The following is a 962,161-nucleotide window of genomic DNA, read 5'->3' as shown; positions in this document are numbered from 1 at the left end:
GGAACTTAACTTCGCCGTTTCTTTGTGTGCGGGCGCCTTTCAAATGCAGGACCTTGGAGGCTGAGTCCGCAGTTCCCGCATCTCTTCCACCGCGCCCCGGAGCTGAGATGCTTACATTCCTTCATGCTGCCGTGGCGCTGCCTGTGGATTATCTGCAGAGTGCCTTAGCTTGCTTCTCCTCCAGTTCCTGTCCAGCACTACATCTAAGCCCCCTCCCCTCCCTCAACCTCTCAGTTACCGAGCTCAAAAAGAATGATTGCCTTTCTCACTTGAATCCACTCCTATTCTCTGCTTCAAACCTCCAGAGCAGAGCTAAATACAGTGGGTATTTTAAAGGATCTACTGTGCAGACCGCTCCCCTCTTCCTGCAGGAGGATGGACAAAAAGAATCTGGGAATTGGAATCTGTGAGGCTTGTGCGTCAGGCATGTGCCTGATAAAACTGCAAGCATTCATTCGAGGCAGGAACTGACGGTGGGAATCTGGAGGGTAAGATTTGGATTTTGTCTTGGCTCAGCTGCTTAACAGCACATAGGCTTTCTGCACCTCAGTTTTCTCATCTGTAGAATGGGTATAAAACAGGTGTTTCATAGGATGGTAGGAAAATTAAGTGAGATACTGAATGTGAACCTATTTTGAAATCCTTAAGGCAATGTAGCAATGTTAGTGTTGATGGTTACCTTCTTCAGCCCTCCGTAGGCTCTCATTTTAATGGATAACAAATAGAGGAGACATTCTGTTATACCCAACCTGTCATTTATTGTCTTAGACTATTATTTAATTGTTTCAAGGATGTATTGTTAAGGCCTCTTTCAGCAGCTAGGGGCAGAGACCCAGCCAGTGAAGGGGATTTAATGACTCCGGTAAATCACAAGGGCAAGTGAATAGCCAAGGAGGTCTGGGACCGAAAGCTCTGTCCACTAGGAGTGTCTCTGCCTCTCATCTCTTTTATCTTCTAATTTCTAATATGTCAAATATGAACAAAAGCTCTTTAGAGGCTTCAGTAATTTTTAAGAGGATAAAAGGATCCTGAGGCCAAAATATTTGAGAACCACTGTCTGTGGTTCTTCGCTCCAAAGAAACACCTTTCTGGGAGGTTAAAGGTTATTAAGAGAACCAGTGCACTCAGCCTTTAGTAAACTAAGGAGAAAACTTGGACAGTTGGTTGAAGAAGACAGCAGGTTTTTCTAAAACACATGTTGAGTGCCCTGTGACTTCATATTCAATGCCAACGATATTACATTCTTAATCTTGTGAGTTAAGAAAGAGGAGCAAATTCAATTGGCCCTAGTAACTACTTTTACCTTCTATGTGGAAAAAACAAATACAATGAAATGTGTCATTGACACACTTATTGATCATACAATAGCCAGAGGGTTGTTGCTAATCTACTGTCTAATTTCTAGAGTCCGCTTGATGGGAGCAGATCTAAGAAGGTCAAAGTCACAGTTTATATCCCCTAATGAGGACCGATTCTGCCCTCTGGCACAGGCTGAGCCTCCTTGCTCCAGTCGGAGTGCTTGGGCAAGTCCTGTGAACTGGGCCTCAGCCGGGGCTGAACAGGACTTCCCAGGCGGCACTAGTAGTAAAGAACCCACCTGCTAATGCCGGAGACATAAGAGACACAGGGCATGGCAACCCACTCCAGTATTCTTGCCTGGAGAATCCCATGGACAGAGGAGCCTGGCAAGCTACAGTCCAGGGGGTCACAAAGAGCCAGACAGCACAGCATAGCACAGCACAGTGCTGAACAAATATGGACAGTTTAGTTCTATACCTTCCTCTTCATTCTGGAAAAGAACGGGGAAATCTTTAAGACCACTGGAATCCTCTTTTATAAAATATGTAGATTAAAGTAACTTAGTTCCACTACCTGCATGCAACTGTTGGCATTCTCTCTGTGTATGAATAAGAGCACACTGATGTGGCAAAGAACTTAAATTCATAAGAGAAGCTAGGGTTAAGAATTTTAAAGTCCCTAAGTTTCCTTAGGGGAATTTTGTTAATTCTTTTGTCTTGTTTTCACTTCCTCGGTTTTTCTCTATCAGCAAGTGTGTATAACATTGGGACTTTCTAGTTGGTAAGTCTATGCACCACTGTTGAACCATGCAAGCATTCTGATATATGACACTACTTCAACAAGTATCCAATTTTTTTTCCTTTTGTGAATTATGAATTTTCATATTTTGTATAAGTAACATGTTACTTAGAGATCAGATTTGGATGGTAGCAACTACTGTTGAATCAAGGCACTTTGCTCAAAAGCCTGGACAAGAAGTATATTTATAGAGCTGAAGGTTCCACAGGTGACAGGTTGCTGGCTGCCACTTTCTTTTCTTTCTCCAAGTGGCACGTTGCTATGTTCTAAGAAAACCACATCAATACATTTTTTTGCCAGTTGCCCAGTAATGTAAAATGCTATGTCACTGCAGAACACTAGGCAGACCAGCACTTTCAAATTGATTCTGTAAATGTTTATTGAAGCTTTTGATAAGGTTGATATTACACAGCAGCTTGACTTACAGAAATCTGGCTGTCCAAGGAGTTTACCCTCTGTGGTTTTTGTCAGGCCAGCACTCTTTTCCTTCTTGCTTTTGGGAAGCTGCTCCTCCCCCACTGGTGGCTGTGAATCATGGTACTCTACTCCTTCAGCCACAGAGATGGGCATATGGCCAGGCTGGGTCAAACTGAGTTCTTCCTCGTGGATTTTCTAATGAGGTGGGGTGATGATGCTGAAAGGAGCTCTCTCCAATAGGAGGTCTGTGTGAGCTTCAGGCTAGTTGACCAGAGCTATATCCATCTTCCTCTGTTCTCTTGTTGCTGCTCTCCTCTGTTTCCTTTGTCCTCGGTCTGGCTTTCCTGGCTTTCCTGGCAAGCAGGACTGTCACGTTGCACAATTCCAAGAGCCATTCTTCACTTCTTACGCTAGTTTATTCATCTTGGGGGTCTTTAACCCTCAAGAATCCATGAACAGGGGCTTCCCTGATGTCCAGTGGTTAGGAATATGCCTGCCAATGCAGGGGACATGGGTTCAGTCCCTGGTCAGGAACATTCCACATGCCACAGGGCAACTAAGCCCGGTGCCACAACTATGAAGCCCAAGTGTAGCGACTACTGAAGCCCATCCTCCACAAGAGAAGCCACCACAGTCAGAAGCCCCCACACGGCAACTAGAGAGTGGCCCCTGCTCTCTGCAACTAGAGAAAGCCCACATAGCAACGAAGACCCAGTATAGCCAATAATAATAATTAATAAATATTTTTTAAAAGAATCTACAAACACATTCTTGAGGATCTGTGTGTTCTCTAGGGAAATTTTCAAATTAATCCAAGCATCCTTTAACTAATTTAAAATTGTTCCATGACACCTAAATGCAAGAAATGTCACCTTTCTTAACTGCTTAAGTGAAATTAAACCTGGCTGAGATCCCTACTTCTCAAGGACTGGCAAAACTGGTACCTAATATTACTGGGACTCTTCCTCCTCTTAATTGTATCCTACAAGAATCCAAGTGCTTATATGGTCCTGAAAAATTCAGGACAAAGAAACCTCTGGTTCTCTGCCTGCACTTAGGCTGCTGATGCTTCTGTCCAGCCCCCCATGGATTCTGGTCCTCTGCCAGTTGAGCACAGCTGTCCCGGTGGGCTACAAAGATGTCCTTCATGGTGATTATTTTCACTGACTGATGACTCAGCCATTGAATAAGTTCTCTCTCTGTTATCTAACAGTTTGTGAACTTCTTTGTCTTCTCCCTTAAAGTTGAGCCTTTTGAGGAAAGGGACATTGCTTATTTTTCACTGGTCCCCAGCATGCCTAGAATGATGCCTTACACATAGTAGGTACTCAGTTAAGTTGTTGAATGAATGAATGAACATCTGACTATCATGCCAGCCGTCTAGGTTTTTGTTGGCGGGGGCCATGCTATGTGGCATATGGGATCTTAGTTCCCTGACCAGAGATAGAAATTGCACCCCCTGAAGCAGAAGCGTGGAGTCTTAATTACTGGACCACTGGGAAAGAAAGTCCCCAGTCTAGGTATTTTTTAAAAACATCTGGGACACCTTCAGTTTATACTAAGCCCTAGGTGTTTTTAGCTTCACCAATACCTTTCTGATTGTCCTCTACCTTGTATTTGTGTGTTGTTCATTCTGTAAGAATAATATTTATTGTTGTATTTAAAAATAGGTGTGATTATATATTATTTCTCTAGGTTGTCAAGATCACATTGAATGATAACTCCTCAAAAATATCAATTTCTCTTATCCACTGTGTGTCATCTCAGAACATTCTGTTTGTTTAGTGATAATCCAGTGGGATAATTCTATAATTATCTTCATCAGAGAGGGACACACTGTACTCTTTCCACCCACTGATGTTTCCTGAGCAATCACTGGTTGAATAATGTCTACTTAAAGAAATAGTCATTAAGCTCACACTATGAAACCAGCTCAGCGAGGCCTACCTGGAGGATTCAAAGGTATCTCTCATGTGGTCCCTGCCCTTAGTTTGCTTCCCAGGTAATTGAAGGGAGATCCCACAAGTTAAAAGTTCAGTGATGAATGGGAGGCAGATATCTGGTTGACACACACTTCATTTATTCTGATGGATCAGGTGTCCATTCTGATTGGTTGGCTTTAATTCTGATTGTTTAGACATTCAATCTGATTGGTCAAGTGCTCATGCCAAACATTGTTAAATATTTTACATATCACCACTGAATGTAAAAGTTAAATAAAAATGACATGATAATACTGAAAAATGACTACATGAAATTTACTCCGCTGTAAGGTGGATTGCGGAGAAGGCAATGGCACCCCACTCCAGTACTCTTGCCTGGAAAATCCCATGGACGGTGGAGCCTGGTGGGCTGCCGTCTATGGGGTCGCACAGAGTCGGACACGACTGAAGCGACTTAGCAGCAGCAGCAGCAAGGTGGATTGGAAGAAATCTATTCTAATACAGCTTATATTGTTTCTTTTCTAATAGTAAAGTTTTGGGGGAGCCTGGTGGGCTGCCGTCTATGGGGTCGCACAGAGTCAGACACGACTGAAGCAACTTAGCAGCAGCAGCAGCAGGCATTCCTATGTAGTATTTTGTATCAAGTAAGGTACATACACAGTAAGTACTCTGTGTTTTGGGTAGAGTTTCTTGTTCAAATGAATGATTCAATAATGCCTTTTGGAACCAACTCTAAACTGGACTTTGATCTAATGGTGAGGTCAAGATGTGCTGAAACTCATAATCAGCATCATAACAGATATTGAGATACACATGGCAGTAAATAATAGAATACTGAATGACTTAAATAATAAAAATATTTACTTGGACTTCCCCCAGAAGTCCAGTGGTTAAGACGCCACCCTTCCACTGTTGGAGGCCCAGGTTTAATCCCTGGTAGGGGAAGTTCGGTGTGCTGCATGATGCAGCCAAAAACAACCCCTAAAAAGCAAAACAAAACTGAAAAATTTACTTAATCACGTACTAAAATAATCAGACTTACAATGAGTGACAGGTGAGTAATCCAGTAGATCAGATGACATGTCTGGTACCTGGTTTCTCTCTCTTGGTTTCTTAGCAATGCTTCCTCAAAGTAACACTTTTTTCAACAGGCCAACCCCATGTTGTTGCAAAATGTTTTCCTGAAACTCCTGGGACTCCTTGATTCAAAGAGAGCAGAAGGTAAAGAATCTTCTTTCTCAGGAGTTCAAATAACCTGGAATTCAGTTCCATGGGCACTGACTACTCTTTTGTGAACTGATCCTAGGGTCCAAGAGAATAGCGTATGCCAACTGGCTTAAGTGATTCAAGCTAAGTATGGGGTCAAACTTACCCTAGATCACAAGGTTCTGTTAGAGAAGACAGGAGGCAACAAGGCTGTAGAAGCAACCAATGAAAACTAATACTTGTTTCAGTGTCCAATGCATATAGGTATTTATATCATGTTTGGTTATATGGGAATTTCTGGAGAGGTCAGGGGGCTGCATCTAAGAAAATTCTGACTTGTCATTCTCTTAAACAGATGGATTGATGTTGAACTGGGAAAAAGAGGCAAGAAAGAACCAGTGTTTCTGTGAGGAGGGGATGGGTGTCTAAAGTCAGAATTAATAAGCATTTAGACACCTGCTACCCTTTCTATCCCACTTCAGCAACCAGCTAAGGCTGAGCACTTTGGGAGCCTTGAACTATCTAAATTCTCTGTCAGACCCTGACAAGCCTGTCCTGAGTTTGTAATGGAGGGAGAATTGGACAAAGCATCAGGTGACCGGGGTTCTTTTCCTAGTTCTGCCACTAACAAGTTCTATGACCTTAAACAAGGACAACGACCCTTCTGTGCCTCAATTTACTCTTTGTAAAATGAAAAAGGCTGGAGTAGAGAATCCCTTTCTGTCCATAAAATCCTTTGACTCGTGAACCCAAGCTCCTAACAGATGTCCTAAGATCTGCCCTAGGGGTTCTGGTTTACAGACTTTGGTCTCCAAGGCCAACCAAACACTGTAGTGAATTTGAGATTTATCGACAGGCCTAGCAGGTCCCTTGAAGGCCAGGCAGGGTGTGGTGTTGGGAAAGGAGCCCAAGACACCTAGTTCCTTATTCTAAAGAGCACTCAGTCCACCCTATGACTCAGTTATTAGTACTTCTCTCTTTCCAAGGAGCACAGAGTCTCAGTCCTTTCTGTGATGGCAACAAGTTACTGGGTTGCCAACAATTTATTGGGTTGTCAACCTGCAGGATGAAGAGAATGAAGTTCTGTTTTGTATTTTGAGCCATATTCAATAAGATTCTTGCCTCAAATTCCTACTTAATATTGATAATCATTTCCTGAATTACCTTACACAGACTTTTCCCTGCCACCCTAATTTAACAGCAGCAAGGGCTTATAAGTGGAATTAGTTAGGGAGCTATGAATACTCCCAAACCTATGATAAAAACACCCTGTCTCTCTTGAAATTCATTGCTCTTTGTGTTCAGGAAGAACTGAAGAATTAATATGGAATCAAGCAGATCTCTTTGATGGCTCATTTTTAAGATTTACAATTATAAATTATGGTGACAATCTAATAGAATGCTGAGAAATAAGGCTAGGTAGGTGATTCTTTCGGGCCAGGATGAATATTCAGATTAAGAAGAACTGCTAATGAAATCCCAATTACATAGTAATTTCCCCCCTATTACTTTCTGGAACTCAAGTAGCTATATGGCCTAATTAGGCCTGTTTGGGGGATTATCACAACATTTTATTTCTGCAATGAATGGCATCACTCGGCGTTTAATATTCATTGAGGGTTTTACAGAACAGAGAGGTTTCCATATGTCTCTAGAGCAAAACATTTGTGTTTGCCATCTGCTACTCAAGAGTAGTTCTGTAGAAAAAAGAATGCAAATCACTTGGTTCTTTAATTACTTTGGAGTTAGGCTATACTATAGCTGGGACTGTGGGACAGCCAAGTCATTGCTTCAAGAATACTGTTGTTTACTTAGCCACCAACTCAAAGGACTCTTTTTCAAGCAAATGGCATGAAAAGAAATTGAAGCCTAAAATTATCTTTGTCCTTTTAAGTAGAGTCAAAGACCATTGTGAAGTGATGTGTGAAGCTTTTTAAAGTCGGCATTAAGGAGACGCTATCCAGAGCACTGGACGCTGAGGTCAGTATAGCAGACATCAGTTCTCTTTTCTTAGTCCTGACACCAAAGGAATATATGACTCAATACTTGAAAAAAAAAAAATTCAAGGATCTTGAACTCAATATCAAAAAAAGGTAATTTACTCTTGGTCACTCAGGAGCTAATTACCTTGACTTTGGACTCAGTGCCACTTGCTTCTCCCTCTCCCGTTCTCATTAGCTTCTTGAGTTGTGACAATTGTCTGCTCAGTAGTATCTCCACTGGCCTATGGATGTACACCACTGGTTTTGCTTAATCAAGAGTAACTTCAAACAACAGAGTTTAACCAAACTGCAAACCCTGGAGCTTCCAGGTTACTTGTCGATTTCAATGACTGATCCTTTTTCTGATCCTTCTCACAGTAAAATTTCATTCACCGCGGTTTTTAGCATATAGAATGTGAAAAACTGGCAAATGAAAGGGACCTCGTTTGGCCACTGACTTGCTATGAGATCCTAAATTCATAGGACCTCTGATTTCTAAGGCTATTTTCTGCTTTAAATTGCTATAAAATCAGTGTGTTTAAGAGACCGTTTAATGTTTCCAAAGTTTGTACCTCAGAATACTAAGTGAATCAACAGATGTTAGTAGGTGAAACTAGAAGAGAGCGTTTCATGGTCAAACTTGTTTGAGAAATGCTATCAGCTGTCTGGAAGGTACAGCTTGTCGGAACCCTTCCCTAGGCCGATGCGCCCTGTGACTGGGTGCGGTGGGCAGCTTGCCCTGTTGTGCTGCTCCAGGCCACTTTTTGAAGAAGTGTCTTATGGGACCCATGGGCTTCCCTGGTGGCTCAGCAGTAAAGAATCTGCCTGCAATGCAGGAGATATGGGTTTGATTACTGTGTCAGAAAGATCCCCTGGAGAAGGAAATGGCTACCCTTTCCAGTATTCTTGCCTGGGAAATCCCACAGACAGAGGAGCCTGGCAGGCTGCAGTCCATAGGGTTGCAAAGAGTTGGACACAACTGAGCAACTAAACAACAACTTATGAGACCTGTATGTTTTGCAGAATATAATTGGAAACTCCGATATAATCAAAACCCTTAGTTTTAGTGATGAAAATCAGCATGTTTACAGGAAGCTGTAGAGAAAGGGAGCAGTGTCCATTACCAGACTGCCCGACACACTGGACTGAGAATACTGCCCTGCCTCCTGGGTTTCTCCTGACTCAAGGGCAGGGCTCTCTCATGCCTCCTCTGTCACCATCACACCCACAGAAAGGTCAGCCAAGGGCGGGGGTACTGCAATGGCTGTTCCCTCCCTGCTTTGGGCTGTTGCTTTACCCTCAAGTCCTGGGGGGGACTGGCAGATACTGTAGGAACTGAAATAAAAATCATCTTAGGTACAGGAGCAAATTCACCCAGGATTCTGAAAGTGCAAAAAGCTAGATCCTTAAAGGAACATTCTGGATGCTCTTTTGTAAGGGGCGGGTGGGGGAAGGCAAATATCAAGTAATTAAGCTAACATTCTCACATTCTTTCTTTTCTGTTATTGTATATTTTGAGTGAGTTATAGGATGTGTTAGCCTGTCACATCACTCCCAGGCTAATTTATTACAGTGACATCTAAAGTTCTGTAAAATGATCTGTACAATAAAATGGTTTTAAAGATGAATTATTTACACTTCTCTAGGGCATTAATTATATTCGCATTGTGTCCCTAATAACTAACACAGGGCTTGGCATATACTAGGCACATAATGATAAATATGTGTTAATTAGTAAATTATAATCTGATGATTAGGCTTTAATAAAATAATGGTAATAATATATTAATGGTACTAATGATGTCCTACTTTTTAAACATTTCCTTGTCCTGTTTAAGGTTGATGAACAGAAGCTAGTTAACACTCCTTATTTGTAACCTTCTGTTTTCATAAACAGTTGCATTGTGATGTGATGCTTCTTTTAGGCAGTAACAAATGTGATCTCCTCTGTATTTGACTTTGAGACACATACACACAGACTTAGAACTGGAATGAGTCAGTAGATATCAAGTTCTGTCTTCCAGTCATTACTGAACTGCTTTCGGTTACTTGGCCCATATTAAACATCTCCAGAGGAAATACACATAATAACAAGCCTGAAGAAATGTGTGATCCCAGAGGGTCTTCTGAGTCATCAAAGCAGGGTTAAGTCATGTTGGTAAATTATAGTCTGTGTTCTATACAGTTGACCCTTGAACAACATGGGCTTGAACTGCATGGGTCCACTTACATGTGGATTTTTTTTCAATAAGTATCCAAAAATATATATGTAGAACATCCTGTGCAAGACTGGAAGAGAACAGCCTATCCTTACATAAACATGAGGTGAATGATATTTAACTGAGGCGTGCGGGATCTTTAGTAGCGGCAGGTGGGATCTAGCTCCCTGACCAGGGGTCAAACCCAGATTCCCTACATTGGTAGCATGGAGTCCTAGCCATTGGACCACCAGGGAAGTCCCTTCTTACTATTTGATAATTTTGCTTCCAAAGAATTACAGGACTGGATAGTATGCCTCTCTTTCCCTTCCTCTTTCTCTGTCTCTCTCTTGTTACTAGAAAAATTGCACATCAGCCTATCACCACAGGTAAATGTTGTTTTGTTTTAATATTGGGACTTCCCTGGTAGGTGGCTGAGACTACACATTCCCAATGCAGGGGGCCTGGGTTTGATCCCTGGTCACAAAATTAGATCCCACTTGCTGCAGTTAAGAGTCTGCATGCCGCAACTGAAAAAGATCCCACGCGCAAAGGGGAAGGACATCAGAAGAAGGAATGCCCCATCTCAGGAGAAGGAAGCCCCAAGCTTAACCCTCTTCATTTCAGCTCCTGGTAACCAAAAAAGAAATGGGGCCTGAGGACTCCTCACCTGGTTCCACAAAACACCATCCTGATCTCCCCTGAGAAGTCCAGGGTTACTTTAGAAGTAGCAGGAGAGCAAATTGAACTTTTGTTAGATACTGGAGCCAGATTTTCAAAGTTGACAACCTCAATAGGGAATGCAACATCAAAGAGGAAAGATACCAGGAAATATTGTCCTAAAAATGTCCAACGTAGGGCTCTTTTGACATCCTAAAACTGGGCTATACATATGCAGTTAGTAAAAAACCAACTTTTTATAAGGAACTTGTTTCTTTGAGATGTAAATATTTTACCCAGGCTCTGAGGAACTTTTATCTAGAGCATTTTTAATTCCTGGGACTGAAAGAAAAAAAGGAAGCTTTTTCAATGTAAGAAGAAAACTATGACATCTTTGTGTCTACATGAATGTATATATATGTTCATTATAGATATGATATGTCTACCTCTAGACAGTATTATCAAAAGTAATTTGTGGATGAGCTCTGTGTGATTGGCTTAAACGAAATTAAGCACTTAGAAAAACTCTCACAGATGTGAAGGAAACTGGCCAGAATGAATTTCAGGTTCACATGATCTAGGAAATAGTTTCTATAATATCAATATCGGGTATTGAAGCCAATTTAAGTTTGGCTTAACTTTAAAACTAAATTAAGTTAAATGAACCTTAGTTTCATTTGAAACTAAAATAAGTTAAATGATGAGAATTCATTGACTACCTAGGTCATTTCAAATAGGATAAATACTGGAACAGTAATTGCTGGCAGGTCTAAGTTTACCTACTTCTGCCTTTTTATCAAAGAGAAACTGAAAGTACTTGCTTGGGTTTATTAAACACCTACTCTGTACCACATTGGTGAAAGAAATTTTCTTATGAGAAAATGTGTTTCTAGAGATTATGGATTGTGTTTAGAAGTTTCCAAGTGGGAAATACTAGTATGATAATTTATAATTGCTTGCTTCTTGGTTTTCACTGGAGATTAAGGTTTTTAAGGGTTAATATTATAATATATGTAATTAAAGCTACTAAGATAATAAGACAGTTCAGTATGCCAGGACAGTAGGATGTGTGTTTTCAGTCAAAGAAGTGTGAGGAATGGAAATGCATTTTGTTAAAAGAAAAAAAAAGGGAGGGATTTCCCTGGTGGTTCAGGGGCTAAGATTCTGTGGCCCCAGTGCAGAGGCTCAGGTCTGGTTCCTGGTGAGGGAACTAGATCCTGCATGACACAACTGAGAGCCCAAATGCCACAACTAAAAAGAAACCAGACGCAGCAACAGAGATCCTGTGTGCTGCAGCTCAGACATGGTGCAGCTAAATAAATAAGTAAATATGTTTTGTAAAAAGGTGGTTTTGCCCTAAAGCTTTTTCTTTTTTAATGGAAAACAAAATAAGGGACAAAATATGAATACAGAAAATTGTAGATTTATGGAAAAGGAACACTGAGAAAAGAACTTTGTACATGGTCAGGACTGGGTTCGACTGGTTTAAATTTAATTAGGTAAACAGATTCTATAGGCTGGTATAGGACTGGAGTATAGTGCCCTCTATTAAAAGAACAAAGTTTTCCTGAAATTCTGCTTTTGATAACAGATTATGTGAGGTTCTTTGCCTTTCAGTTCAGTTGCTCAGTCATGTCTGACTCTTTGTGACCCCATGGACTGCAGCACGCCAGGCCTCCCTGTCCATCACCAACTCCCAGAGTTTACTCAAACTCATGTCCATTGAGTTAGTGATGCCATCCAACCATCTCATCCTCTGTCATCCCCTTCTCCTCCTACCTTCAATCCTTCCCAGCATCAGGGTCTTTTCCAATGAGTCAGCTCTTCGCATCAGGTGGCCAAAGTATTGGAGTTTCAGCTTCAGCATCAGTCCTTCCAATTAACACCCAGCACTGATCTCCTTTAGGATGGACTGGTTGGATCTCCTTGCAGTCCAAAGGACTCTCAGTCTTCTCCAACACCACAGTTCAAAAGCATCAATTCTTTGGCATTCAGCTATCTTTACAGTCCAACTTTCACATAACCATACACGACCACTGGAAAAACCATAGCCTTGACTAGATGGACCTTTGTTGGCAAAGTAATGTCTCTGTTTTTTAATATGCTATCTAGGTTGGTCATAACTTTCCTTCCAAGGAGTAAGCATCTTTTAATTTCATGGCTGCAGTCACCATCTGCAGTGATTTTGGAGCCCCCCAAAATAAAGTCTGACACTGTTTCCACTGTTTCCCCATCTATTTCCCATGAAGTGATAGGACCAGATGCCATGATCTTCGTTTTCTGAATGTTGAGCTTTAAGCCAACTTTTTCACTCTCCTCTTTCACTTTCATCAAGAGGCTCTTTAGTTCTTCACTTTCTGCCATAAGGGTGGTGTCATCTGCATATCTGAGGTTATTGATATTTCCCCCAGCAATCTTGATTCTAGCTTGTGCTTCTTCCAGCCCAGCGTTTCTCATGATGTACTCTGCATAGAAGTTAAATAAGCAGGGTGACAATATACAGCCTTGACGTACTCCTTTTCCTATTTGGAACCAGCCCATTGTTCCATGTCCAGTTCTAACTGTTGCTTCCTGACCTGCATACAGATTTCTCAAGAGGCAGGTCAGGTGGTCTGGTAGTCCCATCTCTTTCAGAATTTTCCACAGTGGATTGTGATCCACACAGTCAGAGGCTTTGGCATAGTCAATAAAGCAGAAATAGATGTTTTTCTGGAACTCTCTTGCTTTTTCCGTGATTCAGCGGATGTTGGCAATTTGATATCTGGTTCCTCTGCCTTTTCTAAATCCAGCTTGAACATCTGGAAGTTCATGGTTCATGTATTGCTGAAGCCTGGCTTGGAGAATTTTGAGCATTACTTTACTAGTGTGTGAGATGAGTGCAATTGTGCGGTAGTTTGAGCATTCTTTGGCATTGCCTTTCTTTGGGATTGGAATGAAAACTGACTTTTTCCAGTCTGGTGGCCACTGCTGAGTTTTCCAAGTTTGCTGGCATATTGAATGCAGCACTTTCACAGCATCATCTTTCAGGATTTGAAATAGCTCAACTGGAATTCCATCACTTCCACTAGCTTTGTTTTTAGTGATGCTTCCTATGGCCTTTAAGTGGTCTGTATTTGCTTTTGAAGCCTTTTGTCATTTTAGTTAAGTGAATAAGTACTCCTTCACAGTGACCTGTGATCCTATTTGACCAAGTGTCTTGAAACCTTTTTGATATTTTTATAAAATCACCAAATATCATATTCCTTTTGTCCATGCTGCAGGGCTTTCAGCATCTTGGTTCCCCAACCAGGGATCAAACCTGTGTCCCCTGAGGTGGAAATGCAGAGCCTTAACCACTGGACTTCCAGGGAAAGTCCTCCGAATATTCAATTCTAACTGAAGGTCTTTTGACCTCCTGCTAACTGTGATGTTTCAGAGGAATCCTGAAGCATCTTAGAGAGAGATATTAAGTTAAACAGGATAATCTGATATGTTAAATTACATGGGAGGCACTGTCAAATAAGTGAGAAGCCATCTGAGGTTATACTATAGGAATGTGCTTAGTTGCTCAGTCATTTCTGACTCTTTGTGATCCTATGGACTGTAGCCCACTAGGCTTCTCTGTCCGTGGGATTCTCCAGGGAAGAATACTGGAGAGGATTGCCATATCCTCCTCCAGGGGATCTTTTCAACCCAGGGATCGAGCTTGAGTCTCCCGTGTCTCCTGCATTGGCAGGTGGATTCTTTACCATATCATAGGAATAAATATTATCAATATATTATTAACACAGACATTCTAGAAATTATACATTTCTGAACTATGGATATGTCCTGGTATGATTATGTTATAATTTTAGTTGCTATCTTAAAATGTTGTATGTCAAAACAGTAACCAAGATTCTTTGTCAGTTACAATCAGGTGTGAATCATGTCTTTTTAAGTCCTTTGCCATTTATAGACAGTTATTGTTATACTTTGATATTTTGCAAAAGTGCTTCATCTTCAAGAAAATTCTTAGGAAGAAATTTTTTAAAAGTATAGGTCTCTGATAAATTTCAGATCATACCATTGAACTAGGTAAGAAATTAAAGAATCCTAATGAAAACCTGTCTAGGTTTGGGTTGACAGGTTTTCATTAGGATTCTTTAATTTTTTACCTAGTTTTAGACAGCATATTAAAAAGCAGAGACATTACTTTGCCAACAAAGGTCCCTCTAGTCAAGGCTATGTTGTGGTCATGTATGGATGTGAGAATTGGACTGTAAAGAAAGCTGAGCGCTGAAGAATTGATGGTTTTGAACTGTGGTGTTGGAGAAGACTCTTGAGAGTCCCTTGGACTGCAAGGAGATCCAACCAGTCCATCCTAAAGGAGATCAGTGCTGGGTGTTCATTGGAAGGACTGATGCTGAAGCTGAAACTCTAATACTTTGGCCACCTGATGGGAAGAACTGACTCATTTGAAAAGACCCTGATGCTGAAAAAGATTGTAGGTGGGAGGAGAAGGGGACAACAGACGACAAAATGGTTGGATGGCATCACCGATTCAACGGACATGAATTTGAGTAAACTCCAGGAGTTAGCGATGGACATGGAGGCCTGGCATTCTGCAGTCCATGGGATCGCAGAGAGTCGGACACGACTGAGTGACTGAACTAAACTAAACTGAATGAAAACATGATGGCTTCATAAAACTATTAACAAAAAGGATCAGTTACTGAGTGAACTGATGAATATGGTTATAATTTTTAGGGTTTTTGTCTAAAATATTACTGGCTTTAATCTGTGTTTTCCAGACGTAATGATACACTCCCTCTCAAGCTAATTGTGACTAACAGCAATTTGGTAAATTACACCTTTGGAAGTAAAACGGAAATGTTTATCTTTTCTCTCCACCTGATTCCTCCAAAAATTAGAAATCTTTAAGGTTTCAACAGCTTTATCAGGTAAATAAGGAAGGCCACCTCCTAACAGATATAGGAAACTCAGGGTATTCTGGAGACCTTGAAAATGGTGGAATTCACTCAAATCTGTAGATGTTGCAGGTGAAATCTGTGACAGGCCCACAGAATGGCTTTTCTGGTTTTGAGAAATCTTTCAACATTTCAATCTGAGATCCCTTATGAAAAGCTCCAAACCAACCAATTTAAAAGAGGCTAAGTAATTAATCAATCAGACTTATTCTGCAAACAAATTGGTCTTAATTTGGCTACATTTGGTAAAAGTGAGGTTAACTTTAGAGGAAAAAAATGTTTCAGTGGATATTAAAATCTAGTTTTGTTAATTGAAGTCTGTAGTTACTGTCTGAGACTCAACTGCCAGATAGCTACTTATTGTTAAGTTACATAATTATAAAGTTTAAATGAATTGTTAAAGGGACACTCTTAAGTTTGTTTCTAAAGCTTACCATGACAATCTGTTTTTAGATGAAGATCCAACACCCCATGTTAAGGCCCTATCAAAATCGAAACTTACTGTGTTAGCCATACATTTGCCCTGATGTTCAGGAGGAAAAGAAAATTATCTAGTGAAGTTGTCACAGAGTATAACTACTCATGACAGGTCTCTCTGCTTGCTTTAAGTCTAGGGCTAAAAGCACATATACAATATCTGTGTTATAATTTGATACAACTGATAAATGTGTAATCTACAAAATGCTTCCCAAGTAACATACCTCTGAGCCTCTTCACAGATACTTGATAAATTCTCCCCCAGTGTGGATACCTAGGCAAATATTTCTATATTAACAAAAAGGAGGCCTAGCACCAAGGGACATGATGGACCCAGGACAGGCTGCAACCACCCTGGCATCAAGGGACAAGTATATTTGTGCATTAGAAGACTTGAGATCAAGAGGGGAAATGACAAAAATCTTCTCACTGAGGTATGGGGGTAAGTCATGCTGGCTTATACATGATTTAACTTAAACTTTACTGACCAGAGTGGCCTGTTTTGTGGCCTATAGAACATGCATTGTACATCTGCTTTGGCCATTAAGAAGAGGACTACTTTTAGAAAATCAAACATTAAAGGAAACTCCCTGGTGGTCCAGTGTTTAGGACTCGGCACTTTCAACTTTCACTGCACTGGATCTGGGGTTCAATCTCTGGAACTAAGATCTCACAAAATGCATGGCATAGCCAAAAGAAAGAAAGAAAGAAATCAAACATAGAAGACATCACTCTCACAGAGGCTTTAGCAAAATTTACCCAGCAAGCCTTAACAACAGTAATCAGGCTGTCAGTCTAATCAACTCAGAAGTTTCTGTGATGAAAAAATGGCCCTTGATATTTTAAAAGCCTCCCAAGGAGGAACTTATGCTATAATATATACCAAACACTGTTTTTAATTCCTGATGAATTTTCTAATGTGACTCACCTTATGATCTACATGAAAAAGTCAAACTTCCTCTCTGAAGCTTCCCTTCCCAGTTTAGTGAAAACATGAGAAAAATGGTTTGGTTTGGGGGCTCCTGGCTCAAGTCTCTGCTAATGATGTTGGGTGTTGCTGTTAATTGTCTCTCCCACTGTGCGTCTTCTACACCTGCTAGAATAATGCTACTGAAGCAAGGTTCAGACACTACTTTGGTGGACCCCAAAACTGACCTAGCTCCAGCAACAAGAGAATTTCACTCCTCTAATTCAGGAAACTGAAACATCCATTCTCAGCAGGAAGCAATTACAGAAGTCTTACCTTCAGTCCCATACCCCTCAAGACTGAAGACTGAAATTTCTTAAAGGGGGATTTTGTAAGCAGATTGGGTAGAAGGTCCCCAGAGAAAGAAAACTAGGCATGACTTTCTTGACAAAGAGAAGCCACTTTTGGCCTAAGTCATTTTGTAATCTAAGCCTGGCCACAGTGATTGTCCTTGGACAGATCTAATTAATAATCTTAAGGGAACAAAAGAATGCAGGAATAAATGACTGTCATCAGGCAAGAGAAATAACAATAGCAAAGATAAAAAATCAGCTGTAAAGACTCCCAGTTGTATTTCAATGGTAAAGAAGAGCCTGAAGCACTTAAATTACCAGATCAACCTGAATCTAAGGAATGATGTTGACCTTTTCTGACCCATGTGACTTCAATCAACTAAAGTTTGGACTCTCTTGACATCTGCCTCAATTCTGCACTGAATTCTTCTCTGCTCAAGCTCCTGCATACACATGCATGTACCTTTGGCTTAAAACACCTCTAGTTTTGCTGTTTGGGGAGACACTTCTTTGGGAAAGATGTCCAGCGTTGTCCTTACTTGCTGCAAGTAATAAATACTTCTTTCCGATCTTTGGCTTGGTTGTGTCTTTTGGCTCAACACCCACCATGTGGTAAACCAAAGTTTTGGGTAAAAGTGTGACATCCACAGTGTTTTGTATCATGTGAGACAACATGGATGCAGGTACTGACAGAAGATTCATCTTGTAAACAAATAACTTAAACAGTATCAATAAATACAGTATAGTACTGTAAAAGTTTTTTCTTCCTTATGATTTTCCTAATAAAATTTTCTGTAGCTTATTTCATTATAAGAATATACTATATACACTACATATAACATACAAAATATATGTTAATGGACTGTTATGTCATTGGTAATGATTCCATTCAATAGTAGGCTATTAGCAGTTAAGTTTTGAGAAATGAAAAGTTATATGCAGATTTTTGACTGTGTGGGGTAGGCACCCTTTCCCCACATTGTTCAAGGATCAACTGTATTTTCATTCATTTAATAAAAACATTTTTTAGCGTCTATAATATATAAAGCAACTCTCTAAGTACAATAAGGGGAATAAAGATGAAACCGATACAAATCATCCTTTAAGAACTCAATAGCCTTGCAGGGGAGGTGGAGCGCACACATAAATAATTACAAGGCCAGGTAAAATTATGATCTGCCAATTATAGTTCCTTCCAAATTAGTTTATTTTTCTTTCAAAACTGGTAGTCTATAGTTAAGCAGATTGCAGTTTATTAGAACTACCTGTTCCCTAACTATTCTGGATAAATGAGAAGTTACATTCCTTGTATCAGTGACATCAGATATTATCAGCAGCTATCAACATCATCTGAGATTCATACTTGTCATCCGATGACAGAACTATAGCATTCCAGCAAAGTCTTATTGACAGCACCAAGTCCCCTTCTTTGGACCTATAATTCACCTGAACTGGAAGGGCAAGGAAGATGAATCAGATAGCATGGAAATTTAAACTATGGTGGGGAGGCAGAGGGCATGCTTTCAGGAAGTAGGCCAGTTTTGTGGGTGGCAACACCAAAGTAGCTGGGTCATGTTATCAAGTGACAACCAGAAATGGGGTCAGTATAGGCACACAGACTGTCCCTGGCTCTACAGAAAGAGGCTCTGTGAACAGATAGAGGATCTTTGGTGGAGAAGTCTATGGGGGCAGGAAGAGAACCTATCTGTCCACACTGCAGATGTGACCACTGTCTGATGGTGTGAATTGACTGTTTTATTCTGATTTGGACTGTATTTTTATCTCCATTTTAAAAGCAAAATAATAATAATAATGAATGAATTTATATAAATATGATCTAAAGATCATTAAGGAAATATATCCTTCATAGATTAGGAAAAAAACTGTAGAAGGTTGGAATAAAGCCTTTGAATCAAGACTTTAGAATTCAGGGGCTTCCCTGGTGGTCCAGTGGCTAACACTCCATGCTCCCAATTTAGGGAGCCCGGGTTCGATCCCTGGTCAGGGAACCAGACCCCACATGCCACAACTAAGATTTCAAATATCAGATTAAAGATCCCACATGCTGCAACTAAGACCTAATGCAACCAAATAAATATATATATATATATATATATATTTTACATCTCATTCTTTAAAAAACAAAAGAATCCAGAATTCAATGCTGTTGGCACTGACATAAACAGCAGCCACAAATTAGCATCAAAATATACATCTTATACATTTCCTTATTTATATCTTTTGCCTTAAGAATTTTTTAATAATTTTATTTAATCATTTATTTTTGGCTGACCGGGTCTTTATTGCTTTGCACAGGTTTTCTCTAGTTGCCGTGAGCAGGGGCTCTTCACTGTGGTGCTGCACAATGCTTCTCAGTGCGGTGGCTTCTCTTGTTGTAGAGCATGGGCTCTAGGCACGTGAGCCTCAGTAGCTGCAGCACACAGGCTCAGCAGTTGCAGCCAGCAGGCCCGAGAGTGCACAGGCTTCAGTAGGTGCAGCATGTGAGCTCAGTAGTTGCGACTCACAGGCTCAGTACTGTGGTGCACGGGCTTAGTTGTGGAATCTTCCTGGACCAGGGATCAAACCTGTGTCCCCTGCACTGGCAGGTGGATTCTTATCCACTGTGCCACCAGGGAAGTCTTGCCTTCAGAATTTGGTGATAAAAATACTTTTTATATGTGGATATAGTTTCCTTAAAATTAAATGTTGTGAATCATTAATTGAAACAAAATAGAGATGAGTTAATAAGAAAGCTTGTGATGTAAACCTCTTTTCATCTCAAGCCCCAGGACTGGGATTATGCCTCTGATGCTATGGAAAATGATGTGGACAGAGGGATCTGTTTTGTCCCAGGGTCCTAGCAACCTTGACTGACCTAAGGACCCCTCCACAAAGAGCATGGCAGCACATTTCCAGGGCACCAGGGAGTCATGCTTCTCTTTTTCTTCCTAATTCGTCCATTTTGGGGTGGCAATAGCAGGGGTACCTTACTTAGTGTCACCACCTAGAGTTCAGACATCTGGTTATTTTTATGGGAGCTCACCCTCTCTAGTAAAATATTTAATTACAGAGCTGATTCATTTGGTTTCTGGCCCTTATATCTACTGAAGACCATGCCTATTGCCCCGAGTAAGTAAGTTATTTGTGGAAGGTGGCACACATAACATTTGAAACAGCTCATGCCTCTGGGTCTTATAGCTGAAATGAAATTATTTATGGTAACCAGATTTGTATAGACTCCAATATTAACTCATACTTCTGGATGACTTATTCTTTGGCCAGATATCATTTGCTCTTAGATCATGGCAAGAGGCCTCTCCCTGGGCCTACTCCTTAGAGAGCCCCCTCCCTGGGCCCACCCTGGGCCCACTCTTTAGAGAGCCCCCTCCCTGGGCCCACCCTGAGCCCACTCTTTAGAGAGCCCCCTCCCTGGGCCCACTCTTTAGAGAGTCCCCTCCCTGGGGCCACTCTTTAGAGAGCCCCCTCTTGTTCTCTTCTGGCCCCTCCTCTTCACTAGGCAAGGAATCCATAGGCCAAGTGATTTATTCACTCAGAGCCCTGCCCTGCTTTTAGGCCCAGAATTCCCTACCCAAGTCCCTGCTTCTTCAACTAGTATGAACTTCTTTTCCTGATCTATCCTTTCAAGGGTAGATTGTGCCATTGATTGTGGTACCATAGGCCCAAGGTGGTTGTCATGAGGGGGTGCTGATGTGGCAGGAACTTGCACAGATGTGGGCTGGGATCATCACTGAATGTATATGAGGCCCTTTCTGATATGGGCCAGGCCTGTGGGTGGGGAAGGACATTAAGTTAGAACTGTTCTCCTGGAACCAGACCATTCTGATGTGGAGCTCTGAGAAGTTCTGCATCAGTCAAACTAATATTACAGGTCATTATAAAGACAAGTCTGTCAAGATAGGGAAAGTTAACTGGCCTATCAAGGCTAACTAGCTTGTTAGCTTCAGCTACAATTTTTACACGGACATATGGTATGTGGGCCTCCGGTTTTCCTCTTCCCCACATCCCACCAATATGGGACTAGGCCTGCTCTTGGAATAGGTTCGCTTCTGAATTCATTTGAAATTTTAATGTAAAGAATCTGGTAAGAGTGGGTAGCGAGCAGGCTGCTTTCCACCAGGTCAAATGTCAAACGCAGCATTGCTACAACTGCCCACATGTTGTGGCCTGCTCTCTGGCCTGACGGGAGAAACTTTATGTGCATATGTGTTTAACATCCACTGAGAGCCAGAAAAATAAGAGTTGGCTGTTTTCAAATAATTCAAGCTGCACGCTGTGCTCCAATCATAATGGCTATCATTCTGCTGCCAAGCAGCTCTTGCCAGCTGATGATGTCCTTAGGTGCTTGGAGTTAAGAACTGGGTACTCTGAAGGCCTCTTCCAGGCCAAAAAAAAAAAAAAAAGAATGAACTAGAAAGGGAACCGGGGCAAGGTTCCTTGGGTGAGCACCACTTCACCTCAGCAAATCCCTAAGCCTTACTATCTGTTTTGTCAGCTGTAAAATAAGCAGACTATGGCTCAGAGGGAGCTGAGTGGTAGGTTTAATTAATGGTGATTGTGATGGCTTTTGTCATGTAAAGTTGTATACAAATGAAAAGGCGCATTAGAACTATTTTAACCAGAGTCTGGAGTTCATCTTGCTTTCTACTGCCACAGTCAAGCCTCTAAGTGCTGTTCACAGACCACTGCTGACTTCAGGGGTGAAGAAAAGCACAGCTGGGCTCGCCTTACCTGAGCAAAAAGCGGGTTTGGTCTTGGCAGTGGAGCACAGAGCAAGCGATCAGTGCACAGTTCAGATTTCTGATGGCAGGCGGCACCAAGACCCACTGGATCCAGCTGGCTGCAGATGGTGGACTGGTTTTTGCAATCAAAGGACAAAGAACAGTTGTACTCATTTATTCCTGGGGCTGTTTTGGAAAGATCTTGAGACTGAAAGTTTCGTGTTGAGGGGAGAGCTTTTTTTTTTTTTTTTGCACTTCTCCCTGTTGTCCCAGATTTTGCTGGCTGGCAGCTCATGGTAGAGGTGCTTTCTTTAGGGACAGTGTTTGTTTACTGAGAACAGGCAACAAGGTTCAAACCTAAGATCCATTCCTTCTTTTAGTCTTATATCTTATTACAAAGGGTCACAACTCACAGTTCACTTAAAGACACAGGTACATGATTAACCAGAAATCATAGTGGTCCTGCTGAGAATCACACCTGAGAATAGTTGATTACTTTGGCTAACAAGGGATTTCTATCCCTCACATGATTCAGCTAACAACATTCATATGCAGCAAATCATAACTTTTATATACTTAGTAGAGATGGTTGTTCCTTTCCTTCATTTCCTGGAGCAAAGATGTTACTGGGATAGCACCTCATATTCAGTGTTCTATTATAACTATTTGTATATCCTCTTGCTCAATATTAGATGACCTTGAGCTCCTTAAAAACCCTAAGGCATTTTTAACATTTTTACCCTTAAACATTTTTACATTCCCCTTGACATCAGTGCCTTTCTTCAGTTCAGTTCAGTCGCTCAGTCGTGTCCGACTCTTTGGGACCCCATGGACTGCAGCACACCAGGCCTCCCTTCCATCACCAACTCCCAGAGTTTACTCAGACTCATGTCCATTGAGTCGGTGATGCCATCCAACCATCTCATCCTATCATCCCCTTCTCCTCCCACCTACACTCTTTTCCAGCATCAGGGTCTTTTCAAATTAGTCAGTTCTTCCCATCAAGTGGCCTAAGTATTGGAGTTTCAGCTCCAACATCAGTCCTTCCAATGAATAGTCAGGACTGATTTCCTTTAGGATGGACTTGTTGGATATCCTTACAGTCCAAGGGACTCTCAAGAGTCTTCTCCAACACCACAGTTCAAAAGCATCAATTCTTCAGCGCTCAGCTTTCTTTATAGTCCAACTCTCACATCCATACATGACTACTGAAAAAACCATAGCTTTGACTAGACAGAACTTTGTTGGCAAAGTAATGTCTCTGCTTTTTAATATGCTGTCTGCTGCTGCTAAGTCACTTTAGTCGTGTCTGACTCTGTGCGACCCCATCGACAGCAGCCCACCAGAATCCCTCGTCCCTGGGATTCTCCAGGCAAGAACACTGGAGTGGGTTGCCATTTCCTTCTCCAATGCATGAAAGTGAAAAGTGAATGAAGTCGCTCAGTCGTATCTGACTCTTAGCAACCCCATGGACTGCAGCCTTCCAGGCTCCTCCATCCATAGGATTTTCCAGCAAGAGTACTGGAGTGGGGTGCCATTGCCTTCTCCGAATATGCTGTCTAGGTTGGTCATAACTTTTCTTCCAAGGAGTAAGCATCTTTTAATTTCATGGCTGCAGTCACCATCTGGAGTGATTTTGGAGCCCCCCAAAATAAAGTCTCTCACTGTTTCCATTGTTTCCCCATCTATTTGCCATGACGTGATGGGACCAGATGCCATGATCTTAGTTTTCTGAATGTTGAGTTTTAAGCCAGCTTTTTCACTCTCCTCTTTCACTTTCATCAAGAGGCTCTTTAGTTCTTCTTTGCTTTCTGCCATAAGCATATCTGAGGTTGTTGATATTTCTCCCAGCAATCTTGATTCCAGCTTGTGCTTCATCCAACCCAGCATTTCTCATGATATACTCTGATCAAAAGCAAAAGAAACAAACTTGCTTAGATGCATTGAAAATGAAAACTCCTCCTGAAATAAAAAATGATAGGAATTCCTTCTGTCCATTAGGGAACTTCATTTTCAATTAAAAAAAAATTTTCTTGCTTGAAGATCTAAACATTTTATATTGGTTAAGTTCTTCAGCTTCAGCCAGACTTGGGCTTCTATCGGTTCTGCAAATTACCATTCGTGGGAACTTGACTAGCATGGTGTCTTAGTTTCTTCATCTGTAAAATGTGGAAAATAATACTATCCATCTCATAAAGATGTTATAAACATTAAATGAGATAATCTATGTAAAATGCTTAGCACAGTGCCAGGCACAAAATCAGTGCTCGGATAATACCATCATCATCATCATTGGAGACTGTAAGGAAGGAGTCTTGGTTGCTTTTTGAGACTAAAAGTATTGCCTTCAGGGACCTCCCTGGATGTTCAATGGCTAAGACTCCATGCTCCCAAGACTCCATGTTAAATTCCTGGTTGGGAAACTATATCCCACATGCCACAACTAAGAGTTGACATGCCTCCACAAAAAATACCAAAGATTCTGTGTGCTGCAACTAAGATCTTCCCTATACAGACAAATAAAGTTTCTTTTAAATCCTTCAGATTTAAAAACCTGCTCCAGTTCCCTTCATGCTACCTTATCAATCTGAGGCACAAATTCATTTATGTTAGAACCTGCAGGTTTTCTGCTTCTAATCTCTGATTTCAGGTTTTATTCTTTGGATACCTAAAGAAGTATAAATATGGTACTTTTCATTCAGATATAATATGAGGGCTGTTTTAAAAGGCACTTTGCAAATGAATTGCTTGTACATATACCTAAGTGATTCTGTTGCCTGTAAAAAATATACTGTTAGGCAATGTAGATCCTTGTAAAACAGGCTCAGTTCCACTGTACTTGGTAGGTCTTTAGTTTAAATTGGTTTTGCCCCTTAATGTATAGTTCCTAGATTATTCTACATGAAAAACAATGTTTTACTTGCAAACCTTCATCATCAGTTTGGTGAAGTTCGTGATGAAGGTCTTTTCAGTTAACAAACTATGTTTAGGTATCGTTCAGCGTTTCAGGGAGAAGGCAGAGTTACAGCGAGGCAGCTGGAATGGGTGGAGGCGGTCTTAGAGCCACTGGCTGTCTTAACAGTTTGGAGGGAGTAGGCACCTTAGGGGGTCTTCGTTCAGTCTGGGTCTCCTGTTTTAAGAGCTTCTGTGCCATCTGCTCCCTCAGGGGTGGGCCCCAGGAGTCACTACCACCCCAAGGGCTCACAGCTGATTGGAGGAGACACTCCCGACCCAAACTGAGACAGCCAGACTCTCTCCGCAGGACATCTGGAATGGGGACACAGGCCTTCTGGTCAGTCACCACTGGCCCCAGATCTAGGACAGCATACAATTAGGGGCTGGCATGGTCATTTTCACTGTGTGCTCTGGGAGGCAGGAAAAACTGGACTGTAGAGAAAGATGACTAAAACAGCGTCAGGGAGAAAAAAGTAGAGATGAGAAACCAGGTTGCCACTGGAAGAAAAGGGGAGTGGGTGAGAGAATAGCTGTGTACATTCCCAGGGGCCTCTCAGGGCTTTGTTCTGACCCCCATGAGGCCCAGCTGCCCTTCTGGCCCTGGCCCATGTCCAGCCCACTCTCCATTTTAGCTCAGGCAAGCTTGAGCTGTATCTGTTACGTGAAACCCAAGGAGCCTTGGCTAAGCAAGTGAGCTGGCACAGAAAGAGAGGCCAAGCCAGGCATTCTGGTTGCACAGGCAGGGTCCACACGGAGATGCCCCTGTGGGGGGTGGGGTGGTCCCATCACACTGGTCTGCCACAATCAGACATGCATACAAGTGATTTTTCCTGATGATAAAACTGAATAGAACAGATTCATAGTTATTCCAAAACAATGTTCTCTCTTAGTCACTTCCTTAAATGCTTTCTTGTGTAGTAGGAAGCAGCTGGCATCGTAGATGGCACGCCCAGAATTGTGTCTAACCCTGAATATTTTTAAAGGGGTACATGTACCTACAGCTGTCATTGGTCATACATGTTGCAGGAGACGAAACAAGGCGCAGCTGGATAGGCACTGGCCTCTTCTAAGGAGCTCTAAGTCCCCGTCACTGGGCCACTGGACATTCATCTGTAGCTTTGGCCCTTCCCCAGATTCAGCGTCAAATCCTGTCTCCAGCTGAAGGCCTTAAGCAGCCCTGTTTCGGTAGTTCAGGATATAATTAGGATATCCTGTAACTTGTCCTGATCAGATGCCCTGGTTCTGGCCTCTCGGCTTTTGCCTTCAATCTGGTATTGAGTCCTTGTTCTAATTCCCTGTTGTAGAGTCTGAGTCCTTGGCTCCCCAGGTTTTAGCCCCTCTTCCATAATCTGACCAGGACCCTGGCCTTTTCAAAATCAGGACTCTTAACTTGTTTACGTCTATTTTCTCCAGGTGTCACACCTGAAATGCGGACCAAGCTGGGAACTCACTAAACTGCCACTTGTCCTGTCTGACTGACACTGCCAGTCTGGGTCACTCACACTATTCCTCCCCCATGCCTACTTTCACCACTGCCCATAATCACATTTGTTCCGTGTATAGGACACCTACATTTTGCTACCTTCTAGATCTTTCTAATTTCAATTGATTCTAATTAATCTCTCTCAATTATGATGTCACCTGTTACTACTCTCAGGAACCATGTGGTCCTGCACATCTGCCTGCCTGGCACACTCCTCCACTGATTTCAACTGGGCACCAGTCACAAAGCCTCACACATAGCAGGGGATAGGGAGATGGTGTGGCATGCGGAGACTGCAACATGAACATGGGCATCCTGGGCAGACCTGAGTTTATATCCTAGCTCCTCCACTTGCCCCAGTTCTCTAATGCCTGTAGGACTCAAAGGTGTTGAAAGTATTATATGAGGTAATATATCTGTTAAAATTTAGTACTTATTTAATAAAATACCAATTTTTTTTCTTTTCAGATGCACAGCACAACATGTGGGATCTTAGTTCCCCGAGCAGGGGTCGAACCCATTTCCCCTGCAGTGGAAGCATGGAGTTTTAACCACTGTACCACCAGGGAAGTCCCCATCAATTTCAATACTTACTAAAACACATGTCTTTCTTTCTCGAACTTGTATTTCTAACAGGTTTATTGAGATAAAATCTACAAATCACTCAACCTAGTGATTTAAAGGGTACAATTCAATGGTTTTTAGTATATTCACTGAACTTATATTTCTTAAAATGGAATTATATCATAAAGGCTATGAGAACTATTAACAGCTAAAAAGGCTTAGATTTTAATCAGCTATGATTTTTTGTAAATCAAGAGTGTGATGGCATTGTGTTGCCAAAAAATCTTACGTGACATTGGGCTAAGCTGATACACATGTCCATTCTTCCTCCCACTTCTCATTCCGACTCTGTTTTTTAATTAGAGGAAAAGAGAAAAGGAAGCCCCAAATCTTCAATATGGATTTTTTTAAAAGCACTTCCAATGATGATGGAAATATTTATAAAATAAGACTTTGGCATTACCTAATTAGGATATTGTGCTCATCTCTTCCCCACTCTGTGTTAAGGGACTTCGTCTTAGTACTTGAAACTGGCCATGGTGGAAACAGCTACAGAAATTAGCAAACAGAGCAAATCATCTTCCCCTACTCCTCCACTCATCAACCAGTGCCCACTGCTTTAGCATCCATGCTACACCATGATGACAGAGCTGGCACTGTTAATAATGACAATAGACCCTCTACTAGATTTCTTGACCATGTGTCTCTATAAGAAATATATTTACAGATAATGGTAGTTAACTTCCATATAAGGGCAATCTGGAATTTAAGTAATTTATTGTAGTTTCAGATGAGTAGAATATTTAGGGGGAAATATCTGAGGGAGACTGGGCTCATTCTTAATGGCCTTCTAGGCCACATCTCTTTTTCTTTAAGGAAAACCCATAATCACCATGGTCTGTATATGGTGTACGTGGTCAGCTACTTATGGAGTGGCCATGTAACAGACTAGGAAGACATGTGCAAATGAAGGCCCCCTGAACGTGGAACGATAAAGCACTCTGTTGGCCAGTGCTTGTCCTGCACAAGTGGCTCCTTGTGCCCCCTATTGGATTTTGAAAGAACAATCTCTCAGCATCGATTCAAAGGTGAGACTCCAGCAAGTGTTTTCTGCACGTGGAACATATTCGTAATCTCCTTTAAAGCGGAACTATTGTAAAAACTTTGCCCTGTACACATTGTCATGAGGAAAACCACCATCAGTTGAAGATTCCTATAGTCAACTGATTTTTTTTTTTTTTTGGCCATGCCATGAGGGTTGTGGAATCTTAGCTCCCTGACCAGGGATCAAACCTGTTCCCCTTCAGTGGAAGCAAAGTCTTAACCACTAGACTACTGATTTCTTTATCACCAACAAGCTCTAGGAATTACAGCTGGCATTTATTGAGCATGTGTAGTAAACTATGTACTTCATAAGCACTGTCTCATTTTATCTTCAATTAAGCTTATCTAATATGTATACATCATCAGGCACTCTATCTATCAGATCTAGGCCCTTAAATCTATTTCTCACTTCCACTGTATAATCATGAGGGATTTGATTTAGGTCATACCTGAATGGTCTAGTGGATTTCCCTACTTTCTTCAATTTAAGTCTGAATTTGGCAATAAGGAGTTCATGATCTGAGCCACAGTCAGCTCCTAGTCTTGGTTTTGCTGACTGTATAGAGCTTCTCCATCTTTGGCTGCAAAGAATATAATCAATCTGATTTTGGTGTTGACTATCTGGTGATGTCCATGTGTAGAGTCTTCTCTTGTGTTGTTGGAAGAGGTTGTTTGCTATGACCAGTGTGTTCTCTTGGCAAAACTCTATTAGCTTTTGTCCTGCTTCATTCCGTATTCCAAGGCCAAATTTGCCTGTTACTCCAGGTGTTTCTTGACTTCCTACTTTTGCATTCCAGTCCCCTGTAATGAAAAGGACATCGTTTTTGGGTGTTAGTTCTAAAAGGTCTTGTAGGTCTTCGTAGAATCATTCAGCTTCAGTTTCAGCGTTACTGGTTGGGGCATAGACTTGGATTACTGTGATATTGAATGGTTTGCCTTGAAAACGAACAGAGATCATTCTGTCGTTTTTGAGATTGCATCCAAGTACTGCATTTTGGACTCTTTTGTTGACCATGATGGCTACTTCATTTCTTCTAAGGGATTCCTGCCCACAGTAGTAGATATAATGGTCATCTGAGTTAAATTCACCCATTCCAGTCCATTTTAGTTCGCTGGTTCCTAGAATGTCGATGTTCACTCTTGCCGTCTCCTGTTTGACCGCTTCCAATTTGCCTTCATTCATGGACCTAACATTCCAGGTTCCTATGCAATATTGCTCTTTACAGCATTGGACCTTGCTTCTATCACCAGTCACATCCACAGCTGGGTATTGTTTTTGCTTTGGCTCCATCCCTTCATTCTTTCTGGAGTTATTTCTCCAGTGATCTCCACTAGCATATTGGGCACCTACCGACCTGGGGAGTTCCTCTTTCAGTATCCTATCATTTTGCCTTTTCATACTGTTCATGGAGTTCTCAAGGCAAGAATACTGAAGAGGTTTGCCATTCCCTTCTCCAGTGGACCACATTCTGTCTGATGAACTATGGACAGAAGTTCATGACATTGTACAAGAGACAGGGATCAACACCATCCCCATGGAAAAGAAATGCCAAAAAGCAAAATGGCTGTCTGGGGAGGCCTTACAAATAGCTGTGAAAAAAAGAGAAGCAAAAAGCAAAGGAGAAAAGGAAAGCTATAAGCATCTGAATGCAGAGTTCCAAAGAATAGCAAGAAGAGATAAAGCCTTCCTCAGTGATCAATGCAAAGAAATAGAGGAAAACAACAGAATGGGAAAGACTAGAGATCTCTTCAAGAAAATTAGAGATACCAAGGGAACATTTCATGCAAAGATGGGCGCGATAAAGGACAGAAATGGTACGGACCTAACAGAAGCAGACGATATTAAGAAGAGGTGGCAAGAATACACAGAAGAACTGTACAAAAAAGATCTTCACGACCAAGATAATCATGATGGTGAGATCACTCACCTAGAGCCAGACATCCTGGAATGTGAAGTCAAGTGGGCCTTAGAAAGCATCGCTATGAACAAAGCTTGTGGAGGTGATGGAATTCCAGTTGAGCTATTTCGAATCCTGAAAGATGATGCTGTGGAAGTGCTGCACTCAATATGCCAGCAAATTTGGAAAACTCAGCAGTGGCCACAGGACTGGAAAAGGTCAGTTTTCATTCCAATTCCAAAGAAAGGCAATGCCAAAGAATGCCCAAACTACCACATAATTGCACTCATCTCACACACTTGCAAAGTAATGCTCAAAATTCTCCAAGCCAGGCTTCAGCAATACGTGAACCATGAACTTCCAGATGTTCAAGCTGGTTTTAGAAAAGGCAGAGGAACCAGAGATCAAATTGCCAACATCTGCTGGATTATCGAAAAAGCAAGAGAGTTCCAGAATAACATCTATTTCTGCTTTATTGACTATGCCAAAGCCTTTGACTGTGTGGATCACAATACACTGTGGAAAATTCTGAAAGAGATGGGAATACCAGACCACCTGACCTGCCTCTTGAGAAACCTGTATGCAGGTCAGGAAGCAACCGTTAGAACTGGACATGGAACAACAGACTGGTTCCAAATAGGAAAAGGAGTACGTCAAGGCTGTATATTGTTACCCTGCTTATTTAACTTATATGCAGAGTACATCATGAGAAACGCTGGACTGGAAGAAGCACAAGCTGGAATCAAGATTTCTGGGAGAAATATCAATAACCTCAGATATGCAGATGACACCACCCTTGTGGCAGAAAGTGAAGAGGAACTAAAAAGCCTCTTGATGAAAGTGAAAGAGGAGAGTAAAAACGTTGGCTTAAAGCTCAGCATTCAGAAAACGAAGATCATGGCATTTGGTCCTATCACTTCATGGGAAATAGATGGGGAAACAGTGGAAACAGTGTCAGACTATTTTGGGGGGCTCCAAAATCACTGCAGATGGTGATTGCAGCCATGAAATTAAAAGACGCTTACTCCTTGGAAGGAAAGTTATGACCAACCTAGATAGCATATTAAAGAGCAGAGATATTACTTTGCCAACAAAGGTCTGTCTAGTCAAGGCTATGGTTTTTCCAGCGGTCACGTATGGATGTGAGAGTTGAACTGTGAAGAAAGCTGAGTGCTGAAGAATTGGGGCTTTTGAAATGTGGTGTTGGAGAAGGCTCTTGAGAGTCCCTTGGACTGCAAGGAGATCCAACCAGTCCATCCTAAAGGAGATCAGTGCTGGGTGTTCATTGGAAGGACTGATGCTAAAGCTTAAACTCCAATACTTTGGCGACCTCATCCGAAGAGTTGACTCATTGGAAAAGACCCTGATGCTGGGAGGGATTGGGGGCAGGAGGAGAAGGGGACAACAGAGGATGAGATGGCTGGATGGCATCACTGACTCGATGGACGTGAGTATGAGTGAACTCCGAGAGTTGGTGATGGACAGGGAGGCCTGGCATGCTGCGATTCATGGGGTTGCAAAGAGTCGGACACAACTGAGCAACTGAATTGAATAGGTATAAATATTTTCATTTTACAGATGGGGAAACAACTTTGAGTGTTTAAGCAGCTATTAGAGTTAAAAAGTTTCTGTGCTCCTAGGAAACACTGCTTTGTGTATAGCAGACATTCCATAAATAGTTCAATCAGTTTTTTAATGTGAATAAATAGAGCACCATTCTTCCTAATACTTTGAGCCCTTTGACATATTAGTATTTTAAGCAGCTTTTATCTCATGGAAAATCAGAATGATTTCCATTTATTTTGCTTCTACACACATTCCAGGGGCAGATCTCACTCTAATATCTCATTAGCCCTACAATGACACAATTATTTTCCCAATTTTAGAAACAAGTTAATGAAGGCTTAGCTGGAATTCATATTTGATGCTTTTATCACACAAAGTCAAGGCAGAGGAAAGACCAAAGGCATGCTTTAAGAAGAACCTACTCCAGTGTTCTGGCCTGGAGAATCCCAGGGACCCGGGAGCCTGGTGGGCTGCTGTCTCTGGGGTCGCACAGAGTTGGACACGACTGAAGTGACTTAGCAGCAGCAGCAGTTCTGGGATTTCCCTGGTGGTCCAGTGGCTAGGACTCTGAGCTCCCAAAGCAGGGGGCATGGGTTCAATCCCTGGTCAGGGAACTAGATCCTACATGTAGCAACTAAGAGTTCACATGCTGCAACTAAAGATTCTGCATGTTGCAACCAAGACCAGGTGCAGCCAAATAAATACTTTTTCAAAAAAGAAGAAGAATCTAGCTCCTACACTATAGCCACAGGGAGCTATATTTAATATTCTGTGATAAACCATAATATAAAAAATATAAAAAATAATGGATATATATGTATAATTGAATCACTATGCCATAGAGTAAAAATTAACAGCATAAATCAAGTGTACTTCAATAAAATAAACTTTTTTAAGATGAGCTTGAACTTAAAATAAATTTTAAAAAGAAGAACCTAGTAAAGTTATGAGAACCTAGAGAACCTAGAGAAAAAGGGCTCAAGATAAACTGGGAGGGAAACTGTCCTCAAAGAATGGCCACAGGTCAGTTCTGTTGAGTATGTCACTCAATGGATACAGTTCTGTGCTTAATAAGCACTATACTAGGCGTCGGGGAGATGACACCAAATACTTTTGAGACACCTATGAGCTTTTAGGGAAGAGAAGACAAAGACATATAGACATAAGGAAAATGAATTCACAGTATGAGAATGCAAAAAGAAAAAGCACGCAGGATGGCAGTGGTTATTGAGAAATGGCTAATGTAGGCAATGAGTTCAGAAAAGGGAATGATTATATTTGCATAAATTTATGCTGACCTCAGAACCTTCACAAAACCTCTTTACTATGAGTTGTAGGAAGACAATGAAGTTTGAGAGAGCACCTGGTTTCCAAGGAGCTCCCTTTCTTCCCTGAGTAGACCAGAGACCTGATCATTAAGACCCATAAAACAGTGCTGAGACAACTCCCCTTGCTACTGAGCCTGGGTATTATGAATTATTAGCTAATGATGTTTCTCTCTCTGTATTTTTCCCTCTTTCTACCTTTAAGCAAGAGTAGCCTGGAGTCCTTTTGGGGCTTTGCTTTCAACATTTTGAAGCCCTTTAGAGAACTTAAAGCAGTGGTTCTCAAACCCAGCTCCTCTTGGAATCACCTGGGGAATTTTTAAGACTGCCACCTGGGTCCCACACCCAATACTGTAATTGAATTGACCTAGGATGCTCCTTGGAGAAGGCAATGGCACCCCACTCCAGTACGCTTGCCTGGAAAATCCCATGGGCAGAGGAGCCTGGTAGGCTGCCATCTACCAGGGCAGTCCATGGGGTCGCAGAGTCGGACACGACTGAGTGACTTCACGTTCACTTTTCACTTTCATGCTTTGGAGAAGGAAATGGCAACCCACTCCAGTGTTCTTGCCTGGAGAATCCCAGGGACCGGGGAGCCTGGTAGGCTGCCGTCTATGGGATCGCACAGACTCAGACACGACTGAGGTGACTTAGGAGCAGCAGCAGCAGCAGCAGGAGGATGCTCCTTTGGTGATTCTAATGTGCAATCAAGTTTGAGTATTTAAAGGGTTCCTAGACATGATAAGAGAGAGTGAGACTTGCTAGAATGAACAAAAGTATCTTGGAGAAACAGAGTAGGTGGGGAGCTTCCCTGCTCCAATCTAGAGAAATAAGCTTGATTCACTATCCTGGAGTAGTAGGAATCTGGCTTCCCCTCAGCCCCACAGGGAAGGTAGAAAGACTCCTCTCACCCTGCGATACACACACAAATCACCAGGGGATCTTGTTAAAAGGTAGATTCTGACTCAGTAGGTCTGAATGGGACCTGAGAGTCTGCATTTTCAAAAGTTCCTAGGTGACCCCAGTGCTGCTGGTCCACAAAGTGGCAGAGGTCTGCGTGGCCATGACTCCAGGCCATCTCCCTTAAGATTCCCACATCCATCTCAAACATGAAACAGGAGGAGGCACAATCTGTCGGACCTGAAGGGTTCCTCAGACAGGGACAGTGGACAGCTGTGCAGTGACCTGTTTAGACTTACGACTGAGAACCAGATGGTCCCCATCTGCAAAGCTTTCTACACTAAAAGGGGAGCATATCCCGGCAGGGGATCCTGGCAGATCACAGATGACTCACTCAAAAGGGGTCTAGAAATCAGAGGGCAAGAGAAGTCAGCTGATACAGCCCAAAGTCAGCCTCCTGGGCACAGAGCAGGGTGAGGGATGGAGAGCAGACCCAGATAACAACATATCTATGTTACAGATAACCTGGCACAATCCCCAAGAGTGTGGTGAAATGTTCTGCCAGGCCAGCTATCTCAGTCTGTGTGACTGCTGTTAACAAAATACTGGGACTTCCCTGGTGGTGCAGTGGTTAAGACTCCATGCTTTCACTCCAGGGGGCACAGGTTTGATCCCTAGTCAGGAAACTACGATACTACTACATGCCACTGGGTGCCAAAAAAGAGAAAGAAACAAATAAAAGAATGAGGTGAAATGTTCTGCTAGGCCTGCTATCTTAGTCTGTTTCGGTGGCTATAACAAAATATGAATACTCTAGACTGGCTAGCTTAAACACATTTATTTCTTCTAGTTTTGGAGGCTGGAAAGTCCAAGATCAAGGCATCAACAGATTTAGTGTCTAGCGAGAGCCTGCTTCCCAGTTTACAGATGGCATTCTTCTCACTGCGTCCTTGCACGGTAGAAGCGGTAAGGGAGCTCTCTGGGGCGTCTTTCTTAGTGGTACTAATTCTGTAATGGACCAGGGCGCTATGGGGCCTTCCTGGAACATCCCCCATATCCTCTTCCCCCATATCCTCGGCCTGCCTGCCTCTTGTTTGTAGAAAAGCTGTAGTCTCCAGGCCTCCCCTGAGTCACAAAAGCCTGGCTCGAGAATTAACTATTGAAAGGATGTGAATATGTAGTGACAAAAATAGCAGTTGGGCCAGGAGAATTGCTAAAAATTTAAATAGTAAATCAGCCATACAGCAGTCACAGACTTTTTAGTTCCCTGCTGAAGTACCTGGATAACAGTGTCTGATGCACATTTCCTGCACTGTTTTAGATACTAAAACCCCCCACAAAATGGAAGAAGTTAACTACCTGATGACCATGAGGACTTAGCCCCCAAGCCTGAGGACTGATAATGTTGACCTCTGTTGACAACACCCTGTTACCTCACCAGCAACTACAATCCTTTGATTCACATACCCTGTCACTCCCCGCTCTCACCTTTAAAAATACTTCCCTGAAACCCATTGGGGAGTTCAGGTCTTTTGAGCAGGAGCCGCCTGTTCTCCTTCCTAGGCTGCGCATTATACCTTTCTCTGTTCCCAACTCCAGCGTTTCAGTTTGTTTGGCCTCGCTGTGTTGGGCACATGATCTTAGGTTTGACAACAATTCCAACATGAGGGGTCCATCCTAATGACTTAATCACTTCCCAAAGGCCCCACCCTCCAATACCATCACATTAGGGATTAGGATTCAACATATGAATTTTATGGGGGACATAAACCTGATGGCTCCGATGATAAAGAATCTGCCTGCAATGCAGGAGAGCTAGGTTTGATCCCTGGGTTGGGAGGATCCATTGGAGAGGGAAATGGCACCCTACTTCAGTATTCTTGCCTGGAGAATTCCATGGACAGAGGAACCTGGCAGACTATTTATTGTCCCTGGGGTAGCAGAGTCAGACACGACTGAGCAACTAATACTCACTTTCACACTATAGTACTAGCCCTATGGGGGCGCTGCCTCAGTCAGAAATTAAATCGGTATGAAAAATAAAGAAAATGATGTCAGAGCTTTCATCTGAGACTCTTACCCCTTAGAGCTGGGAGCTTACATGAAGTGTCAAACATCCCCAACAGCAGAGCTTTGGGGACAGTGTTTATGTCCCTGTTGGAGAACTGATGTGCAGAAAAGAGGTGGGTTTCAGAAGTCGCTGCTGCGTTCAAGAATGTGTTGAGAATGAGCCACATGTGCTTTGCAACCTGCCCACAGGTGGACAAAAGAAGGAAGAGAAAATAACGCTGTCTTACTTAAAGTTTGATGACAATATGGATTTCCCTGAGCTTCTCAGAAAAATACTTAGGCAGTAACAAAAGTTAACATTAGGGCCCCACCTCACACACTGAATTTCTTAAAGCTGAGACTAAACTAAACCTCTTATCGTCTTTTTGGGAAAAGAAGAGTATAAGCCTGAGGAACTCCAGCCCAGGTGAAAGTGGGGAACCGATCTGTCTAGAACCGATTTTGCCCAGCTTGAAATTTAGCATCAGTGGGTTCTGATTTGGTTTAAGGTGAACGCCTGTGGGTTCTCCCAGCCTTTGAAGTTTGGAAAGGAGGAAGGGGCTAGAAATGGCCTCACACTTCTAAGGTGAAGGGGGCTGGATGCTGAATGGAGGGTTCAGCAGCACCTGCTCAGACCTTGCTAGAGAGAACAGCTGGAAAGTTCTCAAGCAGCATACAGAATTTCAGCTGGTACTTCAGAGTCCTTCGGGAAGCCAGGCAGGAATTCCTTGTGCAGGATCCCTGAGTAGGCTGCCAAGGCCAAGGGATCCTGCACCCTTGCACCTGCCTACGTGTCTCTTTATCTGTCATCAGTGCAAAGGCCTGGAGACATGTTAGGAAAAACTGAGCTTTGGACAAGCAGGCAGAGTCATACATAGAGTCTAGATCTTCTTGACCTTGAGTTTTATTTCTCACACTGTTACAGTGTCTCAGAAGTGAAAGGGTTTTGACACTGTACTGGGCATTGCTTAAGAAGCTGAAACAATAACTAGGCCTGCTTGTTAGACATTGTTCTGAGACTCACTACACACCAAGTGCCAAAAGAAATTCCAGGTTAGGGAGTGCCCCGGTGGTCTAGCGGTTAGGATTCCAGGCTTTCACTGCTGGGCTCCATGTTCAATTCCTGACCAGGGGTTAACTGCGATTCTGCAAGCTGCGTGATGCAGCCACCTACCCCACCCCCCATACAAATTCCTAGGTTAATTAAAAACTTACAGATAAATGCTACAACAAAAGAATTAAAACAAAACTTAGGCAAATATTTAGCTGATTCTAGGGAAGGCTTAGGGGAGAGTCCTTTTCCAGCTCCTAGAGGTACCTACAATCCTCCACTCACCACCCTCTTACTCCATCTTCAAAGCCAACAACTTGGCATCTCTCAGACTCTTCTTTCATCACCACACCTCTCTCTCTTTCTCTTCCATGTTTAGGGCCCTTGTTATGACACTAGGTCTACCCAGACAATCCAGGATAATTTTCCTATCTTAAAGCCAGATAATTAGCAAACTTAATTCCATCTGCCATATAAGCACAGGTCCTGGGGATTAAGAAATCTTTGGGGCCGTGATTCTGCATACACAACTGTATTATTCCATATACGAATCTGTCTGAAACTATTTAACATTAATATTTTAAATATTAAGCATTTAAAAACCAACCCTAATGTCTATCTTAGTGTATGGATGACATAGGCTATATATTCACAGGGTGTATGCTATGTGCCCATTGAAAGTCATAATGTAGAATATATAGTAACATGGAATGACGTTCACTATACAGTAAGTTGTGTGTATGGGGATTCGTGTTATCATAAAAGAACATGCACAAGATGATACCAATTATGTAAAACCAAATCCCAAAATAAACCTACATGCAAGTGAAAAATAAATGGGAGGATGTAGGTCAAAGTATCAACAATATTTATCTCTGGATGGTGATTTTAAATTTCTTTTGCTTTTCTCCATTTTCCAAAATAGACATTACACGTGCATCATGTTTTCAAAGAGAAATAAGAGCTGATCGAGAACGTCTACCTAGGACAATTTTCTGATCAAGTATTTTTTAGCTTTTGACAACACTCGCTCAATCTCCAGGATGGTGGTCTTCATGAAAAATATTTCAAGTCTGGCCATCGGTGACACTCGCTGTTTTTTCAAGTCCGAGCTGTCCACTCTGGAAAGTGCGACCCACGGAGGACAGGAAGGAGCCACACAGTGAACTAAGCAGCAAATAGGTGCTTCTTAAGAACTTTTTCAAGGCCAAGCAAACCCAAAGCACAGCCACACCCCACAAAGAACTTAATAAACAGTAATTTGGAGCCGGATGCACAAGTAAAGGAGCCTCTTTCACCTGGCACGTGTTAATGGTTTTAATTAATAATACTGTTTTTAATATATAAAAGAACATAGGCATCGCCCATGTGCCTGCCAGCTGAGTGGCGGAGAGCGGAGTGTGTCTTGCCGGCGGGACCGCTGACAGGACCCAGCATGCCCACCCTGGTCCGCTCCCGAAGCCCGAGGCGGCTTCCCAGACGAGAGTGAGCAGCCTGAGCTCGACCCTAAGCACTCCTGGGCCCAGAGCAGAGACCTGCGGCAGGGGGCCCTAGCCCTGGAGCGCGTTAGAATCCTGGGCTTTGCGGTGTCGGCTGGGCGCTCGCCTCAGCACCTCCCCTCTCCCAGCACTCGCGGATCCGGGCCTGAGCCAGCCCCCTACCACCGAGAGGTGCGCCTAGAGTGGACGAGCCCGCCGCTTCGCTCCTCCTAGCTTCCTCTATCCCGGAAGTTGACGCCGCGCGCTTCGTCGCGTGCTGCTCGCTGGGGTTGTCGCCTTAGAGATCTGCACGGGCTGGGCTTGCGAAAGGATCAACATGCCTGTGAGTTGTTTACTTTCGAGCTTCGCGTTTGTGTCGGCCTTCTCTGTCGCCCGAGGGGCCCCGAGGACAGGCTTGATCCATGGCTCCGCTGGGCCCCGGGACTCCCCTGAACGCCGTTCGGCGCCTCGGATGGCAAGGCTCTTTCGCGCGTGGCGGACTTGTTGGGACTTGCCCGGGCGGCGCGGCGAGCCGGGCCCTGCCAGGGCGTGGAACTGGAAGCCCGGCGCCGCCCTGGGCTGCAGTCGGGAGTTGCTGGTTGGCAGGGGACTGCTCCCTGCGTACCTTACTCAGCCCTCCTTAGTTTCAGTGGGCACCCGCGAGGCTATGATCGTTTATGTCTTCTTGCTTTCCTTTATTTTTGTGGCTCTTGCCCCCCTCTGTCTCCTCTCGGAAGCGATGTTTATGCTTGTTTCCTTTTTAAAAACTGTCTTCGAAGTTGCCATACAAATTAACTCTATCAGGGACAGTCAAGCGTCAGCCACTTAAGAGTTCTTGTCAGATCAGACGTTGAACCCAGGGGGCAGAAATCACCTCGCTGTTGACATTCTCCGGGTCTACCTCAGCAGTTTCTTTTCTCAGCGGGTCCACCAGGGTCAGGATCATTATTAGCACCACAGTTTTATTTTCTCTGGCGACTGTTATTAGTTACGAAGAACGGAGTTAACCTTACCATCTGTTTCCGGATCTTTGTAAAGCCCCTTAACTGGGACTTAAGAGAACGCAAGCATTATAAAAAGTGTTGATGAAAGTTAACAGGCTTAAAAAACAAAAACTAAAGTGTTGTCTGTGCTGAGTATGACTGTTATTCCTGTTTTTGCATGTATATTTTACATATGGTTAAATCTGCCGGAGTTGTGGTGTCATTCTAGTACTCATACTGTTTTTTTTTTTCTTATTCAGTTAGCTAGAGATTTACTGCATCCTTCCTTGGACGAGGAAAAGAAGAAACATAAAAAGAAACGGCTGGTTCAAAGTCCAAATTCTTACTTCATGGATGTAAAATGTCCAGGTGAAATTTCAAACTTTAATTCCTTTCCTAAGGAAAATTTCTCTAAAGGACTACTTATAGAATTTCTATAAGGACTGCTCATAGTCTGTTGTGTACATTTAGATATTAGGACCCTCTGTTGGAGTAGAAGTGGGATTACAGAATTGGAATGTCATAGGGTTATTTTCATAATAAACCACTTCAGAAACATTTGGGTAGGGGTTTGTGAAGATGGGATTTCCACAAGGGACATGGCATAGAACTTATTAAGTCTTTAAGCTTGCTCAGATGGTAAGTTTTCTTTTTCATGGTTCAATGAAAAGTATATTGGTTCTTCATTGTAAAGCTGTGGGATCCAGTATGGTGGCCATTAGGCATATGTAGCTAGTGAGCACTTGACATGTGGCTAGTCAGAATGGAAAAATTCTTTTTCATTCTTTTTTTTCTTGAGGTATAACTGACATAAAACATAGTTTCAAGTGTATGATGTCATGATTCCATATTTGTATATACTGGGAAATGATCACAATAAGTCTAATTAATACCCATCACCATACATAGTTATAGTATTTTTTCTTGTGATAACTTTTCAGATATACTGTTTTAGTAGTAACTTTCAAATATTCAGTATGGTATTATTAACTGTAGTCACTATGCTGAATCTTTTCTTCTTGTTTCATGCTGTATCATTAAAGTGTGAAATACACACCAGATTTTGAAGATATAGTATAGGGAAAAAAAAGGCTTTGAGTACACGTTGCAGTGATATTATTTTGGAAATACAGACTTCCATAGATTATATTATTAATTTCATCACTTGTTTTTAACGTGGCTACTAGAAAAGTTTGTTACCGATGTGGTTTGCACAGCACTGAAGTTCCTAATCTTTTACAAGGTCTCTACTAGAAATACATTCAACAGGTGCTGTGTTTTCTTCTGCTTTTCACTTCTAACATTGCCCTTTTTTAGGTTGCTACAAGATTACCACGGTTTTCAGCCATGCTCAGACAGTAGTGCTTTGTGTAGGCTGTTCAACAGTGCTGTGCCAGCCAACAGGAGGAAAGGCCAGACTCACAGAAGGTAAATCATTTGGCATTTTCTAACCCAGTGATGAGATTTTATGATTTTAGAGTCTTTTTACAAAAATCAGCTTAAAAGAAATCATAGATGCATAATTACCAAAATAATTTTTATCTTTCATTGTGTGCTCTTTTTAGTAAAGAGTGCCCTTTTAAATTAGATAAGTTTGTACTCTTGACCTTGCAAAGAATTCCATAATCTGTTATTTGTCTTAGTTTAGAACATCTAATTTTGTTGTATTATATTTAGTCAATTTGCTTAACTTGGAATATTAGACATAAATCAGAATAGAGTAAAAGAATAAATACATGTAAATATTTTGTCTCCTATGTATTTGGTACATATGATTTAAGATAGCTTTTATCATTGCTAGCTAAGCAACAGATAACTATATTTAATATGTTAGAGGTTTGATTTCTATGAGCAACTCATGATTAAGACAGTCGCATTTTTAATTCTTTCACTTTTCTGCAGTGAGAAGAAATAATACATACGTATATAATTTTCCATAGTAGTACTTAGAGATTTACAATTCAATAATGATATTTAAAATTAGCCTGTGATATTTTTGGTAACATGGTAAATTCCATGTTATTCTCACTGGAAGAGTTATAAGTGAATTGGTAACAAATCCAAGATCTAGTTAGTATGACCTGGTGAGATCTAACTTTGAAGTCAGCACAATATTTAAGTGCAGTATTCTGCTTAAAAATGTACTTGCAAGATTGCCAAAACCTGCATACCGTGCCATGATCTTAGAATTTGTGCCCACGTGCTGACAGATGATTAAAAGGGTACATATGTACCAGAGTTTTCCTAAAAGATCTGAGATGATTTTTAACAAAAATTATTTTATGGAGAAAAGAATTCAGAATAGTTCTTAAAAATTAAGTTTGCATCTTCTGACAGCTTGCATTAAAGTTTTAACTCATGGAGAGGACTTAATGAGTATTTAATCTAAAATTTCTAAAAGCTAAGTTTTTATGTAAAAAGTACTTTTTATCCTTAAAACTCTATACCAGAGATAGAACAGACTTGTGTTTAATATGCTCTTGTGATTCTTTTGCAGGCTGTTCATTTAGAAGGAAGCAACACTAATGATCCACACAACTTCTTAAATTTGTGTTCTATCGCAGAAAGCCTTATCAGTTCAGTAATTCCAGTTAATCTACCAAGATAATGTAATTACATTTAATTTTGTAAGGTATACAGCAGCACTCTCCTATTTTGGTGTCAGTTTTTCAATAAAGTTTTGATTATGGGTAAATTACTTCTTTGCTTTTTTTAAAGTATGTGTTAATATGCTATACATTTATATACACTGTGTATGTGAGTTTGGTTTAAACATTTTTAAAAGCATATTCTGATTAGTTTGTGTCTCACGTCAGGAATAGAAACTCAATATTTATTTTATGTCATTTTTCAAATTACTCTGAAGGGGTTGTGCTGTGCTGTGCTTAGTTGCTCAGTCTTGTCCAACTCTTTTTGACTGCATGGACTGTAGCCCACCAGGCTTCTCTGTCCATGGCAATTCTCCAGGCAGGAATACTAGAATGGTTTGCCATGCCCTCCTCCAGGGGATTTTCCCAATCTAGGGATGAAACCCAGGTCTCTGGCATTGCAGGCAGATTGTTTACCATCTGAGCCACCAGGGAAGCTTACAAATGGAAAGCTCATTATTTATTAATTCTAAATGTAGTTTGGTTTTGTAACTATGGAAACATGTATAGAAGTACATATTTAATGCAGTAACAATCACAATGTAATGCCTTGGATTTATGTGCCCATAACATACTGCATAATTTAGTATAGTAACTGTACCTGGCATCTGAGTTACTTAATAGAAAGCTCTTCAGGGTAGAAAATTTGAGAGGAGGAATCAAGAGTATTGTGATTTTTCCAGGATGTCCTGCCAGGGGGCAGTAGATGGTACTACGTTCTCTGGTCCAGACAGGTGAGTACTGGTGACTGCAAAATATGTTAAGTGGCTCTGTAGTTTCATTGTCATTCTTATGTATAAAGTGACCCTTGGGACTTAGGAAGTAGAGTATATCTCTCCCTTTCTAGCCCTTATATGACTGCCCGTTAGCCTGGGAAGATAACTGCTTCTGTTTACCTTTTATCTTTAAGCCAGGCACTTTCTACCACGAGGTGTTCCTATACATACACCCCTAATCCGAGAGACTGATCCATTAACAATACTGATTGTTATATCAGAGGAATGTTGCGTGAGAACTGAAGAACTGTGGAAAGTTTGGGGTGTATTGTATGAGAAGCAGATAACTCAGGGCTTCCCAAACTTTCTTGGTATATAGCCTCTTTTTAGTTGCAGTAATTTTTTTCATGGAGTCCCCTGGCCAAAAGAAATAGCTAATAGTTAAATTTATTAAGTAGTTAAATTATAGCAGTTTGTACTAAAGTAAAAAAACTACATGTAAATTAGAACCAAAGTGATAATTTTTGCTTCGTTCTTAAATGACCTGCTAATAAAATGAGTGTGCCTTCTGGGTACTGAATATTTTTCAAAATTTGGATCACATTGGACACTGCCATCTTCATTTTTTCCACATTGATTTTTGCATAGTATTAGATTTTTATTACAGCAATGACCCAAAACCCAGCTTCACAAAGATGTATCACCAAAGGAAATGTGCTATCTAAATGTATCATAATTACCTGGAACTCGAAGTTTGTGTGGTCTCCAAATGAGGTCAGGTGTCAATGTTTGCTCCAAGGCACCTCAGCTTGCACAGTTCAGGAATTTTGGCAAAACCTGTGATAAACAGGGAGCTGCTGCTGCTAAGTCACTTCAGTTGTATCCAACTCTGTGCGACCCCATAGACGGCAGCCTGCCAGGCTCACCCATCCCTGGGATTCTCCAGGCAAGAACACTGGAGTGGGTTGCCATTTCCTTCTCCAATGCATGAAAGTGAAAAGTGAAAGTGAAGTTGCTCAGTGTCCAACTCTTAGCGACCCCATGGACTGCAGCCCACCAGGCTCCTCTGTCCATGGGATTTTCCAGGCAAGAGTACTGGAGTGGGGTGCCATTGCCTTCTCCGAAAAGCAAATTCTTGCAAATTTTCTTGGAAATAGCATCAAAAGAAAGTATGGTACTTTAAAGAACCTATCTAAGAGTTAATTTAAAGAGATATTTGGCACTGGGAGTGAATGGTATATTAAGTTTTATTTCATTATTAAACAGAAGAATGCTCAGAGGAGAACATTCAGACTTTTCCAAACTTAAATAATATGTTTTCCAAACATTATTATTTACTGAGTGTTTTTCTTTAATATTATCATTTATACTGTCCTCATTTTTTTTTGGCCTTGCCACAGGGCATGTGGAACCTTGGTTTCCCTGACCAGGGATGGAATGCCATGCGACCTGCAATGGAAGTGCAGAGTCTTAACCATCATCTTTGTTTTTTAATGTAAGGAAAGGTTAACCTATCCCATAAATTAGAAAAAAAAAATTACGTAAAAATAACTAAAAATTAAATTCTTGGCTTCTGATCTGATCAGATAACAAATGGTTTCTTATCTGGTTGCCTCTGTAAGTCATCTGATAAAGTTTAGTTTTTGTTTTGTTTCAGATATAATGTATACCATAAAACTCAACACTTTACAATATAAATTTCAGTGGTTTTTATTCACAATGTTGTTCAACCACTGCTAATATCTAATAATTTCAGGCAGTTTTCATTATGAGAAAAAGAAACTCCATACTCATTAGCATTCACTCCTCATTGCTTCCTCCTCCCAGATCCTGGCAACCACTAATATATTTTCTGTCTCCTTGGATTTGCTGTCTGGACATTTTATATAAATGGAATTATAGAATACATGGCCTTTTGTGTTAGGCTTTCATTAATATAAATATATATCATGGCCATCCATGTATCAGTACTTCATTCCCTTTTTGACTGAATAATATGTTGTAAGAATATACATTTTGTTTACCCATTAATCAGTCAATGGACATTTATGTTTTTTTCACTTTTTGGCTATGAATAATGCTGCTATGAATTTATGTATACAAGTTTTTGTGTAGACATATTTTAAATTCTTTCAGATATATATACCTAGAAGTAGAATTGCTAAATCAGATGGTAATTGTTTAGCTTTTTGAGGAATTGCCTGTTTTCCAAAGTGCCTGCACCCTTTTATTCCTACTAGCAACAAAGCACAAAGGTTCCAATTTCTCTACATCCTTGTCTGTTTTTGTTTGTTTTTTAATTATAGCCATCTCAGTGTTTGTGAAGAGTTACCTCATTAGGGTTTTAATGTGCATTTCCTTGATGACTAGAAGCTTCCCTGGTGGTGCAGAGGTTAAAGCGTCTGCCTGCAATGTGGGAGACCTGGTTTGGATCCCTGGGTCGGGAAGATCTCCTGGAGAAGGAAATAGCAACCCACTCCAGTATTCTTGCCTGGAGAATCCCGTGGACGGAGGAGCTTGGTGGGCTACAGTCCACGGGTCGCAAAGAGTCGGAAACGGCTGAGCGACATCACTTTCACTTTCACTTTCCTTGATGACTAATGATGTTGACTATATTTAAATGTCCTTATTGGCTATTTGTATATTTCTTTGGAGAAATGTCTATTCAGATCCTTCGTCCATTGTTAACTGGGTTGCCTTTTTATTTTTGAGTTGTAAGAGTTCTTACATATTTTAGATACAAATCCCTTATATATATGGTTTGCAGATATTTTCTCCCATTCTGTAGCTTGTCTCTTCATCTTTTGTCCTTAGAAACACAGACATTTTTAATTTATATGAAGTCTAATTAATCTAATTTTTGTTTGTTTCTTGTGCTTTTGGTGCCATATCTAAGAAATTATTCCCTATTCCTAGGTCACAGAGATTCATGCCTGTTTTCTTTTAAGAGATTTATAGTCTTCATTCTTACATTTAGGTTTGATCTGCTTTGAATGAATTCTGCATATGGGAAAGGGAAGCAGGGATCCAACTTCATTCTCTAATTCTTTTTAATGACTGCACAGCAGTCCATGGTGTGGAAGTACCATAATTTATTCAGTATTATCCTATTGGTGGGCAATTTGTTTCCGTTTTTTTCCCACTATAATCAATGCCATAAATATATTTAAGTATTCCTTAATAATAGCACTTATTTCTGTGGGTTAGATTTATAGGAGTAAGACTGCTGGTTAGAAAGATAAATATATTTTTAATCAAGTGATGTCAGACTGCTTTTTATCAGCAATATATGAGAGTATTTTCCCCCTTCCCCATCTTCCATAAATAAATGGAACCCTCCTTTTTTTTTTGTTTTTTTGCCACTTTGGTGATTGTAAGGTTATTTATCATTGCTACTCTAATTTGTGGGCTTCCCTGGTAGCTCAGAGATGGTAGAGAATATGTTTGCAGTGCCGGAGACCTGGGTTCAGTCTCTGGGTTGAGAAGATTCCCTGGAGAAGGGAATGGCAACCCACTCCAGTATTCTTGCTTGGAGAATTCCATGGACAAAGGAGCCTGGAAGGCTACAGTCTATGGGTTGCAAAAAGTCAGACACAACTTGAGTGACTAACACACTCTAATTTGTATATCTAGATTACTGATGAGTTTAGAAGTGGAAAGAAGCCAGAATAAGCTACTATCTTCCTAGGGTTCATTCTCTCTCTTTTTTTAAAAACAACAATAACAAATTTTTCATATTAGAACTTTGGTTAAAAATAGTAGGAATATAGTTTCCTACTGATGCTGTAACAAACTACAACAAACTTAGTGGCTTAAAAAAAAACAAACACATGAATTTATTATCCTACAGTTTTGGAGATCAGAAGTCCAAAATGGATCCCTTGAACCTAAGATCAAGGTATATGTTTCTTCTGGAGGCTCTAGAGGGAGGATCTGTTTCCTGGTCTTTTCTAGTTTCTAGAGGCTACCTGTATTTGTTGGTTACCGGCCCCAGGTTACTCCATCCTTTACTTCTGTCATCACATCTCTGACTCTAACCTCCCACCTTCCTCTTATAAAGACCTTTGTGATTACATTGCATTCACCTGGATAATCCAGGATAATCTACCTATTTCAGGATCCTTGATTTAATTACACCTGCAAAATTTCTTTTGCTATGTAAGGTAACATTCACATATTCTGGAGATAAGGATGTGGACATTTTAGGGGCCATTATTCTACCTGTCATAGAATACAAAGTTGAAAAATTCTATCCAGATTTGAAAATTGAGATTCTGTCTATAGTAATAATAATAAAAATTCCCTGCAAAAAGCAGTCCAGGACCAGATGGCTTCACTGAGGAATTCTACCAAACATAAAAAGAACTTAAACCAATCCTTCTCAAACTCTTCCAAAGGATTTAAGAGGAGGGAACATTCCTAAAATCATTCTGTGAAGCCACTACTGCGCTGATACCAAAATCAGAACAAAGACAGTACAAAAAAAGATCATAGGTCAATACTGTTGATTAATATAGATGCAAAAATTCTCAACAAAATATTAGTAAATCGAATCCAACAACACATAAAAATGATCATGTACCATGATCAAGTTGGATTCATCCTAGGGTCACAAAGATGGTTCAACATACACAACCAATGTGATAAACCACATCAACAAAAGAAAAGACAAAAACTACATCATCTCAATAGATGCAGAAAAAGCATCTGATAAGATTCAAAATCTACTTATGATTAAAAACTTACTAAAGTGGGTATAGAGGGAACATATCTCAACATAATAAAAGCTATTTATGATGAACCCACAGCCAACATAATACTCAATGGTGAAACGCTGAAAGTCCTCCCACTAAAGTCTGGAATAAGATAAGGACGCCCACTCTTACCACTTCTATTCAACATAATATTGGAAGTCCCAGCCATAGCAATCAGACAAAAAAATAAAATGTATCAAGTTGGAAGAGATAAAATATGCAGATGACATAATGCTATATATAGAAAACCCTAGAGACGCCACACAGAAACCATTAGAACTGATAAATGAGGCCATCAAGGTATACCAAGATACAAGATTAATATACAGAAATCTATTGCATTTCTTTACATGAACAGTGAAATATTAGGGAAAGTTTTAAAAAATCACTTTTAAAAATGTAGGAATAATTGTGACCAAGCAGGTGAAAGACTTATATGCTGAGAGCTATATAACAAATTGATAAAACTGAAAATGATTTAAAGAAATGGAAAGAAACCCCATACTTTTGAATTGGAAGAACTAATATTGTTAAAATGGCTATACTACCCAAAGCAATCTACAGATTTAATGCAAGCCCTATAAAATAACTGATGACATTTTCCACAGAATTAGAAAAAATAATCCTAAAATTTATATGGAACCATAAAAGACAGAATTGCCAAAGCAATCCCTGAGGGAAAAGAACAAAGTTGAAGGTATACTGCTCCCATCCTTTAGATAATACTACAAAACTACAATAATCAAAGCAGCATGGTATTGGGACAAAAACAGACATAGATCGATGAAACAGAATAGGGCACTCAGAAATAAACCCACACCAATGGCCAATTAATCTTTGATAAAAGAGGCAAAAATATATAATGGAGAAATGACAGTCTCTTCAGCAAGTGGTGGTGTGAAAGCTGGACAACTGTGTGTGAATCAATGAAGCTGGAACACACAAAAATAAACTCAAAATGGCTTGAAGACTAGGAATTCCCCTGTGCCCCAGTGGTTAAGACTCTTTAGAGTCTCTCTCTTGATAAGAGAACAACATAGGAAAAATTCTCAATTTGAATTTCTCTTAGGGAAGCAGGTTAGTTTTGATTATTCTACAGGAACATATTGGAGCTGCCACTGCCATCTGCACCCAGAGCTCAGGAGACACCAGTTTCAGCCCTGCTCACTGTTCTGTGATTGTATTCTTAAGTCCATGAGTATCGTTTTCATTTTCTCATTTCACATTTTATATAGAGGTGGTATTTAAAAGTATGACTCTACTGTGCCATTTTTATCTTTAAGTTGCATAATAATAAGTTGTGTATGTTCTTTATTTGAAGCCAGATTTACTATTTAAAATCCCAATATATTTTTATTCAATTTATATGACAATTTTTTAAAACTAAATATTTCACCTATAAAGTTGCATGCTACCGAATGTCCTTTTATTGGGCCTGTAAATTTTAGAGTTTTTTTTTAATGGGAAGACAAGATAATTTTAGAACAGCCTTTTGAGTCAGACAAGCCTGGATTTGATATGAGTTCTAATGGTTAATTGTTATGTGACTTTGGGCAAAATATCTATAATACTTTCTACTTCATGGGGTTGTTTGAAGATAAAATGAGTTAACATATATAAAGTTCTTAGCACAATGCCTGACACATAATGAGCACTCTGCTAATAGTATTCTCTTAAAGAAAAAAGGATCCTGTCTATTCAAAATCAAGAACTTTCAAGTTCTATTTTTTCTTTCAAATTATTTACCCACCTCATTACCACACTTGAGCATAGCTGTGTTAACTACTGCTGTAAACCAAGCCACCCCAAAATTTAGTGGCTTAAAATAATGATGACATTCTTTTTCATGATTCTGTGGGTTGATCTTACCTTGGCTCATCATGTGGCTGTCTTCATCTGGAGGCTCAACTGGACTGGAAGGTCCAAGATGACTTCAGTCACATGTCTGGTGCTGGCTGTCAGCTGAGGTATGTGGTAAGCTAGTCTGGTTTTCTTACATGGCAGTCTTGGAGGCAGAGTTCTCAGAGGGTAAAGATGGAAGGTTTGAAGACCTCTTGAAGCCTAAGCTCTGGAACTTATGCAATATTCCACAGGTCAAAGCGAGTCACAAGGCCAGCCCAGGTTCAAGGAAGTGGAGAAACAGACACCACCTTTGGCTGAGAAGAGAGGCAAAATCACATTGCAAAGGAGCATGCAAAAATGGAATGGGAGGAATTTGTGGCTATTAAAAATTTTACTACATTTTGGGAGAACTCCAGTACTTATCAAGGCTATTCATTCTCCAACCCCATGAACATGTCCACAATCACTTTTTAAAGAAATGCTTTATTCATTTCCCCTATTCTGGATGGGCACAAACATAGGTAGGAAATTTAGAGGAAATCCAGGTGGCCAATGAATGCGTGAAAATAGGTTTAACTTCACTAACAGTAGGTAAATGCAAGTAAAAATAATCAGGTATCATTTCCTATCCATTGCTCAGTCAAAAATTAAAGTCAGTGTTGGCATACATACAACAGAATTAGGTTCAGCTACATTAAATTGTCTACATTCAAGCATCTTCTGATCTGGAAAAATAACAATTTCATATGGTTCAACTCGAAGAAAGGGATGTTCCTTACAGCTCTGTATATAATAGTAAAAGAAAAAAATCTGTTAAAAAATGGAGAGTATAATGTGATTATGTTGTTGTTGTTACTTAGTCACTAAGTTGTGTCCAACTCTGCGACCCTAATGGATTATAGCCCACCAGGCTCCTCTGTCCATGGGATTTCCCAAGCAAAAATACTAGAGTGGGTTGCCATTTCTTTCTCCAAGGGATATTCCTGAACCATGGGTTAAACCTGTGTCTCTTACATCTCCTGCATTAGCAGGCAGATTCTTTACTGCTGAGCCACCAGGGAAGCCCATATAATGTGATATAGTCATACAATATCATACTTTATAGCAGTTAAACTGGATTTATATTTATCAACTTGAGCAGATCACAAAAAAATGTTAAATTTAAAAAGGGAATGTAGAAAATGTTTTAGTTACATTTATACAAATAGCACAATAGTATATACATGCTGGATCATGGAAAAAGCAAGAGAGTTCCAGAAAAACATCTATTTCTGCCTTATTGACTATGCCAAAGCCTTTGACTGTGTGGATCACAACAAACTGTGGAAAATTCTGAAAGAGATGGGAATACCAGACCACCTGACCTGCCTCTTGAGAAACCTATATGCAGGTCAGAAAGCAACAGTTCGAACTGGACATGGAACAACAGACTGGTTTCAAATAGGAAAAGGAGTACGTCAAGGTTGTATACTGTCACCCTGCTTATTTAACTTCTATGCAGAGTACATCATGAGAAACGCTGGACTGGAAGAAACACAAGCTGGAATCAAGATTTCTGGGAGAAATATCAATAACCTCAGATATGCAGATGACACCACCTTTATGGCAGAAAGTGAAGAGGAACTAAAAAGCCTCTTGATGAAAGTGAAAGTGGAGAGTGAAAAAGTTGGCTTAAAGCTCAACAATCAGAAAACTAAGATCATGGCATCTGGTCCCATCACTTCATGGGAAATAGATGGGGAAACGGGAAACAGTGTCAGACTTTATTTTTGGGGGCTTCAAAATCACTGCAGATGGTGACTGCAGCTATGAAATTAAAAGACGCTTACTCCTTGGAAGAAAAGTTATGACCAACCTAGATAGCATATTCAAAAGCAGAGACATCACTTTGCCAACTAAGGTCCGTCTAGTCAAGGCCAAGGTTTTTCCTGTGGTCATGTATGGATGTGAGAGTTGGACTGTGAAGAAGGCTGAGTGCCGAAGAATTGATGCTTTTGAACTGTGGTGTTGGAGAAGACTCTTGAGAGTCCCTTGGACTGCAAGGAGATCCAACCAGTCCATTCTGAAGGAGATTAGCCCTGGGATTTCTTTGGAAGGAATGATGCTAAAGCTGAAACTCCAGTACTTTGGCCACCTCATGCAAAGAGTTGACTCACTGGAAAAGACTCTGATGCTGGGAGGGATTGGGGGCAGGAGGAGAAGGGGACAACAGAGGATGAGATGGCTGGATGGCATCACCAACTTGATGGATGTGAGTTTGAGTGAACTCTGAGAGTTGGTGATGCATACGGAGGCCCTGCATGCTGCGAACTGAACTGAACTGATACATAGTATACACATAGTATATATGTATATACTTGGCTGTGAAAGTATTAAACAAGGGAGTGGATGAATATATATCAACTGACAGCAGGTCCCTGCAGGGCAAAAGTAGTGGGGCTTTGGGTGATGGTTCTAGGGGTCTTCAGTTTTATCTATTAAGTTCTACTCATTATTATTTTTAAATGAAGAAAAGTTGACTAAATGATAGCATTTTAAATTCTGGTTTGGGATTACATGGGTATTTGCAATGTGAAACTTTTATGCTTTCTAGTATTTTCTTTCCCCACAAAAATGAAAGATCAGGGGAACTCCCTGGTGGTCCAGTGGTTAGGACTCTGTGCTCTCACTGCCAAGGGCCCAGGTTCAATCCCTGGTTGGGGAACTGAGATCCAAAAGCCTCATGGCACAGCCAAAGCAAAACAAAGTATCAAGTAGCGATTCATGGGGTTGCAAAGAGTCAGACACGCAACTGAACTGAACTGAAGAATAGAACTCAAGACTATTTGAACCTGAATCAATAGCAAATAACAATATAATTCTTTATGCCTATAGTTGTGAAAATGTATCTGTAAAATCCTAAAGGTTACAAGGAGAGGTTATTATTCTATAAAAGTAACTTCTTTCTTAATAAAATACAATAATAAACTCTAACCCATCTAAATGAAGATTTACATTTTTTCTCTAAAAACTACAAAGACATATTTCCAGGACCTCAACTATCAAATCTGGAGCAGGATGTTGAAATTTTTTATTCTACCACAGGAAGGTAAAGCAAATCATTTGTAGCCAATAACCACCTTGACAAGTTGTAAATTTCAGGAAAAAAAAAAAAAAAGGCAAGCAACTTGTGTCAAATTCTCCTGAGTTCTTTTCCCTAAAGGATAAGCCACACCACAATTATCACTTTGGGAGATGCGGAAATTTATCAAAGCATTTCTAACATTTCTATCTAGCATTTATCAAAGCATTAAGTAAGAAAATAAGTTATTATGGTCAATAGGAATTCTTAATGTGGGGTCAGTGAACCCCTGACGTTTGTACATTGATTCACTTTGAGAAAATCCCCAGCTCTTTCTCATAGCTTCAACAAGAATCCTAAAAAGTGAAAAACTAGTCTAAAGCCAAGTACCCTGTTCATAGTACACATTAACCAACTTCACAGATATCTTCACACTTTGTGGCTGTGCTCCCTTGGACAGTCAGTCACATCGCACTTCTCCCCAACACTCAGACAATGCGCTTTCCTCCTCTCCCCCATGTAAATGTCACCTCCTTGGCAGGTCCAAGCATTTCGCTCTGTGGTCTGTGTTAAGGTTCAAAGCTCACATTGGTATCACATGATCAAACTGAAAACATGATTATTAAAAAATAATTTGTTTTTGTCTGTAGTGCGCAGCATATGTGATCTTAGTTCCCAGACAAGGGATTGAAACCACACCCCCTGCACTGAAAAGTGGATTCTTAACTACTGGACCACCAAGGAAGTCCCAAAACATGATATTTTTATCAGAAATATTTTTTTAAATTGCTGTTAATTTGATTTCCCTTTTGTCACAATAATTAATGTTTAAAATTTAAAGAATAACATTAAAGGAAGGCATTTTCTATTTATCAAAGAAGTATGGGTTGAAAAATTTGACAAATATGAATAGAAGACCTAGAAGTCAGAAGCCAGAAAGAAATAAGGAGATGAAATGGATCTGTTGTAGGGAGTTGCTGTCTGTATTTTGACCTCTCAGAAATATCCATCTACTTACCTCTATGGATCAAAGTAGAGTGAAGAAACGGCTGAGAGTTCAGAACTATAGAACAGGCCTCTTTTATTTGAGAATAAAAAAACTTCCATTGCTTTTTGAATTTCCCCAAATTCAGTGTAGTCTCCAATACTGATCATCTATGCCTGTTACAACAAAATTTCCCAGTATGTCAACACTATAATAAGCCATCCATGCAGCCAGTCTCCCAAGATGGCTACCAATGAGCCTCACCTTCTGGTATTTATTCAGCCTTTGTGTAGCTCTCTCCCACACTGAATCAGGGTTGGTCTGTGTGATCAGGAGAAACTGGCATAGGTAGTACTGTTACTGTATGGCCTTCAAGGCTAGATTATAGAAGACACTGTGGCTTTTACCTTCTCTCTTCAATCACCCAATCTGAGGGAAGCCATAGGACAGTCAAGCAGACCTATGGAGAAGTCCACGTAGTGAGCCGCTGAGACCTCTTCCCAAAAGCTAGCAAGTGACAGAAGCTTCTTGCCGATAGCCACATGGCTGAACTACCTTGGAATTAGATCCTCTAGCCTCACTCTAGCCTTCAGGTGACTGAAAGTCCTGCTGACATCTTGTCTGAAGCCACAGGAGAGACCCTGAGCTAGAACTGCTCAGCTAAAATGCTCCCAAACTTACAAAACAGAGAATTTTTGAGATATAGTAGTTTGTTATGCAGCAATAGATAATTAATGAACGTTACAATTAAAGAAGCCAGACGCAGAAGACCACATATTATAATTCCACTTATACGAAATACCCATAATAGGCAAATCCAAAGAGACAGAGACTGGATCGGTGGTTGTCAGGGCCTGGGAGTAGAGAGGAATGCACAGCAAATGTTAATGGGTTTAAGATTCCTTTTTTGGGTGAAGACATTCTGGAATTGAATGGGCACACAATCTTGTGAATATACTAAAAACACTAAATTGTACATTTTAAAGGTTGACTTTTAAGGTATATGAATTGTGAATTATATCTGAAATACTTATTTTTTACACTGTAGATTTTGATACCTGGAAGCAGAGTGCAGCTATAACAAAAGCCCAAAATGGGGGAGTAAATTTAGAACAGTGAATAGAAGTTGGAAGGATTTTGAAAAGAGTGTCAGTGAATGCCTGAGGAGCCTTGAAGAAACTGTTTAGAAGTATGATGGCCTTTGAGGAGGCTGCAGGTGTGGACTTAGAGGAGAGTAAGAAGATGTTACTGGAAATTGGAAGAAAGAGGATTACTGTTGTGAAGTAGCAGGAAGTTTAGCAACATTATTGCCTGCAAGACCACAGAAAGTAGAAAATGTGCCTAATGAACTAGGTAATCTAGCTGAGATTTCCAGACCCAGTACTGACTCTTGGCTGCTTCTTGTTGCTCATACTACAAAGCTGGAGAGAGACAAGCTAAAGGAAGGGCTACTAAACAAAAAAATGCATCAATAACTGATGGTTTAGAAATTTCCCAGACTCTCTAAATGACAAAAGATGCTAAAATTAAGAAATAGCTTCAAGGCAAAGATAAAATTTAGGGGACTTCCAGAAAACAAAATAAAAAAGTCTAAAGATGAAATTGAGGGTATGATATATAAAATCCTTTATGACTGTGGAAAGAAGCAAGATGGTATCTTGAGAGCTATTTTAACAATAGGTCTTAATAGAAGCTTAACAGTGTTTTCTCCAATTGTCTTAGCAGAATCCCAAATTAGAGAGGGGTCTAGTTTGAAGAGATTTGGCATATATTTATCAGCATGAACCCCAGTGAGATTTGTAAGGGACTCACAGTTTTAAAAAATTACATTAGCAGGAAAACTGTTAAGTTAGACTGAAAGGAGAATATAAAAGAGGCCTTTGGACCCTCAAACTTGTACAAGTAGGAAAGCAGGTTGTAGGACTTCCCTGGTGGTCCAGTAGTTAAGAATCTCTGCTTCCTCTGCAGGGGGGATGGGTTGGATCCCTGGTCAGGAGCTAAGATTCCACATGTGACTTGGTGTGGCCAAAAATGAAAGCAGGCTGAGAAAGCCACTTGGATGCAAACACATGTTGCCTTTCATGAAAAAAGTAATTCAGAGGGCAGAGCCAAGAGTTTAGAGAACACAGCCAAGAGCCAAGAACTATTCTTAGGCCCTGAACACTAATCAAGCAGCTACCAACCTGTGTCTGGCTGGGGAGCAAATAACATCTTTAGTTCACAAATCTTAAAAACTGTGAGTGAATGAGCATTTGGGAAACATTTCCTCTGGGACCAGAAAAGCCTTTAGATAACTACAACATATTGTCTGCACCCTCATTAGAGACTCTGGTGCCAGATCCATCCAGTCAAGCTACTCCTGAATTCTTGAGCTTCAGAAACCATGGGATAATAAATGTGTGTTCTTTTAAGCTGCAATAGAGAACTAATATACCATTTCTCACAATCTTGTTTCTGCTGTCATTTTTTTCTTTTTAAAACATATTTATTTATTTGGTTGTGGCAGGTCTTGGTTGCGGCATGCAGGATCTTTAGTTGCAGCATGTGGGATCTATTTCCCTGACCAGGGATTGAACCTGGATCTCCTGCATTGGGAGCATGGAATCTTAGCCACTGGACCACAAGGGAAGTACCATCTGCTGTCATATTAAAAGAACAATATTTTGAGTCTGCTGTTGAATGAAATTTCTTCTGTATTACACATTCAGAAAGTACATTTTTATCAGAATATTTTATTTCAAGAGTTAACACTTTTTTCAAAAAGTAAAAATATAGTTACTTCCCTGAGTATAAAGAACTCATCCTCCAATAAAAGACAATTACAAAAGTAAGCAATTAGAGGTACATAATTCTCTGCATTCAATTATACTCTATTACAAATTTATTCTTTAAAATTGCATGTATTTTGGGACTTCAATGTTTCAAAACAAAACAAAACCCAACAAACAAAAACAAAACCATAACAGCTTGTTTTGCACCTGTGATGTTAAGGTACGTCTGATCTGTCTTTATCAAATTCCAGAGCAATCTTTAAAGCAGTGCTGTTGAGGCCAACAGACTGCATATTACAAATGATAGAAACAACTATTCCTCTTGGGGGGACCTTGTTATTTAGAGCTTCTGCATCCAGTTCTTCAGGAAGGACCAGCAGGACACTACTGGCACCCACTGCACCTCCAGTGTGTGAGGCATAATGCCGCTGCTTCCTGCAAGAACCGTATGTTTGCTTCTTTTCCACCACGCCCCATGCCATTGCATATTTACCCTCTTTATCCCAAGACATCTCTGTGTTAGGGACTGGTGTCCAAATCATAAGCATTGTTTCCGGTTTAAGATATCCAGGTAAAAGATTTTCATTTGAGTTCTTAAACAGCCCGACTTGGTAACCATACAGCATCGCATTCCCAAATTTCAGAAGGTCACCCACTGTAGACAGAAATCCACCACCAGCCCATTTATAGGAGTTATCCACATAAGGTGTGTTGACAAGGCGTTTCTTTTTATTGTAAACATAAAATCTAAAATGAAATAAGAATAGTCATTAAAAATGTGATAGTCTAGTATTGACTTCATACATGAAGATAAATAGAAAAATGCATACATGAGACGGATTGTATTTCATTGTAGTGAATATATTTTCTCAGAAAGTAACCACTAGTTTTCAGTATGATTCAAATAAAATGAAACACAAGTTACTGAGTACAGTATAGAAAGCAGATTGTTTTTTCTATTGCAAGGCTTGCCCATGCTGAGTGTATGAAATTTTTAATACTGTTAAAAGATACACTGATTAGTACACATGATATATATTTGCCCTGTGCATATGCAGAAACACCTAATGTTTGGTAGATATTTTCAGTTCCTGGGTTCAGTGAACCATGTGCTACATGTAAATTTTATAACTAAAAACATACCATTGGGATGTTCAGGAATAAGGTTAATATTTATAAGAAGACTACATCTCCTGGTTAAAAATAACATAGAAATACTATGTATAATGATGGGATGGGGTACATTCTTGGTGTAGTGGAAGCAGCAGGAGTTAGCAAATCTCAGCCTGAATCCCAACTCTCACCCTTAATAGCTATGTTTATTTTATTTGGTTAATAAACATGTATAAACTTCTTACTATGTTCCAGGTATTGTTCTAAGAACTATATACATATGAACTAATTTATTCCTGTAACAATGTTAGGAGATAGGTACTATTAAAATTCCTAAGGCACAGAGAATATACATAACTTGTCCAAAGTCACATAGTTTATAAGTGGCAGAATGGGATTAAAATCTAGGCAATCTGTTGCCTCTCTGCTTCCGTCCTAATTTGTAATTAGGTTATTGATGGATCACGTACTACGTGTCAGGCACTGTTTGGATGCTGGGATAAAGTGTTAAAAAAAAAAAAAAGAGACTAACCTGATGAGGTTTCCATTCTAATATGAGGAAACTGTACCATAAACATTAGGTACATAAAATGAAATCACAAAATAAATAAATAAAGGACATAACTCTTGAGGCTCCTGCCTTTCAAGATTCATAATAAAATGGGTTTTCAGTTTGCTGACAGTCTCATCCGTAATGACTCTCATCTTCATCTATCCTTGGCTATTCATAAGCACAGTTAGACGTGAATCTTACCATCATTTTTTTATGTTTTATCACTAGGGTCTCAAACTCAGAAATTTCTTCCTATGACTATAACTTCCAATCCTTCTAGCTCTCCAAATGAACCTGCTCTCTGTCCTCAATGGAACCTTCATCCATGCTCATTGAGTCTTCTCAATTTTCCCAGGTCTTTTAGTTTCTAGTGGTTTCCTCTGATTTTCTCTTCTGGGCTGAACTATATCATCAGTCGTTTGAACCATTTTGGTTGTGGTCTTTAGTGAGACCACATTTTTCGGTTCCACTGTTCTGAACTTACACTATACCAATCCATCAATCCTGAATAAACCTAAGTATCCCATATCTACCAAGAAAGGCTGCAGGAATTCATATAACAAAGCTGACTGCTATAAATTCATACTCTTGCTAAGGGTCTTTGCTGTTGTTCTCAAATCCTTTCTTCTTTTCCTGGGTATTCCCTGATATGTTGTTGTTGTAGTCACTAAGTTGTGTCCAACTTTTTGCAACTCCATGGGCTACAGCCTACCAGGCACCTCTGTCCATGAAATTTCCCAGGCAAGAATACTGGAGTGGGTTGCCATTTCCTTCTCCAGGGTATCTTCCCAACCCAGGGATCGATCCCATGTCTCTTGCATTGGCAGGCAGATTCTTTATCACTGAGTCAACAGGGAAGCCCCACTCCCTCGTGTACTCTTCATAGTTGGGATTCCCAATCTCACCCTCAGTCCCCTATCCTACTTCAGGCTTAGTCAGCAGATGACTATATTCTTTGTTTACTGAGAAGATTGAGACCATCCAAAGTGAGCTAGAAACTCCCATCTTCATCTTAAAACGCATTTACATCATCATGCAATCTATTACAAAATTTTCCTATTGTTTTCAAGAGTGATTCTACTACCTGCATCTTTGACCGCCTCCTATCACCTCTACAACCTTGTTTCAGCAGTTATACTTCCTAGACTATAGTACCTCCTGCAGTTTGCCCGCAGGCAGAAGCCAGAGATTGTGCCTCCTCCTTTTCCCAGCCATAAAAAGCCCTCCAATGGTTATGAATGTAATGAGAATAAAACTCAAATTTCTCACAACCGTCTATGACACAGTCAATGGCCTTCAGTACAGGCAGGACTAACTCCCCAAGGGAAATTGTGAGAGGCATTTTTTTTAGCTGTCACAATTATTGGAGGGCTATGACTGAGACTTAGGGGGTAGGGGCCTAAGGGTCCTAAATGTCCTGTGGTATATGGGAAAGTCCCACACCATGGTGCATTCTCCTATACCTACATCCTGTGAGATCAACCATTCTACCAGATGTTCATGTAAGCAAAAATAAAATCTGTTTATAACCAGTTGAGCCTAGAACCTCCTCCATTTTATATGTAAATACAAACTACTTTTGGCACATTTTTACTCTAAGATGAATTCTTGAATGCAGCCTTTGTGAAAATTGAAGACCATTCTGTATTTTGCTTACAACTTTAGCCAGAGTTAGCCACTAAGGACATGGGTTGAGGCACCAAATGCAATAAACCTCTACTGGCCTGCATTTACTTGTCACATTTAAAATAATTTTACATATTAAGTTGCAGTTGACTTTGTTACATCTTTGCATGTTGTGGTAAGTAAATGTTATCATATTGAGACATCTACTATATACCATATTTATCTATTATATAATATTCCTTTTATTTCTTTTTTTTCATTTTAGTTAAGAGTATTGGATATAGGTTATATGATTTTCCTATTTTCATTTCAGATGATAAGGGAAGTGTTAAAACATATTGTTAACGTAAGGAGCAGTGGGTCTAATGGCACTGATACTCATTGTCCAATATAATTTAGCCCTTGCTTACCTCTGGGACCTCATCACTTATGACATCTTGTCTTCCTTCATAGCTTTCCTTATTATTCATGTTTCAATTCAACTGACATGGCCTAAAACCAATATATTTTAAATAGAGCTCCCCTTAACAGCCTCTTAGTGTATATCCCACTGCTCTGTTCTATTTTCTTCATGTCTATATAGGAGATTCTCAGTTTACATTTCCACAGAATGTAAGTCTCATAAGGGCAGGAATCTTATCTACCTAGTCCACTGATATTTCCCCCATCTAGAACAGTACTGGACATCCACTGAGTACTGGGAAATATGTTGAATACACGAAAGCATCACTTGTTGGCCAAGTATGTAACGGAGACTCCTTGCAAGGCATTGGAGAGAAAAGAAAAACCATACACCGTGGCTGCTCTCAAGGGCAAACAGTCTTGTTGGATAGTTCTTAAATTTTAGAGCATCATATGAATCGCCTGGAGATTTTGTTAAAATGCAGATTCCACTTCAGTAGGTCTGGAGAGGGCCCCAAATCCTACAGTTCTAACAAGCTCCCAAGTGATGCCAATATTGCTTTGAGTAACAGGTTATGGGATAACTAGAAAAATGGATGTGAGGAATCCTGAGCACTAGTGAGAGCAAGACTTGTTGAAATGGCTCCTCACTCCGCTGGGGAGCAAAGAGTTCAGTTTGACTGAAGCAGAGAGTGCTTCAAAAGGTGATGCCAGAGGAGTAGACATGGGACAGAGTACACGTCATAAAGGCTTTCCTTGCCATGATAGGAATTTTGACGCCTTCACCTTAGTTCACAAAGTACTCTAGTTTTTTATATGCTAAGGGAAAACACACACACACACACACTCACATTTTTTTTTTCTTATCCTCATTACAGCTTCCAGTTTCCAGTCTTTTCACTCTCAGTTCAGTTCAGTCACTCAGTCGTGCTGGACTCTTTGCGACCCCATGAATTGCAGCACGCCAGGCCTCCCCGTCCATCACCAACTCTTGGAGCCTACCCAAATTCATGTCCATCGAGTCAGTGATGCCATCCAGCCATCTCATCCTCTGTCGTCTCCTTCTCCTCCTGCCCCCAATCCCTCCCAGCATCAGGGTCTTTTCCAATGAGTCAATCTTCACATAAGGTGGCCAAAGTACTGTAGTTTCAGCTTCAACATCAGTCTTTCCAATGAACACCCAGGACTGATCTCCTTTAGAATGGACTGGTTGGATCTCCTTACAGTCCAAGGGACTCTCAAGAGTCTTCTCCAACGCCACATTTCAAAAGCATCAATTCTTCAGTGCTCAGCTTTCTTCACAGTCCAACTCTCACATCCATTCATGACCACTGGAAAAACCATAGCCTTGACTAGATGGACCTTTGTTGGCAAAGTAATGTCTCTGCTTTTGAATATGCTATCTAGGTTGGTCATAACTTTCCTTCCAAGGAGTAAGCATCTTTTAATTTCATGGCTGCAATCACCATCTGCAGTGATTTTAGAGCCCCCAAAAATGAAGTCTGAGACTGTTTCCACTGTTTCCCCATCTATTTCCCATGAAGTGATGGGACCAGATGCCATAGTTTTCTGAATGCTGAGCTTTAAGCCAACTTTTTCACTCTCCTCCTTCACTTTCATCAAGAGGCTTTTTAGTTCTCCTTCACTTTCTGCCATAAGGGTGGTGTCATCTGCATATCTGAGGTTATTGATATTTCTCCCGGAAATCTTGATTCCAGCTTGTGCTTCCTCCAGCCCAGCGTTTCTCATGATGTACTCTGAATGTAAGTTAAATAAGCAGGGCCTTGAAGTACTCCTTTTCCTGTTTGGGACCAGTCCATTGTTCCATGTCCAGTTCTAACTGTTGCTTCCTGACCTGCATACAGATTTCTCAAGAGGCAGGTGAGGTGGTCTGGTAGTCCCATCTCTTTCAGAATTTTCCAGTTTATTGTGATCCACACAGTTAGAGGCTTTGGCATAGTCAATAAAGCAGAAATTGATGTTTTTCTGGAACTCTCTTGCTTTTTCAATGATCCAACAGATGTTGGCAATTTGATCTCTGGTTCCTCTGCTTTTTCTAAAACCAGATTGAACATCTGGAAGTTCATGGTTCACGTATTGCTGAAGCCTGGCTTGGAGAATTTTGAGCATTACTTTGCAAGTGTGTGACATGAGTGCAATTGTGTGGTAGTTTGAGCATTCTTTGGCATTGCCTATCTTTGGGATTGGAATGAAAACTGACCTTTTCCAGTCCTGAGGCCATTGCTGAGTTTTCCAAATTTGCTGGCATATTGAGTGCAGCACCTTCACAGCATCATCTTTCAGGATTTGAAATAGCTCAACTGGAATTCCATCACCTCCACTAATTTTGTTGGTAGTGATGCTTTCTAAGGCCCACTTGACTTCACATTCCAGGATGTCTGGCACTCTCATATTTTGCCCAACTACATGAAACAGTCCACACCTGCTGTTTTCATGCACTCACCCTCTCCATTCATTTAGTTCCTTAGAATATAGCTTCTGTTCCCTCATCTCTACTAAACAGCTCTCTTGCGTGTCATCAAGGATCTTCTAATTCCCCTCATTCTAGCTTCCCCTGTAGCTCTGTGACCCACCACATCACTGATACTCCCCACAGGCCACTTTGCTCTGCGCTCTCTCTTCTAGCTCTCAGTCCCATGACTCCCCAGATCCCTCCCATCACCAGGGGTTTCAGGGTCCCAGGTCTTCTTTTCTATAGGAATTAACTACAAAACTACAGCTGTACCACAATCCCTGTTCCAAATTTATCACTGGTTTTTCTATTAGCATTAATGAGTCTCAAACTTGTTTCTCAATGCTGTTTATCAGAATGAGTAGTGGGCCTCATCCCTCCCTTTAAAATTCATAACTCGGAAGGATAGTGGGCACATAATTTGAAAAATGACTCCTCTATCTTCTGTCATGATTCTTATATGTCTCCCAAAAGTCCAAGTCATAATATTGGGTGAAGCAGGAGTGACCACAGGTATATACTCTGAAGATGAAAAAAGTCTACAGAGGATCTAAATATGCTCCCCCATGAGCCAATGATTTGATACATTGTCTTCTCACTTGCAAGATGGACGTGTCCAGAAGTGATCTCTTCTGAACCTTCTCATATTTCTCCTCTCCATTAAGACGTGTCCAGAAGTGATCTCTTCTGAACCTTCTCATATTTCTCCTCTCCATTAAGACCTTTCTTGCCTCTCTTGCCCTCAACTCTCTCACATTCAGTAATGACAAATCTCATCATTCAACCTTAGCTTTCTGTCTAATCTTTCTCCCTTCCTTTCATTCCTATAGCCACTCTTGTATTTAAGGTCCTCGTTACTTTTTGCCTGAACACTGATTACACTTGTATTTCCAGTCAATCAAATTTCAAAAAAATCTCACATGATAGAATAATAAAAATAGGTTTCTCAATGAAAAATATTTGTTAGAGTGATCTTGAAGTTTGTAAACTGGGAGAGACCTACAAACCTATTTTGGTTAATAATCAGCTTTGCATTATACAACTTTTAATGAAGTGTTTCAAAGCACTTACATCAAGGCTGGAAATTAGGATGACTCCTCTTTCAAAATAAATTCTAAGATTTATTCTTTTGATTCCTTTTTACAGAGGACAAATTAATGACTTCTCATGAAAATAATCTTGATCAACTGAATAACTTTACTATTTCAAATTCTTAAGGGATTTCTGCACTAAAAGAATGGAATTATGGACACAAGTTCTTAAATTACTGGAATATCTTTTTAACTGAATAATTGATGGAATGATGCCAGATGACAAACAGTCATCCTGAAGAATCTCTACAGTTTCTGCACAACATTATAGTACTACAGAAATCTACATCTAGAAGCTTATAAATGCAAAATAATTTAAATCCCTTTTTAAATGCCTTTACAAATAATTATGTATCACTTTGTATTTTATTGCTTTAAGAAGTTAAAAAACCTATAGAATTTAACATGCATATTATACAAACCAATCTCACTCTAACATTTAGCATTCCTATTACCAGATAGGCTAAAGGCATAAAAGAAAGCTTCACAAGGAACAATGCTTAATTTTAGAAGATACTTGAAAAAAAATAATTAATAATAAAGACAATAAGAGAAGGAAAAGACCATACTTATACTGTAAAAATACAGCAAACACTTCAGAAAACATTTTATTTGATTTTGGTCTTATCCAATTAGGAAAGAGATCTTTGTTGCAAGTATTATGCCAAACAGAGAGAAAATAAGAATGGTGTCTAATAATAAGCTAATGCATTGACTAAGGATTCCCCTATCAACAGTGTCCTTCAGTGGCAAGAACATTCACTCCATTCCCCTGTGGGTTTTTGCTTAAAGGGTTATTTAGTTTACTTGCTTATACAGAGTATACCTGAAATACAGAATAAATATATCTATTTGCATATACAGAATCAATGTTCCTATTCTTCAAGAAACCCCAGTTTTATTCAGGACAACAATGCACCCAGCTAAAAACCGATTTCTCTGCATTCCTTACAGCTGAATGTGGCCTGACACTAAAATTCTGGCCAAAGAAATGTAGGTAGTATTGCGGAGTGGAATTCTGGGAAAATACCTCAAACAGGTGACTCTGAGACACTAGCTTAAAGACACACACACATTCACACAGAGAAGTGATAAAGATGAAAAATATTTACTTCTGGGGCACAGTAACTCTAAAAAGCCTAGGTCAAGATAATATAAACATATTTATGATTATACCAAGGGGTCAGTAGACTAGATAACAAAGCTGCAACCTTTTGCTCAAAATTTTATTTCTTGTAAAACTGTACCATAAAACAAACAGAAACATAAACAATTACTAAGTTTTACTTTAAGGGTTTTTTTTTTTAAACATACGTCTTTGAGAAGATTTCTTTTATTTCATGCACTTCTACTCGAAGCTGGTGCCTCTAAGCCCTTTTGAAATAACTATTACAAAAATAAAAAAGAATCAGAGTTGAGCTTTTAGAGGCCCAAATAAAAATTCTATCAAGTAAACTAAAAACAAAGAAAATGGACAAACATTTTCCTCTATAACAACATTTCCTTCTTCTTTTAGTGTCCTACTTTATTTCTGCAGCCCATTTAATCTACCTAAAAAGAATCACTCACTACTTCAGCACCACTGGGCACAAGCAAAATCTAAAGAAAAACCCAGAGCTGATGGAAACCTTTAACGGTAGAAACAGAAACCCACTGCCTTTTCTCAAAGAATGGGCGATAAGATGAAATTAACTCACTGTCACACGCCATGTTTTGGTATTTGTGCATTATTTACTAAGAAAACAACAAACAACAGCTGACTTGCAGTCTGCACATTCGTGAGACTTAATTTTCAGTTGAGAAAAGAGGCTCAGTGATTCTTCCTTATATAAAAGAGTAGGTATTTGTTATCAAATGCCTAGATTTAACTCAAAATAAGGTTACGCATCTATGCCAACACTACTAGGGAATCTTTTCTAGATTCAACTGACAACTTCAGGTGTTATTTTTTATGTTTCCAGTAGAATATAATGTGGACCTAGACATAATAAGCATTGTCTGAAAACTAAGGTCATTTCCATCATTAAAGTGTCTACAAACAACAAATGCTGGAGAGGGTATGGAGAAAGGGAACCCTCCTACACTGTTGGTGGGAATGTAAGTTAGTGTAGCCGCTATGTAAGGAGGTTCCTCAAAAAATTAAAAATAGAATTGCCATATGATCCAGTAATCCCACTCTTTGGCATATACTCGGACAAAACCGTAATTCAAGAAGATACATGCACCCCTATGTTCACAGAAGCACTATTTGTAATAGCCAAGACATGGAAACAATCTAAATGTCCATCGATGAATAAATAAGATGTGGTGTGTATACACACACACACACGATGTATACTCAGCCATAAAAAAAGAAATAAATGTCATTTGTAGCAACATGAATGTAACTAGAGATTATCATACTAAGTAAGTCAGGAAGAGAAAGACGAATACCACATGATATCACTTATATATGGAATCTAAAATACTGCATACATGAACCTATCTACAAATCAGAAACAGACTCACAGACATAGAGAACAGGCTGTGGTTGCCAAAGGGGAGGTGAGGAGGCAGAGGGATGAACTGGGAGCCTGGGGTTAGTTGATGCAAACTGTTACATTTAGAACGGATAAACAACAAGGTCCTACTAATACAGCACAGAGAAATATATCCAGTTTCCTGGGATACAACATAATATAAAAGAATATTAAATAAAGAACGTGTATATGTGTATAACTGAGCCTCTTTGCTATACAGCAGAAATTAGCACAACATTGTAAATCAACTTCAATTAAAAAAAAAAAAACAGAACAAAACAACCAAAAAAACCTACAGGTCATTTAAAAATTATAATTCATTGCTTGCTGCTAACCTAATTTCTTTTAGGTTCAAAAAATCTCTTTCACGCTGATTTGCAATGCATATTTGATCCTTTTAAATAAGCTGATAATTTTAAAATGGTAATTTAACTAAATACAACAGTAAACTGAGCAAAGCTAGTATGGGGAGATAAACCTAAAAACATCTACCATTTCATCTAGTCAAGTATCATTAAGTCATTTGTAAAGTGCGTTCTTTAATGGAAACTTAAAAGGTAAAAGTAACGGTTGATAGTTAAATGCGTTGTTACCTTTCTAACCAACTAAATAATAAGAGTAAAATGAAAAACACCAAAACTGTAAAACTCGAATTAGTCTTTAGTCACAAGATTTTCTTTCACTGCCTTTTTTATACATTACTAGTAAAAATTATGACAAAATTTTAGCTTATTTCAATAAAATGATTTTCAAAAGTTTTACAGGGGAGAAAACTGGTATATACCACTTCAAATTATTATCACCACTAAAGGAATACAATGACTCATGTGACTTCTGAGAGACCTGACGACTAAATGTAACGTGCGATCCTAGATTAGATCCTGCACCAGAAAGAAAAATGTTTTTCCTTGTGTTATAAAGGACATTATTGGGGCAACTAATAAAATCTGAATAATGTCTGTAGATTTGATATAAGTATTATGTTGATGTTAATTTCCTGAATGCCCTTAGTTTTAGAAAATACATATTTAAGTATTTATGGGTACCACTTAAGTATAAGGGGTAGCATATTGCCAACTGATTTCCAAATGGCTGAGAAAAAATAACAGAGACAGATAAAGCAAATGTTAAAATAAGTAATGTGGGAAATCTGGTTGAAGAGTATATGAAAATTCTTTGTACCAGTTTGTGTAACTTTTCTATACGTGTAGGATAATTTTAAAATTTTAAAAATAATTAAAAATAATAAAAGGTAAACAAAACATTAACTAAAATATAAGAGATGATGGAAGATCAAATTATAGATACCCATGATGGGTACAATTTTAGTTTAATTATTCATGTGCTTAAATTATTATTGCTAACTTTTATCTAAGGACCTTGGACTACTTCATATATATATAAATATATATATGAAAAATAAAATACATTTTATTTTACTTACATTATAGGTGGAAAAAGAGACATGAAGAAAAGCTCCCAAAATGTGGCAAGTTGATTATGGAATGGAGACAAGCAAAGCGTGACTTTAAATTGATAACATAGTGTGAAGATGCAATATAGCTAGACATACCAGAAGGTAATCATTTACCTTGCTCTATTGTAAATCACTGGCTCATTTTCCTCCTGCACAGTTGTCAGCATATCCAAGTCATGGAATATTTTCTGCATATAGTCCAAATATTTATATCCTGAAGCTCTTTCTACTATGGCTGCCAGTAGGGTATAGCCAAAAGTTGAATACAAAAACTGACTACCTTGAGACATCATTGCAAAGGGGGGAAAAAAAAGAATGCTTCATTATTATTCAAAAACATGCAAAATATTTTTCTACTGAAAACTGGCATATTTTAAAAACTAGAATATTTTACTTAACCATTTAGGTGAAGATCATGGATGATATATTAACGAACTTAGTCAACTTTGCAACGGCCCTGCTTATTTCATGTCTCAAACACAAGAATGTTAATAAAATGATCGATATATTTATTAGTTTTTTTGTTTGTTTTTTGTTTTCTTCGCCATGCCCTGACCAGGGATTGAACCCCTTGCCCCTTGCAATGGAAGGGTAGAGTCCTAACCACTGGACCTCTAGGGAATTTCCACAAACCACTTTTAAAATGAAAATGGAATACAAGGACATAAACCTGCAATAAATTTAAAGTGGTTTTGGCAGGCATCATACCAAAAAATACACAAAAAAATTATTTTTATAGAGCAGCTTTTTGGAAAATAAAATTAAGCTGGTGTATGCTAATTTCTTTAAGAAATGAACACATACAACAAATTGAACAATTTAATTAAATACTAACAAAATACAAAAAATCAGCAGTGCTTCATCATGCAAACTTTGGCCCAAATTTTATTTGGAGGGCTATTCCAACCCCTTATTTTTTCCATGAATATCCTGATACTGAGAACTCATTAAATGTCTAGGTAGCCTCCAGTGAAGTTGAAGCAAACAACTAACTTCCTGAATACTAGGCTTTGTTAAGAACTATAGACAACAAAGGCAAGCATCTAACAAAACCATACCATCATCAACCACATTGAATGCACTCAGGATGGTATCATTTTGGAGTTTCTGAAAATTAATCATTCAATAATGATGATTTTGTAAAAAGAAGAAATTAACACTCACCAGGTTTGAAGAACAAAGGGTCATTTTTAAATAATCTTAGAGATTCAATTGAATTTTCAAATTTTTCTTTCAAATATAATTCACCTTGTTCAAAATCATTCTTTTTCTTGCAAGGCTTTGAATTTCGGCCTTTGGTTTCATTATCTTGCTCTATCTTAGCTTTAGCAAAGTCATTCTTTTCATTACTTTTGCCTCCTTTTTCTTTTAACTCTTTTTCTTGGTCAGATTCCATCATCCCTTTCATCATCTTTAAGGCTTTATAAGCTTTCTCTTCTTTCACCTTTTTCATGTCCTTTTCATAATGACGAATTCCACTTAAATGGGAAATCAATAATCTTGTTGTGACAGACACCTAAAAGTAAAAATAAAAATTCAACTATGGTATTAAACTGCATAATAAAAAGTCAGTAGCCTTGGAATAATGTTTCAGCAATATTTTCCATTTTAAGCTGCTGCTATCATGTACACATCTTTAGCCTCAAATTTTAGAAAAATATCCACTCAGTTATTATCAGGATAAAATAAAACTTTAATCCATTAATAAAATTTAAAAACAAATCAAATAATCTTATGAAACCTTTTAAAAACCACTTAGACATCATTAGAAAAACTAATTATGAACTTCATTACCTTTTCACCTTCATATTCTTTTTCTGGGAATTCAGGAACATAATGTTGTACTGGAATATCAAGATCCAGTTTACCTGCTTCCCACAGTTTGGCAATAGCAACCATGGTGAGGCTTTTGCTGATACTGGCAATTCTCATAACTGTCTCTGGCTTGCATGGTACACGGTTCTCAACATCAGCATAACCTAAACCTTTGGGAGAAAAAAGCAAAAAGTCATAATAGGTCTCATGGTCAAAGGAGTCTTCAAAAACTGAAATAATACTATCTTAAAACAATCTATGTGCTTATCAAAAGAAAAAGCTATTCTACTTGCATAATTAATCAAAACAACATATAAGGGATGAGTCTTAGCAATACTGACAACAGTAGGCCTAACAATTTAACCTTATAACAAGACTGAAACTGTACCCTGTGCAAAACAGTAATGTTATGATTCAGTTACTGATGCTTAGCTTATCTAAAAAATTTGGTTATTCCATATTTTAAATAAATTACATTCTTTAAGGAAAACATCATTGTTCTTCAGATTATATTTATTCTTGATTTTTTAGGGAGTTTATACAAAATCCCTTAAAATGACTAATAAAACAAATGTAAAAAGATGCCCCAGAAAACCAATCAAGCTAATCATCAATTAAATTCAGCTGCAGGTCAGAAGACTAATGTACTCATGGGGTCGCAAAGAGTCAGACACGACTGACAAAAACAACGAGTTTAAATAAAGCTCCTTCTAACCTCTGAGCCACCAGGGAAGCCCAGAAAATATTTTAAGTTTGGTTTCATCTTCTGTAGGATAAAAGTGTGGCAATCTAAGATATATAAAGAACTTAGATCTGAAAAGAATGAAAAGGTATAATTATTTTCACCTGTAAATGTAGATTATGCAGAAAAATACTTGCATAAAAACAGAGCCCTCACCTACAGAGCTGACATTTATATAATTTTTATTATAATATCTTTCATAAATGTTGATTGGGCTATGCTTAAACTTGGGTAAAGAATCATTTTTTCTTTAAATTCAAAACCTTACTGCTCCTATCAACTTCTAAAAGTACTCCTTCCTTTAAATGATGTCTGAGACATTTCCTAAAAGCTGGGTTTCTAAAAACCTGTGATGAGTTGGACCAGTTTGTGCACAATGGAAAAGTAAACCAAATTACAAAATTCTTTGATAAAAGTATCACAGAATGACTAGAAATCTATCTTCCCAAGTTGCTAGCTTTTTCTGAAAATATAGCTGACATCCCCGTATAGTCAAAAACAAAAACAAATAAAGTAGATTGTAAACTCGGTGACAAAAAGGAATCATGTATATCCCCAGTTCTTAGTACTGTGCATTCTACACAACAGAGGACTCATAAATCGACTGAATTAAAAAGGAAAACCACTACATTCTGATGTTTTATTTAATCATAAGGGTTATCTACAAACGTGCAGTTAACAGACTGTTTTATACACAACTTTGAAAGCAATAAATTGTCTTTTAAGAAAGTGGGGGTAGAAACAACCCATCTTTAAGACTCCATTTTATTCATCAGTCTTATTTTAAGCCTTGCTATTCTATTCCAACACAGAATAAAGTCCAATTCTTTCTTCTGTTAGACACTTTTCTCTAAAGTATGTATTCCACTTCATGGAAGATTTTATTCACCGACTGGCAGAAAATAAGCCAATAAATAAAGCTATTCTGAGCCTACCTTCTGACCAGACTTCTTTTCCATCTACAGAGACTCCAACTACGATGCCAGGTGCGCCCACCTCATCCTAAGAGCCAAGGGGAAAGCAAAGTTCAAGAGCACAGCTCAAAGACAGTCCGAAATCCGCCTGCGCCTTCCTCGAGGGCTTCCCTCGGCCCCGCCCCACCACGCCCCCTCGGCCCGGGCCCCGCCCACCTCGGCTCCGGCCGGCCGGGCGCTAACGGTGAGGGGTGTGCCTGCTGGGCACCCTGAGGGGGAAGGGGCGGTCCCCGAGGCGGACCTTGACCTCCGCCCCGACTGGGGCAACCTCCCAACAGCTTCTGCCATGGCCGGGAGAACGGGAAACGGGAAGTCTTTCTCGCCACCAGCCGGCATCCCGCCGCCCGGGATGGGGTCCTCTCGCCCCGAAGGATAACCACCAAGGGGCCTCATTATTCCGGGGTGACGCCGGGGGTGGGGCGCCGGGTTCCCGGCTGCCTACACCCCCGGTCGCTCCACCTTGATCCTGTGCAGGAGGTCGCGGCTGCTGTCGATGGCTCTGGCGAAGTGCCTGGCGTGCGGCGGCGCCAGGGTCTGCGGAGACCACGGGGCGAGGGGCTGTTCCTGCGCCTGCAGCAGCTCGGCCTGAGGCGGGGCCTCGGGGTCGGGGGCCGCGGCAGGTGGCGCGGGGGATGCGCCCCTCAGCCCGCCGGCCAGCTTAACCCCAAGTGCCAGCCCCAGCCCCAGCCCGAGGCCCCCGACCCACCCGGGGCCGAGTGGCGGCAGCCCGGCGCGCTGATGAACCGCACGCCTCCCACAGCCCCAGGCGCAGCCCCCGGTGGTCGCGGCCCTGGCCGTCACGGCTGACAGGAGCCGGTACATGGTGTCTCTGGCGAGCCGGCAGCTTCAGAGCTCCCACAGGCCGGGCCGGCGGCTGAGGCTCTAGGAAGGGATGGGAGGGCGGGGAAGGGAGGGGGGCGGTGACTGCGCTCTGGCCCTAGCAGTCAAGGCACGATGGGCGGAGCGCCGATAGCATCGAGTCCTTCCTCTTTTCCTTTTTTAACTTTGCCCTCTCTTTCTTGATATTTCTTCATCTTTCTCCCTCCCCTCGTTTACCCCCCTTCTGCCTCCTCTTAGATCCGGTGTCGCCTCCTCAGAGAAGCGTTCGTAGGCCCCGTCCCTAGGAGCTCTCCACACCTGGAGCCCCAATGCGCACATCTTCAGTTCAGTTCAGTTCAGTCGCTCAGTAGTGTCCCACTCTTTGCGACCCCATGAATTGCAGCACACCAGGCCTCCCTGTCCATCACCAACTCCCGGAGTTCACCCAAACTCATGTCCGTCGAGTCAGTGATGCCATCCAGCCATCTCATCCTCTGTCGTCCCCTTCTCCTCCTGTCCCCAATCCCTCCCAGCATCAGAGTCTTTTCCAATGAGTCAGCTCTTCGCATGAGGTGGCCAAAGTATTGGAGTTTCAGCTTCAGCATCAGTTCTTCCAAAGAACACCCAGGACTGATCTCCTTCAGAATGGACTGGTTGGATCTCCTTGCAGTCCAAGGGACTCTCAAGAGTCTTCTCTAACACCACAGTTCAAAAGTATCAATTCTTCAGCGCTGAGCCTTCTTCACAGTCCAACTCTCACATCCATACATGACCACTGGAAAAACCATAGCCTTGACTAGATGGACCTTTGTTGGCAAAGTAATGTCTCTGCTTTTGAATATGCTATCTAGGTTGGTCATAACTTTCAGTAACACTTAACGCTTTGTTTCACTCAACTAATCTGATTTCTTACCAGGCCGACTTACTTTAGATCTTCAGCTCCTGCAACAGTGCTTGGCACACAGCAGCAGCTCAGTAGGCAGCTCCTTTCCCCAGGACCCTTTTCCTTCTCTTGTCATGTCTATTCTTTATGTCTCATTTCAGCTTCTTCCATTTCTCTGAGGCTCTTTAAAATCTCTTACTTCTGAAAGTCTAGCTTCACACCACATCAAACATATAACAATATTGTTGTATCTAGGCCTCATATTAAAAAAAAATGCTGTTAAAAATTCTGTGAATAAAATTTGCACTTAAAACTTCTAATCCAAAAGTATCATGTAATTTGTAGTTAGGTATGATCTCTGACAGCTGTAGATGATCAGAGGTTCTTGTGAAATAAGAAACCTAACCTCAGGTTACCATAAAATGTAAAAGGAGTATAATCCTAACTGAACAGTTAATGAGATGTTAATTTTGAAGATAAGCATTCATTACTTTGGGATATATAATTATCTTTTATATATTACATATGGTATATTTAAAATATAGTATTTTTAAAAATAAAAATATTTAATATGTATTAAATCAAATTTTTAAAATAATAAATATATTTATATATTTCCCAAGGATTTCTGAAAGCTTGTAAACCTTAGCACTGGGGCAGCATACACAATGTATAAAATGAGCCTGTCTTTCTTTATACGTGGAATTTGTAGAGAGAATTCAGAATTGACAAGCTATTGTCGAGAGAAAAAGTTGCGAACATCTTGAAAAAATGAAAGTGTTAGTTGCTCAGTCATGTCCGACTCTGCGACCCCATGAACTGCAGCCCTCTAGGCTCCTCTGTCCATGGAATTCTCCGGGTAAGAATACTGGAGTGGGTTGCCATTTTCTTCTCCATGGAGCTTCCTGACCCAGGGATCAAACCTGGGTCTCCTGCATTGCAGGGAGATTCTTCACCATTTGAGCCACCAGGGAACCCCAAACATCTAGAGCTATTATTTAACTTTAAGGAAAAGGCAATAATGGTAACCATATCTAGTCAGAAGATCCTTGAGCTAAATAATTATACAGTGATGGGCTGTTTATAAAGCCTACAACCCTGAAGAGACCAGGTTATCCTAGGACCCAAAAGTTTTTGCAGTGAAACTCACTGAGGACCCTGGAGTACCACCTGCTGTTAGAGTGGACAGGGTGTACTCTGGCACCATGGTATTGGAGGTTCCTGCTAGAGGGGACCCCACTACTCCAAGCACATCTCAGTGAGAGAAAAGCATAAAGAATGCAAAAGACAGCCAATAGTGGTTACAATAAATTCTCATCTTATCATTCTTTTAAAAACTATACTATATATTTTATGCACTCTTCACCTCTCCTTGAATCAGAAGCAGAGAGCCATATAGAGAGCAAAAGCCAAGATTCTCACGGACTTCTACCGTTTTAGAAGTAGGGAGAGGACACTCAAAGTATGGCTTCTGTGAATGTAATGAAGAATAGATGTTCTCCATGAAAATCAAGGGCATGGGGTCGCTAAGAGTTGGACACGACTGAGCGACTTCACTTTCACTTTTCACTTTCATGCATTGGAGAAGGAAATGGCAACCCACTCCAGTATTCTTGCCTGGAGAATCCCAGGGACAGGGGAGCCTGTTGGGCTGCCGTCTACGGGGTCGCACAGAGTCGGACATGACTATCTTAGCAGCAGCAGCAGCAGCAGGAGGCAACTTAATCAAGCAGCTGGCAGACATGGTGGCAGGATTTTTACTATCACTGTGAGGCCGGAGCCTAGAGCTGCAATATTTCAGCTGTCTCTGGACTGGGAGCCCCAGAAACCAAATAGAAGAAAAGTAAACCAAGAGATGGAAAAGGAGTGGGGTGACAGGAAAAGGAGAGAATGGCAAAAGAAGAAGGAAATTTTTCCACTAAAAGTAAACCTGCAGTAAAATTTCTGAAACACATAAGGAAAATATTTTTAAGAAAGACTGGCACCAAAATCAGTGATCAAGGAGTGAAATCAGCTCAGGCAAATGAAAGCATTAAAATAATCTACAGGAAAAGAGAAAAAAGGGGAGACCTCTCTGGTGGCCCAGTGGATAAGAATCTGCCTTCCAATGCAGGAGACACAGGTTTGATCCCTAGTCAGGGAACTAAGGAGAAGGCAATGGCACCCCACTCCAGTACTCTTGCCTGGAAAATCCCATGGACGGAGGAGCCTGGTGGGCTGCAGTCCATGGGGTTGTGAAGAGTCAGACACGACTGAACGACTTCACTTTCCCTTTTCACCTTCATGCACTGGAGAAGGAAATGGCAACCCACTCAAGTGTTCTTGCCTGGAGAATCCCAGGGACAGGAGCCTGCTGGGCTGCCGTCTATGGGGCTGCACAGAGTCGGACACGACTGACATGACTTAGCAGCAGCAGCAGGGAACTAAGATCCCACATGCTGTGGGGCAACTAAACCCACTGACTGCAACTACTGAGCCCACATGCCACAACTAGAGAGAAGCCCGAGTGCTACAAGGAAAGATCCTGCATCCTGCAATGAGACCTGACACAGCCAAGTAAAAATACTTAAAAGAAAAGAAGCCATTCACTGGTTAAACATGGATTAATAGAAAACAAAGTTTTTTTCAAAGAATTCTCAGAGAAATGAATTATAATATTCACAAACAAACAAGGAATTATGAAATAAGAAGTGAAACAAGAACATAAGATGAAAAAGAACTTATCAGAAATCATAAAAAATAAAAAATCATGAGAGCTTTAGAAAGAGTATCTCTTCCTGAGCTGGAGGTACACATTTGGTGAGCTATCTCTATCCAAGGTCAGTTTTTGTTTTTCCTCTAGTGTTTATTTTTGCAGGCTAATTGTCTCCAGATGCTATTCTTCCTATCTCAAGGTTTCCAGGCCTCAAACTGGCTCTAAGAACTGGATATAGTACTCAAAAATCTACCAGTAAAGTGAGACCATCAGTTCCCATTCTCTGGAGTTACCATTCTTACCAGTTGTCTCATAGCACTTGTTCATTATGAATTTGTTGTCAGCAATCAAGTCTTTATATAAACCAGGTAGTCAAACCCAGCTTCTCTTCCATAATCAGGTACTTGCAAGATTGATTTAATATGTATCTTTATTGACCTTTACTTTATTGGTTTTGACTTTGTAGTTCTAGGTATTATTTTTCACCTAAATTATGGCAAAATAAACCTTTTGGCTCTCATGTTATCTGCAAAGATGGTATAGGCAAACTTTCTAATTCAAAAATACTGAAAAAGGCTCGACCTTAGAATCCACTAGTACACCAATGGAAACTTCTCTCCAGGGGATCAGAGGTCCACTAGCCAGTACTCTTTTGATATGGTTGTTCAAATAAACGGGAGCTCGTCATTGCTATTCTGTGACCCACTACTGTGTGGTATCCTGAAGATAATACTTCTGTTTCCTCCTCTTTTTTCCCTCTTCTGAATGTTTCTCATTGTACTCTTGACCTCAGGTTCACTAAAAGCTTTTTGTAAGCCCAATTTTACTCATGCAACACATATTTATGGATATCTGCTCTTTGCCAAAGTTGATATTGAGATTACAATGGTGATGAGAAGAGACACAGTTTCAGCCCTCCTGAAACTCACAGGCTGGAGGGTAAGGCAGTTATCAGTCATATAAACACAAAAATAAAGGTAAAAGCCCAACTATGTTAAGTGCTGTGTAGGAGAAATGCAGTGTGTTGAGAGTTTATAATGGTGAAATTTCATCTAGTCTGGGAGATTAGGCTTTCCCGATTAAGTGACGTTAGATCTAAAACGTTAAAGTTAAATAGAAATTAACTTGGTTGAATATGGGCAGAAAGAAAGAGGAAGTGTTCCATGCACAGGAATCAGTAAGTGCAAAGGCCCTGTGGTGGGAGAGAGGAGGTTTCATGAAAGGAAGTGAAAGATAACCATGGAAACTGGCATGAAGAACTAAGGAAAGTGAGGTGAGGGATGAGGCTGCAGAATGACCACTCAGGATCTTATCTTTCTCCCCCCGTCACTTCCTTCGAAAAAGGAATACTGTTCTAGAGCAGCTTCTAGTCCTGTTCTAGCATTTACTCTAATAAGTAGTATTATGAAATAGTATTTATTTTCTTGGCTTAACATTTCAGGTTTGCCTCATCATTCATAGTCTGTGCTTTGGTCATAAGAATTAGTTAATCAGCTTCCTGTTTCACCATCCAACCCCAAGAACTACTGACTGACTTCCTCCTTCACACTGATACTTTATTTTTCACATTTGTTCCTAATACTATCTGGTTTAAAAGTTTTGTTTCAGTGGCTTTTTCTTTTACCCCTTAAATTTTCTATAAGGATACACTTTGGGTTTTTTTAAGTGTTTTTAAAAAATTATTTACCTGTGGCTGTGCTGGGTCTTCGCTGCTGTACGTGGGCCCTCTTCAGGTGCAGCGAGCGGGGCTACTCTCCAGTCGCAGTGTGCAGGCTTCTCCTGGCAGTGGCTTTTCTTGTTGCGAAGCGTGGGCTCTAAGTGTGTGGGCTTCAGTAGTTGAGTCACATGGGCTCAGTAGCTGTGGCGCACAGACTTAGTTGTCCCTCAGTATGTGGGAATCTTCCCGGACCACGGAATGAACCTGAGTCCCCTGCAATGGCAGGCAGCTTCTTGACCACTAAGCCACCAGGGACGCCCTGAGCATATATCCACTTTGGATGGTAGCTTGGGAGTATCTATTAGCTATTAATCATGCTTATAATTCATGACCCAGCAACACCATTTTTAGGTTATATATTCTAGAGCAGTGACTTCCCAAGTATGGCCCTAGCATTATTAGCATTGCCTGAGAACTTGTTAGAAATGCAAATGCTCAAGTCCCACTCAGATCTACTAAATCAGAGTGGTGAGTGGTACCCAGCAAATCAGTGAGTTTAAAATCCCACCAGCTGATACTGATACAAGCTAAAGTTTGAAAAAAAATCTACTCTAAAGAAATATCTGCACACATTGTATGAGATAACTTTCACTGTTAGGGCAAGTATTTACTTAGCTCACAGGTCTCCAGGTTGGCAACGTGGGCTGGACTCAGCTAGGCAGGTTCTGATTTCCTCTGGCTCAGTCTGGTGCTGAGATAGCTGGGGGCTGGCTAGTGTAGGATGCTCTAGGCTGACACAGCTCAACTCTGTTCCGTGTGGTCTCTTTTTCACCAACAGGCTGGCCTGGGTTTGTGCATTCACCTGGTGCTTGGACAAAGCTCCAAGAGATAGAAATTAGAAGCATTCAAGACCTCTCGAGGTCTAGGCTTCCAATTGGCACACTGACATGCCTTCCACTGGCTGATTTAAGTCCAAGGTCATCCTAGATTCAAGTTGGGGAGAAAAGGACTTTTATCTGTTGGGAAGAGCTGCAAAACCACATTGCGAAGTGTGTGGATACAAGGAGAGTGGAGATTGTGACTTTTTCTTTTGCCTTCTACGTGTGTGCATATAGAAACAACAAAAGGCTGTTTATTGCAGCATTTTTGATGATAACAAAACAATGAAGACAACTTAGGTATCCTTCAGTAAGGAGGTGGGCAAATTGTGGCACATACATACCAAAGTGCTGGGAGCCAGCGTGGAGAATCCCACCCATGGCAAAGGTCATGAGGAAGAGGCCTGACGGGCAAAGGCGAGATCAGGACTCAAGGGACCCCCTGAACTTGCTCGAGCATCTACCCCCGAACCAGAATCTGTCTGTCTTATTATTTTATGTCTTTCACCAGCTCTTCTGACATTAGCAGGGGTCTGTCCCTGACCAAAAGAGTTAACTTAGGGCTCTAGTTGATAAATCTCCTGGGCATGAAAGGAGTGTTTCAAACCCTCTGTTAGCATTCTAGCTTACTTGGCAGGTTTATCCAGACTCTTGCAACATTGTTGAGCCTATGCTTACTGCCAAGTTCTCACATCCCTTATCCATTGTGTTCCTGGGAGTGCATATAGTCAGGATGTAGAAGAAACAAGTAATAGCCTTAGCATTAGCAACATTAGACTTTGAGTTAATAAGTTCTTTCTTTGCTGTAACCTGCTGAATCTTTGCTCCATAAAAATGTAACTCTGTACTTTAAGGGTGACACAGGCTAAGAATTTAAGAAGAAACACTTTAAGGAAAAATCATTGTTCTGGTGTTCTGGCTGACCAACTTTTATCAAAAGGAGGTCATGGAATATCAACAGGCCTCCAGAATAGAAGATGATGTACAGAAAATAAGACTTTTGCAGGAAGGAACCTGATATCGATAAAAGTTATTACTGATGGAATGTTGAGTTGACTGCATTTTTCACTTTGCTGTATGTATAACTCAGGGTATAAAAGCCCCAAGAAGAATAAAGTAAAGGGGCCTCACTCACTGAAGAAGCTTGGTCACCCCGTGTCTCTTTCTTTATCTCTTTATCTATCTTTCTTCAGTCGCCGACGTCTTCCATCCTGAGGATATCCCTGGACTCTGCTGAGGCTGGACCTTGGCACCGAAGTATCCTATGTATTCACTGAAAGGAATGAGCTAGGTCTCTTTCGAGGTCAACAAGAAAAAATAAAAAAAATTTTTTTGAATGAAAAAAGGAAACTGAAGAGCAATTTGTAAGACTAATACCATTCATATATTTTTTAAACCTATACAATATTACATATTTCTGGTGGGTACATATGTTTGTGGAAATATTAGCAAGGTATATACATCTAACTTATACCAGTGACTATTCTTGGAGAGTGGAAAAGGAGGCAGTAATTCAAAGTGGTAGTCAGAGAGGATATTAGTTTTATCTGTTAGGTTCTCATGTTAAAAAATACATTTATATGTATTCTGTGAAATTAAAAAACTTAAATTTCACTAGAAGCTCATTTCTGAATGAGTCTCTTCTTGACAATGTTCTTTCAGGTTGTTATGAAGAGTCTGTCATTCACTCAATCACATTTAGTGAAGACTGCTCTGGAAGATCCCATGGACGGAGGAGCCTGGTGGGCTGCAGTCCATGGGGTCGTGAAGAGTCAGACACGACTAAGCAACTTCACTTTCACTTTTCACTTTCATGTATTGGAGAAGGCAACCCACTCCAGTGTTCTTGCCTGGAGAATCCCAGGGACAGGGGAGCCTGGTAGGCTGCCGTCTATGGGGTCGCACAGAGTAGGACACAACTGAAGCGACTTAGCAGCAGCAGCAGCAGCAGCAGCTGTGTTCTATGCACTGTCCTGGTTGCTAAGAGTGCTCAACCCTTTACCAAGTTCCCACCATTTTAGTCTTTAAGTCCTACAGTTTCTGACCCATATCTTCAAAGTCTCTAGCAAGAAATTCCAGGCTGTTTTTCCTTACTGCATCATGGAGTTCCTTGTTTATCAGAGAAAAGGGCAGTGGTTGGCGGGACTTAACCAATTTGGATCTGGGAATATGCACACCTCCCAGTGGACCTCCTCATGATCCAACCGGTGGATGCAGGGCCCACATACTGTGTCAGCATTGTCATTCATGTTCATCCCATCCCTATACTCTCCCACAAAACCTGTTCTCAGAGAGCTTGCTTCAGAAACTTTTACTGAGCAGAAGGCAGAAGTCCATGTGCCTGTGTATTTGTTACAAATGATGGGAAGACAGGCAAATCCTTACAAGGTAGGCCAGATCAGATTTTTTGTGCCAGAACTGTGTAACTGTGGTACAGAAATTCTGGTCAGTCTTTCTTGAATAGTTGGGCTGGCAGATTCAGGAGGACCAGACAGCTACCTTTCCCCTCATGTACTGAGAAATAGAGAAAACTTGTCTGCAAAGAGGAGTTTCTTTGTTAGTTAGACAATTGAGAATAGGAGCTGCTTCAGTTTTGATGGTTCAGCTTCCAGCTTACCATGACTCTCAATGTTTGAGGGGATGTCTACAGGAATTCCTTTAAAATTTCCAATAATCTCTCCAATTCTTTCTTTCATTTTCCTTTTTTCCCAAAATTAGTCTGATGGGTTTCTGTTAACTTTTAATCAAAGAATCCTTTACTACAGCACCAACCATCACAAAGCATGTCTCCTACATGAGGTGGCAACCTATTCCTTCATGCCAGGAGCTGCAAATCTATCTTTGGAATCAAGATACACACCATTCTTCTGAAGGTCTGGAACAACACCCTGTATGGAGAAAGTCTTATACAAGGGAATTGCTTTGACAGTTCAGAATTTCATATTAACTTCCTCTGTTTTGACATTTTTCTACTTCTAATAATATATAGGCCAAAGACGCACCTCAAGAAAAATTTAAAAAATACATTCAAGTGAATGAAGGTGAAATACAATATATCAAAATTTTTGGAATAGAGATAAAGTTGTGCTGACAAGGAAATTTATAGAACCACTCCCTAAAAATCACTGCAGATGGTGACTGCAGCCATGAAATTAAAAGACGCTTACTCCTTGGAAGAAAAGTTATGACCAACCTAGATAGCATATTCAAAAGCAGAGACATTACTTTGCCAACAAAGGTCCGTCTAGTCAAGGCTATGGTTTTTCCTGTGGTCATGTATGGATGTGAGAGTTGGACTGTGAAGAAGGCTGAGTGCTGAAGAATTGATGCTTTTGAACTGTGGTGTTGGAGAAGACTCTTGAGAGTCCCTTGGACTGCAAGGAGATCCAACCAGTCCATTCTGAAGGAGATCAGCCCTGGGATTTCTTTGGAGGGAATGATGCTGAAGCTGAAACTCCAGTACTTTGGCCACCTGATGCAAAGAGTTGACTCATTGGAAAAGACTCTGATGCTGGGAGGGATTGGGGGCAAGAGGAGAAGGGGACAACAGAGGATGAGATGGCTGGATGGCATCACTGACTCGATGGACGTGAGTCTGAGTGAACTCCAGGAGTTGGTGATGGACAGTGAGGCCTGGTGTGCTGCGATTCATGGGGTCGCAAAGAGTCAGACACAACTGAGTGACTGAACTGAACAACCTTGATAGCAAAACTAGACAAAAGTACTACAAAAATTATAGCACAATATCCCTTAGGAAAATGGATACAAAAACTTCTATTAAAACATATCAAATAAAATTCAGCAATATGTAAAAGGAAATAGACTCGATGACCAAATGAGATTTATTCCAAGGATTCAAGGTTATTTTAAAAAACTAAACATGCAACTATCATATGACCTAGTAGTTGTAATTTTGAGCATTTAGCTCAGAGAAATATGACTTATATTCAGACAAAAGCCTGTACATGAATATTTATACCACCTGTATTCATAATAGTCCAAATGTCCTTCAAACGGGTGAATAGTTAAATATATATATATATATATACAAACAAAAAAACCTTGGGTACATCCATACCATGGATTACTACTCAGCCAAAAAAGAAACAAACTATTGATACACACAACAATCTGGATGGATCTCCAGAGAATTTTGCAGAGTGATAACAGCAATTTCCCAAGGCATAGGTCTGTATGATTCCATTTATATAACATCCTTGAAATGACAAAAGTAAAGAAATGGAGAACGGATTAGAGTTTGCCAAGGGTTAAGGCGGGGGTAGAAGTGAGACGGAAGTAGATATTGCTTTAAAAGGGCAACATGAGAGATCCTTGCAGTGAAGGAGCTTTTCTATTTTTTCACTGCATTGTCAGTATCCTGGTTGTGATTAATGTAGTACAGTTTTGCAAGACTGTTACCAAGAGGAAATTGAGAAAGAAGTACATAGGACCTTTCTGTCTTATTTTTTAGAATTGCATGTGAATCTACAGTTATCTCAAAATAAAAAAGCTTATTTAAAAGTAAAAGAAAAAAATATAAACATTTTTATAAAACAGTAAAAGGTGTGTTAGGAGCCAGGATGAATATTTTGAAACTCAATCATATCTATCCCCCATGTGAAATGCTTTAAACCTCCCTTTACCAACAGGAGAAAGTCCAGACTCCTGTGGTTAGGCATGTGGATAACTATTGAGAAAAACTATTTTTTTCTTGAGGGGAAAAATTCCACAAGAGTGAACCACATTTTCTCCCCAGCCAAGATGGTAGCCAGACCTCTGGGTCCTGAAGGTATGGGCTTTCCTTACACCACCAGGAGGTAGTTAACAACTATAACTGGTCCTTTGAGAGGTCTCAAACCAACGAAGTATAAACAGAGAAGGATTTGTCTTTCCTAGCTATCTAATTTGCTCAGCCAAATCCCTTTCCTACTGGGTATAAGGGAACTTTAATGACATCTTTTCTTGGTCCAAAACCTTCTAAACCTTACCTAGCTATAAAAGTAGTGTGTTTCCTAGGGAATATTCAGTTGCATTAGGTACTTTTTCCTCTGCCAAGTCCATTTTAATGCCCTCTCTCCTGGAGTTGAACAGGGTGCCTCTTGCACGGAGGCTCTGGCAGGGCTTGAATAGCAGTTGTGCAGTTTGTTGTTTTCTAACCAAGTTGTCTGCTTGCTTTCTTTCATCTCCTGGTTCCTTTCCTTCTAGTCCTTCAGGACCACACCCACTGTCAGGAGCAGGCGTGGGGAAAGGGAACAGACTGGAGAATGATGGTTGGCACAGGTTCCCAGTTGCTGGGCCAGGCAGCTGGTAGAGCCTTGGCAAACTGGCTCTAGAGGGTATGGCTGCTTGTATACCTTGAGCAGGAACCACCGAAGACTGGCTTTGCAAAGCTCACCAAGGCCAGGAGAAGCTTAGTGGCTCATGGAAATAAAGTTAAATGGCACAATCAAAATTTTAATTAGGGTTAACTCCACAGTCTGCCCACTTCCTTGCCTGGTCTTCCTGGGAACCTGTGCAAAGTAATTCAGGCAAGGGAGTGTGCATTCTTATGAAAATTTGCAGAGGAAGGTCATAACCTCCTACAGCTTCCAACCCTCTGTCCAGCACTCTGTGTACTGTCTTTTCAGCCTGTTTCTTTATCTCTATCTTCAAATGGAGACAAAATAGCCAGTGACATTACTGTAGGATTTCAAAGCTGGTAGGCATATTAGATGTTACCTAGTGTGCATTGGTCGGGAAGATCCCCTGGAGAAGGAAATGGCAACCCACTCCAGCACTCTTGCCTGGAAAACCCCACGGACGGAGGAGCCTGATAGGCTACAGTCCATGGGGTCGCAAAGAGTCGGACACGACTGAGTGACTTCACTTCACTCTGTGCATTGGAGAAGGAAATGGCAACCCACTCCAGTGTTCTTGCCTGGACAATCCCAGGGACAGGGAAGCCTGGTGGGCTGCTGTCTATGGGGTTGCACAGAATCGGACACGACTGAAGCGACTTAACAGCAGCTGTGTGGTTTTTGTGGGATAGGGCATTTGGAAATGCACCTAATTACTTTGCATAATGTGATGGTGGGGATGATTTTTAAAGTCCTCAATCTGTGGGACAGTTGTACTGACGAAGATTCTCTCTTTGACCAAACTCTAGCCAGCCTCCTCTGAGCCCTCTTCTTTATTTATTTACTCTTTTTAAAAGCAGCTCTGTGCCTTCTTTTTTATTTATTTGGCTACCCTGGGTCTCAGTTGCAACACGTGGGATCTTTGAATTTTGTTTTGGCATATGGTATCTTTAGTTTATCTTTAGCTGGCTTAAAACTCAACATTCAAAAAATGAAGATCATGGCATCTGGTCTCATTGCTTCACGGCAAATAGATGGGGAAATAATGGAAATAGTGACAGACTTTATTTTGGGGGGCTCCAAAATCACTGCAGATGGTGACTGCAGTCAAGAAATTAAAAGACACTTGCTCCTTGAAAGAAAAGCTATGACAAACCTAGACTGCCTATTACAAAGCAGAGACATTACTTTGCAGACAAAAGTCCATCTAGCCAAAGCTATAGTTTTTCCAGTAGTTATGTATGGATGTGAGAGTTGGACCATAAAGAAAGCTGAGTGGTGAAGAACTGATGCTTTTGAACTGCAGTGTTGGAGAAGACTCTTGAGAGTCCCCTGAACTGCAAGGAGATCCAACCAGTCCATCTTAAAGGAAATCAGTCCTGAATATTCACTGGAAGGACTGATACTGAAGCTGAAGCTCCTTTGGCCACCTGATGTGAACTGACTCATTAGAAAAGACCCTGATGCTGGGAAAGATTGAAGGCAGAAGGAGAAAGGGATGACAGAGGATGAGACGGTTGAATGGTATCACTGATTCGATGGACATTAGTTTGAGTAAGCTCCAGGAGTTGGTGATGGACAGGGAAGCCTGGAGTGCTGCAGTTCATGGGGGTTCAAAGTCAGATACGACTGAGCGACTGAACTAACTATCTTTAGTTGTGGCACATGAACTCTTTCTTAGCTGCAGTATGTGGGATCTGGTTCCAACACCAGGGATCGAACCCAGCCTCCTGCATAGGGAATGTGGAGTCTTAGCTACTGGACCACCAGAGAAATCCTTGAGTCCTTTTCTTGATGCAAGGCCTCAACTTTGACTATAAAGTCTTGAACTAATACTAACAGTTTCTAACAGTTCAAGGCAACTTAAAGTGTCTGCCTGATAAAAACCCAAGGCTGCCAGAATCATTTACTGTTTGCTTCAGCAACACCCGATGATAGGGCCCCTGTCTCTCAGTCTCTGTGGGAAGGTAGAGGCCTAACTTTCAATTAATAATTAATAAGCTTCAGTCAATAAGCCAGTTAGCAAACCTAGATGGCTTTCATGTGGACTGACGCCTTTGTCCAGTTTTTTGTAGTTTTTCCTTGCTCGCTGCTCACTGCCTCCTTCCTTCTCCTCCATTCCCTCTGCACAAACAGAACTGGTGCTCAGCTTTCCCTCTACTGTCAGTTTCTGAATAAATCTGTTTTCACAAATTTAACTAACATCCAGCTGTGTTTATCTATGACAGTTCACAAAAAAATTGTTCTGCCCAAAATACCACCCTCGAGAAACAGGAATCGTTTTTCCAAAACAAGGTCTCATAAGTGTTTTCTCACTTTGTGAAAGTTTGCACACTTATTAACTGTGCACTTTTTTGTCTATATCTTATACTTCTTATATTATAGATCAGTGGAACAGAATTGAAAGCTCAGAAATAAACCCATGTGCCTATGGTCAATTAATCTATGATGAAGGAGGCAAGAATACACAACAGAAAAATAGTGCTGGGTAAACTCGACAGCTAATGTAAAAGAATGAAACTAGAACATTCTCTAACATCATATAGAAAAATAAACTTAAAATGGATTAAAGACCTAAATGTATAACTGGACACTATAAAATTCTTAGAGGAGGGAAGAAGACTTCCCTGGTGGCTAAGATTCTGTGCTCCCAATGAAAGGGACCCAGGTCTGATCCTGGTCAGGGAACTAGATTCCACGTCCTGCAACTGAGTCTGCATGCTGGAGTGAAGACTGAAGATTCCACGTGCACCTGGCACAGAGCTATGGCATGTATATATAATGGAATATTACTCAGCCATAAAGAGGAATGCATTTGACTCAGTTCTAATGAGGTAGATGAACTTAGAGCCTATCATACAGAGTTAGGTGAGTCAGAAAGAGAAAAACAAATATCATATATTAATGTATACATGCGGAATCTAGAAAGATGGTACTGATGAACCTATCTGCAGGGCAGCAATGGAGATGCAGACATACAGAACAGACTTGTGAACATGGGTCAGCGGGAGGAAGGAGACGGTGGGACGAATGGAGAGAGCAGCATAGAAACATACACACTGCCATATGTGAAACAGATAGCCAAGGGGAAGTTGCTGTGTGACTCAGGGAACTCAAACCGGGGCTCTGTGGCAACCTAGAGGGGTGGGATGGCATGGGAGGCGAGAGGGAGGTTCAAGAGGGAGGGGACATATGTATACTTATGGCTGATTCATGTTGCTGTATGTCAGAAACCAACACAATATTGTAAAGCAATTATCCTTCAATTAAAAATAAATAAATAAAAACACCTGGCATAGCCAAATAAATAAATATTAGGAAAAAAAAAAACCACAGAGAAAGAACATGGATGCAAGATATGAATTGCAGCAATATCTTTTTGGATCCATTTCCTATAATAATGAAAATAAAAACAAAAATAAGCAAATGGAACCTAGTTAAACTTAACAACTTTTGCACAGCAAAGGAAATCATACACAAAACAAAAAACACAACCCACAGAATGGGAGAAAATATTTACAAGTGATGTGACCAACAAGGAATGAATCTCCAAAATATACAAATGGCTCATGAAGTTCAATATCAAAAACAAAACAAAAAGACATACAGATGGCCAAAAAGCACACGCAAAGATGCTCAATATCTCTAATTATTAGAGAAATATAAATCAAAACTATAACGATGTATTACCTCACACCAGTCAGAATGATCATCAAAAGGTCTACAGGCAATAAATGCTAGGGAGGGTTGTGGGGAAAAAGGAACCCTCCTACACTATTGGTGGGAATATAAACTGGTACAGCCACTATGAAGAACAGGATGGAGGTCCTTTAAAAAACGAAAAATAGAGCTGTCATATGATCCAACAATGCCACTCCACTCCTGGGAATGTATCTGGAGAAAACCATAATTTGAAAAGATACCTGCACCTCAGTGTTCACTGTAGCCATATTCACAATAGCCAAGACATGGAAAGCAACCTAAATATCCATCAACAGATGAATGAATAAAGAAAATGTATATGTGTACAATATTGTACTCAGACATGACAAAGGATGAAAAAATGCCGTTTTCAATGACAGGGATGGACCTAGAAATTATACTAAGTAAAGTACAATAAGTCAGAAACAGAAAGTGCCATATCATATCACTTATATGTAGAATTTAAAAAAGTGATTGAAATTAACTTCAATTAACTTTTTTAAAAAATGGACTTACTTACAAAACAGAAACAGACTCACAGACTTAAAAATAAACTTATGATTACCAAAGAGGAAAGGTGGGGAAAGGAGAAATAAATTAGGAGATTGGGATTAACATATACACACTATTATATAAAAATGGATAACCAATAAGGACCTAGTGTATAGCACAGAGAACTCTATACTCTGTAATAACCTATATGGGAAAAGGATTTGAAAAAGGATACTGAGTATATGTATATGTCTAACTGAATCACTTTTCTGTACACCTGAAACTAACACAACATTGTAAATCAATTATATTCCAATATAAAATAAAAATGTTTAAATGAATAAAGACTGCAGAAATAGACCCACATAATTATAGTCAACTGCACTTTGACAAAGAAAAGGCAGTACAATGGAGTAAAGATAGTCTTTTCAATAAACAGTGCTGCAACAACTGAACATTCACGTACATATGTACATACTTAGGCCTTATACTCTTTACAAATATTAACTCAAAATTATCTAAATGCAAAACTATAAACCTATAGAAGAAAACACAGGAGAAAACCTAGATGACCTTGGGTATGGCAATGCCTTTTTAGGAACAACACCAATGATATGATTAAATATGAAAGAGTTTATTGATATGCTGGACTTCCTAAAAATTAAAAGCTGTTTGGTGAAAGACAGTATCAAGAGAACGAGGAGACCAACCACAGACTGGGAGAAAATACTTGTATAAGACATATCTGATAAAGGACTACTATTCAAAATATAATAGAATCGAATCTGCCTGCAATGTGGGAGACCTGGGTTCAATCCCTAGGTTGGGAAGATTTCCTGGAGAAGGGAACAGCTACCTACCCCAGTATTCTGACCTGGAGAATTCCATGGACTGTATAGTCCATGGGATCGCAAAGAGTCAGACACAAATAAGCAACTTTCACTTCCACTTTTCATTCAAAATATATATGGCTTTTTTTTTTTTCAGGGCCACAAAATAAAGAATGAGCTAACAGACTGCTTTAGGCATCTGTTTTAGTCTCACAGCTCTAAACAATTTCTAGTTGCAGATGTTAAAATACCCAGAATCCATGGAGAACAGAACAGAGACATAGCTCATCCAGCCTCTGCTGCTCCGAGGGCCTTCTGCAATTCACAGCATTTGATGACATGTGGGCAATCAGCTTGCCTGTGCTCACAGGCTGCATTCAGTTCACTGCAGCTTATAAAACCTTTCACAGAGAGTCATTACAGGGCCAGACATCTACGCTGGGGATGTACAAGCATGAACAAGTGCCAGGGCCTTCGGGAGTTCTTCGTTAGCAGAGAGGACAGGTGGAGAGTCTCTGCACACAGTTGACAGGCTCTGTCCTGCACAAGAGAGTCTGTGGAGGGGTGAGGGAGTGGAGATGCAGCCTGTGTTCCTGTGTCTGGCTCTGAAAGAAGGGGTGACTCTTTCTAATATGCACAAATGAGCAAGGTGTGCTCCCTGCAGCTCTGGACTGAGGTACAGCCTTAGAGCTCATTAATAAAAGAAGAAAAGTGGGATTTCCCTGGTGGTCCACTGCTTAGGAATCTGCCTTGCAGTGTAGGGGATGCGGGTCTGATCCCTGGTCGAGGAACTAAGATTCCACATGCTGAGAAGCAGCTAAGCCTGCACACAGCAACTACTAAGCCCCTGTGCTCCGGGGCTCAGGTGCTACAACTAGATAATCCATGTACCACAACAAAAGGTACCCAACTAAGACCCGACACAGCCAGATAAATACATAAATATTAAAAATATGTGTAAAATAAGAAAAGTGCTGTCCTAGAGGCAGATATCAATAGCTGTGAGGCGGGAGGAGGGAGCAGGAGAGTCTTCTGGGGGAAGGAGTTAAATGGAGTGACAGAGATTGAGGGACATTTCAAGAGCGCTTTGGAAGAGGAACAGGAATTTGCTCGTTCAGTGAAAGAAAAGCAAACAAGGCAGGGGAAATAGAGTGAGCAAAGATTCAGAGGTTTGATATGACAAGATCTGTTTCTAGAACAGGGAGCAGTTGAACCTGGCTGATGGAGGTAAGGTCAGAGGGTAGCCACAGCCAGATGGTGCTGGCCTTCTAAGCCACACTGAGTGCACTGGGCTGCTGCCCCCAGGCGAGTGGTTCTCAGATTCTGGTGTGGTCTGAAACACATGGAAAGCCTGTTTACAAGTGTGGTTTCTTTGGCTGGAGCCCCAAGGATGAGTTTTGACTCAGGAGGTTTGGGGAAGGGCTCAAGAATGAACATTTAAAATGATTTTCCTATAGGATCTGGGTATAGCGGTCAGCTGGTAAAGAATCCGCCTGCAATGTGGGAGACCTGGGTTCAATCCCTGGGTTAGGAAGATTCCCTGGAGAAGAAAAAGGCTACCCACTCCAGTATTCTGGCCTAGAGAATTCCATGGACTATATAGTCCATGGGGTGGCAAACAGTCAGACAGGACTCAGCGTCTTTCACTTTCACATAGTGGTCAGAGAAGAAACAGTACTGAGACAGAAGGGTGTTCAGAGGAGGTTATGCAGCAGAGGGTCTGCTGGGCTCACTGGAGCAGGGCTTGCCAGCTACCAAGTGGAAAGAGTACAGCTGGGGGAATCCACTTTGCCTGTATGTGCTTTTAGAAAGCCATCTCAGAGGCCAACCCTTAATTAATTCCCCCTACCCCCAAGTACAAAGGTCTGGCAACAGCTTAAAATGTGAAGAAAGCAGACACTGGGGAGAAAGATTTCAGGATTAGTTGTACCCCCTGTGGGTTGGGTCACTCCCAGCTAATAATTACTTCCCCTCTGAGTCTCTCTCTGAACACCAGCAGGACCTCAGGGCCCCTCTCAGCCACACGATATATGAGGTTTCAGTCCCTCCTAGTGAGAGGTTCATTGTATAAGGGGATGCTGAATAAGGCCAGGAAAAAAAAAGACTCTAACAGTGGAAGCTGGAACAGACTCAGAATTGTTTTAGGGAAGGAAAGTTCTTCTTTTTTGCTCCAAACCTTCTCAAGACTCTCTGAGTGCCTCCCAGCACCCAGCGCAGTGCCTTACATCTTGCAGGCATTTGATACATATCACTTAATGATGAACAGCATCAGGGTGTCAGTGTTGGCTTTTCAGGGCTGAGCACATCTGAAATGCCTCCTCTGTACTTTACTCAGGCAATGATCAGCCTGCATTTCATATGGTGACCCTCCTATTATCCAGACTTATTAAATTAGGGTTCTCAATTATCTGGATATTTGTAAATATTCTCAGGTAACAATAACAGTAACCCTGGGAGGCTGTAACCTTTAGGTGATGGAATGGGGGGAAGAAGTAAAGGTTTTAGAGGTGATGAAAAGTTTTTCTTGGGCTTAAGAAACCTTTAATATATGCAGATTTTGGCTTTGAAACTTGCCAAAAGGAGGCGTTTTGTAGGATATCTGAAAGGATAATAGAAAGCCTATGCCAGACAAAGCAGCCTTGGGTTTGCTGGGGAAATGGTGTTTCTTCCCAGCATAAATCAAAAGACAAGTATACATTTCCTCCACTGGTATTTTCTGGGACCATCTCCCAGACAAACCACCACCGCTGGAATCCTTGTCTCAGGTAACAGTTCTGGAGAAACTCCAACTAGACACCAAGTCACTGGGAGGGCGGCACTGAGGGCATTGATCTGTAGCTGGAGTGCTAGCAATAGACAGGGTTCTCACTGGGTTTGCAAAGCTGCAGAGAAGGTAGCTGGAGAGACCTACATTACAAAAGCTGAGGACAGCAAAGACTCATGGTAGAGCTGGCACATGTGGGAAGAGAAGGGTAACCTTGAATGGATGCCTACTCTGGCACTGACCCTGTGTTTGGTGTTGGACATACATCACCTCTCTCAATCCATACAACCACAGTATAAATCAGGAAGATGTCATCTCAGGCCTGGAAGAGGGATTTGAACTCGGGCCTTTCTGATGCCATAGGCTGTGCTTTGTTCCCAGAGCTCACCTAACAGCCCCCACAAATGAGTAACTATCAGTGGCAGCATGGTCTTTACAAAGAAGAGCCAGAGGTGCCTCAGGCCAGGTGAGGCAAGGCATCCCAGGGTGGAAGGAAGGACCTTTAGGGAAGTTGAGGTCAGCCATACTGGTTCTCAGCAGATTCAGAAACTGGGTCTATGCCTCTAGCAGGGGCATAGACCCAGGAGAACTTAAGGAAAACAGTTAAACTCGCCAGAGACTTATGCATGATTGAGGAACTAATCTGTTGGCCAGATACTCATATTATCATGTATTACTTTCCTACTCCTGCTGTAATAAATTGCCACAAGCTTAGTGGCTTCAAGCAACATACACTGGGACCTAGAGATTATCAGACTAAGTGAAGTAAGCCAGAAAAAGAAAGAAGACTATAATATGACATAGCTTATATGTGGAATCTAAAAAAGAATAAGATAAAAATGAACTTACATTCAAAACAGAAATAGAGCCACAGACACAGAAAACAAACTTATGGTAACCAAAGGAGAAAAGAGACTGGGAGGAGGGATAAATTAGAAGGTTGAGATTAACAAATACACACCACACTATTACATATCAAATAGATAACCAAGGGGACTTCCCTGTGGTTCAGTGGTTAAGAAACCGCCATGTAATGCTGGGGACGTGAGTTCGATCCCCTGTTTGGGGAACTAAGATCCCACATGCCTCAGAGCAACTAAGCTCACATCCATAACTAGAGAGTCCGTGTGTCACAACAAAAGAACCCACAACTTAATGATGCAACGAAGACCCCAGTGCCACAATTAAGACCCAATACAGACAAATAAATACATTAAAAAATTTTAAAAATAGGTAACCAACAAGGACCTACTATATAGCATAAGGAACTATAATCAATATTTTGTAATAACCTATGAGGAAAGAATATGAAAAAAAGATGTATAGAGCTAACTCACTTTGTTGTATACCTGAAACTAACAACATTGTAAATCAACTATGTTTCAATAAAATAATAACAACAACAAAACCCCCTACAGATGTATTATCTTGCAGTTCTGGAATTAAAAATCTGAAATTTGTTTCACTGGTCTAAAATCAAGGTGTGGGCATGCCTGCGTTTCTTCTGGAAGCTCTGCTGCTGCTGCTGCTGCTAAGTCACTTCAGTCATGTCCGACTCTGTGCGACCCCATAGACGGCAGCCCACCAGGCTCCCCTGTCCCTGGGATTCTCCAGGCAAGAACACTGGAGTGAGTTGCCATTTCCTTCTCCAATGCATGAAAGTGAAAAGTGAAAGTGAAGTCACTCAGTCGTGTCCGACTCTTTTCGACCCCATGGACTGCGGCCTACCAGGCTCCTCCGTCCATGGAATTTTCCAGGCAAGAGTACTGGAGTTGGGTGCCATTGCCTTCTCCATCTGGAAGCTCTGGAAGAGAATACTTCTTTGAGTTCTCCAGCTTCTAGAGACACCCTTCCTTCATCCTTTGGCCCTTTCATCTATCTTCAAAGCCATCAGCACTGCCATCTCCCCATCTCTCTCTGACCCTGTGCTCCTGCCTCCCCCTTGGGATTATGTCTGGTTTATCTAGATAATGAAGCACAATGTCCCCACCTCAAAATCCTTACTAATCACATCTGCAAAATTCCTTTTACCACATAAGGTAACCCAGAGACAGGTTCCAGGGGTTAAGATGTGAATATCTTTGGGGGTCAACCAGTGATATTCCACCAATCCACCAGTCTTTTGGCCATTACTCAACTAACCACAGTAGGTCTGTTTTTCTCTCCACTGTGGCAGGAAGGCTCCATATAGGTCTAGTCTATGATCAGGGACTGCTTGGGGAAGCTGAGACTAGAGCCTTGTGGTGTGGATGATCTCCATGGTCAGAGTTATCAGTCAAACATGAGCCAGCTGAGCAACAGTCCTGTACCCAACAAACAGGGAGTGGGAACCTCTGGTACTCAGGCCTTTCTCCTTGTTGATGCCGTGCACTTTCATCACGCAGACCACATGCCTTTGGTCAGTTACTACTCTCTGCTTATAGATCTGGGTGGATCCCAACTCCCCAAGATGGTGTGTTAACAAATCATCTCTTCTGGTTGTTTGATGGGACCTGACCTGTCTCACCCTTGGTCCCCATTAATTGTGCCTGTTAACGTGGTCTGACAGACCATGTTACAAACCTGTCTCCAGAGACTGTGTTTAACCCGGGTCAGCCCAGGACCTCAGTGCTCCCTGCTCTCCCTCTCCCTCTTTCTGTATGCATGCGTGCTAAGTTGCTTCATTTGTGTCCTACTCTTTCTGACCCCATGGACTGTAGCTCATCAGGTTCCTCTGTCCACGGGATTCTCCAGGCAAGACTGCTGGAGTAGGTTGCCATGCCCTCCTCCAGGGGATCTTACCAACCCAGAGTCTGAAGCCACGTCTCTTACGTCTCCTGCACTGGCAGGTGGGTTCTTTACCACTAGCACCGCCTGACTTTTGATCATATACTCCAGGCAGTCCTCTGTGGTTTTGACAAGCTATGAGGACTTTTCTCTCTCCTGGATTCTGTGCACAGATAATCTCATCTATTATGTGTTTCAGGTTTTTTTTAAAAAATTATTTATTTATTTATTTGGCTATGCCAGGTCTTAGTTGCTGCAACACAGGATCTTTGAACTTCACTGTAGCATATGAACACTTAGTTGTGGCATCTGGGATCTAGGTCCTTGACCAGGGATTGAACCTGGGCCCCCTGCATTGGCAGTGTGGAGTCTTAGCCATTGGAAGTCCCTCATTCATTACGTGTCTATTTTTGTGAGTAACCTTGTCTTGAAGTTTTGAGAATAATTTACCTTACCGTCAAAAGTACTGACCTTTTAAAATAACAACTCTGACTCATAGTTGTCTGTTTTCCACTCAGTGTCTACCTCTGAAATTCACCCAAAGAACATCCCATGGGGATCTGTTTATTTGCCAGGCACTGGGGTAAGGGCCCAGGAATATGATAGTGAGCAGTTGTGCTCCTGGTCTCACAAAGCCTAGAGACCAGTAGGGAGATGAATCTTTATTAAATAATCACACTCATGAATGTGTAATTAAAAATGGAGGTAATTACTCCTTTAAAAAATGGAGGTAATTACTCTTAAGAAAAGAAACATGGTTTGTGAAAACTTAAAGAGACCGGTCCTAAATAGGGGGTCTCATGGGAAACTCCCGAAGAAGTGCCATTTGAACTGTGATCAGTGGGTGAGTGGAGGAGAAAGGTGGGGGAAGCCGTGAGGTTAATGTGGCTGCAGGCAGAGAGGGACGGATGGAAAAAGGGTCAAGATGAGGTGGCAGAGGCAGGTAGAGACCAGGGAAGAGTTCTGGGTCTTAGCCTAAGAGCAAAAGGTTTTTAGCAAGGGGAGGGTGTTAACACACTCAGATTTGGGTTAGAGCATGGCCAACAGATTTTGTTGGGGAGGGGAGTGCAGAACTGGAGCAGAGAGGGTGGTAAGGAGGCTCTCACAGTAACAGGAGACATGAAGGGGACTGGTCAGCGTGATGGCAATGGAGAACAGAAGTGGCTGGTCCATGGGGTTCTCCTGGTGGTCCAGTGGCTAAGACTCTGCGCTCCCAATGCAGGGGGTCTGGGTTCAATCCCTGGTCAGGGAACTAGGTTCCACAGACTGCAGCTAAAAGTTCACATGCCAAAACTAGAGAGAAAAGATCCCACATGCCATAACTGAGATCTCATGCAGTCAAATAAATAATAAAATAAAAAAAAAAGAAATGGCTAGTGTCTTGTGGTAATTTGGAGGTAAAACCCATTAGGGCATGTTTAACATGCAGGGCAAAAGAACGAAAGCCTTCAAAGACAAAACAAGTTTAATGGCTAACATAAATTCCTATTAACTGAATGTGTGTTTACATTCAAATTGCAATCAAACACTTCAATGAAATGCTCGCTCTTGTGTATATTCTGACAGGCCTAATGAGAACAGACACATTCAGTGTAAGAGAGCTGCCCATCCTTATGAACCTGAGACATGACCACGGTGGTGGCTTCTGGAAGAAAATGACATACCCAAGATCAGGTCCTTGCGTGGACAACATGGTTGCTGATTTTACCATCAGAATCTCTCTCACAGTCTTCATAGTAGAGGGAGGGGCTGTCTCCAAAACCAAACCACTAGCAGAGCGGGCTGACCTTAGAAGGAGAGGCTTACAATTAATGGGAGAATTCTGGGAATCCAACCCCAAGAATGCTGGCCTCTTTCCCCACTTGTGACTGCCTTTTGAACTTGAGGATTTGGCAGTCATTCAAACCAAATAACTCTGGGGTGCAAAAGCAGCAGAGTCCAGAGCAATCTCTGGCTCATTGTTTCAGATTAGATGTCTTTATTGGGCAGGTCTCTGAATCCTTGCCCTTTTCACTTAGAACAGATTCTCTGGTCTAATGAGAATCTTCACGGATGTATTTTTCTTTATGCGCTTTTCTATAACATGGAATTTGGTTGCTTCACTGGGAGAGAAATGCTAAGACTTTAAACTTGAGTCTCTGGTCCTAAGTATCTTGCTGGCATCACCTGGATGTTTCTCATTAAAATCACTTGTTAAAGTGAGTGGGCCCTTATGGAACATCCTGGCAGATTCTGTTCACCCAAGGGTCACAGATCTGAGACCTCTGAGCTCAGCAGAGGGGCAGTGGGGAGAGAAGTTGGTATCCTGGGATGAACACTGAAGGCTCCCAAACGGGAAGTAGGGTCAGTGAGCTCCAAACTTCGCCATTACATTCAATTATACATTATGAAAGGGGAAGGGATAATGAAAACAAATTTGCACTTAATAATTATTGCATCCAGGACTTCCCTGGTGGTCCAGTGGTTAAGAATCTGCCTGCCAATACAGGGGACGTGGGTTCAATTTCTGGTCCAGGATGATTCCATATGCCTTAGGCAACTAAACCCTTGTACCACTACTGAGCCCACACTCTGGAGCCTACAATCCACAACAAGAGAAGCCCTGCGATAAGCCCACGCATCACAACTAGATAAAGTCCACACAGAGGAAGAAAAACCCAGCACTGCCAAAAATAAATTTTAAAAACCCAACCAAAACAAACAAAAACTATCACATCCAATCCAAAGCACATCTAAGGCTCTGAAGTCTCACAGTTGAGATCTATGCACATCTGAGCCCTGACCTTCATCAAACCGCTACTTCATTATTAATATCTGTGATTCTCAACCTGTACTCCGAATCATGGGGGTGGATGTGTGGGAGTTGGGGATTTTAGTAAACAAACACATGCCTTTGGTAATGCTCTCAGTCATTTCCACATGATAGGTGAGTCACCCAACTCACTCCATTTGTACCTTACCTGATCCTATAAGGCAAGCTATGGCCACTGCAGTTCTGTTATCTGTCTACCTGTCCAGCACATTTGCCCCTGAAACAAGGCATTCACCTGTGTTTCCTGTTTGAGTCCAGCTCCTATTCCCTGTCTTAGCATTGGAACCTTGTGTGGTTTAAGAACATGGATACTCACCTCTCTGACACTCTCCTTTCTGGTCTCTGCTAATTCCTGCTTCTAGGAAAATGACTTGGCTCTGACCTGCTTAGTCAATGCCTACACCCCTCATTAGGGACTGTGGGCAGCTGCTAAGATCTTCGTAAACAATCTGTGAAGTAGGAGAAATTGGAGAAATTAATGCCCAGATATGGTAAGTGCTCCATATAAGACCACCCAGCTGTGGACTTTACTGCTTTTTGATTCTATAATACAAAGAATTCATTGTTCTAATTTCAGTTGTTAAAACATAAAAAATTATTACCCACTTACTTGGAGAGTGAGGATTAAATTGATACAGATACAAATTTAGTGAGACTAACATAAACAAGGCTTGGGTCACTGGGAGATACTGACTAAATGGTGGGCATATTACTCCCAAGTGTTGTTTTGTATCTAGTCAACTCTGGTTGTCATGACAAAATATTGTAGATTGAGTGACTTAAACAATAGATATTTATCTACTCACAGTTTTGGAGGTTGCAAGTCTGAGATCATGGTGCCAGCAAGGTCGGTTTCAGGTGAGACTTTCTTTTTGGTTAGAGCACACAGTGGACCTCACGTGTCTCTTAAAAGGATACTAATCTTATGGTATCAGGGCCCTGGACCCTTATGATCTGCTGCTGCTGCTGCTGCTAAGTCGCTTCAGTTGTTCCAACTCTGTGCAACCCCACAGACGGCACCCCACCAGGCTCCCCCGTCCCTGAGATTCTCCAGGCAAGAACACTGGAGTGGGTTGCCATTTCCTTCTCCAATGCATGAAAGTGAAAAGTGAAAGTGAAGTCACTCAGTCGTGTCTGACTCTTTGCGACTCCATGGACTGCAGCCTACCAGGCTCCTCCGTCCATGGGATTTTATGATCTGCTGCTGCTGCTGCTGCTGCTGCTGCTGCTAAGTCGCTTTAGTCGTGTCCGACTCTGTGCGACCCCATAGACGGCAGCCTACCAGGCTCCGCCGTCCCTGGGATTCTCTAGGCAAGAACACTGGAGTGGGTTGCCATTTCCTTCTCCAATGCATGAAAGTGAAAAGTGAAAGTGAAGTCACTCAGTCGTGTCCAACTCTTAGCGACCCCATGGTCTGCAGCCTACCAGGCTCCTCCGTCCATGGGATATTCCAGGCAAGAGTACTGGAGTGGGGTGCCATTGCCTTCTCCATTTATGATCTGAGATAACCTTAATTATCTCCTAATGGGTTCTACCTCCAAGTATTAGCAATTAGAGCTTCACTTTAGGAATTTGGGACTTCCCTGGAGGCTCAGAAGGTAAAGAATCTGCCTGCAATGCAGGGTTTGATTCCTGGGTTGGGAAGATCCTTTGTAGAAGGGAATGGCAACCCACTTCTGTATTCTTGCCCGGGAAATCCCATGGACAGAGGAGCCTGGCTGGCTACAGTCATGAGGTTGCAAAGAGTCAGACATGACTGAGCAACTAACACACTTTTAGGAATTTGGGGGGACACAAATTAGTCTTAAAAGTCCCTTGGACAGCAAGGAGACCAAACCAGTCAATCCTAAAGGAAATCAGTCCTGAATATTCATTGGAAGGACTGATGCTGAAACTCCAATACTTTGGCCACCTGATGCGAAGAGCCAGCTCATCCTGATGCTGGGAAAGATTGAAGGCAGGAGGAAACGGGGATGACAGAGGATGAGATGGTTGGATGGCGTCACTGACTCGATGGACATGAGTTTGAGCAAGCTCCAGGAGTTGATGATGGACAGGGAAACCTGGCATGCTACAGTCTATGGGGTCGCAAAGAGTCGGACACAGCTGAGCGACTGAAGTAAGTGTATATAACATGTGTCTAGAGAAATCACTAAATCTTGAACCAAAGATTTGTATGTGCATTCCTTCCCAACTGCTCCTTTCTCTGCAGTCTCCTTTCCTGAGGAACAGAGGAGGGAGGCGCACCTCGCTCCCCTCAGGCTCCAGGGAACTTGATCCAAACAGACTTTAATTGTTCCAGAGTTTCTCCTGCCCTTGGGTTGGTTATCCACACAAATGCCTCAAGGATTCCCAGAGACAGTGCTTCAAATTCCGAGACTTAGGCTGTGTTCACTGGGCCAATCTTCCCATCTTAAGGGAAACACTAAAGTACAGGGCTGCTTTTCATTCCCTGGGGAAGGAAATGACAACCCACTCCAGTATTCTTGCCTGGAACTCCCATGGACAGATTGGGCTAAAGTACACGGAGTCTCAAAGTCAGACATGACTTCAGACTAGACCAGAGAGCCATTTTACACAGGAAGTAAAGAGGACGTTGCAAAACAACCCCAAGTGTAGGCCTGAAGAACTCTTCTCAGCGGCAGCCATGGGCTCCAGCAGCATCCTCCACGGTGAGAGGTCAGAGGGTTAGCTTCCCTCAGGAGAGATCAGAACTTCTAGTTTTGTCCTAAGAGGCTTTTCTTATTAAGTTGTTAGAAGTTGCTAGAAGCTGGGTTCACTGAGAAAATCTTAAGAGGCCCTTACTAAAATACTTTCACGAAGCTTGAAGTGTAGCCACGTCAGCAGGGCTCTCCTGTGAAAGGAAAGTTAGGACATTTTAGATGGTCAGGGACCCGAGTCACTTTCTACAATGAGCTGGGCAGTTTTTCAGAGCTCTGTACCATCAGAACGGGGTGAAGGGGTGAGAACTCATAAGGAAGCCCTGTAGTTTGTCCTCTTCAAGGTGTCCACTTTGGCTTCAGCCAGCAGTGTGTGCTAACTCACTTCAGTCGTGTCTGACCCTTTGCAACCATATGGACTGTAGCCCGTTAGGCTCCTCTGTCCATGGGATGCCACGCCCTCCTCCAGGGGATCTTCTCAGCACAGGGATCGAACCCTAGTCTCTGAAGTCTCCTGCATTGGCGGGCGGATTCTTTACCACTAGTGCCACCTGGTCAGCCGGCAGATCAGAGGTTAATTCCCACCTCTGTTGCTTATCTCTCTGTTACCAAGCTATCCCATTTGAGCTCATTTTCCTCAGCACAATCCTGAGAGGGAGTGTAGCTGAAAGTGCAGTCCAGCTGCTGACCCCTCAAAAGCCAATTAAATGGCAAGGTTGGTGGAATGGAAAATTTGCTTTATTTTGGAAAAGTGAGAGATTAAATAATATAAGATCTGTCGCTAGTGAAGGGTAGAACTTTGGCCCCAGAGTCAGGCCCAAGAACAAACTTAAAAAGATAGTTCTTGAAAGCGGAGAGAGAATGAAAGAGCAAAATATTCTTAACCTCATTTGGCAGAAACAGTTGCATACTTTTACCTCCCAAGTGAATCTCTGTATTATCCTGTGGAATTGGCGAACACACTCTTTTATTTATTATTTTATCCACACAGCTTGAGAGTTCCCTGAACAGGGATTGAACCCAGGCCCTCGGCAGTGAAACTGTGGAGTTCTAACCACTAGACTGCCAGGGAATTCCCAATTTCTTTTGTTTTTAATAATTAATTAATTAATTAGGCTGGGCTTCCCTAGTAGCTCACATGGTACAGAATCTGCCTACAATGCAGAAGACCTGGGTTCAATTCCTGCGTGGGGAAGATTCCCTGGAGAAGGCAATGGCAACCTACTTCAGTATTCTTGTCTGGAAAATCCCATAGACTCCTCCCATAGAGGAGTCTGGCTGGCTGCAGTCTGTGGGGTCTCAAAGAGTTGGACACGACTGTGTGACTAACACATTCAGGTTTTAGCTGTGGCGTGATAGATCTTTAGTTGCAGCGTGCGAACTCTTAGTGGTGGCATGTGGGGATCTAGTTCCCTGACCGAGGATTGAACCCGGGCCCCCGGTGTGGAAATGTGGAGTCCTAAGTGCTGGGAGGTGGCTGCGCAGCGCTAGAGTGGCAGGCGGCTGAGAGAAGATACCCCATATCCAAGGTCAGGAGCAGTGGCGGAGAGGAGATACCCCACGTCCAAGGTCAGGAGCAGTGGCTAGAGGAGATACACCACGTCCAAGGTCAGGAGCAAAGGCCGTGAGAAGATATCCCACATCCAAGGTAAGGAGCAGCTGTGAAGAGACACCTCATGTCCAAGGTAAGAGAAACTCCAGAAAGACAGCAGGTGCTGAGAGAGGGCATCAGAGGGCTGACAGACTGAAACCACCATCACAGAAAACTAGCCAATCTGATCACATGGACCACAGCCTTGTGTAACTCAGTGAAACTAAGCCATGCTGTGTAGGGCCACCCAAGACAGACGGGTCATAGTGGAGAGTTCTGACAAAATGTGATCCACTGGAGAAGAGAATGGCAAACCACTTCAGTATTCTTGCCTTGAGAACCCCATGAACAGTATGAAAAGGCAAAATGATAGGATACTGAAAGATGAACTCCTCAAGTCGGTAGGTGCCCAATATGCTACAGGAGATCAGTGGAGAAATAACTCCAGAAAGAATGAAGGGATGGAGCCAAAGCAAAAGCAACACCCAGTTGCTGAAGTGACTGATAATAGAAGCAAGGTCCGATGCTGTAAAGAGCAATATTGCATAGGAACCTGGAATGTTAGGTCCATGAATCAAGGCAAATTAGAAGTGGTCCAACAGGAGATGACAAGAGTAAACATCAACATTCTAGGAATCAGTGAGCTAAGATGGATTGGATTGGGTGAATTTAACTCAGATGACCATTATATCTACTACTGTGGGCAGGAATCCCTTAGAAGAAATGGAGTTGGCTACTACATCACAGTCAACAAAAGAGTCCAAAGTGCAGTACTTGGATGCAATCTCAGAAATGAGGGAATGATCTCTGTTTCCAAGGCAAATCATTCAATACCACAGTAATCAAAGTCTATGCCCCAACCAGTAACGCTGAAGAAGCTGAAGTTGAACGGTTCTATGAAGACCTACAAGACCTTTTGGAACTAACACCCAAAATGATGTCCTTTTCATTATAGGGGACTGGAATGCAAAAGTAGGAAGTCAAGAAACACCTGGAGTAACAGACAAACTTGGCCTTGGAATACGGAATGAAGCAGGGCAAAGGCTAATAGAGTTCTGACAAGAGAAGGCACTGGTTATAGCAACAACCTCTTCCAACAACACAAGATAAGACTCTACACGTGGACATCACCAGATGGCTGACATTGAAATCAGATTGATTATATTCTTTGCAGCCAAAGATGGAGAAGCTCTATGCAGTCAGCAAAAACAAGACTAGGAGCTGACTGTGGCTCAGATCATGAACTCCTTATTGCCAAATTTAGATTTAAATTGAAGAAAGTAGGGAAAACCACTAGACCATTCAGGTATGACCTAAATAAAATCCCTTATGACTACACAGTGGATGTGAGAAATGGATTTAAGGGACTAGATCTGATAGACAGAGTACCTGATGAACTACGGATGGAGGTTCGTAACACTGTACAGGAGACAGGGATCAAGACCATCCTCAAGAAAAAGAAATGCAAAAAGGCAAAATGGTTGTCTGAGGAGGCCTTACAAATAGCTTAGAGAAGAAGAGAAGTGAAAGGCAAAGGAGAAAGGGAAAGATATGCCCATTTGAATGCAGAGTTCCAAAGAATAGCAAGGAGAGATAAGAAAGCCTTCCTCAGTGATCAGTGCAAAGAAATAGAGGAAAACAATAGAATGGAAAAGACTAGAGATCTCTTCAAGAAAGTAGAGATACCAAGGGAACATTTCATGCAAAGATGGGCTCAATAAAGGACAGAAATGGTATGGACCTAGCAGAAGCAGAAGATGTTAAGAAGAGGTAGCAAGAATACACAGAAGAACTGTAAAAAAAGAACTTCACAACTCAGATAATCACGATGGTGTGATCACTCACCTAGAGCCAGACATCCTGGAATGCAAAGTCAAGTGGGCCTTAGGAAGCGTCACTATGAACAAAGTTAGTGGAGGTGATGGAATTCCAGGTGAGCTATTTCAAATCCTGAAAGATGATGCTGTGAAAGTGCTGCACTCAAAATGCCAGCAAATTTGGAAAACTCATCAGTGGGCACAGGACTGGAAAAGGTCAGTTTTCATTCCAATCCCAAAGAAATGCAATGCCAAAGAATGGTCAAGTTCAGTTCAGTTCAGTTCAGTTGCTCAGTCATGTCCAACTCTTTGTGACCCCATGAATCGCAGCACCCAGGCCTCTCTGTCCATCACCAACCCCCGGAGTTCACCCAGACTCTTGTCCATCGAGTCAGTGATGCCACCCAGCCATCTCATTCTCTGTCATCCCCTTTTCCTCCTGCCCCCAATCCCTCCCAGCATCAGGGTCTTTTCCAATGAGTCAACTCTTCACATGAGGTGGCCAAAGTACTAGAGTTTCAGCTTCAGCATCAGTCCTTCCAATGAATATCCAGGACTGATATTCTTTGACTGGACTGGTTGGATCTCCTTGCAGTCCAAGTGACTCTCAAGAGTCTTCTCCAACATCACAGTTCAAAAGCATCAATTCTTTGGCACTCAGCTTTCTTCACAGTCCAACTTTCACATCCATACATGACCACTGGAAAAACCATAGCCTTGATTAGATGGAACTTTGTTGGCAAAGTAATGTCTCTGCTTTTCAGTATGCTATCTAGGTTGGTCATAACTTTCCTTCCAAGGAGTAAGCGTCTTTTAATTTCATGGCTGCAATCACAATCTGCAGTGATTTTGGAGCCCCCCCAAAATAAAGTCAGCCACTGTTTCCACTGTTTCCCCATCTATTTGCCATGAAGTGATGGGACTAGATGCCATGATCTTAGTTTTCTGAATGTTGAGCTTTAAGCCAAATTTTTCACTCTCCTCTCTCACTTTCATCAAGAGGCTTTTTAGTTCCTCCTCACTTTCTGCCATAAAGGTGGTGTCATCTGCATATCTGAGGTTATTGATATTTCTCCCGGCAATCTTGATTCCAGCTTGTGCTTCTTCCAGCCCAGCGTTTCTCATGATGTACTCTGCATAAAAGTTAAATAAGCAGGGTGACAATATACAGCCTTGATGTACTCCTTTTCCTATTTGGAACCAGTCTGTTGTTCAAACTACTGCATAATTGCACTCATCTCACACACTAGTAAAGTAATGCTCAAAATTTTCCAAGCCAGGCTTTAGCAATACATGAACCGTGAACTTCCAGATGTTCAAGCTGGATTTAGAAAAGGCAGAGTAACCAGAGATCAAATTGCCAACATTCGCTGGATCATCAAAAAAGCAAGAGAGTTCCAGAAAAACATCTATTTCTGTCTTATTGAATATGCCAAAGCCTTTGACTGTGTGGATCACAACAAACTGTGGAAAATTTTGAAAGAGATGGGAATACCAGACCACCTGACTTGCCTCTTGAGAAATCTGTATGCAGGTCAGAAAGCAACAGTTAGAACTGGACATGGAACAGACTGGTTCCAAATTGGGAAAGGACTATGCCAAGGCTGTATATTGTCACCCTGCTTATTTAACTTATATGCAGAGTACATCATGGGAAACGCTGGGCTGGAGGAAGCACAAGCTGGAATCAAGTTTGCTGGGAGAAATATCAATAACCTCAGATATGCAGACAATACCACCCTTATGGCAGAAAGTGAAGAACTAAACAGCCTCGATGAAAGTAAAAGAAGAGAGTGAAAAATTTGGCTTAAAGCTCAACATTCAGAAAACTAGGATCATGGCATCTGGTCCCAACACTTCATTGCAAATAGATGGGGAAACAGTGGAAACAGTGGCTGACTTTATTTTGGGGGGTTCCAAAATCGCTGCAGATGGTGATTGCAGCCATGAAATTAAAAGACGCTTACTCCTTGGAAGGAAAGTTATGACCAACCTAGAAAGCATATTAAAAAGCAGAGACATTACTTTGCCTGCAACGGTCCGTCTAGTCAAGGCTATAGTTTTTCCAGTAGTCATGTATGGGTGTGAGAGTTGGACTGTGAAGAAAGCTGAGTGCTGAATAATTGATGCTTTTGAACTGTGGTGTTGGAGAAGACTCTTGAGAGTCCCTTGGATTGCAAGGAGATCCAACCAGTCCATCCTAAAGGAGATCAGTCCTGGGTATTCACTGGAAGGACTGATGTTGAAGTTGAAACTCCAATACTTTGGCCACCTGATGTGAAGAGCTGACTCATTTGAAAAGGCCCTGATGCTGGGAAAGATTGAGGGCAGGAGGAGAAGGGGACAACAGAGGATGAGATAGTTGGATGGCATCACCGACTCAGTGTACATGAATTTGGGTAAACTCTGTGAGTTGGTGATGGACAGGGAGGCCTGGCGTGCTGCAGTCCAGGTGGTCGCAAAGTTGGACACGACTGAGCGACTGAAATGAACTGAACCACTGGATTGCTAGGGAATTCCCTATCTCTATTCTTTGTTCCTCTAGTCCTGAAAATTCAAATAGGATTACTTGGCCCCAATCCTGTTTAAACACAGTACCCACAGAGACACTGAAAATGTGTTAGGGTATTTAGAGGCTGGACATACGACCCAGAATCTGCAACCATTAATCTTATCTCACACAGGCATCAAGTGAAAAGACAGAAGGTGGAAGTCCTTACAAAGCACTCAGGGACCAGAGGGTGGGTCAGCAGGGCCCAGAGCTCCATGGGAATGAACCACAGAGCCACTGGGAATCCTGCTGTTTTTACCACCTATTGTATGGGTTACTGAGCAGCTTCTTAAGAGTTGCACCTAAATACCATCTTAAGGGTTATTCTTATTTCTGTTGCGAGTCTCAGTTGGAAGTGTTCTCTTCTCAGTCTCCTTCATCACTGAGGGTCAAAGATCAAAGTCCAGGTCCACCTTTGTTCTTCCTCCCAGAGTCTCCACCAGGCTGCATCTTCATAAACTTCATCTCCCTCCCAAAGATGCCTCCTTGCTCTGGGTGCACAGGTTCTAGGTCATCTCCCTTCTGCTTGTCTTAACCACCTTGCCATCAGGCTCTCCAACAGGGCATTACATGCTTCTCCCAGGTACTCAAAACACTTGGGTCTCACAGGAGCAATCCAGGCAGCAGACAGTATTAATATCTTCACCTAGTATTCTGCCCACACCAAGAAGGTGAGAGAGATAACTGGTACCCAAACTTCCTTTCAGAAGATGAGAGTAGCCAGCCCTGCCCCTGGAATCCACATCACAGCCAGGCCTGTAGTGTGTAGTGGAGTGGACAGACCTGAAATCATTGACAGATATTTGCTGGAAATCACCCATCAAGAATTTCAGTTTTGCTGAACTATTAAACCAGCAATACAAATTCCAGATAGTCTGAGAAAAAATATTAGATTGGCAACATGAAAATTAATTGGTATCCAACTGCTAGCATCTAGACACAGTTGGAAGAAATGTTCAGGCAAATAGAATCTGGTGTGATGTTTTTAGCTGCTGAGAAGGAGCCAGGCCTCTTAGCTTTGCTGTTTGTGTCGGTTCCCAAGGGAACTTGAGTGGAAAAAGCCCCCTCCAGTTTTCTCAGTTTTTCGCTGCCCATTTGCTAGATGCCTTGCCTGAAAGAAGTGATGTGAATCTTGTGAACCAGAATCTTGGAAATGACTCTGACAGTCTCAGATGGAAAAGACAGTTTCAACAATGAAAACTTTTTCTCTTAAAAAATAAAAAATCACATACCCTTTTCAGTATTTTGTATTTTGGTGCATATAATAAAATGCACGGGAAATGACTTGAAGCATAATTTCAATAAATTCAAAATCAGTAGTAAAATATAAAGGGAAGTACTTTATTAAGTAAAAGAAATAATTGATTTTTAAAAATATTAACATGGGCAGAGGTTGATTTTAGGCATCCCAGGATGTTTAATTGTTCCCCACCCTGGCTTGTCCTTTACATATCTAACTTTTTTTTCTGGTAAGAAGGTAGATTTTAGAGGGCAAAAACTTACTTCATTTTAAAAGCCGTCACATGAAGCAGATATTATACTCATCTTTGTTTTGCAGGTGAAGACATAGACTCAAAGAAGCAAGGTCTTGTCCCCAGGTTGCACGCCTCAAAAAAATCTCTGCATCCTCTTATTGGAGCCCTTCTACTTCTGCTAAGGGCATACACTTCCTGCATTTGAAACTGAGCAAAGGTGGAAATTCTCTTACCCAGGCTGTAGAAGGGGTCTGGAGAAGACAGGGGTGAAGATCTTGAGACACTGGTGCAGGAAGGTAGAGGACAAGCCCCTGGATGAAGAATGTGTGAACAGCAGGTGGCAGCAGTGTCCTTGGAGTCTGGGTTTGTCGCCTGCAGTTCTTAGAAAGCAAGGTCAATAAGCAACACTGAAGGTGCAGATCCTAATACCTGCCCTGCGATATCTGACCTGCCTTCCACCCCTCATCTGCCTCCAGCTGAGCCACGGGGACTGTCTTGATGTCTAGTAGAGAAAGGGTGCTGCCCTTTCTCTGCAGTGTCTCCCTGAGGAACTCATAGGGGAGACTGGGAAAGATGACCTGCAAGTCATTTACAGAGGAAAGGCTCTCACTGAGATCATTAATGTCATGTACAATGCTGTGAGCTTCATTACCCTCTCTGTTCCTTGATCTGCTTTTCTGTACAATGGGCTAACAATGGCCACCTGCCTTGCAGTCACTGAGATGACTGAACGAACTGAGATGATACATACGTAGTCTTAGAACAGCATTGGAGAAGGCGATGGCACCTCACTCCAGTGCTCTTGCCTGGAAAATCCCATGGATGGAGGAGCCTGGTGGGCTGCAGTCCATGGGGTCGCAAAGAGTCAGACGTGACTGAGCGACTTCCCTTTCACTTTTCACTTTCATGCACTGGAGAAGGAAATGGCAACCCACTCCACCGTTCTTGCCTGGAGAATCCCAGGGACGGCGGAGCCCAGTGGGCTGCCGCCTATGGGGTCACACAGAGTCGGACATGACTGAAGTGACTTAGCAGCAGCAGCAGAACAGCACAGTGGATGCAACACATGCTCCTCATTAGTGCTGTTCTTTGTAGAGAGCTGTATCACTGCAGGGGGCTCTTTCATACATCAGCATCTCACTCCATCCTCCCTCCGTATTTTGAGATGTAGATACTACAGACTGAACAGAGAAGGACTCTGAGATTAAGCCAGAGGAAGTAACACAAGCATGAACTTTGAAGTCAGATGAGGAAGTCAGATTCCTCTGGGGTGTGAGACCATATGCAAGTTACTTAATAATGCTTTGGAGGCTCCATTTCTTTGTCTGTAGAATGGTGACAATATTGCCTATCTTGTGTGTTTGTTGTGAGCACAAAATAAAACAACACATATGAAGCCCTCTAGTATAGTTCCTCTTATGTAAGAACACTTAAAATCATTAACAAGGTATCTTAAAACATACAGAAAAGTGCTGAAATAAAATTCACATTTTAAGACAAGAGAAATTTAAACATAAAGCTTTTTCTCTGCTCTTTGGCCTCTTCCCTCCCCTCTAGGGTACATTGTGCCTCTGCTTATGTGTTAACCAGATCTTCCCAAGGGCAGAAATACCTGCTCAGCCATGAAAGTCAATTTTTCTCCTGGTGCCCTGTAACTCCTTAGAAGATAACATTCCTTTCTCAATCATGTAAGGGGTCACAATAACTCACCACTCACCTTGTACGTGCAGGCGTCTTTGGTGAATTTAATGTACAATGTCAATACATCATCCCTTAAAGCAGAACAGACTGGTCAGACAACCTGGGGGGATACTGGGCCCCAGCGAATGGAATTTCTCAGTTTAAATATGTACCTATGATCTTATCAATGCTACTTGTATTTTGCCTATTTTACAAGATTATTATTCCTTGTATTATCAAATATGTGATTGAGCCTCAGGTAAAATTAATGATTAGGTGACCTGACATGATTGGCCAAATATATAGTTCAATAAGATCAAGGACTGGGCTTCCCTGGGGGTTCAGTGGCAAAGAATCTGCATACCAATGCAGGAGACACAGATTTGATCCCTGATCTGTCAAGATCCCACATGCCATAGAGCAACTACGCCCGTGGGCCACAACTGCTGAGCCTGTGCTAGAGCCCAGAATCCACCACCAGAGTCCAAGCGGTGCGGCTGCTAAAGCCTGCACTCCCTGAAGCCTGTCTACAGCAAGAGAAGCCACCTCAGTGAGAAGCTCATGCACCGCAACTGGAGTAGCCGCTGCTCACCACGGCTGGAGAAGAGCCCCACACAGCAACAAAACCCCAGCACAGCCATAAATAAAGTTTCCTCTATCTATATATAGAGAGATATGTGTGTGTATGTATATGTATACACACATATATATATAGATCAAAGACTGTGATAGTGCAACTCTAGGTATTGGAAGAAGCAACAAGAGGGAACCATTTACTGAACAATAACAGACAGATGGTCTAGAGGCTTTGGGCTGCTGTTCACAGGGCCTGGTCCAGTAATAGCACACTGAGTGGTCTTTTAATGAAATACTCGCCTGACCTGGGATGTCTAGCACCGTGAGACAAATTGGTCACTATACGCCTCCCAAACTTCCGTTGAAATTAAGACCGAAAGGGAAGGGATTATAAGATAAAGAACGCTGCCCACCATCCGGTTCTACAAGAATCAAATCATCAGGTGCTGCAGTTTGGTATATCTGAGAAGGGAATTCCGGGTGAAGATCTGGAATGAGGCACTCTGTGCTCTGGGAAACCTGGCAGAAGGCCTTCAGATAGTTAGATATTTTAAGGAAAATTTTCTTATAGCCTGGATTCTTACACCTTCCCATACTTAGGAAAGCACTGCGAACATCATCTAAGACATCTGTTCCTCGTGACTAGCAACAATCTCCTCCTGAGATGTGTGCTTGGTCGCGTGTACCTCTTTGTCAAAAGCACGTTACTGACCTTTCCCCTTACCTCTTCAGAGCAGTTCCCCAGAGTATCCACTGTCTTTCCTGGGCTATGGTTCTCAGGTCGGCTCAAATAAAACTTTCCGTTTCTTTCTTTGACGATTGATTAATTTTTTTCCTTGACAAATTTGTAAGGGAAACAAGTAAAGTTACTCATGATCCTACCACCCAGAAATAACCCTGTTATCATCATGATGTGTTTTTTTCCTCATAGTGTTTGTACATAACATGGCTGAGGTCATATCACATATGTACGAGTGAGATGACCCTAAGAAAGTGGCAGGGCTGGGCTGACATCCCGGGGTGGCTGGCTCTGGGTCCAGGCCTTCCTGTGTAGCCATTTCCCTGTACTGCCTCTAAAAAGTTAAGGCTTATATCCATTCTGAGAAGTTGATGAAAAAATATTTAAATGTTTTACGTTTCGAAATATACACACTTACATTCAAAAGCACATAAAGAAACCAGAAGTAGCCAAAATAATTCTATCATATAGTTAAAAGTTGGAATTTTGCCTGGAAAAGTATTAGTGTTTCATGTGGAAAAAATGTTAATTTCTACTATTTCTGCATAGCCAATATTTTAATTATTAAAACATTACTGTTCAAGCTCTTAAAATGAGTAAATTTGGTAAAATGAGTAAATGAGTCAGTTGACAAAGTGATTAAATTGACAGATCAAGTGAACTGATTATGTCATAGATCGGGTTTTGGGTGGCACTGATTTTTGGCAAATTGTCCTGCTTTTATTGGAGATGGAGTGTTGCTTTATTGGAACTGGAGATACACACACACACACACTGAGTGAATAAATAACATGGATGAATGAATAAACTGAATTTTGCTATAATAGAAACGATCTTTCTAAAATCCTTTACATGGTGTAATGGCTTTATTTTGCAGTCAGCATTTTAAGAAACTTGAGAGCTGCCTGAGACAGAAAGTCTGGTTCTGGATCACAAGTATTCACTGTGTGCATATCCCTATTTCAAATACATACTCACGGCTGATTGGCTGCTTAGTGAGAGACAGTACTTCCTGTGGGTTCTTGGTCCAGGCCCCACACACGGTGAGTGAGCTTGGAGCCAGAAGAACGAGGTTCCAACCTTGACAGGCTTATGCATTACTAGTCCCAGAGCACTGGGTAGTCAGCGCACCCCTGAAATGTTTCCTCACCTGTAAAATGGGCATTGTTCTGACACCTGCCCCACCTTGTTCCTAGCATCACAAGGTGCAGGGAAGTACTAGAGCATACCAGTTCGTTATTGTGAAAATGGTTAGACCTCAGGGTCTGAAGTGACCCTGGTGTGGTGGAGGGAGCTCTGGGAAGGGGGCCACTGCTCCGCTTTGCTCTGGTTGCTGCTTTTCTGGTCACTGGTGCCCATGATAGAGAGACACACAGACTGATTAAGTTGCCTTCCTCAGGTCACCTGCCACGAAGAGCAAACAGCAGTGGCTTTACAGCCAGTGTTTCCTCACAGCTACTTCTGGCCCGACTCTCTGCGCAGAGCCCCTGGTGCTGGGGTGACAGGGAGGGCCTGGGTTCTCCCATAGTTACCCCTGGGGCCCCTCAAACTGGCCTCTCCCCTGTCTACCACTCACAGCTCTGCACCCAGCCTGCAAGGCTTCTGAGGGGGTATCTAACGACCACTTTTGTGACCTCAGTGAAGGAAATTTGCAGGCAAAGACACCTGGCTGGAGAAGGTGGGGACAGGGAGAGAACACAGCTGGTGACGAGAAAAGGGCCTGGCACAACATGAGCCCAGAGGAGGATCAAAAACAAAAAATGAGGGGGGAGAAAGAAGTCCGGGGAGCACTGTTTTTTTCCCTCCTCCCTTTCCTCAAGTGTCACAGTGAAATCATTAAGGGGAAAAAACGGGGGAAATGGCATGGAGTGCTGTATTAGAGTGCTGGGGAGGGTGACAGTCGATTCCAGCTACCGTCAGGATACCTACCACTGCTAAGTCCAGCCAGTCCAGGCCACAGGCCCCCAGCAACTCCTCGCAACACACCGGACCTCCTGACCTGGGCAGGATCCCTGCCGCCAACCAAGTAGTAACTTATCACCCGCTCATTCTGGCTCACTTTCTCCTTCATGAGTTACATTAGCCCTAGTGGAGACTCAGGGACAGTGGAGCCTGATGCGCTGCCGTCTACGGGTCGCACTCAGTTGGACCCGACTGAAGCGACTTAGCAGCAGCAGCAGCAGCAGGAATAATTTAGGAGAAGGCAGTGGCACCCCATTCCAGTACTCTTGCCTGGAAAATCCCATGGATGGAGGACCCTGGTGGGTGGCAGTCCATGGGATCGCTAAGAGTCTGACATGACTGAGAGACTTCACTTTCACTTTTCACTTTCATGCACTGGAGAAGGAAATGGCAACCCATTCAGTGTTTTTGCCTGGAGAATCCCAGGGACGGGGGAGTCTGGTGGCTATTGTCTATGGGGTCGCACAGAGTCGGACACGACTGAAGTGACTTAGCAGCAGCAGCAGCAGCAGCAGTGGAGACTTAACATAACAGTTCAGTTCACTTGTAAGGTGCTTATTCCTTCCAGAGAGCTTTATATATGCAATCTAAAAGTTTATACATCTGCATAAAGAAGCGGTGGTATATACACACACACAATCACACTCATACACACAGGTAGAAAAGAATGACATGTTGCCATTTGCAGCATGATTCGGAGGGCATTATGCTAAGGGTGAGACAGTGAAAGACAAATATTGTGTGCTATCACCTATATGTGGAATCTAAAAACTGTAACAAACTAATGAATAGGACAGAAAAGCAGCACACTCACAGATACAAAGAAGCCAGTGATTACCAGTGTGGCAGGAGGGGCATTATAGGGATTGGCGAGTGAGAGGTACAAACTATAGGGTGTAAGGCTACAAGGATACATGTTTTGTACAACATGGTGAATATAGCCAATATTCTGTAAATGGAGAGGAACCTTTCACAATTGTATACAATATAAAAAATTTTTAAATGATTAAAAATGTATAACATATTGTATATAAAAGATAAAAATAGAAGCTTACACATCTGACTAGCTCTTCAGGGTTGAAAGCACTTGTGTGCAGATGGACTCTGAATGTGAAGGTTCTAGTTCACCCAATGTAATTATTATCTGACATCAGCTAAGGCCCCCATTTCACTCCTCAGAGATCTGGTTCAACCTGGCCTATACCCCAGTTCCAGGGCCTGTGAACAGGGCTGGTTTCAGACGATAACAGGCCCTGAGCCTTTTAATTATGGAGTCTACATTCCACATCAGACCAAACACATCAGTATATACCCACATTTCACATTAAATATAACATTTTTGCTGTGAAAAAAAAAATAAAAGGGTTTTCTTAATTTTGCTTTTGAAATTATTTAGGTACCAGTCATTCACTGACTATATGATTGGCTATGACTTTTGAGCTATTATCATACATACACAGGAAATTCTATAGAGTGAGAAAATCAAACAGTAGGTTTCTTTTCAAACGTAAAGAACTTACAAATACTAAACTGAAAAGTGAATGAAGTCAACATAATTACATCTTATAGATGTTTCATTAAAATGTATTACTTTCAATTTTATACTTTTATTCCTGTGTTTTAGGTCCATTAACTTATTTCTCATCTCACATGTTTTCATAAGCTTTTGAAAAAGCTGGTCTGTCAGGGGCCCTGTTTCCCCAAGGCCTGCTGGCCAGATGGTCCTGTTGCTAAAAGACCTTCTCAAGATGGCCTGTCCCTCAGTTCACTTCTGGCATCTTCTGATTCCTTGCTCCTGCATATCTGCTCATGTTTCCACATCAGCTGGTATTGAAACTGGTCACAAACAGCTCCTTCGTTGTCTCCTACAAAATATCCAACCACACTGAATCTTCCACAAAGGGGGAGATGTGATAAGTTCTGAGGGCCGTGGACAGAGGTCACTCACGTACCTCGCAGCTTTCTGCCCTCTGGTCAGCACTACCCTTTCACCCCCTGTCCACCATCCCTCACCCCACATCCTCCAATCTGCCTGTGGCCACCCTGCCCAGGGAGGCTCTCCAGGGTCACACCCTCCCCCTCCCTTGTCTGGCTGCTTCTCTCTGAAAGAGAAGACCTGCCAGGAAGGCCTGCACTCTCCAGGCTCACTGAATTTCCTGTCTCCTTTCATTATGAATGCATTTATCTGGTGCATTCATTTCTGGAGAGCACCTGGGCAGGAGCCCCTGCTGGCCACTTTCTGGATGAAGACTTCTCATCTCTCAGGTCAGAGCTTCTGTTTGCCTTTTCCACCATTAGAAACTAACAAGATCATGGGACTTCCCTGGTGGTCCAGTGGCTTAGACTCCATGCTCCCAGCACAGGGAACCCCAGTTCTACCCTTGCTCAGGGAACTAGACCTCACATGGTGCAACTAAAGAGTTAGCATGCTGCAACTAAAAAGATTCCATGTGCAGCAATGAAGATCAAAAATCCTGCATGTTGCAACTAAGACCTAGTGCAGCCAAATAAATTAATTAATTAAAAAAAAAAGAAACTAATTAGATCAGTCCAAGTTCTGGTTTCAATGAAACTTCGTTTCCCCTTCATGGTCTCCTCTGACCTTTAACGTTACCCTGAAACAACATACTCCTGTCTTCACAGGATAATGAAGGAGGAATCAAGTGACAAGTCCCAGCTGAGACCCTGTCTTCTCCACTCCTAGTCCTGGGCTTTTTCAGGGTTTCTTTCCTTTTGACTGTCGTTTATTACTTGGCTTTCTTCATGAAAGAAATGCACTGCACTGTGAATCTCCTTCAGTAAACACAGACGCTTGGCTTGTTTGAGCAAACAGGGCCATGGAAATGGGATGGAGCAGGGGGGCAGGGTGGGCAACAGGTCCATCTTCTCTATTAACCACAGGAGGTGCAGTGTCCGGGGCCCACAAGACTTAGGAGACCCATGAAAACGTTTAATTTCTTTAAAAAAAAAAAAGTTATTTATTTGGCTGTGCTGAGTCTCAGTTGTTGAGATCTTTAGTTTAGTAGCATGTAGGATCTAGTTTCCTGACCAGGAACAGAACCTGAACCTGAATTGGGAGTGCAGAGTTTTAGCCACTGGATCACCAGGGAAGTCCTTTAATCTCTTTTAAAATCAGAAGAAAAACAAACAAACAATTTTTAGGTTGAAGGAAATGTTTCAATATATAATAATATTTGTCTTCATACCAATACAGACATAAAATTTAATCATTTTTTAAAGAAGGAAGGAGCCCATAAAAGCAAGAGTATCCAGGGTCCATGGCAATTATAATGTGGCCCTGGTGGGCAGGTGTCTTCTCACTGAACTTTACATGTGAAAGTCCATTTAAAGTTGTGCTGCTGGTTGGGGAATGGAAAGTTGGCACCTCCTGAACTATGAGTAACCATCACTTATGTCAGGTAAACCAGAGGAACTGATTACAAGGCTGGTTCTGTTTTCTGGGTCAGCATGGACTGGAGCCAGCAGCCCAATCCTCATGTAAGGCCATGGACCATGCTCTGGGGGCAGGGGCTCAGCTTTCTTCATCTGGGGGGAAGTTCATCTCCTCTCTTGGACTGTCATTCCAGTTACAGCTCAACCCAGGGTTCCCTGAAGGTCAGGTAGGCCATCCATTAGAAGGCCTTGGAGCCTTGCCTGGCCCATCCTCAAACCAGCCACTCCCACTGGGCCTCTCCTCTCCTCCCTGAAGCTTATTAGCATTCTTGCAGAGAAGTGGCAGAAAAGGGTAAAAAACAACTTGAACTTTGCTCCATATACAGTCATATATTTGACTCCAATACAGTCAGCCCCATATTCCAACCCCAGCTCTAGGACTTGCCAACTTTGTGTGCTTTCTGAGCCTCAATTTTGTTTTCAATTAAAATGGGGATAACATTACCTGTTTATACAGTTATTGCAAGTATTGAATAAGAGAACCTGTGCAAAGTCCAAGGACCCGGTGGGAGCCTAGGGTTGGCAGCATGATAATAGAGTAAAGCTGTGTTTTCGCACTTTCTGCAGTATAAATAAATATTGATAGCTGCAGCAAAGATGGTTCCTCCTTCGGCATAGGGTAGTTCCTCTCACTCTTTTTTAATGACCTAATCCTATCCATTAATAATCTGTCTTCATGGTTCTGTCTGCCACCCACCTCTACTAGCCAAGGGAAGATAGTGTGGTGTGCTGGGAAGTCATCTGGGTAAGAGCTCAGGGGCCCGCAATTATAATGTGACCCCTGCTGCCCCTGAGCCGCAGAATCTCGGGCAACTTGCTCCAACAATTTGGTCTTCAGTTCCATATCTGTAATATTAGGTATCCCTTTGTGAAATAATAAATACATATATATGTCTATACCTGATTCCTGACAAAGAATTCCTAAAACTCTTGAGCAATAGAGGTCCTAGGGGAATCTGTTCTAATACTTAATTAAGTCTTTGACTCTAGTTCCTAACATAGAGCTTCCAAGACCTTTTAATTTCCTAAGTGATAGGAGTGTCATTTGTTCTAATGAGGTGACCTGTGGTCAAATTCCCGATGAGGTTCATCACCAGAAAGACCAAGCCATGATCAGAAGCTTGGAACTTTCAGCCCCAACCCCTCATTCTCTGGGGCTGAAAATGGAGTTAATAATCAACCTGGCTTCCCAGGTAGCCCAGTGGTAAAGAATCTGCCTGCCAATGCAGGAGACACAAGAGATGCAGGTTTGATCCCTGGGTCGAGCAGATCGCTTGGAGGAGGAAATGACAATCCACTCCAGTATTCTTGCCTGGAAAATCCCATGGACAGAGGGGCCTGGCAGGCTACAGTCCATGAGATGGCAAAGAGCAGGCACAACCAAGCACACACATACCTATATGGTGAAGCCTCCATAAAAATCCCAGTAGGACCAGCTTCGGGGAGCTCTGGGGTGAGCATTGACATGCTGGGATAGTGGCATGTTGCCACTCCATGGGCACAGAACTCTGTACTCAGGACTCTTCTGGACCTCACTCTCTGTATCTCTTCATCTGGCTTTAATCATTTAATTAATCATTTAAATCATTTAATCTTTATTGCGTCCAATAAACCTGTAAACAAAAGAAAGTATTTTCCTGAGCTCTGTGAGCCATCCTAGCAAATATTTTAACCCAAGGAGGGGTCAAAGGAAATCTGATGTATAGCCAGTGGGGAATCAGAAGTACAGGTGACAGCCTGGGACTTGGGACTACCACCTGAAGTGGGAGCAGTCTTGTGGAGCTGAGTCTTTAAAAAAATTATTTTTGCATTTTAATTTTTTTACTAATTAATTTTTATTGCAGAAGAGTTGCTTTACAATGTTGCATTAGCATCTACTGCATAACATAATGAATCTGCTGTATGTATACATAAACCCTCTCCCTTTGGGGACACTGAGCGCTTAACCTTCGAGATCTGATGCTAACTCCAAGTGGACTGTGTCAGAACTGAACTGAATTGTAGGCCACTTGGCTGGTGCCAAACAGCTTGTTGTAGTGAAGAATCCACACATGTGGTGTCAGAAGTGTTGTGAGTGTGGTAACTGCTTGGGTTTTATGATTCTAATGAGGTGACCTAATGAAGGCATTGGCAAAATTTCTTTACACAAAGAAAAGATGGGGGATTCTTTGTTTAAAGGTGTGTGCATGCTCAGTCACTCAGTTGTGTCCAACCCTTTGTGACCCCATGGACTGTAGCCTGCCAGGCTCCTCCGTCCATGGGATTTCCCAGGCAAGAATACTGCAGTGAGTTGCCATTTCTTTCTCCAGGGGATCTTCCTGACCCAAAGATTGAACCTGTGTCTCCTGCATGTCCAGCACTGGAGGCAGATTCTTCACCCTCTGAGCCATCAGGGAAGCATGACACTACAAAAATGGGAGCTGGAAAAATTCACCGGAAAAGGCAGAGTGAAAGCCTGGAGCCTTCTATTAACTTCCCTCAGTTCAAACCCTGAAAGTGGAGCTGGGTTTCAAGTTGCTCACCAACAATCCAGAGCCTGGCTAGAAGTCTCCTGTGCTGCTAGTGGCCTGCAAATTCTCATAGGACACTGAGATGAGAAGGGAAAACGGAGCTTTAAGACTCAACACTCAACAAAACCCCCGAGGCAAATCCAGGAACACATAGGATTCCCGAGAGCCTGGGGGAATCACAGGTTTCAGGCTGGGATCAGGCTTCACTAACTTTCCCGACTGGGAGGTGATGTCACACTTGAAAATCCCATTGCTACCAACTCAGCCCAAGTTCACATTCCTTCAGGCAACCAGCTGCAAAACCGTAAGTTTGTGGAGAGTCCGTGTGAGGATGTGGGACCAGTATGACAACCTCATACTGACTGCTAACCTGGAGGGTGGGGTGGGGGGTAGGGGACAAGGGACACCAATTCTGGAATTCCTATCCTTGCCTGTTTCTGCCCACCCTGCCCTTTGCAGTTACGGAAACCATTTCATTGCAGACAGGTGATTACTCAGGCATGTTGTTGGCAGTACATGGAATAAATCACTTTCTCCTCCACTCCGAGAAAAATTGTCCCTCTCCTGTAGGAGCATAATTCAAGCAGTCTGTCTCTAGGGAGCTGAGAGGAGTACAACCAGTGCTGATGGCCTGAGCTCCAAGAATTATGAGCAGCGAAAAGACACGATGAAGAAAGAGGTGCCTCAGCGGTAAGGCAGTGCCTGCATCAGATCAACCCGACACAGAAACTCGGACACAGGACATTTTCTTCTCTCTACACCTAAATAACCATTTAAAGTAGAAGTATAAAACCCACTTAAACCAGGCTTCCTTGGTGGTTCAGTGGTAAAGAATCTGCCTGCCAATGCAGGAGATAAGGGTTCCATCCCCAACCCCGCAAGATCGCACATGTGGTGGAGCAACCAAGCCCGTGCACCACAACTACTGAGCCTGTGCTCTAGAGCTCACGAGCTGCAAGTACGGAGCCCATGTGCCGCAGCTGCTGAAGCCTGCGCTCCCCGGAGCCCGTGCTCTGCAACAAGAGAAGCCACAACAATGAGAAGCCACAATTATAGAGTAGCCCTTGCTCACCGCAACTGCAGAAAAGTCACGCAGCCAAAAGGACCCAGCACAGCCAAAAACAAACAAATAAAAATTATTATTATTATTTAAAATTTTTAAATTAAAAAAAAAGTTTAAACCATTAGTCTATTTATAAGATTTCTACTTACACATAACTTTCTGGTAATCTATGTAGCTTCTAAAATGAGTGTTGGTTCTTCACTAAAATTACATTATATCTAGTGATATAGATATATTTGTACATTTATATATTTTGTAAAAAAAAATACTGGAACAAGCTGATAGGATTAAGTGTAGGAGTAGAAACAGCCTCCTTTGAGAGTACGGAGTCAACAAACTTCTAAATAGTAAATAGTTTAGACTTTGTGGACCTGTAAGTCTCTGTCACAGCCACTCAGCTCCATCATTGTAGCACAAAACAGTCACAGACATCACAGAACTTAATGAACGTGGTTGTGTCCCAGTAAACCTTTACTTAAAACTGCTGACATTTGAATTTTACATAATTTTCATATGTCATGAACTTTTATTCTTCTTTCAAGCTTTTTTCAATCCTTTAAAAATTTAAAAGCCATTCTTAGCTCTCAGGCTGTATAAAAACAGGCTGTGATTTGAAGAGTGTCCACAGGAGATTGTTTGCCCGATTTATCAAAATTCCCGAGGCAAAAATGTAATGAAGGCAAAGTTTTGGTTTTGGTTGATTTAATCCTTTCCCTTCCCTATGGCCCTACTATTTCAAAGTAAGATGGGAAAAAAAAAAAAAAAAAAAAACCTAAGACAATGGCGGGGGTGGGGGTGGGGTGGAGTTTAGGAGTTTGGGATTAGCATATACAAACTACCATATATAAAATAAGCTAAACAACAAGGCCCTACTGTATAGCACAAGGAACTACATTCAATAGCCTATAATAAACCACAATGGAAAATAATATGAAAAAATATATATGTATGTATCATGAATCACTTTGCTGTACAGCAGAATCAAATACAACACTGTAAATAACTATACCTCAATTTTAAAAAATTCCATTCAGGGAAAACAGAACCACTCAGGGCTGCCTGTGCTGGTAAAGGTACCCCTGTAACCCCACCCTTCATGCGTGCAATGCACGCTCAGTTGTGTCCTACTCTTTGCAGCCCCCTGGACTACATAGCTCACCAGGCTTTTCTGTCCATGGAATGTTCCAGGCAAGAATACTGTAGTGGGTTGCCATTTCCTACTCCAGGGGATCTTCCTGACCCAGGGATCAAAACTATGTCTCTTTTGTCTCTTGCATTGGCAGGTGGATTCTTTACCACTGTGCCACCTGGAAAGCCCATCCCCACCCTAAACAAAACCAGACCTTCCTGAGACTTCCTTGATGGCTCAATGGCTAAGACTCTGTGCTCCCAGTGCATGGGGCTTGGGTTCAGTTCCTGGTGGGGGAACTAAAGACACTGCAACTAAGACCTGGCACAGCCAAATAAATAAAAATAAATAAATGTTAAAACAAAGCAAAAAACCCTCACACCTTCCTGCCTCCTCGATAGCTGAAATGCCTTTAACAGAAGATAAGTTCTGGAATTTGACATATTAAATTAATAGCCACAATAAGAACAAAAATAAAGTAAGATAGGTGCGTAGGGAAAAGGTAAGTCAAAGGAACACATTATCAACACAGGAAATTCAGAAAGAGCAAGGGAAATATTTTGAAGAAGGTCCCTCTTTTGTCACCTTGTAAACAACTACCGACTTTACCTACAAGGGGAATTTCGCTTCTGGCAAAATCAACAGCCTTCTGTTGACCCCCATTATACTCCAGGAACACACAGAGTGCAAAGATGAGGCAAAGCAGCCCCTGCTCTCTGGTAGAAGAGAACTGCAATTAGATAATAAAAGGTCCTTTCCACTGAGTGACAAGAGTCAATGATTCATTGCAAAACATTTACTGAGCACAAAAAGGTAAAATGGTTGTCTGAGGAGGCCTTACAAATAGCTGAGAAAAGAAGAGAAGCTAAAGGCAGAGGAGAAAAGGAAAGATATATCCATCTGAATGCAGAGTTTCAAAGAAAAGCAAGGAGAATAAAAAAAAGTCTTCCTAAGTAATCAATGGGCTTCCCTGGTGGCTCAGAGGTTAAAGTGTCTGCCTGGAATGCAGGAGACCCAGGTTCAATCCCTGGGTCGGGAAGATCCCCTGGAGAAGGAAATGGCAACCCACTCCAGTACTCTTGCCTGGAGAATCCCATGGACAGAGGAGCCTGGTAGGCTACAGTCCACGGGGTTGCAAAGAGTCGGACACGACTGAGCAACTTCACAAGTAATCAATGCAAAGAAATAGAGGAAAACAACAGAAGGGAAAGACTAGAGATCTCTTCAAGAAAATTAGAGATACTAAGGGAACATTTCATGCAAAGATGAGCATAGTATAGGACAGAAACCATATGGACCTAACAGAAGCAGAAGATATTAAGAGGTGGCAAGAATACACAGAAGAACTGTACAAAAAAGATATTAATGACCCAGATAACCACGAGGGTGTGATCACTCACCTAGAGCCAGACATCCTGGCCCCGAAGTCAAGTGGGCCTTAGGAAGCATCACTATGAACAAAGCTAGTGGAGGTGGAATTCCAGCTAAGCTATTTCAAACCTTAAAATATGATGCTGTGAAAGTGCTTCACTCTATATGCCAGCAAATTTGGAAAACTCAGCAGTGGCCACAGGACTGGAAAAGGTTAGTTCCAATCCCAAAGAAAGGCAATGCCAAAAATGTTCAAACTGCTGCACAATTACACTCAATTCACATGCTAGCAAAGTAATGCTCAAAATTCTCCAAGCTAGGCTTCAACAGTACATGAACTGAAAAATTCCATATGTTCAAGCTGGATTTAGTAAAGGCAGAAGAACCAGAGATCAAATTGCCAACATCCATCAGATCATAGGAAAAGCAAGAGAATTTCAGAAAAACACCTATTTCTCCTTCATTGACTACGCTAAAGCCCTTGACTGTGTGGATCACAACAAACTGTGGAAAATCCTTAAATAGATGGGAATACCAGACAACCTTACCTGCCTCCTGAGAAATCTGTATGCAGGTCAAGAAGCAACAGTTAGAACCAGACATGGAACAACAGACTGGTTCCAAATTGGGAAAGGAGTACATCAAGGCTGTATATTGTCACCCCGCTTATTTAACTTATATGCATAGTACATCATGAGAAACACTGGGCTACATGAAGCACAAACTGGAACCAAGATTGCTGGGAGAAATATCAATAATCTCAGATATGCAGATGACACCACCCTTATGGCAGAAAGTGAAGGGGAACTAAAGAGCCTCTTGATGGAGGTGAAAGAACAGAGCAAAAAGTTGGCTTAAAACTCAATATTAAAAAAACGAAGATCATGGCATCTGGTCCCATCACTTCATGGGAAACAGATGGGAAAACAATGGAAACAGTGACAGACTTTATTTTTTTGGACTCCAAAATCACTGCAGATGTTGACTTAGGCCAAAAATTAAAAGATGCTTGCTCCTTGAAGAAAAGCTATGACAAACCTAGACAGAGTATTAAAAAGCAGAGACATTATGTTGCCATCTAGTCAAAGCTATGGCTTTTCCAGTAGTCATGTATGGATGTGAGAATTGGACCATAAAGAAAGTTGAGCACCAAAGAATTGATGCTTTTGAACTGTGGTGTTGAAGAAGACTCTTGAGAGTCCCTTGGACAGCAAGAAGGTCCAACCCATAAATCCTAAAGGAAATCAGTCGTGAATATTCATTGGAAAGACTGATGCTGAAGCGGAAGCTCCAATACTTTGGCTACCTGATGCGAAGAACTGACTCAAAGAAGAGACCCTGATGCTGGGAAAGATTGAAGGCAGGAGAAGGGGATGACAGAGGATGAGATGGATGAATGGCATCACTGACTTCATGAGTTTGAGCAAGTTCCAGGAATTGGTGATGGACAGGGAAGCCTGCAGTGCTGCAGTCCATGGGGTCACAGAGTCAGACACTCTCTTTCAGCGAGTGAACTGAAGAAGAATTACTACATTCCAGGTCCTAGGTTGAGTCTTCCTCGTTTTCATTTGGTTATCTGCTTTTCTTAATGCACAAAAGTGTCAAGCTGGCAGTCCCATATGAAACACCAAAGAGGGAAACCAGAGTGACTGGTCTCTGCCTTAGCAGGGCTGGACTAGGGCGAGGTAAGCGAGAGCTCCAGGATGCAAAAGCCAAGGAAGTCTTCATGTGTGTGTGTTTGCATGACCTGGAGAGTGGGCACCTGCTTGAATTTTGCACCCTAGCGCTCCACCTGGCTGTACTGGCAGAGCCTGCTGTGAGCCTGCGAGGGCTGGAGTTGGCATTTTTGGGTTTGGGTTACCTAAGACACCCCAACTCCCTGGTGAGGAATTACATCTTTCTCACTGTATCCAGTCCTGCGGAACTCTCCCATGGCCTTAATTCCCCAGAGACTAGGCTGGTGTGGGCATCACATACTCCCTTCTGGGCTGTGACTCCTGGGCTGAATGAGTTCGTTTCTGTTTCTTTCCACCGTCTACAGTCTCCCTGAGTAATGCTGACATTCCAGTCCAAGTCACACCTCACAGCCTGCTACTCCAAGTGTGGTCCGTGGACCAGCATCGCCTGGTGCTGGTGAGAAATGCAGACCCTCAGGCCTGTCCCAGACCACAGTCAGAATCCGCATTTTGACAAGGTCCCCCACTCCTCCCACCATGGCATGGCCCCTGCTGCAGCCCTTGAGGTTCACAACAGAGGGCCTTGCAAAGCAGCTTTGCTGAAAATGCACCACTTGTTCCACTGCAGGGGGCATGGGTTTGATCCCTGGTCAGGGAACTAAGGTCCCACATGCTGTAGGGTCAAAAAAAGAAAAAAAGAAGTGGGGGCCAGGGGGCCAAGGGGCTCTCAATGTTGTTCAGGGATACTTGCCTCTTACAGATCCAGCCTCACTGTTTTCGGACATCCTAGTGATAGCGGACCCTGATACCAGAGTTAATACTGTGAGGAGACAAAATAATGAGAATAGTTTTACCAAAGACAATGAAACATTGTATAATGTCTGCATTTCACCATTGACTTGAGTGCACCCTTAGAAAACTAAATGTAACAAAAGCCCGGGACATTTTTGGTAACTGTATGCTCTAGCAACTCTTTGTGGAGTTTTATACAAGCACTCTTTTATGAGTTATATAAAATGTTATAAATATAGAAAAAAAATGTACCACTTGCTGAAACTCAAGGAGGCTCAGGGCTGGCCCTGCCCTTCCCATTTGGGCCTCCCTCCCTGAGGAGTCCTCAGACATACTCACCTGGTGCTTTGTTAATGGTTGATTCTAAAATAAAATTTTTTAAAAAGGTATTAATTTCATAAAATGATGCCAGCATCACCCTTTGAACAAGCCTCTTTCCAGAGGTGCACCTTTTTAAAGTGGAGGTGGGCAAATCAAGAGGCTACTTCAAAGTGTAAAGGTACCCCTCTCAGTTCACTTCAGTTCAGTTGAGTCGCTCAGTTGTGTCTGACTCTTTGTGACCCCATGAATCGCAGCACTCCAGGCCTCCCTGTCCATCACCAACTCACGGAGTTCACCCAGACTCACGTCCATCGAGTCCGTGATGCCATCCAGCCATCTCATCCTCTGTCGTCCCCTTCTCCTCCTGCCCCCAATCCCTCCCAGCATCAGAGTCTTTTCCAATGAGTCAACTCTTTGCATGAGGTGGCCAAAGTACTGGAGTTTCAGCTTCAGCATCATTCCCTCCAAAGAAATCCCAGGGCTGATCTCCTTCAGAATGGACTGATTGGATCTCCTTGCGGTCCAAAGGAATCTCAAGAGTCTTCTCCAACACCACAGTTCAAAAGCATCAATTCTTTGGCGCTCAGCCTTCTTCACAGTTCAACTCTCACATCCATACATGACCACTGGAAAAACCATAGCCTTGACTAGACGGACCTTAGTTGGCCAAGTAATGTCTCTGCTTTTCAATATGCTATCTAGGTTGGTCATAACTTTTCTTCCAAGGAGTAAGCGTCTTTTAATTTCATGGCTGCAGTCGCCATCTGCAGTGGTTTTGGAGCCCAAAAAAATAAAGTCTGACACTGTTTCCACCATTTCCCCATCTATTTGCCATGAAGTGATGGGACCAGATGCCATGATCTTCGTTTTCTGAATGTTAAGCTTTAAACCAGCTTTTTCACTCTCCACTTTCACTTTCATCAAGAGGCTTTTAAGTTCCTCCTCACTTTCTGCCATAAGGGTGGTATTGTCTGCATATCTGAGGTTATTGATATTTCTCCCAGCAATCTTGATTCCAGCTTGTGCTTCTTCCAGCCCAGCGTATTCTTAAGCTAATACAAGACAGTGGTGGTTCTTTTTTAGAGACAGACCTCTGGTCTTTCTTCCTTTTAGAATGGGCCAGGAGAGTAGAGAAGAGGTGTCAACAACTCTAATACTTACTGATAGCCTACTACACACCAGACTCTGGACATGTATTTTTTATTCTTTAATGCTATCATAAAGGACAGGTTTAGACAGAGGATGAAACAAAATCAGAGAGGCCAAAAGAACTTGCCTCAAATCACCCAGTGTCTACCTGGGAAGAACCAGACAGTGAACCCAGGTTCTATGTGTTGCTGATTCACAAGAACACATGAAACCTAACACATTACTGTGGCCAGCCTTTGCCCCATGTGAGAGTAGCGGTGGGGGTGATGACGGCTCTGGGTGTGCGTGTATGCGAACATGTGTTTGGGGGTGGTGGGTTGGGGTGCTCAGAAGAGTCAAAGGCAAGTGTACAGTGAGAAGCTTGCAGACAGGCCCAACTCTTCGTGGCGGCGGGCCATGGCATCCATGAGATATGCAGTCAGCTTAAGATTCCACACGTTTGTAAATTAAAATGAGAGGACTAACAAGGACCTACTGTATACCACAGGGAACTATATTCAATATTTTTTAAAATTAAACATTTTGGGGGGGGCACGTGGCATGTAGGATCTTAGTTCCCCAATCAGGTATTGAACCGAGGCCCCCTGTATTGGATGTGCAAAGTCTTAACCACTAGACTGCCAGGAAAGTCCTATACTCAGTATAATAACCTATAAAGGAAAAGAATCTCGAAAAAAAAATGCATGTACAACTGAATCACTTTGCTGTACACCTGAAACTATCACAACATTGTAAATCAACTATACTTCAAGTGAAAATAAAAAATATAAGTGGAAATAAGGATATTTAGATTTTTTTCAATGGTGATTTAATCAATGCTTTTTTGGAGAACTATGACAACCTAAATTCTATCATGTTTTCTAATTCTTTTAGATCCCCTGCTTTTGCTGATACACTCAGTACACACCCCTGTAAGACCCACCTTAATACCAGTTCTGAGGTCGAGGGGACCTGGCCCAGCTATGTGGAAGTGGTGGTGACAGCTTCTACCTGGAGACCAGCAGTGCAAGGTGTGGTTAGGGAGGCGGGAGGCTGTGAACTTTAGAATGAGTTACTGCTCTAAGAATTTCTGGAGTGCCTGTTTTCCCCATTCCTGGGCTCTGAGTCAAGAATGTAATTGAAGCCAGGGGACAATAGAGTGTGAAAGGAAAGATGTCCCCTGGTGTCAGATACCCTGGCCAACCAGACCCAAACACACAGAGCAGGTGCTTGGCTTTTGCTCCTGGTGCTGGCTGGGTCCCTGCACTCTGCCCCACACTCCGTGATAAAAGCCACAGCTCCTGCCTCTGTACCTCCAGGACGAGCTCTGACTGAGAAGAGCCTGCTTCCTCCTCCCGACCCCTTGTTTCCAGGCTAGAGATACAGAGGCAGGAGCCGTATCTCAACAGAGGAAACCATGAAGCAGGACCTCAGATGCCAAGGACTCCACCAGGAGGGAGAGGACTTTGTTACTGTCTGAATAAACAGTTACCCTAGGTAACCTTCTGGTGTGTGGGAAGAGGATCAATAGCCGGGTGAGCTGGGTTTGCACAGTGTCACTGAGAAGCCCCCATCGTGCCCTGGTGGAGACACAGGACCTGCATGCTGTCTTCTGGATGGCAAGGGGGAGGTGGCTCCCAGAGGGCTGGTGATGGTTGGCCTTTCTGTCTTGCAGGGTCTACTTAAGCCCTGCCTCCCCCACTGGAGAGGGGCTGTCCTTATTGTTCATCAGTTTTGGATTTTAGGGGCTTTTTGGCCACAATGTGCAACTTGCAGGATCTTAGTTCCCCAACCAGGGATTGAACTGCCATCATTAGTAGTGAAAGCGCAGTGTTAACCACTGGACCACTGGGAAATTCCCTGGATTTTAGTTCTGCAGGGCAATGAAACCTTATCTCCTCGTGATTTCAGGGGGAAAATCCAAGTGGGCTATCTGGCTCTGAACCATCCTGATGAACACCAGTCTTGAACAAGGGCGGCACCATACAGTAGCCTCCTAGGTGAGTATGGATGAGACAAGAGGCAGCCTTTTCCTTGAAGCCAGGGAGGGTGGCTGTAATGGCTGATGGCAGACACAAGACTCAGGTGTGTTTAAATAGCAACACAAAAAAATGAAGCTCTCCCTCTCTGAGAGCTTGCTGTGTCAGACACTGTACTGAAACTTTACATGTAGCATCTCCATCATGCCCTGGATGCAGGTACTATTACTATCGCCCTCATCGTGCCAACAGAGACATTAAATAGCTTTCTCAAAGTCACACAACCAGTAAGTGGCAGAGTGACTTCAAAAATCTGGTCTTACTTCAAAGTCTGGCTTTTTTTGTTTCTGTAGTTGTTATGTTTTTATTTTTGTCACACAAAGAGGGAGAGAGGAGGCGAAGGGGTGGAGCCCAGCAACATCCCTGGAACAGACTCCGAGGCATACGTTCTGAGGCATACATTCATTCGGGTTTGTTCTGAAATGGCAATTTCAGCCCATGTTTCAGGAAACTCTGCAGGCTGTTAATCTCAGGGCAAAAAACTTACAATAAACACCTCTCATCTGTTCACCACACGGGGACACAACACAGAATGTAAAACAAACCTGTTTGGAAAATGTCCTTAAACAAGAACGGGCAAAGCCTGGGATTTTGTCCTTCATCCTAGACCGCGTCCGTCATAGTGCAGTTTGAGTTTCTTCTATTGCTGCTTCATCCCTCTATCACCATTCACTACCAATAGTTAAGGATCTTACCAAAAACGGAGGCAAGAGTGACCCTGAGCAGTGCCTCGGAGACTACACAACAGTTCAGTTCAGTCGCTCAGTTGCGTCTCTTTGCGACCCCATGGACTGCAGCACGCCAGGCTTCCCTGTCCATCACCAACTCCTAGAGCTTACTCAAACTCATGTCCATTGAGTCGGTGATGCCATCCAACCATCTCATCCTCTGTCGGCCCCTTCCCCTCCCGGCCTTCAATCTGTCCCAGCTTCAAGGTCTTTTCCGATGAGTCAGTTCTTCACATCACGTGGCCGAAGTATTGGAGTTTCAGCTTCAGCATCAGTCCTTCCAATGTATACTCAGGACTGATTTCCTTTAGGATGGACTGGCTGGATCTCCTTGCAGTCCAAGGGACTCTCTCGAGTCTTCTCCAACATCACAGTTCAAAAGCATCAATTCCTCGGCGCTCAGCTTTCTTTATGGTCCAACTCTCACATCCATGCATGACCACTGGAAAACCCATAACTTTGACTAGATGGACATCTTTGTTGGCAAACACCCATTATTCACTTTTATCAACTTTGGGTCTAAACGTGGGTTACAGGAAAGAGTGGCTGCCATGAAAGCACCTGTTAAAGTTCAAGTTTGTGTGTTTATATTGGTGGGAGGAGGTGGGGCAGAAACAGAGATAACATGGAACTGGATTTCTTAAAGCCCTCTATTTCAACCAGCTTGGAGAAACTGTCTTGTTTTAAGAACCCAAAGGCTGGAAATCAAATGGATTGTTCAGTCCAGGCTGGAGCAGGAATCACTTTATACTGATAGTTAAACAGTTTAACACTATATTTAGGGAATGCCTGCACTTAAATAGTTTTTTTCCCCCAAAGTGTATGTTTTCATTTCCTATGAGTCAGAAAATATACAAATTACAAAGAATTTCATATCAGTTCTAAGAACAAAAAAATCAGAAAGAATCCAAATGTTCAAAAATAGGAGAATAACAAACTGTGGCATATTGACCATTTCATATAATGATACCCTGAAGACTAGGTTAGCAAAATAGGAAGGTGCCTATGCATAAATAGGAAGGTGCCTATGCATAAATAGGAAGGTGCCTATGCATAAATAGGAAGGTGCCTATGCATAGACAGGAAGGTGCCTATGCATAGACAGGAAGGTGCCTATGCATAGACAGGAAGGTGCCTATGCATAGACAGGAAGGTGCCTATGCATAGACAGGAAGGTGCCTATGCATAGACAGGAAGGTGCCTATGCATAGACAGGAAGGTGCCTATGCATAGACAGGAAGGTGCCTATGCATAGACAGGAAGGTGCCTATGCATAGACAGGAAGGTGCCTATGCATAGACAGGAAGGTGCCTATGCATAGACAGGAAGGTACCTATGCATAGATAGGAAGGTGCCTATTTATGTTTTAAATAGAAAACATACACACAGGCAAAACACATGGAAAATAATTTTTTAAAGTGATGGTGAGACTTCTAGTGACCCTTTTTCTAGATTTTCTATTTTTATAATCTTTTGTGACAAATAAACTGAGAAATGTTTGCAATTATATGGTGCCTTGCACTTTAGATGTACATTTGGCTTATTTACCTTGCAGTCCTATATCCAAATATGGCAAATAGGTTTTCATTTGAATTTCTAAATCGCTACATGAAATTTACATATTCCTTTAAATATGTAACACCTACTTACTGCTGTTATACAAGCTGGAGTTAATTCTCCTGGTTAGTCTTTTTCATCCAAACTTCATTATTCCATGTTAATCAGTAATACTTTATCTTTCTTGGGTCAGAATCCAAACTAGTAAAGTGAAAGGGAGCTGCCACTACCAAGCAATTCCTATGGATACAGCAGTACAGGGACTTCCCTGGTGGCCTAGGGGTTAAGACTCTGTGCTTCTAATGAATGGGATGAGGATGTGACCCCTGGTCAGGAAATAAGATCCAAAAATTAAAAAAAAAAACAACAACATAGTAGTGAAAGCCCATGTACATTACTGTCTGTCTTTCATGGAAGGCTGGAAGAAAGATTACCTAGAGATCCCCAGGGCTCTTATCCCATTAAGAAAGCTGAAGTCTGGCAACCCCAGCAGGTCAGGTGACTCTTCACTAAGGGCCTCGGGAAAAGCATGGGGGAAGTCTTCCCACGGACTAAATGAGTTCGTGGTGATGCTCATCCATCTGCTTTCCTGGGAAGCAAAGGCTGGCTCCCTGCAGACCTCCCTCGTGGAGTAGAAAGCTGATTTTGTAATCTCGAAGAGCCTATGTTTATTTAGGTATATGCTTCTCTTTGCTCTGAAGATTGGGAGATGCTCTAAGAGAAAAGCAAAAGTATAGTAAGATCCCAATTTTTTTGGTTTTTGGAAAGTCAATGACATAAAACAAGAAATGAGGGGAGGGTAAGAGGGGAAAAGTTGTAAATTAAGTTCGATGAAAGAAACCTACAATAATGAGCAAAAAACTTGGTGGTGAGAGTGAACAGTAAGATCAAAGCAGACCTAAAGTAACAGAGCTCTTGTTTCAAGGTTTGAGAGGTAAGGGTGAGTCGCGCATGACTGTGGCTGAAATACTCGAGAAAATTATACAGCAAGCCCAGAAAAGCCTTTCCCATTGGTTTTAGGTGCTTAAAAATCTTCCAGGAAGGGGGAGCACTGCCTGTTTTCCATGCACTTCTGTGTAATTTACTCTCATTTTGCCAATCATATCCTATTATTATTATTTCTTAACATGTCTGCATTGCCTCCCGTAGATTATAGACTTGGCGGCCAAAAATTCTATACTTTTTCCTCCAACCTACAGTCCCTAAAATAACAGGAGTGCTTTTTAAGTGGAAATGGAAATTCTTAGTCCTGTAAGCCAAATTACTGATGTATTTTTGGATATGTTTCTTTTTGATTTGGACCATTAAAAAAAAGTTTCTAATGAATTTGTTACAACATTGCTTCTGTTTAATGTTTTGGTTTTTTGGCCACGAGGCATGTGGGATCTTGGCTCCCTGACTAGGGATCCAACCCACGCACCCTGCACTGGTAGGCAAGTCTTAACCACTGGACTACCCGGAAAATCCCTACTTACAATTTTAATCTCGACATACTCTCTAGTCACTAGAAGACGATACAGAAACCCTTTCTATGTTTGAGAGTGAGCAGAATGAGATTATAATGAAAAACTACAGCTGGAGGGGAAAAGAACACAAGCCAGAAACAGGAGAAGGTCCAGATAGGAGTTTTCAAGCAGAGGATCAGGGATGGAAGAGATGTGAACAGTTCTGCCAGGATTTGAGACCAGAGACACTTCACTGAGTCACATTTTCTTTACATTGATTACATCTCTATTTTTAGGCAAATTACCCGCCACATTCCTTTTTAATTTCTTGGGAAGGTGCTAAGGCAGACAGACCTGGAGTATCCTGGAAAAAGAGAGTACTTTGTGAGAACAGAGCAGGAAATCACATGATGGAAATGGTGGTCATTAAGCTCAAGTAAGCCACTGATGAATCACTTTCCAGCTGGGTCCTAAGATACAGATAAGCAGCCATCTCCACGAAGCTAGCACTTACCTTAAAAATGAAAATGAAAAACTCTATTGCCTGGGTGCTGGGTCACACTTCTAATATGCTGATTGCTGGACTTTCAGCAATAATGCCAAACCCTTTTGGGATGGCAATGGTGCTCACTTTGGATAATGTTGTCTGTGACCACAGCATGACTCAAAGACTTAACTGGCAAACTGTTTTACTGTGAAACGTGCTTTTCAGAGGAAGTGGGCTTGGGACAGGGTTGGTGGGTGGAAGTCCTAAAGCAGGATGTGGCCAGCCCATCAAAACCTGGTTCATCAGAAGGCCACAGAGAGGGCTATCGGATCCCACTGCATCTACTGGGGAATTTAATTTTCCATTTATGAGTCCAAGCAATGAGTTCCACTGGAAAGGCAGCATTTCAAACCCTGAGTTGATAGCAGGTCAGGACTCACTATCATCAACTGTACTCCCCTCTTACCTCCATCCCTATGCAGCATCCATCCAGGGGAGCCCACTCCTTTGTGCTTCTGGCCCAGCATGTCCAGTTGGCCCCTTGGGAGATAGAACAGTGTTCTGTGTGTTCCTGGGCCACATACAGAAAGGCTTTTCACCTTTCTCATCACTAGCTTTCCTCTGGAGAAGGGGATCTACTGCAGTCCCTTAAGAATGAACGAGGGCTGATCTGTCTTCACTTACATTTGCTGCAAGGCCAACCATCAAGATCTGACCTTCTGTTCCCTTTCACTCAGCAACACATCCAAATGCAGTTCAAGAAATGGAGTAACATAAATTTTCAAGAGCCAGTATTTTGCTTAAAAATGATATGACTCTTGCTACTCTGAAACATTCTTCACCTTCTATGCACAGGTGATTATGCTGAAATTGTTACCTGAGCATTTGTGTCTGGGTCAATCAACAACCATATTGTGAATGCCTTTTATGTGGAAGCACCACTGCAAACCATGCACAGTCTACTGGAGATTGGTGCTCCGGATTTTCATTTCAAAAGGAAAAAGTTATTTCAGTTTCCCCAAAGACCCAATGCAAGGGGAAGAAAAGGCTTAGGTCAAGGACCAGAAGAACTGGAGGCAGAGGCAGGGCAGGGGTGGGGAGTCCACACACATCACCTCGTTTAGTTCTTGGTCTTGTGAGGAAGTGCATAGGCAAACCATCTTTAAGGTTGGGGAAACTGCTGCACAAATGCTTAAGATTAACCAGGGGGCGCTCAGTAAGTGGTGGACCTGAAGCAGGTCTCTCTGGTTTCCAAGCCCCACCCTGTGCTGCCTAGCCTGGAGGGGAACTGGGGCTGAACTCAAGCAGATGGTGACCTTGAGCAAGCCACCGAGCTCTCTAGCCTTGAGGATGATAAGCCTCCTTCCGGCTCCGCATCAGCATTTCAGTTATGGCATTAGCCTTGGCAGGCCCTGATAAGGCCTTGACTCCCCTCTTTGTTCTCCATGGCCTTGGTAACAGACAGAAGGCAAGCTCAAAGGCAGCAGGAACCAGTCTTATCTTTTAGGTCGATGCCTATTCGTCAAGAATTTGGCAAAAGTTGCAATCACATTAGTGAGCCCTCAACGTATCTTCATTCATCCTTCGACACAAAATTTATGACATCTGTCAGAGGAATGTAGCCCTGAAAACCCTCAATGTCAAAACATGTATAAAATGGAAGGAACACTTCTTGCATCGCCTGCCATTCCTAGCAATTTCTTTTCCAAACCCATCTCCAATTTTTGAAATGAAGGCTTGCTGAACACCTCAGCATTTTGTTTTGATTGGAGAATTCAGAGGATTCTTTTTGGTATGTACATCTGAGGGCATTTTCTTTTTTAATCACATTTACAAATAGTGTTGAAAAGGTTAAAAAAAAATGGTTAAGATAAATTCAAGAAGTTTTTTGAAGTGAAAAAGAATTTTTCTTGGAGAAAAAAAAAAAATCAGGCCCAAGGTTTTACACTCTGGAGGATACATAACATACACAAAAGTTAGATTTTGTTTCTGCTAATGATCTCTCTAAGAGCAGTAAATACTGTTTTCTTCAATGCCAGCCTCAAAAGTTTCCGAATATACCCACAAAGTGCTTTTCTTTTTTCCTTAATAAGACATCATAGAATTCCCATCACAATTTTTGGAAGATGCTTATATGCTTACCTTGTAACCTTTCTCTGAAGTTCCACATTGTTTTACACTGAAAAAGGAAACATGTCTGGCTGTGCATTCTGAAATCTGGGCCTGCTAAGTCTTGACAATGGAATTCAGAGTACGGACCTTGAATTCTTTGTCTGCACTACATGGTTTTCTAAATGGTGACTGTATCAGCGTCCAGCCTTGGTGTTGGCACTCGGAAGACCTGTCACTGCTCTCCCCTGACCTCACAGAGCAGCACGTTCAGAGAAGTTCACGCTGGGTCTGACCTAAGATGTGTGCCCCATGGGGACAGGGCGTTCTTCCTTTTCTACGTATCAGAATCATCAGTTAATAACAATTCTATGAACTGGCATGAGGCCACAGTAATCCACTGATTTCATCTGGTCCCTGGAACCCGGGAGGAAGTTGGGCCCTAAACCACCCACAGGGGTCAGGGCAGCTGCAGGCTGACTCAGCCTCTGGCCTCATCCCCCCACAACTGTACCTGCCTCCTTATCTGGTTCTATCCATGTCCGGGAGCTGCTTTTCTTCTGCTGCAAAACGTCTGAAACAAGTGGAAGAAGAGCCCAAACAGGGCTTTGGAGTTGCACAGGCCTGAATTTGACTTCTGACCACACTACTCGTGAGCTCTGGACCCGAGAGCAGGTTCGCTCAGCCCCCCTGAGCCTGTTGTGTAAGTGAAATGAATGGGGCTGAGGTGAAGCTGAAAGAACAGCTGTAAGGCGCTCACGACAGGTTGTGGCCCAGGGTATCTAAGAGTCCTCATAGCTACCATCGCCATGTTGGGCAGTCAGTGTTGTATCAGCACCCGCCAGTCCTCTGTGGTGGTCTCTGGGCACAAGGGGCAGCAGCAGGAGTGGTCATTGAGTCCACCTGAGGTACTGTGATGCATACTCATCACCTGGCTCACACATTCCAGTCCCACGATAGTAACCCGTGTGCTAGGTACCCATTACATAGATGAAGAATCCAATTTAGGGACCTGACAGGCTAGGCAGCTAGGAAACGTGAAGTCAGATCTGGCTCCCCAGGTGAAAAGATGCTGGCATAGGAAAGCTTTTGAGTGGAGGCAGGGGTATCTCTGTCTAGCTGGGGGTGGGCAGGGGAGTGTCCATGGCTGGTAAAGATGCGAGAAGGCTGAGACGCAGAGAGTTCATATTTGCTTTGAGCAAAAGGACAGCTTTTTATTTAAATATCAAAAACATTTTGTACTGAGTTATAGAGCTGATTAACAATGTGACAGTTTCAGGTGAACAGTGAATGGACTCAGCCATACATATACATGTATCCATTCTCCCCAAACCCCCTCCCATCCAGGCTGGCATATAATGTTTGAGCAAAGTTCCATGTGCTATACAATAGGTTTTTGTTGGTTATTATTTTAAATATAACAGTGTGTACATGACCTTCTCAAAGTCCTATCTATCCCTTTCCCTGGCAATCACGAGTTCAGTTTTCTAAGTCTGAGAGTCTCTGTTTTATAAGCAAGTTCATTTGCATCATTCCTTTTTAGATTCCACATATAAGGATGTCATGATATTTCTCCTTCTCTGACTGACTTCACTCAGTATGACACTCTCTGGGTCTGTCCATGTTGCTGCAAATGGCCTTATTTCGTTCTTTTTAATGGCTGAGTAAATTTCCATTGTATATATACACCACATCTTTTTTATCCACTAAAAGGACAACTTTTTAGAGGTGGAACTGTAACTCAGATGCCAGGCTTCTCTTTGGGTCTCTGCAGAGAATATCCGAGAAGAGTGTGGAAGAACAGCGAGAGATACTGGATCCTTTTCAGTGAAAACATCTGTGCATCCAAATGAATGTTTTCATTTTACTGTGTTTGCTTTATATGAGAATGTCCTCTTTTTTCTCCTGTAGTACAAGTTTAGCCAATTAACAGTGTAATCTGTTTTTCTTTGCTTAACATCTTCAAGACTGGCCAGTGATGTTTTCAATTTCCAAGTCCAATAAAAAGATGTACTGGAATTCAGAACTCAAACATGAGTTAGAAAGCAGAAAATCACCAAGATCCTTTACTTCTACTTAAAAAAAAAAGTTATATTCACTTTTTTGGCTGTGCCAAGTCTTAGTTATGGCATGTGAGATCTTAGTTCTCCAACCAGAGATCAAACCCAGGGCCCCTGCATTGGAAGCGCAGAGTCTTAGCCATTGAACCACCAGGGGAGTTTTTAAAAATAGAATCACTTCTACTTTTAAATAGAACCACACTGCTGGGGGACAACACATTTGGTGCATTAACTTGCAATTTTTTGATGTGTATGATTGCCACTGCTAAAGACTTAGGTAAGAGTTGAGGAAAACTCTCCAAACTGGTAGAACCACAGCAAAAGGCCTACATGTATGTATGTGCAGATATAACCCATAATCTGGAGAAAGGCTGGGACTTGGGAAGGGTCCTCTGCTACTTGTTTTAGCTTAGTCGTTCAGTTGCGTCTGACTCTTCGTGAGCCTATGGACTGTAGCCTGCCAGGCTCCTCTGTCAGTGGAATTTTCCAGGCTGCCATTTCCTCCTCCAGGGAATCTTTCTGACCCAAGGATCAAAACCATGTCTCCTGAATTGGCAGGTAGATTCTTTACTACTGAGCTACTGGGGAAGCCCCTTTGCTGCTTGCTGTAACTTTAACAGACTAAAGGGATCCTGTTTTGAGTGCTTCTGGGAGGATGACACAAGAAACCCATTCCCTCCCAGACACTGAGATATTACTAAGCTTTAAGAAACATGTGTGAGGGAAGGTAGCTCAATCACGCGATCTGAAGTTAACAAAGTAAAAACAAACGACAGGACCACCCTGTTTAGAAAATGTCCTACAATGTGCATTTATTCCATATCATTGTACAAGGTTTCATACAGTTATAACTCTTAAGACAATGTGTTTTCTTCACAATTGTATGTGGTGCCCACATCTTTCACTTGAACATGCTGGAAATCCACATTGCATGCTATCCCACAAGTTGTAACAAGCTGCAAATGTGCCAATTAGAAGAGCACGGTGGCTTACAAAGCTTCGGCTTTAGTGAATTCTGGCAGACAGGATCCACAGTCTCACCTCATTGTAAAACTCATGACAAAATAAATTAGTGTTGGACAGACTTGTAAATCATACAATATTTAAGGAGAGACCACAGTGGGACCTTTTGTTTAAAGTAGCACCAATCCACACCTGATTGTGTTTCCAACGTTACCCTTCCTGGTCATTGGCAGTTTGAGTGGAAATCTTTCTGCTTCCTCAAGGATTCCTGGACTGACTAAGCATACAGTGTTGCTAAACTCTCTACGGTGTGGCAATGTCAACTCGGGAAATGGCACATTTAAATCATTGTCACCTTGAACACGGGCTTGCCTGTGTGTGTGTGTGTGTGTGTGTCTTCCCCACCCCCAATCTAGCTGGTAATCTTGTGGATGTTTCTGTGACAGTGGTAAAAGTAAATAAAAAATGCATTAAGGGGTTTCATGGTAAGCATGGTGTTTGAAAACAAAACGAAACGAAAAAATAAAAACAACATGAAAGAATGTGGTCGCAGCTAAGGAGGTTTTCACATGTTGTTTAACTCCAGTAAAGTCTGATCCAGCATCTGGTGCATACTAAGGTTTTCTTCTTTGGCATGAGCCACTTTCTCTGTGGTGGGATTAGAAAATTAAGTCATGAATAGCTGAGCTTTGGACACAGCGGTGGTTTGTACACTTAGGCAGGCAAACATCAATCACAAACACAGAATGAGATGATTAGGACCAGGCATGCTCATAAGACATGACTCATTTCCAGACAGGGACCTACGAAGGGGAAGCTGTCTTGGACCTGAAGAAACTGCAGGCACAGCAGGCTCTCACAGAGCGGCCAGGTGAATCTCCACCAGCAATCCACGGGGAGCAAAATGCAGGTGGGGCTGGTGGATGTTCACTGCTCATGCGCTGTGGGAACTGGGAGAGGTGCTTGCAGCACTCAAGTTATAACAGCAGCAGACATTTCTGAGTTACAGGCAGCTAAGGCCTGAGAGCTGTGTTGTAACACAATCTCAGAGAAAACAAAGATGACATAACTAGGCCTTCTGACAACGTTTCAAGGATTTATTTCTGTTGCTCGTTAAAAAAAAAGATAACCAACATGTTTCATGCACACTCCAGTAGGACATTCTCTTATTATTCTCACAGTGTTCTATTTATTATTAGCATGACATTCTCACCAGATTCCAACAACACTGTTAAGACTAAATAAAAGCATACCTTTCAGACAATCGGGGACTTCTGACATGAACTCCTGTTTTCAAAAGCTATTTTGCCCAAGCATAGGTACATTTAATCATACTTCAAACACTATTCCAGATACTTAGAAGTTAGAAATATGAATATGTAATAGGAATATATATTATATATATATCACATCCTATATATAATATATATATATGCTGATACACACCCCTCTGCTTTGACTTTCTAATTTTAAGCAAGACTCAGTTCTCTGTAGGAAATAGAAAACATTTTTTTGGTTCTCATTATGCATCAGTCCAAACAAGAGGACCTGCTATTGCAAAGACGAGTGCAGAACTGATTATAAACACTGATCCATAGACACAGATGTAATTTTACCATAAAAGCGGTTTGGGGATTAAAGAGAACTTAATTATTCCAGATATAAGAGGAAAATGCAGGCAAGGCCAACCTTTCAACTGATTCATGTTCAATTCTGCAGAATTCTGCAGAAAGCAATCATTTTCAACCCTACTATCTGAAGGTATGACAGTCTTATACTTCCTGACATGGGCTGCATTCCTAGAATTCAGCCCAGGTTCTTCCCCACTTAAGTTCAATCCTCATTCAGGGCCAGCTTTAGTTGGTTAGTTAGGCGGCGGTTTTGCTCAAGTTGCTGGTAGAGTTGATCTGTACAGGTCAGCAAGCAGGTTAGCAGAAGAGAAGAGGCAGAAGGAAGAGAGGTTAGCTGGAGTTGGTGAGAAGGAGTGAACAGAACACAGAGATACCTCAGGTGCTGGTCACTTGCTGAGCAGGTTCCCCTCACCCCATGAGAAGCTGTCCTGTGCCCAGGGAAGGCCTGGCTGACCAAGGAAGAGCCAGGACTCCTTTCTTGGCAGGAGGAAAGGGAAACAAGATGGGGAAAAGGATCCTCTTCCTCAGCGGGATCCGAGGAGGAGAGAGGGGGCATGTTCCTTATGCATCTCACTAAAACCACCATGTGAACTGGGCCCAGTGAAGCTTCTGGCAACAGCCTCAGGAACTGGGGTAGGGCTGGAGGTGAGCCTAGTACACCATCCACTCCTTGTAGGGCTCAGTGACTGAGAGAGCTTCCTGCAAAACCTTGACCTACCGTTTCTGCTCATCCCTCCCTGGAACCCTTTCATCTCCACTCCTAGGCCTGGCTTTCCTTTCAGGTGGCCCTGCCACTGCATTAACAGTTTCGGAAATGCAGAACTAATAAGCTCCATGTCTCTACCCCAGTCACTGTGTTACACAGTATAAACTCTCATCCAGCTTAGATATAAGGTGTGTTACTCTACACAAACAGCAAAAGAATAAGCACTTACTCCACTCAAAACTGATTTAACTGCTGACTTCCTAGAAAGGATGGCATTCTCTGGTGCTAAATGGACATGCATAAAATCCCAAACGTCCACATGGAGACTGGTGTGAAGTGCATCTTGCACAAGGGCATGCAATCTTCTCACTTGGCAAGGAAGGCAGCTGCTAGTCAGCCTTTTATCTGATGGGGATACCAGGGGATGCCCAAACAAGGACAAGAACCTGGCCCTTATCACGGAAAGCTGGAGGTTACAGAACTGTCTTGCATGCCAGTGACAACTTAAACCCACAAACTCTAACTCAGTGATCCTGAAGAGCTGACAATCCTACACCTGGGGAGAATAAAAACGTTCAGTTTCTAGTTCCCAGGTTTGCTGGGAAATCAATTAGTCCTCATTTTAATGTTCTCTCATGTATGAAGAATCTGCCTGCAGTGCAAAACAGGGTTTGATCCCTGGGTAAGGAAGATCCCCTGGAGTAGGAAATAGCAACCCACTGCAGTGTTCTTGCCTGGAGAATTCCATGGACAGAGGAGCCAGGAAGGCTAGAATCCATGGTCACAAAGAGTCGGACACAACTAGCCAGCGAACACTTTCACTTTCACATATGGTAGGAGATGAGGAATACCTTATATTCATTGTGTTTTTTAGCTTGGAATATCTCCGCCTTGTCTTCTTTGCTGATCCAAATGTTCTAAATATGCAAAACTCCAGTCAAATGTCATCTTCTCCAGGCAGCTCCCAATCAGAATTACTGTCCCTATTCCTCATGGACTCTAAATGTACACCATCTGTTAGGTCAGACCTGCTTCACTCATCTATCTTCCCACAAGACGTCCATTTCACTGAAAACATTTCCAGTTCATCTCCTGACCACATCCTCCCTACCTTTCATGATGTCCTGCATGTTTGGGGGCTGCAAAATTTTAACCCCATTAGCAGCAGCACACTCACACTCTCACGTGGGAGACATCACCATGGGCATGTAGATGTCTTAGCTTCCTGAACCAACGTACAGTCAAGCTGGGATGAAAGAACTCTGCAGAAACCCCAGAGAACCCAGAGGGTCGATGTGAATGCAGTTTAAATGACGGTATCCTTACGGCCTCATTTGGACCTGCTCTACTCTGGCTACCATAGAACTGGTATGCTTGCGGGGCCTGGGAGGATTATATGTTTGAAAATATTTTTCCCTCCTGTTCTGCTTCCCCAATATCTGGGACGTCAACTGCCAAGCAACACTTTTGGGGTTTGGTCCAACCAAGCCTATTGCACCAGCTGCCTCTATGATGGCATGATCCTCTGAGCTAGAAGCCTGGGCCCCAACAATTTCCTGATAAAATCAACTAGCTAGTCATCCTCTTGTGTGCCCATACCTTCTTGGGCTGTTTCAGATTGTTTTTTTTTTAATTTGGCTAAACCCTGTGGCATGTGTGATATTAGTTTCCCGACCAAGGACTGAACCTGGACGCCCTGCACTGCCTGCCAGGGAAGTCCTTGGGCTATTCCAGATCTGCCTTTGCAGTCCATCGGTTTCCCATTTTCCCCTGTAGAATATACCTAGAGAAAGTGTAAGAGTCTCTGGAATGGTTCCCAAAAAACTGATGTGCCTCCAGAATTAACTAAACATCTGCTCAGCACAACTTTCAGACTTGTCATTTCTTTCTATGGCAGGAAGCAGGGTTACTCAGAGAAGGGCCCACTTTTATTACTCTGAATTTTAAAAGAACAAAGCAGAAATCAGTCAAAAGCAGGCCTAAGCAGCCTTAGGAAAAGAAAAGAAATTACAGAAGTCCTGACACTCTCAAGGGAGAGAGACCATTTAGATTATAAGTTTTTAGAAGTCTATTATACCACTACTAAATTCACACCCCTCTTAAAAGGAGTACTTTTACTCTATTCTGAAGTATAGGGATATATAAGTACTTAGGCTCAGAAAAACTATACATAGATAACAATCACCCACATTTAAAACACAGGAGAAATATAGCCAGATTGTTGAGGATGAGAAGTGTTGGGCATTAAGAGAGAAAACTCCACATCATTTTAAAGTTCTAATTTTGTGATGTGTTTAAAAAAAAAATCACTTAAATGCTATTCTTTAATTTATAAATATAACTGATAAAATAGACCATAACTGAATAATTTCTACTATTTTTAGGGGGTAAAAAAACCCCAACTTTAATAGCTATGCTTTAAAAATATTCACAAATTAAAAAAAGTTATCACAAAGATTATATAAGTATAACCCCTCCTAAGAATACATGATGTGCTTAAGAGCAAAAAAATAAATCTTGACTTGAACATACTCATATGTTCCTAAAATCTAAGAATGTCATTTCATGATCAAAATGAAGGTGGCTGAGGAATGAATATACTTTTCTTTGTACTGTGAAAGGATGATCAATAATGATCTCAACTTACATTGTTTTTGTATCCACATCCTTTTCATCTTTTCAGATATTCTAGCAGTGTGGGTTGGCAGCCTTTCCTTAGTTAGCTACCCACTCTCAAGCAGGACCATCTAAATACCAACACAGCAGGCTCACCACATACCAAACTCAACATCTGCACACGAAGGGCCCGCTCAAGGCAGACCTTCTGGCTTAAACAAGCAACATCTCCTGTGTGGAGGTTCTCAACCAATTTCATACACCAGTACAATCCCAATCCCTAAAAAACACTGCTGCCTGGACCTAACCCTAACCTTTGCAAACCAAAACCCCAGAGAAGGACGCAGGCATGTGTGTTTTGAAAAAGTTCCACAAGGAACTACCGCTTTAGAGACTGTTGATATTAATGAATGATGTTCAGAATAGGGGAAAAAAGCAAAGCAGCAGCCAAAAATTAACCCTCCTGTGTGTGAAGCAGATTTGTGGTTTTATTCAGCGTTTAAACTAAAATATCAATAAATAAGAAGTAAAAAGAATAGCAAACAGAAACAGCTTACATAGTGTTTATTTTACACTGAAATGAGGAGCTTCTGTACAACAGGAAGCACAGTGTGTACCTGGCCCTAAGGCAGGATGTGAAAAGAAAGAATCAGGGTCAGCTGGAGAACAGACAGACTGCAGAGCTCAGAGAGGTGGGACATCCAGCTCGATGAAGGGGTCTTGGGAGAAGTGAAGCAAAGAAACTTATCTGCATGAAAAGAAAAGGTGGGAGAAACAGAAAAAAAAAAAAGTGGCACAACAGAAAACAGGGAAGCTAAACGAACAGATGAGAGCAGCGCTTGAATCACAGGTGAGGAGCAGACATGCAAATCCTGCTGCCAGGCACACCTGCGGCAGGATGTGAACCCTTGCCCACCAGGGCCTGGGCCCGCGGCCAGCCCCAGCCTCTTCTGCGGGAGGGGCCACTGCAAGACCAGTGAATGGAACTCAGAAACAGATTTTAAGCTTAGCCCACCTTTCAGAGTACATAACCAACCGTGATGCTGCAAGCTTTCCTCATAGAATCACCACATTTTAGCAATCAGAGACAGATGATCTGATTGACCCCCTCATTTATAAATGAGCGGAGAGAGGATGCAATTTTCTCCAGTCTCCATGATAACAGTCACATCTCCGGGGGTAGCATGATGATTCTATAATGTCTAAGGCAGCAGGCACATGCCAACACTCTTCAGGCTACCATTTTTCTGCATGGGTAAAGGAATGACAGGTGGGCCTGGGAAGCGAAATTTCCAGCTTATGTGGAATTCAGTGCCATCTTGTGAAATTAAAAGGAAGCCTCTGTGAAACACTCCAAGTTAGAATTTAGTGGGGGCAGAACCGGTTCAACGTTCAGGCTTGGTTAGCAATATGAAAGTTAGTTGTGTATGCTCCAGGTTCTCGTGAGATTAAGACTATTTACTCCACCCTTACTGCCCAGCAGTAGTAAAAGCTGGGCCATTAACCCTCAAACTCATATCACACAATCTGTGCTTTCTGCCCCATTTCTTTCACACAGGTTGTGGTATTTGTATATTACTTTTTATATAAACAGAAACTTAAACCCCTCCTAAAGAATACATGATGTGCTTAAGAGCACACAATCTATGCTTTCTGTCCCATTTCTTTGACACAGGTTGTAGTGTTTGCATGTTAATTCTTTTTACGTAAACAGAAAATTAAAGGGCTTGGCTACTCAGCAGAAGGTTCATTTTTGTCTAAAATTCTTAAAAGAAAGATGTAATGTTTTACAGCAACATCCTTTATGCTGTTCTGGATCAATTTCCCTCCTCTCAGAGCCTCAGTCATCTGAGGTTGTAGGGTTCCTTAAATTTGTATTTTTTTAGAAAAAATGTTCACATTATATTTAATTGAATCACAGGAAACTGACTTTTGCTATTTCTTGGGCAATTCTTGCACACTGCATGGCCTATTGATTTTACTTAAGCTTAGTTTACGTTCCTACAAGTATAGTGCCCAAGTCACCTATACGCCAGTTCACTGCATAGTGGGAACGATCTAGCTGAGACAACGTGAAATGAATGGATTCTGAAAGGAGGACGGTTTGCATAGACAATCTACTTGGGCTGTATACTAGTAGAATGTGAAAAAAACCCAAACAAACAATGACTATCCTAGATTGTGCAAAGAGAGTGAGCAGAAAGGTGTAAAGGTGGAGATTCTGGAGATACAAGAGGGAGTAGTGGCGAACTGATCATATTAGCATGAGGGCACGGATGTGAGCAGGCAGGGTGGCTGAACATTTACATGGAAGTCATGTCGTTGAGAGCGTGGTCCAGCTCCTCGCTGATGGCTTTGTACTTCAGTTTCTGAGCGTACAGCTCGTCTATGACCAGGAAGTGGAAGGCAGAGGTGCAAGGACATGGAGAGTGATCAAGAGATGGAAGGTGAATGAGGGTGGCAGGGACACCATCCCGACACAGCAGCAAGAAAAGGGCAATGCATGAAGGAAGTGATGCCGCAGCAGGTGGCCAATGCAGGAGACGTGCGTTTTGTTTTGTTTTGTTTTTTAATAAAATTGAAACAAAAACAGAAAGAACAAAACCCATTAGAAAATAAAACAAGGAACTCAATATGAAAATCGTAACAAATATGGTAGGTATACCAGTAAACCATGTTAAAACCCTAAACAAAACCACGGAAGGCTATCTCCTGGTTGGGGGAGGAGCAATAGGACAGCTTTTCTTTTATAGAGCTATAATTTAACTACACTGGAGTAGTCAGCCACCTGCAACTATAAACAGTGGAAAAAATAGCCACGGGCATTGTTTTGGAGGAACAATTTGTGACTGCAGTCTGTAATCCTTATCTGGCTCCACCTTCAAACCACTGACTTCCTGACCAGTGGGAAATGGATTTCTTGGTGCTATCCATAATATTCCTTGTGGCCTTCCCACTCAAGCTTCCTTCACTGGTCCAGGAGGCTTGGAGAATGAGGAGAGCCACGCTTCTTACAGTGTCACTGTGCCAAGTCTATACTGCAATTTTCCTGTGATGAGGGTGTCACACCTTGCTGCACTTTGCAGGCTGTTTTGCCACCACGTGTCATTTTCTTTTTTCCACCAGCTTGGTTATCATCTGAACCAACCCCCAATTCCTCCTCTAGCCCCCTCCACCTTTGATGTATATATTTTACATATTTTTTCTTTCTTTTTTCACAGCCTCGGAGCTCAACATTTGGAATTTCTGAGAGACAGACAGGGTGTTACCAAAATAAAACCTAAATATCTTAGTGAAGAAATGCTTAAGTATAATGTCCAAGTGCAATAATGCCCTGTTACCCTCCAAGCCCCCTTTCAGGGCACAGAGCATATGCCAAGATGATTAGTAACTTAGAAAAATAAACTCAAGCCCTTACATTGAATTCACACTTGGGGAAAGATTAAGTTGTGCCTAAAAACCAAATCCTTACCATTCTGACAATAAGAAGGTATCACTGAAGACAGAAAACACACCAGTCATTCTCACCTACAACCGCCTCACTCACAGTAAAAAATAAACCAGCCACGCTTCTAAGAGTGTGCAGTAGAGCCACTTGGCATCTGCTGTTACAAAAAGAAGACGGGCCCCGTCCGGTGGCTAGCGGTCATCTGGCGAGCAGAGAGCTTAAGAGCCACAGAACTCTGAAGGGCAGACCAGAAAAATGTGCAAGAGCAAAGGAGTGTGTCAAGGAGGATGCCATGACTGGAAAGTCACTTTGCCACGTCAGTATTCAGCCATAAGGACTAAGTTAGAAACAAGACTTAAGATCTTACCTTCCAAGTCATCAATGCTTTTCTCCAATTTAGTTACTGACCTCTCTGCAAACTCAGCCCGAGTCTCAGCCTGCAATAATTCAATTTATTTCAATCAAAATTGGGAAGTTTTAGGTGGCCAATAGCTACAAAGATAGGGAAACCAGAAAATGAAAGTCAAGCCTGGCACCCACAAAGTGGTATGAAACCACACACCAGTGAATCACCACAGTGAGAGGTGGCTGGCTACCACTGCTGGCTCTCCAAGCCCACCCTGGAATATTTCTGGATCATTGTAACATTAAAATGAAAAATCACTCAGCTCCACAGAGACAAACTCAATCCAGTTGGCTTTGTTCAAATCACCCCTAATATTACCTCCTTCAGCTTGTCAGAAAGGACCTTGATCTCTTCCTCATATTTGTCTTCCTTCTGCGAGTACTGTAATCAGAAAGAACGTTCCAGATGTCAGGCCACAGCTCACCCTATACTCGTGTCTTCTAATACAAAGAAAGTGCCAGCCCAGCCAACAGATGTTGAGCATCTCTCAGGAGGTAATGGAGCCTCTGGGATCAAATGGCACGCCACAATGCGGTCTCCGTTTTCCTGCCTATTGTTTTACATGGGATAAGAACAAGATCACTTATCCATTTGGCACTTCGTTTAAATTAAATTGTTATGGATGACTCACATACTCAACACAAAATGGATTTTCCATTGAAAAAAAAAAAAAAAAAGAATCTGGTATCAATAACCAACAGGAAATTGCCTCAAAATAAGGCCTCTGGCTAAAGTGTCCAATGGACTATTCCTCTGCCTGGCAGGGCCTCAGAAGGGAAAAGGGGGTGTCTCTTGAGTAGCTCTTAAACGATGCCTCTCCCCCACACGGTGCTCCTGGCCTACCTTCTCAGCCTGAGCCTCCAGTGATTTCAAGTTGTTCGTCACAGTTTTCAACTCTTCTTCAAGCTCGGCACATTTGCTAATGTTTTCGATCAGAGGTAGAAAGTGTGGGAGACAGGCCAGAGGAAGGAGGAAGAGAAAAAGGAGAGGGACGGGAAAAAAATGAAAACCGAGTCCTAGAGAACAAAGGGCTGCCTTAAAGAAGCCAAACCATCAGGGGCTGAGATGTCCAATTTCACCACGGACACTGCGCCAGACGCTCCTTCCAGCGCAGAGAGGTGGGGAGACAAAATTCGACAACTTCAGAGTGTGATGATTTGGCTTCTTTTTTGGCTGCACCAAAGAGCATTTATGAAGGAAAAACAAAAGAGTATAAAGGACCCAAAGAAAGCACTTAAAGCAAGATATAAAGTAGCAGAGGGTGTAGTGAAGGTGCAGTCGTTATAAAAACAGACCAGTAGGCATTGGAAGCTGAAAGACGCCTGGGTTGCAGTTAAACCTAAAACCCATACATGAGCCATCAGTACCTTATCCTCTGCAGCCATTAATGCTTTCAAGGTCTGATCCATTATTCTTAATTGTTCTTCCAGCTGTCGAACTTGGCTGTTAGTGGACACAGGAAATGCACAAGGCCATTCTCAAAATCAGTGTGCAGGTAAGGCATGCAGTGATACCGCATTCATACACAGACACCCCACACAAGTCCTCCACGTTCCAAACTTGCGGCTCATCCATGTTGAATGAGCACAGGAGGAGCCCGGAGCTGAAACGGGTAAATGTGCAGCTGCCAGAAGGCCATGCTGTTTAGTCACTGCTCCGCAGCACCCCACACAGGGCCTCCTGGCGCCAGGCCTGCTTACCCTTCTGAAAGCTCAGCCCGCTCCTCTGCACGCTCCAGGTCACTCTCAATGATGACCAGCTTACGGGCCACCTGCAGCAGGACAAACACAGAACACACACACCATGGGGCTTCCAAGCTCTGAGTATGGTGTGTGTGTGTCAGGGGCTAGACTTAGCCCCTGGGAGTTCGTGCCTACAAACAAGATGATCCTCTCTCTTGTGGACTGGAGGGGAAGCAACTCTCCACCAGGAATGCCCATGGAGAGGAGGCCATCTGCTCACAAAGACCCAGAATGGTCAGTTATGAGTAGGCAGGCACATTTGAAGTCTGACCCAAGTGAAGCCTGTATAATTACACAGCAGCCAGACCAACTGTGGAAGGAGGGGGAGAGATGAAATTCACCGTCTCTGAAATAGCAGGATGATGAGACACGATGCCTTTTATGCTGAAAAGGTGGGAGCTGCAAGGCAAGACTGAAAATAACCCTAAAAGAACTTCATCAATTTAGAGCTCTGTACCTCCACTTCCTTTTGGTGGAGGAGGTTAAAAATGCAAACAGAAATAGCAAGAAAAGCTAACATGAGAAGTTGGTAAGATGATTAATGGGGTCAAAGGAAGAAAGGACCAGAAAGAAGGGATCCTATGAAGCATTTCAAAATTAGTGAGCATAGCGTAACCTGGAGAGGATGATGATGATGAAGAGTCAGTGGTGTTTCAGGAGAGCTAAAGGGAAAACTAAAACCTTAAAGAGTCATGTGGGCTCTTAACACAGAAGGGTGCTTTCATGGGGACACGACCAGGAGGTGATTCACCTATGAATCGTGAGGAGAGAGGACAGACTGAGAGGTGCCCCCATGAATCCAGGGAGCAAATGTGTGGTCTGCGTCTCTGCCCTGCCTAAACTGGGTTGCACCAGGTGGATCTCACTAGGGATAACTGCTTGCATGGTGACAGAATGAGAGGCTCCTTTCACAAAACATAAGAGACCCAACCTTCCCTGCTGTCTGGCCAAAGATCTTTTGTTCTAGCCTTTGAGGGCGGGGGACAACAGAAGCCCTGGTCTTTCCCAGTGCGAATGACTGCCTAGCAGGATCAAAATTAAGAACCATCTTCTGGGGACAAAGGAAATCTCCTTCTCAAAAACACCCATTTCTGCTAAGGAAGCGGATGGTTTCATTGCTCCCCCAGTCCCTGCTTCTGGGCCATGGCTGGAGACCCATGAGGCCTTGAGCTCCAGGATCTGACCTCTTCATACTTGCGGTCGGCATCCTCAGCAATGTGCTTGGCCTCTTTCAGCTGGATCTCCTGAATCTCCATTTTCTCCTCATCCTTTTGGGCTCGGCTCTCAATGACTTTCATGCCTCTGAAAAGGAAGATTGGCAGGAAAAGCCAAGATTTAGAGGTGCCTTCCATGAACTCCCATTGCACAGCCATGGTTTGTGAGGTTCAGCGTGACTGACAGACTGAAACATAGCTACTTTCACCTTCCAAGCCACGAAGTGAGACTTTCCAGAGCCGAAAGCAGGAAAAGACATCCACTTCCCTCTCTCTGTTTATTGTGAAGGAAAGCTTACACTTTTGGTGCTGCTGACACTGTCCAGGCAGCTCATGTTAAAGGAAAGGCACCATGGCATGGTCCTTTTTTTTTTTTTGAATCTGGAAGGGGTGGAATCAGAAAAACCAACATGCTTTACTTGCTGTATAAATAATGGGACTTCTTCCCTTTTCCAGTGGGAAGCCTCAGCCTGGAAATGGACCAAGGTTAGAACAAAAGCAAATTTACCTTTGTGTACTTTTTCCCACAAAGAAAGTAGCTGTTCTTACCCCTTTAGCCACAAATGTAACTATTAGATTGAACCAAATGAAACTGCTGGTTATCTGACCATGCTGCTGCTGCTGCTGCTGAGTCGCTTCAGTTGTGTCTGACTCTGTGTGACCCCATAGACGGCAGCCCACCAGGCTCCTCCGTCCCTGGGATACTCCAGGCAAGAACACTGGAGTGGGTTGCCATTTCCTTCTCCAGTGCATGAAACTGAAAAGTGAAAGTGAAGACTCTTTGCGACCCCATGGACTGCAGCCCACCAGGCTCATGAGATTTTCCAGGCAAGAATACTGGAGTAGGGTACCATTGCCTTCTCCGATAGGACCCATAAAAATGGCAGTTTCATGTGGGACGACTTTGGAGAAGAAACTGAGTTTTGCCTATAATGATGCTTTTACAGTGGAGGGGTTGAGAGCCAAGACCAACACCATCTTCTGTGTTGATGTGGATGTGTGGATTCTTCAGCCTGGCGTAAGTTATGGAAACTGTTAACTGATGTATGATATGCTGCATTTATATAAAGTTATGTTAAAATGGGATTCATTTATCAAAATCTAAGTAAGATAATCAATTAAAAAATAAAGACTACATTGCCATTGCAAGATGGAATGCTCAGAGAACCTGCATTTTTCAACTCTGAAGGTCTGAACTTTACTGCTGGCCACTGTTGGGTTGGTCTGGTATTTCAAAGAATATTGGGTGCTGCAAATAGGAACTGAAGGGGCAAACTTATTAAATCCATTAAATCTATTTTTAAAAAGTAAAGACTACAATATATCTCAGGAGACTGGAATCCTGGCTCGGCCATATATTCTTTTTAAGAGTTCAGGCAGGCCACACCTGTCTCTGAACCCTAGTTTTCTCATTTGTAAAATCAGGGGACTGGAGTAGTGATTTCTAAAATATTTTTTTACTATAAAGTTTAACGTTGCCAAATTGCCTTTCAGGTTCACTAACAAGTGTATTTAAGGAAGAAGCCAGCCACAAAACCACTGGTTATGTGTATACCGTAAGAGATGGTGAGTCGTCTTCAAAAACTCCAAAACTCTTAGTGAGAAAAGAGACAACACACAACGGTGAATAATGAACTGAAAAACTTCAGCTAACGAGCTTTTTTAATCCTAAAGTCTGAAATCACCCTTTTCCCATGGTGGCAGGGAGCAGAAATATACCTCAAAAATGGAGAAAGGGACAAAATGATCAACTGCATGTACCTGCCAGGTCATAGCACAGATACACACTGCCAGTGTCTGAGACTACCCTGCTTCCTCATCTCTCTAAGGACAGAACTCTCTCCAGTCTTATGGAGTCTTTCTTGGAGTGCTTCCAAGCAACAGGAGTACATTAACTTGAGCAGCTGAGCATGAGAGAAATGCCTGCTGGAATAACATGATGGCTGATATGGCCCTGGTCTTCCTTTAGCACCGCACGGCTGGATCTTGGGGTCATAAGTCAGGGAGAGCCAGGTTACAGGGTGAGTGGGCTCAGAGGACATGAAGATCTGACTGTATTTACTTGTGCACACATGTCTTACCAGCTTTACTAAGTCCAACACAACTTACTTCTGTGGATTATATTTCTGTTTTATCTGTGCTTTCTCTTTCACTCATTTGTTGGGCTATTTGACAACTGACAGCCCATAATTTATTTACCTCAGCCTAAGCCTTCTTGGTGTATTTTAACATAAAGTTATCTTTTAAACAAAATGCGGAATTGCTCCATGGTCAGCAGGAATGAAAGAACCAAATCACATCCCTAGAACCTCCCGTTTATACATCCATCTCCCTCGCTGGGTCGTGGGCTCTAGGAGGGCAGGAACAGAGTCTTTTTCTTCTTTGCAACCTTGAGATTTAAAACAAAAGTGTTCCACTAGTGTTAACAAATAAAACCAGTAGTTACACCTGGATCAAGTGAGGAAATGGCACCAAGGTACTGTGAAATCCTCAGACACCCAAGATCAGAGAACCCTCTGGTTCCATCAGGAGGAAAGGTTGTGCTAACAGGTGGGCTGGACAAAGAGGCCTTACCTCTCACTCTCATCTGCTGCCTTCTCGGCCTCCTCCAGCTTCTGCAGAGCTGTTGCCAGACGCTCCTGGGCACGATCCAACTCTTCCTCAACCAGCTGGATGCGTCTGTTTAGAGAAGCTACGTCGGCTTCAGCCTGGGCAGAGAGAATGAGAGGTGTTTTAGCGTTGGAGAGGGTGTGAAGGTAGTGCCTTCAAGAGGGGCTGGACTGAAACACTGGTTCAACAAGGAAGCCTGGCTTTGTGGTGAGCTACCCTAAAGTCTGCTACAAGCCGCGGTCAACTCTGGAGTTGTTGGATATGTTCACCCATTGATTTATCCAGTGGGTGTCCACCTTGGGGTATATGCAAATCCACATACATCATCCTCGTGGGACAGAGGGACCGTCAGCAACACTTTCTCATTTGGTTCCTTTCTACCACAGATTTCAACATGCTGGCTTACCTGACTGTCAGAGGGGAGCTTCATCCCAGCCACCTCACACAGTGGGGGCTGAGGTGTGGATAGAGGCGATAGGACTGACCCAGGCTCCGTCACACAAGATGAGAGGAGCTCAGCGAGAACTCTGACTCAGGAGTCTCAATTCTCCTTTCTTCTGATCACATTCTCAAAGGGGCTTTATTAAATATTTTAGGAACTAAAAGATTTTTAAGTTCAGTGGTTCTAAAATATAAAACCATACAGAGACACAACAAAACCCAGTAAGCCCCTGCGCCCTTCAGCAACTCTTGAGGATAACAGGTCACACTGGAATAGCGCCAAGACAAATTTCCCAAGCGTCTGTGACCTAAGCCTACAGGCATTTCTCACAAGTCAGGGTTGCTACAAGAAGAGTTTCAAGCTCCTTAGAAGAAAAGCAGTACAGATACTGTTTTTACTTGGTATCTATCTCTGAAATATGCTCCTTTTTTGGGGATGTGATGTTTACCTACAGTTATAAGCATTTGTTACTATGAGCCTCAGGACACTTGCAAGACTGGCTGGGTCCATTACATACACTTGTATTGGTGGCTGTTTAAATATTACGCATGAAAGTGAAAGATGGAATTTGCTAATCTGGTAGCATTTCCTCATCTACTTTGAATGTGTGCTTATCCTGGAATGACAGGGTTTTCAGGACACTTGGGAGTTTTCTAAAAATTACGACCTGCACTTAGGGACGATGCTAGCTCTCTACCTACAGTGCTGTCTTCCTTACTCACATTCCCTCTTATGTGCAAGGAATCATGATTCTCTATATGGAGTATGGGCTAGTAAATGGCTACTGAATAAAATAAGCAAAAACAACTTTAACAAAAGCAGCTTTCTGAGTTCTGGACCCATGGTACGTGGGCTTGAAATGCACAAGTAGCGAGAGTCTTCGATCACAGCCTTGAACTAACGGAACATGAGAACACTCTGCTCTCTGCTCATCTAGATTTGCAAAATTTTAAAAGCCAAGTTCTCTCTGGGAAAGAGAGGTGATTAGGGCATCTCCAACCACGGTGAAAGACTCTATAAAAACATTCAAATACACTTTTATTTTGTCAAAAATTAACTACGTAGTAACAACTGGCTGATGGAGGCAGGGAGTAGGGGGAAATGTGAAATGAATCCAAGGTCATTTTACAACTGTATCCACCCACAAAGTCAATCATTATAGATGCACAGAGAGTAATGGGCCCCACCAGGTCTCAATGGCCAGTGAACGTTGGTGTTTTTGGGGGGGCTGGGGCGGGGGAGGGATGAGGGTAATATGGATAACACATTTCTTAAGTACAGGAACTTTTAAAAGTTTTTAGCCCTGTATTTTTAAAAAAAAAAACCACAAAAACTGGAAGAAGGTATACATTAAGGGTGTATCTTTGGGTCAGGTCAGATTTCTGTATTTTCCAGTTCCAGGAAAATTCTATTCCTCCCCCCCCCAACAATAATTATAATATTTATTTAAAGCAATACATTTACAGCCCAAATAGTTCTACATTGTACATTTCAGGTTTAACCAACTTCATAAAAATGCTTGAGAAAAGCTGTACCCACAGACTTAGACTACTAAATTATTTCTTTGCCCATTTTACTCTCTCTTTTCTTTCCTGAATAACCTCTTTTAGATATGGTTCAAGGTAGAATTTATCTGCCTCATATTTTGTCCACTGCTCTTCAGGCAGGATCTGCTGCCTCATGCTCAGGTCCAGCGCTCTCTTAATGCAAAACCCTCTGTCATTATAAAGGTTCTCAGGAAGCCTTCTTATGGCTTCTTTTACATCGTCATTCTCATATATTGTATCATCTGGCATTAAGCCCAGTTTATTGAACCCAGTAGCCTTGCATACCATTTTCGAATACCCTCCAGCTCCACCTGCTTGATGCTGAAATGGCTGGCCTGCTTGCCATGTTGACCTGAGATAGAAGGAAAATTCTATTCCTTTTATGAACTGGGGTGGGAGGACAAGCAAGCAACTCTGAAAGCTGAAAACTAAAATGAAGAGTAAAACAAACCCTCCCCCTAAAATACCACCAAGAAAAAAAATCAGTAGAGTGTCTAGGTCATGTATGTACTCAAAAGTATTTTTTCCCTCTTTATTAAATATGCTTGTTATAGGTGCTGTGGCCAGAGAAACGTCAACAAGATTTTCAAAACAATTTCTGTAGCCACCACACTAGAAGTTTCCAGCTCTGTTTTCAATCTGGGCCCTGACCTCAAGGACTTTGTACTCACAAAAAGGAGACTGTTTATGCTCCGGGGAAAGGACCTTTCAGGTGACAGGCCACTCTGGGTCCCCAGGCTCCCATGTACCTGGGGCGTCGAAGACAGCACCCCATGTTCATTCCTGCCTCTGTGCAAAAGATCTCCCTCCCTGAGAGGAACCCCCATTGATCCAAGTCTTTGCCTTTCTGGCCTCCACTCTGCTCTTTCTTTAGCTCTGGATGCGGTTTTATAAATGGAACTTCTTTTCCCCTGGAGCATTTTGTAGAATCTACATTAGGGATTGTGTCCTATAGGAAAACCAGTCAACATGCCCCATAGAGGGTACCCAAACAACGGCCAGGAATGGAGACCAGTTCCAGGAGCCAGGACTGGGTCAACGCAGAGAGCAGACCTGTGAGTGGTCCACAAAAACGGGGTCTCTGATGTTTAGCTAGAAGGGTCCCTAACTACCACAACTGGCTGGCTGAGTTCACCTGAAGACATACATTTAAAGTACACATTTCCAGGCCCCATCCCTAGAGATTCTGATCCAAGAGGCCAAGAGAGGAGTGGGAATCTGCACTATAAAAAAGCAACCACCCACCACCCCACCCAAAGACGCCGGCAAAGTCTACAGGAACCACTCATGGAGCTCTTTGTCGAGAAAATAGGAAGGCAGGACCTCTGACTCTGAGGATTGAAGCATGCTTGGGTTACACAGCCATCAGTGGGAGACAGGACAAGTATCCCAGTTCCCTGCTCCTCCTGTACAGGCTCGCCTGCCTCACTTTTCAAGGCCTCCTGGAGCCTCAGGGAAGCCCTAGAATTGTTGGTTCTCACCTATGGGGTCTTTCCACCTTCTGACATCAGCACAGCAGGTTCTCTACAGTCACCCCCAATTCAAGCCCCTGACTTAAAGAAAGGCCTTCAGGGCAAAACCTAACCAGGACTAGGAGAACTGTACTCATTATCATCTGCTGAGCAAGTCCTCTCAATGCTTTTTGAAAAAAGGCGTGGTATAAAATCAAAAACATCATCAAGTAATACCAGAGGGGAACAGCTCACACAAGGACACAGAGCATTCGCTCTGAACTCCAGAAGCCAACGGCTGCTGCCCTGGAAGGTTTCACAGCAAGATGTGCTTGTAGGTTACAGCCTGGATTTGAAAGCAGTATCTGGGAAGTATGTATCCCCACAAAAGCTTCCCCAGGGAAAAACCTGGACTCTTAGAGGCTTCTCAGGCCTTACAATACTGGTCTGATCACAATTAAGTTTGGCTCCCTAGAACTGAAGATACATTCAATTTCATCAATTAAGGGCACTCTTTTTTATTTTTTTGGATTATGCTGTGTTCAAAAGGCTCACATCTCTCACCTTCACTAGCTTTTATTTCTGGTATGTATTCTCTGAGTTCTGAGGCTTCTTCAGGTATTTTCTAAGGTTGTTTTCATCACAATACCTGGGAAGTCTACTTAAGACTTCATTAGCTGTTGCCTCAGTACAAACATCACAGCCACTGGACCATCTGTTATTTAAAAAGCAGATATAAACAACAAGGCGTTTGGGAAGGGTTACAACCCCAGACGCAAATTATTTCCAGGCATGAAAATCACCCTCAGTGTCCTAGGTTACTTTCTAGCAACAGCCCATGTGTTGACACTGCTGGCAAAGTCTTTGTTTAGGATGTTAGTTTCTTTTATTTCAAAAATGCTATGGTGTCTCAACATGCTATGAGCTACTCAGAAAAGAGACTGCTATATTAGTAAAGGCTACCAACTGTCTTCCTGGAGAATTGTTAAGCAACCACCAGGTGCCCTGCACTTGTGAGGTGCCTTAGAGCTGTATGTGCCTTGCCCCATCCCCTTCCACAAGGTGTGTGCTCAGCTGCTCAGTCATGTCTGATTCTTTGCGACCCCATGGGTTATAGCATGCCAGGCTCCTCCGTCCATGGGATTCTCCAAGAAAGAATACTGGAGTGGGTTGCCATTTCCTGCTCCGGGGGATCTTCTTGATCCAGAGATCAAACCCAAGCCTCTTCTGTCTCCTGTGTTGGCAGGTGCGGTCTTCACCACTGAGCTACCTGGCAAGCCCTCTTCCACAAGGTACCAGCTAACTATACCGAAAATAAGGGCAGGTGTGCACCATTCCTATGCACCTCTACAAGATGCTACAAAGCCATCAAAGGCATGCCCACACAATACAGCAACAATATTTCTCCGAGTCAGATCTGAAAGAAAACTTTTACAGGGCCTAGATTTTCACAAAATCCAGATGTTACAGTCAATATACCTAGAGACAATTTAAAAATAGCAATAGTTTTTACTTTAAAAACAAATAGTCTCATTAACACTGTTAAGAAGAAATAATGGTAGGAGAATAATAGTATATTTTAAGAACAAATCCTCTGGCATATATTTTCCAAGTCCTCCTGAACTGGAGTGCAGTATGGGATGATCACAGGTCAGGTCTTTTTATTTCATGCAAACTGTAGTTTTCCAGAGAAGGTTTCACCCTTTACTGTGTAAGACCAAGCCACTACAGCCAAGCTAAACTTCTGCCCTTATATGGTAAGGAAAGGGGAAAAAAAAAAACACGGATGACATTAAGGGGCACTCCCATGGATAAGAGATAAAAACAACCTCTCTATCCGCACCAAAGCCTATAATTCATGAGGCATATTTGTACAATGAGCGAGAAGAGATGTGAACAGGGCACTGTAGTGCCATAGCCTCATCTATATATGAAAGCAGAAAGCCAGAGAGTACACTCCTGTTATTGCCACCCTGGGGGTGCCAATGTGAACACAAAATACACTTTTAGAATCCTGGTCTCAGAAATATTTACCAATTCTAAAGTGGGAAAGGGCTGGGATTTTTGTAAGTTGGTTTTTTCTATGATTTAATAAAGTTACCAATTAAGAACCTACAGGTTGCAACTGTAAGTCCCTTTGTTTGCTGGGTACCATCCAGAAAGGAGAAAGGAGGACTGGCTTCTTCTTGCTCCCTCTTTTCCTTTGATAAGGACAAAAGACAAATAAAACCCCAGTGGGTCACAAGACCTAGAGTCAACCATTACATCAAGCAAAGTAGTTGCATTCCAACATTTTGAAGGGCCCACACACCTTGGGAAAAACAAACTAGTAGAAAAAGAGAGATGACTGCTTTTTCCAAGGTAAGTGCTGGGCCAATTAACTAACTACAGGCTGTCTGAACCTTTGAGAATGCAGAGCTAACTCTCCAAATATTTTTTTGCAGTGGCTCATGACTTTGTCACTAAACTTTTATCTCTGCTGCCAAGAAAAACTGTGACTGCTAGCTTAACTCACAGCTATGTCTGACAACTACCAAGAAACCACCTTAAATTAGCTATCTTCAAGTTTCAGTTTTGTAAGTTAGGAACACCTCTCAATCTGAAATTCTCTCTTCTGTGGTCTGACCCAGTCCTTAAGCTGTTGTCATAAAAAGCTCTGTGTCCATCTGTCCCATCTTCTGGACAGACTATTTTCAAAAATCACTTAAAAAACTGAAGTTATTTAAACTACTTTTTAACATAAAGCTTTGAAAAGAATGAAAGCACTACCTTTAGCCAACTGGTCCAGGAAGAGTACTGTTATAAAAACTAAGCCCAAAAGAGAAGGTGAGTGTAACAGTCACAAGGTGCCCTTCATAAAATTTATCTTCTGTGTTTAACATCAATCACCAGGACAGGAGTCCGTAAGAGGCTCTCCTGTACAAGACCACATATACCCTTTCTTAGCAGGGGGAGGGGAGCTGTACCAACTTCCACCACTAACACTGCTTTGACCCATCAAACATTCCTTCCAGCCTGCCTATGTCCTCTCTCTGTTCAAGTTGAAATAAGAATGATTGATTAGAAGCATTGAAATGGGGTGTTTTAAGATGTAGTGAAATGAGCATCCCATTTTTAAAGCCCTTTGATAGCTGGAGAACTGAAAGCAAAGGAATAATGAGCGGTGCAGAGTGCAAAGCCATTCTAATACTAACTGACACAAGGCACTAGTGTGCTAAGCACCATGGCAACTTCTTTACACATACTCTTTTCATCCTCACAACAGGCAGGTACTACCATTATAAACATTGTACAGTCCGGGAACTGAGGGGCTGAGAAGTTCGACGATTCGCAGCCAGGGTCAGAAGTTCTTATCCATCATCCTGTTCTATTGGTTTTAATGGTTCAAGGACAACAGCGAGTCAGAGAAGAAGCTGGAATTCATTCATTGCCTGGCCAAATGCAGAAACAGCCATGGGACCTTTGCTGTCTTGTCCTCTACAGAAAATGATTTCTTGCCTATTGATTTCCTGGTTCCTCCCCATTTTATCTGAAACTGCATCTAGTTAGGCTTTCCTCTTAAGAGGATCCATTTGCTTCTAGGTATTTTATGCAACACAGGTCCCATAGCTTCTACAGCCAACCTTAACACCATTACATACACTTCTCATCTCATTACATACACTTCTCTAAAGGCCTCTATTAAGTACTGCAGGCTACAGTCCATGGGGTCGCAAAGAGTTGGACACGACTGAGCGCGCACGCGCGTGCCCACGTCCGCCCGCCCACCGACCCAGACAATCACAAGCACAACAGTGTATGAGCGCTTGTCCTAAAATTCTCAAGGTGTTTGAGTATCCTGATATAAAACACACACACTCAAAGACCAAACAGCAAACGCCTAAACTACCTCTGAAATCCTGTTCCTGTTTGCTGGATACGTTTGCCTTAGGAAAAAGGAAGGAAGCCAGGTATTACACTCAAAGTAGGGGAGGGGGAAGCCGACGGGAGAAAACACCCAATAATCGTAGCCATTTAGCCAACTTTTTCAAGACTCGGTAACAAAGGAACATCTATCTGTACAGGAGAACTTGGGAGGAGGGCTGGTTAAGAAAGGGAAGGGCAAAGGGCCGCATACTAAGTCAAAACACGCGCTGTCAGTGTCTCACCCACCCCAGAGAAATAGGCTTTCAAGAAACCAAGGCTAGACAGAGATGGGCGAGTTGAGCATCCCCGGGCCTCAAAACCTGGCAATGCCTCAGACGTGATCTGTTAGCGTCCTTCCCAAAAGGACAGATTTCCAAAAGGAGGGACCTCTTTTGTCCCCACCTTCTGGGTAAATAATGCCAGGAGGGCAAAGGGCACATCCCTTTGCCTCGGGGGACCCGAGACGCCGGGTCGAACGCAAACACCCCACACAGAGCCCCTTCTGGGAAAGTGCTGCTTCCAGAACCTTCTCAACACCACTCCTGCTTTCCCCTCGGTTCTTTTGACTGTAGACCAGCGAGATAAAAAGGGCCGAGGTGAAGGGGGCAAGACCCCTCCCCAGACGACACCTGCGGGCCCAGGTGCGCCAGGTGCCTCCCGAGGCGGGGGGAGGGGTAGAGAAGGTGGGCTCCGGGAGGCCCTGCGGGGCGCCGGGGGGCCGATCGGGGAGAAGGCGCCTCTGGTGGTGGGTGATGGGTGGGTCCCTTACGGTTTCCCTCAGCTTCCTCTCGTAGTCCAGTTCGCGCTGCAGGCTGCCCGCGCGCTCCTCCGCGGCGTCCGCCTGCTCCTGCAGGCTCCGAATCTTCCTCCGCACCGCCTCCAGCGAGCTGCTCCCCGCCATCGCGCCGGGCGGCGGCGGGCCGGCAAGCGGGCGGGCTGCGGTGGGAGAGGCGGGCTGCTGCGCTCCTGCTGCCGCTGCCGCTGCCGCACTCCGGCCGACCGCCCGCCCCGCCCAGGCCGCAGCGCGCGACGGCGGCGCCCTCTGCGGCCCGGGCTCAGCCCGGAAGTCTCGGCCTCCCGGGAAGCTCAGGCGAACCGCAAGCGGGTGCGCGAGCGCCGGGGGCGGACCCAGCGGGCGGGGCGGGTCGCGCGCCGCGGACCCCGGGAATTCGCCAACCGCGGGAGGCACCGCGCATGCTCGCGGCTGCCTGGCTGAAGGGCGCGGCGCGCGTTGCGGGGGCACCAGGTGGGCAGGAGAGGGGGGCCCCACGGCGCCTAGGATGTTACTTCGACTCCCAGCGCCCCGCCCTGGCGCCGCGGAGAACCCGGAGTAACGGATTTGGCTGCAAGGGGCGACGGTGCCGCCTTCTGGCGGCGGTAGCGCTCCGCTCCGGACTGCCAGATTTCCCCTGCCCAAGAGGGAGCGAAGCCGAGCGAGGGGTTTGGGGCTTGAATGTGTCCCCAAAGGGACTGTAAATCCAGATCCTAACCCAACAACTCTCCTCCCCTCCAAACTCATGACGTGAAAACCACTAACATAAGGAGGTTTGCAGAGGTTAAACCTCCTAAATGCTGTCTTGCTAGGTTACAATCTGGCTTTTGGTTCTCTCCTGGCTGTGTGACTTGGAAAACAACGTGACTTCATCTGTAAAAGCGCGATTAATAGTAGTACGTGCTGCTGCTGCTAAGTCGCTTCAGTCGTGTCCAACTCTGTGCGACCCCATAGACGGCAGCCCACCAGGCTCCTCCGTCCCTGGGATTCTCCAGGCAAGAACACTGGAGTGGGTTGCCATTTCCTTCTCCAGTGTATGAAAGTGAAAAGTGAAAGTGGAGTCGCTCAGTTGTGTCCGACTCTTCGCGACCCCATGGACTGCAGCCCACCAGGGTCCTCCGCCCATGGGCTTCTCCAGGCAATAGTACTGGAGTGGGTTGCCATTGCCGTCTCCAAGTAGTACATGAGGATTATGAAATAATACAAAGCGATTTTACAATACAAGGTAAGTAGGTAACTCAATGATAGCTTTAGTTAACAACAGGCATTGTCTTAGAGGAGAAATACGGTGTGAAACTCTTTAAATGAGCTTACAAAACAGAAAGACTCACAGACTTAGAGAATCAACTTATGGTTGAGGGGAAGGGGTGGTTATGGAGATTGGGATGGACATTGCTCTATTGAAAATGGATAACCAACAAGGAGAGGATAACCAGACAGCACAGGAAGCTCCACTCAGTCTTATATGGCAGCCTGGAGGGGAGGGGAGTTTGGGGGAGAATGGATACATATATATTTGGCTGAGTCCCTCCCCTGTTCATCCGAAACTATCACACAATATTGTCAATCAGCTATATTCCAATATAAAAAAGTTTTGTTTTTAAAAAAAAAAAACAAACCACAAGCACTTTCTTAAGGGTCAGGCTATGGCCCATAACCATCTGTGGGACCTCAGACCTGTCAGCCTCTCTGGAACTTACTTTCTTTTCCATAAAAACAATTGTCTCAAGGGTCCCCTCTAGTTACAACCTTCTCTGATTGTAGGAAGGTTGTAATCTGGAATCTGAACAATTCTGGGCTGGACTGAGAAGCCTTTTAAAAGCACACCAAGGTAAAGAATGTGACTGCCAACGCAGGTGGGTTCGACCCCTGGATCAGGAAGATCCTCTGGAGAAGGAAATGGCACCGTCTTCCAGTATTTTTTGCCTGAGAAATCCCATGGACGGAGGAGCCTGGCAGGCTACAGTCCATGAGGCTGCCAAGAGTCAGACACTAACCTAGTGACTACACAACAACAATAAATACAGACAAGATACTGAACATTTTCTTTACCCCAAGGATCCCTCAAATTGCCTTTTTGAAGTCATGTTCACTTATCCCCTGCCTCATCCCTTATATAAGCCCTGGTGTCTCCTATTTTTCTTCTCTATACTTTTATAATTGGTAGAATGTTATATAAATGCAACAATACAGTATGTAGCCTTCGAGAAGTAAAAAAAAAAGCACACCAAGGAAGCCAACAGAACCCTAGGAGAGCGTCCGGCTGCAGCTGGATGAAAACCAAAGTGGACACAATCTCTGGGAAAGAGTCTCGGTCCATACTCCCCTTGGGCTATGCTTTTAAATGTCTTCTAAGTCTCACGGCTTTCTTTCCTCACCTTTCTCACAGAAGGCCCTTCAAATCAGTTCCAATGTGTTTAAGTGTGGGAACAATGAAGAGAAAGAAAACACAGTTGACAGTCCCCTTCTCCTCGAAAGCCCTAACAACTGAACTTGCTTTCTTGATTCATTTGCTAAGGACATTATCACAGTCGCTGTTGAGACTCACAAGTCCCAGCATGGGCCCTCGCATCCTGTAGGTGGAGCCTCTTGCTTTGTTTCCAGTTTGTCTAGTCAGGAGGGTGGTCACAACTGCTTCCCTAAGGGTACAGACGGTAGGTCTCCAACTTTGAGGGTGGGAGAGGGGGCATCTGGGAACCTTCAGGAGCCCTGGAAAATGCTGGACACGTGCACATGCTCCAAGCAGCCAACTAGTGACTTAATGTCTTGCTTTTCAAACACCTGGGAAAGTCAGTTTCAGGTGAGTTCACTTTCATGCTGATGTCATTATACAAAAGAGTTTAGGACAGTTGTTCTCAGCCTTGGCTGCACATTGGAATCACCTCTATCCCAGCGATTCTAATTGGCCTAGGGTGCAGCCTGGATTTTAAGTTTTTAAACCATCCATGTTTAGTTAAGGTTGAGAATCACTGATTTAGGAAGAAAAGACCTACAGGGAATAAAGACTCACATATTGCAGATGTCATAGACATCACAGTTACTGGGGGATGGGTTTGAGGCCAAAGAAAATGGAGCCCTTGATCCCCTCCAGCCTCACTTAGGTGGAGAGACCACAAGAAAGTCGAAACAAAGCCATCAGAGGTTTGACGGTGCGAACTACAACCTTTCAAGCTGGGAAGAGCCCATTTCTGGAATAGGATTGGTAAATTGCTTGGTAAAAAATCAGTGGAAAATTTGGTAGAAAAGTGTTTTTAGCAGTAGAAAAATGTAAAAATCTTTTACACTGGTGAGTAATGACAATCCAATGCCCTAGTCCCAAATGTAATATGATTCAACCTCAGGAAGTTGACCTCTCTCCTACCTCCTCCTTCCCTTTGTGACATCTGTCTTCCTCCTCAGGTCTTGACTATTTTTACTAGTTAGGAATCACTCTAAATAAAGCATTTCTTCACGAATGTCTTCTACATCCCTACAGGTTGCAAACAACCCTAAAAGGGGAAGATAATCAATATGCTACCCCCACCCCCAAAAAGTGTACCATATTAGAGACAGTTTTCCAGTGGGAGGGGGAAAACAGTTTCAGAAACCTCCCCCTCCTCCTGGCTCCACCCACTCCCCCCTCCAACTAGCTTTAAATATCCTCTTTGCTACTTCAGCCTCATCTCATTCCAAAGCTCCCTTAAACAAGATTTTTCAATAAAGACATGATAGCACCACATAGTTACACAATAATCATGATTTTTTCCCCCTTAAGAATTGTAGTAGCTTTTTTCTCCTCTTGCTTTCAGTCTTACTGGGCTATTTTCAAATTCTCTGCATTCTTTTCCTTATAAGGAATATCTCTCCTTGATCTATCAGCGGCTCTTTTGAAAAAGCTAAATAAACGTCCTGCTGGAGAATCTGGGGGAGACAGGCATCCTCCATTTAACCATATACGGAGCAGACATCTGATCTACATTATACAAAACTGGTGCAGAGTTATATGTGTTTTTTGGCTCTTTTTCTAAAGCCAGGTAGTTTGTGACTTAAATATTTTAGCTAAATCAGTGCTTCCTTGAACCTCCTCTCCAGGGACCTTCCTCTTCACTGAAACTTTTTCTTTTTGTCAGATTCTAAATGTCCTGTGTCTGGATCTCTCATTTACAAAGCACCCTTGGAGATTACATTTCACACCTTTCACATCACAGAAAGCCTTTACTGATTTCAAAACCCAGACCCTCCATCAATGTACACTTTACTCCCATACAAAAAAATTCTGCCGTTGCACTTCGTCGTTCAACTTTCTGGGCATAGCTTTCCCTGGTGCTCATACATTCTTGAAATTGTTGCTCGCTTCCCTAGGAATTTTTGCCTAATTGGGCCTCTAGGCTTAATTAGCTTCCAGAATGGTGTGAAAAAGAAGTCATTCCTTTGGAAATCTAATGCCTGTCTTGACTTATGCAGCAGAAGAGGCAAGCTCTTCAGCTAGAAGAGATTTCAGAGGGCAGTGGACAAAATACTGGCAGAGCTTTTGTGGTGTATGCATCACCCTCGAGACTATGTGGTGGCTGTCGGAGGCTGGCAGGTCTGGGCGGGGTGAGCAGGGGAACCAGGGGCAGCTAGCACACTATACCATATAAAGCACTGAGCTATATATAACTCCCAGCTTACTTTTTGGATCTAGTGCCCTCAGAGTGCAGACTCAAGCAAGTATCATCTTCCCAGGCAGATCTGAAGGGCTGGATTAAGACTTCCCTGGTAAGGAGGCCTCAAGGGTTTCTGAGGCCCACCATCAAGCTTAACCTTCTCAGAATAAGTAGCACGCGCTATGTCATTCTTTCAATACAGAGGCCAGGTCCTCTGAATCCTGACTAGATTGGTCACTGAAAACCAGGCCTTCCCACCCACCAGAGATGGCAAAAAGAAAACGGAGAAAACTAGGCATTCTGTTTGCACAAACCTTGGTGATGACACCTCAGAGGTTTTCTGCCACCACGGGGAAGGGTTCACCTCCAGAGTCCAATTTCAGTTGCTGTGTTCTCCCAGATTCTCACCACCCCCACCCCCTCCAACCCCAGGGGTGAGGAAAGAAGGAGAAAAAAGAGAGAGGAATGGATGAAATAAAAATGAACTGTGCAGTAGCAGTTGAGGGCAGCATCCAGTGCTCTGGGCCATGGCAGGCTGTGCGCACGTGTCCAGCTGAGAGGAGGTGACCCTCCTCCATGGTTTTCCGGCCCCTGTGATGACCCCCAGAGCAGGCCCCAAGGGCAGGAGGTGAGGGGGGCAGTGCGTGCGTGCACTTACGTCGGTGGCCTTTTTCTCCGCCAGCTCCAGCTTCTCCTGGGCGTCTTTGAGAGCCTCGGAGTATTTGTCCAGTTCATCTTCGGTGGCCTTGAGTTTCTTTTGCAGCGACACCAGCTCATCTTCCAGCTGGGAGTTGGCCGTGGGGGACGGGGACGGGACGGGGTGGGGGGTGCGGCAGGCAGCGTGATCCCGCAAGGGAGGGTTGTGGGTGCACAGAGCCAGAAGGACAGGGACAGCGGGAGAGAGAAAGGGAAAGACAGGGAGGGAGAGAGAGAGAGAGACAGAGTTAGCCATTCGTGCGCCGCGCCGCGCGCGCCCGGGGTACCTTGGCGGCGGTTTCGTCGGCGGCCAGGAGGCTGTCCTCTGCCTTGTGCAACTCCTCCAGCACCCGGTCCCGCTCGTCCTCCGACACCCGCAGCAGCTTCTCCTTGGCCGCTATGTCCTCCTCGAGCTAGGGGGCGGCGGCGGGCGGGCGCGGGCGGCCGGCACGGACCGGGTGTTAGACACACACACACAACACGGGCACCGGGTTGGCTGGGGCCCTTCAGCTTTGGGGCGCCACCGAGTTGGGGTTCAAGGGTCCCTAGGTAACCTCCTCTTGTCCCGAGGCTACTTCATACCCCCCACCGCTCCCGGGGACGACACTCCTACCGAGGTCTCAGCGGGCTCAAGGCCACAACTTGGCGTTGCAGAATAAATGGATGGCCCCCGATTCCGCGCCCGCCATACACTCTCTTCTGTCCCATCTTTGTTTTAACCAAAAAAACTCCGTGACTGTCGTTCCCCCCTCCCTGACTTCCTCCCTCCCCCAGTTGAAGGTTTTATATTCCCCGGTCAAAAGTCCAGAAGAACTTCGAACACTTTCTGGACTTGATTCCCTTCAACCCTCCTCCTCTCCCCCACCCCCAGATCCAAAATTGTTTTCTGATCCTCAGAACCAAGTGCCTCTAGCACTTGATGGGACTTGACGGGCTCCGGCAACCGGAGAAGGGAAATAAGCGTCCCCAGGTAAGAGAAAAAGTTAGAATAAGCCAGTCCTGCTCTTCCCCTCCCGCTTCTCAGGCGCCCTGGAGTGGGGGTGGCTCCCGGAGTCCTCGGGGTGAGGGGCCAGGAAGGGGTGCTAGGCCGGGTCCCGGGGCTCCCGGCCCCAGGGCGGGCGGAGCGCGGGCGACCCCCGGGCGCACGGTTGGGAGGCGCAGACCTGCTTGCTCCTGTCCTCCGCTGCCTTCTTATCGGCCTCCGCCTGCTCCGCTCGATCCAAGGCGTTCTCCTTGTCGAGCTTGAGCATCTGCATCTTCTTCTTGATGGCGTCCATGGTGGCGGCGGCGAGGGGCCCTGGGGCTGCGGCGGGAGCAGGGAGGCGAGCGCGCGGTGAAGCGGCGGAGCCGGAGTGCGAGCGCCGAGCCGCCTGCTGCTCCCAGATATGTACTTTCCCAAGGGGGCGACCGCATTCCTCAAGACAGCCAATACTTTTTTGGAAGAGCTTTTTTCTCCGGCCCCCTTTCCCCCTTCTCCCTCCGCCCCCCGCGCCCTCCCCGCTGCTCCCGCGGGGGCTGCTCGCCCATTCGCTGCCGCCTGCCGGCCTCCCAATTGACGGTGGATATGACTATATATGGGGACCCGAGCAGCCAGCCGAGGCAGCCGCCGGGCGAGGCCTCCCGTTTTCCAAACGGGTACGCCAGGGAGAGGGCACTGGGGCCTCTCCCGGACCGGGGGCCCGGGTACTACCCTCCGCCCTCTGCGCCCCCTCCTCCCGGGGTTCACGCTCCGGCCCTAGGGTCCCCAGCCGAGCCGTCCTAAGTCACAGGAGGCCTGAGGAGCGAGCCGGGCAGGTAGAGGATGCGCGTCGCTTTCTGGGCCGCCAGACCCAGCGGCTCGCTAAGCATCAGGACCTGGGGTCCCCGCAGCCACCGCGATGGCGTCCAGGCCCATGCGCTCCCGGCGCCCGCCCAGCCTACAGGGTGTCAGCCCGGGCTGGCTCTCATGTTCTGGAAACTCAACTGGAGCAGAAAAAGGACAAGTTGGAGGGAGACCTGGGGATGTCTGCTGGTGCGGGCCAGAACGTCTGCAAATCTGTCTTACGCGGTTCTCTGTCCCCCAGGGGAAAGACAGTTGTATACCTTAGGAGGGACATAGGACTCGGTTCTGTGTGTGCCTGTGTGTGGTACTTCCCCAAAGGGTGGGGTGTGTTTGTTGGTGTGTGGGTGGGAGCTTGCGAGTTTAACGGGAAAGGCTATTGAGTTTAGAGTCAGGCAACTTAGTTTTTTGGTCTCTCTCACCAGCAGCTCTGACAAGCGAGTTGACAAGCTCTAACAACTTGACAAGCCAGTTGGCCTCTGTGCTACATCTCTAAACCTGAGGATGAGGGGTAGATGATCCCTATGCTGCCACCAGATCTAACTTTTAATCATTTTCCTTGCACTGAGTTTAGCGAGTTGGCCTCTTTCCATGTTAGGCACTCAGGTACTAGGTTACCAAAACACAGGGATAAATGCTATCCCAGCCAAGTCATTGTATCCACAGCTATAACTCTGAGGAGGGAACAGGCCCTGCTCTGTACAGCAAGCTCTGCTCAGAGGCAGGAGGGTTTCCTCCTATAACTCTTACTCCTCCCAGTCCCCATGGGGAAAAGCCTGCTCTTTTCAGACTTTCGATGGGAAGGGAAGAAAGGGCTGTTCCCAAACCCTGCTTGATACTGGCTGAGGCAGAGCTGGTGAGGGTCTTGTTGGGTCTTGTTAACAGTCCCCACAGAATAATTCACAACCTGTCCTACATGGATACTGAATATTCCCTGGACGGTATCTGAGCAGATCAGGCAGGTCAAACATCTTGTAAGTCCTTCAGAGAATGATCAAGTTCCTCCCAGGATTTTATCAGGTTTCTTCCACTGACCCAACTGCCCAGAAGGGGGAAAAAAAATACCCTGACCTAATGGTGAGAACACTAGATTTGTGTGCACAGGCACTGCATGGTATAGAAATTCACCAGGACCCTTTAATCGCCACATGTGAACCCAGCCACTGGAACACTGACAGAGTTCAAGGCCTCTGGGTTATATACAGATGTGTGGACCCCAGGGAGCTGACTTCCCAACTTGGAGCTCAGCATAAGGTTTATGCGTAGGGACCCCAGAGTTAGACCCTAGAATCCAAACTTGGCCTGGCTACCTCCTTGCAAGATGGCCTTAAACACGTTATAATCTCTTTAAGCTTCAGTTTTCTGTTCTGTAAGGTAGGTATACAAATTCTTCCCTCTTAGGGTTGTTACAAGAATGAAAATGAGATAAAGAATGAAAAGCGTTTTGTCTAGCACATAGCAAAGTACTCAGTAAATTGTGGCTGCTCAGGTGGCAGAGGGCAAGTCATCTCTTGTCTCTCGGCCTCAGTTTTCTCATTTATAAAATGAGGCAACTGAACTAGAGAAACTCCTGGAGGGACCATGTATTGTGAATTTTCTCTACTGTGCCAAACATAGAGAAACATGCTAAAGTTTCCTTAAATGAACTAGTGTTATAGACCATCTATTCAAACACACCACTGGTGAGCACCTGTTGTATACAAGGCAGGCACTAGGCTCCAGGATCCCCAATTGAGTAAGATACATCCATGTCTTCCAGGTGTTCAGCATGAACAGTGGAGAAAGAAGTAGAAACGACCAGGTCAGAGACAGACAGATAAAACTATTCTGACAGACAGATAAAAACTATTCTGAAAAGTGGTGGTTTTTAAACTGATTTTAGAGGAAGGATAGCAATTAGATAGAGAGGAGGGTATTGTATGAGCCAAGGGTAGAAAAGAGAATATTTGATGGTGGTTGGACAGTAGGTTCACTTGGGGATGAACTGGGAGGTGAGACTGGAAAGGTAGATAGGAGGGGTGTATGGCGAAGGGGCTTGAATTTAGGGATTCAGATATTCAGGCCTTATTGTTTAAGTTTAAACCATTCATTTTTTCTTCCCCTCCCTGCCTCTAGAAGTCAAAGACTATGGTGTCCAGTATGCGAGCTGCACAAAGCCAATTTAAAAAATTCCTTGGTACCATATCACTAATCCCTAGACTGATGGGTTAACATAACAGGTCCCTGGCCTCAGTCATTTCCATTTCACCACTGGTGAGATTCTGCCCCATGAATAGCCTGACAATCAACTAGGTTCAACCCAACTTCAGGGACTGCACCATCCACTACCCTTCAAGGGTTAGGGCCAGGCAAAATATTTTCACTTAAACAAGACTTTCTTCTATATTGGTCAGATCTCCTGGTCTTTGGATAGCATCAAGGTGTGGGCTGGGGACTTCCCTGGTGGTCCAGTGGTTAAGACTCCATACTCTCATTGTAGGTGGGATGGGTTCGATCCCCAGCCAAAAAAAGAAAAAGAGGGGCAAGCTAGACAGCCATGGGATATACAGTATATTTCTATTCCCCACCTGCGTGGCTGTGACTTAAGGACAGATCCGTAGACTAGCCAGGGACCTAGTGTTGTGGCCTGTCAGGCAGAGATGGACTGTGCCTCTGGGCTTCTCTTTGACTATAGTTTGAACTAAGGAGCATGGAAAATATGAATCCATAGCTGAAGCAGCTGAAACAAAAAGGGGTTATGATCTTGGGCTGGAGATCCCTTGTAAGAGGGTGATTAATGCTGTTTACAGATATTTGGGCTTTCTTCCCAATCAGGTCTTGGTAGGATTGCACATCCTCACCCAATTAAGTGTGGTCATTTGACTTGCCTTGGCCAAGGAAATGTGAACAGAACTAGCTTATGGTAGATACTATGAGTTAGTATGACTCACTGTGTTCTTTCTCAAAGTTGCTGCTGTTTTGTAGTCTGGATTTGCAAGTGGCTGTGGTAAGCAGAGTTCCCCTCTCTCCAGAACCAACCCTTGGTGGACATGTAGCATAAGCAAGATGTAAACCTCTGCTGTTTTAGGCCATTGAGAACTGGGGGCTGTTTGTTACTGAAGCATTACTAGCTTCTGGCTAACATATCATGACAGGCCATGTATCATTTAAGGTATGAAGAAGCAGCGAAGTTGGTTGTAGAGAAGGAGAATGAGGTAGACACATCATGGTAAACAGAAACACCATTAGGAACAAAAGATGGGGAAACAATGATCAAATCTCCGTTCCGGGGGTCCTTATAATTATACCCTTTCCTTCCTGAGGTTACATGAGAGAGTCAATGTTCCTTGAAAGTTAAAAAACTGACCAGATCATGGTGGTGTGGAACCCCACACAGGATCCTTGGTCCAGAGGTTCTGTGTGAACACCAAGAACATCCTTGGAATTTCCAGAAGATTTCTCTAGTGCTTGGTATTCAGTCATCTCTCCATAAATGTTTGTTGAATGACTGTTTTCTTGGCTATTAACCATACAAATAGGAGAAACAGTTTCTGGGAAGGAACCACAAGAAAACTAGGCTCAAAAGACTTAATTCCATTCAAAATAGAGATTCTATGTTATATTGCCTGAAGAATGGATATGAGTGTTTTGATAGGATAGGACAAATGTGCCACAGATATTTACTGAGCCCCTTTTGTGTGCATGGCACTTAACTAGAGTTTACAGGATCAAGGGAGGTGGGTAAGAGATGGATCTTTTCCTCCGGGAAAAGCATCTATGTATGTTACAGGGTAAAACCCGTTTTTGGTGGGGGGATGGGATGAGGTGCGGGGGAGGTCACTTGATATGTTTTTCAACTATATTGCTATTGTCCCAAAAGCTGTCTGGCCCCTGCCACCGATAGCTGTGAGGAACATATTGCAGATTTTTAAAATACCTTTTTTACGGGGGAGGCACTCCCCCAAGGCGGCATGTGGAATCTTAGTTTCCTGACCAGGGATTGAACACATGCCCCCTCCAGTGGATGTGTGACTTCCAATGCACCACTGGGAAAGTCACCATATCACAGGTTTTCTAGGAGATCTTTCATTTTAAGTACACTGTCCCTTCCCTCCATAAGAGCCCTCATACCTACCAGACTATGTTTCCCAATATTTGATTAGAAAAGTGAGTCAACATTAGCGTAGCTTACTAATGTGACACCTTTAAAAGGAACACTCACTTGAATATGTACATCAAGGTCTGTTTGTTTACAAAAACAAAACAAAAACCTTATTACCTAATAGTCCCACACTATTTAACAGCAATGCCTCTCTACCTGTGTTGCTGTGACTCCCCCAGAGTCCACAGTGCTGACTCACGCAATTAAGGGAAAGTGAAGAATCTGTAATTAAGCTGATAGACAATGGCTTCTTGCACTGGGTTTTGGAATGCCAGCATGTCATGTCCCACGGAACAAGATACAGCGTGTTCTTCTCATACACAAGAACATTTTCTTTCTTGCAGGTTTGTGATAGTACCCTCAAGAACCCAAGGAAAATATGCCCTATTTCTAGGGAGGAGGGTTTGGAGCTCTGAGAAAGGTCTTTAGGACATCGCGGACATCTTCCTTCATTGTTTAGTGACACACTGCTGGTCCTGATTCTGTGGCGAGCTCCCTGAATACTCTTGCTATCTGGAGGGTTTGTATGGGCAAAATGGTTCTCCCAGTACAAAAAAAAAAAAAAGACCATGAGTTTGCCTGTCTTATATCTTAATTCTCTTTGAATAGCAGCAACTATGTATAGATTTATGCTGACTCGTGAAATTGAGCTGTCTCAAGAATGTCAATATTGGAACATCCCTGGTGGTCCAGTGGTTAAGAATTTGCTTTCCAATGAAGGGATGCAGGTTCGATCCCTGGATGGGGAACTGAGATCCCACGTGCCTTGGGGAAACTGAGCCCAACTAGAGAAGCTCATGTGCTGCTACTGCTGAGCCTATGCTGAGCAACAAGAGAAGCCGGGGCATGAAAGCCTTTGTGCTGCAACTTAGAGAGGCCCCTGCACACTGCAGTAAAGACCCAGTCAAAAGAGAAAAGAAAGAAAAAGCAGCAAGATTCTCTATGGATGTGAGATTTAGAGGGCACCTAAAAAGCTTGTTGTCTCTTCCTCACAACTTCTTATGTCAGCATCAGGATGAGTGCTATTCTCCTCTCTATAGATTAGAAAACCAAAGGCAGTGATGACTCAACATCACCCACCTGGGAGGTAGTTGTGCAGGAATAAGAATGTGAATGCCCCAGTTCCCAGAAATGGCACTTTTTTCATTAACCATTCCCAACTGTTTTTATATTAACACTTGATTTTATATTTAAAAGCAACACATTATAAGGTGAAGAGGAGAGGAGAAGGGGCCACCAGAGGTCTTGTCTACATATCATGGTGGTGCTCAGACAGTCATGACCAACTCTCTCGTGACCCCATGGACTATAGCCGGCCAGGCTCCTCTGTCCATGGGATTTTCCAGGCAAGAATACTGGAGTAGGTTGCCATTTTCTCCTCCAGGGGATCTTCCTGACCCAGGGATCCAACCCGTATCTCTTATATCTCCTGTATTGGTAGGCAGATTCTTTACAACTAGTGCCACCATATGAACATGGTTAAAAGGTAATAGTAACAAGGCTGGGACTGAAGACTCACCCTGCATGGCCCAGTTCAGGACTGCAGCCTAGGCTTCTAAAGGCACCCTCATTTCCCAGTGATAGGAGAACTTGGTGAGAAAGTATGGTTGGGCCAAGGCAACCAACCTTCTTGCCTACTCTTGTGTTTACGGCCCAAGATGGGACAAGAAGAACATCTTTATGAAGACAGAAGGACAAGTACAATCATTTTGTTCCCAGTAGCTTTAAAGGAGAGTTTGAGGTAACTGTTAGAAACCTATACCTACTTCTTTTAAACCTTTGGGTCAGCAAAAGAATGAGCTACCAGTCCATCCAGGCAGTGTGTTTGAGGAAAAATGAAGACAAAATATGTGGTCAGGACAGCACTGAGTGCTTCCCCAAGCCAGAGCCCGGGCAGAAATGAAAGCATCTACAGGCTTCACCATCTAGAGACCTGAGCCAGCTTCAGGGGCCACATCGAGGCTTTGGCATGGTTTTAATCATTGCTTCCCAGCAATTCCTACATCCTTCATATTGGATGCCACCTATGCATTTTTATATTTTTATACTTGGTTCTCAAGTTTCTACTGATGTCCTTAACAGGAACATATGTGAAAGTGACCTTTGCAGCCTCCCAAGTGGTGAGCAGAGCTCCACGCTTACTCTGCAGACTGTGAAACCTGATGCAAAAATGCCATGGATGTGGACAACCCTGGTGCCTCCTGCTCGAGCTGAGGTCTGGCTCCCAACCATCCGGGTTCTAGGAGAGCCGCTGCATTAGGTTAGTTTGAAATTGGGGTTTCTAAAATTTTATCTGTGGGCCTATGCCCACTACTGCCAACAGCTTCATCTTCAGCTGAGATGATTTAGTTTGATGGCCTAGGGTTCTGAAAATAGGCAATAGACTTCCTTGTTTTTGTAAATACCCTTTCTTGCCTGACTAACAAAATCCTTCTCTCCAAGTGCTTTCTACCGGGACACTGGCTTCTGCTTAAGAGAGACTGTTGTCATGATTTAGTAGAAATTGCTCTTTCTCAGTAGAAGTGCTTCTTTCAGTATGTTTTCTCCAGAGGACCATTTCCATCTCAGTAACTTCAGCAGAGGAAGGAGCCAGACCTTTCTTACTGCATGAGGCGAAGGAAACTCTCTGTTCTTTTTCTGAAGTCCTGGCACTGGAGGACGGAGCTCCGGCTGCCGGCTGAGTTCCAGAAGAAGCTGGGTATTTTTAGCATGGCCTTCTTTACTTCCCAGCACCTGCCATGATCTGTAACCCAAGGGGCTGCTTAAATGCCAGTGAGATGACTGAGGACAAGGCAGCCTGAGCTAATGTCCTAAAATACCACCCAAGGGAGGCCTTTCTTGTGGGAGACATTGCATTACCCGCTCTCTTCCTCTTCTTGTTCCTCCCCAAACTGTGGGGCTTCTACAGATTCTGGTTGGTATGTGTGACATCTGCCTTGGGAGAAGGTTGGAGAAAACCACTAGATCCTTCTACCTCGATGCCAGCTGATGTCGTTTTGATGAGTTTATTCTTGGCTCCCAACTTCAGTCTTTCTCTCTACTGCTCATGCCAGATGGAAGCAACAGGAGAATGTCTGCACACATTTCCCTGAAGCAAAATCCTCTTTTGATATCTATGAAAATATGTGGAGATGAGAGACAAACCCTAGCTAATGTTCTAGATCAGCCTGACAGGGTTGATAACAGGGGTATCATTTTTTTCTCATAGCAGATATAACTCACTGGATTCATTATCTCCTAAAGATGAGGCAAACTGGAAATAGAATTAGGTTCTTAAGATGCCTGGTTCATATATGGAGGATAGTGCAGCATGGATCATAAAAGACAATGGGAATGGTTTGGATGTCTCTAATCATGGAGTTTGATCTCTGCCCGTGCTATGCACCGCATGCCTTTGTGCCACTGTCAGACATACAGTAATGAGTTGGTCAATTCTAGGGCAGCAAGGAAATTGAAACAGCCAATCCTAAAGGAAATGAACCCCGAATATTCATTGGAAGGACTGATGCTGAAGCTCCAATACTTTGGTCACCAGATGCGAAGCGCCGGCTCATTGGAAAAGACCCTGGTGGTGGGAAAGATTGAGGGTAGGAGGAGAAGGGGATGGCAGAGGATGAACTGGTTGGATGGCATCACTGACTCAATGGACATGGATCTGCGCAACCTCAGGGAGATAGTGAAGGACAGGGAGGCCTAGAGTGCTGCAGTCCTTGGGGTCTCAAGGAGTCAGACATGACTGAGCGACCGAATAACAATTCTAGGGCTAGTCCAGAGTGGAAGTTCTGTGTCTCTGCTGATTTCTCTGGCTATTCTTAATTCTCCCAAATGCCTGGTCATAAAGTTAAGAACTTATTTCAAAAAGAAGTGAACCGGAACTTAAATATTTAAATGAGTTTGCCTCTTTAAAGTGATCATTTTTCATTTAGTTGAGTGAAAAATGCAAGCAGTGAATCACACATTTCATGTACAATTTAGTAAAAAATATGTTTGATATATACAGTATATATGTATGATACAAATGTATACACACAAACATAAGCAGTTTGGAAATTTGCACATCTATCTGATAATTGAATTCACTTCCTCTGGGGAGGGAGTCTAGGATTGGATATGGTGATCAAAAAGGAGTGCAGCCATATCTTTAAGATTTATTTTGCATAAATGAATATTTTAATGAATTATACAATTAAAGTATTAACAATTTCTCATTTTTCTTACTGTTGCTTTAAAATATATTCCTGAATGTATCACAAAAAATTCTCGAAGTCTTATCATAGCCCAAGTCTCTTAGAGGACGGAAAATCCACTTTGGCATGTATACAGGCTAACGCCACACAGCAATGAGAAACCAGTTAAGGGGCTTCTCTGGTGGCTCAATGGTAACGACTCTACTGGCCAATGCAGTAGACACAGGTTTGATCCCTGGTCTGGGAGGAACTTACATGCTGCAGAACAACTAAGCCTGTGTACCGCAGCTACTGAGTCCTCCTCTAGGGCTGGGAAACTGCAACTGCGGAAGCCTGCTGCACCCTAGTGCCCATGCTCCACAACAGGAGAGGCCACTGCGATGAGGAGCCAGAGCAGTGCAACTGGAGAGCATCCCCACACGCTGCAATTCCAGAGAAAAGCCCACGCAGCAACGAAGACCAAGAGCAGCCAAAAACCAGACGCAAATTTAAAAATCAATTAAAAGATGGAGAATTGCCTGGAGGTCCAGTGGATAGGACTCTGAGCTTCCGCTGCTGGGAACATGGTTTTGATCCCTGGTCAGGGAACTAAGATCCTGCAGGCTGTACAGCATGGCCAAAAAATAAAAATAAAAAATAAAAAATAAAGTGGTCCAGCCCAGCATTCTGGCCTTCCATGAGATCTTTTATTGCTAAGCCACTATTGTGGCAAACTCAAATTTCAAGCTACTGACTGGAACAATCGTTAGTGCTATTTTACAAGCCACTTCATAAAATTAGTTTCATAACTTTACCATCTGTGTTTGGACCGAAAGCAGCATGGCTTCAGTTCAATCACTAACCAAATTTCTGGTTCCTGGCAACTTAAGGCTGTTCCAGAATGCCAACCTACCTTCAAAGGATAAAGATTTGCCTCATGAGGTAAATTCTGAAGAATGTGCTACCAAGTCTAAGGGAATAGAAGCTCCTGGTGTGGAGCTCAAAAATATTTCTGGAAGAATTACAAATGAAAGGGTATATGGCAAGATATGTTTGCTGTATATTTCTTAGATGATGGAATTATGAGACATTTCTGAAACACTTTCTGTACTTTCCAAAGTTTCAAAAATGAACATGTTTTAACTTTATAATAATAATTAAAAATCAATAAATGTTCAGAGACTCCTTTAACCACCAGCAACAATGCTTTATATGTAAATATGAGACCTCCCAAATGAACAATTTTAAAAGGGACAGGGCTTATAACTCTGAATAATCTGTTAGGTTCCTTGCCATATTCTGCATGTTTCTTATTTCACAATCACAGGCTATTTGTGTACTTGACTTAATGCCTCTCCCAGCAGGAACACTCCTTGAGTACTACTCTCCTTCTTCCCCAGGACCCAGCTTAGGACTTGCACTGAGTCCTAGGTAATAATAGCAGCAGACTCTCACTAGACTAGGTTGAACAAGGCTAGGACTTGAACCCAAATCTGACAGACACCAGAGTTCACCTTCTTAACCGCTAGGCTGTATCACCTCTCCCAATACTTAAGGATAGTAGACCCGCAACATACATTTATTGAGTGAACAAATGTTACACGGATATATTAAAAAAAAGTACAGTTGCTGGGCTTCCCTGGTGGTCCATGCTGGGAATCCGCCTGCTAATGCAGGGGACATGGGTTCACTCTCTGGTGTGGGAAAAGTCCATATGCCATGGGGTAGCTAAGCCCATGTGCCACAACTACTGAGCCCACGTGCCCTAGAGCCCATGCTTCACAACAAGAGAGGGCGCTGCAATGAGAAGGCCTTGAACTGCAACTAGAGAGTGGCCCCTGCTCACCACAACCAGAGAAAACTCACATGCAGCAGTGGGACTAAAGACCCAATGAACCAAAATAAATGCTAAAAAATAGATGAAATGAAAGAAAAAGTACAGTTACAATAACTTGTATGTATAGGTTACTAACAGCAACAGGAAAGTCAGCTAGTATCGTCCCAGCTAAGAGAAAACAGCTAGCTTGTTTTTATCTCTGCTCACTCTCCATCCACTTCACTGTCTAAGCAGCCATCTGGCTGCAAAGGATGTGTTTCTCCCAGGTGTATATTCAGTGGGGGAGCCATAACTCACTTCCTTCTGTCCTCTGGGGAGGCCAACTTCCCAGACATCTGTCGTTTCGTCCAGGGCACAAATGCTGGTGCTTGCTCTCCGGGCTCCTCCATTACAGGGAACCCATTGTGGGTTCAACGTGACTCTTTTTTGGTACTTGCTGAGTTGGTGGGCCTGGGAACCCTGGAATTGTCGGAGATAAACAGAAGCCCCAAGTGTCACAACCCACTCCCTGAGCACACCTGATCCAGGGCAAAGCCAGGCCACATATGAGCCTTCTTGTTCAACCCAATAGCTGAATGGGTCCCATCTTAGAAGTCAATGCCAGGAGACAGACTGCCTTTTTTGGGGATAAAAATGCCTTTCTGGTGTTTGGCATCAACCAGGGTAACAATCTGAGTAGGGATGATGGCCCTTTAATTTCTCTTAGCCTCAGTTTCTCCTTCTGCAAACTGTAGAATATCCACCTCATAAAATTTTTAGGAGGATTAAGTGTCATTACAGAACCATCATGTCTGTTGCTCCCCCTACAACAGTTACACATGGGAAAATGATCAGGGAATCCTATTTATTCCTCAAAACAAACAAGCGTACTTGTCTTGCTACCAGCTATGTCATTAGTATAAACCATTGATGAATGAAGGAGGACATGTCTTGTCTTATATTTCACACATCAGAATCGAGGGTACACACTTCTACTTGCATATTTTTTAGGGAGTTGGAAAGTACTATTTGAAAAACATAGACTTTGGAATTAACCCAACCTGATTTTGCCATTTATTAGCTGTGTGACATTAGGCAAGTCACTGAACCTCTCTGCCTCAGTTTCTTCACCTGAAAAATGAGAGTAAATAATAGCACCCGTTTCATCAGGTTGTTGTGACAATTGAGTTAATTGATAAATGTAAACCAGTGCTCCCCAAACTGCCATTTGAGGGGCATTTCTGACTCTGGCACAGCATCCAGCTACAGTCCTTTCATCTGGCTCTGAGAATCAACTCTGGTTTTATAGACACGTGCTCTGTAGTCTCTCCCACAGCATCCAGCTACAGTCCTTTCATCTGGCTCTGAGAATCAACTCTGGTTTTATAGACACGTGCTCTGCAGTCTCTCCCCCTGAGGAGGGTGTCCCATCACAGCACAGACCTGGCCCCCAAAACTAATTTCCTGGAGGCAGGGACCACCAACTGTTTATGATGATAATTGTTATTGCAGATCATTGGAATTCCTGCCCAGATTTCAGAAGTCACCCACGTGCAGGAGGGTTCACAGCAGCACCCTGAGTCCTGCCTAATTCATGGTCAGAGTAAAGAGCATAAAGCTGGACGTATGGTCCCAACTCTGCTCATATCACGTGTGTGGGGCAGAGCCAGAGGCAGGGATCTGTGCTAAGTGTCCTTTACATACATGAATTCATTTAATCCTTGCTGCAAATCCAAGAGGGAGGCGCCATTACTCCTCATTTTTTTTCGATGTGCAAACTGAGGCAGACAGTGTAACACAACTAAAGACCATTATCATTTGTAAATGCTTTCCTCCTTATTATCTCACTTCATCCTCAAGAAACCTCATTTTGTAGATGAGCTGCTTATGGCTCAGTTTCCCAATTTTGCACAAGTCATAAGTGGTGGAGGCTGGACACAGACTCAGAGCACTCCTATCCCCCAGGGCAAATTCTCAAACAACAGTAATAAGAGGCATATGGAGAAGAATGCCTTTCGATGATTCAGGTGAAATTCTGTGGCATTACAGAGACTGGTGAGCTCATATACAGATGGAAGAAATTGAGGAAGGATTGAAAGAGAAGGCGATTTTTAGGCCTAGTGCTTAAGAGTAGGCGGGCAGTGCTGGACAGGCATAACTGGAGGAAGAACACTCCAGGAGGCCTCTACATGAGCCAAAGCCTGGAGAAGAGGAGTATCCAGGAAACAGTGGGAAGTCTCTTGATGGCATCACTGACTCAATGGCTACGAGTCTGAGTAAACTCAGGGAGATGGTGAAGGACAGGGAAGCCTGGAGTGCTGCAGTTCACGGGGTTGCCAAGAGCTGGATTGGACAGTAGCGACTGGACAAGGAACAACTTTTGATGTACTGGGGAGACTGGTGGGCAGAGTGTGGAATGAGATCGGAAAGCCAGGATGCCTCTCACCTGGGCCACGGTACCTGTCACCTTGGCAAGCTGGGACAGACGGGGTGGTGGGTCGAGAACCCGTAGGTAGAGCCTGTGTCCTCAGAATCCCCTGACTGAGCTTCTTTGGCTTCCCTGGGGGCCTATGGTTAGGGACAGGGTCGGGGCGCCATGTTATTTACAAAGTGCTGGGGAGATTCAGCGACTTTCTAAAAGCAGAAACAATAAAACTTTTATAGACTGTTACAGAGTCAGTTGCCCTTTAAGACATGGAAAGATTGTGGGTGTAGGTTGGGAAATTTGCAGATCAGGGAGGGTAGGGACCAAGCTAGGGAGGGGTTACAGCTGAGCATGGTCTCCTCTGGTTCTGTGTACGTTTCCACTTTCAGACGCATAGCTTATGGGGGGACACCAGCTGTTCTCTGAGCCTCAGTTTCCTCATCTACAAAATGGGAGCTCAGAATACCTATCCCTCAGGATTGCTGCAGGAATCCAGTGAGATGTACCGATGTGTCTTGGGATATTACTTTCACTGTTATTGTATACTATTACTGGCCTTTTCTCCTGGGTGAATACCTTTTCACCTAGAGAATAAAAGTCTTCAGGAGTCAGGGCCACATCATCTATTTCTTTTTATCAATTTAAATTTATTTTAATTGGAGAATAATTGCTTTACAATATTGTGTTGGTTTCTACCTTATATCAACATGAATCAGCCAGAGGTATATGTATGTCCCCTCCCCCATGAACCTCCCTCCCACCTCCCACCCCTCTAGGTTGTCACAGAGGACTGAGTTTGAGCTCCCTGCATCACACAGCAAATATCCAATGGCTATCTAATTTTACATATGGTAATGTATATATTTCAATACTATATGTTTTGATGCTTTCAAACTGTGGTGCTGGAGAAGACTTTTGAGAGTCCTTTGGACAGCAAGGAGATCGAACCAGTCAATCCTAAAGAAAATTAACCCTGAATATTCATTGGAAGGACTGATGCTGAAGCTGAAGCTCCAATACTTTGGCCATTGGATGTGAAGACCCAACTCATTGGAAAAGACCCTGATGCTGGAAAAGACTGAGGGCAGGAGGAAAAGAGGATGACAGAGGATGAGATGGTTGGATGGCATCACCGACTCAGTGGACATGAGTTTGCACAAACTCCGGGAGATGGTGAAGGACGGGGAAGCCTGGCGTGCTACAGTCCATGGGGTTACAAAGAGTCAGACTCAACTGAACAACAATAACAATGTTTCAGTGCTACTCTCTCAATTCTTCACACCCTCTCCTTCCCCCAGCCCATGTCCATCTTTGACGGTGCCAAACAAACATGCAACAAATCGTTTCAACAAACCAAACAGACAAATGTTTAGTATAGTTTTGGAAGTCTTAGCTTATTCCCTTAAACTGTACTGTGCCCAAGCTGCAAGAAGCAAGGCAAGTTTCACATCATTCTTCAATACTCGCCAACCAAGCTTCACTGAGCCCTTGACCTGTGAGTTCTATTCCGTGGACCTTCTGCTCTAAAGGTGTAGATTATTTTAGAATCAAGGACATGGAAAGGTGATTGCAAATGAATGATCAAGTTATGACAAATGAGAGGCGTCTTTGTGATGCTGTGGGCTCCTCAGCAGAAGAGAGAGTTACTTCTCTCTTGAGCCTCACTGGATAGGGCAGCCAGTGAGCTGCCTTTTGTTGAGCCCTGCACATCTTCCCCTGGAGGATGAGAATGGGGTGGAGGGTCGATAACAAACTGCTTCATTGTGTGTGTGTGTGTGTGATTCCAGGAGCCAGAATCTGGGATGTTTTACAAGATCTGGTTAAGAGGAAGTCTTGGTTGTCCTAGAGGAGAAGGGGTCAGGGGCTTAGGGTTTGGATTGGAGAGATGATGGGAGACCTTCATTCCTGAGGGTGGCAGGACCCAGGGTGGGATGGCTGCTTGGACACTTAAGGACCTAGGTGCAAACACCATACGTACACAACTTTGGTTTCTGTCTCACGCCTGAGTGTGGCATGGAGGTCATGGATATGTTTGCGGAGCAGCTCACCTTTAAAGGGACTCCACAAGCTTGGACAAGGAACCTCAACAGCGACCGTGAGGGACCACAACTAAAGGATTTGCTTATGGGTCATGAAAGCCCCAAGGAGAAAGCAGAGGAACTACCAAAAAATGACCAAAATTGGATTTTACACTGAATTTGGATTGTGAGGAACCAGAGCTCAATTTGATTTAGTTCAGAAACACTTCCAGTAATAACAATTCTTACAGCTCAAGAAGGCACAATGACTTGTGCTGGTTCAGTTCACACTGGTGAATGTCGTTAGAGAAACTGCTGTAGAAAAACTCCCAGGAAGAGTAGAAAGGGCAGAGGTTTACATGAAGAACTCAGCACAAATCTACATAGCATCTGGGTGATTTGGGTGGGGGGAGGAATTTAGTTTTGGAAAGAATACCCGGAAAATTTTATAAATTTGAAAAAGTAAGAGATGTTACAAAACTGCAAGCAGTCTCTAGAGTGGGGAAAAAGGAATTTGGATGGGAGTGTGTCATTTCACATTGTATTATCCTTTTTGTGGTTAGACGATCAAGCTATAGAAGGCAAAGATATTTTGGGAAATGAGGACTTTATTTTGGTTACTCTGTATTTTGTTCCCATTTGATTATCCCCAGAGCTGTTGGGCTAAGTCCTCTTGCCAGTGAAGTTTCTTGACTCCTCATTGGAGACTCACAATATGGTGTGATGTTCCACTGTTATCTGTTTGGGAGACATTATCCATTGTCGACAGGCCACAAGAGGGGGAAAAAAAAAACTGTGATGGTATGGTTAAGCAGAGACAGCTTCCCTTGAGATTTTGGCATGGAAGGATGTATAAAAGGCCCCCCTCATGGCAAATCTAGGTAAGGACTTAGGAACTAGAAAACGTTGAGGTTAGAATAGTGAACACTCTAACTGTGGGATGGGTGCCCGGCTAAGAAGGTCCAACTGCTGGGTGAGCAGGGAAGGGCATTACTTATGGCAGCAGCTCAAGGATGCTTTGCTAGGTTGAGGATGAAGAATCATAGTTGGCGGGAAGATAAAAAAAAAAAACAAACAACAAGAGGCAGTGGGATGAATTGGGAGAATTGGGATTAATGTACGTGCACTGCCAAATGTAAAATAGATAGTGGGAACCTACAGCATAGCATGGGGGGCTTAGCTCAGTGCTCTGTGAGGACCTAGATGGATGGGATGCGGGGAGGGGGGTCCAAGAGGGAGGGAATATATGTATACACATAGCTGATTTACCTCACTGTACAGCAGAAACTAACACAACATTGTAAAGCAACTATACCCCAATTAAAACAAACAAACAAATCAAGGGGGCCGTTCAGTTCAGTTCAGTTCAGCTCCTCAGTCACATCACCAACTCCCAGAGTTCACTCAGACTCATGTCCATCAAGTTGGTGATGCCATCCAGCCATCTCATCCTCTGTTGTCCTCTTCTCCTGCCCCCAATCCCTCCCAGAATCAGGGTCTTTTCCAGTGGGTCAACTCTTCGCATGAGGTGGCCAAAGTACTGGAGTTTCAGCTTTAGCATCAGTCCTTCCAATGAACACACAGGACTGATCTCCTTTAGGATGGACTGGTTGGACCTCCTTGCAGTCCAAGGGACTCTCAAGAGTCTTCTCCAACACCACAGTTCAAAAGCATCAATTCTTCGGTGCTCAGCTTTCTTCACAATCCAACTCTCATATCCATACATGACCACTGGAAAAACCATAGCCTTGACTAGACGGACCTTTGTTGGAAAAGCAATATCTCTGCTTTTTAATATGCTGTCTAGGTTAGTCATAACTTTCCTTCCAAGGAGTAAGCGTCTTTTAATTTCATGGCTGCAATCACCATCTGTAGTGATTTTGGAGCCCAAAAAAACAAAGTCTGTCACTGTTTCCACTGTTTCCCCATCTATTTCCCATGAAGTGATGGGACCAGTTGCCATGATCTTCGTTTTCTGAATGTTGAGCTTTAAGCCAACTTTTTCACTCTCCTCTTTCACTTTCATCAAGAGGCTTTTAAGTTGCTCTTCGCTTTCTGCCATAGGGTGCTGTCATCTGCATATCTGAGGTTATTGATATTTCTCCTGGCAATCTTGATTCCAGCTTGTGATTCTTCCAGTCTAGCGTTTCTCATGATGTACTCTGCATAAAAGTTAAAGAAGCAGGGTGACAATATACAGCCTTTATGTACTCCTTTTCCTATTTGGAACCAGTCTGTTGTTACATGTCCAGTTCTAACTGTTGCTTCCTGAAGGGGGCTGTAATGGGTGCCAAATCCAAAAGGTAGCTGAGGTGGCAGAGGATAGAGAGCAGAGAGGTGAGGGTGCAATTAGGAGGAGAGATTGGGCTGAAGAGTTAGGACATTCTGTGAAGGTAGTCATGTGGTAGAGTGCCCTTGACACCTGGTGGCTGGTTCACTCTCCAGAGGAGAGTGTTGATCTTAAACACTCACCCCTGAGTCCCTTGAGAATCTGTGGAAGTCATCTGCATGCTTGTCTGCTTTTCTTAACCATCCTGCTGCCTAGACTATATTCTCTAGACTGCTTGAATCCATCTATCTAGTTGACCCTCAATCCCCAAGTGGCCAGGGAGAAGGAAGCACAAAGAAACCACGAGTCTACTTGGCCACCGACCAGCAACAATAATGAAAAACTAGTTCCAATGGAGGCTCAAAATTTGAAATCAGCAAACATTTCAGCTCATGGTTTGGTTTATGTCTATCTACTTTGAGGGAAGAGATTTAACACTTTATACCAGCTGGATCCCTCTCCCAACTCACAGATGGATCTGATTTCTGCCCATTCCTCTTTCTACTTCACCAGACAGGGAGCCTCTTTAACTGTCTCTGCTGCACGCTGTACTCTGTTTTGGGCTCCTGGGTCAAGCAAGACCTGATGGGGGAATGGCAGGACCTAGAGCTGCAGACCTATAGACATGTGCTGAATCAGTCTGGCAGCTGGTTTATAGCTTTGCTCAAGCTGGCTTGAGCTCGATGTCTGGGCTTCTGACTCATTCACCACTGATTCCCTAAGCTTCTGAGATTGAGTTTCTTTATCTTGCCCCTCATGCTTCACATTACAGCCTTCTCTTAGTCTGAAGTCTTGCCTTTGAGACCCAGTACCTACCTTCTCTCCAAATTATACCTAATACTTCCCTCCCTCCCATACAGACCTAGCCTGGATCTGCCTGGCTAGCCAGGAGAATGTTCACTGGTTATCTCCAAACCTCCTGTAGGCCAGCCCATCCCTCTGGACTTCTAGATCACCTGTTGCTGAGACCATTCTCCACCACCTGACTTGCTTTGGTGGGTCTCTCGTGTCTTGGCCAACCTTGTGTGACCTGTTTCCTGCCCTCTAAGTCACTGTAGTGCTCAGTGATTTTTAAAATCATTAACCCAATAGCCAGCAAGCACTTATTTATGAAGCACCATCTACATGGTAAAACCCTGATGTTGGGAAAGATTTGAAGGCAGGAGGAGAAGGGGACGACAGAGGGTGAGATGGAAGGATGGCATCACCAGTTCAATGGACATGAGTTTGAGTCAACTCCAAGAGCTGGTGATGGACAGGGAGGCCTGGCGTGCTGCAGTCCATGGGGTCGCAAAGAGTCGGACACGACTGAGCAACTGAACTGACTGAACTGTTTTACATGGTTGGTGCTATGGGAGCAATGTCGCCCAGCAAAATGACAAATGAGAGGCAATAAACATCAGCTTGTAGTGATATGAAGCCAAATGGGCCTTGTTCATTTACCCTTATGGGAGAATTATTTGACCAAGACTGTTGGTTATCTGTTGCTATATAACAAATTACTTCAACATCTAGTGGCTTAAAATAAGAGAAAAATAATGTCTCTCATTATTAGCATAAATGGTACATTAGTATAAAAATGTACCAAGGGAACATTTCATGCAAAGATGGGCTCAATAAAGGACAGAAATAGTATGGACCTAACAGAAGCAGAAGATATTAAGAAGAGGCGGCAAGAATACACAGAAGAACTATACGAAAAGGATCTTCACGACCCAGATAATCACGATGGTGTGATCACTCATCTAGAGCCAGACATCCTGGAATGTGAAGTCAAGTGGGCCTTACCAAGCATCACTACGAACAAAGCTAGTGGAGGTGATGGAATTCTAGTTGAGCTATTTCAAGTCATAAAAGATGATGCTGTGAAAGTGCTGCACTCAATATGTCAGCAAATTTGGAAAACTCATCAGTGGGCACAGGACTGGAAAAGGTCAGTTTTCATTCCAATCCTAAAGAAAGGTAATGCCAAAGAATGCTCAGTCTACCACACAATTGCACTCATCTCACATGCTAGTAAAGTAATGCTCAAAATTCTCTAAGCCAGGCTTCAGCAATACGTGAACCGTGAACTTCCAGATGTTCAAGCTGGTTTTAGAAAAGGCAGAGGAACCAGAGATCAAATTGCCAACATCTGCTGGATCATTGAAAAAGCAAGAGAGTTCCAGAAAAAACATCTATTTCTGCTTTATTGACTATGCCAAAGCCTTAGACTTTGTGGATCACAATAAACTGTGGAAAATTCTGAAAGAGATGAGAATACCAGACTGGTTTCAAATAGGAAAAGGAGTACGTCAAGGCTGTTTCACCTATTTTCACCCTGCTTATTTAACTTATATGCAGAGTACATCATGAGAAACACTGGGTTGGAGGAAGCACAAGCTGGAATCAAGATTGCCGGAAAAAATAGCAATAACCTCAGATATGCAGATGACACCACCCTTATGGCAGAAAGTGAAGAAGAGCCTCTTGATGAAAGTGAAAGAGGAGAGTGAAAAAGTTGGCTTAAAGCTCAACATTCAGAAAACTAAGACCATGGCATGTGGTCCCGTTGCTTCATGGCAAATAGATGGGGAAACAGTGCCTGACTTCATTTTGGGGGCTCCAAAATCACTGCAGATGGTGATTGCAGCCAGGAAATTAAAAGACGCTTACTCATTGGAAGGAAAGTTATGACTAACCTAGACAGCATATTAAAAAGCAGAGACATTACTTTGTCCACAAAGCTCTGTCTAGTCAAGGCTATGGTTTTTCTAGTAGTCCTGTATGGATGAGAGAGTTGGACTATAAAGAAAGCTGAGTGCAGAAGAATTGATGCTTTTGGAGTGTGGTGTTGGAGAAGACTCTTGAGAGTCCCTTGGACTGCAAGGAGATCCAACCAGTCCATCCTAAAGGAGATGGGTCCTGGGTGTTCATTGGAAGGACTGATGTTGAAGCTGAAACTCCAATACTTTGGCCACCTGATGCGAAGAGCTGACTCATTTGAAAAGACCCTGATGCTGGGAAAGATTGAGGGCAGGAGGAGAAGGGGACAACAGAGGATGAGATGGTTAGATGGCATCACGACTCAATGAACATGAGTTTGGGTAAACTCTGGGAGTTGGTGATGGACAGGGAGGCCTAGTGTGCTGCAATTCATGGGGTCACAAAGAGTCGGACACAACTGAGCGACTGAACTGAACTGAATGTCTCTCACAGGTTCTGTGGGTCAAGTATTAAGAAGTGGTTTAGTTGGCAACTATGACTCAGGACTTCTCATGAGGTTGTAGTTAAGATGTCGGACGGATTGCAATTATCTAAAGTTTCATCTGGTGCTGAAGGGTTTATTTCCAATATAATGCATACAATTTGGTGCTGAGTGCTGAGAACACCATATTTCTCCCCATAGACCTCTATGTAGCTTCATAAGTGTTCCCATGACATGGTGGCTGGCTTTCTCCAGAGCAAGTAATCCAAGAGACCAAGGATGGAGCAGCAATGTCTTTTATGACTTAACCTTGGGAGCTGCAGATGTCACTTCTACCATATTCAATTGGTCACATAGGTCAGATTCAATGTGGTGGGGGCAACATAAGGCCACAGATAATAGAGTTGAGGGTCAATGGGGACCACCTTGGAGACTGACCACCACGCCAAAGAACACTTCAGCTTAGAGGTCAGGAAGAAAATCAGTTTTATCTATTATGAAGATAATATTTGTTTAATGTTTTATCTCTAATATTGGAACAGTGCCTAGCGCATAGTAAGTACTCAATAAACATTGAAGGAATGCATGATTGAGTGAAGTATTTATATATATATGTATATATTACTTTCACAAAGTACTTTGTGGTTTATAGAGTACTTTTCTAGATCTTTTACAATCTGATTATCACCTCTGTGCAGTGAATCAGACTAGCATTATTAACCATGTTTATAGAAGTATCGATATTAATATGCAGTGTTACTAATACCATTTTATTTCTGGTATGTAAGACATCACCCAAAGTCACACAGTTTGAATCTGATGCTCTTTCTCCTCTGGTCTAGTCATACCCCAGGATCATGCTGTAACCCCAGTTCACCAGGCTATTTCCATCTCATTGCCTCTAAGGTTGGTTTTTTGAAGTATAGGTGAAATGACCCTTGGGAATCTGAGCCAACTGCCTTTTATGGTTTACAGGGCAGAATCATTGTGAAGCTAGTGACACTTATGGCTCGTTACTTGTACTGGCCTTTCCAGGGCAATTCCAAACACTTTGGCAAGTAAGAACCATTTATCTGTGACTTCATGTAACAAACTCTAACCATTCCAGAAGATGGTAACCTGCTGTTAGGCAATATTTACAGTCACTCATGACAGTGCAGCTGTAAGCATTTGTGAAAACATCAGTGGGTTCTCAGAATAGATGTTATAGCCAGCTGATTTCTTTAATCTCACAGGAGAAATCTCTCTTCCGTGACACCTGAAGTTGCTGACAGTTTCAGTGTTTCCAACGGTTACATTTTTTTTTTTCAGGTTTGTCTCCTGGGTGGAATATTTTAAACACACATACTAACTTAGGATTTTTCCTTAAAGAAACTCATTTTTCTTTAGCTAAATAATTGAGAATATTCAGATAAAAATGAATCGACTATGGACTCCCCTGATGGTACAGTGGATACGAATCTGCCTGCCAATGCAGGAGTCACATGTTCAGTCCCTGGTCTGGGAAGATTCCACGTGCCATGGGACAACAAAGCTCACGTGCTACAGCTGGTACGGACACCTGCTGCTGCTGCGGCTGCTGTCGCTTTAGTCGTGTCCAACTCTGTGCGACCCCAGGGATGGGTGCGGTACTTCACAGCTACTGAAGTCTGTGTGCCTAAAGCCCGTGCTCTGCAACAAGACAAGCCCCTACTGGCCATAACTAGGAAAAGCCTACATGTAGTAACAAAGACCCAGTGCAACCAAAAAAAAAAAGAATCCACTCTGAAATCAATGAAATGCACATAAATTAGCCTGATATCAAGAAATGAATTGTAACAAGAGAAATTTCAGTGCCCAAAGTGTTAATTCATTAGGAAGAAATACATTTTTGAAGATAAGTCATAAAAATAGGGCCTCAGAGTTTCGATAATTCTGTCTCTAGGGAGGGGCTCATCTGGGTGGGTGGATGTTCCCCCACGAAGAAATATTCCATTCTCCATCCAGGGTCTGTGGGCTGTGTTCCTAAAAACCATAGCCAGACAGGGGACCCCAGTGACCTTGTCCTTCTTCTGCAGGCTCATGACTGTCCAGCTCCTCCTATGACCCATGCGACCCAGCATCTCTCTAATTAGCCAGTTAGGAGTTCTTAGACATCACCAGATAAAAAGAAACCCAGAAGAAACATTCAGTATTTGTATAAAGTAAATATTTGCATCCCCTGGCTACTCTATCTTCCTTCAGTTTCAGAAGAACCTTTGTCTCTGGACTAGTCCAGCTGAAGTTATTTTTCTCACCATCTGTAAGGAGGATTTTCCAATTTTTTCCAACAAGAAAATAACCCTTGGGCCAAAGGAACTGTGAAAATGTTTAGTCTCCAGAAAGGCATGCAGACTCTCAGGGCAGCAGAAGCCCTGCAACTCAATTTTGAAGAGTGCCATTTTGTCGTTGATGAAATAGCCTCTCTTGCTTTGCCTTGGCACACTCAGTGTCAAATTTCTGGCCCACAGTTCACAGTAACTGTTCTTTAGGATGTCATGGAGAGATGACAGGGTGGGGTGCTGCAGGAATGCACCATTACTTAACTAGGTGGTGTGGAGCAAGGGAAGGGATGCTGGGCTGGGAGTCTGGAGAGCTGGCTCTCGTTCCAGTGTTCTTGTTGTGTGATCACAAGCAAGTCATTTCCTCCCCATGTGCCTTAGTTTCCCCAGTTGTCAAAAGTGTGATGAACTGCTCAATCTCCTTTCTAGTCTTAATGATCCATGAGTTACTTGAGAGGGGGCCTAGTGAGGCCAGGGTCAGGGTGGTCTGTCCAAATGGTTTATATATGAAATGAGTGATGAAGGAGACCATTCTCTATGCATTCTTGAGGGGACAAGAGCAGTTTTACTGCATATACTGAGTTGGCCAAAAAGTTCATTTAGCTTTTTGCATAACATCTTACTTTTTGGCCAACCCAATATTTGTACTAGTGAACTGTATCACACTAGGCCAATGGATGTGAGGGATACTTGCTGGGAAGGAGGGGGCGATGATGATGATCAAAAAGTTGACAAAGACTTGGTTCAGGAGGACAGTGCTCACACTGACGATCAAGGCAATCTGCAAGCTGGGTGAATAGTTAGGTACCAAGGGACAGTCAGAAGGCCAAGGTTAAAGCAAGACAAACTGAGGAAGTGAACAGCATACATAGTGGCAGCTGAAACAGTTTGTAAGAGAGGCCCCTCCTGCCCCATTCAGAGAGCCTTTTACATGCTTCCTGCTGAATCAGGTGCTGATGGTAAGGGCTCCACGTTTGGACAACCCACTGTTTTCCAGCTCAAGTCGTGGGGAGGAAAGTGACTGTGACTGGAGTGGGATGTGAACCCATCCAATGTTTTATATGACTGAATATTTATGCAAATAAATGGGCAAAATAATCTGTTGAAATGAAATATAAAATATAAATGATAATCAATTCATATCAACTTTGAAAATCAACATTAAGGTAAAATTTTACCTTAAAACTAAGGTGGAGTTGCTACTTAATCTCTTGAAAATGCAATTGAATGTTTAAAAATTTTTTATGAATATAAAAATAAAACTATGATGCCTGAAATAAGATGTGCAGGTGGAAACATAAGTAGGTAACATGATTCTAGCTTTCAATGTCTGTCTTTGGTCAATATAAAGAATTAGTCTGATCCCTCTGGTATGGTATGGCTGGGCCTGCCAATAAACAAAAGTATTATCATAATTTATTTGTTTATTATCACAAAATAGCCCCTGTGTAACTGTTGTGGATACAGCATTGATTTTTAAAACTGAGGTACAACTGACATATTATGTTATAATAGTTTCAAGTGTATAACATAGTGATTCAAAATTTGTGTATGTGTTAATTCTTGAGTGCCTCTGGGACCACCCACTGGAACATGGAGAGAAAGAAGAAACAGACGATCAGCGAGACAAGGAGAGGCAACTTCACTCTGTATGAATCTGTTACATTCACATCTAAGAGCAAGAATATAATGTCTTAGCCTTGACTCTAGGAGAAGGCAATGGCACCCCACTCCAGTACTCTTGCCTGGAAAATCCCATGGATGGAGGAGCCTGGTGGGCTGCCATCTATGGGGTTGCACGGAGTCGGACACAACTGAGTGACTTCACTTTCACTTTTCACTTTCATGCATTGGAGAAGGAAATGGCAACCCACTCTAGTGTTCTTGCCTGGAGAATCCCAGGGATGGGGGAGCCTGGTGGGCTGCCATCTATGGGGTCACACAGAGTTGGAGACGACTGGAGTGACTTAGCAGCAGCAGCAGCCTTGACTCTTACCTAAGTGTATCCGCTGCTCACATCCCGCCTATGCTCCGAAGGGAGTTTATCTCCAAGATTTGTGGCCGCACAGCCACAAAGCTTCCTGACTTGTGGACACAGTTTCTTTTTGATTGACAAACACAGGACAAGAGGTGTGAAGTGTTTTCCTGGGCCTGAGTGGTGTTACTCATGAGAATGTACGTTTAGGATTAATGGCTGTGTGGTGCCAATGCTGAACTCTGGATCCCTAGTGACAGAAGCACATTCGTGTTCTTAAATACACCCACTTACTTTGCAAATGAGACCTGGTAAAGCAAGGACTCAGAGAGGGAGCCCCTTTTGCCTGGGTCTTGCCAAGCTGATGGATGTCTTAGCCAAGAGATGCCAATGGGAATGGATGATGGCTAAAGATTACACGTTCAAGACAGAAAAGAAACTGAACCATAGGGAAAGAAGGTTCTATTTTTTCAGGTTCCTTTGTGCAGTTTTTCCTGAAACTCTCTTTCTCCTTTAAATACAGAATGAATCACCATTGTTTGACGACTCTATATATATTTATAATTATTACAAAGAACATCTTATATAATTTTATTGAAATATTTTAAAAGATTCTTTTTTGATATGAACCATTTAAAAGTATTTATTGAATTTGCTACAGTATTTGCTTCCATTTTATGTTTTGGTGTTTTGACTGCAAGGCATGTGGGATCTGAGCTCCCCAACCAGTGATCGAACCTGTACCCTCTGCATTGGAAGGTGAAGTCTTAACCACTGGATCACCAGGGAACTCCCTATAATTTTAAAAATATGTTAATCCTGGCTGGGTTGAAAACTTGGGAGTCAAGTAGGTGTCTTAAGTGTCCCTGCCTGTAGCAGAGTGATAGCTGGAGCACAGGCAGGCAGGAGAGGCCCGTGAGTAGTAAGAGCTTGTGCTTTGGAGCCAGATGCTCCTGAATTTGAATCCTGGTGGCACCACTTCCCAGCTGGGTGACTCTGGAAGTGTCTCAACACCCCTAAGCCTCCATTTATGCATCTGAAAATGGGGATAGTGACATTCCCACCTTCCCTGGTTGTCCTGAGGCTTACTTATGGTGGTATGTATGAAATATTTAGCACAGTGTCTGGCAACCCACTCCAGTATTCTTGCCTGGAGAATCCCATGGACAGAGGAGCTTGGTAGGCTACAGTCTACGGGGTCACAAACAGTCGGACACGACTGAGTGACTTCACTTTCACTTTCGCTTTCAGTGTTGCGGTTATTCTATTATTTACCTATACGGAACCGTCTCCTTGTCTTGCCTCAGCGTTGCCATGTAGACACACCAGGCTGTGTACACCAGGGGACTTGCAAGGCTATTGCCAGGAGGTATAATTATTAGGTCACTTTCTAAACTTAAACAGGATGCAGTGTGTGGAAGGCCCGCAGGTGTCTGAGCTGACTGGGAGAGAGGAAGGATTAAGGAACCCATCAAAGCTAAAAGAGTCCTGGGACACATGAAGCGTAGATCTTCAGTTGTCATTCTCCTCCTGGAGGGTGACGCTCTCTGGCAAATATTTCCTGCACTAATGGGGTGGTGGTGACGGCCCTGTCCTGAAGCAGCTCCCGTCAAAGGCTGGGGAGTTGGGGAGGGAGGTGTAACTTGAAACCTCGCTCCAGAAGGCCTGGAATCTCAGGGGAAGCAGCCCCAGCCTGCAGACCAACAGATTGCCAGGCTTGCCTCCGTCTCTGGGGTGGCCTCCAGGACAGGTCCTGCTTACAGCCTGGAGAAACACACGGGGCTGTAGTGGGCTGGGGTGTTCCTACCTGTCAGCTGACTCTCAATTACTGGCATGGGCCCTGAGAGGCACCCTGCTTTCCACTGCCCTATTGACCACAATATCTGCTATTTTAGGCCTTGGGAGGCAGGGTCTGCAGCCCGTGTGTTATGCCGTCAGTGGAGCAGTCACTTGACACACATTTGTAACCTCTGATTCATCTCCGGGCGCGGAGCCGGGTGTGCAGAGGACAGGAAGAGGGTCAGAAGGCTCTTCATTCCACAGCTTACACTCTGGTTGGGAAAAGATATGGCTGTTCTCCAGCTGTTAGTGTAATAAATATTGTCACATTACTGTTTTGGAGGGCAAGGGAGAGGCCCGGACAGTTGACTGGGGTGATCAAGGAGGGAGTCTCAGAGTAAGGGGGCTTGCTTTCCATGTAGGATGACTCCCTGGACTTGCAGTTGCCCATCTCTCTGCAGGCCTTGCACAGCCAGCTTAGGTGCCACCCTCGCCCAGCTGCCAGGATTTGGGGAAGGAGGTGGAGGAAGGGCTGCCTTTTGCCCAGACTGGTATGAGAGTGTAATTCTTCCAGCAACCTGAGATGAGGTTTGCAGATCACTTCTCATGAATACCCCAGGCTCTGGGGCAGCTTTTAGAAAAGGCAAAAACACCATGGAACAACTTGCTCGGCTTAAAGAAGAGAGGGGACGAAAGAGAATTCCTACTGGGGTGGGAGAGAAGCCACCTGTCAACTCCCAACAAAGACTTGGCATCCAGGTGATAGAACCACCTTGGTATCAGATCTTCAGCCTCCGTCAAGGCTTTAGGTGACCGCAGCCCCAGCCAACATATTTTTTTTTTCCATTTCTCATTTAAAAATTTATCATTGAATGAAGAATACAAAGAGATAAGGTAAAATACATTTTGACATGAGAAAATGTCCGTGATCCATTACTAAGTGTGACTACAAAACTGAATATAAAGTGTGATCATAGAGATCAGGGGTTCCCAACCTCAGCCATGTTAACATTTTGGGCCAGGTAATTCTCTGTTGTAGGGGGCTGTCCTGTGCATTGTCGGATGTTTAACACATCTCTGGCCCCAGTACATCAAAGGTCATTAGTATTCCCAATGGTACTTCTCTCCCGACCCAGCAGTGACAACCAACAAGTCTGCAGACAATACCAGATGTCCCCTGGAGGTCACAGTGACCCTGGATTGAGAACCACTAATATAGGTGTGGGGCTTCCCAGGTGGCACAGTGGTAAAGAATTCACTTGCCCAGCCAACATCTTGACGTCATCAAAGACCCAAACCTGAACCACCAACCTAAGCAACTCCTCAGATTCCCAACCCACAGAAACCGTGAGAGATAAGAACTATTCATTGTTTTAAGGCACCGAGTTTTGGGGTAGTCTGCTACACAGGAAGAGATAATGAATGCAGGAGGGTAGATATCTCTTGGGCTCATGTGTCAGGATTGGTGGGATTCCACTTGACATTTCTATTGTCCATCCTATTGGAAAGTCCTTCATCATGAGAGAGAGAGAGAAGAGAGAGAGAGAGAGAGGAGAGCCATGGTGCCCCTTTGTCCTCTGCAGAGCTGGGAACAGGGAACAGACAACTCAGGCTGCCTCTTTGGCTCTCAGCTATGCTAGCCAGCAATGCTTTGACCATTTTACCAGGAGTCAGCAAACTCTCCCTTAGAAGGCCTGATGGTATTTTAGGCCTTGCAGGGCATACACAATATCTCTTGTTTAGTTGCTCAGTAGAGTCTGACTCTTTGTGACCCCATGGACTATATCCCACCAGACTCCTTTGTCCATAAGATTTCCCAGGCAAGAATACTGGAGTGAATTGCCATTTCCTTTTCCAGGGGATCTTCCCAACCCAGGAAACAAAACCTGCGTCTCCCACGTCTCCTGCATTGGTGGGCAGATTCTTAATCACTGAGGCACCATGCAAGCCCTGATATCTCTGTAGTTCTGCTCTTGCAGCACATAAACAGCATTAGACAATACACAAATGAACGAGCACGGCTGAGTTCTCATACAGCTTTACTTACAAAAACAGGGGAGCTATTCACGGGCTGCAGTGTTCTAATCCTAGGTTTTTATAAAGGAAAAACACCTTACGGGAAGGTCTGTGGCCAGACAGGCTCAGAGGGCCAGAAGGACACATCCCATAAAGGGGAGGCTGTTCACAAACTGCCTTACACGGGGCTCCACCATCGTCTTACCCTTCCTTCAGGAGGCCAAGATGTTTATTGGCAAGATATTTAGCCTCTCTTGCAAACAAAACTACATGTGAAGATTACGTAAGGGACCTCCAGGTGTCCTGACAGTCTGAGCATCTGTTGGGTATGTTACTGAGGAAATGGCCACACTTGCTGGAAAGTCCCTTTCAGCCCCAGGAAGAACTGTGTGCCAGACACTGCTCCAGTGGTTAGCTTTCACACATATTACCTCCCCTTATCTCCTTATCTCCAGTTATTGTTGTACAGCAAATTAACCCCAGACTCAGTGGCTCACTCACATGGGTGGAAAGTTGGTTCCCCTCCACATCATTGTCTCCAAGAGGCTGCTTGAGCGTCCTCACAATATGGCGACTGGCTTTCTCCACAGCTACATCCTACAAGAAGAAGACTACATATCAAGAAGACTAAGGAAGGAGTGGTAATGCTTCTATGACCCGGCTCTGGAAGTCACGTATCGGCATATCCATTGCATTCTATTGTTAACCTAGGCCAGCCCTGACTCAATGTGAAAGGGACCATACAAAGAGCAAGAATACCAGGAGATAAGGATCACTGGGGCAATCTTGAAGGCTAGGTGGAATGAATGAGTCCTGAGATTAGTGTCACACTAACAGCGTGTTGGGTGTGTGCATGCTCAGTTGCGTCCCACTCTTTGTGACCGTTTTGGACTGTAGCTCACCAGGCTCCTCTGTCCGTGGGATTTTTCAGGTAAGACTACTGGATGGGTTGTCATTTCCTCCTCCAGGGGATCTTTGCCTCCAATGGGTCTCCTGCATTGCAGGCAAATTCTTTACTGAGCCCTCATAAAACTACAAAATCTTGCCCACTTAAGTTTGGTGGTTGTGAGGAGGAGGAGTAAATGGAACAGACTCTTATCACCTCAAGTCTGTATGGGTGACTTGTTTTTCCAGGCCCTCAATATTGAGGGCAATAAGGCTAGGTGTTCCAAATAGGAAAAGGAGTACGTCAGGGCTGTATATTGTCACCCTGCTTCTTTAACTTATATGCAGAGTACATCATGAGAAACGCTGGGCTGGAAGAAGCACAAGCTGGAATCAAGATTCCCAGGAGAAATATCAATAACCTCAGATATACAGATGACACCACCCTATGGCAGAAAATGAACAGGAACTCAAAAGCTTCTTGATGGAAGTGAAAGAGGAGAGTGAAAACATTGGCTTAAAGCTCAACATTCAGAAAACGAAGATCATGGCATCTTGTCCCATCACTTCATGGGACATAGATTGGGAAACAGTGGAAACAGTCTCAGACTTTATTTTCTGGGCTCCAAAATCACTACAGATGGTGATTGCAGCCATGAAATTAAAAGACGCTTACTCCTTGGAAGGAGTTATGTCCAACCTAGATAGCATATTCAAAAGCAGAGACATTACTTTGCCAACAAAGGTCCGTCTAGTCAAGGCTATGGTTTTTCCAGTGGTCATGTATGGATGTGAGAGTTGGACTGTGAAGAAGGCTGAGCACCGAAGAATTGATGCTTTTGAACCATGTTGGAGAAGACTCTTGAGAGTCCCTTGGACTGCAAGGAGAGCCAACCAATCCATTCTGAAGGAGATCAGCCCTGGGATTTCTTTGGAAGGAATGATGCTAAAGCTGAAGCTCCAGTACTTTGGCCACCTCATGCGAAGAGTTGACTCATTGGAAAATACTCTGATGCTGGGAGGGACTGGGGGCAAGAGGAGAAGGGGACAACAGAGGATGAGATGGCTGGATGGCATCACCGACTTGATGGACATGAGGTTGAGTGAACTCCGGGAGTTGGTGATGGACAGGGAGGCCTGGTGTGCTGGGATTCATGGGGTCGCAAAGAGTTGGACATGACTGAGTGACTGAACTGAACTGAACCAATGGCTATGGTTTTTAGGTATATTTGACCAAAAGTTTTTATTATTGGGATTCTATCCTTGAGGCTCTGCCATTCCTGAGAGGCTGCAGTAAATGTTTCTCATTCTGTTTTGGCTTCCCAGCATCTGAATACCTTCCCAGGTGAATTTCCCATCGTGAGTCTTGGTAGGGGGGATTCTTGCCTGCTTCTTCAGTTTGTCAGTCTTTGATTTGCCCGATGTCTCTCCCAAAACCCTTTGATATTTAAGTTAGCTCCTCAGTTTCTGGTTTACAACCAGGAATCCTGGCTGGCCCTACAACTCCAGGAGCTGCACTCAGAGGAAGCTCATTTGGTGTCAAAGCCACTGCATCTCTAATGTTATTATAGTAACAGTTGACAGAGTAGAACATAGGCCCCAGAGTCAGACAAATCTAGATCTGAATCCCAACTGTGCCATTTTAATGCAAGAAGTTAACTTTCAACAAGTTATTTAACTTCTCTGAACGTGCATTCCTTCACCCATAAAATTAAGAAAGCAACATTTAGCTTGCAAGATTGATCTGAGGGTTAGCATATAGTATTGTACCTGACACTTAGTAGATGCTTAATAACTGCCCTTATATAGTAAATGATAATGGTTCCCAGGTGGTGCAATGGTAAAGAATCCACCTGCTAATGCAAGAGATGTGGGTCCGATACCTGGGTTGGGAAGATTCCCTGGAGTAGGAAATGGCAATCCACTCCAGTATTCTTGCCTGGAAAATCCAATGGACAGAGGAGTCTGGTGGACTACAGTTCACGGGGTCACGAATAGTCGGACACGTCTGACTCACACACTACGACCGCCACCGTGCAGACGTGACAGTTGTTACACAGCAGGCAGCGAGGAAAGCATCTCTCTCACTCTGGCCTCCGGGCACTTCCCAGCCCCCTCCCTGTGTGGACACATCTGGAACACACCACAGGCCATCAAGACTCATCTCTGGCTTTTGTGCTCTATATGGACTCTGCTGGAACAACTGAAGCTGCTCTTATATGATGATGGTGGCAACGATGGACACATGCTGTGCTTCCTCCTTAAGTAAATCCCTTTCAGGGAATATGCAAATTTCCTCCTATCTGACGAGAGGTCTTTGGAACTTGAACTTCCCAGTCTCTCAATAATAACTGCTCTTTAGATTTCTCAAAGCTGATCCTACCTGTGGAATTGAATAGACTCTTCCAATAAAGACTTGTTATAAGTCCTCTAGGAACTAGTCCACAGCGTGACTGAAAGGTGCCCCCAGTTTCATCAGCAGTACTTTGCAAATGGAACTCTTTGTGGGCTGCCCTGAGAGCCTAGAGCACCCAAGGTGGGCCTGTTACTTCAGGCCTTGTTGTGGTCCTTGCACTGTGGTCTCAGGTCATTCAGGACTTTGGCCTGGGTCCCCAGCCTGATGTAGCCTCGAGACTACTAGAGACTCACTTGATGGAAAGGCACATTCTGAGATGCTCAGCTCCAGTAGGAACCCTGATTTCTCCAGTCCCTTCTTTGAGTGGGAAAGCTGGTCTGTGGTGTTTCCCCTTGTCGATCCTGGCTGCTGAGCCAGCGCTGGTTGTTCACAGGTGGTTTCAGTCCCACCCCATGTGGGTCTCTCCGAAGTTTGCTTGAGTTGCTACATCGTGGCACTGCCTTTCCCAAGAGAAAGCACACCATCATTTCTGTAACGTCCTCTTAGCTACCTATCCTAACCTCTCGTGTAGGCAAGGAGGGACCACACACTGGGTGAATACCTAGAGGCAAGAGTCATGTGGGCCCTTTTGGAGGCTGGATACCACACATCTCACTTCAAATAAGAGTGCTCACGGGTGGTAGAAAGTGTCCTGTATATAAAGAAAGAGATGGAGGCTTTTACCAGTCTCCGTATGGTGGGCTGGAGAGGACTGGGGGTTGGCAGTTAGGACCTGGGAATCAGTGTTGGCTCTGCCCTGGCCTCCTGTGTGTCCTTGAACAAGTCATATCCCCTGGTGGATCTCTAGTTTTCTTAACTACAGATAGGAAAGGGTTTTGAGCTTGGGTCAGTGTGGCATAGGGGCCCAATCCCTGCCACTTGGCCAGTTCCTTCATTTCTGTGGACTTCCATTTCCTCATCTGTAAATGTGAGGATAAGAACTATCTCCCTCCTAAGATTGATGTGGGGAATAAAAGCTGCGCCATGTACTAACCCCACCACATAGAAGGTGCTCAGTAAATGTCTGCTTACATAATTGGCAGCAGAGGTAGCCACATCACCTCTGGCTTTAAGATCTTTGATTCTACAATCTGCTCTGAGCCCTGAGAAGAAGGGGCTTCTGTACCCTCCTCCTCCCCCATTGGTTCAGACTCTTGATTCCCTCTGGGACTGGCTTTGGGCAGTTGCACTCAGGTCTCTGGGGTAGACTGGGGATGTGTGTCTGTTTCCTTTCTCAGCATCTGGTTCCAGGCACTTGCAAACCTGTGACAGCTGAAACCAGGAACTAAGCACCCAGAACAGTCTCACGCTGAGAGCTGGGGTCAGTCCTTGGGACAACGGTGAAATATATGATCACAGGGTGCAGAGATGGAATGGGCCTCAGACATCATCTGGTCCCTGATCTGACCACCCCTCCCACCTGTGGGGCCACCCTTCCTCCTCACCAGCTCTGTGGGAACAGCTGTCTGAAGACCCACCATCTACAGCTTGAGGTCCATGGAAGCAGCCCTCAGATGACTGCCGGCTTGAGCCCTGCCTGCCCAGACCCAATCTGTGGCCAAGCCATTGTACAAAGGCTTCAGCTGCAAGCCTCACCCCTCTACTAGAGACCACGGGGAAGACATCCATCCTAGCAAACCCATTCTCCTCATGCTTAGCCAGGAACCACAGTCTCTTCAGGTATCCTTGGGCTCCCAGACTCCATCCCCACACTGCTCCGTTCATTTGCTTAGTTGGCTTGCCCTGCTTCCCTATCCCTTTATCTCCACCTCTCCCTGACAGTAAGCTCCTCTGTAACTTTGGCCTTTTCTTTGGACACTCCTTACTTCCTGCCTTCTTCTTGGGTGGGTGTTGCTCTTCTCACATACCATTCTCAGGGTCAGAGGATTAGTCTGCAGTCCTCCTGGCTCCCTTAAGCCACACTTGCCCTCCCTTTCATCTGATAAAAACCTCGGCTCCTTCACACTCACACTATTCACTCCACTTCCCATCCCTGATGCTTCCCTGGGCTTCTGGTCAACCATTTGCTCACTGACCATCTTGGCTCCTGTAGTTCTTTCCACCTCAGCTTCTTCCTGATTCCTAGGCCCTTCATCCTCCATGAGGGTAACTTTTCCAAGATTCCAATCTCAACCTTATTGCCATGAACACTTTCTTACCTCAGCTACCCATTCCTTTCCCATAACCAAAAGGGCTGCTGCTGCTAAGTCACTTCAGTCGTGTCCAACTCTGTGTGACCCCATAGAAGGCAGCCCACCAGGCTCCCCCATCCCTGGGATTCTCCAGGCAAGAACACTAGAGTGGGTTGCCATTTCCTTCTCTAATGCATGAAAGTGAAAAGTGAAAGGGAAGTTGCTCAGTCATGTCCAACTCTTTGCAACCCCATGGACTGCAGCCCACCAGGCTCCTCCATCCATGGGATTTTCCAGGCAAGAGTACTGGAGTGGGGTGCCATTGTCTTCTCTGAACCAAAAGGACTTAACTCCCCAAATTCCAAATTCTAGTATCTCACTCTCTAGTTGACATTGTTTGTTCTTCCAGCTTACTTCCTTAAGGTCCCCTGCAACAATTCTTTGACCTCATCATGCACCCAGGCCTACAGGGACCAGTTCTTCCCCACTACCCATCAGTGGCTTCACTTCCCTTTCTGCCTCAGGTTCCATGTTCCCTCACTGGACTCACTCCCTTGAACACACCTCCAGCTCCCTTGCTCCTGTTGGCCTCCTTCGCCCTACACCTTTCTTGCAATAACATTTGGCCTCAGTGCAGGGCTCTTGTGTTTGTAGAGCTTCTGAAAACATATAATTTCCTTTGGACATCTGGGTGGTCACTACTCGTAGGGCAGGTAGGAGGGCAGGAATTTCTATTCTGTCTTATGTATGAGGTACTAAGGCTGAAAGAGGTGAAGTGCCTCTTCCAGATTTGTCTAAAGCTGAGCCTCAAACCCAAGTTTCCTGGCCCCAATGCCACCTCACCTCTCAAAGCCAGCTCTTCTAGAATAGGTTGGGATTTGGACACTTGGTGACAAGTGTGTGAGCGGAGGAAGAGCACCCCAAAAGAAGGGAGAATGTTCCTTAGTGATGGTGGGGGCAGGAAAGGTGGAGGTCTAGAGAGAGTGGGCCCCTGTGTTCCTTACAGGCCCCATAGTGGCTGAGAAATTCTCTCAGAGGCTGTCTTGCAGAGGGGCACCGGCCATGGAATGCGAAACCCGATGCCATTGGTAAGGCATACTGTCTGAAACAGAATTCCTCCAGCTTCCTGGCCTTCTGCAAACCCCATTTCTTTCCTTGTCAGGGTTCCGGGGCCAAGGGCCCTGCCCGTCTCTGCACATCAAAGACACCACCCATTTTCCCCACACATCTCTCAGAGGCTTTTAACCAGCCTCTGACAATAAAATCGCTTTTAAATAAAAACCAAGACTCAATATTCAGCAGGAAAGGGATTAACAGGATCAGTCAGGGGATGACATCATGCTATTTTTGTTGGCACTTACCCAGCTCAACTGTGAGGAGTCTGGGTGTGGAGGGAGGAGATACATATATACATACATATATATATTTTCTTTCTTTTTCTTTTCAACTGACTGGGCTGCTCTGAGTCTAGGTCTGGAAAATCTGGGGAGCTAGAGGGAGCTGGCAGGGCTTGGGATGATCCTCTGTTCGGTCAGGGCATCTGCCAGCTGGAGGGAGGTGAGCACACCAGGCCTGTGGGGACAGAGCGGAGACTGGGGTGGGCTTTCTGATGTGTCATTTTCCTGGGGCCTCAGGCAATGGGCAAGGAAAGGCCCCATTTCGTGATCAGGCCCTCAACTTAGAGAAAGGTGCCCTCCAAAGTGGGCAAGCATACAACCAGTGGTGGAGACAGATTGATCTAGAGAACTAGGGCCTGGCCCATCACCCACAGCCCCCTGGGTGATACCATGAGGCTGTGCCAGAATGACAGAGCCCTGAGGGCCTTGGAGGACACCTGCTCCACTGGTTCCCAAACTTAATTTTTGTTGTTGTTAGGGAACTGCAGCTTTAGGTGGCCCACTGCATGCTGAAGACTGAAAGAAGACGAGCTACAAGGCTTGGAGCCTCCTGGATGTATCCCCCTGCTTCCTGGGAATCTCTTGGAATCTAACACCAACTATACAAACCCAACATTTCTGATCATTCATTTGTGAACACTTGCTTAGTGCTTGCTCCATGCCTGACATTTCTCCAGGTAGAAGGGGCACTCTGGTGAGCAAAACCAGGCACAGTCCTCCCAAACCCACCCCATGAGGCTTACATTTTGGTTTTGATTCATATACATTAAATAAATAATGACAGAAATAAATGTTAACTATCTCCACCCCAACATGCATGAAGAAATTCACTTGTTTCTTTTGTGCCAGATTCTTAGTACTCCAGGCTCTGGACCACCTAGCCTTTTCAACTTGGTCCCACACTCCCCTCCCACCTAACCCCCCTGCACCATCCAGTCCTTGATGCATTTTTCCAGGCTTAACTTGTGTTTCCTACCTTCAGGGCTGCCCCCTCTCCTCTCTTCTCCTTTCTCTCCCACCAGACATCTCCAGTGTGCCTGGAAAACCCTGGACAGCCCCGCATGTCTGAAGTCTCCTTCACTGGAAGTGACCTTCCAGCCCTCCCCATCACCGCTGCCTGGCCGAGAGAAGAGGTGCTGCCAGCATTGGCTGAGGAGCAAGAAACCTGGACGGGATCCCCATCCTGCTGCCAAGATCTCAGATGAGTCACCCAGGCTCACAGCGGAACTCACCCGTGAACTCACCTCAGGTCCAGACTTGTCTGATCATCTCAGGTGTGCCTAGCTCTTCACCTGGGGAAACTTCTTGAAGGCCAGGGTCCATTCTCTCTTTCATCTTCTCCCAGTGCTTTGAGCTCATCTGAAGCCAAACATAACACTTGTCTATTGGCTATGCCTCTTATTGGGTGCTCCTGGGCCAGCGTCTCTCACTTGCTCATTTGCTGCTCAGAGCTTTCTTCTCCTGGGAAGACTGAAGAAGCTCCTGCTGGGGTCTCATTCAGACCCCCAAACATCTATTGATCACCTTTTGCTCTCCAGATCCTGTGCTCGGACGGCATCTTCTCTTCCCTTCAAAGAGCACAGGATCTAGGCAAGGAAGCACGCAAGTGAAATCACCATGCTGTTGTTGTGGACTAGGTGGAGTCAGGGATTCCAGCCAGCTGTGGCCCCCCACCTTCCTTTCAGAAGGTGGCATCGTTGAAACTACAGGGGTGATCAGAAGTTTGGGTTATCCCCCTGTCCTCTCAGGGCCTCCGCTAGTATTGGCATGTCTACCTCCTGGAACCCTGAGTTACTGGGTATTTGAGAGACTATGGGTCCCTCTCCTCTGAGGCTAGCAAGTAGATGAGCACTCTTTTGCCACCCCATTATATTGGGCTTCCTAAAATAGCCATGTCAGACTGAACAAGGCATAAGTTGAGTTCTCTACTGAAGAAAAGACCCTGATGCTGGGAAAGATTGAAGGCAGGAAGAGAAGGGGATTGCAGAGGATGAGATGGTTGGATGGCATCACCGACTCAATGAACATGAGTTTGAGTTGGCTCCTGTAGTTGGTGAGGGACAGGGAAGTAGTTGGTGATGGACAGGGAAGTCTGACGTGCTGCAGTCCATGGGGCCACAAAGAGTCAGACACAACCGAGTGACTGAACTGAACTATTGAAGAAGTTGTGGCCACTTTGGAGTTATAAAGTAGGAGAAGAAGAGTCCTATTTCCTATTTGTAAATTTATTTTACAATGTTGTACAGTACATTACAGATCCATCCATACGTAACTGAAACAAAAGTTTCATAAAATCACACTTGTCTCTTTCCCCTGGCTATTCTTGTACATGCAATGGACTCTGTACTTTCTTTCTTTATTTAAATTTACTGAAGTGTAGGTGATTTACCATGTGTGTTAATTTCTTCTGTGCAGCAAGGTGACTCAATTATACATTGTTGTTGTTCAGTCACCAAGTCGTGTCTGGCTCCTTGCAACCCCTGGACTGCAGCACACCAGGCTTCCCTATCCTTCACTATCTCCCTGAGTTGGCTCAGATTCATGTCCACTGAGTCGGTGATGCCATACAACCATTTTATCCACTGTTGCTCCCTTCTACTCCTGCCCTTAATCTTTTTTTTTTTTACAATAACATAATTTTTATTCTGTTCAAGTCCCTCCAATTTTTAAACGTTTCATTATTTAGCATGTATTACTTGTTCAGTTCAGTTCAGTTCAGTTGCTCAGTCGTGTCCAACTCTTTGCGACCCCATGAATCGCAGCACACCAGGCCTCCCTGTTCATCACCATCTCCTGGAGTTCACTCAGACTCACGTCCATTGAGTCCGTGATGCCATCCAGCCATCTCATCCTCTGTCGTCCCCTTCTCCTCCTGCCCCCAATCCCTCCCAGCATCAGGGTCTTTTCCAATGAGTCAACTCTTCGCATGAGGTGGCCAAAGTACTGGAGTTTCAGCTTTAGCATCATTCCTTCCAAAGAAATCCCAGGGCTGATTTCCTTCAGAATGGACTGGTTGGATCTCCTTGCAGTCCAAGGGACTCTCAAGAGTCTTCTCCAACTCCACAGTTCAAAAGCATCAATTCTTCGGCTCTCAGCCTTCTTCACAGTCCAACTCTCACATCCATACATGACCACAGAAAAAACCATAGCCTTCACTAGATGGACCTTAGTTGGCAAAGTAATGTCTCTGCTTTTGAATATGCTATCTAGGTTGGTCATAACTTTTCTTCCAAGGAGTAAGCGTCTTTTAATTTCATGGCTGCAATCACCATCTGTAGTGATTTTGGAGCCCAAAAAATAAAGTCTGAGACTGTTTCCACTGTTTCCCCATCTATTTCCCATGAAGTGATGGGACCGGATGCCATGATCTTCATTTTCTAAATGTTGAGCTTTAAGCCAACTTTTTCACTCTCCTCTTTCACTTTCATCAAGAGGCTTTTGAGTTCTGTTCATTTTCTGCCATAAGGGTGGTATCTTCTGCATATTTGAGGTTATTGATATTTCTCCCAGCAATCTTGATTCCAGCTGATGCTTCTTCCAGTCCAGCGTTTCTCATGATGTACTCTGCATATAAGTTAAAGAAGCAGGGTGACAATACACAGCCCTGACATACTCCTTTTCCTATTTGGAAACCAGTCTGTTGTTCCATGTCCAGTTCTAACTGTTGCTCACTGACCTGCATACAGATTTCTCAAGAGGCAGGTTAGGTGGTCTGGTATTCCCATCTCTTTCAGACTTTTCCACAGTTTATTGTGATCCACACTGTCAAAGGCTTTGGCATAGTCAATAAAGCAGAAAGATTTTAAGGATAAAGAAAAAGAGTGCTTATTTGATTTGGACATTTTATGTTTAATGGATATGTTACCATTAACAGGCAGATGAGAGTGAGTGAGCCTCAGGAGAGGTGAAATGACTTCAGGGCCCTTGCTATAAATGAAGATATTTGACAATGGAATTCTGAGAAGGTGGAGGGAAATATATGTGTGTGTGTGTGTTTTAGAATCCATTGCTAAAGGACTTGTCCAAAAGTGTGACAATGGCAACAGAACTGGCTTGATCTTTCTCAATTCAAAGTCTCAAATAAACATAATGGGAAAGAAAATAAAGAAGAATGCATGCGTATGCCTAGTGGAGTCCCTTTGCTGTCCAGCTGGAATTAACATTGTAAATCAACTAGGCATCAATAAAAGTAAATGCTGAAGTCACCATGGTGCGTGTGGGCAGTGTCCTGAAGGACTTCAAGGTCATGATTTGGAATATCCTGTTGGGAGGATGTTTAAATTACACTCACCTGGAGAAGCGTCTGCCTCGTTGAAGACTGTAGTGCCATACTGTACACAATGATGAAGGCTCATCAGTTTTGAAAATGAGTTCGGTGACCTTCATCTGCTTGACCAGTCAGGTTCTGAGGATTTAGGTCTATTTCTTATTCATTTGGATTTGCTCCTGAGTTTTAAAGGAAAGGCACTTAAAGTCCAAAGCAGAGGTCCCAATGACCTTCTCTTACACTCACCCTGGTTCACTGAACCCTGAGCTTCTCCCACACTTCAGCAAGGGTCCAGGTCATTCCATCTCCACCCAGCTCCTTTGGAAACCTCTTCTCCTTGCCACTAGAAGTTTCTAACTCTCTGGCTCATCCTTTCCAGGCCCTCCTGACACTCTGGCCTTGGGACATTCATTCTAAAGGATTACCCATTCAGCTGTTTGCTCAGCTTTCTCTATCCTTTCCTCTCTGGGCTCTCCCTCAAATCCTGGGGCCCAGCAGGGACTAAGGAGGGAAAAGTTCCACATACTGTCGTCCATGGTCACCAGAGGACATGGAGTCTTCCTTTTGGATTTCTTAACATTTCCAACAGTGTGAGCTGCATGCATGTGGGTACTATGATCTAATAGCACCATGAAATCCTGAATATACTCTTCTCCCCTAAACAGTAATTAATTTTGGAGAGATAGTACTGTTTAAGCCACAGAAGAGAAATTTAGCTGTACAGCGGGTGCTGGAGACAGCCCATACCAGCTTGTGAAAGGTGACTGATAAGTTTTCTGGAATTTGCAAGTCAGTAGTTAAATATTGCCATGAGTAAAGAGGAAATTATATAAACTTATAATGAACACATTTTATTGAAAACAAAATGTAATAAATACTAAAATTTTGCTACTTCCTTATTGTTTTATGGCACTTTATCATCTGTGTTCTTGCAGTTACTCACATGTACTGCATTTATCTGGTGTTAACTTCATGGCAAATTATGTCCTAATGCATGAGAACAGAAGAACTCTTGTAGTCTGTGGAATCAGAGAGATTTGGGCTCAAATCCTGGCCCATTAATGACCAGAAATGGTTTCTTTTTTTCCACTTTATTTTCCAGTCTCTGAAACAGGCTAGTGAGCAATAGCACCTCCGTCACAGGGTTATTGTGAAAATTAACTGATATAATTACAAGCCAGCTGACCCCGAGAGGACAGGTGTGCTTCCCTTTACCCACCTCCACTCCCCCCCACCACCGGGATTCTGTACAGGACAAGGAGGCTGCGCCATCCGCAGGCAGGGCCCCTCAACCCTATGTCACAGCTCCTGTCCTCACAGCTCCTGGCTCCCACCTCTTAGCCCTTCAGTCTCCAGTAGCAACACTCCACATCACCCCTCCTTGGGTGCTGCATTTGCCGCCATATTCTGCCCACACTTCAGAAAAATATTTTTTTGGTTATACGCCATGGCAGGCATGGTTATACACCACGGCATACACCAGGACCTTAGTTCCCCTACCAGGGATTGAACCTGTGCCCCCCTGCATTGGAAGGCAAAGTTTTAACCACCAGACCACCAGGGAAGTCCTTCTGTCCACAAACAGTCCTGCTTTGTAAACAGCCCCGTTCTTCAACTCTCCTCAAATTAACCTGACGTGAGTGTCCAACCTACTTCCTGCAGGGCCTGAGGGAGAAACTGAGCACAGCACCTGGCACCTAGTAGGTGCCTCATGAATGGAGCAGAAAACTCTGTTCCTTGTTAAAGGGAGACCTGGGCATATTAATCCAACACTCCCTGATGCCACATTGTACTTATCTGCACTGACAGAGGAGTCACTGGACCTCCAGGGAAGTTCTGGTACTTATCACATGCTATTTGACTTTTTTTTTTTTTTTTTATGAAGCACCTGTTGTGTGGCAGTCACTGAGGTCTCTGGGGATTAACCTCTTGCCTGTTGGTTTCAGCAGGGAAGGGGCTTGCTGGTATTTCCTCTCTCATGACACCTACAGGCAAATTCACTAGTCAGAGCTCTCACCCAGGACCAAGCAGTAAGTCATTATTGGGAAAAGTGGGTTCCACTCACTGTGTGTTCTCTGGGGAGGACACACACACAGGGGTAGGTGGCCCTGTCAAAATGGGCCTTTTTCTGGCCCAAACCTAGGTGTGAAGCTGTATGCCAAAGACTTAGGGAATTCCCTAAGGGAGAGCCCTGGATGGGGGTGGAGGCTGGGTTCTAGTGCTGTTTACCTGCTGCCTTTCTGCGGGGGGACAGTGATGGTCTTGGGTTCTTCCTCTGTAAACAGATGCTTGGTGGATTAGTTTTCTGAGGCTGCGGCAACAAAGGACCACAAACGGAGTGGCTTATCAACAGGAATTTATTCTCTCACAGTTTGAGAGGCCAGAAGTCCCAAGTCAAGTTGTCAGCAGAACATCTGAGCTGGTTCCTTATCAGTCAGATTTGCCATGCATAGTATGTTGTTAAAACTAGACTCTTACCCATCAATTTTGGATTGTTACTCAGTTATACTTCTGAATTCCTGCTGACGCAGCTAAAGTCAATTGTGAAATACTTAAAGATCTAAATAAAACAAGATAGACTTTCAGTTAATCAGCATGCTGATTAAAAAGAAAAAAGCTGTCAGTAGGGTCATGCTCCCTCTTAAGTTTCTCTGGAGGATCCTTCCTTGTTCTTCTGACTCCTGGTGACCCCTGGTGTTTCTTGGCTCATGGGAGCATCACTCCAATCACTGCATCTGTCTGCACTTAGCCTTCTTGCCTCTCTGTGTCCTCTCTCCTTCTTTTAAGGACACCAGCCATTGGATTCGGGGTCCATCCAAATCCATTACGATCTCATCTTGAGTTTTAATCACTTACATTCCGAAGACCTCATTTCCAAATAAGGTGACATTCTGAGGTTCATCGTGGGCATGAGTTTTGGGGGGTACTATTGAACCTGCTAGAGTTGTATTATAGGGTTTCAGTAGTTCTTACCAGTTTCAGCTCTTTGGAAGTTGTTGGGTATGTGGGATTCCCTAGTCGGGTACCTCTCCTTGGCTGGGACTCCTCTGCAAAAGACTGGGCGAGGCAGGATGCCCTCTGAGCTCTGTGGAGAAGAACCAAGAATTATTGGTGGGACGAATTACCAACAAGCAGCATGACTACCACTCCACACCAGATCACATTCCCCTCTTCTTTTCTCTACTGTCACAACTTGGCCCTTCTACCCCCCTCTCCCTCCCCATTCCCTTCCCCATTCTTCCTACTGGCCCTTATTGGAGTCTGTCTTTGTGCAAGGCACCGAGCTAGGCACATCCATCATTTCTCTTCCTCCCAGTGGTGCAATGAAACTTGGAGCACTACCATCCCCACATAAGTTATAAACCTGGGCACGTGGACAGCTATGACGTGGCAGACCCAGAATCTGCCCACAGGTCTGACTGATCCGAATATCGTGCTCTTTAGCAGCAGGGAAACAGGACTCAGCTCTGGCTTTACTTGGATGACACTTGTGTTCAAGGTGACATTATGAAACTGGCAAATTAATTTATGGAACTTCCCTCTGAGTTGCTGTTCTCATCTTTTCTTTTCTCCCTGTGCTCCCAAGCCCCATGGTGGTGTCTAGGACCCCAGGGTCTGCTCTGGCCCCTTCACTTACTTAGGTCCCTCCCTCCTACCCAGGTAGCAATGTCTGATGGACCTCACCCCCAACCCTCCAAGGGTCTCTACATTTTCATTAGCATGTGGGCCTCTGTGTGTGGAAAGCCATTTTCTTTGCTCACTTTTCCTACCTTGTCCCTAATTCCTTCTAAAGGCATAGCGGGCCCTGCCTATTTGACCAGGATAGACATTCCTGCTACACTTTTATAGCTTTTATCATAATAGTATGTGGTCTAAACGTTTATTACACAGTAGTTCTTTTTGGGGGTTTCCCTGGTGGCTCAGTGGTAAAGAATCCACCTGCCAGTGCAGAAGACATGGGTCCCATCCCTGGGTTGGGAAGATCCCCTGGAGAAGGAAATGGCAACCCACGTTCTGGAGAATCCTATGGGCAGAGGGGGAGGAAAGGCAGGCTATGGTCCATGGGGTTGCAAAGAGTTGGACACATCTGAGCACAGCACAGCTCTTCTTTGAGCCAACACCTTTTTATAAAACTTAAATACATACTATAGCCAACTCCTAAACAATAATACTTATGGAAACAGGGATTTTGTGTGCCTCATAGTTTTTCTAATACTTTAAACAGTTTGCTTTTTTTCCACCCTAATGCCTTCTCCTGTATTCAGTGGTGTGGGAGTCACCGTTTGGTGAGTGATGATGAACTTAGTGGTGGTACCATGTCCTGCTGCCCAACTGATGCGCCCTCCAAGGATGCCAGGTTTTTTCCTGGAGGGTCATATCAGTAAAGATCAAGAGCAAAAGTTTGGGGGTTCATACACTGATGTTACTCTTTTGGAAATCAGTCTGGAGATATATATTATGAGCCTTATAACATTGAACTTTATATTTCTAAAAAATAATTCCTGAGATATAACAATTCCCAAAGAAGTAAAAATTTGATTTCATAACTCCATTTATAATAGCAACCATTTAGACATTGATCTAAGGTTCCAATGATTGGGACAAATAATTTGTGGTGTATCCTTTATGGAACACTATGCAACTATTAAAATGATGCTTACTCTATAAATTAAGTGAAAGAACGAAGACATACACAATTAGATATTAAATGCATAGGATAATCATTACTATGTAAAATAAAATATGCATAAAAGACTTACAAGAGATGTTGCTGAATGTTAGCAAAGGTGTTTAGAGAGCGGGACTATAGATATTTTCCCCTTGATTTTCTACTTAAAAAAAAATAATTTCCAAGTTTTAAAAAGTAAGCTTAAGAAGGGGGGATTAAACCACTGATAAAATATTTTTGTATCTTCTATTTCCACTCTGTGAACAGAGATATTGCCATTTAGTCCAAACTGAAGTCTCCAAAGAGAAAATGAGGCATAACATGGTATGTAAGTGTGTGAATGTGAATGTGTGTGTGTGAGTGTGGATGTGTGTGAATGTATGTGTGAGTGTGTGTGTGTGAGGGTGCAGGGGTAAGTTGTGTGAATGCCTCCCACTACAGATCAACAGGGAGTCCCCAGGGAAGGGAGACCCCGAACCCAATCCCCAAATGTCCCGTCGCAACCTGCACACCATGGCCCTGGCAGTACTTGTAAACACATTGTCCTCTAAGAGCAATGCCCAGCTGACATCTCAAGTTACTTCCCAGGGCCAGGGGAGAGAGTGGAGAGATTCCCCAGGGGTGGGGTGCCTCCTCCTGGATGTCTTCAGACAGTCTCTTTGGCCGTCAAGTTTCTGAAAGGCCAACAAGTACCAGGAGGGCCCCGAGGCAGGCACTGAGTTAGGCAAGTGGGAGCAGAAAACAGGTGTTGAGATGAGAACAGGTGTGAACTAATGAGAACAGAACGACCATAACAACCGAGGAGCTCCTCTTTACTGAGTGCCTATGATGCATACAGTAAATGTGATACCAATTTTATCTCTTTTAACCTTCATAACCACCCTAAGGGAGAGGATTATAGCCCCTACTTTGTGATGAGAAGACAGATTCAGAGAGGTTAAGTAACCTGCGCAAGGTCACACAGTTTGAACTCATATGCAGGTCTGACTCACTCCAACTTTTTCAAAGCTGCTGCCCTGACTCCATGGAAGGGATCTAAAGCTGTTCACCCTCTCCCCTGCTTTACAGGTCTGTTGAAGTGTTGGGTAACTGGGGGTGGTAATGAGTCAAGCAGTGGCTTTTGGGGGATATAAACCGCAAGTGCTGCTTTCACTTGCTTAATTAAGTCAAGTTCATCTTAGCCTTCTACAGGCTGCCAAAACGCTCAGCCTGGAGAGAGCCAGCATCCATGGGAGGTGCTGAGATGCTGACGTGTATGTACGTGATCTCTTATGGCCTCAAAGACCAGCTTACATGTAGTTTATTAAGAAGGCAGTCATGTTGATTACCTTAATATTAATAAGAACTATGGTTAGGATCCCCTCTTTCTCCCTGGCTCCCTCTCATGCATCAGGTTTCAGCCTGCAGCACATAGTTGTGGTTAAATATTTAACCCCTAAAACAGAATAGAAATGATCATGACAGCTACAACCACCACCCTCCCCCACCCCCCCACACACTTTCTGTCTCTCCTTCATGCCATAACAATTTGCTGAAAATGCTGACCTAATCATATCAACCTAATTGCTAGGTTGAAATAATGATCATGATGATGATGATAATAATAATAACAGAATTGCTTTCAAATTGTTTTGAGCAATGTTGCAACATCAAGCTGCCATCCTCATGCCCCAGGAAAGAATTTGCATTTTAGGATTCAGTTCATATCAGGCAAATGACTCCAGGAAGGTAAATGCAGTCTGTAATGAGGTTTTTCTTGCCTAGAGTGAAATCTTACTTTTTTCTGTAAAAGCAGGTAAATGCCAATTTTCTAGGCAGGATTTGGGCCCAAAGTCCAAATTTGCAATTACCAGAGGGTAGATTGTGCAATGAAATCCTGGGCTCTGATTTAAAGTGGCCTCCTTGCATCATAGCTGTGGTTTCAGTGGGGGCCATGACCTGGTGGGTATGTGGCTCCCTGGCTCTCTCTGGCATGGAAATGGTTTGAGTTTCCGTGGCACACCTGTGGAAACCAGAGTTGGGGGGCTTCCTTCCAGCCATGATAGGTAGGCCATAGTCTGAATGTTCCAGGTAATTAAAGACATTAAGGGTGGAGATGAAAACCCCAGTGGTACTTCAACAAAAACTTTCTGAGTGCTGACTGTGTGTGGCTCTAGGTAGTGAAGAAGACTAGGATGTAGCCTCTACTCTGTAGAGTTTATAGCTGTCGTAAAGGAGAAACATGTACACAAATAATTACCTGTGATCCAAAAGTGCTCTAGAAAAGAGATGCTGAAGGAGCCAAGGGTAAGCTGAATCAGTGACAATTGAACTGGTTCTTAAAATATGAAAAGAAGTTAACCAGATGAAGGTCAGGGTGGGGAGGCAGATGTAGGGTATGTAGGGGAAGAAGGCATTTCAGACAGAGGCAACAGAGTTAAATAAAAGTAGGAAGAAATCAAAGGTACGTGAGATTAACATGTGTACACAGCTGTATATAAAACAGATAATCAGGAGAGGGTGGGAGGTATGGAGAGAGTGACATGGAAATATACATTCAGTTCCGTTCAGTCGCTCAGTCGTGTCCGACTCTTTGTGACCCCATGAACCGCAGCACGCCAGGCCTCCCTGTCCATCACCAACTTCCTGGGTCCACCCAAACCCATGTCCACTAAGTCAGTAATGCCATCCAACCATCTCATCCTCTGTTGTCCCCTTCTCCTCCTGCCCTCAATCTTTCCCAGCATCAGGGTCTTTTCAAATGAGTCAGCTCTTCGCATCAGGTGGCCAAAGTATTGGAGTTTCAGCTTCAACATCAGTCCTTCCAATGAACACCCAGGACCCATCTCCTTTAGGATGGACTGGTTGGATCTCCTTGCAGTCCAAGGGACTCTCAAGAGTCTTCTCCAACACCACACTCCAAAAGCATCAATTCTTCTGCGCTCAGCTTTCTTTATAGTCCAACTCTCACATCCATACAGGACTACTGGAAAAACCATAGCCTTGACTAGACAGACCTTTGTTGACAAAGTAGTGTCTCTGCTTTTTAATATGCCGTCTAGGTTGGTCATAACTTTCCTTCCAAGGAGTAAGGGTCTTTTAATTTCCTGGCTGCAATCACCATCTGCAGTGATTTTGGAGCCCAAAAATATCAAGTCAGCCACTGTTTCCACTGTTTCCCCATCTATTTGCCATAAAGTGTTGGGACCAGATGCCATGATCTTAGTTTTCTGAATGTTGAGCTTTAAGCCAACTTTTTCACTCTCCTCTTTCACTTTCATCAGACGCTCTTTAGTTCTTCACTTTCTGCCGTAAGGGTGGTGACATCTGCATCTCTGAGGTTATTGATATTTCTCCCAGCAATCGTGATCCCAGCTTGTGCTTCCTCCAGCCCAGTGTTTCCCATGATGTGCTCTGCATATAAGTTAAATAAGCAGGGTGACAATATACAGCCTTGATGTACTCCTTTTCCTGTTTGAACCAGTCTGTTGTTCCATGTCCAGTTCTAACTGTTGCTTCCTGACCTGCATACAGATTTCTCAAGAGGCAGGTCAGATGGTCTGGTATTCACATCTCTTTCAGAATTTTCCACAGTTTATTGTGATCCACACAGTCAAAGGCTTTGGCATAGTCAATAAAGCAGAAATAGATGTTTTTCTGAAACTCTCTTGCTTTTTTTATGACCCAGCAGATGTTGGCAATTTGCTTTCTGGTTCCTCTGCCTTTTCTAAAACCGGCTTGAACATCTGGAAGTTCACAGTTCACGTATTGCTGAAGCCTGGCTTGGAGAGTTTTGAGTATTACTTTCCTAGTGTGTGAGATGAGTGCAATTGTGTGGTAGTTTGAGTATTCTTTGGCATTGCCTTTCTTTGGGATTGGAATGAAAACTGACCTTTTCCAATACATTACCGTTTGTAAAATAGGTAGCCAATGAGAATTTGCTGTATGACTCAGGGAACTCAACCTGGGGCCTGGAAACAACCTAGAGGGGTTGGATGGGGAGAAAGATGGGAAGGATATTCAAATGAGAGGGGACATGGATAAACCTATGGCTGATTCAGGTTAATGTTTGGTAGAAAACTACACAATACTGTAAAGCAATTATTGTTCAATCAAAAAGAAAAAAAAAAAAAGAAAAAATAGATAACCAACAGGTACCTACTGTATAGCACAGGGAACTATACTCAGTATTTTGTAATAACCTACAAGGGAAAAGAATCTGAAAAAGAAGGGAGATACATATGTATGTATAACTGAATCCCTGTCCTGTACACTTGAAACTAACATGATATTGTAAATCAATTGTAGTTCAATTTTTTTAAAAAAAGGTATTTGAGGAATAATCTCATCCAGCACTTCTGTAACTCTATCTGCTCTAGCTTTCAAGGCTTCCAACTGCATCAGAGCCCCATTCTCTTGGTATATCCCTGTGCTACAGAGATGTTCATGGGGTAGTAATTGTATTTATGTGGCTCTTTGCTATATAATACCTTTTTGTCATTCAGTTACAAAATATTTAAAAATTTCCATGATTATTCTTTATTTGACTCATTAATTATTTAGAAATCTGTTTAGAAATTTTCTTAACACCTGGGTTTTGTGTAGAAATGTTTTGGTTTCTGACATAACTTTATTGCACTGCACAGAGTATGTGGCGCATATATTATCAGTTCTTCAGTGCCGTTTGATATTTCTTTTATGGCCTAGGGTACGTGATTAATTTCCTTAAGTTTTATTCCTTACTTATGAGATGCAAGGGTCATAAATTTGACCCACAGTTCAAATCTTCTACAGCCTTTCTAATATTTTTGTCTGGACCCTTTCTGAGCTAGGCGATTAACATCCATCACTATGATGTGGATTGTCAATATTTCCTTATAATGTCAGTTTTTGCTTTATGTATTTTGAGTCTATGTTACAAGATGAGTATAGGTTCAGGATAGTTATATTTTTGGGGTGAACTGTTCCTTTTATCAGAGAAGGCAATTGCCCCCCACTCCAGTACTCTTGCCTGGAAAATCCCATGGATGGAGGAGCTTGGTGGGCTGCAGTCCATGGGGTCGCTAAGAGTCAGACATGTCTGAGCAACTTCACTTTCACCTTTCACTTTCATGCATTGGAGAAGGAAATGGCAACCCACTCCAGTGTTCTTGCCTGGAGAATCCCAGGGACAGGGGAGCCTGGTGGGCTGCCGTCTATGGGGTCACACAGAGTCAGACACGACTGAAGTGACTCAGCAGCAGTTCCCTTTATCAAGACCTTCTTTATTGCCAAGTTTCTGTCTTCAGGTCTATTTTGTTTCAAATTAATACTGCTAAATCAACTTTCTTTTAGTTAATATTTACTTGGTATATTTTTCCTAATCTTTTGCTTTCAACTTTCTTCATATGTATATTTTGTGAATAGCTTTAGCTAGATTCCAGTGCCTAAAACATGGTAATTATTTCTCGAATGAGTGAATGAAAAAAAAAGTAAATCCAAACTGAAAATGTGTCCTTTAGCAGATAAGTTTAATCTGTTTGTATTTGTTGTTATTACTGATACATTTAACTAACCTCTATCACTTTTTGTTTTCTAGTTACTTGTGTCTTTTTCCTTTTTTGCTGTCTACTGGATAGATTAAATATCTTTTCCTTTTTTTTCTAGCTTCAAAGTGATTCTTTCACTCCTTAACTGAACAATGGCACAATCACTTTTCATCTTTGTGTTACCAAGAAGAAAACAGAGTACAACTATATATCAACTGTCTTCTGATGGGCACCGTGTTAGACATTTTCTATGTACTTTGATCAGCACAGAACTCCTCTAAGCTCAATATGAGTATCCCCATTTTGCACACAGGAAAATGGAGACTCAGAGAATTAAGTCACTCGTCCAAGGCCCCACAGCCAGAGACCAGCAGATCTGGGACTGGAACCCATTCTGGGTGACCCTGAAGGCTATGCACATCCCCCTGCAGGCAACACTGCTGGCAAAGGCTAACCTCTTGCTGAAGGGCGATTATCATGGTCTTTCTCAGTCCTCACAGTTGTATTCTGATCAGCAGACCTCGTTATCGGTGTCCCAGTGATAATTCAGAAATGGAAATAAATAAACACAGGCCTGGGTACAAGTTCTAAGCAAGAGAAAGTCAAAAGCTGAGATGTGAGCAGAGCTCTTAAAACCCTCCAAAATGAAATCTTCCAAAAGCTGAATTACTCCTGTCAATATTTTTTTTTAAACAATATCTCAGAGTTGACAACTTCCTCTGTTTGGGAAAGTTCTCTCTTTTCCAGGGCTTCCCTGGTGGCTCAGATGGTAAAGAATCTGCAATGTGGGAGGCCTGGGTTGGGAAGATCCCCTGGAGAAGGGAATGGCAACTCACTTCAGTATTCTTGCCTGGCGAATCCTAAGGACAGAGGAGCCCAGCAGGGTATAGTCCATAAGGTTGCAAAGAGTCAGACATGACTGGGTGTCTAACACTTTCTCTTTTCCTAGTGGATAGCTGTCCACAGCCAGAGCCCCTTAATAATAAACAGACACAAAGAACTGTCCTTCTTCCCACTATCTGTAAACACTGGTCTTTGAGTATTTGTTCTTTCTTCAAATACTTATTTCCTCCCTCTAGGAAGAAGGGCCACGAAGTCAGTGTTGTAGGAACGTTGGGACAGAAGCTTCTGAGGCAGTACTGCATGCAGTAAGCTTTCGATGAGGTCACCCATGGAGGAGGTAGGAGCCATGAATCAGATTACCCACAATCCCCCCGGCTCCCAGCCTTCCCATTGCAGTATACAATGCCCAGTGGAATGATAATCTTGGTGTTGAATGTCCCACTGATTTTGCAGGGGTACAGGTGCATCTTTGTCTGAAGGACTGGCAGTGCCTTTTCAAGATGAGAGTGTGAAAGAATGTGACCAAATTCCTGTAATACCACTGAGGGACAACAGGCATGTCCAGCAACAGCACTGGAGCGGGTGGTTCCCGAGAGGGCAGCCCAGGGCTGGCCATGGGGCCTTACTGGGCTCTGCCTGGGATTTCATCTCCAGTGGAGGCACATGACGAAGATTGGCTTTTGAGAGGCATTTTTCAAAGTGCAAACCACCTGAATCAGTATTGCCGAGGTGGGGGAAGGAGAGCAAGTGTGCTTTTTAAAATGCTAATATGGGGCCCCAGCCAAGACTTACTGGGTCAGAATCCTATTAGATTCTGCATCGGGGGACCCCAGGAATCTGCATTTTCAATAAATGGTCCAGGTGATTTTGGTACTGAGTCTAGATTGTTCTTCAAGGGCTCTCTGTAGGTGTCCAAAGCTTCTGGTGGGGTTGCCAAACTGGTGGGAGCAGGCTCGTGGGAAGTGGGCAAGAGTCCTGAGCCCCACTTTGCTTTTGGTTTGCTGTGTGTCCTTGACCAACTCACTTCATCGCCCTGGGCTTCAATTCCTTGCCTGTTAAATAAGAGCCTACAGAGCTTTTAAATTGGGGGACCAGGTGGGAACTAAGAACTCGGGTCTCCATTTTGACATAGGAATTTGAAGCGAGGGCAGGACTTCTGTCATTTACTTGCGGAGTTGTGTGCAACTCTTTCTGAACCCATGGACTGTAGCCCGCCAGGCTCCTCTGTCCATAGCATTCTCCAGGGGATCTTCCTGACCCAGGGACCAAACGCAAGTCTTCTGCACGGGCAGGCAGATTCCTTACCACTGAGCCCCCTGGGAAGAACGGAGAGCAGGACTTCTGAAAGGGGACCATACTTATGGCTAACTTTTATTGTGGGCTTACTGTGTTCCAGGCACTGTTGGAGAGACTGATGTATATGAGCTCATTTTCTTTTCCCCACAGCCCAAAGAGGTAGGTATGTTCCTATTCCCATTTTACAGATAAAAGAATTGAGGCAAAGAAACATTAAAGACATGGAGGAGGCAGAACTGAGTTCCAAACTCGGTCAGACTCCAGAACCCTTGTCCTTAACAACAGAGTTATACCATTCTCAGCCACGAGTGTCCTGCTGGCAATCAGAAATACCGGACACAGTTAAGAGGCCTGATCATCGGGCAAACGTGGCAGTTGTCTAAACAGAGGCGACAGGTGCAAAGCCAGAGAAGCATGGAAAGAGCATCAATAAACATCTGTGACTAATCAACCAAAGGGGACACAGCCTTACCACTTCTACAGGATTGTAAATGTGACTCAGATGGTGGGAATTTATAGCATCATGACAGGTGAGAGGGGGATCTGAAGGGGGAATCAAGGCCCATTCTAGAGACCCTCTCCCCACCACCATCTGCCCAGAACACTGTGGGGTAACAGCTTCAACTACACCCTTTTCTTCACAGAGGTCCGAGGGCACAGATTGGTCCCAGCTTGTTCCAAAGACACATCAGGAAGTTATAAAATGACCATGAAGCCCCGCCTCCTTCACCAGAAGGGACTTGGCTAGCGGGTAACACCAGTGCCTGATGTAGCAGCAGGCAGAGACTAAGCCAGAATTTGATCGTGGGTAAAGCAAGTCCCTGAGGAAGCTTGGCTACAGGGAGCACCGTTTCCTGCTGCTGGATGAGTGAGGGGCTGCATTCTCCATGGGAGTGAAGGACCTCACCAGGGACAGATGCCATCCCGGGACTTTCTCATCCTTGCAGCTCTCCCTGGGGAGGGAGGGATGCCTTGCATGGAACCCAGGGATCTTTGGGAGTCAGACCAACCTACTTTCCCAACCCCACGCTCAGCCTCTGCATTCCAGCCACATCTATGCCCTTTTACACCTTGGTATCTTTCCTCTGACTAATTAAAAAAAAATTAGCATACTTTTTCTTACTCCAGCAGTCTGAATGCGCTTTATCCTTCAAGACCTGTCTCAACTCCTGAGAAGCCTTCCAAGACTGCAACACTCCCCCTCAGATTTCCTCTCTCCTCAGAGCTCTCATCATAGCGGTGGCAGACCACTAGCACACACTTGTCCTTTGGCATTGCTAAGAGTTTTTCATGTGTCCTATCCATGAACACCAAGCTTCTCCAAAGAGAAAGGTCTGTATCACACTCAGAGAGAAGCGCTTGGTCAGAGACAAAATTTTGTCATCCCAATGCCTGGTGAATGCTCAGGAGACGTGGTTCAATCAGTGAACAGCTGATTCAAGAAGGGGGTCCAAATTTCTGTAAAAATGGGGCTGTATTTTATGGGGACCTTTGGACTTTATTCTGGGAATAGGGAAGGACAGACACCGGAAGAGACTGGCCAGATGCCACGTGTGCAGTTCTCAGAGAAGTACCAGATGTGGGTGCCTCTAGGCTGCCCATGGCCACTTGCTCTCTTGGGTCCCCAGTCCTCAACTCACCATCTTCCTGTCTGTCTGTGAGCCCCGGTCTCTCCCTTTGTTCCAGTTCTGGAAACTGCTCCATCTCTTCTAGGAAGGCTGTCTTGCTGAAATGGGATGGGGAAGACAATGTGAGCTTTCCCAAAGTCAAACAGCCTTCCCCTCCCTGGCATTTCAGATTAACTGGCAGAGTGAATTTGGGAAAGCCCAGAAAGGGCCAAGTTTTGCCTCTTAGCCCCATTAGAGCAGCTGACACCCTAAACCCTTCATTAGAATCTCCTGGGCCATTCTGGACGTACTGAATTGGAATCCTCAGGGCAGTGGCCAGGAACCTCTGTTTTTCTATTTTTCACAAGTACTTTGAGCATTTTTTTTTCTTTAAATAACTGTCAGACAAGTTAGAAAAACCGCTGTTAGAGTTTAGCTGCCAAACAGGTAAATAAACTTCTGTGAGCTCATTATGTGAAAGTGCTATGTATTAATCATCTACATAGTGAACACTTATTGAGCACTTAGGGCCTTGGCACACTTTTAAGCCATTTACATGTATTAATTCATTTGTTCTCTTTAACAACCCTGTGAGGCAGGCACTGTTATTACCTTCACTTAACAGATGAGGAAATTGAGGCACAGAGAAGTGAAGTAAGTTACCCAGGGTCACTCAGCTGGAAAGCAGAGAGCCAGGATTAAAATCTAAGCAGTCTGTGCCCGGAGTTTATACTCTTAACCTATGACACACAGAAGATTAGCATTATTAGAGCAGAGGCATGCTACTACATGCTGCAGACAGTGAGTAAACATTCATGGAAAAGAGAAATTGGAAGCAGACCTAATGGAATGTTTGATTTATTAGCCTTCTCACTCAGAGACTGCCAGGTCCCAACATCAATAACTTGTTCACTTTTACAGCATCCGCAGGGAGAAGCTCTGGAGCCAGCAGCGCTCTTTCGGTTCTGCATTTGAGGAAACCAAGCCAAGGAGGTTCAATAGGCAGACTTCAGCATGGAGACCGACCTCCATCCAACTGATGAATGGGAGTCTACCATCTAACTCTCTGCAGCCACAGACCCAGCTATGGGTCCCTTTCCTATTACACCATTGATTTAAGGCCACAGGGAACTAGTGCAATAAATCATTTATGAAAATATGTAAATCAGATAACCAATAGGATGTCAGGCTAAAGCTGGCTTCTGTTGCCATGACACCTCACTCTCACAGGCTTGGTCGGTGGCATCAGGTTAACTGGACTTCACTGCTCTGGACCTTAGGACAGTATTCCTGCCCACCTCCTCTCATGTTCCCTGGTGAATCCAGATGAATTCTAGAATGTGTTCCAGCTGCTGCTAGCTGGAGGGAATCACATCCGACTTAGGAAAATATTGAGATTGGGACAGGACAATCTCAGCTCCACGAAAGCCCACAACTCCATTGTCTGGGCAGAGACTGTGGGCCCTCTGCTCCTTCTCTGGGTTGTTGAGAGAATGCCTGAGTGGAAGTGAGAGATGGAGAGGATGTGGAGGAGGAATGAGCTCCCAGCAGGGTTGGCTCCTCTGTTGGGCCATGTACCTGGGGCTACTCTGGTCACGGGCAAGAAGCAGGATATAAGTCTCTCCTAACTCCCCTGAGATCTCTGGGGCAGGGGTGGGGGAGAGGGAAGATGGTCTCACCAGTGAGACCTGGCCTACCGTTGTATACCAGGCCCCATCCTATAATTCAGTGCAGCAGACAGCTGCCTCTGGGATGTGACTGAACAGAATAAATTGAATAGACTCCTCATGGCACCTCGGCTGTCTCTGTGCCTTATCAGTCACCACTATGACCATTCAGCCCTCCCTGAGGAGGCCCCTTCAAAATGTATCTTTAGATCTGAGAGGGAAGCCCTTGGTGGTGGTAAAGCCAGGAGTACACCTCAGCCCCTGTGTTAGGCATCTGGGATGGAGCAGATGTGGGCGCTCCGAAGGGGACCTGGAGAAGAGAGCTGCAGGGATATAGGAAGGAAGCGGGGGAAGAAGAAGTGAAGAAGCAGAGTGAGAACTTCACAGCTGTGTCCCTATACTGCCCCGATCTTTCCAGCAGAACACTGGTTTACAACTCTGGCTGCACATCAGAATGAAGTGGGACATGTACCCTAGACAGCCTCTTCCCACCAAAGCCCTGGGAAGATTCTGACTTCAGTGGTCTGGGACAGACCTAGCATCAGTATTCTTTATGGTTCCCCAGGGGGTTCAGATGTAAGCCAGGGCTGGCCCTGCCCCACCACCCTGAGGGTGTTTGTAGGCCTCACATGCAGGCTGCTGGATCATTTACTCCTAGGCTAAATGTGGGCCCAGCTTCAGTCTGTGGGAAAAAGCAGTTTGTTTTTAAAAAATCCCTCCACATGGGAGAATTTGCATCCCTAAAGTTCTGTGAATCTAGCCTATGAGCTCTGTGAGGTAGGGACCACACCTGCCTTGTTTTCTTGGGACCTCAGCATCTCTTTAGGAACAGCTTTTTAGGGGGTTTTCCTGGTGGTCCAGTCGTTAAGAATCTGACCTCCAATGCAGGGGATTCAGGTTTGATCCCTGGTTGGGGAACTAAGATCCTCCATACTGTGAGGCAACTAAGCCCAAGTGCCACAACTGCTGAGCCCTCATGCTCCAGAGCCCTCATGCCACAACTAGAAAAGCCCGGGCAATGCAAGGAAAGATTCCACACGTCACAACAAAGATCATGCACGCTGTATCAATATCTGACAAAGCCAAATAAATGTTGGGAAAAAAAAAAAGAATGGCTGTTTGGTATCAGAGTTTTCCTCAAACTCTGTTTTCCTGAAATCTTTTGAGTTGGGGAAGCTCATTGCTGCAAATGATCCTTAACTTCCTCAATAGAAAAATGGGTTTAGCAACAGTGAAGTTAACCTCACTGTGTTGTGAATATTGAGTGGGGTTGGTATAGGAAAGAGCTTGGGAAAGCCTGATTCAAATGCAAATTCTTTTACTGCCCCCTTGCTCTGACAAATGAGCTATTCATCCTTTACAAACCTTTTCAAATATCACTGTTCTGTGAATTCTTCAGAATATTAACCACACACTGTACACAGAATATATGTGCCTATATAAGGCACATATCACTCTGTATTCAGCATTGATGTTAGTTAGTGCCTCTTGAGCTCTTCCTCTGCCAGGCTCTGGGCAAAAGATTCACTGCAATGATGTATTTTTCATTTCCGGCAAGAAAATTGGAGCTCCTGAAGGGCAGAGGCCATACGGTGAATTAATCAATCTTGCACAATTCCTAGAAGGGTTTTGCTTCTGGGAAATTTTTAGCAACTAAGATTATGTGTTTCTCAGGCTTGAGTAACTGTTGGGATTTATAGAAAAAGTGGGATTTTGGAGTTGGGAGAAGAGAGAGCAAAGGGGATGGTGAGTGGGGGCAGATGGCTTTAGGATGCAGGCAAGGGATGGAGGAGAAGGTGACTTCTCCACATAAGGTCTCCTGAACAGTCTGGCTGCTTTGGAAGGAAGACATCATTGGTGGAGGGCCAAGGCTATGAATCTCCAAGAACTTATGAGAAGATTGAAGAAGAGCCAGTTAAGCATGGTGGAAAAGTTAACAAAAGACAACCCTGAACTGGATCCATCTGAAGGGTCACAGTTTTCTGCATCCTTGAGATCCCAAAGGGATGCAGTGAAATCAGTATCTCAGAATCATGAAACTGGAAGGCATCGGCTTTAACTGGAAGAAACAATAAGTATCTTATTGTGTAGGGTAGCAGCAACAGAGTTTAATTGATTATAAGCCTTTGATGAGAACTTTTGATGCAATAGGCTTTCCAGCAAAACCAGTGTCAACACTGACAAAGACAGTTCCAAAGTGCATTCCTCAGACATGAGCTCTGTAAGATGTTAATAGGAATTATGGGGACTTCCCTGGTGGTCCAGTGTCTAAGACTCTGTGCTCCCAATGCAGAGGACCCAGGTTCAATTCCTGGTCAGGGAACTAGATCCCATAGGCTGCAACTAAGACTTTGCAGGCCACAACTAAAGATACTGCAAGCCACAACTAAGACCCAGCACAGCCAAATAAACGAATAAAAATAAATAAATAAGGAAGTATTTTTTTAAAAATAGGAATTATGTCAAATAGGGACTCTTATGGTCAGTCAGTTTGGGAAATACTGGGTTATACATGTTTAAACCCAAGTTTCCCTCTTTTTTCTTTTTTAAATTCCAGCTTGTCTCAGAATCTCTAAACTGGGACTCTACCTTGTGAATCTCCAAGAGGCATATGTAATATTTTCCCAATTAGTTCTAGCACAGAACTTCTTGTCTCTTCCCTTTCCTGTAGCACAATTCATAGCAATAGTGTTCCACAGAACAGATTTTGGGACATGCTGTTATAAGCTAAGCTCACTTGTACAAAAGGCAGCTATAAAAAATTCTAGACAGAACATCAATGAATCAAATTCAATTCAAAAATTTCTCCAGGAAAAAGTAGTGCTATGATTCTAGATATATAAAGATATTTAATATTAGAAATTAAAGGTAATTCCTAATATTAAGAGGTAAATTTTTAAAATATGATAATCTCAATAGGTAATGAACATATATCTGAGAAATTTCTATATCCCATCTTTATTTAAAAGACTAAAGACGCATGTAAGAATTAAAGGTTTTAAAATTTAAAAAATAAAAATCTAAAAAAAAAAAAAAGAAAGAAAAATAGTGCCTTAATGGGATAGAAATAATCCATAGTAAATTAAGAAAGATTATTGATTTTCCTGATATTATTTAACATGGCTCTTTAAGCTATACAATGATTCACAAAACAAAATTATACATATGAAGGAGAAGATAAAATTATCATTATTTGCAGATGGTATAGTTGTCTTCCTAGGAAAAAGAGGGAATCAACTGATAACGCATTAGAATCATTCAGAGAGTAAGAGATGTAGGATAAATTTTCCAAATCAATTCAAATTAGGAGCATGTAGAGAAAAAAGATGCCAATTTCCAATAAAAAATTTAAAATGTTAAAAAAATAAACCTCAAAAAGAATATGTAGGACCCATCTGAAGAAAACCTTTTCACTTTATTGAAAGATATTAAAAAAGATCTGACTAAATACAATATTTATGGATAGAAAATCTGAATATTGTAAAAATGCCGATTTTACCCAATCAATTTATAAGTGCAATAAACTTGCAATACAAGAAATTATGGCTTATTTGTTTATCACAATGAATCTAAAACTTATCAAGAAAAAGGGTTGAGAATAATTTTTAAAATCTATTTTTAAAAAACATCTTTTGGCTACACTGCGTGGCATGTGGATTAGTTTCCTGTCCAAGGACTGAACTGGTACCCTTTGCATTGGAAGCAGAGTCTTAATCACTGGACTGCCAGGGAAGTCCTGAGAATAATTTTTTAAAGGTTGAAATAAAAGTGATGATGGAGAATTCAAGCCATCAAGGATTAAAGTCTCTTACAGAATAACAATAATTTAGTGAGTGTAATTTGCTCAGTCGTGTCCGACTCTTTGTGACCCCATGGAATATTCCATGGAATTCTCCAGGCCAGAATTTGGAGTGGGTAGCCTTTCTCTTCTCCAGGAGATCTTCCCAATCCAGGGATTGGACCCAGGTCTCTGGTGGATTCTTTACCAGCTGAGCTACCAGAGAAGTCCAAGAATAGTGGCTGCTGCTGCTGCTGCTAAGTTGCTTCAGTCGTGTCCGACTCTGTGCAGCCCCATAGACGGCATCCCACCAGGCTCCCCCATCCCTGGGATTCTCCAGGCAAGAACACTGGAGTGGGTTGCCATTTCCTCCTCCAATGCATGAAAGTGAAAAGTGAAAGTGAAGTCGCTCAGTCGTGTCCGACTCTTAGCGACACCATGGACTGTAGCCTATCAGGCTCCTCCATCCATGGGATTTTCCAGGCAAGAGTACTGGAGTGGGGTGCCATTGCCTTCTTCAAAAGAATACTGGAGTGGGTAGCCTATCCCTTCTCCAGTGGATCTTCCTGATCCAGAAATTGAACTGGGGTCTCCTGCATTGCAGGTGGATTCTTTACCAACTGAGCTATCAGGGAAGAACCTTATAATAATGTAAGCACTGTGGTATTAGGGAAGAATTGGCAGGCACAGCAATGAAACAAGATAACCTTGAACCAGACCCTAGAATGTATGTGTATCATACACATGTATGATACATCCATGCATGCATATACACATATATATTAAGACAAAGAACTGGAAGGAAATATATCAAAGAGTTAATGGAGGTTTGACTGGGTGGTTGGATTATGGGTTTTGACTTTCTTCTTCATATATTTTTTAACCTTTCAAATTTTCTGTGATGGACATGTGTTCATGATCTAATCATAAAACAACAAACCTGTGTGTGTGTGTGCACACGTGTGAACATAGGTGTATGCTTAAAGACTGCACACTCCTCAGTATGGAAATCCCCTGGGGAAAAGGTCCTTTTTGCTGCCATTCCAGTCTCTGCCCCTCCGGTGTGAGCTGCTTTGAGTGAGGAGGGAGTGGGAAGGAGGGCTGGGGTGAGGGTGACCAGGGCCTCTGGAGAGAGGGAAGGGTGCAGAGCAGAGCAGGGGTGGTTGGGATGAAATCTGCCAGCTTCACAGTTTTGCCCTAAAGTAGGAATTACAAAGTCAAGAAAACAACAGAAAGATGTTTTTCTTGGCAGAGGTGCTTTGCTTTGAGGTTATAACACTGCCTTGAGAGTTGTAATAAGTGATGGTGAGTGGAGAAAGAGATCCCGACTTGATCTGCAAAAATTGCACCTTGGGATTTCAATAAGGTTCCAACTGGCAAGATTTAGTGGGATGTTTGTGGAAAAGTTGTCCTTAAACCTGGGGTGGGTGCTCTGGAGTTGCTGTAAGTACCCATGGGCATCTGGGCTCTCTGACTGAAGAATTGCTCCAAAAAGCCATGCATAGGGATGGAGAGAGATTATAGAGACCTTTGTTACTATGGCAACTGCTCAGAGGACCACCCTCCATCTGCCTAGGGAGTGGTATGTGGTGCTGAAGTAGGGCTGTGGAAGCAGATGGGTCTGCATTCAAGTCCTGCCTTGGATAAGGCAGGGTGGGCGATCACGTTCCTTATCCTCTGCTGGCTGTGATGTCTCCCTTATTTCTGTCTAGTCACCCTTATTTCTTCTTACCCCCGCCCCCTAGCCCCAACTGGAGCTTTCTGAAACGCTAGTTAGGAGTTCAGATTTGGCTGAGAGGGAAAGGAAGGAGGAAAATGAAAAGCATGGGTAGTATTTGAGCAATAATTCCCTCTGTGACCCCAAACAAACTTTGTTAAAGGCTGTAATTTCTGAAACAGCAGCCCTGGAGGTGGTGGCCGGGCAGTCACTTGGTGGCTGGGCAGTCATTTGAGGTGGGGGTAGGTAAGAAGGGAACACTCAGGACAGCTTCAGGGCCATGGAACGCTGGTCATGGGACTGTCCTTGGGTTAGAGAATCACAATTTTTACAACTGGAGGAGGGGGCACTCAGTCTAACAGGGAGAGATGAGGAACTCAATAATTAGCACTGAGTTAACATAGATTCTAAAATGAGGTCCCAGCACAGGGTTCTTTGCAGTGTGACTTTGGTCTGGGAAAAGTCAGATAAAGGCTCTATCATTGGTATGAGGCTTCCCCTTTCTTTCTCACAGTTGCTCTGGGCTAGAAAACGCTGGAGGAAACATGATTTGTATCTTCCTTGGTTTTAATTTTCTTTTGAAATACAATTTCAGGAAAATGTCTAAGTCAAAATGGCTTTGTAGGACAACCCTTTCAGAATTCTGTTTTCAAATGCTGAGGAAAGAAAGCCTAGATATAAGTTCAGTTCAGTTCAGTCGCTCAGTCGTGTCTGACTCTTTGCAACCCCATGAATCACAGCACGCCAGGCCTCCCTGTCCATCACCAACTTCCTGGGTCCACCTAAACCCATGCCCATCGAGTCAGTGATGCCATCCAACCATCTCATCCTCTGTTGTCCCCTTCTCCCCCTGCCCTCAATCTTTCCCAGCATCAGGGTTTTTTCAAACGAGTCAGCTCTTCACATCAGGTGGCCAAAGTATTGGAGTTTCAGCTTCAATATCAGTCCTTCCAATGAATACCCAGGACTGATCTCCTTTAGGATGGACTGGTTGGATCTCCTTGCAGTCCAAGGGACTCTAGATATAAGGGAAAACCCCACAATTCACAGGAACATTTAACATCCCATTATTCAGTGAACAGCACAGGACACATATATATGTACTACTATGTATAAAATAGGTAAACAACAAGGGCCTACTGTATAGCCACAGGGAACTACATTCCATATTCTTGCGATAACCTTTAAGAATCTGGAAAAGAATATATGTGGCTTCCCTGGTGGCTCAGATGGTAAAGAATCTTCCTACAATGCAGGAGTCCAGGGTTGCATTTCTGGGTCGGGAAGATCCCCTGGAGAAGGGAATGGCAACCCACTCCAGTATTCTTGCCTGGAAAATTCCATGTACAGAGGAGCCTGGTGGGCTACAGTCCATGGGGTTACAAAGAGTCAGACATGACTGAGTGACTAACACTTTATATATAACTGAATCACTTTGCTGTACACTTAAAACCAGCACAACATTGTAAATCAACTATGTTTCAATAAGAGGGGAAAAAAAAGCACAGGACAGAAACCTGCAAGTTGGGATAAATGAGCTGGGGCACGGAACTCTGGGGCTGGGAGCGGGAGGGGGAAAGAGGCCGTTCCCGCTCCTTGTGACAAATAGGGAGTGAAAGTACCCTGCGTCAGGTAGGGACAAAGCCAGGCCCCCTGTGTGTGACCAGGGAGGGCCCCCATACCTGCGAAAGGAGGCTGAAGGGAAGTAGCGTCACTGTGCGGGTACTGCCTCCCCGAAGCTGCAGGCCAAGGGAGGAAGAGGAAGCAGGCCTGACCAGGTAACCAGGACCTGGGCAATGCCAGCACCCCCAGAGAAAACCCAGAAACACCAATATTAGACTCGGCTGTGAACTGGGAGCCCTGGGTCAGGGCGGAGGCAACATGACAGCGAGAGGGAGAGGGGATGACCAGAGATGGAGGAAAAATGCACAGTGAAACACAGCTCACTCCAGCTCAGAGCCATTTGCAAACCTCAATTCCAAACTAGGAGGCAAAGGGATGTTAGAAAAGAGGGTCACCAAGCAGGAGAAGTGTTTCAAAAGGGACACAAAGGGAAAGAAACTTGAAAACCCAAGACATTTGTAAAACAAAAAGCAGGCAGATAGGAGGCAAGAGAAAGATGGGTATAAAGAAAAAACACTACAAATTCTATTGTTGAAAATATAGTTACGGATAAACTCAATAATCAATGTCAAGTTTAGTTGGACATAGATTCACTTTGCTGTACAGCAGAAAATAACACAACACTGTAAGCTATACATCAAAAAAATGTTTTTTAAAGAAATTAAATGAAAAAAAAAGAGAGCACTGAGGAACTCCTCCAGAGGGAAAGAGAATGTTTGAGACATCAGGCTTAACTAAGAGACGCTAATATATATCCAATAGGATAGGAATTCCAGAAGATGAGAAGAGAGGGAATGGAGAAGAATTATTTGAGGAGATGATGCAGGGAACCCAAAGTCGGTGCTCTCTGACGAGCTAGAGGGATGGGTAGGGGAGGGAAGGAGCAGGAGGGTACAAGAGGGAGGAGACATGTGTATATCTACGACCAATTCATGTTGCTGTATGGCAAAAACAATCACAATACTGTAAAGTAATTAAAGGCAGAGGAACCAGAGATCAAATTGCCAACATCTGCTGGATCATCGAAAAAGCAAGAGAGTTCCAGAAAAACATCTACTTCAGCTTTATTGACTAGGCCAAAGCCTTTGACTGTGTGGTTCACAACAAACTGTGGAAAATTCTGAAAGTGATAGGAATACCAGACCACCTTACTTGCCTCCTGAGAAATCTGTATGCAGGTCAAGAAATAGCAGTTAGAACTAGACATGGAACAACAGACTGGTTTCAAATTGAGAAAGGACTATGTCAATACTGTATATTGTCACTCTGCTTATTTAACTTATATGCAGAGTATATCATGTGAAATGCCAGGCTGGATGAAGCACAAGCTGGAATCAAGATTGCTGGGAGAAATATCAATAACTTCAGATATGCAGATGACACCACCCTTATGGCAGAAAGCAAAGAAGAACTAAAGAGCCTCTTGATGAAAGTGAAAGAGGATAGTGAAAAAGCTGGCTTAAGACTCAACATTCAAAAAACTAAGATCACAGCATCTGGTCCCATCACTTCATGGCAAACAGATGGGGAAACAATGGAAACAGTGACAGACTTTATTTTCTTGGGCTCCAAAATCACTGCAGATGGTGACTGCAGACATGAAATTAAAAGATGCTTGCTTCTTGGAAGAAAAGCTATGACCAACCTAGACAACATATTAAGAAACAGAGACATTACTTTGCCAACAAAGGTCCACCTAGTCAAAGCTATGGTTTTTCCAGTAGTCAGGTATGTATGTGAGAGTTGGACTATAAAGAAAGGTGAGCTCTGAAGAATTGATGCTTTTGAACTGTGGTGTTGGAGAAGACTCTTGAGAGTCCCTTGGATTGCAAGAAGATTCAACCAGTCAATCCTAAAGGAAATCAGTCCTGAATATTCATTGGAAGGACTGATGCTAAAGCTGAAACTCTAGTACTTTGGCCACGTGATGTGAAGAACCGACTCATTAGAAAAGACCTTGATGCTGGGAAAAGATTGAAGGCGGGAGGAGAAGGGGACAATAGAGGATGAAATGGTTGGATGGCATCACCGACTTGTTGGACATGAGTTTGAGCAAGCTCCGGGAGTTGGTGATGGACAGGGAGGCCTGGCGTGCTGCAGCCCAGAGTGTTGCAGAGTCGGACACGACTGAGTGACTGAACTGAACTGAAAATAAGATATATTTTTAAAAAAGGAAAAGAAAACAAACACAAAGCAGGACTCCACCAGGTAGGCCTGTGGGGAAGCTCACCTTTTCCTTCAGCGGATGTTGTTACAGGCACTGTCTCATAGTGCTCACAGCCACCTTCTGGGACAGATGTGAGATTTCCTGTTTTCAGATGAGGAAACTGGGAGACTGGCAGGTGGGCAGGCTTCCTTAATATTGTACAGTCACAAGTGGTGGAACTGAACTTCAATCTCAGGCAGAAATCTCCAAGTGGAGACAGGGTGACCAACTTGTCTCAACATGCCCAGGATCATCCTGGTTTTAGCACAGAACTTGCATTATGTTCTAGATGTTATGGAGACTTTCAGTCTCGGGCAAACAAACTGGGATCGTTGGTCACCCAAGGTCAAATGCATGGACTTTAGAATTTGACAGACCTCGTTTTGAATTCTACTTCTACACTGCCTGACTGTATGTTCCTGGGCAAATTACTTAACCCTTCTAAATCTCAATTTATTATCTGTAAAACAGTAAGAACACAGCCAATGTGCAATTAAATGGTGATTCATTTAAACCTCTTAGTCTGATACCTGGCACCTGGCAAGCAACCAATAAAGCTGCTGTTAGACAAAAATGTTGCTTGCCATTCCAGTAAGCAAGGAAGGCTGTCCACCATCAACCACTGCAACCATCCCCAGTGGTGCACCCTGAGGGGAATTCAGGACAAAGAAATCAAGATCTTGGTCCAAGATTGTTAAGATGTGTATCAAAGGAATAATTTCAGGGAGTCCAGACTCTTGTATCTTCCCATACATAGAAAAGTACTAAAATCATTAACCTGAGATATCTGTTTTTGTCATAAGCAATCTTTTGATGCTTGACTTTTTTTTTTTTTTTTCAGCAAAAACTCCTGTACATCTTGACTCCTCCTTTATCTCTTTGGAACAGTTCTTCAGTGCTATTCAAGAAGCTGATTCCCAGGCTATGGTCCCCTGAATAAAATAAAACTCTCAACTTTTAGGTTGTGTGTTTTTTTAATTGACAATTACTATACAATGTGTGTGTTTCTAATTACGATGCTTCACCTGTATAGAGTCGAGCCAGCTCCAAGAGGCCTTGGATGCCAGGATTAAGGGTATAGATGGCATCCCTTAGGCCAGCAGTCCTAAAACCTAGTGGTACATTGAAATCAGCTGGGAGCTTTCTTTAAAACCTAGCTACCCAGGACACAGCCTCAAAAATTCCGAATCAGATTAAAAAAAAAAAAGTTCTGATTCAGCATGTCTTGAGGGAGGGCCTACTGGTTCACAGTAAGAAATCTCTGAAAACTGTTTATATACCCCTGAAACTTTAGAAGACACTGTAGTCAGTGTCTTGGCCAGTTTTGCTGTCTATGAATGTTTTGAATTGTGGCAGGCCTTAGCTGTGGTCAGATTGGCAAAGTTAACTCAAGGTTAAGTCCTCTCTTAGCCAGGACAGGAGAAAAGGCCATTGTTTTTTGTTTGTTTGGTTGGTTTTCTTATTTCTTCCTGAGGCTTGAGCTTGCAGGAGGTGAAATTGAGAAGCATCTTTTTGACACCCCCCAAGGTCTCTGATGTGTGTGATTCCTGCTTCTGTGTCCTCGGGCTATGCTTCCCAGACCACACTCCTGGCTGATCCAGGATCCCACCTCTGCTTTGGAAGGCATTCCCTCCTCAAGACCTCATCAGAGTCCATTCCTCCTTAGGTCAGGACTTTCTGCCACCCATTCTTCATCAACACAGGCCCCTCTGGCAAACAGAGTGGGCACCAAACAGTCAGTGTTCTTCAACTCTGAATGAAGATGGGGACCTGCTCTGGGACATGAATCACCTTCAGAAATGGTCTGGTTTAGAGCAGGTTTCTGAACTGTTTGGAGATTGCAAAACAGCAGACAATTTCCTTTTATCGAGAATATCTGTGAACCTTTTCTCAAAGCAAGTCAGCAGACTGAAAAACCAAATAATTCCTATTGCCACCTCTTGCCCTTCGAACTGACATAAATAAAAATGAAACCATTATATCAGACTTCATTGCAACGAAGAGGTAGTGCCTCACCTGGTTTTACTAAGAAGATTCATATAACTTTCAATAATTTCTTCTCTCATGGCACACCTGGGTGTTGTTAAGGGAACAAGCGTTCTGTTAAATGACAGTTTAGAAATGCTGCTTGTGAGAAAACTCCAAACTGAGAGGTAGAGAGATCTCTGGGTTTGTCACCAATGGATCCAATGACCTTTGGCAAAGAAATCACTTTCCGGGCCCAGGTCCTCCTCCATGAGAGGGGGCAGGGCATGGTGGGAGGTGGCAGTGGGATTAGTTCAGAGCTCTGCTGTCCAGTGCACTAGCCACTTTAAATGTAAGTTAATTTAAAATTAAATAGAATTAAAAATTCACAATTTCAGTTATACTAGCCACATTTCACGTGTTCAAAAGCCATGAGAGGCCAGTGGCCACCATATTGGACAGTGCAGATAGAACATTTCCATCGTTGTAGAAAGTCGTATTCACATCACTGGTCTAGATTAGAAAGTATACAATTCCATTCTACCACTTTTTTCATAGGTGCCCCTGACAGACATTCCTAATCAATCACAGTAGTCTTTCCCCCGAAACTTGATATGTCTTCACTATCTTTCTCAGAGATCCCTGAATATGGTGTGAGATAGATTCTGTGTTTCCAGGGATTAGATCTGAGTTCTTAACCTCTTCCGTGCTGTAGCCCCTTTGGCAGTCTAATGAAACCTATGGATTCCCCTCTCAGAAGAATGTTTTTAAATGCACGAGACAAAATACCAAGAATTACAAAAGAAAGAAGTTATGTTGATATAGCTTTCAATATAATTGAAAAAAGAATAAATACTTGATATAATAATAGATATGGTTCTTTACTAATGTAACAAATAAGATCTGGTGGCAGGTAAGTTTTACTTATAATGTTATCATTGTACTGTAATTTTGAAGCAATTAAAAGAAAGAAAGAAAGAAAATGATTGAAAGAAATGATTATTGTGAGATTTTTACAATATTTATATTGAGATATGAAAAAATGAGTACAATTTCTTTGGTGAAAAATTAACAGATGGCAGCACTATTGTGGGGTGTTATCTTTATTCATAATCTAAGAAAATGCTGAATTTCAGTGAGTAATGAAAATAAAGATTGAAACTTTCCATCCAAATGCCTGGACTCATTGAATTCTATCCACAAATCCCTTAGAATTTCCAATGGACCCTGGTGAGAAGTCTCTGAAGGAGAGGATCTGTGATGTCTCTCAGATTTGCCACATAAAATGCCTTTCTCCAATTTGTTCATGCATTTATGGAAGGTCAGTGTTCCAAGGCTACAGTCCCTAATGGTGATCTCCCTTCTTCGAGAACATTTCGTATAGTCAGGATGACATGGAGTAGGATGATGGTGAGTCTGTTAGAAATGGAAAGGAGAGGTGAATGGGGAAAGAAAAGGGGGATCAGGGGAAACCTGGAGAGATCCTTTTCACCTCTGTCAGTCCCTGGGTGAAGATAGGAAGACAGGGATTAATTGCCACTGATGACTGCAGCTGACCACATTCCCTCCGCAAAGAACACAAAATGAGTACCATGCACTCAAAGCATGAAGCTAAAAACCAAATGGTTGGCATCTGGAGATGACACCCCATCCTCTTAGTGTCTCCCTCCCCAAAGGCCTCTAACATCTTGACCTTCAGTACTTTTTGGACAGTTTTATGTCTTTCTCAAAACAAATGGAATGACCATTAGTGAAAAAGGAGTTTCTACAAACACCAGTGACAGTGAGGGGATAAATATTTATAGCCTGGGCTCCGAAACCAACATATTCTCATTTCTTTCAGTGCCTGGAGCCAGATCTATGCCAGTGAAAATTAATTTACACAAGAATTTTTCAGCTTATAAGAAACATGTGCCTACTACTTTCTTCTGGGAATTCTGACAGATCACAAATTCAGTCAAACTTGCAAGAATTAGCTGGCTGCAGCAAAAATCAAACTTGATTTCCCATTAATCAACATTTCATGATCTTGGAGCCAAGCAGGAAATCTATCTACAGTTTCCCCTCTGGCAGAACGAGTTCCCACGGCAGCCAAGAAAAGTCCCTCTCGTTCTCTAACCGGCCACTCTGGTGTGTTCAGAATGCACTGTTTCATTCCTTCAGCCTTTTGCCATTCATTTCCTCATTCATTAATTTGGTTTAAAAATAAGTACTTTGAGTTACTGTGTTTTCAGCCCAGGATTAGGCATTAGAGGGATGAGAACTACCATTTATTGGGCACTTTCTATGTACCAGGTACAATATGATACCCCTTTCCATCTGTTATCACATTTAATTCTCACAACTGCCCTATAATGTTGGAATTATTATCTAGTCCTAGATATGAGGACCTCGAGGACCAGAGCAGTAAAATCATGAACTAGTTAATTAACCAGCTATTAATAAGTAATTCCCTAGAATGGAAAAACAAAAATGTATATGATCCTGAATCTCCAGGGGTTTAAGTCCAGATGGGGAGACAGTATTGATAGAGCTACAGTTAGAACTACAGGCATGAGAAATAAGAAAATAGAATATAAGATAGGCTGATTGCATTTTGAAATAGAAGAGATAAGAAAGACACAGCAGACTTCCTTGGTAGTCCAGTGGTTAAGAATCTGCTCGCCAATGTGGGGGACAAGGGTTTGATCCCTGGTCCAGGAAGATTCCACAGGCCATGGAGCAACTAAGCCCTGAAATGCAACTACTGCACCTCCTTGCTGCAACTACTGAAGCTCACGAACCTAGAGCCCATGCTCTGCCACTAGAGAAGCCCAGGCACCACAACCAGAGAGCAGTCCCCCCTCCCCACGATCAGAGAAAGGCTGTACAGCAACGAAGACCCAGCACAGCCAGGTAAGTAAATACTTCACGATGTTTTAAAATGGAAAGATACAGGGATCATTGCGGACTAGGATGGTCAGTAAATGTAGGCTTACATCAAAGGATGGAAAGACTTGGCAATTGGGAAAGGGATGAAGGATGACATTTCAGGCAGTAGGGTGGTGGTAAGCAAAGGTCCAGAATCAAGAGATCAGATGCAGTTTGGAGATGGAGTAGAGCATGCCTTGAGGGTATAGACCAATGGCTGAGCGACTTCACTTTCACTTTCTTTCACAGTGAAGATATTAATTAGCATAGTGCCTTATGTGTGTGTCCTGCCTGCTAAGTCATTTCAGTTGTGTCCGACTCTTTGCGACCCTATGGACTGTAGCCCGCCAGGTTCCTCGTCCATGGGATTCTCCAAGCAAGAATACTGCAGTGGGTTTCCATGCCCTTCTCCAGGGGATCTTCCTGACCCAAGGGTTGAACTTGAGTCTTCTGCGGCTCCTGCTCTGCAAGAAGATTCTTTACCACAGAGCCACTGGGGAAGCCCAAATACTTGATGGAGGAATAATCAGAAGCATAAGAGAATGAAAGAAAGTGTGACTGGGAACATGGCTGGCTGGATGCAGTCAGCCTGAGTTACAGAGGGCTTTGTCAGGAGGAATGGCGTGTCCACTCATGGGAACACACTGAAATCCATTCCCCTGGAATCTAGACCACACAGGACTTTGGAGATAGATTTTGGTCTGGATAGAAGGGGATCAGATGCTTATTCCTGATTCTTTATTTGTAAAGCATACACTAAAGTCAAATAGGTTAACATCATGAAATCAAAACCCAATCTATAATAAAGAGCTCTGCTGCTAAGTCGCTTCAGTCATGTCCAACTCTGTGAGACCCCATAGATGGCAGCCCACCAGGCTCCCCCGTCCCTGGGATTCTCCAGTCAAGAACACTGGAGTGGGTTGCCATTTCCTTCTCCAATGCATGAAAGTGAAAAGTGAAAGGGAAGTCACTTAGTTGTGTCCGACTCTTAGCGACCCCATGGACTGCAGCCTACCAGGCTTCTTTGTCCATGAGATTTTCTAGGCAAGAGTACTGGAGTGGGGTGCCATCGCCTTCTCCGAATAAAGAGCTCTGGTAACCCCAAAATAATTTTTTTAAGTATAATCATGTACAAGAAACCTAAACATTCCATGATAGAAGAGTGGTAAAGTCAATGATGGGGCAAGATTGGAGACAGGGAGACTAGTTAAGAGTTGCTGAGAGCTTGACAGTAGGGGCTGGAGAAAATAGAATGGATTTCAGAGATATATTGGAGGTAGAATCCCCAGGACATGGTGACTGATGAATTTGAGAGATAGAGAGGGTGGTGTCAGGGATAAGTAAAGACTGCATTTTTGACTTGGGTAACTGAGTGGATAAAGGTACTATTTACTGATGGGAGGACACTGGAGGAGCTGGTGGAAATGATAAATCCGGTTTCTTCCAGGTGAGCTTGAGACCTCACCAAAGATATTCATCACACAGTTGGATATATGGGTCTGAAGCTGAGGAGAGACATCTGAGCTAGAAACATAGATTTAAAAAGCACTGGCTATACCTGGTAAATGAAGGTGTGGAAATGGATGGGGTTGCCTTGGCAATATGTGTAGAGTGAGGAGTAGTCTAAGAGGCTTGAGGAACCCCAACATTTAATAGATGGATAGAAGAATAGGAGCCCAGAATGGGGACTGATAGGCAGCTGCCAGAGAAGTAAATGTAAAACCCAGGAAGGGAGATTTTTGGTTAACAGCATCACATGGTGCTAAGAGGCCAGAAAAGAAAGGGGCTTACCAGGGTCCACTGGATTTAGCAAAAAGATGGCCATGGGTAACTGTGGAAGGGACAATTCCCACGGAATAGTGGGGACTGATCAAGTACTGTGAAGAGCAATCAGGAGGTGAGAAGTTTAGCCAAGCTGTTTAAGAAGCTGGGCTGTGAAGGTGATAAAAGAGATAAGGTTAACAGCTGAAGGGGCAGCTTCAGAGGATAAGAAAAGGTTTTGTTAAGATGAGACAGACATAAGCAACTTTTAATACTCCAGTGGAGTTAGTAGTAAAGAACCCACTTGCCAGTGCAGGAGCTACAGGAGATCTGGGTTTGACCCCTGGGTTGGGAAGATCCTCTGGAGGAGGACATGGCAACCCACTCCACTGTTCTTGCCTGGAGAATCCCGTGGACTGAGGAGCCTGGTGGGTACAGTCCATAGGGTCGCAAAGAGTTGGGCATGACTGAAGCGACTTAGCACGCATGTACACAGGAGAAGCAGCAGTGGAAAGGACATGGAAAAGAGTTGGAAGGACAAATGCTGAAATGGTAACAGTGATTATCTGTAGACAGTGGCATCAAGAGACTCTGAATGTCCAAAAACAGATGGAGTTTTGGTAGTGTCTATCTTCTTCATACAGAATTCTCTAAAACATGTCAGTTTATACATAGCTTCACTCAAATATGCAGATATTTGATGGGAATATCCTGGCCCTGACTGTGTGAGAGAGCAGAGGAAGCATTTGCAATGATGAGCACAGGTGGTAGCCAGCTTCCATCACGGCCCCCAATGATCTACACCTCCTGATATTCAAGCCTTTGTGTGAGTCCTCCCCGCACTGAGTCAGGGATGCCTGTGTGGCTAATACATATTGTAAAATGGCAATTAGGGCCAAGAACAGGCCCTAAAAAGCACTGGCACTTCAGCCCTGCTCTCTTCTCCTGCCTGCTCTGGATGAAGTCAGGTGCTGTATCTCAAGGACACTCAGGATATCCCACAGAAAGGCCCACATGGAGGGAAAAAGGCTGCAGGGCCAGCATCAACTCACCAGTCACAGGAATGAGCCACTTTGGATGAGGGTTCTCTGGCCCCAGTTAACCTTTGGGTGCAGCCCCGAAGTCCAGCTGACACTGGGCTGCAACTTCAGGAAAGACTCTGAACTCGAGCTTCCAGCTGAGCCGTTCCAAAATTCCTGACCCACAGAAACTGCGAGAAATGTGGAATGATTATTGCTGTTTTAAGCTGCTGCCTTTTGCGGGTGATTTGTCTTGCAACAATAAATGACTAAAGCAGGCACCTTGCACATTTTATGGGGCTCATGGGAGGTTTCATCTGCCAGACAGTGTGGAGGCAACAGCATTTCACAACGGATGTACTGATTGTGTTAGATTTGAATAATGGGCCAGATGCTCAAACATTCTTGTGTGTGTGGAGCATCACCTCTCCTATGCCGCTGTACCACAAAAGTGGGCAACATGGACTGTTTTGCAGATAATATTTAATGCCTAAGTGTTGTACATGACTCAGATATGACTCAAAGGTGTGTGGAGGCTTTCTGATGCCATAGTTTCAGGATGTAATTTTGGTGGAAGTGGACTTGAACAGTTTCAAATTGTATAATTAATGGCATTCCATTTCCATGACAACTACTAATTAATCCTGTCTGTTAGTGTGAACTTTTGGCCTGTGGGAGTTTAGGTCCTCCTAACTGACATGGGGGAGCAAATTACATTAGGCTTTCATTTTTTAATAAAATGACTGGTGGTGGAAGGAAGGAAGGGGTGGGGTGGGGGTGGGAGTGCTGCTCCTGGGAGCCAGCAGACCACGAATTCTGCACCTGAGCTTATCAAATCTCCTGAAGTCAGAGGACAGCTCTCTCCCACCTGTTTCCCCATTGCCAACACACTACCTGGCACACAATACTGGCTCGTGAAATATTTGTTAGCAACTAGCAGCTGAATAAATCATAGTTCCATTCCTCCTCCCCACCCCTCACTGTACCCTTAGAATTTATAGACACTCTTTAGGAGGTTTCAACCTGTCCTGCTTCTGCAAAGGGTCACTGAGGGAAAGCATTTCACATGGGAGTTGAAGCATTCTTCTGGGGCCACTATGACCGTAGGCCATCTCCCTTTCCCCCCGCCCCACCTCCTCATGACCCAGGAAGTGAGATTGGAGGGTTTGAGAGTGGGTTCCCCTCATAGAGTCCTCTCCTCTCTGGGAGCACAGCACCTGGCACACTGCGGCTCAGATGGACATCACCGCCTGGTTGAGTAAATGGAACACGGGCTGGAAAGTCAGTCACCAGCAGTCATGGTGGCAGTGTAACCAAGCAGGACCCTATGTAGCCTTCCCAGAACAGCCTCCCCACCCAAGTCCTCTACCTGCCTCTTATCTGTAGAAAAACCGCAGCCTCCTAGGCTTCCCTAGGTTCCTAAGAGTGCATTTAATTGGAGAAGTTGAAAAATGCAGAAAGAAAGGAAAACAGTCAAGCAAGACAGAAATAAAAATAGTTTAGCCATTAAACAAAGTCAAGGACCTTTAGTTCTTCTTCAAAGACTAGAGATAATATTCTGAGCTGTGTCCTTTGAGCTGTTTTGTAGAGGCTGAAACCCCCTATCCAGTAGAAGAAATTAATTAGACTCTGACCACAAGCACGTAGACTCCAGACGGGTTGGAACCAGAAGATTGATGATGCTGATTCCTGATTACCTCACCACCAACCAATCAGAAGAATGTCCATGAGCTGATCGCACACTCCGCAACCCCTCTCTCTCCCCCTGTCTTTATAAAGCTTTCCCTGAAAGCCTTCAGGGAGCTCCAGCCCTTTAAGCACTAGCCATTCTGGACTCCCTGCTTGGTGCCTACAATAAACACTGTACTTTCCTTCAACACAAACTGCTCAGTAGGCAAGTGAACTCAAGTTTGGTCTGGTAACAGTAGAAGCTGGAAGATGTCTGAAAACCTAGTGAAGAAACTCAAGCGAGATGCGCTCTTATCCAATAGACCGTCCTGGTTTCAGTCTGTGGCCCAGGGGTAGAATGTGGCAGCTGGGAGACACTTTGGTTTTCCAAATTAGCTTGACCAAATCTGCTACTGTCCTTTGAAGGGAGGCAAATATCCCTCGGGGCAGTTAAAGGATTTGTGCCTGGCCCTTGTCACTGTGGTCATTTCCAGAAGGAAACAAAAATAATTTTCTACCCCCACGTCCTGGCCAGTGTAGGGCGGGGAAACCACTTGCCAAGCCAGACAAAGAGATTCCTGGCTTGCTCTGGGGCATTCTTTGAGCTCATCACCTGGGTCTGATGACAAGAGGAAGAGTTGCTGCTGTGGGATGCGGGGAGCCACGGAGCTTTCACGGGCGACAGTGAGGATCTAGTTCATACCACTGAGGCCACCAGCAGCTCTTTAACTGCCGTGGTGATTTGTGGGTCTGCTGGAGAGATGGATGGCTGGAGATTGGCAGGAACACTTGTCCTGGCTTTGGGTAGGCTGGGGACACTAGGCAGCCTGTTGCTGCCGTATCTGTACAAGAACACTTGTTTCCGAAACGAGATACTTTATTATAACCAGCTCTTCTTGCCTCTCCATTTAGAAATGACGGAGGCAGCTGGTCCTGAGAGAGGACAACATAACGCAAGAATTAGAACAACTGTGTGTCCAGACCAGCCTAAAGGCTGCAGATGAGTCTGGCAAAGTGTGTTTGCAGTGGTCTCAGGTACCCCTCTGTGGAGCATATTTCGACCCCACAGAGGCTCCTGTGTTCACTCCTTCCTTCTGCTCTATCAAAATCTTCTCTCCATAAAGGCTCTGACATCAGTCATGGACACTGTAGTGAGAATTAAAGCCGCACAAGGCTTTTCTCTGAATGTGCCTCTGATAAGTTAGTCTCATCTGTGAGAGGTGATCTACTTTGGTTTCCGAAAGGCCACAGTGCAAATCAGGCTTAATTCAAATAAATTCTGGTCTTGATGCTTTATCTATTTTATTTTGGCTGCGTTGGGTTGTCGTTGTGGTGTGTAGACTTTCTCTAGTTCCGGCTCGAGGGCTCTAGAGTACACAGACTCAGTAGTTACAACACCTGAGCTTAGTTACTTCTCTGCATGTGGGAATCTGAGTTTCCCGACCAGGGATCAAACCCATGTCCCCTGCATTCAAAGGCAGGTTCTCAACCACTGGACCACCATGGAGGTCCCTGGTTGTGATACTTCAGAAAAAAGAAGCTAAATAGTTTTCACGTTTTTGGAGAACTTTCAGAGTGCGTAAGCTTTATTTTTTACCTTCTTGTAAATTTGGGAAGTAAGCTGGAAAATTATTTTTTCTTCATGCTAGCAAAGAAGAAACTGAGGCAGAGAACTTGAATGATGTGCACAAACTCCAGGATGCATTCATGGGCTGGGATCAGCATGAAAGGACTCCTAACTGAGGATAAGGGTCTTTCCAGGGACCATATATGCCTGTGTAGCCAAAGACAGCTCCACATACTGGTTCTCTCTTCCATGTGCTAAACGCTTTACGACCAACTACCACTTAATCCACACAACAGTCCTAGGAAGCGGCAAGAAGGCGAGAAGAGCTGATTCCCCCTTTCACAGATGTAGGCATGAGTGCTCAGAGAATTTAAGCAATTTCTTTCTTTTTAAATATAAATTTATGTATTTTAATCAGAGGCTAATTACTTTACAATGTTGTATTGGTTTTGCCATACATCAACATGAATCCGCCATGGGTGTACACGTGTTCCCCATCCTGAACCCCCCTCCCACCTCCCTCCTCGTACCATCCCTCTGGGTCATCCCAGTGCACCAGCCCCAAGCATCCTATATCCTGCACAGAACCTGGACTGGCAATTCGTTTCATATATGATATTATAAGTAATTTCTTACTGCCAGAATTTTCTCACTCTAAATCTCTAACTCCTAACTGTTTCTTACACTCTTAGAAGGCCATTTAGAGCCTCCCCCAGCCCCTTTTAAGTGAAGTTGCTCAGTCGTGTCCGACTCTTTGCAACCTACCAGGCTTCTCCATCCATGGGATTCTCCAGGCAAGAATACTGGAGTGGGTTACCATTTCCTTCTCCAGGGGATCTTCCTGACCCAGGGATCGAACACGGGTCTCCCGCATTGGAGGCAGATGCTTTAACCTCTGAGCCACCAGGGAAGATGTGCCTAAGTAGAGGGGGATGGGAATTACATAGGGGGCTGGAGCTCTGAGGCCTCCAGCTTTGATGGGGGGAGGATTCCTAGGGACCTTTCCAAGTCTCCGGGGAGCGGCAAGTTCCTATGGATGTGAGGATCTGCTGCATGAGCGCTCAGTTGCTCAGCCATGTCCAACTCTTTGCGACCCCATGGACTATAACCCACCAGGCTCCTCTGCCCATGGGAATCTCCAGGCAAGAATAGCAAAGTGGGTTGCCATGTCCTCCTTCAGGAGATCTTCTCGACCCAGGTATGGAAACTGTGTCTCATGTCTCCTGCATTAGCAGGCAGGTTCTTAACCATCTGAGCCACCAGGGAAGCCCGAAGATCTGAGCTGAATGGGGAAAAAAATGCAACTTTAGCTTTTTGAAGTCATGTACCATTTTAGTGATTTATTATCCTATAAAGGCTCAAGAGGGCAAAAACAAAATAGAGGAACAAGTGGCTTCCTATAGAGAAAAGGGACTAGTCCCTGCCACGTTGCTTGTTTACACAGGATAGGACAGCAGATGGAATTCCTCTCCTAAATGCCTCAGGCGAGGGTCTCAGAGCCTCTGAATTCCAATCCTGTGCTGTCACAAGACAGGGAGTCTCGTAAAATCAAGAAAGGACTTCAGTGTCTTCTGCTTCACAACCCTCTCCCCACCTCCAAAAGCCTATTGACTAGGAAAGAAAGGTCACAGACCTTCTAGCAAAACTGCCCAGCAATTCACTGAAATAGAGCTTCTCCCAGCCCATCTACTTTCAACCGTGTAACACCCAGTATCCATTGTACGAGGTGCTGTTTATTTATTTCACAGATTCAAATATATACATATTGTATACAAATCATAACTGCTAATATTTGGTGACACTTACTCTGTCCCCAAGCACTGTTCCAAGAAACTTACATGTAAGAACTCATCTCATCCTTACACTACCTCTATGAGGTAGGTAATTTACAATGCTCTATAGATTTCCCAGGTGGAGCTAGTGATAAGGAATCCACCTGTCAATTCAGAAGACACAAGAGACGTGGGTTCACTCCCTGGGTTGGGAAGAGCCCCTGGCGAAGGGAATGGCAACCCACTCTAGTATTCTTGCCTGGAAAATCCCATGGACAGAGGAGCCTGGTGGGCTACAATCCATGGAGTTGTAAAGAGTCGGACAACACTTAGTGTGCACATGTGTGTGCGCACGCACACACACACATATTTACAGATTTGGAAAATGAGGCATAGAGAAGTAAATGGCAACCCACTCCAATGTTATTGCCTGGAGAATCCCAGGGACGGGGGAGCCTGGTGGGCTGCCATCTATTGGGTCACACAGAGTCGGACATGACTAAAGCGACGCAGCAGCAGTGGCAGCAGCAGAGAAGTAAAACATCTTGGCCAAAGATACACAGAGGTTTGAACTCAGGCAACCCAAATGCAATTGATTGCTCTTACCTATTATTAGAAACCATATCCAAGAAGATAGGAAAGCCTGCCTAATAGACATATGAATAGTGCCTGGGGAGCACAGAGCAGGGTGGGTCTATCTGCTTGAGAGAGGCCAGTGGTGAGAAAGCGGTCTTTCATTGAGGAAGTGGTCTGTGAACTGAGGGCTCATTTCAGCCTTGAAGATAAATGCTTTTCTGCCCATATGATCGATCAGTTCAGTTCAGTTGCTCAGTTGTGTCTGACTCTTTGTGACCCCATGAGCTGTAGCACGCCAGGCCTCCCTGTCCATCACCAACTCCCAGAGCCTACCCAAACTCATGTCCATCAAGTCGATGATGCCAACCAGCCGTCTCATCCTCTGTTGTCCCCATCCCCTCCTGCCCCCAATCCCTCCCAGCATCAGGGACTTTTCCAATGAGTCAACTCTTCGCATCAGGTGGCCAAAGTATTGGAGTTTCAGCTTCAACATCAGCCCTTCCAATGAACACCCAGGACTGATCTCCTTTAGGATGGACTGGATGGATCTCCTTGCAGTCCAAGGGACTCTCAAGAGCCTTCTCCAACACCACACTTCAAAAGCATCAATTCTTTGGCACTCAGCTTTCTTTATAGTCCAACTCTCACATCCATACATGACTACTGGAAAAACCATAGCCTTGAGTAGATGGATCTTTGTTGGCAAAGTAATATCTCTGCTTTTCAATATGCTATATAGGTTGGTCATAACTTTTCTTCCAAGGAGTAAACGTCTTTTAATTTCCTGGCTGCAATCACTATCTGCAGTGATTTTGGAGCCCCTAGAAATAAAGTCTGACACTGTTTCCACTGTCTCCCCATCTATTTCCCATGAAGTGATGGGGCTGGATGCCATGATCTTCGTTTTCCGAATGTTGAGCTTTAAGCCAATTTTTTCACTCTCCCCTTTCACTTTCATCAAGAGGATCTTTAGTTCCTCTTCACTTTCTACCATAAGGGTGGTGTCTTCTGCATATCTGAGGTTATTGATATTTCTCCCGGCAATCTTGATTCCAGCTTGTGCTTCCTCCAGTCCAGCGTTTCTCATGATATACTCTGCATATAAGTTAAATAAGCAGGGTGACGATATACAGCCTTGACATACTCCTTTTCCTATTTGGAACCAGTCTGTTGTTCCATGTCCAGTTCTAACTGTTGCTTCCTGACCTGCATTAGGTTTCTCAAGAGGCAGGTCAGATGGTCTACTATTCCCATCTCTTTAAGAATTTTCCACAGTTTATTGTGATCCACACAGTCAAAGGCTTTGGCATAGTCAATACAGCAGAAATCTATGTTTTTCTGGAACTCTCTTGCTTTTTCAATGATCCAGCGGATGTCACATGATCGATAGCAGCTCCTTAGTCTCTTCATGGGCATGGAGTAACAATGAGCTTAGTACTAGCAGTAGGAGGAGCAGGAGCAGCAATGCTACTGACAATAACGATGCAATGCGTAATTTACGCAGTCTTTTGGCAGGGGTCCAAGCTTCGGATCCATAAGTCTCCTTGATCACTGAAACCTACCCTTTTAAGGGTAACTTGTATGCTGGCTGCAGTTTGTTATGTCATTTAAGGCCCTCAACAATTCTGTGAGAAGGCTCTTAGTATTCCCATTGTGCCTATAATCAAACTGAGGCTCAGAGGTGTTACTTGTACACATTGGTCGCCTGGTTAGGACGGACCTGGGGATTTTGTTGCTCTTTATATAGTTACATTAAAAAGTTATTATTTATTCATTTATTTTATGGCCACACTGGGTCTTTGCTGCTGTGCATGGGCTTTCTCTAGTTGTGGCAAGTTGAGGGCTCAGACTTCTCATTGTGGTGGCTTTTCTTACTGCAGAGCATGGGCTCCAGGATGTATGGGTTTCAGTAATTGCAGCAAATGGGCTCAGTAATGGTGGTACATGGGCTTAGTTGCCCTATGGCATGTGGAATCTTCCTGTACCAGGGATCGAACCCGTGTCCTCTGCATTGGCAAGAGGATTCTTAACCACAGGGAAGTTCTGGAGCTCAGTTTGAATCCATGTCTACACGACTTTCCCACTCCCCCTTGGTCCCACTTTAATGAACCTCTTTCTAAAGTACACTTCAATGGCACCTTCCTTAGTAAACATGGAGCAACACAGTCCAGCCTATTTTTCTTGCTGTGAGGCCAGCCCTCTGAACACAGGCCATTGTCTGGTGTGTGCTTGAGCACCAAGGAGGGGCCTAGTCATTGACTTGAGCCATCACTACTTGGCCAGAATTACTCTGTTGTTTTCCACCTCCCCATAGATACTTTGAGGGGATTATTCAGTTTTATGAGGTGACGAAGCTTTATAGCCCTATAAATAGCTCAGTGTGTTCTGTTCTCAGAGTTGTTGTTTTTTCAGATTTCCACCTTGTGATCTTCTTTGTTCTCTGTCATCACTTCTAGAAGCCAGTTGCCTGGATATCCATTTCTACGACCTCCACACATTTCCCTACTCTGTCTGGAACTGAGGGTAGAACTAAATCAAGACTGCCCAAGGAAACTAAAGGACTATGTTTAACATGAAGTAAAATATGATTTGTGCCCATAGCAGAAACAGCCCTTTGGGCTTCCCAGAGATCTTCCTAGTTTATACCTCAACAACACTGTGTTTTTGGCAGAGACAGTGACATTTCCACTGTTTGACAGGTCTGAAAACAGAAACTCAAAGATATTAAGTGGTTTGCTTGGATTCACATGAACTCATGAATTGGAATTTGAAACAAGGTCATTTGAATGCTAGTGGAGGTGATAGAATTTCAGCTGAGCTATTTCAAATCCTAAAAGATGATGCTGTTAAAGTGCTGCACTCAATATTCCAGCAAATTTGGAAAACTCAGCAGTGGCCACAGGACTGGAAAATGTCAGTTTTCATTCCAATCCCAAAGAAGGGCAATGTCAAAGAATGTTCAAACTACTGGATAATTGCACTCGTTTGGCACACTAGTAAGAGGTTATACTCAAAATCCTTCAAGCCAGGCTTCAACAGTATGTGAACCAAGGATTTCCAGATGTACAAATTGGATTTAGAAAAGGCAGAGGAACCAGAGATCAAACTGGCAATATCCGTTGGGTCATGGAAAAAGAGAGAATTTCAGAAAAACATCTACTGTCTCATTAACTACACTAAAATATTTGACTGCGGATCACAATGAACTGTGGAAAATTCTTAAAGAGATGGGAATACCAGACCACCTTACCTGCCTCTGGTGAAACCTGTATGTAGGTCAAGGAGCAACAATTAGAACCAGACATGGAACAACAGACTAGTTCCAAACTGGGAAAGGAGTACATCAAGGCTGTATATTGTCACCCTGCTATTTAACTTATATGCAGAGTACATCATGCAAAATGCCAGGCTGGATGAAGCACAAGCTAGAATCAAGATGGTCAGGAGAAATGTCAGTAACCTCAGATATGCAGATAACACCACTCTAATGGCAGAAAGTGGAGAAGAACTAAAGAGCCTCTTAATGGAGGTAAAAGAGGAGAGTGAAAAAGCTGGCTTAAAACTCAACATTCAAAAAAATGAATATCATGACATCTGGTCCCATCACTTCAAGGCAAATAGATGGGGAAACAATGGAAACAGTAACAGACTGTATTTTCTTGGGCTCCAAAATCACTGCAGATGGTGACTGCAGCCATGAAATTAAAAGACACTTGTTCCTTGGAAGAAAAGCAATGACAAACATAGACAACATATTAAGAAACAGAGACATTACTTTGCCAACAAAGGTCTGTAGAGTCAAAGCTATGATTTTTCTTGAAGTCATGTACAGATGTGAAAGCTGGACAATAAAAAAGGCTGAGCGCTGAAGAATTGATGCTTTTGAACTGTGGTGTTGGAGAAGACTCTTGAGAGTCTCTTGGACTGTAAGGAGATCCAACCAGTCAATCCTAAAGGAAATCAACCTTGAATATTCATTAGAAGGACTGATGCTGAAGCTACAATATTTTGGCCATCTGTTGCAAAGAGCCAACTTATTGGAAAAGACCCTGATGCTGGGAAAGATTGAAGGCAGGAGGAGAAGGGAACAACAGAGGATTAGATAGATGGATGGCATCACTGACTCAGTGGACATGAGTCTGAGCAAACTCTGGGAGTTGGTGAAGGATAGGGAAGCCTGGTGTGCTGCAGTCCATGGGATGGCAAGGAGTTGGACACAACTGAGTGACTGAACAACAACATTTTAATGCCTAGCTTCCTTCTGTGCCTACCAGGTCAGCTGGCAGCATATAACAATGGTCAGATACTTCTAGCCACTCACCTTTGATTTCACTGGGACAGCGACTTATCTGGCAAGATAGAGTTAAAAGGGTCCTTGGAATCAGTGTTCATAAACTTAGAGAACTCCCAAATAATTGTCTCAGCTCAAAAGCATCTCTCACATAGACCCTGAAAGCCACTCCACAAGACAATGGTGGCCATTGGAAATGATTTTTTTGGGGGGGGGCTGTTGGGAGGAAAGGAACATGCACTAAGCCTCTATATATAGCCCATTAACATTTTAGCCATAATTAATTTTTCATTCATTCATTCATATGCCAGGTATCAAGTATCCTGGCCTTTTAAGATTCAAATGAAATAACCTCAACCTCAATCCATGTGTGATGGGACCCTCCCTCTCCCTTCTAAATTTTCTGTGGACTCTGGTGGGGAAGGGGGCTTGGGCTTTTCACCATTACCTTGGGCTCTGAGTGTCAGCTTCTACTGAATTAGTTCTGTGGATTTCTCACATCTATCCTCTCTGCCTTCTCAGGTCACACTAGTGGTAAAGAACTTGCCTGCCAATGCAGGAGACACAAGAGACGCGGGTTCGATCCCTGGGTCAGGAAGATCCTCTGGAGAAGTTAATGGCAACCCACTCCAGTATTCTTGCCTGGAGAATCCCATGAACAGAGGAGCCTGGCAGGCTACAGTCCATGGAGTCGCAAAGAGTCAGACACGACTGAAGCAACTTATCACACACACACACACACACACACACACACACACACACATACACACACCCTCTGCCTTCATTCCAGATGTGCAACACTGCTCCACTTCTTTGATTTCCCATAGACTCATTCAAGGTTTCTATCAGTGCAGCACATGCCACTGAAGATTGAGGATATGGTGAGAGATGGCTCCATCATATCCTATAAACCCCAGATTCAAATATCAAGTTCTGCTCTTAAAAAGTCCTGTGGCCATTTCTATTTACTTGGGTTCCTGCCATGTACATAGACTTTCCTCCCTTCCTCTTTTCTCTCCTCTGTCCCCCCAAATTCTAGTTCATTACTTACACTAAGCAAGTAATCCTGTTTTCTCTAACCTCTCTCTCATCATATGACATTTTCTCCTTCCATTACACATTCATCCACTTATTTATTCAACAAAGCAATATTCACCATAAGGCATCATGCCAGGTACAGCTGAAGATGCGAAGATAAATTTGACATGGATCCTGAGCCCAAGGAACTGATAATCTAGTAGCGGAGAGAAGATGCACACTGAATAATTCAGAACATGAGGTAGAAAGTGTAAAAAGCTGAAGCATGTGAGGAGAGAGGCCTCACATGCCGTGGGTGACCAGTGACCAATGACCAGGGTGCAGGTGGACTTAGATCCTTCCTGAAAGGGGGAAGAAGAGGTCTACAGCCTGAGGCATGGCATCGTGGGTGAAGTGCAATAGCTGGGACCAGGGGGAGCTGAGTGTGGCTGGAAGGACTTGGGAACCTGAGATGCTGCACCCAAAGAAGGGATCAGGGCACCCTTGGAACAATATTTCTCCCTGCTATTCCCACCTCCCAATCCTGACTCTCCTTCAGGCTGGGCTAGAGCAGGGTGTAAAGGGGACTAGGTCCTCCTCTGGATAGCATGGGTCGGACCACTTAGACTCTTCAATAACAGCAATGGCCAAGGTCATCACTCATACTTCCGTGTGTGTAATTATTAGAAGAAGAACCTGGCACACAGCAGGTGCCCAGTGACTATTTGCTAAATGAATGAATGGACGATGAATAGGACTGAAAATGGCTGTTTGGGTTTGATGTAAGATATAAATTACCCTGATGAAAAGATAGAAAGGTATAAGATTTGGGGTCAGAGGTCGTGAGATCTGGATTTTAGTTCTGGATTTAGTTCTCTTTTATTTCCCAGCTTGGGCAGGAGTTCACTTAACCCATTCATTCATTCATTCAATGAGCACTGAAAGTATCCACTCCATGTCTAACTCTGGGTAACGAAAACTGGGTGCAGAGCTGAAGTGTTATTGTACACACAGAAACATACCAAATGTTGAAATAACTGTATACATTTAGAAAAGAGAATTTTATAAATATTAGGTTAGAGAGGCACTCTGAAATCCTTCCCAGATTGTTGCAGGATTAAATAGAACGAGATGACTTGCTCAACCTCCCTTTGTCCAGCCTGTCTGGGCAGCCTAGTTTAAAACAATATCTTTGGAGTGCATTTAAATTATTTATATCCTGTGATTTGCAAATAGTGAATGCTGCTTCATTCTGACAAGTATCACTGCTCTAGAGTAAGATGTAGAACACATGGGGCACATTGAATGAAAAAACATAGACTGGGTTTCCTTTGATCCTGTCCACTAATAGACCCCAGGTGAGTTTAGGAGGAGCTCACACCTTGAAGTGGGAGGCAGGCTCCAGTCTGACTGCCAAGGAGAAGCATGTGTGCTGTGCATGGAGTGGGGGGGCAGAAAAGAGAGCCAACTCTGCATCCATGTGCTGGGGAGAAATAAGAGCATTCACTGCTTATTCTAGAAACATCCTGGGGCCCAGCTTCCATTTTTACTACATATGTGTATGTGTCTATATAATGTCATAGATTTGCATAGAGGAAAAGACTGAATGGACATATAAAGAATGTTATAAATAATATCTGTCCCTTGAAATCTTACTATGTGTCAAGTGCTTTATAAATATTATTTCAGTTGATCCTATAACAAACCTATATGGTGAAGTGTTCTCTCTGTTTTAGATGAGGAAAGTGAGGATCAAGAGGTGGACTTGCTTGCCTGAGATCCCACCAGAATGGATAATGGAGCTTCTCTTCTGATGCTGAGCCTGTGCTGCCATGAGCCCCCTCTCAGTAGGAGTATTAGTAACATTTAATCTCTGAGTCAGGGGATATTGGGTGGTTTTTTGGTTTGTTTTTAATTTTTTTTTTTTTGGTGATGCCATGAGGCACGTGGGATCTTAATTCCCCGACCAGGGATCAAACCCACACCCCCTGCGTTGGAAGTGTGGAGTCTTAACTACTGGACTGCCAGGGAAGTCCCTGTTGGGTGAGTTAAATGTTCCTTTTGATTTCCATATTTTTAATTCTTTTCAGTGAGTATATATTGCCTTTGTCATAAGGAAAAAGCAAAAGTGTGATTGAGACATCTCTTTTCCCATTCTTTAGAACCACTCTAGGGACTCATTCAACTTTCCCTGCACCCTTCTTCTCAGCATTCCTGAAGAGCCAGCAGTGCCCAGGCCTCTGCCAGGAGTCGGGAGCCAGAGTTCTCATCTCGAAAGGGCTCACAGTTTCATAAGCCCTCTTCTGTCACAGTGTGGGTGTCACCTCTTCAGGTGAAAGAGTCAGGACCCCCAAGGAATTGTGTCAATCAAGGTGGGTCAAGATGGGACAGCGGCCACATTGCTTCAGTTAGTAAAAACACATGTGCAAGATTTTAAATGGCCAGATTCTAGTGGTAAACATTACTTCTATTTTCAAAAAGCCCAATGAAAACAGAAGAAAAAAAAATATGACGAAGGGGTAAAGAAAATGAAAGCAGAATTACAGAAGACCAGCCCAGAGGAAGGGAAGTGTGAGCATGCCTGTAGAAGGAATCAGAACAATTATAGGCAAACGCAGGTGTGACTACAGCAACAGACTTGAAAAACCCGAAGAAATGGTAGCGTATAAATAGATGCAATGAGATGAAAAACTTGCATAGGTCGACACTGTCAACTTCTATGTGAAACCTGAAAAAGTACAAAACCAAAATCTAAGTAATCTAATTTGTGAAAAGAGATGCCAATATACCCTTACATACTGGGGATTAATCCTTGGGTCAAAATGTATTATTCTTTTGATTTAATGCTAATGTTTTATTTAGACTTCTATATTCATCAACAAATTAAAGGAAGAAAATGTGATCAGATCAATGGAGGTTGACAAGGCATTCAGTAAAATTCAGCAGCCTTTCCCAATAGAAATCCTAAGAAAAATAGAAGGAACTACTAATACATTAACTATAGTTAATATAATTAAATATCAAAAGACAACAAATGCTACAAATAGTGATTTGTTAAGACATTTCCATTTAAATCAGAAACACTGTCCCCATTACTGTTAAATATTGTTCTGGAAGTTTTAATGTGTACAGAAAGACAGGAAAGTGAAATAATTTGTAGAAAATTTTTGGGGAAAAAAAGAGATAAAATTGCCCATTTTGTTGATGGTATAGTTACATCTAGAAAACCTCAGTATTTTACAGTCAGTAAAAACAAACAAACAAACAAACAACAAACCCCAAACTAACTCCTCCCCTACTCAGAACTAATCAGGAAATTTGGCACTTGGTACTGGGATAAATATGTTAAAGCGTAGGGTTTTTATTTCTAAACAAATAGTAGACTAGCCATAGGAAGAAATGGAAAATAACTCAATCAGAACAGCATCACGGTTATAATAAACTTAGGAATCAATTTGAGAAAACAGGTACAGGAATTATAGGGAGAAAATTTAAAGTCTTAAAGAGCTGAACAGATGGAAGCACATCCACATTCTTGGATAGAAAATATAATTAGAAGGTAGTACAGTTTTAATTGGCATCTCAATGGCTTGCATGTCTTCTGGAAAATAAGGCTAGAGGGCTTTACAAGATATTAAAACATACCACAAAGCCTCTGCAATCAGAGTCAGAATAGTCCTGGCACAAAAACAGAGGGATAGAACACTGAAACAGAAGAGAAAGCACCAGAATGGTCGCAATGCATGTGACTGCAATATTGGGTTGGCCAAAAAGTTTGTTCGGATTTTCTGCAGGATGTTATGAGCAAACCCAAATGAACTTTTGGCCAACCCAATATGTGACAAGGGTGAGATTTTATTTCAGTTGCAAGTGAATATTTCTTTTCTGTTTTTTGAGAAAATTATTTATTTATTTATTATAAATTATATAAATTTATAGAAATTATATAATTATAATCTATATTTATAAATTATCAACCATAATTTTTATAAACTTATAAATAAATTTACTATAATAAAATTTAATTATTAATAAAATTATAATAAATTATTTAAAATTATAATAATGAACATAAATTTATAATAAAATTATCAGAATAAATTATAATAAAAATTTTTATAAATTTTACAAATTATTATTTATTATACAAATCATATAATTTATATACTTTATATAAAATTATTTATTATTATTATTTTTTTATGGCTGCACTGGGTTTTCATTGCTGCCTCAGCTTTCTCTAGTTGACTGCAGCCAGCGGGGGCTATTCTTTGTTGTGGTGCGTGGATTTCTCCTTGTGGTGACTTCTGTTTTCACAGAGCACGGGTGCTAGGCACGTGGGCTTCAGCAGTTGTGATGCAGGCGCTAGAGCACAGGCTCAGTAGTTGTGGTGCATGGGCTTAGTTGCTCCATGGCTTGTGGCATCTTCCTGGACCAGGGATTGAACCTGTGTCCCCTATATTGGCAGGAGGATTCTTAACCACTGGACCACCAAGGAAGTCCCTGAATATTTCTTTAATAAATGATGATAGCATCATTGGCCATCCATATGAAAGAAAATAAAGTTGGATTCTAGTCTTCTCTTACACTGTATTTACAAATAAATTCTAGATCAATTAAAAGCTTAAATGTAAAAAATAAAACAAAAATATTGAAATCTAGGAAAATATATGTATAGTCTAGGGAATAGCAATACCTTGTAATCTAAGGCAATAAACCTGAAAGCTATAAATGAAAAAATAGATGAATTACTACATGAAATTACAGTATTAAATTTGAAATAAATGTATGATACCATAAACAAGATGGAAAAGAAAACATTAAAGTTGGGGTGAGGGAACAGATGCACAGCTTATATGACAGATAAAGGATGAAAATTTATAACAGAAAATTCTTATTAAACAAAAAGGATGAGTAGCTCAATAGAAAAATTACAGGGCAAATCCAAATTGATTGATAAACAAATGAAAAGATGCTCAGCCTCACTGACTCATTACCAATGTAGAAAATGCAAAATAGAGTAACTACCCTGCAAAATAAATGGACTACCCTGGTGGTCCAGTGGTTAAGAATCCCCATTCCAATGCAGGGGACATGGGTTTGATCCCTAGTTGGGGAACTAAGATCCCACATACCATGGGACTCCTGAGCTCATGCTCTCTAGAGTCTGTGCACCACAGTGAAGACCCCACACAGCAATCCCCCCCACCAGAAAAAAGTAACAATCAGATATTGCTGATGACTGGAATTGGGAGATAGTGGGAATTTCTGCTCATATACTGCCAATGTCAATGGAAATGTAAGTTATCAACATTTTTTTGGAGGAGAGAGAAGCAATATGTCAGGATGTCAAGGATGTATATTGTCACCCTGCTTATTTAACTTCTATGCAGAGTACATCATGAGAAATGCTGGACTGGAAGAAACACAAGCTGGAATCAAGATTGCTGGGAGAAATATCAATAACCTCAGATATGCAGATGACACCACCCTTATGGCAGAAAGTGAAGAGGAACTAAAAAGCCTCTTGATGAAAGTGAAAGAGGAGAGTGAAAAAGTTGGCTTAAAGCTCAACATTCAGAAAACTAAGATCATGGCATCTGGTCCCATCACTTCATGGGAAAGAGATGGGGAAACAGTGGCAACAGTGTCAGACTTAATTTTTTGGGGCTCCAAAATCACTGCAGATGGTGACTGCAGCCATGAAATAAAAAGACGCTTGCTCCTTGGAAGAAAAGTTATGAGCAACCTAGATAGTATATTTAAAAACAGAGACGTTACTTTGCTGACTAAGGTCCGTCTAGTCAAGGCTATGTTTTTTCCTGTGGTCACGTATGGATGTGAGAGTTGGACTGTGAAGAAGGCTGAGCACCAAAGAATTGATGCTTGTGAACTGTGGTATTGGAGAAGACTCTTGAGAGTCCCTTGGACTGCAAGGAGATCCAACCAGTCCATTCTGAAGGAGATCAGCCCTGGGATTTCTTTGGAAGGAATGATGTTAAAGCTGAAGCTCCAGTACTTTGGCCACCTCATGTGAAGAGTTGACTCATTGGAAAAGACTCTGATGCTGGGAGGGATTGGGGGCAGGAGGAGAAGGGGACGACAGAGGATGAGATGGCTGGACGGCAACACTGACTCGATGGACATGAGTCTGAGTGAACTCCGGGAGTTGGTGATAGACAGGGAGGCCTGGTGTGCTGCGATTCATGGGGTTGTAAAGAGTTGGACACGACTGAGCAACTGAACTGAACTGATTACAAGTAAAAATACACAGATCTTCTTACCCAGCAATCTCACTGCTGGGTGTGCTTTCCACAGGAACAAAGTATCAGAATGGAAGACTAGTCACAGGATAATAATAATGGCAGCCTGCATTGCAGGGTAGCACAGTTACGTGAATAGTCCTTGGAGGTGGGTGTAGCACGATGGCATCGAGAGAAACACATGTGTAGCGGCCAAACACGGGAGATCGGGCTACAGTCTCTTGGTGGACAAAACCTGAGTGCCCAGGGTCCACACATACCATGGAATACTGGGCAGTCATTAAAGGGAATACGCTGGATCGATACTTACTGACTCAGAGGGATTTCCAGGATACATCAGGGAAAAGAGAGGCAAGGTGTGGAGACATGTATACAGCAAAGTCTCAGTTTCTGTGAAATAAACTATGCTTCCAACCCCCTCACGTTTGAATGAACATGAAGAAAGATACTTGAGGATACATGTCAAGGAGGGACACTGGGGAGGTAAGCTCAACCAGAACAAACCAAATCGAACCAGATGAGACCAGATCAGATGTGATCAGAAGAGAGTAGACCAAACCAGGCCAAATCAAGACAGACCAGATCAGACCAAATCAAATTAAATCCAACTAAAATCGATCAAACAGAACACACCAAACCAGACCAAACAAAATCCAACTAAACCAAATCAAACCAGTGAAACCAAAGCAAGCCACACCATACCAAACTACACAGACTGGACTAAACTCAACTAAACCCAACCAAGTCAGTCAAGTCCAGAACAGACCAAACTAAACTAAACCTAAGCAAAAACACATCGTCAAAATGTCTGTGATTAAGCATCATGTGTGACATCCCTTTCATGTTAAGGTATGTGTGTGTCTGTACATGACGATGAATGAAATGATGGCTACTAAATTGTCAGTGGTGACAACTCAGTGTGGCGAGAACTCAGGTGGTTTTTATTTTCTTTGTACTTTTTTGTGGTATTCAATTAAAAAATTATAATATAGAATATATGTTATTTACCTAATTAGGAAAAAATTAGAAATCTTTTCCACTGTGGTTAAGGTTTCCTTTGAAAAAAGGAAGAGTTGCAGGGAGAAAAGAAACCTCTTGATTCTGCAAGTTAGCAGAAAGCTTGCCTCAGGGCCCTTCTGGCTTATGTCAGGAGGGGACTCCATCCCAGAGCTTCTGGAACACAAGCAGGAGTGCTGACTGCTAAGCCCCCGAGGAGCCTTGTGCCCACAACAGTGAGTTTCTGGGCTCCAACCACATTGCGGTGCCTCTTCTGCATCAATTTCACTTCTGCTCTGGGCCTGTTTCCAGGAATTTCGAAGGAGAGAAAGCAGAGGGAGCAGAGCAAGCTGGTGGATGGTCCCTCTCCAGAACAGGAAACCCAGCCCTGCTACAGAGTTCATGGAAACAAAAAGGGAAGTTCACCATGGCACAGGGCTAAGTCACACTGGTGGATAAGAAGGATCTCTCACTACACTGGCATGATTACTCAGACTTCTCTCTCTCCAGACCCCAGACTGCTCTGAAACATGTGGCCTTCCAGGGAGACCCATGGGATTGAGAAGAAAGTGGGCTCATGACCCTACTTTCAGTTGTCTATTATCTAAAGCACAGTTCAGACTCTCATCTGGATCCCTGTTGGCTGGGCCTCTGGTGGAGCTTTCTATAATCCCCAGCAGCTCTAGCTTTGGTGGGGGACATCCTTTACCCTCCTCCTCCACACTGTGACTGCTGTTGGAAGGGAGAGTCCCAAGGCCACAGCTCAGCAATGCCTGTCTTGTTTCACACACAGCTTGGGCTTCTGTGGGCTCTCTGTCCTTGCCTTTGCCATCCTTTTTTTTGCATGCTCCTGACTCTGTCCCTGATGAGGGGAAAGAGTTCTGTCTCAGGGTTAAAATGTGAAAACATGAACAAATTGCAAGGACAGACAGACAGAAAGACATGAGAACTAAGTTCAGGAAATGCCGTTTCCAGTACTTTCTGAAATAACCCTCTTGGCTTTGGGAGATATTGACAAAGTTCACCATGGTGCCTTGCACTAAATAGTTGCTCAATAAACACGGATTGGAGTAAGGGCTGTGTCTTCCTATATTGTGTGTGAGAGGCCATGCGTGGAACCACCCACCTCACTCACATGTCAGCATGGGCTCATTTAGTGGATTAACACACACGCCAAGACCAACCACCTGTTAGAGAAGATCCCTTTTGACTCCCAGGGATTTCCCAGGCACTGGTGGAATGAGACAAGGGAAGGTATATTTTAAAAGTCCGGGACAGTGGGGAAGCCAGGAGGGAGAGATAGATGCTACAGAGAAATATGGACAGGAATGGAGTCAAGGAAAGGGGAAGAAGGCCATTCAAGAAAGGTTGGAAGACTGTAAAGACAGACAACAGTAATGACAATAATAATAATGGGATGATGGCCACTAGTGAGGCGCTTCCCAAGGACTTGGGAGATAAAACACTTCCGACTTGTCCTGCAGGGGATGTTGGTGGAGTTCCTTTTTACTTTACTTCTCAGTCCCCAGGCTCGGGAAGGGATCACAGGGCCAGGGCCACATGTCCTCAACCCAGGTTCTCAGCAGCCATGCTGGAAGGGTGCGTTCTTCAGCAGGAGATTAGGGTGATGGGAGAGCTGGAGGAAGCCTCTGGGGAGGGCTGGAGAAGCAGGTGAATTAATCAGCTATTGCAAAACCAGACGAGGGAGCTGAGCCTAAATCCCAAGCCCTGGCCATGTCCTCTCCCCACAGCTCCGAGTTGACCTGGGGAAATGAGCTCACTACTGGCTCCCGTCCAGTTCTGGCCAGCCTAAAATCAGCGTGGGTTCAGGATGCTGCGTGGTTTCCTGCTCTGGGCATTCCTGCCAGCCTCCAATCCACAGACTGACCCCAGCAGGGCCCACTGGCCTGCAGAGGGTCAAGTTTATCTCCTCCAAGAAACCTGCCAGGCTCCCTAGAGACAAGGCTTCTCCAAACTCTGGGTTTCTGTATATCTTGTTTTCTGACCCTGGAGATGGTTGGATGGCATCATCAACACAATGGACATGAGTCTGAGCCAACTCCAGGAAACAGTGACGGACAAGGAAGCCTGGCATGCTGCGGTCCACAGGGTTGCAAGGAGTCAGAGATGACTTAGCAACTAAACAACAGCAAGCTGTTTCTGGTCAGGGCCTGACACCAGTCCCTTTCCTGGTCTCCGCAGCACTTGACAAGTTGTCTTGTACACAGTGGGGTTCTTAGGGAACATCTGAGAACCAGCTTTGAAGTCAGAGAGATTTGGGTGCAAATCTTGCCTCTGCCTCTACTAAGCTGTATGACATGGACCAGAGGCATTATCTGAGCCTTAGTTTCCTCATCTGTAAACTGTTGACAAATATTTTTTAGGACAGTGTGAATATTAAACAATTTGGCAATTAAGGTAGGGAAAACCACTAGACCATTCAGGTATGACCTAAATCAAATTCCTTACGATTATACAGCGGAAGTGACAAATCAATTCAAGGGATTAGATCTGATAGACAGAGTGCCTGAAGAACTATGGATGGAGGTATGTAACATTGTACAGGAGGCAGTGATCAAGACTATCCCCAAGAAAAAGAAATGCAAAAAGGCAAAATGGTTATTTGAAGAGGGCTTACAAACAACTATGAAAAAAAGAGAAGCAAAAGGTAAATGAGAAAAGGAAAGTTATAAGCATCTGAATGCAGAGTACTAAAGAATAGCAAGGAGAGATAAGAAAGCCTTCCTCAGTGATCAATGCAAAGAAATAGAGGAAAACAATAGAATGGGAAAGACTAGAGATCTCTTCAAGAAAATTAGAGATACCAAGGGAACATTTCATGCAAAGATGGGCTCAATAAAGGACAGAAATGGTATGGACCTGACAGAAGCAGAAGATATTAAGAAGAGGTGGCAAGAATACACAGAAGGACTGTACAAAAAAGATGCCAGATAATCACGATGGTGTGATCACTTACTTAGAGCCAGACATCCTGGAATGTGAAGTCAAGTGGGCCTTAGGAAGCATCACTACAAACAAAGCTAATGGAGATGACAGAATTCCAGTTGAGCTATTTCAAATCCTAAAAGATGATGCTGTGAAAGTGCTGTACTCAATATGGCAGCAAATTTGGAAAACTCAGCAGTGGCCACAGGACTGGAAAAGGTCAGTTTTCATTCCAATCCCAAAGAAAGGCAATGCCAAAGAATGCTCAAACTACTGCACAACTGTATTCATCTCACACGCTAGCAAGTAATGCTCAAAATTCTCCAAGCCAGGCTTCAGCAATATGTGAACCGTGAACTTCCAGATGTTCAAGCTGGATTTAGAAAAGGCAGAGGAACCAGAGATCAAATTGCCAACATCTGCTGGATCATTGAAAAAGCAAGAGAGTTCCAGAAAAACATCTACTTCTGCTTTATTGACTATGACAAAATCTTTGACTGTGTGGATCACAACAAACTGGAAAATTCTGAAAGAGATGGGAATACCAGATCACCTGACCTGCCTCCTGAGAAACCTCTATGTAGGTCAAGAAGCAACAGTTAGAACTGGACATGGAACAGACTGGTTCCAAACAAAGGAGTATGTTTGGGAAAGGAGTATGTCAAGGCTGTATATTGTCACCCTGCTTATTTAACTTATATTCAGAGTACATCATGAGAAATGCTCGACTGGATGAAGCCCAAGCTGGAATCAAGATTGCCGGGAGAAATATCAATAACCTCAGATATGCAGGTAACACCACCCTTTTGGTAGAAAGTGAAAAAGAACTAAAGAGCCTCTGTATGAAAGTGAAAGAGGAAAGTGAAAAAGTTGGCTTAAAACTCAACATTCAGAAAATTAAGATCATGGCGTCTGGTCCCATCACTTCATGGCAAATAGATGGGGAAACAGTAGAAACAGTGACAGACTTTATTTTTTTGGGCTCCAAAATCACTGCAGATGGTGGCTGCAGCCATGAAATTAAAAGACACTTACTCCTTGGAGAAAAGTTATGAACAACCTAGACAGCTTATTAAAAAGCAGAGACATTACTTTGCCAACAAAGGTCCATCTAGTCAAGGGTATGGTTTTTCCAGTAGTCATGTATGGATGTGAAAGTTGGACTATAAAGAAAGCTGAGCACTGCAGAATTGATGCTTTTGAACTGTGGTGGTAGAGATGACTCTTGAGAGTCCCTTCGACTGTAAGGAGATCCAACCAGTCCATTCTAAAGGAAATCCGTCCTAAATATTCATTGGAAGTACTGATGCTGAAGCTGAAACTCCAATACTTTGGCCACCTGATGTGAAGAACTGACCCACTGAAAAAGACCCTGATCCTGGGAAAGACTGAAGGCAGGAGGAGAAGGTGACAACAGAGCATGAGATGTTGGATGGCATCACTGACTCAATGGACATGAGTTTATGTAAGCTCCAGGAGTTGGTGATGGACAGGGAGGCCTGGCGTGCTGCATTTCACGGGGTCACAAAGAGTTGGACATGACTGAGCAACTGAATTGAACGGAACCGATATACATGGGTCCATTCCAACAAAGGTCTGATTCATGTAAAAGGTAGCATATGATTATTGTTTCCTCAAGAAGAGTGGGGCATACAGTTACGAGCTCTGAGAACACACTTAACAAATTTTTATTTTATTATTTTCCTTGCTATCAAACAAATTCAGAGAGGAAATTAAAATGCAGAGAAGAAAATAAATGCATTTGCTACTTTCTAGAATGAATTAATTTGTAATTTAAAAAATACAAAAAAAAAAAAAAACAAACCCACTCTATCACATCTGTCAAGCACAGCACAAAAGAAAGGGGTGATTTCTGGGTTGTTTTCCCAGGAATGGAACCAGCCTCAGTAGAGAGTGATGGGCTCAGCCTGCAACTAGTCAAGAAAACTCCAGAGTGTGTGAAGTAATGTTTGCAATTTCTTAGCACAGAATAAGGAATCAAGAAGGGTTGATAGGGATCTCCCTGGTGGCTCAGTGGTAAAGGATCCGCCTGCCAATTCAGGTGACACTGGTTCTGTCCCTGGCCCAGGAAGATCCCACATGCTTTGGAGCAACTACAGTCATGTGTCACAACTACTGAGCCCATGAGCCCAACTACTGAAGCCTGCGTGTCCTCCAGGCTGTGCTCTGCAATAAGAGAGCCACCGCCATGAGAAGCACAAGCACCGCAGCAGAGTAGCCCCCACTCTCCGCAACTGGAGAAAGCCCATGCGCAGCAATGAACACCACCACAGTCAAAAATAAAGCATATAAACAAACAAATCTTAGGGAAAAGAAGAAGTGTCAGTGACATCAATATCCTAAAAACCTACTCAGCTCGAATGAGCTGAGATCGTGAACAGTTGCTGGGGTCTTTCTGCTCTGGGGTGGTGACAACTGACTTGGGGCCCCGAATCCTGGCTCCAGAGGCAGAAAAGAGAGCAGGAAAGACAGAAATGCCCCCAAGCTCACCCTGGGGGGAAGCTCATTTTTGAAAATGAGAAAGAGATTAGGAAAGCTGTAACGCATCCATAGCAAGGTGGCGTCTCCAGGGAGTCCCAGGCCCACGAGCGCACACTCTGGAGCGGTGCTTGGGAGACTCCTCCACAGGGTTTGAGAGGCCCAGGCGATTCTCATGGCCATCGCATGGCTGCATGACCCTTGCACTGCTGGTGCAAAGGCAGAGGTGGGGGTGAAGGTGGGCCCTGGGCGTGAACCAGCCGTCATCTTCACCAGAAAGAAAAGGAAAAGCAGAAAGAAAACGCCATACAGACGTAGGAATCAGCCTTACTGATTACCAAAGGGAAAGGAGCGGCGATAAATGGGGAGTTTGGGATTAACGAGAAAGGAACGAAGGGAGAAAATGCCAGTTACAGTTAGAAACATCTTTGATGAAGCAGTAAAACTATTAATTACATCTCAGCTCTTGAGCAGTTTTTTAAAATTTTTAATATCCCAAGTGATGAAATCGGATGTATGCTGCTGTGTACCCAAGTCCACTGGTCATTGTCTCCAGGACAAACAGCTGTGCCACTATTTGAGTTGCAAGATGAACTAGTCACTTTTTTTGTGGAACATTGTTTTGACGGCCCAGAATGACTGACATATAAACTCCAGTTCTTTACGCTTGTATTTGGCACACAGATTCCTGAAGCTGGATGAAGCGGAGTTTCATCACTGGCCAAAAGAGCAATAGGAACTAAATTTATTCTCTCACTCTAAACAAACAAATGAAAACAGCCAGATGAAACTATAGAAAACAGTGGTCTTCAGATCCTAGACAACAGACAGTGTAAGTGAGCAGGACCCTATAATAATGCCTTCCCAGAATAGACCCCCAGCCATGTCCTCCACTTGCCTTGTGTCTGTAGGAAAACTTTAGTCAAAGGATAAATTTAATCAGAGAAGCGAGAAAATGAGGAAAACAAGGAAAACAGTCAAGCAAGACAAAATAATGATACTTTAGCCATTAAACAAAGTCAAGGATCTTTAGTTCTTCCTCAAGGACTATAGATAATATCCTGAGCTATTTTGCAGAGTGAAACCCTCACCAGATGGAAGAAGTTAACTAGAGGCTGACCACAAGCATGGAAACCCCAGACTAGCTGGAATCAGAAGGTTGATGATGTTGACCCTTGATTACCTCAACACCAACCAATTGGAAGAATGTCCACTAGCTGATCACATACCCCACAACCTCCCTCCCCGGCCCCCGTCTCTATAAACCTTTCTCTGAAAGCCTTCAGGGAGTCTGGGTCTTTTAAGACTAGCTGCCCTGGACTCCTTGCTTGGGGCCTGCAATAAACTCTGCACTCTACTTCACCACAACAGGTTGACTTTACCAAGTCTGGTTAGGTAACATCAGCTTGGGACAGCGATTCCCAGAGAAGTGAGTCCCAGCTCACTGTCAGAAGAGCTTCCAGGCCACATTGTGGGGAGGACATGCACAGAGAAGCCATCTCCCCAGATTGAGAAAACAGAGCTGCAGGTTCAGAGGGGCCCAGGTGGCTAGGATGCGGAGTGCAAAGCACAGGAGAGGAGAGAGTGCTCTACAGGGTTGTTATCCAGTCTTGGATTAACACTGAGATACCCACAAGGGCCTGGGCAGAAGATCACTGCTCCTATTAAAAGGATTCAAGACAGCAGCGACTTCATGTAGATGAGGTTGTGAGGAGCATGGAGGGCCCCCTAAAATGACCCTCTTGGTGTCTTTGTCCTTCACCCCAGCATCTCTAACCTTTCAGGACCCAAATTAACCAACAGGGCTGAGGCTCAGGAGAGAAAGAGGCAAGGGGAGGGGAGAGGGTTCACTGAGGAGGGAGGCCTGCGTTTTGCACCCCAAAGTGTTCTGGAACTCACTTTGGCCATTCCCACTTGCGGGGTGTTGGGGGGGGGGGTCAGGAGTAGGGGTGGATTTACGAGGAAGTTAGTGAGACTGAAGCTGTAGGGTTCCTAACGGACAAGTCCTGGGCATGGCCTCTGTACATGTTTTCGTGAGCCTGCCCATGTTATGTTTTTGTCAACTTTATTTTTCTTCAAAGGGGCTCTCAAATTATATAAGCTTTGGGGTTCCCCTGTCTGTGGACTGTGTGGCACACCCTTTATGTAACACAAAACGTCCCACTGACAAAGCAGCTCATTTTTATTCATCTGTTTAACAAAGGTGCCCAGGACAATCTCTCAAACACAAGGCTGAACACAGCTGTGGTCTCTGTCTTTATGGAACATTCAGTCTAACAGGGGAGAAGGGGGTTAGTAATCAACCATAGCGATGTCACCAGACAGGTGCCGAGTGTAATGAAGGGGTGGAAGGCTGTGAGCAAGGACAGTGGGGCCTGCAGACTCTTCTGGAGGGTGGAGGTCAGGGGGTCTTCCCTGGAGAAGTACGAGGCCAGGTAAATGGTGACTGATGGGAGGAGTGATTGCAGGCAGAACAGGCATCCTGTGACAAAGCTAGGAGGGGAGGAGCCTAGCCAGGGGGAGGAGCCTAGCCAGGGGGAGGAGCCTAGCCAGGGGGAGGAGCTGAGGATGGCTAATATGGGTGCTAGGGCTTGGGTGGGGTGGGGGTGAAGGATGGGGCTGGGGAGCTCAGTGGGGTCAGTCCCACCGGCTGCTGCCGGTTGGTATTAAGGATTTTGACTTCTCAAGTATTTCTTTTCAGAAAGACTCAAAGCCAGGACCAGACTGTGTTGGCAGGGTTTCAGCCCAAATCATGGGCTCTCTTTATGATTCCTTGTAATTCTGCTCACTTCAAAGTCAAAATTGCCTGCATCTGGACGGCCACTCTCTCCAGGCCAAATTACAGACCCTGATCGTGGAGTGTCCAATGGCAACTCACCACTTCCTCCCACAGCCCCAACCCTGCAGGCCTAGCCAGAGCCCAGCCTGAAAGAAGAGCCAGAGTGAACTGGGGCCAGGCCAGGGTGTGGACTGACGGATAGCTGCTACAGAGGTCACCTGGGTGACCACACCTCAGAAGAAGCCATTCCAGGACTGACCTTGCCAGGGAGTATTGGTGCCCAGAGTAAACTGCTTGTAAGCCTCACCCTGCAATTTGCCCCCGCCCCCACCCTCCCCAACACACAGACACAACCAGGTCACAATCGTCCTTAAGCCGTTTCCTGGGAGCCCACAAAACCTCCAGTCACCCCTTAAAGAGACAGCCTCTGTCATGCAGTTAGGCTAACACATGGTTCTTGGAGATCAGCTTAGGGAAGGACTGAGGTGGGAGGACGTAGTGGGATCCAGCATTTAGCGAGGACGGGCCTGTTTTCTGCCAGACATTGTGCTACTGGGAACTGGCTGCATTGTGAATTCAATCCTCACCTGCACCTGGTAGACACCGGTGTCCCACAATAAACTCAGGACTCTTGATTTAAGCTTTGGCTTTCATTCATGAGGTGTTGTGCTCAGAAGTAACCCTGGTCCTACATCCAAATATAAAGGAAAAGCAATTTAAATTGTTTCCGTTTTCTTTTGAAAAACATCTAAGTGAAAGTGTTAGTTGCTCAGTAGTGTCCAACTCTTTGTAACCCCCACAGACAGTAGCCCACCAGGCTCCTCTGTCCATAGAATTCTCTAGGCAAGAATACTGGAGGGGGTAGCCATTTCCTTCTCCAGGGGACCTTCCTGACGCAGGGATCAAACTCCAGTCTCCTGCAGGGCAGGCAGGTTCTTTACCATCTGAGCCACCAGGGAAGCTCTGAAAAGCATCTAAAGGGACCGTATATCCAAAAAGCATAACCAACTGTTTAGAAAGGTGGGCACACACATCTCACACCCCTCATGAGAATAGAGTGGACGCTCCAAGACCTCTCATCATCCCATCTCAAAACACCCCCAACCTCTCAGGGAACATGCCTCTCTTTCCTCTCTTTTCACTCCTCACTTCCCCTCAGGATGGATGGTTCTTGGCGCCGCCCACCAACAATCAATCTAGCTTTCTCGGTCCACTCAATGCCCGCTCAACCGGACAGGCACAGCCTCCCACCTCTTTCCAAAGGTCTCTGTCTCAGAGCCACACAATAAATTCTCGTGAAGCCTTTGATGTTTGGAAGGAGGGAGGGGAGTGGCTAGTCTTGTAACACTAGATTTATCAGCTGGCCAGCAGGCCCAGGTACCCCCTGGAGTCTGGCTCCTGTGTTCTGGTCAGACCTGCAGGCTGAGTGACAGTGGGAAGGGAGGGGACAGAGCTGGTCCATCTCGGGAGGGGAGGCAGGTGGCAGCTGGAGCAGGCTTCCCTTCATCAAAGCATGCAGGCTAGCTGCAGTTTACAGGAGACAAGGGCCCCACCTCTGTGAGGCCTCTGCTGAGTGAGCCAAGGGGATCAGTCCAGACAGTAACAGACAGAAACATCCATGTCATTGATTCTTTTTCTGCTGAAGATGAGAAGAAACAACCAGAGTCCTTCCACAGCTGCCAAAAGCGGGGAGGGGCAGCTCCCTCTGGTGTGCCTCCTGTCCTGCTCTGATTACCCTGTTTCTCCTCAGTCTGATAAACCCCTCGGTGTCACTGGTTTATCAGCGGCTGTGGTTCAGTTTGTTTCTTTCATGCCACTCTGCTTACAAATACTCCTTGATCTCCCTGGCAGACTCACTTGGGGAATTTTTACCAAAATGGTCCCCCAGTTGCCAGACCAATTAAATCCAAACCCCTGGGGTATGACTGGGGCATCAGCATTTTGAAAAAACTCTCCCCCAAAGCTGGTCTGATGCATGTAAATCAGTGAAGTTAGAACATTCCCTCACACCATCCACAAAAATAAACTCGAAGTGGCTTACAGACTTAAATATACAACACGGCGCCTTAAAACTTCTAGATGAAAACATAGGTAAAATATTCTCTGACATAATCCATAGCAATGTTTTCTTGGGTTATCACCCAAGGCAAAAGAAATAAAAGCAAAAATAAACAAATGGGAGCAAATTAAACTTACAAGGTTTTTCACAGCAAATGAAACCATAAATAAAACAAAAAGACTAACTGCGGAAAGGGAGAAAATTTTTGTAAATGATGTGACTGATGAAGGATTGATTTCCAAAATCTACAAACAGCTCATACAGCTCAATATCAAATAAACAAACAACCCAATCAAAAAGATGGGCAGAAGACCTAAACAGACATTCCTCCAAAGAAGACATACAGATGGCCCAGTAGGCACGTGAAAAGATATTCAACATTGCTAATTATTAGAGAAATGCAATCAAAACTATTGGTTGACCAAAAAGTGCCTGCAATTTTTTCCATAACATCTTACAGAAAAACCCAAATGAACTTTTTGGCCAACCCAACGCAATGAGATATCACCTCACGTCAGTCAGAATGACCATCTCAAGTCTATAAATAACAAATGCTGGAGAGGGTGTGAAGAAAAGAGAACCTAGTTACGCTGTTGGTGAGAATGTAAACTGGTGTAGCCACTATGAAGAACAGTATGGGGGTTTCTCAAAAAACAAAATAGAGTTGCCATATGAACTAGCAATCCCACTAATGAGCATATATCTGGAGAAAACTATAATTTGAAAAGACACATGCACCTCAGTGTTCATAGCAGCAGTATTTACAATAGCCAAGACATGGAAGCACTTAAGTGTTTAGCAACAGATGAATGTATAAAGACTATGTGGTATATATATATTTATACAAACACACACACACACACAGAATATTCAGTTCAGTTCAGTCTCTCAGTCGTGTTCAACTCTTTGCAACCCCATGAGCTGCAGCACGCCAGCCTCCCTGTACAACACCAACTCCTGGAGCCCACACAAACTTATGTCCATTGAGTTGCTGATGCTGTCCAACCATCTGATTCTCTGTCGTCCCCTTCTCCTCCTGCCCTCAATCTTTCCCAGCATCAGGGTCTTTTCAAATGAGTCAGCTCTTTGCATCAGGTGGTCAAAGTATTGGAGTTTCAGCTTCAACATCAGCCCTCCCAATGAACACCCAGGACTGATCTCCTTTAGGGATGGACTGGTTGGATCTCCTTGTAGTCCAAGAGACTCTCAAGAGTCTTCTCCAACACCACAGTTCAAAAGCATCAATTCTTTGACACTCAGCTTTCTTTATAGTCCAACACTCACATCCATACATGACTACTAGAAAAACCCTAGCCTTGACTAGATGGAAATTTGTTGGCAAAGTATGCTTTTGAATATGCTATCTAGGTTGGTCATAACTTTCCTTCCAAGGAGGAAGCATCTTTGAGTTTCATGGCTGCAATCACCATCTGTAGTGATTTTGGAGCCCCTCAAAATAAAGTCAGCCACTGTTTCCACTGTTTCCCCATCTATTTCCCATGAAGTGATGGGACCAGATGCCATGATCTTAATTTTCTGAATGTGGAGTTTTAAGCCAATTTTTCACTCTCCTCTTTCACTTTCATCAAGAGGCTTTTTAGTTCCTCTTCACTTTCTGCCATAAGGGTGGTGTCATCTGCATCTCTGAGGTTATTGATATTTCTCCCGGCAATCTTGATTCCAGCTTGTGCTTCCTCCAACCCAGCGTTTCCCATGATGTACTCTGCATATAAGTTAAATAAGCAGGGTGACAATATACAACCTTGATGTACTCCTTTTCCTATTTGGAACCAGTCTGTTGTTCCATGTCCAGTTCTAACTGTTGCTTCCTGACCTGCATACAGGTTTCTCAAGAGGCACATCAGGTGGTCTGGTATTCCCATCTCTTTCAAAAATTTCTACAGTTTATTGTGATCCACATAGTCAAAGGCTTTGGCATAGTCAATAAAGCAGAAATAGATGTTTTTCTGGAACTCTCTTGCTTTTCTGGTGATCCAGTGGATGTCGGCAGTTTGATCTCTGGTTCCTCTGCCTTTTCTAAAACCAGTTTGAACATCTGGAAGTTCGTGGTTCATGTATTGCTGAAGCCTGGCTTGGAGAATTTTGAGCATTACTTTACTAGCGTGTGAGATGAGTGCAATTGTGTGGTAGTTTGAGCATTCTTTGGCATTGCCTTTCTTTGGGATGGGAATGAAAACTGAGCTTTTCCAGTCCTGTGGCCACTGCTGAGTTTTCCAAATTTGCTGGCATATTGAGTGCAGCACTTTCACAGCATCATCTTTCAGGATTTGAAATAGCTCAATGGGAATTCCATCACCTCCACTAGCTTTGTTTGTAGTGATGCTTTCTAAGGCCCACTTGACTTCACATTCCAGGATGTCTGGCTCTAGGTGAGTGAACACACCATCGTGATTAACTGGCTCATGAAGATCTTTTTTGTACAGTTCTTCTGTGTATTTTTGCCACCTCTTCTTAATATCTTCCGCTTCTGTTAGGTCCATACCATTTCTGTCCTTTATTGAGTCCATCTTTGCATGAAATGTTCCCTTGGTATCTCTGATTTTCTTGAAGAGATCTCTAGTCTTTCCTATTCTATTGTTTTCCTCTATTTCTTTGCACTGTTCACTGAGAAAGGCTTTCTTATCTCCCCTTGCTATTCTTTGGAACTCTGCATTCAGATGGGTATATCTTTCCTTTTCTCCTTTGCTATTACCTTCTCTTTTCACAGCTATTTGTAAGGCCTCCTCAGACGGCCATTTTGCTTTGTTGCATTTCTTTTTCCTGGGGGATGGTCTTGATCCCTGTCTCCTGTACAATATCAAGAACCTCTGCCCATAGTTCATCAGCACTCTGTCTATCAGATCTAGTCCCTTAAATCTATTTGTCACTTCCACTGTATAATCATAAGGGATTTGTTTTAGGTCATACCTGAATGGTTTAGTGGTTTTCCCCACTTTCTTCAATTTAAGTCTGAATTTGGCAATAAGGAGTTCATGATCTGAGCCACAGTCAGCTCCTGGTCTTGTTTTTGCTGACTGTATAAAGCATCTCTATCTTTGGTTTCAAGGAATATAATCAATCTGATTTTGGTGTTGGCCATCTGGGGATGTCCATGAACAGTATGAAAAGGCAAAAAGATAGGACAGTGAAAGATGAACTCCCCAGGTCAGTAGGTGCCCAATATGCTACTGGAGATCAGTGGAGAAATAAGAAAGAATGAAGGGATGGGACCAAAGCAAAAACAACACCCGGGTGTGGATGTGACAGGTGATAGAAGCAAGGTCCAATGCCGTAAAGAGCAATATTGCATAGGAACCTGGAATGTTAGGTCCATGAATCAAGGCAAATTGGAAGTGGTCAAACAGGAGATGGCAAGAGTGAATGTCGACATTCTAGGAATCAGCGAACTAAAATAAACTGGAATCGGTGACTTTAACTCAGATGACCCTTTTATCCACTACTGTGGGCAGGAATCCCTTAGAAGAAATGGAGTAGCCGTCATGGTCAACGAGAGTCTGAAATGCAGTACTTGGATGCAATCTCAAAAGCCACAGAATGATCTCTGTTCATTTCCAAGGCAAACCATTCAATATCACGGTAATCCAAGTCTATGCCCTGACCAGTAACGCTGAAGAAGCTGAAGTTGAACGGTTCTACGAAGACCTACAAGACCTTTTAGAATTAATACCCCCAAAAGATGTTCTTTTCATTATAGGGGACTGGAATGCAAAAGCAGGAAGTCAGGAAACACCTGGAGTAACAGGGAAATTTGGCCTTGGAGTACAGAATGAAGCAGGGCAAAAGCTAATAGAGTTTTGCCAATAGAATGCACTGATCATAGCAAACACCCTCTTCCAATACTTAGTCATAAAAAAGGATAAAATAATGCCATTTGCAGCAACATGGATGGACCTAGAGATTAACATGCTAAGTGAAGTAACAAAGACAGATGTTGTGATATCACTTATCTGTGGTCTAAAAAATGATACTGATGAACTTATTTACAAAACAGAAACAAACTCACAGACACGGAAAACAAAACTGCCAAAGGGGAAAGGGACAGTGGAGAGATAAATTAGGAGTTTGGGATTAGCAGATATATGCTACCATATATAAAACAGATAAACAGCAAGGTCCTATTTATGCACAGGGAACTATAGTCAATATCCCGTAATAAACTATAATGGGAAAAAGTCTGGAAAAGAATGCATATATAGATACCTCTGTCTATCCATCTATGGCTTCCCAGGTGGTGCAGTGGTAAAGAATCTGCCTGCCCATGTAGGAGACACAAGAGATATGGGTTCGATCCCTGGGTTGGATTGATCCCCTGGAGGAAGGCATGGCAACTCACTTCAATATTCTTGCCTGGAAAATTTCATTGACAGAGGAATATGGCAGGCGATAGTCCAAGGTGTCTAACAAAGAGTTGGACATGGCTGAGCAGACAGGTATATATGTGTATATTATATATAGACCTGAATCACTTTGTTCTACACCAGAAACTAACACAACACTGTAAATCAACTATAAATAAAATAAAAACAAACAATAAAACAAACAAACAAAATTCCCCCTGGGGTTTCTAAGAGAGAGCCAGGATTGAGATCATGAGACCCAGAAGCAGTCAGAACTGGGAGGCTCCTTAGTGTTCATTAGGAGCCCAGGCCCCTGGGGCACACTCCTGAGCTGGGGACGGAGCTGCTGGATCTGGGGCAGGGTTGCATCTTGCTCAGCAGAAGGTGCTGGCAGGAGCTGGTGTGGGCAGGAGCTGTAGGGCTTCGGCGCTCAGAGAGCAGCACTGAAGCTCAGGATAATCCGGCAGCTTTTCCTTCCCCACCTACCCCTCAGCATCCTACTGCCTCCAGAGGCCTGAGCAGGGAGGAGGGAGAAGGGAAGCCCGAGAGCTGAGACCGGCTTGGCTACCACGTCTCCAGATTGCCTGAGGGCCGCTTCTGCTTCTCTGAGTCAGTCAGTTCAGTCACTCGGTCCTGTCCATCTCTTTGCGACCCCATGGACTGCAGCATGCCAGGTTTCCCTGTCCGTCACCAACGCCCGGAGCTTGCTCAAACTCGTGTCCACAGAGTTGGTGATGCCATCCAACCATCTCTGCTGCTCTGAGCTGGGTTCCAAACCCAAGGGGGTTTTGGCAAGTTATTAATCCTTATTAAATAGCCAGCCATGAATCTCAATTAACTTGACTGTTAATTGAGGGGAAAAAAGCAGCAAAAACAGCACAAAAAACAGTGCAAAAAAGTGCAAAAAACAGTGCAAAAAAAGGGAGGAAGACTGTCGAAATAAAAATCACTCATGGCAGGCAGACAGGCTGCGGTCTTTGAGAGCCGTGGGAGTCAGGAGGTCCTAGCTCTGTCCACCCTTTTGCCAAGACCTGAGGGGAGCAGGAGTTTGCAATGCTAAACCAGGAGCTGATGGACAGTTATAGGGTATCTGTTATGTAGATGAGCAATTTTCAGAGAATTGGAAAAATTAATAAATTCAAACTTAAAACCGTACAGAATAGTCTATAATTTCTCTTTGCTACAGACTACATTTCAGACTTGTGCCTTGTCATTATATCATATAAACATTGATCAGAATCACACAGCAGTGTAAGTAGGAATAACAGGCGCTCAATAAATAGTTATTGAGTAAAAATGCTTTCTAAGATCCTGAGATGGGGTATCAGCGATTTACTTTGATTGTTGCTTTATGTTAGTGTGTGTTTATTGTGGCAAGCTTGAGAGATGGAGAAAAACATAAGAAAGTTGACTTGAGATCACTGTAGCGAACAGTTTTGTGTATGTATTTCTAGTTCTTTTTTTCTATGTACATATACACAGCTTTCAAAGATAAAATCTTTGATGCGAAAGTAAGTGAGGGAGGGGAGGATATATTAGAAGTCTGGGATTGACCTTTACATACTGCTATTCTTGGCTGAAAAGTCCCATGGACAGAAGAGCCTGGAGGGCTACCGTCCATCGGGTTGCAGAGAGTCGGACGAGACTGAGTGACTGAACAACAAATCCTAGGCAGGAAGGATGAGCGGTCCCTAGTTAGGGAGGCCCTGGGTATGTTATGTACAGTTTCTAATCCCCCCTCTTCCACCAAATCATGGGAAGGACTGGAATGAATCTCTCCACTCTCTGAGCATCTGTCCTTTCATATACAACAAGAGATCTGGACACACTGATTTCTAAGATGCTCTGCAGATAACACCCTGTATGGGGCTAAGAAGAAAACAGAAAGTGACCTCTAGAATTGCAATTGTAAGCCTCAAGCAAAGGTGACAGATACATTAATTGAGAGAGGTAGTTGCTAGGATAAGAGAACCCACAGGGCAAAACTTAGGGCCTGTGAATAAATTCCATTTTGTGACCTCAAAGCTTTTTTACAGAAGGAAGGGAAAGGAAAAGTGAAGTCGCTCTGTCATGTCTGACTCTTTTCAACCCCATGGACTGTAGCCGAACCAGGCTCCCCCGTCCATGGGATTTTCCAGGCAAGAGTACTGGAGTGGGTTGCGGTTTCCTTCTCCAGGGGATCTTCCTGACCCAGGGATCAAACCTAGGTCTCCCGCATTGCAGGCAGACACTTTACCCTCTAAGCCACCAGGGAAGCCAGGAAAAAAAGAAACAAGGTTGAGATCACAGAGTGGGTACCCTCCAGGAAGTACATACAGGGGTCAAGGGGAATAATGGCTAGAGCAGCAACTCTCCTGGCTTATGGTATCCACAGCCTGGACAGAATGGGCCTAATATCAAACAAGAGTCAGTGTGAAGTCACATAGCCTCCTGCACAGCACTGTGCCTCCCAGAGCTTATGTAAAGCTTGGAGGTCAGTCGCACACCCTAGAGCCGCATCCACCTGGTCACAATCCAGATGCTGAATGAACAGGGCTGTTTCTGGACAAATTTGAACTGATGAGTCTACCTTCATACCCTCCTCAGCCATCCTCCTTCCTTTAGAATTTTCCTTTGGTGCCTCAGATGCTCAGAGTTTCTTAGCAACCTCCGAAAATGGTGCCTAATCAAGGTTGATGCCCTGTAGACAATTTTCCAAACTTCTAGGTTTCCTCTCTTGTACCATTCAGTTTGGGAGCCACTAGTCACATGTAGCTCTTTGCATTTCAAATTTCTTCTCTTTTTTCTTTTTTTTGGCTGTGCTGGGTCTTCATTGTGGCACACAGTTTCTTTGCTGTGATGTGTGGGTTTCTTTAGTTGTGGCACTTAGGTTCTTTAGTTGTGGGCAGGCTCAGTTGCCCTGCGGCATGTGGGATCTTAGTTCCCTCACCAGAGATCAAACTCTCGTCTTCTGCATTGCAAAGCAGGTTCTCAACCACTGGATCACCAGGAAATTCCTTTCAAAATTCAATTCATTAAAATTAAATAAAAATATGGTTCCTCAGTCACACTAGCGACAATTTTCAATGCTCAGTAGCTACGTGTGGCTAGTGGCCATCATGCTGGAGAGTGCAGATAAAGGACCTTTTCAGTGTCACAGCACGTCCTAGCTGCCAATGTTGCTGACCCCTCATGGCCTGAGAATTCAACTCCAAGGCTCCCAGGCCTCCTTACAAAAATTTGGATGTAGGAAGGGCAAGCAGAAAATGGTTTGGGGGACCTTGTGCCCAGAGTGTTTTAAACCCTTACTTTCAATTCCACTGGTTTGAGAAATTACAAATATGGTTACTACCAGCAATGAACTGAATGTTTGCATCCCTCCAAAATTCCTCTTTTGAAGTTCTGTTCTCTCTCTCTCTCTCATTTTTGCTCAGTTGTGTCTGACTCTTTATAACTCAATGGACTATGCCCACTGGGCTTCTCTGTCCATGAAATTCTCCAGGCAAGAATACTGGAACAGGTTGCCATTTCCTTCTCCAGGAGATCTTTCCAAGCCAGGGATTGAACCCAAGGATCAAACCCAGGTCTCCTGCATTGCAGGCAGATGTTTTACTGTCTGAGCCACCAGGGACGCCCCTTTGAAATCCTAACCCTCAGTATAAGTAGGAAGTGAGGCCTCTGGGAAGTGATTAGGTGATGAGGGAGCCCTTATGAATAGGATTAGTGCCCGTATACAAGACCCACAGGACTTCCCTGGTGGTGCAGTGGATGAGAATCTACCTGCCAAGGCAGGGGATAGGGGTTTAATCCATGCATGGTCTGGGAAGGTTTCTCATGCTGTGGACCAAGGAAGCCCCTGGGCCACAACTACTAAGCCTGCATTCTACAGCCTGTGAGCTGCAGCTACTGAGCCTGGGTGCTGCAACCACTGAGGCCCACATGCCCAGAACCTGTGCTGCGCAGCCGGAGACGCCACTGCAGCGAGAAGCCCGTGCACCACAAGCAGGGAGCAGGCCCTGTGCACCAGAACTAGGGGAAGCCCACGAAAAAGCACCGAGACCCAGCGCAGCCAAGAGCAAATAAATAAGGAGACCGAGAGAACTCTCTTGCCCTCTTTCTGCCCTGTGAGGATACTATGAAAAGAGGGTCCTCACCAGAATCCAACCATGCCTGTACTCTGATCTTATGCTTCAGCCTCCAGAACTGGGAGAAATAAACTTCCATTGTTCCTAAACTACCCAATCTGTGATGCTTTGTTATAGCAGCCCAAGCCGACTATCAGACATACAGCTGCTCTGAAAGCAATTCTGAAGCCACACTGGGCATTTTATGCAACACAGTGGTGGGAGGCAGGCAACTCAGTTGGTGAGGGGCCAGGAGGGGAGGGGTACAGGGATTCCCAGAGCCAACACATTCAGAGAACAGCAGATGGTACCTGAAGGCTAAGAGTGATACTGGACTTGCCAAAGGAGGAGACACGTGGATGAACAAGGAAGGCGTTCTGAATACTCCTGGGTACTTCATGTACTGCCCAGACCTGTCACCAAGGGAATAAAGCTCAGGAGTGTCTTCAGGCGTCATCGTGGCATGTCTCTTAGAGCCTGCCCATTTCCCCTCAGGAACAAAGGCTGTTGTAGGATTGTGTGTGTGAGTTAGTTGCTCAGTTGTGTTGGACTGTTTGTGACCCAATGGACTGTAGCACACCAGGCTTCTCTGTCCATGGGATTCTCCAGGCAAGAATACTGGAGTGGGTTTCCATTTCCTTCTCCAGGGGATCTTCCTGACCTGGGGATCAAATCCTTGTCTCCTGCATTGCAGGAAGATTTTTACTGCTGAGCCACTAGGGAAGCCCACTGTAGGAGTGTTCAATAACAGTAACTGTTGTATTTGAGGGAAATGTGTTTATTCAACACAATGTGTATTTAGGCACAGTTACTGTTCTTGGAAGGAAAGTTATGACCAACCTAGGTAGCATATTGAAAAGCAGAGATATTACCTTGCCAACAAAGGTCCGTCTAGTCAAGGCTATGGTTTTTCCAGTGGTCATGTATGGATGTGAGAGTTGGACTGTGAAGAAAGCTGAGCGCCGAAGAATTGATGCTTTTGAACTGTGGTGTTGGAGAAGACTCTTGAGAGTCCCTTGGACTGCAAGGAGATCCAACCAGTCCATTCTAAAGGAGATCAGTCCTGGGTGTTCTTTGGAAGGACTGATGCTAAAGCTGAAACTCCAATACTTTGGCCACCTGATATGAACAGCCACCTCACTGGAAGAGACCCTGATGTTGGGGAAGATAGAAGGCAGCAGGAGAAGGGGACAACAGAGGATGAGATGGTTGGATGGCATCTCTGACTCAATGGACTTAAGTTTAAGCAAGCTCCGGGAGATGGTGAAGGACAGGGAAGCTTGGTGTGTTGCAGTTCAAAGGGCTGAAAAGAGTTGGACATGACTGATCAACTGAACAACAACTGTTCCCTCTGGGTGGGTGCCTCATGGGACCCTTAATTAAGTGTAGATTATTCAAACTAATTTTATTCGGTGACACTTGCTCTCAAGTTTCTTATTTTGATCTTGCTTTACTATGAGTTAAGGCTGTTTTGGTTTCCCACTTTCCTGGAACATGCTGGGGAGAACACATGGTCCATCAGAGAGAGGGTGAACTTCAGCACCAGGCAGCTTGGCTTGAATCACCGCCTTGCCCTGTGAGCTGTGAGACGGTAGGCACGCTATGTCACCTCTCTGCCTCAGAGCGCTGTGGCAGAGACACAGTGAGGTAAGTCCACGAAATCACCCACACAACATCTGACCCAGAGGTGCCAGGAATCAACAAATAGTTGCCTCCCTCTTCTCCCACTTCCTGCAGAACTTAACGGCTACAGCGCTCTGCACTGCAATCTCAAATCAAACTCTTGTTTTATTTTTTTTCTTCCTCTAAAGGCTTTGAATGTAGTGGCTGGCCACTTCTTTACCCACCAGTATTTGGAAAGAGGAGGCATTCATCATTGGCAGCTCTCTTCTCTCTCCTGGTTGTGCAAATTTCTCTGCAAACTACCAACCCTTTATTTTGTGGCTGGGTTCTATAATTCACAAGTTGGTGTGGGTACTTCTTGGAAATGGCACAGGGATGATCTTCTCTGGGGTTTATCGAAACTGCTGAATTTGGACTCTTTTTGCCAAAGCCCCTTCTGTAGGATGTGAAGCAGATGGTGGGTTGGCAGATGCTGTCCTAGCAGGAGAGAGGCGCCTGCAAAACAAGAGCTCTGATGAAAATGTCAGTGAGAGGTGCCCAGGTCTGCAGGAGGGGGTACTCAGCACAGACAGATGGCCTGGCTACAACACTGCCCTCCGCCTCCCACCAGGTAAGGTTGTGGCTGCTCCATCCAGGATGGAACCCTCATAATCAATCAAGGTGTCAGTCCAGATGGCCTGTGATGAAGGCGTGGGGGCTGCAGGTGGGCAGGCAGGTAACAGAGCTCTGGCAGCCCCCTCCCGTGCATGGTTAATGCACGAGGCGATATTCAATCACCTCCCCGCGGAGCAGTTGGGAGCAAGAGAGCAGCAAATGCCCAGCCTAGACACCACTGGAGTCAGGCTGTAGCTCAACAATCAGGTTCCGCACCGGTTCCCAGTACATTGTTTCCAAAGCTGGCCAGGGAGGATTTCCTACAGCCTGGATTAAATAAGCTTACTTCTTTCCCTCAAGCTGAAAGAGAGGGCCTGGGGGCTTCTGTCCTGTGACCTGAGTGATGGCATGGTGGTGGGGGTTTAGGGGATCATTTTCAATCCTGGACAACTTTGGAAAAGACTGACATGTGGGAGGGAAGTCAGCAAGCACAAGGCACTGGGCCAAGCCCAAAACACGACTGACAGGGGAACTGTGGCCAAGACTGGGGATCAGAGCCCAGGGAGTGGGGAGAGGCTGCTGCCATGGCACAGCATGTCACCAGGAAGTCACCATGCGAACGAGAGCTGGCGGCCCTGCCCGCCTTTAACTAAATGGCGGCCCCACCTGGAGGCTGTCGACCCACCCATCCTGACCCACTAGGCGCCAGCTGATAGCTCCCCTCTGCCCCGAGACCTTGACACCCAACTGGGGGCACGGGAGCGGGCCTGTGTCCTCAGGGCAGGAGTGAGCTCTCAGCCAGATGCGAGAAGAAGGGCCCATATTCTCAGGTTCTCCTTCTGATTTCTTCTGTGAGGTCAGAGCTAGGAGTGGTTGACAGAGAGTGAGGGGACATTCTCTCTCTCTGTCAACCACAGAAAACTGTGGACAAAATTTCAGTGGTGAGGAAATATATCCTCTAAGTGTTGAGTTGCCTGTCATTAACAAGGCCCAGGTGTGTGGACTGGGTCAAAGTTCTCAAGCAAATTCCTTGTTACCACCTCCCCCCAGGTCTGTTCCACCCCTCAATCCTCCTGGGTAAGCATGACAAAGGGACTCTACTTCTGGTAACTCCAGCCAAACCCTTTAAAGCCATCCTCTCCCCTCTCAAACCCCACATGCTTTCCCTCATCAAGCCTTGTTTCTCCTCCTTCAGGAAGCCCACTGTCTAAACCACCACCCGTTGTCTCCCAGCTGGTCTCCTTGCCTCCTATGTGACCCCATCCCAAGCCATCCTCCAACCTGCGTCCACAGTGATCTTCCAGAACATCCCTCCCCTTGTAAGACCCCTGCCCGGGGTTCTCTACACTCCATGGGATAAAGCAAAAGCTCCTTTGCCTGTCTTATAATGCCTTTTGTGGTATTACCACTTCTTACTTTTCACAGGCCTCTCACACCACTCCCCTCCCCCACTGCCGGCCCTTCCGCCACCATCCAGGCCTTCATTTATTCATTTTTATTAGTGACTCATTCATCAAGTATGTATCAAGTTCTTACTGCCTGCCAGCCTCTGGTCTAGGTACAGTGAATACGGCAATGAACAATACAGCAAGGGCAGCAAATGGTCTGCCACCAGAGAGCTCACACTCTTCAGCGGCAGGGGTGGGGGCGGGGGAGCAGGACAAAAATATGTCGGTGAGCAAACACACAGTATGTCAGACGATGATAAGGGCTAAGGGGCAGACGGAGCAGAGCGAGAAATGGCTGGTAGAGATTTCTAGCGCTCACCTATGCCCAATTGCTCTCTCCTTCTAGCCCATGGCCCAGCAGGGTCACCCTCCACTGCTGTCCTCTGAAGTTAGATGGGGCTAACAGACACGTGGTTGCCAAGGGGGAGGGAGTTAGGGGAGAGAGAGAGTGGAAGGTTGGAATAGCAGATGTAGGCTATTACATATGGAATGAACAACCAAGAAGGTCCTACCGTGTAGCACAGAGAACTAGTCACTACCCTGTGATAAACCATAATGGAAAAGAAAATTAAAAAAGAATGTATGCATATAGATAACTGATCATTTTGCTATATATCAGAAATTAACACAACATTAACTATAAATTAACTATACTTCAATTTTTTAAAAAGGGAAAAAAAGTTAGATGAAGCTATTTGACTAGTTCTTACCAATGGGATGTGAGCCTTAGCGATGTGAGTGTCAGTTTGGGGCTAAAGCATTTGTTGGGGCGGGGTCTTCCAGTGCTCACTTCCCCAGCCTTCTCGGGCTCTCTCCAAGCGCACATTCCTCAGTAAGTCCCTCAGTGCTCTCCACAATTTTGACCTTCATTCTTAGCTCCTACAATATCTTCCCCAGTGTCTCCTTCCATCCCCCGGCTCCCCTTTCCTCCAGCCATAACAATCTACTCCTCCCAAGAAGACACCTCGACATCTTATGCCTCCTTTCTCCACTCCCCTATCTGCCAACATTTCAAAGTTTGCCTCAAATTCTATCTTCTCAGGAAGTCTTCCTGGATTTCCCCATCAGGGTGAACTTTTCCTGTCTGTAGGACCCCACCACCATTAGCATTTCTGTTTTACCGTTTCTCAGAGGCTGCTTTTGTTAGTTGCCTGGTTATATGTACATGCTTGCCAACCAGTTTTGGGGCTTCTGGGGGCTGAAGACTCTGCCATATTCATCTCTGTCTCCAGGGCTGCTGTATACATTTGCGCAGGTGGGACTCTGCACAAGAACATCCAGCTTGGAAGTGAGGGGACGGGTGAAGGGAGAGAGTTGTGGGAGAGGATGTGGGCTGAGCATTGCTCACCAAGCTGTGCTGCCTGGCAACAGCCTGTGTCAGCCCAGAGGAGAAGATGACTCTTTTATTTCACACACAGATTCTGTACAGGTGAGAAGGGGCCTAGCCTGTGCCCCTCTCGGCACCTGAGCATTTTGCTTCACAGGTGATAAGGGTTTCAAGAACATTTGCAGGCGAAGCAGCCCAGTTCTTAACATAAATGCTAAATAGTGATTGAAGGCCATTGATGAACAGAAGAGATCATGCCCTCATGCTCTCTTTTCCATCTCTGCCTTTGTGGGCCGCTTGAGTGGTTCACTTTGTTATGAAGACCCTGCTTATGCCTCTGAAAGGATTTAAGAAATCTGTCCCGTGTGCCTCAACTAAGACTTGGTACAGCCAAATAAATAAGTGAATATTAAGAAAAATAAATAAAAAGGCCATCTATTGGATTAGTTTGAGGTTCACGGTCCTTTATGTTTTGGTCCTGATTACAGATCTGGACTCACTTCTGGCCACTTCTATCAGCAACGCCAAAACGCTCTCATTTCCCTCTAGGTACTGTGATGTTTCCCACCCTGGGGCTTTGCTATTCCTTTGCTCAGAAGACCCCTCCCCTTTGGCTGGGCTCAGTCCTCATCCGCTCTCTGCTCAGCTGCTCCCTCCTGTCTCAATCCCTCCCTTGGACTGGTTGATGTGCTCCGCTATGCAGCCCCCAGCCTTCCCTGACTGTCTACTGTCTAGCAGCTTCCTCGATTGTACTGTGACTTGTGTTACAGTGGTCAGCTTGCTTTCACGTCTCTGATTCCTGGGAGGCACAGGACCTTGCCTCTTGCATCTTCTCATCCCATTACCTACAGCAGTGGTGCCCGTAGATCAAGGAAGTAGTACAGGGATGGGTGTTGAATCAGCTGTTGCTGCTGAGAACTCAGCGAGGCCTAAAGCAATTGCCCACGTCACGCAGCTTAGCGCTCCCTGCCCCTTGCTGGAGTCCTTCCCCTAGGGTTCCTTGAGGTTCCTTTCCTGGGGTTCTCTGAGGCTTTCCTGGGGGAGGAGTTGCAGTTCTGCAATGTCCCTGGAGGAATTTAACGGATGGGATGGGACAAGCTGAGCGGTGGGAGGGGTGGGGTAGGGAAGAGACTTAGAGGTGGCAGCTTGCCTAAGGTTACGCCATGCTCACTGGATTTGGGGGTCCCCTTGCAGCGTCTGGCTCTGCACCGTGATCAGCCTACATGATACGCCCCAGGCCCAGCTGTATCTCTTCTCAGCAGCAGATCTTCTTACACCTAAAGTGCTATATCACGTTAGAACCAGAGCAGAGGGGACAGGCCGGTGTCCCTGTGGCCCCTGGCATAGACAGGGCTTTGGCGTAATTTGGGAGCAAACTCAGGGACTCCCCTGAGACACCGAAGTATTCTGCCCTGGGCTGCCCGGCCAGTGCTCAGAGTTTAGGAAAGAAGGGGTGCAGACTCCCCCTGTGAGCTCCCCTCTCCTGTGGTGAGAAAGACACACACGGAGGGAAGGGATAAATAGGAGCTTGGGATTAACAGATACACACTACTATATCTAAAATAGATGAGCAACAAGCGCCTCCTGTACAGCACAGGCAACTCAGTATTCCGTAATAACCTGTAATAGAAAATAATCTGAAAATAATATATATTTTTATTATATATAATTATCATTATATTTATATGTTATTATGTATTATATATATTTTTTATATAGTGCTCAGCCTCTTGGAGGTGTCCAACTCTGTGTAACCCCCTGGACTGTAACCCGCCAGGCTCCTCTGTCCATAGGGTTTTTCAGGCAAGAATACTGGAACTGGCTGCCGTTTCCTTCTCCAGGCGATCTTCCCGACCCAGGGATTAGACCCGTATGCCTTGCATCTCCTGCATTAGCAGGTGGACTTGACCCTGTGCCACCTGGGAAGCCCCATATATTTTACATACAAATATATATACTCATTTCAGGTTATTTCTTGTATATATAATTATATATAATGTATATAACTGAATCACTTTGCTATATACCTGATGTCTAACACAGCATTGTAAATCAACTATATACTCCCATTTTTAAAAAAGACAGACACACGAGAACAGGGCACAGTTGAAACTGAAATAAAAGGTCACACATTGTTCCCTTCCCACATGTTTTCCTTCTTTCCCCTGTCTCCCCATAGGCAACCAAGAATCACGCTTTCTGGACACACTATAAACTCCCTCTTCCAAGCATCTTTGCAGCCTAGACTTACAGCTTTTCCTTCCCAGGTCTATTTCCTTATAAATATTCCAAGGTGAGGCTGCCAGCCGGTGATTTATTTACAAACGGGTATCATTTCAAGCAGCTGTGGCTACTACACCTCTCACCAAACTTAGCCTTGTTATCTATTTTAGATGAGACCAGGATGGTTCACTCTATCTTGAGTTTCCATTCCAGCCAAGCTAAAATGATTTCTGCTTTAAAAGATTTAGAATGTAAAAAAATTGACAAGTCGAACAAGTGGCTGGTCTGATGGCGGCCACTACTCCTGGTGCTCGAACCTTCTCACAGGGAAGGTACCCACTTGTGCACACACTGGTGTGCCATCACCCTCTGTGTGGTCCCCCGCCCACTCACCCTGGTGCCCCTGGCCTCTGTCGTGGTTCCCCACCTCTAAAGGGAACCTTACAAAAGAGACAGAGGAGAGCACACAGCCAGGCCAGCCTTGCTAAACGGCTGCTTATCCCAAATCCTTCTAAGCCTCCTTATTCCATCCCCATAACTTCTGGGGGGACTGAAGACTCTTTTGGGATTTCCCAGAAGATGATGCCTGTGCCCACGTGCAGACCACTTCTGCCTGTGATTCCAGGAGTTGCAGGAGAGTGAAGGGAGGCAGATATAAGGCAGCAGGTGCTGGAGGAGGCTCGAGGGAGCAGCAATCCAAGGGGTTCAGGCCGAACGGGTAGGGACGGGGAGGGGCAGCTGCAGTCTGGACCCTGGTTTAGACTTGGCAACAGAGAGGAAATGAGAAGTCCTTCAAAGAAGAGATGACTCAAGGTAGAGGAGCAGACACTCAGATGTCGTGCTGTGGAGGAACAGGAAAGAGAAGGTAGTGAACGCTTACTGAACACTGCTATGTCCCAGTCACTGGGGTATGTCCCAGAGGCTGTAAACAGGTGCGGTCCCTCACCTGAGGGAGCACAGGGTCAAGTGGGTGGACAGGCAAGTCCCAGGCACCATTAACCATAATACAAGTCAGGGGGCATCAGGGAGCAGTAGGGCCATTGTTAAGTCCAGAGGCTGCAGAGGGGCTGCGATGGATGGGCACCCCTGGTGCCGGGGTCCTCATCCCCAGGGCAGAGGGATAGTTCCCCATTAGACGCTGGGCCCTAGGGCCAAATGCATGATGTCTCAGTTAAGGCTTTCAGTTCTCTGGAGGTCCTTGCCAGCTCCAGCTTCTCACATTGGACACAGGCAGGGTCATATCTTGTTTTCTGGTGTGGTGACTCAGCTGACCAAAATAACTCATGCTAGCAGCAGCTCTTTCTGCATCTTGCGGGCTGGGGACAGGCAAACTGGGAAGGCCCAAACTGCCAACCATTGAGATGGGAGGACTGTTCCATCTGACGCAGCCACAGATATGGAAGGGGAGAAGAGAAGCAGAGACTCAGAGAGAGACAGAGAGATGCAGGGTGGAGCTTCTTCCAGCAGTAAGGTCGGGTGCTCCTCAGCTCTTGGTTCGGCAGCTGGGGAAGTCACAGGGCGGTGACTACCAGGGAAAACAGCTTATGAGTCTCAGAACTCAGGATGTTCCCCCCCACCCCGAGACACTGCCGGCCACACCTGCAAGGTGGTGTGACCCCCACCCCACCCCAAAATGGACTCCTCCCAGTCAGTCAGTCTGTCTGCTCCCAACTTGCCCAGGCTCTCACACTCCCCTTGCTCTTGGCTCCAGGATGGTCCCGCACATTCTGTTCCCAGGATCCCCTTGTCTTGGCCCTGGGGTGCAGGGTATGAATCTGTGCACCTCACAGAATCACTTCACTGGTGCCCTTCTCCTAAGGCCATCTCATTCTGTAAGTTGGGATTTGCCAGTGAAGAGGGGTGCCAATCCATCTTTCTGCTCATCCACATCCAGTTCACACACCAAGGCTCATTCATCCCCACTTCTTCCATTTAGAGTCAGCACAAGAAGCTCACATTTAAAAGTGGGTCCGGCACCTTGCTGGGGCTTCTCTGATGGTTCAGCAGGTACAGAATCCACCTGCGAATGCAGGAGACTCAGGGGACATGGGCTCAATCCCATGGAAACACAGGCTGGGAAGATCCCCTGGAGAAGGGAAATGGCAACCCACTCCAGTATTCTTGCCTGAAAAATCCCATGGACAGAGGAGCCTGGTGGGCTACAATCCAAAGGGTTGCAAAGAGTTGGACACAACTGATCAACTAGGCATGCAACGCCACAGCACCAGGCTGGGTGCTGCCAACATCCTTTCATCTAGATAATAATCCCAAGACACAGATACTGTTAAGTAGGTGAGAAGACTGAGTCCAAAGACCATCAGTGATTTGCCCAAGGACTGATCCTGAGGCTGAAGCGCCAATAGTTTGGCCACCCGATGTGAAGAACCAACTCATTGGGAAAGACCCTGTTGTTGGGAGAGACTGAAGGCAGAAGGAGAAAGGGGCAGCAGAGGATGAGATGGTTAGATAGCATCACCAATTCAATGGATATGACTTGAGAAACTCTGGGAAATGGTGAAAGACAGGGAAGCCTGGCATGCTGCAGTCCGTGGGGTGGCAAAGAGTCAGACGTAACTGAATGACTGAGCACCAGCAAGCACCAGTGGTTAGGGTGTAGCTGGAATCTGGACCCAGTGCCTTCTGAGGATTGCACCCAGGGTCACATCTACATGCCTCTTTCTCGGAATCTGACTGTGGTGCTCAGAACCCAGACAACTCAGAAATACAGATGATTTTATATTAATAATAGCAAATGGAAGTCCTCTTTTCCTTGTGATTAGGACTTGTAGTTGGTTGCTTAATCAAGCTGTAAAATAGGACATGTATAATCTTATTTTGATGTGAATCCAGGGTCTTTTCTTTAAAAAAAAATAAAAGCCCCCTAATGATAATCTTCTTTGTCTTGTACAAGCCACACCATAATTTCTGTTTTTATAGAGAGAAATTAAGTCACAAAACAATTTAAATGCAGAATCCTAGATTTAACAAGTAGCAGTAGTGTTAGCTGCTCAGTCATTTATGACTCTCTGTGACTCCATGGACTGTAGCCAACCAGGCTCCCCTGTCTGTGGGATTCTCCAGGCAAGAATACTGGAGTGGGTGCCATTCCCTTCTTCAGAGGACCTTCCTGACCCAGGGATTGAACTCAGGTCTCCTGCATTGCAGGTGGATTCTTTACTGTCTGAGCTACAGGGAAAGCTCCCTCTGTGTTTTAGTTATCTCATCCATACTTTGTTTGAAAGATTTTTTAGTGGTTCACCTTTGTCAAGTTTTTCTAAAGTAATGTGTTTGTCATAAAATAGCAATAGTTATCTTTTGTTCCACTCCTCTCTTTTGGTTTATATTCCTTTTGATTAAATCAAATAATTACAGTGGTAAGTATAAGTGTCATAAATAGATTGGGGAACAAAAATAATTGATTCTTGGTAAACATTCGGTGGGAGCAGAAGTAAGGAGATGTGTAAGAGAGGAACTCCTAGTTGGGAGCATCGGTTGGCATATTCAAGACAGAGGGTGGGGGCTGGATGACCTGGCCAGTCAGTTGAGGAGAGCTTGACTAAGAGACTTTCCTTAGGGCTAGCTGGAAGTGGCTGAGGTGAGGACAGCTGCAGGGAGCAGGAGTGACAGGATTTAGTGACGTGGCACTCATATATAAGCCGTCGCCATGATTACTGAGTCTTCCCTGGTGCTGTAGCCCACAAGGTACCTCTGCCCCTTGTGACTTTTCTTTCCTGGGGAACATTCAAGAGCCCCAGATCAACCGGAAGCGGCCTAGGTCTAGTACCAGCTCTGCTGCCGACTGCCATTGTAGATTTGGGCAACAGACATTGTATGTCTTCACCTGTTTTCTTCTCTGTAAACCGAAAGGATTGTGTGAAATTGTCTGGGGAGGCTCTCCTGGCCCTGGTAGTTTTGAGCATCTCAGGATCAGGTTTCCTGTTCACCCTCATCCTTGGGATCTCAGTCACCCCAAAGGGGACAGCAGGCTTCCCTAAGCCTGTAGCAACCGTTTTGCTCCCACATGCTCTGCATTGAGCAGACCCATGTTTCCTGCTGTTTATCCAGCTGCCCTGCAAGTGGGATGACCTGACCTCACTTGGATGAACAGGTGAGACATTTCAGATGAACTAAATGCAAAAGCATATTGTCAACCGACAATTACTAAGATGGTACATCTCTGGGGCACAAAGGACTCTCTTATAAGAACATAATATATGATAAAGGAACTAATGTTTGGCATTAGAAAAGCTAAGTAATGGTTTGGGCAAAAATATTTAGGCTCACATCTCAAACTATACTCAAAAATAAACAGAGTTTTTCTTAAATATAAAACAATTTTTTTTTCTACAGAAAAATCAGGAGAAAATGTAACAGAATGTTATCAAAGCCCTGGAGAGAAATGTCTCTGAAAGTCTAAAAGCCATGGATAAACTCACAAAGGGAAAGAATAATTGGTTTCACTGGTGGCTCAGAAGGTAAAGAACCTACCTTCAATGCAAGAGACCTGGGTTCAATCCCTGGGTCAGGAAGATCCCATGGAGAAGGGAATGGCTACCCACTCCAGAATTCTTGCCTGGAGAATCCCATTGGCTATGGTCCATAGGGTGGTAAAGAGTCGGACAGGACTGAGGGACTAAGCACATGTAAAAATAGGTAAAAGCAGTTTGTGAAATAAAGAAAGAGGTGACGGGAAACATTTCCAGCTAAGATAAAACATGAAGGGTTAACAGATAAGAAAACCAGCAAGACACCTATATCAACAAATGTCTTCTTGTAAAAAAAGACATTCAACTGGTATGGTAAAAATTCCAACTTTCCAGTAGTTACATGCATGCATGAAAATTAAAATAAGAACAAATAAACCATTAAATTAAGCAGAACATAAAAAACCTTAGACTATTAGTGCTGGTAAGGCTAGGACAAAGTTGCCAGGTAGGACTGTTAACTCCAACCATTTGGAAATTGATTTCACTTCAAGACATTTAAAGATGGCCTTGTTCCCTTTGATCCCGCTTCTAGAAAACATCCTAAGAAGATGATGTTAAATATAGATAAGGCTATTTCTAATGAAGCTGTTTATCAGAACATTTTTAAAGGAAACACTATATATGTTACAGAAGAGGGATGAGTTAAACATTATGCATTAATACCAACCCAATGAATGATTTTGCAGACATTGAAAGAATCAACACTATGGCAAGGTGGAAAATGACATTTACGTTACAACTCAGTGACCCTCTCTGCGCTTCAGTTTTCTTATTAACAAAATGTGGGTAGTAATAGTAATTTCCCTGAGAAACTATAATTTGAAAAGATATGTTCAATAGCAGCACTGTTTATCATTACAAGAGCCAAGACTGAAATCAATGTAATTGACAGATGAATGGACAAAGATGTGGTGCATATATACAATGGAATATTACCCAGCCATTAAAAGAATGAAATAATGCCATATGCAAAAACATGGATGAACCGAGAGATTATCACACTAGAGAAGTAAGCCAGACAGAAAAAGACAGACATATGATATCACTTACAAGTAGAATATAAACAAATGATATGAATGAACTTACTTACAAAACAGAAGTAAATCCACAGACATAGAAAACAAACCTATGGTGACAAAGGGGAAAGTAGGGGGAGGGATAAATTAGGAGTTTGAGATTAACATATACTGCTACTATATATAAAATAGACAACCAACAATGACCTATTGTTCATTATTTTGTAATAACTTGTAGGAGAAAATAATCTGAAACAGATGCATATACACATACATACAAATATATACACACACATATATATGGATCACTTTGCTATACATTTGAAACTAACACAACATTGAAAATCAACTATTCTGAAAAAAATAGTAACTTCCTTATAATGTGTTATAAGAATTGAATGAAATAATGTATGCTATGTGCTTAACCTAGAACCCAGGCTATGGTAAGCATGCAATAAATGCCAGTTAATGCCATTATTTCCATAATTGTCAAATACAGATAATATAGAACTGAAATGGAATATAAAAAATACAATAGTTATGTTAGGGTGGTGGGCTTATTGGTGATTTTTTTCTTCTATTTTCCAAACTTCACATACTATTGATATATTTGGATTATAATCATAACAGCTTTATTGAGGATCAATTTATATAGCATAAAATCTATCTGTTTTATGTATACAGTTCAGTGCTTTTTAATACAGTACAGAATTGCACGACATCACTAAAACCTATCACCCTGAAAAGACTGCTTGCGCAAGTTTGTAGTCCCTTCTTGTTTACACCTCAGCCCCAGGCGACAGCTAATCTGTTTTTTTGCCTCTACAAAGTCACCTCTTTTGGACATTTCGTAGAGGTGGAATTAAGCAAATATGGTCTTTGGTGGGCTTCCCCAGTGGCTCAGCAGTAAAAAATCTTCCTGCAATGCAGGAGACACAGGAGACCCACATTCAGTCCCTAGGTGGGGAAGGTCCCCTGGAGGAGCATATGGCAACCCATTCTAGTATTCTTGCCTGGGAAATCGCATGAACAGAAGGCCACGGTCCATGGGGTCGCAGAGTCTGAAGCGACTGAGCACAGCATAGCACAAGCACATGATCTTTTGTGTCTGGTTTATTTCAGTATATAATTCATGGGAGTTCAAAAGAATAGTATGCCACTGTCATACTAAACAAAAAACAAAACAAAAAGCAGTGGTTGTTCCTTGGCATGGCTGTCCTTTACATTTTCATCCAAACTTCCAATAACAGCCAGGGTCCTGGCAGAAACAGATGCCCACTTGGAGAGGTCAGCTCAAGAGGGTTTAATGGAAGCACTGTTTAGAGAGGGGCTGGTTAAGTGAAGGGACCCGATGGTGCATCATCCCAGGCCTCCCATCAGACAGAATCTGGTCCCACCTTGAAGCCTAAAGGACAGAGGGGAAGAGCAGTGGTGCTGGAACCGGCAGTGAAGGGCCAGATGAGCTGGCACAGAGGGAGTTGGTGGACGGAGGGTACTAACATCCCGACCTTGCTCCCTGTCCTCCATCTTCATCTGCTGCCTCCTATTGGCTAAACCCAGCAGGCAGGCAGCAGATTGGGAGCTCCTAGAGGTCAGCCTTCAGGGCAAGAGGAGAGCAGAGAAAGGCCATGTAGGGGTGTAGAGGGGCCACAGAGACCCCAGAGCACAGTTTTCCATTCGTGTCTCTCTGTCTCCACATCCTCCAGCACTGTGCACTTAATCCCACTACAGCACTTGGAAGCCTTCCCCATGCTGTGAACTGTAACATCCTCTTGCCTTTTACAAACTGGTGCCTGATTCTGGGATGCTCTGTCTTCTTGCCTTCAACCCTTGTTCAGACACCTCCAATGGGAGGGGTCTGTTCTGACCTCTGCTCCACTGTGTGTGTGTGTGTGTGTGTGTGTGGTGTGTGTGTGTGTGTGTACTCAGTTATGTCCAGCTCTTTGCGACCCCATGGACTCTAGCCCACCAGGCTCCTCTGCCCATGGGACTTCCCAGGCAGCAATACTGGAGTGGGTTGCCATTTCCCTCTCCAGGGGATCTTCCCGACCCAGGGATCTCACCTGAGTCTCCTGCATCTCTTGCACTGGCAGGTGGACTCTTTACCAGTGGGCCACCTGGGAAGCCACCATAGGAGGTTTGGTCTTTTAGAAGAGCGTTAGCACATTTTGCTGTAATTCTGTGTTGGCATGACTCTCTCTGTCCCTGGAGGGAAGTAGCTGTTTTAGTCATGATGCCTGGACTAGCGCCTGTCACATGGTAGGTGCCCAAATAATATTTGTCCAAAGGAACAGTGCCCTCTAACTTTTCTGTGTTCCTGCCACTCCATCACATTAGCATCATCCCCAGTGCTGTCTTCTGGCTCAGAGGATGGATTTTAGTGTGCTGGTAAATGATGAATAATCTTACATTTTAGAGATGCTCTAAGATAAGGCAACTTCATCATGACCTCTGACTTTAGGAATAAGCACACAACCTAATGAAGGTGGGAAGTAAGAGTGTGAATGCTCCTTTTGTACAGATGCAGAGTGACTTCCTCACCATTTTATTTATTGAAAAAATATTTTATTTATTTAGCTGTGCCAGGTCTTAGTCACAGCACATGGTATCCTTGATCTTCACTGTGGCATGTGAACTCTTGGTTGCAACCAGGGATTGAATCTGGGCCCTCTGCATTGGGAGGTTGGAGTCCTAGCCACTGGACCACCAACTCCCTGGGAAGGTTTTTAAATTTAATTAATTAATTTATTTTTGGCTGTACTGCACAGCATGTGGGATCTTAGCTCTTAAACCAGGGATTGGATCTGTGTCCCCTGCATTCACAGGCACAGTCTTTATCACTGTACTGCCGGCAAAGTCCCTTCCTCATCATTTTAAGCAGCTCCAAGCATTTCATTTTCTCCAGGGCCTCTATCCCAAAGGAAGGGAACCTCTCTAACTTTTTGCTCAGCACTCAGTTTGCCCTCTCTGATTAGGGAGACAGTAATCATCCCTCAGACTGCAAGGAGATCAAACCAGTCAATCCTAAAGGAAATCAGTCCTGAATATTCATTGGAAGGATTGATACTGAAGCTGAAACTTCAATATTTTGGCCATCTGATTTGAAGAACTGACTCACTGGAAAAGACCCTGATGCTGGGAAAGTTTGAAGGCAGGAGGAGAAGGGGATGACAGAGGATGAAATGGTTGGATGGCATCACCGACTCAATGGATATGAGTTTGAACAAGCTCTAGGAAGGAGTTGGTGATGGACAGGGAAGCCTGGCATGCTGCAATCCACAGGGTGGCAAAGAGTCGGACACGACTGAGCGACTGGACTAAACTGAATTGAACCATCCCTAAAGCAGAGCCAACAGAGTGAAGCCAAGACAGTGAGTGAAGTGGCATGACCAAGACATTCACAGATGCCCAATAAGAGCCAGACCATTGGAGAAATCTGCCTTTCAGACTATCACCCATTCCTCTCACTTTGTTGGTTCTCAAGCTCCTATAAAAGTCCTCAAAGGAAAGAAAAACAACAATTTTCACATTCAGGTGCCCTCCCAGCTGAAATAGATGCCTCTGTGTGCGGCCTTGAGTCCAGTGGCATTTCCTGACTGGCCACTGCAGTGGGCATTCCATCAGGAGCTTTGTCCTCCAAGTATTGTCCCTGGCAGGGAGACTCCAGGCCACAGAACAGATTTAAAAAACTCTGAATCCTGGGCCACAGAGCAAAGTTAGTTCTCTGGCAAGAGAAGGAGGAACGGCATTTGGGAGGGTAGCTACTGGATCCCAAGAAAAACACAGAATGAGGACAAGGCCATCCAGACGACCATGAAAATGCCCCTGTCAGGAAGGGTCCAGAGGGTAGAGTGGCGGAGCAAGAAGCGGATCCTTCGAGTAGGTCCTTGTCCAAACCCTGCCTCTGACACTCATTGGCTGGGGTAGGGGGCGAGGGGCAGCATGAGGCTTCTCAGGACACTATTCAAGCAAGATTTCCTGTTGGCCTCTTCCCAGGAAGGCAGCATAGCATAAGTGCAAGGGCATGGCTTTGGAATGACACAGACCTGAGTTTGAATGTGAGTTCTGTTATTTACTAGAGCGTGCATTGCCATTTTGCATAGGATTTTTAGCTGGGTACCTTAGCCACCGAGCTAAAAGCTGCATTTCCCAGCCTACCTCATGGCTGGATATGATTGTATGACTAAGTTCTGGGATCCCAAGTGGGAGTGAATACGCAACTTACTCACCTGCCCTGAAAGTGAAGAAGCATGTACCACCCTTCCCCCTCCTGACTTTCCTATTTTCTGGAAAGTAAACAGGGGGTAGAGGGAGTCTGCTTGGATCATGCAAATCCCCCAGGTGACTGGCAGAAGCAAACCCAATTCATCTCTCTGTGTGTTAGTTGCTCAGTCATGTCTGACTTTTTGTAACCCATGGACTGTAGCCCACCAGGCTCCTCTGTCCATGGAATTTTCCAGGCAAGAATACTGGAGTGGGTTGCCATGCCCTTCTCCAGGAAATCTTTCCAACCCAGGGGTCAAACCCAGGTCTCCTGCATTGCAGGCAGATTCGTTACTGTTTGAGCTACCTGGGAAGCCCAATTCATCTCTGGAGCAATGCAACTTCTATTTAGGCCACAAAGAATTCCATAGATAAAGAACCGAGCCATAAATATTCACAAGACAGAGACTGAGAAAAAAAATATATGCAAATAACATATCTGAGAAAAGACTTTGTCTTAGTTCATTCAAGCTGCTATAACAAAGTACCACAGACTGGGTGACTGATAAACAAGTGAGAGGTATTTCTTGCAGTTCTGGAGACTGAAGTCCAAGCTTTGGATGACAGCGTGGTTAGGTGCTAGTGACAGCTACTTTCTTGTATCCTCACAAGGCAGAGGGAGAGTTAAGGAGCTCTCTGGGGTCTCTCTGTTGTTGTTTAGCCACTTAGTTGTGTCTGATTCTTTGCAACCCCTTGGACTGTAGCCTACCTTGCTCCTCTGTCCATGGGATTTCCCAGGCAGGAATACTGGAGTGGGTTACCATTTCCTTCTCCAGGGGATCTTCCCGACCCAGGGATCAAACCTGTGTCCCCTGCTTGGAAGGTGGATTCTTTACCACTGAGCCACCTGGGAAGCACCTGGGGTCTCCTTACAAGGCCACTGATCCCATACACGAGGACCCCACCCTCATGACTTCCCAAAGGCCCACCTTCTAATACTATCACACTGGGGGTTAAGATTTCAATATATGAATTCTGGGGGGACAGAAACACTCATTTTATAACAGGCTTGTGTGCAGAATAAAGAAAGAACTCTTAACAACTCAATAATAAGAAGATAAACACTCAATTAAAATGGGCAAAATATTTGATTGGACAGTTCACTGAAGAAGATAAGCAAGTGGTTAATATGTGATGAGAAGATGTTTAGTATTAATGTCATTAGGGAAATGCAAGTTAAAACTACAATGAAGTAGTCTGACACCCATTACAATGGCTACAATCAGAAACAGACAGCAACAAATATTGACAAGAATGTGGAGAAATCAAAATCCTCAAGTATTACTATTGGTAGGAAGCTGCTTTGGAAAAATGTGTCACAGTTTCTTAAAACTTAAACATAAATTTGCCATATGACCCAACAATTCCACTCTTAGATATAATACCCAAGAGGAATGAAAACATATGTCCACAGAAAGACTTGCATAATGTTCATAGCATCATTAATCACAAAATGGAAACAAGCAATTAGTGAATGGATAAACCAAATGAGCTATGTTCATACAGTGAAAGACGAAGTGGAATGCTGAGTGAAAGAAGCCAGACACAAAAGGCTCATGTTGCATAATTCCATGGATACGGAAAGCCCAGAAAGGGTAAATTTTTAGAGACAGAAAGTAGACTAATGGTTGCCTGGGAGCAAGAGAAGAAATTAACTATGAGTGAGTATAAGAGATCTTACTGGGATGATATGAAAGTTCTAAAGCTGTATTATGATAGTGGTTATATTACATTATACAACTCAATAAAGTCACAAAACTATTGAATTTCACACTTAGAATGGATAAATTTTATGAGATATAAATTATACTTCAATAAAGTGGAGATATAGAATTTTATACCATTAAATTTTTCTTTGAAGAACAAGAGCAAAAAAATTTTCAGATAAGCATAAATCAAGAGAGATTTTAAAAAGACAGTTTGAAAAAACAGACATTTTAAAAAGGAATCTTTAAAGGAGGTAATTTAAGAAAAAATAATATGGGAAGGAAGATTGAGGAAGGAGAAATGATGAGCAAATAAACTAGGAAGGGGAGAAAATGAATTAACCTGATCCAAGGCCACTATAGAAGATTGCATAATTACCTTCTTGAAAAAAGAATTTATAAATAAATTATTAGAATTAATGAGATTTTATAGCAAAGCTGATGTATTGAAGGTCAATATGCAAAATTCTGTTATACTTCAACACATCACCAACAATGTTTGAAAATATAATTGAAATAGATTTATAATATAAACAAAATATGCAAAGTATGAAATTAACCAGACATACGCAAGCTCTTTATGGAGAAAATTGCAACACTTTCCTGAAAGATGTTAAAAAAATTAAGCTGAATTAAGAACTAAATCATGTTCTTGGATAAGAAGATTCATCATTGTAAAGATATTGATTATTCACAACATAGTTTAGTGTAGTTCCAAGAAAAGCCCTAACAAGATCATTTGTGAAACTTGAAAGGACTTCTAAAATTCATATTGAAAAGAAAAAAACCAAGATTAGCTAAGACACTCTTGAAGAACAAAGTCTTGGGGATTAATTAGCTTAATATAAAATAATTAAGATTGTGTGGTGCTAGAGCAGGAATGGATAAGTAGATCACTGGAGTAGAACAGAGAGATCAGAAACAGACATAAACATATACAGAAACCCGAATTATTACAAAACAGTATTGCATATAAGTGGGGAAAGGATGGACTATTCAATAAGTGATGCTAGAACATTCTTGATAAATGATCCCTGGGGACTGGAGGGACATTGAATACCTACATCACACCACACATAAAAGCAATTCCAAGTGGGTTAAACACTAAACAATGAAATGCAAATCTATACATGGGACCAGATTATATAAAAACCACACACACACACACACACACACACACACACACACACACACAGAGTATATGTGAAAACTGGTGAAGACGGAATAAGGTCTGTCATCTAGCCAAAGTTTCTGGGTTTTTACATTGTACTACAGGTATACAAGATGTCACATCTATTCGTTATTTTTGCAACTCCCTGTGAGTTTATAATTATTTCAAAATTAAAAGTTATAAAAGGAAAAGCTATTAAATGTTTAGAAGACAATATAGAATGTGTTAATGACCTCAAGGTGGAAAAGACTTTCTTAGCCAAGAAAGAAGATGTAGAAGCCATAAAGGAAAAGATGAATAAATATGATTAGACTAAAGTTAGAAACTTCTTCATAAAATGACACCTTTTATAAAGAAGATAAGAATACAAGAAAATACGTGCAACATATATAGTCACCAAAGAATTAGCCTCTAGAATATAAAAATAACTATGCATCATCAAGCAACAGAAAAACAAGACTTCCCTGGTGGTCCAGTGGTTAAGATTCCACCTGCCAGTGTGGGGGATGTGGGTTCAATCCCTGGCCTGAGAAGATTCCACATGCTGCCAGGCAACTAAGCCCACGCACTGCAAATATTGAGATCTGAGCAGCAACTACTGAGCCCATGTGTCTTGGAACCATGTTCTGCAGTAAGAAAAGCCTCTGCGATGAGAAGCCCTTGCACTGCAAGTATAGAAAGCCTGCACACAGCAACAAAGACCCAGTGCAGCCAAAATAAAAAACAGATAAATAAATAAAAATAAAGCCAAAAACAACCCAATAGAAAGATGGGCAAAATGTACCATAGACATGTTCAGAGAAAAATAAAAGTAGCCTAGATATATGTGGAAAAAAATTCCCCAATCTACTTAGTAGTCAGGGATGTGTGAAATGAAATCTCAGTGAAATACCATTTTATACCCAACAGATGAGCAAAAACTCAGACACTTTTAAGTGTAGAAGGGGATGCAGAGAAATAGGAACTCACAAATACTGAGGATGGAATTACTCACTGTGCACATCTGGCAATAGCTACTAAAACTGAACATATACATATCACATGACCCAGGAGTGTTGGTGATAGGCAAAAACTGGAAGTAACACAAATGTCCATCAATAGTTGAACAGATACATTGTAGTCTATTTACATGATGGAATACTATACAGCAATTAAAATGAACAGAACATAACTCTACAAAACAAAATGAATGAATCTCACAAGCACAAGTTTGAATGAAAGAAGCCAGACACTAAGGAATATGTAGAGGATGATTCCATTCCCAAAGCAGGCCAAATTAAACTATATTCCTTAATGAGGCACTCATAGAGGGTAAAACAAAATGAAAGGCAAAAAAAAGACAAAAAAAAAAGATTACTTCAAAAGTCAGGAAAGTGGTTATTCAGGGGGATTAGGGGAGTGGGATTTGCTTTTGATCAGCGAGGAGCAGACAGATAGTCTCAATCTAGACCTGAGTCATGGTCTCTTTATTTTTTGGACTTCCCTGGTGGCTCAGACGGTAAAGCATCTACCTTCGATGCGGGAGACCTGGGTTCGATCCCTGGGTCTGGAAGATACCCTGGAGAAGGAAATGGCAACCCACTCCAGTACTCTTGCTTGGAAAATCCCATGGACGGAGGATTCTGGTAGGCTGTAATTATTTCTTAGTTTGTATATATGGTATAGATGGCTCTAGTGGTAAAAAAGGAACCCATTTGCCAGTGCAGGAGATGTAAGAGATGCAGGTTCGATCCCTGGGCCTGGAAGATCCCCTGGAGGAGGGCATGGCAACCCACTCCAGTATTCTTGTCTGGAGAACCCCATGGACAGAGGCGCCTGGGGGGCGGGGCTTATGGTCCACGGGGTCTCAAAGAGTCGGACACAACTGAAGCACTTAGTCAGACACAACTTAGCACACACACACACACACACACACAGACTTTTCTATATGTGCGTCTCCCAATGAAAGAGGAGGGAAAAGTAGAGCGTATTCTACTCTACATTTCTTCTATTACAGCCTTTATCACCAGATTACAATTGCTCATTGCACAGTTGACCCATTACCATATAAGACACAGGAGAGCAGGAATCATGTCCAGTTGTCCATTTAGCCTTGCTGAGCACTGAGGAAGCGCTCAATGATTGTTCAGGGAGTGAACAGTAACCTGCCACTCTTTGAAGCAAAGCCTGAGCTTGTGAAATGGCATCTGATTTTACAGCCTAGCTTACCCTTCTGCCCAGGAATGACAGAAAAAGACTCAAGCAGCAACCCTCCCCTCCACATGGGCACTGTGACCACAGTGAACCAGAGAGAGTGGACACAGCCAGTTGGCTGCCAGCTCTCAACACATCACAGAATGTGAGACAACTTGTGGAGAGAAATTACAGCTCAGCTGGATGGCTCGTGATTTAAGGCCTTCAACATCCTCAGTGGATGGTCTGTGGTGAGGACTGTCAGGGAAATGTGCCTGCCTGGAGCCAGCCCCTGTTTAGTGAGGTCCCTGGAGAAACTTAAAACAATGCCAACAGCCCCGGGTTTCTTTACAATGTATGGTTCTCTGCTTATGACCTGACATCAAGCCGCTGAACCCAGCTGCCTGGTAGATGATATAGTTTGCCTCCCCGGCATGGGTCCCAGCAGATGGAGGAATAAGGAGGAAAGAGGTCAGGGAATCGACAGTCTTCTGTTTCACAGGAAAACTGTGGTCTAGTGATTCAAGCAGAAAACCTGCATTTCTGCCTTCCTGCTGCCATAGGCTTGGAATGTGATTGCTAGCAAAGCCTGAGTCAAGTTAACCCACAGTGGTTGAGTCACAAAGGTCAGGGACGCTGGGGCTTACGTATGGAATGGTCTAGGGGTACACAGTTGGTGCTCACACATTCACTCAATAAGCATGCCTTGAGTGCCCACCATGGGCAGGTGTTGTGGGGGCCCCAGGGGTAGTGTCCAGAGAAGAAAGTCAGATCATCCTTCCAGATTAGACTGGTGCAGGTTGTTCAGGAAGGCACAGATATGGTGGAATTGACTAGCAGTCTCAAGATACTGGTCCTAAAGGAGTTTCCTTGAGGATGGAACTCAGGAGTTTTGGGGCTTCCCTAGTGGCTCAGAGGTTAAAGCGTCTGCCTGCAATGCGGGAGACCTGGGTTCGATCCCTGGGTCGGGAAGATCCCCTGGAGAAGGAAATGGCAACCCATTCCAGTATTCTTGCCTGGAGAATCCCATAGACGGCAGGAGTTTTAGGACCAAGGAAAGGAGGCATCACATTGCCAGATTTCTCATGGGAAGCCCTGGAACAGGCTGGGGAATGTCAATGCTTACAATACAAATTCTGGGTTGACTGAACTATAAAGGGAGACACAGATCTTTTGGGAAAGACTCCCAACTTTTGAAGTTATATCAAGAAGAGTAACTGTCCTTTTTAAAGACACGTGCCTTGCTAGCATGTTAGAGACAGCATGCTAGGCTGACAAAAGCATGAGCACCGAACCTCTCCATAGCCCCAGTAGCATTTATGGCGCCCAGGCTAATGCCCAAGCAGTCCTTGAGTGGTGGGATACATGCTGAGCCCTTCACCACTATAACACAATGGGCGTATGCTGTAATGGGGCTACATGAAACACTTTGTCCTTTTTCTTGAGCACATCTCAGCACATTCTTTTTTAATTGAGCACTCTTGCCAAAATATGGAAAATATTCAGTGATCTTGTAAGAAGCAGGTTTGTTAGCTTATATAAATATTGATATTGAGAGGTGACAGGCAAGTATGCAGCTGTATGAGAATCATATACATTTCTGATCATTTATGTCATTAACCTTCTCAAATCTAAACTTAGAATTCCCACTCCATGTAATGTTTTTTTGAACAGTACATAAAAGTGTGTGAAATTTGGGTAGTCTCAACTCTATATTTAGTTAATCAAAGAATTTTATGCATTCTGAACTCTTATGTGTTTAATTATGGATTTGAAAATTTAAAGAAGCATAAAATAAACTATGGTAGAAACTTTGAGAAACCATGGAAGAAAAATTAATTAAACATCAAAGGCGAGAGCAGATAGATTGCAAGACTGATTTGAAAGTCTACCGGTGTCTCAGTCAGTAAAGAATCTGCCTGCAATATAGGAGACCATGGTTCAATCCCCAGGTTGGGAAGATCCTATAGAGAAAGAACTAGCATTCTCAGTCATATCCAGCTCTTTGCGATGCTATGGACTGGGGCTTGCCAGGCTCTTCTGTCCATGGAATTCTCCAGGCAAGAATACTGCAGTGGGTTGCCATTCCGTTCTCCAGGGAATCTTCCCAACCCAGGGATCGAACCTGGGTCTCCTGCATTGCAGGCAGATTCTGCACCATCTGACCTAACAGGGAAGCCCAACTGTGGTCTAACTTATAATTAATGCCCTGTGTACTTTTTTCTTTTTAAGTGAAAATTTAATAAAAGATATCCTGTCCTGTAAACTCTAATATATACATATATATATATCATACACACACACACACACACATATATATATATCCAAAATCACTGTAGATGGTGACTGCAGCCATGAAATTAAAAGATGCTTACTCCTTGGAAGAAAAGTTATGACCAACCTAGATAGCATATTGAAAAGCAGAGATATTACTTAGCCAACAAAGGTCCGTCTAGTCAAGGCTATGGTTTTTCCAGTGGTCATGTATGGATGTGAGAGTTGGACTGTGAAGAAAGCTGAGCACCGAAGAATTGATGCTTTTGAAGTGTGTGTTGGAGAAGACTCTTGAGAGTCCCTTGGACTGCAAGGAGATCCAACCAGGCCATTCTAAAGGAGATCAACCCTGGGTGTTCTTTGGAAGGAATGATGCTGAAGCTGAAACTCCAGTACTTTGGCCACCTCATGTGAAGAGTTGACTCATTGGAAAAGACTCTGATGCTGGGAGGGATTGGGGGCAGGAGGAGAAGGGGACAACAGAGGATGAGATGGCTGGATGGCATCACGGACTCGATGGACGTGAGTTTGAGTGAACTCCAGGAGTTGATGATAGACAGGGAGACCTGGCGTGCTGCGAGTCATGGGGTTGCAAAGAGTCGGACACGACTGAGCAACTGAACTGAGCTGAACTGATATATATATTTACACAAACAGCTCATACAACTCAATATAAAAAAAAATCAAAAAATGGGCAGAAGACCTAAATAAACATTTCTCTAAAGAAGATATACAGATGGCCCAACAGGCACATGAAAAGATGCTCAACATTGCAATTATTAGAGAAATGCAAATCAAAACTACAATGAGGTATCACCTCACATCAGTCAGAATGGCCATCATCAAAAAAAACCTATAAATAATAAATGCTAGAGACGATAGAGAAAAGAGAACTTTCCTACACTGTTGGTGGGAATATAAATTGGTGCAGCCACTATAGAGTACAGTATGGAGGTTCCTTAAAAAACTAAGTTACCGTAAGATCCAGCGATCTGGTTCCTGGTCAATATATATATAAGAAAAGGTGAAAACTTGAATTCAAAAAGATACATATAACCCAGTGTTCACAGTAGCGCTATTTACAATAGCCCAGACAATCAACAAACTAAACGTTTGTTGATGGATGGATAGATGAGGAAGATGTGATATATAAGAATATTATTCAGTCATAAAAATTAATGACATTTGCAGTAACATGGATGAACCTAGAAATTACCATAATAAGTAATTCAGACAGAGAAGGATAAATATCATATGAATCATTCATAGCAGAATCTTAAAAAATGATATAAATAAACTTATTTACAAAACATAAATAGACTTACTGATAATAGAAAACAAACTTATGGTTAGCAAAGCGGAAAGGGGTGGGGGAGGGATAAATTAGAAGTTGGGATTAAAAGATACATACTACTATATATAAAACAGATAACCTACAAGCATCTGCTGTATAGCACAGAGAATTATATTCAGTACATTGTAATAACATATAATAGAAAAGAATCTAAAAAAATCTTTATATGTGAATATATAAAGATTTGGGCTTTACCCACAGCAGATTTGGAAGCCATGCAGGGTATTGTCAGACCTGGGATTTTATGAGTAGTCATGACGACACTGTGATGTCCAGTTCAGTGAAGAACGAGACTAAATTCAGGTCAGGCTGGAGGAGACCTCAACAGCCTAGGGAGGCAGGAGGAGGCTGCAACAAGGGAAGGAGGGACAATGGGGTGAGGAGAGGAGCTGGTCTGAGAAGCATGTTGGTGATAGACAGAAAGATCTTGGAGTCATTTGGCTTATGGAGGAGAGCTGGACCAAACCATGACTCTGGTGAGGATAAGTCCAGGGCATAGAGGTTACAGGCTGATGGACAGACCTGAGGCGGATTCAAGATGGGGGATGTTGAGGTCTTTGCAGAAATGTCAAAGGGATCACCCAGGGAAGAAACTTAGAGACAGAAAGAACACTTAAGGGAGGGCAAAGGAGGTGGAGAGAGGTTAGTTGGCTCTGAAAGGTTGTTCTTTCCTATCATCTTACAAAGAAAACAGCTCCTTTTCTTGAGTGCCCCCAGGATCCTAGGCCCTTAGCCTCTAGGACCTCTTTATCTTGTCTCTGCATTACTGACCTTTCTGTGTCCTTTCCTAGGTCACCGTAGTGGGATTGTGGACTTCTGGCCTTTGTGGCGAGGTTAGCTCTATGGCTACTTCGTTGCACAGGCCAGACCAGCAGCGACCCTTGGCTCAGGCATGGACAGAATGGAAGGACCCCCGGAATGACCTTTTGGACCCTACCCGATTTCTTTAAACAATTCAGCTCTAAAGAAATAGCCCCTGTCATGGGAATCTATAGTTTCAGTTACCTCAAAATGGGCTTCCCTGGTGGCTCAGATGGTAAAGAATCCTGCAATGCAGGAGACCTGGGTTCAATCCCTGGGTCAGAAATATCTCCTGGAGGAGGACATAGCAACCCACTCCAGTATTCTTGCCTGGAGAATCCCATAGAGAGAGGAGCCTGGTGGACTATAGTCCATGGGTCTCAAAGAATCAGACACAACTGAGCGACTAATCACACACTGCCTCAAAATAGTCAACTTGGGAGTTTGTTTTCCATAACAGCCCTCCCCTGAAATAGTGCCTTGAGGCTGTCTCTTAGTCAAACAAAAATGACACTGTGCTCACACTGTGCCTGTAGAGTGGCCTTTGAACTCAAGCCCATGCTTTTCATGGAAACAAAGCCAGATGATGCTCAGGATCTAGTTAATGGAGTACAGTCTTTGCTGGGAGAGCACAGTCTCCAGGTGTTAGCCCACGGCTGGGAGCAGTGTTCACCGTAAGAGCCTGGATAATCATTTTCAAGAGCCTGCCCGGTGTCAGGTTCAGTGCCAGGCCGGGGGAGGGGCAGGGGCGGGGGGATGGGACATGGCCTCACTATTGACTGCTTCAAGGAGAGGAAAGACAGAGGCCTGGAGTCTGTAAAGATAAGTATAGACCATCTTAGACAAGTCCTAGGGAGACAGATACAGAGGCAAAGCCATTGCAGAGAAATGAAATAGGCTGGCAACCTTCCCTAACATCCTCAATTTTCACACATTAAAAATAAGATTATCTTGGGGACTTCCCTGATGGTCCAGTTGTTAAGACTCTGCTTCCAGCAGACGAATGGGTAAGAAAGTTGTGGTACATATACACAATGGAATATTACTCAGCTATTAAAAAGAACACATTTGAATCAGTTCTAATGAGGTGGATGAAACTGGAGCCTGTTATACAGAGTGAAGTAAGTCAGAAAGAAAAACACTTATACGGTGTACTAACTCATATATATGGAATTTAGAATGATGGTAATGATGACCCTATATAGGAGACAGCAAAAGAGACACAGGTATAAGTAAAAGACTTTTGGACTCTGTGGGAGAAGGCAAGGGTGGGATGATTTGAGAAAACAGCATTGAAATATGTATATTCAGTTCAGTCACTCAGTCGTGTCCGACTCTGCGACCCCATCAATCGCAGCACGCCAGGCCTCCCTGTCCAACACCAACTCCTGGAGTTCACCCAAACTCATGTCCATCGAGTCAGTGATGCCATCCAGCCATCTCATCCTCTGTTGTCCCCTTCTCCTCCTGCCCCCAATCCCTCCCAGCATCAAAGTCTTTTCCAAGGAGTCAACTCTTCGCATGAGGTGGCCAAAGTACTGGAGTTTCAGCTTTAGCATCAGTCCTTTCAAAGAACACCCAGGGCATAATACCATATGTGAAATACAGCAGCAGCCCAAGTTCGATATATGAAACAGGGCGCTCACAGCCAGTGCACTGGGACAACCCAGAGTGCGGGGGAGGTGGGAGGGGGGTTTGGGATGGGGGACACATGTATACCCATGGCTGATTCATGTCAATGTATAGCAAAAAACACAATAAAGTAATTAGCCTCCAATTAAAATAAACAAATTAATTAATTAAAAAAAAAAAAAGAATTTGCCTGCCAAGCAGGAAATGTGGGTTTGATCCCTGGGTTGGGAAGATCCCCTGGAGAAGGTAAGAGCAACCCACTCCAGTATTCTTGCCTGGGAGATCCCATGACAGAGGAGCCTGGTGGGCTACTGTCTATGGGGTTGCAAAATGCCAGACACTACTTAGTGACAAATAACAACACCAACAATATATATAATCTATGAATTTGTTTTCAGGATAGTGAAGTGAAGCTACAAAATATATTAAAAAGGAGTTACTGGTTTTAAACTGGCTTAAATGTTCTAAACTTTTAAGATGAACTAAGTTCTAATGAGAAAACTTAAGATATGGTGTTTATTACACAAATCAGCAACAGAAGCCTGAAAACTGCTCTAGTTCTGTAGTTCAGGGTGGCTAGAAGCTGCCAGGTATTTTTATACACATCTAGAACACGGGCATGGTAGGAATAATTCAGATTTATTCCCTTAGTAAATTTGATGGTTGTATTTATTTTTTACTTTATTTTAGAGTACAGCAATGTACTCTAAACAATGTTTTGATACTTTGAGATGCATAGTCAAGTGACTCAGCCATACATATACATGTATCCATTATTGTTGTCTATAATCATTACACTGTGCATTAGACCTCTAGGACTTTTTTATCTATTGGTTGTAATACTCTTAAAAAAATCTGTTCCTGCACCCTTTAGGCCCTGGTAACCACCATGTTATTTTCTGTTTTCATGCATTTGGCAATAGGGGTAGGCCAACCAATGATATAGTAGCAATCATATTGCAATATGTGAATATATTAAATCATTGGGTTGTACACTTTAAACTTACACAATGTTATATGTCAAATATATTTCAATAAAAAATAATAAAATTTTACAGCACTATTTACAATAGCTAGAACATGAAGCAACCTAGATGTCCATCGACAAATGAATGGATAAAGAAGTTGTGGTACATATACACAATGGAATTACTCAGCCATTAAAAGGAATGCATTTGAGTCAGTTCTAATGAGATGGATGAACCTAGAACCTATTATACAGAGTGAAGTGAGTCAGAAAGAAAGATAAATACTGTATTCTAACGCATACATATGGAATCTAGAAAAATGGTACTGAAGAATTTATTTACAGGGCAACAATGGAGAAACAGACATAGAGAACAGACTTATGGACACGGGGGGAGGAGAGGGTGAGATGTACGGAAAGAGTAACATGGAAACTTACATTACCATACGTAAAACAGATAGCCAATGGGAATTTGCTGTATAGCTCAGGAAATGTAAATGGGGCAGGGGAGTGGAGGAGTGGTTTCTGTATCAACCTAGAGGGATGGGATGGGAAGAGAGATGGAAGGGAGTTTCAAAAGGGAGGGGATATATGTATACTTGTGCTGATTCATGCTGAGGTTTCACAGAAAACAGCAAAATTCTGTAAAGCAATTATCCTTCAATAAAAAATAAATTAATAAAAAGAAAAGAAAAAAATAAAAATTTTAAAATGGGGCATGTGTAAGCCTACATCAAGTTAAAGAAAAAAAAAAAAAGACTCCGTGCTTCTTTTGAAGAGGGCATGGGCTTGATACCTGGTCAGGGAGCTAAGATCCCACGTGTCAGTGCAGCAAAGGAAAAATTAGAATGTCTTGAGAAAAGGTTTTTTATACTAATAAAAGGTAAATTAGAAGCTTCATCTCTGCTTAGACTTGAGGGAAAACTTATATTAAATATTGTGGTAAAGGAGAAGAATCGACAGTTATCATAGAACATCACACTGAGCTAAAGAGTTTGTATTTCTTTCTGCTGTTGTTGTTTAGTCTCTAAGTCATGTCCGACCCTTTGCAACCCCAAAGACTATAGCCCGTCAGGCTCCTCTGTCCATTGGATTTCCCAGGCAAGAATACTAGAGTGTGTTGCCATTTCCTTTTCCAGGGGATCTTCCCCATCCAGGGATCAAACTTGAGTCTCCTACTTGGCAGGCAGATTCGTTACCACTGAGCCACCTGGGATACCTGTATTTCTTTTTATTTGCCATCAATTCTATATGTTTAAATCTTATTTAAAATGGTATATTTTTATATAGAGTAAAAATCAATTTATTGCTTATTCTCTGCTCTTTTGACATCTAAAATGATCTTTCTACAAAAACATAATTTAGCAGACTCTTTGGATTATTTATCCAGGACTAAGGAGAATCTATCTGTGAGATTTCAAGATTAGATGTAGGCACTATTATTCAGCTGGCAGAAGCTTATCTACATGAAAAGAATAAGTTAAAAAAATAGATGCCTATGAAAACATCAGTATATAAGATTATTATAATCACAACATTGTTTATAATGGTGAGAAATAAAAAACAAGCAAAATGCACAACAGTAGGGAACTGAAGGAATTCATTGTGGATGTAACTACGAAGTAGTTGTACATTATTGCTGTTAAAAATGATGCTGTAAATTTCTGGGGTTTGGGGTGTGAGGTTGGGTATACAGATTTTACCATGTCCCCCTCTTTCTTTAAGATTCTGGCCAAAAGGAAACCATTGGACAAAATGGTATCAAAATAATAGCGTTATTACTAACAAGGGAACCACCAATAACCAATACCAGCCTACAGGAGAACAGGACTTGGAGTTGATGCCAAAGTAGAGCCTCCTTCTTTCCCTGGATACAGACTTAAGGACTTGTCTGTAGGAATGAGTAGGCCCACCCAATGATCTGAGTTCAGTTCCCCTACTGGCATCATGGACTACTGGCTTGTCTCACTTGCATGGTTACTGCAGGAAAAAAAAAGAGAGAGAATAAAAGAGGGAGGCACTGGGCCTCGCCCTGGATGAGTTTACCACAGGGAGAAAGGAAGCTAAGGAGAGGTCAAGCGAGCCCACACTCAGGAGTTGGCCTTTAGCGTTTTAACTCTGCCCACCAGCCAAACAGAGCCTGATGCTGGGCCTCACTAGAAGAGCTACTTCTGCCCACTTGAGAAGAGTGACTGAATGTAGAGAGAGAAAAGAGAAGAATGAGTTCCTTCCAACCCTCTCCAAGGAAAGGGAGATATGGGTTCCCTCCTCTATTTGTTGTGGTAGAAATATAAAAAGAACAGTGTTCTCCTCCCCCAATACATAGAAACATGAAAAGAATACTCTGATATACGGTTATTGTGTTATTTATATTCTCATATATAAAATATAACATGTTTTAAATATTTTTTCTTTACAGACAGATTTTTTTTTTCCATTAGCATTCATTACTTTTAAAAAGTAATTCATTACAAAAATACCAATAAAAATAGTAACATTAGGGTAAGCTGGGTAAAGTATGTATCAAAACTCTATATATGCAACATTTTCATAACCCACTCCAGTGTTCTTGCCTGGAGAATCCCAGGGACAGGGGAGCCTGGTGGGCTGCCATCTATAGGGTCGCACAGAATCAGACGTGACTGAAGCGACTTAGCAGCAGCAGCATAATTTTTAAATTATTTCAAAAAAAAAAATCTTAGGAGATACTAGCCTTGTAAATACTATAACATGATAGAAGAGTGTTTGATGTCATAAACATCATCCAGTAAACTGGGTGTACCTATGCTTTCTGTCCTAGCTGATATAAAGTAGTAGGAACTGAATATACCTACCTACTTGAAATAGCTAAAAACTGGATAAAATGGTTTCTAAGACATTGGACAACAAGCAATGAAGGTCAGGGATCTTGGAGAGCTGGGAAACAACTAAGGGAAGCCTACAATTACCCCCAGTAGAATTTACAGGTTGTAGCATGGAGAGAGGGGACCCAGGTGGATCCTTGGTGCTCTCCCTGAATTGAGGAGATGGAACTGGGAGTTTGGTGAAGCCAAAGTGAGTAGGTTTCACAGGGCCAAGTACCAGAGAGGTGAAAGCTACAGAGAAAATTCCAGAGAGCCTCAGAACAGCCAACTGAGTACTGAAGAGTACATTCACATGAAGAAATTGCCCAAAGCCGGAAAAAGAACCACCCTAAAGGATTAAAAGGAACAATCCTCAGAGGTCACACAGAACTGAAAATAGTGCTTGTTCCCACAAGCCAGATGGAAAAACTCATAATTCCAGAGGGCAATGGTAGAATACACAGGAAGCTTTTGCCTCCGCAGTGGGGAATAATTAACCTCAGGTGGAGTCCTCTAGATCCACCTAACAAGTCATAAAAGCAAAACCCAAAAGCATCAAGATGTTTCCAACTAACTGAACCATGTCTCAGAACAAAGCTCAAGATTATTTATAAGAATTCAAAAATATCCAGTGCCCCAAAATGTCTGGCATTAAATGAAAAATTGTCAGGCATGCAAAGAAGTGGGAAAATAAGATCCACACTGAGGCAATAAATCAATCAACCCAAACTGACCCATCCTTTAAAAATTGTGAGTCACTGTATTGTATACTTGTAACTTAAATAATACCATCCAGCAACTATACTTCAATAGAAAAATAAAGGGAAGACAAAAACACTTAAAAAAAATGACCCAGAACTGATACAGATGATAAAGTTAGTTTAAAAGGATATTAAAACAGTTATTATAATTCTATTCTATATATATTCAAGAAGCAAATGAAAAGACTGAACATGTTCGAAGGTAACATGGAAGATATAAAAAATATTCAAATCAAACTTCTAGAGATGAAAATCATGTCTGAGATTAGATTAACGGGAGATTATGCAGAATAGTGAGCCTGAAGACTAGTGAATGATTCAGCGCAATAAAAATGATCCCAAACTATCCAATAGAAAGAAAAAAGAGTGGGAAATGAACAGAGCACCACTGAACCATGAGAGAACTTCAAATATACATGTAAAAGAAGTCTCCTAGGGAGAATGGGAGAAAGTTGGGAAACAAAAAGTTACTTGAAGAAATAATGACCAAAAATGTTCTAAATTTGATGAAAACTATAAACTCACATGTCCAAGAAGTGTGACAAACTCCAAGCACAAGAAACATGAATAAAGCTACTTCAAGGCATTGCACAGTTAAACTGCTCAAAACCAACAATAAAGAGAAACTCTAAAAAGCAACCAGAAAAATAAGATGGATTATGTACAAAAGAGCAAAGATAAGAAGGTCAGCAGTTATTTTTCTTTGGAAATAATGTGAGAAAATGAATCTTTTAAGGAATGAAGTTTTTAAAAATACAACTTGTCAATCTATAATTCTATATCTAGCAAAAATATTTTCCAAGACCGAATGTGAAATAAAAACCTTTTAAGACATACGAAGCTGAAAGAATCCATCAACAGCAGAACTGCAATATAAGCAATGTTAAAGGAACTTCTCTGGTCTGAAGGAAAATGACACAAGATGGAAACAGGGATCTCAGTAAAGGAATGAACAGCACCAGAGATGTTAACTTCATGGCTAAATAGTAAGATTTTAAAAATTATTAGGTGTGTTAGTCACTCAGTCATGTCCAACTCTTCGCAATCCCATGGACTGTAGCCTGCCGGGCTCCTCCAATCCACCATGGGACTTTCCAGGCAAGAATACTGGAGTGGGTTGTCATTTCCTTCTCTAGGACCTCTTGCAGACCCAGGGGCTGAACCCCAGTCTCCTGCATTGCAGGCAGATTCTTTACAATCTGAGACAACTTAAATGACTTTTGACTGTTTAGGGCAAAAACAGTAACAATATATGATTACATTCATTTGTGGAATCTAAAAAAAATACAGTACAGACAAAACAAAAACTAACTCATAGATACAGAGAATAGACTGGTGGTCACCAGAGGAGAAGGGGATTGAGGTGGGTGAAGTGGGTGAAGAGGGTCAGTTGCATGGTGATGGATGAGAACTAGACCTTTAGTGGTGATCACCTAATAGAATATACAGACATCAAAGTACAACGTTGCACACCTGAGGCTTATATAATGCCGTGTACTAATTGTACCTCAATAAGAAGTAAAACAAGGTGGTGCGGAGTTTGTAAAGCATGTGACACTGGCAGAAAGGCCAAGAATGAAGAAATGGAGCCACTCTGTTATAAAGTTCTCATACACCTAAGAAGCCCCCTTGAAAGTGGACATGGTAGGTTAAGGAGGTTACCATGTGCTTTCTGTTGGTCCTGTTGGGGAAGAACAGATAGACATGGAAAGGTACTGGTCAGGAACATCGGGATCAGGGCTGCTGACGCTGGGGATGGACTTGGGACAGGAGCTGGACACCCCCTCCCTGGTCAGGCAATGCTGCGAGACCAGGGCAAGTGGGAGGAGGCCAGAGCCAGCCTCTAATAAGCCATAATTTCTTAGACTCAGAACTGGAGTGGCAAGAGGGGTGTTTTCAGTATTTCCTCCCACTGGCTCTACATTTAGCAGTCATGTGGATTGTTCCAGACCATAACAAATAAGATTCCATATTCTCAGCCGGGTGCTATAGTTCATTTCACATTTTTTTGAGGCCAAATACAATAGCGTCACAGATTAAGACGTTCAGATTAAGGAACTGGTCTGTGAGACTGAGGAGCTGAAAAGAATAAACACAGTGAAAAGAAGGCATGATTCAAAGACAACTCAGGGTCTACAATGAAAAAGCCAGATTTCATGAAATGAATTTTAACCAAGAGCAGGCTCCTAAACATACAGTGAAGTAACACACAGAAGTCAGGTTTCTCTACATGGAATAAAACATTCAGGGACTGCCCTGGTGGTCCAGTGGTTAAGAATCTGCCTTGCAATGCAGGAGATGCAGGTTTGAAACCTGGCTGGGGAACTAAGATCCCATATACCATGGAGCAACTAAGCCCACATGTTGTAACTATTGAGCCTGCCACCAGAGGTAGAGAACCTGTGTGCAGCAACTACTGAACCTGGGTGCTTCAAGCAGAGAGTCCATGTGCCTCAACAAAAGGTCCCATAAGATGCCATGAAGATCCCATGTGCCAGAATTAAGACTCAATGCAGCCAAATAAATTAACATTTTTTAAAAATAAAAAGAGAACAAATCATTTTAAGAAAAAGCAAGAATAAAACATCCAGGTGGGGGAGCATATGAAGAAAGCCTTACCTCCGTTTCACTGATGAAGAGTGCAAAGCTCGCATGGAAAGATTTGCCCAAGGATATGCTCAAATATCAGAATCATGTCTTAAGACTCAGGCTTCTTGCCTTGTGATTTAGACTTCTAACTAATTTTAAATTGGTGCATCTTTGAAACATTTTAATGAAGTATAATATGTAGGCAGAGAAGTGAACAAATAAAGGATCAGAAACCGAACACGCCAGCATAACTAGCACGCAGACCAAGAAAGAGAGCACTCAGCCCCAGAAGTCACTGCCCCGCCCCTTCCCGCTCACTTTCCCTATTATTATTCTGATATTTAAGCACATGGAATACTTTTGTCTGTTTTTTTATTTTCTAGAAATGGAAAGATAAATATTTTTTTGCTTCTGTTTGCTTTAGCTAACCATTTTTTAGCCAACCATTTCATCCATATTTTTGCATATTCATATAAGAATTGATGCTTTTGAACTGTGGAGTTGGAGAAGACTCTTGAGAATCCCTTGGACTGCAAGGAGATCCAACCAGTCCATTCTGAAGGAGATCAGCCCTGGGATTTCTTTGGAAGGAATGATGCTAAAGCTGAAACTCCAGTACTTTGGCCACCTCACGCGAAGACTTGACTCATTGGAAAAGACTCTGATGCTGGGAGGGATTGAGGCAGGAGGAGAAGGGGATGACAGAGGATGAGATGGCTAGATAGCATCACCGACTCGATGGACGTGAATCTGAGTGAACTCTGGGAGTTGGTGATGGACAGAGAGGCCTGGTGTGCTGCAATTCATGGGGTCGCAAAGAGTCGGACATGACTGAGCGACTGAGCTGAACTGACTGATAAGACTGTTCAGTCTCATTGCTGTACAGTATCCCATTAAGGTCTTCCTGGTGGCTCAGGTGGTAAGAAATCTGCTTGCAATGTGGGAGATCCAGTTTATATCCCTGGGTTGAAAAGGAAATGGCAACCCACTCCAGTATTCTTGCCTGGAGAATTTCATGGACAGAGATGCCTGGCTGACTACATAGTCCATGGGATCACAAAGAGTTGGACAGGACTGAGCAACTAACACACACACCCCATTATTTGATTATACCACAATTTATTCTTTTTATCAAATACCAAAAGCACTTAAGTAGTTCTCAGTACACACCTATTACAAAGAATGCTGAAATTCAAGTCCTTTTAGGTGGCTTTGATGACTATATGTACACATTGCTGGTGGATACATATTTAAGACTGGAATTGCTGAGTCTTCAGGTATGTATTTAGTAAACACTATAATTGTCAAATTTAAATTTTGACATGAACTCATGTAAAATTAAAATAAAAAAATTTTTTAATAAATAAATAAATAAATTTTGGTTATCATAGTTTGAAAATCACCTAACTATAAAATTCGGAATTTGTTTAGATCTGGGCATCAGTCTCATATTACTGAATAACTGTCTTCTCTGCTTATTTGGATCATTGGGGAGCAGCTCATGACTTGAACTTTTCTTTTTCTCCTTGGTGCTGGATACTTGGGGCAGGTGTACAGTATCTGTTATATAAATACTTTCTTATCCAAATATACAAAGAACTGCATAGGCATGATTCTGCTCCCAGAGTCACTGACTCAGACATATATGCAAAAAAACGCAAAACACCTCAATAGAAAGAATAACCAAACCAAAACTGGTTTAAAAACTTGAGAGCAGAACTCATGGTTCATAAATCTTTGCCTCCCTCGCAGTATCTAATACTGTCTCAAACAGAATAGGTACTCAATGTCTATTTGCCAAATGAATGAAATCAAGATAGGGATGACTGTGAATTGCATTTATCACCTACAGCTCAAAGGCAAGTGCCTTTCCAGATGGGAAAACAAGATGAAGGATAGAATTGGGTAAAAGTTGGAGGAAAACATGCTTTAATCCAACTCACAGAAAACATTTCATATAGGAAAGAAACCTAAGTGTTTTATTAATGTTCTGGCCCCTCCCTCCAGAGTCAGAGAAACCCTGGATCTCTTGCCCTGATCCTAAACAATGTAAAACTGAAGAACAGACAAGTCTGAGGGGCTGGACGTTAAGGTTTATTCCTCAGGACCTGGAGGCAGTGCAGTGGGAGAAACAGCATTTGAAAAGTTCCAGTAACACCAAAGACAACTGTATCTCTCTGAGACACCCTCACCTTGAAGACTCAAGGGGAGCCCTGGGGTGGTGGCTGACACAGGGTCTGACCACTGGCACAGACTCTGGTTACTAGGAATTAAGGTTCAGCTTCCCCGTTTATGCAGCAGCAACATTCGTAAAGACAGGCTTAAGCCCTAAGAAACTAAGATGAGACGGTAAGCTGTTTCTTGAAAGGGTTTTTTAGAGGAAAGAAGAGCTATAAAAAGAGATCTGAACTTGACAGTGTCTTGAATCCCTCGACAGACCGTAGGCCCCGGCAAACATTGAGCATGTTACCCAGATGAGCGTTTCTGCTGAGGCAACACAAAGGAGGTGTCTTTTGTGCAGTTCAAAACCAGGGAGAATGACAAAGAGACCTCTGTGAGTTATGCTCATGACCTGTTTTGACATCTCATAGGAAATCACAGTTCTGCCAAGGAAAAGCCAAGGGCTTTTGGTCAGGACCCAAAGGAGTCTTTCAAACTTCTCATTAGCAAGCCAGAGGATAGTGTGAGCGTTCTCACCCACCCTGTAAACCGCGGTGAGTCCCCTTCATTCCAATCAGAAAAACCCAAGAATATTTTTCTAAATGGGGAAAGAACTCGAAAAGGGGAATCACAGCTGTCCTACAGCCAGGATGGGAGGAGTGACCCCTTCTCAGGCCACTGTCGGCAGGTGAGCCCAGCCCCGTCCCACCTGGGCTTGAGAGAGACAGGAAAGGGGATGTGGGATGGGGAGTGCAGAGAAAGGAAGAGGAGACGAGGGGAAAACTAGGAACATTAGAGGTAGAGAAGAAAATGAAAGCTTATTGAGCACCTATTTATAAACTAGAAAGTCTATTTTTTATTTTTTTAATTTAAATTTATTTGTTTTAATTGGGGGCTAATTACTTTACAATATTGTATCGGTTTTGCCATACATTGACATGAATCCACCACGGGTGTACACGTGTTCCCCATCCTGAACCCTCCTCCCTCCCCGTACCATCTCTCTGGGTCATCCCAGTGCACCAGCCCCAAGCATCCTGTATCCTGCATCGAACCCAGACTGGCGATTCGTTTCTTATATGATATACATGTTTCAATGCCATTCTCCCAAATCATCCCACCCTTCCCTCTCCCAAAGAGTCCAAAAGACTGTTCTATACATCTGTGTCTCTTTTGCTGTCTCACATACAGGGTTATCGTTACCATCTTTCTAAATTCCATATATATGTGTTAGTATACACAATGGAGTATTACTCAGCCATTAAAAAGAATAGATTTGAATCAGTTCTAATGAGGTAGATGAAACTGAAGCCTATTATACAGAGTGAAGTAAGCCAGAAAGAAAAACACCAATACTGTATACTAACACATATGAATAGTTTATTTTTATGTAAACTATTTCATTTGATCCCCAAAGCACCTCTGACAATGAAGGTATATTATTCCTACTTTTGCAGTCAAGGAAATTAATGCTTGTCTAAAATCACACAGCCAGTCCCCTTCCCCTGAGCAAGTGGGCTGTAGAGGTCTTTGGCCAAATTGCTCTCCATGAGGTCAAGAGACCCAGGGGCAGGGGATTTCCCAGAGCCTGTGCACCCGTCGTCTAGATGCTGCTCCAAGTACCTGCAACCCAGGAATCCTCTGTCAGAGGACCCCCAAGCCTTCTTTCAAGGCCCACAGAGATTTCTTCCCTGAGCCCACAACCCTGAAGGGGTGCTGAGATATTAATGTGTATTCCCAGGCCTCAGCGGGGACCAAGGGGGTACCGTTGGCAGGGGTGAGCTGGTGTCTGCACCCGTCCATGTGAGATTTCTTGTGATGTAGGACAGTCAGGGTTGGGGACAAAGTGGGGAGAGAAGGATGGGACAGACACTGATAGGGGAGGAGGCTGGAGCCTGGGTATTCTCACAGTATCAGAGTTGAAGTTCAAGGAGGCTGGGAATTCTGAATCAAAGCTGGCCTTCCAGATTCTTACAAAGGTATGTTTATCAAGGTATAGAACTCACATTTAACCATGTGTTATATATATATGTATATATACACACACACACATGTAAAACATACATTTATTATACATGTTTATGTTTTATATATAAACATAAATATATATATCACACACACACATATATATAACTCTCTAATATTAAGCCATACAGCATGGCAGCCTTCATTTCTGCTCTTGCACGGCTCCTGCAAGTGTTAGTGGTGGGGCTGCCTACAGCCTATAAGAGATACAGCTGGTGGGAGCTGAATCCAGCTCTGTCTAACGTCAAGGGTGAATGCTTTCAACCAACTGCCCCATGACTCCTGACCCCATAGAGAAGTTGGACACAGGAACAGAGCTGCTATGTAATTTATGGACATGTTCTCATTTTACAGAAATTATCCCTGACGATTTCCCATGGCAGGTCCTGAACTGTTATGAACATGCTGCCCTTGGAAAGCCACCCACTCCTCTGGGCTCAGTTTCCCCTGCTGAGAATGAAGGGCCTGATGACCTCTAAGGAGTCATGCAACTTGAAGACACTGGGCATCTGAAGAGAAATAAAACCTGTTTTCTGACTGTACTGGGTCTTAGCGATAACAGTAAATAACACTATAAAGACCATGATGGTAAAGATAACAAAAGGAACAAATCACCTCAGACAATGAAGGGCAGGCTTTGGCCATCAATGTCTGGAAAGGGCAGGGGCCAGGGGTAGTAGTAGGGAAAGAGGGTGGGATGCTGAACATCTCTTGAGTGATGGGAAACCAAAGGCTCTAGGGAGCTTCTGGGGGTAGGGGCAGTGGGGTCTGGCCCTGGAATCCTGGGATCCCATCATGGCCCCTCCTGTTCCATGTCTCTTGGAGGACAGGGGGCAGGAGACTGGGGATAGACCCTGGAGAGTGAAAGAGTGCATTTGAGCCCCTGGGCAGCCAGAGCCAGGCTGAGGGAAAGGAGGGGCCGGGTTCCAGGTAAGGTGGGACCTTGACAAACTCCCAGGTATGGGTCTTCTCACCTTGGGTCCAGGAGATGTGTTTCTGCCTCTCAACCTCCATCATCCTGTTCTCTCTCTTTGTGAAGAATCCTGCCTCCCTCTCCCTTCAGTTCAATCAGCTGTTTCCTATCCATTAGCCTAAAGAGCCAGTGAGTGCTTACAGCCACTATGGAGAACAGTGTGGAGATTCCTTAAAAAATTGCAAATAGAACTACCTTATGACCCAGCAATCCCACTGCTGGGCATACACACTGAGGAAACCAGAATTGAAAGAGACACATGTACCCCAATGTTCATCGCAGCACTGTTTATAATAGCCAGGACATGGAAACAACCTAGATGTCCATCAGCAGATGAATGGATAAGAAAGCTGTGGTACATATACACAATGGAGTATTACTCAGCCATTAAAAAGAATTCATTTGAATCAGTTCTGATGAGATGGATGAAACTGGAGCCGATTATACAGAGTGAAGTAAGTCAGAAAGAAAAACACCAATACAGTATACTAACACATATATATGGAATTTAGAAAGATGGCAATGACAACCCTGTACGCAAGACAGGAAAAAAGACACAGCTGTGTATAATGGACTTTTGGACTCAGAGGGAGAGGGAGAGGGTGGGATGATTTGGGAGAATGGCATTCTAACATGTATACTATCATGTAAGAATTGAATCGCCAGTCTATGTCTGACGCAGGATACAGCATGCTTGGGGCTGGTGCATGGGGATGACCCAGAGAGATGTTATGGGGAGGGAGGTGGGAGGGGGGTTCATGTTTGGGAACGCATGTAAGAATTAAAGATTTTAAAATTAAAAAAATAAAAAACTGAAAAAAAAAAAAAAGAGTCAGTGAGTGCTGAGATTCTCTGCAAGAGGGGTGGGGCAGGGGGTGGGTGCTATCTCTTTAGAAAGATGCATTGGTCTCTTGCCCCCTACTCTGAGCCCCTGATCATCAACCCTGCTCCCCCCAGACCCAACGCTGAGGCAGCTGGCAGTCCTCCATGGGCCCTGGTCCTCCTCAGGTGTGCTGAGGGAGGGCACAGGTGGGGAACTACAGGATGGGAGGAGCTTTGGACTCTTGAGTAAGCAGATCTGGGGTTAATCTCTTGCTTCCTTACCTAGTGGCTCTGTGCTCTTGGGCAAGACTCTGCATTGTTCTGAGCCTCAGTTCTTCTCATTTGTAAACTGGGGATGATAGTTTCCTATCTTTGAACCATGCAATTTAACACCAAATTATACATGCATGTATTTCAGTACTTAATATTAAGGTCGATGTTGCCTTTAAAAAACAAGCAACATCATGTGTGTGGATTTCCTCTTTCCGTGCTGTCTCAACCCTCTTCACTTATTCTGTGGGTCTTCCCCAGGGAAATCAGCACGTGCACTGGAATCTGGAATAAGACCTGGCAGCCTCTCGATTATGCTCGTGGTCTCCCAGAGGGTTCTTACATCTCCCCAGCCATTTCCCTCCACTGGACTTCAGCATCTAAGCATTATTTACGGAGAAGGCCAGACAAATAGACAATGGAGGAGACAGGAAATCAGGATTTGTGTGTTGAGGAGAAACACGTCTGGTCTCAAATTCTGGCTCAAAAGAAGGACTCAGCTTCTTTCAAGCAGCAGACAGCCTTCTGTTGCAAAGTCTGCCAGGTCAGTCCCTGGATTATCAGAGTAAAACCCAGAGGACATGCAGGCAAAAGCCTTGGTTGTAGAAGATAGAGAGGCAGATGTGAGGAGCACCTACTGCGTAGAAGTGCTGCGTGACACACTGTGGACCTCCAAAATGTAAGACATACTGTACAGCTTATGTGCTCAGTGGCCCAGGCCTGGGCAAGGTAGGGGTCTGAGGGGCTGGGTCAGAACGGAATAACAGGTGACAGGACAAAGAAGGTGAGCCAGGCTGTAGTTACAGCTGTGTAGGTTGTTGACTGCACAATCCCATTTCCAGTTCCTAGAGTGCCAGACCTGGGGATGGTGTGTGCCGAGGCTGGACCATGCAGTAGCCCTTGGATAAGTGCTGTGACTGAAATACGCACAAAGGGATCTAGAAACATAAGTGAGAGGGCCATGGTTTCTGGCTCCGTGTGCATGTGTGTGCGCGTGTGCGTGCGTGTGCATGTGTGTGCCTGTGCGTGCGTGCATGTACAGCATGGGGAGATAAATGTCAATACTGATTCCACCAATACCTCCTCTAGACCTTCTTTCTGCACCCTCCTCCTCTTTTCCTTTGGCAAAAATCCCTACTTTTTGACAGTGTATCATAATGACTGGAATGATTCTTGGCTCCATAATTCTTTGACATGCACAAGACTTGGCAGACTCACAGGAAAATGAGGTCATTTAATAGAAGCCTTATAATGATTGGAACCTGTGCTTTCTATGGTAGGCAGTGAGGCAAAGGACGAGGGGGAGGGAGGAGTAACCTGGGACAAAACCTTGTCAGTCGGAAATGTTCAAGCTGGGAATTTCTCCTCTTCAGGGAGGTGTGATGGATGGGGGGCTTTTATGTCTGGGAATGGGTTTCATACCACTGAGCAGAAGCCTTTGTGCTGAGAACATGGCTGGGCTGGCCTGCCCATCCCAGCTGCTTTGCACATAAAATCTGAGCAAGCTTATTTTAGAAAGATATTTAACACCAAATGCCGAGTGCATGGCTCACACATACCTGAAAGTGGTGGGGGCCAGTCCATCACAGGACGGAGAGCAAATCGAAGTTGCCCTGTAACATTAGCCGCCGGGGGCAGGGGGTAAACTGATAGCTGACTGTGCTTACCCCATCCTCTAGAGTCACCAGTTCACATTCTCACAGGACAACGGATTAACAGCTGCAGGTCTTCCTACCTTGCCACATGCCCCCTGAAGTCTATGAGCCACTTTCTGCCAGAAACACCTTTGAGAAGAAGCGGGGGTTCTCAGCACCGCAGAACAGCCTGTGCACATGCGACAAACTGCTCTTTTAAAAAAAAAAAAAAGATTTTTTTTGTATGGACCATTTTAAAAGTCTTTATTGAATTTGTTGCCATATTGCTTCTGTTTCTAATGTTTTGGTTTTTCGGCAGGGAGGCATGTGGGATCCTAACTTTCTGACCAGGGATTGAACCTGCATCCCCTGCAACGAAAGATGAAGTGTCAACCACTGGATCACCAGGGAAGTTCCCAATCTACTTCTTGATTAAAGAAAGAAAGAAAGAAATGTCCCTAGGGTCTAACGCTTCTCTATGTGAAGTCTGTCTTTCTGGGAGGCTGTGGCAGGGTTGGGGGGCTAGTGCTGAAAGGAGTGATGAGGCCAGGGTCTAGTTTTGGATCCTTTTCCTACTACTAAAAGCTCTGAGTTTCTTGGCCAGATCATCTGTCTGCTTTAGCTTTATTATATATATATATATATATATATATATATATATATATATATATATTTGTCTATTAACACACATTTGATATCTGCCTATCCCTTGAGGTCAAAATAAATCATATACAACACCCCAAGGTACTGTGAAAGCTAAAAGTGCAATAGGATTATTGTTATTTTGCTGTAAGTCAATGTTGGACTACTCTTTCTTATGAGCCCTAATTCTAATCAACATGAGACATGTGAAAAGCCTAATCAATTCATCCAATTCATGTATATTAAGAAACTACCATGTGCTAGGAATTCTGAGATTCATGTGTCAGCCACTGAGAATATAAAGATGAATATTATGTGATTTCTATTTTCAAAATGATTGAATTTTAAGTCCTCTGTATGCACTTGTAGGCTGTATATTTATGAGTTAATGAACTAACAGACATTTCACTTCCATCTGCCTTGGGAATCCAGGTGATATATAAACACACACACACTATCCTCACTTCTTTCCAAAGCTGCGAACCTCTGGTTTCTGTTCCTCTGCTTGTAGCTGGGGTGTGGCACTGGGGCCACTTCAGGTGGCACAGTTAGCACCACGTGCAACCTTGCAGTAAAAGAGGGCCTAGTGCTCTCAACACATGAAGCTTTCAGGGCCTCTCAGAGTCAGTCATGGGTGTTTCCGTGGGAGAAAGAGAACTCAACTGAGTTCACTGAGACCTGGGTTTGAGTTCCAGCTTTGTTCATTAGTAGCTCTGTTACTTGTGCTCCCTTTAGCAAGGCTGAGCCTAGCTTCTCTGCCTGTAAGGCACCCCAGCTCAGCGTGCTCTCCCAGAAGGACCAGAGGAGCCCCCAGTTCAGATCCCTTCTCTACCACTTGGACAGCTTCTTAACCATGCTGAGAACTAGTGGAGGTCAATCACTCACCCTGTAAACACTCTCTGGGCACCTCCTACGTGCCAGGCACTGCTCTCACTATGGAAGAAAGCGACAGCCAGGGGCCTGCTCTCCTGGAGCCCATCCTCCAGCTTCTTTATCACAGGGCTCTTCCCAAGGACACCAGGGCCTTGAAATCCCAAACGAGCATCTGGACTCACCCCTGTATTCTGATCTGGAATAATTGGTTGGGCTTTTTTTTTTTAACAAATGCTGCATTATTTCCACGCACCCCCACCCCCAAGCCCTTTTTTCTTTTTGGCCACACCATGTGGCATGGGGGATCTTAGTTCCCTGACCAGGGATTGAACCTGCTCCCTCTTCATTGGAAGCATGGAATCTTAACCACTGGAGCACTAGAGAAGTCTCAATTGTTGTTGTTGATTAGTTGTTAAGTTGTGTCTGACTCTTATGTGACCCCACAGACTATCGCCCACCAGGCTCCTCTATCCATGGGATTTCCCAGCCAAGAACACTGGAGTGGGTTGCCATTTCCTTCTCCAGGGGCTCGTCCCAGATTAGGGATCGAACCCATGTCTTCTGCTTGGCCAGCAGATTCTTTACCAGGCACCTGGGAAGCCCGTAGGAAGTCTCAATACAGCCTTATTTTAGTTGTGGTCTGATAACTGGGAAAACCAAGATCTAAACAATGATTTAGATCTTCATTTGTTCCCAAGGTTTGCTTTGCAAGTGCTGTGGCTGCTTTCAAGTTGGCCCAAAAGAGTGCCTGGGAGGGGCCTATAGACAGAAGGGTCTCATTCACAGCCGTCAGCACATGCAAATTATGGGAGTGTGTGGCCCACGGGTTCTTTCTGAGCCACGTGGGAGGAGCCTGGTGCCAAGCTGCAGACCCTGAGGCAGGGCCCAGGAGGTGCAGCAAAAAGCTGGGGTTTCCTTAGATCTTGCTGGGTTCCAAATTCCCCTGTCTCTGCATCTCAGTGGCCTCATCTCCCACTGAGACTATCACTGGCTCCCTTGGCCATGGGATCTGTATTAGGACCAAATAAAGCAATAGAAGGCTTCCTTGAATAAGCACACACATGACATTTAACAATAAGAAAAATTATATCATTTCAGGACGATCTCACTGTCTATATGTTGATATCACATGGCCCTTCTTAGGTTCACTTTTCCCAAGCCATTAGTTTTCCTTGGTAGAGAAAATGGAACCCCCAAAGCTGTGTCTCTGGAAAGAATGTAGCCCTGCACTTGCAGAGTGGAGGCAGTCAAAAAAAACGTGCGGGCCAGCGGAGAGGGCAGATGCGCCGGTTTTCTCCAAGTTATAGACAAACCATCAGGCTTCCTCTGCAGGAATAAGGCGAGGCCAGTCAGCCCAGAAGTCAGTCTAGTCTGGCTGGGATGGAAAGGGATATTTGCATTCAGCCAGGCAAGCCTGGAGAACAGGTGACAGGATCTACCATCCAAGGTAGGCACAGGACTGACTCTCCTGAGACACACAGGGTCTGACTGCCTGTTGGAGGCCTAAGAGCCAGAGGATCAGCCTGGGGTGGGTGAGGGTAGGGGCCTCTGCCTCCTTCCAGGGTGCCTGGTGTCCTACAGAAAGGCCTGAGCCTCCAACATTTAACTTAGAAACGGTTCAGCCAAGGCCTTCTGGGCTGTAGGCTGGGTAAGCTTCCCATGCTGAGTGCAGGCCTGGAGTCTCCTGGCTCACTCACTTTCTGCCTCTTCTGTGACACAGGGTGAGGCTCTGTGATATGAGGGTGCCAGAGGTGGAGCCTGCTGAGCACAGCCAGCCCCGAACAGCAGTGAGGATGCTGTGGGCGGGCAGAAATCCAAAAGAAGGGGGCTGACATATATTGAGTTGTACTGTACCAGATGGCTTTGGCTTCCTAGGTAGCTCAGTGATAAAGAATTCGCCTGCCAATGCTGGAGATGTGGGTTCGATCCCTGGGTTAAGAAGATCCCCTGGAGGAAGGTATGGGAACCCACTCCAGTATTCTTGCCTGGAGAATCCCATGGACAGAGGAGCCTGGCAGGCTACAGTCCATAGGGTCTCAAAGAGTTGCACGTGATTGAGCGTCTGAGCACACATACGCTATACCAGGTAACTTACACTAGGGGCAAAAGAGGGTAAGGGTCATGCCTCCTGAGATTACCTGGGTTCAAATGCTGGCTCTGCTACTCACTTGCTGTGGGGCATTGAGCAAACTACTTTACCTCTCTGGGCCTGGTTTCCTCACCTGAAAACAGGAGGGGTAGTGGGCACTTCTGTCATGGGCATCAGAAACAGATTCTGGTTCACTTAAACAAAGGGGGACTGAACGTGTAGGTAACTCACAGAGGAGAGGGACAGCTGCAGATAGGGGGGCTTGGACACATCCAGCCCCAGAGTTACTCCGGGGATCCTGGAAGCCAGACACCAGCCCAGGTTGTGTTCCCCGCTGGGGATGAATCAAGCCCTCTCAAGCATCCCAATCCTGAGGGAGACTTCCCTCGTGGTCCAGTGGTTAGGAATTCGCCTTGCAATGCAGGGGACATGGATTTGATCCCTGGTCAGGAAACTAGGATACCGTGGGACATGGGACAGCTAAGACCGGACACAGCCAAATAAATATTTTTTAAAAAGGAAAAGGAGCAATCCTGGGGGACAGAACCCGAATGATCTTTCAGGATCACCTGGCCAACCTATGGCTAAGAAAGGAGGTGAGGCAACCTGGCCAAACTGCCTCGTGCATGTGAAATAGCTCCAAGTGGCTGATATATATCGCTGGGGTCTCCTGTGCCCCCATATCTCTGTCTACGTACATTTTCCGCTGCCCTTCAGACTTCATTTGCAAAACATGAAAGATAAAATTACTAAGGATTTTAGGACAGTGATGGCAAAGCGTTAAAACCAAAGGACAGAGAGGGACAGAAACTGTTCTCAGGTCAGAGCTGGTTGCAGGACCAGGAGATGGCATGAATGGCTGCTGGAGCCAAAATATCAGAGGAATCCAAAGTATGGGCAGTATCACCCACTGATGGCATTGTTGTGAGGAACAAAGGAGATCAAACAGTAAGGTGCTTAGCACAGTAACTCCTAAGCAGTCCCCAAGGCTTGGCTGCCCTATGACGTATCTTAATCCTCAACAACTGTGAAATATTGCCCCCATTTTCCAGATGGGAAACTGTGACTCCCAACTGGTAAAGAGAATTACCCAAGGCTGCCTGAATGCCAAGCAGGATCCTGACCCCAACACTGGCTGCAGAGGCAGCTACACAAACTGCAAAGCCTTGTGCAAGGCAAAAAACGAGCAACTCTTTATTCAAAATGCAGGGGGGGAAAAGATACCATTCAAGGAACTTAAAACTTTTTCCTTCCTTCCGGTGTCACTCTCTAGAGTATTGGTGTTTTTTATTTTTACTTAATGTCATTAAATTAAAATTTTTTATTACTATTAATTTTGCTGGCCATTAAATTGTGCAATGCCAGTTTTAAATATACATAAGAGCATTTAACTTGTATGTGGAGTCATCAAGTCATCTGCACGAGTGGTTGGCGAATCCAGAGAAGTAACATGAGTAAGAAAGGATACAGTTGACTTCCTTAGATGTTCCTGCTTCTTGCAATAGCAATGCCTTCTTTTTGCCTTGAAAGCAAGTTTTGATTTGATTGGAAAGTGTAGCCTCTTGCAGTTTTCAGTGTCATAGGCCTAACCCTTAACCTTGTGCTGATATTGGGTCTCACTGGATTCCCACGCATCATGGGTCCCCTGGAATTCTGCATTCACAGAGCACCTTGAGAGCCTTGTGCATGGGAAACAGCTCCAAGTGGCTGATACATATTGCTGGGGTCTCCTGTGCTCACACATCTCAGTTTACATGCATTTCCTGCTATCCTTCAGACTTCATTTGCAAAACATAAATTGAAAGATAAAATTGCTAAGGATTTCAGGACAGTGATGACAAAGCATTAAACCTAAGGTGAGGCCCTTCTGAACTGGTCCTGCTTGCCTCTGACCTCAGAGCCTTGGCTTGCGGAACATACGTGCCCCTGGCCCCAGGAGTCCACAGCCTCTTCCTCCTCTGGGTTTGCTTTTTGTTCTATGACAGAAACTGAGTTCTGCCACTAGGGCTCCAAGAGCTGAGGGAACCCTGGAGCCAAGGGGGAACCGAGGAGGAGGAGGAATGTGTGCCCAGGAACCTCTTTGCACAGAGTATGGGGCCACAGGGACTGTGAGCTCCAGCATGGACTGTATTGTTCATACCCAGCAGACTGTGGTGAGGGAGAGACACAGGTCTGCAACCGGAACCCTGATTCCCTGAGGGTAAGACTCTGATGGATCTGCCCAGCTTCACTCAGCATGAAGCTGAGCGGTTGGAAATCACAGTACCCCACAGGCAGCTGTGTCCTGGGCCTCTTGGTTGCAGGTAGTTCCCAGGGTGAGCTCCCCAGGTATCATGAAGCATCCACAAGACTTGTTCTCGTGTCCAGAGCAGAGCTGGGTGCCCTGCCTGCTGACTTCTCCTCCTCAGGATTACCCCTCCAGCTCTGAGGGCTGACCTGCCACTTCTCTTAAGCATCGGGCCCATGCTGGCTCTGTCAGCTCCAAGGGGCTCAGCCAGGATCCCTCCCAGGGTCTTGGAGGCCAGTTCTGGAAACTTCTCCCTCCCCTGCCCCCCACCTCTTTGGGATTTCCAGTGGTTAGAGGAGAATCACCCCACACCCACAAAGCTCAGCCACGCACAGGTGCTTCCTGGGGATTTTATTGGCAATCCAGCCACTGGAGTGACCAGCAGGCCCCTTGGTGGGGGTGGGAGGCTGGGGCAGGCAGAGCAAAGAGCCATTTCTCCTTTGTTCTTAAAGAAAAGAGAACAAAAAAGACTTAGATTTGTCTTCTGTTCCCAAGAAGCCAACAGGGGCTTCCCAGATGGCGTTAATGGTAAAACAACAGCAACAACAAAGAACCCCTCCTGCCAAGACAGGAGACGTAAGAGATGCAGGCTCGATCCTCGGGTCCTGAAAATCCCCTGGAGGAGAGCATGGCAACCCTCTCCAGTATTCTTGCCTGGAGAGTCCCATGGACAGAGGAGCCTGACAGTCTACGGTCCATGGGGTCGCAAAGAGTCAGACATGAGCAACTAATACACACACAAGAAGCCAATAAGAATATTGACACTGTGACTCAGTTTCTTACCTGCTAAACTGAGGAAATTTTTCAGAGGAGGGAAAGCGAGAAATAAAATGTGGAGACTGAGCTGTAATGGTTGTAAATCCTCTCGACATCCCAGGCTCGGCCACCCACCACCTCCTCCACAACCTGTGCTAGCCTGCACCAGCCCCTGTGCCTGCATCTGTAAGGGAGACGGGTGTGCCCCCAGCCTCTGTGAGGATTACGGCCGTACAGGCTGGGACACGCCCAGGCAGTGCCGAGTGGAGGTGCTGTCTTGTTGCTATTGTCCGATTTTCAGAAGCTCTCCCAAAGCAGATTTGCTTCCTTTTAAGCAGACAGTAACTTTTGTCTCCGCCAGTTTCAGCATTTATATTTGAAAGAAAGAGCCACTGTGTCAGAGAACAGGAAATAAGATTTGACCCACAAATGTTTCATTTTACCAACTGCCTTGGGGAAACTTTGTGGTCAACACCCTCCCTTAAAAGCTTGCTGCGGGAGCTCTGAAATCCTCTTCCTCCATCCCTGGAGAAGCTTTGTCTGCTTGGCAGGAGGACGCCTTTCTAGACCCACAGTAAATCATTGTGAGTCAAGGGACCCAGGGAGGGACGGGTTGCAGCCCTCCAGGTAGGGCAGGCTGTGGAGGAACCCCGTACACCTTAGGACTGGAGCCGCTTCAGAAAGCCCTCCCTCTGCCCACACAGAAACACCATCTACCTTGCGAGGAAGGCCATCCTCCCACGCTCCTCTCCTTTGTTCTAAAATGTGTGCCCAGGGCCCAGAGTTTCTCCGTGGGCTGGGCCTGTCTGACCAAAGCTCCCCGGCATCTGTGCCGTCCAGCTGCTGCAGGAGCAGAGTACAATGCTGAGCACTCCAATGTGGAGCCATCTGCTGTGAAATCGCCCCTCTGTCTTGGGTCAGAAAGGAGAAGAAAAATCCACGCTCAGGGGCTCAGGTCGGTGTTTCTCGCTCAGGCCCTTGAAGCGTTAAATGGCGCTCCTGGGCTGGACAGGTGCGGGGCACTGTCTGCTAATGAAGTCTTTAAGCCCTGCCCCTGAAGCCTGCCCACAGGGGCCCAGCAGCCTACGGGGCACTCTCATTAAAGGGCTATGGAGGAGTTGGAAGTGATGGCTACATTTTAGGCACAGGAGCAGCCACCAAAATTCTCTTTCCTTATAGACGCTGGCCATTCCAGATCAGTGAGGTTGGCTCGTTATCCCAAAAACAGAGGCCAAGGGGGGGAGCAGCAGGCTATGCCTGCATCCTGGCCCCTGCTGACCCCACCCTCCCCCAACTCTCGCTCCACTCCCTCCTCCCCATCCCCACTCCAACAGCACACACATTTCTTTTGCTAGGCTCAAAAATGGGCGGTGGGCATCAGTGAGTTGGCGTCCGAAGTGAGTCAAGTACAGAAACCACACCAGAGGGACTGGGTGTCTATTTAGCATTCCAACTCTTCCAGGAAGCCTTCCTTGACTTCTCCAGAGCAGGTAGATTATTCCTTCTTGGAAACTCACACAATATGGACAACCTGTACCATAAATGCACCCCTAGATAGGAATACAGTCTGCCTGGCCCCAAATCTCAGCTCTGTCATCGACTAGATAGATGTGTGACTCTGGGTGAGTTACTTTCTCTCTACTTCATTCCTTTAGTTTTAATCTGAGAACATTGAAAATGCCCACTGCATAAAGTCATGGCAAGTACACTACTTAAGATATACAAAGTGCTTAGAACAAGCCTTAGACAAGAGGCTGCTATTGTAATCATATCATTTTTTTTGTGGTAAAGTATGCGTAACGCACAGAGAAAGCAATGGCAGCCCACTCCAGCACTCTTGCCTGGAAAATCCCACGGACAGAGGAGCCTGGGAGGCTGTAGTCCATGGGGTCACGAAGAGTCGGACACTTACTTCCCTTTCACTTTTCACTTTCATGCATTGGAGAAGGAAATGGCAACCCACTCCAGTGTTCTTGCCTGGAGAATCCCAGGGACGGGGGAGCCTGGTGGGCTGCCTCTATGGGGTTGCACAGAGTCGGACACGACTGAAGCGACTTAGCAGCAGCAGCATGCATAACACAGGGCTTCCCTGGTGGTTCAGCAGTAAAGAATCTGCCCACAATGCACGAGACCAGGGTTCAGTCTCTGGGTCAGGAAGATCCCCTGGAGGAGGGCAAGGCAGCCCACTCTGTTACCCCTGCCTAGAGAATCCCATGGACAGGGGAGCCTGGCAGGCTGAGGTTCGTAGGATCACACAGAGTCGGACATGGCTGAAGCAACTAAGCAGCAACAGCAGCAGCATGCATAACATAAAATTTACGATTTTAACCATTTTTAAGTGTTTCGTTCAGTGCATTCACATTGTTGTGCAACCACTGCCACTATCCATCTCTAGAACATTTTCATCATCTCAGATTGAAACTGTTTCATTAAAGAATAACCCAGCACTTCCCCTTCTCCCCAGCCCCTCATAACCTCTTCTACTTTGTCTGCAATCATAACTTTTTATATAAATGTCTTATTTTCTTTATTTGACAAATAGTTATTAAATACCTACTTGGCACCTGGAACTGAAACAGAATTTGGGGACACAGTGGTCAAAAAGATTTATAAGAGTCTGTGCCTACATGGAGCTTTTACTCTAGCAGGTTGAGGCTAAATTCAGTTCAGTCACTCAATTGTGTCTGACTCTTTGCGACCCCATGGACTACAGCATACCAGGCTTCCCTGTCCATCACCAACTCCCGGAGCTCCAAACTCATGTCCACTGAGTTGGTGATGCCAACCAACCATTTCACCCTCTGTCGCCCCCTTCTCATCCTTCCTTCAATCTTTTCCAGCATTAGAGTCTTTTCAAATGAGTCAGTTATTCACATCAGGTGGCCAAAGTATTGGAGTTTCAGCTTCAGCATCAGTCCTTCCAATGAATATTCAGGACTGATTTCCTTTGGGATGGACTGATTGGATCTCCTTGCAGTCCAAGGGACTCTCAAGAGTCTTCTCCAACACCACAGTTCAAAAGCATCAATTCTTCGGCGCTCAGCTTTCTTCACAGTCCAACTCTCACATCCATACATGACCACTGGAAAAACCATAGCCTTGACTAGATGGACCTTTGTTGGCAAAGTAATGTCTCTACTTTTTAATATGCTGTCTAGGTTGGTCATAGCTTTTCTTCAAAGGAGCAAGCATCTTTTAATTTCAAGGCTGCCATCACTATCTTCATTCTTGAAGAACTATACAAAAGGTTGAGGCTGGAAATGAGCAAATAAATACAAAAGACAGTCTCAGATAGAGATGCATGCTACTGTTGAAAAAATAATTTGAACTTGGAAATAGGCAAATGAGAGTACAGTACATCCTTTCAAAGCCACACATGGGTTTTCTTTAACAGTACTGCCCAAAGATCATTCAGTGCTCCAGAGGACACACCTGTGTTTGATTTAACTATTTACCATTTGATCAGATTACAGACGCTGGGAATTGCATGTTAACTTGTAGATTTCTTGCCAGTGGAATAGATTATCCCAAAGATTATGGGTTTATTATCCTGTAGGACAATAAAGAGGATGAAATGTCCGCCTGAATGTGGGAGACCTGGGTTCAATCTCTGAGTCGGGAAGATCCACTGGAGAAGGAAATGGCAACCCACTCCAGTACTCTTGCCTGGAAAATCCCATGGACAGAGGAGCCTGGGAGGCTGCAGTCCATGGGGTTGCAAAGAGTCGGACACGACTGATCGACTTCACCTTGACTTTGACTAGAAACCTAGTAGGATAAGAGAGCTCAGAAATGAAGCCATGTTTATATGTGCAATTAATCTATGACAAAGGAGGCAAGAATATACAATGGGGGAAAGACAGTCTCTTCAATAAGTGGTGGCTTCCTTATGACTCAGATGGTAAAAAGTCTGCCTGAAATGCAGGAGATCTGGGTCTGATCCCTGGGTCGGGAAGATCCCCTGGAGACAGGAATGGCAATCCACTCCAGTATTCTTGCCTGGAGAATTTAATGAACAGAGGAGCTTGGTGAGCTACAGTCCATGGAATCACAAAGAGTCGGACACAACTTAGTGACTAACACATCCTCAATAAGTGGTGCTGGGAAAACTGGACAGTTACATGTAAAAGAATCAAACTGGACTTTCTCACTCCATATACAAAATTAAATTTTAAATGGATTAAAGACTTAAAACGTAAGACCTGAAACCACAAAACTTCTAGAAGAAAACATAGGCAGTACATTCTTTGACCTTGGTCTCAGCAATATATGTATATACATATATATATAATACTTGGCTCTGTATCCCTAGGCAAGGGAAACAAAAGCAAAAATAAATGAGACTACATCAAGCTAAATAGCTTTTGCACAGCAAAGGAAACTATCAACAAAATGAAGAGGCTGCCTATTGAATGAGAGAGAAATTTGCAAACAATATGTAGGATAAGAGGCTAATATATAAAATATACCAAGAACTCCCACAATTCAATATTAACTCCCCCCCCCAAAAAAAAAACAATTAAAAATTGTACAGAAGATCTGAAAGGAGATATTTTCAAAGGAGACAGAATGGCCAACAGGCACATGAAAAGATAGATACTCAACAACATCTCAAACCTCTCCAAGCCTGAAGCCTGCTGTTTCTTCCACCAGACATTGTCTCATCCCTGGCTGTGAGAGTTTGGGTTCGGGAAGTGGATGCCCTGCAGAAAGGCATGGAGAGAGAGGGGCCAGCCCTGGGCTGGCTGGTAGGAACCCAAAAGGGGGACGTCCAGTGAATCCCAAGAAGTTGCCCTAGGGCTCAGCAGTTGCCTGGGGTCACCAGTGTACTGGATTCAGGGGACTTGGTCGTAGTCCTGCTGTAGGACCTGTCCAGTAAAATATGAGTGATACTTTCACCTCTAAAACCCTCCAGAATTCCCTGAACACCACCCCCCAAAACTACTTTTCAAATCCCCTTTCTTGCATAAAAGAGTCCTCATGGTAGCGCTACTGAGCAGTGCCCTCTCAGGAACCCTGTGTTCTGGCTGCAACCCCTCTGGGGGAAGGGATGACAGGCTTTTCCACAGAGACCCGGCCCACTCCAGTCCTCGGAGCGCCTACTGTGTACCAGGTGCAATCAGCTGTTGTTAGGTCTGGGAGCAACATAAGAGCTCAGGCCATGCCTGTCTTGCTCACCGTTGGGCCTCAGCACATCATATTGCCAGCACATACTGAATATTCCCTAAGTGCTTTTTAAATGAGAAAACAAGATGCAGTGTTTGGACCTTAATGAAATCAATATGGGGACTGTCTTGTGTTATTTCAGAGCTCTAGCATGAGCAGTTGTGTCTTAAATTAAGCTCAACCTAACAGGCAGCTGTGTATACTGTTAAGCAGAGTTCTGGAGTCAGACAGCCTGGGTTCAATTCCTGGCTGTGCCACTTACCAACCCTGGGATCTCCGATAAATTACTTAATCCCTCCAGATCTAAATTTCTCTTCTGTTAAAACTACAGTAAGGGCTATCTCATTGTATTGCCATGAGGGTTAAAATAATAAAAAATTGTAAAGTATTTAAGAGAGTACCTTTGCACTGTGTTAGTATATGTTTTAAAAAAAGGGGGAAACTTACTAAAAAATGGAGTACACAATAAACAGTCTAAGTAATACGGTACTGAATTGTCCATAACAGAGGATGTGTTAGCTCTTTAAGGTAATCAATCATAACTATTATCTGTTAGGCACTTAATGTCCTCCAGCACTAATGCTAAGTACTGTGCACTTTTTATCCTATTTGTTTCTATGATAACACCATGAGGCAGGTATTACTGTCATTGTCTGATGCAGGAAACAGGCTTTGTGACAAGTTGAGATCCCTTAGCAGGGAGCTGTTGTTTCTGAGGTGAGTCATGTTCAGAATTCAGGGAACACCTGGGTGCCCGAGGTCAAGTGGGGCATGGGAAACACAAGGAAAAGGCAGGTGAGTGATCTGTGGGCTGGAGGGAACACTCCAGGATTGGCCAAAGCCCAGGGCTCGGTGATAAGAAACCCTTTGTGTTGGGGCCCAAAGGCAGAGGAAGGGCAGTTGGGGGCAGGGAGGCGGAGGCAGCTTTGGTAGAAATCAATCAGTTAGTCAACCAACCCACCAAGCCAGAGACATGCTGTATTTGGCAATGGAGGGAAGGGAGGGACTGACAGGTGGTTCCAAACACCCCAGGTGCAAGGCAGTGTCTCAGCCGGTCCATGAAGCTCTTCAAAGCAGGTGTCCCTGCAGAGAAAGAGCTGGAAAATACTGGAGGAGGGAACAGCAGGTAGATGGGATGAAAGATGGTGGGGGGGACTTCCTTGGCAAAGTGGGGACAAGCCTTTCAGAGTAGGAACAGGATGGAGGACAGGAAGGGAGAGATATACCTAGAGGTGAAGAGGAAGGCTTTGCCTTTACAAAAAAAAAAAGTGGAGATTCAGTTTTGTCTTTATAATAAAAAAGGAGCTGAGATCCTTAAGTTAAGGGAATGAAGTCCTGAGTTTGGAGGCTTGAGAAAGGCAAGTTTGTAATAAGCCTGAGTGAGTATCCTAGCAGAGCAAGAGAAGCAAAGAAATCTTGAAACCCAGCAGGCGGAGCTGGGGAAGGAGGGCGGGAAATCAGGGGTGCTCAGCAAGACGGATATTTATACGTAGGGGAGACGACTGCTAGCTCAGTCTCTCTGCTACTCAGCCCCCTGGTTCTTGGAGAACCCCAAGTTCTGGGCACTCTGGGAGCTGTCCTATTCACCTATAAGTTATTCTTTCTCCTTGTCCAGCCACGAAAGCCACCACTCAAGAGCACATAGAGCCCTTTCAGTGGCCCCACAGGACTCCTTGGGCTTACACATCTGGCATACTCTCTACCCACTTCCTTTACCCTGTGGCTTCTCCACACTGACTCTCAGGAAGACATCAGTGACCAAAGAGGGGCGTGGCTGCAGCCTCCAGACTGTATTCTTGGATAAAGCCTTCCCCAGTTATCTCACCGGCTGCTAAGTGGGCATCTGATGAACACCGTGACTTCGTTTTCCAGGTTGGGAGAGTTGACTGTATCAGGTTCTCCATCATTAGAAGCTGCATCTGGCTGCCAGCAGTTGTCTTGATATTAAGGCAAGAAGTGTCTGATGCTGTGGTCTGTACCTCTCTCCATCCTTTCCATGCAGGACCACTCCCATCATTGTCCTAACTGTGGGGTTCCAGGGGGCGTTGGGGCAGGGATGGCAAACACTTGAAACACACATCTCACCGTGCTTTAATCTGGCGTCTGTGGCAGACACCCATAATCTGTCGTACAGTGTTTCTCAACACGGTACTCCAGGCAGCAGCACAAAACAAGTGTGGTGGGATTTTATTCCGTTTGTCGGGTGGGTAGCTCCAACACCCTCCTCTTGTGAAGCGGGATGGTTGAAGGTCAAGTTGTGAAGGCATGAGGTGTGGCTTTGCCTCTCAGTCCCCCTTCCCCTTTACTTCCAGAGCTGGGTTCTCTCCTGAAGGCCAATCTCCTCATGGTGTTGAGGAGCTAAACAGATTATCGGGGTCATTGATTGGCCATGATGGGAGGAACAATAGGTTCCCATCACAGCCACGCCCCCTTCACTGCCTTCCTCTTGCTAAGGCTCTTCTCTTCTGTAAAGGAGACAAATGGCACCCACTTGTGAATCCTTGGCCCCGGGACTGAGGCTCAGAATAGAAATGAGCCCCTGTATGTATAAGATTCTAAATTGAAATGATCTTCATCAACCTAAGAAAATCTTACATTTAATCCCCAGCAACAACACTTTGCATATTTTAACAGATGCTTTGAGGGCTCAGGGCTTCCCTGGTGGCTCAGACAGTAAAGAATCTGCTTGCAATGCAGGAGACGCATGTTTGATCCCTGGGTCAGGAAGTCCCCTGGAGAAGGAAATGGCAACCCACTCCGTTATTCTTGCCTGGAGAATCCCATGGATGGAGGAGCCTGGTGGGTTACAGACCATGGGGTCACAAACAGATACAACTGAGCGACTTCACTTGGGAGCACAGCTTTTTAGTTTGAAAGGAACGATTCTGATAGTGGAATTTTAAAAAATGTGCTTATTTATTTATTGGGTCTTTGTTGTGGAATGCACGGTCTTTGGTTTCAGTTGCAGCATGAGGGATCTAGTTCCCTAACCAGGGATTGAACCCAGGCCTCTTGCATTGGAAGCTCAGCGTCTTAGCCACTGGCCCATCAGAGAAGTCCTATATGGTAGAATCTTTAACTGGCATAGATATTTGGAGGCAAGCTATGCCTTGTGGCACCCTCAAACCTACCGCATGCTGCCACAGAACTCACATGTACATGGTGCCTAACAGGTGATAAATAAACAGCTGATAAAGGGTTTGGCACTTTCTCTTACAAGCACTCTGTTGCTATTTTAGTGGCATCAGCATGGCTATACCAGTGAGGCTTTGTAAATTTCCTATCTGGTAGATGCTGCAAATTCCTTCCCCGCCCTCCCCCTGTTTTTAATCAAGGGCTCATGATGGAAGGTAACTTGCTGGGCAGGGACCACGGTGGGTAGAAGTTCTGTCTAGGCTGAAAACGCCCAATCTGGGATTATTCACCCATCTCTGCCCCCAAGGGCAGGGAGAGCACAGCCAGGCCAAGCCAAGGGGAGGGTTATTTTTAATCCCAAAGATGCAGCGTTTGAGAACAAACAGCCTTGGCCCTGGAGTTCCTGCCAAATGAGTGTGGCCCTGGAGGGGTCAGCACATGGCCACTTCCCAGCGCTCCAGGCCCCTCCAGAAACTAGAGCTGCTCAGCCAGGCATATTTTTACACACACTGACTTGCTGTGGCCTCTGAGGGCCAGCAGGTCCTGTGAGGACGGGGTGGGAGCCCCATGAGCCATGACCTTTAAATCCAGTCGGGCCCTAACCCGAGACGGCGCCTGGCATCCCCACCCCTCCCCCAATCTCTCATTGCCCGATGCGCCCAACCCCTCCACCAGCTGCCCTGCCCTATCCCAGCCTCAACAGAGCAGAAGTCCTCTGGTGAGTATCCTATTTCCTTCCTTTATATTTTCCTCTTCTCTTCCTTTATTCTCTGTAACACAAATAATTCATATTCATTTAGAAAAAATAGAATATTGAGATGAACAAAAAGAAAAGAAGGGATTTCCCTGGCAGTCCAGTGGTTAAGACTCCAACTTTCCAATGCAGAGGGCATAGGTTCAATTCCTGGTCAGGGAACTAAGTCACAGGTTGTTAAGTGTAGCCAAAAAAAAAAAATTTTTTTTTTTAATTTAAAAAAGAAAAGAAAAATCCCTATTAACCCCTGATCCTATCCCACTGTGGTGAGGACCAGCGCTTGGTAATACTTGGTGGATATTTTCCCTGACTTTTTGCTATGAATATTTTTTACACACATTTATTTTTGCAAAACAGGAACTCCACCCAAGGCCTGGTACTGAGGAAACCATGACGGCTCCTCATTTAGGAGGAATGCTGACCTTCTTTCCCACTGAGGGCCACAGGCTTTGCGGCCAGGGCTTTGAGAATGTCACAGGAAAATGCCCAGTGCCTGTTTCACACAAGCGATTCTCCTCTCCATCCTCATCTTTCCCAGCAGAATCATTTTCCCAGTGTCAGGTTTTGTCTGTCTAGTTGAGAAGGCAGGCTCTGGGGACTGCCCTAGTGGTCCAGCGGCAAAGACTCCAAGCTCCCAAAGCAGGGGAGTCTGAGCTCAAACCCTGGTCAAGGAACTAGACGCTGCATGCCACAACTAAAAGTTCAAGTGTACGCTCAGTCCTACTCTTTGCAACCCCATGGGCTGTAGCCCGCAAGGCTCCTCTGTCCATGGAATTTTGCAGGCAAGAATACTGGAGTGGGTTGCCATTTCCTACTCCAGGGGATCTTCCTGACTCACGAATAGAACCCACATCTCTTGTGTCTCCTGCATTGGCAGGTACTTCGCTAACTGGGAAGCCCAAGAGTTTGAGAGCTGTAACTAAAGATCCTATGTGAGTAATGAAGACCCAGCCAAATAAATAAATAAACATTTGAAAAGCAGAAGAAAGCAGGCGCTGGAGTCAGGAAGCTTCAGTCTAAACCCTTGCTCTGCTTCTAAATAACTGTGTACATTTGGGCAAGTGGCTTAGATCCTTCGTGTTGAATTTCCTCATTTGTAAAACAGGGATGAAGATAAGATTCCTGTTACAGGCCTGGCATGAGAATTCAGTGAACTGATACAGGTAGAGCAGCCGGGAGAGAGGCTGGCACATAGTAAGTGCTCAATAAACATTAGCTTTTGTTCTGCTATGATGATTATCTTCTTCGCTTGGATGGAGCACCTTCTGTTTCTGGCACTAGTCCAGCTTCCTGTATGACTTGGGGCAAATTAATTATCTGATCTCTTTCTTACTTCATTCGATAGGTGTTCAAGGCAGTTGTGGAATGGGGAGTAATTCTGGGTACATGGATATCAGGAGATTTAACACATTTGCACCATGGGGTCACTTTTAAGTGTTAAAAGCCACGTGGCTTTCATTGAAATTCCCACTCACATACTACTCCAGTTGTTAAAGGCTGCTCATGAGTAGCTAGGGGTTCACCACTAGGTATTGTGTACTACTTTTGTGTCTGTTTGAAAACTTTCATAATTAAAATTGTATACATATATATGTATATAATACATCCAGGGCTTCCCTGGTGACTCAGATGGTAAAGAATCTGCCTGCAATGTGGGAGACCCAGGTTCAATCCCTGGGTCAGGAGGATCCTCTGGGGAAGGGAATGGCAACCCATTCCAGTATTTCAGTATTCTTGCCTGGAGAATTCCATGGACAGGGAAGACTGATGGGTTACAGTCCATGGGGTCGCAAAGAATTGGACATGACTGAGCCACTAACACACTCACACACACACACACACACACACACACACACATACACGTATATAATATATATATCCTAAAAAATCCACATCACTCTACTTTCACACTTTTTCTTCATTGTTTTAACATACTTCTTTACAATGTTAAAGAATCTTTTTTTTTTCATTAATCAAGACAATGCAACCATTAGAAAGGGCTTCCTCTGGGACACACTGGTGTTGGCAGAAGCCATGGCTGGTCTGTAACAGGTTCTGACTCTGGGCTGGTCATACTCAGCTGTACTGATGACGTGCAGAGTTCCCAGCTGACAGGTGATGGGGACACAGAGCACACACGCTCTGCACCTGGTGCCAGGCTGCCCGACTTCCTTTTTTTGCTTCCCAGTACTGGCCTCCAGCCCTTAGTTTGGGTCACACTCATCTAATCTTTGTCAATGTCCAGCACTTAGTGTACACCACTAAAACTCTGAGAACAGAAGAGGCGGAGGTTAGAGACACCCATCAGGATCAATCAGAACTTTCCACCTCGAGGTTAAGCGGCCCTGATGTCTGTCCCCTCCCTCTTCCGGGTAGCAGAACATTCAGCAGATTGCTCACCTCTTTCTCCCTGGTTTTGGCACTCCTCCAGACTCTTGACAACACAGTGTCATGTCCTCTGTTGAGAGGACCAAGCTCACCTTGCTTTTTGTGATCATCCAGATGTGTTGGCTGTTTTCGTTGCTACCAACATGATTATTGAGAATAATTACAGCTTCCAATTACTGATTGATTACTGGGCATCAAATGGTGTTCCTCCATGGGTATGGTCTGATTTAACCCACACAACAGCCAATAAGGTAAATACTGTCTTCCCATTTTTCAGAGGAAGATATTGATGCTTACAGAGGCTGAGTGACTCATCCAGGGTCACAGAGCTAATAAATGGAAACTGAAATCACAGGCTGATTCCAAAGCTCATTTAGTCACTCAGTTGTGTTGGACTCTTTGCAACCCCATGGACTGTAGCTGCCAGGCTCCTCTGTCCACAGGATTCTCTAGGCAAGAATACTGGAGTTGGTTCCTTCCTTCTCCAGGGGATGTTCTGACCTAGGGATCCGACCTGTGTCTCTGCGTTGGCAGGCGGAATCTTTACCACTGAGCGACCTGGGAAGACTTCCAAAACTCATGCTCTTGACGCTATGCTAATTAAGACTCTTTTTCATCCTCAGAAATAGGAGAGGGATGTAGAAGAATGGCTAGCTTTCACTAGGCCTACAGTTTTGTTGCTGCTTTGTCTGTATCATAGAGATTACCATGAAGTGGAATCCCTTGTTTCCTGGGCTATGGGCTTTCATAAAGGGACCCTAGGCAGTGGGTGTGTTCATGTGTGTGTACCTCTAAATGTTTGAGGGCCATCCACAGGTAGAGGACTGTCAGATAAGACTGCTTTCAGCACACACGGCTCCTGCCTCAGCTCTGACACTCACCAGCCTGTTCTCTTGACCCAACCCATTCCCCTTCTCTGGGAATCAGTTTCTTCATCTGTAAAACAGGGATAACAAAACATAGGTTATGGTCAGCAAGCACATTCAAGGAGATCCCAAGCGGGATGTGCCCAGCTGAGTGTCTAACTAAAGTAGAGCTTGAAAACAAAGGTATGCCTGAGACAGTGGTTCCACAGCAGGATCTGGAATAGGAGAGAAAGGGGCAGTGGGTGTGTGTGTGTGTGTGGAACAGAAGGGGGTGGACACTATCCTGTTCTGAGTGCTTTTTCCCTCTCTGCCTCAGTTTCCCTATCCTCTTGCCCAGGGTGCTGGCCGGCTCTCCACACACCCTCCACCCTACTCCCAGCCAAAAAGAAGATTCTGTTCCTTGTCCACAACACAGGTCACAGCCATGTGTGCTGGGCAGCAGGTGGTTGGCGAGACCCCAGTGGGCTTCTGGTCCAAGAAGTTTGGCCACCTGTGCTATGAGCCACCTTCTCTTAGGAAACCTAGAATCAAGTGCATTCCTGACCACCGCTCTCTGCCAAGGCTGGAGTTGGTTCCTTCCTTCTCCAGGGGATATTCTGGAGCCTGGCAGCTACATGCACACACACACACACACACACACACACGCGCGCGCGCGCGCGGGCAGACACAAAGACATACAGACACACTGGCTCTCTCCCAACCCCCAGGCCCAGCGGTCCCCCCTCTCCAGCTCTGACTCTGTGGTCTAATAAGGGTGGGTGAGAAAGGGTCATGCGATTCCAGAGAGATTCCCAGTGCTCTCCTCCAAAAGCCTTTCAGTTGAATGTTCAGCTCTGGGCTAGTGTCCAGAGCCCAGGGCCCCAAGGCTGAGTCATGGGTTCCTCAAGCCCCAAGTCTCAGTTTTAGCCCAGTCCAGACCTTGAGCCTTTTAAAAAAAAACTCACAGGTCATCCCTCTGAGTCAGCAAAGGTTCCCACAGAAACTCCATTTGGTGTGCATTTAATCACAGGGTATTTTTAAAGCCTCATCTGGAGGTAATTTGGAATTTAAATTACAAGGAGAGAGGATATTTTTACCAGAAGAAAGGCTTGGAATAGTTATATCCTGTCAGTTATTGATCAACCATTTCCAAAGGATTAAAAAAAAAATAGACCTGTTTTTACCAAATATGTTATAAAAATTCCCTTTAGGATTTGGTCATTATTAGCGTAACTGGTATAAATTGTTCCACGACACTTAGGAATGTGTTCCATGACACATTTCACGAATTTTCTAAATCAAATTGAATCATACTTAGACCTCCATCTACTGGGACAGCAGAAAACTCCCAGCCACTTGCCAGGGCCCCTCACTCTCCCTCCACATAGAACTCTGAGGCCTTCAGGACTCCAGAAACATGGAGAAGGGCACTGGTCTGTGGTGGTCACTACTGAGTGGCCTCTTGTCCAAGCTCCAGCAGACCACTTGGAGGCTGCTGCTGCTGCTGCCCACAGCATCCTCTCCAAATCCAAGGCCATAGCGCAAGTGTTAGGTCCTGGGCATCCCTTCCCCTCTTGGTTACTCCCTCCAAGGCCCTGCCAACTCCAGAGTGCCTGGTGGAGGCCCAGCACTGAAGGGTCCTGCCAGCCCTTAAAGAATTCTGGGCCCTAGGCCCCCTCCCAACCCTCTCCATCTCTAACAAGTAGTGTTAAGACTCCAAACCCTTAGAAAATCTAAGAAAGGCCTCTAACTTTTCCCTGGGGCAAGAGAAACCTAGCCCTCCAAAACGCAGAGGCCTCTGGAGAGGAAAAGGGGAAAATAGCTCACATTCTTTTCCAGTGAGTCTGTAGAAGAAAAACAGACATGGTTAATTTCTCAATCACAGTAGTCCCTGACTCAGACAGTAATTACTCGATTTACTTAGTATTGCACACTCTTTGGGGAGTAGGTAGAGAAACTGTTGGGACCAAAACAAAAAACAAAAACAAAACTCCTTCCTTAACAAAGGTTATGAAATCTTTTGGCTTCTGTGATTTTCAGGGTCTCTCTAGGATACTCCTGTTTGGACATGACATCAAGCCACACAGATGCCATCTAGTAGCTTGGTGTCCAGTAGCTTGGTCTCATGGTTGTCTTTCTTTGTGGAAGAACTACACTCCATTTGAGGATAAATGAGGTTGAGATGCTTCCTAGGTGGTACTAGTGGTAAAGAATCTACCTGCCAAAGCAGGAGACACAAGAGACATGGGTTCGATCCCCAGGTCGGGAAGATTTCCTGGAGGAGGACATGGCAAAACACTCAAGTATTCTTGCCTGGAGGATCCCTGGACAGAGAAGCCTGATAGGCTGCAGTCCATAGGGCTTCACAGAGTTAGACACAACTGAAATGACTTAGTGTGTATGCATGAGGTTGAGATAAGGGATGACACTGAAATTCAGCTAAACACGGGTTAGCGTCAACTCACACCCAATACCACAGAAGGCAGGGGAGTGTATGGTTGAGGAGAAATGGCTGTGGAATCAAATCAATCAGAGTTTGAGTTCTGGCTCCATAACTTTTTGGCTGTGTGAATTTAGACAAGTTACTTCACTTCTCTGAGCCTCAATTTTTCCATTTCTAGTCTATCAATGACCTTGCAATTAAAAGATCTTTTCTTTAAAGGATTAAGTAAAAATTTCATAAGCAACCTATGATTTATAGTAAGTATTCAGTTCAGTTCAGTCACTCAGTCGTGTCTGACTCTTTGCAACCCTATGGACTGCAGCCCACCAGGCTTCCCTGTCCATCACCAATACCAACTCAAACTCATGTCCATTGAGTCAGTGATGGCATCCAACCATCGCATCCTCTGTCATCCCCTTCTCTTGCCTTCAAACTTTCCCAGCATCAGGGTCTTTTCAAGTGAGTCAGTTCTTCATTGCATCAGGTGACCAAAGTATTGGAGTTTCAGCTTCAGCATCAGTCCTTCCAATGAATACTCAGGACTGATTTCCTTTAGGATGGATGGGTTGGATCTCCTTGCAGTCTAAGGGTCTCTCAAGAGTCTTCTCCAACACCACAGTTCAAAAGCATCAGTTCTTCGGTGCTCAGCTTTCTTTACAGCCCAACTCTCACATCCATACATGACCACTGGAAAAACCATAGCCTTTACTAGATGGACCTTTGTTGGCAAAGTAATGTCTCTGCTTTTTAATATGCTGTCTAAGTTGTTCATAACTTTTCTTCCAAGGAGCAAGTGTCTTTTAATTTCATGGCTGCAATAACCATCTGCAGTGATTTTGGAGCCCAAGAAAATAAAGTGTCACTATTTCCATTGTCTCCCCATCTATTTGCCATGAAGTGATGGGACCAGATGCCATGATCTTAGTTTTTTGAATGTTGAGTCTTAAGCCAGCTTTTTTACTCACCTCTTTCACTTTCATCAAGAGGCTCTTTAATTCATCTTTAATAAGTATGTATTTGATCAACATCCCTCTTCCTGGCATGGAGCTCCTAGGACCCTTGGCATTTCCTGTAATGAAAGCAATACAAGTGTCTTTTGTTGTATGAATGAGGTGACTTTGTGGAAGCACATAGGTCACCCCAGGATGGGGACTGGTCACCAGAGGAATCAACGGGTGATTAGAGACAACTTTCAGCCCTCTTTGGGGAGGGGAGAGCAGCCGAAGACTGAGTTCAGTCACTAAGGGCCAGTAATTCAATCTATTGTGTCCATGTAAAGAAGCGTCTATAAAAATCCAAAAGTGGAAGAGTGGCAAGCTTGGGGAGGGCATGGACACTCTGAGCCCCTTCCCATATACCCTAGCCTATGCTCCTCTTTCACCTGGTTGATCCTGAAGTATATCCTCTTATAATAAACTGGTAACCTGTTCTCAGGTGGCTCAGTGGTAAAGATTCTGCCTGCCAATGCAGGAGATGCGGGTTCAGTCCTTGGGTCAGGAAGATCTCTTGGAGGAGGAAATGGCAACCCACTGCGGCATTCTTGCCTGGGTAATCCCATGGACAGAGGAGCCTGGTGGGCTACAGTCCATAGGGTTCAAAGAGTTGACGAGGTGTTAGAGAAGACTCTTGAGAGTCCCTTGGACTGCAAGGAGATCCAACCAGGCAATCCTAAAGGAAATTAGTTCTGAATATTCATTGGAAGGACTGATGTTGAAACTGAAACTCCAATACTTTGGCCATCTGATGTGAACTGACTCATTTGAAGAGACCCTGATTCTTGCAAAGATTGAAGGTAGAAGGAGAAGGGGACAACACATGATGAGATGGTTGGATGGCATCACCAATTCAGTGGATATGAGTTTGAGTAAACTCAAGGAGTTGGTGATGAATAGGGAGACCTGGTGTGCTGCAGTCCATGGGGTCGCAGAGTTGGACATGAGTGAGCAACTGAACTGAACTGAGTGACTAAGCACACAGACATGATCTAGAAAGCTAAATGTTTCTCTTGAGTTCTTGAGTTCTGCGAGCTGCTCTAGCAAATTAATTGGACCAAGGATAGGGTCACTGGAATTCATAGTGTTTAATATGTTGGTTAGAAGCACAGAAGAGAACCTAGGCTTGCAACTGTCACATGAAGTGATGGTGGGGGGTGGGAATAGTCTTGTAGGACTAAGACCTTAACAAGGGGAATCTGATGTTATCTCCAGGCAGACACTATGAGATTTGAGTTGCAGGACACCCAGCTGGTGTTGGAGCACAGCTTGGTGTGGGGGGAAAAACCACATTGGAATTGGTGACAGAATCTTACAACTATGGCACACCAAGACAGAGATATCTGTGTGCCCAGAGCTTTAGAAATTAAATTTTGTACAGTTCTACATAGTCCATAATATTGCAGAAAGGGAAATTCTCTGGCCTCGGTTGGCCTTCTCTGCCTTTTAAAAATATAAACACGTTCTTCAGCCATCAAGTGGACCACAGCCTGAATCCAACCGTGAGAGGATGTGTGTCACTCAAGAAGCCAGACTGCCTGATGGAGCTGCCCTCTGAAGGAGCTTAACAGCACCCAGGGAGCTCCAGCATCAGTCCTCCTCTCAGAAAGAAACAAGGACTTAAATAATTAGAGAGTACCGTGTTTCCAAAAAGTCTTGTTGATGTATCTCCTCCCTAAAATTATCCTTCAGAAAAGAGGGAGTGGTCTTAGACAAGCTCTTAATTACAGGGTGTTCTCATAATAACTGGATTTTTGAATAAGAACACTATTTGGAGAATGTGCAAAATCCTCAAAGAAACTCAATCGATGTTATTTTTAGGTTGGTAAGGAGACCACTTGACAGATTTTGGAGGAAGCAAAGAAATGAATATAAATGTACTCATTATTGCTGGGGCAAGACGTTCACAAATGTGAGCACTGGTGGTGATGGTTTGGTCGCTAGGTCGTGTTCGACTCTTGCAATCCCCTGGACTGTGCCCCGCCAGGCTCCTCTGTCCATAGGATTCTCTAGGCAAGAATACTGGAGTGGGTTGCCCTTTCCTTCTCCAGAGGATCTTCCCAACCCAGGGATCGAATCCATGTCTCCTGTGTCCCCTGCACTGCAGGCAGATTCTTTTACCGCTGAGCCACCAGGGAAGCACTGGATATCACTGCAAACAACCTTTTAAAGATCACTGATCAAAACGATACTAAAACTAGTTATGTTACAGAAATCATACATATACTCACAAAAGAAACTTAGATAATTTGTCTTACAAATATGCCAGTGGGTACTTGTGGCTTGGTATAAATTTCCGATAACAACAAGAAACACAGATTCACAAAGTGCTGGATTTCAAAGCTTTAGGAATTAAAGAAGACTGTGGGAGAGGACTCAAGAAGCAGCTCCAGTGAGAGAGACAGAGATAGTAAAGAGAAGTTAGAACAAATCCATTCCATGAAATGCAAAAGAGGAGGAAAAAAGGTAATCTTTCTCTGTGATTTAATATCATGTGATTTGTAAGTTTGTTGTAAATAATAAATTAAATATCATTAGCTGTATTTGACTTTTCTGCCGACATTCCTAAAACTTAATACATTCAAGTTGTGTCCCCTTCCCAAAGTTTTTTGTTGTTGTTTGTTTAATCTCTCATTTTGAAAAAAACAAAAGATGGTCATTATTCAGGGTTGACTTTTGCTTGGGTATATAATTTAAGCTGTAACAGGAAAGAAGGTGATGAAGGTCCCTGACCTTCCTTGCCAAGCAAGCCCAGCTATACGGAAGGTAACAGACTCCACTTAGACTTGGTTTTATTTGTGCCTCTTTGGCAGGACCAGGTTTGAATCCCTGGGAACCTGAGCACACTGAGGACACGTTGCTGTTCAGCTGCTAGCTGTGTCCTACTCTTTGGGACCCCATGGACTGCGGCACGCCAGGCATCCCTGTCCTTCACTATCTCCCAGAGTTTGCTCACATTCATGTCCATCAAGTCGGTGATACCATCTAACCACCTCATCCTCTGTTGTCCCCTTCTCCTCCTGCTTTCAGTCTTTTCCAGCACCAGGGCCTTTTGCAATGAGTCAGCTCTTGGCATCAGGTGGTCAAAGTATCGGAGCTTCAGCTTCAGTATCAGTCCTTCCAATGAATATTCAGGGTTGATTTCCTTTAGGGAACTTAGAACTACTGCCTTCACTTACCCAAGAGCAGATAATTGCCTGGTTCTTCCCAAGAAGAACTCCTAAATGCTCTGGACTGAAGGTGTCCCCCACTCCCCAAATTCACATATTGAAGTCCTAACCCCCAGTGAGATGTTGTTTGGAGATGGGACTTTGGGAAGGTAATTAGTTCTTGATGAGAAGATGAGGGTGGGGTCCCCGTGGTGAGATTAGTGCCCTTATAAGAAGAGGAAGGGACCAGAGCTTCCTCTCTCGGCTGCATGAGGATCCAGGGAGAAGGCAGCCATCTGCAGGCCAGAAATGGGCAGCAAAGAGGTAACGGACTTCTGTCTGGCTTCCCTGTGGAACAGCAGAAGAACTGACTTCTCCTATCCATGGCTTCCAAAGTCCAAGCCCAGCACAGCAGAGAACCATCACTAAAGCCACTGATTGGAAAGGCTCATGATGCCACAGGGAGCGTATGTTTTCTCTCTCCCTACTGGGGGTCCCTCAGGCATCAAAGAAGGCAGGGAGGGAGGGTTCCCAAATTCCACCCTCCTTTGCAGCCCAGGAGATAAACTCGGGGGATGATCGTCTGAAAAGGACTCTGTCAGGGCCTCCAGGAGCTGACTTCCCACTCCCTCATCCCCCTCCCAGCTGCCAACTCTGTCTGAGCCATAGACAAAGCAGCCAGTTGTAACCGAAATGACAGAGTATAAAATATCTGAGGTTGTTTCCAATTAGTTTTTCAAGCAGTCCTACAGAGGGGGTCAGGTTTTTTTAAGTGCTACTTTGCACATTGGGTAATCATCACTTTCAGCCTCTCTGAGCAGAGTGTCCAGAGTACCTTCTCTTGGGTCTCCTGGGCAGGAATCCAGAAGTTTCCATTTCATGGAAATCCAGAGCTTTTATCCTTCCTGTCAACGTTGCTGATAAAAGTTGTAGATCATTAGATCCTGGGTGACTCAATGTGGCAGCAGCCTTTCACGATGTTTACTTTTTTTAAAAGTTATAAAGTCGAGAAGGTAAGAGCAAACTGTTCCTGGTGAGATGCCTTCCCTGTATCAGCTCTGTCTCCAGTAACGCTGCCCCATGTGGAGGTTTGTGCAGAAGCTTGACAAGGCGCTAAATGACCTCAGTTTATTTCAATGGGAGGAAGGTCGTTTTAGTTGAATTCATAAGCAGATCATAAGAAAATCAGTGAGGCCCTTTGGAAAACGGCCATGATGAGCAGGATTGAACCATCATGATTTAAACCCATTGATATTAATGCAGAAAATGTATCACAAATTCCCCTTCCCTCAGTAGTTCATGAAACTTGGATACACATAAATGGAAGACCCTAGAGTTATGGCAAACCTTAGGCACACCTTGGAAAACTTAGATAAAGAAGCCCTCCACCAGAAGCCCACAAAATTCCAGTGGGATGGAGTTTTGGGGTCAGAACAGAGCCTTCAGCTCTGGAACATCTTGGAGCTTCACCTCATGCTGTTCCCTTCTTTGTGGAGGCCATCCTTCCCCTCTTCCCACTTTGGCAACACCTAGCCATTCTCAAGGACCATCTCAGAGACTTTCCTGTGGTCCAGTGGTTAACACTCCACACTGTTAATGCAGGGGGCCCTGGTTTGATCCCTGGTCAGGGAACTAGACCCCACATGCTACAACTAAGACTCAGTGCAGCCAGATAAAGAAATAAATTTTTTTTAAAGGACCAGTTCAAGTCTTGAAAATTAATTTGGCATCAGTCTTAGAAAGTCCAAAATTGTCACCTAGTTCTATAATCTACCCCCTTTTATACTTTTGAGCAAGTGTTTGAACACCATTGCTGACTGGAGACTCACTACCCCCAGAGATAATTCCTTCTAGCTCCAAATAGCTTCACTTTTATTAATAATAATATATACTATTTGGGCTTCCCTTGTCGCTTAGCTGGTAAAGATTCTGCTTGCAATGCAGGAGACCTGGGTTCGATCCCTGGGTTGGGAATATCCCTTGGAGAAGGGATCAGCCACCCACTCCAGTATTCCTTCCTGGAGAATTCCATGGACTGTATAGTCCATGGGTTTCCAAAGAGTGAGACGCAATTGAGTGACTTTCACTTTCATATACTATTTACTGTGTATTAACTTATGCCTGACAACTGTCACGTGATGTAATTCTCACAAGAACCTTAAGAGGGAAGGTTTTGTTTCTCTTTGGGAATCCGCTATGGACTGCACAGTGCTGAGCACACCTCTGATGGACTGAGTGCCAGTGGAGAGAGCAGACCAAGAGTCTGGCGTCCTGGATTCTGTTTCCAGCTCTGCCACCTCCAGACCAGTCCTCCCCATTCTCTAGCCTCTGTTTCCCCACATGAAGCAGATGATGTGTTGATGTGTGCCCCCACCTCTGTTTGATGCTGGCCAGCTAAGCGCTGGAGCTCTCTCAGGCCGCAGGACTTGAAGTTAAGGCCAGGGAGATGGAATCCATTACTTAGACTGAATCACGTTCTCAGGCACCCACCTGGGGAAGTGCGAACGGTCCCCTAGAGCACGCAGCTGGCACAGGGAGCCAGGTAGAACCCATGGGCAAGTGCTAACTTCTGCAGGCACCTTGATCTATTTGTCCTCTACACTCTCCAGGCTGATAACAAACAGAACTAACCCTTGCATTATTCAGAGTCTTTCAGCCTCTAACCTTTTCAGAATTTTCTCAGTATTTAGCAAAATCTAATTGCAAAAGATAATAAAGATACTCCACTCATAAGGTTACTATGAGAATAATATCATGTGACAACTGTCAGGCAAAAGTCAATAAACAGTAAATAGTATATATTATATTATCAATTAATATTATATCATAGTATATTATAGTATTATATTATTAATAAAAATGAAGCTATTTGGAGCTAGAAGGGGTTATCTCCCTCCTTTTCTAAATCTCAATATTTCACACAGTGTCACTGAAAATCTCCAGAAATTTCTTTGGAAAATTCCTTACTGGCTGATTCACCAAGGAAGTTAGAAGGGTGGACTGAGTTCAGCCTTCTTCATTGTGTGGGGAGTTTTTCATTCATTTGTTCATGTATTTCACAAGCTGTGTGTGGCAGGTGGTGGGGGTGGCTATTATATCCTAGGCACTGCGCTGAGTGGTGTCTTGGTCATCTACAATGATGAATAAGACTGGACACAGTTCCTGTCCACAAGGGGTTTATAGTCTCACTGGTGCTAAAAATATTAAGCAAATAATCACACATTATGATTAAAATTTGTAGTGTCATAAAGAAAAAAATACACAGGGTGCTAACAGGGAGACCTATCTTAACCTGAGGGTGAGGTGGGATCAGAGAGGGCTTCCTGGAGGAAGTGGCATTTAAGCTTAGACCTGAAACATTTAGGAAAGAAGCATGGTGAGGGTTTGGAAGAGGTGGCTCCAAGGAGGGATAATGTGTGATCTGACCCACAACACACTGTGGTGGGTTGGCATGGGATTCATAATCCCACCTCTGGCTTTCACTGACTGAAACTTTGTGTGAATCACCTAACCTTTCTGGGCCTCAGGGGCTTTTCATTTTGTTTGGGTTTTGTTGGTTTGTTTTTTATCCCTTCTGTAAAATGAAGATCTGCTACCTCAAGCAAATGTTGTGATGCTCAGATGAAAGCATTGGCTAAGATACCACCCAGAAAAAGAATTCTACGTGAATAAATATAAGAGATTCTTATTATTGACAATTGCCCTTGAAATTCACTGCATCTGTGAAAGTGAGGTTGTCTGTGGGAGAACTTCAACTGACATTTAGAAAAAATATGAGTGGAATGGGTTTTCCTTATTTGGATCCTCCACTTTAAATGCAATATTCCTAGATAATGTACAGACACATGAGGGGGATGCAGAGGGATTGGGAAACCTGGTCCCAGATGACCTTGAGAGGGAAAAGCCAGCAGACGAGTGATGGGAGAAAGGGGCTCATTAAACAAACCTCACCGACAGTCCCTCACCCTTCTTTTCCAGATGCGCCTCAAAACGTTTGCCAAGAACTCTAATGAGAAACAGACCCTCTCTCCATCCTTCACCTGCAGGTTTCTAAGCAGAGATATTGCTGCCACTTCTGCTCAGAGTCCAAGAGTGGTTTGTTTTCAATTCTCCCTTGTAGTAATCGGGGCTTTGCGAGCTGGAGAAAACAGTTCAGATTTCTCCTTCTTGTATACTCCAGCCAAAATGCACAGGGTCAAAAAATGAAAGGGAGAAAACCCAGGACATTTGGTGGAGGCCTGGGGCTGATCACCCACCGGAAGCCCTGGTAGTTAATTACCCAAACCCGTATGTTGAAAGGAAGCAGAGGAATCCTAGTCTGCGCACAGAAATGTTTACTCAGTCGTGGGAATGTCCATGTTTATGGTCCACACCCACCCACCCACCGGCTTCAGTGTGGGTCAATGAATCCATTGTGGAAAAAAGAAAGCCAAGGCAAGACCTTAGCCAGCAAAATGTAGAAGTAGGATTTGTCTCCTTAACCTGAAACAGAGGTTATAAACAGAGATTTGCCAACTTCTACCATCTTGGACTGGGGGTTTTCCTTCCTAACTGCATAGCATTCTAAGACAAATGTGTTCTCCTCTTTCATCTTTTGGGCCAGAAATCCAGGCCTCTCTTCTCCACCACCTGCCTTTGTTTCTCTGAGGCCTGTTACAATCTGTCTTGCTGGTTTCCTCTGATTTCCACAGTCTTTGCTAGCCTGCTCGACCTGCAGAGCCAGGATGGAGATTCTGCAAGGCACTCTCTCCAAGAAGCCAGCACAGACCCTCGCTCCCTCTTTCTGTGTTTACATACAACTGTGGGAAGACCATACTTTTCTATTTCTCATGTCATGCTGTCTCTTAAAAAAAATCCTTATTTCTAAAAACTTTTCCTTCTTGGGACTCCCCTGGTGGTCTTCACTCCTTAGTCCTGGTGGCTAAGTCTCCTTACTCCTAATGCAGAGTGCCTTCAATCCCTGGTCAGGGAACTAGATCCCACATGCTTCAACGAAGACCCAGAGCAGCCAAATACATAAATATTAAAGTCGCGGGAGGGGGGGGGAGGGGAACTTTCCCTTCTTACAGGCAATCAGGATAATGGTTTGCTAAAAAAGAGTTGAGCTATAATTGGCCTAAGTGGTGGGAAAAACCAATTCTTGACGTCCTTTGGATCGTTCACCCCCACAGCACCCAATTCCTCTCCATGAGAGCGCCATGCTCTTTAAACCAAGCTTCACCCACATGAAGGTTTGCCAAGACAAACCCGCTATGCGGGAAGAGCTCCCCTCAAAGCCTCTGATTGGAATTCATGTGCCAAATGAATGCACAGAGGCTAAAAAACAAGCTGAGAAACCATTTTTATGATAAAGTTATGTGAAAAAGAAAAGCTGGAAGCAAAACTGGAATTTCATGTGTTCAAAAGTGTGGAACCCAAACATTAGATTAAAAATAAAAATGCTTGCTTAAAAATAAGAGAGTTTGAAAGAGAAGATTCCAAGATGCACTATAGCTGTGAGGATAGTTGAGTGGGATGAGAATGCGCTATGGGGCCAGGCTACTTGCCTCCAGGTGACAGCTCTGAGTGAATTCTAGGAGCCTCAGTATTCTCATCTGAAAATGCTCCTACTCTCTGAGGGTTCTGGTGAGGATTAAATAAAGTGATGTATGTGAGAGCTCTGGGGGCTTCCCAGGTGGTACAGTGATAAAGAAAGACCCCATGGACTGTAACCCACCAGGCTCCTCTGTTCATGGGATTCTCCAGGCAAGAATGCTGTAGTAGGTTGCCATTCCTTTCTCTAGGAGATCTTCCTGACCCAGCAATCAAACCTGGGTCTCCTGTATTTCAGGCAGATCTTTTACCGTCTGAGCCACTAGGGAAGGCCCCGTGGTAAAGAATCCCCCTGCCACTGCAGGAGTGGCAGGGAACATGGATTCGACTGGGGCAGGAAGGTGCCCTGGAGTAGGAAACGGCAATCCACTCCAGCATTCTCGCCCAAGAGAGTCAGACACGACTGAGCAACTGAGCATACAGCCCACGTAGGAGAGTTCTAGCAACACCTCTTCAGCCTTAAGTTGTCTACTATTCTGCACTTTCTAAACTTTCCATGATGTTTGTATCCTCATTGCAGGGAAAAGTAACCTTATAATAACAACAATCTGGTCCAGGTCATTTCAAACAAGGTAAGGTTACCCAGACTGGATATCATATCTAGTGTGGCAAAACTTCCAAAGTGTTTCCTAAAGCTTTAGTAATAATTGGTCTAAAAGTGCAATTATTTTATCTTGCCAATAATGCAACCATAGACTCAATCTGCCATGGTAGAGAGAAGGATTCATTTCTTTGTAATGACGGCTACTCCAGGGAGCACATTTCAGGAATACTGGTGCCTCCCACAGAGATGCAAGGAACTTGGCTTTCTGCTTTGAAAGATACCCAGCAGGCTGAATGTCTCTGAGGAATGAGAGTTTCCCTCCCCCAACCCCTTATTTCCTCTGAAATGGCAACATTCTTCTCATCAAACATTCTCATTAGCATCCTTTTGTAACCCATTAAGTCCTTAACAGCAGCTTTGAGGAGTCCCACCTGTTTTCCATCAAGGTTTCATGTTTCGCCAGCACAAACATGTGTGATAAGTTGATGCTAGAATACCATGACACACTCGTTGGATTTACTAGCATTTAATAAATGAAGGAGAAAGCTTTGCCTTTTATAGCTCTGAGCCTCCCAGGCCCAAAGCAGACAGGGCAGTTGCTTCCTGCTAAGCATTCATCACCCACTGCTCCCAGATCCGAGGGCCAGTCACCTCCGGTCCCTATAAGGGCAGGAGGACCCCTCCCATTAGGAGTAGCCGGCCCAGTGTTTTCAGTCCTGACTGTAGCTCAGTGTCAACCGAGTCGTTTTTTAAGAAGCACCCAGGCCCAGGCCCCAGGCCCAGAGATTCTGATTTAATTGGTCTTTGGTGTGCGTGTGGTGGAGGTGAGGGGTGCGGGGAATGGGAGCGGGGGACTCATGGAGTCATAGTTTTTAACAACTCTGCAAAGGCCTCTTGTGCGTAGACAGGACTGGGATCTGCTGAAAGTGATTTAGATCATAAGCAGTATGAAGTGAAGTGAAGTGAAGTGAAAGTTGCTCAGTCGTGTCTGACTCTTTGCGACCCCATGGACTATACAGTCCATGGAATTCTCCAGGCCACAATACTGGTTCCTTAGGAGAATATAGTAATTCTACCATCATCTTGTGGGGATGACAAAACCTCTCTCCAAAGCAAAGTGCCTATCATATAAAGGTCAATACAATACTGTATTAGAGATTCTAGTCAACATTATAGAGCAAGAAGAAGAAATAAGACACATAGACTGCAAAAGGAAATATCAGTTTAGTTCAGTTGTTCAGTTGTGTCTGACTCCTTGCGACCCCATGGACCACAGCACGCCAGGCCTCCCTTTCCATCATCAACTCCTGGAGTTTACCCAAACTCATGTCCATTGAGTTGGTGATGCCATCCAGCCATCTCATCCTCTGTTGTCCCCTTCTCCTCCTGCCCTCAATTTTTCCCAGCATCAGGGTCTTTCAAATGGATCAGCTCTTCGCATCAGGTGGCCAAAGTACTGGAGTTTCAGCTCCAACATCAGTCCTTCCAATGCACCCCCAGGACTGATCTCCTTTAGGATGGACTGGTTGGATCTCCTTGCAGTCCAAGGGACTCTCAAGAGTCTTGTCTAATACCACAGTTCAAAAGCATCAATTCTTTGGTGCTCAGCTTTTAGTCCATCTCTCACATCCATACATGACCACTGGAAAAACCATAGCCTTGACCAGATGGACCTTTGTTGGCAAAGTAATAATGTCTCTGCTTTTTAATATGCTGTCTAGGCTGGTCATAACTTTCCTTCCAAGGAGTAAGCATCTTATAATTTTATGGCTGCAATCACCATCTGCAGTGATTTTGGAGCCCCCAAAAATAAAGTCTGACACTGTTTTCATTGTTTCCCCATCTATTTGCCATGAAGTGATGGGACCAGATGCCATGATCTTAGTTTTCTGAATGTTGAGCTTTAAGCCAACTTTTTCACTCTCCTCTTTCACTTTCAAAAAGAGGCTTTTTAGTTCCTCTTCACTTTCTGCCAAAAGGGTGGTGTCATCTGCATATCAGATTTTTGGTATTTCTCCTGGCAATCTTGATCCAGTTTGTGCTTCCTCCAGCCCAGTGTTTCTCATGATGTACTCTGCATATAAGTTAAATATAAAATTGTCTTGATGGGCAGATGGTGTGTCTACATAGAAAATCCAAGGACTCTTAACAAATGCTATTTAAACCAATAAATTTAGCAAGATTGGAGAACCCAAGGTCAATGACAAGAACCAATTATATCTCTAAATCCTAGCAATGAGCAACTGAAAATTTCGGTTTAAAAAGCAATACCAGGGCTTGCCTCGTGGCTCAGTGGTAAAGAATCACCTGTCAGTGCAGGAGAAATGGGTTCATTCCCTGGTCCAGGAGAATTCCACATGCCGTGGAGCAATTAAGCCTGTGCACCACAATTACTAAGCCTGTGCTCTAGAGTCCAGGAACCACAACTACTGAGCCCATGCACGGCTTCTACTGAAGCCTGCACCCCTTAGAGCCCATGCTCTGCAACAAAGAGAAGCCACCACCATGAGAAACCCGAGCTCCGCAACTAGAGAGCAGGCCCTGCTCGCCACAACTGCGGAGAAGTCTGTGCAGCAAAGAAGACCCAGCACAGCCAAGAATGAATGAATAAATTAAAAAAAAATTTTTTTTAAGCAATACTATTTACAGCATAAAAAAGCCATGAAATACTTGGGTTTAAATTTTACAAAATATGTGTAGGACCTTATGTTGAAATCTAAAAGTCATCATTAAAGAAATCAAAGGAATCTAAACAAGTTAAGTAGATTAGAGGGCTATGTATTAAGATATCAATTTCCCCCAGAATGATTGAGTATAATCCAAATCAAAATCTCAGCAGACTTTCTGTAGAAATCAACAAATTGATGCTAAGATTTATATGGAAAAACAAGGGACTTAGAACAGTCAAAACAACTCTGAAAAAAAAAAAAAGGAGCTGGAAGGTTTATATTATCTTATTTCAATACATACCATGGAACTAGAGTAATCAAGACCTAGGGTATTGGTGAATGAAGAAAGGGGCCCAGAGATAGATCCACATATTTACATGGTCATCTGATATTTTACAAAAGTACAAAAACAATTCAATGGAAAAAGAACGTTTTTTTTCCCCAACAAATTGTATTGGAACAGCTGGATTTCATAGTAAAAAAAAAAAAAAAAAGTACCTTGACCCTTGATCCACATTCCATAACCTATTCAAAAACTAACTCAAAATGCACCATAGACATAAATGCAAAACCTAAAACTACAAAACTCCTAGAAGAAAACATAGGAGAAAAATCTTTCTGACACTGGGTTAGACAAAAATTTCTTAGATATGACACTCAAAGAACAATGTATAAAAGAAATGAATAAATCAGACTTTGTCACAATAAAAAAAATCTGCTCTGCAAAAACCACTAAGAAAATGAAAAAAACAAGCCACAGACTAGGAAAATATTATTGCAAAATGCATCTGACAAAGAGCTTATTATGTTCATAGTGCCTAATGAACTCTCAAAATTGAACAAGAAAACAAACAACCCAACTTAAAAAAATGGGCAAAATATTTAAATAGGCAACTTACCAAAGAACGTATAGATGGCAAATGAGCATATGTAAATATAACCAGCATTATTACTGCTGCTGCTGCTAAGTGGCTTCAGTCGTGTCTGACTCTATGTAACCCCATAGACAGCAGCCCACCAGGCTCCGCTGTCCTTGGGATTCTCCAGGCAAGAATACTGGAGTGGGTTGCCATTTCCTTCTCCAATGCATGAAAGTGAAAGGGAAGTCGCTCAGTCATGTCCGATTCCTAGTGACCCCATAGACTGCAGCCTACCAGGCTCCTCCGTCCATGGGATTCTCCAGGCAAGAGCAGTGGAGTGGGGTGGCCATTGCCTTCTCCCAGCATTATTACTGCTGCTGCTGCTGCTAAGTCGCTTCAGTCTTGTCTGACTCTGTGCGACCCCATAGATGGCAGCCCACCAGGCTCCCCCATCCCTGGGATTCTCCAAGCAAGAACACTGGAGTGGGTTGCCATTTCCTTCTCCAGTGCATGAAAGTGAAAAGTGAAAGTGAAGTCGCTTAGTCATGTCTGCCTCTTAGCAACCCCATGGACTGCAGCCTGCAAGGCTCCTCTGTCCATGGGATTTTCCAGGCAAGAGTACTGGAGTGTGGCGCCATTGCCTTCTCCGAGCATTATTACTAGAGAACTTCAAATAAAAACCACCTATACCTATTAGACCAGCTAAAGTAAAAAAAAAAAAAATTGATAATATCATGTCCTGTTGAGGTGGAGAGCAACTACAATTCTCATATATTGTAATGGTGGAAATGCAAAATGGTATAGCCACTTTGAAAAGCAATCTGTTAGCTTATAAAGTTAATAAGCACTTATCAAATGACCTAGCAACTCTATGTCTAGGTATGTATCCAAGAGAAATAGAAACATTTTCACATGACAGTCTGTACACAAATATTTACAGTGAATTTATTCAAAATCACCAAATGTGGAACTCAAATGTCCATCAACGGGTAAATGAATAAGCAAACTGCAGTATATCCATGCAATGAAATACTATTCAGCAATAAAAAAGGAAAACCAAGCACAGATATATACAATAACACAGATAAATCTCAGATACATTTTACTAAGTGAAAGAAAAGTGAAAGTGTTAGACACTAAGTTGGATCGGAGTCTTTGCAACCCCATGGACTGTAGCACACCTGGCTCCTCTGTCCATGGTATTCTCCAGGTAAGAATACTGGAGTGGCTTGCCATTCTCTTCTCCAGGGGATCTTCCTGACCCAGGGATCAAACCCAGGTCTCCCGCATCACAGGTATATTGTTTACCATCTGAGCCACCAGGGAAGCTAGACACAAAAGTCAGCAATTTATGTGATTCTATTTATATGACATTCAGCGAAAGGGAGACATTTAGGGACAAAGAATAGATTAGTGATTGCCAGAGGCTAGAAGCAGGAAGAAAGGGTGACTACAAATAGTGATATGAGGAAGTTTGGGGGTAATGTAATTGTTCTGTCTTGATTGTGATGGTGGTTATATCAATATATGCATTTGTCAAAACTCACAGAACTGTATAATAAAAAGTGCAAATTTCCTTGTATGTAAATTATACCTCAATTTTTAAAATGTTGGGGCATCTCTGAAATAAAGAAATACAGAATCTCATTGATATGTGGATTGGTTTGACTCAAAGGTCAAGCAATGGGTGAAAGCGATTCTTCTGCAAAGTCAATCACAAAATTAAAAGAACTGTATCAAGTAAACTAGACCAGTGATCTTAAATCTGAGTCGTTAGAGCCCTGGGGATTTATCTAAAAAAGGTAGTGATTAGGACTATGGAGTTATTTCCATATTTCAAAAAAAAGTCCTAAGAAAAATTATGTTTTATATGAGTAAAAACTCACATTCTTTTGCTTTTGGCTGGAATTTTCTTTTTCTGCTGGTCATATGTAATTCATAGAGAGTTAAAAATCCCAACCTGTAGCTTGTGGATAAAAGTCCTTCTGAAGATGAGGCTCATGGGGAGAAAATTGTAAAAGGGGTTTTTGGCAGTGAAAAGGTTGTGAATGGCCAGATAGAACCAGACATATGAGGGAGGTGAAGGCATACACTCCTCTGGGAAGGTCTGAAAAAATCCACACAAGGTTTTACTTGCCCAAGTTAAATTAGGCTCATCCTGAGAAATGGTAGGGAATAGCCCCCCTCCCACCCCCCACCTCAGATCTCTTCAGACCTGTAGGAGCTCCAAACCAGCCTGTGTGTAAATCAGAGACCGAACAAATCCTCGAGATCCGATACCACGTGTCAACCCCCATCTAGAGCTCCTCGCTCAGTACTAGGACATCCCAAATGAAAAGAAGTGCGTTTCTAGGGACTTCCCCGGTGGCCCAAGGGCTAAGACTCCCACTCCCAACGTAGATGGCCTGGGTTCAATCCCTGATCAGGGAACTGGATCCCACATGCTGCAACTAAGTGTTCACACGCCACAGCTAAAAAGATCCCGCATGTTGTAACTAAGACCTGGCTCAGTCAAATAAGTAGATACCTTAAAAAAAAAAAGTGCATTTCTAGGGCCCAGCCTGAGCCTCTTTGTTGACAACCAGTTCATTGGCTTCATGATTGTCCATCATAGCAAGAAAAGCTGGGGTTTGGCATCAAGCAGCACTAGAACAGGTGACACCGAGCCCAGGCTGAGGTGGGAAAATGCAAGAGATTATGACAGCAACCTTAGACCCACCTGTACAGCGGCCAGTTAGCATGCCCTCCTCTGGTCAGCTTGCACACAGCTCAAGGGAGCTCAACGGGATTAGGAATAAAGATTATGACAGCACCTAACCACCTGTACAGCGCCATACATCCCCTCTGGTCAGCTTGCACACAGCTCAAGGGAGCTCAACGGGATTAGGAATAAATACCTTGTTGTTATTTTTAACGTAGCTCAACTCTCTAGTAAATCTCTCATTGTCCCTGCCAGTAACCTGTTGGTAAGCAGAGGCATTCACCCTTAGAAACACAGCAGGCAAGACTAGACAATGATTTGTCTGAGACCTTACCCAGCACTACCTAAAAAAGAGACTCATCATCTTTGACATCTGTGCCCTTAACGGCATGATAGGAAGTTTAAGGGCTTTGAAGCCAGGTAGAGCCAGACTTGAAGACCGATTCTGCCACTTATGAGTCATAGTCAAGTTATCTTGCCTCTTTGAAGCTCAGTTTTCTTTAGAACAAGGAAAATATTACCTACCTCATAAAATTATTTACTTCACATAATGAATGGAGAGTCCCTGAAATGGAATTTATTGCCTAGGAGATGCTCAGTAAAGGTTGGCTACACACACACACACACACACACACACACACACACACACACACACATACACATATGTACTAAAACCTATATTCACATATAGCGTGCATGTGTGCTAAGTCTCTTCAGTCGTGTCTGACTCTTTGCGACCCCATGGACTGCAGCCCTCCAGGCTCCTCTGTCCATGGGATTCTCCAGGCAAGAATACTGGAGTGGGTTGCCATGCCCTCCTCCAGGGCATCTTCCCAACCCAGGAATCGAACCTGCATCTCTTACGTCTCCTGCATTGGCAGGTGGGTTCTTTACCACTAGCGCCACCTGGGACGCCCATACACATGTAAGTGTATATTTAAATTTTAATTAATAAATAGAAGAAATATAAGATGCACACTTTCCCACTTTTGAACATTTCTGAGAGTGGCTTGAGTCTTTTAATTGATGTCAACCAAAATTTGCTCGCAGCAAATAGAGGAGTGGCTTATGACATGGTTGTCATCACAGAGCTGTGCAAACTCAGCCAGTCTCTCCAAGTAGATCATGGAAGTGAGAGCTGTGAGAAGCTGCTGGGGCTAATCCGTGCCTTGTGGAAGATTATCACTAGACACGACACATCCATTTGTCAAAAGTACCTGGCTGACTTTCAGATTTCCAGTGATAGGCAATTCAGTTATGGAGAAAATGAAACCATGAGTTTAACCAAACAGGAAATATGTGGAAAACCTGACATATTAGCTGTCTTTACTAAGTACACTCAGGAGGTCAAGTCCACGGGTGCAGGCTCTGTAACTCTACATATCTTTGGCAGTATTTGCCTCAAATGGGAAGTGTCCTCAGACTTTAAATGCAGAGAAAATTTAGAGTAGATTGTTAATGGTTACATTAAAGTAGAAAATGGCATGTAATTGTATAGATAAATAAACGTATACCATTATTCATTACAAATTGTAGATGAATTTTAAATTATAATATGATGTGACATTTCTTTTTTTTAATCTACATCACACTGATGATGCATTTTATAATTGAAGGCATCTTATAATACACTGAACATGCTAATAACTAAGTCTGATAACCACACATGGTCATGTTTTTTGTGACATTGGCTGACTGGGCTGATTCAAAGGGAGCAGTGGCAGGCAAAATATATTGCCAACTAACACATCCAATCTCATTAATAATTAGGAAAACACAAATAGAGATTACAATGAGATGCCATTTTATAATCATTTTTTGGGGTAAAATGTGTAAAAGTCTGAAAATATTCAAGTGCTGGAGAGAAAGTGAATTCACAAGATCTTCTATGCAGTCTTGTAATTTAGTATAACTACTTTGAAAGACAGTTTGGTCTTCTCAATACTTTGGCCATCTGATGTGAAGAGCCAACTCATTGGAAATGACCTTGATGCTGGGAAGGATTGAAAGCAGGTGGAGAAGAGGACAACCGAGGATGAGATCGTTGGATGGCACAGCCGACTCAGTGAACATGAGTGAAAGTTGCTTTGTCATTTCTGACTCTTTGCAACTCCATGGATGGCGGCCTGCAAGGCTCCTTTGTCCATGGAGTTCTCCATGCAAGAATACTGGAGTGGATTGCTGTGCCCTTTCCAGAGGATCCTCTCTACCCAGGGATTGAACCTGGGTCACCTGCATTGCAGGCAGGTTCTTTACCATCTGAGCCACCAGGGAATGGACATGAGTTTGAGGAAATTCGGGGAGATGGTAAGGACAGGGAAGCCTGGGGAGCTGCGGTCCATGGGGTCACGAAGAGTCCAACGTGACTTAGTGAGACTGAGCAACAACAACATGAAGTTGAACATACGTATCCTCTACGGTCCAGCAATGCCATGCCTGGTCCAAGAGCCTTTTGTTCATGTGGACCAAGAATCAATATGAGGAAGTGGCTAGTTCAGCCCAGGACTCAATCACACAAACGCTGGTGTCACGGCGTCCACTGTGCCTCCCTAGGTGTGCTTCCTGTTTTATCACACAAGATATTATAGACATGCCCAAGAACTGAGGTTTAAGAAAATTAATAAGTTTTACTGTTTTATTAAGACATCATCTTAATGAAACTGCCAATTCTTTTTTTGTGGTATGACAATGAAGAATAAAAGGTGGTACAGTGGTTAAGACTCCATGCTTCTGATGAAGGGAGCCTGGGTTCAATCCTTGGTCAGGGAACTAGAACCTACATGCTACAGTGAAGCTAGAAGATCCCACGTGCTGCAACTAAGACCCAGCACAGGCAAATAAAATTTTTTTTTAATGAAGAATACAAAGAGCAACAAGTACAGTGAAATGTTACTGCCTCAATTTATGTTCAGTCACTCAAACTTTAATCAGCCATTGCTTGTGCACCATCAATACAAATGTTAATAGAGAGGAGAAGGCAAATAATGTCTTAGAATTATTGTGAAAATAATCTGACCTTGTAGATTTCCTGAAAGGACATCAGGGACTCACAGGGGCAGGCCACACCATGAGACGCTGCTGCGTGGCATTCCAGTATATGAAGAGCCTCCAAATTAATTCATGTATTCTAACGCTGGGCTTTCCAGGTGGCACAGAATCCGCCTGTCAATGCAAGAGACACAAGAGACATGGGTTCAATCTCTGGGTTGGGAAGAGCCCCTGAAGTAAGAAATGGCAACCGGCTCCAGTATTCTTGCCTGGAAAATTGCACGGACAGAGGAGCCTGCTGGGTTACAGTCCACAGGGTTACAAAGAGTTGGACACGACTGAGCACACACGCAATATTGGTGGCCGTTTGGGTAGTTTCCAGTTTGAGGCTATTGCAAATAGTTTATAGCAAGCTTTTTAAATAAAGTTTTCTCCCTGCTACATAAAATATGTACTTAATTCAATGTCTAAAATACAGTACATTTAATACATTATGATTAGTAAAATTCCCTTACAGAGATGTCCTCATTCTGCTCTGTTTGATTCCCCTATCCCATCCCACACAGGACGTAGTGGAATCTCCACGCCTACAGATAATAAAAGATACTTTCTCAAAAAGCCATAAAGATAAATGAATTAGTCACACTGGAAAAGGCAGAAACGGAAATTCACCTCTTCCCTCCCATCACCCTGGTCCCCAAGGGTATTCCTAAACTTTTCCATAGCATGGGGGCAGGGATAAAAGACTTCATGAACGGGCTGCCCATCCCCAACAGGAAGTACCTCTCCAGCCAAGAAAAGGACACCCAAAGAATGTCTGATGCCTGTCCCTTGGGGCCTCTAGGCCTCCTTCCCCTGATACCAGGAACCAGAGGGTCCTGCTCTCAGCCTGCTGGCAGTAAGAAGGTGGAAATGGGATCCAAGTCTGTACAATTTGGGACTCAGACCACTGGAGGAAAGATGCAGAGATGGTGAGAAATTACTCTTGGAAACGGTAGCTGTTTGCTGGACATGCGCTTGCCCTGCTGGCTGCCACCCTGCCTCACTTGGTTCCCATCTACTGAAGCCTGGATTCTCTGGATTTCCTGCTGATGTAGGCTCCTTACAGACTTCTGTGCTTTGAGTCAGCTCATGAATCTCTGTTACCTGCCCTCAGTGACCGTGGGCCACTCCACCCCTTCATCAGAAGCCAGTTCTAAGGATCCTCTCTCAGAAGGAGGTCAAGGCCAGGCTGCCACCCAGGGAGCCTTCGTAGGGGTCACCACATGGTGGAGTCTGTTGGCTCCAGGTGAACAGTGAATTCACTGTTCACATTCAGCCCTCCCTCCAGGCCTCACCTGGACGCGCAGTCAGCTTCCTGATCGGGCAGCAGACCAAGGTGACGGCCCTCAGAGCCTCTTTGCTCCCACGGGCATTAGTCATGACCGCCTCCACTCTCCCAGCACCTGGTCTTCACCTCCCATGAGGGACAAATCACATTCTTTTGCAGCTGTTTGTTTACCCACCTGCCTATGTGTCCCTCAGGGCTGTGGGCCATCAGGGTGATGATGACGATCCAGGAAGCAGTTTACACTATAGCTGATGACCCAGCACCAAAATGACCCAGACTGAAGGGCCAAATCTGCTCTTCTTCTCATCTTCCCATGAGCAAGCCAGGGCTGAGGACCTCAGTTCTACAAAGAGGCCACAATTTAGGAGAAGGTTAGTTTTCAGAGAACACAGTTGTGTGCTTTCCTTGGGAGAGAGCTTTGCTTAGATTCTCAGAGACATTTCCTAGCAGGGGAGCTGCAAGGCGTGGCCTGCACCTGGAAGGTTGGAACCCTCACCAGCTCTACCTCCAGCTGGAGAGTCACCACAGGAGCTCTGGAGCCTCTGGACCCAAGAAGCAGCTGCCTGGAGTGAAACAGTATACTAGAGGTGAAAAGCCTTGAGTGGCCAGGTGAGCACACTTCCATACCACCATTAGCCTCAGAACCCCACACCTGCTGGGGAAAGCCCTCTGGGAGTGATGGTGTTATTGGTTCAAGGGTCCTCTGAGCCGTTCCATAACACTCACGTATCAGGTCTTTTCTGACAACTCAAACTTAACACTGAGACCAATGTCCGGAGCCAGGCCTCAGGCAAACCTCCTTTACCTGCATGCGGATCCCTCTGAATGAAAGGTCAGAGGTGGCAGTAGCTGTATCACCCCTGGGGCCCTACTCCTGAGGCTCTCTGACCACAGATGACTGCCTGGCCTGTTGCTGCAGCCTGCTCTGGGCCTTGTTTGCCCAGCAACAGCTGAAGGGACGTTCAGTGCAAAGTTCAGGATGGTCCTGGGCTGTCCCCCATGGCTGTAGAATTGAAGGGGACCCCAAAGGTCATTGGTTGCCTGCACCTGGCAAGGCCACCCCAAAGTTCTCCCATCTCTGGTCCGGGCAAAAAGCTGTTTTCCAGAAGTGGCTTTACCTGGGACAGCATTCACTGTGGGTGCCCTGAGTTAGCTGTCTTTCTCATTGTGACCAGACCTCAGGGAAGGTAGACAGGGGCTATCATGTCATGGCTGCAAGATAAGACGGGGTCCCTTCTCAAAGGGCATATTACTAACTAGCCATGATCACAACACAAGGGGTTTTCAAAGGCTAGACTTGTCCCCTGACACTTCAGAGATTCCAGGGAAGGCGCCTCATGCTCAGAAATCAGGAGGCAGAAGGTGATGGGTGGGGGGAGGAGCGGCGTTCTTTGGAGAGAGAATTAAGGTCTAACAAGTTCCTTGGCTGATAACTTGTATGTTTCTTTTTTAAAGAAGACTTTTACTGTGGATCATTTCTAAAGTCTACTAAATTTGCTACAACATTGCTTCTGTTTTTTCATGTTTTGGGCTTTTGGACTGGAGGCATGAGGGATCTTAGCTCCCCAACGAGTGATGGAACCCACGACCCCTGCTTTGGAAGGCAAAGTCTTAACTACTGGCTCACGAGGGAAGGAAGTCCTGAAGCTTGTATGCTTCTATCATCAAAGAATGATTCTATGAGGACTCATGGCTGATGGGCTATCAGAGATCAGCTACCCCCACCCTCACCCATGGGCTCCGCTGCCCTGAGCCTCTCCTGCACCCCACTTTGCTCCAACCTCTACGCAGCAGTCAGAACCCACAGCTGAGAGAGAGAGAGAGAGAGACCTAGGACTGAGGGCCACTCTCCCTGGACTCCTCAGACTCTCCCATTTACCCCACCAACCCTCAGCTTCCTCACCTCTCAGAGAGGGAAATCTGAAACCTCCTAAGGGTTTTGTGAGGCTCCCGAGAGACGGGGCAGGTGCACTGAAGTGTGAGGTGCACAGAGCTGCACAATGTGAGATATTTTTAGTGTTACTGCTGACTGCTGAGTGTGGCCATGCCTGACAGGGAGGTGGCATGCAGAGAATGCCCAGCTGGAAGGGACGTGGGCCACAGGGGACTTGCTGGGGCCTGTGATTCGGGACAGTGTGCCTGGAAGCCAGGTGTGTGAATAGGGACTGTGCCTGAGGCTGTGGACACACACCCCACACACTCAAAAGTGTAGGTAGTATGGGCGACCCCACTTTCAGGACCAGCTCTTCCTCTAGCTCAGCTTGGAGCTGGGAAGCAGAAGCAGAAGCAGGAGCAGGCGGCGGATCAGAGCTTGGGGTGGGAGATGGTGAGGGGCTGAGGTGGACTTGCCTTGAGCGCCTGATGTGGGAATGCCATGGAGCACATGCCCTCCACTGTTGCTGCCCGGCTGGGCAGAACCGAGCCCCTGTGCCTTTAAAATTGTTTGACATCTCTGAGATTGGAACCAGAGCTCCCCAGCGGAAGGCCAGCGGTAGCTCTGGAATGCTGTTCTAATAGAAAACTCACTCTGGGTGGATTTCAACCAATACTCCCACTGTCAGGCTTCAGAGCGAAATCACCTATTATGGTCCTGGAAAAAGCCCCAGATTTCCTGGGCTGATCTTGCACCCATGTAGGTTGTGAGAATCAAGCTGTTTTCCTCTCAGGCTGTGCAGACTTTTCTTCCACCCCAGCTCACCGAGCCACCCTGAGGTTCCCATTTGGATGCAGGGCTAAGAGCTCAGGGCTGGGGAGTGAGTGCCAGGGTGGGCTGCCTAAGCCTCCTCTAGCCTGGCCCCTCTGGGAGAGCCTCGCCCAAGCACTCACTGTAGGCGAATGGCAGAGCCTGGACCGGCAGCCAAGTCTCCCCTCCGCTGCTTCCCCCACTCCACGGCCTCCTCTCCCAGACCGTACGTGGGTGCACATTTTGTGTGTTCATGGAATCCAGTTGAACTTGGACACTCTGGCCCCTCTTCATGGCCAGTCAGCTTCCTGATGGGAAGGCCTCTTTGTCCCACTGTGGGGGTTCCTCATTACAGCCTGAAGCCTCTCCAGCCATGTCCCTCCTGGGCTGGGGCTTGCCAGCGGTCTTCTCTTCAGATGCAGGCCCTGGAGGCAGAGAGAGCCGGGTAGAAACCTGGCTGCTATTCAGTAGCTGTGTTACCCAGGGCAAGATATTAGACCTTCCTCATCCTCACTTTTCTTATCTGTAAAATGGGAATAGGGAATACAGCCCTTTCAAGGTGTCAGGAGAATTAAATGAGCTAGGCTAAAAATAACAACCTAGCTCAGAAGTTCTCAAAATGTAGGTGGGGGCCTCAGAAAGTTCCCAAGATCCTCTCAGGGATGTGGGGTCAAAACTATTTTTCTGAAAATATTAAGATGTTTTTTGCCCTTTTCACTCTCATTTCCTTGAGGGTACAGTGGGGTTTTCCAAAGAGTACTGACTCTGTCAGGTAATGGAATGTGTGCTGGGTATTCTCTTTTTTTGTTGTTGTTTTTGGTCTCTACATGTGGCATGTGGGATCTTAGTTCCTCCACCAGGGATCAAACCCGTGCACCCTGCATTAGAAGTACAGACTTAACCACTGGGTCTCCAGGGAAGTCCCTGTGCTGGGTATTCTTGCTTTTAATTGTTCTCAGTTTTAATTTATTGAATAGTACATGTCAATAGATATAATACACATCAACAGAAACTCTCTGAGGTCACTGATAATTTTTAAAAGTGTAAAGGGGTCCAGAGGCCAAACACCTTGAGAACTGCAGACCTGGTACAACAATGGGTGCAGAGATTTTCTTGTCTCTGGGCTGTCCTCCTCACCCATGTCTCCACTCTTTTGTTCATTTGGTTCCATCGTTTGCACCATCAAGGATGCATTTTATTGTTACTGTTCCAGTCCCAACTTGTACCTTCACATGTAGGAAGATTCTAAGTATTCAGCCTGATGTGTTGGTCATTGCTTCTTTCCTCCTGTTGCTTAAAGCGGTTTATGTAAATGCCCGTCTGGCTTGCAGCATGACCTCACTGTTGATTTCATCCTGGTAAAAACAGTTTGGACAGTTTAAGAAGACTAAGCGGTGTCACTGAAGGTGAAAGTCAGGCTAAGATCTGTGGGTTTCCTATGGCTGGACAGTAACAGGGACTCCTGGAGATGTGGACATGGCCTTGATATTCAGCCAAAATCTGCTTTGCTTGGTCTTCAGACTTTGGAAGTTCAAATAGTCCAAAGTCTTCTTCAAGATTCTTTTTTTTTTTAATTAATTAATTATTTATTTATTTGGCTGCTCTGGGTCTTAGTTGTAGCATGTGGGATCTAGCTCCCTGACCAGGGATCGAACCCGGGCCCCCCGCACTGGGAGCTCAGAGTCTTAGCCACTGGACCACCAGGGAATTCCCTTCTTCAAGATCCTTCATCATCGCTGAACTTGAGTGTGTCAGTGATTTTGTGACTGTGTATGTGATGGTATCAGTTGGGGTTTTAGTCAAAATAACATAAGCCGTTCTAGGTATTTTCAATAGGAGGTTAATGCAGGAAATTAGAGGCATTCACAACCTTGGGACAGCAGTGAGAGGAGAAGTCAGAAAGGCCGCATTCAAATCTGGAAGTTCAAAGACCATAAGGAAGTGGTCAGACCATTCTGAGGTTTCAGAATCCTGGAGCACCTAAGTGGGTGATTCTCAAGGAGCTGCCCCCAACCACATGTAAAACCCCACAGATGGAGCTGCTTATGTGCCTGTCTGCACTGCCTCTGAGACATCGGCCTCCCCTTATTTTCTGTATCCCCTCCAAATGCCAGTCTCTGACAGAGCTAGCCAAGGAGTCTGGGAAGTCTTGTTTCCAGGCTTCGTGTCCCTGTGATTTGGGTGACTGCTTAGAAGGTCAGGGAATCAGCAAACAATATCCCTCATGATGGCTTGTGTTCAGTTACTGAGTTGTGTCTGAATCTTTGTGACCCCATGAATTGCAGCCAGTCAGGCTCCTCTGTTCATGGAATTCTCCAGGCAAGAATACTGGAGTGGGTTGCCATTTCCTTCTCTCCAGGTGATCTTCTCTACCCAGGAATCGAACCCAAGTCTCCTGCCCTGGCAAGCAGATTCTTTACCACGGAGCTATCAGGGAAGCCCCTCCTGACTGTCAAATGGCTGTCAATTGGCAGTCAATTGGCAAAACAATGTTGGTAGTATGAACAATTCAGAAAGATGTGCATGTGAGTATTTCCTCTCAAACTCAGATACGTATTCTAGATGTATACTTGATTTTTTTTCTTCCAAAAAATATTCTGTTTAGAAATTCTTCATGCCTTCTGAGATTAATTAGAAGCAGAGTGTCAGCTTTGCCACCCACCTTAAAATTTCAGGAGGTGCAAATGAAATGTGAAATCATCTAAGCATGCATGATGAATCATTCTTAATCCAGAAATTAAATAAAGTATATAAAGAGTGTTTGCTATGACCAGTGTGTTCACTTGGCAAAATTCTGTTAGCCTTTGACCTGCTTCATTTTGTACTCCAAGGCCAAATTTCCCTGTTACTCCAGGTGTCTCTTGACTTCCTACTTTTGCATTCCAGTCCCCTATAAAGAAAAGGACATCTTCTTTGGGTGTTAGCTCTAGAAGGTCTTGTAGGTCTTCACAGAACCGTTCATCTTCAGCTTCTTCAGCATTACTGGTCAGGGCATAGACTTGGATTATTGTGATATTGAATGGTTTGTCTTGGAAATGAACAGAGATCATTCTGTCGCTTTTGAGATTGCATCCAAGTATTGCATTTTGGACTCTTTTTTTGACTATGATGGCTACTCCATTTCCTCTAAGGGATTCTTGCCCACAGTAGGAGATATAATGGTCATCTGAGTTAAATTCATCCATTCCAGTCCATTTTAGTTCACTGATTCCTGAACTGTTGATGTTCACTCTTGCCATCTCCTGGTTGATCACTTCCAATTTGCCTTGATTTATGGACCTAACAATCCAGGTTCTATGCAATATTGCTCTTTACAGTATCGGACTTTACTTCTAACACCAGTCACATCCACAGTTGGGTGTTGTTTTTGCTTTGGCTCTGTCTCTTCATTCTTTCTGGGGTTATTTCTCCACTGATCTCCAGTAGCATATTGGGCACCTAACAACCTGGGACGTTCATCTTTCAGTGTCGTATCTTCTTGCCTTTTCATACTGTTCATGGGGCTCTCAAGGCAAGAATACTGAAGTGGTTTGCCATTCCCTTCTCCAGTGGGCCACATTTTGTCAGAACTCTCCACCATGACCAGTTCATCTTGGGTGGCCCTACATGGCATGGCTCATAGTTTCATTGAGTTAGACAAGGCTGTGGTCCATGTAATCAGTTTTGTTAGTTTTCTGTGATTGTGGTTTTCATTCTGTCTGCCCTCTGATGGATAAGGATGAGAGGCTTATGGAAGCTTCCTGATGGGCGAGACTGATTGAGGGGGAAACTAGGTCTTGTTCTGATGGGCGGGGCTATGTTCAGGAAATCTTTAATCCAATTTTTGTTGATGGATGGGGCTGGGTTTCCTCCCTGTTGTTTGACCTGAGGCCAAACTATGGTGGAGGTAATGAAGATAATGGTGACCTCCTTCAAAAGGTCCCATGCAGGCACTGCTACACTCAGTACTCTTGACCCTGCAGCAGGCCACCACCAATCCACGCCTCTGCCAGAGACTCCTGGGCACTCATGGGCAAGTCTGGGTCAGTCTTGTGTGGGGTCACTGCTCCTTTCTCCTGGGTCTTGGTGTGCACAGTTTTGTTCCTGCCCTCCAAGAGTCTGTCTCCCCAGTCCTGTGTAAGTTCTGGTGGCTCTATGGTGGGGTTAATGGTGACCTCCTCCAAGAGGGCTCATGCCATACCCAGGTCTGCTGCGCCCAGAGCCCCTGCCCCTGCAGCAGGCCACTGCTGACCTGTACCTCCACAGGAGACACTCAGACACAGTTCGGGCTCAGTCTCTGTGGGGTCTCTGGCTCCTGGTGTGCACAAGGTATGTTTGAGCCCTCCAAGCATCTCTGGAGGGTATTGGGTTTGATTCCAAATGCTATTTTGCCCTCCTACCATCTTTCTGGGGCTTCTCCTTTGTCCTTGGACATGGGGCATCTTTTTGGTGGGATCCAACATTCTTCTGTTGATGGCCGTTCAGCAGCAAGTTGTAATTTCGGAGTTCTCACAGGAGGACATGAGCACACGTCCTTCTGCTCTGCCAAACTCAGGTCTCCTTGCTTCCATATCTTCCTTTCATAGCACAAAACGAAGCAGATCAAAGGCTAACAGAGTTTTGCCAAGAGAATGCACTGGTCATAGCAAACACATAGAGAAGATTCTATACATGGACATCATCAGATGGTCAACACTGAAATCAGATTTTTTTTTTTTCAGCCAAAGATGGAGAAGCTCTATACAGTCAGCAAAAACAAGACCAGGAGCTGACTGTGGCTCAGATCATGAACTCCTTATTGCAAAATTCAGACTTAAATTGAAGAAAGTAGGGAAAACCACTAGACCATTCAGGAATGACCTAAATCAAATCCCTTATAATTATACAGTGGAAGTGACAAATAGATTCAAGGGATTAGATCTGATAGACAGAGGGCCTGAAGAACTATGGACAGAGGTTTGTGACATTGTAGAGGAGGCAGTGATCAAGACCATCCCCAAGAAAAAGAAATGCAAAAAGGCAAAATGGTTGTGTGAGGAGGCCTTACAAATATCTGAGAAAAGAAGAGAAGCTAAAGGCAAAGGAGAAAAGGAAAAATATACCCATTTGAATGCAGAGTTCCAAAGAATAGAAAGGAGAGATAAGAAAGACTTCCTCAGTGATCAGTGAAAAGAAATGGAAGAAAACAACAGAATGGTAAAGACTAAAGACCTCTTCAAGAAAATTAGAGATACCAAGGGAACATTTCATGCAAAGATGGGCTCAATAAAGGACAGAAATGGTGTGGACCTAACAGAAGCAGAAGATATTAAGAAGAGGTGGCAAGAATACACAAAAGAACTATACAAAAAGATCTTTATGATCCAGATAATCACGATGGTATGATCACTTATTTAGAGCCAGACATCCTGGAATGTGAAGTCAACTGGGCCTTAGGAAGCATCATTACAAACAAAGGCAGTGGAGGTGATGAAATTCCAGTTGACCTATTTCAAATCCCAAAAGATGATGCTGTGAGAGTGCTGCACTCAATATGCCAGCTAATTTGGAAAACTCAGCAGTGGCCACAGGACTGGAAAAGGTCAGTTTTCATTCCAATCCCAAAGAAAGGAAATGCCAAGAATGCTCAAATTACTGCATAATTGCACTCATCTCTCACTCTAACAAAATAATGCTAGAAACTCTCCAAGCCAGGCTTCAACGTACATGAACCATGAACTTCCAGATGTTCAAGCTGGATTTAGAATAGGCAGAGGAACTAGAGATCAAATTGCCAACATACTCTGGATCATCAAGAACAGCAAGAAAGGTCCAGAAAAACATCTACTTCTGCTTTATTGACTATGCCAAAGCCTTTGACTATGTGGATCACAATAAACTGTGGAAAATTCTGAAAGAGATGGGAATACCAGACCACCTGACTTGCCTTCTGAGAAATCTGTATGGAGGTCAAGAAGCAACAGTTGGAACTGTGCAAGGAACAACAGACTGGTTCCAAATAGGGAAAGGAGTATGTAAAGGCTGTATACTGTCACCCTGTTTATTTAACATCTATGCAGAGTACATCATGCGAAATGCCAGGCTGGATGAAGCCCAAGCTGGAATCAAGATTGCTGGGAGAAATATCAATAAACTCAGATATGCAGATGACACCACCCTTCTGGCAGAAAGCAAAGAACTAAAGAGCCTCTTGATAAAAGTGAAAGAGGATAGTCAAAAAGTTGGCTTAAAACTCAACATTCAGAAAACTAAGATTGTGGCATCTGGTCCCATCACTTCATGGGAAATAGATGCAGAAACAATGGAAACAGCGACAGACTATTTTTTTGCGCTCCAAAATCACTATAGATGGTGACCTTAGCCATGAAATTAAAAGACACTTGCTCCTTGGAAGAAAAGCTATGAATAACCTAGACAGCATATTAAAAGCAGGGACATTATTTTGCTGACAAAGGTCCATCTAGGCAAAGCTATGGTTTTTCCAGGAATCATGTGTGGATGTGAGAGTTGGACTATAAAGAAAGCTGAGCTCTGAAGAACTGATGCTTTTGGAGTGTGGTGTTGGAGAAGATTCTTGAGAGTCCCTTGGATGGCAAGGAGATCCAACCAGTCAATCCTAAAGGAAATCAGTCCTGAACAATCATTGGAGGGACTGATGCTGAAGCTGAAGCTCCAATACTTTGGCCACCTGATGCGAAGAACTGACCCATTTGAAAAGACCCTGATGCTGGGAAAGATTGAAGTTGGGAGGAGAAGGAGACGACAAAGGATGAGATGGTTGGATGGCATCACCGACTCAATGGACATGAGTTTGAGTAAGCTCTGGGAGTTGGTGATGGACAGGGAAGCCTGGCGTGCTGGAGTCCATGGGGTTGCAAAGAGTTGGACATGACTGAGTGACTGAACTGAACTGATATAAAGAATATGAAACAATGAAGTGTTAGAGAAAAATGAGGTTTTCAAAAATACATTTTTATCTCACTCATCACACTTTAAAACAGATTTCCAAAAAAAGCTTGAAAAGGTCATTTTTTATAGTTTTGAATTATAAATGCTAAATTTTTTAATTGTCAAAGCAGTTGCTATAGACTGCTAACCATTTTTCACAAATGGAAGCACAAGGAATTAAAAAAAAAAAAAGGATTTCCCAAAGTTTCCTATTGCTGCTGTAAAAAATCAACCACAAATTCAGTTGCCTAAAATGACATAAATCTATAATCATACCATTCTGGAGGTCAGACTGAAAAGTAGGTTTTACTGAGCTAACTTCAAGGTGTTGGCAGGGCTATATTCTTACAGAGGCTTTGGGGAGAATCTGATCTTTGCCTTGTCCATCTTCCAGAGGCAGCCCACATTCCTTGGCTCAAGGCCCCTTCCCCATCATTAAACTCAGTCATCGCATCACTTCAACTTCTGCTTTTGTCTTCCCATCTCCTTCTCTAACTCTGACTCCTGTGCTTCCCTCTAATGGGGTCTTCGTGATTATACTGGTCTCACCCAGATAATCCAGGATAATCACCCCATCTCAAGATTTTAACCTAATCACACATTAAAAGTGTCTTTTGCCATGTAATGTGATATATTGACAGGTTTTGAGTCTTAGAATATAAGCATCTTTGGGGGTCAGTGGCTGAGATGGTTTGGATGGCATCACCAGCTCAAGTGATGAGGAGGTGGGGAGGTACAGGGAGGGTCCGCATGCTACAGTCCCTGGGGTTGCGGAGTCAGACACAATTTAGTGACCAAAGAACAACAAATCTTTGAGGGGTCATTTTTCTGCCCACAACAGTTAAGAAAAATCATAAAATCAGAAGCACCAAAACTTGTGGGGGATTGAGCCCTAACTGGTGTTAAAAACAAGTTATGTAAAGTTTTAGAAAGCATGTAACATTGATTAATTCAAGGTCCAGTGTAAGTGAATTCTCTAGAAAGCCTTTCTAACATTTTTACATTAATCAAGTTTTTAACAAAATAATTGATTAAAAAACTCTCCTTTGGCTGAGTTCTCATCACTCTTAATGATTCTGTTATAAAATAAATAATCAAAAGCCAAAAAAACAAAAATAGCTTATTGAAAAATGTTTTCCTACATTATATTGTCTTGTGTCAAAAGAGATATTATGTGTACCAGCTAGAGATACTAGCTGAGAGGTACACATAGAGATATTATATGTACCAGCTAAGTGTGACACCTACTTAGCAATAGAAATGTGTAGCACAGTAACCATGGGAGCAATCTGAAAACTGATATTGCTGTGTTTTTTTCTTTTTTCCCTTGTAGCATCAGATCAAATTTTAAGGGTTTGAAATTTTAATAACTAAAATAACATTTCCCTTAATAAAATTATAAAATAATTAAAATCTAAAAGTAAATTTTCAGGTTTATTCTTGTATTTTCAAAGTTATTCTATAATCGTGATATTCAACTGATGTTGAATGTTTAACACTTGGCCTTTCAGTAGCAACTAAAATGTAGATTTGGTGTACTCTTGCTCATGTGCTCAGTCATGTCCAATCATTGCAGCCCCCATGGACTGTAGCCTGTCAGACTCCTCTGCCCATAGAATTTTCCAGGCAAGAATACTGGAGTGGGGCACCATTTCCTTCTCCAGGGGATCTTCCCTGACCCAGGGATTGAACCGAGTTTCTTGTGTCTCCTGCATTGGCAGGTGGGTTCTTTACCACTAGCGACATCTGGTAAGCCCTCTTGCTAACCCTTCCCCAAAACAATATCGAGTATGAATAGAGAGATACGATGTTTTTTAATAAAACATTATACCTCTCTCTTATGTCTATTTGCTCTAGATATAATACACTTTAACTTATTAGAAAACGTCTTTCCTTACCCAGTTTTTGGTCATTTGTGACTGGGTATCTTGACTCTCTCACGCTCAGCCAGGACAGAGGTATTAACATAGTACAACAAATGTTGTCACAACATCTATTTGTGGGGTTTAAAAAGTTTTCTTTCGTTTTTCACTCAATTGAATTTCATCATTTTCTTTTTTTGTCTTTGTGATGTTCCAGGCTAATAACCCCCTGGGAGGCATCTAAAAGGATTTCAAACTTGGATAGCAACTTTCCAGTGATCAGCACAGAGCAAGCATCACTAGTTTTCATGCATCCAGCTGCTTGACCCTGGCCCTGCAGGGCCCTGTTACTGTTCAGACTTAGGGTTGCTGGTCCCATCCCCCGCCTCCCAAGAGTGCTCGGTGAAGGTCTCTTGTGGAGGCAGCCTAGAGGCTCCACAGAGGGACTTTTCACCCTCATTTCCTCTAGAAAATGCTGTCACTCCCACTTGTCTTCCTCCCCCCCCCCCCAAGGTATTTCTTTATTTGACTGCCCAGGTCTTAGTTGGGGATTGTGGGATCTTCGTTGCAACATGTGGGATCTAGTTCCCTGACCAGGGATCGAACCTAGGTTCCCTGCACTGGAAGCATGGAGACCCAGCCGCTGAACAGTCAAGGAAGTCCCATCCTTCACTTACCTTTAACCAGCTAAATAGGGTGCTATACTTGGAGACAGGCATTAAGTGGCACCATCTTTCTGAGTTGGTTGGCTGGTGTTCTGGTACCTTCACAGACTGGTGACCTGGACAGCTGGCCTGGTACTCCATCCAGCTCTGTTAAGAATAAAAACTTTGGTGTCTGATAGGCTTTTTTTTTTTTTTTAAACACTGACAATAGCTTGTGGACAGCCCTTCTTCCTCATGATACCCAGCTGGGGACAACTTCCCCATCTGCTTCTTCACAATCTTGACCTTTTCTCAGGAAAGTTGAGGCCTTAGTGGGGACCAAACAGTCCACAGTGAGATACTCCCTTAGGGTTTCAAAAGGCTTTCTGGTCCCATCACCCAGAGCAGAACATGGCACTAATTAAAGATGATTTGGATCCATTTAAAAGATAAAAGGGACCCTGCACTGATTTGCACCCAGTAGGAAAGACTGTGCAATAGGAGTGGCTCTGGCTGTTCATCCGTGAGCTGGGCCAGAGTGAGGACTCCATCAGGGAAGGGGGGAAAGACACTGTTGACCTGTGGATGGGATCGGAGGTGAGGGGGAAGGAACTGGGGTTGGAGATAAGTCGCAAGAGGTAAGCCGACTCACTTCACTTTGTGTGGCAGAATCTAGGTGTATCCACGTCACTACAGATGACTCTGTTTCGTTCCTTTTATGGCTGAGTAGTATTCCATGTATACATGTATCGCATCCTCTTTATTCATTCATCCGTCACTGGTGTTCTAGGTTGCTTCCATGTCCTGGCTATTGTAAACAGCGTTGCAGTGAACGTTGGGGTATATGTATCTTTTCTGCATGACAGTGTTCCCAGGGCATATGCTCAGAGGCAGGGCAGGTTGCAAATGTAGAGAATGGACATGTAGACACAGCAGGGGAAGAGGAGGGTGAGACAGACCGGGAGAGCAGGACTGACATACACACACTGCTGCTGCTGCTGCCGCCAAGTCGCTTCAGTCGTGTCTGACTCTGTGTGATTCCACAGACAGCAGCCCACCAGGCTCTGTTGTCCCTGGGATTCTCCAGGCAAGAACACTGGAGTGGGTTGCCATTTCCTTCTCCACATATACACGCTACCACGTGTAAAATGGTTAACTAGCGGGAAGCAGCTTCACAGCACATGGAGCTCAGCTCTGCACTCCGTGATGACCTAGAGGGGACTGATGCAGGGGTGGGGGGAGGCTCAAGTGGGAGGGGATGTATGTATCCATACAACTGATTCACTTTGTTGTGCAGCAGAAATTACCACATTGTAAAGCAATTATACTCCAATAAAAAACAGGGCTGAGCAGAGATCACAAGACTGCTGCTGTAGGCTGCTTGGGCTGCTGAACAAAGCAGCGCAGACTAAGGGGCTTCGAGCAGAAGTATACTGTCTCACAGTTCTGGAGGCCAGAATTTCAAGACCAAGGTTCAGTAGAGTTGGTCTCTACTGAGGGCGGGGAGGGAAGCATCTGTTCCGGGTCTCCTTCCTTGGCTTGTAGGTGGCTGTCTTCCCTCTATGTGTCCCTGTGGCCACATTCCCTCTTTTTACAGTAGCACCAGTCATGTTGGATTAGGGACCCTCATGACCTCACTGTAACTTGACTCTTTCTATAAAGACTCCATTTCCAAATAAGGTCATATTCTGAAGTACCGGGGGTGGGTGTTGAGACTTCGACATGTGAATTTGGGGGAACATAATTCCACTCATAACAGGCTCATGATAAAGTGTGATGGTGTCATGATCTCAATATGAAAGTACTCTGCACAGACAAACTCAGACACAGCACATGAAGTCAACCAGGTGTTCATTTCTGGGTGATCACACTTAAGTTGATTTTTGATGATCATGCCCCTTCATAGTTCCACATTTTTTAACTTGAAAGTATATTCATGTATAACTGGGTGAATACTCTGACAAATAAACATTAGTGGGGGAGGAGAGAAGAGTAAAAACTGCCAAGTTACGACTGCCTGCGCTCAGATACTGGCTCTGTCACTTTGCTGCTGTTGTACCCTTGGGTCAGATAACTAAGTTCTATGTGCCTTTGTGTCCTCATCCAGAAAATGGGAACAGTAAGTAATACATAATAGAGCTATATGAAGATTCCATAAGTTAATATGCGTAAGGTTCTTTCAACAGAAATGACAAAAACATAAGCTGTTATTCATTGCACTATTTTTGAGCTCTTGCTTGTACTACACTAGGTGCCAAAGACAGGCAAGTATACAGATAGTATCATGATGGTTAATACAAACTAAACCCTTTCTAGGCCTTTATGTCGTAGAGCATTTAATTCTCACCATAATTCTCTGATGCAGTTCCCATTTCTAGTTCTCTCTTCTAAGTGGGGAAATCAAAGCACAAGGAATATTAAGCCGCAGAGCAGGACCTGAACAGACAGCCTGGTTTTTAAGCACTTTGTTGCCACTCCCCAAATGCATGCTATAATGGGCTACAGGAGGCCTAAGGTGACGGAAGTCTGTCCCAGGCATTACAATTCATGGCAAGTAAGCTATTTAGGAGGAAGGGACACTTAACACTTAAAAGACAGTACTTCAATACCAGGATCAGGGCACGCCTGCCAGCGTGGCTCTACCAAATGCACAGATGCTTCACCCACGGATGCACAGCTGGAGCTTGGGGTCTGCTGGCTTCACGTGGACCCTCCTGCCTTGATTTTCCTTTCATTAATACAATGATACTAACATCGTTTGTGTCAAGATCCATGTCCACCCTCTTATTTTACTCTCCAAAGAAGGCTGTGACTCGAGAGAACGAAAGCTCAGAGGGGTTTTCACAACCTGCCCAAAATGACACAGAGGAGGGCATAGAGCTGTCACGAGTCAGGTCTCCTGACTCCTGGCCCACAGCAGCTCTTTCACTGGGCCCCGCAGCCTCCGCAGGAGAGTGTGGGCACAGAGGGCTTCTCCCCTGGACAGAGGAGTGCTCACGTGGCCAGGGAGCCTCTCCCCTGCCCCGCCTGCTCTCAAAGGGCAGGGTCCTCTGCTCCCCAGCAGAGGACACAGTGCCTGGTGTTAATATTCACACATTAATGGGGGGATGGGGCTAGAAGGGACCTGGAGATAGCCTTCGTGTGTGAGTTCTTAAAGCACCAGACCCCTTTTCCAAGTGGAAATACACATGGAAACCCAACACGAAAGCAGATAAAAGCAGCTCCATCGAAGCAGGTACAGGGTCCTGACTTTCAGTGTCCCCTTCCCACATTCCTGCAGGAGAGGCTCCTGGGAACCTTCCGAAAACCCTGGACTCCAAGAAAATTTAGTGTGAAAACCACCAATCTAGGGATTTCCCTGGTGGTTCAGTGGCTAAAACTCTGTGTTCCAACGGAGGGGGCCTGGGTTCGATCCCTGGTCAGGGAATCAGATCCCACATGCCAGTTAAAGATCCCACGTGCCCACAAAGAAGAATGAAGATCTACAACTAAGACCTGGCACAGCCAAATTAAAAAAAATTTTTTTAAAGAAAACTGCCAATCTAGCCCAACTGCACCCTCTTTCCCACCTCTGATTACTTGGAAGGCTGAGATTTACCGAGAGGAGGTGAGTTACACACAGACCCAAGAGCCAGGATACGAAGACAGGTCCCCTGACCCCATTCCACTTCCCAGCACTCCAGTTTCCTAGCTACTCAGCCAGAGTTCAGTGTGTTCACACAGAGGGGATGCAGGCGCGGAGGACGGAGTTTCTTTGTTTCGGTTTTTCAATGATGAGAAAAACTGTGGGCTTCTTGATTTGAAAAGGCCACTTGCCCTGGAATCAGACGGAACTGGGTCGGAATGCCATTTCTACCCTTTAGCAGATAAAGATATTGTACCTCAGCATCTTTATCTATCAAACGGAGCCAATACAACTCATGCTGCAGAATTATTGAGTGGTAATGAGGCAGTGGACGTGATCTGGCCCAGCAACGGCTGGCACAAGGGTTCTGAAGAAACATTTACTGCTTCTATTTAGGAACTAAAGAGTTGGTATTCAAAAAGCACAGACTCCATCTGTGAGAACTGAAGAACTGTCAGTAAAGAAACAGTCAAAATTACAGAAATAATGAACAAAACCCAATATGCTAAAATCCAGATTTGCAAACCAAATAAAGGTAAATGATTCTCCTTGCAGAAGGATTCTCCTATTTCTAAAACAAAACGAACAAAACTCCAAAACACGCACAGGAATTCCCTTTAAATTATGAAGTAGTAATTTTACTTATCCAGTCTTCAGGAATGTATTTATCACATAAAAGCAAATTCATGACAACTTGGACAGCGGCTCCCGCTCAGAACTGCCCAGGGTCTGAATTCCCATAAAGGGAGGAGGAATTTGCTTCTTAAATAGAGTTAACCATAAGCCTTTGAGATTAAAAAAAAAAAAAAATGCCCCTTGGATATTCTCAGCATAAATGTTTTGATCTCACGGTCACAAAGAAAATGCCATAAAGGGAAGTGTTTCAATAAGACCACAGGAGTGTAATTCATAGGAGGAATCTTCTTATTGGAGGTTCATTGCACGTTTCTCTTTATCAAAACTGTTGCTTAGCTCAGTGGCCTTGAGCCAGCTAGGTGACCTCTCTGAGCCTCAATCTCTGAGTCTGTGATCAGGGCTTGGAGAGGGGGGCTAGTCTACATGTCAGACAACAGGCCTGCATTAGGCTTTGCCCTGAAAGGCCAGCTTTCTTCCCTGAGGCGGTCACAGCAGGCGATCTGGCCACCACTACTGTTGCCATTTCTGTGCTCTCAGTAAAACACTTGTTATCGATTTTGACGTGAAACAGTCTTCCGAGCTGATACCCGGAACTGGAGTTTGGCCCACAGTGGGCTGGGGCAAGGCTTTGCTTTGAAGGACACCAGGCTTAGCTGGATGCGGATGGGAATGAGGCCAGCAGAGGCACCATGCTGTTTGCGTGGACAACAGCTTTCAGCCCACCTGGAGCAGACGTCTGTGTACCGGTGAGTGGGTGACTCCTGCAGGGCAGAGTTCTCATCCTTGGCTGCAGGTCAGACTCAACAAGGAAGCCTTTAAAAAAATACTGATGCTCAGAACCCACCTCGGACAAACTGAATCTGAGTCCTCGGGGTGTTGTCACATAGCCCTGCTGATTCCAGGCCATCATCATGGAACCAAACTCCCCTTTTGTGACCCTCCTTGGCTCAGGGGAGTCCAAACCACTGCCAGGTTTAGGCAGTAGCAGAAGCCCCCTGCCACATTCCTTGGACATGCTGGGACTTTTTCATTGTATTTCAGCCTCATAAACACTTGTGCCTGGCAAGATAGTAGATGAGCAGCCAGTATTTTGCAAAAAAATTTTAACAACGACATTCAGGCTCAGGGAGATAGGGAAGCTCGCCTAAACTCACATGGTTGCAAAATGAAGAAAACAGGATTCGGGGGCAGTTTGCTTGCCTCTGAAGCTAGTCACACCTGGGTTGGCAAATTGTAGACTGTGGGCCAGATTCAGCTTGCTGTTTACTTTTATGCAGTCGGGGAGCCCAAAAATGGCCTTTATGTTTTGAAAAGACAAAAATAAAAACAAAGGCGATGCAACAACAGAGACTATGTGCGGCCTGCCAAGCCTAAATATCCACCATCTGGCCCCCTGGTAGAAGCTTGCCAGCCCCTGGTTAAGACAGTGACAGACGCCTGCTTCTGAGCTCACGCTGGGATGGCTGAGGAGATGACCCTCGATGAGGTGTCCCTCCAAAGCTTCACTGTCACAAACAGCCTTCACAGCGGTTCTGACCCTTATATGACTAAGGTCTTCAAAGGCTCTTGCAATCCTTGTTCTCTAGCTCAGCATGAAGGTGATGTCCGCTAGTTTGGATGCACCAGAGTTTGCCAGAGCATCCCAGAGAGTTAAGGGCTTTGCAGCGTAGCCTGCTTTTTATCAAAGGCTTCACGTGCTGGGGCTGAGCCCAGTGGCTGGTCCACCATAAATCAAAAGCCAGAGCAATTTATTCACTCATTTGATCCTCGCAAAAATTCTGTGAGATGGAAGAGAGGGTACTGTTACCCTAACTTGAAAAAGATGATGGAATATAGAGAGTATAGAGGTGAATATGTACACAAAGTGGTGGGCCACAGTTTGAACCTGGTGGTCTTCTAATGTGAATTATCATGCTCTTCTAGGTTACAACAGCCTTGGGGGTGTGGGGCGGTGGTCATCAGCTCAAGTATCCAAAACTTGGGAGTTAGGAAAAACAAAAACTGCATGGAGACACACTAGAGGCTTATTGAGTTTTCTAGGGATATATTCCTTTGTTTTGACCTTCTATTTACCAGTTGACTGAAGCACTGGATTACTTCAAACGGATGTGAAATCGTAGGAGACTGACAGCATTGATGGCTAATTCTTGTCTTACAGAGGCGCCATGATTTTGTCCAGAAGAATAGATTACAAACCAATGGTTATAGTTTCACTGCCTTATAAAATAATTAATTTAACAATAATAGCCCACATACTTTGTTCCAGCAATGATTAATAATTTTCTTTTTGAATGAAACTTGCCATTCTGCTGGTTTCTTCATGAATGAGTTCAATAAATCCTTGATGTATGTTGACTCTATATTTATATAAGATTCATGCTTTTTAGCTTTTATTTTAAAATTGTATTTTGACACCCTCATCCATGGATACAAATAGAGACCTCCAGTATCAGATCTACCAAGATGCAGTGGTCATGCCGGGTGTTGGAAGAGTCTTCTCTCTGGGTGTATTCACCTACCGAGAAGGCAGAAAACCTTGGGAAAGGTTTGTTTTGAAAACAAAGCTGTTCCAAGAAGTCAATGTTCCCAGGATCATTCAGCTAGAGCCAGAACCCAAATCCCATGACTCCCAGGCCACATTCTGTCCCCTACACAAAGCCCAGGAGCCAGACACTGAATCTGTGTTATAAACGGCTCAGCCTCCTGCCTGTCTTATTCTCCCTATAACTTTCCTTTCCAAGGAAGCTTCTTCCTCCTGCTGCTACTCCTGCTTCTGTATTTCAACTTGACTTCCACTGGGGGACCAGAGGAAAAAGCCAGAGCCTGAGCAAACACCACCAGGTAGACGATGGCACCATGCAGTCCCAGGTGCAGGAATAGAGGCCGAACTGTCTCGCTCCCTCCCTCTAATTTCCACTCCCCTGGGGTCCTCAGCTCTATGCTTGTGCCTCCAGACAAAATAGTTCAGGATTCCCTTGCCAAATGATGAACAGAAAAAACAAACCCACGCCATACCACATAACCCTGCATACCAGACATTCCTCGGATGGTTTGCTTTGTAGGTGATTGGCCACAGACGGCACCACCTTACCAGTGGCAGATGTCTGAGAGCAGGCATGGAGACTGGGGGTGGAGGAAGTGGAGGACCTGTGCTCCTGGTGCTCGTCCCAGAGTCGAGAAATGGGACTGAGACCTCTGCTCTTCACATGCACATCCATTATTACTTCCCATTCCCACTGAGCCAGCCATAAGCTGGAGTCCAGGCATGGCCAACATCACCGTTTAGAGGTGAGTCCCAGGTTAAGAGTCATTCAAATATTTACTGAAGACCTGCCATGAGTCTAGCGCCATATTAGGCTCACAGGAGAGTACCTGATTTAATGCTTGAAAGTGGCAGAGATGGGATTTTCTTGGGACACATTCTCAAGATTGCATTTATGTAGGCATGAGGCAAAAAGAAAACTTATTGAATGCCTGCTCTGTGACCAGATGCTTGCTGGCCTTTCCCCACGTGACTGCTGCCTGGGATCAATTACACTGTGTTGAACTCAGGCTGGCTTAAACATGGCAGGAATGTATGTGGTTAGGGACTGGGATGTATGAAAGAATTAGTTAGACATGTTGATCAACAATGTCACCAAATACTCAGATTCTTTGATTATCTTTGCCATCCTTGGTGAAGGCTCCATCCCGAGGCTGGTTTTACTAGTGGTCAGAAGAGGCTTCTTGATCCAACACTGATGCAGGGTGGGGAGGCTGATGCCCCAGCAGACACTTCTTCCCAGTTCCTTGGCCAAATCAGGTTTTAGCTCATCAGAGAACCAATCACCATTGGGAGGAATGGTGCTGTCGTTGTGTTGTAAGAAGGGAGAGCCCTTCCGGGGTCTGAGAGTGGGCTCTTATCTAACACTCAAAAATGAACTGTCCAAAGAGACACATGTGCTGACAAAGTAAGAGGCTTTACTGGGAAGGGGTGCCTGGGTGGAGAGCAGCAGGGTAAGGGAATCCAGGAGAACGTCCCTGCCACATGGCCCTTGAGTTTTATGGTAATGGGGTTAATTTCCGGCTTGTCTCTGGCCAGTTACTATGACTCAGGGTTCTTCCTAGCGGCTGGCGCATCGCTCAGCCAAGATGGATTCCAATAAGAAGGTTTCTGGGAGGTTGGCAGGACAAATAGACTGGAGTCTTCTTTCTCCTTTTGACCTTTCCTGTATTCTTCCCGTTGGTGGTAGCTTGGTAGTTATGCATTCCTCACCAGGACTTCCTGATGGAGATAACTCATGCATATGAGATAATTCATTGCGCCTGGCCAGGGTGGGCAGTTTCAGCCAGTGTTTTCTCCAACACTTGGACTAATCAGGCCAGCTGTAGACTTGCCGGTCAACTCTCCCAAATTACTGCTGCGGCTCCGCAGGATAAGCAGATGTTGGGAGGTGAAGTGCAGTGTTCAGTCCATATCCCCATAGGCTTGGAAGGAAGTGACTTGCTGAAAGTCACGTCTCTCTTAAGTCCAAAGCACCCCCATGTGTGTTCTTTTCACCTCACCGCGCTGCCTTATGAGGCGAGAGAAAGGAAGGAAGAGGGGTTGGAGAGTCAAATTTCAGGTGCCCATCAGCTGCAAGGGGGAAACTCTGGGTTTATTAAAGAAACCTCCAGCTCAGCCTTTCCCTTTTTTCCAGATGGCCTCCACATTCCACTGGGATTTGGGCCATGAGCACCATTTTACAGCCATCAGCTCACAGCGTCTGAGGTGTTTTCAATATTTTATTAACAACCCCCTACTGGCTAGAACCCATCTTCTGGATTTTTCTGAACAATAGTGTTACCAGGAGGTTTCAGGATATATAGGATCAAGTTGTGCTTCCTTGCAGCTGTCTTAGGAAGGGAATCCCAGGAAAGCAATTTTCTGAGGAATTATTTCAGCAAAAGTGTTGCCCTGTGGCATGGTAGGGCCCCATGAGGGTGTGGGAAGAGAAGGAACAGCTGTGGTGTATGGTGACTGGATTTTTTGTTTTTTTTTTTTCCCTATTCAAGTTCAAATCCAAGCTGGAGTCCAAGACAGCTGATCCCCAGGTCATAAACACTGGTTGCAAACTGCGGTCTAATGATCACCTGGGCAATCAATCTTCATTGAATTTCTCATGTATCCACAGCTCAGTTTTAGGTGCTGGAAAAGCTACATGTGACAAGATATGATCCCTGCCTGTGACCTAGATGAGGCTGCTGCACAGACGAAATATTACCTAGTAACACTAGACAGAGCACCAGCCACGTGTGCTAAGGGGACGGGGGCACAAAACAGTAATTCCACTGGGATTTTAGGACAGGGTTTCCCAAGGCATGATCCTTAGAGCATCTGTCTCTCAAAATATACTAGAATAAAAAGTGCTTCAAGGCCAAAAAAAAAAAAAAAAAAAAAAAAACCAACCTGGGGCAAAATCATGTGTCAAATGCTCCTTTTGGAGGTAGCCTATGTATTGGTTGGTCAAAAAGTCTTTGAGGGTTCCTGAATTAACTTTCTGGCCAGCCCAATATATGCATTTCTTACTGGCCCCAAGAGAGAATGTCTTATAGAGGATTAAGACATTCGTCTGTCTAAATTTAATACAATGATTCTTACATTTATTTGCCCACAAAATGTCCTCTTGTTTTCCTTAAGGAAAACAGGAATGCTCTATTAGTGTCCCATGGAACCACACTGCCCCCAGTGGTCACAACCTGCCATGACACCTAACGAAGAAGACACAATCTTGGGTGCTGAGGGCTTTCCTCCCCGGAAGCCAGAACAGCCCCAGTGGCAGGAGGGCTTTGGGAGGAGCCATCTAATCTGCAGACAGGGGGCCCTCTAGGATGCAAACCGAGAATGGGCTCCATGGTGCCCAAACATCCCACGCATCAGGTGAGCTCACGGTGAGCTGGCAGACAAAGGGTGAGCATGAAGATTGTGGCCCTGAGGCAGAGTGCAGCCAGCCGAAGGCTTTGCTGCGTCTCTCCTCTGCTTCTCTGTCTTCTCCTTCCTTTTGGATGAAGCTCTGATTCCACAGAGCACACCTCTGCCCCGACTCATCTCCCCAGCCCCCGGCCTCTCTGTGGTACACTCTCTCCACCTGCTCCTTCCTGCCTGCAGGCCTAGGCCCCCAATGTCCTCCCTGCTCCTGGCAGCTAGCCCCAGCCCACCTGTTTTCCATCAACTGTGGGCCTCCTCTGCTGGCCTCCTCCCTAGCCCACGTTGCTGCTCGTGCCCTGATGCCCCGCACCCTCCCAGCCCTCAGCCCTACAGAAGGCAACTTGCACTATTCTCACTTCCCTTGCAGGAGACTGCATTCTTCAGGAAGGTTTAAGATCTTTGAAGGGTACCACTGCGCCTTTTAGTCTCTTTCCATTTTCATCTTCCCTCATGCCCACGGAGTCCGGTCTGCCTCTTCCTTCCTGCTTCTCCCTGAATGCCCCGACAGTATCGGGGTGCTAGGACCACAGGACTAGGGGCCCGGCTCAGGTGCCTTCTCACCCTGGGCTGCCACAATTACAACATGGCCCGCCTCTCAGAGAACCCAGAAAGAACTTCAACATTCAGTTCTGGCCTTTACTGACCAGGATTCTCTTTCTAAAAAGTAAGTTCTAGAGTCTCGGGAGAGAGAGGCCCAAGCGGACAGGAAGCTCCTAATGATGGCCTATACCCAGGCCTGTGGTTGAGGCCTGTACCCATCCTCTACCCCATACGCCTCCCCGCCCCCCACAACACACACAAGTTGTCAGACCCACTGGGCACTTCTGCCTCCAGGCACTGATGGCTTCTTGCTTTGGGATATTCAAGGAGCAAACTTGCTGGAATCCTGCCCTGCTCAGGGTGGAGAGTGCTTAAACAAAAACATGGTTGAATTGCTCTGAACCACAGGGTTACTCTTGAGCACTGGTGGTTTAGACTCAGGAGAGAATTGTGATCTGAGAGAACAAGACCCCCAAACAGGATTTTTGAGACACAAGGTCAGAGTAGAGCCAAGCCAGGCTTGTGGTGACCTGTACATTAAAAAAGAAAAGCTCCTTAAGCCGGATGCCCATTCAGTTACCCTCATACAGACGCAGACTCACCACAGACTCCTGTGGTCCCTACTGTCCCTGAGAGCCCCACCCTACCTGCCCAGCAGCCCCTCTTGGATGTCCTAGGCTCTACACATGACATGTGGCTCCCTCTGCTCCAAGGTCTTTCTCTTTCTTGCTGCCTAGTTTCCATCCAATCTGCCAGGCTCAGATAGCTTCTCCAACAACTCTTAGCTAAAAATGAGCTTTGGAAACAAACTGGAGTTTCAGCTTCTGCTTGGCCACTGACTAGCTGTGTGATCTTAACACCGTGGTTGGGAGATCCCAGTTCTGTTGGCTGTGTGGCCTTAGGCAAGTTACCTAACCTCTCTGGGCCTCAGTCTTATCTATGTCTGTGTGTGTGCTCAGTTGCGTCTGACTCTTTGTGACCCCATGGACTGTAGCCTGCCAGGCTTCTCTGTCCAAGGGATTTTTCAGGCAAGAACACCCTTATCTATACAATAAGGATGAAACAGTGCCTATGCTTTGGGCTCCCCAGGTGCCCCAGTGCTACAGAACCCATCTGGCAATGTAGGAGACAGGTTCGATCCCTGCGTTGGGATCCCCGGGAAAGGAAATGGCAACCCACTCCAGTATTCCTGCCTGGGAAGTAAACAACAACATGGGTCACGCTTTACATGTTGTGGTGGGAACTCAAGGGGTAATAAAGGCCCATGCCTGGGCACAAGTACCTCCTGGTATAGTAGTTCAGTGCCAGCCATCTAGAGACAAAACTCCCTCTCGCCTCTAAGCAAAGCCTGTCCCGACTCCTGGCATTGGTCCTTCCTGCTATGGGAGCTCCCTGAGAGGCTTGGTGGCTCGGCTCCCATCCTCTTTCCTTGCTCTGAACATCTCTGGCCCAGCAGCTTGGGACCCACTTACTCCCGACTTGCTGACCACGGTCAGGTCATCCCACACTTGGATTGTGAAGACAATCTCTCTTCTGATGCGCCTGCAGAGCGATTCATCAGCTAACCATCCCAAGTGCTCTGGCCTGAGCAAGGCCCTCCTTGGGCTCCTGGCTGCCTCTCTCCGTGCCGCTCGCCCCTAGCCCTGACCACACAGAACCCTTACTTGCCCCCTAAGCAACCAACTCCTCATGAATCCAGGTCTTTGCATGTGCCCTTCCCATTGCCTGGAATGCTGCCTTCACCTTCTCCCCCAGCTTCTCTGTCCGAGGAACTCCGATTCATCAGAAGTCAGACCAAATGCCCTCTGCGCAAAGGCTGTTCCTATTCAAGGTTTTGCCCTCTTTGTCCCCTGGCCTGGCCTCAGGTTTGTCCTCCCTGGACTGTGACCTTCTCCAGGAATAAGACAGGGGCCCCAGTGTGCTGCACATAGTAGGTGATGGGGCAGTGAGTAATTTTCGATAATCTTCGATTGTAATCAGCCTGATTTAGCTGCAGAGCGTCTGAATTCCCACAGACAGCTTCCAGTCTCATGCCTGCCACTGCCCAGCTTTGCTGAGTTGTCTGTCCCTCTGAAAAATGGCCACAGCACCTTCCCCATTGTTGGTCAGGGCTGAGGGGGCTGCATGTCCAGTGCGGTCCATCCAGGACACCCCACAAACTTCAGCCCTCCCCCCGCCCCCACTCTTGGACCACACATCTCAGACTTCCCACCTTCCTGTCTCTGGTAGTCAGTCCCACCCCCATTTTTAAGTCAAAGATAGAAAAACATGACTAATGGGCTTAGTGAGTCTAAATCACCATTTTAAGAGGAAAAAGCCTCCTAGTTGTCAGACATAGTGGTGACACTCTCTCTGTCACTATGGTGATTCTTTGACATCGCCCTCTCAGAGACTAGAAATGCCGCATGGTTTCGCCAAGCCTGGCTCCCCCAAACAAGGACTCTGGCCAAACAACCTGCGTGCCCACTCTCTACAGGAAGGAGGGGTCACAGTCTCTGGAGGCTGCCTTTCTGCCTCGGCTGCTGAAGGTAAAATGATCCTTCCGGGGTCAGGCTCCGAGTCAGGTTCACAGAACATCTGCACAGTACATCTAGCTGTGCAACCTTCGCATCAGGGGATGTGTGTGGTCCCGTGGCCTGAACGCCTTGTCTGGGACCCTGCTTCTTTAAGAGGAAGATAATAGCATCTTCTACTTAGGGTCTATTTCTTGTTTGAATTTCCTCCAGAGTCAACAATGCTGTGTGGGATTCAGTGGTTCCCTGTGGCTTTGCCTTGGTCTCTCTCTCTCTCTCACACACACACACTCAGTCTCTCTCTCCCCTCCTCTAACACAGGTTGGTGATTACAGAGCTAGTGCTCAAAGGGGAGTCTCTCTCACACGATAAAGACACAGTCTCCTCTTCCTCTCTTCCATGTTCCTCCCATTCCCATGAGACTTTCACACGCGTTCAGTCCTTTACAAGTTTATTTCTGGTGAATTAAAAAAAAAAATTTTGCGACCAGATCAATAAAGACATTACGACCCGGGGCAGGACCCAGGGCAGAACTCGGCTATCCCACTTCCTTGCAGATTTTTCAGCTTGGAAAGAAGTTAGCCAAGGGAGACCCAGCTGCATGCTTTGTGGAATCAGGAGCTGCTCACACGACTCAGGGATGCCTATGGGGGTGGGAGCGGGGGCTCTAAGGAAGGCAAAGCCAAACCTCTTTATAGAGAACTCTCTCTGTCTGTAGTGTTTGTTTCTTCAGTGCACAGACGTTCTGTCACATGCCCGTCCCTAATGCCCATGAACGTAACACTCTGAGCAGGCGCTCAGAAGGATGGAGCAGTCATCTCAGGGACATTTAAACATGGCGCCTGGGGACTCTGTGGGGGAAGATGCCTTCTCCGCCAGAGGCCATCCTGAGGCCAGCACTTGGAGGAGGCTGTGCTGAGGTGGGACTCGAGTTGCTGACAAGCTCTCAGGACCTCTGGGTTTCTGAATTCTACTGCCTCTGAGCCTGAAGTGAATATCCCCCAGTTCCTTGGGCTCCCCTCAAGGCTCTGAGAGATGGCCATCACCTTGGTCAGCAGAGGGCTGCTTCCTCCAGGGGTCTGAGTGCTGAAACATATGGATAGCCTGTGTTGGGAGCAGAGAGCCATGTCCCTGGGGGCCCAGCCAGTGTCCAGAACCTCAGCGCTGGGGGAGATATGGGGGTTCACACCCATGGAGGAAGAAGGCTCGCTCACCACATCACCCTGCTGCCTGGCTCCCGCGTGAGGTTGTGGCTTTGGGAACACATGTGTGGTAGGGTTCACTCTCCTGGCTGAATTTTGGTTGTAACATTTTGAGAAATATGAAATACACTTTGGTTGTCTGTAAACTCACTAACACCACACCTAGAACACAAGCAGGAAGAACCGATGAGAAGCCCTAAGGGGCTTTCTGGGATAAAGCGCACAGGGCTCATCACTGAACCATATAAGTGCTCTGCTGGCGGCCTGGGGGGCTCACAACACCTGACTGAAAGGTGCCTACAACCCAAGGTTCCTGCTGGCACTGATCACCTGGCCTGCACCTGGCCTGATGCCAGCAACTTAAACAAGAGCTGTTTGTTCAGCTGAATTGGCTTGAGCGTTCTTACTCAAAGACTTTTTCTGAAAGGCAGAACCAAGCAAAGCCCAAACTCCCCAATCACCTGGCAGTTCTGAACTCCAGTTCAGGCTCCTTTTTGTGACCTTCAGATCAGTTCAAGGTTTCTGTCAGTTCCTCTCATGGGGCACACACCTATACACCTACTCCCTCTTCATACAGAAAGGCATCTTTTTGCTCCAGGCTTGGAACCATTTTTCATCTGAAAACACTCTCGTTAGATGCTCTGAAATGAAAATTCACACCCGCTCCCCCCAAATTCATATTTCCCTTTGAAGGAAAACCAGAACCCTCCCTCCCTTGCTGCCATCCAGGCACACCTACAGGAGCACCTATTACATCACGCCCGAAGCACAGCCTTTCCCCATTTCATGAAATGAGGAGAGACCAAGCCAGTCACGAGGTGACTCACGTATGTGGTGCAGGGTGGATGGGGGAGGGACAGATGAAAAACCAGCAACACACCAGGTGGGGAACCAGCTTCCCCAATGCTCACAGCTGCAGAACATGCCGGATGGAGGATATGCACCCAGGTCCTACAAAATCAACTTTGTTCTGTACCTGTTTTTTGGAGTTGTAAAAAGGGTAGGCCTTCCACCTGGCTTTCTGATATCAAAGGGTTTTCTGATATCAAACTCAGGACGGGTTTTAAACGACTCTGAGGCAGGGACACAGAACTCACTGGCTGGCTCCTGGGATGCCAGGCTGTGACCCAGAACAGCTGGAAGGGAAGGAGCAATCACATAGCCTGGAAGACAAGGGGGTGATGGTGGGGCGTGGTGGGGCTCCCCAGAGGCCTGCTATGTGAGGCCATTAGTACATCTAGATCCTGAGCCTCTGGATCTGATTCCTAAGAGTCTCAGAAAGCATGCTACGCCCACCCGCAAAGGGATTCTTGGAGACAGCCCCTAGTCCACAGGCTAAGAAATGACAGGGTGCAGCCCAGAACAGCAGTGAAGACTTGTGCTGGGCCACACTTGAGTAGGGTGAGCCACGAGTTTGTTAGCTTCTCCCATTAGATGGCAGGGCCCGGCCAGCTCCCTCTTCTTTAGGGTTAATTCCTTCATCCCTACCTCTCTACAGACTCTCTCCACTTGCTTCTCATTTATACTGTATTTCTTGTAGCTTCCTACTTGCCTGGGAAAAAATTCTACGTGGAGCACTTTCAAGTCTCTTATAAACAGGAGGAGCCATCCAAAGTTTAATTGCATTTTACAACCATGGCATGGGCCAGGGTCTGTTAAAGCAGGACCACTGGGCAAGGTCTGCAGGTGATACTTTTTGAGAACCAAAGCATCAGCTTTCCCCCGGGTGGAATAGTCAAACTATCCTGCGAATGAAATATGAGATGTGAGACCACATGACTGGAGAAATGGAGGATGACTGCTGTCAACAGTTACCAGCTTTTAAAAAACCACGTACCTCCATCACCACTGTCTTCCCCCAGTGAAATTTTTTTCAAAGACACCTGCTACCTGGCATTAGTATCCATCCCACAAGCCATTCATCCTTCACATACTGTCTTGGGACGAGGCTCAAAAAAAGTCTTAAAATGCCCTTCCAAGGAGAGGGCTCTGAAAAGAGAAAGGAGGTGGGGGTGGGAAATATAAGATTCTTGAACTGTGGCCTCCAGAAGACAAACTCTGAAAATATCGTATGTCATCACTTTTAAGATGGGCTAATTAGCAAAACTGTGTTGTTAAAAATTCGTAATGGTGTTAGAATGCATATAGGTTTTAGGACTATTACGACATAGAGAAAACATCCATCTTGGGTTAGAGAGTGGGTAGCAGAGTTTTAAACAGGATTCTGAATGCCGACCATTTTGAGAGCAGAAAATCTGATACGGGGCCTAGAAGACAGGGTCCCCAAGGAATGGCTTTACTGGAGCTGAACCCTCAGTTTGAATGCCTAAGGTGGGGCTGTTGTATTGACTGCCACTTGGAGGACCTGGGTTTATGTGGATGAATTTGTATGAACTCAAACAGCCTCTGCAGAGTAAGGAGCCCACACATTTTATTACAGCCCCTGCTCACCGAGCCCTGACAGTCCCCCATGCCTCTGCCCTTTGGATTATGGAGGAAAAAAAAACCATTCAATTTTCTGGGCCACAGGATACAAGTTGGATCTAGATTGTGCAAGGAGCTTACACACTGAGGCAAAAAAGCGTGCAAACGGGAGCAGGTAATGTTCACCCTCTGGTGAACCAGTGCTAGAGACAGGAAGGAAGGCCTGAGCTGCCCTCCTGGAGTCCGCACTGGTTTATGTTTCTGGCTTTTATGAACTGTGTCCAACTCCAGTGTCCACCTTCGCCTGAGAGGGAGAAGAAGATCTTTGAGTATCTATGGCATTAGTGATTTCCCCCGAGCTGTTTTCGTTTTTTTCTATTAAGATTTCACAGCAGGCCCAGCAGCAGGCCTAGAGAAGGACCGACAGAAGCACGAGTGTCCGAGGGCGACGTAATACTGCCTTCGTTTTGGTAACAGTCCGTGAGCCCGCGCCCCTCTCTCCTGAGATGCGTGAGGTTGGGGGAGGCGGCGGAGGAGCTGTGGGTGGGACTCACTGTACCGTGAGACATCACGATCATGCAGCCGGTGCCCGACGGCACAGCGGAGGGAGCCGGAGCGCCCAGGGCCCGGGCTCGCCCCAGGGGGAGGCGAGCAGTCCCCGGCCTCCCAGGACCACTGTCCGTCCAGTTCGCGCGCGGCCGTCCCCTGGGGCGCGCATCCCTGGCTCTGGCCTTATCCTTCGTCCTCCCTCAGCTCGGTGGGTAGGAATTTATACTGTTGTTGGCGGATCTGGGCCAGTTTTTTCCTTGCTTCTTCCAGTTCTCGTTCCTTCTTCAGCATTTCCTCCTGGGCGGCGATGATCTGGAGGGAGAGCGACAAGCTGGAGGGGTGTCAAAGATTCTAGCAAACTGCCCTCCCCTCTATGCTAGCCTCAAGAGCTCCCACAGCCTCTGCTACCACGGCACACAGCTCTGCCCCAAGAGTGTGTATTTTTAGCTCTGGAGACCCACCTCTGGGCCACGGTTCAGGTTTTAAGACTAGTGATCCAAGACAATAAGCTGATTTCTGGCCACGGATTTAATAACCGACATGGCCTGCATCCCTACGATGCACCCGGCTCTGGTGTAAGCACTTTACATGGAGTGTTCCATCACCTCCGTGGTGACATTGTAAAGTGTGGCCTATTGAATGTCTCATTGTTCCAAAGAGAAATGTGAGGCTCAAGAGATGTGGGTCCACTTTCCCAAAGGGCCTCAGCTAGTGGAGTAGGGCCCATCTCAGGTATTCTTGAAGCTAAAGCTGGAGCCCTTAACTACTAGATGGCTTTCATATATTTATTTCAAGCCTCTAAGGTGTGATCTGAAGAATATTAGTTCATAGATTTCAAGGGGAAAGGGTAAGCCTGTGCTCTAGAAAGCCACATAGATTTCTGAAAAGCAAAGGTCTTTTCAGAGCCTTGCTAGACTAACGAGCATTGTGGTATCTAAGGAAGGAGAACAGAGTTCAGCCATTCCCAGAACTGCTGGATCACAGAACCTTCTTCATGGAATTTCTCATGGAACTACTGTATCGAGAAAAAGACTCCAGTAAAAATGTATCCCGCTGCTGCTGCTGCTGCTAAGTCACTTCAGTCATGTCCAACTCTGTGCGACCCCATAGATGGCAGCTCACCAGGCTCCTCTGTCCCTGGGATTCTCTAGGCAAGAATACTGGAGTGGGTTGCCATTTCCTTCTCCAAAAAATGTATCCTGCTGCTGCTACTGCTAAGTCATGTCAGTTGTGTCCGACTCTGTGTGACCCCATAGACGGCAGCCCACCAGGCTCCTCCGTCCCTGGGATTCTCCAGGCAAGAACACTGGAGTGGGTTGCCATTTCCTTCTCCAATACATGAAAGTGAAAGGGAAGTTGCTCAGTCATGTCCGACTCCTAGTGACCCCATGGACTGCAGCCTACCAGGCTCCTCTGTCCATGGGATTTTCCAGGCAAGAGTACTGGAGTGGGGTGCCATTGCCTTCTCTGAAAAACGTATCCTATATATTTCCAAATACAGGAAATCGTTCAGGAAGAGTTAAGAAAGGTGTGGGAATGAGTAAGTTCAGCCATGGAGCCTCAGTGCTCTGGGTGGAAAACCCATCTTGCATGAAGGATTTATATGAAGACACCCAAACTGCAAGCCCAGTTTCCTGACCTTTCCTCCTCACTCCCATGCACAAGAATGCAGGCCTGCGTAAGTCAGATTCCCATCCACTCTTGTAAAACTTCTGGGAGAGGATCATGGTTCATTCTTTCTCTACGGCCAAAGATCTGGAGTAGCAGCTCCAAATCCAACATTTGAAGATAATATTGCTGTCCTTAAATTCTCTTCTTTCCCTTTTCTTTAAGAGAATCCCTGATTTTTAGGTAGACACACTACTACTCAGAGAAGAATACTGCGTTTCCTTGCATCCTTTGCAGCTAGGTTGGCCATGCGACCGAGTGCTGGCCAATGGCATGTGAATTAACTGATGCAGACAACTTCAGAGTCATGCCTGCCCTAACTTTTCATCTTCCTGCTGGCTGGAAACCTGAAGCAGTTATCAAGCCATCTCAGACCAAGTGGCCAAGGGAACATCTCAGGGATGGTGGAGTGATAAGGCAGATGGAACCTGCATCTCAGACACAAAGAAGCTGCCATACCATCCCTAGACTGCTTACACCCAAGACTGTCTTACCAGGGAGAAATAAACTCCCGTCTTGTTTAAGCCACTGTTATTTTGTGTCTCCGTTATAACTCAGTGCTCATCTTGGGAGTAAACACTGTCTGGGTTTAATCACAAACCTGAGCAATGCCCCCTACAAACTTTGTTTTCACTACAACATCGTCATCATCAGCTTTGCCAAATGCTGCCTTCTGGGCTGCACGAACAAGGTTGTCTGAGGCTCTTTTCACAGCATTTCCTGCTGCCTGGAGAGGGGACAAGACACACATGATATCATTAAAAACAGTCATTTGGATTCAGCAAGAACAGACATGGAGGCACAGTTCATGAGACTAGGAATCTGTTTATCATCCAATTATATATAACACAGTTTCTCTCTAGGTAGTATTCATTTGTCTGTCTGTCCACTCATCCGCCCATCCATCCAACTATTTATCCATGTATCCATTGATTGCATTGGATACCATTGCATTGGATATGCATTGCATACCAGCATTGGCACCTACCTAACCTTAGCTCATTCATCAGATTGAGACACACTTCCTGGCTCCCATGGAACATGCAATTCTAATGGGAATTACAGTTACGTGAACACATGATTATAGCACTATGATACGTAGGTTAACAGGAGCTTGCTCAGGAGCTGTCTCCTGGGTGAGAAATTCACCTCCTCCTGCCCCATCCAGCTGAGGCATACTTGAGGAACTGGCTCAGAGATCACTTTTTCTGTCTGCCTTGGCCTTACCCACACCCTCCCAAGCACCCCTGGAATGCTCTGTGCTGGCTTATCTGCAGCCCTTACCACACTTGTGGTTGCCTCTCTCCCTCATGGACAGTAAGTAACTTGAAGGCAGGAGCTGTGACTTGAATCTTTGCATCCCCAGCACTGGGAGCAGTGGATACCGGGGCTTGTGCTCACCTAAGGCTTTCTGAGGGAATGAAGGGAGAACAACCTACCCCCCAACCCCCAAGGGAGGAATGGAGCCCTGCAGTAACTAGGGCCTTTATAGAAGTGGTTTTAGAGTCACAGCTGGCCTTGGGTTGCAGGCTCAAGGAAGGGGCAGGTGGTAGAGACAGTTACAGAAGGGATGGTCCTCATGCAGCCTAGATCTGTAGCAAGGGTGGACCAGGGGACTTGACCTCTGCCACCTGAGGTCTGGAATTTCCTTTTCATTGTGGTTAAGGTTTTGTTAAATCTCCCATAGTCCTTGCCCAGCCCTCTTAGAGTCAAGAACTTGCACTTGAGGGTAAGCCGTCAGAGTGTTGAAATTTTCTCAAAGTTAACTGGGGACTTCCCTGGTGGTCCAATGGTTAAGACTCCACACTCCCAAAACATGGGGCCCAGGTTTGATCTCTGGTCAGGCAACTAGATTCCCACATGCTGCAACTAAGACCCAGTATGACCAAATAAATAAATAAATATGAAAATAAAAAGTTAACTGGCTCATCTGGTTGGTGGTCTGAAGTGGCCAAGGGGTTTAAAAAAAGAAAAGTGGCCAAAGGGGACCACGAGGGCTTGCACAAGAAGGGGAGTGTAGTGCAGTCCATTAGCACTAGACAAGCAGTCACCTATGCCTATTCTCAGAATAGCTTTGTGAGGTCAGAAATTATTGGTGCACTTTTCCATGTAGAAAGTGAAGTTGAGTAATCTAAGATTCTGCAGCTGATAAACTATAGACCTGGGATTTGAACAGAGGTCTGTGTAGCCCCAGAGAACCACTGGGACATGGTAAGGGACATTGCAGCATACAGTTAAGTCAGAAATAAGGACATAAGAGTGATGCTCGGCTGCACCTCTGTACATCCTTAGGACTTACAAAATCACTTTCACATTTCTTGATTCTTGTAAGAGCCAGTGCCAGCATCTCTATTCTCATTTTACAAAAGAGGCAACTGAGGCCTGAAACGTTTGAAATGATTTGTATAAGATCATGCACTTAATGCACTGTAGAGGCATTAAGGTCTTGAACCTAGGTATCTGTAGAGGTCTTGAACACAAGTATCTCTTAACTCAGGACATTTTCCAAAAAAGTGTCCCCCAAATCCATAAGTCACACATTCACAAACATGCAGCTCCCGACTTCCCCCCTGGGTTTATGCCAAGAGAAAAATGAAGGAAGGTGAAGGAGAGAGATGGACACAGGAGAACCAAACGACTGCAACACACTTTACAACTTAGAAAATAACAACAAAAGTCTGGAGTTTCACTGGAATTATTCAAATATTTAGCCAGTTATGATTTTACATAAACATCTTTAGCAACATAAACCATGTGCATTACAACATTTATAATAGTGAACATCTAGAAAACTGGACACAAATATGTCTAATTTTGTAAAAAGAAATTCTGAGATAACTAGTTGATAGAATGTCATGCAATCATTAAAAATGAGACTCATGAAGAATGAACCAGTTAGCATTGCACAGGGCCATTACGAAGACTTTTCTTCAAGGAAAAAAAAAGTGTAATAAAATGTGAAGTAAAAAATGCAGACTGTCTCTGCTTAGGATGACGACTAGACAAAAGCATTTTGTATAAGATAAAAATAGGACAAGAAAAAACGTAACATTGGACACATGAAGATGCTGAGGCTATCTTTTTCATTCCCACATTTCCTTTACTGTGTTTAAAATACTTTTATAATGAAAACAATCAGGAAAACTTAGATCCACTGGGCAGGATTCATGCGTCACCCTCATAAGTGTGTTCTTTGAGCTCTGGGAAACCTTAGCAGCATCTCATATAAATTCTTCAGTCCTTTGGCTCTTTTCTTTAGCAAACACTAAATGAGAGCCTCCACTGAAACAGGTACCATCTTAGGGGTGAGAGATGCAAAGATAAAGATCTGGGACCTGCACCCAAGAAGCTCAGTCTCATCAAAGGCAGACATACAGATAAATCTGGTGGTACAGGGTGACAGGAACCATAAGGTTGGTCTGATCAGAGGCTCTGGCAGGGCAGAAAAAGGACTGACTCCCCAAGGCCTAGGAGTCAAGGAGGGCTTCCTAGACGAGGTGGCTTTGGAGATGAGTCATGAAGGATGAGCAGGAGTTCACCAAGATTGGTCTGGTGGGAGGAGGGCCCCAAGACATGAGACCAGAAGGTACACGTGGAGAACGTCAGTTTGGCGGGGCGGCAGGTATAGGATGCATGCCTCGCGTGGCAGGAAATGAGAAACGTGGGACGGAGCTGGCTGATGGAAGGTCCAGTAGGTCATGCCAAGAAAGTTAGACTGCTTACCCTCTGGTGACACTTACCCGCTCCAACAGGAGTATTTTCCCACCAGCATCAGTGACCATTACCTGTAGCCGCCTCATGGCCTCCGAATCCTGATCAGCCTTCACCTTGCAGGCCACAAGCAGCTGAGCCGTGGACGCAGCTACCTGCTTGGCAGATGAGATGAGCTTCTCCTCGCTGGCGTGTCCCTGCACTGAGGCATTGGCTGCCTCGCAGAGACTGCTGGTCGCGGCTGCCACCATCCGGGCCTGGCAACAGTCAACAGAGAAGTGACCCCCAGCCCAAACCTCCCTCAGGGGATCCAAAAAGCCAGTGGGGAAGAAGGAGAGAGTGACTCACGGCAGAAATCAGGCCCTGCGACCACTGTCCATCGTCCGCAGCATTGGCAGGAATGGAACCCACCTAGAGAGGAGCATAGAAGGGGTAAGGAGAGTGGGACGGTGCAGGGTGACTGCACCCCTCACGCCCTACTCATGACCTGGAACTGGACAGAAAAGCGGCTCATCAGACACTCAGCATCTCCCGGGGACCCCTGCCAATGGCACCTTTTCCTATGTGGGACCCTAGCAGCTCCAAGACTGCAGGTCCCGGCCAGTTTCCACCTGGGCCACAAGAAGGTGACTGGAAACGCCCTCAACAACCTCCATTTAGCCATCAGGTACCACATTTCTGGGAAAATGGCTTAGGAACGATGGATGGGGCTATCTTGACATGTCTGTTTCCTCTGCTGACCCTTCTCCATTTCTAACACGGGAGCCATGGAGGCCTCTTCATTCAAGAGGTGAGGGAAGCTGAAATCTCTCCTGATTCCTGACTCTGGAAGTCACACTATGACTTTCTAGCAGTACATCTCTGTACAACTGAGCACAGATCCTTGTCTTAAGGAAATACAGACCATTTTGTCAGGGGTGGGGAGAGAAGTAAGAAGCTGGAAGTAGGATGATCTCTGTTTCTATTTAGAAATTATGGCAACAAATAAAATGTTTTCTGACCAGATGTAGAAGGAGCTATGGGAGCAAATACCTTTACTGGTGGGAGGTGTGTGGAGAGGTAACAGATGAGTAGCTAAATTTGAATATGAAACTTGGGCTGTCTTAGCAATTACAGGCATCACATCAGGGCTTGCTGAAGGTCAGATGAGGCCCCAGAGCTCTGCATATAGTTCCCCCAATCCAGCTGAACCACTGTTGTTGTTGTTCAGTTGCCAAGTCATGTCCAACTCTGAGAACCTCTGTTACCAACTTCTTAAATGCTTGAACATATAAGTTCCTTGGAGGACAAAGCCTTGGCCATACTCGAGTACAGTTCTCTAGAGTCTAGCCCTCTGTCCAGCATGCAGATGAGACTTCATCAAGATGCAGATGAACTGAGCTTCCTAGGTAGGATGTTCTTCTCAATGATCCATACTTGGTCTTTACGTATCAACCAGTTAACAAGTCCTAGGTGAGTAAGGATGGCACTCTGCTCCCTCAATAGGGGATAAGTGAGAAGGGTAAAGGGACAGATTTATGCTGGCTGGGGAGATGTACATACATCAAATTGGAACACAATGGTTTGGAAAGAGGAGCCAATGTACGTAGGTTGGATTAAGACATGGCTAAGCTTCCCTGGTGGCTCAGTGGTAAAGAATATGTCTGCCAATGCAGGAGAAACAGTTCAGTCCCTGGGTCAGGAAGATCTCCTGGAGGAGGAAATGGCAACCCACTCCAGTATTCTTGCTGAAATAGTTCCATAGACAGAGGAGCCTGGTGGGCTACAGTCCAAGGGGTTGTGAAAGAGTAGTACACGATTTAGCGACTAAACAAGAACAAACAAGCTTATGAGAGACTTCATGGAGGAAAATGGAAGGCCACTAGCTGAGCCTAGCTATCTCTATTGCAAGATTTTAGGTCAAGACACAGTCACATCTGTCATCTGTACACTAACAGTAAAGGCCTTTTAATATCAAACAGAAGTGATTGACAGGTATGGTGACCAAATTTCCCCAACCTGTCAGGATTTCTGTGGCGCCTCTATGATTGAAAGTCTTTTCTGCAAGATGTAATCTGGATGGAGTGGTTCCATGCCGTATGGGCATAACAGGACACATGGAATATTTTCAACTGAAAGGCCTTCCCACACGCAGGATTAGTCTAATGTACTATTAATCCTCTGGATCACTGAAAAAGAACTAGGCTTTCACGCTAATGCAGATGGAATGGGTGACTGGAGATAAAGCAGGTCGAAGAAATCTCAGCTTTAAAAACAGACCAGTTTTTGACCAAAGGACTCAGGAAAATGCTAACTGCAGAGCTGGATGGCATTCAGCTCAACAGTCCTAAGAAAATGAATGGAGTCACTGGAACTGAACAAGGTATCACAAAGCCCCTGACTACGGTGCTTATATAGCCATCCACTGGGAACATGTGACAGTTTACATCTTTAAATAGACTAATGGACAGCAAGGAAACAGATGAATGTTCAGGCCCTGGTGGCTGCCTGGAGTGGGAGCTCTCCTTAACAAGAAACAGGTGAGAGCCCTAGAAGCCAAGTCCTCCATTCTGTCTGTCAAGCTGAAGCAGAGTGTGCAGTGCAATGGGCAGAGTGGGGTGGCTCGGGGAGGCACGGGGCGACAGGGCTTCCTTGCTCAGGACACACGCGGCACTGCCTTTCCCTCGGTCCGCAGAGGCTCCAGCAGCCCGACTTTCCTCACATGGCCAGCGAGGTTTACAAACCTTTCCTTGGGCCACCAGCTCCCTCTGGGCTGCCGAGGCCGATTTGACCAGGGCACTCGTGGCAGCAGCAATGGACTTAGCAGCTTCCAAGATCTGTTCTTCAAAATCCAGGGTCTCGTCCGCTTGCTATAACCAAAAGAAAACAGCATCATACACAATTCATATGCCAAAGGACACTTTCTGCCAAATGACTTACTTCTCGGTCACCTGGCTCTTCAACTGTTCATGGCTTCTTATGGACAAACCATACCCAGGGTAGAAAGGCTTAAGTTGGCTGGAGGCCTCTCCATCTGCTGCCTCCCCCCACCCCTTCTCTAAAAGATAAAAATTACCAGCGTTGAGATTCTGTACACATTTAAAATCAGGCCATTTTAAGACAGATGATTTTTCCAGACCAGAGTCTTTAAAAAGACATAAATTCACTGGGAAATAAAATATATACAAATATATGAAAATATATACAAATGGTTTCATCAACATCAACAACTCAAATCAAAATAATCAATAATCAAAATTCAAAGACCAAGTGGTAGCACACTCTCGCCGTGTAAGGCTTGAAAAACGGGTTGAAAAAAGGAAGATGGCTGTTAGCTGTCAAAAAACCTTATTTCTCTTGGGTGAAAACAAAGGTAAAATAGTATTTGCATTTCTGTGGTTGAACAGAGAGTCACATGCCAACCAGAGATCACACGTGGTAGAAAAGAAACCAGGCAATGTGCCATCAAGGTAGGGCTGGCCCCTTGGAAGCCTGAGCATGGCTCCACCTGGGGAAGAACACAGGCTCCACTGCACTGGGGCGCTCAGGTCATCAGGGCTCTGCTTGAAATGCCATCACCAGGTCTCCTGCTGCCAAAACGCCTGGGTTGTTGAAGAGAAGCTTTTGGGAAGGTGGGCAAGTGTAAAGACCCTAGTCCCAGGCTCAGTGGGACAGAGCATCACCATAAAGGGTGGCCAGACTAGATAACCTGCAAGGTCCCCTCCAGCAGTGTTGCTCTGTGGCCATGAGCCAGTGTGGATATGGATAAGTGCCTCTTTGGTCACAGTACCTTAAAGACGTGGCTGGTACCTTTCAGGCATTAAGAGATGATGGTCAAGTATAGCAATAGTTTTCTTTGTGTGTGTTGGTAAAATAAACGTAACACAAAATTTACTCTTCAAATCAACTTTAAGTATACCATTCAGTGGCACTAAGTACATTACCAATGTACAACAGCAATACGTTTTTAAGAATGCCTACTATGCGCAGGTATTTTGTAAGGCACTTCCGTGCACATTGACTTAATTCACACCAAAAAAGCAAAAAGTCTTACACTGAAGTTATCTTTATCCTTATGTTTACATTGGAACGCTCAGGCTGAGGGAGGTGGAGTACTGGCCCAAAGGAGGCCAGTGGAGGCGTAAAGAATCTAAATCTACGCTTCTCTGCCTTCATCATGATAGGTTTTTCCCAGACAAGGCCACCTCTTAGGGCACTAGTGCAGGGGAGACTTCAGGTCAGAGACTCCAAGTTGGCTCACCGATGGTCCCATGTGAACCACCAAACAGGATGGATAAACAGACAGAATGCTTTTCCAGTTCCCTATTCTTTATGGTATCTCTCATGATTCAAGATGTGGCCATTCTCATTTCTGTTTTAATAACTCATTATCAGAAAAATATTTCCATGCAAGTCCTGTGGATCTGAAGATGGACAGTAGCACTTGAGAAGTTCTGAGACAGAAGCAGTATTATTCTCTATTTCTGACAAAGTCTTGCTCCAGGAGCATTCAGGATAGAAATGGGTTCAGTTCCAAAAGATCAAGTTTGGATTCCTGGGGTGGGGAAGCCTGTGGTAATCGTGGAATATAAAATTTGTTTATTGAAACATAAAACAACCCATCGTAACACACTCTCGCATAAAAGGTACTGTTATATTGAGTTGGCCAACAAGTTCATTTGGGTTTTCTGTAACATCTTTATGGAAAAACTCAACTGAACTTTTTGGCCAACTCAATACACAAGCCACGAAGAAATGGTACTGGGCTCTAATCGGTATATTCAGTGACCTTGAATTAAGAACTTTTCTGGAAATTCGTTCTGCAAAAGTTAAGAAAAGTTAAGCTTATAAAAGATATAAGCACTGGGGAAACTACGGAGTTTCTGAGTCCGAATGGAGCTCCTACTCATTTTGCAGATGAGGAGATGGAGGCTCGTTGGTGGCTCCTAATATCTCCCAGGCCCTTTTCACAGGTGGCCTCAGCTATGCTATAGTTTCTAAGATCGAGTCCACTTCACAGGAGGTTTCTGATTTCCCAAATTTTAACATGCACAAAAATGGAATTTCCTTAAAACTAAGTGCCAACTCTAAGCATGGATAGATCTAAAAGAATATCTCATTAGAATCAATGTAAAAGACCTTTTCCATATCTTCTGCTACCCTTGAAGTATTCTGTTTTGTTTTCATAAGACACATGGATTAACATATGCCATATGCACTACTATATACAAGACAGATAACCATCAAGGACCTCCTACTGAATAGCACAAGGAACTCTACTCAATATTCTATGATAACCTATATGAGAAAAGAACCTGAAAAAGAATGAACATATGTGTGTGTGTGTATAAAACCAAGTCACTTTGCTATATACCAAAACCAATGTAACATTGTAAATCAACTACACTCCAAAAAAATGTAAAAAAACCCCACATACTTGAAATATATACTCAACTTGGAAATATTTCTTACACCACATATTTTTCTTGCCATGGCAAGTGTTGTAACGCCCTTTGATGAATATCTTTTCTTTTCTATAAGATCTCTAGATTTTAAAATAGACATGGCAGGAAGCCTTATCTCTGGGAGACATTTGCTCTGATTTAAAAGTATGAGAGTTTCCAAACAAAAGGCTTAATAAAGCTGACTGTGATGGAGAGTAAACATTTAAATGCTACAGTTGGGCACAGTTCCATGATATCTGCTTTCTATCTGCTGGATCAGTATCTTTCTGTGGGCCAGATTTACCATCAAGACTAAATGCCCACTGTATCTCTCCTGCTGAAATTATGGATTGACACTTGATGTTTCCTCACACCATACAACTTCTAGCCTAAGAGAAAATGGGATTTCTCCAAGTCAAAGAGAATTCATGAAAAGCCATGATACTGCAGTCTGAGTTCCTGTTGGCTTTAGCTCCTCCCACCAACATACAGGATGGACTCTGGGAGAGGCGTGTGAGGGCAGCAAGAAAAAGAAGGACGTATGCTTAACCATGTTGCAAAAAAGGAGACAAGCGGAACGGGCATAGTCTTTGAAGGCCTTCCCCAAATAAAAGAATCACAATTCAAATGCTGGGCTGTTAATGGAATAAACCCCACTGTAGCTGGGAGATCGAGAACAGTAACTTAGAGATGCTGCTAGGGAGCCCTGGGAAATAATTTGCAGACCAGGACACCTGGCTATGAGGAAATGCTTTCACTCAGTGGGCTGGTAAATGGACAGCCCTTCCTTGCTCAGATCACTGAGGGTCTGGTGCAAGATGCAGGTGGCATAGGCTACCCTAGGGTGAATGCAGGCCTGGGCTCAAGACACCAGTGAGCTGAATCCTACTAGCCTGTGATCTCCTCCAGGGCATGGACTGATGTTTCATCCAACTTATGTCTCTGGAGCATAGCATGAGGCAGAGATACCCATGCAGAAAAGGTTTGTTGAGAGAATGTATCCATTTAATATGAGTTTCTGAGTACTAGAGTTCAGCCAGGGGACAATTTACATGGTAAGCAAAGGGGAGAGGCATGGAGTAAGTGCCTGCATCAGTAACTTTCCATTCCTGATCTCTGGGGAAAACTGGACATACATATCAAAGCACGGGCTTCTGCCCTGTGGAACACTGTGGGTTGTTAATTGTATGCCCTGCCTGTATCCCTCAACTGGCACTCACAGTCTGACACTGATTCACGCATATACAGATGCAAAACACAGCAGCATGTTACTAAGAGGCCCCCTTAACAAAATAGTATAAAAGATGCTAAGCTAACAATATGCCCTTAAGGAAGGTGTCAGCTGCAGCCTCTCAGATCTGAATCCACCTTCTCATCCTCTGTACAATACTCTTTCCCTGGTCTCTACTCCAAAAGACTATTGGCCAGGTCATCTGTAGTACTCAGCCCTTGGTCTTTTCTGGACTGTTGAGTAGACTCTAGCTTTGAGAAAAGTCTAAGTACCCTTTTGCTGACATTTTTCCTGTGAGGTGATCTTCTCCAGAACTCCTTTTTTAAAAAGGTAGAGGTCTGGTGAGATCCTTCTGGGGAAAGGCCACACTTTGGGCTGACTCCCTCACTACCTGCTTCCCACGCACGAGGGAGCATTTGAGACTCTCGTACTGATGGAGAAGAGGAAGGAGGGGGAAAAAGAGGGCAGAAAAGGGAGGCCTTTACTCATTTCTGTCTTTCGACCTTTCAGGAATTCTTGTTCTAGGGACAAATCTGACTCTATATTGGATCTGTTTTTGTTTTTAAACTTTAATGTCTGTATTCTATTGTGTTTGCTATGAGTTAAGAATGTTGCCTAGAACCTGAAATATATTAAGGAGCTCACTGGCAAGGCTCTGGCCTCTAAAGGTATAACACTTTTCTATTCATTTAGAGACAAAAAATTGCAGAACAGACAATAACATGTGTCACGTTTGAGTTTATTAGGAGTGTTGTGACCAAACCTACATGGACAGCTGCAAGAACAAAGGATCCCAGAACCAAGAAGTCTGTACCAACCAAGCACACCCTTTCTCCTTTTAGTATTAAGGAAGCCTAAATCCTAACTCGGGGAAGATGGTTCTTTGGGACAGTAGTCCACCACCTTCTTTGTCAGCTGGCTTTCTGAATAAAGTTGCTGTTCGTTGCCCCAGTGCCTCATCTCTTAATTTCCTGTCATGTTGTGTGGCAAGCAGTATAAGCCTGGTCACAGTGACATTCTGAGAACATAATCTTTGTGGAAGTTCACTCACTTTCCTAACCTACCTTCCAGCCTACCTATCCAATAAGGCTGTTATATATAAATTATTAATATACACAGAGCATATAGTAAAATGCTCAATAACTCACAATTAACTTCATTTTTCTATCAATACACATACTTCTTGTGTTTTTTTAACAATAGTTTTTGAGACTGTGACTTAAACTAGTTTGTTTCTCTGCCTGAACCCTATTCTTCACCCATAATTCTAGTAAAGGTTCTAGCTGCTATCTCTGAATACAACCTGCAATACAAACAAAAAAGAGAAATCAAAGATAAATGAAGTGTCAAATGTTGGCACTGCTTCTAGCTCCTCCTTTGACACCCAACTAGGAATTAGACAACTGGGCTTCAGGCCCTGCTCTGCCCTGTCTGGCCATGTGGCTGGGGAATTTGATGCCCTTCTCCAGACAGCAAACAAACATTTCATTTTCTGTTTGTGAAATCTTTTTAAAAGAATGCATGAACTAAAATTAGCACAGACTCCATTTTTTCTTCCTTCCTCTCTTTTGGCCTCCTTCCTAAAGGATCTTTACTAACCTCCACCCACCCCACCCTCCTAGACAGGTCCCTGGGCATGCACCTGGCAGAGGAAGAATGTGTCCATCTGTGGTCCTCTTTTCCCCCCTTTTCTTTGTGAATTACATCCCTGCAACATCACGCCCCTTCCCCTGATGGCCTTGATAGTGAAGGAGCTGAAGACAGCCATAGGAGATGGCCTAAGGGTCACTAGCCTCATTTCTGCCTCCCTCCCTGAAAACCTTCTCCAAGGGATCACCTTGCTGAGTGCGGATAAGCATCATAGTCATCTCTCTCACAGTTGGCCACTAAAACCAGACTGCAACTCACTGCCCTATCTTTCCAGTTAGGAATCATGCTGTGTTACTGAAGGCCTTGTAGACACTTACAATTAAAAACAAGGTCGTAAATCACATCAGAAATTAAAAAAATATATTTGGGTATAATTTTTTAAAGTGTGAACATCTGCCTATAGTTTAAATGTCCTCCAGGAAAAAAACCAGAAGGCAAACAACAAGAACTTCCATAACATGAGTGAAGCATTTTCCTGCCAGGTGGAAACCTGAGTGGAACAGGCAGTCTCAGGTTCTTCCCTTTTGGTAGTGAGTCTGGCCACTAGCAGTTTGCTTCTGATTTTGAGTTGAGAGGTGCTGGAGGGGAGACCTTACCTGTACCCAAAGACCTGAACAGTATGTGAGCCAGGTCAGCTTTTCTTCTGGAGGACCCCAGGTCGGTTGTCTTTAGGACTACCACACTTACTAGTCTTAATGAAAGGGAAACTTCTCAGAACCATGGGAACTGCCAAGAGACCAGAGCTGGTCAGCTGGCCTGGTCTCCCCAGGTTGATCTGGTCCTAGGGGAAACTCCAGGGAAACAGTCAACAGACAAAGCAGGTGCCAGAGAGAAAGTGCTGCCAAATGGTTATGCCAGCCCCCTGGGAAGGGACCGGGCTCTGCATCCAGGTGTGGAATAATTGCATGTGTCTGCAACATCTGATGGACAAAGTCCAAGCTTGTCCCGTTAGTATTTTGGGAGCAGTTTTCCCACAGTAGCCACCACTCTTTCTTTAAATACCACTGGAATAATCTTTTAAATGCTATTTCTGTTCTTTTTTTCCTGTATGTCATTCCAGATTTATGCTACAGATATCTATCCATCCATCTATCCTTTATCAGTGGAGAAGGCAATGGAAACCCACTCCAGTACTCTTGCCTGGAAAATCCCATGGACGGAGGAGCCTGGTGGGCTGCAGTCCATGGGGTCGCTAAGAGTTGGACATGACTGAGTGACTTCACTTTCACTTTTCACTTTCATGCACTGGAGAAGGAAATGGCAACCCACTCCAGTGTTCTTGCCTGGAGAATCCCAGGGATGGGGGAACCTGGTGGGCTGCCATCTATGGGGTCACACAGAGTCGGACATGACTGAAGCGACTTAGCAGCAGCAGCAGCAGCAGCAGCAGCATCCTTTATCAGAATCTACTAATTGCTATTTCTATTTGATAGAAAAATTCTTAAAGATGTGTCAAACTCTTAAAAACATATATAGGCACTCGAGTGTCTATCTAGGAAGCATGGATGAAGAACAGATGACAGAATTTTTCCAAAGATTTAATTAGGTAGAATTGTTACACTGTAAAGTCATGTGACATGAATCCTGTGTGTGTCTGAGGAGGGTCTGAGAGACCCACTGCTCTATTTGGTGGGGAGTCATGTGGGAATACATGCTGACTAGGGGCCCCACTCACCTTTATTCTTCCGCCAAACTCATGTGTGCTGGCCTGGAAGCAGCTAGTGGTACATGAGCTCAATGCCCACTGCTTGGTCATAGAGAAAATGCTGTATCCTTCTCCTCCCTGAACATCTGGCTGCTTTTCCCCATTTGCTCAACTAATCAGTAGAGCCTGCTGGTCAACAGCAAAATGTACCCTAAAAAGATACATCAATTCTAATGTAGGGCTTCAAACTTCAAGTCCTTTTAAACAGAGCTTTTCATTGTTCAGAACAGCTTGCTGTTGCTTTTCCAAGACTATCTGTCATTTTGGCCAAACAACTTTAACTGGGCTTAAAACTCAAAACAGCGCCATCTAGCTGCGTGAAGGTAGCATTAACTATGGCAGCATATTGGAAACTGGCTGAAGGAGCTCCTGCTGGTACATGGCCACTGCTCTCTTCTCAAGGAGGAGGATCCCAGGGACAGGCTCCACTTCCTAACTCTGGAAGCTGGGGCCCCAACACTGTATTGACCTTCCCTGCGTCACCACTTCTCTGCTGCTGTGACCTGTCACTAGGCAGTCCCTGCCAGCAGCATTGGGCTGGCTCTTAGACACACCAGAAGAGGCTTTCCTAACCCACCTGTACACACCTCTGGCTCACTATCTTCATAGAGCAGTGTCTGCATATTCAGGAGTGACCTTTGTAAGAGCATATCCTCTTTGCTCCAAAAATCAGAGGCATTAGCACAATACTTCCCCTTTCAGAAAGCAGAGGTTTAAGTCTTTTGTTGAAAGAGATCAGAATGAACTCGCATATCCTTCACAGGCTCTCCTAGGGGGAGGAGGTCAGAGCCAACCAAGTTAGGCTGTTACGTGCCAGGAAAAAATGTTTCACGATCCCGAACTTCCTGTTGCACCCAATTAGGCTATGGAATCACTTTCTGATTGTCAGCATATTCTAAATATTATCAACCTCTACTGACAAGTTAACCTACAACAGGAAACTCAACAGACAGAGTATATTCCACACTGCATTATCTTTATTAGATATATTTCATCCCCAAAGTTTATATAAAGCCCAGTGACTCACCATCCATACATTTGGTTTGGCTGATTTGGTTTATACATTTTGTTACTATGGGTGAAAGCAACGTTACAGAGAGTTGATTTGTGTTTGAATTTTTTGCTGAAAGCTTGATTGTGAAAATTACTAATATCTAAATTGAAGATCAGGATAAAACTGAACTAAAATGAAATGTAAATCTAGATGTGTCCGGAGGTTATAATCCTGACCCTGTATCACAAACATGGGTTTTATTCCCCCACAATGAGCACAGCCTTTAAGGATTCATCACTGCACAAAACTAAGCTATACATAATATCTAAGCTCTTATGAAACATCACTAATTATGATTTGTTTCTATAATAAACAAAATAATCTAGCAGTACAAATACAGGTTTTAAATGCTACAAGAAGAAATGGAATATAACAAAGAGATGTAATGAGTAATCTACCTCTGATTCTAACATATTCTTTCCTGTTGCCTTATGAGCTATATTAGGAACCCCCGGAGACAGGGCAAGACACTGTAGGAATATGTTTGATATATAGTTGGATTAAATAACAACCTAATATATCAAACATATCACACAGAGGCCTGCAGAAAGGCATCCAGGTCTGACTGAGCTGAGAATGGGGCACAGCACTGCAAGCTGCAGCCACGGGAGGGGGGAGGGGGAGGGAGCCACTGTGGCACCTCCATTACCTGTCTGTGGAGCACAGGTGTGTCTGTAGGCATGGAAACGGCGCCACCAGCGGTATCCTAGGCACATGCACCTGGGCTCACTGACATTCTCATTTTGCCTTTATACCACCTTCCCAAGCAAACGGTGGATCCAAAGATGCCAATTTGTTACTTGTGTCTGGGCGATTCCCGGTAAAAAGAGATGCTTACATTTTTAAGGGCCCAAGCTGGCAACATACCAGGAATCATCTTTACAAACCCTGGACAATTTCTATTTTTAAAACAGGCAACCTGGGAATGTGGTGGGCAAAACACAGAGATGAAGACATTGCCCATCCCCCAGACTCCCTCAAAGCAGTGGAGCTGCTTCCCAGGTACAGAAGCAAAGCACATTCACCCAATCTTGGGTGCCTGGGGTTTTATGTAGCGTTATCAGGGACACAGGTATAGAAGCAGTGGCCTACTTACAGAACCCTGAGGATTTGTGATTGATTAATTGATTGACTTCCATTTCGGAAGGGGATGGGAAGAATTGGTTGGTCTCAAAAGACTGATTGATTATGATGTCAGATTGCGATTTTTTTTTTAACTGGGGAGAAATTCCTTCTTGAATTCAAGAAAGATACTTTATTGCATGCAGGCATTAACCACAGAGCTGATGGCATTCCCAGACAGGCACAGAATCTGGCTTAGGGTGATGGGTTCTTCAGAATGGTTTTATAGATAACACAATCCATGTGGTGGGAGCCTTTGTCCCTGGCTGGAGTGAGATTTTTAATCATTTTAAATACTCAGGAAGGGCCAAATACTCCCTCATATGAAGATGGGAGTGACACAGAGTAGGTACCCCCAAGGAAGGGACTCAAATCAACACTTATGTCAACTGTGACCCTGGCTTTCCTTATAAACCCACACTGTAAGCAGAAAGGCTGGGTGATCCCAGGGCACTGGGGGAACGCACACCGGCCCAGTTCAGCAGTCATCACTAACTTTTAAAGTGCTATTATTTTTAAAACATTGTCTTACGAAATTTTAAGACATAGACCCTCCCACCACCCCAGTCCCACCATCATCCTTGCACATTCCCCACCTGTCTCCTTCATTCACAAGTGTTTCTTTTAACAGTTGTGATCATACTGAGTACAGGACTCCACATCCTGTTTTCTGGCATAACTTAATGTTATGCCAGGAGTATCTTCTTCATGCTACACAGACTGATCATCCATTATTCCGAACAGCTACATACTTGTCCTTCGAGGAGACACTCAGGGGCACCTCCAAATTCTTGCTGCTTTGAATTGGAGGAAAGGAGCAACTCTCTCATGCACACAAGACTTTTATCCTCTCTGGATTTCCTCCTCAGGACAGATTCCCAGAGGTGGGATTAATGGCTCAAAGATGATGGGTAAATCAAAAAACATCCCCGATGCGACTGCACCAGAGTTCCTGATACTAGGTAGGCCAAGAGGACTGGAATGGGCTAAACTGCCACCTGGAGCCCATGCAATGCTGCTTCTAGCTCAGTCGAGGTCACCTGACTCTGGCAAGTAATTTGCCTCTGATTCCGCATCCCTAGAGCAGGGATGCTAATGCTGCTGCCTTGTGGACTTGTAAGGACCAGATGAGTTAATCTATGTAAAATGCTATGTACCTAGCATGTGCTTGGTACTCAATCAGCGTGAGGTGTTTTTTTTTTTTTTTTTTAGCTAAGGCCATAAGTTCATGGATCCATGGAATAACTTTTGTTACAGACATTTCCTAGGAGGTAGCAGATAAAAGTTCCAGAAGTGTATTTTTGGTGATAGTGATATTACTAAGTCTTACGACATGTCAGGCACTATTTCTAAATTATCTAATGTTATGTCAATAATGCTATGGGGCAGGAACTCTAATGACCTGGTTTTTCAGATCAAGAATCATGAGATAAATCAAGAGCTGGACAGAGGGGAAGCAGAACTGAGAGCAGACAGAGCTTGGGAAGATCCTGACAAAGGACAACAGGACTGGGATTGAGACAGGAGCTCTTAGAGCTTGGGAAGTGGTGGTGTAAATTAACGCCATGCTAATTCTCCAGCAGAAAGAGCAACTGACGCGGCTGCAGCACTAGCAGACAGAAGCTTTCCCCAGAGGATGGGAAAGTACGTGGCAAATCAGAGAAGGAAAAGGACAATGAATTAAGTTTAAGCCTCAAAATCACAGTTAATGGCTGCCTGCTTCTTAGCTGAAAGAAGTTTTCCACTCACGCTGAACTTATTTTATAAAGCAGAAATAAAGTCAAGTCCAGAAGATGGAGTTGCCCTTACCCCTACACTTAGCTCTGAAGTTTGCAGAGAAAAACTTGGTTAAAATCTCGTATCACCTAAGACCCTCAGGTTAAGGCCAGTAAAGAGGACCTTGACAAACTTAAAAACTAGAAGCCAAAACCCTGAACTTTTGAGTTCAGATGAGAAATTCTAAAAAAGGCCTTTACCAAATTTAGAGTGACAATTAGGAGACTGGCTCTAAGAATTCCAAGGTTTTAAGAATGTTTGCAAACTTAATAGAGTGCCTATATGCCCATGTGTATTTTACACACATCATGAGCCCAAGAACTGCTTTTGAGCACTTTGGTGTATTTTAGTACTCAAACTCCACCTTTTTTTTTTTTAAATTTAAAGGTACACTTTTAGGCATATCTAAACTGGAGATCCAACTTTTTTTTTTGAGAAGAGCCAGATTTTACTTCCTAATTGTATGTGGGTCCTTGGAAGGGAGGTGAGGTTATCAGCAGGGACTTGCTTGACTAGAAAGATGGCTCCCTTTGGTTCCACCATCTTCCTGGTGAAGACAGACATGGGGGAGACGGGATTATGATTTCTTTACAAGGTTGGGCTTTGTCCCCCAGAGAGCACCAGCGCACCATCTTTTTACATATTAACTGTCCTCTCTACTGCACTACCTTAAAGTATCTCTTTCTTTTAAAAGCCTTTCTCTTAACACACATTTATGATCTTAAGTTCTCAACATTTATCTAGATGACAACCATAGATGGAGAGAACATGCCAGTTAACCACAGTCTCCAGCATGTACTGAAAAGAGTCTGTTACTGGGTCCACTTTTGAGGTTCACATTACTCTCTGCTGATTTTTAAGGAAAGGAGAGGCCCAGCACTGCTACTTTTGGTAAAAAGCATTATGGAAACCAGAAAATTACAGGGAGACAGCCTCACATTCAATTACTGGGGCTTTCTATAGAAAACATCCAATACCTGCTTCATATAATAGTGAAACAAAAATCACGATTTTGTTTCAAGAAACACCTGGATTCTTCCTCTGGCTACCCAAAGGCATCTCTTGGGGTGATTAACTGGAAAGACCTACCCTTGGGTTTTTTTCCATACCAAGTAAAAAGGTGCTAGGCAGGCAGAACAGGTTTGCAGGTTACTAGTTCCCGCACAGGTAGGGACATGAGCTTGCTGAAGCCCACCTGGCTCCACTCACAGCCATCCACTGGAAGACCTACTGGAAGACATCAGACAAGCAGCCACACGTGGACACTCACTTTCGGTTTTGCTCTTGGCTTCAGTTGCTCTAACTTCTTAGCAGCAGCCTCAATGGATGCTGCAGCCCCCAGTAATTCTGTTTCTGCAATGACGGTTGGGTCTTCGGGATCCACCCACTCTGTTCCTAAAATCAGTCCAAAAAGGGTCATTCTTGGTAGCAGCGGACCTCAGGGCAGTGACTTAATTGCAAACAATATCGGGATTTGCATGCAGGCATGCTCCATAAGCCGACCAGCTGCATTCTCCTAAGGGATGTTCTCCCCAAGCTCTCGTAGAGGTCAACTGCGTGCAGTGGCCTCCTGTCTGATCCTCGTTTTCCAAACCAGTTGTACAGACAGCCCTACCACAGAAGCAACCATCAATGAGAGCTGCAAAAATCAAGGTCTTACAGACCGAGGCTAGCTTGAGTTTTACTCTGATTTGTAACTTAAAGCTCATGAATGCAAGTCAGCATCCACAGGAGAAATGAGATCATGCTGAGCACAGAGATTTGTTTTTCTCTTCTGGGAACTCATCCTCATGAGTTCCCAGAAGAGAACAACCACTCCCCTCAAATGCAAACAAAGGGAGATTGGTTAGAAAACCCTTCCCGGGTGAGCTGATTGCTTCCACGTACAATGTATCCAGATAGCACCATTTCTAAACATGAAGTGTATTATTTAAATAAAAATAAATATTCAAAGAAAAATACAGAAGAAAATGGATGGCAAGACCCTTAAAAGAGAAGTGAACAGTTCTAGATGGATTACACCATTTATGTTGAAGCACTTAATGCATAACTGGAGAAAAGGCTTGTTTCAGGAGGATATTACTTTTTAAGTCTAACTCTACTCCTATTAGCCTTTAAAAAGTTCCTCACTCTACTCCTCTGGCTGTCAAGAAAAGGCCTGTGTTGGCTGCACATTCTCTCTGCTCAGCTGGCTGTCCAGGCTGCCCCACAGGATGACATGTGAGAATCCAGCCTACCTTTCATGGCCTCTGCTGCCTGGATGAGCTCGGTCACGGCGCCTGCCACGCGCTTGGAGAAAGCAGCCAGCTGGTGCTTGAGTTCTGGTGTTGGTTTCTGAAGAATCTATGTGTGAACAACACGTCAGACATGAAGGAAGATGGCAGCCACTGTGACAGGAAGCCCACTCTTGCGGGTGGATGCAGAGCTGGACCCCCTGGTTTGAAGTTGCAACTCTGTCCCTGAGCGACTTCAGAAACTTCGGGGAAGCACCTAAGACTCACTGGCCTCCAGTTTCCTCACGTGAGAAATGAGTTGGGGAGCAGGGGTTCTCCTAAGGTCTTTCTGACATACTTCCCTGAGATCATAAGGGAGATCAAGTTCTTAGTTGTTCTTCTGTTTGTGCCTAAGACAAATCTACACACACGAAAACTACCCAAGGTGAAAGAATGCTCTGAGTGAACACAAAAGCCCAGGGCCACAGGTCATCTGGTGCTTGTGACAAAGCAAATATGGGGCCAAAAGACACGTGTGGGACTTAGGTGGGATCTTGGAGGGAAAAATCCTCAAGAGGAGGGCTGCTCCTAAAAGGACAAGTCATTTCCAGGGTTCTGACTGCAACCTCTCCTGGGAGAAGTCCTATGGACTTTCCTTCTTTTAAACCTGGCTTCAAGGGGCTTTAAACTTGCCTTTTTTTTTATGGTGTTAAAAAAGATCCTAAAAAATATAACCCTAATCCAATTTAAAGGACATCCTCCAGCTGATTTCTTCCCAAATTAATTCAAGAACAGAACTATGAAATAGATGAGCATTCCCTACCATCCTCCCCCATGGATTTACATCTGACTTACACCTCCCTAATCTTGAAATTTCCTTCTTTCAATACTCTTTTCTGCATCTCTTACCCATGCTTTACAGGGGTCCTGCTGAGATTTAGAAATGCTCAGATATTCAGGAAGAAAGCACCACTGCTGATGACTATGGACAGTTTCGGAACCTCTGAGCAGTAGACAAAGCATGGGCGTTGGCTTTGTCAAACCTGTGGTTCAAACTTGGCTCCACCTGCTCCTGGTTTGTGACAATGGGCATATTACTAACCCCCCTCAGAACCTGTTTTCTTATTTGTAAAACTGTAGTGATGTTTACTCCTTAGGAGCGGCATAAACATCAAACGGAATCACACACAAGAAGTATCTTGCACAATGCCTGGAGCACAGCAGGCATTCATGAAATGTTAAATTCCCTGTTTGGTGTCCTATACCCTTTTCACATGGCCAGGAATTGTACTCTTTCACATGAGTTTGCAAAAGATGTCTTTTGAATCCAAAAATTATAAGAGAATTTTAAGAGAAGCTTGGTGAAAAGTCTGGGGTTGGGAGAGTTAACAGGGTTACACATTGACCAGTCCCAGACATACCAGTGCATAGAAGACGTTATGTTATACCCTTGAACTGATCAAAGGTTCTTGAACATCACTTCCCAGGCACCTATCCCTACCCTCCTTCCTCTGGCACTCTTCTAGATTTCATACTTGTTACTGTTCTGAGCTCAGTTCTGTTTTTCTCCTTCCCTCACCCTAGGACCTACCTACACATGTCACCACGCAGATATTAACTCAGCACAAACCTGTGAATGAGTGAACAAATGAATCAAGTACAACTGTCTTTGTTTACAAATAACATGAATGTCTACGAAGAAATTTCTGAGGCATTTGTTAAAAAATCAAGGAAAAAAAGGTAGAATAAATGTGTTTATTAGCAAGGTCACACGGTAAAAGGTCAATCTACAAACACCAATTATATTTCTACATATTACCAGTGAGTAAAACAGATTTTCACTGCCAATATGCTATTACATATTAGCAGGGGGAATTAAAGTTTTAAAAAAGCAATACCACTTACAGTAGCATAAAGATCATGACAGACCTGTTAAATTCGATAACAAATGTGCAAGATGTGGATGCTAAAAACTATATTATTGAAAATATTAAAGAAGACCCACAAAAATGGATAGACATAGTATATTCATTGATTAGAAGATTATTCAGACATCAATTGTTCTCAGATATCTCCATGATCCTAGCCAAAATCCCAACAGGATTTTTTTTTTTAAGATACTGACAAGATGATTCTAAGTGGTATATAAAATGCAAAGGACCTAGGACAGCTAAACCATTTTGAAAAAGAACAAAGTTACAAGTCTTACAATATCTGATTTCGAGACTCGTGATAAAGTTGTAACAGTGATCAAGACAACATGATATTGTACACAGACACAGATCAACGGACCAGGAGAGAGTCCAGAACTAGATTCAGTCAGCCATACTGGTTGACTGATTGAGAACAGGATAATTTTGTCAACAAACGATGCTGGAACAATTGGATAGCCATAGGTAAGAAAATGAACCTGACCCTTTCCTCACACTATATGCATACATGAACTAGAAATGGAGTAGAAATCTGACTGTAAGAACGAAAACTGTAGAATACAGGAAAATAACCTTAGTGATCTTAGCTTCTTAAATAGGGGACAAAACACATAAATTATGCTTTAAAACTTTAAAAAGCAGGAACCTGCAAGTTTGTCTTAGAACCTTAAAAACATTATGCTACATGAAAGAAGCCAGTTACAAAAGACTCCATGCTGTATGATTGTGTTTATACGCAATGACAAGAACAGGCAATCCATAGGGGCAGAAACAAGATCAGTGTTGGCCTTGGGCTAGGAGTGGGGCTGAAGGGAATGAGGAGAGCTAAAGAGCATGAGGTTTCTTTTTGGGGAGAAGAAAATGTTCTAAAATTATTATTATGGCCATAGTTGTATATAGTGAAGATCAAGGAATTGTATGACTTAACTGGAAAAGTTTGTCATGTGCCAATTATATCTCCATAAGGTTGTTAACAAGAAGAGAATTAACTAGGCAGGCAAATGAAAGAAGAAAGCAAGGAAGCTGGTAGTAAAGTATGTCACTCCAAAATATGCCTCTTTGGCATACAGATTGCTTTCAGTTGGTTATTTTGAGAAAAATCAGACACAGGAGATGCTCTGAAAACAGGGAAATTACCCTTTGAAAGGGAAATATACATTTATAAAAGAAACCTCCTTCTCTGTACCAGTAAGAGAAAGCTGACTCAAAATCACAAGAGAATGCTATCAATGAAGAAGGCTCTGACTTGGACTTCCCCAGTGGTGTAATGGAAAAGAATCTGCCTGCTAATGCAGGGGACACGGATTCGATCCCTCTTCTGGGAAGATCCCAAATGCCCAGAGCAACTAAAACTATGGGCCACAACTACTGAGCCTGTGCTCTAGAGCTCACCAGCCACAACTACTGAGCCTGCATTCCCTAGAGAAGCCACCGAAATGAGAAACCCATGCACCACAATAAAGAGTAGCCCCCATTTGCAGCAACTAGACAAAGACCATGCACAGCAACAAAGACCCAGTGCAGACAAAAAAGAAAAAATGCTCTGACTTAAATCTGCTAACAATCTTAACCCTCATTAACCCTGCTTTTCCTGACCACCTGCTCCAACCAGCCTCCTCCCACCATATACACCTTTCTTTTTTTTTGCCTAAAGGCAGTATATAATCGGGTGGCTTAGACCAGTTTGTGAATTACTCGTTTTTTCCCTGGGTAGCTTCCATTTATCCATGGGGTACACATGTGAATAAAATTTTGTTTCTTGTTCTCTGGTTAATCTGTCTTACAACATGCAATCTCAGGCAAGAACTCAGAGCAGAGGGAAAATTATTTTTCTTCCCCCACACTGGGGTATAATCCTAAAAATAACTTGATAACCTTGGTGAACAATCTGCCTGCAATGCAGGAGACCTAGGTTTGATCCCTGGGTCAGGAAGATCTCCTGGAGAAGGAAATGGCAACCCACTCCCATATTCTTGCCTGGAGAATTCCCATGGACAGAGGAGCCTAGCAGACTATAGTCCATGGGGTCGCAGAGTCAGAGCCTGGCAGGCTACAGTCCATGGGGTCGCAAAGTTGGACATGACTGAGTGACTAACACACACTTGCAAGTAAACATTCAGTTCTTCCTAATGTTTAATATTTTAGATATAAGACATATATTAGTTGCACTTTCATTTTTACTCAAGTTCTATCTGCACTTTTTTGTTTTTGGTCTGCATTGCTGTCATTTTTTTCTCTTTAAATATATATTTGTCTTCTGCTGCCAGACACTGTTGGACTTCCTTGGTGGCTCAGATGATCAAGAATCTGCCTGCAATGCAGGAGACCTGAGTTCAATCCCTCGGTTGGGAAGATCCCCTGGGAAGATCCCCTTTGGCCTCCTCGCTCCCCTCTAGTGTGCATTGTGAGTTTGCATTATACGTTAACTGATCTGCCCAAGAGCAGAAATAGCTGCTCAACCATAAAGATCAATTTTTCTCCTTCTGATGCCGCCATGTAACTCCTTAGAAGATAAAATCCCTTTCTCAGTCCTGTAACGGGTCACAATGACCCACTACTCACACTGTGTACATGCAGACTTCTTTGGTGAACTTTACGTACAGTGTCAGTATACCATTTCCCTTAAAGACAGAGATGGATGCAGAGTAGACTGAAGAGATACTGGGCCACACCTAATGAAAGTTCTCAGCTTAAACACTTACAACCTTATTAATGCCACCAGCATTAATAATTACTTGTACTCTGCCTATTTTACAAGATTATTGTTTCTTGCATTACCAAATGTGTGACTGAGCTTCAGATAAAACTAATAATGACTAGGTGAGTTGAAATGATTGACCAAATATATAGTGCCAGGACATCAATGACTGTAACAGTGTAACTCATGATATGGGAAGAAGAAACAAGAGGGAACTGCATCCTGGAGCATAACAGACTAGTAAATCAGGCGGTCCAGAGGCCTCTGGTTACTGTTAACAGCACCTGGTCCTATAATAGCACACTGAGTGGCCTATCAACAAAATCCTGGCCTGACCTGCAAATGAGCATTTCTAGCGCAGTGGAACAAGTTGGTCACAAACTGCCTTCCAACCTCTGGTTGCAATTAAAACTGGAAGGGAAGGGAGCGTAAAATAAAGAATGTTGCCCACCATCCAGGCCTGTAAGGATTAAGTCATTCTCCACTAAGTTACTGACCTACAATACATCCTGAAAGAAATTCAGGGCAAGGGTGAGGCCCTTTGCGTTCCAGGAAAACCGACTGAACTGATCCTCAGAGAATTAGATATTTTCAGGAGATTTTGAAAATGAACCTGAATTCTTACATCTTATACTGTGAAAGCACTAAAACCTTTAACGAAGATGTCTGTTCCTAGTCACTAGCAGCAAGCTTCTCCCGAGATGAGTGCATAATTGTATGTACTCTCTTCGCTAAAACCACATATATTCTGATGCCCGCCTTCTCACTTACCTCTTCAAAACAGTTCTCAGAGCTCTCTGAGAGACTGTCTCCCAGGATATAATCCTCAGGTTCACTCAAATAAAATTTTTCATTTCTTTGATTGACTATTAATGTTTTTCACCGACATGACAAATAACTCGTGCCTATAAAATATAGAGAACTCTAAAAGTTCAAGAAGACAAAAACCCAATTAAAAAGGGCAAAAGATCTGAACAGAGATCTTCTGAGAAGATATACAGAAGGCAAACAGGTACATAAAAGATACTCCATGTTGTAAATTAAAACCACAGTAGACTTCCCTGGTGGTTAGTACAGGGGGCCAGGGTTCAATCCCTGGTCAGGGAACTAGATCTCACATGCCGAAACTAAGACCTGGTGCAGCCAAAATATATACATATTAAAAAGGAAACCACAATAAGATACCACCTCATACACACTAGAATGGATAAAACTGAAAAGACTGACCATTCTAAGGGCTCACAAAGACATGGAGAAATGGGAACTCTCATATACTGCTGCTGGAAATAACCACTTTACAAAAGAATTTAGAAAAGAATTTAACTTTACAAAAGAATTTAACTTTCCTAAGAAGTTAAAAATGTACCCATCCTATGATATAAATATTCCACTTTAATATATTTATCCAAGAGAATGAAAACATATAGGCAGAAAGACATATATAGGATGCTCTTAGCAGCTTTATTTTTAACAATCAAACCTGGAAACAACCCAAGTATCCATCAACAGGGAAACAGATTAGAGAACACCATGTAACAATAAAAGGGGTCAAATTACTGCTACACATAAGAATGTGGATGGAATTAAAAATACTGGTGCTGAGTGAAAGAAGCTAGACAAAGAAGAGTACGCACTAGGTGATTACTTTCATATAAAAGTCTGGAAAGGGTAAGCAAATCTAGAATAACAAAATGCAGATCAGTGGCTGCCTGGAAGTTTTGAAGAGTAATGGATATACTCTTTGTTTTGATTGTGGTGATGTTTTCACAGATGTATTCAAATATGAGCACTCAAACGGTAAACTTCAAATAAGTGTTTATTGTATGCTAGCTATGCCTCAATAAAGCTGAAACAAAAGTGAAGGGTGTGGTAGGGAGATTCACTTAAATCACCCAAGTGGAGTGGTGAAAGCCTTCCGTCTTTTAAAGAACCTTGATGGAATGAGAAAACCACTTCTGTATACACTCTGGCTCTAAGAAAGTCAACGGCCCTGGCAACAAAGCACCCTATTTAGACAAGGCAGAGCAAAGGAGTTCTATTTTTATGCTGCAATTAAGTCAACATGATTTCTAATAGCAGGAAACAGAACAAAATTAAAGTGCAGCTAGTGAAAGTGAGGGTAATTTTAACCCTGCTGAAGAGCTCATATTGTGGGTTAGCAGCAATATTGAACTGTGGTCGCTGCAGAAGCCAACTGGCTGCCTCTCATCCTGCAGTAGAAATCCTCCACAACAAACCAGCTAACAGCAAATGCAGAAGGCCAAGACTGCTCAAACAGGCACAGCTAAAGCTGCATAAAGTAGCTCCCAGGGCAGCAAGGACAGGGTTCTGCCTAAATTAGATCCCTCTGTTTATAGAATGATAACTGGATTCTCAACCAAACAAACAAAACATTCCCCAAGGAGGGGTTCTCGATTTGGAGTTTCTAAATTCCCAAAGGATTGAGGGGAGTGTCTGGGAATCCTCCTAACAGTTTAAGGACATTTATGTTTATGTGCTGATGTTTTTCTGATGAGGGTAGGGAGATGGCAGGAAATGGGCTTTTAGCTAATTCAGGGAGGCCCAAATCTATCAAAGGTTAAGAAAGCTGAAATCATGATAGTTATTTGTGCCTCAATAGAGAAAAATAGGAGAATGGTATCGGTAAAGGGTATAAAATTATTATTGAGAGTTTTTTTTTAAACAAATAAGAATCTGAACCAAATAAGACAAAATATTAATTAACAAAGTTAGTTAATTATAGATGGTAGACACACAAATGTTGACATGGTTTTCTGTGTTTTAAGATTTTTTTTTCCTAAAGTAAAACTAAAATATACAAACCAGCCAAAACAGGTGAGGAATCCTTGACTCTAAGATATTTGAACTGAACAAGCCAGAGCAGGATACCTTCTCCCACATTTTCATGTGTCTAAATTTAAGAAAAACAGCCCCTGAAGAGGATGGCTGAACTCCTTTGGACCACTTAAAAGTGATCTCAGTTTATTCCTCTAAATTGCCAGACACTTTCTTCAAGTGAGGAGGAAGGCAGAATGGGGAGTATGGTGTACGTGTGTATGTGGGTGTAAATCTCTAGTTTTAACTGCTTTTTAATTCACCACCCTCAAATAGCTTATCTTAGTATTCTTTCCCTCTTACCCTAAAGGTAATTTCCAAATAAATCTAATGTCTTCTCTAAATTTGCAATTTGGCTTTCTTTATCTGACTCTGAGTTCCCTCAGAAGTGGACACTAGTGTCTATGTCTGTGCATTTCCAATTTCTTCATTTCTTCTTGGGTCGGGGCTCCACCAGCTCTGTCCTAAGCGGTCTTACGGCTCATGGTCCTCTCATGTGGAGAGCTTCCCTGGTGGCTCAAGCAGGAAAGAGCCTGCCTGCAGTGCAGATGTCGGTTCTATGCCTGGGTTAGGAAGATCCCCTGGAGAAGGAAATTGCAACCCACTCCAGTATTCTTGCCTGGGAAATGGACAGAGGGGCCTAGCAGGCTGTGGTTCATGGGGTCACAGAGAGTCGGACATGACTAAGCAACTAAGCAGGCATGCCTCTCATGTGGAACAATCTTCCTCATACTTAGCATTGTATTAGCCCAGATTTCTTCCAAATCTGTTTGGAGAAGGAGTGAGGGCACATGAGGTGAAATGTGAGCTTATTTTCAGCTGTAGGACCAAGGAAACTACCACTGTCTGCAGCTTAGAGGATGGAACGCTGTCACAGAGGTTCCACCGTTTTCAGTTAGGAACTGGTATTTTTCATGTTTATGATAATGAACATTGTCTGGATGTTTCCTTTCTGTATTTTTATTGGAAAATATCCTTTATGGAATATGTGCAAGTCTCTAAAGAGACAAAAATATATGAGCTAATGTTTTAAAACAAATATTTGATGTGATTTCATTCTTATCTCCTTGGACATTAGAACCATCAGCACTTGTCACCATAAAAAGGCAATAACATCCTTCTTGCAAAGCATGAGACCATTTCTGTACACAGTATAAAAGTTTTCATGTCATCTAGCTTTTCTTCCTATTAGTGATTTTAACTTAGCACCAGCGTTTTTCATACTGTAAATCTCAAAACAACTATGGGGAAACAGGACATTTATACTTCTACTTTACTTATGGGTTACAATGATAATAATTGTATAGAAAAATAAAAAGAAATTCGGGTGGCAGGCTTCTAACAGACACATCGACTACCACACAATCAACTAAATTAGGTCTGAAAACATCAGGTTTCAGAGTCCTGTCTCTTTAGTAAACTCAGAAAACACCAGGGAAGTGGGGTCCATGGAAAGAGGCGAATGGTCGCTCCCCTATCGCTAACCTCTGGCCTCAACACGAAACCTCCTAAATCACAGGTGATGTGGAGTTTCCCTGTGGAATGTGTCCTTCCTGTTCCAGAAGAACCTGCTGATTATCACTAGGGCTGATGCCTGACAGTCACTGTGTCTGTGCTAAGTCGCTTTAGTAGTGTCTGACTCTTTGTGACTCCATGGACTGTAGCCTTCCAGGCTCCCCTGTCCATGGGATTCTCCAGGCAGGAATATCGGCATGGGTTGCCATGCCCTCCTCCAGGGGATCTTCCCAACCCAGGGACTGAACATGTGTCTCTTATGTTTCCTGCACTGGCAGGTGGGTTCTTTACCACTAGCGCCACCTGGGAAGTCCAACACAGTCATTAAGTGGCCATAAAGCTGGGGTCCCTGAGTGTGTGGCCTGGAAACGGCTTCTAGGTCTTCCCTCATGTTCACTGAGACCCGGAATCCTGGGCTTCTTCTTGAGCAAAGAGGCCGACCATTCTCCCTGGCCCCCACCCCCAGGAGGCCTTGTCTGCTGCCATGCAGGGAGAAGAGCTGTGGAGACAGGAAGCGCCTTGGTGGATGCCGCACCTGGTTCCCAGATACTGGGAGAGGGGCTACAAGTGGCTTGAGGTCAAGGAGGGGCCCCTATGAGGGCTCCCTTTTCCTTCTCCCTTGGGAGAAACCTCTTAAAACAAGTGCGGGCACCTGTCCTTCCTCATGCAGACAGAACTCACCCTGGACTAGCGGAGAAGGAAATGCAACATCTTCACTGTTTGCCTTGAAGTCCGCTGCAGCTGTTCCAAGCGGCTTCATGGATTTGGCAGAGATGCCACTGCTGGTGGGCCCCAATGCAGTAACATTCTCGTTAAATGGTTCACCAAGAGCAAAGGTGTGCAGGGGCCTGGACCTACTAACCCTGAGTCAGTTGTCAGTGCAACACAGATACGGACATAGGAGTGGGAAAAAATATGGATTAACCAAGAAACGGACCTGGAGGAAACAGGTGAAGTAAGGATCCCTCCTGTGAGTAAGAGGAAGATACCAGAATTGTGGTGCTGGAGAAGACTCTTGAGAATCTCTTAGATTGCAAGGAGATCAAATCAGTCAATCCTAAAGGAAATCAATTCTGAATATTCATCAGAAGGACTGATAATGAAGCTGAAGCTCCAATAATATGGCCACTTGATGCAAGGAGCTGACTCATTGGAAAAGACCCTGATACTGGGAAAGATTGAGGGCAGAAGTAGAAGGGGCAGTGGAGGATGAGATGGTTGGATGGCATCACCGACTCAATGGACATGAATTTGAGCAAACTCCAGAAGACAGTAGAGGACAGAGGAGCCTGGCGTGCTGCAATCCATGGGGTCACGAAGAGTAGGACCCAGCAACTGAACAACAAAGAAGTATTAAATGACTGAGACAGAAATCAAACCATAGCAGAGACAAGGAGAAACAGGGGGTCAGGGGAGAGCCCCCACTTAGGAAGCAAGGTGGGCACTGTTGCTGCAGCCCCGCACCTCTGCACCTCCGCTCAGCCAGGACGGGCACCTTACAGAAGTATTTCAGCAAAGCGTGTAGCAGACGTGAGCTCAGCCAGTGCCCTGGCCTCCCCACAGTCTCACTTAATCCTGAATAAGCTGCCTGTCTAACATCTGAGCAAACTCAAGTCCAGAGATGGTGGTTGTGCAGCTAGTTTCTTGGCAGAGCCTGAATTTGAATTCGACGGTTCTAAACCTTAGCCTGTTTCCACTATGCTTTCTAATGTTTAGACATAACAAGATTCCATGTGTCCAGAACAGATCGTCTCATCAAGAAAAAGATACCTTTTGGAAGCCTTACTGGCTTCATTCTCTTTCTCATCAAGAAAAAGATACCTTTTGGAAGCCTTACTGGCTTCATTCTCTTTACACTGAATTTCCTGCTAAGTGTACTCATGGGCTGAAAACTTCAGTTTCAACACAGAGAGCTCGTTTGGCTAAGGGAGGCTCATGCCTGCAAACGCTGACTGACCAAGATGTTCTCACCTGGCTCACAAGCAATATACTGGCTTCTACTCACAAGTATTCAGGCTTTGGGAGCCCAGTGTGAGGAACCCCAGACTGGTCACTCTAACAAAAGATGCACTTTTGTACTGACCACAGTTACTGGTGGCTCAGCGGTGAAGAATCTGCCTGCCCATGCAGGAGACGTGGATTCAATCTCTGGGTCAGGAAGATCTCCTGGAGAAGGAAATGGCAACCCACTCCAGTATTCTTGCCTGGAAAATCCTATGGACAGAGGAGCCTGGTAGGCTACAGTCCATGGAGTTCCAAAGAGTTGGACACAACTTAACAACATGACTAAACAACAACAGTTACCTGGGTGAAGAATGAAAGTGATGCTCCCTTAGGAAACCAAAAGTGCTTAACATCAGAGGGAAATTTAAGTTAAAGAGAAGGCACTGAAATGCTAGGATGGGGACAGCTGAGAATAATAACTAGGGCATGGTCCCAGGTCTGTCATTAGTAGCTGGTAACCTCAACCAGGAGGCCAAACATCTTTGAGTCTTGGATCCTTCCTTTGCCCTGTGAGCCTCATGTGGTTGCATGAAAGGAGAAAAATTTCAATGCCCAGAGAATCAAAAGGCTTGACAGTCTTTGATGGATTTTTTTTTTTTTTTTAAGATTTGGGAAGAAGCAAAAGTAACGAAGGGAGGGGAGCTACCGTCAAGTCTCTCCTGGGGTGTTGTTTATGACTCCTGAACAAGCTCTCTTCCAGACCTCCCCCAGTTCTTTTGGATTTGAATGGCACCTCTCTCCAGGCTATACCTGTATCTTGTGAGTCGGAGCAGTGAATTGTGAGACGCTTTTTGGCTCAATCTAGTCCAAGCCTTGCAAGTGGAGCTTTGCATGAAGCTCTAAGTGGGATTTTCCCAAGGAAAGGATGCTTAGCTCCTCCCCAGCCCCAGCCCTGCCCACGCCCCTCCTCACCACCAAAACGTGCTCCAGGAGGTCCAGGTAGCCGAGGGTGCACTCCGTCCCATACCGCAAGGCTCTGGTGCGCACCTCCTCACTGACGTCAGGGTGGAAGGAAGCTTGCTGGAGAAACAAAGGAATGTCACCTTAAGACAGGCAGAACCAGGAGGCAAGTGGACCAGGCGGCCACGTGGTCCTGTACGTCCTACCCGTTTCCACTTTAGGTTCTCTGACAAGTTCGTGTCTTGCTTTTTCCAGTGCCGAGGTGCCAGACAAAAGCAAGTGAATCTGGCCCCTTTTTCCTTCCTTTCTCATCACGCCGACCCTCACATCTTTTATTGAAAGGAAGAAATTCCTCACTCTGTGACCAGACCACACTGCGGTCATAGCCAGTCTCCTGACCGGGCCCACTGGCTCCTGGGAACCTTCAGAGAGTGAGCTCCCCAGCACCCTCAAGGTGCCATAAATAACTCACATTATACATGTCGAGATAAGCAAACCAGGACATATGGTTAACACAGCATCTGGCCCCCCTTCTTTTTGTACTTGTGACCTGCTGACTTGAGTTACTCAAGAGATAGCATTTCACATGGCCACCAGATGAACTACATAACATCCAATGATGTTTGAATTAACAATGACAACTTTTAGCCTAAGGATGGGGCACCCTGGTGTGTGTGTGTTTTTTTTTTTTTGCTCAGTCTGGCAATCCTACCCATTTAGCCTTTCCTGCTATAACTTCACTCTGGAAAGAACTTGAAGGGGCTTACAATACAAAAAACTGCAAAAAAAAAAAAAAAACCCACAAGTCAGGACAAACACAAATCACACATTAGGATAAAAGGTCAAGGCAGAAGGGGAAGAGTGACCTGTCTTCGTGCTTCCTCCAGTCAAATCCTTCTTCCCAGGGAGTGGGGGCTATTTGGAGAATACCTGGAACTTATCCTTACCTGCCCCCCAATTTGAGTGGCCAGCATCTATCATTTATGAGCCTGGTTTTATTCATCTGAGAACTAACAGGCCAGGCCTTTAACTCCTTCCACACTTTCATCAGCCTTGCTCCCCCGTGTCTCCAAGTGTGAAGACAGAGCCCAGGTCTGGTTCAAGGGGGAAGACGAGGGCTATGATGCTCCTCTAGTAGGTAATGCGCAAGGCCCTCATTGAGAGCTGTGTGGGTGCTGGTCATCACTGCTGGTGACTCTAACTTGACAGAACCCTCGGGGAAAGCAACCTAGCAATAACTAGAAAGTCACACCATTTGACCCACTAATTCTACTTCTGGGAGTTTTGCCTAAGGATATTATCCAAAGCATAGAAAAAACCCAGAGATGCCCAAAGATGTTCACTGAAGTTGATGATTAAGGAAAGTGCAGATAATCTAAATAGCTAATAGTAGGGGAAAGAGTATATTCATTAACAATATATTTCATGCTCATTAAAGAATCAGTTATAATGACTTATAGTGACAAAGAAACAGTCATGTAACATTAATCGTAATTGGAGATATGAAGTTGTGTCTGATAAGGACATATGAACATGAAAGCACGCTCAGAAAGAAATACACACTGGAATTAGCTGGGGGTGTAGGGAAGTCTGTGTCCCCATTGGAGCAATTAATGTAATCCTCCACGTCTGGGAAGATGAGTCAGTGTGGGTCCTACTACACTTCTGTTTCTGCCCTGGCTGCCCTGTTCAGCCCAAAGGTGATGTTCATATATGGCCATGTAGCCCTCTGCTTGGCACACAACTGTTCGTCCTTGGCCCACCAACTGGCATGCCTAGTTTTCTATATATTTACTGTACACCGTTTCTGGAAAGCTGCCTCATTTCCTTTCTGCAAGGGATGGGAAATACCAGAGACCACAGGAAACGTAAGCATCAGTAAGTCCTATCCTGAGAGGAGTCTCTGGGCTCAGCAGTGACCTTGTCAACAAGTCTCGTATTAGCATGTGAAGCTCTGGCTGGATGGCTTGATCCAGGGCGAGATCACAAAGAAGAGTCAGGGCTAGTACTTTAATCCTTAACCTCTTCCCTTGAAGATGGGAACCCAGAGGAGGAAAATCGGAGCTGTCTTCCATTTCACATCTGTAACATGGAGACAGAGGTTCCCGTTGTTCATCAACCATGGTGACCTTGATCTCTGTGACTGGGAGGCCACAAGGAGCAGAAACAGACTGGCCCGGAGCTCAGAAGTTACGATCTCAGTTCTGGTTCTGATTGTGTGACCTTGGTCATGCCACATAATCTCTCCAGTCAAATTAGGAGAATTCCTAATTAGAAGAATTCCCTTACCCTTTCCATCTAGGATCGAATGACAGGACATACACACCTGCCCTTCCAAAACTATGAGGTGCTCTGCACGTGAACCGTGGTGGGGCTCACTAGCCATATCTGGCTGGCAACTACTGCAGTGATGGAGGTTATAATCCAAGCAGAATGATCACTTCTACCAGGATAGATCCCATTGAGTGCATCAAAACTGTACTTGGGAGACTTCCCAGGTGGTCCAGGGGTTAAGAACCTGCCTTGCAATGTAGGGGACGTGGGTTTGATCCTGGGTCAGGAAACTAAGATCCCATATGCCAAGATGTCAAGGGGCAATTACGCCCTGATGCCACAGCTGTTGAGCCCACGCTATCTGGAGCCTACGTGCTACAACTAGAGTCTGCGTGTCGCGAGGAAAGATCCCTCGTGACGCGACTAAGATCCAACACGAACAAATAAATAAATAAAAAGAAATAAAGTAACAAAACTATACTTGGGGTCTGAGGAGAGAAACTCCCTGGCCCAGCACATGTGGAACTCGTGACAGTGGCCCCACCCTCTTGTCACCCTCTCCTCCTCCCACCTGCCCTCCCCCACACCCTGGGGACCAGGAAATGCAGTGTTGTTTCCCACACCCAGCCCTTCAGCCTGACTGCCTCGCCCTGCCTCTGCCCAGGGACACCAGCCCATCCTATCCCTGCCGAAGAACAGGAGAAGCCATTGTCCGACCCTGCACCAGCTCTCCCCACAACTCACTTCACCACAGAGAAGGGCCTGTTCCCAAGGACCCCAAGGTGCAACAGCTGCTTTTCCCCTTCTGTGGTTCATCTCCATCTGCTGACCAGGGTGGTGGGGGTGGGGGGATGAGGGGGTGGGGTAGGGGTGAGGTGTCACTGATCCATCATGGGGAGAAGTCAGGGTCCCAGGGACATGGCTCTCCCCAGAAGGGTGCAGGACTTGGGTGGGGCTGCTCAGTGGGAGCTGGGGGGCCTCTTATGGCTCCTTGGCTTAACAGATGTAAAGTGAAGGTTATAAAGCTCAGGTCTCCCCAGCTCTCTCCAGCAGCACCAGCTCAGGGCAGCCGCCCCTACTGTCTTCCTAAGGGTTGGAAGGGCTTCCCCAAGATGCCTGGTGCTGTTTGGTTCCTCTAACTCACTCCCTCACCCAATCATGGCAATACCCTTCCTGGTGCAAAATGGCCGATCGAGGAAGCAGGTAAGGGCACAGGCTGATGAGGGGTGCAGTTTTCCTTTGGAGGGCCTGGGACAAAACCTCACAGTCCTGCTCCCCTACTGCAAGAGCAGCCTCTACTACAGCCCCTATAATAAGGTGTCCCCCACCTATTTAGGAAGAACTGAGAGATGAAGTGGGAGGGTAAGTCAGCAGACCAAGTCCACACCCTCTTAAATACAAAACTACCTCCAGAGTGTCACCTCCCATGGCTGACGGGCACACCTGCCATCAATGTGCACTCATCACACAGGCTAGGGTACTAAGCTGCTCACTCCTACACATGGCCAGCCCCTCTCCTTCTCCAGACTGACTGCAACAGCTCAGCCATGACAGAGCACCACCCTACCCACCCCAATCAACGCCAAGGCCTTTACCTTGCAGGCCATCAACATGTCCGACAGAGCACCACCCTACCCGCCCCAATCAACGCCAAGGCCTTTACCTTGCAGGCCATCAACATGTCTGACAGAGCACCACCCTACCCACCCCAATCAACGCCAAGGCCTTTACCTTGCAGGCCATCAACATGTCTGACAGAGCACCACCCTACCCACCCCAATCAACGCCAAGGCCTTTACCTTGCAGCCATCAACATGTCTGACAGAGCACCACCCTACCCACCCCAATCAACGCCAAGGCCTTTACCTTGCAGGCCGTCAACATGTCCGACACGGCCTTCCGGCTCAGATTGGCAGTGGCTATCACATCCTCCTGTCGACAAGAGTTCCCAGCGGCCACAGCTTTGGCCGTTGCCATGGTGATGCCTTTGGTCATCCTGATGGATTCTTCAGGTGATGATGTCTTTTCAGGTACCTCTTTTGACTGGAATACCTGGAAGTTAGAAGTGGAAGAGCTGAAAAAAGTCAAAAAGGGAAAGACGGAAATAACATATGCTTCCCCTACTGGCTGCAGTGCAGTGTCTGAAACTGAGCCAGCTATGGGAGGAAACTGGTCAAATGGCAGGAAATGAAAAATGTAACTGGAGCACAGTAATATCAGTCTTGCTTTCAAAATTCCAGTGTGGATAAGCCCCACACACCTGTCTGCAGCATTCCTGGGGGAAGAACGTGGGGCGGAGAATGATCTACACCATTAACACGCTTGCCTTCGAAAACTGACACTCCATGTGCATTAACTCCGCCCCTGGGGTGGTGGGTGGGGTGGACTGTGCAGCTTCCCAGATCTTCTGGCCCATTCCTGCTGATACCTCAGGGGTTCCCAGAAGCTCCGCAGCCCTGATGCTGGTTCCAGAGCAAGACTGACCTGGATGAATCACTCTGGACTCAGCTCTCTCTCTTAAAGACAGTGTGCGGCTGGGGGAAAAATGAAGCATTACATTTCTTCTATTCTCAGCCTGTCTTACAAATAGAACTGCCTAATTGTGTGGAGGTGTTCATGTCGAGCCTGCCACCGTGACATTGGGAATTATTTAACAACACTCATACACCTTTAGAGAAGCTGAAATACATTAGCCATGGTAGGTTGAGTATCTCACTTTAAAATTCCACCTGCCAGTCAAGCCAACCATTTCTGCTTCCAGCCCATCTGCCGTGGTTCTACCGTGAGAGATGGGTCCCTGCATACAAGGACTCCTGAACCAGGTGGGGCCGCCCTGTCTTCAGTCCTTGTTCGGTTGCTAAGTTGTGTCTCTGCAGCCCCATGGGCTGTAGCACACCAGCCTTCCCTGTCCTTTTCTATCACCCAGAGTCTTCTGCCCTAGGCAGCCATGTTTGAGCCACGATTCAGAAGGGAGGACCCAGCTGACATCCCTGTCATGCGCCAATCAGGGTCGAACATCACTAACCCCCTAAAAATGAATAGCAGCAATCTGACTGCCCGGGACCAGCCCTTAATGCTTTCAGTGTGATGAGCATGGACAGAGCCCTCCATGCTAACACGGGCCTTGGGGCCTCAGGCTCCTTTGGGAACCTCCTGTGTTCATGGACATGCATCATCTGGGTCAATTCTTTTCTTTTTTTTTTGGATCTAGGTCAGTTCTAGTCTGACATGTGTAATATCCCAGGAATTACAAATCTCTTCCATTGCTACTGTTTGGCCCACCCACACCTGTCAGAATGTGTCTCGATACTTTTGACAAGAAACCCCAGCCCAGGGACTTCCCTGGTGATCCAGTGGTTAACAAACTGAGCTTCCAATGCAGGGGGTGAGGGTTCCATGCCTAGTCAGGGAACTAAGATTCCACATGCCATGTGGTATGGTATGGCCAAAAATAAAATTAAAAAAAAGAAAAGAAAAGAAACTCCCAGCCCATGTAGGCAGGCAAGAGCCAGGCAGCGGTCTTAAGGTTACTGCCTGTAGTTTTTCATTTCTTCTTTGTGTGAGAACTAAGCACAATGGCAACCAAGGTTGGAATCATTAAAAACAGGACACAAGAACCCAAGTCTTCGCCACTAAAACCCAACAGAATTGCTCATTTCTACTGCTTCCCAGATGGCACTAGTGTTAAAGAACTCGCCTGCCAATGCAGGAGACATAAGAGATATGGGTTCGATCCCAGGGTCATGAAGATCCCCTGGAGAAGGAAATGGCAACCCACTTCAGTATTCTTGCCTGAAGAATCCCATGGACAGAGGAGCCTTGAGGGCTATAGTCTGTAGGGTTGCAAGAGTTGACATGACTGAAGCAACTTAGCACGCACACACTGCTGACCCTCAGGAGCTTGTGGCCTTTGCAGGTGACTCTCTGAAGACTCCTCCTTCCAAAAGAGAAGCTGAATCTGTGAGCAGATCTGCTATTAAAAAGGAACCTCACATGATGGCCCATGTTGCCTCTACATTTAAATTTTATTTATCTGTAATTCTTTGAAAAATGTCCTAAAGCTGTCTGTGTACAGTCATTTGGCCTACTAAGAATAAAGGTACATATAAAATAATGAAAATAAATAGCATTTGTAATAATAAATTAAAAAAAAGAAGAATCTCAGGTTGAAGCTACTCATTTTCAGCATATTTGTTTCGAGGGATTAGGATGAGGCAATCCACAACACCATGGAGTCAAAAGAACAGGAGACAATCACAGTAACCCCAGGATACCCCCGTTCTAAGACAATGGAACCGGGCAAGAGTGAACACAGGGTCGAGTCTCTGAGATCAGACACCTCACGTGGAAGGCAGCCTGAAGTTAAAGGGAAGTGTCCCTGGTAAAAGCGTCTGGGTTTTCCTAACAGTGATCTCAGACTCCCACATCTATCTGTGTGCAGCAGGATGAGCTGTTGTTGATGGCCATGGGAATCAGGAGGGGCCATGTGTGGCCCCTCAAGGCGAGGACTTCCCTAGTGTCTCAGTGAATAAGAATCTGCCTGCCAATGGAAGGGACACAGGTTTGATCCCTGGTCCAGGAAGATTCCAGATGCCGCGGAGCAAGTAAGCCCATGTGCCACAACTACTGCAGCCTGTGTGCTCTAGGGCCTGTGAGCTGCAGCTGCTGAATTCTGTGCACCCTAGAGCCCACGCCTTACAACAAGAGAAACCACCTCAGTGAGAAGCCTGTGCACCGCAACAAAGAAACAGCCTGTTTCCCGCAACTAGAGAGAGCCTGAATGCATCCATGAAGACCTAGTGCAACCAAAAATGAATAATAAAATAAGTAAAATTTAAAAAAGCATAAACTCGAGGCAAGTGCAAAGGGCCACGGTGAGTTTTCCCTTTGCCAAGGCTCTTCTGCAGTGCTTTCATTTTATGCTGCAATTTTAGTGGAATTAAACCTGAATGGTCCCAAGTCATACATTAATTCATTTAATTACAAATGCAAACTGATCCTCAGCAAATTCTGAGGTCAGTATCACATAGGTTCTCCATGGCACAAGGCTACCAGCAGGCAGGTGAGTGGGCCTCTTTAGCTCAGGACTCCAAGCAAAATCTCAGAGAAGTTGCACTGGGGTCAGCTGTTGGACACAGGGCCCTAGGGAGGTGACTGGTGGCTTCTTACCGTGAGCTCCTGCTTCATGTACTCGATGGTGGCCTCTAGCGCCCGTGTGCCCCGAGTGGCCTCGTCCTCCACTGCCTTCACGGTCTTGAGGAGGGAGGTGACATTGGTCACCATCACCTGCATGGGAAGACAGGCCAAGAGAAAACAAAGTGTGCTGAGGTCCCATCCCTCTTAGTGCAGGTCTGGTGGCATGAGTGCCCACATCTCTACGTGAGGAAGGAACTCAGATGCACACTGCCCCCTCCAAAACCCTGCAGTGTCACCTCAGTCTCTCACTGGGGCACCCCTGGCACACATGCCCCTGGCTGGGGCTCCACTCTACCTTGGCAGCCCCCTTGAGCTGGTACATGGAGGGGTCGTCAGCAGGCTTGCTGGCAGCTCCCTTGGTAGCACCAATGAGATCTGAGAGGGCCTTGGCCACGTCTTTGATGGCATTGATTAATACTACCTGAAAGAGAGCATGCACCCTGGGTGAGCAGCCATGCCAAGATCACACAGCACAAGAGCAAGGCAGGGGGGCACCTGGGAGGCAGGGCTCAGCATCCACAGCTCCCCCGCCCGCAGCACAGGAGGGTCCCCAGGGCCTGCCCTTGGAGACTCCGGTGTAGGAGTCTGGGTGGAGATCCAGAATCCACGCTTGAAGAGGCCCCCTGAGGGAGGCAGATGCTGAGCCAGCATGCAGAACCCAGGTACAGTCTATTTGGCAAGTTCAGAAACACGTCCTGGCCGACAGCTCTGCTGAAAAGCTGCCTGTGAAAGGATGAAGGCAGCTCGGCAGACACCCCATGAGACAACACCACTCATCTGTACCCAGAACTGGTCACCAAAACCACTGAGAACAAAATGCATGCCCCCCTGGCCTGGCCTGCAGCTCCTATAGCAGCCCACCTGCATCCCTAGGTAGGATCCTGACCCACTCGCCATGCTACAGGCATGCAGGTCTCTCTCTTTCCCCATTGCAAATCCTCCCCCACTGACCTCAGGGCCTCTGCTCCGTCCCCTTCTCTGCCTGGACCCCAGCTTTTTTCATCCTTCAGGTCTCAAAGCAAATGTCATGTCCTCAGAAACCCTACCTGACCACTTGCGCCACAAGCCCATCTCCACCGGTATGCCCTCAGCTTGCCCTGCTTTATTTAATGCACTTAGCTGTAGTATAATAATGATACAGTAATGTGGAATTACTTCATTATATACCATCTGCCTTCGTCGACTGGAATGGAAGCTCCAGGAGGGCCGGCCTGGACTTCTGTTGTGCTTTGCACTCAGAACAAGGCCTGGCGTGTGGTGGGCACTCAGCAAATCCTCAGGGAATGAGTGGATATAATATACAAGTGTGAACCCACGTAACACTAGATGGAACTCAGCGCCTTAACTCTTCTAACTGAATAGACAACAGATCACTTCTGGGTGTTAGACTTGGAATCTCAAGTACCAGGCGTCCTTAGGAATTCCATGATGCTGGGTATTACATTTAAGTCTTCTGGGTCCAATAGCTACAATAAAAACTCCTAATTCTTACAACAATAGCTTCCCTGCACAGAGGGCAGTGTTCCAGGTGCCAAGTACAAGGCACACGATCTTATTTAACCCTCATCACTACCTTTTCGAGTGGGAACTACAATAATTGTGTCCATACTTGAAGAGCCTGGGATCAGCTGGGTTGGGATTCAGACTCTGATCAGCGTGATGCCAAGGACACAGTCTTCACTTCCACACTGTACTGGGCTCCTGTGGCCCTGACTCCTTTATCTGCAAATGGGGTGAGTAGTGCTAGCCAGCCCTCCACCCCCTACCACACTTCCAGCAGGATGAACCAAATAACAAATGTGAAAACATCTTAGAAACACTAGCGTCCCAGACACTGCAAGCACAGCCATGCTGTGACTCCCAGCCTCCCACCCTCTTTAGCTCGTGGCTTCTCACCCACAAAGTGCATGGACCTCTGCCAGCCTCGAAAACCACAGGGCAGGCTGGGTTGTGACAGGGCTCCTGAGGAGGGGCTGCAGTGGGGACCACAGGGAAAGGTGGAGCAGGCAGGCGTGCTGCTGACACCTGGCACAGGCTGTCCCCTCCCAGTCACCGGACAGTGACCAGGAAGAAGTGGGTGTACCTTTCAGACGGGGCATTTTGTACTGGTGGTCTCAAAAGAAGATGGGTTCTGGGACATCTGGATCATTTGGGAGTTAAAGACTAAGCAATTCGATACATTTTGGATTTAAATCCGAAGATCTAAATCCTCCCAGCTGATTCATTCCAGGTCGAGCCAGGCTCGGGTTCCAACTGTACTGATGCATTTTCTAGCTTTTCTTTCCTCCATGTGGGTAAGAACAATGCCCAGGCAGAGACTTCTGTGAATGCTTTGAATTCCACAGGGCAGTCAATCTGGGCCCTGATATTATCAAAGAGAAAGCCAGCACAAGGAGTAAAAAGCCAACACACGGAATGTTTCCTTCAAGGGGCTCCGCTCCACTGGAAGATGTCGGGAAGGGAGGGCTCACAGCCGTGGGGGAACAGAGCTGGTGGTCTTGTATTCATCAGCACAGTAGCTGTCATCAACCCTGGCACAGGACGGAGGGACGCTTTGTCTCCAGTGATGTCCAAATGGGCCTAACAGGCTTGTTAACTGAGTTTAAGCAGTGGAAACTGAAGTGTTTACCATTTGATGGTGCTGGGGGGTGAAACAGCAGAGAGATGTTTAAATCTGGCACTCAGGAATGGGAAGAATCCATCAACGATGGCCATAGTTGGCTGTTAGTTCAGCAAGAGCTCAGCTACTCTGTTGGGCATCCACGATGTGTGGAAGCCGTGTGTTTGTTTCAAAGATCAATAAACCATGGTTCCTGTCCTTGAGGAGTTGATGGTCTTGGCTGGGGGCTGGGGACCCAGCAGGTAACATCAGTGAAGGGGCTGAATCCAAAGCAGAGAATCACAGAGCCTGGAGACCATTTCTGCCCCTCAGTTCCTCTCTCTCTTCCCCTTCAGAGTCAGACTTCTCAAACGGGGCATCTATACATCCTGCCTCCTACCTTCACCCTCATCTGGCCACTCCTCACTAACAGCCCTGATGGGGTGAGCACTGCCATCCATGGCCCTGGAGCTGGCTCTCACGTTGTCTCCTTTCTTGCCTCCTTGGCAGTGTCTCTGGAGGGCTGAAGCACTGCTTGCTCTTAACATCAGGCCCCCGGCTTTCTTCCCACCCGCTGCTGCCACTTCTCAGTCTCCTTGCGCATGTTGTTTTTCCTGAAGATGGTCCAGATGATGGATTCCTCAGCTTTGCCCTGACCCCGTCTCCTCATTCTCCTCTGTGGCTGTGGTCACTGTTTATTGGCGAACAATCCCTGTATCCACACCGGAGCCAGCTCAAGCCTACTCACTTGTTCCACCTGAGTGTCTCTCTGGAACTTCTAATTCAACACACTGCAATCTGAATTCATCTGCATCTCCACCCAGGCCAGTCCTCCCTTCAGGGAGCCTCGGTTGGGTGCCGGGAGCCACTGTCCATTCACTGTTGTAGCCTGAAACACACGGTTGTCCTGGCCAGCTCCCTTGCTGTTATCTCCAAACACTTAGTGTGACCAATCATTTACCAAGCCTGGCAGAGACTGCCTCTCAAATCTGTGCGCTTGTATCTATCGCCACGGCTGTGCTACAGTCCATACCACTCTCCTGCCTGGATAACTGCTTCCTACCAGTCCCTGAACTACAGACACACCCACACACACACTGTCTATTCCCCAAGTTCCTATTTTACCTTCAGTTTCTTCTAAGACCTGTGCATCGAGTCTGTGGGAACATGAGGCCTGATGACATGCGTACCTGGGTCTCAGGGTCATCAGAGCCCAGGCTGGCGGCCCCCAGCTTGACCACCTCAGCGAGCTGGGTGATGGTGGCTGCAGAGGACTGAGCTGCCTGGGCCAGCTTGTCTGGAGTGGACGCAGCCCCCGACACCAGCAACTTTGTGTCTTCCACCAAGGCCTTGGCTGTCTTCAGAATGTTCTCCCTGAGAAGGGTTGGGGGAGGGTAGGGGAAGGGGGCAGACAAAGGGTAGACCTTGGTCACTGGTAGTCAGGAAGAAAAGAAACCCTGTGTGTGTGCTCAGTCATGTCTGACTCTTTGCAACCCCATGGACTGTAGCCCTCCAGGTACGTCTGTCCATGGGATTTTTCAGGCAAGAATACTGGAGTGGGTTGTCATTTCCTACTCCAGGGGATCTTCCCGATCCAGGGATTGAACCCACATCTCTTATGTCTCCTGCATTGGCAGGTGGATTCTTTACAACTAGCACCACCCAGGAAGCCCAGTTAGGAAGAAAAGAAATCCTGCTAAGGGCTTTTATTAAAGAAGAGAGGTGATCCAGTTCTCCTCTTGTAATAGGAGGCTCTCATCTCCCATGTAAGAGAATTAGGATAGAGGAGAGGAAAGTCAACTCAGAATTCCCAGTCAATTAATCATAAAACTTCAATTACAGATTCAGGGCTATCAGTTTGGTCCCCTTTCCCAGCCCTGTAGCTTCCTCCCTGTGGTTCCCAGTATCCCTGAAAATACTTCATAGCGACAAGGAGCTGTGAGGACACATGGGCAAGGGGACCTGGACGTCAGAGCCCAGGGGGCTGAGTTTTGGAAGGGGTGACAAGGCACTGGAAATCACCTCCCCTGCCCAGTCTTGGGGCTACAGAGAGAGGAAGAAAGGTGCTGGACGTGTGGCAAGGACATGGGGGGATATATCCAGCAGCAAATGGAGACCCTAGCACCAGCCTCTGAAGCAGAGTCTGAAAGAGCCAGCTTGGGAGAGACAGCAGGCTTGGAGCTTCACTCTCCATTTAGGTAGGAGCTAAACACCTGGCTGGGCCACTCCCAGTCCCACTAGGGTTAGTGAAAAAATCAAGGGCATAGCTTTTTAGCTTAGAAATAAAAAAAAAAAAGATGAAAAAGTTGGAACAGACTGGATGTAGCCTGTGAAAGGCAAAACTGGAACACAATTCTGTTTGTAGTTGAGAAAAGGCACTTATTTGGATTACGTGGTCCATTTCCCCCATGTCCATTTTGAATACCCTTCCAAAATAAAAATGCATAACCGTATTTCTGGATGTTGGGCAGCATCTCCAAAGTCCATCAGGCCACACTGAACTTCTCCCTGTCCAGGAGCCCCCAGGATGGCTGTCACTCCCATACCTGTGGTCTGCGAATGTCTCGTTGTTCTCTGCATTCAGAGTCCCTGCAGTCGCAAACATGATGGTGGTGTCCAGGTCGGCGATGATCCCGGATACGGCAGTGGCAGCTGTGATACATGCCTGGGTTCCCTTGTTCCCAGCCTGGAGAGCTGACAGCACCAAGGATACCTGAGGGCAGAGAGGGCACGTCAGCGGGCGTGGAAGATGGAGAAAATATAACCCCAAAGTTTTCAAACTAAAAAACAAAAAAGAACACAAAGAACACAAAAAATAGAACAGGAGGAAACTCTTCCAAACTCACTTTACGAGGCCAGCATCACTCTGACACCAAAACCAGGCAAAGATGCCACAAAAACAGACAATTACAGGCCAACATCCTTGATGAACACAGAGCAAAAATCCTCCACAAACTATCAAGAAACCAAATTCAACAAAACAATAAAAGTATCACACACCATGATCAAGTGGGAATTATTCCAGGGTTGCAAGATTGGTTCAACATCCAGATATCAATGTGATATACCACATTTACAAAACAAAGGGTAAAAAATTAAATAAGTCACCTCAATAAATGCAGATAAAGCATCTGACAAAATTCAACAGCCATGTATGATAAAAACTCTCAACAAAGTGCATATAGAGAGAACACATCTCAATGTAATAAAGACCTCATACAACAAGCTGATAGTTAACATTCTATTCAAAGGTGAAAAGCTAAATGCTTTTCTTCTAAGATCAGGAACAAGACAAGGATGGCCACCACCAGGTTAATTCAATACAATAGTAGAAGTCCTAGCCAGAGCAGTAAGACAAGAAAAAAAATAAAAGGCATTCAAATTGGAAAGCAAGAGTAAAACTGTCCCTATTTGCAGATGACATGATATTCTATATAAAAAACCCTGATGATTCCATAAAAAAACACCAAACTTTTAGAACTAATAAATTAATTCAGCAAACTTGCAGGATACAAAATCAATAAACAAAAACCTCTTGTGTGTCTATATACTAATAATGAACTATCAGAAAGAGAAATTAGGAAATCAATCCCATTTATAACTGCATCAAAAAGAATAGAATACTTAGGAATAAATTTAACCAAGGAGGAGAAAGACTTGTATACTGAAAACTATAAGAAGTCAAAGAAATTGAAAAAGTGCAAATAAATGAAAAGACATTTTGTGCTCATGGATTAGAAGAATATTATTAAAATATGCATACTATCAAAACCAATATACAATTCAACACAATTCTTGCCAAAATTAAAATGGCATTTTTCAGAGAAAATGAACAGTCCTAAAATTTGTATGGAACCATGAAAGATCCAAATAGCTAAAGCAATCTTGAGAAAGAACAACACTGGGAGCATTGTGCTTTTTGATTTCAAACTAAATCACAAAGCAACAGTAATCAAAACAGTATGGTAAAGGCATAAAAACAGATGTGTAGATGGAATTAAGAGAGCTCAGAAATGAACCCATTCATATTAGATCAATTAATTTATGACAAAGGAGCCAAGAATATACAATGAGGGAAGAACAGTGTATTCGTTAAATGGTGTTGAAAAAACTGAACAGCCAAATGCAAAAAAATTAAACTGGATCGCTATGATTCACCATACACAAAAATTGACTCAAACTGGGTTAAATGCAAGACTTGAATGTAAGACCTGAACCCATAAAACTCCTAATGAAAATATAGCTGGTCACTTCCTTGACAGAGGTCTTGGCAATGGATCTGACACCAAAAGCACAAGCAACATAGTAAAAATAAACAAGCGGAACTCGTTTACATACTGATATACATATATATGTACGTATATATGAATATATATGTATATATAAAACCGAAAAGCTTCTGCACAGTAAAGGAAAACACCAACAAAAGGAAAAGGCAGTCTACTGAAATGGAGAAAATATTTGCAATTCATATATTTGATAAACATAAATAGAACTCAAACTTATACAACTCAATAGCCACCCCCCCCCAAAAAACCATCATTTTTAAAATGGGCAGACTATGTAAATGGACATTTTTTCTGAAAAAGATATACAGATGGCCAACAGGCACATGCAAAGACGCTCCACATAATTATCAGGGAAATGCAAATCCAAACCACAGTGAACTATCACCTCACCTCTGTCAGGAAGTTTATTATCAAAATGAAGTAACAAGTGTAGGCGAAGATGTAGAAGAAAGGGAATCCTTATACAACTTTTGCTGGAAATAAAAATTGGTGCAGCCCTATATGAAAAATTTTACGGAGATTCCTCAAAATATAAACATAGAACTATCATATGACTGAGCAATTTCACTTCTGGCTATGTATTTGAAGAAAATGAAAACACTAACTCAAAAAGACATATGCACCTTCATGTTCATTGGAAAACTATTTGTCATAGTCAAGACATAGAAAAAAATCTAAGCATCCATCAAAGGAAATTAGATAAAGGAAACGTGGTACATACATGCAATGGAAAATTATTCAGCCATAAGAATGAAATCTTGCCATTTTCAACAACATGAATGGACATCAAAGACATTATACTAAGAGAAATAAATCAAAGAAGGACAAATGCCACATATCCTCCCTTTTATGTGGACTCTGAAAACAAAGACAAAGACAAACACCGAGCCCAAAGGTACAGATCGGTGATTGCCAGTGGCGGGGGGTGAGGAGGAGGAGAAATGGGAAACAGAGAAGAAACTTTTCGTTTTCAGTTTAAATACACTGAATAAAAATGAAAACAAAACAAAAAAATTCAATCAAATGTACAGAAAGAGAGATCGGATTTGTAGTTATGGTAAGGGGGTGGGGTAGAGTTTGGTGATGGTGAGACTGAAGGAAATTGGTCAAAGGCACAAACTTCCAGTTCTAAGGTAAATCCTAGGGCTGCAATGCACTAATGATGGCTATAGCTGACACTGCTCTGCGATCTTTATAAAAGATGCTGAAGTCCCAAGAGTTCTCATCACAAGGAAAAAATACACAGGCAAAGGCACTTTTTGCATTTATAATGAACTATGAGTAACATACAGTGTTATTTGTCAACTATATAAATCTCAATAAATCTAGGGGGAAAGTAAAAAACAAAACCAAACAGAACAGTGAATTTTCTCTCTGGGAGTCAGTATGGCTTGGGGTTGCCAGCAGTTTGGATCCAGCAGCCTGCCTGACTTAGCGCTGCCATTGCTGGTGGCACCACCTTGGGCAGGGTTTCACCTCTCTAAGTCTCAGTTTCCTCATCTGGAAAAGGGGGCTATTACTTCTTACCAGTCAAGGCCAATGGGAGGAATAAGTGGGGGAAGATGCATATAAAGTACTTGGCATGTAATAAGGGTTTACTAGATGGTGCTGGAGAAGACTCCTGCCAGTCCACTGGACTGTAAGGAGATCAAACCAGTCAATCTTAAGGGAAATCAACCCTGAATACTTGTTGGAGGGACTGATGCTGAAGCTCCAGTATTTTGGTCATTTGATGAGAACAGCCGACTCATTGGAATGGGAAAGATTGAGGGCAGAAGGAGAAGGGGGCATCAGAGGATAAGATGGCTGGATGGCATCACTGATGCAAAGGACATGAACTTGGGCAAACTTCGGGAGATGGTGAGGGACAGAGAGGCCTGGTGTGCTGTAGTCCATGGGGTCACAAAGGGTCGGACACAACTGGGCAACTGAACAACAACAACAAGCTCTCGGCTGACACTTGTCACTCCTTCCCTTGGCTGCCTCTTGACTAGAAATTCTCCAGAGTGGACCCCAGAGGGGCTGGAGCCCAAAGAGGATGCCTTCCTTTAACCTCTCCACTCCACCACCCCCCTGCGCCACCACCTGCCACCAGCACACCCTTATGCTTCTAGAGACATCTCCCCCACAAGGCAAGCTGGGTCTGCCCCAGCCCTGGGGATGGCTCCTCTGCCACGGTAGAGGAGCTGAGCTCCCTTCACAACCACCTCCTATCTCCCAGGCCTCCCCCCATGTTCCTGCCACACCAGCCCCCTCCTTCCTTCTCTACCCACCTGCTGTCTTCCTCTTATGGGTCTGTCCTCCTGGCTGGGGATGATCACAGACATACCTAGGCAGGTAAGGATGATGCTGGGTGGAGATGGGAGGGCAGGGAGATGCAGCAGGAATCTACCCGTAAGGCTAGATACTCTGAACAAGCCAACTCCCTGCCTCTCATCCCTCTCCTGGCATCCTGAGTCAGGGGTACTCTGCTTGGAGAAGCAGGAAGATGGAGGGAGGCCAGCTCAGGAAGATCAGGCTGCATGGCCATGCTCACTGGCACCTCGCAACTTGGACCCCCTCCTCCCCTCCTTCATGCTCCTATTCCAAAGTCTCCTACAGGGGAACTTGGCAGGAGTAACTTCAACAACAGGAAGGGCTTTCAAAGGAGGGAGAATGCCTTCCTCGAGCTGAGAGATTTATTTCCTTGTCCTGGGGAAGCCTGGATAGTCCTGTGGGCTGCGGGAGACCGATGCCTGACCACGGTGAGAGACCACGGACAGAGGAGCCTCTGTCCCGGCAGCTTCCAGGGGAGGGTCCCCTGTGCACCCCTCAAGTCCTGCTGCCAAGCTTCTCAACAACGCGGAGCTCTCTGTCCTGCAACCCAAGCGAAGGAGAGGGCAACACCCGCTAAGCACGGGTGATGCTGCCGGCACCCCACGCGGCCTGTACAGCAGCGGCCCTGAAAAATAACTCCAAGGAACCAGCCAAGCAAAACCATCAGCAAACTGCAGGAGGGTCTAGGAGGGAGGGACATTCAGAACGGGGTGCTGTGAACCAGGGAAAACCTCCTAGAAGAAGGGGTGTTGGAGAACAGAGTTAAGGAACAGTGGCTGAAATCAATCAAACTTTGAACGGTGTGCCTGGCATGGTGCCAAGCTCTTTGACACTAATCTCTGTATATAACCTGCACAAGCCCTGGGCCAGATAGTCTACTTCTTCATCCTCCCTTGACTGACAAGGAAATCGAGGTGTGGCAGGGGGAAGGAGCTTAGCTGAGCCCTATGCTCTCTGCTATGAGAGTCTGTCTCTACAAACAGCTGCCCAGAGTCAGGAAATGTCCTGTGGCTCCTGTCCCCCTTCCCCACCATGTGACCTTGGGGGGCTTAACCCTACTCATTGCACTGTCTCCTCTGGAAATAAACAGGTTACACAAGAGGAGATGTGGATCCTTCTTACCTAGTCTCAGCACTTGGGAGCCTCCCTGAAAAGGGAGGGTGGGGGCAACAATGTCCCCAGGGGCTTCAGGAGAGGTCCTGGTGCTGACTGTGACTTGGACGTGGTCTGACCAGTCTGTCCATAGGAGAGCCCTTCAAGGTGACCATCAGGGCCCTGACCTCGGTGGGACAGTCCCTCAGCTTCTCAGGATGACGGATCACCCCCAGCTGCCCTGGGAAGACCCTGGGTGGGAGGGAAGACATCTGGACCTGACTGGGCCGGCTGGTTTTGGGCTTGGTTGCCTGGTCTGTGCCTGGGCACAGCTGGGTGTCATCATGCCTGCCTGGCCTGAGGGCTGCTCCTTACCTTCTCTGTGACAGCGCGGGCACACTCGATCAGCTCCCTCTTGGTGTAGCTGTCCGTGGGGCACACCTGGAGGGCCCCTGCCTTCTGCACCAGGAAGATGCAGCCGTGACCCAGATCCTGTACCCGAGTGCGAATCTGGAAGCCGATCTGTGGAGGCAAGTCCGGGGTGGGGAGGCAAAGTATGATGGCCCTGCCGTCGAGGTCTTCCCTCCGTGGAAAATTTCTCCTATGTCCTAGGGGAGCCTGGCTAGGAAAATTCCACTGCTATTAGGAGCCTGTGTTTGGTGAACTATGGAATTTGGTTGGGTTTGCTTCCCTTTTTAGAGACTGTAAAATGCCCACAGTCCCCAGTAAGCAAGCTTGGTAATATTTGTTACCTTTTCTGCTGCATTGCTTATCTGTATCCTGAGCCACTAGGTAAGAATGTTAATTAGATGAACTCTGTGGGATTATTCATTCAACCCATGTTTATTGAGCCCTTCCTGTGTGTCAGGGCCTCTTTGAAGTAGGCAAGGCATTTAATTTCATTGATTCCTCACAAAAGCCTAGAGAGGGTAATTAGAAGTTCAGAATATACAGCTTTAGTATAAAGCATATTTTAAAGGGTTCAGATTCTTACAAAATTACTGTGTTTACCAACCAGAACGCCTTTTTTCCTCAGCTGTACCACGGAGCGAGAGCAGCCATGCTGGGCCCAGGCTTCCTTTCCAGCAAGCCAGGTTGAGGTTTCCGTAAAAAGTCACACTTTTAGAGCTGCTGGCCCAGCAGGCATGCATGCTTTTTATGACTCCTACGTTGTGTGATCAGAAATGGGAATTTGCTTAAAAAAAGCCAAATAAGCTCCACTATGGACAAGGTGCCAGCTGTCTCTTTGTGGTGTTAATAAATTCCACCTCCATTTCCCAACTATGGTTTTTCTAGTAGTCATGTATGGATGGGAGAGCTGGGCCCTAAAGAAGGCTGAGTGCCAAAGCATTGATACTTTTGAAATGCAGGGCTGGAGAAGACTCTTGAGAGTCCCTTGGACAGCAGGGAGATCAAACCAGTCAATCTTAAAAATCAACCCTGAATATTCACTGGAAGGACTGATGCTGCAGCTGAACCTCCAATACTCTGGCCACCTGATGCAAAGAGCAAACTCACTGGACAAGGCCCTGATACTGGGAAAGACTGAAGGCAAAGGAGAAGGGAGTGACAGAGGATGAGATGGTTAGATAGCATCACTGACTCAGTGGACATGAATCTGAACAAACTTTGGGAGAGAGAGGAGGACAGAGGAGCCTGGTGTGCTACAGTCCATGGGATCCAAGAGTTGCACAAAACTTAGCAACTGAACAACAGCAAACAATCTCCCAAAGCTCGCATTCTTCTGGCTTCGTTTCACAATTCCCTTTTCTGTCTGATCAATACAGCCCAGGTAAGCAAAGGAACACAGAACAAAATACCCCTAAGCTAAGAGTTATTTTTAAAAAATCCACAATAATTAGAAGCTGGGTGCTTATCCTTCCAGCATCTCTCAAGAAGAGTTACTCAGAGAGTCCAGGTTTTATGAGTAAAACCTGGGAACTCACACACCTGGGAATTTGAGCTACCTGGATGCAGTCTTCCAACATCATCCCATGTGTCAGAGTTTAAGAAAGGGCGATTCTGGGCAGTGAGGAGGCTGCAACTGCTCACTCTGTTATGGACAGACATAATGCTTTCAGGGGAAAATGTTATTCCCTTAACCCTCTGAGGCCCAAAGGATGTTTAAATCCATTTGTAATGCATTCTCCTGCCTAGGAAATGAGCTTCTGCTCTTTGGGGTGTCTTCTATTCACACATGAGCAGATGCTACAAAAGCTCTGTAATTAGGCAGGGCTTCTTGCTGACCGTCTCCACATGGAATGAGACATGAGCATCAGGCCAGGATCGTGCAATCAGACAGTTCTGAAAACACATCTGGACTAGTGCAGCATCAGGGTCACCACTGAGAACGAGAGAGGCTTGAATTCAGCCCACACAGTGGCAATGCCATTGAAGTGCATCTGTTTGCTGGGCATGTCTGCTGGTTTAAACATAAGGTCAAGTTGAAGCAGGGGGATGCCCCAGTAAAGACTATTCTCAGGCTGGCTCTAGAGGCTTTTCAGACCCATATGGTGTAACCCTAAGTTCCCAACAGTCAGAGCAAGGGACTTCCCTGGTGGCCCAGTGGTTAAAAATCTGCCTGCCAATGCAGGAGACACAGGTTCAATCCTTGGTCCAGGAAGATGCCACACGCCAAGGAGCAACTAAGCCTGTGCGCCACAACTGAGCCCTAGAGCCCATGCTCTGCAACAAGAGAAGCCAGTGCGCCACCACAAGAGAAAGCCTCTGTGTAGCAAAGAAGACCCAGCACAGCCAAAAATAAATGAATAAATACAGTTTACAATTAAAAAGAAAAGAGAGCGAACCCAAAGGTAAGAGCTCTGCTGTCAAGGATGAGCACAGGTCTTCAAGGGCAAGATACTAACAGGGAAGTCAAGTAGGGGGATGGAGAAAGAAACAATCACAGACTTTCACAATAAAAAAAGACCTTATGAGTTCAATCTTCCCATTTTACAGATGAGGAGACTGAGGCCCAGAGAAGTGCTGTGATTAGCCCAAGATCACATAGCCAATCCCTCACAAAGCCAAATGACAATCTAAGTCTTTCATCCCAAGCACGGTGCACTGTTCATTAGATCACTGTTTTTCTAATTTGATTTTTTTTTTTCCACTTAGCAGAACTCTTTCCCACTCCCCAACAAAATCTTTCATGGAAACTCAACATCTAAAACTTAAGGAACTTGTTATTACTCTACTCTTTCTTTAGAGTTAAAATTTATATTCTTGGCTCAAATAGTCAACAGTTGAGGCTAAGTGATCCAAAGGTGGGATTATAAAGGCCAGTTACAGCCTTGGCCACCGACTTGTTTCTACATTTTGCCCTGGTTGCATGGTGTGGAGGATACTGGCCTGTGCATAAAGCAAAAGGGGAGCATTTTCTTACAGATCCCTGACCACCCCAGACAGAGCAGACGCCATGCCAGCTAGAAGCCAGCACAAAACCACCCATGCCCCAGGGCAAGGCCCGGGGTGGCAGGGGGCGGGGGGGGCGGGCAGTGTATGTTTAAAAAGGGAAACTCGAGTCAAACATGTGCAGAATTCCAGAGCACCAGCTGCATGGGGTTTCTAGAGAATGTGGTATGAGGCTACCGTGCCAGAAAAGACCTGGTTTCCAGAAGAGCCTTCTCCAGGCACCCCTCCTGCTCCCTGCATAGAGCCGAGCCTGGGCTTTCTGTTTGCAGAATGACAGGGCCCTGGGACAACCACAGGCCACCGAAATCACTCCTCAGTCACGTGGGGGTGGGAAGGAGGCGGCACCCACTCCTGAGCCATTCCAAACCTGAAATCTACTGGCTGACATGATAAATGGTGGGAAGACACCCCCTCAACCTCCACCACCACGACCCACTCATGTTCTCTTAGCCCCCTCAGAAGGCTGTGCTATAGAAACACTCCCAGCGTCCTGGCGTTCAGCCTCCTTCCTGGAGATGACTTCATGTTTGTAGCAAGCAATCCTCTAAATACAGCTATGGAGCTGGCAGTGGTCACCAGTGGGAAATTTCAGTTAGGAAGCCCAAGGAAGTCCAGCACCAGAAAGCAAAGGGATGAGACCAAATGAATTCAACAACAGAAAAGCTTTGGAGTCCTTAGTCAACCCTGGGCTTGGTCCTGGAGTCTGGGTCTGTGCTAGATCACATGACTATCTTCTATAGCTTGGTGCAGGGCAAAGAGCACAAACTGTGATTCCCAATAAACCTGGGTTCGAATCCTGACTTTTCTATCTACACAGTAACTTGTTACCTTCTTATTATACTTGAAACATTCACTTAGTCCAAAAAGTTATTTAAAAACGGGGCTTCGGACTTCCCTGGTGGTTCAGTGGTTAAGAATCTCCCTGCCAATGTCAAGGACACAGGTTCAATCCCTGCTCCAGGAAGATTCCACATGTTGCCGGGCAACTAAGCCCGTGCACCTGGAGCCCTTATTTTCAACAAGAGAAGGCAGAGAAATGAGAAGGCTTCTCATTGCACCTACAGAGTGGCCCCTCACTGCAATTAGAGAAAGCCTGTGTGCAGCAATGAAGACCCAGTGCAGTCATAAGTAAGTCAGATTTTAAAAGGAGGGTGGGTTTAACACGAACTGTTGCAGCTGTGTGGTCCTGGGCATTTCTCAGTGTTCCCTGAGTCTCCTTGGTTTGCTTATCTATGAAATGGGAAGGGCAAATGATTCTCGCCTTACACACTGCAGTTCAGGGAAGATGGGCCAGAGCCCATCACAGGATCTGTGCCGTATGGATTGGATAAATGGTTTGCATATTCCTATCTGTCTCCATGATCACATGGGTTAGTGAAGGACACCAGAATCAACACACTCAATGGTACTGCAATTTCACGGGATGTTTTATACTGCTGGAGGAACATCCTAGAAGGGAACACATTTTGAAAGGCTGTTGCAGATAAGGGCTTTACAAATGCTAAGCTTCTCAAAGCAACACTAAACTTCTCAGCAAACAGCACTAACCCCTTCCACCTTCCACCCCCACAGTGATCCAACTCACCGCCAGTGTTTATTATAAAGGAATGTTGCTCTAAGACATAAAACTTGGAGTTTGAAATTGGCAACTTGAGTCAAGCAATACTTAAACCTCAAGAAAAACCCTCAATTCCCCCATCCTGCCCAAATAAAAGTAAAATGGAGAAGATTGTCTCCTGGTTTTGTGCCTTGCGGGAAATTAGAAGCCTGGCTTTCATGAAGTTCTGGCTCTCATTTCAATTGGAGGGAGCCTAAGAAACACTGATCCATCATCTTTTACTGCCTCAAACTAAACAAAACGTACAGATTTTTCTCAGGCTTCAAGATCAATTACATCGGAAACCAGGTCAAGTATAATTTGCCTGGGAGAGCTTGTGGAAGTTGGAAAGGCAGTAATGGATGTTATCTGACAAACTACAGTTTCTCCTGAGACAGAAAACATGGCAGGGAAAACCAGCGTGTGCAGGGCACTGCTTTCCCACCTACAGAAAGTGTGCCTTGGAGTGGAAAGTTTTAGGGACGTCTAGAGTGGACGCCCATCCCATCTCGGGGAGAGGGCTGTGGTTCTCACCACGGGCTCTTGACAAATGTTCCTGCCAGCTTTTAAGACACCCAGTGTTATGAGTGGTTACAGCGACGTGCTCTCAGACACGGCACCATCATCACTAAACCTTTCCCCAGTATCTACATTTAGAAGCCAGTGGCTCACGGGATATATCTTTTTCCTTCTTTTTTTAAAACGAGGAAGTGTAGTAGCAGTGTAGTGTTAGTTGCTCAGTTGTGCCTCTTTGCAACCTCATGGACTGCAGCCCGCCAGGCTCCTCTGTCCGTGGGATTCTCCAGGCAAGAATACTGGATTGCCATTCCCTTCTCCAGAGAATCTTCCCCTGGGTCTCCTGCATTGCAGGCAGATTCTTTAACATCTGAGCTCTTTAAAGGGAAGTCCCTTTAAAAAGAGGAAGTATATCATAAAATGCCAAGCTGCCAGAGGGTTTTAACTTTTCTGGAGAAGTTATTGCAGTGATGTTAGCAAAAGTTTTGAATTTTCCATGGAAAAACTAGCAGATACAAAGCTCCAGCTTGATGTTCAGAGGGCAGAGCCAGGACTTTTCCTGTCATTGTCACATTCTGGAAAAGCCCGAAATGCTGACTCGGCAGAGCAGACTGCAGGCCCGCAGTGAAGGGGCCGGCTTCTTACTTGCCCTGGATATAAATATTTTCACATGCTGTGATGTGGGGCTCTCTTGGGTATACACATAATTCCACAGTCTTGGGGAAAAAAACTACATTGCTTCAGGGATCTCCTAGCCTTCTCAGTTTCCCCCCAAATATCTGTCTGGCAAATGCACACAAAGAATTTTCCTTTAGCAAGCCACCAGTAATTTTATATTCTCTCTGCCCCTCTGCGCTCCAGGTCACACTGCTCGTGTGTCTGGAATGTAGAACACATCTCAAGATGTAACGGTGAACAGGGGAAACCTTAATGGAACGTCAGCTGCCGCAAAGGCAGGGCCAGGATGTACAGGAGCTTGCTGCTTTGCTTTTAGCAATGCAATTTTCTTCCTGGCCTATTTTGTTTCAGTGGTCTGGGCTGCAATTAGAAAACTGTTTGCTTCATACACAGGGTGGGATTGCTAGCTCATAAGAACTCAGATGTGAATGCGTTCTATAGATCACGAGGTCTTCACTCAGCAATGCTGTTTAGGCTAGCACTGAAACTCCGGGAGTTGGTGATGGACAGGGAGGCCTGGAGTGCTGCAAGTCATGGGGTCGCAAAGAGTCGGACACGACTGAGCGATTGAACTGAACGGAACCGAAACTAACCAAAGAAAAATCATGGAAATTCCATCTTTAAAGATTCCTAGAGACAAGAGATCCAAACCAAACCCCCCCCCACAATCATAGTCTCTTTTAGTTTTCAATCCTCTCGAAAAGCCAAACACTTCTTCCTTTTGTCCAACCAAGCTTTCCCTACTGTAACAGAAGTTCCCTTATGCTTGTTTATGAAATTCAAAATTGCATGTTCATGAAATGAATTATGAGTCCACTTGCTCTTACTAAAGCGGGGGGGGGGGGTTCTGTTTTTTGTTTTTTAAATGATGGGCCTGTATAAAGAAATCAACGGAATCTTATGTGGGTCTCTGACCATTTTTCTTTCCTGATAGTGACTTGACAGACTCATGGCAAATAGAATTATTCATGCTGCAGTCTAAAAACTCAATCAATCATCCTAAAATCTCAAAACGCAGGCACTGTTAGACACTAAAGTCATCCCATGCTGGATATATATGTATGCAAGTACATATATATGTGATACTTCCATTTACATGCATTGTTACAACACACGTTAGAAAGTGATTGGGTTCTGGGTCTTCACTTCGGTAGTGTCACTGGGAGTCTTGGTGAAGACATGCTTAGACCTGACTCCCAGAAGAAACAGTAACTTGGGGACACTGTCTGTCATCGAAAGGAGAAGGGAAGACCAGCCACAACCTTCTGCCTTGACAGCCTGGTACATCTCAGAATCCCATGGATATCGTTACCTTGTTGTCCCTGGTCCCTGAAATTCACTCCACTATTCTTTACTGCAAGCTGGTCTGTCTTTCTCTAGGGGGCCGTGCACTGGGTCAGGCCCCTTCCATGTGTTTAACACTGATTCGCGGGTAATCAGGGGCCCCAGAGTTCCACCCACCCTGTGTGCTGGTCAATGGACCACTTGATTTCTCAGAGGTATGAGATATGGGACCTCTCAGAGAGTGGCCTCTGGAGTCAATCTTTTGCCTCTTTAAGCCTCCTACAGATGTACGTGTTCCAAGGTGAGTCTGTGTTGGCCATTAAGGAAAGTGGCTTGGGGAAGACAGGGAGGGAAGGACAAGAAGTCCACAGGGATCCAAGGACAGGGATCTGGACCAATTCTTCAAAAGTTACCAACATTTGGGCAAGACTTTGTTTCACAAAAGCAGGCTGGCTACACAGGTTTTTCTCAAGGGAGGGGCAGGTAGATCCCATACTTGGCTTGTCTAATACTTCTGTGAGCCTTTGGAAAATACACAAATAATCAAGTGGGTTGCTAAGCAAGCACAGGAAGTACGAGGAGAATGGCCATGTGCTCCTTGCTCTTGGGATGGGCTGGGGGACAGGAGACGTGGCAGAAAACTGTCAACAGAGTCCTTCTGTCTGCAAGACCCCCTCCCCAGGTGGCTCCAGCTCTATGCCCAGCAGCCTGAGGAAGCGCAGTGAGCCTGGAACACAGGCGGGGCTACTGGGTGTGAACCTGTGGGGTTGGCAGCAGAGGAGAGGGAACTATTGGGGTGGGGTGTTCTGGAGTGGAGCTGAGCTATGGAGACCGCCCGCCCCTCCCACCCCCACCATTGCCCGGCCGGGGGAGCCCTAGTGTGGGTTTGCGTCTAAACACAGGGACTTAAGGTGGCAGACCTCCTCTGGTTCCGCCGTGGCTGCTGCCAGCTGGCCCTGGAGAGCCAGTTGCCCATAGTCACTGGTCATTTGTGAAGCCAGTCCTCCCAGCTCCTCCGGGTTAGTAACCGACTTAGTCATCTGGAAAAAGAAAACAAGCAAGACACAAACACACACAGACACACAGAGAGAAGCATGAGAACCACGTGTTAATACCACTGGGAGCCAAAGGGTCTCATTCACTTTTAAGCTTGTGGCTCGCGTGTGGGGGCTGGACGCTGGAGAGCCCAGTTCAAGCAAAGCCCATGCTGCAGCCCACACGACAGGCCAGCGGGTCCTGGCTGGGTCAAGGCGACATGCTCGGGTGCAGGCTGTGCAGTGTGGAGGCCGGGCCAAGGGGTCCACTCTCTGGGAGGTGAGAGCGGTAGCCTCCACCAGCCCTGCCCTGTGGGGTCACCAGGGGAGCTCCCCCGAGAAACCACAAGGGAGCCCAGCCCTGGGCAGGGCGCACCCCCGGTCGTATGCTCTCCCAGGCTGGTCTGGTCTCTGTGGACCCAGGAGCAGGTGCCATGCCACCGAGCGAGGGCATGAGGACAGGATCATCAGGAAATCGTGCCTGCGGTGATGGGTAAGTCTAACGTTTTGGTGGAAGGAACTCACAGAATACAGCTTTGTAATAACACTGCTCTGAAGAATAATGATGTTTCAGTCATAAATTCAATGAGGAGAATACTGTAGCCTAAATGGTCAAGGTCTGCCTTTTTTTACTCTGAAGATATTCTATAGTTTTCTTCCGCTTCACAGAAAAACTCACCTCAGTGTACTCTACCGAGCTAACGTGCTTGCTTCTAGTTTTTTTTTCGCCTCTGACAAAAATGCCTCTTAGGTCTCGCAAGGGCAGTTGTAAAGTGCCACCGACACAGGTGTCCATGTCCCTATGGGATCCAAGGCCTCCTCCCTCCGTCCCTCCTGTTCTCTCACTCTGGGTGACAATACTCCCTCACTCTTTGTGGCATTTGAAGTCCTTGATTTTAAAGGACTTGAAAAAAAGCTGTTAAATGACTACACAACCACTCAAGCTGGACAGGAACGTGGGCCCATCTAAGGCATGTTTACCAGGAAATGTCATAGGCTTTCGGGTGGAGGTGTGGGGTTGCAGGAAATACACACTGCATGCTGAGAGAACAAGGCTGTGCCCAGAGCTGCTCCACGTGACCCTGCCATGAGGAGCACAATGACCCTGGGGACTGTCAGTGTTGGGGGGCTCTCACCCCCCAGGGCTCTTCACCCCTCAAGGCTCCAGCCAGCCCACCCAGGAGCAGCAATACTGGGCTCCTTAGGTGTGTGGACACTGAAGGTCAAGACGGGTGGGCTGAGAAACTTTCTTCCAGAAACTCCTGAGGCCACTGAAGATATTTTCACTGCTTCTGCGCTGCGCTCCCTGCTCAGAGGAGTCAGCGCTGCTGGGCTGCCGGATTTGAGCCATGGTGCCCCTAAGCACTCCTGAGCAGGGCCAGCTCAGGGCCGACTCCAGCCTTCTCCCCGTCGCCGAGATGGGCACTGTTCCTTCCTCTGCAGTCCAAGTCCTTTTCAACAACATCGAGCCTGGCACAACCGCAGAGTTTCTAAGAATGAACAGCTGCCGCCAGGGGAGCCTCTGTGGTCCAAGCTCAACCTCTAGTGGACACTTGACTACATGACAAAACCATCCAGAGAGGCGCCTGGCTTGGTGGGGCAGGGACCATGCGGTGGCCCAGTCTGGTCCCTGCAACTCAGGCTTAGGTGGCAGCATCTAAGAGGCCATCTCTTAATTTTATCCTGTGACATCTGAGCCTTCAGAAGTTAAGAACTTTCTTACTAGGTCCTCATATTAATGCTTTGAGGACAATACTTTTCTTTCCTTGTACAACTTTTTAACCTATCAAGATAGTATTCACTGGATCTCAATGCCATTTTCAGCTAAATATCCATGTAATACAATTCTGAATACATTACATTTCAGAAAAAAAAAACAAAACAAAAAAGCCACCTCCAAAAGTTACATGCCTTTCTGTTGCCAGGAGAAAAAATTTTTCATATAACCACAGTGTTTCATTTTGCCTGAAAAAGACTGTCAATATTGTGCTATTCATTATAAGCACTGTCCAAACATTTAAATTTGATTCCACCAGACAATCTCAGTTTTGTCTCCAAGTGCCTTCTCTTGCACTGTAACTTTAATTGTTAAAAACATCTCAAGTTTCCTGTGAGATAAACAGGATTTTGTTCTTTCTCTGTAACTCGCAACTTCCATCTCATTTCCTCATTTTCTCCCTTTTCTTTGCTCCCCTGTCCTCATGCCCAACTCTCAGTCATTTTAATCTGGAGCTTTTCCATGAGAAGAGTGTCCACTGTGGCCTGTGTCCAGTGGCCTGGGGCTTCTAGACCACAGGCAGCCAGAAAGACCACAGACTGGGACAAAGCTGTGGCCTGGGAGGAACTAGAAATACAGAGAACTGATCTCTCCCCACCACAGACCCCAGATCCGAAGATCCAGTGGTGCAGCGGGTAAGAGGGCAACCAGCAGTGGCGGAGCAGCCCGTTTTCCTCTTACCATTTCCTGAGCTGTTACCGCGATAGCTTTGGAGTATTTAACCACCGTCGTCTGATAGTCGACAAACGTCCCCTTCGGTTCTGGAGGAGTACCTTCATCCAGCTACAGGGGAGAGGAAAAGAGCCCATGGGTCATCAGAGGCTTGTTCAATGTGAGCTTCATTTTTCAGAATCAGTAACTTGGAAAAAATGGAGAGGCCTGCAGAGTTTTTTGGTCCAGAGTCAGCAGAATCCCCCAGGTCCTGTGATAGGGACTTCTGTGATAGAGGTGCACACAAGTCACTCAGGGCACACAGACAAGGAGAGGCTCCCCATTTGTTGGAGGAGAGTGGCAGGGCTGTCTGGAGCAATGGTCCTCCAATCAAGTCTTACCAGGTCAGGAGTTTGCCATACACAAAAGGTGGGGAAGGAGTCTCAAGGAGCGGGATCAGCACTCAAGCACACGGGGAGGTGGGTGTGAGTCGGACACATGCAGGAAAGTCAGAATGGAGAACAAAGAGCTGGGGGAGGACACAGACCCTCCATCACAAAGGGCTTTCCTAGAACAGTGTAGCCCAAAGATGTCTATACCCTAGAACCCTCGCTTCTGATCTACCTTGGGGAAGAGAAGGAGGTGAAAACATAGGAAGAACTTGTTTATCTGACTCTAGCGCCACAAGAATTGAGAGATCAGTGTGGAGGGGAAGCGGTAGAGAAGTGGGTCGGGGGTCTGCCCCTTGAAGGGCTGGAGATTTTACTGGCTCAGAAGACTTGATTTGAAATCTGGTTCCAAGACTTGTGAATGGGCCTCAAGCTGGGTATTTAAACTGGTCCTCTGATCTTTCACTGGAAATTTCAAAGCTCATCATAAGGCTATAATAAAGATCAACTGAGATGACACCCCATCTACATGAATGGAGTGGAAAGGATAAGCGTGATAATGAAGATGATGATGGTGATCAAGTCCATGGTGGTTATGAGGAAGGCAACCCATCCTCACCACCACCACCACCACCACGACTGTCACCACTGGCTGCCAAACAATATTCTAGGTGAGGAGACAAGGTGAACAGAAATGGATACAGGAAGAGTGAGAGCAGTGAACGGGAGAGGGCTGTGGAGGGGGTGGGAATCAGGCTGGACCTATTTAACGAAGAACTTTGCAATCATGAAGAAAATGGTGGGATCTGCAGTAGGCGATGATCTATCTGAGAAGATCTCCCTGGCAGCTCTCTGCTAGACAGTCTGGGAACACACTAGGGATCACAGAGCAATTAGGAAAAGGTTAGATGGAGTCTTCAGTGGGAGCTGCATATCGTGAGCAGATCCCTGCTACAATGTGAGTTGAATGAATGTGTCACTGTAGCCTAGTATAAAGTGCTTGCATAAACTGGATGTAATCTCTACTAAACCAACAACACAGACTCCAAAATAGATTTTTTTAAAAATGTTTCTTTATCAGGAGATAGGGTGCCTCACTGGTCAAATGAGGATTGAGGTGTGGACTCACATACTCAGTATAAATTAACTGGGCATCTCGTAAGGGTCAGGCCATGTGCTGGGAACCTCCATATGAGATGTGATATAACTTCAAACATGCCAGGGTGTTAGAGCTAGACAGAAGCTTAGAACACAGTGTCCATGGGCTGCCACGATGAACCTTTTCCCAGTGTGAAGACAATGAGAGCAGTAAGAACAAAGAAGTGACTATTTTAAAAAGTAGGATTTAAAATTCGTTTAGTTGAAAGAACTTTCCATCATTCTAAAATTATAGCCTTTCTTTTTTTTTTTTTTTTTGGTATTAACATGTCCTTTATTTTATGGAATATTACTGATGTAGATACCAAGGGTTTTGTTTGTTTTGTTTTTTTAAATTACCTTCCTTGACCAAAAGGAAAAAAAAATATCCCCCAAACACCAAAGCAAACAAGGAAAAGTGACTTGACCATAAAATCCCAAAGATTGAGACTAAGCTCACTGAATGGAGGAAAACAAGGTTTAGAAAGCTTGAGTAATTTGCCCAAGGTTACCCAGAAAGCTTATTACTTCATGGTAACCTATTCATTCCCAAACCTTCTGGTGCTTATATACAGAGAGAAAAGTCTCAAAGAGATCCTCCAGAGCAGAGGCTCTAAAAGTGTCAAGAATTGTACCCAAGTTAGAATTAACTTTGTGTACACTTGGATTTTTTCGGTCACTCACTGCCTTTTGGAACTTCAGACAATGATTCTAATGGTATGTCAGTGTTTTAACCAAATAACCCAAGCTCAGAAAATGACATATTTATATAATATATATTTATATAATGTGTTGCTGCTTAGGTGATCAAAAGACCTGAGATATCACTTAATACAGAGTTCTCAGTGATGAGCAGGCCCGGGCAGGCTTAGCAAAGGAAAGAGACACTATATGGTACCTGGGATGTAAGGTCAGGGTAGATAGGAGTTCAGGAGCATCAGTGAAATCCCAATCATAGTAAGTCCCCTACATATGAAGGAAATCTATTCCAAAAGCGTGTTTGTAAGTCCAGTTTGTTTTAACTCCAACAAAGTTAGCCTTGGTAACCAACTAACACAATCAACTATATAGCACTGTGCACTGTACTAGGTTTATAATACTTTTTACACAAATAATACATACAAACAAAAAATAAACATTTAAAATCTTACAGTACAGCACCTAGAAAAATACAGTAGCACTTTACAACAGCTGGCATACCAGGGTGGGCATTGAGTGAACAGGCAAGAAGAGTTACTACTGGAGGAGAGAGAGGAGGTAGGAGATGGTAGAGCTGAAGGATCGTCAGCAGTAAGAGATGGAGGGCAAGCTGCAGTTTCACTCGTGCCTGACGTTGATGGTACAGGTTCTGGTTCCTTGCTGGAACCAGATGCATGTTTGCAACTTGAAGTTTCATTCATATATAGGGGACTTACTGTATATACTTTGCAGAACTGAGGGGGGAAAAAACCCTCTGTTCATAGCCTCGGGCGCTCATGTTATTAGCAGTTCCTAATTATCACCCTCAGGTAACACCAGGCCTATTCCCCAGTACTTCCAAAAGAATCCCGTGTGTCTTGGGCTGAGAGCAGAGCTGTAACACCCCTGAAATCAGACAGTGCAAAAGCCACTTTCCTTCTTGAAGAGCTGTCCCAATATGCAAGGCTCAAAGGCTATCAAAAAAGACTTCCCTCTTCCAGGAATTTATGCAAATCTTCCCTATAATAAGAGTGACGGAGAAAAGCACCTCCTATGAAGGAAAAGATTATCATTTGACTTTCTAATTTGTACCTTGAGTTGCATTATTTAATATCTTTGGTAGATACAGGGCTTAATTTCAAAGTTTTGTTGTTCCGATTTTCTAAAAATCAAACAAGCCCACTAAGACTTAACTAAGGGCCTTGAGGAATAGGAGAATTCCCTTCATTTTCTGCCAAACTATCCAAAGCTGAAGCATGAGAAGCCCGTAGCAGAAACTACTGGAGTGCTTTGACAAGGCAAGCTTGGGGTCTCTGAGGGATCCCAGCATCCCAGCCCAGCTTGGGATGTTATTAGTTTGATAATGTCTGCATAATGTTTAATGGGAATTATCCTAATGACAGTTTCAGGCTATCATCTCTTTACAGAGATACACACCAACCAATCTTCTCTAAATTAGCAATTAAAGACCACTTATTATCCTGAAAAACCACATTAATGTATTCACCATTGACAATGGACATTCCAAAACACAGATGAAGTCTACAGTTCTTGGCTATGCTATCAGAAAATGGCAATTAGATGCTGATGAAGAGTTGTTCATTCTAATGAGTTACTGGCATGACTAAGGAAGGATTCCTTGGGGAAAGAGCATGAGGTACTGTCCAGTCATCCTTTCCTACTGACCCAACTCAATTGAAGGGTCACTGGAGAAGAAAGGATACCTCTGACATCTCTGCTGTTCTCTGAGGGTTTTACACTTACCATTTCCATGGTCTCTGCAACGGGTTAGATGCCAGAACCATGGGGAGATTTTTTAAAATACTAGGATCCATGTTAAAAATAAATAAAGTAACAGAGATTAAATTAAATTAAAAAAATACTAGGATCCACCACCGCACAGAGATTCCAAGGGTTTAGGGCTGGGATAGAGTCGAGGGATGTACACTCTAAAATGCTTCCAGGGATTCCAAAGGAACCAATTTGAAGACCAGCACTTGGGAATCGCGTCATTACTTCGTGTCAGCCTGGACTGCCAGCTCCTTAGAGAAAAACCTCTGGGACCAAGTTCTAGGGACATCTTGGAGGAAATGGAGTTAAGGAGTGCAGGAGGGCGTCGGGGAGCCCAGACCCACCTTGCTCATGGCTTCTGCGATGGCGTCAACCATACCTCCCACCAGCCCCACTTCACTGGCAGCTTCATTCAGCGTCACCATGATGTCGTCCACAGCCTCTTTCATGAGCTGGGCGGCCTCCGTGATGGCATCGTGGGTGTGCTGTGCCTGAGAAGGAGGGGTTGGAAGAAGATAATTGTAAGCTGTTTCCATAAGCAGAACACAATGGTGCTCAATCTCTTATCGCTTCACTTTTTAAAAAAGATAACCTTAAAAAGCAGAATATAAAACTATACTCTCACTATGTAACACAAAAATGTATTCTCTACTTTTTCCTCTCCTTTTCTTATATTTGTATACATTTCTTTGCCAGATAAATAAAAACCAGAAGGACAAATAGAAAAAAAATCTCTTTTTGGAATCAAAATGGAAAAAACCCCTGCAATTTCAACCAGCGTCTTATGACTAATTTTATGTTACTATGTTTAAAGTGAAAGTGAAGTTGCTCAGTCGTGTCCGACTCTTTGTGACCCCGTGGACTATAGCCCGCCAGGCTCCTCTGTCCATGGGATTCTCCGGGCAAGAATACTGGAGCGGGTTGCCATTTCCTTCTCCAGGGGATCTTCCCGACCCAGGGATCGAACCTGGGTCTCCTGCATTGCAGGCAGACGCTTTATCCTCTGAGCCACCAGGGAAGCCCAAGAGTTTGCTAAAAGAGATATTGTATACTTTGGTAAGTGAAGTCGCTCAGTCGTGTCCGACTCTTTGTGACCCCATGGACTGTAGCCTACCAGGCTTCTCTGTCCATGGGATTCTCTAGGCAAGAATACTGGAGTGGGTTACCATTTCCTTCTCCAGGGGATCTTCCCAACCCAGGGATCGAACCCGGGTCTCCCGCATCGGAGGCAGATGCTTTAACCTCTGAGCTATCACTATGTTTAGGGTGGTAGAAAAAGAATGCCACAGAGTCCCTAAAAAACAAATTGACAGATTTAATAGGAAAAGAAAGATGATATAAATAAAAAATGTGCTTACAACCAACACACTTCTATTCAAAGTTACCCGACACACTAGAATTCCATTTCTATAAACACGACTGGATTATGGAAATATAAGTACAGACAGGAGAGAGAAACCTGCAGAAAGCTACATGGGGTTTGAAACTGTGTCACACATTATATTTACATGAGGTTGGAGGATGAATGGTGAAAGTTCTCCAGGGACAGACACTCTGCAGGCAAAGATGGAGTGCTCATGAGTTCCCCTAGACAGTCCTCAGAGAAGCTTTAACAACACGTATGCAGTCCAGAGCAGGCGCTGGCGAGTGAGTGAATGAAAGGCGGAAAGAATGGTGGTGCCAGCCTCCTTAAAGAACTCCTCAAGTGATGGCAAGATGAAGGGGGAAAGAGCTAAGGTCCTGAGGTCAGAGAAAGTACTGGGGCTGAATTTTGTCTCCACTGTTAACTAGCTAAGTGGTCTGGGGTGAGGCTTCCTAAGCAAAATGGTAATGATTATAACCATGCTATGCAGTGAAGGTCTAATGAGGTGATATGGTTGCAGGCATCTTATCATTTATAATAATGGGCAACTGGTGTCAGAATTCTATTGCACCAGGTACTGGATGCCTCCACACAGTGGTCACAGCTGCCCTGATGCTCCTCGGAGGAAGATGAACCCTTGAAAAGGACCAAGAAACTGCATCTTTACTTTGGTAGATGAGAAAGTAAGGAAGCCAATAAGAGATAACTCCTTTGCATGATTAAATAAAAGAGAAGAGGCTACATGAGCCACATGAACTGGCTCAGCCTGTGGCATTGAAAAGTCATGGGAACCAAGAAGAGTCCTTTCAAATCAACATCTGATGAGATGTGAAATGTATTAATTATGGATGGTTATTCTCAAGGTGGGGCTTCCCAGGTGGCTCAGTGGTAAAGAATCCACCTGCCAATACAGGTTCAAGATGTAGGTTCGATCCCTGGGTCAGGAAGATCCTCTGGAGAAGGAAATGGCAACCCACTCTAGTACTCTTGCCTGGAGAATCCCATGGACAGAGCAGCCTGGGGTCACAAAGTTGAACACGACTTAGCGACTGAACAATAACAACATTTTCAAGGCAATGGTGCTAGGACATAAACGTGAACTATTGACATTACTGCTGAAATTACTTTAGAAGGTAATCATGACAAATAACCTTGAGGAACAAAGATTACTTTGTTCCTTTGACTCTTTCCCAGACCAGTGTCCACCTTCTCTATTTCTCAGGCCCTCCATGGGGTTGGGAGGCAACTCCCTTGCAGACAAATTCCATCTCCCTGGCATAGAGTTCTGGCTGCCACCTGGCTGGTTTCCTCACAGCTCCACCCTCTCATGCTCTGCCTGCAGGAACTGGCTCTGTTTGCCTCCTCCCTCCTCCCCTCCATCTAAACCCTAGCCCTTTTTTCAAGGGCCAACCTCAATACCACCTCCTCCCAGAAGCCCTCCAGTTATGGTTGTATGCTCATCAACCTTCCTCTACATTCCTACAGCCCTGAGATGAAACTCAGGAGCCAAAGAGTCATCAGAAGGCAATGGCCTCAAAGTAAAGAACTGGGTGACAAGTGATGCTGCCTGATTTCTGGTAATGGAAAATGATACAGCTTCTGCCTGGCTCTCTCTGAGGATGTATGCCTTTGAAGTCTTCAGCCTCTATGTGAGAAGGCTGGCTATCTTGAGGCTGTATGCCTGGCAGACTGCATGGCGAGACCACATAGAAGTAGCAAGGGGTGTTCCAGACCCCCAAAGTCTGGGTGATTTCCGCTCGGGAGCCAGACCTGGGAGTGACTGAGCCTTAGGTCCTTCCAGCCCCAGCGGCCATATGGCTACAGCCGCAGGAGGGACTGGGTGAAGACTGCCTCATGGGGCCCAGTGCACATCTGCCGGAGATAATACAAAAATAGCAGTCTTTTAAGTCACTTCATTTCAGGGTGGCTTGTTTATAGCAATAGCTGAGTGGGACAGCACCTAAGAAGGGCTCCTAACCCAGCCTTGGCATCAGAGAAGACTTCTCAGACGTGTCTAGGCCCTGGAGGAAGAATTCAGTCTCTCACCAGGTGAGGAGAAGGGGGGAAGGGAGGAGGCTTCCAGGCAGAGGGCACAGCCTGTACAAAGGTTGAAGGGTGAGAAGGCATATGCGCCGAGAAGAGGAGTGGAGCGCTGTATGGGAAGAGTCTGGTACAGTGCCTGGCACACAACCCCTGCCCCCTTCTGCTGTCTCTCCGCCAACTAACCTCAGCCCCATCTCTCCAGCCAGGCTCTGTGCTCCTTGCAAGCCATTTGCTCTGCTTTCCTCTAGAAGGTGGGTTTAAGGTACTGAAAGAGACTCATTTTTATTTTTGGAGGTATTTTTATAAGTATAAACTTCATAGGCCATTGGTGCAAGTTTCTCCTCTGGAGACTCATTTAGAAATAAATGGAGCCATCTTGGGACTTCCCTGATGGTCCAGGGGCTAAGATTTTGCACTCCTCATGCAGGGGGCCTGTGTTTGATCCCTGGTCAGGGACTAGATCCCACATGCAGCACTAAAGATTCTGTATACAGCAACTAAAAGACCCTGCATGCAGCAATAAGACCCAGCACAGCCAAACAGGTAAACAGAAAAAAGAAAGAAATGGAATCATTTGTTTTTAGGCTTCAAAAGAGCATGGGTGGCACACTTGGGGGCAGAGATGTGGTGTGTGTGTGTGTAGCGGGGGTGGTCAAAACAGGACCTGGCCCTCCCCTGCCCCCAAGCCACAGACTGGGCTCACTGGGGCTATGATGACATGCCCCAGCTCCTCTAACTGGACCAAGAAAACCCAACAACATTCCTAAGGATGCTGGCAAGATGCCAAGGGCTAGCATGTACTTGTATACGCGAAAGCCAACCTGTGGACCCAATGTGACTTTTGTTCAGTTTTAAAGTCTTGGTTCTTGTATCCTTGGCTGGGTATTTGAGCATTTTATAGACAATGCTTCATCTTAGGTGACAGACAGGGGACCAGGAATAACAATAAACATCAAACCACAGAAGAGCGGCAATGCAAGGACAGCCGCTAATTTGCAAGGGACATTTCCAGGGGACCCTTCTGTGTTAAGCATTACGCTGAGCGTCATACACCTTCTGAAATCCCGACAGCACTCTGGAAGGTGGGGACTGGATGAGAGCCCTCTGACAGCTGCAATCTGGAACGGGAGCTTAAGCACTTAGAGCTTACAGGCCTGGTAGAGGACAATCGCCACTGACCAGCTGGCCATTTGCTGAGCCTAGGCCACCAGTCAAAAGGGAAATGAACCTATGGCTAGATCAGGTCAGGCTTAACGGCACTCCTGAAAAAATAAACCTTAATGGAGGGAATGTACCATCTACAAGGGGGAGGTTTCAGCCTGTCCCTCTAAAAAGGGTGCTTTTAAACAAAGTGAAACAACCAGGTACCATGTGGCAAAAGCAAGAGACCTCAGGATCAGGAGCTATCCATAAAGTTGGCTGGGGGCCCCCTCGCCTAACATCCTGGCATCAGCCTGGCCCCAGCTCTCTCAGTCACTGCGGCCTCCACGCCTGACCATGAACTTGTTACCAGTTCCCCAGTTTTTTCCCTAGAGCCTCACTCCTCGCCTCCCAGGGCCTAGACTGCATGTGTCTTTCAACTCCAGGTAGCTGGCCACTGGATGAAACCCAGTCCTGGAACCTCACCCATTGCTGAAAACTAAGACATTTGGTTGATCTTTGTCCTCAGTTCCTAGGAACTTTTAACCCCTTAGTATTTCCCAAGTGATCACACGAGTGTCTGTTATTTATGGTGGCCACATAGTAGCTTATGCCAACAAGGTCTCATGGGGCCATTAGGTAGATTCAGAATGGGGCTGGCTGGGACTTTAAGCAACACAATATCACTCTGACCACCACCTCTGGAGAAATGAGGGGGAATGATGGAATCGTTGGTCATATGACTAAACTCAGTCCATCAAGGCTACATCATGAAATCCCAATAAAAGCTCTGGACAGGAAGCTGGTGGGTGACGCACAGCAGTAAGCCAGGAGGGTGATACATCCTGAGGATATGGGAGTTGCAAATCTGAGAGCCTCTCAGATCTCACCCTCTGGGTTTCTTCTTTTGGCTGGTTATCCTTTATCATGGGCTTCTCAGGTGGTGCTTGTGGTAAAAGAACCCGCCTGCCAATGCAGGAGACTTAAGAGATGTGGGCTCAATTCCCAGGTAGAGAAGCTCCTCCAGAGGAGGCATAGCAACTCACTCCAGTACTCTTGCCTGGTGAATCCCATGGAGAGAGGAGCCTGGAGGGCTATATAATCCATGGGGTCATGAAGAGTCAGACAAGACTGGAGTGATTTAGCATGCGCACACATGCATCCTTTATAATAAAAGTGTGACTGTAAGCAGAGCAATTTCCTGAGTTGAGTTGTTTCAGCAAATTAACCAACCTAAGGAGTGGTGAGAACCCCTGAATATAGCCAGCTGGTTGGAGTAAGAGAGGTCTAGGGAGCCTGGAGCTTAGGGCCAGTGTCTGAATCGAGGACAGTCTAGCAGGGGCCTGTGGTCTTACCCGGGGAATCTGACCTAATGCCAGGTAGTGAGAGAACCACACTGCCCAGGTGCCATGCAGTGGCTGTGGCTGCCTTGATCCACCTTAGGGAGAAAGGAGCCTTCCAAAAGACCCAAGAAACTGCTTTGGTAGATGAGAAGGTAGTGAGAGACGGGAAATGATAACTCTCTTGAATGATTAAATGAAATAGAAGAACTCCAAGAAGAGGCTATGTGAGCCATAGGAACGTGAAAATTGAAAAGCCACGGGAATCAAGAAGAGTCCTTCAAATGCAACGTCTGATGAAGTATGACGTATGTGATCACGGATGGCGATCCTGCAGGAACTGTGCCAGAATGCAGAGCTCTCTCCCGGAGGGATGTGATGGAGGGGAACTGGTCATTTAGGCCAATGGCGGATTTCACAGCACCGAGAAGGTAAAACATAAAATGTGCAGACTGCTTCATTTTGATGGAAGCCTGAAAAATGACATCTATACGTAACTCTTCAGAGAGAGAATCTCACATAAATATGATCTCATTGATTAAAAAGGTAAAATGTAAGGTGCAGTTCAGTTCAGTCGCTCCGTCGTGTCTGACTCTTTGCAACCCCATGAATTGCAGCACGCCAGGCTTCCCTGTCCTTCACCAACTCCTGGAGTTCACTCAGACTCACGTCCATCGAGTTGGTGATGCCATCCAGCCATCTCATCCTCTGTTGTCCCCTTCTCCTCCTGCCCCTAATCCCTCCCAGCATCAGAGTCTTTTCGCACTTTTCTGTAAATCTCACTCAGACTGAAGTGACTATGGGTGGCAAAAACTCTGTGCCTTTATATTAAAGCAAGTACACATTTTGAGGGAGAAGAGAGCAGCTGGCCAAGTTATCTGGTTTCCCATAAAGGTATCGTAAGGGATCAGAAGCTAATTTGGGGAGTGGCAGAAGTAAATCACAAAACAGTTCTCTGAAACTCCCTAGAAAACATAAAGGACACTTTTTCCACACCAAGCATCAAAACCTACAAAAATGCATCCTTGCTCTTGGCTGTCCCAGAAATGAACCACCCAGAATTCTCCAGAAGGTCTATTCTCCTTCACCCCACATATTAAAGTTTTACAGATACTTAAAGGGCCAGCTCAGAGTCTTTGAAGCCTGCTCCAATTACTCTATGCCTCACCCAGGACCGCTTTGTCTAACTCCAATGGCAACCTCATCTTGATCACACTGCGGAGGCCAAACCCCACATGCAGGCTGCCTTCAGACAGGGAAAGACACAGCAGGCTCTCAATTAAGGCAGGCTTAGCCGGCCAAGGACATCTGGAAAGGGGGGCCCGCAGGCTCAACAATGAGGTCGTTACCTTAGAATCTGGAGGGGCTCCTTGTTATTGTTCCTCACAGAACAACACAGGAGAAAAATCAGACTTCACTCCTCTTTGGAACCAAGTCTGAAGTCCAATTCCAAGGGAGCCTTACTTCCTTATTACAATGTTTCAACTACAAAGCCCAGGAAAGCAGGCGTGGACATCACAGGAGTTTGGAAAATGGAAGAAAAGGCTATGGGGGCAGACCTCAATTTCAGTAGAAAAAAACAACTGATAATGAGAACTGCCCAATGATGGACAGCGGGGGATATTTGTTGGAATGTTACAGGCAGAAGCTGGAAGGTCCCTTCAAGGAGGATAGGGGGCGGGGGACTGAGGGCCAGAGCCCTGGCGGTAGAGGAGTATAGAAGGGGCTCAATGGGATGAGGGTGAGGTCATACACCAAATGCCTTGTACTCATGTGATTCATTAACACCAGGCTCTGGGCCTGCCTCTTTTTAATTTTTTTTCTTGCTAGATCAAAACCACTGAAAACCATTCAACCACATTTTAACCACATTTCCTCTGCAAACAAAGACTATGACACATAACACGTACATACATACATCACCTAACACACAGCAAGTAACACCTAGTGAATATTTGCCCAAAGAATAGCAATCCCCTTAATCCAAGGGGATTAAGTCTGCATGTGGCCTCTTAGGAAAGGGGCTGCAAGCCAAGGTGCAGTGTCCCAGGCTCCCTGTGACAGGCTGGTGGAGTCAGCAGATAGCACGGGTGATTGCCGTTGGTGGGAGGATCCACATCGAGTCCTGAGTTGCTGTCACTCATCACACATTCATCACCTGGTGCTTTAGGCCTTTCACTGAAAGCTACCCCACGCTGGTCTCCAGCCACCACCTCTGATCAAAAGATGTCATTATCAAGCTTACAGTGCTGCCTGCAAATGCTCAACCATGAGTTTCCTTGGCAAAAAAAACAGACTTCCATGCGGACCTCAGAACCCGCAGTCCCAGCAGATGTGCTAATATCATAAACATGCAGAAGCATCGTAATTTGAGTTATCTCTGAGAACGAAACTCCCTCAGGTTAGGAGTAGAGATGCGGCATTTAAACAGCCCTGGAGAAAAGACAACCCAGAACTGAGTCTTGAAGGTGAGTCCTGGCTCCTCCAGTTCAGGGAGAGAGGAAAGTGGGTGGGCCTGACTCTGGGACACCTATCACTAACCCATCACAGCCAAGAGGGCATTCTTGTTCTTGCTCTGCCCAGTACTTCAGTAACTAGACTTATTTTGCCAGAAGACTCAAAACAACTTGAGGGCTGAGGCTGGCTCGCAATATTTTTAGCATCCACAGAATTAGCCTCTTAAGAGTTGTCAGATGCATGAGTGAAAAACTGAACATAGAGGCTGCAAGTCAAAACATTATCCATGCTGTTTCCAGAATGGAGTTTCTAGACTATTGATGGGTTGTTATCCCTCGCGGCTCACAATAAAGCCCCAGCTGCTCCGTGTGGGGAGGAAGCCGGTCACAATACAACCCAGACTCCCCTCCCATCGTCCCTGCCCTCCATGTCCTATACACACCAGCGTGCACGTGCGTGCTCAGTTAGGTCTGACTTGGTGCCGCATGAACTGCAGCCCGCCAGGCTCCTCTTGTCCATGGGATTCTCCAGGCAAGAATACTGGAATGGGTTGCCATTTCCTTCTCCTTTGATCCTTGACCCAGGGATCAAACCCGAGTCTCTTTGTGTCCCCTGCACTGGCAGGTGAATTCTTTGCCACTGGGGAAGCCCAGGCCAAGTGCTAAGATCACAATCCTTCTAAATCTCTGTCTCTACCTATGCAGATGCTGTTTCCTCTTCCTTCTATGGCTCTAGCTACCCTTATATACCAGGTAATTTCCTTTCGTTGAGACTCATCAGCCCTCCTCCTCATCTCTCTGCTTGACCCTCCTGGCCCTGCTCCACGCTGAGCCCACCTCTGTTTCCATAGGGTGCAGGCTCAGCCCTGTCCCCACAAGCGCCTCATCTGGCAACTCAGCAGAGAGGTCAGCTTCCACATGTGTACAATGGGAACCACCTATGTCACAGAGTTTTTATGAAGATTAAATAGGATGAGGGCATAAGATGTCGTTTAAACGACATAGAGTCAGCACTCAATAACTATTAGCTTTGAGAACACTATTTGCAATTCTGACTCAGTCTAGAGTTTTCCCTGCTATACCACTTGACTCATTTGAAGATCTTAGAGATACAACAAAACACACTAAGAAATACATATGGATCCCTGAAGCTTGTAGGTCAGTACCCTACAGAAATCTTCCCAGTAGTGTTCCCTCAAGTCAGTCTGCTTAGAAGAAGACATTCAGATCAGATGACTTAACAGAGGAACCTGTTAGAACAAAATCCGAGTGTCGTGGCAAGCCTCCACACCCTCTCCAGGTTCCAGAAACCTAAGGAAACTCAAGGTTCATGCTGGATTTATAAGTCAAACAATCACTCGGACAAAATCATTCCCAAGAGAAAAGAACATGCTGCCACCATCTCTGGCCACTTACAGTACCCGAGCGACACATCAGGCTGAAGAAACGTTCCACTTGCAAACTGGTGAGGGAGATTTTCATATTAGACTGCTGTCCCCAAGGCAACAGCAGTGTATGCCACAGGTGACCGGGCACCATGTTACTCTTTGAACTTAACTACCAGGAATGGAAATGGCACTTACTGGGAAACAACAGAAGTTTGCTTTGTGTAAGCTGTGTGTCAACACCAAGTAGGTGCCCGGCTGGTATGGTTTTTATTCCTGTAATAACCACACAGTATATTTTTCTTTCCCAAGGACTCTTTCCGACACATGCCTGAGCTCTAGAGCCTGTGAGCCTCAACTACTGACCCACACACTGCAGTTACTGAAGCCCATGAGCCTAGAGTCTGTGCTCTGCAACAAGAGAGGCCATTGCAATGAAAAGCCCACACAAGACAACAAAGAGTAGCCCTCGCTCCCCGAAAGTAGAGAAAGCCCATGCGCAGCAAGATCCAACAGTCAAAAAATAATAACAAAATAATGATAATAAAATGGTTAACAACAACAACAAAAAATATGCCACCATCCAAAATGTGGAGGTGCCTTCCCCCTGGAGGGACATGATACAGAGGAACTTCTGATGGCTTCTCAGTGTCCTCAGTGAGTTCCCAGCATCCTGAGTTGTACCTTGGGGTTTCCTCCGCCTTCCTTGGCCGCATATAGCATCTGCAGGGCAGACTCTGCGAGCGTCTTGGTCTGGTCCAGCACCGTCATCTGCTGCTGATGGTCCAGAATCTTGGAGGCGACACCCACTGCAGCTAAGATTAAGGGCTCAAAGTAGCTCGCCAGCTGTGTCACCTTTCAAGACAAAAAAAACACCACATACATCTCCTTTAGGAGTCCCACTGGTGAAGAAGGAGCTTCCTGGGTGGCTCAGCGATAAAGAACCCGTCTGCCAAATCAGGAGATGCAGGGGCTGAGGGTTTGATCCCTGGGTTGGGAAGATCTCCTGGAGAAGGAAATGGCAATCCATTTCAGTATACTTGCTTGGAAAATCCCTTGAACAAGAGAGCCCAGTGGGCTGCAGTCCATGGGGTTGCAAAGTCAGCCACGACTGAGCATAGCACCACCACTGGTGGGGAGAGGACTAGGGCAGAGATGGAAGGAGTCACAGGGAGAGGCAGATCGGCTGGACTCCACTTTATTTTTCTCTGCTGTACGTCCAGTGTTATGAACTACAGTTACCATGTGACATTTATTAGATCCTCAGACCTTATTCCTTGTTCAGCTTCAATTTTGAGAGTACTTGTAATGAATGAACTCTTGCTTGGATTTTTATTCCTCTGGGAAGTTCTTTGTCTATCTCTGATCATAGCAGAAGTGCTAAGAAATCTGTCCTGAGATCCACAGTTAGGTGTGAGAATTTTACAAATCTTACAAAATTTTACAAATTTTACAAAGATTTAACTTCACGAATAGAAGAGCCTTTGAAAAAACCAAAGGTGAACAAGTTACAGACTCAAAAGGAAGGGGGCTAGGAGAGGGGCAGGGGAGCAGGGGGATGAGAAAAGCAGCTTTGGAGTAAAGGCACACTCAAAAGGGTTTTAGAAAGTCAACCCGCTGCCCTCCACCCCCAAGTATTTTGACCAAACCATGGATTTGGGAAAAAAATGATTTCCCATCAGTCAAAATGTTCTGTTTATGATGAACCCAACCTGGGACAGATCATGGCACCTGGTCCCATCATTTCATGGCAAATAAAAGGGGAAAAAGTGGAAGCAGTGACACATTTTATTTTCTTGGGCTCCAAAAATCACTGCAGATGGTGACTGCAGCCATGAAATTAAAAAGACACTTGCTCCTTGGAAGGAAAGCTATGACAAACCTAGACAGTGTATCAAAAAGCAGAGACATCACTTTGCTGACAAAGGTCCATAGAGTCAAAGCTATAGGTTTTCCAGTAGTCATGTATAGATGTGAGAGCTGGACCATAAAGAAAGCTGAATACCAAAGAATTGATGCTTTTGAACTGTGGTGTTGGAGAGTCCTTTGCAAGGAAATCAAACCAGTCAATCCTAAAGGAAATCAACCCTGCATATTCACTGGAAGGACTGTTGCTGAGGCTGAAGCTCCCATACTTTGGTCACCTGATGTGAACAGCTGACTTACTGGAAAAGACCCTGATGCTGGGAAAGATTGAGGGCAGGAGGAGAAGGGGGCAGCAGAGGATGATACGGCTAGATAGCATCACCAACTCAATGGATATGAATTTGAGCAAACTTCAGGAGATAGTGGAGGAGAGAGGAGCCTGGAGTGCTGCAATCCAGGGGGTTACAGAGTACGACATGACTTACTGGTTGAACAACTACGTGGGAGAACAAAAAAAAAGTCCATCAATACAGTTAGGCAATGCTACAGCAGAGCTCTGTCTCCAGTTGGTAACACTGTAGATGGCGCACACAGTCGTCCCTTGGTATCTGCAGGGGGTTCCAAGATCCCCACGAATACCAAAAATCCGAGGATGCTCACATCTCATATGAAATGCTGTAGTATAGTCGGCCCTCTGCATCTGTGGTTTCTGCATCTGTGGTTTCCGCATCTGTGGATACACGGGGCTGACTGGACATGCTCACCAAAGCTCACCATCTACCTAGCATCTGTAGTATCAGATGTTAACATTTTGCTGTACTTGCTTCAAATGCCATCATCTATTCCCACTCAGATAAAATACACGAGGGGGGTGGTGGTAGTGGGGGCTGTGGCAAGGTGGGGGTCCAAAATATGAATGTTCATTACACTAATACTGTGAGACTTCCTTGGTGGTCTAGTGGTTAAGACTCTGTCTTCCTAATGCAGGGGGCCTGGGTTCAGTCCCTGAGTGGAGAACTAAGATCCCACGTGCTACAACTAAACCTATGTGCTGCAACTAGAGAAGCCTGCACATCGCCAAGAAGAGCCTGTGAGCCACAGTGAAGACCCAGAACAGCCAAAATAAATAAGCAAATAAAGTAAAATTATATATATAAAGCTAATAGTGAGATAAGACTATCAGCAAAAAACAAACACTTTTACTTTTCTATCCCTAATTACAGTTATCTTACACATAGGTTTCAAAGCACTTGAGCAGGGCTGCTGCTGGCCCTTACGGTGCTTTGTATGAATTTTAATTAAAGGAGCTCCCCATCCTCTGGGCAGACTGATTGATGCCAAGGCACGTGACTTGGCTGGATTTTGGCCCCCAGGCTCCCTGCTTCTGGCAAAGACCTCTGTGTCAGGCCCAGTCTGCATGATCCAGGGCACATTCCTGCATGCTTGTATTGGATTTCATCTCCACTTCCCCAGGAAGGGCGCTGGTCTCACCACCAAGAGCAGTGATGGGTCATCAGGAGTCAGGGCTCAGGATGGGTCCTGTCAGTACTAAAGGAGTCAAAATATTTAACGCGCTAGAATCCAACATGTTTTCTAGATTAGTTTTACTCAGATAGGAAAGAATCTGCCTGCAGTGTAGGAGACCCAATTTCTATCCCTGGGTTGGGAAGATCCCCTGGAAAAGGGATAGGCTACCCACTCCAGAATTCTTGCCTGGAGAATTTCATGGGCAGAGAAGCCTGGCAGGTTACAGTCCATGAGGTTGCAAAGAGTTGGACATGACTGAGTGACTAACACTTTATTATTTTGAAAGTGCATTTTAGGGATTTCCCTGGTCCAGTGGCTAAGACTCAATGCAGGGCACCTGGGTTCAATCCCTGGTCAGGGAAGCAGATCCCACATGCTGCAACTAAAGATTCTGCATGCTGCAACTAAGACCTGGCACAGCCAAGTAAATATATATATATATATTTTAAAGTACATTTTTTAAATGCAACTATAAAATGCTATGCGCTGAGCATAAGTGAACACAGCTAACCACGTGCCTGACTGCCTCAGGGAGGGAAGGTGGTGGGGTGATGGGGAGTAAGCTGTAGCTGCAAAGCCTCTAGATTCGAATCCTCCCTACTGATTCCGTTTTAAGACATCTTAGGCTGGTTCCATCCTATTATTAATACTAAATTTTAGATTTCTCCTTGGTAAAATGTAAGTAAGTTTCTTCAGATTTCTCAAGGATTAAGTCAGCATATGTAAAGGCCTTAGCACCAGCCTCCATATAGTATAGCAAGCACTAGGGGTCCTTATTCCTCACATATTGTGGGGCAAAGGTTTGAAAGGGATGGGATTTTTTTTCTGTATTTAAGAAGTCTGGCAAGGACTTCAACACCTTCTGTTCTTAGAGACATGATAGAACAGGAAACCTCCTTATGTGAGTTAGCACAGAAGTTAAAATAAAACAGAATTTTGAGTATTTGCTACATGTTGTGAGTCCCTAGGCCTAGGGAAGGTGAGTGGGTTGAATGGTGACCCCTCCCAAAGGTATGTCCATGTCCAAACCCTGGAGCCTGTAAAGGTGATCTTACAAAAGGGTCCTTGCATGAATATTTAAGGATCTTAAGATGAGATCACTTTGCCGACAAAGATCCGTATAGTCAAAGCTATGGTTTTTCCAATAGTCATGTATGAATGTAGAGTTGGACCACAAAGAAGACTGAGCGCCAAAGAATTGATGTTTTCAAATTATGGTGCTGGAGAAGACCCTTGAGAGTCCATGGACTGCAAGGATATCAAACCAGTCAATCCTAAAGGAAATCAACCCTTCACTGGAAGGACTGCTGCTGAAGCTCCAATACTTAGGCCACCTGATGCAAAGATCTGACTCACTGAAAAAGATCCCGAGGCTGGGAAAGACTGAGGGCAAAAGGAGAAGGAAGTGGCAGAGGATGAGATGGTTGGATGGTATCACTGACTCAATGGATATGAGTTTGAGCAAACTTTGGGAGACAGCGAAGGACAGGGAAGCCTGGTGTGCTGCAGTTCATGGAGTTGCAAAGAGTCGGATATGACTTAGTGACTGAACAACACAGCAACAAAGATGAGATCATCCTGGATTTCTTGGGTGGGCCCAAAACCTGATGACAAGTGTCCTTAGAAGAGACAGGAAAAGGGAAGGCAGAAAAGTGGGCAAAAAAGTGGCCAGGGAGCGAGACTGGCCAAGATTTAGTCAAGGAAGGCCAAGAACCACCACCAGCAGGAAGCTGCAAAGAACAGATTCTCCCCAGAGCCTGCAGAAAACTTGTGGCCCTGCCAACACCTTGATTTTGGGCTTCTGGAGTCCAGAGCTGTGAGAGATTAAATTTCTGTTGTTTTAAGCCCCCCAGTTTGTGGTACTTTGTCACAGCAGCCGTGGGAAACCAATCCAGGTGGGGTCTGAGAATCTGCCTTTATCACTCCAACTGGTACCGAAGCTGCTAAATTGGGGCCCCACATGAGCACCTCCACAAAACACTGGAACCAGGTGGGTATTAACCATCAGCCCACAATCTCTGTGGACCAAGGGCCCCTAGGCTACCTTTGTCTAGAACTCCCTTTCAGAAGATGAGCCTTGTTTAGCCAAGGGGCCAAGAATCAATTGATAACTCAAGTGACACAAGTAAGTTTTCTTCTCAGGCCACCCACTGACAGAGGAATTACCTTCCACACAAACAACATACAGGCAGAGATAAAGATGTTACCCTGGAAGTTTAGAAAGATTTTCTTATGAAATTCCTACTGGCATCAAAAGCAGCTGTCGAGGACTTTCCTGGTGACCCAGTGGTTACCCCACCTACCAAGGCAGGGGACACAGGTTCGATTTCTGGTCCTGGAAGATTCCATGTGCCACTGGGGCAGCTAAGCCCACAACTACTGAGCCTGCAAGCTCTAGAGCCCATGCTCTGCAACAAGAGAAGATACTGCAATGCAAAGCCTGTGCACCTAGAATTCCTCTGCAATGAAGACACAGCACAGCCAGAAAATAAAATTAATATGTTAAATAAAAGTAACTGCTGAAACAAAGTTCAACTCCTCTGCCAAACTTATTCTGCCCACAGCAGTCACATACACTGTACGCCAGCCTCCAGGCCTGTCCTTCCACCCTCGCAAACCATTTCACACTGGTGGACAAGCCCTTTCTTATCATAAAGGGGCTCAGTTGAGAAATGAAATTGGCCACACTTGAAATGGCAGAGAAACACTGGCCATTTTAAATCTCAAACACCTCTCCTTACAACCGGCAGGAAGCTTAGTAGGCCCTTAGGTAATGTGAAAAAGCAGGAATATTGATTTTTTAAAATCAATACCTGCAGAGACGATTTTGGCTACTGGATTTCTTGATCTGCACATTGATGCTGATGGTGGCACTGATAAATGATAGGAAGCCCTGCATGTTGTTAAAAATCCAATGTCTGTCCTCTCTCTGCTGAGGCACAGGCTGCTTGCTTGACAAGCCAATGCTCCCTGAAGGATCTGCAAAATGACCCCAAACAGGCAAAGCGTTATGCGGTGCCTAAAACCACGTGGGTCTGAGTGCTCAGTTGAAGGGCTGACAGAGTGGCCACACGGAAGTTTTAGCCATCGAGGGGGAAGTCTGAAAGTCTGCTTTGCTTCCTCATGTCTGAAAACGGACACAATACCAGAAACCGTGGAGGCACACTGTGTCCTACACACACTGGGAGGAGGCCGGCCAGCCAGGGCAGAAAAACGGCAGACACCAGGCCAGGAAAGCCAAGTTCAGTCTCTGGCTTGTTCCAGGGAAGATCAAGAGCAAGAAGTAACTGTAAGTGCCTTGTAACCTCAAAGTCTGACCATGGCTAAGTGCTCAGACGCTTCAGTCGTGTCTGACTCTCTGGGACCGTATGGATGGTAGTCTGTAAGGCTCCCCTGTCCATGCGATTTCCCAAGCAAGAGCACTGGAGTGGGCGTCATTTCCTACTCCAGGGGATCTTCCCGACCCAGGGACTGAACGTGAGGCTCCTGTGTCTCCTGCATTGGCAGGCGGGTTCTTTACCACTAGTGCCACCTGGGAAGCCGCAGAAAAAGGTCTCTGCAGTTTTTGTCTCAATGCCAAGTGAAAAGAGATCCTTGAGGGGGTCATTTTTGGAGAAGCTGTTAAGGGAGGCTGAGTGGTCTTTTCGCTAATGTAGGCCAGCACTGACCTGGCTCTAACACCGGCCAAGAACCTTTGAGGAACAAGAGCAACAGAATCAATATCCTCTCTCCCCGCCACCCCCGCCTCCTTCTTGCACACTCTTGGCAGGGTCCCCGCACCCAGCGTCTGTTACCTTATGTCCCAGCTGAGCTGCTTCTCCCCGAGCCGCTGTGGCAATGGGATCGATAAGGTGCCCGATTTCCTGGACCACTGAAGTCAGCTGCTCTTGCAAAGCCTGATAAGGAGACAGATCTGTCAAGTTCACCCCACAATGGCTCCCCACGTAGCTGTACTGATTTAAAAAGGCCCACTTGAAAGATAAGGGAGGTCACAAAAAACTGGATGTCAAAATGCCTGGGCGTACCCTCCAGCCACTGTTCCACTCTAGCCCTCCCAGGCACCCTTGGTTCCCCTGGGATAGACCCCCTAGTTCTACCCATAAGGGGCATGAGGTGGGCCCTAGGAACACTTTTGCTACTGGCTTCTCACTCAACTGGTGCTAGTGGTATCTTTATTTTGGGTTATTCAGCATCATTACTGGAAAAGTGGAACTGTGGTGGCTTTCCAATAAGGGAAAACAACCATGTCCAAATGGAAGGAACTGCCTTGGGGTCTGAGGGAATATTCAGGTTGCTGCGTCCTCAGAACTAAGAACCCCTAAAGCAGGGAATGGGGAGGAGGGTAACCTAAAAATGATATTGGCTCTTAAAGAAGGACTATTTCCCAGACACCACACAATGAAAATGCCAGATGAGGTGCCCACTAGGCTTTGGTCAGGCGCTCTATGCACTGTACTTGGTGACGTGGATACCACTGTTGAAAATGGCACCCTCAAGGCATTTCTTCTCAGGTTTGAGAGACAGTTTAACTTCTCCATCCCAAAGAATTGAACTTGCGCTCTCAAGAGATGGGGAAAGGTGCCTAGATGATTCTGAAGTGTGAAGGGGGTGAGGAATTCAAAGAGGGAGAGTGCTAACTGGTGGTGGGAAAGATCAGATCCTTCAATGGGAATCTTCCATGGAGCTTTCCGAGACAGACAGGATTTCTAGGTCAGAATGCTGGGTGTTTTAGGTCTGCACATGCCAGCACGGAATGGGGTGATTCCTAAAAAAGTGACAATGTCCTGCCTGTTAAATAGGACATCTGGGCTACTCTCCCACCCAGCAGTGCTCACATGGGCTGGTGAGCTTTGAGCAGAGTTCACTCAATGAGAGGAGCAACCTAACCCACAAGCTTGGAAACAAAATCCTGGATAAAAAATAAAAAAAGGAAAAAGAGTGATAGAGGTGGGTGGAGAGAAACCTCCACACTTTCAAGGGTCTTATTTAGCAAATTACTTCTGGTCTTCCCACTCATAATGTAACTGCAGTTAAGAATGTAAGAATATCCAGGCAAGGTTGTCTTGTTAAATTAAATATGGTATAAATAGGAAGCACATGCATATAAAAGGAAGGGATTTTCTTCCCAAGGAGGAAGTCAAGACAGAGGATATACTTTGGAAGGGTGGTGAAAGAATGGGAGAGCAAGAAGTGGGAGGGGTGCTCATCATCTCAGCTGCTTGCTCAGGGTGCTCGTTACAGAGTGTGCTTAGTTGGTGGTGGTCTATGAAGCTGCACACATATGACTAGCAACTGTTTTTATGTATATTCTACTTTAATAATAAGTTAACAATAATTCTAACATTCCACATGGAATGACAATGGATATTATTTCTTTCTTTCCTTGGAAATGGGGAAGATGGGTAAAGTTGGAGTGAAATAGTTCTATTAATAAAAATAACTAATTATAACTAAAGACCCTGCTTAGAGACAGGCCAAAGTTCATTTTTTCCCCCTATTCTTTGGCCATCCCACACGACATGTGGGATCTTAATTCCCCAACCAGAGACTGAGCCTGTGCCCCCTGCAGTAGAAGGCAGTGTCTTAACCACTGGACCACCAGGGAGGACCCCAAAGTTTATTGCTGATGAGCTCTGGGTCAGGAAGGAAACATCAGTCAATAGACCATCCATATTTATTAAGCACCTTGAGTTTCAGGCACTTTCACACAGGAAAAAAGGAAGTATGAATCAGGGGACTTTGCAATAAGTAATAGAAAAAACTCAAGGGAGCAAAGTAGGAAAGTCTATTCTCAACTTCAAAATAATGGGCAAGAGAGGGCAAAGTGACTCTGAATATTGAGTAATAAGGGCAGAATCTTTGATCTCTTCATGGACAAAACACAGAGCATTGAGTACTGAATTTGCCCATTAGTCCAAAAAGCATACTGCTGAAATATGACACGGAAGCACTCAAAATCTACATGCTTAGGTCTGCTCTACTGAGGCATTCAACTGAATATGGTAACTCCACTTACTGATATACTTTTCTTTGATAATAATCATTTCCTCCCAAATTTTAGCCGCAGTACTCATGTTCTTTCACCAAAGCATTGTTCTCTGCTCCACATGTGCCCTACCCCCTGCCAACAACTTCCCAGGCTGGTTCCAGGGGAAGATGGTCCAATGATGAAACTCTTGCATCAACAATGTGTTGGTGCTATTCCCCCATTCCCAAAGCCTGGTGCTGGGATTCTTCAGTCCTTCCACAGGCTTTCAGGCTGACCAAACAGCCCCACATACCTCCACGGAGATGTCGTCCCTCGTGGCCAAGCTCTGGCTGACGGCTGCCAGCGAGGCCTGCTCGATGTCCCGGATGCACCGGTTGATGCTGTCGATGGAGAAGTCACACTCTCTCTGTCCCGGGGCCTTGTCCCTAGAAGGGACAGGGCAAGCTGAACAAAGGCTCCATGAAGGGCAAGCCCCACAGCCTGCTCTAGCACTAGCGGGCCCGGAGCCCCTGTCTACTTTCTACCCCACCAGACTTCCCTGGTGGCTCAGATGGTAAAGCGTCTGTCTACAATGTGAGAGACCTGGGTTCGATCCCTGGGTTGGGAAGATTCCTTGGAGAAGGAAATGGCAACCCACTCCAGGACTCTGGCCTTGGAAATCCCATGGATGGAGGAATTTGGTGCAGGCTACTACCCATGGGGCTGCAAAGAGTCGGGCACGACTGAGCGACTTCACTTTCCCTTTCCATTGCTTTAGCAAGTGCATCCCTGGCCTTTGCTTGGCAATGCTTGTCTGCAGAACCCAGGCATTTCTTCATTTAACACCTGTGCTCAGTCTGCTTATTCATGGTGGAAGGTAGGGTGCTGCCCTGCATCTCAGGCAGGTTGCCAGGCAAATGGAACAGTCTGGTATTGGATTCTCCATTCAGTGGCTTAAACATAGAAACATCATTTAAACAAAACAAAACAAAAATCAGTGCATTTCCAGTGTAAATATACTATGCTCTCTACACTGCATACTACTCACAAAGTCCTGGGCTATGGCAGGAGTTAAAATGTTTAGTGTATCTTTCTTCGCAAGGTATTAGAAAGTTGATGTAATCCTAAGTTTTAAAAGCAATTAAAAGACAAAATATAACTGAGGAAAGGGACGCAATTCCATACTGTGGGCGATTAACTTCGGTCAACTTCAAAAATGTTTTATCTACGCAGGGAATAACTTTTCAGGCTCCTGCTATCACCAAGGAGGGTAGGGATGCCAAGAGTTACTGTAGGAACTAGAATATTCTTTTTGTCTTATCAGCAAGGTAAGTTAACCATGAAGTGAAAGTGAAAGTTGCTCAGTCATGTCCAACTCTTTGCCACCCCATGGACTATACAGTCCATGGAATTCTCCAGGCCAAAATACTGGAGTGGGTAGCCTTCTCCAGGGGATCTTCCCAACCCAGGGTCGAACCCAGGTCTCCCGCATTGTAGGTGGATTCTTTATCAGCTGAGCCACAAGGGACAAAAGTGCAAAGTACAAAGTGAAGTCGCTCAGTCATGTCCGAGACTCCTTGCGATCCCATGGACTGTGGCCTATCAGGCTCCTCCGTCCATGGAATTTTCCAGGCAAGAGTACTGGAGTGGGTTGCCATTGCCACAAGGGAATCCCAAAGTTAACCATGAATCCTGCTCAATATACAGTGGTGCTCTCTGCCTAAGCTCCTAGGTATAGACAATATGGTACAACGGTTAGAAGGACCTAGGCTAAAGCAATCAGACCTGGGGATGACCTGGGGAATGTTATCTAAATTTCTTTCTGAATTCTCTCATCAGGAAAAGGGAGATAATAGCAGCATCTACTTTACAAGGTTGTTATGATAAACATAAATTTAATACAGGTGAAATGCCTTGAATAGTATCTACCATATAACAAATACTTAAGCTAATATTTGTATTGTTGTGATAAGTGCTACCATTGGTCCCAAAGAGGTAAAGAAGAAAAAAATGATGACAATAATCAATAAAATTACTATTAAATAAAAGTCCTGATGGGCTTATCCCCCTCCCGCCCTGTCAGATGCAGGCTGCAAGCAGTTTCTGAAGGAGACACTAACCTGATGGACGTGATGAGACTCTTGATAGAGTCAGACACAGTGTGGGAATGTCCGGCTAGCACAGACCAGGTGGGCGGGTCTTTGGGGTTGATGGCCAGTGAGCGGGCAGTGCGGATGAGGTACGATGAGCTTTCCAGCATAGTCTTGGCTGAGACCAGGATTGGTTCCTGTGCCTGGGAGCCCTGGAACCAGACGGTGGAAGTCAAGCACAGGGCACACAGATTAAGTGAATGAGTTTGACCCAGGAAGGTCATGTTCTTTCTCAAGACAGAGGGAAGGGAACCATGGAAGCTGGCTCACATGGAGCCTGGATGGGGAGAACTTGGGGAGAATACGTCCAATCTTTAAGTATCATTTTTGAGTTTGACATATACCAAGAATCAGCCCCAAACTGCCCAGAGATTGTTCTCAACATATAAAACCAAGACATCACCTTTTGAGAGATACCAACATAGTTTCATTAACTGCACGTGTCATCACTGACAAAATAACAGTGCCCTATGTGTTGACAGAGAGGGGTTTGGAATTCTTAACTGTTCGTTCTATTCAGGGACACACAAAACTAGCCACAGGCCTCAGTGTCGCTGTTGCTGTGAAGACTCCCTACCTCGGAGCTGATCTGGGCAGGGACGCTGACAAACTCAGGGTTGGAGGCGAATGCCGTCAAGTTCTCCACAGCTGCGATCAGGGGGGCGGTGGCGACGCGACACTTGTTGCGGTTGTCCTCGGAGAAGTCCCCATCCAGGGCCTGACGCGGGCAGACACAGAGATCACTCCTGGGCCACAGCAATCACCGCCCAGTGAAAAGGTTCAATGGGAATACTCAAAAGGTCTGGTGAATTCATAAACAAGGAATAAGAACTGACGAGCAGGATCTCCGCCAGCAAGCGGAGTGGCTAATTGAGCAATGATAAGGAATGAAGCTGAACGTATATGGCTCACAGGCCAGCCAACCTCACAGTCCGTCAACTCCCTGCTCACATGATTCAAAGGGTGCCCTGTTCTCCACTCCCCAGTCATGCTACCAAACCTTGTGGCTGAGTCACTTTCTTCCCTACTTTTGAAACTATGTTTTGGCCCCTCCATTTCCACTCCAGTTAATTCTATTCCCTCCAAAACTATAAAAATACAGATTTTCACACTGCGTAGCACTTTGAACTTCTAAGTTTACCCAGTCGTCCCTGAATAACTGACAGAGGGAGGACTTTTGTATCTGCTATTCTGAAATGAGCAAAATGGAATGCAATGGAGAAAAAACAGAACTATTTTAAACTAGAGTTAGAACTAGTTTAAACTATTTTAAACTAGCGTTAGAACTAGTTTAAACTATTTTAAACTATTTAAAAAACTAGAACTATTTCCTAAAATATGGACAAATCTCACAGTTGTAATGTTTAGGTAAGGACGTCAGATACAATATGATATCCATGATATGATTCCATTTGTGCAAAGTACAAAGGCAGGTGAGACTACTTCTGAGTGTTGGCTGTCAGATCACCGTTTTGAGCCAGCGAGACTAACGGAGCACAAAGTAGGCTTCTGGGGGCTGGCCATATTCTGTCTCTTCATGTGGCTGCAGTTACTTAGGCTTCTTCAGCCTAGGAAAATTCACTGAACTCTACACATATGATTTTTTGGTCTATGTATCTTATGCTTTCAAAGCTTATTTCTTTTTAAAATTAGCAGGATTAACACCATATCCCTCTTCTCCTTTTGCCTTGGGTGTAAGATGAGATGGTTAGATAGTATCACCAACTCAATGGATATGATTTTGAGCAAACTCTGGGAGATGGTGAAGGACAGAGAAGCCTGGTGTACTGCAGTTCATGGGGTTGCAAAGAGCTGGACACGATTTAGTGACTGAACAATAACAACGTGACCAGAGCACTGAATGAGTCATCACATCACCGATTAACAGCCTGCCTGGAAACCAATCCAGGAAAGCAGCCTGTGACGCATGCCAGGCCAGCCCACAAAGGGTTAACACCTGGATTCAAAGTTCCCCAACCCTGGACACCACATTCTCAAGTCCAAGACTGTTAGAACCAACAGTCTGTGATCCAGTGACAGCACTCCTGCCTCACAGCAAAGGGCTACATTTGAGAAGGCAGTTACGCTTGTAGAATAACATACACTTTCTTGTTAAATGACCAACCAAACTTTTAATGTAACCATTATGAGCAGTATATAAAAGTCAGTTTAGACAATTAGTGAGCAAAAAGCCAGAGGCACCAGCATTAGGAAGTAAACTGGATTTGAGATGGGAATGTTTCTATTTTTCAACACGGCAAGAGGAGGCAGGCATGATTAGATTTAAAGGCTATTTGAATAACAACAATATTCCAATCAAGCCTTGGCAACTTGGGACAGTAATTATACATCCACCATGCTACTGCTTTCAGAGGAATTCCCATAAGCCTGGTTAATTTAGTATCTTTGCTAATAACTGTGCAGAGCTCACCTCTGCTCATGCCCTTCTCCCCCAGACAGGCACTGACCTTGACCCAACCTTGCCCATTTTGCGGTTCTTCCAGGCCCAGTGGAAACCCAACGTGCCCGCTACTCACTCACACTGATGGCTTCGATCTGACTGCCGCATGTGCTCACTAAGTGTTAAGTCAGCACCACCCGTTACCTGCCCTGCAGCACCGCCCTGGTGATGTGGCAGTGAGCAATCCCGCTGCTCTCATGATCTTACACTATTACCATCACTGACTGCTTGAGGTCAGGCCCTTCCAGCTCAGTGGAAGATGCCCAGCTTCTGGGCGGTGCCACTTATTCCTCCTACTCTTGCCCTCTCTGCTCTCCTCCCATCCTCTTCTTTACTTTCGACAATGCCCTCAGTCTATTAGGAAGGCAGATTTCTGATCATGTCACCAAACTTTAGGTGAACTTATGAAAAATGTCAAGATGATTACCCCAGGTAAATTCCAACGAATGGTTTTTCTAATTGTGCAGTTTCATCAACTGCATCAACAGGATGATGAAAAGATTTCTTTTTTTTGAGCATGGGCCCTAAAATCATAAATCATGTGGCCCATTGCAGGTCAAGGGCAGGACCCTGAATAGTATGGACTGTGGACTAGAATGCCAAGCTCCAATCCAGCACTGTTGTTCATTTTTAAGAGGAAAAAGCACCAAGTGTCAGAAAGTATGGTTTGTTTACATGGAGAGTAATTTCAGTTTTCATGGAGAGTTATTTCAGTTATTTTCAGTTCAGTTATTTCAGTTATTTCTGGGGATGGCTGAGACTCCCCAGTAAACTGAATACTTAGATCTGGCTACAGGTAAATTTTAGGCAGGCATGACAGTTTTCATAGAGACATTCCACGTCACGTAATGACTAGCACCCCAGCCATAACAACAGCTCCACTGAACCAAATGCGCAGGCCCCACCAGGAGAAGGGCACTCTCCACCCTGGGCCAGCAACTCTGAATTTTCTTATTTAGCAAAACCTCACAGAGATGGGGGAGAAATCATTTCTGCATGTGCAACAGAATCAAGGCTTCATGGATTTCAAGGATTAGAAGGGATCTTGCTGCTGCTGCTGCTTAGTCACTTCAGTTGTGCCCGACTCTGTGCGACCCCATGGACTGTAGCCCACCAGGATCCTCTGTCCATGGAATTCTGCAGGCAAGAGTGCTGGAGTGGGGTGCCATGCCCTCCTCCAGGGGATCTTCCCAACCCAGGGATTAAACTCGGGTCTCCTGCATTGCAGGCAGATTCTTCATTGCTCAGCCACCAGGGAAGCTCCAGAAGGGATCTTAAAGATCACTTAATCCCAAAGCTCCAATGTTCCAGGTGACAAAACTAACACCTAGAAAGTGACATGTGAGGCTAAGCTCATGCCTCAAACCAGAATCCAAGACCCCTGGCTCCCTTCCCTCCTACTGACCTTAGAAAAGGCAACAAGAAAAGGCATAAGAAGCCCAAGAGGTTTTTTTCTCCCTCCTTTTTATCTCAAGAAACCCACTTTACCAATTCAAACAAAAGGATGATCAACAAAGCATACTTACAGCCGAGTTTAAACTGGTTAGTGAGAGCTGTACCTGGTATCTTTTGGACGCCCAGGAAGTACTTCATGGCAAAACCCTGAGCTTCAACTCTGCTGTGAAATGCAAGGCTGGGCTCCGGCTTCTCAGAGCAACAGAAGCCGTTGTTGCACAACTTCTACTTGGCACCCAAACCTGAGTGACTGCACATTTAAAATAACATTCCATTCCCCACATCTGATTTGAGGCTAGGTAAGAAGCTGACGGAAGGGAGAAGCCGGCACAGGTGCATGTGGGGACAAGCAGGTAGATGGCACCCACGGTTAGGGGTCCGAGTGCTTCCAACTTGGCCGGCATCGAGAGCAGGGCCTGGTCAGAAGGAGGGTGCGCACATTTATTCTTTCCTAGCCATGCTTTGGGATCACAAAGAATGCCATCAGTAGAGATTTATGATTCCTGGAGGCAGACGTTCTAATGGGTGCTGATAACCCACTGTGATGTAATCTGCTCCCTGCTCTCCAATGCCCCTCCGGGAAGGGGGAGGTTCCCCCCTTTCTTCAGGACTAGAAAGGTGCGGTGCTTAGGCGTACCCTTGTGATTTAAAGGGAAAAATAAGGTTGATTAAGAAGTACAGAACCTAGAGCAAAATGCAGCCTTGATGGCAGCCATTTCAAGCATTTAGAGAATTAAATATTTATTTGTTCTGCTATTTGGCAGAATTCTTAACCGCTCCTTAACTCAGGAAATCTATTCGATATGTAGTATGGTATGCTCCACCGAAAGGACCTTCACCATTTTCCTATTAGTAAATTAAAAACAAAGTTTATTCAGCAAAGCCTGCCTCCTGATGGGAATTGAAAAGCCAAGCTCACTGCAGCAAGCTGAGGGGCGAGTGGGTCATTTCTATGCCTCCTGCGCTGCTACTGATCCCTGGGGTACTGGTGGGGGGAGGAGGCCTCAATCTCCCCCACGTTACAGCAGCCTGCATGCACAGGCCTAGCTTTCAGGCCATCCCAAGAGCTCACTGGCTATAGGGAGCTATAAAGAGGGTTTGCCACTGTGAGCAGAATCTGAAGAGGAGACGAGATCTTAAAGGAGACAGGTCAGGACTGAAAACCGAGGAACGGGGCAGCAAAGAAAGGTGACTGAGCGACTTCACTTTCACTTTTCACTTTCATGGACTGGAGAAGGAAATGGCAAGCCACTCCAGTGTTCTTGCCTGGAGAATCCCAGGGACGGGGGAGCCTGGTGGGCTGCCGTCTATGGGGTTGCACAGAGTTGGACACGACTGAAGTGACTTAGCAGCAGCAGCAGAATTTGTAAAGAAGAGTTTCTTACCTTTTCCCTTCCTTGGCCCATCTAAATACAGCCTGTTTTTTGACAATCGAAATGATCAGAAAATGGTCAAGTTTAACTGAAGTAAGTAAATTACATGGCAATGAACTATGATGTCACTACTTTTCAATTCTACAGCTGTCTTCCACCCCTGCATCTCCCCAAACTTGCACACAAGCACTCTGAACACACCCAGGGATTTCTTCCCAGGCTGGTGAGAGGGGTTAGTCTCTCCATGGTATGTACTCTGCAGGCCAAGAGCGAGAGCGGGTTTGGAAAGAGCAGGGGATCTGGGTTTGAATTCCAATCCACTCCTTACTAGCTGAGTCACCCCAGGAAAGTTACTTAACTTCCTGTAAAGATGGGGATGATAAGCACAGGGTGGTTGGTTGTGTGGCCTGAATGAGAGATCTATACAAAATATGGAACAGGCCTTGCTCAAATTAAATATTAAAAAATGTAAGCTTTCTTCATTTCTAATACTATGGATCATGATGCTCATTAAAGTGAGCTGCCACCAGGATCCTGGGGGCACCTGGGCATGAACTTTAATTTTTTTATTCATCTTCAATCGATCTTATTATATCTTCAAATAGGTGCCTTTTACTTTTTAAAAAGGCTGTTTAAACAGCTGCACAGTCTCTCCTTGGCTTCTGCTTGGCCCAGCCTGTTGACTAATTTCTCCACAAGATTAAATTGGCTTTGTGGACAGAGGGGTCTGGTGGGCTAGAGTCCATAGGGTCGCAGAGTCGGACACAACTGAAGCGACTTGGCATGCAGGCACAGTGCAGGAACAAGGAGGGTGGTATCATATCCTCAGGAGGGAATAGGTGGTAGGGGAGCCCCGCTCCTCCAGGACTTGCCCAGCAACAAAGCAGCTCACCTCACCTCCACGACTGTGAAAACCCTTCAGTAAAGTCAAGCCCTCTGACACCCCTTCCTCCGGCAGGTCTGGTTTGCACAGAACTGGCAGCTTGCCTCTATGACAGTCTCCTTTGGAGGCTCTTTGCCTGGGGTCAACTGTCTAGACGGTGGCTGTCTCCCCACCTGGTCAGCTGCTTGCTCTCTGCTTGGTGTCCCACATAGGGCAGGCCAGGTTTACAGTCTGACTGCCCAGATACAAACACTACAGCCCAGTTACGGCAAGTGCCTCCTCACAGGGCACCCTGACCTGCTACTCCCACCCCCGCACCTGTTTATGACCTCGATCACAAAGATGAACTTGTTATTGACACGGGACATTCTATTTTAAGAAGTTGATGCTCCACTGAAAACATTTAAACAACTATAAACGGAAGAGATATCATAGGCTAGAATAGATTTTTTTTTTTTAAAAGATGAAAGAGATTTTCCCAGCAATTTCCCATTCCCTTCTTCTTCCACCTTATCTCTTAGTCCAGAGATATGTAACAACCATGGTAAGGCCCCTCAAAACTGTCCCCCTCCACAAACACATAGCTTACCCCTCCCTACACACTATGCAGAAGGTTCGTAGAGACCAAGGCTGTTGGTTTTTCCTAAAAACTATGTCCATCACCAGTGAACTCCTCCTCAGTGACTGAAATCACGAGAACAAATGAGAAGTTGCCTCTCACTAGAAGCAAGTCTAGGAGCCGAGCTTCACTACCATACCTCTTTCTCACCTGCAGCAGGTGTTACAAAGATTCCTGAGGTCTTAGCTCAGTGACCTACCTTTATGGTCTTCACCAGGTTGGCGGTGCTGTTGGCGACCTCCTTGGCGGACTGGACAAAGTGCCTCTTGGCCACGGGGTTGCCTGTCTTGGATGAGGCGATGCGGCAGGCGTTGCACAGGGCTGAGGTGTGCTTGGCGACAATCGTGGCAGCGGACAAAACCTACAACGCAGGGACTAGGTTGGGGGCCCCCCACGCTTCAGTGCAGAGGGGATCAGTTCAAAAGAAGTCCACCCAGGTCCCCAGCCCTGGATTCCCCCAACTCACACGTCTAGGGCTGCTGTAACTAAAACCCATGTCTCTAGCTCTGCTACCCCCAGAGTCTCAGCAAGAAAGGGGAGGGCAAGAATTATTAAGGTAGAAAGAAGAAACAAAGAAAAAGAAAGCTGGAGCTGCTGTGGTGATGGGAGTGGGCTGGGCTCCAGGTGGTCTTAGAGGAGAGGCTGTCAGTATGCTTTGCAACCTCTAGCCAGGAGGGATATAGCCCAGGGCCTAGGCTGGGGTTACCCAGCAGAAATACAGTGCAAACCACATACCTAATTTTAAAATTTCTAGTAGCCACATTAAAATAAGTACAGAAACAAGGGAGGTTACTTTAAATGGCATATTTAATTAAACCTCAGATATCCAAAATATTTCATTTCACCATGTAATCAATTTAAGAAGATTAAGCTTTTATAACCCTTTATCATACGAAGTCTTTGAAATCAGTCTGTATTTTATACTTACAGCCCATCATGGTTTGGACCAGTTACATTTCAAGTGCTTAACAGTTATGTGCAGCTGTGTGTCACCCCCACCCCCAGGCAGGCTGTAGGCACCTTATGAAGGGGTCTGGCTCAAGAATTTTGCAGGCTCCACCTCAACTGCTTTTCTGAATCTGCCTGATCCACTTTGCTGAGGCTGGTAACACTCTTTGGCCTTAACTGGACAGGTGAGGCATCTCAGGTACACTGATGGTAGTTGGGGTCCAGGTGGTCCCTGTATTATCTCCTTTACTGGGGTCCTTCTCTTGCCTCAAGGATACTGGTCCCAGGGTCAAGCATGGACGAGCCCCTCATGAGCTGCCTCTGCTGGCCCATATAGGCCACTCTTGTTCCTTATAGTACATACTGCTGGAATTACTGGGCTTACCAGGTGGCGCTAGTGGTAAAGAACCTGCCTGCCAATGCAGGAGACATAAGAGATGCAGGTTTGATCCCTGGGTCAGGAAGATCCCCTGGAGGAGGGCACAGGTCGCACAGAGTTGAATAAGACTGAAGCGACTTAGCACACTGGAATTACTGAATCTGATCCATGTCACTTGGGTATCAGAAATATCACAGAAAGTCGCAAATTCTACCTAGTTCTCAAATGTCTCTATGGCTCTTTTTGCACTGCAGTTCTGACCCAGCTTTGGGGCTTGGCTCAGCACCACTATTTCTAGGAAGTGACCCCTGACAGCCCCTCAGAGAAACCACTGACAATCCTGGCATGGTCATCATACCCCAATCACTCCAGCTTATTGGGTCTTACTCATGGTGACCCTCAGTGCTGAGCACAGAACAAGCGCTCCATGTATCTCCCCTGAACTGATGAATGGAACTGTGAGCCTCCTGATGAATCGCGCTGTGATTACACCACTGTGACTGCCTTCCAGCACTCCATTCCAAAGCACCTACCTGTATTCACCTTCAACATATTTTGCCATAATCCTCTAAGTCATTATCTGGCTGGCCTTGCAAGCTCTGAAAAAGCAGTAATCTTCATCCTCCCAGTCTCCTACCACCCACCTCCAAGAGCTCAAGGATGCATAGACCTCACATTCCTCACCCCCTTCCCCTGCCCAAGGTTACCTGTGATGGGCTGCTGCCGGGATCCACCAGGTTCTGGCAAGCCATCTGGATAGCCTGGTTGGCCCTGGCAAACTGGATGGGATCCACAAGGCCCTGGTGGCCTGCCTGGCTGTTTGGATCAGAGATGCCGACCAGGTAAGCAGCCTGGGAGGGAGGAAGAAGGCCACAGCTCAGGCTCTGTGTGCACCTAGATAAGCCTGCGGGGGACCCTGGGCCCACAGTGTGCCTGCAGCAGTCATTCTCAGGCACTCCCAGTGCCAGGCGGTCAGAGTCATCTCATCAGTAAGAGTTTAGTGGCAGACAAGCTGATGCTCGCTTGGGCCAGGGAAGTGCCAGCAGGAGTCTGCTATGGGCTTTGGGGAACAAAGTCTCCTTGTTCTTCGAGAAGCTCTTCCAGGGGAACATGACAAAGGATGCATGTAGCCCTGGGTGCTCTGGCAGCCACCTTATGACTGAGGAGGCCCAGGCTCAGCATGAAGCTTTCTCTTTAGCTGGCAGACGTGAGAGGGGAAAAAAACAAGTGGGTGTAGACTGATGGCGTGGAATTGCTGGGTAAGCCAACCCTGGAACCTGCCCTACACGAGGGCTTCTCATCTCATAGTCTAATGTATCTTAGTGTTTTGGCCAATTTTTTCGAACAGTAAGTAAGAATGAGTAAGACGGTTCAGGGAAACAAAATAAAGGTAATATTTAGTCTCCAACAGGACAAGAGGCTAGAAGAGAAGGTCTTTTCTTCAAATGCTTTGAGTGTATTAGCCAAATAACAGGGAAGAGATGAATCTGTGAGGGGGCATTTTAACCTCAGCTCATTTCTCCTGAGATGCGAGGGGCAGAATAAGAGGGAGGCAATTTCACTCCCCAAACTAGGGATGTTTTCCTTCAGTTCAACACCAACTTCCTGGCTTGAGGTAACTGTCAGATGATAAATCCTTCAAGGTGAATGCTGACATTTTTGAAAGTTCAGTGACATGAGCCCAGTAATTATTGGAAATGCACAGGACCTTCAAAGACGAGCCAGGAACATGCCTGATCACGTCTCTGAGCGATGGCATCTAATTTTTTTTCCCGCTGATTCTAAAAAAGAGCATGACTAAGATTTTTGCAACTCTAAAGCCTCAGAGGGAATTTGAATTATGTAGTACCCATCTCCCCCGACCCTAAACAACTTATCTGCAACTATGACCTTAAAAAAATTTCTTTTAAAAAGCTGGCCTCTGAACCCTTATGTTGGCTTTATAGTATTCAGGGTTCTCTCCAGTCTGGTCTCTTCCTGGGGGTAACTGGCTGATATTTTGCCTAAATGCTCAGGAAGCAAAAGAGCCACCACAGTTTCCATGGTTTAAGTGGTGGTGGTTGGAGTTGGGGCTGAAGGCCCCCGCGCCTCCCTCGTGGACCAGGCACAGGATGGGCTGGAAGGCCTACATCATGGGGCATGGGGACCAGTCCCTTACCTGGGCTGCAGCCTCTGTCAGCCCACAGAGAGCCTTGGACGCAATCCCCACACACTCCCCAAAGGCAGGGAGGTCCCCGGTTTTGGCATTCTGCGAAATCCCTGCCATCGACTCTCCCAGAACCTGCAAAACACATCACCAGTGATAATGTGACCAGCATTCCTTCAGACCATGAGATAAAGGGGCTACCCTTCCAACTTGCATACTCAAGGACATTTTATTTATAATATTTGCATTATTTTCCTTTATTTGGAGTAAGAAGAGATTCAAGATAATTATATCGCTTCTATCTCATTAAAGAGAAGTACATAATGAAAGTATGAAGCTTTCTAAAAGTTATCTATATCTCAAGGAGGTACAGTTAATATACACCAATCACTAAAGTAAAATCTATACAGGGCATCCTATGGGCAAATGGTCTAAACTGACCATCACACAAAATCACATATATCTGCCGAGCTATAGATGAAGACACACCCAGAAAGTAAAAAACACACCCGTCCCTTCATTTATTTATTGACAGTAAAATCTAAATATGTCTTTAAGGAGTATACATGTAAAGAGGAAGATAGTCTGAAACTAAGGCTAAAAAAAATTTTTAAGGCTAAATTCTTAAAGTATTTCCCTCTACTTTGAAAATCACTGGTATATTCTCTTTTCAGAGGTCTTGAAAATAATAGCCAAAAGGGATTTTAGTATTCAGAATCCAACCCAAGGAGGTCAAGCACCCTGCACAAGGGGAGACAGAAGGTCACAGGGGCAGAGGCAGGGTGTCTGCCCCATATCTGGGGCTGTGTCTTCTACAGTCTCCTCACGTCCCAGGAAGGCAGGTGTTACTTTCCAGGGTCACGGATGGTAGAACTGAAGGATGTGCAAGGGACGCTTTAGGGAGACTATCAAATTCACGTCTAGAGCACAACACAGAGCTCTTTGTTTGTCAGGATGCCATCTTGGATGGGGAAAGAAAGAAATTCCCTGAAGTTGCCTAGATATACAAAATAATCCAGTTTACATAAGGACTTGCAAAGCAGTTGGTGGGTATTTTTATATACGGTATTTTCCTTTCCTTCTCCCTGCACCCCTCTTTAAGAAGAACAGTTTCTTTGGATCTAAGTGTGGGAAACACGTGCAGCCTCCGTTTAGACAATCCATAGTACCATAAAGGATGCTGGACAAAGCACACTCTAGTCTTAGCCCAGCTTGAAGTAAGCCCTCCTGACACCACCAGTACAGCTGTCTCTCCAAGCAGAAGAGCCCGAGCCATTCTCATTGCAGGCTTGCTGTTGTTCCGTCGCTATGATAGGTTGGGCTCTTTTGCGACCGCATGGACTGTAGCCCACCAGGCTCCTCTGTCCAGGGGATTTCCGAGGCAAGAACACTGGAGTGGGTTACCATTTCCTTCTCCAGGGGATCTTCCCGACCCAGGGGTTGAACGTGTATCTTCTGCATTGGCAGGCAAGTTCTTACCACTGAGCCACCAGGGGAGCTCTGCTGTCTCCCCAGAGCTAACGTAAACGTGACATAAACCAACGCGCAGGAACACTCCACGTACAAAGCCAAATGGCAACTGCTCAATATCCATTCAGCTGACTTGCATTTCATTTCACTTGGTCCTGAGACATTCTCAAAAACACTGGTGTTACTACCAAAGGTCAGTGTTCCTCAACCTTTTTTTTTTTTTCAACCTTTTAAAATATTATTATTACTGCTCTGCTAAGAAGACTTTTTAGACTACCTTCCCTCCAATTGCCACGCATATCAAATTAAACACTAAGAAATCAGAATCTGTTGAGCAAGGTTAAGATTTGGAGAAGGGAGGATACAAACCGTTGTATTATCTTAGATATTTTCACTGCTTGCACCCCCAAAACCCCCACAAATTCTCATGTCCCTTGAGAACACATGCCATAAACGGATGGTAACAGAAACACACAGGACAGTCTCGTATACGGTCATTAATAGGCTTTCGCCAGCATGCAGTCCCAGTTGATGGACATACATGCTTAGATTCACAGTAAAACTCATCCCTGAGAGGGTATAAGCAGTGGTTCTCAGAGTGTGGCTCCTGGACCACATGGCCAGACCTGGGAACTGGTCAGAAATGCACAATCTCGCCCATTTTGGGAGGTACTGAATCAGAAACTTAGGGATGTGGGTGTGGCCTAGCAATCTGTGTTCAACAAGACCCCCAGGTGATTGCGATGCATGTCTAGGTTTGAGAAACACCCGGGCAAAGGCACCACGAGCCTTTTAAGACAAGGGCATCCCCAGGCCTGTGCACACAAAGCACGATTCTTTCCCATAGTGTGGAGGGATGCTAACAGCAAAGCCAGGCTCACCTTGGAATTTTCCATCACACTCTCGATGCAGTCAAAGTAAGAGAGGTCACTGACGGGTTCATTGGGATTGTCCAACATCCCCTTAACAGTCTACAAAGGAGAACATGACTTAAAAAGCAACCCAGCCTTAGAACAAGGGAAACAACAAAAAATACCAATTATCAATCTCCCTGGCACACACAGAATGCTGATCACAATCGCTCATTACACACATTCCTGGGAGGAATTTCAGCTGTATCAGTGGCCTGATCAACGACCTGGGTCTCAGTCAGGCCCTTCAGAAGGTGCAATTAACTCTCCTCTCCACCCCTAGCCCACCCTCTCTCACATGGTAAGTATTCCTATTTCAGAAAACTAAAGGTACATAGGGTATGACCAAGCCACATCTACTGAGATAAGCAATACAACCTGAATTGGTTAAGACTGCTTTATGGACAAGTGGACACATTGATTTTATTTTTACCCACATATACTCTACAGGCATAAATAAATTTTCCATGAAAATAAACCCTAAGTATGAATATAAATTGATTAGCACTCCCCCCCCTCCCCCCGCTCCCGCCGTGTTCTGGGCCACCAGGGGCCTCATGGCCACCTTCATAGTAGTAAGTGTTATTCTTGGGTTTTCTCTAATGTATCCTTTACATGCTACAAAATCAAATGTACAAGAAGACCATTTTTACTCAAAAAGTACTCTATCCTAGCTTCTCCCAAAAGCCCTAGAAAAATTACTCTCAAACTTTTTAGGTAGAAATTACTCACTCTCAGCCTCCATTCAATACCAGAGGCCTCTTCCTGTTTGAAGTAAAGACTCTCTTAAAAAAACAACTCTTAGAGGAAATACAGAAGCAGGGGTGATAACCTCACCAAATCTAATTTTTCTTGAATTCCATCCCACTAGATGGATGGAATTCAAGATTAGAACTTTGGCCCCAAAAGTTTCCTAGGAAAGATAAAAGGCAATCAAGGAGAATCTGACCCTGGAGGGAAAGGACAGACAGACACATGCTCTTAAATCCTCAGCAGCCTTTCCAGGGACCCACCTCGAGTTCCCGCAGGGCGTTATCACATTCCTTCTGGCCAGGAGCTTGCTGCGTGCACAGTGTGATGAGCTGGTTGATGCTCTCAGTCACAGCTCTGAGACAGAAACAGGAAGAGCGTTTTGGGTTGCGTTTTGTAAAGATCAACAGAAATTTACCCAATGATGTTTTGTGGGTTCGACAGGACTACAATTAATTCACTATAAAGGCTGCGGTCCCCGTGAGAGCTCTTTCACAAGGCTCTAAACCAAAAATAAATCACAGAGAAGAGAGAATGAGAATCCACACCTTGCTTCTCATTATTTATTCACTGATTTAACCTTAAAAGTACTAATAGCTCTCTTAAGAAAAGCATCGGAGAAGGCGATGGCACCCCACTCCAGTACTCTTGCTGGAAAATCCCATGGACAGAGGAGCCTGGTAGGCTGTGGTCCATGGGGTCATGAGGAGTCAGACATGACTGAGCGACTTCCCTTTCACTTTTCACTTTCATGCATTGGAGAAGGAAATGGCAACCCACTCCAGTGTTTTTGCCTGGAGAATCCCAGGGACGGGGGAGCCTGGTGGGCTGCCATCTATGGGGTCACACAGAGTCGGACACGACTGAAGTGACTTAGCAGCAGCAGCAAGAAAAGTGTGGCCATATACTCACAAGAAAGAAGTCACAACGAAGTTGCAAATAGCAAAGAGCTCCTGTTAACATTGAAGTCAATATCCTTCACTAGCAGCCCATCAGGAATAGGATGATCTCAGCCAGGCTATTTTGGACAGCCTTTTTGTAGTTTGGACTATTCTGTATATTTTAAAATAGCCACACTGTAAACTGTGCCTTATGATTTTAAAACCTCTTCTTTCCTTTCATTTTTACCTGATTGACCAGTCCCTAGAAGCTATAACAAAATCACTCTTTAAAAGAGCTATTTTCTTTGTTAACATTAATAGGAACCAGAGATTCTTAGATGTTTTTATATGTGTTTCTATTCTTCCAAGAACTTCAGACACAGCCCAGACTTTTTTCTTCATTGGCAAGGGTTCTCCCTGGGCAGTTCTTCTTGGGCAGTCACTGTTTAGGTCAAGCCATGGATATATTTTAGAAAGGTATGGTCCATTCTGAGTTAATTCCTTTAATAAGGTGAGAAATATGGATCCAGATTTTAATGGGGGGGGATATATGGAGGTCTAATTATTCCATTACCTTTTTGATCCAGATTTTAATGGCGGGGGGAATATCAGTTCAGTTCAGTTGCTCAGTCACGTGACTCTTTGCGACACCATGAATTGTAGCATCACCAACTCCCGGAGTTCACCCAAACTCATGTCCATTGAGTCGGTGATGCCATCCAGCTATCTCATCCTCTGTCATCCCCTTCTCCTCCTGCCCCCAATCCCTCCCAGCATCAGGGTCTTTTCCAATGAGTCAACTCTTCACATGAGGTGGCCAAAGTTTTGGAGTTTCAGCTTTAGCATCAGTCCTTCCAAAGAACATCCAGGACTGATCTCCTTTAGAATGGACTGGTTTGGGGGGGGGGGATATATGGAGGTCTAATTATTCCATTACCTTTTAAAATGCCATCCTTCTGGCTAACAAACACATGAAAAGATGCTCAACATCACTCATTATCAGAGAAACGCAAATCAAGACCACAATGAGGTACCATTTCACACCAGTCAGAATGGCTGCGATCCAAAAGTCTACAAGCAATAAATGCTGGAGGGGGTGTGGAGAAAAGGGAACCCTCTTACACTGTTGGTGGGAATGCAAACTAGTACAGCCACTATGGAGAACAGTGTGGAGATTCCTTAAAAAAACTGGAAATAGAACTGCCTTATGACCCAGCAATCCCACTGCTGGGCATACACACTGAGGAAACCAGAATTGAAAGAGACATGTGCACCCCAATGTTCATCACAGCACTGTTTATAATAGCCAGGACATGGAAACAACCTAGATGTCCATCAGCAGATGAATGGATAAGAAAGCTGTGGTACATATACACAATGGAGTATTACTCAGTCATTAAAAGGAATACATTTGAATCAGTTCTAATGAGGTAGATGAAACTGGAGCTGATTATACAGAGTGAAGTAAGCCAGAAAGAAAAACACCAATACAGTATACTAATGCATATATATGGAATTTAGAAAGATGATAATGATAACCCTGAATGCGAGACAGCAAAAGAGACAGATGTATAGAACAGACTTTTGGACTCTGTGGGAGAGGGAGAGGGTGGGATGATTTGGGAGAATGGCATTGAAACACGTATAATATCATGTAAGAAACGAATCACTACTCTAGGTTCAATGCAGGATACAGGATGCTTGGGGCTGGTGCACTGGGATGACCCAGAGAGATAGTATGGGGAGGGAGGAGGGAGGAGGGTTCAGGATTGGGAACTCATGTACACCCGTGGCGGATTAAAACCAATACAGTATTGTAAAGTAAAATAAAGTAAAATTAAAAAAAAAAGAAAGTTAAAAAAATATAATAAAAAAATAAAATGCCATCCTTCCTGATCTGAATTGCTTTTGTAATTTTGTTGACAATCAGTTGACCATATTTGTGTGGGTCTACTTATGGATTCTGTTCTATTGCATTGAACTGTGTGTCTAACTCACCAATATCACACTGTTTGGATTACTACACCTTTATACTAGGTCTTAAAATTGAATATAGTACCCTTGTTTTTATAAATGGAAAAAAGAGAGAGAGAAAGAGAGAGACACGAGATAATTCCATAAGGAGATGTTACAATAAGGTGCAAAAACAAGACTTAAACCCATGCTTATCTGACTCCAGTGCCAGATCCAAAACCATTTTTCTGCCGGGTGATTACTGGTCTGTACCTTTGGCAGGACCCTGAATGCTATTCAGTCGGTAACCACTGCAGCTAATGGGCAACTTAAACTAACAAAATAAAAATAGGATGCACATTGCTGCTAATCATTAACACTGTCTAATATAAAAATGCCTCATTTTATTAGTTAAATTGGCTTTGCAGCGTCCCACAGAATATCAAATTAGATGGAAAGTGATGTTGCCAATGTACCAAGGCAATCAGCTTAATTATTTGATGAGGAGCTACTGCTTTGAATTTTAAATTTAGCAAGAATGATGGGAAGAAGAAAAACATTCCTCAACTCAAGAAAGAATCCTCAAATAGTTTCTGTAAGATTGATTCATTTTAAAAAACAAAACGATTGATTCATTTATTTGGGGAAAAGTGCTTAACTATGGTGTCATGGGGGAAGCACTGTGTCTTCTAGGTGCAAAGCGAAACAAAGACAAGTGAGACAGCAGGACAGTCTCTAGTCGGGACCGCCTTTGGAGGGTGCAGTTCATGACGTATTCATTGGCAGGGGCCCCCAAAGAGTCCAGCACCGTGTTCTGTGTGGCAGCCTTCAAGACACATTTTAGAGTGGGCAGGCTACATGTGTCAACACGGCAAAGGGTGCAAAAAGGCCCCAACTAGGATGACAATCATTTGGGGAATATTTCCACATATCACACAAGCTTTCCATTTAGCTTCTTTCAATGCTCCCCATTCATCTACGTTAAAAAAGCGTGGTCTTTATATAAAGATCTTTCCATTAGAAACTAGGTATTCATGGGAATTCCCTGGTGGTTAAGCAGTTAAGATTCAGTGCTTTCACTGCTGTGGGCCCAGGTTCGACAGCTGGTCAGGGAACTAAGATCCCATAAGCCTCGTGGTGCAGCCGAAAAAGGAAAACCCCAAAACAAAAACACACTATTATGTATAAAATAGAAAACTAATGAGAACCTACTGTACAGCACAGGGAACCCTGCTCAGTGCTCTGTGGTGACCTAAATGGGAAGGAAGTCCAAAAAGAGGGGTCTATGTATACACATGGCTGATTAATGTTATTGTGCAGCAGAAACTGACACAGCACTGGAAAGCAATTATACTCCAATAATAATAATAATGAAAACCCAAGTGCTTACAGTTGGTGAATTCAGAGACTATGTAGCTATTCACTGGCCTATGTCAAATATTTTTTAGAAGTAAAAAATTTCAAATAAAAACTTGGGGTTAAAAATAAAACAACAACAGACTAAGGGTTTGTGGTTGGATAATCCATAACAGTGCCAGCATGGCACTGCTTGTCTGAATGAGTCACCTCGTAATACTGATCCATGACTGAAAAGCATTATTTAGGTATCATTTATCCTCATAAATCATTTTAGAGTGTGAATTGCATAGCTAAATAAAAAACCTACAGAGGCAATTAGTTATGTAGATCTGACAATTGGAAATAGTATTTTTATGGTTCAAACTATAAAACATATTCATAGGAGCATAGGATTAGAGAAAACCCAAACACGCAACAATAAAGGATGACTAACAGACAGTCTACAACATAATTCTGAAGATCTGTTAAGTGATGATATCATATTCCTTATATCATAGAATATTCATGATATATAATAAGTTAATGTTAGAAAAGAATATATAAATATATATAAAGAATATATAAATGTGTAAACCATATGCACCGATACCAAAATGGTAAGTGATTTTACAATATTATTTTTAAAATTTATTATTACTATTTCTTGCCACTGATCGGCTTGCAGATCTAGTTCCCTGACCAGGGATTGAACCTGGGCCACAGGTGCCCAGGTTGAGAGTGCCAAGTCCTCAGCATTAGACCACCAGGGAATCCCCAAACAATATTATTTTAAAGCAAAGATTTTAGTAAATTGACTAAAACAATACGAACCAACCAACTCACATCATCATAAAAATATGGCCAAAATTAGTTGCATGCTCCCTGTGTTACATGTAAATCCCATTTGGCTTGAATTATAGTTATTTTTATGTTCCCCATAGTTTTTTTTGGTAAAGATCAAAGCTATACAAATTCATTTTAAAAATACAAAAAATTAAATAACCATAATTTCATCATCTAGAGACAGTGTTTTCTTATAATTCATTCTTTATCTAAGCATATGTAGCTACTCTCTGTCTTTAAATAACTGGAATCTACAACCTTAGATGTTAAAGGCTTTCTAACCTACAGCCAGTTAGTGTTCAGAGATACTAAATCGATTCAGGCAGGAGTTTGTGAGCTCTGGAAGGAGACTGTATGTAGACAGGCAATTGGGGCAGAGGTGAGAGAAGAAAATCAATCAATTTGTGCTCATGATGATCTATTAAGCATCCAATAGCGAGCGAGCTTGGAGGGAATAAAGCAACTTCAGACAATTCCCATCCTTAAAGGAGGATGTGCTTAGGAAGGCAGCAAAGAGCAAACCAAAATTTAACCTTTGGTATTCCCCGGGTCCTACCATCACAGGCATGGGGAGTAAAAAAATAATCCAGTTTAAAGCTCTCCAGGAAAGCAAGATGCTAGCAATCCAGTTGGAGAGGCAAGATAATGCACAGACAAGACATGAAGGTGCACCAAAGGAAGCAGTCATGGGGGTATGACATCAGACAGGACTGGCGGGACACAGGCAGGACTCACTGGGAGTGAAAGAAAAGTAAAGCCTTGACCACAGGTGTGGGCTCTGCCTATTAGGGAGCACCAGACAGGGACCAGAGCAATTGTTAAGTCAGGGCTCAGCAAGATCCCAATTTTGATAATGGGAAGAGAACACTGTAGAGGAGACTGAGAGACAGAAGGCCCAGTGTACATTTTTCTCCTTTATAGCACAGAATTGCTGTTTGCTGGGTCATCCTTTTTCACCATCTCTGGAGCCAGAAAGATGCCTGCCTGGCAGGAACCTCAAGGCAAAGGGCAGCGTGGGAACAGGCACCTCCTGCAAGGTCCTAGGGAGCCCTGGGGAAACCGGAAAGCCGCTGAACTCCTGGCTGAGGATGGTCCTGCTGCGGGCGGCAGTGGGCGTCAAGTCTTCAGCTCCCAGGAGGCCTTTTGAGCAGGGTGACTGTAGTCTGAGAAGCAGCTTGGGGGTGCTTGGAGGTGGAACACTCCTTTTTTTCTTTTTCGCCACTGCAGATTGGCTTTTCACTTCCTTGGCTAAGTTCAGGGAGCATCAAACCAGCCCCAAGTCACAGAAAAAGCGATAAACAATTTACAGAGAGTCTCCAGCCCACCCAACTGGCCAGAAAAGAGCTGGAGCCAAGCATTTACATGGGAAGAACAACAAACCAGACACTCCACAGAAGATGAATTCCTCCCCATGAGGCATCAGAAACCAAGGGACCAGTTTGTACCAGGGCTCAAATGCAGAATGATAAGCAGAGCAAAAAACCCACATACTCTACTGCTCTCCCAGAAGTAAATCATTTTTTTTTTTTTCCCCAAAAGCAGGAAGAATCATGGTGACTAGAAAGAACAAAGAAAGGGTTCCAGTCTGCTGACACAGGAGCAGGGTGGAGCTGAGTCGGTCCAGGTGTGGGTCCCTACAGTGGCATGTCTGGGGTCTTTGGACATCCACACGGACAGGGAGGGCATGACTGTCTCGAAAATAGGGAGGCCAGTGGGACTGTAGATGAGGACAATAACCATCAGATTCCTGCTACCCAGCTCCAAAGGTGCTTATGCACAGGACTTTTGTGAGGCCCAGACAGAACGGCGGTGGTATGCCCTGGGTGGGCCTGTCCTGACTGGACCGGGGCTGTCCTTTCTTACTCACAGTGTGTGCCCACCACTGGGCCCATATCAGGCATGCAACCAAAAGTTAGATTAACGTACAAATGAAGTAACAAGAGAATGAATGATTGCACCCCAGTGGGCAGAGCTTTACCCCAAAGAGGAGCTGGCCTGACTCATGCAGGCAAGCTCCCACTGGGAAAATACCCCAGGGAGCCAAGCTTGCCAAGAAGCCAAGGAGAAACGGCCAGCAACTTCCTGCAGCAGTTCTAACCTAAGACTATCAATTCACGTGATGATTTTTGAGTGCTGACTTGGCTGTGGAACCAGCAGGCTGGGAATTCTCCCTATCAACTGCTGAAAGCCAGGACAGACAGGGCAACGGAAGCTTTCTCACCTCACCTCCAGGGCCCTTCCTCAATGTAACCACCAGGGGGCGTGCAGACACTCACGGAGGAAGGACACCAGCAAAAAGCTTTCAGGTTCCTGAGTCCCTTTTTTAAGGGGCTTTCAAAATGTCCATTTATACTCTCCTCTCCTTCCCACAATTTATGAGAGATGACAACATGCCTCTCAGTTGGAAACTGTAATTTTGAAAAGGGGCAAAAAATTGAAGATAACGAAAAACAACTGAGTTCAGGTACCTGGAAACATTAGCTGCCTTATCCAAAGGCTGTTCTTGGAAAAAAAGTAATTAAGAGGGTTTTATATCAGAAATGGAGAAGGCAATGGCACCCCACTCCAGTACTCTTGCCTGGCAAATCGCATGGACGGAGGAGCATGGTAGGCTGCAGTCCATGGGGTCACTAGGAGTCGGACATGACTGAGCGACTTCACTTTCACTTTTCACTTTCATGCATTGGAGAAGGACATGGCAACCCACTCCAGTGTTCTTGCCTGGAGAATCCCAGGGACGGGGGAGCCTGGGTTGCCGTCTCTGGGGTCGCACAGAGTTGGACACGACTGAAGCGACTTAGCAGCAGCAGCATATCAGAAATAGCTGCTCAACAGAGAGGATATCACTGCTCCTCCTCATCCCCACCCTGAGCTCAGGAGGGCATGCACCTGCTGGAACAATCACAAGCAAAGCACAAGATGGAGGTGGGGAGATGTGAGTATGTATCCCATCACCTAGTGGCTCTCACTGTTGTTTGAAGGTAAAATATGTTTGGGCCTCCCAGGGGGCACTAGTGGTAAAGAACCCACCTGCAGATCCCCTGAAGGAGGGCATGGCAAACCACTCCCGTATTCTTGCCTGGAGAATGCCACAGATGGAGGAGCCTGGAGGGCTACAGTCCACAGGGTTGCAAAGTGTCGGACATGACTGAAGCAAAGCACTCAAAGTATGCTGATGAGAATGAATAAAGAAACTCAAAAGTTTTCAAGGGAGTTGCTCTGAAATTATCTAAATCCCCCCATAAAAAATTATACTGCAAACAAAGAGGAGACCAGAGACGGGTATTAACCAGTGGTACCAAGATACCTTGTCTATTAGGAATGGAACAGAGCTCAAGGGTGATGTGGGCTATACACATTCCTATTTTGTGAATGGGAAAGTTAAGATGGGTTGAGTGGTCTGACCAAAGTAACCTACTTAGTCAAGCATTGAAGTTTGTACTAGGATTTGGGACTCCTGATTGTGACAACTTAAAAAAAAGCCAGGAGAGATAAAGACACTGAAAACAAATAAGCAAACAAAACCAAATTTTAAAAATTTTAAGTAGAATTCAAGCCATGCTTTTTAACAATCACTCATCTGCACACTTTGAAAATGTTTCCCATTAGGCTACAGACCCTAACTGTCCTGCATTTAATCCTTCACTGCTGTTAGGCTTCCGATAAAGTGATACTAAGTAAGGCTAAGAAAACAGGCCTATACCACCACAGAATTACAGGACACCCTACCCCCTTGGTTCAGGAATACGAATGTGGGATTACCAACGTAAAATCTTCCTTAGCTATCATTGCAGTTTCTCCAGATACCAGCATTTAATCACTAATCACTGAACTAAATTGCCAGAGTGGACCTGGGGCAGAAATTATATCGTATTACCTACTTCCTTGGGTGAAGACAACAGCAAAGAAGGACATTCACATCATCCCAAGGTCAGATTCATGTTTAAATATATTCCCCCAATTTACTCTCATCACCACCCCATCCATCCTGACTTTGAGCCCTTCTGCACGTGACGAAGTGACCATGTTTAAATCCAGCTAATTAACATGGGTGCCAGGCTCATAGTAGCAAACACTCAAGAAATGTTGAATGGCTAGTTGAGTATTTTTTTTTTTAACTTTTCAGCATCTTCTGATTTCTTGTTAAAGAACATATGGTACTTTCATAATCTGAATGATATTAGCACTACTTAAAAAAAAATCTGTTTAAGCCACCATATTTATAAATCAATGGAGGCCTTCAGTCTAAACAAGTCCTCCTGAAAAGGCTTTAAGAGGAGACAGAAGGCATCTTTAGTGGAGAATGCGCATGCAAATGAGCCCATTTAATAAGACACCAGCATTTATGTCACTGTCGCTTCTAACTCAGAACAGAAGGTTAGCACCACTTCTGCGCTCAGCAAAAGCAGCAGGATGTTAGGCGGACCTCGCAAACACTGATGCTATTTAACCACACATGAAAGCCCATTTTGTTCCACACTTACCTTGCAGCTGCAGCCAGGAGATTTTTCGCGTTGGGGGCTCCTGGGTCTACAGAGAGAGATTTGGCAGCTAACAGTAGCTTGCTGGAGGCCATGGAGATATTCTTGAGGTTCCCTATGACCTGGATCTGGTCTTCTTTCGTCTGGAAGGTGAAAAGGAGCCAAAGTAATTAGGGGCTGTCCATTTCTCCTAAGCAGCATTCAGAGCTAGGAGGTCATCTGTACAGATGGCATGAAGCCCAATTAGTCTGCAGACGCCTAGTGTGTCGAGACTCTGCCTGGTGTCTACTGTTCCCCAAACAGAGCCCAGACCAAGATGCACACAGAGGCACAGAAATCCATTCCCAAGTGGGTTTCCCAAGTGGGTCAGCCAAGAACTATGCTGTATCACAAGTGTGGGTGTTAATGGGGGGTGTGGGGTGGGGAGTGACCAGGCCACAATTCCAGCATCTTGTTCAACAGTGCTGGAGTTGTCCAGGGGCTGGTGCATCCCAGCCTGGCACATACAAGAACCATCACTGTCTGGACATTGAGAGCTCACTGCATCCCAAAGGCTTCTGACTCTGGAAATAATACATTGCTCACCTGGCTTCCCATCCGAGAAACAGCCCCTTTGTATGTAACAGAGTAAGCAGCATGCTGGGTACCACTTTGAGGGAGTTCAAAGCAAATAAATAGCTGGCAAATAAGTAGCTCAGTGAGCTCACCCCAGACCAGTCATGCTCCCTTGTTCTAAAGTAGGGGTTTATCTATTCATCTGAAGGAGGTAATTTTGAATACTTGATACTCAGGGTTAGACACAACCTTTTCAAATGGACTCACCGAACCTCAAATAACATGAGTTTTTAATAGTACCATACTACATTTGAAGTATAGGATGCAGGGCTCTCCTCCTTCTCTCCTCTGCCCTCCTTTCAAACAGTATAAGATGATGAATTCTATTGGAGGATCATGGGAGAAGTTATCGGTCATCTTTATCTCACACACAAGCTAATAGCATCTTTGGGAATGCCATTCCTGTAAGCTCATTAAGCTCTCTGAGCAGCAAAGATGATGTAAAGCCGTGGGCTGTTCACAGCTTCCCAGCTCCTATGTGCCGCTTAGCCTCAGGGGCTGACAGTCCACCAGAGGCAAGAGGCAAGGGTCAGCTTCACTCAGCAACAGCCCTCCCTCTCACCTGCGCCTGGCCTGCCATCTCAATGCCAGCATCGAGGAACTCGTCGAAGTCATCACTGAACTTCCCGGAGGCTGCGGCCAGCTCTCCACTCTGGCCCCGGGTGGCATGGACCACTTCCCCCGCAGACTGGTTCAGATCGGCGGCTGCTTGGTTCAGTTCACTCTGGGCTTCCTGGAAGGGCTTTGTGCTTGGAGGTAACTGTGGGAACGGAGGGCACATTGCGGAAAGAGTTTTTCTGAGTGTAGGAGGAATGGTGGATGCTGCAGAGGGGAGACAGGCTCTCCAGGATGCATTTCTGAATCGTTTAGGTGAAAAGGCTCTGTGTGGCCTGAGCCCACGTTAAGTGTGACTTTCAAAAAAATACACCCATTCACTCATTCACTTAAATTTGTTGAACACTTATTCAGTGCTAGACAGAGTGGATCTAAAAATAGTTAAGGACGGCTTTCCACAGGGCTTCTGTGCTCCTAAGCTGCACAGTCAAGATTCGTACCTGGACAACCTGACTCTGGGATCTGCTCTCTGAACCCACGCTCTAGCTTGGCATTCTCAGATGGAAACTTGCAAATTTTTAGCTTTCTGGAACTAAAAGGCAGACAGATGCTATTAACCTTTAAATCCTATTTTTCCAAACTAATAGCCACCAATTTTATTCATCAGTTGGTCTCTGCTAACAATATAGCTTTCCCTCAGAAGTGCCACTGGCAGAACTGTAACTGTTGGTAGAAAGTTCTAGAGAGTTAAGCTAGATTATATGAGTCACGCCACACCCACTGTCTGCGTACCTGGTTATGTGCCAAGCACGCAGCAGAGAAGAAACAGAGATGAAGAAGACCAAGTCCCCCCAAAGCGGGCTTACAAAAAAGAGAAGGGAACAAGCTCCAAAATGAAATCCCACAGACCACTCACTCTTGCAGTGAGTTCCGGACACTTGCGTCCCTTTATCACTGATTGTCATGGCCTGAAATGTCCTGAGGAGAGGTCAGATGATCCAAACCCTCCCCCTCAACAGCCTGCCCCATTCTTGGCTCACAGGGATAACCCGAGATCGAACGGCAATGTGGGCTCAAGGAAAAAGTAAATTTTAGAAGCTCTACCTGGGAATTCGGCTGATCAGAAAGCAAAATAAGGAAAAGGCAAATAGGCAGGAAAACCAGGACCCCCTAAGAGAAGGCTAGCTACTCAAAGGGTCCCTGGAGGGGAGAAGACCCCACCTGCACCTGAGGTGAGCCCAGGCCCAAAGGTACCCCTTCCCGAGCCAAAACCTCTCACCGAGTCCACCAGCAGCTTCTTGCTTGACTCCCCAATGCTCTTCAAGGCCACATCCACATCCTTCTGCCCAGGGAGACAGTTCACACAGTTATTCAAGGAGTGAGAAACGGCTTTGGCCACCTGAATACACAGAGGGAGAAAAGCCCCGTCAGAAAGCAGCTTCCAGGGCAGACAGACTTGCACATGTGCTGGGAGTGAGCAGAGCTAAAAGAGACAGGGAAAGGACCCGCCAGCGCCCACCTGACACTGTCTACCACTGCCTAGGTATTTAGCGGAGAAGGCAATGGCACCCCACTCCAGTACTCTTGCCTGGAAAATCCCATGGATGGAGGAACCTGGTGGGCTGCAGTCCATGGGGTCGCTAAGAGTCAGACATGACTGAGCGACTTCACTTTCACTTTTCACTTTGATGCATTGGAGAAGGAAATGGCAAGCCACTCCAGTGTTCTTGCCTGGAAAATCCCGGGGACGGGGGAGCCTGGTGGGCTGCTGTCTATAGGGTCACACAGAGTCGGACACGACTGAAGCGACTCAGCAGCAGCAGCAGCAGCAGGGTATTTAGGCCTCTCACTCGGGGGAACATCCTGTGTCTTGGCACCAGGTGTGACTACAGCACTGGAGGCCAGGCCAAGTCCTGACTCTGACTCAAACACAAGCCTCCAATATTCTGTCAGGTTCTAAGACAAAGACAGCCAATACCAAGAGGAAGAGAAAGAGTTCCCCGCTAGGGAGGCCTGCAGAGGGCCCGAGGTGGAAGGAGGCCCCGAGCTCTTTGGATCACCGTTAGGCAGGCCTGTGATGAATTTCTGCCCAGTGCCCCTCTGGTGCCATCACCTCCACACCTCTCCCAGCTCAAGGGCTGCAGGGGCGCTCTGAGCTCTTCCAGAGCAGCTTGGAGTTTGCCCACACGCTGCCTTGAAAGGAGGTTGCGAGGCTCTACGTCTGCACTCTCTGGGAAGACTCATCTGAAGAAGCACTAGAGAGAGTTTAAAGTGTTGAGTTTCTAAACCAAGTGTATCTACCTCACCTCCCAGGCCAGGAAGAGGGATACGTGTAAGCGCACTTGGGCCAAGACCAGCTTGCTGTGACCAGGCCCTTCAAGCTCCGAGCACAGGCCTCGACAAAACCCCTGTACTTTCTGTTGACTGAATTAAGAAGATCTCACGTTATGGGGGCTACCAGGCAAAGCTTTTGAAGGTGCTCATTACTGGGTGACAGCCTGTCAACATGTCACCACGATGGTGACCTTAGCTGCCAGTTCTGGGCCTCACCTGTGCTAGTCTCTGCTGACTCTCGGCGTCTCCAGGTGCAATCAGGGCCTGCTTGGCCTCTTGGATGAGCATGGCCGAGCCCTCCATCACGTCCCGGGCGGAATCCAACATGGCGTGGGCAGCCGCCGGGTCACTTGTGGATGCAGCCACGCCCCGGGCAGCCTGGGCCAGTGTTTTCAGAGCTTGGGCTGTCTCTCGAGCAGCCACCCCTGGGGATTGGAAAAAAAAAAAAAAGAAGCCCACCAGACTTTCTATTAGGTTTCATCCAAAAGCCATACTTCTACTTGGGAGTAAATCTCTAGATCCTTCTAAAGGGAAGAGAATCCTCAGACAGTGCCTGGCACAGGTAAGCTCCAAATTGCTTTTTATAAAATTTGAATTGATGTGCTTCTCAAAGAAGTAGCCCATGCCACTGGTTCTGGGCTGCTCCAAGAGGGATGTCACAGCAAATGCCACACTAAAATCTATTTCCTTCCGCTTCTGTCCCCTACACTGTCCCATCTGTCCTCAGACCTCAAATGCCAAGGGCACAGGATCCAACTCACAGATAAATCATTCTAATTCACTTTTCTTTCCAGTCATTTCTATCAGGGCATAACTTACATACAACAAAGTGAACAAGTCTCCCAGGAAGACTCACTGAGTCTACAGATGTGTACACGCACGTACCTGGCATCCAGATGCAGACAGAACATTTCCATCACCTGTACTCCTTCCCAGTTAATAGACTCTCACACCAGAAGTAATCCCTATTCTAGTTTTTATCACCTTAGCCTAGTGTTACCTGCTCTTAAACTCTGTGTTTTCTGAACCACACAGCAGGTGTTCTTCTTTTGTTTAGTTTCTTTCTCTGACCATAATGCTGTGAGATTCGCCCATGCTGTCACACACAGCAGTCCATTTTTTCCTTGCTGCATAATATTCCATTATGGGAACACAGCAACATCTGCTTATCCACTCTTGCTGGACATTTGGGGACTGTTTCCTGTGTGGATTATTATGAATGAAACTACCAGAAAAATTCTCATAGCAGCATTTAGGTAGACAAGTGGAATTGATTCTAGCAGATTTAAACCTAGAAGTTGAATTCCTGGGCCACAGAGGAAGTGTATATTTAGCTTTGGCAGACACTACAAAACTTCTTCAGAATGTTTTTGCCATTTTACACTCCACCAGCACCATATGAGAGTTCAGATACTCTACATCCTGACCCAAACTTGCTATTGCTAGATTTTTTCCTTTTTAGCCAACTCTGAGGAGTGTTCAGCTGCATCTCACTGAGACTCTTCTTTTTTGGGGGGTGGGGGGTGGCAATGATTGACATGTGGGATCTTAGTTCCCTAACAACAGACTGAATTCATATTACCTGCAGTACACAGTCTTAATGTCTTAACTACTGAACCACCAGGCAAGTTCCTTACTGAGGTTTAATTCTTCTGCCCCTAGTGAGCAGTGATGTTGAACAGTTTTCTCAGTGGCTGGACATCCTCTTTTGTGAAGGGCCTGCTCATCTTTAAATTTACTTCTAAAGATGATGGGCGGAGAAGGCAATGGCACCCCACTCCAGTACTCCTGCCTGGAAAATCCCATGGATGGAGAAGCCTGGAAGGCTGCAGTCCATGGGGTGGCTGAGGGTCGGACACGACTGAGCGACTTCACTTTCACTTTTCACTTTCACGCATTGGAGAAGGAAATGGCAACCCACTCCAGTGTTCTTGCTTGGAGAATCCCAGGGACAGGGGAGCCTGGTTGGCTGCCGTCTATGGGGTCACACAGAGTCGGACACAACTGAAGTGACTTAGCAGCAGCAAGATGATGGGATTTGGTGATAAACTGTAAATATAAACCAATTCTTAAAAAAATGATAGGACTTCCCTGGTGGCACAGTGGATTAAGAATCCACCTGTCAATGCAGGGGACATAGGTTTGATCCCTGGTCTGGGAAGATTCCACATGCCTCGGAGAACCAGTCCAGAGCCACAACTACTGAAGCCCACACACCTCAGAGTCTGTGCTCTGCAACAAGAGAAGCCACCACAATGAGAAGTATGCACACTGCAACGAAGAGTAGCCTCCGCTCACTGCAACTAGCAAAAGCCCGCACATAGCAACAAAGACTCGGCACAACCAAAAATAAATAAATTTTAAAAACTTTAAAAACTACAGCACCTCCTCTCATAGAAAGGAGAGGTGCCACCCTACATGACACCTAGAACTTGGCACACTGAAGAAAAGGATGAAGACTGGAAATGCCGAAGCGTGTAACAAAAGGCTCCCAGAACCCGGGGGACTGCAGAATATCCAGCCTTAAAGCTTGTCTCATGAAACCATTTCAGATGAGGACCAGCGCTGCAAAGCTTCTTGTCTATGGACACACTTGAGATCTGAGGTTTCTTACATCTCAGATGTGTAAGAAAGGGGTCAGACCCTACACAGTGCTCTCTGGGACACAGGACCATGAGGGATTCTTGTCAGAACCCACAACATCCGCATGAAGAATTCGGATCATCTTCTCTTTCACCACAGGCTTCAGCTATAGGCCGAAGGCTTCATCTACAGGCTTCAGCTGGATGGTCTCCGGGCACCACTGAGCATGGCCTTTACTGCCGCTGATTCAGCTGAGTGGACACAGATGCAGCAGGTGGTCCTTGCCTTACTGGGGACGAGGTGACCTAATACAATAAAGAATGTGAAAGGCTCCAGACCCGTAAAACAAGCTCATAGTGTTGCAGACTGGCTCATCTGTAAATATTTAGGAAGCCACACAGCTGGGACATAACTTTATAATCTAATCAAGAAAAATTACAAAGCTGCCAATCTACCCTTTATCACCTGGCACTTCTGAGCATAGCATGTGGAATGAGTGCATGTTTTTTAAAAAGTGTTTTTTATGGAAGAGGAGAAAACATAAAGATAAATAAAGCCAAGGTGAAGCAGACAGACACGCTGAGCAGAAGTCTGCATTTTATGCTGAAGTTGCCGGCACACAGTGGAAGAACATCCTTGCTCAGAAGGGCCCCAGAGTGGTTAAGACCTTGTACAGCTCGGGGCTGGTGAGCTGTGTGGGCTAAACTCCTGTGACTTTTTCCCTCTGGGCATTGGTTTCCCACAGGTTGTAGGAGAGGATGAGACCACATCTCTGACCAGAGAAAATTCGACACTGTGATTCCTTAGACCTCGCCTCTTGACTTCCTACAGGGACTCTTCAATTTATCTGAGTTGTATGATTTTGGAAGAATAAAACATTTATCACATCCAATTAGAAAAGTCATGATCATGCAAAATTCATTCACGAAAACCTTTTATAGACTCAGACAGTTTTTCTAAAAGGCAGAAACCAGGAGAGTGGAATTCCAAAAGCTAAGGCATATCCACCCTATGTGTTTTCTGCTGAGGACTCACTATGAAATCTCTAGGCACATCGGGAATCCTCTCTGGAAGGATTAGGTTTTGGAGAAAGCAGAAGCCACACCAACAAATGGATGAAGGAGGACCACCAGATGGCAGGGAGCCCAATAAACATCCAAGTCTGTATGGGGCTGAATTTATGGCAGTGTTCTCAATAGTGATGTTGGTTATCATCAAGGTCATGTGTCCAAGCAATCAGCACTCCCACCCACCCCAAATTATTCCTGTAGTCAAGCATGCAACATACCCCAAACTGCCAGTGGGAAACACTGAAGCAGGCAACTATTTCAATAACCACAATCCTTGGAAGACACAGATTACGTTCACAGTATTCCTGTCAGCTACTTCTCAAAATATTGGGTTGGCCAAAAAGTTCGTTTGGCTTTTTCCATAAGCGGGAAGTGAAAAACCCGTATGAACTTTTTGACGAACCCAACATATTCAGCAACAGAGCTTGCTGCTGCTAAGTCGCTTCAGTTGTGTCCGACTCTGTGCGGCCCCAGAGACAGCAGCCCACCAGGCACCCCCGTCCCTGGGACTCTCCAGGCAAGAACACTGGAGTGTGTTGCCATTTCCTTCTCCAATGCATGAAAGGGAAAAGTGAAAGAGAAGTCGCTTAGTCCTGTCCGACTCCTACTGACCCCATGGAGTGCAGCCTACCAGGCTCCTCCGCCCATGGGATTTTCCAGGCAAACGTACTGGAGTGGGTTGCCATTGCCTTCTCCAACAGAGCTTAAGGAGGCACATTAATAATATGAAATACAGGGGAATTCTTTATCAAATTATCATTCCTGATCAGAATTCATGTAGATTGTGTAAAGACAGCATTAGATCACATATCAAACTCACAAGGTAAAAACCATGTATGCATACTCGTAGCTGATTCATGCTACTGTAAGCAGAACCTAAGACAACATTAGAAAGCAAATGGCAACCCCCTCCAGTACTCTTGCCTGGAGAATCCCATGGAGGGAGGAGCCTGGTAGGCTACAGTCCATGGGGTCGCAAAGAGTCGGACACGACTGAGCGACTTGACTTCACTTCATACTCCAACTAAAATATAAATTTAAAAATTCATGTATGAAAGATTTAAAAAATCTGCCCCAAAGGATCTGGAAAGGGTTCTGTGCAACTGTAATCAGACGAGACTAAATGCATTTTGAACACCATGCTGGCCAAACCCCGCCTCCCCCGCCCCCCGCCCCCCCCCGCCCCCCCCGCCCCCGCCCCCCCCGCCCCCCCGCCCCCCCCCCCCCCGCCCCGCCCCCCCCCCCCCCGCCCGCCTCCCCCGCCCCACCCCGCCCCGCCTCCCCCGCCCCCCCCCCCCCCCCCCCCCCCCCCCCCCCCCCCCCCCCCCCCCCCCCCCCCCCCCCCCCGCCCCGCCTCCCCCGCCCCGCCCACAGACACATACATCTGTATTAGAATACAGTCCAGGGGTAGCTTGTGTATAACTTCTGCATACCCCACACATCGCAGATGTGGAGAGGGAACTAACACCCAGAGAGAAGTCATCCACACTCATGTCCTCTCCCTGCTTCCCATCAACACTTCAACTTAACTGAAACGGCCTTCAACAGGGAGAGTCAGTGACTTAGTTTTTCCTTAAGCCAAGCAGATGCTTCAGTCCCTCTCTTCAGTGTCTTTCTAGGCAGACCCTGTGAGCTGAGAGACATCCCTCTCTCCTGGTTTCCTTGCTATAAGGATGCACATTTTCGTGTTTTTCAAAGATTTCTATTGCTCAGCCTTCTCCTTAAAGGGTTCTGCAGGGTTATATCTGATAAAATTTTTCTTATTGTACCACTACCCCCACCCCAGGGCAAACTTATCTACCTCCCTACCATGGTATGAACCAACACCATTTTATTCAAATTTTAAAAATATTTATCTCCAGCTCAGACTTCTCTACCGAGTTCCGGAAGCAAATATCTAGTTGCCTAATGAGTGCCTCTCTGTGGATATCCTGCAGAAACTTCAAATTGAATCCATTTGAAGCTGAACCTGGAATCCTGAAATTCCAGCTCTCAACATGGCTGCCCATGATCCAGTGTTTCTACCACAGTGAGTTCAGCTATCAGGCTAAACTTAGAGCTGTCTATGTTACTTTTCTTAAACTTAGGAAACAATTGCCAACAATTGTCAAGTCTCTTTGTCTTTAATCCATCCCTCATCTCCAAGGCCATTTCTAAATACAGTTTTACATTTGGAAGTTCTCAGATCACGTACTGCTGAAGCCTGGTGTGAAGGATTTTGAAAACAATCTTGTCAGTGTGCGAAGAGAGTGTAATTGAATGGTAGTCTGAAAATTCTCTGCATTGCTTTTTTTGGGATTGGCATGAAAACTGACCTTTCCCAGTCTTGTGGCCATGGCTGGGTTTTCCAAATTTGCTGACATATTGAGTGAACTGGTTCCAAATAGGAAAAGGAGTACGTCAAGGCTGTATATTGTCACCCTGCTTATTTAACTTATATGCAGAGTACACCATGAGAAATGCTGGACTGGAAGAAACACAAGCTGCAATCAAGATTGCTGGGAGAAATATCAATAACCTCAGATATGCAGATGACACCACCCTTATGGCAGAAAGTTAAGAGGAACTAAAAAGCCTCTTGATGAAAGTGAAAGAGGACAGCGAAAAAGTTGGCCTAAAGCTCAACATCCAGAAAATGAAGATCACGGCATCTGGCCCCATCACTTCATGGGAAAGAGATGGGGAAACAGTGGAAACAGTGTCAGACTTTTTTTGGGGGGGGGGGCTCTAGAATCACTGTAGATGGTGACTGCAGCCATGAAATTAAAAGACACTCCTTGGAAGAAAAGTTATGACCAACCTAGATAGCATATTGAAAAGCAGAGACATTACTTTGCCGACTAAGGTCCGTCTAGTCAAGGCTACGGTTTTTCCTGTGGTCATGTATGGATGTGAGAGTTGGACTGTGAAGAAGGCTGAGCGCCAAAGAATTGATGCTTTTGAACTGTGGTATTGGAGAAGACTCTTGAGACTCCCTTGGACTGCAAGGAGATCCAACCAGTCCATTCTGAAGGAGATCAGCCCTGGGATTTCTTTGGAAGGAATGATGCTAACGCTGAAACTCCAATACTTTGGCCACCTCATGAGAAGAGTTGACTCACTGGAAAAGACTCTGACGCTGGGAGGGATTGGGGGCAGGAGGAGAAGGGGACGACCGAGGATGAGATGGCTGGATGGCATCACGGACTCGATGGACATGAGTCTGAGTGAACTCCGGGAGATGGTGATGAACAGGGAGGCCTGGTGTGCTGCGATTCATGGGGTCGCAGAGTCGGACACGACTGAGCGACTGAACTGAACTGAGTGCAGCACTTTAACAACATCACCTTTTAGTATGTTAAATGGCTCAGATGGAATTCCATCACCTCCACTAGCTTTGTTCATAGTAATACTTCCTACAGCCCACTTGATTCCAGGATGTCTGGCTCTAGGTGAGTAACCACACCATAATAATTATCGAGTCATTAAGACTTTTTTTTGTATAGTCTTCTGTGTATTCTTGCCACCTCTTCTTAATCTCTTCTGCTTCTGTTAGGTCCTTACTGTTTTCGGTCCTGTATCATGCCCATTTTTGCATGAAATGTTCCCTAGATATCTCCAGTTTTCCGGAAGGGATCTCTAGTCTTCCCTAATCTATTGCTTTCCTCTATTCCTTGGCATTGCTCGTATCTCTCCTTGCTATTCTCTGAAACTCTACATTCTGTTGGGTATACCTTTCCTTTTCTCCTTTGTCTTTCACCTTTCACTTCTCTTCTTTCCTCAGCTATTTGCAAAACTTCCTCAGACAACCACTTTGCCTCCATGCATTTCTTTTTCTTTGGAATTATTTTGCTCACTGCCTCCTGTACAATGTTACGAACCTCCGTCCATAGTTCTTCAGGCACTCTGTCAGATCTAATCCCTTGAAGCGATGTATCACTTCTTTATAATCATAAGAGATTTGATTTAGGTCGTATCTGAATGGACTAGTGGTTTTCCCTACCTTCTTGAGAGATTAAAATGCCAGTATTCTTTGGATCATGGAGAAAGCAAGGGGGTTCCAGAAAAACATCCACTTCTGCTTCATTGATTACACTAAAGCCTTTGAGTGTGTGGATCACAACAAACTGTAGAAAATTCTTAGAGAGATAGGAATACTAAACCACCTTACCTGCCTCCTGAGAAATCTGTATGCAGGTTAAGAAGCAACAGTTAGAACCAGACATGGAACAACAGACTGGTTCCAAACTGGGAAAGGAGTATGTCAAAACTGTATACTGTCACCCTGCTTATTTAACTTCTATGCAGAGTACATCACGTGAAATGCCTGGCTGGATGAAGCACAAGCTGGATTCAAGACGGCTGGAAGAAACACCAAAAACCTCCAATAGGCAGATACCACTCTAATGGCAGAAAGTGAAGAGGAACTAAAGAGCCTCTTGATGAAGGTGAAAGAGGAGAGTGAAGAAACTGGCTTGAAACTCAACATTCAAAAAACTAAGACCACGGCATCTGGTCTCATCACTTCATGGCCAATAGAAGGGAAAAAGTGGAAGCAGTGACAGATTTTATTTTCTAAGTGATTTTAAAAATCACTGCAGATGGTGACTGCAGCCATGAAATTGAAAGGCACTTGCTTCTTGGAAGGAAAGCTATGACAAACCTAGACAGTGTATTAAAAAGCAGAGACATCATCTTGCCAACAAAAGTCCATATAGGCAAAGCTATGGTTTTTCCATTAGTCACATATGGATGTGAGAGTTGGACCACAAAGAAGGCTGAGCACCAAAGAATTAACGCTTTCAAACAGTGGTGCTGGAGAGGACTCTTCTGAGTCCGTCAGACTGCAAGGAGATCAAACCAGTCTATCTTAAAGGAAATCAGCCCTGAATATCCAATGGAAAGACTGTTGCTGAAGCTAAAGTCCAATACTTTGGCCGCCTGATGAGAAGAGCTGGACTTACTGGAAAAGACCCTGATGCTGGGAAAGATTGAGGGCAAGAGGAGAAGGGGGTGACAGAGGATGAAATGGTTGGATGGCATTGTCGACTCAATGGATATGAGTTTGAGCAAACTCCAGGACATAGTGAATGCCAGGGAAGCCTGGAGTGCTGCAGTCTATGAGGCCACAAAATGTTGGACACGACCTAGCAACTGAACAACAACAAAATCTCCACAACAAACCACTAACATTTTTATGTGGATAATTGCAACAGCCTTCTCACTGGTCTCAGTGCCCCCAACTTTGTTTCTCTCTCATTTATCTGCACATGAAAGAAGGGTAATCTGTATTGAAGGGCAATCTAGACTGTGTCCATGGATGCAAACTTTTCGGTACGTTCACATGCTCGGAGATTAAATTTTAATTTATTGTTTTTAAAAATATGTATTTATTTGGCTGTATCGGGTCTTTGTTGCGGCTCATGGGCTCTCCAGTTGTGGGGTTTCAGCTCCAGAGTTGGCGGGTTCAGTAGTTGCGGGGCACAGGTTTAGTTGCCCTACCACATGTGGGATCTTAGTTCCCTGATCAGGGATTGGACCTGTGTCTCCTGCATTGCAAGACGGATTCTTTTTTTTAGTAAGTACTTTATTTCTGGCTGCATTGGGTCCTCATTGCTATGCACAGGCTTCCTCTAGTTGCACCAGCCGGGGTGTCTCTTCCCAGGTGCACAGGCTGCAGTCATTTCAGCACGCTGGTTCCGTAGTTGTGGTACATGGGTTTAGCTGTTCCACAGCACATGGGATCTTCCCAGAGCAGCTGCCAAACCCGTGTCTCCTGCGCTGGCAGGCAGATTCTTCTCTACAGGACAACCAGGGAAGTCCGAAAGGCAGATTCTTAACCACTTGACCACCAGGAAAGTCCCTCAATTTATTTAAATTGGCTTATGAGGCCTTTTGGGGCTTCCCAGGAGGCTCAGTGGTAAAGAAACTGCTCGTCAATCCAGGAGCCGCAGGAGAGGCGGGTTCGACCCCTGGGTTGAGAAGATCCCCTGGAGGAGGAAATGGCCACCCACTTGAGTATTCTTGCTGGGAAATCCCATGAACAGAGAAGCCTGGTGGGCTACAGTCCACAGTGTCGCAAAGAGTCTGATACTACTGATCGACTGAGGATGCATGCATGACGCCTTTCAGGATCTGACCCCAGCCGACCTTCACAGCCTTATCTTCTCACTCCCTACCTCCCTGCCTTTTACTTGGATCCTTCTCAGTTCCTTTGATTAGCCTTCTTCTCCTGCTCTTGGGACTTCACATATGCTGTTTCCAAGTCCACATAGTTGGTACCTGCCAAAACGAAATGGGGCTGTTCCTGGTCTGTTCTTCAGACACCAGCTAGACAGTCTGTCATTCTGGATGTTAATCAGTATCAGATGATACAATTTGTAAAGCAGTCCTTCCTTCAGTAAAAATCCATTTCATCATCTACATAAAATTTGGCAAGATTTCAGGAACGTGCAGAAATTCTTGAAACTACATCTCTATTATGCCTTACACTTTTAAAAATGTACATACACGTCTCCTTCTCCTTAGATAGTATGTGAGTTGTAATAATCCTTAAGACCCCTATCAAGTGTCAATTCTGCTTTAGTACCTTCCTTTAGCCTCTCATGAAGATAGAATTGCTCATTTTTACTGTTGTAGGTACTATATCACACTCTGCTATAATTCTTTCTGTGCTCTTGTTATGCTTTTATTTTCAAAGTGATAAATATACACAGTTTTTTAAAAAACCAAAGAGGCAGAATAACTTATTGCAGATGAATCCTCCCCTCCTGAGAGACAACTAGAGACACTGGGAAAAATATATGGAACATCTGTTTGAAGACAATGGAGAGATACCAAGGAGCCGAGGTAAAGAAAGCCAAGATCCTGAAGAGAAAGCAAGCACATAGAAGTGAGTACAATGTTGCTTTTCCCTCAAAGCATTTTCTAATTTGTAAACTGCTGCCCAGAAGCTGAGAGGCTGAGCAAAACCTTCTGCAATTACGTGGGGTTGGGATGTTAAAAACATAGCTCTGAGTTCAACTGTCAGAATTGTGCTCATAAACACCACAGGTGTTTGGACAGGTGGCACAAAGGGCTACATCATGGAAAGTAAATTGGAAATAGACTTTACAATATCCAGTCAGTTTAGATCCACTCATACTATGGTGATCTGCTCATTTCTAAACCACCTGCTAAAATAAAAGAATAATCCTCTGTATCAAAGGAAGCACAATCTAGAACCTCAAATTATCTCTACAATGAAAATACCAATGATTAGCATTAAGTTTTTAAAATATCAGAAACATCAGGAGATAAGATCAGTAATTGAAAACAGAGGAAAAAAACCCCAAAACAGACAACAAGATGCCCATAGTTGATCTTGACATTGGATCCTCACAGCTGGGACTTTGGAACTTCCCTGATGGTCCATCCAGTGGTTAAGACTGTGCTTTCAATGCAGGGAGCATGGGTTTCATCCCTGGTCAAGGAACTAAAACCTTACATGCTGCATGACAAAGCAGAAAAAAAATTTTTTTTTTAAAATTTTTACCTGGGTTTTAGGTAAATGTGAAAGTATGTTGAAGAAGTTAGATGACAAGATAGAGAATTTCTGCAGAAAAGGGGGAAGTATAAGAAAGCTATCAAAAGACTAATATAAAATGTGACATTAAAAAGTATAAAATATGACATTAAAAATTAAAAACTCAACAGAAGGTTTAAAGATAGAATAGACACAAATAAACAGAGGAGTAGTGAGCTGCAGATTAAAAAAAGCCCACAGAATAAAGCAGGAAGAAAAATTATGCCCAACATAGAAAAAAAGCATAGAAGACACATATAGTGAAAATGTCCAATAAAGGGGGTAACTGGAATCTCCAAAGAGGAGAGAAAAAATGGGATGGAAGCAATATTAGAAGGTACAGTGGTCGAGCTTTTTAAAACTGACCTAAGAAAATGAATCTCATCCTCAAGGAGTACTAAAACCCAAGGCAGGATAAGTAGGCAAAACAGCACACAACAAAACTCTTCTGGGCACAGTGGTTGAAAATCAGACTGAGAAAATTCAAAAATTCAAAAAAAATTTGAGAAAATTCAAGTAGCAGAGGGAAAACTAAACCCATATTACCTGTAGAAGAGTAAAGTGACAGCTAACTTCACAGCAGAAATAAAGGAAGCCAGAAACCAAAGGAATAACATCTTCAAAAGCTAGAAGAAAACAACTGCCAACCTAAAATTTTATAATACATAAAATTATCCACTGAAAATAAAGGTTACACAAAGGCATTTTTAGGCAAACAACAACTGAAAGAATTGGTCACAGCAGACTCGCACTAAAGGAAATAATGCAGGGAGTTCTTTGGGCAGAAAGGAAATAATCCCAGGTGGAGGCACACTGTGATCCGGGAGGAATGAACAACAATGGAAAGGTCAATATGGAGGAGCACTTAATTATTCAGTTCAGTTCAGCTCAGTCGCTCAGTCGTGTCCGACTCTTTGCGACCCCATGAATCGCAGCACACCAGGCCTCCCTGTCCATCACCAACTCCCGGAGTTCACTTAAACTCACGTCCATCGAGTCAGTGATGCCATCCAGCCATCTCATCCTCTGTCGTCCCCTTCTCCTCCTGCCTCCAATCCCTCCCAGCATCAGTCTTTTCCAATGAGTCAACCCTTCGCATGAGGTGGCCAAAGTATTGGAGTTTCAGCTTCAACATCAGTCCTTCCAATGATCACCCAGGACTGATCTCCTTTAGGATTGACTGGTTTGATCTCCTTGCAGTCCAAGGGACTCGCAAGAGTCTTCTCCAACACCACAGTTCAAAAGCATCAATTTTTTGATGCTCAGCTGTCTTCACAGTCCAACTCTTACATCCATACATGACCACTGGAAAAACCATAGCCTTGACTAGACGGACCTTTGTTGGCAAAGTAATGGCTCTGCTTTTGAATATGCTATCTAGGTTGGTCATAACTTTTCTTCCAAGGAGTAAGCATCTTTTAATTTCATGGCTGCAGTCACCATCTGCAGTGATTTTGGAGCCCGAAAAAATAAAGTCTGACACTTTTTCCACTCTTTCCCCATCTATTTCCCATGAACTTAATTATTACTATGATGCAACTTTGAGTCTGTATTGAGGAGGTTAAATATATATAGAATTAAAACACTCAACAACAAGGAACGAGTTGGAAGAAAGATAAAGTGTAAGTGTCCCAAGATTCTTGCACTGTCCAGGAAGAGGTAGACATACTAACCTATATTATACTTTTAAAAAATTGTTAGAGAATAGGCAATGAGGACTTTCCTGGTGGGCCAAGTGGTTAAGAATCTACCTGCCAATACAGGGGACATGGGTTTGATCCCTGGTCCAGGAAGATCCCACAAGTCAGGGAGCAACTAAGCCTGTGGGCCACAACCTTGCTCTGCAACCAGAGAAGCCACCACTATGAGAAGTCTGCAAGAGTAGTGCCTGCTCACTGCAATTAGAGAAAGCCCACGTGCAGCAACAAAGACCCAGCACAGCCGCAAAAGAAACAAAATAGGGAGTGAAAGAACAAAAAACAAATCAAGGGTAACCGATTTTAAAAAGCACTTATAAATCTGAAAGGAGGCAAGAAAGGAGAGAAGAAAGGGTAGGTAGGACATATAGAAAAGAACTAGTAAGATGACAAATTCAAACCTCGATATATCAGTAATTACATAGTATGTAAGGAGACCGAATACTCCAACTGAAACGAAAATGCTGTCACAGCAACAAACAACTTCTCCCCCCATAAAAGGACACCTGCATGATATACACGGGACTCACATTAAATACGAACATAGAGAAAAACTGAAAGTAAAAAGGGAGAAGATTGATGATGCATACTATAACGAAAACCAAAATATCTATGCAAATAACTATAAAACAATACTGAGAGAAAGGAAGCCTAAATAAATGTAGAGACACGCTGTATTTGTAGATTGGAAGTTCGGTGATATAAAAATGCCAATTATCTCCAGATTCAGGAAACCAAAATCAAAATCAAACCAAGGGAAAAAAAAAAAACTAAAAATGTTTTTATCGGTGGGAAGGCACAAATTGATAGGCTGCATCTAAAACAGACTGGATATAAAGATTCAAGGAAGTCAGGACTAACTTGAGGAACAACAGTAAGGTCAGGGCACTCATGTTATTGGATATGCTTAGTATAAAACTGCAGTGATTAGGAAAGTGTGGTACTAAGGTAGGAACAGACAGTTCAAGCAATGAAAAAGAAGCAAAGTTTAGCAATTGATTCACACACATTGATTTGCTTCATTTATAATGAAGTGGCCTTCAAGACCATTGGGGAAAGGAAGTGCATGGATGCCCTAGGGCAAAAACAACTCCACTAGGACCCCGTTTGCCACATATAAAACTCAGTCCAGATGGATCACAGTTCTAAATATCGCAAGTCCATCACAAACGAACAGGTTCCATTCTAAGAGCACATTCATTAAGCCCAAATTGTAAGTCCAACAAAAATAGCCTACTTACCCAGCTGACACAATCAGCTATTCAGTACTGTAATCGGTTTAGAATACTTTACACACAAAGAATGCGTAAAAACACACACACACAAATATTTTAAGTCTTACAGTACAGTACCTAGAAAAGCACAGTAGTGCAGTAAAACAGCTGGCATACAGGGCCTGGCATCAAGTGAACAGGCAAGAAGAGTTACTGACTGGACGAGGGGGAAGAGGTGGGAGAGGGGAGAGCTGAAGGACTGTCAGCAACAGGGGATGGAGGGCAAGCTGCAATCTCACTCATGCCTGATGCGGATGGAATGCATACGTGCATCTTTCAAAGTCCACAGCCTGAAGGTCATATACAGGGGACTTAATACATGGAAACAAAGCTTCTAGACTATAACAGCGAAGAATCTCTTCATGACTTGGAAAAGCAACATTCTTAAATGGGACACAAAAAGCACCAACCATAAAGGAGAAGTACAAATTGGACTATATTAAAGTTTAAGTTTTGTTTATCAGGAAATACCTTTAAGACAGAGAAAATGCAAGCCACAGTATACATGACAACTAATTCCTGCAAATATATAAGGAAAAGACAGAAAACCAATAGTTTTAAAAAAGCACAAAAGACATGAAGAGATGCTTCACAAAGGTATCCAAATGGTTGATAAACTGAAAATATACTCAACCACACTGCTTCTCAGGGACACACAAACTAAAAACCGCAATGTGATTCCACTACACACTGAATAGAAAAGCTAAAATTGACTGAACAGAGTGGGGATGAGGATGTAGAACAATTAGAACTTTCAGGCACTGCAGGAAGGAGTGTAGCTGAGTAGCTGAACAGCTTTGTTTTTTCTTAAAGTTGCTAAGCTGTGTCCAACTCTTCTGTGACTCCATGGACTGCAGGCCACTAGGTTCCTCTGTCCATGGGATTTTCCAGGCAAGAACACAGCCTCAGTTCAGTTCAGTTGCTCAGTTTTGTCCGACTCTTTGCAACCCCATGAACTGCAGCATGCCAGGCCTCCCTGACCAACACCAATTCCCGGAGTCTACCCAAACCCATGTCCACTGAGTCAGTGATGTCATCCAACCATCTCATCCTCTGTCATCCCCTTCTCCTTCTGCCCCCAATCCTTCCTAGCATCAGGGTCTTTTCAAATGAGTCCACTCTTTGCATCAGGTGGCCAAAACATTGGAGTTTCAGCTTCAACATCAGTCCTTCCAATGAATACCCAGGACTGATCTCCTTTAGGATGGACTGGTTGGATCTCCTTGCAGTCCAAGGGACTCTCAAGAGTCTTCTCCAACAATACAGTTCAAAAGCATCAATTCTTCAGTGCTCAGCTTTCTTCACAGTTCAACTCTCACATCCGTACACAACCAAAGGAAAAACCATAGCCTTGACTAGACGGACCTTTGTTGGCAAAGGAATGTCTCTGCCTTTCAATATGCTATCTAGGTTGGTCATAACTTTTCTTCCAAGGAGTAAGTGTCTTTTAATTTCATGGCTGCAATCACCATCTGAAGCAATCTTGGAGCCCCTCAAAATAAAGTCAGCCACTGTTTCCCCATCAATTTGCCATGAAGTGATGGGACCAGATGCCATGATCTTAGTTTTCTGAATGTTGAGTTTTAAGCCAACTTTTTCACTCTCCTCTTTCACTTTCATCAAGAGGCTCTTTAGTTTTTCTTCACTTTCTGCCAAAAGGGTGGTGTCATCTGCATATCTGAGGTTATTGATATTTCTCCCAGCAATCTTGATTCCAGCTTGTGCTTCTTCCAGCCCAGCACTTCTCATGATGTACTCTGCATGTAAGTTAAATAAGCAGGGTGACAATATACAGCCTTGACGTACTCCTTTTCCTGTTTGGAACCAGTCTGTTGTTCCACGTCCAGTTCTAACTGTTGCTTCCTGACCTGCATACAGGTTTTTCAAGAGGCAGGTCAGGGGGTCTGGTATTCTCATCTCTTTCAGAATTTTCCACAGTTCATTGTGATCCACACAGTCAAAGGCTTTGGCATAGTCAATAAAGCAGAAATAGATGTTTTTCTGGAACTCTCTTGCTTTTTCCATGATCCAGCAGATGTTGGCAATTTGATCTCTGGTTCCTCTGCCTTTTCTAAAACCAGCTTGGATATCTGGAAGTTCACGGTTCACGTATTGCTGAAGCCTGGCTTGGAGAATTTTGAGCATTACTTTACTAGCATGTGAGATGAGTGCAGTTGTGTGGTAGTTTGAGCATTCTTTGGCATTGCCTTTCTTTGGGATTGGAATGAAAACTGACCTTTTCCAGTCCTGTGGCCACTGCTGAGTTTTCCAAATTTGCTGGCATATTGAGTGCAGCACTTTCACAGAATCATCTTTCAGGATTTGAAATAGCTCAACTGGAATTCCATCATCTCCACTAGCTTTGTTTGTAGTGATGCTTCCTAAGGCCCACTTGACTTCACATTCCAGGATGTCTGGCTCTAGGTGAGTGATCACACCTTCGTGATTATCTGGGTCGTGAAGATCTTTTTTGTACAGTTCTTCTGTGTATTCTTGCCACCTCTTCTTAATATCTTCTGCTTCTGTTAGTTCCATACCATTTCTGTCCTTTATTGAGCCCATCTTTGCATGAAATGTTCCCTTGGTATCTCTAAGTTTCTTGAAGAGATCTCTAGTCTTTCCCATTCTATTGTTTTCCACTATTTCTCCCAGCAATTACCCTGGGATGCCAAAAATCACAAATATTGATAGTTTTGGGGATCATATTTGATTAGTTTTTGTATGCTTAGCATCAAGCCCAGTAACAAGCATGCGGAATGTGCTTGAGAAATGTATGTTGAACTGCTGAAATAAAAACATCAGGTTCATTGTCAAATCAATGAACTCCTCCCACCAGCCCATGGTCTGTACCTGGCCTCAGGGCATCATGAAGGCGAGTCTCACCTGTGTAGTGCTCATTGCCTTGAGCAGCACAGGTCAGCAGCTGCGCCATGGAGGAGCCTACTGCTTTAGATGTACTTCCCAGGTCCTGAGCACATTTTTCCAGCTGTAAGAATATGCAATGGGGAGAAGAACTTAGAAGAACTGAATCATCCACAAATGTCTTAGTCCCCAAATAACGCAAATCAAACTGGGCTTCAACTCTTTCCCATCTAATATATCAATGGGCCTATGAAGAAGTAGGTGATAGAGGAGAAAGAACCCAGGCTTCAGGGTAAACAAATCTGAGTTCACACCCTGCCCTCTGCTTCCCTCCTCTACTTGCTACCTGTGATAGGTTTGGGTAATTCATTGAACCTCTCCAGGTCTCTGTGTCCTGAGATTATAGTATCTAGCTCAAAGGTTTTCAGAGAATTAATGTAGGTACTCAACAAATGGTAGCTATTAGTATTATGCCTTTAGAAGCTAATTCAGAAAGTCTGCAACAAATCCTTAGTGAGAATTAATTATGCCTTGGCAGGAAGTGGGCAGACAGCCAGCTGTTCCACCTTCCTGGCACGTGGGACCATTATCATTGTTCAATTTGATCATAATACTTTTATGGAATTCTAACCCGAAGGAAATGCAATAGAAATAGAGGCTTGGAGTGGTAAATGAGATTATGAAAACGGGCAAAGTGCTTGCTTCCCATGACGAGCACGTCATCTTGCTTTGTCAACAGAATAAATAATTCAGAGAATAAAGTCAATAGAGACCTAGGATATGAGTAATTGTTTGATTACTAGATGAGGACAACATTTTGGAAGAGAACTTTTGGGTGATCAGGAAGTGCATGCTATTTTAACTACAAAACATGTTTTCTAAGAGGCATTTTCTTCAAGTGAAAAACAGAGCCTGGTCCATTACAGGCAACCATATAATACAGTACACACAACAATTTCTTAAAAAATTACATGATGTTTCTTGCATTCTAACTAACCAGTTGTTTTATGTAAAGGCAGAATGGGCTTCTTGGAGCACAGAACTTTGCAAAGGGTCACCTGGACCACAGTGCAAAGCCGCTGGCCCAGGAGCCAATCCTGACCTCATCATTAGCTGGGGCACTTTAGGTAAGTGACTTAACCTCTCTGAGCCCGAGTTGCCTAGTTTTTACAATGAAGGGTAGCTTGCCTTGATTATTTTCTGTGTGCTTCCTATGTACCAGGTTGCTCAATGATAAATTAGTCTCTTTATATTCTGAATGGTTTTAAAAAGTTCATCCAAAGAATGGCACTAGTTAAAAGTTCTCAGTGTAAAATATCAAGGACATTGTTAGGGAGTCCTGTAGATCTGGGTTCAAACCATGATTGTGATGCTAATGCCAGGTAGCATGAAGAAGAACAGTGACCAACATACACCTCTGTTTTCTCAGCTGTAAAATGGGATGAACAACACTTGTTAATTAAGTTACTGTCAGGATAAACTAGATGGATTGTGTGTGTTTACACTGCTTAACAGGTGCTTAATAAATGAAGGTATCTTATCAGCAATGTTCAAGAGTAAGGGAAAGGAGGTATCTATATACAAACGAGGACAATTGGTAAAACTGTAGCCAAGAGAACCCCGGCACAGGCATTAGGAGATAGAACGTGATTAAGCTAGATTTCTGGTGCCATCATTCCATTTGCTGTTGTGGGTTTACTACAGCAAAGTGCTTTGTCACTGCCCATTATATTATGGAAAAAAAATTTTTTTAATATGACTGTTGAAAATAATTTGCATTTATCTTTATAATTTAACTGCCACCCATTTCACAGATAAAATACTTTGAAGATCAGGACTTGCCCACAACTGGTGGATGATACATCCTGAACCAAGAAAGCCAGAACTTCAATGTGTAAACATAGTTCATTCAGCTGCACTGGGCATTCTTTTCAGAAAAAGGCACAGGATTAGAACCCTGGCCTCAACCACCAGCAGGTATTGTTTATGGAAAAGAGGGGTGAATATTAACAGATGCCTGGCCATCCCAGTCACACCCTAGGGGAGCACACACAGACCCATCACCAGAGACCCCTTGGAGCCATCTCTACCCTAACACAGTTCTAGAGACACGGGGCCATCTTGGGCTTTGCACTAACAAAACTTGAAATTTAGGCGCACTGACCTGCAACTTCTAAAAATGCCGTGACGTATCCTAATAGAAGGTGAAGCCCCACCCCTGGCAGCCACCGACATCTCCTACCGTCTCCCCGGGCAGTGGCTTCAGCTGACTCTCCACAGCCGCCATCTTGGCGTCCTGCAGTTCACTCTTCAGGGTCTGCACAGTGCTCAGTGCTGAATCGATTTCCATGGGACCACAGGCTTCATGGGCCTGTCAACAGAGATGGAAATATGTACACGAAGGTCTGCTTGGAAAAGCAACCCCAGTACCTTGCAACACATGAATGCTTTTCTGGATATAACCAATGACTCTCCTAATTTAGCAAGAGCAAGCAAAGGTAACTAGCATTTCCTAAGAGAACAAAATTATGCTCAGTTAAGACTTCAGTCCTAAGTTTCCTAAATAATCAGTTGTGTGTGCTTCATAACAGGATATACTTAAAGTCTCCTTGAAGCTGTTTATATCTGCAATACACTGCCTCTCAGACTAAGAGCATCCTTACTCACTGTGTCTGGGTTCTAGACATGGGGCAGCCAGCACAGTATGAGTGCACACGAAACTTGGGAAGCATGTGGGAGCTGAATGAACAAACCAACAAATGAACCCAGGACTCTAGGGACAAGTCTATACCAAAATTCAGTTCAGTTCAGTCACTCAGTTATGTCCGACTCTGCAACATGGACTGCAGCATGCTAGGCTTCCCTATCTATCATCAGTTCTCCGAGTTTGCTCAAACCATGTCCACTGAGTCAGTGACGTCATCCAACCATCTCATCTTCTGTCATCCCCTTCTCCTCCTGCCCTCAATCTTTCCCAGCATCAGGGTCTTTTCCCATGAGTCAGTTCTTCGCATCAGGTGGCCAAAGTATTGGAGTTTCAGCTTCAGCGTCAGTCCTTCCAAGGAATATTCAGGACTGACTTCCTTTAGGATTGACTGGTTTGATCTCCTAGCAGTCCAAGGGACTCTCAAGAGTCGATTCTTTTTCAAATCTCTAGATTGTAAACCATTACCTTTTCATACTGAAGGTTATGAAAGATGCTTTTCCTTAGTAAAAACTTTAAAGAAAACTACTTCATTCTGTGATCTTTTAGAAACACTAGTCTCCAAATGCTTTAATCACATCCCCCCCAACATGCTTATTAATAAATTATACACATACAAATATATTAAAAACAGGTAAATCTTAGCATCTTTCATTTTTAGATAATAGTAACAGCAGCAGCAGGACACACTATTTGATTGATTTCTATGGTGAGTATTACTAGGTGAGGACGCTGAGACATCGAGAGGTTAATTAACTTGCCAGGTTACAAAATTAGTCGATAAAAAAAAAAAAAATTAGTCGATAGCAAAGCCAGAATTTGAATATTTAGATTCAAATTCTTTTTTTTTTTTTAAATTATTTATTTGGCTGAGCTGGGTCTTAGAACTTTGCTGTGGCCTATGGGATCTTTAGTTGCCACATATGAGACCAGTTCCCTGACCAGGGATCGAACCCAGGCCCCCTGTGTTGGGAGCACAGTCTTAACCACTGGACCATCAGGGAAGTCCCAGAGCCTATACACTTAACCCTCACACTATATATAAAATAATTAGAAGCTCTCACAAAATCTTCATGAACCCAGTGCACAATCTTGCTTGAGTCCCACTTTGGGGCTCACAGCTCCAAAGCAGTTGTTGGAGGGGGGTGTGTCACGGTCACTGAGGAAATTTGTTAAAATGCAGATGTTTGGGCTCTATAACCTGAGATTCTGACTTGGGTACTCAAGGGCAAGGGCCAGGAACCTGTATTTTAAGTGCTTCCATGTGATTCCAGTGCAGATGGCTTCGGGACCTCTATTTGAGAAACAGGGTTCAAAATAACTTTTTTATTAGATATAATCTAAATCTCTAGATTATATCTTTCCTTAGGTGATATAGTACACTGTTTATATTATAAATTCAAATCAGCTTCAAATCTTCTTCCCTTAGTCATGTATGAGGCTGCTTGCTTCTACAAAGGGATTGTTACAGTAAGGAACAATGAATTCATGCCAGAACTTCATGCTAATACCATATCAAACAGAATGGTAAGGAGGGTCTTTGGTAATGAATAAGTTCCAGAGACAGAAACTCCTCAATCCCTGCTGCTGCAGCTAAGTCGCTTCAGTCGTGTCCGACTCTGTGCAGCCCCATAGACGGCAGCCTGCCAGGCTTCCCCGTCCCTGGGATTCTCTAGGCAAGAACACTGGAGTGGGTTACCATTTCCTTCTCCAATGCATGAAAGTGAAAGTGAAGTCGCTCAGTCGTGTCCGACTCTTTGCGACCCCGTGGACTGCAGCCTACCAGGCTCCTCTGTCCATGGGATTTTCCAGGCAAGAGTGCTGGAGTGGGGTGCCATTGCCTCAATCCCTAATTCTGTTCTATTAAGAATCCCGGTAAGGTGAATGTTCCCATTTAAGACATGGAAACCTTTCAGGACAAAGGGAATGAAAATGATCCTCCAGATTAGACCCACCACCTACATAATTTGTTACTAAATTCACAAGATAGTATCTGAATGATGTGATCACTTACTTTGCCCACAGTCTACCTGCATCAAGAAACAGATGACCAGTCTCCTCTAAGATTGTGAGAAATAGGTCATTGCTAGTCCCAGCGTAAGGGAGGAGGGGGGAGTATGTAAACTAGCATAGTTTAACCAAAGTCATCTGTAACCAGAAGGTGATAACTAAATCGAGGAGACAGTTAAGAGTGGTAGAAGCCAGTCCACACGAGCATATTTAATGGTCAAGCAAATGAAACAATTTCACCAAGAAACATGCCCAGCAATGTTCTGGCCCCAAGGAACACCCAGGTCACAACAGGTAGTAAGGAATTAAAAGCTTCACTTCTGGCAAGCTAACTGCATGACAAGGGTGCACTTGCCTTCTGTGAGGCGGTACGCAGCTCTGCCAAGCTGGTGGCGAGGTTCTTGGCACACTGGCTCAGTTGCATGGCCGCAGCCTGGTCGCTGACGGTGGGCACTGCAGCTTTGGCAGAGGATACCATCTTGCTTCCAGGCTGTAGAGAGAAAAACAGAAAGTCAGACAGCTCCTGGGCAGCAAGAGTCAGAGAAGAGAGACCCGGAGAGCAAGGCCCCCGTATCAGTCACAACTCACTTTGGCCTAAAACAATGAATATTAAAACTATCTAGTTTCTCCCCAAATTTGCCACCCCAAATCAGATATTCTAGGGCAGGACATTCTAGGAATGTCTGAAACAAAAAGTATGTGTCTTTGTGGGTAGAGTGGGGAGTAAAATTAAAATTGGGATGGTGGCTTGAAATTCTTATTTAAAAAAGATTTGAAAGAGAGTTCTTTTTTTTTGAAAGAGATTTCTTGTTAAAGATATTGTGTTTCTTGGAATAGCTCTTGAATCTGTGTCTCAACTATATCTAATAGACTATTCAGAAAAATATAGGGATGTAATATGAAACAAATGACCTCTCACATCTCAGAATCCAGGAAAATTTCACCATGTGTGGGTGCTGTGTGCATGCACATATATTTTCCAAAATAAGATCATACTACTTATTCTGTTTTTCAATCTTCTTGTTCCGCATATTCTATTTTTTGATAGCTGTTATAACACTCCAGTGTATGTCTGTTATGACTTTTCAATCCTGTATTGAGTATGTTTTCATATTTTCAAATATAATAAACAATAATGTGATAAACACTTCTGTAGCTAAAATTTTGTACACATTCATTTTTTAAAAAAATAAATTCTATGGAATAAAGTTTTCAGAGCAAAGAGTATACATAATTTTAAGGGTTTTGATATGTATGCTACACAACTGCTCTTAGCACAGCTATAACAATTTAAATGCCAGGTCATAAATATCAACAACATAGGAATATTATTAATATTTAAAGAATTCAAGAGGATTATATGAAAAATTAGCATGAATATACAAAAAGCATAAAGAGACAAGTTTACATAATAAAAACAAATAACTGAAACAAAACCAGTGTTAAACACTGTGAAAACCACAGAAAGGCAAAATCAAACAAGAAAGCTTGACCAAGCAAATTGGTAAAGACTTTTTAATGACTGCTTTCCCAACTTGCAAGAGATGTATTAAAACGTGTGCTCCATACACTGCTAGCTGTACATTTAGATTCATTCATCCTTCTGGAAAGGCTCTTTCATCACACATAGGAAGAAAGTTTAAAATGCAAACTTGAAAAAAAGTTTGAAACTTGTGGTCTGTTGATTCCATTTCTATTTATTTCTGACTCTGAACTTATTCTTGTAAAAGTCTGATGCACAGCAAGATTAGAAGAACAAAAGAAACAGGAAAACAAGTGTAGGGGCTGGCAGAGTAAGCCTGGAACACATCCACACTGTACTATTCTAAGACCCCACAATCCTGCTGACCGTGGGGCAAACACGACTGACTCCAGGCCCGCTAACCACCTACAGCAGAAGACAAACAGCTTGTCTAAGCCATAATTCTCGATGTCCCAAGATAAAAACAAGCTGCTTGCAATCTGAGTTCTAGTAACTTACTCTGAGGAGACAATTTAGGAGAGGCACAAAGATTTGAGCACACATTAAGTCTTTTTTATCATATCACAGGTTGTTTATGATGGCAACTAATTGTAAACAACCTGTATGCCCAATGACAGGAGAACAGATAACCACTGAGTATAGGAGATGAGAGACTATGAATCAAAATCACCAAGGTTCTTAATATAAATGTTAACATGAAAAGCACAGTTAATACACAGTGAATCCTAAGAGAATGCATACATACATAAATATGTTTATGTATGAAGTTAAAATGTGAGGAAGCACAAGCTTTTCATGTTCTATGCCTGCATGTCAGAGCTAAGGCACTTTAACCAAACAGATGTATCAGTGGGTCCTGTAAGCAGAGATCTGAATAGACAGGGATGAGGAAGAAACATATCAAACCAAATGGACTGTTTACGGGGTCCAAGTTGGCAAAGTGCTGAGAGATGTGAAAACGAGAAGTACAAAGGGAGTGCTCCCACAACTTAATAGTCATATTTTTTTGAATTAAAAAAAAAGTGAACCTAGCCTCATGTAACAAAGCCCAACAATACTTACTAATTCTACAACTGTCACAGAAAGCATGACACCTTTGGAGAGGGTATACTCACTGATTCTTGTTTGCCTGGCTATGAATAGTGGCAGGAGATATTCTGGAAACTTGTTATAGTGTTAGTCATACAGTCGTGTCCGACTCTGTGACTCCATGGACTGTAGCCCACCAGACTCCTCTGTCCATGGAATTCTCCAGGCAATAATACTAGAGCAGGTAGTCATTCCCTTCTCCAGGGGACCTTTCTGACCCAGAGATCGAACCGATTGAACTGGGGTCTCCTGCATTGCAGGCAGATTCTTTACCATCTGAGCCACCAGGAAAACTCAATGAATAATGGCATGACATATTCCAGAAACTAGCGAACCTAAAGCAATACCGAGTACTAGGCTGTTCTCAAAAAGTGGAACTGGTTACATGTGTTCCCTCAGAGAAGAGCAATATAGATAGAAAAATGGAAATTTCCCTATACGTCGGCATCTTGCTTTGCCAAGCTCCATCTCCCTCTCCAGGTCTGCATACTATGAACACTTTGCTCTTGCTCTAGAATCTGTGAAGTCCTCTCCTAAAGGATAAAGGGAACCCCCTGCCCAGTGTGGGGTGGGGTGGGTTGTGGTCCTGGGGAAGAGCAGGCCGAACGCTGCTGCAGTACCTGGAGGAAGTTCTGGCTGGAGATGATGAGAGCCAGCTGGGCGCTCAGGTCTTCTGCTTGAGCTTGGCTCCCTCTGACCCCCTGGACCAGCTGAGGAATGTGATCGGCCACCGCCTGCAGGAAGCAAGGAAGATGAAAACTGAGCACATCCGGGATGGTGAATTACCAAAACAGCGTGTGGGGGCAAATGCCCCAAGTGATAATGCTCTGTAGGTGTGCCTTCACTCCTGGGGGCATGCCTGGTCCAGACCCTGCATTCACGCAGCAGCTGTAGCCAGCAGGGTCCCTGCCAACACTGAGTCCCAACACAGTACCTGTGGGTAGGTTCCTCCTGCACACGCCCTACCCTGTGGTCCTCCAGGTCCCAACACACCCAGCACAGGCGATCCTTTGTAACTTGGCCTGAAAACAATTTCCCCAGTAGCACCTCACACCATCCTGACTCCTGAGGATTGAAAACCCTAGAATTAAAGAATCTCTCCAATTTATAGGTAAATTAGAGATTTATTCAGTCCCATGATCAGAAGAAAGTGAGAGAAATACTCAGCTAACAGTATACTTGAGCATGTCAATTTCTGACTATGTGGTTATACTTTCTGCCCATCAGCTTTCATGTCACCATGGTTCCTCTTCCTCTGCTCTCATTTCTCAAATGGGGAAACCCACTGCCCAGGGCAGGGAAGGGAGTACAGCATCCTGTGGTGAGAGCACTTGAGAGAGACCACGTCCACCGTGCAGAGGAGGTGACGGCCTTTCACTCCGAGTTCTCCCACATGCCCCTCTGTGCCCACGCCCCATCTGCCTAACCAGGCCCTCAGAGCTCATGGCACAGAGGCCAGCACCCTCAGGAAGGGCCCAAGAGCAGCCCACCCTGGTGACATGCTCTTTTCAGGAGTCCATTCAGGCAAGAATCTAAAAACAAAAAAAAACTTCGAGGAGACTTTCCATGGATCCTCTCCAGGAATCTGGTCCACTTTCCTTTCTGCACGGCATCCTGATAGACAGCAATGCTCTCATCCCCTGACAGGGATACCCACAGGCTGAGTATGTTCAGTTTCCTCATAAAATGTATAGGTGAGGGGTTTCATACTATTTACCTGGACACAAGTGGCATGTGCTCTCTGAGAAGGGAAATGCCATTTTGCTCTCCCTACTGGCGGCTGATGCCAGGCCCTGATAGGGAACCATCTCCCTCCACAGCAGGCGCCTGACTCTCAGAAAAAGCCCTCCTTGACATGCACAGCCCCAAGGTCAGGGTCCTCCTGTATTGCTGAGGCTTTTCTACCAGAGAAAACTTGCTCCCTAATGAGGGGCTGGGCTCAGAGACCCGGGATTCGGGACTTAAAGGGTCCTGGGTGGTCTCCCTGCAGAAGTAAAGCCATTTCTAAAGCAGAGGCAACAACACCCCTCATGCATGCAGCATTTCAGAGGGGAGTTGAGCAAGGAGAGAGAGGGCTCCTAAATCTAACATGTCCCTACACCCAGGTCCCACGGAGAACTGCAAACACTTGCGGGAGGCTTCAGTGAGAAACGGTGCCAAGATGTGGGCAACAGCTATGCAACGACAGCGTGCATCTGGCACTGCTCAGGGCTCTCCCGGGAGTCAACTGTGGGCCCTCAGGGAAGGCGGCAGCGGCGTGCTGCACCCTCGGCCACACTGCGGCTTCAGCATGGAATCAGGGCCTGGTCTCAGAAGATCGATCAGGTAACCAGAGTAAGCCCCAGAGCACAGCAGCACTGAGACCAGGTAGGATCAATAAATCCAAGACTGAAGGTACATGCCACTGTTCAAAGGGAGGGAGGCACTTGGGAAATTGATGCTTCATTACTGCTTCAGAGCCCAAAAATGGCCTCATAATCGACTGTCCTTGATTTGTGCTCACAAAAAGGAGGCAACAATGCTGGTAAAAACATTGTGCTTTCCTTCCAAGTACAGGCCATCCACTTAATAGACAAAAGCCAGATGTGTGTATGTGCGGGTACACCTGAAACATGGGAGCCAGAACAAACTGGATTAGGGGCCTGGATGATCGGTCTTAACTGAATTAGCCGGGCACCACGTGCTCTAATGCTATCAGGGTATCCTTCAGCAGACCTGGCTCTCCGGTGGCCAGAGCCTCACCTTGCAGCTCTGCACCAGCTGCTGCTGGGCCGCAGGGTTCTTGTTGGACACGGCTGCGTTCTGGGAGGCAGCGATGGTCTGTGTGGCTGCAGCAGCAGCCTGCTTGGCTGCAACCTGGGCGGGGGAGGGGAGCGGGATAGAGAGAGGAGGTGAGCCAGGGTTCTTGTGTGCAAACACATATATACACTGACATACATTCTCTCCACTAAAGGGGGGCAACGGACAGCTATAAGAAAGGGAGCGCCAGGCACAGACTCCACCCTTTCAGCACCACTGACATCCTAACCTAGCTGAGTCCTGATGTCTTCCTTTGGTTTATGTTGCCTGGGACAAATGAAAAAGAGAGGCTGGCTTGAGTGTCCAAGTTCTGGTGTTCATTTGTCTTTCTACAAAAGACAAGGGACAAGTCCTAAGACCATATGGAACTGATAAGCAGCACCAAGCCTAAATGTTTTAGGAAAAAGGCCTCTCTCTCACATGAGGCATGGGCTGCTTTCTGGGTCAAGCGCCAGGCACACACACTGGTGCTCCTGACTTGCCTGGGTTCAGAAGGGCCCAGGCCTTTCTGGGCCTGGCATACTTAATCATGTCGACTCTCCAGTCTCCTTCTGCGGACATGGAGGCCAGTTGTTTTCTGGAACCCAGAAAACTACACATGTTGGGATTCCTCACCAGACAGGCAAGTTCTGGCCTCAAATCCCCCCAGATTGTATTCTAAGAGTCTCCTGTGTACATTTGTGAGATTCATTTTCTAAAGAATTTGTACCTATTACTTTTTTCCCAATAAATGAGCATTCTGAAAAATGACAAAAGTATTTATTAGTCCCTTTCATACCTCTTTATTCCCATCTCCAGTCTTCAAAAGTGATTACTTTCTATTGGAAGTCCTCAAAGAACATTACCTCCAACAAAATATTTACATTTTAGCTACATTTTTACACTTTTTTTCTGAACATGTACATCCCTTAATGCTAGGGGAAAACATAAAAACCCCAAAATCATGGTTCCTCCTGAAAGAAAATTTGAATTTTATTCAAGACTGTTAAACTTTGAAAAGATCTTGGCTTTGCGCAAACATGACCTGAAGCAGTTTTTCAAACTGTGTCAATGGATCTAAACCACTGGACCTAAACGTATGGTGGCCCTAAACCAGCTGTTCAAGCTGCTCATGGCATCTAATACCTTAAACTGTGTCATCCGTATTGATCTAGCTTCCTTTGGATGGGCATTGCCTTATGAATTCGATTGTTCTTTCAACAGACTCTCTGCAAATCTAAAGTCTAGCAAACCAGGCTCTTTACTCCTTACTGACCTCCAGTCGGTTGACGATTTTTTTCTTAATAGCATTCTGGGCCGCAGCATTGGTTGCCACCCGGAGACCTTCGGCAGCTTCTCTCAGCCTTTGCTGCTGGTCCTCGTTCTCAGGGTTGGCTGCAGCCCCCTGCCAAGGTGAAAGCAAAGATTCCAGGAGGTCCAGGGGGCAATGTGCCAAAGACACTGAATTTATGCCTTCAATTTTACTTTTTCCTAGGAGTACAAGATATCTCGGAATGCTCCGAGCAGTATCTTTATGACAAAGATGTTTCCTCTCAATAAAAAAATATCTACCAGGGGACGGGATGTTTCAACAATGCATAGCTAAATAGGAGAAATCCAATGGTAATGCTTAAGATCATAGTCTTCGTCATCCATATCAATTACCCTGTGGTCAGAAACCCACGGTTTAAAACATGTTAAGTCCCTCCTGCTCACATCTCTCGGGAAGAACTATATTTTAATTAGAGTGACAGACACATATCCTTGCTGAAAGATTGTCCTGTCCTGCTGCACTGGCGAATGAGAATGGGCTAAGATTACAGTATAACACAGGGGCCCAGGTTGGGGGGGAGGAGGGAGAGGAATGCCATTCAAAGTTCTATGAGGCAATGTTGTTCAAGAAAGACCGTATCTAAAAATTACATTTCTAGACAGCCTGAGTTGGCAAATGTGTTCAAGTAGAATTGGTACCCAATTGTACTAAAGTAACAAGAGAAATTAAATGCTACTATCCAGGCATGGAAAGGGGAGGGTTCCATGCACTGCTGATGGCCCTGCTTCCCTTGTGTAAGCCCATGGCTCTTTTATCATGTTGCTGTAGAAGTCCAAGTGGATTTTACTTAGATAAGTAGGTAGAAGAGAAAGGCTAAAGATAATGTAGGGAGAAGATAATTTTACTGCATGATGAGTGAGTGTGTAAGTCTTAGTCACTCAGTCATGTCCGACTCTTTGTGACCCCATAGACTATATAGCCTGCTAGGCTTCTCTGTCAATGCAATTCTCCAAGCAAGAATACTGGAGTGGGTAGCCATTCTTTTCTCCAAGGGATCTTCCTGGCCCAGGGACTGAACCCTGGTCTCCCGCATTGCCGGCAGATTCTTTACCATCTGAGCCACCAGAGAAGCCCCAAATCAACAAAAACGTAAAGCTTATCCAGTCTTCTACCTCCACCGGCAATAAAAGCATCAATCAAGATTCTTTGCACAGGGCCTGCATGTTTTGTGACCAGCACTGGATGTATATAGATGAACGAGTTTCTTTCCATGAACATTTTCAGGCTATAATAATTGCTTGCAAGGCAGAAAGAAACACACCAATTACTGAAAATCAATTTTTTGAATGTCTCCATTTCCCATATGGCCACCTAGCCAAGTTTACCAATTTGCAAAAATTGACTTCTCTGAGCTATGGTATTTATAAGAAGCCATAGGAATTCACACTGAGTGGAACAGATCTAACACCTATGGCAGAGTTGTATTGGCAATCTTCTTGGATGGAATCTCTCATTCTTTCAAACTTAAAACCACTTTTACTAGTCTTGATTTTGTGTTTCTAGCAACTAAAAAATTGAATCTTTGCACTTCACATGTGAAAGGATTGTTAGGGCTCCTTTTGCATTCTTCTGCTTTTATGAGAGTCATTTTTTCTGGTCACTGGGTATTTTTTTATCAATGCCTCCAGTGTTAACTTTGTGTTCCAGCAGCAGGAAAGCACCATTTCTGTACTTTATACTGACGTGCATGCCTCGATCCTTCCTTAGCAATGTCTTTTATGATGAACATATATTAGATATGGGGTACTAATTTTGGCCTGTAATCTTAGTTACTGATTGTTTGTATTTTTTTCTTCACATTAAATATATTCTTTGTAAGTCTAACTACCATATATTCTTTATTTTTCAACAAAATTCAGCAATTAAAATATTGCCATGACGACTTTTAACTAGAAGATTAAAATAACTTAGAAAAACACTTAATTTGTCCCATTTAATATAAATAATCCAAAATAACAAATACATTGGTAAGCTGGTATATGCAGTGAATGGGTCTGGGGACCACTACAAATCTAGGAACAAATGTGCACGTTGGTCAGCTCAGTCCTGGTTATGCGATAATAAGCTTAACTTTGCTCTTAGCTCTAATTTTCTTATCTGTAAAATAAAGGACGGACTAGACTTTTCACTCTGGAGGAGAGCATGGCAACCCACTCCAATATTCTAGTCTGGAGAATTCCATGGACAGAGGAGCCTGGCGGGCTACAATCCCTAGGGATGCAAAGAGTTGAACATGACTGAAGCAACTCAGCATGCAGACTTATCATTAAAGTTCTTTCCAGCCTAGCAAGTAATTTTTGTGAACATGAGGGTTTGCTTGAAATGGCTTTGTTTAAACTTAGAAAGAAGAGGGGGAAAAAAGGAAACAAAACTAGTAACAACCTTAAAAAAAAAAAAAAAAACTTACTATAATCCAAAGGTCTAATGTGTATTTTTGCTAAAAGCCATGGTTAGAAGCAGAGCTTCTTGGCAGAAAGAGGGATCAGAGCAGAGGAAGGAAGTTCAGACTCTGCCCCTCCCTGGGATTCTCTTCAGTCCTACCCAGGATATATCTCCAAGGACTCTCAGCCCCTCAGGCAATATAATAATGAGTTAGACAAGGAGGAAGGTCTATTGGATATCACTGCATGTCACAGACATTGGAAGTGAATGAAATTCACATACTTGGTTGAGATACCCTACTGTTCTGTTAGAAGCCAAGGAGACAGGCTAAGCTGTGGGGGATGGATAACGAACCTGAAAATACATAGAAATACATTCATCATGTTACCTTGGGGATATGAAGTTGAAGGTGGTTTCTATTTTCTTATTCATATATATACATGAATTTTATAAGGTATAAAATTATATAAGGTAATTACATATAAAATTATATATAAGGTAATTTGCTGAATTTTGCCTTTATATATATATATACTCTTTTTCAGATTCTTTCCCCATAGAGGTTATTATAAAATATTGAGTACAGAGTTTCCTCTGTACTATATGTGCTATACAGTTAGTTCTTGTCGTATAGAACTTGTAGTTCTATCTCATGTATAATAGCATGTATATATGAATCCCAAATTCCTAATTTATCTCTCCCCCACATCCCCTTTGGTAACCACAAGTTGGTCACTTATGCAAAATCTTGGAAGAAGTTTAGCTGAGAAGTCAAATGGAGGGTAAAGTGACATTAAGGCTACAGGAAGAAAACAGGTCAAAATGAATTTACTGTTGAAAATCTCAAATTTAAATTAGTCATCATTTTCAATAAAGTCAATGGCAGTGACTCAATGGAAAGAACACATGCTAAGCAGGGATTCTGCTATCTATGGCTGAGTCAGCACCGTCGCCCTAAAGAGTTTCATTCATGTGTTCCATGACTTCCCTGTTTCCCACTTGAAGAAGGTTAAACATTACAAAGCCACATAGACTTTAAACAAATAAAAACACGCATTCTGCTACCCACTCTCTATCCTGAAGGTAACTTTCAGATTCTTACTTTCAATAACGTTCACTTTTCAAGTGAATAAATCCAATGTACTACCTTTGCAGCCTCCACCATGCGAGCTGTGGAGTCAGCCAAGAGTTTAGCTGCTGCCAGGAGCTTCTTGGAATTCTCCATGTCAATTTCAGCTTCCGCGTCTGACCTCATGGCGTTGACGAGGTCTGAGGTGGCCTGGGCCAGGACCCGGGCCTGGCGTACCATTTCACCTAGAGGGTGGGACAGAGGATGCAGTCTGTGTGTCTGCCTCTTAAAGCTCAGGGGAAACCTCAGGGGCCAGTACATTCTCGTCTCTGCTTCTCTGGCAAAAAGGACAGAGAAATGAGCCTCCATGCTCCATTCGAAGCAATGAAGCCAAGTCAGACCCAGAACCAAAAACATTCCCTGTGGCTGCCAGGCCTGTCTACCCCAAAGGCATCCAAGTTCAGTCTCTAACTGTGCGGGATAAAGATGACATAAGTAACCTAAGAGGAACTTTTTATAAAGAGAAGGCAGGGAACAAGATTATGTGGATTTATTATGTGCATTTATGCTTAATAAATACTTATATAAAAAATACTATTTTCCTCATATCAAGAGTCTCTTACACCAAAGCCCCTGTGATAAGCTCTTTGAGTAATGTGCATAGAAAAAAATTATCTTTTAATTTTGAGCCTGCCTAACATCAGATGAGTGGTATCACATAACCCACTCTATTTGTGTCTCTTGGCTCTAACTCACAGAAAGCTCAGACCCCAGTTTCATGCTCAGATGCCGAGATCTGCTTTGGCCCAGTCTCCCTCTCAGTTATTTCTTTTTTTTTTTTCCAGTTATTTCTTTGCTCACTCTTTCCTTCCCAGCATTGGTTTTGATCTTGTTCTTAGGAACTGTGATTTTATTGAAATCTGTTTCAACTTCCTTTTGGAAGTGGGAGGGCTACCATCATATACATTAAAAAATAAAACGATTCAAATATGAGCAATATCCTCCTTTGGGTCATATGTGGAGAATCTTGAAGCACTATCAGCATGAAGTGGGAATGGGAAACTTCATGAAAATCTAAATGTGCTTGATTCAAGGCATCCTGGATTAGCTCCTGGGACAATGAAAGGACATTAGTGAAAAACTGGTGAAATCTGAATAATGTCTGTAGTTTAAAGAACTATAATGTACCAGTGCTCATCTCCCAGTCCTGACCAATGTCCTGTAGGCTGAGGGAGATGTTAAAGGAAACAGGGAATAGTAAAGGAAAAGTCTATTACTCCAGCAACTTTTCTATAGATATAAAAAATATTCCACAATATGAAGTTTATTTAAATAAAAGAACCACAAGAATCCACTTCTTAAATCACTCAAGAAAGATGGAGAAAAGCACTAGGTAGTTTTCTTAAAAAAAAAAAACAAAACAAAACTCAACTGCTCTGTGCTGATGAATAAGTACAAAAGTAGATATCTTTCAAACTACTGGTGGGGTTGCAAACTGTGGAACCTTTCTGGAGAGAAATTTCAGACATGTTTAAAATTAAAAATGTACATACTTATTGACCCAGAAATTCAAATGATGGGAACCTGTCCTATATATACTCCCCAAAGTAAACAGAGGCATTTTTGCAAGAATCATTACTATATTAATTTTGTAAAACAAACAAAAATTTGGAAATTACCATTAGAAAACAACTGGTTAAGTAAATTATGATGTATTCTTGAACTGAATACTATGCTCCCATTAGAAAGAATAGTGTATAGGTCAACAGGCAGAAACATTCTAATATATTCAGGGAAAAATGTTGCAAAAGAGTATATGTAATAGAACTCCATTAATATGGAAAGAAAGAGGATGTTATATACACATACACCTATATCTAGGAAGGAAGACTTAACATTTCTGAACAGGTAAAACAGAAATTGGTAAGTGGTCATTTCCAGAGATTTAGATGGGATAGTAATGGGCTGGGTCTGCTGCTGCTGCCGCTGCTAAGCTGCTTCAGTCGTGTCTGACTCTGTGCAACCCCATAGATGGCAGCCCACCAGGCTCCCCCGTCCCTGGGATTTTCCAGGCAAGAACACTGGAGTGGGTTGCCATTTCCTTCTCCAATGCATGAAAGTAAAAAGTGAAAGTGAAGTTGCTCAGTCATGTCTGACTCTTTGCCACCCCATGGAATGCAGCCTACCAGGCTCCTCCGTCCATGGGATGGATTTTCCAGGCAAGAGTACTGGAGTGGGGTGCCATCGCCTTCTCCGGGGCTGGGTCTGGGGAGACTTAATTTTTAACTAATAGGCTGAAAAGGTTATATATACATATTTGTGTGTGTGTGTATGTATGTATGTATAGTGATGTTTGACATCTTAGGAAAACTTTTCTGGTTGGAAAGAAACTGCCCCTCACAAAGCTAGCAAATAGAGATAGGAAAAGGTCCAGCCAAGAGTATGGTGGCAAACTAACCAATCCAGAGCTATCCTCTATCTGGCCCCTACAGCCAGGAGGCAATATTTCTCTGCCTTCATCACCCCAGAGCCATGGATCAGGCAACTTGGGATCACACCTATAAGCAAGAGCCAGATGAAACTATTTAGACTAGTCAAACCTAAGTTGTTCATCTTGCTCCATCTTGCTTTTTCTACAGAAATCCCAATAAAGGCAGTGTCCTGAGCTCTCTCCTTAATCCTATCTCTTGCCATCTGGTCAGAACCTGATGCTTCCCTTGTGACCCTGTGTGACAGTCAGAGACACCCTGACTGGGACCTCTGAGTATAATAAACTTCCAAGCCTCATTCTTGCGTCTTCCTGTGGCAACACCAACTTTACCATAGCCAACATGGACATTCTGGGAACAAAAGGGATATACTGTGCACCTAAATTTTATATATATATATATAAAACTCTAGATGACGTTAAGTCTCTTGGTGTTGCTTGGATGGACAGATTAGGAGCCGATCTTTCCCAGCTTCAGAAGAAGGCTCTGACTGAGAGTGATTAGCATTTGCCCTTTTACCAGGCGTCCAGGAAACCATCATCTGACTTGCTCACAGTCAATGACATCAGGGAACCCCAAACCGCCTGGCCCACCCACAGCCCACAGCCCAACTCCTCACCAGCATCGCCCATGGAGCTGAAGATGCTCTCGGTGACGCACATGATGGTGTCGGTGGCCTGGTCGTAGCGACCGATGGGCTCGCCTCGGCTGGCAAACTGTCGTACGTGCTGCAGGAGATCGTGGAGGGCCTGGCTGACCACACTGGCAGCCGCACTGACCTGCTTCAGCAGCTCAGTGTCGTCGGTGGCCGCCTGGCAGGCGCGGACGCAGTTTTCTACAGAGCGATCCACAAGCTTCCCTGCTTCAATCAGCTGCTCCTGGCACACAGGGGAGCTGATGGTGGGGCTCACGACCTGAAGCGAGACGGGAGTGGGTCTTGGGCACCGTATCACAACTCTAGGTTCTCCAGTGCCCACTAGCATTTCTGCCATGTCCTTCCCTGCCCTGGGCCTCAGTTCCTTACTTACAGGACCAGCGATTAAACTGAACCATCACGGGAGGTTTCTCATACTCGACCATTTCACTTTGTGATTTTTAGATGCCCACTAACTTTCACCTCCATTAGTGCTCTATAACCACTGATACTACTGACTACTTCTATAGAGAGAAATTTCTGATATTTACCATTCACACCTCCTCCTCTTGGGAACCTCTGAACTGAGTCTTCCAAGCTGAGATAAAGACTATGTCAAAGAATTATGATTTTTTTCCAGATATATTTCCTGGAAGTCTGCTTCATGGTTTAGAGAGTAGAGTGGGTTGCATCAGCATCTGTGAAACTAGGCTGGTGAACAAGGAAAGCAGGAGGGAGACCATCAATGATGCCTCCGACTGATGCTGCAAACCCTCTCCTAGGACTGGAAATGCCAGGGGGAACCAGATTACAGAGCCATGCGTGTATGCTCGGTTGCTCAGTTGTGTCCGACTCTGTGATTCTATGGCCTGGAATCCACCAGGCTCCTCTGTCCATCCATGGCAGGAAAACTGGAGTGGGTTGCCCTTCCCTTCTCCAGGGGATCTTCCCGACCCAGGGACTGAATCCATGTCTTCTGCACGGGCAGGAGGATTCTTTACTGCTGAGCCCTGAGGGAAGCTCTTACAGATCTGTACAGTATGTTATATCGTCAGGTGGAGAAACTAACACCTACCATCCTGTGATGCATTATCTCAGCGAAGATACACGTGGTTGAGTGCAAAGGGTATCTGAAGTTAGACCAGCCTGATTTGTAAGCCTAGTCCAGGCACTTATGATTTCTGTGGCTGTAATCACTCAGTAACATCTAAGGGCCTCAGTTTCCTCTTCAGTAAACCAGGGGTGATGGTGCTACATGAGGTACTGTGTTATACAGAGTGTGTACATCCTAATGACAACCATGAACAACATCATTATCCCTCATTCTGATACTGTGCAGTGCAGAAAGGGCTCCCACTAACTCTGCAGATAATGCTGTAACGGCATAATCCAAGAGCTCTTTGTGCACAGGGGTAAATAAGACATGCTGTCAAGTCTGAAGGGGAGATACAGCAATTTACATGTAGAAATGGCAATTAGACACAGAAAAGTACCATTGCTTCAGGGCTTGAGCAAGGAAAAAATTATTAGAGTGGAACTGGACAGCTTATGCTAAAATACTACCATTTCACCTGAAAGGCACCTGAAGCAAGCTCTGAATCTTAGGCAATTTTAACAAGTTCTGCCCCTGTTTCCTCTCACAAACACTCTGAAGAAAGGGCTGGGGTGCCCGCCAGCTTACCTTGGCGCACGCCACTAGCTGGGAGGTAGAGAGGGCGCACTGGGTGGCCGCAGCGATCACCCTGTTCTGCAGGACCGTGTCCTCAGCCACTTGGGCAACATTCTTTGCCTTTAGTACCAACATGGCAGCAGCATTGGCAACAGCTTTAGCCAAACTCATTAAAACGTCCTAAGAAAATGAAAACAAAAAATAGTTATTTATATTTTCCCAGTCATCCATCAGAGCCGGAAAACAAAGCACTTAAATATTTTATGAAAATTCCATTCGGCCTTTTTCCTTCAGTACTTTAGAATAAAACTTTTTCCACTTATTTTACTGAAATGTCAAGTTAGTTTGAGAGCTAATTAAGGAAGGAGACTTAATCCTAATACTACAGTCTCCTATACTGTAAGTAGCATAGGTTTCAATCTAAAATAGGTTAATTTGAAGGAAGGGCTTTTGTTTTAACCATTAATTCACATTTGTGCATTTAAACAACACTTAGAATCTTGACAACGCCTCCTGAGTATGTGGTAGATCCAGCTGAAAATATACACTATGAGTGGTAGGAAGGATGAAATTCATGGCCCATGTCATCATGTCCCACTGTGACTTGAAAATTTATCTTTTGGATCTCTACTTTGCACAAGGATCCAAGCTGTCATCAGAAATTCAGCCACATCTTGGCCTCCAGAGGGCAACATTGAACATGCATGGATAGGACCTCCAGCCCAATAGCTCATGAATTCTCTGAACATAAGTTATTCTCAATGTTCTGTAGCCTTCTAGATGGAGATAAATTATTACGAAAAGTGGAAAGGGAGCCTATGTAAATAAACCAGCCTCAAGAAGCCCTCACCAATGATGCAAAGCACTCTGAGCCTTTAAAGATCAGTTTTTGTTGCAGGTCAACATCAAGGCTTTCTGCCTGCAGGCTGCAGAATCCCTCGACTCACCCCATCAGGTTTGTCATCATTCTGTGACCTAAAGAATCACCACTGCTACATTTAATGCACTTCTTGGCTTTTAATATTGAAGGTCATTTATTTGGTTTGGAAATGCCTTCCCAAACATAGAGGCCAATTTTATTTTGAACTAACATGTCAAAACTTTCCCCCAGAGGAAATGTGGTCAGAAGTCTTTACTAATTCATCAGATAATGAAAAGCACTTTTGATTCTCAATGCAAAGGGCACCCACAGAGTCTTTACAACAAGATAGTTTATGAGAAGATATACTGGAAAGAGTGTTCTGCTTGTACAATTTTATACAGAGCAAAGACTATGTTTGTTGTTCCTGCCACTCTTTTGTGACCCTATGAACTGTAGCTCGCCAGGCTCCTCTGTCCATGGGATTTCCCAGGCAAGAATACTGGAGTGCGTTGCCATTTCCTTCTCCAAGGGATCTTCCTGACCCAGGGATTGAACCCATGTCTCCCACATGGTAGGACGGTTCTTTACCACCGAGCCACTTGGAAAGCCCAAGACCATATATCTTACCCAGGCAAATCAGAAACCCATGAATCCACCAAGTAAGGAGATTTTAAAATGGACAATAACAAAGCCGTCAGGAAAGGGCAGTTTGATCCAGTCTTTCTTAGGTTGCTGGTGTTTACTCGATGTCCAGGGAGAGGCCACAGCCTGTGGTGCCAAGAGGTGAAGAGACCTTTGGGATCTGACCGGCACTCATCTGCCACATAACTTCTAGAAATTGATCCCAACAGAGCCTGCAAAGTTATGGTTCCTGGCCCATGCTTAGTGAAAGCAAAATTTGAAAGTCACAAATCATTATCAAGATTTTAAAAAGCAGTCTTTCAAAATGCATCAAAGTATTCCTTCCCTTGAAAGGAATCCATCTTCTCACCCAGACACCAAGATTTGGTCACGGCTTTGTTAGACTGATTTAAAGAAATCCTGATTCTCCTACTAATTTTGTCCACCTCCCGCACACAAAAAATACAGTTAGAAAAAGAACATGATCCTATGGCTATAGTTGCTGACAAGGCCCTTGTCAAACTTTTCAACAAGACCACTATTATGCAGCTCATGTAGAATAAACCTTTGTTAACTCTGGGAACATGCAGTACACTGAAAACTCAAGAAAAAGCTCCAAGATAGGATCTCAAGAACTGGAAAACCAAGAGAGTAAGAAATCCAATGTCACTAAGCCAGGGGTTACCCACACCTGGAGGAGACTGTAGATCACCTTACTGCACTGGTGTTTACCGAGAGACCTTAGAGAACAGGAAACATTCAAGCCAGGGCTTTCCTGTTAAGAAAGCCACCATGAGACACTATCCTGAACTTGAACCTGCTTCTCTAGCCCATCTGAATGGAAGCAGACATTGGAGGCGGAGTTTATATTCACATGTGATGGAAGCAGTTTGTCAAAGAATAAAAGGGGAGAAATCTACTTTTTTAAAAAAAACCACAAAGCCACAAGGATATGGGAGATGCTTTAAAGAAGAGCTGTGACTTCCCTCTCAACTCTTCCCAGACATTAGAAAATAAGTTGACTGCTTCAGGATAATTAAGCCTAGTAAACCAACGGACGAATCTCGTATTTAACCAATTTCTAAGTAGGTACCTACCTCCAAAGAACTACTTGCTCTAATACAAAATCCACAGGACAACACATGTGTTTGGGGATCTAATCAAGGGGAAGGAAGGACGAGGACATAATTAGCTTGGCTTTAGCAGGTTGTATTTATGTGGTCTACAGTTAGTTCCGTTTACAGTTATTACTGGCCACGCTAGGACAGAAATGGCTTCCAGGAATACCCCTACCACCCGTTCTGTGTCTCAGCCTCCCTGATCACATGAACGTTCATGCACTGAACGCTCAAGCCTTAATGCAGGATCTGAATGAGTCTTATGTCCCCAGCACTCCAGGAATGTGGAGAGTAGAGGAGAAGGGGCATGTTTAATGTATCCACAACATACATGATCATATCTTAGATTAACTAACACATCTCGAGGTGATGAAATCCAGTAGTGCTAGATGAAATAGCAAGCAAAATTGCCCTCCTCGAGGCAACTGGAATGCTGATAGAAAGCTGGGTGATTTTATTCTAAATTCTATAGAAATTCCAAACACTGAACCTGACATAGGATTTAGAAAAGGGTACCTTCCTGAAAACCTGAGCTTGACCTGCAGCAGTTTAATGAGAATGTATCTGTATGTTCCTTGTAAAATTAAGAGTGAGGAGGAAGAGGAATGAAAGGCATCTGCCCATAAGTATGTGAGAAGAGGAGTTCATCTGGCCTGAAGATCCCTAGCAGGAGGCCTCCCCACCCTATTTGCGGGGGCTGGGAATGGAGGCAGACAAGCTGCGATCTTGTCTGAGCTGGCAGTGCAGCCAGCCAGCTGCAGACAGTGGCTACAGCTGGTCCCCAGAGGATATGTCTCTGGTATTGAAAAAAAAAGTGGGGGGTGACAAAAAGGACTTCTCTGCCACACTTGTGGTTTTGAATATGACACAGACATATTCAAAGCTCTCAACACAAAGGAATGCTTGTGCTATGTGGGAGCAGAGTGTATGGGAGTGCATGTGTTTCCACTCTTACATGCAGACTCAAGAATGATGCAATTCAAAGCTGCCCCAAATAGATAAAACAAGACTGGCCGTGAGTGGATAACTGTAGACTTGGGTGGCTGATATAAGGATGGTTGTGACATTATTCCCTCCATGTTTGTGTTTAAAGAAAGTGCAGCATGCTGACTAGTGAGAACAGCTAAGCAGATGTTTCAGTGTGGTGATGTATGGTGTAAGTGAATTGAGTTTTTCAATTAAAATTTTTTTTTTTTGTTAACACATAAAAAGATCACAGTCTAAGATAATCCACCTTCACCTTTCTCTTGTCAGTTCAAGGAAGACTCCATTTTTCATTACCTTCTCCCTGCTTGGGTCTAAGACCATCACTTAGGTTCCAAGATTATGGACTGCAAATATCTCACCTGGAATCGCTCGTCAGTCTCATTCTCTCCAATCTGCCGCAGAAGATCCCCGCTGGCTTGTCCTATGCTTCCAGCGGCGGTCAAAACTGTCTGTCGAGGCTACAAACACAGAGCACATCTTAGTGGGAAAGAGAGCGCACTGCCTCCCCAGGGCCATCAGACAGGGCAGCGCAGGAAGAGGAGTCCTACAGGAGGGCTTCCTCCTGCAGCCCAATAAACTCTGGAACTGTCTGCCAGACAGGAGACATACACGTCCTTGTGGAATCCGTGCAAGAAACTGGTTGATGGCTCAAAACCAGCAATGTCGGAATAGATTTGAAATGATCAATTGACAAGCCTCATTCAATTGGTAGGAAATTGGAGTACAGACTTGTATTCCCTTTACACGTGTATTGGTAATGTGTGTGCTAGTTTCTCAGGTTGCATCTAATCAAGAAGCCTTGGGTGGGGGAAGGGAGGCTTCATTCCAAGAGCTTGTTGGTTGTTCAGTCGCTCAGTCACGTCCAACTCTTTGCGACCCCATGTACTGCGGCATGCCAAGCTTCCCTGTCCCTCATCATCTTCCAGAGTTTGCTCAAGTTCACATCCATTGCATTGGTGATACCATCCAGCCATCTCATCCTTTGACACCCTCTTCTCCTTCTGCCCTCAATCTTTGCCAGCATCAGGGACTTTCCACTGAGTTGGCTGTTCACATCAGATGACCAAAATACTGGAGCTTTTGCTTCAGCATCAGTCCTTCCAACCAGTATTCAGGGTTGATCTCCCTTAAGATTGACTGGTTTGATCTCCCTGCTGTCCAGGAGACCTTCAGGAGTCTTCCCCAGCACCACAGTTGGAAAGCATCGATTCTTTGGTGCTCTGCCTTCTTTACAGTCCAGCTCTCACTGCATGTGACTATCAGGAAGACCATAGTCTTAACTATATGGACCTTTGTCAGCAGATTAATGCTTCAGTTCGGGTCGTGTCCGGCTCTTTGCGACTCCATGAATCTCCGCACGCCAGGCCTCCCTGTCCATCACCAACTCCTGGAATTCACCCAAACTCATGGTGAAGAGTCGGACACGACTGAGCGACTTCACTTTCACTTTTCACTTTCATGCACTGGAGAAGGAAATGGCAACTCACTCCAGTGTTCTTGCCTGGAGAATCCCAGGGATGAGGGAGCCTGGTGGGCTGCTGTCTACGGGGTCACACAGAGTCGGACACGACTGAAGCGACTTAGCAGCAGTAGCATGTGCATCGAGTCCGTGATGCCAGCCAGCCATCTCATCCTCGGTCGTCCCCTTCTCCTCCTGCCCCCAATCCCTCCCAGCATCAGGGTCTTTTTTAATGAGTCATTTCTTTGCATGAGGTGGCCAAAGTATTGGAGTTTCAGCCTCAGCATCAGTCCTTCCAGTGAACACCCAGGAGTGGTCTCCTTTAGGATGGATGGGTTGGACCTCCTTGCAGTCCAAGGGACTCTCAAGAGTCTTCTCCAACACCACAGTTCACAAGCATCAGTTTGGTGCTCAGCTTTCTTCACAGTCCAACTCTCACATTCATACATGACCACAGGAAAAACCATAGCCTTGACTAGACGGAACATTGTTGGCAAAGTAATGTCTCTGCTTTTTAATATGCTATCTAGGTTGGTCATAACTTTTCCTTCCAAGGATTAAGTGTCTTTTAATTTCATGGCTGCAATCACCATCTGCAGTGATTTTGGAGCTCCCCAAAAATAAAGTCTGACACTGTTTCCACTGTTTCCCCATCTATCTGCCATGAAGTGATGGGACCAGATGCCATGATCTTAGTTTTCTGAATGTTGAGCTTTAAGCCAACTTTTTCACTCTCCTCTTTCACTTTCATCAAGAGGGTCTTTAGTTCCTCTTCACTTTCTGCCATAACGATGGTGTCATCTGCATCTCTGAGCTTATTGATATTTCTCCTGGCAATCTTGATTCCAGCTTGTGCTGCTTCCAGCCCAGCGTTTTCATGATGTACTCTGCATATAAGTTAAATAAGCAGGGTGGCAATATACAGCCTTGACGTACTCCGAGTAATGCTTAGCCAGTATCAAAGGTTGCACCATAGCTTCTGCACACAGTTCAGCAACCCCAAACCTTGCAGTGTGGTAACGTGAGCCACTGGGATGGAAGGAGCACCTAGGGCAGCAAGAGTCCCGTGGGTCCCAAAGGCTGCATCTACCTCATCAGAGCTTGAGTGACTTTAGGGGAGAATGGGTCCATGTATATACATGGCTGAGTGCCCTCACTGTCCACTGGAAACTACCACAACATTGTTAATTGTCTATGCCCCAACACAAAATAAAAAGTTAAACAAAAGAACCTTGAGTGACTGCTCACCCCAAAGCTCACCTCTCCAGAAGTCGGCTGCACAGCTTTCAGCAGATCTGACACAGCCCCGGCGAGGGTCCTCGCGGCTCTGAGCAAGTCCTCCCCGCTGCCCACCTCGTCATCCATGAGGGCAGCCAGCAGCTTCACGCCCTTGGACATCTCCGTCAGGTTGGAAGAAATGGTGGTGATGGCGCATCCCACGGCAGTGTAGTCGGTGTCCGCAGGATCACCTGGGACAGAGAAGGACTGACACCATCAGAGCAGGGCAGTGAAGGCTGCGGGGAGCCCAGGGTAACACACGACAGGTGGTGACACTGGCAGCAGACCCCGCCCCCTTGCGACATCCTGCAAGAGTCAGACGTCTCGTCTCCCCATCTCCAAGGCTGCTCCTCACGGGGTCCTTTCACCCCGAGGTCTCACACTTTGAGATTCTGAGCATGAACACCTTTAAAGCTAGCATCTCATGGTCCTTTGCAGAAGGCCTCTCCAAGGTCAGCAGCTTGGAGAGGTCAGCTCTGTCCCTGAAACACTGCAAGCCTGCTTGGTGATGCCAAGATCGTCCCTGGCTCTCACTTGACAATGCAAGGCTGAGGGCCATGCAATCCAGAGAAGACCACAGCTAGACAAGACAGAGGAAGGCACCCATGACGGCCAGCCATACAAAACCACTTTGAGACTGTAAGCTCCCAGAAGGCAGAAACTGGCCTCAGTAAACTTAGAAGTATGTCCAGCAGCTTGATGGACAATGAGCTGAGTAACTGCTTTTCACTGAGGGTGCATGATAAAGTCACAAAGGCAAGAGAGGCTCCCCACATTTCTCCCGGGTCAGGGGGAGAAAATGCTTGAAGCATTGTGAGGGCCTAAAAATAGACTCTTCTCTCCGAATAGGAAAAATCTGTTGCTTCAATCAAAGAATAAGAACTTCTCTCTTGTTTTTTTTTTTGAACAAAACCACAATACACCACAGATCCCTCAGGGACTCACCGGCTGTGAGGTTAACAACGGACGCGGTTCCAGCTGTGATGGCATCGACTTGAGAGTGGATTTCGTGTTTGGACTCGTCCACTTTATTCTGAACCCACACCCTAGACGCCTGCAAAACCAGATAACCGCATGACACAGTCGCTGAGCAGGGTTACCCAGGAAACCAGAGAAGCCGTGCCATGAAACGAGACCAGCATTCTGACCACACTCCTCTCACTGGGCCGGCACCCATGAGACCCTTACATCATCTTCAACAATGTCCTTAACAGGCCTCTTGCTCATTCATTCATGCCACATGGAAAGAAAATTCTCAATGCTTCTTACTCGGGTTACCTTTTCTTTAAGATTTTGGAGACAAAATCTCTCTGTGGTTTTACGTAGGTAAATTCAGTTTAAAAAAATGGAGATAAGTAGTATCTTATAATAATACTGCACAGTGGCACCAACGTGCATGCTCAGTCATGTCTGACTCCTTCGGACCCTACAGGCTATAGCCCTCCAGGCTCCACTATCCGTGGGATTTCCCAGGCAAGAAGACCGGAGTGGGTTGCCACTTCCTACTCAATGGGATCCTTCCAACTCAGGGATTGAACTGCATCTCCTGTGTCTCCTGCAGTAGCAGGCAGATTTATTACCACCGAGTCACCTGGGAAACCCTCTGGCACCAACAACTGTTGCTAATTTTCATCTTCATTGTTTTAGAGAATGGAGTGAGAATCAGGGTATTTTAGCTGAGTCTTCTCTCAGCATAGCAACTGTCTTTTATGACATGAATATCATGCTGATGTGCACCTTTCCCAGCAGGATTTTGAGGGGTGGTCTTCAAGACCCCTGCTCTGGATCCATAATATGTGATATGACGTTGAGCAAACTTCACCCAGTTCCTGTGCCTAAATTTCTTCTACTGTAGAAACTCAGTGGTCTTTTGAAACCTTTCTAGTTCTTATACTTTATGCTCATGTGACTCTTAGCAAATTCTGCTTTTGGCCATTTCTGGTCTTAGCCAATGAGTGCTTACACTGGCAATGGTGATCCCATGGTAATAGATGGTTCTGGTCTCCTTCCCCAGATAGTCCCCAAATATTAATCTTGGTTCAGAGTATGTCTAGCATTAAAATATTTTATATATTAATTCTTTGAAAATTGGTGAAGCAAGAATATCAAGTCCAGATACTTAAAAACTCCTTCTCCCAGCTGTGCTGGATATGGGAGGCTGCCATATGCATTTTTAGTTTCAAGTTCCTGAAAGCAAAATACTTAATAACTTCAGAGACTTGAGAGAAACAGCTTTGAGGATGCTACACCCTTCAGGTTTACAGGTACACAAGTGAAAAACACACTGAGCAGAGAGAACTTGGAGGCAGCTGTCCTGGCTGGATGAGATGAGGCTACAAACTGTGTCTTGGTTCTGCCCCTATGATGTCCAGGCAGTACTATAGCCATGGTTTCCAACCCTGGCTGCATATTAGAATCACAAAGAGAGATGAAATGCTATGGAAACCCAGGCCCCACCTCCAGCAACACTGATCTGCTTGGTCTAACCTGGGCCCTAGGCTTTGTCCTTTAAGCCTTTCAGGTGATTCTAATGTGCAAAGCAGGACAGAGAATGACAAAGGTAGCCGGTGCTTGGCAAACTTCCCTGTGGACACAAAACAGCTGGGAACTAAAATGTAGATTCTGATTCAGAAGGGTGGAGTAAGGCTTAAGATTCTGTACCTCTCACACGATCCTAAGTGCTGCCAATGCTGCTGGCCTGGGGATCACAATTTAAACAGCAAGGGACTAGATGATTTCATGCAATGGCAGCTATGGGAAGGCAGTTAATCGCCCTGCCTCATTGAAAAGTTCAGTAGTAGGAACCCAGCAGTTCACAAAGCATGGTTCCCAGAAAAGCAGTAGCACCTGCGAACCTGCTGGAAATGCAAATTCTCCGGCCCCACCCCAGACCAACTGAGTCAGAAAAAATGGAGGAGGGGCCCATTTTTAACCTCTGGATGACTCTGAGGTTTGCAACAAATCCAGCTAATACTCACTGGGCTTGCACTGTGTTAGGTGCGGGGCTAAGAACTTTGTGAAGTGAAAGTGAAAGGTGCTCAGTCTGACTCTTTGTGACCCCATGCACTATACAGTAAGAATAGTACAGAGACTACAGAGTCCATGGAATTCTCCAGGCCAGAAAACTGGAGTGAGTAGCTGCTCCCTTCTCCAGGGGATCTTTCCAACCCAGGGATCAAATCCAGGTCTCCCACATTGCAGGCAGATTCTTTACCAGCTGAGCCACAAGGGAAGCCCGCACACAAGGGAAGAACTTTTTTCGTGATTGTATTGTCAACCCTCACAACAGCCTTTCTCAGGGATAACAAAGTGGACCTTAGAGAGAGTAAGTTGCCCAGAATGACACAGCCACTGAGCCGTGGGGCTGGAATTTGGGCCCCACTTGAGTTTAAGTTCTTAGCCTAAAGGGGTACTGCCAATAGCCTGTGGCATTTTATGATTCTTTCTTCCTGTGCTAAGTGCTAAATTGCTTCAGTCATGTCCAACTCTTTGTGACCCTATGGACTATAGCCCTCCAGGCTCCTCCGTCCATGGGATTCTCTAGGCAAGAATACTGGAGTGGAGATCTTCCCAACACAGGGATCAAATCAGTATCTTTTATGTCTCCTGCATTGCAGGTGGGTTCTTTACCACTAGTACCCTCTTCCTTGGGTGCAGCTTAAAGACAGGGACTCCATCTCTTAAAAAATAAATGGATTGGGACCTCACCCAGCTGGAGACAGAGATTCACCTCACTGAATCCAGCCGGAGTGCAGAATCCCATTTTCTGTGAGGGCAGAGACATCAAATAAAAATGCTCAACTTCCCTGGTGGTCTAGTGGCTAAGACTCCATCCTCCCAAGGCTGGGGGCCTCGGTCCAATCCCTGGTCAGGAAGCAGATCCCACAAGCCACAACTAAAGATCCCATGTGCTGCAATTAAGACTGGCACAGCCAAATAAATAAATATTTTTAAAAAGTAAATCAAGTGCTAAACGACTCTCACCATATCCTGGCCAAGAGGTGGCAGGGAGTCGAGCTCGCTGAGGTCGTCCTGGGCCTGCTGGACAGCGTGCATGCTCGTGTTGATGGTCCCCATGAGGGCCTGCTGGGCTGAGGTCTGCAAAGGTAGGTAATACAGGGGTCACATCATGCTCCTGGCCTGGCAACAGAGCCTCTATGTAAGCAAGGGAATTGGATCTGGGATCAAGACACAATGGTCCAGAGTATCTCTCAACAAATTGCCTGAACCACCTTCTATTTCAACTGGGGCTGGAAATAGGTATTGTAATACATGAATAGAATACTAAATAGGGGTGTTTGCAATAGAGTGATTATAATCAGCAGAGTGTAGAGTGTGTAATTAGCTGACAAGAAGGCTCAGAAAGAGTCCCCTGCTGGGAGCTCAGGGGATCCAACCCTTGAGTATTCAGAACAGAAGTTCCCCTGCACAGGAATCATGTGGGTGTTACATCTGAATTCTTGGTAAGTAAATAAAGATTTTACCCAAACCTACAATACAGTCAACATGCTTCTTTAGTCAAATCACTTCTGGGCTTTCAGGCTCTTCTGCTTTCAAAAAGTTCTTGTCCCAAAGCATGAGATTCCACAGAGACCCAGTCAGACGAGCACAGTGCAAGAAACCAATGCTGTGCTCGGGGGATGTATGGAGTGGAACAGACTTGGACTGCTTCTGAGCCTCTCTGAGGGGTACTGGGCTGATGAACAAGTGGGCAAGCAGGGTCCTAGCCCTCACTCACACACCACGTGGAGAGGCCACTGGCTCTTGTCCAGCCCTTGAGGAAACCTGTAGTCCTAGACAGAGCACTGCCAGAGCCACCCATTTAAAAGAAAACACACTGGGAATTGGGCATTTGGGACCTCACAGCTGAAGAGCCAGGATGCAGACAGGAAGTAGCAAGAGTGGGGATAATACACACAACCCATCAGCAGGCTGGTATTGCTCCCTGGACACCAGGGGCAGGCTCGTGATGGGCAGGGCAAGGCCCCCGGGAGCCTCACCAGTGGGGGCATGTGGCCGCGGTGCATCTGCCCAACCATGACCTGCTGCTGTGGTGAGGGCATGCTGCCAACATTGAAGGTCTCAGGCCCGCTGGAGCCAGAGCGCATTACAGCTGGCAGCGCCACCGAACCGTGCTCCACCTTCCCGGTGCGATTGAACTGCTGCTGCAGGATGGTGGACCTGTGGGGAACAGACGCTTTGGTCACTGCGAGGTGGCCGCTCACGTGGAGTGTCATGTCACCTGATACCACAGGTGTCAGCAATGTTCGTGCTTCATGTTACGACAACCAGTTTAAAAGAGGCAAATAGAGACAGAATCATGAATGAGGTTAACAGCACTAAAATGCTCAGCAAAACCCTGAGATGAATGAATCTTTTTATATAATCAGTACTGTAATTAATTACTGGCATGCTATTAGCTGTTCAGAAAGACACAGAAAACAATGATGTTCTAGGCCTAAGTGAATGATCTGGATACAGTGATGTAGTATTTGGTAAATTCTACCTGAAATAGCATTCATTCAACACAAACCTACTGCATGCCAGGTTCTATTCTAAGCCCTGGGGACAGAGATCAGTAATCCATAGTCTGAAGGAAGAAATGTGGAAATGAACTTCACATCTCCCTCAGCTTAGCTCTCTTTCCCCAGGTGGAAAGCCACTGACCACAGAGGATGTTTCAACACGTGTGGAGCCTTGATGACTGGCTGACCTTGGTACCTCGTCCAGATGATTTCAACTTAAGTCTGGGAAGACTCCCAGGGCATCTAGTAAAAAAAATTTTCAAGTTTTTACCTCTTGATATTTTCCTGGAATGAGAGGTGAGCGCAAAGGACTTTGAGCACATGAGCGTAAGAATCTGATAATCCAGAGGACAAACCCACATTGAATGTGGGAGAGTCTGTGTTGGGGGGTGGGGAGGGAGTAGGGCAGTGTTGGTGAGTAGCTGTATTAAGGCACAGGAGCCTCTGTCCCAGGATTCTGGAACCATCACAGTTCACTTCCTGTTGCCCAGGGCAAAGGTTGTGAGTTAAGTTAGGGTACCAATCGACAGGTATCCATGGAGTGACATTAACATCTGCAGAGGAACTGGCACTAGAGAGGGTACATCTAAGGCTTCTCTCAGAGCTCAGCTGCATTCCAAGATCTCAGCCAATGTCTCATACAGGGAGAAGTCAAAGATCTTGTGATGAGGATCTCCCTGGACTGTGATGCCCTTTGCAGTGGGGAGGGGATGCAGCGGCGCCAGGCAGGGGAGGGTCCCAGCACTCAGGGCACAGACACTTACTGAGCTTCTCCTAGGAGAAGTTCAAGTGCAATGGAATTCTGTGAAGTGCACAGCTGACCCTATTAGGAAGCACTAGCTTAGTAACATTCATCTGATGGTCATTAATAACTCCAAGAAATTCAAGTCTTTTGCCAGAGGGTACCAAACGGTACTTGAAATGCTGCTGCTGCTGCTAAATTGCTTCGGTCGTGTCCGACTCTGTGAGACCCCACAGACGGCAGCCCACCAGGCTCCCCCATCCCTGGGATTCTCCAGGCAAGAATACTGGAGTGGGTTGCCATTTCCTTCTCCAATGCATGGAAGTGAAAAGTGAAAGTGAAGTCGCTCAGTCGTATCCAACTCCTAGTGACCCCATGGACTGCAGCCCACCAGGCTCCTCCATCCATGGGATTTGCCAGGCAAGAGTCCTGGAGTGGGCTGCCACTGCAGTACATCAAATTTGGCTCCAAGTTGTATACTAATAGGGGACAAATAGAGAACCACTTCCTAGGGGATTATGACGCAAACTATGGGAAACTGGTACACAGCAGCCCAGGTAGGGAAATAGTGACTACGCCTGGCCAAGTTCAAGATGCTGCCCCAGGACAGCGCCCTAGAGGAGATGTCACAGACCTGAATCGAGTCCTGGCTCGGCCCAGGTGTGCATCTCAGCTAAACTCCAGGAGCTTCAGATTCCTCATCCATGGTCTGAGGATGACCAGATCTAGCCTACCTCTTCCACGGGGGATGTTGCTGGGATCAAGCAAGACAGCAAGATGGAGACACTCAGTATAGACAAGAAAAATTGTCACTACAGTGTTCTATGAACATGAAGGGAGTGGGTGAACAGGCTTCTCAACAAGTCTTGCCTATTCCTAAATTTTAATAAATCTCAGTTTCCTCATTCACAAAATAGGGCTAAATTGAAACTGCTCTAAATTTAAAATAATGATAAAAATAGCAAATATGTATTATGTCCTAGAGATGGCTTAATGTGCTTTATTTGTTTTATAAGCATTATTAAGAACTCAAGCATCAAAATCAACTTATGAGGTAGTACTATCAATCATTATTCTCATTTTATAGATGAGATGAAGGCGACAGAGAAAACTCATAATGCCCTCAAGGCCACACATTGGAAAACAGACTCCAGACTGAAACCCACTAACTCTGGCTCCAGAGTCCATGTTTTTACCACTTCCCTTTGCTACCTCATGACATGTGTATCAAGCATGGCAGTAACAAGCGTCTCATAAACAAAAATTCCCCTACTGGCTAGGTCCCTAGCCCAAAAGATACAGAACTGAACTCACTCTCCAGGCTTTGATAATAATGATGTAGCTTATGAGAAATCAATCAGAAATTCAAAACAGGACATGAAGGCTTACCATGTCTAAAGGTGGAATTAAGCCCCACATGGTCTTCCGTGTCTCCCTGAAACCCCCAGCCGCCCTCACCCCAACAGGACACCCTCAACAGTGACGACAATGGTCTGGGGAACCACACTTTGAGAAGCAAGACTCATCTGTCTCATCCATTATCACCTCCTCCACGTGAAGGACTTCAGGGCAACCGGCCCAGAGTTAGCCTAGGAAACCTGCCCATGCTGGGAGAAGGCAGTTATCCCTGATCTTAAATACACTTACTTTTTAGGGGAAACGGACTCTTCTAACATAGTCGACTCCTCATCGCCCTCCAGTCCAAATCTATCTTTACTTTGTTTCTGAGGTAAAACAAGACAAACATGAAAGTTAGCAGGTCTTGACACAAGCTCCTTTTAAAGAGGCCTTTTAAAATGAGCCACATAAGCAGATACATTAAGGTTTACCCCAAATTTCTTGTATGGGATATTTAATAAGTGATAGGTGAATAAAATCAATAGTTACAATGAAAAAGAATGTGATATTTAATATATATATTAAATGCCTTTTGTATATATTATTGCACAGACAGTTTCATACAGTTAAAATTAAGATACTAATACTCTACTAGAACTTGGCTATTTCAGTGGGTGGTACCTTGAAACCTTAGGAAAGGTTATTTTGTGTACCACTATGGTATATAACACCCTCCCCCTTGTTAAAACTGGATGAGAGAGAAAGAAAAAAAAAGAAAGAAAATCTTTAGGCCCTCAACCCAGTTTCTAGAGAGGAAAATGTAACAACTACCTAGAGAGGAAGACGCTCACAGGTGAGCTAGGCTCATTCATTAGCTGAATGATACACTAGTGCTCACTACCTGGCAGTCAATGACACAAATGTGAGCTGCAGCAAAATTAGAAATGGATATGTGGTCAAAGACTGCACACTCAAGAAATCTTAATGTCAAAGATTCCATTAGTGCATCAAGTACTTTACATGAGTGTTTTTATTTTCCAGGTAGCTACATCATCTAAACTGAGACTTTTTAATAAAGAAGTGCTGTCTAATCTGCACAGTATGAAATACCTTTTTGAGGATGATGTCAATGTAGCCTGCAATCAGCTGGGATATTTGCTCTCCTTCAGTGGTCTGTACGGAGTAGTAGCTTTCCTGATACTCCCCAAAATCCTAGGCGGGGGGGAAACCCACGTTAGAAAAAATACAGTCACATCACCAGTTTCAAAGGTGAGGGGGTCCAATCTTGGAACAAGTTCTGGTATAGATTCACTTGTTCTTGCTCATCTCCCCTAAATACAACACCCTAAAATGTATTCAATCAACAATGGAAGGGCTCTGAAAGCTGGAAAGTTGTATTGACTGGTGACCTCAGTACTCGAGCGACCACAATCTGATGAGTTCTCGAGTTTTATTTTATATCCCACATTTCCAAGGCTGGGTGCTGGAGAGGCCTGAAACTTGGAACCTCCAACAGGAAGTTTATGAAAGTCTGTTCTCTCTGGACAAGGGACCAGGAGATGGGAAGCCCAACAAAGACCTAATTGGGAGCCTCAAGTAGCTTCAAACTGAGTTGCTCATGGGCAGCTGCAAAGCAGTGAAAGCCTGGCCATCCCAGGCCCTTCTCCACAACCCAGGCAGGCAGGTGGTCTGATCGCTCTGCAGCAGTGGCCACAGCGAAGCCCTGTGTCTCCCTCCCTCCACTCACCTTCTGTGTTCCTAAGAAAGGTCACCTGTTAATAGTAGGTGGCCACAGGAAGTACTTTCTTCCCTCATAGACAGCACTAGCAGGCTTTGAGCAGGAACCCCAGCAATGTCAGAAGAACAAGGCAGCCCAGAACATTGCCAGGGCTCAGAAAATAAATTTCCATTGCAACTCAATTCCACAGAAGTATGCCAGAACACTGGACTATACACTAAACCTAAACAAGGTGACTGTCTACGAAAACAGAGGTTTAAAGAAGATCGGGAGTTTCCTAATACAAAATCCAAAGCATCTAGGATATAACTAAAAATCACTACTCATGTCAAGAACCAGGATGAATACCATGTAAGAAGGAAAAAAAAAACGATAATCAACTGATGCCAATACTAAAATGAATCAGATGTTAGAATTATCTGGTAAGAATTTTTAAATTTTGAATCATAAAAAATGTTTCAACAATTACAAAATCTCCTGAAAGAAATGAAAACAAGGGGATTAACAAAGAAATTTAAGTCATAAAAAAGAACCAGACTGAAATTTGCGAATAAAAAAATGCTATAATCTAAGTAAAAAACTCATGGGATAGATAAAATAGTACTGTGGAAATGACAAAGAAAAGAACCAGTCAGCTTGAAAATAGATTGATAAAATTTAGTCAATTGAACCAACAGAAAACAGGCAAAACAAAACACAGCTTTAGGGATCTGTAGGACAATTTAAAAAAGACCTAATATCCATACCATTAGAAACACAGAAGGAGAGTAGAGCCTCCTACTGTTGGACCAAAATATATACATATATATATCAAGAAACAATGATTGAAAACTTATAAAAATCAGTGAATGACATAAGCCTGCAAATTCAAGAAGCTAAGCAAACCCTACAACAGAATAAGCCTAAGTAATCCACACCAAGAACTTATGAAAACTAGAGAAAGACAATCTTCAAAACATTCATAGAAAAGCAGCATGTTACCTATAAAGGAACACCAACACGATGACAGAAAGTTTCTATGCTGAAACGGCAGAGGCCAGAGAGAAGCGGAATGACATTTTTCAGGCACTAAAAGAACTGAGAATCTCAAATTCTGTATCTGGCAAAATTAATCTTCATGAATGAAGGGAAAATAAGAAGAGTCTCAGTCAGCTAAAGGAAAACTAAAGAATTTGTTGCTAGCAGATTTACCTTTAAAGAATGGCTTAAGAAAAACTCTCTGAACACAAAGAAAATGAAAACAAAAGAAAACTGGGAACTTTAGCATGAGAAAGAGCAATGAGATGGATAAAAACAGAAGTAAATTATATCCTTCACCTCATGCATTTTCTTCAATCTTACTATATGGTTGAAGCAGAAGTAATACCATCTCATGTAGTGGTCAATGTACAATATACAGAAGAAATACTTGAACAATTACACTCAAAAAGCATGGCAGGTAAGTAGACCTAAGTGGAAGGAAGGTATGTTTTCTGAAGATTCCTCCCAACTGGCAAGAGTATATCAATCAATGCTCAAATTAGATAACTAATATTCCCTCCAAGGCCCCTTCTTGATACCTTTTTTTTTCTGATGCCCTGATGTAAGATTTTGCCTAGATACAGATATTTCAAGTGTTCATGAGAGCTGGAGAATAGTACAGTTTAGGAGTTCTGAAGAAACTGATAAATTTCAACACTTTCTGATTCTCTTATGGCTCAATACACACTACAAAATAATTGCACTACTGATTTTTGTATATCAGTGTGGCTGGCTATAGTGAGGGCCACACGGGATACTCTGCTGAAAGCAGATACTGAGGTTGGGAGGAAGAATTCAGAAGTTTAAAGGTCTGGAACAAACACACATCCTCCCTACATTCAGTGTATTTTCACATTGAGCATTTTGTTCTCATCGTTTCATTTGACTCTGGTAACTCTGAGAAACAGGTATTACTACTCCCATTTCACAACCAAGGACATTAAAGCTCAGAGAGGAGAAGTAACTTGAGCAAAGCATAGAACTGGGAAGGAAAGCTGATTTCGAACACTACCCCACAGTCTGTGCTATTTCCACTGGATAGCACGTTCTCTTCATAGGCAGGCTGGGAAAACACAGCTTGGCAAGATGTCACAATTCTTAAGAGCTCATTTAGAAACTTCTAAAACTAGAGATGAGAAGCATCCGTACGGCCTCACAGCATCATCAAATTGCTTTTTAGGGTATACTGGGGATGGCATCAGAACCACAGAAGAGAGAGAATCATCCTTGACTGGCTCTTTCTAATTAAGGAACTCAGACAGCCTTAGAGGACCAGAGAGAAAGAGGTGGCTAAGGAGACCCAGCTCTCAGACATCTCCCTCACTTATAGACCAGTGACTACCCCCATTCCCTGCCCTAGGGACCCCCACCATCTGTCCCTCTCCAAGGCCAGGGAAGCCCAATGGGCTTGTATTGTTTCCCCTACCCCATGGTATCACCCAGAATATGCTAGCCCACTCACTGCCCTCAGCCAGTCCCTACCAGTGTGAAGCTCTTGGGTGAGGCTGCCCAGCGCTTGACCGTGGTCAGTGGCCACTCCTGCAACACTTCCTTGGTCTTTTCATCCACACGCATCACTGAGTCTTTGGTGATCCCCAGCAGGCGAGGCACCAGCTTGTTCTTCCCTTTCATCTTTTCCTGAAACAGGAGGTACAAAGAATCAGTCCTCTTCCTCTGAATACATCTGATTTTTCCAAGTCATCAGTGATTTTGTGATATTTTACCTGCGGTCAACCTACATCACTGTTTCAAAATAGGCAGGGCTATTGGAAAATCAGAGTTTTTTAAAAGACTAGATAAATCACTCGTAAACTAAAGAGATGGAAGCTAAAACAGAGCTATCAGAAGACTGGAAGGATCCACAGAAATTGGAAAGATCCACAAGTTTTCTCTGCAGAGAGATACCATCCAGAAGGTCAGGCTGCTCCAAAAACAGAGATTGTGACAGAAAAAACATATCCAGAGAAAAAGAAGTTAAAGTGAACTCCTAGTAGCCACCTCAGTGAGTAACACAAAAAGGTTAATATAGAATTTAAATATGGCACTTCAGCTATTTAGAATTAACTAAAATTGCCAGAGTAGTATCTTCTCATTACTAAGCACCATTTTTTTTTTTAATATTCCCTGAAATATATTTCCGTCTGGAGGCTTGGGTTTTGCTATTTTTAATGTGTATCTATGCATTCAAAATATTTTGATTGGTTTTAATAAGTTTTTATGTTTTTTTAAGTTTTTAAAGAAATAGTTATCATGCCTATTAAAATAATAATTCCTACCTCATTTCATGCAAAGATGAGCACAATAAAGGACAGAAATGATATGGACCTAACAGAAGCAGAAGATATTAAGAAGAGGTGGCAAGAATACACAGAAGAACTATACAAAAAAGATCATCATGACCTAGATAACCATGATGGTGTGATCACTCACCTAAAGGCAGATATCCTGGTATGCAAAGTCAAGCGGGCTTTAGGAAGCATTACTATGAACAAAGCCAGTGGAGGTGATGGAATTCCAGTTGAGCTATTTCAAATCCTAAAAGATGATGCTGTGAAAGTGCTACAGTCAATATGCCAGCTAACCTGGAAAACTCAGCAGTGATCACAGGACTGGAAAAGGTCAGGTTTCATTCCAAACCCAAAGAAAGGCAACGCCAAAGAATGCTCAAACTACTGCACAATTGCATTCATCTCACACACTAGCAAAGTAATGCTCAAAATTCTCCAAGCCAGGCTTCAACAGTACCATGAATTTCCAGATGTTCAAGCTGGATTTAGAAAAGGCAGAGGAACCAAGAGATCAAATTGCCAACATCTGCTGGATCATCGAAAAAGAGAGTTCCAGAAAAACATCTATTTCTGTTTTATTGACCATGCCAAAGCCTTTGACTGTGTGGATCACAATAAACTGTGGAAAATTCTGAAAGAGATGGGAATACCAAACTACCTGATCTGTCTTCTGAGAAATCACTGAGCAGGTCAAGAAGCAACAGTTAGAACTGGACGTGGAACAACAGACTGGTTCCAAATAGGAAAAGGAGTACGTCAAGCCTGTATATTGTCACCCTGCTTATTTAACATATATCAAGTACATCGTGTGAAATGCTGGGCTGGATGAAGCACAAGCTGGAATCAAGACTGCCAGGAGAAGTATCAATAGCCTCAGATACGCAGATGACACCATTATGGCAGAAAGTTAAGAAGAACTGAAGAGCCTCTTGATGAAAGTGAAAGAGAAGAGTGAAATAGTTGGCTTAAAACTCAACATTCAGAAAACTAAAATCATGGCATCTGGTCCCATCACTTCATGGCAAATACATGGGGAAACAATGGAAACAGTGACAGACTTTATTTTGGGGGGCTCCAAAATCACTCCAGATGGTGACTACGCCATGAAATTAAAAGACGCTTGCTCCTTGGAAGAAAAGCTATGACCAACCTGGACAGCATATTAAAAAGCAGAGATATTTTCCTTTGTTGTACAGAAGCTTTTAATTTAATTAGATCCCATTTGTTTATTTTTGATTTTATTTCCAGAATTCTGGGGGGTGGATCATAGAGGATCCTGCTGTGATTTATGTCAGAGAGTGTTTTGCCTATGTTCTCCTCTAGGAGTTTTATAGTTTCTGGTCTTACATTTAGATCTTTAATCCATTTTGAGTTTATTTTTGTGTGTGCTGTTAGAAAGTGATCTAGTTTCACTCTTTTACAAGTGGTTGACCAGTTTTCCCAGCACCACTTGTTAAAGAGATTGTCTTTACTCCATTGTAAATTCTTGCCTCCTTTGTCAAAGATAAGGTGTCCATATGTGTGTGGATTTATCTCTGGGCTTTCTATTTTGTTCCACTGATCTAAAAAAAAAAAAAAGTAGAGATATTACTTTGTCAACAAAGGTTCGTCTACTCAAAGCTATGGTTTTTTTAGTAGTCATGTGTGGATGTGAGAGCTGGACTATAAAGCTGAGCACCGAAGAACTGATGCTTTTGAACTGTGGTGTTGGAGGAGACTCGAGAGTCCCTTGAACAGCAAGGGGATCCAAGCAGTCCATCCTAAAGGAAATCAGTCCTGAATATTCATTGGAAGGACTGATGCTGAAGCTGAAACGCCAGTACTTTGGCCACCTGATGCGAAGAACCGACTCAGTGGAAAGGACCCTGCTACTGGGAAAGATTGAAGGTGGGAGGAGAAGGGGATGACAGAGGATGAGATGGTTGGATGGCATCACTAATGTGATGGACATGAGTTTGAGTAGGCTCTGGGAGTTGATGAAGGGCAGGGAAGCCTGGCATGCTATAGTCCATGGGGTCTCAAAGAGTCAGACATGACTGAGCGACTGAACTGAACTGACCTCATACTCATGATATAGCACATTCAAGATAGGTTAATAATTTAGAAAGAATATACAGTTGGATATTTTTGTGATTCCAGCGAGGGATGGGGTGGGATGTGGAAATGTCTAGCACAAATGCTAAAATAAAGGAAAAGATTAAAAGCTTTAACTATAAAATATATGGACTTTGCTATGTTTTTTTGAAAAGAGAAAGAAATGAAAGAAAGAGACCTCACCATAAAAAATTAAAAGACAAATGACTGGTGAATAAATATTTACAACTAATAGGATGATAAAAAATTCCATATGCTTTATATGTCACAGGTTATCATAAATCAAACATAAGTGGCAAAGAACATGATCAGAAAATGTTTAAAATTATAAAATAACTAGTCAATAAGCCATAAGAAGAAATTAGATAAATTTTCATGTATATATAATAGTTTATCTTTTACAAAATTAATGCTCAATTAAATAAGGTATGAAAGAGGACCACTATTGATGGTCATTTAAAACAGCAAAACCTTTATGGAAGAAAATTTGTTAATAACGATTCAAAGCTTTAAAAATGTTCCTACTTTTAGTCCTACTTGCTGTTAGAAACTTATTAAAAAAGAAGTTACAAATGTGTATAAAAATAACAAAGCAAGAAGGCTCAACTAGAGTTTTTCAGAGCAAAAAAATACAAACAACCCAAAATGTCAACTATAAGAGATTTGATAATTATGATATCCCGAACAGAAGACTACTCTACAATGGTGCACAATCATGCTCAGTCGTGTTCAACTCTTTGTAATCCCATGGACAGTAGCCCTCCAGGATCTTCCCTCCATGCAATTGTCCTGACAAAAAATACTGGAATAGGTTGCCATTTCCTCCGCCAGGGGATCTTCCTGACCTAGGCATTGAACCTGTGTCTCCTGCCTTGGCAGGTGTATTCTTTAGCACTGAGCCACCTGGGAATTCCTACTCTACAGAAAAACAGCTGGATCCATGATAATAAATTATTCACATTAAAAGAGTTTGTACAGCATGATCCTATGAAATAAAATTTTAAACATTTTTTTTTTTTTTTTAGAAAATTCACTACATGAGGAAATGGTAGCAATGATCATCTCACATGATTTGTATTACTGTCCTGTGCTTTTCCTTACTCCAAAAATTTAACTTAAAACACATTTCTAGTGGTCAGGAAAAAACAAACTTTTCAAAAATATTTGCAAAAATCTAGTTAATTCCCACACCACCACTACAAAGGCAATATGCATACAAATTAGCACAAAGTGTGCAAGTATACATGGGTGTGTATGCAAGAGGACAGGTACTTAAACCAGTAGTACGACCGATGCTTAATAAATATTATCATTAATTTTCAGAGCCTCCCTCAAATGTTACCATCATATCAGCACCATCAACTTCCCCGCCTTGAAATGAAGGGGCCAGCGATGATAATAAGTGATAAAGCCAGGATTAGAACACAGGTCTGAACAAAAACATCTCTGACTTTAAAAGAGACTGTCTACGAGTTTACTACTTCTAAGGGAAACAATTAGAGAAATTGCAAAAATACCCCTCCCAGTCTCCGTGGGCGGTTCACAAACCATCTGACAGTGAAGGTCATGGCACACCTCCAGCTTCCTCCCAAGAGGAGGAGATAAAGGCAGTAGGAATCTGAGTGGGTGTCTGAGAAGGGGAATATAGCCCTGTAAGAACCTCTGAGTCCTTAGGGAAAACTCAGGGAAGAGTCAGATCCTTTGTAGAGAGGCTAGTTCCACCAGGGGTGAAATCAGTGCAGGGTGGACCATGCCAGTCAGCATCACTTGGCTTCGGGAGCCACTGGTTTAGTCATACAGGGTTGGCACTAGCCCAGCTGCAGGGCCTAGGAAGAGGATCAGAAATAAAATATGGTTTGCAGCTGTTGCCTTCCTGCTCTCAAATCTGCACCTCCCCAGTGAGGGGCTTTGGGGTGAGGCAACACAGGATCCTGATGGATTGCCCCAACTCCCGAGATCATTCTGGTCTGGTCAGTGAACAAGCAAACAACTTACAGTGGGTATTCCAATACAAGTTCATAACTGGGGGTGGGGGAAGAGGGTATAAAAGAAACTCAGAAAATACTGTCACTCAGCAACAGGGACCACCATCAAGGGACACAATTATTTTTGAGTCTACCCACAAAATGCAGAGCAGCTGGGGAAAGTTAAAACAGCAAGGGGCTTGGCTCTGTGCTAGTGATATAAGGGCTCTCCCAAGAGAGGATCTGCCTTAGAACCTTAGTGGCAGACCTACATAATAGGAGAAGGTCCAGAGGCAATAAGGTTCCCCCTTCCTCCCTAAACCTAGAATCTGAGTCCACCCGACACGTCTCCTCTCCAGTCTTCCAACTATAGACACCAGTATCCTTTTATCTCTGGGAGAAGACAGCAGCCTAGGCAGGATCCAGTGAAGACCCAATTCTTTTGTGCACAGACACATGTAGACTCTGCTTGCGATTCTGTGAGCTACCTAGCAACTTCTATCTTGAGGCAATCTTCATCAGGTTGGTTTTGTTCTGAGGGGTCGAGCTTGCATAACTTAAAGGCAGGAGAAGGTATGTATTCTACCAAGGAGAAGTAGGATCCACTAATAACCCCAGCCTTTCCTCATTCAGGGGCTTTCCAAGTGGTGCGGAGGGAAAGAAGTGGCTTGCAATGCAGAAGCCGTAGGTTTGATCCTTGGGTCAGGAAGATTCCCTGGAGAAGGAAATGGTAACCCACTCCAGTATTCTTGCCTGGAGAATCCCATGGACAGAGGAGCCTGGCGGGCTACAGTCCAGAGGTTCGCAAAGAGTCAGACGGGACTGAGAATGTACATGATCCTCTGCCAAGCACCTCTTAGCCGTTACTGTGGATTCAGTCCTGGCAGCTGGCTGTGATTAAGTCTGCTTAGCCTTGGGCTCTTCTTGCAGGTGTGTGTACTGGCTGATTCCTACATCACCTGTGCCTTACATCAGGTTCAGACTGGGGTGGAGGGATGCCAGTGGGCTAAACTGTGGGCATGCTTTGGCTCTAAGCCCAACTTCAACGTGGCCTAAGTCCGTGAGCCTGCTGTGCTCACCAGAGTTCTAAAGTGGCTTCCTGCCAAACTGCTGCCTTGGTGCTTCGCTGTGTCATCAGCATGCTTTCTTTTTTTTTTTTTTAATCTTTTAGGCACATGGCAGAGAGGGATGGCTGCTCAAAAGCAAAATGGTGTTAAAGACTCTGCTCATTAGCGGTTTCTCTCCCTAAAAACAACTGGCAATTCATTTTGATTTAATTCATGATTCTGAGATGCTTTGAATGCCTTCTGTGATGCTTTTACAGTTCAGAGAGAAGAGGGCCAGTTCCCCAGGTTTCTCACCTCAAGTCTCTGGTTGTGGTTGCAAGGAAAGTTAAAGGCAAATTTATAAATCGGAAGGTTTACACAAAGATTTCTTGCAAAGAAACAAGATCTTTGGCAAGTCATGGGAAATGCCTTACTGTTCCTTATGGGGTTTTGAAAAACTTATCAACATAAACTGCAAAAGATTTCAATGAAAAAGGAACACTGTAGATGCTTACAGCTCCCATCTATTGAAATCATTTGTACAAGCGTCTCCGTTTCTGTATTATTTCCTTTAAACCTCATAAAAAGTCAGCGTCCTAGGTTAGCAAACTGAAGTTTAGAAATGAAAGTAAAGTAACTTATGGAAGGTCAAACTAGGTGGCAAAGCCAGAATATGACACCGAGGTCTTTTCTTTCAGAGTGTATGTTCTTAGCCACTGAGAACACTGTCATGTAACAGGCTCATGAGAGTCATCCTCCCTATTGGGGCCAGCAAACTATGACAGGTACTAAAGCCAGTTTTCTGCCCCATCACCCCCTGATTTTTTGGCCTGAGAGCTAATAGTAAATTTTCTATTTCTACAGAGTTGAAAGAAAATCAAAAGAGGAATAATACTTCATGAAAAGTGAAAACATTATATTTCATAGTCCATAAATAAAACTTTATAGGAACATAACCAAGCTCATTTATTTACATACTGCTTACTGTTTCTGGGCTATAAGCACAGAGAGGAGAGGCACAGCCAGCAAGGTCTCAGACATTGACTCTCTGGCCCTTTATTAAAAAGGTTTTCCAACCCCTGCTCTGTATCATGATTCTAAAAACCAGTTAAAAGTTGGAGGACTCAGGGGCCAGGAATTAGGAAGTTGTAAGGAGGGGTAAGGAGTTAGCTAACCTAAAATGTACTATATATTCAGCTACTACATTTATTTACATACATTATCTCACTTAATCTTCATTAGAGCTCTGTGATAACCTAGAGGGGTGGGATGGAGGGGATACTCATAAAGCTGATTCATGTTAATATTCAGTAAAAAGTAACACAACATTGTAAAGCAATTATTCTCCAATGGAAACAACAACAATAAATGGGAAAAAAAGACCTGTCAGATTCTTCATCTGAACCTGTCAATGCACTACTTGGAGTGGGTTGCCATTGCCTTCTCCACTTAAAATGAAAAAGAATTATAATTCCCATTTTTCACATGAAGAAACTGAGGTTGAAGAAAGTTAAAGATGTCTCTCCAAGTCATGAGTTTCTGCTATTTCTCACAGAGACAATATTATATCAAGAATTCTAGGCCAATCTTCCCAGCTCCAACACCCAAGCACTTTCCATAATAACAATAGAAAATACAGCATGAAGTACAGCTGACCCCTGAACCACATGGGTCTGAACTAGGTTAGCCTACTTTTTTCAAAAGTTAATTCTAACTTTTGAATTAGTGATCCATGTTTGTTGAATCTACAAATGGGGACAAAGTGTTCACCAATATAGAAGGAAATATGACAGAAGGATCTATAAACACATCAAACTTGTTCTCTCACAATATATATGATTGATCTGAAGGCTGTGTGGTATAATTGTGTTCAATATCAATATATACATTTTGTAAATTATAATTTCATTGAGTTTTTAAATTTAGGATTCTGAATAGCCTATTCAAGTAATGAATGAATCACTCACTTTTAATTTACTTCTTAAATTATGCCAATAAACTTCCTTCAAGATTTAATGGTATGTTCAAATTGAGGACCTAGAGAAATCTGTTATTTATGCCATTAAAACACATTCTACCCCTTACCCAAACAATTTTGTGTGTATGTCTGCCATTCTGTGTGTGATCTCTTTTTTACCACATATTCTAAATGGTTGCACATAGTTATTCACACACACACGGGTTATTTCATGTTTTTGACATATGTCATGTAAATTTACTTGATCTATTCACTGAATTTAAAATAAACCTAAAAATTTAAAATGACTCTGTATATTGTTATAACATGTACAAGTATCTGCACACTGAAAATTACAAAATGTTGAAAGAAATCAAAGAGGATCTAATGCCGTGTTCATAGACAGAAAAACTCAGCATAGTAAAGTTATCAATTCTCCCCTAATTGATCTATAATTTCAATGCGATGCCCATCAAAATCCCAGCTTAGTTTTTTTTGTGTGTGAATACAGACAAGGTTTTTCTAACGTGTTCATGGAAAGGAAAAGGATCTAAAGTAGCTAAAAGAATTCTGAAAAAGAAGAAAAAAGTGAAAGGAATCATTCAGGTTGATGTTAAGGCATACTATACAGTTAAAGTGATCAGGACAGTGTGATATCAGCAGAAGGACAGATATGCAAATCAGCAAAACAGATTAGGGCACCCAGAAATAGATCCACAGCAATATATTCAAATTAATTTGACAAGGATACAGACTCAATACGATGCGGAAAACACCTTTCAACAAACAGTACTGGGGCAACTGGACATCCACAGGTCAAAAATGAACCTTGATCGAAAACCTTCACACTTTATACAAAAACTCAAAATGGACCAAGGACATAAATGCAAAACCATAAAGTATCCAAAATCTTCGGAGCCTAGAGTTAGAGCTCTTTTTAAAATTTTTTAATGTATTATTTGTTTTTGAGTTTTTCTGCTTTTAAAGTTCATTTATTTCCTTAGTTTGGCTGCACTGGGTCTCTGTAGCTTTGTGTGGTCTTTCTCTAGTTGCAGCCAGTGGGGGCTGCTCGCTGGTTGAAGTGTGTGGGCTTCTCACTGCAGTGCCTCCTGTTTTTGTTCAGCACAAGCTCTAGGGCATGTGCACCTCAGTAGGTGCAGCTTGTGGCTCTAGAGTGTGGGCTCAGTAGATGTGGACATGGGCTTAGCTGCCCCACGGCATGTTGGATCTTAGTTCCTGGACCAGGGATCGAATCTGTGTCCCCTGCATTGGGAGGCAAATTCTTCACCACTGGATCACCAAGGGAAGTACCAGACAGAAAGAAACTCTTGGATGTAACACTTAAAACAAGATTCATAAAAAGGAAAACAATGATAAAACACTTGTCACCTAAATTAAGAATGTGTATTCAAGCCTGGCATGCTGCAGTCCAGGCAGTTGCAGAGTAGGACATGACTTAGTGACTGACTAAACAACAAGATTCTGTGAGAGACCTTGTCAAGGAGATAAAAACACAGCTACAGACCATGAAAAAATATTTGCAAATCACATTCAATGAAGGACTTGGATCCAGAATATATAAAGAACCCTTAAAATTCAACAGTAAGAAAAAAAAAATCTAACTAGAAAACTGGCCAAAAAAACTGTGAACAGATATTTCACTGAAGGGGATACACAGATGACAAATACGCACAGGAAAAGATGTTCAAAATCATTAGCCATTAGGGAAATGCAAAATATAACTAATAAGATTTCATAAAACATATCAGAAAGGCTAAAATTAAAAAAAAATGATAACGCCACATGCTGGAGAGGATGATAAGAAACTGGAGCACTCATATTTTGCTGGTAAGAATGTAAAATGGTATAGTCACTCTAGAAAATAGCCTAGCTGTTTGTTATAATGCTTAATGTGTTCTTACCATATGGCTCAGCAATTGTTCTCTTGGGCATTTATCCCAATGAAATGAACACTTCATTCACACAAAAATCTATACACAAATATTTATAGCAGCTTAGTTCATAATAGCCACAAACTAGGAACAACCCAAATGTCCTTCAGAGATGAATGACTAAACAAACTGCTACTTCCATACTATGGGATACTATTCAGCAATAAAAAGCGATGGGACTATTGATACACATTATGACTTGGATAGATCTTAAGGGATTTCTGCTAAATGCAAAAAAGAAGTCAAAAATTTATGTATTGTATGATTTCACTTATGTGGGACTCTTGAAATAACAAAATTATTGAGACAGAAAAGAAATTAGAGGTTGCTACTGGGTAAAGAGACCAAGGGAAGGGAGCAGGAAGGGGTGGGAGGTGTCTATGGCCATAAAAGGGTAGCACAAGGTATTCTCGATGGATTACAGTTCAATATCTTGACTACAGTGGTGGTAACACAAGTCTACACTTGTGAGAAAACTGCATAGAACTAAACACACACACATAAACGAGTACATATAGAACACAAAATCTGATTGAGGTCTATGAACTGTACGTACCAAGGCGACTGTCTAGTTGTGACATTACACTATTGACATGTTACCATTGAGGGAAAATTGATGAAAAGAGAACTCTCAGCATCTTTATAATTTTTAAAATGCTATTGAGATATAATTCACATAGCATACAATTCACCCATTTAAGGTATCTGATTCAGTGGATTCTGGTATCTTTACAGATATGTGTGACTATCACCATGGTCAATTTTAAAACATGTTCATCATCTAAAAAAAGAATTCCTGTACCATTAGTTAATACTCACCTATGTCCCATGATCCCACCCCACTCTTAAGCAATCATTAATCTACTTTCTGTTTCTATGGATTTCCTTTTTCTGGACATTCTATACCAAAGAAATCTTGTGATAGGATTGTTTTGTTTTTCTTGTAAAGAAATCTTCCTTCACTTCATATAACAGTTCCAAAATTCATCCATGCTGTAGTATGAAGCAGTACACTTCATTACATTTTATGACCAATTAATATTTCACCTCATGGATATATGACTTTTTGTTCATCCCTTCATCAGATGATGAATATGGTATTTCCATCTTTTGGCTAAATGCAGCTATATATTTTCATGTACAAATTTTTCTGTGAATACATGCTTTGAATTCTCTTAGGCATGTATACCTCCTGGGTCATACGGCATCTCTATGTTTAACATCTGAGGAACTGCCAGACTGTTTTCTAAGGTGACTGCACTGTTTTACTTTCCTACCAGCAGTATATGAGGACTCCAGTTTCCCTACATCTTTACCCATACTTGTTACTCTGACTTTTTGATTCTCTGCATTATTTTTCCAAGTTCCTGTGAATCTATGGTTATATCAAATAGTTAAAAATATGATTCTGTATATCTTTGCTAAAAGATAAACAAACATAGCAAATATTAATAATAATTTTTCTTCATTTCCTAAAGATATATGTTTAAAAATTTTTTTTTACATATTACCACACTTCCTAGAATGTACAAAACAATGTTAAAGGGTAACTTGTTCTGATCTCAATTTCTGTAAGTTTCTCTCTAGCACTTCTCTGTTGAGTAGAAAACTGTGATAGGTTTAAAACATTCTATCCTATTGAGGAAGTATATTTGTATTCTAGAATTTTACAGAAATTTTTATAATGAATAGTTGAATTTTATCAAACACCTTAGGAGTTTTATTTAAAATGATCACATGATGCCATCTTCTCTAATTTTATTTAGATAAAGCTGATTCAGAACATTATATAAGTTTAAGGTGCATAGTATAATGATTTGATATATGTAAATATTGAGAAAAGATTACCACAGAATGTTAAGACATTCATTACTTCACATAATTACCTCTTTTTAGCTGTTATGAGAGCATTTTAAGTGAGAATATTGAAAGCAACAAAGGAAAAGCAACAGATAACACACAAGGAATTCCCATAAGACTATCTACTGATTTCTCAGGCAAAACTCTGCAGACCAAAAGACAGTGGCACAATATACTTAAAGTAATAAAAGAGAAAAACCTACAACCAAGAATACTCTACCCAGCAAGGTTCTCACTAACATCTGATGAATAAATCAAAAGCTTTGCAGACAAGAAAAAGCTAAATGAATTCAGCTTTACAACAAATGCTAAAGGATCTTCTCCAGGTGGAAAAGAAAAGTCTACAACTAAAAAGGAGGTTACAACGAAAAAGCTCACTGGTAAAGGCAAATATAAAATAAAAGTAGGAAGTCATCTACATACAACTAGTAAGGAGGTTAAAAGACAAAAGTAGTAAAACCATCTGTATCCACAATAAGCAGTTAAGGGATACACAAAACAATTAAATGTAAAATACAGTATCAAAAACAGTAATCACGAGGACAGAAGAGTACAAATGCAGAGGATCTAAAATGTATTTGTAATTAAGAGATTAGTAACTTAAAACAAGTAGGTATACACATACACTGCTATACAAAAACTTCATGGTAACTATTATAGATATACACCGACAAAAGAAGAAAAAGGAATCCAAACCCAACACAAAAGATAGTCATCAAATCAGAAGAGAACAAAATAAGAAAGGGGAAAAAAAAATCCAAAACAACTACTGAAATGGCAATAGAAATATGAAAAGTGAAAGTCGCTTAGTCATGTCCAAATCTTTGCAACCCTGTGGACTATACAGTCCATGGAATTCTCCAGGCCAGAATACTGGAGTGGTTAGCCTTTTCCTTCTCCAGGGGATCTTCCCAACCCAGGGATCAAACCCAGGTCTCCCACATTGCAAGCGGATTCTTTACCAGCTGAGCCACAAGGGAAGCCCAACAGAAATATACATATTGATAATTAGCTTAAATGCAAACAGACTAAATGCTCTAACCAAAAGACACCAAACAAACAGCTGAATGGATACAAAAATAGCACCTGTATATACGCCACCTACAAGAGACTCATTTCAGATCCAGAGATACATTCAAATTGAAAGTGAGGAAATGGTAAAAGGTATTCCATGCAAATGGAAATCAAAAGAAAGCCAGAGTAGCAACACTTAGACAAAAAAGACTTTAAAGTCAAGAATCTTACAAGAAGCAAAGGACACTACATAATGATCAAAGGATCAATCCAAGAAAAAAAAATAACAATTGTAAATATATATGCATCCCAATATAGGAGCTGCTGCTGCTGCTAAGTTGCTTCAGTCGTGTCCGACTCTGTGCGACCCCAGAGACAGCAGCCTACCAGGCTCCCCAGTCCCTGGGATTCTCCAGGCAAGAACACTGGAGTGGGTTGCCATTTCCTTCTCCAGCGCATGAAAGTAAAAAGTAAAAGTAAAGTCGTTCAGTCACGTCCGACTCTTAGCGACCCCATGGACTGCAACCCACTAGGCTCCTCCGCCCATGGGATTTTCCAGGCAAGAGTCCTGGAGTGGGTTGCCATTTCCTTCTCCGAATATAGGAGCACCTCAGCATAAAACACAAATGTTAACAGGCATGAAAAAAGGAGAAATTAACAATGACACAATAACACAGGGGGAGTTTAACATCACACTTATATCAATGGACAGTTCATTCAGACAGAGAAATCAATAAGAAAACACAGCCCTTAAATGAAACATTAGACCACATGGACTTAACTTGATATTTACAGAGCATTCCATCCAAAAGCAGCAGATTACACATTCTTTTCAAGTACACATGGAACCTTCTCCAGGATAAATCATATGCTGGGCAAGATGTAAAAATGAGGAAGTTACTGGAAGAGTTTCCTCATCAACTCAATAACACACTCTCTGCTTGTTCATAAACTGAATTTCAGACCCACCTCTGTCCTTCTAGGTTGGAAGGCCAGCAATTTGCAAAAAAAAAACAGATCTGAAGGCCACATAAAATCTGCAAACGCATCTGCTGCTGTTAAGTCATGTCCGACTCTGTGTGACGGCAGCCCACCAGGTTCCCCCAGCTCTGGGATTCTCCAGGCAAGAACACTGGAGTGGGTTGCCATTTCCTTCTCCAACGCATGAAAGTGAAATCCTCAGTTGTGTCCAACTCTTAGCAACCCCATGGACTGCAACCTACCAGGCTCCTCTGTCCATGGGATTTTCCAGGCAAGAGTACTGGAGTAGGGTGCCATTGCCTTTTCCGAGCAAACCCATCTAACAGGATACAAATTAAGTACCATTAAGTTTGTGGTCAACAAACTTCCTAGTCCAGTGCACTCCTGATAACATAAGTGAAACATTCTTAGGAGAAAGCACTAGCAAGTAAAAGTAAAGGCACTCCTCTGGGGACTTTACAGTAGTGACAAAGAGCAGGGCCAAGACACAGCTGTTCTGAGACCTGAGGGCAGCCAGGCTCACTCACCAGCCTCATAGCTGACTTCACGTCTGTCCCACTGCTCAACTCAGGTCACAACTGCCAAGATGCTGCACGTGCAAATGCTAGGGGGCTGGGGACTACCCCTAGACTTTTGAGAGTCTCTTGGACTGCAAGGAGATCAAACCAGTCAATCTTAAAGGAAATAAACACTGAATATTCATTGGAAGGACTGATGCTGAAGCTGAAGCTCTAATACTTTGGCTACTTCATGGGAAGAGCCAACTCATTGGAAAAGACCACGTTATCCTGGGAAAGTAGAAAGCAGGATAAAGGGACTACAGAGGATGAGATGGTTGGAGGGCATTACTGACTCAATGGACATGACTTTGAGCACACTCTGGGAAATGCTGAAGGATAGGGAAGCCTGGCATGCTGCAGTCTATGGGGTCGCAAAGGGACAAGACTGAGCAACTAAACAACAACAAAAAAGGGACTACCACCAAGCTTATCTGTGAACACTTTTAACAAAAGAAGTGGTAAAGATAAATGCTCCCTCCACCACACCCAACTCACCTTCACCAGGAAGAAGGACACACCATATGTCCGAAGGGACCGGGCCAATTTGACGTACTTGACTTTGGCTTCTATTTCGCTCATCTCTCCACAGTTCTTGTGCTCCTACAAAAGCGACGGAGGCAGGGACCAGTTACTGCAGCTCTGACCACAGGTGGACTTGGTGAGAGGTACTACTTCACATGGCATCTATTTATTTGTAGATGCACGTCCCTGCTGACCAAGGGTCAGAGCACACAGAAAGCACTAATGCAAGGCTTCTTAACTAGAATGTGAGCCCAAATTCCCTGTAGATTTTGCATTATAGGGAACAATTCATGCATGCGCAGTGTGACAAGAACAGGGGCTGTAACTGTAACCTAATTTTCAAAGCACTCTATGTTTCAAAAGGTTCAGGACCAATACTTCAAACGAGGACTAGAAAAATATTATTGTCCTGAGAGAGCTATCATTCTAATATACAGGCAAAAGATAAAATTTTCCAAACAGCATGACATATAAAAGCCTGGACATCTCAATGTGTGGAAACAATAATGGATTAAAAACTATGTTTTATACACATGAAATTTATCTCTTTCAATTTATATTTACATTTCAATGCCAAAGAAGACTTTGATATTTTGGATTCACTAGAGTGAGTGTTTCTTGGCAAAGTTGACGACAAAGCTTTTCTCACTGATTGCCTAGAATAGATACCTCTCTGAATTTTAGAATAAATCTGGATTTTAAAAAGACACCAGTTCCCAGATTCTAAGGCGCAAAAACAAATCTCAGGATTAAAAAAAAGCTTGTCTTCCTTGGTACATTTAAATGGAAAATCACCTTGTTTCAATGCTTGAAAGATAATGTCTTTAAAATTAAATGTATGCACATTTTTCTCAGAAGGGCTAAGTAACCTTTAGCAAGAAGGTATGGATTAAGATAATAAATCTGCCCAAAGTAGAACTGTCAGACCCTTTCCTCCTGAGTCACTAATCATTTATTATATAAGTGGAGTACATGCATGGGGTCTGAAGCTTTTATGTACAGAGGCCCCTCTCAGACTAATGAATGAGAACAGGAAGTGAGGAGAATAACAAAGCTCTGACCATTCCCAATACCTGAAATATTCTCTTTTCAGCTCCTCTCTGCTTGATGTATTCTTTGGGCAGGAATTCTTTTAGACTGAGGAGAGAGAGAGAGAGAGAGAGTAAAAAAGGTAAGGCATTTAATCGTACTCTATGATGAGAAGGAAAGAAAAAGAGACTTTTCATAAAACTCACAGTTAAGTCCCTAACTCTCAGTATTTTATGGTATAATTAATAACAGACGGCCATATCCCACAATGCACTTAAGTAGAACACAAATATAAAACTAGTCTGATAAAAAGGTCAGACTATTATAACATAGTTCAAGAAGAAAGAATGTCCTGAAATATTGTAAAGTAACAAAGCAAAGCACCCTAGAGTGTACAGTATGCTAGCTTTTGGGGAAAAAGGAGGAGAATATCCATTTTATACTTTTAATATGTATTTTTTAAACATTAGAAGGGTAATTCTAGTACAAATAAAAATGATTCTTCATGGAAAGAAAGAAAAAACAAGGAGAAGGGAACATGGATGGAAATTAAACCTTTGAATTTTCCTTATACGGTAGTCTTCATTTTAGAACCAAAATAAATCACAAAGAGGATAAAATGCAACACCTAAAACTCTAAAGCAAACTGAAACAAATGAACCGAACAGTGTTTGATAGAGCCTAACTATGAAAAAGTCTTTGACTATATCCACCCCAATGAGAAATATCTTAAATATAAAATGAGCCATAATAGACTTGTTAAATCATTATTTTTAAACTAATATCTACTCTCACAAATAAATATATACACAAATATATAAATATATACACAAATACACATACTGTAAAATTAGTATATTACATTATATAAGTAGATGTTAAAAATAACTAGAATAAATGAGTAATTATGGTAGTTGTCAGAAATCAAGATTTTTAGCATAAAATAGAGCAAAAGAAGTTAGATGAAATCTTGCACTCTTTCATTTGAATGCAAATACTGACCTGAATTTTGATTCACTTTTCTTTTCCTAAAAACCTTTTCTAGTTCTGTCCACTGCAGAGGCTAAGGGCAAGGACAACTGGGTTGAGACGAGCACCCTAGTGGATCAGCCAGACGGCCTTCAATGTCAGTTCCACTAAAAAGAATCCTTGGAGAAATGACTGATTCTAGCTTTGGGACAGGAGATGTATAAAATGTTCCTGGGGCTTCCTGCGCCTGAGGATCAAGTGAGTGACGTGAAAGTCACTCAGTTGTGTCTGACTCTTTGCAACCCCGTGGACTGTGCAGTCCACGGGATTCTCCAGGCCAGACTCCTGGAGTGGGTAGCCATTCCCTTCTCCAAGGGATCTTCCCAACCCCGGGGTCTCCTGCACTGCAATCAAGGGAGTTATCAGAATGACAATGGACTGACATCAAGGGATAACCGATCAGACAGGAATGAGCACGCACCCCACACACACACTAACATGATTTTTAAAACCTCATACAAAAGAAGAGAAAATAGAACAGTGAACCTACTGCCCAGACTCAACAATTACAACTCATGACTCATCTACTTCCTTATCCACATTACCTCTAATGGATGATTTTGAGGCAAAGCCCAGACGTCATATAATTATTTTTATGTGAGGGGCAATTTGAGTGTCAGAAAGAATGAAGACCTCAATGGGTCAAAACACAGGTGTGTAAAATTCAGTAACGATTCTGAGAAATAATCACTGATCACCTTAAGAGGTTACTAGGGCACAAATTCATACTGACAATTGACAAAGGAAAAGAAACAAAGCTAATAAATGCGGAAGGAATAACAGAAGTCCAAAATGATCATTTTACAACTCTACATGGGATAGTCAATAGCTCTAAGCAAGCATGAGTGGCTGCTAAAACCAGAAAGTGGCAAGTCAATGGGGGACTTTATAATAGATGGATGTCTGATCCAAATCAAATGGTCAATTTTAGCATTAATGAAAGTGGGATAACCACCCAACACATGCCTTCTGACTGATAAACCAGTAAGTATACAGTTTCACTTAGAAGTATTCTTGGCAATAGAGAAAAACAACAAGTAAATATATAACTGAATATAAATTTCTTTAAGAATCCAGATATAAATATAAGCTTACCAAAAAACCTCATAATAGTTTAAAAAAAGAGAGAGAGAGAAACATGGTAAGTGATACCACCAGGATACTATGAGCCAAATCCCATCATGGTAAATATTATAAAAATAACCCAGGCTTTTCACAAATAAATGGCTTGCGGGTAGAGGTAAAAAATTTGACACACAGACAGATTAAGAGAGTTTTAAGAAATGTATTTATGGGGTGTCACTGGTGGCTCAGTGGTGAAGAATCTGCCTGCCAATGCAGGAGACACAAGTTCAATCCTTGATCTAGGAAGATCCCACACGCTAAGGAGCAACTAGGCTTGTACACCGCAACTATTGAGCCTGTGCTCTAGAACCTGGGAGCCACAACTACTGAGCCCACGTGTCACGACTACTGAAGCCTGCACACCCCAGAGCCCCAGCTCCGCAGCAAGAGAATCCCAGGCACAGCAACTAGAGAGTAGGCCCTCTCACAGCAACTAGAGCAAGCCTGTGCAGCAATGAAGACCCAGCACAACCAAAACTAAATAATTATTTAAAAGAAGAGCTGAAATCTGTTAGCACAGAAAGAAAGAAGAAATGTATTGTAAAACCACAGTTACAAAGATAGTGTAGTACTGACATTAGAATAGAATTGAGAAGCCGGAAATTAACCCTTGCCTTTACAGACAACGGATTTTCAACAAGAGTGCTAAGATGTTTCGATGGGAAAATAACAGTGTTTTTAACAAACGGTGCTGTGACAGCTAGATGTCCACATGCGAAACAATGAAGTTGGACCTCTTATCTCACATGACACATAAAACGTTAGCTCCAGAACTTCCCTGGTGGTCCAGTGGTAAAAATCCACCTGCCAGTGCAGGGGATAGGGGTTCAATCCCCGGTCTGGGAAGATTCCACATGCAGTGTGGCAGCTAAGCCCGTGAGCGCCAGGCCTGTGCTCCACAACAAGAGAAGCCACTGCAATAAGAAGTCAGCACACTGCAGCTAGAGAGTAGCCCCTGCTGGCTGTAACTACAGAAACCCCGTGCGCAGCAATGAAGACCCAGGGCAGCCAAAAACACATAAATAAATAAATAATAACTTAAAAAAAGATTGCTATAAAAAATGAACTCCAAATGGATCACTGACCTAAATGTAAGGGTTAAAAGTTTAACTCTTAGAAGAAAATAGAGTAAATTTTTATGACCCCGGGTTAGGCAAAGGCTTTTAAGATATAATACTAAAAGTACACGCAGCAAATGAAAAAAAGTAAACTGGACTAAATAAAAATCTGAAAAACTGAACTGCAAGAGAAATCACTGAAAAAGGTGAAAGGCAACCCACATACTGGGAGAAAATAAGTGCAAATTATGTAGCTGATAACAACTTGTATGAAATCTCTTGCAACTAATGATTTTGTCCACCTCATGCAAAGAGTTGACTCACTGGAAAAGACTCTGATGCTGGGAGGGATTGGGGGAGAGAGGAGAAGGGGACGACAGAGGATGAGATGGCTGGATGGCATCACTGACTCGATGGACATGAGTCTGAGTGAAGTCAGGGAGTTGGTGATGGACAGGGAGGCCTGGCGTGCTGCGATTCATGGGGTCACAAAGAGTCGGACATGACTGAGCGACTGAACTGTACTGAATGATTTTTTAAAAAACAATTAAAATGGTCATAGGGTCTGAACAGTCACTTCTCCAAAGAAGATATAAAAATAGCCAAAAAGTGTGTGAAAATATTCTCGACACCAGCAGCCATCAGGGAAACACAAAGAAAAACCACACTATCACACCAGTGCATACCCAGTAGGACACTACAATAAAAAAGACAGGTCATAAGAAGTGTTGGCGGGGGTATGGAGGAATGGGAACCTTCACACATTGCTGGCGGGGATGTAAAACGGCACAGCTGTTGTGGAAAATGATTTGGTAGTTTCTCAAAACGTTAAACAACAATTCCACTCCTAGGCATATATCAAGGAAAAGTAAAAACATATGTCCACATAAACATCTGTACATGAACGTTCATCGGAGTATCATTTGTAATAGCCAAAAGATGGAAACAACTCAAATTTCCATCAACTGATGAATGGATGAAAAAAATGTAGTTGAGCCATACAGTGTAACTTTATTTGGCAATAAAAAATGTATGAAGTATGATATATGCCACAATATGGAAGCACTATGCTAAGTGAAAGAAGTTCATGGCAAAAGACTGCAAATTGTTATGTTTCTGTTTATACGGAATGTCTAGAATAGGCAAATCTATAGAGGCAAATAGGATTAGAGGCTGCAGAGGTTGGGGAATGGAGAGGGAGATCAGGGAAGTGACTGCTAAAGGACACAGGGCTTATTTTAGGAGGGATACAAACATTCCAAAATCAGGTTGTGGTGATTAGGTTGCACAATCTTGTGAATACACTAAAAAGTGCTGAAATGTAAATTGTAAATGGGTCAGTTGTATGGTATGTAAGCTCCATCTCAATAAAGCTGTTCTTCAAAAAGGAAAAACATCAACCACTTTAGGCCTTATTTGGCTCTTCATACAAACCAAGTATAAAATGACATTTTACATACTATGTGGGGGAGAATTTAACACAAACCGGGTATTAAATGTCATTAAAGAATTGCTGCTAATTTTGTTTGGCATCAGGATGCATTTGCAGTTAGGCGGGATTTTAATTATTTAAAAATTCTGTAAATGTCAGCAAAACATACTTAAGTATTAACATGTGAAATGGTATGCAGTCTTGGATTTGCTTTCAATCACACTAGCCAGAAAAAGGGGCAAGGGACTTCGTTGGTGGTCCAGTGGTTAGGAATCCACTTTGCAATGCAGGGGACATGGGTTCCAACCCAAGTCAAGGAGCCAGGATCCCACATGCCAAGAAGCGACTAAGCCCCAGCACCACAACTTCTGAACCCGCACACCATAACTAGAGAGTGTGTGCACCTGAAAGAAGGATCTGAATGACTCAACAAAGGTCTTGCATGCTGCAGCTAAGACCCGGTACAGCCAAATAAACAAATAAACAAAAAAATATTTTAAGAAGGGGTCAAGTTAAAGTTCTGGCTACATTAAGACTTGAATCATGATGCCTCTTCAACCTGTAAACTGCATTGGTACAAAAAAAATTCTGAATACATTTTCTGGAAGGTTGGGGAACTAGGTTTGAGCATCAGCAGAATACTCAAGCCTAATCAAGAGACCCCCATGTCAGTCCAGAGGAAGTAACCTAGGGAACAACTAGGCGGCAGCACCTTAGATGCTGTGACTATTGTTAAGCAGCTTTGGGGACAAAAAGGTCTGATTGAGAGGACTGGAAGACATCAATGTCACAGAAGAGGAAGCTGAGTCACAGAGAGGTCAGAAGACTTGGCTGAGGTCACAGCAGCACAGAGCCTCTGACCTCCAGTTCAAGAGCAGATGCATGTGAACCCAGGGCTGTTCCAGGTTCCCCTGGAGCACACGAACAATGATAACCGGGAAGCATCAGGGTGGGCCACTGCTGTGAGCCTCTGGACGGCAGCCCCACAGTATCAACAAAGGAGACCTGGCAAAGGGGCCCATGCCAACCCCCTCACAAGAATGACTGTTACTAGAACACCAGATGGTGGCATCTTGGTCATTTATGGTGAGAAAGTTCTGTGTGGCAACAAGCTGCCCTGGACTCAGACTCTGCAAACTAACACTCCCGTTCTGTGGTAGGAAGAGAAAACAACTTCTAGAAGCTTGCACTGGAGGTGTGACCCCTGATGTTGCAAGAGTCAATTTCAGGGTAGTGTACTCTAAAGTGCAGGCTTCCTTGGTGGTTCACATAGTAAAGAATCTGCCTGCAATGCAGGAGACCCGGGTTCAATTCCTGGGCTGGGACAATCCCCTAGAGAAGGGATAGGCTACCCACTCTAGTATTCTTGCCTGGAGAATTCCATGGACAGACGAGCCTGGTGGGTTACAGTCCATGGGATCACAAAAAGAGTCGGACATGACTGAGAGACCAACACTTCACTTACTGTGTTTTCAAATATGAATTGAGGGAGTGTGCGTGTATGCGTGCACGTGTGGGGGATGTATTCTTCCCCAGTAAATCAACAGCATGCACAGTGTCAGCAGGAAGCCAGAAAGAGCAGGCAGCCTGCCATCATTGCTGCCTGCCAGCCCACGGGGGAGCAGTTCCAGCTCGGTTGTTTTTTTTTTGATTACCAGACCCAAGTATGGAAGGTTCCTAAGCGTACATGTGAAATCTGTTGGCCTTCTCTGAGAAAATGGGTCAGATGGTCAAATCTGATTGGAAAATTTTCTCCTAATTAAGCAAGCACTGGCCAAGCCAAGTCCTACCCACTGCCTTCTGAAATATTCCCACCTTAAAAGGGCAGCCTGCAAACCCTCTGCCAGCCTCGTATGTATCATCTTTTCTGAGTGCGAGAGTAACACTGATTACTAATACAGCAGACTAGTCAGAGTTCCTCTCATGCTCTCAGATCCACGGCAGGCTGAAATCTGCAGCCAACAGACTCTTCTCTCATGAACTCTACTTTTGCTCTGCCTGAGTCAGTTGTCTTTCTTCTCCCGTTTGTATTGATCTGCATTTATTCTTCAATCTCACTGCTGGCTGTGTATCACATAATTATGCAATAAACCAAAGTAGCCCCTAACCTGGGGCTAAAATAGTCCCTAAAACAGTACAAAAGAGAGCATACTGAATGCTTCCTAACAGTAAATATTTACAAAAAGTTATTAGATATAAACAAGACATGTGAACTACTAAACAGAAAAAAAAAAAAAAAAAACATTGAAATTTAAAAATAGTCTGTCCTCAGATTGCTTCATGATTGTCTTTATATTCCCTTATAGATGACGTGGCATATCCAATAAAGATAATGGAGAGCCCTAACCAGGTGACCCACACCAGGAAAAAGTTGGTCCTGCATCAAAAGACTGGGAAATAAATGCCTAAGTTGAAAGTTAAAATACAGGGTTTCAGAGAGGTAGAAGCATAGATTCTGTCCTTTAAATGATTTTGGGGGATGATCCAAGAAACAGTAAACCATGTCCATAGGGGGTTTTCCACTACCAACAGCTGCCATTTATTGAAAGGCAAATACTGTTTCCGGGGTTTTACATGCATAAATAGATTAAACTCTAACAACATTCTTGGAAGAAAATATTTCAATATTCCAGTTTTTTTTATACATGGAACAGGAGGCTCAGTGATTCTAAGGAAGTTGCCCACAATCATAGCCAACAACTTAAGCCTCATCTGTGGGCTCCAGAGACCACGCTCTTAGCCACTTAGCACTCTGGTCTCCCCACGTTACCCTTCAGTCAAAAGACATACCATATGATAGGTATTTGAGAACCTTGGGACAAAGAAACAGAAACACCCAATCAGATAATGGCAACAATGACCGCAGTGGTGGCAGTCAATGTTTTAGAAATGCCAAGAAGCAATGAATAAGGGAAGGGGAATTTAATAAACACATCTCGGGGAGAGGGGTCTGGATTCAAATCCAGACACCCACTTAAAACTTCACTTTCATATAGCAAGTGTAAGCTGCTTCTATAAGTAATTCCAAAAGAGGCATTCTAAAGATGTTCTCTGGTCTCAAAAGAAGTGCACAAGTACATGGGAGGCAGCCATGGTTTGGGAAATGTTAACCGCTTCTCACCTGTCCCAGAACTCTCATCTAGAAATTGCACTACCACAGGCAACTCCCCTCTCTCTTAGCTGGTCTTATCACCTGGGAAGCATTTAAGATTCCCACCTAGGAATGGTGCTGCTCATACGAAAACAATGGCCGCCCTCTCATTCCTGGGGAAGGAGGGCAACAATATTAACATAAAGCAGTGAAGAGGGCTTCCCTGGTGGCTCAGTGGATAAGAATCCACCTGCCAATGCAGGGGACACAGGTTCAGTCCCTAGTCTGGGAAGATCCCATGTGCCTCAGAGCAAACTAAGCCCACAGCCAAAACTACCCATGAGCCCTATAGCCCGGGCTCTGCAACGAGAAGCTACTGCAACGAGAAGACGGCACCCTGCAACAAAGAGTAGCCCCTGCTCTCTACAACTAGAGAAAGCGCACGTGCAGCAATGAAGACAGAGTGCAGCCAGAGTTAAAACAAAACAAAACAAAACGGGCAGCGACAAGTCTACCAGCACACAGCGGAGCTCTAAAGAGGACAGGAGGCATGGCACAGAGGTGCAGCAGAGACAGTGTCACTCAGGGACGCTAGAACACCCAGGTTTCCTGAACCCAACCTTTATGCTGAATCACCAAATGACTAATAACATTTCAATTTGGTATCACACAAAGTTTCAAAGTGTGGTCTGAGGACCAGCAGCATCGGTACCACGTGAAATCACGTAACACTCGCCAAGTTTTTAGGCTTTGCGCCAAACCCACTGAATAAGAGGCTTTGAGGTAAGACCCAACAGTGTGTTTTAACAAGCCCTCTGGATGGGCCTGCCACACGCTCAAGGTGGAGGACCCACTGGTCTAGCGGACTGAAAGCTTAAATGATGGAGTTGGATACACTGGATTTAAATCTTGGGTTTAAATCCAGACTTAAAGATGAAAATGTGACTTAAGAATATTGGTCAAGTCCTGGTTAATTTGAACTGATGAAGTAGGTGGAAGAAAACACTGGTCGAGTTGGAAAATAGTTACAGTGGCAAAAAAGCAGAGAGTGAAGATCACACGGGGAAGGCACAGGCAAGGCGCTGAGGACCTGTCTCAGTCTCATGGCAGTTGTGTGCTCCTGAACCAAACCCAGTGCCCTTCAGCGTAAAGATGGGAAACCCCACAGAGGTTCAAAAATAGCCTAGGGTTAGATACATGCAGAGGTTCCTGGTTTGAAAGTTATGCAGTCTGAAAGTCGTTAGGGAGGGAGACAGCAACCTTAGGAGGCTGAAGCTAAGAGGAAACAGTGAAGGCAACGTTGAGTGCTCATCACCACCCCAGACTGATGGGAGCACTCCCGGCTGTGAGGAGCATGGGACAAAAAACCCTCTTCCACTGCTGGTGGGAATGGAAACTGATTACAGCCACTATGTAAGATAGTATGGAGATTCCTATAACAAACTAGAAATAAAACGACCATATAACTGAACAATAGCACTCCTGGGCATATACCCTGAGAAAACCATAAATGAAAAAGACTCATGTATCTCAGTGTTCACTGCAGCACTATCTACAATAGCTAGGACATGGAAGCAACCTAAATGTCCATCAACAGATGAATGGATAAAGAAGCTGTGCATTTTTACAATGGAATATTACTCAGCTACAAAAAGGACCACATTTGAGTCAGAGCTAATGAGGTGGATGGACCTAGAACCTGTTAAACAGAGTGAAGCAAGTCAGAAAGAGAAAAACAAATACTGTATACTAATGCATATATATGGAATCTAGAAAGATGTTATTGATGAACCTATCTGCAGGGCACCAGGGGAGATGCAGACACAGAGAACAGGCTTAAGCACATGGGGTGGGGAAGGAGAGGGAGGGGCAAACGGATATAGTGTGGAAACATATACACTACCATAGGTAAAATAGACAGCCAGTGGGAATTTACTGTGTGACTCAGGGAGCTCAAACTGGGCTCTGTGACTACCTAGAGGGATGGGATGGGAGGCAGGTTCAAGAGGGAGGGGCATATCTATATCTATGGTTGGTTTATGCTGGTGAATGGCAGGGACCAACCTAATATTGGAAAGCACTTATCCTTCAGTTAAAAATAAAAATAATAAATAAATAAATAAAATGGCATTATCTCTGAAAAAATTTTAAAAAGCCAACTAGAGAAACCAGTGCATGGGCAGTGGAGAGGAAGAGGAGGGAAGATGGAGCTGGGAAGAAACAAAGCTGAAACTCTTGCTTTACTGTGGGTTTGAAAACAGAATCCACAGCCAAATTATTCTGACAAAGCACACACAGAAGACCAACTACAAAGGAGGACTATGTGTTTGAACAGATGCCAAGAGAAAAACTGACTTAAGACTTCGTACTGTGTCAAAAGCTTTGTTTGTTGACAGTAGAATTATCTTGAGTTTGTGGGGGAAAATTTCGAGGTCCGCTCTAAAGCCTTCCTCAGAGACTCATACCCTGGTTGCAGTGTTTTCTCAGTGAAACACTCCTAAGGAACACGGTAACAGGATGAGGGTGAAACCAAGAATGAGGGAGGTTCCCCCTGCCTGCCTGCACCCAACCACTGGACCATTCCTCCCCGAGGCATCCAGGGTCACGGAACCTTTGTGCCTGACCTCCAAGGTCTCTTAATTTTTTCCTTATTACATGGTATGTATCCAGCCTCAGTGATTACAAGCTTTTATCACCTCACACACAGACTACAGCAACTATCCTTTTTAAAGACATTAACTGTGGGAACATGAAATACAAAGTATACACCTCAACTTATATACCAATCACCAAGGATAAACACACGTTACCATATTGTCATATTCGCTTTATGATTGCGACTTCTCTGTTTTTAAAGAACAAATTACAGATTTAGCTGAAGTCCCACACCATCCTTCTTTTTCACCCTATAGGTAGTCATTTTCCTGAAGGTAATTTCCATGCATGGTTTATTACATTCCTCCCTCTACTTGCGTCTATAAATAATACATTTCTGTTTCTCTTTGTATTTTTAAATTCAACAGATTCATCTTCTAAACTATCATTTCCTCTGTGCTCTGGTGTCTTCATACATTAAAATGTGTGCCCATCTGAGAGGCATGAAAAAGCTATATCCTTATTGATTTTGCATTCTAGATTGCTTACGAGGCTGAGTATCTTTCCCTGTCTTTACAAGTAAGTAAGTTGAATTTCCTCTCCTCTCAAGTGCCTGGGCACTATCTTGATCTTTTTCCCTAGTGAGCGTGCTCAGTCACCGTCATATTTGACTCCTCTGACTCCCTGGACTGTAGCCAATCAGGTTCCTCCGTCCATAGGGTTTCCCGGGCCAGAGTGTGCCATTTCCTTCTCTAAGGGATTTTCCTGACCCGGAGATTGAACGCACGTCTCCAGCCCTGGCAGGATTCTTCACCACTGAATCATCTGGAAAGCCCCATTTGGAAAACGTCTTTTGCCTATTTTAACTTTCATTAAGGCAAGTTCGTTAACCTTCAGAACTGTTATATCACCCTATGTTAATAATAGAGTGTTTAAATTATTATAGCTTTCTAAGAAATTGGGATTAGTTGTGAGTCTTCCATATATTTTCACACATACAAACATATCTATATATTTACTTTTCAGCCCTGCAGATGAATACCATGGTTGTCTGGATCTAGGTGATGATAAGCTGCTTTAATATACTGATCTTTCTTCCAGAGACTGCTTTCTCTTAACAGTTCTGATAAATTTCTTCATAGATTGAGTGAATTATCTCTGTAGATAAGCCCATCACTCGCAACTGACAGTTTCATTTTTCTAATCCTGAAGTTGTTTCTTTTTCCTTCCTTATTTCATAACTTCTTTGTTACTTATTATCTCCCTCTACACTAGAACAAAAGTTCCATCAGGGAAGGAATGTTTGACTGTTTTACACTGCTGTCCTCAATGTCTAGAGCTTACCAGGTAGAAGACATGAAAAAATTATTTACTCAACAATGAATTTTGCGTTCCTAGAGAAACCAGTTCTAACTTGCAGTTACAGATAAACAGAAGTAATGCTGGACTTTACTGATTTTTTTATGAATTCTAGGTAGGACCCATATTGAGTTTAAAATTTTATTGGTCTATATTCAATTCAGTTTTGCTATCTTGATCTGCTAGCTTCAAGGTAAGGTGAGGAATTTTTTTTTTTTCCTTTCTGTTCTCTGAAACAAACTGAGCCTACTTTCTTTTTGATTCATTTATTTCATATTATGAAGACTATTTCTTTCAAGATCATAGATCCATCCAGATTTTCTTATTGTCCATTTTTGTCTATATCTTCAATTTTTGGCTTCAAATTTCCATTTTATTTTCTTATGATTTTTAAAATCCTTATCTGAAGTTCTGCCCCTATAATTCATTATTGATTATTTTTTCCTCTTTCTTCTTTTGTTTCACTTGACCAAATCTACCAGAGATTTATACATTTTATTAATTTTTTCAGAAAGGCAGCTTCAGGTTCTGTTGATTCTCTCTGAAATTTCTATTTCATTCTCTTGACTAAAACATTTTCTTTATATTATTTTGATCTTGTTCTACTTATCACTTCCTGAGGAAGGTACGTTAAATTATTCCACTAAATTTGTGTCTCTGAAATTACCTGTTTCTCTTGCACCCATTTTCCCAACAATAAAGCAGCTGGGGGGGACACTAAATAATTTTTAAATCCCTGAAAACTCTGAGAATCGTTTAGTCTCTGATTTTCATTTTTCTCAATAAGCACCTTTAGTAAGGTGCTACTGAGTACAGAAATCATCAAGGGGTCTTAAGAAAGGTAGAAAAAAAACACACCCAATACTCATAAAAAGGTCCATAGTAACTACCGTATGATCCAGCAATCTCACTCATTGGTGTATATCCAAATAAATTGAAATCAGGGTCTGCAACCCATGTTCATTGCAGTATTATTTGGAATAGCCAAGATAGGGAGATAACTTAATGTCCCCTGATTGATGAATGGGTAAAGAACATGTGTGGTAGATATATACACTGAAATATTTTCCACCGTAAGAGAAAAGGAAACCCTGCCACTTGTGGCAACACAGGTGAACTCAGAGGGCAACATGCTGAGTGACACAAGCCAGACAGAGAGTGGCCAAAACGGTACGGTGTCGCTTACACAGAGCTCTTTCTTAAGCCGTTCTCACAGAAACAGAGAACAGAAATGGTGGACACAAAGGTTGGGGGAGAGGGATAAACGGGGTAACACAGGCCAAAGTGTATGAAGTTTACAGTAAGAATCTAGCACACAGCATTACAACTATAGTTAATAACATGGTACAGTGCACTTGAAAGCTGCTGAGTCAATAAGCATTCTCAACACACACACACATAGAGACACACACACAATGTGAGGTAATGGATACGTTGGTTATTTTGATCTTGGTAATCATTCCATATGTATATGGACATCATATCATCAAGTCGCATACTTTAAAATATACATAGTTGTCAATTATTCCCAATTATTCCTCAATAAAGCTTTTTGTTTTTTAAAAAAAAGGTCCATAGTATGCTGACATTGAGCACAAGCGCTACACAAATTTTCAAAAAATTAAAAGAAAATTAATTTTATAATTAAAAGTAAAAAAAAAAAAAAAGGAATTAAAGTCATTAAACATACCTCCATGTACCTTACCCAAAAGCTGTGTGACTAAAACCTCTGCCTGGCTTTAGCTTCAACCAGGCTGTGTGACAAGGCCAATCTTCTTCTTTTTTTTTTTTCAACTGTGAATTGTTCAAAGCAAACAGTATATATGACAGCAAGATGGTGAAAAACAAAGACTAGTAGACATGGTTTGTCATCAGGGACAGCACAGGGACCCTAACCCTGAAAGGTCTCAGACTATCCAACATGCAGTCAGGGAACTGTGACCTCGCTGTTTTGTTTAAAAGGAGATGAATATTCTCAGGCAAGTTTTTACCTGTAATGTGTGTGCAATAATATACACAATTAAACATCTACATTAAATAAAAATGCCTCATTACCTAGACTAAACTTGGCCTAATTAAAGAGTAAATCAAATTCATGAGAAAAATAATTTCTATGAGGCACAATAAGCTTGTTTTAATCTGGAACCTGAGTCAGGATACATATACCACTAGAGTCCTGAGCTTTATACCATAATCTCAGAAACAGGAAAGCTGAACACAGTTGCTTAACCTTGGTGACCTCACATTACTAAGAGAAGGTACATCTTTAATAGAGTGTAGGTGTGCCACATTCGATGGCCCATAAGTCCCAGGAGACAGTGTATGAGCAATACCAGTGCTCTGATACTGCCTGCAATCCACACACAAGCAGTTGGTGGTGTGATGACACTCACTGGGATGTAATAGGCACAACTTGTAACAGCAAAGAGACCAAAGAATCCTGTGATCACATTTTAAAGTACTTTCCTAACCTTGCTGCACACTGGGAGACCAGTGAAGGGGGCAACTTTGCCCTCCAAGTAGACATCTGTTTGTAAAAAATGTAAATCCCAATGTGAGGAGTCAGAAGCTACCTGCAGAAAAAGTCTATGTAACCATGGACAAGCCACTTCCCCTCTCTGCTGCTGCTTCTGCATCCATAGCATAAAATATACTGCTTGTTCAATTCACAAGTAGGCCCTGAGGATAATCTGTCCAAAAGCTCCAGAGAAAAGGCATAAATAAAATGACCAGGGTAGCATCATTTGAGGTACCCAATAAAAGGCTGAATTGGGATCACCTTCTGATCAGGGCCACACAGGCTCACAGGTATGAAAGCTTAAAAACTAAACATGTAAAACTTTTTGGTTCATAAATCTCTTCACTTTCTCCCATGCTTCATCAGTCACTCAAAGAAACAAAACACATTTCCTCCCTCCGGGGCTTAATTCTTTGTGTAGTCAGTTTCCGTGGCCATAATCCATAGGTTTATGATACCAAATGTATCTGAGGGACCAACTGTGAGGGCAGAATATGGGAGGGCGAGAGTAACTAAAAGCTCATGTGCATGTGGTTTTCTGGAAGGCATCTGAGCTATAAGCACAGGGAAAGGCAAATTTCCAAGGCTCCTGCAGGAAGGAAGTCAGACCAACTGGATACAAGTGGCCCTGAGGACCTTGGCCAAATGACTCATTTGGAGGATGCGGAACAAAGTCAATGACAGGACCTGCTTAGAGCGTCTCAGACTCAAGGTCGCTATGCGGAATACTGTAGGACAAAGCATCACTTTGGAAGGGCTCCCTGGGATTCATCAACCCAAGAGGAGAGTTTTTCTTTTTTTAATAACAACTCAGTTTAGACCCAACAGCACATGGCCGAGGCATTCTCTGCCACCCGGAGAGAAGGGCATGTGCTGGTCCCAGTTACTTTCCACCAAAGCAAAAGTGAGGTTAGGGGCCAAATAAGCAGTGTTATTGTCTCCTTTCAATACACTCAGATACAATATGATGAATGACCTACTTAATGCACCTCACATTCATGTATCCTGTAGAAAAGATGATGCCTACCCACCCCAGTCGGCATTCCTGTCAGGTCCCCACTTGCAAAGCCTCTACAAAAGCTCACTCTAGGTGAGAGCATGATTTTGACCAGGTTAAGACGTCCTGTTGTGATATTTTTGGCTCAGCCAAACATTTCATCAGATCTAAGAGGAAGTGGAAGAGAGAAAGAAAAAGTGGGGGAAACCAGATAAAGGAAAGAAATATTATCAGAGAAAGAAAGAGACAAAATCCTTGGAGAAGCCCAGGCCAAACCAGAGGGGAAGATGAGCTCTGACAAACAGCTGCCTACACATGGTGAGGCTTGTCTGCTAGACATCTCTAGGAAACCCAGTCCTAAGGCCCATGTTCAGTGGGGCCGTGATGAATCTGGAGGGTTAGCTTTCTCTTGAACCCATAAGTGTTGGGCCAGAAAAATCACCCTCATCATTTCATAAAAGCAAACCAAAGACCAGATGTGTGGGAAGTGTAGAGCCAGTATTTAAAAATATATACATCACACCTTTTCAGAGCAGTGACAATTTCACTAAATTATACTAAATGATGTGAAACTCTCTCTTTTATACTCTGTTGTTCTAATACTGGAGTCTTTAAAAGAAATGCAACATGACAAAATGCTGCCCCATATGAAGAAGTAATATTGTAAAGAGCAGAGATTTCAGAAGATGGGAAAAGTGAGTATCTCAATTCTAGAGATAACCTGGATCAGGGGTCCCCAACCTCTGGTACTGGGTCCATGGCCTGTTAGGAACTGGGCTACATAGCAAGAAGTGAGCACTGATAGCTGCTCCCTATGGCTGCCATTACCGTCTGAGCTCCGTCTCCTGTCAGATCAGCAGTGGCTGATTCTCATACATCACAATGTAATATAATAGATATAAAGTACACAATAAATGTAAAGTGTTTGAATCATCCTGAAGACATCCCCCACTACTCTGTTCCTGGGAAAATTATCTTCCATGAAATTGGCCCCAGGTGCCAAAAGGTTGGGGACCACTGCCTTAGACAACAGCTTGGAGGGATACTGCAGACCCTGCGGTCCAGAGGAAAACACACCCTGCCCAAAAGTGGAACAAGCCATCTTCATAGTCATCCCAACACTGAATTTCTAGGCCCCTTGCTTTCTCCAAGGCCCACAAATGTCATCATATATTGAATCAAGTAAAAGCTAACAGTCTCACAATTGACCAAAACTACAGTGTGTATGTTGCATAACAAGCTCAAAGATAAATAGTGAAAACAAGAGAAAAAAGAAAACCAAACGGTCATTTACTCTAAGAATCCAGGCTTGTGTTTATGCTCCACATGAGGTCCGAATTGAATCTGGGCTTGAAATCCACCAAACTCACATGCTTTCTCGAAGGAGACAGGGTGGGAGCCATTCAGGATATCATCCCGAGCCTGCAACACAAGAGGAAGCAAAAAGCATCAGGAGCTTGGGGGGACCAACACAATTTCTCCAGTGCCATGTTCCTGGCTCCCAAGCCTACCCTCTCTGGGGAAATGAGGGGAAGTGTGCCAGCCAACCCAGAGTGAGGCATTCATTCAGGACGCTGTGAGCGACTGCAGCGCCGCAGAATTAATGAAAAGGGAAAACGAGTCCATGCTCAAATTGCCTATGGATGGAGGGAATCAGCAATGCCCAGTATATTAAAACTAAAGCTTGAGTGCAATCTAGGGAGGTAGACGTGATTGCGAAAAATAAAGGGGAAATCCTTGTATAATGACCAGATTCATAGGGGACAGAAATGCAATAGATTTTTATGACCCTAAGTGATAAAGTTAATAGAAGAATTACCTAGAAGTAAAATCAACCCAACCCTCACCCCAAGATAAACAGAACAGACAAGCACTCAGTACTGCAGACATCTGGGTGAAATGATAAACAAATACACAGCCCAGGAATCAGGGAGGCACTGCACTTGAAATCTTTCTCCTGTTTCCTGACCCCTCACTTGTGTTGCTATTTATTGTCTTTCCTTTCTCTAGTTAAATGACCCCCAGAACACTTTCAGATGTACACTCTGACCTATGGCCCTGAGCCTTAAACCAACAAGCATTTTCTTATTGTCTGGATCTCTCTCTCTCCCTTCTGGCCTACCAGCCTCATTTCTCCAAGCCCTTCCTCCATCCACTAACTTGGGGGCCAGCAAAGTTTTCCAGTAAAATGCCGGAGAGTCAACAAATTACATCTTCTGGGCCATGGGTCTCTGTCTCTACTGAACTCTGCTGTCAGAATAAGAGTGCTGCCACTGACAATACGTAGACAGTTATGTGATAAAGAAGAGTATTTACCAATGTGCAATATGAGATGTGGTTCCAATGAAACTTTAACATTTATAAATACAGGCGACACCATGGCTGCATTTTGCTGACCCTCCCCCTCCCACGTTATTTCTATGAGCCAACAGGTTGATAAGCAAAAGGAGAGGAAAGGGAAGGAACACAGGGAAGAAGAAGAAGTAAGAGAGGAAGGAAGATTTTTCCTTGAGCCAACAGAAGTCTTCAGGACTGTCTACTCAAAGCCCACATCTTACGTACTGGGTAACTGCAACTCAGATGAATCAAATGATTCATCTGAGTTTAAACAGTTGGTTAGTGGTAAAAATTTAAAATGTTATTGAGAGAATATCTTTCAGTTAATGAGAAATACTGATTTTCTGACCAATATCCACCCTTGTTTTCTAGATGTGAGGTAAGAAAGCAGTAGTACATGTGAATGGTGAGCCAGCAATTTCCTGCAAAGCCAAAAGACAGAGAGAGACGGCAGTGGCTACCAGGACCCCCGCTGGGAAGCCAACCAAAGTCCCTCTCAGGGTGGCTGGCAGCTCACAGTGGACATCAACCTGCACCATAACTCAACATGATTGAAAAGAGAACGTCACAGACAGGGCAAGAACCAGAGCCCAGTTGCTGCCCTCCACCAGCCACAGCCGGAGTTCTGGAAAGCTCACCAACCTCAGGGTCTGAGCATTCGATACTGTACCTGAACATAGAGCAGGTTCAGCTGCACGGGGTCTCTTGAGTCCACATTCTGATCAGAGTAAAAGAACTTCCGTCTAAGCAGCAGTGTTTCGTTTTCATCTACTCCTTGTTCTCTGAATGTTCGGCTGTGATCCAGCCAATTTACTGCAACGCAAGATGACATATGAAAGAACTGTGTCTACTTTTCCTCTTAGTTCAAGGGGATTAACCAAAACAGCAGCATGATGCAGATGTGGATTTTTAATATGCTCATATCCAGTTACAGTTGCTTCTTAGATTAAATCTGAGCTCTTTAACTTGGCAAAGTAATTGGATGCATACTACATGACATATGAAAAAGCAAATGACAGAGAAGTTCATGGCTATTCCTAAGTTAGTAAAACCCTACAATGAATTTATAATATGCCGATTCCTTGAGTGGAGGACGAAACAAGGAAAACAGTGCTTTAAGCCAAGACAATCAAGTCTGCATTTTCTTTTAAGTCAAGACTGGTCTTTACTCTGATCAGGTGAAATAATTTATAAACTCTGAGCATAGTGAGTTACTATCCTTGACCTTAGGCAGAAAAGAGGAGGTAACTGGAAGTAATGGGACCAGGAGAGGACAGGACACTGAGGGGTAGGGGAGGGCAGAACCCTGCACATGGCCCACCAGTAACCTCACCCATTTAGAAAATACTGGCCTGATACCTAGATGCATGGGGATGGATCGTTCCTCTACGCTTCCCACAGCTCTCATTCCTACACTCCTCCCCAGGCTTAACACACACACACATACTGAGAGCAAGTGTTTATTAACAAACTTTGACTTTAGCACCTGGAATGTATCGAATGGACCTCCTCTCCCACACTAGCCCAGAGAGCAACATGCACAGTATAATCCTCAGGATTTGTCTACCAAGGTCTCACCTGGAAAGAAGCATGCAACTGGAAATTGAATGAGGCAAAAGAAAAAAAAAAAAAGAGAGAGAGAGAGACTGGAGAAAGGGTCAGAGGAAATGAAAGCCCCACTGAAGTCCAACGAACATAAGGACAAGGATGACATCTTCCCAATGCAACAGCAAGAGAAAGAACAATGAAAGAAAGTAAGAAGTTGGGAAGGTCTGAGTGAAAAGTGCATAAAGTATGATCCTTCTGGGAAGGTATGTTGGGGAGATGTCAGCCAGTGCACAAAATACAGGCTCTGGGGACACATGGTATACACATACTTGTTTTTCTGTATATTAACTCTGTAGCCATAGAAAAGGATTTTCCTGTGGTGGAATTATATTACTATTTTGTAACCCCTAAGGAAATAATGGATCGAGGCAATAGTCATCCAAGGCTGTTAACGTCACAAAAAGGAAACAATCAAATTCAGCTTCCCAATGGACGTACCACATAGGAGTCGCTATTCTTAAACATGGATACACATATCTGATCAAGCCTCCAGAACTCAGGAATTAAAAGGGACCTATGAACATGTTAGATGACACTGCAGGCATCTAACAATATGCAGAATGTAGAAAATTTTATACAAGTAACAATCCAGGTTTTTCCCCTCAATAATTACAAGGCAAAAAAAAAGAGAGAGAGAGAGAGGGATGGAAAGAAAGCCTTGGGACTAAAAGAGTTAAGCAGCCTTTCATCCAAGCTTATTTGGACCCTAGTTCAAACTGCTAACAAAAAAGCTTTTTTCAGAAGGCAATAGAGAAACTGTAAACATGAATATATTTGACATTAAAAGATTACCTTTTAGGTGTGAAATGCTATTATCACTTTTTTCCCCCTTAAGGGTCTTTTTCTTTTAGTGACATAGACCCAAATATTCATAGATGAAATAAAACAAAGGAATAAAGACCCCTGTTCTGGACCATACAAATTATGGGAGAGGAGAGAGGCCGGGCAGCCCATGTGCCCACATCACACTTCCTCCCTGGACACTCACAGTCGTCATCCGTGTGAAGCTTGGCCTTCAGCTTCTCCATCTTCCTCTCATCTCTTAACAGTGTCCTGTCTTTTTTTAGCGTACCCGTCCCTTCTTCTTTCTTTTCTTCAATTGTTTCTTGGATTAAAGAGTATTCTTCATAGTTTGTAATTCCTAAAATTATCAAAGAGTTTATCAGTTAGATTAGTGACTACCTCGCCATCAGTCCCTTTCGTCCTGGGGCCTGTAATACTCCAAGGAGTCCCTGGGAATGAAGGACAGAAAGAAGCCTTGCCGAGGTGGAAGGTCAGGGTCACTCCAGGGAACATGCATCAAGTACCTGGCCACAAAGGAGGGTCCTCCACTAGTTAAGTCACATTCCAATGTCATGCTAAAGTCTCCTGAGTAATTTTCGAGTAATAAGAACAAAGTAGAAATAGAACAGAGGAAGGTAAGACAATGTCAAACAAGCAGTGTCTGAAGGACCTGGGCTTCATTTTCATGATGAGAAAAATAAGACAGGAAAGGCCACTTTCTTCAAATATTCAAGCCGGTTCATACAGTGCAACATCTGTAAGACGTTACCAAAAGCCAAACGAACATTTTGGCCAACCCAGTAGAAAGGAGACAGACTTGTTCTTTGAGGAGATGAATAGAAGCAATGTCTAATATGATTGTATAGGCTGTCCCCATGAGTCTTTAGGAGGTAATGGGAGTCAGTGATGCTTAGACAGAATCTCCCAGTCATGGGTGGGAGCCTGAACCATATGATTTCAGAAACATTATTTTCAACTGGAGAATTCATTTTATTTTGAAAGGGAAATAAAAGCTCTCACTTGTGACTCAGAGAGACGCTTAAGTGTTTACGATATCAGTTAGCCGGTTTGCAAATCAGGAAAATGAACACACTCTCTTGGGATTGCACCAAAGTCAATGTGTTATGTTTAAAATTGCCTAGACACCCGAAGTGGGTGAAAAAAGGAGAGGCATGTTATTAAAAACAAAGCAAAATCCAGAAGCTTGGCATGTGAACGCTCACCTATCCTGCTGCAGATAGTAACCAGGAGTTCCCCAACCGTCTTGGAGTCGTCCACCATCACCGTTTTCACGGATCCATCGAGCATTCGAATTTTCTGAGGTCTCTGTTTCTTTTTATATTCCAAAATATCCTAGAGCAAAATCATGCAAATATTTCATGTTGCCTGGGAAATTAGTTAATAAACTTGGGCACTTCTCTTTAATAAAAGAATTTTCCCTAGCTCCCTCTGATTCCCTCCTTCTAATTTTTCACAAGATTTTTGCCACTAATACAGAATCTCCAGTGCTAAACTGCTTACATAAAGATTTCTTTAAAATCTGATAGTCAAATTGCACCCCAGAAGTACTACTTATAGCTCACAGTTACTGAAAACTAACCTCTATAAAGTCAAAGTAGCCTATGTCCTTCTGAAAGGCTGAGAATGATCTGCTGTAATGAGAATTAGCAAAGGAAAATGCCTACTTGTTTTTTGAAAAGATTGTGCTTCTCCAATGGTCTCTTACACAGTAATAAGCGATTTGTATACATATGTCATAAAAGACATAAATAACGCCCCCATAATTCTTCATGTAATGGTATATCACTGTAAAAGTGGTTTTCACTATAATGACAAAACCAAAAAGGTAATAAGTTTGAGAGTTATATCTAAATAAGAGATTTCTCTTTACTACACTTCTTAAAAATAGAACTAGGGAAGGAAAATTAACTGGCACCTCATACTTCACTCTCATTTATGGAATATTGACTAATCTGATACTTCTATTCTGTCCATCAAAATCCAGTATATCTCAGAAGTTTGACTAATCTGATATGTCTATTCTGTACATCAAAACCCAGCATATCTCAGAAGTTAAGTTGAACAGAATATAACACGTTAAAATAAACTGAAGTATAGTTGATTTACACTTTGTATTTGTTTCGGGTATACAGCAAAGTGATTCAGTTACAAACGTACATTTTTTCAGGGCATCTTCCATTATATGTTATTATATGATAATGAATATGGTTTCCTGTTACTCATTACTTTTTACTCATTATTTCTTCCTACTTCCACAACACAACCATTTTTGTTGTTAATATTACTGATAGTGATTAAACACAGCTAATATGAACTTTTTATAAAAGCAAAAACACTGGTTATGATTTAACCTCTGACAATCTTTAGGATTGATAGATAGCTTGATAGCTTGATAGACAGAACGAACAACTTTTTTGTTCCCTCTGGATCCTTACTTTCTATCACCAGTCACCAGGGAACTTCCTACATACTTAGAGGAAAATGCTCTAATTCATAATTACCAAAGTCCAACAACAGCATGTCGAAATAGCTTAAAATCATAGCCTCATGCTGTTTTAATTACTCTGTGAAGTTTCAAGAATTTGGACTGTTGATATTTCCTATCACTAACCTGGACAGACTTTACAAAATACATTACATCAAAACTATTAAACAATGCTCTGAAATCAAAATAGATTTTCCAATCTCTCCTTTTCTTTGAAGCATAATCATGTTGCCTTCTATGGAAGGCCTAGGAAGAAAGTGATGAAAAATCAAAGAAAGATCAACAGCATACCCCATTTCTCAACATGTAGTAATCCAGTGTTCTGCCTGCTTCCAGCCAAATTCCTTTCCTGGGGTCTTCATCCGAGAGAAATAGCCCATAGTCAGAAGCTGGAGGAAAAACAGAAGGAAAAATAAAAGGGAAAGTGATGATGAACCCATCACTGACTTCCAGGCCCTTAAATCTGCTGACTTGGCAGGATGGGAGGTGGGGCTGGGGGAGGTGGTCTCCTTCATCAGAGAAATACTTCATTCTCCAAACATGAGCAGCCACTGGACTAAAACAGATTGAGAAGAATAAGAGCTGAGCTGCAAAACCAGCACCCACATATGAGGTTCAGATTTCTAAAACCAGTTGGTAGTAGGTATGTCTAAAATTTAGGGAAATGCCAGAAAAAAAGCAGTCTAAATTTCTTGTTACTGAACTGGTCTTTTGTTTCCTACCATGTGCTTTAAAAGTCAGGCCAAGAACTTACGAGAGACTATGGAAATAATCACTCAAGTCCAAGGCCACTCAGGTAAAGAGGGGCTGATGGAGACTTTATACTTGGCATAATTCTTCCATCACCCCCACATGGCATTACAAAATAAAAGATAGAGTTCCCATGAGGTGAAGTCTCTGCTCCCCATACCATCAAATTATGAGTAAAGTTGGAGAGTTAAACCTTCTGTGTTTTCACAGAAATCCCTTAATTTAACCCAGGAAGTACAAGATGGTGGAGGCAGGAGGAAAGCGGTATCATTTCCTGTCTCAAAAGTAGAGACATTACTTTGCCGACTAAGGTCCGTCTAGTCAAGGCTATGATTTTTCCTGCGGTCATGTATGGATGTGAGAGTTGGACTGTGAAGAAGGCTGAGCGCCAAAGAATTGATGCTTTTGAACTGTGGTGTTGGAGAAGACTCTTGAGAGACCCTTGGACTGCAAGGAGATCCAACCAGTCCATTCTGAAGGAGATCAGCCCTGGGATTTCTTTGGAAGGAATGATGCTAAAGCTGAAGCTCCAGTACTTTGGCCACCTCATGCAAAGAGTTGATTCATTGGAAAAGACTGTGATGCTGGGAGGGATTGAGGGCAGGAGGAGAAGGGGACGACAGAGGATGAGATGGCTGGACGGCAACACTGACTCGACGGATGTGCGTCTGAGTGAACTCTGGGAGTTGGTGATGGACAGGGAGGCCTGGCGTGCTGCGATTCATGGGGTTGCAAAGAGTCGGACACGACTGAGCGACTGAACTGAACTGAACTGAACCGAACCCAGGAAGTACAAGATGGTGGAGGCAGGAGGAAAGCAGTATCATTTCTTGTCTCAAGATTTGTCTCTTCCTAAATGTGATTCAAGGAAACCTCAGAGACCCAGATGAGGGCCAGAGCTCCTGTTGTTTCTTAGAAAAACAACTTCAAGATCTATAAAGGTTTGTATCTTCACCAGAGCTTTATAGCAATCCAACTCAAACAAAGTTTAAAAAAGTCTGAGAATAAACAGTAACAGAAAAGTAAAAACATCAGATATGATTGGATAACCAGAACTTGGGAACCTGGGCAAACTTTCTTTTTTTTTTTTGGGGGGGGGGTAGGTGGATTAATCTAGAAATAACAGTGTTTTGAATAATATAGACATTGCTTTTGGACCAAAAGATTTGTGGTTTTGTGAGTAACAGAACTTTTCAAGAAGACCCATGCCTAACAATAACTGTCTTTGTTTGATTTTTATGATTCCAATTTTTAAGGAAAGTTTTACTCCATTTTCACACTAAAGGCTTATGAATTCGGGAGTAACCTCAATTTCTTATGCATCAGTCAAACGCTAAATAAAGGAAGGAAACGTAGACAGAAGACAAAGGGAAATGGAAAATAAACTTGTATGACTGACTTGTTTAAACTCAGATTAACTGTGGTCAGTGGTTTAACCAAACATTAAACAAAACATGTATCACGATTTTTTTTTTTAAGGTTTGAGATAAAGATTAGAAGCCCCTGCAAAGTACTTGAAATATGATGCTTGCCCTGGGTCCTGATGGGAGTTCCAGTCTTCTTCAGGCTGCTGGCAGTAGAAACAGTGAAACAGGGCTCAGGATACACAAAAGCAATAACTGTTAGAGCAACTTCATCTGTACTCTACAGGCCTTTATACCAAAAAGTGATTTGTAAACTGCGGAACACGTTGCTGAAGTATGAAAGGGACATCATGATGATGCTGGTTCACTGGCAGAACCACAATGATGTCATGTCATTACAAGTTTTACATACGAGGCGAGTAAGGTCCAGGATAAGAATTACATTTGAAACGTATACGCTAGCTGACCTGTGCACATATGCAGAGCCTCTGTTTCCTTAGCTACCAAGGGCAAAACATACAAACACACTTCAAGCAGCCAGCAAATAACCAGTGACCTACCTTGGCCAGTTTGCGCCTCGGGCACCCTTTCTCGAATGACTCGACATGCATCGTACACAGCCGTGGATGGCTCAAACTGCATGGTCTTCACCACATTGCAGTGGCGGACACAAATCTTTAAGGACAGAGCCACCATTTTCCCAGGAGATTTGAGGACTCTCACTTAGAGTGTCTGGAAAACACAAAGGGACAAACTGTGACATTCATGACAACTGGCCAAAAAAAAGTTAGACCCTGAATCAGCTTCAGCTTTAAAAATCTAAAAAGAATAAAATGGCAATTAAAGAGAAGGCTTTGGACAGAACTACGAATTTAAAAAAATTAGAATAAGACAGCAGCACACAGTCTTGGAGTTACCACAGTGTGGCAAGGAGAGCCTCCCAGAAGGAGGAAACTACAGGCGTTCACCAAGGCTCCTTCCTCAGGCTGCTCCCTACTTGGGGTTTATCCAAGTTTTAGTCAGTCATGTCCAGCTCTTTGCAACCCCATGGAGTATATAGACCACTAGGCTCCTCTGTTCATGGGATTCTCCAGGCAAGAAAACTGGAGTGCGTAGCCATGTTCTCCTCCAGAGGATCTTCCCGACCCAGGGATCGAACCTGCGTCTCCTGTATTACAGGCAGATTCTCTACCGTCTGAGGGACTGGGGAAGCCATTGGGTTTTCCCAAGGGAGAGAGGAGTTTCCCAGGTGAATGTCCTTCAGCTGAGAGGCAGACCACCCACTGCTGTCTCCTGTAGACACCTGTCAGTACCCTCAACCACAGGGCTCCCTCCCCAGCAGCTCCTGGGCACAGAGAAGGAGCACCTCTGCCCTCTGGGGGTGCTTCTCACAGCCAAACTGCACCAGGTCTGTACCAGAAGACTTGGCTTGTAGACCCAGACCCATCCCCAGGAGACAGCAACTGGCCACTCTGCTTCCATTTCCCCACAACAAGAGAGCTATGCTGCCTGTCCTGCATAATTCATAGAAGAACTATAATCCTGAGTGGACATCAATGCCAGGCCAATGCACAGCCATCACTAATGAGGCCAGAGTGAGATATTTTAAACACTCAGTCTGCCAGGCAGCTTCACACTCTTCAGGGGTCTCAATGTAGAGAAAAAGATGATTTAGTTGTTCTTTCATTCAGACAAAAGCCTGGGATATTTTACTTCTTACCCAGTTCAATGGCTTTAAAAATAGATAGGTGCTTAGGCTAGGTTTGAATTATTTCACAAAAGCCTTCTTTTGCCATTTTAAATCCAACCACTAAATGCACTTTCCAAGTTGATGGCTTCTAGGTTATTTCAATTACCTATTCTATTCCTTGGCCAAACTTACCCCTGACACCCAGCCCAGTCCAGTCTCTATCAATGCAGGCCTTGGGTGCAAAAGGGAGGCACTTCTCTGCACCTGAGGAGCCAACACAGACTTACCCAGCTCACTGTCATTTTGGCACTCACAATAAGGCACTTCACAGCGAGTAGCCATTAGAATCCTAGAAAGGCATGGATAACAAACCTTCAGGAGTGGCAAGCTCACACTCCTTTCTTATCTTTCATTAGATAAGATCTACAGGAAGTAAGCACCACAGCTCCCTCTGAGAATGGAAGCCCTGAACTGAACTGAAGATGCAACAAGGTGGCCACAGGACAACAGGTTGACCAGGCCCAGGCCTGGGGTGGGAGCCTCGATCTGCTTCTCAGCAAGCCTCAGTGACCACTAGCTTCCTAATATCAAGCAACTCTGGTCACTTGGCTATGGAGAACACTTTTAAACAGAAGCTCTGGTATCCAGGGGCAGGGTGTACACACACTCTCATGCAGCAGCCATTTGGTCTGTTCCAACTGTACAGTCATTCTGACCTCTGCTTACCTTCTGCATGAATTCTGTCCATGAAAACATGAAAATATTTCTTACTTGAGAAATATCAAGATATACTTCTTAACTCAACAGTATTCACTGACAATCTGCTCTAAACGAAATTAATTGACTCTAGTCTGGTCACTGGCTAGACTGACTTATTCAGAATATCTGATGGCTTTCCATCTACAATACTGCGGTCTTACAAAGCCATATATGCAGGCATCCTTTGGAGATGTTGCAGATATGGTTTCAGACCACCACAGTAAAGTGAGATACTGAAATGGAGTGAATGACATGGATTTTTCTGGTTTCCTCGTGCATATAAAAGTCATGTTTACACAATAATGTGGTCTATTAAGTGTACAATACCATTATGTCTGGAAAGAAAATACATATACTCTATCAGAAAATATTTTATTGCTAAAAAATGCTAACCATTCTCTGAGCTGTTAGCAAGTTGTGATTGTTTTGCTGGTGGAAGGTCATTTTGTTGATGAATGCTGACTGATGAGGGTAGTAGAGTTGAAGATTAGTTTGGCTGTGGCCACTGCTTAAAACGACAGTGAATTTTGCTGTATTGACTGACCTTTCCTTTCACAAAGGATTTCTCTACAGTACTTCTAATTTCCTTCGAGAACTTTTCCTCTGCATTTACAACTTGACTGTTTGGCACAAAAGGCCTAGCTTTTGGTCTGTTTTGGCCTTTATCACTAACGAAATAAATCATTCCTAGCTTTGGACTTAAAGTGAGAGTCGTGAGACTCTTCCATTTATCTGACCACTTGGAGGCCACTGTAGGGTTATTTACTGGCCTAATTTCAATACTGCTGTGTTTCGGGGAATAGAAGAGGTCAGAGGAGAGGGAGAGAGATGGCTGGTCAGTAGAGTAGTCAGAACACACATATCAATTAAGTTCCCTGTCTCCTGTATGGGTGCAGTTCAAAGTTCCCCCAAACAATTATAATAGTCACATCACAAATATAATAATGACAAAGCCTGAAATACTGTTAGGATTACCAACGTGGAAAACAGAGATATGAAGCGAGCAAACACTGTTGGAAAAACAGTGACAGAGATAGACTTGTTTGACTCAGTGTTGCCACAAACTTTTGATTTATAAAAAAAAAGAAAAACGTGGTATCTGTAAAGCACAGTAAAACAAGGTGCTATGAAATGCAGTATGCCTGTAAAGTTCGACTCAACTCTTTTTATAGGCATATTTAATGAATATGAAACTCTCCAATTTGAGGAAATCAAAATGTATGATATCATTTATACATGGAATTTAAAAAAGAATACAAATGAATGTATATGCAAAACAGAATCAGACTCATGGATAAAGAAAACATGTGATTACCAAAGGGGAAAAGAAAAGGAGAGGGACAAATTAAGGGTGTGAGACTAACAAAAACAAACTACTATGTATAAAATAGATAAGCAAGAAAGATGTACTGTATAGCACAGGGAATTCTGGCCATTATCCCAGAACCTGTAACGGAGTAGCATCCACAAAAATACTGAATCACTATGCTGTACAGCTGAAACGAACATCATACTGTACTTCAACTATACTTCAATAAAAACAACTCTAGAAATAAACTGACAGATCCGCTGTGATGCAGACCACTCCATGGGTCAGTTTCTCCCCTGTGGCTGGTGACAGCTATGGGGATTCCTGAACCTGAGATCCATGAGCATGAAAATGAAAGTGGCTCAGCTGTGTCTGACTCTATGGGAACCCATGGACTGTAGCCTGCTAGGCTCCTCTGTCCATGAAATTCCCCAGGTAAGAACACCGGAGTAGGTAGCCACTCCCTTCTCCAGGGGATCTTCCCAACCCAGGGATTGAAACTGGGTCTCCCACACTGCAGGCACATTCTTCACTGTCTGAGCCACCAGGAAAGCCCCATGAGCATGGCTGGTGGTAACAGTCGGTGGGAAAGACTGTGGAACTCAATGATATCATGGATGCTGTTTATACAATACACCAGAGAGAGTGGGATGGTTAATACTTTTCATTCCCTGAGAACAGGAAGCAGTACAATATAAGTGTCCCTGCCTGAATCATCTCTTCCCCGTCTAATCATTGGATTTTCTGAAGAGTAAATGAATGGTCTCTGCAGCCAAGCAGAGAAAGACTCAATCACAGAAAGACAGAGCCATGACATGGGGTGAGAGCAGAATTGAGCAGCAGGACAGACCACACGGGAGCTCAGCAGGAAGAAGACACTAGGGCAGCAGGGAGAAAGGGGCAAACGGAGGTCTGGGAGTTCTAGGGCAGATGGTGCAGAACCAACGAGCAACGTGGGAGAGAAGCCCAGAATACTGGGAAGAAGAAGACAAGAAGAGAAGAAGAAAAAATTGACGGTGAAGGAACATCTCTATCCAAAACAACTGGGAAAATGAAAAAGCCATTGACTGAGGAGGAGAGAGGTGCTGGAAGGCACAGGCTGGGGTGAAAAGCCACCAATGAGTCTCTTTGGGATGTATTCAGTGAGACATAGAGCGGAGTCCAATACAAAACTGGAGGTATGGGACCTCTCTGGTGGTCCAGTGGCTAAAACTCCACACTCTGCATGGAGGGTGCCCAGGTTCCATCCCAGGTCAGGGAACTAGATCCCCCAGCCACAGCCAAGAGTTCAAATGCCACAACTAAAGATCCCACATGCGGCAACAAAGATGGAAGATCCCGCGCGCTGCAACAAAGATCAAAGGTCCTGCGTGCTGCAACTAAGCGCTGGCACAGGCAGGGAGCTAGACAGAGAGATAGATACATACACACACACACACACACACACACACACACACACACTAAAAAAAAAACAAAACTGGAGGTATAAGTCATCATAGTCAAATTATTGGGGTTAGAAAGATCATCTAGGCAGTGAGCAAGAGAGGAAACAGACCTGAGGTCTGGACCACAAGAAGGCCTAGTGGCAGGGGAGGGACGAGTATGGCGAGGGAGCGCAGGCAGAGAAAGGTGTGTCACACAGGAGGGAGCGATCACCCGGGTTAAATGCTAGTCACAGTCCAGGAAGCGGGGCACTGAGCTAGGACAGCTGAACTGGACAGCTAGGACGTCTCTAGCAGCGGAGGTAAGAGGAGATAAGAGGAGCGGGAAAGGCCAGAGCAGCAGCTTTACGAGACAGATGAGGAGAAGGGCTGGCACACAGAGTATAGATGCCTGCTGGAAGGCGTGGAGGGACAGGCGGTAGCTCTCATTTATGCTTTGAAGGCTTTTTATCCAGAAGCAATTCATCACACGCTTGCTGCAAACTTTACAGAGTATCTATATAGCTCTGGCTGCCCCCTTATTACAGCCCAAGGGGCAGTCCCGGGATAGCTAAGTGCCCTTCCTGGAGACAGGTGCCTGACCACACACACTGCAGCGTGCATGTGTGTGAGAGGAGAGAGTAGGATTAGGTAAGCCTTGGTTCAAGCAAAGGGTGCTGGATGGGAACATGTGGTCCAGGGTCAATTCCAGCCCGTCGATACCTTGGACCTTCTCTCTCGCCTTTCCAGAGAGCAGGAAGTGACCAACTCCCATGAAAGGAACCAGCAGACATGTGATGCTCAGCTAACTCCTCCCCATCTCCTTATCCTGATATCTCATGATGGAGGCCACCGTCCTTAGTTCAGGACAGATGTTCAACAGAATAAGGGACACCAGATTCATTACTTGATCCATGTTCAACTTTTTTACCCTCTCAAAACAATCACTGCAAAAACCATCAGTTTCACTACATGGGGACACATTACACAAAAATACAAAAAAATCCAATTAGTCACCCTGAAAGAGCTGTGCACAGTGGTTGAAAACTAAAGGGCTCCAATTTCTTCTACTAGTCTTGGCTCTCCCTTTTATTATGACTCAGTGTTCCCAACCATGAAAGCATGAAACAAGACAGACAATTTCCTACATGGGAATATTTTTTTTAATGTAAATTATGTATATAAAATGCTTTACAAATGACGAAATTCTGTATAAAGACATACTTACTACTAACACGCAAGAGGATCCCACACACAGAAAACCCTCAGTGAAGTTTTGAAGCCAAAGTGCCTAGAGATTTAATCACCATTCCACCAGGAGCACAGCAGTGAGATGTTCCTAGCCCTACTCTCAACATGACAGATGTGCAGAATGGACAGCTGTTGGAATAAAGTGTCCTGACTTACAACAAAAAGAAAGTAGGCTTAAAGTATAAAGCAGCCTAGAGATGCGAGCAAAAGATGGGTATGTATTCAACACCCCTGAGAAGACTCTCTAGATCCACTCAAGCCCAAAGAAAATTAGGCAGCTCTGATCACACGTGGTAAAACGTGACTTTCCCTCTCCACTGTGATGTTTTCAGGTCAGTGCAGCACTGACTCTGACGTCTGACCCTCCTGTCCACTTCTCTGTATTCTTAGCCCTCCTGCTAATTCCTGGCCCTCCAGGATGGGAGTCTAGGAGACACGACCAGGCTGCTGCTTCTCATTTGGCTTCACGAAGACAGAGAACTGAACATGTGCGCTATTTCTTTCAGTCCTGCTAGCGTCTGAGTCACCTCTATTTTATGTTCCTATCTGTGTCCTTCTTCTGCCCGAGGTGGAATGTCTGCTATAAAATTGGACCTTGAGTTCATTTATTTTTTGCTAAAACACAGGTATAGGAATTCCTGGCAGTCCAGTGGTTAGGAGGACTTGGTGCTTTCAATGCCGTGGGCCCTGGTAGAACTAAGATCCTGCAAGCTTCATGGTGAAGCCAAAAAAAAAAAAAAAAAGACAGGGTATAAAGGCATAAAACAGTCATTTCTCTCCTTTGCATAATCTCTTCTCATTCTGACCATTCTGGCCCTGACTGTGTGTGTGAAGGTTGCCTGGACCAAGACAGAAACCCTTCTGTGCCATCCATTGTGGAAGATGAGCCAATGGAACCAGTGGGGAAGCGCAGACGTTCTCTCCTTTTAAAGTAAACACTTTTCAGTCCCAGAGAGCTGTAAACAGCCCAGCGTGATGGCAGCAGTGCTGGCTTGAGGCTAGCTCCAGTACACCCTGGGACAAACAAGCCTGACTCAGCCAGACCTCCTCCTCTCTGAAAGCACACCCACTATTGGTCAAGACGAGCAATCACCCGGGTCTTGGATCTCTGCCCTGGTAAGTGAAGGCCACGAAGTGCTCCCACTGCCCCCTACCCCTGCCTTACCAGCTGCCACCCTGAGCTGGTCATTTAAGCGCCACCTGCCTCAGTCTTCTCTCTGAACTAGGAGACAATAATAAAGTTACCTCTAAGATGGCTAGAGAACTAAAGAAGCTCATACATGTCCAAGGCACACAGAAAGTACTGGGTCAAGGTTTGTTGTTATTATTTATTAGTCATGGTAGTTGGGAAAACACTGGAAGCAGCACACTATGTTCAGCCATGGCCTAAGCTGCAAACGTCACTTAATTGTTTAGTTTGCATCTATCATACACTAGATATTATGACGTTGGTGCAAAAGTAATCACGGTTTTACATTGGTGACCTTTGCTGTTTGATACTGAAATACACTCATAAATAAATGTGGTTATGTTATACATCATTTTAATGTGTATTTCTCACTTTATGCTTTTTTGCTAATGACTTATTAGCTGCTGTGTATATTATATTTATCTTAGACTAGGAAAAAGATGTTAGGCAGAAAGTAAATTCAAGCAATTCTCTTATTTGAGTTCAAAATAGGATTTAGAGCAGTGGAGACAACTTACAACAACCCAATTGGCCCAGGAACTGCTAATGAACACACAGGGCAGTGGTGGTGGTTCAAGAAGTTTTGCAAAGGAGAGGAGAGTGCTGGAGGTGAAGAGTGCAGTGGCAGCCATTGGAAGTTGATAATGACCAACTGAGAGCCATCATCGAAGATGATCCTCTCACTACTACATGGGAAGCTGTTGAAGAACTCAACGTCAACCATTCTACAGGTCATTCGGCATTTGAAGCAAATGAGAGAGATGAAGAAGCTTGATAAGTGGGTGCCTCACGAGCCGACTGCAAATCAAAAAAATCGCCCTTTTGAAGTGTCATCCTCTCTTATTCTACACAATAACAATGTGCCATTTCTCTACTGGATTGCGATGTGCAAAGAAAAGTGGATTTTACGCAACAAGCAGTGATGACGCGCTCAGTGGCTGGACCAAGAAGAAACACCAAAGCACTTGCCAAACTTGCACCAAAAAAAAAAAAAAAAAAAAGGTCACGGTCACTGTTTGGTTATCTGCTGCCAATCGGATCCATTACAGCTTTCTGAATCCCGGTGAAACTCTCACATCTGAGAAGCACGCTCAGCAAATCGATGAGATGTACCAGAAGCTGCAACACCTGCAGCAAGCACTGGTCAAAAGAAAGGGCCCAATGCTTCTCCAGGACAATGCCCAACTGCACACCACACAACCAACGCTTCAAAGGCTGAAAGAACTGGGCTACAAAGTTTTGCCTCATTTGCCATATTCACCTGACTTCTTGCCCACTTCTGCAAGCATCTTGACAACTTTTTGTAGGGAAAATGCTTTCACCACCAGCAGGAGGCAGAAAATGCTTTCCAAGAGTTCAATGAATCCTGAAAAATGAATTTTTATGCTATAGGAATAAACAAACTTATTTCTCATTGGCAAAAATTTGTTGACTGTAATGGTTCGAGCAATTCTCTTATTTGAGTTCAAAACAGGATTTAGGGCAGCAGAGACAACTTACTATTTTGATTAATAAAGATGTATCTGAGCCTAGTTATGATGATTTAAAAGTCACGATCCGAAACCACAACTACATTTGCACCAACCGTCTAGTCAAGGCTATGGTTTTTCCTGTGGTCATGTATGGATGTGAGGGTTGGACTGTGAAGAAGTCTGAGCGCCGAAGAATTGATGCTTTTGAACTGCGGTGTTGGAGAAGACTCTTGAGAGTCCCTTGGACTGCAAGGAGATCCAACCAGTCCATTCTGAAGGAGATCAGCTCTGGGATTTCTTTGGAAGGAATGATGCTAAAGCTGAAACTCCAGTACTTTGGCCACCTCATGTGAAGAGCTGACTCACTGGAAAAGACTTTGATGCTGGGAGGGATTGGGGGCAGGAGGAGAAGGGAACGACCGAGGATGAGATGGCTGGATGGCATCACTGACTCAATGGACATGGGTCTGAGTGAACTCCAGGAGTTAGTGATGGACAGGGAGGCCTGCATGCTCCGATTCATGGGGTGGCAAAGAGTCGGACACGACTGAGCGACTGAACTGAACTGAACTAATAATACTTTTACAGGCGTTAGGGAAGCAAAGACAGATATGATTCCTGCCTAGTTAGAACTTACTGTCTAGTAAACTTGTTCATCTTTATTCAAATCATACAACATGATTTTTTGAAATGCAGAACTATCCTGGGATGAGCTGTGATGCTGAACATTTTTGTGCATCAGATAACTGCTAGTACCTGGACTGTTGCTCTTGGGTGTTGGTTGAATTCCCTCATATCAAGAGCCCAAAGGGAAAAGAATCTCACCCTCTGGAGCAGGGTTGGCATCACAGTAGGCCCATGTCCTAGGGCTCGTCAATGTCGTCTGCCCAGAGTGACCTATATGAGGTGCCATTGGCTCTGCACCCTGCTAGACAGTAGAGGGGTGGCAGTCAGCTGGCAGGACCACAAGGCCAGGCCACCACGCCTCAATGGAGTCCTGGATATGAAAAAGAGTATGAGCTAACCACCAATCCCAGCCTCTTCCTCCAGCCACTGACTCCATTTTGACCCACTGGAGGACTGCTGTACCCAATTATGATTGCTGCACCTTACTCACTCTGTGGGTCTGCTCCTCTCTCAGCAGGCAAAATACAATTCTGTTTAGTAACAGCATGCATCACATAACCGAGAATGTCAGCATAAAATGTGGGTCTATACAAAAGCTATCACTCATCTGTGTTTATATCTCCTGTGAACAATTCTGCTCTCAAAGAAATGCCCTGGAAACAGCTTCCCCTTCTCTCCATCCCTTACCTCCTCCTCCTCCTCCTGCAAAGGAGGAAGGAGGAAAGCTCATCTGACAAGTAAGAACCCAGCTGGGTAGTCGCAGCTACCCAGAGGTGCCTCCAAAGCAAAAGCCAGGGTCTTGTATTTCACCTGTTCTCCTGGGCTGTTAGGTACCTTAGGGCTTGCCTTGAACATTCAGACCCCATATAGTGAGCCTGCCAGGCATACACAAGTGTCTATATCATTATGGCCACCTATGACTCTTAAGGTCATAGCACAGTACCCACAAGTATGTTTGATAAATGTTTGTGGAATTAATAGGTACACCATGGAAAGACAGATGTTTTTTTTCTAAATTAGTCATTAGGAATTATTCACACTGACAGCATGACTCAAGGATGAACAGAGGGCAAACATCCAGCAGACCCAAATATTCCTACTCATCCACAAATGTTTACACTGACCACAGAAACTCAACCTCCATGGCTCACAAGATGAAGTTCTCCGTTCTAGAAAATGAGAAACAAAGAAAGAACAAAATCCACATCAGTTGGGAACAACTGGAAGATCCCTGGGGATCCCTTCTCAGGTACTTGCCAGAAAGGAAGGCTCAATACCTGTTTATTTAATGCACTGTTGGAGATACAAGTCAGCATTTTTAATTTCACCAAGAGAACCAAAGAATGCCTACAATGGAAAATTCAGAAGGATGAGAAAAAATCTTTGAGATTATTTTCCATGTTTAGATGAAGAAACTATAATCTTGAGACCAACAGATTTTCTCAAGGTCACATTGGTAGCAAAGCACAAAGCAGAGCTCCCCTTTACCACAATGAACAGAGCTGGTTATGTACGTGGTATGGTCAGAATCCTCCGAGGATCCCTCCAACTTACCCTCCAATTCCCAGATGGCTCCTGGCACTGGCACCTGAAACTCCATCATTAAGTACATAGTTGGTCATAATTGTGTCCAGCTAAAGTTTGCTGTAAAAGCAGACACCTACATTTATCACTGTATTAAAAAGCTACATTTCAGAACCTCTCAAGTAAATGAGATGAGAGCTGCTCATTATTAAAGATGATGCCTAATTACCAGGAAATTCTGAGGAGGGAGGGATAGGTTGGTGCAAATCAATCCAGAACCCGACACTGTTGAAAAAGGTCAACGAGCAGAGAAGCACAGGAAGAGCTGCTAAAAGGAAGGAAAACAGACACCTACATGTTCACAGAGTTGTAATTTGCTTAGAGGCCATTTTTAATACATACAACATTTTGAACTATATGAGTAATCAGGCTCAACCTGCTTAGCTCAAAGGTCTGGGCCCCTCATTCACCCATCTGCACCCCCTACTCACATTGTAAGAACCCTTCATTTTAACGGAACAAATGTATTTTCAATCCCTGCATAACTCGATTCTTTTCGCCTTGCGGCACACATCTGTCTAAACATGCACCACCACGCTTCTCCATTCTTCCTGGTTATTCACCAGCATCAAGCTTGGCTTTGAGGGGACTTCCTTGGTGGTCCAGTGCTTAAGAATTCGTCTTGCAATTCAGGGGACATGGGTTCGATCCCTGGCTGGGGAACTAAGATGCCACATGCAGAGGGGCAACTAAGCCCGTACAAGGCACTATGCGCCACAACTACTACTGAAGCCTGCACACCACTACTAGAGAATCCGTGCACTGCAGTGAAAGATCTCGCGTGATACAACTAAGACCGGACACAGCCAAAGAAATAAATCTTTTTTAAAAAATAAAAAGCTTTGTTTTTAGAAACTAGTCTTTCCAGAAACTAGAAACTATAGTCTTTCCAGTTGGCAGAAACCCTCTCCTCTCCTAGGCTCTCAGAATTCTCATCTGTAGCCCTCTTGGGGGGGAGTCTGCACTGGATCAACCGTGAGATGCTACGCCTTGTGTCCATTTGGCATGGAGAAGTCAATGGCACTTTCGCAGGTGTCTTTTCACTTGATGTGCTCAACAGGTTACAAAGGAAAACAAGTTTGGTGTTGCTTTGCCTTTCACAGATGGAGACAGAGGATCTGGGAGGGTAGTGAATTCCTGGCCTGTGTGTGGCATATACTGCTGTCTCCCATCAGATTGCTAAGAAGGCAGTGCTGGTTCTCCAGGAATTCCAATAGTCCACCTATGCTCACCGAGACAAGTAAGGAAGAAAGCTCGACATTTAAACAAAACACTTCTCTGTATTTATCTGGCTGCACAGGGTCTCAGTCGCAGCACACAGGAGCTTTAGTTGCAGCACGAGAACTTGTTAGTTGTGGCATGTGGAATCTAGCTCCCCGACCAGGGATCAAACCCAGGCCCCCTGCACTGAGAGCTCAGAGTCTTAGCCACCAGACCACCAGGGAAGTCCCTATAAGGCTCCACATTTAACTCTGATTTTGAATTCTTTTATATCCTAACTCATACAAATGATCTGAAGCTGTTTACAGAAATAGGACAGAGAAATGAAAGGTCAGGTCTAAGAAAAAAAAAAATAGAAGAAAAACAAAAGTGAAGGTCAAGATCAGGAGAACTATGAATTATTTACTATTTATTTGGCTAACTGGGAATAAACACATCCTATTCTTTCTTCTGACCCTAGTGATAAGCCTGTAAAATCCTGAGAAAGGGATTCTTGAGGCTACTGCTGATGTTGATAAACACAAGCTTTGTCACTAAAGGGACACACCACTGGCATGGGTACAGATAGACTAGCTTTCACTTGGGAGGAAAAAAGGAGAGGGGTTTGTTCTACAATGATATGGAAAAAATATATATTCAGTGTGTTTCTGACTGAACCTGGAACAATGTATGAAGGGAACTGCACACAAGTTCCCCCTCAGGTCATCTTTCTCCAGCTTGTGCGGAATTTAACGCTAAAATAGCATACACCTGACTGACGGTAGCTGCCAAGTGTGCCCTTCAGGTGTGAAGTGACAACACAGACCATCATGCTTGGTTCACTTAAGAAACGGAGGAAAATCTCCCACTTCCTGCTCCAGTTTCTTTCACTGACAGGGTTTTCACCGATGACCTCAGACCAGCGAATTCCTGGCCACAAACCCCCAGCATCATCCATCATTCAAAAAGGTAATAGTGCATGGTTTTGGCAAGGATGGATTCTGAAGAAAAAGGAGTATTAAAAACATATTATTTCTATTTCTTTATGTTAATCCATTAACCATAAATCAGCAGTGCACTTGTGTTAGAGCCCAGACTTTAAAATCTGGCACGTATGTGGAGAATGGAAACAAACCAAGGGATGTGACTAAAATGTACATTTCTGGAGAGTCAAAGTCCATCAGCATATTATCAGAGTGCCAATCTCAGCATTTACTCATGAGACTAGATTTTCCAAAGGATCTCCATTTTCTATGGTTATTCATTCCAAGATCACCCTTGTTTTATAACTAAAAATTGCAATGTTTCAGTTACACTTAATATAGTCTGTGGTATCCCAAATCTCAGCCTTAGACGTCATTCAGCTCAGCTCTCTACAAAATACATAAATCTGTGCTCTAACTTTCCCATTCTTCTGAATCCCTTGCCTTCATTTATTTTTTAAATTTCTTAAATCAAAGAGAATAGCAAGGAACATAGAAGCAATTATGTGTCTGGCACTGGTTCCAAGCCCTTTTCATAGTCATTGAATCTTTGCTGTGACCCCAAGCTAAGGAATTTAGGCTTCACCCAGGGAAGACAACCAGGACACAGTGGTTACGTGGCTTGACAGAGGCCACTGCTGAGGGCTCTGCCTCCAACTGTGTGCTTTTAAAACAGAAAGAAACAGGGAAAAATAAATGCAGTGCGTGTGTTAGAAGAGTGGTGCAATGCATGAGCTGTGTATTTTGTTTTTTCCTAACAACTGGATTTTTACTGGTTGTAGTATTACATGTCATACACTGAACTAAGCACTTGACTTAGTCAATGAGAGAGTCCTTATTTACCCTGGAAAATCAGGCTTAAGAGGCTATGTCTCCTAAGCAACAGGCTCACAGAGGTGCAAGGGGAGGTTGAATCTAGACTTTCTGTCGGCCCTGCCTTACCCAAAGATGAGCACTGCTAACATTTTGACACACCTCCTTTCTTTGTTTATGCATAATTTTATGTAGGTTGGAATTCTGCATTCCAACGCTCCCCCCATTTCAATTACACAATCATCATTTTCCGCAGTATTGCCAAGTTTTTAGGAACACTGTTTAAATAGATGTGTAACACTGCAATGCAAGGCATCCTGATTTACTTTGCTCTATCTTCATTTTTGTGTACCTGTTTTTGCTATTACGAATCAGGCTGTGAAAAGATTTTTCTATTTAAAAACTCTTGTTTTTTATTTCAGATTTTCTTAGGCTAGGTTTTTCTTTAAAGGAATCATCAATGTTTTTAAAAAGCAACCCAGAAGATATTAAGGTAAGAAGGAAAAATGAAATCTGAATGTACAGATATTGGTGATTTGATTTATGGATTAGCTAAGTGAATATGCATTAACAACAGGAAAAGCCAGAAATCAATTTAGATTTTTATGGTGCAGTCCATCGCACAGAATGATTCTGCTAGCAAGGGCTCAGTGTGCAAAGGACTCTATCAAAGGACAAAGTAGACAAGAGGCATGAATGGGGGAAAAACAGCTGGCATGGGCAATAAACTAGTTTTACAGAAAAGAGGTGGAGGAAAGATGGATGCTTAACATACATTTAAAAATATATTGTGAACAGTGGAAATAACAGACAAAAGAAATAGTTAAGACTTTACTAAAGAAAACAGCATGGATATGCATGGTCAATATCAATGTTCTGCTTTCTGTAAGCCCAAATTTCTAAAACCATCCAGTAGACAGAATCAGAATTACAAGAAAGATATTAACAAAACTGAAGCACTATGATGGAGCACCATTTTCCTATACTTAATAAAATAAGGCCAAATCAAAAGTCTTGCCAATTACATCAGTGAGTGATGGATAAGATTTACATTTACATTATATTTCCAAATGACAAAACTAAATCTAATTTTAAGTCTGTGTACATAAATATGACTTCATTAAGAGCATGAGAAAGAAAGGAACATGTCCCCGGGGTTATGACATGAAATGATGAACTCTTGACAGCATGGGTAAGCATAGCATAGTATTTTAAATTATGATTTTAAGATAGTGTTATAGTTCTCCATAACCTAGACTATTTGGAAAACAATTCTAAGAACATATACAAAACTTAAGCTAAAGGAGGATAAACAACAGAAGAAAATAGAGAAACCAGTCAAGAGAGAGGGAAACCAAGGCTAAGGTTCTCTAAAGAAATGGCAGGACTGAAGTGTTTTCTGGCTTTGAAAGTGAGAGTGCCTCATCAACAGGAATTATGATACAAATTCTGTCATCTATCAGTATTGGCTTATAAAACGGATACTCATCCTGTCCTCCAACACAATAATACCTAACATATATTTATGGGTTGAATTGTGTGCCCACCTCTCTCCGTTCCTAAAACTCATATGTTAAAGCTCTGATCCTAAGAATCTCAGAATATGCCTTTATTTGGAGATGGGGTATTTATAGATATAATTCAGGTTAAAATGAGGTTGTTAGAGCAGGCCCTAATCCAAAATAACAGATATGCTTATAAAGAGGGAAAATCTGAACACAGAGACATGGACAGAGGGAAGCTAATGTGAATAGACGCAGGGAGACGGGCATCTACAAGCCGTGGAGAGAGGCCTGGACAAGACCCTTCCTCTCTAGCCCTCACAAGGACATCTTGATCTCGCACTTCCAGTTTCCGGAATAGTGAAGCGTCAATTTCTGCTGCTTAAGCCACCGAGTTGCGGCTTCTTTGTTACAGCAGATTCAGCAAACTTACACACTCAGACAGAATTATGGTTCAATTCAGATTTCAACTAGTACCATTTTCCTAAATAAAGGAAATTAGTACAATTTTGACACAAACTGACTAACATGTAGTAAGTGATGTTTTCTTTATGAACATGTACAGGTAGGCAGAGGCTTTCCTGGTGTCTCAGTGGTAAAGAACTCGCCTGCCAGTGCAGGAGATGCAGGTTTGATCCCTGGGTCGGGAAGATTCTCTAGAGAAGGAGATGGAAACCCATTCCAGTATTCTTGTTTAGAAAATCCCATGGACAGAGGAGGCTGGCTGGCTACAGTCCATGGGGCTGCAAAAGAGTCGGACACAACTTAGTAACTAAACAAGATCAACAAAGGAAGGCATGGATGCAGCTCCTGCCGTCTGCAGAGGCACATGGATATGCATATATTCTGTGTAAAGTCACAAGAGTAGCAAGTGATGGCAGGGGATGGGGTGACAGGAGGGGTAGGGGATCTAACCTGCATACCCCTACCTCCAAGGCCTTGCTATAATACCACCCAACACATCTAGGCTGTAATGTGGAAAGGACAGTATGATTGAAGACAAGTAGAACTTGGAATTCTTAGAAGAAAATATGGGAGAAACTATGCGTTTTATTGGAATGATAAAATTGTATTTTCTGAGTGTGACATTTTTTTCTCCTTTAGTTATACACTTTTTCATAAATTTAAATAAATTCAACTACAACAAAACAACACTTTCAATTACTCTAATCTTGATGAAAGGGAATGGCTCTCTTCCTTCTAAGATCATCTCATCCATTGTACAAAGAGACAGAAAGCTCCCCAGTCCTTTTTATGTCAGGCAATTACATTAAATAGTCCATCCCTCAATTGAGTTATTTTCATAAAATTCTGCCGGAATCTCTCTGCCATGTTCAACACAACTACCTTAAATTGTAGAACTAACTGTCAAAGGCACAAGTAACTCATAGACACAGTAAAAGTCAGATGCCAAGGCTAGGGTGAAAGCATCATAGGAGGCTGATTAACTGGTCAATCAGTAACTAGTTACCAATCACTTATAATGTATAAGACACTGTGCTGAGTGCTTCAGGGAAAAATGAGATGAAACACAGCTGGACCTGTATTTAGTGGGCTTAAATGCTCAGGGGGCACATATGACCCACAACCAGAGAGAGGACTCCTCTGTGAGGTAACCAGGGAATTCTAGAAAAAGGGAGACGAATGACAAGTGGACCAGAAGTGTCCACAGGATGAAGACGGGACTCTGGGAAGAGCCAGCTGAGAATCCTGTTAGGCTGAGGGTGAGATGTGAACTTAGCCTTGAGCAAAGGATGGAATCTGAGTAGATGAGGGAGAGGATTTGAGTAGATGAGAAAGAAAAATAGCCCTCCAGATGGTGTTAGGAGAAGCTACCCTTTAACCCCAGAGGAAATTCGACTCTTCATTCAAGAGTCAGCTTGTCACCCCCTCCTACTCTTCTCTCAGACTGTACTCACCTCCCAGGACTTAGTGACCACCATGCCTCCAGGCCCCAGCACAGACCCTGGGAGATAAGTAGATATTTCATAAAGACTGAACACTGAATCACTGTTTCTGAGCCTACTCTGCACACACAATGATGAGCTCCTGGAGGGCCCATAATTACTTGTTATCCACAGCACTGGGCAGACTTTCAGAACTATTTGATAAACAGTCGGATGCAATTCCTCCATATGATTTCCTTTTTATCACAAAGGAACAAGCATCAGAAAGAATTTATAGTTCTGTTAAAAAATTAGGCCAGTTCCTTCAGATTTAAAATAACCATCTTTCAGCCAAATTCAAGCATATCCCCTCCACTGTCTTGACTAATATTGAGAGAAACCATGTTATGGAGAAAACAAATTTGGTCTTGGAGTTAGAACAGATGGGTTTTGATGGCAGTACCACCATTTCGGGCCTGTGTGAACTTGTGATTCCAGAGTTAAAACGCACACTGAGTCTCAGTTCACACAAAACTCACTTAAAATAATAAAGATCTTGTTGTTGGAAAAGTCTAACCACAGTATTAGCTGCTACCATTATTATTAATACCTAATATGCTGTCTCGATAAAAACAAAAAATGTGGAATTCTAAGTTATTCCACCTCCTAAAAGAGACACAGAGACAAATAATTGATAGTTATTTGGCTGGTGGACAGGGTAGGAAGGGTAATGGCTCCTCAATAAGAATTAACTTACTACACCTTGTTTGAATGATTCTTTCTCCCCCTTATCTAAAAGGTAGTCAGTGGGATAATTTTATGACTCAGATAGGTTTCAGATGTAGAAAATTTTTTGACAAGGCAGGGTGGCATCATGGGTACTCTAGTCCTTAAATCTTACATAGAACTAATTTCAAAAGAGAGACAACCAAGTTTCAGCCCTGGATCTGCTTCTCACTATGGCAGGAAGCCAACTACTGCAACTGAATGGTGTACAAAATGCTCGATCCTTAAAGAAGCATTCATCCACTTATTCACCCACATAGACTCATTGAGTGCCATTTACTAGTCCAGACGCTTCTCCATGGACAAAGAGAGTCCCAACAAGCAATGCAGGGTGATGAGTCTCGATTAAGAACTGCTGTCACTCTGATCAGGAAAGTCCTCTCAGTGTTTAAGTGATTGTAGGATGAAGTGAGGGCTCTCAGTGGTTGGGAGTCCCTGAGGCTCCTGAAGAGCTCTAAGATTAGTCTGGGTCCTTGGCAGGCGAAATTTAACTGGGGGTGGTTCAGTTAGAATGGGAATGGCCTATAGCATAGGCAGGCAAGAACTGACCACCCACACAGCACTGCCCCACAGTGGCACAAGTCCTCAGCAGGACACTGTGTCCTCTTTGAATGATCTGGGCTTCCCTGGTAGCTCAGAGATAAAGAATCCACCTGTTAATGCAGGAGGCCTGAGTTGGGTCTCTGGGTTGGGAAGATCCCCTGAAGAAGGAAATGGCAACCCACTCCAGTCTTCTTGCCTAGAGAATCCCCATGGACAGAGGAGCTGGGTGGACTACACTCCATGGGGTTGCAAAGAGGTGGATACAACTGAGCAACTAACACACACATAATGATTAAAGGCCTAAAAATAGCTGCTGGGGTTGTCTCAAAAGCTGTGAGGAGGGGAGAAAACAACTTCTCATCAGTACTTATGTGACTACTGTGCGTTACTGGTGGCCCAATGGCGCATCCATTGTTATCCTCATGGGCTTACATCACCATGGCTCCCAATGCAGCTGCAACTGACAGGTTGTATCATTACCAACATTTCATATATAAAAATATGACTATTAAAATACTACTGTCAAACTCTCACACTTAAAAAGAATGATAGATGGTTATTTGTGTTACAGAAGGTATCCTGACACACAGTGAATTCACTGAACAAGGCTTCTTGAAAATTCACATCGAGTCTCATTGCTTATCATCAAGTCCTCAAGGGACTGCAGCCTTTAACTCTGGGCCCTTCATCAAAGACAGTCTTAAGGGGCCCAGACATAAGAGTCCTGCTCCAGTCTGCTCTATTATGTCAGTGGATCTCAACTTTCTCCGGATTGTTTCTGATTTTATTTTTTTTTAATTTAAATTTATTTATTTTAATTGGAGGCTAATTACTTTACAATATTGTATTGGTTTTGCCACACATCAACATGAATCTGCCACGGGTGTACACGTGTTCCCCATCCTGAACTCCCATCCCAACTCCCTCCCCGTACCATCCCTCTGGGTCATCCCAGTGCACCAGCCCCAAGCATCCTGTATCCTGCTTCAAACCTGGACTGGTGATTTGATTCATTTCCTATATGATATTATACATGTGTCAATGCCATTCTCCCAAATCATCCCTCTCCCTCTCCCGCAGAGTCCAAAACACTGTTCTATACATCTGTCTCTCTTGCTGACTCACATACAGGGTTATCATTACCGTCTTTTTAAATTCCATATATATGCATTACTATACTGTATTGGTGTTTTTCTTTCTGGCTTACTTCACTCTGTATAATAGGCTCCAGTTTCATCCACCTCATTAGAACTGATTCAAATGTATTCTTTTCAATGGCTGAGTAATACTCCATTGTGTATATGTACCACAGCTTTCTTATCCATTCATCTGCTGATGGACATCTAGGTTGCTTCCATGTCCTGGCTATTATAAACAGTGCTGCGATGAACACTGGGGTACACGTGTCTCTTTCAACTCTGGTTTCCTTGGTGTGTATGCCCAGCAGTGGGATTGCTGGGTCATAAGGCAGTTCTATTTCCAGTTTTTTAAGGAATCTCCACACTGTTCTCCATAGTGGCTGTACTAGTTTGCATTCCCACCAACAGTGTAAGAGGGTTCCCTTTTCTCCACACCCTCTCCAGCATTTATTGCTTGTAGACTTTGGTTCTGATTTTAAAACTCCATGGCTCCATGTTTCAAAAAGATTTTATGTACTCTCTAAACTACATACATTTGTAATAATCAACCTCCCACTTTCTGGTCACGAAAGACTTAGCTCTGATCAAAAAGCATAACTACCTTCTCCACACTGAGCTGCAGGAACTCAAACCAAGTAAAAGAGCTAGGCTTTCCCTGTGCTCACCTGCCTGCTTTCAAGATTTTCAAAATGCAGAAAGCATGCTCAAGGGCCTTCCAAGCAAAGAAGCATGACTTTGCTTCAAGCTCCTTCTCAGGCTTCTACCTTCCTCATGAAAGGCAGGTAATCACCTACTGGGGTTGGGCTCGGGGCTGCTCTGAGGATCTCTACCGTTTATGGTGGCTGCTGGACCAGGCACAACAGAATGACAATCCAGGAAGGACTGAAGCAAGGGCTGGGAGAAAGGACACATTAGGGAAGCCAGAGGGACCAGAACCAGAAAGGGATGGGAAGCTGATGGGAAGAAAGCTGGGGGACACATGGGAAATTGTTAGTCAAACTTATCTATGTATTTTGTTTTGGGGGAGCATAATTATAATCCAAGCTTCCCCTGATTGTTACTATCTTGAGTGAGAAGGGGTTGGCTAAATATTTCAATGCCTCAGAAAAAAAAATTATAATGAAAAATCCTTTTGAGTTTTCCCATGTACACCCTTGAAAGGCATGTATAAAGTTGACTGTGAAAAACTCTCTTCATTCTCTGCCCCCTGCCCTAGTGGTGGCTATCTCTGTGAACCAGCCTAAATGTCAAAAGAAAAAGGCATCTTCTCAGGAAAATATAAATATTTATAGATAACATTACTCCATCAGTCCTGAAATGTTAAACAGAGCAATTTCTTCATTCTTCTCTTTATTGATTTAGGTATGCAGTACATAATAATCAGAAAGCAAAAAAAAAAACCAACCAGAATGCAAGTCACTAGGTCATGCATCAAATAAATGGAGACCAAAAATAATATTCATTAAATCTCTCTATGATATATCCCCAGAGAGGTACCAGAAACAAGAAATCAATGTCAAAAAAAAAAAAACAAAAAAAACAGCCTCGGGCCATTGGAGATTGGCTGCTCAAGTACCACCTCCTGTGATGAGAGTGTCCAAGTCTGTGGAATTCCTGCCCCAATATATATGCTCTCAAGGGCTAATTTTTACCAGCTGACTGAAGGACCAGTGGGTAAGAGTGGAAATGCAGGGGGGATATCAAGTCTTCATTCAGCTCTAAAAATAATTTGGGAAAGTGAAGAGAAACTAAAAAGCCTGTTGGTGAATGAAAGTGAAAGAAGAGAGTGAAGAGGCTGGCTTAAATCTCAACATTCAAAAAATGAAGATCATGACATCTGGTCATATCACTTCACGGCAAATAGATGGGGAAACAATGGAAACAGTGAGAGACTTTATTTTCTTAGACTCCCAAATCACTGCAGATGGTGACTGCAGCCATGATATTAAAAGACACTTGCTCCTTGGAAGAAAAGCTATGACAAACCTAGACAGTATATTTTAAAGAGCAGAGACATTATTTTGCTGACAAAGGTCCATATAGTCAAAGCTATGGTTTTTCCAGCAGTCCTGTATGGATGTGAGAGTTGGACCATAAAGAAAGCTGAATGTTGAAGAATTGATGCTTTTGAGGTGTGGTGTTGGAGAAGACTCTTGAGAATCCCTTGAACTGCAAGGAGATCAAACGAGTCCATCCTAAAGGAAATCAGTCCTGAATATTCATTGGAAGGACTGATGCTGAAGCTGAAGCTCCAATACTTTGGCCACCTGATGCGAAGAACTGACTCACTGAAAAAGACCCTGAGGCTGGGAAAGATTGAAAGCAAGAGGAGAAGGGGATGACAGAGGATAAGATGGTTGGATGGCATCACTGACTCAATGGACATGAGTTTGAGCAAGCTCCAGGAAATGGTGAGGAGAAGGCAGTGGCAACCCACTCCAGTACTCTTGCCCAGCAAATCCCATGGATGGAGGAGCCTGGTAGGCTGCAGTCCATGGGGTCACTAGGAGTCGGACACGACTAAGTGACTTCACTTTCACTTTTCACTTTCATGCATTGGGGATGGAAATGGCAATCCACTCCAGTATTCTTGCCTGGAGGATCCCAGGGATGGGGGAGCCTGGTGGCCTGCCATCTATGGGGTCACACAGAGTCAGACACAACTGAAGTGACTCAGCAGCAGGAGATGGTGAAGGACAGGGAAGCCTGGCGTGCTGCAGTCCATGGGGCTGCAAAGAGTCGGACACGACTGAGCAAACTGACCTGGACTGAACCTCAGTTTTCTTGACCTCTATTAGACCTCACATCTTCTAAAGTCTCAGGTCTGTTTTCTGGATCCCTCTTATGCAACCCCAAATTGGGTTCTACCGGCACGACAGTCATCTTCACAAGTGATAGCCAACTTGGAATAAGCAAGGATTATGACTTATCAGTGTGATATCTGCACAGCTTTTCCAGCTCAAGAAAGATGCCCCATTGTATTGTCAATTAACTCTATCAACTAGCTCTATCAGCTTGACTGAAAATTTTTTCTTCAAAAATCAATTACTGTAATCTATCACATCAACAGGTTTTTAAAAAAATATCATACAATCGTTAATAGATGCAGAGACAGAATTTGACAAAATCCAACACTCATTAATGATAGAAACTCTCACTAAACAAGAAATAGAAAAGAGTTTTCTCAACTTCACAAAGATTATCTATGAAAAATGTAAAGCTAACATTATACTTTAAAAAGTGAGAAACTTAAAGCTTTTTCACTAAGATCAGGTAAGAAGCAGGATATTCCCTCTAACCACTTCTTTTCAACATCACTCAGGGAGTCCTAGCTAATACAATAAGCAAGAGAAAAAAATAAAAGGTATCCAGACTGGGAGAAAAGAAATTAAAGAGGATGACATGATTATGTAGAAAATCTAAAAAAGTTGACAAAAAAATTAAAACCCTTGAAGTAATAATTGATTATAATGCACATTTGGAACATTCAAGTTAATATGCAAAACTGAATTTCTTTCCTATACACAAACAATGATCAAAAGGAATTTAAAATAAAAAATTCCATTTACATCAGTTCGTCCCAAAATATAATATTTAGGTATTAATATAAATCTAAAAAAACACGTATAAGATCTCTATGTGGAAAACTACAAAATTTAGATAAAGAAAATTAAAGAAGTAAATAAATGAAGGGATAACCCATGTTCACAGAGAGGAACACACGATACTGTCAAGATGCTGGTTCTTCCCAACTTGATCCATATATTCAATCAACCCATGTCAATATCCCAGCAAGATATTTTATGGGTATCAATGAAGTGATTTTAAAATTAAAAAAAATAAAATAAAATTTATATGGACTTTCATGGTAGTCCCATGGCTAAGACTCTGCACTCTCAATGCAGTGGGCCTGGGTCCCACTCCTGGTCAAGGAACAAGATCCCACGTGCTGCAAATAAGTTCATATGCTATGACTAAAAGATCCTCATGCTACAACTAAGACCCAGTTCAGCCAAATAAATAAATATTTTTTTAAAAAAGCAAATGATTTGAATAATTTTTTTTAGTTTATATGGAGTGATAAAACTCCTCGAATAACCAACATGACGTAGAAGGAAATAACCGTTGGACGGCTGAGGATACTCATTTTAAGACTTATTTACTATTGTACTCCCATTCCACAGTAGCCAAGGTAAGGAAATAACCTAAGCACCTGTTGACAGATAGGCAGATAAAGACAGTATGATATATATATAGATACATGCTTGTAGCATATACTACTGTGGAATACTTCAGCCTTAAAAAAGGAAGGAAATCTTGTCATCTGTGACAATATGAATGAAACTGGCAGACATTATGCTAATAAGCTGGACAGAGAAAGATGAATACTACATGGTCTCACGTATACATGGAATCCTAAAAAAAAAAAAAAAAAAAGAAGTCAAACTTGTAAAAACAGAAAGATGCTCAACACTGCTCATTACTAGAGAAGTGCAAATCAAATTACAATGAATGTAAACTGACCCAGCCATGATGGAGAACAATATGGAGGTTCCTTTAAAAACTAGGCATAAATCTACCATATCACCCAGCAATTCCACCACTGGGAATATTCCCCAAGAAAACTACAATTCTAAAAGACACATGCACCCCAAAGCTCACTGCAGCAATATTTACAATAGCCAGGACATGGAAACAACCTAGATGTCCAGTGACAGATGAATGGATAAAGAAGTTGTGGTACATTTATGATGGAATATTACTCGGCCATGAAAAGGAATGGGTTTGAGTCAGTTCTAGTGAGGTGGATAAACCTAGAGCCTGTTTTATATAGAGTCAGAAAGAGAAAAACAAATATTGTATAGTAATGCCAATACATAGAATCTACGGTACTGATGAACCTATCTGTAGGGCAGGAATGGGGACACAGATGTAGAGAAAAGACTTGTGAACACAGTGAGGGAAGGAGAGAGTGGGAGGAACTGAGAAAGTAGCATTGACATATGAACACTATCACGTGTGAAACAGACGGCCACAGGGAAGTTGCTGCACAACACAGGGAGCCCAGTCTGGCGCTCTGGCAGCCTAGAGGGGTGGGATGAGGGAGGGGAGGGAGGCTCAAGAGGGAAGGCATATATATACATAAAATTATGACTGACATGTTACGGCACAGCAGAAACCAACACAACACTGTTAAAGCAATTTTTCTCCAATTAAAAAAAAAAGCTTGTAGAAACAGTAAACAAGTAGTTTCTAGGGAACTGAGGGGTAGGGAAAATAAGGACAGGTTGGTAAGATGGTACAAACTTTTAGACAGAAGATGAATAAGGTCTGAGAATGTAATGTAAAACATTGTGACTATAGTTGATACTGCATTGTAAAACTAAAGATTGCTGAGAGAGTAGAACTTAGATGTTCTAAGCCCCTGCCCCCCCCCAAAAAGGGTAAATATGTGAGATAATGGATATCTTCATAACTCAATGATGAGATCCTTTCACAGTGTATATAGAGTAGCAAATCATCACGTTGGCAGTTTTATTTGTCAATTATACCTCAATAAAGCTGGGGAGAAACAGACTTACTATAAAGCTATAGCAATCAAGAGTGGTACTGGCAAAAGAATAAACCAATGGACCAACGGAACAGAAGAGAAACTTCAGAAATAGATCCCCACAGATACAATCAGTTGATCTTTGACAAAGAAACAAAGACAATATTGTGGAACAAATAAAGTCTCTTAATGAATGGTCCTGGAACAACTAGACAACCACACACAAAAAACAAACCTAGACACAAAGCTTACATCCTATACAGAAATTAACTCAAAATAGATCAGGAATATAAATTAAAAATAAAAGTATAAAATTCCTAAGAAAATAACACAGGAGAAAACTTGGAATACCTGGGATACGACAATGCTTTTTAAAATATAACACCAAGTACATCATGTATGAAAAGAATCTATTGATAAGCTGCAACTGATAAAAATTTAAAACTTCTGCCCTGTGAAAAATAGTATCAAGAGAAAATATTTGCAGAAGGCATATCTGATAAAGGACTATTATCCAAAACATAAAAACAACTTTTAAAGTCAACAATAAGTATGGCAAAACCAGTACAGTATTGTCAAGTAAAATAGAGTAAAATTTAAAAAGAAAAGTCAACAATAAGAAAACAAACCACTTGGTTAAAAGTGGGCCAAAGACCTTTAGAGACATCTTGCCAAAGATATGCAGGTGGCAAGTAAGCATATGAAAAGGTGGTGCACACGATGTATCATCAGGGGAGATGTAAATCAAAACGAGATACCTACCTATATGCCTATTAGGGTAGCCAAAATCTGGAACACTGACAATACCAAACGCTGTTGGTGAGCATATGGGGCAACAATAACTCTCATCCATTGCTAGTGGGAATGCAAAATGAAATAGCCACTTTGGGAGAGAATGTGATGATCTCTTGCCATACAATCCAGTATCTGTATTTCTCAGTATTTATCCAAAGGAGCTGAAAATTTATGTCCATATAAAAACCTGCACATGGATGTTTACAGAAGCTTTATTCATAACTGTCAAAGCTTGGAAGCAATCAAGCTATTTTTCAATGTGGTTTAGTTGCTAAGTTGTGTCCAGTTCTTGCGACCCCATGCACTGTAGTCTGCCAGGCTCCTCTGTCCATGGGATTCTTCAGACAAGAAGAATGGTTGCCATTTCCTGCTCCAGGGGACCTTCTCAACTGAGGAATCAAACACAGGTTGCCTGCATTGCACACAGATTCTTTACCAACTGAGCTATGAGGGAAGCCCATCCTTCAATAGGTGAATGAATTAATAAACTGTGGTATCTCTAGACAAAGGAGCACTGTGTGTGCATGCTCAGCTGTGTCCAATTCTTTGTGATGCTATGGACTAAAGCACACTAGGCTCCTCTGTCCATGGGATTCTCCAGTCAAGAATACCAGAGGGGGTATTACTCAGTGGTAAAAAAAATATGAGCTATCAAGCCATGAAAAGACAGAGAGAAACCTTAAATGTATATTACAGAATGAAAGAAACCAATCTGAACAGGCTATGTACTGTGTAATTCCAACTATGTGACATTCTGAAAAATGCAGAACTATGGAAACAATAAAAAAGATCAGTTATTTGGGGGTTAGGGGTGGAGTTAAGTAAAGCACAGAGGATTTTTAGGGCAGTGAAAGCAACTGTGTATCATATTATAAGGATGGATAGGTGTCCCTATATGCATTTGTCAAAACCCATTGAATGTTCCACATCAAGAGTGAATCTTTAGGTGAACTATGAACTTTGATAATAGATTTGGAATCAATATAGATTCATCCTTGGTTTAAAATAACTTTTTTCTTTTTTTACTCTGTTGAGTGATGTTGATAATTGGGGAGGTTTTGCATATGTGGAAGCAGGGGATATGTGGGGACATTCTATACTTTTCTCTCAATTTTATATTGTAAATCTAAAAATTCTCTTAAAATAATGAAATCTTATAAAAAAATTTTTCCTGATAGATAAAATTCTCAAAATTCTCTTTTCTTGGGTCTATACCTAGAACTGTATATACCTAGGTATACATCTAAACATAATTCTATGTTTAATTTTTTGAGAAACTGCCTGCTGTTCCAAATCAGCTGTACCATTTACATTCCTCACCAGACATGAATGAGGATTCTACACGTTCTTCCCAACACTTACTGTCTTTTCGATCATAGCCATTCTAATAGGTAAAGTGCTATCTTACTGTAGTTTTGATTTGCATCTCCCTGACGACCAATTATGCTGAGCACATTTTCATGTGATTATCGACCATCTGTTTATCTTCTTTGGAGAAACAGTTATTCTAAACCTTTTGCTGTTGTTCAGTTGCTCAGTCATGTCTGACTCTTTGCGATCCCATGGACTGCAGCACCCCAGGCTTTCCTGTCCTTCACCATCTCCCGGAGCTTGCTCAAACTCATGTCCATTGAGTCAGTGATGCCATCCAACCATCTCATCCTCTGTCGTCCCCTTCTCCTCCTGTCTTCAGTCGTTCCCAGCATCAGTCTTTTCTAATGAGTCAGCTCTTGCATTAGGTGGCCAAAGTACTGGAGCTTCAGCTTCAGCATCAGTCCTTCCAATGAATATTTAGGACTGATTTCCTTTAGGATTGACTGGTTTGTCCTTGCGGTCTAAAGGACTCTCAAGAGTCTTCTCCAACACCACAGCTCAAAAGCATCAATCCTTTGGGGCTCAGCCTTCCTTATGGTAAACCTTTATTCCATTTAAAAAACTGGATGATTTGCCTTTTTATTCTTGGATTATCTGACTTCTTTCTACACATGAAAGTGAAAGTCGCTCAGTCATGTCCGACTCTTTGTGACCCGATGGACTGTATAGTCCATGGAATTCTCTAGACCAAAATACTACAGTGGGTAGCCTTTCCCTTCTCCAGGGGATCTTCCCAACCCAGGCATCGAACCTAGGTCTTCTGCACTGCAGGCAGATTCTTTACCAGCTGAGCCACAAGGGAAGCCCCTTTATATATATATATAACATTTTGAAATATATATATATATATTATTATTGAAGTTATAGTTGATTTACAATGTTGTGCCAATCTCTGCTGTAGAAGTGACTCAGTTACACATATATAGATAGTCCTTTTTACATTTTTTCCATTTTGATTTATAACATATTGAATATCCCTGTGCTATACAGCAGAACCTTACTGTTTAACCATCCTATATATAATAGTTTACATCTGCTAACCCCAAACCCCCAGTCCTTCCCTCCTGTTCCCGCCCCCTGTTTTAGCCACCACAAATCTGTTTTCCATGCCTGAGAATTGTTTCTGTTTTGCAGACAGGCTCATTTGTGCCATCTTTTAGGTTCCACATGTGAGTGGTACCATATGGTGTTTGCATTCTCTTTCTAACTTACCTTCACTTGGTATGATCATCTCTGGTTGCCTGCTTGTGCTGCACATGGCATCCTTTCACTCCTTCTGATGGCTGAGTAGTATTCCACTGTATATACGCACCATATCGTCTTTGTTCATTCACATGTTGATGAACATTTAGGTTGTTTCTGTATCTTGACTATTGTGAACAGTGCTGCTATGAACACAAGGATGCATGTATCTTTTTGAATTCTAGTTTTACCTGGGTATATGCCCAGGAGTGTGATTGCTGGATCATATGGTAAATTTATTTTTAGTTTTCTGAAGAACTTCCACACTGTCTTCCACAGCTGATGCACCAACTTACATTCCCAACAGTATAGGAGGGTCCCTTTTGCTCCACATCCTCTCCTTATAGACTTTTTAATGATGGCCATTCTGACCAGTGTGAGGTAGTACCTTCTAGGTTTTATTTATATTTCTCTAATAATTAGTGATGCTGAGTATCTTTTCATGTGCCTACTGGCCATATGTAGTTCAGTTTATTACTTGTTTTTCTTTTTCTGCTTGTGCTAATGGTATAATAGTTAAGAAACTGTTTCCTGATTTAAGGTCATAAAGCATCACACCAATGCTTTCTTCTAGAGTTTTATAGTTTTAGCTCTTACATTTGGACCTTTGATCTACTTTGAGCTAATTTTTTATATATGGTATGAGGTAGGAGTCCAACTTTACTTTTTCTTTATCAGCTTTTAAAACTAAGAGATAGCTTTCTTCTAACTTTCACTGAATAGTGGACGTAGGGAGAAAGACTAGCTATTTCCAAGTCCAAAATTAACTTATGAATAAGAAGAGAAGACAGCAACTGAATTTTTCTTAAAGAGTCTGAAATCACCTTCAGTAATTGTAGAAATCCAGTATTTCAAGCATTGAGGTGAAGCTCAGTGCTCTGTGATTCTCCAATGACCAGCCAAGTAAAAAGAAGACATCACATGTTAAGGGATACCACGTGAAACCAACAAAATAAATAAAATTAATGGATACCAGTAATATACCCTGCACACTGCTAGCCCCTAAGGTATAGTATACATATAAATAAATGTAAAACACAATCACTTACCCTAATGGCTAAGCTCGTGAAATAATGTTGGTTTTCCAGGAAGTAGTTCAATTTCAATGAGTGAAGTAGTTCAATTATGTAAGCCTTTGGAGGGAAAAAAGGGGTCAAATTCCTTTTAGGAAATATATCCTATTTGCTCACATCAACAGGGCTGGTGAAATATTCAAACAGGGGCAGAAGGTTTTTATAAAAACAAGATATTACAATCTTGTTAATAACCATTCCAACAACTCTTTTATTGAGTATTAGACAGTGGACAACCATTTCATCAAAAAAAAAAAAAAAAAAAAAAAAAGAAAGAAAGAAAATTTCCTGATTTTGAAGACACAGATAGAAGAGATTCTCTAAATAGAGAATGATGGGAAGAAGGTAGTACAATGGTCTCTGCATCCTCAATTACCTTTAGAATGGATGTTCATGTAGTCATAAGAGATTTTTTTCGAGGCTTAAATGGATTAGAGCTTGGTTTAACTGAGTCTTTAAATTTTTTAAACAGCTTAATATTTGCCTTTTATTGGGTCTCACAAACACAAAGAAAGTGGAAAAAAAGGAAAATGTATTCAAAACCATGTTTAAAAGTATGTAGGAAGATAGAAAATACAGAAGATCAATATACCCACCATTCTCAAGGGAATGAGCCAGGCACCTGCAATCAAAAGAAAACTGTCTCCCTCTGACAGCTCATGGCTTAGCCTCACAGGGACCTACCTGAGAATGTCAAGAAAACTTTAGGAAGTGCCTCATTAGAGAGAAAGCCATCCATAAAACTAACAGATACCCAGGCCAAAAATAAGAAGTTTTAAGAACAAAAATAACAGCTAGTAGCACTCAGATACCTTCTGATGCTCAGCTCAGAGTTCCTCTCTGAATCACCATAGAAAAGGAGAATCACTTTAGAAGCTGTACAGTCTTGGAAAGTGTCATGTAAGAGTGACGTGGAAGTTACATCTCACCATTTATGATCAACCATTATGCAGCAGACATATAATGATTATCTGACCTACGCCATCTAGGGACCACATAAAGTTGGTGACACCAAGGAAGTGATGGAGCCTAGATGATACCTACCTAAGTTTTGGTCTAATAAGGACTGATACGAAAAGTGGAAAATTGACAGTTTCACCACCAAATAGGTAAGTCACCAGGATTGTCTGGGGTTAGCAGGTTAGCAGGATAGGAAATTATTGGAGTAGAGCAAAATGTAGCAGAATATGATCATCATATGACTGACTGCTGCAAGGCCACCCAGAACTCCCTGCTCTGATCCTATAAGCTACAGGGAACTTTTTGCTTTAGTGAGTAGATGGGTTCTCCTAGGGGCTTCCAAATTATAAGTCCTCTCAAGATGTCTCCTTGAAATAGGAGACCTCCTCTATCACTTAACATCTACTTAGCTCCGATGAATAAGGCTTTATGAAAAGGCTCAATTTTCCATTTACTGTCAGACTGTCTTTCCCCATACTTGGTATACAGAAACATCCAAACTTTCTTCTAATCCTAGATCTTAATTATGAGGATTAATAATCAAGACTTCATATCCAGACCTTCCTTTGAAAAATGTCTCTCTTTTAAGACAGGGTTAGAGAAAGCATATGGTCTCTACTATAACTCAGACATACTTAACAATAAATCCATTTAATTCAACAAATGTTTCTTAAAGATTCTACTGTATACAACGTTCTAAGTGATATTATTTCAACTTTTGCTCCTGTTGCGATGGCACTGTCTAATTGGGATTTTGCCTGTACAAGGCCCTCCGGGAAAACCATGAAGTAGAACCTGAAGTGGTTCCTTTAAAATGCCAAGGAATCCTAGGCGGGTGTAAGAATAGTTTCAAAACTACAATCATTTAATCTTATGCCAGAATTATACAGTGAGTTATTAGTAAAGAAGAATGAAAATTATAGCCCTCAGCTTCTTACCAAGACTAAATAACTGCAGCATGAGGTTTAAATAGAGCAACGACTAACAATTAACCTCACTGTTAATCTTCAGTTTCTCAATGCAAAGAATCTTAGGTTGCCAGTACAATTATGAAGTTCAGATTCTGCATCGGAACTATAGAAAAGGAAAACATCCACTTTCCACATTGACAATCCGTGTGTGATTGCATCCTGTTTGTAATTTTCCCTATTGGAAACTAAAGTCATAGCTCAACCAGAATCTTAATGAATGAAGAAATTCCAGTGCCAAACACTTCAAAACTCCACATGACAAGGCAGAGCAAACAACATGACCCCTACCTGGAAAGAACTGAGAGAACAAAACCAGCAAGCTGAAAATAAAAATCATTCATTCTGGAAGTTTTTACAAGATGCTTTCTTAAAGAATCCAATGCTGGAGAAATTAGAAAAGGCAGAGAAAATTCATGTACTGCACAATGATACCGTAATGATGTTATAACCAATTTTTTAAACGCAAATAAGTAGAGGTAATTCTGGTACAGCTAAGAGACAAAACGCTTAGCATAGATTCAGTATGGCTCTATTTTTAAAATAATGCCTCTGACACACAGCAGTTCAATTTCTGTGTTAGCCTCTAAGAAGCACAAATCAATGTTTCACAATATGATTCTGTGTATGACGAACCTCTTCACTTATCTCAAGGATAATTGCAGCTATTAAATATTATTCTATGAATACAAGTTAATAGCAGAAATGGAGACTTAGCTTACCTAATTCCCTCTTTGGCTGGTTCCCAAAATTCACCAACTCCCTCCATCAGGAGGGACAAAGAGACAGCAAGATAGAATGGGAAATACCTATTAAGGCTCCTCATGATGAAAGCGACTAAGCTATCTGGGATATGATTCTATATCATTCTGCCTTTGGCAGGGTAGAGAATTTAATATCAAATCTTTCTGCACATCCAAGAGGATGGATGAGCCCCTTAAGAATTCTCTTTTGCCAAGAAACAAAATGGTCTACCTACTAGCACTGCATTAGCCTTTGGTGATGATGAAATTTTAAAAGGCATGTGTAATAAAGGTGTGGCTGGAATAAGCAAGCATAAAGCAAGTTGTTCCTTGCTTCTTTAACCACCAGCACTTACCTTAGTCCTTCCTTTCAACCCTCAAAATAATAAGCACACAGTCTTATTTTAGTAGGGAAGGGTTTAAAATACTTACATTAATATAACTGAACGTCTACCAAGAGGAAAAACACTAATATCTGTCCCTGTGCTAAAACTCATCCCACACTCGAGCTTTTTCCCCCTCTATGTCCACCATTCAGTACCACACATGACTTGTGACACCTTTAGTTTCATCTATATGTCAACTTCACACTAGTAACCACAGACTCCTGGTCTAACTAAAAGCTCTCCTTTGTAACTTCTCATATAGCATAGCAATATACAGGCCTCAAAGAGCTGAGTGTCCTTGGACAAGGCATTTATCAATTTGATTCCCACTTTCCTCCTATGTAATAAGTGGTGATCTCAAGAGTGGCCTGCCAGCATCCAGTGCCATACGTCTGGGTGCACATCTTTCCTGTTGGCTCATCCCTATCAGGAGAAAGCTAATGTCAGTCTTGGATCCTTGAGTTCATTTATCTCAAAAGACTCATGATTTGAAATTAGGAAAGAAAAATTTAAAAGGCAGTAGTGAGCACATTCAGAGAAGGCAATGGCACCCCACTCCAGTACTCTTGCCTGGAAAATCCCATGGACGGAGGAGCCTGGTAGGCTGCAGTCCATGGGGTCACTAAGAGTCAGGCACGACTGAGTGACTTCACTTTCGCTTTCCACTTTCATGCATTGGAGAAGGAAATGGCAACCCACTCCAGTGTTCTTGCCTGGAGAATCCCAGAGACAGTGGGCCCCTGTCTATGGGGTCGCACAGAGTCAGACACGACAAAAGCGACTTAGCAGCAGCAGCAGCAGTGAGCACATTTGTTTTCTCCCTACACCTCAGTCAACAGTGCTTTGGCCTGGGCTTTTGACTGCAGATTTCTTGGGGCAAGAGACCTATTTAGGATGATGTCAGTAAGCTAGTAATGTTATTACTCCAGCAAAGTGGAACAATAAACCCCTATTTCGGAGAAGGAAATGGCAACCCACTCCAGTGTTCTTGTCTGGAGAATCCCACAGACGGGGGAACCTGGTGGGCTGCCATCTATGGGGTCACACAGAGTCGGGCACGACTGAAGTGACTTAGCAACAGCAGCAGCAGCAAACCCCTATTTTTGAAATTTTTGCTTGTTCAAATAGATGAAAATCAAGAAAATAATTGTTCATATTTTCATAAGCCACAAAACACAATTCTAGCAGATACAAGATAGAACTATCACTCTGAAAATCTGAATGTCAGTAATTTTGAAAGCTTCAAATGCATGATCAGCTCCTGTTAAAATGTCTTATGTGTATTTACATGTGCTAATGTCTCACACGTACTCTTCTGTGCTATCACCCAAATGCTCAAAAATCATTAGGATGAATGGTTTGGAAGGCTGTAGGAAGCCACATGCTGTCCAACTCGCCTTGTGGCACGTGGGAGAATGTGGACTCTGCTCACCTTTCAGAACAGAATGAGAATGGATTTTGTGGGGAATGCAGACCTATCCTCCCTATAGCCTCCACGTCCCCTTACTCCCCACGCTGCATAATCACATGGGAGCAGCCCATAATCGTCCAGCATCCATTCCCATCTGCTCATTCAGATCTCTGCTTTCTCCAGCAAAATAACATCACCAGAGTACAATCCACAAGCCAGGCTGGTGACATGGAAGCCCAGATTGCCTGGATCTGAAAGAAGAATCTTATTGTCTAAAAAGACAACTGGCTCCATTTAAGATTCCTCCTTGCCCATCAGCTTCAGCCCATGCTCCCCCTTAATCCCCTGAACATATGCTGTGGCAGTTCCTGTCCTCTCCCTGCCCTTGCCAGGGCACAGGAGCCTAGCTGTTCCCAGCAGTTGGTGGCTTCCTCTTGGCTCACCAGCACGTACTAACAGAACGGATGCTTAAGACCAGCTCATGGCAAAAGGCATTTTCTCAGATTCTTAGACTTAACCACTGCCTACGTCCACTTACCTTTCACCCAATTATGATCTCTGACAGTGAAATATCCCCAACTCACACTGCAGCCACCAAAGCCCAACCATACGCAATGTAGGAGGTTCCACTACAACCCTACGTTTTGAAAGCTTCTAGTTGTGATCAGCACAGTTCCAACTAGGAAGAGTTCTCTTAAAGGGTTCGCTTAGGTAGGCGTAACCAGAAAAGTAGGTCAGAGGACTGAGTTACGGTCTGGAGGCTTATATGCATGTTGGCTAGCAAAGCCAAGCCCCAGAGTTCTGGATGGTTTGCAGGATGCAAGCAATGCTATCTGCAGTTGGATCCTCCTGCTACTGCCCCCAATACTCCCACATCAGCCTTGATGACCAGCACATGACAAGACACACTCCTGCATCTTCCAGTTATCCCCAAAGCCCAACAACACTTCCCTTAGGTGGCAGGAAAAACAAGTCACCTAGATGTTATTGGTACAAACAATTTTCCAGTCACCACGCTCCAGCTGTCCAAGGCAACAACTTCTGATTAAGACAGGCCTGATCTTGCTTAGTTGCAATGCTTTTTTCCTATTTGGTCAACAGATGTCACATTAACGTGGTATTTTTAGCTTTCATACTTACCTAGCTGTCTTCTTGCCTTTACTCCATCATGTACTTATGCTTACGTATGTAACTGTACACACACAGACATGCACACACACAACCACACACTTTTGACATAACACACATGATTGTTAAGGGATTAAGTCAGCACTCTAAGCTCTTGAAGACAATCTGACAAAGCAGCAGAAGAAAACTGTCAGAGCTTACCCATTTCTTTGGTTTTTCCCTCATTACTACGATAGTTGTTGTTGTTTTCTTCCTCTCTCTGCCCTCCAAAGAGAAAATCTTACACCTTTCGACAGACCAATTTCTGAGCCTAAGCTACAAAACAGCACTGTCCCATGTCCTATGTCATTTGAGACCTTCCCACTTCTAGGTCCTCCAGGATCAAAATACTCCACACCCTTTCTTGGGGCTCACAGACAGGAAGATTTGCTCAGAAGGGCAGAGGTGGCTCATTCTATCTGGTGAGAAGCAAAGAATTTCCTGAGTGTCACAGTAACTTTTAAATCCATCAGAAACTAACACTAAGTTTTTCAAACTTGGGAACAAATATGGAGACATGACCACTTACAAAGAGCAAGCACTGGAGGTTCAACACTGTAAATCTTCCAGGATCTAAGGAACGTTAAACCAGCCATTGAAAACCAGCAGCAACGTATTACTTCTGAGTAGAAAACAAAATTCCCTCATAACTTTACTGTGAAACCATTTGGAGTAGGACCCTTAAAGTATATTCTTGGGCCCCTGCAGATATATCAAATCCCTCACTATCCTCTATATTTAGGGGAACAGTGGAAATCCTGGACCTCAGCCATCATACAGTTGACAGCAAAGGAAAAATAATAATGTCGCAAGCCAAAAAACCAACTAAGGGTCAATCTAACAAGAGTAGTGAACTTGATGGGTCCCTGTTCAATGAAATGGCCAATCAACAGTTCTTATGAATGCAAACACCTCCCCACATACTTTACTCTTTTCAGCCTTATCTCCAGCCCCAAATGAAATACATGAACTTACCAAAAAACCCAAAAAAACCCAAAGGTCTTATATCAAATGAAAAACTGCCTAATGATAAGTCAACTTACTAAGAAGCAAAGTGTTAGAAGACAACTTATACTTTGAATTCTTGTCCACATTTGTATCAGCAGTAACCATAGAGCTGACTGTCTATACTGCACCGTGACCTCAGTTGGTACTGGCATGGATTAGCTATGATTTAAATTTAAGGTAAGATACATTTACATTCCATAAATGTATTTCATGCATGAACTACAGAATGAGCTTATGGCTGCTATCTTATCAACACAGTCAGCAAAAACTCATTCACAAATTCACACTTGGTTTTGGTAAACAGAACCATCACTAGATCCCTGGATGAACTATACAAAAGATGCTCACTTTTCCTTTGACTTAAAGCTCTGAGATTTTCGAGGAAAATAGAACAAATGATTTTCCACATAGGTTCAAACCATTAGCCCTTTTCATGTTTAGTTGTGGAAAAACACACAGAAAGTAATTCTAAAATGCTAGACTATTTACCTAAACTCACCTGGTTTGGGACCCCCTTTCCCAAACAGCTCTGCTCCCACTGGTATGATCATGTTTAATTCCTTTCTACTGTAGCACAGGTTTATTAGCAGAGGGCTTGCTAAAGTCTCCATTGTCCATTCAAACAGTCACTCCATATGGATATTAAGTAAAGAAAATCCACTTAGTGATGTGCCATGAGGAGGGGAGGTCATATTGATCATCCTGATTAGCACTGTCAGCTAGGGTAAGGAAGACTGGCTGGCGCTAAGGGCCAGCTGCACAGGGTACACACACCAAGACAATGAGCAACATCGATGGCCTCTGAACCATCAGTCTAGGCAGTGATGGATGTCATGTGAACAGCTTATGGGGTTATTAAGGGTAGAGAACTGGCCCGAGAGAAACCCAAAGTCCATCTCCTTTCATTAAGATAAAGTTGGATTTTCCATGACACAGTGCAGGGCTAAGGTTTTGTCCCTTTTATCACTGACACACACACAAAATCAATTCATATATTAAATAAGTAAAAACTCATGAGCATGTGCGTAAAACAAATTATAAAACGCAGCTTGTTTTATTTTAAATGAAGAACAAAATAAATAAAATTCCTTAGTAGACACAATTATATTTTATTCAATTCTATATTATTTAATCTGCATTAATGCAGATTAATTGCATTTAATTGCATGGTCCAAGGGAAGAACAAGAAGCCGGAGCTTTCTCTGCATCCTTTTGTGCATGGAAGGGATACACGCTTAATAAGTACAGGTACAATATATCACACTGCAGTCTTCACCTTACACCTTAGACTGAATGGAGCCTGTTCCATCCTTCTAGACCAGAAAGAGTCCTTCCTAAGTTGCAATTAAATAGTTGAAATCAGAAATCATCAGCAAAAAAATGTCCCTGTATTTACACATACATGTACATACTCACTTATACCCTTTCCCATTTCTTTCCTTCTGTGCTCCCAAAAGAAGTCTCGACTATTAATAATTACTTAATTGTATAACCTGGAGTGAATCATTTTAACTTTGTGGTCCTCAATTTCCAAATTAAGACTAAAAATCATTTTCACATTAAGAAATGTCTACAAACCACAGGAACACCCTAAAGACTAAATTGAGTAAGTAATGCCCAGTAGAGTTCATATTAGAAAGACATCATTATCCTTCCCTTTGCTCTCCACCCCTTCCAGCACTTAGCCCTGTCAGTCCCAGAAAAGCTTGGCTCACGTGGAGCACCTCCCGGGAAGGATGACAGCAAATGCTTTCTTCTGGAAAGCAGCCAGATTTTCGTGAATGTGCACACATGACATCTAAAGCTAGCAGAGTGATCTTCCAGTCCAAGTTGGCTTCGTGTCCTGAGCTTGTCTGAGTCAGGAGGCTCTATTAGTAGGATCACTAGAAATTCTGTGTGGGGAAATCTCTGGATTTTGCCCCTCCTTTTGAGCATTCGATAATGAAAATAAGAGGGACTTTTTCATTGGGCCAATTCTTAATGGTCAGGGAGCCCTTCAGAGCAAATGAGAAGCCTCCTGTTGCAAGAAATCAAGCCAAAGAACATCACGTGGAAGTGTAAGACTGCAGGCCCTTGGGGATGTTTCTCAGCCACTTTGCCACTTCCATCACCGCTCCAGGTGAACATATTACTGCTGCACAATCGAGTTCCACAGCCTGAGGACTTGACTCACCTTGATTTATGCTTCTAGAACACACTTGGGAATATGGGCCTAGGGGTACCACACACAGGGAGGCTGAATCAGTGTCCTCAAGATAGTGCATTTTTATCTCTATTGATCAAGAGTCACAACTCCCTTCAAAGACACTGTTTTCAGTAACTGCATATCGACTTCCCTTTCTCCTGATGATAACAATGTGGGGCAGCAGATTGTGCTCCCAATGCTGTGCTTCCCAGTGGACCTTCAAGAGGACCCCGTCATAGAGTGTAATCTTGCATCCTTCGTGTTTTCATCTTGTTTGTTGACACTCCAACCCGAGTCCTTGAGCACTGAAGGTGTGAACAAATACATCCTTGAGAGACACAATCGATTTCTATTCCTTTGCTACACAAGCAGGTTTAAGGAATCTGAAAAATCACCTTGGTGATGTAACAAAGGCAACAGGCATCTAGCTCCACAGACCACTTCCTACAGGTTAAGATTTAAAAAGTTCATGGAAGCTCCTTCAAGTGGCACAGGATTCCAGTAAGTTGCCTTTTACAATATATTGACCAAATTAAAATGGAAGGCTTACCAGACACAGCAGCTTCCTGCATATGGAAAATTTCACTGCACTGAGTATAAACACTGAGTGTAATTGCAATTCAAAACCCTGCTCACCTCACAGCACCTCAAGCTGGAGGTCAGTAAGAGGATGGCCTTCAGACTATGGCATTCTGTAGTGGCTGTTACATTAATTCCCTAGAGCTGCCATGTGCATGCATGGTGGGCTGTCACTTCAGTGTCTGACTCTTCACAATTACCATATGATGGGTGTCTTCAAACCACTGGACTTTATTTTCTTATAGCTACAGAAGCCGGAGGTCTGGAATCAAGAGTCTCTGGTGGGTCACCCTCTTCATGATGACTCTAGGGAGTGTTAGTTGCACAGTGGTGTCCCACTCTTTGCAATCCCATGGACTATACAGCCTGCCAAGCTCCTCTTTCCATGGATTTTTCCAGGGAAGAATACTGGAGTGGGTAGCCATTCCCTTCTCCAGGGGATATTTCCAACCCAGGAATCAAGCCTGGATCTCCTGCACTGCAGGCAGATTCTTTACCATCTGAGTCACCAGGAAAGCCCAAGCTGACTCTAGGGAGAATCACTCCTTATTTCTTGGAGCTTTCCGAAGGTTCCATCTCCACATAAGTCACCCTTCTCTGTGTATCTCTCTGTGTCCTCTCCTCTTTATATAAGGATGCCAGTCAACAGATTAACCCAGTACAATCACACCTCTATCTTTAAGCAATTGTATCCACACTGAATATTTCCAAATTGGGTCCCATACTGGGGTTTCAGGTAGGCATGAATTTGGAGGGGACATTATTCAACCCACTGCAGTTATTAATGAAAACATCAAGTTGGACTCTTATGGGAAGGATTAGCTTGATATAAAAATAATACTTTCTGGGACTTCCCTGGTGGTCCAATGGTTAAGAATCTGGCTTGCAATGATGGGGACAAGGGTTTGATCCCTGGTCAATGGACTGAGATCCCACATGCTGTGGAGCAACCAAGCTCACACCACAACTAGAGAGCCTGAGCACCACAGCAGAAGACCCTGCATGGCACAACTAAGGCCCAATGCAGCGAAATAAATAAACATATTAATAAAGACACTTTCTGCAGAAATAGGAAAACAAAGACTATATTTAAAGCCACTAGAGCTGGATAATAGGGTATGTGAGCGACTCATCAAAGGAGATAAACTGAAGTTAAGCTAAGACAAGCCACAACTGTGAGTAAGCCCACACCAAGAGCTTCCATACTTCTCTCTCACCCTTCTTTAAGGGGGTAGAGAGCTGTGTTGTCAGAGTCAAATGTGGAAATTATGTGACATTTTTCAGGGGACAAAAAAACACTGCAGTTCTGCTTCCTTCCCCGCCTCCAACCCAAGAAAGATTGTAGACAATACACGCCACGCTTTCACCTAGACTCACTGCTACCCTCATCTAAGAATCAAACACCTCAGCATCCAAGCGACATAACTTAATCCAAACTTGGAAAAAGAAAGCAGAGCACAGTATAGGCCAGTTAGAAATGCTTCCTTTGCTTCTCCAAGTTGCTCTGCAAAAATTAAAAAGCACAATTGTTCAATGCTAGTTCAAAACTAGCTTCGATGCTATGAGCCTAACTTGTAGGATTAACAGAAACTTCAGAAGAAAAGTCATTTTAACAATGCATATTTTCTAACTGAACCTTTATTCTCTACATATAAAGCTGGGAAAGGTTTTTAACATCTTCAGCATTACATTTCACTCTGAAAACTAACACATCAGGAGAAACGATCTAGAAAGCTTCAGGAAACTCCTACACCGCTGCAAGCTCTCCAGGTTTCAGGAACAACCACCTTCGTTGTGCCATAAAAGTGTTTCCAAGAGGAAGAGTGTTGAATGACTAATTCTCCAAGCTTGCTGCTCTGCTTTGTTCCTCCTGTGGGTGGTCAAAGCCTTGGGCTGCCTTCAACATGCAGTCCTGGTGAGCGGTACCCTGTCCTGGCGAGTCCATGCCTCTGAGCCCCTCTTTAGAGCACACAGGAGTATTTTAATACACAACCAGTTCAGAGCAGTCACTCCCAGTCCCCCAGCTGGAAGTTCCTGCAGGGTCTTCCGTCAACACTAGGGTCCATGGTCTCAGTAATCACCTCACAGTAACAGGCTCCAATGTCTGAGAGCCTTCCTTTGTGCCCTGGGAGTAGCAGGGAAGACTGGAAAGAGGAATGAGAAGAATGGAATAAAAACTTGCCCGGGACTTCCCTGGTGGTCCAGTGATTAAGACTTCATGCTTACACTGCAGAGGATAGGGGTTCGACCCCTGGCTGGGGAACTAAGATCCCACATGCTATGTGGCAAAAACAAAAAAATAGTATGCAGGAATGTCATGATCAATGTACATGTCTGAATATATCTGGGAAAAAAAGTAAGCAGGAAATTTAAAAAAAAAAAAGAAAACTTTTCAAATCTTGTATCAGGAAATCGTTGATGAAGAGGGACATAGACCTATCAGAGTATCTAAATATCAGAGTATCTAAACAAAAGGTGGAATAAAGGAATAGGAGGAAACGTTCAAATCCCAGTTCAAATTCAGTGAAACTCTGTAGAACTGTTTCCCCAGGTCTTGGGTGACTATGGCCCTCTCTGCTGTTACTGAAGGAGGAAATGCATATCTTAAACAGCAACGGAGAGATGAACCAGCATGGATCATTCGACCTCCTTTACGATTCTCCTTTCATTTAGGAAAGGACTTTTCATCCGGCTGATGAAAAACCCTGCTTCCTAGTCCATACTTTAAATGCGACAGCATATGTTTTCACTCAATAGTAAAAGGTATACATTTCTTCCTTTACATCTTCAGCACTAAAATCTTTCTCCCTCCTCTATGCCTCTGATTTAGATGTTCCTAAAGCCGAAATGAACAGAAACCTCAAAGGAGCACCACTCAGAGTGACAGGCACTTCAAACAGTTCAGCAGTCAGAGGTGTGAAGAGGCATCGAGGGCCATGGCCGTGCCAGGCGGCCTCCGGGACTCAGGTGTGACAGCCCACGCCAGGCTGCTCACAGAGGCCTGACACAGGCAGAGCAGCGAGTGTGTCTCCTGCTGCTGCTCCAGTTGTGTTTCTTCTCTCTGCAGCTCTGCTAATAGCGCTTTATAAATGTGCAATCGATGGTAAGTGGGTACCTCAGCATATTAGATCAGGGAGGTGAAACGTTGGCGTCACTTAGCTCGGGGAGAGAGAGCAGACTGTGAAGCCAACACCAGGAAGCGATCACCAAGAGGCCTTCAGAGGATGGCTCTCGAGAGAGAGAGCATGTCAAGGATGGCCACTGCATCACTCCCAGCAGCGGCGGAGCCCCTGCACTCAGCCTAGCTCAGACGCAGCAAGTGGACTTGGCCAGGCCAACTTCTGCCTTCTGCCCAACACATTGCAGCCGCTGCGCTGTTTTCTTCAAATTCATAAAGCTGACAGGATGGACGCAAAGCGGCTGACCTCACTCCAGAGAATGCCTATGCACTGTGATGTATAAACTCACAGTCCAAACAGTCTGAGCCCGTGAAGCCTTACATTTAAATACAAACTCCAGTCAGGACATTTTATGGGCATGTGGCATACCACAGCCTTGTCCCCTTAGGTTAAAAAACCTTCCTGAGGGGATGTTTCTGTGGCTAAGACTTTGCCTTCCAATGCAGGAGAGTGTGGGTTTGATCCCTGGTTGGGTAGCTAAGATCGCATATGTCCCATGGCTAAAAAAAAACAATACATAAAACAGAAGAAACCTTTTAACAAATTCAATAAAGACTTGAAAAATGGTCTACATAAAAGAAAACAAAACAAAAAAAACTTTAAAACCTTCCTGAAGGTGCACACTGGGGTGACACCTTCTCACCTGCCAGAGCCAGTCCAGATGGCACAGGACACACAGGCCACAGAGAGGAACACATCATTTCTGCACTGTTCTTCTGAAAAAGTCATTATTTGTTAAGTGCTTTCTAAGAAAATGAGATTAATGAGACAGCCCAGAAACTAGATGAAAAGGCAATAGCAAAAGCACCTTAATTACTGAAGTGTACTGGTGGCTACCCCCTCCAGGATTCTTGCCTGGGGAATTCCATGGACAGAGGAGCCTGGCAGGCTACAGGCCATGGGGTTGCAAAGAGTTGGACACGACTAGAGTATAATGATGTTAAGAATTCAAGAAACAAATGTTCTAGGGAGAGAGCAAAAGCCTCAGACTCACACAAGATTCCCTGTGAAATTCCCAGGTGGCACTAGCGGTTAAGAACCCACCCGCCAATGCAGGAGATAATAATAATAAGATGCGAGTTTGATTCCTGGGTCAGGAAGATCCCCTGGAGGAGGAAATGCAACCCACTCCAGTATTCTTGCCTGGAGAATCCCACAGATGGAGGAGCCTGGTGGGCTACGGTCTATAGGGTCACAGAGTCAGACATGACTGAAGCGACTTAGTAGTAGCAGCACACAAGATTCCCTATGAAATTCCGTATATAAGATGAAGACTCGGGAGAAACTTACAACATCCGTTAAGAGCTTTGACTGCATCTATCTAGAAACAGTTATTTTGAGAAAAAGCATAATGAAAGCAGAAAAAATGTTGCAAAAAAATGAAAACTTACTCACCAGATTCTAAAACGACAATAAAGTTGAAATAACTATATCCTCACAGTGGTAGAAGACTCGCAGATAAATTAGACATGATATAATGTTCATATGCAATAAAAGTGTCACCAAAATTTCAGGAGGAAACAGTACTTAAAAAGCGGGGCTATGAAAATTTGAATAAAAAGATCACACTTCATACTGTAGGCCATAAAATTTACATCAATTAAAAGTTAGATTTTTTTATAAAGAAAACATAAAACAGAAAGATCTATGCAATTTATCTCAGTCAGAATGGCAAGGTCTTTCTAAGTAAAAACAACACAAGAGAAGAAATCACAAAGAGATTTCACAATATAAATAGTAAAAACATTATAAAATAAACCCAGAAGATAAGTAAGTAATCAACTTTGAAAATATGCTTGCTGAATATTTGAGAGATATACATATCTGAGAGATACTAGCTAGGGCTGGCAAAAAAATAATTAAGAAAATAAAATGAATACCCTGATGCAAAATGGTTAAAGAACAGTAACAAATTTTTAAAAAATGGGAAAGAAATAAAATGGGGGGGAAGTTCATTCTCAATAATATGTTTAAAGTACAAATCCAAATAAGACAGTCTCTAATTATCATGTTAGGAGGTATCTGAACACTCATCAAGTTGGCAGGAAATACACTGAAATACACACTTCTCTCTACAGGAGGTACAATTAAGGGGGACAGCCAGTATGGCCATATTATTTAAAGATTATAAATATGGTGGTCACATTCTTTAGACTGCTAACTTCCTTTGTAGATATTTAAAGGAAATAAATAAAGATAAGCAGTTTTTAGGTTTGAGAACATTTTTCTCTCCTTTCATAAGCATGATAAAAAATGTTACAAATTACACATTCATACTACACAAAGGCTAAAAGAAAATCTTCCTAAATTACTTAATAATAAATTTTATTATCTTCAAATTCTGGTTTGTTAATGATTTATAGTTTGCCATGTTTTGATTTCCTACAATGTGCATATACAGTAGACATTCTCACAATCAACTTAACTCTTGACTCAAAGCTACTCTTTGGTGGGTATGCTATACCCACTATGGATTAGTATGCCAACAAGAGTCTCTCTGTTCTGAAACCTATTCAAGTCAGTTGTATTTATTATGTATTTGTATATTTAAATATCTGGGCTTTCCTGCTGGCTCAGTTGTAAAGAATCCATCTGCCAATGCAGGAGAGGCAGGTTCGATCTCTGGGTCCGGAAGATCCCCTGGAGAAGGAAAGGGCAACCCACTCCAGTAACCTTGCCTGGGAAATCCATGGAGCCTAACAGGCTACAGTCTCAGGAGTCACAAAATAGTTGCATACAACTTAGTGACTAAACACCACCACCTGATCTCTTCACACATGGATGGACATTTGGTTCATTTCCAATTTGGGAGTTGACAGTACTGGGCGCCTGTGTCTACTGCCCAGCCTGTGACATCTGTGTACAAGTCTTTGTAAGAACATAGCTTATGTATTTCTCTTGGGTGAACCCCAAGGAGTAGAATGTCTAGGACATATGAAAGGTGCTATGTTTGTTCAGAAAGTGATGCTGGGCAAATTGTTTATTTGATTTAAAAAAGCTAGATCATAATTGATACTATACATGACAATAACATTTATAGGAATTGATAAGGATTTTAAAAAACTAGAGCATAAGACATGAGAAGCCGAAGAAACTGCCAAATGTTTTCCAAAGAGTTGTACCATTTCACATTCCTACCCTTAAGGTGTATGAGTCCCACCTGCTCCATGTCAACTGTATGTATGTTTTGTAGGACACGGGATCCCTTGTTTATGAAATACACACTATACACAGCTGAGTCTACTTTTAAGGCATTAGAGTATAAGGTGACCAATCCTAATTAATTATGAGTAGGAATTTTTAATTTATACCCTCTCCCTATAACACAGATGATAATGAAAAAAAAAGCACACTGATAACAATATACATCTATGGAGTGTTTACCATATGCTTGATTCTATGCATTCCATCTTGTAAATACTCTACGACCCGACAAAGCTAAGTGTGTGTGCGTGCTAAGTCACTGCAGTTGTGTTCGAATTTTGAGACCCTATGGACTATAGCCCACCAGGCTCCTCTGTCCATGGGATTCTCCAGGCAAGAATACTAACATGGGTTGCCATGCCCTCCTCTATCTTCCTGACCCAGTGACCGAACCTGTGTCTCTTGTATCTCTTGCACTGGCAAGCAGGTTCTTTACTACTAGTGCCACCTAGAAAGCCCTAATAAGCCAAGGGCTAAAGTTAAACCATTAAACCCATCTTATAAGTGATTTAAGTATGGGGGAAAGACAACAAATAAATTATACATGATCACAGAGCTAATGAATGGCAGAGTCAAAATCTGAACTCAGAAATCTGAGCACTGAGCTTTAGCTCTTAACTACTATCTGTATCCTGGAATCCCTAGCTATCATCTACACATTCCTGAATGTTGGCTATTCATCTTTTTTAGTATTTATTTAGCCGTGCTGGATCTTAGTTGTGGCATGCGAGACCTTTAGTTGTTGCATGTGCGATCTAGCTCCCTGACTAGGGATCGAACCCAGGCCCCCTACATTGGAAGTATGGTGTCTTAGCCACTGGACCACCAGGAAAGCCCCTCAGTTATTTATTTTACAAAGCTATGAATGATTCCTAATATTTATTTTCAGTTCTACCTCAGAAACAACTGATTTCAAGTCTTTAAGAAACAGATTAAGAAAGAAGCCCCGGAATATTATTTTGAGCTAAAGAGTCAGGACAAATGTTCAATTCTTACAATACCAACATTTCTACATAATATAAAATCAGCACAGCAATGACAGAGTGGATATTGATTAATTCAGTCCAGCACCTCACTAAGTAAATGCAAAAGTTGGTCCTAAGCAGTGAGAAAGTATTATTTCGAGGAACATGGCTTACTTTTAACAGTGCTTTTCTGGTGCAAAGAAGAAAAAAAGGAATAAAAATAAAACCTCCTGAGTAGACAGACTCATTAGCCACTGTGTGCCAGACTGCTGTCCTGTTACTGAAAAGCCTGACCATAAAGACCCAGAGCTGGAAGATAACCAGGTCAGCAATGTGTTGTATTTTAAGAACTTCCTGGCATTTGTAGCCATTATTCTAATGGGTGAAAACAGAGGGTAATTGTACAGCCACTTCTTTGTCTAAGGAGAGCCTAGGAGTCCAACAGGGATTGAGGACAGTAGCTGCATTAAAGAGAAAGCGAGGAAAACGGCCCTTTCTAGCAGCGGCAGACTGTGATATTGACCATGAGATAGAGAATTTTGATTCATCATCAAAAGGAAAAGAAAGGTAAGAAAAAATAATCAGCATCTCCCCAGTACTGACACAACAAAAGGAAACAGTTCTACTAGAGAGATTAACTCCGGGTAAAAGGGTCTTCAAGAGAAGGAGGACTGTTCAATGACAAATTAGATTTTTAATACCTACTGAGTGCACAGCATGCTGCTGGGGTTGGGGGACAGGAAGTTAGACGGTAGTTAGACACAAACAAGAAGTAGGAAACAGAGAATTTCCTGGTGGTACAGTGGATAAGAATCTGCCTGCCAATGTAAGGGACACAGGTTTGATCCCTGGTCCGGGAAGATTCCACATGTCACGGAGTAACTGGTCCCTGAACCATGATTACTGAGCCCATCGGCTGCAACTGCTGAAGCCTGTGGGCCTAGAGCTCATGCTCTGCAACAAGAGAAGTCACGAAATGAGACGCCAATTCACCACAACGAAGAGTAGCCCCTCGCTCACCCGAACTAGAGAAAGCGTGTGCACAGCAACAAAGACCCAGCACAACTGAAAATAAATAACTAAATTTTTTTTAAAAAAAGATGGCAGAAACAGAAGAGGGGTCTCGATGCCAGATTGTAGTTTATCATGCACTTGGGGAAAATGCCTATGCTCCAGAAGGAACCACGACACACTCAGGGCCAGTCACTAGCTATTCACCACCATGACCTTTGCTAACACCAAGTGCAGCCACACTGTCCAGTCCTCCCAAAATGCTGCCTCATTTAATTCTACGCAGAATCACATGAGGCAGGCAGTGCTCATCTCCATTCTACAGATTATTAAACAGATTGGGGAAAGTTTCGCTACTTGCATCCACCCATGTAGCTGTTAAGTGGTAGAGTCAGGAGTCCAGTGCAGTTCTGTTTGACTCCAAAGCTGATGCTTAGTTACTAGGTTATAAAAACTCTCCAGAGCCTTCAGAAACTCTTTCAAGAATGATCCCTCTGGTTAGTGAGGGCCTGGAAGGCTTCCTGTAGGAAGGAAAGCCATATGGCAGAGAGACTGAAGAAAAGGGGGCAAGAATATCACAGTGGGCAGCCACTTGGTAGCATGTGGTCAAACACAAACATTCACCACTCACTCCATGTATGCCAAGCTCTGGTGACAGTGATGAGAAATTCAGACCTGATCCATGCTCTCCAGGGACTCACTGTTTATCAAGAGAGGCACACACCTCCACGAGGGTGAGTCTACCAGGCAGGGACATACTCCTGAGGGTCTGCAACACTTGGCAAGCCCCACCATGTACACCTGATCTAAAAAACAACAGTGAGCGCTCTGTTTACCAAATAGCATGGCACTGCCATAAATCAATAGTATAAAGTCAGTTTTCATGTCCTGGGACTCAACAACTTTGAAACTTTAATCTGTTCTTAAATTGGATGATACTTGCATTATTTCAAATTATGAGAAAACAAGGAGGCTTTTAAATATTTTAATATCAGCCTATCTGTTTTTGGAGTATAGTTGATTTAGGATGTTGTATCAGTTTCACTGGTACAGCAAAGTGATTCGCCTATAGATATACATATATTCATTCTTTTTCAGATTCTTTTCTCATATAGGTTATTCCAGAATACTGAGTAGAGTTCCATGTGGTATACAGTAGGTCCTTGTTGGCTATGTATCTTATATAGAATAGTGTATATGTGTGTTTATCCCAAGGTTCTGATTTATTCTTCCCCCAGCCCCACCACATTTCCCCTTGGTAACCATAAGTTTTTTCGATATCTCTAAGTCTGTTTCTGCTTTGTAAATAAGTGCATTTGTTTCTCCTATTTTTTTAAAAAAAAATTAGATTCCACACATGAATGAAATATGATATTTATCTTTCTCTGTCTGACTTATTTCACTTAGTATGATAATCTCCAGAATCCATCCATGTTTTTGCAAATGACATTATTTCATTCAATATCAGCCTATCCTAAAGTGACATAATAGATTATACAGTGATCATAAGATGCAGTCATACAACTCACCCTTTCCTTCCTGAAAAATTCGGCCTTAAACTCATTAGGTGCAAAAGAACAAGACGGGTGCCAGTAATGGGTATGGGAGGGGGCACCATGGTGCTCAGAATAAAGGAAAACTAGAAGGAACCCCACGGTGTTAAATTGGAATTTAAAGCACAAGCGTCAGTTTTCAAGATAGATAGGCAGGTTTTCAAGACAGACAGGCAGACCGAGACACTTTTCTGTATGTCTGTAATACACAGACACACAAAGATGTAGTACTGGCAAAGCAAATATACGTATGTACACACACACACACACACACACACACACACACACAGTCAATCTTCACCATTTACTGATTCCATATTTCTGAATCCATTTACTCGGCAAAGTTTACTTGTAACCCTAAACTTGATACCTGCAGCAGTTTCCTGGTTATTCTTGGACACGTGCAGAGTAGGAAAAACTCTGAATGACCTGATATACATTTTCCCAGCTGAGATTCAAGAAGGCAATGTTCTGTCATCTTGTTTCAGCTCTCACACTGTAAACATGTCCTTATTGTGGTCTATTTAGTGCCATGTTTTTTGCATTTTCTGTGGTTTGCTTAGTAATTACATTGCTTAAAATGGCCCCAAGCGTAGTGATGACCTGTCTTGTGTTCCTAAGTACATGGATGCTGCAATGTGCCTTGTGGGGAAAACTGCTGTTGGCCAAGAGTTCAATGTGAATGAATCAACAATATATATTAAATACATTGTCTTTAAACAGAAACAGACATAATACATGGCTACATACTGATTACTTAACAAAGATGTTGTGACCTGAGGCTGGCAAGAACCCAACCTTGTATTTCTCCAAGGAGCAATGGTTCAGTATTTGTTAATTCTATGTTTACTCTGGCTTTATAAATCACTGTACTGTAAATATCAAGAACTACTGAGGAAGCCTGGGACGGATGATACCCCATTAGCAAAGAGCACACTCAGTGCCCAGATATTGGCTTCAAATCACCTTTTTTCTAATAAAAGCTACCAAAGCTCCTTGGAGAAATGGCTGATTCCAGGACTGGAGAAAGGGCAATAGAAGATGAACCCGGCATATCTTCTTCTGTCAGAAAGTAAAGAATTGCTCAAAGTACGATGATGCATCAAAAGACCACAGGAACAAATTTGAGTGGGCTCCCACTGGCCACATCAAGAACAATGTGAACATAAAAATAATAGTTACAGATTATGTCTTGCTGAATAAAATATGAAAACATTAGTCCATACCAAAATAAATGAATAAACAAAATGAAAATTCGATAAGAAGTGGAATAGTTATACAGTTTCCAAGTATCTCCCAACAAAGTCGTTATTCATCAGAACAGAGAAAAACAAAACAACAGTCAAAACCTTTACAGAAGTAAAATCTAGCCAATACAACCTCAATCATGTGATGCCATGAACATCATCAGCAATGGGGCAAAACTAGATTGTGCACCACGTGTGTGTGTGCTCAGCTGTGTCCAAACTTTTGTGACCCCATGAACTGTAGCCCACCAGGCTCCTCTGTCCATAGGATTTCCTAGGCAAGAATATTGGAGTGGGTTGCCATTCCATTCTCCAGGATCTTCCCAACCCAGGAATCGAACTCAAGTCTCCTACATCCTCTGCACTGGCAGGTAGGTTCTTTACCACTGAGCCACCTGGGAAGTCCAGTGACAGGACACAAAATGAACAGCATCATTCTTGTGATATTCTTGACCAAAGATGCAAAACTTCAATTTGTTCATGAGGTAAGACCATAACATTGAAAGATAAGCTACAAACTAATAGCGTTTTCATCTGCAATAGTGTCACAGTCATGAAAGTCCAGAAGAGACTCACGGACCATTGAAACTAAGGAAGACAAAAGACACATAAAAGACACATGACAAGTAATCACAATGAACGATTCTGCATTTGGTCCTCTTGCTATAAAGAACGTGAATGGGACATTTGTGGTGCAACTTGAAAGGCATCTGAGGATTAGATGGCAGTAATTGTGATGACTGCGCTGTGGTTAGTTCAAGGATGGCTTTTTCTAGGAAACACGTGCTCAAGTAAAAGTAACTGAGGATGCCTCTGCATTAGGTCAGCAACTTAAAATCAGAAGGTTCAGGGAATCATTCTTTGTGTTGTACTTTCAAGTATTTCTTTAAGTTTATGATTGTTTCTAAAAAATTAGAAAGTTGTGGGTTTTTTTTTTTTTTTAAACGGAGGCATACCAGAGCAGTAAGCTCGGAAAGGAAGCTAGTCCAGAGGAGCATTCCTTTCTACTAACTTTTCCTCTGCCTCTAAAGCAAGGAAAAACCCGCCCCCACGGCCCTGCTACTGCACGCTCACAAACCCTCAGGGCTCCCACACTGCCTTTGTCCTCCCCCGACAGGGACAGTCCCTGCAAGGGTTCTCAGGGTACACTAAAAGACCTCTAATTGGTCATCTTCTGGTTTCTGCCCAGTACTCCACTGGAACTCATTCTGACCACTTTTCACATCTCTTCCCTGCTGATAACATAGGCCTTCCCTTTCCAGTCTGCCCCCCTTCACAGCACTGGACACCAGTGGGTACTCTAGTGGACCTCCCCATGTCTGATCTCCTCCCTCTCTGTCTCCTCTGGAGGCTCTCTACCTTGTCTAAATCTTATGATCCTTGAGTCCCCTCCTCCTCCTCCTCCTCTTCCACAGCTTTGCCTGGTGGATCTTATCTGCTCTTAGGATGTGAAATCACCAGGTCTGTAGAGAGAGGCCAGGCCTCCCTGTGTTCTCCTGATCCATGATGTCATCACATTTCCCCACGATCTTTCACCATATCAAATTGATGCTACCAACAAAAAATCACCAAAATGTACGTTACCCCCCGCCCCTGGGTTTCTGATCTCACTGGCAGCAATTCAGTTCAGTCGCTCAGTCATGTCTGATTCTGTGGCCCTATGGATGGCAACATGCCAGGCCTCCCTGTCCATCACCAACTCCCAGAGCTTGCTCAAACTCACACCCATCGAGTCGGTGATGCCATCCAACCATCTCATCCTCTGTCACCCTCTTCTCCTCCTGCTTTCAATCTTTCCCAGCATCAGGGTCTTTTCCAATGAGTCAGTTCTTTACCTCAGATTGCCAAAGTGTTGGAGATTCAGCTTCAGCATCAGTCTTTCCAATGAATATTCAGGGCTGATTTCCTTTAGGATTAACTGGTTTGATCTCCTTGCAGTGCAAGGGACTTTCAACAGTCTGCTCCAACACCAAAGTTCAAAAGTATTAATTCTCCGGCACTCAGCTTTATCATCCATCTCTCACATCCATACCCAACTACTGGAAAAACCATAGCTTTGACTATACAAACCTTTGTTGGCAAAGTAATGTCTCTGTTTTTTAAATGCTGTCTAGGTTGGTCATAGCTTTTCTTCCAAGGAACAAGCGTCTTTTAATTTCATGGCTGTATACACCACCTTCAGTGATTTTGGAGCCCAAAAATATAAGTCTGTCACTGTTTCCACTGTTCCCCCCATCTATTTGCCATGAAGTGATGGGGCTGGATGCCATGATTTTAGTTTTCTGAATGTTGAGTATTAAGCCAACTTTTTCACTCTCTTCTTTCACTTTCATCAAGAAGCTCTTCGGTTCCTCTAAGCTTTCTGCCTTAAGGGTGGTGTCATCTGCATATCTGAGGTTATTGATATTTCTCCTGGCAATCTTGATTCCAGCTTGTGCTTCATCCAGCCTGGCATTCTGCATGATGTGCTCTGCATATACATTAAATACAGGGTGACATATACAGCCTTGACACACTCTTTCCCCAATTTGGAAACAGTCTGTTGTTCCATGTCCAGTTCTGACTGCTGCTTCTTGACCTGCATACAGATTTCTCAAGAGGCAGGTCAGGTGGTCTGGTATTCTCATCTCCTTAAGAATTTTCCACAGTTTGTTGTGATCCCCATAGTCAAAGGGTTTGGCATAGTCAATAAAGCAGAAGTAGATGTTTTTCTGGAACTCTCTTGTTTTTCCATGATCCAACGGATTTGGCAATTTGATCTCTGGTTCCTCTGCCTTTTCTAAATCCAGCTTGAACATCTGGAAGTTCTTGGTTCACATACTCTTGAAGCCTGGCTTGGAGAATATTGAGCATTACTTTGCTAGCATGTGACATGAGTGCAATTGTGCAGTAGTTTGAGCATTCTTTGGCATTGCCTTTCTTTGGGATTGGAATGAAAACTGACCTTTTTCAGTCCTGTGGCCACAGCTGAGTTTTCCAAATTTGCTGGCATATTGAGTGCAGCACTTTCACAGCATCATCTTTTACAACTTGAAATAGTTCAGCTGGAATGTTAGCTCTATGAGTCAAGGTAAATTGAAAGTGGTCAAACAGGAGACGGCCAGAGTGAACATTGACATTTTAGGAATCAGTGAACTAAAATGGACTGGAATGGGCGAATTTAATTCAGATGACCATAATATCTACTCTTGTGGGCAAGAATCCCTCAGAAAAAATGGAGTAGCCCTCATAGTCAACAAAAGAGTCTGAAATGCAGTACTTGGGTGCAATCTCAAAAATGACAGAATGATCTCTGTTCATTTCCAAGGCAAACCATTCAATATCACTTCACAGTCATCCAAGTCTATGCCCCAACCAGTAATGCTGAAGAAGCTGAAGTTGAACAGTTTTGTGATGACCTACAAGACCTTCTAGAACTAATACCAAGAAAAGATGTCCTTTTCATCAGAGGGGACTGGAATGCAAAAGTAGGAAGTCAAGAGATACCTGGAGTTAACAAGTAAGTTAGGCCTTGGAGCACAAAATGTAGCAGGGCAAAGGCTAACAGAGTTTAGCCAAGAGAACACACTGGTCATAGCAAACACCCTCTTCCAACAACACATGAGACGACTCTGCATGGACATCACCAGATGGTCAAAACCTAAATCAGGCTGATTATATTCTTTGCAGCTAAAGATGGAGAAGCTCTATACAGTCAGCAAAAACAAGACCAGGAGCTGACTATGGCTCTGATCATGAACTCCTTATTGCAAAATTCAGACTTAAATTGAAGAAAGTAGAGAAAACCACTAGACCATTCAGGTATGACCTAAATCAAATTATTTACAATTACACAGTGGAAGTGACAAACAGACTCAAGGGATTAGATCTGATAGACAGAGTACCTGAAGAACAATGGACGGAGGTTCATGACATTGTACAGGAGACAGGGATCAAGACCATCTCTAAGAAAATGAATGCAAAAAGGAAAAATGGTTGTCTGAGGAGGCCTTACAAATAGCTGAGAAACGAAGAGAAGTGAAAGGCAAAGGAGAAAAGGAAAAATATACTCATCTGAATGTGGCGTTCCAAAGGATAATAAAGAGAGAGAAGAAAGCCTTCCTCAGTGACCAATGCAAAGAACAGAGGAAAACAACAGAATGGAAAGGACTAGAGATCTCTTCAAGAAAATCAGAGATACCAAGGGAACATTTCATGCAAAGATGGGCAAAATAAAGGACAGAAATGATATGGACCTAACAGAAGCAGACGATATTAAGAAGAGGTGGCAAGAACACAGAAGAACAATACAAAAAAGATCTTCATGACCCAGATCACCATGGTGGTATGATCACTCACCTAGAGCCAGAAATCCTAGAGTGCAAAGTCAAGTGGGCCTTAGGAAGCATCACTCTGAACAAAGCTAGTGGAGGTGATGGAATTCCAGCTGAGCTTTTTCAAGTTCTAAACGAGGATGCTGTGAAAATGCTGCACTCAATATGCCAGTGGCACCAGCAACCACCCAGCTGTCAAAGCTGGAAGTGAAAGAGTCATCCTTGACAGGCACCTGTCCTCTGCTCTCACATCCAATCACCTGACGACTGAAAACTCCAGTTCCTAAGTGTCTCTCAATTCTGTCCTCTTCTCCAGCTCTAGAATACAATCATCTTCTGCCCAAATTCGTGCAAAATCATCCCAACCGGGCTCCTCACTTCTGTTCTTACTGCCCCTGAACACATACTCCACATCCTAAAGATCCCACTCACCCTAAAGCCTTTAGCGGATTTCCCGTTTTTAAGAAACATCTAAACCCCTTACTAGACATTAAAGATATCTTTGTCATCTCTATCTTAAATCCTCTGCACCAATTATATTACATTTTCCATCTTCAGCCCGCCAATAGTCCTGCTGCCAGCATCCAACAGAATGCCGAGTACTCTGCAGACAGTCAATGAGTGCTTACTGAATGAACGAATGTATCACTTAGATGAGGGGACAACAGACTGACCTATTATCTAACACAGACTCAAATCTTCAGATATACAGAAGTATTAAGCATGTGACTAAAACCTCTGGCAAACGCTTCAAAATGTCAGAGAGGGTCTGCACAAAGTAATTAGCAGTTCAAGGTCAAGGTCTTTGAGGTTAGATATTAAAGTGGAAGAAGGGAAACACAGTTGCTCACAATCAAGTACAAAGTGGTTCCCTCTATCACATGCCACACTAGGACTTGATGCCACTTTATTTAAGGTGTGGGGCACACTGCCCATGGTGTACTGATAGTAAACTCAAATATAGTGGGGCAGTGGGCTTGCCCAGGAACAGACAGACAGACCCAGATACACACAGACACACACAGACAGACAGACAGACAGACAGACACACACACACACACACACACACACACACACACACACACACACACACACACACACACACACACACACACCCCAAGGGCTGGGGAAAGTCAGATTAAACTCTAAGAAAGAAAGAACAAGTGAAAACCAAAAACCAAACGAGGAACATTTATAGAAACTCACATGACACACAATGGTATGGAATGATCTTTCATTTATTATTTCTTATATTTACCCTAAAACTCTACTAAAACCTGGCCATTCTGGAGGCTTCACTAAAAATAGAGGCTATTAATAATATGGTCCCAGCTAGGGTCACCCACTTTCATTTAGGTCCTGCTGGGAGTCAAAGGAAACACGGAGTCAAGTAAAAGAAAACAAATGCAATGGAATTAAGGCAAGTTTAGCTAAAAACCATAATTGAAATGGAATCAGTAATCTAATTAAGGGGTGGGGAGTGCCACCAACCTTTCCAGGCTCAGAAAGAGCACTTGATGTCTAGATGACAAATGAAAAGCTATCATGACTTCTAGTGACCCCAGGATGGCTCTGATGCCTACTAACCATTCACAGAGATCTTTCCCTGAGACGAACGACAGTCTAAGAACACTTGAAGGGCAGGAGAAGGCCCACAAGCACAAAAAGGAAGCAACATTCATGGGACCCAGGGCCACAGGTGAGAACATCAGGAGATGAGAAGATCGAGGACCCTTCAGGCCGGGCTGGTACTGGTGATGCCACCACACCAATAGCTGCAGCCCACCACGGAGTGCTGGCTGCGGGCCAGGCCTGTGCTGAACAGTGTCTTACAACAAATGTTGTGGGGAGGATGCTATTATTTCCATTCTTCATAGCAGCAGAAAGGTCAATTACACCCAATTTGTAAATCAGGCAAATGGTGAAATAAAGACTTGAACCAAAATCTGCCCAACTTCCAAATAATGACCTTCTTTCTGAAGTAACAAGTCTAGTTACTCCCTTATAAATGACTATTCTTATTCAGAAGGAGAAAGGGAGTGTCAGCTTAAAACATTCACAGAAGAATCTGGTAGTGAGGAAGCTAGCCGACCAAACCATGGTATAAAATCATCCTGCTTCACTGATCTTATGTTCAGGTTAGAACAACCAATGCTAAAGTAACGGATGACCAAGACAATACTTTAATTTACCATCCTTCACGGGGAAAATGAAATACTGTCCTCCAGGCCTGGATTCCACCATCACTGAACTTCTCCCTGTTGAATGATAGGTGTTCCTTTCCTAATATTACTCAAAATATTAATGAAGTAAAGTGAAGCCCCTCAGTCATGTCCAACTCTTTGGGACCCCCTGGACTGTAGTCTACAAACCTCCTCTGTCCATGGAATTTTCCAGGCAAGGGTACTGGAGTGGGTTGCCATTTCCTTCTCCAGGGGATCTTCCCGACCCAGAGATCAAACCCAGGTCTCCTGCACTGCAGGCAGATACTTTACCGTCTGGGCCACCAGCGATAATATCAAGCTGAAGAAAATCTTTATGACATGGCAGATGTTGCCTAAGTTTTATCAGTCACCAGCAATATTACTTATACTACTACTAATACTAACAACCAGGAACCCTGTGCAACACTAGTAAGACTAGTTACTATGATCACTATGCAAGTCTATCCAAACAGACCACACGTAGCCAAGGAAGGAAAAATCAGATATTCTGTCCTTTTACACCTAGCGGTGGTGGCCTATGTATCTGAAGAGGCATTTCCTGCAGTTTGGAACTGTGGCAAATACAGCAATTGGCTCACTTGTATAGGGAGGCTACAAAGCTAACATGATGCTCAGGCTCTTTTGCCACTGTGGCGCCCAAAGGCCCATAGACTCTGCCAATGAGACAGCTTCACAGGTGACTCAGCCTTTTTTATGGTCCAATTCTCACATAAAGTACTGGGGTATAACCAATGAACAATGTTATGATAGTTTCAGGTGGACAGCCAAGGGACTCAGCCATCCATACGGATTCATTCTCCCCCAAACGCCCCTTCCATTCACGCTGCCACCTAACACTGAGCAGAATTCCCTGTGCTATCCTGTAGGTCCTTGCTGGTTATCCATTTTAAATACAGCAGTGTGTTCAGGTCTATCCCAAACTCCCTAACTATTCCTTCTCCCGCACCTTCCCCGGCAATCACAAGTTCGTTCTCAAGTCCACGAATCTCTTTAGAAGCCATTTCTTTTCACAGGAGGCACAGAGCAGGAGCCAGCCATTCACTTGAGTATCTACCGCTCACCCAGTACTTACTGGGTTCCTCATTAAAGACCTTCCCACAGCAGTAGCCAGGGCAGCTTTCCAGATTCTGGCAGGAGATGAGGATTCTTAAGGTGGGGTGGGGTGGGGTGGGGTGTATGCTGGGGCCTTAGCCTAGAACTTTCTCCTCCAAACCTTCCAAGGATCCTAGAAGCACTTGCCTCCAGACTTAAACCTACTTCAGCTCTAACTCCCTGGAGGAGATCCTGTGTCTAATACAGGAAATGTGAGCAATAAGAAGCAGCTCATCACTTCTACTACTTTATTAAATTTGCAAAATATTAGGTATAAAATACTTAACCACAAAGGATAAAGAAACAAACTCAATCTATTTTCATTATATTTTGGTACAATATCATTTGGGCCAGGGTAATGCTTATACACCATTGTTTCACACCATTTTATAAACCTGAACCTACATTGTAATTCACCTCATTCATAAACATGAGATAACTTGACCTACTTTCTAATATATTCAGCTCCTTCTTGTCTGCATTAATCTGCAGTGACATTTTAAAAGTTGCTCTAATAATTTCCATTATATGAAAATGCATTTTTCATTTACATCCTCTTTGATTTTCCTCCTACAAACAAAATACTGTGTTTTCAATGGTTAGCCTACAAATGTCATAGGAAACAAGATATACAGGACAGCTGATATAAAAGGTTCAACAATGAACTGGGCTCAGTTTTTTGGTGGGGGATGAGGGTGGCTGGAGGAGGAAGAGGCAAAGAATGAGGCAATTTTGCCCAAGTCCACATAATATGGGATGGTGGGTTTGGCTCTCTTGTTGTATAACCTGTGGCAAATTAAAGAGCACAGCTTTAAAAAGTAAATATGATTTCATATCAAATAATGTAATGCTTTCCAAATAACATAATGCATCCACTCATCCCAGTAATTCTCCAATCTCAGGTTATAAAGAAGAAATCCACTTCTACTCTTGTAGCCACTTACCAACTACATCCACACTTGACCATCAATAGCCTCTCAGACTTGGGTTTCTTCCATCTGACGAAGCCCTCTTTAAGTCCATTATCAACAATCCTTTCCAATAGGTCCTGATGTGTTGGAGAACTTCCTCTGGCTCCCCAACACCGAGAGTAAAGGTTTGCAAACTACAGCCCACAAAGAATGGTTTTTACATTTTTGAATGGTTGAAAAAAATTAAAAGAAGAATTACACTTCATGACATGTGAAAACTGTGAAACAAATTTCAGTGTCCATAAATCTAGTTTTATTAAACACTCATTTATTTATGAATTGTCTATGGCTGATTTTGCATTCTAGCAGCAGAGTTGAATAGTTACAAGAGAGATGGTAACTTAAATATTTACAGCCTAGTCCTTTACGGTAAATGACTGCCAACTCCTAGCTTGGGGTGTAGCATCCATAGCTCTTGGCCTGGCAGTGCAGGTCATGGAAACTTGGATCTAACCAACCTTCCTAAGCCTTATTTTCTTTTATTTGAAGCCATAACATCTACTTCACTGAAATGCTCTTCTCCATTTGTCCCCAACTTAACTCCTTTTCCTTCCTTGCCTTCTCCAAAGCGCCACTTAATTCCAACAGCTTTTAAGTTTTTTTTTCTAAAATTTATTATTGCTCTTATTTTATTTATTTATTTAGTCACTTGGCTACAGGATCTTATTAACAGTTCCTCGACCAGGGACTAAACCTGGGACAGGGCAGAGAAAGCACCAAGTCCTGTTAGGATTTCCCTGTACCACTAGGGAATTCCCCCCACACGCCAGTAGCTTTTAGATATCCTTCTCTTTCTCCATAAAAAGTGAGATCATGCAGATTTATATTCCATGAGGTTAAAAGAGAAAAGTCATTTTTAAAGTGCCCAAAGGTATTCTCCATAGCACTATTTACAGTAGTAAAAGATGAAAAATATCCTAATGTACACCAACTGGGCAGCGCGAACAAGGTCAAGGCAGTTCACACAATGGAGGATGGAACAGCTGTGCCAAGGGGTGAACTCCATCACTATGACCACTACATTACACCACCATGACCACAACAGAACAGGAGCCAGGAGAGAGTAAATGAAAAAAAGAAAGGTGGAGGGGAGTGTGCACAGCATACTGCTATTTGCCTAAGAAATGGGTGAGACTTAAATATTAGTATGAAAACATACAACCATTTGCTGAGATATTTTTTTCAAAGGTGCAAGAAGTCCTATCTTTTTCAATTGCTACATAAGGGGAGGGAGGGAAACAGGATGGAAATGCACCTGTGCTCAGTTCCTCAGTCGTGTACAACTCTGTGCAACCCTACGGACTGTAGTCCGCCAGACTTCTCTGCCCAACGATTCTCCAGGCAAGAATACAGAAGTGGGTTGCCATGCCCTTCTCCAGGGGATCTTCCCAGCCCAGGACTGAACCCTTGTCTCTTATGTCTCCTGCATTGGCTGAAGGGTTCTTTATCACTATCACGTCTGGGAAACCCAGGATGGAAAAGGGTGTTTGCATAAGCAAACACCTCTGAACATATACACCTTATGTTATCGATGAGACATGGAAACCTCGACCATGTTGTGCAAAATTATTTAAACTGAAACTGAAAAAAAGAATTTCCTAAAAGCAAAAAAAAAAAAAGAAAGGAAGAAAGCAACGAACCTAACTATATATCCAGTTGGTGGTATAATGACAGAGAAGAATTATTCCAAATGTCTTTAAAATACTCTATGGTGCACATAGCATGATATAAAGCAGATGAAAAAATATAACAACATTATTGAAACAGAAATCTGGGTGAATGAAAAAATACAAAGTTGATAAAGCTAGGTAAAAAGCCTGTATATCTGAATTGCACTCAGAAGTATTAATATTAATTAATAATGAGTTTATCTCTGTGTATGTACACATACACACACACACACACATTCATCAGTACCTACTCCCTAGTTCAGTTCACTGAGAGGATCCAGGAATAACAGTAAATCCAGTAGTAATAAATATTCCTAGTTTCTACATTGAACCTTCTTAATACTCAAAAGAACTAGGGTTTTTTAGAGAAGCAGTGGATCCAAGTTTGGGGTGTAAAATGGATAAGAAAAACTAATCACATTTTGTCATACAAGAAAGGACAAAAACACAAATTATGCCAAAATGACTTGGTCATTAGTTTCCACTGGTCAAATATGGGACAATTTGAGTATCAATAAGAATATTAAATTGAAAGACATCAGTAACATTTACACTGAAAAAAAGAAAAAAAAAAAAGCCAAAAAAAAAAAAAAAACAAAACAAAACAACCTCACTGTTAACTTGTAGATAACCCTACAAAAGAGAACTCATTGCTTTTTCAACAAAGTATCAAGGATTTATCCTGACATTTCTAGGTGAATCTCAGGGTAAACAGACAGTTGTGATTAAATGTCTTTCTTCCTTCCTTTCTATTTTTTTTGGCCACACCACACTGCTTGCAGGATCTTAGTTCCCTGATTAGGAATTGAACCTGGGGCCCCAGCAGTGAAAGCACTGAGTTCCAACCAGTGGACCACCAGGAAACTCCCTAAATTTCTTCTTATGTAAGTATTCTCATTTATAAATAAGGAAGGAATGACAGAATTGGCATATCACTATTTTGTAATCACTAATGAATCGGGACATAGGTAATAGTCATCAATGATCAACAGTATCACAAAATAAGACCACTGTTTACTGTCTTTCTTAATGAAAATATACAGCCTGCCTATGATATAGTCTTGCCAAATAAAACAAAAGTCTATATATGAAGCTGACCAAAACTCGAGATTCAGTGAATAAATTACAGCAAACACAAGGAACAGAGGAACATGATAAATGGCACTATGGGGAATCAATGATGAAAATCCAGACTGTGAAAATTTCTACAGCACAGTTTCTCAACCTCAGCACTACTGACATTTTGGGCCACATAATCCTTTGTTGTGAGGGGCTGTCTGTGTACTGTGGGTTATTTAGCGGGACCCTTGGCCTCTACCCACTAGATGTCAGTAGCACCTCTGAGCAGTGACAATAAGAATTGTCTCTAGGCCAAATGAAGAGAGAGATCATCCCAGGTGGAGAATCTCTGCTGTCAAGGATAAACAGCCACTTTCTCCAATAAATCACAAGGGTGGGAAAAGATAGAAGGGTAACCTGTAGATCAAAAGGGGATTAGAAAGATGTCAATCAACTATAATGTATTTTCAAAAAAATACTTATTTATTTACTTATTTGGCTGCACTGGGTCTTAGTTGTGGCATGTGGGGTCTAGTTCCTTGACCAAGGGATCGAACCTGGACCCCTTGCATTGGTAGTGAGGAGTTTTAGCTACTGGACCATTAGGGAAGCCCCCGATTGCCATGAATAAACCTTATTTGGATCCTGATTCAAAGAAATTAAAAAAAAAACAAACAGGCAGTAGAAGAAATTTGAACACTAATTTGATATTTAATGATATTAAGGAAGCATTGGTAATTTCTATGTTCTTGGTGTGATAAGGTTTCATAGATATGTTTTTAAGTCTTATCGATTAGGGACATATAATGAAACCTACTGACAGAGGAAAAAATTAAATAGCATAGCAGTGCCTCCAAGTAACTGGTGGGAGACAGGAAGGTATACGTGATGTAAGACCAGCTAAGAATTAATCATCATTGAACCTGAGTGATGGGCATGTAGCTCACATACAATTCTCTTAACTTTTGGGTATGTCTGAAAGTCTCCATAATATAGAGGTATGAATAAATCAGTCTGGCAGGCAATTTCATTCCCAGTCCTCACAGAGCACATAAGCCCCAGAATGACCAGCAGAGGGACGTAAGAACTTATAGCTCCCCAGGTTTGCCCAGTTTCTAAATGCCTCTTGGGGTCCTATTGGGATGCTGAAAGTAATCATATTGTTTATGACACAGCCCTTATACACAGGAGCCAACAGCTTAGCTGCACGTTCTTTCAGTGCTGGGAGACTTGTGTTGGACTGAGTGGGCGCTAGAATTCTGGCATCTAAGGTGGCATCTGCCTAAGGGATATTCTGGGGCAAATTTGTCTAGAAAGGATTTTTGCCTAAGTCCTGGATACAGACGTTCACCTTCAAGTAATCCTGGAAGGAACCCAAGCTCTGTGAGCTGCCCGGCCCACCTCAAATCATCATCCTGGGTAAGAGAAAATAAACTTCTATCTTGTTTAACCTATCAGGATTTATAGTCTTTTCCACTATGCACAGCAAAACTTACACCAGTTAAGGCAGAAATAAATTCTCCTTTCTCTTGGAAGGCTGTTCTAGCCTATAAGAAATAGCCACATCTTTCTCTGAACTGACTCTCTTCCCGAACATTTGTCACTGATGCCCCTGCACTCTTCCTGGAACTTCTTTCTTCCTGGAAATTTGCAGACCAAACACAACGATGTCATTGCGTGCTCCAGGGCCAATTCTTATTTCTGTCTTTCCTAGCTCAGAGCATTGACTGTGCCTCCTCTGAATTCGAGTTTCTTGAACAGTGGCCACCAGAGAGGACAAGGGCCTTGCTCCTCACAGCTTATCCCCCAGGCCTGTGTTAAACTCTCCAGTGGGACAGAAAAAGGAACCAAGAATCCTGTGTGACCCAGATGCCTAAGCCAAATGCTCTCCTGTAGCGGAAATCAAGTCATTCTTCACTCCTTAGAGGTAAATAAATGGACAACTATAAAACGTACTTGGGGAATGTTTAGAATCAGGTCATAAAAGACTAATAAAAGAGACTTCTTAAATGTCACTTATTTCCCTCTCTTGCTCAAGGGTTGGGTTCTATCCCAGTCTTCTAGAAGCTATGTTTCTAGGCATGCGATAAAACATTAACCAAGATTTAAATTATCCTGAGACTTTTCCCCCAAATCACTTTTGCTCAAGTATCACTTGAATGTAAAACTGAAGATCAATGATTTTTGTAAAATGGAACCAAAATTATCTCCTGTGTATTACAGCTCTGTTCATTTAGCACACTTTCCTACCCTGACAACCCATCAATTGATAGATGAATAACAAATTGCCAAGTCAGAATTTATCTTTGCAAGATGATGGTAAGGTCATCTTGGACTCAGTTCAGTTAAGTCGCTCAGTCGTATCTGACTCTTTGCGACCCCATGAATCGCAGCCCATCAGGCCTCCCTGTCCATCACCATCTCCCGGAGTTCACTCAAACTCACGTCCATCAGGTCAGTGATGCCATCTTGGAATAATCATTATCTAACTGAAATGTGAGAATTCACCTCTGATCACCACTTCAACAAGGGAAATATTGACCCCTCTCTATTCATTCAGTCTCAATGTCACTAAACTCAGTTCCTCTATAAACAAACAAGCATGCATGCATGCTAAGTCATTCAGTCGTATCCAACTCTTTGTGACCCTAAGGATTGTAGCCCACCAGGCTCTTCTGTCCATGGGATTTTCCAGGCAAGAACACTGAAGAGGGTTGCCATGCCCAGGCATTGTTCTAAAGACATCTCTTTCATGCTTATTTCGGGAACATGCACAAAATAGGTCAAGATGTTTGGAGAATAAGCACTATTTGCACTGAGGAGCCCATGTTAATGCCACCACCTTGACCTAGCAGAGGAGACAGAGAGGAACTCCATCCGCGGCCACTGATACCTCAATGGGCTATGACACAGAAAGCAGATGACCAGCTCCATGGTAGGCAGTGGAAAGACTGCTGGTTCCACTATTAAAGCTCCACCTGGGGTCTATTTAGTAAGAAGGCAAGCATCCCAGAGAAGGGAGAAGGCCAACACTGTGTGGACCCAACAGCCATCCATCTGGTCACTGTCATAACAGGAACTCACTAAATACAGTTAAGCCAAACGATTTACTCCAACCAGTGCATTCATGAGTGAAAGTAAAGTGTGTTCAAAGTACAACCCGATTGTCTCTCCAATCTTTCTAAAATAACTAACAAAACACACCTTATATTAAAATAATCGGAGAATTCACCTGGTGGTCCAGCGGCTAAGGCTCCATGCTCTCAATGCAGGGGGCACAAGTTCAAACTCTAGTCAGGGAAACTGGATCCCATATGCAATTAAAGATACCATATACCGCCACTAAGACACAGCACAGCCAAATAAGTAATGAATAAATACTTTCAAAAAAGATAATCAAATGCACCTAACTCACACACAGATACTTGAAGGTCTAAGAAAACTCTTAGATCAATAACCACCATTGATAAAGCTCCTTTCCACTTTGCCAGCACGACAAAGAGTATAACGCCCTCTTTATCGCTTTGAATTCACAAAAGGGACATTAAGCAGGTAAGTACTTTCCAATTTCCAGTCATTCTGTATAAAGAGTCCCTGATCACACAGTGCAGCCACAAGGTTGAAGATGGGAACTAAAACAGAGCTGATTCTCCTAGAGCAGCAGGAATTTTTGGGGGGAAGATAGAGGTTTGTTGAAGAAAGCATGCAAGAGACAGAAGTCTTTTCTAATCTATAAAATTACAGCTGGCACCATGCCCCCAGCCTGGGCCAGAATCTAAGAAGCACTTCCCAGTGGAGACCTTGGATAGCTCTCATTGAGATTCTCAACTTCATGGTATACAAAATGTCAAGGGTAACATCTGTTTCATGGGGCTGGTGTGAAGATTTCCATAGATACCAGGCCTCTAGTACCGAGGTACCTAACACATCAGGTCCTCATTAGATGGTGGTTAAGATCAAAGATCAATTGGGCTTCACTGGTGACTCAGTGGTGAAGAATCTGCCTGCCTAGACAGGAGATGTGGGCTCAATCTCTGGTTCAGGAAGATCCCCTGGAGACGAAATGGCAACCCACTCCAGTATTCTTGCCTGGAAAATCTCACGGACAGAGAAGCCTGGCAAGCTATAATCCACGGGCTCGCAAAAGATTCGGACATGACTTAGTGTTTAACCAACAACAACGTCAAAGACCAGGCTACTGCCCCTTTACAGACACCAGAATCTGAAGCTACTTTCCAACAGCAGAAAACAACAACAACAACAACAACAACAAACTTCTCCTGGCCATCAGCACTAGCTCACAGGCAGGTAGCACACGCAGAAATCAGTTCTTGCTGAAGCCTGTGCCAGTGAGACCTCCAAAAATAAAGTGGGTTCCCAGTAGGGATGAGAAGGCAGAGTCTAGAAGAAGACTCAAGACTGCTGGGGCTGTGTGCAAGGGAGGATCCACTCACATGTGCTGCATCACAGGGCCTAGGCGTGAAGACATCAGGCTGAGAGAGGAGGAGATATAGCCACTACATAATCTGACTGCCATGGGAACAGCAGCTACCTAATTATGACACAGTAAACTGTTGCTTCTTGGTTCTAACATTCGGAGTCAAGTTATAGGTAACTCATGGAAACCTTTGCAGGGATGAAAGAATAGAATTATTACCAACTCCAAGAATATACAATTCAAAGGTACAGCTGCCCAAAATGGAATGGTTGAGTGGAGGAGACACTCCACTCAACAAGAAACAGTAGACAAGAAACAGTGACTCTAGGACACAGAAATTGTGCCTCTAAGACTGGAAGAGGCTGCACGTGTCATCCACGGGCATAGAGGCTAAGGCTAAGTCACTTCAGTCGTGTCCGACTCTGTGCGACCCTATAGATGGCAGCCCACCAGAGCTCCCCAGTCCCTGGGATTCAGGCAAGAACACTGGAGTGGGTTGCCATTTCCTTCTCCAATGCGTGAAAGTGAAGTTGCTCAGTCATGCCTGACCCTCAGCGATCCCATGGATTGCAGCTTTCCAGGCTCCTCCGTCCATGAGATTTTCCAGGCAAGAGTACTGGCGTGGGGTGCCATATAGAGGGAGGATTCAAAGCATGAATCAGCCATAGAAGGAAGAGAGGTGGGGAGGTCAGAAAGAGCAAACCAGCCATCACAAGATACAAAAAAACTGCTTTTTAAAACTGATAAGGGAGAAATGGTGCTGCAAGCATAATATTTATATATGTGGAAATCACCGAACAAGCAGGAAAAATGATCCGTGGGGGTGGCGGGGACGGCCGAGAGTGGTTACTTCTAAGAAGTAAAGCTGGTAAGTGAAGGAAGAGAGAGGGTGAGATACTTGTTCCTTTCCATGAGAAGCTTTTCTGTAGCATTTTCTGTTTTTAGCCATTTGCATACATTACTTTGACTTAATTTTTTTTTTTTTTTAAATAAAAGATCCTCTATAAGACCATTGTTTAGACCACAGCAGGAGGATTCTTCTCAGCTTCTACCAGGCCTGACCTTGGTGTGTTGAGAAGACTGCAGCTGGCTTTACGCTGTGTTTACTTTATTTTAATCTTAACGAAGTCATGTTTAAACTCTACAAGTGCAGTAGGCATTTTACAGTTCTGGAAAGCTGTCCAATTCTGGTTTGTTGTAAACAGAAGAGAAAGGCTTTGATGGTCATTTTAGATTGTCAGAATACGGGGTTTCACAGCTAAAAAAACAAGGGCGTCATTTTCAAGATACATGTTCAATAGGCACAAGTATTCAGAGCCTTGGAGTCCATGAAATACAATCAATTCTTAGACAGCAAAGGCTCACATCTTGAGTTCTCTGGGAAGCCTTTTGAACTTTGAAGGAAATTAACTGATGAGCATAATTAGCCAGAAAGCTTAAGACACAGCATATTCCATAACACCCATGGATTAAGTTTAATTATGAAAAACGATCTGGAAATGGTTATTGTTGTTGTTCTGCAACATTTAGCAAATACAGACAGCAGAGGAAGGACCCCATCACAAGTCTGGAAATCCTGATCAAGGAGATAATACTAATTAGGACTCCCAGCCACTCCAGGAGCCCACAGCAGGTGGCAAGGGGCAATGCCTACAGTCGACAGAGTCACTTCAGGAAATCAGCTAATGGAGATGGCAGGAAGACAGAAGTGCATAACAGATTACATTTTTAATGAAGAAAAGCAAGCACAGGACAACTTATCTTTTCTGACATAGCCGTTTAAGTGACTGATACAGAGTAACAAATAGCTATGTAGATCCTGCCTTGAATTTTACAGATTCAATCCTCTCCTAAACAGCACTGGGAACTAAAAATTCCCCAAGAGCCAAAAACAATGTTTTTCATTTAAAATCAGTTTTAAAATATTTTCTCTTACTAGCCTGCAGGGAACATGGAGATAAGTTCAGATTATTGCATCTATTCTCAAATCTGGAATATACCATGAGTCATTAAGTTAAACAGTAAACAAATCATTTATCACATGTTCCCCTCCATCTACTCTCCATCAATCTCTCTCATCTCTCTCACTTGCTTGCAATGCTTTAAAGCATCCCGTTTAGTCTTGTGAAGCATAGCTGTCTCACATTTAATAGCTTATCGCTACAACATCTCACCCAGCATGGCCTTGCCTTCTGAGAGGCTTACAACATGACTGATTGATAACATTGCTCATTCTTTAAATTTTATTCAGAGTAGGACTGGCCCAGATCCCTACAATTCTACTTCCTCTCATTTATGTCAAAATAAAAGTACCTCTAGCATTTATTCATGACTTCAGACACTTGCAGAAACGTCAACATTTCAGATCATCTCTCTTATTCCTATACGTTTAAGAGAAGTGTTTCTGTTATTGTCATCATTGTTTGATACAGCTTTTCCCTTTAAAAAAAGGGGGGCGGGGGGGGCAGTAAAATAAATATCCCTGGGGTGGAAGCAACCCAACTGAAGCATACAAATCAGGCAGTGGGCCAAGTGTCAGGCTGACAGAAGGGGAAACAGCCAGATAAGTCTGTCAGATTTCATTTAAGTTTCCCAGAAACCAGGAATATTAAAACACAAGAAAGCCGGACATCACTGGGGGGAAGAGTTTAAAAGGACTGAATCACCATGTTGCGATCAACAAAGGCCACAGTTAACAGCACAGCATTCCTGAAGCAATCAGGGTTAGGCAGCAGCATCCTGAACCATGTGTTAACGACTGCTCCTCCCTCCCTCTGTCTCACTGTCCTCATACTTCAGTCCATTATTGCCTGTGTCTTCCACCCATCCCACCCCTCCAATACATCCCCACAACTCCAAGGAGGAGTAAGCAAGAACCATACTCTCCCATTCTCTGCAGACCCACGGCATAAGAACACACCTGGCACACTGTTTTTGGATCTGAAATTGATGGGAAAGCCATATATCTGATGCTGGGAAAGACTGAAGACAGAAGGGGAAGGGAGTGACAGAGGATGAGACGGCTGGAAGGCATCACCGACTCAATGGACATGACTTTGAGCAAGCTCCAGGAGATGGTGAAGGACAGGGAAGCCTGGCACACTATAGTCCACAGGGTCGCAGAGAGTTGGACACAACTAAGCGACCGAACAACAATGGTATATCTGGTGTGTTTCCTGTCCACTGTGCCCAGCCCTTCACTGAGACTGGCCACCTAGTGCCATCTGCACATCCTCAAAAGACAACATCCATCACAAGACATCCAGAAGATCTCAGGGCAGGATGGCTCCTTTACTCTTTCCTGTCCTGTATACGTCTGGTCCCACTGCCCTCAGCTCCAAACTCTTGACCATGTCCTTGACCCGTTCCCAGCCTTGCCTTCCTCGCACCTGGCATTTGCAATTGTGTCCACAGTTAGATATTCAGCCCTTCTCATGCCTAGCTCTCAGGATCCCTACAGTGCAGGCAGACATATCCGTCAAACATCACGTGTCCAGAGGCTGCCCACAGTGGTGTGAAGCGAGGATTCTGCACACTTTTATCAGACAGCTCAACACACTGCCACATCTTCATTTTTCCACTGACTGCAAGGTGGCTCACAGATAAATTTAATGTTCACATGGACAAGCCATTTTCACTTAGGTTCCCCAGCAGAACAATCCCTTGTCTTTTCACCTCTGACTTCTTGTCAGAGAAGTCAACCATGCCAGCTCTCACAGTACTTTCTGAAAATAGCCAATGTATATAACTAGAGTATATTTCTTTTCCACTTTAAAGGAATGATGCAGTTTTAGAGGTAGAAGAGCTCTTATCAATCATGCACCCCAATATTTCCCAGAAATCAGTCCCCAGGCTGGCGCTAGCTGATGTTTAATGGTCAGTGGTCACCAGAGAAACAAGAAGGAGGAAGGAAATAAAGCACTTTTTCACAACATTAAACACAATCAAAAGGCAAACTCACGACACACCTACTTTTTCAGTAGTAAAATATTTCTTCTTTCATGAAATGATATTAGCAGATGCTAGTTATTTTTGAAAAATATTTATGAAAAATTATAAATACAAAATAAAGAGATTAGCATATAAATAGAGAACACTCATGCCCTATCCAGCTTAAACAATTACCAACCTCCTTTAAGTATAGCCTGAAAAATCTAGTAAAAATAGATCTTCATTTTTTGTTTTCCTCTTCCACAAAATCTAAAAGTGTGGGACTTATGAGGCTGCGCCAGCCTCTACATTTTACAGAAAAGGATTTGGAGACTAGCAGAGATTAACCCGTCTAGAGTTGCACAGCTGGTCAAGAACTAATATATCTGTTATGCCAAGATATGGTTTTGGAGCAGAAACCAATCCTTTTTAACCTGTCAAACTTTAACTGAGTCACAGCCAAGACTTGAAGAAGACGGCCTTTTGTCCCTGCCCAGGGCACTTCATACACACTACTTGGGAGCAGAGAGAAGGCGATAGCACCCCACTCCAGTACTCTTGCCTGGAAAACCCCATGGATGGAGAGGCCTGGTAGGCTACAGTCCATGGGATTGCGAAGAGTCAGACACGACTGAACGACTTCATTTTCACTTTTCACTTTCATGCATTGGAGAAGGAAATGGCAACCCACTCCAGTGTTCTTGCCTGAAGCATCCCAGGGATGGAGGAGCCTGGTGGGCTGCCATTTATGGGGTCGCACAGAGTTGGACACAACTGAAGCAACTTAGCAGCAGCAGGCATAACAAGTACAACTAAATGAGGAAAACCAATAATCTGCAACCAATGTATACTTCATCTCACACTGTAGCAACTGTGTCCCATCGCTGGAGGGTTCCAGGAACCACTAAACAATGATTACTGAAACTAGGTCCATCATTACTAAAGAAAAGGGTATCTTTTTAGATATCATGCTGCTGCTGCTAAGTCACGGCAGTTGTGTCTGACTCTGTGTGACCCCACAGATGGCAGCCCACCAGGCTCCTCTGTCCCTGGGATTCTCCAGGCAAGAATATTGGAGTGGGTTGCCATTTCCTTCTCCAGTGCATGAAAGTGAAAAGTGAATGTGAAGTCGCTCAGTCGGACACGAGCTCGGTGTCCATAGCCTACCAGGCTCCTCCGTCCATGGGATTTTCCAGGCAAGAGTACTGGAGTGGGGTGCCATTGCCTTTCTCCTTAGATATCATATGCATGAGTTAATATACAATATTTGACTTTTTCTTTCTGACTTGCTTCACTCTGTATAATAGGCCCTAGGTTTATCCACCTTGTTAGGACTGACACAAATACATTCTTTTTTATAGCTGAGTAATATTCCATTGTATGTGACTGAGTGAAGTCGCTCAGTCATGTCCGACTCTTTGCGACCCCGTGGACTATAGCCCACTGGGCTCCTCCATCCATGGAATTTTCCAGGCAAGCATACTGGAGTGGGTTGCCATTTCCTTCTCCAGGGGATCTTCCCGACCCAGGGACTGAATCCAGGTCTCCCGCATTGCAGGTAAACACTTTACCGTCTGAGCCACCAGGGAAGTACCACTGTATAATGTACCACAATCTCTGTACCCATGGAGACACAGACCTAGAGAACAGAACTGTGGACACGGTAAGGGAAGGAGAGTGTGGGACTAATTGAGAGACTAGCATGGAAACATACATTCCTGTATGTAAAAGAGAGAGCAGGCGGAAATGTGCTGTGTGACACAGGAAGCTCAACCCAGTGCTTTGTGATAACCTTGAGGGGTGGGTTGGGGAGGGAGATGGAAGGGGAGTTCGGGAGGGAGGGAGGGGACACATGTATACCTCTGGCTGATTCATGCTGATGTATGGCAGAAACCAACACAATACTGTAAAGCATCCTCCAGTTAAGAAACAAAAAAGGTTGCTCAGAGTTCTACATTAACTTCTCATCTAGTACTTCCCTCCCTATCTCCAAAATTATAAGGTAAATTTTTAGTGAGAGAATGACAATCCACACAATAAGGTAAAAAACCAGCCACTAACCCCTTTCTCTAAGCCGCACCATGCCCCCATCAAACTAGCAGGCGGGAAAAAAAAATCACATAGCAGTGGAGGTAATAAGACCAGGCAGCTACACTCCTATCTCACAGAACCGTGGTAAAAAAAAATCAAACAAGACAGTATGAAGCGACAATGTTTTAATGCTCTGTAAAATTTTATCAGTGCAGGAAGGTGACCCATTGAGAATAGAATATTTTTTTTAACAGACTCACCTAAATTCTCAGTTTATGTGAAGTCGATTTCCCTGAAGCATCTGAGAATCCTTCAGCAGCAATACCTAAAACAGTTATGAAAACCATCAGAATCAACTAATGTTATAGACATCAGTTTTCAAAAAAAATAAAAAAAATCTCAATCTATACATTTGGTCATTTCCCCCACACTAAGCGCGAAAGGAAATAACTCAGGAAACAATGAATTTCCGCTGCAACACATGGGCTGGGAATTTTCTTGACCAACAGGGAATCGAGGTCCCAAGGCACTTATTTCAGAGACCAACATTACGTTCCAGTTGGCAAAGAAGCAAACCACATTATTTTCTTCCCTGTGATGGGAATGTTTAATGGCTTTAGATTTAAACAAAGATCAAATATACACATTATCCTTCCTGCCCCCACCTATATTTAAAACAAAAATCACAGGCACTGCACTGATTGTTTTTAAAATCAGCATCCATGAGCTCTTGTCTTATTCACTTTTTTCCTCCGTAGTTCCTAAAACCTGTCTGTGAAGCAGTCCCGTCTTGCTTCCACTGTTCCCATCTCACTCCCAGTTCTCTGAGGCACTGATATCCGAGCATTTAGCACCTTATCCATGCAAAACCAATTTGAAAGAGAGAACCATAATCAATCATAGATTATGGCCAACAAAATGGGCCAGCATTAGCATTAAACAATTAATGCTGTTAACAGTTAAACAATGGCCTGAGAACACAAATATGAAACAATCAAACAATAAACATGCAGCCACAGAAACAAGTTTCATATGAAATAGACCAAGTGCATGTAATCTAGTCTGGGTAAGTATGTGAGACTAGTTAACAAAAGATGTTGGCTGGCTGTATGGGAGGAGAGAAAAATCTAGCGCGTGCTCTTTCTATTTAAAGAGAATAAATTCAAAATAGAATCAAATGAGTACTAGAAAAATATACAGATGAATAGTTTTATAATATTAAGATAGAAAGGCCCTTTTTAAACATGATATCAAAATGTAAAACTTCGCAACATTTTTTTTTTTAATCTCCAATATAGGAAAGGCAAAGACAAGTGAAAAATAAAGACAAAAACCAACAAACTTAGATGCTTTGGGTAAAATAAGAAACTAAGTAAAATATTCATGAGTGAAGTCACTCAATCGTGTCCGATTCTTTGCGACCCCATGGACTGTAGCCTACCAGGCTCTCAGGAGCCTCTCAGTCCATGGAATTTTCCAGGCAAGAGTACTGGAGTGGGTTACCATTTCTTTCTCCATTAGGGCATAAGTCTGACATATTTTGCAGAGAGAAAAAGGGCAACACATAAGTTACTTCTACCCATTTCCCTTGTTTTCTACAGAACCGGTCTAATTGTAAAACAGTATTATACTCAAGAGACCCTCCATCCGGCCACCGTTCGCCATCCTCCAATGGATACCGTCCGTGGCCATGCAGTATCCCATAGGAAGACCAAGTGTGTCTTCTTTAAGCCCTGGGGATCAAATCTATCCCAGTTTTTCAGGATACAGTTCAAAGGAGTGAGGCTGGAATTGTTAGCTCCCTTGTCCTAAAGAATCCCGGACGAGTTCCCAAGATGAAAGGTTATTGCTGAATCACGCAAAGAGGCTGGGATTCTTGGCCTCCGGAGGAGAAGAATTCAATCTGGGGCCAGAGACGAGGCTTGATCGCTCAGAGCTTTTGTGTAATAAAGTTTTATTAAAGTATAAAGGAGATAGAGAAAGCTTCTGACATAGACATCAGAAGGGGGTAGAAAGAGTGTCCATACAAGAGCTAAAGGAGGGACTTCCCTGGCAGTCCAGTGAGTGGTTAAGATTTCGCTTTCCAGGGAGCTAAGATCCCCCATGCCTAAAAGCTAAACAACCAAAACATAAAAACAGAAGCAGTATTGTAACAAATTCAATAAAGTCTTTAAAAATGATCCGTATCCAAAAAAATCTTTTAAAAAAGTCAATAAAGAAATTAATACCTCAGCTCAAAATGGATGAAGCAAATTAATAAACTTCCCATGAGAAGAAATAGAACAGTGAATGATAACAAATGCCTGAAGAGATACTCAATTATACTAACAATGGGAAAATACAACTTCAGAAAACCGAGCTCTTTTTATCCGTCAGACTGGTGATGTCCAAGACTGACAGGAGGTGTTGTTATGGCCACAGCTCACGATGCAGCCACTTTGGCAATTATATCAGCATGTAAGCTGGCACACCTTTTGATCTAGCAATCTTTCTCTAAGAATCTGCTCAGATTATTGTGAAAGCAGAAAGATGGGTGCACATAATATGTTTATCATCACTGAAGGCAGAGGGAGTAAGTATCCTAAAGGTTTACAAATAGGAGATGTCAAGTAAACATGTATTCATTGGTGATATTTATTGGTATCAAAAGAGCCATGATACACTTCTGAGTGAATAAAACAGGCAAGACTTCCCTGGTGGCACAGTTGATAAGAATCTGCCTGCCAATGCAGGGAACACATGTTCGATCCCTGGTCTGGGGAAGATCCCACACGCTGCGGAACAACTAAGCCTGTGTGCCACAACTGCTGAAGCCTGTGTGCCTAGAGCCCATGCTCCACAACAGGAAAGGCCACCGCGATGAGACCTGCGCACGGCAATGAAGAGGAGCCCTTGCTTGCCGCAAATAGAGAAAGCCTGTGCACAGCAACAAAGACTCAGTGCAGCCATAAATAAATAAATAAAAATTAAAAAATAAAACAGGTAAATTACCATGCAAAGTATGATCACATTTCTGCTTGCGCATGCTGGTGTTTCTAGATGTCCTTATACATGCTAGAAGGACGTTTATTAAAACAGTAATGATTGCCTGACTATCTGAATTTTAAAGCATTCCTGCTTTTCTTATAACTACTTGAATTTCATATAATGAGCATGAATTTCTTTTTTCCCAAAGAACACAGCAGAGCTGTTTTTTAATGTCACGCTTGAGTGTAAAGTAATACACTGCACAGATTGCTACTTTCCCTCCATCACCTTCTCTCTCCTCCTTGTAACGTTTGTGTCACACATGTGCTTGCTGTGAACACTAATGAGAGAGGTCCCTTCCTTCTCTCTGGTTCCTGTTCATTCCTGAGGGCCACTTCATCCTTGCCTTAGGTTCCTAAGACACACCTCTATCCTTATTATAAATCTCTCTCTCTCTCTTTTTTTTACTTAAGCTAGCTTGAGTTTGTTATCTGTGACCAAAGGAACCCCATGTAATATAGTGCTGCTTTTGATTTTCCACCTTCTCAATCATCCATTCCATTTGAAAACAGAACAGTAAATCTTGTAATCACATGAATGAAGATTTGTTGTATACAATGCCATGTATTGTTTATGACCTGCAGCCAAAGGAACTGAAGCAGGCAACTCAAAGTTAGTATAACAAAGGCAAAAATACTATTCAATACTTCAAGAGATAGAGGAGCTCTTTCCTGACTAACATGAGAACCCATGAAAAGACTATTTGAAAAAGAATAAAAACAAAGGGGACATATTTGTCCAGATGGGCTATTTCTATGGTTAAAATAGTCTCCATTATCATGTTTTAACCACTTTGCAGATTTATTTTTATTGGGTTATATTTACATATGAAAAGCCTTTTTTCTTTCTATTTAGACTATAAAATACATAAATGTATTCCCATAATGGGCCCATTATGTTCAATTTATCTCCGGCAGACAAATTTACTCTTCTCATTGCCCTATCTTTAAAGGTTCAGAAGTTCCATATAATACAAGAATTCTCCTAAGACTGTAATTACAAACCTGGCTAAAAAGCAACAAATATACAAAACCCTTCAGAGGTGTTTGGATGTCAAATACAAATCTAATTAATCCCCCTCAATCTCCCAAAGGGTCCTATCCCCAAAAAAATTTCTGTAGAAAGTAGAAGAAGGACTATCCAATTTCAAAGACAAGCCATCGAATGTTTAACTAAACATCTGCGCCTCCAGGGCATCACTCAGACAAACCCGCAGGCCACCCAGTGCCCACTGCTGGCCTCTGTTCTGACCGCACCCCCACCCAGGGCAGGGGCATCTTTCTAAGTAGATAGATGGGGGAGCCAGGTAAGTCCATATTTGAGGCTGAGATGCATTAGGATTTGAGACAGAACATGGCATTTAGGGGAAGAGCAATAGCACAGTGATTAACAGTGACTGATCCTGATTCTGTCATTTAGTAGACCTATTAAAAAGCAGAGACATCACTTTGCCAACAAACGTCCGTATAGTAAAAGCTATGGTTTCTGCAGTAGTCATATATGGATGTGAGAGTTGGACCATAAAGAAGGCTGAGTGCCGAAGAATTGATGCTTTCAAACCATGGTGCTGGAGAAGACTCTTGAGAGTCCCTTGGACAGGAAGGAGATTAAACCAGTCAATCCGAAAGGAAATCAACCATGAATATTCATTGGAAGGATTGATACTGAAGCTGAAACTCAATACTCTGGCCACCTGATGTAAAAGAGCCAACTCACTGGAAAAGACCCTGAAGGTAGGAGAAGAGGAGGAGAAGAGGAGAAGAGGCCAACAGAGGATGGCTGGTTGGATGGCATCACTGACTAAATGAACATGCTTTTGTGAACATGAGCAAACTCCGGGAAATAATGAAGGACAGGGAAGCCTGGCATGATGCAGTTCCCTGGGGTCGCAGAGTCGGACACGACTGAGGGGCTGAATGACAACAACAATTAGTCATTTGGCCCTGGTGTACCTCAGTTTCTTCCCCTGTAATAATAATGCCCAGGAAAAGGGCTGTTGTGAGGATTAAAGGCAGTAATACATCTAAAACAATGAGGTAAGTTCAAGAATCAAACATGACCTTGCTTGATCTCCAGCTCAGTGGTCAGTGAGATGGCCACTGCCCACAGGCAGAAACTCACTGCCTGATCAGAGCAAGGTCCCTAGAGAACCCTAGGACAGAATATGTCTCCACATAGGACACTTAACTATTCAAAAAGTTTATTTTAAATATGAATAAGACCCTTCCAATTAAATAGAAATTTATTCTAAAGGTGTCAGGAGCCGGTTGTTTGAAGGAATGCTGCCTTTAAGTAGCCTTCTCTGGATCATATGATAAACCTCTTGGCAGCTCCCATGTTCTACCTTTTCTGGAGTATTTTGAGAAGTGTTTATAGACGTGATGAAAAGGCAGAAAAGCTGCTGGCTAAAATGCTTGTCACCAACAGAAGGACCTAACTGTTTTGTTTTGTTTTTTGCACATCTTGGACCACTTCCTACTTCCTTGTGGAAACTTAGATATAACTCTCCAAGTCCCATGTCACTCATTACCAGAGAAAAGAGAGAAATACTTAGATACTTCAGATGCAGAAATAAAATGAAAATGGATGGGTGAAGTTCCTAACACAGTGCATGGAGCCCAGGAAGCATCGAGCAAAAGGTACATCTTTAAATGATTCATCTGAACAGCAGTAAAGAAGCAAAACGTATATTAAGTAATCTGGGACTACATAAGGCACTTTTTCACCATGAGAGTCTTATGGACTCTTTGTTTTCCACATCTCACTTGGCAAAATCCCCACAAGAACGCAGGGCCAAGTTGAAGGGGGTTTTAAGCCATGAAGAGCCTACACAACGTATATGGCTGACCCAAAGGAGCCAAGAACACATCTGTCCTAATATTCCAACCAAAGATGGAAAACAGGGCAACATGACACTCAAACTTTACCCTGGTACCATCTACACGAGCATAAAAATAAGAAGATAGGCCTGTATGGGCAACATCCCAAGTGTTTTTGGTGCCCAAAGTTACAAAAGGGCTTTTATAAGGCAAGACCAAGCAAAGGGGCAGGAGGGCCACTAGATTTTAGCCAAGCATGAGCAGAATATACTACTCTTAGCTTGAAGTTACCACTAACATTTGACACATTTATTACTAATTGCTCAAAAACAAAATCCAAGAAGAAAGAGACCAACTGTGATGTTTCAGTAGCCATAAAATAAAGACAGGAAGAGCCAAAGAGAGAAAAGAGGACAGACTGTGAAAACAAAATTCTTCCAACTTCCCAACTTCCTCCAATTCTACCCCTTGCCAAGGATTATTTTTTTCTCCTCTGAAACCTTGAGAACATTTTCTTTGAAAGCACAGTTCAATAATTAGAGTCCAGCTCTACTGTGTCAGAAGGTATCTGACTCCAAGGGAAATGACAATTCTCTTTTCATGGCTTTCCTTGGCTGACTTTCCAGCTAGAGACTGGGTCCAGGGGTCAATATATATATGCATATCCTAATCTAATTCATTCCTCCCTCGGTGACGCCAAGCTCCAAGTATCAATGCTCATGGCCCTCAAAAGTAAGGAATGATACGTGACCTTGATCTCTACAAGCAGAAAGAAAGGCTCCAAAAATCCCTCTAGATGCCTCTTCCAGCAAACCAGGAAGTAAGAGGTGTTATGAGTGAAAAAAGATTCTCAATATATATGTGTGAAATGCTGGTTTAAATCAAGGAGTTCCTTTAATGCAGAACATTTTGGACAGTTCAACGTGCTAATGTGGATATAAATAAGAGGTCCCAACCTTATCTATATACAGATTCCTTCACCTTTTGTGGTCTGCGTCTTGGTACACATGTCCAGGTCAACAGTTTGGAAAATAATGTTATGATTAGTTCTTTTATGCAAATGACTATTGAAGGCTCACTCTGCCCCACGACACATGCAATGACATGACCCGGCACCATGCCCCTAAAGATCAGGTCACAGTGCAAACAATATTAATGCTAAGTACTGTGAAGCTTCTGTTTACTAGGAGGGTTAGAGAAGTGCTCTAATTACACTGCTTTACCTCCTTCAGTCTTTAGATGCTTTTCACAGCTGGACAACTTGAGAAATGCCCTGAATTCCCTGTCGCACTATAATACACTGTTCTCCATCTCTCGTTTATATATAAGTAAAACTAAAATAGTAACATGAGGTAGAATGTAAGCTTTCACAAGAACAGGGACTCCTCTTGGTATAGGGCTATTCCTCCAGACCTAGAATAGCAGGTACAAGGATGTTCCACAAATATTTGACTATTATGAATAAGTGTTAGTCACTCAGTAGTGTCAGACTCTGCGATCCCATGGACTATAGCCTGCCAGGCTCCACCGTCCATAAAATTCTCCAAGCAAGAATACTGGAGTGGGTGGCCATTTCCTTATCTGCTATATGAATAAAGTACAGAATAAACTTACATAAGTGTATCAATTCATTTATGAACTGGCCAAAATATATGCTCTACAGCTTTAAATCGATTTTGAAATTCTTACTGTAAAAGAATTTCCTATTTCTTTCCTCAAAAGTAGTTTGCTTTGCCTGTTTCATTCCTACTAATATCTCCCATCCTTTGTAATTCCCTCCCACAAAACCACCCCTCTAAAATAAAGGATATTTTTCCTTTGACTTTTGGATTAGAAAGAATTTCAATATTCTGAACTTAATGTATACAATAACCCTTGCAACACATTCAAAAGAATAAATTTTAAAAGTTTTTGCTAAACTCAATTAACTCTAACAAAATAGGATAATTCATTAAAATTTTTTAACAAGTTATTTTTTTTTTCTTTAAGGGGATGAGGAGGAAAGAGCAGGAAAAAATTGTTTTAGTTCTTCCTTGGTCATTCAAAAAATTGACTAGACCTTTCCCACGCCCATTCCTCTGACAAAACTATTAATGCCAGCATGTTTCTATTTGGCAATTTTCAACTTTTGGTTAGGCTATAGTCCCTTTTTTCTTTTTTTACTTTTTTAAAATTAATGTTACTAGAATATCATTGCTTGACAATGTTGCATTAGTTTCTACTGTACAGCAAGGTGAATCAACTATATATGTTTACATATCTCCCCTCTTTTTTGAATTTCCTTCTCATTTAGGTCACCCCAGAGCACTAAATATAGAGTTCTCGGTGCTATATGCAGAAGGTTCTCAATAATTCTCTGTTTCATACATAGTATCAATGGTGTATATATATATATATATATATGCATATCCTAATCTAATTCATTCCACCCTCCCATTTCCACCTTGTTATCCATACACTTGTTCTCTACATGTGTCTCTATTTCTGCTTTGCAAATAAGATTATCTATGCCATTTTTTCTAGATTCCACATATATGCATTAACATATGATATCTGTTTTTCTCTTTCTGACTCATTTCACTCTGTGTGGCAGTCTCTAGGTCCATTCATGTCTCTGCAAATGGAACAATTTCATTCCTTTTATGGCTGAGCAATATTCCGTTGTGTATGTGGACCACATCTTCCTTGTCCGTTCCTCTGTTGACGGACATTTAGGTTGCTTCCATGTCCTGGCTACTGTAAACAGTGCTACAGTGAGCACTGGAGTGCATGTATCTTATGGAATTCTGGTTTTCTGTGGGTATATACCCAAGAGTGGGATTGCTGGATTATAGTCCCATCTCTTGCAGCAGCCCTGCCCTGTGCCCCCAGCATGCCAGCCCTTCTCCAGCCCAGAGTAAACCATCTAAGAAAGTCATTTGAGTCTATCCTCAGCTTCCCAGCTGCGCGGATCTCCGGGACCCCTTTCTGCACCCCCACCTCATCTGGCCTGGCAGTCAGTGCCTCAGCACCAGAGAGCCCACTCCACCTGGAACCCTGCACTCTCTGTACTGCTTCCCTGCGGTGCCCTCTGCCCTCCCAGCTTCCATGCCTCAAGTGGTCTCCGCACACCCCTGCTCACCCAGCACCCCATCGAGTTCCACCTACTTCAGGGAGACTTCGTGGACCACATCCTTGTTTCTACATTTACCATGTCAGGTTCAAATAATCTATTGAAGTGTCTGTAGTCCACACAAGACAGTGAGCTGCCAGAGGACAGGAGCTATGACTCCCCCGAGAGCTCCTGCCTCAGCTGACAGCACTGTTCCAACACCCATTATGTGCTCGGTAGGTATCTGAAGAATGAATGAGCGTGTGTAGTATGATTAATAACTTCGAGACACCAGGGACAAGAATAGGAAACTTTAAGAGACTGGACTACTACAGCAGCAGGGTCAGGATGGGCTCAGGGGCATGTGTGTGTGTATATGTGTATATGCACACACACACTGAAGACAAGGGGCGCCTCATTCCATGAACCTCCTTCCTGCTTCTTCAAGGCCAAACTTCCAGTTAACAAACCCTGACTCCTGCCGCCCCACTTTCCTTTTTTAGTCCCAGGGGTTTTGGTTGATGACGCACTCTCCTGCCACAAACCTAAGTGTCTTTGAGTAAGTGTCTCTCCTGTTTGGCCTGCTGTCAACAAGGGAACTACACCTTTTCATAACTATACTTTTCCCCCCATCTCAAAGCAAAGAAAGGCTTTGAGATTTAATGATTAGAGGATGGTATCAGATGTCCCCCTCTAAGCTACTCCCTATCCTAACTCCTAAAGAACGTCTGTTGGCTCACTCCAGCTTGGACCCTGTGGGAGAGCAGAGTCACACAGGGACCCACAGCGCAACCTGATGAGAGAGTCATTTCCTAGGCAGGTTGATAAGAAGTCTAGGGGTCCCCAAGGAGAGAGGGGTCTGGAATTCTCAAGGAGGAAGAAACGACAAACTTTTTTTCCCCTTGACATTCCTTCAGTTCAGTTCAGTCGCTCAGTGGTATCCGACTCTTTGCAACCCCATGAATCGCAATAATGTATCCTGCTTTGTGGGGCCCCAAGTGGAGAAACCTCTATGGGCATAAGAGTAACATGCTAAGCTTGGGCTTAAAGAAAACACACGCATTGCGGTTAGAAGCTAAGATGGCGCCTGCAGGAAGGAGTGAAGGCGTGGTCTATATCGTTTGTCAAAATTTTTGATTGGCCCTCTTGATTTCCGTGCTCGTGGACAACACGTGATCACCATAGACCCCTGTCATGGTGTAAGCACATGGTAATCTGACCTTTAACTTGATTGGTAGAACTATGGAAAGTCCCTCGCAAAAACCGCCCTGCTTGCCTTTATAAACCAAGAGCTTACGACAATAAAGCGGAACTGCTCAGACAGAACCCTTCGCGTCTGATTGTCTCTCGCTCGCCGAGGGGCTGGGTTGACGGACAGCAGGCTCACCTCTCCTCGGGACCCCTCAGCCTTGCTGAGGGAAGTTCCACAACCTCTCTTTTTGCAGCGCGCCCCCCTGCACTGCTTGAGGACAGTCTCTGGAAAAAACCTTCTGACTAATCCTGTTATCTTAAAATGTAAATTATGGGAGTAGGTCTAGTGAGGTCTTTACAACCTCCAGACATTCTTTTGATTCACTGTAATAACTAGAGAGTATATAATTCCATTGCTAACACTAGCAAGGGGGTACTCTTTCTGCCCCTTCTGATGCCTATGGCAGAAGCTTTCTCTATCTCCTTTATGCTTTAATGAAACCTTATTACATAAAAGCTCTGAGGGATCAAGCCTCGTCTCTGGCCCCGGATTGAATTCTTCTCCTCCGGAGGCCAAGAATCCCGGTGTCTATGCGTGGTTCAGCAACAACCTTTCACTGATGCACATGGAGATGCAAGTGTTAGTGATCAACCAGCAGAGCATTTCTTTTAGGAAGGCAAGGTGGGAGACTACAGGTGAACAAAAAGGTTCACCTGTACAGTGGAATACTGTTCAACACTAAAAAGAAGTGAGCTCTCAAGTCATGAAAGGACACCGAGGAATATTAAATGTGTATCATAAGTGAGAAGCCAATCTAAAAAGGCTATATACTGCACGATTCCAACCAAATGGCATTCAACAACAGAAAAGGCCACACTATGGAGACAGTAAAAAGCTCAGCGGTGCCCAGAGGCTGGGGGCTCAGAAGGGATGAATGGGCAGAGTACAGAGGACTTTTAGGGCAGTGAAACTATTCTATGTCAAGCTATTGTGGTGGATACAACTCAATATACATTTGTCAAAGCTGATAGAGTATACAACAGCAAGAGTGGACCCTAATGCCAAGAATGAACCTTGGGTGGTTATGATTTGTCATTGGAGGTCCATCAGTTGTAACAAACATACCCTCTGGGAAGGAATGTTGATACTGGGGTGGGGAGGGGTGGGGGGGTGGGCTATGTATGTGTGTGGAGAGTGGGCGCGTAGGAACTGTGCTCACTTTTTGGCCAATCTTGCTATGAACCAAAAAGTACTCAAAAAATAAAGTCTACAACAGTAGAAATAAAATGAGCAAGAAGAAAAGGGTGAGGTGTGATGTCATGGATGCCCCTCCCTTGCCCGGCACTGACGCCAGGGAAACTCCTATGGCAGAGCCTGGGGAGAGGCTCAGAGTGAGACAAAGTGGGCTTGGCCTGCAGAAGCAGTGGCGGAGGACCTCGGCTCCTCTGGCCAACTGGATAGCACTTGCACCCAGAGCAGTGAGGCTGAACTTGGGCTGTCCCACGTGGAGATCCAACCTGCTAGAAGTGACCCTGAGAAAGCCTCCTCCCCCACATTTATTCTCAGTGCCACCTCCATCTTTAACTTGTGGGCTACTCCTCCGTACTAGCTCCTCAAGAACTTCTTCTTCTGTACTGAAATCACTCAACTGAAGAACACACAGAGAGAATACTACTTTGTCAAGTGGTAAACTATCTAAATTTCTATGCCAGTGAAAAACCCATCAACAACAATGGAATATCCCAGGGCTAGGGAAAGGGGTGGCCTTCCCATAGAGGAGAAATATTAAACTTCTATGAATTCTTTTAAACACTTATTCTTCCAGCCCTCAAAACCTGGCTGCCCAGGAGTTGTGAGCACCATAAAAGCAACAGGAAGAATCAAGGTGCATTGTGGAAATTCATTAGCTTCTGGGCAACTTAAAATAGGCGTTACAGACAAGAACACGGGGCCTTTTGGGAGGATGGCTTGGCTAATCAAGAACAAATCAGCTACTCAGGTATACATAATGTGAAATCAGGGACACTATTTTTTTAAATAAATAAGAACTTGTCATCACTTACAAGTAGCTATTGTATCCCTCATAATTCATCATTCAAAGGTAATTTTGCTGTCCTCATATCTCTTACTATGTGCAATCTGGTCTTCATGAATGACCACCTGATACATTTTCCAAAAGGCTGAATCCCTCTGATCTTTGTTCCACTGGCCAATGGTTCTCCTATATATATTCATTTTGGTACATTTCATTCAAAACCAAAATACTCCACAAGAAATAGTTCTTTTGCCACTGAAATTTCCTCTTCTTGTTACCACATTTCGAATGTCAATCCTCCTGAGCCATATGTGTCTTCCTTCTTTCCCTGACCTGTCATTCCAAGTTCCTCCTTTTCCCAGGAGCCTTCCTTCCATGTGGTTTCCCCTACTCTTGCTGTTCTCTCTGTTTTCACGGGTCTTGGTAGATTCTCGCATAATTTGGCCATTCATTATATCATATTGTATTCCTTCCAATTCTGGTTCCACAAGATTCTATAATTCCAATAGATAAGGTGTCCAGCTATTCCAACAGGTAAGGTGCCCAACTGCCCAACACAAAGCCTGGTGCCCAGTCACCCACGGCCAGTGGCATCCTGGTTCCCTTACACCCATGTTGAGTGCCCAGAGCAGTGTGGGTCCTCCGAGCTTCACTCCACTCCTCTATAAAAGGCAGGAGGAGGACCTCCTTCACAAGCCAACCTAAGGGCCACATAAGCATAAGGCCTGGGGTAAAAAACACCTGTAACCAACACTGACTTTTTCTCTGAAAGTGTTATCTCTGGGCCCTGGAACTGGAATAAAATGTCTGTAAGAGCAATCAAGACTCACATCTTTCCTGTATTTCTTCAAGGCATCTTCACATAAAGGAGTGTTCAACAGATAATTTTCAAGCTAATGGCACTTACTGTTGGATAATGGATTTCAGAGCTTTTGTTTTTTTTACAACTTCATGTACCATTTAAATACCTAAAGCTTTCTATTAACAATTTCAAATAGCTAATAAAGAGAATAATGAATTCCTAAGTAATCATCAGTAGTCGTGTATGGATGTAAGAGTCACACCATACATAAAAAGGCTGAGCAACGGCTGAAGAATTGACGCTTTTGACCTGCGGTGCTGGAGAAGACTTGAGAGCCTCTTGAACAGCAAGTGGACCAAACCCTCAACCCTAAAGGAAACCAACCCTGAATATTCATTGGAAGGACTAATGCTGAAGCTCCAATACTTTGGTTATCTGATGCCAAGAGCCAACTCAATGGAAAAGACCTTGATGCAGCAAAAGATTGAGGCAAGAGGAGAAGAGAGCGACAGAGGATGAGATGGTTGGATGGCATCCCTGACTCAATGGACATGAGTCTGAGCAAACTCCGAGAGGTAGTGAAGGACAGGGAATTTCATGGAGTTGCAAAGAGTCAGACGTGAATTAGCAACTGAATAACAACAACAAAAGTACTTTTCACTCAGCTCCAACAATTATCAACTCATAGTCACTCTCATTTTGTCCAAACTCCCTCTTATTTCCTTGTGCATATCTCCACTGGAGATTATTTTGAAGCAATACCAGCTATTATCCCACTTCGATATAACTATTTTCTAAAACTACAATCTTTAAATCTGAAAAATGCACAAAAAGAAGCCACTTTCACTTAGAAAAAAGAAAAATTCTTATCCAATAATGTTATTGCCATCTCATCTTCTCTGTCCCTGTTGCATACTTTAAGACACAGATGACTCAAGACAGACCCAGCAGGCCTGAGTTCTGATTCCCGGCAGCACAGGAGCTATCTGGGTGACTGTGGGCAGGACAGTCACACGGCCCCTCCCTGTAGGCCTCTGTTCCCAAGGAGGAAATCAGAACAGGAGGGCTCTGATGCTCACAGTTCACCTGCTTGGGCACAGCTAGAACTTCCCCTTTTCTATGTTTCTTTGTCATTCCCAGCACCAGCTTCACTACCCAGAGTAACCTAGTCTCTGCTGCTGCTGCTGCTGCTGCTGCTAAGTCGCTTTAGTCATGTCCAACTCTGTGCAACCCCATGGATGGCAGCCCACCAGGCTCCCCTGTCCCTGGGATTCTCCAGGCAAGAGCACTGGAGTGGGTTGCCATTTCCTGCTGCTAAGTCACTTCAGTCATGTCCGACTCTGTGCGACCCCATAGACAGTGGCCCAACAGGCTCCCCCATCCCTGGGATTCTCCAGGCAAGAACACTGGAGTGGGTTGCCATTTCCTTCCCCAATGCATGAAAGTGAAAAGTGAAAGTGAAGTCGCTTAGTCGTGTCTGACCTTCAGTGACCCCATGGACTGCAGGCTTCCAGGCTCCTCCGTCCATGGGATTTTCCAGGCAAGAGTACTGGAGTAGGGTGCCATTGCCTTCTCCGAGTCTCTACCTACTCTTTGCCAAAAACAGAATTAGCAAGCATACACTATTTAAATAGCAAAGTCTCTTCTAGGAACAAGTTTCCTACATAATAACCTTGCATTAAAAAAAAAAAAACATTCCTTATATATATTAATTAAATCTCTCAAATAAAAAACAGAAACTATAAAGCACTGTCCTGCTTGACTCTTTCCCCTGGCCTCTGCCGTTATGGAATAAGCAAAAGCAATTCTTGAGTTCTCCCCCTGCCCCTGGGTGAGACTAAGCAGCTAGTCCACAGAAATGACCTGCTAAAAATCACTGATGCAAATAGCCAGATGCCTTTGGGGAGGAGGAGTGACTCCCCAGATTCCCCTACTATCCCCTCTAAGGTAACTATGAATTTTCTTGAAATTCTTTTGGACCAAATCCAAATTCAAATATAAAACTACTCACATAATTGTGCAAATTATCTACCTCTCTGTGGACTTCGGTTCTCAATCTACCCTACCCAGTAACATGACTACTAGTCATTCGTGGCTAATCAGCCCTTGACTGGTGGCTAATCCAAATCAAGAGGTGCAATGTGTATAAGGTCTACCAATTTTGAAGATTTAGTAAAACAGACTATAAAATACCTCATTGATACATTTTGTACTGGGACTACCCTGGTGGTCCAGTGGCTAAGACTCCGTGTTCCCAGTGGAAGGGGCCCAACTTAAATCCCTGGTCAGGGAACTAGATCCTGCATGCCGCAAATAAGAGCCCACATGTCATAACGAAGACCCGGCACAGCCAAATAAATAAATACATATTAAAGAATGATGTGGGTTACCTATGGATAGCATTAAAAAAAAAATAGCAAAGACGCTTTTGAAAATAAACAAGTAAATTCCATATTACATTTTGAAATGTTAACACTTCATATGTACTTGGTGAAATAAAACATTAAAATTAATTTCACCTTTTTCAATGTGGCTAATGGAGAATTTAAAGTTACATGCATTGTACAATATTTCTAGTACAGCGCTTCACTAGATTCTAATTCCTTTTCACAACAGCAAAAATAGGTTTCATGTTAACCCACCATAACTGGTGTTATTTGAATACAAGCCTAAAGCTAGAATTGATTTACTTGGACTTCTCTTTCAAATTATTTTGTATACTTCCCCTAATGGTTCCTGCCAATTCCCATTAACATTTAAATATTTAAGTGTTCCAGTAAGACAATCATCACTACCTTGAGCATAAAATATCACGTAATCACCAGATAGACCCCATCAGACTTCAAGTCAAAACATTTAAAGGCTGTGCTATTTAAAAAGCAATTCCCAATCCCTATTTTTTATCTCACAATCAGAATATAACATTTCTTCTGGCTGTTATGACCTTGAGTATTAGAATTTCACTGTATGCAGCTGAGAAAATACTCAAACTCACATTTTTACTATAAGACAAAGGAGAGCTGGGTATACTCCATAAATGAGAAGGAGGAAAACCACTTACCTGCCTTCTACTGGTTTTCAGTGGATGAAATAATGAACATCTGATTAAACATAGGGTTGAACAGTGATTTTTTTTTTTAAGTCAATCATTCTACCTGATCTTTGAAGGTCAGTAGACTTTACAGCTCTTTCTAGCTGTATTTCTTTGTTATCAGCAGAGATCAGAATAAGTTGGAGCAATTTCAAAAAAGTTTAACAAAAAAAATTGGACTCCATGGAAACTGATGAACGAAGTAAAACCTCCACTGTCAAGCCCAGCACTATCCACAGGGTGGTCTGCCCACAACTAGTTTATGACTGGTCTGCAATAACGCAAGTACAGAAATTGAGAGTAAACATTTGGAAAGTTTTATAGTAATTTGACAAAGTATTTATGTTGGTTGAATGTAATAAAAATAAAAGTGCTTATAGTTTATGTCTGTTTTAAATATTTCATCTTTATTGTATTTTTTATTGACACACAAAAGTAGGTCAGCCCAAAACAAATTATAAATTAAATTACTGATGGTTCCTTTCAGAAACACTAATCTAAACCAACCCACCAGAATCCTTCATTTTCTGATCATCTCATTCTTCATGTGTAGCACTTGGGAGGCATCAGGTAATAAAGGGGAAAGGGAGCAGAAACTACATTTTTAGGAAGGAAAAGCCACCACTTACAAGAGGGTGAGTCAGGCAGAACTATGTTCAAGACACAGCTAGGATTAGGGTCTATAACACTGTCAGGGGGAGCACACTGACTGAAACCACCCATCCCGGCCAGGCACCACAGTAACTATTTGTATGAGTTGTTTTAGGACAGGAGGTCCTGGTAAGGAACACGGAACTAATAAGCCACCATCAACCAGAAGAGTTCAGGAAAGATCAAAAGGAGACACCACATGTCTGACCACCTCCCAGAATCATCCATCTTGGCTGAACAAAGCGTGGACCACCAGGAAGGACTCTGAGTCAGAATGATTGGCTAAAGACAACCCGGAAACTAATCCCATCTCCATAAAACCTGAGACTATGAGCCACATGGCAAAACTGTTCTCCTGGGTTCCCTTACCCTGCTGCTCTCCACCCGGGTGCCCTTTCCCAATAAAATCTCATGCTTTGTCAGCACATGTGTCTCCTCGGACAGTTCATTTCCAAGTGTTAGACAAGAGCCCAGTTTCAGGCCCCGGAAGGGGTCCTTCTTCCTGGAACAACATGTAATATTTCTACCTCTACAATACAGTGCCATTTTTCTTCAGTTATAGCTTCTTCTTTTTTTGGCTATACCATGCAGATTATAGAATCTTACTTCCCCAGCCAGGAATCAAACCCAATCAGTGAAACCGCAGAGTTCAACCCTTTGTGATCCCGTGGACTGCAGCATGCCAGGCCTCCCTCACCATCTCCTGGAGACTGCCCAAGTTTATGTCCATTGAATAAGTGATGCCATTCAACCTTCTCATCCTCTGCCACCCTCTTCTCCTTCTGCTTTCAACCTTTCCCAGCATCAGTGTCTTTTGCAGTGAGGTGGCTCTTTGCATCAGGTGGTCAAAGTATTGGAGCTTCAGCTTCAACATCAGTCCTTCCAGTAAGTATTCAGGGTTGATTTCCTTTCAGATTGACTGGTTTGATCTCCTTGTTGTTCAAGGAACTCTCAAGAGTCTTCTCCAGCACCATAATTCGAAAGCATCAATTTTTCGGTGCTCGGCCTTCTATTTTCCCAATTATTCTCCAATCCTATCACAATGCTGAGGTTCTTTTTTCCTGTTCTTTGATCTTAGTTTTAAAACAACAGTCACTTTACTAAGGTATTGATAAGCCCTAATTTCTACCTCCCTTGCAACATCTCTGGGATTATTTCTCTTTTACTTGAATACTTACAGCAAAAATATTTCCAATGCTGGCTTTTGGTGGTACATTTTTGAGGGCATATACCTGAACTTATTTTTATTTTGCCCTTGTATAGTTTTTCATTTTAACATTTAAATGATATTGTGCTAGATAGGAAAATTATAGGTTTAAAGTTCTTTTCACATTTAGAAATTTATTTTTCAGTTGTGTTTCTGCAAACAGGAAAGTCTGATGGCAAGCTTCTTTCTTTGTAAAAGATCTGCTATTTCTATCTGGAAGCATTTATAGTAGTATTATTGCTTTTGTTAGTCTAAAAGTCACTATATGTATTTGTAGTATTTTTCCTTGTCTCTCACGCTGAGCCTTTTCAGTTCACAGCCTGTTATTTAAATTTTTGTGACTCAGAAAGAGTCACATTTTATAGCTGATAAATTATACCTTTATATATATTAAAGCTTAGTTTGCATTTTAAAAATATTTATATATTTAAAAAATAAAATAAAATCCCATGGATTACAAATCACTGTGATATAATATGCAAGTGATGGGTTCTGATTGACTATTAAATTATAAACAAACTAAAGTTCATATGTGGAATGATTACAACTCAACTGAACAAAAATGTCAAGTGTTCATTAAACATGCACGGAAATCAAGTAATGGTGTTTTCAAAAAGCCTTCTAGGTTGAAGTTAAAAGCCAAAAATTTTTAGGTGAGTAAGGAGCTCATTAGTAAGCATCAACCACATACAAAAGGTTCTGAGGGACAGAAAACTGAAGAGGCAGCCTCTGAAGAATTCACAATTGAGACGACAAGACAGATGGTACCCAAAATATCAAGGAGCAGAGAGTTAAGCAGCTTAAGCATCAGATGACTCGCACTGACTGTCACTTCAATTACAATCAATCTCAGACTCCGTTTCCTAAGCACTGGGTCATCCCACAGAGAGGCTACTAAGAAGGCTGAGTCCTCCCCATGTCTGTGACCCAAGGTCAAGGGCTGAGCAAGGAGTCAGCATCCAGACACCCACCCCATGGCCAGTAGTCACCAGCTGTTCATGCCCAGCCAATTACTTCCCCTCTAAGCCTCAGTATCCTCATCTGTAAAAAGGGTTAATAATGCATATCCCTCAGGATTACGCGGATGTTGGGTTCTGATGCTAAAAAACTCAGGGATTTGAATTTGTAGATAGAAGGAAAGAAGCCACAGCCCAGAGGAGAAGGGAGACTCCTGGAGAAAGGGTATTATGGGGGAGGGGGCAAAGGAAGCTGCTTCTGCCCCAGAGCTCTTTCCTCACACTGGACACTGGCCAGGAATGGAGGGAAGTGGGTCAGGGGGCACCTCAGGGAGCTCCCTTCTCTATGTGGGATGGGAGGGGTGTTCTCTATGAAAAGTGAGTGCCAAGGAGGAGCTGGAGTAAGGGGACTCAAGCAAGGTGAGAAGTGTGCGTGCTTCCCAGAGGAATCTGAGTATGTGTGGACCAGGGGCTCCTAAAAGGACACCATTTGGGAAGGATCCCAGTGTGTGCAGGCACCAGCCTCAAGCGGTGTCCCCAGAGGAAGCCTTCATTCTCCAAGCCCCAGGGCAAGGGCATGGGGGTCCAAGCTCAGGGCCCCAGTCAAGGAGGAAGTGTGAGCAGGGGCTTCTAATTGAGTGGGAGGAAAGGAGGAGTTTCCATACAGAGGTTTCAGTGAGGTCAGAGAGCGGAGATTCACGGTGTCACCAGGGTGCAAAGAAACTCTCAAGAGAGCTGCTATTCCTGGTAAACCAACACCTGCCTTGGGATGTGGTTATGGAAACTGGAAGGAAAGGCCTTGGCAGAGAGCCAGTCAAGGGTCAGCTGGGTTGTTAAAGGGCACACCTGCAGTGGGGGCTGGAGCTGCCAACCATGCAGGAGCCTGGGAAGGTATGAAGGCCCATGCGTGGGGGATTAGCTCCTGGGGGATGCCTGGCATTGAGCCCCAGGGACAGCACATGGTGGGGAAGGAGCCACTGGGCAAGGAGGGCCATGGTAGCAAGAGGTGATGGACTTGCAGGAAGGGCAACTGGGCGGTGGTAGCAGGGAGTCGACCCCTCCTCCAGATCCCGGGGTCCTGGGAACGTCCTGCCAGGGCAACAGGGACTAAGGAAAGGCAGGGGCTACGAAAGAGCCTGGAATCAAAGTGTCAGCAGGCAGCACTCCAGGCTCAGCTCTGTCACCACAGAAACTGCTCGGTCACTAGGTACTGCACTCTCAGGGACTTCCAGCTCTCTGGCTGCTGCCACACATTCTGGCATAGAAAAGTTGGCAGAGGACTTCCATCATGGTCCTGTAGCTGAGAATCCGCCTGCTAATGCAGGGGACCACAGGTTTGATCCCTGGTCTGGGAAGATCCCGCATGCCACGGAGCAACTAAGCCCATCTGCCACAACTACTGAGCCGGTACTCTAGAGCATGTACTCTGCGACACGAGAAGCTACCGTAATAGGCCCGCACACCACAGCTAGAGTGGCCCCTGCTTGCAACTTCTGCTTGAAAGCCCAAGCAAAGCAACAAAGACCCAGGGCAGCCCAATAAATAAATTAAAATTAAAAAAAAAAAATTTGGCAGTAAGTAGATTGAAAGGCTTCATTTAACTGTAGGGGGAGGAGAGGGGAGGCTTATAGGCCCACCCAAGAGCACATGTGTGCTGAGGAGAAGCTACAAAGCAATTTAAGGTACCTGCCAGCTGAGTGTCTTCCTTGAGAAAATGACTGTGCCCCATGTCAAGCCAGAGAACCTGAAAAGAGAAACTCACAGACTTTGAGGACAAGCAGGTACCTACTATGTTTCTGCTAGGCCAGGCACTAGGCCTTTAACGCCTTCAGGTATCAATACACTGGAAACAAAGAGAATGAAAGATGGTTTCCAATACCTGATCTGCCCTTGAATATCATAATTAGATGAAGAAGAGCCCAGAGCAGAGCAAAAGGGACCGAGGAAACATACCAACCAAAGGCAACAGATATTTAGTACAAAGGCACTTTTAGGTTTAACATTGATTCGTTTATTTTTAGAGAAGATAATTATGTTTAGGAAAAAAAAAAGCTTCAATCTTTTAGAGTTACATACTGAAATATATATAGATGAAATGCAATGTTGAGGACTTAAACTAATCAAGTGAGTGGAGAAGGAGATCTTGATGAAACAAAACGAACTGTAATTAACAAGCACGGAAGGGGGGATGGGTACAGTGGAGCTGCTACTGTGCTTTCTGCTTCTGTAGATGTTTCCAAGCAAAAAACAAAAACAAATAAATGAGAGGTACTACATGAAGGCACAGTACATTGTTTGTAACCTAACTGTGTTAATTTGATAACAATACTGCAACACACTCAAAATTCTGAAAGTATGTTTAAATGATAAATATGCCTCTGGCTTTAGAGGCAGATCAACAGTTTCAAAGGGATGCAGTCTTTTCTGTAAGTTTTCTAAGGAAGCACAACTAGCCAGCTGTACGTACAGGCAGTCACGCTTGAGAAGATCCAGGAAATACATCTGCCCAAACAATGTGTCACCCTGACATCAAAGTTTGGCACCTTCCCCTCCGATGACATGAAGTAAGTTTGACTGATTCACAGGCGTGATAGGCAATAGACTCCTGTCATGCTTTGCTGCCCAGGTGAGGAATCAAGCAATGGAAAGGTGCCAAGCGTCAGGCATCCTCGATGTGACTGGCATCCCCATCTTAAAGCCACCAGAGGAATGGCAACAAGTCGGGGAATAAGCCTGCTCTAAAAGCTAACAGCCGATAACGTCGATTTGATCAACGGCCTACTGGCCTCACTTGTGTGAGACCCACATCATGACCAGACTGAGCACGACTAGGCTGAAAGAGGACTCGCAAGAAACAGGAGTCGAGGTTGAGGAATTGAGCCACCACTCCTCCGTACCCGGCACACACATACCCTTATCCTTTCCACCATCAAATTCAGGACCCTATCCAGGGGCTGAACCTGCGTCTCTTGCGTCTTCTGCACTGGCAAACAGATTCTTAACCACTAGCGTCACCTGGAAAGCCTCCTTTTCTGCTGCCACTCTGCAAAGGATTGGCTTAAGCTGGTGTTTCTCAGCCTCGGGTGATTTTGCCCCCCCTTCCTCAGGTAATGGGACATTTGGCATTGTTTGGGTTGGACACTTTCAGCTGCTACAACTAACTAGGGAGAGCTGCTACCCGCGTTTGATGGGTGGAGGCCAAGGACATTGCCCAGCATGCTCCCGTGTATACGACCACTCCACATGACAAAGAATTATCTGGCCTAAATATCAATGGGCTCAAGTTAAGAAGTCCAGGCTGAAACAAGTAAAATGAAAAGTGAAAGGAAGATTCAGACATGTTCAGAGAGGGAGGGAGGGCAGGAGAATGCTACTATCTTCTGCAAGTCCTGTGTTTACATATTTCTACCACTGTTCTTCAACCAGATGTGCTATCTGATGCCATGTCCTCTGCTGTAGCTCTTCTTCTTTTGTCCACTAACACGAGCGGGACCAGACACTCGAGAGACTACAACTGCCAAGACCAATATTTGCTCTTTTCCAACGGCCATGTTTACTCAAGATTACTCTGCCCTTGGTGAACTGGAAAGCACTTGGTTGTTGACACAGTTGGAATAGAGCCAAGGAATAGTCTGACATCCTTTCTCATGGGTGGCGAAGAGAGAGTATGGTTAACAGATGAGCCGTCTCTAAAAACCACCTCAGCTTTGGGATGCAACCCCTTTGAAACCATTGGGAAACAAGTTCCTATCAACCGGGCAATCCTGTTAACATTCTCAACAGCACAGGAGACCTTCGAGAAGCAGAAAAAGAACGGCAGTGAAATTAGGAAAACTACACAGAGAGGGAAGGGAGAGGGAGTACAATTATCAAATAATTTAATGGCACTTTGACCTGAAGGAGACAGAAAGGAGAACTCACACCTAATTACTGCTCCATCAACTGCAGTTTTATAGCCAGTTGAGACTATATATATCTCTTGATTGTAAACCCAGAAATACAACCCAGCACTGACCTCCATGGTGACCAGTCAAAGATTCTCTCCTTGTTTGATTTTTATTATTTACATTTGCATAAGTGGCCTGTTTATATACTAGATACTTCTGGTAACTGAAATTCAGCTGCACCCAAAACTGCACAATCACAGATTTTCTCTCACGGGCCACAGAGCTTCATTTTTCACAGCCATTCATGCCCCTTTAGCACAAAAATTAAACTGTGGTAACTTCCCTGGTGGTCCAGCGGTTAAGAGTCCACCTTCCAGTGCAGGGGACGCAGGTTCGGTCCCTGGTCGGGGAAAATCCCACATGCTGCAGGGCAACGAAGCCCAAGCACCACAGCTAGAGATAAGCCCGCACACCTCGATGAGCGCTTGCACACTGCAACCAAGACCCGACACAATCATAAATAAATACATACATAAAGAAATATTTTAAAAAATGAAACTGTGGCTACAATTACTACCAACCAAATTCACCTGCTAACATGAGAAGCCAAGAGATTTTGGACTAAAGACTGTACCAATGCCACATGTGAATTCCAACTGCTACCCACTCCAAGAACGTCTGGGCAGAAGGTATGCCTGAGATGGCAATTCTGACATCCTGGCAACAGTGAGCACCCATGCCTGCTGATAGATTCTTTCTCAATCTCCCATGCCTGGACTAATGTGGGCTCTGATGGATTCTTTCTCAATCTCCTCATTTCTGGGAAGGAGCTGAGGTGCTAGACCCACAAGAGTCCATGACTTTAGGGTACAGAGGCAAGGTCAGAGCAGACCCTTTGGTCAATTCAAGAGAACTCACACTCAACCTCTACATGAAAGGGTTGAATATTGAACTCTCAAAAGATAAGTCCATGAGTTAATTGTGGGAACCTGTGAATGTCGCCTGATTTGGAAAAAGATTACAGATACACATCCGGATAGATACTGACGATACTGGGTTGAGATGGCCCTTGGACTACACAGGGAAGTCCTAAATCCAATAAGAGGTGTCCTTAGAGGAGCCAGAGGGAAGACACGGAAGACAGAGGTCTATGTGTGGAGTGTGGTAGCCACAAGGCAAGGAATGCCCGGGCCACCAGAAATGAGAAGGGGTCAGGAATGACTCTCCCCCAGAGCCTTCCAAGGGAGCACGGCTCTGCCAACACCTTGATTTTTACTTCAGGCCTCCAAAACTATTAAAGAATACATTTCTGATGTAGTGAATGAAAGGTGGCAAAGTAGGCCGCTTTGGTATAATGATTTTCAGCTGTAGGCAAGGGAGAAACAGCAAATGCAGGGAGAAGCTTTCTGTGATCTGCCCTTATCTGCCTCAAGATAAACCTCCAAAAGCAACTGGACTGTAAATCCCTACCCCTGGAGTTTCAGCACCCAGGAGAGGAAATACAGCCCCCCACTTATTTCCCTATTAAGTACATGTATTAAACAGATACCCAGCCCCCTTCCCTATTACGATGCTGTTTAGTCACTAAGTTTTGTCTGATTCTCTGCTACCCCATGGATTATAGCACGGCAGGCTCCTCCATTCTTCACTATCTCCCAGAGTTTGCTCAAATTCATGTCCGTTGAGTCAGTGATCCCATTCATGGATCACAGCCTTGTCGTGGCAACGAGGCTTGTGTAACTCAATGAAGCTATGAGTCATGCCATGCAGGGCCACCCAAGATGGACAGGCCCTAGTGAAGAGTTCTGGCAAAACGAGGTTCACTGGAGGAGAAAATGGCAACCCACTCCAGCATTCTTCCCTAGAGAACCCCATAAAGTGGTATTTAAGCCAAAATTCTACCTCTATCTCTTAGAGTTACTTATTATACCCCATGTGTATCTCCCACTATACATAAGGCAAACATGTCAATAAACTTCTGTTTTCCTCCTGTCAATCTTTTATTATAGGAGGTCTCAGCTGAAAACTCAGAAGGGTGGAGAAAAAAATATATTTCCTTTATACATAAGCTACTCAACTTGCGGTAATTGGCTAACATGGTCCTGGGAAGCTACTCCATGGCCCAACACTGGGCCTGGCCAGCCTTAGGATCTCAGAGTGGCCAGGTCAGGGTACACCTGGGCATCTTCCAGAAGCTTCTGCCTGAAACTTGTGAAAAGCTCAGGTAGGCAGGGATGAGGATATGCCTTCAGCTCTGAAAGCCCAGGCCAAGGATGTTTTCCAAAGGATGAGCTCTGCGGAAACACAAGGAAGTGCTTCCATCTGTCATGGGCAGAGCACCACTCCCAAGAAACAACCCCTCCCAAAGGGATTGGGGGTGGGAGGGGGGACACCCACAACCTTGCGGGTCCTCAGATGAAGGGTTGTTCATCATCAACCACCTTTCCTGACACTTCCTGAGAACTTCCCACTGGCCATACCACCCAGGTTACTACTTATTTTCGGTTTTGATTTCATCATTTTCTGCCTCTTCTTTAAATTGGTACCTCTTACATATGTTGCTGTTGTTTAGTTGCTAAGTTGTATCTGACTCTTTGCGACCCCATGGACTGTAACTCAACAGGCCCTCTGTCCACGGGATTTCCCAGGCGAGAATACTGGAGTGGGTTGCCATTTCCTTCTCCAGGGGATCTTCCCAACTCAAACTCGAGTCTTGCACTGCAGGCAGATTCTTTACCACTGAGCCACTTGAGAAGCCTGAAAATTTTCGTTTAGTGTTGCACCTAAAAAGACATGTGCCCTATTGGTATGCCTCCTGAGAACACTGAAGCCGAGGGGATTTGAGCAGTTTGCCCCCATATTGTGGGTTAGCTGATGGAGAAGCCAGAAATGTGACTTGGAGCAGACTCCAAAGCGCACGTCTTCAGCCTTGGGCCACTCTGCTCTGCCTCCCTTGTGTCCAAGAGGCTTGTACTAAGCCCACCCCACCCCACCCTGTTCCAGCATGCTCCCTGCCAGGGCCCCCTGCCTAAGCCCCACTATGGCAAGGTCCCCGTTCTTCCCAGCCTGAGCCTCAGCCACAGCCCAGGCCCCTTCCCTTGACCCCAATACTTAACGGTGTTCAACAATAATAGGTACATAAAAAAGCTCATGCCCAGTATCAGGGGTTCAGAGAAACTCCAGACAAGAACAAACTTTCCCTCTTCACCCTAATAAGAATTTGAAAACAATCTTATGATCCAAAAGAAGGGGCTAAGTTATTAACAGGGTTTGATTCTCTTGACTGGATATTAATTACCTAGCTAGGAAAAAAAAATGTTGTTTATGGGATTTTGAGAAAATGCTTACTCTCTAATAAATAGAAAAATGAGAAAGCTAAACTGTACTTATGGCATGACCACAACCAATCCAGCCCATGGAAGAGAAATCTAAGGCAGTTAGTCAAAATACAAGTGTTTCCTGAGTGATGGGGCTCTAGGTGTTTCTCTTTTACTTTTAAATTTAGCCACACATTTTCTATAATGATAATGTTAAGAGCAGAGGAAAAATGAACTTCCTAGTTAAGACAAAAGATAAGGCTCCCACAGCTCCCCACTGCTGCCGCAGTTGTTCAGAAGGACACCGAAGACCCTCCACAAGTGAGTGCTACCTCAGCTTCCACAGCCCCTTTCCCCCCGACCCTGTGCACCCCACCTTCCAGGCACATCTCATTACTTCATATTCCTAGAAGCGCCCTTACACCCTCCACCTCAGAGCTCCACACACTGGTGTGTCCTTTTTTCCCGCCTCCCCCCCCCCACCAGGGAAACTGAAAATACAATGTTTATTAGTCACAGGTCCTAAAAGATATAGGGGCATGCCTAAGATAAGAGAGAGGAAGTACAGATGTGGGTTCTGTCTTTAAAGGAGTGGAGGGGAAAGGTGACTAGCACTTGAAGAGTTCACTCTATATTGGTGAATTTAACACATAGGAGCAGGAACTAGTGTGCAGGAAGAGAAAAATGGGGTCACTGAAGCAGTCAGTTATCTAGGTTACCTAGGACTCTCTAAAAAGGGTCCTTAGTGGAAGGAGCAGCCTAGTTTTTGTCTGATTGTTTAGCTGGTAACTGTTATACAACCAGTAATAGATTCATCTGAGATGCTGAGATGAATGTCTTTGAAACAGATGCCTCAGCAATAGAAACCTAATGTTAGCCATTTACACTGTAACTTTTTAAATGCAAAGACATTCCCCCAGTTTCTTAAGGAGAAACTAACTTCCTCAACAAAAGGGCCTTTTTCTGTCTATTAAGATGCTTACAGATCTGGTCAAAGTGTTCTCCCTCTTGCAATAATCCTTTACTAGAGAAGACTCTTGAGAGTCCCTTGGACTGCAAGGAGATCATACCAGTCAATCCTAAAAGAAATCAACCATGAATATTCACTGGAAGAACTCATGCTAAAGCTGAGGCTCCAAATACTTCCATACTTGATGCAAAGAATTGACTCACTGGAAAAGACCATGATGCTGGGAAGGATGGAAGGCAAAAGGAGAAGGGAGAGACAGAGGATGAGATGGTTGGAGGACATCACCAACTCAGTGGACATGAATATAAGCAAGCTCTGGAAGATGGTGAAGAACAGGGGAGCCCGGCATGCTACAGCCCACGGGGTTATAATGAGTCAGACACAATTTAGCAACTGAACAACAAAAACTAGTAAAGCAAGGGTAATCAAAACAGGTCCAAGTTCATTCGGGATTAATGTACAGCTATGTAAGGAATTTAAGGGTGCAACTGTTGCCAGAAAGTGCCCCTCCAGCAATCCAGAAGCACTTCATTAACAAGTGGTATGTTAATTGTTGCTCACATACCCCTGGGCACAGATTCCCCTGAAATTCTCTACTGAGCACTGATGTCTTAAATTTGGGGCCGATCATATTTCAAAAAGCTCTTTAAGGCATGTCATCTGTCAGCCTAAAGCAATTTATTGTGAAGATACTTTAATGCTTTCAAATTTTCCTTAGAATTCTAAGTTAGATGACTTCTTGCTATTTCAAACTAATGAAAAATTTTACTGCACCAAAAGAATATTATGAACACTTCTCAAAATGATATTTATGAACTTTCTTCACCATGGCAAGTCAGGGGGAAGTTTGTGCCCTGAGTGTTAGCAGGGACCTCTCCCAGCATGCATACCGCAGTGTTTTAACACTTATTAGCTGCCTGTTTGGGGTTGCTGCTGAAGCTCTAGTAAGCAGACACACACAGATTATCAGGTCAGACATGCACCTCTGCTCTATGAGGCTAACTGCACAGGTGATAAGGGGATATTTATAAGCAATTCTGAGCACATATGTGTCAATGGGGAGAATGAAGCATCTTATACAGTTTGAGAAATTAACATGCTCAGGAAGAACAACATCAAAGTATGATTTGTAAGAAAATCTACAAGGCATATAATCCAGGATGGGGCCAACCTAGGCAAAACCGGAAGTGGTCACATAAATTTTTCATCTAGGTCTGAAATCTTCAGAGATTAAAGTGGGGGCGGGGGGAGTAGTTTGCGATCATGGGAAATAGTCAATCAGATCATCTTTGCTTTTACTGTGAGACCAGACTCTCAACCCCACAATAAAGCCAGGAAGCTGGGCTGCCTGATTCCTACCAGACTGTGACTTTCACTGAGTCTACAGGACTTTCCCCTAGTGGGGAAAAGTCCACGAAGCAAACCTCTTAAGACCCAGGTCTCTGTCACTATCATGCCTCCCACAAGTCAAGTGGCTACAGTTCTGAGGCCCTCAGACTTCCTTCCTCACCGGTGAAATAGGAAAAGACCTGTTTACAGCCTCAACCTCTCTGACAGTATTAGGGTGTGTGCAATCATTTAAAAAATTCAAACACCATCACTGAAGATGTGTATATTGTTATTAAAAAAAAAAAGTTCCCTATGAACTAATTTATTGGCTCAAGAAGTAGAAATTGCCTGCATGGAACTTGGTTAGGTGCTAGGAACCCAGGAAGGGTCACACCAGGCCTCTGCCATAGAGCTGTCCTCCCAATCCAGGCAAGGAAAGACCCAAACACAAAGGATTAGGATATAGTGAGGTACACAGTGGCAGGGCTGGAGGATTCATCCAGAGTGTTCTGGGGGTAGACTGGTGGGGGAACCAGAAGGAACCTCTTCATAAGGAGCTTCCCATGGGAGCTAGGTGGAGCTGGCTCTGGAAAATGACAGGGGCCACAGCAATTGGGTATCATGTACAAGAGGGGGCAGGAACGCCATGATGTTTCAGAATAAAGGGACATCTCGGGAAGGCTAGGCGAGGGGCGGACAGAGGGAGGAGCAGTCAGAGAGCTGGGCACCACCATCTCCATGACTGCATTTCACCCGCACTATTCTGCAGTGACCGTCACAAACCGCAAGGTAAATATGAGGACTGCTCTAAAGGATACACACATCTCAATGTTCATAGTAGCACTACTCCTAATAGCCAAGACATGGAAGCAACCTAAATGTCCATCAACATTTAGGATAAAGACGTGGCTCATAGGATACATGCACCGCAATGTTCATAGCGGCACTATTCACAATAACCAAGACATGGAAGCAACCTAAATGTCCACTGACAGAAGAATGGATAAAGACGTGGCTCATACATACAGTGGAGGATTAGTCAGCCATTAAAAGAGAAAGAAATAATGCCATTTGCAGCAATGTGGATGGACCTGGAGGGAGTCTCAGGTGGCTCAGCGGTAAAGAATCCACCTGTTAGTGCAGGAGAGGCAGGTTCGATCCCCGGGTCAGGAAGATCCCCTGGAGGAAGAAATGACAACCCACTCCAGGGTTCTTGCCTGGAAAATCTCGTGGACAGAGAAGCTTGGTGGGCTACAGTCTGTGGGGTCACAAAGAATCAGACACAACTGAGCAACTGACCACTCACACAGGGATGGACCCAGAGATTGTCATACTGAGAAGACAGAGAAGGAGAAATATCATATAATATTTCTTATATGCAGAATCTAAAAAGAAATGATATAAATGAACTTACAGAACAGAAAGAGACTCACAGACTAAGAGAAAGAACTTACGGTTGCCAGGTGCGGGAAGGATGAAAAGAAGGGATAGTTAGGGAGTTTGGGATCAACATGTACACACTGCTATATATAAGCTGGATAACCAACAAGGGACCTACTGTATAACACAAGGAACCCTGCTCATTGTTATGTGCCAGCCTCGATAGGAGTTTGGGGGTAATGGATCCATGTATATGGATGGCTAAGGCCATCTGTTGTCCACCTGAAACCATCATAACATTATTAATCAGCTATACCCCAATACAAAATAAGAAGTTTTTTTTAAAAAAAGCACTGCAACCCAGACACTGGGACTCAGGCAACTGTCTCAGCAACCCCTTGCTGCATAGTTACCACACTCCTGGCACATGTAAGTTACATAAGAGATAAGACAGATGGGTAAAAACAAACCGAAGTGGTTTCAATAAAAATACTTTTTTAAGATCAGAAGTTTTTAAGGCTATCACAGAAACATATTTATGTAATATGGGGCTTAAATTGGCTCTAGAGAAAAATAAAATTAGAACATATCATTAGTTTAAAAGGGGACCAAATGCATCCAAACCACTAGGATGCAGCAGGTATCACCAATCTGAAGATTCATAAGACACCGTCCTTGGCATCTAACAGAGGGGTGGGGAGTGGGGGGTCAGCACAGGAAGGAGGAGTAGGGGGAGGCTTCTCAAGGGAGAGGATGTTGAAATCTGCAGATTGAGAAGAGAGGAGAAGAAAAGGGGACGGGGTGGTGGGATACTGCAAACAGGAAAGTTCTTGAGAGGGGATAGGAACCTGACCTAGCAGGAAAACTGCAAGCCAGAGGGTTGGGAATATTCTAGAAGAACATGAGGTAGCTGATCTGCAGACTGAGGACAGCAGCAGGCCACTGGACCTGAACACAGAGAATGGCACCCTTTTGCAAGAAAAGAGACTTTTTCATGTAAACATTTTCCTCTACCCCATACAAAGTGTTTGGCTCACTGGTGCTTGGAGATGGAGGCAGTGGTTCCTGGAATATCAGAAGCCTGCGTGCACTTTCTGCAGGAGAGGGTGGGGCATTCAGCCACAGGACTCCCTGGAGGACTGTGACGTAAGGTAAACTCACCTGGAAAATGGTCCCCTGGCAGAGACCCTAAGGAGGGCCTCTGAATGACTCCGCACAATGCTCTCTCTGGCTCCTCTGGTGAATGCATTAGCTGTCCAGGAGAGGGTTTAAGGAAATGCAGACACACCCGCTCAGGAGGGGCCCGGTGGGGCGGGTCACATTCCTTTGAAAACAGGGCCCTGCTGTAATTTGTGCAATCAGACCAGAGATTGGACAGCCCAGCTTGGCTTCCCATTTACTACAATATCTCACTCCTGCCCAGGAAACCCCACCCGGGCTTTTGTTTGGAATTCTTGTTCCTTGATTAGGTGTAAGCCCTGTTACTCCCGCCACTCCAAAGTAGCACAGAAGTCTGATGGAGCTGCAATGCACAGCGCAGGCAGAAACCCTCTTCTGTGAATCAGGCAAGCGTGCTCTTTTCTTCTCAGTCATTTTAGAATGATGATTTCTTTTTCATTCCCTACTCAAGAGAGGAAGGTGGGGGAAGCAGGGACATTCTGTGCAACTGGAAAGGCAAATCGTTTCTGCTCTCGGTTTAGAACCACGCGAGCCCAAGGGACACTCCTGGGCTGCACACAGAGCCTCTCATTGCCTCCTGACCTGGAGGCCTGGTACATCTCTGCATTCAGCTAGTGAGAGGGGATGAAGGAGACCAAGCCCTATCTGTGCACCACATCTTTGCAAAGTCTGCAAAGTCTTCCTCCCGGCAGGAATGGCAGAGCTGCACTGTGATGCTATCTGACCGCCTTCCTTAGTAGTTCAGCTGGGATCCAACCCCAAGGGCAGGCTGAAGAGCAGGGCGGGGTCAAGGGCCAGTCAAAGATAGATTCCAGAATGACTGACATTTCTTACAAGGAAAGACAGAATTTATAAGTAAATTTCATTTCAAAGCACCAAATATTAGAATTGGCAAAAAGAATAAATCATTTCATTAGTTAGTAAATACTCAGGTAATTTAAGAAGGCCTATCCTGTGGTCTGTCCAACCTCAAGTACCATGGACCTACCTAACCTCCTGCCCTTCCCTCCACAAAGCCTTCTGGGGCACGGGTGGAGGTCTGAACCTAAGACAGCTAATCCATCATCAGGTCAGGGACCTCACATTTAGGTGATCTGGCTCTAACAAGCCAATTTTGGCCAAGACTGTCCCCCAGTCATTCCGAGTCTTTCTAGCTGATGGAATCCTAGCAGAGAGGTTGGAAGGTTAGAAGTCAGAAAAGCCAGGACTGAACCTTGCAAGTTCAAGTGCATGGAAAGAGGATCAAGGACACCTCGAGCTAGGCTCAGAGATGTGGAAGCCCAGAAGAGCACCTTGAGTGTCTTAGCCCAACTCCCCTGAGCCTTGAACATCCTATTCTTCCCATCCTGTGAAGTCCAAGATGACACATGGAAACCTTCCCTGTTGACCAAACTGATGTGAACGGGTTTCTACCACAACCAAAGGCCCTTGCCTGAAATATTTGCCCAATGTGTGTCCAGTGCTATTTCAGAGCTAGCGTGGCAGATAAAACCTCCTACTGGAAAAACTGCAGAATATGGCAGCATAGCTGCAAGAAAATGCTAGTGAGATAATACACAAAGTCTGGCTCAAAAATGGGCAGCACAGCTCACTCTAGGTCGGATTTGCCAGAGAGCCCTCCTCAGGAGAGAAAGGGCTCCACCTTGCCCAGGAAGAACAGGAAGGGTGTATCTGAACACGGAGGACAAAGCTGATAATCCCTCTGTGAACAGGACTTCATTCTAATTCCTCTGGGCTGCAGCCACATCCGCTGGCCTCAGTCACTCAGACTGTAGCCCACGCAAAACGGGGAGAGGTTCTGCTGGCGAGCTCTCCTGCCCTGATTTTTGGTGATCCTAGTGAAATACAGCAATCCCTTGGGGTAGGCTACTTAGTGCTCTCTGGTTAACAACTGGCCTACAGGCTGAAAAGCAAGAGGCAGGTCAGGCTGCTGGGGAATCCTGCCTCTAAACTCCTCCCAACCTGCCTTCTGGTTCACATCATGAGCAGAAGGGCAAGGGGATGTTCATTCATAGCAGTCCAAGTGGAATCAGGAACTACATCCTGAACTTGTGAGAGGTATTCAGGGATGGGGATGGGAGTGGAGACAGAAAACAAAGAAAGATGTCATAGCACGCCCTTAAGCAGCTTATCATTAATCAGGAAATATGACTTGTACACAGTGGACCCAATCACAAGCATGCATACACTAACTGCTCACACTAAGTGCACACACCAACTCTTCATAAAATAGATGAGGAAATCATTTCTAAATCCTGAATTCAAGGGAATTTTCATTAAGAAGTACAACTGAGTTGGAATATAAAATACTGTAGTTACGTAGGCAAGATGAGTATTACTGTAGAAACATGATTTAAATGAGTAAAATGAATGACAATGGTGGCTTTCAAGTTTTTTTTAAGCAGCCAAGTGTTTTCTTTAAATGCAACTTTACTCAGAAACCAATAAGCAAAGCAGATTCATAAAAGCAGAGCTGCTGCGGTTGAAATGGGGGCACAAGATCTGGAGCTCCTTTTCTGTAGGCTGCTCATGGGCCACCATAGCTGGAAAACCCTTCCTGTAAAATACTGGGGCTGATGTCTTTCAGGCACATGTGGTAATTTTAAAGTCACCTAGTGGAAGTGTGCCCAGGTAGCTGAATATACTTGTAAAAAAAAAAAAAAAAAAAAAAAAGGTGATTGTTTACAAGGTAAGGGCTGGGATTTTTATTTTAACTGAGCCTGTGGTTTTAGTTTTAACTCTGCCAGTCTACCTCTGACAACCCAGAAACTTACCCCTCAAACTCAGGGAAGGGCCAGAGTCCTGAGCTAACACATTAGATACCTGGTATGTCACTATCTGCCTCTTACACATCTGGTTCTTAAGTCTAAACTCACTCTGCTCCTGCACAACCTCCAAAGTCCCTCTGAATCTAACCTTCAGTAAGGATTTTCTGAATTTCAACCCTTCCAGTTTATTCTCAGGGCACACTGATAATGTGGCTCTGAAACCGTTTACCTTAGCCTGAGACTTGAACTCACATGCTGGGATGCAAACCCAGCCAAAACCCTGCCTGGGACTCAAACCCAAGTCTCTGGGACTCAAACCTGGCCAAAACCCATAGTCTTCCAGCTGAAGTCACACAACTGGTTTTAGGACCTAGTGAAACTCAGGTTCTTGACATCTCATGGCAGAAAGAATGCAGTGAAAGACAAAGTGATAGGTAAGAAGTGGATTTATTTAGAGAGAAACACACTCCACAGACAAGAGTGTGGTCCTTCGCAGAGGGAGAGTGCAGCCTCAAAATGTGGTGCGGTTAGTTTTTATGGGCTGGGCAAGTTCATAGGCTAACGTGCGGGAGGATCATTTCAACTATTTGGGGAGAGGGGTGCGGAGACTTCCAGGAACTGGGCCACCACCCACTTTTTGGTCTTTGATGGTCAGCCTTGGAGCTGTCATGGCACCTCTGGCTGTGCTCTTTAGCTTGCTGATGTGCTACGATGATCATATATTGAGGATCAAGGTCTAGTCGAAGGTAACTTGTCGGCCATCTTGGACCCACCTGAGTCTAATCAGTTTAAGTTGCGTCCTTGGGCTATGTCATTCCTTCAAAAGTTGTACCCCGTCCCCTTCCCTCCTGTTTCAGCTCCATCTGCTTAAGGAGAATATGACTATTATACCCCAAGACTTCACCCCAACTTGTGTCTATGCCCCCTCTGGCTAGACCCCCTCTACGGAACCTATGCTTTCCAAAAAATCTGATCGTCAGGCTCATGTAAGTCAGCCTGGCCCAAAGCACGTTCCTAGGATTGCTGCAGAGGTCCTGTGGACCAGAAAGTCCTCAGAGGCTTCAGGAGCCTCCGATATGCTGTGAATTCCTTACAGGAGAATCAGGAAGGAGTACCTCAATGCATCAGGAACATTTCAATTGTGTGGCATATCCCACATCACTGCCATGTCCTTTGGGAAACATCAGTGACTTAAACATTTCCTCCAATTACAGTCAATTTGATATTTTCTCATAAATACTTTCCTCTAAAGATAACTAAATCAGAAATATGTGGAAATGAGCCAACAAATGGTAAATTACAAGCAATGTCCCATTAAAATGAGGAAGATGACAAGGATGCATGCTACTCAATATTTTACTTCACCCTCTAACTAATGCAGAGAAATGAAGTAAGATAAAAACACTAGGAAGGAAGCAGGATTTCTTCATTTTTTTGCTAATGAAATGCCTGTCTGCCTAGAATCTAGTCAATTATAGATGGCCAGATACAGTAACCATTTAGAAAATGCCATTTTAAAAAATTCCAGTCATTACCAAGAAGGAGAGAAAGAGAGGGAAGGAAAGGGGGGGGAAAAACCTAGAAATAAACTTACCTATAAATATAACAAATCAATCTTATCTTAAATTTTATTGAAGGACAGTAAAAGAAGATACAATAATGGAGATAACTACCGTTTCCCAGATGAAATAACTCAATATTGTTAGACAGCAATTATCTCTCTCCCAGTTTAAAAAAATCAGTGTGACCCAACCAACATAGCAACAGGATATTCTATAGAACTTAAAGCTGATTCTAAAGTTTAACTGGAATAGAAAAAGCTTCAGAATGACTATGTTTTTAAAAAAGAAGGGAAAACTATCTTGACAAAACTAAACATGCTGTAAAGCTACAGTAACTAAAATGGTGTGACATCATCACACAAATAACTAAACAGGATACAAGAAACAAATACATAGATATCAAGGCAACAAGAAACCTGTCATTTAAAGTAAAAACAACAAACTATTTGACACATTATGCTGCTGCTACTGCTGCTGAGTCGCTTCAGTCGTGTCCAACTCTGTGCGACCCCATAAGATGGCAGCCCACCAGGCTCCCCCGTCCCTGGGACTCTCCAGGCAAGAACACTGGAGTGGGTTGCCATTTCCTTCTCCAATGCATGAAAGTGAACAGTGAAAGGGAAGTCACTCAGTCGTGCCCGACTCTTAGCGACCCCATGGACTGCAGCCTACCAGGCTCTTCTGTCCATGGGATTTTCCAGGCAAGTGTACTGGAGTGGGGTGCCATTGCCTTATCCGATTTGACACATTATGGAAAGTAAACAGTCAGGTAACAAAAATGAAGTTACAAGTCTACCACTGTCAGACACAAAAACAAATTCCAGGCAGGTAAGAGGCACAGATGTAAAAAATTATAAAGCCAGAAAAAAAAAAAAAGTGAAGACACTCATTTATATATTTACAAAGCCCATGAAACAAAGAAAAGCTTACAGATGTGGTAACACTACAGGAAAACCTTCTACATCGTGTGAACAAAGCCAAAGGCATGCAAGAAAGATGTTATTTACAAACGATATTTTGAGGAAGGCAACACGATTAGCTTGATCTGTTACTTTTTATCCTCAAAGTTCTTATCGTGTTTAAGTATTTCTTAACATTTGAGAACTCAAATATTGTTAATAACACATATTTAAACTTTTTTTTAACCAAAAAAGTTAATATGAAGGATCACTTCAAGTAAACCCTTTCATAAATATTCACAAATTAAAAATTAGTACAGTAGAAAAAAATTTGTTTGCTATTTGTCAAGAATGAAAATAAGACAACTGTGGGCAATTATCTAAAATATTTTCCCTTAAACATTTTCCTTAGTGCCTCTCCCATAGATATTCTGGAAGAGAAACTATGTGCTCAAGTGGGTGTGCGTCCTGGTTTTTTATGATTATCTGAACGCCTGCATGAGTAAACAAACAATCATCCCATAAGTAAACCAAGATTCTCCTAGGGAAGAGACCCTGTAACTCCCAACTGTGGGAGGGATGTTCTCTTTTCTGTTCAAAAGGGATAGATTTTATAAAACTAAAGAGTTCTGTGAATTTTTCATAGCAAATGCATTGTAAAAAATAAAAAATTGTTTTAATCCTTGTCTCTGCCAAATCCTTAAGTTTTCTCCACATCTACAAAGAGACCTACTGGAGTCTTGCTCAAGTGCTGAATTTGGAATCAAGGTGCAAAGTTACCATGTAAAAGACACTCCCTTTTTGCAAAGTACAATCTTCTGCCCTGCAAGACAGAATCTTCTAGGCCCTTTTCACTGTGAGGTGAGGAAATTCACACTCAGCCAGTGGCATGACCTTATCTTTTCCATTCTTTTCAGAAACCAGTCCTTCTCGGTAAAGTCATACTTTTTATTTTACCATTTTCTAATAGTCAACTGGTAACCTTGCCTGCAGCTCACTCAGTCGTGTCAGACTCTCTGCAACCCCATGGACTGTAGCTCACCAGGCTGCTCTGTCCATGAGATTTCTCAGGCAAGAATACTGGAGTGCGCTGCCATTTCTTCCTCCAGGGGATCTTCCTGACCCAGAGACCGAACACACACCTCCTGTGTTACAGGTGGGTTCTTTACCACTGAGCCTCAGGGGAAGCCCCCCAGGAACCCTAAATGGGTGCAATTTCCCTGTCCTAGAAACAGCATATATCATTTATTGCAAAGGTCTGCAATTCTGGGTTTTTCCATCAATCAATGCTACTATTGTGTTAAGCCTGTCTTTCCCAGGAGCATTTTTATTATCTCACTTTAAATCATCCTTGGTGAAAACTATAGTTTTCTGATAGAAATAAGGCTTAAAATTCTATCAAATGTTCATATCTAGTATCAACAGCTGGAACAAAGAGGTCTCACCTCCTCATCCTAGATCAGGGAGTTCTTATCTACAGGATTCCCAGTCACTCCTCTCTGTGGGCATGAAACTCATAAGTGAGCATCAGATGTCTTTTTTCCTCTAGTCATGGGGAGGGGAGGGGTTACAGAATCACTTTGACACAAAAGTGTTCCTCACATTGTAATCATTCTAGGAACATCTGTGTACTAATTAGTATTATGCATTTTGCCTGATCCTGGGCAATGTTTACTCACTGGCATCCACTGATTAAGTACTTTTCTATCAGGAAATTAAATTATTTGAAATCTTCCATCAAGCCTAGTGATTTTTAAAAAAATCATAAAATTCCAAGACTGAATCTATGTTGTGTTCTGTAGCTTACACTACTGGCAAAAAAATAAACACAAATTAGATTAAAAGACATTTATCACAAGCTCATTGCTTAGCACAAAAATTAAACTATCACTGTTAAATAGAAACATCATTTATGTAATTTTTCCTGACAACTTAAGTATTTTATAAATAACGGGAAGCATTTTTTACACCTAAATTATATGAAGTAATAAAGCATAACACAAAATAGGCAAATATTCAGTTTCATCTGTATTGAATTATGGGTATAAAATGCATTTATTTTCATGTGTGTTTATTAAAAGCCTTGAAATGACACATACCAAATTCTTAACACTCTAGGAAAGGGTGGGGAAGAGTGAGAAGAAGAGAGGATTTTTAAAGTTCATTTTCTAAGTGTCTGTATCACTTGAATTCTCTAACATGTTCAATTCTGTCATTTTAAAAATAGGAAAAATGCAGAATAATGCTGGCACAGATGCACTGGAAACGGCACTGTGGTGAATTGCTATGGCACAGTAAACTGGTACAACATTTTCACCAGGTATGTAATGGCTTTAAATATGTTTATGTCCATTGACTCTGCAGTTATTTCTTTTGCTATTACCATGGCTATCTTAATTTTCATAAAGAAAAGCAATGTAGGTTAACATATATATCGCACTAGATATTTAAAATACAAGCTTTTGAAATGTAAGCTAGACAAGTAACAGTAGAGTTGATTCTTGCTATTTGCAGTACTTATGTTCTACAGTCACCACAAACACGGAACTAGTCCATACTTAACTATTGCTTCAAAGCGGAAACCCAGAGTTAGGTTCTTGAGAGCCTCCAGTCACAGCAGTTTCATCAGCTCATCAATACATAACCCTGTGTTATGTGTGTCTCCAGACAAACAGACAGATGGATAGATATGACTGACATTGAACTCATGGCCAACAGCACCATCATTCATGCCTCAACAAAGCTTATATAAAATACCCCTATTTTCTCCATAAGGCCTGTTACAGCCTTCCTGTGCTTAAACACTACACAGCACTATACTTAGGGGCTGTTTGAAAAGGCAAAATCACCAATAAGAAGCACAAAAATCTGAAAAACGTGGCACTAAATAGACCATGAAAGGGATACTTGTTTACAGACTGAGAGTTGACACAAGGCACAGCATCACCTTGTTTGACCTCAGCTGGGAACAGATGCATCAGGTGACTCAGATTTTTTTTTGCCTCTCTGCACATGTGTGTATCCAAGACTAACTGTAAAGGAGCCAGCAGTATCCATTTTGGATTTACAAATGAATTTTAGCAAGTAGACAAATTTGCAAATATGAGATCTTACATAATAATCAATTGTACGCCTTTCCCTTTATTAGATGGAACAATATTCTCAAAAGATTAACAGCAGAGTCAAGAGAGATCCACGAAAAGCTTTCTCGTCTCTGCTCGGTGGTTCTCAACCAGGTGTGATTTTGCTCCCAGGGGGCATCTGGCACTGTCTGGAGACGAATGTTGGTTGTCATGCTTGGGTCTAGTGGGTAGGGGGCCAAGGGTGCTACAAAACACTAGGAATGTACAAGACAGCCTCCCAACAACAGGATTATCTGGCCCAAATTATCAATAGTGCCAAGAATAAGAAATCCTGTGCTAAGTGACCTTTATCTTTACACCTATCAAGATACACACTAATGCCTAAACAATAAACAATTAAATGTTAAGGACAAAACAGTTCTCCTGCTTTATTGGAGCCCCTTTACTTTCAAGCTGCTAAGTCGCTTCAGTCGTGTCCAACTCTGTGCGACCCCATAGACAGCAGCCGACTAGGCTCCCCTGTCCCTGGGATCCTCCAGGCAAGAGTACTGGAGTGGGTTGCCATTTCCTTCTCCAATGTATGAGAGTGAAAAGTGAAAGGGAAGTCACTTAGTCGTGTCCAACTTTTAGTGACTCCATGGACTGCAACCTACCAGGCTCCTCCGTCCATGAGATTTTCCAGGCAAGAGTATTGGAGTGGGGTGCCACTGCCTTAAAGGAGCATCCCTCATGGTAAAGAATTCACCTGCCAATGCAAGAGACACAGATTCCATCTTTGATTTGGGAAGATCCCACATGCCACAGAGCAACTAAGCCCACATGTCACAACTATCGTGCCTACACTCTAGAGCCTGGGAGCTGCGACTACTGAGCCAACGTGCTGAAACTAGTGAAGCCTGTGTGCACCCTAGAGCTCATGTTCTGCAACAAGAGAAGCCACAGCAATGAGAAGTCAGCGTACCGCAACTAGAGTAGACCCCGCTCACCACAAGAGAAAAACCCACACAGCAATGAAGACCCAGTGCAGTCAGAAATAAGTAATAGATAAATGCAACTGAAAACACAAAACAGTTATAAGCTATATTGAGAAGTATTACTTTTCCCATCATTTCCACTTGAATGGGGAAACTCCCACAATAACATAAAACATGGCACCAGCCTGAAATTTTATTTCTGTTTCAACACTGCTACTGCTGCTAAGTCACTTCAGACGTGTCCAACTCTGTGTGACCCCATAGACGGCAGCCCACCAGGCTCCCCCATCCCTGGGATTCTCCAGGCAAGACACTGGAGTGGGTTGCCATTTCCTTCTCCAATGCATGAAAGTGAAAAGGGAAAGGGAAGTCACTCAGTTGTGTCCAACCCTTAGCATGGACTGCAGCCCACCAGGCTCCTCCACCCATGGGATTTTCCAGGCAAGAATACTGGAGTGGGGTGCCATTGCCTTCTCCGGTTTCAACACTAGGAAACTAAAAATCATTGCTACATAGGTAATAAGAAAGTATAATCTGTAGTATACTGCTCATGAGATAGAGAAGTACACTTACTCCTAGCAGCTTTCAGATTAAGTTACAAGCCTTTGAGAAGGTTCTTATAAGTTACCCTGTCTGAGGAAGAAAATGAAACAGTCTTATGGCTTAATGATTCTATGAAAAAAGGCCCAGTTAAGTGCCCCCCAAATATCCTTACTGCACACTGAACCCATGTGCCTTTAATATTATACATTTATTCAGTCTTGAATCAATCATATTTTTAAATAGTGAATCAAGCAATTTGTAGAGTGGCCTCCAAGGTCACTCAAAAGCATTTCAAAACCACTGAGCTAACTGAACAAGGATAAATAATTCCCAACTGGGAGGCAGACTAGTAAACTAAGAATTGCACTTGGAGTTTGGAACCTGAATTCTTGGCTGTGTGAGTTTAGAGTCAAGTGATTAATTTAAGAGTCTTTTATTCTGGAAAGATGTTTCAGCACAACTGTGTAAAAATAAGGCCAAGATACTGTTTCCTGTCCTAAGTATGCTCTGCTGGAGATTACATGCTCTGCTGCCAAATGCTTTCAACTTCCTACAAGGTCCTGCTGACAACTCAGACCTAGAAACCCTCTATCCTTCTGCGACTTTGCTGGCCACCCTCTTCCTCTACTCCAGCCTACATTTGCAGCCCCACACCCACATACCACACTCCCGGCCAGGACTCTTCAGACCACCAGGATCAAAACCACCCAAGGAGTCAGAGATTAAAATGTGATTCTCGGCCCACATTCCTGACCTACTAATTGAATCTCGGATGGAAGAGTCGGGAATCTGTATGTCCACTCCACCTCCCACTTATTTAAGAACGATGTAGCCCAGCCACAGAATAACACCTGTGGCTTCCTGAAAATGTATCATTTTATCTTTGATTTATTGATCACAGTTTCTATCGCCTGACTCTATCCCCTAAGCCCACTTTCAGCATGCTAGTGGAGCTAGGAAACGTCATCTGTTGTTAATACATCCATTTGAGACAAATACCTCTTTTCTAAACTTTAATATGCTGCTTATGATATCCACCACATAACGTCAGAATTGTGCATTTACTGGCTTCTACAACCAGACCGAGAGCACAAGGGCAGAGATTATGTGCCATACCTAGCCTCATCCCCATTCGCAAGCACAGTCCATGGCACACAAGCAGTTCTCATTTGTTGGACAAATGGATGGACGGATGGCCTGCCTCTTAATGACTACTGAACTTCAGTAACTTTACAAAATTTGTAATTAATGTTAATGTGAACAATCCAAAGACTCAATTGAGTACCCCACCCCTCAGAAGAATTTTGAGTGAGTGGATCATCTCTCAGAGAGCCTCACAGGAGAAAGGAGAGGTACTTCTCCGGAGCCATTCAAATCTGGCACTCTGTAGGGTCTTCACCGGAGAGGGCAGTGGCACCCCACTCCAGTACTCTTGCCTGGAAAATCCCATGGATGGAGGAGCCTGGTGGGCTGCAGTCCATGGGGTCGCGATGAGTTGGACACGACTGACCGACCTCACCTTTACTTTTCACTTTCATGCTTTGGAGAAGGAAATGGCAACCCACTCCAGTGTTCTTGCCTGGAGAATCCCAGGGATGGGGGAGCCTGGTGGGCTGCCGTCTATGGGGTCACACAGAGTCGGACACGACTGAAGTGACTTAGCAGCAGCAGCAGCATGGTCTTCACAAGTTGGCTAGTTGACTGAGCAAGTGTACTCCTAGCGAGGAGCAAAAGCAGACAATGAAGATGAGAAGGAAAACCGGTCACCAAAGAACTTTTCTGGGCATGAGAAGACTATAGTTAAGGCCAAGGGTAAACATTCTTATCATCAAAGATGAAGACAAATCTGTAATTAGCCCAAATGGATCAGCCCACAGGATAAAGTCTAGACTCATTCAAGGTTAATTATCCTGGGATTCAAAGCTGTCCATAATTTACAGGTGGAATGGACTTTTTTTTTTTTTCCCCATTATTAACCCATTGATCAAACCTCCTATTCACTTCCACCTTTCTAGATTTTCCTTTGGGAAATCACTATGTGGCAGCCTCAGGATTTAGGTGCTAGTGGTCCTAAAAAATGAGCCCCAGAGGTTGACCCTTACTAGTATAAGCCAATCAGCACCATCTCATCCCCATTCTGACTAATTGTGAGATGAGCAGAAACTCAGGTCTAAGTACAAGGCATTCCCCTGGCTGCCTCAATGGTTAAGACTGGGCCAGTCAGAAAAAGCTCAGGTCTTTTATTGGATGGTGTGGATGTGAACAAAGAACCACGTAGGCATGCTGCTGGCAGCCATCTTGTGAACATGAGGAAATCGAAGGGGAATCCTGAGGACCAGCTCTGCGACTTGAAAAGTGGGCCTTTCCCCCCGTAATCAAACCAAGGAGTTATCCAGTTTAAGTAACTCGGGTTTCTCTGTCATCCAAAGCATCATGATGCATGCCCATTGCTACCTTTCAAGTTGCCCTTTCCCTTTCCTCTTAACACAAGCACAGATCTGCTATTTCAAGAGTCTGTATATTGTCCACCAGCATAGCTCATTCATCCCCACCTCCACACCTCTGTGTGTCATTTATGCCTAAAATGTTCTTCCCTCATTCTCTCTTATTCAAATTCAGTCTGATCTTCTAGACCCAGGCTGGCATCCTTATCTCTCTAAAGGCAGATATCCAGAACCATAGTTTTCTTATCGCCTCTGAACTCCTGACCTTGAGAACACCATCTTTATTAGTTGTCATCCATATCCCAACCTAACAATTTTTTTAAAATGTTTTTACTTTTAATTGGAGGGTAGTTGTTCTACAGTATTGCACTGGTCTCTGCCATACATCAACAGGCATCAGCCACAGGTATAGATACGTCCCCTCCCTCTTGAACCTCTGGTGCTCTGTGACAACCTAGAGGGGCAGGAGGGGGTGGGAGGTGGGAGAAGAGCCAACCTTACACTTTTAATGATCCTTTTAACATTTTATCCATTTTAAAACCAGAGTCGCAAACTGGAATTCAGGTACTCTATATTTTTCAACCCTTTCTGAACAGCCTCTTGCACAATGTCTTATGGTTCTCAGAAAACCAATAAATCTCTCCAGGCAAATTCAAACTGTGATTTAAACCTCTAAGTGACTGCCAGACATACCCTCTTATTTCACAAAGCAACACAGAACATAGCGAGGAATTTCGGCATTACACAGTTGGCCAGGGTCCCATCACATTTCACAACCAGACTGGCAGTAACAGCTGGATGAAGATGCGAAATTCATCAGGCTCCCTCCCCATGTGCAAATCACTGAAGGCCTTCCAGTGAAGATGCAGACTGACACTGTAAGTTCTAAAAAGTCAAGTCCCAGACCTTTCAAACACCTGTATAAAAATCATCCTAGGGGCAACACCAGACTAGAAAACAGGAAAGCGCAGTCCAGGCTGTTCACAGAACAACAGCTCTGATCACCTCTAAGCCTTTCATATCCTCTTTCATGCTTGAAGTCTTAGGCTCCTTTAGAGCACCCAAGGGTGCATCTGTAAGATTTAAATGAGAGTCACGCAGTAAACAGAGACTGAGATTTATCCTCCTTCACAGTGACAGGAGACAATGAGTAAGGTGAACAATGATGTCAGGATCCAGGATTATTTCCACTGAAGATGACAACAGAAAACGAGAAAAAGGAAAGTATGTGTGTGTGTTGTGTGTTCACACACAAGCAGCAAAGATGCGGATTCAGCCAAAGGATCAAAATAGTACTGGCCACTCCAAGTCGACCCTTTGGTGCATGGCCTGACAGGCCTCCTGCACAGAGATTTTGATGCTTCAGTTAGGGTCTATATAATATCACTTGACCATGTTTTGCAACAGGTTATAGAAATGGAAGGGCTGCCTGACAAAATTTACACCACCACTATAAATGATCTATAGCAACAGCTTTCTTATACGTATATACCCATAATGACTGAAGTGCCAGTTAATCCTCCCCTCCTAGAGACTAGTGGTTTCTTGGCTCAATGGCCAGAGTCATCCATTCAGTACTGCTGCTTCACTCTTTTTCCTGCCTGTTCAATACTGCCTTCTCTGCCTAGGTCCTAAATGGGTTCTGAAGAGGTTCACAGATTGCATTTCATTGATCAGCTCCTGCAGACAATATTACAGATCAAAAGCTTGTCAACTGACACATTCCATGTCTTCTCACAGTCTCTGCATATCACAAGAATTACCGTGTCTTCTCACAGTCTCTGCATATCACAAGAATTACCGTGAGGAATTCAGTTCTACTAGTGGCTCAAGTTTGCAAATGCTCTCAAAATTGCCTTTTATTATTAGCCATGTGGCTACTAGAGATGGGTCTCAAATCACTTTCTGGTGTTTTTTTTTTTTGTATTGGGGTATAACCAATTAACAATGTTGTGAGAGTTTCAGTTGAACACTAAAGGGACTCACTCAGCCATACATATAAATGTATCCAGCCTCCCTCAAACTCTCCTCCCATCTAGGCTGCCACATAACATTGAGCAGAGTTCCATGTGCTATACCACAGGTCCTTGTTGGTTATCCATTTTAAACACAGTAGCAGCACTCTTTGTTCTAAAGAGATCTGCCTTGGCTTTGTGATCAGTGACCAACCTGGTTTTGCTTTTCTATCCAGATTGTCCACGGTGCCAAGATGGTTTCATGAACTGTCGCTGGCCCAGACTCTCCCTGGATCTGTATGCTAAGAAGGACCCTCTCTCCTATTCCCTAGACTGGACAGAAAGAACAAACCTTATGACTAAGTGAGGTTAGAAATCCTGTCTCCTAAGAAGCCAGTCTGGAACACCAGTCTTTCTGCTTCTTTCAAAAAAAAAAGTCTCCCTAGCTCACAACTATGGGCCAAGAAATGAAATAACCAGAATAGGGCAAAAGTAGAGGAGTAAATCCAAATAGCTGCTGTTTCACCAGGGGAAGAAACCAACCAACCACCACCATAAAAATCCGTGCCCACACTTAAATCCCTTCTCTGAATCCCACAGAGGCAGAGTAGCCATGTCCCAGTGCAACGGCCTAGCTCTGTGTTAAAGGGGCAGTCCCTGTCCAGAATCTACTTCAGTGAAGCCATGTGGTTTGCAGCAACTGCTTTTCTTTATAATCAAGGGGTCAGGAAAAGTGCCCCCTCAGAGATGCGGGATCCATGCCTGCTTCCTTCCCCACACTGTGTGCCAAGCAGACCAGCCACATCTCCTATCAGAGGACCTGCTCTTGCCGTAAGAAGCACAAATGGCTGTTCCCCTCTCAAGCTTCCAGTCTTTCAGAATGTTCCAGCCCCACCTGATGTCCTGCATGGCTGGCGCTACTGCTTCACAGAACCAACAGAATATGGAAACAACATCCCTTAGACCTGGGATGCACAGAGATAGCCAAGCCTGTCCCTGGTAGTCTTTCCAAACCATGTTCCAAGAACCGACAGGATCATTCTGGGACACAAATACCCTCGGCTTCAAGCTGCTATTCTGGGTATCCATTCAATATTTATTGAGTGCCCAGCTGGAACAAGGTACTGTCAGTACAGCCCAGCCGGGTTAGGCCTGCACAAGGGCTCACCAGCACACCCTGAGTGGCATGAATTTCAGGGCTCTGTCCAGGAAAAGGGAACTATTGTCCTTTATTGATTTAGTTCAGCATAAAAGGATATGCAAATTTGCAGATTTGCAGGCTATGCTATGTCTGGAACACCACCAGAAAACATGGAAACTAACACCTACACACACACACACACACACACAGTAGGATAAGACATATGTGGCAGCTGCAAGGTTAAAGAGAGGCTTCCTCACTAGAAAGGTTTCTTATCCTATCAACCTGCCTTTTCCCCACTGTTTAATTTTTCTCCTTTGAAGAAAAATGTGGACTTCCCCCCAAATACCTTAATCATTATTGCAACAAGTAATCTATGAAAGGAAGAGCAAAGAAAAGTATTGTTTTCCATCCCCCATTTTCCCATACACATCAGTCAATAAAAGAAAAACAAAACACGTAATACACACAGTGAACTGCTCCCTGAGGTCACCCCCAAATGTCCACCGACTTAGGCTATTAATGCTACGACTATGCTGTCCCTGCTGATATGGGAACAAGGAAAACAATAATAAAGCTAACTTATCCCGAAAATGTTTCTTTATTTCTACTACAACTCAGCACAGAAATAGCACACAGTCACTTTTTTTTGGTAACTCGACTCAAACTTGCTTTTAAAAGGTCTTTCTCCAGAGAAGAGTAGATGATCACACGGCAGAGGGAGAGAGGGTGTAGGATGGTCTGGTGTCAGGTAAGTTAGGAACAGTTGCTCCAGAAAATGAAAAACGTTCCAAAGCAGATCAGAGCCTAGAATCTTTGCAAGATTATGAAATTCACGTCTGTTCTTTTCAGGCAAATATGACCCTTCCTGTCCATACTTTGCAGGTTCTTCCCCAGGTGTCTGGAGACAAGTTTTTTTAGAAATATATGATAAACCTCACATCTTCCTTTCTAGTTATCACTATGTATCATCTTTTAGAATGACCCATGAAAAAATGGCTGAGAATACAGATGCCCCATAGGAGGCAGGGACTATACGTCCTCAGAGTCTGGAGGAAGGGGTGCCCTAAACTCCAGGAGGTTGAGGGTACTGTGGAAGAGATACAGAACTAGGCTTGGACCACTCAGTGCATACCTGTTACAGGCAAGAAACTTCCACAATACTTTTGAAGGTCTGGAGAAATAAGGAACATTGTTTTTTCAACTTTCAGGTATATAATACAGTATTGACTATAATCACCTTACCGTACATTAGATCCCCCATATTTATTTATTTTGTAATTGGGATTTTGCACTCTTTGATGGATATCTTCACATTTCTCCCAACTGCCAGCCCCTGGCAACCACCATTCTATTGTTTCTGTGAGTTTTGCTATTTTAGATTCCATGCAGTGATATTACACAGTATTTCTCTGACACATTTCACTTAGCATAATACCCTCAAGGTCCACACCTCCATGGCTGTCACAAATGGCAGGACTTCTCTCCTTTTAATGGCTGAACAATATTCTTTTGTGTATATGTACACCACATCTTCTTTATTTATTCATTAAGGAACATTTTGAAGGAATCTAAAATCTGGATTACTGAACATATTGAACAGATTCATGGAGAGATTAACCTTAAGAAACGTGTAATTACAATAAAGAAAACTATAGATAACTTTGCGTATGGAGCTTGGAGAGAGAAGGATGACCTACTATGTAGCACAGGGAACTCTGCTCAATATTACATAACAGTAAGAGCCTAAGAGGGAAAAGAATTTGAGAAAGAATAGATCCAGGTTTACGTATACCTGGATCACTTTGTTGCACAACTGAAACTAACACAACACTGTTAGTCAAATACACTCCAATACAAAATTTAAAGTTAAAAGAAAAAGTGAGACTTGATGTGACCTCTCAGTTACCTCTTAGACTGTGGGGACCGGAAGGCCATCAGATTCCCTGAGGGCCAGATGGATCGCAAAGTTCTCACTGGCCTTCACAGCAGCTACAGGCTCCAAATGTCACTCCCCTAAGGCCCCATCCTGGGTTCTTACTCACCCTAGTCCTCCTGTAGCTGCTCCCTATTTTTTTTAAATTCATTTCAGTCATGTCCCACAGACAGCAGCCCACCAGGCTCCCCTGTCCCTGGGATTCTCCAGGCAAGAACACTGGAGTGGGTTGCCATTTCCTTTTCCAATGCATGAAAGTGAAAAGTGAAAGTGAAGTCGCTCAGTCGTGTCTGACTCTTAGTGACCCCATGGACTGCAGCCCACCAGGGTTGCATCCTCCATCCATGGGATTTTCCAGGCAAGAGTATTGGAGTGGGGTGCCATTGCCTTCTCCTAGCTCCCTGTAGTAGAACTGAATATGGCTTAAAGTATGTATTTATGTGATTATTTTCATTAACTATTTCTAAGGGCCAGGCATCTGTCAGAACTCCATCTTACATCTGTCTTATCATTTAGTCAAAGCTTATCTTTTCCAATAAGCCCATAAGGGCAGAGGCCATGTGTACACTACATATTGTTTTAACTGTAATCCCTGACATAGAACCTGGCATGACAGGTACTCAGTATATACAGGGTGAATTAATCTAGACCAAACCTCTTATTTAAGAGTTGAGCATACTGAGTTTCTGAACAATTAGACATGTAACCTGAGTCAGACTCCTGGAGAGTGACACGCAAAGGACTACGGCCTGAGACTTTCTGAGAAACAACACTGATAGTGAGGGTTATCAGCCATCAGTTAATAATCATCCTAGAGGAAGCAGCTTCAAAGGAAGTTATCATTTGGATGACAAGGTTCTGGAACTGGACGGAGTACTATGTTCAAACCCTAGCACTCAGACTTCCCTAGTGGTCCAGTGTTAAGAATCCACCTGCCAATGCAGGGGACACGGTTTCAATATCTGTTCCGGGAAGATTCCACATGCCCCAGGGCAACTAAGCCTGTGTACCACAGCTACTGAGCCATCCACCTAGAGATCACGGTCTCAACAGGAGAAGCCACCGCAATGAGAAGCCCACGTACCACAACTAGAGAGTAGCCCCCACTCTCTGCAACGAGAAAAATTCCATGGGCAATAGTGAAGACCCAGAGCAGCCAAAAAACAAAAAAGAAAACAAACGCCAGCCCTGTCTGTGTAGTGAACACCAGTGAATGGCCTCCCAAAACTCATTTCCTTCTCACTTCTTTCTAACAAACAGCCTCTGCTTGTATTTATGCTTCTCAAGAAGATGACATCACTTCTCAGCTGCAGGACATGTGTTCTAAAGTCAGAACAAGCAATGGAATCCTTTCCCCTGGCCACAGTGATCCGTTTAGGGCAAACACATGACCTCAACCAGTCCAGCCCTTGTGAATTTCAAGACTTCTGCTTGCAGTGCCGGTTCAAAGTTGCTGGCTCTTCCTTGGTTGATGGAATGCTCTAGAACTCTGAGGCTATTGTTGCTTCCATGAGCTGAAGGCAGAATGAAGGTGAGGCCTCCCATACAGAGAAGAGCAGAGCTGAAAGAGTCCTGCAGGGACTTCCCTGGTGGTCTAGTGGCTAAGACTCTGCATTCCTAATGCAGGGAGCTTGGGCTCAATCCCTGGTCAGGAACTGGAGCCCACATGCCACAGTGAAGACTGAAGATCCCACACACTGGGATCACAATTAAGACCTGGCACAGCCAAATAAATAATTAATTTTAAAAAGGGTCCTGTAGAGATTAAACTAGATCCCTAATGCCAATATGAATCTCTAGCAAATCCCATCACTTTATTTCTTAGTCCCAAAACCACTGAATACCCTTCACCATTTCAATCAATCTGTGGCAGATTTTCTTTTGCTTACAACCCAAAGAATCCTAGTACATACTACGTGTGTGAGACTGGAAAAGCGAAAATGGAGGTAATGTTTACTTCGAAAAGGATATCTTACAAATCAATGGGAGGCAAGAAAGGACTTACTGCCGGGACAAATCTGGCACTGAACAAGTCCTAAATACTCTTTACTTCTTATGAAGGGATTCACCAGAGTTCCTCTAAATAAGTCTTTTCACCCAGCATATTAAACAGACTGTTTACAAATAATCTACAACTTAGCAAAGCATCTAAAGTGGCCACAAGACACAAAGAGATTGAAAGACACTGACAATCAAGGCTCAATGCAAAATGGAAACAAATATCCTTAAAGTTATAGTAAACATCTGTACAATAATGTCTACAGGCTCAGGGAGTGACAGACTTCACTACGGTACATACACAGGTGTGAACAAAAATATGATGCCAGGAAAACCGAATGTTTGCAGAGCATTTCAAGAAGCCATCCTCTGTATAAAAGGGGACGTTATCAATTGTGCTGTCTTCAGCACATTCTCTTCCCATTTCAAGCCCCTGTCAAACTTCCCCACCCTCCCTACACTCCAACACACAAACCCAATAGGCACCTGGGCCAATATGGTTCCAATCAAGCAGGCTGATCCCAGGCTGATCCCTGTGACTGGAGGGTGGGGGGTGTCAGCAGGGGCGGTTTTTCAGGTGAGATGAGGCCAAGGAAAGAAGTCACGTAGGCTTGTCCTTGCAAGTAGCATTCAGGGTCAAAACTAGAAAAGCTGGATTGTCCAAAACCCACAGGGCAAATTCCAGGCCACAAACAGAAGACAGCGAAAACTAACAGACCAAGAAGGAAAGGTGAAATTTGGCCAAGACAGTAGGCAATAATAGCAATAGTCAATTGTCACCAAGCACAGCACTGGGTGAGATGTTTAGTGTTAGATCTCTTTTTAGTATCACAAAAACCTGTGAAGCTCTTGTTCTCCCTGTCTTTAAGATTATTACTGAATCCTATTTTCAGGGCAGAAAAGGAGACGTAGACGTAAACAACAGAATTTTGGTCACAGTTGGGAAGGGAGAGGGTAGTATGACTTGAGAAAGTAGTATTGAAACACATACATTACCATATGTAAAATAGATATCCAGTGGAAATTTGCTGTATGATGCAGGGAACCCAAAGCCAGAGCTCTGTGACAACCTAGAGGGGTAGGATGGGGAGGGAGGTGGGAGGGAGGGATATGTGTACATACCTGTGGCTGTTTCATGTTCAACTATCACAGAAACCATCACAATATTGTCAAGTAATTACCCTCTAGTTAAAAATAAAATACAAAAAAAATAATAAAAACACCAAAACCCACAAAAAAGTTCAATGAACCTCATTACCACAACACAGCTACAAAAATCTACTCAGAGAGACCCGTGCTTGATCTGTACCCACATGACGCACTGCTCACCACTGCCCCACACCAGGAGGGCCAGGAAACCACCAATAAGTCATTTCAGCAAGCCTGGGTGAAAATTTGCAACTCTTAACTTTGACATCACAAACCATGGCCTGTTTCATCAAGCCTGCGAATCTCCATTCACCTGGGCAGGTACAGAGTCCAGTTCTGTTCTGTAGTGAACTGTGATCACAGCACATATCGACAACAGAGTTGAGCTGCCGCATGTCGAAGGTCAGGGAAATCTCCGATCTTCATCTTCCTTCAGAAATTCCATTAGGGACAGGGGTACTGGGACTGCCTCAACTCCTGGGTGATTTTCCCCACAAGTATATTAATTTTGTCTTTCCTACCAGATCATGCACTGTGACCTGCGAATCTACTGCTAAACCCCGCTTCAGGATCAAATCCAAACTGATGCCCCTAGCTAGAAAGGCTCGCCACCTCCGGCACTTTTTCTCATCTCTCACATAGGCCACCACCCCTAATACCCCAGAAACACTGAACATCTTGGAGTTCCAAAGTACAGCTCCCAGCCTTCTCCAAGGATTTTCTCATCTTTTGGCTGAAACGTCGTCCCTCTCCAAAATCACTGGCTATGGCTGACATTCTTTTCCTCACTTCCAGAAAGCTTTCTGGGATAACCTTTTTGTTGTTGTTCAGTTGCTGAGTTGTGTCTGACTCTTGGCGAGCCCATGGACTGCAGCACGCCAGGCTCCTCTGTCCTCCACTATCTCCTGGAGTCTGCTCAAATTCTTGTACATTGAGTGATGCTATTTAAGCATCTCATCCTCTGCTGCCTCCTTCTCCTTTTTGCCCTCAATCTTTCCTAGCATCAGAGTCTTTTCCAATGAGCATTCCTATAAAGCCGCATCCATCTCTCACTCTCTGCACACCTACCCACATCATTTTATAGTGACTCCTAATTTTGTTAAGTGCTTTTTGAGGGCTGGGAGATTTAGCAATTTTTTGGTTTTATTTTTTTATGTTTAATGGAAATCTAAGAAATAATGATGATTTTGTCTGGACTGAGTTTGATGAAGAATATTTACATGTACCTGCCCAATGTTCCTTTTTTAGTCTCCAGTGCCTAAAAGAGGCAGACAGTAGGTCTTCAGATAATGTTTATTGAATAAAACAAGCCAAGGAAAGAATGAGATGATGGCCAGATGGATAGCAGGGAACACACCTCAAACATTTAAAATTTTGTCAACAGCACTTCATGGCCAGATCTAGATATATCTGATGCACCAAGGTAATAAGCCTTTTGGGTTAACACCCAACAGACACTGTGCCTCCCTTCCTTCAGCTCCTCGGGTACCCACTAATCCTAGCGCTCATTAATTTGACAGACAAGCTTGTGCTCACCCTGCTGACAGTTTTTACTATGATGCTGAATTTCATCAAAACTCCATCAGGCCCTTGTCTGAAATTGACTGCAAACTCCTCGTCTCTTGAGCATCCTGCTCCCACTGAAGGTACACTATTATCTGGATCACTTTAGCTGCACTTTCTGGACCTGAGCCCTCAGCAGCAAATTTCTTAGGAATGATACCATTACCACCACCAAAACTACTCAAAGCACAGTGGGTTGTCTTACCTACCAATCATACCCACCATCCAAGCTTGGCACATATAACAGGACAGCCCTCTCTGTGCCCAACATCCTACACAGATAAAACCAAAAATGCTAGAGTCTAAAATACAACACAAAACAAGACACAAATTGGGATTTCCCTAGTGGTCCAGTGGTTAAGCATCTGCCTTGCAATGCAGGGGACACAGGTTCGCTCTCTGGTGGGAGAACTAAGATGCCACATGCTGAGGAGCAACTAAGCCCACACAACCACAGCTACTGAGCCCATGCACTCTGGAGTCTGCAAGCCACAACTAGAGAGTCCCTGCACCACAGCAAAAGATCCCACATGATGAGACAAAGACCACGTGTGCTGCAACTAAGGCCCATGCAGCCAAATAAATCAACAATTTTAAATAGTAAAAGTCCTTAAAAATAATAAAAATGTGACAGAAATGAACATATATCTACGAAACAGAAACAGACTCGGATATAGAGAACAGACTGTGGTTGCCAAGGAGGAGGGTGTAAGGGAGGGAAGAAGTGGGACTTTGAGGTTAGCAGATGCAAAATATTATATATAGAATGGATAAACAGCACGTTCTGTTGCATAGCACAGGGAACTATATTCAATATCTTGTAATAAGCCATAACTGAAAAGAATATGAAAAAGAACATATATATAGTAAATCAGCTCTACTTCAGTGAATTTTTTAATGCTCCTGAGATAGTGCATCTCCGATCAGAACTGCCTTGGAATCTGTCTTCTTATCTGAGGTGGGGGGAGGGGGTACCATCAGAGAGAGGAAATCATCCCTACCTTTCCATGCAGGTAAGCTATGGTTTGTGCCTGAAGATTAGCCTTAAAATTTAGATTCTACAGGTAGTTTCTCTTTGCAAATCACAACTGAATCACCCTAAATCAGCCTCCACCAGAAATAAGGTACTGGATATAGTATTTTAAGGTCTATTGTCATTTTACGTTCCTCTAAAGAATGAAAATGTTTTATTATGGTAATCAGCAGGTTATAAAGCATTCGACTTCTCTCTAAAGTAAATCAGATATATCTCTCCCCAAGATTTTTTTTAAACCATTCCATTTGTTCTTAGAACTTACAACAATTTTTCAGAGTGACAGTACCAGGCTTATTGATTCACAAATGGCCTACACATGTCAAGTCAGTATATTACTCTTCAAGTAGAAAGGAGTTGGAGGGGAGAGTTAAATCTTCTGCTTCACAGGCAGAACTCACCTCCATTTGCCTCTTAGGTCATGTACATTGAATCCTGTGGACATAGAAATCTAAGACCCCAAATCTAAAACCAAGGAGGAAAAAATGAATACATAAAACCAAGGAGGCAACCTAAAAAGCTCTCCAAGACCAAACATTGGGGACAGAATTTGCTTCTATAAGTACGTGTCCCTGCAATGACCTTTCCATTTCACGATTTGGAGGGAATTTATTCATTTGGCATAGGTGAGTTGCAAGCTAACACTGAGGTCTGAGACCTTGGACAAGTTGCTGCTAAGTCGCTTCTGGCTACATCTAAAGCAGAGTATGGCAGAGTACTGATGATGAGAAAACTTTGCAGTGATCCCGTAAGAATTAGAGCTACTGGGGCAGAAGTACTCATATGAAAGTGTTAGTTGCTCAGTTGCGTCAGACTCTTTGCGACTCTATGGACTGTAACCCACCAGGATCCTCTGTCCATGGGATTCTCCAGGCAAGAATACAGGAGTGGATAGCCATTCCCTTCTCCAGGGGATCTTCCCCACCCAGGGATCAAATCCAGGTCTCTTGCATTGCAGGCAGACTCTTTATGATATGAGCCACCAGGCAAGCCCATCCCATCAATGGCCATTATAATGTGATTCCTTAAACTCTTGATAAAGTAACAGAGGTAAAAACAAAGAAAGACTGGCGTTCTTCAAGGCCTTGAAGGACAACTGTTGTGACAAGAGGCAGCAGTTAGCATTTAGGTCATTTGCAGTGATGTGGATGAACCTGGAGTCTGTTATACAGAGCGAAGTAAGTCAGAAAGAGAAAAACAAATACTATATATTAAACATATATATGGAATCTAGAAAAATGGTACAGATGAAATATTTGCAGGGCAGGAATAGAGACACAGACACAGAAAACAGTCATATGGACATGGTTATGGGGAAAGGAGGGAAGGGAAGGAAGAACTGCACGGACATATATATACTACCATGCGGAAAACAGAAAGCTAGTGGGAAGCTGCTGTATAACACAGAGAGCTCAGCTCAGCGCTCTGTGCTGACTTAGAGGGGTGAGATGAGGTGGGTGAGAGGGAAGCTTAAGAGGGAGGGGATATATGGATACATATAGCCGATTCCCTTTGTTGTACAGTAGACACTAACACAACATTTTAAAGCAACTTTACTCCAATTAAAAAAAATAGGTCTTTCTGAATTCCATAGAAGGAAAAAGGTATCCTGATTAAATGTATGAACTGGACTCTTAAGATCAGTGTCTGCCGTAAAAGAGCTGGGCAATCAGTCAGGCTTGAACTTGATAGAAGTACCTCTTTAAACCTTCTCATGCATCATCTAGCCTCTTGAATGATAACCAATGGGTAAACCATCCGGGGCTGTGGTCTAACAGTAGGAACCAGCTGAGGGACTGAGCAAAAAAAAAAAAAACCCTGCCCATGAGGCTCAGCTTCCTCAGCTCCAAAGAGTTGATTCTAAGCACCCCATGAGACCATCTTCTTTAAAGAATTTTAGAAACTTCATATAAAGCATGGCATTGCTCCACCTCCCAGGAGCTTAGCACCCCTGGAGAGCTGGTTCAGCTTCTGAACTAAATAAGCCCTGCTGGAAGATGAGCCCCTAGCCCCCGAATACCAAGGAGCTATTAGTCCCACAGAAGCAGGCTTTCCCTGAATACAACTTATTTAGAAAACTCCTTTCCAGAACAACAACTACAGTATCTATTCTTGGAAACAGGTTAGTCAGGAAAGCATTCCACTGACTTCACATAGCCCTAGCAGGCAGCATGCATCCATCACTTCCCTCACTCCCACAGTGAAAGCACAGGTGAGCCTGGGACATCGCTCAGACAGCCTCCCGACTGCAGCTGCGTGATTACCATCGGCACAGTTCCAGCCTGCGCACAGTCCCCACAGAGGGAAGACAAAACCAAAGTGCTGTACCAGCTATTTCAGCACCAACAGGTGAAAATATCAAGTTGACAAACAATCAGTGAGCTCTAAAAAGTCATTTTCCTTGAATCCTTTTCAAAATTGCACCCAAATCGGTGCCACGGAAAGAAAAATGAAATGTCAGAAGCATGTGATTTTGCTAAGAACCCTGACCTTTCACCTGCAGATACATTATATAAGACTCAGAAGTGGCCCTCACGCCTGGCTGCCCATTAGTGACACCTGGGCAGTTTCAAAAAGGCCAATGCCTGGGCCTCCCTTAGACATTCTGTCAAGCTGGTCTAGGGTGCGACCTGGGGTGCTGCTCTCCAACACTGCAACACACTGATTAAGAGGCTCTCCAAACTGAACCCACAACAGCAGCAACAGTACACATCAAGAGAAGGCCATGTGTTTCAGTTTGTCATATTAAGGAGGAAAAATCAAAGTGCATTTGTGAAAACTAAATGCTAGCAGTCAATCATAAAGGAAATCAGTCCTGAATGTTCATTGGAAGGACTGATGCTGAAGCTGAAGCTCCAATACTTTGGCCACCTGATACGAACAACTGACTCATTCGAAAAGATCTTAATGCTGGGAAAGACTGAAGGCAGGAAGAAAAGGGGACGACAGAGGATGAGATGGTTGGATGGCATCACTGACTTAATGGACCTGAGTTTGAGCAAGCTCCGGAAGTTGGTGATGGACAGGGAGGCCTGGTGTGCTATAGTCCATGGGATCACAAAGAGTCAAACACGACTGAGTAACTGAACTGAGGAGTCTTGAATGCAGTGGTGACTTGATGATTCTACATTTTTAAAAACTCACATGTACACACAAAGAGTTACTATATGGATTTAAAAAAAAAAAAAAAAGGAAAAAAAAATCAAATGATGGACTTATTTAACCTAGTAATTTTTAATCTTAGCTGAATAGTAAGAACCACCCAAATCCTGTTGCCCAGGCTACACCCCACATCAATCACATAAATCTCCAAGTATCAATAGTTTTAAAAACTCCACGGGGGGTCCAATGGGCAGCCATGTCTCCTCATTCCCCAGAGGAAGAACAGAGGCAAAGGTGATCTTAACATAGGTCCATAGAAATGTGCCTCCAAATCAGTGATCACATCTATACCTACTGTCCATGATCCAGGGAAGTCCACTAACATCTACTCAAGTGTCCAAAATTTCTTTTCTATCAGCTTTCATTAGGTTTCAAGACACTGGCATGATCCATAAGCCAAGTAAGAGCAGCACTGGATATTCACTAGAAGAGTACTCAATTGCTTCAAAATGTGCTGACAAGGGACTTCCCTGGTAGCTCAATGCAATCCGTCTGCCAATGCAGGAGACACAGTTTCAATCCCAGAACCTGAAAGACCCCACATTCAACAGAGCACCTAAGCCCATGCACCACAGTTACTGAGCCTGTGCCCTAGTGCCCTGAACCGCAGCTACTGAAGCCTGTGCTCCCTAGAGCCCACGCTCCGCAAGACGAGCCACCACAGTGAGAGGCCCATATGCCAAAAGGAAGGGCAGCCTCTGCCCATCACAACTAAAAAGAGCCCACGTAGCAACAAAGACCCAGCATAGCCAAAAATAAATATAATTTTTAAAAATTAAAAAACTATTGTGCAAACCAGGATGGGCATCACCTAGGACTGGTTAGAAATGCAGAATCTCAGGCCCTGTCCCAAACCTGTGGATTCAGAAAATGTCTTAACTGGATTCTCGGTGATCCAGATCCATATTAAAGTTTAACAAGCATGGGTGCTGACCAATTCCGATGTTCATTCAGCAGAGTTACCAAGCACCTGGCCTACGTACTATATCTAGCAGTGAATAGAGCTGAAAAACTTCTGTCCTCTAGAAGCTTCTATGGAGCAAAGGATGGAACTAAGCACAGGGCTGTGGGTCACAGAGCCAGTTAGTGGTAGAGCAGGTTTAAAACCTCTGTCTACTAAGAATACAGGCAACTGTCTCTCTAAAAATCACAAACATAATTCCCCAAAGGAAGGTTGCCAAATAAGAAACCAGAAGACAGTCTCTATATATCAAGTTAGAAAACGTGGGCGTCAGAAATCTAGCTCCCATAAACCTCTACTCCCTGAGTAAACCAGCAGAGCCGGATTACACTGGCCAACACACCATGTTTACATAGGTAAGTTTTTCTCATAGGTGTCTGAACAGGAAGAAGAAGAGACACGCGTTAAAAGGAAAAGCATCTTGATCACAAGCTAATACTCAAAGTCTTTCTTTCAGTTCAGTTCAGTTACTCAGTCGTGTCCGACTCTTTGCTACCCCATGAATCGCAGCACGCCAGGCCTCCCTGTCCATCACCAACTCCCAGAGTTCACTCACTCACGTCCATCGAGTCGGTGATGCCATCCAGCCATCTCATCCTCTGTCGTCCCCTTCTCCTCCTGCCCCCAACCCCTTCCAGCATCAGAGTCTTTTCCAATGAGTCAACTCTTCCCATGAGGTGGTCAAACTACTAGACTTTCAGCTTTAGCATCATTCCTTCCAAAGAACACCCAGGGCTAGTCTCCTTTAGAATGGACTGGTTGGATCTCCTTGCAGTCCAAGGGACTCTCAAGAGTCTTCTCCAACACCACACTTCAAAAGCATCAATCCTTCGGTGCTCAGCTTTCTTCACAGTCCAACTCTCACATCCATACATGACCACTGGAAAAACCATAGCCTTAACTAGATGGACCTTTGTTGGCAAGGTAATCTCTCTGCTTTTCAATATGCTATCTAGGTTGGTCATAACTTTTCTTCTAAGGAGTAAGCGTCTTTTAATTTCATGGCTGCAATCACCATCTGCAGCAATCTTGGAGTCCCCAAAAAATAAAGTCTGACACTGTTTCCACTGTTTCCCCATCTATTCCCCATGAAGTGATGGGACCAGATGCTATGATCTTCATTTTCTGAATGTTGAGCTTTAAGCCAACTTTTTCACTCTCCTCTTTCACTTTCATCAAGAGGCTTTTTAGTTCCTCTTCACTTTCTGCCATAAGGGCGGTGTCATCTGCATATCTGAGGTTATTGTTATTTCTCCCGGCAATCTTGATTCCAGCTTGTGCTTCTTCCAGCCCAGCATTTCTCATGATGTACTCTACACAGAAGTTAAATAAGCAGGGTGACAATATACAGCCTTGACATACTCCTTTTCCTATTTGTAACCAGTCTGTTGTTCCATGTCCAATTCTAACTGTTGCTTCCTGACCTGCATACAGGTTTCTCAAGAGGCAGGTCAGGTGGTCTGGTATCTCTTTCAGAATTTTCCACAGTTTATGGTGATCCACACAGTCAAAGGCTTTGGCATAGTCAATAAACCAGAAATAGATGTTTTTCTGGAACTCTCTTGCTTTTTCCATGATCCAGCAGATGTTGGCAATTTGATCTCTGGTTCCTCTGCCTTTTCTAAAACCAGCTTGAACATCTGGAAGTTCACGGTTCACGTATTGCTGAAGCCTGGCTTGGAGAATTTTGAGCGTTACTTTACTAGCGTGTGAGATGAGTGCAATTGTGTGGTAGTTTGAGCATTCTTTGGCATTGCCTTTGAGATTGGAATGAAAAGTGACCTTTTCCAGTCCTACGGCCACTGCTGAGTTTTCCAAATTTGCTGGCATAATGAGTGCAGCACTTTCACAGCATCATCTTTCAGGATTTGAAATAGCTCAACTGGAATGCAAAAGTAGGAAGTCAAGAAACACCTGGAATAACAGGCAAATTTGGCCTTGGCATATGGAATGAAGCAGGGCAAAGGCTAATAGAGTTTTGCCAAGGGAACACACTGGTCATAGCAAACACCCTCTTCCAACAACACAAGAGAAGGCTCTATACATAGACATCACCAGATGGTCAACACCAAAATCACATTGATTATACTCTTTGCAGCCAAAGATAGAGAAGCTCTATACAGACAGCAAAAACAATACTGGGAGCTGTCGCTCAGATCATGAGCTCCTTATTGCCAAATTCAGACTTAAATTGAAGAAAGTAGGGAAAACCACTAGACCATTCAGGTATGACCTAAATCAAATCCCTTATGATTATACAGTGCAAGTGAGAAATAGATTTAAGGGCCTGGATCTGATAGATAGAGTGCCTGATGAACTATGGACAGAGGTTCGTGACATTGTACAGGAGACAGGGAGCAAGACCATCCCCATGGAAAAGAAATGCAAAAAAGCAAAATAGCTGTCTGGAGAGGGCTTACAAATAGCTGTGAAAAGAAGAGAGTGAAAAGCAAAGGAGAAAAGGACAGATATAAGCATCTGAATGCAGAGTTCCAAAGAATAGCAAGAAGAGATAAAAAGCCTTCCTCAGCGATCAATGCAAAGAAATAGAGGAAAACAATAGAATGGGAAAGAATAGAGATCTCTTCAAGAAAATCAGAGATACCAAGGGAACATTTCATGCAAAGATGGATGCGATAAAGGACAGAAATGGTATGGACCTAACAGAAGCAGAAGACATTAAGAGGTGGCAAGAATACACACAGGAACAGTACAAAAAAGATCTTCACGACCAAGATAATAACGATGGTGTGATCACTCACCTAGAGTCATCCTGGAATGTGAAGTCAAGTGGGCCTTAGAAACCATGACTACTAACAAAGCTAGTGGAGGTGATGGGATTCCAGTTGAGCTATTTCAAATCCCGAAAGTCTTTCTTTAGATACTGTTAAAAATCTAGTCAACCGATAAGCCTCCCAATTTTTTCAAAATGTATTGTTCTGACACATTTAGATGAAAATCCAATTATTGGTGCTCTTCGCTTCTTCCTTGTCTCGTAAACAAATGTCTGGTTGGAAGACTGCTAACATTTGTCCTGCTAGGTCCTTACACAGACTATCCCTCTCGATCACACTGTCTCTACCATGCAAAGAAGAAAACCAAGGCTGGGCAAGGCAACTCAAGTAAACGAAGACACACAGGTAGCACAGCTGAAATGACAGAGCCACGCTTTAAATCTAGATCTAATCCCTTCCAGGCAAAGTGAGGTCCCTAGACCTCCCACGTAGAAGATTACTGCAAATGTAAACTCCCTGGTCCCAGCCTGGACCTGCTAAATGAGAATATGTATTTTAATCCTTGGTGATTGACGCCCACACTGACATCTGGGAAGCATTGAACACATAATCACAAAGGCAAGTTAACTGGCAAACATCTTCGGTTCACTCCATAAGCGGAGAGCAGTCACTTACCTGGGACTTGAAGCCACTTGTCATATCACAAACTCACAGTAATTCACATGGCTTGGTGCAGGGGGTCTTAATAGCTCCCTATAGGTTGCTGGACAGAAAGACCAAGTTTTCTCTCCAGCAGAATGCCAGGGATGCTTACAATGTCTAAAAGCTTATAATGGTCTATAAGTTTGATATTAACAGGCCTGGGTTTAAACACCCACAAAGAAATAAATACCGCCCTAATTCAAGCCCTGCTGGGCTTCCCAGGTAGTGCTGTGGTAAATAATCTACCTGCCAATGCAGGTGATGAAAGAGACTCGGGTTCGATCTCTGGGTCAGGAAGATCAAATGGCAACCTGATCCAATATTCTTGCTTGGAAAATTCCATGGACAGAGGAGCCTGGCAGGCTATACAGTTCACGGGGTGCAAAGAGTCAGAAACGACTGCGTAACTGAGCACACCCACATGCCCTCCTGGCATTAACCTCAGTAGTATGGTTCCTTGTTAAATAGCTAACGAGGTAAGAAAGAAAACCACTATTATTCTCAGAATGAAAGTCAGCTAGTCATCTTACTGTGTATCTCTGTCTCTAAATATACACACACATATATATTTCTTAGTGTGTATTTTTGTTGCTCTGTCTCATTTTATACATATATATATATTTATATATACATGGCTGCAGCAATGAAATTAAAAGACACTTACTCCTTGGAAGAAAAGCTATTACCAACCTAGACAGCATATTAAAAAGCAGAGACATTACTTTGCCAACAAAGGTCCATCTAGTCAAAGCTATGGTTTTTCCAGTAGTCATGTATGGATGTGAGAGTGACTTCTTGGAAAAGACCCTGATGCTGGGAAAGACTGAAGGCAGGAAGAGAAGGGGATGACAGAGAATGAGGTGGTTGGATGGCATCACTGACTCAATGGATATGAGTTTGAGCAAGCTCTGGGAGTTGGTGATGGACAGGGAAGCCTGGTGTGGTGCAATCCATGGGGTTGCAAAGAGTCGGACACAACTGAGCAACTGAACTGATATATAAAATGATCCTTGTCTAGAGACTTGAGTAAGAGCTCTTACAACTAAATGTAGGCTTGATCCAAATTCACCACGAGGAGATAGGGAGGGAAGGAGGATGAAGCCTGGGAACACATCCCCACCAGCTTTCCTTGACTCACCCATTTCCAAGTTTTAGTTAGTTTTGAGTTTCTCGAATTGTGGATCACAGGCCGACTGCTTCAGAATTACTTAAGCAGTAAAAATGCACATTCCTGGGCTTAACACTCCACATGTTTAAGAATCTCCACCCCAAAGATTTCTGCAAACAGAAAAATTTTAGACACTTGCCCATCTGACCTAAGTATCAGTTCAGTGGCTCTGTCGTGTCTGACTCTTTGCGACTGATATGAGAATTATCAGACTCATTAATCCCATAAACCATGAGCAGTTAAGCCCACAACTATCAAGCCTGAGTGCCCTAGAGCCCATGTTCCACAACAAGAGGAGCCACCACAACGAGAAGCCCATGCACGGCAGCTACAGTGCAGCCCCCACTTGCCACCAATAGAGAAAGCCTGTGCCCAGCAAGGAAGACCCAGCACAGACAAAACTAAATAGATATTTTCTTAATAAATAAAATAAAATACATAACATCCTGAATGCCTCTGAACTTGATGGGAATGATTCAGGGATGAAAAACAAACCCATAATAGTACTAGGGGGAAAATACTCAATAAAATGAGTATTTCATAATAAATCCAAAATACACTATCAAAGGAGTCCAATAATAAGTGATAAGCTAGGATAAATTGTCTGCAGGTAAAACAAACAAACTCCTTAATATATTCAGAGTTCCAACAAATGGATAGGAAGTAGGCCAATAACCTAACAGAAAAGAAGGCACAGAACTACAAACGATTGTCAAAAGGAATTAAGATAGTTCTTCAACAAGCCTATAAAAGGTACTCAACCCCACTTATAAGAGAAATGTAAATTACATCTGCAGTAAATCACTTGTTCATCTTTCAGGAAAGACAAAGATCACAAAGATCCAGGAGTGGGGAAACAGAACCCCATACATCTTTCCCCAAAGAAACAAATGTAGCAATAGCTATCAATTTTTTAAATTGATACTCATTTGACCCAACAATTCTTTTAGAGATTTCTTATAAATTAATGTATATTAGAAATGTTCATGAAGCTTCATTAAGAATAACAGAATATTAGAAACCAAAAAAGAAAAATTCAATTGTAGATGAATAACGGAATATTAGAGACCAAAAAAGAGTAACAGAATATTAGAAACCAAAAAAGAAAAATTCAATTCCAGCAAATAGGTTATGGTGCATCCACATTACACAGAATACTAAGCAGTCATTGAAAAAAGGAACCTCAAACAGGCAGTTCTATATGTATTAATACCTATGTGCAAAGACCTACAAAATGTAAACCAAAAATACTAAAGAGTAAATTTGGCCACCTCATGCGAAGAGTTGACTCATTGGAAAAGACTCTGATGCTGGGAGAGATTGGGGGCAGGAGGAAAAGGGGACAACAGAGGATGAGATGGCTGGATGGCATCACGGACTCGATGGATGTGAGTCTGAGTGAACTCCGAGAGTTGGTGATAGACAGGGAGGCCTGGCGTGCTGCGATTCATGGGGTTGCAAAGAGTCGGACACGACTGAGCGACTGAACTGAACTAAACTGAAATGCGGTGAAGCTATCACTTTGGGTTTAAAATATATATAGTTATACTTGTACCTTGTGCTCAGGCACTCAGTCATGTCCGACTCTTTGCAACTCCATGGACTACGGCCCACCCTCTGTCCACAGTATATTTCAGACAAGAACATTGGGATGGGTTGCCATTTCCTCCCGCAGGGGATCTTCCTGACCCACGGATGGAACCCACGTCTCCTGAGTCTCCTGTACTGGAAGGCAATTCTTCACCTGCTGAGCCATCTGGGAAGCCCCATAGTTATATATATACAAACACATGCATGCTTGTCTACATACAGATTATCTCTGGATGGACACATAAAATATGAGAGAAGGTTCCTTCTGGGTAAGGAATCTTGCGTCCAAGAGACAGAGGTAGGAAGGATAATTATTTTCCCCATGTATCTGCCCTCCATGCATGTACTGGCTAGTCAAAAAGAAATTTAAGGAAAATAAGAACAACCGAAAGAGGTGGGGAAGGCAGAGACTGGGGTGGAACAGAGGAGATGCAACCAACTGAGTATAAAATCAGAGTTCTCCCCACATCTTTCCTCAATAGTAATGGACGTATGTGCTAAAAGCTCTAAAAATGTTTCCTAAACCCATGTACTTCCACTTCTGATAATTCATCCTGAAACACTGAAAAACACTTTCTGTACAAAGATATACAGGAACTGATCAGGTCAATTTTTATATATTCACTTAAATTATGTATCGATTTAAATTATATTTACATAGTTTGAAACAGCATTATAACCTTAGCATTGTCAACATTAATTGAAAAATGAAAATATAAAATTGAATAAGATATAAGCTACTTAAAATATTTCCTCATTTTATTGAAAAAATGTATATATACATGTTCATCTATAAATAAAGGAAAACATTATAAAGATATGCACTAAAAGGTTAACAGCAGTTATCTCCAGGGTAAATAATATATGCACATGATTTCATTTTATTATTTTTTCCACACGTGTTATTTTTATAACCTATAATAATTTAAAACTTAAAGATGCACAGAGAAAGATACCAAGAGGAAATCTATCAAAATGCTAACAGCTGCTGTGAGTTTTAGAATATTAAGCTTATTCTTCCACTATTATAATATTTCCAGTAATGATCATTTTATATTTTATCATCAAAAAAACCACACTTTTCCCTTTGAGAAAAAGAGGCTGGCATCAGTTCTGGATCAGAACCCCTAGATAAAAGCTGGCCCAGGAATTGCGAGTTAAAGCCTTGCTGGGTTCAGGGCGAGGTCTCTGGGTGCTCCCAGTCAAAATACCATCTGCAGAGAGAATCTTCCATGTTACTTCCACAGTGAGGCAGGAAGAAATTTCCTACAAAGTTCCCAAGGCACATCTTCATCTTTGGGACTGACTGACCCCTAGTTCCTCAAGAGTATAAGGTAACAAGCCAGGTGGGTTTTTCAACAATGCAGGGGTTTTGTTTGTTTGTTTGTTTTGTAAACATGCACAACAGATCGACTGTTTCTTGAGGGAGAGCACTGAAATTTTTATCCCCAGCCCAGTAGTACAAGACAAAGGTACCAGCTCGCCTAGGCAGGATTCTATAAGGGGAGTCAAACTAATACCAGTGTGAAGAAGACCAAAGTGTGCTCACGGTCACAATCACTTACAGTGATCTCCGGGGAGCACTAAACAAAACTCCCGATTCTAGCACCAGACGCCTGACACCTTTCCAGTTCCAGCAGCTCCAATATGCACTCCTTACCCACAATCCAAAATCCAGCCCACCATCCAGGGCCCACACTCCCTAAATTTCCGTTGGAGGTCCAAGCAGCAAAGGAGACTCACGGCTCAGCATGTCTTTGGTACCAAGTGTGCCTGCGTATACTACCTGTATACACACGCAAGCGTGTATACTATATGTGCATACTCAGTCGCTAAGTCATCCGACTCTCGGCAGCCCCACAGACTGCAGCCCGCTAGGCTCCTCTGTCCATGGGATTTCCCAAACAAGAACACTGGAGTGGGTGGCCATTTCCTCCTACAGGGAGGAGGATCCCAACCCACGGATGGAATCCGAGTCTACTGCACTGGCAGGCGGCTTCTTTATTACTGTGCCACCTGGGAAGCCCCTCGTATAATGCAGATACACATAGACACATACAGACTCTAACAGACTCCACAGATAGACTGAACATGGGGGCACACATACCACAATGCCCACCCATACACCGAAGTCTCACATCTGCTTTATAGCCTAACTTTTCAGTGATTCATAACTTATCTGTACCCACACACTCTTATCTATACACACATAAGCTCACTGAGAACAGGACCCAGACTCTGTAACCCTTATATATGCTTTCACACAGAAACAGAGAACATTTCCAAAGTTACCAACAGAAATACAGACCACTTGGGACAGGATCTGGGAGAGATCTACTTGGGCCAGTGTCCTAAGCTGATAGAAACAACATGAGGTTTTACAGTTTTGCTTCTATCTGGAGGCAGAACACTTTTAAGATCGCCAACAGATTCTGCCCAGCAGGGGATAATGCCTCTTAACCCCTGAGGGAAGGGCCCTTGGGACCACTCAGACTGGCTAGACCACCCCAGAGACGAGGCCTGCACTGGAGCCTGGAGTGGTTGTCACTGGGTCTTAGAGGGGACTCTGACAAGCTTTAAAAGCAAAATCCCAGGGATGCACGTGTGCAAACTGGCGTCAGATCACACGAGAATGGCAGCTCTATATATGCATGTCTGAAGGAAAGGCACCCATGTCTCCACTGTCATCAGAAGAGAGTATTCCTTAACTATTCTATCAGGTTTAAGTTTATCATAAGAAAAGATAATAAATGCACCAGCAATCCACATGACCAACCACACCACTGCCAACTCCCACACACCCCTCGTGCCCTAGGACCACCATCAGTGCAAGACTAAAGCCTTTAGTTGTGGATTCAACACCACATTGCAAAGAGTTCTAACAAACAGATGATCAGAATTGCTCAGCAGGGCCTCCCTGGTGGTCTAGTGATTAAGAATCCACCTGCCAAGGCAGGGGACACAGGTTTGATCCCTGGTCTGGGAAAATTCCACATGCTGCGGAGCAACTAAGCCCATGCGCCACAACTGCCGAGCCTACGTGCCACAGCTCCTGAAACTCGTGCACTCCAGAGCTCGTGTTCCGCAACAGGAGAAGCCACAGCAATGAGAAGCCCGCACGGCTCAGCTAAAGAGCAGCCAACTCCCCCGGCCCCCCTACCCTCGCCACAACTAGAAAGACCCATGCAGAGCAACAAAGATCCAGCCCAGCCAATAAACGGGAAAAAGAACTGCTCAGCAGGCTGGTGCGGACCAGCCTGGGGGAGCCGACGGAAGGCCTCAGCTAGAGGCAGGGGTGTGGTGAGGAGCAGGGCAGTGAGTACCGCATTACCAGGCTCAGCCCCGCTGATGACCAACTTCTCTGGAACCTGGTCTCCTCAGCCCTTCACCTACTCTAAGCGTCCTTCTAGACAAAACAGCCTCAAGTCTAAGTCAGTGTCCCATTTCCTGCAAGGATTTGGCACTCTGTCCCTGAACATGTAATAGGAAGCAACAAAGCAGAAGTCGTCAAAATGGGCAAGAAATGGGTGATGGCATTAAATTTTACCCACTTCTGATACCCGAGGACAAGTTCAAATAACCTGTACATTATCACAGAAAAGAAACTGGACTAACCTTGAGTACAATCCTGCCAATGACCTGAGAAGACGAGCCTGGGGGAGAGCGGGTAGGGAGGTGCCAGGGGACCCAGTGAATGGCCCCATTTCAGAAGCAAACGCAGGGATGTAGTCAATAAATTCTAGTAGCACCAAGTCACATGAATTGGATGCACAAATTAACCCCAGGCTGGCTTTAAATCATCTCTAAGAGACTGGTACACATTTCAGGGAGATCTGAGAATGCTGTACACATGATCCTTGCTTTGTGCAGGAAGATGCCTCACTGAAGGACACGTGGCTGCCTTTAGCAACTATGTAACTAGATTAAACACACCAAAGAAGCAGTGCAGAGTTCTGGATACCAGGATGAGACCTGCAGCCAGGAGGAACAGCACAGGAGCTGCGTAACCTTAACCAAGTGCTGCACATTCCCTAAGCCTCAGATTCCTTACATGGAAGACTGCAACCACAGCAGCAGCCTCATAAAGATGTCACAACATGAATTAACACACAGACACCATGCTGGTAACCACGGCAATGCTACAAGATCATTCCTGTCCTATCTAGCCAACTTTACTGCTTGAGGTCAATCATTTTAACTCTGTGGTCCTCTTTTCTCCCCTTCCAGTAAAAATTGAAGGGAGGAAGATTCTTTCCAACTTAAAATCCTTTGATTCTAAGCTCCTGTCTGCTCATCTGCTTAGGAGACGCATCATGGAGAGCAGAAACAACTTGAACTTCTAGATCCTACCAGTTTCTCAATTATCTGTAAGAATGAGTGAAGAGGAGGCAACATGCCATGGATTATGAATGCAACCCTAGTGACTGCAAATTCCAAAGCTAGAAGTCTCAGTCAATGAAGCTGCAAGTAACTATAATCCCAGCAGGTATCATTTACTCACTTACTACTCGATGGACATGGGCTTGGGTGGACTCCGGGAGTTGGTGATGGACAGGGAGGCCTGGCGTGCTGTGGTTCATGGGGTCGCAAAGAGTCAGACATTACTGAGCGACTGAACTGAACTGACTATATGCCAAGCACACAGCTGTCTAAAATACACAATTTCCTCTGTTCTTTGTGAGTCTAATTTCAGATAGGTTTCTTAAGCCCTACTTAAGAAACCTGCTCAGAGAGGGGAAGCTATAGGCTTTTTTTAATTGAAGTGTAGTTGATTCACAATGCTGTGTTAGTTTCAAGTGTACAGCACAGTAATTCAGGGGTGTGTATGTGTGTATATATATATATATATATATATATATATATATATAATATTATATTGTTTTTCAGATTCTTTCCCTTCAATTCACTTTTATTCCCAGTGACACTGCTCTCCCGGACTCTCAAAGCTCAAGACCTTCTCTCTAAGCCATATTGCTACAAGTACCACTCAGCTCCAACAGGAACCAAAACAGCTTCCTACACACACACACATACACACTCACACACACACACACACATATACACACATATCCCTCTGGGAATGAGTATTTCTACATTAAGAGAAAAATTTGCAGTATAAAATCCTCCATTTACAAAGCTCCTATTCACAGCTTTTTGAAAGCCAGTGATTTTAATTTACGTAGCAACAAGACATTTTAATTTCCCAGCCTTGAAAAGGCCATGTTATCAGGGCACAGGAATGCTGGAACAGCCTGGAATTCCCATAAACAAGGAGTCCCAGGTGGTTTTAAGGGCTCTCCCTTAAAAGAATAGAAGGGTAGGGATTTATATTTACAAAATGCCTCATTGGGAAGCGCAGAGGAGTGCCTGTGTCAAAAAAAAAAAAAAACCCTCCATCCTGGGCTGTTCAAAAGGAAAGAGGACCAGCATCTGATCTCTGTAAAACTGGGCTGCTCCACAACAGGCTGGCATCTCCACTGCCCTGCTGCCAGGTTACCCCCCAAAGCTGGGCTCTTCCCACCTAGGTCTGGATGCTCAACATGGGAAGGGAAATCAAGGACATCTCATACCCACAGAGCACTTGCCTTTGTGGCTCTACGTTTTCACTTGATTTTGACTCTGAGTAGCCTAAATAATGGGCTTCCCAGGTGGCACCAGTGGTAAAGAACCCACCTGCCAATGCAGGAGACAGTAAGAGACCCGGGTTCAGTCTCTGGGTTGGGAAGATCCCCTGGAGGAGGGCATGGCAACCCACTCCAGTATTCTCACCTGGACAATCCCAGGGACAGTGGAGCCTGGCAGGCTACACCCCACGGGGTCGTAAAGAGTCGGACACGACTGAAGCAACTTAGCAAGCACACATAGCCTAGCCTATGTGATACCGACTTTAAAATTTATTGAAGAGTACACCTTATCACTTTTCATAAATGTTCCATGTGTGCTTGAAAGTAAGTATGCTCCAGATATGGGAGTTGTGTTTTATACAAGTCCACTGCCTAAAGTTTCTATATTCTTCACTGTTTTATTGTTTGCCTGCATTCAATATATGAAATACTAGGAAAGTGGTATTAAATTCTCCCTATATGCCAATGGACTTGTCAACTTTTCCCTTTGATATCTGGCCAATTTTACTCTCTTTATATATGTACACATAAACATGAAAAGCCATAAATAAGGGCAAACAAGTTTAGAATTATTATATATTCCAGATTTACAGTGTTGCAGATTTATATTAGTAGTTTGAAGCCCGCTTCAGCATCTGAACAGAATTGGGTACGACTCCCAACTCTATAACCTGCTCTAAGCCTCCATTTTCTCATCTATGAAAAGAAAACACCACCTCAAACCTCATAAGGTGCTTGAGAGGATTAAGAAAGAGTATATATTGAGTTGGCCAAAAAGTTTGCTTGGGTTTTTCCATAAGATGTTAAGGAAACTTCTGGCCAACCCAATACACTTAGCATAGGTGCCCCATTCTGAGGATGCTGCTGCTGCTGCTGCTAAGTCACTTCAGTAGTGTCCGACTCTGTGTGACCCCATGGACTGCATCCTACCAGGCTCCTCCGCCCATGGGATTCTCCAGGCAAGAACACTGGAGCGTGTTGCCATGTCCTTCTCCAATGCATGGAAGTGAAAAGTGAAAGTGAAGTCGCTCAGTTGTGTCCGACTCTTAGCGACCCCATGGACTGCAGCCTACCAGGCTCCTCCGCCCATGGGATTTTCCAGGCAAGAGTACTGGAGTAGGTTGCCATTACCTTCTCCGTCTGAGGATGCTAGCTACTAACAAAACGGTCTACGACTACTTGCCTGATATCATGCAGCTTGCCATTGTATAGAAATGGAACCCTCTGACCTCTTATTCATCAGAAAGCAGGATAGGGTATGAGAGAAGGCAGATGTATTAAGTGTTTATTCCAGGGCCTCAGGGTTGGGGAAGTACAGGAGAACACTACCCAGTTCATATCTCACTGAGAATGTCAAGTCACATGGCAGCTGAACATGCCACCTGCCCCGTCTGAACTGCAAGTGCCTGGTTTAGCTAGTTCTCGTTGGGATTTATTTCCCCTTGTTGCTAGCTTGAGGGTTCTGTTGAAACAGCTCTACAATCGTATACTTTATAAAATTCCAGCTCTGAAAAACACTTGGTAAATTCAAAGCAGGCAAGAATTAGTATCTAAGCTGTTGATTGCTTCTGAGTGTTTATCCCAGTCCTGGGATCCTTGGAATTGCATGTACATGTATACCTGGCATAGTGGGTGGAGGTTGTAGGGTGCCAGTATGTGAGAAAACAATTTCAGGGCAGACCATTCATTTCATTAGCAGCTTCCAAACCCTCAACAATATTCTCCCACTCCAGCAGGGTGAGCAAACCTCTGCCAGAGTCAAAGTTAACTGCACATCCGGGGGAGAAGATACAGCTTTTTTCTCTGGCTTTTGAACTCTGAAATTGACACTTGGGATTTGTTCTGTCCTGAAATTGTCAGCTGTAGGAAAATACTAAAAAAAAAAAAAAAAAAAAAGACAGATAAACCAGCCAGTAAAGCTGCCAAATGGAAGAACCATCTTAGAAAGCCTCAGGGGTTTTAGCAAGTCACAGATTTGCTTTAAAATAAAAAAAAAAAAATTATAACAAAGCAAAATCACCACCAGTGCTGGAAAACAACTCCTTATAAAAGGTTTTTACCTCCAGGCCCATTAAAAACGGGAACTACAGAGAGCCCACAGGGTGTGCAGGGAGGCATTCAGGCCTGCTGCTGGGGGCCGGCACACACAAGCTGGGCAGCACCTTGACAATCTGACCAAACTGCACTGAGAAGAACTTGATAAGCGGACAACGCAGCCTAAAACAGCCTTACTCAGAAACCAATTCCTCAAAAGGTAGAAACCAACCAAGTGCACAGAGTGTCAAACCCAGGAACAACAAAAACGTAACAGGATTTACTAACAGAGTCTCCTTTATTTCTTGACATGTTCCCTTTAAAAGAGAGGGAGATAATGCAGCCACTTAGACGTCCTGCTTTCTTTTCTTTGAGAGTCGCACCACTATTTGTCAAACGGGTGTCACCAGTGTCAACCACTCAATTCACACGCCCACAAGCGGTCCTGCTGATCTGACCCCAGGGCGCCCACCTTCCACATCAGCCATCCTTTGCTTGCCTCCAAACCACTGCACAGACGTGAGAAACTCAGCCAGGGGGAAGGGAGATAAGAGGGGGACATGATCTTCTGTGCAACAGAAAACTACATATGATCACCTTTCCCTTCAAGCTTTAGGCGTGCTCTTTAGGATCTCTGACCCAGCATTCCAAGGACCAGACACGCTTTCCCGTCAATCTCTTAATACATGAGAGACAACAGTTTAAGGGAAAAGACGGGAGTGAGGTTTTCACTTGGGTATCCTCTCCCTCCTTCCACGCGAGCCACCAGGCAAGAGCTTCTAACTCAACCCTTTGCCTTGGCAAGGACTAAGTAGGGCGGAGAAGGCAATGGCACCCCGCTCCAGTACTCTTGCCTAAAAAATCCCATGGACGGAGGAGCCTGGTAGGCTGCAGTCCACGGGGTCGCTGCGGGTTGGACATGACTGAGCGACTTCACTTTCACTTTTCACTTTCACTTTTCACTTTCACACATTGAAGAAGGAAATGGCAACCCACTCCAGTGTTCTTGCCCGGAGAATCCCAGGGATGGGGGAGCCTGGTGGGCTGCCGTCTATGGGGTCGCACAGAGTCGGACACGACTGAAGCGACTTAGCAGCAGCAGCCCAGGGACTTCCCTGATGGCCCAGTGGTTAAGACTCTGCACTTCCAATGCAAGGGGTGAGGGTTTGATCCCTGGGTGAGGAACTAAGATCCCATGTGCCTGGCAGTACAGCCAAAAAAATAAATCATAATAAACTAAAAGTCTTGTTTTTAAAAAATTTGAAAACTATATAGCAAAACTAAAAGGTCTCTAGCAAAACAACCTGGCACAAGTGATAAGACAGCCATTACAGAGATGACTTTACACTTTGTTCTGTCTCTCTCCGATTTTTAAAAAATCTTGCTGATTTTATTTTCCAGCTAACAAAGGCATAAATGCTGGTAAAACAAATTCAAACCTTATTCCATCCCTGTTCCCCACCCTCCATCAAAATAATGTGAGTGCACAGTTTGACACACTTTACTCCATGTGCCTTCCGTAACGATGGCTACCATTAACTGAACACTTGCTGCATTCCAGTTACAAGTCAAACTCTCCACCGTGTACCGTTTGGCTTTCATCTTCATAACTTCTCTATTTCTAACCCACTTTATGGACAAGGAGACCGACTCAGAATGGCAGGTTATTTGCCCAGGATCACATCCCCCAATCCTGCTAAAAAGGTCAACTTCTAACGTCGCTACATACATACACTCTTTTCACCTGCATGCTGAACCTCTTAAGTATGCAATTTGTTGCTCCTTTTCCCACCTAACAGTATACATGGTTATCTTTTCATGTACCTCCTCGGTCCCCACACTGTAGCTCCAACTTCTGTTTTAAAGAAAGAAGACTCTGATTTATTGTTCTACTGCCAAAGGGACCAGGAAAGGGGGGGCAGGTAAGAAATAAAAGCTACTACTCACAATTCCGTATTTTCCGTGCATTCAAGATGGAAACTGTGAAGGTTATCTATTTAGCCACTTCAGGAAGCTTGTGAGCCTGTGTATGCGAATACATTTTTGCACGTGTAAACACTGCTTGGTTCTTGTATCTTCCACATCAAAGTCAAATTTCAGCATGTAGACAGGCACGTGCCATTTCTCTCCAGAAGGGACAATTAATAAATACACATTTGGGTGGCACACAAACCTCTACAGTGACAAAGATTTCAGATCCCCAAAGAAAGATGGCATTCTATTTCTCAGTTCCTGGCTCATTCCCCACCCCCCTTTTTTTATAGACACTAAAGACTCTTTTAAAGAGAAACTACAGGGATATTTTCCTAGAAATACAATTTCAATTTCACAAGCACATAACATACTCCCTTCTAGAGACTATGCTTTGCTGAGAATTGTGCAGCCAGTTTTATAGTCTTCAACCAAACGGAACTTGACGGCCACAAATTATACACCTTCTCCACCACTGACGAGACACACTTCCCTTTGTTTCATCCCTTTTGCCTCCTGGCCTGATTCTAGGGGCTGGCACATCCTGCATCAGCTTTTGGAAATAGGAGAATACTGGAGTCATCAATTCCCAATTCTCCATTTTGCAAACGGACAGAACTTCCAAGGTTAAGCATATTTAATATGCAATTATCATCTCCTGCTAATGATTCCTACTGAAAAGGTACAGGAAGCAAATACCCTCAGTGTCTCATTTATGAGCCACTAGGGATGCAGCTTTAAGTAAGGATGTAACAGGAAAAAAAAAAAAAAATCAACCTTGCCCACAGCAAGAATTCCTTGACTTGGTTCCTGTTAATACTTAGGAGATATTTACCAACTAAGTGAGAAATACTTTACCCTCACTCAGGGATGCTGGGTTAGCACATCCCCAACTGTTTGGGTGATGTTTAGCTTTCATACAAAAAAGCACATTCAGGAGAGAAGTGTTTTATCTGGCTTAAAATCCCCAGCTCTGTGGTCAATACTGTGGGCTCTGGAGGCTTCAGACCAAGTTCACCCAGCTCTACCACTTATAGCTCTATGACCTTGGCCAAGACACGTAACCATTTTGTGTAATATGGGAACAATAGTAACTACCTCAGAATTGTTGAAATAAGTTAATACTTCTTTTTTAAATGTTTATTTATTTTTCATTGCAGGGTAATTGCTTTCCAATGTTGTGTTGGTTTCTGCCATTCATCAATATGAATCAGCCACAAGTATACATGTGTCCCCTCTCTCTTGAACCTCCCTCCCACTGCCCACCCCTGTAGGTTGTCACAGAGTGCCCAGTTGAGCTCCCTGTGTCATACAGCACATTCCCACTGGCTGCCTATTTTACATATGGTAACTGGCCGCCTATTTTACATATGGTAATTGGCTGTCTGTTTTACATATGGTAATTGGCTATTTTACATATGGTAATATATATGCTACAGTGCTGCTCTCTCGGTTCACCCCACCCTCTTCTTACCCTGTTGTGTTCACTAGTCTGTCTGTTCTGTGTGTTTACGTCTCTATTGCTGCCTTGCAAATAGGTTCATCAGTACCATTTTTCTAAACTCCATATATATGTGTTCATTTATGATACTTGTTTTTCTCTTTCTGACTTACTTCACTCTGTATAACAGGCTCTAGATTCATCCACTTCACTGAAAGCAAAAGTCGCTCAGTTGTGTCTGACTTCTTTGTGACCCCATGGACTATACAGTCCATGGAATTCTCCAAGCCACAATACTGGAGTGAATAGCCCTTCCCTTCTCTGAGGGGTCTTCCCAACTCAGGGATCAAACCCAGGTCTCCCACATTGCAGGCGGATTCTTTACCAGCTGAGCCACACTAGAACTGACTCAAATCCATTCCTTTTTATGGCTGAGTAATATTCCATTATATATGTACCACAGCTTATCCATTCATTTGTTGATGGATAAGTTAATACTTCTAACCACACTTAGATCTCTGTGTGGGACATGTAAGTGCTCAATAAATCTTTAATATTATTATCTATTCTTTTAACATTATACTTCCATCCTATACTCAAAATGCCACACTAACAGTAGCTCTGTACTGAGTACCATACTTTTCCATGCATTATCCCACTCTAAGGTTAAGCTTATTAAAAAACCATCATCATCAATTTTGGAGAAGGAAATGGCAACCCACTCCAGTGTTCTTGCCTGGAGAATCCCATGGACAGAGAAGCCTGGTGGGCTACAGTCCATGGGGTCGCAAAGAGTCGGACATGACTGAGCAACTGTCACTTCACATCAATTTATATTGTCCTCAAAACTAATAGCAGCTGAGGCAGATAGTAACTCAGTTTTCTGTTGAAGCATCTGAGATTCAGATACGCTTAAACTCTTACCTAACATCCTACATTAGTGACCTGAAATCTGAACTTGAGTTTGTCTTCAGAAGCTACACTCTGCCTACCTCCCCAAGCCCTGGGCTCCCTTCTGCCTCAGGCACAAGTAACCACAAAGGAGTGTTACGAGTCAACGTCTACTGAGTCCTCACCAAGTGCTGGGCCCAGAGTCAGTGCTTTATACACACTCCCACTCCACACAGTAACCTTACGGATGGGTAAAACCACCACTCCCGTTTTTCAGATGAGAAAATTGAGGTTTAAACAGCTGAAGCACTATGTGCAGGGGTAAAAAAATTACTAGGAAAGCTAGAACATGGGCTATAGAGTCTCCCATAATTATTTTATTAACAAAAAGAAAGAGAAAAGGAGGAAATATTCCAACAGACTCAATAAACCTCTGTACCATCAAATCAGTATGTTTTGAGGAAGAGTTAGCACATTTGTTTTCAAGATGCGCAATGTGGTAAGACACATAGCTCCTAATTCTCTTCGAACAACATGAACAGCATATGTGACTATTTTTTTATTAATTAGAATGTAAGCAGAGTTCTCAAACAGCCTCTATGGCAGAGTTATTTTTGCTAAAAAAAAAAAAAAAAAAACAATAACAACAACAAATACTGGAGCAACGAATAACTAATCAGATTCATTACACAACAGTGATCACCACCTCCTTTTTCTCCAGGGCCCTTAGGAGAGGGTGGGCTACATAACCGAAACCCCTAACAAATTGAAAAAAAAAAAAAAACAGGCACAACTGTGCTTGGGGTATCTTTGCTTCTATAACAATGTAACTCAGTCATTTTCCCAAAGAAAACATGAAACCTCACATTTTATCCCAAGGGGAACAAATGCCTCAAACTTTCCTGTGATTGTCTGTTAACAGCAGTTTGGGGTATGAAGAAAAGGAAGAGGACAAAGAGGAGTGAGCCCACCGAGCAGGAAAGTGGGGCACAGACGAGGCGAGGAAAGGCGACTCTGGAGGTGCTACAGAGGAGGAGGAGGGGTCGGAAGACTCCAGGTTAGCAGCACCACCTCCCACTGTCCTCGGGGAAGGAGACACCCCCCAGCCCCCACCGAAACCTCATTAGCACACTCACCCATATTCACTGATCTTCAACATTCAATAAAACAGTGCCCAGGAGGGAACTGCTCACATGGGGAAAGACAAGGAGTGGATTCCACCATCTTCCCATCTCTAGCATCACAGCCAGAGCGATACCATCACCTGATGGTCCAAAGCAGCAGTCCCTGAACTTTTTGGCACCACAGACCAGAAGACAATTTTTCCATGGACTAGAGGGTGGCGGGAGGGTAGTTTGGGGGTGATTCAAGTGCATTACATCTATTATTATATCAGTTCCACTTCAAACCATCAGGCATTAGATCCTGGAGGTTGGGGACCCCTGGTCCAAAGGAAACCCACATTTGCCCCCTCTCTGTTCAATCTATGCCTTGGCAAGAAGGCTCAGGCCCAAGTTTGCTAAACTAATATTCTGCCTCTTTATTATACAATTGCTCACTTCACCTCTTACCTGAAATTGCCAGCAAACTGTTCACACATACCTTTCCACTATCCCAATGATGTGAGGCACAGATACTAAGCAAGATTTCATAGCATAAAGCAAATAAGTAGGGATAAGACTGATCACCTGCCTACCAAAGATTCCAACCAGCTTAATGCCAGGCAGGCAGAGACTGACAGTACCAAAGGCAGAAAGACACCAGGCCTTCAGTCATGGGAAAGTGAAACAGAGGGCAGAGGGGGAATTCTCTAGGCTGGAGCAGCTGTCTAAAAGCAAGCATGCTTCCCAAGTTGAAATCAAAGGACTTGAGATAATTACAGGTCACTGACAACTCCATACAGTGAGCGTATTCCCTCATCTGACAGAGAAATTTTGTCTTACTTGTAGTCAAAAGAAATCTCAAGTGAAATTTAAAATTCTTCAAGCGGAGGAGCACAACTAACTAGATGTCAGCATAATGTAATTAGGACCAAAATAAACCTACGACTCACATAAAAACACTGAGCATTTAAAGCGAGGCGGGTACAATGCTATGTGTCACTTGCCAAGAAGAGAGAACAGAAAATCACATATTATTCTGGCCCTTTTTTTTTTTTAAAAAAAAAAGCTTTCATTGCCCAAAACCAATAATAAATTCTGAGTACATCAAGTCCTCTTTCAATACTGCCTTAGCCTCAGCCAATAAATATTACTAGTTTAAGAGAAGCTGCAACCCGAACTGCAGAAAAAGACATGAGTTCTATCTGGACATGTCACTTTCTCTAAACCCACATCTCTATCTATGAAAGGAGCTGGTTGGATTGGCTCACCCTTCAGGTGCGGGTGTGGCCTCCGGCATCTTGAGTTTGGGGATTTGTTGTGATTTCAGCTTTGTCACAGCCATGTCCTAATGGAGGTGCCCATTTCCACTTAGGATCTTGTTGGATGAGGACTACCGGCATGGGACTCAGTCAGGCACTGTACGAAAGTGATCTGTCACTAGCACGGCTGGTATGGGCGTGATAATCACACACAAAGGGAAGGCAAAGAGTGCCTACCACAGGGGTGCCAAGTATGTTCTGCTGGAGTTATTTATACTTTAGGGTCTCACCACTGCCAAAAGAATTCTCAGGAGTCAGATACGAAAACACAAACAATCATGTATACAGGGCAAGTAAAGTGAAGATAAAATAAACCAGAACCCGCAGGGCGTTCTCTCAACAGCGATCACTGAGCCACTGGTAAGCATGTCCACACAAATCAGGTTAGAGATAACTTCTACGTAAGTAACAATCCTGCAAACCTTCGAAGCATCCTTTTCTTAGGTGAGAACGCTCATCAGAAAGTTTACTAAACTCCACAAATAATAGGACCCTGCATGAGTTATATCTCAAAGAAAAGGGGAAAGAAGGCTTAAATTCCGTGTATAGGTGCACCAGACACAAGACTATGGTCACCGGCTCTTAGGCACAGGCGAAGTCTGCAAACAATCCATCAACAGTAAAATGGATACATTATAGTATATACACACAAGGATTCAACACACAGGAATAAAAACGAACAAACCATCACACACACAATGGTGAGGAAGCAGTAGCAACAGCTAACTGACACAATAAATTTCCTTTTTTCAGGGGTCAGAATCATATTAGGAGAGAGTGACTGTGACCAGCCATCTACCACATAGATTTAAATAGGAGACCACAAAAATCTGAGAAATAAATACAGCATTCAAATGGGCCTTCTGCTGCTGCTGCTAAGTTGCTTCAGTTGTGTCCGACTCTTAGCGACCCCATGGACTGCAGCCTACCAGGCTACTCTGTCCCTGGATTTTCCAGGCAAGAGCACTGGAGTGGGGTGCCACTGTCTTCCATCTTCTCTAACTCAGCCCCATCATTTGAGGAAACAGAGGTGGAGTTCAAAGGCACACAAGTCCTTACATTCCAGGTCTATACTTTGTATCAGACCTGCTCCACTCCCTAAAAGGTTTGCAAGGTACAGTTCTGCTCTCCTTGGTGGATATGAGGTACATAACAAGACACATCTTCCTTTAGTAAAAGTTTTCACTTCCCCAAGTCGTTAATCCCACACCCCAAGATGATTAAACTCCTCTCATTAGCTATACCCATTATTTAGTGACAATACCTGTTGAAGACTCACTTAAGGGCAGCTGAAAGACTAAACTGAGCTTACAACTCCGCAAGTCTTTACCCTTCAATTATCATCATAACCTGCCACAAAATTAACTTCCATGTTTTCAAATAATACACCAAACTGACATACAATTTCTGTCTTCTTCCCTCTGTCAAACGTCTGCGCTCGTGAACTGTGAAATTTTCTTCAAAGGTACTTGAAGATCAGCTTATGTTTACATGCTAATGACTATTCTGAATTAATTACAACTCTTCATTAAACAACCTCATCTGCCTAATACAAGCTAGGAAAGACCTTTGAAAGAAAAAAAGCCACGTTAAAACTCTGTTCCAAAAATATCATACATAGTTCTAAAGGAAGACCACTGGGGTGTTCTCTTGAAGGGATCACAGTTGACCTTTTTAACAGAATTATATTTCAATGACTTGTTGGAGGAAGTTTTAGGGTTGTTTTTTTTTTTTCAACATACTACGAACATAATGAAAGCAAACAAACCTCATTCATAGTCTGTTCAAAACTTTTGCTCTCAAGTAATAAAAAGAGGACCTCTGGGAAATTAATTACCAAAAAGAATTGAGAAAGAACTGAAGATGTGTTCATATTAAGCTGGTAGCCTTCAAGGGATTTGTGACAGGAAGGGAAGGGGCAAGTCACAGTGTGTGCTGTGCATGTAATTTAAGCAAGAAAGTGGAAAGATAGGCCCTCCAAATTAGAGCAAAGATAACATTGAGGTTTCCGCCTGCTCCCTAACAGGAACTGTCATTCTCTTTTGCATCAATAAGGAGGGCTGGGAGAGAAGAGATTAACATGTAAGAGATCTGGAACATTCTCTGTCTCTAGTAAAGACAGAATTTGGGGCTTCCCTCATGATCCAGTGGTTAAGAATTCACCTTGCAATGCAACGCAAGAAACACGGTTCAATCCCTGGTCCAAGAAGACTCCATATGTTGCAGGGCAACTAAGCCTGTGTGCCACAACTACTGAGCCTGTGCTCTAGAGTTGCAACTACTGAACCCACGCGCAGCAATTACTGAAGCCCACACTCTCTAGAATGTGTGCTCCACATGAGAAGCCCCCATGCATCGCAACTAGAGAAAGCCCAAGCACAGCAACGAAGACCCAACATGGCCAAAAATAAATATACAAAAACATATTTTTAAAAAGACAGAAATTGGTGCGATAGAGCCTGACTCACAGCTCCCACACATCAGGCTACAGATTTTTATGCCAATTTGATCTGTAGCTGCAAAATACCCTACAGGCCCTGAGGGGGCCTGAAATTCAGTCAGTATTTACCAAGCACCAATTTCATGCACCACTGCTTCAAGACCCTGTTTGGACTGAGGACTGGGCAAAGAATCTGCACTGACCGCATGCTTCTCATGTACAGGACACTCTTCAAGGCCCCTCACCTGGCTGTCCCATCTCAGCATCCATTCTCACAGTCATCCTACAGAGAAGAGTGATGGGCCATTTCCAGGGGCGGCTGGAGGTTAAATGACTGGCCCAAGGGCACACAGCTCAGGGACAGAAGCAGGAGGTGAACCCAGGTCTACATGGCTGTCGCATGTACTCCCTCCACTGCCCACACGGACCCCGGGCTACAGGACAGCCGCCCCCCTCCCCTGCAAAGACAAAGGAACCCAGCGTCTACAACAGAGCAAGGAGCTGAAGACACAGTGAAAGGACACGAACACTGAGGTGAGATGACACGTCACAGGGGCCTGGGGAGGGAGACACCACCTCACAGGCAGGCAGTAAGTGGGCCAGAAAAGGCGCAGAGGAGGAATCACCGCTGCTGGCCTTTAGGGAATGAGGCGGACACCGTGCCTAGTGACAAGTGGACCAGTACAGCAAGCAAGAGAAAAACGTGGCTCAAGTACGCCGGCCTGCAGAGCAGGCACTTTACACAGGAGGTGGTGCGGGGAGATAAGGCACGGACAGGAGGAAGACAGAGCCCATCCTTGTGAGTAGGGCTCAGATGACCGACTGGGTTTACATGTCATCCACTGGAGAATGTGGAGTCAGAGGGCATGCTAGCCCATTTGAGGTGCTATAACAAGGACATACGTATATGGATGGGGGAGTCCCTTTGTTGTTCCCCTGAAACTATCACAATATTGGTAACTGGCTATATTCCAATATAAAATGAAAAAGTTTTTTTAAAAAGCACTACAGACGGAGTCACATAAATAAGGTATTTGTTTTTCACATTTTGGAGACTGGAGGATCAAGGCGTGAGCAGATTCAGCATCTAATGAGGTTCAGAGATGGCCATCTTCTTGCTTGTGTCCTCAAATAGTGGGAGGGCAAGGGGGCCAAGAGGGATCTCTTTTAGGTGGTGTTAGAAGTGGAGAAGGCAATGGCACCCCACTCCAGTACTCTTGCCTGGAAAATCCCATGGACGGAGGAGCCTGGTGGGCTACAGTCCATGGTGTCGCTAAGAGTCGGACACGACCGAGTGACTTCACTTTCACTTTTCACTTTCATGCATTGGAGAAGGAAATGGCAACCCCCAAGTGTTCTTGCCTGGAGAATCCCAGGGACGGGGGAGCCTGGTGGGCTGCCGTCTATGGGGTCACACAGAGTCGGGCACGACTGAAGCGACTCAGCAGCAGCAGCAGCAGAGGTGAAAAGTCCAACTGCCAGTGCAGGAGACGTAGGAGTTGTGGGTTCAGTCCCCGTGTCAGGAAGATCCTCTAGAGAAGGGGATGGCAACCCATACCAGTATCCTTGCCTGGAAAATTCCATGGACAGAGGAGCCTGTTGGGCTACAGTCCACAGGATTGTAAGAAGTCAGACACGAGTGAGAATGCAGCACCTACAATCTCATTCATGAGGATTCTACCCTCATGACCTAATCACCTCCCAAAGTCCCACCTCCTAACACTATCACATTAGGGGTTAGGATTTCACCATATCAGTCTTGGGAGAACACAAACATTCAATCCATAACAGAAGATCTTGAAATGAAGGCTGGAAGAGAATGATTTGGGAAAGACTTGAGTATTCACTTTTGCTGGCTAAACCAATGGGGAAAAGATACTGTTACAAACTCAAGCAAAAGAGAACAGTATCCTAGGTTTGTAAATGTCCAAAGTACCCTTTCCCAAACATCCTTACCCAAACCAGCAGTACAGTACAGAAGATTTTTGAAGAATGGTTTCTCCTTCCAAGAAACAAAGATACTGTGGATAAATAATACATAAACAAATAGCTCCCAATTTTTTATTCACCTTAATGTAAGGAGAACCCAAGAATTATCAAGAGTTGGTTCAATGTCTATTCAGTTAACATAATCACTGAATTTAAAAAGTCATCTATTAAGAGAAAATATAAAATCTGAAAGGGAAAATTATGCCTTTGAACAATTATCATCTATATTTCTGAAGCACATGAATAAACATCTTGATAGGGAAGACAGAGTGTTGGTTTAGTTATGAAAAATGTATATAGCAATCTATGTTTCTGTGACACTTCTGGGTCTTTTTAGAAAGAGTTACCATGATATTCAGGTTTATCAATGTTATCAAGAATAAAGAAAAGCTTAGATGTAGAAAACAAAAAAAGATTTTCTGACCCAGAGACATTTCTGAATTAATAGGCCCAGAAATGAGCCACTCAAAGAGAAGAGACAGAGAAAACTCAACCAGAGGGCCCTAGAAATGATGTTCTTTCCATGAAATGGAGGCATGTCACCATTAAAAGATGAAACTTTTCCTTTGCTATGACAGACCCAAACCATGCAGAGACATCAGGGGCTGGAAGACTATGTGACACGGCAAACTGTGAAAAATTCATCCAGCTGTGTTATGTCAGATTCCCCAGCCTCTAGTTCTGACTCAGGAGCAGAACCTGGCCATCAAAGAAGGGTATTCCTGTGGGCACTGACCAGGACTAGACACTGAAACCAGGGCACCAGGAGGCCTTTAACTCACAGCCTTTCACAGAGAGGGGTAAAACCAACCGGGTTGCTTCTGGCTCTTTGGTAAGACATCCAAAAAAAGACCATGTGAAGGCAAGTTAAAGATCTATTTTTATTTGAAGTAAAGAAAAGAAATCTAGAAAAACGGAGCTGCTCATTATTCAACCCTGGCTCAAGAGAACAGCTGGAATACATCCTGAGTTAGAAGTATTAATCTCTAGAAATTCCACGATGGTCTATCAATGAAACTTGAGTTGAATATTAAGAATTAGGAGTGAGGACTTCCCTGGTGGTCCAGTGGTGAAGAATCTGCTTGCCAATGCAGGGGACATGAGTTTGATACCTGGTCCAGGAAGATCCCACAGGCCACGGAGCAACTAAGCCCACGTACCACAACTACCGAGCCCACGTGCACTGGAACCCGTGCTCCCCAAGAGGAGCCACCACAATGAGACACCCACACACGACAACTAGTGAACTTCTAGTGGGTTGCCCCCACTTGCTGCAAGCAAGAGAAAACCCTTGCAGCGCCATCAATCAACAAGTAAATGGAAGAATTAGGAGTGAAATTTTTGAGTATTAATCTCTAGAAACTCAAGAAGCATGGCTACATCCTCCCACAAGGCATCCTTCTTTTGGGGGCAAAAAGGCCTCTGCTTCTCACGTGTCCCCCCAGGGGTGCACTGCAGGCAGGGCAGCTATAGGACAAATGTGCCATCTCTTACAGGCCAGTCAATCCTCCTCTAGGATTTGGGAAGAAAAATACCGTTTCTATGTTAAAAGTGATTAGACGTACTATGAGATAGAATACAAAATTGAAGTATTCATAATAATAATTTTAAAAAGGACCATTTAAAGAAATTTTCACAAGCCTCTAGTGGGCAGTTTGAAGCTGGGCCCAACCTTTGAGGGGTTGGGTGCTGAATTTTTCATGTAGAAGCAGAGAGTACTTCCTATAATCTCATCAGTCTTTCTTTAACTTGGAAAGATGCCTGATGATGAAAAACAGGCTGACTGACCCCTCAGATGCCTGTAGGTTTTACTATTTTGATATGTCACAGGTACCAAGTTCTCCTAGCTGCTGCCTAATCATCCTTAGTGAATCACCCCTCAGAAACAGCTGGAAGCAGCACAACCAGAAGGAGGATCCACGGCTTGTGGTCATTCCTAAGTGAGGACAAAAGAAGGACTTGCTTCAGAGCCCAGCACTCAGCGGGAGATGGGCGACATGCAATCAGCAGCCAGCCCACTGGCACTGCAGGAACTTGTTACCAAAGTGCTTGGAACAGGTGGCACTAGGTGTAAAGAACCTACCTTCCAATGCAGGTTCAATCCCTGGGTCGGGAAGACACCCTGGAGGAGGGCATGGCAACCCACTCCAGTATTCTTATCTGGAGAATCCCAAGGACAGAGGAATTGGGAAGGCTACAGTCCATTGGGTCACAAAGAGTTAAACACAACTGAAGCAATTAGGCACATAGACCTAGGGCCAAGGCCAAGGGACAACCAGCATATTTTAACTTTTACACTTCATTCCAAATGTGACTTACCTTTTCTGAACTTGGGAAGGGCATGTGGTATTACTTTATACCATGCATTTGGATTCTCTAGAAGCTGTCCTTTCACATCCATAACAACACACTTTATCATTAATTCTCAAGAGTTGTTTTAAGGGCCTGGAGGCATCCAGTGGGAAGGGGCAGAGTGATGCTTGGTGCTCGGGCCCATCACAGTCTACCCTGCAGCTGCAAATCACCAACCACACCATTACCCTGAGGTGGGCAAAACATCACCACGGGCAGATCAACAGGTGAAAAGAAACAGGGTCTCCAAACGGGGTCTGGGGCTACAACAACCATAACTTACAAATTAAGTGACGTGCTAATTCCCTGGCCCAGCTCAAAGAAGTAGTCTTATTGTGTGTCAGATAAGATCCATATATTTTGCATGTATCATCACCACATACCTATGTCTATAATATCTCATTACCTAAATTATCCCAACTCCTCTGTCCATGGAATTCTCCAGGCAAGAATACTGGAGTGGGTAGCCATTCCCTTCTCCAGGGGATCTTCCCAACCCAGGGCTTGAACCCAGGTCTTCTGCATTGCAGGCAGATTCTTTACCATCTGAACCACCAGGGAAGCCCAATCTCAACTCTAGCCTAAGATAAGAGCCAATACAGTCCCCATTTTACAGCTTAAGAAACAGAACTTCAGTGAGATGAAACGTTTGCCCAAAGCCCTAAGCAATATCCATGTCTGACTGCCCCTGAAGCCAGTGCCCCTACCCTCTGGGTCACTACCTCACAGGGCCAACTCTTCTGCACCCACAGCCCTGAGTCCTTGAGAAGACAGCGTGTTCTGGTGGATCCCCGGTGCTGACTGATGGGCTGACAAGACATGTCATGATCTGGGACACTGAATGTGGGCCATTTGGGGCCCTGGAACCACAACTTCCCAGCTCACTTTGGAAAGTGCTTAACAAAACCACCAGGGACAACATCAAAAAGGATGGGAAAATACAGTCTGTTGGTAGGATTCCAACCTGAAAACTTCTCCTATGTGTTAAGAACATTCTGCTTCATGCGGCTTACAAAAATAAGGGTTTTAAATACAGAATTAATTTGAAACTAACATCTCTATCCAAACCCCAGCCTTAAAGTTTCCTCTTCTTATTGGGAAACAACAGGATGTGGACACTGAATCAAAGCCATTGGATTCTCTCTTGCTCTCAAGGGAGCCCAAGTAGTAAGAAAGAGGCCGAGCAGAGGGAGTTCAGGCAGGGAGGTGGAAGGTGGCAGGGGCCAAGGCAGGCTGGTTGGTGGTCCTGCTGGGAAGGGAGGCATGTGAAAGGCCAAGAATTGACAAGCCCCCCCCACCCCAAACCCCTTTCCTCCCTGGCTTTGTGGGATGAGTGAGATGCTAGCAGGGTGGGGCTCAGAGAGCCAGATGGAGCCAGTCGTAGAGTTTGTGCGTTCCAGGCAAAACATGCCAAGGATCCAAGTGTGGATGGACACTCCACACCCGGCTGCTGAGTCAGAAGTGGAATCCCAATGCTAAAACATTTTTGAAATCTAGATCCTATCAGAAGATCCCATGGAATTTTGTTCAGACAGGTTTGAAGTGTCAACTGGTATGTCTGTATTTTATTATAATTATCACAAGCTAGAAATTCATAAGATAACAGAAATACAAGGTCATCAGTGGAATAACATGTAACAAATGCTATTATCCATAACTGGTTAAAACAAACAGTCTTTACTATTGAACTGAGGCTTTAACATAGAAGAGTCATTCTTCCAAAAAGGTAAACTCTTACTGAAAAAAAAAAAAGTCTATTTATATTAAATAGCTACTCGAAGATCCTGACCCACTCAAAACCACCCCTGTCAGCATGACCAGTATATGCAGACATGATGCACAGGATGATGGCTAAAATTACAGACTCTAGAATCAGACCCCTTCGTTCAAATCCTGGCTCTGTCACTGAGTATCAGTTCAGTTCAGTCACTCAGTCACGTCCAACTCTTTGAGACCCCATGGACTGCAGCACGCAAGGCTTCCCTGTCCATACCAACTCCTGGAGCTTGCTCAGACTCATGTCCATCTAGTCGGTGATGCAATCCAACCATCTCATCCTCTGTCTTCCCCTTCTCTTCCTGCCTTCAATCTTTCCCAGCATCAGGGTCTTTTCCAGTGAGTCAATACTTCACTTCAGGAGCTTCAGGTTCAGCATCACTCCTTCCAAAGAATATTCAGGACTGATTTCCACTAAGTATGATGGGATCCTAAGCAAGTTACTTAACTAATCTGTAGCTTAGTTTCTTTATCTGTAAAATGAAGATAAGAACAGGACTCTCACCCTAGGGTTGTTAAAAAGGCTAAATAAAATTAAATAATAAAGTACTGGTATTAGAGCCTGGTTTATGGTAAATCCATCCACAAGTGTTTACTCGTCATAGTTAGTTATTCAGTTCAGTCGCTCAGTCATGTCCGACTCTTTGCGACCCCATGAATCGCAGCACGCCAGGCCTCCCTGTCCATCACCAACTCCTGGAGTTTACCCAAACTCATGTCCATCGAGTCGGTGATGCCATCCAGCCATCTCATCCTCTGTCGTCCCCTATTCCTCCTGCCCCCAATCCCTCCCAGCATCAAGGTCTTTTCCAGTGACTCAACTCTTCACATGAGGTGGCCAAAGTATTGGAGTTTCAGCTTTAGCATCAGTCCTTCCAATGAACACCCAGAACTGATCTCCTTTAGAATGGACTGGTTGGATCTCCTTGTAGTCCAAGGGACTCTCAAGAGTCTTCTCCAACACCACAGTTCAAAAGCATCAATTCTTCAGTGCTCAGCTTTCTTCACAGTCCAACTCTCACATCCATCCATACATCCATACTGGAAAAACCATAGCCTTGACTAGACAGACCTTTGTTGGCAAAGTAATGTCTCTGCTTTTGAATATGCTATCTAGGTTGGTTATAACTTTCCTTCCAGTGAGTAAGTGTCTTTTAATTTCATGGCTGCAGTCACCATCTGCAGTGATTTTGGAGCCCCCAAAAAATAAAGTCTGACACTGTTTCCACTGTTTCCCCATCTATTTGCCATGAAGTGATGGGACCGGATGCCATGATCTTAGTTTTCTGAATGTTGAGCTTTAAGCCAACTTTTTCACTCTCCTCTTTCACTTTCATCATTATTAGAGAAATGCAAATCAAAATTACAATGAGGTATCAAACTCATACTGGCCAGACTGGCCATCAAAAAGTCTACAAACAATAAATGCTGTAGATAGTGTGGAGAAAACAGAACTCTTCTACACTGTTGTATGTGTGCTAAGTCACTTCAGTTGTGTCCAACACTGTGACCCTATGGACTGTAGCCCTCCAAGCTTGTCTGTCCATGGAATTCTCTAGGCAAGAATACTGGAGTGGGTTGCCATGACCTCCTCCAGGGAACCTTCCCAACCCAGGGATTGAACCCTTGTCTTATGTCTCCTGCATTGGCAAGTGGAGTCTTTACCACTCGCACCATCTGTATAGCCCCCTACAATGTTGGCAGGAATGTAAATTGGTACAGCCACTATGGAGAACAGTATGGAGTTTCCTTAAAAAACTAAAATTAGAAATATCGTATGATTCAGTAATCTCACTCCTGGGCATATATGTGGAAGACCAAAACTCTAATTCTCTTATTCAAAAAAAGATACATTCATCTCAATATTCACAGCAGCATTATTTACAATAACCGAACATAGAAGCAACCAAATGCGCATCAACAGATGAATGGCTACAGAAGATGCGGTATGTATACACAGTGGAATATCATTCAGCCATAAAAAGAGTGAAACAGTGCCATTACAGCAACATGGATGGACGTGGAAACTACCATACATACAGAGAAAGACAAATATTATATTAATGATGCCAGTGAATTCATGAAACAGACTCAGAGACACAGAAAACAAACTTATGGTTACCAAAGGGGTAAAGAGGGGAGAGGATAAATTAGCAGTTTGGGATTAACAGATATACATTATAATATATAAAATAAACAACAAGCACCCACTGTATAGCACAGGGAACTATATTCAATACGCTGTAATAATCCGTAATGGAAAATAACCTGGAAAAGAATAGTATATATATGTGTGTATAACCCAATCACTTTGCACCTGAAATACAACAGTAACACAACAGTGTGAATCAACTATACTTCAGTAAAGGGAAAAAGTGCCACTCCGACCATCACATGCACGTGAAGCAGCACTAAAGTAGACAGTGATCAGGAGCAACAGATCAGGACTTTTCAGGTGGCACAGAGGGTAAGCATCTGCCTGCCGATGCGGGGGACACAGCTTCGATCCCTGGTCTGGGAAGATTCCACATCCTCAGAGCAGCTAGGCTCGTGCCCCAAAACTACTGAGCCCGCCTGCTGCAACTACTGAAGCCTGAGAGCCTGAAGCCTGTGCTCTACAACTAGAGAAGCCACTGCAATTAGAAGTCCTTGCCACTCCCCATACCTAGGAAAAGCCCAAACACAGCAATGAAGATTCAGCACCCAGCACAGCCAAAAATAAACAATTTTTAAAAGAATATTCTACTCATAGAAGGAAGGGAAAATAATGGCTAGATACAGATCTTTAATAGGCTAAAACTATCACAGAAAATACTCTACTGTAAAAGGGAAAACATAAGCCTAGACAATTTTAAACTAAAAAATTTATGCTCAAAGCCTGAACCCTTATTTTCAAGGGAAATTTAAGAAAGTGAACTAAGTTATAAAATTTTTACTTTTTATCACTTGTTCAAAGTTTAAATGTATTTTTAAAAAATAACTTATTTCCCTACTTTATAAGTTAAGTGTTAAGCAGCTAGCTCAACTAGCTCAGTCGTGTCAGACTCTTTGCGACCCCATGGACTGTAGCCTCCTCTATCCAGGGAATTCTCCAAGTAAGAATATTGGAGTGAGTTGCCATTCCCTTCTCAAGGGAATCTTCCCAACTCAGGGATCAAATCTGGGTCTCCTACATTGCAGGCAGATTCTTTACCGTCTGAGCCACCAGGGAAGACCTACTTCTCTAAATTTCTTTTCAATGCAATACCAATTTGGCCACTTTTATTTCAAATTGCCCACATCTTTAAAAAATTTTTTTTCTTCAATGCTTAAAAATTTACTACAGTGCTTAAAAATTCATCTAGAAGAAAATACCATATTTTAAAATTTACCACCATAATTAAATGGTAATTTTATTTTTCTCTATCAAATATATCAAATATATACGTACCAATTAAGGCTTACTCAGAGAGCCACTGTGAAGAATTTACATGGAATCTTATTCTCTAATGAGAAGTGCAAAAAAAAAGAAAGAAATGAAAAAAAAAAGAGAAATCCAAAATTTACAACCAAAAGAAAGAGAGAAAGCAAGGCTTGAAATTTCACTAAGGATAGCAAGTAAACATTCTGCATGTCAAAAATCAAGTTCTATAAAGATTATTTCATATAAAATTATGAATCTGGTTTTCAGGTACAAATGATATGGGATTCAGCTCTTTATTTCAAAGAAACACCTCATCTATCTTCCTTACAAGACAAAAGGGCAAAACAGTCCAAAAAAAACAGCTTGTTAAAGACATCTGTGCTTCTACTGCCTGGTGCTGCCTACATCCTTGGGAAGACAACTCAATTGCTTACTAGGCATGCCACATTTTATTATGCCTCAATTCCACAGTTCCTCTGATCCACCGTGTTAGCATTTAATTACCACCCAATTAATTCATAGCAGTAACTCAAGCTCATGGGCATTTCTGCTTTAGTCACAGCAATCAAACCAACCACCCAAAGCCCACCCTGCACTTCCCGCCCACCTGTGCTCTGTCTCCCAGGCATTTCTCTGGGCTACGACTGCAAAAGTCTACAGAACATCAATTCTTCTCCAGCCCTAGCCACAGCTGCCGAGCGGGAGAACCTGTCTTGGGTTCCCAGTGCAAATATCCCTATGGGATGGGGACTTGGTAACAGGAGGAGGAAAACTCGAGCATCCAATGGGGTTTCAACTAAATGAGTGGTGACCAAACTAGAGGAGTGGTATCCCTCAGCAGAAAATCCCCACTCCTCCCTAAGCTATGCTGATTGATAACTCTCCCTTCAATGTCCTCCCTTGAGAAAACAACCTCAAGCCATCATTTCATTAAAACCAGCCATTTTAAAACCTAAAAAGTAGGATGATATCTTCAATAAAAGATGGTGCTTTGAATACATTTATCTTAATAGAACGTATCTTTATTTTTTTCTCCTGTTGACTTTTAGAATGATTCACGGATCAATTCTTTGGGATACACCAGCTGAAATGGTTTTACGGTTCCTGCTGACCCTTAAGTTACTTAAGCACAGCCCAGCAAGTGTTTTTAAGTTAAAGAGAAATGAAGATGTTTGATTATTTGTCAACAATAAATTTTAAAAAACAGGATTGCTGGGCCATATGGTAGTTCTATTCCCAGTTTTTTAAGGAATCTCCATATGTGACAACCTAGAGGGGTGGGAGATGGGAAGGAGGTTCAAGAGGGTGGAGATATATGTATACCTGTGGCTGATTCATACTGACGTATGGCAGAAACCAGTACGATATCATAAAGCAATTATCCTCCAATAAAAAATTAAAAAAAATAACCTGCGGATTATATGCTCATCAACAAACAGATATACAAGCCCAAAACAACAGGGAGCACCGTAGTATTAAAATGAAGCTTTCTGCTTTCCTGGTATAATTCCTAGGAAGATTAATATCCTGTCTGAATGCCATTCTACTCATACGTGACTCCAAAAAGATGTTTTTCTGGCTCTACAACACACGCAAATTCAGCTGTTTTAACTCGGGGCCCTAGAGTGTAACTCTCCAGTTGCACAGCTATTTATAACTACAGAGAAATGCTTGCTTCTGCCACATCAAAGTATGCAAGACCCCATGGAAAGGTCACAACACATTGTTACTTGTTTCAAACGCACTGCCAATTTAAGACTCCCTCAACCTTTGGGTGCACTTTCCTATTAAGAAAGCTCCAGAAACAAACTAGAGGGTTTCCTGGCAGGAGGGCTCTCATCTTACCTACATTCAGCAGATTTCCTAAGAATTCAAAAAGCTCGCCTGAAGAGCTGGATTCCAGTTGGCTGTTTGTAGGATGATCTGAGTGATTCTCATGCAGATATGAACTTGCTCAATAAATATTTGCTGAACATTCCCTGCTTAGAAGGCACCCCAGAGACTCTCCTCATTCTTCTCCTCCCACCACACCCAAAAAAGGTCCACTTTTCCGGAAGGTAGCCTGGGCTCTTCCACAAAGTGCCACGATACGATGTGCTGTACAAATGCCACGCTCTTAGACCCAGCAAGGCACACACATGATTTCAGAGGACAGAGGGTTCGCTTCCTGTTAGGGAGATGATGGTTGGCTGGATTTGAGCTGAACGCTTCCAGAAACTGACAAGGGAAAACGTATGTCAGGAAGCCTTTAACCAGGAACTGGAACGTCCGCTCCACTAGGGCTGGATCTTAGAGGTCTTGCTCAAAACGGTGTTTCCCACATCTTAGAACAATGCCAGAAAGTAAAGCTCTCTAAATATTTAAGAAAAATAGAGGAAAGAACGGTCCTAGGTCTATCACTGACTTAGCTATCATGTCATTCGCTTCAAAGCATTCAACGACCTTGGATTAACCTAAGAAACAAGTTCAGGATGCCTAAAGGGGCAAGTTTCTCCCCTCCACACTAAAGGGGAGAGGCAGACAAGACTCCACACTGTACATCAGAGATTGGCAAATGGGGCGCACGGAGAACTTCTTTCACCCTTCCTCACATCAGTCATGAATTCTTTAATTTCTACTGATGTCACAAAGCAGTCCTGAACCCAGCATGCAAAAGGGACCGAGTTGAAATTTCATTTAACATCTAATACTTGTGCCTATAAGAAGACAGAGCCAACACTGTGGTTGGGAGAAGTCCGGGCGGGGCCACCAGAGAAATCACAGCGCTGAGTAAGGGCTCACCCGCCAGCTGCGCTCCCCACCCCCAGACCCCAAGTAGAGGGCAGGTGGGCCCCAGTGGGCAAAACCTCAGGACAGAAATGCCAGAAGGCTAGCTAAACAGGAGGAGTCCTTGCTTCCTAACATGACGCCACAGGACTATTTAAGTTCAGGATTTCCTAGTACATTTTAAAATAGGCTTGTTTAAATGAACATAAACCAGGTTTGAGACCACTTTTCCTGAGCTCTGCATAAGCTAAAGTGAGATTCACTTGTAAAATAAGAGGAAGAGGACAGTAAGAGAACCAGTCTGCTCTCCGAAGGTACCACCAAGAACACGGCTTTGGGGTTTTGTTTTTTGCTTATGTTATCACCCAATAAGAAGAGGGCAGTGTTAAGAATGCTCCAGAATGAAAAGAGAGAAAACAATTTCTTCCTCTGTTACCCTCTCAGCATTTAGCACACTGTTCCTCCCTCATGATTACATGATTACAATAAAATGTAGTTAATCCTTTGATTACAAAAGAATCAATTAGGGTCTACCTAAATGAGCTATCAGAAATATCTGTTTATCTCAAGTTCGTTGTTTTTTTTTTTTTATTACAGTATAGCCTAAGAATCAAAGTTCCCTTTTTTCCATCTAGATACACAATTGGTCTAGCATGACTTGTTGAAAAGCCAGCCTATTCTCCATTGAATTAGTTTGTCTCTCTGGTGGAAGTCTGTGGACCATTGACCTGTGTCTATTTCTAGACTCTCTGGGCTTCCCTGGTGGATCAAATGGTAAAGAATCTGCTTGCAATGCAGGGTTCAATCCCTGGGTTGAGAAGATTACCTGGAGAAGGGAATGGCAACCCACTCTAGTATTCTTGCCTGGAGAATTCCCTGGACAGAGGAGTCTGGCAGGCTACAGTCCATGGGTTCGCAAAGAGTCAGACATGATTGAGTGACTAGCAACAGTTTCTAGACTCTCTAGCCTGCCCCAGGGATCAAGTCTGTCTGCTTACAGGATGCTGCGGTCTTTTATCTATGCCATTTCATAGTAAGTCTTTAAATTATATAGTGTAAGCCCTCCAACTATGTTCCCCTCAATTATTTTGGCTACTCTAAGTCCTTTTCATTTTCCATGTAAATTTTACAGTTTGTTGATGTTCTTAAGATTTTTAAAAATACCTTTCTGGGATTTTGAACCTTTAGGGTAACTTGGGGAGGGGAATCTCTTAATGTTAAGTCTTCTGAACCTTAAACATGGTATCCATCTCCATTTTCTTGAGGGTCTATCAGAATTAAGCAAAAACATAAAATCTAGGGCAACTACCTTGTGTGTCAGGAAAGAAAGAACAGGTGGAAAACAATCTCTGCAAATTTACAACTTTACGGTTTCTACACGAGCTCTCCATGTGATGAGTTATATTGATGGATAAATAAAGGCTCAAGAATACAATTATCGAAAAAAAAAAAAAAAAGAACAGCCAGATGCAGAACCAAAAATCAGGTACTCTTTCTCCCTCAATTCAGGTTCTTCAGTCTTAGATACTGCACAGCTTGCTGAGAACTAAGAGTCAAAGGGAGGTTTGTCAGGACAGAGGATAACTGAGGAAGTAGTGTAAGCCCCACTACAGGACAGCCACCTGCTCCTAGAAGAAGCTCGGTAGGGCTTCCTTCCTCTTCCTTGTCCTCAGCCAAGCTCACAGGACAGAGGAGGAGGAGGAACCCACCACAATGTGAAAAGAAATTCAGAGCCAGAAAAAACCCTTCTAGAAAGGCTCCAGCTGGAAAAGAGCCAGGAGAGGAAACGGGCAGGGCATACTAGGGCAGAGCGCAGCCAAGGGCACATGCATGGTGACCAGGATGCCTGGGAATTTCTAAGAAGGGAAAAGCTGAGGAGGAGGGTGGGCACTATGATTTCCTTTTCACTCTACAGGAAAAGAAAAAAAAAATCAGTTGCCTAAGGAGCTTTAGAAGGTGGTGACAGTGAATAAATCTACTAAGCACTCAAGAATTCTCTCAACGTATAAAAGCACATTTGGGTTAAGTAGACAAGTCCATGCTAAAAGGTGAAGTGGAGGATTCAAGCTCAGTGTAGGATAAACACAAATCACATCAAGATATGCAGTTAAGGGCTTCCTTGGTGGTCAGTGGTTAAGAATCCACCTGTCAATGCAAGAGACACAAGTTCGATCCCTGATCTGGGAATATCCCACATGCAGCAGAGCAGCTAAGCTTGTGTGCCACAACTATTGAGCCTGTGCTCTAGAGCCCACGTGCGGCAGCTACTGAAGCCTTGTGCCCTAGAGCCTGGGTTCCGCAACGTGTGAAGCCACTGCAATGAGAAGCCTGCGCACCACAACTAGAAAGTAGCCCTGGCTCACCGTAACTAGAGAACAAAGCCCAGCAGCAATGACGATCCAGCACAGCCAAATGAATAAATAATTTTTTTAAAAAAGAGAGCTTGTTAAGTCCTTACTGGTCCCCAGTGCCCGAGGATGGTGAGTTCAGACCTCAGAATCACAGACACAGAATTTAGGGTCAATTCTGTGCAGAGTCAGGTCATTTGTTTTACTAAGTGGGTGCTTTTTATTCTCTAAATGTTTTACATTATCAGAGATTATCTACAGTAAACACATTACTTCTGAAATTAAAAAATAAGTAAGATGTCTTAAATGGCTATGGAGGGAGTGTATTTACTCTGCTGCAGCTCCAAAACCAGCCACATAAATCCAGGCAACATGGATGAGCATGGCCAGGTCACGAGGTATGAAGCACTTGGCCTGGGAAGAATCGGCAGCTAATAGCGTGGTATTTGACAACACAGCAAAAACAGCTGTAAAGTAAAAGCCTTTCAGGCTTTACCGTGTTACTTTCCTCCAACCCATCTCTAGGTTTTATGATATCTAAAATGAAAGGATTAGCCTGAAAGTTGTTACCAGGAATGCAAGAATAAGAAAGGGAGACAGAGGTGACATGAAAGTAAAGTCTAAGACCATTTATCACCCAGCTTTTATATTTCACACTGCCTTGCAATTTCACAAGTGGCAATTCTCACACCCTGCCTGTGTGTTCATGTTTCCAAGTTCCATCTCCAAAAGCGGATGCAGAGCCATTGATCACACCCCTCTGTCTCATCCTCCAGCTGAGCCAGAAGCCAAGCAACAGAAGACGCAACAATAGTTTTTGTGGATCAACAGAGTTGTGATGGGGCTTCCCAGGTGGTGCTAGTGGTAAAGAACCTACCTGCCAACGCAGGAGATAAAAGAGACGCGGGTTTGATCCCTGAGTCAGGAAGATCCCCGGGAGGAGGGCATGGCTGCCGACTCCAGTATTCTTGCCTGGAGAATCCCAAGGACAGAGGAGCCTGGCGGGCTACAGTCCAGAGGGCCACAAAGAGTAGGACACAACTGAAACAACGTAGCATGCATGCCTGCAGAGTTGTGATAACAAACTTTTGAGTCCAGAGTGCATTTTCCTTTCCGAAATCCATCATTCCAGGAGAGCCCAGCCATCACCAGCCCCGTGCTCCTTCTTGGCAACAAACCTGACACCCTGAGCCTGGAATGTCTCTTCCAAGGTCAGACACCAGCAGGCAGCACGGGCTTGCCACCCTGGCTGACCCCCTTACCGACTGCTTTTCCCGTCATGTCACAAAGACAACCTTCCTCAGAAACATCAAAGCCTAAAATCTCAGTTTATATCCCCTGAAGGGGAAGCTGGCAATCCAAGCTGGCAACTCTGTGTTCTATAACGGCACTTAAGAAAAGCTGTCAAAGTTAGAAAATTCAAGCTACAAGGTCTTTTCCAAGAAAAACAGGGCTTGTTTAAAGAAAAAAGAAGAAGAAGAAGGAAGTAAACAGCCTTGTCAAGGGAAAATAGATCCCAAATTCTGTAAAGCTTCATGCAGCTAAGGAAAGCTGTGATGATTATCTCCCATTCAATGCAGTAGACTGTCCCATTCTTTTATTTAATATTTATTTACTCATTTATTTATTTAGCTGTGCCGGGTCTTAGTTGCAGCATAGTAGCATGTGGGATCTTAGTTCCCAGATTGGGGATCAAACCCATGTCCCCTGCATTGCAAAGCAGATTCTTAACCACTGGACCACCAGGGGAAGAAGACTGTCCCATTCTTGAAGGTGGAGCCATCTCTCACTGGGCCCATCAGAGGCCCAGGACTAAGAGGGCAACACAGACCACAAAGCCATGCCATATGCCAAGCTGTCTGCATCCCACAGACCCTACTCTGTCCTAACCATGGTTCAGTGCTTTTCAGCCAGTGTCTTAGTACCTGACCCTCTATGGACATGATGCCCATTTATTAGTTATCTACCTTGGAAATCAACCCCTCCAAAATCAGCTGTCAGAGTCATGAGACTCTTTCAATTACATCTTTAAAAACTAACTACGGAGCCATCAGAGTCTTCATTAGATACAGCATAAAATTATTTACTACCCTAATATCCTGCTAGTAAAACTAGGTGCAATCAAAGAAAAGACAACCACTTCCATAGGTCAACCCACATCAGTGTGGATGAATCCCGCTCACTGTGCCTTTTCCTTCCCAAGGATAATGTACAGTCACTTCTGTCACTTAGATATTCTGCACCACAGCAGATGGCTTTACAATGCAGAGAGTGGCTAAATCATGAAAGGCTCTAATCAAGAATTAAGGTTTGATAAAGTAGATACGGTGTACACATATACATACAGTGGAATATTACTCAGCCATAAAATATTGTATATGAACAATGTGGCTTCCCAGGTGGTACAGTGCTAAAGAACCTGCCTGCCAATGAAGGAGGTTTTAAGAGACTTGAGTTCGATCCCTGAGTTGGGAAGATCCCCGGAGCAGAAAATGGCAACCCACTCCTGTATTCTTGCTTGGAAAATTCCATGGACAGAGGAGCCTGGCAAGCTACAGTCCATGGAGTTGCAAAGAGTTAGACACAACTGAGCAAGCACTCACGCAAGCATATGGACACACATATATGGAAAAAAATCGGCAATAGACTATCTTATTTACAAAGCAGAAATAGAGACACAGATGCAGAGAACAAACATATAGATACCAAGAGTAAAAGGGAGGTTGGGATGAATTGGGAGACTGAGACTGACATACATACACCATCGATACTATGTATAAAACAGATAACTAAGGAGAACCTATCTTACAGCGCAGGGGACTCTACTCAATGCTCTGTGGAGATCTAAATGGAGAATTCACTCTGCTGCACAGTAGAAACTAATAACATTACAAGTAACTATACTCCAATAAAGATTAATTTAAAAATTTTAAAAAAAAAGAATTAAGGTTTTCCCAGGGCAGTACAAGTACAAGCTTCATTTTGAGAAGAATCCTATCAAAACCTCAGGGTGTTGTATGGTAGAAACCAATACGACATTGTAAAGCAATTATTCTACAATTTAAAAAAAATTTTAATTAAAAAAGGCAAATGTACAGAGTAGGAGAAATGGGTGAAGACCACCAAAAAGTACAAACTTTCAGTTAAAAAATAAGTTTTAGGGCTATAATGTACAGCATTGTGACTATAGTTAATAATACTATATTGCATATTTGAAAGTTCCTAAAAGGTAGATCTTAAAAGTTCTCATCACAAGAAAGAAAAAAAAAAAAGCTATATAAAGTGATGCTGCTGCTGCTAAGTCGCGTCCGTCGTGTCCGACTCTGTGCGACCCCATAGACGGCAGTCCACCAGGCTCCCCCGTCCCTGGGATTCTCCAGGCAAGAACACTGGAGTGGGTTGCCATATCCTTCTCCAATGCATGAAAGTGAAAAGTGAAAGTGAAGTCGCTCAGTCGTGCCCGACCCTCAGCGACCCCATGGACTGCAGCCTACCAGGCTCCTCCCATGGGATTTTCCAGGCAAGAGTACTGGAGAACTAAACTTACTGTGATGATTATTTCGCAATGTATACAAATACTGAATCATTATGTTGCATACATGAAACTAACATGTTGTATATCAATTATACCTCAAGGGAAAAAAAAAAAAAGGAAAAAAAAACCCACTTCAGGTTGGTATCCAAGCAACCCCACGGAAGGGTGACCGCTTCAGTACAAGCCTAGCAAGGACGGAACTGACGGAAGTTCTCAATGGCCAGTCATGAATGTCTACCCTAGCCTTCCCCATGGCCTCCGCCAAAGGCTTGTTTGATAAATGCAGGCCAAGAGACACATGTGACTGGCTCAGGAGGAAGGGGAACAAAGGGGACTTTGTATAGTCCTCAGTATGCCACCCGATGGCCCAGCCCACGTCCTTCAGCAAATGGAGCCAGGAGTACAGACAAATCTCCTTTTCTTAGACAATGCATGGAGGGAAGCTTACCTGGCTCAGTCTCTCTCAGCCTTTTGAAAAAGGTCACTGTCTGCTCACTGGGATGGTCTCTAGCATGCCCATGGCACCCTGAACCTTTATTTAAACAGAATATATCTACACTTCCAAACGTACACAAAATGCCTTTCTCAGTGCCACTATTAGTGAGGAACACAAGTGCTTTGCCAAGAATGCAAGCCCCCTCAGGTTCCCAAATTCTGAAGATCAGGTTCAGAAAAGATGGCAAAGAACGGTCTGTGAGAACTGTCTTGAAACAATGATATCTTTCTTCTACATCTTTAGCTGCTCGAGAAGACTATGCATGTTAAATAGCAAGACAAAGTTACTCAATTGAAGCAAAAATTCCTTTCCCAAGAGTGCTCCCTCAAGAAGGAATGTTACAGTATGTTCAACTCCAAGTAAGAACTAGTAGAGCTTCTGATGGCCACAGCAGAAATTCCAGGTCTTTCTCAGCCATTTCTAAGGATGTTTTGTTAAACATAATCTTTCTCCCCTTGCCTTGTTTTAGGTTTGCCTTCTGTGAGCCTGGCTGTGTTTTGGCACCATGAATACAAAGGCAAGTCAGGGACTTCCCCTGTGGTCCAGTGGTTAAGACTCTGCACTCCCAATGCAGGGGGTCTAGGTTCGATCCCTGGTCAGGGAACTAGATCGCAGGTACTACAGACCCTGCATTTCGCAACAAAGATCTAATGTGGTCAAATAAATTTAAAACAGCAGCAACAAAAAGGCAAGTCAGACTGCCCTTGCCCAACTGAATCCCCATTTAATCCACAACAAAGGTGCCCTCTTGTTTTATGATACAGAGGCCAGCCACAATGCACCTCCCTATATAATGAGCAAAAGACAGACAATGAATATTTGGTTTCCCAGTGTGGTCTGTGACACCATCTTGGCCAGGAAGTCCTACTACACACACTTTAAACATGAAAAAAAAAAAAAAACCACGAATGGTTACCACCCATTTGGACATTCATTTTTCTAACTTTCACCAAAATTGCAATTTTGAAACAATGTGAGGAAAGAATGTTTAAGGAATGACAAAGTTTAGCAAACTATTTAAACTTTTCCACCACCTTTCTCTCAATTTCAAAATATGTTTGCTTAAAGGAAGCCTGGTTTCAAGTCATATCCAGGCCATTTCTCTATTCAAGTTTTTAAGTAAAAATAATGTCTGAGAGGAGAAAGATCAGACTGTAAATACAAATGCAGGCCTGGGGGGAAAAACTGTCATCAAGTTATTCCTAGAATCTTCCATGAAGATTAGCATGAAGTTAGCATGGCATGTCTGTAATTCTGTCTTAATAGGTACTAGAGCAAAGATCCCATCTTCTCTTTCACTGGTCATATCATCATCAATGACTTAAGACTCCACTATATTCCATCAATGCATTTCTTTTCTGTTTAACAGTAACCTTTAAACAGCTCTCCTCAGAGCCTATTAACTCCTTGAATGGTTTTGCCAAATTTCTCTTAACAATTTTTCATCTCTTCCACCAACTTTTCCCTACTCTTCCTAAAAGGTAATGGATCAGTAATGAATATTTATCCAATAAAAGAACTGCACTTTAGGAGAAAAAAATCTCCTAGAAAGTATAAGTTCTGTGGAAAAGATTTCACCAGGTGTTGAGGGTCATTTGACATCAGGATGCACCTTGTATTCCTGTGAAGTATACTCAGACATAGGTCAGACTTGTGGCCATCTCGGCTCTCCAGGATACAGCCACCAGCCCAGAAGCATATTTAAAAAAAAAAAAAAAAAAAATCTCTTCAGGCAGATGAAGGCATTGTCCAATAGCTTAGCCCACTTTGTTTCTTTTTAAAAAATATTTACTTGGCTGCACTGGATCTTAGTTGTAGTACACAGGATCTTCGATCTTCATTGTGGCATGTGAGATCTTTAGTTAGGGCCTGAGAACTCTTAGCTACAGCATGTGGGATCTAGTTCCCCAATTAGGGATCAAACCCAGATCCTCTGCATTATTGCATTAGAAGTACAGAGTCTTAGCCACTGGACCACCAGCAAAGTCCCCCCAACACACTTTCAAATGAAAGCAAGTCTCTCTAACCTGAACTGAAAATTGTTGACCACTGTGTATGTTTAATTCCAACAAGCTTGCCAAGTGGCCCTTCTGCCAGAGAGTAAGTAGCCACTAAGAAGTCAAGAAAGGACAGGCACAGTGACAGTGGGGGAACTGACCGCTAACCAGGAGGGAGCTTGAAAGACTCAAAGACTCAGCACTAAAACTGCACAGAAGGTTTGAGGGCCTACTTTGTAGGATTCTACAGTTCCACTCAAATCACTCACTCGTGCACCACAGGAGTCATAAAATGACAACAATTCTGAATTATCAGGAAACATGTTGTTGTAGCACATGCTTGAAACAAAGAAGCAAAAGAACTGTTTAGACAGATTTCCAAAGGGTTTTAAATGAATTAAGTTCAAAAGCTTTCAAGGGTAAGAACCTATTCTCTGAATGAAAAGTTCACACAGTGTGAAATACACCTCATCCCACAATGAAGCTGGATAAAAGAAGGGTAGAGACAGTGTTTTGTTCTCACATTCAATAGTTAACCCTTCATAGTAACCTTACTACACTGTATGACTGCTTCGTATCATCCCAACTCCTTGCAAAGCCAAAGGCCTTCCTGTCACCTCAACCATGTAGGGTTTGTGCACAAGCTTGTAAGAAATTTCAAGTAGTTACTGATGGTATAAAAAATAAATAGCCTATCAGCTTTTTAATGACCTCAAAGACAGAGTCTTTTTAACATAATCTCACAGGTCAGTGAATGATGCTAGGGGTTGCTCCACTGTGCCGAAAAAATGCAAACAAAACCATAAACCTACATGAGAGATATTAAGAAAAGCAAGCTCAGGTTAGATAGACGAGCCAAAGCATTTACTTTAAAATCTAATTCTGACTTACATTTATAAGAGGTATACAATTCTAGACTTAATTTCTCAATTAAGACACAAAGCTGGGGATGTTCTTAGTTTCAACACAGCAGTTGAAAAGCCATCAGGACCTGGGCATCAGCAAAGAGGGACCAGGTGATGTAGAATACAGAGTCTTCTCAGACTCTCAGAGTCTTCTCACATGGCCCATTACCAAAAGAAGAAATCATACGGATACTGGAACACATTTCTTTTTTCTTTTTATTTTCAACATTAATATGCCTTCTCAACTTAGCAGCTTATGGTTATATTAAGCTGACTATGGGGTCTCTGACATAAAACCATTCTCAGGAAGAAAAAAAAAATCACCTTGTGATAAGGTTTTTGAGTGACCTATGGCTACTTAAGGTCACTGGGTGGCTGCAACTTAAGGACAGAACTTTGTGAAATCATTTTAAAGTCATCAACCCAAAGATAAGGCTAGACCTAGAAACAAGCTTCTTCCCATCTATATGCAAGAGCCATTGATTCATAGGAGGGCACTTCCAGAAGGAGCTGAGAAAAATACTAATAGGCTGTGAGTGACTCATTCTAAACAGCCATCCTAACAACCCAATTAAAGATCCAGCCATTTAGCCTAATTTTGTTTCACCTCCATAGGTTTAATCTTCTTAGAATCAAGTACTATGATCTCCAATAGAAAACAAAGTAACCCTCACTCTTGATGCCCAGATATGTTGGGGAAGAAGAAAGAGAAAAAAACACAAGTGCAGAGATAGCATCCACAGACAGAAGAAATACCAGAAGTCCTCCGTGCTCAATAAACACTCATTCATGTACTCCCCCACAGAACTTTCAATGAATCCCAGGTATGCCCTAGACACGGGGGATGCAGCCATGAAAACTAGTGCCTCATTTTTGAAAACCAAAATTCCAACACACTGAGGAAGTGCGGTAACAGTCAGACACTAGAGAAAAAAATCACAGCCCAAAGGAAGAGCAAATCACCTCCGTGTGAGAGGAGACAGAGTCAAAGGCTGCTTCACATCACAGGGAGCACAGGCAGGAATGATGAACAGAGAGCACAGAGAATCCTTCTTATTTGGCTACAGAACATTGTGCATTTTACAAGTATATTTAAATGAAACATTAATGAGTATGTGTGTACTCAACAATAACAGGCAAAACAACTAGACATTAGCCACAATCCATAGAGGCGATTCACATAATTTAAAAGAGTTAGACCTATGCAAATCACAGCCCAATCCTTAGGAGGAAAGGCATTAGTCGACTAAATACATAAACGTACAGAATCAATATTCCACTGCCAGGGAACAATCAAGCAGTGATCACACAACACAATCACATGGGAGCAGAGCTTCTCAAAGCTTAACGTGCACACACACAAGCTGGAAGCTGCGGTGGAGCCTGACAGTCTGCATTTCTAATGAGATCCCGGGTGACGCAGACAGGGCTGGGCCCATGGCCCACTCCGAGTGATGAGGATGAGAAAGGTCAGTTCTGACTGAGCATCCCAGACATCTTCAGAGGGGGCTCATAAACGAGACAAGTTCCAGTCCTCATCTGAAACCTAATGAGCCAGAATCTTAGGAGATGAGGTTCCCTGTAATTTCTCTCTAAGCTTTAAGGTGGTTCTCAAGTGCAGCCAGACTTGCGAAATCACAGTCACATAGACTTTTTGTATACCTCACCCCAGGAAACAGGTCAGGTCTTTTCTGTACACAGAAAATGCCAGCAGCTGTAGAAGACATCCATGGAGATAACGAGTCAGAAAGAGGAAGCCCAGCTAACCTGACCAGGCTGATCAACTCAACCATGGTGATGCCTAGAATCACAACCTCCATAGCCTGATACCTGTGGTAGAATCTATCTTGACCCTTTACATCCACGGTAACTGCTTTCCAAAGCTAGTGCTTAGATCATTATCATCTCTTTAGCTTCATAAAACACACCAAAGAGGAAAAGGACTTTTTTTTTTTTTTTGCCTAAAAATTATAGATAAGGGGTCATCCATGATGAAAGACTGGAAAGAAGCCAAAAGACAAACATGCAATTAACCAATGCCTCCAGGCTCCAGTCTTGAAAGGGCTCTTCAGCCACACATACCCTCACTACAAAGTACAATTCTGTTAATAAAAGGGACTGAGTGGAATGTAGTCTTTCAAGGCTTTCATGCACAAAATCACTTCTGGAAAAAAGGAAAGGTAATAGTTTACCAGTAGTAAAGGTAATAGTTCTCCAGTAGAACAGGTGATAGACCCGGGTCCATTTGAAACACGAGTATTTCATTTCTCTGTATGTCCACTTTCCATCTAAGGAGACATTTCTGTTCCATGTATTCAGCCTCTTGCTCCCAATTTCTATCCATCTCATTAAAAGTTGTAAGCTATAATCCCCTTCTCACCCCTGCTTACCCTGGCAGAGGGCAGGAAAATTGGAAAATCTTCAACTAGGATGAAGATGTTCATAGCAGTACTAGTCACAATAGCTGAGATGTGCAAGCAACCTAAAAGTCCATCACCATACAACTGGATAAAGAAGATATGGTACATATGAACCATGGAATATACCTCAGCCGTGAAAAAGAATGCCATCTGAAATAATGCCATCTGCAGCAACATGGACTATTATGCAGCAACCACAGATTATTATGCCAAGTGAAGTAAGTCATAACAGAGAAAGATGAATACCATATGAGATCACTCCTACGTGGAATCTAAAATATGACACCAAAGAACCCATGTACAAAACAGAATGAGATTCACAAACGTAGAGAACAGAATCCTGGTTGCTCAGTGGGGCAGGAGTGGGTTGGGAGCTTCGGATTGGCAGATGCAAATACTTTCTATGGGATGAATGAACAACAAGGCTGTACTGTATAGCACAGAGAACTACGCTGACTATCTGTGATAAATCATAATAGAAAAGAGTCTGAAAAATAATCTATATATGTATTCTTTAAAGACGTGCTGTATATCCACAATGGAATACTACTCAGTCATAAACAGAAATTTCTCCGTATGCAGCAACATGGATGCACTTGTAGGGTATTATGCTAATGAAATTAAGTCAGGCAGAAAAAGTATTTATAATATCACTTATATGTGGAATCTAAAAACCATAACAAACTAGAGAATAAAAAAAAACCTAGCAGATTCACAGACATAGAGACAAACTAGTAGTTACCAGTAGGGGGTGTGGGGGGTACAATATAGAGGTTAAGGAGAAAAAAGGATTATTGTGGGATTATATGAAGTCATGTACGTGAAACTTTTGAAAACTGTAAAGCACTATAGAATTTAAAGAACTCTTCATCCAATTTTTTTTTTTAAGTGTTTTCAGTTCAGTCTCTCAGTCATGTCTGACTCTTTGTGACACCCTGGACTGCAGCACACCAGGCCTCCCTGTCCATCACCAAATCCTGGAGTTTACTCAAACTCATGTCCATTGAGTCGGTGATGCCATCCAACCATCTCATCCTCTCTCGTCCCCTTCTCCTCCTGCCTTCAGTCTTTCCCAGCATCATGGTCTTTTCAAATGAGTCAGTTCTTCGCATTAGGTGGCCAAAGTATTGGAGTTTCAGCTTCAATATCAGTCCTTCCAATGAACACCCAGGACTGATTTCCTTTAGGATGGACTGGTTGGATCTTCTTGCAGTCCAACGGACTCTCAAGAGTCTTCTCCAACACCACAGTTTGAAAGCATCAATTCTTCAGTGCTCAGCTTTCTTTATAGTCCAACTCTCACATCCATACATGACTACTGGGAAAACCACAGCTTTGATTAGATGGACCTTTGTTGGCAAAGAAATGTCTCTGCTTTTTAATATGCTGTCTAGGTGGGGTTCCCTGGTGACTCAGACGGTAAAGCATCTGTCTGCAGCCCGGGAGACCCAGGTTCAATCCCTGGGTTGGGAAGATCCCCTGGAGAAGGAAATAGCAACCCACTCCAGTACTCTTGCCTAGAAAATCCCATGGACAAAGGAGCCCAGTAGGCTACAGCTCATGGGGTCAAAAACAGTTGGACATGACTGAGCAACGTCACTTTTACTAGGTATTGTAGTCAGGGTCAATAAGCAAGGCCATGTCCTCCTCCTCTCTATTTAATGCTCTGGGGAGAAAGATCCAAAGCTCCCTCAACTATACATGGATCACATCACTCAAGTGAAAAAAGGGGGTGGGGGGTGGGGAAGCAGCAGCTTGCAATTCCTACCACGCGCCACACACAGAATGTTCATCTTTCTATCTCAAGTCCTAAGAAGGTAACTGTATAAAGAAATTAATAACTGGATAAATAACTGGAAATAACAGGATGAACAACATCCTGTCCTCCAGGACCTCCATTTTCTAGCTGGAAGACCAGACAGCACAGTCTAACTGCAAGTGCAGTGAAGGAGGTTCCGGCTCAGAGTGGCAGCTAGGAGGTGGGGAGGCCTGCGTCAGGACTCAGGTCTTCCGATTCCATGTCACTTGCTCTGCTTTAGCCCATGTTGCGTTCTTGCAAACAGATGTCAACAGCCTTACAGGAACAGAGAAGGAGGAGGGCTCAGCTGGGGGTGGAGTGGCTGGGAAAGGCAGCAGGATGGGGTGGCATGTGACGCAGGCTCAGGGGAGGAACCAAACTGCCTGGCTGTCAGGGGTCCATCACTTGCACAGCTGTCTTGCGCCGAATCTGCTGGGAATCGACTACCACTTACTGGTATTCAATAAGCATGGAGGGGGGATGGGGAGTGGAGGTGAGATGGGGGAGGAGGCAGGGCAATGTCTTTTTAAATGTATGTCTTTTTTCCTCTTCTTTAAAAAAAAATTTTTTTTTTTATCCTTATCTGCTAGGACTAGGAAGGAAGGGACAAAAGCCTAGGATAGGAAAGAAATAAAGATTTTTTCCCCTTCAACCAAAAAAATACACCGTGGGGACAGTCAGAGATTCCTGACAATTTATCCCATCTGTGGAAGCATGACTCTTAAAATGGAGAATCACCCAGAAAATCTCCTATGGGGCCTGAACCTCTGCCATGTAATGATTTTTCCTTCTTAAGGGAATAAAGGTTAACAAAGTGCAACCTTTTTTCTAAATAAGGTCGCACAGTCCTTTTCGCAATCAGATACCTGCTCTGAGAATTAACACATTCAAATCCCCTGCTTGAATGGACATCTCCCTAATCTACTTCTGGAGAGGCGCATGCTTTTGTTTAAAACCCCGAAGACCCTGCCAGCTGAGGTCCAGCCATAAGCAGAGACCGTAATTTAATTTTGCCAAGAGCTCAGGACCTCAGCTCGAGGGAGAATCAGCCCTTAGTGAAGGCTCCAGGGCTAAGGCACCCCCCTGGCCATGCCCACCCCAACTATGAGGGAACACACAGACCCAGGGGGTCTCAGGGCCTTTGAGATAATTGAAGATGCTAGCTACAAACACTGAGGATCAAAATGCATGTGACACCTATTGGCCGCTCTGCTGTCCCTTGGCCTCCTACCATTTGTCTTCCTGGAAATAAAGGAATCCCAGTTATCACCCCAACAGAGGGCAGCTGCACACCTAATTCAGGCAGATCCGAAAACCACCTTCCTCACCAGGATCCTCCCTTCTTGCAGACAAGCAGCTTCCATGCTGTTTACTTAGATGTTTGATTTAGCCACCCTGTGATGGGCCTTACAATGTGGGAGAGTAAAGGGGGTGATGCTGGGTAGATTTGGGAGAACTTTTGGTAAGGCAAGCTTAGAACAGATTCACTCTGGACAATAACATGCTAAAATTCATCCTATACTTGTAAAAAAAAAAAAAAAAAGCCAAGGGTAGATGGGAAGACAGTTACTTGCTGCACAAGTATTATGAGCCAGACATGGGGATGGAGGCTTCACCTGCATCATCTTGCTTAGTCCCCTTCTCACAGCAACCCCACCAGGTGGATGGGTTACCAGCATTTCACAGGTGAGGAAACTGCAATTCAGGAGCTCTCTAACTGGCCTGCATTCATGCAGCCATTAGATGGTGAGGCAACATTTGAACCTAGATCTGGGTGCCCCGTGTCGGGCAGTATGGCTCTGCCTTCTGACACAATTGAAGATTCTCAGATGAAAGTTTTCTGTTGAGTTACCAGTGCTGTAGCTGGCCAACAGCAGTTCAGAGACCAGACTTCCCACATCATGGTTTACACGCGTGAACTGGACCCTCCAGCTACAAACTACACACATCCTAACCCAGCGTCCCAAAGGAGGCAGAAAGGAATACAAGACAAACGCAGACTTCCAATCCTTCTTCCACCCCAACAGGAAGGCACACAAACACTCCGAGTGCTCCAGTGTCACACAGTGAGAAGGCGGCCAAAGCGTCATTCTCGGCTAGCGCACTCTTTCCAAAGCACCACCTCAAATCACCTCCCAAGAGACTCAAAAGTGGCCATGTTCCCTGTGATTACATGAATTCCACCATAGGGCACTTACCCTGGTAGTCCAGGGGTTACGAATCTGCCTGCCAATGTCGAGGATGCATGTTCCCTGGTCCAGGAACTAACATCCCACATGGGGTTCCTGAGGCAGATGGCCAAATGAGATACAACACATCAGAGAGGGGAACAACCCAAGGGCTCTCATCAGTCTGGGGGGTTTTGAAGTCAGCACAGCATCCTGAGTCACAGAGGGGGAAAAGGTAAAACTGTGATACTCAGCTACTCCTTTTTAAGTGGGAAAGCACACAAGATACTTCAGACATTTGCTAAAAAACACAGTAGTCTCACCTGTAATTGAAGGAAAGCTCAATCACTTAGCTAAAACTTGCTAATCCTGAATTCCTCCTTCCTGGAAGATCCCAAAATAAATGAACCACCACTATATTCTCAGCCGGTGTTTTGGTTTTTTTGTTTTTTTTGTTTTTTAAGATCTTCCTGATGTGGGCCATTTTAAAAGTATTAAATTTGTTTCAATGTTGCTTCTGTTTTATGTTTGGGTGTTTCGGCTGTGAGGCATGTGGGATCTTAGCTTCCCAACCAGAGATCAAACTCACATCCCCTGACCTGGAAGATGAAGTCTTAACCACTGGACCCCCAGGGAAGTCCCTTCAGTGCATTACTTTTCATCTATCCTAGCTCTTCTCAAAACCTTATTCTTCACATTTTCTGGACATCTTTCTTTGCATCCATCAACCTCACCTTCCCTACCCACACCTTCCCCAACACCTACTCCCCAGCACAACCACCACCAGATCACATTTATCCAGCATTTCTATATTAGATAAATAGGATCCTGTAAAAAGAAAGTGATGCTTACTTGGCCAAAGCCCCTTCCTCTTACAAAAATACCATAGGCAGAAAATCTAATGATGCTCTATCAGTGTCTTTAAAACTTAAGAACATATTAACAACTCAGAGAAGCTTTTGCTGATACCAAGACACAAGACAAGGAATTAAATTATTAACATTCTTCTAGGAAAGATGGACAAACAGCAGCCCACTCCAGTATTCTTGCCTAGAAAATCCTGTGGACAGGGAAACCTGGTGGGTTGCTGTCCATAGGGTCGCACAGAGTCGGACAAGACTGAAGTGATTTAGCATGCATGCATGCACTGGAGGAGGAAATGGCAACCCACTCCAGTATTCTTGCCTGGAGAACCCCAGGGACAGGGGAGCCTGGTGGGCTGCCGTCTGTGGGGTCGCACAGAGTTGGACACGACTGAAGTGACTTAGCAGCAGCAGCAGGAAAGATGGACAGTCTCCAAATCTAGTTGCCCTAAGGCTGTCCATAATTTTTACTCAAATTCAGGCCTAAGCACAGCCTGAATATATAGCCTGGGAATATATGGCCAGGCATATTTATTTTTCCAAGCATCTGTCTCTGGGATGTAGTGAAGGTCCGCCATCACAATTCTTCTGATGACATGGACAGATGTGCTCTAAGTCATGCAGTGATAACCCCACAAATAAGTTAAGGCACTGCAACTGCCTGGAACAAATCAAAACACTATTTAAGAAAAAAATGAATTCATAAATCAGTTTAATCTTTATAACAGTCCCTTTTTGAAAAGGGCAACATCCTTGAGGTCAGGGGTTGTGTCATACTCCTTTATATGTTCCCCCCTCCAATATTTAGTAGGATACTGTGTAGAATAGTCAAGATGTACTGTTACTTGTGAGTATTTTTGAAACCTCTATGCAGGTCAGGAAGCAACAGTTAGAACTGAACAGGGAACAACAGACTGGTTCCAAATAAGAAAAGGAGTACATCAAGGCTGTATATTGTCACTTTGCTTATTTAACTTCTATGCACAGTACATCATGAGAAATGCTGGGCTGGAAGAAGCACAAGCTGGAATCAAGATTGCTGGGGGAAATATCAATAACCTCAGATATGCAGATGACACCACCCTTATGGCAGAAAGTGAAGAGGAACTAAAAAGCCTCTTGATGAAAGTGAAAGAGGAGAGTGAAAAAGTTGGCTTAAAGCTCAGCATTCAGAAAACTAAGATCATGGCATCTGGTCCCATCACTTCATGGGAAATAGATGGGGAAATAGGGTCAGACTTTATTTTTTTAGGCTCCAAAATCACAGCAGATGTTGACTGCAGCCATGAAATTAAAAGACGCTTACTCCTTGAAAGGAAAGTTATGACCAATCTAGATGGCATGTTAAAAAGCAGAGACATTACTTTGCTGACTAAGGTCTGTCTAGTCAAGGCTATGCTTTTTCCTGTGGTCATGTATGGGTGTGAGAATTGGATTATAAAGAAAGCTGAGCATCGAAGAATTGATGTTTTTGAACTGTGGTGGTGGAGAAGACTCTTGAGAGTCCCTTGGACTGCAAGGAGATCCAACCAGTCCATTCTAAAGGAAATCAGTCCTGGGTGTTCATTGGAAGGACTGATGTTGAAGCTGAAGCTCCAATATTTTGGCCACCTGATATGAAGAGTTGACTTATTTGAAAAGACCCTGATGTTAGGAAAGATTGAAGGCGGGAGGAGAAGGGGACGACAGAGAATGAGATGGTTGGATGGCATCACTGACTCAATGGACATGAGTTTAGGTAAACTCTGGGAGTTGGTGATGGACAGGGAGGCCTGGTGTACTGCGGTTCATGGGGTCGAAAGAGTCGGACACGACTGAGCGACTAAACGACTGACTATATTTCACTTTTAAAAGTACTTTTCCCCCTGTTTTTATCTTATTTTATATCTTATTTTATTGACCCTAGACTGCATGTTGTTATGTTGTTTGCTTCTTAATAAAAAGTGGGATCAAGAGCTCTAGGGGTCAGCAAGATCAAATATGCGGTGTCAGGAAACAGCACATAAAGTGGAAGAAGTTTGAAGCAGAAGAAGTGTTAATCAAGGTAATATTGCCAAGGACTTCCCCAATGGTCCAGTGGTTAAGAATCCTTCTTCCAATGCAGGGGACACAGGTTTGAACCCTGGTCGGGCAACTAGGATCCCATGTGCTACAACTAAGACCCAATGCAACCAAATAAATGTTGTTTTTTTTTGTTTTTTTTGTTTTTTAAAAAAAGGTAATGCTGGCCACAAACTGAAATGCCCAGAGCTCTAAACAGCACATCTTTCCCACGTGGCAGTCTCCTGAGTCTTGAGTCACATCTACAAGGAATCCCATGATTGCTTAATGGGCTGGGAACAACCATCCTAGGTCTTAGGAGTCCCATGATCAGTCCAGGAGCTTACACACCTGACATTCAACACCATGCAAGCTAACCAGACCCAAGCAGCTCAATGTCAGAATCCATGTCTGAAGAGATCATCAAAAGAAGAATGCAGCGGCAGCAGCCTGTATCATCCTCTTCTGCATTTGGCAAACACATGTAAACAAGAGATTTCTCTACATCCTCATCGATCCTTCCCACTCCTACATAATTTGGAGACAGGCAGGACAGTCAGATGGAGTCAAAGGGAACTCAGGGTTCACAAGGCTTTTGTACCTCTGTCTCCAGGATTTACTCTTGCCACAGGGCAGAGAGGATGCTCTGTTCCTGCCTCAGGCAAGTTTTTCCTATATGTGGGTTCTGAGGACATCAGCCTTTTCTCCTGCATTCAGGAGCAGACCCTGCAGAGAACAAGAGTGCCCACTTCAGGCAAGTCCCAAGTACAAAGAGCACTTGCAAACCAGACTTCCCTTTAAAGGAAGGCGTGGTCTTCTTTACATGCTCACCTCCTCTGGGAAACATAGATTAAATGACCCAAGCTCAACATTAACCAAAGGGTCGCGGCTAAGATTAGTGTAGGACAGAAAGACATCTTGTGCTTTCTGACGTGATATACTGAGAAAGATTGAAAGCATCATTTATGTGGCATTCCTGATGGAAACACATCCAATCATGAGGAATCATCATACAAATCCAAATTGCTAGAAGTAACTGGCATTTTCTGAGTGTAAGTCAATGTCATCAAACACACACACACACACACACACACACACAGAGGCACACACAAAGGCAGAGGGACTGTTCCTAACTAAAAGGATGACAGATATGCGACAACTGAATAAAATCAGCATGATCCTGGATGAATCCTAGCTCAGGGGGAGAGTTATTGTCATAAGTAGCAAAATTGGGGCATGAACTGCATATTCAACAACAGTACATCAATGTTATACGTCCTCATTATAAAGCAACTATATTTCAATGAAAATTAATTTGAAAACAATTCTTTTTTTAAAGAAAAAGATATGCATATTGGGGAAAATGTTATATATGTCCGGTTTTACTAACTAAACTATAGTTACAAAGAGGAATGTCTTTGTTCTTAGGAAAGACATGCATAAGCTATTTAGGGGTCAAGTGGCATGACGTGTGTAACTTCAAATGGTTCAAAAAAAATAGGCATCAATATGGAACGATAAAGCAAATGAGGCAAAATAGTCATAATTGATGAATTAAGTTTAGACTATATAGGAGTTCTTTGTATTCTGGCAACTTTTCTGTAAGTTTATTTGAAAATAAAGCTTTTTAAAACAACATAAATTCAAATTCAACTTGCAAAGTATTTCTACAGTAACACTGGTTGAATGAGGCAAGGCCCCCATCCCATAGGAAAAGCACCTGTCACCATCCACCCACCCCCAGACCCAGGTGACTGTGTCCCTCTTCCACCCACCCCCAGACCCAGGTGACTGTGTCCCTCTTCCACCCACCCCCAGACCCAGGTGACTGTGTCCCTCTTCCACCCACCCCCAGACCCAGGTGACTGTGTCCCTCTTCCACCTCAAAGTCAATATCTGGCCAAGCTCAGCCATTGAGATTAATCTCCCAGGAATTTGAAACTGAGCCAGGAAGAGGTGAGAACACTGAGCAGAAGAGAGGGCAACTTCAGGTCTCCGCATAGAGTGGGCAGAGGAGCGGGTCTGGTTTTGACAAGGAGGACGTGGTGACACTGGTCAGGACTGTCTCAGAGCACGAATGAGCACGTTGGTGGTTACGTCTCAGGTACACAGCAATCCCTCAACACAGGCTGGCTGCAACCAGCAAGTACTGGACAGGACTGTCTCAGAGCACAAATGAGCACATTGGTGGTTACGTCTCAGTACACAGCAATCCCTCAATACAGGCTGGCTGCAATCAGCAATCACTAGAGAAATGTCTCAGAGCATGAAAGAGCATATTGGTGGGTATGTCTCCAGTACACAGCAGCCGTTCAATACAGGCGGGCTGCAATCAGCAATTGCACTGAACAACTCCACCACTCCACCCCACCCCCACTTCATTTTAGCCACCTCAACTGTGTCTGTTCCTTGTCAACAGACTATCAATACAACAAGGTGAAGATCCCCATGAACTCCTGCCCACAAAGGTAGACTGGGGAGTGCAGCCACCCACCCCTCCCCTGCTCCCACGCTGCCGCCCTGTTTCCACCCAAGAAGGGATGGCTCCTTCTCTTCTCATACCCACAGCCTCTTATCCAGCGACAAAGTGGCCGCAGCAAAGGGTGCAGCCTGTAACGGAGACCACTCAACCTCTACCAGGCACAACACACTGTGGCAAACAGCCAGAAGGAAAAGACTTGGGCCTCGACCACGCAGGAAACCTGGATCCTTGTACTACTAACCTCAATGAAAACCTGGTAAATTACCACTCTCATCTGACCTGCAGGTAGACAGAATAATGGTACCCAAAGTTGTCTATGTCCTCATCTCTATAACCAGTGTACATGCTACATTACATGGCAAAATGGACTTTGCTGATGGGATTAATTTAAGGATCTTGAAGTAGGGAGATTTTCCTGGATTATCCAAGTGGGTCCAATGGAGTCAAAAAGATCCATTAGAGCAGAGAACCTTTCCCAGTTATGGTCAGCGGAAGATCAAAACGTAGCAGGATTTGAAGATGGAAGGAAACAAGCCAAGGAAAACAGGTGGCCTCTAGAACCTGAAAAAAGGCAATGAGATGGAATTCTCCTCTAGAGCAGGGGTCCCCAAACTCCAGGATCTAATGCCTGATGATCTGAGGTGGAGCTGATGTGGTAATAAAATAGGAATAAAGCACACAACAAATGTAATGTGCTTGAATCATCCCCAAACTATCCCCACCCCCTGCCTGGTCCGTGGAAAAACTCTTTCACAAAACCAGTCCCTGGGGTCAAAAAGGCTGGGGATGGCTGATCTAGAGCCCCTGGAGGAACAGAGCGCTTGATTCTAGCCTCCTGAGACTCGTATCAGGCTTCTCAGCTGCAAAATTGTAGGATCAAATAGATTTATGGTGTTTTAAGTCACTAAGTTTGTGGCCATTTGTGAGAGCAGCACTAGAAAACTAATACAGACTTTATTCCCTCCTCTGGAAATGAGAGGGTTTTCATCCTTTCTGAGAAGTGGGGTCAGGAGAACTCCTGGGGCACCCCTGGAGAAACCTTGGCCCTTGATCATAAGTTCTCTGAAGGTAAGTAATTCACAAAGCCAACAACCTCCATGTCAGATGGAATTTATTTAGTATCATCCATCCTTGTTTTGTGTGTTTCCCAAGTGGCTCAGTGGTAAAGAATCTGCCTGGCAACGCAGGAGACTCAGAAGGCATGACTTTGATCCCTGCGTCTGGAAGATTCCCTGGAGGAGGAAATGGCAACCCACTCCAGTATTCTCACCTGGGAAATCCCATGAACAGAGGAGCTCCTGGCAGGCTATATATAGTCCATAGGGGGGCAAAGAGACAGACACAAGTGAGCATGAGCATGCATGCCCTTGTTTTGTATTTTGCCACTAGAACTCATTCTTTTTTTAGTAATAAAAATAAAACGTCTCCCAAGTTACTAAGTAATTGGCAAACCCCAGGGGCCCAGAACACCAGCATCCGCATTGTATCCGCTTGATCAGTCAACATTCCCCAACAACCACGCCCACCCCAGAGGGCTTTAGCACTGCCTCAGATCCAGCAGTGAAATCACCATGGCCGCCTTCCAGATTTCTGAGTCATCTTCACCACTGCAGGTCCAAGCAGCAGCAGCTGGATTTTGACCTCAAGGAACCAAAGCCCAAACCCAGCCCTGGAAATTCAGCTGCTGCACAAGGCCCCCCCAACCCCCACCGCCCTTCTCTAACATCTCCCCTGTGCAACTGCCCTGCAGTCTCCTGGGAGCCATGCAGCCGGCCGAGGGACACGCTGCCAAGTGTAATCCACGGGTGTAGTGATGCGCTCCAGCTACATCACGGGAGCTACTTAAACTGATGGCCTCTGTTCTCAGGAGGGTGTTTGAGGGTATTTCTTATCACGGAAATATTTCCAATGAATGAAACATCTGGGGAAGACAGCTACTGTCCTAACTCTGATGCACTCTCACTAGAAAGGCCTGTGACAAGCCTTGTGGCTGTAGTGAGGATGGTAGTTTTTTTGAGCAGAGCCTATTTGTAGCTTCCACTTCTTTATTCTCCCAAGAGCTGGAGAGTGTGTGTGTCCCCTGCAAGTGCAGTTCTGAGGACAAGAGGTCAAAGTCCATCAAAACAGACCCAGGAAAAAGGAGCTGTCATTCCTTTTGACAATCTTTGCTGCATCTACTCAAAACTGGGGCCCACCAGGTGGGTTTCCCAGGGGATCTCTTCAAGTACAGAGAGCATCACCTCTAAAGCAGAGAGCACCTCGATACCAGGGACTAGTACTGGAAATGGCTCTGGCCCAAAAGGGAATCTGTTCTAAGCACCGTGGTGCAGGAATTGGCCACACAGGGTGCCGGCTGCTTTACAAAAGGAGGAAGCCTGTTTTAGGGTGGGCAGGCCAACAAAGCTCAGCCACGGGGAATTCGATCACCTTTTTATCATCCTGTCATCACCCACTCTAGTTAAACCAAGATCTGCCACAGATGCCTGCCAAATGACAATGCAGGACCATGGCTCTGCCTTGGAGGAAAGTGCTCCTGAAACGTCACATAGTCATTCTGGGTGCCCGGGAGACCCCAGCCACAGACAGCCCAGCATGACCACAATAATCTGCCCAAGAGTCTCCCTCTGAGCAGGAGCAGAGGTGGGGAACTGGAGAAGGAGGTGAGCCCACAAATACCTGGGCAGAAGGGAGCCGCCTCCAACCTGACCCACATCTTCCCTCTCCCACGTGCTGCAACACACGCTCCAGAGCATCCATCAACGGCACCACTGTGTATAAACAGAACGAGAAGGATGCAGAGAAAAGGAGCCTGCGGAGAGGAACGGGCAAGCCCAGAGCTGAGGCCTCAAAGGCTGAAACACAGAACCAGAAAAGACCTCCTGGCAGCCCTTGCTCCTCAGTGACTTTGTGGAAGCCCTAGATATATTAAGCTTTCAAAATGACAAATTTTCAGGACTAACAACATTCTGTGCTAGTGACAGCTCTTAGGTCACTGGGCACCTAAGAGTATCTCATCTTTTTAGAGGTGAATTTTTAAAGGTGCATAACTTCTGACCTCTAGAGTCTACAGAAATGCCACATGGTCTACAAATAAATATTTTAAAAATGCTCACTGCAGTATTACCAAAATGTAGGGAGAGGGAGGGTAGGAAGCCCAGCCAGCAATGAGAGAATGAAAGATCATACAACTTATATTTTCATGTAAAAAATAAGACACAACAATTAACAACAACAAAATAATAATAATATGTGGTCTTTCAATATAGGGTCGATTTTTTTTAGCATGGAAAGTGTGTCCGTAATAGTTTTTTTAAATACATTACACACATTATTATACCATATTAACTTAAAAGGAAAAAACAAGTTTTCACATGTTTTTTAAATAATGTCAGGAATATAGAGAGTCCTACTACTACTTTGAAAATACCTTCCCTTCTCACAAAAAGCGAAGGGTGTCAACAGTATCCTTTATTGTTCTTAAAGCAGGTAAAGGCTCTGTCTGCAAGGAGGGAACAGTTGTAAAAAAAAAAAAATACTGCCAAATCCCCAGTCAGTCATTCCTTTAATTAGACATATTGCTTTTTTAGGCTTTTCTTTTTTTAATAAAGAGAAACATGCCCCTAAGGGTCCCAAATGGGAGAAAGCATTGGGATTAGAAGTCACCATAGACCCACAACTGCAGACAAGGTCATACAACAGATCAGAACGTTCCCGTTTGCTGGATAGGGGTGCCTCTGGGTAGTCAGCCACAGGCTGCGGGCGAAATCCTTCCGTGCCCCAAACCCCATGTGCCCTGTGAGCAATGCTGGCTCTAGGATTGGCATGTTTTGAAATGAGGGAGATTGAGAGAATCCTGCATTGAGGCAGAGGCAGGAAGAACTGCAAATCACAAAGTATCTGAATGTTGTTTATTGCTTCATTTGAAGGTCTGTGTCTATCCTTCAGCATCCTAAAATTTATTACATTGTGATTTTTTTAAGTTTATCTGGTACAAAAAGGGGAGATAGTTCCAAATTTGGCAACCCTATAGCATGAACTGTGGTGTTGGATAAGACTCTTGAGAGTCCCTTGGACTGCAAGGAGATCCAACCAGTCCGTTCTGAAGGAGATCAGCCCTGGGATTTCTTTGGAAGGAATGATGCTAAAGCTGAAGCTCCAGTACTTTGGCCACCTCATGCGAAGAGTTGACTGATTGGAAAAGACTCTGATGCTGGGAGGGATTGGGGGCAGGAGGAGAAGGGGACGACAGAGGATGAGATGGCCGGATGGCATCACCAACTCGATGGACATGAGTCTGAGTGAACTCCGGGAGTTGGTGATGGACAGGGAGGCCTGGCGTGCTGAGATTCATGGGGTCGCAAAGACACGACTGAGCGACTGAACTGAACTGAACTGATAGCATGAAACAGAGGTCCAAGAGGCTGGACAGCTTGACTGGGATTACCGGATGGGAAGAATGTCATTAGAGGGGGAGACATTCTCTTTTTTTCTACAAAGTTTTTACTCCTCTTCTTTAATTACATGTTGTAAATTACCTTTGTAACTTTGTAAAGTAAAATTACATTTTAAAGAAATATAAGCAAAACCTGTTACAGAAAAGAGTATACTTACTCTCCCTTTTTTTTTTCCCCAAGACCCTCATCCAGCCTCTCCCCATTACTGAAAATAATTGAAGAACCCAGAGAGGAGGACTTAAGTCCACAAAAGGCAAGGAAACACTTACTGTTGTGTTTACCTGTTAAGGCTTGCAATTTCCAGAGACTCCTCTGACTACTGTTACCAGCAGCCTGTTTGCTCAGGGGTTCATCAGCAGTGCTTATTAAGCCACTGCTCTTCTGATACACTGGCTTTAGACAAGCCAATAAGAGAGAAAATACATTGTTGGGTTCATTTAACAAATGTTTATTGAGCCTAAGGCTGAGTGCTGGGCCCTGAGATACAGGATAGATAAAGCATAATCCCCCTGTCCTCAGGGGCTCGTTTCTACAGACCAAGAAATTGGCTTCAGACATGAGCAAAGAGCTCGACCAGAGGGAATACAGCCAGACAGCGGGGGAAAGGGGCACTTCAGCTAGTCTCCGAAGACAGAATGGCCAGGATGAATACACAGTGCTCCAAGAGCACCATAGCTAAAACCATTCTCTCGTCTCACCTCCTTCCTTTCACTGTTGAGGAAACAAGTCCAGAAAATAGAAGCCACTAGACATTGGTGCCAATATGAGAAAGTACAGTGCAGGTAAACATTCTCAGGCCCAAGGTTACCCACTACGGAGCAAGGAGGTAAATCCAGCTCCCACTAGCTCCGAATCCTTAACTCTGGATGCAAAAGCCTAAAGAAGTGAGAAGGAGCTGCTTCCAAGATCCAATTTTCTGTCTTCATGGGTGGGCGGGCCCACCTTGCCACTCCAGTGGGGAGGTACAGGCATGAACTTGGTAACACAGAATTTGCAACCCAAGCCTAACAGTACAGTTCCTCCATTGCCTAAAACAGGAGAACAGGAGTGCACACCTTGCCTCGAAAACCTAGTTATAGGGATTCAACTTAATTCTGCATTTGCTGAGTGGTTCAGTGGCTCAGAACGTAAAGCATCTGCCTATAATGCAGGAGACCTGGGTTTGAACCCTGGAATGGCAACCCACTCCAGAACTCTTGCCTGGAAAATCCTATGGACGGAGGAGTGTGGTAGGCTACAGTCCACAGGGTTGCAAAGAGTTGAACACGACTGAGTGACTTCACCTTCAGTTTCACTTTTCAGTTTATACACAAACTCAGCATATATATGAAGCCAAAATCAAGGAAACTCATTCAAAACTTAAAACCCATAAACTCTAGAATTGTGTACCTGATACAGAACAAACAAAATAACCCTGAGCAGAAGGAGGTTATTTGGAAATGGTCAGATACAGGAATTCCACACAGTGATCAGAAAATGGTCTTCAGAAACAATGCAATCAGGACTTCCCTGGGGCTCTAGTGGTTAACAATTGGCCTTGCAATGAAGTGGATGCAGGTTCAAGCACTGGTCAGGGAACTAAGATCCCACAGGCTTCAGAGGAACTAAGAGTCCACCCAGCCAAAAATAAATTAATTAAAATGTTTTTAAAAAATGCCTTCAACCTGACTTCTCACCTTCTGCCTCCAGCAGGAGCCATCAAGGATTAAGCTGTAACCCTGAATCTTAGGGTCAAAGGCAGTCACGCAAGCCCCCTAGAGACCTGCCCCTGGCGGGGCTGGCAGGAACTAGCAGGGGTGGGGTGAAAAGTCAGCCTCCCAAGCGTACTTTTCTCTTCTCAGTTCATTTCTGTGAAGCAATGAATGACCAAGTTCCTTCTATAACTCAAGAGGCCAAAGTGCTACAGAAGCAATATTTTAAAGCTGACACACAGGGAAGGGTCACACCCTCTATGGGTAAAATGAGGGTGAGATGGAAGGAAAATAGCACAAATAATCAGCAATTCAGTCTTGCCACCAGTAGTAAAGTTCTCTTTCTAGTTGTGATGCAGGTGATGAAAGAAAGAGGAGATAAAACCCTGCCCAAGGTCCAGCAGACCAGGCTGGACCCTCATCTTACTTCCTACGTGATCCCAGGCAGTGCCTTCACCCCCGACCTCAATCTTGTCCTCTATGAAATAGTCACTACCTGCCTCGTGAGTCGTCAGGAGGGCTAAGGCACAAGGTCATGTGCCAAGTGCTTTGCCTTAAACCTCGTATGTTGTAAGTATTCCATAAACGGCCACTGGAACTATTAACTACCCAAGAGGCAAATCAGTCTGGCTCCTTGTAAAAATGACACGACTTCTGAGAGGGCTGACTGCAGCTGTCCAGCAGTGCTGAGCCTGCAATAGCACACCCGCATCTCGGGAGAACAGCCCCAGGGCCAGTTCACCAGCTGGATTCAAGATGCCCTCTTTGGCAGCAGCGTCCTGAGCCTCCCCAATAGCCCCTTGAACCCTCTCTCTGCCTGCTTTTTCTGTGGTCAGTTCTCTGCTTCCAATATAGTCTCTCTTCTCAACAACCCACTTCAGTGCGTTAGCCTAGCTAAGGCAGCCTGCTCTTAAAAACAAGAAACAGCCTCAGTGTTTTCAGAAATGCTGACTTCAAAACAGGCACACTCATCCTATGAGGCAGAGACCTCATAGGATTCCACCTCAAGAATCTCAAAAGCGCAGAACTTCAAGGGAGGATTTCCCTGACAACATCATAGCACAGTATAACGAGGTACGAGCTCAGACACTGGTGAGGGTAGCTTAACAGGCTCCCATACTCCCTGGTCGGGCTCATATCTCAAACCACTCAGCCTCACACCGTTCAAGAGATGAACCCGCCAGAAAAATTCCCACCGGGTCTCTGGGGGTTTTGTAGGCACACACCCTAGGCAGCTCACCAAGAGTCACACTCAAGGACATGTCTCGTGGGCATCAGGATCCCCTTAGACCTTTCTTCTCCAAGTGTGAGATACAACTCAGCAGCTTCAGCATCACCTGGATCTTATGAGAAACACAGGCTCACAAGCCCCACCCAGACCTAGCCTACCGGGGTCCCCCTTTTAACTAGATGCCCGGGTGACAGTGCTTGAGAGTATTTAGAACAAAGTATAGCCAGAATGGACTGTGATTATTGACTGAGGTTTTCACTCAGTCTTTTCCTTTCTTTGTGGAAGAACGGCAATATTAGCCACTAGCACATAGTAAATGATCAATATTCGTTGAATGGATATTCTACCATTCGTTGAATGGGTAGTCTACCAAGTGACTCAAGAAACTTACCCTGTATTAAGTGCAAAGAAAGATGCAAGCATGGGCCTGAGAGAGAGAGAGAGAGAACACTTGGGGGCAGGGAGAAGGGGTCTTTAAATGAGGTTGTCAGTGGAGGCCTCTCTAACAGGAGTTCACATCAGGAGCAGCATGAAGCTATGGTGTGATGGATGAGCAGGCGCACGCTGGGAAGAGGATGTCAGCCCTACCCGCACCTACACTTGCCACCATAAAGGGTCTCCGGCTATAGGTCAGTAAGGATAGATAAGACTCATAAGTTTCTTGGTCCAATGGTTAAGAACCCACCTTGCAATGCAGGGGACATGCATTCGATTCCTGGTTGGGGAACCTAGATCCCACATGCCGTGGAACAACTAAGCCTGCACACTGCACCTAAATCCATGTGCTCCAGAGTCCTTGAGCCACAGCTAGAAAGTCCGTGAGGCAGTGAAAGATCCCTCATGACTCGATGAAGATCCTGTGTACCACAACTAAGACCCGACATAGATAAATAATTTTTTTCTTAATTTTTAAAAGAACCCTGGAACTAAGAAACTAAAGGGAAAAGAAAAAAATTATTTTAAAAAGACCCATAAGTTGGGCTCTGATGGTGGAAAAGAGCAGCTCTCAGGAGGCACATTCAGCAGGTCCCTGACTGTAAGACAGCTGGGGTCAGGAAGCCTGTGTCTGGAGTCACAGTTGCCATCTCCATGGCTCCTGGAGGTGGCTGTGCCAGAGGAGGGCTGAAGAGGGAAGCAGTCTATCAGCTAGACTCTGTTTCCTGGCCACAACCCCTCCAGCCCTCAGATTCCCAAGCAAAGACATGGAGATTACTCACTGTTTTCTCCAAGTCGATCCAGGAACTTGCAGCCGAGCATCCAAGGGTCCAGGAGCCCAGTCCAGATGTTACCCTGCAACAGCACGCTGGCCAAAAAGAGACAAACGACACGAGTCAGTGCAGGCGGCCACGTTAGTGAGTAAGCAACACTGTCTCAGCATGGAACGACACTGACGGGGTTCAGATGATAAAGAGCAGAAAAGGAAAGCATCCCCTCGGAGCCAGTGGTCTCAGAGTGCTGTGCAGTGATACAAATGGCAAACTCCTCTGCCCTCAGCATCGGGAGAAGCACCGGCCCAGCAGCAGCTGCAGCTCCAGAGCAGTCTCTCTGCAAATCCCCTGATATGGAGTCTAGACATGGAGCTGCAAAGGGCCCTTGGAGAGAATCAGGCCCAACCCCTCTCTTTACAGACAAGAAAAGCCAAGACTTAGAAAAGACAACAGGCCTTGTCTAAAATCAGCAGAGTATAAAGGCTAAGCCAGGAAGGGAATCGAGGAAGCAAGTCTATAAAAAAGCTTAAGTTTACCTGTAAATTACCTTCCTTCAAGAAACCTGGGTTCTAAATAAATGTTATTCTTATCTGTTCTGGCTCTTAACAGACAGACAAAGCAGCCTGCAATTCCAGATCTTAATGGTTTCCCGAGTTCTCTCTTTTATCCCCAAAGACTTTGAAGAGCCAAACTAAAACTCCTGGTTTTCTCCCAAACCAAAAGAAAACAAGGGAGAAAAAGAAAAACCCTGGGACTGTTCATATTTGAGTACAAGATGAAAAACCTAAAACTTTGGAGAAAAACTTGAAGACCTAAAAATTCCGAATTTATGAGATATAAACTGCACAGAACAAAAACAAAAGCTTCTCTTCCATACATCAGGTTTATAGACCCAAGAGACTAGAACATTCCAGGGACATGCCTGGAGACCATAAGAAGTGGTACACTTCAAAGACGAGGGGGCTGTCTTGTTCAAATAAAATGGATGATCAAAATGCCAAGTCTTTAAAAAATGACGCTTCTGATTATGTTTTTTTTTTTAATGAATTGTCGTCTAATTATATATTTAAGACATAATTATGTAAACAGTTACCTCTTCTCCTGGGGTTCTAGTTCCAACTGACCTTGACAAATCAATGTAACCTTGGGCATATCACACCTAACCATGCACGTCTTCCATCAACTCATCCATGAAAAAGCAGTGATGGGATAAGACTTAGCTCTTCAGCTGGAGAATTCTGAAAATCCCCTGCATTGCTGAAACAAGCTGAAAGTACCTCTCATTAAGTCAGTTATACAAAGCATAGTTACTCGTCTACTTTGAAAAAATGAATGTCAGTCATTATAAATTTAAATTGCCATCTCTTAGGAAATAACTACAAAGTTGGTGTAACAGTCATGTTCTGTTTCCAGGGAGTTTACTTCGACAGTGACAAATATGCCCCCACCTGCACTAAATGGGGTATCGGGGTCTATTTCCCCAAAGGTCCGTTATTATTTATAAGGATGAAAGCTAGGGTTTCTTTCGCATGAAGTGGAATTTAGGCAGTGAGGTCATTTGTTTTGAAACTACAGCAACCATTCCAGTTTTTTTCCCCCCAATTTAGCATTTCAATTACTCTGGGTCAAGAGTAAAAGATGAAGATTTCACAGAAAATGCAAAGCCTAGTAGGCCACCCACAGAACGGTCAAAGATTCTGCCCTGGACAGTCCAGGGCACAACTAAGGGGGTTCCCTATCCCAAGTTAGGCAAGCTCACTGGTAAAAAGTCAGTGCAGACTTGCACACAAGCGGACTCATACATATCTCAAAGAATGTCCAACAGTCCCAGGATTCATTTTAAAAAAATAAACAAAAAAACAGAACCTACCATACTGACCACATGGTTCCTGATCCTTACAGGGCAGGAGGGTCCATAAACTCCTCTGGAAATATGATGAACCCTCTCCCCCAGAAGAAGGACATGAGAGATTCAGTTTCAAATTTCCCCAGAAATTTCTCTGCACCTCTGGTTAAGGACCCTGGCTTAATTAACACAAGGAATCCCTTTTCATCTTTCTCTCTGAAATTTGTATAAGCCCTTGGTAAAGAGGGTCATGAGTGACAACCCCATTTACAAAGTGACACACAAGGGTAGGGACCGGCGAAAAAACCAGCTTCGTGCAGCTCTTAGAATGGAGAGTATGACTCTGCAGCCAGCAATGCTAACAACTGTTCTTGAGGCCCTGGCGGTGCCTGGGAGCCTTTGCCAAACAGTTTCAACAGGGACCTTCCCAAATCTGGGTTTGCACTTGGTACTCAGTTCTTCAAAACAACAACAAAGAGTAACATGGAAACATATGTAATACCATATGTACAATAGCCAGTGGAATTTGCTGTATGGCTCAGAGAAGTCAAATCGGGGCTCTGTGACAATCTAGAAGGGTGGGAGGGGGTAGGAGGTGGGAGGCAGGTTCAAGAGGGAGGGGACATATGCATATCGATGGCTGATTCATTTCGATGTATGGCAGAAACCAACACAATATTGTAAAGCAATTATCTTTCCACTAAAAATAAATAAAATGGTTGCAACAACAACAACAAAAAATAAACAAACATCTGCATTACTTAGGAATGCGTACAAAGGTACCAAGGATCAGTTAAAATGAAAAACCAAGATGCTTATCATAACTCTGAGGTGATAGGGGGCAATTCTTTTTGAGATATTCGTAATGTTGGCTGTTGGCTTCCCAGATGTTCAGATTATTCCTCTGCGTTGCATATATTATTCTCCACGTATGTCACAGAGTAAAGCAATCTTCCTTACAGAGAGCTTCAGGCCAGGGACAAGGCTCTCCAGGACTTGTCATCTTAGCCCCAGCTCAAGACACAGCAGTAAAATTGCGCTGAGCCCAGCAATGGTCTGAGGGTGGGGCCCACCAGGGAACAGTGACCAGCTCTGGCCCCTGGGACACCATCTATAAATAAGTCTTTTTTTTTTTTTAAAAACAAGTCCACGCCCTGGGACAGTCTGGTGTTCTGGGCTGAGGCCACGCTGACCTCCGATGCTGCCCATCACTCTGGGAAATGCTGGTGTTGAGTTTCTGTGAATTCACTGGTCTTCCTCTTCCATGCTTGGCAGGCCTATAACCTGGGGCACATTCTGTTACTGTGAACAATCTCAGCAAGTCTTCCTGAGCCTCTGAGAAAGGAACAAAGCCCAGACTCATGTGTGGAGCTTGCAGGACTGTTCAGCCATCTCCTTCCTCAGCTGGATAAACAGGCAGGAGGGGCCTTATACGTTCTCCTTCAGCTGCCTCATTACTCCACCCTCCTGGTAAGAATTCTGCTCATTCAGTGAGCGCTCAAGACATCTACCAGCCAGAAAAAGAGGTAGACAGTGTAAGGAGTCGTGACCAATATGTTTAGATTCCTATCCCTTTTGTCGGAGAAGGAAATGGCAACCTACCCCAATATTCTTAGCTGGAGAAATTTCCTGGACAGAGGAGCCTGGCAGACTACAGTCCACAGGAATCGCAGAGTCAGACACGACAGCAACTAACTTACTTACACTTACTTATCCCTTTTGCACACTTATCAATACTATCTTGATCAAATAAGGAAAGTATGCTCCTTGCCTAATAATCCGAGCAAGAGCATGCCATTCCAAAAAGACCCTTCTTAGGGTATTCTTACTAGCAGATGAGGGGCACTAGTGGTCAAGAACCCATGCGCTAATGCAGGAGACATAAAAGACGCAGGTTCAATCCCTGGCCAGGAAGATCCCCTGGAGAAGGGCATGGCAACCCACTCCAGTACTCTTGCCTGGAAAATCCCATGGGCGGAGGAGCCTGGTAGAGACCATGGGGTCGTTAAGAGTCAGACACAACTGAGCGACTTCACTTTCCCTTTCCACTTTCATGCACTGGAGAAGGAAATGGCAACCCACTCCAGTGTTCTTGCCTGGAGAATCCCAGGGATGGGGGAGCCTGGTGGGCTGTCATCTACGGGATCGCACAGAGTCAGACATGACTAAAGCGACTTAGCAGCAGCAGCAAAGAGTCAGACACAACTGAAGCAACTTAGCATGCACATACGTACTAGCAGACAAAGCTCTGATTTTTTAGTTACAACAGCCAAATATTGACACCATGACATCACATGACATTTTAACCCGGTTTGGAATAACCTACACCCATACCCCGTGGCTTTTTCATACTGTTCATGGGGTTCTCAAGGCAAGAATGCTGAAATGGTAAATGCAGCCATGAAATTAAAAGATGCCTGCTCCTTAGAAGAAAAGCTATGACAAACCTAGACAGTGTAGTATTAAAAAGCAGAGGCATTACTTTGTTCACAAAGGTCCATATAGTCAAAAGCTATGGTTTTTCCAGTAGTCATGTACAGATGTAAAAGTTGGACCATAAAGAAAACTAAGTCCTAAAGAATTGATGCTTTCGAACTGTGGTGTTGGAGAAGACTCTTGAGAGTCCCTTGGACAGCCAAGAGGTCAAACCAGTCCATCCTAAAGGAAATCAACCCTGAATATTCATTGGAAGGATTGAAGCTGAAGCTCCAATATTTTGGCCACCTGATGTGAAGAGCTGACTCACTGGAAAAGACGCTGATGCTGGGAAAGATTGAGGACAGAAGGAGAAGAGGATGACAGAGGATGAGATAGATGGATGGCATCACCAACTCAGTGAACGTAAGTTTCAGTAAACTCCAGGAGATAGCGAAGAACAGAGAACCCTGGCATGCTGCAGTCCATGGGGTTGCAAAGAGTCGGACACGACTTAGTGGCTAAACAAGAACATCCCCTGTGGAAGACAGACACACAGTAGACCGTGCTCCAAAAAGGAAATAGTGCATGTCTTCATCTCTCACTGTGGCTCTTCTACTCTTCTCCTAGCTCAAGTCTGCAGTGCAAAAAGCAAAGCAAGGGACCTCCCTGATGGTTCAGTGGCGAAGACTCAGTGCAGGGAGCCCAGGTTTGATCCCTGGTCAGGGAACTAGATCCCACATGCTACAGCTAAGACTTTTAAAAATCTGTGCAGCCAAAAAAAATGTTTTTTAAAAAATGAAAAAATTTTAAAGATAAATAAATAAGCAATGCAATAGCCAAAATACAAAACCCACTCTCTAATATGTCACCTTCAAAAGTAGAACATCCCTCTGGATTCTGCCCTTTCTCCTGAGTTCAAGACTGGCATAGCTTGCTGTGCGCCTGTGTGTGTGTGTGTCTGTGTAAGCACTCGAAGACACATATGCATGCAAGCCCAACATTCTTGATGGACTCAAAACAATAGCTTACAGGGAAACTCTTGCTCAGAGCTCAGGAAAAGTAAAGGCCAGCCAATTCCAGAAAAACAAAGGGTTTTAGCAACTAACACGAGAACAAAATGATCTCATGCCCCTTTCCCACTGCGCCTGCGCCTAAGTGGGATCCTTCTCAAACTTGAAGTGCTCACTCAGAGTCAGTCACTGTTTCCACCCTAGGGAAACCCATGGGGAGGACGGCCAAGCCAGGAAGCAGATTCCAGAGGTAGCTTTTTGATGTTTAACCCAGAAAACCCTCAGACGGGGGCTCCTCAGCCAAGGAGGGGCTGGAACGCTCAGTGAGGCAGGAGACCTCATCCTCAGGGCATTAGTCACCATGTCCAATAGCCAGTTCCTTTACATCAAGGGCCTGGCCCAGGAATGAAGGTGGACCCTCCAATAATGGGCCTGAATCTCTGGGGCCCTAGAACGTACTTAAACTTCCTTCCTTCCTTTTTTATTTTTGGCTGCAGTGGGTCTTGTGGCTGCACATGGGCTACTCTCTAGTTGTGGTGCTCAGACTTCTCACTGAGATGGCTTCTCTAGTGTCAGAGCATGCCCTCTAGGCACACGGGCTTCAGTAGTTGCAGCACATAGGCCTAGCCACCCCGAGGCATGTGGGATCTTCCAAGACCAGGGATCGAACCCATGTCCTCCGAATTGGCAGGCAGATTACTAACCACTGGACCACCAGGAAAGTCCCTGTGCTCACTCTTTCAATCCTCGAGATTCTCTTACATCTCAGCGAACACGGACAGGAAAAGACCATACTTACAGGGCCCCTGGTGCCTTCCCCCCCTTATCATACAGAGTGGCACGCAGACTAAAGGGACAGGTCAAAGCAGTGAGCATGCTCCAGATCTCCTACACCGTGCAGACCCTACCCCCGCCCCTCCACTCCACAAACACACCGGAATAGTTGCATTTCTGGTTCCCTTGGAGAGAGGAACCATCAAGACGTAAATGCTCTTAAATCAATTTTTAATTCATCCCAAAAGCCCCTACATGCATTTTTAAAGCAGCAAAAAATAATTCTAAGGCATTATTAATTTATTCTGTAAGCAAATACTTAACGCATATGGATTAAGAATCCCTTGAATGACTTCTACAACAGAATAAAATAGCCTGTGTTCCACCTCAAAGTGGTGCTGGGGTAGGGATTGGGGGAGTAAAAAATAACCCCCGAAACACCCCAAAACATTGGCCATACTTAGAGGCTATTCTGTTTGGAAGAAACTCTAAATAAGTCACGTGTGAAGGTATGAATTATTTTTGAAATCAGCCAAACCTGCATTGCCTCCCGCAGCTGGGTGGTCTTCCAGCGCACAATCCCCAACCACCGTCCCATGCACAGCTCTCTGCAATTTCCTTTGCAGGGACCCCACCAGGGGTCCCTTTTGATAGGGCTCCAAATAATCTCTTCTCTGGTCTTTCTCACCTGGAGATCCCTGAGGGCACCCTTAGTACCCTGCACAGGGCACCCAGGAGATCAACAGTAAGGAACAGGTGGGAAGAGGGAGAGAGGTGATATCTTACAGAGGCCGCTGCAGGTAACTAAGATGAACGATAATAAAATTTGGGGAGGAGGATGGGTATAAGTGTACCTTTCCCTGCCCCGAGACCAGCATAGCTCAGCCAATGCTCAATCAAGCTTGAAAACCCAGGACTGTAATAAAGATACAAGGAAACAGTCTTCCCAGAGGCCCAGCCCACACTGAGCAGCCAGCTTCCCCATCCATCAGCCTGACAGCAGCAGAGACAGAAGTAGGCTGGAAGGTGTTGGGTGTCCTCTGCCTCCTGCCTTCAGAGCTGCATTTTCCACCTCCTTTCTCCCTTCTCTCCTGCACCTGACATTCACTGATTCCAGGGGCAGTTCAAATCTCTTACCCGGGGAAAAGGCCCTGCATACCCTGACCCTGTATTGAGCTCCCCTGGCTCAGCCACTGCCCAGAGATGCCCCTTCCCTTCCACCCCCACAGCCACAACCTAGCGCTGGGAGTGTGTCTGGTGTCTGGGATTCTCCCCACCCCACCACATCCCACCTTCTCCTCGCCCCCTTTGAGGTGTGTCCCCAAGCCATTCCTTCCAGGAAAGCCCAATACCCTCATCTGATATCAAGCTACCTCCCCTCAAAACCCAGATCAAATGCCCTCAAGCCTCCAAAATGACCCCTCTGAGCCTCCCAATCTAAATTAGTCTCTCCTCCATATATGCCATGCCAGAGGCTTTTGTCCCCCTGTGAGACATCCAATATCCAGAGGGTTAGTTTCTGTGTGCCCTTTCACACTCCTCCCTAGACTGAGTTCCTGGAGGGCAAGAATGCTATGCAGGGAACAAAGATAAAGGTGGCTCAAACAGTGAAGCCTCTTGACAAAACAGTCCAGACTCGGATACCTATGAAATGCCTATGCCTTGGTGTTAAAGATTCTTATGGGTTTCAGGGAGACAATTCTAGAATCAAATCAAGCACACAAATAGCCTAAGCAAGGATTTATGGGTTTGGGGTTTTTGTTTGTTTGTTTGGGTACAGTCTAGTAACTCAACCACATTAGTCCGTAAGTTCAGGTTCTATCTTCCCAGGAAACAGACTTCTTCAGTGTTCCTTCGGGACCAAAAAATGCTGCAACTTCAAAATGCAGAGGCACACTCCTCTTTAGAAAAGACACAGCATCTCAATAAGCAACATTATTAAAGAGGCCGAATTTATAAACTCACTCTCATGGCACAGATTTCTTTTTGAGACAGATCAACCCACACACTTTTTCTTCTGATTCATTGAATGTGTTATGCGGGTCTAGAATTCAGACACTTCCCTAAGCCAGAAAATCCATTTGCTTGTGAAGAGACAGAAATGGCAACGTCGTTATGCTGGTCTCCAATGAGAAGCCGGCTTACATGCTCCAAATAAAGTAAGGAGGCAATATCTAACCCCAGTCAAGAAGCCTCTGGGATCTATTTTCCCCTCAACACAAATGTTTCTCATTTGGTCCAAGCTCCATTTCAATTACATGCCAAGAAAAGACAAAGAAAAAGCCACTACCACCCACTCCTGCTTTCATGAAAACATTATAAATTATCTTTATTACATCATATAGTAAAGTGGCCTCACATAAGGCAACACTGACAAATGGTTGCAGCAGCCGTTTTCCTGCCTGGTTCATAGGTGTCCCCCTGCTTGTCTGCCAGGCAGTGGCCTTTCCTCTCCAGAAAACAGCCCGGGGACATGCTAATGCCTTTGATGTTTGTTTCTAAAGGACTGTCATGAACACCAACAGAATAAAACAACTTCTGTGTAACATTAAATAATGTTTGTTTCAGCAACAAAACTTGAATGAATAGAGTGTCTTAACAGTATCTTTCCTCAGCTAAGTCAATCCCAGCTTACAGCTGGGAGGTCAGTAGTTTTAACTTCCACCTAGAGCCCACAGGTTGGGTTTCCCAGGTGGCACAGTGGTAAAGAATGCACCAGCTAATGCAGGAGACATGGGTGATGCAGCTCAATCCCTGGGCCGGAAAGATCCCCTGGAGGAGGAAATGGCAACCTGCTGTGTATTCTTGCCTGGAGAGGTCCACGGACAGAGGAGCCTGGTGGGCTACAGTCTATGGGGTTGCAAAGGGTCGAACACCACTGAGTGAGCACAACAGAGCCCACAGGCCAACTCCCTTGTCAGCATTCAGGTACAAGCATTTCAAAGAAATTGAAATCACCAAGCTATCTCCTCTGGCACAGTCCTCAATTAAGTAAACTCCTAAGTGTTAAACTCTGAGGGTCCTACAGGCTCACACTCCAGAATGGACGCCAAAGCTCTCCCATTTAAACCAAAAAGAAAGGAAGGAAGGAAAACATGAAGCACCTGAATTCTAAAGACTAGTTGGTGATGGACAGGGAGGCCTGGCGTGCTGCAATTCATGGGGTTGCAAAGAGTCGGATACGACTGAGCGACTGAACTGAACTGAACTGAGACAACCTTTATTATCAGTGTCTAGTCTTCCCAAGGTCCTGGATGGTGGTTGGTAAGAACTTACATAAGATTCTATACTCAAGGTCTACCTTTTTCATTCCAACCAAAAATTTTAGATGCAGTAGGAAACTTGGGAATTCCTGGGCCCGTGGCTTATCAAATTCTCCTGCCAGAATTTCACTAGACAGAAGAGGGTGGGCCACCAGGATCGGGAAGCCATTCATAGCAAGCATGAGATGCTGTTCATTTCATTCAAGTTCTATATCCTAGCTTCAATTCTTATCAGGCAGATTTTCCACTTACTCAATATGTACATGTGGCCAGTGCCTCTCATGGCTTGTTCCACCTCTCCCTTGAGATGTTCTTTCTGTCCCTTCCTTAACAAACTTGTTTAAAAATATGTATATTTATGTACATGCTAAAGTACCTCATCTTCCAAATTCCCTGGGTGAAATTAAGGCTCCAGTAGTAACCTTAGGAGCATTCTGTGGTTTCATACACCCAGGCTAGGTTCACCACCCCGCACTTCGTCGTGGTCCAGGAAGCAGGAATCTCGGCTCCGTTCTTCCTGCAGACGAGGAACCTCAATGTGTGATGACTTTATGAAGAGAGTTGGAGGCAGCCCTAAGTACAGAACCCAGGTCTCCGGCCTCTGAGTCAGGGGCTTTTCACCCATTTGCATCCAACAGTTCATAGCCACCCAGAGTCAACCCTTAACTCATAAGGTCCTGGTCCACTTTAAAATCTGTCCCTACCTCTGCTCTATATTCAGGCAGGTTTAAGTGAATCAGTGTTTTCTTTTGAGCTTACCTCAAGGTTCACAAAATAGGAACTTGAATTTTCATGGGTTTCAGATTGCTAAAATCCCCTTGGCCTTTGGAAATATTTTGACTTCTCGCCCACTCACAGTGCACGGTGTCCCCATTGATACACAGTGCCTAAAATTAACAGTATAAGCTGCTTCGTGAAGGACAAGTCAGCATTCAAAATCTAAAAAGAGAACCAAATCAAATCTACAAGGGAAAAGTGTCATCCCAAATACAATGCAATTCAGTTCAGAACCATGCTGACCACTCTCCTTTAAATGGCCTTGGAGCCAGTGTTATCTACTGTTAGAGATGGTTCAGATGGTAAAGAATCTGCCTGCAATGAGGGAGACCCAGGTTCGATCTCTGGGTCAGGAAGATCCCCCGGAGAAAGGAATGGCTACCCACTCCAGTACACTTGCCTGGAGAATTCCACAGACAGAGAAGCCTGGTAGATCACAGTTTATGGGGTCACAGAATCAGACATGACCGAGGGACTAACGCTTTCACTTCACATTTAAAAGCAAAAGGGGAAAGGGGCCATGCCAATATAAAAGTTGTATCTGTCAATTTCAAGGGGCATCATATACATCTAAAGCGGTGGTTCTCCATAGGGAGCAATTTTAACCCCTCAAGGGACAGCTGGGGATATCTGGAGACATTTTTGTCTGTCACAGTTTAAGTGGGAGAGGGAGACGCTACTACTCTAGTGGGTAGAGGCCAGGGTTGGGGCTAAACACCCTATCATGCACAGGACATCCCCCACAAAAAGAACCGTCCAGCCCCAAATGTGAGTGGCACTGAGGCTTAGTACATGTACCTAAAACACAGGAAGAATACTAGGGTGAAGTCACGAGTCCTGCTTCTTCCCCAGTGGGCTCTTGGTCTGGGCGAAGCACTTGAATTTCTGGGTCTCTGGTTCACTGCCACTCAAAGAGGTCAGCCTGTGTCAGAGATTTTGCAACATCAGCACTGAATTCAAACATTACATCTGCAAGCCTTCCAGCATGGCAGCTCTCCAAGCCTTTGTGGCTACTGTTTCTCACCCTAACACCCTTCACCAGGGGCATTTCCCACCAGTCCTCTCTCAGGTCCATCACATTTCCCTTGGAAGGAGGAGCAGTGCTGAAAGCGACCTGTTTCTTAGTATCACAAAGCACCACACACATCCTCAGTGATCTCTCAGTTCACAGAAATAAAAGCAGAGAGTTCCTGGATACAACCTTCTTCCAACTCTTAAACCATTCTACGCCGTCAACAAACCAAGGACAGACATGTAAGCTACATTTTACATTCTATAGTCTGCTTTGAAAAAATGTCTAAGCAAAAAAAAAAAAAAAGAAAAAAGTGTTATAATAAAAGAAAACAGCATGGCTACCATGGTATTCAATGATGTAAAAGGTTTTTTTGCATTTTCATAATATTTGGCAACCATCAATCAGCCTACCACCCCAACTTAAGGAGCAGACTCAGGATGAAGTCACAGTTTTGTGGACAGAGTCAACCTGAGACCATCTTCCCATTCTCAAGACCTTCTCTACTGGCTCCAGCTGTAGACACCACTTCCATGAGACCAGCTTAGGTAAGAGGCTGAGCCCCTCCATATATAATCCAATGGTATCTAAAACCACAGAGCCCAGAAATTGTTTTACAAGTAGAATTCTCATTTTTAGGAAAACAAATATAACCTGTCTGACTAGGGGGAGAAAATCAACATGTTAAACTGCCTCCATAAGTCCACATTGCTCTCTTTCTCTCAACGAAGGCAAAAGAGCAAACCACTTGTCCAGTCACGCTGCTTAGGAATCCTTTTGTCTCCACTGCACTCAAAGCCAGTGATTCTCCAGATCCCAAGCTGGGACGCATACCTGGACTCACGGGAAAAGCAGAAGCCAACCAGAAGAGAAAAGAGGGAAGCGTAATTTCTAAAACTAAAACGCAATAGCACACACCCCTGCTGCAAGATGAAGGGTTTCCACACATTTCATTTGCCTCAAAAAAGAAACAAACCAATACTCCCCACAAGTTTCCAATACATCCATTATCCATAAAGCAAATGTGAAGAAGAAATTCAAAAATCATTTAAGAACGAAAACTCTACAGATGACAATAGAGAGTTAATGTCTTGAGGCAAGGCTTCCTCTCGGCAAGTGCAAATCTGAAATCATAATAAAGATGCTGAAGGATTTAGTCATGAGCCCTCCCCTCTGCCATCAGAAGGAATGGCAAAAATGCAGAGTGAGTGCTGGGAGCCAGAACATTTCATTTCTTTCTAACTGTGCAAAGAATTTGCATTTAAAATGAGCATTTCATCAGTGCTTCTAAGAATGCTTGATATTATGCTGCTAAGAAGAATAAAAGTGGTCCTCCACAACATCAAATTTCTAATTATTTAATTGCAACACAAGTATCTGGGTTCCCTGGTGGACTCAAGAACACTTGTAACTAATTACATCTTCCCAGTCAGGTGAAACTTCAAACACGGTCAAATACAGACAACTCTTAAAATATACTCAAATCACATTACCAAACAGTAACAAGGATAAAAAGTACCTTCCTGGTGACTAAACACCCCATGAGTCAAACTTTACTTTCTATATAATTTCACATTTACAAGGAAAGTAGTATCAAAGAGATAAAGATTTGTATGAGAACTAAAAACCATTAGGAAAGCAAAAGGCATTTTTTTCTTGAGCAGCTAAGTACTGAACATCTACCTTGAGAAGGATGGGGTGCTGAAGCAGGATCAAGGCAGGACTCAGTGGCAGGAAAACCCAAGAGAGACACCCCCGCTCCCACCCAAGCCAGGAAGGGGAGTGCTTATATACACAGGACCTGTAAATTAATAACCCTGATTCTCAGCATCTACATTCAAAACACAAAACTAAAATTTGATTTTTTTTTTAAAAGGAAGAAGGATGAAAGAGAGAGATCCAGGGGAGAGACACCAGAGAGTGCCTCATTTCTTCCACCAACAGAAGTGGGATCAGGCTTCCCCGGTGGCTCAGATGGTAAAGAATCTGCCTGCAATGCAGAAGACCTAGGTTCGATCCTTGGGTTGGGAAGATCCCCTGGAGAAGGGAATGGCAACCCACTCCCAGTATTCTTGCCTGGAGAATCCCATGGACAGAGGAGCCTGGAGGGCAGCAGTCCACGGTGTCACAAAGAGTCAGACACAGTGGAGCGACTAACACTTTCACTTCACTCCCTTCAGAAGCAGGATCAGAAAATGGGGATGTCAGTCAATGGCTTTGCCCTAAGTAACTTGTTAAAAGTAGGAGGCGCTTTGTCTTCTTTACTCTCTAACAACAGTGCAGGGTAGAAAGAAATACTAGAAAAATATTAATACAAGTTTTAAAAAAGGGTTACCAGAGCCATGGGGCTAGAAAGAAGGCCAAGAGCACTCTGTTCTGCAGGGGAATAAACGCTCCAATGAGACACGAGGCTTTTGTGATCATAGCCACCAGCTGAACTGAACGCCACAAAGGGAATTCTTGCGAATCTGAAGCTGTTTTCCCATCTCCTTCTCCATCTTCCTCACGTGGGTGGCTGCTCTGCGGTCAGTATAGCTTTTCACCAGGGCTAGATGACTTCCTAACAAGGGCATTTTAATTAAACATGAGACATGAGGCAATGCGAGCGAAAAGAACCCTCAGCTAGGGATGGTGTCCAGCCTGAAGCCTCCATGTGGCTCCCGTTCCGACCAGGGCCTGGCACCAAGCTGGCTTCATATGTGCTGGTTCTGAAGCTGGACAGGCGGCCTGGGCCTGCTGGCAAGAGCCACACCCGCAGCTCAGGGCCATTTCCTGCGCTGGCTCTCTAGTTATTTCAGCCTACTGCACTACCTCACCCTTCTCCCCCAAACCGAGTGTCCCCTCCAGTTAAGCAGACTTCCCCAGCATCCCCAAGGGGTGACACCTCTTATCATCTGTGCCTGGCAAATTCCCAGGCTGGGGATCTGGACCATAAGGGTCCAGGGAGATGAGTCACTGGCTCAACACCAAGAACCCAGCGGGTAGTGCTGGTTTCCAAAACAGATGGCCCTAACGACTCATGGAGCAACCGGCCAACTCCATGGTGCTTCCTTTAACTGGACCGCCCAGGGGCCTTTCAGACTGAGGCCAAGGGCCAGCTGTGGACAGCTGATGCATGCCACCCCACTCTCTTCTGAGGGTTTCTGTGAAACAGCAACAACAACAAAAATCCAGCCCTCCTCCTCCTAACTCCTACAGAGACTGTCCCAGGCCATTACCTCATCAGCTTGGATAGGGTCTAGCCAACACTTGGACTTTCCTGTGCTGACCCGGCCATTCTTGAGCCAGCAGCAATCTCCCTCAGAGCTCTTGCCTGTGTCCTTCCCTCTGCCTGGAGTATTCTGGCCCAGGTGCCTCACCTGGATGGCAAACTTTCATCCTTCAAGTCTTAGCTTAAACGTCATCTCTCAAGAGGCTCATCCAAAACACCTACCCCCTGCTCCTCGGCTCCCCCCTCACTCGGCTTCGCTCCCCTTGCTCCCAGCTGTTGGCCCAGGACTGGAGCGGAGCTTGGCCCATGGTGGATTCCCAGGCATGATTTACTCCACGAATGAATGCCCCGGGAAAAGTAAATCAAAACCACATCTGAATTCTCGCTCCTCAGAATAAATCCATCCGTGTCCAAATGCACGTACAAGAATATTCGCCTCAGCTTGTTTATAAGAGCCCAAATCTGGAAACTACCAAAATGTCCGTGAACAGAAGAAGAAACCCTATGAATAAAAGGAATAAACACTCGACAACATCGGGAATGACAGGCCCACGATTCACAGGGCGGCGTGGAAGCATCTCACAACCGTCACGCTGGACCAAAGCAACGGGAAACAACGACACACTGGCAGATTCCATCATAGAAAGTTCAAGGGGGTAAAAGTCAAATCAGGATAGTGATTCCGAGGAGGAGGCAAAGTCGCTGTTGAGGGCACCTGGGATTCTGGCTACACTCTTTCCTGATCTGGGCGCGGGTTATACAAGTGTGCTCAGTTTGAGAATTCCTCAAGTTGTAAATTTATGATTTGTGTACTTCAATTCTGTTTCAACAACGCTTCAAGATAACACGTGACATAAACATGGGTTTCTTTTCCCTTTTTTAAAAAATATTTATTTATTTGGCTGCACCGAGTCTCAGTTGCAGCACGACAGATCTTCGATCTTTGTCGTAGCATGTGAGATCTTTAGTTGGGCGCATGCAGGATTCAATTTCCTGACCAGGGATCGAACCAAGGGCCCCTGAATTGGGAGCACAGGGCACCAGGGAAGTCTCTGGGATTTTTCTCTTAAAAGAGCCAACTATAGACACTAATCTGTCACAGAGCCCAACATCCTACACCCAGGCCTGGATGGTGTTTTACGGGTGTGCAACACTAGCTCGCTCTACATACATCTAGCATGTTGTCCAGCTGCCATGTGACTGCATCTAAGCCTTCCAGGGCTCAAATCCACCAGGACAATGCTATCTGCTACAATATTCTTCTTCCTCACAGTCCCAGAAATGCCAGACTGGGTCCTACCATTACTCACTTTAGATGGAAACAGGTGACAAGAATCACTGCCTGCATAGACTGAATACTTGTGTTCACTTGTCCCTGCCCCCAGAATTCATGTTGAAATCCTACCCCGCAGTGTGATGATATTTAGAAGACGGTTAGGCCATGAAGATGGAGCCCTTGTGAGTGGAGTTAGCGCCCTTATAAAAGAGACCCTAGAGAGCTCCCCAGCTCCTTCTACCATACAAGGACTCAGTGAGAAGACAGCCATCTGCTTACGAACAAGGAAGTGGGCTCTCAGATACCAAACCCGTCAGCACCATGGTCACTGTAGACTTTCCAGTCTCCAGAACAGTGATAGAAATTCCTTCTGTTTATACGTTGCCCTGTCTGTGGTACTGTTAGAGCAGCCCGAATGGCCTGAGATGCATTCCCCTGCAATCACAGCACATGGGCAGACATGTGAGGCCACAACTCTGCTCAAAACCCAATGACCTGACTTGCCTGGTGGTCCAGTGGTTAAGAACCCGCCTGCCAATGCAGGAGACACAGGTTCCATCCCTGGCCACGGGCATTCCACATGTCACCGGGCAACCAAGCCCTCACACCACAACTATGAGCCCATGCACCTAGAGCTTCTGCTCCACAACTAGAGAACAGCCCCTACTCACCCAGCTAGAGAAAGCCTATGAGCAGCAGTGGAGACCCAGCGCACTCCACTAGAGAACAGCCCCTACTCGCCCCGCTAGAGAAAGCCTATGAGCAGCAATGAAGACCCAGCGCAGCCAAAATTAGTTAATTTTTTAAAAACCAATGACCTGAAGCCCTGGGTCACACAAAGAGAACAAGAAGCATGGGTTACCTGCTATCTTTTTAGTAATTTCCTCTTCTTAAAGTTGTTCATGAAAACTGATCGTTCAAGGGAAACTCCTCTTAGGCAGGAAAAAAATAACCAATGAGTGACAAAGCTTAGGAGCAGAGACAGCTAAATGGCCCCAGGCCAACTATGATCTGGAGGACACACGGCCAGCAGAGAATCAGAGGGAGGAGAAGAGAGAACTGCGCCTGCCCAGGACATCTACTGAGACACAGTCAGTGACAGGTCTGTGCGTTCAAGGGCCCAAACCACAAATACCAGTCGGATCATGATCCTACTGCCAACCTGCAAAACAGAGGTCCACATTCGATCTTGCCCGGCATGCGTGTGCACTTTACTCACACACATTCCACACACTTGCACACACACTCTCACCTCCAACTTGAATAAACTTCCCTCTGTTGAAAATTAATCTCACCAAATATTCCGGCTTGAGGAATAGTGCAAAGGTATACAGTTACTAGGGTTTCCCTGGTAGCTCTGACAATAAAGAATCTGCCTGCAATGCGGAAGACGAGGGTTCGACCCCTGGGTTGGAGATCTGCTGGAGAAGGGAATAGCTACCCACTCCAGTATTCTTACCTGGGAAATGCCATGGACAGAGGTGTCTGGCAGGCTACAGTCCCTGGGTTCACAAAGATTTCACCTTCTGCTTTGCAGAAGACACAACTTAGCAACTAATATTTTCTCTTTCACACCCTGCTTTATAAAATATGTCCCCTTCCTGAATGAAGTACACTCCTGTTTTGTCATCCTATCTATCTATGCTTCTGCCCTGGAAAGGTAGAAAGAGCAGATCAATCGATCTCTGTTGCAATTCCTTTTTTTTTTAAAAGCAGACCCACTGGTTTCCAAAGGTAGCCTGTGAATGAGCAGACTCCTGGGATGGGGGTCGCACTACCATGGCCCCCACTCAGGTCCACTTGTCACGGAGAAGTGAAATGGGAGAGGAGGACAGTAAGAAACTGCCTGACTGAACTCGTCTGGGCAAACGACAGGACCCTTCAACCCAGCACGAAACTCACATTTCTTAATGTGGAACCCCTCCCCCACCTATCGGTCTGGGAGCCGCTCCAGGAATGGTAGAGACAACCAGGACCAGTCAGACACGGCTCTTTACTGACAATGAATCCATGTGCCGTTTCTCATTAGGCCCAGCTCGGAAGGAGAAATGAGACTCACACAAGGACCCGGGGCCCCAAGGTGACAGCGACTGCAAACTTGCCAGGTCTAATTCCCATCTCAAGGAATGCACAGCAGCGCGGGGGTAAACCCTGCCTCAGCTTGGGCTTGGAGAGAAAGTGGAAGGAGGCACAAGAGCAAGCTTTGTCCCCCATCGCTGGCCCCATCGGCGATGCCAGCAGAGCCACAACAGAGCTGGTCCGGGAGCTGCTGCGAATAAAGATCCCATTGTTGCCGCCTGTGAGGTTTTCAAAGCCCACGACACAGAAGCCAAGGCCTGACAACTGTCGGGGAGGAGCAGCAGGTCGGACTTGTCTCGTCACCATCATCTGAGGAAACCTTTTACCCATTTTCTGGCCGACCTGCCTCCCCACGACTGCTCTTTACACCAGGACAGGGAGCTCGAGACAGGGCAGGCCACAGGAAAGGACAGAACAACAGGGACTCTGTCCTGGGCGTGCAAAGCGGAAGGTGACAAATGAGAGGCTGGCTAAAGGCGAGCAGAGAAGGGGACCGAATGTGACTTGGCCACCATCCCTGTAACCCACCCAGGGTCCCTGCACCTGGCAACTGGCCCTCACTAAGGCCAGGCAAGCATGTGCCTTCCCAAGTTCCCACACACCTTCCTTTTGTCCAGTCGCTCAGCTTGTCACAGCCTTGTCAGCCAAAGACGGCAAAGGCGCCAACACAAAGCAGCCAGCTTCCTGCCTCTCCAGATCCCACAGCCCTCAGTCCCGGCGGGATCCCTCCCTGGGCAGGACCACTCTCCCAGGGAGGCAGGTCTTTTGAAAAGCCTCTTCTGCCAGTAAGGCTGGACCACCAAGTAAGATGTGGCCCAGCTCCCCTGCACAGTCATCCACCCCTGCCTGAAATAATTCACAGCTCAAACATTCAGAGTTGCTCAGTTGTGTCCGATTCTTTGCAACCCCATGGACTGTAGCCCACCAGGCTCCTCTGTCCATGGAATTCTCCAGACAAGAATACTGGAGCGAGTTGCCATTCCCTTCTCCAGGGGATCTTCCCGACCCAGGAATTGAACCCCCACTGCAGGTGATTCTTTGCCATCTGAGCCACCAGGGAAGCCCAAACATCCCCTGGAAATCCAAGGAGATCCCATTATGAAGAGCAGACAGCACATGGGCAAGCTACAAGGCATGTCAAACACTCACAAGTTTTAAGACTTAGTTCGAAAGCATGATGTCCTACTATCAAACCCTCTCCTCCCCAGACCCCCATACCCACAGCCTAATCCTAGGGATTCAAAGAGCCCTGCACACCCTCTTTCCTGCCAGAAGGCAGCAAGAGGGGACAGAGCAAGGGAGAACCTCAGCGGTGAGATACGTTCCAGACAATACCCTGGGGCAATGCCAAGCCCCAGGAACAGAAATGGCCATACATGTCTGTACTTCCAGTCTCCCAGGGAGATCAGAGCCTCTGAAAGCACCCTGACTATGTGATAAGCCCTCGTACCCAACCCAACCACTAAGAATCTAAAATTAGCCAGAAAAAGCAAGCACTCAGCCCCACTTCTCCCACACCGCACCTGATAAGTGTCACTACCTCCTCTGCCAATGACTTGTCTCAGCGAGTGCTATAAATACCACCGAGGCCTACCCGACGTGAATTATGAATACCAGGAATAGTTTCAGGGTTTCCAGGCACTGGCTGTGTGACAAAGGTGTCAAATTCAAAGTCGCCTGTGCAAGACGCAGATGCAGAGAACACACAAATCCCTTCCACCCCACCCTGCCTTCTAAACTTTGGGGAGGATTCCTCCAGCCCAGCCACCTCCTGCATGGCTGAAACCGCTGCCAGCAACACCACCCTAGGAATCCAGTGAGATGCTCTTCGCTTCTTATCAAATTGCTAGGAAGTTTGAGATGCAGGGACTTAAGTGGTTTGAAGTTATAGATAAAGACAAGTAGGATTTCAGCTTCCCTAGGTACTTAAATCTCAGAGCTTTTAAGGGGATGCATGTGTGTACTCAGTCACTCAGTTGTGCCTGACTCTTCGCCCGACCTAGGGATTGAACCCCCATCTCCTGCACTGCAGGAGGATTCTTTACCACTGAGCCTCCAGGGAAGCCCTTTAAAGGGATAAGGCCCTTGCAAACAGAGGCTGGCGGGGAAGCAGGTATTGACTGGATGACCCCAAGTGATTTCTGTCTCCCTTGCACCTTGCATCCAGAGGGTGTTTAATCGATGTCTGTGGAATGATCTTCAATCTGGGGGCTTTCAGGGGTTCAAAACTGCTGAATCCTAACCCCCGCGGTCTTGCCTGGTGCCACTGGCACAGATAAGGGAACTTGCTGAAGAGCAGAAAGTCAGCTAGGACACTGGATTGGGTGAGAGATAAAGCCCTCGGCACAGGGAGTAGGTGGGGAATGATTTGGGAAGACAGAAGCCCAGGGATGCAGATACGCATAGATGTAAGAAACAGGACTGACGGACGACAAGTAAGTGGGTCCAGCCAGTATGGTGTTCCAGAGGCAAAAGGGAGAGAGAGTTTAAGAGAAAAGGATGATAAACTGCAGGGTGTGAAGGGAGGCCAAGGATCCAGCTGTGACAGTTGGCCCCCAAAGGACAGGGGGTGGGGAGGGTCTTCCAGAACAGTGTTCTGCTCAGTGATAGCTGTGGAAGTTGAGGAGCAAGGGCAAGAGGTATAGGCTACGACTCTTTTCTAAAGTTTGTCAACTGATATCTAACTTGACACTATACTAGTGATGAAAAGAAAAATAATCACTCCCCATCAATTTACAGCCCTAAGCTTTTAACACCCTTTCTCCCCAGTGTGCCTTCCCGCCTTTGCATCTTTGTTCTTCTCTCCCAACCGGAACAGTCTGCTTTCCAATGTCATACAGAATCTCCAAGCTCAGTTGAGGCTGCACCTCCAGGAACCCTTCTAAGTTTCCCAGGTCCCCATCACTTCCTGTCCCTGTTGGGTACCACTCTCCTGACCTACAAATGGCAGAGACTGTGTTTCCTCTCTCATCACAAACTCCAGTAGACAGCGCCAAGGTCTCACTGTTTCCGTGTTTCTCTCAGTAGGTGCCATAATCCTTTGTCCATGAGACAGCCTCGAAAAACAGCAATTGATAAGCCTGTTTCTTTAAAACCAGTTGTTTTTCTCCCTCCTTTGCCCGGATTCTTTGCACTTAGTAATAGTCGTAACTGCCCACACACCACCCCTATGTCAAATATTTCCCCAGTGTGTTTGATTCTGTCAGCCCCTTGGGAAGAACAGAACATGGCAGTGAATCTAAGGGACTGGAGCTGGGGGTGGAGGGAGAGAAGACAAGATACTCGAGTTTCTCTCTTCTCTTCCCCAAGCACCGCCTCCCCCCAACCCCCACTCCATCCCACATGGTCAGAGGAAGCCAGGGCCTTGGGAAGAATGCTCTGGAGGCATCACTTCAAACCTTTATCCCAAGGAATTCAGGACTTATTAAGCTACCCTAGGTCATTTTTTTCTCTAAAGGGCTGAAATAATGGAAGTCAGACTTCTAGAGTCTGAGCTAAATACCTGGAGCTGGGATTTCCCAGATGGTCCAATGATTAGGCCTCTGCACTTCCACATCACAGGGCATGGGTTCAATCCCTGGTTGGGGGACTAAGATCCCACACACCTTGCCGCACAGTCAGAAAAATAGAAGACCTGGACCTACATGCTCGGAACAAAACCCCTTTCCTGCCCCAAGCCCTGCCCTCCCAGGGTCAAGATGAGGTCTGACAGAACTGAGCCAGGAGGAGCCAGTGGGCCAGATGCAGCAAGTCTAACAACCAGACCTAAAAATGACCCGACACTCCATGAAGGTAACCCCACATGGTAACTCCCACTAAGGCTCCTGGACAGAGAAGCAACAGCTGGGCAGGAGACAGACCTCCAGCGGCCACCACCCTCAGCCAACCACACTCCTCCAGTGAGCCTGGAAGCTGCAAGGATGGAACACGAGAATGTCAAGGCCTGGCCTCCCTCATGTGTGGGGGCAGCAGTTGAAGCCCTCTCTCCCTTGGGGTCCCAGAGGCCTCCCTTCTCTCTCCCATTTCTGCCTGCCTCTGCCACCAACACTTGCTTGAGGACTGCTCTGCAAACTGACATCAGTGGAAAGGAAACGTCCGGACTATAGTCACAGTTGAGTCATTAATTATGGCATTAACTTTCCTGGGGAAGAAAAAAGCCAAAACGAGCCACCAATTGCTAGGGCTTCGAAACACCAAAATGAAGTGCGTATGCCTTTATGGTGAACAAAGGATCGTGCATACATGTGTCCTGGAAGTCTCAGGAGGCGTCCTCAGCAGGCAGCCCCCCTCAGCTCTCCCACAGGCTGCTGGGGGCCTGCGATCGCATTTGTGGGTGGGCCTAGCCCCATAGAGAATAGCACCAAACACTGATTTTCTCCACCTACTCACCAGCAGCTCAGGAAGGGCTCACACTGTTTGCAAAGCCTGAAAACTATTATTTTCTGTCCTCCAAAACACAGCCCCAGGAAGCTAAATCCGAGAGGGAAGGGATAAGTGCAAACAGCCACGTGGAAAACACAAAGAAAGGAGAATTCACTGCCAGCTTGACTTAGAGCAAATAGTATCGGTGGCATTTTCATTGAATTCTTAAACAGAAGGCGGACTCCAAGTGCCACCAAAGAGAAGCAACCTGAGGACAGTTGACTGTTAAACAGGAAGGGACAAAAGGGAAACCTGGAGTCAAGTTTCCATTTTTCACACTATATAAAACCACCTCTCCGCAGCTGGCTCCATCCATCAACAAGAGAAACCCCAGCTGGGGCAGGCCTGCAACAGGCCCTGGAGAATCCCTCAAATACCCTCTCCGGGATCCCTGCAAACTGCCAGGTACCATAACACCTGCACGGGAATAATGAAAAACTGGAGATTAGACCTCCTACTTTTGACACCTGTCATGCACAGGTCGTATTTTGATCACCAGTGGGTACTTTCTGCCACTTTATCTATAGATACAGTAGACAAGAGCCTACGTGATTACTGTAAAAATCCAACTTTTAGGAAACAAGTTTTTAATACTGTTTAATATCCACCAAGAGTAAGTTGATGATGCCAAGTCACCTCTCCCCTACCAACAAATCTGCCCATCTCCTGAGATCTTCTTTACCCAATTATCTGACCTTCTACCCAAGAACCACTTTGTGTTTACCATGGAGTTGCTCAGACTTGGCAAACAAAAATACAAGATATTTTGTTAAATGTGAATTTCAGAGAAACCATAAATAATTCCTAAATACAAGTATGTCCCGTGCAATATTCACGACACGCTTCTAATAAAATTACTCACTGCTTCTCAGAGACTTAAATTCAGCAGGGCAGCCTGTATTGTATCTGGCAACTCTAGTTTGACATTCTAGAGAAAGCCTGACAACAGCTGGAAGGAAACTTTGGGATCCCCCAGCTGTCGCCTCATTCCACACAGAGGATTAGCTGAAGCGGGGCACTGGCCTTGCCACTCTGGGCAACAAGGACAGGCAGAGGGAGGCAGGAACAGTCTCTACCACACAGAGGTCAAGACCACTCTCCACTACTTACAGGGCTTACTGAAAGTATCAATATAGGAAAAATGTGAACTTAAACACACAAGCCAGACACAAAGCAAGCATTTTATACTCCTACTTATATGAGGTACAGAGATTCATAGAGACAGGAAGTAGAATGGTGGTTGCCAGGGGCGGAGGGGAAGGAAGATACTGACAAATTACTGTTTAATGGGTACAGAGTTTCAGTTTGATGAGAAAGTTCTGGAGATGGATGGTGGTAGTGGTTGGGTGACTTATGTGTACTTATTGCTCCTGAACTGTACAGTTAAATGGCTAAAGAACTAAATTTTATGTTATGTATATTTTACAACTTTTTTCTTTTAAATTAGCCAATTTTCTTCTCATTTCCACATTAGCTAGTAGCTTTTCCCTCCCTTAAGCCTAATTTATCTCTTAACTTCATGGAGTAGGTATCGTTGCTAAGATTCTCACAGTGTATGAGGAAATCACATCAGCAAGACAGGGGTGAAAGTCAAGATTGGCAAGGGCAGCAGGGTGAGTCCCTACACCCAGCTGGCCCCATCCATCTGGGCCTCCCAACCCCTGCAGAGGCACCTCACCCCCCACCGCACCTGCCTGCTCCTGCGTTTTCAGGCCTCGTCATCATCCTCCACTCAGCCTTCAGTAGGCTCTAGAAACCTCCCAGGAACAGAACTCAAGAGAGTCAAGAAAGGTCATCTCCACGGCATCAGGGAGACCACTGGGTCTGTGGAAGCAGAGCCCTAAGCCATCTCTGTAGTTGGCACACTTCTCTTCTCTGAAACAGTAACCAGGTCTTAGGGCTCTGAACTTGCCTTCAGGAAAGTGAAAAAGCCAAACAATAGCTGAAAGTCAATGAAGGGAGAAAAACCAAGTTTGATTCCTCTGGGACCAAGAAAGGGTTCTTTCCCATTTGCTCACACAGTGATGTCACACACACATCCCTCCTACCACCCGACTCCGAAGGCTCCAGGCCAGACACGTTCTGGTGTAAAGTTACAGGTCACTTGCCTTGCAAGGGCCAGACAAAACAAGATTTGGGGACTTCAGAAATGGCTCTGACATATACAGTTAAAAAAACAAAACCCAGGCAGAGTCAAGGGCTAGAAAATATTTTCAAAGGCCACAAACCTGTGCAAGGGTCCACACACTGTCTGGAGACAGCAGGCAGGCTCCCTCACTCAGTCCTGGTCAGTCCCTGGGTCGGTCCTCAGGGCTGTGTAGACTCTCCTTCCCAGGAACCCATATTCTTTTTTTTTTTTTTTTTTTTGCAGGAGGGGTGGGTTTGGGAGGGGGGGTCACTCACCATAAGCCCTTTAGGACTTCGGATTCTTCTCAGCTCTTACTTGCCCAATCTGACCCTGACCTGGCCAGACAGCTAAACAGCCACAATGACCCCTCATTCCCCACACCAGACTCAGCAGGGCAGACAGAGGGACAAGGGGGTGGGTCTTTAGCAGGGGTTCTCTTACTTTTCTGAGCCACAGAATCACAATGGAGATTCCCATGCCACCCCCACCCCATCCCCAGATTCCTCTTACCATCTAGTGCAGGGTCCAGGGACCACCAGGTTTGGCAAGTACCCCAAGCAATTCCAAAGGAAGGGGATCCTCAGACCATACACAAAACAGAGGCCAGATTTAAGCTTTAAAAAAATAAATGTTAGAGCAATTCAATGATACATAAGAATGCTGACAATATAATGTTTGGTGGGGAAAAGCTGAAGAGCCAACTTCATATCCTAGGGGTCCAAGTTGAATATTTATATGCATACTGAACTTGTTTCCAAGTTAACTAGTGGAGGAGATGGAATTCCAGCTGAGCTATTTCAAATCCTAAAAGATGATGCTGTGAAAGTGCTGCACTCAATATGCCAGCAAATTTGGAAAACTCAGCAGTGGCCACAGGACTGGAAAAGGTCAGTTTTCATTCCAATCCCAAAGAAAGGCAATGCCAAAGAATCTTTAACTACACAATTACACTCATCTCACACACTAGCAAAGTAATGCTCAAAATTCTCCAAGTGAGGCTTCAACAGTATGTGAATCGTGAACTTCCAGATGTTCAAGCTGGGTTTAGAAAAGGCAGAGGAACCAGAGATCAAACTGCCAACATCCGTCAGATGACAGAAAAAGTAACAAAGTTCCAGAAAAACATCTACTTCTGTTTCATTGACTATGCTAAAGCCTCTAACTGTGTGGATCAAAGCATACTGTGAAAAATTCTTAAAGAGATGGGAATATCAGACCACTTTATCTGCCTCCTGAGAAATCTGTATGCAGGTCAGGAAGCAACAGTTAGAACTGGACATGGAACAACAGACTGGTTGCAAATTGGGAAAGGAGTATGTCAAGGCTGTATATGTCACCCTGCTTATTTCATTTATATGCAGAGTACATCATGAGAAACGCTGGGCTGGATGAAGCACAAGCTGGAATCAAGATTTCTGGGAAAAATACCAATAACCTCAGATACGCAGACGACACCACCCTTATGGCAGAAAGCGAAGAGGAACTAAAGAACCTCTTGATAAAGGTGAAAGAGGAGAATGAAAAAGCTGGCTTAAGGCTCAGCATTCAAAAAATGAAGATCATGGCATCCAGTCCCATCACTTCATGGCAAATAGATGGGGAAACAATGGAAGAAGTGACAGACTTTATTTTGGGGGGCTCCAAAATCACTGCAGATGGTGACTGCAGCCGTGAAATTAAAAGACACCTACTCCTTAGAAGGAAAGTTATGACCAACCCAGACAGCATATTAAAAAGCAGAGACATTACTTTACTGACAAAGGTCTGTATAGTCAAAGTTATGGTTTTTCCAGTAGACATGTATGGATGTGAGAGTTGGAGCATAAAGAAGACTGAGCGCCAAAGAACTGATGCTTTTGAACTGCGGTGCTAGAGAAGACTCTTGAGAGTCCCTTGGACTGCTAAGAGTCAAACCAGTCAACCCTAAAGGAAATCAATCCTGGATATTCATTGGAAGGAACGATGCTGAAGCTGAAACTCCAATACTTTGGCCACCTGATATGAAGAGCTGACTCATTAGAAAAGACCCTGATGCTAGGAACAATTGAAGGCAGGAAGAGAAGGGGACAACAGAGGATGAGATGGTTGGATGGCATCAGCAACTCAATGGACATGAGTTTGAGCAAGCTCTGGGAGATGGTGAAGGACAGGGAAGCCTGGCATGCTGCAGTTCACGGGGTCGCAGAGAGTCAGACATGACTGAGCAACCGAACATACAGCTGCTGAATATACATACAGCCAATAAGTATCAATCAATACATATTGAACTTATTTCCAAGTTAACTAAGGATTAAGACTTCCTTCTATAAACATGGTGATTTTCAGACACCATCAGCTTCTGAATCTGCCTGCTCATTCAGCTATGCTCATGATATTCCAGTGCACCAGACTGATGCCAACTTGTGGTCCCCTCACCATCTGAAAATAGGATCTGCTATTGAAGGGAAGAGAGTGATCGGTGGGGAGAAGAGGGTTCCAGACCAGGGTCTTTTCTGATTCAGAGCTGAAGGGTGAGGACTCCAAAGACATGCGGAGAGATCAGCTGGGAAACTGGCTGGCCAGAGCAGAGATTTTGCAGGAGATGGAAGAAAACAACGTTAGAAAAGTGAGTTGGGGGTCCAGCTATATATGCAACCAGGGCCACTTGAGCAGCACTGGAGCCACAACACACAATGAACTGTGTGCCAGAACTTGACAAGGAATGCAAATTGTTCTACAACCAGGACAGGGAAGAAATAGCAAGAAGGAAGGGGAAGGGGGATGGGGTACGGGACAGTGGAGAGTAAATCAGAAAATGCAGACCAACAATCATCCAACCACCCACCTTTGACTAAGCATATTAAGTCTGGAAGCCCAGCCACATTTTCAACTTTCTCTTGTCTTTACTATGCATAGCTGTGGCAGAGTTCTCTTTGCTTTTGAGAACTTGGCACTCCAGGGCCAGTAGCTCAAAACACTGGAGTGGTCCTGACAGCAGCAACTGTGATTTCTCAGCCCCCTTCCTTGTGCCAGCTCACCTGCCTTTCAAGCATCCACCTCAGCCCCGAGGCTCCAGTAGCAGAGAGAGGAGTGAAAGGGAAGATGCCAGCATCAGGACCAACTCTGGCATGGAGCATCCTTCAGAAACAAAGGATTCCTGTTATGCACAAGACTTTCACAGACCCCCTTCGTGAGAAACTACAATACCAGGCACCACCACTTATCACCCACCAGCCATGTGGGCCTCCTCCTTTAAGAGCTGGTCTATCTCTAAGGCTTCTCTTGGGAAATTAAGCCACTTTACTTCAGGCTTTGAAAACTAATGCTTGGTGACAAGTTATTTTTCCTACTGTCAAAGAATAATACCCAGAATTCAGTATTCTATATTAAAATCAGTTCTTTTTGCTATACATCAAAAGCCCATTCCCTCCTACAAATGGCAAAGCTGAGATACCACACCAAGGGATGTAAAAAGCAGCAGCCAGTTGCCCTGGAAAATCACGCCAATAATACCCTCTCTCACCCTGAAGAAAGAAGCCCCCAACGCAAATAAAGGAGAAGAAACGAAGAGCATGCACCATCTTAGTCATCTGTTAGTAGGATAAGCTGCATTTTAACATTTTAAACTAGGTCAGAACTTGGGCTCTGATATTGGGCTTTCTTTTATTTATTATTTTTATTTTTTGCCTATGCTGGGTCTTTGTTGTTGCACACAAGCTTTCTCTAGTTGTGGCAAGCAAGGGCTGCTGCTGCTACTGCTGCTAAATCGCTTCAGTTGTGTCCGACTCTGTGCGACCCCATAGACGGCAGCCCACCAGGCTCCCCTGTCCCTGGGATTCTCCAGGCAAGAACACTGGAGTGGGTTGCCACTTCCTTCTCCAATGCATGAAAGTGAAAAGTGAAAGTGAAGTCGCTTGGTCGTGTCTGACTCTTAGCGACCCCATGGACTGCAGCCTACCAGGCTCCTCCATCCATGGGATTTTCCAAGCAAGAGTACTGGAGTGGGGTGCCATTGCCTTCTCCGGAGCAAGGGCTAGCTAGTCTCTACTTGCGGTGAACGGGTTTCTCATTACAGTGGCTTCTCTTGCAGAGCATGCGCCCTAGAGTGCAGGCTTCGGTAGTTGTGGTGCATGGGCTTAGGGACCTCATGGCATGTGGGATCTTCCGGGATTAGGGATCAAACCCATGTCTCCTGCACTGGCAGGCAGATTCTTTACCAGAGAGCCACCAGGGAAGTCCCTGGTATTGGGCTTTTAAAGTACTTTCTTACTTTATATTTGGAGTAACAGATTGGTGAGTCTAGAGACTCCTTCCTAAATTATGATGCCTAATAACCAAAGCGTATTTCTAACTTTGTGGATCTCAATTACAGAGCCTGCTGTGCTTAAAAGAAATTAAAAAATTCTTTGATTAAAACTGTTAGCTGCACCATAAGATTAAAACATAATGTCTTCTCTTCCAATGGATTTCAAGTGTTTCAGCCTTTAATCAGAAGTGGTCAACCTCTCACCTGTTTGTAACAAAGAATTCCTCATGGGTTTTAGACAAGAAACACATGACTGTGAGGGCACTAGAGGGAAGGGCAGACACACAACAGAATCAACCAAATGAGGAGGAGAGGCTCCTTCCAGCTTGCCCACTTCAAGTCTCATTCTTCCCTCCCTGGATGGCTCTAATATGATCATGTATTCTTATAACTACATTTGCAAATGACTGACTCAATTCAATAACTGCTACCTAATTATATCTAGACTTGGGATGTACTTGTTTGAGGGAAGCTATATGGAATTAGGGCCTTAACCACCGGGAACTCTGTTGTTCTTCATTGCTGTGAGCCTGTCGTCTACAGCACTGGTGTCTCCCCAGGCCTCCCCAGGGCAATTATGGACCCAAAGGCTCCAGTGGAATCTAATGTAAGGTGAATATATAGGTTCAGTGGGGCCAAGCAGAGACAGGCTTCCAAGTTCAACTCCTAAATCCATGGCCTTGGGGATGAGCTGAAAGTACAGATCCCTAGGCCCCTCTGGAGGACTCTCCATCAGTACCCTGGGGAGGGGCAGCCGCAGGTGACAGTACAGCCTTAGCAGTTCAGCCCTGGCTTACTGTAGATAAGCAGTAGCAGTTCTGGATAAGTGCCAGCAGCCCCTCACAATAGCACATTAGCCAAGTATGAAGCTAGAAACCAACTTACTGTGGATCGATATAGCTGGTACAAAAACAGAAAAACACTGGAGTGAGGAGTGGCAGGAAGTCAGGTCCCCTAATACCCTCAGGGGATTTGGAACTTGAGAGGGGTAAATTTTATCAAAGGAACACTTCCAAGGATGACTGAGCCTTTGAAGAAAGGGTTCAGGGTCCTGTGCCCTTCCAGTCACTTGTCTTGCCAACTCAGTCACAGGCTTTTTCCATGTATTTCCCTGGCCATCCTGCTTGAAGCCACCTCTCCCCACTTTAAACTCCTAATGTACATCACGAATACAACTTCCCAAATTGCATCCCACTCCACTAGTGAATAGTCCATAACCTTAAAAGAAAACAAAGGGTTTCTTGGACAATAAAGTCTGATAAACCAAAGATTATGCGGATGTGTATTCATTATGGAGACTATGATTCTGAGATTATTAATAAATTGTTCAATTTTATTTGACCTATTCTAAATGCAACTGACCTACGAACCTGTTTTCAAGGAAAACCTATTACTGACTTGCTGAACTGAAGATCTACAGAAGATGTGGGGAAATGCTGAGCTATCCCATTCACGCAACAACTCATTATGTCACAACTTATAATATGCTATTTAAGTGACTTGAATAGTTATTTAATCTTTTGTTATTTAGTTCTGTATGCATTTGGGTATTATCTTAAGTAGAATGTTCATTTAAGTTAAGATCACATCTTACATGCCTTTGAGTTTCCAGCAGCCCCAAGTCTACCTGCTATAGAGATACACTCAAATTCTTTAAAGTGTTCGCTCCGACAGTATAAAACACGTGTCTTAGAATATATGATTTTTAAAACCTCAGATCATCAAGTTTCTATATACATACGGGCTTCCCTGGCGGCTCAGTCAGTAAAGACTCCACCTGCAAGGCAAGAGACCCAGGTTGGATCCCTAGGTTGGGAAGCTACCCTCAAGGAGGAAATAGTAGCCCACTCCAGTATTCTTATCTGGGAAACATCATGGACAGAGGAGCCTAGAGGGCTACAGCCCATGGGGTCACAAGCATGGGCTGTGACTACACCACCACACTACCACACACACACACACATATACAGGGGGCTTCCCAGGTGGCTCAGTGGTAAAGAATCTGCCTGCCGATGCAAGAGACGCTGGCTCAATCCCTGGGTCAGGAAGATCCCCTGGAGGAGGAAATGGCAACCCACTCCAGTATTCTTATCTGGGAAATCTCACAGACAGAGGAGCCTGGCTGGCTACAGTTCATGGGGTCACAGAGTTGGACACGACTGAGCACAGCTACACGCGTACACATATATATGTATGTATGTATACCAAAGCCCAGGGATGTAAATGGGTTGTCCAGTGTCATAAAAAGTTAATCAAAGAACCATGAGAAGAACCGAGGTCTTCCAACTCCTTAGTCTTCCTTCTGTAATTTAAGGAAGCCTTATCCTTTCAGGTTCCAGTTGGTTTTCCAGTAGCTAAAAGAATGAATTTCAGTGATTTGAATACCCTAGGAAGCATGACACAATCTTACCAAGTAAAGAACAAAAATGAAAAAAGATTCAAGTAATACCAGAGGTGCAGGGGACTGCCCTGGTGATCTAGTGGTTAAGAATCTGCCTTCAGGCGGGGGGAGGGGCGCCGGGCCGGGGCAGGGGGGCGGCGGGGGTGCGGGGCCGCGGGGGCGCCCCGGCTCCGCGCTCACGCTGGCCCGCTGCTCCCAGGACGTGTTCCTCATGATCCGGCTCCACAAGACCACCATCTTCACGGACGCCAAGGAGTCGAACACCGTGTTCGAGCTGAAGCGCATCGTCTAGGGTATCCTCAAGCGGCCGCCGGATGAGCAGCGGCTGTACAAGGACGACCAGCTTCTGGACGACGGCAAAACACTGGGCGAGTGTGGCTTCACCAGCCAGACAGCACGGCCTCAGGCCCCCGCCACTGTGGGGCTAGCCTTCAGGGCAGATGAGGCATTCGAGGCCCTGCGCATCGAGCCCTTCTCCAGCCCACCTGAGCTGCCGGACGTGATGAAGCCACAGGACTCAGGAAGCAGCGCCAACGAACAGGCTGTGCAGTGAGAGGCCTCCCCAAACTGTCCCCCCTTAATAAAAGATTTGGGCGTCAAAAAAAAAAAAAAAAAAAAGAATCTGCCTTCACTGTAGCAAGTGTGGGTTTGATGCCTGGTCAAGGAACTAAGATCCTCACATGCCACAAGGTACAGCCAAAACATTGAAAAAAAGAAAAAGAAAAAGTATGTGTCTTGGACACACATGTACATGTGCATGTGTGAATCTACGTCTTCCTAAAGGTGTCCAGTGATAAAACCATGATACCTCTTATTCCTCCACTAGTCTCAAAATGACATGGATTCAACCCAGCAGATCTATATCAGAACCACTTGGGATGAAAGCGGGGGAGGGGTGTCAGCTGCTAAAACAGAAGCAAGACCTCCAAAAGTGCAGGTCTCAGCATTTTCACATAGCCCACAGGTGACGCCAGCCCACAGACACAGATGTGAACTACAGCTCTGGAGGCCTGGAGCCAACTGTCTTATTTGCAAGGGACTGCCCAACCGACATTTCAAGATTTCGCTCTACTCCTAAAGGTCAATTTCCTCCGACAAAGACTCTCCGACCCCCTCTTCCCCAAGCCTGCCATTCTCTTTCCTGTTCTAGAATCCCTCAGTGCTTGACCTGTACAGCTGACACTGAGCATTCTCCTGGTAACTCCAGGGCTATGAGACACAGTAACTGTGACTGTTAAAGCATACATTGTGGGACCTCCCTGGTGGTCCAGTGGTTAAGAATCCGCCTTCCAATGCAGGCGGACTTGGGTTCGACCCTTGGCTGGGGAACTAAGATCTCATATGCCACAGAGCAACAAAGCCTGCATCCCGTAACCAGAGAGAGCCTTTGCAGTCAAAAATAAAATAAATGCAATGTCTCCCACGTTTAAAAACAAAATAAAGCATATACTGTGCTTCTTTTGTATTAAGACTTTTTAGTTCCTCACAGGGGCCCAGATGTTCTCAGTCCACGCACAGACACTGCAGATGTCAGGCAATGCTGCACAAGCATTGCGCTCTGCTTCTCCCCCTTCCAAGCCACCCCATAATGCGCATTAGAAACCCCACCAGGGAAAACGATCTTATTTCAAAGTGATCTTATCACTTTGCTTCCTACTTTCCAGTAGGTCATCCAAAAGGATGGTGTCTTAACCAGTGCTGCTGCTGCTGCTGCTAAGTCGCTTCAGTCGTGTCCGATTCTGTGCGACCCCATAGACGGCAGCCCACCAGGCTCCCCCATCCCTGGGATTCTCCAGGCAAGAACACTGCAGTGGGTTGCCACTTCCTTCTCCAATGCATGAAAGTGAAAAGTGAAAGTGAAGTCGCTCAGTCATGTCCGACTCTTTGCAACCCCATGGACGGCAGCCCACCAGACTCCTCCATCCATGGGATTTTCCAGGCAAGAGTACTGGAGTGGGGTGCCATTGCCTTCTCCAGTAATTAGTAGCAAATCACCTCAAAATGGCTCACAACTGATTGTGACTCGCAGGAGTGAGTCAGGACACCGGGGTTAAGAGCTGTTGACTGAACTAGTCACTAATATCCTTATGCTGGTGTTGGAAATGAAGACAAAGAAAAGAGGACTAAGCAATGCTGGTTCTCTAGAAAGTAGAAATATCAATGTGTTCAAAATCTACTTTATTGCATTTAAGGGGATAAATTACTGACTATGGGAATAGTCCTCACAAAGCTGGTAAATCACAAAAGCTCCAAGACAATGGCTTTATAAAAATCTGAAGACTACTAATTAGGGAATTCCCTGGCAGTCCAGTGGTTAGGACTTGTTTCACTGCTGGGGCCGAGGTTCCATCCCTGGTCAGGGAACTAAGATCCTACAAGCCATGCAGCATGGGCCCCCCAAAAAATGAATAAATGAAATTTTAAAATAAAAATAAAGACTACTATTACTATACTTGCTTTGTGGAACTTATCCCTTACCTTATAGACAAGAACCCCAACATCAAAACTTCCCTGGTGGTCCAATGGAAGACTCTGTGCTTCCAATGCAGGGGGTACAGGTGGTCAAAAAATAAAATAAAATTATAATAAAAAATAAAAAGCACAGCATCCACAGAGCAAGACCATCTGAAGGCTCAGTCCACATGAGGTTTGTCACCTCTGTGGACAGTGCAAAGGTAACCAACAACTTCATGTTGGTAAAGACAAAGTCCATTTCTCAGAACCCCTCATCCTATCCTCTCATCAGCACCTAGAAGTCCTACCCTCGCTCAGCTCCTCAACACCGCCCATCCCCTCAGTTTTCCTCCTCCTTCTCTGGCCATGCCACCCTAGTCCCCTTTGCAGGTTCACCCTGCTCTACTACACCGTGAACTGGGAAGGGTGCTCCCAGTCTCATATCAGTAGGTACTCAAAGGTTTGCTGACTCAATGGTAAACTCTGTTTACATTGATGGATAAACTGCTGGAAACCAGACTCCCATGCTACAGGCACCCTACAGAAAGATCCCCAGCCTCTCCAACCAGCAAGGCAAACAGGAAAAACCAGGGTTTGCATTCACACCCTACTCTCTCCTCCTCCCAATGCTCCTTTATTTTTTCATTTCAGGTTTAGGAACTTGCTTTTTTTTCACTTCTTTTTCTTGGGGATGGTCTTGATTCCTGTCTCCTGTACAATGTCACAAACCTCCATCCATAGTTCATCAGGCATTCTATCAGATCTAGTCCCTTAAAACTATTTCTCACGTCCACTGTATAGCCATAAGGGGTTTGATTTAGGTCTTGAGAGTCCCTTGGACTGCAAGGAGATCCAACCAGTCCATCCTAAAGGAGATCAGTCCTGGGTGTTCATTGGAAAGACTGATGTTGAAACTGAAACTCCAATACTTTGGCCACCTGATGTGAAGAACTGACTCATTGGAAAAGACCCTGATGCTGGGAAAGATTGAGGGCAGGAGGAGAAGGGGACAACAGAGGATGAGATGGCTGGATGGCATCACAGACTCAGTGGACATGGGTTTGGGTGGACTCCAGGAGTTAGTGATGGACAGGGAGGCCTGGCGTGCTGTGATTCATGGGGTCACAAAGAGTCAGACACAACTGAGCAGCTGAACTGAACTGAACTTAAGAACTTGAGAGGATTTTGATTAGGTATCTTCTGAGGTAGCTGGGAATAAAAATTGCTCAACAGGAAAATAACTCCTCCCTAACAGGTTTAATAAAGAGCGCCTTCCTAACTCAATGTATTTTCCTTTTGCCCAAGCTTTAACACTTTAAACAAAGAATGCAGACCTGTTATCAGTAAAGGTCACTGTCCAACAGAAATTGCTGATGGAGGTAAAACAAATAGTAGTTTTATATTAGAAAACAGTTTAGGCAACAGGAAGGGCATGTATGAAAAACAAACACTGTAGTCAGAAGAAATACTAGACATCATCTATAAGTCTGATCTTTTAAAGAATAAAGATAACATATTGGGGGCTTACCAGGTAGCGCTAGTGGTCAAGAATCCACTTGCCAATACAGAAGACACAAGAGACCCAGGTTCCATGCCCGGGTCAAAAAATCCCCTAGAGAAGGAAGTGTCAACCACTCCAATATTCTTGCCTGAAAATTCCATGGACAGAGGAGTCTGGCAGGCTACAGTCCATGGGGTTGCAAAGAGTTGGACACAACTAAGGGCACACTCATATAACACATGAACTGTGACAGGCTGAGTGATGCCCATCCCCCAGAAGATAGTGTCCTAATCCCCAGAACCCGGGCAAACGCTACCTTACATGGCAGAAGAGTATGTGCAGATGTGATTAAGAACCTTGAAATGGAGACAACATCCTGAATTATCCAGCTGGGCCCAGTGTAATCCACAAGGTCCTTAAAAGAAGTGTCTAGGTCAGAAGAAAGCAGAAGTGACATTGGAAGCAGAGGTCAAAGAGCAACCTTGGAAGATGCTATTCTGCTGGCTCAGAAGATGAGGCCACAGGCCAAGGAATGCCAGCTGCCTTTAGAAGCTGGAAGAGTCAAGGAAAGAGAATCTCTCCCAGAACCTCCAGAAGGAGCACAGCCCTGTTGATGCATAGTTTCTAGGACTTCTGACCTCCAGAACTATGAAGATAATTTTGTGTTGCTTTAAACTAGTAAGTTTAAGGTAATTTATTATACTAGCAAAATGTTTTTATTTCCAAGGCTGAGTATATCACCTGAAATACTTAGGCTCATTTCTAATGAGATAAAAACATAAATTTCCCTCTGGGAAGTAAGAAGTATGAACACCCATTTTTCAAAAGAACAGGAGTGCTTTAAAATAATGAGTCCACCTCGCCAGCCTTTCATGTGAACGTGCATATGGGCTTCCCTGGTGGCTCAGTGGTAAAGAATCCACCTGCCAATGCGGGAGATGTGGGCTCAGTCCCTGGGTTGGGAAGATCTCCTGGAGGAGGAAATGGTCACCTGCTGCAGTATTCTTGCCTGGAAAATTCCACAGACAGAGGAGCCTGGTGGGCTATAGTCCATGGGGTCACAAAGAGTCAGACAGGACTGAGAGACTGTGCACAAAGTCATTTATGCCCTTAGTGTGAATAAGCATCAACTCCTGATAACTGCCCCAGGGAGCAAATAGAATAAAGTGAGAAGTCAAGTTCCAACTGAGGGCAGGTTTGCAGATCTCCACGGTGTAAATACTCTCACCAAAGCCAAGTAAAGCCACCAGTGTAATGTCACCAAATATCAACTTGAGAAGAGATGCAGTCAGCTCACATGAGTAGCTGTGAGACAGCTGGGCAGTTCATGCCCTAATTTTCTGATTCACAGTACTTAATATGTGTTTCCAGAGAAGGCAATGGCACCCCACTCCAGTACTCTTGCTTGGAGAATCTCATGGGCGGAGGAGCCTGGTAGGCTGCAGTCCATGGGGTCGCGAAGAGTCGGGTATGACTGAGCGACTTCACTTTCACGCATTGGAGAAGGAAATGACAACCCACTCCAGTGTTCTTGCCTGGAGAATCCCAGGGACGGGGAGCCTGATGGGCTGCTGTCTCTGGGGTCACACAGAGTCGGACACAACTGAAGCGACTTAGCAGCAGCAGCAGCAGCAGCAGCAGCAGCAGCAGCAGCAATATGTGTTTCACTTTGATGGGGCTACTATGAGATTCTTTAGCATACACAGTACTCTTTTAATTAAATAAATGTTTGGGAAACAGCACTATACCTTCTCTCAGATATTCATACATTAAAGGCTCTGACAAGTTCTGCAGGCTTTTTTGTGTTTTATTTTTTAAGCTCAGTTATCATAGTTCAACTCTGTGTTTTGTACTTGTATTCAGGGGTGGGGCCACCTGAAGCTTACTCAAGTTAGAAAGCTCTCTTTAGGAGAAAGGATACAAGATTAGGTGCAGACCCTTGATAGGGACCCCCTATTTGAGGGATCCTGGAGCTTCAACCTCATAGCTTCATGGCAAATTTCATCCGTGCATGTGTTGAAATTTCCCTGCACTTACCAACACCTGACATTGCACTATTTCAAAGATGCACACACGTTAGGAAATGCTGTCCCAGAGCATGAATATGAAACAAGCCAGAAACTGAGAAAGTGCTTGCTGAACAAGGTGTCTATTCTACACCAATGTGACTATATCTGGACCCTAACTTTGTTTCCACGGGCCATCTTCCAAAAGATAGAAATACCCTTGTTTTATAGGCTGCTTCCTTCAGGAAAGTATTCCCTGTAATAGTCACTGATTCATGCTTTCAACATTTGCTATGCACCACATGGGAGGATACAAAAAAAGGTTGAAATAGCCTCAAGGAGCTAAACTGCTGAAAGAATAGCAGATGTGCACCCATACCACAAGCTGCTTGGCATGACAGCTCCATTTGAGATGGGAGGTATCAATCTTAAGTAGAGGCATGGTGGTCAATAATTCTGCTGTGATGATCTAGGAGTCCATAGCCATGGGCAAGATAGGGACAGAATGGGGATAGGAGGAGAGAGTAATGAGGTTGCTATGGAAACCCTCCCCAGAGCAGTGAAGGACAGCCAGCACTGCCCTCCCTCGTCCTTGGGCACAAGCACCACTCTACCACCCTTCAGGCTATGGGTCTATTTCGGGGGGAGGGAGTGGGGGGGGGAACGCTCTGCTATTCAGTTGCATTTACAGACCCACTGAGAGAACAATGCTCTTGCTAAGTTCCAATATGCACCTCACCTAAGCAAAAGGATTTACCTTTAGGCCTAACCTACCTAAAAGATACAGGCTTCCTGGTGGCTCTGCTGCTGCTGCTATGTCGCTTCAATCATGTCCAACTCTGTGCAACCCCATAGACGGCAGCCCACCAGGCTCCGCCATCCCTGGGATTCTCCAGGCAAGAACACTGGAGTGGGTTGCCATTGCCTTCTTCCCTGGTGGCTCAGTGGTAGAGAACCCGCCTGTCATTTCAGGAGATGTGAGTTTGATCCCTGGGTTGGAAAGATCCCTCAGAGAAGGAAATGGAAACCCACTCCAGTATTCTTGCCTGGGAAATCCCATGGGCAGAGGAGCCTGACAGGCTACACAGTCCATGGGGTCGCAAAAAAGTCAGGCACAACTTACGGACTCAACAACAATAAACAACACCCAAAAGATATATAAGAATCAAGAATGACTTGGTCTCTGTCTCAAGTTTAGGAATAAGGAGTTTGAACAGGCAAAGGTGCACCATACATCTAGTATTTTAATTTGGCAGTGATTAGATGCTAAAGTCTGGAGAAGGCAATGGCACCCCACTCCAGTACTCTTGCCTGGAAAATTCCATGGACGGAGGAGCCTGGTGGGCTGCAGTCCATGTGGTTTCGAAGAATCAGACACGACTGAGTGACTTCACTTTCACTTTTCACTTTCATGCATTGGAGAAGGAAATGGCAACCCACTCCAGTGTTCTTGCCTGGAGATTCCCAGGGACGGGTGAGCCTGGTGGGCTGCCGTCTATGGGGTCACACAGAGTCGGACACGACTGAAGCGACTCAGCAGCAGCAGCAGCAGCAGATGCTAAAGTCTAGGTTATATGTAACCTCTGGGAAGTGGAAAGAATCAAGTTCATGAGAGGTCTAAACTGTTGTCCTTGTTGAAGGACAACAAGGCACACGAAGCTGGGGGGTTGGTGAGAAGGAACCCAGGACAGAGAGCTCAGTGTCTCACACACAGTAGGTTCTTTACTAACACATGTTGATTACATATGAACATGTCTGAACCTAGTGAATGAAGAAACCATCCCAGCTGTTCAGCTCACGTCTCAAATCTAGTCACTGGACCCAGAGCCCTGCCTTGCATGCTGTAAGCACTCCTGTCCAAGTACAGGAGTTCTTGTCCCAGTACAGGAGTTCTTGTCCCTAGAATAACCTTGACCCTGGTTAACCCAGAGACTGCTGCAAGGGAGACCAAGTACTTTCTTGTCCCCTCGCTAAGGGCTCCTGACTTCATCCCAAAGCAACTTTTGAAATGCCAAGTTCACTGGAATCAAGGCCAAAAATCTCAGTGTTCCCACATGACAACTCATTCCCAAAGGGGAAAAGACCAACACTGACCAGAGGCTTTTACAGTCAGAGTCACTGACTCTGACCATTCACCAGAAATAAACATTTATTCCCACTGGAGGCCTTCCAGAGGCTGGTGGCATCCTGACCCATCATATAAAGACTGATCCGGACAAGGCAAATGGCCCATGCCTCAGGACTAGCTGCGTCCAGGATGAAACACAGGTTTCATCACACCTGCCAGCTCCCAGGGACTGGCAGTGGCTCCCTCTCCTAGAATCAGTATGAAAATGTCGTGATTTTCTAACAATATCTGCCGCGGGCACAAAGTGATAGCACAAGGGCTGTCTATTTACTGCCCTGATCCTGGTTTACTTACACTGTATGATTTTATAAATGCATATGCTAAACATATACACATATGTAACAGTATAACCCATTTGTAAGTCCCCCTGATTAGCTTAAAAAAAAAAAAGTTTTATTACAAACAATTACATCTAAATTGCAACCATACTGGTAAATTCTCTGAAGGACAAAAGAAAAGGGAAAGAGTAGGAAGCATGACTCCAATCAGAGCTCAACATGTGGTAACACAACTCTTGCTGGGAGGATCCAACTACACAGGCTTGTCAGCCACAGGCCTTTCCCTCCCCAAGCAGGAAGCCCCCGGGTACAGAGAGAGGAGTCGCCGGGTACAGAGAGGGACTTCCTCCCATCCTCGGGATCACCAAGTGCCTGCCTTGGCTTGGGCCTTTCACAGTCAGCAGGGCGAAGAGGGCTGACCCTTGCAGACCTGCCATTCACTGCTCAAGGCTCTGTCTGGGGGACTTCCTTGGTGGTCCAGAGGTCACGAATCCACCTTGCAATGCAGCAGATGCAGGTTCAATCCCTGGTTGGGGATCTAAGATCCCACACACCATGGAGCAACTAAGCCCAGGCACCACAACCAGAGAGTCCATATGCTGCAATGATGCAACGAAGGTCCCATGAGCTGCCACTAAGACGCGATGGAGCCAAGCAAGCAAATAAAAATACATTTTTTAAAAAAGGCACTGTTTGGGGGTTTTCACATGGTCTCAAGAGCCTCATAATCATCCTTAATCCCAAGCTTTGAGCTAAATACAGTGAATGCTGGCTCCTCCTCACTTCCAACTTCCCTCTTTCTCTAGCTACACTGGATAGCAGGACAGATCAGCTATGTATCCAACCATGCGAGATGAAATATAAACACTGCAAGGGCCAAGAAGTAAGGAGATCAGCAACTCCATAATGCTGAAAAGGATGGCATATGTTTAGAGCAATACTCTAGCACATAAAGCTAGGTTTCCACCTAAAGAGGAGAGAGGAATCAAATGGAATTTGTATAGGAAAGTGTAAAAGTGTCAGTCACACAATTGTGTCTGAGTCTTTGTGACCCCATGAACTGTAGCCTGCCAGGCTTCTCTGTCCATTGAATTTTCCAGGCAAGAATACTGGAGTGGGTTGCCATTCCCTTCTCCATGGGATCTTCCCAACCCAGGGACTGAACCAGTGTCTCTTGCATCTCCTGCATTGCAGGCAGATTCTTTACCATCTGAGCCACCAAGAAAGCCCAACTTTCCTTTCCTTGTATAGGAAAGGACTTGCCTCCTTTAGAGGCAAGTTTGTCTTTCACTTGCAAGGATATACCTGTTTCCACAAGGTAAAATGAAATAGTCTATTTAAATATTCTGGCAAGTGCAAAAAAACAAAAAACAAAAAAAAAGCAAGGAGGTGGTCTGGCTGCTCCCCAGTGTCCCCTCTGTTTTCCATGAATAACCACTACCGGATTAGGTCATGTCGACTATTTCTAGTGCAGCAAACAACGGCTCAGCGCCAGACATCTTGGAAGTAAGTTTGACTCTCTGACTAAGGCTGGCTTGTGATGCTTCTCTGAATACTTTCTGGCCCTGAGGTCATCCCACTACATGCTCTCTAATGCCTGCCTTCCCTGTGAGCTGTCAGGACCGGGGCAGCTCCCACCAGAGGAGGGGGTGGGAAAGGGGATGGACTACAGATGTCTGGTGCTCCCCCCGAACCCTCAAGCCTACAAATCAATTCACTGCACCGACAGTTGTAGCATAAATGATTCATAGCTGTGTTAATCAATACATTTCTGCAGACGCTGCTATTAACTCTGGTCATTTCAAGGGGAAAATACATTTCAGAAGCTGTTGTGCCAACGTGGTGGACACAAAATCCTGGAGCTTTGTGAAATTATCTAGTCACACAGGGGGAAAAAAGGCAATCTGACCTACAATAGAGATGTTAGTATTCTTAGGCAGAGGCTGAGATTAAAAGCTCATGCCAGTAAGGAGATGGCTGTACACATGCCCAAAGCAAGAGCTACAACCGTGACCCTTGCCCAGATTTACCTTTGCCAACAGAAGCTGAGCAGCAGGGCAAAAGAGTACCTGTCTTTATAGTTAACATTTCAGGTCACAAATGGCAAAAGAAACAGGACCATGATAGTAGCATCCACGCCCAGTGCCATGACAGACATTACTAATCCATCACCTCACTCTGAGCCACAGAAGCCGATTTGGCCTCATGACTTCTCTCACCTAAATCCTCTCAGCAGCCTCTCTAATGACCGGGATATGAAACTGAAGATGAAACCCATTCACATATCTGCTTAACTCCTGTCAACGATGTACTAATCAGGAAATGCTCCTGGGCCGCTGGCAGGCTGCACGCTAGCATGCGAGCTGCTCTTTAATCTTGATGGTATTTTATCTAAAGCAGCTTATGATCAACAAGAGACAAAACCACCATGCAAAACAAAAAGCCAATGTGATAGAAGTCCACTGAACAAGTGTGCTGGCAATTCTGAGGAAATATTAGAGGATGCGCATGAAAGAGAAATCACAGAATCAAAGAACTGTGGAGCCAATGACCCAATCTGTAACACAGTCCATGAGACCCTCCCCTAGCAACCAGGCCCCTTGAGCCTCCTCTCAGAGACTTGCCCCAGCCACCGCGGCCTTCTCTGGTTTCTTTAATACAGTAAGCCCTCCTACTCCAGGGCCTTGCCCCGCAGCTTCCTCAACTTAGAAGACCCCATGGCGCCAGTCCACTGACACCCTGCCATCCACTCCCTTGAGTCTGAACAACCTCCACTCAGGCTACCGGCTTCCATTCAGACATATGCTCTGAAGGAAGCCCTCCTGAGCATCTTCATGACCACACCACCCCAGAGTAGGGTAGGACTCCCGGTCCTTCATCAGCCCTCATCTCAGTTTCAGTGACTCTTGGAGTGAAGCCCACATCCTGGCTAAGCTTTCAACTAGTTCTGTAAGGACAGGGCAGATGCCTGCTGTGTTTGCCCCTACATCCCCAAAATACAGAGCAGAACCTGGAACCTACAGGGAACACTGAATCGAAGAATCGATAGAACAAGCAGACAATAAGGCAGAGAATTTAATACAGCTGAAGGTCAAACAGGGGTTTAGAAGGTCAGACAGAGGGTGATGGAAGTCAGGAGAAAGGTATCTGCCTATGACATAAGTTTGGAAACAGTTAGGCACAAAAAAGACCCAGAGAGAGTAGAAAAGGCAGACAAAAGCAATATCATGAAGGATGATACAAAACCCAAGTCATGAACTAATTAAGTTTAACCACAAAAATTAAGTTTTCTGCAGGGAAAAAGCTAACAAAATCCAGTGGCAGAAGTATGCACATCAAGTAACAGAAGAATCACTTCCAGACTATGTAAAAACCAACTAGAAATCAGTAAGTGATCCAACGATAGAACAGACAAATGAGCAAAGAACAAAGAGACAGTTAACAGAAAAATACAAGTGATTTAAGCACAGAAAAATATGTTCAAGCTCACACATAATAACTAACATAAGATACCATTTTTTTCCCCAGCAGATCAGAAAACATCAAGAAATTTGGTGACACACTGTTCATAGGGTGCAGGGAAACAGGAAAACCATGCACTGTTGGTTAGACAATTGATACCTTTTGGAGGACAGTTTGGCAAATATCAAATTAAAGATGAATGCCCTCTCTGACTCCATCATTTTACTTCTAGGAATTCATCCCACAAATGTGTTCACAATTGTGTGCAAATGTGTGTGTGTTTGCATCAATAGCATCGCGTAGGACAAAAGAAGACCGGAAACAAGCTAAATGTCAATTAATAGGAAGCCAGTTAGAAGAGCCAATGGAACACTGTACTGCTCTTCCAGAATGAGGTGCATCTATATAGTCTGATGTACTGGGCTGGCCAAAAAGTAAGATGTTACAGAAAAATCCAAAAGGACTTTTTAGCCAACCCAATAAAATGATTTACAATGGTAAGTTTGTGGTTGTTTTTTAAGCAAGGCATATAGAAGTATATAGAGTACGCCATTCACGTAGGGGATAGGAAAGGGAAATGAAAGAAAGGAAGAGGCCTACTAAATATTCACACACACAGATTTTTCCAGACTATACACGACCACTGCTAAAGCAGTCATCTTTGAGAAGAGACCTTAGCTTCTAAGGTACAGGGGTTGGAGGGAAACTTTTCATCATATACCCCTTTTTACAGTCTGAAATTTTTAACCACACATCGTTTACCTTTGTAAAAATTAACATTAAAAACAGGGAAGGAAGACAGATGACTCCAAAATACAAATTACTGAGAAAGGAAGAGAAACTAGACAGGAGACCTGAGTCATCAAGATTCAAATATCCAGGCTGGAACCCAGAGGGGCATGCTGAGATAATGTCCCTCATAGTAGAAGAGGGGCCCTTGGGTATAGAGGCTGTGGTGAGCGAGGACCTTGGAAGACAACCTTGACGCAGAAGCAGAGCCCACTCTGCAAGTAGACCCCAAGCAAGCAAGCACAGGCATAAAACATGAAATTGAAATACCTGAGATCTGCCAATACCAAGCCTAGAATCTGAGGTCAGTTACACTGATGACAGTCACTTGGTATGGGGAACTGTCCTCTGGGTCTTAGCAGGCCCTGACAGTTTTTAGAACTTTGGAGAATCGGTCTTCTTGAACCACAGGAAAAGGTCGGTCCAGAGGGTGACCACAGCTCTGGAGCTGATTTAATAAAGACTGAACAAGAGGTTACAAAAGTAGAGAGCCTCAGGCTTCAGTGTCAGGCTGTCCCCTGGGTTCCTGAGGCCGACGGCTACAGGTGACAGTCACTGAAGGAACTGCCCAGCCACAGCTGAAGGAGGGCTGCAGTCTTCCTCTCAGGAAGACAGCACCGTTTCTACTTAAAGTTTCAACTCCCTGGGTGTTTGGGTGGAAGACCCTAAGGTGGAGACCCTGAGTTCTTCACCCTAGGAGGACACATTTCTCACCACTTCTGTCCCGCTATTTGAGGCCTGTTTCCACTGCCTCTTCCAGCACGATTCTGTAAAATAGAAACCCAGTGACCTAGGCTGTGGTCTATTTCAGAAATCACGTTAAACCTCTCTGGACGGGAAAATGCCTGCCTGGCGGGGGCTTCTCCCTGGCACTCAATAAGCCAGAGCACAGACACGTCTCTGTCTTCTGCCAGTCGTGAGTGATCTTTGGAGTCAGCGAGTTTCACAGGCACAAATATTTTGTAAATACACGTTTTAGTGAACAAACCAAAAGAACTTAAATTACTCATGGCCAAGTTCAGCTCAGTTGCTCAGTCGTGTCCGACTCTCTGCGACCCCATGAATCGCAGCACACCAGGCCTCCCTGTCCATCACTATCTCCTGGAGTTCACTCAGACTCATGTCCATCGAGTCCATGATGCCATCCAGCCATCCCATCCTCGGTCGTCCCCTTCTCCTACTGCCCCCAATCCCTCCCAGCATCAGAGTCTTTGCTAATGAGTCAACTCTTCGCATGAGGTGCAGTAGTTTTAAATCTAAGTATTCAGACTAGCCAGTTGACTTCTAGGAAGTTGCCAGCAACCTAGTCAGAGCTCAATACGACACCTTCTGCAGCTGCTTGGACTCTAAGCATCTAAGCCTCGAAATGCCTAAAGGTAATAAACATAAAAACACCTAACTGGGACTGACTTCCTTGGCGGTCCAGGGGCTTAGACTACACTCCCAATACAGAGGGCCCAGGTTCAATCCTCAGTCAGGGAACTAGATCTTGCATGCCACAACTAAAGACCAAGCACAGACAAATATTTTTAAAAACACACACACCTACCACACATTAGCACTCCTCTGCAAGCTTTTCAAAGTGTTCTCACACATTCTCATACGTATACAGTACACGTGATACATATGGTACCCTGGATGCTTCCAGCCCAAAATAAGTGTGGCCGAAGCAGGCTGCATGGTACCTAGTAGCCTGCTCAATAAATAGCAGAAAAGAACTATTTCTCTTCGAAAAGTAGTTTTCCAGAAACATGAGACAAGAAAGTAAAGCAACATCTCAGGTCCAATTTCATACAGACAGATTACAAAAGTCACAGCACTCCACAGCTCAGAAACATTACTTTAGGGACTTTTAGAAACTTCTAACTGCTTCTCATTTTTCCTCACTGTCACACTAAACTCATTTTCTCTTCAAGTGGAGGATTATTTTTCTTTTGATCTTTATTGTACTTCTTTTCCAGCTATTTTCTCTTATGAAAAATCTAATAAAGGCACAGTATTAAAAAAAATTTTTTTAATTAACCCCACATATATACAGCCCAGCCACTATGATAACAGGATGAGGCCTGCTATGATTCTGAATCACAGGTGAACTTGGTATCCGTATGTGCTAAGTTGCTCAGTCACGCCCGACTCTTTGCAACCCCATGGACTATAGCCTGCCAAGCTCCTCTGTCCATGGGATTCTCCAGACAAGAACACTGGAGTGGGTTGCCATGCCCTCCTCCAGGGGATCTTCCCAACCCAGGGATCAAACCCGCGTCTCTTACGTCTCCTGGATTAGCAGATGGGCTCTCTACCACTAGCATCACCATAACTGGAGCTAAAAGAGCAATCTGTCCCTTCCTGGAAATGCTCCCTGACTGTCCCTCTGACCCATGGCAAGGGATGTGCTTGCAGCCGCAGTCAGGGCCTGAGGCCTGGGTAGGTCTACCCTCTATGTATTCCTATCCCAAACATTTTGTTCAGCAGAAATGAAATTCAAGAAACCAGTAACACCAAAACCAGCGACAAGGACCAAAGAACTGGCCACCCATCAGTTTCAAGTCTCCTGCTCTAGAACTTTCTCATTCCTCTATCTCTACCCAAATTTCTCCCAAAGCCTTGGTCACAGCCTGAGGGGACTTGTGGCAATGAATATGCAGCTTCCCCCCTTGGACAAGGGAAAGTTCTTGGTACCTAAGAACCAACTGATGCATGCTCTCTTTCTCCCCTTCGCACTTTCTTCCAAATGGAGAGGCTGAAGAAAGCCGCACAAATTCCTATTTGCTGAGTTCTTAGGATCCCTTCAGCCTCTAAACTTGAACCAAACTCAAACAAGCCACTTGTCGATGTTTGGTTTCAAGATTCCAGAGTCTGAGACAACATGTGGTCCTTCTGGGCACAAACTCTGAGAAATCAAACAAGCAGTACAGTCACAGTTGTAGTTACTCAACCCTGGAGGGGGTTGTTCTGGTGTCCTGAGGATTCGGCACATGTCTCAATGGCCTAATTATGTAATTACCTAATTTCATGTTTAATATATCAGTGTGCGGTCAAATTATAGCCACAAATATGCAGGGGTGAATGCTGGGGCTTAACTAGGCATTTACCCCTGGGGCTGTGCTGGGTTCATGGCAGATTTAAAACCTTGATGCTATTGAACTAGGTCTTTTTTCAGTGTTCACTTTAGACATATACATAAATGAACATACTTCCCTTGTCCAAGGGGGAAAGCTGCACATTGATTTCCACAAGTCCCCTCAGGCTGTGACCAAGGCTCAGGGAGAAATTTAGGTACCTACAGTCCGCATTTTTTGGGGTTCCAAAATCACTGCAGATGGTGATTGCAGCCATGAAATTAAAAGACGCTTACTCCTTGGAAGGAAAGTTATGACCAACCTACACAGCATATTCAAAAGCAGAGACGTTACTTTGCCAACAAAGGTCTGTCCAGTCAAGGCTATGGTTTTTCCTGTGGTCATGGATGGATGTGAATGTTGGACTGTGAAGAAAGCTGAGCACTGAAGAATTGATGCTGTTGAACTGTGGTGTTGGAGAAGACTATTGAGAGTCCCTTGAACTGCAAGGAGATCCAACCAGTCCATTCTAAAGGAGATCAGTCCTGTGTGTTCTTTGGAAGGACTGATGCTAAAGCTGAAACTCCAATACTTTGGCCACCTCATGTGAAGAGTTGACTCATTGGAAAAGACTCTGATGCTGGGAGGGACTGGGGGCAGGAGGAGAAGGGGACGACAGAGGATGATGGTTGGATGGCATCACCAACTTGATGCACATGAGTTTGGGTGAACTCCGGGACTTGGTGATAGACAGGGAGGCCTGGCGTGCTGCAATTCACGGGGTTGCAAAGAGTCGGACACAACTAAGCGACTGAACTGAACTGACAGCCCTCTGCCTGGGCCCTGCAGAAAGATGCTGACCTGTTCAAGAAGAGGTTTTCCTTCAAACCTCACTCTGTAGACCTGGGGCGCTACAGGCAACATCATTGCTCAACAAGAATCCAGAGCGAGGTATCCAGTCTCTCAGTTCCTCCCTTGTGCTTGATCATCCATGTTACAACCATCATCTTGGGAAGAACCGAAAGGCTTCTTTCTCTTCCAGGAAGCCTTTGAGATGTTCATACAAAACCGATCTGTCTGCTGGCTAAAACTGAGGCACGCTCAACTGTGTCTCTTTGTAACCTCACGGACCATAGCCTGCCAGGCTCCTCTGTCCATGAGATTGTCCCAGCAAGAATACTGGAGTGGTTTGCCATTTCCTCCTCCAGGGAATCTTCCCAACCAGGGATCGAACCTGTGTCTCCTGCATCTCCTATATTGCAGGGAGACTTTTTACCACTCAGCCACCAAGGAAGCCCCTAAAACTGATGATCATTCAATAACTGTCCTGAGCAACTTACCCTGAATTATTCATGCTCCTTCATTACCTTGAAATTGCTGCCTCTAACAATCTTGCTGCTTCATTTTAAGTACTGAGCTATGTTTTATACTATGTTCATAATCCATATGGGTTTAAATACAAGGCAGGGCACCAGTACACACACAGTGAATACTTATTAGCTGTGTTGACTACGTCTCCAACAGTGGGACGGATTTTCTCCAGCACTCATCTGAACTCCTGCAGAAGCAAGCCACTGTGCCCAAAATATGAGTGCAAATTAACTCACATGAGTACTAAACTTCCCAACACAAACTGCTTGCCCCCAGTAACCCAGATTAGTGCTATTTAGAAAACAAGGGTCTAGGGGAAAAAACAGCTGCCGCCCTAATTGGGGTCAACATTCTATAGGCAGGGAGAGCTTGGACAGGAAATGGCAGCTGTAGAGTTGGTTTTGCTAGTTTTACTATGGCTTAAATTGAACCATGGATGACCCAATAAAACAGGTATACTGTTTTCAACCTCACACTAATTTGCTCTCCACTTAAGAAACAAAGCAGTTGTTTAACTTTCCACACAATGGTATGTTTCCCAAAGTCAGTTAAAAATGTAATGGAACTGTCTCCCTTCAAAACACTAGTAGTATCAATCACTGCTTCTGTTAGAAATCGAATAAAAGTGTTTAGAATATGTAAATACTTGGGACTAACAGACACCTAATTTTTTTTTAAACCTGTACACTTTTAGAACAGAAATAATACATGTTGGGGACGATGTAGAGAAAAGGAACCCTGGTACACCGTTGATGAGAATTGATGTAGTCACTGTGGAGAACAGTATAGAGGGTTCTTAAAAAACTAAAAATAGAACCTAGCAATTCCAATCCTGGGTATATATCTGCAAAAAAAGAAAAAAAAGACCAATGCAAAGATACATACACCTCAGTGTTCACAGGAGCATTATTTATAAGATATGCCAGGATATGGAGGAAACCTAAGTGTCCATAAACAGATGAATGGATAAAGAAAGCATGGTATATATATACAAGGGAATACTATCTCAGACATAAAAAAGAATGAAGTTTTGCTATTTGCAGCAACATGGATGAACTTGGAAGGCATTATGGTAAGTGAAGTAAGTCAAAGGAAGACAAATACTGTATGACATCGCTTCTGTGGAATCTAAAAAATACAGCAATAATGAATATAACAAGATAGAAACAAACTCCCAGATACAGAGAATAAAATAGTAATTACCAATGGAGAGAAGGAAGAGGAAAGGGGCAGCAGAGGGGGATTTTATTAGGTATAAAATAAGCTACAAAAATATATTATACAACATGAGGAACATAGCAAATATTTTATATAGTAACTATAAGTAGGTTATAAACTTTAAAAATTGTTAATAACTATATTGCACACCTGTAATTTATATATATCAAAATATTCAATTTTTAAAAACCTGTACACTTTTAATATATCCCAAAAAACTAAAAAACCAGAGTAAATTAGCTTTTTTAGAGTATCACTAAATTAGAATTATTATAAAGTGAAAACGTTTTTGCAGTCAGGAACAGGATTTCAGGAAATTTCTGCATTTATATCAATTATGTAGGAATCCTAACCAGTGATCTTAGATCACTTCTAAGATGAAACAATAAAATCCTTTCTGGAAAAGTATCAGCATTTCCGTCCTGCACCATCCTTGCCAAGGAAGCTGAACAGAGGCACAAATACTCCAGCACTTAGTTATGTCTATTTCTATATCGTTTCCGGTGTTTCTGACATCAGTGTGCCCAAGGTTTTAGGAATTCACAATTAAAATAAAAACGACTAGGTCATCCATCCTGCACAACTTAACCAGGAGTCAGTCAGAACATTTTCCAGCTTCTGCTGTAAAAACTAAGCTAAACTGCTGGCGCACCTCCAGAAAACTTCCAATGTGCTTCCTTTCTCTGGCTTCTCTGAAAGTCACTGATACTTATATACACCGACCAGAGTGAAATTCCCCCTGAATTATGAACCTGGCAGCCAAAACTTATAGGATAACTAAACCGTGAACACTCAAGCCACGTCTAGAGCGAGCAGAAGCAGGGAACCATTCTTAACAAAGCCATACTTGCCAGAACCACAATGAAGACTTAGCCACACGCAATTATAACACATGTGCTTCTTATAAACTGCAAGATTTTTTTAGATATTTAAAGCAACTGAAGGGAAGGGTTTGGGTATTTTCAAACCGATTAATCAGTTCACCCTGCTGGCTTCCCAGCATAGCCACGTCATACCACCCCAGGCAACACCATCACACACATATAACCCTGCTCACAATTTGCTGCTACCAGGCATCTTCTCCACTACTTTCCTAAAATAGTACCGTCACTAGCACCACACCCCCAGAGGGGATGGGATGTTGATTGAGGACTCACCCCAACCCTCAGGACAGAGCAACATGGGTGGAGAGCCTGGAAACCTGTCAGGATAAATGACATGTTCTAGAGCCTGTCTTTACACAGAAGTCTCCCCTAGGAGACTTTGAAAAACAGGGTCCCACATTCCATGCAGAAAGGCTGTGATTCCCTGAGTCCAGGGGGGTTTAAGTCTGCATTTTCAGAGTTCCCCTAGGTGATTCTAGAAGGTCAGACAGGATCAGGAATTCATGAATATTAAATCCCTATTACTAACAACTTGAAAGAAAGTGAAAGTTAGTCACACAGTTGTGTCCGACTCTTTGCAGTACCATGGACTGTAGCCTGCCCTGCTCCTTCATCCATGGGATTCTCCAGGCAAGAATACCGGAGTAGGTTGCCATTTCTTTCTCCAGAGGATCTTCCTGACCCGGGGATTGAATCCAGGTCTCCTGCATTGCAGGCAGATACATTGCCAACTGAGCCACTAGGAAAGCCCAAAAATATGATTATTACTCCAGGCAAGAATACTGGAGTGGGTTGCGATGTCCTCCTCCAGTGGATCTTCCCAACCCAGAGATCGAACCCATGTCTCCCACATTGCAAGTGGATTCTCTACCATCTGACCAAAGCTGACCTATAGGACATTGTGACACTCTCAGAATTCCCACACTTGCAACTTAACACAGGACATACAACACTTGGCAGGTCATCAATATACAAATGCCTCTTCCAGAGGGACCATATGCCATCCTTTTGGAGAAAAGAACACAATGCTTTGTAAAAACTTTTTCTCTTCTGAGAGGCACATTCAGTAGTGGGAAAGAATCTAAAGAGATTCTGCTGTGAATATGGAAAACCAAACTGAAGCAGCCCACTCTGGACACAGCAGGCAGGAGATGGAAATGGCCCTTGGAATGGTCAGCAGTCAAGGCAAATCCGCTTCTCGTGCTTTCTTTCTTGAACTAAGTTTACAACCCTGCTCCTACTGTTGTTCTTAAGATAAATCCCAGAGACACAAACATTCTGTCTACATTAAACACAGGCCACAGAAACCAAATGAGGAAGGAAATGTCTGTGCATCCACAAAGACAAACAAACAAAAAGTGTTTCAGGCTGTAAACCTTTACGGTTCCAGGAAACCAAGCTGCAGGTTAGTAGTCACTAGAGTTAAAGCCACCACCACCAGATACAAATGCCTCTCCCTCCAGCCCCCTCCCATCACTCCTCCACCGAACTCCTGAAATCCTCTGCAACACGCCAATCTACCAACAAAAGGGAACATCCCAAATTATTAAACATTAGAGACTTCCCTGGTGTTCCAGGGGCTAAGACTCTGAGCTCCCAACGCAGGGGGCCCAGGTTCGATCCCTGGTTGGGAAACTAGATCCCATATGCTGCAACTAAGACCCAGCGCAGTTACAAAACAAACAAACAAGTTCACGGGAGGGCAGCTAATTAAAATAAACAAATAAACATTATTTTGCCTCTAACAAATAAATGAATCTCCCACCCTTCCTTGGGAGCAGGCTGTGAAAATGGGTCTAAGGAAACCAGAAACCATCAGAATGGGATTAGGGGGAGATGGGGAGGGGAAGAGGAAAGTGGAGAACGTACATCCAAGAAAATGAAGGCTGAGCTTGACATCTCAGCCACTTGCTGGCCCCATGAATTCTCCCCTTCTGAGAGCAGAGCTCATAAAACAGTGAGGGGCAACATGTATGTCGGTCATCCTGCAAAGATTTAATGATGCCTTCTGAGTACCTGGCACCAGGCCCAGCCCTGGGAACAATCCTCAAAGAGCTTTGAGGAAATTGTACCGGTGATTGAAGGGTGGGCACCCTTTGGAGAGTGCCCGAAGACAGAGAGTCAGGGAGACTGCCACCAGGAAGAGACTCCAGGCTGAGATCCCGTGTACCTGTCAGTTGGTCAGTCAAGAGGGCAGGGAGAGATAACTTCCAGGATGTGGGCATGGAGGCAGCGCCAGGCTCACCAGCGATCTGGAGCCCAAGGGGCTTGTCAAGCCTTGTCAAATGGTCTGACCTGACCTGCAGGTCAGAGAGACTCCTCTCCGACTGGCCTGAAGGAGGAGGCAGAGGGAAGCAGCAGGATTTTTGATGTATAAGAAGGCTGTGCCCGCGGTGGGGCACCAAGGGCAGGTTTCTGCTGGGAAAGACTGCCACCACCAACCCCCACACCACCCAAAGGTTTGGTGCAGACTTTTAACCTGGCCACTTTATCAGAAAGAGGGAGAGAAAGAACATAAGAAAGAAGGAGACAAGACTTGATTTGTGAGTGTAGCAAGAAGGCAGTTCTTAGATAAGGCAGCATAGGCGGCAGCAGGGAAAACCCAAGCTCGCCAGCAGCACCGTGCCCTGAATCCCATTCCAGGATGGAGCCGTGAGAGGGACACCTGCAGACAGGCCCACGCCCATCACACCAGCCTCCAAGCCGCCACACTTCTCCTGGCGGCCTAAGATCCGCCCCGTGACACTGTCCCTCACCTCAGACTTCGGGGGTCTGCCAGCAAAGTGACCAGGGCTGGCTCTGTCCACTGATTGACCCTTGGTGCCCAAAATGGAAAAAGGGCTCAACGTTGGTTAAGTCAATGGTTCTCAATGGGGTTATTTTACCCGCCATGGACATCTGACAATGTTGAGCGTTTTGACTGTCATAGTGAGGAAGGAGGGTGCTGCCAGCATCTACTGAGCTGAGGCCATGGATGCTCCTAAACATCCTCCAGTGCACAGGACAGCCTCTCTCCCCCTCAACAGAACTGATCAGCCCAAAGTGTCAGCTGTGACAAAGCTGAGAAAGCCTGGGTTAATGAAACCAATGTAAGACTGGGAGCAGCAGGCTCAGGGCAGACAGCGCCTCCGAGACACCTGGGAGACTAGGCCTTGGCACCCACAGCACTGATGCTGCTAAAGGTGGGGGTGTGGGGGGTGGGGAGTGCCCACCCACCTCCAACCTGGCAATGGTCAAGCTCTGCCAATCTCCCATCCCTACTTTCCCCCCACTGCTGCGCCTTCCTGCCACCTTCAAGCCCCACTTGGCGGTGGGGGTCGGGGGAGGAGGAGGACTCACTCCAAACCACTGAGGAAGTAGACGGTATCTCATAAGAGAGGCTACAACAAGGCCAAAGTAGAAGAAGCCTGGCCAAAGAGGATGTAAGCAAGCGAACCTGACACAGATCATTCTTACGGGCTCAGACATAAATCTGGGCAGCCCCCCCAAGAGTTCTGGGGAGACCCACCTTTCCTGGCCCTTGCTTCTCAGACCCATAACTCCTCACATCTGTGGACACCAGCACACTCACATGCACAGCCCTCAAGACCACATGCACCGAACACTCCCCTTCCCTCCCTAATACGCCCGTGGAAATGCCCACAGAAGCACCCCAGCCAGTAGCCAGGCATCCTGCTCCACACCTGCACTCACTCACTCCCTCCTTTGGCTCTGCTCTGTGAACATCCCCAGAACCAGTCCCTCCTCTCCCCTCTCTGGCCCTTTTGCCACCACAAAACCCAGATCTTTGATATTTCTCACCAAAGTGGTGGCAATACCTCCAGGGCTAAGCTTTTCAAACTTTGCAGTAATCTAGGAATGTAGAGGTGGTGTCTGGGAGGCTTGCTTGAAATGTTGATTTAGTAGCTATGGATGGAGCAGAAGTACACGTCCCAAGTACACAGACGCAGTGCTCCCAAACCACATGCGGCCCAGCAGGCTTTGGAATCACCCCACCTCCACCCCCAGAGAGCTGGCACTGTGCTCAGCTCTGTGTCCCTGGCACCACAAGGCAGGGCCTCCCAGAAAAATGCCTCCTGAGGGAATTAACACATATTACACACATATACCACACACACACACAAACACATTAACACATACATACATACACCACACACACGAAAAATGTCTCCAGAGGGAATTAACACACATACACACACGCACAGCAAACTGACTGAAAACCACAGCCTCCTGAGGGAATTCACACACACACATACACACACACACACACACACACACACAACTGATTGAAAACCACAGCAGACAGATAGGACTGAAGCGCCAGCTTCTTTCTAGCATCCCCATGTGATCTAAGAGTGAGTTCAGACAAATGTCCAGCTTTGAGCCTCAGTCCCCATCATCCTGGAAGAACTCACCAGGCAGTCCAGACTGAGGTCTATCTGGACCTGAAAGGCTCTTGTCCACATCCCCTCTTCTTCTCCCATCCCAATCCCTGCCCATGGCGGGTGCCCCCCCACTCTCCCAGACCCAGCCCACCTCCCTCCCAGTTAGAGTCCAGGCAACAGGGTACCAATGCAGGTCCAGGCCAGGCCAGAGGCCCCAGAAGGGCAGCAACGGCTCTGCCGCTCTGCATCTCCTGAGGGTACAGGGCCTAGAAAGTGTTTGCTAAAATGGTAAAATCAAATGAGAGGAGAAGACAGCGAACTGCTTCAAGCTGCACCTTTCCTCTCCTTTAACCTGTGGTACAGGCTCTTGACAGCCCCACAGAAAGGCCTGGAAGGAGCATGCTCGTGACAGCAGGAGTCGCTTCTCAGACACCACGTCCCCGGCTTCTTCAGGCCTTTGCCAGGCAAGGTTTCGGGACCCATGCTTCCACACAAATGCCTCTGGCCAGGTCATGTGCTGGACTTCCCACACACTGGAGAAAGGCAACTCCCACCACCAACTCTCCCACCCTCGCCTGGTAAAGACATGGTTTTAACTGGTCTGGAGGCCCGAGAGGGAAATTCAAGACAGAAACAAACAGCTGGTGGTTTCAACGCCTCCCAGCAGTTCTGACACAGGTCTGGGTTGAAAACTGTCTATGAACAATCATTTATTATATTTACGCCAATGAAGAGTTCTCCCCAAAAACAGGGATGGGAAGGTAACAGCGGCAACTATCACTAAAAGCAATGTGACAAAAGTTACCTACCAGGACTTCCTTGGTGGTTCACAGATTAAGACTCTAAGCTTGCAATCCAACGGGCATGGGTTCCATCCCCGCTGAGGGAACTAAGATCCCACATGCTGGGTGGCATGCCAAAAAAAATTTTTTTTTAAATAAAAGAAAAAAGCTACCTACCAAGTGGGTCCTGTAGAATGAAGACAAACAATCCTGATGTACCAGCACTTTCATGAGGCTTAATTCAACCCAGGAAGGACACAGCCACGCACAAGTTAACACAACAGAGTATAAATGTGTCGTCCTATCTCCGGGAGGAGACAAACGCCAAAGCAGGAACATTCATTCCCTAAACCACTGTACTGATGGATTGAGGCAACTGTATACCAGCCTCTTCCAGTCTTCTTAGGAACCGTCCCTTATGAAACCTGACCCTCTCCTATAAAAGTCCACCCAGCCTCTGGGATGCAAAGAAGGGTCTGTTACAAGACTACTGAAGTCAATGCCACTTTACCTCCACTGTGAGGTGAGGCCAAGGAGCCCCATGAGAGAAGGCAGCTGACCAGGCTGCTCAGTGGACGCACATCCCAAAAACAGAGCTCAGAGCACATGCGGAGACCATGCCGGATCTGCATCAGCCCCATGGGCAATTAACCCAGATGCACATTAAAATCACCTGGAGGGGACTTCCCTGGTGGTTCTGCGGTTAAGCCTTTGTGAGTCTACTACACCAGGCGAGGATTCAATTCCTGGTTGAGGAACTAAGACCCCTGCATGCCATGGGGCACAGCGAAAAATAAAACAAAACTTAAAAATAAAATCACCTGGGGGCTCTTGTAAAACAAGGATGCTTGGGCTGCAGCAGCGGTGTTACAGATGACACTGGTTGGGGCAGGGCAGAGCGTGGGTGGAGTTTAATAGCTCCCAGGTGAGTGTAATAAGCAATCAAAATGGAGAGGCACCAGCCAGTTCCCGGGAGGAAGCCAGCTACGCAGCTGGAGGAGACCGGGTAGCTGGTACAAGAACAGCTCTCCTGCCGTCTGCTGCAGAGACTCCACCCTTCCAGCCCCTGCAGACCTCACCCAAAAAAGACAGGACCAAGGATGTCCCTGCTGGTGCAGCGGATAAAAACCCGCCTGCCAATGCAGGGGGCATGGGTTCGATCCCTGGTTTGTTCCACCTGCTGTGGAACAGGTAAGCCCATGCACAGGAACTACTGAGTCTACGCTCTAGAGCCCAGGAACCGCAACTACTGAAGCCCTGAGCTTGTGCACCACGATGAAGAGTAACCCCTGCTCACCACGACTAGAGAAAGCCTGCGCAAAGCAGTGAAGACCCAGTGCAGCCAAAACCAAAAAACCAGAACCAAGCTTGTCTGAGGCCTCACCACTCAGTTTCCCATCCTTCCTATGACGACTCACAATTCCAGCCACCTCCCAGAGAAGCTCGATCCACAGAGCCTTCAACAGGGTGTAGGGCACAGCAAACAGGATGTTTATTCCTGTCCACCGTCCTGTCACTACCATCTTCAGGCTTAAGAGAAATAACCAGTGAGCACTTCCTCTGCCAGGCCTTGCGCTAAGTGCCTTATGTCCATTGGATCATTTAATCCCACCACAACTCACTGAAGCCAGTAACTGTTTTCATCTCCATCTTACAGATGAGGAAAGTGAGGGGTGGCCAGTTAAGAACCAAAGCAGCAAGTTGTGCCGCTAGCACCAGGATTCAAATCCAGATGGTAGGGCTCTAAGTCTTTGCTTCCAGCCATTCTGCTACTCAGACAACATCGAGTTAGAATTACCATCGAGGTCAACCATGGCAGAGAGGGGATGTCACCCAGTGAAAGCAAAGAGTCCATGAAAGCCCTGAATTTGGTATCTTAAGAATTTCATCAGCAGAGATGGGGGATATCTGATTTTTACTGACAGTTCACATGGATAAGATCTGTGGTTTTAGGGACCATCCATTTGTTCTTACACATTTGCAGGGTACCTATCTATTATAGGTAAAATATAGAGGTGGGGTGCTGGTGACATGGAGACACACAAGCCACTCCCTCCACATGACTTTCTAAGCTAATGTGATTCTGGGCTACATCAGGACAACCTCCTCCTCATAGGAGAAGCCAGCCCCACGTTGCTCTGCACTGGGCTGCATAGCTATCTGAGTGATTAGATGGTTATTTCATGTTGGTTTTAAAGACCAGGTGCCCACACTCCACTCTAGACTCTAAACCAGTCTCTGGGAGAAGGTCCAGGATGTGCCAGCTTACAAGGTTCTCCAGCTGGGCTAAGAACCAAGAAGGTCAACAATCCAGAAACCACACATGTGAGGAGTTGTTGAAGATGGGTTGAATAAAAGGGACATTTAGCCTGGATAAAAGATGGCAAGAAGGGTGGAAATGGGACATGGGGACTTCCCCATGGAAGGCAATTCTACATTGCTGCTGGGGTGCCAGGGGATAGGATCAGGACCAACGAGGAGACAACAGGGAGAGGAGGACAACTCCTAAGAAAAGAAGTTCCAGGCACCTTCAATTTGGAGATGTCCAAGCCTCCTTCCAACTCTGGTTATCGTGCTCTGAAAAGCTGCAGTGTAAATGACCTGCTACTCAGATAATCAAAAGATAATTACAGTAATATAATAAAAACTGCCATTTAAAATTAACAGCAACTAACTGCTTTTGAAGTTCTAGACAAAAAACTTTGATCTTGCAGTGCAAAGGACTCTCAAGAGTCTTCTCCAATACCATAGTTCAAAAGCATAAATTCTTCAGTGCTCAGCCTTCCAACTCTCACATCCATACATGACTACTGGAAAAAACCATAGCTTTAACTTACAGACCTTTGTCAGCAAAGTGATGTCTCTGCTTTTTAATACGCTGTCTAGGTTTGTCATAGCTTTTCTTCCAAGGAGCAAGTGTCTTTTAATTTCGTGGCTGCAGTCACAATCTGCAGTGATTTTGGAGCCTAAGAAAATAGAGTTTGCTATGGTTTCCACATTTTCCCCATCTATTTGCCATGAAGTGATGGGACCAGATGCCATGATCTTAGTTTTCTGAATGCTGAGTTTTAAATGGTCCACTGGAGAAGGGAATGGCAAAGCTTCAGTATTCTTGCCTCAAGAATCCCGCACATAGGGGTGCTCAAAAGATGCCTTCTGAATGACTGAATAACACACTGATTTCATTTTTAAGCCATGATTGGTTAACCATTATCATCCAAAGTGGTATGAAATTCTATTGAAAATTTTATTCAACTCAAACTTCATTACTTTTTAAATGAGAGCATTTAAAATTGTTTACATGCAATACAACTAGCTGGCAGAGTACTTGCTGGCCCACAACTTGACTACGAATGCATCAAATTCCGGACCACATGGCTTTCAAGCATGCCTGCTATACAGTGTGACACTGTTTTGAATTTCCCAACTTTTTGACAGTTGATTGCCGTTACTGTTCTTTGAGTGGGGGCCTACCATAAAATCCGAAGGGGACTTTCCTGGTGGTTCTGCGCTCCTAATGCAGGGGACCCAGGTTCAATCCAGATCCCACACGCCACAATGAAGAGTGAAGATCCTGCATGTTGCAACTAAGACCCCGTGCAGCCAAATAAATCAATTTAAATTAAAAAAATAATTTAAAAAAATATGTCGGAAGGAAGCCAAGTTGGATCAACAAGGAACCTCAAAGAGCCCTAGGGGAGAGCCATCTTTCAGGAAGTAGACCTGATGGAGACGAGGGGTCCCTGGAGCTGTCAGGAACCAAAGAGTTCAGGCTTCCCCATGGAACACAGCAGCCTTTATGAAAGGAATGCTCTCCCCATCTCGCCCCCAGGAGGACACACTATTGAGATCAGGAGGGTGCTCCAATGGTTTAGAATTTTTAAGTGGCCAGCACTCACTGCTCCTTAACATATGCAGGTCACTGAGGAAGACCCCAGAGAGCATCACTCTACAGCACCTTCTAGAACCAGTTCGCTTCTGTGATAGACCAGGGTCTAAGCCTACAGAAATATGAGTCATACATTTTTTCATACAGAAATATACTTTGAGTCATACATGTGATTTTAAATTTTCCAGTAGCCACATTTTAAAAAGTAAAAAGAAACACGTGAATAGGCTTTTCGTAGTGCATTTTATTTAATCTGATATACCCAAAATATGATCATTTCAATATTTAATCAATATAAAACATCATTAATAAGATATTCTACAGTCTTCCTTTTATGCCAAGTCTTTGAAATCTGGTATGTACTTTACATTTACTGCACACTTCTTAATCTGGATATAAAATCTTCACTGGAAATAAACGTGTGATCTATATTGTGAATTCATAACACTTACAGCTGAAAAGGCTGATTCACACACCCAAGTTATTCCAAACACACTTAAAAGTTTTCCTATCACCAAATTGAGAAACTGATTTTAAATTTACATTTAAATGGATTACGTAAATTCAGAAATTCTATTTCTCTACCCCACTAGCCACATTTCAAGCATTCGACAGCCATATGGGGCCAATAGCTACCATAATCAGAGAGGACTAAGGGGTCTTCTTTCCAAAGCACTCCATATTGAAAGCTTTCTTTTCTTAGTCATCAGAAGGAACAAGGGCTGCTCACAGGGGAAAAGCATGAGGGATTTGTCATTGTGAATATTTGAAAAGTATTTTTGATTCTAGATCAGTATATGCAGGGAATGGCCTCTCTTGAGGATGACAGGTTCAACCAGGAGAGAGACCATGAGGAAGAGAGTGGAAGCAGATTTCCGGAGCACCTACTATGAGCCAAGCACTGCGCTGAGTGGGACAGCCACTGTCCTACTTGGTCCCCACCATCCCCTGCGAGACACGTCATTAAATAGATTGAACAGATAAACAATCTGAGACCAGCCACAGTGAGGGAATTGCCCAAGGCCCCACAACTCTCCAGAAGGACCCTTCCTTTCTCCCCAAGCCACATCAAAATCCAAGGATTAGGGGTGGGGACATGCTGTGTCCTCTTTTTTTTTTTTTTTTTTAAAAAACTCTTTTGGCCATGCAGCATATGGGATCTTATTTCTCCAACAAGGGATCAAAGTCATGCCCCCTACACTGAAAATGCATAGTTTTCACCACTGGACCGCCAGGGAAGTCCCTGAGTCTTCTCTACATTTAGTACCAGGTAGAATTCAAGACAAGCCAGAAGGCAGGTAACCAGAGATGACAAACCACACACTGGTCTGAAGATGAATGTGGAGGGGAAGGAAAGGGGAGCAAGAAGATAAAAGGGAGGGAAAGACCTGAAAACGCTACTTTTTACATTTTTGTCCCACTAAATACCAAATCCTTCAGTGGTGCCCCCTCACTGGCCACTGGCACTGTTGTGGCCAAGAATTGGGTGTTCATTTCCCACCACCAGGCTCGGAGCCCTCAGAAGCTTTACTTAGCTCTAGCTTCACAAGCCTCCATCTAGACTGGATTCGGTTCTTGCAGAACACAGGTGCCAACTGTGAGGTTCCCACAGTAGGGCTGAATCAGGCAGGGAAAAGAATTTTCTGACTTGGTAAATGAAGGATGAGCAGTTCATTGGAGCATCATCTGATAGGAAATTTCTGTACATAAGCACTGCCAGTCAACTCAAAGTTTCTTGGCAAGACCTCAGAAAGACCAAGGTAAAGCAGTTTAAGCTTCCCCAGGACTTCCCAGGCGGTGCAGTGGTAAAGATCCTGCCTGCCAGTGCAGCAGACACAAGAGAGGCGGGTTCAATCTCTGGGTCAGGAAGATCCCCTGGAGGAGGCAATGGCAATCCACTCCAGTATTCTTGCCTGGAGAATCCCATGAACAGAGGAGCCTGGTGGGCTACGGTTTCCATGGGATCACAAAGAGCTGGACACAGACCTGACCACACAGGTGACTGTGACGTGAGGCTTCCTCAGGCATTAGAGGAAGGAAGCATAAAATGCTGGGGCTAAAAGGCACATAAAGTCTCACTACATCCTTTAGAGAAGAGCCAGAAAGTAAGCGGGCGAGGATTCTGATTGGAGGGGGAAAAAACACAAATGTATTGAAGGCAACAAACTGGGGAAGGACGGTGACAAATTGAGTGATTTTATAACGGCAGCGTGAGTTAGATAATAAGCAAAGATTGAAACCGAGCAGAATCCTATGGGGGCCTTTCCAGGATAGAAGTCCCTCCTTGTCCCCCATTTCCTGTCTTAAAAAAAAAGCTTTAGTCTCCTAGAGTTCCCTGAGCTTCAAAGCGCACTCTGACTCAAACAGTTAATGATTAGAACAGTAGAGTCACTGGACTCCTAGTTCCTCTGAAAGGGATACAGATAGAAACACTGTAATATATACCACAACACGGTGTCACTAAATTGACCTTGCTGTGGTTTCAGGCAAATTCTGTCTGCTACAGAATTATCCTTCAGGACCTTACTGCCTTGGGGGAGAAGGAGGTGGCTCTGCCCAGGGGTACCCCGAGACCTGATGCCATCACCGAGGCACTCCCATCTGGAGCTCCAAAAGCTGGTTTGTAATTTGATTTGCACATATGTATCAACTGGTAAGATCTCTTAGCCAGGCTGCAACTGCTGTCTGACCAGGCTTGAGAAGAGAAAAAATGGCAGCTTGGGGAAATGAAATGGGAACAGAGCCTCCAAATCATGAGACCAAAGAGCTTTAGTCCTACCTCTGTTTTCACATGAGAATCCTAAGGTACTCCTAAGAGGTACTTGTCCAAGGTCAATGTCTACATCAGTAGGTAGGAACTCCAATGAACTGAGGAAGATCCCCGATTCCAGGATACATAAGCCACTCTCACCAGGGAAGCGGGGCAGGGCTGCTCCCGTAAGATCAAATACTAAATAAGCCTCTCTCACAACTGCCAGAGAATCACCTCTTTAAAACGTAATCATCAAGGAAAATAAAGCCCAGTTTCCTGGGAGGAATAGGACCTAACTTTAGTTGTCACCAGACTCCAAAGTGCAAGCCCTACCTCCAGTGGCAAAGTCTTGACAAACGGAACAATTCTATCTTGAAGGCATGAATACGATGCATTGTACCCACCTAGCTACAGAAAAGACTGAAAATTCTTTCCACCTTTGTAATCTCTAGCTTTGTAGTCCTCACAACAGGCTGCCTGTGATGTGTATCACATTCTGGTTTAATGTTTATTCAATAGCAAAATGGTTTTCTTTCTTTTCTCCTTGTGGGAAGGTGTTCTGGGCTGGAAGGAGATACTGTCTTTAATTGTATTTCCCTAACACTCCTCATAGAAACGCCCCAACCTGCACCCAGATCCGACCTCCTAGAAGTTATTTATTTTTTATTTTAGTTATCTTACACTAAAATGGGGTACTATTATGGCTTTAGGGCTTCCCTGGTGGCTTAGAGGGTAAAGCGTCTGCTTGCAATGCAGGAGACCCAGGTTCGATCCCTGGGATGGGAAGATCCCCTGGAGAAGGAAATGGCAATCCACTCCAGCACTCTTGCCTGGAAAATCCCATGGACGGAGGAGCCTGGTAGGCTACAGTCCATGGGGTCACAAAGAGTCGGACACGACTGAGTGACAACACCATTATGGCTTTATGATGTGGTTGGCCATATGGGCAGGGGACAGTCATCTCCATAACCTGCTCAGAGATCCTAAAAGAAAAGGCAGATTGTAGCTTGGGGACAGTCTTTTCCATTAGCCTCGCATACCCCAAGGTCCAGAGAAACCATCCCAGCAGGTGCCAGAGCCCCTGAGCTGTGGCTGACTCCTTCCTTAAACCGTGCCCTCTGCCAGGAAAGACTGACAGCTGCCCCTTCCTCTGGGTAAACCCCTATCATGGCAGGAATTCTGTCTTACTCCACTCTTGCTGATGCCCAGCACAGAGAAGGCATGAATGAATGGAAACCTTTAACTCTCCTCTTTTCCCTCAAGTCAATACTATCTCCACACTCAGTTTGATTAAGTTGGAAACATTTGTTCCACAAGGAAATGTTTCTCAAACAGAGAGTTCTGTTTGAACTGATGGAATGAAAACATCCTTTCAAGAGACGAATGCTCATCAAACATTTGTGCTATCACACGGCCAGCAGAAACACAGGTGAAAAACATCCCCTTCTTAACCCCGCTGCTTGTTGTGATGTTTCCACAGCTGAAACCTGTCTCTCTGCAAGGTCCTCAGCCAGCTTTGGCCCTCTCCTGTTCCTTCCTCCCTGAGACCTGTCCATCTCCGTCTACCCCTGACAGGAACACTGTCAAAGACATCCTTGAGAGGAAATATCCTGAAATTGACTCATCTAGTCGCCATCAGAGCGTGCTTTTTGCAGAGACCGGTCTGAGGTGAGTTGGACCAACCTATCCATCCAGACTGTGGGCTATTGTTAAATATTACTGAGCACTAGTGGAAATCTAGCTCTATTAACCCCCCATTAACTTGGCCTGGGTTACCAGAACAAGAACCCAGCCCAATGGGAAGGCTTCGGGAAATGATCCACCAGAGTGCACATGCAAACAGTTCTTATTGCTTGTGAACTATATGGCAGGGACCTCCCTAGTGGTCCAGTGGCTAAGACTCCACATTCCCAATGCAAGGAACGTGGGTTGCATCCTTGATCAGGGAACTGAGATCCCCATGTTGTGCATCACAGCCAAAAGAGAAATAAATAAACTTACTGTCTATGTTTAAAAAAGAAGAAGAACTCCACAGCAGCGGTTCTCAAACCTTGCTGTGCAGTCACTCTGCAGAACTTGTTTCAACACAGGCTCCTGGACCCCTGCCCCAGAGTTACGAATCAGCCGGTGAGGGAAGGGCCTGGCGGCTCTGCCTCTCTATCAGTTCCCAGGTGATAACTGAGCTGCTGGTCCCAGAAGTACACTTGGAACAGCTGAACACAGCACGTAAGTCACCGGTTCAATGACCAAGCTAGAACCTGGCTTCTCACCAGACTGGCCAAGGTGCACATAGAAGCCCAGTGGTTCTCAAACCCAGGCCCCGCAAAACACTGGTATTCTACCACCGAAATCAAGGCATGGGGTTTCCCCTCAGCTTTCAAAACAAATTAAACCTCTGGCACTGACGACTTACTTGCTTCTGTCATAATCTAAGAGGATCTAATTTCTCAACACATTATATACTTTTGTTAATACTTCATTGATATATAAATAGATAATCAGCAAGGATCTATTGTATAGCACAGGGATACACTCGGGATTTCGTAATAACCTACAAGGGAAAAGAATCTGAAAAAGGATAGACATGTATGTGTATATACGTATGTAAATATGGTGGGGCTTCCTGGGGGCCTCCGTGGTAAAGAATCTGCCTGCCAACGCAGGAGACATGGGTTTGATCCCTGGGTCAGGAAGATCCCCTGGAGAAGGAAATGGCAACCCACTTCGGTATTCTTGCCTGGACAGAGGAGCCTGGCAGACTAGTCGATGGGATCACAAAGAGTCGGACATGACTAAGTAACTGAACAACAACAATGTATATGTGTGTATATGTGTGTGTGTGTGGTATGTATGTATGTTGTTGACTAAATAACTATATATGTGTGTGTGTGTATGTGTGTGTGTGTACATATGTGTGTGTGTGCGAATCACTTTGCTGTACATTTGAAACTAACACACATGGCAAGTCAACCATACCTCAATGGAAAAAAATAACTTCATTGAGTTCAACCAATATGATGTATGACTGTTAAGAGTTGTAACAGCCTGGCTGACACAGCCAGCACCACAAGGAAAGACACCAAAATTCAGTGCACTTGGCCTCCAGCTCAAGTCCAGCTTCGCTAAGGCGTTTGTCTCCTCTGACCATGGCATCAGGATGTTCTAACCACTTAACATACCCCCAAGACTGCTGGACAAAAGAATGGTTTGGTTGTCCTCAAAATTCAATCTAGTGAACAAAAAGAAACAGGCACACACATTACACTATTTTAAACCAAGGCAATGTGTAATCTGTTTGCTAAGCCATCACAGGCTTCAGATTTTCCACACGAGCAATAAAGCATCACAGAAATGGCTACATCCGCCCCATGCCTGTTCACCAGGGCCTTTCAGGATTCCCTTCCTCAAGCCAAAGGGGTTTCCCAGGTGGCTCAGTGGCGAAGAATCTGCCTGCCAATTCAGGAGATGCAGGAGACTCAGGTTCGATTCCTGGGACAGGAAGATCCCCTAGAGAAGGAAATGGCAACACACTCCTGTATTCTTGCCTGGAAAATTTCACGGACAGAGGAGCCTGGCGGGCTGCAGTCCACAGGGTCACAGAGTCAGACATGACTGAGCACGCACACATGCACTCAAGCTAAAAGAACCACCAAAAAATTTCAGTCTTCCCACAATTTAATTTTAAAAATGTAATATGCATCTGTCCTTGGCAAGAGCATCTAAACCCATATTCCAACTATGAACGTAAACATTCTGCCCACGTCCAGCGCAGAGCTTATCCCTGTCCTGTGTGCCACAGGTCACTCAATCTGATGCCTCAAGCCAAGAAAAACAGCCTGGTGTCATACCCCCAACCACTGGACACTCACCAGGTTGGGATTTTTCCTTCCTGACCTTTATCCCTTGAATGCATAAGGTGGACTAGCAAATGAAACCAGCAGATTAAAATATTCTGTTTCATTAAAAAAAAAAAAACCCACTATGTTAGCTTTAAAGGGGGGCAGGGCCAGAACATCTGGATCCAATCACTATAAAATTCCACATTCTTAGCATCTTCCCTCCCATAGAGAAGGCAGCAGAGCACAGATGGAATCCCTGGACCCTGACCCAAGCTTTGCCACTAACCCAACACATGACCTTGGATAGAGTCCATGACCTCCCTAGGGCTCAGTTTCCTAAAGAGTCTCCGTGGCCACACCACCAGTGGTAACTGGTAATAGGATTCAAATGCTGATGAATTTGTAACGACCTTCATTTTTCTGCTTAATTTTATCTGCAAAGATTCCAGTTCTCCTGGGAGGAGACAGAGCCATTGCTCCTTTCTCTCTGGGGCCATCACTTCCACTGCCCTTCCTCCCCATCCTCCCCTCTCCCTGGCAGTCTCAGCCCTTCCCCAATTTAACTTCTCCAAGAGGGGGCTGTGATGAGAAAGAGGGCCCCTGGGAGAGCTTCCCAAATTGGCACTGAGCTCTCTTCAACTAATGTCTAGCACAGCAGGCCTTTGGTTCATCAAATAAGCTTCTAATTGTCTTTTTGGAAATGTGTGTGGACGTTTATTTCAAGCCATTTGGCAAGAGTCTCACAGGGTATTTTCTCTGACACTGTGCTTGGAGAAGAAGGATTAAAAAGCCTGGAGGAGCATTAGAAAAATTGCACTCCATCTGACCCTGATCTTGGATGGAGATAAAACAACTTTTTCAGGGATCCACCACCAGGATGATACAAACTTCTGCAGGTCTCTAAGAACTCAAAGGTGCTGACTTTGACATTTGGACCTAAGTTTCTTCCCAGGAACAGTGAGAAGTGGTCTTGACAGGGTTAATGATGCCAGAATCTCAGCTTCTCTATACACCGGGGCCAAATCAAAACTTGAAGACAGTTTTGGATGAAATAGAAAAGGATAGTTTTATCACTTTGCCAGGCAAAGGTGGACACAGCAGACTCCTGCTCAAAAAAAAAAAAAAACTTTGTTTCCCCATTTGGAGACAACAGTGAGGAGTTTTATAGTAATGGTTCAATGGCGGTGTGATCAGATTGTGGACATTCTTCTGATGGGCTGGTGGTAAGGTAAGCAGAAGTCAGCATCACCAACCTTGAGGTTCCAACTGATCTAGGGTCTACATGCTTGTGGACAGTACACCATCATTAATCTTAACTTCTCCCACCTGGAGGGGGTTTCAGTATCTGCAAAACAATTCACAGATACTGCTCTGTGTATCCTTTGATAGGGAACCAGGGCCTTGACCCAAGATTGCACTATTGTTTCTCTTAACTGTTTGTTTCTCCATTGTCTTGCATTCCGTCCCTTCCCTAATTATCAACTGCTTGAATCTACCCATTGGAATTCTGAGAAGGTCATGGAGGCTGAATGAAAGCTATTTCCTATAAGCAAAGAAATGGAAGACACAGAAGGGCACTGTGCCCAGGGGCCCCACAGGGCCGACTCTGTGTCATGAATGGATGCCAAGGACCACAGCACACTTGAGTGTTCGCAGCAGTCCCCTCCTGTCCCCAGGTGTCATTCTTCCCAGGCGCACCACTAACAGGCTGGTGAGGGCCCTGACATCAGGCTAGAGACACAGCCTCAGAGTCTGTAAGAACCACAGTCAAGAGGGTGTGTACTGTTGTTGTTGTTCAGTTGCTAAGTTGTATCCAATTCTTTGCAACCCCATGGAGTTGGCTGCCCTGTCCTCCATCATCTCCCAGAGGTTACTCAAATTCATGTTCATTGAGTCGGTGATGCCATCCAACCATCTCATCCTCTGTTGCCCTCTTCTTCTCTTGCCCTCACTCTTTCTCAGCATCAGGATCTTTTCCAAAGAGTTGGCTCTTCCCTCCCATCAGGTGGCCAAAGTACTGGAGCTTCAGCTTGTGTGTTCAGTTCAGTTCGATTCAGTCACTCAGTCGTGTCCAACTCTTTGCAACCCCATGAACCGCAGCACACCAGGCCTTCCTGTCTATCACCAACTCCCGGAGTCCACCCAAACCCATGTCCATTGAGTGGGTGATGCCCTCCAACCATCTCATCCTCTGTCACACAGCTTGTGTGAGGAGCACTCAATTTGGTATCAGAAACCTGAGTTCAAATCCCTGGCCTAGCATCTCTTCCGATTCCTCAGAAGAGATGATCAGACCTGCCACCACCACCTCTCTGGTGAAAAATGTTGACAGGTGTCCCTGCCCTCTAGGCAAACCCTGCCCCAAATTGATTGTGGATATACACTCAAGTTGGGATCTTATTAAAATGCTGATTCTGAGTCAGCAGATCTGGATGGAACTCAAGAGTTTCAATGAGTTCCCTGCTGATGCTGATGTTGCTGATCCTCGGGGGACCAACTTCGGGTGGCAAGGACAGAGAGATTTACGACCTCGTCCAGGGTTTCTCAAATATCCCCAGGAAGCATCACACGGGGTAACTGTTACATACACAGATTCTAGGGCCCCAATCCAGACCAGGGCAGGCCTGGGGAGCTGTCAGCTTAGCAAGTATTCAAGTGAGTCTTATTATCAGAGAAGTTTGGGAACTCTAGTCTATCATCTGCATCTCCCATTTACTTTATTTTTGGCTGTGCTGAGTCTTCATTGCTACGTGAGGGCTTTCTCTAGTTACAGCCAGTGCGGCCTCCTCTCCAGCTGCAGCACATGGGCTTCTCACTGCGGCGGCTCCTCCTGTTGTGTTTTGCAGGCTCCGGGGCACACGGGCTCGGCAGTTGTGGCTCACGGGCTTAGCTGCTCTGCGGCATGTCGAATCTTACTAGAGTGTGGATTGAACCGGTGTCCACCGCATGGCAGGTGAATTCTAGACTACCAGGGAAGTCCTGCATCTCTCATTTAAAACTCCCAGGCAGCCAGGGGCAGTCCTTACTTCCTTTACACTGTTCTCTTCAGTGAGAAGAGAACTTAAAAATCTAGTAACCTAGCTCCTGCTTCCGGGGGGTTAGGGTGAGAGCACATTTAGAGATGCACTCCCCCAAGCTTTTCCAAGTCTTGGAACACCTGGAAAATTATCCTTTGTCCAGCCTGAGCTCTGCAGGCCCTGAGAGCCAGAGGAAGGACGGGGGCATCACTATCTCAGTGCACTTATGATCATAACCCAGCTCCCTGGTTAGAAAGAGCTGCTCCCACCTCAATGCCATTAGTCAATGAGCAAAACCAACTAACACAGCCCTCCAATACATTCCTCCATCGTTCTTCAGATGATCCAAAACACCAGAGAAAAAAACATTCCAAACTCCCATTCTGAGGTTGTCTACAAGAGCCAGTGCAGCACAGTCGTGAGAAATACAAACATACTTACTCATCCTAACAAATTACAGATAATTACCACGTGCCCAGAAGCATGCATAGCATGCTGTACATTTATGATCTCATGAATCTTTGCAACAAATCCTTGATTTGTCTGTTTTATTGAGGTCACTGACGCTTACAGAGGTTAGATGGCTCGCACAAGGTCACACTCTGAATAGTGGTCACCATATTCTAGGTTCCTACATGTAGCCCTTTGTGACACTCAACCCTGTCAACTACAAATTGTCCCTTCCTGAGGGCATTCGCCCTCCGCCTCTGTGGAGATCAAACCCTGTGCCTTGCAGCTGTTGAAGTTCGACATGCCCTGAAGGGAATTCAGGGTGGAGAGTGAAGCACTCTGTGCTCCAGGGAAACTGGTGGAACAGGTCTTTAGACAGATGTTTTCAGAAACTGACTTCATGATCCCAATCCTTGCATCTCCTCCTATCGAGAAAAGCACTAAAAACCTTCATGATGATATCAGCTCTTTGTGACTAGCAGAAAAGTAAAATATGTACTTGATCGCACTGAACTTCCCCCTCACCAAAATCACATATATCAGTCTTCCCCCACGACCTCTTTGAAGCAGTTCCTCAGAACTATCTGAAGTGCTGTCTACCAGGCTGCAGTCCTCATTTTGACCCAGGTAAAACTTAACTTGAAACTCTCATGTACTGCATCTTTTCTTTAGTCGAAAACCCTCTTCTGATTTGTTTTAATGCCTCCTGCCCACACATACCCTCCCAAACTGTGCTTTCCATGAAAGCAGGGCTCCGGTCTGGGCCATATCCACCATGCATGCACCTTAGAGACACTCAGAAAAAGATTTGCCAAGCTGATGAATGATTTCAAAGCCAGGGCTCCTCCATGATAACAGAATGCCTCCACTCTACAAGGCTACAGGTATACCTAGGCTTAAAACACCCCCAACTGATAAAACATGAATTTACAAGGCCTAAGTTGAAGAAACGATGGTGAAGGGCAGTGGTCTGGGAGTCAGAGGCATGAAGGATTCTTCTCCCATTTCCACCACGCTGCCCTCACATCTGGACAAGCCACTTGGCCTCACGGAACCGAATCTCGGATTTCTCCATCAACATGATGGTTTTATTCATCCCCCAAACCTTTGTGAACTTCCACCATGTACTAAATGTGGCACTGAGATGAAAATGATCAAGATGGGTGGAAGAGGACTTCCCAGGGGGCTCAGTGGTAAAGAATCCTCCTGCCAGTGCAGAAGACATGGGTTCAATCCCTGATCTGGGAAGATCCCACATGCTACAGAGCAACTACTGAAGACCACGTGACTAGAGACCATGCTCCACAACAACAGAAGCCATCGCAATGAGAAGCCCACACACCACCACCAGAGAGTAGCCCGCACTCACAGCAGCTAGACCAAAGCCTGCGCGACAATGAAGACCAGGACAGCCCACACCCACAAGAATGGGTGGAAGGTAGATCCCATCCCTCAGTCCTGTGCCATCTCCACTCCTCCCACCCCTCTAAGCACCAACAAAGGGAAAGCACACAGAAGACTTTTCAAACAGGTATGGAACAAAGACGAACATGGGAGTCATTTGCATCACAAACGACATCTTGAATTCAAAAATTAATTCAGAAAAAGAATAGTTAAAGTGACAAGTCCCCCTGGCACATTTTTTGGAGACAGGTTCATTTAAGTATTATTATGTACAGTAAATTTCACCCTTTTCAAGTGTAGAGATCAATCGATTTTGACAAACACATGCAGTTCCTGCAGCAATGTTAAAAATAGATTATTCACCTCTAACTTTTCAAGAATACGTTACATAAACTAAAGAGGGCACATATGGCTCGATGACACAAAATTAACTCTAGCTTCTCTTTCTAAAAGTAATGGTCCCCATTCTGCCAGAAAGAAGAACCTAGAAGTGAAAATCTTGTCTTTTTGGGGAAAAAAATAAATTTGTAGATATATCTACAAAGCAAGGAATGGAAACTACCAAGGTATACTGGTCAATGCAGTTTAATTTCCTTTACTAATGGGAGAGTCCCTCCCCTTGACAACACCCCCACTCATATGAAAGCATTTACTTTTTTTAAAAATATACAAATGGAGCCCAAGAATACAAACCTATTTCTACCATAGGTCATCTTTAGCCACTTGTGCAGTTTAAAACCACAAAGCCTCCTTGAATTCATTCCAAAAATCTCTAATAAGTTTCACATGACTATCAATGCTCCAAAGGAATTTACCTGGACAAGGAGCATAACTTTCATTTTAAGACATATCTTAAAACGAATTGCATGAGCTTATGTACAAAAGGGAGGGAGGTGATTATTCAACTAGGACTCTAAAAATCTGTTAAAATTACATCCCAGCTGCAGAATAAGGTCCTGGTAACTTCAGACTACAAACAGAATTACAAGTCAGAAAATGGCAACAAATGCCACTGTAAACAATCAATCTAACAGTGTTTGTTAATTTTACTTTTGTGTATGTATTGTTGGCTACACTGGGTCTTCGTTGCTACGCGTGGGCTTTCTCTAGTTGTGGTGAGTGGGGACTTCTCTCTAGTTGCAGTGCATGGCCTCCTCGCTGCAGTAGCTTCTCTTGTCGCCAGCTCTCAGGCTGTAGAGCATCAGCTCAGTAGTTGTGGCACACAGGTTTAGTTGCTCCATGGAATGTGGGATCCTCCCAGACCAGAGGTTGAACCCACGTCTCCTGCATTGGCAGGTGGATTCTTAACCACTGGACCACCAGGAAAGTCTCTAACAGTGTTTTTAACCTTACTATTTGGCTGGACTCTGGTAAAAACCACAGGGTTTTCCAAACCCTGGCTGAGTGGCACTGAAACCTCAGTACCAGTGCCTAACAATCTTCTGATTATGAAAACTCCCTATTCTTGGGTCCCACACAGACCTATCAAATTAGAATACCTGGGGCCTGCACAACTACAGTATTTAACCTTCATCCTTTAACCTTATTCCCGGGTAATTCTGATCATACTTGACCTAAGGACCACATTCTAAGAAATACACTAAGAGAGCATGTGTTTTGTTATACAGTCATCAAAATAAAGTCGAGTTGGTGAAATAACTTGAACACTGATCCTGAGTATAAGTTATATAATCTACAGGCTAATGGCCAAGGCTTAGGAATGTTTGTGTGATTCAGAGAGAATGTCACTGGAGTATCAACAGATGAACCACACAGGGACAACCTTTCATTCACACTGGGCTGCCAGTTCTGTGGCCCCCAGACTAGTATCTCAGAATTTTTGAATACCACTTTAGAAGACAAATCTCTAGGGCTGGAGCCTAGAAATCCAGGTTTCAAAATTTTCTCTAGGTGTTTCTTCTGTACTGGGCATGTGCCACCCCTCTTTACTTACTGTGAATCCATTTTATAACGATGAATACTTAACAGTCACAAAATGTTTCTTGTCCTCTTGCCAGCTCTATTTCTGCCTTGATAATGCATGCAATGCTTACGTGTTACCACAAAGGCAACAATGTATCTCTCACCCGCCCCCTACTCTGCAAGGTGCATCTGTACAGCACGTGAAGTTCAAGACACATTTGTTTTCCCTTAGATGAAAGAGTGTGCACAGCCTGGCAGCCAGAGGCCCTCCTCATCAGTATGGTGGCAGGGGTATGATCTAAGAAGGTGCTTCTAGGCTCAAAGCACCCCAATTCCAGGGAGCGCCTTCTCAGGGTGTCTCCTAGGGCCTCCCAAAGCCGCCACCAGAAAAATGCGAACTTGACAGTGTTGGTGGGTTCCCTCCCTGCCAAAACTACATCCATGGCACACTGCACGTGTTCTCACACATTGCAGTGCATCAGAAAATCTCCAGGGGAAACAATAAAAATACTTGTCTGTGTGTGGCTGCACAATATGGCGTGTGCGATCTTAAGTTTCCTGACCAGGGATCAAACCCGTACCTTCTGCAGTAGAAGCATGGAGTGTTAACCACTGGACCTCCAGGGAAGGGCCCAGAAACAATAAAAACACTGCTTCCTTACTTGTAACCTCAGCTTCTGGTTCAGTAGCATTCCACAATGTTAGTATTTTCAACGAGTCTCCCAGGAGATTCTTATGCATACCAAGACTTGAGAAATCACCAGTGTTATGGGAGACATCTAAGCTACAGAGAAAATCTGAACTTGAAACAAATGTACCCAGTGTTTAGTGTGTAAACCTTGGAACGTATCAATTTTCTCCAAGTAGAAATAATTCCTGCCTGCCATGGCAGTTCTGATGGCAGAAAATACAGACAAGACCTTAGGAAAATATAAAGTCCCATGTGTAGGTCAATGAAACTATCAGGTGCAGAATGACAGGCGAGGGTCCCTTAGCCTAAAGAGGTAACTTCAGTAACCATTCCATGTCAGAAGCAGACTCTGAGACACAAGTCTGTCTAACAATGTGTTATGCCTTGAATTGTATCCCATCAAAAGAGAAACGCTAGAGATTTCCCTGGAGTCTTCCCTGACAGTTCTTTCCCTGTCAAAGAGAAAGGCTGACCTAGAACCACTCGGGGTCCCTTTTTTTTAAAAAAAAAAGAGGGAGGTCCAGTGGTTACGACTGTGTACTTCAGTGTAGGGGGCAGAGGTTCAATCCTTGGTCTGGAAACTAGATCCCACATGCTGCACAGTGCAGTCAAAGAAAAGAAAACGTTGGAGTCCTAACCCCCAGAACCTCAGAATGTGACCTTATTTGGAAATAGGGTCTTTACAGCGGTAATTAAGTTGAAATGAAACTGTTAACAGTGGGCCCTAGGCTCCCCTGGTGGCTCAGATAGTAAGGAATCCACCTGCAATGCAGGAGACCAAGCTGAAGCCCTGGGTTGGGAAGATCCCCTGGAGAAGGGAATGGCAACACACTCCAGTACTCTTGCCTGGAGAATCCCATGGACAGAGGAGCCTGGCGGGCTACAGTCCATGGGGTCACAAAGAGTCTGAGCAGGACTGGGCGACTAACACTTTCCCTTTCACTCCCCTATCTGTTGTGACTCATGCCCTTATATTGATAAGAAAAGGAAATCTGGACACAAAAACAGAGCTGCCGAGGGAGAAGATGGCCATTAACAAACCAAGGAGAGAAGCCTGAAACAGATGCTTCCTCGAAGCAACAGTTAGAACTGGACATGGACCAACAGACTGGTTCCAAATAGGAAAAGGAGTACGTCAAGGCTGTATATTGTCACCCTGCTTTTGATGTACGCAAAATGCATCATGAGAAGCACTAGGCTGGAGGAAGCACAAGCTGGAATCAAGATTGTCGGGAGAAATACCAATAACCTCAGATATGCAGATGACACCACCCTTATGGCAGAAAGTGAAGAGGAGCTAAAAAGCCTCTTGATGAAAGTGAAAGAGGAGAGTGAAAAAGTTGGCTTAAAGCTCAACATTCAGAAAACTAAGCTCATGGCATCTGGTCCCATCACTTTATGGCAAATAGATGGGGAACAGTGGAAACAGTGGAAGACTTTATCTGGGGGGGCTCCAAAATCACTGCAGATGGTGATTGCAACCATGAACTTAAAAGACGCTTACTCCTTGAAAGGAAAGTTATAGGCCAACGTAGACAACATGTTAAAAAGCAGAGACATTACTTTGCCAACAAAGGTCTGTCTAGTCAAGGCTATGGTTTTTCCCAGTAGTTATGCATGGATGTGAGAGTTGGACTATAAAGAAGGCTGAGCGCAGAAGAATTGATGCTTTTGAACTGTGGTGTTGGAGAAGACTCTTGAGAGTCCCTTGGACTGCAAGGAGATCCAACCAGTCCATCCTAAGGGAAACCAGTCCTGAATATTCATTGGAAGGACTGATGTTGAAGCTGAAACTCCAATACTTTGGCGTTATACTTTGATATAACTCATTTGAAAAGACCCTGCTGCTGGGAAAGACTGAAGGCGGGAGAAGAAGGGGACAACAGAGGATGAGATGGTTGGATGGCATCACCGACTCAATGGACATGGGTTTGAGTAAACTCTAGGAGTTGGTGATGGACAGGGAAGCCTGACGTGCTGCAGCCCATGGGGTCGCAAAGAGTCAGACAAGACTGAGCGACTGAACTGAACTAAACACAGCTCTCAGTAGGAACCAACTCTTGCCAGCACCTTGATCTCCAACTTCTAGCTTCTGAAACTGAGACAGTAAATTTCTGCTTTGAAGCCACTTTCCTGTGGCATGGTGATGAGGGGGCCTTAACAAACTTAATCTGTCAGGTTTCAATCCAAGAGCAAAGTGCTCGTCTCTGGCTCCTTCCACGAGGGACATTTGACCACCTTATGCATCTCAGATTCCACAGGACTTGTTCTCATATCTTCATCAGGTATATTCATAAAATTATATATACTCTACTTGTCAGGACCATCAGAAACCCAGCTCTTGGGGGACAAGGCATCACAGTCTGGGACCTGTAGCAACTGTCACAAACTCAGAGCTCCAACACTTCTGGAAGTTCACCAGCCTGAGAGCAAGCAAGTGATTTTTCATTCTTATAAAACGGTGCAAAACCCACCTTACACTGCCAATCACACTCCCTTTTTTTCTTCCATCAGCACCTATGGGCAGCTTTTCACTTCCAGTGGTCTGAGAGCTGGTAAGTTACCTTCAACATGCAGGCACCCAGAGACCCTAAACAAGAGGACCCATAAAAACCCTCGGGACATGATCCTCTCAAACCGAACATAGCTTTCACTCTTGCCTAAGTAGCAAAACACATTGGGAAATGCTCCCAAAGAAAATATACAGTCCTGCTAATATGGATTACAACCAGAACCCCACAAGATCACAGTCAGTAAGCAGAGGGAGTGTGGGAGAGAGAAGAGCGGATTGGCCTGGTTGAAACGATTACACAGCCTCAGGAAGAAGCCACGTCTGTCTAGAGTGCAAGGCTGGCAAGCACCACCCCTGCGGGGCAGCTGTCCCCAAGGCCCTGGCTGCTTTTACCCCCTTCACACCCTTCCTGGGCAACCTCTCCTAGGAGGCTCCCTTTGTTGTTCAGCAGCTCAGTCATGTCCAACTCTGCGACCCCAAGGACTGCAGCACGCCAGGCCTCCCTGTCTGTCACCATCTCCTGGAGTTTGCTCAAACTCATGTCCATTGAGTCGATAATGCCATCCAACCGTCTCATCCTCTGTCGCCCCCTTCTCCTCCTGCCCTCAATTGTTCCCAGTATCAAGGTCTTTTCTAATGAGTTGGCTCTTGGCATCAGGTGGCCAAAGTAATGCAGCTTCAGCTTCAGCATCAGTCCTTCCAATGAATATTCAGGATTGATTTCCTTTAGGATTGACTGGTTTGATCCCCTTGCTGTCCAAGGGACTCTCAAGAGTCTTCTCCAGCACCACAGTTCAAAAGTATCAATTCTTTGGTGCTCAGCCTTCCTTCAGTCCAACTCTCACATCCATACGTGACTACTGGAAACAGTGTCCAGGTCCTGCTCGCCGAGATCTCAAATCGAGGGGAGTCTGGGAACTAGCAGAATGAGCATGCTTAAGGAGTTTTCTTGGTGACTTTTTTTAAATATTTATTTATGTATTTGGCTGTGCTGGGTCTTAGTTGCAGCCCTCGGCATCTCCAATCTCCACTGCACCAAGCGAGATCTTTCAGGTGCAGTGTGTGGGATCTAGTTCCCTGCCCAGGGATCAAACCCAGGTCCCCTGCATTGGGAGCACAGAGTCTTAGCCACTGGACCACCAGGGAAGTCCCCCCTGGTGATTATGACACATGCCTAGAGCCTAGAATCATAGTCACGAATTAAAGTGAGGGTCCACCCGGACATCCCAGAAAACGGAGGCTGTGGTGGTCAGGAAGGTGGGAATTCAGAGCCAGTTGTGCCAAGTGACCCCATCAGGGACATTCTCTAGAATTCAGTTCTGTCCCTGTCAAAGAGAAAGGCTGACCTAGAACCACTCAAGCTCCCTTTTAAAAATAAATAAATAAATATGAAACACTGATAATAAAAATAAAGATGTCCCACAAAGACATCACTCTTTCTTCCTGGAAATGCTAGACTCAAGGACCTTGTGGTGCACATCAGGCTGCTCGTGGCTGACATCTTACCCACAGGAAGAGCTCCTTCACCCCATGGGGAGGGCCCAGGAGTGACAGATGCTAAGCCCAATGCAGAGCCCTTCAAGGAGAAAATTAAGCCTCTTAAAGTGCCCTTGATGTAATCTCTCAAACCCAGGAATAGCCACACTCTTCTTGGAAGATTTGCCATGCATGACCTCGGGCTACACTCAGGAAATATCTCCACTTACATCAAACTAGGTCCTGGACACGGATGCCAAGTAATTAAATGGGCAGTCGTGAAGCATGCAAATGGAGAGAAGACAGGGCCTTGATTTAAACACACAGAGTCTGGAGGCTGAGAGAGCAGTGCAGAGGGAAGCACAGAACCCTTCACCCATCTGCAGGAATTCACTCTGCGAGGGCCTCAAACACTGTGCGAGGAAAAGAGAGATGTCCTTCCGTGTGGTCGAGTGGACTCTGGGGACGAGTGATGAACCAAAACAATTCACCAGAACATTGAGGTCAATGATAAACACTTAAGACAAGTGAACTTACGTCTTCAACGCAGCGGCAAGTTAGCAAGCAGACCACTTAAGAGCCCCTCTTCAGAGATAAAAGCGAGAGGCAGCCATTTGTCTCGGTCTAGCTGTCCTCAGCAGGTGCCTTCCACCACTCAACAAGTATTTAATAAGGGTAGGCTTCATTCATTCAGCGCTTGAACTCCCTAACTCTCAGCACATGACCTAAGAAATACCGTCCCCAAGAGACGCCGCTTTCCTACCTCAACACTACTCTCTTCCTTAACTCCAATCTGGAAAACAATTTTTCCTCACACAAGGCTAACTCTATAATCAACAAGTTTTCCTCACCAATTACTCACATTTTTTTGTTGTTGTTGTTGAATGAACCTATCTATGAAACAGAGACAGACTCACAAAGAACAGACTTGTAGCTGCCAAGCGGGAGATGGGGGGCGGGGGGAATGGACCGAAAGTCTGAGATTAGCAGATACAAACTAGTACAAACAGAATGGATAAACAAGGTCCTACCACACAGCACAGGGAACTACAGTCAATATCCTATGATAAACCATAATGGAAAAGAATATGGAAAAAAATGTGTACATATATATATATATAAAAAATGGAATCACTTAGATGTATAGCAGAAATTAACACAACACTGTAAATCAATTACATTTCAATAAAAAAAAATTTGTTGTTGATCATCTACCATGTGCCAGATGTTGTTTGACTCTTGTGGACAGAGTACGATAGCTGGTTTCTCTCACGAGCTTACATTCTAGTGCCATGAGACAGGCAAGCAGTGAATCATGCATGTAATACAGACAGACCTCATGTTACTGCACTTAGCTTTACTGAGCTTTGCAGATGCCACTATTTTTACAAATTGAATGTCTGTGGAAACCTTGTGTTGAGCAAGTCCATCAGGACCATCTTTCCAAAAAACATTTGCTCATTTCCTGTCTCTGCATCACATTTTGGTAATTCTCACAATATTTCAAACTTTTTCGATATAATTATATTTGTTAAGGTGATGTGTGATCATTGATCTTTGATGTAACAATTATAATTGTTTGGCAGGCACCATGAACTGCACCCAAATAAGATGACGAACTTAATAAATGTGTTCTGGCTGCTACACCAACCAGCAGCTCCTCGTCTCTCTCCTTCTCCTCCAGCTTCTCTATTTTCTGAGACACAATACTGAAATTAGGCCAATTAATAAGCCTACAAAAGCCTCTAAGTGTTCAAGTGAAAGGAAGAGTCACACATCTCTCACTTTAAATCAGAAGCTTGAAATGATTAAGCTGAGTGAGGAAGGCATGTCAAAAGCCCAGACAGGCCAAAAGCGAGGTCTCTTGAGCCAAACAGCCAAGCTGTGAATGAATGCGAAGGAAAAATTCTTAAGGGAAATTGAAAGTACTACTTCAGCAAACAGACAAATGATATGAAAGGGAAACAGCTTTATTGCTGACATGGAGAAAGTTTTATCAGTCTGGATAGAAGATCAAGCCAGCCACAACATTCCTTTCAGCCAAAGCTTAATTCAAAGCAAGGCTCTAACTCTCCTCCATTCCAGGAAGGCTGAGAGAGGTGAGGAAGCTGTAGGAGAAAAGCTTGAAGCTAGCAGAAATTGGTTAGTGAGGTTCAAGGGGAAAAGCTGTGTCCATAACATAAAAGTGCAAAGTGAGGTGGCAAGTACTGATGCAAAACCTGCAGCAAGATAGCCAGAAGATCTAGCTAAAATCATTAATGAAGGCAGCTACGCTAAACGACAGATTGTTCAATATAGATAAAACAGTCATATATAGAAGAAGACGTCACCTACGACTTTCGTAGCTAGAGAGGAGAAGTCAATGCCTGGCTCTGCAAAGGACAGGTTGACTCTCTTTTTAGGGGCTAATGCAGAGGATGACTTGGAGTTGAAGCCAATACTCAGTTACCATTCTAAAAATCCTAGAGCCCTTAAGAAAAAGACTCAAGCTATTCTGCCTGTGCTCTGTAAATGTAGCAAGCAACAAAGCCTGGATTACAGCACACCCAGTTTATAACACAGCTTACTCAATATTTTAAGCCCACTGTTGAGACCTACTGCCCACAAAAAGAAAAAATTTCTTTTCAAATATTACCGCTCATTGACAATGCACCCAGTCATCCAAGAGCTCTGATGGAGACGTACAATGAGATGAATGTTTTTCATGTTTACAGCCATTCTGTACCCCAGGGATCAAGGAGTCATTTCAACTATTAAGTCTTACTCTTGTAAGCATTGCATTTTATAAGGCTGCAAATGCCATAGACAGTGATTCCTCTGATAAATCTGAGCAAAACAAACTGAAAACCTACTGGAAAGGATTCACCAGTCTAAATACCATTAAGAACATTCATGATTCATGGTAAGAGGTCAAAATAACAACAGTAACAGCAATCTGGAAGAAGCTGATTCCAACTCTCATGGATGACTCTGAAGGTTCAAGGTTCCAGTGGAAGAAGTAACTGCAGATGTGGTAGAAACAGCAAGAGAATTAGAATTTGAAGTGGAGCCTGAAGATGTGACTGAATTGCTTTGATTTCATGAGAAAACTTGAATGAATAAGGAACTGCTTCTTATGCATGAGCAAAGAAAGTGGTTTCCTGAGATGGGATCTGCTCTTCGTAAATATGCTGCAAAGGTTACTGAAATGACAACAAAGGATTCAGAATATGACATAAACTCAGTTGAAAAAGCAGCAGCACGGTTTAAGAGAACTGACTCCAATTCTGAAAGAAGCTCTACTGTGGGTAAAATGCTATCAAACAGCACTGCCTGCTACAGAAATCATTCATGAAAGGAAGAGTCAAGCAATGTGGCAAACTTTATTGTTGTGTTATTTTAAGATGTGGTCACAACCACCCCAACCTTCAGCCATCACCTCCCAAATAGGTTAGCAGCCATCAATATCAAGGCAAGACCCTCCACCAGCAAAAAAAAAAAAAAAAAAAAAAGACTTTCTGAAGACTCAGAGGACGGATAGCACTTTTTTGCAATAAAGTCATTTTTAATTAAGATATGTACATTGGTGTTTTTTAGATGCAATGCTGCTGCTGCGGCTAAGTCACTTCAGTCATGTCCAACTCTGTGTGACCCCACAGACAGCAGGCCACCAGGCTCCCCCGTCCCTGGGATTCTCCAGGCAAGAGTACTGGAGTGGGATGCCATGGTCTTCTCCTGATGCAATGCTACTGCACACTTTTAGACTATGAAAGTGAAAGTGTCAGTAGTTCAGTCATGTCTGCCTCTTTGCGACCCCATGGACTGCACCCAAGCTCCTCTGTCATAGAATTCTGCAGGCAAGAATATTGGAGTGGGTTGCCATTTCCTTCTTCATGGGATCTTCTCAACCCAGGTATCAAACTCAGGTCTCCCACATTGCAGGCAGTGGGAATTCTTTACCATCTGAGCCACCAGGGAAGCCTAATTACTATAATATACTATATACTACATATAGCCTATATACTATAATAGACTTATCAGTTCAGTTCAGTCGCTCAGTCGTGTCCGACTCTGCGACCCCATGAATTGCAGCACCCCAGGCCTCCCTGTCCATCACCAACTCCCGGAGTTCACTCAGACTCACGTCCATCGAGTCAGTGATGCCATCCAGCCATCTCATCCTCTGCCATGCACTTCTCCTCCTGCCCCCAATCCCTCCCAGCATCAGAGTCTTTTCCAATGAGTCAACTCTTCGCATCAGGTGGCCAAAGTACTGGAGTTTCAGCTTTAGCATCATTCCTTCCAAAGAAATCCCAGGGCTGATCTCCTTCAGAATGCACTGGTTGATTCTCCTTGCAGTCCAAGGGACTCTCAAGAGTCTTCTCCAACACCACAGTTCAAAAGCATCAATTCTTTGGCACTCAGCCTTCTTCATAGTCCAACTCTCACAACCATACATGACCACAGGAAAAACCATAGCCTTGACTAGACGGACCTTAGTCAGCAAAGTAATGTCTCTGCTTTTCAATATGCTATCTAGGTTGGTCATAACTTTTTTTCCAAGGAGTAAGCATCTTTTAATTTCATGGCTGCAGTCACCATCTGCAGTGATTTTGGAGCCCAAAAAAATAAAGTCTGACACTGTTTCTACTGTTTCCCCATCTATTTCCCAGGAAGTGATGGGACCAGATGCCATGATCTTCGTTTTCTGAATGTTGAGCTTTAAGCCAACTTTTTCACTCTCCACTTTCACTTTCATCAAGAGGCTTTTTAGTTCCTCTTCACTTTCTGCCGTAAGGGTGGTGTCATCTGCATATCTGAGGTTACTGATATTTCTCCCAGCAATCTTGATTCCAGCTTGCGCTTCTTCCAGTCCAGCGTTTCTCATGATATACTCTGCCTATAAGTTAAATAAGCAGGGTGACAATATACAGCCTTGACGCACTCCTTTTCCTATTTGGAACCAGTCTGTTGTTCCATGTCCAGTTCTAACTGTTTCTTCCTGACCTGCATACAGATTTCTCAAGAGGCAGGTCAGGTGGTCTGGTATTCCCATCTCTTTCAGAATTTTCCACAGTTTCTTGTGATCCACACAGTCAAAGGCTTTGGCATAGTCAATAAAGCAGAAATAGATGTTTTTCTGGAACTCTCTTGCTTTTTCGATGATCCAGCAGATGTTGGCAATTTGATCTCTGGTTCCTCTGCCTTTTCTAAAACCAGCTTGAACATCAGGAAGTTCACGGTTCACATATTGTTGAAGCCTGGCTTGGAGAATTTTGAGCATTACTTTATAGTATAGTATAAATATATTCTAGGAAACCAGAAACTTTGTATGACTCACTTTAATATTCACCCTTCAAGGGGCTGGGACAGAAGCTACACTGTCTCCTAGGTATGCCGGTTATCAGGGAATGACACATGATATGAAAACAAGGAAGAGGCTGAGAGCAGGGACCAGGGGGAGCTAGGAAGACCTCTAAGGAGGTGATACTGGAACAGACTCCGAAGTCAAGTGAAGTGTGAGAGAACAGCCCCCACTTTCAGAAGCCAGGGGGAGGAGATCCAGCAGCAGAGCAGGAGCTGGAACAGCCTGAGTGTAGGAGGACAACCAGGTGAGGGCCGTGGTGCAGAAGCCGAGTGAAGACAGCCAAAGAGAGAGCCGGCTCCCTGCTGCCGAGGCGGCAGGCAACGACAACTAAGCGCTGGCCACCGGGCATCACTGGCGCCTGGAGAAGCGTGCTTTCGCTGAAGGGATGGGACAGAAGCCAAACTGGTAGGTTCAAGACAGAATGAGAGAGGGAAATGGAACAGAATGGACGACAATTCTTTTGGAAGATACTGACTCCAAGGGAAAATAGAGGACTTGGGAGAACCGTCAACTGGGATATTGGGCTAGGAGTGTTCTGTTGGTGGTACTTTTCCCCTCAGGACGAGAGAGACTACAGTATGTTTCTCATGGAGATGATCCATCAATGGGAGAAAGCTGATGGTGCAGAAGGGAAAGAAGATTCATGCGCGAGTGAGAGCCTTGCACGCCAACAGGGAGCAGGCTCCGGTGCTGTGTGGCTACAGTGCAGGTAGGCCTGCAGATTTAGCATCAGGAAATGATGAAACGGCTTCCCAACTGCTTCCTTTTTCTCAGTGAAATAAGCCAAGTCATCAGCTGCCAGTGAGGTGGGGACAGAAACATAGTGGGCTCTGCGGTGCCAAGAGTCCGTCTGGAGGCTTATGGTCATAAATAAAAAGTGAGACGATGCAGATGGCTGGTTTTCTCCAGCCAGGTTCATCAGCCTGAGGCAGGAGCAGGGTGGACAGAGGATGGGGTTTTCCTAGGAAAGTAAGATGAAGGGAGAAATAGTCAAAGAAGTTGGGGGGTGTAGGCAAGTACCTTGGGGTGAGGGTTGAGGATGGGGCATAGTAGGAATAGATAATAAGGGTGTTAGAGGATGAAGAAGTGCAAGGGTCACCAGGTCAGAGCCCCTTGGAGGGTGCAGGCTGGGTGCACTGGGGTAATAACAGAAATAAGGCGAAAGAGAAAAGGTGAGGGTCAGATGGGAATGCTTATCAAGATTTTGACGGAGGTACAGTTATTGGTAATGATAAGGTCTACACTTGTGATTGCAAGTTTAGTGGGTAATAAAATCATTTTAGTGGGTCATGGCCAGCAATTTTTAATGAGACAAAAATAAAAAGTATGTGACTACATTACACCTAGTAAGCGTAAACACTGTTTTGTGAAACTTGGTTCAGTTGTACGTATATTTGCATTGGGTCATCACATAAGATGTATTTCTCCTATAAATCGGGGTTTAAAAAATAAAAACTCCCCCAGGACACCAGGGCAAGGTTTCTCTATCATGACACTGCTTACATTTGAGACCATGAAATTCTCTACGTATGCAGGGGGGCGGGTAGTGGGAGAGTGCATTATACAGTGTTCGACAACATCCCAGGCCTCTACTCACTGAATACCCGCAGCACTTTTGTGTCCCCTCAAGGTGTGACAGACAAAAATGTCTCTGCATGCCTGTGTATTGAGTTGCTCAGCCGTGTCCGACTCTTTGAGACCCCATGGACTGTAGCCCGCCAAGCTTCTTTGTCCATGGGATTTTCCCGGCAAGAATACTGGAGTGGGTTGCCATTTTCTCCTCCAGGGAATCTTCCTGACCCAGGGATTGAACCCAAGTCTCCTGCGTCTCCCTCATTGGCAGGCAGATTGTTCATCACTGAGCTACCCGGAAAGCCCTAAAATGTCTCTGCTGCTCCTGCTGCTGCTGAGTCGCTTCAGTCGTGTCTGACTCTGTGCAGCCCCATAGAAGGCAGCCCACCAGGCTCCTCCGTCCCTGGGATTCTCCAGGCAAGAACACTGGAGTGGGTTGCCATTTCCTCCTCCAATGGATGAAAGTGAAAAGTGAAAGTGAAGTTGCTCAGTCGTGTCCAACTCTTCTCGACCCCATGGACTGCAGCCTACCAGGCTCCTCCACCCATGGGATTTTCCATGCAAGAGTGCTGGAGTGGGGTGCCATTGCCTTCTCCAAAATGTCTCTAGACACTGCCAAATAGCCTCTGGGTGGCAAAACTGCTAAGAACCAGCAGTCTAAGAATAACTGTGGGAGGGATGGCTGAAGTAGACAGAAGAAAGGATAACTAAAAGAGAGCTGGTCAAAGGACTGAGTTGGGTGTACAATCTATATAGATGCCCAAGTTACCAAAAATGTTGATCAGAGAAGGGACTGTGGTCCAGATGAACACCATCTTCAAACAATGAGGCAAAGTGACCCTGAGGACTGTAGATGCATGTTCTCTACCCCAGCTACATATTAGAATTACCTGGAGAACTTACCCATCAATGTCCAGGCCCCATCCAGACCAACTAAATCAACATCCCCAAGTGATCCCAACATGTGGCTAGGGTGGAGAACCCTACAGAAGAGGTCCACCCTCCAGGGGTGTATGATGAAAAACAAAAAAACAGGAACCAGAGACTAATAGGCTTCTCTGCTCTCCTGTGAGAATCCACTACGGAATATTTAACATAAACCTGAACTCTGACTTTCACTGCTGATTAACCACACATCCATGGATGAAACATCAGTACATCCTCAAACACCTACAACGGATACAGACAACAGTTCAGTAAAGTAACTCAAATAATTCTTCTTCTCAGCTCGTTGAAACTGATAAAACTGAGTTAATTTGCCTCGATTGGCATTGTAACTTTCATCCATGAAAGGGTAGAGCACTGGCTGGACAAGAACACAACAGCTGTAAAACACAAGAAGCTGTTCCCCTACACCAGTGGTTTGCAGAGTATGGTCCAGGACCAGGAAGATCAGTGTCATCTGTGAACTGCAAATTATCAGGCCCTACCCAAGACTTACAGAATCTAAAACTGTGGCTCAACAAAGTGGGTTTTAACAAGTCCTCAAGGTGATTCTTTTTTAACAAGTCCTCAAGGTGATTCTGGAGAAGGCTCCAGTACTCTTGCCTGCAAAATCCCATGGATGGAGGAGCCTGGTAGGCTGCAGTCCATGGGGTCGCGAAGAGTTGGACGTGACCAAGCGACTTCCCTTTCACTTTTCACTTTCATGCATTGGAGAAGGAAATGGCAACCCACTCCAGTGTTCTTGCCTGGAGAGTCCCAGGGACAGGGGAGCCTGGTGGGCTGCCGTCTATGGGGTCGCACAGAGTCAGACATGACTGAAGTGACTTAGCAGCAAGGTGATTCTGATGGTGAAGAATCACCATCTCCTGCCTGCAATGCAGGAGACCTGGGTTCAATCCCTGGTTTGGGAAGATCTCCTGGAGAAGGGAATGGCTACCCACTCCAGCATCCTTGTGTAGATATATCCTTCCCACAGATGGGGAAGCCTGGTGGGCTATAGTCCATGGGGTCTTAAAGAGTCAGACATTACTGAGTGACTAACACTTTCACTGTCCAGGGGATTCTGAGGCATTCACACCTGGAAACCACTGAATCTAAAGCACAGTTTTCAAATTTGCAGCACAGCCCTGGCTTCCAAGCGATTGAGATTCTGAGTGTCCCACCAGCATTCAGAGTCATGTGATATGTACTTTTAAAAATGTGAATGGAGGTTCCACTGCTTTTCAAAGTTTTATTTTTTTTGTAGTGACTGCCAAGAACTCAAATACTATCAAGTTTCAAAAAACACATCTAGAGGCAGAATTGAAAATGGTACACAGGTAGAACAATCAGCTAAGCTAAAGATAGTGTGGATGGAGACCGGGATTCAAATGCCAGCAGAATCATTTAGCAGCAACTCTCTGGGCTTCCCTGGTGGCTCAGACGGTAAAGAATCTGCCTGCAATGCAAGAGATCTGGGTTCAGTCCCTGGATCGGGAAGATGCCCTGGAGAAGAGAATGGCTACTCACTCCAGCATTCTTGTCTGGAGAATTCCACGGACAGAGGAGCCTGGCGGGCTACAATCCACGGGGTTGCAAAGAGTCTGACATGACTATGCAACTAACACACTCATGTCTCTCTCTCTCTCTCAGGCTCAGGAAAACCAAGTTTGAGGACATGCTGCCTGTCTCCTGGAAGACTCTCCAGTTGGCCAGAAGACCTCTACCTTCTGAATGGGATCAAAGAAAGTCAAGGAAAAGGGTTTCACCCTCCTGGGAGGGTGGTAAATAGCTCTTCTGGAAGCCAAGGCTTATACTGAAGGATTTCACTTAAAGTTGGAAAATCTCAGAATTTTAGAAGATAACTGAAAGTTTCCAAAGAGACAAGAGATTGCTGCAGAATGGATCAGGAAAAAAAACTAGAATATTGCCCAGTTTTTGTTTGGTTTTGTTTTGTTTCTAAAATGGTTCCAGACAAATTTCCTATTCATTAACCAAATAATACTTTTAAATGTTTTCATATAAAAAAAGCCTGAATGATTAGGCAAGTAAACCATTCAAGGCATATAGGGAGCAAATTAATCACCCCTCTGCTCCACAGCTAATTTTAAACAATATTAGGTTTTATGTGTCCTTCCATATCTTTCTTCAAGGTCATACACATGGAGCTTCTTTTTTAAATCAGAAATAGTATCATACCACATTTGATACTTGGCAACTTGATTTTATTTACATGTAGTATATCATAGACATCCTTCACAAATAATCTCTCTATATATGGATGAAAACATTGCCCTAGCACTGACTCTAACAATCCACTGTGAAAGGGTGGCAAATCTCTCTATATATTCATCCTACTGATAGAAACTCATACTGCTTCTAGCTTATTTACTGTACTAATCTGGCAACAAACATCCTCACACACAGATGCCTACATGCTGTTTCTACTTCTGTAAGAAAGGATTCCAAATATGCGACTGCATACACAAATACACACATTCCAAATTGTCACTGAAACTGTCTGCTTTCCCACAAGGTTGCACCCACTCATACTTCCACCGAGAGTCTGAGGGTTGCCCCCTACCCACCTAACAGAGGATGTTACCAGCCTTTAAAACACGCACTAATTGGATGAACAGAAAACTAACAGTTCTTGGCTTTTTAATTTGCATTTCCCTGACCGTGATGTGTTATGAGAATCTTTTCACATGGTTATGACCATTTGTACCCCTTGAGAATTGCGTGTTCACATCCTTTGCATATCTTTGATTGTGTAGTCCTTCAAGTACTGTTTAATCTCACACTATTACCCTCCCCCACCCCCCACTCTACAAGATGCATAAAGTATAAAAGATCATGCTCTAGGAACTGGATGTGTGGGGTGAGGCCAGGAAATGTCTAAGTACACAATAAACCCTCAAAAGCAATTACTGAATAAGTGAATAGCACACTTAGAAAATTTTGTTAGGAGTGCAGCTAAAAGAGTAAAAGGGAAATACAAATATTCATGTCCTGTTCTACATATTCAGAACAATATCACTTTGGATGAAATTTAATTGTTGGTTAACGGAAAAACAAAACATTGTCCTAGCACTGACTCTAACAATCCACTGTGAAAGGGTGGCAAAGAAGCTGTCTTGATTCATAGCTCTGGGTGGTACATAAACAAAGGCTCTCAAAACCAAGTGCCACCTGCCACTAAGCCACAGGCTTGGTCAACAGACAGATGAAGTCTACCTTAAACATTTTGTTCTTGTTGTCTCCACTGCCATCCAAGATTTTTTTGCCTTTGAAAATTTCCTGCTTATTGAGGAAGGGGATTGAGGACAGCCTACAGGAGGAGTTTGATACAGTTCAGACTCCTTAACTCTTTTAACTTTAGGCAAAACATCTGGTTATACCTAGCATTTATCCCCATTATTTGTAATAGTTCTGTTTGGCTTATATTTTAACTAGTCTCCTTATTAAATATAAGAGTAATAGGATTAAAAAGTTCTGGGGGAAAGTACTGTAATTAAAAAGGCACCATTTGGGTATATGTTAAGCTGTAATTCTGGTCCTGCTTATTAAGTTTTCCTTCTTGTCTTTAATTTTTTTTTTTAACCCATAAAAATAACTTTGAATTACTTAACTCTTTTTTAGTACTTCCTGTATTGGCTAATTTACCTCCTCAAAACCTCCAAGAAAACATTATGACTCAAAAGTTCTGGAGTAGAAATGTCAGATATCACAAGTTTTAGACACTGTCCCAAGAGTCTGGGCATGCCACACACACACACCACAACACACACACCACACAGTTACTTGACAGGCAATTTTCCAAAATGAATAGGCATTTCTAACCTCTTGAAATTATAAAATCTTAATAGGAAAATATTGCAGGAACTTTGATCAAGCCAAGAAGTTATAATAAGAATCAGGCAAGAGGCAACAAAGCACAATTTGTAACCCTTTGTTAAAGAGGCATAAAAAAAACAAATATTGAGGTAGTAAATTTAGGAATGAAGATACAAGGGTTTATAATGAAACTTTTTTAATTTTTAATTTTAGCTTTATTGAGAACACTTCTTTTAGATTTTTATTATGTAATGTTTAGCACATGCACAAAAAATATGACATATATATAGTTATAAAGCACAATACTAAGATGAATAAATACATCTGTAGACTTTCTTTTTTTCTGAGCAGTTGGTAAAAATTTAAATTGTTCACCACCTATAACCATCCATAACTGCTCTTGGAAACAAATGATCTGCTGGTAACAGGGGGAGGAGGAATGGGGGACTCAGTATAATTTGAGCTATAAAAGAAACTGCTGCTGCTGCTGCTGCTGCTAAGTCGCTTCAGTCGTGTCCGACTCTGTGCGACCCCAGAGACAGCAGCCCACCAGGCTCCTCTGTCCCTGGGATTCTCCAGGCAAGAACACTGGAGTGGGTTGCCATTTCCTTCTCCAAATAAAAGAAACTAGACTAAAGCAAATAACACACACACACCTCTTTCTAAAACCTGACTTTGCTTAAAAATACTTTAGGGAATACTGTTTGAAAATCCCCAAACAAGTAGATTTAACAGTAGGTGAATTCAAAACCCATATAAATAAACCTATGCCTATAAAGAATATTCCCAATACCTCAATGAACAGGGCCAAGTTTTAAAGGTGCACTTTCCCTTTGGAGATAAAAGCACATCAATGCCAAAAACAGAAACTCTAATAATTCTTCAGTACTCCTTGATGACCTGACTGGGCACAAAGGCAGAGAGAATCCAAGGACTTCCCCAATCTGAGGAGCCCTGTGATTTCTGATTCAAGATACCATTTCTAAGACTGGGAAGTTTACAAAAGGGATGGAGGCTTTCAGCAACTAATTTGATTCTCTCCTAAATTAATTATGCTAATTCTAGAAAAATGTATCTTAGGCTCAGGTTGTTCTCCACAGTTCTAGGGCTCAGTGAAAACAAAATTAGCATTTCTGCAGGTATCCCTCCTCTCTCAAGGTCATGTGTCTTGTCACATCCACGGCCCCTTCCGGTTTTTGCATAGATACCCCAAATCAGCCAGCAAGGAAGATAAAATGTTGGAAATTCAATGCCTGACATTCTCACTGGATAAGTATTTATTGAAGCGGACAGACGTAAGGGCAGCCTAAATCCTGACATCGCAGGGCACATCTCTGAGATGAAAGCCTCCCCCCTCCCCCACATGCTCTCAGTGATCCCTTGAAGCCTTTCCAATGATGAAGCCCCAAAGTGCTGACATGACCTCAATACTATGGCATCATTTCTCTCGCCAAGGAAAAAGGCTGGCACGTTCCTGCCAGTGAACTGTAAGTCAGCCAACTCGCCCTTCCCCTGCCCCTTCACAAAGCAGAGATCACAATCTATCTCAAAAGCAAAGATTTCCCCACCGCTCCCCTCCTGAGAAGTCGCCAACTCCAAGCTCTGAAGAAAGGAGAATAGCGCTCAACCTGACGAATGTCACCACTCAGCACCCCGGGTTCTATCAGAAGCCAAAGTTCAGTATTTAGAGCACCGAGCTGCTTGTAATTTATTATATCTAGGGGTCCAGTTCTCCAGAACACCCCCCTACTCTCGCGTCTTTAAATGCGTCTCGTACAACACCAACACTTCCGCTCATTCCCCTCTCTCATCGTCTAGAAATAGCAAGAGGTTAGTTTTCACCACGAAACAGGCATTCTGAATCAATCTCCTTTTCCCAAGTCACCTGGGTTCTTCACGGGCAGCAAAAACCCAAGTTTCCCCACGCATCCCCCTGAAACCCCAACTTCTGGAAATGTCCCCCTGACCTCGCCTCCGCCAGCTAGCACCGCGGCGAGAGCCGAGCACGTAGCCGCGGGCGCTGCTGCTGTCGCGGCCGCAGCCAGAGAGGCGAGAGGAGGCTCGGGCTGGTCTTCCGCCACGGGGTCACCGCAAACCACGGACGATAACCGGGGCTCCTCCTCTACGCTGGGAGTGAGCTCCCGCGCTCTGATGGGCACCCAGGAGGGTCCTGGCGCCGGCAAGACGGTCCGCACCGGCGCCCGGTCGGGGAAAGCGGTCAAGCGCACGGCTCCAGCAGAGCGCCCCGGCGGCCGCGGCGGCAGGAGAGGGGCGTGTTCCTTGCGCCTCGGAGCCCGACCGCGGCGTCTCGGCGGGACCGTGGACCGAGGCGAGCAGAGCGCGCAGTCTCTTACGGCGGCTCTCGGCCCTCAACCCCGGCGGGCCGGCCTGGCGACGCGCTGCAGCCCGCGCGCCCTTGCGGAGACAGGCGCGGTGCGCGCCCTGTGGAGCCGCCTCGGTGCCGGCCTGGGCGCACAAACTTTCCCGGGGAAAACCGCTCCAGCCTCTCCTGCCGGGGCGCCGCGCTCTCCCCCCGGCCCACCAGCTGTTCGCCCACTCCCCTCGGTAGCCAAGACCCACTGAAAATATGGCGCCCTCGAACGTCGCTCCTCGGTCCCCTTGGGGAATCCCGAAATGCCGGTGTCCGGGACCCCCGACTCCCGACGGGGGCGAAATTTCAGCTCCTGGGGCGAAGGAAGGAGAGGGCGCCCCTCGTCCAGCGCGAGGCCAGCGGCGGCACTGAATCCCAATCCTCCCCTCGCTCTTGGTCCCCCAGCTTCAAGCAGTTTGCTAGTGGCGAGATTGCCAAGTAAAACAGAATCGTGGAATCGGCAGGTCGGAGAGTCCGGGACTGGGAAAGGATCTCCGCACCGGCCGGCTCTCTTTGCCCGGAGCCCGGCCGGAGACTTGTTTGCAAAGTGGCGCTGGAGTCGGGGCGACCAGTGCTGGAACGAAGCCGCTCCGCCCGCGCCAACTCTCCCGGCGCGGGGGCCCGACCGGGGCCGAGGGGACACTCCAGGCAGGCGGGGCCGCTTTTCAAAGCCCAGTTACCGGAAACCCAGGGGGAGCCCCGCAGGGGACCAGCTGCCCACGGCTAGGAATCCGCTCTCGGGAGCGGGCTGTGAGGCTGTTTGCAAACCGCCGCGCTCGGGTCCAGTGCAGTGAAACATACATGTGCAATAGACAGGTGCATTAATTTCATTTTATTTTTATTTTCCTGCATAAAGCTCCCTAGAACATCAAATCTGGGAGCTTTGCGAGGTTTTTTTCTGCATTGGCATCACTCACGAGATGCAAAAGGAAGGGGAAAACCACCCACATTTTCCTTCTGTAAAGGGGAGGGAAAAGACACGAGAAATTCATGCAACGTGCATGCAGCTGGAGGAAGAGGAAAACCCGAGTGAGCCGTGCGCCTTACCGGGGGATGCATTTACTGTCTCATTGCAGAGCGCCTGCCTCGGAGTGCAGCCGGCGTCCCCCAGCGCGCCCAGCGACCGCTCGGCTCCCGCAGCCGCCCCAGCCGCTGCCGCCGCCGCTGGCTCCAGGCGCGGAACAAGAGCCGAGGGCGAGCGCGAGCGCACGGCCCGGGAGCGCCGGGAGGGCAGGAAGCGCGTCATCACTCGGGGACGGCGCGGCCCCGCGCGGCTCGGGTTCGGCCGCCGCGCAGCGCGGCACCGAGCTTGGGCAGGCACGGGCTCCACCGGGCATCTCTTGGGTCTCTAGCCAGCCGTCCGGTGCTGGGAGGTTTCGGGGGCAAAGGGAGGCGCCGGCCGAACTGTCGCAGAGCTCGGGTCTACTGTGTAAAGAGAGAGGGAATGCACCGTCTTGGGGAATGAGATCCCTGGGTCCGCAGAGCGCTTCCCCAAACCGCTGGCCCGCCGCGGAGGGGAAGCGAGGTGAGGTTCCGACACATGGAACCTGGTGGGCTCTGGGGTCCTATTGCGATGCTGTCGGTGGGAACCCCAAGCAGGATTGTCCCTGTCTGTAAGTGTTGCACACGCCGACACCAAAACCCACCAGGTCAGAGGTCATTTAGGGATTTAGAGAACGGCTTTTAGGGATGAGGGGGCGTAATCTATTAAATTCAGCAGAAGAAATATTTCTCCTGCCTGCTGTGCCCTTAAAGTCAATGATATACCTTTGCAATTTACACAGCCATTAGGAAATGTAGGGTGACCTGAAACAATGAGAAGTTTTGGAGGTCAGGAGACATCACAAAACACTATGTACTATATGATGTCATTTTTGAAAATTGGTATGTGGAGAGGTAGAAAAGACTGGACGCAGAAACCAAGATGTTAACTAGGGCTCGGTAACTGGAGTTGTGGATGATTTTTCTTTGTCTGCTTAGTTCTAGTTTGTGATTTTTCTGTAAGGGACACGTGAAAGTGAAGTCGCTCAGTCGTGTCCAACTCTTTGCGACCCCATTGTAGCCTACCAGGATCCTCGGTCCATGGGATTTTCCAGGCATGAGTACTGGAGTGGGTTGTTATTTCCTTCTCCAAGGGACACACGTAACTTTTGTAATTACAAATGTTTTTAATAAGAAAAGACCTTGCATTTTTCTCCATCCCAATATAAAATAACCAGGATTAACTCCTTTTCCCAAAAAACAGGTAGCAAATCTCTTTAATTACTCCTAACTGAAACTACTGCAACTTTTTAGTGTTTCTCAGAGCATGAAACTTCTGCCCTTATGAATTGGAGATTATGTAAATTAATCTGTCTTGATGAAGTCTACTGAGACACTGGATAAGGCTGGATACTCTATAAGGAAAAAAAAGCATGTTCTTGTCAGGGCTGATGGACTTGACTTTACTATGACCACATGTTTATAACAGAGAACAGCTTTGTAACTTATTTCAGAGAATACACTTTATAAATCAAAAAGCACAGTTAGAGAACCAATGAACTGGCTATTTTAGAAAGTTCTCAGAGTTACACTGCACAGTTTCTAATTGCACAGGAAAAAATGGTTCTGTTCACCACACTTTAAATTTTAAACATTCCCCAGTCTAACAATAACTGGTGGTGGCAAGAAGCCACCTCAGGGGATGGTTAAAAAAGTAAATGTTTATTGATTTTTGTAAGAGATTGGTAATAAGGTCATTAAATTAATGCCACCTAAATTGTCCCTTGGTTTACAGACCATATTTTTATAGCTCAAATGACAGGTTTGTATAAGAGGCTCTTTCAAGAGAAAGAAAAATTGACTACAACTAAAGCCATTTTTCTCTTCTGCTTAGTCGTTAGTTCATGGGTCCCAATGACTTCTTGTCAAACATCTCAAAATTAGATTTTTCCCCAACTTGGATTTAAAGATTTTCCATTATTTAATTCACCATTCTCAAAATATCCCATGTTCTCCCTCTGCCTGCCAGTGAGAAGCTGTTGAATTTTAGAAAGTAATAGCAAAGTTCTTTCTTGTACCTCTGTACCTAAAAGGGCATGACACTTAGTAGATACACAATAAATACTTGTTCCATGAAAATAGCATATTTGTTCACTGTCTACTTGACTAGTTCCTGAGATATTTGAAGAGTCATCTGTCCTGCTATACTATCAGTGCAATCCTGGGATACCAACATCTTGTAGAGTTATATATAGCATTGGTTTAGTCCAGTAATTTCACTCATTTCAAAACAGCAGCTACGTCTGAGACATTCAGAGGAGAGAGGTGCAGGTGTCTGAGTATCTGTGCATTATGTGTTCAATTAGCCTATTTTGTGGCTCTCAGATCAATCAGACGCTTTCCCCCAGTGAGAACATCAGTCCTAGAATTCTTTGCCTTAGTCTGGGCTTCTAACCAACTGACTTTGAACACTGCACCTATTTTTATGATGTCTCAGTTTCTCTAACCTATCTTAATAACCTCAAAGCCATTTATTGTTTCTTTTGAAAAACCAACTCTATCCATTCAGTGGCTAATTGTTTTTAAACAGTTTTCCAAATAAAAGTAAAATAGATTTTACCGGTAACCTACAGTAACTGCTCTGAAATTGAGACACCTTCTGTAGACCTTCAGTTCAGTCACTCAGTCGTGTCCAACTCTTTGCGACCCCATGAACCGCAGCACACCAGGCCTCCCTGTCCATCACCAACACCCGGAGTTTACCCAAACTCATGTCCATTGAGTCTATGATGCCATCTAATCATCTCATCCTCTGTCGTCCCCTTCTCCTCCTGCCTTCAGTCTTTCCCAACATCAGGGTCTTTTCAAATGAGTCAGCTGTTCACATCAGGTGACCAAAATATTGGAGTTTCAGCTTCAACATCAGTCCTTCCAATGATCACCCAGGACTGATCTCCTTTAGGATGGACTGGTTGGATCTCCTTGCAGTTCAAGGGACTCTCAAGAGTCTTCTCTAACACCACAGTTCAAAAGCATCAATTCTTCAGTGCTCAGCTTTCTTTATAGTCCAACTCTCACATCCATACATGACTACTGGAAAAACCATAGCCTTGACTAGATGGACCTTTGTTGACAAAGTAATGTCTCTGCTTTTGAATATGCTGTCTAGGTTGGTCATAACTTTCCTTCCAAGGAGTAAGCGTCTTTTAATTTCATGGTTGCAATCACCATCTGCAGTGATTTTGGAGTCCCCCAAAATAAAGTCAGCCACTGTTTCCACTGTTTCCCCATCCATTTGCCATGAAGTGATGGGACCGGATGCCATGATCTTAGTTTTCTGAATGTTGAGCTTTAAGTCAACTTTGTCATTCTCCTCTTTCACTTTCATCAAGAGGCTCTTTAGTTCTTTTTCACTTTCTGCCATAAGGGTGGTATCATCTGCATATCTGAGGTTATTTATATTTCTCCCAGCAATCTTGATTCCAGCTTGTGCTTCATCCAGCCCAGCATTTCTCATGATGTACTCCGCATGTAAGTTAAATAAGCAGGGTGACAATATACAGCCTTGACGTACTCCTTTTCCTATTTGGAACCAGTCTGTTGTTCTATGTCCTTAAAAGATAGTTATTTCCAAACTATTTCTATAGAGTCAGCTATTATTAGTCCCTCTCTTTACTAGTTACAGTGATCATAATTCATTGTAGACCAGCAAAAAACCTGATCTAACAAGTTCACATTCTTGAACTCTGTCTCCGTCCAGCAGAGGAAAACATGGTGGCAGTTTATCTTAGAGTCTAGAGCTTGTGATAAAACTCATTCCATTAAGCAATTTACCAAGTCTTCATATTGTCCCATGGAGAAGGAAATGGCAACTCACTCCAGTACTCTTGCCTGGAGAATCCTATGGACAGAGAAGCCTGGCTGGCTACAATCCATGGGGTCGCAAGAGTAAGACATGACTTAGCGACTAAACCACCACCACTACCATATTGTCCCAGTTCCTGCCAAGCTGATCATTAGAAACTGAAAAAAATGCACATTTTGTGTGACTAAAAAGTGTGATATTGGGGGAACTAAATCAAAGAGATAGCTTCTGAGTCAATTACAAATATATCTGGAACTAAAATTTATTTTTTTCACTAGCTAGACAGCATATTAAAAAGCAGAGACATTACTTTGCCAACAAAGGTCCATCTAGTCAAAGCTATGATTTTCTAGTAGTCATGTATGGATGTGAGAGTTGGACCATAAAGAAAGCTGAACACCAAAGAATTGATGCTTTTGAACTATGATGTTGGTGAAGACTCTTGAGAATCCTTTGGACAGCAAGGAGATCAAACCAGTCTATCATAAAGGAAATCAACCCTGAATATTCATTGGAAGGACTGTTGCTAAAGCTGAAGCTCCAATTATTTGGCCAGCTGAAAAAAACTTTCAAAGAAAGAACTGACTCATTGGAAAAACCCTGATGCTGGCAAAGATTGAAGGTAGGAGGAGAAGGGGACGACAGAGGATGAGATGGTTGGATGACATCACCAGCTCGATGGACATGAATTTCAGCAAGCTCCGGGAGTTGGTGATGGACAGGGAAACCTGGTGTCCTGCAGTCCACAGGGTCACAGAGAGTCAGACACGACTGAATGACTGAACTGAACTGAGAGCTATAAAAACCAAACCATACTTGCTTGGTGCTACAGAAACTCTAAGAAATTGATCTATTCACCCATTGCCCTGTTAGCCATAACCTCTTAACTTCCTATCTGCACATGCTGCTAAGTCACTTCAGTCGCGACCGACTCTGTGCGACCCCATAGACGGCAGCCCACCAGGCTCCCCTGTCCCTGGGATTCTCCAGGCAAGAACACTGGAGTGGGTTGCCATTTCCTTCTCCAATGCACGAAAGTGAAAAGTGAAGGTGAAGTAGCTCAGTTCTGTCCTACCCTCAGCGATCCCATGGACTGCAGCCTTCCAGGCTCCTCCTTCCATGAGATTTTTCAGGCAAGAGTACTGGAGTGGGTTGCCATTGCCTTCGTGTCTGCACATATACCTGAGAAAACTCAATTGTGTCCGTGTTGAAAAGCAAAAAGAAATTCCACCAAATATTTTGTTCTACTTTTGTTAATACTTTTGCTCATATTTTGTGCTATATTTTCTGGAATTTCCTCAATACAATACACCAACAGTTCATGATATTTTCAAATTTGCCTTACCCACTCCAAGGAACAGGGTGGACAGGGGAACCATGTTTTCTGAAAATAGCCTGTTGTTCAGAACCAGAGATGGAAATGGGATACTTGAGCTTCTATTTATTATCATTTGACACTTTTAGGTTTATAGAAATCTTTCCATCTGCTCTATAATTTTAAGATCTAGGAGAGATTACTACCTAATAATTATAGAGAGAATATTATGTGAGTTTCAGTACAGCATATAATTGATGTTACTTTCATTTTATTTGAAGGGCAGATTTTTGACATTATGCAGAATTGATATATTTTAGCTTTGTAGCTATCTCCATGGATAGAGCCTCACCTTATTCCTGACATTTAGTGTGGAGTGGAGGATGCAGATTTAAATGTCTTTTTTAAGACAAGGAAATCATTCACACGGATTCAGGAAACAATTGTTATTATTATACCCAACACAGGAGATGCTTGAGATTTATTTTGTTTTCCTGTGATATATAAAACACACCACTGCAGGTTCTTTAAGTATCTCTGAAGAACATGCAGTCTAATTCCAGTAATTATGATGTTAAATTGGATTTATCTTTAATCCAAATCACATGGTTAATATCAGCATTATGTGAGACAAAATGTTTCCCTTTTGGTTGCTTGATAACTGAGTTGAGAAGACTTGCTTGGGGTTATGATACTGTGGCTAAAAACATTTTTAAATATTTTTAGTGTGGATTATCAAAACTCCTTTACTATTAAATATCTAACCTTATAAGTCTTTCTGGTCATTTGGGATTTTTTAAAATGCTATATGTATAAACATTTTCATGAAATGTTCTCTAATACCAAGGTATTGTAGAAAGACTTTTAAACTGAAAAAAAATTTTTTTATTTTAATCTGTGATCATAGTTAATTGAAAGAGAATGGCTGGTACTTCTTTAGCGGTCCAGTGGTTTAGAATCTGCCTGCCAATGCAGGGGGCACAAGTTTGATCCCTGGTCTAGGAAGATCCTACATGCTGCTGAGCAACTAAGCCCAAGTGCCACAACTACTGAAGCCCAAGCATGCCTAGAATCCACATTCAGCAACAAGAGAAGCCGCTGCAATGAGAATCCCACCCACTGCAACTAGAGAGTATCCCCTACTCACCACATCTGGAGAAAGTCCACGTGCAGAAACGAAGACCCAGTGCAGCCAAAACTAAATAAATTTTTTAAAAAGCAATGGCTTCTTTGGCTGTAGAGATGTATTTACTTATAGGTGCCAAAAATTTTGTTTAGGCATCAAACCAACTTTAATTTTAAAACAATGTATTTATGTTCATGTAGGGAATATTATTCTAAATCAACCTCAAATGAAATAGACTTGTTCTAAACAAATAAGATGATTAAATCATGGCTAAGTCATTGATTGTTTTTTATTACATAATTGAAAGTGATGAACTGAAATAGAGTAAATGTAGGTAGAAATTAGATATTTTTAATGTTTCTTCAGAGAGATAAGTGCTGGCTTTGGGTCTACGTCAAAGACAAAATAAATATATCCAACACAATTGTTGCTTGCCTATTTCTTTAAATAGATTTAACAAATATTTATTGGATTAGTGCCAAGACCTATTATGAGCAAAACACTCTCCCTCCCAGCTGCGCAGAATCCAACGGAATATAATATAGTCCTTGCCTTTCTGGGGGGCTTCCCTGGTGGCTCAGGGATAGGCTACCCACTCCAGTATACTTGGGCTTCCCTTGTGGCTCAGCTGGTAAAGAATCCACCTGCAATGTGGGAGACCTGGGTTTGCTCCCTGGGTTGGGAAGATCCCCTGGAGAAAGGAAAGGCTACCCACTCCAGTATTCTGGCCTGGAGTATTCCATGGACTGTAGAGTCCACAGGGTTGCAAAGAGTCAGACATGGCTGACTGAGTGACTTTCACTTTCATTCAGAGTGACAAGCTCTTAAGGTTTCATTTCAGTTCAGTTCAGTCACTCAGTCATGTCTAACTCTATGCATCCCCATAAACTGCAGCACGCCAGGCCTCCCTGTTCATCACCAACTCCCGGAGTTCACCCAAACTCATGTGCATCGAGTCCGTGATGCCATCCAGCCATCTCATCCTCTGTCATCCCCTTCTGCCCCCAATCCTCCCCAGCATCAGAGTCTTTTCCAATGAGTCAACTCTTTGCATGAGGTGGCCAAAGTATTAGAGTTTCAGCTTTAGCATCAGTCCTTCCAATGAACACCCAGGACTGATCTCCTTTAGAATGGGCTGGTTGGATCTCCTTGCAGTCCAAGGGACTCTCAAGAGTCTTCTCCAACACCACAGTTCAAAAGCATCAATTCTTCAGCACTCAGCTTTCTTCACAGTCCAACTCTCGCATCCATATTTGACTACTGGAAAAACCATAGCCTTGACTAGACGGACCTTTGTTGGCAAGGTAATCTCTCTGCTTTTCAATATACTATCTAGGTTGGTCATAACTTTCCTTCCAAGGAGTAAGGGTCTTTTAATTTCATGGCTGCAATCATCATCTGCAGTGATTTTGGAGCCCCAAAAAATAAAGTCTGACACTGTTTCCTCTGTTTCCCCATCTATTTCCCATGAAGTGATGGGACCAGATGCCATGATCTTTGTTTTCTGAATGTTGAGCTTTTAAGCCAACTTTTTCACTCTCCTCTTTCACTTTCATCAAGAGGCTTTTTAGTTCCTCTTCACTTTCTGCCATAAAGGTGGTGTCATCTGCATATCTGAGGTTATTGATATTTCTCCCAGTAATCTTGATTCCAGCCTGTGCTTCTTCCAGCCCAGTGTTTCTCATGATGTACTCTGCATATAAGTTAAATAAGCTTTTAGAATGCATCAAAAATGATGGTTTTTCCTACGAATCCTAGGCACAAAGGCTTAGCTGTAGTCCTTGTAGCCCAATGTTCTATTGTCCAGAGCAGCTCAAAATAGACACCTTAGGCTATCAGCTTGGGATCATTATGTGTTCATTTAAATCTTAGCGATCAACTACAATGCAGGAGTGCTAATGGACTGGCACATACGCCATTTGTCTCACCGTTTTGAATATATTTTTACTACCTGCCAACCAGATCCATCTCCTGAAGCTTCCTCAGGTTAAGAAGATTTAATTGTTCTTACTTTGCCTCAAAGGTGATTCCACTGAGTTTTATCAAACTTTCAGCATTACATAAACTTGGAATTTTCAGCATTATAACCACCTTTGCAAAGACTGTAAAGCTGGCATTATACACAAATATGTGCAGGGTTAGGTTAGTGAGTCAGAAGAGAGCTAAAAAGAGAAGGAAATATCCATTCCAATGATTTGTAATGCATCAGCTCTTAACATTATTCTTAAAGTATTTCCCCAGTGCAATATGAATAATACTAAAATTAAAAAAAGAAAACTCAAGCATCAACTCAATTAGCTTAATTTTTTCTACCCAAAGGTAAAACAGAAACAAAGGGATAACATTTCATCTTCCTTCATATCAGAATATATGCAAAAACATCATTTTGGTCTCCGGTGAAATTAAAAGATTTTAATTTTTTAAATGTATTAATATGTGGGTCAGAACCACAAGGCCACCATGGAAATATAGGGCTCTTTACAATAATCAGTGGGATGAAACAGTACTTTAATATCATTTACCTCTCTAATTCTTCTCCATGCCATTCTAACTTTTATTAATAATCCTAGTTGTTATAGTGAGTGAGTGAAAGTCGCTCAGTCATGTCCGATTCTTTGCAACCCCATGGACTATAGAGGACTATAGAGTAATTTGTCTCCAGGACAAATTACTGGAGTGGATAGCCTTTCCCTTCTCCAGGGGATCTTCCCAACCCAAGGATCAAACCCAGGTCTCCCACATTGCAGGCGGATTCTTTACCAGCTGAGCCACAAGGGAAAGTAGTTGAGTACAAAGTTTCCGACATAGAAACTTTCTGCATTCACTGGGCTTCAATCATACTGATATATCTCTTTCTTCATTATCCATATCACTTGGCACAGCAAAATAGAATTCTTAATTAACCATAAAGACAGTCAAAATTAAATAACAGTTATCCAGAGGTTCCTTCTTTTATGCCTAAAATTAAAAATAAAGCATTAGTGAAATTATGTTAAACACTATCAATTTGATGATGACAAGTGTCTGACTCATCTTTTAATCTCCTGAGACCCAGTGCCCATAGCAGCAGGCACTGAATATATGTTTATTAAATAAATTTCTCTACCATGATTTAGATAAATTAACTCCTTCAGCTGAATGTGGCCCACAGATACCCAATTTACAACCAATAAATGACTAGGGCACTGAGTCTCCCGCATTGTAGGCAGACGCTTTACCATCTGAGCTACCAGGGAAGCAAACAAATATTCTAAACATAGCTAATGAGGGCCAAGTCTGTAAAAACGAATTTCTCTCCTTTTGCAACATTGCATATGCTGTGCTCTGTGCTGTGCTCAGTCACGTCCAATTCTTTGCAACACCATGTACTGTGGACCTCCAGGCTCCCCTGTCCAAGGAATTTTCCAGGCAAGAATACTGGAGTGGGTTGCCATTTCCTCCTCCAGGAGATCTTCCTGACCCAGGCATCAAACCCATGTCTCTCGTGTCTCCTGCATTAGCAAGCAGATTCTTTACCACTGTGTCACCTAGGATCTTCTCTTTTAAAAATTATTTGAGGAACTTCCCTGGTGGTCGAGTGGCTAAAATTACTTCGAGCTCCCAATGCAGGGAACCTGAGTTTGATGCCTGTCTGGAAACTAGATCCCACATGCCGAAACTAAAGATCCTACATGCCACAACTAGGACCCAGCGCAGCCAAATAAATTAATTAATTAATTAATATTTTTTACTATTTGAATAGCCTTCCTTCCATCCTTGTCTCCCAGTCACCTAGTTCCTCTCTTCAGAGGCAATCATTTTACCAGTTACTGGGGTATCCTTTCAGGATATACAAACATAAACATATTTTCCCTTTTCCCCACTAATTGTAGTATACTATTCTGTGACTTCCTTTCTTTGTTATTATTTATCGGTAGAATTTTTTTAAACACGGTATTACGAAAATCTTAGAACATCTACCAAAAGTAGAGAGCATTATGTAATGAACCCCATGTACTGCCACATCTAATTTCAACCATCTCAAGGGATTACCATTTGCTTTGTCTATTTTTTACTTGTATGTGTATATTTTATAACAAATCTCATACGTTGTGTCATTTCATCTCTGTTCCCTAAGTACCTTCTACTCTCTAAATCCTATGAACATTTTCTTGTATAGTACAATGCCATTATCCCACATAATAAAATTAATTCCTTGGTATCATTTAGTGCCCAGCCTACACTCAGGCTTCCCCCCCAATTGTCTTTATTGTTTTTAAATATTTACTTAATTAACAGGACCTAGTGTATAGCACATGGGACACTGCTCAATGTTATGTGGCAGCCTGGATGGGAGGGAAGTTTGGGGGATAATAGATACATGTATATGATTGGCTGAGTCCCTCACTGTTCACCTGACACTGTCATAACATTGTTGACCTGCTATACTCCAACAAAATTACAAGTTTAAAATCAATCAATAAATAATTTTCCATCTTCTTGCCTGTGCCGGGTCTTGCAGCACTCATGATCTTTGCTGTGGCAGGAAGGGTCTCTTAGTTGCGGTGTGTGGGATCTAGTTCCCTGACCAGGGATCAAACTGCGCCCCCTGCATTGGGAGCGAGGAGTCTTACCCACTGGACCACCGGGAAGTCCCACCCTAATTGTTAAAATGACAAACACTAGATTTATTCTCTGTGTTTGTTATGCTTCCTTTCATCTTGACATCTAAAGTAACCCATCCTTATTTTTCTGGGGGTGCTGACTTGAAGACAACTGTTTTCCATCCTGTAGAATGTTTCACACTCTGGATCTACCTGTTCTTCTTTGTGCTATTGCTTACTTCGTCCTCTATCTCCCTATTCCTTGTAAATTGGAAGTTGTTTCTCTCAACTCAATGAGGTTCTGATTGAAATTAGGGGCAAGCAGATTTCACGGCTGGTACTGCATGTCTCCTGCAGTTCAGGAGACACGGGAGACTCAGGTTCATTCCCTGGGTTGGGAAGATCTCCTGGAGGATGAAATGGCAACCTACCCTAGTATTCTTACCTGGGAAATTGCAAGGACAGAGGTGCCTGGCGAGCTCCAGTCCATAGGTTTGCAAAGAGTCAGACATGACTGAGTGACTAAACACACACGCTTCATGTCTCATACCACACCACACGAGGGGACACATAATGGTAAGCTGTCCAAATTTCAGTGAAACTGAGATTGACCAGTGGGTTCAGTAGGTGCCATCCTGATATTTTCATAAATTTCCCACAAGCCTTTTATCAAGGTGTTTTATCATTGATGATTGTTGCCTATATCAGTGATTCATTAAGGGCTATAAAATGGGAGTATTCTAGCAGTACTGGGTGGTGACAAGCACCTTCTTTACCTGAACGGATTCACAAGATCTTAGAATTCATTGTGAACTGGAAAATTTACAACCAAGTTCATGGAAATACATGATCCCAAGAATTAGCACTAAGAAGTTTCCAAATCTGTCTCAATTCCATTCAAGTGAAAATTAAAAACCTGTAGCTTCAAAATCTTTGTTTTTAGGGTTTAAAAAGCCTAGATCCATTTGAGAGGAACAGATCTTATCACTTGGGTGGGGGGTGTTCTGCAGTTATATAACATTATAAATATAATCTACTGGGAATGTCTCCCATATGCACTAGACAGCCCAACATATCTATAGAAAGAATATTCTCACTCAATATGAAATTAATTATAGAATTATTCCCTTTATAGAATGCTAGAAAGATGAAAACAATCCTCTCTGGAGAGGGAAATCTCCAGGGAGATGAATATTTCCAGAATTGCAGATAAGAGCCAGCAGAGAACTAATGTGTGGCTTCGAGGCCAGAGAAAGGGAGGATGTTCAAGTATTGGGCATTTCTCTAAAACGAGCGGCTGTCTCTTGTCCAAACTTAGACTCAGTAGGCTTCTCACTCAAATGCCTATGCCCTGCTCCAAGAGATTCAGATTTGCTGTTTCTTCCTTTAAAAGCATCCCAGGAGAAAATGATGCAGTGTCCAGCGCCTTAGCAGCCTTTTCATATAGTAACTGTTAGATCAACATGATACGTGTCCTAAAATGAAGTGGAAGTGTTAGTAGCTCATGTCTGACTCTTTGCGAACCCTTGGACTGTAGCCCACCAAGTTCCCCTGTCCATGGACTTTTCCAGGCAAGAAAACTGAAGTGGGTCGCCATTCCCTTCTCCAGGTAGTCTTTCTGAACCAGGGATCGTACCCAGGTTCCCTGCACTACAGGCAGATTCTGGACCATCTGAGCCACTGGGGAAGCCCTGTATGTGTCCTACCCTATTTTAAAGTTGAAAGTGTAAAGATCTCTTTAAAAAGAAAAGAAAGAAAGAAAAGGGGGGGGGGAGAAAACAGGGCAGTGGGTCCAGAGATCACATTCAGGGAAAAAACCCACAGTAAGTACTGAGGGTTCTGAATCTCACACCTGTACATATTTGCCATTGTCTAGTACACCTAGGAGGGATTGGGGGCAGGAGGAGAAGGGGAAGACAGAGGATGAGCTAGCTGGATGGCATCACTGACTCGATGGACATGAGTTTGCGTGGATTCCAGGAGTTGGTGATGGACAGGGAGGCCTGGCGTGCTGCAGTTCATGGGGTCGCAAACAGTCGGACATGACTGAGCAGCTGGACTGAACTAAACTGAGTGGATCTGCTTCCGTGTAACACTGTCTCTGAAGTGTTTCCTCAAGAACTATATCCATCACACCACACTGGGAAGATACATGCATTCTCCATATTCCTTGTGCAAGTTCAGCAGAGCCCTTTTATCAGCGCTCAGCAGTGTACCCTGCAGTTGTGGCTGTGCCAAACAGGACTCTGCTTGCCATTGAGTTGAGTGTGTCCTACAATGATTACTTTTACTCTGCATGCCCTCCCACCCCTTCTGCCATTACTTCTGTGCTGGAGAAGTTTTGACCTCTGATGGCTGATAAAAATGTGTCAGTGATAGTGCAAGATCCATCATGGATGAGCAGTGAGACCTTAAGCGGTTGACAGGCTCCAGGGCCTCCTAGGAAGCAGCCGAAGAGGGTAGAGAGCAGTGGTCAATTACAGGTTGGTGAAGGGAGATTTTCTGGAGGGAGAAAGGTAGTAAGGTATATAGCAACAGGGTGGATGGGCCTGATAGAAGACGACATGATATGGAATGGATGGGGTGCTTGGGTTCCCTCGACATATGTATGCTTCAGAAAGCAAAGCACAACAAAATAGATGTTTTAATACATCAAAACCCTTCATTCAGTTCAGTTCAGTTCAGTTCAGTTCAGTTCAGTTCATTTCAGTCGCTCAGTTGTGTCCGACTCTTTGCGACCCCATGAATCGCAGCACGCCAGGCCTCCCTGTCCATCAACAACTCCCGGAGTTCACACAGATTCACGTTCATCGAGTCAAGACCCTTCATTATCAAGAACATTATTAACAAGTCACTCAAGTAGGTGTACTTGAAGTATCTAGTGCTATACTAGGCACATGGAAATCCCCTAGTAGCTGTTTTTTAGTAAATAAACAAATAATAGGGCTTCACTGATTCAATGGATATGAGCTTGAGCAAACTCTGGGAGATAGTGAAGGATAGGGAAGCCTGGCATGCTACAGTCCATGGGGTTTCAAAGAGCTGGACATGAGATAGTGAAGGACAGGGAAGCCTGGCATGCTGCAGTCCATGGGGTCTCAAAGAGCTGGACGTGATTTAGTGACTGAACAACAAAACAACGGGTGGGACTCAAGGCAAATGATGCTTCACATCAAACAAGGTAAATGGACTCTTTGTAGCACAGACAACTCTAGCGCCATCCCACCCTCCACGTCCCTGCTCTGGTTTTCCTTGTAGCACTACACTTGACTCATATTCACATCTCTGTCTTGTCTACCAGATCAAGCTTCCTGATAACTTGGCTCCTAAGGGGCCATATCTTACTCATCTCCAAGCCCTCAGTTCTTACAAGGTCACTTAGGACAGAGTAAGTGCTGGCAAATACCTGTTGAATGAATGATGTCAGGAATGAACAGGTAGTTACTTATCAAAAGACTCAGATCTTTAATACTGACTTGGTCCTATGTCATCTAAGCTGCCCTTTCTGTTACCCCCTCAATGTACCTTACATATTTGTAGAAGTACCTTACTTGGATGGAAAAAAAAAATGAACTGGAAAGTTCTAGAAGAAAAGGAGACCCTTAGCAAGACATGCTGTCATTTGGAAGACAGTGAGCACTACTACAGACTACAGTTATGGTTTACCAAATAACCTCAGCAGAGGCCAGATAGCACCAGTGTGGTCTGGTCTTGACGCTGGTTTTCTACTTTTATGTTCTTTGGTGTTTTTTGGGAAATGATTCAAAAACTATTTCTCATTTCCACAAAATGAGCATAGCTGGGGTGGGTCATTTCTTCAGGAGAGATGGTGGCCTCCCACATGACCACAAACAGTCTGGCAAGTGATAAAATGTGAAATTACTTGTAAGCTGAGGGCAGTCATTTCTAGTCCCATTTCTTGACTGACAGTTCTTTAGGTTAAAACCAAAGATATTCATTTGACTTTAATTCTTCTGGTGAGGACCCGTTTTGAGGGTTCTGCTTTCTACCTTACCTAGATCTAGTCACAATTATCTAAGATCAGTCCTGTCACAACTAACCACTTCTACAGGCAGGGAGTGGGAGGTTTACTGAGGAGAAAAATGAGGATGGGAATGGGAATCAGGAAACCTAGGTGGCTCCTCGGCAGATATGTAAGCTTGGACATGTCCCCCCATTTTTCACATCACAGTGTTCACACTTGGAAATGAAGCTGATTGGGTCCAATAATCCATAATTTCACTTCCAGCTTTCTGTCATCTCTCCACACATCTGTAAAACAGACAATCAGTGCCATTCACTTAACACTTAATAATCTATTGCCTTGTACTGTGGTTAATGTACACGGTCCCGCAGTAAGAGTGCAAGCTCCTTAATGGCTGACATGCATCTTTTATTTTGTGGTGTTTGCCCTGGTACATCCACTGAGGAATCTCTTCCCTCTGTTGCTGGAAGTGTTGTTGGCCAATAGCTCCTATCTGAGACCCTCTCCACCCTTCCTGGTATGAAGGAAGTGTGTGTGAGTGGCATGCGGGGTAAAGATAGCCAGTATCCAACAACTAGATGGTTGATGTGGGAGGACCAATAATAGTGGCCAAGGGGGGACAACTCTGAAGAGCTGCCACGGAGCAGAGCATCCCTGGGGCTCCCTGAGGTCTTTCTGTGACCAGCCTCTTCCTCCATTTATCCTGCTGTCTTCACTCCCTCACAGGTGTGGTTAATGAGAGCATTTCCTAGTTGACCTCCTGCACACAAATCTGAGTCTCAGAGCCTGCTTTCGAGGGGCTGTAATTATGTGCCTGGCTAGCTTCCCGTCTCCACCCATGTACCCACCAAGTCCCCTGTGTAAGGTGGGCTGAAATGGACTGGAGTCCACAGGGGCCGCAGCAGGTAGGAGAGAAGCCCTGTTCTTTGTCTCCACAAGCGCTGAAACTCACTGTGTTTCTCCCAGGCTCCAAATCTCCACCAGCGAAGCCAAGAACAGACGAAATGCTCTCCATGGGTAAGGCACCCAGGAATGATTTGTTCTGCTCTTCTCTTTCCTTGTGTATGTCTAATTCCTGGCAACAGCTAGAGTGGAATAACTGGGTCCTATGTAACACAACTGAGACCAACAGAATATTTAAAAGTTGGCCGGTCTCCTTGCGTTTCTAAAGCCAGAGAGAAAAAAATCCTGGTTTTCAAGCTGCTTCCTCTCCCAAATGAAAACCAGGAGGAAACTGATCACACAGGGATGGTCTGGCATCCATCAGCATAGATGGTGTCAAGGTGTTTAGCAAAGCTTGCTGCTCCCTTCCATAATAAAGGGGAAAATTGCTTTAGGCAACTCCTCTCCCCTCCACATATTCTAATACATTTACTTGGTTGCTCTTATGAGTGAGTTGTGTCATTTTTAACCAGGTTAATTACAGAACCTACACACACAGCCACACGCACACATCCACACAGTCTGTGGAACCAACTGACTGTGCTTTATCATCTTGTGCTCACATAAACCTTTCAAAAGGATACTTGCTTTTAATATGCAATGTCATTTCCTTTCTGCTGTATGCTTTTCTTGGATAGCCAGGAGTATCTGTGCCTCATTTTTCCCCTTGCTTTTTTGGTCTGAATCTCAGACATTTGATATGATTTATAGAAGCACAGTCCTTTGAAACGATAAGACAACGAACTGCAGATTTGGGGCATATTTAAATAATTCAAACATTGTCGGAGACATTGCGATTCCAAGCGGAAAGGAGAACAGTCGACACCAGAAAATTTCCTGCTGGAATTCTGCCAAAGAATAGCTGGCCGTCCTGGGGAGGTCCGTCATTATGGGACTTTGCTGTTTGTAAATTTAATAAACGGCTCACATCTGCTTATAATATTATGGAAGTCTCTGCTAGCAGTGCTTCTTCCATAAAGCACATGGTTTGCTTTACAAATCAATTGATGCTTTCTATTTGTGGGATTTGTCAGAGTGGACAGTGGAAACGCAACACCTGTATTTACACAAAAGCACCTAGGCGGCTGCATCTACATCCCACTTGTGTCTGAATCGCAGTGTGACCTCTCTGGAACCATCTAGTCCTTCCCCAGCATGTATAACCTAGGCCTAGGGAGGGACTCGAGGGCAATTCATCCAGAGTTAGTGACAGAGTTAGGGTTCAGGGGTTCAGAGGGTGTCAGAACCCTCCTTCCCTCCCTCTATCTCCTTCATTCCTTCTTTCTTTTTTTTTAATGTTTATTTTATTTACTTGTTTATTTGGCTGTGCAGGGTCTTAGCTGTGGCACGCGGAATCCTTCATTTGCAGCATGAGGGAGCTTTAGCTGTGACATGCCAACTCTCAGTTGTGGCATGTGGGAATCTAGTTTCCTGACCAGGGATCAAACCCGGACCCCCTACATTGGGATTGCAGAGTCTCAGCCTCTGGGTCCCCAGGGAAATCTCTTCTTTCTTGCTTCTTTTTGAGTGGCCGCAGCGTACTTCTCCTCCCCATTTGGGGCACATTCACAGCATCCTTGATCTGAGCGTGGTCCCCCTCATATCTGATCCCCATGCACTGCGTCCTCCCTTCAATCAGGCCACCCCTCTGATGGGTTTCACATGCCTCGTTTTTATTTTTATGAATCTTAAAAGTGTCTGTTTCTCCTCCCCCCAGACACTGTGCTTTGAGGTCCTCCCACGCTGTTCCATGTGTGTTATGCATATGTGTACCTGTGAGAACTCTGCGCTGCAGCCTCCTCCAAGGACTCGTCTTCTCCAGCTGCAGCACCCTGGCCCTGCCATTCTGTCCCACCGTGGTTCTGCAACCCCATGTCTGGGCTCTCTTGCGCTCTTTCAAGCAAAAGTCATATCCCCTCCCCCCTTTTAGAAAGCTTATAAGGCACAATAAATCTAACGAATATAAGCGATTTAGCAGTGGCTTCAGTAACCTCTCACCTCTAGATAAACGATTTAATACAATACAGACGGAAAGTGTTCAAAAACTGTTTTATGCAATCAAAATGGGCAGAATGTTCTGAAAATGTTTTCCCAGCACTAACTTCCGTTCTCAGGAGACAAATATCTTCATTGTTAAAAAGAAAGAAAAGAACTTTGGCAGGAGTACAGGGGGAAACTGGACCATTTTTCTGAAAGACATTTCTGCAATATGTATTAAAGGCTTTGATCCACTAATTGCATCTCTAGGAATTTATCACAAGGTGATAATAAGGAGTGGGTGCAAAGATTCATCAAAGAATGTTAGCTGAAGTATTATAATAGTGAAAAAACTGGAATCCATCCCAATGTACCACAATAAAGGATAATTTATTCTACTAATTAATACATTCTACTAATGAATTCATTCAACACATGTTTATTGAGTTCCTGCTGTGTGGCAGGCACGGTGCTAAAGGTTGGGCATATAGAATGATCAGAATAAACAGGGTCCCAGGGGCTTCCCTGGGCTTCTCCATTAGCTCAGCGGTAAAGAATTCACCTGCAATGCAGGAGACACAGGAAATGTGGCTTCAGTCCCTGGGTAGGGAAGACTCCCCCAGAGGAGGAAATGGCAACCCACTTCAGTATTCTTGCCTGGAAAAAGTCCCATGGACAGAGGAGCCTGGCAGGCTAGAGTCCATGGGCTCAAAAAGAGTCGGACCCAACTGAGCATAAAACTGAGCTTAAGCACAAGTATGAGCAGGGACTTCCCTGGTCATCCAGTGGATAAGACATTGAGCTCCTAATGCAGGTGCCCAGCTTCAATCTCTGGCCAGGGAACTAAGATGCCATGAATCTCAACTAAGCTCGTGCATGGCCCACACACCTCAAGTAGATAAGCCCACATGCCACAAGAAAGAGCCTGCCTGCCCCAGAAAAATCCAGCACAGCCAAAAAAATAAAAAATAAGGTCCCATTCTAGAAAACAGTGAGCCATTCAACCTGGTGCACTGAAAACATTCATGATAGAGTAAATGATAAGAGCAGGCTGAAAGAAAAAATATTATTATTACAACGTGTAGTGTTTATTTTCAGATTTATTATTGCAGAATGTTATTAAAAAAAAAAAACAAAGGTATTCCAATAAGTTAAATACAAAATAACAGATGTGATTAAGAAAAAAATTACTCAAGGCAGCACCTGGTCAGCAGAGCAGCCAGACACACCCCTGGAGGCAGTGATGACCCCCAGAGGCTCTTGTCCCTGGGGCGGGTTAGCACCGACTCCATCATTATGAGTTAAATAACCCTTAGTCTGCTGAGCTGGGGGCTGGGAGGTCTGAGTTCCACTTGGACATCATGAGGGCAAAGACAAGCTTCCATCTGCTCATGACTCTGTTTCTTACCTGTAAAGTGAAGGTGCTGGACTTGGAGGTCCCCTCTAGTCCCCTTCAATCTGAAGTTTTTCCTTTCCTCCTGATTGTCTTCCACATACTATCATTTTCTTATTTTTCCCCCCTGTTTTGTGACATTTGTGTTTTTTCAACTCTGAGTGACTGAATTGGGTCACTGCTCCGTAAATCCAATTGTCAGCGTGTCACCTGTGGAAATGACTGGAAATACACGATTGCCTGTGCCAAGAGCAGCATAGCTGGGCTGTACCCATATGTCCTTAGGGTTTTCTTCTCCGAACTGCATGTGTCGCTAATAAAAGGTAAACCTGCTTCTGTGGTCACATACCAAAGAATCGAGATTTTATATCTCATATACTCTTCTTATTAAAAATGCTTACTTATAAAGTTAATCTTCTTCTGAAACTAATTTTTTTTCCTTCTCATTTTAGAATTTGCAGGTCAAGTGTTGCTTCACAGTGAGAACATAGTATTCCATCAAAACCTAGGGACACATTTACCATCTTTCTTTATAATACAGTTATTTTGAAGTATCCTCTTTGATGGCCACTGTGCAAAGATTAGATTTTGAACTGTGAAAAATTGAACTTAGTTGCGTTTTAGGAGATGGATAGTATTAGGAGGGTTTGGAGCAATTGACAGATCTGCTGGAAATGTCTGATGGGCACTTGTCAGCATGACATTTCACACTCTGCCTTGCTGTCCACCCTTTGCCTAGTATTTCTAGACATCCTTCCATTCATAATTTTAACAAATACAGTATCTGGTGACACATAGTATGTATAGTAACTCAGTTTTTCTTAAACTTTGACAGTCAAAGCAACATATTATGCTCATTAAAAACACAGATTCCTGGGGACTTCCCTGGTAGTCTAGTGGCTAATACTTCTCACTCCCAGTGTAGAGGGTATGAGCTCCATCCCTGGTCAGGGAACTAGACCCACAGCTAAAGATCCCAAGTGCCACAACTAAGACCCAGGCAGCCAAATAAATAAATAAATATTCAAACATAGGTGACTGGACTCAATCTTAGATCTACTAAATCCTAAATTTGAATCTCTGAGGCTGAGGCCTTGAGATCTGAATTTGCCTCCCCACTCCAAGTGATTCTCAAGTACACTAAAATTTGAGAACCCCTGAACATTATTATTTTATAATTAAAATTAGCCACTCTCGAGTATTTTATCTTCTCACTTATAATCCCATGTTTCCTTTTGTCTAATATGTCATAATTCCTAAGACTTACCCTTGAAACAGTTTCCACAACTAACCTTTTCTTTTGGAAAAATTGGCCATTAACTTCCTCTGTTTGTGGCTGTAACTAGTTTTATCCAGGAAGATCCCAGGACAGGATCTCATTTCTATCCACTGTTACTATTTGGAATTGGTTTTAAAGACACTAAGGTCCTTTGACTGTGTGGATCACAATAAACTGTGGAAAATTCTGAAAGAGATGGGAATACCAGACCACCTGACCTGCCTCTTGAGAAACCTATATGCAGGTCAGGAAGCAACAGTTAGAACTGGGTATGGAACAACAGACTGGTTCCAAATAGGAAAAAGAGTACGTCAAGGCTGTATATTGTCACCCTGCTTATTTAACTTCTATGCAGAGTACATCATGAGAAACACTGGGCTGGAAGAAGCACAAGCTGGAATCAAGATTGCTGGGAGAAATATCAATAACCTCAGATATGCAGATGACACCACCCTTAAGGCAGAAAGTGAAGAGGAACTAAAAAGCGTCTTGATGAAAGTGAAAGTGGAGAGTGAAAAAGTTGGCTTAAGGCTCAACATTCAGAAAACGAAGATCATGGCATCCGGTCCCATCACTTCATGGGAAAGAGATGGGGAAACAGTGGAAACAGTGTCAGACTTTATTTTGGGGGGCTCCAAAATCACTGCAGAGGTGACTGCAGCCATGAAATTAAAAGACGCTTACTCCTTGGAAGGAAAGTTATGACCAACCTAGATAGCATGTTGAAAAGCAGAGACATTACTTTGTCAACAAAGGTCCGTCTAGTCAAGGCTATGGTTTTTCCAGTGGTCATGTATGGATGTGAGAGTTGGACTGTGAAGAAGGCTGAGCGCCGAAGAATTGATGCTTTTGAACTGTGGTGTTGGGGAAGACTCTTGAGAGTCCCTTGGACTGCAAGGAGATCCAACCAGTCCATTCTGAAGGAGATCAACCCTGGGATTTCTTTGGAAGGAATGATGCTAAAGCTGAAACTCCAGTACTTTGGCCACCTGATGCGAAGAGTTGACTCATTGGAAAAGACTCTGATGCTGGGAGGGACTGGAGGCAGGAGGAGAAGGGGACAACAGAGGATGAGATGGCTGGATGGCATCACGGACTCAATGGACATGAGTCTGAGTGAACTCTGGGAGTTGGTGATGGACAGGGAGGCCTGGCGTGCTTCGATTCATGGGGTCACGGGGAGTCGGACATGACTGAGTGACTGAACTGAACTGAACTGAAGGTCCTTATGAAGACACAGCTGACTTTGTTCTGTTGTAGGTTCTGGGATTAAAATGTCTTTTTTATGTCAAAAGGAAAGAAAATAATTCTTTGCTTCCTTCCTACTCAAGTGCTCCTCCAGTATATTCCAGAAGTTTTAACCCCAAGTGGGATGTAACTCCAGCCAACACCAGCCTGCTTAGATTTTATCTATGGAAAGAAAGTAGAAGAGAGGAAAGACAGCAACAAGACCTCAAACCAAGGAACAAATTTTAAAATTGCTCTTTCAAAACACAAATAATTAAGAAAAAAATACAAAAAAACCCTTTAAAAAGATTCCATGTTTCTATCTCCCTTCCCCAGCCCTTCACCACAACCCCTTTCTCTTTAAAATAAAAAATAAAAACTCCTTAATGAAAACAAAATAATTAATGTAAAGTAATCCAGTCTTCCCCCTCTCATTCCAATCTCCCAACTCCCTACTCTGGGAATGAGTTCAGCAGTTAGAACCTAGTGGTTAATTTTCTGACCAAATTTATGTCGTTTATTAGTGACATATTCAGGTGACTTTCTGGATTAGTTACCTGCACTTATGTAACAAGTCATCCCAGGTTTGGTGGATTAAACTATAAATATTTATTATCTCACAGTCCCTGCCGGTCAGGAATCCAGGAGCAGCTGACCAGTGTGGTCTGGCTCAAGGCACCTCACAAGGTGGCAGCCAAGATGTTAGCCAGAGCCGCGGGGCAGACACTAGGCTTGACTGCGGCTGAGGCTCTGCTTCCAGAGGGGTTCAAGACGGGCCTAGCAAGTCGGTGCTGGCTGTTGGCAGGAGGCCTCAGTTCCTTCCCACACTGATATCTCCGAAAGACTGTGGGAGGGTCCAACGGCTGCTGGTTTTCCCCAGAGGGCACAACAGAAGCATTTCCAGAGAGGCGTGAAGGTAACATTAGGGACACAGAGATGCTTTGGAAGCTTTTCTCAAATTCTGGTTCTCTATTTTTTGTTCTGAGGTTGGTTAGTGTTCTTCTTTTTCCCCTAACATTATACTAGCAGTCATACTAGAATGCTGTAGGGGATATTTCTTTAAAAAGAAAAGTTAAGGAGACTTCTGGGGTGGTCCAGTGGTTAAGATGTTGCACTCCCAATGCATGGGGCAGCAGTTGGGTCCCTGGTTGGGAAACTAAAATTCTGCACGCTGCACAGTGTGGCCTAAAAACAAAAAGGAAAGTTACCTCTTTTTTGCCCCTTGGCAGAAGGCTGCTGGCAAGGGTGAAATTAAATTTTTTTAGTTCTCCAGAGAAATGCATTCACATGTAAAATGCAAGTATATCGAGAATACTAGAGTAGGTTGGGTTTCCCTGGTAGCTCACATGATAAAGAATCTGCCTACAACCCAGACCTGGGTTTGATTCCTGGGTTGGGAAGAATTGGCAACCCACTTCAATATTTTTGTCTGGAAAATACCATGGACAGAGAGCCTGGTGGGCTGTAGTCTGTGGGGTTGCAAAGAGGTGGATATGACTGAATAACTAACACGTTCAGAGTGAGTTGCCATTCTCTTCTCCAGAGCATCTTCCTGACCAGGAATTGAACCTGGGTCTCCTGCTTTGCAGGCAGATTCTTTATTGTCTGAGCCACCAGGGAAGACCCCACCCAGTATACCTGGGTTTAGCTAAACCATCTTCTAGGCTGAATATTTTGTTGTTCAAAATTGAGTAGTTGTGAGGCCCAGGATGTCATACAGAGTGTCAGGAGCCACATCAGATTAGAACTCCGGTCTGTAGAGATCTGCTCCAGGGTTTTGTTTCCTCCTATGTCATTTCTCAACTAAACAGTTTATTAAAATCCTCGATGCCCAGAGTCAAAGAAAGCTTATATATATAGTTCTGATCCATTTCAAAATATGTTTCCAATATGATAATCCCTGCCTCCTAGGCTTCCAATTCCAAAAAGACTTTCCTCATATCAGCATGGTGATGACTACACACCATTAGAGGACAATCAAAAGGAATCATGTACAAAGCAGATGACACCACCCTTATGGCAGAAAGTGAAAAGGAACTAAAGAACCTTTTGATGAAGGTGAAAGAGGAGAGTGAAAAAGCTGTCTTAAAACTAAACATTCAGAAAATGAAGGTCATGGGATCCGGTCCCATCACTTCATGGCAAATAGATAGAGAAATAGTGGAAACAGTGAGACTTCATTTTGGGGGCTCCAGAACCACTGCCAACAGTGACTGCAGCCATGGAATTAAAAAACACTTGCTCCTTGAAAGAAAAGCTATGACAAACCTAGACAGCATATTTAAAAGCAGAGACATTACTTTGCTGACAAAGCCCTGCCTAGTCAAAGCTATGTTTTTCCAGTAGTCATGTATGGGTGTGAGAGTTGGGCCATAAAGAAAACTGAGCACTGAAGAATTGATGCTTTTGAAGTATGGTGTTGGAGAAGACTCTTGAGAGTCCCTTGGACAGCAAGGAGATCAAACCAGTCAATCCTAAAGGAAATCAGTCCTGAATATTCATTGGAAGGATTGATGTTGAAGCTGAAACTCCAATACTTTGGCCACCTGGTGTGAAGAACTGCCTCATTAGAAGAGACCCTGATGCTGGGAAAGATAGAAGGCAGGAGAAGAAGAGGATGACAGAGGATGAGATGGTTGGATGGCATCATTGACTCAATGGACATGAATTTGAGCAAGCTCCAGGAGCTGGTGATGGACAGGGAGGTCTGGTTGTGCTGCACCCCATGGGGTTGCAAAGAGTCAGACATGAATGAGCGACTGAACTAAACTGAACTGACAAAACAATTATGGCTCCCTTTGGGAGCCTACACTCTTCACCCATGTCCATGGTTAATGGGAGGTTTATCACATACTTTTATTAAAAGTTGGTCAGTTGGTCAATAAAGTATCCATTATAGTTTAGTTTCTTTACATAGGTGAATTTAATAAATTTGTACTAAAGTCCAATCTTTCACATGCAGTTTTTCTTAGTTCAATCTATTCCTAGAACTGATTTCTGATGTATAAAAACTATCTTTCATTTGCTAGGTCCCCATCTGAGATCTTTGTGGTACACTTCATCTTTTGATTCTATTTTCTATGCATTTTTAAAATCACTAAGTAATTAGGGACCATTTTGATGAAAAGCATTGAAACTGGTTAAACTATTTATTTGCTTATTTGGCTGCGCTGGGCCTTAGTTGCAGCATACAGGATCTTCGGTTGCATGTGCAGGATCCAGCTTCCTAGCCAGGAATCAGACCCGCACCACTGCGTTGGGATCTCAGGCTTCATCACTGGACCCCCAGGGAAATCTCAGTACTAAAGTTTTAATACTTCATCCCTTTGTGTAAGTCTTTTTATGTATTTTTTTTCATAGTCCTTTTATGTATGTTTATGCATACATAAAGCAATGCATGACGGGAAAAGAGGAGCCCAACTCTGCCCTTGTGGAAAGTGTCAGTTGCTCAGTCGTGTCTGACTCTCTGGGCCCCCATGGACTGTAGCTCACCCCACTCCTCTGTCCATGGAATTCTCCAGGCAAGAATACTGGAGTGGGTATATTAGTTTCCCCTCCAGGGATCAAACCTGGACTTCCTGCTCTGGAAGGCTAAATTTTAATCACTGGACCCTCAGGCAAGTCCCCCTAATAATTTTTTAATTCTTTTAACAAATAATGCTCTAGAATGGACAATGAGCAGGCTTATGCTGTGTGGTGGAAGAAAATAGTAGAAAAGATGGTTCCCATTCTTGCTCTTGTGGAGTTTACAGCCTACAGAGGAATATAGATTTATAGCAGGTACTTAGAAGGAGGGGTGCCGAGTGCTGAGAAATCATGTGAGGAATATTTTTTAACAATTTCTTTCTTTTTAAAATTGCCTCTATTTATTTTTGGCGTGCTGGGTCTTTGTCGCTGCTCAAGGGCTCTCTCTGGTTGCGGCAAGTGGTGGCCACTCTCTAGCTCCGTTCACGGGCTTCTCATCGAGGTGGCTTCCCTCTTGTAGGGCACAGGCTCTAAGGCGCACAGGCTCAGTAGTTGTGGCTCACTGGCTTAATTGCCCAGCGGCTTGCGGAATCTGGGAAGATTCCAGGGATCTTGATTGATTCCAGGGATCAAACTTGTGTCCATTGCATCGGCAGGCAGATTCTCAACCACTGGACCACCAAGGAAGTCCTGTGAGAAAGTTTTTTCTGCTTGTATCCTATGCATCTCAAATCTGCAACTGTGTAGCTTTCATGATCTGTAAACCCAGGAGGTGCTGGGCAATCTCAGGGCGGGACTGAAGTAGGTGGCAGATCTGGTACTGGGCTGGAAGCAATGAGTGAGGTCCCTGGTGACCTGACCTGGAAAAGGGAGAAGGGCCACACCTCACCCTCCTAACACATACTGCAAGATTTTTCTCTCTCGTGAGTGTTTATGGGGTTAGTTTTGTGCCCTCAAGACTATAAGCTAGAGTCAGCCCTCAATTTATGTTTTGTGTTTAAAATAACATGAGTTTATTCAAGTAAAATTGACACCTATAAATTCCATTCGTTTGAAGTGTACCATTCAAGGATTTTTAGTAAATTTCCACAGTTGGGCAATCATCACCACAATCTAGTTCAAGAACATTTCCTGTCGCCCCTGAAAGAAACGTCCTGCCCTTTTGCAGTCATTCCCTGTTCACATACCCAGCCTCAGGCAACCAGTAATCTATTTTACATCTTGATAGATTCGCCTATTGAGGACATTTCATACAAATGGGATTAAACAGCACGTGGTCGTTTGTGTCTGGCTTCTTTCGCTTGTCATACTCGGTGCATCCATGTTGTAGCTGCTCTCTGCACCCTTACTGCTGAAGAACTGTGTGTTACTTGGATGTTCCAGGTGTGATCCACTCACCAGCTGATGGATGTTTGAATTGTTTCCATCTTGGAGCTATTATCCTTGATTTCGCTTAGCCCCTCTGTGAACGGGTCAGATTGCTGGCAGAATTATGCTTTTTTTGCCCCAAATGCAGAGTCGCAGTGCCATTAAAACCTTCAAGCAGCGTCCTCAAGAGAATGGGGCTTTCATCCTTGTGTTTTCTTGAGTCCTCTTTCCCTGCGTGGTCTCTGGCTTTTGCCTCTTTGCTCTGTCACTTCTCCTTCTTGCCCCTGCCTCACTGTCTCTCTCTCTCTTAGCTTGCCACGACACAGACAGCATGGTTCATTGGCAAGAGCCTTGAGGGGCAAGCCAGAACATCTGGATTTCAGCCTGCCGTTGGGTAGACCCTCTCTGGGCCCTAGTGACTTCATTTGAGGGAGATTACTAGATCTGGTGACCTATTGATCACTAGACTGGAACAATATTATTTTACTCATTTTTAAAATTAATCAATTCATTTATATATATTTGGCTGTGCTGGGACTTTTTCACTGTGAAGGGCTTTCTCTAGTTGCAGTGATCAGGAGCTACTCGCTAGCTGTGGTGCATGGACTTCTTATTGTGGCGGCTTCTCTTGTTGTGGAGCAAAGGCTGTAGGCTCTCACACTTCGGTAGTTGTGGCTCACAGGCTCAGTAGTTATGGCGCATCAGCTTAGTTGTTCCTCGGTGTGTGCAATCTTCCTGGACCAGGGATCAAACCTGTGTCCCTTGCATTGGCAGGTGGGTTCTCAACCATTGGACCAGCAGTGAAAGTGTTAGTCGCTCAGTTGCATCCAACTCTTTGTGACCCCATGGACTGTATAACCCACCAGTCTTCCCTGTCCATGGAATTCTCCAAGCAAGAATATTGGTGTGGGTTGCCATTCCCTTCTCCAGGGCATCTTCCCCACCCAGGAATCTAACCTGAGTCTCCTGCATTGCAAACAAATTCTTTACCATCTGGGCCACCAGAGAAACCCATTGGACCACCACCACCACCAGGGAAGCCCTTATTTACTCTTTTAGTAGAATCATTTTCTTAAAATAAAATCTTAGTAGACTCTCATCGCATAAAAGAATAAGTTGCCACAATGTTTGCAGTGGAGGGTGGAGTTTGGAATCATGTTAACTCTGTCTGGAGGATGTTATATGGACCTCAGAGCTCCAGGGTACCCAGCTTGAAATGCCCTGGGCTAGTTTCATTCTAAGCGTCTATCTGTGTTTTTAAAATCTCAGATTATCCTAGCCCTTCTCCAACATATTCAAATGGAAGGAACCAGGATAGTGATCATAGCAGTAGACATAAGAATCAGAAAAATAGACCAAGCTCTAACATTTTTTAAGTGTGTAAACTTGGGCAAATTACTAAGCTTGAATCTTAGATTCCTCATCTGTAAGTTGCAACTGGTAATAGATATGGTGATATTACATCATATGCACATTTAATATACAGGTTGTGTGTAACATAATGTAACGTAATGTGCATAACGTAAAGTATAGGCTATAAGAGGCACGAAGAGAAGTTTACTTATTATGCGGGTCCTGGTTCTATCTATCCTCAGCTCCATTTCTCACCTGTTATCTGCTCTGTGTCTTGAGCAAACAGACTGATCCCTACAAGCTGCATCTGACTCCATTGTCTGCTGGCTGGCGGCTATGTTCCACTAAAGAGCGGAGCTAGTTGGAGACTAGAGAGAAGGAAGGAGAGGCCAGGGTATTTCTTCCTCACCTTATCTTGGCTGGCATCTCCTTTATGGCTCCACTTCCTTCAAAGCTGGCCCACCTTGTTCCAGTTTAACTCCAGTGATCCCAGCCCATAGGTCCTGGTTACACTTCTCCTTTCTGTTTTCCTCCATCCAAGGGGTGGTAGAGGCATCCAGAAATTAGGAGACTTTTGATATCTTCACTGTCTTTTGTTTGACTTCTCAGCTCTCATCTTCTGAGCATTTCTATCACCTATATACCAATTCCCTATATTCAAGCCCATCTATTTGAATATCCAGAGTGGTTTTTCTTCTCTTGGTGAGACTCTGACTTTTGCAACTAAACACTTGGCAAAAGACAGATAGAGATAACAAGAATCTAAACAGGTTGGGTGGGACTCCTCTGATGGGCCAGTGGCTAAGACTCTGTGCTCCCAATGCAGCAGGCCCAGGTTCAAGCCCTGGTCAGTGAACTAGATCCCGCACGCCGCAACTAAAGATCCCATGTGCAGTAACTAAGACACAGCATAGCCAAATAAATAGATTAACTAATAAATATTAAAAATAAACAAATAAATAAATGGGTTGCTCACCTCCACTAGCCATTCATCTCAACGGCCTAGTGCCTTCAGTGAGAGTGAGTCAGAGATGTGAGCCCCTCAGTCAGGCTCCCGTCCTTATTGCCTACTCCCCACCACTGGGCTTAAAGTTGTGGAGGGTTTTAGTATATCCAGGCCTCTAAAGGCAAGCTAACTTATTTATATAGACGCCAAATGATGTGTTCAGCACTTTGTGATCAGGAGACATTAAGCAGATGTGATTTGTCCTTTGCTGATGACTATAGATCGCCACCCTCCCTGCCCCCACTGCCACACAAGATAGAATTCTGCTGAGCATCACAGGACAATATGAGGATCAGACAAAATCGTGTGCATGAAAGCAAGTTATAAACTGTAAAATTAAAAAAAATATATAGGGCATTATTCTTACTTATATTCCAAGGCTAGTTCTTCCAGCAACAGTGCAACTAAATACCGCCTTTTTATGGGACTTAAGAAGTCCTTTGTAATTCTGAAGTTATTTAGGACATTGTTCCAGGGTCCTTCATTGTTTTAAACAACTGTTCCACAGGGGAGATGAGGAGAAGGCATTTAAATTCACAGTTTTGAGACAAAAAAATCCCCAAAGAAATGTTCTTTCCTATTCTATAAAATTCATTGAAATTTACAGAATCATTCAAAGGCCACGTTGCTCTTTGTCTTGGAGATGAAATTGGTTTGGGGGAAAGTATGACATTTTCTTCTCTTTACCTTGCTAAGTGCTCAATGCCAAGTTAATGTTTCTTAGTATTTCTTTACACTTTCCTTCTCCAGTTACCTCGAAACTTAAATTAGAAAAGGAAAAGAAATTTAAATTCCATTTTCTTTTTTTCCAAGTCATAAAGGCGACTTTTGATAAACCACAGGATTTTCACATTACTGTACTAAATGACCTATGATACTAATGTGAACTAGGCCCCCATAAATTTTTTCCTCTGCAAATATGGATCTTAAGGGCACTTGTTTTGAACAAGAAAACATTTTTCTTAAGTTTTCATTCAAATCTTTAAATGCTTTACTGGCTTGTATTTTAGGAACAAAAACTGAACCTTCTGTTTGATTATAAGAGGTAATGAAGCTAATGAAACATTCATCCAAGTTGGACTATCAGTTACTAATCTCAATTTTACAAAATAATAATAATGATGATTACAATAAGCCCCAGGAGGTTGCTGTCTTGGCTTTTTAAAATTAGAATTGAAAAGGAGTTACTATCCAAACATCACACAATTTGTTCCCTGAATGCTGCATGTGAAAAATTTGCCTCTCTGGGGACACATACCCAGCTTGGACCCATAGAATGATGAAATATCCTTCTTATTGCTTGATCTTTGTTTTGACTGCAAATTCAGCAATAGATCTGAATTTTTGTATTCAGCTTTTAGATTACTCCAAGTGTCTCCAAAAATATAATAAAGAGCTCCAAATCAATTTTTTTAATTGGTTCAAAATACAGTTTTTCTATTGAGACAAGCGCTGATGGATATTGCTGGATTTTTACCAGCATGTGTACGGGGGTGGTGGAGGTGGGGAGGGGATTGGAGAAGGATGAGGAGGGACAAGCTGGGTCTGTCCTGTGTTACCCAGGGCTGAAGTCTTACAATACATGCCATGTAATCAGGCTAAGAACAAATAATCCCCATGAATAAATTTACAGTGAATTGACCTACATTTCACATTAGATAAAGCACACTTAAGTCATTAAATGAATTTCTCCCTCTGGTTCATTAGTTCTCAGTGTGCTCTGATCCTTTATCCATTTGTCATATAGCTCATGAAAGCTGAATATGAAAAAGAAACTAAATCATTGTGTCCATCCCTTTACCAGGTCAGGACATGTTCCCCATGGAGGAATTACGACAATATCGGAGATTGGCTGGCTCTCCTCTTGATCTTGGCTAAAAGACCGAGAAATTACCTTCGATGTATGGGCCTTATGGCACTCTGCCAAGCACTGTGCCCATTAGCAATGATGTGCCCATGCTTGTGCTTACCCAGAAGTTATCTAGTGCTAAGAGTTTAGATTCAGCATTTTGAGAGCCCTTGAGAATGGATCTAGTGACAGTTCTGAGCATCAGAGTTGATTAAAGAGGTTGGCCTTTTAAAAAAATCTCACTTGAAGCTCAAACACTCTCTCTTTCCTCTCTGAAGGTACTCACTGAGTAAAGGTGGGATAGAGGGGAACAATGTAGGGTTGCCTTGGGTAATATTTGCCACACCAAGTGGACCTACTTTTTTAAATTAAAGTATAGTTGATTTACAAATTGTGTTAGTTTCAGGTGTACCTCAGAGTGATTTGGTTAAACTTGTGTATGTATATATCTGTATTCTTTCTTTTGACTCTTTTCCATTATAGGTTATTACAAGATATTGCATGTAGTTCCCTGTACTGTACAGTAATCCTTATTGTTTTTCTATTTTATGTATGTGAGTGTGCTTCTGTTAATCCCACGCTCCCTATATTATAACCCTTTCTTCCCCTTTAGTGGGCTTCCCTGGTGGCTCAGATGGTAAAGAATCTGCCTGCAGTGTGGGAGACCTGGGTTCGATCCCTGGGTTGGGAAGATCCCCTGGAGAAGAGAACATCTACCCATGCCAGTATTCTTGCCTGGAGAATTCCAAGGACAGAAGAGCCTGGCGAGCTACAGTCCATGAGGTTGCGAAGAGTTGGACACAACTGAACAACTTTCACTTCACTTTTTTCCCTTTAGTGACCATAAGTCTGTGAGTCTGTTTCAGTTCTGTAAATAAGTTCATCTGTACTATTTTTTTATGTTCCACTTATATACGATATAGTATTTGTTTTTTTCTGTCTGGCTTACCTAATTTAGTATGAAAATCTCTGGGTCATCCATGTTGCTACAAATGGCACAGTTTCATTTTTTATATGAATGATATATATATATGTATAACATCTTTTTTATCCATTCATCTGTTGACAGACATTTAGGTTGCTTCCATTTCTTGTCTAGTGCAAACAGTGCTGCTATGAACATTGGAGGCATGTTATCTTCTCGAATTAGAGCTTTTGTCCTTTCTGGGTATATGCCCAGGAGTGGGATTGCTGGATCATATGGCAACTCTATTTTTAGTCTTTTAAGAAACCTCCGTACTGTTTTCCATAGTAACTGTACCCATTTACCATCAACAGTGTAGGAAGGTTCCAAGTAGACCTATTTTTAAATGGCATTATCCTTTTTGGTGAGGGACTTGTGGCATTTCATGAAGTTGCTGGTCTGGCTTTGGAAAGTCTGAGAGACAAAGAGATGCTAACATTAGCAGCTGAGGGAAGTATTTTAATAAATAAGGTCATATATACAGTAATGCTCTAGGGTAGAGACAGGAGATCTGCAAAGAGAAAAAAGGAAACCAACACAAACAAGACTAATTATCTGTCATCAGTGGCTGCCTTCAGAGTTCACGGGATCTTGGTTGTCACTAGTTAGATACAGGAACAATGGAAGGAAGGAGGTACGCTGGGAAGACTAAACCTATATTTGTCCATAATTTTGGCTGGTGCTGTAAGAGGTACATAGGAAAAGTGGAGTATGTTCAAAAGTGAGAAATACAAGAGGGGCCAGGACTTCCTGGTCCAGCGGTTCAAACTGCGCTTCCCCTACAAAGGGTACAGGTCCGATCCCTGGTCAGAAAACTCACATCTTGCTTGCTGTGCAGTTTGGCCAAAAAAAAAAAGGGATGCCATAAAAAAATTTATTATATTAGAATAACATATGCTAAGACAAGCCCAGAGCTAGGGAATAGAGATACAGAGATGAACGACACCCTCCCTGTCCTGAAGGAGATAACAGCTTAGTAGCTATGATCTGAAGATTGCTAGCTAGGTGAAATGAAGACCCTGGTGCTCAAATTCTTTGAAAATCATCATCTAGTGGAGGGATTAGTCCTGTTTTGTGTGTTACTAAGAGTAGAATTAAATCCAATGGGCGGAAGTTCACTTCAGCTCAATACAACAATATCAGGTTGACATTTTTAACTTTTAGAGGTGTCTAAAAGTATAATGGACAGCTTGGAGAAACTGTGAAGTCTGCATTCTTAGGAGGCCTGATGACCTACTGGCAGGAATATGGGGGTAATAAAGGTACTCACTCACTATTTATGAATCAGTACACCAGGTATGCTACTATGTCCCAAATTACACGAATTTACTGGTGAGCAAAACCCAGGATCCTTTTCTCAAGGAATTTGTACCTAGTAGGAAAAGACAAATATGAATTGAATAATCACAAAAATACATATAGAAATGCAACTGGGGAAAATATTTGGATGGAAAGGCACATGGCATTACAAGAATAAGTAAAAGAGTGCTTGACCTTGTGGTAAGGTCAGGGAAGACGCTGTAGAGATCCAAGGACAAATAGTACAAGGTCCTATGGTGGGAAGAAACCACTGATGATGGCGTTTCTTGATGAGCTTTAAGGTCCTTTCCTTTTAAGAATGTTAATTATTTATTGAATGAGAATAAATAAATGAAACAAAATTCAAAAGTAGGGAAGGTCATCGAGTGAAAATAGATCTCTTTCTGCTCTTGACTTGCTGAAGACAGTAATTGTCACAGGTCTTTTTGATCCTTCTGGAGGTATTAGACACATCGGCCAATATTCCCTCCACAGAGTTGTAGCTCCCTATACACCATTCAGCATCATGCTTTATTCTCCAAATGGTAGATCTTGAGGCTTGAGAGAGTGTCCTTTAAAGCTACTTGGAAGTTTTTTTCTCTCTTTAATAGCCATTTTTATAGCAGCCCATTAAAGAAGGGACCATAGTTTATTTAACTTCTTCTTTACTGAACCCATTTGAGAAGATGGCAAGCAATGTAGCAATGAGTATCCTTGTATGCACTGGGTTGACCAAAAAGTTCATTCAGGTTTTCTGTACCATTGTATGAAAAACCCAAATGAACTTTTTGGCCAACCCAATACATAATTTTGCACATTTAAAAATATAACTGTAATGCAAATTTTTGTTTTATTCCTTAAAAAAATTTTTTTTAATTGATGTGGACCATTTTTAAAGTCTTTATTGAATTTTTTACAGTATTGCTTCTGTTTTATGTTTTTGGTTTTTCAGCTGCAAGGCCCTTCAGACCGTTCTGAACCCACATCCCCTGCATCGGAAGGGGAAGTCATAACCAGTGGACCACCAGGGAAGTCCCTGTTTTATTCCTTTAAAAAATCTTTCATTTCTCTTCTATTGACTAAAATGATACCTGCTTATAGGGAGATATTTAAACATTGCAGAAATACATCAGGCAGAATGTGAAAGTACCCAAGAATTTTACCCTCCAAAAATAACCACGATGACTATTAGTTTACCTAGATGATTCCTAATCTAGCGTAACTAAAAAAGAACAGACATGGCTCAAAGATCAGAGAGTAAATGCCAGAATATCTCTATGTTTGGGGCTCCCGTGGGAGAGAAGTTGCCAGAAAGGACTGATGGTTTCCTCTATTATATTAAGGCTTTTCAATCTGTCTGGGCTCCATAGATGGCTTTGGAATGCAGATTAATTTGTTAACACAGCTGTATTTTCCAAAGAAGGGGTTTATAGCTTTCATCAGATTCTCAACAGGATCCCTTAAAAGTCATGTCTGACTCTGTGGCCCCATGGACTGCAGCCCAGGCAAGAATACTGGAGTGGGTTGTCATTTCCTCCTCTAGGAGATCTCCCCGACCCAGGGATTGAACCCAGTCTCCTGCATCTTTCGCACTGGCAGGCAGATTCTTTGCAACTAGCGCCACCTGCCACCAAAAGAGAGAGGCCATTCTTGTTTAAGAATGATGCTAGTCTTGGCAGAGGTCTCTTCCAAGAGTTCCTAAATTCTTATGGAATCTGAACAAACTATTTAGCCTCCTCTATAAAATAGGAATAATAATTGTAATTCTTAGGGTGGTTGTGAGGATGAATTAAGTTAATATTTATAAACATTTAGAAACTTTTCTGTCAAATATCAAGACTTACGTACATGTCCTTGAATTAACTCTAATTCCGGTATCCCCTGCCTTCCCAACCCCAGTAACCAAGGTCTGTAAGTAAAGAACAACAGACTCTTGACAAGCAGCCCAGACCTCCTGAATAATTTGTACTACAAAATCCTCCCCAGGGCAGCATGCTAACCCTATCCAGGGGTCAAAATGTATCTAGGTCAGTTGAGGAGGTGGCTAAGGCAAGAGGACAGTGAAACACTGTAATAAAACTTGGCGTTAATTTTGCATCTAGTAGGATAGTCTTTTGGGAGGAGGGCATGGCAACCCACTTCAGTATTCTTGCCTGGAGAATCCCCAGGTGGGCTGCAGTCCATGGGGTGACAGAGAGTTGGACATGACTGAGCGACTAAGTACAGCACAGCACAGCACAGGATAGTCTTTTAATATAAAAAATGCAAGTTAAATTATATGGGATAAATAAATATATACATTCACACATACATACATATATATGCCTTATTTCCATAAGAAATTATTTAATTCTCAATAGAGGAAATTTTTTTCTCCAACAGCAAGAGAAGAAAGTACCTCTAAATCAAAATATCTAAAAACTCTCAATTAGGATATGGAACCAACAGGAATTTTGATTGCTCACTCTTTTCTCAACCATTACCCTCTTCACAAAAATATAGAATACATACACACCCACACACCCTGTCCACATCCAGCAACATCTACGTTATCCAGGTGCAGGGCACATCCCATATCTGTTTGGTGGGCTTGGGATGCTGCTCTTATGTGGATCTGGCTCTGTGGACACGCCTAAGAACAAGCAGTTAAAAAACAGTCCCACTTGCCTGTTTCCTTAGGCCTGTGCCACTTGACTGGCAGCTCTGTTCTCCAGGCCGGAAGCTGGAGCCCAGAGCCTGGTCCACCTGAACCTCGCAAGAGCAGACCCTGAATTGTTCATTTGAAACTCCCTGAAGAAAGCTTCTTATCAGCTGAACTTGCTCTCTTTAAGGTTTTGATCTCAGCAAAGTTGAGTCATTCTAAGTGCTCCTGTGTGTGGTCTGGAGAAACATTCAGCCAGGGCTGCAGGGCCAGCTCCTCACCCAATCATCCAGGAGGCGCTCCTGTAGGGACCCACTGGAGGCCAGTCCCTGAGGGACATTCCCAAGAGTCATGATAACAAGATGTACTTGCTTATTTTATTTTTGGCAGTGGAACTAGTTTTCAAAGCACAGTCACACTCAGGCAGGTTGGGGCAGGTAGGACTGACCCTTCCTTACAGCTGAGAGGAGAGGACTAGGGGTGGGAACTCAGGGTTCATGGTACTATTAAGTTGCAAAGGTAAGACAGGAATGCAGTTTTCCCAATGCCAGGCCCTGTGATCTTCACATTCTTTCGGTCTCAGACCACCCTGTAGAGCCAACCAGGTTTGTCTTGGAAACTCTCTGCCCTTTTGGTGCTCCAGTACGCTGCAGTAGCCTGCCAGGACTCTGCAAACTCATTGTCAAGCTGAGACCTGCCTCCCCTCAGTGAAAGGCGCACATTCTGAATTGCGCTTTTCTCCATCACCTCATCCGATCCCTCACTGTCTTTCTAAACAGATCACAGGTCAAAGGGGAAAGTAGGGGAATTAAATGCATTTTTACATAGATGTGAATTAATAAATAATTAATGAGAGATCAGGGCTTCCCTGGTGGCTTAACGATAAAGAATCTGCAGGAGCCACAGGAGACGTGGGTTTTATCCCTGGGTCCAGAAAATCCCCTGAAGTAGGCAATGGCAACCCACCCCAGTATTCTTTTGGGGGCAATCCCATGGACAGAGGAGCCTGGCAGGAGACAGTCCATGGGGTCTCAGAGAGTCGGACATGACTGAGCAACGATGTGCATGTCACATTAAATACTTTGGAATCTCCAAAACACAGGCTTCTGGGAAAGTACAAGTTCAAGTGCTATTGCTGGGCACAAAAAAGACATCACAAGGTATCTGCTTACCTCTTTTTCTAAAATATTTATTAATATTTATTTGGCTGCGCTGGGTCTTGGTTGTGGTATGCAAACTCTTAGTTGCTGCATGTGGGATCTAGTTCCTTTGACCAGGGATTGAACCCAAGCCCCCAGCACTGAGAGCTCAGAATTTTAGCCACTGGACCACCTGGGAAGACCCCGGTTACCTCTTTTTAAAAAATATTTTTATTTATTTATGTGGCTGTTCTGGGTCTTAGTTTCAGCATTCAGGATCTTTAGTTGTGGCATGAGAACTCTTGGTTGCAGCATGTGAGATCTAGTTCCCCTGGCCCCCTGCACTGGGGCACAGAGTCTTAGCCACTGGACCACCGGGGAAGTCCTGAGAGTCTGTTTTATACAAAGGTCAAAAACAAAGTCAGCATCCCTTTTGTGAGTCTCCTGAAAGAGCACCACAGTTTAAACCTCTGCAGCTCACTTCTGTTTGCACCAAGATTCTAGGGTCTCCACCACCGCGTGTATCCTAGAGGGCTGCTTCTCAAACTTTGGAGTGCTCCAGGATTGCCCCAGGGTGTTTGTTCAACACGCACCTTTCGGGGCTGCTCCCTACACCTGCTAAATTAGAATCTCTGATGAGAAGGTAGGCTCTAGGTGGGAGTCCTGGGCTATAATCCTGCTTTAGGAGAGTTACTTAATTGATCTGTGCCTCAGTTTTATTGTCTATAAATTGGGACTGATAGCATCTCCCTGAGGGATTACTGAAAGGAATGAAGAAGGTTGTTCAGTTGCTCAGTCATGTCGGACTGTTTGTGACCCCATGGACTGTAGCATGCCAGGCTTCCCTGGAGTTTCCAGGGAAGGACTTCACTATGTCCTGGAGTTTCCTCAAACTCATGTCCATGAGTTGATGATGCCATCCAACCCTCTCATCCTCTGTCACCCCCTTCTCCTCTTGCCGTCAATCTTTCCCAGCATCAGGGTCTTTCCCAGTGAGTTGGCTCTTCTCACCAGGTGGCCAAAGTATTGGAGCTTCAGCTTCAGTCCTTTCCATGAATATTCAGGGTTGATTACTGAACATATAATTATTATAATGAATAAGGAAATGTGTGCAGATCCAAGAATGGCACCTTCACCCACGTGCTTAATAAAATTATTCTTAAGCCCCCACCTGGAGGAGCAGGGGCTCCCAAGGTCCTGCCTGCTACAGTTAGGGGGTTTAATTTCTTCAACAGAGTCTTTTGTGATTGTGGCTGAGCAGGGCTGGAAGCAGGAGGTGATGAAATATTGCTTTGTGCGTCTCTCTAACTTTTCAAAACTATGTCCTCCCACTGACAGGCAGGATCTCTTGCTTCGCTTCTCTGCAACCCTCCTGGCCCCCAGCAGAGCTCATGGGTGGGAGCTCAAAGAAGCTGATGCAATTGCCCTGGTCCCTTCCTCCCAGTCAGCCAAGGTCAAAGTGCTTCTCTATCGGTATCTGAATACTTGCTGAAGTAGCAATGCCTTCCCCAAAGACCCTTCTCTCCTGCCTCCTCATGGTCCAGACACTACTCGGCCCTCATTAAAATCCTGGACCTGTTTTCAAAAGTCACATGACCTGGCATAAACAAAGCACTTCAAACACATCCCCCCAGCAACTCCACAAGACAGGTGATGTCATTATCCCTGTTTTTCTGTTGAGAGAAATAAGATTCAGGGAAGCCCTGTCACTTGCTTAAGTCCATGCAGCTTCCAGATGGGAGGGTGAGGATCTGAAGCCAGTGTCTGACCCCAGAGTCTACCCTTCACCTCCACCGTCCTCTGGAAAGGCGCCTGTGTCCTCTTGTAGCGTCTGCCCCGTGAGCCATGCTGCAGGAGGTCCCCTGCTTTTCCTCTCCACTCCTTCTTTCCAGTCCCCCCAGTCAGGTTCTACAGACTTGTCTAAGTGACACAACACTATCATTTGATCTAGACTTCAAGTGAGGCTGAACTCTTGCTGGCTGTGTTATCTTGGCCAAGTTAGTTAGCCTCTCTGGGCTTTCGTTTCCTCATCTATAAAAGAAGACTCAGAAGGCAACCTAATCATGGTGTTATTGTGAGGACTGTGTACTAGGCTCAGCTCAGAGCCAGCACTAGTCATTTCTATGTGATGTCTTTATAGTCATTTGTATTGATTACACTTTCATCTTTTAGGGCAAAAGTTGGTATTCAGTTTGTGTACCAAATCTGGCCCATCACACATTTTTGTATGCACAGTGAGATGAGAAGTTTTTACATTTTTAAATGGCTGAAAAAAGATTAAAAGAATAATATTTCATGACACATGAAAATTAGATGCAACTCAAATTTCAGTGTCCAAAATAAAGTCTTATTGAAATATACCACGCTCATTCATTTGTATATAATCTGTGGTTGCTTTCCCTCTATAAGTTCAGAGTTGAGTAGCTGTAGCAGAGACTGAACTGCATGGCTGGCAAAGCCAGAAATATTTACTATCTGATCTGTTATAGAAAATGTTTGCCAATCCCTGATATAGGGAATAAAGAGCTTATTCTAAAGTCTTCTGTGCAGACCTGTCCTGGGCTGTAAGTAAGCAGGAACCCTCTTTAAAAAAACAGGTTTTGAACCCCTGGTGGTAAAGAAGGAGAAGTAAGGGACTTCCCTGGTGGTCCAGTGGTTAGGAATCCACCCGCCAATGCAGAGGACATGGGTTTGATCCCTGATCGGGGAACTAAAATCCCAAAAGTCATGGAGCAACTAGGACTGTGCGCCCAACTACTGAGCCCAAGCTCTAGAGCCTGCGCTCTGCAACAAGAGAACGCTGAGCGCTGCAACTAGACAGCAGCCCCCCTCGCTGCAACTAGAGACAACCCGCGTGCAGCAATGAAGGCCCAGCTAGACCAAAATTAATTTATTAGTTAAAACTTAGAAAGAAGGAGCAATAAGACTCCTGTGTAACTGCTGACCCTGTTGGAAGGAGCAGTTATGTGGTACCACAATGTAGGTCTTGGACACAATGAGGCAGCCCACACAGAGTGTTGGCAGAAAAGGTATACAGTTGTTAGCTGGGATTCAAAGAGACCCACCCACTGTCTTCTCCCAGCAGACACACCTGGCTTCCAGAACTTCTCAGCCTGCATTTCATCTAGAGGAGTCATGAGATTGAGCCCTGGACGAGGACCTATAAGCACAAAAGCTGTACCAGCTTCCAGAACACGTCCTTAAAAATAGTTAGCATGTTCACTCCTTCTTGGCCCTTTCTTTTGCTTTGGTGCCTGGGAGAAGACTGAAGGTCTAGCATCCATGTTGGACCATGAAAATAAGAACCATTTCCTTGGAACGATGGAACAGTGATCTGGAAGCAGGCTAGAGAGCAAGGACGTTGACGAACAGGAACATTGCTCCCGGCCTGAATTGCTTACCTCCAGACTTTAACAGAAGGAGAAAAAAAAAAACAACTCTGCTGTTACTTTGAATTTCTTTTTAAAAAATCTTTAAATTTTTTATTGACATATAGCCGATTAACAATGTTGTGATGGTTTCAGGTGGACAGCAAAGGGACTCAGTCATACATATTGGAATTCTTATCCCGAGTCAAACTTAATCCTAACTGATACACTCTGCAAGGTGTCTGCTGGTGATAACTTCCTCTTTTCTGCCAGTGGTTCTTAACCTTCATTTTAATTGACTTTCTCTGTGTCAGAGTGTGGGGAGCTGTAGAGGGGGAGACAGCCATCCCCTGTGATTGAAGAGGTGGAGCAGGAGGGTGGTGGAGCTAAGTAAGGGTCCTTCCTTTTAGCTGATTTCTGTGCTTGCCTTCCTCAGCCTGGAAAAAATGATGGCAGTTCCTACCCTCATCTGAGCACCAAGCTAGGCACAGGCAAAGAGGTTTAAATTTATTTTTTTTATTTCTTAAACTAGCCATCTGCACGCTCAAAATTTATCCTCTGGTAGTTACCCAAGTACTGAGGGCAAGCATTGCCGTATCCAATGGACTGGTCACTTCCATCCGTACTTGAGTATATGCGCTGCTGAAGCGAGTATACGTCCACCGTGCTTTAAAACTTGTGTCGCCCAATGTTTCACGTTACCTGTAAAGCCAAGAGCAACATCTTTAGTCCAGCCATAAACCGCTTCAAAATATGGCTGAAGCCAACTTCTTCGTATCAGCCCCTGCCTTTCAGAAAACGAGAAGGGCAGCTGCTGAGACGTTTTACTTGAATAAAACACAACTTTCCAGTGGCATCCTGTTCCTCAGGATGTTGTGTAGATTGGCCACTAGAGAGACGCTTCTCAGAGTTGAAAGCTAGTGTGTGTGTGTGTGTGTGTGTGTGTGTGTGTGTGTGTCTGTGTGTGTGTGTTTGTGTGTTTGTGTGTCTCTGTGTCTCTGTGGTGGGTGGGCTTCAAGGCTTCACTGTCAGCTTCCTCACCTACGGGCAGGTGGTAGAAGATGCTGGCCTGGACTGGGGCCCTGAGTATGTACTCAGGCAGATTGGGTCAGGGAGCCAGAAGGAAGTGGGAGAGGGAGCACTGGAAAATCTGGTCCAGACCTGCCTTGCGGTCCCGACACTCTCTACAAATCCAGGCACTGAACAGACTAGGATATTCTTTATTTTTTTCTCCATACCTTGTGATATGTGGGATCTTAGTTCCCTGACCAGGGACTGAACCCATAGCTCCTGCAGTGGAAACTCAAAGTCTTAACCACTGGACCACCAGGGGAGTCCCTAGGATACATTTTTTTGAATCAGGACTCAAATCCTTTACTTTCCTAATTCAAGAACTCAAGAAACTCAGGAATCAAATGGATTTAGAGATCGCAATACCCCTTTCTATCTCAATGCACTTTCCAAGCTCAGGAATCAAATAGATTAGAATGGCGAGGGATATTTAGACTTTGAGGAGAAAAAAAAATACATTGTATGTAAGGTAAAATATTCCCCCACTTGACACCCAATGGGTCATTATTTTATAAAAATATAATTATTAAGCTTATAGAACAATTTATTTCTGGAGTCATGTTTATTAAAAGATTGCAACTTTTAGGCTGCTTATATATTTTTTCCTCTAGAACCAGAGTGATGACAAGATGGTTTATAACTGTCACTGTTTTCATGGCCATGGGTTGGCTGCTATAGCCTCAAGTTCAATTTCCTCAAAAGATGTTCAAGATCCTCCACAATATTAGCCGTGTTTTCCTAACCAGCTAAACCATCTCACTGTCTACCCATATATGTTTGCTCATTTCTTGCCTTGGCTATCAGCTGTCTGTGCTAGGAACTTACTCTCCCTCTCCTTTGCCTTCCAAATATAATCCCCTTTTTTAAGAAAGAAATACTGTTCTTCTGAACTGTAATCCTCAGAATGGATACCGCCAGTTCAAACACTGTGGAATTTACCTGTTTGCTTTCCTAAGGTGCATGCGCATAAGCCTCCTTCCGTAACAAAACCAAAAGCTACTTAAAGATGAAGACTGGGCCAATGCTTTCTTTTCTTTCCTTTTTCACTTCTATATCCAGGGTCAGGCTGGTACCAGAATTTCAATAAGCATGTCTGGATCCCTGCTAAATGTGCCACTGTTCAAAGGCAGACATTCAACTCAGAAGTGCACCAGGACCAAGTGGGAACCAGAGATAATAAAACCCCATAAAATGCAATTTCCTGTTTTCTGTGATGCCAGAGTCAAAGATTTCTCCCGTATCTCCTAGGAAATATAGAACGAATCAAAATTGAAAAATGGAAGGAAGCTGAACTGAAAAGCTGCTAAGGAAACAAAAACAAAGCAACGAGTTTTCCTGGCCATAGATTTCTCCCCCTCCCCAACCCAGGTGACCAGTTGCAAGGTAAGGCCATCCTTTCCCAAGTTCAGAGCATTGGGTGAGTTCAGAGCCTGCCCCACTTGGGTGGGTATGGCCTCTCATTCTATTCTGTCTTTTGAAAGCTCTCTAGGTGAGAGGCTGACTAAAGGTGCTCTCCTAGCAGCCAAGGACTTCTCAGATGGCGCTAGTGGTAGAGAACCTGCCTGCCAATGCAGGAGACGACGCAAAAGACTCAGGCGAGATCCCTGGGTCAGGAAGATCCCCGGGAGGAGGAACTGGCAACCGAGTCCAGTATTCCTGCCTGGGAAATCCATGGACAGAGGAGCCTGACGGGCTACAATCCATGGAGTCACAAAAGAGTTAGACACGACTGAGCAACTGAGCACATACACGTGCCTAGCTGCCGAGGCAGAGGGCCAAAGACTGGATGACATCCTATGTCTAGAGGAGGGCTCTGAACTTTGGCTTGGCAAAGTGGGCAGTGTCCATACTACATTTCCCAGACTATCCGCTAGCCGTTGGTGGGAATCTGCCACTGGGGACTCCAAAGCAGGAGAAGAAACCAGCCTACACTGTCTCTTGCTCTTGGCAGCATCAGAGGGTGGTGAGCAGGGTGGTGAACAGCGCATGGCAAGGAGTCTAGGTGGCCAGCAGCAGTGAGGGCTCTAGCATCTTGATGTCTGGGGCATCTCTTCTCCCTGTGTCTCCTGTCCCTTCATTATCCTTGCAACCAGCTCTTTGCGTGAAATATGCAGAGCAGATACTGATTTCCCAACTGAACCTTGCTCATACAGATGCCAGATTAAACAGTCCAAAACCCAGATGCTGTGGATATAACAAAAGGCCCAGGGGGAGACCCAAACTGGGCAGAAAAGTGAGGAAATGCAGGATGGAAGGCATTTGGGACCAGGAGGTCAGCCACCTGAAAGGAGGTTTCCTCTGCTGTTCACAGGTGAGCACTAAGTGGTCAGCTGGGTATTAGATCAGACCAAGCACAAAGTCAGAGACTATCCTGAGAAGAGGTTCAGAAGGAGGGAAGTGTGGAGAGGACACAGAAGAAGTGTGTGGAAGAGAAGGGCCACTAAGAGGCAACGGGGTGGTCAGATTCCCAAAGACACTGCCATCTCACTGCATGGCTTGGAACTGGCCTTAAAGCATAGAGTGATGAGACAGTTAGATTTCAGGCTATAGCTTAGGGTCACCTATTGGAGTTAAGGTGGATTTGATAATACACTATACTTTGAAAATATCTTAAAGTGGATTTAATGAACTTTAAGAAACTCAGGACTTCCCTGGTGGTCCAGTGGTTGAGAATCTGCCTGTCAATGCAGGGGACAGGGGTCAGGTCCGGGAGGATCCCACATGCCTCAGGGCAACTAAGCTCATACGTCACAATTATGAAATCTATGCTCTGAACCAAGAGAAGCCACCACAGTGAGAAGCCTGAGCACCACAGGGAAGAGTGGCCCCTGTTTGCTGCAACTAGAGAAAACCTGCGTGCAGCAACGAAAACCCAGGGCGGCCAAAAAACACACGCATACGGAAATTCAGACCTTCCTTGGGCTGTAAGTTTGGTGTTACCCCAATAGCAGTTCTTTCCTTTCTCAGTGTCCCTCAGTCCCTAGGTTGAACTTGGTTCTATCAAATAACATGCTGTAAAGCTGATGGGATATCACCTCCAAGAACAGGTCACAATTGGCTGTGACTTGTCTTGTTAGTGCTGTCTTTCTTTGGCTCTTCTCACTTGCCGGCTTTGGTAACACCCTTGTGAGTTGCCCTATAGAGAGGCCCACGTGTCAGGAAACTGAATGTGCCCACTGGCCAACAGCCCACAGGGAACTGAATCTTGCCAACAGTCTCATGAGGAGATGGCCTTCCCAGTTGAGTCTTGAAAAGTCTTCAGCTCCAGCTGACACCTTGAATGAAAGACCCAGCAAAGCCACACCCAGATTCCTGACACATAGAAACCAGGTGCTAATAAATGTTGTTTTAAACCTCTGAGTTGTGGGGTAATTTGTTACACACCCTAGAGAGCTGATACAGATACTCTACCTTGAGTTTAGCCAAGATGAGGGTTTCTTACCCATTCCCCTCCTCTGTTTGCAAATCCAAAGCACGAGCCCCATTCAGCAGTGCATGGACAGGGATAAACGACCAATGACCCCCTTGAAGACGGACCCAAAGGAGAGGCAGGATTCTTTGAAAGGAAAAGAAGCGTAGGAGATAAACAAACTAAGAGGGAGCAGTGGGGGTGTGGGGAAGGTGAAACTGGGGGAGACCTTGCAGAACCAAGTAGTCCTGACAGCTGAGAGCTAGGCCCACATCTGCAACAGGGATTGGGTTACAAGTGAACTTTCATCAGGGCTGACTCTCAGCCACATACATCTCTGTATGTACAGTCTGAAAGGGTATATGCCAGTCTTTCCACAGTGGAGACCTCCAGCAGATGGGATTAGAGAGGACCTTTTTCTTCCAACTTTGTAGATTTCCATTGTGGATAATGATTTTTAAAAATTTTATACTATTTTTATAAACATAAAAATTATATTGGTAAGTACTATAGAACCTTCTTGAAAATTTGATTTGGATTGCATGAATTTGATAATGACATCATCTCTAGAATAATTTTCTTGTCCTGTACATTGTGTACAGTGTTACTTTTATACTTTTCAGTAACATTTGGGGTGTGTGTGTGTGTGTGTGTGTGGTGCATGTTAAGAACAGAATAACTAAAATACATCAGCTGCCTTCTCTGTGTTGCCCACTGTTTATTCACAGGCCTCACTTTAGTACTAAGACTGGGAAATAGGTATTTACAGATGAGGAAACAGGTTCCTGACTTGCTGGAAACTGGGCTCCCAGTCTGAATCAAGATGAAACAGAAGCATGATCTTTTCTCCAGGTTCCCTATGGTCTAAAGCAGTGGTCCCCGACCTTTTTGGCACCAGGCACTGGTTTTCTGGAAGACAGTTTTTCCATGGACGGGGGGCGGGGGGTGGTGAGCTGAAAGGTGATAACGTGAGAGGCCGGGAACGATGGGGCGTAGCAGATGAAGACGAAGCTGTGCTTGCTCATTTGCTCACCTCCTACTATGCAGCCTGGTTCCTAACAGGTCGCAGACCAGTACCAGGCCATGGCCCAGGGGTTGGGGAACCCTGCTCTAAAGAACATAAACTGGGTGTACATGAGATAAGCTGTGTGATATCCTTTCCATAGTTGGTGAAGCTCTTTCTCCTTTGGCCAACCAATCACAACCTACAATATACTATAGAAGCATACATTAGTGTGGAGTTGTGAACTGTTGGGGTTTAAAAATATTAAAACTTAACTTCACTCTAATGACTGTACTAGCCTATATGAGACACTTTTATTTCAAGAACAGGATTTTCATCAACATTAACGGTAAGCACCCTCAAGCACTTTCAGAATGTACCATATATTTTTCCATTTCACACATCAGTAGCCATTTTTCTTTAAAGTTATGTGTTTTTGATGTGTTTTGATGTGTGTTTTTTTTTTTTTTTTTTTTCCAGAAGAGGTTTTCCTGAAGAAAGCTAGGGTCAGAGAAAACTCTTTTCTCTTGGAGGCTCTAGGCCATCTGCTGAGAAGCTCTTAGTGGCACAGGGCAGAGCAGGTGCTCTGGAGTCAGAGGAACTAGGTTTGAACCCCGATTCTGCCATTTCTCTTTTTTTTTCATATTTATTTACTTATTTGGCTGTGCCAGGTCTTAGTTATAGCACACCAGATCTTTGATCTTTGTTGCAGGATCTTTAGTTGCAGCACGTGGGATGTAGTTCCTTGAACTACATTGAACCCAGGTCCCCTGCATTGGGAGTGTGGAGTCTTAACCACTGGGCCATCTGGGAAGTTCCTCTGCCATTTCTTACTGTGTCCTTGAGTAACTTACTTTACTCCTTTATCAGTTAGGAAAACAGAAACCCGTTGTTTTACCAGAGAGAATTTTATATAGGGAATTGATTAAATCAGTGCTACAAGGACTACAGAAGCAAAAAGGTAACCCAGCAAGAACACAAAATAAAATCACAGAAAGCAGCGGTTTTGTCCCCTCTAGGGCTGCGGAGGGCGGGGGGGACCGTGAAAGAAAAGCTGGGGTTCTCAGACTCTAGAAGCTGTCAGGCGCGACACTGGAGTGGGAGCCCAGATCTTTGAAGACAAGGGCCGTCACTGAGAGGGTGTTGACAGGCGCGGGAAGCTGGGGGAGGTGGAAATCCCTCCTTCCCTCTCCCGGCACCCCTTGTTGGCAGAACCTGACAAAGCAAAGAGGTTGCAGAATCCCAGCTCAGTGGTGCTAGTGGTAAAGAAACCTCCTGCCAATGCAAGAGACGTAAGGGACATGGGTTTAATCCCTGGGTCTGGAAGATCCCCTGGAGAAAGAAATAGTAAGCCACTCCAGTCTTCTTGCCTGGAGAATCCCATGGACAGAGGAGCCTTGTGGGCTACAGTTCAAGGCATCTCAAAGAGATGGAAATGACTGAGCATCTTAGCACACATATATGGCCCCTAGGGTCACAGTGCAGTGTACGGGGTAGCTGCATTGCCCACATCTGAAGCCTCAGCTTCTTCAAAGAGAATAAGAAATGATAAGAGTACTTACCAAAATCTCGCATTGTAACTGAGCAGAGCCTTGTGGGGCTCCTGGGCAAAAAGCCTTCTGGGTCCTCAATTTCTCGTTTGTAGGAAATAGATTTCATTCTGCCTCCAGGATCTTCCCTGAGTTCCAAGGGGCAGGTTCAAGAAGCTGCTGATCAGGGAAGGGAGGGGATGCAGGGAGAAGGGAGGAATTATCAGGAAACAATAGTACAGCCTTACTTTAGGGCCTCGGTTCACCCCTCAAGGGACATACATAACAATATCTTTGAGCTATTTTGCGAATACTGAAACCCTCCCAGGTAGAAGTTAGCTGCATGCGGCCCGCAAGGAGGTAGACCCCAGACCAGTTAGAATCAGAAGATTAATGATGCTGACTCCCAATTACCTCACCAGCAACCAATCAGAAGAACATCCATGAGCTGATCATGCCCTCCTCTATGAACCATTGCTATAAAACTCTTCACTATTGCCTCCAGGTAGAGACACACAGTTTTGAGGACATTATCCTGCTATGGCCCCCTTTTGCCTGGCAAAGTAATAAAGCTATCGTTTTCTAGTTTGTCCAAAACTTTGCCTCTGAGAATAAATTTGTCACCCATGTACAGACGCTAAATTTCAGCTACATTATGAGCATGAAATGAGATCACGACATTGAAGTGGTCAACCCAGTGCCTGGTGAATAGCATTGCTTCATTTTTTGGTGACTTACTGTTTTATTGGAAAAGACTTTGATTATGGGAAAGATTGAAGGCAGGAGGAGAAGGGGACGAGAGAGGATGAGATGGTTGGACGGCATCAAATGAACATGAGTTTAAACAAATTCCGAGAGATGGTGAAGGACAGGGAAGCCTGGCGTGATACAGTCCATGGGGTCGAAAAGAGTAGGACATGACTGAGCTACTGGACAACAACTATTAATAAACCACATTCAGTTTAAGACATATGCCATTGAAATCAGTGTCAAAGTGTTAGGTAGTTAGAATAGGAAAAAAGAGTCCAAAATGGTGGTAGCTAAAAGACAAAGAAGGAAGAAGCCTGCAAAAATACAACAAAGGAAGATCCCAGGACCTGAGTGAGAACCTCAGGTGAAACAAGCAGCCCTCCTGGCTAGCCCAGTTTACATAGGGCAGGCTCAGGGAGAGGAAGCCTAGATGGATTGAGGCTCTTCTTTTGTGTTGGCCTGCCCTCACACCTCAAGGATGTATTTTCCTTTGCTTGCCAAATAAAACTGAGCTGTAACCGAACTATAACACCGGTCTGCTGTTTCAAATTTTCACTGTGACAAGACAGAACCGAGAAAATTACCCACTCCCCCAACAAAAGAATAAAAAACATTTATTTCATTTTTCAAATTACTTTTAAAATTTATTTTAATTGGAGACTAATTACTTTACAATATTGTAGTGGTTTTGCCATACATTGACATGAATCAGCTGTGGGTGTACATGTGTCCCCCATCCTGAACCCCCCTCCCCCCTCCCTCCCCATCCCATCCCTCAGGGTTGTCCCAGTGCCCTGGCTTTGAGTGCCCTGTTTCATGCACTGAACTTGGACTGGTGACCTTTTTCACATATGGTAGTATACATGAAACATTTACTTTTATGTGCAAATTCTTTATTCACATGTGAGGGTGTCAACTGGTAGAGGAGAGGAGGACACAGGAAGGGAAAGGAGGGGTGAAGAGAAGGGGAAAAAGTGGCTAAGCCTGGGAACAGTGACTTAAAAAAAAATTTATTTATTTAGCTGCTCCAGGCCTTAATTGCAGCACACAGGATCTTCAACCTTCATTGTGGCCTGCAAAACCTTTTGTTGTAGCATGCAAACTCTTAGTTGAGGCATGTGATAGCTATTTCCCAGGCCAAGAATTGAATCAGGGCCCCACTGCATTGGGAGTGTGGAGCCTTAGCCGCCGGACCAGCAGGGAAGTCCCAGTAGTGACTCTTGCTTGCAAATGTTGATTATACTGGTTACCCAGCAGCAAGCAAGGACATTCTTTGAGTAGGCTGACTAGGCATATCAATCTATGGATTTTCTAAATATCCTGAGAGCTTGGCTATGAGTGCATCAGGCAGACTCGTGTGTCAGCATCCTTCGGCCAGCACCATCACCTTTGTTAGGTAAGGGCTGCACTAGTTCCCTCCTTGGGAGTTCTCACCTGGGTTGGTACGTCAATCTGGGTCTCACCCAGTGATTCTAAGCCTTGGCTGACCTTGTAATTGCCTGGAGCTTTGAGGAACTGAAGCCTAGCTCCATCTCTACCAATTGTGATGTAATTAATATCGGGTGCTGGGTAGTAGGATTTCTAAAATTTCCCAAGGTGATTCTGAGGTGCATCCAGGTTTGAGAACCACTGCTGTAAACGAACAAAGCAATCTGAACTGATGTTATCTGAATTAACAAATCAATTCAATTTTTAAAAATAGGTCTGCTTAGGGACTTCCCTGGTGGTCCAGTAGCTAAGATTCTGAGGTCCCAATGCAGGGGGTTCGGTTTCAATCCTTGGTTAGGCAACTAGATCCCACATGAGGCAAAAAGGAGTTCACATGTCTCAACTAAAGTTCCTGCATGCCACAACAAAGATGGGAAATCCTGATCCCTGAGTGCTGCAGCTAAGACCCAGCATGAGCCGAATAAATTGATTAACCAATTAATTAAAAAATAAGGAAAATAAAAAGTTTGGCTTAAAGCAGAAATAATTGACAATAAATCAATTTGTTTAATTTAAGAAAGAAAAGGAAAGAAACAACATGAACTGTTTTACTAAAACAAAGTAAGAGATAGATAAACACTAAAAGCAAGTGAAAGAGGAGAGCGAAAAAGTTGGCTTAAAGCTCAACATTCAGAAAATGAAGACCACGGCATCCGGTCCCATCACTTCATGGGAAATAGGTGGGGAAACAGTGGAAATAGTGTCAGACTTTTTTGGGGGGGCTCCAAAATCACTGCAGATGGTGACTGCAGCCATGAAATTAAAAGACGCTTACTCTTTGGAAGGAAAGTTATGACCAACCTAGATAGTATATTCAAAAGCAGAGACATTACTTTGCCGACTAAGGTCCGTCTAGTCAAGGCTATGGTCTTTCCTGTGGTCATGTATGGATGTGAGAGTTGGACTGTGAAGAAGGCTGAGCGCCGAAGAATTGATGCTTTTGAACTGTGGTGTTGGAGAAGACTCTTGAGAGTCCCTTGGACTGCAAGGAGATCCAACCAGTCCATTCTGAAGGAGATCAACCCTGGGATTTCTTTGGAGGGAATGATGCTAAAGCTGAAACTCCAGTACTTTGGCCACCTCATGCAAAGAGCTAACTCATTGGGAATGACTCTGATGCTGGGAGGGATTGGGGGCAGGAGGAGAAGGGGACAACAGAGGATGAGATGGCTGGATGGCATCACTGACTCGATGGACGTGGGTCTGAGTGAACTCCAGGAGTTGGTGATAGACAAGGAGGCCTGGCGTGCTGCGATTCATGGGGTCGCAAAGAGTCGGACACGACTGAGCGACTGAACTGAACTGAACTGAAAAGCCCTTTCCCAGATCTATTAAATTAGAACCTTGGAGATCTGGTGGGAATCTAGAGGCTTTTTTTTTTTTTCCCTTGTTCATATCTTTTTTTCCCATATGGTTTATCACAGGGTATTGAATATAATTCCCTGTGCCATACACTAGGAGGGAATCTCAAGTTTTGAAAGTAGTCAAAGTGATTCTGATGATCCACTAGCTTGGGAAACTCAGCAGGTAAAGTACAATTCATTAACTTTTCAAAAATTCCTCTTGATATTAACATCCTCTTGGCTTAACCTGCCTTCATGTTGGATCCAGACTTAATTTGAATATGTCCTCCAAGTATATCCTGCATTTTTGCAACAGATCATTCCTGGACTCTCTCAAAGTCCCTTTGACTTAAAAACCCCTGCAAATTTTCACAGTTGTAGGCTGTACACACTTTACTAAAGGACAGTCTTCAGTGGTGGCCTTTGCCCACCTGATTTCTTCCTAACAGCAAATGCCGAAGGTTAGGTACAGTGTGGCTTGAGTAATGAACAGTGCAGTCCTGGAAAATGAGCCTATTTGGGGCAGTCAGGAAGGCAGGGCTCAGGATGGGGAGGAGATAGCCCCAGCCCTCAGATTCTGAGTTGAAGAGGCCAGCATCTCAGCTGTGCCTTCATTCAGTAGCGGGAAAGGGATGAGAGACACCTTTTCCCAAACTGATCGAATTAACCACACCATGGCCAATTCCAGGGCCAGGGGCTGCTGCAGATTCATCAGCTGGCCCTGGGGCCCAGGTAGGGCCCATTATTACCTCTAGGTGTGTGGCTCTGTCGGATGTAGAACAGAGCTTCCCTGCAGTGGGGTTGCTCACCAGAGTCCTGATGACTCACAGAGTAGGCTCAGCTGGTCATTTTGAAGGCCAAGGTATACAAAAACACTTAGCTAAGTGTAGTACAATTTGTGATGAAATGTGATTGGCATGTGTTAGCAGACCATTTCAGCACCCGCTTGGTCAGAATAGAGCTGTTTTCTTCTCTATCTTATAGATCAGTGTTGTGAAAATGCAAAGCGGGGCTGGGGTGGGGGGAATTAGAAAACAGTGTGTGCTATAAGATTCAGTTTATGTAGAAAATTAATTTTATGACTAGAAAAAAGCTGGAGGGGTAGATTAAATAATAATATGTTAATAGTTTTCTTTGAGTGTGGGACTTAGCAGTAATTTAAAATCTCCTGTTAATCTGTATTTTCTTAAGTGTGAAAATGAAATGGTTAGTCGCTCAGTCTTATCCGACTCTTTGCAACCCTGTGGACTATAGCCTGCCAGTCTCCTCTGTCCATGGAATTCTCCAGGCATGAATACTGGAATGGGTAGCCATTGCCTTCTCCAGGGGATCTTCCCAACCCAGGGATCAAATCTGGGTCTCCTGCATTACAGGTGGACTCCTTATCATCTGAGCCACCGGGGAAGCCTATTTTTTTCTAAAGTTTATACCAAATATATTTAGCTATCAAATTAAAATTTAAGAAGTAGGTTTGTCTTAGTCCATGCACTATTAAAAAAATACCACAATCTGGGTAGGTTATAAACAACAAACATTTATTTCTCATAGTTATAGAGCCTGGGACATCCAAGATCAAGATGCCTACAGAGTCAGCATCTGGTGGGGATGATTTCCTAGTCCATAGATGGCTATCTTATCAACATGTCCTCAGTAAGGCAGAAAGATTAAAGGAGTTCTCTAGGATCTGTTTTATAAGGGCACTAGTCCCATTCAGCAGATGAATTCCGTGCAACACATTCAGTCTATAGCAATGACTTTATAGACAGGAAAGGAAAAGCTGTGGAGAAGCAGAGTCTCATGTGGGCTGGGGAGAAAGATGTTGGCAAGCCCAGTTTCCAAGTCATTGTGCAGACATAGGATAAAATTGCATAATGTATCAATATCTATTTGTTGGTTGACTTGTTTAAATTAGAAGGAAGAAATCAGAGGAGGAAATGTCTGAGGTGCACGTAAGGAAATCACATTTAAGTAAGTAAGGAAACCATATTTGAGTCTCCATGTTTCCCTGCAAAGTATCTCATAAAGGCTCTGCATATAGTTTTAGATGAAACACGTCTTTCATGTGTTTATCTATTGAAGAAGAGAGAAATTTTAAGTGGTAACCCTTTAAAGAGAAGGCCAATTTAATGCAGTATAAGTTAAACATTTGTGTCCTGGCAAGGGATTTTATTTTTCTGGAAGAAAAGAAAAAAAATCGGAGCAAACCTCATCCACTGTGACACTCCCCAAACAGATTTTGATCTTCATTCCTCCAAAAAAAAATTTTTTTTTCCACAGTTTAGTTCTCTCTCCATTACATTTTGAGGGCCTTTGATCTCCTCAAATCCAGCCTTTAGGAATAGCCAACTAATTAATCTTCTCCCAGAAGCAGATGCTTTGGAAAAAATGATAATTAGGAGGTGAATGAAAAAAGCTTTCATCTCAAATATTTACTAATGAGTAAGAATGTTCATCTTACCTCTGCCCCAGAAGACTACAGAGTTCTGTCCACCCCAAGTCTGGTTGCACAAAGGTCTTCTTGATTTTTTCTTTTTCATTTAAATTTCTCATCAGAGCATCATGTTATGGTAAGCGCTGGATTTTTGAAGTGGTCTTTGTTTGGGGTTATGGTTTGGAATTCTAATTGTTACAATCAAGCCAGTCAACTCCATGCTGCCAGATGAGAATGATCACATTCTACCAGAACAAACTGGGTAGTGCCTGCTAACCAGTTGGGAAGCCCCAGGAAGAGGTCCCTCACCCCTCTAAGGCCCAAAGATGGGGTAGGGGTGAGGCGGAATTACACAGGGGTACAGGGAGGTGAGTAGAAAATGGGTAAACCACTCTACATGGGAGGATTTCTTCTCCCAGCATTCTGAACAGGCAAAAAAATCAATTATTTTTTGATAGATAATACACGCACGAGACACAAAATCGAAAAGGTACATAGAGAGCAGCAGAGGATCAGATGCTTAGATAGCATCACCGACTAAATGAACTTGAATTTGAGCAAACTCTGGGAGATAGTGGAGGACAGAGGAGTCTGACGTGGTGCAGTCCGTGGGGCCGCAGAGTCAGACATGACTTAGTGACTGAACAATAGCAACAAAAGGATATACAGTGATGCGAAATGTATTTCACGCAGGCACATAGCTTATGGCTATGCATGCAGTTCACTGCACAACTCCTGGGAAACTTAATTCATAGTTTAAAATTTTTATGTACTTATTTTTCAGGGTAAACTCTGTTTTCTTATTATATAAACAGTCTATCTTGATGGAAAATACAGAAAAGTCCAAAGTACGTAAAAATAAACTGTCTTTCCAGCCAACTAGCGATAACATCTGTCTGCATTTGGATGTGGTTTCTTTCAGCTTTTTAAAAACACATACATTTGCTAAGTGCATTAAATAACACACTTGCGTTAACTAATTGCATTTCTACTCCCATCTGCTAGTCACTTCAGCGTCTTCTCAAAGTCTAACCATAGCCAGGGCCCAGGAGGCTTCGTCTCATATAAATAAAATAATGTTTAGGTTGTGGATGCCTGGCCTACTCCAACATTTAAATTGTCCTGTCCTGATACCTGAGCCCCAACTCCAAGCCTATGATTGGCCAGGAAGTGGAGGTAGGGCTTCTGGTAGGGTCAACAAAACTTTTGGCAATTTTAAGCAACTTCTGGACAAAACCTACACTTTTCTTGGCCCTTCTGGGGTTTTTAAAAGGGAGTGGTTACCAAATGCCACAGGCCTATGAAAAGGTTTTCAACTATTCATATCGTGAAAACAAAAGAACAATGCAACATTTTTCAGAGTTAAATTTATTCAATATAAAAGGATTGTCTTTTATAATGTCTGACTTTTTGATGTTAAATAGGCTTTCCTTTTAGAGGCGGTGAATGTTTAAAACCGATTTTCTTAACAATAGCAAAAAGTTGACAACCTGGTATCAATGCCTTAAATTATTTTTAAAGTTATAATGACCTGTGAAATCTTTGAGCTCCATAAGAACCTCTTACTGGATGAAACCATTCCAGAGTAGGCTATGTTATGTATTCACTTCCCTTGCACACCCAAGGCACTCAGTGCATGTTTGTCATTGCTCACAAAGTGAGTGGGGATGAGGCTGGGGTGGGGAAGGGGAAGTTAATTGGGTTGAGGCTCCCTGAAACACTAGATCTGAGAAAATTATTCACATTTGCTACAATGACATTATCGCCTACCCTAAAGAGGAGCTTTAAAGTCTTCATATCTCTGAATTGCTCCTGAGGACATTACAAGTATCAGTAGTCTCATTTTATGGAAGAGGAAATGAAACTCTCAGAGACTGAATTGCCCAAAACCACACAGCTGCAGAGTTTAGACTGGAACCCAGGCTAGTTGGACCCCAGAGACCTGACATCTCCCCTATACAGCATCCAGATCACAGACCACCAGTTCAGGACCCCTGAAATTTGAAATTTTCTTTATCTACCTCCCTCTTCCCCCAAAAGAAGAAAAATATTAAGGGGAAGGAAGAGGGGGAGGTGTCATCTTAATTCTCAGTAGCACGTTGATTGATAACTCTGAGCCCCTTAGACCTGAGTAATAATGGCTCCATTTAAAAATCAAATTGAAGAAAAATCATAAAGAGCTAATCCAATTTTATGCAAAGATAGCAGATGAATGATCTGTATTCACCCGCAGGTTTCCTTTTTGCATTTTTTCCCCCTTCTCTAAATTTACTGTCTTGTACCCAGCCAGCCTCAATTTGATTTAACAGAATCCCTTAAGGCTGAGTCATGAATGTTTATTCACACTCGTATGTGCAAAGCATACAGTTAGATTCAAGCTTCTTGAACTTTAAGGTGCAAACAAATCACTTATGAATCCGGTAAACATGAAGCACCTGATTCAATGGGTCTGTGGTGGGGTCTAAGAGTTGGCATTTCTAACACGATCCTAGTAGATGCTGAAGTTTCTGGTCCTTGGATGACCCACTGAGCAGTGACATTTTAGGTAATAATAATGTTCCTAACTAGGTAATTTCTGAGCTGTATTCCACAATAAAACCTTCTTTCAGGAAAAATAGAGATGTGGATGGACCTGGAGTCTGTCATAAAAAGTGAAATAAATCACAAAGAGAAAAACAAATGTTGTATATTAAAACACACATGTGGACTCTAAAATGGTAAGGATGAACCTGTTTGCAGGGCAGGAACAGAGACACAGATGTAGCGAACGAACATGTGGACACAGGGCCGATAGGGAAGGGTGGGGTGACTGGGAGGGCAGTGCTGACATGTATACAGGTACAATAGCTGGCTAGTGGGAGCCTGCTATAAAGCATAGGAAGGTCTGTTCTGTGCTTTGCGGTGACCTAGAGAGGTGGTGTGGGGCTTCCCTGTTGGCTCAGACAGCAAAGAATCCTTCTGACAATGCAGGAGACCCTGGTTCGATCCCTGGAGAAAGGAATGGCTACCCACTCCACTTTTTTGCCTGGGAAAGCTCTTGGACATAGGACCCTGGGGGGGTACAGTCCATGGGATTGCAAAGAGTTGGACACGACTGAGCAACTAACACACACACACACACACACACACACACACGGGGGTAGAGGTGGGAGGGAGGTCCAAGAGGGAGGGTATATATGTATACATACCCCTGATTCATTTCGCTGTACAGCAGAAACTAACACAACCCTGTAAAATATTTATACTCCTTGATTTCCTTCTGTGTGGATCACAATAAACTGTGGAAAATTCTGAAAGAAATGGGAATACCAGATCACCTAACCTGCCTCTTGAGAAACCTGTATTCAGGTCAGGAAGCAACAGTTAGAACTGGACATGGAACAACAGACTGGTTCCAAATCGGAAAAGGAGTACATCAAAGCTGTATATTGTCACTCTGCTTATTTAACTTATATGCAGAGTACATCATGAGAAACGCTGGGCTGGAGGAAGCACAAGCTGGAATCAAGATTGCTGGGAGAAATATCAGTAATCTCAGATATGCAGATGATACCACCCTTATGGGCAGAAAGTGAAGAAGAACTAAAGAGCCTCTTGATGAAAGTGAAAGAGGAGAGTGAAAAAGTTGGCTTAAAGCTCAACATTCAGAAAACGAAGATTATGGCATCTGGTCCCATCACTTCATGGGAAATAGATGGGGAAACAAGTGGAAAGAGTGGCTGACTTTATTTTGGGGGGGCTCCAAAATCACTGCAGATGGTGACTGCAGCCATGAAATTAAAAGACGCTTACTCCTTGGAAGGAAAGTTATGACCAACCTAGAAGGCATATTAAAAAGCAGAGGCATTACTTTGCCAACAAAGGTCCGTCTAGTCAAGGCTATGGTTTTTCCTGTGATCATGTATGGATGTGAGAGTTAGACTATAAAGAAAGCTGAGCACCAATGCTTTTGAATTGTGGTGTTGGAGAAGACTCTTGAGAGTTCCTTTGACTGCAAGGAGATCCAACCAGTCCATCCTAAAGAAGATCAGTCCTGGGTGTTTATTGGAAGGACTGATGTTGAAGTTGAAACTTCAATACTTTGGCCACCTAATGCGAAGGGCTGACTCATTTGAATAGACTCTGATGCTGGGAAAGATTGAGGGCAGGAGGAGAAGGGGATGATGGAAGATGAGATGGTTGGATGGCATCACTGATTCAATGGACATGGCTTTGGGTGAACTCCAGGAGTTGGTGATGGACAGGGAGGCCTGGTGTGCTACAGTTTATGGGGTCAAAAAGAGTTGGACACAACTGAGCAACTGAACTGATTTCCTTCTTTACGATTATAGAGTTATAGGCTTCTGTGATAGCTCAGTTGGTAAAGAATCTGCCTGCAATGCAGGAGACCTCAGTTCAATTTCTGGGTCAGGAAGATTCCCTGGAGAGGGAAAGGCTAACCACTCCAGTATTCTCAGGCTTCCCTTGTGGCTCAGCTGGTAAAGAATCCATCTGCAATGCGGGAGACCTGGGTTCGATTCCTGGGTTGGGAAGATCCCTTGAAGAAGGGAAAGGCTTCCCACTCCAGTATTCTGGCCTAGAGAATTCCATGGACTGTATAGTCCATGGGGTTGCAAAGAGTCAGACACGATTGAGTGACTTTCCCTCACTCATTCATGTCCATGGGATTCTTCAGGCAAGAATACTGGAATGGGTTGCCATGCCCTCCTCCAGGGGATCTTCCTGACCCAGGAATCGAACAAGCATCTCCTGTGTCTCCTGCTTTGCAGGCAGATTCTTCACCCTCTGAGCCTTCAGGAAAGCCCATTTGGTTATAGCCGATTCGTGTTGTTGTACTGCAGAAACCAACACAACTTTGTAAAGCAATTATCCTCCAATTAAAAAAAAAATGAAATCATGCAGGAGCCTGGCTGACCACCTGCCCCTACATTTTAGCTTCCTGAACTTTTAGGACACAAAGAATCAGACTGATGAGCTTCCACTCATTATGAATTAGCACATTCCCAGAACATGAGCGATGGTATTCTGGTGGGTTCTATGTTTAGCATCACATGTCAGGATATCTGGCAACTACTTTTCAGAATTTAAAAAAGAAAGTGCTTCAGAAAGAAAATTGCCTAGTGACAGAAGCAACTTTCAAATAATTTTTAGCTCTCAGAGTATTTTCTTCCCTTTGGCAATTATATAATTAAGCGCCTGTTGCTTAAGGTTTTCCTTCCTTCTTTCTGTCGCTCCCTCCTTTCCTTCCTTCCTCCCCTTCTCCTTCCTCCCTTTTTTCCTTTCTCCTTCTTTCCATCTGTCTATCCATCCATCCGTCTCTTTTTAGATAACTGGGGATTGTCTACAAATACAGATGTGCTGGGAAGCAAAACGTAACTTATATGACATGCATGGAGCTATAGTTTTTGGGAAAGTAGAGTTTAACAAAACACACTTAAAATCTTTTCTCAAAGTGTTTCCCACAGAACACAGATCTCATAGGATATGCTGGTAAAACCAACCAAATGAAGAGGTTCTGTGCGCTTAACTGGGAAAATTTCCTAAATGTTACACGTGGAATATATCTCTTGTAGATTTACAGTGCCCATTAGTATATTAAAATCTCCGGGAAGTACTTTTGTAATACATTTACACTTCTTTAAAACTTAAAATATGGTCTGTGGATTAGGTCAGCTGAGTGTTGGAATTGTTTTCGTACTGGTTACTGATAAGTATTGAAATGAACAGAGTAAGCATTTAGAAACTTTAGAGAAATTTGGCAGAAAAAAGTTTGTTGACTGTAATAAATTTCATTTATTTGGTGACTAGTTTTATTATATTTGACAAAAAATGGCCTGAGAAAAACAGAATGAAAGAAACACTGGTCATGCATCACAGAGAGTTAGAGAAGCTTTGGTTTAAACCAATTTTTCCAGACCTATTTGACCAAAGAAACTCTGTTATCGACCACCCTGTTAGCAGCCTGAGGAATTAGAGTTTTGTACGCTGCATTTTGGGAAATGCTATGTAAAAATTTTTAACTGTACATAACTTAATATTCAATAACTTCAAAAGTACTTCAGGATTTTGAGGACCTCAAATTCATAATTTAGACAAACTTTTTTGCCCTGCTGCATATAGCTGACTGGTAGTTTTAATGACTAAACATGTGTACCACACAGATGACCAGCAGCATTTGCTCTGTGAAGAGCTTATAGCTCACATTAAGGATTAGAGACAGTTCTGACAAGGCTGTCAGCAAGGGGTGAAATTTGCAAAAGGTGAAAAAATAAAAAGAAGGAGCGACATGAGACGAAGTACTTAGTGCCAATTAAAATTTCATGCTTAGTCAAATCAACTGCTCATATTTTAAAGAAATTTAAGACTGCCATATAAGTTATAAAAATTTTATTTCATTTTATCATTCCTTCAAAACTGAGTTGAAAGGATTTTCTCTTTTAAAAATGTCCTTATTTCCCCCAAATTACCTTAGCTCAATGCTAATTTAATCTCTTCATTATTCATTCAAATTTGCCAAGTTAAAGGAAACCATGATAGTGAAAGGAGGAAAAAAAGGCTTTACTTAAGTATATATACGTACATATGTGCGTGCATACTAAGTCTCTTCAGTCCTGTCCGATTCTTTGCAACCCTATGGGCTATAGCCTGCAAGGCTCCTCTATCCATGGAGTTCTCCAGGCAAGAATACTGGAATGGATTGCCGTGCTCTCCTCCAGGAGATCTTCTTGACCCAGGGATCAAACCTGCGACTCTTGTCTCCTGTATTGAAAGGTGGATTCTTTACCACTAGCACCACCTGGGAAGCCCCATACATACATACATGTAAGTATATACTAATAAATAATACATCTATATTGTATGTATGTGTACATATACTAATTATGCAATACACTGTATTACATATGTACACATATATTATGTATGTTAAGACTGGCAGTTCTCTGGAACACACTTTGGGAAACTCTTATAAAACCCATTCAGAAAGCTAAAGTGAAAGATGCTCAGTCATGTCTGACTCTTTGCCATCCCATGGACTATGCAGTCCAAGGAATTCTCTAGGCTGGAATACTGGAGTGGGTAGCTTTTCTCTTCTCCAGGGGATCTTCCTAACCCAGGGATTGAACCCAGGTCTCCCACATTGCAGGCGGATTCTTTACCAGCTGAGCCACAAGGGAAGCCCCAAGAATACTGGAGTGGGTAGCCTATCCCTTCTCCAGAGGATCTTCCCGACCCAGGAATCGAACCGGGGTCTCCTGCATTACAGGCGTATTCTTTATGAACTGAGCCATCAGGGAAGCCCAAAATCCATTCAGAAGTGAAACTTTATTCAGAAGGGAAATACATTTTAAAACCCAGTATCACTATATACTATATATATATAGTGACTATATATATAGAAATGAAGATTTTTCACAATTGTACAAATTGTATAAAATATATTATGTACTACATCCCTGGGTTGGGAAGATTGCCTGGAGAAGGGGATGGCATCCCACTCCAATATCCTTGCCTGGAGAATCCCATGGACAGAGGAGCCTAGCGGGCTACAGTCCACGTGGTCACAAAGAGTCGGACACAACTGAGTGACTAACACACACTCACACATATATTGTATATAGTACATAATATATTTTAATATCCAATAAAAACCACCCTTGAAAACATATTTAAAATCCACTGACAAGGCCTCCTTCTGCCAAAATTTGTACAATTGATCACAGACTAATGAAATAGACAAATAGACAAAAACAGCTAATTGTGGCAGGTAAATGGGAGTGAAAAATCTTTGTTTCATAAACTATGAACTGGTAATAGATACTGAGTTTTAAATGTATTTCACTACTGAATGAAGCTTCATTTCTAAATGTGTCAAATAAGAGTTTTCCAAAGTGTGTTCCAAAGAACAGTAGGTCTTTACATAAACAAAGGATTCTATGTTTATGAGTCTCATTACACCATTCCTCTCCGAGTTCACAATGTATATTAATGTCTTAGCTGTTGGGGCTATTATAACAAAATACCACAAACTGAATAGCTTGCAAACAACAGTTGTAGAGGCTGAAATTCCAATGTTGGGGAGGAAGAAAATTTCCTCTACCCTCCTATTCTTCTGACTGATCTAGGTATTAAACTGACATGAGACAATTAACAGGAGAAAATAGAAGTTAATTTCATATGTACGGGAACCCCACATACATGAGGGATTCAAAGACAGAAAGGTAAAATGAGGTGTATGTGTCACGTGGAGCTAAGGAATAGGATAGGGGCTTCCTAGGACAGGAGGATCATTCACAGCATGATAAGAAGAGATATTTGGTATTAGATGTTTGCCCTGCCATATTGATGGGGCCACTTGGATAAAAATTTACCTCTGGAAATAAGTCTTTTTTGGGAATAATCCCCAACTGAAGTTCTTCCAGATTGTTAAGGGAGAGGCCATAGTTTCTCTTGAACTGCAGGGTCTTGATTGCCTTTAGCTCAAAATAATCCTCATTCAAAAATGACTTACTTTGGGAAGACTTGTTCTGAACCTCTACATCAACATCCCAGTGCTAGCGTGGTCAGGTTCTGGCTAAGATCTCCTGCCAGACTCCAAGCTTCTGGATGTATCTCTACATAGTTTCTCTTGAACTGCAGGGTCTTGATTGCCTTTAGCTCAAAATAATCCTCATTCAAAAATGACTTACTTTGGGAAGACTTGTTCTGAACCTCTACATCAACATCCCAGTGCTAGCGTGGTCAGGTTCTGGCTAAGATCTCCTGCCAGACTCCAAGCTTCTGGATGTATCTCTACTGGGTAGAAGGGGCTAGAGAGTTGTGTGTTGCTTCTTACGTAACAATAATAGCAACAATAATAGCGTCATTTGAGAAGGCTGCACCCTCAGGACCCAATCATCTCACAATGGCCCCACCTCCTCACACTGTCTCATTGGGCATTAGGATTCCAACAGTGAATCTGGGGATAAAGCAGGCTTGAGTAGGAATTAGCATATAAATGACTCTGAGGCACGCTGCAGTAAAGATACTGCTTAATTTTGTTTAAATAAAACTTTGCAAAATTTAATTGACCATGAGACTTAAAAATATTTTATCCATAGTTAACTACCATATTTTAGCACTTATTGTGGCCCAGGCAGTTTGCAAGAATTATTTTCTTTAATCTCTTGCTTCAAGCACACACACATACCCTATTTCTTTTTTTTTAAATTGAGATATAATTGATTTGTCATTGTGTAAGTTAAGGTTGTATAGTGTGATGATTTGATACACATATATCGGAAGATGATTACAGTACATTTAGTTAACCTCCACTGCTGCTAATTCGCTTCAGTCGTCCGACTCTGTGTGATCCCATAGACGGCAGCCTACCAGGCTCCCCTGTCCCTGGGATTCTCCAGGCAAGAACACTGGAGTGGGTTGCCATTTCCTTCTCCAATGCATGAAAGTGAAAAGTGAAAGTGAAGTTGCTCAGTCGTGCCCGACTCCTAGCGACCCCATGGACTGCAGCCTACCAGACCCCTCCGTTCATGGGATTTTCCAGGCAAGAGTACTGGAGTGGGTTGCCTTCTCTGAGTTAACCTCCATTACCTCATATAATTACCTTTTCCCTCTTTTTGTGGTGAGAACATTTAAGATATACTCTCGTAGCAATTTTCAAATGCGTAATGCAGTATTGTTAGCTATGGTCACCATGCTGTACATTAGATTCCCCAGAACCTATTCATCTTATAAGTGGAAGTTTACACCCTTTAATCAACACCTTGCCATTTCTCCACATTTCAGTCCCTGGCAACCACCATTCTATTTTCTTGGTTATTTTATTTTATTAAAAAAGTGTTATTTATCTGACTGTGCTGGGTCTTCGTTGTGGGGTTCAGGATCTTCAGTCTTTACTGTGGCATGCAGGATCTTTAGTTGCAGCATGCAAACTCTTAGTAGTGGCATGTGGGATCGTGCTTCCTGGCCAGGGAGGGATTGAACCTGGCCCCCTGCATTGGGAGAACAAAGTCTTAGCTATTGGACCACCAATCCAAGTTTGGTTATTTTAGATCGCACACATGAGTAAGATCACACAGGATTTGTCTTTCCCTGTCTGACTTAGTTTACGTAACATAATGACCTCAGGGCCTATGTATGCTGTTGTGAATGGCAGGATTTCCTTCTGTCTCATGACTGAATAATATCTCATTGTTTGTACATGTGCCGCATTTTATGTGTTCATTCATCTGTCGACAGACACTTGTTTCCATGCCTTGTGAATAATACTGGAATGAACATGGGAGTAGAGATCTTTCTTTGAGATAATAATTTCATTTCCTTTGGATTCATGTCCAGAAGTGAAATTGCTGGACTACATGGTAGGTCTATCATTCATTTTCTGAGGAACTTCCATACCGTTTTCCATAGTGGCTGCACCAATTTACATTGCCACCAACAGAGCATGAGGGTTCCCTCTTCTCCACACACTCCTCAGCATTTGTTATCTGTCTTTTGGTAACAGCCATTCTAACAGATGTGAGTGATATCTCATTGTGGTTTTGATTTGCATTTCCCTGATTACCGAACTGAACTGATGACTAGTGACGTTAAACATACATTTAGCCATTTGGAAGTCTTCTTTGGGAAAATATCTATTCAGGTCTTCTGCTCATTTTTAAATTAGATTATTATTATTTTTTCTATTGAGTTCTATGAGTTTCTTGAATATCAGATAGATGGTTTGCAAAGATTTTCTCCTACTCCACAGGTTGCTTCTCATTTTGTTGATTGCTTTTTTTTGCTATGCAGAAGTTTTTTTTTTTAAAGCTCAACATTCAGAAAACAAAGATGCCATCCGGTCCCGTCACTTCATGGCAAATGGATGGAGAAAAAGTGGAAACAGTGGCAGACTTCATTTTCTAGGGTTCCAAAATCACTGCAGATGATGACTGCAGACATGAAATTAAAAGGCGCTTACTCCTTGGAAGAGAAGTTATGACAACCCTAGACAACATATAAAAAGCAGAGACATTACTTTTTCAACAAAGGTCCGTCTAGTCAAGGCTATGATTTCCCCTGTGTTTTTTCCTAAGGGTTTTTACAGTTTCAGGTCTTACAGTTAAGTCTTTAATCCATTTCAACTTAATTTTTGGAATTGATTAGTCTATTTTTGGCTGTGCTGGGTCTTCTGTTGCTGTGCTCAGGCTTTCTCTAGCTGTGCTGAGTGGGGGCTACTCTTCACTGCGGTGTGCAGGCTTCTCGTTGCAGTGGCTTCTCTTGTTGCAGAGCACGGGCTCTAGGCCCGTGGGCTTCAGTACTTGTGGCACGTGGGCTTAGTTGCTCCATGGCATGTGGAATCTTCCCAGACCAGGGGCTGAACCCATGTTCCCTGCATTGGCAGGTGGATTCTTATCCACTGTACCAACAGGGAAGTCCTCAACTTGATTTCTGTGAGTGGTGTAAAGCAGGGGTCCAATTGCATTCTTTTGCAGATGATTATTCAATTAGCATATTCAAAAGCAGAGATATTACTTTGCCGACTAAGGTCCATCTAGTCAAGGCTATGGTTTTTCCAGTAGCCATGTATGGATGTGAGAATTGGACTGTGAAGAAGGCTGAGTGCCAAAGAATTGATGCTTTTGAACTGTGGTGTTGGAGAAGACTCTTGAGAGTCCCTTGGACTGCAAGGAGATCCAACCAGTCCATTCTGAAGGAGATCAACCCTGGGATTTCTTTGGAAGGAATGATGCTAGAACTGAAACTCCAGTACTTTGGCCACCTCATGTGAAGAGTTGACTCATTGGAAAAGACTGTGATGCTGGGAGGGATTGGGGGCAGGAGGAGAAGGGGTTGACAGAGGATGAGATGGCTGGATGGCATCACGGACTCAATGGACATGAGTCTGAGTGAACTCCGGGAGTCGGTGATGGACAGGGAGGCCTGGCGTGCTCTGATTCATGGGGTCGCAAAGAGTCGGACAAGACTGAGCGACTGAACTGAACTGAACTGATCCAATTTTTCCAACACCGTTTGTCGAAGAGACTGTCCTCTCCCTATTGAGTATTCTTGGCTCCCCAGTCAAATATTAGTTGATTGTCCATGCTTACTCACACATCATTTCATCATTATCCCTAAACAGTCAGTGCTGATTCTTTGGATCGAAGGAAATGTTAAGTGAGAAGATAAACATTTCATCACATATAATGCTTATCTCTTTATATATTTTACTCTATAATGTATTTGACTTCTTGGTATTTCCTTATGTGATAAAAATTACATAAATAACAAATACATGGTTTCCCTTGGTTAATGCTGGCAACTCAAAATGATTAACAGCATCTCCCCCAGAAACTGTTTTTCTTCACAAAATGTCCTGGGGTTAAACCATGGAAAGGAATTCTTTGGTGCTCTCCACATTTGTATTTAAATGCTCATATTAATGTGATAAATAAAAATAACCAAAATCCTCAAGGAAATAAAAGCATAGCACAACATCTTTGTGCTTCGAGCTGCAGGGTAACAATTGAAGCAGTACAATATGTGTGCCACATGGCCTCCTGTGTATCCAGCAAAGCTAGGCCAGGTTCCAATTTGACCTCAGGAATCCTGTAATATTTCTAGTGTAAGGTATAGAAACACTACCACATCAGGGGAAAGTCTGTTTTCTTTTTTCCTCCTTTTTTTTTTTCCTCCCTTTTTTTATGTTGAAGTTAAATCAGCTATTGGAAAGAGGATTTTAAAAACACATTCATGTAGGAACAAGCTTCAGCACATTCTGAAGCTCCAGAAATGTAAACATAACTTGGAATTTGAATCTGGATGATTCCTGACAGGATCCGTGATTTGGGCTTGACTAAAAATTCTCAGTCTGATTTTCCAGGACAGGCTGATGATGGCTGCTGGCCCATCAGGCCTGGCTGGCCTGGCAGGGCCTGGTCCTCTCCCCTCCTGGTTCCCCCACTCTGCTCAGGCCTTTGAAATGTGCACCAGCTAACAGCCGCTGGAGGTGGGCAGAAGGGCCTGGCAGGGACAGGTGGCCCCACCTGTGTCTCAGTGGTGCCAGCCCCAACAACTGTTCACCGGGCTCGTAGAAGGGCAGAAGGACGGAAAGACAAATCCAAGGGCCAGAAGTCAAAGGAATCACGGTGACAGAGGGGTAGTTAGAGTCGGGGAGAGGAATTCAGGTGGGGAGAGGCCTGTTCAGTGGCTTTAGTGTGAGGGTTTGGCTTCTCTGAGGGATTTGTTGGAATCACATAGCACCAGTGAATTGGGAGGCCTCTCAGGGAAGTGCAAATTAACAATAATTCCCTTTAAAAAACATGGCCGCCTAGGTGGTATTCTTAAATCCTCTGATCCTGCAAACCCAAAGTTTGAAACGTGATAACCATTACTGACTCCATCAGAAGTAAACAGACCACACACACTCTTCAGACACGGAGGTGAGCTCCACTGGGGGTCTCCCTCAGGAGGGCAGAACACGCCAGGAAGCCCCGGTTTTCAAGCTGCACCACCTCTGATTGGGACTTGAACCCATCGTGGGACTTGAACCCATGGTCTTCTAACTGAGATCCCACCTGGTCTTGGGACTTAATGAGACTCAGATTCTTTTTTTCAACCTTTAATTGGAGGATAATTGCTTTACAATATCATGTTGGTTTCTGCCCATACAACAACTTAAATCAGTCAAAGGTTTACATATGTTCCCTCCCTCTTCAACCTCTCTCCCATCCCCTACCCCATCCCACTCCTCTAGACTGTCATAGGGCACAGAGTTGGAAGCTCAGATTCCTGATGTCTCATTGAAGACAGAATTCAATGAGAGACAAAGTGATAGGTAACAAGTGGATTTATTTAGAGAGAACACACTCCACAGACAGAGTATGGTGCATCTCAGAAGGCAAGAGGAACACCAGAGTATGGGGTTGTCAGTTTTCTAGGGTTGGGTGATTTCATAGGCTAATGAGTTGGGGAATTTGGGGGAAAGGTTGGGGATTTCCAGGAATTGGGCCACCACCCACTTTTTGACCTTTCTGGTGGGCCTTGGAACTGTCTTGGCCCCTGTGAAAGTGAAAGTGTTAGTCGCTCAGTCGGGTCTGAGTCTTTGAGACCCGATGGACTGCTGTAGCCCACCAGGCTTCTCTGTCCATGGAATTCTCAGACAAGAATACTGGAGTGGGTTGCCATTCCCTTCTCCAGGGGATCTTCCTGACCCAGGGGTTGAACATGGGTCTCCTGCATTGCAGGCAGATTCTTTACTGACTGAGGTACCAAGGAAGCCCAATGTTACAGTGAGTGTGTGTTGAGGCTCAAGGTCTAGTGGAAGGCAACTTGTCTACCATCTTGGACCTATTTGGTTCTAATCAGTTTGTGTCGTGTCCTCAGGCTATGTCATTCTTTTGTGTGCTGTCCCCTTCCCTCCTATTTCAGTTTCAGACAGCTATGATGAAGGCCTTCTCGAGGTAGAAGCCAAACAATCAGGGGCAGCATCACAGCTGAGTCTGAGCACACTCAGGCTTTTTAGGGTCCCCAGCCCAGTCACCTAGAATACTCCTTATCATCTCTTCTTTTCAGGTAAGGCCTGAAGGACAGGGCAGAACACCTCTGGCGAAAATGCTTTACCAGCCCCTCCGCAGCCTCCCGGGCTTCCCTGGTGGCTCAGAGGTTAAAGCGTCTGCCTCCAATGCGGGAGACCTGGGTTCGATCCCTGGGTTGGGAAGATCCCCTGGAGAAGGAAATGTCCAGTTTTCTTGCCTGGAGAATCCCATGGACCGAGGAGCCTAGTAGGTTACAGTCCACGGGGTTGCAAAGAGTCAGACAGGACTCAGTGACTTCACCTTCACCATCACCCGCAGCCTGAGCCTCGGCGGTTATGACTTCAGATACCTGTGATTCACATGAGACTCTTCTTTGGAGGACTGCCCTGGGCTACATTCAGCCACCTGTGCAGAGAGCCTGAAAGACCTGGAAATTTCTGCCTGTGGGGTTTTTAGCCAATGACACTGGATCCGGGTTCATTGCCTCAGATCAGGACAGACTCTGAGGCGCAATGTACTCTCTGGAGCTCCACTGCAATACCAGATTGAAGCTGCCTTCTGTAGGATTTTGTATGAGCTTGCAGGTCCTTCATAGGGAAGGAGCTATAATTTTCCCTTTATCCTTCTAGGTTCTTGGCTGAGACTACCCTATAATAAAAGATAGGTTAACAAGAGAAAAACAATTTAAATTACGTATGCACAGATACACCTATGGGAGCTCCACAGAGACGTGAGACTCAAAGAAGTGAACAGACCAAGAAACTTTTATACTTTCTAGACAAAGAAGCAAAACGTTTGTGAAGAACTGACAAGTGGTTTGGGCTAAGGATAGCAACCTGGTGAAGAGGTAACAAGCTTTGTTTAGACAGCCTTCTTGGCCCTAAATTCCCTGTCTCTGGTGACAAGAATGTCTCCTTTCTTCCCAGCACAGGGAAGACATCTTTCAAAGGGAGATTTATCTCCTGCTTTCAGGGAAGAATGGTGAGATCAGAGCAACCTTCCTGTTTCTGTTTCTCAAATTCCTTTATCTTAAAGGATAAGATATTGTCAATGTGCTAAGGTGACATATTTCAGGGTAATGAAACGGGAGGGAAGGGGGCAGGGCAGAACCTTTGAAAGAATGATCAAGGACACAGCATAAACTGTTTAGAACCAAATGGGTCCTAGATGGTGGGCAAGTAGACTTCTCTTAGACCTTAAGTAAGTGTTAGCTGCTCAGTTGTGTCTGACTCTTTGTGACCCCATAGACTGTAGCCTGCCAGGCTTCTGTCTGTGGGATTCTCCAGGCAAGAATACTGGAGTGGGTTGCATTCTCTTCTCCACGGGATCTTCCAACCCAGGGATCAAACCTGTGTCTCCTGCATTGCCGCTGATAGCTTACTGTGAACGGTGTCAGATTCATGATTTCCGAAGATTTGGCTTCGAGACCAGGGATGAGGCTTGATCACTCAAGAGGTTTTGTGTAGCAGAGTTTTATTAAAGTATGAAAAGGGACAGGGAGAGCTTCTGACATAGACATCAGAAGGGGGACAGAGAGTGCCCCCCTCGCTAGTCTTAGCAAGGCCTTATTTACTTTTATCAGACCCACTCCTACAACATACATCTTAAATTAACAAGATTAGAACTAACAATAGAAAGGTCTTACCAGACCCACTCCCACAGTATACAAGCTTTAAGATAACAAGATTAGTCAGAAGGTTCTTGACAAGGAGAAACATATCTCGAGCAAGATACATTGTTATATTGACTAAGACAAAGCAGTGTAGAAAAAAATGTTTGTCCTTTTCTCCTCCTTGAGATCCTCAGATCCTTCTCTCCTCCTTGGGAGCCCCAGACCCCATTCTTCACCTCGGGGACCCTGGACTTTTCATCAACCTGACTAGGAATTGACTCTCTCACAGGTAGATTCTTTACTGACCTTAAGCCTCAGTATACGCTCGCTGTAACCCATCAGCAAGCTACATGACACATTCACAGACAGCACAACAGTCCCAAGGCAAGACCAGTCGGTTCAGTCACTCAGTCGTGTCTGACACTTTGCAACCCCGTGAACTGCAGCACACCAGGCCTCCCTGTCCATCACCAGCTCCCGGAATTTACGCAAACTCATGTCCATTGAGTCGGTGATGCCATCCAGCCATCTCATCCTCTATTGTCCCCTTCTCCTCCTGCTCCCAGTCCCTCTCAGCATCAGGGTCTTTTCCAATGAGTTAACTCTTCACATGAGGTGGCCAAAGCATTGGAGTTTCAGCTTCAGCATCAGTCCTTCCAATGAACACCCAGGACTGATCTCCTTTAGGATGTACTGGTTGGATCTCCTTGCAGTCCAAGGGACTCTCAAGAGTCTTCTCCAACACCAGAGTTCAAAAGCATCAATTCTTTGACGCTCAGCTTTCTTCACAGTCCAACTCTCACATCCATACATGACCACTGGAAAAACCATAGCCTTGACTAGGTGGACCTTTGTTGACAAAGTAATGTCTCTCCTTTTTAATATGCTGTCTAGGTTGGTCATAACTTTCCTTCCAAGGAGTAAGCGTCTTTTAGTTCCATGGCTGCAATCACCATCTGCAGTGATTTTGGAGCCCCCCCAGATAAAGTCTTCCACTGTTTCCACTGTTTCCCCATCTATTTCCTATGAAGTGATGTGACCAGATGCCATGATCTTCGTTTTCTGAATGTTGAGCTTTAAGCCAACTTTTTCACTCTCCACTTTCACTTTCATCAAGAGGCTGTTTAGTTCCTCTTCACTTTCTGCCACAAGGGTGGTGTCATCTGCTTATCTGAGGTTATTGATATTTCTCCCAGCAATCTTGATTCCAGCTTGTGCTTCCTCCAGCCCAGCGTTTCTCATGATGTACTCTGCATAGAAGTTAAATAAGCAGGGTGACAATATACAGCCTTGGCATACTCCTTTTCCGATTTGGAACCAGTCTGTTGTTCCATGTCCAGTTCTAACTGTTGCTTCCTGACCTGCATACAGGTTTCTCAAGAGGCAGGTCAGGTGGTCTGGTATTCCCATCTCTTTCAGAATTTTCCAGAGTTTATTGTGATCCACACAGTCAAAGGCTTTGGCATAGTCAATAAAGCAGAAATAGATGTTTTTCTGGAACTCTCTTGCTTTTTTGAAGATCCAGCTGATGTTGGCAATTTGGTTTCTGGTTCCTCTGCCTTTTCTAAAACCAGCTTGAACATCTGGAAGTTCACGGTTCACGTATTGCTGAAGCCTGGCTTGGAGAATTTTGAGCGTTACTTTACTAGTGTGTGAGATGAGTGCAATTGTGCGATAGTTTGAGCATTCTTTGTCATTGCCTTTCTTTGGGATTGGAATGAAAACTGACCTTTTCCAGTCCTGGGGCCACTGCTGAGTGTTCCAAATTTGTTGGCATATTGAGTGCAGCACTTTCACAGCATCATCTTCCAGGATTTGAAATAGCTCAACTGGAATTCCATCACCTCCACTAGCTTTGCTTGTAGTGATGCTTTCTTTCTTTCAATTAATTTTTGTTTACTTGCAATGCTAGTGATAGAACCAAAGGCTGATATCTACATTAAACAGGAGAAACGTAATGGAAACTAAACAATTTTATGTAATAACATTGCCTTGCTCCTATACAGTCAAATGGACATTCAAAACGACATGATTTTTCTGAATGTTTCTTTCAGAGAGTTAGAATTGGATGCCTGCAAACAATAAAACTAATAATATATCAATACATAATGTTAATAATACACAGTTGGTCATTCTTTTTCCTATTCTACCACAGCTAACTGACTGGAAGTCAGTTTTAGTAGCTACTACTAACATAAGACCTTCATCAATAAGTGAAGATATATAGGAAAATCCATAATATATCTAAAAAACATCAAAGATTAAATGATGAGAAAAAAAATACAGTGACATTTTCGTTGGTATAAGAAACAGGATGATTATGAAAGCAAAGCCCATGATCACGTCCAGGCCATGTAAGTCTGTGACTGTCACGAGTGTTGACTTCTCCTTCATCTGAGGTTGTAAAAAGTGCTTTGTAAAATCCTAAGGTTTGCAGCAGTTGTAACCTCCTGAAGAGACTGCAATAAAAAGGGGTTCTAGAATATTCTGACGATTTCCACCTACCAGGCTGTGGTGAGCTCAAGCAATACATACTCCGGAAGACAGAAGGCAGACATGCTGGGAAGTGGGAATGATTTCTACTGCACTTAGGGAGGAAGGGCATGTTGCTGCTCAGCCTAGTACAAGTGTAGAAGCAACACCTCAGTGATTAAACCTTTGAAGACTCTATACAAATGACAACGACTGGTAGGACTAAACCTTCAGAAGTGCCTTCTCAGACCTCCCGTCACAAGCACAAGCATAATAAAAACACTGAGTTTTCATGGTCTCACACAAAATTAGACTCACTTATGAAAATGGCCGGAGAGGCTCCTATAAGACATCGGGGCTGGGATTTACTGTAGGATGCACATTGGTTTAGTGCATCGCTATGTGTTATGGAAATATGTGTTATTGACAGGGTGAAGGCATATTCTTGAATAACTCAGCAAATAACACTACAAAGTCAAGGAACATGGCTACAATGACAATAGCTAATTTCATGATGGCTACTGCTTGGTAGAGCTAGGATTGCCTCTCCCATTAAGTACTTAAATGGCCAGCTGTGATATTAGCCATTAGTTTTTCACTGTAATTCTCATTTAGAAACTGAATCTAATACTTTCCATGTTTACTAGCACAAGAACAGTGAAAGATCCTTGTAGAAGAAAGTCAGACAGACATGCTTCTGTTTTATCACAGAAGCTGCTTATGACTGGTCCTGCTCACAGACAGATTGCTAATTCCAAATTTGTAGACAGTTATGCAGATATTCTTTACAACTGAGCCACCAGGGAAGTCCCAAGAGCTCAGTTGGTAAAGAATCCGCCTGCAATGCAGGAGAGCCCGGCCCGATTCCCGGGTCAGGAAGATCCCCTGGAGAAGGGATAGGCTACTCACTCCAGAATTCTGGCCTAGAGAATCCCATGGACTGTATAGTCCACGGGGTCACAAAGAGTCAGGCATGACCGAGCCACTTTCACTTTCACATGCAGATATATTAAAATAAATGTGGTAATAGATCTAGTACTTTTGTCAAGCTAGCGAATGAGTAATATAAATATGAATAATCAACTTCATCCTTCATAGTTATTACCGTCTGGTATTTGCTTTGAGAGGAGTTGAACTACTCATTGTTAAGGAGAAATGATCCTTTCCTCTCTGAAACATTTGTGAATCATTCAGTTGGGTGTAGTGAATAAAATACTTAAGGATCTAATACATAAAAATGCAATAGGCAAAGCACATAGATTTTTCGTTCCCTTTCTGAAAGAATGGAATATTTTGTATCTGCCCTGATTTTATGTCTTGACTTCATGTACAATTGTATATTGATATTTTTAGTTGAAATACAAGAGGACTAAAAATATTGATATAATACTAATAAATCATGTTGGTATGTGCGGTTGTCACATAGGATTCACAAGAGATTTAAATTCACAGTTGTCAACATAAAGGATTAATGCTATTTAGCTTCTTCATGAATCTATACCATGAATGAAGAGCTTTTCTCAACATATTTCACTGAAGGAACTACAAGAATGACAGGTATAATACTATGCTTCAACTCATGGATTTCTAAGCATTGCTCACAACACAGATCTGATTTTCAACATTAGGGTTCTTTCAGTGTCCTTGAACAGCATTTGTTTTTCTGTTCTGTCCAGTTCAGTTCAGTTGCTCAGCCGTGTCTGACTCTTTGTGACCCCATGAACCACAGTACGCCAGGCCTCCCTGTCCATCACCAACTCCCAGAGTTTACCCAAACTCATGTCCATTGAGTTGGTGATGCCATCTAACCATCTAATCCTCTGTCGTCCCCTTCTCCTCCTGCCTTCAATCTTTCCCAACATCAGGGTCTTTTCAAATGAGTCAGCTCTTTGCATCAGGTGGCCAAAATATTGGAGTTTCAGCTTCAACATCAGTCCTTCCAATGAACACCCAGAACTGATTTCCTTTAGGATGTACTGGTTGGATTTCCTTGCAGTCCAAGGGATTGTCAAGAGTCTTCTCCAACACCACAGTTCAAAGGCATCCATTCTTCTGTGCTCAGCTTTCTTTATAGTCCACCTATATATTTCAGATGAAGTTCAAGGGAATCTGTGATACTCACTGCCCTTGAAGGAGTCCACATGGAATGAAGAAGTACCGTGGGAAGTCTATTAGTAACTACCATGTCTTGGGTCCTCTGGATGACCAGGCTCCTCAATCCACTGAATTCTCCAGGCAAGAACACTGGAGTAGGCTGTCATTTCCTTCTCCAGGAGATCTTCCTGACCCAGGGACCGAACTAGGGTCTCCTGCACTGCAGGCAGACTCTTTACCAACTGTGGTCCACACCCCTCTGCTCCCCTCACTGGATGCCGATCAATGGGGACCCAGGAGCCCACAAAATGGGCATTCCCAGCCGCAGTGGCGACCCCTGAGAGCACAGCTGGGACCCCCGCCCCTGACGCCTGTAGTAATGCTTTCTAAGGCCCACTTGACTTCACATTCCAGGATGTCTGGCTCTAAGTGAGTGTTCACACCATTGTGATGATCTGGGTCATGAAGATCTTTTTTGTACAGTTCTCCTGTGTATTCTTGCCACCTCTTCTTAATGTCTTCTGCTTCTGTTAGGTCCATACCATTTCTGTCCTTTATCGAGCCCATCTTGGCATGAAATGTTCCCTTGGTATCTCTAATTTTCTTGAAGAGATCTCTAGTCTTTCCCATTCTATTGTTCTCCTCTATTTCTTTGCATTGATCACTGAGGAAGTCTTTCTTATCTCTCCTTGCTCTTCTTTGGAACTCTGCATTCAGATGCTTATATCTTTCCTTTTCTCCTTTGCTTTTTGCTTCTCTTCCTTTCACAGCTATTTGTAAGGCCTCCCCAGACAGCCACTTTGTTTTGCATTTCTTTTCCATGGGAATGGTCTTGCTCCCTGTCTCCTGTACAATGTCACAAACCTCCGTCCATAGTTCATCAGGCACTCTATCAGATCTAGTCCCTTAAATCTATTTCTCATTTCCACTGCATAATTGTAAGGGATTTGATTTAGGTCATACCTGAATGGTCTAGTGGTTTTCCCTACTTTCTTCAATTTAAGTCTGAATTTGGCGATAAGGAGTTCATGATCTGAGTCACAGTCAGCTCCTGGTCTTGTTTTTGATGACTATAAAGCTTCTCCATTTTTGGCTGCAAAGAATATAATCAGTCTGATTTTGGTGTTGACCATCTGGTGATGCCCATGTGTAGAGTCTTCTCTTGTGTTGTTGGAAGAGGGTGTCTGCTATGACCAGTGCGTTCTCTTGGCAAAACTCTGTTAGCCTTTGCCCTGCTTCATTCCATACTCCAAGGCCAAATTTGCCTGTTATTCCAGGTGTTTCTTGACTTCCTACTTTTACATTCCAGTCCCCTATAATGAAAAGGACCTCTTTTTTGGGTGTTAGTTCTAAAAGGTCTTGTAGGTCTTCATAGAACCATTCAACTTCAGCTTCTTCAGTGTTACTGGTTGGGGCATAGGCTTGGATTACGGTGATATTGAATGGTTTGCTTTGGAAATGAACAGAGATCATTCTGTTGCTTTTGAGATTGCATCCAAGTACTGAATTTCGGACTCTTTTGTTGACCATGATGGCTACTCCATTTCTTCTAAGGGATTCCTGCCTGCAGTAGTAGATATACTGGTCATCTGAGTTAAATTCACCCATTCCAGTCCATTTTAGTTTGCTGATTCCTAGACTGTGATGTTCACTCTTGCTATCTCCTGTTTGACCACTTCCAATTTGCCTTGATTCATGGACCTAACATTCCAGGAAAAGACTCTGATGCTGGGAGAGATTGGGGGCAGGAGGAGAAGGGGACGACCCAGGATGAGATGGCTGGATGGTATCACGGACTCGATGGACGTGAGTCTGAGTGAACTCCGGGAGATGGTGATGGACAGGGAGGCCTGGCATGCTGTGATTCATGGGGTCGCAAAGAGTCAGACACGACTGAGCGACTGAACTGAAATGAATTGAACTGAACTGATGCAATATTGCTCTTTACATCATCAGACCTTGCTTCCATCATCAGTCACATCCACAGCTGAGTGTTGTTTTTGCTTTGGCTCCATCCCTTCATTCTTTCTGGAGTTGTTT

At 44.0% G+C, this 962,161-nt stretch overlaps 4 protein-coding genes, 3 non-coding genes and 2 pseudogenes across 29 annotated transcripts; 3 read left to right on the top strand and 6 right to left on the bottom strand.

Moving 5' to 3' along the window:
• RPS27L (ribosomal protein S27 like) lies at window positions 38,503-41,982 on the top strand. Its single transcript, XM_005685681.3, has 4 exons — window positions 38,503-38,644; window positions 39,545-39,653; window positions 40,602-40,712; window positions 41,782-41,982. The coding sequence occupies exons 1-4, from the start codon at window positions 38,639-38,641 to the stop codon at window positions 41,808-41,810; spliced, it is 255 nt and encodes an 84-aa protein (XP_005685738.1). The 5' UTR covers window positions 38,503-38,638; the 3' UTR covers window positions 41,811-41,982.
• On the bottom strand, window positions 56,008-71,751 carry LACTB (lactamase beta). 3 transcript variants are annotated; one of them, XM_018054311.1, is made up of 6 exons: window positions 71,306-71,744; window positions 70,808-70,874; window positions 69,110-69,300; window positions 68,480-68,831; window positions 67,430-67,595; window positions 56,008-56,808 (listed from the first exon to the last, which is right to left on the bottom strand). In XM_018054311.1, exons 1-6 carry the CDS (start codon window positions 71,666-71,668, stop codon window positions 56,277-56,279), a joined length of 1,671 nt encoding a protein of 556 aa, XP_017909800.1. In that variant the 5' UTR covers window positions 71,669-71,744; the 3' UTR covers window positions 56,008-56,276. The 3 variants fall into 3 exon arrangements, 2 of the variants coding, with proteins under 2 accessions (XP_017909800.1, XP_017909801.1); XR_001918683.1 differs by having other exon boundaries at window positions 56,312-56,808; window positions 67,430-67,591; window positions 71,306-71,751; XM_018054312.1 differs by lacking the exon at window positions 56,008-56,808 and having other exon boundaries at window positions 67,273-67,591; window positions 71,306-71,751.
• On the top strand, window positions 120,654-120,725 carry TRNAS-GGA. The gene has a single exon. It is a non-coding gene; the product is annotated as a tRNA-Ser (tRNA).
• On the bottom strand, window positions 135,295-165,646 carry TPM1 (tropomyosin 1 (alpha)). Of its 18 annotated transcripts, none has more exons than XM_018054306.1 (10): window positions 165,338-165,646; window positions 164,462-164,587; window positions 150,700-150,833; window positions 148,096-148,213; window positions 146,870-146,940; window positions 146,013-146,088; window positions 145,488-145,550; window positions 145,131-145,200; window positions 143,623-143,701; window positions 141,863-142,063 (listed from the first exon to the last, which is right to left on the bottom strand). In XM_018054306.1, the coding sequence occupies exons 1-10, from the start codon at window positions 165,449-165,451 to the stop codon at window positions 142,060-142,062; spliced, it is 855 nt and encodes a 284-aa protein (XP_017909795.1). In that variant the 5' UTR covers window positions 165,452-165,646; the 3' UTR covers window positions 141,863-142,059. The 18 variants fall into 18 exon arrangements, with proteins under 18 accessions (XP_005685744.3, XP_005685748.3, XP_017909793.1 ...); XM_018054307.1 differs by lacking the exons at window positions 146,013-146,088; window positions 164,462-164,587 and adding exons at window positions 146,537-146,612; window positions 164,137-164,262; XM_018054305.1 differs by lacking the exon at window positions 164,462-164,587 and adding an exon at window positions 164,137-164,262.
• LOC102173195 lies at window positions 152,603-155,332 on the bottom strand (annotated as a pseudogene). The gene has a single exon (XR_001296175.2). The product of XR_001296175.2 is annotated as a cytochrome b-c1 complex subunit 7 pseudogene (transcript).
• On the bottom strand, window positions 388,078-886,466 carry TLN2 (talin 2). Of its 3 annotated transcripts, none has more exons than XM_018054292.1 (59): window positions 886,329-886,466; window positions 794,068-794,153; window positions 671,275-671,339; window positions 599,091-599,262; window positions 596,708-596,805; window positions 595,134-595,263; window positions 594,116-594,268; window positions 592,190-592,332; window positions 590,477-590,604; window positions 574,023-574,086; window positions 572,923-573,027; window positions 558,194-558,349; window positions 555,064-555,165; window positions 554,263-554,339; window positions 551,349-551,529; window positions 550,333-550,446; window positions 547,294-547,402; window positions 546,331-546,539; window positions 543,971-544,069; window positions 540,036-540,203; window positions 538,340-538,634; window positions 535,310-535,476; window positions 531,724-531,852; window positions 530,412-530,525; window positions 528,290-528,403; window positions 525,453-525,587; window positions 522,626-522,754; window positions 520,372-520,507; window positions 503,571-503,779; window positions 502,300-502,419; window positions 501,028-501,225; window positions 499,854-499,993; window positions 490,618-490,711; window positions 489,575-489,664; window positions 487,236-487,358; window positions 485,785-485,928; window positions 483,950-484,111; window positions 477,537-477,677; window positions 476,930-477,111; window positions 475,123-475,255; window positions 472,636-472,737; window positions 466,133-466,303; window positions 456,066-456,212; window positions 451,757-451,858; window positions 449,185-449,304; window positions 441,151-441,297; window positions 435,625-435,791; window positions 434,269-434,452; window positions 430,775-430,900; window positions 430,453-430,569; window positions 427,150-427,335; window positions 423,022-423,129; window positions 411,151-411,256; window positions 410,184-410,308; window positions 397,676-397,801; window positions 395,301-395,363; window positions 395,027-395,209; window positions 391,843-391,968; window positions 388,078-389,885 (listed from the first exon to the last, which is right to left on the bottom strand). In XM_018054292.1, exons 4-59 carry the CDS (start codon window positions 599,224-599,226, stop codon window positions 389,757-389,759), a joined length of 7,662 nt encoding a protein of 2,553 aa, XP_017909781.1. In that variant the 5' UTR covers window positions 599,227-599,262; window positions 671,275-671,339; window positions 794,068-794,153; window positions 886,329-886,466; the 3' UTR covers window positions 388,078-389,756. The 3 variants fall into 3 exon arrangements, with proteins under 3 accessions (XP_017909781.1, XP_017909782.1, XP_017909783.1); XM_018054293.1 differs by having other exon boundaries at window positions 520,405-520,507; XM_018054294.1 differs by lacking the exon at window positions 449,185-449,304.
• Window positions 406,436-406,576, bottom strand: MIR190A (microRNA 190a). The gene has a single exon (NR_129623.1). It is a non-coding gene; the product is annotated as a microRNA 190a (primary transcript).
• Window positions 456,668-456,739, bottom strand: TRNAC-GCA. Its single transcript has one exon. It is a non-coding gene; the product is annotated as a tRNA-Cys (tRNA).
• Window positions 824,986-825,558, top strand: LOC102170702 (annotated as a pseudogene).

Source organism: Capra hircus, chromosome 10, assembly GCF_001704415.2.
Source record: "Capra hircus breed San Clemente chromosome 10, ASM170441v1, whole genome shotgun sequence".
In the NCBI taxonomy this organism is placed as follows: Eukaryota; Metazoa; Chordata; class Mammalia; order Artiodactyla; family Bovidae; genus Capra; species Capra hircus.
Note: the sequence above shows the minus strand (reverse complement) of the source record. Positions and strands in the feature narration are given on the sequence as shown.

Excerpts from the sequence above, each read along its gene's own strand:
- RPS27L (XM_005685681.3), top strand. Across the intron at positions 39,654-40,601 it reads CATGGATGTAAAATGTCCAG|GTTGCTACAAGATTACCACG; the intron begins GTGAAATTTCAA and ends GCCCTTTTTTAG. Across the intron at positions 40,713-41,781 it reads AAAGGCCAGACTCACAGAAG|GCTGTTCATTTAGAAGGAAG; the intron begins GTAAATCATTTG and ends ATTCTTTTGCAG.
- LACTB (XM_018054311.1), bottom strand. The coding sequence starts at position 71,668 with ATGTACCGGCTCCTGTCAGCCGTGACGGCCAGGGCCGCGACCACCGGG. Across the intron at positions 69,301-70,807 it reads AAAAGAAGTCTGGTCAGAAG|GTTTAGGTTATGCTGATGTT; the intron begins GTAGGCTCAGAA and ends TTTCTCCCAAAG. Across the intron at positions 67,596-68,479 it reads CCCTTTGTTCTTCAAACCTG|GTAGTCAGTTTTTGTATTCA; the intron begins GTGAGTGTTAAT and ends TGATGTCTCAAG.
- TPM1 (XM_018054304.1), bottom strand. The coding sequence starts at position 164,430 with ATGGCTAACTCTGTCTCTCTCTCTCTCTCCCTCCCTGTCTTTCCCTTT. Across the intron at positions 150,834-164,136 it reads CGGAGAAAAAGGCCACCGAC|GCTGAAGCCGACGTAGCTTC; the intron begins GTAAGTGCACGC and ends CTCTCTGCCCAG. Across the intron at positions 137,011-145,130 it reads AAGCATTGATGACTTGGAAG|AGAAAGTGGCTCATGCCAAA; the intron begins GTAAGATCTTAA and ends ATCCCACCACAG.
- TLN2 (XM_018054292.1), bottom strand. The coding sequence starts at position 599,226 with ATGGTGGCTCTGTCCTTAAAGATTTGTGTCCGCCACTGCAATGTGGTG. Across the intron at positions 573,028-574,022 it reads CTGAAAAGAGAATATTTCAG|GAGCACAAGAACTGTGGAGA; the intron begins GTATTGGGAATG and ends TCGCTTTTGTAG. Across the intron at positions 554,340-555,063 it reads TTGACATCATCCTCAAAAAG|AAACAAAGTAAAGATAGATT; the intron begins GTATTTCATACT and ends GTTTTACCTCAG.